The sequence below is a fragment of the Nycticebus coucang genome, chromosome 5 (genome assembly GCF_027406575.1).
Source record: "Nycticebus coucang isolate mNycCou1 chromosome 5, mNycCou1.pri, whole genome shotgun sequence".
In the NCBI taxonomy this organism is placed as follows: Eukaryota; Metazoa; Chordata; class Mammalia; order Primates; family Lorisidae; genus Nycticebus; species Nycticebus coucang.
This window is the reverse complement of record NC_069784.1, coordinates 27,832,027-28,985,459: the sequence shown is the minus strand read 5'-3', so window position 1 is coordinate 28,985,459 and position 1,153,433 is coordinate 27,832,027. Positions and strand designations below refer to the sequence as shown.

Sequence of the window (1,153,433 nt, the reverse complement as noted above, 5' to 3'; positions counted from 1 at the left end):
GCACATAATAGGGAAGTAGATACCAAATAAGTATTTTTGAATTAATAAATAAAATATAGTTTTCATATAAGGTTAATCTTCCTATCCTCACCATTGTGTAATGAGTAGCTCAGCCCAAGAGACCCACTCTAATAGTGGAAATGTGAACATTTTTTGGAAAGATGATAAGACTCTAGGTAGTTGCTGTTTTCACATTTATGGAGGTTGGTGTTCGAATGTAGAATTTAGTATGAACTTTGGCATCAAAGCATCTCTACAGCCAGGGGCAGTGGCTCTTACTGTAATCCTAGAACTCTGGGAGGCTAAGGCAGGAGGATCCCTTGAGCTCAGGAGTTTGAAACAGCCTGAGAAAGAGTAAGACCCCAATCTTTACTAAAAATAAGAAAACTAGCTGGGCATGATAGCAAATGCCTGTACTCCCAGGTACTTGGGAAGCTGAGGCAGGAGGATCACTTGAACCCAGGAGTTGGAGGTTGCTGTGAGCTAGGCTAACGGCACGGTACTTTAGCCTGGGCAAAAGAGTGAGATTCTGTTTAAAAAAAAAAAAAAAGTCACGTCACCATTTCTCAGCCTTTGTCATACTGCCCATCTATGACTAAATGTTGATAAAATGGATGAAACTAAAATGTGAGACAAATCTTACCTAGTTCTGTTTTCTGTCACCTACCTGATAACGGTCTGGTTCCTACCTACTGAGAATGATGCTCCAACAATATCACTAATGTATTCAAGGTTCCATATCAAGCTCCAACCCTCAGAACACAGTCAATGCTTGAGTGGGTGGAGAGATGAGGAATAAATGTGTTTTATTTATAGGAGGGAGAAACGGAGAACACATCACTGAAACTTCCACGTATGCTGCTGCGTTGTTGAGGAATGATGGCTGCTCACTAAACTCCCAAGTCACAATCTAAATGAAGAAAGAAATTACTCTAAAAGGAGGATCAAAGTTTCCAGGATTGGTGTTAGGTGACACAGGGCATAGAGAATTTTAAAAGTAGCAAGTAGCATACTTGATCAAGTTCATCCATATTTTCCCTCTCACACAAATCTTCAGGGACTATTACCAAGCTCCCAACTCGAGGAAAGGAACCAAGCAATATAATGAGCTTAAAAGCCACACCTCCAGATGTATAACCAAATAATGGTTGCCAGGAATTAGCTGCTTCCACTCAGGAGATGTGCAGGATAATCTGTTGGAAAAAATGATGCATTAGAAATTCTATTTATACAAAATGTCATAAATGTTATTTTGATAATGTTTATAACACTCTGGACACTAACACCCATAGTAGAGCCATATATTACCAGTCTCGTATCACATACAATATGCCAACTAGCCCATCACTAGTTAACTTCCAAGCCATTGTGATTGACTATATTTTAAAGTGATTGATGGATTATCTCACCTTCTATGATGAATATTCACAATTATTTGATATAAGAAGGGGAGTGTTTGTGAAAGTATTTTCTACTATGTCTAGATATATTAGTTATCTTGAGATAATATATTGAAGAGAGTTGTCCAAATGAAAAGTTGTTTATGTACATCCACATCCATCTATCTTCATCAGCCTATGCAGCTATTCAGCTATCCGTTATCTATAAAGGTATGTTCAAAACATTCACATGTGCAATATATATTCAAAATGTTTGAACACCACTGGCAAAGAAAACAAACCACACACAATTTTCCATCTTGTAATTTCCTGTCGCCCTTTCAGACGAACTGTTGGCGTGCATTTTCTCTACTTCAGGATGGTGGCAGTATCCACTGGCAGAAAATAAGATTTTACTGCAGAGGAAGCAATATCTTCCTCCAGGAAAAGTAAGAGCAGTCACAGGGCCTAGAAACTCAGTGATTCCTGGTGCTGAGTCGGGGCTGAAAAATGCAAGACCTTTCCTGGATGAGATGGTGAGGACGTGTGTGCTAGATGATTATGCCAATAGCATCTAAAGTTATAATTATTTCATCCATCCATTTCTTAATCAATTCACCTCAAAAGTATATAGTTTGCTGGGCCCTCAAATGTGAAATGAAAATTTTACAACCCTACCTTCAACCTTCAAGTTCAAAGAAGTCCATTCATCTTAACAAAATTACTTTATAATATCAGAATATGTCTGTGACTTTAAAACCAAAATTAGAAGGGAAAAGTCTATGGGCTAATGCTCCGTTTGACTTTTCCCTTATAATGAAGAAATCCTGCATGCAAACAGAATGGGCTGTGTTTTTAAAGTCCTTGCAAACAGACACCTGACACCTTCTCTCTTATTTTATTTTTCTAAACAAAATTAAATGAAAGTAAATCATATAAATATACTACCAAAATTTAAGCAAAATAAAATATTTAAATTTACATAAAATATTATGAGATAACTTTATATAAATGCAGTTTTCCTTTTTTACAAATGCATTTTTTTTTTTTATTGTTGGGGATTCATTGAGGGTACAATAAGCCAGGTTACACTGATTGCAATTGTTAGGTAAAGTCCCTCTTGCAATCATGTCTTGCCCCCATAAAGTGTGACACATTTTTAAGCACGAAATGCAAAAACAACAAACATCAGTTTATAAAAGCAATTGCTGTCTGTGTTTGCTAGTATAAAAACACAGCTAAATTCCTATATACATTTTAATATACTCTTGGTCCTCACACCAATATTTTAAAATGTATTTGTTGGTAAGTCATGCTTTTTCCCAGCACAATTTATCTAAAGTAAATGAAACAACCATGCTTGACATTTAATTGAAAAGAAAAACCAGAGTGTCTTTATACGTTTTGACTATTAGTACAGTGTATTAAAATGCACTTTATAATGGAATCTTTAAAACATACTGATCTGACTTAAATATTGTGCACTCACTTTTTTGTCATGCACTGAAAAAAATAAGGGATGGTCTAAACATTCATAAGCAATGGTAAAAGCTAACGCAGGGAAAAGAAAGAAGGAAACAGAGTAGGAGAAAGGAAGAAAAAAAGCCAGAAAGGGAGAAAAGGCAGGAGGAAGAAAGAAGAGGTAAATGAAGAATAAATGAAGGAAAGAGAGAAACATGAATGTATCAGGAAAGAGTATCTGGGTCTGTGTTTACCAAGTACATTCTAACAGCCAAGTTCTACTGAGACCTTCACATAAAGCAGTGGTTTCTTCTTCTTCTTTTTTTTTTTTTTTTTTGCAGTTTTTGGCCGGGGCCGGGTTTGAACCCGCCACCTCCAATATATGGGGCTAGCGCCCTACTCCTCTGAGCCACAGGTACCACCCATGCAGTGGTTCTTTCTTTATGTCAAAGGTAGGCAAGTGTTTTCTTTCTTTCTTTTTTTTTTTTTTTGGAGGCAGAGTCTCACTGTGTTGCCCTGGGTAGAGTGCTGTAGTGTCACAGCTCACAGCAACCTCAAACTCTTGGGCTTAAGCAATTCTCTTGCCTGAGCCTCCCAAGTAGCTGGGACTACAGGCGCCCACCATAACGCCTGCCTGTTTTTTGGTTGTAGTTGTCATTGTTATTTGGCAGGCCCGGGGTGGATTCAAACCTGCCAGCTCCGGTGTATGTGGCTGGTGCCCAAGCTGCTGAGCCACAGGCACCGAGCTGACAAGTGTTTTCTGTAAAGGGCCAGATGGTGAATACTTTAGGAGGAGGGGCCTATGGTGGCCCACCTATTCTGCCAGGCCTCTATAAGGTAAAACCAGCCATAAATAATTTGTAAACAAATGAACATGTTACAATAAAACTTTACCAACAGACACTGAAATGTCCATGTCTCACATCACAAAATACTCTTTCTCAGATTTTTATTCAACCATTTAATGATGTTAAGTCAATCTCAGCTGGCTGATCACATGTGAACAGGCATCAGGCCAACCACAAGCCCCACCTCTTCCGCACCTTGTATTTACCGTTGAGATCGGGACATTTCTAAATTGTCCTGAGAGACAGAATGAGTCTGTCCTTCAAGCAATTTGTTCACATGAGGTATTGAGAAATGTTACCAGAGGAAATTTCTTCCCAGGGCACAGAAAAGCTGGCCCGACAGCTCGGTCTGAGAGCGGAGGGGAGGAGTAATGTCAACATGATACTTTTCCATATAGCTTCCCTTTCACAGGGCAACTTCCATGAACTTGTGCCTTCGTGGAAATGCTTTAAGTAGCTTTTATTTTTCCTCTAAGAATTTTGTAAAAAGCATCAAAATAGAAGCAGCACTATTCTGCTCTAGTCTAAGAGGATTTTACACAACCTTCTCCTCTGTCACCACACGCCTGCAGGCTCTGGCACCTTTAGGATTCTGCAGGAGCTGTGACGTGGATGTGGCCCAGGAGAGACGGCAGGGCACAGTGGCAGGTGCAGAGCCAGGGAGGAGGTGGCAGAATAGGAGACGAGAAACAAAAGAAAAGATCCCCTCTATGCCGGAGGCGACTGTGCCGTCACCCAAACACACGTGGAGACCACCAAAGAGCAGGCTTTCCCTAGAACAACGTTTTTCACCCTTTTTTTGTTTGCTTTTAATCTCACAACACACTGAACGCTATAGGTAAACCTCCGTGGCACACTTAAACTATGTTGATCAAAAAAAAGAATATGTTTACTGTGTTTTGAACTTCTTCCAAAAATAATTTAACGATCTTTAAAAATGTTTGCAGCACACCTGTTGAAAATCACTACCCTAGAAGGTGAGGACAGGAGCCCCTGGAATACTGATTGGCGAGTCCCTGCCGCTGTTGGCAGACAGGACCCTAGAAGAGATAAGTAAGAAACCTCAAAATGTGGCGATTACTGTCAAAGTCATCTCATTTTTAACCTAAACTTCCTTGGGAAACTTGGGGGTCTGCATTTAATCCAATTTTCATAGTAATCAAGTGAGTACCAATAAAATTTATATTTTATTCCTCTTTTTGGCTCTACGCTGATGCTCATAGAACACAGGCCTAACGGGCTCGGCCGCAGGCCTGAAGGGATACATCCTACCTCCCCTTGGTACCGTGTGTGCTGCGATTTTTATGTGTATCTGATTTTTATGTGTACCAAACATAAAAATCTGTATCTGATCCAAAAATATGTTTGTGGTCTTTGGGCTTTGTTTTAGTTTTTGTTTATTTTGTTTTTACCTAGTTGAGAAAGTGACCATCTAAAAATCTAAATAACTATTTGAAGTCTCAATTATTATAGGAAAACCATTTTCAAGATTGATCTTAATTTTCATATTTTTAAAATGTGAGTTGGTAACTGGGCATTTACAGTTCAGTACTTACCCTCCTCAATTAAAAAAAAGGTATCTCCATACACTTTAATAATTGTATTTTACAAATAATTTTTGGAATTGATTTCTGTTGCATCATCATCCCCCATTACCCAGCAAGACTGAAGGCAACAGGGAAGCTGCCATTCAGGGTGGGCTTTTATGAACACAGAAAGGAGAAAATTTTCAGAGAATCTCTCTCTCTTTTTTTTTTTAATTGAGATAGAGTCTCACTTTGTCACCCTCAGTAGAGAGCCATGGCATCACAGCTCACACCAACTTCAAACTCTTGGGCTCAAGTGATTCTCTTGCCTCAGCCCCATGAGTACCTGAAACTGCAGATGCCCACCACAACGCCTGGCTTTTTTTGTTTGTTTGTTTTGTTTTGTTTTTATTTGGCAGGCCTGGGCTGGGATTGAACCCACCAGTTCTGGATCATGCGGCTGGTGCTCTAATCACTGAGATACAGGCACTCCCCAGAGAATCATCTTTTAAAAAATTATTGAAGACATAAAAATAATTCAGAAATGTACCTTTGTTTTCCAGTGCTGTAAGCAAATACAGTTGACCCTTGAACATCATAGTTTGAACTTCATGGGTTGACTAATATATAGTTTTTTCATTAACACATTGAATACTTTTTTTGACATTTGAGAAAAATTGAAAAAACTTGTATAGGAACCACATACCCTAGAAATACCAAAAAAAAATTTTTATGTTAAGTATGTTATGAATGGGAAAAAATGTAGATACAAATCTATTTTGTCATTTACTACCATAAAATAGACACAAATAAGTAGTATTATAAAAAGTTAAAATTTATCAAAACTCATGCACAAATGCAGATGGTACATGGCACTATTTGTAGTTGAGATGTAAATAAATATAAAGATGCAGTATTAACTTGTAACAGCACAAAATTAGCTGTAGTGTGCACTATACGACTGTAGTAATTTCACAGCCACCTCCCGTTGCTATCACAGTGAGAGCAAGTGTTTTGAATGTTTCCTTCAAATCCTCTGTGATGCTGATCATCTGGTCTCTCCAGTGGGTTGTTGATCATAGTAAAAGGGGATCTCTCCTGGTTCCCTGGTTCTCATGTGTATATTTTTCATCATGTTTAGCACAATATCCTAAACGTTGAATAATACGACAGGACCCATACGAAGCCCCTGGTGACGCTGGCAGTGCTCCCAAGAGCCAGAGCAAAGTCATGACACTACAAGAAGGTGAGTTGTTTGGTATGTACCATAGATTGAGGTCTGCAACTGCGGTTGCCACCATTTCAGACAGAGGATCTGGTAAATAGATATTTCAGCAGAGTATCTTGTAAACAGACATCAAGTTCAAGTATTGGTAACTACAATAGAGTGCTTTAAATGTATTTTCCCTTCCACGTGGTTTTGTTCGTTCTTTTCTCTAACTTACCTCATTGGAAGGGTACAGTATACAATATAAATAACATGCAAATTATGTGTTAAGTCACACGCTACTAGTAAAGCTTCTGGTCAATGGCAGGCTCTTAGTAATTGAGTTTTGGGGGAATTAAAAGTTGTATGTGTTGGACAAGAGGTTGTTTTAAAAAGCGTTTTATGTGGATTTTCAACTGACTGTGGAAGGGGAGCTAGGTGTCCCTTGCTTTATTCAAAGGTCAACTCTACTGGCAATAAAAGAAATACATTTCTGTGTGTTCAGTAGTGGCTTTAGGTATATGCAAGGGGAATTTAATACCAGATTAGTAGTAGTTAAATTTTGAAGAGTCAAAATTTATACGCAGATTTTCATCTGCAGAGGTGGTTGGCACCCCTAAGCTCCATGGTGTTCTAGAGTTTACTATATTTTGTTTGAGATTCTACATAGCAGTTTCAAACTGAACCACAGCCACAGGCAGAACTTTCTAAAAGTGGTGTGGTGAGAAGTTCCTATCATGCGTGAGTCACCCATCAAACCCTCATGGCTCTACATTTAATCGCAATCTTCACTGTTGTTATTATTGTTTCAATAACATCTTTGCCCATCACACTTGATTCCTAGGTTTTTATGCCTTAGCTCAAATTTTTTAAAAAATGTCAAAATAGGGTGGAAGAGAGAGGAAGAAAAGGAAAGGAAGATAGAGAGGGAGGGACGGAAGGAAGAAATACATGACATGGAAGGACAGGAGGGAAGGAGGGAGGGAATTCTTGCAGTATGAAAGAATGTGAGTTTTACAACAAATCCATTTTGCCTATAGAGGAGTCGATTTATGTTCATGGATTCTATTCTGGTGGCCATTAAGATCGATCAGTATTTTCTTTCCACCAAGCCCCATTGTGACACCTTCAAACTCTCTGAAATTGTGGTTAAACCACACAATCATGGGATCACAGACCACTTCATCCATAACAAATTTTCAATCAAAAAACACACCTAACTTATTAAGTTGCATCCCAGCTGACGTTGTATTCCATTTTCTTCCTGCATTCAGCTGGAAGCATTCACAAATAGCAAAATATAATACATCCCATGTTATGTGTTGCCAGGCAATCAGGGCAGAAATAATTAACACGAGAAAGTGGACTGCCAGTATCCTGCTGAATGGCTCTGGAAAGAGTTCAAATATGACAAACATTCTTAGCTGTCCCTTCTGGGACACGTGCTCTGAAATAACAGTTTGAAAGGACAACTGCCAACTCCAGTTTCAAATCGGTTGACAGCACTACAGAATTTCATTCTAAAATCTGACTCAGTTTTTATTTAAAGGAGAATTCATCTATGCACACTATGTCTTCCTGTGCCCATTTCCAAAAGAGTCCTTCCTGAACTCCCGCCACCTCTGTGCAAGTCCAACTGCCTAATGAAGCTAATCCTGAGCACAAGATCTTTCTATAAACACATAATTCACACTGAATTCAAAGGGGAACCTGGGTCTGTGAAAAGCCTTGTGTCAGGCAAGCCAAGGCAATCACAGATCTTTTTAGCACCCCATTCCACTGTCCATGAAACTCTAAGGAAAAAACAAGTTGGAAAAAACTATTCGGTAAACACTTTCCCACAGAGAAATCTTCAACCAGAAATACATGACATGGAAGCAAAGCAGAACACATGTAAATACTTTCTAAGAACTGTAGCTGAATTAGTTGCAAGTAAGGTCAGTGAACATTTGTCAAGTACTTGTAACATATGAAGACCCCATGGTAAGGGCTGGAAACTATTATAACTACATAGTCCCAACTCTCAGATAATTTTAATCTGGTGAGAAAGATAAGAATGTGAACAGATATTTCAGTTCCATTCAATAAATGCTAAAATAGCACTCTAGACAGAGGGTAGCAGACGGAAGTCAGGAACCCCTGAGTTGCATTAACTTTATATATGTTGTTACTGAAAGGAACCATTGAGAATATCTGTTGCAATTCATTCCTAACACAGAACACTACAGACAAATTATTACAGACCTTCTGTTTAAAGTTTAAGTTTGAAAACCTGGGTTTGGGTTCTGTTTCCATTCATTTGCTTATTAATTTTCTTTTTCAGAATATTATTGGGGTATGAATGTTTGGGTTACATGGAATGTTCTTGTGCTGTTTAAGTCAGTGTTATTATAAGTGTGCCCAACAGCCAGAGAGTGTTCATTGTACTTGTCAGGTATAATATCACCCATCTCTTCTCCCTCCTCCAACCTCCCTTATTTCTGCTGAGTTTTACTTCCATCTGTGCACATGAATACTGATTGGTTATTATAATTCAATAGATGGGTACTTGTGGTGTTTGTTTTTTCATTCTTTAGATACTTCACTTAGGATGACAGTCTCCAGCTTCATCCAAATTGTAGCAAAAAGGATTCTGTCTTTACAGCTGACTAGTATTCCTTCATATGTATGTATATATCTCTGTGTATCTGTGTATGTGTGTGTGTGTGTGTGTGTGTGTCACACTGCATTAATTCAGTCATGAATTGATGAGCAATTTGGGGTTGATTTCACATCTTTACTATTGTAAATTGCACCGCAACAAACATTTAAGTTCAAGTATCTTTTTAACATTGGTTTTTCATGGGGATTTAATTTAATCTGTAAATCATTCTGGGTAATATAGATATTTTAACAACATTGATTCTGCCAATCCATGGGTATGATGTGTTTCTCCATTTGTTTAGGTCATCTGCAATTTCCTTCCTCAGTGATTCATAATGCCCTTTGTAGAGATCTTTCACCTCCTTGGGTAAACACATTCCTAGGTATTTTGTTTTCCTTGTAGCTATTGTGAAAGGTATTGAGACTTATTTGATTCTTGGCTTGACCGTTGTGGGTAAAGAATGCTACTGATTTGCGTACATTGATTTTGTAACATGAGATTTTGCTGAATTTGTTTATCAATTCTGGGAACCTCATGGTATACACAAACGATATTTTGTATTTCTGTGATAGGAGTTGTAATATCTCCTTTTTTATTTCTAATTGAACATATTCTCCTATTTCTGGTTAATCTAGTGAGAGGTCTGTTAATTTTATTTATCTTTATTTAAAAAGCCCAACTATTTATATCCTTAACCTTCTGTATTATTTTCCTGCTTTTGATTTCATTTAGTTCTGCTCTGACCTTATTTATTTCTTTTCTTCTGGCTGGGTTTGGGCTAGGGTTTCTCTTCCTTTTTCTAGTTCCTTGAGACAATTCCAGATCATTGATTTATCTTCCTGTCTTTCTGATGCAGGCAGATCTGGTCTTGACAAATTCTCTCAGTATTTGTTTGTCTGAAAATGTCTTCATTCTCCTTCAATGGCATATAAGAAACTTCTTTTTGAAGGATGCAAAATTCTAGGTTGCCCACTGGTCTAAGAAGGCCACAATCCCTCTGTCTCATAAGGGCTCAGCTGAAAAGTTGGCAGTAACCCTGGTGGGTTTTCCTTTGTTAGTTACCTGATGACTTCCCAGAGTTCCTCCTTCACGTTAACTTTGGCCGGTCTATTGACCATGTGTGGTAGTGATTGCCACTTTACAATGAATCACCCAAGTGTTCTTGGCTTCTTGAACCTGATATCTAAATTTCTAGCAAAATCCAGAAAGTTTTCCTCCATTATTCCCTTAGATAACTTTTCTAACTCTGTGCATTTACTTATTCATCCTTAAGGATGCCTATAATTCTTATATTGGGTCTCTTCACATAATTCCATAGTAATTCCTTATTTCTTGTAGGCTTTATTCATTTCTTTTCTTTCTCTGTTCTTTGTCTTTGGCTAGTTTAATTTGAAACTTTTGTCATCCAGCCCTAAGATCCTTTCTTCTGCCTTGTCTAGGCTATTTTTAAAACTTCTCTCTATTGTATCTCCTTAAATGAATTTTTCATTTCCAGAAGTTCCATCTGATTTTTTTAAAAATAATTCAATTTCTTTACAAATTTTTCTTTCATTTCTTAAAATTGTTTTTGTGTTTTTCTTGTGTTGGCTTTCTGCTTTCTCTCTTATTTTGTTGAGCTTCCTTATAATCCCTATTTGGAATTCTTTATCTGTCATTGTAATACTTCCATTTTGTTTGGTATCCATTGGTAATGTGCTATTATTTCCTTGGTGGGGGAGTGTCTGTCCTTTCACTCTGACTTTTTATGCTTCCAAATTTCTTTCACCAATTCCTTCTCATTTGGCTATTCAATTGAGTCCTGAGGGTCCTGGGCCTGCCTGGTGGGTCTGCCCCACACTCCTGACGATCAATCCCTGACTGTGCCCTGGAGAAGTATGCTAGTTTCAAGTTGTCCCTGGGATGCTCAAGTAGGTTTGATGAGGTTCCCAGGTTGCCTCTGACCTGCTGTCTTCACCTCTTCCCAGCAGTGTGAATTGTGTTGGGTCCCCCAGCTTAATCTCCAAGATGGTGAGTGGAACTTGTGAGCACAATTTCACCACACCCTGTTTGAGTCAGTAGATGCTATAATGAGCATCCCTGTCATTCGCTGATGTTTGAGTGAAAGAACCATCTGTTCTTTTGTACCTATAGTAGGCTCTGGTCTTCCTGGTGAAGTACTTGAGTGCCCCAAGATTTCAAAGAGGCTCTGTAGCTCCCAGGGGATTTCTTGATCTCCACCACCACTGAGATTGAGGACGCCCAAAACAGATTGTAGTTAGGCTGTGAGAGCCTGAAAGGTTTTGCAAATGTTCAGCGGGGCGCAGAAGTTGCTTTTCTGGCCACTAGGGGGAGCCGCTGGTGGGACGTCCCAATAAATTCTCCAAATCGAGAGGGCAGCTCCTGGGGGAGGGACCTAAACCCTTGATCCCTAAGGCCCTGGGATCTTTCTGCTTTTATCCAGTAGCGCAGTTTTTTTGCCTGGACGGTGAACACTCTCCCAAATCATCATACTCGGATCCCCACAGCTCATTCGAATAAATTCAGTCCATGTGAGCTTCCTCGCCACCAAGTCCAGCTCACAAAACTCCCCAAGGGCTGCGTGTCTGACCTGTTAGCGGGAAGGGAGCTCCCAGGCTGCGAATGTCTGTTGCACTGCAAGTCCTCAAAGGAAGAGGCTGGACCACACTATTTATGGGAAGTTTGGCGTGGAGCACACACCCACCAGAGAGAAGTAGTGGCTCAAGAACTTCCCAGCTCAAACTGCTCTCTCTGTTGTAATAAGTGGGAGAAAGGCCACAGTCCATGGAACTAAAGGCTAGGCTATTCCTTTTTGAATGCCATACCCTTATCCAATATGGCACTTCTGCGGCAGGGGGTTTGGACGTGCTCCCACATCCCTGTTCCCAGCATCCCGCCACTCTCTCATCAGATATGCTCATACAGGCTTGCTTGCCAGCTGAGTCCAGCTGCCAGACTTATCCTCTGTGTCCCTATGCACCTCACTTTAGTCTAGGGGGCTCCCAGACCAGCTTACTTATGTGCACCTTGGGCAAGTAACCTGTGAAATGCTGGCAGGCAGGAAGTTCCCACATTATGCATACCTATTGCACCACAAGTCCCCAAGAGATGTGGGCCCCATTCTCTGCTTGAAGTTCATGCCTGCCAGAAACAAGCAGCCTTTACAAACTTCTTGGCTCAAATTATTCTTGTGGTTGTAATGCCTTAGGAAGGGGCCACGGCTCCTGGTCAGCCCCAGGTCAAATTACCTGGTTGCAGCCGATAGGGGAGGTGTAGGGAGTAAACACGTGGATGGAAGAAAGCTGGCACTCCCGCCTCTGTGGCACTCTCCTGGGCCGCTCAAACTCCAGGGACACACCAGTTCTCCCCCACTATTCCTTCTTTGTACCATGCCTGGGCTTGTATAGGGCAGAAAAGCCCTTAATAAACATGGTGGCCCTCAGTTCAGGAGAGGCATGTAGGAGGAAGAGGGGAATCCCTCCTTAACCTTTCACTAGACTTGGAGCCTCTCTAGGTTTGATCCTTCCCTGGTATCTTCCCTTGTTTATCTTCTTCCTTCTCAGCTTCACAATTTTTCTCCATAGGGTTCCCAGAAGTCTCTGTCATCTCTCTCTGTGATCCACACCTAAGCTGGGCTTCTTCTCCCCTGTCCTCCATCCAATATCTCACCTTCCAGGAGGGATGCTCCCACAAGATGTCTCTAGTCAGCCATCTTTTTTTTTTTTTTTTTTCAGCCAAATTCGGTATTTATTGAGCTCTTAATCATGTGGGCTAGTCTTGGAATATAAAATAACTAAAAAGCAAGACTCCTGATCTCATGGATAGAACTCATTACCTGGTGTGAAAGGCAGATGTTTGGTAAATAATCAAAAGTGTGTTGGCAGTATGCAGGAGGAAGGGTTACTTTATGTCACACCGTCCTTTCCATGCATTTGAGCACAATGCTTTACTTCTCTTGGCTTCAGTTCCTGATTCATAACACAAAGATGAAACACAGCTCTAAGGACCCTTCCAACTCTAAATATACTATGATTTGTAATATAAAGACCTAGCTGCTTTGTGAGGCATACTTCTCTATTTAAAAATCACTGTGCTCTTCTCAAACATAATGGAAAGATCGTGGAGCCCCACATACCTGGTATAAAACCGTCATACCAATACTTAGTAACAGTGTGACTCTGGGATAATCTGCAATTTCCCCGAGCTTTAGTTTCCCCCTGTGGAGTGCGAATAACAACAAACCGAGGTTTACCTTGCAGTAAAGAAGATAATATCAATACATGTACAAGAAGTAGCACAGTGTAGTGAGGGCATGTACAAAATGTTGTTAACAATCCTCCCCTAATTTTTTTTTTCCCACTGGCCCAAGATCAATCATTCAATCAGGACTCAATCTCTCTCTCATTGTGATTTGACATTTACTGAATTTATTGAACACTGGCATTTATCGAATGCCCATTAATTTGTCAGGCATTACCTTAGCTGATGGGAATACGCTGGAGAATAAGACAGCCACTGGGTTCCTGCCCTCGTAGAAGAAAGGTCTCATTTTTCTCTTAGTGTCAATCTGCTTTCTAAGGAAAAGCTCTTGTGGTCCTCACCTGATTCTCTGGGGTGCTTCCAAAGCAACGGGATTCTGATTTATGTCTTCAGTGACCCTTAGCCATTTTCAGAAGGTGCCCACTAGTGATTTGTCTGTCTTCCTACAGCAGCTCTTCCCTGGAACAGTCAAAATACCTGGAAAAACACCAAAATAACTCCTGTTTTATGCAATGATACGCATTAACTAGTTTTCTTAACCGACAACTTGAAATTGAACCTAATTGGAAAAAGTTTCACTCGGAAAACTTCCATCACCTGAGTGTATACGTTTTTAATTATTGTTAACTAAAATAGTCTTGCCTCCCTGAGAAATTGGAAAAAAAAATTCTGTCTGAGCACTTCTAATTTTCAAGTCCTTACAGGGGCTCACATCTTCCCTTTAGTGTCCACCTTTGAAGTTTCTTTGTCCACACTTCCATTCCCTTAATTAGTTCTCAAATAGACAAAATTATTGGAGTCACCTTTATCTTCCCCAGATCAGCTATTTTCAGTTATGGCATTTCTAATTTCCAGAAAGATTCAGAGTGAAAATATTTGTCCTGATGGGCTCTCTAAACCTATTTCCAATTATGGAATACATTTTTTTTGACCTGATATTTAACAATTAGGCATCTCTCCTTTTGAAATAGCTAAGGTTAGTGAGAATGGCCCACATCACAAAATCTCAAAACTGCAGATGCTGGCGTGGATGTGGAGAGAAGGGAACACTTTTACACTGCTGGTGGGACTGCAAACTAGTACAACCTTTCTGGAAGGAAGTATGGAGAAACCTCAAAGCACTCAACCTAGACCTCCCATTTGATCCTGCAATCCCATTACTGGGCATCTACCCAGAAGGAAAGAAATCCTTTTATCATAAGGACACTTATACTAGACTGTTTATTGCAGCTCAATTTACGATCGCCAAAATGTGGAAACAACCTAAATGCCCACCAACCCAGGAATGGATTAACAAGCTGTGGTATATGTATACAATGGAATACTATTCAGCCATTAAAAAAAATGGAGACTTTACATCCTTCGTATTAACCTGGATGGACGTGGAAGACATTATTCTTAGTAAAGTATCACAAGAATGGAGAAGCATGAATCCTATGTACTCAATTTTGATATGAGGACAATTAATGACAATTATGGTTATGGGGGGGAACAGAAAGAGGGAAGGAGGGAGGTGGGTGGGGCCTTGGTGTGTGTCACGCTTTATGGGGGCAAGACATGATTGCAAGAGGGACTTTACCTAACAATTGCAATCAGTGTAACCTGGCTTATTGTACCCTCAATGAATCCCCAACAATAAAAAAAAAAAAAAAAGAAATAGCTAAGGTTATGGGTATACTTCCCTATTTTGGAATTGCACAATTCTTGACTATCTGGAAGAACTACTCATTTTCCTCATTAGACGTGCTTTTCTTGTTTTTGTTTTAAGAACACCTATGTTGGATACACTGGATATTGTGTGAGTCATTTTCTTTGGGCAATACTATTTCGTTGCTTGAGGACTAATAGACGGTTGCTTCCCTGTGCCCCTGTGGGCCAGACAATCAGGGAGTTGCACTGGTCAATGAGCTCTGATGAAGTGTGATCAGTAAATTATCTTATCACTATGGCAACTGGTATACTCCTTAGATGCTGCCCGGTCTTGGTACCATAGGGAGAAAGCTTGATGACACATTACTGTGAGCTCCTTCTCCATTAACCTTGTTGTTTGATTCACAGTCTTTGGAGATACTGTTATTCAACTAATTACAATTCCACAAAAATCTGCACTTTTATATTTTTGCATATATCTGAAGTGATATCATAAAATAGATGTTTGAAATCAATGTAGATGATGTCCAAATTTATTGTTTTACAGATCCTTTACAAAAATGAAGGGATTTAGCTGAATTGTTCTTTAAAACCCCAAGTTAGGTCTTAGTGTTCTTATTTTTCCTAAGGGCTCACAAAACGTTGCTTTAATTTATATCAGAGTTTTCAGTTTCTGATTTAATCTTGACCTAAGACAGGCTCTTCTTATTTGATTTAAAGCTTTTCTTTCTCGATTTTTGCTGAAATAATCAATATAGTTAGCCCATTTTCCAATTTTGTATAGAAGCTGGTCATATCCATGTCAGTGGATATGGTTGTGTGATACGGCCCAATTAAATTTCCACTGAAACAATCTCACGTATTAGAATTCTCCCTTCCAAGCTTTTAGAATTGCAGTCATTTGCAGAAGAATGTAGTAGGTTAGCTGTAGATTATTTCTTGGTTTATATGGAGGAGAGCACTAATTGACTTTTAATTCACTAAGCCAGCAAGTCATATGCCTTCAAACCATTGTTTCTCAAATGATTAGCAACCTCCACAAGCCATATCTGTTTCTGAGACAGTGACCTTATCCAGACTCTTTCTTACGGGCATATCTCTGCTGGATGATAAACACCCCAGAGGTCTTCGGAGTTCACATTTTGCATGCATGATAATGTAGGAAGTGATGTACCCAGACAAGACTAATGGCTTATCTACGATGAACCATAGATGGGCATTGGCAGGTTTTCAGCCTTCCACTCAACATTTTCACAATTGAAGGCAGACTCTCAGCATCACTCGGATGGACTTTTTGCAGTCTACTTTATCATTATGCAGTGCCCCGTGATTGCATGTCTCAGCCAAACAAAGTGAATAATGAAACTTTTGCGTTATCATAAGCCACAAGCATAATTCAGATATCCTAGGACTTCACCCATCTATGGATGGATCCACAGGAGATTACATTAACAATGTGACATGGGTTGGTCCATAGTCCCAAATTTAGCCAGTCCCAATCCTCTCAATGTCTCCCTTGGCCCAGGTAAGTATGGCTACCCTTGGCCCAGGTAGGTACCAATGACAGAGTCTCTGGTGATCTCTGTGAAAAACTGCTTGTCTGCAAACATTTTTAAAAAGAAATTCACAATGTCTTTTTTTTAAAGCCACACGAAACTCTAATGGTAATAAATAACACTGACTTATCTTTATCCCTCATTTTAATGTTGCAAACAGATGCCTCCTATTTTTACTGACAGCTAAATGGTCATCTCCAGACCCTGAGTCCATAGGAGAAACAAAAAACAAACTGAGCTGTTCATCACTCCAGTCTCTAATCCCCCCCCCAAAAAAAACTTCTGCACAAAACAATGCTTTAAATATTTTTACTGCTCTCATGCATATCAATGTTCCTGAGCCAGTGGTAGCTGCCTACAGAATCATTAGACACCATCTCATTTTGTGTTCTGTCAGAACATCCTGCTTAAATAAATAGAGATAAAAGGAAACAATGGAGTAGATGGCAGAAGGGAAAGCAGTCTACCTATTCTTCTTTCCAGCCAGGAGGAAGCTGTTTCCTTAAAAAATAGTTAAGGAGTAGTGATGCTTGTGTCTGCTCCAAAGATAAGGGTCACAGCTGGAACCTTTACACAGACATCTCTTACGACAGAATCACTGTTTAGTGCAGGTCTGTTTCCTTACTCCTAATGAATCCTGGCTTTAGAATTACAGGAATTCATCCAGCAGAAGGGAGGACTGCACTCATCTGTTATTTGCTCGTGAGTGAATCACCTTCAATAGAGTCTAAATTCCATAATTTTGTATGATGGCTGCTTGAGTGTTCTGTGAGTGGGTCCTGAAAATCAGGATCCAATTTGGACACATGGATAAGGACCCTGAAAATGACTGTTGTGTTGCGGAGCCCACATTTGTAGACTTTAAAGCAATCTCAATTACAAAGAATGACATATGTAGACTAAGGTGATAACTGGCAAAATGACAAACACTGGGGCTGAAGTCATCCGGGACCACATTAGATACCTGGGATAGTAAATTTTCTAGATTGGGGTTATAGAGATTTCTATGAAGTATATCTTAGTGAAGCAAGGTAATTTTCTCACCATCAAAGCACCTGCTGGCACTGATGCCTTTGTTTTCTAAACAGACAATCAACAATCATATATCCTGGGATGCTTTAAGACTTGTTTTCTTCGTGGTAGATTCCTTTGTTCTCTGATCATATTTAAATTCAGGGTAGCTAAGGCAAATGACAACAAAGTACGTGCCATAAACAAGTGAAAACAACAAGGAGAAGAAAACATTACAGTAAACTTGATGTGGCATCCCATCCATTCTTACCCTTTCACTATGCATTTAAAAAAAGAAAGAAAATTGTAGAAACTCAAAATAATCCATCTGCCACACCTTAGGCCTCCAACCAGCCTACTGGGGGCCCTCGGCATTGTGATCAAAGGCCCTATCCAAGCTATGGTGTATCTGTTTGTAACTTCTAATTTAAATTCACTCATATTTCATTCTTCCAAACCATAGATAGTCCCTAAATAACAGGTTATATATATTCAATCACACCTATGAGGCAGGATTTACATTTTATTCCTGTTTTTTGTAGCATTATTTTAGAAAAATGGTAAAAATAAAAAGTATAATTGAATGGAACAATATACAACCAACCAGGGTCATTCACTACTTTTAATCTCAAATATGAACTCCTTAATTTTATGTTTATGCTAAACTCATAGTCATTGATACATTCAGATGCCTAGATTTACGTTGGCCAGAGAGTTGAAATAAAACCACAGATACGGCACTTCGTTGGTGTTGATTTTGGCTGTGAAGTGGAAACCCTAGCAGTCCTTTAAGATAGTAATAGCAAGTCCATTGTTGATTTCCAAATATTTTTCAAAAACTAAAAAAGGTGAGGACTATGCTAATGCACTTCCTAATTTGCACATTTCACAGATTTAACTATTGACTGTAGCTATTGTATGTTTAAATAAATACAGAGAAGGGATGTGTTCCCGGAATACAGTTATTTCATTTCACAAATGATGTATGATTCAAATACTGTTTTTCTATTTCAAAGTTAAGCCTCTTAGAAAATAGTTAAGAATAATGAAATGGTTCAGATGGCAGGATGAATTTTCAAGAAATAAGTGAATCCACCATAAATATTCATAATCATGTTAGCTTCACTTTTTAAACAATTTCCAAGATGTTAGCTTGCTACCGTGTAACTGCTGGTCAAATCAGAGGCACAAAGGTTAGGGTGCGCTTCCTTCATTAATGATTTGGCTCAATGCACACAGCAGTGTAATGTATTTTATGAGTGAGGGAAATGATATTGGTTTGAGAGGTCTCATGTAGCAGTCATATCCTGTCCAAATATAATTTTGAAAACAATCAGAGCCATTATGGCTCATACAGAAAGAAAGATAAAGACAGATAGCTGTATATGGGTTTTTAATAAGTAATTCACCCTAGGTCTTGAAACGTAAGATTGCCAAGTAATGTTATTAATGTATAAGCATGTTAGTAAAATCGTGTATTCTCTCCATTGGTTGGCTTTAGATATGCTTCCAATGCAAATATTGTGTAAATGTATTGAATCCAAGTTATGCAAATCAAGAACGCAATTCATCTTTCAAGAATTTTACTTGATTATTCCTCATGCCAAGGAGCATTTTTCTGGCAACCCTCTACTGACTATTTATATCTAACATATTCCACCGGTGAAATTATGCATCGTTTGCTGAATATTGGATATTCATTGTTTAACATATCGATCACCTCTCCGTCTTGAGGTTAGCATCTCGTGAAACTTCTTATTTGAGTCTTCCATAATGAAAGACTATCAGTATCACGGAATAGCTTTTTTTGCAGGGAGTAGTGTGTGGGCTCGCAAATGAGAACCTCGAGCAAAGACTTAAAAATAAAGCATCTTATATACAGAATGCTTGACCATCAATCATATTGTTAGAGCAGATTTCAAAGGCACTCCTTCTTCCATCTGGCCACCCTCCTCTCCTCACGCTCGCTACGACACAGCGGGTCCCTGCAGTACAGCACGTCCTCATCTTAACACCAAAGTTCCAGTTAGGAACTTTGATGTGTGTATCCTCATATTTAGCACTTTCTTGATATCTACTCTGAGAGTTACCTTCAAGCACAGAACATAGATTAGACTTTCTACAGTGTTTCTGTACACGATTATCTTCCTCACAGAACTGCAAACACTTTCTTTTTGGGGGGGTGGGGGGTGGCAAGGGCTGGGTTTGAACCTGCCTCCTTCGGCACATGGGGCCAGCGTCCTATTCCTCTGAGCCACAGGCGCTGCCCTACAAACACTTTTGAAGACTATTCTGAGTCACATTCACTTTTGACATGTTGCCTCTGCTCTGTCTCTACTTAACACTGTCTTTTATAAATAGTTGGTAATCTTAATGGGGTGACGTTTACTGAGCACTCATTATGTGCTAGGTACTGGTCTAGGGACTTTATATTATTATTTCCCTGAATACTTACAACCAACTCTTGAGGTAGATACTATCATTGTTAACATTCCCAGATTACAGATGGAGACACTGAAGTTACAGCCCTGCAGTTAGTAAATGGTCGAGCCAAGATTTCAAAGTTTATCTCTAGAACCTTCAGTTTTGGCCAGCAAACTTAATTGTACTCTGCATTCTAACTATTTTAAATACATAATAATAATAATAGCTAAACTTAAACACTTCCCACATGCCTGCACCTGCTCTAAGACAGTTTTCTAATAATTTGGGGAAGAAGTAGTTACATAGTGTTTTAGAGCTCTGCTCAGATTTTTAGATGGTCTCAATTCAAATACCAATTTCACTTCTCATTTAAACTGTGACCTTGCTTAGTACTAGTGCTAGCCCATTTTGCAGAGGAGAAAAATGAGAAAACAGCATTGTGTTACCACTAATCAAAGCGGAGGGTTTGCATCACTTTACATCATCAACTACAATTATTCAACCAGGAGCTGACACTCTCTCCAGACGACAGACTCTCAGCTCTGGAAACAGCATATGCCATCCTCAGGCAGCAGAAATTACTTTATTGAACAGAAATCTCTAACCAATTTATTGCCTCCACCCATTAATTCTGGTTCTACTCTATTAGGTAATGACCAGGTTTTATGTGTTTGGGATGAAAATCCTAGACCATTCAGTCCAGCCTCATCTGTACACTCCACACTATCATCCAAAACACAGGAAAAGAAAACAGAGTTTATTTTCCACCTTACAATCCTTTTGTATGTGATGCTTGCCTTTATTGTGTTTTTTTGTTTGTTTGTTTGTTTCAGGATAAACTTATCTCTTTCTTCAGCCACATTTACTTGCGAGTTTGCCCCCTCAAATACATTCTATAGTCATTTTCTATTTACTATTACCGAAGGCTTCTCACTGTATTTCTCTGGCCCTATAGTTCTACAGAGTATGCCTTTTCTTTGGCTCCTGATCACTATGCTTAGCCACATGTATTCTCTGATTTTCTTATTTGATCTGTTTCTGATTGGAGTCGACACTAAAAAGTAGCTTTTACATCAGGAAAAAATCAAGAAGTCTCTAAGGTTACTTATGGAACATTCTGGAACATCAACTGTAGTGGAAGCTACTTAAGAGTTTTACAGTTTAACCATTTAGTTAGCTATAGGTATAGATGTATATGAAATACACATATGTTTATAAAGATCATGTAAAGATACAACTTGCAGGGTGCAAAACTGGCCTTCTATTCTATATTGTTTGTATAAATATATCAATTTCAAGAATCTTTAATTAGTTGTACTAACCTCTGGCCACTTCAGTTCACAGAAGTTGTCTCCTAATACCCGAAACTATCCTTTTTTCCTCTCAGTTTTCCTGGTATCCTTCAATCTACCTCTTTCCCAATAATCACAGCTCACTTCTACCCCCTTCTGCAGCTGGTTTCTCTAATTAATCTGCAGCTTCCGATCCCTATAGCTTTCTCCATGATTAATTTTCAACTTTCTCTATATACTTGCCATCAGTCAGTCACAGTATCTGAATCCATCATTATAAATCCATTCTTTTGGATTTTGAAAGCTTCTTATTTTCAAGAGTACTTTACTAAAATGAAAGATTTTTCAGGGAGAAGAAATGTCTTTAAAAATCATAGTAGCCTTGAAAGAGGCCATCAGATAAGGTATATGATAATGGCTAACAGAACAGAAACGCCAAAGATAGCCTGACCCACATCTCTGCCTGTAGCTCTGTTACCATCTCAAAGCAAACAAACAAATCTAAATGATAACTACTTCACCTGCAAATGCATTCATTCTTGCTAAAATTACAACGAATGGATTCAACAAAAGATGTACATCTCTTGACTCCTTACAAAGGAATATAATTATTAAAGTTCTAGAAGGAGTCAATGGATTCCAGGGATGGGTCCAGAATTAAGCCTCAATGTGTTGGCAGAAATGTGGGATTGACTTGGGTCTGGGAGGCATAAGCAGACAGGAGCACCATTAAAAGAAATTAGTGGAATTAAGTTTTCCATTTAGGAAATGAATAAGCACATAACGTCAATGTTTACATGTGTATATTCGAGGCGAAGTTTAAAATGTCCAGCCGTTCACTGTGAAGCAGGGATATGCAGATAGCTTAAACATTCTAAAGAAACCCCAAAGTTGAAGTTGCAAAGGAAATAGGGCCCTTCCAATATGTAGTCTTTAGGTATTATCTGCTATCACTTTTTGTCTTGCTCTTCAGGGTGCATTATGTGGTCCAAGAGAAGAAAAAATAACACAACATGTTATTGGTACTAGCAGAAAGAATTTCCAGCTTTGAAAGCTTGGTAGGAAGGGATAAAGGGGGACATGGAAGAAAAGTTATTAAATCTTTTTTTAAAATGTCTAGTAATAATTGAATATAATTGATACAGAAAATGATCATGCTACAGCCTCACCCACAGTTTTGTTGATCCACTCAGCAAATAATGATTTATTTGTTGTCAACCTTATGCCAAGCACTCTACACGCGTATCTACAATATTTTACGAGACACAAGCAGTACAGAAATGATACAATCTTTTTCTTTTTGCGAACTGCAGTTCAAAGGCCTCTGCCTCTGAAAAGCCTCACTAACCACCCCGAGCAGAGGTAGTTCAGGGTCCTTCTGGAGCACGCGGACATCCGTTGATATCCGTACTAGTGCCCTTTCCACTCTGTGCTGGGATTTGCCACCCCTCTATGCCCGTAATAGACCTTTAACAAAGGGCAACACATTTTTCAGCTGTTAGGCCTCCATCGGATGATACATTAGAACAGCAGCAACAACCACAAAAAGAGCCCCACTTACTTTACCAAATAATTGGATGTCTATAGAGGAATATCTAAGAAAATGTTAACACAAAATATCAAAGAAACAATCTGTGTGAATTTTTTTTATAATTTTTTTAACTGGAATTTAAAACCTGTTTTTTGGGGGGGTTATTTTTTCAAATTAATATGAGGGTACAATTTTTAGGTTACATTGTTCTCACCTCCAGGTAAAGTTACATTTGTAGAAGAGCCCCTCTCCGGGGTGGGGGGGTGTTATACATCTCACAATGTGCACATTAGGTGAGATCCCGCCTCCTGCCCTCCCTCCTTCTGCCAAACATCCCCTCCCCCACTTCCCTCTACCCTCTAACTAGACTTATTAGTGTTTTATTGTTCTTATGAGCACGTAATTGTTTATATATTGATTTCATATTAGTCTGGATATTTATTTTTCCATTCTTGTGATACTTTACTAAGAAGAATGTATTTCGACTCCATCCAGGTAAATGTAAAAAAATGTAAAGTCTCCATCTTTTTTAATGACTAAATAATATTCCTTGTTATATATACATCACAGTTTATTAATCCATTCATGGGTTGATGGGCACTTAGGCTGCTTCCACAACTTGGCAATTATGAATTGAGCTGCAATAAACATTCTAGTGCAAACGACTTCGTGATAAAATGATTTTTGTTCTTCTGGGTAGCTACCTAGTAATGGGATTACAGAGTCAAATGGAAGGTCTACTTTTAGATCTTTGAGGATTCTCCATACTTCTCTCCACAAGGGCTGCATTAGTTTGCAATCCCACCAGCAGTGTAGACGTGTTCCCTTCTCTCCACATCCATGCCAGTATCAGGTGAGAATTTTTTATTTTTTTACATTATTAACCTCTCAGGGAAAATTCAATCATTTTTGTCTTTACAGATGCTCTAAATCATAGCCTAAATTGTTACACCTCTTCTGCCAGAGCACAGATTCCAGAGGAGATGGGTTCTCCTAGGGTGGAGAGGAAGAGCTACACAAAGTCTATGTGGAAGCAGAGAGGCACGAACACCTAAATTACCTCTTTGCTGAAGGCATTTCATTCATTATGTACACGCAAATAATAGACATACGTGACCTCAAAAAGTTGGCAGTACTCGAGAAATGCCCACTCTAACCTCTTCCTACTTTCGTGTGTTCAAGTTGTCTGTAAAACGCGAGATCAACTGTCTGCAAATGCCTAGCATGGAGCTGATGCTAAAAAGCCTGGCCAACCACAGCTGAATGTGCAGCCAGGAATTTAGTGTTCTTTAGATTTTATTGCCTTAAATTTTTCATGAAATCTAACCTCTCAATACAAAATGTTATTTTTTTCCTTTTTAATTTTCTAGATCTGTCCTTATGTTACAAGTACATTTATATTACTGTAAGAACACACTCACAAAACAAAAAATTATCTTAGTTTTAAAACTCATGTTTTGTAACAAAAAGATAGTTTCAAGACATTTGCATAAGAACTTTGGAACTTTTAAACAGATTGCAAATGTATGCAATCAGTGTCATTAATATAACAGTAACGCTATAACCACGAGCATAAAGACAAAAAGTGCCCTCTAAATAACTATAATATTTAAGTATCAAAAAATTGCCACTCTAAAATATCATTGGAACTTTACCCCTTCTACAGACAGGGTGAAGCACTTGCTGAGTTAGGATGGAATGTATGGCCTTGGAAAAGAACAAGACTAAATCTGGCCCCTCATGAAACTACATAGAAAAAGTTCCTCATTCAGACATTCTTTCCTCCCTATATCATTTCTTGCATATTTTCTTCTGAAATAATTCTGCTGCCATATCACTAAATATCCTTGTCTCTCTCTTTCTCTCTCTCTCACACACGTGTTCATACACACACAATTTATTAAGGGTTTGACATTTTGTCCTATGAACAAACGAAGTGCTACTTTATTGTATGGTTCATTCCACTTTTAGGCACATAGTGCTCACAGTATCTCCAGGATAGTACAGAGTGGTGGCCTACTTAGAATACTGAATGGTTTATGGTTACTCACCTGCCCAGACTATTTACTATGACACTTTGGGATTTGAAGCTGCTATTAATATCATCAAACCCAAACTTCTTCTTTAAATATGGGAAAGGTAAGGCTCTCAAAGATCATAGAATGTAACTATTTTGTTGTAGATTATACAGAAATTCAGAATCTGGCATTTTCCTTTAGCATAGGATTAATGGAATGCCTTTGAGTCGTATCTCACGGTGGATCAGCCCAGGAAGGATTGTTTTGGGGGTAATCTTCAGGATCATGAGAGCTATTCTTCAAATTTGTTTAATATAGCTTTCCAATTATGGTGCCTGGTGCAACAAACACCAAAATCATTAATGACATCACCACCAATTTTTGCTGAATACTGCTCAGATAAATTTGGATTTATCTTTGTGGAAAATATCAGGAAGAATTATCGCCTTGGTCACCAATATATCTCAAAGAAATTGTGTAAGATCCCTGGGAGTCCATAGTTGTGAACATTGCACAGCCATTAAAGTTATCAGAATTGGCATTTGACTTTTCCTCATGTTTCAGAAAAAATTATCCTCGTAAGTAGAACATTAGAACGATGTGACCTTTTCTACCATTTTACTTCAGATAAGAGAAAGGACAGTATGATTTTGTGAAGAAAATAAAATGAGCACATAAATTCCAGCTCTGTTTATTCTGTATATATAAGATAATTAGAATATAACTATAATATATATAATAACAATAATACAGAGCCTAAAAGTAGCTGCACAGGTGTCAGCAGGTTCTGAGGTTCAGGGGGAAAAAAATTACGGTAAAGCAGGCAGATGGTTCAGAATCCTGGACAGTTGCCCAGTTGCTGCTGCCCCTGCTGAACCCTCCCCTCTGTTCCCCTCACAAATGTGGTTCTCCTGGCTAAACAAATACCTAGCAGTTTGCAGCCCGTTAGGACTTCAGTTGATGGTGTCTCCATGGACCCAGGAGAGACAAGAACAACTGTCAAATGTGTGTTAACTTTACAGACTTTTGAAAGCAAGATTTGTAATCATCTGGACATTTATATAATATCTTGTTTCTATTTTCATAATATTTAATGATTGCCTAAAAGAAAAAAAAATGAGATTGGCCACTTTTCTGTAACAGTGTAACAGCAGCTCCAAAAAAGATATTTTTAGTTGAGACATTTTGCTCTTCAGAAATAACAGAACTCATAATTGAAATAATCAAATAGTTTCTTATGTTTATATTCCACTCTACAAGGTCTTTGCAAAGAACTATTTCAGAACAAACAGCATTGAACACTTAATTGCAAGGTGAAAACGATTCAAATCCACTTGTCTAAACTGCATAATAAAGAGCATATTTAGAAAAACCTACACAACCTTTGTAGGACTTCATGAAAAAGCACTTGTATTTGCCAGCTGGTTTTGGTGGCAGTGGTGCAGGTTACACTCATGACAGAGCTTGAACTTCATAAGAAATAAAAGATTTCAGCAATCTTGGGCAACATTTATAAATCTGTTGCAAAAATGAAAGACAGTCTGGCAGCTATGCTTTTTTCTATCTTAAAAAGAACGTTTATATACTGTATTTAAGTAACAAATACAGGCTATGAATGACCCTCTAAACATGTAACTTAAAACACAATTAGATTCTTATTTCAGCTTATATGTTCCTTCTATGTGCATGTGTGAACATGCCAGGAAAAAGAAATTCACTGTGTATAAGCTTGTAAACAGAAAAATTATTATCTTATAATTCTATGCTATATGAATAGCATTGCAATAAAGTCTTCTTTTGGTTGACTCAACTAAATATACTATTTTAGTCTAAATATATATATATATATATATATTTTTTTTTTTTTTTTTTTTTTTTTTTTGAGACAGCATCTCACTTTGTTGCCCTCAGTAGAGTGTATGGCCTCACACAGCTCACAGCAACCTCAAACACTTGGGCTTAAGCAATTCTCTTGCCTCAGTCTCCTGAGTAGCTGGGACTACAGGTGCCTACCACAATGCCTGGCTAGTTTTTGTTTTTAGCAGGCTGAGGCTGGGTTCAAACCCACCAGCCTTGGTGCATGTGGCCGGCGCCCTACCCACTGAGCAACAGATGCCACCTAGTCTAACAATATTGACTAAAATACTTCTTTAAAAATTTTTTTTTAATTTTTTTAGAATATTAAAAGGCTACACATATTTTGGTTACATAGCTTGTTTTGTAGATTTCAGGTCAAAGTTATAAGGGGTGAAGTGCCCTTCACCCAGAATGTTTGCATTATGCTCATTAGTTGAGAATTAACCCAACTCCACACCGCTCACACTTCCTTGATTCCCACAGAGTTTTACTTCCCTGTGCCACAAACATGTCCATCATTTAGGTCCTACTTAGTATTGAGTGCACATGGTGTTTGTTTTTCCATTCTTGGGATACTTCACTTAGAAGAACAGTCTCCAGTTCATCCAGGTTGTTGTGAAAGATGCTAGATCACTGTTTTATTATGGCTGAGTAGTACTCCGTGGTATACATACACCACATTGTATTAATCTACTCATATATGGATGGGCATTTGGGTTGTTTCCACATCTTTGTGATTGTGAACTGTGATGCTATAAATATTCCAGTGCAAGTGTCTTTACGTTAAAATATCCTTTTGTCCTTTGGGTAAATATCACTAGTGGAATTGCTGGATCAGATGATAGGTCTGTTTTTAGTTCTTTGAGTAACTGCCATACTATCTTCTATAGAGGGGGTACTAGTTTGTGGTCCCACCAGCAGTATATTCAGTGTTTCTTTCTCTCCACATCAACACCAGCACTTGTTGCTTTGGGTCTTTTTGATAAGAACCATCCTTACTGGAGTTAAACAACATCACACTGTGGTTTTGATTTGCATTTCCTTGATGATTAGAAATGTTAAGCATTTTTTCATGTGTTTGCTTGGCCATTAGACAATCTTCCTTTGAAAAGTTTCTGTTCCCATCTCTTGCCCACTTTTTACTGGGGTTGTTTGACTTGACTTTTTTTTTTTCTTACTGATTTCTTTGAGTTCTTTATAGATTCCGCTTATCAGTCTTTTATCAGATGTGTAGCATGCAAATATTTTTCCCATTCTGTGGGCTCTCTATTTACTCTGTAGGTTGTGTCCTTGGCTGTGCAGTAACTTTTTTTAATTTGATAAGGTCTCACTTGTTTATTTTTGTTGTTGCTGTGATTGTTTTGAGTTCTTCTTCATAAATTCATTCCCAATGCAGACATCTATAAGAGTTGATCCAACATTTTCTTCTACAATTTTTATAATTTCATGCCTTAGGTTTTAAGTCTTTTGTCCATTGTAAATTAATTTTTGTAAGTGTTGAGAGATGAGGACCCTGTTTGAGTCTTTTACATGTGGCTATCCAGTTTTCCCAGCACCGCTTATTGGATAGGGATTCTTCCCAGTGTATTGTGTGTATTTATTCTTGCTAATAAACTTTTTAAACAAAGTGATTTTATTCAGTTTTGAATAAAACACCAATGTAATTTCTTTACATTTTATTAACGTCTTGAAGATTTGACATTTATGTCACTGCAATTTTTAAAAGGGCTGAGGAGGCTGAGGGCTCTCTGCAGGCTTTGGTGTGCAGCATTAAATGAGGGAGCCAAGTGCTAACCCTTTGCCCCAGTTTAGTTCTAGCGTCTTCAGACATACCCTAACTATTCTAAATTGGAACAAGTTACCACTTCATTAAGTCTAGAGAATCTACTCCAGACTGGTGATGTGTCTAAGGGTACTCTCCATTTCTACATTAGTCTGAGAATGACTGGGGACATTTAAGAGGCTAAGTTAGTTTTCAGGACAAGTTTTGCTTATGAGTCATTTTGTGATTTTCTGCCTCTACAAGAAAGCCTTGAACTGAATTATAATTGCTCTCTACCTAAAGGGTATCTTGTTTTCTAGAAATATAGGGAGATTTTCTAATATTTCTGGAGGTTTGATATCAACCTGACATGCTTGGGAGTTAATTCAGGAATAACTTGGAGTAAGTGAGAGCTTTTCCTTGTATCCACGCCGCAGGCAACACAGATCAACTGTGGCAATTTGGTGTCCCCTTTGCATGGCCACAGTTTACACTCAGGAACTCATAAATTATTCTACAGCCTATGAATTCTGTTAAAGCCACATGTGAGTGAGATAGGTTAGAGCTAGAGAGGAAAAAATCGTATTTTCTGCAAAGAATACATTTCTTACTTCTATGCTTTATTAGAATAATAATAGGGGTAGCTTATGTCTGATTTTTTTGTGACTTATATAAATATTTCTATTTTTTTAATTTGATGATGATAGCCAACCTGTATACAAGCTTTGCAATCACTTTGCAGATGAGAAAACTTAGCACAAGTGAGCTTCAATGTCTGAGCCATCAATCTGGAACCTAGACTTGATGTAGGAGATATTTGGATTATGCACCTCTGCTCACATGTGATCTGTTACGTATTTTGAAACTAATGGGACTGTGGTCAAATATAAGTTTAATTATAGGCACCTTTTAAAAAGGAAAGAAATACTGAATAAATATTCTTTAGTGTAACAATTAAAAAATAACAATTTAGTGCTAGGACCTCCCTGACCAGCTAGCATGTGAATTACATAGCAGTAAACACAAGATTTATTTTTGGACAGATAGCATATGGTGCTAGTGAGAACAAATATGTAGGTTTGATTTATTATTTGGTCCAGTTGATGTAATTTAGGGAAAAACAATTGTTCAGAACTGCATGACAATTTAAGTCAGACAATTTAAAATATGTGATCACCAAGGCATTTATGTGAGACAACACTGCTGACTTGGTGGAAAAATGGACAGAAGTCCGCCACTCTACCAATCAACTTCTAATTATCAATTTCCTAGGAGCAGCTCCTTTTGAAATTGTCTTCTGTTTTTTCTAGAAATGTACTGATTTCTTGGATGTACAGGTGTTAAAATAGTATCATTCTGTGAATTTGAACACTGGTTAATTTCTTATTTTCCAAGAAAACAATTTCTTGTTTTCCAAGTTTCATGTTTGATACTAACACCACCAAATTTACACTAGATCTTTTTCTCAATTAGCAAGTATCAAAACTCTAAAAACGAATAGTAATTTGTACCTTGTTTCCAGTCACATTTGCCTGTTTCTCAAAAATTCATGCTTAGGTCTAGCAATATTATAGATAAACATCTCTCAGTTATGCAAAATTAATGCCAGAAAGTATGGAAAGAAGAAACTGTCAGTAACTTTTTGAAATTTCCAGATTAATATAAGTGTACATGCAATTAGGTTACATTGTTTGCATTTTTTAGACAAAGTCCAAGTTGTAGTTGAGCCCTTCACCCAGGGGATGTGTTTATACCCCTACATTGTACCCAATATGTAGGAGCTTACCATCCACCCCATCCCCCTTCGTGAATTTAAATGTGTTTTTCTCTCATGCAGATGTGTAGCTGTTCATCTACTGGTTTCATATTAGTATTGAGTACATTGAATACTTGATTTTCTTTTTTTTTTTTTTCCACTCTGTCACCCTCAGTAGAGTTCCGTGGTAACATAGCTCATAGAAACCTCAAATTCTTGGGCTCAAGCGATTCTCTTCCCTCAGCCTCCCAAGTAGCTGGGACTATAGGTATCTGCCACAACGCCCAGCTATTTTTAAAGACGAGGTCTCACTGTGGCTCTTGAACCTGTGAGCTCAGGTAATCCACCTGTCTCAGCCTCCCGGAGTGCTAGGATTATAAGAGGGAGCCACCACACCCGGCCCTTGCTTTCCATTTTTGTGCTACTTTCTTAGGAGGATGATATTTTACTGAGAAGGATGTTCTCCAACTCCTTCCAGGTAAACACAAACCATGTGACGTCTCCATCTTTCTTTAAGGCTGAATAGTATTCCATGGTATACATGTACCATAGTTAATTAATCCATTCATGAGTTGATAGGCACTTGGGTTTCCACATCTTTGCAATTGTGAATTGAGCTGATGTTTATGCCACTAACTTTTAATCTAAAGTTAAGCTTCTCAGATCAATTGTAACAATTCATTTCCTCACATTTTTCAATCATCTCATTTATATTCTTGCTCTGAGCCACACTTAATCATACAGATCTTGCAAACTATCCTGCACTGGGCCTGAAGGAGTGTCAGGGGTGTAAGGAAGCTGGATGCCACAGACCTGCATTTGTTTCATCACACAGAAAGTTCAGGGTACAAGCTGGACATCAGGATTATTATAGGCCTTCTCTTGTCACCATTCAGGTTTATGATTCATCTCTGGATCTTCTGTGAGAAATGTCTTAAATCTAGTAATTCTTATACTCTCACTTGTCTGATTTTTCTTGCTGCTGAATATCAATGAATCTCAAATCTTTTTATCACGTACCTTGCATGAGCATTCCTGCTATTTGGAATTAGAAACCAATTTCTAAGATTTTGAGCATCCTCCAAATATGTCACAGTACTTCGTAGAAATCCATGCCCAGCTTACTGCATCTATAAGGAAACTTGCCTTTGTAACTGATATCCTTGACACCACAATCAAATGTCCAAATCCTTTATATTTTGAGGATAAATGAGCTAGCCAGAGAAAACTCTTGGTGCCTTCTCTATGAGTATTACCCTCAACTAATCAACTAGCAGTATCAAATAAAACTGATAAGAGAGAGAATCAAAGTTACTTTATTTTTAATGCCTACTATATTGGCTAGTAATTTCAGATCACTCTGTATAGCCCCTTAATATCTAAACTTGGCTAAGGTAATTCTTTCCCCAACATGTACTCATTGACCTTATCTTTTGGCTCCATTCTTGAAAAACTGAATTCATATAATTTCCTTTCTGATTAAAGAAAACTTACCTTTCCCAAAATAAAAACAGAAATGTTGCTTTGGGGTAGTAAATAAATTTGCTTATTCATGAGAGCCATATCTGCTCCTAAAGCGTCACAGTAACATTCTGTGGTTTCTTTTTTAGAATAATATTTGTTTTTTTTTTCCTCCTTTGACACCTCAGTACCATGGCTTTATGACACAACAGGGTACACTTGGTTGGTGTGTTAATATCACAGTTTGAATGCAGCGAGCTATGAATTCAAAGAAGAAAAACTACAAAAGACCAAAAAGTGTATTACTGGTTGAATAAAGCACATCCTGAAGTGGTAATTCAAGTTTTATTTTGTCACTTTATTAATGATACTCATTATCCTATAGAGTATTATATTAAATAAAAGGAATCATATGCCCCCAACCGTATATGGAAAATGCTGTAATTCCATCAAGGCAATCCAGCAATGCAGAAAACTACCTGAGCGGAGCTTGAATAGCTTGTTTATTAGCACCAGAACTCAGAATGGAATAATAGCTCTGATTTTATATACGTTGGGGATACATTATATGCCACAATATGTATTTATATTAGTCAGGTATAGTAAATGAGCACAATTAAAGTGAAATTGTGCAAAGAAATAATCAATCATCACCTTATAAAGAGAATTACCACACAGCCCCTTGGAATCTCAAATCTTTTCCCATTTCTATCCATCAAAGACTCAAAAATGCCTTTTCCTTCTAGCAAAAGGAAACAAATGCATCACACCCAAATGTGAGCAGAAGAGGAATTCTTTCCCCAAGTTAACAATGTAACGGCTGTAGGAGCTTACAATTTCCTATGCTGTGTGGAGCGGGTACCCAGGACTGTGCTACGCCTCTGTGCTCACAGAGCTGTGCACGGGGCATCTTCACTCCCTTCTGGGGAACACAGGTGCTTTAGCACTTTCCCCATCAAAATCTGAGACAGCTTGATGGCATTCAAATATAAACTGGAGGGTACATCAGCAAGGATTCAGAAATAACAGCAAATCCTCCCTTTGGAGTGGTCATAGCCTATGTTAATGCTCAGAAAATCCTGGAAAGGAAAGCCATCATTTATTAAATATGTACTATGTCCCTCACTTGCTAAGTACTTTTATGCATCATCTCATTTGATTCTGCCACCCTGTGAGTAGGAGGTATTAGAAATGCCATTTGCCAAGATGAAATTATGGCTTGCAAAGGTCAGGTAGCTGGACTAGACTCTGTGTTGGTCAGTGTCACTGAGTCTGGGGTGCTAAGAAGTCAGGCTGGCCCCGAAGCCACCATATGCAGTCGTATCAACAATCAGGAGAACAGGGTTTCCTTCTGCTTCTAGAATGAGGAGCAAACCAGGAGAAGCTGCTGAACTCTTTCAGATCCCTACTCAGCAATCTCGTCCTTCGTACTAAGATGGAACATGCCAACACAGTATATCTAAAGTATTACTCTTTGTATATATAATCAAGATAGCAATTAGTAATATTATATTTTTGCACGATTACTTGAAATTCATGTGTCTTGCACCTACATCACACATCTATACATATATATATACTGTGTGTATATATATTATACATGCAATGTTCTATATTTTACCATGTTCCAAGTTCCCCAAATTCTTGGTTCTTTGAATAAGCCATCCCCTAGCCTCACAACACTGAAAACAACCTCTTGGGACACCTTTCTTGTCTGAAGAGGAAAGATAGGTGCTCTGACTTAGAAAATATAGAAGATTTGAGATAAAGCAGCAAAATCCAGGTGGTTGATCCCATGATCTTTGCTGAGAGTTCTGAATTCTTCAGGGAAACTAAGAGGAGAAACACAATGCTTCAACCAAACACAGAATGGGGTCAGAGCTGGGCTTTGAAACAAATGCAATTGATGTAAATCAATATCAACATACTCTGATCATCTGGCTTTAGGAATATTACTTAATATTTACAGATCTTAGTTTTCTCATATCTACTTCACAATATGTTCCTTAATATCAAATAATATAAGCTTCATAAAGTAACTTGTGTACTTCCGGCATGCCCAAAACATGAAGCTCATTTAATTGTATTCATATAAATGGAAAAATGACTACCATCCATGTGTCTTTCGTGATCTTTTTTTAAATTCTACAAACATCAGAGTCATTTTGTTGTATTACCATGTGGTGATTCTAATGAGGGTTGCAAAATCCTGCAGACAGTGAGCAAGGTTTAGCCTTAATGCTAAGCTTGTTTTTGGTGCATATTTTCTGTGGAATATCCAAGAGTTAATGCCCATGTTCTCTTGGTCTTGACCGTGAGGCTGAGAGTAGTCAAGTACTCAGAGTGTGGGCAGGGGATTTTCGGTCAGCCATCCCGTCACGCAAGATGGAAGAAAAGAAGGGACGAACTCACAGAAAGAGGAGGAAGCCAGCAAACCAGGAGAGTAAGCTACGTTTTTCTAAACCAGTTTCTATCAGTGCTACCCAGTAGAATTGTAATGTGAAATGTAATTGTGAGTCTCATGGGTAATTTTAAATTTTCTAGCAGCCACAAAAAAAAAAAAAAAGAAAAGAAAAAGGTGGCATCGGGCAGCGCCTGTGGCTCAAAGGAGTAGGGCACTGGCCCCATATACTGGAGGTGGTGGAGGTGGTGGGTTCAAACCCAGCCCTGGCCAAAAACTGCAAAAAAAAAAAAAAAAAGTGGGATTAACTTCAATAATATATTTTATTTAACACAGTAAAGCTAAAATATTATCCTTTCTACATACAATGAGTCATTATTAATGAGATATGTTACAGGTTTTATCGTCTTTGAAATTCAGTGTGGATCACAATTTATATCACATCTTAATTCAGACTAGCCACATTTCTAGTGCTCCTTAGTCACATATAATTAGTGGGTTTCATACTGGGTGGTTAGAAATAGGTAATACATTACCGATTCTCTTCTTTTAGCCAGTGGCCACTAAAACCTAGTTGAGGTGGAACCCCCATCTCAGCTTGGGTTATAATAGCAGCCCTGAAACTTGCTCCCATGCCCTGCTTTCAGAAGAGTATTAGCATGGAAGCAGTGTCCTCAGAGGCCAGTGGGGTGACACTGATATCCAATGATGGAGAAACTCCAAAGGGAAGGAAAATCTCAAAGTCAAAAAGTTAGTTCCATGGACCACACAACTCCTCCCTGTCAGGAAATTCAACTTCAAGAGCTCTCCTGTGGGGGAAGAGGAGAAAGTCTTGAGTTTTCTTTTAGTTAACTAAGGTACGTTGCTATAGAGTGACATTTTGTTTTGTGCAATAAAAATAATAAAAACTAATTGTTATACCAGGCTACTTACATGTCAGGCACTGTGTGTACATATTAGCTTACTTAAAATATTATTTTAATGAATATCTTGTGGATGAGTAAACCAAGATACAGAGAATTGCAGTAACTTGCCCAAGGCCTTGTATGTAAGGAGCAGTAGCTGTGAAGACTGTAGCTTGGCATCCTGGCTCCTAACCATGGTTCTATTGCCATAAGGACTTGGTCACATTCAACCACTCAACTCATGCCAGTGACAGCAAGGACGATCGATGTGTGTGCAAATCACATGGCCTAAACGCCCTCAGCCTGAGCCCCTACCTCCAAGCACACACAGTCACTTCAGTGAAACCCGGGGTCCTTCACTGCGTCAGCACTTTTGTATAGTACAAACAATTCTTTTAGTTTGGAGTTGTTACTTTTTTTTTTTTTAATAGGCTTCTCAAATTTCTCTGCACATACTCCAGAAGAAAACAGCTGCAACATTCAGGAAATACTTGGCAGCTAATGAACAATTCCAAAAAGAAAAAAGAAATTGGCTGAGGCGAAGTACCTGATGTGTTTGTTCCGACTCCAGGCTTTTTTATTCTTCCTTTTCTATGCTCACGTTGCATGACTCTAAACTTTTGGTAGGACAATTCCAAAGACATAAGAGATTTGAGAAATATCTCTAGTCCAAAATTCGGGGGTTCAACAGACTAGATGGAGAGTAAATGAGAAGGAAATGAGAGTCCCCTCTCCATCTCCATCAGTGAGATCCTGAGGAATCCACACACACATAAGCCTATGACTCCTCCTCTTTTCTCTGTCCTACCCCAAATATTCACCAGTGCAAAAGCTGGGGGGAGAGGGAAGAGGTTTGCAAAGAAAACGTACCCTTTTCAGCCATATAGCCAACCTTCAGGATTCCTAGTACCTGTTCAGTGCTATTTTTCCTCTCTAAAACTATTTGGGGGACTTAGCAAATGGAAAAGGTCTGACCTTTAGGATTAGACAAATCTGATTTGAGTCACTTCTCTATTTATTTACTAATATTGTGACTTTAGGCACTTAATTAAAACATGTACAGAGTCCGTATATGTCTGCTAAATGTGGATAATCACACCTAGATATCAGAGTTACTGCGAAAATCAAGTGTGTATAAAAATGCCTAGACCAGCACCTGCCACATAATAGCACTCCTCTTCCTAAAGGTTACTCTTGCTCAGAACTGACAGTTTTAATATGTAACATCCAAGGGCTGCACATCCATTAGTAAGTCAAAATAGGCACCGGCCTTTAGGCAGTTCTTTTTGAGCACACCTGCTTAGGAGTGATGCTGCCTTTATAGACATGGTCCTGTGTCTCCTAAATTGAGGTGGAAGGCAAAGCAGATAAAGAAATACAAAATCCATGTATGAGAGACAGAGAAGAGAGCCACTTGGTACTCTCAGTATTCTTCCACTCCCTTCCAAGTAGATGGGAAGTTCTGTTTGGTGAGGACCTAAAATAAGTAACGGTACAGAAAGCATTCTGTCAGACAGCCCCTCTCCAGCCCCTGCAGGGTGTGGTGATGGCCTGATCCCGCCTCACCACCCAACAAGCATCCCTCTTCTGCAGATCTCTGTGCCCATGAGTCATGTCCAGCTGTAACATAGAGCTGCTGAGTCACAGTGGACAGTCCACACGGGCCACTGAGCACACATCTCTGAGGAATGGGAGTAGAAATGGTAAAGAAGGGAGTTAGTGGTCATCGCCAATGTTTCAGCAAAAGCCACAGCAGTGTTCTGCCCTCTGTCCCTTTGATAAGTCACAGAAAGAGACTGCTCATTTAGAGGAGGAGGAGGCCTTCCTGAACCAAGTCAAGGAGGGATGCAGGTTTGGAGACTCTTGCCTTCTGATCTAAGCAGCTTCACAGAGGCCAAGTTGCTGATCCAAGAAGAATCAAGCTCTTGGTCTTTTTCATAATTGATTAGTTCGACTTTCGGGTATCCACATTATTGGATGGACGCATCTGTATATGCAATTTAAGAGATCCACACCAGAACACAGAAACCTGCTGATGAAATACTGAGAAATGAAAGGACATAATGTTGAATTCATGTGAAAAATCAAGAGTGGGGTATTATAAAAGTGCACTTCATTTTTCCTACTTTGCTTTGCACTCTTAAAAAAGTCAAGTATAAAACCTCTTAAGGTAAACTAGGGTAAGGAGATTAAATTTTAAAAAATCTTCATTCATTCAGCAAGCACTGATCAAAGATCACCTATTGACCCAGGGCAGAAATAAGACACAGGTATTACAGGTATTTTCTTTAAGCTTACTGTCTACTGGGGGAGGTGGAAGCCGGCATGGTCCCAGGAAGATATTCTTGGTGCTATAGTGAAGGCAACTCCTGGTAGCACTAGATGAAATTGTTTAGGGTCACCGTAAACTTTGGCACATACCATGGCTTAGGTGGTGTAAAATAAGAGAAAAGCCAACAGCAACAAAAACAAATCAAAATGATTGAAAAAAAGCAACTCCTCAGGAGTCCTAGTCAATTCTCAGTAGATGACTTTTCCTTATATTTCATTGAGAAAACCCAAACAATCAAAGATAATTTCCACCAACCTCCCCCCTGCACCCAATCAAACTCATGGTTAGGTTCACAGGTCCTAATCCATCCTCCTCCCACGTCAGAGGGGAGGTCCCTCCCAGGGTCATGGCCATAGTTCTAACTTCCACCCTGCTGCTCCCATTTGCTCAGAAACACCTTCTTTCTTCTCTATTTCAATCTTTCCCCAGCATTTTCCCACAGCTTATAAAAAATGCTCAAGACTTTCATCTAATAAAAGCTCCCCCTTGGTATCATATGCTCCTTTCTTTGCTGATTTTCACTCGGAATACTCAGACGTTTAGCCTAGCCTGCCCACTCTTTTAACTCCACACCTGAGGCCACCTTCCATCTTCACCACTTTACTGAAAATGCTCTTAGCAACCTCCCCATTGACCACCTAGTTACCAAACGCAATGGACATTTAACAATCACTATCTTAAATCTCTTCTGTCGTTGCCAAAGTTCAGCATCTTCCGCGAGTTCTCTTCCCCAGTCTCCGAGTCTCTGTGGCTTTGAAACTATTATGGTTCTTCTGACACCTCTGTGATGGCTCCATCTCAGTCTCCCTCCCCGGGCTCTTTTCTCCCATCTGTCATTTAAATGTCTATATTTTCCAGGGTTTTGGCTGCACTTCTAGCTGCCTAGCCTCCCCCTGATCCTGTCTGTTTTCTAAATTCCAGATTTCCAGTTGCATCTGTGAGCTATACAACACCTTTCAACAACTACTTTTATTTTGGGACTAAATTAGTCTGAATCAGTTTCTGTTGCTAGGAACTGAGAATGGAGGAAATCTGGCTGAACTGTAATTCTAGTAAAAAAAAAAAAAAAAAGAACATGGAGTGCAGTTGTGTATGAGGACAGCATGAGTAAACTGGAGCCCCCACACCAACAAACAAGCAAATAATAAAACAATTAAACAAGCAACTCAGTAGGCACACGGCATTCAGATCAAATCATGTCATATTCCCATGTGACTATGGAATATTGTGTCTGCTTTGGGGCATCACACTTAAACAAACAAATATGACTTTTAAAAGATATTTATTGGATTGTACAAGAATCATACCAGGCAGTGGGAGTAAAAACATGAATAAGATTCCTGACCTTCTGATATTTACTCTAGTGGGAAAAACAAATTTAAGTACTGTGAGTGTAACACACAAAGGAGGTATAGCCAAAGCTGCCTCAAGAGATAGGAATAGTAAACTTGAGCTGGACAGTGAGTGATAAATAAGTATTCCCCAGAAGAAGAATGAAAAGGGAGTCATTCTTGGCAAGATGAATGACCCAGTGGAGAATGAGATGACGTGTGGTCTAGAGCACAGGAGGAGGGAGAAAAGTCAACTGCTATGGAGAATAAGGTGGAGTAGAACCGAAAAGGGCCCGTCACCTGGTCAGGTACTCAGCCTTCACAATCTAGTACCAAAAGGCCTGGATGCGATGTCCGATGTGGGTTAAATAAGGAAATGGGCTTGTTTTAGCCTGGAAAAAAAATGTGTACAGGACACAAAAGGTTGCCTCAAAATTAAAGAGCTGTCTTTTGCAAGCTTAGCTATACAAATATTTTGTCTACATGTTGGTACAATTCAAGAAGACATTTCCAATAATTGGATCAGTTCCATAGTAGAGTGGAATGTTTTGTAAGGTAGGTAAGTTCTCTGTCATTTGCAGTCTTAGTCAAGAAACTTACAAATTGAATTAACTGTGTAGGATTTAGATTATATAAGCTCTTAAGATTTATTCTATTTATTAGGTTTCTGCCCTTTGGGGGCATTCATTTTGTTGCTGACATATTTCCGTTCTCAGGCAGCAAGCCTCTCAGTGGGAACCCACAGTGGAGTCAGTAAGAGTGAAACCTTCCACTCCTCTCTCCATCAAGGAAGGTATCTTTTAGACTTCAGAAAAGAATATAGAGTTTTCAGATCAAATACTACTTCAGCGATTTTATCTTCATTACATTTTAATAATCAATTCCTTTCCATCTCGTCATCTTTCATATTACCCCAACTATGAAAGAATAAAATTCCGTATTTTGCTATCTGACCATAATTACTTTTCCTACTTCAGAGTAACTTCCTTTGCCCCCTTTAATGTTTGTCCAGTTTATTTTGACTTCCTTCCTTTCTTACCCAACCTATTCCATATTTTCCAAATAAGAATTTTTGTTCAGTCCTATTGTCAAACATTTGGCAAAATTGTCCTTCAACCAAACTCATCTATTAAATTCCCAATACTAAATTAATCCCAAATTTTACTTTTTATACTTCTATATCCTAACTGTTAGAGAAAGAGGTCCTTTTCACAACTATATCAGTTGATGCTACAATACTTTCTGTAGTTATCAATCTTGGCTAAGTCTTCCTCATGGTGATTATTAAATTTTTGACAGCCAGCTCATGGTTCCTTCGGTGGATATTCAAAACCTCCCATCTCAAGGATCTATTCAAAATCCTAACAGATTATCTTGCCTTCAAGAGCATCCAGTACCTTCTATTTTCTTACTCCAATATTCAAATTTACTCATATTAATTTTCATCCCTACCTCTCTGCATTCTGACCAAGGCTATTACTTTAAATTATGCTCTCAATCTCCTCCTATGTCATTTATAATCTTGTATCATTAACTAGTATCTCCCTCGTATGTCTCCTCTTTCTTCTGAAATGAGAAATATTCCAGTGACTTTTTTTGTTGTTGTTATTATGTACATCACTTAATACCTTATAGGTTATGTAAAGAATGGATCTGAAGAAACAGTTTAAGGGGATCTTTGTACCGGTTCTGGAAGAAGATCATAAAGATACAAACTAGACAATGATAGTAGTGATAGGGAGTTTTTAAAAGTTCAGTAAATAATTGGGAGATAAACTCAGCATAGCGATTAACATTGTAAGAAGCACATCCTGTTACTATCACCAGAAGTGAAGGGCCTTGTGGGAACCACTGGTGCTAAATGTCTGGGATGTCACCACCCCCTGCGAGATGGATGCTTCATCGTCTCTGTTATCAAGTCACAAAGGTCAGATTTAAAGTCTTCCACTAGCACATGTGATTGGCCAAGACAAGGTCATGTATCTACTTTAGAGCAGCTGGGGAACATTGCCCCAGGAAAGCAAGTATTTCATATTTTAGGTTTCTGACTGGAGGAAAACTACTATCGGAAGAGGGATTAGATCTTTGGGGGAAAATACAAATGTGACTTATTCTCATGTCATGGGCTTCTGAACATAAAGGAAAAATTTTCCATGTCAATTCCTATTAGATAGATTTTTCAATCTGTTAACCCCATTTTTAAACTTTTTATCTTTCTTTCTTCACTTTGAATATATCCCAACATTTTAGTATCCCCCCAACCTTTAAACTACCCACAGATGAAACTGAAATGTGTATCCTAACATAAGTCTGTGGCAGAATTGTAGGGCAGGAACTAGAACAAGGCTTCATGGCACACCAAGGTAAAGGCCCTCAAGTTTGAGGTTAATCAGCTTCCACTGAGAGAACTATTCGATGACCCATAAGATGCTTAACTGTGCTATTATCTAGCCTTTTATTTTTTACCTTATTCCCAATCGAGTATCTAGAACTCTGACATAGTGTCCATTTAGAATCTGAGTGGACAGTATTGCTGCACTTGGACTGTAACACAGCAATGTATTGTAACACTGTAATGTATACAATTATATATATTACAAATGTATACTGTAATGTATAATGTAATTGTAATACTGTAATATGGTAATGTTGGCCGTATTCTCTTGATTCGCCAGTACTATCAAAAAGGGAGGAGGATAATTTGAGCTTGGTGCTTTTTTCTTATTAGTAAACCAGGAATAAAAAATCATAATGAAAAGATGGAGAAGTAGAAAATAAAAAAAAAATCATAATGAAAAGATGGAGAAGTAGAAAATAAGAAGCATCTCATAATAGCTAATAAGAACATCAGGTCCTGAAAGAGATTGGATAATCTACCAATAGATAAGCAAGAAGAAACTCTAAAACCTGATGCTCTACCACCTTAACTACTGGTGTAGACCAAGGAAAACCATGAACAAAGATGCCTAAAACATGAAATGTGGCCAGGAGCCCCGGAGCAAAGGCTCACCATAAATGCCCCAAACTTAGGGCTTTGAAAACCAACAGGTGTCAACTAATTCATAACTTCAGAGAGGAACCCAGAACTGCTGGCAAGATGCCTTATACCTTTAGACTCACAATTTGTCCCAACCGGGGTCCCCTGCCGCTTCAGAACTGGCACAACAGGCGACGGCTCTGTAGCAAAAGGCTTTTTCGAACTGCATTTTTTTTTCAGCAGTTAAATCTGAGCTGTAACATTTGGCAGGTTTCCTTGCTAACATTTGGCAATAATTGTTTATCAAATGCTAACAAGGAATGCTGCCAAATGTAACAGCTCTGACTGAACCATCTAAAATATAATACTGAGGCAAAAGTCTACAGCCATGTGCTCAGTCCTTTCTGGCTAATCCTGGAAATAGGATCTTGGTCATCAGACCATGCTGCAGCGCAGCGGGGCGGCACTAGGGACCAGATTCTCTCTCCTCTGCACACTGCATTATTTCCCCTGATGTCTAAGGCGGCTTGTGAGAGGAAGACGCCTGATAAATACAGAGATGGAAATTTACAACAGGCTAGAGACCACATGCCTTGTAACTTCATCAATTTGGACGCAAATCTGTGAACGACCAGGCTGCGAAAACAAGGCTGAGTTACCTTGATGGGTAAATCATTTTTCAATCACCTTGACCCCTCTGACTGTGCCTTCTTATCCATTTTAAAGGCCTCGTTTTTGTGTTTACTCCGTCTCTTTCTTCTGGTTTATTGGAGTGGTCTAGGTCTAACCTCCCATCTTTGCTAATTGGAATCTTTAAAGGTCTAGCTCAGATCCTACCTCCAGTAGGAAGACTTCTCTACCCGCTCCCCCTTTCTTTATGCTTTTCCTGCTTTCTATGTTACTTTGTTTTAAAATTTATTCCTTGAAGCCTTCTTTGGCACCTTACTGGCCCTGTTACCGGCGTCTCACCTTCCCCAATCAGCTGACTAGCCTCTTGAGGGCAAGATCTGACTGGCTAACACTTAAAAATTTCTAACATGGAGCTGTATAAGCCGTATACAATATTGTCCTTATGACTTTGTGGGTTGTGTTAGGGCACAAGTTAGAGAACAAATATTTTTCAAGTGGTTTAGAAATACTCATTTACATACTGACACCTGATTCGCCAACTCTCAAGTATGCTTAGTTATTCAGTAAAATAGATCTTTTAGATACTTGCTCAGGTAATTTAGCTTATGTTAGCTAAATTTGGATAGCTAGCCATCGCCGAAAGGAATCAAGCTGCTTTTCTTCAGAAGAATTCTATGATTCAAACCTTTAAACATTCAATAGTCTTTTATTGAGTTTGAACCATGTGCTGCTTTGCTAGGCCCTTAGAATACAAAAATAGCGAACATAATGCCCTATTTTTCACTGCTTTCCTCTCCTCTCCTCTCCTCAGAACACATGCTTGATAATGTCAAAGTATTACCCAAGTAACAATAAATCACCCAGTATTAGTTGAGGGATTGAAATAATTTATTTTTATTTTTCATGTGTATAGAAGAAAATCGTAATTGAAGATCACTCCTAAAGATTTTTGAGAATACTTCCCATTTTATACACATAAAATCAGACATACGCACAAGTCATACATAGTGCTACGAATGAAAGGATTTTGAACCAGTTCTTGAAGTTAGAACCATAAGAACAAGGAAAATCAAGGTTCTCATCTCTACTATAAATCTATGGTTAAAAAAAAAATCCAAATAATACCATGAAATACTATTCAGCCATAAAAATGATGGAGACTTTACATCTTTTGTTTTAACCTGGAAGGAGCTAAAACACATTCTTCTTAGTAAAGAATCACAAGAAAGGAAAAGCAAATTCCAATGTACTTAATACTAATATAAAGCCAGTAGATGATCTAATACATGCCCACACAAGAGAAAACTCAATTTAATTCAAGTTGGTGGGAGGGGATCCCAGGGAGGAGGGAAAGAGAAGGGAGGAGGATTGATGTGCTCCCACTTAATGGGCACAATGCAGGAGTGTATGGCATACATCTTGGGTGTGGAACACACTACAGGAGAGATTCTACCTAACAAATGCAAACATTGGAACCAAATTGTTTGTACCCTCACATAAAAAAATTAAAAACAAAATTTCCAAATACAAGATATTGATATTTCAAGAAAAGGATCTAGATTCTAAGCAATCTCTGCTTTGCCACTTAACAGGGAACTAAATAAGACAACACAAGTTATAAGCAGTTATGAGTCAACTAAGGACATATGATAATAATTTTTAAATTTTAGGCTTTACGCTTAAAATGCATCGTTCTGTTCCAGTCCTAAATTGTGTCCAGGCATAAAAGCAAATTGCCCTCATCTACATAAAAGGAGACACAGGTAGAGTTTTCCTCATAATATGAAGAAGATTATCGGACATGAATCACAGGGCTGCCGGCCACTTGGATGCCCACCCCAGGTCCTCCTCACCCTTAACACTCTGGGAGAAAGACCCAATGTTTAAATGGTAACCAGGCAGAAAAGTGAACCTTCCCATAAAGATTTTCAGCCTAATAAAGCACCAAATTTGGGCAAGTCTCTTTGGATCAGTGCCAATACAGACTGATTCACAAACCTGTCAGGGCTTGAGCCTTCTCCCAGCAGTGTAAGTTAATTTTTTTTTTTTTTTGGTGCCTTTTTATGCTATGCCTTCTTCCTGCACTTAACCAAGTCCAGCTAACACTCAGGCTATGGGAAACAATATTCCCCTTCCTGGTGGACAAGGGTGGAGGTTGTGTTAGCCCAAGGACACTAGGATTTGTCTTTCTGCTACAAAAAGAGACCATCACATCTTACACAATGCCTCTGCTCAGAAGAGCATCTCATTATTTTTTCAATAGATGTCTTAGGGAAGCATATTTTACTATTTATGTTAGCCTCCTGTAAAACATCTGAGAAAATTCAGAATAACAATGAAAAATGATTGTGTTCACAAAATCAAGTAAACCCAATAATATTTCTGACAGAATTGATTACAATAATGTCAAATACCCTTCTCCACTCTCTTTGAAAGTTATTTCAAACATAAAGATAATGAAATATGTTGCCTGTCACTTGTAAATTGTGAGCTGAAAGTCTAAAGAGATAATTTAAAGATTTCCAGGTAGAACAACACACTTGCTTTATTTCATTTGTCAAGGAAATATATTAGTTAGGAACTTTCTACTGTGGAAGTTGGAAATCCCAAGAGAGGAGCAGACATGTTAATTGCAATATGAAATTTTTTCACAGGTCACATTCCTGAGTTATAGAGGCTTCTTCAAAATACGTGATAGGAGTCAATGGAGAAGGGAGCAGATATTTAGATACTATTCCCACAGAATTTGGATTTTGTTGTTGTTGTTGTTGTTATGGTAGTACAGAATAGTAGCTAAATGCATGAACGTTTAGCATTTAAACATCTGTGATCAGACTCCATCACCATCATTCACTAGCTGTGTGCCCGGCAAAAGTCACCTGAGCTCTCTGTGCTTCAATCTTCTCTCTAAAAGGGGACAATAATAATTCCCTCATTGGTGTGTAAAGTGGATAGAATGAGATATAAATCAGATGGTATGTAGCACAGAGCAATTGTTCAATGATGATAACCATTATGATCAAATGTACTGCTAGCTATAATTATTAACAGATATAGTCCTATGAACATATTTCTTCGCAGAAGCAGAAATAAGCCTCTATTTTCTGCTTTTCCCCATTTTATTATTTTCTTCTCATAAGTAAATAATACTCCTCGCTATCTATACCCCTTCCTCACTGGGTCCTCACTGAGCTTTGGGTGATGAGGGGATTATGATCTTAGTTCCGTATTGGTTGATATCTTTACCCTCACTGTCTGTACCTACGTGGGTATCACTGGCTCCTTTAAACCCAATATTTAACTGCTGAATACACAGCAGTTAAATAAATGGCTGCATCCTTGTGCTTTCTACACAGATAAGGAAACCGAGGCTCTGAATAATTCAGTAAATTGCTTAAAATCAGTGATTTCAACTCCTAACAGGAGGAGCTGAGGTGTGAACAGTGGTCTTCCGTGTCACAGATCACACGCATTTTCCAGCACCTTGCAGCCTTGTGGAGCCTGGAGCTGCATGTGGCCAAGCTCCAGAAACCCAACACACATTGCCAGACAATTTTTCAGAGCACGCACTTTCTTTTCTGCAATATCCTTAATGGAATATCAAAGGGGGAAACTTGTAAATCTCAGTCTGTGGAGTCCTTTTGAACACCAACCACTGACATTCAAGCAGTTAGGCAATTATTGCTGCTGGAAATCCAAAGGCCCAACCCGCATGTTACCAGCACTTCTGTCTCCAGTGAATTTACCACCAGGGACAATAAAAAAGAAAGTAGTGAAAAGGTAAAGTAAGCGTCTGATGGCTAAATGTCACAGTAACAGATTTCTACAGCTTAATTTTTGTTTGGGGGTGAAAGGGAATGTTCCTTGGGACACAGTAGGGAACAGTTGGAAGTAAAGCCAATTTATGCTTGTATAGTTTGCTGTCATCAACAAAGGACATTGTCTAGATCTGGCTGAGACAGTATTTTATTGCTTAGCTCTTTTAGGTACATCAGATTAGGTTTTCATTTTAACACCTTCATCTCTGGATAATAGTAATATATATTTTGTAGTGATGAGATACGTTTCTCACAGCTTAATACACAGCAATTATCTTGTTTGATATTCACATGTACTCAGTGAGGCAGAGGAAAGTATCGTTTAATGACGTCACTAAAAAACACAAAAAGCAACAAGACTCCTGCAAGATCCCACAGACTTTGAGTCAGTCAGAACTAGAGCTTGTCCCTGACTTGCAGCCTGGAGCTGCTTTTTTTTTTTTTTTTTTTTAGACAGAGTCTCACTATGTCGCCCTCCGTAGAGTGCTGTGCCATCACTGCTCACAGTAACCTCAAACTCGTGGGCTTAAGCGATTTTCTTGCCTCAGCTTCCCAAGTCGCTGGGACTACAGGCACCCACCACAACACCCGGCTGTTTTTTGGTTGCAGTTGTCATTGTTCAGCTGGCCTAGACCAGCTTCGAACCCGCCAGCCTTGGTGTATGTGGCTGATGCCACAACCATTGTGCTACGGGCACCAAGCCAGGGCTGCTCCTTTAGCAAATACATAAATACGTTTGGTAGCTCCATTGACATTTTGACTTAACTCCAAAACATTTCAGACAGGTGAAGTGTTTGATGTTTGCTAAAGAGGAAGGAAATTGGAAACAACGCTGATTTTTGCAATAGCTCTTTTTTTCTTTAGTAAATTCCACAGTTAATATCAGGAGATAAACCACTTAATAACTTGCTCTTGTTTATTTGGGAGTTTCCATTTTTCTCACTTTCAATAAAATTCTATAGATTTTTAAAAATACAAAATCAAAACACAGTGCTGAGCCTACTTGGAGATTGGCCTCCAATCTGATTAGCAACCCCAAAAGGATATTTACCCTTACTTTGCAGCTCAGACTTAACTGTGTTTACCTTGTTCAGAGCTGGAACATGAAAACCACACAGGCTGCTGACATGTAGGTCTGCCTGGAAATCACCATGAACCCACAGGGCACTGATAATACCACTTCCTATTTATTTGGCAAGTGTAACATTCTGACCGCATCATCTAAAATCATTCCAAATAACATTGTTTTCTGGCCTTTTGTACTTAAATTAGGAGGGGAGGAGGCTTCTTAGATAAATGTCCAGTTTGTCTGAGTATCTACAATTCATAGTTAAAAAGACACCACAATATGCTTGTGAATTTTTAAACATCTAAATGCAACATCAATGCAATACAGCAAGTAGCTCACCTTTGTGACAAAGCAGGGGTTCTATTTGGACTCCTTTGTGCCTTTTAAAATAGGACAGTGCACTCTAACAGAACCCTTACCTTTGTTACCAAGCCTTCAATAGGTTCTATGGGGGGGAGGGAGCAAAGTTAAGTTAGAAATCTTGACCTGAAAATAAACAGCAATGTCACTGGGGAGAAAATACTGAAACATGAAGTGCACTCAGCAGATGTTGTAAAGTGAGCCAGCATCCACTTGATAAAGTGTCTAGAAAGCTCCTTTGATATCCCACCCCCAACCCCCAGCATAGGTACCTTGGTACTTAGCATTTCAAGGTACACTTTTGTTACTAAGTCTTCCCTTTCCTCCAGCCAGGAAGTGCCTTAAAGGAACCAATATAATCCAGAGGAAAGACCCTGGATTTGAAGGTTGGACAGCTCTAGATCTGAAACGTGTTTTCCACTCTACAGGCTGAGGAATCTTTAGCAATTTATTTAACCTCTCTGTGTTCAGGTTCCTCATCTTTAAAAATTGTTTCAAAGGTATGGGTAGGAGTGTGCCATGCCTGACTTATGCAAACTGAAGGTGCCTAGTGAAAGTTCATTTTCCTACTTTCCTGTATCGCTCCAATACTTCATTCCCTGCGGCTGCTGCCCTGATTCAGAGGGAAAGAAGAATGCTATTAGGCATCCACAAGAGTCAAGCAGCAATTTTAACCCAAAGAGGAGGCCCTAATTAGATGAATTTGCAGGTATGAATGTAGGCCATTCTGTTGAGATGGTCAATTAATTCAAAAGAAGATCTTCCTTTGCAGAAAGACAGAACCCTACCAGAAAACAAATCCCCTTTCATGTTGTTCTTAGCCAAGAGCAGATGTCTGGCAATATGAAAACATAGTGGTTATTTTCACAAATGAAATCTTCCTTTCTGCAGGCAGCATTGCAAAGCTAACTCTGGCTCCTATCTGAGGCTGAAGATTGCTATCTGTACGGTGTTTATAGCAATATTCCAGCAGCTGCCTTAAAAGATACCATGACCTCTTTAAGTGCGTGAAGGATCTTCAATGTGTGGTTGTACAGGTTCAGAATTCATTGTTCTTAAAGAACCGGCAGGTTCCCAAACTGTACTCCCTTAGGGAGTTCAATTAGCCTCTGGTTATTTGCATATTGGTGATTTCTTTTTTTGTTTTTTAACCCCTTTAGCCTTATTCTATTAGTGTGAACTGTATTATATATTGAATTTGGCAAACCATTTTTCCTTCTAATATTTCACATTAGTATTTATTTGGTAAAAGGTCCAATTTAGCTATGCCCACTTGTTACTTGTGATAGGATAGCAAAGGGTATATCTAATATTAATTATATAGTAATTTCAAGTACTTTATGAGTATGTATTATTCTGTATTGCCTTTCCATTGTTTTGTAGTCCAAATTCCCCATTACCTCGGCTGGAAAGCACAGTTCAAAAGCACCAGCCCTGATTCACAACTTAGGGTTTAGCTCAAGCAAGTTGATCAGCCTTCTCCTTAGATATCACTGTCACTGCAACTTCTTTTATTCTTTCCCTGTTGGACCCATCCTTTGGCACAGTTTGGTCTATTTAAAGAAGCAAAATAGATGTTGAAGAAACTAGGGAGCTCATATTATACGGACTTAATAGAAACATCCAGATAATTTAAACCAAAAAGTTAAGTAACTGGTGTGACCCAGTTTATATGCCCTGCACATATTGTATTTCTGTTCAGTACCCTTCAGTTACAAAGCTTGACTTATAAGAGTCTCACCATTATATGTCCTATCCTAACCCCCACCTCCCCAATAGTCCACTGCCTATTTTTCCTATTCTAGGCATGAAGCTATGAAATATGGTAATATTTTATATCCTATATGGGTTTCATCTTCAAAACTTCAAAAACTGAAAACAGGCTACAGAGGTGAACTGAAAGTAGAGTTCATGTGCCTAAAAAAGTACCAGTGGTGTCTAAAGAGATCTTCTCTGTCTCTCATAAAATGTTCACTTCATTTTTTCATCCTGCCCCAAAGCTTATCATTCATTCATTCAACAAATAATATTGAAAGCTTATCATATGTCAGGCCCTAGGTAAGATACTTTTATACCTTCACAGATGAAATTAACTTGGAATAACAAGCGTCTTTTTTTAAAAGATGCAAACATTGGATCTCTGGCAGGGATAAACTAGTTTCCAGCCATTTAAACGATTAGTGTGAATTAATTTTATCAGAACGCTTTCTTCTATTCCCCAGCTTAGTTCAGTAGAACTGGTCTGAATTTTGATTATGAAAAGGAAAAGTGAATTAGAAATATGGAAAACTCAGAAAGGGAAGCTTGGATTGGGACTGAGAGAAATAGAAGAGTACAGGGTCAAGAGGTGTCTGAGCACAAAGAGACAGGTGCAAATAAAAAGAGAATACCAAAGTCAAAAATGGCTATTTTTCACAAATAAATGTCACCGGGTATATTTCAGGTTTTTAACATGATGTTACAGGATACATATGTACAATAAAAAAGATACTATTGTGAAGCAAACGAACATATCCATCATCTCAGTTACCCAATATATTTTTTTTATTTTTGAGGCAAGAGCAGATATCACTTCCTGATTTAACATGAATCCCAAATATAATACAACTTCGTTACCTATAACCCTCATGTTGTACACAAGATCTCTAGACTAGTTCATTTTACATATTGCTACATTGTATCTATAAATATACTCTTATCTAAAAATAGTTATTTTAATATTTTTTCCAACTCAGTCTAAGAAAGAAAGAGCCAAAAAAGAAAAAAAAATCCCTCTCTTCTCTTACCAATACCATACACCCCTCTGCTCCTAGGACTCAGATGACAGCATAGTATTTTGAGGGGGCATAACTGAGTTCCTCTAGAACAAGCCTGGTGCCTGGTCATGGTTTAATTCATTCATCATTCATTAGTCATTCATCACTTATTATTGTGAACTACTTCTATGGATTGATGGATCTCCCAAAGTTGATGTGTTAGAAACCTAATTTCCACCTGGCTTATTGTACCCTCAATGAATCCCCAACAATAAAAAAAAAAAAAAGAAAGAAAAAGAAAAAAGAAACCTAATTTCCAATGTGTTGGGGGACGTGGGCCTCCTAACAGGAGATTAGGTCATGAGAGTTCTGCCCACATAAATAGATTAATATCATTATTGAGGAAATGGGTGAGTTATGGAGAGAACAGACTTGTTAGAAAGGCAAGTTTGGCCCCCTCTTGTTTCCTCACTCTTACCCTCTCTTACTCTTCTGCTTTCTGCTATAAGATGATGAAATAGAAAGGCCCTTTCCAAATGCAGCATCTTTTATTTTTTTATTTTATTTTTTTGATACAGAATCTCACATTGTCACCCTCAGTAGAGTGCCATGGTGTCACAGCTCACAGCAACCTCAAATTCTTGGGCTTAAGTGATTCTCTTGCCTCAGCCTCCAAAGCAGCTGGGAATACAGGTGCCTGCCACAATGCCTGGCTATTTTTAGAGTCAGAGTCTTGCTCTGGAACACATGAGCTCGAGCAATCCACACACCTCGGCCTCCCAGAGTGCTGGGATTACAGGCATGAGCCACCATGCCCAGCCCCAGATGCAGCATCTCAACGATGGACTTCACAGCCCCCAATACTGTAAGGAATAAATCTCTGTTCTTTATAAATTACTCAGTCTCACTTCTCTTACAGCACCACATAATAGACTAAAACAACCAATTAAAATACTCCATAACAGAATATCTTCCCAGTTCCAAATAAACATGTATGCATATATATTATAATAGAATCCAATCTACTTGCTAGGCAGGGAATTTTTGAAGAACGATTAATATTTAAATTTTCACCCCTTTGCTCCCTAGGCCTCTGAGTGTATCAAGGCAAGATCAACAACAAAGGTATAAAGAACAATTAATTCATTACTTAGGGGCCTGTATACAGATCATTAACCCTAAATTCATATGCACAAGTTGAGTCAATAATGCCTGTCAGAGAAGTATAATCTTTCCCATTTCTAAATATTACTGTTTTGTGAATATTTACGTCAGTGACAGGATTTTAAATAGGAAGTTTCACTTTAGACACCAAGATACCATAAATGTAACTCCTTTGGATATATTCCAAAGGGGCTGCCAGGCCATACGAGAAAAAAATTTTTTTATAATGGCTGAAAGTGGTTACATGACTTTTGAAAACTCTCACCTCTACTAAGGGGTGTAAAACAGTCATGTTTTTGAAGACCAGAGGAGGATTTGTGGGGAAGGCCATTCTCTGGAGTCAGCCTTCAGTGTGCTGTGAGTAGGTGGGGTGAACATGCCTTCCTTTCAGCTCAAACACAGAAAGAGAGGCTAAGATCTATGCCCAGACATGTACCACCTGGAGTTGGGGGGCACAGAGGACTGGTGTCTGACACACACCAGAATCTAAAGGAAAATTGCTCTGCTGTCTATCTGAGGTGGCAGGCAGGAGAGAGATGAGCCTGGACCACCTGGTGTGGCCACATTCTGCTGCCTGTGAGACCAGGATTCACAACTCTGGCTCAGGGAAGAGCTAGCCTGCAGCCTGTGAACATTTAACTAAAGAGACCTGTTGGGCGGGTAAAGCATCCCCAAGTAGAGTAGATTTATCTGGGGCTGATGAAGAAACCACAAGGCAGAGGAAAATGAATCCTTTGAGTTCCAAATTACCCTCCGCTTGGGACATGGGATCAGTGGGCCCCAGAAAGGATCTCTAACAAACACAGCAACAAGCCTACAAGAGGAACCAGATTTAAACCTCCACTGCCGCCCTATAGCAGAGCCATCCAAGTAAGACCTCCTCAGCCTCTTCCCCACCCTCCCTTCCAGAACTTCAACCCTAGCACAGACAAATATAACAAGCAGCCATGGAGTTGGGGAAGAGGTAAAAAAGAGAAGTTAAAGTGCTGCTCTACGTGCAGCCCCCAGTGGAGACAAGGAGTTCCTCTTAACAGTGAATGAAATTGCAAGTTTCGACTATTACATGGAGCTCTAGGCATTTCTAGTTATTCAGTGGAGACTGTGCTTGTGAGTTAAAATGGCTGCAGGGCTTTTTATTACCTAAGAGTGAGCAGAACTTTGGGCCACGTGAGTATTTTCTTCCAGGGTCACTTCTCCTCACTGAATAAATTTTATTAGAATAGTGGGAGACAAAATAAAGTTGCTTTTGATTACCTCCCATGAGTCTTGCTCATTGAACATACCAGTTATACTTATTAAAATAGAGAGATTGCTTGAGGGAATACACGATGATTCTTCTCAACAAATTATAAACAGACTGTAATTCATAAATTTGCTAATGGCTCCTTCCTGCTAGACATTAACAGAGAAAAAAAATCTCTGCTTGGTCATTAGCTTTAATTTAGATATAGCCTTAGAGTTACAAGGAACATCTTGAGGACAAGCAAATGGCTCTAGACTTTATTAAAACCACACTCCAATGAAACACTCTTGAAGCTGTGCCCTTTAGAAGTGATCACCAGAAACACATGAAATGCAGTTGTTTAAAAAATTGTCCAACTCTGGCTGCCCATTGTTTTCCCAGTTCCTTTGCATGATCTGCCTCTTTTTCCTGCTTACCAGTATCATAAATAAATCTTCACATTACAGGGTCAAACGTAGTGGCCCTGAGAGCTTATCTTGTGTTCTGTATGACAGTCATCCCCACCATGCGGCCCCCACGAGGACTCACTAAGCACGTATGCTTAACATCAAGTATAGACCAGGCTCTAGGCAGTGATCCCAGGAAGACCAGACACTGCCTTCCCAGACTACCGGTATAGGAACGGAGCTAGATAATTAAACAAGAAAATCGCCAGTAAAGACCAAAGAAATACAGTGTGGGAGCAGAGAAGCAGAGATGATTAACTCCACTTGGAGAGGTCAGGGAAGCTGTCTCAGAAGAGGTAACAATTTGATTTGAGTCCTGACAAGTGATTAAGGGCTCATGAGGCAAAGAGCAGGCAGAGCAGCATTTCAGGTATTGCATGAGTGGGGAACGGCGAGAAAGAGCACGGGTCGTCTGGGGATTGGGTCGAATTTAGAGGGTGATGAGGGCAGGAGATGAGTTTTGGCAATGTTCGGCAATGATCAGTATCAGAGAGCAGACCTGTACGGTGTATCTTGTTGAGTAGATTCTCTATCCTGCAAGTGAAAAGAAATCACTGAAGAATGTTCAAGCTGGTAGATCCCTGAGTAGAAGAAGACAGAAACTGAATGAAGGAAGCTGTGACTACATCCCGTACATGGACACCACCAGCTCTTTCTCATGCTCTTCTGAATTAACAGATAATGCAAATGATGTCAAAGTATTTGGACATTTTAGGGAAACGACACAACAGCATCCACCTCAAATCTAACTCAGGGAATATTCTTTCAGCTTCTGACTAAAATGCAAAAGAAGAAAATAAGTGCATCATACCTTCATTTGGAAGAACAAATGCTTAAAAGGCAAAACTGGGTTACTCTTTATAGTTCTCATGACCTGGAGACAAAGTATAAAATCAGAAACATAATGTTGCTAGGAACTTTGTGTATGTGATGACAACCTGCTAAAATGTTTTTTTTTATTATTATTATTATGTTATTTCTTTTTATTGTGTTTCCTTCAGTTGTGGGTCTCTTCCCATACCTCTTGCTTTTTGGTATTGAGAATTGTACTTTGTCATTTCATTTATGTCAATTCTTGTCAATAAAGCTGACATTACCATCAGTTACCAATTTACTATTTGTTTCCACACTTTCCTCTAAGACCAGAGAACATGGTTTTAAAGATTAAAGGTACTATTTTTAATTCCATCATGAAACTCTTGAGAATCTGGCAACAAAAAACTCACAAATGTTTGAGTTTTGTAAAATTGTCATTGAGTTTAAGAATATACAAAATTTAAAATAAGAATAGGATAAATTGTATTTGTATTATATAGTTAGTATCATGAATTAATGGGGGATGTTTTTAGTCTTGTTACATGACATATTTAAAGGATGTTTTATCCTTGACAGATTTTCAATAATAATCTAATTATTATTTATGATTATTTTGATCAAATAATGTATATAAATCAGAAGCAGTTTATTTTATTTATAGCCTTTCATGGTCCATTTTGTGTTGCCATACATAATAACTGGTACTTTACAAAAAACAGAATTTTTTTTCCTACAGTCCTGTTGGCCAGGAAGTCCAAGAAGCAGGGCACTGGCATTTGGAAAGGACGTCCAGGCAACAGGATCCTGGGTGAAGGCAGAGGATGAGAATAAGGGAGCAATGGGGAGCTGAACTCACATTTATCACAATCTCATGCTCCAGCTAAATAACCTACACCTGGGAAAACAACATCAATACATCTATGAGGAAACAACCCTTAAGACCTAATCATCTCTTCTTAGCCTCCCCTGCCAGCACTGTTACACTGAGGATTAGGTCTCCAACACATGAACTTGGAGAGACACACGCAAATCATAGCATAGTGTACACTTCTGATTGTAGCTTATCTCTTGAGTATAGTATTTTATTTCTACTTGTAGACACACTTTGCCTATTGTAACACTTTCTGTAGTCATGATGACTTGCTGAATCTTTCTCCCTCAAAAGACTATAGACATCATGAAGCCACAGGTCATATCTAGCTTAGGCAGCCTTTTCCTTCCATACCTGGATGAATGCCTAATGAAAGATGGGAGTTCAATCAATATTTTGTCAATGATATTTGAACCTGGTATATGCTGTTATCCACTGTAAAAGCTTAAGCAAGTTAACCTGAAGACCAGTTTCATTATATGTAAAATAGGAATAATAATATGAAGTTCATAGGATGGTTTGGAGGATTAAATTACATACCTATGTATAGAATATAGTTTAGGACTCTAAAAATTCTCATCCAATCTATCTGTTCTTCTGCAGCCACAAAGTAGAGAAATCGTTTGAAAGTGCAGGGAGATGAGAAATGAAGAAAGGGGTCAGACATTTCCGTTGAGTGTAGCTTGACATTAGTCTTTGTTCCATGGTGAGCAGGTATTTGCAAACCTACCCGAAAGGCCGAGGAAGCTGAGAGGATAAAAAAAGAGGCTGGCAATTCCACTTTCTCAGAAAGAAAGCTTTAATGGGAATGTGTGAACAGAAAATTCCAGATGGTGGATCCCTGTGGATCCCCACACCCACTCTCCAGAAAGCAGCCTTTATATAGCAAGGTTTAAAGGTAAAGACAGTGCAGCTGATCACACCTCAGACTTCCTTGTGAGCACTTGGGAAGTTAGGGAAGCATCTTAGTGAGGGTTGTCTCTGCTACCGGCATTATTTACAGACCAGGCTGTAGATCACCTGGTATGCTGGGGTCACACATAAGTCATCACGGTGGGTGACTTCAAGAGGGTGTCACTCTCAGCACACAACAGGTTACAGACTTAAACATGACAAAGGACTTGAGACCCAGGTGTCCCATCACTGCCAGGTCTTTCCCCACACCAGCAATTCTCTCCCTCTTTGCCTCATCAATACCCCCCCCTTATCTATTAATCACATCACCATGGAAACCTAGTAATGTTTTTCCATTGACTTCCCATTGATTTTTCCATTCCATTCTAGCTACCATTCCATATATTTCCTCCCCTTTCAAAACATCTTCTAAAAGGAATTATATTTATTTAAATGTCTCCTTTGCCAAATCTGATCATCAATTTCCTGAGCTCATCTTAGCAACCTTTTAGCAGCAAATGAAACCATTGAGCTCTCCTTCTTTCCTCTCTGTTTTAAAAATGTGATTCAAATATTAAAATTATTTTTAAAATGTGTATATATACATACACATGTGTACAATTGTGGATATGTATCATTGCTGCTACCCTTTATGCTAGATAATGTGTCATACTGTATGCATTTTTGCCTAATAATACACTTGCATTATTACTGGTCTTTCCCTACCAGTTCTATAAAGAACTTCTTCATTCTTTTCTGGATTTGCCTCACATTCCATCATATGAATGCACTATTGTTTACATAGCCAGCCTCCTATAGATGAACATTGGTTACTTCCAATATTACACTACTAAATAAAGTATTCATTAAATAATAACATTCCTACATAAGTTCCTATGACTGCCATTACATATATAGTAGGAGTTCCTAGAAGCGGACTACTGGTTATAGGGTAAATGCATTTCTCAAATATACATGAAAAACAGTATGTCTTTTTTTTTCTCTCTTATATAAGTTGCTCCATCCTTATTGAAAATATTTCTTCACTAGGCTTCCAGAAGACAATTCTCTCTTGATACTGTCCCTCTCTTTCTATTTCTTGATATCCTTCTTATGGCCCAACCTCTAAATTCTGGCCCCACAGCCCCACAGCCCAGCCTTTGGAATTCTTTTCCTCTCTAACCTCACCAATCCATAGCTGAGCATTCAGGCTCAAGAACATGAAAACTACCTACACACTGACAACTTTCAAATGCAATTATCTGGCTAGGACTTCTCTCTTGAAGTCTATGTTCATGTGTCCAATGTCCACTGACTACTTCGGGATTAATACCTACTACATAGATCTGATAGGAAATGTTCAAAATCAAATTTCGATTTTCTTTCCATATCCAAACTCACATGTCATGAAGTGACAAGGCCATTCTTTTTCAAGCCAAAACTACTGGACTCATCTTCAATTCTCCTCTCTCTCAAAAGTTCTATTCACTATCTTTCAGCAAATCCTTTTGGCCTTAATTTTTAAAATAAATAGAAAATGTAAACACTTTATGTCGTTGTATGACAGTACTGTAAGCTACCACTATTTCTGGTCTGATTTCTACAGCGGCCTCTTCAATGGTCTCCCTGCTTCCACCACTGCCGACCTAGAATATATTCCCGGCCTACCAGCTAAATGAAGTTTTTAATACTTAAATCAAGTTCAGTCTCCTTTCTGCTCAAATCCCTGAATTGATTCCCATCTCACTCAGAGAAAAAGCCCAATTTTTCCAATGGCATACAGGGCTATAAATGATGCGCAAGTCCCTATTCTCATCTATCTCTGAGAACATCTCATGTTTTCCCAGTAGACTTTATTTCTGTCTCACTGGCTTTCTTTTCCTGCTCCACAAATGCCCCCTTTGTACTTGCCGTTTTCTTTGTGGTCAGTATTCTCGTTCACCCCCACTCCACTCATCAAGATATCTTGCTCCACGACACTCTGCACTTCTCTACCCAAATATGACCTTCTCTGAGCCTCTTTCAAAGCAGTTACCCCCTCACTCCCAGGACTCTCTTGACCCTTCATATAACTTCATTTTTCTGAAATAGATAAGTAAATATGAAGGAAGGCAGGTAGACAGATGGACAGATAATAAGCCATTGTATGTTTCCCCTATGTAGGTAACATGTAGGCTGGTAGGCAATTTTGTTTTCTCCAACGTAGTATCCCTAGAATCCAGAAGAGGCCCTGCCACAGACTATGTGTCCAATTAATATTTATGTAATGAATATAATATTTGTTGAATTCAACTCCTAAAACCTTGCAAAATAATAAATAGAGACCCCATTTTGTAAATGAGCTAAAGCTTGGCAAAGTTACATAATTAGCCAAAATCACTGTAAGTAAGTGACAGAGGCTGAGATTAAAGTTGGGCCTGGTGTAGCCCAAGCTAGAAGAAAGAACAAATAATAGTTATAAAAAAGTATATTTCAACATTATGTACAGAGAGGAAACTGAAAACTATGTAATTACCCTTTATTAAGAGAGTGCTTAAATAAATAAGTGATACATTAACTTGATTATTATGAATCCATTAAAATGAGTATTATGGAGAATACTTCGCTACATGCAAAATTCTTCTGATATATCATTAAAGTTCGCATCTAGATTATGCTTACACACGATTAAGAAATTTTAAAATTTACATATCTTAGTCTAGGGATCATGAATGAATTTTCTCCCTTTTATCTGACTACAACGACTATGTTGTTTATACAACTTCTAGACATATATTAGGAAAATAGGTAAATATTTGTTTTAAATTCCATATAAGTAGATTCATATTAAGATAGCATATTCTGCCAATATAAGCTTCTGTGGTATCTTTTAATTTTTGAAGAAAAGCATAAATGCTGGAATCACAGCATAAACATAACCACACAATTTCATTGTAAAGATTGTTGCAGAAAATATGCAAGAGATATTACCTCGGGATTACTACACAATTAGCAGCCTGAAAATAATAGTAGGGCACGCACTATATAAATCTTCAGTAAACAACCACAATACTGTGTAATAACTTCCTTTCATATAGAAACACATTTTTTTCCTTAGAGTTATCGTTGAAATTATAGTTAATTTGGCATCATTTTCTTCATTCCTTAATAGGATCCTCTATGAAATGTAATTCATCCAAGAACACAAAATAGAGCTGCAGTTGCTATTTAACTTAATACTCTGAAGTTTTTTTTTGAAACTAACAAAAAACATTTAGTTATGTGGAAATTAATGATGGTATCTCATACAAATCCACAATTTTACATGTATCCTGAGTGTATTGTTGTTAAAATACAGCAGAGTGCAGATGGTGATAACGAAACTGATATTATCTGACATAAATATACATTTGTCAGACAAATGTGCTATCTTGCACTGTACTCTATGAAATAGAGGGAAAAGTGACAGGGACTTTTAATCCAATCCATGATTTTTTTTGGAGGTTATTCATCTCTGGTGGATATTCAAATAATTCAAATATTTAAACAAGTTTGAAATCAGTATGTTTACCCATTCCAAAAGGAATCCAACTAAATTGAATACAGTGCTACTCTCATAGCACTTAGTTTTTAAAACCCACATACACATGCAACAAACACATAAAACTCTAGACAAAAATGGATTATGATCAAATACTACCGATGTGTTTACCTCCCTTACTCTCTGTCTCCAACAGCAGTGGAATAAGAACAGTGGTGATGAAATGCAGAAAGGACTTGTGTAAAAACTATGGTAAAGACTACTTGAGCACCTTTGCTCCATAAATCGTTCAAAATAAACGTGATCCCAGGAAAAGAGACGCTTTCTCGCATCTCCAAAGCCATCCTGTCTACCTGGGCTCACAATACTCTCTTCACGCCTGCAGGGGGCTATGCAGAGCACATTCCGATCCTTTTTCTCCTACAGCCTTTCCTCCTCCACTGGTTTAGTCTTCCCTTGTCTCCAACTACACAAGAATCTTCACTTAAAAGGCAAAAAAAATCATTCTTCTCGACTTTTCTAACTCTTCCAACCCATTAATATATTCCCTCCCACAAATTTTCACAGGAATCCCTTGCATTTCGTCCTGGAGGATGAAGGTTAGTGGATTGAGCAGGATGGCATTAATCCATTAATCATTTGATTAATTCATTTAACACTGGTCAAGGTTGTGGTATTTTATTCATTGAATAGTTGAGTAGCCTACCAAACCTCTTCCTGACTTGCTTCTTTTAAGAACTCAACCATTTTGCAGTTTCTCACTGAGCTTCCATTAAAACCAAATGCCCTTTCCTCATTTCTCAACTCAACTCCTCAGCAAAGCACGCTTCCCTTTTATGGAACATAAAGGCTCCCTCCCGGCTATCCTCTGCCCTCGGGAGCTCTCATCTAGGTGCCTCCTGTTATGCTTCTTTCTACAGCTTTGTCTACCTGCAGATGATGGCTACACATCCCCCATTCCTCCTTAGCATTTGCTTTTCTGGAGAATTCGTCCAGTGTCATATCTTCTCATTACTCACTCTATAAACACTTAGAGAGTGTTTGCTGTATGCACACCACTGTTCTAGGCACTGAGTTCACAAGTACAAACAAGGCACCGTTCTTCCCTTTAGGGAGCTGAGAACTGAGTGGGGCAAAAGCCATCCCCCCCAAAAAAAAATTACAACAACAACCAAAAAATAATTTTTTTGAGGTATAGCTAAGACAATAGGCTCAGCAGAGTAAAGGAACCCTTCTAGGTAAGGGGAGAGCTGAGTCATAACTGAGTAAGAGAAGGTCAGATGTCTATGCATATATATACATACATACATATTTAGTGTGTGATACGTGATTATATAATATATAATGTCGTATGTGTGTGTGTAAGAGCATTTCAGAAAGCAGAAGCAATATGTAAAAAGTAAAAAGTAAAATGATCTAAAAAGAAGTGAAGGCCTGATAGGAAAATTCTTAAATCATTGACCAAAGCAGATTTCTTTTTCTGTTCCTTTTTTTTTTTTTTTTGCATGTTTTGGCTGGGGCCAGGTTTGAACCCACAACCTCTGGTAGATGGGGCTGGCACCCTACTCCCTTGAGCCACAGGTGCTGCTCCAAATTTCTTACGTAAACAGACATTTTCAGTGTTCCCTAAGAATCCCCTTGACTGCATTTTTTTCAACATTAAATTCAACACACCTAAAACCACCTCCCCTCTTCTACTTCACTGTTTCTTGAACACTACAGTGGGGCTCTCTGGTATGCTAGATGTGAAAAACACACACTCAGGGTCAACCATTCTTAGGAAAAACACATTTTGGCCATTCCAATTCTATTATTAACATTTAAGTTCTGGGTAGGTATGGGACTGTGGAGGGGAAAGGGAGGCTATTTCATGGACCTCACCTAATGTGCATAATGCAATGGTACATTTCAAAACTGTTTAGAATACAGTATAAATGTCTTAGCACAACAAATAAGTAAGCGAGGAGACGGTTGTGTTAATCAATCACTTAGATGTAAGCATTCTACATTGTATATCAAATCAGCACATTGTACCCCATAAATGCATTAATGTACACAGGTATGATTTAATAAAGAGCAAAAAAAGGAAAAAATAAAAATAAATAAAAAAACACAAATCTTAGTTTTATTCCCCATCAGTGAATGTAATCAGTCTGGGAAGAGCTCAGGAATCTGGTATTTTTTAAAGATCACCAGGTAATTCTAACCTGCAGCCACTTGTCTATGTTCTTATCACTACAAACCTCTACCTAATATGTTACTAATCTGTCTCAACAGAAAAATGTCAAATTAATCTTTAAGAAACACTGCCTTCATCACATTTCTCAACTGAGAATTTTGAATGCTTTCTGGCAACCTATCAGATCTGATCCAATTGGAACTCTGTCACTTGATCGCTGAGATTCAAAATTCTACAAAATTCTCCTGCCTTCCTTCACTCATCAATCATGGAATGAGCCATTACTCAATACCTAAGTGCTAGCCGCAGAGAATCAGTAGTCCTTAACTGCTCACAGTCTTTATTGCACCAAGAACAGACAGCCTCTATACTATATAAGCACGTGCAATGAAGTGTGATCAGTTAGGTAGAAGTACTAGGCTCTGAAGAAATCTCCGAAGAAGTAAGAGCAGCTAGCTAAGTTTACTTGGCCACAATAGTCTCTTAGAGCATGTAACTTTAAATTGAAACATCACCAAAACTTTCTCAGATAAAATGGAGATAGACAGGGGAGAATCCCAAAACATATAACCAGTCTATGTTGGTAAAGTGAGAGAAATCCTGTCACTTTTGAAATGTGGGGAATAGCTTCGTGTTACAAGGAGGATAATTTGTAACAACTGTTAGGCATGAGGGAGGCCAGAGCACACGTGCCCCCTGTAACTCATGCTAAGGAGTCTGGACTTTATCCAGAAGGAAATGGAAAATCATGGAGGACTTTTATGTGGGGAGCCATCTGAAGATGTGTGTTTTTGAAAGAGTCCCCTGGCGGTAATGTCAGGGCTAAATGAGGGGGAAGCCAAGCTCCAGGCAGGGACGACTTCTGAGAGACTGTGGCAGTAATAAGGGAAAGGATGGTCCGGATTGAGGAGAAGTAGGTGGATCTGAGTAGTTTAGATTTAGAGTGAGCAGTACCTGGGGACACAGTGACTGTAAGGAATAGTGAATATCTGGGATGACACTCGTATTTCTGGTTTTGAGAAGTTGGTGGATAGAAGCACAACTTAGGAAGGCAGAGAAGATTGCAAGAGAAACAGTATTCTTTGTGTTTTAGGGTGGTAAAGAATGATTAATTCACTTTTACATATGTTAAGTTTGATGTTTCTGAAAAACTAGTTGACTCTGGAATGGATATCAGGAAAGAAGAGAAACAAGTGTGGCCACAGATGTCTGAAGTCGAGGGTGTCTTAGGAAGGGAGGAAAGGTATTGTCACTGAACACTGCTGGGGGGAGTGTAGATCTGCAGGCCCACCCGTCACTGGCCACGTAGTGGGAGGGCAGTTGAGTGTGTGCTAAGAAGTGCTTGTGAAGGGAGAAATGGACTGCCAGTGTTGAAAACTCTCAGAATTTAGTCAGGGGAGAGAAAGATATTGGTCCAATTGAATGAAGAGCTGAACTTTCAGAGGGTTTGTTTCCCTTGCATCAGTAAGTAGGAGTTCTGTTTTGAATTTGAGTTGTGGGCATATGTTTAAATGGGAAGGAAAGGGCCAGAATAGAAAGGGAAGCGGAAGATCCTGGAGATAAATGATAGCCCATGGCTCTGTGTTTATGAGAGGCTGAGTGAGAGGATGTGTTCTGGAACAGAACTGAAGCCAATTACATTTATTTATTTATTTACTTATTTATTTATTGAGACAGAGTCTCACTTTGTGGACCTTAGTAGAGTGCCATGGAGTCACAGCTCACAGCAACCTCAAACTCTTAGGTTTAAGTGATTATCTTGCCTCAGCCTCCCAAGTAGCTGGGACTACAGGCGCCCGCCACAACACCCAGCTATTTTTCTTTTTAGAGACAAGGTCTCGCTCTGGCTCTGGCTGGCCTCAAACTCGAGAGCTCAGGCAATTTACTTGCCTCAGCCTCCCAGAGTGCCAGGATTATAGGCATGAGCCACTGTGCCAGCTGCCCCAATTACCTTTAAAAAGTCCCCTCGAAACCTTAGTAGGATGGAAACAATTGACTTAACTAATAGCTTATTCCAGCAAAAATTCTTTTCCTGGGCCAAAAGCATCAAGAATTTTTTCTACACCTTCTTCTAGTATTTTTATTGTTTCATGTCTTAATTTAAATCTTTTATCCAGCGAGAGACAATTTTTGTTAAGTGGTGGGAGGTGTGAGTTCAGTTTCAGATTTCCACATGTGGCTAACCAGTTTTCCCAGAACACTTATTAAATAGGGATTCTTTTCCCCAGTGTATACTTTTGTTTGGTTTATCAAAGATCAGATGGTAAAATGTGACTGGTTTCATTTCTAAGTTCTCTGTCTGTTCCACAGATCTAAATCTGTATTTTTTGTGCTAGTACCATGCTGTTAGATCACTACAGCCTTTAGTACAACCTGAAGTTTAGTAACATGATGACTCCAGATTTGTTTTTATTTCTTAAAATTGCACTGGCCATTTGCGCTTTTTTCTGGTTCCACAAAAAACGAAGTATTATTTTTTTCAAGTTCTTCAAACTATAATGCCATGCTTTGACAGGGATTGCATTAAATCTGCAGATTGCTTTGAGTCGTATGGCCATTTTAACAATGTTAATTCTTCCCAGTCATAAGACAGTATGTTCTTCAAACCCACATGGTAATTGCAGCAGCACCAAAAATAAATAAACAGGATGTGATCAAGTTAAAAAGCTTTTGCACAGCCAAGATACAACAACTAGAACAGACAACCTTCAAAGTGGGAGAAGATACTTACATGCTATGAATGTGACAAAGGAATGATAACTAGAATCTACACAGAACTCAAATTAATCAAGAAGAAAAGAGCAAACAACCCCATTTATAAGTGGGAAAAAGACTCAAATAGAAACTTTTCAAAGATGACAGATGAATGGCCAACAAGCAGATGAAAAAAATGTTCATCATCCTACTCATCAGAGAAATGCAAATCAAAACCACTCTGAGATATCACCTAACCCCAGTGAGAATAGTCCAGGTCACAAAATCCCACAGCTGCAAATGTTGATGTGGATGTGGAGAGAAGGGAACACTTTTTACACTGCTGGTGGGATCACAAACTAATACAGCTTCTATGGAAAGAAGTATGGACAATCCTCAAAAAACTAAAAGTAGACCTTCCATTTGTTCCTGCAATCTTGTTATTAGGTATCTGTCCAAAAGAAATTTAAAAAATCATTTTACCACAAGCATATTTGCACTAGAATATTTATTGCAGCTCAATTCCCAATTGCCAAGACATAGAAGCAACTCAAGTGCCCAACAAACCATGAATGGATTAATAACCTGTGGTATGTGTATACCATGGAATACTATTCAGCCATCAAAATATGGAGACTTTACATCTCTTGTGTTTACTTGGATGGAGCTGAAGCACATTCTTCTTAATAAAGTATCATAAGAATAGAAAAGCAAGTATCCAAAGTACTCAATATGAAACCAACAGAAAAACAACTACACATCCAATGAGAGAAAATCACAAATATATGAAAATGAAGGGAAGGTAGAAGAGGGAGATGGAGGAAGGGCAGGGACAGGGATTGGTGAGCTCTCACCAAATGCATACAATGTAAGAGTCTACAGCTACCCCCTGGGTGAAGGGGCTCAACCACAACTTGAACTTTACCTTAGAAATGCGAACAATATAACCTAATCATTTGTACCCTCATGTTAATCTGAAATAAAAAATAATAATAGCTTATTCCATCATGATTGTAACTGTTCCAGAAAACAGTAAACACAATACATGTTCAAAAAAAAAGCTTAGGAAACAATGAAAAGTATTCATACGAAAACATGAAAAAAAATCTACAGCGTCTACATTTCACTTGTGTATACCAGTGCAAATATAGTAAGTGGGATGATGTTAAAAAACAGAGTCAAGAAGGCCTTACAAGTACAGGACAACACAACAAATTCACCTAACTGATAGGTAGAAAAAGAAAATATAGAGTCATTCCATAGATCCCAAAGGACATATGACAACATTAAACATCCATTTTAGAGTTCTTTAAGTAGTCAACAAAATAAGAATATATAGCTACTGCCTTACTGTTGAGTGTGTGTGTGTCAACATGCAGAGCACGGATGTATGTGTATGTGTAAGTGTGTGTAAATGTACACAGAATCCATATGTGCGTGTACAGCTATCCCACAGGAGAACTTTCTCTCCAAAAATAATACACGTGCACATATCTAAAATGCTATTTTTTGGAATTAGAAAAGCAGGGATAACGTTTGTTTTTATCACACATTATTTGCACAGAGAAACCCTGGAAGGCTATCCACACAAAGTAGCTAAGAGGAAATGGGGGAGGGTGGATGAGAAGGAAAAGACTGTGATTTTGATTCCACAATGTGTGAATGAGTTACCAATTCGTAAAGAAATAACAGTGTCAAAAAGTATGCACGGGCATGTCTCCGTGCATGTATAGGTGCCTCATGTTCAGATGACTGGAAAACGTGATCATTTCAGCAGAGAGCTACCCTGTGTCCCCGAAAATAAGACCTACTTACAGGAAAGATAAGACGTCCCCTGAAAATAAGACCCGGCGCATCTTTGGGAGCACACCTTAAAATAAGACCCTGTCTTATTTTCGGGGAAACAGGGTAGTTCTCAGCCTGGCTCTTCTCCAATTAGCTGTGGTCCATTGCCTCACATTTTTACTCTTCATTCCATTCCAATGAATGGATGTTGTATCTTTCAGTAGGGTTACTGTAATGACATTTTAACATTTTAGATAAATTGTAAGCTAAGATCAAATTTGGTGTTTTAAAGAGATTGGAATTAGAGGAAAAGTGAGAAGGAAGACCTGAGGCAGGCGAAGAACCTCTGAGAAAGTTGATGCGATCCATGGGAGAGGATCGAAAGGGGAAGAGGAGATTCTCTGAAGTGCTGAGAGCTCTGCTGAGGTTGGTGATGATGAACCTGCATGGTGGTGAGGACCTGTCCCTGGCTGGAGACGGGGTCATTCCCTGCTAAGCTTGCTACTCAGAGAAACAAAGTGAGTGTAACAGAAGAAGGGAGGCCGGGTGCAGCGGCTCGCACTGTCATCCCGACACTCTCGGAGGCCCAGGCTACTTGAGGTCAGAAGTGCGAGACCACACTGAGCCAGAGTGAGACCATGTGTCTACTGAAAAAAAAAGAAGAAGAAAAGAAAAGAAAACTACTGAGGCAAGAGGATGTCTTGAACTCAGGAGTTTGAGGTTGCTGTGAGCTATAACACCATAGTACTTTACCCAGGGCGACTCAAAAGAAAACACACACACACAGAAGAAGGCAGTATAGGATTTGATCAGAGACTAATTCAAACTCTGGACCTGGGAATATCAGCTGAATGCTGGTTGTGGATAATAAAAAGCAGAGGAAGCAGTGGAGGGGAAGAAAGCAGAGGGCCAACAATGTCACTGTGTGAATGAGCTGAAAAATACAGATTAGGATAAAGAACAGGCTTAGAAATTACTACCAATAACATGCCATTCATAGCAAGTTCTCTGTTCTCCAAATTTCTGCACTTTTAACACTGGGTACTCCAAAGTCAGGCTGCTTCACTATCTCAGATTTTCTTGCTGCTCAAGCCTTCCTAGCTTCAGATCCCGGCTTTACCGCCTCCTACTCTGTGGTGTTGGGCAAGGTCTATAGATTTCTATGCTTCTGTCGTCTCACTTATAAAAGAAAGAAATAGTGACATCACCTGCTCAAGCTTGTCATTTTTATTTTGAATTGAGGACAGCTTCAAACAATTAAATATGACAAGATGCATTCTTGTTGTGGATATAGGACAAATTCTGATTTCTGAGATAATGTGAAAAAAACGCGTCTTAGGTCTGATTCTTATTGAATTCATTTGGTCCTTCACCCTAGAACCCACGCCTTCTAAATTAATACTTTAAGCTAGATAAAGATGTAATGTAATAAAATTACAGCCACACTGTTTACCAACCCACATTTCTCCCATTAGTTACTCAAAATCGGAGAAATAAACTGGCCCGAATTGCATTCATTCTAAAAGGAGGGGCAAAATATTTTTATACCTTCTTTAGACAATGTTCATTAATAAATTCTTCTAGAAAACAGTTACAATGTGCCCATCTTCTATGTGTTAATTTCAGCGTATTGTACTTGTGTATTTATGACCTGATATGAACACTACGGAAAAAATTACGCTTAGTGATGCTAATAGCCCCAAATCAAAAGATTTTGTGTAATAGGAGAAAGAACATAGATTTAGATTCAAGTGTTGTCTGTATTCTTAGGCTGCCTCTGTTATTTTCTGTCTGTATGAATTTTGATAAATTTCTAACCTTTCCAAACCATAGATAGCTATTTTGCAAAGTGGGTACCCAAGTGCCATTTAATAGAATTGTTGTGAATATTGAATGACACATGTACCTAGACACATTAGGCTTGAATGTGTGTCCCCAACCACCTGCCTCGCTTTCTCTCTTGACATCCCTAACAGGATACCAAATAACAAGGGAACGCTAAGAAAGCTGGACTTACCATAAAATAGCTCTACAGTTACTAACATGACTCCTCTACACACACACATGCTTTTTAGTCACTTTCTCTTCCTTCAATATTCCATTAAAAACGGTCTTTTTCTCTTTAGTTTATGATTGATTATCCAGGAAAGGGCTGGTAATGCTCTTTGTGAATAGCACTACATATTGAATTGAGAACAAAATAGCTGAAAACAGTCTGAAACAGTTCTAGTTGGCACGCAAATCAATTATAGATCGTCATTTAACAGAGACCAAAACACAGACGCTCCCTGTAGAACCAATTTTGCCCTCAATCTCTTTATGAGACAAGATTTTATCTATGCATGTATATGTGTGTGCCTATATGTATATATATTTAATGTGTGTATATATATGTACATATGTGTGAAATTGTCAACTTATCCCATTGGCTTGTAGTAAAAGAAAAAAACTTTAAAATATCAGTATTGCCAATTCTTTGGAGTCACAAAAGGATTGCCTCTATGGTACATAGCTGTATGAGTTACCTGTAGTAAAACAGAAATTAGATTCCTCTGCACCTTAACATAGTATTATTTTTTATAAATGCAAATGTAAAAGTATGGTAAGAATTTTCAGCATAATCCCCAACATAGATTGCAAAAAAGAGAGGAGGGATATAAATGTAGACACTTTTTTACAATGTGGCGTTGCTATTCCGTTCATAAAGTGGTAAAATCAATTTCTCTGCCTGCTTGCGTTTAGATCCGTCTTACAACACACCTTGATCAACAGAATGTGATGGGTGTTATGTTCCGAGAGTTGCAAGCCTATGCTCAAAGACCTTGCCACTTGCGCTGTCACCTTCTTGGAAACCAAATAACACCATGCAAAGAAGGCTAAGCTAGTCTTCTTGAGAGTTGGTGGGAGGTAGAAGTTTTGCCAACAGCCAGACATGTGAGCAAGGCCATCTTAAATCATTTATTTTGTTAAACATCCACTTTACTGCATTCACATAAGTGACCTCAACTGAGACCCATGGAAAAATCACCCAGCTAATCCCAGCTGAATTATATGATAAATAATTATGTAATTTTCTTGAATTATATATGTGTGTATATATATATATTTTTTTAGTTTTAGTTTTAGAGACAGAGTCTTACTATGTCGCCCTTGGTAGAGTGCTATGGCATCACAGCTCACAGCAATCTCAAACTCTTGGGCTTAAGCCATTCTCTTGCCTCAGCCTCCCAAGTAGCTGGGACTACAGGCACCCTCCACAACACCCAGCTATTTTTTGTTGCAGCTGTCATTGTTGTTTAGCTGGCCCAGTCGGGTTCAAACCCGCCAGCCTCAGTGTATGTGGCTGGCACCATAACCACTGTGCTATGGGCACAAGCCTTCAAGAGAATTAGGAAAAAACCATGCATATTTTACTAACTCTCAACATAGTTTTTCAGAAGATTAGAAGATGAACAATAAAAGCTTGATACATATAATCAGAAACTGCAATTTTGGGCCCCAAGGAAGCTTAGGTTATACCAAGGTGAGTTAGCTTCTTCTGATTCATTCCTCCTCGATGTCTTCTTCCTCTACTGGAGTACTCTTTCAATTTCATTTTTCAGAGTAATGATTGGATCAAGGTAGATATAAAAGAGCCTTGGCGTCAGCTGTTTAATGCCAACTTCAAATCCTCTGCAGATCATTTCTCCTTCATCTTCTCATAGAGTGGGTAAAATAGTTTCTAACAATTTTTTACTGCTGCCATAATTTCATTTATTTTCAGATCCTACTTCTCCTGATGACGCTTCCTCAGAAACTCAGGATAAACCAGATGCAAAAAAGTCCAAAATTATTGCCTAAATATGTGGCTGCCTTATATGTCAGTCTCCATCTTCCCTTTCATTTGCAAAAGGAACAAGATCTGGGCTAAAGACGGCATTTTTGACTCCTTCCATCCTAAATAACCACTTTGCCAGAAAGGAGTAAAAAAATTATAGCTGGTGTGGAAAAATACATGGTACTTGTCTGTAAAATTGGTTCAAAATAAAATTCAAATTAGGGGAACTTGGGGGTGCTATGTTTGAATAAACTAGATGGTTTATTTATAGATGGTTACAGCTAAGTGATGTTGAACCATTTGATGAAGCAAATTAAAAAAAATTTTTTTGCTTACATCATTTTCCTATACATGTATCAGTCAGTGACTTAGTGATCAGACAGGTAGCTGTAAAAGTGGCCTTTATGCATATTAATAAAAAAGCTGTTTCTTAGAGATATGCAAATATATCATTATGTGGCAAAATCACTTGCACAGCCTCACAGCAGGAGCCCTGGCTTCCTTAAACTACTTTCAGATGGTGCGATTTGTTACCCAGCAATAGATAACTGATAAACCTGCCAAAAATAGGTCACGATATTTTAATGAAAAGGATATTGAAGAGGAATATGGTAATCTTGGTTCAAGTCTCGGCTACACTAACAAATTAATCGTATGAAATCAAATGAACCTCTTAACCTCTCTAGGCTATAATTTCTTCTTGTGCAAATGGAGAAAGTTGAAATGGACAATCTTTTCATCACCCTCACTGCAAAGTGCAAGCTTCTGAGTTACTATAACTGACAGCAATTGTAGATTCAAATTAATCAAAGCTTTGTTTTTAGAATACTACTCATAACTGTCGATAAAGCCCAGATCCTGACTTGCTAAAGAAACACAACACCCCTCATCCTTCTCAGAACAATGATTCTGCAAAACATCTAAGGGAAGTTGATAGTATGGGAGGTATTTTCTTTTTACAAGCTGAATAAAAAGAATATGATCACGGGAATAGTGCTGGCTTGTTTGTACAACTGTGACACTAAAAATGAATTTACAGAGTCTTTTAAACTTTTCCCTGTTTGGGAGAAAATTATTTCTACAAAACCCTTAGCCATGGTAATTAAACCCTAGCCCTTAACTAGAAGAATCTACAGAAATATAGGCTGAAAGGGCTGCCATAAGTTTCAGAGTTCCCATTTCCTGAAGTTCTTACATCATTTTAAGTTAACAAGAACTAAAGATGATACGTGTCATCCAATGCTAAATTCTGCCACCGACTTTACTGAATCTACTTATTTGGTAGTCGTCCAAACATTAACCAAGGATTTTGAATGAAAACATTTCCAGAAGAAGCAAAATACAGTATTTGTAATTAGTCTCAGGAAGGGCTGTGGTATCAGGCAAACGCCTTTTATCTGGAGACTACCAGCCAGAGTGTTTGCAATCTACTTGCTCCTCGCTGTGTGACCCTGGACAAACTGTTCACCTCCCTGAGCTGCTGCTTACTACTCTATAAAAAAGAGATGATGATACCGGACTTACATCACAATGATATTGTGAGGATGAAAGTGGAAGACTCAACTGAAAAGTTTCTACAAATACTCAACAGCTAATATCTAGAGAAAAAGACGAGTGAGGGTCCCAGACACTCTTCCACCAGTGAGTGCAATGCCCAGAAAGTTGGCTGCATGTCCGGAAAGCTGCAAGGTTTGAGATGGAAGTGATTAACCCCAGGATTAGAGTTTGCGTTTTCCTTTTTTAGCCGGTTTTGGCCGGGGCTGGGTTTGAACCTGCCACCTCCGGCATATGGGGCCGGCGCCCTACTCCTTTGAGCCACAGGCCCCGCCATTGCATTTTCTTTTTTATGATCATTTACTTTTATCTATGGATAATTTTTCCAATTTCCTTTTTTTTTTACCGTGTGTTCTTCTCATTCACATGCTCAGTCACTCAACGAAGGAACATTCCCTGAGGACCCGAGAAATTAGGGGACACAGAAGATGAAGGACCTGGGCCCCGTCCCGAGAAGCTCATGGTCTAGTGGAAGAGGCATAAAGTGACAAGTCTGGTAAAGGCCAGAAGCAGCAGCAAGAATGAAACTACGGGCCAGGTGCCAAGAAGCAGAAGGGAGGAACAGCTATCTTTCCCAAGGGGTGCAGAAAGACTCAGTGTATGGCATCTCAAAGGCACTGGTGGCATTTGAGCTGTATTGAAATTTTAGAATTTTTCCAATCAGGGGGCATCTGAGGTAAATCATAAGATGGATCGCAGCATGTACAAGGAGATTCAATTAATAATGATACAAATAATATCGGGAACTAACATTTATCATGCATTTACTATTGGTAAGGAAGCAGTGTAGACTCTATATGTTGAAGAGGAAAGAAGATATTTTCATACTAGTTAGAGTATTTCACATACCAAATATGCAATTCCTGACTTGTTAATTTACATAAACTTTTGGCATATTAGTGCCTTTAATTGGCACCTCAGGGTCACGATACCCTTCCATGAAAATTTATTATGACAAAGCAATTCACTGAGAATTTTTTAAAATACAGCCACCGGTTCAGTGTTAAAGAAAGAATACCAAATAATAACTAATTACTATTTTTTTTAGAATAGAAAGAAAAAAGTTAGAAAGAAAAAATAAAATAAAGAATAACTAATAATGATCATTAATTATCTGTTGTAATAATTTAACAATAATACATTTTAGGACTTTCATTGTAATAATTTAACAATAATACGTTTTAGGACTTTAGGCTTTCTGTTTATAAGGGGTTCAATCCTAAAAATAATCGCAAATAAAACGCTAGCTTTTGGAACGGTTAACAATTTAACTTGCTCTTTCTCTGACATCAATGAAAGGGTATTATTTATCACACTAAGTATATATATAATCTTCTGTTGATAGTAAAAGATCAAAGATTACCTTGCATCAAACAGAATTATGATGCCATAACATTTTATCTTGTTATAGCTGGTATCAATCACCAGGTGACAGTGAGCTGCAGAGCAGATTTTTCAGTCAGTACCCCTGACACGCTCCAACATCTGAAATATAGCAGCTAACTTCTATGTGCATTGGTAGTGAAACTGAAAAATATAGTATAAACAAGTAGGGGCTGATTGTTAATGTCACACATGTTGGGTTCTGAGCACCTAGCTGGTATTCTCACCTAGAGCCTTATTGAAGGAGAAAAAAGTAAGTGTCAATAAAGCAAAAACTGGGACATTGTTTTCAGTGGAGAGTGGTAACAACCTCAATCACAAGATTAGGGCAAAGTCCCTCCTAATGGAACTCTCTAGAGCAACAGAGATTCTCTCTTTTTGATCAGAGACCTAAACAAGACTCTGCCTGAAGTCGCAAATCTCCCAAGTCAATCCTCTTTTCCAGGAAGGGTCACGGCCTCTCTCCTACATCTATTTGGAGTTATGAAAAGGGCTCCCTCAATGGGTTAGCTGTGCCAAAGCTTTGCCCCGCTTCCTGGTGTGTAACACATGGAAGTTTACCCCCTTTCTCATTAACGCTGGTGGCTTTGCTTTATAGATAAAGACGGATCAGGAATCCTCAGTTTCTGCAATGTTCAGGGGGCATCCAAATTTCTCAAAGACGTAAGATATAGAAAGGGAAACATTTTAGTTGGAAATCATTAGTTCATCTTCATACGCAAATTTCATGGTATGCTGAGGCATGTTAACAACTCAGCAGTATATCATTTGTCATACTCTGCTTCTTAATATTTTTAAGTGGAATAACAGAATAAAAGAAGCTTTATTATAAATAACAAACTTTAACCTTTCTAAAGAGTGACTAGATATTCAAGTATTTAAGATTTAGAAATGGTTACATTATTTACATCAATAATAGTTGCCTAGCCTATGAATTATGAAATCATTTGTCTGAAAATTTTATTTTCTTTTTTCTTTTATGTCATCTGGTCATATATTACATTACAGAGAACATAGCAAAATCTTCCCAAACATGCAAAATTATTGGAAGGGAACATTCATTTTTATGCAAACTATATGCATATTCATATAAAACAGTTTGAAAAATGTATCAGATATAATTAGCATGTTTATGAATCTATTTGCTCTGCTATTAAGTAACAAATTTGTAGTAACCATGGCAACTGCAACATCACAGGCACAAGTTCTATTTTTGTAATAACATGAGTACTTTTCTTAAAGCAACATTCTTGCTCAAGCCCTACATTTTCAAAATATTAAGAGTTTTTAAAAAACATCATTTCATTTTTCATTATATAACAGCACATTTTATATTTTGAGTTTATTTAAAATTAAAAGCTGTTTCTTTTTTGACGTGTGTTGTATCTGGGTCTGTGTGTATGTTTGCCAAAAATAATATTTAAGTGTAAAGGGGGAAAAATATGGAATATTAAGGCTATGTTGACACACATGATTATAAGATTGCTAGCTCTTTAAAATTCCATTTCACTTGAAACAATACAAACACACTCATTTTCCAAATTTTCAAAATGAAAACAAACATGGTTTCCCATTTAATTTTTTATTTAAATTTCTTCTTTAATCTTAATCACTGTGTTTTATCAAAATCTCAGTAATAACATCTTTCTCCATGGTGAATTTGGGAAGGCTATGTTTTCATTAATAGTTTTTTTTTTATTAAATCATAGCTGTGTACATTAATGCAATCATGGGGTACAATGTGCTGGTTTTATATATAATTTGAAATATTTTCATCAGACTGGTTACCACAGCCTTCACAGCATTTTCTTAGTTATTGTGTTAAGACATTTATATTAATAGTTTGTTAAAAGAAATTAATTGAACTGTTACTTGTTTTCTTATTTAAGTGCTACCACTTCCAGGGGCATTATCTATAATGCCCAATTATAGATAATCCCAATTATAGATAATCATTATCTACAGTGTCTTCCAGGGCATTTTCTCAAAGCTTCACAAATCTGACTTTCCTCCCCTATAAAATGAAGATAATAATAACACCATTATTTCAGGATTGTTGAGAAGGTAAAATCTGAAAATAGTAGTTTCATGAAAACTTTCCTATTCTTTTAAAATTACAAATCTACATTCAGGTGAGTTTTGTTACAAATATGAAATGTAACCCTGAAATAAAAAGATATAACATAATATAGACTCTATCTGATTTCTGTATTTTCTGATAAGGTAGCAGAGGTAAAATAGGTGTCTGGAAATCAGGATGATGGGATTAAGAGAAGGGATTGTGTGAAAACAACTGTTTTCATTAAAAAAAAAAAAAAAGTAGGGCCTGGATTTGAGGCCTACGTCAATCTCTTACTGAACCTCATTTTCCTGAACTACTTCTGAGAATAATACTTCTCATTTCTCTGAATTTTTACATAAATATAAAGAAGTCATTATGCTCAATGACACATAACATCTTTTTTTTTTTTTTAAAAAGTAGTTAATCCTCATTCTTTAACTTAAAAGTCTATAAACTTGGGCAAATAAAGAGAGGGCTAAGGAGAAACTAAGACATTGGTTCAAATTTGGCCTTTCCAGTTATGTGCTCTGAACTGAGAAAAGATTCAAAAGGAATTTCTTTGGAAATTCCACTTAGAAGAGTGGTTGAGCCTGGACTTAGTTGGCTTTGAGAATGGCTTCCATCTGAACTGAAAAGGTGAGCAGCACTGCAGATGGGAAGGCTTTGATCACTCTGAGACAGAGGAAAGGGCTCAGAATCAGACCAGAAGGTGAACAGCACAAGCAAACCCAGTAACACAGACAGCGTGGATGGAAAATGAAAGGAGACCCCAGGAAAGATGGAGTGAGTCTCTGGTCTGTAATTGTCCTCATCTACCTACACATTCAATACTATCCTGACCACCCGGTTTGAATATTTCTGTCCCATTCCAGGCAAGTCCATCCCCTCATGCTCTGTTCTATTTTCATCACAGCACTTAATCTGGTTCGAACACACTGCACACTTTCCCTGTATAGTTAGTCTCTATTTCTACCTGCTAGAATGTAAACTCCAGAGGCTTGTGTTTCTGTCTTCACTGCTATGGCCTCAGCACCTGCCAGACCCTCGGGAACTATCTGTTGGATGAATGAAGATATAGCATGCTGCTTGGCCACTAGTAAGCACACAATGAAGATTATTTGTTGATAATAGCATGTTTTTTCACTTTTTTCTCAGATCTAAAATTAAGGTCCTCCTGGAGCTGATGATAATGGAAATAATGAACCTTTGCCTTGTTGCTTTAGGAAAAAGAACCTAATTTTGTTTAGATCCATCACCTAAAAAAGACTTCAATATTTTCCCAATGTTCCAAAAGGCTATAATCTATGGCAGATTGGCTAGAAATTAGTCCATTAAATTATTTGGTCAACCAATTTAGTTGCTAAATCAAACAAATACTCAATTATCCAACTCAGATGATACTTTGCTAAGATGAGTCTCATTTTGATTATTTCTGTGAATTCCACACACATCTTTATCTCTTTAAGATCTGCTCTTTATAAAAATAAATAATTTGAAAATTCTATCCATTCTGCAGTATAACAAACCCAAGTTGCTTACTCTAGAGTAGGTACACATTTTAACTGATTCATTATCATTTAGAAATTGAGGAGTAACATTAATGATGATGGTGTGATTAAGTCTAATTTATCTTCGCCAATGCAGTAGGCATAAATTCTCTCTAGTCAAAGTCAACATTTGTCAAGCTGACCTAGCTTGTCTTACTTTGTGTGTGTATTTCAGAGGCATAGAAATAGAAGTCATTTGCTGAACAATAATGTAGTTAGTGAAGTACTAAACAGGACTTATGATATTCCTAATGATAGAAGATGCAAGCTGTAAAAACAACATGGAAGGAACAATGTCTGTATCTTCTAAAGAAGTGGAAAAGCAAAGGCTCAGTAAGGTGCAGTAACTCCCAGTAAATTACTCCTATCAGATTGCAGGGTAAGTCAAATGAGAGGACCATAAACCAATTGGTTATATTATAGAGGTCACTAATAGAGAAATTATAATAGGAATAATTTTCCTTATAGGAAATTATTAATTTCTGCTCCAGGTTCACATATCGAAGTGCATGGGGAAAATCTTTCTTATTTCAGTTGTCTCGACAGAGTGGTATGTTGGCTGGAAAACGCATATGATGATAGTTGAAGAGGATTTTGTTTAAATTACATAGTTAACTGCTCGAAAGAAAAATATTTCAAATACATGTCCCCAAAACATGTATTTCCTTCTAGAGAAAATATGCTTTCAATGTTAAATTTTAAAGTAATAGTATACTTTGTAAACAATTAGCAGGTTCCAAAATAATATTAACCAGTGAAAATCCAATTGGAAAAAGCCTTACAGACAAATAGAAAAAATAGGCTTTAACTCCTTCTCATGCTGTGTGAGACTGTTCTATAAACTTTCCACCCCAGTAAAAGAATTGTAGCTAGGCCCAGTTACATTCTTATTTCCTTGCCTCCCTTCTCCCTTGCCTTTAGATGTGGCTTCATGATTTTTCTATCCAATAGAATGTGAGCAGAAAATACTATCTATTGTTAGGCATAAGTTATGTTACTTGGAAGCTTAGCCAGTAAAGCTCCCCCAAACATCCTTCAGGTTCCTCCCTTCTTCCCATGGGTAGGAATAATGATGGTTTATATTACCTACATGTGTGTAAGTCAACCTGGGCCTTCAAAATGATATTCATTCATTCAAAAAGTTATCTATTGAATATGTTTCTAGGTACTAATATGGTTCTCATATTTTATAAAACTTTATTAAATCAGAATGATTGAAATATTATTTCAACAAATTAGACCGTGCCTTTAAAATATGTGATTTCATACTATCTAATGATGTGAGAAGTGAACGTGATATCATTTAAATTAAAAAATGCTAGATATAGGTGGCGCCTGTGGCTCACGGAGTAGGGTGCCGGTCCCATATGCTGGAGGTGGCGGGTTCAAACCCACACACAAAAAAAATAATAAATAAATAAAAATGCTAGATATAAAGCTTTCCATATGGTATAATCCTATCTTTTTTCTTTTAAGCTCAGAAACTTAAAATGGTCCATCCTATATTCCTCTGTAGGTGGGTCTCCAGATGTGATTTGATTCCACTGTGGTTTGGAATGGAGCTATGCAGGGAGAGAAGGAGGGAGAGAGGGTATACGGCACCTACCCACGCTGCTCATGTGGGGAAGGTCAGCAGCAGTGAGCAGTCAGAGCCAGCAGTCATGAGCAAAAGCTTCTGCATTTTGCAGTTTCTTGATATTGGCAGACACAGCATTTTTCTTGGTTCTGTGATTTGGAGTCATTTATGAAATCAGAGACAAGAAATTCTTTAGCCCTCTTAAGAATTTTATAATCTCTCTGTATTCTCTAGTATTTTTTTGCTTAAATTACCTAAAAGGGTGTATATTCGTGTATACATTGTTATATCTGAATTCATTGACTAAAGATTTCTGAAAACAAATTCTGAGTTTAATCCATACACCATTGGCAATTATTATTTTTATCTTATACAGACGGCTTATTCTACCTAATATTCTTGTTCCTGAAATCATTCTTTAACCATAGTCTCTTCTTATGTCACTATTTTGATAGTAAATAATCATTAAAATTGTAACTTCTTTGACAGTGCTATTCTACTGAATATTTATAGTCATAATATTAACTATACTCCAAAAACATGTGACTACACATGTATGGTCCTTAAAAAAACAATAATACAATTTTTAAACTCAGAAGATTAAGGCTAGCATTGACCCCAGTGAAAGCAAATCAGTTGAACTTAATAACTGGAAAGACTTTGTTTCGTATAAATAAAACAATCCAGAAACTTTTCAAACTGTGCATTTAGATAGTAAGTGAGCATAGAGCCTTTGTAAGAAAATTTATTATTACTAAATGCGCAATTGTTTTGCCTAGATGTATGGTGTTAATCTGAATTGAAAAGGTACTGGCTTTCCCAAAATAGGTACAGACTTCTTAATTAACATGTACATGACGTTAATAATTCACTCCCAGTTGGTATTTTAAATGAGATATATATGACCACATCTTCCTGTTGGAAATTGATAGGCTCTCAATTAAATAGAATGATAATGATGATGATAATAATAATTGGAATCACCTCCCTTTAATACAAACATAAAACCTATGCACTAACTCTATTTCCATACTTTCTATCCTGGGCATAAAAGGGCGGATATATTATGGGGAAAATGCTGTAACTCCTGAGTATACGAAATATAAAATGGTAGATAATTTAAATGTGAATTGCCTAATTTTGTTTCATTTTAACTTTCTCTTCTACATGTAAAACTCGATAATATTTGAGAACAGCAAATAAAGGGTGATATGACCAGGATTACCTTGGCTTTCTCATTTGCTTTCCATCTACCTCCACTGTACTCTCGCTAGAAAAAGTGGCATAACATCATAATGCTTATGACACATTTATAGGCATCAATTATCCAAATATTTTAAACATCTTGTGACACGCATATTCTGCAGGATATCACTATTTACCTTCAACCCAGAGTTTTACTCTCTTCCATCCATACTCCACAGCTTTGCATCATCAGAAGTACTTAGGAAAATAAAAGGGTCACAGAGTATTTAAAATGTCTGTGAAGTACACAGGCTGCCCGTGCTTCCCATTGCTGCTTTTTTCCATCCCCTCAAGTATTACGTGACTGCCTTTCATACACACATCCCTGAATGTGTATACAAATGTGTGTATGCACACAAGGATAATTCATTTCATTATAATTGTAATTCACTTAATTAACATATTCTAAATGCAGAATCTAGTATTTTTGTTTGTTTGTTTATGGTGAAAATGTAAACTTTTTGCTGAACTTAATTAAATTGTGACTTTTTTTCCTAGAGTAGTCTTTCTCTGTTTTTTGTGATGAAGTAATCTAACGTTTATTAAAGACCAAAAAAATCACATACAGTCCTCATCTAGTTATAATCAGAGCAAATAAATTAATGTACTCATATTTCTAAACAATTTTTGATGCCAAAATACCCGCATTTTTAATAAAAATAGCGTTGTACCATTCAAACGGTTCTATTGCTTTCTTGGAGAATTTGAAAATGTGTAATTTAGGGGAGAGAGATGAATCAAGAAGATTTGTGACAAGTTTTGCTCTGTGTATTTAGTATAACTCTTCTTCATCTGCTCTTCCAGATAATTTCCAATCCAACCACAGACACACTCCAAAATAACAAACAAAAAAGAACAAATGGGCATCCTAGGTCCCTGCAGTATGATGCAGCTACATAAACCTTCATTTCTCCACAGTACACCCGCAGTACCAGATAGATCAACAAAGACTGTACGTAAATCCATTCATAACTAAGAGAGAAGGAACAAATTTCAAATCATGTGTAAACGTGGAAATAATTACCCAAATCAAGCAGAGGAAGCCCTGAGCCCACATCAAGCACAGACTCCACACAGGAAGGGAGAGGGAAGCATTGAGCAGTGTGGGACATGGTTAAAATCATTTTCCCCCACCCCCTGAAAAGGAATGTCCAATCTTTAGGACGAGGAAATATATTACAGCTCTGAGATCTAGTTCAACAGAGTACCCTGACTGGTATCTGGGGTATCAGAGTACCACTTACTGGAAAATTAACAGGAAGGGTTTTTAAGTGCCTCAAACCAGAAGTAGCTCACTTGGGAAATCATCACTTTGAGAAGGAAAAGGCCAAATTGTGGAGGGCAATTTGGAGGCTTGGGGGTAAAGGAAAACATGGAAGCAGGAGACAGAAGTTCAGGGGCCTACACAAACCAAAGAGAGTCACAAAACGAAGACACAATTCTGCACTACCTTCCACACCCAAGAGAAAGTTATATGTGATCAATTAAAGAAGATCAAAGTCACCATATCAAATAAAGAAATACTCTGCTCCCTTCTCTCTATATCCATGCCAGCATCTGCAGAGTCAGGATTTTGTGATGGGGGCTACATTCAATGGAATTCATGTCATACAGAGCCAGAAAAAAATTCAAATAGAAATAAAGAAATAAAGCAAATCTGGACGCATCAGGTACTAGACTTCAGGTTATACTACCAATCTGTAGTGATCAAAACAGTATGGCACTGGCACCAAAATAGTGATATAAATCTATGGAATAGAATAGAGAACCTAGAGAACATGGAATTATGTCAATGAAAACAAAATAAAGAAGAAAAATTCTGGTAAATGTGATTGATAGAGAAAGTAGCCGTGGAATATCTAACATAGAATAATTTGCCCCCTTTAAAAATAAAAGCAAAACAATGGAATGGAATTAATATATAGAACTACCATCAGAGAATAAAGAGAAAAACATGTTACTCCCATATTAAAAAGGCCTATTGTGTAGCCAATACCCCTTATTTGGCATTTAGGATTTTTTTTTTTAATTGCTGGAAATCTAAAAAATAAAAAATAAATTGCTGCAAATCTTCAAATTTTGAACATGAACTGATTTTTTAATGAAAAAAGCAAATGCTGACAACAAAGTAATAAGATTTACTTTTAAAACAATTCCACAATAAACATTCTGGTACAATGCCATGAATGTTATGTTAACCAGTTTGATGAAAATATTTCAAATTGTATATAAAACCCGCACATTGTACCCCATGATTGCATTAATGTACACAGCTATGATTTAATAAAAAAAAAAAGATTCCACAGGAGATAATCTAAAAAAATGTTTTAGCAATGTCAACACAAACAGTATAATCTAAAAAAATGTTTTAGCAATGTCAACACAAACAGTATCAACACAAATGATCATCTTGAAAGGTAAAATGATATGTGCTGTGTAAATTTCATTGTTTAAAAAAAAACTTTAATATAAGTAAAATAACAAAAAAGTATGGAAAAAATAAAAGAAAACATTACCTTTTAGTTACACTTAAAAAAGCAAAAAATGGTAGGGCTATGGCTATCTCTCAAAAGATAACACCACCACTTCCTCTCAGCTTCTCTCTCTCTCATTATACAGGTAGCAGGGTAGCAGTGTAGCAATCCAACATAATCCAATGAATAGTTTGTTGATTGATCTACCCAATATTTACTGAAAACTTACCATGGAAAGCAATGATAAAAAATAAATAAATGTGACCAAGCACAGTGGCTCATGCCTGTAATCCCACTGCTTGGGGAGGCTGAGGCAGGAGGACAGCTTGAAGCTAAGAGTTTGAGGTTGCAGTGAGCTACAACTGAGCTATTGCACTTCAGCATGGGTGACAGAGCAAAACCTTCTGTCACATAAATAAATGATCTTATTTGGCATAAGAATTTGATATATAAAAATAACATACATAAAATGATCCCTCACACAGATCACTTTTTTTAGGGGGGTAGGTATGTACCCATCTACAGTGTATATAACATAGACATGTATCTCATAATTATAATATAGGTAATACAGCCATGTACTACAGCTGTAAAATAAGTGAAGTGTGGCATATGCCACAGTGGGAGCAAAGAATGTTCAGGGCAACATAATAGGAAAGAAGGCTCGGTTCAAACTTTGGAGAAGGGAAGAAGCCCAAGTGCCCATCAACCCACGAATGGATTAATAAATTGCGGTATATGTACACCATGGAATATTATGCAGCCTAAAAGAAAGATGGAGACTTTACCTCTTTCATGTTTACATGAATGGAGCTGAAACATATTCTTCTTAGCAAAGTATCTCAAGAATGGAAGAAAAAGTATCCAATGTACTCAGCCCTACTATGAAACTAATTTATAGCTTTCATGTGAAAGCTATAACCCAGTTATAACCTAAGAATAGGGGGAAGGAGGAGAGGGAGGGGGGGAAGGGAGGGAGGAGGGAGGGTGATTGGTGGGATTACACCTGTGGTGCATCTTCCAAGGGTACATGTGAAACTTACTAAATGTAGAATATAAATGTCTTAACACAATAACTAAGAAAATGCCAGGAAGGCTATGTTAACCAGTTTGATGAAAATATTTCAAATTGTATATAAAACCAGTGCATGGTGCCCCATGATTGCATTAATGTACACAGCTATGATTTAATAAAAAAAAAAATGCTGACAGAAATAGATCGTAGATCAGGTGACGCATGAGACATGACTAAAGGGATAAAAAGGCTTCCAAGAGTATTATGGGTAAAGTCCTGTGGTAAAGAACAAAATAATAAGAAACAAAGTTTAGAAACTTCAGAATTCTTGGGTGAATGTAGTACACATTTTATGACAGCAAACATCCATTAGCTCATTTAAAAAATATTCATTGAGCACCCACCATGGTGACCCTTGGCTAATATACTCAAGATTTCTTTATTTTGTTGTCTTTTTAATGTTTTTGACCTTCGGCTACAGAGTGTTGAAGGCTTTAAACGACGTCAAATGTAATCATCATGCAAATGGTTCCTAGTACAGGGGGACCTGGTCTCAGTTCAATACTAGACAGATGGTGTGCCTGACCTTGACTTTGTACACTTGATATGCCCAACAGCTGTATTGCTCACATGGGTGGCGACATGATTTCTGCCTTAAGAACTCTTTTGTTCCTGATCAAAATTCCTAATTTTTTCTCTTGGTTTTACATAATTATCCCAAAGAGCAGTCCTAGAGTCTATAGAACAATCATATGGATGACACAATGACATAAGAGATAGTCCCAACTGTATCACACTAAGTATGCAAATGAATGCTGAATAAAGGAGTCAATTGTTTCCTGACTAGCCAGATATCCCAGTAGCAAGAAATAGTCATAGAGAAAGATACATGGCTCAGTTATATGTATTTTTTTCTTCCGAATGTTTGGATATAAAATCAGTTCAGTTTTTCCATACTCCTGAAGCTTTCTCAATATGCTTGGCAAAGCCCACCACTTTCTCTGATGATTCTTTGTCCCTTTCACTCTCAGGGATGAAGATAGTGGACTACATCAATTATCATGACTTTATTGGAAGTAAATGCGATGTTCTAGGTCTTCTAGAAAGTACTGTACATTTGGTCATTGTGTATACATGATTAGAAACCAACCTTTGAATGAGTCTCCTTTAGTTAAATTGCTTTTAGTTTAGGCCTCTTTCAATTTAGGCAGAAAAAGAAAAATCATGCACTGAAAGATAGAGCCAGATTTCCTGCACACAGAAGTAGACCTGGTGAAACAAACACTGGATAGGAACAGAGAGACTTAGAAATTCTGTCACATCATTCATTCATTCATTCATTCAATACCTATATAGTGAGCTTTTTGTGTACCAAGCACTGTCTTAGGTTTGGGGGGAAAAATGACAGTGACCTGGAAGAAAGAACCTAACTTATTTGTAGTGGACGTTCTCAAAAACTATCTGCAAAAAAGTGATAAATTCAAAATGATTCCAGAAACCAAATAGAGAATGTATGAAACTGGATGAGTCACGGCACTGGTACTATACCCTGTCTTTGACTCACATGATTTACAAGACATTCTCTGAACAAAATGTCCTTTCCATTTTTTAATGAAGGAATGAAGGAATGAAGGAATCCCCAAATGAATCTAGTTTCTTAGAGCCCAACTTCTGTTCAGTTTTTCATACATCTCTACTAAATTCAAATTTTGGCAGATGTACTCTCTTCCAAGTGTTGGTTCTACAAGAATGGGAAGCCGATATTCAGTCATTAAAAAAGATGGAGATGTTACATTTTTGTATTAACCTGGATAGAGCTGGAACACATTCTTCTTAGTAAAGCATCACAAGAATGGAGAAGCAAGAATCCAATGTACTTAATTCTAATATGAAGCCAGAAAATGATCTAATTCATGGCCACATAAGAGAAAATCTCAAATCAATTCAAGGTTGGGGGTGGGGAAACGAGAAGGTGGGAGAGGGGAGGAGCAGGGATGGAGCTGCTGTCACTGAAGGGGCCCAACATTAGAGTGTGTGGCACACCTCTTAGGGGTGGGAAACAATTAATAGTGGGACTTTACCTAACAAATGCAAATAGTGTAGACTAACTCTTTGCACCCTGAATTAATATGAAAGAATAAAAAAAGGAAGAAAAATAAAATGTTAAATAATATTTTTTAAATGGGAAGAGTAAGGAGGGGACAGGAAAAGGCACTGAAGATAGAGGTCCCCCTTCCAGTTCCTCTGCAGGTTGGACCAAACTATGTCCCTTTCTGCTTCCACACTTAGTCTAAACCTAGAAGTTCCTTTTTAGCCAAAAGTCTTGTCATAGATCTATGATTCAGATTTGGTGGTACACAAACGCACCTTACAGCAGGTAAAATATTAAACACAGGGCTGACACAGTAAGTGTTCAGTAAACGAGGCTGTGAAAAAGCCACATAGCACTGTATTTAAGAGCCTCGTCTCACAAATCAGAACTTGATTTGAAACCAGGCTCCACTTTTACCAGATGGGTGACTTTGACCAACATACTCAGTCTCCATCAGTCTCAGTCCTTTCAGAATAATTTCATGTGGGGTTGCTGTAAGATGTGTTGGGAAAAGACACGTCCCATATTCAATGCAAGAGCCGGCACTTAACAAGAATAAAAGAAACATTGGCCATTTTGGCAGCATTCACAAAGCCACTGCTTGTTTTTAAAATATTCTCATTTACTTTTTTGGAAACCGATGTCTAAAATATCTTAGCAATGCAATATCTAATATATTATAAAAATTACTATAAAAGAAGGAAATCTGTAAAAATTACACACTGATGGCTCTAAGAAGAGTTAAATCAATGCTTTATCTTGTGTCATCCTAGTGAAAACCAAGTGGCAGAGGGTTCAATAGCAAACTTAATTCTTTTTTTTTTTTTCCAGACAGAAAATCTTACATGTATAGTTCAGGCACATTTTACACATCAGTGAAAGTTCCAATCAATATTTCTGAAACTTGTTGGCTGGCACGGATTTTCTTTATGGTTGGAAAATTGTAACCAATTAAATTGTGAAATGTTTAAACAAGACACCAGAAGTTGTGCTGGTATAAAAGTAAATCATATTGTAAACCTTAGTGATTACCCAAAGTCCCTAATTTTTGGTCTTACCTAAATCTACAGAATTGAGTTTGGTTATTGGAAGTCCTATCTGAATGTATTCAGCAATCATAGTTTATTCATTTCTTTGAGATCAGGAAAGGACACTCTAGTATGCATGGGGACATATTTTAATCAACCAACAACCATCATTACATCAAGAAAGTTTTATAAATGCTTATTTAAACCACAAAGTTATGTATTTGCAAAAATGTGCTTCTATTGTTTACTGCTGTTCTTTAAAGCTTGGTGAGAATGAGGTCCTTCATTCCTTTGAGCAGAAGCTGTTTTTCTGATGACCCTCAGGGGGTGCCTTCCCTCTTCTTCACCCACATCCACAACAATCATTTCTCTACCTCAAAGTCATTTCTTACATGAGTAGCACCTCTTCAACATGCTAGCTGCCTGAACCTGAAAACTAAATGTTAACAGTGAAAATAATCCCTCACCTTCTAAAAAGAAAACTCTCAGCAATGTCGTGATACTAAGGGAAGACTTCATCTTATCCAGGATTTTATTTAACTATTATTTTGAGTTGCCTCTTTTCAAAGCAGGAAACTTTTCTCCTCTGGCAATGTTCTAAGCAAATGATTTTATTTCAATTATATAAACCATAAATAAACAGAAATAAAAGAGATTAATGAGCACCCGTGCAATTGAGTGACAGCCATTAATGACAATTTTGTTTTATTGAAAACCTCTCTCTGACTTTTGTTCCATTAAGACTATATCCTAATTATCTCAGTTTCATTCTGCCGTTAATAACCTTATTTTCTTAGAAATTGTACTGATGGATGGATTTTAAAGCGTACTTCCACAAGTAAGACTGAATACAATCAAGAAAGGGGTGCCTGTGGATAGTTTGTGGGAATACATTTGAAATGATCATATTTCCTAAATGGTCTTGAAAAGTCAGACTTCAGCCAAATGTAGTATTCCATTATAAGGGACAGGAGAAAAAATTGAATGTTGGAGTTCAAATTCATATAATAATTAGAAGGGACATTTATTTCAAAATGTGCAGGACTTGACAGTAAGAAAATGACAGAAATTCAGCTCCACAGTGAATTATAAATGTCAAATTACTGGTATGCATGTAAAAAAGTATGTAGCTATTAGAAACCAGACTCTGCATTCATGCGTGGTGCTTCTACCTTTATCAACTTCTTCTATTCCTCTAAGGTGTCCTGTCATTCACTGTCAAATTTCCAGTGGAAGATTATAAGACACGTGTCAGATCAGTGTCCAAAGCTTTGCAAGTTCTGGACACACCGAGGCAGTCCCGTATTTTACACAATATTAAGTATATTCGATGGGAACAGCGTCTCAGTTATTGGAAGTCAGTTGCAGAGTGTACTCTAGCATGTGATATCATCTACTGTGAGGAATGCAAAGTGCAGGGGAGGGGGGAGCGCGTGACTCTATATTGTGTGTGGACTCAGGATGCTGTCAGAGTGTCAGCAGGATGAACAATGAAAAGGATGTTAACTAAATTTTGATGTGCAAGAACATGTGTTTAATTTGCAAGATGCTTTGTTTAATTAAAAGGTAAATACCATTTACAATTCCTCTTGCAGACAAATTTAGAGCAGCAACAACACCTACAGAGTGTTCAAATTGCCAGCGGAATTTCTTGGATGCAGTTGATCAATTAAAAGGGTACACATTTGGGGAGAAATAATTATTTTTTCCATTTGTTTTCAAATAGAAATAGCTTTATTTTCTATAAACAGATTATTCCTAGAGTTTAATGCCTAGCTAAGTATGAATTTAAAGATACAAAAACTGCATTATGATATACCTAGTGCAGAACAAATAAATCTACAGGCTAAAGGCTTCTCTTATTACTCACTCTCCACCTCGAAAATGAGATTTTTTCCCCCTTTCTATCTGTCTGTCTTTCTGTAGTGGGTAGGCTCCAAAAGCACAAAGACCTTTTCACCACTCCAGAAAGATCCCCTCAACCACCTCACTTGGGTGTTCCAACATGATTGTTCTATAAGCACACTCCAATCTTAACGCAGATCAAAGCGAGGTCAGATACCAAGGCTTTCCTTTATTTAAGACTTGCCTTTTTGTTGTTGTTTTAGTGTTTATGGAGGAAAAATATGCAACTGCTTCTTCAGCTGACCTAAAGGCAAAAAAAGGCAAAAGAGGCCCAGACTTCTTTACTTACAACTTCTAATCTCAACAATACAGGTAGAAGAGACAACAATTCAACTGCTTTTCTGCAACTCAACACATCATATAGTTGTAGCTTGGTCTTGGTTATGCTTGGAGGCAGGAAATAGGTCAGGGACTCCCTCGAGGATCCAAGGCAATCCTTTCCTCAGGTGACACCACCACATGACATCTGACAACACGAAAGACAAATTCTGCAAGGTTTCCTCACTACAGTGAATGGGATGTGGGCGGCCTTCGTTATGGAATGGTCACCCAATAGTTTCATCAAATATGTAACATATACAAGATGGAAATGGGAAATAGCCAACATATATGATATAACTATTATAAACTGTATCTATTATATCATTGTTTTATTAGAATTTGGAGCAAAATACAAATTAAGTTGGCAGGAAAGAGCACAAAACAAACCTCGGTGGATTTTCCCCTCGTAGTATCAAACACAACCCTCCTCTCTCTTGCTCCAAATTAACTAAAAGTTCCATTCTGTATATCTGCCAAGAGGGAGCTTCACTTCATTGCCAAGTGAAATATAGTAAAACCCTGAAAAAAAAATCGTTCCTCACTAATGGGAAAGATAGAAGCAAGATAACTGATCATTGGCCCTCACTGTTTAAACTCTGACAGGCTAAAATTCTTATGGAGGAAGTGGCAAGGGAGAGACTTTAGGAAGTTGCTATGTCTCAAACATTTAACAATTTTTCATTTCAATGTCTGATTTATGCCTTGTTTGCAATGACCAGTTCAATTTTCTGAAAAAAATATCATTTTTGATTAATTTCACAATAATAAAATTCAGGATTTTACAGGATTAAGTTTTTTAGAACTTTCCCTCCCCAATTATTTCATTAAGGGGGAGGAAGACTACTATATATCATATTCTAAAAGGGGAAATTGAGTTAATCACAAAAGCCAATTATAATAGACCCTGCAGCATCTGCCTTAAACACTCATGCTAGTGCTCTTTTAGCCCTTTGGTCCCTATTCTAAGACAATTTAATACACATTTGAAAACGTGTCATTTTAAAAAAAGATCTCGTTAAATAATTTCCTCTTCAATCACTTTATTATTTCTTTATCCCAGCTCCTGCACAAATATGTTTTCTCATAGGTTTTTAATACCCAATTCACAGCAAGACTCTGCAAAAGAGTCATCCTTGATTCACAAACGGATCAACTGAGAGGGCTCTGTTTTTGTGGCAAATGTTTGTTATGTCTGTTTACTAATTTCCAATCAGCAATTCCATTATTTGGCACTAAGAGTTTCTCACATTTCTTTACCAAGAAATGTGGAACAATTATCAGCATGCTATGGTCTATCTTGAATATTATAACATATTAGAGTTATTTTTAAGAAAAATATCTTTATAAAATGTCTTTGTAGTCACTAGTAAGACTGGCATTCATTTCTTTTCTGCTTCACCACTAGAATATAAGTCTCAGCAGATGAGGGTCTTTTTCAGGACTGTTTTATTTTTCCCTCTGTTGAATTCCTAATGTCTAGGACAGTTGCCAAGTTCACAGCAATAACTGGTTGTTGAATGAGTGACTGAACCTCTGACAATGAAATAAGAAAGACAGGATGCTGTGAGAATCCATTAGCTTTAGATCTTGACTACAGAAAATCTGGGTTCCAGTTCTTATTCTCTCCTGACTGGATGAGTGACCTTGAAAATTCTGTATTACCTCTCAGGACATCATTTTACTCATTAGCAAAGTAAAAGGGACCAGACAGTTTCAAAAAGTGCTTCAGGTCTAACAATCTGTAAAAGCATTCATGGTACAAATTCACAAAGACAAGCAAGCTTCATTACATAACATAATAATTCCAAACGGATATAGATACTAAAGGCTTTAATGAGAGGTGGGAGGGAAAAAATTCCCAACTTGACAATAACAATCATATTCAACTAAATTAAACCTCTGGAAAAATCACAGATCCCCCACATGACAGGAGGCCATGTGGCTAAATAATTTGCACACAAATGACTGAGAAAACAGACACACAGGCTGCGGTCCAATCAGGGACTTAACACAGTTCATCTGGTTTTCTTGATACTTTGAGCCCTACCGCAAATGGAGGAACCCTGAGACCATTTCGTGAAGCACTCTGGGAACCTCAGCTAACTCTACAACACAGGGTAAGCCAGGTAGGTTTCACAGTCACCTTCAGTGTGTATCACCAGGGATCATTAAAATGTGGAGGCCACTCAAAAATCTTGGCCAATTAATATTGTATATTTTTTCTGTTAACGTGTTCGCTTGAGAGGTCTGTTTTGACATTTTTACAGTAACCATTCACAGCTGCAAAGAAAAAATGAAAAGAGAGATGAAAAGCACCCAAATCGTGTTAGTGTTAAACTCCTCTGTGAACAAAAGCTGGAGGAAACGGAACGTGGAATGACTTTCCTGCAGTAGAGCTGAGAGGTCTTGGGAGGTGGGGAAGACGAAAATTGTACTGAGCAAGGGTTTTTGGCTTTCTTTTTAAGTGCTTTACCTGTTTTTCAAGCAAAGAAGATGTCCTTATTTTAGTCTTTTGTCATTTTTATATCATGAATAAGAATTGCTCCATTTCTACATTTGCATCCTTTCAGTATCAAATGGTATTCACAATTAAGGTGAAAGGAAGCTTCCTTAATGAGCAATATAGGCTCTGGGCTTTTAGCATTTTTTAGGAAAACCAAAGATCTTCCTGTTTTTTTTGTTTTTTTTTTTTCTTGCACTGTGGTTGAGTGGAATGGTTAGAGGAAAATTCAGTTTTGAGACCTATCTTTGCGCTTTACTAGGGTAGCTAACTTGATGCAGTCTCAGTTTTCTCACCTGTGAAATGGGAATAAGGAATTCATAACAAACATTTTACAGAGTAAATCTCACCCTATGACATATTTTCTTTTCTTTTTTCTATGAAAGACTAAGGTCTGGAACTAAAATATTAGTTAATTACCAGTCTGAATTCAATACAATAAACCTGATTTTTTTTCCAGATATCTCTTGTACTGCTTGCTTCCTGATCCCTGCTTTTCTGCTAACCTACTGTCAGAACCCTCATCAAGTAAACAAACCTTTCTAAGCCTTACTTTCCTTCTCCAGGAAATGACAAACTAAGGTAGTACCTAATCCATAGGACTGTAGAGGGTATTAAATGAGAAAATGAAGGCAAAGTCTGTAATACAGCACCCAACAATGAGTAAACATGCACATGTTTTATTATTATTAGTGTTATTATTAGTGTTATGCTCAGGAGGAGCTGTAACTCGTGATGACCTGCTCAGATCCCTCAGATTTATAAGTATAAAAGAGAGATAATTAGATTCTTCTTCATATCAGCCTCATTCCCTTCCTTATTAGCTGGTCAAGGTTTCTGTCATCCGTCTGAAAATACCAAATAAGAACCCACCTGCCATTTTAAGATTGTTTCCTAGATCTTACCTATTGTAAACTAATTTCAGCGGCAGTCAAAATCCTTTCATTACTTTCCCCAGAACAGTCTATGAAGAAAGCAGAGGCAAACAGTGCTGATCTCTTACCAGACTGATCTACTACACTTACTACTGTTTGCTTGAACTTATGAAAAAAAAAATTAACTATCCTTCTGTAAACATAGTAAAAACATCCAGAGGCAACATAATTTACTGAAAGGCACAATAACTTTTATCTACCAAGTGTAAGTCAAGGTTGTCTGAATAGTAAGAAACACCACGATTTCTCACCTTTTCCTAAGAACAGAAAAAAAAAAAGTCACTTAAATCATATAGCTTATTTTAAGGTTAAACAGATTTCAAAACGTCATACAAAACGAAGTCATGAATTGTCTCTATATAAACAAGTTAGCCCCTTCCACATTTCCCTAGTGAGGGGTGGGCATAGAGGAACCCTTCTAGAAATGGTTGAATTCCTCTGTCCTCAGTGTAAGAGGAGAACTTTTCTGCCCGTGCCAGACTCAGGATTGTAAGCAGGATTCTTTTCCTGGATGTAGGACCTCTGTAGGGTTAAACTGAGGGGAATCTTTCTTCCTCTTCCTTCACCTCCCCAGTTCACAGAATGATTATTGTTGTTGCCTACAACCTGGAATATTCCTAAACATTTCCTCCAACAGCTGATGAAACACTTTCAGAAACATGCATAGCTGTAGTGCTCTTCCGGACGGGTGAGTGTGGGTCTGGGTGAGTAAGGTGTGTGTGTGTGTGTGTGTGTGTGTGTGTACTTGATGCTTGCAAAACTTGTTTTCAAAAAGCAGTCATAATTCCTGGCTGGGGGAGATGGGGGACCTTTCGCTCCTCATAGCTCAGCTCAGCATACAAGAGGAGGGTCAGCGAAGGGCGTGGGAAAGACTGGACTCACACTTACCTTTGAGCAGCAGATGAAGTGAGCGCGGGTTGGGCGTCCTGTTTGTTTTTGTTTTTGTTTTTGTTTTGTTTTGTTTCTTTTAGCTCGCTCTCAGCGCAAGGGGCGCAGGGGGCGCAGGAGGCGCAGGGAGGGCGGAGGTCGGCCGGGCCGCGCCCGCGGGGCCCGGGGACGCGGAGCGGGTGGCCGCGCCGGCCGCGTCCGGCCAGCAGGGGGCTCCTTCGCTCTTCTCCAGGCTCCGCGGGCTCGGCACGCGCCGCCCGAGACTGTGCGGGGCGGGGGACCCGGAGAGGGGAGGACGGGCGAGGACGACGACGGCTAGAGAGAGAGACCAACTGGGGTGAGCCACACCCCTGTTCAGGGTTCCCCAAAGCCAGCCCGGCCTTCCTGGAGCTGCTTTAGACATGACAAATTCTGGAGTTGGACGTTGGTCGCTTTCCTGAGCAGGGTCCGAGCCTCCGCCTTACCCCACTCCCGAGTGAGTCCCGCGACGCCGTCTCGCTCCCGCCTCCAGCCCAAGTCGCCTGTGGCCCCGACAGGCAGCCTTCCTCCGGAGGGCGCTGGCAAACGGAGCGGGGTCGCCGGCCCGGGCCCTGGACGAGCGGAGAGCGCACGGGCCCCGTGCCCCCGGTGGCTGCGAGCGCAGGCCCGCCGAGCCCTCGGAGCGCCGCGGGTTGCTGTCCTGTGCCACCACACCTCTGCTTGTTCTTCTTTTCCTCGATCTGAGATGCAGGGTGGAGCTTGAGTTTTCTCTCCCTTACTGTCCGAGTCCGCAGCTGGCGGGATGCAGCTACTAAAACTGGAGTCGCGGAGGCTAAAGCGGCGCCCTCGCCCGGCCCCGGGGTCTCAGGGGAGAGGGAGCCGGGCCAGGCCCAGGTGGAGGCCTTCCCCAGCGAAGGAGCGCTGTGCCAGGGCCACCTGTGTTCTCCGATCTGCTAAGGAAGAGTTTAGCCCCTGAGGCCCGCGGGCAGTGATTGTCTTCCGGACCCTCTCAACACTCTGCTAGCGCTGGGCCTGCCTTTAGCTTGTCTCGATTTAGATGAGGAAGGCATGGTATCTTTCTAAAAGGGTCTGTCAGACCGAAGTTATTTTGTTCTGCAGAGATGGACCTAAATGTGTATAAAGTTACTAAGCTGCCCCAAACACCCTCTCCACAAATCCACACACACCCACACCTCAAGCCCCGTGGCTGCCACCACCACCACTCCCACTCATTTGCGTTTGAAAACCTCTGGAAACACAAACGCTTTCAGGATGATCTCTCTCTCCCTCTCTCTCTCTCTCTCTCTCTCACACACACACACACAGCCAAGTGGAAACTGAGTTGAGTCATAGGGTGCATATGAATAGGATTGGATGGTCTTTCAGTTCTGGGGATAGAAATGTTTGATAACCCAGGATTCCGACAATAACAGCATTACAAGTTTTCTAGAACTCTGTTCTGATCCTTTAGAAACAATTAGAACAACACCAGTGATACTAAAAGGAGCAAGATTGTGGGTTTTAATGCGCTTGCCGGCGAGCTACTACATCTTGTCCCGGTAGAACTGGAAAACGTTCACCTGATTCAGAAGTGCAAGTCAAATAACAGCATCTGTGTTTTCTGGATTCTAATCGGAAGCAACTCTATTAATGGGTATTTGACAACCATTTAAGTCAGGATAGTTGAAAAAAATTGGCCTAAGAGCAATGTGTTTCTGAATATACAATCATGTGTAATCATATCATATATGTGAGATAGCATTTTGGATGAGAAATTAATTTTCTTTCAAAATGTCCCCTCCAAGACAACTAGAAATGTCATCTGCAAACAACCAACCTTCAACATGCTGTGTTTGTGCAAATAATATTATATACAACAAACTACAGTCCAAAGCCCCTCTTTACTTGGAGTAAGAGAGTTAATGAACTATAGAGGCAAAGATTATAATTTATAGACCTCTTGAAATTGAACAATCTTTAAAACTGTAAAAAAAGGAAGTAGATATTCCCGTGTTTTGTTTGTTTGTTTTTAATATTGTTTAAAATACCATCCAATTATTCGCAGTTCATATTCTAAACATCCATTCCAGCAGATGTAGGAAAAAAACCTCAGTGGGTAGGGTAAACAAAAAATCCTCCCTGAATCTTGACACTGGCCTTTATTTAAGTATTTTGTGAATATTTCAGAATAAGTTGAAGATTGCAAAATGTGGTTTATGTTTCTAACTACTTCCACGCAGTGTTGAAATAAATATTCTAACATTTAACTGGGTAAATTCTTACTGATTGCTAATTTGGTGATAGAATTGATGATATTTTGCATCTACCATTGATCAATGAGATGTGTATTTAAATAAAAGAGAAATACCATTGCAGGTTTCTTTACAACTCAGTATGAATATCCACATCATTGACTTCCAAGATATAAAATAATCTTCCCATAAGCCTTCTGAAATCATTCCCATAATCCTCCTCCACTTTAAATATTGTGGAAGAAATTGATGTAATTTAATTTCTACTCTGTCAGTTGTATTTCATCTCGGTAAAGTGCTTTATTTGGAAAAGTTGATTGTGGGCAAAGATGATACAGCTGGACTATGGTAGGTGAAATAATGTCTTATTTTATAATCGAGAATAACAGTATCATTCTTCCCATCTATTCAGGAGCATGGTGAACCTGAAAGGGTTTGCTTTGAATGCACTTCATTGAGTATACTAAGAGCAAGCAGGCTGACATAAAGTAGGACTACATTTTCATTATTGAGAATTCATAATTTCAAATTTGTTGCATTTGTTGTTAAATTCTGCTGGATTTTATGGGAAAAGGATAAGGGAAGACAGGGGAAAGTATATCAAGGTGCTTCCTGTGTTACAACAAAATGGATGTTCAACTCCATCCAGTTAAGTTCTCAGAAGAAAAATGGAATTCACCCTTTATGCAGCTCATCTTGTCTGAATTTACTACCTATCTGTAAACAAATAATTTAAACCATAATTAAAATGAAATTAAAACAGTTGACTCAACTCAAATACTTGGAGAAAATGATTAACAAACATGACTACCATAAATTTCCTGAAGACTTGGCCAAATTTTGCCTGCACTTTCAGCCTGACCTGCAGGGGGCAATAGCTTGACACGAATGAAAACAAAGGCTGCGGAGCTATTAGACTTGAGATTTCTGACTGTGACCCTGGAATGTTGTGTAGGTTGGAAAGAGTGCTTAATTAATGTATATTGAAACAAAAGATCAGGTAAATTGTTTGATTTGTCTTCAAGCTATTTTTTAGACTAATTAAATTCGTAACTGTTAGGGTTTTTTTTTTTTTTCTTAAAAAGATTATCAAAGTTTTAGGAGCTACATTCAGCTCTCTGAAGAATTATCCTATGCATTAATGTTTACTATAGAATTAATGTAATGTTATGTTTTTTAAAAAGGCAAAAGAATCAAAATGAACAGTTTTCAATGTTCAAATGGATGACAAAATCAGATGAGATGTAGAATATTGAGATATAGTTAATAAAAGATTGACAGTATCTAGACAATAAACACTTTTAATATTCCTTTTATAAAAATCTTGTAATTACAAATGGATGGAGACAATCATCCTATTGCTTGAAATATGTTTTCTTTCCCCAAAGAAAACATTAATTAAAAAAAACTGGCTTATCTGTAAATATGATAAACAATTAGTAAGTTATCTCTTTTTTATTGCCCTATTTTTATTAGAGATGAAATAGAATTTATTGGCTATTGATAATCTACACTCTCTTTTCCTCCCCCCTTGATAGATCCACTCCTTCCTCCTCCCTAAATCTCCCCCTGAACTGATCAGCAAAAACTGGAAACAGTCCAAAAGGGGTTTGGGCTGGAAAGAGTAATTGCAGAATTAAAAAGGAAAACTCTCCCTATCTCCTCACTGCAATCATATTTAATGTTCATTATCAGTTTTAAATGATACAAAATGCCTTCCCCGAAAGGCATCCTGATTTCAAGAAGTCAAAAGGGGACCTGGCATTAAACAACCTCCAGTCAATCCTGGTGGGATTAACTGGGCTGAGTTTCTGTATACTGCACATGCTATGAATCTACTTTGATCACAGTAAGGAAAAAAATGATAATAGATTTTTTTTTTTAGAATTGCTGCACAGGAGTGTTCCGTTTCTTTCATACAGCAGAGTTTGATCTTGATAAAAACCTTTTAAAACATTCTTTCCCCCACTATGGTAAAGATATGATATCTAATTTCTATTTTTGCTTTCCTTTAAGAAAAGAAAATGGGGATTGCTTACACGGGGAAAGAAAATTTTATTCTCCAACACCCCCCTCCGGTTCTACTAAACCGTTTTAGTCGACATATGTTTGTTATCAGAGAGAGGTGCTGTGAACACACAGCCATTTTCTTAGCAGCTTTTTGACTGTATGTTACCATAGTCCCACAAGGCATTGGTCCTCTCCCATTGGGAAGTCATGAATAAGAGACTATGAAGCTTGCAGGTCAGATCTTCCTCAATTAATCCACCATTAGCATGTTTGGGATCCACTACTGGATGGTGAACAGCAGCTTTTGTAACTGTACGCCGACCATATCCAATTATGCTCTGCTAAAAATGAACTCTTTGCAGACCAACCCTCCCGGGCTGTCAGTGCTTCCCGTTTTTCTATTTTAACGTTTGTGTATAGTGGCAGGCGACAGATGGTGTGGATCAGATCGATTTGATTGCATTAGATGATTTTTTTTCCCTTCCCCACTCCTTTCTGGAAGCTCGCATCAGCTGAAGGCTATCGCCTGGGACTCCTCGGAAGCACCAGCAAGCCGCCGCCGCGCGCAGGCACTGGGGCACCGCCAGCGCCAGGCGCCCAGGTCCCTTCCCGGGCTTGTTAACACTGTCCGCGGCGCTCGGAGGGAGGCAGCTCCCACTGCCCAGAGGCGACCTCCCCGCACATCAGATGACTCCCTGGCTTCTGCACACAGTTGGAGTTCCGCTGGAAACCGGGATTTAGAAGGTAAGCACTCCAATCGAGATGGATTTGTGACAGTTACTTGCCATACAGCAAGACAAATCTCGGCAAACGTAAAGGGTGTAGGGTATGTGGGCGAGGGAGACTGTTTACACTGATCAATGTGTTTCTTTTTGTCTGGGAACGAGGGAGTATTATTCAGTAAAGATGTGTATAGTGTTTTTCCATTAATTGTAAGAGTCGACTACCAACCTCCTCCCGATTTTTCCCCTCTCCTCGGTGTTTCCCCCTTTCTACTTGAGAGGGAAGGGGAGAGGGAGGGAGTGAAGGGAGGGAGAGAGGGGGGAGAGGGGGGGAGAGAGAGAACAGCATCTCTGCTTTAGCTTAATTGGCTTATTTCCTCAAACCGATTGCTTTGTCGCGCTTCTTTATGTGTATTTGGTTGCAAATTACCAAGCATTTAACTGAGATGGGTGTAGGAGTGTGGGGGATTGGGTAGCAAAGTAGTGGGAACCGCTGGCGAGTCGCGATGGCCTCCAGAGATCAAAAGGTGGCGAAAGCCCCCTGCCCGCAAAACACACCTCTAGTTACTGGGGCGCGGGAGAAATGTAGATTCAAATAAATATGGCTTGCAGGAGTCGATGAACAAAGGTACTTAATGCAGACCTAAGCCTCCTCCGCGGATATTGTTCCGCTAGCAGTATCTAAATATTCAAAAGCAAAGTGTGAGTTGATCAACAAACGCCCTGATGGTGTTGAGCTTTTTCCCTTTTCTGTTTTTGTGTGGAGGGTGGAGAAGGGGGGAGGGTGGATGGGTGGGGGAAATCCGACAGCTTAAGGAGGCTTGAATTGAATATGCACCCAGCGGCAGTGGTCTCGTAGGAAATGGTGTGTTCTCCTAAGTCAGGCTGCCCCGCTGAAGCACCAGAGAGCTTTGGTTGGAGCTCAGAGCGTCAGTTCTGCTGCGAGTGCTGCCGGCAGCCAGCCGGGCTGAGCTGTCCACTCTCCAGGTGCTGAAGCTGGTGGAACATTTGGGTAGGTAGGAAAGGGCTGGCATTGCTAGTTCGGTGGAAAGGGATTATAACAACTGCGTTGTTCCAGTTTCTTAAAGCATGTGAGTCTGTGGGTCTGTGTGTGTGGATTTTTTTTTTTTATTGTGAGGAAGCAAAACTAAGGGAGACTACTCCAAAAGCGTTGAAAAGCTGTGAGGGTATTTATGCTGTGATTCTGATGCCCTGTGTATTGGGGTGTGTGTGTGTGTGTGTGTGTGTGTGTGTGTGTGTGAGAGAGAGAGAGAGAGAGAGAGACTTGACTCTCCTTTTGAATTAGAAACGTTCCATTTAGTAAATCAAAACCTACCTATATAATGTGCTTTTTGTTTTCCTTTTAATGCTAGTTGAGGTTTAAATGGAAGAGTTTAGCACCAAATGTACACTTTGCCCGTAGACTATTGCATTACTTTCCCTAAGGGCTTTTGTTTCTAGGAGTTCAAGCTGAAGAGAACCTGTCAGCTTTCTGGATTTGTTGTTGTTGTTGTACCAGAGAAAAGCTCCACTTTATTAGCTATGTTAGGTAACAGCAGAAAATAATGCTTATTAATTTGTTAATTGTCGTCTGCCTGCTTGTAAATGGTGTATCCTTAAGAGTAGTCTGAAAATAATGTAAAATAGTCTCATAGTTGGGCAAGGCTGTTTTTCTTTTGAGTTATTTTAGGCATCAAACATTATATACTAAAGGTCTGTTCAGAAAACCTAGAATTCATGTTGATTTTTCTATTTGTAACTAACATGTCAAGAAAATGATGAGATGGTGTGACTGGAGAAGTGTTATGAAAAAAATACATATATGAGCAAGTATAACCTAAGTGCCTTAAATTTCAAACAGGTCAGTTGGAGATGAGTTGTGGTAGTGGGAGCGATTCTGTTATATAATTATTCCTTGATGAAGAGCTATTTTCACTTACATAATTTGAGAAATCATAATGTCTATTGCCATCTTTCCATATTACATCCTATCCCACTCTTCCACTCACATGGATGTACTTTCATGTATTGAGAGTTAAGGAGAAAGCAAATTGAGAACTTTCTAATGGAGCTACAACATGTCTTGGGTAGTGACGTTGCACTTGTCCATTTTATTCAGTGAACAATAAACCCCTATAATCTGAATATCCACTTCAGGGTCTTAAGACAAAGCTTTTCCAGGAAGAGCCATATTGATCATCAAAAAATCACAGAGATTCTCTCTCTAAATGCCAAAATTACAGCCACTTTGCAAATGAGTTTTTATTGGTTTTTATTCTTCTGACAATAATTTTATGAAGACAGGGCTCCAAAGGTTTTTCTGTAGAGGTGTTCACAACAGCTGCACAGCAGCAATGCCTTTGCAGTGAATATTAAAAAGGTGTGCTAGGAAATTAAACATTGTGGTGCTCCAAAACCGATTTCTGAATCATAGAAACTCCCAGCTTGACAACTCACTGAGTTCTGATACTATGGAAAATGGGTTTAATTATTTTATGCCTTGAAGCTTTTTTCTTTAAAAATCATCATATTGTATAGCTCTAAGGCCTTCGAAGGAGAGATGTCTATTTTTGTAGATCTATAAGTATTTGATTTCAAGTAGCAAAATGAATGTTTATTTTCTGTGATCTTAGACTTGAGACGATGCATTTCCAAAACACACTCCTGAAAATTTCATCCATGCATGACCCTATCTTCATTCGAGCCTCCCTTCTTCCTGAACTGGGTGGGCAAATACATTTGCAATCCTGGTGTCCCTAACTGTGCGTGTCTCTCACAGGGTTCTCTTGCTGCCATGACACTCCCTCCAAGCACCTTGAGTGGGCTGGCCGCGACCAGACTGGCCACGAAGCAGCAGAGCAAGTGCAGAGGAAGGCTCTGGGAAAGCACCAGGTAAACAGAAGGTTACTGTCACTCCCACCCTGAGCTCAGAGAGCCCTGCCACGTCGTCCCTCCCCACCGGGGAGAGAGCACTCTTCCTCTGTGCTAAGTGTTTGGTTTTGTAATTTGTCTTTCAGAATTGGAAATAGAGCAGCCATTTGGATTTGGGCAGGAAGCAGCCGAGCGCAGCTTCGGATCCTTCTGTGAGAGGGAAATCGAGTTATGGATTTATGGTCCTGGTCAAGCTCAGCCCAGCCCCAGCCAGGGGCGGGCTCAGCAGCGAGAGTTCTGGTGGCGACGGCGGCGGCAGCAGCGGCGGCAGCGGCGGCAGCGGCAGCTTGGTCCTCTGACTCTCTTCGGTGACGGGTATTCTTGGGTGGATAATACGGATTACGTTGTTATTGCTTAAGAATACGCGTAGTCGAGGAGAGTACCAGCGGCAGCGGGCAGCGGCCGCCCCTCCCAGCCCACCAGCTGGCCACGGAACGCCGTGGTTGCCAAGGTAGCACTTTTCTGATCTTTTCTGTTCCTCGGGTGTTTTCACCACGGTACACTGGAAAGGCTGTGCGTGACACCTCTGGTGTCCTGGACTGTAAAATGGGCGCGTGCAGGGGGGCGGGGAGCGAGGTGCAGGGGCGGGGCGGGGAAGAGAAAGGGGTCCATTTGGCTCTGGCCGAGGGGCGATCCCATCCCCTCCGCCCGGTGGGGTGCGGCCGGGGGGCCGCACGCTGGCTCCGACTGGGCGGTTCTCTGAAGTTGGAGAGCTGGACAGGCCTTGGGCAATGCGGGAGCTAGCGAGCGAGCAGGTCCAGCCCCGCCGAGGGTGGCCGGGGGCTGCCTCTGCAGACAGGGCGTGTCCACCGCGAAGGTGCCCCCCGCGAGCTGGCGGAGCGCGTGACTTTGCGAGTCCCCGGCCGGGCGGTGCCCGAGCCCCACCCCCGGCCGCCTGCGCGCTCCGCAGCCAGACGCTGCGGCCCGGCCCGGCGGGCGGGGGACAGACGGGGGCCCGGTCCCCGTGGAACTTCCAGATGGGAGTGTGGCGAGGCTCTCAGGAACCCGTGTTTTCTTTTCGGATTTTCCGCGAAGGGGTGGAGAAACAGGAAGGGAAGCGGATTGGTTGCAAGGTGGCACAGAAAACTGGAACCTTCCCGAGAGAGGCTGGGGCGGGCAGTGAGGTTCAGACGTCCAGTTTCCTTGGGACACCTCTTCGGTGCTGTCGTTAGGACGAGTCTCAAACACCCACAAACTCAAGGCACTCTTCTCTCAGCAGGAAGACACAGCCTTTCTTTCCTTCTACTTCAGTTTTGTTTGCTTTTGAAATGTTTTGTTTCAAATATTCCTGGACGATAAAACCACACGGATATGTCCCCTCTTAGCGAAGAGCAAGCAACGGCCTGCCCAGCCCCGTGATGCGCGCCCTGCATCCCGGGGCCACACGATGTGGGGGAGCTGCAATGCCCCGTGGAGCTGAGGAGACGATCCACCTGCAGGGCGGGGGCCAGGGCTCCGGTTTCCAGCTCTCGGCTGGCGTCCGACCAAGTAGCTTTGCAACTTTTCTTTCCCTCTTGCGAAGCGTCAGGGCCCGTTGAGTGGTGGTGCTTCAGAGCTGGTAAAACATAGTGCTGGCGACAGGAATGCATCAGGCGCCCAGAAGGTTCTACCGAGCTTGGCAAGACTTGGCTGAGACTATGTTTCCTCTCTGCATGGTGGCCGTTGGCCGTGCACGGACTGCGAAGAAGATTGAATACCTCAGCGGCCAAAGCTGCAGGAGGAAAAAAGAAAGAAAGAAAAAAAGACAAACAAAATAAACTTAGACGCCCGCCGAGAGCTCTGCCTCTTGGCGCCCTCGGACTTCTGAGGGTGCTGCACCCAGACACTTTCTCCCTCTGGAAGATGGGCCTTTCCCAGGCACAGGCACACGTGTCCTCCTGAGTTCTTGCGCACAGGAGCAGTCTGAACCCTGCAGAAGCTGAAGCAGTGTATCTTAAAGGAGGCAGGCACACTCGTGCTTCCGCCTCCAGGCTCTGCAGTCTCTTTACAGTACAGTATTCTTCGTGAGGGTGCCTCACACCCTTCTCTCCTCATCCCTTTCCCCATCCCATGGTGTCTGAGCCCACAGTGACGCTCCGGGTATCTACGCTCACAGCTTTTGCTCCCTGGGAACGGTTCTCTGCGGGAGAAACGGGTGGGGCCCTTCTCAGAATCTCCCTGAGTGAGTCCATTTTAAGAATGAGAAGTAGGAAATAGAATATAGACGCAATTTTTGCCCTGTGCATTCTGTCCCCCAGCAAGAGAATATGTGACTACTGTTCTTTCCTTCATTGTTCGAAGAAAATTACCCTTTCTTTAGGGAATCCACCAGTTGTTGATTAAGGGTTTTTAGATATTGTGTTTGTTATGTATTTAACAAAATGCAATATGTCTTCTGGTGCCATTGTTTCACTGGGAAATTAGAAAAGTAGAGAGATCTGTGCCTAGGTCACCTCTGGAAAGTTGGCTTCACGCTGGTTGGCTAACTAGGAAGTGTTATGATTTGAGAGGGAGAGAAAGCAGAAGGTCTGGTGATAGGGCTTGTGACTAATGCAAGATGGAACACTCTAGCTTTTGTTGAGGGATTGAGGAAGAACTCATGAAAAATAAGTGATTTCATTCAGTTTTGTGGTACTGACACTTCAGCTTATGATGGTGACTGCCTGATAAATTTTAGAATGGAATTATTGCAAATGCTACTGATGAAATCTAAAGGAAACCTCAACTCACGGTCTACAAAGAAAGTATTTTGATTTTTTTGGTTTGCACCATTTCAATACTTACCTCATTGCTTTCTTTCCTTTCCAGAATTATTTTCTTCTAAAAGTTTCCATTAGGTGTCAGTCTGACTGAGCTGGTTCTTATTTAAGTTTTGGGGAAAAATGCTTCCTCGTCAAACCTTTTAAGATAAGAAAGAGTAAAACATTCAAAACTTTATTAAATGGAAATGACTTCAGTCAATTGTCCTTGTTACAAGACTGCTTTTTCCCCCTCAGAAAATAGAATTTAAAGTTGCATCACCGGCAGTCAATTACTGCTTTTGCCCTGTCAGTGTCCGTAGCCAAGAGTAAAGACGTACCATATGCTGGTTGGTGCATGTCATGCTAGAACCAAATAATATTCAGTAGCCATAATTTTGCATGGTTTTTCAATTGATGTCCACATTTTAGAATCATAAGCATCTTTTTTAAAAAATGGTTGTGTTTCACAAGGGTGACAGAATTTCTTCCAAAAAACAGAATGTGGAAACAGCTTAGACTATTCATCTGACGATAAAATTTAGGGCATAGTGAAAAAAAAGGGGAAAACTTAGGAGAATTGCTTTTTTTCCACTCCTCTTTAATCAAATCTGCCTAAATACTTAAATTTTATAAACATAATTAATGGCTTATAAATGGAATATTTTAGGCTTCTCATCGAAATTTATATGTCTATGAACATTCAGTTTTATGCTGTGATATTCATTAATAGGTGCAATAAACATCATCTTATTTACTTTGCTAATGAGTCCCAGGTAAGGAGCTTGATATCATAGAAAGTGTGGTTTACAAAAATTTTGCTTATTTTATTCTTTGTGTTTGTGAATCATGTTCTGATGATTTTTGCTTGAACAGACTGCAGGGAATGGTGGTAGTCAAGGTTAAGGATTTACAGAGGGTCAAGACAACCCTTATGTGAATATAAAAAAGAAATATTGGACTGTTGAGTCTGACCAAGTATACTTTTTAATAAATAACCATTTCCTGGATTCAGGGTTTTTCCCTGAGGACATTGGTATCTCCAGTACAATGTGGTTCTTGACTACAGCAGATCCAATCTAGAACCTCAGTAGAGCTACCAGAGAAAGTCCAGGCAAAAGCGAGAAATGATAAGGTAGCGGATTTATGGATGGAGAATTCCATAAACTGTGCTATCATTTTTACTATTAGATTCCACATTACTAATGGTAAATTTTGAAATATAAAAATAGAAGCAAAGGTGGAGATAATGGGAATATTTGGACATATTTTGGGTCCTATCTAGGACAAAGGATAAGTAGCTAGGACACAGAGGAGAAGTATGAGGCCATGGTGATTATTCACCATCTTGTCAATATTACACAGGTGCTGCAATTATTGTATCACAGAAATGACAGAATGATGTTCTTCCTGTATTCCACATATGAGACTTAACAATTTAAAAGTAAATTTCTTTTGAAGATATTTTAAGAAAGAAGAGAACATAAACTAATAACGTCAAAAAAGTGACTACCTAAATCGTTCTGAATTCTGTTATATTCTGACTAGTAATAATGTGAGCTGAGTAAGGCAATGTGGTCTTCAAAATGAAAAGTATTGTGATATTTATACAAGTGTAAAGATATACTTTTCATTTGCTTGGTTTGTGAAAATACCTTTTGAGAGTTAGTAATGATTCACAGTATCTAAAAATACATAAATATGCCAGCTATAGCTAGAACCAAAAGTCTTTTTTTTTAAATAAATACAAAACCCATTTTTTTTAAATAAATACAAAACCCATATGAATTCTAAAACATTCAGGTTGAAGAATTTTAAATAAGTCTTATTTTATTATTTTATTAGTTTAAAATAAATACTGAATTTCAATTAAATTTCAAACTAAAAAGGCACATTATTGTAATGTATTTACTAATTTTTGTTTTTGATTCAAATACAATTTATATCATAGTATGTTTTTAAAAGTTGACAAATTATATTGCAATAGTGACATAATTGCATAATTTGAAAGTAGTGTTTATTTGTAAACTTGAATAAAGTGTTAGCTGTTTGGAACACTGTTCCTAAAAATATTACTTCTCTGAAAATGATACAATTTAGTTGCAAAATTACTGTTTTCTTGCCATTTTATTTTTTAAATGTGTTTCCAATACATGAGTGAAAATTAATTGTTTAAAGTGTATCTTTAACTCTGTGAGCAAGTGTGGCTGATCTCAAGAACTGGTTCAAACAAATTCCAAGATAAACTATAAGTCACTCACTTAAAATAGTTTTATAATCTGCCAAATATTCCATTACATTTTGGATATCAAGAAGAATGAGTAAATGAATGAATTAATGTCATACCTTCATGCCTGATAGTCGATCAGAAGCAAACATAGAAAGAGATCTTTTCCTTTGTAATAGAAACATAAAATTTATAGATATCCTGGCTTGTTTTACACATGACTACAGAGGAATTAAAGTTATAGAGCTGTTACTTTATAGGTCCAGTTACATGTATAATTTTTTTCATGGCTAGTATTTAAACAGGCTGTGATGGCGAGTACAAAGATAAAATAATTTAGAGAATTGAGGCAGTTACACCAAAAGACCTCAGATTTCATTGTGTCTCTTAAGGGAGGAGAGTATATCTTGTGGTGGAAAGAACTTTGAAATAAGACTAGAAAACCTGATTTTGAGTACAGCTTCTGTTGTGAACTGTGACAAAGGACCAGTGGCCTAACTTGCCTGGATGTCTTATCCACAAGGAAGGTTAGATTTAGTTAGAGACTCTCAGGGCCTTCTACCTTTTTAGAATTCCATTTTAAAGAAGATCTTTGCGGGAGGGGAGTGTCTGAAGTCTACTTGTCACTTTAGGTAAAGATAGTGGTGTGCAAATTACAGCTAAGAAAGAAGCTTTAAAAGGTATTCACCAACATACTTTGTCTTGACATCAAACAAGAAATTGGTCTTCAAGAATTTTTACTTAAATTCTTAAAGCATGAAACACATGGGCACATTTTTGTCACTTTTTTATACTTCCATTTATGTTTAAAGTTTTAGTAGGAAAGAAAAGCCCTGAAAGAATGACGTATAGATTATTTTGCTGTATGATCCTGGAAGCGCATGTATATCTGTAGCATAAATTCGAAGATCCTTAAACTATAGATCCTCAAAAGCATTTCAGCTAATGAGACCAAATCTCAAACAACTCTATTTGAAGTCAATATATGTGATTGCAGAGGATAAAGAGTAAACACTCAGCCTTTTAGAATGTTTACTCTGTGTAAATGTTTATGCTATTAAATTTAATTACAATTTTTGGAAGAGGGTTTTTTTTTCCCTTCTGTTAAAAAGGACTAATATTTGCCTAGGATATTTAGTTCCACTATAATCCTACAGCCTTTTAAAATACCTGTCCAGTGGCTGGCACGTGATGGGTGCTCAAAAATACTTATTAATTTAATGAAGGCAATGATACCCTTTTAGGATACATGTTAACATAGAATTTTACCCTTTTTAATAATTAATGTCCTTTTAAAAGTAATTATTATACAAAGTGACTGTTGCTCTTTTATTTTCATTTATTTTAATGTTAATATAAACTTTAATTGTCAGGTGTGTTTACTAATGGTGCAGTTGTTTTTTACTGAGAAGGAAAATTTATTCTACTGATTCTTAGTTTCGAATTGAAAAAAATCTATGAGAACATTTCTTTCATGTTGATACTTTTCTCAAAATTCCAAGTCACTGTCTAACCTGCTATTGAAATAGAATAATTTTATTCTATGCAAATGTGACCTAATATATTTTAATTAATATTAAATATATAACTTTGTAATAACTCATAAATGTATTGACAGGTCAGTAATAGAATTGCACTTTATGCAATATAATAATTACCATGATATAAGTATTTTCAAAGCTAAGAATTTATGTGATTTTTAAAAATCTTTTAAAATTATTTACCAGGAAAACAGACTAAATCATAATTTCATGTGAAAGGTGTGACTTCCTTGAATGTCCCAAATATAATAAATATAAGTTGACCTCTTAAGCACAAAAAATATACCCATTCTCCAAAAATTAATATAATTTATCAGCCATTGCTTTATTCAGATGATTTACATAATGTTCATTCACAGTTAATCATGGGTATGAAACATTATGTCCATTTAAATCTTTGCAAATAGGTTCAATAAAAGTTCTATAAAGCTATCAAATGCAACTGATTTCAAATAAATATTTGGTGGTTGAAGTATGAGGTTTGGACCCATTTATTTACCCTTTTATTAAAATATCTCCTCATGTTCCTTTAGGTTGTTAGATGTGCTTGTACAAAAGAAAGCTTTGAGATGATTTTGAAATCATATATTAGAACAGAATCAAAATAGGAGGATTCTTTATTGTGAAGAGGTTTTTGTTAGTTGTGGATGTTATATTTATTAAAAATAGAGGCTAATGTTAAACTTTTCAGACAGTTTAACATTTACAGCTGGTGATTTGTCCAGATAACAATTGAATTTGACAAGAGACAGGCACAGTGATAGCAAATAACATTATTAAGTAAGTGAGCTATGGAGAAGAATGTGCCGTTTTGTGTGATGTGTTAAAGGAATAATAATGAAATTCCTTGTGGTTGTTTTATTGGTAAACCTCATAGCTGGTACCCATGCAGCTTTACGAAATATCAATTCTAGGAAACTGTAGAAGAGATTTTGTTCTTTATAGAGTGCTCCTTTTCCAGTTGTGATGGTCAGTTGCCAATATTGATTTTACACAGTTTACCTGTGAAGAAGACAGCCAAGTTCAAACACCCTTGCCTATACGTATTTAGGTAGAAAGTCATTCTCTGGTATAGAACCATAAATCAATTGACATAGAAGTAATTTCTGTGTAAAATGGGCCTAGTTTACATATAGAGAATTGAAAAAGACAAGAAAACTCAGTATTTCACAAGTCGAAAGAAAGAACACCAGTCTGAAAAGACAAACTTCTGAAAATTAAGCCCAGGGGAGAAAGGGCTTAACAGAGTTACCTTTTATTTCTATTGGAAAAGATATATATTATATTTGAAATTTATGCCCTAAAAATAAATTAACATAGGAGAATTTGTTGAGGATAACGTTTACTGACATGTAGCCCCAGGAGGGAGTTTTTCCTCTTCACTGGAATCAATTTATATTTTAGAGACAAGGGCTATTTGTTAATTAATAATGGTGAAGATATAGAAGATTGACACGTTTGTCCTTTTCTGGTGTGGCCTCTATTTCCAAAGGCATAACATTTCCACTTGATCATTTGTTTTCTTTTGATGTAATTATTTTCCAGTTCATTATCCACATAGAATACAAAATGTCACGAGTCTTGGATAAATGTACAGCAAATTCATATGATACTTACGTGTTATGATAAATTTGTCTCAGATCTAATTATTTGGTCTATACCACAACGCCCATGTCTTACATAGCAAGTCCTCACAACACAGAGAATCTATGTAACTTCTCCAAGCACACCCTGAAAATATTTGGAACCATTTTCTAAAAAGTCCTTATTTGATGTCACACTAAACTGTTGATGTTTTTTCATACAGCTTTACTTTTCCTAGGGTCTGACGATAATTCTTATATTTTTCATCTTATTCAGTGATTATTTTTACCCAGTTCATCTAATTTAAGCTTGTTTTAAAGTTTATCTGTATATAAAATTTACATACAGATGTCAATGTGCCGATAGATCCTCAAGGCCTGTAGTATGCTTGTACCTAGGGGTTTTCAGAATGTTGTAAAACTTTATAGACTAAATTGGTATTAATATAGAAACAAAGCATAATTAAATGTCTTCATCTTTTACCCTAATTATAAAGATTTCAGTAAAATAAAGAAAACATGAATCGAAATTACATCAACTCCATTTAACAAGCTTCCAAATGCAAATGTTGATAAATAAATTGGATTGGCAAATATTTGTCACCAGTGTATTCAATGGAAATTTTAAAACAATGCTACTAAATAATGCTGACTCAGTATTGTCCTCATAGCAAAGAACAGAAATAAAATCACACTTTAATATACCACTTAAAATTGTATTTACCCTCCTTATTTCAGCGTAAATACTCAAAGCTATCTTGTTGAATAAAGACAGACAGACCAACTCTTGGATTAGAGCAGAGTCAAAGTAAAATTCTCAGTTTTGTAAAAGGCGTGTCCACGTCTGTTGTGCTAATTATGAAATTAGCTTGGTGGTCTGTCCCACACATCTGAGTTACCTGTAATGCTGCGGGTCTGAGAGAAAGTCACTTCTCACTGTGGAGTCACCTAACTTACCAATTGAAAAAGCATGTTCCATGTACATGTGGTGCTTAACACGCTTTGCTTAAGGAGTGAGATACATTCTGAGAGATATGTCTGTCATTAGCGAATTTCACTGTTGTACAAACATCACAGAGTGTGTTCGTGCAAACCTAGGTAGCATAGCCTACCACACAGCTACATGATATAACCTGTGTTGCTTCTAGGCTGTAAACCTGTACAGCCTGACTGTACTGAATAGTGTCAGCAAATGGAATACAACGGTAAGTGTCTGTGTATTGAAATATATGTAAGCATGGAAAACGTGCGATAAAAATATGGTATTATAATCTTATGAAACCTCTGTCCTATGTGCAATCTGTCGACTGACCTTAACAACGCTGTGCAGTGAATGACTATACTTGAAAGACTAGTGAACCCAAATCAGACTGCTGTCACAGCAGTGAGAGTTCACTAGGAAAAAATGCTGTGAACTCCCTCTGTTTTAAAATTCACCAAGATAGAAAATTGATGTCCCTCACTCCCTTTGTCTCCATCAAAAGTTTTTCCTTTCTTAATAATTATAAACTATAACTGTAAATAAGTATACCCATTCTTTTCCTCAGGTTTTCAAAATAAAATACAGACATAAATCTAAGATAGGTCAGTAGATAAACAAAAAAACAGATAGATTTTTTTTTTCTGAATCTCTTTTAGTGCTCAGTTGAAACTGGAAAGATTGGCTCTGCGAAGCCACACCTAAAATAATCAACATTTTGTCCAAAGAAAGATGAATTGATGGATTCATAGAATTTGAACAGAATGATTTAAAATATGTAAAGGGAAGATTTTAATTCACATACCAGCTAATTAAGCTTCTTCTGTACAACATACAGGTTTAAGTTAACAGTAATTAGTACAGCCAGCTTGGAACCTCAGGAAGCTGCAGCCAGCAAGTGGTTTTTGGTTCACTCCAGAGGACAGGGTTTGATTGCTGGCGCCAGTAAACAGGTTGGGAATTGTCAACATGGTAATTAGCAGCAAGTTTCTGGACTCTCGGCCTGCCAGACTAGTGGGCTGATGCTTGGAGCAGTTGCCCCAGGGGGAGAGGGAAAAACAAAGGAAGGGAATTTGAGCAACCTTCCTATGCTCTGCCAGCATATGCCACTGGACCAGTGTTTTTCTTGGCAAAGGTCTATTTTAAGAAATCTAGCAGTGGTTTCCACAAAATATGAAACTCACCATAGCAACCAAAATGGCAAGCGTCTCTAGGAACCTTTCCTTATTGGATATCAGGTCAAACTGCGTTCAGGGCTCTTACTTATGGGCAGTGTGCTCTGGACTGTGCACAATGTGGTTATTAACTGTATGATTAAAAGGGTTAAGATCTGCTTTGGCAGTAATCCTGAAATACTCTGCTCCACCGAAAAGCCTTCAAAGAATAAGGTTATGTAAACCTTATTAACCCTTCCTGTAGTACAAATAGAAAGGAAATGTCAACTTTAATACCACAGAGCAGCCAATCTTCAGTGCTTAAGTGATAATTTAAATGTAGTTTTCTTAATTCAAAGGCCTATGACCATTGTGGAGAACGGTTGTCATAGATTTAAAATCAAAATAGTAGTATTTGTTGTGCTTCTAAGATGGGCACTACATTAATAAAGTTTATAGGTAATTTATAACCCAACTGAACAAAAATTAGAATAGGTTCGAAACCTACTTAATAAAAAGTTAATAGCCAGGCATTGTGGCAGGCACCTGTGGTCCCAGCTACTCGGAAGGCTGAGGCAAGAGAATCAATCGCCTAAGCCCAGGAGTTGGAGGTTGCTGTGAGCTGTGTGACACCACGGCACTCTACTGAGGGCAATAAAGTGAGACTCTGTCTCTACAAAATATAAATAAATAAATAAATAAATAAAAAGTTAATATAGGTACATATACTTTCACACATATGTAAATTTCACTGATATTTAGCCGAGTAGAATCTGAAATAAATAATATATATCCTCTGAGTAGCCACAGGATAAGTACTCACCCACCTATTTTTGTGGCAAAAGCACAGTAACAAACCCTTTTACTTTTTTTAAAAGCAGCTTGGTAGTAAATTAATTTTTCCTTCTGGTCCAAAAAAGATCAAGGTTGCTGAGCACTGCTAAAATGCGAATATTAATTTCTCCCAAACAAATGCTCAGACTCATATGAGAGACGTTCTTACTGTTATTCTCTATCTTTGGCAAAATACAAAAAGGAGGCTTCAAAGAGATAAACAGGATGCAGAGAGACAAAATAGTTTTCTTTACTGTTAAAAAAAAAAAAAAGTCCTGAAATGGATCAGTGTGCTATATTAAGCAATTGCCATGCGGTAATTTCTGCAGGTGGATTATCAAAAGTGCACACAAAAAATGGCTGTGTGGATCTGGCATCCAGGTGTCTGGCATAGCATTTAGCAAACTCTTTTGTGGGGAGAAGATTACTCAGATTTGTTGGAGAGAGTACAGTTCTCTAATCCTCCTCTACAACAGAATCTGTGTTGGAGTGAAGGAGCAACAGGATTCTTATCCACTCTCCTGTAGACTCTGAGGAATTCTCCACAATTATTGCTTATTTTCAGTGGAATTAGATGCCTACAGGTGGCCCAGTAATGTGCCTCCAGGCATACAACCTGCTGTAAATTTTTAAGTTACATTAAAACAGCAGTATGTTGCCTTACAATGACAGTTCATTCAGTTTATGAGGACAGGGAAGGGAACAGAAAGGCAGTCTTTCCTGTTAAGCATCATTTCAGCTCTTTCTCATTCTTTCTTTGAAGTTACAGGGTGTTTGGCAGAAGCAGCACTACTGGTGTTGCCCTGGGTGCTGTGTCTCCTTAGAGAGGCAGACAGCAGGTCTCAACCGCCAGGCCTCCCCCTTGCCTCTCAGGGAGAGATATTTACTGGTGTCAACGGTAAAGACAAATACAGAACAGTAGGGTCTTTCCTTTCATTGTTGTCCCCATTTTCCTTTTCTTTTTTCCTTTTCCTCTTCTTTTTTTAAGAGCCTTCGAGTCAGTGGTTCTCAACCTTCCCAATGCCGCTACGGATTTTCATTGCTACAAAGGGGTCACAACCCACAGGTTGAGAACCGCTGCTTTAAGTGATTTCTGTTATTAAAGCGTTTTGTCGTTAGTGGTTTTTCATGTAGTGTTAGAAACAATTAGTTGAGTTTTGTCAAGACATTTGGGTTTATGATACTATTGCAGTTTTTCCCCTGTCACATATCCTATTTGCTGTAATTGTTTTTCCTGAGTGTTTGGGTTAAGAATGAGTGAAAGAAACGGGGAACCCCTTTATAACTTTTTGGTCACTGGGTTTCATGGTCGTCCTGTCTTTGCAATGATGCTGTTTTCACTGAATGGATGCAGTTAAATCCCCTGTATATTTTAGGGTACAATTCTCTGAGCTGATAAAAAAAGAAAACAAAGAATAATATCTGAGTTAATACGTTTTTGAAGTAGAAATTAGATTAATATTTTTAGAGGTAATAAACAGGACTATTTAAGCCTCAGAAGTCCTAATACTGGGTTATAAAGCTCTGTCTCACACCATAAACAGAACAAAATCTGTCTCCCACCATTCTAGGCTCATTCAACTTGTAGTTTATGTTACAAGGAACAAAAGTAATGTGCATGCTTTAAAAATATATTTTGTGTGTATCAAGTCTTATCTACACTATTAAAAAGTATCCAAGAAGGGCGGCGCCTGTGGCTCAGTCGGTAAGGCGCCGGCCCCATATACCGAGGGTGGCGGGTTCAAACCCGGCCCAAATGCAAAAAAAACAGAAAATAGCCGGGTGTTGTGGCGGGCGCCTGTAGTCCCAGCTACTTGGGAGGCTGAGGCAAGAGAATCGCTTAAGCCCATGAGTTGGAGGTTACCGTGAGCTGTGTGAGGCCATGGCACTCTACCGAGGGCCATAAAGTGAGACTCTGTCTCTAAAAAAGAAAAAAAAAAAGAAAAAAGTACCCAAGAAAATATTAAAATGTAGAAATTTTATTGAAATTTCCTTAGCACAGACATGAGCTAAATTAGTAGCCTGTGATCCATTTGACACCTACCAAGTTATGTTAAACTTGCCTTATTGCAAGTTCACTTAGACTGCACCACCTGTTATTTCCTAGCAACTGACAAACATGCTGAGATAAACCAGCTTATATATTCAAAAGATCTAGAGTATAGTTCAGAATAAATCACCAAATATTATTCATATACTATTCATGAGGCATGTATTCAGGGCTATCAACATGTATTAAGTACCTACTGTGTACCTGATATTCTGCGAACTGTGGAAGTTACCGAAGAAAAATGAACAGACCTTGCCCTTGAAGTGTTCATGGTCTAGAGGACCTCTTACAAGCCAGGCTGCTGTAACTCGGGGGCGTGGGGTGGGGCAAAGGAACGAAAAGCAACAGCCTCCTCCAAGGAACTTACTATATGTGGTTAACATTAGATATTAAATTGTGTGAAAGCAATTTTTTTCTGCTGTTTCTTTTACTGTTTCTTTTTATAGAAAGTCTTTCAGAACTGCATAGACCAAGAAAGCCCCTGCTAGGAAAAGGATAAAGTACATATTTTTTTCACCTCAAAGCAACACTTACTCTATAACCAATTTTGAGTCATGTAGTGCTGTTTATCATCATTACTCATGAATATATAATATTTTCTTGAGAAAAATTATTTATGTACCTATGGTTATCAGAAAATTTATTTTACTAACTATAAAATGATAATGCATGTATGTATTTACCCAGTTCATTAATATTCGGTTCCAGTGTCAATAAATGTCTTTTGAGAATGTGATGATAGGCTCTATGAAATAAAGTGCTAAAAGCACTATTATCCTTCAGATGACTTGTTTTCAAAATGGGGCCCTCTGGTCAGTAGCCTGAGCATCACCTTGGACCTTGTTTGAAATGCACATTCTCAGACCATGTAACAAGCCCCCTGAATCAAAATCACTGAAGGTGGAGCCTCCTAATCTGCGTCTTAACAAGTCCCGTTCTGATACCAGTGGCCACAATTTGAGACCACTGCTTTCTACTGATTTTTTAAAAATCACAGTGAAAGTCAAGTTCTGTGCAGCCCAGAACTTGATAAAGGCTCTGTTGCATATTTAGTTATGCGATTAATAATTATAACCGATATTTTAATTTAAAAACCATTACTTTATCATACTGGCATATTCTACATTTGGGAAATATTTTAAGCCCCAAAATATTACACATTATTTTTAGTTCTATTTATATGTAACTTACACAGCATTCTTATTAGCATTATATAATGGTCATAGTGGTGATATCTCTGTAAGTAAGCCAATATTTACTGAACTGAATTTTCTCTAATATCTAAATTCTTATTTTGATTTAATTTGTTATTATTTTGCTAATTCCAATAGCTACTCAAATTTTACTCTAATATTTAATTATGTCCCTGCAGAAGCTAGGAGAATCAGCGTCGTTTTATACAAGTCATATAGCATGGAATAAGACCTTTAGAGCTTGTGTTGTGTATGTGTGTGTGATTGTTGCATCTATCGTTATTAAAATTTTCTCTTTCACCTGTGACAAAAAGGATTTCAAGATTCTCATGTAATGGAATTGCCCTGACAAAATTTTTTGAGCATTTCCAAAATGTTACAGTGCTATGGTAGTATAAAATAACTTTCCTAAACATGTCTGTTGGAACTGTATTTGATAAAGATTTACTTAGGATATAGATGATTATATAATGGAAAAAATGAGTGATGTTAGTTAAGGAATTAGATTATCTGGGTTCTCCTTATGTTGATCAAAAATTGTTTCTTGAACCACAGCATTTTACTCACGCTTGTGTGGAGAGGCTGGAAATCCAAGGGCCAAACTGTTTAAAACGCTACTCCAAAATGTATAGTGAATTGTTCCTTGTTTAATACTTTACAGTAAAATTTAAAAGAATTATTATTAAGTTCATATCACTCTATGCTATGTAAATGGATTAGACCTGCTGGATTGGTCCTCTGATGCATAAATGGTGGCATTTGTGTTCAACACAAACTTTTAATAACAGACCACCTTGGGTTTAATATTGAAGTAACTGGTTGACAGTGTTGCTGGGATTTTTCTCAGTCTAACATCTTCTTTTTATTCATGTAACAGTGTGCTTCCTTATGCTATGTTTAAACTTAGGTTTAAAATTAGTTGCACATATTATAGAATGTCAGAATTTATAACAATAAGAATCAATGATAATATTTTTTAGTAAAAATGGAGCTTTATAGAATGCAGCTTATAGAATGTCAGAATTTAACAATAAAAATCAATGGTAATATTTTTTAGTAAAAATGCAAAAATGCAGCTTTTACTAACATGTAAACATAGAAGAGAATGCCCTGAGTAGCAAAAGATTTGTGTAATATTAAATAATGCATTTTGTGGTGTTTTACTTTATATTTCTGACATATGGATGTCTTCTAGAGTATTCCATTTTCTCAAACATTATCTTTCACCATTGTTCATTACTTGACTGAGTAATAGATCTTCCCCTCTCTAAAAATACATTCAGACTATAGGTGCAGACATGTAAATCCATTTTAGAATATGATCTTATTTCTGTTATACGGTAGAGGCAAGCAACACTGTCCAAACTTAAACACTAAAGTTAAGGGAGAGTCACAGTGGTGGAACAAGTTATGCACACCCAGTTTAGATAGGATGATTGACAGATATGCATGAAATCCCTGTTATTCTTATGGAGGAGAAAAAGGTCCATTATTTTGACAGTTAGTATTTTAAGATTAAGCACTTTAGATTAACCAGAAAGGAAAATGAAATCCTTTTTGAAGGCTTGTAGTTTGATGGATTTAGTCATTAAATTAAATAGACACTAATTTAAAGGTTACTACTTCAATCCTGAAACAAAAAGATTTTTGACTGTAAAAGGGATGCAAATTAAGCACCAAGTAGCTTACATTTAGGCAGAGATGATACTTACAATTCAGAAATGTCAAAAACAGCACCTTATTCTCTTGTATTTTTGTTAAATGTTTCGGTCTGTCTTAACTTTATCTTATGTGTACAGTAAATTTGTAGGTGTTCAATAATTTTGTTGTTGCTGTTTCACATGTATTTTCATGTTAACAAATGTTATTTTAAACAACAGTATAAAGGAAAAGTCAGTTTGAAAAATGTTTACCATCACAAAGGCCCACTGTGATCTTTCTCAAGTGCATTCACAGATTGATTTTTTAGCAAAATTTCCTATTGGCTAATGGTGAGCCTGTGTCAATGATAATCTGATAATCATGGGTCTGTATTTAATATGGATTACTGTGTTGATAGCTAGAAAAATGATCAGATGTGAGCTCATTAATTATAAACAATAAAATGTTTTAATAAGGTGACTTACCATCTTTCTTCTAGAAAGCTCAGAGTACTTTTTACAAAATTTATTTAGTCATGTCGCCTAACCATTTTATTTCCAGATTGCCACGTCATGCCATTTAGGTTTTTCAATACACATATAAAAGCAGATTCATGATAAAAGGGAATTTTAAACACTTATTCACCTAAAAATATGTTGTGTTTGTTGAACTCTAAAACTTATTTAAGTTTTAAAGCTTGTAGTGAATACAATTTTGCATTTTTTAAAATATAAATATTGAATCTATTTTTTATAAATTGCCATTCCAAACTATGTGATAGATTGCATTAGGAACTATTGAATTTTTAATAGGATTTGCATTTTTCATAGTAAGGTGTTACAATTCTATGATAAATCTATACGCTTATAAAGTGATTTTTAAGGCAAAACGTAAAAATCATTTTGATAACATTTTTAACATACATTTTCTTTTAAAAAGGAAAACTGTAAATTTTTGACCGTAAAGGAAAAGATAATTGGAGCAAGGGTTACTAAAGAAATAAAAGTGAAGGTTATTAAGGCCAGTTATTAAAATGGCCATACTAAAATAGGAAATTTTAGGTGTAACCTGTTTTTTAAATCAAGAAATTTCTATTACCTTTCTCTTCTGTTCTTTTGATTTATATTAACTTTAAAGCCACAACTCGCTCACTAGTAAGTATCAGGCAAGATCATAATTTTAGCACTTACCTCAAATTACATGAAAATCGATTCCAAAAATGGCACACTGCAACAAGGTCTATTTTCACGTATCAAAATGGATTGCTGTACATTATAAATGATACTCCCTGATGTTTTTGCAATGATTCATGAAACCATGGGGCTGACATTTTAGTGCATAGAATTCCATAAATGCTAATAAGGCAGGAGAACGAATCACAAAGCACTTCTAGATGATGATACAGCAAGGTGTTCAAGTAATTCTAATCCTTTTCTACTACTAATACTGTTTGTAATGCTTAAAGAAATAAAAAAAAATACACATAATCCAAAATATTTTAGCAGCTACATAAATGGGAACTAAAATGTTCTAAATCAAGGCAGGGCTACAATAAAAGACCATCACATGATAATTAATATTGTCCCTTATATATATATTGTACAGCACAGTCCCTCACAAAATATCCAATCTTTGGGGTGATTCAGCTTGATGTAGAAACAATTATAAAGCATGAAGACTCACCATTTATGCCCTTTTTACATTATGTTATGTTTTCCTTAAAAGAAATTGTACATCAGGGAGGTGCCTGTGGCTTAAAGGAGTAGGGCGCTGGCCCCATATGCCGGAGGTGGCGGGTTCAAACCCAGCCCTGGCCAAAAGTAAAGTTTTACATCAAATTCAAAATTTGGTACTGACTTATTTACTTTTACCCTAGAGGTTATTTTACTTTCTTGATCTTTAAAATAGAATCTGGTACATCTCAGAGGGATGTCATGTACCTTAGTTATATTTATTTAGATGCATTTAAAAATGTAAAATAATACTTAGACTAATTCTCACTAGTTAATGATATTGGTTTATTTAAAAAACTAGGCTTGCTGTGCCAAAGATTTTACCACTTATTTTCAATCAGGAGACAAAAATTTAGTTTGTCTTAGTTTTGAAATGATTTCCCAAAGTGGTATTTGATACACGATGATCGCTATTTTCATTTTTCTCTCTTTAACTTTACATGTTGTTTATTGGTAGAAAGAACACTTGCTGTAAAAATTTATTATTTTGTTTACAGAAGTTTGTTCTAAACGAATTTGTTTCATTTTGATTTCTCTCCATTTTTTGGTAAGAGGAACGTTAATATGAATTTGGAGTTTTGTAAAACTTGTATAATACAAAATTACACTAATTATTAAACTATTAATGTCATATTCAGAAAAGGCATTTATTTTATTTTGTTTTTTTTTGCTATGTACATAATAATTTAATCCATAGTATTTTAGTTTCTTTAGTACTATATTTCTTCAGAACTATTTGTGCATTATTAAATGTTATACATACATTCATATATGATTGATGTATATGATTTATGATGATTATTATATTTCCAATCTGTCCTTACTATTATTATTATATTTTTCTTTGAGGTATCTAATTTTAAACAAGTCATCTGTCAGTATGAATTCCTTGGTGCAGCAAATTTGAAATTTTATCTACAAATAGATGTAGACAGAAGTATACTTAGTATTTATTATGGTCTCAATTTCTGTGAATTTCGTGCTCACTTTTCTCCTTCATTTCTTTTCACAAATGGCCACTTTGTCATGTGTTTTAACTGTAAAAAGATGAAAAACTCTAAAAGTGCCCACCATCAGCATAAAGTGATGCATTTTGAGCTCTACGGTACAAAATGAAAGTGTAATAGTCACTGCAGAGGAGACAGAGTTCTGTCATCATGTCATTTATGCTTATAGGCACTGTAGTGTGGGAAATAGTTTTAACTTTTTCTTTTTTTCTTTCTTTCTTTCTTTTTTTTTAGACAGAGTCTCACTCTGTTGCTCAGGCTTGTGTGCCATGGTGTCAGCCTAGCCTGGCTCACCCAAACCTCAAACTCTTGTGTTCAAGTGATCCTCTTGCCTCAGCCTCCTGAGTAGCTGGGATGACATGTGTCCACCACAATGCCCAGCTAATTTTTCTATTTGCTTTTCGTAAAAATAGGGCCTCACTCTTGCTCAGGCTTGTCTCAAACTCCTGAGCTCAAGGCACCCTCCTGCTCAGCCTCCCAGAGTGCTAGGATTACAGACGTGAGCCACCCCACCCAGCCTAGTTTAATCCTATTAAACAAAGGAAATTTGGAATGAATATCTCTTTGAGATTTTGCAAAATTAGAATCCTGAGGTTGAAAGACTACTGAATACCTTCAGACGTCTTCCAGATAATTCGTGGGTGGAGAATAATTTATGATGTAACAAATGACAAATTTCAACATATGTAACAATAAAAAAAAGAAACTAATTTTGTGAGGCCACGTATTTCAAGTTTACTAAGAGAATGGGTTAACATACTGCAGTCAATTCCTCATTTTTGCAAAATAGTGCAGCTCTACTTCAGGCCCTGAATTTGAGATTTCCTATTGAAGTCAAAACTAGGGCTGCGGTATTCTAAAGGGTAGGAAACAAAGTAGGCTGTGATTATGAAAGCAGTATCTTTGGGCTCATTTCCAAATCCTCTGATATTCTTGGTCATTGATTTTACCTGTAGTAGAAGCAGACTGGGTCCTGATGGAGTTAGTGTCAAGTGGAGGAAGGCTATGTCTTTGAACTGATGTCTTTAATTCACTTATAGAATTGTTTTGAGAATTTAGTCCTACAGAGCGAATGAAATGGTCATTTGATATAATCCCCTTTATTTTAAGGATAAGAAACTGAGCTTTGGCTAGGTACCTATGGCTCAAACAGCTAAGGCGCCAGCCACATACACCTGAACTGACGGGTTCGAGTCCAGCTCAGGCCTGCCAAACAACAATGACGGCTGCAACCCGAAAACAGCCAGGCATTGTGGCGGGTGCCTGTAGTCCCAGCTACTCAGGAGGTGGAGGCAGGAGAATGGCTTGAGCCCAGGAGTTGGAGGTTGCTGTGAGCTGTGATGCCACAGCACTCTAGCCAGGGTGACAGCTTGAGGCTCTGTCTCAAAAAAAAAAAAGAAAAGAAAAGAAAGTAAGCTTTAGGAATTTTACGCTACCACTGTTAATATGACATCATGTTCTCCAGCAAAATTCCCGCTTACCATAACTCTGAAGTCACATCTATTTCAGTGACTTTTGTCACTGTCATTGTTATTACAAAAGTGATTATTGTTACAAAACTATTTCTTCTTCGCATACAGTTTACCCCTAATTTTCCCATCCTTTCCTCGATGATTGGATAATCTTCTGAAACTCATTTAATTAATAAGCTATTTTAATGCCTTTGTTTGGAATAAAAATTTTGCTCAAATGTAACATGGCAAGTCAGCAGTGGATTCTTTTTCCCTTCATAAAACATGAAGCCTGGGAGGACAACTGTATGTCCACTTATTAATGTTAATATTTACATTGCTGTTAAAAGTCACTAATTTCCACATTCATTCAGGGCACCTGATGATACAATCCCCTCCTTTTCTTTGTAAATCCGATTGAGGGGCTGCTCCCGCCATGATTTTGCACACAAAACTTCCATTCCGTTTTGATGACAATTTTATTTACACAGGGACCTCCTGTTGAACACGGAAAGCACCTAACCATTACTGAATATTAAATCATTTCTATCCACATAAAATTGCAAATATGATCTGAGAGCCAATTTCCAGATTACCTTGGTTGAGTGGGACTAATTATTTCCAAACTGGGTGCAGTCGAATGTCTGCAAAAAGCAGTGCTGCATTCTTAAAATGTCAGGTGAGCCCTGGCCACCCAGCGACTGTCTCATAACTGTAGTCCTGCAAGATGACTCACGCCCGTGGTAATGATTAACTATTAGAAATAGCGCTACCTGCAAATAGTCATAGTAACCATGGTTACAGTTTATTGGATGCCTACCATGTGGTAGGGATTGTCTAGTACCTCTCATCTCATTTCATTTACTCTCAAAAACAATCTTATGTCAAATACTATTATTAATATTTTGTAAATGAGAAAACTGAATTTCACTGGCTTTTATGGGTAACTAGAGTTACATAGCTAATCAATGCAAGAGCCTGACCCTATTTTACGTTAAAGCCCTGGTTTGATTCTTCCCACTGCACCGCCATCTCTATGTCTTCTTAAAACAACCAGCAAAGATGAATCTGAGAAGAGCATCCTTTTGGAAGTAGTCGAATTGGATTCTCTTCCCGCTGCCAGCACTGGCTGGAATGTGACTGTAGGAGCCACACTTTAGAGTCTCACATCTCTCTCTGAAGGTTCACATGGTCAAACCAGCTTTAACCTTCTGGGATTTTAAGCAATCTCATTATTTTATTTATTTATTATTATTTTTTTTTTTTTACTATTTTTTAGCCAGGGCTGAGTTTGAACCCGCCACCTCCGGCATATGGGGCCGGTGCCCTACCCCTTGGAGCCACAGGTGCCGCCCGCAATCTCATTATTTTAAATAGTTTACTATTTCTAGAAAGAAAAAAAATGTGTAGTTATTCACAGTAACACTGTGATGGAGCAGTATTTTGCTGGCATTTCCCCTCTTCCCAGCTGATTTCATGGCCTCAAACACAGAACAAAATCCTCATGGATCAAGGAAGAACTCCGTATTCAGCCCAGCTGAGTGCAGCACAGGAAATGGTCTGAAATTCTCTTATCATAGATCAGACTCTTCCAACGTTTGCCTTCAGAGATATACATCTATTCTGCCGCATATACAAAAATAATTAAATGGATGATGTGAAGCAAAGTGGGAATCTAGTACAAGCATAAAGGATATTTACAGTATGTGTGACAAAGCATAAAAATACATGTCTCTTGCTTAAAAAGTGAAATGCTGGATATATTCTTATAAAGCACCTTAGGCTTTATTAAGCACACTACACTTGAATACTCAAATACATCAATATACTATTCCTGTAAGTGCATTGACTTAATCATAGCAGCTCTTGGGATTCATGATAAGCTGTGAAAATTGTCTATAAAAGATAAGTGAATGACCCTTTAAAATAGAACAAAAATTAATTATAGCACACTAGCAATTTTAAGCCCATATACGTACCATTTTGAAAGTCTGAAAGTCTGTGCTTTTGAAATATTAGCAGTTCCTTATATAGTTCTCAGAGTGATGTATCCACATCACATATATTGTCTCCTAAACATATTGTATTTTTCTTAGAACATCAAACATCATTATGTCCCATGTCAATTTTGTAATATTTTGAAAGAACAAAATATGGTATAGTAAGCTGACATATTTTTCTTCATTGAAATATTCTTTTGTGTGTAAACTCTTTACAGATTTTTCTCACCATTTTCTCCTTTTCTAAAGTTGACAAAAATGTAAATGATGGCAAAGTGGAAAGAATTATCACTTCTTTCCACAGTTATTACTCTGTGTTCTCATATTGCCTTTGCATAAATATTGATGTAATTACACTTTTTTCGTATCAGAAATAATAACAAATAATTGTTCCCGCTTAGAATATTTGATTTTTTTCACACTCAAAATGCATCACTTAAGAACATTGGGCGGTAGTAAGAATTGTAGCAAAAAAGGAAGTGTGGTTAAGTTTATTTTACTCATTTATTTATTCAGCATATATTTACTGGGCTACATTATGTGCAGGTGTTACACAAGGCACTGGGTCTATGTTGTTGAGAAAAGGGAAGCAGGGTTCGTGCCTAGATGAAGCTTATAGTATGATGAGAGAGAAGAAAAGAACAATTAAACCAATAAGAGAAAGACAATTACAAATTGTGGAAACTTTCATAGAGGATATTAACACATTGAGAAGAATGAGATAATCTGAGAAGGTCAATTTAGAGACAGTGAAATGAGGATGTTTCTGAGATAATGAAAGATAATAAAACTCATGCTTGATGAAGAGTGTTCTAAACCAAGGCAGTGCAAAGTGCAGAGACACTAAAACTTTCAGAACTGTACTCAGGACAGCTGTCTTCTTCTGGAAGAGAAAATACTAGATACCTAACCCCCAGTTATTTATTACCAACATTTCTAATCATCCATATATGATTAAGAAATAAGAAAATAATCAAATAAAAAGAGATAAGCTGTCATCATGATTATCAGAAGAAAATTTAATCTAAGAGAAGAAACAAAAAAATTACTACCATAATTATTTCTATTATATTCAAAAGATACAAAATCTTTAATAACCAGAAGTGCATTAATCTTCGCATAAATAGGTAGCAGTTGATGGTCATAACTGTTAGTCAACCTTGAAAATGGAGCCCTTAGAACTTTTACTCTGTCAATGTCTAAGACAAAAGTATTTTGAACTCTAAAACCAATTTATTTGTTGCAGTTATCAAAAAACTTGAGGTGCTTAGCGGAAAAGAAATAAAAATACATTTTATGAAAAAAAAAGAGAAACATATCGAAATACTTCAGGAATGCATTCCCTGCTGTGTCAGTTTCCTTAGTATGTTTCTCAGGAAAATTCCAACTCTGTCCACAAAGATTTGCCAAAGATAACAGGTGTTTTTGAAAAGTTGTAGTAATTAGGAAAAAATGAGGAAATTACTCTGAAGAAATTGGTTTAAGAGTAAAGAAGTATTTAATACTTTTCTTAAATGATATTATGCTCTTAAGAAACTGTGGTCTCTTAGAGAAATTATCTCTTCTTGGATTTCCTGTGTTTATAATAGTCTATGAGAATCATTAAGGTGTTGTATAGAATATAAAATTTATCCTGATTATTTTTCATTCTGAGAGTAGTTAACTGTTTCTTAGTTATTTTTTGTTCACAACGAATGCATTCAACTTCCAAAATACACATCATTTTTGAGGAAAACAGAGGCTGTTTGTCAAAAACATCAAAAAATATTTTCATGTGAACTCATTATTTTATGAAAAAAAAAAGGACTACCTCGAAGAATAATTTGCTGAAGTATTAGATCATCTTATATTATGGATGCCTGCTAAAGAATATTTTATTTTTCTTTGAAGTATTTATATTGCAAAAGTAAATAAGATTTTCTAAAATTATTATAGAAGAGCTAATCAATTTGGCATACAAATTATGTTAACAATGCTATAATGTATCTCCATAACTTCATAACAAATAAAGGAAAAGTAAATAAAAACAAATTAATTTGTGTACATAATGCATTTGTCTCCTTATGACTATTGGAAATTTTTCCAAATGTTCTAAATTGGCTGATATGAAATGATGAAAATTAAATAGAAAATTGAATTAGTTCAATAATTTTGCATTTCTCTTTCAAATGATGCAGACTTAAACTAAAATTAGTATGTTCTATGAAACTTTCACCTAGCCCTTTGAGTAGGCACCACTTAGTCTTCAGATTAATTCTTACAATTTTAATTTTCATTTAAGTATATCTCTAAAACACAGATGTCAGTTAAATAGTTTTCAGTCAATTAGATGTTGGGCTTCATAGGGAACCAGAACATCTCCTCTGACATAAAAGTAACAGAATCCAAATCCACTTTGAAGACAATAAATTCTAGAGCAAGTATTTTGTAAAAATTGGAGGTATCAAGAATTTCTTTGGAAGCTCATAAAATAAGACATAATAATCTAACCTGGAAGCTAAATTTTGAAAATCAAAGCTTCGTATTATAGAGGTTATAAAATAAAGCTGTACCCCAATCATGAGTAGACACTACGTAAGAATCACAAGTATCTTTTCCACTTTTATACAGTATTAAGGAGAAAATAATTAATTCAGAAACATTTTACCCATGTATTACCCTAATGAGGTAATTTGAAATTTACATTCTAGTTTCAGTTTAGGTTTGCTTATTAAGCTTTTGAGCCTGCTAGGAGCATTTGTATTTATACAACAAATGATGTCATTGAACTTGCTTCAGTAAACCTCAGTGAAAAATAAAGCAGATTTTTATGTGTACAAAACACAGTATTGTTTTATTTTAATAGCGATTCAGGAAAACCATATGAAGGTGTCATTGATATGGAACCCACTTGGCAGAGTTCGAATCTCTCTGTGGTTTCACATTTCCTTACCAATACCTTAAGTTACCCGTAGCGTTTCCTTGTAATTATTGAGTCACATGCTTTCTTCTCTCTTACCGAGAACACCCTGAGTACACTGTGGTTCTCTCTGAATTACTGTCCACTCTTCTGAATCTCTAGTAGGTCCTAAGTAACTATAAAATGAAAGGCTCTATGAATGATTGAGAAGAGATATGTGAAAATGTGACCAAGATAAAATGAAAATCAGCTCCACGTAAAGCAGAAGCCAGGTGGAGAGCTGTCCCCTCATCCCAACCACCAAAACACAGAGAAATGGAAATTATAAAATGACAAATCAAGATAATGGTATAGTTTTGTTGCTCTAAAATTCACTAAAGCTTTGGTGTGCTTTGATAGGGAGGCATAAAAATGGGATAATAAGCCCCATCTCCTCTGGTCATGTTTATATTCACATTAAGGATGTACATCACAGTTGTCTTGCAACTTTACATTGTTGCCTCAAATCATAGCTGTCTTTATTTTCATTATGATCTGATTCAATTTCCATTAATTCATCCTTATAGCTGCATTGTTCTTCCTCATTGTTCTGCAGAAATTTAATCACATATGCTTTTTTATTTCAACAGTTGTCCTTCAAGGAACAAAGATGGTCTATATGTAAGGATGCTGTTTCCGCTAAAATGTCATCTTAGCCAATATAGAAGGGTAAAAATAGAAACAATTTTGGATAACTAACACTGTAAGAGTAGCCATCTGCTTCCCAGAAAGATATAAATGTGTTTTCTTATTTCTTTCCTCAAATTAATCCAACAGAATTCATTCCTAAAATCTGAGATTGTATCTCCCCCCTACAAAAAAAATTTTTTTTTCTGATACTCTATGACCAAATAATGAGCTTGCAAATACCTTGGATGAACTTTAAACAACCCATCAAATGTTGTTGATGGATACTACATAGAATGATCCAGCAGCCATCTGGAGACCCGTTGGACGATCAAGATACCATTTTCCAGATTGAGAAAGCAATCAAAATGAGGAAAATGGGAAGAGTACCACCCCAGATGGTATTCCAGCTGAACTATACAAGTGTGGGTACACAGCAAATAGTGAATACTTTCACCACTTGTTCAAAACCATATGGACACAGATACATGCAGATATTTGAAGGACACCTATTTCTTAAAGACAAAAAAGAGAGAATAAGCTAGGATCCTGAGAGGTAATGGGATAAGTTAGGGCACTAAGTAAGGATGCTGGCCTCCATATTGTTAATTCTTTGTTACCAAAAATAATTTACTTTAGGATATTATAATCATGACCAGGTCCTAGAACTTCAAAAGGTGTAATTCATGAAATAATAGAATGAAACTAGTTTTAGAGAATATGTTGAAATATCCTGAGTTAATTTCAACTGAATTTTTTTATTTTTAGGTCAAAGCCAATAAAAATGTAAATACTCTAAGATGGGGTGTAAATTTGAAAACTTCATATTATTTGAGATTATAGTTGCTTTTACAATTTTCGGTGGAATAAAGTAACATAAAACTATTCAAAAATTCCAATATTTAGAATTATTTGGATTGTACTATCAGGTTACATAACTTATTTCTATCATTGAGAAATATTCTAATCTAAAAGAAGCCTACAGGAGAATTTTTCTTTTGTGGGGAAGGGTGTCTGTAAAATACAGTAGATCATTTATTTATTATTTATCACTAAAAGACTCAGGGAACCTCAGGCAAGGCAAAGGACTCTATAAAGATATATTCTTGCATGGTTCTTGTATATCCCTTCCAAATATTAGAAAGCTCATCTAAAACAACAGAACTCTGATGATTCATAGGTATGAAATAACTGTACACATAAAGAAAAGATATAGGAGCATGTTTTAAATTTCCCATATCTATGTTAGTTATTACAAAGCTGCTTGGAATGCTTACTAAATGATACATTGAGATCACTGCAGTGATTATTGAACCAATGAAACTGTTTAAACTCATCCTGACATCAGCAAAATATTGTAGTGTGCAATACTTGTCTCATCGACCTTGGTATTGAATACCAGCTACAGGAAATAGGAGGCTTGTAGAAGTGATTTTCAGAGATAGCATCTTAGCAACAGGTATATATGGCAGTTCAAATGCTTTGCAAACAAGTGAAGTTCCATATTTAAGTTTGCAGGGAAGAAAGAAGTCAGAGATGTGTTCTCCCACAAATTCATTGCCAGTATTTTTAAAAACAAAATCAAATGCCCTGCAAGAATTGTAAGCAAAGCTTTCATACCCCATCAGTCTTAAAAATCTACTGTTTAATTTATTTTAAAACTAAGACTACCTCAGTTTCATTAGAGTGATTATTGTAACATCGGAAATGTCTGGGGCGATTTCTGTGTGTCAGGCGTAGTGCCTCGTTTAAATGGATGACTTAATTCTCACAACCACACTGTGAGATAGGCAATGTTTTTTTCTCTCATTTGATAGATAGGAAACAGGCCCAGGAGAAAATGTGACAATTGTAAGAGCATGGCTTTCAAAAAAGCCATCTGACTGAAGAGCCCTTTTTGAACTTTATCACCATACTCTACTGCTTTCCTCAGAACAATCTACCTAAAACATGCTGGCACTAATTATTTTTAGAGATAAAGAAAACACAACATTTAAAAGGGACCTTGTCCTTTTTGGTACCTAATATTAAGATTTATTTGCTTCTTGGTGTAATTTGATACAACTGATTTTTTTTCCTAAGGGTTTTGTAAAAATTAGCATGTCAAGATCTCTTAATATATGTAAATTATATTGTTAAGTCAAGAAATTAACCTTAGTGTCATTTTTACTTATAAACTGATCAGTACATTCCTAATGTATTTTACTCTTCACATGAAGTCTTTCTTTGTAGGAGAAACATTGATGATGTCTGGGACTAAAAGAATAACTTATAGATCTAGAGAAACTATTCAAGCATTAGGCTCAGTTGCTGGTCATGAAAATTCATTAAAATATTAACAGTCATGAAGATGTAAAAACTAAGACTTGGCTGCTTCCAGTTTAAATGGGTGAAATGACTTACTCAAATATTAACTCTTCTCTTCCACCTGGAGAGCTGAATCTCAGCTATAAATGAGAAAAGGAGATACGGATTGGATTTAAGAAAATTAATAGTTTATGCTAGGGGGATATTATTACACTGATGAACTGAAAAATTGACTTAAAATTGAATCTACCATAAGAAGTTGAAAAAGTGAAAAATAAAAAGCCACTTTTGTGTCATATGTAAATATTTTACACTGGGATGTCACCTCTGGACCTGTGACTATGTGCATACTGGCATTTGTCACCCATGAGTGCCATTACTGCAGAAGTCTTAGATCCAATTCTGGCCTTACAGCCTCATGGCCAATTTTTTCTCAATATGTGAAGTTACATAATGGGTGTGTTTAGGGACTTGTCTCTTCTCTCTCTCTCTCTGACAGAGCCTCACTTTGTCACCCTGAGTAGAGTGCCATGGTGTCATAGCTCAGAGCAACCTCAAACTCTTGGGCTCAGGTGATCCCCTTGCCTCAGCCTTCCAAGTAGCTGGGACTGCCTAACTTTTTTTTAGAGACCAGATCTTGCTCTTATTCAGGCTGGTTTCGAACTCCTGAGCTCAGGCAATCCACCCACCTTGGTCTCTGGGATTAAAGAAATGAGCCACTGTGCCTAGCTATTTCTCGCTTTTTAAAGCTTTTGTTATTCATGGAAAATAGCGACCAATATTACAAACCTAGAAATATTTACATGTGTTCTATGTTTATTGTAAATAGTAGTCCGATTTCCCTAATCCGTGAAAACTTAAACCTGCTTCCCTGTGCAACGTTTTTTCCACTCTTCTATTTCAAAATTTATAGAATTAGGCTATTGGTGACATAAATAACATACTCTAAATTACTTGTGACATATATTTCCTTTAATGACTAACAAATAACTGTCTTTATGATGCTTGATGGCTCTGTAAGGCGGTATATAAATGCTAAGCATTTACTTGTAAAGAAAATGAACGCACACAGCCAACATTTGTTGATTTCATGTAGATACGCTTTGAAAAACTCTTAAATATATATTACAATTTTGAAAGGTTAAATTGTCATAATTATGTATTTGCCCATAGTAATTCAAGTTCAATAACTATTTCAGATTTCTAGTTAAAAAAAAACTTTCCCCCTTCTGTTATAATGTTGAGTTAACGTAAATGATCAATTACTTCTAATAATGAAACTTATTATTTCAAAATGAAAATAGTATTGTGCATTTAAAAAATAATCCACAGAATATATATGTGTGTTTGTGTGTGTATATTCTTTTTAATTTTATTATGGTAAGAAAACAACATGAGATCTACCCTCTACAAATTTGTACATATACATTAATACTGTATTAACATTTGGCACAATGTTGTACAACAGATCTCCACAGCTTATTCATCTCACACAGCTGAGACCTTATATTATTTGAACGGCAACTTTTCATTTACCCCTTTCCCCAACCCATAGGAACCGCCACTTCACACTCTACTTCTATGAGTTAGACTATTTTAAATCCCTCCTATCAGTGGAATCATGCTGTAATTTGTCCTTCTTTGGCTTATTTCACTTAGCATAATGTCGAAGTTCATGTTTGTTCTCACACATTTAATGTTTTACTTATTTTTTAAAGGCTGAAAAATAGTCCATTTCAAATATAACATATCCTCTATATCCTTTCATCTGTTGATAGACATTTGAGTTTTCCCCCTATCTTGGCTTTGTGAATAATGTTGGGATGAACCTAAGAGTGTTAATATCTGTTCAAGATCCTGATTTTGCTTCTGTTAGATAAATACCTAGAAGTGGGTTGCTGGATCACATGGTAGTTCTGTGTTTTAGTTATTTTTAGCAACTTTGTATTGTTTACCATGGTTGCCGCACCATTTTCTATTCCCACCAACGTGTCCGAGATTTCCATTTTCTTTCACATTCATTATTATTGTTTTTAATAATGGTCACCCTGACAGGTGTAAGGTGATATTTTGTGGTTTTGATTTGTGTTTTCCTGATGAGTAGTGATGTTGATCGTCTTTTTACATATCTGATGGCCATGTTAGAGAAATGTCTGTTCAAGAACTTGGCCCATTTTAAAATTGGGCTAATAGATTTTCTTCATTATTGGACTGTGGAAAATTCTTATATATTTTTGAGATTAACCCTTTACCAGATTTTTTTTTTTTTTGAGACAGAGCCTCAAGCTGTCGTCCTGGGTAGAGTGCCATGGCATCAAAGCTCACAGCAACCTCTAACTCCTGGGCTCAAGTAATTCTCCTGCCTCCCCCTCCCAAGTAGCTGGGACTAAAGGCACCCACTACAACACCCGGCTATTTTTTGGTTGCAATGGTCATTGTTGTTTGGAGGGCCCGGGCTGGATTTGAACCCACCAGCTCAGATGTATGTGGCTGGCACCTTAGCCGCTTGAGCCCCAGGCTCTGAGCCCTTTACCAGATTTTTTTTAACCGATATTTTATTCCTTTCTGTAGGTGGCCTGTTTACTCTATTGATTGTTTCCTAAAGGATGCACCAAAAATCTCTATTAGAACTAATAAACAAATTCATTAATGTTTCAAGATACAAAATCAATGTATGAACATAGGTTGCATTTCTATACACAAATTATGAACTATCTGAAAAGGAATTTGGGAAACAATCCTATGTATAGTTATATCAAAAAATGAATGAAATACTTAGGAATAAATTTAACTAAAGAGATGAAAGATTTATTCCATAATAAAATAAAATGGCTGTTTTTATTGTTTTGGAATAGTTAACTTTAAAAGTAGAATGTGCACTGTATACTATTAATAATTAGCAGCCTATTTGTAATAACTTAATTACTTTTCCTATTAATATAACTCAAGTATTTTTCTATAGTATGAGTTTGTCATATCTAGAACATTTAGAAATGAGTAAATACAAATTATACAATATCATTATACTGGAAAATAAATGCTTATGTCTTAATGATTTCAAATGTGATTGCAACAAAATAGAAACAAGTATGAATGTGTTGGATTATGACTGACACTGAGGTTTGTATTTTTATTTCTTCGACAATTGAGTAATCTTGGAAAAAATGTAAAATTTTATGAGAGCAGGGCAGAGGGTCTGAAAAAAATCTCACTAAGAAAACTAAAGCCATGCATATATTTCAAGAATAGTTTACGACCTAAGTGCCTTGAAAATACATTGGCCTAGATGTTGCTGTAGCATTTATTGGTTTTAAGTTCAAAGTTAACTTTTCACATGTGTGATTATTCTACAAAAATGTGACGTTTCTGATTTATTCAGAAAAGCTTTAAGAAACCAATTGAGCAGTCTTAGGAGCTGGAATGGAAGATAGTGAGCTTTTTATTACCGTCATAGCCCATGCTTCTATCCTCGAGTTCAGGATTGTTTAATATGTGCCCTGCCGTAAGTTACTGGTGTGTTGAAATCAACACCAAGGCAAAGCAACGTTGCATCTCACGTGTACTCACTTGTGATGAGGTCTTAAGTTCTGTTCTTTCATTCATTCAGCAAGTACTCATTGAGATCCAATCCATATTGCAGGAAATATGGACCCACCTACATACAAAATGCATGCCCAATGTGAGCTTTAATGTGGTAAGCATATAGGAATAACTCCTTTGAAAAATATACAGCAGAGTGATACAGAGAGTGCAGACTGGGGGTGCGATATGGCATTTGATTAGAATGCTGACAGAGAGAATAAACCACGTCACTTTCTAGATAACAAGTAATCCAGAGGTAAAATTGGGCATTTATGAAAAATAGCACTCAATGCAGAAAGATAGCCATATTTGTTTATAAAATAAATTTAAACAACCTATTTTCGTTTCCTCAGATCGTACTAAGACTTTCTTGAGTTGAGACACGTTCTGAGGCAAAAACAAATGAACAGGCTCACATTTTGGAGATTTTGTCCTTATGACATATTCTCAATCTTTAAAATAAGCAGTTTCCTGGGAATCTTATCTGTAAAAATTCTGAAACAAGCTTGGACGAAATTAAATAAACTTTTGTAAATGAACTATGTATTTAAGACCTAATCCACTAGAAACTGTTGTGGATCAGAAGACAGCAAATGACACTGTTTGGCAAAATCTAACATTTTTATAGGAAAATCAAAAGAATAGAGCTATTCCAGATTGTGTTCTTGCTCTATCTTTTTTTTTTTCACAATTAGAGCAATTATAAAACTGAAAATTACTTTTTCTGGATCTGGCGTCTGTTATCATTTCATGTTATAATAATGAAGTACGTAAGAGCATTAAGATCATTTCAAAGCTAAATCAGTGACATAGTTTTCGACTGCATAGAAACAACTGAAATTACATAGGTGACCGAATTTTATAATTTATACATCTCTTCAGATTTTTTTGCAACTTTAAAAATTTGAAATATTACTGCTTCATTCTAAGTGTTTTATTTCCTATGGATGTGAAACACATCTCACTGGATCATTTTGACATAGGATTGCCTGGTGATTTCAAAATCAAAGCCAATCAGGTTGTCATTGAACAAATGGCCACGCTCTTCCTTAGATTTGATATCAGTTTATTCTCAAATACAATTGCTCTTTTCTCATTTGGTAATGTACTGTAAGCTCTCAATTAACCAATGCTCTGTGTATACCGAGGACTGCTGTTTCTTATCTTGCTCTTCCTTCCAGGACAGTGTCCAACCCACAGCAGCAGCCCTTCTGGCAGATGTGCATTTTTCTCTGTTTCTTTTGACTTTATCAGAAATTGAGTGAACACTTACTCTACCAGCTGTTTCCATATGCATTAGGCTTACCCACAGGTTAAAAAAAAAACACGTGGTTGGAGCCCTCAATACATTAAGTCCTACTGATGGAGATGTATGTATCTAGATATTTTCAATACAGAGGAAAATGCCATGAAGCGTCTGCACAGATATAGTAGCCTTAGGGAAAGAAGTTTACATCTCCTTGACAGAGTCTCCTGGAGAAAGTATGACCTGAGCTGATGAAATATCTGAAAATCGAAAACAACATTTAGTCACAGAAGATCACTTTAGGGCAAAGAAAGGACATTTTCAAAGATCCAGCAAAGTGAAAAGAATGTTGAAAGACAATCATAGGTATGATCAGATACAGAGTTATGTAAGTTAAGAAGGAGAATAGTGTCTCTGGAAGAAAACTCATTGGTAGCAACGCTTTGTTTTAATCTCTGTTAATCCCGTAAATATGCCCTCGATCCATATTTTTGCTTGACTAAATGAAGATTGAAATTGCCGGTAGCATATTCAATGCTGCCCATTGTTGAGTATGAGAATTAATATTAAAGGGTATGTCCAAAAAATGGTAGGTTCTCGAAATTTTCAAATTTTATAATCTTAAATTTCCATGTTTACAAACACAGAAATACTGGTGCAGTGTCATCGTATCAGATGAGAAATCCTTTCACCAGAAGTTAATCAATTTTGATTTTTCCTTTCTCCTTTGAAGATCATTTTCTTTCCACAAAAGAACAGTTGCTTACTTTCGATTAAATCATTGTAAGAGAGATGTTTTGTAGACGGAGATGGTTAGAGAAGAAACAAACAGCATTGAGTATAACACTGGCTCTCTGAACACTGGCTCTCTGACTATACTCACTTAGCAGCCGAGTGACTCTCCAAACTACCAAAGTTAGAAAGAAAGGAAACCAAAGTTGGAGTTTCAAAAAATGGATCACAGTATTTAAATATCATAAACTTTTGGAGTAGCTTATGAATATGCAAATTTCAAATGATAAATCCATAAATGGAAAGATAAATAGAAATGACCATTATCATATTTCTGCAATCTTTCAAGATAGTGTTTCTTCAGCTACTACCTACCAGTTATTACCAGTTATTAAGTCTCTCAGCAATGCTTAAGGATGGCTGAACCAGGAATAACAGTCCTGAATCAGTCACCTTCTTTTTTGAGATACCCTTATTCATACTTCCATTAGGCTAAATATCCTAAAATTGACTTAATTGCAATACCTAAAGGCAAGTTTGCAGTATGTGAAAGTGCTTCAGAAAATAAAATGCTCTAACAGTAGAGGGTTACTGAAAGATGAATGAATGACACATCTAAGACATTTGGGCTGGTTTTTCCATGATAATTTAAGTACTCAAAGTCCTCCTAAATCAAACTGGTTCTCTAATATTTAATGACGCACTAGGAATAGAAATTTAGTGCTCTATTTATTAGCCACCATAAACAATGAAACTGAGACATAGTTAATTTTTTTCTCAAGAGACTACTTTCTTCAAGGGCCTATAGAACTGTAGGGATATAATAATAACTGGAAATACTATGATCATTTACACCCTTTTAATAATACCATGATCATCACCACAAAAAAGCCTGGAAACAAAGAACTATAAAGTGCCTGCCCATTTGTTTTGCTTGTGTATATTATAGTTTCTAACTACAAGATGATAACATAAACTTAAATAATAGCTATGTAGAAGAAATAAAAAGAAAACCAAGGCCCATCCAACCTCATCCCTCCATCTTTCTTAGAGGTAATGAATATTTAAACTTACCTTTAATTGTAATTTTATGCATTAAAATAATACTGTGGCTCTGCATTTAATTTAACACACACTCTGGAGTACTTGGGTTCCAGGCCATTTCACTACCACCTCCAGGACTGATTGACCTTTGACCGATAGGCTAGAATTCAAGTCTTTTAGTCTTCCGTAGTCACACTGGTATGAATCCAAATAAACATAGAGGTGAAAATTTGCTATTTAAACTATTTCCTGGGAGTCACAATAGCCTCACTGGCTATCTAGAAATGTACATTTCTAACTTACACTCCAGAGAGGCGATTTTCTCTTGCATTGCAGCACATGATACATTATTTAAAATAGCAGTTTCCTATAAACTATTTGAATTTCTAGGCCAGTCTCCTGGGGATACAACTGTCCACAAGGGCACAGACAAGTACAGTAAATGTACGAAGTGGGTCTGCTGAGGGCTGTGCTGATCTGGGAAGTGCATGTCTCGCGTGGCGGAACATCTGCTGTCAGTTCTAGCCAATTGTTGCCACAACATGAAAATGTGGGCCCAGTATTGTCAGAGCTTCCAAATTTTCAAGAGAAATAGAAAACCCAGGGATTTATATGAAAATAACAAATATCCTAATGTTTAAATACTGGCTACAATTTTTAAAAAATATTACACTGGCCCGGTGGCTCCTGTGGTTCAAAGCAGTAGGGCACTGGCCCCATATGCTGGAGGTGGGGGTTTGAACCCAACCCTGGCCAAAAACTGCAAAAAAATATATATATATATATATTGCGCTGGCCAAACAACATATTTGTAGGCCAAATTCAGTCTACTGACAGGCAATTCGCAATCTCTGCTACCCATATATAATTGCAACTTTGTTCATTTTATCTACTGACTAATCCATAATTTACATGTTTCAACAGTGGTCCAAACATGTCCAGGGGTGGTCTCAATAATCTAGATCAACAATTTCCATTGGTGTCAGCTATTGCCAAAGATGCTCAGTTTTCATAGTAAAAAGTAATTTGCTCCACCCACATTGGTTGGGAGTCATATCTTACTCTTCTTTTAAATCCTAACCTTAAATATTCAGATGAAAGCTTGATTGTATAAATAACCCTTTTTTTTTTTTTTTTTTTTGTGGTTTTTGGCCGAGGCTGGATTTGAACCCACCACCTCCAGCATATGGGACTGGGGCCCTATCCCTTTGAGCCACAGGTGCCTCCCAATAACCCTTTTAAAATAGATGATGGAATGCTTGATAACTAAGGCCTGGTAGAAAAGATACTTGTCTTTCAATATGGGGAGTAAAAAACATTTTCTGAAGGTTTGAACTGATCATTATCTTCATCAAGTGGTTTTTAACAGCTTCCTTGGGACCTGAACGGTTTGAAATTCCTTAGAAATCGCATCATGAGGATAACTGAAGGTTATCATTTGAAATGTGGATTTGTTAATTAACACATAAGATTATATATATTTATAAAAATAAAAGTGATATTTTTAAACATACATGCAATGTATAATGCCCAAGTTAGGGTGAATCAACCTATACATCACCTCAAACATTTTTCATTACTTCATGTTGTGAACTTTCAACATTCTCTGTCCTAGCTTTTTGAAAATATATAATAAATTATAGCTAACTATGAATTTTATTTTAAAATAAAAAGTTTGAAAATACTTGTTCATCAGATTATAGAATCAAAAGTTTGAGCTAGGCACAGTGGCTCACACCTATAATCCTAGCAATCTAGGACGCTGAGAAGGGTAGATTGCTTGAGCTCAGGAGTTCAAAATCATTCTGATGAGGAGAGAGCCCTCATATCTCTACTGAAAATAGAAAACCTAACTGGGCATCATAGCGGGCACCTGTAGTCTCAGGTACTTGGGAGACTGAGGCAAGAAGATCACTTGAGCCCAAGAGTTTGAGGTTGCTGTGAGCTATGATGATGCCGTGGCACTCTACCAGGGCAACTGAGTGAGACTATCTCAAAAAAAATAAAAGACTGTAAAGAAGGTATTCTGATCTTCAGATCAATGGACTTCTCCTTGTCCGTAGAAGCCTTTCAAGGGATCCATGAACCACGTGATATATACCAAATTCTGAAAATGGCATTTTTCAATTATTTTTATCATATTCTCCAAGGGGTGTTTTCACCAACATGTGACATTTAGAATCAGCGACTAGATGTGTTGATGAGTATATGCGATTATATTAAATGTGTAGACTCTGAAGTCAGATCTACTTGAATTACTCTTAAAGAACTAATTGCAAACTTTAAAAGAAACTTTTTAATTGATAGATAATAGATGCACTTTTTCGTTTTTTTTTTAATTGATTATAAACATTTTAAGCATTATTTTGCTTATCTTCAATGTAGGAATAAAATGGCATCTACCTATTGTGGTATAGTGAGGACAAAATGTGATAAGCAATAAATCTATTCTTCACTGCCTTACATACAGTAAGCATTACATAAACACTTATCATTACTACTGTGGTTTAGCAAACTGAAGCTCATATGGGAAAAGTCATAAGAAAGAATCATACTATTATGTTTATAAAGAAAGAGATACAGAAGCACAGGGAGCAAAGTAGCTATTTCTTCTTGGACGAGTCAGGGAAGTCTTCCAGAAGATGTGCCATTTGAGCTGATTTTTGAAAATGAGTGGGGGTTTTATCAATGGAAATTGGGAGAAGAACTTACTATGGAGTGGTTGGGAATGATATGGATAAGGCATAGACTACACATGTTTATAAGGATGGGAAAACTCAGTGAATGGGCAGAAGGTTGGTACAACTGAATCTACAGGTGCCTGGAGGGGAGAGACAGGAAACAGGATTAGAGAATTGGGCTTAAAATGTCTAGGTGAGTTGTGACTTGCAGGCAACTGAAAGTCAATGAAGGCTTTCAGAAGAAGAATATGATCAGATTTTTATAGGAAGTTGATTCTTACAGTGCTGTCCTGGATAAATTGAAGAGAAAATGGAATACATGTGTGTTCACTATAAGCCTGAAATCATGCTAATCACTTTGTGGCATGATACTACCTGATTTCCTCAACAAATCTCAAATGTAAAGATTATTTCTTCACTTCATAGGAAAGAAAACACAAGCTTAGAGCAGTGAGCTATCTAATATCACGTGACCACGCCTGTACTTTTAATCATTTTTTGAAAAATTCCAAACCTTTTATATTAGCACTATTGAGTTGGTAGGAAAACAGGATATAAAACTATGCCATTCATCCAGATGAGAGATGATATAAAATAAAGACTTGTAATGAGCATTGATATTCCAAATGTCATTTTTGAGGAAAATCACCAAGTTTGGGCAACAAGTTTAATATAAAAGAAAATGGAAGGCACTGATTATGATAAATTAGAGGTTATGAGGTTGGGGAGTGGTTAACACAGGTGGCAGTGTTGAAGATTGAGAATTCAGTAGGTGAATGAGGGTTTCTGGAAGAGTGAAGGAGCTCTGGGAAAGTAAGAACTTAATGTACCACATTATGGTTTTTTTTTTCTTTCTTGCAGTTTTTGGCCAGGGCCAGGTTTGAACCCATTACCTCCGGTATATGGGGCCACCACCCTACTCCTTGAGCCACAGGTGCCACCCTACCACATTATGTTTTAAGTGCCTAGAAGACAGATGCAGTCAGGGGTTGGAAGTCCAGTGGGAGTTTTAGAGATGATCATTATATGTTATGGTTGACATCTTGAGGATCAGTGATATTAGTGATAATATTCAGGCAGAATAGATGTATAGAGAAAAATAGACACACTGATATCACCCATTTGGAAGGACATTTTTATGGGCTTTCTTAGCTAGAGGTCCTCGGGACATTGCCTTTGTTGTAAGCACTTCTGAATATCTCAGAAATTTTTTACACTATTGTACATATAGTAAATACTTTATAAATGTTCTTTGGGTGAATAAATGAGAAGAGCACCAAAAATAGAGTCTAAGAAATGGGAAAAGGGAAGGAGCCCAGAAAGGAAGTTAAGGATTGTTTAACAGATGGGATGAGGCGAAAACAAGGAGAATGGAAGCCAAGTGAGAAGAGTATTTCAAGACAGAGAACGATCCCATAGATTGAAATGCTTCAGACAGATCAGTTGGGACGATGGCTTAAAAACAGCCTTGGGGGTTGACAATCAGAGAACACTGGAAAGCGAGGTTCATTTTCTAAACTAATCACTAGATTAGGGATTTTGTAATACATTCTTTGATTGGTTGGGAGTCAGTCTGTCTAAGGCAAGTTTCCAAACCCGAAACTTACCAACATAAGTGGTAGTGTAGATCTAGTGCAGGAGTTAACCAGGCAATCCATTGTGCTGAGTTTCACCACAAATTTCCTAATTGAAAATGATTCTTTCTGATAGGGCAGGCTTAATACATATAAAAGATAAAAAAAAGTGAAGCTTAAGTATTTCCATTTCAGTTCTTTAACAATTAAAAACTCCAAATACAGATATATCTTAAGAATGCATCAATTTTATGCTTAAAGTCTTCAAAATTTTTCAGTTAATATTTTCTCTTGCTGAAAATATAAATAAAAAAACCAATTCTTTAAAAAAAGACAGATGTCTTTAATATTTCTGTTTTTCTGTTTCACTGCCTCACACGCCTATATCTTTCCAAAACAAGCAAATAGACATTTAAAAACTCAGTAAAATAAAAATCAGCATGTTGTTCCCAAAAACTTTAAAACTCTTAAGTATGCAATACCCCTCTGTAACTCAAATATCTTCATTGTTTTTCCTAATCAGGTAGATATTTAGGATACTAAATATTTAGAGGTACTTTATTATGTATGATACAGTTCCATGATTATAGTTCATGTTAATGTTTTGAGAGGAAAGCAATAAAATCTAGTAAATAATTGCATTTGAGCAATTTTGCTGTATTGTTAAAAATAATCGTAGAAAACTAAGTATAGTTTCTTCACAAAAGCCACAATTAATGTCCTCTAGGCATCAGATAGCAATAAAGTGCTTTACAATTTTATTTAGATGTTATCTTATGGAGTCAAGAAGCACCAAGAATTTTCTTTTAACACACAAGAGAATTTGACACCTCTGAATTACTGAACAATCATTGATCAACAACCAGCATGGTCTCTTAAAGCCTGCAATAGCTAATGGGAAGTATGGCTATAGGCTATAGAGTTAAGGATTTAAAAATGTCAAGCAGCACTAATAATTCATGCATCCTGGGACTGCAAAGCCAGCAGCATGTCAATAAGAATGGCATGCTGTTTGGAAAACAGGTAAAATTAACACACTAGTGTTTTAAGAGAATATCTAAGAACTTTGGTAAAAAGAAATTATTTTCTCCAGCATAAGAGATTGCTGATTTGTATTCCATATATCACTATGGCTTATTATGCCTCCTAGACATATATCCCAGATACAGGGCCACGTACACTGTCAGTTGACAAAGGGTCTGACGTGGCGTAGGAGCAAAATGTGTCGGCAATAAAAATAAATGCACAAAATAAATATCAATAACTGAACAATTAAATTACGCTAGCGGACCCAAAGAGATTTCACCTGCAGAAAACATTTCAGAAAAGGTATGACAGAACAAGGAGGGATCCCTTTCAGGAGTCTAGTCTGCCGAAATAAAATTTGCTTAGATCTGTTATTTTTGGTTTTTGTATTTATTTATTTTTATTTATTGCTTCAGGTTCATTGAGGGTACAAAGAATTAGATTACACTGTTTGCGTTTGTCAGGTAAAGCTCCCCTTATAATTGTGTCCCACCCCCAAGAGGTGTGCCATACGTGTAACTCCCCATCCCCTTCCCTCCTTCCCCCACCCCCCACCTTGAATTGATTGGCATTTTTCTCTTATGAGGGTATGAATTAGATAAGATCATCTACTGGCTTCGTATTAGAATTGAGTACTTTGGATTCTTGCTTCTCCATTCTTGTGATACTTTACTAGGAAGAATGCATTTATTTTTATTTTTATTTTTATTTTATTATTTCAGAACAGACTATTTTAAAAATCACTCTTTGAAGAGAGACTTCAATCCAATGCTTAAAAGCCACCAGGCTCTTCAGAAACTGCTCCTCCCCCCACCCCCCGCCACCATGGTCTTCACATTTGAAAGAAGCTTTAAGCAAACAGCTGCATTTGAAGAGAAAGGAAGTACCCAGAACAGAGAAAAGGGAAATTGTGTTTTACTGAGCGATATTTTTATTACCACTCTGGGAACCAAAAAAGTGACTATAGCCATCAAATAAATCTCCTTCAAAAAAATCTTTAGATCAATCTTTAATGAGAAAGAAAGAAAGAAAAAAAAAATGTTCACCCGGGTCTTGTTTTATGCACACAATTCTATGCCTTATCAATATCCTCATGGTCCTTAAATTCAGTATTTGAATTAAATCCCCAAGAGCCTTGAATGGCATTCACCCATTCATTAAAAGATACATAAGTCAATTATATGGCATTGATAAAATCCTTGATAAGATTGGTGACTATTTAACCAACAACATTTCCTCTAAAGTGACAAAATCACAACAAAACATTAAAAAGAGCATCTCATTACAACAGAAACCACGATACATTATTTAAATCTTTCCCTCGGAGATAGCAAGAGATAGCATGCATACTGAGTAACTGCTACTACCACAAATGGTTCTTTTTCACAGAACTCAGAGTACTGATTTCTGACTGGTCATTACTGGAACAACAAATACCATCTGCAAATAATATGATAGAATACTATTTCAACTTCTGAAAGAACATAAAATATGTATATAGAAGCTCTGAGGCTAATAAAAATATAATGCAGATGACATCAAAGCATTTCATAATTATATTTCTCAACCACTGATAAAATGAAACAATGTTAAATCCATTTTTTTTAATTTATTAAATCATAGCTGGGTACATTAATGCAATCATGGGGTACAATGTACTGGTTTCATATACAATTTGAAATGTTGTCATCAAATAGCCTTCACAGCATTTTCTTAGTTATTGTGTTAAGACATTTATATTCTACGCCTAGTAAATTTCACATGTAAATCCATTTTCTTAAAAGTCCTATTAAAAACATCTCTGAGGTGCTTCGAGAATAGTACAACTCACTTGAACTTACAGCCTAGTTTAGGAAATGGCATTTTACTGCTCTTCTATTGATTTTTAACAAATTTAAAACTGTCACCATCTGCTGATCCTGCTTATTTTTGAATTTAAAATGCCCAGAGTATTAACATAGCATTGAAAACATACTGTTTCGACGTGTTATATTTTTAACACAGCTCTCCTGTTGTAGTTGCCACTTTGACGTCGTCCTCCTTTATAGCAGGAGGAAATCTTCACGTTTTTCTTTAACCAGCAATGACGTCTTGCCAATGAATGATTAAGGAATCAAACCATTTCTCATTTCTTTTTTCTTTTTTTAAGAGAAATAATCAGTGTCTCAATTGTTTTGCATTTATATTTTTCGATAAAACTCAGAGTTAATATTAATGGGTAGTTCAATACTTTAAAAATTCTTTTCAAACAAACATGCTATCATCTTCAATTTAGCCCAAAGACACCAAGTTCTAGTTTCTTACTCAAATGACTGATAAAAATTCTATGCAAAGATATATATATATATATATTATTTAGTCTCGGTTACCCATAAAACCACATATATAAAATACACTTAAAATTCAAATCATAAGCATTTGTTGAATGTCATTCCCTTCAATTATTCTTCACTTGCTTATGATTTTGCAAATAATTTATTCAGAAGATGGCCTGGAGGAGTGTTTAAATATCTTGGTAAATAATTAATGTGCATCAATCAATACTAAAACCAGTGTTTTTTCCTCATTTATTGAATGTGACTCTTTCTCTAAAATAGACATTATCAAATAAAAGCTATAGGTTCAGTGGCTCAACCTCCATTAAAAATGTAATAGCCACATGTGATGTAAGTGTTATCACTCTGCAAAAAGTGAAATGTGCATTCTTCACACAAACCCATCGTGACTGCAGCTCTCAGTAGCGTAACTATAGGGGCCTGTAAGTAATTTTATACAATTATAAAAACATACTCTGTAGGGTTATTACTTAGGCCCATATTAGGATTTCCACTTTCTTGAGTCTTGAATTTAGCTCACCCTGTAGCATTTTGCCTACTACCTGAATTTGCTTTTCATTGGAATTTTTCAAATTAGGTTAAACAAAATAAATTTAATTTGTTGTTTGTTTTGTATTATTTTAACATGGAATTTGAAGTTTTGACTTAACTCTCAGGGATGAAGGAGAGAAGGAGAAGGCAACGGGGTCCATTTAATGCCTGTCATTTATACATTCATCATTCTTTCTGACTTGTTCCTATTATTCATAAAACACTAAACTACCGTATTCCTGGTGTTGAGCAAACTTTATACACATATATTCAATACCATTGATTTATAAATGTGTTTTCACATATATATTTATTTAATTGAAAAGTGCTGAAATAAAGATCTTAGATATGATGTTTACCACTTAAAATTCACCTCATAGAATAATTTCCTTCTGCAGAACTTTGTCATTTGGATGAATGGTTATGCCTAGTTCCAAGTTATCCTTGCCCTCAGACCATTCTTCCCTTTCTGTAGTAACCAGCTTGATGGTAATAGGACAAAACATAGTAATTGTTATATGAAGGCAAACATCCTTTAACAACACTGAGACTTGACTTTGGAATGAATCCAGCTAACAAATACCTATTAGTTTCTAAGCATTGTATATTTCCATCCTACAAAGTCAACATTGTTTGTAAAAAAGCAATTAAAGTATATGTTGAAAAAAATCTTCACAGAAAAATATGATTTTGTAGTATGATGAATGATAAAGTTCTTGCTCTGTATTATTATATGATTATTTCTTTATTACTATTTTCACATCTTCTTTAAGATTTTTTTTAATTATCAACTTGCTTTTATTATTTTACACTTGACAAAAATTAGCTTTTGGAAATTTTGTCATACATTAAGCCAAATGCTCAATTATTGATAATTACATGAATTGAATTATCAAATGTATCACAATTTGCCACCCAGAAGAAAGCAATAGAATGCTATAATTTCTGGGGACAATTTGACAGTGTTTTCTAATGCATGTTAGACAGGGACAGATCAGCTCATGGGTACTTCTCTTTCCACTACCAGGGGCTGAGCCCATTTTTAAAATAATAAGATGTTTAGAATTATAAATATAATTTAATCTAATTTTGTGCAATTTTGAAAATGTGTAAAAATGTAAATAAATTTAAAAGAATGGACTGGCCATTTTCTCTCCTTGAAGGTTGTTACGCATTTTAAATATAGTTAGAAAGACAGAAATAGTAGCAAATATAGATGGGCACATATGAACAGATACATTTCCTCAAAAATTTATGTAATTGTTTAAAGTTGATTTTTGAATTGTCAGTTGTTATTTATTTAACGTCAGTCTTATATTGTGAATAGTCTTAAATTTTTAATTTATTTGTAGTATCTTTTCCTCATATATATTATAATTTATTAACCAGTACCATTTTGTTGAATGTTTAAATTAATCCTACGTTACAATACCGCAAATGTCACTGTCGTAAATACCTTTCAATCTATTTTTAGTCAGTATTGTTGTTTTTCCTTATATAGATTTCCAGAAATAGAATTTGCTGCTTCAAAAACTGCAAATATTAAGGTTCTCAACACATTTTGCCAAGATGATTTTTAGAGGGTGTATCAATTAATTCCTGCTATTCATATTTTAAAGTGTTGATTCCACTGTACTTATATCAAATGTGTGTTCCAATTTCAATAACGTGTTGCTAATTTGGTAGCTGGGAAGGGGCACCATGTGCTGTTTGAATGTGTAACACCCCATCAGCAGAGGAGGAGGCAGAAATGCATTAAAGACATGGACTCACAGCACAGGGTAGGGGCCTGCCGGTGAAATGGCCTGGCTATAATTTCTCACTAGAAAAGGTATATATAACTAGACTTCCGAGCCAAGCAACCCTGGTAATTTTATTAACCTCATGCTTTGAACCTGACTTTCAAAACACGTTAACTCTCTTGGAGTAGAATTAAAGAACTTCCCAAACCCATAGACCAAGATAGAACCTTTTTCTGTCCAACGTTTTAAAACATGGGCTATTAATAGAGCCAAATGAATGGAGAAATCAATGGTCGGGGACAACGGCTCACGCATATAGTCCTAGCATTATAGAAGGCTGAGGCAGGTGGATTGCCTGAGCTCAGGAGATCCGGATCCAGACAGGCCAGACCCTGTCTCTATTAAAAATAGAAAAGCTAGATGGGTGTTGTGGAGGGCCACTGTAGTCCCAGCTACTTGGGACGCTAAGGCAGGGGAATCACTTGAGCCCAAGAGTTTGAGATTGCTGTGAGCTGTGATACCAGGGTGATACCAGGGCACTCTATCAAGGGTGACAGAGTGAGACTGTGTCTAAAACAAAAAAAGAAAAAGAAAAAGAAAAAAAATATATAGACGTCATATTAAAATATACCTATGAATTAATAGATGAAGTAGATTCCTCATTAGGCAATTAGAAACATAAACCTTTTTTCATACTATAGAAATAATTTTTAGATGCAATATTGATAATTATCTTTGCAAAATGATATTTAATCAAAATAGTACTTTTCTGAGCAACTGCTGAATGATTTCAAGGAAACCTCACGTAACAGTTTTTTCCTACATCATTTTATGTACAGAAACAAGAACAGAAAATTATTTTGACTCTTCTACTTTCTAATGAACAATAGTTTTCTTATTAGTTTACATATGAGGGTATTAACACCTTTGAAATAAATAGGTGAATGGAGCTACTTTCCTTAATTCAATTTTGTAATTTAATACGATATCACCTTAACGAAAGATCATTTAGATTAATTCCATATGATGCCAAAATAAATTAATTCAAACTGGTTATCAAATTATATAAGCAAAAGCCTGGACCTACCAAATTCAAGAAAGGGCAGGATTATAATTAGCTCATAGTTCAAATCAAGATTCTAGAAAAGGTTAACAACGTCTGTTTGAAAAATATATTTGGTTAGCACTTGGTTCACGATTCACAAACAATGTAATTTATTTTTACTGAAAATTGTAAAATGGCTTAGTAGGAAACATTATTAACATGAGTAAAAGTATTGTGTGCGGCCTCTGGAAATCTCTCTGGTGACAGGCCTTCAAAGATTACAATAAACAGAGAGGCTTTTTCCAAAAATATTATTTCATTATCAGTTTGGGAAAAAATCTGAGAAGAAGAATAATTTCCAGGCAATAAGTAAAATAGTACAATTTGCTTGATTTATTTTCCTAAATGCTATGGAATAATTATAGTCTATATTTCCAGTATGTTCAATAATTTCTAGACATCTTTACTCTTTATATCAATTCAACATTTATAATAAAATTCATAAATAGTAAATACATTGGTAAGTTCAATCCATTCCCTGAAGAATTATTGAGGATTATTAGAAATGTTATGTTAGAAAAAATAGTTTCATATCTTCTGTATTTCAAAATGATAAGGAAATGAGTCCATCATGTTTTATAAGGATGAGAAAAAGTCCATTGTTTATTCATTTCAAGAAAAAAACAAAAAAGTAGAATCAAAAGACACATACTGAAACCAGCAGTTTCTCCAAAACTTCCTAAGACTTTTAAAGGAATGATAAACTTCAAATGTACTTCAGTAAGTTCCTCAGAAAAGATTGAGGAACAGTCTTCTCTCACTCATTTCAAGTACAGGAGCTGCCATTAAGAAGTCTGAAAGAAATAGTCATAGCCCGGGTATTTTTCTGTAATTGTGATCCAATTTCACACTGGTCTTAAGGTCACAAAAAACCTCAAAGGGTATTCCTGATACATGCTCTCAATCTTGAACAGATGAGACCAACGCTTATGAGTACATGTTGCAATAAGACTTTCTTCAAAATTGAAGCGATTATTATGGAAGTATGAGCAGCGTGATGTGTCAGAAAATAAACAAAGGATTATTAATAGAGCCAAATGAACGGAGAAATCAATTGTTTAAGTGTCACAGGTTACTACATCACAATAACGGTGGATAACTTCTTTTAGACTTCACTTTTATTTTTAAAAGCTTTTGAAAGAAATACAATTGCCCTTATCTATCATGGAGAGACAAACACATGATCCTTTTCCTCTGGAAAACAAGACAGACTTTTAAAAAATTTTTCCACTATTGGATACTATATCCAAAGTTTAAGGGCGATACAACAAGTGGAATGGCTTTCATTTTATAGTTGTGTCAACACTAGCTAATCGTCACTGACTGTAAAGCTGGTTATTCTTTAAATTCTCATACACTCTTGAGGCCCTCTGCCCTCCAAGACATAAAAAGAGAAAATAAAGTTGCATTGTAGTAGAAGAGATTAAAGCTACATATAACAATTTCTAGACAGGAAGAACTGTTAAATTTTGAACACCCTAAAGAAAACTGATAACTCAATCTCTTTCTTTGTCTCTCTTTCCTTCTCGCCACTCTAATTCCTTTCAAGACATTTCTTTCTGAAGTTGAACTGGTTTGCATGCTTCATTGTGCTTTACAGATGGGCATTATTATGCCCAAGTTAGATAAAAAAACACGAAACATTATATTTCAAACTAAAAAAGGAAACTTATTTAAGATAAAATATATCAAAGTCATATAGGTTTGCCACCTTATTCTTTTCTCTCAAACCATTAATTTTACGTCCCGTAGGTAAAATTGCTCAGGGATTCAATTTGCAAAATTTTTGATTGACAATTTCAGGCAGAAGAAAAACCCAAGTCAGTGTGAATAGACTACTATTTGTTAATTGCCTTTCCTTGAGACCTAAACCTCAAGTACTTGACATTGGAGACATTGAACATCATCTATTTCAATAGAAAACTAAGATTCAAAACACAGGCTGAGGCCCTGCTAAAATTTAGACTAAAGTAGTAATGTTTAAAATATAACATGTGTGTATGCACTAGAATTAAACTCATATCCCTAATTCTATTAAAATAAAAAAAGATAAAATAAAATAAAGAGCATGTAGTGTTTGTGTGTAGGAACACATAGTTTATCCATTTTCTTGTCAAGGAACACTGGCGTTGTTGACACTGTTTTGCTGTTACATATAGTGCTGTTAGAATATTATCATACATGTCTCCTGGTACATTTCTCCTTACGTTCATTCACACTCCCATGTATACGTATATATCTTGAAGTGAAATTTCTAGGTTTTAGGTATGCAAAAGTTCAACTTTATGAAATAATTCTAAATTCTTTTTCAAAAAAGTTACGTCCATTTACACTTCACCAGCAACATATAATAGAATGACCCATGTTCTCACTAAAACTTGTTATTCTCAGAGTTCTTTTTCTGGGGGGCAGGGAGCAGTTATTATTCTCTATTTATTATTATAATTATTTCTTTTTTTGAGGCAGAGTCTCATTTTGTAGCCCTCTGTGGAGTGCTGTTGCTTCCCAGCTCACAGAAACTTCAGACTCCTGAGCTCAAGTGATTCTCTTGCCTCAGCCTCCTGAGTAGCTGGGACTACAGGCACCTGCCACAACACCTGGATATTTTTAGAGCTGGAGTCTTGTTCTAGCTCAGGCTGATCTCGAACTCTTGCACTCAGGCGATCTGTTGGGATGCCAGGCATGAGCCACTACGCCCGGCCCTATTCTCTATCTATTATTAATAGGCATTCTTTCACATCAAAAACAGAGCTTTCCAGTTGGCATGCTGCTACACCTCAAATTTTGCTGTGGGTGTGCCAGTCAGAGTAATTCCTTTTCTACAGCCCTCAGTGGTTCTCAGTGAGGCCAGGAACTCACACTTTTCCTAATGTCTGCTGGAAGAAGCCTTTTTACTCCAGTGTGCTGTATAAATTCTATTTCCAATGAGGGCTATGGTGTGGAAAAGTTTAAGAAAACCTGCTGTACAGTACACATGGGGATAGTGGTATTGGTGGTGGTAGTGTGGAATTATCCAAATTACCAATGATAAATACAAAGATGTGGTGCTCACAAAACTCCTGTAAAGAAGAGAGATAATTTCTTTTTATTTTAATCTACCAGTTTTAAAAATATGTTTGTGTTTCATGCAATCATCTTCCAAAGATCCCAGGAAATGTTATCAATAAAAGAAATTATTAAATGCTCTAAATCTCTACCATGTATAGCATACTGATTAGTGAAAATATCCTTCATGCTGATAAACAAGAGAAAAAGATATTTATTTTATAGCCTGGCTTTCTATTGTCAAAGGTCAATTCCACTATCCCTTGTACGTTTTAGCCACTGTTTATAAAGACCATTGTCTTCCATGTTTTATTTTTGCAACTATAGGTGTAATAGGCATAGGTAGAATTTTGGGTAAAAAAATAAGGTATTATTCTTTTTCATTTTCTCCCTTTCTTTTATTTCCATTCTTTCTTTTGGGATTGTGATGTACGTTATAATTTTGTGTTTTTTAATTCACATTTAGTGACCAGTGTATGTCTTCTGATCTTTAACAATATACTCACAAAAAATCGTAATGAGGAGGCCAGGTGCAGTGGCTCACACCTGCAATCCTAGCACTCTGGGAGACCAAGGCAGGTGGATCGCTTGAGTTCAGGAGTTCGAGACCAGCCTGAGCAAGAGTGAGATCCCAGAGTATAAACCACTTTAAAACTGTCTCATTTAACAAAACAACAACAAAACTCAGCTTATAATTTTGTTTTCAGTTTTCGTATATGTGGAGTTCCTTTTATTTTTTTAGACAGAGTCTCACTTTATTGCACTCAGTAGAGTACTATGGCATCATAGCTCACAGCAACCTCCATCTCTTGGGCTCAAGTGATCCTCTTGCCTCAGTTTTTCATTTTCAGTAGCGATGGGGTCTCACCCTTGCTCAGGCAGGTTTCCAGCTCCTGAGCTGAAGCGATCCACTCACCTGAGCCTCCAGGTGTGCTAGGATTACAGGCCTGAGCCACCGCGTGCCCAGCCTGGAATTCTATTTTTAAATGGAATTTTATTCAACATGGTCTGTTGTTGGATCTAATACAGCAAACTCTGTCTTTTAAAGAATCTCCTTATGAAAATGTGGCAATTTGATTGCATGTACGTATCCAATCTGTGCTTTAAAGTAGGAAAAGTTCTAGATAGAAATGAAATAGCAAGCAATCTAAGCCTTGACTTCCACAGGGCAAATTTTTTTCTTTTTTTTAAGTAGTAGTAAAAAACATTTTCTGTGTCCGGGACATCATTTTAACTCAGAGCATTTCATAGAAACATTAGTTTAAAAAGTTGAAATATTAGGTGGTACCTGTGGCTCAGGGAGGAGGGCGTTGGCCCCATATACCAGAGGTGGTGGTTCAAACCTGGCCCCAGCCAAAAACTGCAAAAGAAAAAAAAAAAAAAAGTTGAAATGTTTAGAAAACATTTCTCTGTTACCATAAATACATATTTTCAAGTCATCTTAGTTATGTCAAACCTCTGTTCCTTAGTGCCCTATGTAATGGAGATAAATTACACAGTCATTTTTTTTAATTTCAGATTAATGTGAGGGTACAATTAGGTTACAATGTTTGCATTCGTAAGGTAGAGTCTCTGTTGTAGTTGTGATCCACACCCAGAAAGTGTGCCATATACCCTTACCTTGTGCCCATTAGGTGGGAGCGCCCCAATGCTACTCCCTTCTTCCTGCACTCTGCATACAGCCTTTTTAATGTGTAGGTATTAAGTGCCCGGAACTCTAATATATAATACTCTGTTTTATATTTTATTTAATTTCACAGCTTTTAAGGTAGCAACTATTATCCCAGTTTCACAGCTGGGAAAATGAAATCTCAGGCAGGCTGGTCATTTGTCTGTGGTTTATCAGCGAGGAAGCAGGCTTCATTCATCCTCAGGTTGCCTGATTTCTAAAGCCCATAATTTTTCCCATTTAACCATATCTGCTGCCATAGCTTGAAATGCGTATAGGATGATGAAAGGAGTGGGAAAATGCTGATTAGATAAAAGATAATAAATAAAATGTATTTTCACTTACAATGATGGGGCATTTAGGTTGGAGACTCAAGGCTGTTGTAGAATAAACACCTCAGTCAAGGATAGAAATGGATCCCACAAAGAAAGGATAATACCTGGAATTCTGAGCTCCCCTCCTTTATCTTCAGAGGACATGGGGATACTATTAGGGTTTTCAGTCAGACCAAAAATCTGGACACTTACTTTTAACAAGGATAAAGATGGCTCTTTGGAGATGATCATTTTCAGTTTGCATGAGGAACCAGTGGCTGGAAGGTTCTAGAGACAAGAATGGTAAGCCTTGACTTATCAGTTGAGGGAAGCAGAGAGCACATGTGCTTTGTCATTATCATATCCAACACCTACTACTGTTCCTGTCGCTTAATAGGTGTCCAATAAATAATTGTTAAAGGAATAAGTGAACTTGACAGTAAGAGCAGAATTTTCATTAGAATCCTTGAAAATTTGTCAACCTCTCTCTCTATGATGATACTTGGCCCCAATCATTTATTCCCAAATCCTTCCTGTCTGCACTTGGGTAATTCTCACATCACTTGTCTACATCCACACATGTATAATCTGTGACTTCTGCTGGAATGATAGCATCCCCAAATTCATGGAAGCAAATTTAGGGTCACACAGTCTGGCCTCCCACACTGAGTAGACTTCTAAACATCGGATATTGACTATTTTAAGAGAGCTTTCCCAAACCTCCCTGAACCTAAGAATCAATTTGAGCAATTATTTTAGAAAATAAATATTCTCAAGTTCTCTTCTGGAAGTTCTGACTCCAAAAATCTTTCTTTTGAAAAACACACCTCAGGTAAGTTTCATGAATAGGCGTGTGTGAGAGATGATTCTCTAAGGCACCCATCTCAATTTTCAGACAGCTCCATTAGAAATTTCTGTGAATTCTCCTGCCCAAACTTTGGCACGATTGGCCTATAATAGCCATCTTCATTTATTTAATCACATTGAATTTATTTGGTATTTAATGAATACCATATGTGAGACACTTGGGGACAGAAATGAAGAGATGGGACTTGTCATGCACTCCTGGCACTATGTCTGTGTAAAATAATATTGGAATACAGATTCATGGTGGAGCGAGGGGAAGGCACTGAAGAATTCTGAGCATGAATGTCACATAATCATATGTGAATGCTGGAAAGATCACTCTGAAAGTGATGTCAGGAATATTGAGGTGGTGACACTTGACTTAAGTCAAGCCTCTAGTAAGACGGCCATTTCTGTAGTCCAACCAGGAGCAAATAAGAGCATGCACCATGACAAAGACAGTTGAGATGGAGAGGAGACTTGCACCAGACTGTTTCCATCCACTTTCAACAAAGGAAGAGATTAGACTACAGCAGTCGGATTAAAAGATACACTCATAGAAAAGTATGTAGATGTCCACATCAAATACTGATGTCATCTCATTCACAAAATATAGACCAAGCAAATGCTTGGTGCTGAGTTGGAGATATGAAGATTTACACAATGAATAAGACACAAGCCCTGCTCTCCGAGGTCCCCTTTTACCAAGAGGATCAGAATTATGCAGAGACAATTATAATTATATAGCATATAAAAGAAGGGCTATAATGTTGTTATGACAAGTACCACTATATCAGAGAGATGGGTGCATTTAATGCTTTAAAGAAAATTTGTGTAGAAATTTAATGAATAAATAATCCTTTCAAAATAAGTCACTTTTGCATCTTCTATAAATTATGTAATATTTGTATATATTTATTTTATTTTCTCTGAAAAGGAGTTATGGGTGGCAAGGAAATATTATTGGTCACTATAGACCAGGAGTGGCACACATCTACAACTGTAAAATTAAGTCCATAAAAAACACAGAAGACATCCCAGAATATTGTTTACAAAAATCTTCATGTTGTGAATCAAAGTTCCATTTAAATTGCTTTTTCCTGTTACATGTTGAGGCTTCCTACTTAATGAAATGTCTGGCAGGGAAGATTTGAGGAGCATTTATTCAAAATGCCAGACTGCTTTCCACTTTACTAAAACTTTAGCAAGAATCTTTGAAAGTAGCAGCATATTTGTGAGACATCATTGTCAAATTTCCCCTTAAGGAACGATGTGAATAGATAGTAAGAGATTCATGAATCGGATTGTCAGTGCCAGGCTCATGTGGCTCTGCCCACGGACATGTGCCTCATTTTGTAGTCCTTTCTCCATGGTAGCATCTAATTCCACTTTTCCAATTAATTTTTTATAAATGTTAATCATGTATCATGGTCTATTATTTATCCGACCTCTAGAAAATATGTATATAAGGAATTAAACCATTTTACAAAGTTAATAAAACATAATTGCCTGACAACAATCAGAAAGCATTTCAAATTGAAACAGAAGGAACATACGTTATCTGCCAGAAGCGATTTCTCTATTGAGCCGCAAGTGATTCTACGTACCTCTGTAAAAGATCTGTCCACACTGTGGTGTTGTGTCCACAGCCATATCATCACCTTTCTTTCTAGAGTGTGTGGTTTTGGAGGCTATATGCTATGTCTTAGTCGCCCTTGTATCTAGAAAAATCCCTGGCATAAAGTAGTCTTTCAATAATTGTGTGATGGATGATTCACTGCCTAAATGAATGAATTAATGAGTTCCTTGTCTTACTATTATGTGTTGGGCCCGTAAGCTTTTATTTATATTAGGTATCCAATTTTTGGATTGGCATAAAATTTGATTTAAAATTTATCCTTGCAGTTACACTTAAAGTATAAGGAATATTGGTATTCCTGGGTAAAATTTATCTTTAGAGTTATACTTTTAAATTTTATTTTTATTTACTTATTTATTTATTTATTTATTTTTTAAACAGAGTCTCACTATGTCACTCTCAGTAGAGTGCCGTGGTGTCACAGCACACAGCAACCTCAAACTCCTGGGCTTAAGTGATTCTCTTGCCTCAGCCTCCCAGAAGTTGGGACTACAGGCACCCGCCACAACGCCCGGCTAATTTTTGCTGCAGTTGTCATTGTTTAGCTGGCCTGGGCCGGGTTTGAACCCACCAGCTTCTGTGTACGTGGCTGGCACTGTAATCACTGTGCTACAGGAGCCGAGCCACTGTGTTACTTTAAAGTTACACTTTAAAGAGGAATACTTAACTAAAAGCCATAAGTATAAAAATAAACACTGTATTAGATGTTTTCCATTCTAAACTGAAAATCGTGCCATACAAAATGTTGTCATTTGTATGTGAAAATGGTGCTATGACTAAAAGCCCTAAGTATAAAAATAAATACTATATTAGATGTTTTTCATTCTAAATAAATGCATTAAGTTCTTAAAATTAATGAATTTTATAATAGATGATATTTTTCGAGCACTTGTACACTCCCAGAATATTTTTTCAAACCAAAAAAGTAACCAGTTATAAGCTTGAAAACCTGTCACAGGGGAAAAAAAAAACAGTAACGTAAAGGTGAAAATATATGAAGATAAGAAAAAAAATCGGTCACTAAGGCTTCTAGAAATAATATAATTATCTAGTAATCCTTCTCTAGTGTTCATCCATTTGTTCAACTGCATTGTCTTCCAATGTTCTCTGAAGGGTAATTAGGTAAATACTTAGCATTCTCAAAATAAGAATAAAAATAGGTATTCTGCCCCTCCAAGAAAATAAACAATTTCACAAGGGAAAAAAATACTAAAGAAAAGAATAGTCATGCCAGATCTAAGGGGAGAATGAACATAAAAGAAGCAAATAACATAATTAAGGTGTCAGAATGTAAATCAGTTACAAACATAATTGTACTTTAATCTATAAATAAGACAATGGGCCAAGATAATTTGTACTGTTTCCTCATGATCTGTTATCATTTACACTGAAAATCGTGCCATACAAAATGTTGTCATTTGTATGTGAAGATGCTGCTATGACTCATCAGCAACAAATCTACAAAATCGCTTTGTTTTAGGAAGGAGGAAAAGGTTGGCAGTAAATCCATTCACACTCTTTCCACTGGTCCTCTTGTGAGCAATGGTGTACATTGGCAAGCTGAAGTTACAGCTGTAGTCAGTGGGCCTAAAACAAAACAAAACAAAAACCCAGTGTGAAAAATCAATCATATTGTAATTAGTGTATGATGGAGACTGAATATTCAGACCTGTTATATTGGCACCAAGCTAAACTATTCATATGTTGTCAACTAATGCATCTGTGTTTAATCTAGTTTTTAAAATAAGGTATTGTTTCTTGTTATACTTTAAATGAATTTCTGTCAGTGTCTCCAATTCTCACTTTATGTACTGCCTTCAGCATGGACATTCTATAAATAGAATGTGAGCTATCACTCAATATCCTAACTATGAGAAAATACGTAAAAATGCTTGGCAAGACTCCACTTTATTGGTGGAAAAACAACCCACATGATATTTGGAATGGTCAGCTCACATTGGAGTGAGCCCAATGGCTGCCAGGTGGGTTTGATATCCCCATGAAATAATTGAGTAGAAATTATTAAATTTTTTGACTGAATGCCTCTAATGAAATGTTGTGAGAGGATGTGTTAATGATGAAGGCAGGATCTAGCACACAGTTCAGAGCTAAATGTTAAGAGGAACCATCACTGACTTGGAAATTATCTTGTGCCAGATAGCTATTCATATAATATATTGGATTTTATTCTCACCACAAAACTATGTAGTAGTTATTAGCTTCATTTTCTATACAACAAACTAAACCTTGGGGGTAAAAATCTTGCCCAAGGTCACAGATAACAAAAGCTTCATAATTTGGTTATAAAGATTTATGTTGGGCCCGGTGCCCATAGCACAGTGGTTATGGTGTCAGCCACATACACGGATGCAGGCGGGTTTGAACCCAGCCAGGGCCAGCTAAACAACAATGACAATTACAACAAAAAATAGCCAGGCGTTGTGGTGGGTGCCTATAGTCCCAGCTACTTAGGAGGCTGAGGCAAGAGGATCACCTGAGCCCAAGAGTTTGAGATTGCTGTGAGCTGTGACATCATGGCACTCTACTCAGGGTGATACATAGTGTCCAAAGACACTATAAGACTCTGTGTCAAAAAAAAAAAAAAAAGAAAAGAAAAGAAAGAAAGAAAAAAGAAAGACTTATGCTGAAGTCCATGATCTTTTTTATCTAAAATAAAGTTAGTAAAAATATAATCAAAAACCTTGGCTAGAATTCCTATAATGTGTGTTATCTATATTAATCAATGAGTATAACTACTTGACCCAAAAATTCAGGTGGAAGGACATAGATTTTTAAATGACCATGATTTGTGACCAAAAGTTTTATTCACATAAGAAGTCATATCGACAGACATGCCCTATTTTCTGTTATTTTAGCTTTATCTTAATGACTTTGCTAAACTGGCAGAATTCATGGGTAGTTGCAGTTTTCCAGTGATTCTGATGTTTTAAGAGATGGTTATAACCCAGAAAGCAAACATCTGTTAGGCTAAAAACAAAGGCATTTCCTTCATATAATTTATCCAAGACTTTTTAAAATGTCACTCTCAGCATGGTTTATCATCATGCTTACAAATGTAAATAGTCCGATATCCATTGGGTTAAACTACACACTCCAAGGGCAAACACTTCTAATTTATCATTCTTTATGGGGTTTCTCTGTTTGAGCAAACTTGGGTACATTTTATTTACAAATTTGGTGGCAACCTAGTAAAAATAAAGCTATATCCACACTCACATTATCTTCAATCATTGATATGCATGTACATAAATGAATCACAGTGAAACAATTTGTTTGGTTTCAGAAAGAAATTCAAAGATGATTCAAAGGTTTGCCGACATTCCCTTCCTCTGTACTCCCATGAACTTCTAAAATTCTGTTATATTATTTATTGTGTCTTGTTGCAAATGCCTTTCTTCCCAACCAAAGTATGAACTTTGTATGGGCAAAGTCTGTATCTTTTTTCTCTCTGACCTGGCTGTGTAACACAGTTCTGGCATTCACTGATTACTTTATTGAATAAATAAGTAAATACCGTAAAGAAAAATATCAAATTACATATGGCATCACAGGTTATAATCCACGTTTTTGTACATAAATAAATCTGATTTTCCCCTACACACCCTTCAATGTTTGAAAATACATCTTTAGTTTGCCCAGGCACAAATTTTACAGAAGAAAGTTATACTTAATCATGTATAGATGAAATAGAATTATTACTCAAAAGCAACAGGAACCACCTATAGTGCCCATGACAGAAGCTGAAAGGAGTTGACTTTCCTTGAATTCTAAGCATTGTTGCATGCTGGTCCCTGGACAATAATATAAAGCTAGTAAAGTTTGTATTGGATATGACCTTTAACCTCCGTGTTTTGAACTTCTTTGACCTTTTGCCTCTGTTCCCGGGCACCCAGAGCCTCTGGGATGTTCTCTGACTGTCAAAACTCTGATGTGGAAAAAGCGTAAGCTTCGCTTCTACTCAGACTAGAAAACTGGCTGGGGTGTGAGTTTATTTTTCTGCCCTTCGTCTTCTCAGTGTAACTTTAGAATAATATACTATTCCTCTGAGAGGGATAGTGTAGGCCTGCTATGACAACATGGGAGTGAAAGTGCTTGAGAAACTGTACAACATTCAACAGGCATTTCGTGGTGCTCTAACCTTAAAATTAGTGTACTTCTAAGCCCCCTCTGCCCTGAAGTAATTTCTTTTACCTAAATAATTTTGTTTTCTCCCTTATTCAAATTCCCATCCCAATTGGGACACAGAACTATCCAATTATTGCCTAAACTTATACCTGATAAATATAAAACCACCTTAATTTTTTGATATTTTGGAAGAGGGAATTGAGAGTCAGATGGGGTGGCACCCACCTGTAGTCCCCGCTACTCCTCAGGCTAACATCAGAGGATCACTAGCAGTTTGAGACCAGCCTAGGCAACACAGCAAGACTCTACCTTTAAAAAATAATAATAAAAGAAAATTTTTAAATAGGGAATTGTGAATTCAATTATCATGAAGGATTTTGGGGACAACTACTTTTTTTTCTAATCCATTAATACCTACTCCAAGAAATGCAGGTGGTATCCCAGAAGAAAAAGTCTATTCATTTCAAGTTTAAGGTTCCAATGCATATAGAATGGTAATTTAATTTTCTGAAATGTATTAGTGTGTAAATTTAATTAAGAGAAAGCAAGACACTAAAAAGTTTTGTGTCAATAATATAAAATAGTGAGACTTAACAACTAGGTAATTTACCTTTCCAAAGTGGTTGTTACATTATATTTACAAAAGAAACAGAGTATGAAACAATTTTAGCAAATCTTGAAAGACAAACTCTAACAGGTAAAATTAAAATTAAGAAAAATGAGACCATTTATAATGGACTGTTAGGACTCTGAATAAGGATAATGTTTAATAAAACTATCATCTCACGCAAAGTAGATGTAAAGCCAAATTACATTATTGCTTACTCATGCTACAAAAGTGAATGCAAATCTTTAAAACAATTCACAAGGAAACAGACTCAAATAACTTTTCTTCTTATTTCTAAATAGTTTTTGTGTGTGTGTGTGTGTGGTTTTTGGCTGGGGCTGGGTTTGAACCCACCACCTCCGGCATATGGGACCAGCGCCCTACTCCTTGAGCCACAGGCGCCACCCAATAGTTTTAATTAATAAAGGAATCCATGCGAGGATTTAAAAATAGTATATGCTGCAAAATGCATGTAATTTACTAGAGCAAATTATTATTAATTATTTAAGTATATTAAAAAAACAATGTAGCTTTGGCAGTATACTTGGTCAGAACAGGGGCGTCCTTTCTCAAGCTTTTTTCCTATTAGTCAGCTTTTGCTCCTTCATTCCAAAATTCTTATTTCCTGCCAGTCTCCACTGTCACCTCTGCTGACGGAGTCATACAGAGGAATCTGGCTTACCTGTCTATCGCAGTTATTTCTGAATATGATTGCACTCACACAGTATTTCTCTCAAGGGTACTTCCTGGATTTTCAGAACCAAAATCACATTTTGTGGGATTTCATATGTTGTGGAAATTCAGATTTGTAGCTCTTGCCTCAGACTTACTAAATCAGAAACTCCATGGTGGCACCAGTGAATCTGCATTTTATTGTTATCCAGAGATACATTTATTTAATATTTCCAGTTTTAGAATCATTATACTTCACTGATATTTAGTAAAGACAACCAACATTTTAATAACAAGATACACCATTGTTAAATTAAATGCTTACTTGGGTTTATTAAATCCATGACTGAAAACATTTATTGAAAATATACTGTTTGCCAAGCTGTTTGCTAGGACTACCTAGATGATGAGACATTCTTTCTTTCATTTCTCTTATAGTCTAATTGTAGGTGGGAATCTTTGCATCAATATTATAGATTACCTCTTTAAAACAGAATCTGTATTCCCTGCTTCCACAGGTATAAACTAAGAAGAGATTTGCCATCAAATAAAATAATAGAATCATCAAAATAAAATTATAGAGGAAAATATGTAGAACTAGATATGGGTGAAGAGAAAATGAGTGAATAGGAAGATCAAAGCAAGCATGCGAATGCAGCAGTGAGAGAGAAAAGAAAAATATTACAGGAAGTTTAGAAGAGATGGAGGAAAACATATCAAGAAGCTTTGACATATGTCTAACAAGAATTTCAGTAATATGTAATTGTGGTGGTAGGGAGGAGAAAGTGTTGGAAGTGGTAACTGAAAAATTTACTGAACTGAAGAAAGCCATGAATTGAAAAAAGAGTTAGATAAACAACATAAAATGAATTATACCACACAAGTCATTTTTGTAGCAAAATTGCAGATCACCCAGGGCAAAGAGAAAATCTTGGCATCAAATAAGGATAAAAGTTTATTTACCAAGAAACAATCAGGCTGATGGTAGCCGTCATCAGTATTAAGAAAGACCAGAAGGGAAAGAATTGAAAAACTTCAAATAGTCCACAAAATAAATCTCAAAGTAAAATTAAATATTTAAGAAAGAGCGGAATAAAGAAGTTTAAAGATACACAATGACTCAGAATTTCCTTCTTTCACTTGAAAAAAATAACAAAGGACATATTTCATTAAGAAATAAACAAATCTGGAAAGGAGTGTGTTACAAGAAAAACTGTGAGCTAATAAATCAGTGAAATATAATGTTCACGCTTTTTTTATTTTTTAAATAAAAACTGCAAATCAATTATAGACAGTGAAAATATTTCTTGATAAGAGATTTATGAAAACAGATTCTCAATGGGCAATTTTATTTTATAACTTAAATTTGGGGAGCAATCAAGAAGTACTTGAATTATCATTAAATCTGTAATCAAAGTCAAGTTATTCTCCTCTATAGCATCAATTTAATAGCAAAATCAACTTATTGATATGAAAACAGATCATATTCACTCTAAAAGAGATTTACTAGTTTCTTCTAAAAGAATAATTTTGTTGCGTCTTGTTTTGTTTTCAACAATGGTCAATTTTGTTATCTAGTTGTCAAACGTATAAATGATCAGCTCTTCACAAAGAATGCGGTTTCTGTATTAAAAACTATTTGGTTATCAGAGGGATCTTGGTTATTCAAGATATAGACATTAACAATTTTTATAGTATAAGAATTAACCAAGAGAAGTGGCTATATATAGCAGAAAAAGAGCAACCTTCTATTGCTTAATTTTGGAGATTTCCAAAATGTAGATGGATTGGTGTGCAACAGATCAATAATTCATTTATATTGTAGCTATACTTAAAAATATGAGACATTCTTTTAATTTTTTCACCACTACCTGTGCTGAGTTCACTTCTGAAATTACAAACAAAAAGAAAACCAACTTTTGAGCAACATAGTGATAAAGTAGAGGTAAATTCATTCTTTCTTCCTCTCCAAGAGAAGTTGGGCCTAGTTTTGCAAGAGCATTTTCAGGAAATTGAAAGGAAATAAGCATGAACTTTCATGTTTAATGAATCACTGAAAGGTTGAATCCATAATAATTTCAGTTTAATGTTTAATCCAGAGTATTATTGTTGTTACTGACATCAGTACACAGGGTCACCATCCACTAGAAGTGATCAATAGGTCGGCTCATGCAATCAGGAAAACATAGTTGGTCAAGTTTTTGTGATAAAACAAATTCAACCAAACCTTCTGTCATGCATCATGTTTTTTGAATCTTTGTGTGTGTGGGATGTGAAAATAAACTGATTTATTAAAGTCTTCTTTTTTCTGCTGTTGCTATAGAAATACAGTTTTTAGCCTTTTTTTGAAAAACATTTTTTTCCATACTACATTTCTGTGTAATTAAGGAAATGATCACCTTATTTTTTTCTCCACAATTAGTCAGTACATTCTTCTCTCAGGTTCTTAAGCTTGTTTGCCTGGTAAGCAGCTCTCCCGATCTGCCACCAGGATTTCCATTCCTGAGGGCAGGCTGTAATTAAGAACCATGGAGATACAAGTGTCCCTTTTACCCCCATACTACATTGTTTGAGGATCTTCTTTTTCTGTCCAATTAAAAAACGAGAAGTACACTAAAAGTGCGAACCTAATTAAAAGAAAAGGTACCGTGCAAAAGCACAAACATTCTACACACAAAACATTCAAAAATAAAAGCAAAAGAATCTGCTTTTAATAGGTCTCCATAAAACTGAAGAAACCCAGTCTAGGCAGAATTGGGACCCTCTCCAATCCTTCCTGCAGTAATACAAACACATCAAGTACTGTAATATAGCTATAATCTATGATAAAGGAAAGAACCTAAAGTTAAGAAAAGAATTGTGGGAAATTCTAGTGTGTTATAATTTTATGCAGAGGTAAGAACTGAATGGAAAAAAGTTGTTGAGAAATGACGGAGAAAGTCTAGGAAATGTGCAACAGTTAAGAAAAAGAGAACAGGTGAAGGGAGCCCATGGTGATGAAACGGGCCCTGCTTGGCTCCTTTTAGTAAGATTTTCTCAAATTATCAAACCTAAGCATTCTGAACTTTGAAAAATTAATGAATGGGGGCAAGTGTACTGGCTCACACCCATAATCAGACCGTAATCCTGGCACTCTGGGGGCCAAGGTGGGTGGATTGCCTGAGCTCAAGAGTTCAAGACCAGGCCCAACAAAGAGAGACCCCTGTCTCTACCCAAAACAGAAAAACTAGCCGGATGTGGTGGCAGTCACCTGTAGTCCCAGCTACTCGGGAGGCAGAGGTAAGAGGATCACCTGAGCCCAAGAGTTTGAGGTTGCTGTGAGCTATGAAGCCACAGCACTGAGTAAGATTCTGCCTCAAAATAAATAAATAAATTAAATTAAATAAAAATTAATGATTAGCACACATCTTAAATTTTTTTAAGATTTGAAAACAATTCTATTTACAATGTTATTATCTGTTTATTAAATCTTGCATTTCTGTAGTATATTCTATACTAGGAACATATTGTGGTATGCCATATTTATATTTCAGGAAGAAAATTGCAGATACTTTAGCCAACTGGTTGGTAATTTACCAGTATTTTCTTGCAAGAAGTTAGCAGGACAACTTGCCAGACTACAGAAAGCCTGGAGAGTAGTCTAAATGCATTAATAAGATAGAGTCCATGTCAATTAAATATTCTTTTACATCCTACAGAGTTCCTACAACATCCTAGGCACTTCATATTTGGTGTAACCTTTCTTTTCACATTGACAGAACAAGAGAAAAGAGGTTAAATATTAAGCACCATGGATTTAAATTAAATATAAGGAAGATTTTTGAACAATATGAATTGTTAATCTTTATTTAAAAAGATAGATACTCATTTATTTTAGGTGATACAAGGATGGTCCCTTTTGGAAACAAAATTTTGAACATATGGACCTATTTAGGTCAATTTCAACCTTGTAATTCTGCATCTGACAGGTTCTTAGCTCTTTTTATTAAATAACAGATTTTGTACGTAATGACTATAGTCAAGCTCAGCAAAAACAACCACAGCTTATAGTCCAATTTCTTAGTTGCACAGTCAGTGCAGTGTCTTATAAAATTGGAACCATGTACAAGACTCATTATTTATTAAGAAAGTCTTTTTTCTAATAAGTAGTTTACTTACACCAAGCTTTGATTTCTGTTTCGTATTTTTGAAGCATTTGTTTTTCTTAATATATGTCAAAATTCTCAGGCAAGGACAAGGATAAAATAAGCTGGATCCCAGGAAATGATTGTGCAGGTTGCTTATTTCATCACCTTAGAGAAGCACTCACACCCTAAGTAGACTTTGCAGATTTAGATATTTACTACAACTATTTTCTGGCAGACAGTAGTGAAATGCCTTTTTCTAATACAATCAGTTTTTTATGACAGATGCCTACAGATGGACATAAAGGGTCTTGAGGAGGGGTGTCCACTTTGGACTGTATAGTGTGTTACCCAAATCATATATTAAGGCCTTAATCTCCAATATGGCAATATTTGGAGATGGAGCTTTGGGGAGGGAATTAGATTTAGAGAGGTCATGAGGGTGAGGCCCTCACGATGGGGTTAGTACTCTTAAAGAAGAGGCACAGAGAGCCCCATCTCTACCCTCCCCATATACACACACACAAATAAAGGGGTATGTGGGTGCACAGTGCAATGCCAGCCAGCATATGAGCCAGGAGAAGAGGCCTTAGAGTGAACCCCACTTTGTTGGCACCTTAATCTTGGACTTCTGTTTTCTAGAATGGTGAGAAAATAACCTTCTATTATTTAATCTACCCAGTTTATAATATTTTGTTATGGAAGCCTGAACTGATTAAGACAAATTTTAATACCAAGAAGTGGGGTGCTGCTATAACAAATATCAAAACCTAGCAGCTTCGTAACTGGGTAATGACTAGAAGTTGGAAGAATTTTGAGGTGCATGCTGGAAGTATGGACACGACAGTTGATTCTGGTGAGGCCCCAGAGAGAACTGAGGAACATGTTACTGGAAATTTAAGAAAAGGTGATCCTTGTTTTTATATGCGTATACATGTGTGTGTGTGTGTATATGTATATATGTGTGTATATATATATATATATACACATACATACAAAGAACTTGGCTGAACTTGCATGTGTGTGTGTGTCTGCAGAGAATTTGGCTGAACTATGTTTTAGTGTTTTGTGAGAGGCAGAACTTGTGAGTGAAATGAGATCTATGGCTTAAGAGATTTCTAAGCAATGTGTTGAAGAAGCAACTTAGTTCCGCCTGATTGCTCATGGTAAAATGCAAAAAGAGAAGGATAAACTGAAGAAGAAGTTGTTAAGCAAAAAGGAACCAGAAATGGAAGGTTTGGGAAATTGTCAGCTTATCAGTATTCCAAAAAATATGAAATCCTCTTCTAAAGGGAGCACTAAAGGAGTGACTGAACGACCATTTAGTAAAGAGTTTATGGGACCTGTGAATGGAAACTCTGCCACTTTTAACTGAAGGGCACACGGGAGTGGAAGCTGCTATGCGTCCTGCATTGACACCACGGTGCACAGAGGTACACGCATGATATGACGTGTGCTAAGTTTCACATGATCATTAGGGAAAACTGGCCCCAAGGGTAATTTGGAGAATATCAGAGACACAGGCTAGAGAGTTCACCCAAATGTTGGTGATGGAACGAGTCAGTGGACTCAAGCCTGGCAATGTGCCCGGAGGACCCCCACTTAGAGCCTAGCGCTGTGGAGGTGGCCACCCCACAGAGCCCAAAAGGTAGGGCCACCCACCCTGCACAACCATGTGAGTGACAGCCTGGGTATAATGCTATGGTCTGAATTGCACCCCCCAACTTCATGTGAATCTTAGCCTCTAGTGTTATGGTATTTGGAGGTGAGAACTTTGGGAGATAATTAGGTTAAATGAGGTCAAGAGAGTGGGTCCCTCCTGATGGGATTAATGCCTTTATGAGAAGAAACATCAGACAGCTTGCTCCTCTGTGTACCCCTTTCTCTCTGTGTCTGTCATCTGCATACTGTGAAGGGGACTCTTCCTATCAGAACTGAACTCTGCTGGCACACCCAGCTCAGACTTGCAGCCTCCAGAACTGTGAGAAAATAGATTTCTATTGCTGAAGCCACTAGTCTATGATTATTTTCTCATGGTAGCCTCAGCTGATAAATATTGCTCCTTTTCCAATTGCATAAAGATAGCAAATAAATTAGTGACCTGCAGCCCTGGTGGGTCTGATTGTTCAGCTTTCTGCACGTAGTAAACAATGGGAAAATGCTCATGTGTTCAGTGAGGCAAATTTGCATAGGAAGTGATTTAACAACAATAACTAAACTTTACTGAATTCTTGTACATAATATTATTTGTAATATTTAGGTAATTCATTGTGACTAACAATTATGTAACTAAATGTATCCCCTGAATGGAAACAGGAGTCCTAAGTAAGTGTAATCTGTTTTAATAATAAAGTAAATTACAACGTTAAATATATTTATACTTAATTTTACTATTGATATTAACAAAACCTTTTTAAATGCAAATTTTATCTTTAATTCTACTTTTCAATCATAATAAATTTTTGAAGTTGCCATGTACAGTTTGCTGTTAACTGGATATTTCATAATTCATTGGATTATGGTGAGAAAATTAAGATTGTTATGGCAAACTCTTTACAATTCATTTGATGGTAGACTGAGAGAAAGATAAGTATATAAATAATGAAGTTGAAAAAATATGTTACATTTGCTCTCATAGAGCAGTGGCCAAAGAGAGCCAAAGGCTGAGGATCAACGCCCCCCCCAGGATCAGCTTCAAACTTTCGGTAGCAACTGGAGTCTTAAACATAGGTGTCTCCTGACGGAATGAGAGAAGTCAGATCAAGCAGAGGAAGTGGCATGAACTGTCACCAAGCATTCCTACTCATCCTCCCAAATTGTTAAACTGCAGATACCTTGACTGCATTCTCAGAACACACACCCCCCCCTTAGCCTTCGTACTTTATATTGGTATATATTTTTATATTTCTTCTTCTTATAACTTCTTCTATATACTATTAGACTCTGTAGCTCAGAAGCAATACCCCCAATACCCAGGGTACAGCCTAGGATCATTGGTGTTTGTTCAATTAGAAATGAGCTCTGATATTTCCTCCTTCACTCTACCAGCCGTCATCCCTTCTACCTTCTCTTAATACACTGGCCTGTGTCTTGTAAGCGATCCTCGTGTTGTGTTTAGTTATGGGGTAATGAGTCTGTCTTCCTAATTACTGTGAGATCCTTGAGGGTAGAGATAGGTCCTACTTATTTTTGCACAGTCAAATGTCTTGCCTGGCATGTAAGAGAGTTTCTGTACAGTTCCTTTTCTTCTCTAATGAAATAAACTAACCATAAGTATTCTATTATTACTGGAAATGAGTCTGTTTTAGGTAGGAATGAAAGGAAGGCGTATGGAATAAGATATAAGGCTGGGAAAATATGGAGAAATTCATTGTTTGTGTTAATTGATTAAAAAGGAAGACCCTGGAGAGACTTCTGTGTTTGGGGGGATGCTGACCTTCACCAGGGTAAGCTGTACTAGAATAAGTGACCAAGGTAATCATGAGTTGAGAAATTTTGTAGACTATTCAGAAATATAGTAGAGTTGGATTAGTAGGTCTGAGCTCAAGAAATTAGAAATAAAAATATTTGGATATCATGAACGGTAAGGAAAAGTAATAATAAAAACAATTATTCATGCTTAAAGTACTTTCTAAGTCCTGGGTTCTCACTGCCCTGCATCTGTTAGCTCCCTTAATAGTCAATAAACCTTGAGAGACAGGCTTCATTATATCCATTTTACAAACTAGACACGAAGGCACCTATCTGTTAAATACTTTGACTTAGATATATATACAACTCCCAAATTAAGCAGATTCAAACCCAGAGTCTACTTCTAAAATCCATACTCGGGAGAGGGACCCAAACCATCACTCTTCCCTCTGCCATCTGTGAGCTGTGTGGCTCAATTGTGTCACCTACCCCTTTGTGCCTCAGTGTCCTCCATCACCAAGCGAGGATAATGATATCACCTTTCTCAAAATAGTGCTTTGAATAGTGCATTGTCATTATTTTCATTAGCCTATCAATGAGTGTTAAAACCACAGAGGAAAGGGAAATCACTGAATAAATGTAAAGAGTAGGAAAACAAGAGAATCTATGATCCTTTAAGGAGTGGGAGGATAAGGAGAAACCTACCAGCCATGGGGAGCAGGCAGAACCTGGGAAGTCTGTGCCCGTGCAGGAGGCTCCACTTGTCCACAGAAAGCACTGCTTGGAGCGGAGATGCTAAAATGGGAGGAAAGATGCAAATCGGATGTCTGGTGGGCCAGGCAGCTGTAAAGTCCTCCAAAACCAGGGATTAAGCAAGGCTTAGACTGTAGGAGGCAAAGCTTGGGGAAGTTTCATAAGCAGTAGAGACTTTAAAGGATGCCTGTGACCTTGAGAGATGTCCAGAAGATAGCTCTTGAAAAAAGTGGTCTCACAAGAGCTGAGCTTAAATAGTCAAAATGGTAGAGGGGAGTAAGAATGAAAAGCCAAGAGAGGAAAAGAAACATGATGAATATCAGGGGATGGAGATGTGAGTAAGACCTCATTCCTTCCAGCATACCCAATTTAGTTAATCGCAGCCCAGTTTATCCCAGTTTTTATAGTTTGGGAAAATTAGGCAACACTCATAACTTGCTTAGTGTCGTACAGCTTGTGAGTGTGAGAGCTGGGATTTGGACCCAAGCGGTGTGGATTGAGTTTATGCTTCTAACCTGTCACATGTTCCTTATCTTGTCTGCTATACTCATCCTGGTGGGCTCTCTTCCCTACACACCTTGTTGGTTTCTGTTTAGATCATTTCCCTCTACCTCCCCCACGCTCAACAAGCCTGGGTAGGGCTACAGGTGTGGTACGTTTTTAATGCTTAAGAAATTTTCCTTTCCAATATTTATCTGCACTGAGTCCTCTCCATTCTCTTAAGACTTCAGATTTTCTGGTATTCAGTTTCAGAAAAAAAAAGAAAGAAAGAAAGAAAATGAAACTGAATATTTTCTTCTTTCACCTCTATATTGCCTGAAATGTCAGTTTCTGAGCACAGTTAGGGGAGAGGAGGAAAGAAGGTGGAAAAAGAAGAACTTATCAAGAAAAGAAAGTTGATTAATATTTCAGATCTAATGAGTTGCCAAACCAGCAATAGTGGTATTAAAAACAGTCAACTATTTTCTAAAACAAGAAAGGAGTTAAACAATATTGATTAGCTACTGAGACTTAGAATGTAAAAGATGTCCTTGATATGTACAAATATACGCTATATCTGTGTTTAAAGAGAGAGAAAGACAAAATGATAGGAACACGTGTATCAAAAACTTAGAAATATCTAGTTGATTTTGATATTTCCCACAATAAGTGTAGTGTAAAGCTCTTCAAAGCTTAGTTAGAGGATTTAAAACCATAATGACCTGTAGGTCTTACAAGGGCCCTGGTGACTCCAAAGATAATCAATACTGTTAACAATCACATAAGATGTATTAAGAATTAATACATTCTAAAATTTAAAATAGCCTGATTTGGAACCATTTGGGCACTAATTAAAATTATAATTATAAATAACCAAAATATAATTGAACATTAATACCAGTTAAATGAACAAACAAGTGCACAAATAGCTAATTATGTACAGATTTTAAAAGTCTATTTTTTATTAAAATGAGTTATTTTTATGTATATTTTCTGTCAATTGCAGATCTATTAAGTACCAAATTCTATTGCATAGAGAAAGTGAAAAGATTCATTTGGGTGGATTTGATTGTTAGGGTAAATATAGTACGTGAAAATTAATCTTAAACTAAACTCAAAATTCAAGTTTCCCCAGCCTACACTTACTCTCTAGCTCAAAAGTTCTTAACTTTGGGTGTACTTCACCTTGTCTGGGGAACGTTTAAAAATACCATTTACTGAACCCCACCCAAGGCAATTAAATCAGAATCTCTGTAGGTGGAACATTAGAGTTTCTCAGAATCTTCCCAGTGATTCCAGTGCATTTCCAGGGCTGAGAACCACCGTTCTAGCCTTTTTATTAGCTTTGATTTTAAGAGATGTTAGGATTTCAGGGATAAAGAGCTGATCAGTAAAAGATCATTCATTTCTTCATTCACCACAAAAACATGTATGTTAACATCATACAATAAAGTGTCATAGGAAGATCTACAGTAAACTGACAAATAACTCAAAGCTATAGTCCTCAAGAAGCCGAGCATCTAATATGAGAAAAAAAAGACAGGTGGAATGTATGTTAATAGATGTCAGGCTACGCAAATATGCTTGGCCAAGTAAGGGAGGTTATTAGAATTTTAAAAATTAAGTTAGAATTCTTATAAAAGTCACTGGAGGTTTCTGGACATGACCAGAGTTATGTTTTGTAAGAAGGAAATGGATTGTTAGAAAATGTGTGAATTTTGAAACAAAAAGAAAGGATGAAGTTTAAAAAAAATAAACAGGGCTTGGCGCGGTGGCTCATGCCTATAATCCTAGCACTCTGGGAGGTTGAGGCAGGTGGATTGTCCTGAGCTCACAGGTTGGAGACCAGTCTGAGCCAGAGCCAGACCTCGTCTCCAAAAATAGCCGGGTGTTCTGGTGGGTACCTGTCGTCCCATCTACTCGGGAGGATGAGGCAAGAGAATCGCTTAAGCCTAAGAGTTAGAGGTTGCTGTGAGCTGTGACGGTACAGTACCCTAAGAGATTGACAAAGTGAGACTCTGTCTCAAAATAAATAAATAAATAAATAAACAAACAACTGTATTTAAAGGTCACAGAAGCCGAGAGAATTGATTTCTAAAATGTGGGTGACCAAGAATGTCAAAAGGAGATTCAGAATTAACTCTGAGTAAAAGGCCATGAGTTTGATAACTGAAGACCCTATCAGAAAGGTTTGCATACAAGGAGCCAAACTAAAAGTGGGTGAAGAGTGAGTGTGTGGTGAATATCAGGCAGTGAATATTGTATTCTTTGGAGAAACATAACTTTAAAAGAAAACGAAATTATTAAAAAGTGACAGATGACTAGGGCTATAATATGATTCTTCTTAATGGTAGAAATAGAATGAATTGCTTCTTTGCAGAGGAGCCTGTGGAAGGGAAGGACTATAAGAGCTTTATTTTTTATTCTTTTTTTTGAGAAAGAGTCTCACTATGTCACCCTTGGTTGAGGGCTGTGATGTCATAGCTCACAGCAACCTCAAACTCTTGGGCTTAAGTGATTCTCTTGCCTTAGCTTTCCAAGTAGCTGGGACTACAGGCGCCTGCCACAACGCCTGGCAATTTTTTTTTTTTCTATTCTTGTTGCAGTTGTTGCTATTGTTTTAACTGGCTGGGGCCTGGTTGGAACATGCCAGCCTCGGGGTATGTGACCACTGCCCCCCACTGAGCACGGATGCCACCAGGACTGGGAGAGTTTTTAAAAGTTAGACTGGAAATCATTTGAGAACCATAACATATTCTTGTCGCCATGCTTTTTCTCTGAGTCCTTAGTCGAAATCAACTAGTGTGTCTTAACTAATATTGAACTTCAATCAGACAGGCAATTTATAATAAGATAAAATCATAAGAATGATCCTGTAAGTAATTTATTCTTATATTTTGTTTGACTATCATTAAGAGACAATAAAAAAGCAAGACTAAGTGTATGTTTCAAATTTAAACATTTATAAACATATGACAAAGCAGAATGCAGAAGGCAAAGGTGTAAATTTATAATACATATATTTATAGCACATGAATATCAAACATCGTTCTCGTATAAATTATTTACACATTCAATTAATAATTATTAAAATAACAAGCAACACACTACCTAAAACAAAAAAAAAACTTCAGAAAATTGAAAGCAAAATAACATTTTTTTTTGCTATTATAATCTCGTGATTAAAGGAGCAAAACTGCATTTGATCCGTTTTGCTGTAATTTTTCTAACTGTTTAAAAATCTTTTGGCACCTCTCCACTGTTCCGGGCAACTGCTTCAGAGAAATCAAGTGTTTCTGTGTGTTTTCCTCTGATTCCTTCATCTTTAAACCTGTTTCAATTATTTTAAGACTTTTTTTATTATCACCTTTTCTCTTTGCAAGAATTGCAGTCTTGTTAATGTTTACATACTTCCAGTTTGTATTAATCATCATCTTTTATTTTCTTTTGTGTACTCAGAGACATCTACACAGAGTTCCTCTTTAACTTTCAATACGGCCTTACTTAGAAACCACTGGAGTAGGATTTTTCTTGCATTCCAAGCTTGCTGCACCACACTGTTTGCTTATTATGCAGACAGTGACTTTGTTAGAACTGTAGACCATTTGTTGGTTTTGCTTCTTTTGTATAAATTGAACATCATGGATTTTTGATCTTATACGATAAACAATTTCAGAATAAAAAGTCTATCATCCAAACAGAATTAGCAGTTACTTTGGTACTTCAAATTGATATAATGTAGATAAATTCTGAAATACCAAAAACTTGCATTAAAATCACTAAATTTATTAATATCATAGCACTTATTTCTTAAAATAATGGTCTTCTTACTAAGTGGACTTTTCTAAGTGAGGCGATTTATGTACAATAGTCCATATTAATATAATACTCTGTCATATTCTGTAATTTAATTAATGTGACTACCGTAAAGTAATGAAACTATTCAGGTTATAAAGTTGTCCATCAGTAGAAACAATCATATTGTCATTTAGTTTGTTTGTTCTTCTCATTAAGACTGAGATGCCAGATGGTCACAGGAAAGTATACTAATATTTTAAATATGGTTTTAATTTTTTGAATTATTTCTGGGATTTCAAACAAATTATCGCTTAACATATGCGTTTTATTTGGAGAAAAATATTGGTTAAGTTCCTTTGTAATGTTTGAATTTAACACAGATGACAATAAATATAATAATATATGGAAAAAATTCTATTTTAAGAAGCCTAGTTTTAACAATTTGAAATTATGCTATTGTGGATAAAAAAGTAGAAAAATTTATGTTTTTGTTTTGCAATTTGATTTTCACAGTTTTAAGTTTTATTTATTGCATGCCTCTAATTACCTTTCTTTTCTGGCATTGTTCCTTGAGAACATGTGAATTCACATGAATTCACACACATGTGTACATACATAGATGTTCTGATTCTAGTCTTTTGCTTGGACATGTTGTTTTGCCTAAAATAATCTCATCCATCTTTCCCAACCTTCTAAATTTCATCCCTTCTTAAAAATACTGTAAAAATCCTGCCTGTATGGTAAATCTTCTCTTGCCACCATAGCACGAAATCCTCTATCTTTCCTTGGGATATCTTTAATTTTTCAGATTTATATCATTAATTTGTTAAATATGTACTCCTTGATAGTTCTTGGGCTATTATACTGCTTAAATATTTTAATTTAACTTTTATATATGGTCAACTAAATGGTAAGCAATTTAGAGAACAGAATGTTTCCAGAATCAAATATTATTAATTTGCTCTCCAGTTGCCTTGTTTAAAAACTAGCAGACACCACAGAAACAAGCAATAAAATCCACACTGCCATATCGTAGATATGTAATATTGAAAATGAATATATTTCTAATAAAAATATTGAACACAGACTAATTCTCTTATGCTGGCATATGTGTATGATGTATATATGTTACATACGTTTATATATATAAAGAGAACTTGGCAGTCAATCCTAATTAGCCTACTATCGCTTTTCAAAATTCCTTATACTGTATCTTCCTACCGCTGAGAAAAAGTGGAAAAGGTGAGTGACTGCTATTATAGACCCTGTTTGTTTATGAAGAAATTCATATTCAGGAATTTGTAATTTGACAATATAAATCTGATCATTGGTTAGAGGGGTACCCAAATTAGAGTCTGAGTGTCTTCTAATCTCAAAATACCTGAGGTGAAAAATCAGCTTCACACCCACCCCCCATCTGTTGCCAACCATTATTTTTTAGTAATATAATATCACTAAATTACTAGAAAATTGAAAAATGTAGGCTAAACAAAACTCAAGTCCAAATTTGTTATTATTATATTCTAAAGCCATCAAATTACTTTAGCAAATAGTTACATGAGTTCCTGAATTGTTATCCTCCATGTGCTTATCATTTTGGATGGATAACAAGTAGCACATGGCCGGGCTCCAGTCCTTGGCCCACACTTTACGAGCACTGCCTGTCAGCTGTGACATCGTCCTTCTCAAAGACTCATCCTCTTCCAAAGCATCTGCCATCCAGGTTGCCAGTAGGCCCATACAGGACCTAATCCTAGCCCAACCCAAACACTAACCTTTACCTTTACAGCTGATTGGATTGGAATGGGCCAAAGGATGGACTGGCCGAGCAATCTATTGACTGAGTGGCCAGTCTGGAAACGATGAACTAGATTCCTCAGATTTCAGTTTCTGGATTTAGATCTAATATGTGAAAAATGAAGTTTCTATGACAGTGCAAAATTTTGTACGCGGTTAAAATACAAGCTCGCAGAAACTAGTAATGTGTAAAGCAGGACTGGGGCACTGCAGAAAAAGGAATATTTGTAATAGAGCTGAGTCATATTAACAGTGGGTCACTAAAGATTAAAGCACTGCTGATGCTGACATACACAAAGCTGCTATATAACTCTGCCATTACCTGCAATTCCAATACCGCTTAGCCCCAGGCACAAAACCATTTTCTTGGAATGTCCTAAGATTTAGATCCCATACTTCTTACAACGTACAAAATATATCCTAGCTGGCACAAATGGGTCTCTGAATTATTCAAGAAACTTAGCTTAACCAGGAAATAGTCCCAGGCTTTTCTTATTATACATGAAAGCTTATTTTAGAACCAATAGACACAATATTTGAAAGACAAGTTATTGGCATCCACGTCTCTGCAATGAAATTGTGAATCAAATTGAGTTGGTCTGGTGGAAATACATAACTACGTGTTTGTTACTAAAAAGCTATCCTGCCTGTCTGCCTATATATTTATTTTTTGTTGTTATTATTGTTGTTGTTTATTTGTTTTCAACTTACAAAACAAGCTTGTTATAACATTTCCCATAGTTAGAGTCTGATTTTTCTCAAGGAGGAAATCTCTTAAAATTTATACCAAATTATCTTTATAATGGATGACTTTCCACAATTCACCTGCCCTCTGTATGTTCTCTGATTTGCAGTGCTCTTTAGAAACAAACCCCACTCTTTAATGGACCAGACATGTGCTTTCAGTTGTACTAAACCAGACACACATCGTGTGCTAATGGCTTTTGGAATCACCCCAGAAATCAAAGGTGTAGGTATGAGATTGAGTCACAGTGATTTTCAAAACATGTTTTATTGCCTTGATTCTTTTTTTTTAATAAAAATGTTGAGACTGATTTTAACTCCTTTGCTATCTATTAAAATAGCATTATTGCTTCATAGTAAAAAAAAAAAAAGTATCTTTTAGTACCAAAGTAGGAGCATCGCTTATTTTTTATTTCTCCAGTAAATTCTAGATTTTAAATTACTGCTGAATTAAATGGTTTGTGTCAGATGTGAACAATATGGGATCTTAGATGAAAATAAGCTCCATGTAATCTTATTGAGCCAGTAGGTAATAGAAAATAAGAGAAAATGTGTTTGAATCATGGAATAGAAGGGATAGAGGCTGGGTTTGTGAAATACTTTATGTTGTAATATCAGTTGATTGATAGCTGATTCTCAGAAGAGTTCCAATATTATGCCCTTTTAAAAACTGGAGATCATTAGTGCAACCATGGTGAACACAGTGGCACTCTGGCAAAGAAAAAGGGTCAGGGCTGGCAAATGTGGCAGGTGTCAAAATAAAAGGTTAGGCTCTGTGCCTGGGGACCCATCTGTCAGATAAATGTATGATAAGGCAATTAATGTGTTTATTTATGTTGCGTATGACAAACCATGTATTCCATAAAAATGATCAATTAGAACATTCTCAACTGTTCCGTAGAAATAAAATTAATATAAAATACCATGCTTAAGATAAAAAGGGAGGTTCAGTAATAAAATTGAATTGTTGACAAAACTAAATAAAGTTAACAGTGGAGAATTATAGTCTGCACCAGAGGATAAAACTATTAAATATAACATCTTGACAATATAGAGGTTATACCAAGGACCTACCAAATTAATGTTTATATTGCAAAATAATTTTGGTAACACTCATTGTAAGTTCATTATGCCTTATATTCATTAAATTTCAGAATATAATAATAAAATGAAGCCAAGAAAAAGTATGAAAAAATAGAAATTTAGATACCTAAGCAACGTGTCTCACATTTTCTTTAAATGTTTTGTTCACAATCTTGTCATTATTAGAGTTTTCATTTTCACTTTATGACTAATCCTGACTTCTCTTTAATTTATTTATTATTTATTTAGCTTCCTCACTACTTCTGCTTTACCATCTGTTTAATCTAAAATATGCTTAGATTTAATATTCATTAGTGATATATTTTCTTACAGATAAAATAAATTATCGTAAGCTTTAAAATCTCATGTTATTTTACAGGTCAATAAAAATCTAACCCAGGGTTATGAGGAAAATGGAATTTACCACCCTCCAAAGTGCTATGCAAAAACTGATACTTCTCATGTTTATCCCTGAAAAAAGATAAAAGCTCTCAATTACCATATTTTAATAAAAGAAGTTCACACAGTAGAGTAATACCAAAATTTAAAAAGAAACAACATAGATGTCTACAGCATAATATGCTACACAGAAGGAAAATTCAAATTCTTTAACTGTAGGGTGAAAAAACCAGTATGATTCTTTTATTGCCAAGTTGCACTTTCTGTCTACTGAGTGATGAAATTTGACAAGTCAAGCCATCGGAATAGTAAACAGAATCATTTGGCTTTGGAAAGAACAGAGGTTTTATGTTCGATAGATTTATTTTCTTTACGTTGAGGCAGCATTTATGCTATGTCACCATTTTCTATTTCTTAGAAGGATAATGGTTAAACTTGGATTACTTTTCTCTGCAGGATTCTGTTGTAACCCTTAACATTACAATAACCTTAAACTGTCTTCTTTTTTTCTTTTCTTTCTTTTTTTTTTGTGACAGAATTATACTTAGCCACCCTTGGTAGAGTGCTGTGGCATCACAGCTCACAGCAACCTCCAGCTCTTGGGCTTAGGTGATTCTCTTGCCTCAGCCTTCCAAGTAGCTGGGACTACAGGTGTCCACCACAATGCCTGGCTATTTTTTGTTGCAGTTTGGCCGGGGCCGGGTTTAAACCATCACCCTTGGTATATGGGGCCGGCGCCCCACTCACTCAGTCACAGGTGCCACTGCACTTAAACTGTCTTCTATTCCCTATTAGAAACTTGGCCTCCTATGGTACAACAGAAATGTCATGGTAGGAGTTGAAGGAGGAAAAGTAAATAAAAAGACAAAAAACAATGGGTGCAAGACATGATTGCAAGAGGGACTTTACCTAACAATTGTAATCAGTGTAACCTGGCTTATTGTACCCTCAATGAATCCCCAACAATAAAAATAATTATAATAATAATAAAATAAAATATGTAAATCCAAAAAAAAAGACAAAAAACACAAACTTTGATACACGTTTCATTCAGTAGTCTGATACATGATTTACAAGTTACATTTGATGTTTAATTGTAATTTAGCACTATTAAAAGTCAAATTCAAGGGCAGTGCCTGTAGCTCAGTGGGTAGGGTGCCGGCCCCATATACCGAGGGTGGCAGGTTCAAACCAAGCCCCAGCCAAACTGCAACAAAAAAATAGCCAGGCGCTGTGGTGGGCACCCATAGTCCCAGCTATTTGGGAGGCTGAGGCAAGAGAATCACCTAAGCCCCGGAGTTGAGGTTGTTGTGAGCTTTGTGATGCCAAGACACTCTATCAAGGGAGATAAAGTGAGACAATGTCTCTACAAAAAAAAAGTCAAATTCACGCCTAGGTTTATTTCCTGATTCACAGTTCCATACTGTTCCTATTGCTGGTTTTATTTCATTTGAGTCTCTCTTCTAAATTAGCTCTGTTTCCTATCTACTTATTTTCATTTCCCTGAATGTACTTGAAAATGTCAGAAAAAAAAAAATTCTTACTCACTACTTTGTACAACTCTTCAAAATTCTAGGATATACTATGCATTAAAAATAATTTCAACAGAAAATCAAGATGCCACTCAATTTTGCCATGGATCCATAAAAACAAAACATCAAACAGAAGGTAAGATTGTTTTTTTAACTTCTTGACACAGAATAAACTAGCTATTTCACAGCGTATATTCTGTCTTTATATGAGAAGAAAATATACAATGGAATTAATTTTATAAAAAGAGGAATCAAATTAATGTATACTTTTGTTTTTCTACAGAAGTATAGATGGGGATGTCTACTACTCACTTCAATTCAGATATTTGAAGAAATTATGAAAATTCTGATGAGTTTTAAAATTTTAAATTTGCCCTGGCATAGTGCAAACATGCATTGATCTATCATTACAGGTATGCTTTTAAAATTTCCCCTTAAATAATCAAATAGAATTTCATGCCAAATTGCAAAATTGTTTTCTGCATTTTTTTAAGCCTAACACATATAAGATTACTTGACGAAAAATTTACAGGTGTTCTCATTTGTCCTTCTTCCAATCCACAATAATGTTAAGTGGTATTCATGAGTACCTTAATTATTTTAACAAAAGATGACAATTCTTAGTGTAAGATCTGTATATACCCAAGTATGGTATTATTCCATGTTGTGAAAAATGCTATTTGTCCAAAAGTTCAGTTGCTTCTGAATTGTTAAGATATGTGCCTATCAATCATCAGATGATTTTTATCAGTATCAAACAATTTGGGATCTCATTCATTCTTCAGACATCATCCCTGTTTTAGGTCTTCCATATTTATTTTTTGTTTAATTGATCCACCACTCATACAACATCAGGTAAGTTCTATATCTCTCTGCGGTCCTCAACAACAGGGCCAGGGACGAGTCCCAGGGTGCACAGCATCACTGCCTGAGTCCTCCCTCTTTTCCTATCCCTCCCCTTCTCTGCCTCACTTCCCGCCCCCCAGTTAGTAGAAAAATTGTCTCCCATGAAGCCATCCCTTGTGCCAAAATGTTAAGGACCACCATTCTATATTATCCCCATTTACAGATGAGGAAACTGTGCTATGGAAAGGGTAAATCTTAAAATTCAAATCCACCTTATTTTAGTAGTAGGAATTCCTATTCATCTACTCACTTGCTCAAACAAGAATGTTGAAGAACCAATGAATAGAATTGTGAAAGTTGTGCCATGAGATAAGATAAAAATATATATACTACGAAAAAGGTAAAAAAAAAAAAAAAACAAGAAACAGCAGCAGCAAACAGTCTGAAACAGCAAAGGAGTTCGTTGGGGGCCAAGCATAAGGATTTTAAAATGAAATGAGGCAATAAAATATGACTAAGAAACAACACTAAGGAAAAACGGTGACAGTTTAGGATAAGGATAGAAAGAGAAGACTAATGGGAATGGGAATGAAAGAAGCCAAAATGCTTTTTCTTGGTCTCTGATATATAATAATTTTCATAAATCTGAAAGAATATTTTCTATATTAATTTCCAAGATAGAATAAAGAAACATCCATATTTCCGGAACTAAAGATGTTACTGACATTCATGATTTTTATAATTTGTCAGCAGAATAGTTTTTTTTATCAGAAAGACATTATTGAATGATCATTTAAAAGATAGGCTTTGTATAACCCTAGGAGCTCAAGTCTTGGCTCTCCTGTCTCCAATTATGTCTGTGATCTTGGCAGTAGAGTGTCAGAGTCACCTCCTACTGGATTGCGATAGCTAATTACATGCCTCTATTCCCAATATTCTGTTCTGAGACATCACTTTGGTAGTTTGGAATCAGACACGATGAAATTAGTTATACCCTCCAAGTTGGCAAACACTAAATTAGGCAAATTATTGTTTTACTCCCCAGGTGTCAGCTTACCACTGGACCTTGGGAAAGTTCCCTAAAGTTTATGATTGTATTTTTCATCTGAAAATAAATATATATGATAGTTCCACAGAATTCTGCATACCTTCCAAGGAATGATAATTTCACGTGATTCCTGGTACATAGGTAACGGTAGTGCTCCAGTATTTTAACTCAGCCTCTTTACAAAACATCAGTTTTGAATTTCTAACACACTAGAAAGCAATTCACTTAGTTCAGCAAAATTCAAGAAAGGTTAACTTGTAAAAATTATTTTACTGACTTCACAGATGGAATAGTTTCTCCTAAATATTTTTAGATTTTTGTAAAGAAGGTAACGACGTGTATAATAAATTTCTTCTGTGTAATTAATTTAGAAAAACCTCTGCTGTTTCCTACAGCAGCTCATATATATATATATATATATATTCTCTTTATATATACACACATTAGAGAGAAAGAGAGAGAAGTTCAAGGGCATCTCTTAGGGCTTTAACCCACACACCAAAAATTTCTTCAGTTCTTCAAAACTTCTCAATCATTTAATATGAGAACTGATGCTCTCTTACACTCCACTGTTCAGAAAGTTCTCAAAGAAAATTCTCAGCCTGAGGCTACTTCGTCTATCATGGTGACAGGCAGTATGTATAACTTGAAACTTTAAAGGTAAGCACTGTAGGAAATAAGGAATTTAAAGAAAGATTAAACAGTCTAGAGATAACCCTGCTAGTTGCCTGCTTAAAAACGCTCTCATCCAGGTAATCTTCAATATGGATTACTTTTAAGATTCTCGTTTCATTTCTAGCCTTGGAATGTAATTCTTTTTAATATTTAAACATGTTATACTAACACACTGTTTCTATAATTTGCAAGGTATAAAAATCACTTTATTGTTAAAAGTATTTTTAAAATCTATTTAAGTAATGTTGCAGTAAGGAAAGGAAACTAACAAAATTAAATTGAATTATAAGATCTTGATTACGTCAAAGATTTTGTGGCACACATTTACAAAGAAAACAGAAATAATTTCTTCTATCCCTGTATGCACACACCTTTGCAATGACTTTGCTGTTCCTCTCATCAAGAGCTAAAGTTTATTTCTCTTTGCCTTCAGTCTGGACTTTCCCAACATGACATTAGCAAATCTGATGAGAGCAGAGACTTGATAAACACATGCACATTAGGGTTTGTTGTTTTTGCGGCCTGAAAACAGCATGTAACAAAGCTTGAGCTAGCTGCTAGGAGAAGAAGCGATCATCACAGGGTAGATATGAGACACACCAGCTGAGATCCCCTGTACTAAAAACAATGCACATGAGCAAATCTATTCTAGACTATTTAGCTTCACATGACCTTTCCACTAGCCAAAGAACCAATTTATCACCCACCGACTCAAGTAAAAATAAAATAGTTACTATTTGAAGCCAGAGGCATGCAAGTCCAGATCACGACATGTTTTTGTGTAAGGCTGTTTCACACTGCAGTGGCAGAGTTGAATAGTTGTAACAGAGACCATATGGCCTGCAAAGCCTAAAATATTTACCATCCCCCCCATACAAAAAATGTTTGCTGACCCATGTTGTAAGCCATGAAGGTTTGAGGTGATTTGTTAAGTAGCAGTGGATAAATGATACAGACTTATTTCCCAAAAGGAATATGTCTTATTTCTCTTTAAACTAATAAATTCCTATGCTCATTTAAAAAAAAAAAAAAAAGTGTGATTTCTCTTTTCAGGGTCAGTAATCTCTTCTATGGCAAAAGCATTACTATTCAGCTTGCGTTCCTCCAGTACAGTGGTGGAGACTGCTGGCTTTACACAATATCTGTCCTTCCCTTTGTCCGTAGTGATACAGTTAGAACTGGGCATGTAGCCACCTGGTCAGGGATTGATTTCTGAGGGTCTAGATCGGTTATGTGTGATCACAAGACTAGGTTTCCAAAGTCTGGACTATGAATGGAAATGATGTGTGCGTTTCGGGCTGTCTCCATGCTCTTCTTCCCCTTCCCAATAACAGGAAGCTGTGGTAACCTGACTTACTATGAAGAGAAGTAGAATGTCCCAGAGAAAGGGGGAGTACGCAATGAAAAGAATGTTAGTTGCTTAAAAAAAAAAAAAACGTGGGGCAGCAACGCCCCCAACCCTCCCCACTACCAACTTAACACACTCATCTTGGACTGTTAAGAAATTCAAACCATGTAACCTAATCCTCTGGACTCTCTTATAAATCTGAAAAAAATAAAAAATGAGAGAGAAATAAACTTCGATCTTTCTTAAGCCACTAACTTATCATTGGATGTCATTTTTACAGCAGTCTAATCTTGTCCTAGCTAATGCAATAGTTTAATTCAATATACTTTGGCACCAAAACAATTTAGTTGGTTAAAATATTGGCTCTTGGGTCACAAACTCCTGGAGTACTTTGATATACTTTGCCCCAATTCTCTGAGTCAGCCAGAGGCTAATCACTTACAGTAACTGTGATATTCTTTCCATAGATAAAAATATACAATTCCACATAGGCGGAGCCGGAATTTTGAACACTGACCTTTCTAATTCCTACTTCTCCCAAGTCAGAGGGCTGCAATAACTGGTGTTTGCCCTAGGCATGTGTCATTTAGTCCCAAGAAATGCTTATATACCAACATATAGTGCCTTAGGTGATAGAATGGGGAACTAATCAAGGTGAATTTTTTGGCATTTGGACAGCTAAGGATAGTTATCCATTCAGAGGACAAATATACTCCATTTTGAGGCAATTAGAAGAAAATTGAAGAAGAGGATTTTATTTACATCCTGAATATATATTTAGTGATGTCAGCCTGAATTTCTCAAACTTTAGTACGTAAGAGGGGAACTTGTTAAACATGTAAATTTGAGTACTGTCTGTATGCCCCTAGAGATTATGTTTTAGTAGAATTAGTGCGAATCTCTATAATCGCAAAGTGAAATTCTACTCTATGTGATTCTAAGATAGTGACCTTCCTTTGAAAAGCCACAGCCACACAGAAAGTAAATTCAGACATTAAAACTCGGTTCCAGGAAATGTAGAAAGGTAGATGGGGAATGCAAATCTTGGCGTGAAAGAGTAAAATCAAACTTTCCCAAAAAACGCTTCTAGATTTTAAAATATTCTTTTAAGAACAATTTTACTGAAAAATAAGGAACAATTCCCAAACACACTTGTGGAAATGAAATCACCTTGTTTTGCCTTGAACTTCCTCCTTACCTTTAGTGCCCAGTTTAAAAGGAACTTTTTTTGGAAGTTAGATGTTCCTGTTCCATGGCCTCATGATACTCCATAATTTCTGGTTCAGAGCAAGAAGCACGTTGAGTTTAGTTGCCAAATTTTCAGTCTTCTGTGTTGAAGTAAATATTTGGAAGTAAAGAAGTTGTGTTTTTCTTGCTCACCAAGATATCCCTAGCGCTTATTAGGATGCCAAGAATATACCAGCTACCTAAATATTTGTTGAGGGGATGAATCTCTGAATGGAAAATAGCTGCTTGAATTTGCCAACATAGGAAATGAACATGAACAGTAATGAGACCACGTGGAAACTGCCCATAGGATTTGCTTATATCAAGCAGATAATGACTTAGCAATATAGACCCAGAGGTGAATTCAGAAGATACTGTTGGGCCATGTCCCCTTGTGGGCATTTCATTTTGGAAGAAGGAGAAGAAATGTAGTAGATTTTATTGCTAGGCTATGGTTTGGAGATAAAAGCCCTTATTCAAACCAATCTCTCTGCAGGGAACATGCATAGCTTTGGGAGAGAGACTTTGAACCATTTTGATTTTCACTTCTGTAATATAATCACTGTGCTTATTCGTGTATTTTACTAAATATTCTTTTGGGTAACATTGATGATGAGGTGCTTACGAGGAAGAGAGCTGCTATTAAGATTTCCCAGCTATGAGAGAAATAATCTTCCTAGGTATTACAGTCCAAACTCGAGCAGGTAAAAGTGAAACTCACTTAATAAATAATCTATCTCTACGTGACTGTTTTCTGACAGAAGTTGTTTAAATCAAAGTAAAACATGGTTATTTGCCTGCTTTAAAATTTGGATTAGAGAGTCTGTGTATTCCAACAGTGAAAAAGAAAGAAGATTAAGGGCAATAACACATTGGAGAAAAATATACAAAGATCTTTGAAAAAGGTCCAGTGCAGGCTGCAGAGAGAGTGTGGCAGCAGGCAGCTGACCAGCTGTGTGAACCAGGGACAGTCTTTCTCTCTCTACCTGGATCTCATTAGTAAAATTAGGAGGCAGGATGAAATAATTTATAAGGTTGCTATTAGCTTTAAAATTTTTATGAGTTCAGAGCCTTTAAAAACATGGTGGCTTCAGCAGAAAACACCACTGTGAATTTTTTTTTCAATATTCCTTTTATCTATAATGGAAACAAGTTAAAAATAATAGGCTTAATGTTCACAAATCCATTAAATATTTACTGGTCACTCTCTTGATGACCATTTTGATTTAATACACGGTATACATAAATCATCAATATTCTCAGATTCAAAAATGCATCAGAAGGAATTTTATAGCTTCTGTGATGGCTTTGAACTGAAGTGTGATTTACTTCCTTGTTTGTGTAAGTGGCTTCTTTTGCTTATCATTGGTCAGTAAGCCTAAGACTCCAAGTACAATGTTACATATGCCTGCTAAGTGCTTAGTTTGTCATTATAATTTTCCTCTTGAATTGCAAATTGTGCAATGTAGATAATTTAACTTTTGTAGAGTTCCCCTGTTTATTTTAAAAAATGTTATTGTCCAGGTAATGGCCAAAAAATAAAATAAAAAAATACTTCTCCAAGCCATGCGGTATGCTAATACTAAAAACAAAATGAGTGTTATTTCCCTTGAGGGTTAGGTAATTAAAGATACATGGGATATATTACATATAATAATGACTCATTTGCTAAACATAAATAATGAGATAATACTGTTTTATAATTCTGTAATTTTTTCTTAAATTCTATGTCCCTGCTAGTATTTTTTTTTATTAAAAAGTCATCGTTTATTTTTCTTTTTAACTACACATTGCCCTCTTTTTGTAATTCTTCCAAATATTCATAGAATGGTTCTCTGTACTAGATATCACATAGTAAACATTTGTTGATTGAATTAACCTTTTTCATGCTGCTTCCAATGCCTCCTTCCCATCCTTGACATGATAGATACTTTCAGTTACCTACCTGAATCGCCTATGCACCTCTGCTTCTGTGAATGGACATGTGATACAATTGTGGTCACTGAGATATAAGACAACATCTTCTAAGAAGATTATTTCATACTCTTCAGACAGAAGGAAAAGATGCTTTTTCATCTGACCTTGCCACAATCTTGTATGAAGCTACTTTGAGTTGTTGTAGCCATCTTGCAAGACTCAGAAGAGAAACACACATGCTGGAAAGAGCCAAAAAGAAAGATCAGAACAAACCCAGATTATTGATGAAATTCGTGAGCTTCTGATTCACGAACAGCATACCACCCTATCTCTACCAAACAATTCCTAATATGTGACATAATAAAATTTCTTTATTGTTTAAGGGACTTTATGTTGGGTCTTCTTTTTTTCTTTTTGTAGCTAAAGCTGGCTGATTCATCATTCTTTTTTTTTCTAATCTCCATACACATAGCGTCTTCTTCTCGAGTACAAAGTCTTAGATAAAAGTATAACACAATAATGTTGGTTCTTTTGAGATTGGAGCTGGTCGCAGGTGTCAGCTCTACTGCAATCATAATAATAATCACAACAGCTTACAATTACTGAGTTCTCACATGAATGAAAACCACGTTACTGTGAACTTTACAGATTTTATTTAATCTCCATTTCAAAGCTCTAAATTGGGGAGACACATCATTTATATGTTAAAATGCAGAAACTGTCCAGAGGAATAACAAGTCTACCAAGGTCCCACAGCTCATACATAAGTGAATAAATTCAAGATTTGTTTGGAACTGGCTAATTATTATGAATCTCTTAATACCTGTGTGTATGTGAGATACAGTCTATATATGGACCTTTGGCTGCATTTAGCATTAAAACGAACAGAGTAGCAGTCCATGTTCCTTAATCTTATGTATATTGTGGCTCCATGCATGGAATATGCTGCGAGTTTCTAGGTATGGAGGTGGGGCTAAATGGCCCTATACCATACATACACATAGGATTTTGTAATGCAGGAAAGATCACTTAAATGACATCCAGTAATGCTGGTATTCCTCTTTACTGAGAAATGTTTACCACATTTCCCCTGGTAGCTTCAAAATTATAGTTACACTTTTGAACACAATTAGATACAACGTGCTAAATTTCCTGGGCATTACCATGCAGTTCTTCTCTATTGAAAAATTAGTGAAGTGAACTTGGAAAGCAGATCTTTCGGGTTGAATCAATGTTTATCATTTTATTTATTTTTTATTTATTTTTTTTTGTGTGTGTGTGTGTGTGTGTGGTTTTTTTGGCCGGGGCTGGGTTTGAACCCGCCACTCCGGCGTATGGGACCGGCGCCCTACTCCTTGAGCCACAGGTGCCGCCCCAGTGTTTATCACTTTAAAAAATTGTAATTGTCTTGCCTAAGAATCTAGGCAGTCAGAATACTAAAGTATGATCTTTAGACAAAATTCCAAATCTGTGATAAATATAATTTGGTAGGAATGAGGTTGTTAAAACTCACTTTTTTTTCTAAGTAGTAGTTAGTGACTACTTGCTCTACTTACTAGAGGTGTGTTCTTTAACATTCATTTTTAATTGTACATATTATTTCATTATATGTGTGATATATAAAACAATATATGTATCAATTATAGACAATAAAGCATGAAAATAACATAGTCATGAAACTTTTAACCAGCTCAGGAGGTAGAGTATCACCAGTATATTGAGACTATTTCTATATTTTCCTTCAAATTCCATTCTCCTGCCAACACCAAAGAATAACCAATGTCTTGGCTATTGGGTTTACTGCTCCTTTGCTTTATAAAATAATTTCTATAACAAATGTTTCCCTCTCTAGGCTTTAAGCTTTATAATACACTATTACAGTTTATGTATGTGGTCTGCAATGAGCTTTGTCCAACGAAGGCTGTTTCTTAGATGCATCATGTTCCTGAGCACAGAGGCTTACATCTGTAATCCTAACAGTCTGGGAGGCAGAGGCAGGTGGATTGCTTGATCTCAGGAGTTCGAGACCAGCCTGAGCCAGAGTGACAGCCTGTCTCTAAAAATAACTGGGTGTTGTGGCAGGTGCCTGTAGTCCCAGCTATTCAGGAGGCTGAGGCAAGAGAATCACCTGAGCCCAAGAGTTTGAGGTTGCTGTGAGCTGTGATGCCATAGCACTCTACCAAGGGTGACATAGTGAGACTCTATCTCAAAAAAAAAAAAAAAAGATTCATGACATTGTCCCCATAGCAGTCATGTCTTCATTTTCATGGAGTGACTAGACAACAACTTCTTTTCCAGTCCTCTGTCAAAGGATGTTTGGTTCTTTCTAGGTTTTTTGCAATTTATATCAGAAATGTTATATGTATTCAAATTATCTATACAACATTTGCCAATTTCTTTCTCCTTAACGTATCAACATTTGAAGTAAGTGAATAGAAGTCTCTCACTACGATTGAAAATTCTTCACTTTCTCATGGTTGTTTCAGCCATTTTACTGCATACATTGCGAAAATATTCTATTAGCCACACACAAGTTAAGAATTATACATTTTTTCTGGTAAATTAATTTTTATAATCTTATAATATACAGTTTTTATTCATTGAAGTCTATTTTAACTGTTCTGAATAGAACCATAGTAGCTCTTTAAAAAATTAGCACTTGGCTGCTCTATCTGTTTTCATCCTTCTTTCAATTTTTCCATGTCCTTAGATTTCAGTTGTAGTCATTTAGAACAGCCAATCCAAAAATATATCTTTTTGCTGATATTTAGATCAAATCTTACATAAGCTTCCCTAGAAAACAGACCATGAGATGAAAGTTCATGGGCTACAGTTTTCTCGGGTGTATAATCCCAGGAAAGCAAAGATTCAGGAAAGACTGAGGTTAAGGAATATGTTCTTCAGCTTTTAATAGCTTTTTATTATAATTGATTGCAAATTGTTGCAGGGAAATCTCCAGGGAGACACATGAAACCTTGGCAGTTTGGAATAGTTCATTACAGGAAGGAAAGCCAAGCAATTAATTTGTTGGTTCTGTCTGTTTTCTCTTTTATTTGGTATAGTCTGTCCGTGTAGCCCCGATTCCCCATCCGTGTAGCCCTGACTCCCCAGTTTTCTGGGTTGTGTTAGTTGGCCCCTGCTGGTATATGCTGGGAGAGACAAAGCCCCCATGTGTGCAATGCAGCCAGTGGGTAGATACATTTTTTTTTTTTTTTGGCCGGGGCTGGGTTTGAACCCACCACCTCTGGCATATGGGGCCGGCGCCCTACTCCTTGAGCCACAGGCGCCGCCCAGGGTAGATGCATCTTTATGTCAGTAGGCGCAGTCTAGGGGAGCTCCTATTTGTAGCAACAGAGGCAGCAGTACCAGCGACAGTATCCAGGACCTCGCAGCAATGGAAGGTGTGAGTCTTTGCTAGTGTCTCTTTCTCACCACCTAATCACCAAAGAGGCAAGTGGCTACGGTCTGGAGGTGTAGGTGGTTTCAAGCAGAACTCAGGGAGTACCTAAATTGAGCCCAGCACAATGCATCCCTATGCCACCTGGAGCTGCTTGTACTCAATCTCACATGAATACAAGCGTCCTCACTTTTTCTCGAGAGTTGAGGTGCTAGTCCAGTCTTTTTTAGGAGATAACCAGTTGCAGCAAACTAAAAAACTTTGAGTGTTAGCAAATCATAGTTACAATTCTCACTGCTACAGCTGGTCTGGGGCTATAATTAAAGGATTTAAGGAATAAAAAGTGCAGAAAGAGAGAGGGAGAGAGAAATTCAGAGACGAGAGGGGATGGCGTTATGCTAGGTTTAGAACATTTAAAACTTGTAAGGATTCAGAAATTATATCATCTCTAGTTTTCTCTTCATTTCATCCCCTCTCCCACTAACCAGATGTCAAACATTTTTCTCTTACATGGAATTGATCTTTTTAACATTTATCCTGTTATGAATACTTTTAGACTGAAAATTTTATTTTTTAATGTCTCCTAAATGCAGCGAGAATGGATTTGTTGTATAATCTCTAAAATTGATTCTACTTATGGGTGGTATGTCATGTGGCAAAATGCCAGGTAGATGATGAAGTTTCTCACAGGGCTGCTTGAAAATCTGAGAGGGGTCTCTGTGTGTGTGTGTGTGAAAGAAAAAGAAATAAAAAAACCCAAAAAGCTGATTACTGGAAACTCCATACAGAGTATAGTATCTAACATAAAAAATTACTTTGAAATGATAACCAAAACAAGTTTTTTGCTGTTGTTGTTTTTATTTATTTATTTTTCAGTTTTTAGCCAGGGCTGGGTTTGAACCTGCCACCTCTGGCATATGGGGCCGGTGCCCTACTCCTTTGAGCCACAGGCGCTGCCCCCAAAACAAGTTTTTTTTAGGTACAACTTAATGGGATGCAACTCAATATTAGAAGAACGAATGGCAAATATATCTTAAAACAGGCTTAGTGGAAAGGGGTTGGAAATAGCACTGTATGTCAAAAAGATACACACATCTGTGAAAATACTGGAACTTTGGGAAGGAACAGAGGGAATTAAGCAATGAAGGCAGGGGACAAAAGATGTGAAATAATTGGAAACATTTTGTGATCAGTTTGGATGAAATCCTTCAGATAAACATACAAGACTGCCACAAAATCAAGGGGTGTTGTTAAAGGGGAATGTCAGCAAACCAAAGTATCTGAAAACAGGTTAATTATTTTTATAAAAAATGTATGTCCATAAGGATTCCAGCAAAGTAGTAAGAAGTAGTATAGTGAATTTTCACCAATGTGGGAAAAATTATCGGTACTAGAAAAGTGATAGGACAATTAGAAAAGTCATGTTCATTTAATCTATACAATTCCTCTCTGTTAGTTTTCTGAGATGCCTTCATAGTCCCTTCCACACAAAGGAGCACCCCATAGCAATGCCTGGGCTGGAGTTCTGGAAAATAGGCCTGGTCGTAGAAGTAGAGTGAAGTTTATTCACAGACTATAGAATATGAGTAGAGAAATATTAGAAAGTCAGGACCCAAAGGCATGCTTGGAATCAAGCAAAACAATCTATCAACAAATCCACCTGAGGGCTGAGATGCTGAAACTAGGACCAAGGCAATAGCCCAGGAACCTGGTCTGGATCTGGAAGGGCCTTGGGGAGCATTCTTGGAGGAGTTTACTTTTATTTAATCAGTAGAAGCCAGTTCACATAGTAACCAACTTTTTTTTTTTTTTCAGAATTTTATTATGTTCTTCCTCTCTTATTGAAAAAAAGGAATTTCAATGATTTTTCTTATCCATACATACCGACATTTTTAAGACCAGAAAAGAGCCTCACCTTCTTTTCTGAACTCTAGGTCATATTTCCATTTGTGTATCTTACAAGCAATTTAGAAGTAAACTTGATAAAGTAAGGGTCATTATCTTACAGCCCAAACCTCTTCCTCTTCTGTTTAAAATCTAGAACTTTCAGTATCACCGTCTAGCAAGTGCTTCAAGATAGAAGCATGCTTCACCACTCCTCTCCTGCTGCTCACGTCTAACGGATGACCAGTTATACTTCATGAATTTCTCACAGGCCTTTTAATACTTCTCTACTCCCATCCTGCTCAGGCTTTTTTGTCACATTCTCGTCATATCTTGTCATCGGTGTTAAAATTTGCTTCCACCCTTAGTCTTTCTACCCTCCAATCCACCATTTATATCAGTGTTTTCTTTCTATGATATCAATATTTTGAGGTCAAATCTTTCATGAAATGTGTGATGGCTTCTTTGTTTTCTTTATATGTGTATAAGATAACCGAGGGAAAAATCATTTAAATAGAGGGGGAAACATCATGTAAAAAAGTAAACATATGGCCTATGTGGTGGCTCATGCCTGTAATCCTAGCAAGGTGTAATCTACGAAGCTGAGATGAGAGGATTGCTTGAAGTCAGGAGTTCGAGACAAGCCTGAGCAAGAGCAGGATGCCACCTCTATAAAAATGATAGAAAAATTAGCCATTGTAATGAGAACGTAAAGTCTCAGCTATTCAGGAGGGTGAAGCAGGAGGATTAGTTGAACTTCGGGCTTTGAGCTTGCTGTGAGGGGCCATGGCACCCTAGCCTGGACAACAGAGTGAGGCTCTGTTTAAAAACACACACACACAAAATTGAGAATTAAGTGTATCTTGTGAAAAGAAGATTTATGGAGGAGTACCTTGGTAGTTGATAAGTTTATTTTAAAATCAACCAATAATAAAAAGAGATGCTGAAAAAACTGGAAATATACAATTATAGGATATAATAGAAAAATTTTTAATGGAAATTTATTAAAATATATATTTTATTACATGTAAGTATATGTTCTGACAGCAGAGATACATGAACAAATGCTATAATGGTATCTTCTTAGCAATTATACAACATTAATTTAAATTCTCATAATACACAAGGAAAATTCTGTAAGAATTAAAGAGTGATTACTCACTCACTGTATGGGCACAAGGTAGGGGTGTATGGTACACTTTGTGGGTGCAGGACGAACTATAAGAGGGACTCTACCTAACACATTCCAAAGTCATGATTTGGTTGTATGTACCCTCACCTTAACCTGAAAGTAAAAGAAAAAGTTTTTACTCAAAGTTTATGTACTGTAGTATGTTATCAAATATTTGGTGGGATAACTTTCTAAGAAATTTTTTTGTGTGTGATTTTTAAGTAATCTGTTGACTGATGTCTGTAATACATGAAATGTAGCCAGGAATGTCCCTCTTGATGAACTTCTGCAAAGTAGGCATGCTTGTGTGCCCTGATCCCAGATCAAGAACTACCCCTTTATCAGCACCCCAGAAGCACCCCAGAAGTACTCTCCAAAGAGTTAACACCCCCTAGGTAGTATTTCTACTTCTAAAATCATACATTTTACTGTTTTTGAATTTGGTATTACACATACATAGTTTACGCAGACTTTATTATTTTGTCTGGTTTCTTTTATTCAACATTATGTCCTTGAGAATTATTCATGTTTTTATCACTTTATAATATTAAATTATATGACTGTACTACAATTGATTTTTCTATTGATGACTATTTGGGTTATTTCCTGCTTTTTGATAAAATGAATGGCAATGCTGCGGTAATTAGGACATTATTGCGGAGAGGGTGAGTATACGTACTAATTTCTGTTAGCTATACCAAAGAGCGGAATTGCTGGTGATGCATAGCTGCAGCTTTGGAAAACATTATCCAACCATTGTCCAAAGTACTGGTACCAGTTCATATTCTCACTAGCACTACATGAGATTTTAGTTGTACCATGTTCTCCCCAACAGTAGAATAATCTATACTCATTTGGTCCATTCTTGTTGGGTGAGTAGGGATCTCCTTCTAGTTTTCACTTACATTAACTTGATGTTCACTGAAATCGAGCACCGTTTGTCATATTCATTGGTCATTTGGATACCAACGTTTATTGTTTGTCTATTCAGATCCTTTTCCAATTTTTCCTACTGGATTGTATACTTTTTTTCTTATGGATTTAAAGTGTTCTTAATAAACTAGTTAATGTCTTCTGTTTTACATATATTTATACACACACACTGTGTTTGGGTTTTGATGTTTTGTTTTTTTTTGCTTTTGGGTCATGCAACATTTTTAATTATAGTGTAATAAAACTTACATAGTTAACTCTAGTATTATCTGTTTTATCATTTTTTATGTAAAATTAGTGCTCTCTGTGTTCTGATTAATAAATCTTTATCTCTTCCAATAAAAAGTGTTATATTTTATTATTAATATTTATTGTTTTAATTTTAATGTATTGACCTATATATCTTCTGAAATTTACTTTTCTGAGTGGCATGAAATAGTTGTAAAAATTTTAATTTTTCTACATGTATATTTAATGGAACCAATAATATTATTCCCCTAGGCCTTGCAATGTTGCCTTAGTCATGTGGCCACACGAGCATGGGTTTCTTTTTAGATTTTCATTTGTTTTTGCCAATACCATTGTTTTGGTAATGGACTATGTTTTTGCCAATACCATTCGGTCATAATTACTGCCATTTAACAATAAGACATGATAATTAGGGCTCAGTGCCCATAGCTCAGTGGTTAGGGCTCTGGCCACATACACTGGGGCTGGCGGGTTCGAATCCAGCCCAGGCCTGCTAAACAGCAATGACAACTACAACCAAAATATATATATATATATATTTTTTTTTTATATATATTATATAATATGCTGGGCATTGTGGCGGGCACCTGTAGTCCCAGCTACTTGGAGGCTGAGGCAAGAGAATTGCTTAAGCCTAAGGGTTTGAGGTTACTGTGAACTGTGACACCATGGCACTCTACCAAGGGTAACATACTGAGACTCTGTATGAAAAAAAAAAAAGACATGATAATTAGGAATGAAATTTCTTCCACTTTTTTTTCTGCAAGACTTTCTTGGCTATTCTTGGACCCTTGAATTTCTATACAAGGTTTAGAATGAATTGATCAATTTCTACCAGAAAAAAATCTCTTCTAGGATCTTGACTGGAAATGCATTGAATCCGTACATTATTTTGCGGAGAATGGTCACCTTGCACATTGTTATTTCTTATAATTCTTGAAATGTTATAAATGAAACATTTATTTAGGACTTTTATAATTTCTCTCAACAAAGTTTTATAGTTTTCAGGATATAGGGTTTGCATATAGTTCATTAAATTATTTCTGGATAGCTTGTGTTTTGTGAAAATTTTATCTTTAATGTTTTAATTTATATTTTCTGTTGCTAGTATATAGATAAACTATTGATTTTGATATATGTGACCCTGCTAGATTCACTTATGAATTTTAATAACTTGTCTAGATAATTTTTTGGATTTGCTATGCATGTAATCATACCACTTATAAAGAATAACAGTTTTGTTCCTGACTGTAACATCCCTATATCTTCCTTTTTTTTCTCATGCCTTTTTGCACTAGCTGTGACCTTCCGACACTTTTGTCCCATTCCCACTCTATGAAAAACTTTTCAATAATTCACCATTAACTAGGATGTTTGTAGACACTTTAACTGAAGTTCCTATGTTGGGACAGAAGACCCTATCTGTTCCTACTTTACTAAAAGTTTTTTTAATGAATATTTAATGTTTTAACCAAGGAATGTAATTTTATATTCTTTCTTTCTTTTTTCTTTTCTTTCCTTTTTTTTTTTTTTTTTTTTTTGGTTAATGACAATTACATTGACTTTTTTTTGTCTTGAATTAATTTTATGCTATTTTAAAAAAACTTTTTTTTATAGATTTAGAGGGTACAAGTACAGTTTTATAGCATGGACATATGCTGTAGCAGTGAAGTCTGGGCTTTTTGTGTAACCATCACCGGCATAATGTACACTGTATCCAGTAGGTATTATAATTTCTCATCCATCCTTCCCTCTTTCCAACTATCCAGTGTCTGTTATTCCACTCTCTATATCCATCCATCTGCAATATTTAGCTCTACTTATAAGTAAGAATATGCAGCATTTGACTATCTTAAGTAAAATAACTCAGAAATAGAAAATGTCCTCCAATTCCATCCATGTTGCTACAAAAGACATCATTTCATTCATTTATATGGCTAAATAGTAGTCTACAGTATATATATGCCTCACTTTCTTTATCCAGTCATCCACAGATGGTCACTTGGGGTAGTTCCATATCTTTGCCATTGTGAACAGTGGTGTGATAAACATGTGAGTGTGTCTTTCTGATAGAATTATTTCTTTTCCTTTAGGTAAAAGGAATCCCACAGTAGTGGGATTGTTGGATCAAATGGTACTTCTATTTTTAGTTCTTTGGGAAATCTTTATACTATTTTCCATAGAAGTTTTACTAATTTACATTCCCATCTACAATGTATAAATGTTCTGTTTTCTCTGCATTCTCAACAACATCTACTGTTTTTTGTTTGTTTGTTTGTTTGTTTTTGGTAATTTTTATAATAGCCATTCTGACTGGTATAAGATGGTATCTCATTGTTGTTTTAATTTGCATTTCTCTGATGATAAATGATGTTGATTATTTTGTCATGTTTGCTGGCCATTTGTATGTCTTCTTTTGAAGAATATTTTACGGACTTTGCCCTCTTTTTAATGGAGTTATTTAAGTTTTTCTTGTTAATTTTGAGCTCCTTGTAGGTTCTGGATAGTACTTTGGTGGATGCATAGTTCACAAATATTTCCTCCCCTTCTGTAGGTTGTCTTTATTCTGTTGATTATTCTTTTGTTGTTCAGGAGCTTTTATGTGTCTATTAAATTCCATTCGTCTATTTTTGTTTTCATTGCTTTTGCTTTTGAGGTCTTGGTCAAATGTCACAATTTTTTTTTTCTCACTTCTCTTCTAGAATTTTTATAAATTTAGTTCTAATTTTAAATCTTTAATTTATCTCGGTTAATTTTTGTATATAGAGAGATGTGGGCTAAGCTTCTTATGCTTATGGCTGTGCAATTATTTCAGTACCGTTTATTGAAAAGGGTGCCCTTTCTCTGGTGTATGGTTTATTTTTGATTGCTAAAACACCATTACAATTCATGGGAAAAAAGAAACTAATTCATTTTAATATATAGTTCTATCTGTTTGCTGGTATTTTGTTCAGACTTTGTTTAATTTTTGTGCAATTTTAATTTTTTAAAATATTATTTCTAGATTTAGATGGCAAGGTTATGTTAGCTTCATAAAAATAAAAAGGAAGTGATTCCTCTTCTTTTTAATCCTCTGGAAAGGTTTGTGTGGGATAGGTGTTATTTCTTTCTAAGCATTGGGAAGAATTCACTGGTAAAGTCAACTTGAGAGAATGTTTCTTTGGGTAAAATTTTTTAAAAATTGGAATCAATTTTAAAAATATATTTAGAACCATTCAGCTTTCTATTTATTCTTCTGACAACATTGCCAAGTATTGTTTTGCAAGCAAGCAATTTGTACCATTACACCTAAGTTGTCAAACATACTTGTGTAAAGTCATTCAAAGTATCTTTTATTATCTTTTTCATGTCAGTAGGACCTATAATGATTTTTAAAATTTAATTCCGGTAAATTTTGATACAGGTAAATGGGTTTTCCCTCTTATTTTACTTGATCAATGCTATAGGTGGTTTGCAATGTTATTCTTCAAAAACAAGAAATAACTTTTCACCTAGTTAAAATCTTGTCTGGTGCATTTGCTTCTTACTGTATTTCATAACTTTTTACATTTACGTTTAATATTTCATTTAATCTATTTTTATGTTTAAACTGCTGTTTTTTTTTAACTCCTTGAGATGGTAACTTAGATATTGATTATCAGTACTTTTTCTTTTTTAATGTAAGAATGTGAGGCTATGAACACTATTTTGATGGCATTCCAAAAGTTATGATATCCTAAATTGTGCTATACTCAGTGCATAAGAGTTTTTAACTTTCACTGTGATTTCTTCTCTTACTTATGTATTATTAAAAAGTATATTCCTTAAATCTCCAGAAGTTAGAGTTTTCTAGTTATCTATGCGGTCTTTTTATAGTTTAATTCAATAGTGGCCCAGAGCCTTTTCTCTGCATTATTCAATTTTGTGAAATTTTTTACTATTAGTTTGGGCTAATATCCAACATGCGTTTTTATATAAGCAATAATGTATATTTTATCATAATTAAATGCACTGCTCAAATTATGCCATTAAATTATTTGTTGTGTTGTTTATATAGTCTACATTCTTATAATTTTTTATGGGCTATGAATAGTGATGATAACATAATACACTATATATATATATAACACGTTACTGGAGGTATACAAATTTATGATTTTATATGCTGCTATTCATTTGATCTTATATAAGTATTTTCCTAGAAATTTAGCTACTTTTAAAATCTAGTTTATTTTACAATAATATAAAATCCACATTTCTTTTGCATGATGTTTTTCTAGAATATCTTTCCATAGTCATTTTCTGTGTTCTTGTATTTAAATGTACGTCTAACTAATAGCATGGTTAGGTTTTATTTTTTAATCTTAGAGTGAGAATATTTAAACTCTTTATTTTTAATATAATTACTCAGTTTTGATAAGTAATATCTTATCATTTGTTTTCCATATAACCCTCTTGCTTTATATTTTTTATATCCTTTCTATTTATTTATTTATTTGCTTATTTATTTAAGACAGAGTCTTACTGTGTCACCCTCAATAGAGTGCTGTGGTGTCTCAGCTCACAGCAACCTCTAACTCTTGGGCTTAAGCGATTCTCTTGCCTCAGCCTCCAGAGTAGCTGGGAGTACCAGTGCCTGCCACAAAGCCCAGCTATTTTTTTGTTGCTGTTGTCATTGTTGTGTAGCAGGCCCAGGCTGGGTTTGAACCCGCCAGCCTCTGTGTATGTGGCTGGTGCCATAACCACTGTGCTATGAGCGCTGAGCCTTTATGTCCTTTCTTAACTTCTTTAGGATTAATCAGTTATTTTTTACTATTTTATTTCCTCTTTATTAGTTTGTCAGTTATATTCATCTCTGTGTGGTTACCAGGAGTTACTAGAACATACAAATACCTTCACTAATTGATTACTTTTTTATACTCCAGACAATGCAAGGACCTTGAAATGATTTGACTCAATTTATCCTGCTCCTCCATTCTTTGTTATTATTGTTATGCATTTTATTTCTATATACATTGCAAAGCCCTCAAGTCATTAGTATTAGTATTTTTGTTATCGAACATTAATATTCATTTATATTTATTAATGTACCTATACTTACCCTTAATACCTGTCTTTATTCGTTTCTTTATTTTATTTTAACCCCAAATTATTTTCCTTCTATTTGAAACTCTGTCTTTAATATTTTTTCTAGTGTATCTCTGTTAGCAAAAAGAAAAGAAATAATGTACCTATACTTACCCTTAATACCTGTCCTTATTTGTTTTCTTCTTTTATTTTAACCCCAAATTATTTTCCTTCTATTTGAAACTCTGTCTTTAATATTTTTTCCTAGTTTATCTCTGTTAGCAAAAAAAAAAAAAAATATATCATTATTTGCTTATTTTTAAAGTTTTATTTCATCATAATTTTTAAAAGATATTTTCTCTGGAAATAAGATTCCCTTATAGCACAGCAAATATCATTTCATTGTCTTTTGGGTTGTTTCCCTTAAGCATGTACTGTCTGGCAGCACCCGTGGCTCAAAGGAGTAGGACACTGGCCCCATATCTTGGAGGTGGCAGGTTCAAACCCAGCCCTGGCCAAAAAAAAAAAAGAATGTACTGTCAATATTAATGCTCTTATAAAGCAATGTTTCCATTATCTTAAGTACTTCCATAATTTTGTTTCTGGGTTTAAACAGCATTTCCATAGCATGCCTTGGTGTAGTTTTGCTCATATATGATCTTCTCAGGTTGGCCACAACTTCTAAATGTTACAGTTACTAGATTCCATCATCCTTTGAATGTTTGTGGGTATTACATACTCAAATACTGAAGTTACTACATTCTCTCTCTGTTCTTCCTATAGGACCCAAATATCTGCACATTGTGTTTTTTCAGTATGTGTTACATTTATGTTATGCTTTTGTGTATTTTCATTTTTTCTCTGCTTCAGTTTGAATCATTCCATCTTTAGAGTTCTAATCTCAATTTTTCTTCAGCTAAAATGTTCATTTATTTACTTTTACATATTCTAATTTGCTGGTGAAATTCTCAATATTTCATCTATTTTCCTCATCTTTTCCTCTTTATTTTAATATACCCATCATATTTACTTACAACTTTTTGCCTGTTAATTTCCAATATATCATTAGTTTTTAATCTTGTTTTTAAATTCATATAGTCTGTTATTTTTGCATGTTTAGTAATTCATATTTTAATGTTTGTCATTTGTAAGTGTTTATTACTGTAGTGTTGTCATATGATATTTCTTCCTGCAGCACTTTGTTTTTCATTGTTGTTTTTTATTTTATTTTATTTTTATTTTTTTGGCGAGGAAGAAAGAGTGAGGGTTTAATTTAATCAGGGACTGAGTTAAATGAAGTTCATTTGCAGCTTTGGCATAACTTTTTTCCAACTTCTGATTTGCCCCTATTCAGTGTACATCTAGTATTTCTATTATAGAAATTAGTTTAAGCATTTGGTTGTTCTCCTTGGTATGCCATGGAATTTTATTTTTATTTATTCAATTTCATCTAAGTGTAAAATTCTCCTGTTTTTCAGACACTTCTTATCTCTTTTCTATGCAGCTTCAGAGAATGACAAATATCCCTTAAGGAAAACATGTCATCTGTCAGGGTCATTCTACTCCTCTCTTCTCACTAGGATCTTAGCCCCTGGATCTCAAATTTCATCCTTTTTATCTCATGAGCCTACCAAAAGCTCTGGTATTTTCTCTGTCCCAGGAATTCATTCTTCTACAAGAAGAAAGTCTGGATTCTCAGATTTTTATCTTGAGTCTGAGACTGGAAAATGCCCTCAGAAGAAAACCCTCCTCATTCTATGTGCTAGTAACCCCTAAATTTCCTCCACCCAAAATCTTGGGTCTCTTTAGTTTACTGTTCATGCCTGCAGGTCCCCCAACATTCAGGTTGCTGCAACAAAATGTCTTAGACTGGGTAGCTTCTAAATAACAAAAATTTATTTCTCACAGTTTTGGCATCTGGGAAGTGCTTGATCAAGGCAGAAGTGTCTGGCTTATAAGTGGTGTCTTTTCACTGTGTCTGTCCTTGGTGGGAGAGGAGAAGGAGCTCCCTCGGTCCTATTGTATAAGGGCACAAATCTCATTCACGAGGCCTGATGATCTAGTGAACTCACAAAAGGTCAATATAAAGTTAATAAACTTTATATTTTAGAGCAATTTTAGGTTCACAGACATCTTAAGTAGAAAGTGTAGAATTCATATGCACTTTTAAAATTTTCCTTTGATTATTCTCAACAGAAATGTTGGTCTATTGCAAGATATCCACCACATTGGGCAGTGCCTATGGCTCAAGGAGTAGAGGGCCGGCCCCATGTACTGGAAGTGATGGGCTCAAACCTGGCCCAGGCCAAAAACTGCAAAAAAAAAAAAAGAAAAGAAAAGAAAAGAAAAAGATATCTACCACATTAACAATAGGGATTACATCTGAAGCTATACCTCATGAAGTGATCAATATATTATAAAAGAAATACTTAAAATCCCCATATGAGTTCTTCAAGTTTTAAATAATATACTTATACACTTTAAAACTGGAAAAAATATTTTCAGCTGCTATAAAAGGCATAGACACGTGGACTATACAAAGAACTCATAGAAATTGGTAATTAAAATGTTAATATAACAGGTAGATCGATACAGTTTATAAAAAATTTTAATGAGGGGTAGATTTAAAAAATAAATGCTTAAGACTATGCTAAACTGAAGAATTTCTCAAAATTGAAAGTGAAAATAAATATTTTTTCTGATTAAATCTTCTCTGATAGCTGCTTGATATAACTTCTTAGGTATTAGACTTCAATCCTTAACACTAGCTGTTAGCTAGATTTTAATTTAATCTGAAAAGCAATGCCTTGAAATGCTGATTCTACCAAGTGCCTTGTCAGCAGAGTTGCTACCATACTGAAATTGCTGCAGCTCCAATCCAATCTACTAGCTCATACTTTGATATTGTTGTTAGAACAAATGAAACCTGAGTATTTCCTGGTCTCTTCAACCATGATTTGGGTGATTTTCTTATAACCCTCCTTGGAGTTCACTTTATAATAAAATGATTTTTATTATGGTTTCCCTTCCCATTTTCACTCTCTCCCCTTTTTACACCAAAGTCCTGTTATTCATAACATTAAAGTATATATGGGTCACAATAATTTCACTGTAAGTGTGACAGTGGTAAAATGGGCAATTTCAAACACTTTTAGTGCTAAGACAAATTGATAAACCATGTCAGAAAAGCAGACCAATGTGATAAATGCAACTAAATGTTCAAAAATAAGAGAATGGTTAGAAAAATTATTTATCAATTTATATATTTTTATGCACACAACACCTAGTATACATACTATTTTCAATGACTTACAAAAATATTTATAATATCATGGGTAAAATAAAAATATTTAAAAATTAAACAAAAAAGTATAGAGAAAATAAAATCAGATGGTACAGAAAAAAAATACATGAGATATTGTTTTATAAGATTTTGGAGATAAAGTGATCTCTGCTTTTTGATCTTCCTACCAGCCAAGAGAAGAGCGAAACACAGTCAATGTTAACATTCACAGATGTCTGAAAGATAAGCAGGTGATCAGAAACAATACGAGTTTTCCTAAGTCCCAAGAAACATTTCTGTCATAGGTAAAATCCCTCCCACCTAGATGTAGTAATTTTCAAAATAAATTTAGAGCAGAAAATTCCTTTTTCAAAAGAAGTCTACACAAATCCCCAATATGTAAACCAATAAAATAGTTAAAATTGACCTAATCACATATAAGGAACTATGTATGATTTTCTTGGCAAAAAGACATCTTAGAGATATTGAAAAAGGATAAAGCCACAGAAAGAACAACTTTCAGGCTAGACTCAATAGTACAGATATTAATTCAATCACTTATTGCATGAGATTTAGCAAGTTATTAACCTTTTGAATATCAGTTCCTCAGCTTCAAAACTTCCTGACAAGGGGTAATGAAGCTTAGAAAAATGAACAGAGATATGTAAAGCCCTTGGCTAATAGAATGGGATAGAAAAATACAGATTTCTTTCCTTCCTCACTACTTTGATGATTCATATTTTTGACTTCCTCTTAACTTGATTTTGTTATTATAATAGTTTTCTGTAGTAATGACTTTATAGACAAGAGACTTTAGTGGGCTGGGGTTTACTAACTACTTAATTAATTCATAATTAAGGTCCTGTTACTTGTTCCCAGGGCCTTGCCAGGTACTGTCCTAGTTACAGGTCTGATTGCAATCTTCCTCTATAGCTGTGGTTATATCCTCACTTTCATGTATAAGGTTAAGGATGTGCATCTTCTTTTACTATTGACATACACTTTCTGCAGTTTATCTTTTGTAATTGTCTCTTGAAGCACCAGTCCTCAAATTTATTAATCACACAACTGTATTTATTTATAAATGATTAATCTACACTTGTATCATTATTAATTCTTCCCCGCTTTTCTTATACTCATTTAAAAGAATTATTTTCAGCTTCTTGACTTGAAAGAGAAATTCTTTTATTTGCATTCTTTCTTATTTAATATAAAATCATGTAATTGTCAAATTTTTTCTTTTGAGTATAGGTTTGGCAGCATCCCACCAGTTTTAAACCTTGTGTAATTATAATGTTGAATTTGTCTTTTATCTGAGTTAAGAGAATTTTTCTTTCCAGCAGAAACTACCGACTGCCATAGCACTCCAATACAGGTCACCCCTCCTTCCATGCTAATACACCTTGTTGGCTGAGTGCGTGACCACCAACCTAAAGAGAACTATCCCAGGCTCTCTTGTTGCTGGTTTTGCCACATAACTTAATTCCATCGCGCTACATCGCGCTATGTGAGTGAAGGTAACCATGTGATGAAATGTTGCAAATTCTTATTCTAAAGGGAAAAGTATGTCTTCCTTTTCTTAATGCCTAAATGCAGACCTGAAGGACAGAGGAGCTAAAGCGGCTACCTGGAACCCCTGGCACCCCAGGTCAAGGTGCATAAAATAAGCAAATAGCAGAAGTCTGGATTCCCGACATCAAGGAGGTGCCCTAGCTACTGGGATAGCTTATGAAAGAATTATTCGTGAGCAAGAAAGAAACTTCTGTCTCATTGAAGGATCTGTATTTTGAGGTCCAGCGTTAAGTATATCATAACGAATACAGTTAATTGGATTTAGCTACATTGTATTATATTCAAAGAATAGAGAATGTGCAATTTCTTCCTGGACTATGTTGAGATGTTTTTTTATTGCCTAAGAGATGATCGAGTTTGTAAATATTTTATGTATTGCTTGTCAGTCCTCACAATTAACTATGTGTATTTATAAGTTTTGTATGTATTTACATGTTATTCATTCTACTTAATTAATCATATTACTACTTTCCATACTTATGAACTCTAACATGCTGCTTCTATGGAATATTAATAGCTCACCTCAAAATAAAATGTTTAATGCTCCCTGTGTGTTCTGCTTCCTGTTTTCCTTGTAGTGGGTTAATAACACAGGCTGGACCGGAGTGTTGACTCCCAGTTCCCCCACCTGACAGGCTGTGCGGACCAGGCAAGTTACTTACTCTTGCTTTTCCTCGGTTTCTATGTCAGTAAAAATAGGTAAAATAATAGTACCTACCTCATAGGATTGTTAGAAGGATTGTAAGCTGAATGTGTGTCAAATACAGGGTTTCCCCAAAGTTGTCTCTAAGTCACCAACCTATGGAAATGGGAATTTTAGCTAAATGTACCTTCATGTATAAAATATTCATTATAAAATTTTACAAAGAGGTGGCCAGCATGCAGAGAATGTTTTGTAAATGTTTTGTAAAATTTTGTAGTGGATATTTTAAAATAAAGGTATATTTAGCTACAATTTCCCATTTTCCCCATATATGGCAACTTGGGGGAAGACAATGGGGACACTGTACTTAGAATAATGTCTGTCAGAAAGTAAGCATATTTTTAAACAGCCACATATTGCCCTGAGAAGTAACAGAGTTATGGAATCTGATTAATATTAGCATTTTCCACACTTATTTAAGTGAGGATACTATGCTTATAGCCAGTTGGGGACAAAATATGTTCATGGAATATTGATTTTAAAACCAATTGAATTATATTCTGCCTTACAGCATGTTAGGAATTTTTCCCCCCACCAAGGCACACATGCTATTTAGGAGGTTTTTGAACCCCCTTTGAAATCGACATGAGTTCTATGTCTACATGCATGGGTACGTATTTCTGAGGAGAAGAGTTTATCTGATCCTCAGATTTTTCTGTATGTATTCTTATGCCAACCTGGAATCCCAGACTCCAGAACACTGTCTTCTGCTTGACTGTCCCTTTCTGCTGTTCATGCTGAGCTCGAGTTCATCCTGTACATCATCATTAAGCTTTTTTTGAGTGTCAACTGATTTTCACTCTTTTAATGTAATTTTAAATTTCTGTAAAATACTTTTTTATAAGGTAATTGGTGGGACCACACCTACGGTGCATCCTACAAGGGTACATGTGAAACTTACTAAATGTAGATTATAAATGTCTTAACACAATAATTAAGAAAATGCCGGGAAGGCTATGTTAACCAGTGTGATGAAAATAGTTCAAATGGTATATAAAACCAGTTCATGGTACCCCATGATTGCATAATGTACACAGCTATGATTTAATAAAAAAATCAAGAAAATATTTTTTATCTTAAGACATTCTCTTAATGATTGCCTCTACATAGCTTTCTCCTGTTTTTCTAAAAAAATGCTGTCTGGCATAGTGAACATTAATTGTTTTCTAATACTACTTCTTTCTGTTTCCTGCAGCAAGTCATTTTCAGAAACAAAACCAGCCCTTCTACTGAGTCATTCAGATGTTGTTTCCTATTATCTTGTATTGTTATTTCACATACTCAGGGTCAGCCTTGATTTTATTTGTTTTTCTCATTTTAATAAGATAATATCTGGCCAGTCACGGTGGTGCACACCTGTATTCCATGCCAGAGTGGGAGGATTGCTAGAGCTCAGAACTTGGACACGAACTCAAGCAAAAGCAAGATCCTATCTCTACCAAAAATAGAAAAATTAGCCAGGCATATGGCACATAACTATAGTCCCAGCTATGTGGGAGGCTGAGGCAAGAGGATGGCCTGAGGCCAGGAGTTTGAGGTTGCAGTGAGCTATGAAGATGTCAGTGCACCCTACCCAGGGTGAAAATAAAAATAAAATAAAATAAAAATAAAGTAAAATAAAACTAACCAAATTTCAAGTATGTCAGTTTAGACAGTGAGCAAACATTCTGGTCTCAGAATATTTTCCAACAGTGATTTAGAAAAATCTTTTCTGGTGTAAATTTGATTGGGAGCATGATCCCTGGAGATGCTGTCTGGAGAGTATTAGTGGACACTTTCTGGGTAGCCTCTATATTTGCCATACATTTCACAATTTCTATCAGGTTTTCTTTTCTTTCTTTCTTCTTCTTTTTTTTTTTTTTTTTTTTGCAGTTTTTGGCTGGGGCTGGGTTTGAACCCACCACCTCCGGTACATGGGGCCAGCGCCATACTCATTTGAGCCACAGGCGCTGCCCTCAGGTTTTCTTTTCTTTTCTTTTCTTTTTTTTTTTGAGAGAAAAATTTTTATACCCACAACCAATATTCTGCTACTCCAAAAGAATGGACATATTTTTGCATAAAATATAACTGATCATAATGTATATCACCAGAGATTTTTCTAGATTTCATCACTTTCTGCTAAGATTTACTCATACATTTTACACCAACAAAAACCACTTGCTCTCTCAAGGATGCTACTCTCACATGATCCCAGTTGTGTTTTCATAGATCTGAAATCTCTACCTGAAAGTGTAAAGGTGTGGATAGGAAGTAAATGAACTGATATTTAGCCCAATTCAACTAATGGTAGATGATGAGTAGAAAATAGCAAGCCCCCTTTTTCTAGATGGAATAGTCTCTAGAGATAGATTTCAGTATGTTCAAGGAATGGGTACTTTAGCAAGACAGCCCTTTATTTCTCACATCGGTAACTCCAACTCATCATACTGTAAAACCACTAACATGCCCTGCAAAAAAAAAAAATTCTGTTTCTTTTTCTTGGCTGTTATCAACAACTTTCTTCAAGTCTTCCACATCTGAGAAGTTATGAAGTATTCTGAGAAGCCACATGGTATAGTGTGAAGAGCAAGATATTTAGAAGCAGACTATCTGGTTTCAAAACCCAGAGCTGAGTATTCATTGTGCTCGGGTCTTCATGTCTTCATTTCTAACATGTTGCCATGATATGTGCATATTCCTCTGAATGTCAAATGATTTTAATGATCAAATAGGAACCTAAGATATTTTAAAATTACAAAGTATAGAAAACACACATATCAAAAATTGCAGAATGCCGCACAAGCAGTTGTACTTGTTAGATGTTAAAACAGTCAATGCTTTTATCAAAAAGCAAAATCCCAAATCCATGTTAGAAGCTTCTACTTTAAGAACACACCCCCAGAAGAGAAACAATATAAACTCAAAGCAAACAAAAGAAAGTAAATAATAAAGTTAAAAACAGAAATTGGTAAAATTGAAAACAAAATTATTAGAAGAAAACCAAGAAAAAGAAAACCTGATTCATTCGCAAGATCAATGAAATCCATAAAACTCTTGACAAACTGATCAAGATAACAGCTGAAGACATAAATTAACAATTTCAAAAATGAAAGAGAGAATATCATCCCAAATACCATTGACATTAAAGGAATAGAAAGAGATTCTTTCTTTTCTTTCTTTTTTTGAGACAATTTCACTGGTTAGACAGTGACACTGTCATAACTCACTGCAACCTCAAACTCTTGGATTTAAGTGATCCTCCTCCCTCAGCCTTCAGTGTAGCTGGTACGACAGACACCACCATGCCTGGTGATTTTGGTTTTGATTTAGTTTTGCATAGAGGTGGCAATCTTGCAGTGTTGCTCAGTCTGGTCTCAAACTCCTGGCTTGAAGCAATCCATCTACCTTGGCCTCCCAAAGTGCTAGGATTACAGGCATGAGCCAGCTGCTCCCAGCCAAGAAGAGAATTTTATGACAACTTTTGCATTATTTTTTATAATTTTAATGAAATAGGAAAATTCTTTGAAAATCATACCTCCAAAGCTTATTCGAGAAGAAATGGACAACCTGAATAGCTCTATATCTACCAAAGAATAGATTTCACTAGTGAAGCAAAGAAGAAATAATGACAATTCTATACAAACTCTTCCAGAAAATAGATGAGTAGGAAGACATTTCAACTCAGTTTATTAGGTCGGAATCACCCTAACACTCATATCAGACGATGACGTTAAAGAAAGAAAATGTCAGGCAATATTATTCACGAATATAGAAGTAAAAATCTGTCACAAATGCTAGTGACTGTTATCTTTATTTTATCTGTCTGAACATCTACATGCACAGTATTTTTATTTCAATCTCTGCCTTATCATCTACCTGTTGTTTTCCATCCATTCCATTCTTGTTCTATTTCACATTTGTAACACCTCTCCTGTGTATTACTATAACTTTCCAACTGACTCCATACCTTCATTTCCTTCTTTTTATTTTTTTGTTAGCTACGCATATTTAAAACATAGCAGGTGACAATAGAGCCGACTTTTTATGGGTGTTCCTTGGCTTTCTAATAAGAGAAGTGAAGAAACTATGTTTAATTATGTATGCTCTACCTCCTGCCACTTAAGATAGTATTGCATACGCATAAAATATAATATTTAAATATCTAATATTAAATACCTGTTGATGATGAGATCAAATAGATTTGGAGGTAGATGAGAATAAAGCTTGAGGGCAGCACCTGTGGCTCAAGGAGTAGGGTGCCAGCCCCATATACTGAAGGGGTTCAAACCTAGCCCCGGCCAAAAACTGTAACAACAAAAAAAGAGAGAGAATAAAGCTTGACATATCTGGCTCTTCTTCCAGATATAACGGTCTTTTGAAAATGTCCAAACTTATTTCTATGCTTCTCTTTAGCAGCACTTTTAAAACTGACACCACACATATGACAATGTGGGGATTTTCTGCATGCTTGATTCTGTAATTTTCATGTTCAGTGAATAATTAAAGTATTTTCATACTGTGGAGAGTGCATGGCTGTCCCTATTCATCTCTGATGCTCTTCCTCTCCTCCCAGCTCCAAGGTTGGTCTACTCACACGTCTTCTGCATACTGGAAGAGCTTCCCTAATGCACATAATTGTAATATTGACTTTGAATATTTAAAATATACTTTCACTTAATACATAATATAACTTGGGGTACTGAAGTTCCCACTCATCCACAAGAAGTATTTATTTTCCCATTTAATGTAAAACATACACATTGCTAAAGCAAATCATATGCCCAGAGGCAACATGTTTTAGCATAATTGCTTAGGTTGACTAGAAAATATTTACTTTCAATCTGAGTAGATGCAACTTAAGAAATATTCCTCTAAATATTTAATATAACATGTACACACTTTCACACTTTCTTTTATTGCTCACATTTAAGTAAAAAAGAAAGCACACATTTAAGAGGCATTATAAAAAAGATCAAAACATGCATACAAAACAAATTGCCTTTATACTTCCTAAGAGCCAGATGTTATTTGTATACTAAAAATAGAAATATTGAGTCAAACGTTACAAATTTGCTTCATAAAATCACAAAAATGACATCAACATTCATATCTTCTGACTGTGTCTAATCTAGATAGGAAAGTAATAAAATTCATATTTTTATTAAGTTAAAATAAGCAGAATGCCCTATAGATTTATAATTAATGAGTATATTTTTACTTAGGATTAATCTTTTAAATATTTATCGAGCACTTACCATACGCCAAATATGAGCATTTTCTTAGCAAAAGATGCCAACAAATTTAGTTTTAATTTTAAAGGTAATACTTTACTTGGAAAATGTAATCAATAATTTGTCTCTCAACCTCAGAACAATTAAGTTGTCCCTGTTTCCAAATACCCAATTGGAGAACTTCCAGCTTTCCTACATCTCTATTGTATTATGAATAATGTTTCTAGCTCACTAATTTTGCTGCTAATCAAACACTAAAAAGAGATTCTTTATCCTTTCAGATACGCTTTGAAAAAAGCCTTCCCAACATATGCACCGGGGAATTATAAGTTCATTAGTATACAGTTTTTCAAATCTTAGATTCATGGTTCATTATGTTACCTTAGAGATAAAAAATACAATTTTACACTTACATGACAGTAAAAAGAATTAGAATTAACATCTGATTATGAGTTTTTAATTTTGAAATTAATCTACAGGCATCTCCAATTTAAATCTTTCAAATCAAAAACTACCTTTAATATTTTATCACAAACAATACCTAAAATCTAAATTATATCCATTGAGAGCAATCATTTCCAAAAACATGCACCATTTCTAGATATCGAAAGAATTTCCATATTTTATAATGTAGATTCTAATGTATACAAATCTAAAAATACAGGGTGTCCATAGAGTTCGTGTGCAATTTAAAATAGTGTGTAATTTAAAATTGCACACGAAGTTTATGGCCACCCTCTCTATATACTGGCTTAGCGTTTTAGACAGAGTCCTCATGCTTCTTGTTTGATTCATTCTTTACCGAGTTAAAGTTTGTGGCTACATATTTCAAGGGGAAATAAATAGCCTGTAACTAAGCAATGTGACATACTCCTGTGAATTGCAGAAGGACATATCACATCAATTCTGGACACAGAAAATGTCTCGTGTGTTTCCTACATGCCCCGACACCCTACATTAGCACTGAGACCAATCCAAGAAGTTTAACTAAGAGCTAAGCCCTCTAAAACACTTTATCTAATTTGGAAAGTCTTCCGGTAATTTCTATGATGTTGTATAGAACAAAATATTCAGGTTGTGCTAGAAGAAATCCTAGCCCAGCTCGTCCTTCTAGGAACACAAATTGGACAGATTTTATGGACTTGCTTTTCTAGTCCCAACTCTGGCCAGACCTGTTTACTAGTCCCAGGGACTGCCCATTGGATAGTATATTTGTGTATAAACAATTTTTCTTTTTGGGACAGAGTCTCACTTTTTTGCCCTGGGTAGAGTGCTATGGCATCATCATAGGTCACAGCAATCTCAAATTCTTGGGCTTCAAGCGATCCCCTTGCCTCAGCTTCCCAAGTAGCAGGGACTATAGGTGCCCACCACAACACCCCACTAGTGTTTCTATTTTTTTTTCTTTTAGTAAAGTTGGGGTCTCACTCTTGCTCAGGCTGGTCTCTGAACTCCTGAGCTCAAGCAATCCACCTGCCTCAGCCTCCAAGAGTGCTAGGATTACAGATATGAGCCACCATGCCACCCTATAAATAATTTTTTGGTGTACAAAGCTTATAGAGGCAATAAATTCTAACATGAAATTTTTCACACTTCCTGCAAAAAAAAAGCCTATACTTCTCCCCTATGTAATTTAACTATGCAACAAAACCACTTGCACCCCCTAAATCTATTTAACTTTTTTAAAAGACTTAAAAACAAACAAAACATGACTTTAATCTGTTGAATAGTAGAAAACGCTTCTGGAAATATTGGATACCAGTAAGGCTTTTTAAGATTTTCTTGAATCTTTCCCCATTCTATAATGAATTGCTGCCAAATTTATAATTCTAAAATGTGGCCAAACCATGTAATTTCCTTGTTCAGTTATCTTTGAGTAATTTCTTAAAAATCTTTTTCACCCATCCAGTGTGATTATAAACCAAATGCTATGGTACCCTACAGGTACATATTACAATATTACAATATTACAGTATGTCAGCTTTGCCTCTGCTCCCAGGCCTCGGAACATGTCACTTGTCCTTTAGAACATCTGTCTTGTTTCTTTATGCCTGGCTCATTCTAGTCCTTTCTTTCTCATCCAATCCTGATATCAAGTGTCTCGCAACTTTCTTTAATCATGCAAATGGTTGCAAATCTCTCTCTTGTCTGACTTACTGTGACACCCAGTCAATTCATGTGCTCCGAAAGTTTATTTATAAGTGACTGGGTAGAAGGTGAAAATTCAGTTGCCCATAAAAACGCTAAATAGAATTAGTATTCCAGGTCATATTCTGAAGAATCTAAAATATAGCTGAAATATATTACTTATAAAAATGTAATTCCCAAAATTTCGATAAAAAGATGCAAACCAGACTCCATTGCAAAGGCCGAAGTCAAACGTGCATCACTCGCTCATTTTCGAGTCTTTGTGCTTCCTTGGCAAACCACGTCACACTGCCTATACGATAGTTGCTTTTTCTGGTTATTCATTGCTTTAAAATTAAGCACTCTAAAATTTATTGCCTGAAACAACAACTATTTAATTTGTTGAAAATTGTGCATTCTGGCCTGGGCTCACCTGCTGTCTTGCTGCTGATCACTAGGAGGGGTGAATTCATCTGGAAAGTCAGCCCGGGGCAGGAGGGAATCTCTTTCCACGATGTCACAGGGCCCCTCATTTTCTTGATGCTTCTCACATGCACTTTCTAGAAGCATAACTGAACTTCTTGCCTGGAGGCTCAAGGTTCCTACGAGTGCAAAAAGGTTCCTACGAGTGCCAAAGTAAAAACTTACAGACTTTTTAGGGCTTAGGCCCTGTGTCACTGTGATATTTTCTTTTGATTAAGCACATCATGGTCCAGCCTGGATTAGATGGGAGGGAATTGTACATAGGGGTGAATAAGAGGGAGCTGGTTCACTGGGGCCTCCACTGGAACAGACTGCCCTGAGGCTTAATTACTATTTATTGAGTTGGCTGTCAGTAATATAGAACAATGTACTCTAGTCTCTAATTGCTGGGAAATAATGAATTTAGCATTTTGGCAACTTGCAAAATTCAACTAAATAGAAATTAAATGCTTCGATATGTACAAAGTGTGATTTGGCTTTTTTTTTTCCAGATATATTTCTACTTCACCACAATTTGAGCTCTATATACATATTTCCTACCAGTGGAAATTATGTGAAGAAGTTTTTATTTTTTCTATGTTAACTACTACTTAATAATTTTGAATAATACTTCAGAGTAATATTCCACATACAGGCAGTTCTCCAAGTTACAAACATCTAACTTACATATACCTTGCACTTACCAACAGGGACTATTACAGTAAGTCTCCAAGTGAGTTACAAATATCTGACTGACATACAATTTGCACTTATGGACGGAGGCCATTGTAGGTAATAATTACACCTATTCCAACTTCCATGCAAATTCAACTTAAGAACAAACCTACAGAACCTATCTTGCTTGTAATCTAGGTGTCACCTGTTCTTAGGATAAGCATGCAAACCTCCGGCTTCTTTCCCCTACCCAAATATTTAATTTGAAATAGGCTTCAATTTCATAATTTCATGTGACCTTAGAAAGCAACTGATTAGCAGTGCATAGAAAAAATAATTAATCAAAGCTTCCAAAATAATGACCTTGCCAGGTTAATGTTTAAAGATAGCACAATTCTTTGTCATTTTTATTGAATCAGAATGCAAATATTAGCCCTATTAGTTGATATGAATAACATCAGAGTAAAGTGAGACCTGTTACACCTTCCTCAGCTGTCATCCTCTGTCTATCTTTATTGCAGGGGTTGTGGAGTGCTAATTACCATATTTTGATTGCAAAGACTGACTGGATACCCTTTTAGGTAATCTAAATAATGTTGGGTAGTCAGGATGAAGACACAAAATATAAATGAGGAAAACAGGAATTTGAAGGGATCCAAAAGTCAGTGTGAAATGACTATGATATGCATAAATCGCAGAGGTGATTTAAGGTTCGAGACTTCTTTAGGGAGGAAATCTTATTCCCTATCAGTCCCAGAAAGTTGTCAGTTCACAGATATTTCCTTCCTATTCTTGCTTTTATCACTTACGGATTTCAAACGCTACCCTTTAACTTCTCTGTCTTTCAGTTTCTATTTGCTCATGCATCTGGCTATTATTTTCGTCTGCGATGTTCAGTGACATTTGGGATAGAACATTTATTAAACGTGCAAGGTGCTTCCATACAGTATAAAATATCATTTGGTCCTCAGATACTAAATGCCTGTAGCACACACAGTCATTGTGGCCACTGAAAGCATACTGACCCCTGCCAGCTCCCCCAGCACATGATGGGTCTCCTCCCTCCACTGGGGAGAGCTACAGACAGCAGCAGGAGCTTTCTGTTTCCTCTCTGGCTAACAATGATTTAGTTGTCACGGTGTGTAACAGATAAGAAGTCACAAATACTGATTTTTTAAATCATATTTATTTGATTGAATGAAAACAAAAATAGGCTGGGAGGGGTGGCTCACACCTGTAACCCCAACACTTTGAGAGGCTGAAGCAGGAGGATCACTTGAGCAAAACCCTTTATCTACAAAAATAAAACATAAAAAATAAATGGGGCCAGGTGCTGTGGGGCTCACGTGTAGTCCAAGCTACTTGGGAGGCTGAGGCTAGAGGATCACTTAAGCTCCAGAGTTCAAATCTACAGTGAGCTACTATTGTGCCATTGTACCACCACACTCCAGCCTGGGTGACAGAGCAACATCTTATCTCAAATAAATAAATAAATAAGTAAATAAATAAATAAATAAATAATGATTTTAACACATAATACTCTAATAGTGGTTCTGGGTATTTACCAAACTGATTTGAAAACTATAATCATACAAAAATTAGCACATCAAAAAGAATAAAAGATGTTCAACATTTAAAGAAGTCATTTAAAGAAAGGCAAATCAAAATACCAATGAGATGCTACTTCATACTCATCAGATGACTGTGATCAAAATGATGGACAAAAATAAGTGTTGATGAGGATGTGGAGAAATGGAAACTTCCATACATTGTTGGGGGATGTAAAATGGTACAGCTGTTTTGGAAAACAGTTTGGCAGTTTCTTAAAGAATAAAGCTCAGGCTCAGCGAGCTTTAGTGGCTCAAGTGGCTAAGGTGCCAGCCACGTACACTTGAGTGGGCGGGTTTGAATCCAGCCTGGGCCCGCCAAACAACAATGATGGCTGCAACCAAAAAATAGCTGGGCATTGTGGTGGGCACCAGTAGTCCTAGCTACTTGGGAGGCAGAGGCAGGAGAATTGCTTGAGCCCAGGAGTTGGAGGTTGCTATGAGCTGTGATGCCATGGCACTCTATCCAGGCATCACAGAATGGCACTCTGTCCGTGGCACTCTATCCATGGCACTCTATCCAGGCATCACAGAATGGCACTCTATCCATGGCACTCTATCCAGACAGCTTGAGGCTCTGTCTCAAAAAAAAAAAAAAAAAAGAATTAAGCTCAGAGTTACCATATGATCCAGAAGTCCACTCATAGGTGGATGTGTGTATGCATGTGTGTGTTTGTATACATATATATATATATGGATGTACACACACACACACACATATACACACATATATGTACTCAAGAGAAATAAAAACATATGCTCATGCAAAAATTTCTACATAAATGTTTATAGCAAAATTATTCTTTTTTTTTTTTTTTGAGAAACAGTCAGACTCTGTCACCATGCATTCTGGCTAGAGTACATAGCTCACAGCAACCTCAAACTCTTGGGCTCCAGAGTTCCTTTTGCCAAAGCCTTCTGAATATCTTGGACTGCAGGCACCCGCCACAACACTCAGTTAATCTTCTATTTAGTAGAGATGAGGTCTCACTCTGGCCCAGGTTGAAGGCCCTCCTCCCATCCAGAGCACTAGAATTACAGTTCTGAGTCACTTTGCCCAGCCCAGAAAAATTATTATTTTTTCTTTTTAGAAAATAAAAATACAGCAATTTTTCCTGATTTTTTTTTTGTTTGTTTGCAGATTTTTGGCCAGGGCTGGGTTTGAACTGGCCACCTCTGGCATATGGGGCCGGTGCCCTACTCCTCTGAGCCACAGGCACCACCAAAATACAGCAATTTTACAATTCTTTTAATGACAACTTGTAATCACGAAATGTCCCTATTTTGGTTATGCCATTAGATAAAACTCTGCCAACTAGCACTGATTATTTACAAAAGTTATTACATTAAATGTACGGTCATTTTTCTTAAGGTTGATCAAAGATAACCTGGAATCACAGCCATTGTACAATCACACAAAATGATCGTGTAATAAATTGGGCCTGGCTTATCACCAGCATGTATAAAACCAAACCTAGGGAAAGAGCGAGGTTTGTGGGCCCATGCCTGGTTTTTTTATATAGCTTATGTTTATCCTGCCTGATTATTATCAAATCAGAAGAGCAGGAATATTCGCAGCAGAAAAGTTATTCTTAAGAGCCAAAAAGTGAAAACAATCCAAATGTCCATCAACTGACAAGAAGATAAAACAAAACGTGGTGTATCCATGTGGAAGAATACTATCCAGACATAAAGAGGAATGGATATAGCTTGATACATACTGTGAATGTACAAAAAAACACTGAAATACACATTTGAAACGAGTAAATTTTATGTGAATTATATTTCAATAAAATTTTGTTAAATGATGAAGCTAAAAATCAATACCGGGATGGGTGTTTAAGAAGCTTTATACATAGTATATAATCAACAAAATCTGAGAGCAACAGCGATACTTTCAGCAGGTAAAAAGTCAGACAAACTGTGTGAATCCACACAACGACATACCTTTTAATGGTGAGAATGAAAGAGCTATCGAGTCAGGCAAAAACTTGCATAAATCTTACAAGCCTATTAATGAGGGAAAGAAGTTGGTGTGTATAATTCCATTTATAGTAAAAGGCAAAACTCTCTAAAAGACACAACTCCAGAGTTAGTAAACAGAGCAGTGGTTGCCAAAGATTCCAGGAGAGGGCAGATTTGAACAGATGAAATACAAGAATAGTTTAGGGCAATGAAACTATTCTGTATGATACTATAGTGGTGGATACATAAAATAAAATTCGTTTGTCAAAAGCAATAGAATTTACAGTACAAAGAGTAAACCTTAATGCCTGCAAAATAAAACAAAATCAGTTCGGGGATAAAGGAATCCCAGGATGGAAGGCAAACTATGACAAAATCATTTAACTACATTACAAACGATGAAATAGCATCACTGAAGGTGCTGACCAAATGCACTTCAGAAATTAGCGAAGCCTTTAAAACTAAAGATAAAAGGCTACACTGTACATAAGCCTTGTAGTGTATTGACAAAGTTGCTTCTCATCGGGTTTTGGGTTAACAATTCTGATACTGCCACATGTATATACTGGAACTGAACAATTAAGTATACAGATGGTGAATAATGGAAACAAGTTCCTCAACATTTGTGTGATAATTTACTAATAAGGAAGAGGAACAGGCTGGAATGATGCACGTAGTAATAGGTTAGAGTTGGAGACATCAGCATGAACTCAGGTTAAATGTAATATGTACATTATTTAATGTAATCCGTACAGTACAGATGGAATATATATGGGAATATTCACACACACATACACACAGGGGTTGGTCTATGCACATGTATCTTTCTGCTCTGTCAGCTGAGAAGGCCTAGAAGAATGATACCCTGGCACCAGTGAGCACTCTAGTATCCAGAGCTTGGTTTCTAAAGTAATGAAAGGAACCAGGGATCCTTGGATAATGTGTTGGTTCCAGAAGTGAGGCAGAGAACATACTACAGAGAATGTATTGTAGTGCCAAAAGGAAGGAAGTGCTAAGATACACACACACGCACACATGCACATACACACACACAGACACATACACACATGTACACACACACACACACACAAAACAAGGAGAGTTTATCAAAGGGACACCAGAGGTGACTGAAAGAGCTCCCAGTGTTTCCATTCTCTGTCCCTTCTATCAAAGAAAACTCTACCTTTTTCCAAACATAGACCAAATTCGACTTTTATAAAATTCTATACCTCCTCACTCTTCCCTATCACCACTAATCTTTCTCTTTTCTAAACATTACATGTGTCCTTCCCATTGTGACTTCATTCTAAAATATATAGCCTGGAAAGAGAGAAAATAAAAGAATAACTACAGTGGACAGACCTGACAATTTCTCAGCCAAGTGATCAAGTTTAATATTAGCAGTGATGTCATGTTGGACATAGACTAGAAGATACTAGTGATATGATGCGATGATGATGATACTTTACTCTGAGGTCTTAATACCAAAAATCCTTAACTAGTATAATCCTTAGAATTATAATAAGGGAGAATTATAATAAGTTAATAAGGGAGACCCTACTAACTATTTAACCAGTACCCTTCAAAAAATACCTGAGCAGTCCACCTGAAAGATTGTGAAAACAAGGGCAATCTAAAAAGCTGTGACAGCCAGCAGAAACCTAAGGAGACCTGCTTCCTGATTATAATGTGGCATACTGGTGTGATCCTGCGACAATAAAAAATACTAGGCAAAAAGTAAGGAAACGCAAATAAAGTATGGACTTTAGTGAATGACAGTGGTCCCATGCCGGTTAATTAATTTAATATCTGTACCATAATAATGTAATACGGTATAATAATGGAAATAGAACCTCTCTGCATGACCTTTAAAATTTTTCTGTACATCTAAAACTACTCTAAAATTGAAAGCCTATTGTTAATACAAAATAAAGGGATCATCAAAAGATTATACAATGCAACTGTTAGACTTCAATCTTCCACTACTTGCTCCATTTTTTGTCAGAATTCCTACCCAGACAACATAGTGCCTTGGAGGCCTGTGGCCCCAATGGAAGACCAACTCCCTCCGTGCCCGGCTTAGCTGAGAGACACTTGCCACAATCCTCAAAATAGTGGACCTTGGTTCTCAATCTTTACAAGGCCTCATAAAGCCTTCTTCGAAAACTCTGCCTGTTCAGAGAGCCTCTGCTCTGTGGCACCTGCCTCCTTTTCTCCTCTTTCCTCCTTTCCAATTCTTACTCCAGACACAGGAGCAACTCTTTCATTTCCCCACCACCTCCCAGCACATAACTCCTCCACCATCTTTGCCCATTCTCTCTCATAACTTGGATTCACACCTCAAATTCTTATTGTTTTGGAAAATCCTCTGCCAAAATGAAAAGCTCATTTCCAGAGGATGCCAAAAAATGTAAGCACATTTAAAACAAAAAAAAGGGAAAAAACTGTATTAAAATTGTAATACTCAATATATACCAATAACATTTGTTATCTTGTGTGTGGTATCGCTTGTAATTATAGGAGGCAAACATGAACTTGAGTGTTACTATCTTCACACAGTTTTTCCCTTCTTAAATTGTGTATACATATTTTTGGCACCCTTTGTGTTTACATAGTCTTGTTTGCTGAGCAGGATGACTGCAAAATGACTCCTCAGAAATGCAATGGTAGGGCTTACTTCTCAGAAACCACATGCAGAGAGGGAGAGAATTACATTCTCACCTAATGAGTCACCGTCCCTCAATGATAGATGGACAAAATGCTTCTTCCAAAGTCGCTACCCACAGGAACTGTATTAAAGGGTCGTGGCATTAGGAAGGTTGAGAACCACTGTAAAGCTTCAGTCAACCAACAAATGAATAAATAATGATCACCTTTCCCACTTCTAAAAATGTATTTTAAAATTTTATTTCTGGGGACACCTAAATCTCTAAGTGAAGTGCTGCCGTTGGGAACCTGATTGGGATGCCCCTTATGGAATGCACATAGAATCTGGGTTCTAGGATCTGAATAAGCACTGGGCATTCAGGTTTTCTTAGATGACAGAGCTACATGCGCAGAATCTGACCAGCTTACATGCAACAAACCAGCTATGAGCTCTTGGCCAGCAAGTATTACGGGTTTGGCAATTTCTCCCAGAAAGGAGGTATTAGTTTGGCAGCCAGCATTCTCTCTTCCAACATGAAAAACAGCAACGGCAATGACAATATATATGGGAAAAATCTGATCTGTGATAGAATCATATTTTGATGAACTAGTGTGTATTTTTCAACCCTTTCCCCATGTTTTCCAACTCTTTTTCTTGTTTTCTGCCTTTCCTCTCCTCAGCGGGGGTATAGCTTCAGCTGAGTGCTGTTTAAACAGCACACAAATAAAAAATAAATTTGAATGTTATGTTTTTATCATTTATTTATTTTTGAGACAGAATCACACTGTGTTGTCCAGGGCAGAGGGACTTGGTGTCAGCTTAGTTCACAGAAACCTCAAACTCCTGGTTTCAAACAATCCTCCTGCCTCAGCCTCCTAGGTAGCTGGGACTACAGGTACCTTCCATGACACTCAGTGAATTTTTGTGTGAATTTTAATAGAGATGGCACCTCACTCTTGCTCAGGCTGGTCTTAAACTCCCAAGTTCAAAGAATCCTCCCACCTTGGCCTCCCAGAGTGCCAGGATTATAGGTGTGAACCACCATTCCCAGCCATAAAGTTGAATTTTAGCTTCTTTGCTTCAAAACCTGAGGTTATGCCACATCATGAGACTGGGAGAATAAGTGATCAGTTGTTTTCTCCACTCCCCATCCCTCCCATGAAGGATGGAAAACTAGTCACTACTGGGAGTCTGAGCAAAGGACCTGAGCCCTGCTCTTTTATACCCCTTCATCAGCACCCTGTCTCTGACACATTTGGAACGTTGCTGGAGGAGCAGAATAAGGGTCCTGTGTGGCCCATAGGGGCGCAGCAGTGACTGAAGAAAAACACACGTTTTAGGAATCTTGTCTGTAGGAAATAGAAGCCTATTGTCCTCCGCTGTATGAAACAGTGAGAAGAATGAACAACACTCACCTGATCAGTCACCACAAAGGGACGTCAAAGTGTAAGGCCCAGGGGCCTCACCCTCCTCACGGGCAAGGCACTCTACCAATCCCCTAGATTTAGAAGCAACTCTAGGTGATAAAGAGAAGAAATACCAGATTAGCCAAGATTTTGTTTTTATCATTTGGTTGATTAAGGATTTAAAAATTAACTTCTAGTATAGAATAAATTAAGTTGTATTTCTGGTGAACCTTAAGTTTGAAATCTAAGGCTAGTTATTAGCATGTACTTACCAACACCTAAAAAAGGGAAGGGTGCCTTTATTTTTATCCAATACTTTGAGAAAAACCTTTTTAAATATAAAGCTGAGTGAATTATATTACAGGAAGATATTTAGGAGGTTTAGTTATATAGCCTAGTCCATACGCTCCTTCACAGTTTGTAGCCCCCTTTCAATCAGGCCAAGAAATGTAACTTGGTCCAGCCATTAGACTGTGAGTAAAAGCAACATGTGTTGTTTCTGGTGTAAGCATTTAATTTTGAGGTGAGTAACTTCCACATCTTTTTAAATTGCTACAGTTACAGAGGAGATCAGGTGTTCCAGAAAGTACAATGAAAAAGGGCAGCGCCTGTGGCTCAGTGGGTAAGGCGCCAGCCCCATATACCAAGGGTGGCGGGTTCAAACCCGGCCCCGGCCAAACTGCAACCAAAAAATATAGCCAGACATTGTGGTGGGCGCCTGTAGTCCCAGCTACTCAGGAGGCTGAGGCAAGAGAATCGCCTAAGCCCAGGAGTTGGAGGTTGCTGTGAGCTGTGTGATGCCACGGCCCTCTACCCAGGGTGATAAAGTGAGACTCTGTCTCTACAAACCGAGGTCCCTGAATAACTGTGTAGAACAGAGAGTTCTTATCAACCCACCTGAGATATGTAACACAAGGACGATTTACAACATCGTGATCCTAAGCCTCCGAAATTTCTGGAGTAATTTGTTATTGCAGCATGACCTAGTTTATAGACTTCCCTGGCTGTAAGTTGATGATACCCTTCCTGGCTTAGGGTGAGAGTTCAGTAAGTTAGGGTAGACAGTGGCAAATGATGGGCACCAGTACCATAGGTTGTTTGTAGGTGGTGTTTCTAGGATGAGCAAGAAGGTGAGATTTGGGGATGAGGAACAAGATACATGAATTCCATAGGATATAGTTAATTAACTGAAGTGAAAACTGGAGAGGCGGGAAATAAAGGGAGAAAAAGGACAGAGGAGCTTACGAGTTGTAGTGATGGTGATTGATACTTATTCTTCCGGCTGTCATGGAGTCCTTCTCCTAATTTTCCTTCCATAACTATTGACATGACCACTTAGCCACTGTGGCATTACATCCAACTTCCAGTAATCGGTACTAAAGAAATTCAGGAATTCCAACCGACGACAGGAATTTCCAAGAGAAGTTTCGTGGAGAGGGAGAAGGTAAACCTTAAATAATGTGAAGGGTTAGATTAGAAATAGAGGGGGGAAAACAACAATGGAGACAATTTAGATGAGGGCAGCAGTGTGAGGAAATGAACGTGGAGGTGGAAGGAGACTGGCTTACACTGGAGTGAAGAGGACACTGCACTAACTTTGTCCTTATGAGACCTTCTATTCTCAGGACTGTCAACCCTGTGGCAATTGAGAATAACAGAAAGGGCTGTTTTATGACAAACGTGCCTGACTACAAAGAGATGAGCTCGGGAGCCCTGATACAGTTCGCATATGCTACAAACAACCATCTTCAGCCAGGGAAGCCATCCAACCGTGCCAGACTCACCTGACGACCTTGAGGTAAAAGGTTCTATTATCACAACATATCTGATCATCAAGGCTCTGCAGGCTCCTAAACTATTTCCTTTAATGTTCTACAGTGTGTTTATTTTCATGGCTATAAAATCCTACTCAGATTTGCAATGATATTTACTACTATATTGCAGAGTATTTTAACTGATGTTAGTTCAAATCAATTCTGGAGAAACTTTCCAGCCAAGGGAATTACAAGCTAGCTGGTTGACACTGGAGGTCAAATACTCCAGGGTATGGGTCTCAAATCACTTAATTCTTCACAGCAAATTAGAAACGGGACTCCAGCTGGTGCTAAAGAATAAGACAGACTTGCTGTATAAGGGCAAGCTGGTGCTTAGATTTCGAGTCTTTATATTCCTAAAATAAAAAATGTGAGACTCAATTCCCACCCACCCCCAATTTTATTCTTTCAGAGTAAAAGATTTCTTAACAACAGCAAAAATCTGGCCACCTGATTTCAATACATAAATCTTGCCAAGGTATAAAAATAAAATATGATTTAAACAGCAACCTGTAATCTCCTGTTGACGACCAGCTGTGCCTCCTATTAGTATTAATGGAAGTTACACAGGCATAATAAGAAGGAGGGGGAAATGCCACCTTATGCTTGCTTTCTGCGCACCTTAACATTTTTACAGCAAGTCTGATTACAAGGGTTTACTTGAGCCGCAATTAAACACTGATTGATTACTCAGTACAATTTGTATTCCAGGCAACATGCAAATGGCAATGAAATTTTCAAGATCAGGAACAGAATAAATTCTTCTCACATCAGAATGAGAATCACATTTTTAAAACAGAAAATGGTTTCTTATAGAGATAAAAGAAGTTTCCTGTTAAGTTCATTTTAATAACACATTTTTACCTAAAGACAGTAGCCTGGATTTAATTTTAGAAATAATAAATGGTAATTATTTTTGCAGATAACACTTTCCACTTCACCTTTAGCCTACAGCTCACTTTCCATGATGATGAACCATATGGATGGCAAGCATAATATTCACTCAGGATTACACTGACTTTGGCAATAGTTACAACTATAAACAATATTTTTTCATCAAAGCTTGACATTGCAGAAATCATATCACATCTACTTTTAAACTGAAATAGAAATGAAAGATGTATTTATTAAAGGTCTGCCATATCCCAGACACTATGCTAGATGTAAGCAGCACAGAAAATGCACAATACTCATGGTAGACAAAGATAAGCTCACAATAAACATGTATATAAACACAAATATAAGTCAGTGTGTGTAATGTGAGAAACATTATTAGGACAAATTGAGGAGCACTGGTGTGTATGTGTAGACATGCCTGCTCATCCTCTGGGGGACGTGATGGAAAGAGAGAAGGCAAAGTTTGCAGTGCTGTGTTCTATCAATGGAATATCCTGATCCCACATCATGGAATGGTTGGTCTGCATCATTTTGGTATTAATCCAAGGCCAAAGAATAGAAAGAGCTAAGAAATTGGTACATTGGATTAAAAAGTAATACCCCAGTGCCTGATGTGTTAGCTGGAAAAGAATGGGGAAGATGTGAGATCAGAGAGGTGGGGAGGGAAAGATCATTTCGTCATCTTAGATTATTCAAAGGAACGGGGGGTTGTCTTTAATTTTAATGAGTATCCATTGATAGGGTTTTAATAGAAGAGAGTGATGATTAAATCACTCTAATTGCTATATGTGATTATATTGGAATGTGCAGTTTTACTGAAAGACTTGCAGATATGTTACTATTTTAACTTCTTGACAATTGAATGTAAAAGAGAAATTGTAGTTAATATGTTATAATCAGATGTGTTAAAAAATAATCCAGAAATCGTTATTGCTTTAAGGTATTGGTAGTACAAATGGCCGGGAAAAGTGAAAGAAAAGGAAAGAAAGAATTATGATGTCATTAAAAACAAAAAAACTAGAAATAACTAGTTCAGATCATGTTGTCCAGTCATTTGCCTTTTTGGAACTGGGATAAATGGTTGTTTATATTCTTTGTACAAATTTCCAAGTATGAAGACTTCATATCTTCTGTACAAGTCCATGCTAATATTTTATCTCTGACATAGAGAATTTTTTTCATATATTCAATTAAACTGTCATAATTTATTAAACCATTTCCTGACCTGATGTCAATTAGAAAACAATAGCTTGGTATGCTTATAAAGATCCTATTTAAATACAATAATTTATTCAAACTTCACTAGCTTTACCTTCTCAAGGCTAAATTGTCACAAACTCTTTAATCATTCTCTATTTTTATCACTTGAGTCAAATTTGTCTTATTCTCAGGACAATCTGAAGTATAAATTGCTTCTTGTATCAATGCATCATATGAGTTTATTAGAAATTTATGTTAGCTATTTAGCTTAGTCCAAAAGATGACTTAGTATTTATTAATTGTATTTGTGTCAAAATCTGTGGTAGAACTCGTTACCTATCTGTGAATTTATTATGTATCATATATATATTTACTTAGGGTATCGCTGATATGGTGATATGTAATATGGATACAGTCATAAATGACATAACACACCTATATATTTTTGTAACACAAAAAACATGATAACAGATATTATTCTGTAAACACCAAGATTATGATAGGTCATGATTATGGTAGACTAGACCAGACTAGAATAGCAAAATACATTCTGTAGAGAAGCATATTATTCTATTTAGTAAAATAGAAGTTGTATCGACTATAGGCATTTTGCTTAAGAATTCAGGGCCTGGACCTAGTCTTGCAGAGATATAGCATTAACATTACTGAATCTCAGTTTTCTTACTATATGATAATTAATGTCATATGAAGAGTTAAAGGCACTGGTTAACAAAATGTGAAGTTTAAAATTTAGTATCATTCTCCATGAATAAAATTAAAAATGCATTTTATAAATTACACTGAATTTAAAGAAACAAAATCTCCAATTTTCTACTGTTTTAATAACTCCTACTAAAGCAACACAGAAAGGAAATTAGGCATCATAAACTCTAATAAAACATAGAAGTGTCAATTTCTCAATCTTGAAAAACAGATTATTATGATAATTAAATCAGAGATTATATGTAATGTTACAGGCATACAGTAGATGATCAATAAAGTCAGCTGTCTTTATCAGCTCTAAGTAAAATTAATGATTAAGTATGCATGGTTCAACAGAGGATTGCAAGGCTGCAATCAATGGTAGTTAAGGCTAGTACAGATGGGAAGGTGGCTGTGTCCACATACCCTAGTCATTCATTATCCAGGAACAACAAGTGTGGGCCAGGAAAAATCTTTCCCTGGAACAATAGTGGATGCCAAGATCCCAACGGCTCAATACAATCTCGCAGAAAGAAACATTTGGTGGCCTTTAAATAGAAAGCATCATGCCAAAAGAATGTTTTTGGTTCTACATTTTTTAATCTCTAAATTGCAAATAGTTATGTTGAAAAATGCTTCTCAACTCAAAGATGTATTATATTCTTTAGGAGGCTGAAGTCAATCCTGATATATGGTAATGATGTTATATCCTAAAGGTGGCGCTGGGTAGGGAGGAGGATGGGCAAAAAAAAAAAAAAAAAATCATAAAGGCCTTAAGAAACAAATGGGTGTGCGTGTAACACAGATGGCTGGAATAAATTATGGGACTCGAAAAGCAATTCAATTTACTTAGTTTTAAAATCCATTTGGACATTTATCAAAGTTCACATTGTGAAATGTATGTGTGCTGCTTGGAAGAGTCTTAGCAATCAGTATCTTCCAACACTTTCTCCCCCCAAAATGAATAAGAAAACAAAAAATTATAAGCTCTTTATTTGAAGCCTTAAACAAGATAGTTGAATTTGTGAGTTTGGTGATGACTGCTCTTGAGCAATAATTAGAAAAAGTATGCTGAATTGTTTAAAATACACATATATGTGTACATAGTATATGTGCATATATATGACGCACACAACATATACAATGGCATAAACATGTAATATACAAGTTCCTCTTAACAAATGTTAAAATATGTGAGGCATGGTTATTCTGCTTAAGATACAAACTACAAAATAATGTTTCTCATAATTTCTGCATAGTAGATGCAAATATTAACAATATAATTTAATAATATTTTTGATAAATGGAAGAGAGAGTTTGGAAAAACAAAACTAATGACACTCTTTGAATCTGTTGAAGACAAGAAATAAGAAAATGGAAAATATTTCTGAATTTTTGAAAATACAATAGGTACTTTGCATAAACATTTATCAAGTATTGTCAAGTGAGTTGTTAAGAAATGAGTCAGGACGGGAACTATGTTTCAGTGTAAGCTTTCGCTCAGAGTTTCTCAGATTGATATACATGATAAATTTCAATTTTTCAACAAGAAAAAAATCACTGGGATGGGTACTCTTGGGAAGTACATAAATATGTTGATTTTTAATACCTTTACTACATGTATTTAGATCACATTACTTAATTCTAGACACTATATATATAAGCTGAGAGATTCAACAACTAATAATACATAGTCCTTGTCCTTGAACAGTTCTCTCTAGTGGATGAGAGAGACACATAAATGTACAACATTAAATACATATATCAAATGCTAATACAGAAGTATGAAAAGATAAAGGAAGGTAGCCTACCATCTGTTTCAGATATTTATTCAAAAATATTTTTTGAGAATTTAGCATGTACCAAGCACTTGTTCAGATACTGTTGATATAGCAGCGAACGAAACCTCAAAGAACTTACATTCTAGGTGACGAGGGCGAATAATGAACCCACACATTATTAAAACAAATTTATGCTATAGAGAAAAAACAGGAAAAGATGAGGTACTGAATATGAGAAGTAGGAGCCACAATTGTAAACAGTGGTTGGAGAAGATCTTCCTAAGAAGGTGACTTTCAGGCAAGTATCTGAAGCGGATGAGGGTTGGCTGTTGGGGTATCTGATGGAACATCATTGCAAGTGGAAGGAACAGCAGCGGGAAATCTATATGGCTGGAACTGGAGTGAACAAGAATAGGAAGAATTAAGGGGAGAGAAGAAACAAGAAGCTACATCCTACCTGTGTTGCAGGCCACTGTCTGGATATTTTCCTACTGAGTGAAATGGGTTTGGAGCTAAAGACAGAGAGGATCATTGTTTCATGATCATTATTTTGTAATAGGACATTATCCAAACTTTCAGATGATTTTTTTCTAGATAGATCAAGTTTAAATAGTTTTTGCTATTTGCCAATTTATTTAACTCCTAAAAAATTTGTACTTAGAGTGATTATTTTAATAATTATCATATATGGAGTAGATTGTAGAACATTATAGACGATTTTGGTATTTTTCATGTAAAATACTTCATATAAAAAATTACAGAATGCTTAGTATGTGCTAAGCACCAGGGTAGAAGTAATGAGAGTTTTACATTTATGCATGCACATACATTTATAAAAAATATATGCACTGGTATATTTGCTTGTGATGCAATGGAGCTTTTCAAATAAACTTTTACTTTTTATATAATTACTTAATACATGTTTGTGACTTGTCCATGTGTATTTAGACCTTATGATCTCATTTTATTTGATTTATTGACATATATTCCTGAAATCTATATAGATACACTAAGATATGTCTTCCTCTGCTAATATTCTTATGTAATCTTATTTCTAATGATTACATTAAGTTGAATTATATGAATTCAGCACATCTATAAGTTACTCATAAACACTTGTATATTAATAATCAATTATTAATCATTTATCTGTTGTAAGGCATATATATTCTTGTCTTTTTAATCTTGTATAAACAACTTTGAAACGAATCATGTTTTGGGGTAAATTTTGAATACAATAACATTTAAAAATATATCAGAAATGGAGTTTCTGAGTCAAAGAAAATGCACAAATGTAACATATTTAATGTTTGTCTACTGCTATGGCCTAAATGTTGTGGCTTCTCAAAATTCACATGTTGAACCCGAACCAGTCACCATTGTGGGGATATTAGGATGGGGACCTTTGGATGGTGATTATATCATTAGGGCAGAGCCCTCATGAGTGGGACTGGGGCCCTTGTAAGAGACCTAAAGAGCTACCTTATCTCTTCCACCACTTGAGGACACAGCAAGAAGGGGCAATCTATGAACCAAAAAGTGGGTCCTCACCAGACACCAAATCTGCCAATGCCTTGATCTTGGACTTCCCAACCTCCAGAACTGTGAGAAATAAACTTTTATTGTTTATAAGCTATCCATATTATGGTATTTTGTTATAGCAGCTAAATGTATTAATCTGCCCTTGTAGATTAGGACAGGTAGGTATTGCTAAACTGTCCTACTTATATATTATACTAGGGTTTTACTCATTATAAAATTTTATGAGCCTGTTAAATTTCCTATACCTTGATCACTTTCAGAAAAAGTCCCTATACCTTGATCACTTTCAGAAAAAGCCCATTTAATATGCGAAAGATTATGTCTTCACAATTTTGTGACATTGCTTTAATTACCAATTGGGTTGAGTCAACTTTTTTTTTTTTTTGAGACAGAGTCTCACTATGCCACAGAGTGCTCACAGCAAACTCAAACTCTTGGGCTTAAGCATTCTCTTGCCTCTGCCTCCGGAGTAGCTGGGACTAGCATTTTTGTTTGCAGTTGCCACTGTTGTTTAGCAGGCCTGGGCCAGGTTCAAACCCACCAGTTTCGGGGTATTGGTCGATGCCTTAAACACTGTACTACAGGCCCCAAGCCAACTTGCACGTTTTTATCAAGCACTTGTATTCCTTTTATTCTAAATTGGCCTTTGACACCCTTTACCTTTATCTATTTGTATATGAGGCTTCTATACTCTTCCGCCTCATTAAAAGAGAGCACGAGAGTAATGACTATTTGCAGTAAGATTTTAGAAGAAGATGATAATTATTCATAAATATTTATGTACCTTCTATGTACCTGGTACTATCTTAGGCATGGAGTATAAAAAGAAAAGACTCACTCTAAAACATTAAGGACTGTTATAGTTTGTCTAGGGGCAGTGGCAATCATGGAAGCAAACGTAGAACAAAAACAATAACTCATTCATTATTCCGATGTATAAAATGGTGTGATTATAGTTTTATGATAGAAAATAGAAAGATAACCATGGGTTGAAATATAGAAATCCGTCTGAGGAGTAAGTTTTTCTTTCTAGCCTCTGATGAAAAACAGAGATCAGCTTTTTTAAGAGGTACAACATGCTAAATAACAGTGCCATTGGCACACGGTACAAAATTACTTTTTTGGTTTCTAATGGTACTTATGATTACCACCCAAGCAAGCAAGTGGTGGAAATAACTGAGCACATCCCTAGAAGTGTGTCTTTTTGTTACGAATATGCAATTACACATGTGTTGCAATCAGAGTGATACTTTGAAATACACATTTGATCCTGTCATTCCTTTGCTTTCAAAAACTTCCATGGCTTCCCATTTCTTATATAATAAAATTCAAAACCCTAAGTGAAGACTAAAACACTATATGGCATATTTGTCCCTGAGGCATCACCCTGAATCATTTCTCCCACTAGTAGACTGAACTGTACCCATCAGAACTTTCTTTCCCTTCTATTGGGATACCTCTGGACCTGGAGCCTACGCAGATTTCACCACTTGCTCCAAACACTATTTTCAAATTTGCTTTTATAATAGAGACAGCGTCTCACTTTGCTGCCCAGGCTGGAGCGAGTGGCACAATCACAACTCTCTACAGACTTGAACTCCTGGTCTCAAGTAATCCTTGTGCTTGGGCTACCCAAAGTGCATGTGTTACCATGGATTGTGGAATACTTTTAATCCCTTCCTTTTTGCCTTTTACATTTTCACTCTTTTAGGTCTCAACAACAAGATCATCTTCTCAAAACTTCTTCCCTCATTTCCCCAGTTTCTTTGTTTAACAGCCCACTCTCATTTTTTCCCTTGATATCATTATTTACAGTAACTACTACATGTTTTGCGTGTATTTTTGTGTGATTACTTGGTACATGTTCATCTCTATAACTCACTTCACTCACTCAGAAGTGAGCGTACAGTTCACTTCTGTTTTGTTTGTGATGGTGCCTCCGGTATTTTTCATGCTACTTTCATGCAGTAGCATGTAATAGACACAGAATTTTATGTGATAAAAATGAACAAATAGAGAAATATTTCAGAATATTGAAACAAATGACAAATTTTTTTACATGAGTTAATTGTTATGTACAAACACAAGGGTAATGAAATATATTTTCCATGCAATAGTTTATATACATTAAATAACATACAGCGTAACAACGCAGTGTTGGTTTCCTGGGAAACAGACTCTGTGATAGAAATGTACAAGCAGGAAGTGTATCTATTGGGCAGTGCTGTCCAGATGAGGACCAGTGAGAGTGGAAGAATGAGGCAGGATGGACAGAGCAAGAAGGTGAACTTCATTGAAGTCCCAACAAATGTCTCAGTTGATCCTTTGAGGAACTCTGAAGTTGGGACAGCCCCTCAAAGATGTCTAGAATTGAAGCAATGGCCAGTCTTTGGATGTCGATCGCCCCACAAACATCCTTGAATGAGACGACTCTTATGCAGGAGCAATTTCCAGAGAAGAACTCAGCCGAGAGCAGCCAACGACCGATAGTCCTAGTAGCTGAGGGAAGGAGTGCTTCAGTCTCGAAAGGGTTAGGGGATTTGTGAGAATCTGGGAAGCACATCATAGCACCGACTACAGATGATCAAAAAGAACAACATGTATTTCATAATTTAAAGCAAAGTTCTGCCTCAGTCCCAGATACCAGTAAACTTGAAATTATAAAAAGGTAAAATTCTAGCAAGAAAACAAAGAAACCACATGAAATGCCAGTAGCTGGAATTATGGCAACTTTTGATGGTAAGAGAGAAAGGCCTCTAAATAGTGAGGAGAATTATTTCCAGGAATACTCATTCTAAAGAATGTTTTTCCCTTAGATAAGTCTATAAACCTCCCATTCACACTGCCTTTTACCCAAAATAATTTCGTAGGTAATTATGCACCAATTATGTTTTACCAGCATGTGTACATTGGAGAATCATATCTTCAAATTGTTAATATTTAACTTACATAAATAACACTGCAATTTATAAAGTACTATTGCATACATTGGACCTTTGACCCTCGTACTAATCCATTCAGTTAAGCCACTGACTCAAAATCCCTAAGTGGCAGTTTGTGTTTTTTAGCTAACGGTTAGGGGTTTGTGATAACAGGGACTGCGTCTTCATTGTACAGTGAGGTACACTAATGCCTATTACAGTGCCTGGAAAAATAGAACCCAATAAATAATAGAATAAATTTCTAGGAGTAATTTGTAGTATTTCTGTGTTATCTGTGCCTTTTATGGTATTTCTATAATACATGTTTATACTACATATGTGTATACATATGTTTATACTATATTATCTGTGTAGTTGAGTAAATTATACAAAGTTTATTGCATAAAATATGAACTAATATATACCATATGGTCTTTTTGAGTGGGAATAATGGAAATATTTGGGCCCAACTGATCTTTACTCATTATCCTACCAATCAGTTTGGATAGGAATTAATTTGGCCTTAGAAAATCACATGGAGGAAAAAGGGGCTCTTGTGAGCATTCAAAGGCTCTGACCTTTTGGGACAAAATCATCTTCCAAGAAGCAGACCTCACTCAAAAAGTATGCTTAATGGTAGAGTACAGGAGAAAAATAAAGGCATATGGAAATCTGATTTTTTATTATGTTTCTGAATTTGTAATATTGAGTAACTTTTCAGATGTGAAATTAAAGATGACTCCTAAGCCCTACTCTGACTATGGAAATAATAACAATACTTATTATGTACTACAGACTGCTAGGTTAGAGATGTCTTTCCCAAGCCTACAAAAAATTAATGTGGAACACCTGATATTTGTCTGTGCTTCCAGATGGAGGGACAGCTTGACAAATGCCATTATAATTTACAACTTTTAAAAAGTGTGGTGTGAATGCATTTGCAGTAAGCTTAAACAGCTTGGATTATTTACAGGTACAACTGTTTTTAATGTGCAGTTTCAATGGATTTCAAATATTATTAGATTCAATCACTGATCACGGAGTATATGTGTACCATGTGAGCAATGTGGTGAGATGCCGTCATTTAATATCTTGGAAGAGGATATATCTGTTTAGTGAAGTTGGGGTATGATAAAATAAAGTTTAAAATTTTATATTTGCTTGTTGACTGTCACTCATGAACCTTTCACCTTTAGAAAGACAACATAAAATATGAGTTTACCCTCTATAGTCACTTAGGAGAAAAATAATCACAGAAAACAAATGTGGAAATATACTGTCTAACTCTTAAGGATAACTTGGAAACTTGTGTCCATAAAACAAGTCAAATGTCAATTGCTAACTCATAGGATTTCTATTAGAGTGTACCCTGAAAGAGCAGCAAAGTCTGGATCCTGGGAGATTAGGAAATTGAATATTGAGTGATTACATTGGAGAAATAAGGTGTGTTATAATTATACATATATCATATCACACCTACATTATATATATAAAAAAGTGTGTCTATCCTTTCTCAATACATACATGTGTATATATGTATAAGTTTGTGTGTTCATGTGTGTATATTTATATGGGTGTGTGTGTGTGTATACGTATGTATATGTATATATATATTTCTATCCATTTCCAAGAGATATAGAGGAAGTGGTTAAGGTATGGTTGAAGGGAAATGCAGGAATTCTGACTTTGGAACATTACTCCATGAAGAGAGAAGTAGTTAATCTGACACACTTTAATGAGAAATTTATTGACAGATAATTATGATTTACTTCTCTACAATAAATACAATGAAGAGAACACATAGTGAAGTCTGATTCAAGTTTCTAAAATGAACTGCTTATTGTAAAAACCAACATCAGGATCTACTCTGTTCATTCAATCACCAAGTATTCTTGGTCTCTTACGTTTCAGTCCTGGGCTAGGAACTGAGTATTCAGCAGACAACTGTATCAGACATGAGCCCTCTCTTCCTGGGGCCTCCATTTTAAATGGAACACATATATTAAATCACATTTAAATAAACATGCCAACAAAATTTGACAGGCCTCTGAAGAAAAAATAGTTTGTTATGAACCAAAATGACAAACCCAGGCCGATCAGCACTTATGTGCACATACGGAAGTAAAACTCAATGGAAATCAAGTAGGTGGGGTAGGGAGGAGAGGCAGGGTAAATCCACACCTAACTGGTGCAAAGCACGTATTCTGGGTGAAGGGGACACTTATGACTTTTACTTAAAAAGTACAAATGCAAATTATGTAACCAAAATGTGTGTATTCTTGTAATACTCTGAAATAATAAAAATAAATCAAAAAATACAAAATGATGAAGGCAGGGTGCATCTAATTTTCTTGGTGATGGGGATAGGTCAGTGAAGGCCTCACTGAAATCTAGAGGAAGAGAGGAAGGAAAATAAGAGCTCCAAGGGGAAGACAATGCGAAAAGGGAGAGAATTTTTTGGAGGACGAGATTATTACTTTATGGTTGGAACATAATGAATCAAGGCAAGAGTGGCCCCAGGTGAGAATAAAGAGGAGGGGCAGAGCAGGTTATTGAGCCATCACTAAGGAGTTTGTAATATTCCTGACTGCCATGGACCACTGAAAAGATTTATATTGTAAATTCATAAGTGGGTGGTTGTGAGTTTGTGTGGCATGAAACAATCAATGCTTTTAAAGCTCAATATGGAGTAGAGAGGTGGTAAGAGTAAAAGCTAAAATACCAATACCTTGGACCATGGACCTTGGACCTAGGATGCACTGAGGATAGAGAATGAAAAATTCAAAATCTACTTAGGAGGTTGAGTCCTTAGAGGTTAGGAATGGGTTAAATGAGGGAATGAGGATAAAAGAGTAAAGGGTGATTCCAAGATCTCTATTTAACTTTATAGTTTCTCATGGTAATAATAGTTGATTCAAGAAAAATGTATCAATTTCCTAGTGAATTCCGGGTTCTGGAAGGTAGTCTGAGGGTTCTTCAGGGAAGCCCTCTTTAACCACTCAAGGTACCCAATGTCCCACTATTCCTCCTTTACCTTCCAAGCAGGCATCACACTCCGCTTACTCTGAATATAATGTTCGTGAAAGAGATGTCTTCTTGCAGGCTTTGTCCAGAGAATCTAGCACAGTGTCTGGCAGAGGGAAGCTGCTCAATAAACATGTGTTGAATAAAATGATGAAAGAACAATGACAGAGGGAAAATACCTGACTCCTAGATGATCATAACCTAGCTAAGAAGAGAAGTGCCACAAATGCCTCAACAGAAATAAGTACAAAATGCTGTGGGGGAGGAAAAAGGGAGGGGACTCTAACTGGGAGAGAAAAGGAGAGCTGGATATCTTCAAAGAAGTGGTGAATATTTTCTGGATGGGACCAATAATAAATATCTTCAAAGAAGTGGTGAATATTTTCTGGATTGGGACCAACAATAAATATCTTCAAAGAAGTGGTAAATATTTTCTGGATTGGGACCAACAATAAATGAAATCTCTCCCTGCTCCCCAACAAGCTTAAACCTGAAGAGCCAGCTCTTCAAAAGAGCTTCACCTTTTAGCCATTAGAATAGACTGTCCTGCAAAATTACAACCTTGATTATGAACCACCCGCGCCGCTCACTACTTGCGGCTGCCGCTTGGAGACATTCTTACTTGCCTCCCTCCTCGGCCCTTAGGGACTGCGAACTCTCGGAAGATCCGCGCTCTTGCAGCCTCCACCATAAACTACAGGCTGGAGTCTCCCTGCCTATCTGTGGATGGACGGAGGAACATCTACTACTGGAGGAGTTTCTGAAGATGCACTTGCTCCTCGGACAATGCCTCTGCACCTCGCGGGGTTCGTGCGGAAGGAAAGAAAAAGTCCAATTTGTTACTTGAACCCCCAATTGTTTTTACCTTTCTTCCTGGAGATCCCACCTATCTGGCCCGGTCTGCCTAGCTGAGCTTCTGTCGGGGAGAGAGCAAAGGCCAGTCCCCTGCGCGAGCACCCCTCCCTCCCTCCTTCCCTTCAGTCTGCAGAAGGAAAACAAGCCGCCCGGCTGGAGTGCGGCGCGGGCTGCACAGCTCCGGCCGGCTGGGCGGCCTTGCAGGGCGCCGAGAACCGCGGGCCCCGCGCGCAGCCCCGCCCCGGGGGCGTGGCCGCCCGCGCCCGCCCCGCCCCGGCGCCCCCGGCCCTCGCTCTGCTATTTCCACCCGCGCTCGGGAGAGCTGTCACTTCGCTCTCTGGCAGGAGCCTGCGAACACAGGGAGGGTCTGTCTGTGGGAGACTCCAGACTGTAGGCGCTGCCATGGCCCCTGTGCTTAGCAAGGACACCGCGGACATCGAGGTACAGACTGCGCGCCGACTGGCGCGGGGCGGGAGGGGCCCGAGGGGTCGGTGCCGGGAGGCCTCGGGGGCCCCCGCCGCCGGGAAGGAGTGAGGGAGGCGGGAAAGTTTCCCCCGCGGGAGGTCTGCGGGCGCGGCGGACCCACAGCCCCGCGTGGGCAGGCGAGGACAGAAGGGAGGACTTTCCGCCCCCGGCCGGGCTGCCGTAGCTTGGACCTGTTTACTTCTGAGGAAAATCAAGGAAGCGCGGCTTGTCCTGCCCTGAGTGGCAGTGACTGAGGAAGCGCCGGAGTTGGAGAGAGCGGGACCTGAGGGGAGAGAGCGCGCCCATTTCCCACCCGGTCTTCCCCGCGCCTCCAAATCCACCCGTGTGTTGTTTCCGGACACCTATCCGCTGCCCCCCGCCCGCTGATAGCGGAATCCTGCTGTTTGCAAAGGTGAAGTGTAGGAATAAAAGGAGCGCTGTCCCTTGTAGCTGTTGCCACAAGCCCTAGTATTGTTTACGAAATAATTTAACATGGGAGGACGGGACAAAGTGTTGAGAACATGAAAAACGCGGGGAGCTCATGAAAAAAGAAAGTAAACTGTATTTTTCCCTCCTCTCAACAGTGTTTGATTCCTTCTTACACCCAGTTTCTGTAAAAATGTCATGTTTATTTCTGTGAATAAATAAGGGCCTACCTGAAACAACATGGCCATTTGCTTTGAGTTCTCGATAGTACCCTAGAGCATGTGATTAGAAGGGTTGATTATAAACAGTGATTTTAGACCTGCTCACCCAAGGTCAGCACTTCTGAGCCAAGAGAAACTGCTTATTAGTTAGTTTTGTTTTTGTTTTTTTAAATTCTGTTTCATTTGAGGGTTTTCTTTGAGCCTCTTACTCTAGTGGTTCATGTGTGTGTTTGCATGTGTGTTTTTAAAAAAAATAACAAAAATTTTCTTTTCCTCAGTTTCTCTTTCTTTTCTTTTCTTCTTTTTTTCCCTTTGGTGGCTGAAGTAAAAGTTTAAAGCCACCTATTTGCAAAACAGCTGCTTTTGCAATAATTTGTCTCTGTAACTGATTGAAGAAACTTTGGACTCTCTTTGAGGGCAAGTAGCAGAGTTTTCATCAGGTTCCACACTCTGGTTTGAAAAATCCTTTTAGTAATAAGAGCCAAAGTATATCATGTGCACATTTCTAGTTAGTTTAGTTGCTGTTTGTCTTGTGAATGCTTTTTATATTGCGAAATATGATACATTTAACAAAATATTTGATTATCTGTGCACAGCCTTAAGAGAGAACTTGTCTTTTTCCATATTTGATTTAGGTTGTAACCCTTTTTGGTACTTGTTGACTTAACCAAATTTTTTTTTCTTCTTCTTCTTCTTCTTACTAAGTTACATAGAAAATTTCTGACAGCACTCAGTACAGATTTCAGAGATCAGAGTGTCAGAGGTTGGGCAGCTTTTGGTTTTTGACTGTTTAACTTCACAATGGTATGTTGATTTGCTTAACTGATTTCTTTCTGTCTATCTCTCTTGGAATTGTCTTTGAAATCAGTTCTTAACCATATGCCACTGAGGAAAAAGATGCCAGTGAAACATTAACTGTCCAACTTAATTTCATGTATTGTTTCAACCAAGATCATTGAAAAAGCTCAAGTCTTCCCACTTGACTCAACTCGGTCTAAGCTCAGTCTGCATGGCCACTATGCCTGATATTACTTTTAATCTAGAGTGGTGGCATCCCAACTCCAGCTTTTGTGCAGTTCATACATGTGACACTTGAATTAGTAACATCTTTCATCACATACAGTGCTTTACTCTTCCCTCAAAGTAATACGCATGATTCATGAGCTGAAATACAGTGAAAGAGCATGAAATTAATCACTAAAATATAATGCAGTGAGGAAAAATACGTTAAGCCTGGGGAGGACATTCAAGCATCGATGTCTCAGTTGCTCCCCTTGACTTACCAAAGTTCATTTTTGTGTTGGAAGGAGTCAGAATGAAATATGAGGGCTCAGTTTTCTGAGCCTTTCAATTTGCATGCTTTCTTTGAAAAAATTCATTAAAACTATTGTCTGGAGAGTGATCTGATTGTGATCATTGTCTTAACCTCAAATTCATGGAGAATCAAGTAATCTTTTAAAATAAATTATCCATATGAAGCAGATAATAAATATGATAAGAACATATTGATGAATGTGAAAAGTCCTTGATAAATGTGAAAAGAGCAGAGGGCGAGGATGAGAATCAACAATATTAGTGATTAAATTTTCCCTGTGAGTTACCTATAGACTCTCAGGTTTCAGAGAAGAAGCCAGGAAGTATTTTTGTTTTTGAGGGAAATCTTATTGAGGTATATATAAAGATGCTTTGAGTGGTTGCTCCATAATTTCTAGCTTAAATCCATCATCTTATAGGGATTTGAAGGTTTGGGAACGTAGAAAACAATCAGGTCACCAAACTCCTAAAGTGGGATATCACTGGGCTGGGAGATAGACATAGAAAGATGTATTACTTGGTAACAGATCCTAGCTTATCTACTCAAAATAGTAGAATACTGTTTTGTTGTAATAATAATCGTAGAAGTTGCGTGAGAAATCAAGTTATTTTTATTGTTTTTTTTTTTTTTTTTTTCTTCCCAGATGTACTAATGTGGTTTGGAGCCTGCCCTCTGTAGCTAATTGCCTTCGATTGAGATGTAGCTTCAACCTTTGTTAGCTGTGGGACTTTGGGCAAGTTACTTACCTTCTCTGAGCTATACTTGCATAATCTGTTAAGTAAGGAAAATAATAGTAAGGTTAATAAATACTACAAGTTGATAGCTTCTTGTCAAGAAAAAGAACAAACAAGTTAAAAAAAAAGTAAAAAAATACCTTATTCTCCTTATTCTCAGGATAATCACTGCCAATGAAATAATTAATATTCTAATGTCCATTAACAGTAGCCATATACTTTAACAAGTTATTTTACTTTGTTGGTTTACAAATTGGATGCAGTCTGATTTTTGTCAAGAATGACTTTTGAATATAAACTCTTCTGGGAAGGTTTCAAAGGTTCCTATTGGTCATGGGACACATTTCCTGGCCTCAACAGTAACTTTAGAGTACTCCTTCATTTAGACTGAATTGATAACTGTTATGGTGTCAATATCTGTTGGTTTAAAAGCAAGTGAGAATGATTTTGGAATAGTTCACTTTGTTCATTATCGTGTTCCCCTCCATTGGCAAGGATAATTGACAATAGACTATAACATTGTATAGCTAAAGGAAAATGTAAGCAGCTGCAGGAAGCTTGTAACTATTTCAAAACTAGTAATTTTGATACATACTCTGGTATTTAAGAGCCAAACTAAGTTGCTATCTACCACTCTACTGCTGCTTCAATAATAAGCACAATCACAAGGTCCATGCATTGAATTATTAATTAATGAGTATTAAAGGATTATAAACTCCACACTTAGCTTGATTAAAAAGAGGTCTTAGTCCATTGTCCACAAAATCAAATGCATTTTGAGTCAAACAGAAATGGACTCTGAATTGCTGATGTTATGATTTCCCCTCATTTGAGAAAGAAGTTGAGAATTTTCTGTATTTTTTAACTATGAAAATGAAAATTAAAAACGGTGAATTTGGAAAATGGGAGTATAATGGAAATGTCTTTGAACAAGTGAATTTTAAGAATTTTGAAAAAAAAGAGAAAGATACGGGTTATAAATTAGAGATGGAAAACAAAAATATTTCAAAATACCTTTTATCATAACTGTTTTTGCTTTTGGGCAGAGAAGAGGGTTATGGATCTAAAAGAATAAGAATTCAGCTCTGTAGAAGCCATTGGTTATTTATTTATTTAACTTTTTATATTTTTTCTTGAATGTATAAATAACAGTTACTTCTTCTTTCCTTCCTTTTATTGATTGAGCACCCCAGATATTGTGCAAATGTATTCTTAACTTACTGAGGTTTTTAAAGCCTTTTATTTTTTAAACGTATTAAACTAATTTTGTGAATTAGAGTTTTTGAAACTATAGTTGTTCTCCTTACTTAAAGCTTTTTTGTGATTCATACTTAGTTTTACTTTAAAATGTTTTTCCTTTTTAAGCAGTTCAGCTGGGCTGTGGAAACATGTCTGATTATCTGATTTGAAGAGTCACTAATTTCAGTGAGAGCTCTTTATAGTTTTATGGTCCTACACATCTCCATAGATGAGATGTTTGTGTGTATTTCAGTGTAATTTTTTTTTTAAATTATCTCTCAAACATGAATTCAGATTATCAGTTTTAATATAATAGTTTAATTAAAAACTGTGAGATCAGTGACTAATGATGGAGCTATCACTAGGGTGATTTTTAGATTGAATCTGCTTAATCTTAATGATAGCAATAGTGTTGACTGATTGCTTAATTGTAAAGCGTGCTGGAATTCAATAGCCTCCTCTTTCTTTCCCTCTAAATGAGGGAAAATCCACATTTGGGAATGTGAATGTTAACAGTAAAGAATTACTAAGAATGCTAAGATCTAGAGTCAAAATGCTGATCAGCTTATGCAAGATCTTTAGGCAATCACACTTTCTTTAACTATCTGAATCCAGCATTTTACCAAACTCTTTATAAGCAGACAACAATGCAAGGACTGAAAACTAGACCTTCTCTGTTCACTGAGAGAGAATTCTAATAATTAGCATAAATTAAAGTTACAAAACTTGGTATACTAAAACTAAGAGACAATGAGACTATATAAAGATTTTCATAAAATATCATGACAAAGAAAATCTGAGGAGTGATATGATATAATCCAGCCTTCAATATACCTAAAAAGAAGATTGAAAAGTAGGGTTGAGGGTGGCGCCTGTGGCTCAAGGAGTAGGGCGCTGGCTCCATATACTGGAGGTGGTGGATTCAAACCCAGCCCCGGACCAAAAACGCAAAAAAAAAAAAAGAAAACTAGGGTTGATTATTTTTCTACCTTTTAGCTGTATAGACGTATGACAACTCTGTAACAGACCTTCAGTACTTAAAACTGACAAGAAAATTTTATTTCATTTATATTCTGCCTTAATTAAAATTATTTAATATGTTATTCTAAGATTATACATTTATCTATAATCATGGATTTAGTTTTAAAATTTGATGTACTTACAATCTACCATTTGCTCTCAATCCACCAATTCAATATTCAGTTTTTTGGCCTTAAATATCAATAATGTGGGTGTTCACAGATATCATGGAGCCAATTATACTACTGAGATAACTCTTAATAGGATTATATCCTTCCTGTGGTTCATAATTATTGCTGCTTCCATTGCTTTTAATTAAAATTTTACCCTAAGAGATATGAAACATCTGCATTTAACTCAATGCATAATATATTTTAGATGGTTTACTATGGATATATATTTATTGGCATCAGGAATTAAAAACTTTTGTATGCAGTTATTTATTTTATACTTAGAAAATGAAGCTTTATTTACTAGTTAGTACCAATAGAAAAAAGTATTGTTTTAAAACAGACCTGGGTTCAAATCCTGGATCTATTATTTTTTAATATTTATGTGATTGTTGTCAACTTTTTTCCTGGATTATCATTTCTTCCTCAGTAAATTCGATTGAATCTTATATATTTCATGCAGTAGCTACAAGGATTAATTAGACTCATTTACATAAAAAGTTTCAAATGACATCTGTCCGAAAACGAAAAATATAAACACAGTAACTACTCCATCAATTACTATGTGTGTTATATAAATGCAATTGGCTAGAATTTGTTTCAACTGCCAAGAATCAAGTAGTGGTACTGAAGTCTGTTAGAATCTTTGAGAGATGGGTGAGTTACTGAAGTTAAAAGAATTCACAGAAAGGCTTGTTATAGATTCCTAAATGTTGCAGGTATATATTATGAAAAGTTACTGAATTCTATTTGTCAGTTTTACAAGTGACATGGGAGAGTTTCTGAAATTTATTTCAATGTAAAGACACCAATTTTGTTTACTTCTATTTAAAAATGTGTTTTTAATATCCATTGTTTATTACCATATGGGTTTATCTACATCTGTTGCATAGGAGAGTAAGATTCAAATCCACGGTTGATCCACAACCCTTATTTTTTTATTGTAACGTACATATGAATTGATTATTTGGTGTTTTTCTGAGTATTTTTTAGGCTAGGTTAGGGCTAATGCACAGGGGAAAATGAAGTTTTGGCATTCTCGTTGGCATTCAGAAGGGATTTGTTATTATTATTTTCTGAAAAGAAATTCCTATGCAGTTAAAACAAACCAACAAAAATATCTCTGTACTAACTTGCCTTCTCTTTGAGCAAACACATTAGCTTCAAAGACAGTTTTCCTAGACTTTTAAGCATCCTCCACTGTATTTGCCTATGAAAAATTTTCTTAACTCCTAGGAAAGAGTAACTTGGAAATCAATCTATTTTATACCAGGAAAAGATAAAGGATGAGCTTTCTGATAGATGACCCAGATATTAAAATTGTTATACTAGTTACAATAATTTTATTTCTTAGAGAATTTTAGCTTGGGCATGGTACAACATCTTCGATAATTCTACCTCTACTATAATAAAGAAGACAATCTGTTTCCCTAGCTCTCAGGTGCTTGAAAATTGATATTATAAGTGCTTAGGAATGTCCCCTTGAGGCACTCCTGACTGGGCCACTTTGAAGAAAAATCTCTTCATCAATAATTAAGCCCTAAGGGCCACTTCTCAGGGGACCTACACAAAATTACATGTCAGCTCCTGGCCTGATTTATACAGATGGTAATCATAGATGCAGCCATGTCTGAACCCCTTTCTCTCAGACTTAATTCCCCACCACTCTCTATTAGTTCTCCCTACTCACTCAACCCCCTTCACTTTTTCTTCTCTCCAGAAACTTTATCCCTCAATTTTCAACTGACTTTACATAGACAGTATTGATTGATCTAAGTAGATGTTAATATCTGTAAAGTTCTTTAAGACTAATTAAAAACTGACTATAATAAAATGTTAAAAAATTTTAAATGTTAGTATGTTGAATGAAAATGTGATGTGAAAATCTTCAGGAAAGTAATAGAGAAAATCTGCTAATTAAAATTAGTACATGTTATAAAATAGGAGGTAAGAAGCCTGGGCATAATGTTGCTCTGCACATTACAGTTTTGCTTTCTGACCTGTGGAAATCATTCAGCCACTGTGAAGAGTTTGCTGATTATTCAGTGAGTTTGCTATTGATCAGTCTTTTAAGGATTGTTTGAAATAAAATATGGCAATGTTGAAATTGTTTGGAAATGTGACCATTAGGTAATCATCTTAAGGAAATGCAGAGGTGTTGTCTTAGCTGTTTGATTTACATGCAAGGTACGACTGAGTGCACTGTTTACACTGGCTACATGGATTTATTATACTTATTTACCTGATTTTTTAACATTTTCATGCATGTCTGCTTCCTTTTCTTGTTTAGCCAAATGAATATGCTAAGTCTAAATCCCCCCTGAGTATATAGGACATGTTCAGTCCTACTGTATTTGGCTAGAATTCTCTGTGAGGGTGATCTGGAATTAAAAAATTTACATTTTCTGTTTCTTGAGTAAAGATATGTTTATTGAGAAATAAAGACCAGAGATTCAGAAAAAGAGATGGAAGCCTCTAAGCCAAATTTCTCTAGTTTGTTTGTTGATTAATGCTTATCAGTAAAAACAAGGTAATAAATAATGGGATCTGCAGAATCCAAGTTATCCTTTTCTGACTTTTTGTGCCTCAGTGACCGGAAAACTTGGGGACCTTCTTTCAGATATTATTCCATGCCAACACTGGGGGGATTCTGTGGTATAACATCTAACATAATTCAAAGAATAAAGACATTCAGTTCCTTTCACAGATCCCTATGGCCAAAGCAAGGCACCTTTCTCAAATAAATGCTCATTTCTGTGCATTAACTTTTATTATGCTTTTTAAAGTTTATTTAATTTATTTTTGAAATTACTTTTCATGATTATTACATAAGATTTAAAAGATGCAAAATAAAGTATTAAAACAACAACCCCCCATACATAGATAGTCCTATCACCCATCCCAAACCATCCGTGCTGGTATTGATGCAGTACTTTTCTTTTCCATGCATGAGGTATTTTTCCCTTAAATACCATTAATCACATACAATTTTATATTTTCTTTCTTGTCCTGTCAGACGTATTTCTTCAAATTCTTATTAACTTTTTAAACAGTGTTATGAATACAGCAGCATCTCAGGTTACAAAATCAACATTCATAATCTGGTAGCCTTTATATATACCAACAATAGCCAAGCTGAAAAAACAGTTAAGGACTCTATTCCATTCACAGTAGTGCCAAAGAAGATGAAATATTTGGGAGTTTATCTAACAAAGGATGTGAAAGATCTCTATAAAGAAAACTATGAAACTCTAAGAAAAGAAATAGCTGAAAACGTTAACAAATGGAAAAACATACCATGCTCATGGCTAGGAAGAATCAACATTGTTAAAATGTCCATACTACTCAAAGCAATATACAATTATAATGCAATCCCTATTAAAGCTCCACTGTCATACTTTAAAGAACTTGAAAAAATAATACTTTGTTTTATATGGAATCAGAAAAAACCTCGAATAGCCAAGACATTACTCAGAAATAAAAACAAAGCAGGAGGAATCACGCTACCAGACCTCAGACTATACTATAAATCAATAGTGATCAAAGCAGCAGGGTACTGGCACAAAAACAGAGAGGTAGATGTATGGAATAGAATAGAGAACCAAGAGATGAACCCAGCTACTTACTGTTGTTTGATCTTTGACAAGTTAATTAAAAACATTCAGTGGGGAAAAGATTCCCTATTTAACAAATGGTGCTGGGTGAACTGGCTGACAACCTGTAGAACACTGAAACTGGACCCATACCTTTCACCATTAACTAAAATAGACTCGCACTGGATTAAAGATTTAAAGTTAAGACTTGAAACTATAAAAAAAAAAACTAGAAGAAAGTGCAGGGAAAACTCTTGAAGAAATATGTCTGGGCGAATATTTTATGAGGAGGACCCCCTGGGCAATTGAAGCAGCTTCAAAAATACACTACTGGGACCTGATCAAACTAAAAAGCTTCTGCACAGCCAAGAACACAGTAAGTAAAGCAAGCAGACAGCCCTCAGAATGGGAGAAGATATTTGCAGGTTATGTCTCTGACAAAGGTTTAATAACCAGAATCCACAGAGAACTCAAACGTATAAGTAGGAAAAGAACAAGCGATACCATCGCAGGCTGGGCAAGGGACTTGAAGAGAAACTTCTCTGAAGAAGACAGATGCACGGCCTACAGACATATGAAAAAATGTTCATTATCCTTAATCATCAGAGAAATGCAAATCAAAACTACTTTGAGATACCATCTAACTCCAGTTAAGATTAGCCTATATCACAAAATCCCAAGACCCGAGATGTTGGCGTGAATGTGGAGAAAAGGGAACACTTCTACACTGCTAGTGGGAATGCAAATTAATACATTCCTTTTGGAAAGATGTTTGGAGAACACTTAGAGATCTAAAAATAGATCTGCCATTCAATCCTATAATTCCTCTACTAGGTATATACCCAGAAGACCAAAAATCACATCATAACAAAGATATTTGTACCAGAATGTTTATTGCAGCCCAATTCATAATTGCTAAGTCATGGAAAAAGCCCAAGTGCCCATCGGTCCACAAATGGATTAATAAATTGTGCTATATGTACACCATGGAATATTATGCAATCTTAAAGAAAGATGGAGACTTTACCTCTTTCATGTTTACATGGATGGAGCTGGAACATACTCTTCCTAGTAAAGTATCTCAAGAATGGAAGAAAAACTATCCAATGTACTGAGCCCTACTATGAATCTAATTTACGGCTTTCATATGAAAGCTATAACCCAGTTATAACCTAAGAATATGGGGAAGGGAGAGGGAGGGGAGGAAGGGAGGAGGATGGGCTGAGGGAGGGGGATTGGTGGAATTATACCTACGGTGCATCTTACAAGGGTACATTGAAACTTAGTAAATGTAGAATATAAATGTCTTAACACCATAACTAAGAAAATGCCAGGAAAGCTGTGTTAACCAGTGTGATGAAAATGTGTCAAACGGTCTATAAAACCAGTGTATGGTGCCCCATGATCGCATTAATGTACACAGCTATGATTTAATAAAAAAAAAAAAAGTAAACAGTGTTATGTAGTAGCCTAAGATTCCTTTTGAGGCGATAATCCAAATTTACTCAAGCCACCTATTTTTTCATTAGAAATTTATCATGCTTTTTAGCAGTTAGTTCCTGAGAAGAATTTTTCTGCTTAAAGCATTGTGTTGAAAATAAACTTGAGACGGTTGGCATCAGTGATATACAGTGCAATTCAGATCAGCCATTCTCACCTACATGATTCAACTGGATTAAATGAAAAGGAAAAGGGGACAGTTCAGGGTGCAAAGACAGAAGAACAAGATGGAAATGGAACCAATTACCCATTGCCTCATTCTCCCCATACTGCTTCCAGGTTATAGAACACTCAGGCATCTGGATGTGGATGTGACTTCCTATTGAGCCAAAGCTGATTTGGTGCTTCTTTCCAGGGTATGACTTGAATGCCTGCATGGTTCCTTATTTTTTCTGCCCTGGGAGAAAATGACAAGTAAGGTTGTGCCTCAGGTTGTTACCTTGAATGGAACTTCATAAATCTCAGGTTGTTATCTTGAATGAATAAATGTAATATTAACTGCAGCTGTCCTATCACGTGATGTCCCAGCATCCCCCCACCCCAGGACCAAACTACTCTGGCAAACACCTGATTATCAAAGGATTATTTTATTCTAGCCTGTCGTTATATTGGAAGTATGGATGATCGTACGTATGCATGTGGGTACACATAAGCATTGCATCTGACACTTTTTTTTTCTTTCTGGTAATCAGGAAGAAGAAAGTGTATGTATGTGTAAGTACTTTTGATTCAACACATTTTTTTCACAGTGACAAATTTAATGAAGCAGAAGATACTTCTGCTTTGGGTATGTTAATCAAAATTATTTTTTATTCATGACATATTTTAAAGCTAAAGTTTACTTGCAAACTGAACTTCAAACATCTATATGCTTAAGCTTCTGTCCTTTGTGAAAGAGATAAACATTTTCAGAGAAAAATTCATGGTTCATTAAAATTATTATCCATCATACTCTCTGCCCCAGGAGTATACGGTAAAAAAACCTTTAATTATCCTTTATACTTAAGATCACAATATTAAATAGAATCCTAGAAAGGAAATCATCAATGCTCAGTGTGAGTATTTTAAGGATTTGAAATATTTTCAAATTATTGTCCAAATGTTGCTACAAATTCAAATTGTTGCTTGCAATATATGAATGTGTATAAAATAATACCCTTTCCAGTGTTAATAATTATTTTCAACCCAACAAGAAGACCTAACAATCATAAACATTTATGTACCCAACCCAAGAGCTCCCAGATTCTTAAAGCAAACTTTACTTGAACTAAAAAAAAAGATAAACAGTAACACCGGAATTGCCAGGGAATTTAACACCCCTCTGGCAGAACTGAACAGATCTTCCAAACAGAAAATAAACAAATAAACAATGGACATACACAGAACTCTAGGATAAGTGGACCCCAATAGACATTTACAGAACATTCTACTGCAAAACAAATGAATATACATTCTTCTCATTAACACATAGAACATTCTCTAAGACTTATCCCATTCTATGCCACAAAACATGTCTCAACAAATAAAAAAAAAAAAAATAGAACTGATATCTTGTATCTTCTCTGACCACAATAGAATAAAACTAGTAATCAATCTCAAAAGAAGCACTCTTTCTCACACAAAGTCATGAAAACTAAACAACCTAATGCTGAATGATAGTTGGGTATAAAGAGATCAAGATGGAAAAAAAAAGATTCCTTGACTAAAATGATAATGGAGACAGAAGCCATCAATATGGGAGATAGAAAAATCTGTCCTGGGCGGCGCCTGTGGCTCAGTGAGTAAGGTTCCAGCCCCATATACCAAGGGTGGCAGGTTTGAACCCAGCCCTGGCCAAAATGCAACAAAAAAAATAGCCAGGTATTGTGGCAGGAGCCTGTAGTCCCAGCTTCTCAGGAGGCTGAGGCAAGAGAATTTCCTAAGCCCAAGAGCTGGAGGTTGCTGTGAGCTGTAACACCATGGCACTCTACCAAGGGTAACAAAGTGAGACTTTGTCTCTAAGAAAAAAGAAAAAAAAAAAAGAAAGAAAGAAAGAAAAATCTGTCCTGAGAGGAAAACTCATAGCCTTAAATGTCCACATCCAAAAGACAGATCACAAATCAACATTCTAATGAATCATCTCAAGAAACAGGAAGAGGAACAGAAAACCAATTCTAAACCCAGAAAAAGAATAGAAATAACCAAAATCAGAGCAGAAATAAATGAAATTGAGACCAAAAGAACAACCCAGGAGATTAATAAAGTAAAAATTTCATTCTTTGAAAAGATAAACCAAATTGACAAGCTTCTTGATAGATTAACTAAGAACAGAAAATAAAGGACTTCAATAAACTATAAAAAGTGAAAAATCACAACTGTTATCACAGAAATACAAAACATATCTCAGAATACTGTAAAAATCTGTATGCTCATCAATTTGAAAAAGTAGAAGAAATTGACAATTTCTTGGAAACACACAACCTCTGAAGGCTTCATCCGAAAGAAACAGAACTTCTGAACAGACCTATATCAAACATTGAAATTGAAGCAACAATAAAAAATCTTCCAACTGAAAAAAGTCATGGACCAGACAGTTTTACACCTGAACTTTACCAAACCAACAACAGGGGCTTGTACCTACATTGCAAAAATTATTCCACAACATCAAGAAGGAGAGAATCCTCCCCAACATATTCTGTGATGCTGATATTACCTTGATACCAAGCCAAGAACTTGGTATCAAATAACAACTAAAAAACAAATAACAACAACAACAACAACAACAAAAAAAACCCCAAAAAACTACAGAACAATATTCCTTGTGAATATAGATAAAAAACTTCTCAATAAAATTTTAGCAAACTGCATTCATAAGCACATACACTCACAAAAAAATTCACCACAAGCAAGTGGGCTTTATCCCAGAGAAGAAAGGATGGTTCAATATGTGCAAATCTATAAATGCAAAAACGAAGACCATATGATCCTTTCAATCTATGCAGAAAAAACATTTGGTAAAAGTCAGTATGCTTTCACCATAAAAGTATTAAACAAAATTGGTATAGGTGGACCATTCCTCAAAATTATAAAGCTATATATGACAAACCTACATCCAAGATCATATTGAATAGGGAAAAATTGAAAGCATTACCACTTAGAACTCCAATCAGACAAGGTTGCCCACTTTCACCACTTTTATTCAACATAATGCTGGAAGTTCTCACCAGTATTAATTTATATCTAGAAAACCTCAAAGATTCAACTAAGAGACTCCTGGAATTGATAAATAAATTCAGAGTCTCAAAATCAATGTATACAAATCAGTAGCTTTCATATATGCCTACAAGTGTCAGGCTGAGAATCAAATCAAAAACATATTAACTTTCACGGTAGCAACAAACAAAATAAAATACCTAGAAATATACTTAATGAAGGAGGTGAAAGACCTTTTTAGGTAGAATTACAAAACTCTGAGGAAAGAAATTACAGAGGATGTAAATAGAAAAATATACCATGTTCATAGATCAGCAGAATCAACATTGTTAAAATGGCTATACTTCCCAAACTGATTAACAGATTCAATGCAGTTCCCACTAAAATACCAATACCATTTTTTTGCAGATGTAGAAAAAATAGTTATGTATTTTGTATGAAATAATAAAAGACTCAAAATAGCCAAGGCAACCTTATATGATATGAACAAAGTGGGAAGCATCACTATACCAGATTTAAAGTTATACTACAAGGCTATAGTAACCAAAACAGCATGGTACTTCCACAAAAGGATCAGAACAGAGAACCCAGAGAGGAAGTTATTTTCATATTCTCCTCTTTTTTTTTTTTGTGGTTTTTGGCCGGGGCTGGGTATGAACCCGCCACCTCTGGTATATGGGACCAGCGCCCTACTCCTTGAGCCACAGGCGCCACCCTCTCCTCTGATTTTTACACAACAGATAAAAGCATTCAGCGGGGAAAAGAATTACTTTCAATAAATGGTCTGAGAAAACTGGATAGCCACATGTAAGAGGTGGAAACAACCTACACCTCTCACTACTCACAAAAATTAATTCAGAATAGATAAAAGTCTTAAAAGTTAAACTATGAGAATCCTAGAAGAAAATGTTGGAAAAACTCTTACAGACATCAGCCTAGGCAAAGAATCATGAAGAAAATCCTAGAAACAATCTCAGCAACAGGAAAAATAAATAAATGGGACCTGATCAAATTAGAAAGTTTCTGTCCAGCCAAGGACACAAACAAAAGAGCAAATGAACAACCCACAGAATGGGGGAAGATATTGGCATGCTGTGCATCTGACAAAAGACTGACAATCAGAACCTGCAAAAAAAATCAGCAAGAAACTAAATAACTCCACTAAAAAATGGGCATAAGAGATAAAGAGAAACTTTTCAAATTATGATACAGTAATGGCCAATAAAATCATGAAAACATGCTCAACATCTCTAATCGTTAGGGAAATGCAAATCAAAGCCACAATGGAATACCACCTACTTCCAATAAGAATAGCTCTTACCAAAAAGTCTCATATAGGAGGTGCTAGAACAGATGCAAAGAGAAAGGAGCACTTGTATACTGTTGGTGGGACTACAAACTAGTAGAACCTCTATGGTCTTAAAGTAGACTTACCATATGATCCAGCAGTCCCATTGCTGGGTACATACCCAAAGGATAAAAGGTCATTTTATAAAAAGGACACCTGTACTTCACAAACATAAAGACATGGAAAGAACCCAGGTGTCTACCAATACATGAATGGATTAATAAAATGTGGTAAATGCTTACCATGGAGTACTACTTAACCTAAAAAATGACAATCTAGTAGTATCTTTTGTGACAACCTGGATGGAACTGAAAATCATTCCTCTAAGGCAGCGGTTCTCAACCTGTGGGTCACGACTCCTTTGTAACAATGAAAGTACATCCTGTGTATCAGATATTTACATTACGATTCATAACAGTAGCAAAACTACAGTTATGAAGTAGCAACGAAAGTAATTTTTTGGTTGGGAGGCCCCACAACATGAGGAACTATATTAAAGGGTTGTGGCATTAGGAAGGTTGAGAACCACTGTTCTAAGTGAAACATCACAAGAATGGAGAAATGAACTCATGTGCTCAATACCAAACTGGAACTGATTGGACAACACTTTAGTGCACACATAGAAGTAAATGTCAGTGAAAGTCAAGCAGCGGGGAGGGAGGTGGAGTGGATGGTTAAATTCACACCGTCTGGGTACAGCGCATATTGTCTGGAGGAAAAGGCACGCTTGGAACCTTGACTCAACCTGTACAGAAACAAAGTTTGTAAACAAAACATGTGTACTCCTTAGTATTATGAAATAAAAAAAAGTTAAAAAAATTATTTCTTAAATAGGTGAAAAGTTTTATCTCATTGTTTATGAGACATATGTTTAATTTACACATATTTGAATATTGGTAAATTTGAACTTTTCACATATTTAGTTTATGTTTTTTAAACAAATTAGCAGAATTTTAATGTAAGTAAAGTTAAAAAAACAGAAATAAGAAATAAAAATAAGTAGAAATACCACAGATTTTAAGAAAATTAAATAGTAATGAATTATATGAATGAAGTTAATACTGCTTTAGAAATACAAAGTCTACCAATCTAACCTCAGATAAATTCAGGAACAGCAATAGGCTAGTACCCTCTCAGTTCACATAATATTTATTGATTATCATTATAATTTATTCTAATTATAATGAAAGAACATCATAGATTAGTAGCTAAGAGTGTAGGCTCTGGAAATAAGAGTGCTAGTGTTCATATCTTAGCTCTGCCACTTGCTAATTCTGACCTTGGTAAATAAACTTCCCTTCGAATTTCCTTATTGTGAAATAGGAATAGAAATTGTATTTACATCATAGGATTGTGATACAATTGAAGAAAATATTATATAATCCTAATTTTTGTTAGCTATAACATGTGGCAAGTATGCAATTAATATTGCATTAATTAATGTTAAAATATTAATCATGACTCCAGTGTACAGAAACAAAGTTTGTAAACTTTGTTTGCAATGTGTTATTTTAATTTTTTTAAAACACAAGTATTTTTCTTTTGTTCATTCAAAAGAAATGTACTGGGCATCAATCTAGATTTTAGAAACATATTTGCAAATAAGATATGAAAAAATTCTGTAATCAAAAAAGTTGTATCCGATGAATGCTAAGCATTAATTTTTTTAAAATGTACAGCAATTTCGGAGAATATCATGATCGTTGCTAAAAATATGCCAGAATAATGTGATGCAGAATGACTAGGAGAGATTCCTTTACGGGTGGCAGTGAGAGAAGGCCTCCCTGTGGAAGTGACATTTGAACTGAAAACTCAGAAGACTATAGGAGTCTGCCAGAGCTTTATGTGAAAAGAAGAAAGCAAATTAAAGTGTGGGATTGAACTTCGTCTGGGGGAATAAGAAGCAACAGGTGTGGAGGGAGTTACAAATGTTATATTTAATGACATTAAATTTGAAATCCCTATTAGATAATCAAAGTAAGGGTATCACCTAGGTACCTGGAAATAGCATTCTGGGGGTCTGGAAAAAAACAAAGCTGGAGAAAGAAATTGAGGAATTATTGATGTAAAGTCCTGGGACCAAGGCAGATCATTTAAAGAGATTATAGCTAGAGAAGGGACTGATGATATAGGAAGGAGAAGAAGAAGTAGCCAAGAAACGATGAAAAGAGAAGGGATGTCTATATGTCAGTTCTCTTTACTGCCGTTGGGATGGTGAGATGTAGGCATGAAAGATTCCTTTTAATTTGGTAACATGGAGAGATTTTGAGCTTGACAGTAGCTATTGGGGAATGAAACCCAGTGAGAATAGGTTAAGATAAAATAGGATTTAAGGAAATGAGATAATGGCATTTCAAAACTCTGAATAGAAGTAAAGGGGAGCACAAAAATAGATGAGTAGCAGGAAGGGGTAATAGAACATGTACAAATGCTGATAAAAGAGGTACAGTAGAAAGAGACCCCCAAAACACGCATTTTAAGAAAGGAAAAAAATCTGTATTAAATTTGTAATACTCAAGTCACATCTGACTTCTGCAATTACAAGAGGTGCTCAAATGTGACTTGTATTCATCTTTTGTTATCACAATTTTAATATAGTTTTTTCTTTTCTTAAAATTTATATACTTTTTTGGTCACTCTTTGTATAAATACATTGAGTGAGAGGGAAAAGGATTGATAATAAAAGCAATAGAATATAAGGGAAAACAGAGAGATGGTAAGTGGATGGTGAAAAGATGAGGGAGTTCATATCTGATGGTTTTATTTTCTCAGTAAGAGTAATAAAAAGATGAGATGAGTAACTGAGGTTGAAAGGAAAACTGGATATTAAAGATTTAAAGAACAGATGAAAGTGTGGATATACTTTACAGAAAGTGGGAGAATGAAAATAACAAACGTGTAATAGGATAGTTAGGCATTGTTGTATTTTCCATTTGATTTCTGCAGTCAAGAATTCAACATGAGAGCAGAGAACACAATTGTGGAATTTTTATTTATTTTTTTACAGCTTTGCTTAACTGTGTGGTTCAGTCAAAGAGGAGCTGAAGAGATGGGCTTACTTGGGTTAAGATTCACCTGGCCAATAAAGGTGGAGTGGAAGAGGGGCAGGGAATTAAGGGTGTGGTGAAGAAGTCATGTGGTGAATGATGGCAGCTACCTGAGAAAGTCAGGGGAGGAGGGTGAGATGGGTCGCAAACACCAGGCATATGCTCTGTGAATTCACGATTTCAATAAGGGGAGAGAAATATTGGAAGGTATAGGTGTAGGGGATAAAGGTTAGAGGGGTATATTTGAAATGCAGCTTTTGGAAACGCTGTAGTAATAATGACAACGTCAAGAGTAGAACCAAGGGTGATGGTGGCTACAGTGACGTGGAAGGAAAAAAGTCAATGATGTTGACATAGGCAAGCAAGAGGCAGGTGCTTAATGAGTGTCTGTTGAAGGCACTAAGATTGTTGTGAAAAATGGAGCAGAGGGGAAGGCGGGGAATTGGATGTTTAATTCTCACTGAATTTGGGCAGAGGGTGGTCATAGTGACCAGAATATTGGTAGATAACAGGGACACAGAGTTACAGGAACTAGAACAGGGAAGAATGACATGACAATACACAAGAAAAGACAGCTGTGTGACTGCAGAGATAGTGATTGAGTGAGGTATCTGTAAGCCAAGAAATGCCAAGAACTGCCAGCCAACACCAGAACCCAGAAGAAGGATTCTCACCTATGGGTTTCAAGGGGAATATGGCAAGGCCGACACCTTGATTTCAGAGCACTCGCCTCCAGACTTGTGTTTCAAACTGCCAAGTTTAGATGACTCTTTTTTTGTTTATTTTTGTTTTAATGGTAGCCCAAGAAAGTGCATATATGTTTTGGTACAAACTACAGAGTAGCTGGGATATTTTTGGAAAGAAGAAAGGAGGGAGGGAGAGAGGGAGAGATGGAGAGAGGGAGAGATGGAGAGAGGGAGTGCGGAAGAAAAGAAGGTGAGGGTCAGGGAAAGGAGGGAGGGAGGAAGATGGCAGACACTTTGTAAGTAGGAATAGTGAGACTGGGGATATCTAACATTTGTACGAAAAAGTCTTAAATACAAAATCATAGTTTAATGAAGTCATTAGGGTTAAATAGCACAAATATTCAAAATGTATAATTAAAGCTCCAGTTTTGCCACTTTTAGATTTCCTTATGGTTAAAAAGAACACCGTGATCCTTGTCCTGTCTCCTTTATAGAGTTGTTGGGAACAAATAAGTTAAGAGCAAGTATAAGTGTGAGCTGTTATCATGTAGTTGTTTAACTTAAAGACATATACAGTTCTCCTATGAGGGGAAAAGAACCAAGTAGACACGTTTTTAAAATCTACCCTGAAAATTAACTACAGCAGTCACCCTTTGTCTGTGCTTTCTTTTTTCTAGGCTTCAGTTACTTGTGGTCAGCCACAGTCCAGTTCATTAGTTTTAAATTACATGTTATTTAACTAGTGTGATGAAATTTGGGCCTTCCTGCTTTGTCCTACTCCAAATGAAAATCACCCCTTTTCTCTGGGAGATCCACGCTGCACATGCTCCCAGTGTGCTAGTCCCTGTTGTCAGATCCACGGTTGTGGAATTGCAGTGCTTGGGTTCAGTTAACCCTTATTTTGGTTAATAATGACCCCAAAGAGTTGTATGCTGGCAATTTGGATCTGACAAAGAGAAGCAGTAAAATGCTTCCTTTAAGAGAAAAGGTGTAAGTGCTTGACTTTATAAGAAAAGATGCTGAGGTTGCTAAGATCTATAGTAAGATTGAATCTTCCACATCTGAGATTGTAAAGAAGGATGAAGAAATTCATGCTGATTTTGCTGTCACTCCCCAGACTTCAGGAGTTATGGCCACATTTTGAGATAACTGTTTATTTAAAATGGAAAGAGCATTAAATGCTAGTATATATGGGGTTTGGTATTATGTGATCTGCATTTCAAGCCTCCACTGTGGGTGATGGAATGTACGCACCCGTGGATTGAGGGCATTACTGTATACATTTTTCCAAGTCTTAGGTTACCAACAAAATAGAGTCTTTGATTTGATTTTATAAGTAATTATTAATTACTTGCTATATCTCGAGACTGCATTAAGTGTCATGTGGGGTATGGCTGGGCAGATAAATTTAGCTCCCCTAGAAGTTTATAATACAGAACAGATGGGGCAAATTCACCAAGAACTATAAATCAAGATGGAAAGTGATAAGTTCTTTGGGGTAATGGTTCAGAATTATGGTGTCAGAATTAAAGTATGTATGTTATAAACTTGCATTTATGCAGTTTAATAATTTAGTTTTATATTATTATTTTGTTAATATTTAATAAATTATAACAAAGAAATTTCTGTAAGTTTAGTTACAATCTCTCTTCACCTTCACTTCAAATATGCAGTAATTTAGGGACCAGAAAATGTTTGTAGGTACAGGTAGAGGAAGGCTGTCCTGGCTGAAATATATCAGGTGGAAGACAGGAGTACCTGGCAGGAGCTGGCAGGGTCAGAGTTAACAGGAAGGATTATGGGTCGCTGGACTCATAGCATTTTTTTTTTCTGGTGCCCTATTTAAGAACATGTTTCCAGTCTTAGGAAGATATATTGGTTTCAGATATGGTGAAGTCAAGGACATTGAGAGGTTAAATGGTTTGATTAAAGTCAGTAGTGAACTGGAAACTAAAACCTGTGAATATAAGCTCAGTCTTTGCTGTTTATTCAGACATTAAAATACATGACATGAAAATTAGGAATCATAGATGTGGAAGTCCTTCAAAAGTTATCTCATTTTTTCTGACTATATGCATTTACAGAATTTCTCAATAAGATATTTAATATTCGGTTCTTCAAGGTGTCCTTCACATCTGTAAATGAGACAAGGTATGAATGCCTTCTAATCCACAGGCCAGATGGCTGCCATGGAAAGAGTTGATGAGATTCCATCAATCACGTTCCTACATCATGTCAACTGACCAGTTTTGCCCTTTACCAGGCTACTTTGACCTTTGAGAGAGCCTTTGGAGAAATGAGGAAAAAGAAATAGGCAAAATGAACTACAGGACTGATGTTGATCTTTAGATTCTATATTTCTTTTTTTTTCTTTTCTTAATATACATTTAAACATACGTTATAAAACTTTGATTCTCTGCAGCCTTCCACTGAAGGACGTTTTTCTTTTACATTTTACTTCATAACAATGATAATATAACTGTTAAGAAAACCAGCTGATATTTGAGAACTAAAAAAATGGAATTACAAGGGTATGATCTAAGGTTAATTTATATGAGGCTAACCTTTACCCTTTTCATATCTTTAATCCTGTATAATTTTGAATTAATTATGCTATAAAGGCAAATACTTAGAGGTATGTATTTATTGGGTAATTATAATTTGCACTACAGTGTTCAAAATAAAGCAATTTGTCTCATACTCAGTTAATCTGAAAATGAAATAAATCCAGAATTGATGTCATTATTTAGTTAATGAAATGATATACTTCCATGAAAATCTATGTCTTAAAAATAAATATAAATTTTGGTTTGATAACTTTAATTTATTGAGTCAACTTTCCTGGGGAAATTAAATTACATTGACTGTGAAAGTGCTCCTGTTATTACTCAAGATCAGTGTGCCTTTCAGTACCCTATGGCAACAAATGTGGATTGATGGAATTGGAACTGTAGGGGAGTAATAATAATACCCCAGTAGGGTCTTAGTTGGAAGGTACCCCTGTTATGAAAGATGAATTAACAAGAGAAAAGCAAGTTTATTAACATGCATATTTCATATAAGTGTGTACATGGGAGACACCAGAGAATGAATAGTTCTCCAAGAAGTAGCTTTGCATTTCAGCTTATATAGCAGTTTTAACAAAGACCCAGTAAGTTTTTAAGAGAAATGAGAGGCAGAGGAAAAGGACTTTGAGTCTCTATGAGTAGTGATTTAGGAACAAGGCAAATAAATGGCAGATAAAGGTTAGTTAGTAGAGCTTGTTAATATAAATTCCTCTGGTACCATCCCTGGCTGAAAAAATCTAAAGCTGTCTTCAATGACCTTTACTCTCCCTGGTGGAGAGGTGGGCAGGGATACCTTTTGTCTTCATAAATCTGTGTCCTACTTTTAATCTAATAGAGAAGGGCAGAAAGTTTTCCTGTATTGGTTTCTTCTCAATTGACTTTAGCACAGCTGTCCTTCATATTTGGGTTATTAATGTATATAATCACTTTGTCACCAAGTGAATCCTGTGTACTAATCTTTGGATTATTTTGTTGTTTAAATAATGGCATGTTTAAATGTAGTTTAATTTCTTCATTCTCTTTCTTTTTCTTCTTTTTTTTTTGAGACATGATCTTACTCTGTTGTTTGGGCTACAGCACAGTAGCATCATCATAGCCCACACAGCTCACTGCAACCTCACACTCCTGGGCTCAAGAGATCCTCTGCCGCAGCCTTCCAAGTAGCTGGGACTACAGGCTCACCTAATGTATTTTAACTTTTATCACACTATTACATGCATGCAATGTTTGAAAACAAACATCTTTAAGGAACAGCTGTGGTACCCTTTCCTATTCCTCCTGGTAACATGCTGGTAAACAACTAAATGGGTGTTGGGAAAAGGGGAGATACGGAAAAGGGATGCAATAGTTTGTATCAGTTTCTGATTACCATGGATAAATGCATCCTCTGTTGCTAATTTTAAGCCCAGAGAACATGGAATTGTGGAAAGGAAACTAAGAAAAGGCCTTCAAGGAGGGTAGGAGAAAAACCTGGGCTGCAAAACAAGGAAGTGTGGAGGGCCCATAAGAATGTGAGTATGAAGTAACCTAAGTAACCAATGAGCAATAGAAGGACACCATCAGGACCATACTTCCTGAAGGCACAGAGAGGCCCGTGAAAGACGTGCAACCAGTTCAAGCTGAGAGAGAATTTGTACCCCTGCAGCCTGTGCGTCTCCATCTCTCTCACCTTTTCTCCTCCGTTAGAAGGACCCACTTCTGACTCTCTAACTCTGCTCTAAACTTTCTCTTTGTTCTTCTTAAATAAAATCTTTGTCACACTGAAACTTGTGTAGGTTACTTTTGCTTTCTACCCACACCACCTATGCCACTCCAAGTTTATTCTCAGTTTTCACTCACTTTTGCAGTGTTTTTTTGTTTGTTTTTTGGTCGGGGCTGGGTTTGAACCTGCTACCTCTGGCATATGGGGCCGGCGCCCTACTCCTTGAGCCACAGATGCCACCCCTCCTTTTGCTTTTGATTACTGCTGTGCTTCAGTTGAACTTCCTAGTTTATCCGAGTAATCAAACCTGGTCGACTGGATTCAGGTAACTGGGACTCTGACCCCCGACAATGCCCACCATTGATTTCTTCTCACCCCTTTTCTTCTCCCAGTTCCCTTTCTAAAAACACCACTTTTGTCTCTTTCTCTCTTCATTTCATCTACTGGAAAGATTTAAATTTCTATTCATCTGCCAGATTTTTGAATATTAAAAAATTTTTTCTTTGGCCATTTGCCTGGCAGTTTTGGAAAAGGGCAGTTTTTTAAGAGGCTGTATAAAGTTTAAATTAAAACTTTAAGCACTAGATGTTGAATTTCTTGGTTTTTCTAGTACAGTTTAAACTAATATAAAATTACTAAATAATGGGCTTCAGAGCAAAAAAAAAAAAAAAGATGAATTGTAAGGTAGTGCCAGGAAGAAAATTTCCAAGAAATAATTTAAAAAGATACTATTCATGCTCAATATATTGCTGTGCTAGTGTATAATTAACTCAATAACCAAGGATATTTCCTTAGTTTTGTCCATGTTAGAAATTGCTTTATTAGACTATGTTTTACCCATTTCAAGATTCTGTTTTTGGCATAATTGATAAGCATAATTGATTCATGAATTACAAAAACACTATACAATTTTTAAAACATTTTTTTCAAATGCTTTATCTAGTTCCATAACCTGTATTTTTAGTGAGCTATAATTCATTTGAATGAAAACTTACTTCTTCTGATAAAATATATTGTATTTAGTATAAAAATTTAAGGCAAAAGAAATCAGAGAAAATACATTTTTTGTGACATCTTTAAGTACATATTGTTTCTGATCTTTAATGTTCATATTTCACTTTATAATAAATAGAGGAGATGTACTAATTGTCAAGTCTTTGCTTCCTTGTATCTTAACAAGTTTGTAAATAGAATGAATGTTGCTCACAAAATTCATCCTGTAATGTAAATAATTGGCGAACTTGTTAGTTTCTATCACAGAAATTGTTTCATTAAGTTAAATTCTCTGCTAATGCCAACACAGTAACCCTAATTATAGGCTATATCCTTCATCTTTTATAATAATGTTTATACCTTTAGATAAATTTAAGTTCTAGGAAGATTTATAAAATGTATGAACCTACGCAGTGTTGGAAAGTGCCTTTTTTCACTTGGATGTTAATACAGTTTAGATTGAAATGGAGAATAATAACTGATTGGTTTCTAGTGGTATGCTCCATTTAAGAAAAATCTTAAAGGCTCAGCGCCCATAGCACAGTGTTTATGGCGCCAGCTACATACACTGAAGTTGGAGGGTTTGAACCTGGCGAGGGCCAGTTAACCAACAATAACTACTGCAACAAAAACAAAAATAGCTGGGCATGTTGGCAGGCTCCTGTAGTCCCAGCTACTTGGGAAGGCTGAGGCAAGAGAATCGCTTAAGCCCAAGAGTTTGAGGTTCTTGTGAGCTATGACGCCGCAGCACTCTTCTGAGGGCAACATAGTAAAATTCTGTCTCAAGAAAAAAAAAAATTCTTAAAAGATAAATCACTCTGTTTAATGTGCTCCTTTACAAAATATTGTGTGTATAAAATAATAAAGAAATCTCACTAGAAGCTAAATAGTACTAATTTGATAAAATTACTACTTATTTCTCAGCAACATAACTCTGTTTTAAACTTAATTCCAGTAGAATTCTATAAAATGACATCTAAGGTATAAGAATCTTTGTATTGAACTTGGTAGTGATAATTTATTCACCTTTGAGATGAAGAGCATTTCAATGGTAAACTTGAATGTTTAAAAAATTATTTTACTTATAGGGATCATTTATCTTTCTCATTGAAATAAAAGAAATTTCATTTTACTCAACAAATCTGAAACACTCAACTTCTGGCCCTTTATACCTCTCACTGATGTTTATTATTTATATGTCTTCTGATTTTTTTCTTTTGCTGTTTTCATATATGGCTTCCTGTCAGATGTAGAGTCATAGCCAATATAAAATAGTGGGAAATTCAAAATATTTGGGAACTTCCTTGTGGTAGTATTTTTGTATGAATGTGGTGATGTCCAAGAGTTAGAGGTGTTGGTCCTAATCTTGAGTCTGCCTTCAGCTTGGGTTGTCTTTTCACCTCACTAGGTGTATCTGTGCTCAAGGCTTTTACACTTTAGGAGATGAATGCAGTTCATTGCAAGCCTCCTTGGTATAATGTCTTACACAAGTTGCTGAAGATACTGAGATATAGCGAGGCACCATACTATACTTGAGCTTGAAGGCTAGTGGGGCAGACAGGCATATAAACAAATTTTAGACAGTGTAGATTTCAAATGTAATACATGAAATTGAGGGTCTTATATGTAAAACATTTTATAATTTGATAATTGTTAAACATGAAATCTTTGTTATAATGGAAGTAGTATTACTTGACATTAATAACTCAAATCCAACAATTGAAAGACACTAGAGAAATGCTATATTTCACCGTATATATGTATATATTTATATATTTTTTTCTATATGTCATTTGTAGGATGACACCTGTATTGAAGGGATGTGTCAACAAGAACTGAACATTTTTTCCTAAGTCTTTTCTCTGTCTAAACTTTTATTTTTTGTAGTTACCATTCCCCTTATAATCACAAATTGTTGAAACATTCACTGTTGGTGAAATTGCAAACTTGTACAACCTCTGTGGAAATTTATGTGGCCATATCTCAAAAAACTTAAAGTAGATCTACTATTTGATCCAGTAATCCCATTGCTGGAAATATGTCACGAAAAAAAAATTATAAAAGGGATACTTGAATTTGAATGTTTATAGAGCACAATCACAAAGACATGAAATTAACCCAAGTGCCCACTAATACACGAATGGATTGATAATATGTTGGATATACATGTGATGGAATACTCAGACATAAAAAGAATGGTGATCTAGTATATTGTGTGACAACCTAGAAGAAATTAGAAACAATTCTAATGTGATGGAATACTCAGACATAAAAAGAATGGTGATCTAGTATATTGTGTGACAACCTGGAAGAAATTAGAAACAATTCTTCTAAGTAAAACATGACATGAATGGAGAAAAAACATATGTACTTAATACCAAATTGGCACTAATCAATCAACATGTATGTACACATACAGAAATAAAACTCAATGAAATCTACTAAGTGGGAATGGGGAGGCAGGATTGGGAAAATATACATCTAACTGGTGCAACATACATATTCTGGGTGAAGGGCACATTTACCTAAAAGGTGCAAATGCAAATTATGTAACCAAAATGTGTGTACCCTTTTAATGCTCTGAAATTTTTTTTAAATCCAAAGATAGGTACATAGTATTGATGGAATTTCTTTCTGTAGTAGGTCCTTAGTCTCAGAGATATGAAGAATGAACCCATGGAATAAAAGGAATGAAGGGCACCAGAGCCTCTGGCAGAAGGGGAGAGACCCAAGTGGGACATCTCCACATGTATCTTTTTGTCTAGGGGTTATACTGTTTTGTACATAGGGAGATCTTGAGAATTACATTTGGCTGGGACTTGGCAGACTTCAATGTTGAGTAGTGCATGAATTGTGTATTAACAAATGAATGTAGTCTTTCCAGCTCCATGTAAAAGAAGCAGGAAGTTACTCCTTAAGAGGCTCAGCTTACATGAAATACTGGAAAAACTGCTTTAAGCCATTTTATTTATCATTAAAATATGATACTTTCACTCTACTTCTGCATCTACTCAAGGTGCAATAATAGGGAATGGATTTACATTTTGCGTTGGGGGTCCCAGGATCACCCTTAGGCTTGTATGCTCAGGACTTGGAAGTTGTTTTATTCGTGGTTACAGATTATTATGATGAAAGGATAGATTAAAATCAACAAAGGTATAAGGTACATTGGTCAAAGGCAGGAGCAAACCAGTCATAAGCTCCCAGGTATCCTCTCCTAATGGGAATACTTAATTCCAGCAGCTATGATGTATGGCAACATGTATGAAGTATTGCCAAGCAGGGAAACTCACGTAAGTCTTTATGTTTAGGGTTTTTATTGGGTGTTAGTGATGCAGGCATCTAATGCGATGTGACTGACTATAGTTACCCAAGCTCCCGACCACAAGAGAAAAAACTGATATTAATCATTTGTCACGCTGTCACAATATACTAGTAAACTAGTCAACTAGTATAGTGTGGCCTAAGACTTTAGGCAGAAAATAATACTCTTATCTGACAGAACATCCACCCATTGGCTCCCAGAAGTGGCTGAGGGTTACTTCTGAGACAAGACTTTCTTAAGAATGTTCAGGATTTGAGCAACTCAGAACTATCAAGTTAACCCTTGCCTGTGTAAATTTCCGCATGAAACAATAAAAAAAGAAACAAAACATATGAAATAATTATTTTTAAGACACTGGTTATCAGGCAGTGAAAGATAGTAATCCCCAAGAAATGGAAAACAAATGAGTGGAGAGATAATATTTGCCCAGCTTATTGTCTTAAGAGAGTTTGTAGGCTCTAGGTCAGAAGGAGGAAACCTACGTGGAGCTTGGGGGATTTCCTCGGTTGGATAGACTGAGCTGAGAGTCCTGGGAGACCAAGGCTGCTACAGTTTGTAGAACAGAACAACAGAGGAAGGAGCTGTTCAGAGAGAAACCTGGAGATGTGCAGAGTATTCCCCTTCAGTACTCTACAGAGTAATGATCAGCACATGAATATGAGAAGATGATCCACGGCTAGGGAAAGAACAATCTGAGAGAACTATCGGGGATTATATCTGGCACTCACATGGGTCTAGGAAGAGTGCCTACCCCCACCAGCCAGACTGGAAAACTGAATCATTCGTAGGACATCATGTACTCAGAAGTTTCTTTTTTAATAGTGGGAAATAATTATCCTCAGAGCAAATGCTGCATGAGTCCTAGATCACAAATCTTAAAATCAAGACCTGAAAGGATAACATTACTTTCAAGTAATTTAACTGTGGCTTACAACAAAATATAAGAATGTAAAGAATACAAAAACATCTCATATCCAACATTGTGAAATTCCCAATGCCTGTCATTTAATTAAAAAATAACCAGGCATGAAAAGATGTAGGACTATATAGTCCATAATGAGGATAAAAATCAGCAAATTGAAACAAAATTGACACACATTAGAATTAGTAGAGAGGGCATTAAAAGGTTTATTTTAACAGTATTCCATATGTTTGAAAAGTTTAGTAGAGGTTTGGAAGATAGGAGAACCAAGTTGACCCTCTGGAAATGGTGACTACAGTGTCTTAGATGAAAACACAGGATAAGATTAAGAAAGATTACACATTGCACAATAAAGACAGTTAACTTGAGTCCATAGCAATATTAACTGTCCAAAATGAAACACGGAAAAAAAAAAAATGAGAAGAGTATCAGTAAGCTGTGGAACAACTAATAAACATGGAAATGGAATTCCCGAAAGAGATGAGAAGTAAATGGATGGGAGGACAGAAAAACATATTTGAAAAAATAAATACATGGGGCCAAGAAGCCCAAGGAAGCCCAACCAGAAAAAAATATACATAAAACTACTACAAGGAACATAATAATCAAATTGCTCGAAATCAGAGGCAATGTAAAACTTAAGAGCAGCTAGAGACAAAAAGGTATTTTAGGTACAGAAGAACAAAGATAAAGTAACAACAGATTTCTTGTTGAGAAGGATGCAAGTGGGAAGGTAGCAGAGCAACATATTTAAAAGTATATGGAACGAAAGCTCTCAACATAGAATTCTATACCCAGTAAAATTAGTTTTCAAATACCAATGTTAAATAAATGCTTTTTCAGACATGCAAAAGCTGCCGGAACTTATCAGCAACAGACCTGTACTACAAGATCTATTAAACAAGGGTATATGTGAAACTTAGTAAATATAGAATGTAAATGTCTTAACACAATAACTAAGAAAATGCCAGGAAGGCTATGTTAACCAGTGTGACGAAAATGTATCAAACGGTCTATAAAACCAGTGTACGGTGCCCCATGATCGCATTAATGTACACAGCTATGATTTAATTTAAAAAATTTAAAAAAAAAAAGGAAGTTGTGTCCTCCAGGCAGAAAAAAAGTGATACTAGGTAGAAATACCAGCTTACACCAAGGACTACATTACTGCAAAAATGATGACTATGCCAGGAAAAATAAAATTTTTGCTTATTTAAATTCTATTAAAATATAATTGGTTTCTTTTTTTTTAATTGGTTTCTTTAAATTAAAAAATATGGTATGGGTTTATAATACATATAAAAGTAAAATGCAAATTAGAAGACATTTACCTAGTGAAAGAAACCTGTTACAAAGACCACGTATTATGTGATTCTATATATGTGAGATGCTCAGAAGAGACAAAATCCATAGAGTCAAAAAGTAGATTAATGGTTGCTTAAAGCTAGAGGTTTGGGAGAAATGACCCCTAATGGCTACATGTCTTTTTCTGGGGAGTGGTTGATCATGGTGATAGTTACATAACTCTGTGAGTATATGAAAAAAAAAAATCATTGACGTATGCACTTTAAATAGGTGTATTGTGTGGTGAGTGAATTATATTTCAATAAAGCTATTATAAAAGCATAGTTTACCTAAAAAGATAAACAAATAAAGGCCCTAAACTGGAGAGGGGAGTAAAATGTATGAAAAGTAGCACAGAGAGTATTGGGTAACATGTTCATGATCAAAGACTTAACAAAAGCAATGGGCACAGTGAAGACTCAGTGGGTGGTTGAGTATTTCTCTCTTTTTTCTTCTCTTAAATTGGAGTTAGGCATGCATTCTTCGTGAACTATTTATGCCCTCAACCTACCAAATAGCATTTTTATGTTTTGTTATCTTGTGTGAGTTTTATATATATCAGAGAGACTAAAACGACAAATCATCATATTTTTTGATCAATTTAATTCAATGAGAGTGGAATAGTTTTCCTGAATTTGCAGGGGAAATCAAATGTTAATCTCTAAGGTCCACTCCAACTCTAATATTCTAAATCCTAAGGCACAAAGAAGATGCAGAATTAATTTTATTCATCACTAGAAAAAAAGCCAGTTTGGTCAACTAGTATTTAATTACAACTGAAGATTAGCATAATTTCTTTATATTTTGCTTTAGGTTTAAAATTAAGTCATTTAAAGTGAGCATTTGTGTCCCTAAATTGGAATTGGTAAGTCATTTTTGTTAAAGATTTGGGATATATTGATGTGATTTCGTACTGCATATTTTCTACTTGCTGACACTTCTTTTTAAATGAAGGCTATTTTCTCTTGGCATTCAAATAAAGTGGATTAATTAAGAAGGCAGAATACCACTTACTCAGAACAAAAGTGGCTTCAATAGTCATTGTATACATGTATTTTATGTATTCTTTGTTTTTTTTTGAGATGGAGTCTCATTTTATCACCCTCGATAGAGTGCTTTGGCGTCACAGCTCACAGCAACCTCTAGCTCTTGGGATTGGGCGATTCTCTTGCATCAGCCTCCTGAGTAGGTGGGACTACAGGCGCCTGCCACAATGCCCAAGTATTTTTTTCTTGCAGTTCGAACTGGGGTCAGGTTCAAACCCGCCACCCTAGGTATATGGGGTCAGCGCCCTGCTCACTGAGCCACAGGCGCCACCCATATGTATTCTATATTAATTAAAATATATGTTTGATATACTAAATGATGTATTCCAATAGAACTGATCTTATTTTAGATATGCATTTCTCCTCCTTCTAAATACTTATCATGATATCAAAATTATTTCTCCATGTCACTAATATCCTTTTTAATATGATTTTAATATATATCACACATATATACACACAAAAAAAACATACACAGATACACATTTTTCCACTGTAGATAGATCATAATTTAACCTTTCTCTCCCTTCCAGATGTTTAGGTATTTTCCAAATTTTTATTTTTATGATTAACAAATCATTCTTTCTTTTAAGGAATGTCCTTTTTATTTAAAAAATTACAATAGAAGAACTTAAAGAAAATACACCTCCTTCAAATGTAGGCATTTCTAGACTAACCTTTTGGGCTCAGGTAGAACCAGTGCATTCCTCTATGAACATACCTGAACCATTTATTTTGTTGTTATGAGTCTTCTTTCTCCAGTGACACAGCTTCTTTTATTGTGGAGACCATGTCTTTCACAAAAGTATGTTGGCAGTGTCTGTGTTGTACAATAAAGTCCAACATTTTTACCCTAAGACACATTAGGAGTGAATAGTAAGTGATTCATTTGTTTTCTTGTTTCAACTTGTTACTGACATTTTGTTATCACGATTACAAGGTTTATTCCTAGGTGTTTCACTGTTGCTTCAGCCAGTGAGTTGCATGTTTAAACCTTAGAATGAAAGAGAGGAAAACTCTGACCTCCCATTTTTGAGTGCTTAATGGTTATATAGCTTGAAATCTCAGTAACTGTTGACAAGTACAAGGTGGTGGTTCCTTTGTCCCTTGAAATAGGAGGAATACCAAGAAGAAGACAAAAAAGTCCCTTTGTGTTACTTCCACCATAGTCCTTTTACTTTCCAGTGTGAGTTTGTTCCTGTTTTGGTGACAGTTTTGCTAAGATAGTACCACGTTCCAACTAGCCCCACCACAGGCTGACAACTTTTCTCACTGACAACTTTTAAAAATATGTTTTCTCTAGTAAGGTACATACTATTATGCTTGCTTTTGAGGACAGGGGTATATATATTTGAGATTTTTACTGACTGCTTTGCTGGGAAAGAGCATATATATTAATAATTACTGTCAAATAAATGGCAGGGCCAAGAAGGTCTCCGAAAGCTCATGGATATAATCAAACAGAGAGAGAGAGCACCAGTTCTTAACTTTTGGGGGATAAACTGAAAGTTAGCATTTAGACTGACATAAAGTGATTTCACCCTAGACTGAGGGTATGATGTAAGCAAAGGGTTGAAAATAGGATTATACAAAGATTTAATAAACAGTAATTAGCTGAGAATGGAGGTAATTTGGAGGTTGGAATGGTAGGTGAATATCAGATTGAACTGCAAGTTGATGGTTTTTATTAATATCGTGTGTAAAATGTGTATCTTTTAAGCTTGTGCTCTCTCTCTTTCTCTCTCTCTCCATGTACTTATGTGCATTTATGGAGAATGTTTTTCATATAAGAGAGAAGGCATAGAATTGAAGTGAATTACCAATTAGAAGAGTACTGTGATAGAATCTAAGCATACTGTAACAAGGGTCTGCAATCTATTGGAGAAACAGGGAGTACCGAACACAGACAGATGTGGCTGGTATGGACTAAGAGAACTAGGAGAAGTAGTAGTTATCGATTTGCCCCACATGAAATCCAATTCCTTAGAGAAGTGGTAATATTATTGACAAGTCAAGAAGAGTTAAAGGTTTAGGGGTAAAAAGGGCAACGTGTTGTTTTTGGATGTGAAGAAATTGAGATCATGATAGAACATGCAATGGATTATTTTATTTGGCATTCAATCAAGTGGATGGCATTAAAGCAAAGCAGGTATCTTGAGGTTTGGAAAGTAGATATAAAATTCAGCTCCAGAAAGGTAATCGTTAGTGCTGAACACCGACTGTGTGTCAAAAAAAGAAGAGTAGAAGGGCATACAGTAGAGGTCCAACCAACCTCCCACCCCCATTGTGGTTAAGAGGGATGACAGAGCTTGCAATAGTAAAGATAGTGAAGAGAAGTAGTATTAATGCCATGATGTCAGAAAATCCAATAGAGATGAGTTTCTGGGTAGAAGAGAGAATCAACGGTATTTAATATGGCATAAAAGTCAAGGAGAGTTGATAATTAAATGAGTACTTATTGCATAATATTAAGGTAAATGTTTTAAATATGACATTTTCTTGGTTGTAAGTACTTCAACATCCCTACTTCCCCAATTCCTCATTCCCAACTCCCCAGATCTTGACCCTCTATGAGTCTTCTCAAGAGAGTAGATATTTTATGATTATCTCTCAATTAGTAAAATCTAAAAATAGAAAAGGGGAGGAGATGTCTCAGTGGAAACCTCCAGCAATAGTCCCTCCTTAGGAACATCTAATACAATTGCTACCTGCATAAGCAAGTACCTTCAGAAGAACTAGAAATTAGGTGAACAATCATACTACATGGTTTTAACATTTTTATCAAGAAAAGAGACAATGAAGAGGGCAAAAAAGACAATCTTACATTCCTATACCACCCCTCTCCCATTCCCCAGCAGTGCCATGACAAAATGCTGAGTGGAGAGAGAATCCATGTGCCTAGGAAGGGAGAGAGAAGTGATTATGGAGCTAGGAATGAAACTCAGGGCCACCATGGCACAAGGGAACACAACACAGGGCAGAATTCTTCTGGTGCTCATAGAGCATTTAGTCCAGTCTGGCTGGAGAGAAATACTCTGCCCTGAAACCCACGTTCCAACTAGCCCCACCACAGGCTGACAAAGAGGAGCTGGGGCCTGCATTAAATTCATAAGGCATTTAGCTACAAGGGCTGCAGTCCTTGGGCTCCTGTGTGAGTGCTGGGTTGGAGCCCATGGACGTGGGGCACACAGTACCAAGTGAGACACTAGCAGCTGCAACCAGACTAGCACCTATGTCAGCCAACCTCCATATCTAGCCAGTATGGCCCAGGGAGAGTCTTCTTCCACTTTAGGAAAGGAAAGGAAAGAGCTCTGTGGACTTTGTTTTCCAACGTTGATATTAACTCAGCCACAGTAAAATAAAATTCTAAGTAGACTCCTGAGGCCTCTGATACTAGGCTTTTGTTCTTGGATAGCATTTCACCCATGCTGAGCCAGAGTGTTGCCCTGAAGGGAAGGACTAAATCCTGAAAAGATTCATCACCTGCTGACTGAAAGTCTTTGGGCTTTGAATAAACATCAGAGGTAGCCAGGTAACAGTCACTATGAGATTAGAGAGAGATTAGGCTGGCTTCAGATGTGACCTGGTACTGGTTACCACAAAGAAGAGCCCATAACACTCCTCCCACAATTCTTGTAGCTCAGCATAAAGAGTGAGGGAAGAGAATGAGAGACTTGACCTGGTATTCCAGGGAATTCGCTTGTATCTTACCCAACCGCACCAAAGTGGTATCACTAGGAGTCTGCAAGAATCACAGTATTATTAGGCTTGGGGCACCCCAGCACTGATATGGTGACAGTGACCAGAGCCTTAGACAACAACACTCAATTTCCTTTGAGTATCTGGAAAATCTTCTCAAGAAGTAAGAGATGAAACAAGCCCAGATTGTGAAGATTAAAATAAATATCTAATTCCCCAATGCACAGGCATTGATCAACATCCACAAGCATCAGGAGTATCTAGGAAATCATGACCTCACCAAATAAACTAAATAATATACCAGTGACCAATTTTGGAGTGACGGAGATATGTGACCTTTCAGAAAAAGAACTCAAACTAACTATCCTTAAGAAGCTCAATGAACTTCAAGACAACACAGAAGGAATTCAGAAGCCTATCAGAGAAATTTAACAAAGTCATTAAAATAATTAAAAAAATAAAGTAAAAATTATAGAGCTTAAGTATTCAGTTGACAAACTAAGAAATGCATCAAGAGTCTCTCACAGTAAAATTGACCAAGTAGAAGAAAGAATTAGTGAGCTTAAACAAGGATATTTGAAAGTACACAGTCAGAAGAGTAAAAAGAATGAGTAAGAATGAAACACATCTACAAGATCTAGCAAACAGCCTCAAAAGAGCATATCTAAGAGTTACTGACCTTAAAGAGAATGAAGGAACATCAATACAGCAGACTTCTCAGTGGAAGTCTTATAGGCCATGAGAGAATGGTATGACATATTCAAAGATCTGAAGGAAGAAAGAAAAAAAAAAAAAAACAACTTTACTCCTAGAGTGTTATGTATTGCAAAAATATGCTTTCAAAGATAAAGAAAAAAATACAGAATTTTCCAAACCAAAGCAAAGGATTTCATCAGCATCAGACCTGTCCTGTAAGAAATGCTGAAATAAGTTATTCAATCTGAAAGAAATAGATGTTAATGAGCAATAAGATCCCTTCTGAAGATTACAACTCACTGATAGAAAGAACATAAACATAGAATACTCTGTTGTTGTAATTATAGTGTATAAACCACTCATGTCTTGAGTAAGAAGGCTCACGGATAAAATGATAACATCTTTTTAAAGACAGAATAGACAGATATGATGGAAACAACAAAAAGTTAAGAATTAGGGGAGTAGGATTCAAGTTAAAATTTTTGTTAAATTTCTCTTATTTGTAAAAAGAGTTGTCATATGTTTAAAATAATTTATCGATTATGAAATGTTTTTTGCAAGTCTCTTGGTAATCTCAAATTGAAATACCTACAACAGTTACACAAAAAATGAAAAGCAAGAAATTAAAACATACTACCAGAGAAAATCACTTTTAACAAAGGAAGGTAAGAATGAAATAAGACAAAAAAGAGAGGACCACAAAACAACTAGAAGTCAAAAAGCAACGTGGCAGTAATAAGTCTTTATCTATCAACAATTCCATTTAATGCGAATAGACCAAACTCTCCAATCAGACTACTTGAATGGATAAAGGAAACAAAAGCCAACTATAGGTTGTCTGCAAGAAACAAACTTCACCTATACAGACACATATGTACTGAAAATATATGGATAGAAAAGGGTTCCAGGCAAATGAAAACCAAAAAAGTAGCTGTATTTCTGTCAGATGAAATGGATTTCAAGACAAAAACTGTAAAAAAGGGATAAAATTCATTATATAATGATAAAAGGGTCAATACATCAAGAGGATATCACAATTCTAAATATATATGGGTGATATCTAAACTGGGGGGACTAGATATATAAAGCAAATATCAGAGCTAAGGAGAGAGATAGGCCCCAAATAATACAAATAGTTATTGGAAACTTCAACAACTCACTTTTAGCACTGGACAGATCATCCAGATAGAAAATAAACCAAGAAAAATTAAATGTGATCTGCACATTAGACCAGATAGGTACTTGCAGATCATTTCATCTAGCAGCTACAGAATTCATGTTCTCCTCACCTCATAGATTGCTGTCAAGGATAGATAAAAAGTTAGGCCATAAAACAAGTCTCAAAAAAATTCAAAAAAAAAAATTAAATCATACTAAGTATTTTCTCTGACCACCTTGAAATAAAAATAGAAGTCAGTAACGAGGAGCATTTGAAAATATACAAACACATAGAATTTAAGGGGTATGCTCCTGAATGACGAGGGGCCAATGAAGAGATTAAGAAGGAAATTAAAAAATTTCTCAAACAAATTAAAATAAAAGCACAACATATCAAAACCTATGGAAACAGCAAAAGTAAGTAATAAGAGGAAAATTTATAGCAATAAGTTCCCACATCAAAAAAGTAAAATGTCTTCAAATAAACAATCTACATGTGAAACAGTAAATGTGGAATATAAACGTCTTAACACAATGTCTAAGAAAATGCCAGCAAGGCAATGTTAACCAGTGTGATGAAAATGTGTCAACGGTCTGTAAAACCAGTGTATGGTGCCCCATGATCGCATTAATGTACACAGCTATGATTTAATAAAAAAAAATAATAATCTAATAATGCATATCAAAGAACTAGAAAAAACAAGATCAAACCCAAAATTACTAGAAGAAAAGAAATAATAAAGATGAGGACAGAAATGAATGAAAATGAAACTAAAAATTCATACTAAAGATCAATGAAGAAAGAGAAACATAATAGATGCAGCTTTAGCCAGACTAGACAAAAAAAGAGAGAAGACCCAAATAAGTAAAATCAGAGATGAAGAAAGAGACATTGCAATGACACCACAAAAATCCAAAGAATCATTAGAGAATACCCTGAGCAATTATATGCCAATATACTGGAAGACCTAAAAAAAAAAAAAAAAAAAGATAAATTTTTAGACACATACAACTTACCAAAATTGAAACAGGAAGAAATCTAAAACTTGAATAAACTAATAATAAGTAATGAAATAAAAGCAGTAAGAAAAATTCTCCCATCAAAGAAAAGCCTGAAATCTTATGGCTTCAGTGCTGAATTCTATCAAGCATTAAAAGAACTAATACCAAGCACACTTAAACTATTTTTTTATTTCAGAGTAATATACAGATACAAACAATTAGATTGCATTGTTCGTGTTTGTTAGGTAAAAGTCCAAGTTATAGTTAAGCCTTCCCCAAGAAAGTATGCCATATACTCCTACACTGCATTCATTAGGTGAGAGCTTACCAAACGTCTTTCCCCCTCCCTTCCTTCTTCTCCCCCTACTCCACTACATGAATTTAATTTTTTTTTCTTGAGTGGGCATATAGTAGTTCAAATACTAGTTTCGTATGAGTATTAAGTATGTTACGTGCTTATTTTTCCATTCTTGTGATATTTTATTTACAAGAATGTTCTCCAACTTTATCCAGGTAAATATAAAAGATGTAAAAGATTTATCTTCTTTAGGGTTGAATAGTATTCCTTGGTATACATATATGATAGTTTATCCATTTGTGAGTTGGTGGACACTTGGATTGTTTCTATATTCTGGAGATTTTGAATGAGCTGTGATAAACATTCTAGTGCAAATGTCTTTTGGTAGAATGAAAGCAGCCACTTATCACTGTCTGATCTTCAGTAAACAAACAAAGGATATGCTGGAGAAAAGAATCTGGATTTAATAAATGGTGCTGAGAGAACTGGTGAGCCTCCTGTAAAAGACTGAAACTGGACTCACACCTCTTACTATTCAGAAAAATGGACTCATGCTGAATAAAAGACTTAAATGTAAGGCATGAAATGATACAAACTCTAGAAGAAAATGTGAGAAAACCCACTTAAACTATTTACAATATTGAGAAGAGTATACTTACAAACTCATTATGTGATGCTTGTATTACCCTGATTCCAAAACCCAGCAAAGACACAACAATAAAAGAAAACGATAGTCTAATCTCTCTGATAAACTTTGCTGCAAAAATTCTCTACAAAATACTAACAAACCAAATTCAACAACACATTAAAAAGATTGTTCATCATGATGACGTGAGATTCATCTCAGTGATGTATGATGGCACAACACATGGAAATCAGTGTGATGCATCATATCAACAGAATGAAGGACAAATACCATACGATCATTTCAATTGATGCTGAAAAAACATTCCATAAAATTGAACCTCCCTTCATGATAATAGCTATCAAAACACCTGTTATATAAGGCCTATAGTAGTATCATACTAAATTGGGAAAAACTGAAAGCCTTTCCTCAGGGTCTGTAAAAAGACAGGAATGCCTGCGTTCACCACTGTTATTCAACATAGTACTTGGCATTCTAACCAGAGCAAGTAGACAAGAAAAAGAAATAAAGAACATCCAAACTGGAAAAGAAGTCAAATTGTCCTTTTCTACAGATGATATAATTTTATGTCTAGAGAAACATAAAGATTTCATTCAAATACTATTAGAACTGATAAATTCAGTAAAGTTGCAGGATACAAAAACAACATACAAAAAATCAGGAGCATCTCTATATGCTAACAGTAAAACAATAATCAAGAAAATAATGCTGTTCACTAGAGCTACAATAAAATAAAATACCTATAAATAAACTTAACCATAATGAAAGAACTCTATAATGAATTCTATAATGAAAACAATAGAACACTGAGGAAAGAAGTTAAAGAGGATATAAAAAATGGAAAGCTATTTCATGCTCATGGTTTGGAAGAATTAATATTATTAAAATGTCCACACTACACAAAGCAATCCATAGCTCAATGTAATCTTCATTAAAATGTCAATGACATTTGTCACAGAAATGGAAAACATAATGCTAAAATTTGTATGGAACCACAAAAGACCCAGAATAGCCCAAACCATCCTGATCAAAAAGAACAAAAATGAAAGATATAGTATCTGACATCAAATTATAGTACAGAGCTATGGTTACCCAAGCAGCATGGTACTGGCATAAAAATAAACACATAAGCCAATAAAAGAACATAAAACCTAGCAATACATCCACAAATCCTTAGTAAACTTATCTTCATCCAAGGTGCCACGAATGCAATAGGGAATTGACAGTCTCTTCAATACATGGGGAAAACTGGTTATCTATATGCAGAATAATGAAAGTAGCCCCTTATCTCTGACCTCATATGAAAATAAAATCAAAATGGATTAAAGACTTAACACCTGAAACTATGAATATACTAAAAGAAAATATTGGGGCATTAGGACATTGGTCTGGGCAAGGATTTTTTGGGTAATAGCCCCAAAGAACAGGTAGCCAGATAAAAATTGGACAAATGGAATCACATCAAGCTAAAAAACTTCTGCACAGCAAAGGAACAATCAACAAAGTGAAGAGAGAACAGATAGAATGGGACAAAATATTTGTAAACTACCCATCTGACAAGAGATTAACAAGTAGAACCCCAAAGAAGCTCCAACAACAGTATGGAGGAAAAAAAATCAAATAATCTAATTTAAAATGGGCAAAAGATGTAAATAGATATTTATCAACAGAAAACATGCAAAATGGCCACCAGGTATGTGCTAAACATCATTAGTCATCAGAGAAATGCAAACGAATACTACAATGAATTATCATCTCACACCAGCTTTTAATAAAAATGAATGCTGACAAGGATGCAGAGAAAGGGGAACCCCCACACACTGTTGGTGGGAATGTAAATTAGTGCAGCCACCATGGAGAACGGTATTGAAGTTCCTCAAAAAATAGAACTACCATATGACTGAGTTGTCTGACTTCTGTGTCTATATCCAAAGGATGGGAATTCACTATATTGAAATGATATCTGCAGTCTCCGTGTTTATTGCAACACTAATTACAATAGCAAAGACATGAATCAACCTTAGTGTTCATCAATGGATGATTGTGGTATATATACACACAATGGCATATTATGATATTTACCATAGGAAAGAATAAACTCCTGCCAGTTACAACCACAGAGATGGAACTGGACAACACCCTGTTAAGTGAAATAAGCCAAGCACAGAAAAAAACTCTTGCATGTTCTCACTCATACATAGGCGCTAACTATTGAAAATAGTTGATCTCAGGGAGAGAGAGTAGAATGATGGTTACCAGAGGCCAGGAAGGGTAATGGGAAGACAGATATCAAGTGGAAATGGTGAATGGGTACAAAACTGTAGTTACATAGGAAGATAGAATGAATATTTGATGGCACAGTAAAGTGACTATAATCAACAATAAGTTAGGGTATACTTTAAAATAAAAGAATGTAACTGGGATGTTCTGAACTCAAAGAAATGTTAAGTGACTGAGGTGATGGATTTATCCTGATTTGATAATTCACATTGTATGCCTGTATCAAAATATCACACGTATCCTATAAAGATACACAACTATTGTGTACCTGTAATAACTAAAAAGGAAAAGATTAAACCAAGAACATATGGGTAATGTAAGCAGAGAGATAAAAACTGTAGTAAAGAATGCTTGATAATTGAATTATATGCATGCTGTGGAGATTTTGCAGGTTTGTTTCCAGACCTCCACAATGAATAAAATATTGTAATAAAGAAAGTCACGTAAAACAAGAAAAACCTAAATAGTCCAAAAATGAAAAATCGTTTTTGAGCATATTAGATCTTATTCCTAATTTATATCCCTTGCTAGCCTACAAATGTTTCCTTTTAGCTCTTAAATACATAGATGATGGCAACTAGCCAACCTATGATTTGTACAGTTTTGTAAACCTCGAAATCCTGATACTTGTTTAATTTATTTAATCTGTAAAAGGCATAAACTCCATTAGTCCAGGTCCTGCTTCTCTGTCTTACTCCGTAAGTCTTGTTTTCCAGCTTCTTTGTTTGTAAGTGGGTATTGTTTAATTTTAGCATGCTAGTGTATACTGAGCTTCATTTGAGCTAAAATGAGCCTCGGTCTTGTGAACAGGCTCTTTTATAAGTCAGTGTATCTTATACACAAAAGTTAACAGATTAAAGATAAATCAGAATAATTTTCATACTACTTAAACAGGTTCTCTATTGCCCATTTTACATGGGAGTCAAATTTTTTAAGTTTCTGAGGTTTTAAGGTAAAAGGACTAATTTTTCTTGAATGAAAAATGCCAGCCTATGGGTTTTCTTAATTACCAATTGAACTGGTGGATTTATTTTTTGGTAATATACTAATGACTGTCAATGCACTTCCTTCAAAAATTTGCCTTGGGATTCCTTATTTATTCATATGTTCAACTCTTACAAACACAAGGTATTTTCTAACATTGATTTTCATAATGAAGCCCTTTTCTAATTTTTTTTTTCTTGAGACAGAGTCTCACTTTGTCACCCCTGGTAGAATGCTGTGGCATCATAGTTCACAGCAACCTCAGACTCCTGGGCTCAAGTGACTCTTTTGCCTCCGCCTCCGTAGTAGCTGGGATTACAGGCACCTGCCACAACACCTGGCTATTTTTAGAGACAGGGTCTCACTCTAGCTCAGACTGGTCTCCAACTCCTGAGCTCAGGCAGTCCACCCGCCTCGGCCTCCCAGAGTGCTGAGATTACAGGTGTGAGCCACTGCACCTGCTAAATATTGGTTTTAATATAAATATATAATGCATGGCTGCTTTGAAAAATTATATTAAATTTTAAACAGTTTATGATTAATGCAGTGAACATTTTAAATAAAATAGTTATAGTATTAGTTCTCCTCTTCATGTTTTTTTTTTTTTTGCAGTTTTTGGGCTCGGGCCGGGTTTGAACCCACCACCTCCAGTATATGGGGCTGACGCCCTACTCCTTGAGCCATAGGCACTGCCCATCTCTCCATGTATTTTTGATATCACTTTATAAATGTTTGCACATGTTACTTTATTATCAAGTCTTGTAATGAAAATATATGAATATCATATATACTGGTATATATGATATTAATATTTTGCTGTTCCATAATTAATAAAGATGCATATTTAATAGCTAATGTTAATTATTGTCTAATATTGTTATTTTATTTTATTAAGCAATACTGTAAAATATCTTCTTTGGTTATTCTGAAGTTTTCCTTGATAAAATGAAATTGTAGAATCAATCTGGTACCATTTGAAATCTTAAATTAAAGCAGCTATCTTTTAAACTGATGCCTGATATTAATAGTGTTTGCATAATTTCACTGGTGGTGGAATAGTTTCCAGGTCTGTTACAAATTGTTCGTGTCCCCTCAAAATTCATATGTTGAAAGCTTAATTTCCCAAATCTCCAAAGATGGGGCCTTTAGGAGGTAGTTAAGGGTAGATGTGGTCCTGGGCATCAAGTCCTCACAATGAGATCAGTGCCCTCATAAGAAGAGACAAATGGGAGTTTGCTCTCATTCTCTCTCCTTTTGCCGCAGAGAAAGAGGACAGGAAGAAGGTGGCCATCTGCAAATCAGCAAAGGTCCTTAATGGAGTGAAATTGTCTGTCATTTTCACCTTAGACTTTCCAGCCTCTGGAACAGTGAGAAATAAAGGTCCATACCACCCGGTTTTACTGGTCCAGTCAGAGGGAGGCAATGTTTAAATCAGAATTAGTCATTAACTTTGGCATGCCATGTTCTCTATTAAGAATTGTGAGGTTAATAACAAATATTTAACTTATGGGTATCTGTGTTTGAGTTCTCAATCCTTTCTGAGAGACAATTAAAAAAATATATATATATGTCTGTGTGTGTGTGTGTGTATGTGTATATATATATAATCCACACATATTCTCCATATATTATACACACACATGTTCTCTAATTAAAGAGTACCCATTGTGTGATGTGTGTTCTATAAGTAAATGAAAGTTGCCTACTTGGCTCTGGAGAGCCCGAAGAGAGCTTCCTGTCACAGGCCTTAGCATGTTGACTAGAAAAGTGACATGATAGATGTAATATGTAAAGATGCCTAAACTATCTCATTTGTATTAACTATTTGTTCAATAAAAATTAAACAAATTTACCAGGAGATGTGAGTAACATTGCAAAGGGGTTTATTCATTTTCAGTTCATGAGTTTTTTTATATTTTATAAATTCATCATTTTTCATCCAACCTGTCTTTCCTTGGAAGGAAATGTAATGTAAATTCATCTAAACATGTTGGGGCCAAAGGTTCATGAGTTATGTACTATATTATAAAATGATCTTTACATTGCTTTATATTAAAATATTTGAATTTCACTGCCCTTCTACTTTGCCATATTAACTTATAAAGATCATATTGCATTTGGGAGAGGTCTGCCTTTGAAACTGCAGGACTTATGACAATAATAAGTTCAGGGACCCAAGACTAAGCAAATGATTTGATTTTATCTGAGATAAACATCTCTATTTTCATGCTAATTAATGGTTACATTTTCACCTGTTACCTTCATTGTTTCCTATACTCTTTTACTTTAAAAAAGTGATTCTCATGTGTATATTCAGAATTTGCAATGACTACACAATGGCTGAATGGCAAGTAAAACCTAATTTTATCACATGGTAATGGCTACCATGTACTAAGCATTTATTGTATGTGCCATTCTAAAGAGTTTTTTCATTCTCTTATTTAATTCGCAAAACAATTTTATGTGTACTCTTACTAATCACAGAGTTACAGTTGAAATAGAGAACGTGAGAGTTTAAATAACCACAAAATATAGTAGGGTTAAGATATAAGCCCAAATTTAACTTTTAATACTACGAGTATTACTTAGTGAATACTTAATAAAGTGATAAAATAGTAGACTTAAGACATAAAGCCCAAATTTAACTTCTACTACTATGAGTGTTACTTGGTGAATACTTAATAAAGTGATAGTTGTGTGACTTAGGACTGTCAGAGAGTCTTTCTGTCAGAGAGTCAATTCATCAATTGTTTATCAACTGCAACGGGTTAGCCACTGTGCACAAAGAGAAAACTGGCCATAGTACAGAGCTAGTAAAATGGAGAAAAAGCAAAAGCAAAATAATTTACTTGCAAAGTTAGGCCAATCTAGGGAAAAAGAAGCCTGTGCCTGGGCAAAGAATGGAAGTACATTAATTTTTTTTTTTTTTTTTTTGTAAATAAATGTGAGAGCCCTCAATTAGGAGTAATTACTGTGAGTTTCCAAGATTTTCAGGCTCCAAGGTTGTTCATGTTTCAAGTGTGGATCTGGGATGCAAAATAAAGCTGCATTTTCTCTTCTGGACCTCACCCAGCTGGAGATTGGCCATATTGGTTCTGAGCTTATTCAAGAACCAAAGTACCTTTGTTGATTTCTAAGTTATTAATTAAACTCATCCTACACTACGACTAATGATAGATTTCGGAAGGGATGGGATAATTGTCTGAGACTTGAGCTTGTAAACAAGAGACTGCTAAACAAATAAATACTGTTCAGTTCTCCATTAATCAACATTTGTTAAATCTATTGCATGGATAAGGGAACAAATACTGACCCAAAACATTACTCAATAGATACTTCTGTTTTTCTGTTGGCTGAGAATATTCATAGAGGAAAAAATTGCAGCATAATATAATTTATATTGAAATCAAGATATTTATGCCAAATTATGAAAAACATTGATAAAAGCATAGTGTTAGTGCTTTTTTTTTTAACCTGATGCCAGGGAAAGTAGGAGACTACTTAAGGGGTCTCAGGAAAAGTCATCAAATAAAAATTTAAGAATAATTTAATTATGACAAAATTTAATTCACCAACTTAAGCCTATAAATTGAAAATGTCAGTATATGTGTATCCTTTTAATGGGTCAGAATTATAGTTAGTAATGACCAGTATTATTCAAACATTTTGAATAATAAAATGTTTGTTTATAATTTCCTAAGTAATGGGTAAAGGAAGCTTAATGGTGTGTTTCATTTAGATAATCATCATTGTGATATAAAACAACACCATGTTTTTATAAAAAAAGGAATGTTGGTGAAGTAGCTTCCTAAAATTTAGAATTCAAGCTCTTAAAAAATATTGATATTCCAATATTTTAGGGTAAGTTTCAGTGTCTTTATTTATGAAGTGAGAGTCTGTGATTGTAATCAATATGGGCTCCCCTCAGTGTTCTCAGTAGTAGTACAGAAAAACTTTCCTTGGATGCAGGAATCTAGTTTGTATGTTTTGGCATTCCAACTGCTTCCCAGAATAGTGTTAAGAGACCAAAGCCATAGACAATACATAACTCTGATTCGATTTCATGTATACTTGGCTCTGGATCATATTCTATCATTTTTTAAACTAAATAAAATTAGTATAGTTCAATTTTCTCAAATCCTGTTTTTCTGCCTCTAGAATCATCAATAATTTTTTATTCTGTTACTGAAAATGATTGGAAAAGCAAAATGCCAAATTCTTTTTGCAAGAGAAAATCTTCCCCTATATACCCGATATCTGGAAGGGTTAATGGACTTCTTAAGGAGTTTAATTTGTACAGAGAAGGGACCCTGTGACCCTGGTAGGACCTGATTTTTGTCATTTCTTAGGAAGAATACAATTTAGAACTCTCCTGTATTATTCTTCCAGCTATTTAGTTATTGATGATATTGACTTTTAGTTTTAAAATTCTTGCTTTCAAAAATAATTTTTGAAAGCTATCAACCACTCATGTCCTGTGTTTTTATCTTATATCCTTTTTCATTTGGGATACTGTTTTCCACAATTCAATTTATTTTTACCCGAGATTCATTGAATCTAACTCATTGCCTTTTTGCAAAAGGTTAACCCAATATTTCATGTTGTGTTATACTTTCTAGTTGGGCTATGGGAAAGAAAAGTTACTGTGATAAGCAGCCAATAAATTACATTCAGAATGTTTATTCTCAAAAGTTACATTACTATGCTGACATAGATAAACGTAATCATTTATCACAGTATGGATTGTGGAAGTAAAAACTAAAATGCAGCTATCTTTCTTGCAGGTTACCTGGGTTGTTTCTTTTAAATGTTGGTCAGAGTAATTACCTTTAAACAATTGATCTTTTTATTTCTTAATTTGAATTAATGTATAAGATTAGTTCAAGGTTGAATAGACAAGCAAAAAAAATGTATTTTGTAGTTAAGAAAATGTTTTCTGTTTTTTATATAAAAATGAGATTACTTGGATTTTCTAATATTGGCTTATGTTAATAGGTTGCTTCAGTATTACTTCATCATAATAAACAAACCATTTAAAACCATAGCTTTGTTGTGTGTGTGTTGTCCAGAAGACACAGATCCCTGACTTGATAGACTGAAGAAGTCTCTTATCTGTCATGTACAGAAAGTATTAAAAATAATTATATCACATTTATATTGTGCTAATAAAGCAAGTCTTTGTGGTATTTGGTAGGGCGAACATAGTACACAATGAAATCTACGGAATTTAGATGTTAGTATTTTGTGAGGGATAATGGCTTTTTTGAGATATAATTCACGTGCCAGTAATTACTCATATAAAGTATAGAATTCAAACTTTTTTACATATATTCACACAGTTGTGTTACTATCACCGTAATCATTTTCATCACTCCAAAAACAAGCCACATGTCTTTTGGTAGTCAGCCCCATTTCTCTTCAATCCACTAGCCCTAACAACCACTAATCTGCTTTCTGCCTGTATAGATTTGCTTATTCTAGGTCATTTTGTATAAAAAGAATCACACACTATGAGATATTTTGTAACTAGCCTTTTTCTCATAGCATAATGTTTATATTGTACATCATATCATGAATTTCCCAAATTTCTTTCTGTAATTCATATCTAGTTCTATTCTATGAGAACTATTTTGTATGATTTAATTCTTTTAAGTTCACTGAGACTTTTTTTTACCTGATTTATGATCAATCCTAGTAATGTTCCATATATACTTAAGAATATATATTCATCTTTTTTGTATTATTGTACAGAAATCTATTAGATCCTGTAGATTTATAATATTATTGAAGTTTTTGTTTCCTTTTCAGTCATCTCCAGAATTGTTCTATCCATTATTTAAATCTGTGTATTTCCCTTCAATGTTGTCAGTTTTTGCTTTATGTATTTCAGGCTTTTTTGTTAGGGAAATGCATGTTTAAAATTGTTGTATATATATTCCTGATGGATTGAGGTTTGATCATTCTAAAATGTTCCTGTTTACCACTAGTAACATTTTTTTCTTGTTTAAAATTTGTTCTATTATTAGTATAGCCACTCCAGGTTTTATACGGTTGCTGTTTAATTGATGAATCTTGGTTATCTCTAATTTTTAACTTATTTGTGTCACTGAAACTAAAATGTATCTTCTATATACATCACGAAGTTGTATCTTGATTTTCATCTAGTCTGACGGTATATATTTATGATGTCTATTGTAATTTCATAATTACCTATATTTTTTAATTGGCCTGTGTTTTTTTGGTGAATTTGAATTAATATTTGTGGTTACTTACTTTCTGCCTACAGAATTTCCTTTACAAATTTTTGGAAAACACATCTGCTAGTAATAATGTTATGTTTGGGCCCCTTCTCTGCATAAATTGAACACTTTTAGAGCAGGTAATGTAATGTTTTTTCTTATGTATTTTTTTTTCTGTGCATGTCTATATTTCAATCTTTATTTTTGGAAGATAGTTTTATTGGATATAAGATTTTTGGTTGACAATTCTTTTTATTTCCATACTTTGTATATTTCATCCAACTACCTTCTGGTGTGATTGTTCTTGATTAGAAGTTGATTGTTAGACTTACTAGAATTTTCTTGTGCATACGAATCTTTTTTTCTTGCTACTTTTAAGATTTTTCTCTTTGTGGTTGACTTTTAGTTAATTTTGACTGATGTTCTTTGTGCAGATCCGTTTTCAACAATCCTATCTCACGTTTGTTGAGCTTCTTAGAGATACAGTTTAATGTTTTGTTCTGCTTCTCAGACAAAATTAAAGTGGGCAAATATTTAGCCATTATATCTTAAATTTTTTTTCTTTCTCTTTTCCCTCTTCTTTTGATATGCTCAAAACAGTGTTTTGATTTACTCAGTGGCATAGCACATAACTCTAAGCCTCACTCTGTTAATTTTTGTTTATTCTTTTTCTCTCTGTTCTTCAGATTGTGTAACCACTCTTGATCTTTTATTAAGTGTACTGAGTTTTCTTCTGCCCATTTAGATTTACTATTGAGCTCCATTAAGGAATTTATTTTTTTAGCTATTTTAGTTTTCTACTCTAAAATGTTTGTTTGGTTCTTTTAAATAATTTTGATCTCTGTATTAATATTCTGTACTAGATGAGTGATTGTCATCCTACTTTCTTTATAAAGGTTGCTTTGAAGTCTTTGTTCAATTTGACACCTGGGCCCTCTCAGAGGTGCCTTTTCTGCCTACTTTTTAAATCCTTGTGTACGTATCACACAATTCTGTTTCTTTGCATCATTTATAATTTTTTTAAATTGAAAAGTAAACATTTTAGATAATATATTGTAGGAATTCTGGATACCAGTCCTCCTGTGGGGGTGGGGAACTTACTGTTGCTGTTGTTTGAGTATTTGTGTAATAAATGGATAGACAATTCTAGTGAAGTCTGATTTCCTCCTCTGTAAACCTCTGTTGTTATTCCCATAGACTGCAGCCTTGGGCATGTGCACAGTCATTCCAGAATGACAGTGGTTATTTAGCAGGGCTCTTTTTGCCTTTTTTACTGATATTGCTATTAAATTATGTGCCTTTATGGTATCACCCCCTTCTCTTAGTTCCATTGAATTCTGGTTAATTTCTCTACTATTTTTGAAAATGCTCTTAGACCAGAAATGTTCTGCAGTGTGTGATTGAATTAAATTTGAGCCTCTTGGCAGGTGCTGGTTGTGAGCAGTGTGTCCAGAACCTTTTTGTGATCCTACTAGGTTTATCTTAGCTACCTATTTCTCTGGTTCTCCATGGTAGACTATCTGCCTGATGGTTTAGTTTATTGCTCTCATGGAGCTACCAGCCTCTTCTGAATTTTTTGCCATCTAAATTTAATATGGGTCCACATAAAGTCAATTCATTTGGAGAAAACTGTCTGTTCTTATGGCCTACCTATTCTTGAAAAAAAAAAAAATCTCTGGCAGAAATCTAGAAAGGTAGGGATATTAATAGTAGCCTTCTTCTGGGAAAGTGGCATTCCTGTTTTAGGAGCAGGGTGCTGCCTGCAGGCACTAGCTTCTGGTCTTTTCACCTCACTTCTGTTGTGCACTCTCTAGCCTTGAAGTGAGATGAGACAGAGGTGAATGGGGTCCAGTGTTTACTGGCATTTTGCTCCTTAGATAGAGCCCCTGCTCTATGAGTAGTGGCTGGGTGTTGAAGGGAATGCCTGAGAAATGCTGACAGCCTACCCCTGCCTGGGAGAGACCAGTGCCCTCAATGGAGGCTGGGGCAAAAGGGAGCCCCCCAACCCTGGGAAAGTGTTGTTGGCTGCTCTCTCCTGAGGTAGAATGACTGCCACACTGAAGTGCAAGGGAGGAGGGCAGGACTGGGCCATGCTTCAAAGACCACAGACTTTCAAGGCTCTAAACAGTTTTAGTAGATTTTATTTAATTAATGTTCATTCATTGCTGTTTGCCCTTAAGACAATTTCCATAAGTTTAAACTGTTGTTTTTACTGAATTTTTATTTTTACTCATGTTTGTTTTTCTTGGAGTTGATTTGCGGAGGTCTTCTCTCTACCATTCTAAAAGTGACCTCCTAGTAGTTATGTTTTAAAAGAAAAAAATTCTTTATTGAATTATTAAAATACCATTTAATACTGTTTATACATGAGGTTAAAATATTTTCTAAAAAACACCTCAAAAAGTGACTTTTAAATGTAAATGTCCTCATGGATGACTTTAAATGTAAGTTCTACACTCAGAAGAACTGAATTCTAATTCAAGTCCTTCTTCATATTAGCTGTGAGATCTTTAACGGGTTACTTTTCCGACCTTAACTTACTTGCTCGCCCAAAGTATTGAGATAATAGTAGCTATTTTAAGTTAAATTAGATTTAAAAATCTTTTAAATTCTAAACTTAAAATGGAGAATATTATTATTATCACTTTAGAATGAGAGCAGAATGAAATAAAGTGCCTCTTTTCTGATTTTATTCTTATCTAAGGTTATTAAGGATAAAATTTACCTTATGGACTCATTTGTTATATTTTTACCTGATTTTTTATATCTATCATATTATCATATAATAAATATCCTTAGAAATTCCACCTAGATATTACCTAGTAAATGATTACTTTAGATAAATTTTTTGTGGAATTATAATAGTGGAGGGGTATAACAGCATTTTAAACATATGTTCAGTAGTATACCAAATTATTTTATCTAGTTATTTATTTTAGTCTGTTTGATAGTTGTTTGTGGATCCCAATAGGGTTCATTTTCATATGTGGAAAAAGGTGAACAATGACCCCCAAATTTCAAAAAATCATAGAATCTCAACTTGGAAAGTGATTTTGGAGTTGGTCAAATCTAGTAGGAATTTCATTCTCAAGATCCCTGGCAAAATCTTATCCAGCCCCCCGCATGAACAAATCATGGATAGATAATTACTGTTGCACACAGGCTCTGGATTCCATTTTCACTGCACTTTAATTTTTAGGTTGTTTTTAGTTTAGAAAACTTGCCGTATCATGCATTTCATCTGTTCTTTACTCCAGTCTTGTAATTTAGGTGCTGGCCCATTTTACATAAGAGTAAACCAAAGATTTAAAAACATAAGTGTTTTATTCAAAGTTATTTGACTGGTGTGAATTAAAAACCGAATTCATGATTGTTGAACCCTGTTTTGTAGACATGAGCATATGCTACCTACTTGCCGCTCTCTGAGATTCAGAGATTAAAAAGGAATCTGTGATCCCTTAACTCAAAGCATTCATAGTGTAGGAGGGAAGAAGGATTCTTAAAGCAGCAGTTGCTATTTAGATTGATATACTTTGGTAGGAATTTTTGCATCATCTAAGATAAAAAGCACAGGTCTAGATTAGTCTGGGGAATCTTCCTGGAAGATTAAGATGTTTGAGATGAATATCTTTTTAAATAATTGTAATAATTGTGACTAGGATGATTTCTGTTACAATCTGCTGCAATTGTAAATACATCTAAGTATTTCAGTATATTTGTAAAGCAATACAATTGCTTTAAAATACTAGGATGATTTCTGTTACAATCTGCATCAATTATAAATTGATAATTTATATCTGAATCCAAATCTTTTCCCTTGATTTGGACAATCTTGGTTCTGCATTCTTTACTAGTGTAAAATAAATTAAATTTCATCCATATAAATGCTCTTAACCTACTGAAAGCCTTGGGTATCTCTCCTAAATCTTTTATTACATACTTCTTTTTAATACATCAGCATTGATGAAAGATGCTAGAAAAAAATGTTAATAGAATTAAAAAGAATTTCAAAATCCTGCCACCATGGTTCCTCCCCTCTGGTGGAAGTACCATTTGTTTGTGATTGATGTTTACTTGTTTGTTTTTCTTGATTTTTTTTTTTTGACCAAGAAATGCTTTTCATACATTAGTAGAAAATATAATAAGAATTACTCCATTAATATTTTATCAAGTGTTAGTCTATTAATGTAAGCAAAGGTAACTATTTGAGGAACAATTTAACATTTCAGATGTAAATTTTGGATTTTTGTTAATTTGTACCATTAAATCTGTATCTTGTCAGGCGGTGCCTATGGCTCAAGGAGTAGGGCGCCGGTCCCATATGCTGGAGGTGGCGGGTTCAAACCCAGCCCCGGACAAAAAACCAAAAAAAAAACCTGTATCTTGTGTATTTGTTTTTTTCTAAAAATATAAGTCCTTCTAACTTTTTATGTATGAATTTTTGTTATATTGGAATTTTCCCATACTAATTTTTTTTAAACCAAGTGTAGGTTTTCTCACTTAGTTTTCTTAAACACTACCTTGCAAACATTGGTTCATTCTTCTAATTTGTTTAGATCACATGTAATTTTATTTTCTTTCATGTTTAATAATAGTTTTCTTTCCTAGTTAAGTTCTTCTTTAGGGGAGTATGCAGGGAATGCTAAACAATTTTGTGTAATTTTAATGCCAACATTAAAATCATATATGTTTTATCTGTTGTTTTTGTTGTCTTTCAGAGCATCCTGGCTTTAAATCCTAGAGTACAAACTCATGCAACTCTGCGTTCCACTTCAGCCAAGAAATCAGACAAGAAACATTGGAAAAGAAATCCTGATAAGAACTGTTGTGTAAGTACCACTGATACTTGATTTCATGCTGAAAATGATTTCTTTCTACATATTGTAAGAAAATATTTTTCTTATCCTTAGAAATACATTTAAGTATTGAAGTATATTTGTAATTTTTAAAATACTTATTATTTGAATGATCCAAAAAGTATGTTTTCAATTTTATTGCTTTAAAAATATTCTGAAATACTTAGAAATGATAAACAAGTTGAGCATCTCAGATCTGAAAATGGGGTGCTCAATCTGTAAGTATACTGAAATCCAAAACATTCCTGGTCCCATGCATTTTGGATAAGAGATGTGCAACCCATAAAGTTTTATTGGGTATTTTTATTTTGTCTTCACATTAAATTGATAGACAGTGTAGTATAAATTCTAGTCAGCCACATCTTCAGAAAAGTCTTGGTTTGTTCAAGTGGCAAGGGTAAACTTTAAAAGGAATTTTATTAATGTACATTTTGAAGACAAATTCTTCCTAGCAGAATTTTAAGAGGATTTTAGCAATCCTAATGTATGGATACATTTATCTAATTTTGTAAGACTATTACTATGATGGTGTCTCAAATGTGATAAAAATAAATTATTTTTAGAAAAGAAGAAAATTTTACAAACACACTTCTGGATTTAGTTTTGGTTGGTTGGTTGTTTTTTTGAGGGTCTTGCTCTGTTGCCCAGACTAGAGTGCAGTGATGACATCATAGCTCACTGAAACCTTAAAATCCCGGGCTCAAGTGATCCTTCTTAATTCGATACCTTTCTTTTTGTTTGTTTTTAATGAACATCTAATATTTCCAGGGGAAGGGCAGGAGCAAAGCAATATTTCTCTGAGATTACTGCTAGAGCCTTATTTAATTGGGCCTTTGTGGTAATTACAAAGCTGGCACTGTGAGACTGTCATTGGGATATAAGTATTATTCAACATTAAAGGCCCTATTGTAAACGTCATCTTAGGGGCATATAAACTTTTAAATTGGAGAGTAAATTTCTTTTTACCTGATTTCCTAAAATTTATTTTCCCCAAATTAATATTACCAAATTAATTAGTGAGACAGTAGTATTAGCTTGACGTTAGTTCTTTGAAACTTTGTATATACTTTCCTGTAGCATTATTTTATAGTGTCTCTATTTCTTCCTACATTATGATCTCATTGAGGATGGCAATTGAGAGCGTGTACCATGTTTGTTTCTGTTTATATAATTTTTACTTTTTCTTTGACCTGCCACTTGACAAAGTGTTTTAAATACAAAAGAAATAGATACACAATCTGAAATGAAAAGACCACATAGACACTTACTAACAGACCGATTTTGGAATTCAGTTTTCCTTGCTCCAGTTTGTGAGTTTTGCTTTCTACTATGAAGCTTGTCGTAGAGGTCTTTGGAAGGACATCTGTGTGGTCCAAATTAGATCAAGAAACAGGACAATTACAAAGCGTGATCTTGTATAAGGATGTGAATGATTGAAAAGCTTTGAGAAAAGAACCACATAAGTTTCAAACTGAGAAAGCCCTGGGAGACTATCAAATCTAAATCTCTCATTTTCAAGTCTGAGAGCTGTAATCCAGAGACATTCGATGACTTTCCAAAAGTTTCTTATTTAATGTAGAAAACAGGCTTTCTCTATTGTTATTGCTTTGTTGTTACTATTATTTTATGGAAATTAATGTTTTATTCTATAATGAGATTCTATAAATTGAGTTCTCATTTTATCACACTTTTAATAATCAAACAACATTCTGTGTAATCTGATTTCCCCATCGAATATGAGGTTGAGCAATTAATAAGTTCCTGAGCTCATTCTAGAAAGGGTGCTACCTACCTCATTGCTGAATATCACTATGGGCATCAAATGGCCAGGGGAATACTCTGAAGACAACCATAATGATATTCAGTGATAAAGAATGTGGCACTTTTTCTAGGATCCATTAATGAACTTAGTGATCAGACTTGTGGCCATTCCAGAAAGAGTTCCAAAATTGCTTTGAAGGTTCAACTAAGCAATTAGCATCAGTACATAGCTTCCCAAGGGCAAATACTTTGAAGGCGGCCATAGTAATATTTAGCAATGAGGTTTGTAGCACATTTTCTAGGACAAGTTTGTGAACTTAGTTGTACAATCTTGTGTATATTGCCACAAAATTATAGAAAAGCAATTTGACAATATTCTCAACAATGTTCTTTAATATTTGTTGTGTTAGTTTGCTAGGGCTGCTATGACAAGATACCACAGATAAAGGGGCTTATGCAACAGAAATTTATCTTCTCCTAGTTCTGGAGGATAGTGTCTGAGATCAGGGTGTCAGTGGCGTTGACCTCCTCTGAAGCCTTTCTGCTTGGCTCGTAGATGGAGAGAGATGGCATATTCTCTCTGAGTCTTCATTTCCCTTGGTCATCCCTCTGTGTGTGCCTCTGTCCAAACTTCCTCTTTCTGAAAGAGCTATACTGGATTAGGACTCATCCTGATGACTTTATTTTCATTACCTTATAAAGACTGTTTCTAGTCACATTTTGAGGTATAGGGAACTTCCAACTTTTGGGAGTGATACAGTTCAGTCCATAACAACACCTTTAAATTCTTAAACATTGAACATCCCATAATTCATTTTCTAAAAACATATCTTAAGGAATTTGCAGTGTAGGTAATATATAAAGAGGATTATCCCAGGCATTATTTATTCAAGAGAGAACAATGTGGGGGCAACCCACTGAATTCCAACCACTGGGTCACAGTTAACTAAATTAGAGAAAATCCATTTAGTGGCAAATGGTGCAACTCATAAAAATTATTCTTAAAAGTAGAGTCTTCATAGTTGGCCACTTCCATATTGACCACCTCCTTAAGTGGACCCAATTTTCATAGCCCTGACATGCACCACATGTACATATTAGTACAATTAACCTATTTCCTTTATGTTGAACACCTCCATATATTGACCACATTGTTATAGTTTCTTGGTCAACTTACTGAGGTTCTACTGTAATTAATAGTCTGGGTAAACAATCACAATCTATGTTATGCAGAAAAATCATGAAACATCATTGCTTTTACTAGTTATTATGTGCAATTATACATAAACATACCTTTAACTTAGAATGAAATAAAATATAGTGAAATATTAACAGTAATGATATTTTTTCTTGGCTCTTTTGTATGTGTCAGGTTTTCTATAGTGAGCCAGTATTGGTGGAAAAATAAAATGAAAGCTTTACATATATGTTAAAATAATAGTCTCAGTTGTAAGATCAGATTTATTGCTCTGGATGTACATTACCTTGAAAATTCTATGTAATACACATGGATTGCTGAGAGCAGTGAGTTTTATTCCGAAGGGAGCTAGGATTGAAAGTTATCCTTCGTGCAATGAAAGGATGCTAATCCTGCCTGGTGGGAACAGTGGTTCCTGCCTCTATTTATAGCTCTTTGGGAGCCTGAGGCGTGAGGACGGCTTGAGGCTGTGAGTTTGAGACCGGCCTGAGCAACAACGTGGACTCTGTTCCTTTGCTTTTTATTATTGTCCTCTTTGTGCTTGCATGAAGAGTTAAAGTCATCATCAAAAGATACAATTTATTTTTTTATTTCCCAAATTTTAATATTTGTATTTTATAATCATTCATCTAAATTAAACATCTGTACATTAAAACAAACATAACAGCCATGCTCACACACAAGCCCCAACAAAACCTTGCTTTTACTAGCCAAAGAACTGGAAAGGGGCAACCTAGTCAGGCAGAAAACTTTTAGACAGTTGTTGTTCACTACCTCCTTTTCTTTCTTTCTTTTCTTCCTATTTCTTTGGTGCTTGAAGCATCTATATTTCAGGCATTGTGTTGGACGCTATTCAAAGGTAAATGAAATCTTCAAAATAATAATCTGGAATTATTAAAATACATGCAAATTTTATTTAACAAATAAATTATAGCCTTCTTTGAAAATAGGCATCTGTTTGACATGTGAAGGTGCCCTAAGAATGGCAGTTCTGCCCAGGAATGTCTTCACTTGGCAATTTAATGTCATTCCAGTACCAATGCAGTTCTGCATTCAGTGAGGGACTAAGCCTGGAGAATGTGTTTGTGCTGGTTAATGAAGCACGGAGCAGTTATTTCCAGCATCTTCTAAGCAGGTGTTCTGTGACTGCTGTTTATTTTTGCCATTTTTGAAAATGTTGAACTGTCCTAATTACATAAATATTTTGTACTCATTTTCAGTGAGCAATTTTTGAAGACCAGAAAATGTTACAAGTTAGAAAAATTATCCTGAGTGAAAAAGAAAAAGATAGTCAAAGACAGACAATTATTATAGTAGACAAGTGTTTAAGAATTATAAATACATGACACATAGTAGGTGCTCACAGTAAAAGAAAATGAAAGTAGGAATAAATCATAATGTATATTAATAATTTGCTACCTGCAGTTATATTTCTAATTGCTTTTTTGTGGAGTAATTAATGTAAGCTTCAGAACCATCCTGTGAGGTAGGCATCATACAGTATTTTATCTCCATTCATGGGGGAGGAACTGAAGCATAGGGAAGGTTGGGAAACCTGCCCAGGAATCCAAAGGCAAAAGGTAGAACCAGAAACTTGAAATCCCCAGAAAGCTCTTTAAGAAGAATTTTTTGAATAAGGTACTAAAAATAAATCATTGACTTCTTTCCTTACATTCAATGAAAATGACTAATGCATAGGTTTTGATAAATATTTTTTCTTGCTGGGGTTTACAATCTCAGTCAATAGTTCGTTTTTGCATTTAATGGGCTAGATATTGTGCCACTGATTACATTGAAATAAAGATAAATATGATATAGGCCTTGCCAAGAAATTCTCATAATCTTTTGAAGAAATATTAGTAAATAATAATAGTGCTCTTTCGAAGGAAGAACTATGAAGGGATTCTAATTATCAATGTGAGTCACTCACATTTGCCTTTAGCTGAATCTGTCTGGCTTTTAGTGTGGGGAAGGTAGATTTTAGGCATCTTCCTTTAATAAGAAAGATGGGAGATAAAGACTCTGGGACTGCCTTAGGAGATTGGAAGATAAATGGTGAAGACTAAGGGAAGGGGGTACATAGGAGAGAGGATAAGCTTGAATCTATTCAGGGGGCAAAAGGCATATGACTTGAAAGTTTATGTGTGGAGTGCGGATTGTGAGGCGGCAGGATCCCTTCAGCCCAGGAGGTGCATTCAAGGAACAACCCCCAGCTGCTTCTCCTCCTCCCCAAAAGCAACAATAGTTCTTTCTCCTTGCTCCTCTGCCAGAAGCCATGTTGCTTCTGTATACTTTCTCATCTGTTGCCAAAAAAGCACACAGCCTTCTCTCCCTAAAGTTAATCTTTACCCCATGTACTGTTACTTCCCCTCAACTGCATAAGATGGAAATATTCCCACTCTGGTTTATTTACTCTTTGCATAGACTCGAAAATTTGTGTGCGCCTAGTTGTCTAAAGGGTATTTTGGAGGGAAATAATGAAAATTTAGCTGTGGATTTTTTGAAGTTTTTGTGCCTTTGGGGCACCCTGTGTAGTTGCAAAGGTTGAAGCTCATTAAAGGTCAGCGATGGAGATAAAAAAAAATTGGTAAATTGTCAGGAAGTGCTTATATGTCAGTAATTAAAATCTTGTGGGTAGAGTTACCCAGAAAGATTGTGTGGCATGGGAAGAGGATGCAAGTTAGACCTTTAGGATTAGGACAAGGCATATGAGTTACCTCAGGTATGAAATATAAGGAGCTGCCAAAGACTCAGTAATTAAGATGAATAATTAAAAACATTAAATAAACCATGTATGGAGGGGCTTTCCTTCGTCTTGTTGCCCCAGGCCCTGATATGGCACAGGACAGCACTGAACACAGGATAGTAAAAGCAGGCAGAGATGAGAATTTAGCTAAGAAGCGCTATAAGTGGTAACACGAGAAGTATAAGAGCACAGTGGAAGAGTTCCTGCAAGGAAGGAGAGGCTGATGTGTTTTTCTTCTAATATATGATTTCTTGTGTTCTAAATATGGTTAGTTTTTGTATTTTTGAAATTATCCTTGAAGTTTGCTTTGTCTTCTGGCTCCATTTTTCCTTCCCAAGTTTACATGGATATTAAGGGTTGAAATCCACTTAAGTAATTAAGTTAGCACTAAATCTCATTCACCCTTGCTTGGTTAGCCAGCTACTTGGTTCAGTTAAATTTGATATAGAATCCAGGTCCCACTATGGGTATATCAAATTCGCAATATGTATTCCTGTTTTTCAGCTCTAAAACTAAATGAACTTTTGACCAGATTCACAGTAAGAAAGCAATCCCTATTCTACCCTTTTCTCTCCTTACACAATACTTTAAAACAATGTCTCAAGCACTCATTTGCTTTCTTGATTGCTGACAATAGTTTTCTTCCAAAATAGGCTGCATAAGATGAAATTAAAAAAATAACCAAAATCCAATTCTTTGCAACTAAATATCTCCTTCAATAGGTTGAAAAATGCAAAACAAGTCTCCAACTAGAAACTCAGACATGCAGGTAATATACCCTTTTCATTTTCCTCTAACTGTACTTAATTTCTATTTTGAACATTTCTTATGACAGAAACTTATAGGATTCCTTTTGTTCCCTGTTTTACTCTCCCCCATACCCACTCACCCACATGCTACCACCACTTACTTCTCTGGGCTGGTATCTGAGTTACCCAGCACCAGTGCCAAAAGTAGTGGGTGAGATGAACCCAGCCAATTCTTCTTGTTATCTTTCTACTAATAATCACAGTGGGACCTTCAGAGTCATCCCTCGTTTCCATTTACCAGGTCTCTTCCTGGCTTTTATCTCTCTCTACTATTTGAAGCCACTCCTAAGATCATGAGAGCCATTCTGATGTTCTCCTCAATACTAGATGCCTCATGGTCGAGACATCTCTGCCAGGACTTTATCTAGTTAGCCCCCTGTGTATGTCGTGAGGAGCCAGACATTGATCCCGAGCCAGACATTGATCCCTCTTTCTCCAGGAGCCCTTTGCTACCATTAGCCCCTCATATTGTCTGTCTTTAAAATATTTATATGAAAGAGGAAAGGCTATTGGTACAGAAAAATATTACTTTTAATTCATCCCACATTTTCCCTAAACCCACTGTTCATCACCCTTTAGTTACCCTGAAAACGTCACTTCTGAAATAATAAACCCATGGAAATACCAGTTGTTTCTCTGCTTTTTGAACTTACATCCTTTCCGTTAAGAAATAAAACCCAGTGGCCTCCCGTCTAATGGGTATAAATTTCTAGAGGAACGGAGAGGGATTATAGCAAGAGTATCACCACCCATAGAGTCTGATTTTAAGTTTGGATTTATCAGGAATAGTGATCATATTCTGTCCTCCACCCAGCAAGTTCTGAAGTGAGGGCTGGAGGAGTGGGGAGAGATGGCAGGGTAAGTTCCTGTCGGGTGAGAGAGCTTGTATAATAGAAAGGAGGAAGAGGGCAGGCAAGGCCATAGGAACCACACCCTGGGAAACTGGGATGGTACTTTGCACACATTTGAGAGCTGATGCCAACTTAAATTTTGTGCCACGGGAGCCTCACTAACATCACCCTATAACTGGTCCTAAAAACAGCCACATATATGATGGCTTCCACTTTCCTGTAGCTAGCTGTATGTAAAACTGACACATCTAATAATGGGTTTTGTTTTGGGCTCTATAAAATAAGCATATATGAAGAGGGAACAGAGAATATTTTGATTAAAGTGAATATTCACATATTTTTATTGATGTTATTAGTACATGTGATAGTTTTTAAAGCAATGGAAATACAGTAGAACCTCTATGGTTGACCACCTCCCTGTATTGACCACCTCCTTAACCTGACCTGCTTTTCACAGACTGCACGTGTGCTACCTGGACCACAAGTATGTGTCAGTACAGTTGGCCTAGTTCCTTCTGTTGACCACTTCTGTATGTTGACTAGTTTGTCACAGTCTCTCAGATGGTCAAATTACGGAGGTTCTACCATATTTGAAAAGGTAACCTATTCAAAATAAAAAGACACATATGTGGACAAGAGTACCTGTAAATACCAGATTGCAGTTCTACTTAGGATAATTCTGTCTTGCTATTTTCAAAATTAAATGGAATTCTTCTGCAAGTCTGAATCACATCATCCTTAAGAGTTCTTCAATATATTTTTCTTTACATATCCTCAAATCAATTGAACTCAAAATTAGTAGACATTTGAATAAAGAGATTAGATGCCTATGTTATCTTGATTTGGGACAAACCTTGTACGCACCAAGTTCTGGAAGTAAGTGATGTAAATATAATTGGCACTATTGTTCATGACTGTAAAATACTTATATTTCTCCTTCATTATGATATGAGTATACTTACTGTACACAGTTCATTTTTGATCATCTGATAAAAATGCTTCATTTAAAATTATAATGTCTCATAATTCAATTTCTCATTTATTTTTTTCTATCTCTTCCTAAAGTTCAGTTTCTCATGTATTCTTCCCATCTCTATCTGGAGATATAAACACATGTCACTTGTTTTTTGTGAAGTTCTAAGATTTAGGGAGTGCATCTAACACAGGAATCAGCCATGTGAGAAAGGAGTTGTGCTCTGTACCAGTATCTCAAATCATAACAGTGATAACAGTGATCATGGGGGTGGCCTGCGCTGACCTAAGCTCTGTACAATAGATAAATTAAGTGATTAACAATTTTGTGAAGCAAATATATTTCATGTATTTATTCTCCTCCTCCCTTTGGTTTTTCTTCATAGAACTTAACTGCCATCTAACGTACGGTTTCATATTGTACTTAGTTACAAATTTACACTTTTTCTCTCCATTAGAATGTAAGGTCTGTGAGGACCTGCAGTGTTCACAGCTGTACTCAGCTCTTAGAATAGTGCTAGACATATAATACTGTGAAAGTGTTCACCAGATAATGATTTATTAAACAGAACATTTATTAAGTTCTTAGTAAAGGTTAAACACTGTTCTTGGTGCTAGGAATACAAATGTGTGTAAACTGTCTTTGCTCTTATGAGACTTACATTCTGGTGAATGAGAATTATTATCGCTATTTTTCTAATTATTATGATTATGATCCCTTTTAGTTAATGGGAAATATAAAGCTTGGAAAAGGAAAGTGGGAGGCAGAGAAAGATGGCAGCCGAGTAACAGCTACCTTGCATCTGGGCACCGTGAGTCTGGGGAAATAGGACTCCAGGCATCTCTGGCTGGTGGGATCTGCCTATCATCACCCCTGTGAGGATACAGGGAGTCAGCGAGAGACTTCTGGACCCCAAGAGGAGGACTAAAACAGTGGAAAAATGGCAAGTTGTCACGTGTGTTCAATCCGTCTAAACCCGCCCGCAACTGTAAGTTCAGTAGTAGCGAGACTGCAAACCAGAAAGGCCTTACCTGTGAACTGTTTTGGTGTCTTTGGACTTTGCACTCAGTTGAACTGCTTTGGGGAGAGCCTGAGCGGGAGTGCGGAGAACTTTGGCCATTGTCTAGGGCCCCAGTCTGAGCCGCTGAGCCAGACGGACCTAATAGTGTTTGGCTGTGGGTCACAGGGAGCCATTGTGAGCGATCTGCCCCAGCAAGCTCCGCCCTCAGGGTCGTAGAGCTAGAATCGGGTGGGAGCTGGTAACCCAGCGACCAAGTAGCCTAAGAGTGGGGTCTGAGCCGCCTTGCAGCCCTAACCCTCAGGGTCAGAGTGAGACTGGTTTTGGCACACTGGGTAAGTGGATAGCCACTTCAGCAGTGATTCCAGCGATAAGCACTTTCCTGGGAAAGCTTCTACTCAGCAAGTTTACAAATTCAAAGTGCCTTTTAAGTGGGCCGAAGAGAGATTTAGGTGTCTACCTGCTGGGGTTTGAGAAATCAGCAGCCTCCAGTGGTATCAGAACTGTGATTAACATCTCATACCCCAGAAGACCACATGTTGCCCAGACAATATTCAATAACATATACATACTGCTTTGTTTGTGGTTGTGTTTTTTTTTTTTTTTGGTTTGGTTGTTTTTTTTTTTTTTGGCCGGGGCTGGGTTTGAACCCGCCACCTTCGGCATATGGGACCGGCACTCTACCCCTTTGAGCCACAGGCGCCGCCCAGTTTGGTTGTTTTATTTTTTGTTTATTTTGATGTTGTTGATGTTATTTTGTTTTTTAATTTCAACCTTTTCCATACAGATCCTTTTTCTTTCTCAATTTTTCTAGTTTAATTATAATTTCCCATTGCTGCCTTTTTCAATAACTAGAACTTCATTTTTGCTAGTGTTTCTACTGCTATTATTTGGTTTTTCACCCAATTTTATCCCATTAAGTTTTCTGTTTGCTTGTTTTGGTTTGATTTATAGCATTTTTGTCTTTCCTCTCTACTTGGTGGAGGTGGGGTACTGTGTCTGACCAGGTTAGCAAAGAGCTGCTAACCTCAAGGGAACCATCCAACTGAGCAACCCCAGAAGGTGGGTCTTTTTTAAGGTTGTGTCAAAGTACCCTACTGTACACCTATATTGCTCTGTGTCCCTCTTGCTGTGCCTCTCTTATTTTTGTCAATATTCCTTTTACCTACCCCCTCTCCTTTCTCTATTTTTCTTTTTTTTTCTTATAACTCAGTCCTCCTTTCTTGAAACCCTTTTTTGCACTTCAACCTTCTCACCCTTCTGGTCCTGTAACCCTTAGTCCACACGCATGAGAACTTAAAGAGCAAGAGGAAGTGAAAGGAAAATAAGGGCAAGGAAACAGATAAAAGAAATCACTCATGAGGAAGAATCAGTAGAAAACTCCAGGCAACATGAAGAACCAGTCCAGAACAACCCCGCCAAGGGACCATGAGGTAGCTACTGCAGATGATTCCACCTATAAAGAAATGTTAGGAATGACAGAAAGGGAATTTAGAATACACATGTTGAAAACAATGAAAGAAATGATGGAAACAATGAAGGAAACTGCTAATAAAGTGGAAAATAACCAAAAGGAAATCCAAAAACAGAATCAAATAAGAGATGAATGATATGAAGAATATAAAAAGGATATAGCAGAGCTGAAGGAACTGAAACAGTCAATTAGGGAACTTAACAATGCAATGGAAAGTATCAGCAACAGGTTAGACCATGCAGAAGAAAGAATTTCAGAGGTAGAAGACAAAGTTTTTGAGATAACTCAGAAAGTAAAAGAGGCAGAAAAGAAGAGAGAGAAAGCAGAACGTTCACTGTCAGAATTATGGGACTTTATGAAGCATTCCAACATACGAGTTATAGGAATTCCAGAAGGGGAAGAAGAATGCCCCAGAGGAATGGAAGCCATACCAGAGAATATTATAAAAGAAAATTTCCAAAATATCACCAAAGATTCTACACACTGCTTTCAGAGGGATATCGGACCCCAGGTCGCCTCAACTCTAACCGAACTTCTCCAAGACACATTGTGATGAACCTGACCAAAGTCAAGACAAAAGAAAAGATTCTGCAAGCTGCCAGGAGTAAGCGCCAGTTGACCTACAGGGGCAAATCCATCAGAGTGACCGCTGACTTCTCTAATGAAACTTTCCAAGCAAGAAGACAATGGTCATCTACCTTTAATCTACTTAAACAGAACAATTTCCAGCCCAGAATTCTGTACCCTGCTAAGCTAAGCTTCAAAATTGACGGAGAAATAAATCATTTACGGATATACAAACATTGAGGAAATTCGCCACAACAAGACCAGCTCTACAGGAAATACTTCAACCTGTTCTGCACACTGACCACCACAAGGGATCAGCAGCAAAGTAAGAACTCAGAAATTAAAGGACAGAACCTAACCTCCACACTGATGCAAAAGATAAAACTAAGCAATGGACTCTCACAAAATAAGACGAATAGAATACTACCACACTTATCAGTTATCTCAATAAATGTTAATGGCTTGAATTCCCCACTGAAGAGACATAGATTGGCTGACTGGATTAAAAAACACAAGCCATCCATTTGCTGTCTGCAAGAAACACACCTGGCCTCAAAAGACAAATTAAAGCTTCGAGTCAAGGGTTGGAAGAAAATTTTTCAGGCAAATGGAATTCAGAAGAAAAGAGGAGTTGCAATCTTATTTTCAGATACATGTGGATTTAAAGCAACTAAAGTCAAAAAAGACAAAGATGGTCACTTTATATTGGTCAAGGGAAAACTGCAGCAAGAAGACATTTCAATTCTAAATATCTATGCACCCAATTTAAATGCTCCCAGATTCTTGAAACAGACCTTACTCAGTCTGAGCAATATGATATCTGATAATACCATAATAACAGGGGACTTTAACACTCCTCTTACAGAGCTGGACAGATCCTCTAAACAGAAATTAAACAAAGATATAAGAGATTTAAATGAGACCCTAGACCCTGTGCTTGATAGACGCATATAGAACACTCCATCCCAAAGATAAAGAATATACATTCTTCTCATCACCCCATGGAACATTCTCCAAAATTGATCATATCCTGGGACACAAAACAAATATCAACAGAATCAAAAGAATTGATTTTACCTTGTATCTTCTCAGACCATAAGGCACTAAAGGTGGAACTCAACTCTAACAAAAATGCTCGACCCCACATAAAGGCATGGAAATTAAACAATCTTCTGTTGAATAACAGATGGGTGAAGGAAGAAATAAAACAGGAAATCATTAACTTCCTTGAGCATAACAACAATGAAGACACAAGCTACCAAAACCTGTGGGACACTACAAAAGCAATTTTGAGAGGAAAATTCATCGCTTTAGATGCCTACATTCGAAAAACAGAAAGAGAGCACATCAACAATCTCACAAGAGATCTTATGGAATTGGAAAAAGAAGAACAATCTAAGCCTAAACTCAGTAGAAGAAAAGAAATATCCAAAATCAAATCAGAGATCAATGAAATTGAAAACAAAAGAATCATTCAGAAAATTAATGAAACAAGGAGTTGGTTTTTTGAAAAAATAAATAAAATAGATAAACCATTGGCCAGACTAACGAGGAATAGAAAAGTAAAATCTCTAGTAACCTCAATCAGAAATGATAAAGGGGAAATAACAACTGATCCAACAGAAATAAAAGAGATCATTTCTGAATACTACCAGAAACTCTATGCCCAGAAATTTGACAATGTGAAGGAAATGGATCAATATTTGGAATCACACCCTCTCCCTATACTCAGCCAGGAAGAAATAGAGCTCCTGAACAGACCAATTTCAAGCACTGAGATCAAAGAAACAATAAAAAAGCTTCCAACCAAAAAATGCCCTGGTCCAGATGGCTTCACTCCAGAGTTCTATCAAACCTTCACGGAAGAGCTTATTCCTGTACTGCAGAAATTATTCCAAAAAACTGAGGAAGAAGGAATCTTCCCCAACACATTCTATGAAGCCAACATCACCCTGATACCAAAACCAGGAAAAGACCCAAACAAAAAGGAGAATTTCAGACCAATCTCACTCATGAATATTGATGCACAAATTCTCAACAAAATCCTAGCCAATAGATTACAGCTTGTCATCAAAAAAGTCATTCATCATGATCAAGTAGGCTTCATCCCAGGGATGCAAGGCTGGTTTAACATACGCAAGTCCATAAACGTTTTCCACCATATTAACAGAGGGAAAAATAAAGATCACATGATCCTCTCAATAGATGCAGAAAAAGCATTTGATAAAATCCAGCATCCTTTTCTAATTAGAACACTGAAGAGTATAGGCATAGGTGGCACATTTCTAAAACTGATTGAAGCTATCTATGACAAACCCACAGCCAATATTTTACTGAATGGAGTAAAACTGAAAGCTTTTCCTCTTAGAACTGGAACCAGACAAGGTTGTCCTTTGTCACCTTTACTATTCAACATAGTGCTGGAAGTTCTAGCCAATACAATTAGGCAAGACAAGGAAATAAAGGGAATCCAAATGGGAGCAGAGGAGGTCAAACTCTCCCTCTTTGCTGACGACATGATCTTGTACTTAGAGAACCCCAAAGACTCAACCACAAGACTCCTAGAAGTCATCAAAAAATACAGTAATGTTTCAGGATATAAAATCAATGTCCACAAGTCAGTAGCCTTTGTATACACCAATAACAGTCAAGATGAGAAGCTAATTAAGGACACAACTCCCTTCACCATAGTTTCAAAGAAAATGAAATACCTAGGAATATACCTAACGAAGGAGGTGAAGGACCTCTATAAAGAAAACTCTGAAATCCTCAGAAAGGAAATAGCAGAGGATATTAACAAATGGAAGAACATACCATGCTCATGGATGGGAAGAATCAACATTGTTAAAATGTGTATACTTCCCAAAGCAATCTACCTATTCAATGCCATTCCTATCAAAATACCAACATCGTACTTTCAAGATTTGGAAAAAATGATTCTGCGTTTTGTATGGAACCGGAAAAAAACCCCTATAGCTAAGGCAGTTCTTAGTAACAAAAATAAAGCTGGGGGCATCAGCATACCAGATTTTAGTCTGTACTACAAAGCCATAGTGGTCAAGACAGCATGGTACTGGCACAAAAACAGAGACATAGATACTTGGAATCGAATTGAAAACCAAGAAATGAAACTAACATCTTACAACCACCTAATCTTCGATAAACCAAACAAGAACATACCTTGGGGGAAAGACTCCCTATTCAATAAATGGTGTTGGGAGAACTGGATGTCTACATGTAAAAGACTGAAACTGGACCCACACCTTTCCCCACTCACAAAATTTGATTCAAGATGGATAAAGGACTTAAATATAAGGCAGGAAACAATAAAAATCCTCAAAGAAGCATAGGAAAAACACTGGAAGATATTGGCCTGGGGAAAGACTTCATTTAGAAGACTACCATGGCAATTGCAACAACAACAAAAATAAACAAATGGGACTTCATTAAACTGAAAAGCTTCTGTACAGCTAAGGAGACAATAACCAAAGCAAAGAGACAACCTACACAATGGGAAAGGATATTTGCATATTTTCAATCAGACAAAAGCTTGATAACTAGGATCTATAGAGAACTCAAATTAATCTACATGAAAAAAGCCAACAATCCCATGTATCAATGGGCAAGAGACATGAATAGAACTTTCTTTAAGGATGACAGACGAATGGCTAACAAACACATGAAAAAATGTTCATCTTCTCTATATATTAGAGAAATGGAAATCAAAACAACCCTGAGATATCATCTAACCCCAGTGAGAATGGCCCACATCACAAAATCTCAAAACTGCAGATGCTGGCGTGGATGTGGAGAGAAGGGAACACTTTCACACTGCTGGTGGGACTGCAAACTAGTACAACCTTTTTGGAAGGAAGTATGGAGAAACCTGAAAGCACTCAAGCTAGACCTCCCATTTGATCCTGCAATCCCATTACTGGGCATCTACCCAGAAGGAAAAAAATCCTTTTATCATAAGGACACTTGTACTAGACTGTTTATTGCAGCTCAATTTACAATCGCCAAAATGTAGAAACAGCCTAAATGCCCACCAACCCAGGAATGGATTAACAAGCTGTGGTATATGTATACCATGGAATACTATTCAGCCATTAAAAAAAATGGAGACTTTACATCCTTTGTATTAACCTGGATGGAAGTGGAAGACATTATTCTTAGTAAAGCATCACAAGAATGGAGAAACATGAATCCTATGTACTCAATTTTGATATGAGGACAATTAATGAGGACAATTAATGACAATTAAGGTTATAAGGGGGGGAAGTAGAAAGAGGGACAGAGGAGGGGGTGGGGCCTTGGTGTGTGTCACACTTTATGGGGGCAAGACATGATTGCAAGAGGGACTTTACCTAACAATTGCAATCAGTGTAACCTGGCTTATTGTACCCTCAATGAATCCCCAACAATAAAAAAAAAAGGAAAGTGAATTAATTACTCATTCTCAGTCTCCAAATATATAAAATTTTATTTTTGTTTTCATTTAAAAAATGTTTTACATCGGGCGGCGCCCCTGGCTCAAGAGTAGGGCGCCGGTCCCATATCCCAGAGGTGGCAGATTCAAACCTAGCCCCGGCCAAAAAAAAAAAATGTTCTACATCTTAAGTTTCATCTACTAACATCCATAGAGATTTCCTGAATACAAAGTATACCCTAAAACAGAAACTAAAAGATGAAGTCATTTAGTTGCCATTGGTGTAAGAAGTATGAACTCTGATACTCTCATGAGCATCTTCCCAATACTATTGGGCATTAGTCCAATTGCTGGAATTAAGTTACTTTCTGTGGTAATTAACTTTCTTAAATAATTAATTTATTGCACCACACTTTTCAGTATTTCTTTTACACTACTAATGATAAATTATTTCACTTTATTTTCAGGCATACGTAAATATTTACTTGAATCTGAATTGTACAAATTTATCACCAAATATTAATGAAAGGTCTGACATTTGACAGACACTGTGACAGTCCATGGGCTGTTGCTCTAGCCACTTGCAGTCTCTTGTGCAGACATTAAGGTCATGTTCACACTCCAGTCTCGTCGGTGCAGCCTGTCATGAGAATGATAGCTGGTTGAACACTGCCTCAGCTTAGGGTTCATTGTTGGCCTCTCTAAAGGGGGCAGAATTTGAGTTGAAAATGAAGATGATGGAAGGAAAGAAAAAGAAGAGGGATTTCACCAGAGTAGAAAACTTACATGGGAAAGACTTCAGTTGAGGGAGCATATTGCAATTAAGGTCCAGAACCCATTTCAGTGTTATATACGTGGAATTGTGGAATATGAAGAAATATCAAGAGACACGGCTGAGGAGATTGACAGGAAATAATGGTAATGATAATGAAAAATAATTATATTTCCTGAATAGTTGGATAGTTGATGAGGAGGGGAGCCTTAGATTTTATTTTAGTTCACATAGGTGACCCTCTATAAGAATTATTGCTTATCTTGTTAGTCATGAAGAATTGGATGCCCCCAGGTCTATTTCTACATACGTAGGGCTATCATCACGGGGACACAGAAGGACAGCATAATTAAATATGGAGAAACCCTGGAGGGGTGAGGAGCAGGACGATACAAAGATACTGAGGGTGGTAGTGGAAAATAGAGTTTTCTTCTGTGAACTAAATAAAATCTTAAGGGTCCCCTCACCTCAACCCCTCTTGGCCAAGAGGATTCCTGAAACTGAGTTGCTAGCCATGAGAAAGGGATCAGATGGGCCTCATCGTGCCTTTTCCCCTGCTTACAGACGTCCTTTGTGATACACTAACAGGCTTAAGGCTAGTCAAGCCCTATCTGCAGGTCCTCAATATACATAACAAACCATTTGCGGCTATGGGGTATTTTATGTCTAATTAACAGACCCTTTATCTTAAGGCATTCCTTTCCACTGACTCCTGGTCTTTTAGACAGAGCCTAACTTTCAGCTAATTGTGGACTAAAGACCCTTTAAATCCACTTGTAACCTGTAAGCTCCTGGTTCCACATGTCCGACCTTTTGGGGCCAAACCAATGTATGTTTTCCACACATTGATTTATGACCTCACTTGTATCCCTGTCTCCGTAAAGTGTATAAACCAAACTATAACTCCACCATCTCCAGAGCACTTGATCAAGCCTTCCTGGGTATGGCTCTAGGTTTGGTCCTCAAATTTGGCTCAGCATAATTCTTAAATTATTTTCCGGAGTATGGCTATTTTTTTCCATCAACACCTCTATGGCACTGCCTCATACTGTATAAAGTTGGAATAAACTCTTCTCCTGTTTTTTTTTTTTTTCCCCTACGTGTTTCCCTTCTCCAAAAAGCTTCATCCTGATGCCTGAGTCCTGGCCAGTTTTCATCATAGGCTGGAGCTCTGTATTGTCTTGGGGAACTCCATTCTGGCTGAGGCTCTCTCCTGCAAGCTCCTGCAGGGGTTGTAACTGCTAACTTGAAATGTGCTCCCTCTCGGAGAATGGCTGGAGAGTGAAATATTTACTCTCCATGTCTGACAAGGAAATTTCTCTCGGGAGAAGTTGTTGTCCTTACAGACTACATATTAGACCAAGAAGATTGAGAAGGGATCCAAAAGATCTGGAACCCAATTGATTTGATTTGTTTACACAGACATTCTTTGCATAATCATAAATATTAAACTGGAATTGCATGATGTATTGTAGGTCAGTAAGTACTATATAATAAAGCAGATGTGTTAAGACTCGGTCTATAAAAACAGAATATGTATACCGTAAAAGGTATTAATGAAGCATATTACTATATTTGCAAATAAGAAATAATTTTTGCATATGGGAAAATAGAGTGCTCTGAACAAAAGAAATCAGCTAAATTGTCTTCAGAGCCTAATGGTATATTTTACCTTTACAAAACATTTATTTGGTGCTCATAGCAAATAAATACGTTAGTTTTGCTGTTTTCCGAATGGGGATACAATGGCAGCTGTCTTTCTAATCGCTCCCCTATTCAAACACTAATCATGGAACCCACGTAGAATGCTAGACGCTTGAATAGGTAGACAAAAGCAGCAGCGTTTTTAATCACAGTCCTATTCAAGCACTAATCGGAGTGATGATTAAGGGACATTAGAGGGAGCACTTTGACATCTGATCCTTTGAACTTCTGTCTGCGCAGGCTGCACTCCACAGAGCTCACTTGGCCAACTGATTTCCTTAAATAAAGTGCAGTGATTTCCAGTGTAGGAAATATTACATTAGAGCCTATTGAAATGATTAGGAATTGAGGAGCTTTTCTTTTGGCGAGGATGTGCTGTATGCTGTATCCTTACAAAACTGAGAACATTAATATTCCATGCCCTACTCTGAATATGAGGGACCATAAAGAAATAGCATGAAAAAGATCCTCTTGCAGTCACACACTTAAAATTGAATATGAACAGAAACATGAATCTCTGCTGTCATAGCCCTCTGTTATTGAAATTTATGAATTTTGGAATATTTGGACTTTTATATATCCTAATCAAGATCAGTACATCGTAACTGTACTACATTGCAATTTTTGGTTTCTTTAAACCTGGATATTTTTAGTGTTACTATCTTGAGTTGCTTAAATAAAAATATTGTGTTACGCCCTATTTGCATGACCATGCTTTGATTCACTAGTCTTTATTCAGACAGAATGATGTATTTTCCTTTTTCTTTCAGAAATTCTAATATCATTTTAGATTTTGCTAACCTGTTCACCAGCACATTTCCTATGGTTGATCCTAAAACTCGTATCTGTTTTACATTTACAAATTAAATTTTAAATGCTTAAAATTTCTATATCAATCTTTGAAGATGTAGCTCCCAATATTAATAACTATATATATTGCATATGTGTGTGATGTATGTAGATGAAGAAAAGACTTAACCTCTTATGTTCAGTGCACGAGGCATGTAAATTAAACTGACAAAAAATAGAGTAACAGGAGAATAGGCATACAAATTTTATTTGAGTTATATGTGAACGAGGCCTTCTCATAAAAGAAATGGAGACCCAAAGAAGTGGTTAAACCCAGGGACTTACAGACCATTTTAATAAAGGTAGATAATCTTGGAGAAGTGATAAGATATGAAAAAAAGGTCTTTGGGCTTCTAGGGGTGATAAATTGTGGGACGACAGGGATAGTCATACAAGATAAGGGTTATTTTGGCAAGGTTCCTTTGCGCAGATCTATCTTGGTGCTGACTTTCTATATCTTGTGATAAGGGTTGTTCTCCAACTGTACAGGAGAGAGGCAGAGGAATGCCTTCCCAAAGGAAATTTGTGTCTGCTTTTAGGTAGATCAGGAGGAGGGCAGAGAGCTCTTTTGCCATTTGTTTTTTGCTGCTTCTGAATTGTTTTCAGCTCAAAAAACCCCTATGCCTAGGTGGCCTTCTTTGGGGTGGCATATTCTGCTCCCTTCATTTACAACCTGTCAGGACTGAGTTCTCTGTATTTATTATCTTCTTTAGATGTATGATTGTTTTCTAAATGATGCAGATATTTACGATAAATTCTGGAATAAATTTGACTATGGTGTATACCCCTAGAATAGCTACCTCACAAATCCACTGGTTTATAGGAGGCACTTACAGCTTTTCTTGTACCACCTGACTGTTAGCCTGATTCTGGCCAATTGAGTCTGAATGAGAAGACTGACCCAAATTGGGGAAGAGTCTTTCCTAGATATCTGGAATAAGGTATCATTTTTCAATCTGTACAGTTTGAACAGGAAAAAAAAATAAAGAAAGAAAAGAAAAATAAAGCATGGGGCTACATGGCGGCCATTTTCCATTTACCATAGATACTAAAAAAGAAAAAAGGCCATATAAAGAGAAGAGAGAGATGTAGAGAAAGAATCTGCCTGTTTCTTACGGCTTTTCATGGGGCAAATTTTGTAATGGTTTATGAGACACTATTGTATCTGAAGATTGTCTCCTTTTTTTAAAACTTAAACTATCTAAGGAGCATAGTGGTATATGCCAAGTTTTAATGATTTAGTGAAAGGTGTTTTATTTTTAGGGAATATGTTAAAATTACAATTAAGTTGTGTGAGTCAGGACTCAGGAGGGTGTAATGTAATCAGCTCTGGCCCAGATGCAGATTGCCTGGATTCAAATCATGTTGCTTCACTAACTAACTTGACTTTAGTTGTGATTCTTCTCCTCTACCAACTAGCTGTTAAATAGAAATACTGATAATTGTAGCAATCTCATTACATTACTAGGGTTAAATGAACTAATGAATTTTAAAAGAGTATAATACAAGGTTTAACAGCCTCATTTGTTTATCTTAAATGTAACTTTTTCAAATGTCATATACTATTAATGTTAGTATTCAGTTAAGAAATACAGGATGATATATGATCTCAACAATCAAGTGGACCCTTCTGTAGCTGGAATTTCTCTCTGCTGAGTCTTTCGTGTTGGAGATTTGCAGAATGAATCCATGGACCATGCGACTAACCAAAATGATAGATTTTATTGAGACATAAATAGATAAGCAAAGGAGGGGACTAGACCTCTAGAGGTCCTTAGGTTATAATTGGGTTATATCTCAAGAATAGAAGAAAAAGTATCCAATGTGCTCAGCCCTACTATGAAACTTTTTATCTTTAAAGCCAGAATCTTATTAAACTACTAATCAAGAAGCAATCTGTGAAAATAATTTCCCTCCATAGCACCACCGAAGAAAGTTTGGCTGTGTTGCTGTTTTTCTTGTACTTTTTGGAATAGCTTTTCTGTCACCATGAGGCTCCAGCCATTTCTTGGTTTAATAGAGAAGGATTTAAAACAGTGGATAAAAAGAAAAGGGTCAACAGGTCTGGCAAGGAAAATAAAAGTTTACTCAAGGAGGCAACATGTAAATAATTCGAGTTGGATGAGGGCTTCATGTGCACAAGCAATGAAAGGAAATATTTGGGAAAATGGTTGATAAGGTAGGTCTGTAGAAAAGAGACTGGATTCATATTGTGAAAAAATTAAATACACTTTAGGAGTTTGGGATATTTTTCTTAGAGCAGTAAACTCTTTTAGGATTTTGATTAAGACATTGCCATCATCAGAGGAATGACTAATTTTAGAATATTAATTTGAAACACACTGATTTTGTTAGGGGCATCAGTAGAAGTGGGAAAGAATAGAATGAAGGATTCTTCAGACACTGTGAAAATTATTTAGAAAGAATGGACAGTATTGTTGGGAGGAAAGAGTCAGAAAAAAATCCACGTCATTGATCGTTCAGTGACCATGTAAGAATGCTTGTGTGTGTTTAGGGAGATGCAGACAGCAGTAGAGCAAAGTGCTGACATGTTGTGCAGAAAGAACAGCAGTTACGGTCCCACCTTGGGCTGCTTACTCCCAAATAGGATAGTCCCAGGCATATAATAAGCCTTTTGGCACTAGGGACCTTTCACGGAAGACTATTTTTCTTTGGAAGGGATGGGGGGTGGTTTTGATATGATCCACTAAAAATTGATTTATTATGTTTTCTGTGCAGACAAACCTGTGCTAATGATAATCTGTATTTGCAGTCGCTCCCCAGCACTAGCATTACCGCTTCAGCTCCACCCTAGATCATTAGGCATTAGATTCTCATAAGAAGCCCACAACCTAAATTCTTCACATGCGCAGTTTAAACAGGGTTCAGCCCCTTTAAGAATCTAATGCTGCTGCTGACATGACAGGAGGCAGAGCTGAGGTGGAGTTGTGCGTGAGTTGAGAGAAGCTGCTGTAAATACAGAGTAGCCTTAGCTCCCTTGCCTCACTACTCCTGCTGGGCAGCTCCATCTGGACAGGTACTGGTCAGTGGCTGGGGTTTGGGGACCATGGTAGTAAAGCATACCAAAGTATTAAATACCAGGCATTCAATGATTGGTAGCTATTATTTTTGTTCTTGATGATTTTATCATTGTTATTTTTGTGATTACTGTTGTTCTTATTATAGATATTATAGTAAGGTCACTTCCATTTAATTCCTGGTAATATTATGCCTTCTGTGGTTCTGGTACAAGGGACCACAACCACGCAGAGCTGAAAAAGGAATAGAAGGTAGCTGTTTCTGACAACTCAGAAACAGGCTTTAAGAACTCATCAAGACTTCAACACATCCAGGTTAATACAAAAGATGTAAAGTCACTAATTTCTCTAGCTAAATAGTACTCCGTGGTATACATATACCATAGTTTTTTTTAATCCATTCCTGAGTTGATGGGCGTTGGGTTGTTTCCACATCTTGGTGATTGCAACTTGAGCTTTCAGATATGTATTGGAAAAGTCATCTGTTAGATGAAGTTTGGGCTTTATCAGATAAATTGATAAGGTTTATTAGGTTGAATATCGGGCAAGTATATTACCAAGATATAATCAGGCAAGTTTTACAGGGTTTGCCCAAAATTCCTTTCCTGTAAGTTTTTCACCTCCTAGAATTCTTTTGAGCAGTCCTGTTTATATTCCATATAACAGGTATTATTTTTGGTTACATTCATCTTACACCTTCTTGGGGAATAGCTCATGGGATACACACAAATATCTTTTCCAGCACTGAAACATGTTTTTTTTTTTTTTGTATTAAGAAAGTACCCTGGTTTTAATCATTTTAGTAGAAACTATTGTTAATCAACTGGACAAAAATTTAATCCCACAAAAACAGAAATGAATGGAAATCCTGGCATTTTAATCTTGTTTTTATTCATTTAACAAACTGGGCTTGAGCCTGATGATAAAAATATAGTAAAGATGACCAAAATATAAAGAATTAAATTTTTAAGATACATTCTAGAATAGATGAATTCTAAAACATTAGATAAATTCTAAAACATTGGATAATGGCAGACATTCTATAAATATATGTTAAATAACAACTGTATAATTATAGAACAGTTTACCTCTATCTGTAGATAATTGAGTGGTTTCCACCATGAGATAACGGGTAATTTATATCATGAAGATATAAAGCAGGGTTTTACCAGATCCACAGAGTGGGGGAGGGAAGCGTGAGGAGGCAACAGGGGCATGTGCAGCCTCATAGATGTACACAGTGCTGCCATATTTTGAACTGACTGCCTATAATATGGAGTTACTACAATAGACAGGATATTAAGAACCAGATCATGAATACTTTTCAATGTATGTTACTAATGATCTCTTTCAAATAAGAAATTAAACAGCGCATTTAATTTTCACAATAATTCAATGACTGATTTAAGGCCCAGATGTATGCCTATTTTAATGATGAAGGAACCGTATTAGAGCTGTTAAGTTCTTTGTCCAAGTCACATAGCTAGTAAGTGTAATATTAACATCTGGCAATGAAATTGGACATCTGCATGTCCTAGTACACTTCAGAATACATAACATATATTTATATTTTTACCAGAAGACATGAAATGTTTGGGATATTTTTGTACTGAACCAAAATAAGGCAGAAACAGTTGCTGTGTTTATCCATGTGTTCTTATAGTTGATGCTTCTATTACCAAGATATAATCAGACAAGTTTTACAGGGCTTGCCCAAAATTCAAAACAAATTTTTCCCAAAAAACTTTATTTTCAACAGTGTCAGCTTGATAAGTTTGACAAAAAGTTGTTTCTAAGAATTATTTTATGTTAAACAAAATAACTGTAAATGGATCTTGAAGTAGGTCTCAAAGCCATAATGTTGTTGTTTTATCACATGAGGCAAGGAACAAAAATACAATATTTTATCATTAATTAAAATATAGAAACAAAGTGTGACAAGGATATTTTAATAATGTGAGTCAACATTTAGAAGGTTTATGTGAAAGGTCATAAAGTACAGTAAGCTTGGAAACAGCACCAAAATGCTGAAAACAGTCACTGAGGAAAGAGTTTTTTCTTCCCGAGACTTGCACGGTTTTTAGTCTTCCAGTGATTCTTTTTTTTTTAAACTTTGTTCTTTTATTATTTATTTATTTATTTATTTTTGAGACGGAGCCTCAAGCTGTCACGTTGGGTAGAGTGCCGTGACATCACAGCTTACAGCAACCTCCAACTCCTGGGCTCAAGTGATTCTCCTGCCTCCGCCTCCCAAGTAGCTGGGACTACAAGCACCCACCACAACGCCCGGCTATTTTTTGGTTGCAGCTGTCGTTATTGTTTGGTGGCCCGGGCTGGATTCGAACCCGCCAGCTCATGTGTATGTGGCTGGCGCCTTAGCCACTTGAGCCACAGGTGCCGAGCACCTTCCAGTGATTTTTAATGTCGATTTTTCTGTTTGTTAATAGAATGTTGACATCAAAAAGTACCCAGGCCGAATATCTGCTCTTAAGTCTCTTCTAAACTATCATAAATATATTATCAACCTAATTATTTTAGTTTGTATTTATAGAGAGTCTTTCTCCAAAGCACTCCAATGTTAGACATTCGTCTTATCACCCGGGTAGACTGCTTCGATGGTGGGTATTATAGTTGTGTTTCACTTGAGGAGGAAATGCATTCAGCAGTTTTCCATTGCTCACCTAAACCCTGCTTTCTTTTTTAAATAGCAAAAGATATCCCAGTAAATGGCAACTTGATTTTTTTGATTTGCCTAGCCAAAAATACTGGATCCTTGATTTCTCATTTTCTTTTACATACCATACACAGTCAATTAATAAATTGGTGCTACTTTCAAAATATTATCTATACAGAATAAGACATTGTCTCCCCTTCTTCACTTTGGGGAGGTTCATTTCTCTCAGACTGATGTGCAAAATCTTCACAACCCTATGTGGCCTACTGACCACCACCCTTGCTTGAACATTTGTTTGGCTCAGGCAAGAGCACACATAGAGGCCCACATATATGTCTAGATCATTAAAAGATATAAAGTAAAAGAAACCTGTTAAATAATATTCTATTTTAACAAATATATATTTATATATATACTTTATACTTTAACAAATATATATATTCAATATATATATTCAAAATTACAAAACTGAGAAATAGGGTTTTATACACATGTGTTCTGTTGATGGGCTGGTGATACTTAGATAAATAATAAACAATTGCATAGTTTATGCATTATTATATATTTATATTGTGAAAATTATTTTTCCTTGTCTGTATTTCATCAGAATTACAAATTATGTTGCAATAATTGAGGCGGCCATAAAATTTGTATTTGTTTTAAAGGATTGAAATGTAAATGCAATTTATTTTGAATGAACAAAATTTGAAGATATTTTAAGTAAAAATGGAGATGAAAGTAAATATTTGAAAATTAAAAAACTAAAATTATTTTTGTTATTTAAGATTATTTTCTAAAATATAAAAGTTATCCATTAAATGATATAAAATAATAATTCAATGATAAAATGCAATGAAATAAAAATTTATATTAACATTTAGAGAACAATTACTTAAATAATGTAATTAGTATTTAAATTATTATAAATGTTATCAAGTATTAGTATTTTTCATAAAAAGACATCTATTTGAATATGTTTTATTTTTTATCATATCTAGATCTATGTATAGACACACATTTAAAAGTAATATAGAGTGTTGAATATTACAAATTGTTTTTTGGCTGCCATGTGTAAATTTTGTGAGGGCTGCAGTAATGTATTTCTGGAATCATAAATTAGAAGATTGAAAGAAGGAAAACAATGGACTCTTAACATTACCAGAAATTGTAGGAGAATTATTGTATTTATGCTATCTAGCAGCAAAGAATTTAATTTTGGTTTTTAAAAGTCTTTTCAGGTCTTTTAGTTCTGTATTTTATGTTTTTTTTTTTTTTTACTTGACAAGTAAAATTATGTGTATTTGTGGGATCCATGTTTATATACACATGAGGGCCGGAAAATGTTGAGCCCCGTATCTCTATTTTTCGTATTACATGGCTGGATAATTTTTGTATGTATGTATGTGAACAGTAGAATAGCTAAATCAAAGCTATTTAACATATATGTTACTTTATATACTTTTTTGTGTGTTTTGAGAACTCTTAAAATCTACTCTGCAATTTTCAAGTACACATTCATTATATTGTGACTCACTGCACCCGCCATGAAGTACAGTGAATGTCTTGCATTTATTCCTCCTAGCTCCTAATTGAAGTTTTGTGCTCTTTGACTGATAACTTCCTCAGCCTCTCATAACCAATAGTTTATTCTTTGTTACTGTGAGTTGGACCTTTTTTGATCCCACATATAAGTGAGGTCATGAAGTATTTGTCTTTCTATGTCTGGCTTATTTAGGGTAACATAATGTCCTTTGGGGTCATCCATATTGTCACAAATGACAGGATTTCCTTCTATTTAAAGGCTGTAAGCTATTCCACTGTGTGAATATGCCAGATTTTCTTTATCTCTTCATCTTTTGAGGGGCACTTGAGTTGATTCCCTATATTAGCTGTTGCGAATGATACTGCAGTGAGCGTAGGAATATGGATATCTCTTCTACATAATAATTTCAGAGCCTTCGGATATATGTCCAATAGTGGGATTACTGGAGCATATGGTAGTCCTATTTTTAATTTTTCAAGGAAGCTTCACACAGCTTTCCCTAATGGCCGAGCTAATTTACATTCCCACCGACAGTATACAGTGGTTCATTTTCCTCCACATCCTTGCCAACACTTGCTCATCTTTTTTTATGGTAGCCATTCTAACCGATGTAAGGTGGTAATCTCCTTTGTTTTTGATTTTCATGTTTCTGATAACTAATGGTGTTGAGCATTTTTTCATCAACCTGTGGAACATACGTACATTTTCTTTTGAGTACTGTCCATCCAGGTCCTATGCTCATTTTTAATAATCAGTTTACTTGTTTCCTTACAGTAAACAACTCCGCCTCAGATGTATGGTTTGCAAATACATTTTCCTATTCTATAGGTTGCATCTCCACTGTGCTGGTTGTTTTTTCTATTTTTTTATTTCGCTGTATAGAAATTTTTAGGTTGATGTAATCTCATTTGTCTTTTTATTGCTTTTGTTGCTTATGCTTTTAGGATCAATATCCCTCCACACTCCCCCCAAAAATCATTGCCCAGACAAGTGTCATGGAGATTTTCCTCTATGTTTTCTTCTAATAGTGTAATAGACAATTTAACATTTCCCTTTATGATTTGGATGTCTTTTATTTATATTTCTTGCCTAATTATTCTGGCTGGGACATTTAGTACCTGTTAAATAGAAATTTACTTGGCAAGTAAAATAGTGTTCTGGTCTTACATTTAATTTTTTAAGCCATTTTGCATATGGATCTCATATGAAGATCTAATTTCATTATCCTGCATGTGGATATCCAATTTTCCTAGCACCATTTATTGAAAAGACTGACTTTTCTTTATAGTGTGTACTCCTGGCATCTTTGTCAAGATGCGCATATGTGAATTTATTTCCTAGCTCTGTGTGTTGCTGGTTCACTGGACTCTGTGTCTGTTTTTATGCCAATACTATGTGGTTTTTATTACTACAGCTTTATAGTATATATTTTTTTCTGTTCCCTTTTCTTTATTTCTCTTTTTCCTCTTTTTTTTTTTTTATTAAATCATAGCTGTGTACATTAATGCAATCATGGGGTACCATGCGCTGGTCTTATATACAATTTGAAATATTTTCATCGCACTGATTAACATAGCCTTCCTGGCATTTTCTTGTTTATTGTACATTTAGTAAGTTTCACATGTACCCTCTTGTAAGATGCAGGGTAGGTATGGTCCCACTAATTACCCTCCCTCCACCCATCCTCCCCCTTCCCCTCCTCTCTCTTGCCCCTTTTGTAGTATATATTAAAGTCAGATAGTATGATGCCTCTAGCTTTATTCTTTTTGCTCAATATTTCTCTGGTTATTTAGAGTCTTTTGTGGTTTTGTAAAACTTTTAGGATTTTATTCCTATTTGGGTGAAAAATACTAGTAGGATATCAATAGGGATTTCATTGAATCTGTGGATCACTTTGGGTAGTGTGATCGTTTTAAAAATACTCATTTTTTCCAATCTATAAACATAGAATAATTTTTGCCAAACTACTAAGAGAGAGATTTCATTAAAAAAAAAGATATTTATTTAGAAATAGGCATTACTGTAGGAATACACATGCCATATTAAACAATGAGCATATTCAGGGAGGTAAAGAGAACAAAAAGTTTTAAAGAAAAATCGAGGAGAATTACACAAGTTTTAAAGACAATTATCTTTAGTTACAAGGATCAACAATAAATGTGGTGCCACTCTGAGACTAGACAGGGAGTTATTTGCCAGATATTCTTGCAGAAATTTTTTTTTTTTTTGCATAAGGTTGTGATGGCCTTTATGCAAAAGTTGTGATTTTTGCAGAATCTTTTGTAATTGTTTTGTTAACAGGATTGTGTACATAAGAACCTTTTCTTTATGGCCTACCCTGGCCCCATTTGTTAGTTTTTTTACACAAGTGACTCCATTTTGATTCTGACAAATTTCTCACTTTCTGTTTATTATTATTATTTAATTTCTTTCATCGGTATTTTTGAGTTTTCATTGTATGGATCAGTTAGCTCCTTGGTGAAGTTTATTTTTAAGTTGTTTTTATTGTAGCTAGTATAAACGAGATAGTTTTCTTGAATTCTTCTGTGTGTAGTTTGTTAATGTATAGATATGTTACTGGATTTTGAATGTTGATTTCATATCTTGTAGCTTTACTGAACGTGTTCATTAGCTTTAAGAGATTTTTTGATTAAAACTTTAGAATTTTCTGTATATAATATCATGCCATCTACAAAAAGAAACAACTTAACATTTTCTCTTATGATTTGAATGTCTTTTATTTCTATTTCTTGTCTAATTGTTCTGGGACATTTAGTAGTATGTTAAATAGCAGTTTACTTGATAAGTAAAAGTGTACGTATTTGTGGGATACATATGTTTGTATACATAGGAGGGCTGAAAAGTATCCAGGCACGTATGTCTGTATTTTTCATATTATATGGCTAAATAATTTTTGGAAATACTTATGTGTTCAGTAGAATAACTAAATCGAAGCTATTTAACATATATGTTACCTCACATAATTTCTTTTGTGTTCAGAACTCTTTAAGTCTACTCTGCAATTTTCAAAAGTGGGTATTCTTGCCTGGTACCTGTGCTTAGAGGAAAAGCTTTCAGCTTTTCACCATTGAGTATGATATTAACCGTGACTTTACTATGCATGGCCTTCATTGTGTCAATGTTTATTTTATCCATACTAAATGTTTTGAGAATTTTTATAATGAAAGGATGTTGAGAATTTTGTAAGGAAATCTTTTTTCTGCATCAATTGAGATTATCATGGTTTTTGCTCTTCATTCTGTATCTCATTTATTGATTTGTATATGTTGAACCATCCTTGCATACTGGAGATGAATTTCACTGTAGTGAATGATCCTTTTACTGTGTTGTTGAATTTGGTTTGCCAGTTATCTTTTTTAAGCAGTTAATCCTGTTTTTTGTCATCTACATAAAGGTGTTTGCAACTCACATCCTCTCTTCATTCCAAAGCAGTTTATTTTTTTCTTTCATATGTCAGCAGTGGCATACCCCACAATTATTTATTTCATTCTTTCTTTATTGTAGACATAGGATGGAAGATGTAGAGATATGTTCTCTGCAGTCTGAATGGTTAGTTATGAGAATGGAGGTCCAGCATTAGGACACAGTTGAGAACTGTGTCAATTCTTAGTACCAGTTTCAGACTGATAGAGGCAGGTACTTGTTTTTTAATAAATGTACTGTGTTTATGTTTGAGATATGAAAGCTCTCTAAAATGACTCTCTCTTGCCCAGTTCAAAAAACAATTTTGAACTTTGGTATTCTCTTATCTGGTTTCTCTGCTTCTCAGATGTTAAAAAAAAAGCAAAACTAGCTTTACTATTATTATTTTGTTTTCTTACCTCTCACTCAGAGTAAAGTCTGATTCTTATGTAGCCTACAAGGCCCCACATCATATCCTGCTGCCTCTCATACTTCAACTTCCAGTCTCCCAGTCACTGTCTTCTAGCCTCTTTGATTTTTTTTTTTTATTGTTTGGGGTTCATTGAGGGTACAAAGAATAAGGTTACACTGATTGCATTTGTTAGGTAAATTATAATTGTGTCCTGCCCCCAAGAGGTGTGCCATACACCACAACCCCACATCCCCCCTCCCTTTTCCCTTTTTCCCCCAACCCTCACCTTGAATTGATTTGAGTTTTTCTCTTATGAGGATATGTACTAGATCATCTACTGGCTTCATATTAGAATTGAGTACAATGGATTCTTGCTTCTCCATTCTTGTGATACTTTACTAAGAAGAATGTTTTCCAGCTCAATCCAGGTTAATACAAAAGATGTAAAGGCTCCATCCTTTTTAATGGCTGCATAGTATTCCACGGTATACATATACTACAGCTTGCTAATCCAGTCCTGGATTGGTGGGCAGCCTTTTTAACTTTTAATTAGTGCATCATACATTGCAGGCTTGGGCTGCATGGCATTTGGGCTAACTTTTCTTTATGCGTTTGATATCTTTCTTCCAGATATATACACATGACTCCCTTACTTTCTTCTTCTTTATATGATCTCTGCTCATATGGTATCTAATCAGAATGAATTTTCCTAACACCCCACATCATGTATAATATCCAAGCCCATCATTCCTTATTACCACAACCATATTTTATTGTTCTCTGTCGTATTTATTGCCATCTCTATATTTACTGGCTTGTTTAATGTCTCTTTTCCTCTCTAGAGTTCAGGTTTCTTAAGGGCAAGATCTCTGTCAATCTTGTTCATGATTGTATCCTCAGGATTTAGAAAAATTTCTGGCACAGAGTTCATACTTGAATGAATCAAACAAAAGATTCTAGAGACGAAACCATGCTAGTATCTGAAAGCTAATTGATGCAATAGAAAAATAGTCTCATATTATAAAAATTGAAGTTGACATTTAAAGTTTGGCTTTTCATTTTTTTTTGCTTTATTGAACACTAATAAATCCATGTTATATCAAATTTGGAATGAAGTAGAAATTAGGATGTTTAGCTCTTCAGTGAACTCAATTGAGAGGTCTGTAGTAGAATGCCTGATTTTCTCTTTCAGGAAATCCTATAATAATATCTCTTAGTGGGGAAAATTATTCTCTAGTTTTATAAGTAGATTATAGAAAGTACAGCCATCATTCTTATTTTTTAACTAAAAAGTCTGTAGGTCACAAGAAGAAAAATTTTATAAAAATATCTTTATAGTAGTCCTGTAGCTTACACCATAGAACTGTTATAATTAGTTTTTATTTTATCTAGAATTATTTTATATAAGGATTTTAAAAGGCAAATATTCTGCTTTTACTATGGGACCCAAATGATGTGAGTAATAATGCTTCTTACCCTGATGCACTTAAAGCTTGGACATTTTATAAAATTGTGGTGTTCTTGGGGGTATACTTTGTAATATTTTTATAGGTTAAAATTCACAAACAGAATAATCTAGCTGATGAGAACACCACTTATTTTAATGCAAAGAAATGCACGTTCTCCCATTATTACAAACTGAGAAATCATCTAGTGCAGTACTTCCCAACCTTTTCACTTTTTCTTCCTTTTTTATGGAGCATCATGTCATGTATAGAAATGGTACATTTGTATACCACCTTGAAGTATTGGAGAGCATCTGGAGATGCCTGGGTCTTATTATATGAGTTAATTATATTCCCATAGATAATCAAGTATAATTCACATAAAATATATATGGGTAAATATTGTACATATTTAGCATAAATATTTATATAATAATGAATAGAATTTTATACACAATATAATAAAAAATATATACATAGGGATGATATTAAATATTTGTAATTTATAAAAATTGACTTTCGAATGAGCTATATTTCAAACCATCAAGATTAGAAAGTTAGCAGAAAGACATACAAATAGTATTCAAATGTATTCTCAAGTATTATGAGGGCTGAATTGGAAGAAAAACACCCCAATACTTTTTATCACTATAAAAATATTATTACTTTACATTCATTAGTGTATATTGGACCCCTCTATCCATTTGCAGAAGGCCCAGTTTAGAAGGTTCACCTTAGCTGGGTGCTGTAGTGCATAACAGTAGTCCTGTGGAGTACTGTGGAAGCTAGAGAATTATTTGAGTCAGAGTTTGAACCGGGTTGGACAACATAGCAAGACCCTATTTCAATAAAAAAGCTTTGGTTTAAAAGCCATAATTAGACACCACAGCATGTGTAATTACTCTGTATGAGCCCTTTGTTCTCTCTGGACTGAATTAAAAATCTTCTACTTCAAAGACTGGCAAGGTGGTTAGGACAGTGAAGGAAAAGTGAAGATTGAGTTTAGCCATACTTTCGGAAATACATTTGAGGATTTATTCCAGTCTTAACTAAGGAGGTTTTCTGTCTGTGGCCATGTAACTCATGGATTTCTACCTCTCCTGTTGTATCAGAGAAAAACTCAAAACAATGGCTCCTTTCTGATTCAAGGATGATTTGAGCCTCTTGAGACTAAGAATTGTATCTTAGTCATCTTTGTTTCACTTGTGCGTATTTGCTCCCTTATAGCTCAGTAGTTTAATGAATAATAAAAAAAATTATAATTTATCTCATGTATGCCAATTTCAAATGTTTGCCAGTATTGATATTTTCAGTTGTTTGGGGTACTTATTTGTGTTAGACTTCTTTTAAAATCCTGGAATGTTAGGTAAGACATTTATGGCCTGGTTTGACCAGAATAGCTCTTGCTCAAGTAAAGGCACCTTGATCTGCCCGTACACAGTCCTTTCAATCACATATTCATAAATATAATTGGAACTTAATTAATATTAACTTTTATGCACATTTTAGATCTATCTCTTACACTGTAACACATAAAATTAACTGTTAATAAACATTTAGTGACTATATCTTATGAGAATGGAACTGATAAATAATCAGGTGAAGGAGGACCGTTTGAAGGAACAGAAGAATATGGAATAAGAAAAAGTAGGGATGGAAATTCTGTGGTAATTTTCCATCACATAAATGATAAAAAACTGATAATAAATAGGTTTTAAATATTCCATAGTCTTTGAAATAGATTATTTTCACATAACCCGGAGATATTTTGTATGTTTTCATGAATGTTGCCTTGGAACTACCAAAGCACAGATGTATAGAAGCTTGAGCACACTGGCGGTGAGAAAAATTAAATGCATTTCGTGCAGTTCAGTGAGCAAGCTTACTCTTCTTGTTAGAGCTCTTTATTTTTCTTTTCTTTTCAAATGCACATGGTAGGCAGTCAAGTTTTCCCCCCAGCCAGCCAGTGTTAGTAAGTTGCCTTACACTGTTCGACTCTCAAAGCTCCTAGTGAAAATTTCCCAAAGCCTATGGAAGAAGGCGTCATACACAGCGCAGTGCACACTTCCCCCTCCCCTCCGTGGCATCATTCCCTCTTCCACAGACACACACATAGCCTGAGTTTGTCATTTCAAAAAAGTCAGTTATAGCACATCTTAATAACTGAAGGCATTTGAAATGTAACCAACTAAACCTCTTTCTTTCACCCAGAATCATGTCTCAAGAACACTGTCCATTCCCTGGAAATGCCAAGCTCTTATTTCTCCCCCTTACTCATATGTCCACCATAATTTGGTTTCCACCTCTGCTTCAGTGAAAAGGTTAGCAAGTCACAAATGGCCTCCGTGCTGCTAATTCTGGTAACACATTTTCAGGCATGTTCTTACTAGAACTTGGTATAATTTGAGACTGTGAATACTTTACTTTTTACCCACTGGACTTCTTCACCATGGATACCCCACAGGAACACTAATTGCATGATAAAAAAGAAAAATTCACCCAATTCAATTTCACTTCTAAGTGAAAGAGATAGTGTCATCTCTGTCTAAGCAGGCTTACTTTTTGATTCAGGCCCCCAAGCTATCTTTCACCATTGAAATACATTCACTAAATACAATGTTGTTCTTCAGATCTCAGCTAAGATTTTATATCTTCTGGAAAACTTTCTCTGATTACTTTCGGGCAGCCCAGCACCCTGAGCCTGCCTGTATCATAGCCCACCCTATTCTTCTCTGCTCTTCTTCCCTGTCTCTTCCCTTAAATCATCTAATTTCTTTGGAAGACAGTATCTGGCACTGCTGTATGCACTGGGACTACAACAACATCGACAAAAATGGAACTCACATTCTAATCACAGAGATACAGACAAAAACACCTTACAAATAAGAACATTTTATTATGCAGTTTTAAATACTACTCACACTGTGCTAACATTACTTATTTGCTTGTCTTTCTTCCCAAGGATACTATCTGTTCCTTTACTAAGTGCCTAGTATTTTATCATATTTAAAAAAATCTGCCTTTAATAATCTGCCTAAAATAAATCTGCCTTTATCACTGATTGGTGAATGCTCTTGCCAAATTAGCCTGGTCTCTATTCGCATTATATAAATAATACTAAATATGAATGTAAAATCAATGGAATATTATACAGAAAATATCATATACAGAGGGAAGACCTACATTTCAGAGTTTTTTATAAATAAGCTTTTACCTTTATTAGGGCCCTAAAATAAGTTACCTCTGGACAGATATAGATGATGGTGTTGTATGCATTAATTAGTTCCTGCCCTCACAGTGTTTAGTCTGGTGGAAGGAGAAAGCGAGTCAATAGAGGACAACAATTGCAAAGAGAAGTAACTTGATAGACAGATGCCTGAGTGATAGGTAGCACTTCTGTGGAATTGTTCTCCAGAATAGGGTTAATGTGTGTCAGAACAGACTTCTGCCTGAACCAGAACATCACGTGTACCTTATGAAAATTGTACTGCAGAGTTTGGGTATTGACAGCTAGTGGGTTTACACTAGTAAGTTGGTAAACTATTTCTCAGGGAACTATGCCTGACCAGGTCTTTCTAAAATAGCTTCCAGTGTGGTAGCTCAGAATATTTGAGTTGCCACGAACATTTATTTCTGTCTATTTCTGAGGTACATATTGTAACACAGCATCATTAGAAATATGCTATTGATTTAACTTGAGAAATCACAATAATGGAAAAATTAAATCCATTCAGAGTCGAATCTTAATGAAAAAGTTGCTATATCAGCATCAGATCAGTTGAAGTTGAGTAAGATGCACTAAAAGTTGTCAGTACGCAGGCAGTTGAATGACTTAAATGACCATTTAAAGATATACAATCTTCAGGGCTAATTGGCCACAACTTCACTTGTACAATTTGGATAACATTATCATTACCAAAATAATGATAATTATCATAATAGATTCCATATTTGTTTTGTCCTCTACTTTAACCAATATCTTCTACTTACTTGCTTACATATTAAATAAATGGGAACAAAAGTAATATGTATGGGAAATAGACATGATAATTTGTGCTCCCAAACTTAAATTGTTAGAGGTTTATTATATTATATAAAAATCAAAGTTAATATGTTCTTCCACATACATTTTTTTCAAGGGTGAAACATCCAATATATTTTTGTATTACTATAGGCATGACTGTTCCTTTGTCAAATGTTATTGCTCTGAGCATCATTGCTTCGTTGAAAGAAAAAAAACTATTATGTACTTAGGAAAAATGTCAAAATTGTATGTTATTATGTTTTCCATAAAATGTATTTAATAACACAGACAACTTAAAAAAAAAGAGCACAAGGCATTTTTCCTTTTCATTATCAAATCAGTAAGGAATCATAGGAGATAATATATCATACTCTTAAAAAGGACATGTGCTTTAAGAATCACCATTTATTTGATTTTTAATATATCATTTATAGAAGAACAGATGGTGGAATTATAGCTGTAAGCAATGAAATATGAAAATCACCTAGCCTGATGGTTTTTGGTAGGCAATTTACATGATCAAATTAAGTTGAGAAAAAAAAATAGGAAACTTAATTCTATAAATGACAGTATTGGTAGTTTTATTTTCCCTGTGATCTCCTATGCTTCTTATCTGTCACGATCATAGTACCCCTCATATTATTCCACTTCTTATTTTCCTCCTATTCAGTCAGTTCAGTATTCTAAGGCAGATTTTTTTATAGATTTTCACTACCACCACCCTCTAGTGCTGAAAATTCATTTATGTTAAAGAATTCATATGAATTAAAGGACTATTTGATCAAAGAACAAAATAATTTATCAAGAAGCAATATAGAAGTGAGTAATGTCCTCATAGTTTTAGAATTTATTTTCTTATCTAAAAATTTAGTTAAGCATATCTTAATTTACTTCTTTAATTAATAACTACTTTAGAAGTTAAATAGCAGAGAAAACTGGAAATTTATCCTACATTTTACTGTTCGTAAGAGAAGTACAAAAATATTCTATACCAGTTGTAATCATGCATGACTTTAATCAGATAGTTGGAGACCTATTTCAATTGCCTGCAGTGTTAGCTATTCAAACTCAAAATATTCTGTAAGATTTCCTTATAACTTGAGAACCAGATGACTCATTTCCCTTAGACAGCTCAGCTTGTGCAATTTTAGCTGCTGAGAATGAGCTGTCCATTATTCTTTATCACCCTTCTCTGCTGAATGCATTTGCTCTTTCTTCCTTTCCATTGCTTGTGTTTGTTTATCTAATTTGGATTATTAGCATACCATAATGGTCTATAATTTTTTTCCCCTCAGTCATTTACTTCACATGCAGGAAATCTCTTAGTGTTCCTGAGGACAACAACAACACGTGATACTTTGTTTTTGTTAAAAGAAAGTCACAAATAAAAAGTTTGGAAGAGACTCAGGTCTTTACAAAATGCTCTATTCAAATATTGGTGAGAAATATTTGCCAGTATTTTTCCTGTATGTATCCACAAAAAAAAATAGGGCTGATCTTGGCATGGCAGTCTTTAAATGCATCAAGTTTGTTCCTTTAATTTTTAGCATTATTAATTAGAGTGCTTTAAAACTTATGAAAAATAATTCAGTTCTTATTTGTGGAGTGCTTAGAATGTGACATGGGTCCTGGTGCCAAGCTATCAAGATTCAGTTCTGGCTCTGAACTTTCTACTAAGGAAACGTTAGGCAAGTCATTTAACCTGTGTGCTTCAGTTTCCTCAACTGAAAAACAAAATAATAACATAGTAGTGATTCTCTTATAGGGCTGTAATAGAGTGTAGAAGAATTAAGACATACAAGGCAATTTGATCAATGTCATTATGTAGTAAAAATTCAGTAAGAGTTAGCTTGTAAAGGATTTTTAAAGTGTATAGAATTTAGGTAATATGTACAGACAGAACAGAAAAAATTATAAATAAATAACTATAAGTCGTTTGAAATCATGTCACCCACAAGTGAGTTACTAACATTTTGAAGTGGGTTATTTCAATCTTATTTCTTGAGTGTTTATTTTTTTTATTAAAAATGAGGTTATAGCATCATCTTAGAATGTAAGTTAATTTAGTTCACTTAAAATAATATGTAAATTTTCTGTGCTATCACATACTGCACTGCAAATTGTTTAAGTGATTTTAGTAAACAAGAATGCAATAATTTAGTTATCTGAACATTAAGTTTTCATACAGCGTTTCTTGTTTTCCTTTTGTTGTTGTCATCAAGAAAGTCTTAATACTATTGTAATGGCCATTTCATATATTTAAGATTATGTCCTTAAGATAAAACATTTATTTATAATATCTAACCTTCACTTTTTAGTTATCATTCAAAGCAAACTAAAATTGATCCCACTTCAAATATATGACTTCTAATATTTGTCTTACACACACAAAAAGTCCTCAACTTTTTCTCATTATTTTTCTCTGAAAACCCTTTGGTCTTTATTTGAGTGTCCTCAAAACAAGCATATTATTCAAGATGCCAACTAATGGTAACTTAGAGGGAGATTCTTCTTACTCTAAATTATGCAATATAGTTTTTCTTTTATATAATAATTATGAACAATAGCACTGATTCATAATTAAACACAGTTGTATAAATTAGTCATTTCATGTGTTCATAGATTTATATTTTTATTTTTGAAATAGGCAATTTACATGTGTATTATATATGTGTAAATGTTAAAGGTTCAAATAATAATGGTGCTTGATACTTATATACTGTATATACATACAAGAAAATTTCTTTAAATATATCTGCTGCCCTAATGACATAAAATATAATTGCATATCAGCGTCCCACTTCCTGATGCCTCTAACGTTAACACTTTTCATATCCTCTTCTTAAGGGACTAGTCTTAGATTTACTTTATTTTATCCTATATGATGTTTTTGGAGAACAATCACTTAAAATCTTTTAAATTTTTTTTAAACAGAAACACATTTTCTCATTGTTGATTAAAGAAGCGTTAAAGGTTTTCATGGATATTGAAAATTTTAAATATCATAAATGTTAAGTTTTCTTCTCAATTTCCCCTACTTGTATCTCTTTTTGTATTTTACCATTTATCAATGTAAAATAATTTTTCGTTTTGCATTTACTTAGCCCATCTTTATAATTTTGAATTCTGGTGTTTGATACAGAGCTATATCTTTATGTAGAATAGTAAGCCATTATTTTTGATTCTGAGAAGTTTTTAATAGAAAAGTGTAGCTATTTTACATTTCTGTTTAACATATTTATTTTGACTTGAATTCAAATGCTATCTTAGTCTTGCAACCCACCCTGCCAGGTCTATAGTATTTCTTATAGTCTTATTTTTTCTGTTGCTAAAATTTACTCTTCTAGTCTGTAAGTGATTAATACTAAATTTTGAACATGATTGACATAATTGACTTTTCTACCTCAGTCAATAAATATGAAAACTAATAAATGGAGTCAAGGCTCTATTGAGTCTCTTCATTTAAGCGCATGAATTTAGCATTCTATTATTTCCTGGGTAACAATGCCTTCCATTATTTGTTAGAGTTAGCTTATGTCTTAAATGTTCTACTTTTTATTTATTTTTTTGGGCCTTATGGGCCTTTTTTTAAAAGAATAATTTAAAATGTTTCACTAAGCATCATATGGGTATGTTAAAGACAGTTATATTATCATTTGCCTAAGTTTTTAACTCTTACATTCCCTTAATGTCTGTTTTAAATATTACATCTTCATTGTACTTAAGAAATAAAATAAATGGAGGGAGTTTTTGTTTGAATAATAATTTGAGCGTTTTTTGATAGAGATTGGATTCTTAGTTTTTAGCAATCACTGTATTCCAAAAGTATTTTATTATTCACGGTAGGAAATATTTATTTGGGGGAAAAATGCAAAATTCTGTGTCAAGTTGAGTGGCACAGTTCAGATCTAAATTCACAGTAGTCAGTTGGTGATATAAAACTGATTTTTTAATATCACCTGATATTTTCTTATATCAGGTAAGAGCTTTGGGTTAAGTTTTATTTATTGGCACATAGCTAGACATGATAGTTTGGACAGGCATTTCCCCTCTTTATTGTCATTATTTAATTCTAAATTATTTAGAAATAATTATTTATAAATTCTATAATTTATAGATATAATCTATAATTATAAATTATAATCTATTATTAAATCTGTAATTATAATCTATAATTAAATCTATAATTATAAATTATAATCTATAATTTAGATTATTTATAAATCTATAATTTTTTATTTATGTTATAGAAACATATGATGAACTAATGTTTTAAGAAGTTAAAAAATTTGGGAAGAAAGAATAGTGATTAGAACATAGAATAGAATGTGTACTGTGATGTTTTTCCTGTGTTTTGAAGACAATGATGCTAAACTATTTCCCTGTAAAGATTTCATGTTGTAATTTGAATAAATGCAAACTCTTTATCATGGTTGAATAAGAAAAATAGTTTCTTCTCTACGCTCAAATCAGTACGTGTGATTTTTCCAGACAGCCATTCTCTACCAATTGTTTAAATTCCAACAAGCAGTTCTCCAATTCTATGAGGTTGCCATCTGGGTGTCCTACATCTTATCACAATCTATTTGGAGTTAGCATCAGGTGCCACAAGTTAAAAACTGAAAATCTTGTCCCCACTTCACTTAGCCAACACAAAACCAGGCTGTCACCTGTGTGTCTGACAGAAGAGCGATAAATTGTACATTCCAACAATACCTCCCTTGGTTTCAGTCACTTATTAGAATGACTCATAGAACTCAGGACAACAGTTTATTTATTAGATCACAGATTCGTTATAAAAGGATACAACATAGGAATAACCAGATTGAAGAAATGCATGGACGAGGTACAGGGAGAAAGTCATGGAGCTTTCGTGCCCTCTCAGGTTGTTTCACCCTCCCAGATCCCCACCCTGTGGTTTTTATAGAACACGGTTCTCAACCTGTGGATCACATCCCACAGGGGAAGGTTGAGAACCACTGTATAGAGGTTCATCAAGTAGGCCTGATTGATCAAGTCATTGGTCATTCTTGATTAACTCAAACTTTAGTCCCTCTCCTTCTCCTCTAGACTGGTGTGTAGGCTGAAAGTTTCAACTCTCTAATTCCAGGGTTTATCCCCCAAAGAAGCAGTCCACTTTCTGAGCCATCCATCATCTCATTTGAATACAAGAAGATACTATCACTCTGAGGAGCTGTGTGCCAGCAAAGAGACCTAAATATGTATTTCTTATATCACAATATCACAGTGGTTTAGCAAGAGTCTATATGATCTGGACCCCGTTCTAGTCTCCTATTTAATTTTCTGCCATTATGTACCTGTTTTTCCTACTTTCCTACTTTAGACACTCTTACTTCCCCACTTTCCGAGCTTACAGCCACCTTGGGGTCTTTGCAGTAGCTTTCCCTTTACTATCACCTGGACAATCCTGTTTGCACTTGATCTTCATTTCCCTCTCTGCTTATGATTCTCCTTTCTTTTCCCATAATGTGTAATACTATCTGAAGCTATCATACATTATTAAATGTGGACATTTGAATTATATATGTTTATCATATTTTAAATCATTTATTTAAGTATATATTTGTATCCTTTCTTCCCCCTCCATTAAAGCATAAGCTTATGAGGCCAAAGGGTTATAGTATTAAAAAAAAAAACTCCAAAAATACTTAAAACATTTTTCTTAGTAAATCCATATGGTTAAAATTCATGCAAATTAGGGCGGTGCCTGTGGCTTAAGGAGTAGGGCACCGGTCCCATATGCCGGAGGTGGCGGGTTCAAACCTAGCCCCTGCCAAAAGAAAAAAAAAAAATTCATGCAAATTATTTCTGTATATGAATAATTATGGAGTGTCTATTTTAGAGTATTGCTCACTCAATTAATGAATATCTTCTTAAGGAAGGAAGTATGGCTATCATTCAATCTAGTTATTACACCAAACAAGTTCAACATGATAGTGTGCTGTGAATAAGTGTCAAAAAAATTAAGTTTTTATCTCTGATGTGGCCAGGCAAATAAAAGTTCTTTCATATGCCATAGTATAATTCTCTTGGGATTGCTCAGAAGACTCCGTAAACAATTTATTGGGGCCAGACAACAGAATTATTCAAAGCCATCATATAATGTCACATAGATATTTCTGACCCTGTTTTGTTTTGTCCTAAAATTGTGTCCAGTTTATATGCAATCATATTGTGATAAATAAAATTATGATAAAGTCCTACTGAATATACTGAAGGGAAACCATCTTATTTTCTATGAGATAAAATAGCCTTTGCACCAAAATCTGAATGTTCTAGTTAGTTGAAGTATCATTTTAATTCCGAAGAACACCTAGCTTGGGAGAGTTATAGCTATAGTGAGAAGCTGTAAGCAATATTTTGTTGATGATGTTCAAAATTGGTTAAATGCATAGGGTAAGTCATCCAGTATTAAGCTCCATTAATAAGAGGGTATGTTGAGAATTTGAAGAGGATTTCTGAGATAGATAGGCACCTGTATAAATTACAACTTAAAAACAAATCAGAATGATGAAGCAAGGCTAAAAGATTGGATTGTTCAGGCTTGCGACTAGAAGAGTGGGGAGTTAATAACAGTCTTTAAGGATGAAGGGTTCTTAGAAGAGAAAGTGGACTAGCTGTTTTCCATCTCCAGAGAGTACAGAACAAGAGGATGGGATTTAACAAATATTTATTGAGGATCTCCACTGAGTGCAGAACAAGAGGATGGGAAGCATAAGGGCTTTAGATTAGAACTAAAGAATATCCTAAGATGAAGATTTTAATTCCATGAGAGGTTATGAATTTTGTTTTTAGAGATCTTTTAAACAATATAGATTTTTCTCTTCATAACTCTCTATCGATAGCCAGTAGTGTCAATTCACTTTAACAAACATTTATTGCATTTTGAAGGCTCCTTTCAAATCAATGATTTCAGCAATCTGTCGTGAATAGAGTGCTGAGATCTTTGTAGTACTAGAAGATATTCAAACTATTTAAAATAATACCGCATGATGTTAATTGTGACAATAATTTAGTGAAATCACTAAAAGAGTAAAAGATACACATTATCAGTTGCATTTAGTAAAGAATAATGCAACAATTTCTTATATGAATTGTAGAAATCATTAAAATATTGAGACTATTTAAATCTATTATAGCCATATATTCTGATTGAAATCAATATTAGTGAGAGGAAATCATTTTGAATCTTGAAGCCTAGACTGATGTTCCTTTAGTTCATTTAAAACTTGAGCTCTAGAAGAAAATTTTCCTCTTTGTAACTTAAAATATGCATTGATAATTTAATTTGATGTTTTGGTATTTTTTTCTTTCTTTTCTTGCTGAATCATCACCAATATTTGTTATATTATTAATTATTGCAGGCAACATTTAATTATTCTGACAAGGATGACAAGATAGAGTTATTTAATATGTTTAATAAAATATTACTTTATTACTTTATGCATTACTAATGGTCATTACAGATAAAAGTAAGATATGCTTATCATCTTCCCCAGTGAAGCTAGTCAGTATTTTTTTTATCAATAAGGCAGTGCATATCTAATTTTTCACTGAAATTCTTCTGTTAATGGTTAAAAAATAAATAAAAAGAGCTACTGGATACTAGAGAAGGTCTGGCCTTTAACACACACAGAAAATACCCATGAAGTCTTTCTTTCCTTTGTTAGTTTTTTTTTTTTTGTTGTTAAGACAGAGTCTCACTTTATGGCCCTCGGTAGAGTGCTGTGGCATCACACAGCTCACAGCAACCTCCAACTCCTGGGCTTAAGCCATTCTCTTGCCTCAGCCTCCCAAGTAGCTGGGACTACAGGCGCCTGCCACAACGTCCCGGCTATTTTTTGGTTGCAGTTCAGCCAGGGCCCGGTTTGAACCCGCCACCCTCGGTATATGGGGCCGGCACCTTACCAACTGAGCCACAGGTGCCGCCCTCCTTTGTTAGTTTTTACAGTCATGAAAATTTTGTATTCTACAGATAGTACAGTTTTTATTCATTTGTTGTACACATAGTGTGGGTCAGACACTGTTTAAAGTCCCGAGGATATGACAGTGAACAAAAATGAAGGAAAATTCCTACACCTATGGAGATCACATTCTTATTTGTTAAAATTAATAATAGACAACAATAAATAAATAGAATATATAGTAAAACAGATTAGTGTAAGATTTATTCATTTTGACATTAAAATGATAGTTGATTTCTCTATGCTCAGGAACATCCCCCCACCCCACTGCTTCTTTTGGTTATTGTAGAATATTGGTTATTGTAGCATATTGTTTCAGTGATCCTATCAGGATGAGGAAACAAGTTTGAATTAAGTACTTATGTCACATACTCATTTCAGCAACAAAGTGATTACAGTCTTTAGCTGTCACAGCACTGAAGATTGGATCTAGTCATGTGGGGAAAGACACCATCAGAGTTTTTTTTTTTTTTTCACTGCTTATAAAGTACATCAAGATAATCACTTGTAAGACATTGCAGAATCCAGTCAAAGAAGCACTGCAATGCAATATTTCAGCCTGCGTTGGTGGAAATTTTGATAAGTATATTTTCTGATGACAAGTTAGCCCACTTGTGCACTATGATGGGATGAAAGGGTCACTAATCTTTTGGTCAATCTTCTCTTGTCTCTGTGATAATCTCATAGAAAGGATAGGTTCGTGGAATAATGATGACTGATAATGCCATTAATTTTAAAAATGATAGTGTAATTTTCATCACATGTAAATTATCTCAGCCGTGTAATCTACATAATCAAGTCTCTTCATTCAATTTTCAAATTTCATTTTCATTGCAGCATTTTGGTTATGTCACATAAATATACTGTTTTGCTTATAATATTTTAATGAATTATGCCCAAATTTGTAAGAATATTTAAATAGACCAAAATTTCCAAACTCTATGTTAGAGTAAGCAATGCATTTAAGTCGCTTCTTTTCACTTTTTTCAGTTTTTAACCTCTGATAGAACATCATTTTTCCTTTATGGTGAAAAATTCTTGGACAAATACTTTCCCCCAGTGAACTTTAGCAGAGAAAACTCTTTACATTCATGTCTATTTCATTAAAATTCCCTGAAGATATAGTTATTGAAACTTTGAACGTTTTAAAAAATAAAATTCAACTGTTTTACTATTCAAGTAAACCTACTGAGAAAAAGGAGGCAAACCCCGGAAACAAAGTACAACTTCAGGGGAAGGCTGTTGCTCTTGGAATTTAGAACATGGCCTGGATCAGTTGAGGCCTCTTGTATTCTGCTTTCTGTGGATTTTGCATTGTTTGTGCACATGACTCCATCCATTTTCCCAAGTAATGCAAAATTTGTTTGATAATAATATAAAATAAATGAAAGGAAAACACTCATATCCCTCCTAAAATTTTCTTCACTGGTTATTTTAAATTAACTATTTGAGAAATGAACATATTATTATTGATTGATTGATTTAGTTAGTATTTAGACAGCATGTCACTCTGCCTGTGTACAGTGCTGTGATGTCATCATAGCTCTCAGCAACCTCAAACTCTTGAGCTCAAGAGATCTTCTTTCCTCAGTTTTTCTATTTTAGCAGAGATGGGGGGGCGGGTCTCATTCTTGCTCAGGCTTGTTTCTAAACAACTGAGCTCAAGCAATCTGCCCTCCTCGGCCTCTCAAAGTGCTAGGATGACAGACGTGAGCCATTGCACCCAGCCAAGAAATGAGCATATTATCAAAAATAATGGTGTGAAATGTGAAGATAGCAAAAAATAGGGAAAATTGTTGATGTTCATGCTCTCATCCCAGAAAAATACAGTGTCTGGTGAACTTCTGTTCTCAACTATTTATTCAGATGTCATTTGAATGTATTAAATTTTATGCTTTAGACATAAACAAATAACTACATTTTCTGCTTGGAAGCTTCGTTTGGGGCCAAAGCAGATTCAAATATTACAGCTTTGGCTTAAAAAATTTACTCCCATTTCGTGAACTGGTGAGAGATTATCTTTTTTTGTTATTGTACATTTTAAAAGTAGTTTATAATTTTTAATATTTTTGTCTCAAATTATATTTTAATGTTATAATTTATGTTAAAAATTAATGTTGTAAATTTTCCTCCAAAAGTCCACTTTACCTTCATCTCATAGTGTGTCATTTTTAAACATTTTTTAATTAGTCTTTATCCTTTAAACACAAACAATAAAGTAATGAGAAATAATTATGTGGGAATAGTTACTTAAACAAATGAAAGGAATATAATTGTTTGGGAATATATTTATCATAAATGAGAAAAATTGCAAAGGATGTAAATAGGCAGTGTCTAAAGAAAAAATATAAACAGCCAATAAACACAGGAAAAGTTGCTTAACCTCATTAGTACCCAGGGAATTATAAAATAGTTTTCAATCTCAAATTTTCAAACTGGGAGATTAATAATATCCAACGTTAGCAAATTTCAGGCAACTAAGCACTTTCATACATTTCTAATGGATTGTGATCTGCTATGACTTTTTGGTAAATTACCTAGTAAGGTATATTAAAATGATGTATAAAAAGTTCCTAGCATTTCTTTTATAAAGAATTTATTCTAGGATAAGAAAAAAGTTACCAACACACACGTAGAAGAATATAAATTGTGCCATTATTCATAACAACAAAACACTCCAGGGAAAAAATAACGACGTTTGTACCATGGAGAACAGTACTCAATAAAATGTACATTTAAGCAGTTTTGGAATTTTAGAGATATATTTATTGGCCTGGTGGCAGAGTACATGTCTATATTATATGAAAACTTTTGCTCACCAATTTTTTTAAAACGTGGACCACATTGAAAAACAACTGTGCACACACATGTAAACACAAAACACTCCCAGGAAATCTACAACATAAAACATCTGTGCTTGGCAAACTGTATAGCAAGGAGGTAACTGAGATTAAAAGGGCGATCTCAGAGGAGCAGAATGAAATGTTAGGTTGAGAAATTGTTAATGGAGCATAACTTTCCCTGTTTTTTCACTTTTTATAAAATGACATGTTACTTTTATAATTGAACATCTAAATAATAACTAAAATTTGAAGTTGAAAGTTCAACTTACTTAATACCTATCCATTTCAATATGCAGAATTTTCAATGTGGTTTTTATACTGGGGAGTTTACTATGAAAGGAAAGAAGGTTAGTTAGTGGTACGTTTATTACTAAAACCTTTTCTCCCTGTTTTTTAAAATTTCAGATTAATATGAGGGTACAAAGCCATAGACTGTATAATTTCTACATGACTGATAAAATTCAGAATTTTATGTGACTAAAACATTTTTAAAGAAGTGGTTGTGGAAAGAAATTTATGTATTTTGTATGAGGAAGTTTTTCTGTGTTTGTTGGTTTAATCAAAGAAGTCTGGTTTCTAAGGCTGTAAACTTTTTTTATTTTTTTATATTTTTATTTTTATTATTATTATTAAATCATAGCTGTGTACATTAATGTGATAATGGCGCACCATACACTGGTTTTATAGACCATTTGACATATTTTCATCACACTGGTTAGCATAGCCTTCCTGACATTTTCTTAGTTATTGTGTTAAGACATTTATATTCTACATTTACTAAGTTTCACATGTACCCTTGTAAGATGCACCATAGGTGTAATCCCACCAATCACCCTCCGTCCGTCCATTTTCCCCCCTCCCTCCACTCCCTCTCCCCCTTCCCCATATTCTTAGGTTATAACTGGGTTATAGCTCTCATATGAAAGCCATAAATTAGTTTCATAGTAGGGCTGAGTACATTGGATACTTTTTCTTCCATTCTTGAGATACTTTACTAAGAAGAATATGTTCCAGCTCCATCTATGTAAACATGAAAGAGGTAAAGTCTCCATCTTTCTTTAAGGCTGCATAATATTCCATGGTGTACATTTCAGAAAGTTGATTCATGAGGTTCTGCTGAAGTCACGGATTGTAGCACCCATGTTCCTTGTTCTAACATGGTTGGGTGTTGATTTAATGTTCATTTGACTGAAGAGTTTATAATATTAATTTCAGTAGCAATACCCATGTTCCATTACTTTCTAGTTTTATAACTTTTTTCACTTTGAAATATTGTTGAAAGACCACAATATTGGGCAACAGGGAAAATTTGACTCTTGATTATAGTAGATGGGAAAATTTTAAAAAATTTTCCAAAATATTTCTTGAAACTAATACTCCAGGAAAATGCCATCTGTTCTGTATTTGCCTTTGAATTCTGATAGAGAATTCTCATTCTCTAAAGCCAAATACCCTTACTATTTCGTTCAACAAGTTTCATAATTTATAGTATGAAAGTATTTAGAGAACTGGAATGTTTATCTTTGCTAGTTCTGAAATGCTTATTATCTTAAGAAACACACTAAACAAAGTGTTTCCCAGCATAACTAATAAAAGTCCCTGAGACGTTTGTTTTTATCATGATTATTGAGTTTATATCAAAGTTCTCTGGTGTAATTTATTTCCAGACAAAATCAAAACATATTTGCACTGTTGATTATTGGAGGAAAGAGAATTTATTTTTTGATTTTATATCTTCTAAAATGAAGGTCATAATTTTTATATAATTTATAAAAGACATAGAAAGTTGCGTAGTAATAGATACGACATAACTTCACACATATTTCAGATATGTGTGTTTCACGTCTCTGCTTTTGAAATAAGAAAAGAGTATGTCTTAGAATCTTCTTAGGCCTCTCCTTCTGTTGTATACTATTTGCTGTTAGATTTAAACCTAATTAATATTTTGTAAAAGTCATTTTCTTATTCAATTGTTTGGTTTTTTAGGATAGAGAGTTAATGAAAATCGAGTTTATTTCTTCCACATTGATCTACTTTTTCCTTGTACTTAAATTTTAGAACTGATAATCACTTATCATTTGGGGGAAATATGAATTATTTAATCAGTTCCAAATTTTTGAAATAAGTATCTGGTGTTTTAGAAACCAGAAACAAAAATTATAATAGGAGTTTAGACTATAATATATTGCTGCAAGGATAATTATTAAGGGAAAACACAGCTGACATTTTCTGATTTATGCACACAATCAGAGATGGAGTCCAAGGACTGTGACATAATTATCTTCATGCTAACAATTTTTGTAAATCTCTTGACAGAATTTTAGCTAATTTTAAAATGCCTTCTGAAGATTAGCACTTAAAATTGTTGGGGAAAATAGCACAATTTATTAGCAAGGGTATAATTGTAAACCTTCTAAATACTCATTGTGAATATCATTTAGACAGTAACTCCTGCTTTAGCAGCTGGTATATAAGACACCCGTTTATAGAGTCTTGAAACAACAGAGAGTGGAATCTAATTAAAGAGGATTACATGCCAAAGAAAAATTATTAAAAACAGACTAATAGACAATTGTTATGAATTTAGAAGTCTCTGCCAAATTCTCTTTTTGATACAAATTCATGTAAGTAACTGTCAAGTAAAAGCCTTTTTCCCCTAAAAGCAAAAGGATATTAGAAGCTTTTATCTTTTGTGACTTAAAAATGATGGCTTTTCTGAATTTTAACTTAACACAAGAACTTAAATGGTTCTATTAATCTTTCCTCACATATTTAAAGTGCACATGTGCTTTTAAAGATAAATTATCAGAAATACTATTTTTGTTTTCTTTTGTTTGATACCTTCCTACCCAGCATTCTGTAACTGTATACAGTATGGGGAAATGTTAGGCATATTTTTCCTTTATAAGCAAAAATCAGTTAATCAATTTTGACACTGTTTATTGATGCTTATGTTGAATTGGTTTGCATATTTTTTCTTGGCAATTTACATTTAAAATTGGTGATGCATTAAAGATTGCTAATTTTCAGAGTCCTTATCTACTAAATTCCTACTTTCTGTTTGAATTGATTCACTTTGTTAGGATCCCAAGGAGTTTATTCCCAACAAGAGAATTGAGATAGCTTAAAATGTTACTATTAACTGTTAATTATTTTTAAAAGGATAAAAAATTTAAATAAGTGGTTCTTCTTGGTACATACAGAAAAGACACTATGTGAGTTTATATGGTGTCTAATTTTACTTCTTACTCATGATGTGTGATGTTGTTAAATTACATCTTTTGTTACATTATACAGCCATACAATCTAAGTAGACTTTTGCATATTTTGAGCAAATTCAACATGGTAAAATGATTAAACACGAACAATACTATATCTTCTCTATCATTAATAAATGCATGAACAAATGTATTGGATTAAGAAAATGAGACATTTGTTTAACATTATTAAGGGAGTGATAGTCCTAAAAAATAAATCCTCTATGTGGAAAACTTAACTCTCTAAAATTATCTTTGAGATATAGAGAAGCCCTCCTGATGTCCAAGTAGCAACAGTGGAGTTATTTGACTCCCTTTCCTCCCAAAGTTTTTCTGATCTGCTTAGATGCTACTCACCATAGCAAGGATTACCTGCTACTTCAGAGAAAAACTCTCCCAAGGACTATAGTTGTTGTTCTTTATGTTTAAAGCCTCTAGATTATATCACACCTCTCATTCTGATAAGGTTGAGATTTAGAGAACAACTGTGTATCTTTGATTTTCTCGTGGTAGTAAATAATTTAATGAATGCATACTGATATTGGTAAAAACTGTTAATAAATTGATGTTTTCTGTCAAGCTTCCACATGGCAAAGGTAAATGGTTGTTAGATCATGTGGTTGATGGACATTTCAATACAGATTACCCAGTGCAATGTCAGAATACATCAGCTAGTATATGCTTAGTGTAGTGAATTTATTAGTATTAAGAAAGTTAATTTAATATACTCTTTTGATAGAAATAATTTTCATACATTTTGATAATATTATACATGAAGACTTGTCATTTGTGAATATTCTATCCTCTTACTTATCTCTGTAAGGTTTTTCCTATAACCCGCATCTAGAATAGCAGGGCTCAAAATATCCACCAGAAGGGCATTTGCAGTTCCATGAAGTCCCCTTATTCATTTGAGATTAGCGAGGAACTGTGGGCAGGAAGGTAATATGGTGTCAAGTGGGATCTGCACCCACACCAGCACCAAGCATGTTTAAATGTGAGTGTGTACCAAGGTCAGATTGGAAGATGAAGTGGATGATCACAGCTTCTATTCCTTCTCTGGCTTCTGCTGCATCAAGGAACATGAGAAGGCGAGTTTGGTCTATAGTATTTTGCCACTCCCCGAAAACGTATATAATTGTTCTATAGAGTAAGAGTCATAGGGCTAAAATAAAATGAAAGCGCTAATAATAAAAAGCTGGGAATTGACACCCAGTCCCAAGAACATGGTGCAAAGGTAGATAGTGATTGATGATGTTCTGTCTTTCCTCTTCTCTTATTAGTGTCTGGCAGATTCTGTAAACACCATTGTATCTGGAGTTTTCACAGTTTTTTATTTGCTTTGCTTCTTTATTTTAGCAACCTGTTAAAATTTTGTTGGAAGCCCTTGGTTTCATAGTATGAGTGGCTTGCAAGTAATTTTATTATTGATTAATTAATTAATTTTTGTGCAATAAAGAATATTTGATTATGATTTATGAGTATGTAAAGGAATAATCTTGAAGAGTTTGAGAGATTCAACTGGCAGAATAAGAAAACTTTGGGGGGTATATTCTACCAAAATATCCATCAGGAGGGGTTATTCCTAGAATCACAAGAAAAGGTGAGTTCTAAAGCTATACAGAGGAAATGTCTTTCTTGACCAGTGGTATCACTGGAAATAATTTCTTTATGGAATGCAAGAACACTCTATGCAATCGTTTTTTGAAGCAAACCTTTTTAAAAGGTTCAATTTCTTATGATTTTATGCTCACCAAGAAACAAGGTATTTATTCTTCATACCATACTGTGTTTCTAAAAGTTACATTTCACTGATCATGTCACCAGGATAGTCTGGTCCATGTCACAGTTTGATGTCATGAAGGAATGCATTTTTTTACTCTACTTTTGTGTATTTGTTTATATTAACTTGGTTTCTGTGAGACAATATGAGAGGCAGATTCATTGTCATTGGCCTGAAAAAAATTAATGTTTTTAAGACAGAAGAAGCAAATTTGTACCAAAGCTACAATGGGAAGTCTCTTCCAGGAAAGACAGCTATCTGCCTTTACTGACTTTATTTTGCTCTTTTAATTTGAAACTAGCATCCCATTCATGTTTGAGATGACGAATGTATGTAAAAGTTTCTACAGAATACATTCAACAAAGCTTTAATATTTAATTACTTTGTGGAAATACAGCACTCAGTAAGAGAAATTATGTCTTGCTCTCATTGAACTTACAGTTTATATTAAAAAATATTATATACATAATGTCAATTAAAATAAATGCTGTAAGAAATAATAAAGCAGAACAGGAGGGTAGAGGGTAAGGGTGGGTTTGTTTTTAGAGATAATGGTGATGGAAGATGCTTCTAAAGAAGTGACATTTTAACAGAGGTCTAAGTGTTTTATAGAAGAATATTTCAAGCAGCGGGAACAGCAAGTTCAAAGGCCCTGAGGTATTTGTGTGTACAAGGGACCACATGGAGGGCTTGTGATGGGAGCCTATGGAGCAAAAGAAGCCTGGTAGGTAATGAGACTGGTTAGATCATCAGAGCTTGGAGGTGAGAGTAGATTTTCACTATACAAACTATTCTTTGAATGCTACCCCCATTGTCAAGAGTAAGTGAATAATAATAATAATAATGGCCTCCCAGAAGCAAATATTAATGTTTGGATAACAATTTGTTGGCACTGTCTGGCACATACGGCTCCATGATATATGCTGAAATAATGACACTGTGTTTCATCTGATTATCGTGTAAACCATATGAGACTCAATCAAAATATACCCATACATTTTTGTAAACAAATGTGTGGAAATTAAAATTAAGAAGCAAATACTTCATCTTAAATTTGTTGACCTCTCATAGGCATAAGAATGAATGGATCAGTAGGTAAGATTCTGTAGCAGAATTGTTTTTATTTTTGTTTATCTCAAGAAAGTATGGAAATATTAATTTTTCCCACATGAGAGTTGAAATCTTAAAAAAACATTTTAAATGTAACGAAAATACTTTTTGATTTAGGTCATAAGGCTAGAAGAGAGATTTATTTTATTCTTTAAAATATACGATAATAATTGAACAGTGTTTTCTTATTTAGAAATGTATTTTCATACACATGATTTCATCTAAATGAATCCTCACAGTAACTCTTTAAAGCGAGTATCATTACTTTTATCCTCTTCACTGATATCCTCATATTGTGAGGGAATATTTTCAGATTGAGATATTAAGTATTTTCCTAAGTTCACATAAGCAGTTTAGTTGCAAAGCTGGGACTCAAAAACAGATTTTCTGTCTCCATAGCTCTTTCCTCTCCTACTATATTATATTGAATTTCACTGTGATGCATATGATTCTCTTAGACAGGGCCTGATTGTAAGCTGGCCACAATTAGTGAAATGACATTAGCTAAATATGATTACCTTTTAATGTCCCCTGAAAGGATTACACTAGTTAAGACATACCAAAGGGAAAAGCAATTACCTATTGAAATATGAATCTCTTGATTAAAACTGGAAATCATATATTGATATTAGAGTACTTGTCTGGAATTTGAAAAAAATATAAATATAGTAATTATTTCTTATTTGACTTGTGGTAAGGAACGTCAGTGGGGCTGGTGTTGAGGTATTTTTCTTGAATGCCAAAGTTAAAATACAACATTTTTCTTAAAAAGTAAGTTCATTTAATTGACTCATTCTTTAGAGGAGCCTAGTCCTTTAGAAATTTGAACTATGTGGAGAATGAATTCACTTGTATTATCTTTTTTCCAATTTATCTTACTGCCTAAAGAAAACAATTATATGAACCAATATTCATCTGCCATATATAGGGTAGTGGTATAACTTGGAACGCTGCCAGTTTCCTTAAATATTCTTCATATTTTTAAGTATGAAATTTATTATTTCCTCCATAAGACTGGTGACCTCCTTGGTCATAATCCCCTAAGGGTTCTTTGTAATATAAGCTTCCAACCATCTGAGATTTGTAATTATCACTAATGTATTACTAATACACAGCAATGATTCTCCCACTGGGTGTGAGGCATACTTGCCTTACAACAATTGGTGAACTGAAAAAAAAATTTTTTTAATTCCTTTTTTTAATTTTTATTAAATCATAGCTGTGTGCATTAATATGATCATGGGGCACCATACACTTGGTTCATAGATCATTTGACACATTTTCATCACACTAGTTAAATAAGGAGTTAAAAAATACATACTTTTAAACCTTGGATTCTCTAGTGATCAGCATATTATCTGGTTCTAAATAAGTACTGAATGAATGAACAGGTAAATGATTAGCTTTCCTTTTGATCTTGGTGGCAGGGTTGACATTTGCATAATATTTTTATTAGTAATTTGAGATTTAAGATGATTCACTAAGGTTTTGTCTTTCCCTGTAGATTAGAAGCACTGAACTTTTTTGTGTTTATTGACCTTGTCTGTCTTCTGTAGAAAAGCTTCTGTCCATGTCTTTCCCAATTTTTCATGGGGCATTTTGACTTGTTCTTGCTGATTTGCTTAATTTATTTGTAGATTGTGATTATTAGCCTTTTATCAGATGTATAACTTGTGAATATTTCCTTGCATTCTATAGTTTGTCTTTTTGCTGTTGATGATTTACTTGGCAGTGCAGAGCATTTTAATTTAATCTAGTGCCATTTATTTATTTTTGTCATGGCTATGATTGCCATTGGGGCCTTCAAAAATTCTTGGCCTAGGCCAGCAAGCAGTTCTCAACCTGTGACCCACAGGAACTGTATTAAAAGGCCGCGGCATTAGGAAGGTTGAGAACCACTGGCCTAGGCCAATATCTAGAAGAGTTTTTCCAATATTTTATTCTAGAATTTTTATGGTTTCATGCCTTATATTTAAATCTGTTATCCATCCTGAATTAGTGTTTGTGAATGGTACAAGACATGAATCCTGTTTTATTGTTCTGGATGTGGCTACTCAATTTTCTAAGCACCATTTATGGTATAGGGATTTTGTTTCTCTTTTCTTTTTGTTTCTCTTTCTTTTCTTTTTATTTCTTTGTCTTTCCTTTCCTTTTCTTTTTTGAGTCTCATTCTGTCACCTTGGGCAGGGTGCCGTGGTATCACAGCTCACAGCAATCTCAGACTCCTGAGTTCTAGTGATCCTCTTGCCTCAGCCTCCTGAGTAATTGGGACTACATGGACCCACAACAAGACCCAGCTAGTTTTTCTATTTTTTTTTTTAATAGAGAGAGGGTCTTGCTCTTGCTGAGGATGGTCTTGAATTCCTGAGCTCAAGGAATCCGTCCATCTCCTTTGCCTCCCAGAGTGCTGAAGTAGAACACTTACAGAACACTTTTCCCTAGTGTATATTGTTCTCTGCTTTGTCAAAGGTCAGTTGGTTGACTAGACTGTTTATTGCAGCTCAATTTACAATTGCCAAATTGTGGAAATAGCCTAAATGCCCCTCAATCCAGGAGTGGATTGGCATTTGTATTAACGTGGATGGAGATGGAACACATTATTCTTAGTGAAGCATCATAAGAATGGAGAAGCACGTATCCCATGTATTCAACTTTGATATGGGGACAATTAATGACAATTAATGACCTGTTGGGGGCTGGGGGAAGGTGAGAGCAGACAGAGAGAGAAGGAGGGAAGGGGTGGGGGAAAGGAAAAGAAAAAATAAAAATAAAATAGCAACTAATTCTCACATAAATTAGACTTAATTCTGACCAAAGTACATTATTTGAACAATAATTTTTAATTCCACTTGTTAATATGTTGTTTAGGACATTGTATCCTCATTTATAAGTGAAATATGTTTATAATTTCCCTTTATAATAATATATTTTATCTAATTTTAATATCAGGTATATCCAGATGAAGTAGAATGAATTTGAAGTATTTATTCTTTTTCTATTTATTGTCTATAAGATTTGGCATGATCTGTTTTTTGAAATTATCTTCGTTTTTATTTATAAATATTAGTTGTCTATTTTTTGAGACTTTGGGGAAAAAAAGATCAGTTGGTTGTATGAGGATAGTTTTATATCTGGGTTTCCTGTTACACCCAATTGGTCTATACCTTTATGTTTGTGTCAATACCATGCTGTTTTGGCTATAGCCTTGTAGAATGGTTTGAACTCTAGTAATGTGGTGCCTGTAGAATAAGATATTACAATACCCTTGATAGGATGGCTTTTATTAAAAAGCCTAGAAACAATATAGATCTAGCATGGATGCAGAGAGAAAGGAACACTTATACACTGTTAGTGGAACTGCGCGTTAGCACAATTTCTAAGGAAAACAGTTTGGAGATTTCCCAAAGAACTCAAAGAAGATCTAACTTTTGATTCCGTAATCTTCTGGGTATTTATCCAAAGGAAAAGAAGTCATTTCATTAAAAAGTCCCTGAACTCAATTGTCTATGGCAACACAATTCACAATTGCAAAGATGTTGAATCAACCCAAGTGTCCATCAAGTCATGGGTGCATTAACAAAATGTGGTGTGTGTGTACCATGGACTACTACTCAGCTGTAAAGAAGAATGACTTAATTCCATTCCAACAATTTTGATGAAACTGAAGACCATTATCCTAACTGAAATAAATAAAGAATGGAAAACAAATACCACATGTATTCACTATTAAATCAGAAATAAACAGTGAGCACACAAGTGCACTGAGGGAAGTAAAATTCAATGAAATCAAGCAGGGGGGAGGGGGAGGCAATGGACAAAAACCTACCTCCCAGTAGAATGAACACTATCTGGGTGACGGGCACACTTATAACCCTGAATCAAGCATTACAAAAGCAATGCATGTAATCTAAAATACTTGTACCCTTGTAGTGCATTGATGTAATTTCAAAAAGATGCTTCATTATCAAACACCAATAGGAATTTGCTACCATTGGACCCCTTGCTTCTCAGGGTGCTTGGATAACTAATTGTAACTTTGTATCATAACTTTATAACTTTTTATATCATAACTTTCATTTCTATGTCATTTAGGTCCGTTGCAGAATCATTCCTCTTGAGATTAAAATTTGGAAGGCGTAGACATTGATCCATAGCTGAGTTTCAGGAGTTCTGTTGGTTCACTGAAATCGTATGCAGCATATTGTACATTTATGCACATGCATATTTCAGGGGAAAGAATTGTGATTTCATTATATCCTTAAAGGGGTCTTATGAACAAAAAATTAAAAATATTTTTCTATAAATATTTTTCATTGAAATTAATATGATTATGGGGGTGAAGTATTATAAGTTGCTAGCTTCTCTGTTTCCAGCTTCTTTCCAGCTCCATATAAAGACTGTATTTATTTCACTTTATATTTCTGAAGTATAAACTATAAAACATGAAATGTGCACATTTTTCCACTTTACCCCATAAAATATGATCCACTAAACCTGAGTTAAGTTTCCTGGATACTCATCATCCTCCTCTTCTCTTTTTATTCATACTGCCTCTTCCACCTTGTTTGAAAATCTTCTATTTACTCCATGTGCCTATTGATTTAACATACCTATTGGTTTATTATCTTATTTAATCCGCTGAAAGCTATAGAAAGTAGGTATATTTCACTTAGAAAAAAACAAGTTAAGTAATTTGTGTAAGGCTTTAGCTAGTAGGCAATAACGATAAGGTCTGAGGTTAGAGCTAATTCTATTGTGGTGGTCTCTTTTTTTTCTCTTAATCTGGAAAAAATCTGAAATTATTTCAAAGACACATTCAGAAGTAAACTTACTAACATCTCTCTTTCGGAGGATTGATGACTCTCTCTTTCTCATATTCTTCTTCTTCTTCTTCTTTTTTTTTTTTTTTGAGAGACAGCGTCTTACTTTGTTGCCCTTGGTATTGTGCCGTGGTATCATAGCTTACAGCAACCTCAAACTCTTGGGCTCAAAGTGATTCTCAGCCTCCCTGGTAGTTGGGGCTACAGGTGCCTGCCACAGTGCCTGGCTATTTTTTAGAGACAGGCTCTTGCTTTTGCTCAGGCTGGTCTTGAACTCTGAGCTCAGGCAATCCACCTGCCTCGGCCTCCCAGAGTGCTAGGATTATGGGCGTGAGCTACCGTTCCCAGCCTCGTATTCTCTAGATTGTGACCAAGTTGATCTTGTATCTTATGTACCTATATAACCTCATGCTTACTATTACGCCTGACACCTCATAGATGTTCAAAATTTCTTGTGAATTTAACGGTAATTAACATAAGACTTTCTTTCTTAGTAATTCTAACTTAAGATCAAATAGCTATGTCATTAACTCTCTGTGACCTTTCCTTTATTAAAATTAGTTTCCTAATTTATTAAATTTAGGTTAGCATATAAATTTTAAATCTGACTTACTTAGTTTTAGTTACTGTGTTACATAAAAGAAATTCAATCCCATGGAAATTAAGTCTATGGTAATAGCAGCGAGTTGTTTTATTTCGTGAAGTTTTTTTTTTTTATTTTTATTAAATCATAGCTGTGTACATTAATATGATTATGGGGGTGAAGTATTATAAGTTGCTAGCTTCTCTGTTTCCAGCTTCTTTCCAGCTCCATCGAATACGTGAGTGAGTAGATGTTTGGTTGAATTTTGTTGTTGTTTGGTGTGGTTTAATCAGACAAAACTCAGTGATCTTATTTAAATTTCTCAGCATTCAGAAATCTCCTTATATGTCATTTTCTCTCATGTGGCTTTTGCTGTTCTACTCATTTGTTTTATTATGCTTTTCTATAATCCTTAACACAGCTGAGATATAAGACACTATACAGTCTATCACAGTTGAAACTCTAGACCTTCCCTCAACCCATGGGATTCATTTGGCAGGAGGCCACCAAAACCAGTGTTTTTTGATGCTTAGATTCAGGTTTCTACTTTGATTGCTGCCAAAATCTGAACACATGGGAATTTACTTGCTAATTATATTTGTCACGGTGGTGTCACAGACCCAAATAAAGACCGTTGCATGCAAAATATTTATGAGTATTAATTTGGCCTAAACGTGTATTTTGGATTCTCTGTTTTTCTACATTATAAAGTATAGCACAACGAGACAGAAATAAGACAAAATCCTGCAAGACCTTGGGTCCTATTTGACTTTACTAGTGAACTATCACTTAGCCCATCCAATATCTACTTTTAACAGCACCCAGAGGAAGGCTCGTTCAGAACTTTATTATATTCACTTCATGCAGCTTACTTTTTAGAAGCAGTCACGTGAGGGCTTTGAGTCCAGCTCTGAAGCTAGAATACTTGAGTTCAAATCAGTGCTTTATCCTTTAGTACCAGCAATATGACCTTGGACAAATTATCTTAATCTCTTCTGGTGTTGTTCTCTCATTTATAAAATAGGGATACTTATGGTTGTTATACAGATTAAATAGGTAAGAACTTTAGATAAGTGCCTAAGCTAGATGAAGTCTTCAATGTTAACTAGTTCATGGTAATTCATCTTTACATACCAAAAAACTTAAAATTTACCGTGGTTTCTGTTATGAATTTCCGATTTTCTACTAATTACTTTGCCTGCTGTAGCAAGTGGAGTGTCTGTTCAGCGTTGATTTAATACCTTCCGGGACCTTCTGTCTCTCCTGTGTCCTGGCCCCTCGGCCTGCTGCTTCTGCCAGTCTTTTCTCTCTAATCACTGATTATTTTCTTTTTCTTGAGCTTGGGATTCTGAGTAGTTTGTTCATTCATTCTCTTTGCCCTCTTTTCCCTTTTATTTACCCTTTGCCTTTGGCTTTTATCTTTCTTATAAAAAAAAATATATACATATATATATATATACACACACACACACACACACACCACCTTGCTTCCGCTGTGCTGGTTGTAGGTTTCTCCTGTGATTATACTGGTCAATGGATATTAGAAAGCGAGTCAGCAGTGGAAAATACAAGTCATTGATGAGATAATTGTATGAAATTGTTGGAAATTTTTCTGTCCTGGAAAATAAGTCCCCCACGTTTTACCTGTGCCCCAAGTTGTATTATTGGATAGTGCTACCTATACTAACCTATAGAATCCACTATGATGAATAACATATTGAGCTTTGTTACAAGTAATTTTTATGTTTTTTCTCAGATCCATGCTTATGTAAATTGGACTGAGAGTAGCCTCTGAAAGGAGGCCATTGGCTCAGTTTTACCTGCAGTTGTCCTTAATGTTAGGGAAATGTTACTGATGGTGAACATGACCATGAGCCCGTTTGCCTTTCTTACCCAGTGGATCTCTTGCTTAACTTTATTTATAGAGAAGTGAAGCAGATAAAAATGTGAGTCACGTGAGGTTCTTATTCCATCTGTCAAAAGACTGATATTGCCTGAATAAGAATTTTAGTCATGTTGTGTTGTTTGGTACTTTTATATATTGTTCTTGAAACATAGAATCTTGGATTCGATTTTCAGTTCTGTACATGGAAGTATTTTTGATCGAGGTAGAACTTAGACTTTTTAAGTACTCTCAGTGCCTATTTATTCCCTTTATTATTCTGTTAGGCACAATAAATATTTTGGAGATCCAGAATATAAAACACGGAGAATCCTTTTGTTTTGTTTTGTTTTTATAAGTCAACCTAATATAACATTCCACCTAATGGCAAAATGTGGACTTCTAGGGACTTCCAGATCAAGTCAGTATTGAAGCCGAGACCCCTCCTTAATTGAAGTGAAGATGTTCTGGTCTCTCTTCCAGCTAACTCAAATGTTTTGCTGTATTCAATTCCTAGAGCCACAAAGGGGCTCTGTGGGGCTACTTCAAACCCTCTGTGTCCACTCTTCAATCTTCTTCTTTATCAAAGACAGTGTTTTTGTCTCCCGTCTCTCAAAAAACTAGATTATTAGGTAGTCTTCTATCCACACTATTTATACAGGGATGGACCTCAAAATATTAAAATCTGACAATTTTGCTTTTTCTTTTATAAACCTGTTGTGGAACTACAGGGAAACAAGTTCTTGAGCATTGTGGCTCTAGGCTAGGGAACAGCTATGGACATTATTGTTGGGAGTGACTTTATTTTTATTTTATTTATTTATTTATTTATTTTTGAGACAAAGTCTCACTTGTCACCCTTGGTAGTGTACCGTGGCATCACAGGTCACAGCAGCCTCAAACTCTTAGGCTTAAGCGATTTCCTTGGAGTTGCTGGGACCACAGGTGCCTGCCACAATGCCTGGCTATTTTTAGACACCGGGTCTCGCTCTAGCTCAGGCTGGTCTTGAACCTGTAAACTCAGACAATCCACCTGCCTCAGCCTTCCAGAGTGCTGAGTGTGAGCCACTGCACTTGGCCCTTAGGGAGTGACTTCAAATAGCCACAATAAAGTTTAAAATTGCAGTAGGATTGGCCAAGAGGAAGAAGAGCATGCAGAATGTCAGGTCTCAAGGGAAACAAGGAGACAATTATATATAATTTTATTTATGGCATCAATCTACCTTTTCTAATAGAAAAGGAGGCAAATCCATCTCTGTAGTAACATCTGAATCAGCTTGAGAGTGCTCAAAATGTCTATATACTTTAAAAGACTACAGGTAAGAAAAAGAATCATTTCTTCAAGGATTCTGTTCGTAAAAGGTTTTCTATACATGGACATTAGTATAAAATAGCCTTTTCAGAAAATGAAAAAAAAACTGATCATATTAGAATTTATTTTTGGAAGGATTTATAACATTATGGAAAGTAGCAAAAGTTTACTTTTAATTTTTGCTTATTACATTTTATTGTACAGTTTCCCCTGGGGACTTCAAGCTTGGACGTTGGGATGATAAGAGGTTTTGTGGATGCCATCTGTGTTTGCTTTTGATTCCGAGCGACTGTATCACATTATTGTAGCAGGCTGCCTTAAATCTTTATCTGTGACTTTCTTTTGCCATGGGCATTATCGCTGTCATCTAGGGAGTAACTTTAAATGGCTAAACAGAGATCTTAAAATTCCCTCTTAATTACAGTAGTGTAATTATCAGGTCCTTCCACTGGTATTAACAATTAAATCACAGATTTCCTACAGCATTGCTGGTCTTCAACACAGTACCCTAACTCAAAATAATTGTTTTTAAATAAAGAGATTCAGATATAGTGTTGTTTAATTTCGTTAATCCCTGTTGGCAAATTCAAAGTGTCTTATTAAAGTTTTTCTAAAAACCAGCCAACCAAACAGAAATATCCTTTCAGAGGCACATATTTATTTTGATTAAATGGTAAAGAAATATATGGGAATAAGTATATATATGACATATATATCTCCCCAAGTGAGAAATTATTAAAAATATACACATGACATTTAAACAGAAATAGCTATTCCCACATCTGTTTCATAAACCATCACTGTGGAACCATCATATTAATTATAGGTGATATTTTCCATATCAAGAGTTAATAATCTAAAGTTTGCAAAAAAAAAAAAATAGTAGATTATGAAACCTTCTTCCACTTCTAGATTTAAATGTGAGATAGTAGTGATCCACCGAAATTGGTGGGATTTGTTATGGAAAACCTAGTTGCAGAGGAAAGTAAGTGTCCACATATGACCAAGGGAAGGTATACACTGTTTTCCATTAGTGGTAAAACTAGGTAATGAAATGAATGAGGTTTAGGATCATAAACCCTGAATTTGATTATTGTTTTACCACTGATGAGAGTGATGAAACATGAATGCATGTTAGGTGAAAACAGCAATTAAATCCAAGTCAATAAAAATTTATTTTATTCTTTTAGACTTTTAAAGTTTTTAATGAATTTTCAGCCATTTATTCTTATACTGTTTCTATATAACTAGCACAACAAGAAAATAAAAACAGTCAACAAAGTAAACAAACTAAAAATTTTCTAAATAAATAAGAGCATACATATATAGAAGAATATTCTGCAACTTTAAAATTTATACTGCAGAGTTTGTTTACAATCATGAAAAGATAGTAGCCATGTAATATTAACTTTAAATATATGAAGATGAAACAAAAGATATTCCAAATATTGTAAACCTAATGATTGTGTTTAGGTCTTCTCAGGTGATCATGTGTCTCCAGGGGTATTTCTGAGTCACATTGTTAACATTAAGCTACACTGCAGGTGGGATGTAGCCAATAACATAATTGATTTTACCACATGGATTTGGTTTATTGAAAGTTTGATAGAATTCTGGTGTGAAGCCATCTGGACCAGGGCATTTTTTGGTTGGAGCTTTTTTTATTGTTTCGTTAATCTCAGTGCTTGAAATTGGTCTGTTCAGGAGCTCTATTTCTTCCTGGCTAAGTCTAGGGGGACGGTGTGATTCCAAATATTGATCCATTTCCTTCACATTGTCAAATTTCTGGGCATAGAGTTTCTGGTAGTATTCAGAGATGATCTCTTGTATCTCGGTGGGATTAGTTGTTATTTCCCCTTTATCATTTCTGATTGAGGTTATTAGAGATTTTACTCTTCTATTTCTAGTTAGTCTGGCCAATGGTTTATCTATTTTATTTATTTTTTCAAAAAACCAACTCCTTGTTTCATTAATTTTCTGAATGATTCTTTTGTTTTCAATTTCATTGATCTCTGATTTGATTTTGGATATGTCTTTTCTTCTACTGGGTTTAGGCTTAGATTGTTCTTTTTCCAATTCCATAAGATGGCTTGTGAGTTTGTTGATGCACGCTCTCTCTGTTTTTTGAATGTAGGCATCTAAAGCAATAAATTTTTCTCTCAAAACTGCTTTTGCACTGCTTTTGCAGTATCCCACGGGTTTTGGTAGCTTGTGTCTTCATTGTTCTTACACTCAAGGAAGTTAATGATTACTGTTTTATTTCTTCCTGCACCCATCTATCATTCAACTGAAGATTGTTTAATTTCCATGCCTTTGTGTGGGGTTGAACGTTTTTGTTAGAGTTGAGTTCCACCTTTAGTGCCATATGGTCTGAGAAGATACAAGGTGAAATTTCAAATCTTTTGATTCTATTGATATTTATTTAGTGTTCCAAGAAAGGATCAATTTTGGAGAATGTTCCATGGGGTGATGAGAAGAATGTATATTCTTTATCTTTGGGATGGAGTGTTCTATATGCATCTATCAAGCACAGTTGTTCTAGGGTCTCATTTAAATCTCTTAATCTTTGTTTGATTTCTGTTTAGAGGACCTGTCCAGCTCTGTAAGAAGAGTGTTAAGGTCCCTGTTATTATGGTATTATCGGATATCATATTGCTCAGACTGAGTAAGGTCTGTTTCAAGAATCTGGGAGCATTTAAATTGGGTGCATAAATATTTAGAATTGAAACGTCTTCTTGCTGTATTTTTCCCTTGACCAATATAAAGTGACCATCTTTGTCTTTTTTGACTTTAGTTGCTTTAAATCCACATGTATCTGAAAATAAGATTGCAACTCCTCTTTTCTTCTGAATTCCATTTGCCTGAAAAATTGTCTTCCAACCCTTGACTCAGAGTTTTAATTTGTCTTTTGAAGCCAGGTGTGTTTCCTGCAGACAGCAAATGGATGGCTTGTGTTTTTTAATCCAGTCAGCCAATCTATGTCTCTTCAGTGGGGAATTCAAGCCATTAACATTTATTTAGATAATTGATAAGTGTGGTAGTGTCTAGTCATCTTATTTTGTGAGAGTCCATTGCTTAGTTTTATCTTTTTGCATCAGTGTGGAAGCTAGGTTCTGTCCTTTAATTTCTGAGTTCTTACTTTGCTGCTGATCCACTGTGATGGTCAGTGTGTAGGACAGGTTGATGTATTTCCTGTAGAACTGGTCTTGTTGTGGCAAATTTCCTCAATGTTTGTATATCCATAAATGATTTGATTTCTCTGTCAATTTTAAAGCTTAGCTTAGCAGGATATAGAATTCTGGGCTGGAAATTGTTCTGTTTAAGTAGATTAAAGGTAAATGACCATTGTCTTCTTGCTAGGAAAGTTTCATTAGAGAAGTCCACAATCACTCTGATGCATTTGCCCCTGTAGTTCAATTGGCACTTACTCCTGGCAGCTTGCAGAATCTTTTCTTTTGTCTTGACTTTGGACAGGTTCATCACAATGTGTCTTGGAGAAGCTCGGTTAGAGTTGACGTGACCTCGGGTCCGATATCCCTCTGAAAGCAGTGTGTCAGAATCTTTGGTAATATTTGGGAAATTTTCATTTATAATATTCTCCAGTATGGCTTCTATTCCTCTGGGGCATTCTTCTTCTTCTTCTTCTTCTGGGATTCCTATAACTCATATGTTGGAACACTTCATAAAGTCCCATAATTCTGACAGTGAACGTTCTGCTTTCTCTCTCTTCTTTTCTGCCTCTTTAACTATCTGAGTTATCTCAAGAACTTTGTCCTCTACCTCTGAAATTCTTTCTTCTGCATGGTCTAACCTGTTGCTTATACTTTCCATTGCATCTTTAAGTTCCCTAATTGACTGCTTCAGTTCCTTTAGCTCTGCTATATCTTTTCTATATTCTTCATATCGTTCATATCTTATTTGATTCTGTTTTTAGATTTCCTTTTGGTTATTTTCCATTTTATTAGCAGTTTCCTTCATTGTTTCCATCATTTCCTTCATTGTTTTCATCATGTGTATTCTAAATTCCCTGTCATTCCTAACATTTCTTTATAGGGGAAATCCTCTGCAGTAGCTACCTCATGGTTCCTTGGAGGGGTTGCTCTGGACTGGTTCTTCATGTTGCCTGGAGTTTTCTGCTGATTCTTCCTCATGAGTGATTTCTTTTATCTGTTTCCTTGCCCTAATTTTCCTTTCACTTCCTTTTGCTCTTTAAGTTCCCGTGCCTGTGGACTAAGGTTTTGATGAGTCCTTTTGGTACAGGACCAGAAGCATGAGAAGGTTGAAGAGCAAGAAGGGATAAAAGAAAGAAAAGGAAAGAAAGGAAAGGAAAGGAAAGGAAAGGAAGGTAAGGTAAGGTAAGGTAAGGGGAGAAAGGAGAGGGGGTGGGTAAAAGGGAATATTGACAAAAAGAAGAGAGACACAGAAAGAGGGAGACAGAGCAATATATGTGTACAGTAGGGTACTTTGCCACAACCTTAAAAAAAAAACCAACCTCTGGGGGTGCCCGGTTGGGTGGTTCCCTTGAGGTCAGCAGCTCTTTGCTAACCTGATTGGACACAGTAACCCACCTCCACCAAATAGATAGGAAAGACAAAAATGATGTAAATCAAACCAAAACAAGCAAACAGAAAACTTGACACGATAAAGTTGGGTGAAACAAATAATAGGGGTAGAAACACTAGCAAAAATGAAGTTCTAATATTGAAAAAGGCAGCAATGGGAAATTGTGTTTAAACTAGAAAAATGGAGAAAGAAATGAAAGAAAAAAAGAAAAGAAAATATCATACAGAAAAGGTTGAAATTAAAAAACAAAACAACAACAACAAAATAAACAAAAAACAAACAAACAAAAAACAACAACCAAAAAGAAAGCAGAATATGTATCTTTTTTAATATTATCTGAGCAACAGGTGGTCTGGACAACAGGGTTATGAGATGTTAATCATAACGCTGATACAACTGGAGGCCTCCACTGATTTCTCAAACACCACAGGGTGGAGACCCTAAGTCTCTCTTCAGACCTCTTAAAAGGCACTTTAAACTTCTAAACTTGGGTAAGCATAAGATTTCCCAGGAAAGTGCTTGTGGCTGGGATCACTGCTGAAGTGGCTATCCACTTACCCAGTGTGCCAAAACCGGTCTCACCTCGTCCTTGAGGGTTAAGGCTGTAAAGTGGCTCAGTTCCCACCTTTAAGCTGCTCAGTCACTAGATTACGAGCTCCCGCCCAATCCTTGCTCTGGGACCCTGAGGGCGCAGCTTGCTGGGGCAGTTCTCTCACAATGCTCCCTGTGGCCCACAGCCAAACACTATTAGCTCTGTCTGGCTTAGCGGCTCAGTCTGGGTCCCTACACAATGCCCAAAGTTCTCCACACTCCTGCTCAAGCTCTCCCCAAGGCAGTTCAACCGAGTGCCAAGTCCAAAAACAACAAAACAGTTCACTGTAAGGCCTTTACAGTTTGCAGTCTTGCTGCTGCTGTACTTATAGCAGCCGGTGGGATTAGACTGACGAACACATGCAACCACTTGCCAGTTTTCCACTGTTTTTTCCTTCTCTTGGGGTCCAGAAGTCTCTTGCTGACTCCCTGTATTCTCAAAGGGATGATTATAGGCAGATCCCACCAGCCAGAGATACCTGGAGTCTCATCTCCCCAGACTCACCGTGACCAGTTGCAGGGAAGCTGTTACTTGGCCACCATCTTGTTCTCACTCCCTTGTCAGGCATTTTAAAATGCTTTCTTACCTATTCTTTAATTTTAGCTGTGGTGAGATGTGATTGCATTATGTTTTCTTAAACAGAATTCAGACTGTCTTTTAAAAACTCTTTGTAGTGTTTTAATTGGCCAAATACTGCATGACAAATTTTTGGTTAACAGTTGACTGCGTATACAATTGTGGTTCCTTCAAACTATAATATTATATTTTTTTTCAATTTTTTTCTCTTGTTTGAGATTCATTGAGGATACAAAGAATTGGGTTACATGCATTGCATTTGTTAGATAAAGTCCCTCTTATAATTGTGTCCCACCCCCAAGAGGTACCTTCCAAGCGTATGGCATAATATTGTATTGTTACTGTACTCTTTCTATGTTTAGAGCCAAAAATACTTAACATTGAGTCATAATTGCCAACAGTATTCAATACAGTAATATGCTGTATAAATTTGTGCCTGGGAGCAATAGGTTATGCTAGATAGTTATGGAAGCATATTCTATGATGTTAGGTGCAACTGTGAAATCTCCTTAGAATGAGTTTATGTGAACCAATCCCTGTTCTTAAATATGTATATGCAAATGGTGCATATGAAAAAGTAAACAAATCTTATTTATTCAGTTCCATGAATTTTAACAAAATGAACTAAACAGTATCCCCAAAACTCTTGTGCCTTCTGTGGTTACTATCTGCCAACTTCCAACATTATGAATTTGTTTGCTTCTTTTTTAAATGAAAGTATTATTGAGATATGTTCACATATCATAAAGTTTCCCTTTTTAAAGTATGTGATTAAGTAGTTTTTAGTATATTCACAAAGTTGTGCGTTTTATTTATTTTTAAATTTCAGAATATTATGGAAGTACAGATGTTTTGGTTACATAAATTGCTTTTGCACAGTTTGAGTCAGAGTTATAAGTGTGCCTGTCACTTGGATAGTGTGCATTGTACCTGTTGGGTGTGAATTTACCCATCCCCTTCTCCCTCGCTCCCATCCAGTTTCTTGATGATGAGTGTTATATCTGTGCTCATAGTCTTGATCGATTGATTACCATTTAATAATAAGTACATGTGGTTTTGGTTTATCTTGAAGTCTGGTAGAGTGATGCCTCCTAATTTGTTCTTATTATATAAAGTTGCATTGACTATTCAGGGCCTTTTCTGATTTCATATGAAGTGTAGAACCACTTTTTTTAGATCTGGGAAAAATGATACTGGTATTTTAATGGGAATTGCATTGAATGTATAAATCACTTTGGGTAGCATAGACATTTTAGTGATGCTGATTTTGCTGATCCTTAGTATGACATGTTTTTCTGTTTGTTTACATCCTCTGATTTCATTGTCAACCTTTTGTAGTTCTTTCTGTAGAAGTCTTTCATCTTCTTGGTTAAATACGTGACTAGGTATTTTATTTTCTTTGTTGCTATTGTGAGAGGTATTAAGTCTTTGGTTGATTCTCAGCTTGACTGTTGTTGATATATAGGAATGCTTCTGACTTGTGTACATTGATTTTGTAATGATTAATAAATTCAGTTGAGATTTTGCTGAATTTATTTATCAATTCCAGGAGTCCCTTGGTAGAATCTTTGGGGTTATATAAATATAAGATGATGTTATGAGAAAAAACCAATAGTTTGACCTCTTCTTTCCACATTTGGATGCTATTGAATACATTCTCTTGCCTAATTGTTCGAGCTAGGACTTCTAGCACTATTTTGACTGGAAGTGGTGACAGTGTGCAACCTTATCTGACTCTGCTTCTAAGGAGAAATGTTCTCAATTTTTCCCCATTTAATATAATGTTGGCTGTGGGTTTGTCATATATGGCTTTTATAATTTTGAGGTATTTTCCATCTTTACCTATTTTGTTAAGAGTTCTTATCATAAAAATGTGCCGAATTTTGTACAGTATTTTTCTGCTTCTATTGAGAGGATCATATGGTCTTTATTTTTGCTTCTGTCTATGTGGTGAATCACATTTATTTTGCATATGCTAAAATACCCTTGTATTTCTGTGATGAAACCCACCTGGATGTGGTGGTTTATTAATTTACTTTTTGGTATGCCACTGAAAATGGTTTGCTAGGATTTTATTGAGAATTATGTGTCTATATTCATAAGTAATATTGGCCTATAGTTTTCTTTTTTTGTTATGTTCTTTCCTGGCTTTAGTATCAAAGTGACTTGGGGAGGGTTTTTTCTTTCTCAGTCTTATGAAATGAAATAATTTCTGCAGTGTAGATGCCAGTTCTTCTTTGTAGGGCTAGTAAAATTTGGCTGTGAATCCATCTGGTCTACTAATTTTTTTTTTGTTAGAAGATATTTTATTGCTTCTTCAATTTCATTATTGATATTAGTCTGTTCAAGAGTTCTGTTTCTTATTGATTAAGCATGGAGAGGTTGTGTGTTTCCAAGAATTTGTCCATTTCCTAAATATTTTCAAGTTGACATGCATAGTAATTTTTCAATATTCAGAGCTGATATTTTCTATTTCCGTAATATCAGTGTAATTACTCCTTTTTCATTTCTGATTGAGCTTGTTAGGGGTCTTTCTTCTCTGTTTGTAGTTATTGTGATCTGAGGCCTATAGATATTGTTTATCTTTTCAAAGAGCCAGTTATTTGTTTTATTAATCTTCTGTGTCAGTTTCTTCTTATCAATTTCATTTAACTCTGATCTTATGTTAGTTATTTTCCTTCTTCTGTTGTGTTTGAAATTGGTTTTCTCTTTCTTTTCCAATTCCTTTAGGTGATTCAATTGTTGATTTGTGATTTTTCTATATTGGACATAGGCATTGAATTTTCCTATTAGGACTGCTTTTGCAGCATCCCACAGCTTTTGGTAACTGTGTCCTCTTTGTCATTTAGTTTGAAGAATCTTTTGATATCCATCTCAGTTTCCTCCTTGACTCAATAATCATTCAGCAGTACATTATTTAATTTCCATAACTTTGTACAGAGTTGAGGTTTCTGTTGATTTCTAATTTTATTCCACTGTGGTCTGAGAAGACATATTGTATCATTTCTATTTTTTTTTTAATTTGTCGAGACAAGTTTTTTGGTCCAGGATGTGATCAGTCGTAGAAGACATTCCATGAGCTGATGAGAAGAATGCATATTTCATAGTTTGTGGGTATAAATGTTCTGTAAATACTTGTTAGCTCGATTTGTTCTAAATTCCTGGGTAAGTCCATTTTTTCTTTATTTTCTTCTTGCATGATCTGCCCCATACTATTAGTTGGGCATGGACTATTACAATGCTGCTGTTTATCATTTTATTTAGAGAATCAAGTAGGATTTGCTTTATTGATCTCAGTACCCCTTGTTAGGTGCATCAGTATTTATAATTGTTATGTCTTCTTGTTGAATTGTTACCTTCACATTTAAAGTATAATGATTGTTTTTTGTTTTTTGTTACTTTTGTTGATTTTAAGTTTATGTTACCTGATGAGCATGGCTATATCTGTTTTCTTTCAGATCCCATTTGAATGGGATATTGTTTTTCCTTCTCCTTGCCTGTGAATGAGTCTGTGTTGGGTTGATGCATTTCCTGGAGAAAGCAGATACTTGGCTGGTATTTTTATTAATTCAGCTATCCTGTGTCTTCAGTGGGGAGTTCAAGCCATTTACATTTATTGAAAGAATTGAGGAGGATGTGGATTTCTGTCCATCCTGTTGCATAGAACTTTATTAGTATTTTTTTAAACTCATAAGTCATTGGTGTGTCTGGCCTCTGAACATTAGCACTGGATGTTTTGCACTGCTGGTTCAGTTGTGCTGAACTGTGTATAATGCAGATCTGAGTACTTCTGCAGTGCTGCTCTGGTCTTCCCTCAGTTTTTTTTTTTTTTTTAAATGGGAAGTTCTTTATTTCTCCCTTGTATAAGAAACTTAGTTTTGTAGAATACAAAATCCTAGACTGGCCAGTATTCTGCTTGAGAAGACTGAGAAGTGGCCTCAAGTCTCTTCAGGCTTGTAAGTTCTCAATAGGGCAATCTGCAGTTAATCTGATGGGTTTTTTTTTTTAAGTGAACTGATACTTTTGCTTTATGGTTCATAGGAGTTTCTCTTTCTTGTTAACTTTGGCCAATGTGATGAATATGTGTTGGTGATTGACACTTGGTGAATAATCTCACAGGAGTACATTTAGCTTCTAGTACCTGGATGTCCAGATTTATAGTAATACCTGGGTAATTTTCAAGTATTCCCACAAATAGGTTTTACAGCACTTATGTGTTTTCTTCTTCATGCTTGCAGTTGCCTGCAATTTTTATGTGAGACTTTATATAATTCTGTACTTCTTTCAGGCTTTGTTTATTCCTTTAATTTCTGTGTCCTTTCTCTTTGGTTTATTTAATTCAAAAGTATTGTCTTCTAGCTCTGAGATTCTTTCTTCTGCCTGGTTTAGCATGTTCTTAAGACTTTCCACTGTGTTTTTTTAATTTCCTTGAATGCATTCTTAATTTCCAGAAGCTGTGCTTGATTTGTTTTTAATAATTTTGTTTGTTTGTTTATTTATTACATTGTCTTTGTAGTTTCTTGTGTTGGGTTTGTATATTCTCTTATATTTCACTGAGCTTCCATGGCATCCATGTATAAAATTTTTATCACTCCAGCATTCTTGTTTGGGTTGGTTTCCATTGATATGGAGTTACTCTTTTCTTTTTGGTGTCTCCTTTCATTCTGATTTTTCATGTATCCAGAAGATTTTCACTGATTCCTTCTCTTTTGGAGAGACTTTGCTTCCTAATTTTGGATTTTAATTAGATTAGCCAATGGCACACTGAGTTTAGTCTCTGAGACAGTGGGTAGTGCTGTATGTGAGACTCAACTACACTCTGTATTATTGAGTCAGTAAATGCTGTACATGGCATGCAGATCAACCACTCTGTCAATAGGTGGTACTTGCCAGAAGGAACAAACTGCAGTGTTGGTTTTTGGTCCTATGATCAGCTCTAATCCATCAGGAGAAGCACTTGATTGCCTAATGTTCTGTGGGGCCATGGAACGTCAGTTGAATCCTTACCACAAAGTTGTGCATTTATCACTACTAATTCCAGAACATTTTATTTCCCCCCGAATAAATCCTATACTTGTAAGCAGTCACCCACCTTTCCCCCTTCTCTTCAGCTCCTGGAAACCAATAATCTGCTTTCTATTGATTTACCTCTACTGGAAATTTAATGTATATGGAATCATAGTATGTGACCCTTGGTGCCTTGCTTTTTTCAATTAGCATAATGTTTCAAGGCTTATCCATATTATAGCATGTATATACAACTTCCCTTTTTATGGCCAAATAATATTCTGTTGTGTCAGTGTACAATTTTTGTTTGTTTGTCACTCGATTGAATTTTGGGTTGTTTCCCTTGTGTCTGTCATGCACAATGATGCTACCAGCGTTTGTGCACACATTTTTGCTTGGTTATGTGTTCTCAGTCTTTATGCACCTGAAAGCATAGTTGCAGTGTAATTGCTGGGTCATAGGGTAACTCTATTAATTATGCTCTTTTTACATTTCTCTGGTTCACGTGATAACTCTTTGTTTAATATTTTAAGGCAGTGCCAAACTGTTTTCCAAGTGATTGTGTCTTTGTAAATTCCTACCAGCGATGTATGAAGATTCAGATTAATCCACATCCTTATCCATATTTGTTATTATCCTTTTTTTGGATTAGAGCTATCCTATTGGGTGTGAAGTGGTATCTCATCCTAGTTTTGGTTTGTGTTACTCTAAGGACTGATGATGTCCAGTGTCTTTTACATGTTTATTGACTACTTTTGTCTTCTTTGAATAATTTTATATTCAAAGCCTGATCCAGGATCTAACTTTAATACTTACATGTAGATTTCTAGTTGTCTACCATTCGTTGCTGAAAGACCTGTTTAATAAATGATACAGATTTAATCAATTACTTATATGATGGATTGTACATCTATATGTGAAATGTAAAATAATAAAGCATCCTGAAAAATACTGGAAATATTGAAGAATTTCTTAAACAGAATGCATGAAAACCTATTCTTAAATTAGAAAAATAAATAAATTGGAATAAACCTATTGTTAAATTAGAAAAATAATAAATTGGACCTCATTAAAAATAAGAAATTATCAACATGAAAAGATACTACTAAAATAATAAAAAAGAAAAAAGTTACTACTAAAATTATGAAAACACAAAGCAGGAGAGGATATTTTTAATGTAGATATCCAACAAAGGACTCTTTAAAACCCAGAATTCAATATTTATTAGATCTATTCTTGTAATTTTCATTATAAAATCATATGACTATGTTCAAAAGGATCTTTGCCTGTATTTGACTAAATTAAATAACGATCAAAGTAAAAATAGCAATTTTGTACAAATGTACCTCCGTTAATTATTACAAATTATAAATTATTAATTTAAGTTCTATAATATTCTAAAATCCATTATACTTATTTACAGTATGAGAATAGTAAGAACATATTCTTTTGGTTTTCTTTGTGTAAAATTAACTAGAACACTAAATCCAGTTACTTTATTACCCAAATACCAATAAATACTACAATAAATCTAGTATGCCAAAAGATTCATGTAGATACATATTTTTAATCTAAAGTTGAAGCCTACACCTCATGTTCTTAAAATTTCTTAGGGATTAGTCATATAAACAATAATTATATTTATTATTGTGGTAAAATTTTAAAAGAAATACTCTTAAGAAAAATAATGCTGTTATATTTATTAGAAAATAGATACATTTATGAGTTTTAATTTACTTATGTCATATTTACTAAACTTTACTATCCTTCAAAGACCCTGCTATAATTTATTTTTCATTGAATTTTAAGAATCAAACTTGTTTATTTTTCAGTAACTATACATACAGACAATTTAAACATTATATGTAATTGTATTTAAAGATCAGATTATAAAATTTTGTTTTAAAAATTTAATATAAAATTTAACATTCTATTATCCCCAGGGTCTATCTTTAGTAAATGCTAACTTATTTACAATTGGATATTTATCATATACTCATATGCTATTTATTGTTATTTAAAACTTACTCTATTTTCTATTTTGAATTTAAATTGGCTTTGGTATACTTGAAATTATTTTAGAAAACTAATTTTTATTCCTCAAAACTCTTAAAGTTCTGTTACCTTTATATCATATTCAATTTCTTCTATTTAACCATTTTGAAGAATTGATGAAAAGACACTGTGACAGCTGTATCATAAAACGTTTTGATTTTGTTACTGTGGAATTCAACTGTCGATTTTAATGAATCCTACACAATCGAAGTGGTATGCGTATTTTTCATGAGTTTATAATCAATATAGTAAATTATACTTTTACATAATTGTACAGATGTAATTTTTCTCAGGATGCTGGAGCATTAATGCCTTTTTTAAATACGTTGCAGAATTGCGAGAGGCTGGAGAATAATTTTGATGACATCAAGCACACGACTCTTGGTGAGCGAGGAGCTCTCCGAGAAGCAATGAGGTAAGTCTGGGTCACCATAGCAACAGTCACAGATGTGGTAAAGAAAAAGTCATTCTTCATTATTGGGGGAACAAATGAGTTCATTGCCACCATTCAGCCCTGTTCTCTAAGGTATTAATTTGTCAGTGGAGAGACTTCCCTGGAGGCTGTACTTTGGTTTTGAAGCTGCATAAATGTTAAGCCTCAGTGCACAGTAAAAAATGTAAATGTTTAATTTGTTACTTAAAATGCTTAAGGGGTGTCTTGTTTTATATTTATACTAAACTGTGTGATTGAATGAAAATATTGTTCATCTAAATTCTGGTTGTGTATAAAAAATTACTCTGTATAATGGTAGTTCAACTGAGCAGTATTTCCTCCTAATTAATATTTAATTTAAAAGAGGTACTTAAAATTTCATCTTCTATAAGATTTTACAGGATTATATTATATTATAGTGTTTTTAAAGTGATTTACATTTTTACACTATTACAAGCATATAATTAACTTCTCTTCAAATACGGTGTTCTATAATGAGCCCGATTTTTTTCTTCTTTTTTTTTTTTTTCATTTCTTAACATTATTGTTTCTGAATATTTCTCTTGAAATTGCCTCAAATTCAATGTCTTTTAAATAGATTTTAGCGAAGTGTTTTTGAAATCTGTTTGGTCAGAATCAAGAAAACTATGAGACGAATAAAACTCACACTTAGGGTTTTCAAACAACAAATGATTCTAATCTTAAAAGTTCTGAGTTTCAACCTTTCAGTAGGATAATTTCCAGTCTCTTTGTATAGAAATGGGATGTTTACCTTGATTTAGCCTATGAAATCAAAATTTGTTTTTAAAATATACTTTCTTCCATTTTAATGCTGCATCTGAAGGCTGAAAAAAAATTAGAATAAGAGAAAGGATAGACCTAAGAGGCTTCCTAGGAGGGTGGTTTGGAGACAGTTTTGTTTGCTAGCACACAGTTACCATATACTTTAGTTTAGAAGCTGCTCTCACTTAGAAACCTCCCTTTTACCATGCAAGCAGCAGGAGAAAGTAATTAAATTTAATAGAAGCTGCCCTCATTTTGAAGCCACTTCTATTTAAAACCACAGGGGGAGGTAATTAAATTTAATGGAAACAGTAGCTTCTACACAAAGATACATGGTACTTCTGTATAGATGATTATGATGTCACAAAAAGAGGAATAATATATTACTAGTACTGAGAAATTACCAACTGGTTCAAGTGAACCTATTTTATTGTTAATGTCTTTACTAATAAAAAAAAAAGGAGGGAAAAATAAGACTGAGTACACAATAGAGAATTTGTATCTATATAAAATGCAACCAGACATTCTCAGAAAGTTTCAGTCGCTGAAAATAGTAGTAAATTAAAAATAACATGTAAAATACATTTTGGAAATGGCTAATGCAGAAATTATGAATGAACTCCTTTTTTTTTTTTTTACAATATGCACAGTCTCTGTCCTCTAAAACTACCATCCCTATAAATGAAACACATCATTTTAGTAAATGCTTACTTTAATAACTTTACATAGATTAAAAGTGCTTGCCAATATTTATTTAGAAAACTACAGTTCTTCTCTGCGTTTTGTATGTATTCATTTTGAAGTAAATGCATAGACAAACAGGAAAACAAAGAGGATGCCAGCTCTCATTCTTTGAATAAAAGAACTGAAGGCCTAAAACATACACAGAAAGAACTGAAAAGGGGCAGGATGAATGAAAACGGATGTGAGCGAGGGAAGTATAAAGAACAAGGCAGGACATGTAGCCAGTGTAGAAAATTTGTCATCAAGAAAAATAAAATTGAATTGTAAGCGCAATTGCATACGAACAGATTATTAAATTTTGCCAAATGTTTACATAATCTGTACCATTTTAGAATGTACCAGGATGTCCTGCTTTTCTAAAAAAGTAGTGATGAACTGATGAGAAAAAAGGTATTATCTCGTTTCACCTTCTACCACCCATGCTATGATGCAAAGCAGTAGTCCAGATAATTTAAATCACAATGTAATTATATGGCTGTAAAATGCATTTGTTTACATAGGTTGCATATTTTATGCACACACATATGTTATTGATAATGTCTGGATTCACTGAAAATAATGAAATATTTTAGTAACTGTTAGCATGCAACCATTTAGTGTTAATGTGAGTTCGGCTCCTTCTTTTGTCTTTGGAAAATATAGCAAGAGCTCATTGTTTCACCTGTGAGATTATGGAAATAAAAAAGTTTAATATAATATCATTAATACACTAAAAGGGAAAGGCATGTGGGGTCAAAATATAATTGTTCTCTCTTTTATGAACTATCTTTCCTTGTATGAGCGTATCGGGATCAAAGAAAACCATGGCAACAATGAGAAATTTAATCTCGGCTTTGAAAGTGGACAGTTGTTCTGATAGCAGGACTGGGGATTGTAACATGTATTTCAGGCACAGGAAGGGGACTGATGTGAGAGGAAGCAAGTTTGTTTTTTAAGAATTTTGGTAGGCATGCATTCTCACAGAGTTCACACAGCAAAATGTCCCCATCACTGATCTGTCTTCCTATATGCTGTGAGTTCGTCGTGGAAATGGAGCAGCATGAGGTTGGCAGGAATGGTGAGGACAATTCAGACTCTCAGATTAGGGTAGGGGCAGTGGAAGACAGGTATGAATAATTTGCCAAAAGTCTCAAGTAACAAAGGGGCTGGGCTCAGGAAGCTGGCTGAAAATGTGTTTGTTCACTGTATGGTAGAGGCCAATTATGTAGAATCTAGCTTGCTGTAATAAAGAATTTATTTTGGTGAGTCATGATAGCTCTTTAGGATGGGAATTGGCATTAAATGTACGAATTATTAAGATAATTTTATAGCTCTTAGAGTTGGAGTACAAGAAGAAGAAACCATGTAGAGAGAGATACACCCATTCATTTATTTAATGAACATTATTGGGTTTCTTTAATATCCTGGGTAATGGGGTTACAGATATGAACAAGACAGTCTCTGCCCCCAAAGAGGTAACAGTTTAGGGAAGGAGACAGGAAAACCAGCTGCTTGATCTGAAGACATACAGGCCGAGGACTTGAAGCTTTTCCTGGTTCCAAACCATGGTTGCTCACGTCTTAAGTGCACTGGCATGTCACAGCTTGGCTGTGGGGGTATCCCTTCCCTTCTCTCACTAGCTTGAACTTTTCAGCATCCCTAGGTGGTTCCAGATGCCCACAACGGTGCTATTGTCCTGACCATGTCTAGCAAGGGGGACCTGGAGCACAACTGGACTAAATCTGAAGACTGACAAATTGTGGGTGCTGTGTTGCGGCTGTTTAACAAGTAGTGTACCTCCTTATTTACTAAAGTTCTACTATTTCTAAGACAGAACAGAAAACTGCCCTTGTTCAACTCCCTGCCACTTCATCTGATCTCTTTCTGGCCAGCCTTTCCGTGTGTTCATGAGCCTGCTCTTTTGAGATCCCTCCCAGGCTTTCTCCTGATCCCAGACATAGGATGCCCTGAGCCTGTAGACCTGCTATGTAAAAGGCACCGGGCACTGCAGCCTTCTCTAGAATGTGCTGGCTAAATAAAGCAACTAAATATATTAAAGTAGGGAGAGAGAAAAAATAAAGAGGATTAACAAAGATTTGGGGTTTCAGATGAATTTGAGCCACCTAAGGTAAAGTTACATGTGAATGTGTAGGAGGCGGCGAAAATACACTACAGCTCAGGGAAAAGGCAGAGGGGCTGACACCCTTGGGACTTTAGTATTTTGATACTTGTGGCCACGAGAAGGCACCTGATTTCCAAGAACAGTGTATTGCAAGAGAAAGATGAAGAGTCTAACCAGATGCCTAAGAAAATAATGGGCTTAGGGAAATACATGCCAAGGAAAAGCATATTTAGGGGTTTGAAAATTTAAATAACCTTCTCTAACACAATTTAAAAATAAAAGGATGGCAGGGGGAAGGTGGAATTCCTGGCAATTGTTAACTGGCCTTTAGAGACATCCAGGCTAATGCTGGCCAGAAGAACACTCTGAGATGAGAGAAATATTTTGGGGGCTTTCGCTATGACAGTCCTTAGCCACATGTTCCTGTTGAACACTTGAAATGTGACTGGTGAAACTAAAGAACGGAATGTTTAACTTTATTTAAATTTTATTCATTTAAATTTAACTACTTGCATGTTGTTAGCAACTATGGTTTGAACTATGCTACCCTACAGGGTTGTTTTTGTGTTACTAAATTGATATGTGATTGCCTCTTACTTACGTAGTTCTCATCAGTGGAGAGGAGAGAAACCTGTTCACACATATCACACTATCTTTCTTGGAAAACTAAGACTAAAAGGTAGATCTGTAACACAATAATGCACTTAAAACCAAAATTAGCAAATGTGGTTTGATTTGGAAGAGAAAAAGTGACTCAATCTCCAGAGGCAGGATTAATATCTAGAAAGCCCAAAAGAATGAACAATAAAAACACCCTAAGAATTAAGAAGAGAATTTATAAATCTGGCCATTTTCAAAATACATATGGAAATTCATTAGCTGTTTTATGTATTACCTACAACCCGTGGTGGCTGTAATTGATAATAGCTCCTGTAAAGATCCAATAAAGGTATATGATAAAGAACCTGAAATCATTCACGTCACTCCGTAAATGGTGTAAGAGGGTTGTTTGGCTGTTTGAGAGAATAAAAAGACTTTATACTCTTGCCTCACATAGTTCAAAGAAAATTTCATGTATATTAAAGAACTGAATGAAATAAAATGAAATAGCAAAATTCCAGTAGAGCATGGAATTGACTATCTCTTTGAGACTTCGATGGGGGAAAGAAATGATAAACTTAAAAGTAGTTGAAGAAATCACTAATCTTTGATTCCTTTAAAAATAACTTGTCAGGCTCAGTGCCTGTAGCACAGTGGTTACAGTGCCAGCCACATAAACCAAAGGTGGTAGGATCAAACCCAGCCCCAGCCAACTAAACAACTGCAACAATAAATAGCCAGGCATTGTGGCAGGGGCCTGTAGTCCTAGCTACTTGGGAGGCTGAGGCAAGAGAATCGCTGAAGCCCAAGAGTTGGAGGTTGCTGTGAGCTGTGACAACAAAGCACTCTACCGAGGGTGACATAATGAGACTCTGTCTCAAAACAAACAAACAAACAAAAAAACCTCTTGTCAGTTGTAAGAAGATGGACGAACCCAGAAGGTATTATGTTAAGGAAATAAGGCCAAGCACGGGAAAAATACTTTGTGATCTCTCTCATATGTGGAATCTAAAAAAGTTGATCTGATAGGAGTAGAACAGTAGAGGCTGGGGAGAGGAGGAGGGAGGTTGGAGGAAGAGGGGTTGGTCAGGGAGGACAAAGTTACAAGGAGACAGGAGGGATGAGTTCTGATGTTCTGTTGCACCGTGGGTCCATGACAGTCAAAAATAATGTATACTTTTGAATAGCCAGAAGACAGGTTTGGGAATGTTCTCACCACAAAGAAATGACAAATGTTTCAAGTGATGGATACAATAATTACCCTGATTTGATTACTACACAACTTATTTATTTATACCCCATAAATATATACAATTGTGTGTCAATTAAAGAGAGTAAAACAATTTTAAAAAGTTTTGTAAATGGAGGAAAAATCACAAAATTAAAAGACATCAGTGTACTACTGTATTCCCATTTGTATGACAGATTTAAAAAATTAGGAGCTTAATGGATAATTGGCAAAATATGATTGAAAAAACCCTTGAAATGATTCAACTCGAATGGCAAAGAAAAATTTAAATTTCATAAAAATATACTAATATTTGCTTATTGCTGTTACTACATTTCTCTGGGGAATAGGTTTTGGGTGCTTGGCATACGATGGTAAGATAGCCATCCTCACAGTCTTAGAGTTTGCAAGGATTGGAAATTACAGCTGCCTTTGAGGAGTGTGCCAGTAAGAACTAGGAGCCTTAAAATAAACATACGCTGGGCGGTGCCTGTGGCTCAAGGAGTAGGGCCCTGGTCCCATATGCCGGAGGTGGTGGGTTCAAACCCAGCCCCGGCCAAAAAAGTAAATAAATTAATTAATTAAAAAAAAAATAAACATACGCTATTCATATTAATTTATCTACTAGAAATATATTATGCTGAAGGGTTATAAATATGGACAATCTGAATATAATTTTCACATTATGAACTATAACCAGGAAGTAGTTATCTACTATTCAGGAAATAAATATATGTATCTGTTTCTCTCTCTCTCACACACATACATACACACACACACATACATATACACACATGTGGTACATTGTGGCATATTCTATCTGTGCATTAAAATTATCTTTAACATATTTTTAGTGACTTGGGAAGCCTCTTTATTATGGTTAGTGAAAATACCAAGAAACAAAATTACATGTAGAACATAATCTTGACCAAATATAAAGAATGCAGAGAGAGAAAAAAAAAAAAAAGAATGAAACCAAGCTGTTACATCTGGGCAGAGTTCACAGATACTTTTTCAAGGCATACACTTTTCTGTTCTTTTAAATTTTCTGTAATAGTAATATATTAAGAATAATTAGCAAATAATGACATAAAAATGAAAACATTAAAAGAATGAGACATGAATACTAGGATAAGTGGGATGAATCAAATTTGAGAGTCAAACTGTAATTTTAGGTATATTAATTTTTTTTGTTTTACTTTTTTATAAAATAAGATTAAAAACTTCACCTCACAGGATTAATATGAGGAACCAGCATGTATAGCAAAGAATGCTTTTTCATTTATGAAAAATGTTTAAAAAGATACAAAATATAATTTTAGTACACCTTATTTTATTTTAGTGGTTTATAGTGTTTATTTAAAAGATTTACGTATCTCACACAAAAATAATGGAATTGAATGTGGAACTTGAGTTCTCATCTTAGCATATACAATCCTAGAGGCAATATGTCTAATTAACTTATATAGAGCCCATTGTGGTGGTATCCCTATATAGAAATCTTGTACAGCATTTCTGAAAATGATGAAATAAGAAAAAAAAACTTTAAGGATAGGAACAAATTCATCATCAGGTCAGATCTCCAGTTTGTGGTAGGTTAATGAAGTTAGAGGTAAAAGTCTCGGCTTCTTTTCACCACATTTTTTCCTTATCTCAACCAATTCAACCCTCTTATCATGCCAAGGTGATTTGATTTTTGTTCTATCATATTCCGCACCTGTCTTATCCCCATAATAAATTCTAAGCATCAAGAGGAAAGGTGGGGCCATTTTTAACACGGTGTTACAAGTTTTGTCTCTTCATTCCCCATAGGAAGTAGTGGGTCGTAGGAACACGGAATTGGTACGTGTTTGAACCTAGAGAAAAGGAGAAGTCACATTCTGAAAAAGAAGAGATACATGGAGAATATATGATTTTCTTTTTTTAATTGTAGGAGATTCATTGAGGGTACAATAAGCCAGGTTACACTGATTGCAATTGTTAGGTAAAGTCCCTCTTGCAATCATGTCTTGCCCCCATAAAGTGTGACACACACCAAGGAATGACATTGTGGCGAGGAAGAAAATTGCATTTTTGGAGAGGCAACACTGCCAATTTGGGGTTAGTACTTTATGTGCAGAGCCAACTCTATTCAACGAGACCTGTGATATTTAGATTTTTATAAAGATGCCCTACTAGGGCGTAATGTCTCTGCAGGCCTCCTTGCTTGACTTCATCACGTGTTAGGAATTTTGTCACTAGATGGTGATGTTGAGTCGTGCAGTTTACGTTGGCTGGCTTTTTTCCTGGTGTGTGTTATATATAGCATTTGTAGGTGCATCCTAAACGCAGCCATTTATACAACATCAGATATTAAAGTTAACTATGCAAAGTAGCTTTTCAAAACATATAACAGTTCTAAATGTTATTTGAGTCAAAGGGTTAAAAACAGCTTTAATGTTCTTGTTTCTTTACCTTTGACTCAGAGACTTTTAGAGGTGGAAGGAATGTAAATAGCAGGGTAAACTTTTTACTGAAAGACTTAGGTCAGAAGAAAGAATCTGAGACATTTTAAAGAGGTATTTTTCAGTTTTTCAGGTATATCCCTTCAATTAGCCTAAAATACATCTTTAATTTCACTGCTTTTGTTACTATCCAGTGGTACTGGGGCTGATTACTATCTGAACTAAGAGTTTTTTTACTACAGGTACCTAGGTGTTGTTTCAGCTGTTTAGCAGGTTTTTTAAAGTTAATTATATCCCTAGCTAAGCATAATGGTTATACTACACTGATATTTCTTTAACTAACACTTCTACATGAACTGTGATCATTTCTATGAGTAGTTTTGTTAATCTGAATAAGATAGATACAATATTATCAATATTCGAGTTCATCTTGTTTTTGGAGGTAAGGTTTGTATGTGTTGCATATGAATGTATATATTATACATGTGTATGTGTGTATGTATTGTATTTTTATAAAACCTTCCATTCCAAGTAAAGGAAAACTAGCAAGATGTGTCACAAAATTTGACAGGTTCAAATTCCCTTTTCTTCTCAGATATATTGATTAGTATTACAAAGGTATAAGGGGATTCCATGAATTTCTTTAAAAATATTTTTAAAAGCAGGGAGAAGGAGAAAGTGGCCTAAATATTTGAGATTAAGTAGTTTAGAAAATAAATACAGGGCTATGAGAATAAAATTGAAGTTGCATTGAAAAAGAATATAAAATAAATAAAATGAGAAAGTATTAAAAAATGCTTCTAGTGTAATGAGCAAGGTGTTTAACAATATAAAAAGTAAATAAAATTCTTTAAAAACTCCTGAGTATATTATAATGTTATCAAAAACATAGAAAATTTAACATTTATAACATTTTTTATTTTCAGTTTTCCAAAATAAGCATAAATCACTTTTGTGATTAAGAACGTCCATAGATGTGTATATATTTCAATTACATGAGAAGTTTAACCAGTGAAATTGGATTCAGAAGCAATGTGTTAGCTATTTTCTTTATTAATCAAATTTCAAATTTCTTTGTAATTACATTTCTACAAGTTTCCTGTCACTAAATGGATCAGCAGGAGACTCCTGATAACCTCATCCCCTTAATGAGCAGAGTACAAGAGACTCCTCTTAACGTCTGTGTGTAGAAGGTCATTGTCTTTACCATTGTTATTATGGTTTTAGAAAAGCACATATTTCACCAGGCCCACCGCAGGATCTCGGTTTGGTTTATGCCACTTTTTTGAATCTAAAGACAAAAGCACATCATTACTTCATCACTTTTGTTAAATAATAATGCACCTGTTCTAATACATGACATGGAAATATAGCTCAGAACAAATTAATCATTTTTGTAATTGTGCAGTGTATGTAATTGAAGTCATGTGAACTGTATAATATGAATATATGTAGAAGTATGTAAGAATACACACATAAACGTGCACACATACACATACACACATTTGGTTTGGTGTTGCCTGTTTACCTCATAAACTAGGAAGATTACTTTCCCTCACTTCAGGGGTGAGTAAAACCAAGGTTAGAATTTCAGTTGGCCCAAAGATGATGTAATTTTTCCTACATTTATGAGGGAACACAGGAAAACTCTGATATTAATTATTACTAATGTAATAATATGCCCAGCAATAATGCTTCTGTATTATCTAGGGATTTGATAGCAGTTGCCATATGCAAATTTAGAATTATGTTAATATAGAATCTTTTTCTCCATTTTAATGAGAAATATATTGGCTCGGTGCCCATAGCTCAGTGAGTAGGGTGCAGCCACCCACACCAAGGCTGGTGGGTTCAAGCCCAGCCTGGGTTTACCAAGCAACAATGACAACTGCAGCCAAAAAAAAATAAAATAAAATAAGTAGCCTGGTGTGGCGGGCGCTTGTAGTCCCAGCTACTTAGGAGGCTAAGGCAAGAGAATCCCTTAAGCCCAAGAGTCTGAGGTTGCTGTGAGCTGTGACGCCATGGGCACTCTCCTCAGGGCGAGATAGTGAAACTCTGTCTCAGGAAAAAAAAGAAAAAGGAATGTAAGTACTATCAATTACATAATTATCAAATATTTGTGAAACAGCATCACAAATGATCAATTAATAGGCTACTCGATTAAGTTATTAGTTAATTAATGTACTTAAAATATTAATTTAATTATTTATAGAACATATTATCATGGTAATCAATGTAAACACTGGTTTATTCAACCTGGTGCCTACTGTGTACTATACAATGTTTGTTTGAAAACAGTATTTGCAGAAAAAATACAAATTAATATTGCAAATGCCATTTTATAAGAATCTGATACATTTGCAATGATAAACCAGAAAAAATATATATACCATTGGTAAATAGAGGGTTTCTATTTGAAACAACAATGTTAGCAACAACAATATGAATAAGGAGAACTGAGCCAAGGTCAGGACAAAAATTAAATTTCCCTTTAGTATCAAATGATTTAAAGGGGAATACAGGTTTTGTTTTGCTACCACAGAAAAGTGTAGAGCTAAGTCGTTAGTGTAGAATGCTTATCATTTTAGATATAGACTTTGAATGAACAGCTAATAGCTAAAATTATTTAGGAGATAAAAATTGGTACTCTGAGGATTAGCTTTAATTTTAAGTATCCATATTGAAGTGCCACATTATGATTTTAATGTTATGATAATCTTGTTAACAAGCTGTTGTGTGTATACTATCATATTTTAATGTACTTGCAAAGCTTAAGTAAACCATAAAGTAAATTGCTTTTTGAAGCAAGCTTTTACAAGTGGAAAATTAGTGGTTTACATGTTTTGAATACGTATTTTGTAATTATATTTGGTGTTTTCTACACTTAAAAAGAATAATATAATAGATTTACAGATACTAGATCATCAGTCATAAGCACATTGGAACTTTTTGTTATTGCCTATTATAATCACATTGGGCATATTTCACAATATACTATTATATTATTAAATCCTATATGGTTCTGTTTTTTCCCATAAGTTATCTTTCCTGCAAGATATACATTGACATTTAGTTACAACATTTCTCATTTTCATGTATCTATACATTACATTGAAAAGAAAAGTAATACCATTTGTTATCCAGCATTTCTATAGATTATTATGGGTATTGAATTCTTTCCATTTAGAGTGCTTATGTTTATTTTATTTTGGGGAGAAAAATGACTCTCTGAGAAGTGCTGAAGACAGTAAGTTAGATTTACCTTTTTGAAAAGTGTTGCTTCTGTTGACAAAACATGGTAATCTAGTAGCATAAAGCAGAAGTAAGCAGTTATTTTGTGTGAAAGGCCAGATAGCACATATCATCAGCTTTATTGACCATATTATTTCTGTCACAACTACTCATTGGTGCTGACGTAGTGCAAAGGCATCCTTAGACAATATGTGAATGGATAGATGTGGTTGTGATACAATATGATTTTATTTACATCTACAGGTTGCTAGCTGGTTTTGGCCCAGGTTTGAGAACAGATATGGCTTAAATTCCTTGGAATAAATTTCAAAAAATTATTCCAGAAATATATTGTGAAAGTCTCTGATAGATTAATATTAAAAATATTGTGAAGCTTTTCCAATTTTATTAATAAACAGGACTTAAAAACATGACTGAGGTATCATATTTCCTAATTTCTGGTCTGTTCCTTGAAAGTGAGTCAGTTATATTCCCTAGATAACTCATTCAAGTGAATAAGCATGATTAAGAATAAAGCAGACAATCCAGCACGTACACTCACCAGTGTACGGCCAACATACGGCATGGATATTCATGTCCCTGAATTGGTTTGTATTAATTTCTTATGTTTATGATTGGTAGTTCGAAAGTGGAATAACCACTGAAGGACCATTTACATCAGAGGTCTCCAAACTTTTTGGCACCAAGGACAGGTTCTATGGAAGGTGATTTTTTCATAATGAAGCTTGAGAGTGGGGGCGGTTAGATTCTCAGAAGGAGTGCAACCTAGCTGCCTTGCAGATGCAGTTTACAATAGGCTCGTGCTCCTGTGAAAATCTAATGCAGCCCCTGAGAGGCCAGCCAGGGGGTTGAGGACTGCAGATCCACGTAAAGGAGTATACTGTGGCTCTTCGCTTGATACTACTTCACAACAGGATGATGAGAAACAGCATTGTTATATTTTAGTTTGTCCATTGTTCTTATAAGTAGATGAAGAATCCTGGTGTCTACTAAAGTACCTCTATAATATTAATTGAAAGAATTAATTAATTCTTCATCTTATAAGTAGATGAAGAATCCTGGTGTCTACTAAAGTACCTCTATAATATTAATTGAAAAAAAAATATTGATTGTTTTGTATTTTATGGTCCATTATTTTAGTGCCTTTAAGAGTTTTGTACTCATGAGGTTATCTAAAGAATTACTTTAATTCAAAAATGTAGTCGATGAATATTTAAGCCATCAGTGAAGAATGAATAAATACTTTTATTCCATAAAGAAGGGCATTTTGTTGTTGTTTTAGGATGAAATGAGACAGTATATAGGATACTCCTGAATTTTAAATGATGATTTGGTGCCTGTATTCCCAGCTACTTAGCACACTGAATGGGAGGATTGCTGGAGACTGTGAGTTCAAGGCTGTAGTGCCCCATGGTCACACCTGTGAATGGGCATTGCACTCTGGCCCAGGCATTGCAGCAAGACTCCCTTTTCTAAACTAATAAATTGATAAATTAATAAAATTTTAAAAATTCTCTTGTATTCTTAATTTGCAAGGTATTATTTGGGGATAACTATTCTGACATGTCAGATTTACAATCAAGTGGGAACAAGACTAAATTAATCTTATTTTCAGCAGGTTCTTATGATGATGACTGGCAAGGCCTTGCCCTTATCAAAGCACAACACTTCATTCACGACCTGGATCCTGATTCTTCTAATGTTGGCAAAAATTGGCAATTTTCTCCTCTCCCCTCAACACTAATTTTTCAGTCTTTTGTGATAATTTCTATCTGTACACATACACGCTTGCATACAGTGCATCATACAAATAAACAAAAGACCAAAGAAACAAAGCCTTCCCCCATTGTCTTTTCAGGTACCACTCCATTTTGTTCCTTACCCTCAAATAAAAATCCAATGAAAGAGTTGTCTATAAAGCTTTTTCATTTTCTATGCTGGTCTCACCTTAATCCACTCCAGCTGGGCAAGTCTTCCTGCAATTAGATCGAGACTGCTTTTGGTTGCCAAAGCCCTAGTTCATACTTGACCCTTCAGCAGCATTTGCTCCAATTGACTGTCCCTTCTTTCTTGGAATAGCCCCCTCACCCTGCCTCGGTTACTCTACATTCTTTTACTTTGCCCCTACTTCCTTCACCATGCCTTTTATGCAGCTGTTACCTCTTCTTCTCAATCTCTGAATATTGACTTGCTACAGGCCTTAGTACTGGGATACCTTCTATTTCCCTACCTCTTTTCCAAGGTAATTATTATCTAAGTCTGTCCTTAAATAACTATCTCTTTACTGATAATTCTCATACCTACACCTATCTCTGTATTTGATGTTTCTTGTAAACTTCAACTTTACAAATCCAAACACCTCCTTGACTTAGTCACTTAGATGTGCAATGGACAACTCAAGCTTGACATAACCAAAAGAGAAATCTTCTTTCTCACCATAATCTTTCTCCAAACTAACTCATCTGCTGGTCTTTCTATAGGAGTAAAAGGCGGTAACATCCACTTAGTTATTTGAGCTGTAAATCTGAGATCTATTGAAAAATTTTCTCTCTCACACCTATCTCTAATCACTAAGAAAGTTCTATAAAAATCCCTAACACAGAAATATCCCTGGACTCTGTCCAATTTGCAGTTCTGCTCCACCCTTCTTGCCTGTTATCTGAACTGCTAGTTCCCTCTTTGCACCCCTCCCCTCAAAATTCATTCTCTGCAGCAGAACACCCAGGTGAACCAAATTATGATGTTTCTCCAGCTGGTAGCTTGTTATTTTACTTAGAATAAAAGACCAACTTCTTCCTCCTACCTTGTCTTGCAAGTACCTCTGTAATCTGCCTCTGACTTTTTCATCAACCATATTTCTAACTGCTTTTAATCTTGCTCCCAAGCTTCTGCCAAGCTGACCACCTTCCTGTTTCTGGAACTTTCCAAGCTTGGGGCTCATGCTTACCTGTCTCTTTATCTTCACCTGGCTCTTCCATACCTCCTTGCTTGTTGCTATTCAGCTCTGAGTTTTCTTCTTAAACAGGATTGATAAAAGTTACATTAAAAAAAAATGAGTAAAAGGTGTCAAGTAATTATACCACATGATGCAAAGTTGAAGGAGTTAGAATTTGAGCTCAGACTCATTTCTCTTGCAGAACTCATTACTTCTCTGAAAATTTTGGTTTTTAATTATTTTTCCTATTTAGGTAATGGGATATGAGTACCTTGTTAGAGAAAAACTACATTAAAGAAATAAAGAAATACAACTGTATTGAAATTGTGAAATCATATACACATATTTAAAGTTCAGTCTTCCTAATGTTTCCTAAGAAGTGTAGAAAATTTTGGTCTAATTTAGTATATTTCATATCTTAGGATCCATAGTTCTCTCCCATTTTAAGGGCCAGTACTTTGGGGAATAGGAGAAGTCATAGTAGTAATTTTATTTAGAGATCTTTCATAGCATCAGCTTTTCCAGGAGATGGGTGCTTGTCATTGGACCACAGAGGTAAGCCTTTAGTCAATTCTGTGCCATATTTACAAACAAGTTCTCTTGCTGGAATCTTCCTCCATCTTCCTCGAGAGTTTAGAGTAATCCTTTTTTTTTTTTTCTTTAGATAGGGAAGAAAAATGATTTACAATAAGGTTAAATTACTTACCAGCATTATATTTGTCATTGTCATATTTTTCCTTCATATTTCATTTCTTCCTTCATCCCCTCAGATGTTGTTTATAATTGCGTATTCAGTGAGGGAATATTGCCTGAGACATTTCCCACCCAGAGGTAAGAACTGAGTGGAAATTTAAACAGTTTAGATAAAAATCAGATGTTTTTCTTCTTAATAGTGAAACAGAGAAGACTTTTCCTGTAAAGAAAAAAAATTGGTATTTTTGACACATATCTAAGGTAAATGATTCCATGTGAATAAGATATATTAAATAACTTTAAAAAAAAAACCACTGGGAAGCCAGTCGCCACCATTAATTGTATTCTGTGAGTTGTTCTTTGAGTGAGTCATTCTACTAAAGCGAAAGTCTGTTGTTATTCAGTGTTGATAAAAGACTTGTCCTGCAATCCCTGTTTACTTAGGGCATATATTCTGCTCATCTGACATTTTATGAGAATCAATTGTTCTTTGAGTAATTCCACCAAAGTATCTGGCTTGTTTTTATCTGTTGTTTTTCTTTTTTTTTTGGCTGGGGCAGGGTTTGAACCTGCTACCTCTGGTATATGGGGCTGGCAGCCTATTCCTTTGAGCCACAGGCGCCACCCATTTTAATCTGTTTTTAAGTGATATGGCAAATATTTATGTCATACCTATTTTTATAGGTTATATAGTTATTCAAATAAGGTCCGTTGATTGTATCAATCCTAATATAAATGCTCTGAAACTGTTTGTGCAGACTAAAAATTTCTAGACATTATTTAAATTATTTCATGCTTCTGTTTGATCTTTTTTTTTGCTTATATATAAAAACAAGTACATTTTAAATATAAAAATACATAGAAAAGGCTTGGCGCCTGTAGCTTAGCAGCTAGGGACCCAGCCCCATATACCCAAGCTGGTGGGTTCGAAGCCAGCCCAGGCCAGCTAAAACAATGACAACTGCAACAACAACAAAAACTAAAATAGTCAGGCATTGTGGTGGGTGCCTATAATCCCAGGTACTTGGGAGACTGAGGCAAGAGAATTGCTTAAGCCCAAGAGTTTAAGCTTGCTGTGAGCTGTGACACTGGTGGCACTAAACTGAGGGTGACATAGTGAAACTCTGTCTCAAAAAAAAAAAAAGAAAGAAGAAGAAGAAAATAGTGTATATTTTCTTCATTGCCAAATAGTCAATTTAGGACAATGAATAAATCTCCTTAAACCAATCTTTATATTTTATATCTTCATAAGTTTATAACATGGTAGATTAACTTCACTTAACTAAATCCCTGTTCTTATATTACTGTTAGGGTATTCAGTTTTTAAAATGCACTTTGTTTGGGGGGGAATCCTTAGTGTTTGAAAACATATGCAGTAAGAAACATTATACGAACACACATATACACACACATATCACACACACACACACTTTTACATATATTCCTTGTAGAATTATCAAATTGATTATCATTGACTATCTTATCACATTAAGGTTTATCTCTAGTTATAAAGTGATTATAGTTTCCACGTAAGACTATGTTTACTAACAACAGTATGAGGCAAGTCTTTTTCTGTGCTTGATTATTCAATTCAATTGAATTCAATTCAATTATGGAGTTTCTCAAAGACCAAGCACAAGGCTGGGTGCAGGAGGGAAAAGGTAAACAGCCCTCAGACTCCGCTTTCAAAGCTTAATTCCTAGGGGTGGATTTACTGGCAAAAGAGGTGTCTTTTTGAAAGTGTTTAGATGGAAGCTAGTGATGTGTGTTAAATATTGTAAGTCATCAGCATGAATTTATTAATTCTAAAATCATGAGCGAAGATTAAAACAAAACCATTGGGGAAGAAGCAGTGGGTAGAGCTGAAAATCTGGATATAGGGCGGCGCCTGTGGCTCAAGGAGTAGGGCGCCGGTCCCATATGCCGGAGGTGGTGGGTTCAAACCCAGCCCTGGCCAAAAACCAAAAAAAAAAAAAAAAAAAAGAAAATCTGGATATAGTCACAGGTACATGGTAACTGATAAGAAAACAAAGACAGGACCACCAGAAAGGGATAATTCAATTGTACTGGATTGTTCAATTTTCAGTGATTGTTAGTGATTTTCTGAATTTGATTGGTATTTTCAAATATGTATGTATCAAGTTTTTATTTGTAGCTTTAAATTAATTTCTTTAAGTTAGTGACCTTGGGCTCTATATGATGGATAATGGAAGACTACTGAGGCTTATGAGGACTATCTACAGTGAAGCATTACAGCACACTTTTACATACACTGAATTTCAACCCGCAATTTGAATATGATACACATAATTGAGGAAAGGTTTTATATATGTATTTCTAGCATGTTTTTGTATTTTAATAGAATTTTAAAAAGTTAGTATGTGTCTTAGGATGAAATTAATACCGATTGATAGTACAATTCATTGAATTTTACAATGAAGTTATATTTTATGTGCAAGTGATTCAGATCTCACCTATTTTCATTTTAGAGGTTGATTAATAAAGAGGACTTGTTATTACATTAATATATTTATTGTTTTTGGTAATGTTTGTATTTGTGGGCACTCCTAGCACTTATATTTAAAGGATGGCTGTAGCATAAGTAGGGCAGAATAAGACTGTTGAAAGCACACTGGCTTGGACAGTTTGCGGAGATAGCTGCCCCTATACCTGGCCTGGTCTTTCAGATACTTACAGAGTTCTCACATATACAGAGTGTGAGCAAGCACTGGACATATACTTATGAGCACATCTTCTTGAGCTTCACCCACATAGCCTAATGGAGTGGGAGGTGGGAAATGGAGAAGACCAGTGTGGCTGGAAAGCAGAGAGGAAGGAGGTGCGTCATATGCAATGAAGCTGAAGATGAAGGTGGGGGCCACCCTTGGAAAACCCTATTGAGAAATTTCATATCTATCCTGGGGGTAGTCTTAAGTGTTTAAAATATTTAAGCATAAGAGTGATATGGTTGTGAAATGAAAAAAAATTACTATGTCAAAAATAAAGGTTTAGAAGAATGAAAAATGGGAACAGAGTTCAAGTGGGGGGCACTCATATTAGTTTAGGTAGGGGATGGAGATGAAAGAGAGCTCAGGTAACATGCAGGCATTGGAGAGATGATCTGCAAGTGTGATGACGGAACAGGAAAAGAGAGAGTTAACCGTCACGTCTGTTTGGTAGAACTGGATAGATTGGAAACATTATGGGTAAGACTGTACATTGGTGCAACTTTTCTGTGTAGAATTACTTGACAGAGTGAAATGTAAATGCTTATTCTCTGTAATAGGTAGTTCTGGAAGTATAATTTTATTCTAAAATATTGTTTAACACATGGTGGCTGTTTTCTCCCCCCCCATCTGTTGCACCAATTAATGCTTTTTTATTTTCCCTTTCTCTTCCGGAAACCTATCAAATGTTGTGTTTGTTCTGTCATATCACCTGCTACTTCTCCTTTCTGTAGTGCCCTACAGATTCCTGGTCCTGCCCCTCATTTATAAAAGTTTATCTCTGGGCTCGCTCACACTGTCCGATTCGGTGAGCTCCCTATCCCAGGTAGATGCTGTCATTGGCACCTGGGCCTCACTTCCTTGAATTCCTCCCCTCTAGTGATTTTGGTTCTCCACCTTAATTAGTCATCTACTCTCACATCACCTCAGGCGTTTAATCCTGTGAAGGTTACATAGTGTGCACCACACCCCACCTTCATCACCCTAGACCACCGATTTTACTACCACCGATTTATCTTGTATTTCAATAGAAGTTAGTTTAGCCAAAAACCTTTGGTTTTCCCAACTCTTCTTCTTTTTTTTCTTTAGCACACTACATTCAATCATCAGTAACTATTGTTGATTCTATACCAAGAAAGTTAAAAGACTGAAAGACTACCACCTTGGGCCAAGCCACCATTACCATAACTATTGCAATTGTTGATAACCAGTATTTCTGAATCTTGGATGCACATTGGAATCATTTTGGGCTGAGGTGGCTAGTTAACAAAATCCAAATGCCTAAGCCAAACTTCAAACTCAGTTAAATGAGAATCACACGTGTGTGTGTGTGTGTGTGCGCGCTGAGGTGGTGGTTAGCATCATTTTTAAAGCAATCCATTTCAGCTAATTCTAGAATGTAGTCAAGGTTGAAGATTACTTTTGTGATTGGTCTCCATAAAGTCTGTTTTCCACATAGCAGCCAGGACGATGTGTTATTTAGTTAAGTCCTGGTTGTCTTCTGCTCAAAGCCTACAAGTGACTTCACATCTCAGGACACTCTGACAATGCCTTACATGAACTAGAGCCCCTTCACTGCCTTCCTTACTTTATGTTTTAGAACACACTCCATCTCTTACTGATACATTGGTCTAAACATTTAGAAATTAACACTTTTCAAAATAACCATAGGTCACACAAGGGAAAATTTTAAAAAGATGTTATGAACTAAATAATAATGAAAATAAAACATTTAAGACTTTTAAGATGTAGTGAAAGTATCATTTGATGAAAAGTTTACAGATACTTTGGAAGATAGTTTGATAATTTTTTATTAAATTGCTAATTATTTTCACCATATTTGAAAAAAGTATAGATATATAAATAATTACGTTAAATAATAAAAGCATTTAAAAAGTTAAAAAATTGCTCAACCTACTACAATTGGGAACAAGGCAAGGATGTTCACTCTACTCCATTTTGGCATCATAATGGCCATCCTAGCTAATATCATGAGAAAAGAAAAAGCCGTGTAGGTATGCAGTTTAGAAAGAAAGAACTAAAACTCTATTTGTTCACAGATGACATGGTTATCTATATAGAGAATCCTTAAAAGTTAAAAAAAAACCTGCAAGTAATAAGCAATTATTAGTTTCTTACTAATAAATAAGGCTGACGGATGCAAGGTTTATATGAAGTCAACCATTTTTTCTATATGCCAGCAATGCACAATTAGAATTTGAAATTAAAAGGTAATATCATTACATTATTACCAAAAGATAAAATACCTAGATACAAATCTTAAAATATTTGTACAAAATCTGTATGAGGAAAACTACGAAACTCTGATGAAATAAGTAATATGCAAATAACTGAGTCCATGGAGATATAATCTATGTTCCTGCAGGAAGATCTAATGTTTTCAAGATATTGTCAGTAACTTCAGTGTAGCCCTAACAATAGCCCAGGAGGTTGCGTCTTAGTTATGGACAAACTGATTCTAAACCTTATGTGGAGAAGCAAAAGACTCTGCATAACCAACATAATATTGAAGGAGATAAATAAAGTCTGAGAACTGAACTCTGTCCTAATTCAGGATAATGTATGAAGCCAAGTAATTAATGCATTGTGATATGAAATGCATACCACCTGAAAAAAATAGATGGATCCATGGAACAGAAGAGAGAGTCCAGAAATAGATCTTCACAAATACAATCAATCAAGCTTTTACAAAAGAACAACACAATGTAATGGAGATATGAGAGTCTTGAAAGCCCTGACCATCCAGATACAAAAATAATATAAAATAAATCTAGATACGCATTTACAAAAATCATTTCAAAGTGGATTACTCACCTAAATGTAAAACACAAGCCTATAAAATTCTGATAATACAGCATAGAAAGTCTATATGATCTTGTATTTGATGATGGCTTTTTATATGTAACTTCAAAGGCATGATCAATGAAAAAATTAAGTTGGACTTCATTAAAAATTAAATATTTCTGCTATGCAAAAGACACTGTCAAGAAAATGAAAAGATAAACCACAGAATGGTAAAGGATATTTGGAAACATATCTGATAAAGGACTATTATCAAAAATGTACTTTAAAATTCAAAATTAACAAGGCACCCTTATTTAAAAATGGGCAAGAACTAGGAACCATACATGGGCATGTTAAATTCCATGCCTGACCCTCTTCTCACTCTGAATTCATGCCTTTGGTGATCTCATATATTTCCCATCCTTTATCCAGTCTTTATGTCCGTGTCTCCCAAGTTTGTATTCTCTGCCCTAGTCACCTTCTCAATCCAAGTTCTAAATACTTATTTAACATCTGAATGGTCTTTGGCAACTTCAAACTCAGCATCTCAAAAACAAAATTTATCTGCTTTACCTTTCAGGTGGCCTCATACATTCCCAGAATTCTGATACTGGGGCTGTCACTGGGCTCCTTAACATCTATAAGCGTTCTTTCTCAATTTATATTTCATTTAAATGAATCAAAATATAGTTAGATCATTGCTTGTTTTAACGAAAATATGTTATCAAATGGCAAATAAATATTTTATCTTTGCTGCAAAACTGTACTAGAATATATTCAGATTACCACTTATGTAAATGAAACAATTCACTGCTTTGGTAAGAATTAGTTACTAATTGGTTGAGTTAAAGAACAATTAAAGATAACTTGGTTCTCTCAACTCTGTTCAATGCTCAAAAGTATAGGTTTACAAATCCTAAGAGACAAAGTTAAATTCATTTTAATTGAGTTTTTTATATGACCACTTAAATACTTACCTTTCTTAAAGTGTTTTTATAGCTAAAATATGCAATCTTCTAATTTCTTTAATTCCTTCCTCTTTTCTCTGGAGAGAGTTCTGTATCATTGAGTGTGCTATACCTGGGTGAACACAATCAAATGACTTTGACACTGGTGTAGGTAGATCAATGAGATTCTGTAGGGGTAGATAATGTCAAAGATATATTGTAGGATGTCTCTCATAAAAGTTTTATGTAATAAATGCATTCATTTATTTTTCTGAATGAATTTGTATAACATTTTAAAATTCTGAGAACTCACAAATAGTTTTAGTACATTATACTATAGGATGTAATTTGCATGATTGTATTTAATTTTTTTTCTTTTTTTTACTATTGTATACACAATCCTGTCTCTGTCAAATCTGCAGTTTGAAATGTAACTGCAAATGGAAATTATTTTGAAGACATCACATATAAGCTAATGACAGTCCAAAAATATGGATTTGTGGAAATTCAGTATTATTTTGTTAATGACAAGAGTTCTGGGTTTCAGAAATATAAATAAATATTGCATTGGTAATTAAATTCATGGATTGGCTGGGTGTGGTGACTCACGCCTATAATTCTAGCACTCTGGGAGGCCTAGACAGGTGGATCTTGTATTGGCCTACACAGGTGGATACAGTATAATATACTGATATTATGAAGTAAACAACAAACACAACAAAATTGATATAATAAAACAGAAAGAATAAAAATAAAATATTTTAGTATCTTTACAGTCTGATCCTTAGTAAATGCTAGTAATATGTAAGGAACAGGTGTTATTTATATTAGGCTCCAAATTGGGTGTTATATCCCACTGTGAATGCTCTTGCCCACCTCCCCATGTACCTATATTAAATAGAATTAGGATTAAGAAAAATAACATTTAACATAGTAAATTTCAGTTGTTTCTAGATAGACTGTAATAAGACTTTACTCACTGGAAAGTGAAGTTTCATTGCTATTTAGCACAGTTGTTCAGAAACTCCTTGAATTTAAAAGCATTTAAATGAATTTTGTTACTGCAGTGACAACATAGTTCCATTAAATTTTATTTTCATTTTAAAAAATGGTCTTGGGGCAGCGCCTGTGGCTCAGTGGATAGGGCGCCAGCCCCACATAGTTCAAACCTGGCCCTGGCAACAACAAAAAGTAGCCAGGCATTGTGGCGGGCACCTGTAGTCCCAGCTACTTAGAGGCTGAGGCAAGAGAATTGCCTAAGCCCAGGAGTTGGAGGTTGCTGTGAGCTGTGATGCCCCAGCACTCTACTGAGGGTGACAAAGTGAGACTCTGTCTCTAAAAAAAAAATAATAATAAAATAAATAATAAAAATAAAAATAAAAGTGGCTTAATATTTTAAACCAGGTAGTCACAAGGTGGCGTTTCCATAAAGATGTTAGCACTGCCCAAAGGTTTTTATTTTGGCAGAACTAACCATGGAACATATATGAGCATCATGGAATGTAACCCTAAGTCTCAGTTCCCAGAAATGAATTTCGAGACTACTTTGTGTAAAAGGAGCTTTTGCTTTTTTAGCCACATCTCATTTGATAATCAGAAGGGCACAGGGAGGCACCAACTTTATAATCTTCAAATAGTAAGATATTTAAAAAAAAAATTTGGAGATAACACATTTTCAAAATCTCATCTCTTTCTTTTTGTGTAGTCCCATTGCATGAATATTGGGATGTAAGTATTATAAGATATGTGCCTGTGTTTCCATCATCAAAACATGCATTCAGTCATGTTAATAGGAGCAAATGCCATTATAAGTAATTGCAAAACACTTTTTTGACAAATATCTCTACAATTTTTCAACTGTCATATGCTATTTTTATTTTTGATATAAAATAATAATTTAGAAATACTTATATGTAGAAAGAAAAAGCACAAAACAAAATTATTAGAGTAACTCACTGATGTATTACAAACAAGAGTATTTCCTGTAGGGTAGTCCAATTACAAAATAGTAAGACAGGAACAAAACACAATAAAATGTTTTTGTTTTTTTTTTTCTATTTGTTTCAGTAAGTTTAGCACAGCAGGAATTGTGGCATTCCTCCTGGCTGGTGCCTCAAATCTGCAGTTTGAAATGTAACTGCAAATGGGAATTATTTTAAAGACATCATATATAAGCTAATAACCTTAGTAATATAAATGAGATAATTAAACAGCATTTAATATATTTAGTTTCCTTGTATTATAATAATTTCATACCATCAGTTTGATAAAATAACCTGTTCATTTGAAAAGATTAATAAACTTGTATGTTGAAGACATGTAGGAACTAAACTTTGAGTCATTTACATGCTGCTTTTTCCTGTATCAATTTTTTTGCACATGTTCCCTTTATTAGGTCTTGATGAGGTGGTTCAGCTTAATTTAGGAGAAAGATGCTACTGATATTACAAAGTAAACAACAAACACAACAAAAATTGATATAAGATCCAATAGACCTTTGAAAAATAACCTGAAATCACTTCAGGGCCACATTTTGGACTAGAGCATAGGGAAAAAAATGTTTCTTATATGAATTTGTGGAAATTCAGTATCATTTTGTTAATGGCAAGAGTTCTGGGTTTAGAGAAAGGTTAACAAGATGGGAAGGACAGTAGAATTGTTAAGACTTCTGTACTAAGGAGAACGAGATCTCAAAAGTCAGGAGTCCCAGATAGCAAGTTTCAAAAAGACGTAATTGAGGGTCTTCATAAATAAAAATGTCTGAGGGACAGGTTGGAGGTCCCAGAAGGACAACCGAGCTGAGTCGTGGCAGCAGCTTCTGACTCAGTGGTCATTTATATATTTCTTGTGTAACTCCAGATTTTTTGCTAGAGAGGAAGTGACTTGAGCCTGCGTGACAATGTGTTAAGTGATTGCTGGTAGCCTTGGGTGTTATCCAGTCTGCAAATGTGAAAGCTACAGTGAGTTCAGGCAGGAACTTTTTAGTCGTGCCCTCTGACATCTTGGCACTTCTTATTCAGGCAGTAGAAAGATTTGTCTTAATTAAGGCTTATGTTCATATGTTCATAATTAAATAGTTTTAAAAACCTGAACAAATCTTCTAGAGCCAACTGTCAGAATTGTGTTGTATCCAACTACAAATTTATCTGGAAGGCATTTCACTGCCAAGCTTTTGAATATGTAGTCTGAACAGCGTGACTCCCCGTCTTTACCTCCCAGTCGTACCTCAGCCCACTACAATCTGGCTTCTTTGCATCCTTTTTTTTTTTTTCTCCTGTTAAACATAGTACCCTTTACAAAATAAAAGCTCAACTGACATATTGATGTATTTTAATTTATTTATTTTGTCATTTTTCTTTTCTATCCCATCTGAAAAATTAAACGAGGATTTATTAAATGGCATAGGAATTAGACACTACTAGTCAATGACTAAAATGAGTATAATGTATCACTTATAGCAAAAGTAAACAAAGGAGGAATACAGAAATTTAAAAAATGCTAAACAGTGAATACTTATTGTGCATGGTTGAAAATTTCACAAGAAAGATTGTGGTAAAACCATAATAGAGTTTCACAGAACAAGGAACAAAGAGAAATGAGGAGAGAAATGGGGCTTTCCGTCTGGTACTCCCTCTGCACCCAGATCCCTGCATGCCTAGCTCTCTCTCATTCATCAGTTCTGCTCTTAAATATTTGGTATCTTCTCAGGTTTGCCTTTGTCAGCTGTCACAGAAAATTGTAATTCAATTTCTACTATTAGCAATTCTCATCTGTCTTTTAAAATTCTTTTCCTGAGAATTACTCATAACTGCCTAATAGTCAAGTCTTACTTGTTTATCTTTGATGCATCTCCTCTGATAAAACACAAGCTGTGTAAAGTTAGACGTTTCATGTGCTTGTTCATTGTACGTTCCTAGGATATAGGACAGTTCTTGGGACATGGTAGATGTTCAAGACGTGTTCATTGAATGAATGAATGAGTGAGTTTAATAATTACAATTGACTCAGAAATCTAAAGATCAGGACAGAAATGGGCTATGTGGACCTGACATCGTTAGACATCTCGATGGTAAACATAGAGATATAGTTAAAGCCATGGAAATGAGTGAGGAATGAGACAAAGAAAAGAGCACGTCAAACCTTGAAGAATTCCAATATTTAACAATTATTTGGAAAATAATGTTAAAATGAAACAAAAAAGGAAAAAAAGAGAGGTGTGGGGCGGGACTGGGGAATGGCCAAATTGGTCGTGGTAAATATCGAGTCTTGAAAGTGGAAGAAGGGAATGTTTTAAATGGAGTGAGTAGCCAAACTTATTGAGTGTGCCTGAAGGTCAAAGTAAGTGGAGACCTGAAAAAGGATTCTCTGAACTGAGTGGCATTCTGTGACCGTGCTGTATCTGTGGAGAAGCAGGAGGAGCGGCTAGTTCGGGTCTTAGTGCAAAGGTTCACTGACAACAAAATACCTTCGACTGTGTGGTTTAAACAAAACATTTTTTTCGCACTTCTGGAGGTTGGAAGCCAGAGATCAGGGTGCCAGCAAGAATCATGGTTAAGACCCTTCTTGCTTTATAGAGTACCATCTTCTTACTGTGTCCTTACATAGTGAAAAGAAATCTGACTAGCTTTCTGGCTTCTTTTTATAAGGGCACTATCCCATTCACGTGGGCACTATTTCATGACCTAATTATCTCCTAAAGGCACTACCTCCACACACCATCACAGTGGAATTAGAATTTCAACATATGAATTTTTTCTATTTTTTTGGCAGAGGAAGAAGAAGATGTAGGATTAAGACAGAAATGTTATCAGATTGGAGTAATCCAAAATATAGTAGAACTTCCATAGCTAACTATCTTTGTATATTGACCATCTCCTTAAATTAATCTGATTTTTATGGACCAGATATGCACCTCATGTACATATCAGTGCAGTAGGCCTGGTTCCTTATGTTAACCACTTTCTTACAGTCCCTTAAATGGCCAACTTACAGAGATTCTATAGTAATTAAATGGGCTGAATGTAGTGGCTCACACCAGTGATCATAGCACTTGGGAGGCTATGACAAAAGGATCTCTTGAGGTTAGGAGTTTGAGACCAGACTGAACAATATTGTGAGACCCTGTCTCTACAATTTTTTTTTTTTTTTTTGAGACAGAGTCTCACCATGTTGCCCTTGGTACCTTGGTAGAATGCCGGGGCGTCACAGCTCACAGCAACCTCCAACTCTTGGGCTTAAGCGATTCTCTTGCCTCAGCTTCCCTAGTAGCTGGGACTACAGGTGCCCACCACAATGCCCAACTATTTTTTTTTTGTTGTTGTTGTTTCTGTTGTCATTATTGCTTTAGCTGGCCCAGCTGGGTTCGAACCCACCAACCTCAGTATATGTGGCTGGCACCATAACCACTGTACTACCAATGCTGAGCCTCTACAAGAATTCTAAAATCAACTGGGTGTGCTGTCGTGTGCCTGTGGTCCCGGCTACTTAGTAGGCTGAATCAGGAGAATCACTTGAGCCCAGGAATTGGAAGCTGAAGTAAGCTATGATGGTGCCATTGCATTATTCCAGGCTGGGAGATAGAGCAAGACTCTGTTTAAAAAAGAAAAAAATTAAATGGTGATAAGAAGCATCCAGGAAATTATGGAAGAGTTGAAAGTTAAAAGCATGTGACTCCAGAGAAGGTTAAAGGAGATGGGATCAGTTATATTTCGGAGGTTTCTCTTCTGCCAGGGGAGCCAGAAACATCACTGTGATGGGGGCAACAAGAAAGATCGTGACATTTACAAAAGAGTTCCGAGAGGCAGTGGTGGCACTGTTTGGGAGTGCCACCTGAAAGCTTTAATTTTGTCACAAAAGTAAAATATAAGGAAGGTTATCTGTTAAGGATGAAGAAATGGAACAGGACTGGCTTGGCAATCAGAAGAGAAAGAAGAAAAGCTACAAAGAATTGCTCCAGAGAATGGAATGGTGGAAGGTTGACCAAGGAAGTTCCATTGCTGTGTGGTGTTGAGAGCTCAGCTAATCTGTGATAGTGGTTAGATCCCAAGGCCAGTTTTCTATTCGTGTGTATGCCTTTCTCTGTGACATGATGTTTTCCTCTTGAAATTTCTAAGGGAAGCATGATGGAAGCATAGTAACGAGAGGGTTTATATCTTTATGAAAGTTTGTTCAAAGGGTTTAAAACACAGCTTATGCTGAGTAAAAGCTGAGATGAACTAAATGAATAGAGAAAAATTCGAGAAACAATGATAATAACAATATCTGTAATTTGTTGCCTACCTACCATATGCCAATAACTTTCCTAAAAAATTTTATTTTTATATACTTTATAAAAGTATAAAAGTTTATTTTTATAGAATTATATAAGGAAGTATATTTTATATACTTCTTAATTCTTATGACAATCTTATGAGGTAGGTCTTATTATTACTTAAATATAAAGCATCATTCTTACCTTAATTTTACAGTTGATATCACCAAGACCTCTAAGATTATAAATAGCAAATATGAAATTTGAACCCTTCCATAATGTGGTTATAGCGCCTTCATTCTAACCACTTTGCTACACAGAATATCTCAGAGGTCTTTAAAAGTAGGCCAGTCCCATGGGCGAATTGAATAAGAAAAATGGGAGGTTTGGAGATTTGCTTTGACAGAGTGGGATATTTGAATTAGAAAATTCCAAAAGAACACACATTAAGGTGACAAGAATATTCTATGTTTGGGAACGTGAACTCTTTTTCTTTTGGCCATCCTCCAATAAAAGGGTTCAACACAGTAGGTAGAAAATACTTTGGCCGCATTTATTGAAGATTATCTTTTCCATGTATCATTTTTGAAACCAAAGAGTTTTGAGAAGACATTGAGACCTTAGTAATTTTGTTACGGATTTTTAAGAAAATGGATTAAAGTATTCTCAGTGAAAGCTCCATGGGAGAGCATCTTGAGGTAACAATCTCAAGAAATGGGGCCGACCGGGATAAAGACTCAAATCACAGAGGAGCAACATGTCTTTATTTCAGGTTATGATGAATCACATAATTTGTACTTCACCTTTGTTATTTCAGGTAACTAGCACGGACTTCCAGGAGGCGATCTTGTTTTCTTTTTTTAGGATGAGAACTTACTCATGCAGGTATATCTTTGCTTTTAGAGATTACTATCCTATATTCAGCAACTTTCTTGAAAATTCACGGATTGCTCCCACAGATCAGGGTTACATTAAATTTTAAGGTGAGTTTAATCATTAGTGTTTAGTAAGAAATAGTCAAGTTACTCAAATATACTCAAACTTTGTGGAAACCTGGTATTTTTACTTGACGAAATGTGACTGGCTAACCTGGAGTACAAAATACAATCTCTCCGCCCTATGGTGCTCTGTATGGGGTGGGAAGGGCTGCACTGCCACGGTCAAGTGTGTGGCCTTCTAGGTCCCCCTTGTTATGGGAATGAACTTGTCATGTGTGAGGACCCTGAAAAAGGCAGTGTGGGTGAAGTCTGATGGAGGGAGGTGAGTTCTAAGACTATATAGGACTAGTTTTCTTGCCAAGGAAAGGAATATGAATTATCATTTAATAGTAAGACTGAAATAGGCTCAGTGACCGTAGCATAGTGGTTACGGCACCAGCCACTTACACTGAAGTTGGCGGGTTCTAACCTGGCCAGCAGCTAACCAACAAAGACAACTGCAACAAAAAATAGTCAGGTATTGTGGCAGGCATCTGTAGTCCCAGCTACTAGGGAGGCTGAGGCAAGAAAATTGCTTGAGGCCAAGAGTTTGAGGTTTCTGTGAGCTGTGATGCCACAACACTCTACCGAGGGTGACAAAATGAGGCTCTGTCATAAAAAAAAAAAAAAAAGAATGAAATAGAGACATAATCTCTATTCCTTTTTTTTATAGATTAAAAATGGAAATTCAAAAAGGTTCCATAATTTGCATATAGGAACTCTCTTAAGTGGCAAATCTGGTACTTACCATGCCTATCTGCCTGATAGGAAAATCTGTTCTTTTTCAACATCACGCTGAATGCCTGGTAGATATAGATACTTAATAATTTTTATAATTTAAAAATTTTTTTAATTATTATGGATACATAGCAATTGTACAAAATTAAGGGGCACATGTGGTGTTTTGATGCAAGCATATAGTACGTGGTGATAAAATCAGGGTGACTGAGGGATCCCTCACGTCAAGCCTTTACTATTTCTTTCTGTTAGGAACATTCTAATATCACTCTTTTAGTTATTTTGGAATAATTGATAAATTATTGTTAACTATAGTTGCCCTAATTAGAAAATTTTTTGAACATATATAGGCTATGTGATATGGCAGTTGAAAATTTAAATCACTGAAGTGAATATATTTTAAAGCAATTTAGATTGTTTATTAAATACATTATGACAATAATTATTACAAATGTTTATTTTGATCTTTATTTTAATATTGTGCTGAATACTTTGCACAGATTATCTCATTTCTTCTTAGTAACAGTCCTGTCAGGTAGATACTATTAATATACCCATTTCATGTATGAGAAGACTGAGATTCACATAGGTCAAGAATGCATTGGATGCTTGCTTTTCCATAATAGTGCAGATGAACACCTACAGGCCCATAGGAGAGAAAAACACAATTAAATTCAAGAAGGGGGAGAGTTGGTGTGTTCTTACCTAATGGGTACAACGTAGGGACATATGGCACACCTCCGGAATGAAGGACTCAACTACAACTCCAGCTTTACCCAACCAGTGCAAACAAAGTAACGGAATCATATGTACTTTTATATTAATCCAAAACAAAACAAAACACATTTGTTAAGAGATTTGCCCATGGTCATACATTGAGTTAGTAATAAATTCATAATAACAAAAACTATTTTACTATTTACTTGCCCAGGGAATCCCATTAAGCCTTGGTTTATTAGCCTCATTTGTTGTTACTCTAGGTGTTGCTAGTTGGTTATATACATTTAAAAAGTAAAATTGATGATTATCTTTTCTAAGATCTTTTAATTATCTTTTCTAAGACCATTAGGGAGAGTACCCAGAGATCTGATTTAGGAGAATAATTTTGGAGAAGTAGATGTCAGAGAAAGGACTCTAGATAGAGGTTAGGATCATGTTCTTACTGGCAAGATAACCAAATAAGAATTTTGAGGATAGTTATTCAAGTATTTAGCATATATTAAAAATCTACTATGTTCCATACACTTAGAAAAGAAAGGATTTGTGGGTGGGAGCCAACTACCTTCCAATAAATTTTTGTCTGTGACTTAAATCTTCTTCCAAAGTTGTCATAACAACTAATATTTCCTAAAGATAGTTTTATTATTGACAGAAATACATGATATGCCAAATAAAAGACTTTCTAGTTACTATGAACTTAGCATTGCTTATGTTAAGAAAATATTACTCATCAAAAGCTTATCATCAATCTCAGAATGAAGTCATACCTTTGGGTATGTTTTCATCATTTCAAAAGCAAAATTAATGTTTGTAAAGAAACTTAACTATATTCTGGAGGGTTCATATTTCTTTCTGAAAAATGGCAAGAGAATACCAGTCTTATGATGCCTGGTTTAGCACAGGTACATAAATATAAACTAATAGGTATAAATAGTTTGCCCCGCTGATTCATTATTATCCTGGAACTATATTCAGCCTGGCCACCATCACGAAAGATGGGTAGAAGGGGTGAGCTGGTGAAGCTGGCCTCTGCCTCTGACTGTGAACACACTGGCGGCTCAGGGGGCATCGTCTTTTAAATACACACTTTTAGTTCAGGTTTTTTAATAATGTCATATAGTTAATGCCCTTCCATTTTAGCATACTCTTTCTTCAAAATTCTTTGCTGAAGAGGAAAAAGAAGAAATGTAAGCTACTGACTATCCTTTTGGCCAAATATTCAACTTTTCCTTCTGTGACTTTGTGTATAGTAGACTGCAGGGTAACTGATCTTCCTTCTGAAATGAATTTCCTTGGGGAAAATTGTTTTAAAAGCATGTTTTCTGTCTTTGTTTATATCTCTGGGGTTGCCTAGCTCTCAACTGCATGCCTGCTTTTCCCTGAAGCATATATGTACAGTTGTGTGTGTGTGTGTGTATGTTTATATGGTATAGTAATAGCATAGTAATAATTTCAAGGGAAGGTAATAGAAAAGAGAGCAAGACAAATATGTTACAGTATTGTCCTTCCTCCTTGTAGTTTTTGTTTTTTTAGGATGACTCTGTTGCAGACTGTCAACCAGTAATTTGATCATTACTAGCTATTCATTTGAATGAGTTCAGTCAAGAGATAATGGACAGTGAACAGAGAGAACTCTTTTGGTCAGCCATGCAGTTTTTGGGTGATTGTGATGCTCTGTGTATTTAGATACAAGCTTTTCCTTGTATAATCTGCTTGCTGCTCCCTATTTTACTGCCAAACATTCTTCTCTATGGTAGCTGAATACTATTGTAACCAAGGGAACAGCCTATGGCCAACACACACTGTAGTGCCACAAATTAATTTCACAGTTATCAGGATATAAGGTGATAATAGTAACGTGAGCCACTGTGAAATTACCATTGTTTCCACAGAGTTACAGTGTAATTATCACTTTTGTGGTAACTAAGCACATAATTCACATTACTGCTCCTGGATATTTGTTCTCTATGTTTTTCTGTCTCTCTCTGTTTATATTTTTATAATTCCCTTCTTATACCTCCTTCTTTTGTTGATTCAGACTCTCCCCTGATCTCCTTTTCACAACTACCAATTAAGATAGAGTTTTTGTTTTGTTTTGGCAGTTTTTGGCTGGGGCTGGGTTTGAACCCACCACCTCCGGCATATGGAGCCAGCGCCCTACTCTTTTGAGCCACAGGCACTGCCCTAAGAGAGTATTTTTTATATTGGCATTAAGAAAGGTTGTGTTGTGTTGAAGTGGGGTGAAGGCATTTCATATCCGCGATGCACATATATGATTGGGATGTCTCTTACATCAAAGAATAAAACAGATATTTCTAGTATAGTGAGAAAATACATTTAATTTGTGATCAATATAGATGGAGACATTTTGATTTTATTTTCATACAAAATTAAATCTATTTGTTGAATAGAGGGGTCAGTTTGACATGATTAGAAGCACTGGAGAAAAATGAATGAATATCTAACTTCCTTAGCTGTGTGACTTTAGAACAAAGGAAACAACTTCCATAAGCGTCGGTACTTCCATCTGGAAAATGGGATTAATAATAATATATTCCTAACAGAGTCAGTATGTGGGCTAAAAGAGATACGTGTGAAAGTGAATTTTAAACTATATAGTACTATAAAAGTTTTAAGGCATTACTATTATTATTGTGTATTTATTTAATTGGGATTTCTCTTGATGAAAAACTGCCTTAAAGAAGAAGAATATTTGCAGAGAGACTTCAAAATAACAACATCAACGCAGGGTTCATTGCATTTTATTAGAAGACAGCCTTCCTTAGATCTATGGCTCAAAAAAATGAGACATAATTATGAAACCAATTTTAATAATGAAATTCCCCAAAGAATGAAACTCATGTTTTGTACTTTTTTCATTGAGTACATGTATATGTTAAATAGCATTTAAACATTGAAACATAAAATATTCGTATAGAAGTATGTATAATAGCTTCATTATTTTTTCAGAAAAACTGAAATAGTTAATGTCTGTGAAATTTTAATTGTTCCCTATGTCAAAAAGAGAAATGTGGAGATAAAGGTAAAAGTATATAAATGAAAGTTGAATTTCCATTGGGAGGTTCATTTGTGTTCTCTGTTTTATTTATTTATTTTTTTATTAAATCATAGCTGTGTACATTAATGCAATCCAGGGTACAATGTCCTGTTTTTTATATACAATTTGAACTATTTTCATCAAACTGGTTAACATAGCCTTCATGGCATTTTCTTAGTTATTGTGTTGAGACATTTATATTCTACATTTAGTAAATTTCACATGGGGGTTCTCTGTTTTAATGTACATCATGGCCTGTCCGTATCCTCCATCCTAAGTTAGTTTGTTTATACGCATTTTATATACTATATTAGTAAGATCAACATATAACTTGCAGTTAAGATTTATCATTAAATGTTCAATGGTTGATTACATTTGTTTATTTATCCTTCCAACACTAGCAATTACCCACGCTTAGCATTTAAAAAAGTGATGCATTACAGAATAAAATAACTTAATGGAATTTGTAGATAGATATATTTGTTGGATGAATAAATTAATGTATTGTGGTGAATATGTAGTAATCTGTCTCCCATTATGAATACCTTTAGAGGGAGCTTAGATAATTAAAAATAATTTTTTTTCTCACCTTTTTCTTCTATTCATTTTGACAACACTGGTAACTTTACATTAAGAAGTATGACTTTAACTGAACTTTCTGCTCATCCTATTAATTAAGACTGTTTTCTCTTATCATTTTAATGACACTTATGGGTGATGTGACATTCTAGAGGCTTAATTTCATCATCTTTAAGGAGGAGATATTAATGCTGACATGAAGTAAAGGCTGAGACTTTATGCATTTAAAGTATTTAGCAAAGGAAAGTTGGATGCATACTAAAGGGCTCAGTAGCACGATCTTTCCCTTTTTTCTCTTTGGGAGATGGGCAAGGTCATATGACTAGATTGATGTTGGGGGTGTTCACGAGTAAGGTCTTCTTACAGGATTTTCTCCCCCTGTGTCTTGTGGGCATAAAACAAATAGTTGTAATTGAATTATCTTCACTCTATACTGCATATGACTGTGTATAATAGAGGTTAGCAGGTGGAAAATTCTCTTTGACTCAGAACTGTTAAGAAGCATGAATCCCTTTCTGCAAAGAAAGCATTTTTCTTCTCTTTGTAATTTTCTGTAATATATTTCTTATGATTACTATGTACTATAGAGAAATAGGGAATTGAGACAATTTTGTAAGTTTTTTTTTCTTTTTTGTCATTCCTAACCTTCTTTCTATATTTCCACTTCCTTGACTTTTCCTACAAAATAACAGCAACAAGAGAGATGTATTAAAATATTAGTGTAGCTGAGTATGGGCACACATTTCAGTGATCTGACCAGCTTTAGAACAATCTGCGAAGTGTATTTTTTCTGTTGTCCGCAGTGTGGGATACTGCATGGGTTAAATTAGGTTAGGCTGTTCACTGTTATTTCAATAGTCTTGGCTAACTGATTCACAATCAGATTACCACATCCTCACTAGGCTTAATCATGGTTTCTCTGGATGTTTTCTCCACTATAAAAAAATGTTAATTTTTCACTCCTTAAAAAAATACTTAGCACAGCTATACTATAAATACACACTAGACCATAAAACTTATTTTAATATTCTAATGCTACAGTTGCAAATGCAGATCATTATGGTTTCCAAGTTGTATACAGATTTCAGTGATTTTAGTTTTGTGAAGATGTTTTCCCTCTTGAATCATAAAGTAAGCCTAGTAGTTCTTAACTGGGGGAGTGTTATTGCTCTTCAGGAGGCATTTGGAAACATGTGGAGCCATGTTTTGTTGTCATAATGATTGCTGGGTGCTCTGGCATTCCAAAAAGCTGTGGAAAGTATAGTATTAAAAAAAATTATTCCTTACAAAATGTGAATTATTCCTCTAGAATAGCAGTTCTCAACCTGTGGGTCATGACCCACAGGAACTGTATTAAAGGACTGTGGCATTAGGAAGGTTGAGAACCATGGCTAGAGAAACTGTGGGTAATTCACATGTCATAACAGAGAAACCAGGATTTATGTATATTGTACATTAAACTCTTATTTAGACATATTTTAGAAGAACCAACTGCTTATTTCCTAGATGACTGTAGAAACATTCACAGAGAAGCTATAAGCTAATAGAATAACTTATATATCTATAAAAGTATATTTTAGTAGTTTAATAGATTAATAGAAATGTACTTTTAGTACCAGCTTATACTAAGGCAAAGAAGGACATATTGCCATGTGGTAATTGTAGACAATCTTTAACCATGCCTACAAATTTGATTAGATTATCTACTAGGTTCCCCCACCCCCAATTGAATAGTTTGAACTCAACACAATGTCTTTCTAGTAATTCCACTTTTTCCAAGATGAGCCCATCTTTTGAAGAATTTGAAAGAAGAATAAAGAAGAGATTTGAAAAGAGTAAGAAATAATATCCAATTGGTATTAGAACATAGAAAATAACCACACTGTTTTTACTTTCCCAACATATGTTATTATCCATATTTTGCAGAAAAATAGAATGTATTCAGGCAATTTCTTGGAAACAAATGTCAAAAAAGTAAGAGAATCATATAAATCATATTGTTGCAGAGTATTCTGTGTCCTCTGTGGAAACATGGTATTTTTTTTGTTTGAAATACATAAATTCTGTAGAAAATATGTTCTCCCTGGGGTCCTCTGGAGCAGAATCCCTCTGGGCTTTGTACCATCCTTTTCAATAGGCTTAAGAAAGAAGTTTTAGAGAGTAAAATAGCAGTATCGTCGCTCTCTTTCTCATGTAAGAAAAGTGACCTCTTGCACCAGCAAGTTTTCTGTTTCAAGAGTATATTCTGGGTGAATGGGCACACTTACTTCATTGAATTAATTGTATACATGCCAATTATGTAACGAAAATTGTGTACCCCTGTAATGCTCTGAAATAAAAAATAAAGAAAAGCTCACCTTCAATTAATACCAAAGTCAGCTGAGCCCATAAGTTCTTTCTGTTTAGGAACTACAGGAACATTGAGTCAAAATTCATCACTTCTCTAATGCCTTAGAGTTTATTAGTAGAAATTCTTAGTAAACAGTGCAGTGATTCCTGTGGATTTCCTGAAGAAGCAGATCAAGTTTTACAATGTAGATTCCAAGTACTGTTAATGTGGTTCCTGGGAGGTTTTTTTCCTTCCCCAGAGCTGCCTCCACCTTCCTCCCAGATTTTTACCTGCTGCCATTTTGGTATTTCTCTGTTCTTTGGCTTGATTTTCTCCCTTGCAAACTTGAAGACCTGCATTTTTTTTTTTTCAAAGCCGTCCATCTCCAAGTCCATCAAAGACTTAATAAAGCTGCGCATAAATTAATCAGATTATGTTAAATCTTTCTTGTTAATAACTAGCTGAGATCAGGTGTACTCAGATGAAGCCTGTGGATGTGGGGAAGGGAGCTGAGTGATTTGTGGATGTGGAGTCCTTTGGGAGATACATCTGAGAAGAGATATTTATGTTGTAGTTAATTCTGTTATTCAAATAGTGCTTTGATGAGGAATTGAGAAAATTCTGTGATAGAAAATGGAATTCAAGTCAGTATTAGGTTTCGTGGGCTGGGACAGAAGTGTGGGATGTGGGAGAGAAGCACAGAGCACAACGGGACTGTTTAAAATCGTCTTAATATCTATAGGAAAGAATGCGATTTATTTCCTGTAGCAAAAACCTAAAATCTATATTCATAAACAATTTTCCCACACATTGAACTACTAGAATTTTCCATGCAAGTTTTTGTATGTTATGGATCAGTAGTAAGCATGTATATAATAGCTTATTATTCGGTTTTAGAAAAGAAAAAAATGCTGTTCAGTGATTGAGGCTCCCAGTACAATCAGAAGCCATATCATGAAACTATATCTCACATGAAGGAATTTTGAGAGTTTCAGTGTGTATGGTCCAGGAACAAAAGTCTTTGAAATATGCCGTCTATAGATAGCACATTGAAAATTTTAACACAGGGTAGTTGGTAGATTACTTGTATATCTCACATTGGGGCTGTTGGCCAGATTCTCAATCTCCATGAATTCATTATTGAATGAGGGTGCTAGTGTGCACCTCCAGTGCCTGCTGTCTCTTGTGTGGTGTGTGTTAAACTTGAGAATATTTGTTATGTTTTTGTCTTTGTTTGTTTTTGTCTTTTCTTCAGTCCTGGATGAGAATTCAGATGAGTTGGCTTTTTGTCCTTTACTACTGATCGGATAGATTTTATCAACCTGTGTACTCCACTATCATTCTTCAATATGTATTCGTTATCTATTGCTATGTAATAAATCTTAATGGCCTGAAACAACAGCAATTTATAGTTTCTTATAACTGTGTTGTTTGCGTGGTCTTAGCACTTAGTTCTTCTGTTGGTCTTGCTTGGAACTCACTCGGAAGGGTTCATAAGGGCCTGCAGGTGCTGGAAGGGCCATGATGGTCTCACCCGCATGTCTGACAGTCAGTGTTAGGGAGGCACCTTTGTCCTGCCCTACACGGCTTCTCGTCCTCTGTTCAGCTCAGCTTCTATCTTCCAGCCTCACATCTGGATTCTAACACAGCAAACGTGAAAGTTGTCAGGCTTCTTTAAGACTGGATTCACACAAGAATGGAGAAGCATGAATCCTATGTACTCAATTTTGATATGAGGACAATTAAGGTTATGGGGGGGGAAGCAGAAAGAGGGACGGAGGGAGGGGGATGGGGCTTTGGTGTGTGTCACACTTTATGGGGGCAAGACATGATTGCAAGAGGGACTTTACCTAACAATTGCAATCAGTGTAACCTGGCTTATTGTACCCTCAATGAATCCCCAACAATAAAGAAAAAAAATTAAAAAAAAAAAAAGACTGGATTCAGAGCTGGCACAGCATCACTTCTGCCTCCCATTCATTAGACCTCACATTAGACCTCACGTAGCCAGATTTAAGGCCAAGGGAGGGGAAACAGACTAGATCTGTTAATGGGAGAAGCAGCATGACTTAGACAGATGGATGGGAGTGTTGGCACCTTCTTTAAAGAAAACCTACCACACTAACAGGGTGGTTATTACATTGTATTGCAATTATTATTTCAACTGCCTGTTTTTCTACTACAGTATAATTTTTCTAGATTTATCATTAAACTTTTGTCTTTTAGTTGTGTGTAGTGGGTGACTAATAATGGTCAATGGCAGAATGATCTCTGTATTGATTCTATTAATAATAATATCAATATAGCAGATGCTTATATTTTAGCACTTACATCTAAATATCTCCTCCTACTTTTAGAGAACAACATTTTGGGAATTATTAACTCTGTGTCGTTAAAGTACTCTATTATTGCCGTAACTTTGTGCAACTGAACTTCTGTTTATTTAGAATTTCCCTTAAGATTTAGCATTTTTTTCTTCCTTTTAACAAATGGAGGACATTATAAAAATTGCAGAAGGATCATTATTTTGAATTTTGTATCTTTGGCTTTGTGGTCTTTGCCAAGAATTGTTCTTTAAAGTGTTTGCTGCTTCTCTGCCTCGGGGTAAGTTGAATCTTGTAAATAGACCTCCTTTTTCTTCTTTTTGTATCACAGACTAGCAGAGGAATCGTACCATGGATGACTGCCATTACTTAAAATGCAGACAAAAGATGCAGCTTGACAATTTAAGCCAGTAGTTATGATATAGCATATTGAAATTTTTTTTCTTTCCAAAGTGTTGTCATTATGATCTATTTCATTGTTTAGGATAAAAGTCTCATTTCATTTTACTTTAGCTATAGATGCAATTATGGCTTATTAAATTATGCTTTCAAATATTTCCACTGCTCGTGTGAAGTATCTGAATGCGCAAAATGGGCGGGGAGGGGAGGCTCTATTTTCTTTCTGAATTTAGGTATTATTTGTGTGCATATGTAATTTGAAATTTGTAGTAGTCTTTTCAGTAATTGAACAAAGTGTTCAATTTTCTCATTACTATTGTATGGAGAATGAGAAGCCTGCATGCTTATTTTAAGGACTGTTCTTAGTTCACAGTGACCTGTTGTATTTTGTTCCCAAAGACATGGAAAAAGCATCAGATAAGAAGCAGCACTTAACTAGTCTGTAAGTTTGCAACTTCTATGCAAGAAGAGGACAGTTTACACTGTTCCCCAGCACTTACACAAGCATTAGCTTTTTATTTTTACCCCAATTCTTATAGGTATATGCTATATTTCAACACACTTTGCTTTTGCAAATTTTTGCTATTTTCAGGTCAAACAAAATAAGTGATAACTGCTTGTTGCCAAGATAGCAGAAGCTAACTCATTGGCCTCTGAATGTGCAAATTAATATTGGCTCTAAGAAATCACACTCTTCAACCTAAAAAGAATGTTTCTCTTGAAGTGTAAACGTCAAGTGTCTATTCCAAATTTCATTCAGAGATGAGCTAAGAAAATGACCAGTACTAATATCTCCTCAGGTGGGGCCCTGATCTTGTATATGTGAGCACATTTCTAGGAGGAGGAGAAGGAGGAATATTTAATGGATGTTCCCTCGGTATAAAATAAGATAATCTTTGACAGATGGTGGTTTTAAATGAGAACATTACAATAATTCAGAGTGGACGGAGCACATTTTATCTTTGTGCTTTAAAAAATATCATTTACAAGGGGAATATCTTTTATGTAAAAATGAAGGCCAGTTACAAGGCACTAATGTCCACATTTTCAAGGACCACACTACTTTGCTTCATCTGTGTATTAGGAGAATTCATAGATTTCATTAGTGATATAAAATATTTTTAGGCACCTCTCATCAAGTTTGCTAGAATTGGTACATTGGTGGTTACTAATAAATCTGTAAACAGAAAAAGGAATGATTTTCTAAAAATTGCCTTTGTTCTTTTTAGAGCAATAGAATTTAAAATGCCACGTATCCTCTAAGATTATCTTAAATTGAGTATTTTGGGGAAGAAGTTGAGGCTTCTTTTGTTTTGTCTTTGATTTGTCTGAGGCTTATTATTGGCCTGAGATTTAAAGGCCAAATTGAGAACATATCAAAGCGGTTAGGAGTCAGTGGCCTATAACGAAAGGTCAGCTTTCTTTCAGCATAAAAATCTAGTATAATAATAAACACAGGATGTCTGATGTGCCTAATACTCACTGCATATGTAGGCTTGCTTTGTGTTGCTGGAACTGCTGTAAAAACATACATTGTGAAAGATGGCTGATGGATGAACGTCATTGCCTGTTGAAAGGTTTGAATAAAAAATATGTGCATCTGTTATTATTTTCTTCCATTTGTAAAATACTACCCATAATATATATTCAAATTGAATAATATGCATGGCACAAAACAATGGTCCTTATTGCTTCATATGTGCTAGCAAAGGAAATATATGGTTGCATATAGCACCTATTGTGCATACTCAGAAAGATACATTTTAGTCTTTCTCATATTCAGAAAAGTACAAAGTTTACATGTTAAATGTAATAAAAATGATCAATTTATAAGCATATTCATGAAATTAAATGTTTGATGGACTTTGCAATAGTTGAAGTTTGTTGAATAGGTAAGCATATTTTGCTGTGTTGCTATGTTTTATTCTTTCTTTCTACAAATTAAAATTTGAGTTAGCTATATTTTCACTTAATGATTTTGCTAAACAAGATATGAATCTAATTCTCATTAAACAGCAAAAATTTAATAAATGTATTGTGTTTATTAAGTTCATAGCACCATGAAATTATATTATATTTTATAGTTTATTGCCTGTTTTACTTTGAAGTACAGCTGTATGTTACTTTCTGACACAAAAGTAACCAGAGCAAGGGTTATTTCCCCAGCTTCTGTTTGTTAAAATTCTACACACTTGCTACTTTTGTTTGTATATATTTCAGCATTACCAAAAATTGAGATCTTAGACAGGCATAGTGGTTTATTCCAATGATCCTAGCACTTTCAAAAGCTGAGGCAGAGGATTATTTGGGGCCAGGAGTTGGAGGCCAGCCTGGGCAACATAGCAAGGCAGGTGGTGGTTTTAAATGACAACATTATAATAATTCAGAGTGGATTGAATTATTGTAATGGACAATGACTTCCCTGTTTTTTTTTTTTTTTATTAAGTCTGTGTGGTGGCATGCACTTGTAGTTCCAGCTACTTGGGAGGCTGAGGCAGGTGGAAGGGAATCTTGGTACTAAATTGATATCTATAGTCTCCACTATTGGTATGAAGAGCTGAACAATTGATTTTATTTACACTATAAGTGTAATTGAAAAAGAAAAGGAAAAACATGTCTTATACTTAAGGAATCATTAATGTTTGGAGAGGAAATGATTAGCAGGAATCGAAATGGCGCTACTTTTACTTTCATTTCGTATTCCTCATAGATTGAGCATTTGTAATCTCTTTGAAACAGAAATTCAAACAAGTCAAAATAAATAAATAAAGAAAGAAAGAAATTCAAACAAGTCAGTAATTGCACATTGTTGTCGTTTACATGTTAATGTGATGCACACCTCTTGTAAATGCTTAATATTAGGAACAACAACAATAGCAGCATAAAAGAAGTAAGGGGGTAACAATGTTAGTGTAGTATGAACCCTGCTGCTTAAGCCAAGATATGTTTATTGTTTCTGCTCTGAACTTGCCTGTGCTGAGACACCATCTATTGTCACGGGAACTATAATTTTATTAGAAATATGAGGGGTTGTAGGGAAAAGCTCATCCTATCTGTTAACCTTGAAAATGAACCAGACTTTGGATTTAGGATAAAGTACTGATTTTGAGAGAGACATGGCCTTCCTCTAAAAAGGTGTCTTCCAAATCTATTTTTTCCCTATCTTTTTGGATTCTTTCCTTACTTGGAAACATCAATCACACCCTCCCCGAACCCAATAAAGAAAACTCATCTAATTTCCTATTGTCAGAGTCAACTCGTATAAAAATACTACTTTTAAATAGGATGATCAATATCTACCCATGAGAAAGTAGGCCATGGAGTTCTTTTTTTGTCCTAGAAGAAGCCAATCATCTATAGCCATGATCATTTAAGCAATTATTTTGTCAAAAAGCAAAGTTTTTGCATTGTGTTTTTATGTTCAACAGCCTTGGCTCTGTAAGAACTAGAGGAAGGGGACATTTGAGAGACGGGTAATAATGCAAGGATTATAAAAGCTCGCGTTCTGTGCTCCTCCCCAGCCCAACCCTAGCCCAGGCTTTCAGAGTTCTCCAGTGCCTGCTACATTACGGCACTTATGTCTAGGACCGAGCTTTTATTACGTTTGCTCACATTTTATATTTTTAAATCATAAAGAACCATAGCAACACCCTTATGGTGCTTCCAGCTAATGTTCAGGGAATATTTTCTCAACCTTGATTCATATGCAGAAAAGGAATTTTGCCATTTATCTGTCAAATGCTGCCTAGGAAAATAGTTTACTCTATATAAATGACTTAAGGTAGGTGATTAATACTGCCAGTGATAGAAGGAGTGTGTATATAATGTAGCAATGAATCTGTGGCCTGTTTTTAAGTTGTCTTCCCCTCCCCCACTGGTCTTGCCTTTAGACTACCTTTAATTTCTGTGCTATTGTTGAAAGTTTTAAATGTAAATAAGCAACTGAACGTAAAGTACAAGTTTGTAGTATGGGAAGAAAAGTGTCCCCAGCAGATGTATGTTTCCCTGGGTGGACGTTTTACCTGCAGACGATGGAGAGCTCACTGTGGTGGGCTTTTCTTGTCCGGGAGGGAGCCAGCTGCTGGGATGTGGCCTTCCCAAAGAACAGGCACCATATGTGGCTGCAGTGACTGCCATCTGTTGTACTGTTAACCACAACAGCTGTCTGTTGCCACAGAAGAAATGAGATAGTGGGTTCACAAACAAAGGTGAGAGAAAGTGACCTGTAGAGAAGTGAAGAGTGCGGAGGCGGTAGGAGCACCTCTCCCACTGTGAGCTGTGTAACTCAGACACCGAGAGGGGCAGACAAGGCACCTTCATAGAGCTCTGTTTGCAGTGGTTTACCTGTGCGTTTGTCAGGGTGAGGGGATGAGGAAGGAGAAAGCAGACAATAAATAGCGTTTGGGTTTGCTTCCTCAATAACCTAAATCTTGTCCTTTTGTCCCTTAGTCATTCCCTTATGCCATATACAAAAATAATACCTTTTGACATTTAACTTTTCTGCTTAAAAGTTTTATGTGGGAATAGGGGGTTAGATAGAGACCTGGGTCTGATGCAAGTATAATTCAATCAGTCAGAACCACAGTACCCTTTGTTTCCATACAGTCTTAGCTTTCTCTGCCTTTGTAAGAGCTTCCTCATCTGTAGGTCAGGCATGGGGGACCCCTTGAAACTGTTATTTAGCATTGATTAACTACATTGACATGTGTTATTAAGAAAGAAAACTGTGAGTTGACTTATATAACTTTTCAGCTTTATATAGAAGAGAAGAAAATAGTGCGTCACGAAGCTGCTAAGAAATTGTTTGAGCCACATAGTTTTGGGAGAGATGTTGACAGATACTCTCAGGGACTAAATTATTAGGATTCCTTATTCCAGAGAGACCTCTTATGATGTTATTCAGGTTCTCTACGGAAATCATTTTCTTTCAGATTTTGTAGTGTATTTTCCTGTCTTAAACAATACTCTGTTAAAAACGTGTTTAGTGATGTTGAAAGGATGGCTCTGTGAAACTAAAAATGCATGGTGCGTGTGATACCAGAGGGACCCCACAAATGCTTTTATGTGACATAAGAATGGATGAGCAAATCAAAGCATTCCCAGTGTTACTCAGAAACAGAAAAACTTGTGAAATAATTATAAATATCTCATTTTATGAAAATCGTCTTGGTAGTTATAAAACAGTAAGTAATTTTTTTTTAACCAAAAAATATAAAACAAAGTTTTGGTCTTGTATATGTTTACAATTAAATCTTCCTCACTCTATTTAAAATTATTATGATAATTTCATATCATGGATAGACAGAGATGTTTATGATGGAGATACCTGTGGAGAGTTGGCCTTAGCAGCACAGCTGGGACTGCTGTGTCATGAATAATACACCTGTTCGCTTGGTTTTCTGTGCCTGTGCGCTCCAAGCAGATTGTACCATTCACAGTAGTAGGAGATGGTTGGTCGGTCAAGCTCCAGTCACAGTCCCTTGAGACATTACGAAACTTCTAGAATGATACATACTATTTTTTGTTCTGATATTTTGTTAAAGATATGAACATATTTATGTTCTTTTTATCCTCACCATATTTCCTTAAAGATCTAATCATGTTTATACCTGGAATAGCATCAAGCATCTTTTGTTTTCTGAAGAGATCAGTGAAATTATTCTGCAAATTGAGGGACCAGATTTTTAATGGTGGACATCCAGAGATCTGTGCAATGAGATTTATAGTAATTCTTCATTTGCAATTTGACAGGTTGCTTGTTTCCATCTGGCTTCCTTTCAGTTAAAAGAAGGGACAGAATGAGGTTTTGTAAAGTACTACTTGCTTGGTAGAACTTAGAATATACCTCCTTCTGAGACAGCAGCTGTTGTGGCATGTTCAAGAAGGTTCCGTGATTTCCTCCCTGTGGCGTCCCCAGGTGCTGCTGTGCCTGGCGGAGTTAAACGTGGCACTAACTTTTACAGATGTCACCATTGTTACCCACACGTAGGAACTCTTCTGGTTAAAACTTTGGGAAAACAGCAAATCAGTAATTAAACTAAGCAGTATGTTACTGTGAATAAATTCTTTTTTTTTCCTATTTTATTGTTTCTTTGCCATGAAGTTTAAACAAATTTTAGTAAATTGTCAACTTCAGTGACTTATGGGAGACATTAGTGAATTGTCAACTTTTTCCCCTTAAAGTTACAAATCTGTTATAAGCTCTATTTGTTTACCAGTTTCTAACTTTGCCCTATTTGTGATTTAACTTTGAGTATTTCATTGAAATAATTTTGTTAACAATTCTGCTTGGTTCAATAAGAACATAAACGGGGTTATTTAAGTACAGGATGATAAGTGGATTATTTAAGTACAGGATGATAAGTGGATACTCTTTCATAAAAGTCAGTTCTAATACATCATTGATTTAAAAACTGTTTTGTGGGAGAATACTACTGTATTAAACACAATTAGAAAATGTATCTTGATTTCAGAAGATTTACTGAACTCAAACAATGTAGAAATTAAGTTTTATAAGTAGCTGTTATATGTGTATGTCAGACATCCATTAAATATTAGCTATCTCTAAAGGTGTTGTTAGCTTTAAATTATAAATATCAAATCTATAGTTTATCCTACAGATGAAGTAACTAATCAGGGCCCAACAGGTAGTAAAAGTCAGAGCTAGATCTTGTTGTTCAGCTTTTAAGAATCATATTCTCTCCACTGTACCAAGTATATACATTAAAAAAGTACAGGATACTCTCAGGCCAATGAAAAAATAAGGCAGGAAAAAAGAGCCATGAGTTATAATATTGTACAAAATGCATACAGTGACTTCTTACATACTTGATAAAGATGAACCATAAATTCATCCATATGTCCTTTAGTAGCTAATGCAAAAAGGGAAGCAGAACCTGTTTCACACATGAATCACTGGATTTATGGAGAAAAATAAATCAGCTCCTGGATAAAAGCTCCGTGTTTCTCTGCATAATAGAAATCTCTTATGTGGATACGCCAAAAAAAAAAAAAAAAAAATATATATATATATATATATATGATATGTGAGTAGGCACTTCATTTTGTAGTAGTATGTATTTTATAGTTGTCCTTTATATTTTCTTATTTTAATTTTCACACAATGATGAATGTATTCAGATTTTGTCTTTTCTTAGTTTTAGTGGTTCTTTCCCCTACTCTTCTTCCCAAGCTAAGTCACTGTGATTTTTAAGTCTTGCGTGTGTCCGTGCGTATGCAAAGTTATGGTGCCAAATAGGAGCAAATACTTTGGGTATAACTTTCTGAACTATAAACTGGAAAACAGATTCAAAATTTGAGGTGCATTGCCAGCAGGTTATCAGTTATATCCGAGCTCCTTGGATTTAAAACACTCACATCATGTCATCAAAATGCTGTGCTATGCTAACTCTAAAAATACTATCTTAAATACAGTGTTTTTCTCTGAAGCTGCTTTCTATAAAGGTTGTAAATTTTTTAAAAAACTCATAAATTTCAGTTAATTTGTGTACTTCATGGTCATATTCCTGGTGACAGTTTATTTGTAAAAGGATATCTGAAAGTTAAGATATAAAAAGAATTGTCATAAGGTGGCAGTGTGTTTCAGTGATAACCATCAGTATAGAAAGAGCTTGTACCAAATGGTTCCTTAGCCAATATTGAGCTTAGCATGGAAAAACCCTATAGGGGTTTTTTTTGAGGAAAACTGAGCAACTATTTCTTAGGGAATATGTGGGAAATTATAAAAGCTACTACTCTTGATTTTCAGTTCTGCTAACTCCAGAGATTGTTAGGAAATAGATTCTTTACTGCCACACACCACACACAACACACACATTTTTCTTTACTCTACACCTATGTACAGTGACATGACAGTGACAAGATTAGACTTTTATTATAGTATTTGACACATTTTAGTAAGGAGTGGTGAGAGTTTACATGTTTCAAGAAATATATTTTAGGTTATAGTCCTTGTGAGTGTTGTGTAATAGTTAATTACTTTCACTTTGATTGCATTGAATACAGACCTGTTTGGATGTGGGTTAAACAGCAGTAGTCTGGGGGAAAGTATTAGAAAGAATTTAAGCTTTTTAGCAAATAGACTTAGTCTAATATCTTGTTTCTCCATTCATTAGCTTTGTGATCTAGGGCCAGTAATGTGGCCTCTGATATTTTTTTTCTTGTAAATAATATGGAGACAGTATGAGGTTGAACAATTCAGTTCACTAAATCATCCTAGAAAAAAGTGCTTATATCTCATTGCTGAAAATCACTACGATCATTTCCAAGGTACTTCCCTTGGGAAGCTGTGCGCCAATGCCAGGACCTGGACCACCCCTTGAGGCAATTTGAAACTCTTTATTGGAAGGGCCTTCAGAGCTGTGATTGATTGTATGAGGTCTTGACAATTAAGTTCACAAACTCATCTTAGAAAAGCTGCTACATGCCTTATGGCTGAAAATCATCATTGTGTGGTCACCTTCGAAGTGCTCCTGTTAGCCATCTGGTGACTGTCACAATATTCAGCAATCAGGTATGTAGCGCTTTTTCTAGGATGGGTTCATGAACTTAATTGTCAGATCTCATACATTAATTTTTATTAACCTGGGAAAACATTGTAATATATTGTAAAATTTATAAAGCAAGCTATAAAACAGATAAAATGATGACATATTTTTGTAATGTATACGTCTGTATGCTTATAGGCATTAAAAAATTGGAAGTATGCTTCAAAATTTCCTGTGTGGCAGATATTAAGAGTGATTTTTTGTTTAACTGATTATAGTTTTCTATGTTTTAAAGTTGCATATAAAATGTATTACTTTTAGGATTAACTCACTGTATAAGTTTTGAAGTTTCAAATATCTATTTTTATTATTTACTAATTTTCTATTATGTCTTTTGGAAATAAGCTCAGAGGAAATATCTGTTCATGATTAAGAACATTAGAATTAAACTTCCTGGATTCAGATTTAACTTCCACAACTTTCTGGCTCAGTTTGTCCATCTGTACAATGAATGAATAATGGCCTCAGCCTCCCTAGATTGATACAAGACTGCAAGAGGTGTTCACTTGGCAGGGTGTAGGTGCATAGCAAGAACTCAGCGTATATTCCAGAGTCGCTGTTAGAGACAGAATAACAGCCATTGTCTTCCTTTGGGCTACTTCAGATTTTAAAGGTTTCAGGTAGTTAAGCTGTTTATATCACTGATGTATTCTTTCAGGATAAGGATGTATACTCTCCAAGTAAGTCTCTTTTAGAAGTCATGAAAAAATTTTGCATAAAACTCCATCAGACATCCCCCATCCGCTTAAGGAATCTGTCCTGTTATTTATTCTTATATCAGCAGAAGTAAAAATATTTCTGGGTTTTTTTCTAAGTTTACTTTTTAACTGTGCCTTCAAGCAAACTATGACGAGGGCCTTATTCCCTCACACAGTGGTTTTGCTGCTGTTGTTATCCTCGATCGCCTGTGTCTTCTGCTCCCCATTTTCATCCTATTCATAAGCTCGCGGGAGACTCTATTCTGAAAATGCTTCAGGTTCACACTGCCAGCCTCCCTAGTTACCATCTTATTTCTCTTCTTTCTGTCACAAGCCAGCCTATTTTGAACAAATCTGCATATAAAAACAGTGAGTCTATTTCCTCATCAAATGCTTCTCACCACTGAAATTAGGCTTTTGCTCCCAATGTGCCAAATCACCATGGAGTTCCCCAAATTCGAGTGGTTTCCTCATAGTTCTCTGTGGAGACAAGGTCGGATGGGAGGTAGAATACTGTCGCTGTTAATGTGAAGCAGGCTGGATAATTGACTTCTCCTCTAAGAAGAGACAGAAGTAAAATTTCTGAGTTCCATAAGGTCAAATGTGGATTTGTCTTGTCCGATGCGCCATCCAGAGGACCATGGGAAATGCCTCAGAACATGAGGCATTCAAGAAATATTTATTGAATACAGATGGCTGTTGAGTGGCGAAGTTGAGAAAGATTTATTTCCTCCATTTTCTTTATATACCCTGATGAGTATGAAAACGGTATAAAAACAGATGAAAAATTTTAATTGTTTTTTTTTTAATTGTTTTTTTTTTTTTTTGTAGAGACAGAGTTTCACTATACTGCCCTCTGGTAGAGTGCCGTGGCGTCACACGGCTCACAGCAACCTCCAACTCATGGGCTTACGCGATTCTCTTGCCTCAGCCTCCCAAGCAGCTGGGACTACAGGCGCCCGCCACAACGCCCGGCCATTTTTTGTTGCAGTTTGGCCGGGGCTGGGCTTGAACCCGCCACCCTCGGCATATGGGGCCGGCGCCCTACTCACTGAGCCACAGGCGCCGCCCAAAAATTTTAAAAGAACATCATTGGGTAGAAAAACAGAGAGGACATTAATAAATATTTATCATTTATTTTGGGTATATCAGGATAAAGAATAGAAGAAAGAAGATACCAAAAATAATTATTTTTCACTTGTTTTTCTATTCATTGGATTTTATAGTCTTTTCTTCTTTTTAAAAAGTGGAAATAAATTGAGGATAAGAAAGGTCCAAGCAGGAGATTATGTTTTATAAAAGCACAAAGTATTTTGTAAGATAAACCAAAAGTAAGGTCCTGAAGTGTTTAGGCTATAAATGTCATCAAGCATGTACGTTTCCAATTTAAAACAGCAGTGGTTTTTCTTTCCTTATCCATGGAATATGAACATTATTGTTATTATTAGGATATCTGTAGATCTGAGGTACTGCCTCCCTATCGTACCCACAAAGAAGTCACAAACATTCCTAATCCTGTATAATTAGTTTTAAAGGAGATTAGTACAGTTATTTAACTGTTTTTAGTGACATGTAAGGAAGTATGATGTCATATAAAATTGTTTTTTCAGAATCATACCATGATTTTAATTTTCTTGCTTTAGAACTTATAATTTTAAATATGGTATGCTACTTTATAGATAAGAATGTGATTCTTTCATTTATTCCTTCTCCTTCACTCATTTGAAATAAATTTCTGTGAATGTCTTCTATATGTACATATAGAAGGGTTTCTATAGTATATACTCTGAGAGGTAAACTCTTGGTTAAAAAGGTAGAAATTTGTTTTTCTTTTTATAGAAATGTAACATAACTCTTTAAAATTGATGCAGACTCTAACAGTGTGTTAAAGTACCTATTTCCTACTTACTAACATTAGGCATTTATTTATTTATTTATTTATTTATTTATTTGCAGTTTTTGGCCAGGGCTGGGTTCGAACCCGCCACCTATAGCATATGGGGCCGGCATCCTACTTCTCTGAGCCACAGGCACCACCTGGCATTTTTCTTTTTAATATTTGTCAGTCCGATGTGAGAAAAATTAGATTTTGATTTAATTTTAATTTCCTTGATAATTAATAATTTAAGCATTTTTTTCCTACATTGGATGAACATTTGTATTTTTTTAGAATTGGTAATTCATAGTATTTATAGTATTATCTATTTTTATCTACATAGGTACAAACGAATCATATGTGTAGTATGGGCTAATATTTGTGATATTTAGAATATAATATTTACAATATATTTACGAACTAATGGATGTAAGAAGGAGAATGTTTGAATGAGTCTCATGCAGCCAATAAATTGTTACAATGAAATTTTGGATAACAAAGCCAATATATCTAATGATATCTCTTATATACATATGATCTAATATTCATAGAGCTTTATTTTTAAGAGGATCATGAATTTTAATAAAATATAATTCTTATACAGTAAGCTTATACAGAGCTTATATCAAAAAATACTCATGCAAACATATGTGTTTTCTAGCTTTGAAAAACTGTTTGTTCCTATGTAAGGTGTTAGTCACTGTAATTATTCTCCCCCCATTTTTTAAGAGACAGAGTTTTGTTCTATCACCCAGGCTAGAGTTCAGTTGTGCAATCATAGCTCACAGCAACCTCAAATCAACCTCAACTGGAATCAAGTGATCTTCTGGCCTCAGCCTCTAGAGTAGCTGAGACTAAAGGCAAGAACAAGGTATTTTTCTGATACCTATTAAGAAAATTTTGATAGTCATAGAAAAAACACATGCAAAAGTTTTTTTAAAAGGCTTTGAGTTTTATTTTTGAATAAGTTTATTGAAAAGTCTTACCTAATAATAACTTCAATATGAAACAAATAGGCCGCGAGAGCTCTGAAATCAGGCAGCCTGTGGTTTAGTGTACATGCACATCAAGAACACAGTAATGAGCGATGGCTTTTGCATTTGCAGTTCCTCCTGCCAAAATGCTCTTCCCTGCAGAATTTCTAGAATAGCTTTTTAATATCCTTCAGTCTTTATTTGAAGATTGCATCCTGGACAAAGGCACTACCTAATGTAAATAATCCTTGCTTCTATAAAGCAATCATTGTCTTCTGTTTATTCATGCCTCAGCTCAATCACAGCTGAAATCATCTTAACCATTAATTTGTTTACTGGTCTATTCTTACGGCCTCAATAACCTCTACTGCCACCATGGTAGCACCAGGGTACAAGGAAGATAACTTCTTTCTAATGTCTCTTATTTTCTGCTTTATTTCCTTAGGCACTGAGTCTTTTGTAATTTATGGAGAAAAGTAATATTTCCATATTTTTAAGCTATTGTCACTAATGGTTAATGTGTTCAAAGTTGAAAATAGATGTGTGTATGTTTCTAAGTCAACTCCACATTTGACCTTGAAATGTATTACACAGAATATTTTGAGGAATGCTTTTGAGATCTTGACCCACATTTTAAAAATGTTTCAAACAAAACAAAATGGCTTTTCTAATCTAAAAAAATGGAGTGCTTTAAAATTCCAGAAATGGTCTCATAATTATTTAAAGTGAATTAATCATTACTTAAGGACAAATGTTTTTGAGCAATCAAGGCATACTAAATGGTTTTTATAACTCAGATAAATGATGGAGATTATTTTATGCTTGAAAAATGTTAAAAAATATAGTGTCTTTTCAAGGTAGGGAGATCTATTACCACTTTGTTGAAAATAGCTTTTCGATTACCTTGGAAAACTTTGTATAATTATATCCATCTCTTGTGTACTTTGGGAATGAAAATTATTAGACAATCATTCCTTCTAAAAAGTCCCTTTCCTTCCTGCAGACTATTGCTACTGAATGGAACTCAGGGAATGACTAGCAATTTCTAGATAGTTTGTAATAATCTGGGAAATCCTCTCAATAGAAAAATGAATAACTATAGAATGGCCTCTTCTATATTATACTTTAGTACGTACTTTTTTTTTTATAATCTTGTGTGAGAAACTGAATAGAGTTTTCATTTTTAAAATTTGTTATTCTACTTTTTTTCTTGTTTGGAGGATTGTGTATTTATATCATGGTTAATATTACAAATATTTTAATTCCATTTCTTTTATTACTAAATTATAACAAGTATTTATTGCATCTTAAAACTATATTTTGTAGGGTGGTGCCTGTGGTTCAGTGAGTAGGGCGCTGGCCCAATAAACCAAGGGTGGTGGGTTCAAACCCGGCCCCAGCCAAACTGTAACAAAAAAATAGCCAGGTGTTGTAGCGGGTACCTGTAGTCCAAGCTACTCGGGAGGCTGAGGCAAGAGAATCACCTAAGCCCAGGAGTTGGAGTTTGCTATGAGCTGTGACGCCACAGCACTCTACCACTCTCACTCTACCACTCTACCACTCTCACTCTACCACTCTACCACTCTCACTTTCTCTACAAAGTGAGACTCTGTCTCTACAAAAAAAAAAAAAAAAAGAAAAGAAAAGAAAGAAAGAAAAAAATTGTATTTTGTAAAATTTCAGTATATTTAAGGGAGCTCTCATTTTAGCTCTTATGTTAAAGATTAATGTGGATATTTTTAAATAAATGTTTGTGGTTTAAAAAGTTCTACATGTATAAAAAACAATTTTTACCTATAGCAAATAAATGTTGAACATTTATCCATTTTGTAGGAAGAATGTAGCTTTAATAATTGTATTAGTCCACGTTTCACATGACAATAACTGTTCAACTATCTAAATTACAAAGAAGATGACTGAGTTTGGAATGTGAAATAGTATTTGACAAATTTTACATTCTCATCACAGATCTAATGAATTTTCTCAAATGACAATAAAAAGGATGAATGAGTTCCGTTCACTGTTTCATAGAATCAGTGATTTGTGTGAAATTCTTGTCTGTATAATGGTGTTGGGCAATGATTGCACAAAAAGAGTATTTTGAATGAGCTAATGTCCTGAAATAAACTCTGACAGGAGCACGTTCCGGACAAGAGTCCCTGTTTCCTGAGTCCCGTGGTCTCATTAAAATGAATTTTTTTATTATTATGTTTAATGACCATGTAGACACAAAACAGCTTTAAAAAGTCAGTAGATTACATGGCTCCTCTCATTAAAAAAAAACTATACGAGAGGCTGTTCATTCAATAAATTCCATAATTAGGAAATGATAGATGCATATATGTATCTGAGAGAATATGTCTCAGTTTCCCAAAGCTTCAGAAGAACTTACTGCTCTTGCTCAGCTTTAAAACTTATTAAATTGAGCCATTGTAAACTTAGCCAGGGAAACATTCAAGTAAAAATCAAACAGTGTTGTATTGTAATAGTGGGTTTTCTTTTAACTTTGCCAAATCATTTCATTGCCTTGTAGTGTTTCCAGGAAAAACAAAAAGTCTTAAGTTGAAAGAGCCTAAAGTAATTATCTCATTCTGGGGCCTATTTAAAGAGAAAACTGCTGAAATTAATCTAAGATATCATTAAAACTAGGTTATCAGTTAGTCTGCACTTGATATTTGCAGGGGATTGTTGTGTGTAGCAACTTTTGCATAAGCAAGACAACCCAAGAGTCCGTGGCACAAAACAGTAAACGGTTATCACTGTTTGTGATTATATGTACGCGTCCTGTCAGGGCAGAGTTGTAGCAATAGTTCTGCTACCTTGGCTGAACTCTTTCATATATTTAGGATTTGCTGCCTGTAGGATGGTACAAGGTGGCTCACAACTGGCCTTTCCTCTTTGCAGTCCCTCATCCTCCATAAGAGGAATTAGGACTTGCTCACCTGGGGATGACAGGGTTCCAAGAGAGAGAGTGGAAGAATGCCGGACATCGTGAGTTTGAGTCAGTCACTGTGATTTCTGCCATATTCTCTCGATGAAAGTAATTGGTAACAGCATAAATTCAAGGAGTAGGTAAAACAGATTCTATTTTGGTAAGAGGAGCTGCAAAGGCCCATCACTGTAAACTGTATGGACATAGGGAGGGGAAAAGAAACGGCCTGACTTTGTCACCATTATATTAAAGACCACTCCAGGCCTCAGTTACACATGTCTCTCCCAAAAGCAAAATAGGTCCATTCCAAACCCAAACATCTAATCCGGTCCTAGCACGATGTTAATTTCAGAGTCATATAAACTACATAAAGTTCCGATGGGGCTTCTCAGGTGCAACTACAAAAGGGGGGGAAATGGGATAATCTATTATAGGCAGCCTTAGGCCACTGATAATTAGAAATGGATTAAATATGAATTTCTGAAAATACCTTGTTGATATATGAATGTTAGATACCCAAGCAATAAAACATAAGCTGTCAAAGCATTTCTTTCTCACAAACTGCATCAACAACTTCCACAAGTTTATGACAATGACATATAGTTGAAACTAAAAGTAAGAATCTCATAAGAGTGAAAATAAGTGTTGGATAACATTAAAGTCTATGACTGAATAAGGTCATTGCATTTAGACTTTTATGCTAGAGAAAGGATCGGTCCACTTAATATTTTAGAATAGGAGGATGCTATTATGAAATAAAAACTGAGGGTACCAAAAATATGTATACACATTTTAAGAGCAATCTTCTTGGAAGTAAAATCGATTATTCCCCTAAAGTATACGAATTGCAAGTAAAATGGGTATTGTAGCATGAAGTGCTAACTTCAATTCAACTTCAAAAAGTAATACATAGATAACATTGCTTAAAATGTGTATACATTTTTTGGCACCTCTGTACCTAGTAACAGGTAGACTAGAATAGAAGAAGTAGATATAAATGTGTCAAATGTGAGAAGATTATTAGTTTATATAGAAATTAAAGCATACTTAAGCCATAACATCTCATTGACTTATTCATTAATTCATTCAACAAATGTTTGTTCAGTGTGTATACCATTGGGCACTTTTCAAAGAAGGAGAGATATGACATGAATTGCAATCAGTAGAGCTTTCAAAAAATTTTCAGTCTATAAGGAAGAGAGAACCGCATAATAAATCTATAATATCAATACGATACATAAAACATGTATCATATTTATGTTAGAAGCTATATATTTTATAAATCTGCATCATAGATCAAAATAAAGCATTATTAATATTTATTCTTGGGAGAAAACCTTATTTCTAGAATTTTAAAAAGGTTTTAAATTCTAAGTTGATTATGAATAGAACTAGTTGACCTCTTTTAATTTCCTAATACTGGAATTTTATGTTTTTACATATAGGATAAATACACGATTGTTTTTCTCCCCATTGCCATTTTATTCTTCTTGTTTTCTCTGTTCTTTTCTTTTCTCTTTTGTACTCTTATATCCTTTCTCGATTTTTCACTTTTTTATTTATAGTCATTCCTTTATCAGTTTCCTTTTTTTCTTACTGAGTTCTTATTGGCCCATTTTTTTTTACCTCTTTCTTCCTGTTTTTTATCACCCTTTCCCCACTTTGTCCTACTTTCCTTCTTACATCAAAAGATTTTGTTGGAAGTTTTCTGTTACTATTTTTTGAATACAGTAATGATATTCTATTTTATGTTCATTGTAAATTAATAATATGTGTAGTAGATATTAGTGCAAACAATTATGTACTGACTGGAAAAAAGATGAAAATCTTTGAGGATGTTTTCACACACAGTGAATGAATGCTTGTTAACTAGGCTAGTCTGAAGCTTTACTTTTAGAGAGACATAAGATTCATGATGATGTCTACATGAATACAGAAAACCCTAATGTCTTTTTTTGATTTTCAAATCTTTTCAATTTCTCCAATATAAATTAATAAATCATAATAATTTTTTTAAATGCATTACCTTTTTATATGGCACATTCTGCCATATAAATACTATTATTTTTATATTTTATATATTTTATATGGCACATTCTGCCATGAAAAAACTATTTTAATTAATAGGTAAGACTATTCAAGTCAATTCAATGAACGCAATCTCCAACCGTGTGTGAGAAACTAGGCAAGGAAGCAAGCATAGATTATTGGATACGATAGCCCAGCAAGAGCCTTTCTCTCTCCTATAGTGATGGGAAAGTTCAGACGAGGGATAGGTCAGTTTTGATGGAGATAATGAAGGTTGATGGCATGTGCTTTTGCCAGGAAACAGAAAACTGAAGGGAATGGTAGAAGCAGAACAAAAGAGGAAGAGAAGCCAAGGCTAATTTAAGAAATCTGCATTGTGTAATTAAAAAAGAAAAAACATATTAGTTGCAGGTAGAGGCAGTGAGTAGAAGAGAAACTGGACTGTATTTACATTGAATTGTTCATCTAGCATTTATTAAGCCTCCGCTATTAGCTAGGCACTCTGCCAAATAGAATGATACAGAAAGGAATACAGTATGGGCACTGCTCTGAAGCAATTTTATAGTCTGGTTGCAGGGGTATAGATGTGTAAATTAATGGGTTATGGGTTCATCCAGATACAGAAACAGAGAAAGGTAAGGCACCATGGAAGCACTGGTCTTTTCTTTCTGAATTGGGAATATTTGAAAATGCCTTTCTTGCTGAGTATTAATGGCGAGGGGTACATATTTTTGTTTTGTTTTTAACATTTAGTACATTAGGTTTTATAGATACTTAATCTCCTTTGGTCCTCATACTAACTCTATGAAAGACGGGATTTTTTTTTTTTTTTTTTTTTGTAGAGACAGAGTCTCACTGTACCGCCCTCAGGTAGAGTGCCGTGGCGTCACACAGCTCACAGCACCCTCTAACTCTCCGGCTTAAGCGATTGAAAGAGGGGATTTTTATTCCATTTATATAGATTAAGAAAGTGAGACTCAAGACTCACAGCAGTTGTGACTTGGCCCACGGTAACTAAGCGGAAGAATCGAGATTTCAGTCCAAGTTCGTTTGATTTTGAAGGTAGTGGTATGTCTGCTCTCATAGTTCAGGAGTCTGAGGTGGATTTGACAGTGTTTGGAATATGTCTGGCTGCTGTGGTTAAAACAAAATGAAGACATACAATGGTTTTGAGTAAAAAGATAATTAGGCAGCAAATACTGAGGCTCTGCCTCTGTGGACTCGAAGAAAAGGATGGATACAGGAATAAATGTGGAAAAAATCTGGGGCCCAGGAGTAGAGGATTTAGAGGAGGACTTATGATTTTTTAAAAAATTCTGATCAATTTTTACATATGGAAACTGATTGATGAAGTCAGAAAAAAGCTGATAAAAATAATGGGTCTCTTTCTGTCTATTTCTTCTTCTACCTGTCTGTCCCTGACTTGGTCATTTCTTGACATGTATATGACCATGACCTGCTACTCATCTCTCTATGCTTCATTTGTGTTACGTTTATTGTTGTATTATTATTTTATTTTTTTAAATTTATTTTTAAATACTTTATTTCATGGCTGAAACTGCAGATGCAAAACTCACAGATACAAAGGTCCCACTGTGTGGATGTGAGTGTGTGACAGAGGGAGGGAGAAATTCTAATAGGACTGTGTGTTTGGAATGAAGATGGGCTTCTAATAAAACTTTCACAATGTGATTTTAGCCCAAATTCTTAGAGAACTAGTGAAACTGAGTTCTAATTCCATGTTGGTTTCTAACCTTTTCTTTCTAGCTACCCTCTCTTGGGTATCTGTTTTCCTGTAATAACTCTTCAGAAGAGCAGAGATTTTCACAAATAAACTATGTGCTGTAATTTTCCATGCCTGTCTCCCCTTTGCTTATACCACCTAAAAAATTGTCTCTTCTCTCTGTCAAAGTCATCACTCTTTGAACAGTTCTCTTGATTCTCTCTAGCAAGAAGTCATCACTTTCTTTATGCTGGAAGAGCATTTTCACTTGGATGTTTAAATATTTGCTTCTCAGTGACATGGTCATTGTTTAAGATCTCAAATCACATTCTATTCACCTTTGAAACCTTGGTGCCTACTTAGTTTGTGACATGGGAGGTACTTAGGAAGTGCTTAGTAAATAAGTATGTAGTTGTTTCAACAAATGGGTTAAATCAACATCATATCTTTTGAAATAGTGTCTTAATTTTGTATTAATTACAAAAAAACATTATGGAAGGTGGCAATGTGTATAATATTTGTGTGTCTTACTAATACATCTATTCATCTCAAACAAAATGGTTTAAAAAATAAATAGTTAATGGTTTCTATAGAATATCAAACAAAAATAAACTTATCTTCTAAGAGAAGTAGTGTTTAGTGTTTGGCCCACTGTGTCCCTATAACTTGATGGCCAGCAGGGAAAGGAAATATCAAAGATAGTGGTGAGGTTAGAACCCATAGAGATCAAGTTGTTAGATTATCTAAAGAGTAAGGGAGAATAACATTAAAAGCCAAATGGGTACTGACAACTCAAAAGCCATGATTTTAGCAATTTTAAGAAACATTTGCTAGAAACAGGGAGGAATATAAGACACCAAGAATAAGAGACCTGGACTAATGATTACTCAACCGATGCCTTGGAGTTTGAGCACATCGGGAAATTTAGTGAAATCTTTTTGAATACCAACTCAGCAACAGTTTGCGGAGCGCAGTAATGCAGACTTATGGACTGGGAAGCAAGTAAGCAAAACACAAGTGCAAAGATTTAACCCAGGGAGGTATGGCACAGGTAAGATGTTGACGGAATGGGCCTGAACACCAGCACCCCGGTGTGGGAGGGAATAGATAACTGTGTGTTCAGCAGCTCCTGTGCTTTCTGTTTCAGCATGTTGTATACATTGCTGGATTCTCACAATTCTAAGGCAGGGATCATCTCTCAGATGAAGACATTTGGACCTAGAAAGAGCAGGCGGCTTCGCCAAGCCCACAGCCTCTGAGGAGCAGAGGCAGGGTATGAACTCATATTTTCTGGCTCCAGACTGGGTGTTCTTTTGGTTATTCTTTTACACGTTTTAGAAAAGAGCTTGATGTTTTCTGTTCAGGAAGCTAAAATGACATAATATGGATAGAAATACATGAGAAATTTCTGACTGCAGCGAAGGTATAGGAGGTCAGTTCCTGACACTCAAAATTGAACGTAAATAACCCTCTGGGGGATGTATCAGAAAATTTTACTAGTCAGACTGCCAAGAAACACAGGACGGGGAAACTGGGAAGACGCTGTGTCTTCATCACTTAATGTAGCCAAATATTTTAGTCCAGATCAGAGTTGTCCAATATTTTACCATTTTTACTGCTGTTGGTTGGATTTTGTTCAAGTTTTTAACATTCTTTTTAAAATAAGATTTCACTGCTAATGAAATTTTAGGAGAGGCCTGTTAGGCTCAAATTATGTTCCATTTACCAAAAAATTACTATCTCTCACTTAAGGAAAATAATGAGAGTTTAAAATTTTGGTGATTCTTTATGAAATTTCCCCCCAAATGAAAACTATTTAAAAAAAACTTTGACTCATATTCTCATAGCAGTTGTGACATATGGGAAGACTGGCTATTGTATGTTGGAAAGCCATTGAGAGAGCACCCGATCACATGCCCAATTCTCACAGGTAAGAAAACGAGGCCTCCTCCCTAGGTTTAACTTAACTGGGGTTAAATCATTTGTTCAAGATTGTATGATTTATTACTAACAGAACGGAAGCTAGGAAGCACTATTTGTCCAGTGCTCTTTCAATGCAGAGGGGCAATTATGGATTAGATCCTGTAATTTTTCTTTCCCTGAGAGTTTATTTTTAGGTGTGTTTGATTGCCTCATGACTGAATCACTTTGTGATGGTAGATATCTGTGAATGAGATAATCAGTCTTGGGCATGCATTCTTTTTTCTTAGGCAATGTATATTATTGGAATTCAGTAGTGCTCACAAAAAAAAAAAAAAAAAAAAAATGGTTTCTGCCAGGCTGCCTTAGTGAGTATTCATTTGGTAACAGTGTGAGGAAAATCATGATCATTTTTTTTGAAAAAGAGATTGTACAATTTACATCCCTTTGGATCCACAGTGAAACTTTCTAAATATTATAAATACTTCCTCTGGAAGCAGATGTATGTAAGATGCCCTGTTTTTCAAATGAGCTGCCTCATAAATATTTTATATTCTGTATTTAATATTGAATTATAGCTCTCTAAATTACTTTTAAATATATGAAAAGGGGAAAGTCTTAACAAGGCAAAAATATTTCTATTTGTAGTAATGGGAAGCAAATTACCTTGTAGAAATTTCAATTTTCCCAAGATAGGAATAATACAAACCCTCAAAAACCCATTGCACAGTCATCTTTATTATTATTATTAGCTTTTTTTATAATTTAGCAGGCATTTGTTGAGTACCTGGTATGGCTAGCTGTTGAAAATCCAAGAGGTTATGACGTGGCAGTCTGCCTGCCTTCCTCAACCTCCCTGGCCTCACCTCCTGCTTCAGTAACTGGAGCCCTTTTTCATTTCTTTTTATTGTTTGGGGTTCATTGAGGGTACAGAGAATTAGGTTACACTGCCTGCACTCCTTAGGTAAAGTCCCCCTTATAGTTGTGTCCCACCCCCAAGAGATGTGTCATCTACCGTGGTGACCTCATCTCCTCCCCTTTCCCTCTCCCCCTCCTTAGTTTCTCCACCCCACACCTTGAATTGATTTGAGATTTTCTCCAATGAGGGTATGTATTAGCTCATCTACTGCCTTCAAATTAGAATTAAGTACACTGGATTCTTGCTTCTCCATTCTTGTGACACTTTACTAAGAAGAATGTGTTCCAATTCAATCCAGGTTTAATACGAAAGATGGAAGGTTTCCATCTTTTTTAATGGCTGAATATCAGTCCACGGTATACATATACAAGCGGTATGTTAATCCATTCCTGAGTTAGGGGCATGTAGGTTGTTCCCACGTTTTGGTGATTGTAAATTGCAGGGCCCTCTTTCAGAGCCTGCAAAGACTGAGCTTCCTGCCACCTTACCGCGTTTGTGCAGCCTCCTTCCTCTCCCTGGTTCACTCTTGCTCAGCTTGGATGTGGCATGAAGACTTCCCCAATACTCTGATTCAACTGTGCTATGCTGTCATAGATTTATCTTAGTCTGCCATCATGAAATGTTTGTTTATTCGTTCATTTGTTGAACCATAAGTAAGCTGTAGAAAGAATTTGTGTCTTTTTTCTATGCCATTGATTTCCCATGGCCTTACACCTAAAAGGTGCTAAAACAATATTTGTTGAACAAATGAATGAGTGTCCTCCTGGGATTTATCAGGCTGCTTCAAAACTAATTATATGATCATTTGAAAAGTGTGGGGATACAAAGAAGGAAACATAAAACTTTTAAGAGGAGTGGGGCGGGGAGTTGAGAAAAGCTTGTCCAGAGGAGATGGCACCTAATGCCACATCTTAAAGGATGCCGAGGACCCTGCCGGGGAGGGGCAGGGAGGGAGCAGCCGCCCTTTTTGCATTGAGGTAAAAGCAAGAGCAAAGGCAGGAAAATTGAAAGAATACAGCACGTTTAACTAAAAAATACAGCTTTTGTATTAGCATTACCAAAATCAATACTGTACTTTCGTCTTATATATAGAACTTTAACAACACCTCTTCAATAAAAAAGGATTTATGCACCCACTATACTGGGAGAACAGATTAATATCTTCCTAGCTTGCAAAGCAATTTCCTCTCAGTGGGGTTGTTCAGAAAAGTTCACCTTAAAAAAATATCAAGAAGGGAGCAGGTGAGAAATTTCACAGCTTAATGAAAAGGTGGCACAGAAGAAAAATTTATTCTCTAAAATTACTTTTTAAAAAAGTTTCTCTTCTTTATCTTTCTGTTTAATTAAAGTAAAAAAAATTATATGTTGCCTCATCGTATGAAATTCATTCATTCATGTATTGGAGAAATATCCACTTTAGATATGAGGAATAAGGGAGGAGAAAAATGATGCCTCCCCCAGAGAGCTTCCCTGGGCAAAGGGAGATTCACTTTCCTCCCTGGTTGCTCCCACTTCCCTGAGCTTCAATACTTGTTTTCATTGTTGACATGTAAATTTTCCTACACAACCCAAATACGGAATTGGTTACTGAAGCAGTCCCAGCAAAGCCATTATTAATGGACTATCAAAGAGGTCAGCTGGAGAAATAAGGTTTGCTAAGTCGTTGCTTAATGTGACTCATGATGCTAGTGGGGTGTCTGTGGAAATCAGTTTATGTTGGCTTTGCAGCGTGGCTGCTGCTTCCACTGTAAACGTTATAAACACAAAAGGCGCGGGCACATTTTATTCTTATGGTCTCTATGCCTATAAATTGTATTCAAATGATACCACTTTATTTCTGTGTTATTCAAACCCCTTCAAATTGGTTTAGCAAGTTAAGATATTTTTGGTCAGTTTTCTGGTTAATATTTATTGAACAGCTATTATGAACATGATTTTTTTTGCTTCTTATAAGTATCTCACTTATTCTCACAGTAACCCATGTAGTAATCACTGTTTTATAGTTTTTTGCCACAATACTTAGCTTTTTGCTATTGAAAATAATGTTCTTTTCTGCATTGTGTTCTCCACTGTTCCTGGATTATCACCTAAGTGACTGTCAACAATCCTGTACATTACTGAGCATTTGCTATGCTCATATTAGGTACACTTCTGAATAGTTCACATAGATTATTTATTTAAACCCCCCATAATGGTATGATATCTAGGCTATGATTAGCAACTTAAATTAGGAAACTGGGCACAAACGTTTTACATTATATTCCCAAGATCACAAAGTTAGTCACGGAGCTAGGTATAAATCCACAATCCATTAAACTATACAGCCCTTAATGGCATTGTGTTGTGGTAGGTGTCTAATGGATAACGTGTGGATAAAAGAAGAGAAATAAGTTAACAATGGAATGATTGGTTTGCAGTGGGAGTGAATTAAAAGTAATTTGGCAGAAAGCTCTGTGCACCCAGTTTGCTCTCCACTGGATACAACTAGGATGAGTCTGAGACAGAGATCAATCATACTCAGGTGCAGAAAGATAGATAAAGCAGGTTTATTCCTGACAGATAGGGCAACAGAAGCCCACTCATGGCAAGCCAGTCCTGCCATGGCGACCTGCTTTCCAATGTTTAGGAAAACTGCCCAGGGTGGGTAATATCTCTCCTGTGGCTGTCCACTTGCACTGCAGCTGAGGGTCCCCAGAAAACAGCCTGACCTAGAGTTTGTACTCCTGGGTCACAGGACTCACTAGGCTGAAGTACTGGAGGACCTTTGTTTTCAGGGGGCTTAGAGTGGAGTTTGGGCTGTTCTAGACTTTCCCTTCTTATCTCAAGATGTTGCTGTGCCCAGTGAAGCTACCGTTATTCTTCTACTACTTAGAAGTACTTAGAACTACTAACAAGAAAGGAGGCAGAACTGGTCCACGGCCAGCCAGTGAACTGTCCTGCAAACTCCATACCCCCTTCAGTAAGATGGTAACAAATGCTTCCACCTCCTCCCATTCTGTGTCTTTCTCAAGCTCTGCATTGTTTGGCTTGTCCCTAAGATATAGGCAAGTGCACCTATCACATATACACATACTCTGAAGAAACAGATCTATTCCCCATTCATTCAGTCAACAAGTGGTAAGTGAACAGTTGTGTCTTTAGCATCATAGGCGGTGAAGGTAGAAGAGCGAGCAGGGGAACAGCTCCTAACTTGGATTTGTACTGGGGGGAGTGTGTTCCCTCTGCAGCCCACATCTCTCTGCTACCACACTTCCACATAGCCTGAGGGTGAGCCTGTGTTTGTGTGATTCCACACCGTGAGCTTCTTGAGGGCAGAACCTATAGCTTACTCATGTTAGGATCTCCAGCGCCTAGAAAAACCTCTAGAAAATAGTTAAGAGTTTTACAGGTATTTGTTGATTGAAGGAAGGGTGGAAGAAAGGAAAGAATGAACAATGGAAATGATGTGTTAAGAGTCTATGGACCACAAACGCATCTAAGTTCTGTTATCTTCACTCTAATTCTTCATTCAGCCTTCTGAAGTTTAATGGAGCATGTGACACACTGTGACAGCACTGTCAGGGTTCTGCTTTTATCAGGAGCATAGTTGATGTAATTTCCCACTTTTACAAAAATATATATGATTCGCCATTAGCTTTTTTATCTTTCTGTTTTCAGAGTTTAAATCACATCAAGTCGGGGGGCAGTAATTTTAAGGACTTTGTTCAAGATATTACTTCTGACCAAAGTGTCGTTTAATTTCTCAACAATTTTCTCCAAAAAAAAAAACAAATCTTCTGTTAATGATCAGATTATCTTCATATTAGTTCAAGCAGTGGTATTGCCTAAAATCTTGGTCCACTTTTTTTTTTTTATTAAATCATAGCTGTGTACATTAATGCAATTATGGGGTACAATGTGCTGGTTTTATATAAAATTTGAAATGTTTTCATCAAACTGGTTAACATAGCCTCCACGGCATTGTCTTAGTTATTGTGTTAAGACATTTATATTCTATACCTAGTAAATTTCACATGTACCCTTGTAAGATGCACTGTAGGTGCAGTCCCACCAATTACTCTCCCTCCATCCATCCCCCACTCCACTCCCCTCCTTCTCTGCTTTCCCCTTCTTCTTGGGCTATAATTGGTTACAGTTGTCATTGTTGTTTAGCAGGCCTGGGCCAGGCTCAAACCCACCAGACTTGGTGTATGTGGCCAGCACCCTACTCACTGAGCTATAACCTTTTATTTATAAGAGGTCTTTATAAATAAAGGGTAATAGCTTTCATAAGAAAGGTATAAATTGGTTTCATGTAATACTGAGTACATTGGATACTTTTTCTTCCATTCTTGAGATACTTTGCTAAGAAGACAATGTTCCAGCTCCATCCGTGTAAACATGTAAAGGATAAACTCTCCATTTTTCTTTAAGGCTGCATAATATTCCATGGTGTACATATACCACAAGAAAGGAGACTTTACCTCTTACGTGTTTACATGGATGGTTCACTTTGAGATATAGTGAGCAGATTAAACATTTATGTTACCTGTTTTTCACTCATATTCATTAATTTCCTATAATTTCAAGTGCAGTGTCAGCACTGATTCTTGGGCTCTAAATACCTGAGAAGAGAAATTGTGTAGCAGTCACTCATGCAAAACCTTGTGTGAAGTTACAGTGCTCTACATGAAATCTTTAATGGAAACAATTTGGTCTGAGCGTATTTGCCACAATGTATAATGTGCCAAATGCTGTGTGGGAACATACTTAGTTTAGAATGGGTCATGATAACAGATATTGAATATGTATTTTTCATTTACTATGTTATTCCTCATATTTCTGATGTCTTTAAACATTGATTCTATTGTTTTGTATTTTGTCTGTCTAGTAATGCTACTTGACAAGACTGATCTTACTGATTTTTATAGATGAATTACATATGAGAAAATGCTTTGTAAATAGTAACAGAGGTCCTTATAAATAAACAAAGAGTTCTCGTTAGCTTGCTTTTTAGATCATCTATCTATGAAGTATATGGTAATAACTGTGATATTCAGGGTTTTAATATATTATTTAAAAAAATACTTTCTCAAGATTTCTGGGATTACTGGCTGTCATTATGAGAAATTTTGCAAAAATGAAAGGATGATACTCAGAGGTGAGACTTTTACAGGAGTCAAACCTGAGTGAGAATCCTGAATCTGGCTTATACCAGCCCTGATGTCACCATACAGTGTGAGGATGTTAGAATGAAGTAGAAATGGCAGAGAAAACCAGGAATCACACATCTTCAGGAGATGTTTATCAGTAGCTTGATGATCTACTATAGCCATGGAAATAGGCAATGCAATATTCCAAACCAAAATCAGGGAAGGGCTCGGCGCCTGTAGCTCAGTGAGTAGGGCGCGGGCCACATACACCAAGGCTAGCGGGTTTGAGCCCATTGTTGTTAAACAATAATGACAACTGTAACCAAAAAAATAAGCTGGGCATTGTGGTAGGCACCTATAGTCCCAGCTACTTGGGAGGCTAAACCAAGAGAATTGCTTAAGCCCAAGAGTTTGAGGTTGTTGTGAGCTGTGATGCCATAGTACTCTACCAAGGGCGACAAAGTGAGACTGTCTCAAAAAAAAAAAAAAAAAAAGAGACCCTTTCTCAAGATCAAGAAAGGGAGTAATGTTTTCTCAAACATGAGAATAACAACCTTATGTACCTCATCAAATTTTCATAAAAATGTAAAGAGTTAGTATTTATATCTACCCTGTTAGTGATTACGAAGATTAAATCAGTTAACATTTATAAAACACATAGAACAAAGTTAGCATATAGTAATCCCTTACTTTAGTATTTATTAAGTAAATGAAACTAAATTTAATTATTTTTATTATAAAGGTATATCATTTACATAAATTTAAAGAGCAATTATACATTTTTTTCAACATTTGAGGCAGTAACTGGATATTGCCCAAATTATGGTTGTCTTTTCCATCTGATTTCAAATTAATCTTTTTCCAAGCAGGCTATAGACTAGTGGTTCTCAACCGGTGGTCTGCGACCCATAGGAACTGTGTTAAAGGGTCTCGGGCATTAGGAAGGTGAGAACCACTGCTGTAAACAAAGAAACCCAACTGTTTTCTCTGGGAAGGAGGAAACAGAAGAGAGACCAGAAAAGGGAATGGCTGTTGCAGTCAGGTGTGATAATTGCTTTAATGAAGGAACCCACAAGATGCTGTGAGAAATCTGAATGGCTCCAGAAGATACAGCCAGGAGGCTCCCCTGGAAATACCTGAGCTGACTTCTGAAGGAAACTGGAAGCATGGCTCTTGAGGAAAGAGAACAGCATGTTGGAATGCACAAGGCTTGAAAATGCCTTCACCAGCTCATGCAACTGTGAGCATGTTCCACTGTGGGGCAGGTGTTGCAGCTGGAGCTGTAGGTGTGAAAAAGGCAGGTGCCAAAGCTCAGAGCCCACGTTTTCCCAAGATTCTCCCTTTTAGCTGGAGAAATTCATGATCAGATAGAAATTTTAAAAACAGAACCAGGACAACACTTTAAAGACATATTTGTGCTGAATATATTTTCTTTTACTTGAGTAATCAACATCGATTTAGCTAAGTAAAGTGAATGAATATTTAAACTTAATTTAAATATGTGTGTGAAGAGTGTTTACTTATTGTTTTTGAAAAAAGAGAGAGTGTCATTATTTTTATAGAGCAAAACTTTTAAATAAACTTGTACATACTCAACATGAGAAATGTAACAGTTGCAAGAGGAAGAAAATCCAGATCTGGCCATTGCTCTCCAAATGTGTTGTGTAGCCTCTAATTGCAATCACTGTTGCATTGATAAGGGGGGAAAAAATACATGCAAAAAATTATCTTCTGAACGCCTTTTACATTAAGTGAGTCCAGTATCCTTTAAGTCACTATCTTTTTTTTTTTTTTTTGAGACAGTCTCACTGTATCACCCTGAGTAGAGTGCTGTAACATCATAGCTCACAGCAACTTCAAAATCTTGGGCTTAAGCGATTAAGCTCAGCTATTTTTGGTGGTGTTGTTGCAGTTGTGTAGGTGGCCCAGGCTGGGTTCGAACCTGCCACCCTCTGTGTATGTGGCTGGCACCATAACCACTGTGCTATGGGCGCCAAGCCTAAGTCGCTATCTTCTAAGTAAGTTTCAATAAGTTCTCCCCTTTACCAGAACAGATCTTAGAACATAGTAGCTCTTTAATAAATAATTTTGAGTTACATTATTGTTGTTGGTTTATTATATCAAGATAGCTAAGTAATGGATAAATGTATTTATTCCTAAATGTTATTTTTATTTTTGTTTTTTGAGGGAGAGTCCTGCTTTCTTGCCTTGGCTGGAGAGCAGTGGAGCTGTCATGGATCCCTGAAACCTCCCACTCCAGGGCTTCAGCTTCCTGTAGTGTGTACTACTGTGCCTGGCTATTTTCTATATTTTTGTAGAAGCAGAGTCTTGCTCTCTTGCTCAGCCTGTTCTTAAACTCCTGGCTTCAAGGAGTTTTTTTTTTTTTAATTAAATCATAGCTGTGTACATTAATGTGATCTTGGGGCACCATACACTGGTTTTATAGACCATTTGACACATTTTCATCACACTGGTTAACATAGCCTTCCTGGCATTTTCTTAGTTATTGTGTTAAGACATTTACATTCTACATTTACTGAGTTTCACATATACCCTTGTAAGATCTTTACACATTGGCCTCCCGAAGTGCTAGGATTACTTCACTGGGCATCTTCCTAAATTTTATTATTGGTGAATGCTGTTGTTTATTTTTAAGGCCAAGCATTTTCTTAATTAATGAGACAATCTAGCACTTGTCTGTCACTCAAATCTCTTTGACCACAGTTGACCCTTTCTTTTTTCTTTTTTTTTTTGAGACAGAGTCTCACTTTGTCACCCCAGGTAGAGTGCTATGACGTCACAGCTCACAACAACTTCAAACTCTTAGGCTCCAGCGATTCTTTTGCCTCAGCGTCCTGAATAGCTGAGTAGCTGGGACTACAGGCACCCACCACACCTTCAACGACCGGCTATTTTTAGAGAGGGATCTTGGCTCTTGCTCAGGCTGGTCTCATACTTGTGAGCTCAGGGCAATCCACCCTCCTCAGCCTTCCAGAGTGCTGGGATTATAGGCATGAGCCACCAAGTCCAGCCTGATCCTTTGTTTTCTTAGCTATGTGAGCACCAACCACTAAGTAGAGTTATTCTTCAGTATATGAAGGGAACTGGTTCCAGAATTTCTAAATCTGCATCACACGGTCAGATTCTGCATACACATGTATGCACATGGTTTGCCCTTCATGAATGCTTTATTTTAAAAATCTGTGTATAAGTATATCCAAGCAGTTCAAACCTGTGTTGTTCTAGTGTCAACTGTATATTCCATTGTGGTCATTCTTTTAAAACTTTTAACTGCATTTTATATAAGACTTTGGAAAGTTTTTGAAAGAGGAAAAAAATACATGGGTTTGCTTCTGCATGGTCAATTAACACAACCAGAGCAAAAATTAAAAATCACAGACAGGAAGATGATTTTAATTCACAATGTCTGCATTTTTTTTTAAATTATGTAGCTTAACTCATTGAAAACAGTGTGAGAAATATAGCATTATAGAAAGTAAAAATCTATCTCAATCTCCAGGCCAAGTAGGTTTGCATGTTTGCTCAAGTATTATTTTTTCATAATTAACATTTCCATACATCTAGGAATTATGTAAGGATAAATAAGCTATTTTATTTATGGATTAAATCATTGACTTCCTTTTTCACACCTTTAGTAGAAATGTATTCAGGATGTGTGTGTGTTTTCTTCCCACAAATTCTCCTGCGGTTATTATAAATTTACACTATTATATCACATTCTTTTTATTCCTTCTCTGTACACTAAAAAAGTCTTCCAGTCTCAAATCGCTTTGAGGGTAAACACGAGAAAAAAATATAAGTTTAAGAACAACAGCCTTCAGATACTTGTGATCGTATTTTTTCTTTGTTTAATTTTTTTAAAAAAAAAACATGTTAGAACTAAGTTTTTATAGAGATATTTTATTTGCTTGTAAGACAACATCATGTATGTGAGTTTGTGGGTTTTTATGCTGTTGAGGTTTCTTGTAGCATGCTTAATGTTTTTAATAAAAAATGCTAATAAAAGTATCTTTCCAGCAGAAATAGCTAAACCAATGTTGCTTAAAAATTGGAATAAAATTAGCTTCCTAATAACGGTATATCGATTGGAAGGAAATAAATGCTACAACATGGAACAGTCAATGGATTGAGTTAGAAAAGTTTGCCATGAGATCTGAGATTTAGGACAAGTCATTTTCCTTTTTTGAGTCATAGTGCCTCAGTGGCTGGTAAGGTTGGTAAAGGCTTCAAAACTGTTTAATACCATAAATCCCTACCCCTTGCATCTGGACTTGAGAAATCTCTTGAGGAGACAAGACTACCTTTTACTTTTATTTAAAGGAGAGAGAATGCTATGTTCTTTTTTTCTAGTTGTGACTTTGTAACTTCTTTTTTTCTGTCTTCGAATTCCTGTGGCAGGAGGCAGTGATGTCACCAAGAGTTGAAGTCATTACAACATCACTTTTTAAAATTCTAACTTGTCTTTACACATGGATGGGACAGTCTTAGGTACAAGAAGGATTCTTCAGCTGCCTTGACCTCTAGTCTATTTATGCTTCTGAGAGAGTCTTTATCTATGCAACAGAGACAAAATAAATTTCATTGAATTTTAAGAATCAGTTATATATGAAGATCAAACATCATAGAAAAATTCTCAAAAATGTTCTATTCCTAGACTTATGATCATCGCCATCCAACAAATTATTTTAAGCATCAGTTGTGTGAATTGTTTACTGTTCTAAATTTGCATTTCTTGAATTGTTTTGAGTAATGGGAATTTCTAGTAGATAAGGATCTTTATTTAGAAATTATATTTGGCATTAACTTGTAAATACAAATAAATATTAAGAACCTTAAAACATGAACATCATAGGTGTGATTAAAAGGCAGAATGTTGCACAATGTTAAAAATTCAGTTACTTTTAATGATGTTACCATAGCTTCCAGCTCAGTTGGAGCTGGGGCCAAGATGCATACAAGAATATTCAAAGTTAGTTCCAAATACGCCTAAGCTAATAAGAACTTGTGGCGTAATCAGAGAAGCAGAGTCAGAAATTATGTCAGGGCCGTTCATGGAGTATTAAGAGAAGCAGCGGTGGAAATAAGCAGAGGGTTATGGGAAGCTCTAGATGGTTTTTGACTGTCCAATGGATCAGACCATGGAATCAGCTCTGTCATATTTTAAAGATACCAGTAGTCTTTCTTGGCTCCTTTTATTATGACAAGTCTGGATATAAGGGATGAAAGCTGTAGAAGTCACACAGGTGTGACGCTCATCACCTCCATTTCTTCCTGATTCACACTCCTTCCATTCAGCCTGATACTTGATCCTGCCTAGCTTTCAGTAGGAATATTGTCTAGCTGAGGAGGAATATTAAACTAGGTATTTGCCTACCCAGGTGCTTATGTGGTAGGGAAGCTAGGTCCTGAATCCATCTGCTACATCTCAATAGGTAGATCTTCCCAAGGATGGTGCCGATCATCAGATACGTGAGAAATGTCATACTATTAATATTAGGAAAACATTTTGTTTTTTAGTATAAATACTAACTTGCATAATTTCTTCATATAGTGAATATATATAATATATATGTAAATGTAGATTATACACAGCCTGATGAAATGGTGCCGACTTGCTTAAACCAAAGTCTAGCAAACCCAAGACAATGCAATGTGAGTTTTAAAGTTTTCAAGTAGATTTGTGCATGTTTGTGCCTTTTTAACTGAGAAAGAAATTAATTCAGTTATTTAAGCTCATGGAGTAGAAAATTCTTTAACAAGCATAGATTACAATTCCAACTGCAATGTATGGTTACCAATAAAAGAAGCAGGCATCTGTTCTCAGATGAGTGAAGAATGAAATGCCACTTATTTCATTACTCACTATAATATTTTTTGGTGTCATACTGTGGACTAAAACTGGCCAATCTCACTGATATTTGGAAAAAGGAATCATGTTTCTTTTTCCCTAGAGAAAGATCCTAGTTAAATATATTTTTAATAGTTTTTGTCTTAAGCAGCACTTAAGTTTTAATATACTTACATATTTTTATGGTCATAGTGAATCAATAAAGGTATTTTGCATTTAATGAAATTCATTGTTATTCTCTCTAATAAATATGGATATAAAAAGTTTATGACTAGAAAAATACCTAAGATGCTACATTAAAAAAACTAATATATTTCTCTTACTATAAATGTAGTAATTAATTTGGAGATTAAAATATTACATAATTGTTTTTCTGAATTAACTTTCACCTCTTATAATGCATTTAAAAATAAACTGCATCATAACTGAGTAACTTTGAAAGGTAAAAGGGGAATTAAATGAATGAAGATGAAAACAAGTGTAATTTAAATGTTACTTGTAAGGAAAAATTTATGTGGAACTGTGGTTTACAATAATTGTTGACATATTCCCCTAAGTACTGTGTCTGTGATTTTTCATGGTATCAATCATTTAAAGCAATTTAGGTAATAACATTCTGACATGCATTTCTGCTATTTTATTTACACCATTTGCCTACATCATTGTAATGCAGTACCTTTCTGATTTGGTACAGTAAATGCACTCTGTAATATCTATTATGGCATGGTCAAAGGATAATTTATTGTCAAATAGAAAAATAGGTCAACACTAATGTCACTTGATGATCAACTCCCCCCACCCAAGTTTAATAAAACATCTCACCAGTATGCATTCCAGTGCAGTGGTTGATATTTTATTAGGACTACCTGGCTATAGCAGTAGTGTAATTACTGAGCTGTCAGGGTGAAAAGTGGGATTAATGGCAGCCTGATGCACTTTAGTCTTCAGAGCGCTTAGAGAATTGCAAGATGGTATTATTATCAGAGTCTGCCCATTCTGGCATATTCATGACACCAAAGAAAAAAAAGAATGCTACAATTCAGGTTTGCATGGCCCTGCCTCATTAACATCTGACATTTCCAACAGCTGTTATTTGTGAACTAGCTCAATAATAAAAGGAGAATTATTTGGTAAAGAGCCTTAATAACCACAACTAAAAATCCTTACGTTGTCAGTGCTGTTAAGTGAATCTGTTTATGTTGAATTTAAGATTTCTTTGAAAGAACAGAAAAATACACAGCATGTTAATTTGGTTCATTCAGACCTGCTGACATTATAACTTTATTTTTTTTTTAATTGTCTATTAGTCAAGTTGGGTGTTAGAAAAAAGAGAAGCAGAAAACTTGAGACACTATTAGGTTAACCAGAATACTATGGTGTGTGTTCTCTCTCTCTCATAAAATATATATTTATAAGTTGTAGTGTAAACTAGATAGTGGTTATAATCTAAAATATCTAATATACATATGCATGTATTTTTGTGTATATGCACACATCATTATTCCCTTGTAATGGCAGATAATTTTAAAACTGTTCTGATGACTTTTTTATAAATGTGAAAATATTTAAGATGGCATATTATTTGCTAAATTTTTAGCGATTTTATATTATCACATAATAGAAACTCCTTTCCAACCACTGTTAATGCTTAACATATTTATTCACATGACAGTTACACATATAAATATTGCCCCATTTCAACGTCAACAGCCAAATAGGCCATGTGGTATAGGTTTTTGCATTGTTTTGCAGTGTATGTTGCAAATCATACTGCCATGGAATTCTTTTTGAATCCAGTGACAGGGTTTCAAGAAAAAACATCATAAGTATGAGCAGATAGGATTTCAACTAAATGATAGATGTGAATTTAACAATGGCATTTAGAGAAATGATAGGGGAGAGGTTTAATGACTACATTTCAGAGAGGACAATTGATTATGAAAAGCCTTTGGTACTCATTGTGTAAAATTTAATTTAGAGAGAAGGCTAAGGGCACAAACCAGAGAAAAGAGATCAGATTTAAAAACAAGATATTAATTAAGTACTGAGAAATTGGTTCAGACAATGAAGAGGGCTCTCTTACTCACAAAAGAATGACAAGGACGCTGATATTGTTTTCTCAAAGAAAATGAACCAAGGTCTTTACACACGAAGTGGATAAAAACTGAGCGAGCGCATCACCTTTGTCAGTGAGCAACGCAGGATTCATTCTCACTGAAATCCTTGGATCATTCTAGTCCTCTGGCACAGGTGACAGTAGTGTGTTCCTTAGATCATTCTAGTCCTCTGGCACAGGTGACAGTAGTGTGTTTTATTAAGTTGGGCATTTCCAGCATTCTTTCTCTCTACTCCCACTCCCACTTTAAGCCAGACCAAATTCCATTAGCTCAGCTTCCCCATCTTATTCTCTTCTTTCCAGACTCACACACATACTTTGTATCCATGGGTCCTGAGGGACGACTCTGCTCCATCACTTGCCTGTTTAATGTCCAGTCATTCTTTAAGCTTCCATTTTAGTGTTGTTTCCCATCAAGGCGGTCGGGACAGAAGATTGTCCATTCTGGGTGCGCCCTCTGTATTTCATATAACCCCCATCAAGGTGGTTGGGACAGGCAATTGTCCTTTCTGGGTGTGCCCTTAGCATGCTGTATTTCATACAAATCCACAGTGATCCGATCGGCCTCTGCTGCCTTTTCAATATGTGTACTTCCTCCAGACTGTCATTTCCACAAGAACAGGACCACTGTGGCTTTCTCCAGCAATTTTATATTCTCATATATCAGGGTCTGTCGTGTAACCAAGCTCAGTAAATGTTTATCAAATGAATGAATAAATGATGAAACATACATATAAGTTAATGAAACAAAGGAATATACTGGCCAGTGGTTTCAAGTTGTCCTGAAACAGTACTTAGAGAATTGTGGTTGCCATGGTGTGGTTCCAACTAAGTACGTCAGAATCACCTCAGTGGCTTTCTTCCCCCCACCCCAAAATTTGTATTTTAAGCCAACAGAAACCCAGAAGAGGCTCTTCCCTGGAATCAAGCTTCCCAGATGGTTCTTAGGCACATGAAAGTTTAGCCTGTCTTTGGTCAGTTCCAGAAGAAGCAGATTCTAAGATGAAAATATTATGCAGGAATTTTATCTGAAGGTCACCATCTATAGAAAGTGAAGGAAGCAGAATTGAGCAGTCATAATAAAAGCTTCAGTAATTCCTGAAGCCTAGTTCCCCAAATGGGAGTAAGGGGACTGGCTCTTTAACACAACTCATTGACCTGTAATTGGATGCAGGCCACCACTAGAAAGGGGCCTGACCTTGCTTGAGCCAGTTCACTTTAGCAGCTGAAGGCCAACTAGGGTAATGAATGCTTTGGTCCTGAGGGGAGTGGATCTGGGCTATGCTTTGCAGTATCTATTATAGATCCCAATTGCTATGGGAATGGTTTGTAGGTTGAAAGACAACAGAAAATTGGAAGGGAAGAGGAAAGGACAGGTGTAAGAAAGAGAAGAGGATGGGGAGGTGGGTGGGAAAGAGGACTACTTACCTCTTGACTTGTACATCTGTCTTACAAAGTAGCGTAAACTAGATAATGGCTATAATCTGAAAAAATCTAATGCAGTAATTACTCAACAAATAGGAGGAGGGAAGGATATTATAAGTAGTAAAATGAAAAGACATAACCTTTGCATTTGTATAATAATTGTGGCTTACAAGACTTAAAAATTTCATCATAAATGTCAGAATAGTAGAGATCAAAACAAAACCAATACAATAAATGGGCAAATGATGTATCTTAAGTAGGTTATGGTGGTCACAAAATCTAGGAGGAACTCTGAGAGGAAGGGCAGCTAATAGCCTCAGTGGTGCTATTTTATGTAATAACTAAGGAGGTGTACAAAAGGCAAAACACAAAGACCATGTATTTACTTTGTTGATTGAAAGTTTGGACCTAAAAATAATATAATTTTATTTATACTTATAAGACATTAACTCTGAATAAGAATAAGGTAGAGAAAATATAGAAGATCATCCTAGTTGCTTTGAAGTCTTCTTCTTAATACATTTATTTTACTCCCTAGGTGCCTGAAATGTGCAGATGCTCCCTGTCAGAAGAGCTGTCCGACTAATCTAGATATTAAATCGTTCATCACAAGTATTGCAAACAAGGTAAATTCAGATTTAGCTCTACAAATGAAAATAATAGCTGCATTTCTTGTTTTCTACTATTACCTATGGTTAAAACATTGACCTTGTCTTAGTAACTTTGATTATAGCATTCAAAATATGATTTCTATGGGCATTGGAAAGTGTGGCATATTTTATTTTATTTTATTTTATTTATTTATTTTTTTTATTGTTGGGGATTCATTGAGGGTACAATAAGCCAGTTACACTGATTCCAATTGTTAGGTAAAGTCCCTCTTGCAATCATGTCTTGCCCCCATAAAGTGTGACACACACTAAGGCCCCACCCTCCTCCCTCCATCCCTCTTTCTGCTTCCCCCCCCATAACCTTAATTGTCATTAATTGTCCTCATATCAAGATTGAGTACATAGGATTCATGCTTCTCCATTTTTGTGATGCTTTACTAAGAATAATGTCTTCCACTTCCATCCAGGTTAATATGAAGGATGTAAAGTCTCCATTTTTTTTAATGGCTGAATAGTATTCCATGGTATACATATACCACAGCTTGTTAATCCATTCCTGGGTTGGTGGGCATTTAGGCTGTTTCCACATTTTGGCAATGGTAAATTGAGCTGCAATAAACAGTCTAGTACAAGTGTCCTTATGATAAAAGGATCTTTTTCCTTCTGGGTAGATGCCCAGTAATGGGATTGCAGGATCAAATGGGAGGTCTAGCTTGAGTGCTTTGAGGTTTCTCCATACTTCCTTCCAGAAAGGTTGTACTAGTTTGCAGTCCCACCAGCAGTGTAAAAGTGTTCCCTTCTCTCCACATCCACGCCAGCATCTGCAGTTTTGAGATTTTGTGATGTGGGCCATTCTCACTGGGGTTAGATGATATCTCAGGGTTGTTTTGATTTGCATTTCTCTAATATATAGAGATGATGAACATTTTTTCATGTGTTTGTTGCCATTCATCTGTCGTCTTTAGAGAAAGTTCTATTCATGTCTCTTGCCCATTGACATAAGGGATTGTTGGCTTTTTTCATGTGGATTAATTTGAGTTCTCTATAGATCCTAGTTATCAAGCTTTTGTCTGATTGAAAATATGCAAATATCCTTTCCCATTGTGTAGGTTGTCTCTTTGCTTTGGTTATTGTGTCCTTAGCTGTACAGAAGCTTTTCAATTTAATGAAGTCCCATTTGTTTATTTTTGTTGTTGTTGCAATTGCCATGGCAGTCTTCTTCATGAAGTCTTCGCCAGGCCAATATCTTCCAGTGTTTTTCCTATGCTTTCGTGGAGGATTTTTATTGTTTCATGCCTTAAATTTAAGTCCTTTATCCATCTTGAATCAATTTTTGTGAGTGGGGAAAGGTGTGGGTCCAGTTTCAGTCTTTTACATGTAGACATCCAGTTCTCCCAACACCATTTATTGAATAGGGAGTCTTTCCCCCAAGGTAAGTTCTTGTTTGGTTTATCAAAGATTAGGTGGTTGTAAGATGTTAGTTTCATTTCTTGGTGTTCAATTCGATTCCAAGTGTCTATGTCTCTGTTTTTGTGCCAGTACCATGCTGTCTTGACCATTATGGCTTTGCAGTACAGACTAAAATCTGGTATGCTGATGCCCCCAGCTTTATTTTTGTTACTAAAAACTGCCTTAGCTATACGGGGTTTTTTCCGGTTCCATACAAAACGCAGAATCATTTTTTCCAAATCTTGAAAGTACGATGTAGGTACTTTGATAGGAATGGCGTTGAATAGGTAGATTGCTTTGGGAAGTATAGACATTTTAACAATGTTGATTCTTCCCATCCATGAGCATGGTATGTTCTTCCATTTGTTAATATCCTCTGCTATTTCCTTTCTGAGGATTTCATAGTTTTCTTTATAGAGGTCCTTCACCTCCTTCGTTAGGTATATTCCTAGGTATTTCATTTTCTTTGAAACTATGGTGAAGGGAGTTGTGTCCTTAATTAGCTTCTCATCTTGACTGTTATTGGTGTATACAAAGGCTACTGACTTGTGGACATTGATTTTATATCCTGAAACATTACTGTATTTTTTGATGACTTCTAGGAGTCTTGTGGTTGAGTCTTTGGGGTTCTCTAAGTATAAGATCATGTCGTCAGCAAAGAGGGAGAGTTTGATCTCCTCTGCTCCCATTTGGATTCCCTTTATTTCCTTGTCTTGCCTAATTGTATTGGCTAGAACTTCCAGCACTACATTGAATAGTAAAGGTGACAGAGGACAACCTTGTCTGGTTCCAGTTCTAAGAGGAAAAGCTTTCAATTTTACTCCATTCAGTAAAATATTGGCTGTGGGTTTGTCATAGATAGCTTCAATCAGTTTTAGAAATGTGCCACCTATGCCTATACTCTTCAGTGTTCTAATTAGAAAAGAATGCTGGATTTTATCAAATGCTTTTTCTGCATCTATTGAGAGGATCATGTGATCTTTATTTTTGCCTCTGTTAATATGGTGGATAACGTTTATGGACTTGCGTATGTTAAACCAGCCTTGCATCCCTGGGATGAAGCCTACTTGATCATGATGAATGACTTTTTTGATGATAAGCTGTAATCTATTGGCTAGGATTTTGTTGAGAATTTTTGCATCTCTATTCATGAGTGAGATCGGTCTGAAATTCTCCTTTTTGTTTGGGTCTTTTCCTGGTTTTGGTATCAGGGTGATGTTTGCTTCATAGAATGTGTTGGGGAAGATTCCTTCTTCCTCAGTTTTTTGGAATAATTTCTGCAGTACAGGAATAAGCTCTTCCTTGAAGGTTTGATAGAATTCTGGAGTGAAGCCATCTGGACTAGGGCATTTTTTAGTTGGAAGCTTTTTTATTGTTTCTTTGATCTCAGTGCTTGAAATTGGTCTGTTCAGGAGCTCTATTTCTTCCTGGCTAAGTCTAGGGAGAGGGTGTGATTCCAAATATTGATCCATTTCCTTCACATTGTCAAATTTCTGGGCATAGAGTTTCTGGTAGTATTCAGAGATGATCTCTTGTATCTCTGTGGGATCAGTTGTTATTTCCCCTTTATCGTTTCTGATTGAGGTTATTAGAGATTTTACTTTTCTATTTCTAGTTAGTCTGGCCAATGGTTTATCTATTTTATTTATTTTTTTCAAAAAACCAACTCCTTGTTTCATTAATTTTCTGAATGATTCTTTTGTTTTCAATTTCATTGATCTCTGATTTGATTTTGGATATTTCTTTTCTTCTACTAAGTTTAGGCTTAGATTGTTCTTCTTTTTTCAATTCCATAAGATCTCTTGTGAGATTGTTGATGTGCTCTCTGTCTGTTTTTCGAATGTAGGCATCTAAAGCGATGAATTTTCCTCTCAAAACTGCTTTTGCAGTATCCCACAAGTTTTGGTACCTTGTGTCTTCATTGTTGTTATGCTCAAGGAAGTTAATGATTTCCTGTTTTATTTCTTCCTTCACCCATCTGTTATTCAACAGAAGATTGTTTAATTTCCATGCCTTTGGGTGGGGTTGAACATTTTTGTTAGAGTTGAGTTCCACCTTTAGTGCCTTATGGTCTGAAAAGATACAAGGTAAAATTTCAATTCTTTTGATTCTGTTGATATTTGTTTTGTGTCCCAGGATATGATCAATTTTGGAGAATGTTCCATGGGGTGATGAGAAGAATGTATATTCTTTATCTTTGGGGTGGAGTGTTCTATATGCGTCTATCAAGCATAGTTGTTCTAGGGTCTCATTTAAATCTCTTACATCTTTGTTTAATTTCTGTTTAGAGGATCTGTCCAGCTCTGTAAGAGGTGTGTTAAAGTCCCCTGTTATGATGGTATTATCAGATATCATATTGCTCAGACTGAGTAAGGTCTGCTTCAAGAATCTGGGAGCATTTAAATTGGGTGCATAAATATTTAGAATTGAAATGTCTTCTTGTTGTAGTTTTCCCTTGACCAATATAAAGTGACCATCTTTGTCTTTTTTGACTTTAGTTGCTTTAAATCCGCATGTATCTGAAAATATGATTGCAACTCCTCTTTTCTTCTGAATTCCATTTGCCTGAAAAATTGTCTTCCAACCCTTGACTCGGAGCTTTAATTTGTCTTTTGAAGCCAGGTGTGTTTCTTGCAGACAGCAAATGGATGGCTTGTATTTTTTAATCCAGTCAGCCAATCTATGTCTCTTCAGTGGGGAATTCAAGCCATTAACATTTATGGAGATAATTGTTAAGTGTGGTAGTATTCTATTCGTCTTATTTTGTGAGAGTCCATTGCTTAGTTTTATCTTTTGCATCAGTGTGGAGGTTAGGTTCTGTCCTTTAATTTCTGAGTTCTTACTTTGCTGCTGATCCATTGTGGTGGTCAGTGTGCAGAACAGGTTGAAGTATTTCCTGTAAAGCTGGTCTTGTTGTGGCGAATTTCCTCAATGTTTGTATATCCGTAAATGATTTGATTTCTCCGTCAATTTTGAAGCTTAGCTTAGCAGGGTACAGAATTCTGGGCTGAAAATTGTTCTGTTTAAGTAGATTAAAGGTAGATGACCATTGTCTTCTTGCTTGGAAATTTTCATTAGAGAAGTCTGCGGTAACTCTGATGGATTTGCCTCTGTAGGTCAACTGGCGCTTACTCCTGGCAGCTTGCAGAATCTTTTCTTTTGTCTTGACTTTGGACAGGTTCATCACAATGTGTCTTGGAGAAGCTAGGTTAGAGTTGAGGCGACCCGGGGTCCGATATCCCTCTGAAAGCAGTGTGTCAGAATCTTTGGTGATGTTTGGGAAATTTTCTTTTATAATATTCTCTAGTATGGCTTCCATTCCTCTGGGGCATTCTTCTTCCCCTTCTGGAATTCCTATAACTCGTATGTTGGAACGCTTCATAAAGTCCCATAATTCTGACAGTGAACGTTCTGCTTTCTCTCTCTTCTTTTCTGCCTCTTTTACTGTCTGAGTTATCTCAAGAACTTTGTCTTCTACCTCTGAAATTCTTTCTTCTGCATGGTCTAACCTGTTGCTGATACTCTCCATTGCATCTTTAAGTTCCCTAATTGACTGTTTCAGTTTCTTCAGCTCTGCTATATCCTTTTTACATTCTTCATATCATTCATCTCTTATTTGATTCTGTTTTTGGATTTCCTTTTGGTTATTTTCCACTTTATTAGCAATTTCCTTCATTGTTTCCATCATTTCTTTCATTGTTTTCAACATGTGTATTCTAAATTCCCTTTCTGTCATTCCTAACATTTCTATACTGGTGGAATCATCTGCAGTAGCTACCTCATGGTCCCTTGGTGGGGTTGTTCTAGACTGGTTCTTCATGTTGCCTGGAGTTTTCTGCTGATTCTTCCTCATGAGTGATTTCTTTTATCTGTTTCCTTGCCCTAATTTTCTTTTCACTTCCTCTTGCTCTTTAAGTTCTTGTGCCTGTGGACTAAGGGTTACAGGACCAGAAGGGTGAGAAGGTTGAAGAGCAAAAAAAGGGGATGAAAGAAAGGCGGACCGAGTGATAAAAAAAAAGAAAGATAGAGAAAGGAGAGGGGGAGGGTATAAGGAATATTGACAAAAAGAAGAGAGGCACAGAAAGAGGGAGACAGGGTAATATAGGTGTACAGTAGGGTACTTTGACACAACTTTAAAAAACCCCACCTTCTGGGGGTGCCCAGTTGCGTGCTTCCCTTGAGGTCAGCAGCTCTTTGCTAACCTGATCAGACACAGTACCCCACCTCCACCAAGTAGAGAGGAAAGACAAAAATGCTATAAATCAAAGCAAAACAAGCAAACAGAAAACTTTACAGGGATAAAATTGGGTGAAAAACCAAATGATATCGGTAGAAACACTAGCAAAAAATGAAGTTGAAGTTATTAAAAAAGGCAGCAATGGGAAATTATAATTAAACTAGGAAAATTGAGAAAGAAAAAGGGATCTGCGTGGAAAAGATTGAAATTAAAAAAACAAAAGAACATCAGCAACGTCAAAATGAACAAACAAAAAAAACAACCAAACAAAAAAAAAAAAGAAAAAATACACAACCAAAAACAAAGCAGTTTGTATATGTTATTGAATATTGTCTGGGCAACACGTGGTCTTCTGGGGTATGAGATGTTAGTCACAGTTCTGATACGACTGGAGGCTGCTGATTTCTCAAACCCCAGCAGGTAGACACCCTAAATCTCTCTTCAGCCTACTTAAAAGGCACTTTGAACTTGTAAACTTGCTGAGCAGAAGCTTTCCCAGGTTTCTCGCTGGAATCGCTGCTGAAGTGGCTATCCACTTACCCAGTGTGCCAAAACCGGTCTCACTCTGCCCCTGAGGGTTAGGGCTGCAAGGCGGCTCAGACCCTACCCTTAGGCTACTTGGTTGCTGGGTTACCAGCTCCCACCCGTTTCTAGCTCTGCGACCCTGAGGGCGGAGCTTGCTGGGGCAGATCACTGACAATGGATCCATGTGACCCACCACCAAACACTATTAGCTCCATCTGGCTCAGCGGCTCAGACTGGGGCCTAGACAATGGCCAAAGTTCTCCGCACTCCCGCTCAGGCCTTCCCCAAGGCAGTTCAACTCAGTGCCAAGTCCAAGGACATCAAAACAGTTCACAGGTAAGGCCTTTCTGGTTTGCAGTCTCGCTGCTACTGAACTTACAGTTGTGGGCGGGTTTAGACGGATTGAACACACGCGACCACTTGCTGGTTTTCCACTGTTTTAGTCCTCCTCTTGGGGTCCAGAAGTCTCTCGCTGACTCCCTGTATCCTCATAGGAGTGATGATAGGCAGTTCCCACCAGCCAGAGATGCCTGGAGTCCTATCTCCCCAGACTCACGGTGCCCAGATGCAAGGAAGCTGTTACTCGGCTGCCATCTTGCTCCGCCTCGTGGCATATTTTATTAATTAAAAACTTCCAAGCTGTGATTAGATTATTGCAAAAATGCATATTAATTTTTTTGCTTTACAATTTAGTTTCTGTTAAAATTAATGACTTTTCATACAAGCCGTTCACTGAATAGATGGACTCCAGCTTAAGCTTGCTAAATGCCTTTGTATAGTAATTGTCATGTGTCCTGAAAACACATTTCAAATTTGTGAAATATCACTTTAACATATTCTTTGGTGCACAGCTATATCAAGGGAATGGACTTTTTCCTTTTACTAAAATACAGTTATTTTTATTAAGATTTGATGTAATTCATAGAGGATAAGAGGGGTATAACTAAAAAATAAAAATAGAAAACAGGCAAGAGTAGAACAAAAGGAATTTTGATCTCTAGTTTTGCTTTTTCTTTTTTAAATCAATGTACTGGTAAGCCCAGTTTTCATTCACTAAGTGAAAGGTTGATTGATTAAATAATTAATAGTATCTATTGTTTTTGTGAAAGAAACATTGAAAGTTCTTGCCCAAGTGTTTTATCCTTTAACAGATGAGCAAAAGCTAAAGACAGTGTTCCATACGGATATAGAGAATCATTTTCACAAGAATTAATGTTCATGTTCTAGATAACATCAAGTCCTCCTTTAACAACCATGTTCTTTTTTACATCTGAATGTCATTTCTTCATATGTCTGTGATTTAAAATAATGGTTTTAGGAAAAAAATGATGAATTTATATTGCTTTAATTTTTCGAAAGAATTAAAAAGTATTACTTAGATGTATGGACATAGCATTAATTTGCATGGTCAGATTTATTAGGATTCGAAATCTGGGTTGAATTTTTAGATTGAACACTTTTTGGGAACCCAAGGAAAACTATGTACATCTTTTCTTTTACTTTTACATTGCTCTTACAAAGTTGTGGCATAAGCTAGATAATGGTTGTAATCTGAAAGTACTGAATGCAGTAATTACTCAATAAATATTTTGTTAATATTAATTAATTTACTTTGTTAATAAATAAATTTCCCTTTTTAACCAATATGATAAATGCTATTGAAGTTATTGATGAATTGTTATTTATGAAGTTACATTTGTTTAATAATGATTTCATCAGAAGAAGAGTGAAATAAAATTCCAAGTTTGATGTCTGAAATGTCTCTCTAAAACTATACCTAAGCTAGCATTCCTGCATCAAGTATGAGAAGATATGAAAATTCTGATGGGCTACCTTAGAGCATCCATGCTAGTGAAAATGTCCCCAGTTATTTAAAAGTTGAGTAGTTACTTTGTAATTCTAATAAGTACACTTCACTTATTTAATGTCTATCTGCATTTAAAGGAAAAAAATAAAGGACAAAAAGGAATTCTTTGAAAAGTTTATATGTCTAAGCAAGATTACAGTCATTTTGATTTTAGCAAAATCTCTTTATGTCTTAATATGTTTGTTTTTTCTTACTACCTAGTGAATAATTCTGCATAGGAATTTTTTTAAAGGTGTTTTCATATGAATATAAGATATTTGAAGAAATTTCATTGAAAATACAATTTTGTGTCAGGCATTTAAAAAACTCCTGTAACTAATGTTTTGTTGAAAAATTACTGTAGCAATCATAAAAAGTCAAAGATTCTTGTTCTTGAAAGCTTGCAGCTTTTTAGATATTTACTGGCTGTGTACAATGGGGCTGTCCCACTTGCTTTGCCAGTGGACCTCCACACAAGGGGGGTTCTTTCCAGGTTGAGAGGGTAATTGAATCGCCAGACTCAATGAGCCTTGCACCTCTTTGAGAAAAGGATGTCACTTGTGTTGTATTGTGTTAGGCTTTTGTGACTCAGTGGAGTTTAGGCCAATACTTCCATTCTTTATTTTCTTACAAACCGAATTACAGCTCTAGTTTCCAAACGTACACTCAATTCTATTGTACCTCCTCAGTCAGTTTTCCTCAGACTCCTTTGTACAGGCTGTTGTTTGTAATTGTGTCTCTCAATTGGAAGTACACGTTTCAGATTCATCAAACTGTGAATACTGTGTTATATTTCTTGATAGTTTTTTTTTAAAAAAAAAAAAACACTGCTTTATATAACAATGCATGAGGTCAGTCTATAAACGTAGGGAACAAAATGGCTGCTTTAAAAAGTGTTCCCTGATTTCACAATCTTTCTTTTAAATAATAGTGATGTGTGTTCTTTTCAAAATTGTTACTTTAAATGGTAAAACACTGATTTTCCATGACCTTGCATATTTTTGTAGAATTTGTGCACTTACATTTGTGTGGTTTTCACAGCGAGATAAATAAATTTAAATTTAATACCACATATAACAGAAAAACTGACTGACTATGTAAAATAAAAGCTTATTCTTTATGATAGATTCTTATTGAAAGTAACTAGAAGTCAGAGGACCAAAAATATCTAACCAAGTTAATTTATTGATAAATATTATTGACAACAATATTTATATTTTTTAAAAGGTTATCATGATATGTTTGTATGCCTGTGTTTGGTATGTGTCTATATATATATGTATGGTTAACATATGTATGTGTGTATGTGTGTATGTATATGTATCATACAGGAGTTACCTAGCAGAAAAGAAATGCAATCAAAGGAGTTGGTTCATAGTTTTTTGAATTTGCTTTTCAAGTTCAATGCCTTAGTGGTCGTTCTTATCAAACGAAATATTGATCATTTCTAGAATTATTTTTTAAAAACAGTTCTGATTATATGACATCCTTGCTCAAAAATTTTAGTTGCTCCTGAGCAACTGTAAACTAAGACCTAAATACATAACCTACTAAGTATGATGGGGCTTTCCCCCACTATTACAGTAGAGATGTAAGTAGAAGAAAAACTTATAAAGGTTCATAATTGATCACCTGGTATTTTTTAATGTAAAAATGTTATAAATATAAAACAGAAAGGAGTGACAACATTGCAGATTTTCTTTGGTACACGAAGTCAGTTCCTTCATCTGCACGGCTAGAGGATCAGTGTGATCACCTTGATCCATTTTGAGCATTGACAGAAACTTACCTACCGGCCATAAGATGGTGTTCAAGACAGCACACACAGCCTTGTTTTAAAAAAGAAAAAAGGGAGAGAGAGAGAAAGAAAAAACAAAAATCCATCTCCTTTGAACATCTCTCCGGTATAATTATGGTTAGATGGGAGGAATATGTTTTTTAAATGTCCAGAATAGTCAAATGGAGAGAGACAGAAAGCAGGTAAGTGATGGTCTGAGGCTGGGGCTTGCAGGTGGTGAGGATAAGTGGGAATGTTGTGTTTCGAGGCAGCTGTCTGCACCCTAAAATGTCAGGGTTTCAGGCAGCTGCCTGGGTCCTCGGTTCTTGGCGTTCTCATGATCGAAAAATGACCAGACACCCCAAAGTAAAGCAGGCACGAAACAGAGTTTATCAAGGAAGAGAAAGATAGGTTTACAGAGTGAAAAAGTTTATAAAGCAGCATTCATTCACCACCACTGCCAGGGAAAGGGCAAAGAGACAAAGAAGGCAGAGGGCAAAGGTTATATCCTCTTTCTCATGGCCTGGCTCAGTGCTGCTGTATCCTGGTTCTGAGGGCACCTGGGAACCAGAGTCTTCCTGCACATGTGGACAACCTCCTCCGAGAGCCTCAAAGGGGGAGTCGACCTCATGATGATTAGTCTTAAATCTGTTCTAGGTCACCTTCAAGATTCTATTGCATTTGTTGTTAGGCTGTACAGTCTCCTATATCCTTCTGCATTTGGGTTGCAAAGTTAGATTGGTAGGGGGAAATCCCTCCTCCCCAGGTGTGAGCAATCACTTGGGGCAAAATTAAGGTGGACGGCATCAAGATGGAGGCCTGGGGGCCCCACCTGTTCCTTCTTTCAGGGAGAGCTGTTCCTAACTACCTACCTCACAGGAAGATTTGGTAGAAATGGGTAATGACTACTAACGGATATGGAGTTTCTTTTGGGTGGGAGGGGGGTAATAAAAATGTTCTAAAATCGATTGTGGGTGAAAAACTCTGTCACATACTAGAAATCATTGGATCGTACTCTTTTAAATAGATGAATTGTGTGAGAGGAACCATATAGCAATAAATCTATTAAACACACAACTCTACCTATAAGTTACATAAACCATTATCCTTGTTAGGTCCCTCTGGAGGAAGAATGAACATTGGCGCCTAGCCCATGACAGAGTGAGTGATCACAAACACAAAGCGATCACCAGCAACATATATTTATTATGGAACCAAAGCACACAAACAGTGGGTAAATACATCTCTAGAGCAGGGAAGGCCTCTCTCCCTGGTTGGATAAGAGACCCCTGGAAATCTGAACACAAACTGTTCCTTACGGAATGACTAGGCTAACAGGTTGGTCCTGCCTTTCCCCTAGCAGGATTGGCTATTGCCTCTGGCCTTTGAGGTAATTGACAGGTTAGGGTTATATAAACAAACTATTTAACACCAAGACTCCCTGAAAAACACGTGGGGGGAGGAAATTTGCATACATTTATATGATAATGAACCCAATGGGTCCTGGTCAGTGTAAGATCACTAGGGGTTCCTCGCTGTCTGACTGGAGAACAGCCCCGGGCAGAAACTTGGTCCTTACTCCCTGCCCCAGCCACACCCCCCAGTTTCCCAGCCTATGGAGGAGAGAAGCTGGGGCTGCGGTGGGCCATCACCTCCCTGCCTGTCAGGGAGAGAACCTGGGGGCTTAGGCGGCCTGTCTTTCCCGCAAGCATGGCAGCCCTGGAGGGCAGGACAGGACGTGACAGGCTGTGGTAGCAGTAGTTGCCCTGCTGGAGCTGTTGCCTGGCGCAGCTGCAGCTCTCCAAGCCCCTCCTCTGGCTCTGGCTCTGGCTCACTGGGGCTCCTGCCTCCAGGGTCTCAGCACAAGCTGACATTGGCCAGGGAGAAACCTTTACAGATTGCCTCCTCCCTGGAAGTGTGAACCCATTCTGCCTGAGCCCCCGGTCATCTGGGAGCGTACATAGCATCCTGGAGAATTGAATACGCCATTTAAATTAAGTCAGTAATTTTGAACTCATGTACCAATTTTCTTTACGGATGAGCTACCAATTTTTGAGTATATATTATGTGTTTGTGTCAGAGGGTTAATCTGAGTGAGTCTTGAGGCATAGTAAGGTACATCAATTTTAATTACCCCTTTCTTATTTTATAATGTTTTGTGCATATTAATTCCATTTTCAAAACTTAATAAGAGTATTATAAATGCTTTATTTAAGCAATATTAGATTAGCTTAATTTAATCAATATTAGGTTAACTTTATTCACTTTTTTGGCCATTTTTTAACTTTCTTTTCTTGCAATTTCCATGTGTAGAAGCAATTTACTTCTACTTGTAATAAATACTGTAAAATTTCATTCAGAAAGGCATGTTGTTAACTAAAAATTTTAATTTTTCTAAGACTGCTAGACTGCTTTTATTTTTCTTCACTTATTTATTTACTTATTTTTTATTTGAGACAGACTCTCACTGTGTCACCATGGGTAGAGTGCTATGGCATCACAGCTCACAGCAACCTCAAACTCTTGGGCTTAAGCGATTCTCTTGTCTCAGTCTCCCAAGTAGCTGGGACTACAGGCTTCCTCCACAATGCCCGGCTATTTTTTGTTGCAGTTGTCATTGTTTAGCTGGCCCAGGCTAGGTTCAAACCCCCCAGCCTCAGTGTATGTGGCTGGCACCATAACCACTGAGCTATGGGCGCTGAGCCATATTTTTCTTTAACTTTGGAAATTACTTTATTATGTATAAAATGTAGGGCTGGCATTTTTTTGATGTTGTTCACCACATAGAACTTACCATTTCAGTGTCTTTTATCATCCAATGCTACTACCATTGAATAGTTCATGAATAGCTGATTTTTGCTCATTTAAAGGATGTTTCCCAGGGTATAGCTGTTTTAGATATCTTTATGCCTTTGATAGTAAACAGTTTTGTAATGGCTTATGATAAGACTACGTTTCCTTTTTATTTATCCTACTTTGTTTTCATTGGAATTCATGAATCTATGGGCTGATGTCTTTCATTATTTGAAAAATGTCTCATCTCTCTATTTTTTTTCTTCTGGAGTTTGTATTAGATATGTGTTAAGTTTTCTTACTCTTACATTCCAAACATTAGTCTCTTTGTTTATATGGGCGTTACATTGTATATAATTTTCTTTACTTCTGTTTTGAAGTTTATTATAATTTCTTCACCTATTTCCAATATGTTCTTAAAATGGTCTGTTGAGTTTTTAAAATATATGTGTATATGTGTATATATGTATATGTAATTATAGTGGTATATTGAGTTTTGATCTGTAATTATATTTTTTGATTTCTAAGAGTTGTTAATGCTAATGTGCAGATTTTATTAATTTTTTAAGCCTGTCATTTCTTAAAACATCAAAATATTTATTTTCATACTCTGGGAATTTTACTATTCAGAGTTTCTGTGAATTTGATTATACTGGTTGGGCTTTCTGTTGACACCATTTATAGTGCCTTGTGTTTGCTTGTAGACTTAATGATTTTCTTTTCCTCATTTGCTTTGAAGCTTCATGGGTGGAAGTTCTCTATGATGACTGTGAGTGTGACGAATGCATGTTTTTCTAGAAAGGATTTATATTTGTTTTTTGTCAGGCAGTAACTTTACCATCAATCCCTGGGGACCACCTTAAACTTAATTCCCTGCTTGATATTTTTTTGAGTCACTCAGGTTGTACGAATTCAAGGCACTAATTTATTGGAAGACTGAATTATTATGAATTTGCCGAGGAACTTATTTCCCCCATCTTTGCCCAATATCCAAGTCTAAAACAGGAAAGTTTCTTTGCAGTTTTAGATAGGAGTGAGGCAGGATTAATCTTAGTTTATCTTTTTTGTGATGTAGGTTAATGCAATCTTAGTTTTTCTTTCTTTTTTTTTTTTTAAGATTGATATAAGGGTACAAATGATTAGGTTACATTGTTTGCATTTGTTAGATAAAGTCCAAATTGTGGTGGAGCCCTTCACTTACATGTGTGCCATGTATCCCTACATTGTGCCCATTAGATGATAGCACCCCAAGCCCCCTTCCTCCCCTTTTCCGTCTCCCTCTTTACACCCTCCCCGCACTTGAATGTGGTTTTGTTTTCTCTCATGTGGGCATGTAGTTGTTCATCTACTGGTTTCATGTTGGTATTCAGTACATTGGATACTTGCTTTTCCATTCTTGTCATACTTAGGGGGTATCTCCAGATCTTTCCAGGTAAATACAAATATGTAAAGTCTCTATCTTTCTTTTTTTTTTTTGTGTGTGTGTAGCTGAATAGTATTTCATGGCATACATACACCATAATTTATATATCCATTCATGAGGTGCTGGGCACTTGGATTGTTTACACATCTTGGTGTTTATGAGCTGAGCTTTGAAAACGTTCTAGTGCAAATGTTCCTTATAGTAAAATTATATATTTTATATAAATATATATAATTTATATTATATATATTTATATATAATATATAATTTTATACCAGAGGTGGCGGGTTCAAATCTGACCCCGGCCAAAAACTGCAAAAAAAAAGAAAAAACAAAAAAAAACAGTTTTTTTTGAATATATAAAAATTATATATATTTATATAAATATATATAATTTTACTATAAGGAACATTTGCACTAGAACGTTTTCAAAGCTCAGCTCATAAACACCAAGATGTGTATATATAAATATATATATATATATTTATTTACTTTTGGGTCGATACCTACTAATGGGATTGAGGGCTCAAATGGAAAGTCTACTTTTAGCTCCTTTAGGATTCTCCATACTTCTTTCCAAAAAGGTTGTATTAGTTTACAATCCCACCAAAAATGTGTAAGTGTTCCTTCCTGTCTATACCCATGTTCTGTCTACACCCATGCCAACATCTACAGCTTTTGAGATTTTGTCAAGTGGCCTCTTCTTACCTGAGTTAGGTGATATCTCAGAGCAGTTTTGATCTGGATTTCTCTGATGATTAGGGACTTTTAGCATTTCTTCGCATGTTTGTTGGCTGTTTCTCTGTCTCCTTGGGAGAAGGTTCTGTTCATGTCTCTTACTCTTGATAAATGGGACTGTTTGCCCTCTGCTTAGTTTGAGTTCTCTGTAGATTCTGGTTACCAGCCTTTTGTCAGATTCATAACATACAAATATCTCCTCCAATTCTAAAGATTGTCTGTTTGCTTTAATTGTTGTGTCCTTAGCTATGCAGAAACTGTTTTTTTTTGTTTTTTCTTTTTTTTTGCAGTTTTTGGCCGGGGTCAGATTTGAACCCGCCACCTCTGGTATATGGGGCCCGTGCCCTACTCCTTTGAGCCAGGTGCTGCCCTATGCAGAAACTTTTTAACTTGATCAGATGCCATTTATTTATTTTAGGTGTTGCCATGATCGCTAGTGGGACAATATTACTTCATTTTATAGCGGAGTTTTTATATTAGATTCAGTCTTTCAGTAGATCTTGAAATTTTTCTTATAAAACCTGTGTCATCATTGGCTCCATGCCTATAGCTCAGTGGTTAAGGTACCAGCCACATACACCACAAGTGGCTGGCCCAGGCCTGCTAAAGAACAATGACAAAACAACAACAACAAATAGGCAGGTGTTGTGGTGGGCACCTGTAGTCCCAGCTACTTGGGAGGCTGAGGCAAGAGAATTGCCTAAGCCCAAAAGTTTGTGGTTGCTGAGCTGTGACGCCAGGCCAGTCTATCCAGGGTGACAGCTTGAGGCTCTGTCTCAAAAAAAAAAAAAAAAGAAAAGGAAAAAGAAAAAAATACTATGTCACCAGAGACCCTGAAAACAGAAGACTGTGTTCACTTGCTTTGGTCAATGCTTTTAGGATGATACCAGTTGTTTCTGTGGTCTACAAACCAGCCTTGTCATTTTTAGTCTTGGTACATGCCTACCGATGGGGACGTTCAAATGACTTTTTAAAAATATTTCATCTATGATTTTAATTAGAAGAGCGATAGCAGATAACTAGTTCTCAATATACATGGAAAAGAGCAATGAATATTTCAGGTTGAGTTGGTCCTCAAGATTTACTGTAACCCAGATTTTTGTAGGAAACTATAGGAATAGTAATTGGGGAGATATAGGGAAGAAAGAAGCTTTTTAAAAATGAAACAAAAATAGGGCGGCGCCTGTGGCTCAGTCGGTAAGGCGCCGGCCTCATATACCGAGGGTGGCGGGTTCAAACCCAGCCCCGGCCAAACTGCAACCAAAAAATAGCCGGGCGTTGTGGCGGGCGCCTGTAGTCCCAGCTACTCGGGAGGCTGAGGCAGGAGGATCACTTAAGCCCAGGAGTTGGAGGTTGCTGTGAGCTGTTTGATGCCAAGGCACTCTACCGAGGGCCATAAAGTGAGACTCTGTCTCTACAAAAAAAAAAAAAAAAAAAAAGAAACAAAAATAGATTTACCATTTCAGATATTGATACTCAGTATAACCCTACTATAATCAAAACAATACAGTGTCAGTACAGGAATACACATGTCTGGAACAGATGAAAGTCTGTAAATAGAGCCAAGTAAATATGAGTACACAGAATATAATGAAGAGGACGTTTCATTTCAGCAGAGAATGAATGGCTTCCTCGATAAGTGGCTCTGGAACAATCTTGACTTTACTTTTAGAACCTTTCATCAAGTCATCTCTGAGAATATATTTAGATGGACTAAATTTCTAAATATTAAAATATATATATGGCTAATTTTGGATACGTGAAGCCAGAAGCTATATGAGAGCAAATTTTACTGCATACATTTTTAAATGTACTTTAAAATAAAAACTAACCAAACTTGAAAGCAACTGAAAAATTATTTGTCATGCATGTTTCAGGCCAAGTGTTAACATATTTGTTAATCAAAGAATTCCTGAGAATTTATATAGAAAGACAACGCAATGCAGGCATGGGCAAAGGCATAAATATTATAGAATAAGTAATGTAAATGACTAAAATCACATTAAAGCTGGCCTACTTCCATATTAGTTAGAGATATGCAAATCAAAAGATAAGACACCAGTTTTCTCCCATCAGATTGTTGAAGTTAAAAAGCAACCGCCTTTATGCTACTCAGCAGAAAGGAAACAAGAACTCACATATGGTGGGTGTATATTTGAAAATTGCAAAAATATATACATACTGTTTTACCAGCAGTGCTTTATATGTTCTTTGATTAGAGAAATACAAGTACCACCCTGTAAAGGAGTGCATATACAATGGTATTATTTGAAGCAATTGCAGCATCATTTGAAGTAGCAAAAAGCCGGTGACAATTTTAGTGTTAACTAAATTTATTAGGCTGTGTTTATATTATGGAATGTCACAAGGATATTCTTAGAAGTACATTAATATATTTATTGATTAAGTAAGATATTTCTATGAAGTGAAAAAGGACAAATAGCATAGTAATATGAATAACATCACACTATTTGTATAAAAAAATCCAATCTAAAGATAAAATGATGCCAGAGGGGTATATACTTTAACTTTAGTTTCTTCATTTGCTGAGGTTGGGGTAGGGTGGAGTGAGATTATTAACATTTTCCTTACAAATCTCTGTATTATTTTACTCTTTATAATGAACATGCATTTTGTAATCAAAATAATACATTAAAAATCAGTAGTAAAATAAAACCGACATGTTTCAAAATAACAGATGATAGACCCTATTCTAAGTTTTTTATGTAAAGAATGGAGAAAGATCCAGTCTTTTTCTCCCTATATGACTAATAGTTCCAAATATGTTGAATAGTATATTTCCTCCCTATTCTGAAACATCACCTCTATCATATGCTTAATTTCATATTTATTTATATCTATTTAAAATTTTTATATTTATCTTTCTAATGTATCTATATATAACACTACCAGCTGTTTTAATTTCTACGCTGTGTTATATATTTTATCACTAACTAAAACTATTCCTCTGATGTTACATTTATTGTCAGAATACCCTAGTTTTTCTTCACATGGAAAACTAACTTAGTAAACTGACAACTCTACAAAATAATTTTTGAGCACCATGTTCACACTATAATAAAATATTAATTTATAATTATTAATGCAAATGCATGCATACCTTACCTCATTCATTTATCAGTAACTACTATAGTTATTGTGACTTTGAACTGAATTTTTCTGAACGCAGTTTTTGATTTATATATAACTTCCTGGTTGAGGAATCTGGTAAATGGTAGGATACTAAATTTACTAGTGTTACAAAAAAAGGAGACTGGAATATTATTTTGAAAATGTCACATCTTAATTAATGTGGTATGCTGAAAAGATAGATAACGTAGCATTGTCTATTGAATCATAAATGCTTATGTAAAATCTGTCTTGTTTCTGTTTTGTAATATGTCTGTGAGACATTACAGAATTACATAATGAACATTTCCTTTCCTCATATATGCTTCAATGGGTGAAATTCAGGTCTGAAAAGCATTCTGTAACTCAAAGCAAATGTTAATCAATTGTAAGTTACAAACTGTAAGGAATATAAAATCTAAAATTAGTGTCAGTATAAATGAGAAAGGATTTTCATTAAACACCTTTTAGTTGATTTTATATGAAATAAGTGACAGGATATTGTTTATGGTTATGTGTATGGACGGAGAAGTTTAAATACATGCCCTTGTGAATATTTTGAAAATTTAAATTATTTTTAAAATGGATTTATGATATAAAATCTGTATGTGTACATGTGTAAATTAAACTGAAATCACAACTTTTTTGTTTGGTAATCTCAAGACAAAGAGAAATCTGTATAAAGAAAATCACAGATACTAAATAGGATAATTTTCTAATATTAATAAGTCAGAATTAGTGTAAGAGAATCTAGACCAAAAGGAATTTTAGTGTAACTAGGCATCTCATTGGATAGAAAATAAATTTGAAACCCAGCAAGGCTAAGTGATTTTTTTCCAGGTCACACAACTGCTTGATCGTGTAACTGAATTTTCCCGAATTCCTTTCCAGTGTGTTTTTGTACGTATCACACTATTTATATGACTAAAGTATATATATTATGAACTAGTATTAAAATATAAATAAGTAACATTCTCTATTATGACAGAATTTTGTAAGTACTCTTATCTTGAATGGTGGATGAAAAAGATAATTTGATTGACTTCACATTAAAGAAATTTGGGGTTAGTTTTTCAAAACCTGTGATAAATTGAAGAACTAAAAGTAAATTTTTACAGTCAATACTGATTGTATTTTTGAACACAGTTGTGGGTTTAATGTACTTGAAATGGAGACTGTTTTTGAGATATCTATTTGTGCCACCGTATAATATGATAATATGCCGTAGTACACACCGCAGCATTCTGTCAATTGAGAAATGCTGCCTATTCTTGTCAATAAAGAGCAAACCATCACAACATAGTCTGACTTTTTTGCATAGAAAGTCAGTGGGGTGAAATTGCAGTCTAGGACTTATGGCATGAATAATCATGTATTTGTTATATATTATCATTACATAATGATTAAAAATATATACTTGGAATAGAGACTTTGGAGAAACATATTTCTATTCACTATACCCTACTGTGTATGTGTGTGTGTATATATATATATATATATTACGTTCCTATGTGTGTAAAGTGTGTGCATGTTTATATTAATATTCTATAACAGTCACTGAATTTGTTTTTGAAATCTTGTTTGGGGTTAGATTATTTGATGTAAGATTTGGGGTACCTTGCGATTATATGTATTATTGGGGACTTAATCTGATTAATTTAAATTTTTATACTTTTTTATAATACTATTTTTGAAAAATAAAAACACCTAACAATGAAAATAAAAAATCTCTACAATTTTAATCTGTGTTGTCAACTATATAGTAACCAGTCTATTTTAAATAAAATCAGAGAAAGCATAGTTATCAATTATTTGACGTGTAGTAGAGCACTTTGGGTGTAGTAGAGCACGTTGGGTTCAGCTTTGTTCTTTGTGTAATATTCATCTGATGAGGGAAATATATAAAGTGCAATAATGCATCCTAGATACTAAATTTCTATTTCAAACTCCTAGAAATCAAATGCACTTTTGGTATGTAGTATGTGTGTATGTACATGTGTCTGTTTAAGTTAAAAAGAATCATATTTAAATTGTAATTCTTTTATCTTAAAAAGATATACAATTTAATTGGTTGAAAGGACATAATCTTAGTGAAAAAATAATTTGCAACTTAATAATTAGAGAAATGTTGCAGGCTTTAAAAATTTTATATTAAATATGCAAATTTTGGTCAATATTAATTTTACTTCACCTTTCCATTATTTATTAAAATATTTTAATTTTATTACAAGTTAGATAATTTTTTTTTTTTTTGCAGTTTCTGGCCAGGGCTGGGTTTGAACCCGCCACCTCCGGCATACTGGCATATGAGGCCGGTGCCCTGCTCCTTTGAGCCGGGTAGGCACTGCCCCCTACCATTTTTTAAAACTCTCATGATCATTAGCTCTAACATGTTCCTTTCTGTGTGGTGTTTAGATTCAGAGAGATATACTTTCTCCTTGAAGAAAATTATATCACATATTTGGTACATTATTTTACATAAACCCAGTATATACTGAGGAAGATAATATTTCATCTTTTTGTTTCTCTCTTTATGTTTTTTAATAACTCACTGGGAATAAAAGTGTTATACCTCTATACATTTCTTAGAAAATCTATTGCCATTTTAAATTATTTTCTCTGGATAAGGGTACTCTTACATTTTTACAACAGATACTCACATTAATTTCTTTTAATTGGTCATTCAGAAACTGTGAAGCTCTTTATTCTCTTTATGTTTTATAGAAATGTTTGTTTCTTACATTAAAATATTAGTGGTAATAAACAATGAAGTTTCTAGTATTACACATATTCTATTATCTGCTTGCTGGCAAGGAGGGCAGTTTAGACATGACCTCTGACTTTAATTAAATTAAAAATAAAACAAATATGTCAGAAAATATAGAAAACTATTGTAAATATATTTTAACAAACAGTGATCAGGAGGCTGTCATACAAAGAAAGAACATTCTAGCATTACTTTTCTAATTTAAAAATTGCTAAAATATTGATAAATCTATTTAAAAGAAATGTCCTTCCAACAATGATATAAAGTATGAAAAGGATGGATTTTGATATGGATAACAGTTTTATTTCATTTAGCTATAACAATATAGAGACGATGACGATTCCTCATGCATGTCTAGTGCTTACTAAAAGAGCTGTCACATATTTGATGAATTATGAATTGAATACATGCACACCCATGTACTAAGTTACATTCGCTAACTCATGGATAAACTTTGGACGTTCTTAGACCCATTAAATGAAGAAGGGCGGATAGGGAAGATAGGAGAAATGGAAGTGACTTTTTTTCATTTATACATGTTATATAAAGAACTATGTCACCTTTTATATTTCCCCATGATATTTTCCATGAATTATCAGAGGATTCTTTTACTGTCCTGACTTCATTGCTTCTTTCTTATTGTATTTCTTATTATACTTCCTAACATGAATTTTAATTAATAAACATTAAAATCTTAAACTCATAATACTAACATTTTAAGAATACCTTTTTATGGGGAAAAAACCTAAGAGCAGGAACAGAGTGGGGACTTAAGTTCATTAAATCTGCTCTTTACTAATAATGGACTAGGCATCTATATATGCTAAGTTTTTAAAAATGCCTAATATAAATTTGATTAATGAATAGGAATTTGGACCTGCACTTCTGAAGTGATGAAACTCATTGTAAGAGATGTTTCCTCCCAATCATGCTATCTGTATGTTGTCTAACCAGGCAGCAGTTTATCACTCCAAACCCCATTTCCGTGTGTTGGCAGGGGTCGGGTGGGGTGTGTGTTTGTGTGTGTGTGAGTGTGCTTGTATGTTTTCCATTTTACCTTCTCAGGGTCAGAAAAAATTTATTTTTATAAGAATTATTATTAATTTCTTTACTCATTTAGATTTAAATGAGACTCATTACATTCATAGCTCTAAGAACAAATCATTTTATATAAAACCGATCTAAATTTTAGTATATCTAAGATATGAAAAGAGGGTTTTTCAGAATAAAACTAATCAAACTTATTCTTTTGTCCCCATTTGTTTCCATAAGAATATGAGTACCATGAGGGCAGGAACTTCTGTGTGTTCTGTTCATGATTTGTCTATAAATCTCCTTTGCCAAATATTTGAAGACTCATAGGTGGTTAATTGAAGGATGGTGACAGTTGGACAGAAGGAGGACTCTTTGACCCTGTGCTTTTCCTGTGTGGTACTAGAGACATTTTCTGTTCAATTAATGTATATCAGTACATTCACCATTACAGAGCTCAAGCCAGAAATATAAGTAATGTTAATTCACCCTTCTCACACATGCAAACTTATTGAAGTTTAGCCCAAGTATTTTTTTAAATGCAACAGATTGGAGTTTATCTTGGAAGGGTGCTTCCATCTGTGAAAACTGTCATTGAAAGAAGGAAGAACACTTTAAAATAAATCCACCAGCTGTATTGATAATCTTGTAGTGATATGAAGGGTTGAATATGATAAGACTATTTGTTAAATTAGTTATACCATATGACAGGATAGCTGGCTTGTGAGTTTTTCAGTTCTTGATAATGAATTTAAAAAAAATCATTAAATTGTAGAGGAATGACACTAATGAAGTTTCAAGCTATAATTTTAACATAAAAAGCAAAGAATTAAAGTTAAATTTATTTTAAAATTAACTCACCTAACTGGCACTTACTGGGACTAAGATCATGCTTTAAAAACCCTAAGGACTTACAGAAAATTCAGTAATGTACCTTCAAAATAGAGGTACATTAACGGGCCACAAAACACTCAATGCTGTACTTTTGTGTTTATTTGAAAACAACAAACATTTCAAACATCAGCATTGTCATTTAGATTTGTGTTAAAAGAGGGGATGAAAGTCCTCATGCTTTATACAGGAGTCTCTATACAAAATATTAGATATTTATCTTGCATTCCCCCTAACATAACTCAGTACATTTTTCTCCACACAATGGAATACCAGAATTCTTTGGACTGATAGAGTAAGATGAAAAAACCAGTTGAAGTGGTGTGTATTTTCTAGAAGGAGACTGCTGGCGTGTCTATAAAGTGTCCTTCTAAATTTAAATTTTCTAGCCTTTGCTTTTAAAAAAGGTTGAAGAGCTCATAGAGGAGAAATCAAACCTCTTGTATAGAAGGAAAACTTAAGAAATCTTTCCACTTGCTATGAGAGAAAAAATTGACATTGATCTTGACAGTCTGTATGGGAAGAGTTGAGGAAGTGTTCCCTTTCTAATATGTCTCGGAATGTCTTTGATTCTGAGTAGCCACATGGCTAAACAGTGGAGTTACCTGCCATTTCTTCAGAGTTATTTTTAAGAGATGGACTGTGACGATGCCTTTGTTTCTAAACCCTGCCTCTCTACTCTGTGATAGATGTGGTGCTTCCTTTTTTCGGTGTCATCTCTTTTACACTCTTCATCTTTCCTTTCCTTTTTGTGAATTTCCGCATCATCTATTCTGTAATTTTCTTAGTTTCTTACCACCAGAACCCTTCGATGAAAAAGCTTCAATTACATACTAAGCCCTTAGCTTGGCAGTCAGGATTCTCCATAATGTGATCCAAGCACATTTTTCAAATATATCCTCTAATCATCTTTTCCTAAGTAAATTAATTACTCCTGCTAAATTGCCAAGTCATCACACAAAAACCCATTCTATACTTCCTTGAATATTTACTCATATCAATCTAGAATAATTTGGATGTCATTCTCTATTATTTCTTTGCCCTGTTGCACCCAGAATAATTTGTCTGCCATCCACTAAAGCCCTAGACGGCTTACCCAGAAATAGCTTGATGTCAGGGAGCATATATTTGCTTTAAAACACACATACACATGTGGTTTATATTTAAAAGACATTCAGTGAATCCTATAAACCTTTAACAATTGAAAATCTTCCTTGAATTTTATTTTGGTAAAAGGGTTACACTTGAAATTGTGAAAATGTTGAAGAGTTATTAGATAATTTCATAGCCATTAATATGCATGGATCAGGCTCTAGTAATTTGAAAGCGATAACAAATCATGAGCTGAAGTATAATTTTAAATATTTTATTTGTTGTAGTTATTCAAATGTGTCTCTTTCTCTTCTTGTGTTATTATATTATGTGAAATCTTGAAACCCAATTTGAGGCTACTAAAACAATCAATATTCTTGTGGGAAGCACCATTACATGTTTAATTGGATTGTATTCTTTCTATGCTTTTTCCCCCAAATAGTCTTAAAAGTGATCTACTAATGACAGATCACATTTTTTTCAAGGTATTATTATTATGTAACAAGGACACTTGTAATTATTCAATGAGATTTTTAGTCAGTGAGTTACTCAATAAATATTTGATAATCAATCATGTCCTATATTTGACATGTCAAGTAAGAGGAGGAAAGAGTACTGACCCGTGGGTTTGAGATTATCTGGAGCAGTGATTAACTGCTCAGTTGTGTGTGCTGGTGGGATCAGTGGGCTTAAGCAGGAACTGAGAATGTTTGCTTAGGAATAGTATAATTAATTTGGCAATTGTTCATTTTGGCTATTGCTAAATAAAATTACCCAAAACTAGAAATTAAGGACAAGGAAATGACTGTAACTTTTTGTTTTCCTACGAAAGTATTATTGAAATACAAGGGGATAACTTAATTACTATTTAGTTTTGTAGGGAAAAGAACAGTTGGCGGACTCTGCTACTTAATATTAAATGTTTTGACTGTGAACTTACATGTAATTTGTAGATTTCTGTCCAATAGTGATGCCATTGATTTCTGTCCAGGAGAAAAATAACTGTAAAAGTTACATATTATTGCCCTCTGTGATATTGCCCAGTTTTGAATCTAATCTATTGTAATTTTTCCTTTATTAGGTTACCTATATAATTCCTAGTAATTCAAATGCACTTTTTAAAATATGAAAGCTTTATTGAGATATAGTTTACTTCCCACACCTTTGCTGATGTAAATGAGCTTGATAATTCAAAGATGTTAGGGATGTTTGCAGAGTTGCCACCATAGTCACAATCAATTTGAGAATATTTGTATCAGCCCCCCCCAAAGAAACCCTATCCCTATTAGCAGTTGTTCTCCATTTTGTCTCAGACCCCCAGTTCTAGAAAACCAGTAATGATTTCTGCCTTTACAGTTTTGCCTATAATGTAATCACATAGTCTATGGCTTATTGTGAATTCATTCTTTCACCTCGCATTATCTTTTCAAGGTTCGCCCATATTAGCATGTATGCATCATTACTTCCTTCTTACTTCCAAAATAATATCCACTTGTAGGAATATATCACATTTTATTTAACCATTCATTAGTTGGTAGGAAATTTTTTTTTTCACATTTTACCCATTATGAAAAATGCTGCTATGCACATTAGTGTATGAGTTTTCACATGGGCTTATGTTTTCATTTCTCTTGCATATACATCAAAGAATGGAATCGCTGGGTCATATGGTAAATTTGGTAAATCACTCTATTTTTAACCTATGAGGAACTGTCAAACATTTTTTTCCAAGACACTACAGCATCTTCCAATCCCATCAGTAATGTATGGGTTCCAGCTTTTCTGCAACATCACTACAACTTTTTATTGTTTGTCTTTTTGACCATAGCCAGTCAAGTGTGTCAAAAGCGATACCATTGTGGTTTTGATTTGCATTTCTGTGATGGCTAAGGGCTGCGAGTATAAGTCTTGTGCTTACTGGCCATTTGAATATCTTATAAATAAGATAAATTTTTATTCTAATTCATTATTTATTTTAATTGGATTGTTTGACTTTTTATTATTGAGCTGCATTCCTTTTATATTCTAGATGCAAATCCCTTATCACGTATCTGATTTGCAAATGTTTTCTCCCATTCAGGGGGTTGTCTTTTCACTTTCTTGATGGTGTCTTTTGAAGAACAAAAGTTTTTAATTTTGATGAAATCCAATTTATCTCCTTTTTTTGTTGTTGCTGTGCTTTTGAGGTCATATCTAAGACGTCATTGCCTAATCCAATGTTATAAACATTTACTACTATGTTGTCTTTTAAGACTTTGCCATGTGGATGTTCATTATTCTAGCATCATTTATTGAAATGATTATTTCCTGGGCAGCACCTGTGGCTCAGTGAGTAAGGCGCCGGCCCCATATACCGAAGGTGGCAGGTTCAAACCCAGCCCTGGCCAAAAACTGCAAAAAAAAAAAAAAAAAAAAAGGTATACAAGATGAAATGATTATTTCCTATTGAATTGTCTTGGAATCCCTTTAAAAATTAACTATACCATGGGAAAAACTCTATATAGAATCATAATTCTGTCATATTAGTCTGTATGTTTATCCTTATGTCAATACCATACCGTCTTTGTTACTATAGCTTTGTAGTAAGCTTTGGAATCAGGAAGTATGAATCCTCCAACTTCATTCTTATTTTTCATGATTGTTTGGCTGTTTTGGTGGGATGGATTTCTATTTGAATTTTAGGATCAGCTAGTTAGTTTTTGCTAAGAAGTCAGCTGGGATTTTAATGGAGATTGCATTCAAGCTTAAGATGAATTTTGGGAGTATCACCAACAAGAAGAATTTATGGCAGGATATAGTCAGACACCTTTGGAATGGAAATTATTTACTAAACATAGTATTTTCAATGTCATTTTTAAAAAACTGAATAGCTGTTCATTTTTCAATATACTACCCTGTTTCCCCGAAAATAAGACTGTGTCTTATTTTAAGGTGTGCTCCCAAAGATGTGCTAGAACTTATTTTCAGGTGACGTCTTATCTTTCCTGTAAGTAAGTCTTATTTTCGGGGAAACAGGGTATGTACTGAATATACCTATGTGTCAAATACTCTGCTAGTTTTTAGTGAATAGTTCCTGATAGTAAATAATCTAACCTGTGCATCTTATATGTACATCTTGATATTCAATTCAATTACCTAATAGAACAAGTAATATATTTGTAATTAGTTGGATATTTAAGGTATGTTGTTACATAGTAAAATGATATTTTATGTTGTTTTTGTAGAACTATTATGGAGCTGCCAAGATGATTTTTTCTGACAACCCACTTGGTCTGACGTGTGGAATGGTGTGCCCAACCTCTGATCTTTGTGTAGGTGGATGCAATCTATATGCCACTGAAGAAGGGCCAATCAATATTGGTGGATTGCAGCAATTTGCTACTGAGGTATGTAGAATGTGTACACAGCCCCATCCTCACCCCTTTCCAAGCACAGAGATGTTAAAATAACTTTAATCCTTGGTATTCTGTTGATACCCAACATTTTTAGTGTGATACATAGCTAAAGAGTAAGTGTTTTGTGCAATAAGCAGTATTTTTATTCAACAGCTTGGCTACAAAAATGAAAGTTTATAAAACCATATGTCAAATTAGTTGCAGTCCCAGCAGGTTATTAAAATACTTTGACTGAAAGTATATAAATTAGATGATCTGGAAATAGAACTTATTCATTAACTTTACATTGAAGTGTGGCAAAGAGACCCTTTTATGAGAAGGCTATCTTCCTTCACTGATCTTTTCCCTGAAACTCTCTTTAATCTTTACAGCTTGCAATACTGCATGTTTTGTAATATTCTTTCAGTAATAGAGGTTAGAGACTTTTTGAAATCTCTGGAACTGAGAAATATTCTTTAACAACACTAAGAAAATCATTACATTTTGTAAATTTATAGATTGGAAGATCTTTTACTTGAATACATGTACAAATATATAATGAAATAAGTGAAAGTATATTTTTAGTATTTATTCCACAGGCTGTCATCTTAACTTTCTCTTTTATAATCCTTTACAAATGTCTTTGATTCTCTGAGACACCCTGTGCTCTCTGGAGTCCCTTATTTGGAGTCCACAAGCAGGTCAATTCCCATGTATCATTTAATGATCAGCTTATACAGAGGTTACAGTGAGATTTTGGAATCTTTAGGGACTAGTTGGCTACAAAGTTGAATTAAGTGCTTGTAACCCTAGATATTTAGTTAATGACTTACCAGATCTGTTTTTGTCAACTTAGGCACAATGTATTCCTTCCTTTTAAGACCAGTCCCATAATATTTCTCAAGCTTAAATCTCACATTGCTTTTAGTAATAAATCAATGTTATTCCCTTCCTGCTTCCTGACAGGTTAATTCTAAGGAAGGGCTCCTAGGAATAAGAAAATAGAAACGATTTGAGGTTGTGAGTTGTTGCAATAAATTCTTAGAGTTAATTTTTCTTACCCAATTCAAAATTGCATTAGGCTTACCTGACTAGCGCATCACGTGATCTTTATAACTTGTGAAAATCATTAGTTGATGGAGAAGATTCACTTGGATTCCTCCCCATCTTTCTTTGGGGAGTACCTCTTCATTAATCAAGACAGCCTTGCACAGGATATGGGAAATAAAAGGTTGTACACTATGTGCATCCACTAATGCAACATTTCAAAACAAAATTAGTTAAAATGATACCATTTGTCAGTGATTTGGACTTGAGAGACAGCACAGCAGGAAAAACAGAGAGTGAAAGGAAAAGAAAAAAGAGAGAAGGAAAAGGGGCAAGCGCCTGTGGCTCAGAGGAGCAGGGCGTCGGCCCCATATGCCGGAGGCGGTGGGTTCAAACCCAGCCCTGGCCAAAGACTGCAAAAAAAAAAAAAAAAAAAAAAAAAAAGAGGAAGGAAAGGAAAGAAGGGAGGAAGGAGAGAAAGAGAGAAAGAAAAGAGAAAAATACATGGACAGGGTGTGGTGGCTCATGCTGTAATCTTAGCACTCTGGGAGGCGGAGGTAGGAGAATTGCTTCAACTCAGGAGTTTGAGACAAGCTTGAGGAAAGAGAGATCCTATCTCTACTAAAATTAGAAAAATTAGCCAAATGTTGTGAAAGGAATCTATAGCCCTAAATATTTGGAAGGCTGAGGAGGGAGGATCACTTGAGCCCAAGAATTTGAGGTTGCTGTGAGCTAGGCTAGGGGCTAGGTTCTAGCCAGGGCACTCTAGCCTGGGGGCATAGGCATAGTGAGACTATCTCTAAAAACAAACAAATAAAAAAAAAAGAAAGAAAGAAAGAGAAAATATCCCTTTGGGATCTCTGGAACTCTACTGTATGGGAACACTATCCCTTTGGGAACTCATTTCTACTGCTGTTCCTAAAGCAGAGTCTATTTAAGATGGAGTTCAGAGTTTCTCATGTACCTCACTGCTACACAGAATTAATTAGAAGCTCACTAAAATTTGAGAGCCTGTGCCCACTTAGGACATTATATAAATATCACCCAGTGATGAGTTGTGGATAGATTAGGACTGTAATGCATGCATTTTATTGAATCAAGGTATTTAGAATAGGAAGGAATCTTCCTACGTCATTCCAATAATACTTGGTATAACTATGGTTTCAGTATGAAATCATGAAGAAAATCAACTCTGTGGGGTCGATTTCCCTGTGGGAAACTACCTAGAAAACTATGTAGAAAACTTCCCTGCTTTCTATCATTTTTTTAGGCTGGCCAATTAGGGTGAATTGTAGAAATCCCTGTATTCTCAAAGTCAAAGTGTGTTTTTTTTAAATTTACCTGTCAAAGTTGTGATGAAGATAAGCAAAACATGAGTAGCATATTGAATGAATATCAGTGAAAAAAGAGTGGGAAGTACAAAATGTGTTTTTTCAAACTACTAAACTATTGATATAAGCATTTAAGCTGAAGTGCAACAAGATGCAAATAATTTTATGTTTTGATTGTTTGATAGAAAACAATGATTGATTTTTGACCTTTAAAGAAATACAAATCTATTTTCAACCAAATTAAGCAAAGGTTAGGAAAGCAGAATAAAATGGTGTGATATTTTTCAAAATTGTTTTTCCTATAACTCATAAATTATTTCAAAAATATCAACTCAGTGGTCTGCCACTATTGGTTAGATCCATATCTTACACTTCTTGTTTTCAAAACAAGTATATGATTTGGAGGGATTGTAGTATTAAATGGAATAAAGCACACAAAGATTTCCTGCAGTAGAATAAAAAGACTAGCTGCTTTTTCTGGTCCTGTGTTGTCATTGCTATTCAACCCTTTACTATTTCCACATTTGCAGTATGAATCCTATAACCTTGCTTCAGACAGTTTTGTCTGTCCGTGCAATAAATCGGCTACAAGCATAATTATGACCCTCTCTAGAAGACGGTTTTCCCCAGTAATAATATTGTAAGCCTATAATAATATTGCTTTAATAAAATAACTTTAAAATATTTTATCAATCTCAGAAGGATTTTTATATTTATTTGTACAAATATAACCCTTTTGAAAATTTTCTTTTGAAAAGCATTTGAGTATTACTTTGAATTTTCAAGAAATGATATATTTATTACATTTCATAGATAAACTGTACCCTCATTGCTTCTCTGATTTAATAATGTATCACTGGAAAATGAGGAAGACATGACAATGCGTCTTTCTACCCATTGCCTGAAATTTGATAAAATGATTTTAAATAGAAAATTTGCTGCACATCCAATCATTTCCTTCTTACTGACATAAGAAGAGAGAAAGTGAGGGAGGCACTGTAGAAAATTAAAATTCTAAGATTCTAAAATGTGACTATTATAGTGAATGAAGTCTAGAAATTTAGTACTTAAATTATTGCCTCAAATCTGAACATTTAGGGATATGCTAGATTATTAAATTGTTATCGAAATATTTATTTTTCACAAAAAATATTCTATACCAATTAGACTTTTCTAATACCAATTAAATATATGTTTATTATGGTACATACTTCTTGGCACTTTTATTTAGGAGTTATATTTTTAGTTAAGAATGGAATGACAAATGCAATTTTGGGCTAAGTCAAATGACTCATTGAGAGAAGAGTTATCTCTAGATTTTTCTTTAATTGTATATCTCAGCATATTTTCTTACTGTTTCCCCTCATTTGACATTAAGCATTTCTTATTTAATCAGAATATGCCATTTGTATTAATGCAAGAGTTTCTCATGTAATTGATAAAAGTTATTTTGTTTTATGTACGTCAAATTAAACATACCAGGTCTGACAATTACGTTTGTGAACTTGCCACCATTTGCTCAGGTTGGAAGCTCTGTACAAGCAACTCAGTAAGGTTTCATATCTCTGGTATATCAGTATCTCACAGCTGTGTTCATGGCAACATGTGGCAGTGTCTTACTGAGTGGTGTTCATTATTGTTGCATGTTTTTATTTGCCACCATCAGAATGTTGGGGCTTGAATTAGAGCAATGAACAAACGTGAAATTTCTTGTTAAACTTGGAAAGAGTAAAAGTGAAATCAGGGGCATGTTAGTCCAAGTTTCTGGGGATAATGCCTTAAGGAAAATGGCAGTGTTTAAATTGATTAAACATTTTTCGTATGTGAGAGAAAGTATCACTGATAAGCAGCCAGTAATGAACAGAACTGATGAAAACATTGCAAAAATGCACCAAATTGTACTTCAAAATTGTCAGGTGACTAGGAGAAGCATAGCAGACCAAGTGAACATTGATAGAGAAACAGTTAGGAAAGCCTTAACTGAAAATCTTGGCCATCAACTCATGTTTCTTGCCTCCCGACAATGCACCAGCTAACACAGCACTGTCTAAGAGAGAGTTTTTTAAGCTAGTAAATAATTAACTATAGTAAAGTACCCTCCCTACTCACCTGATCTGGCCTAGTGACTTTTTTTCTATACCCAAAGTTAAAGAAATACTGAAAGAAATATATTTTTTATGACATTTGGGACTTTAAGGGATGGTCATTTCCAGAGAAAGAGTTCCAAAATTGCTTTGAAGGGTGGATTAGGCACTGGTGTTAGCACATACCTACGCAACGGGAGCACTTTGAAGGTGACTATAGTGACATTCAGCAATTAGGTATGCAGCCCTTTTTCTAGGATGTGTTCACAAATTTAGTTGTCAGACTTGCAATTTTCTTGCAATTTTCTTTCAGTTGTCAGACAGAATTTTCTTCAGTCATTCAAAAGAGGAGTATTTATGCATAAACTAAAATGTGAGGTTGGATATACTCCAGCTGTGTGTTAAAAATAGGTAATCAAATATCTGAGATAGTTTAGAGACTGAATAATGTATTATTAATAATTAGTCCAGGGCAGCAGACATGAACTAGGACTATCCCATGTAATCTGGCTTCTGTGAACAACCAGTGTAAGAAGCTCCCAGTAGCTAAGGAGTCAATTAATCAAATAAACATTGAGCACCGATTCAAACTAAGCATGTTAGGCTTCTTCTAAACTATGGGTGCAGAAAAACACTGTAGTTTCACAGGAAATAATAAAAGCCAACAATTGACATTTTGTAGAACACTGAGTAAGACATACGCTTTTACATTGGCATTCGTGAACTGATAATCCAACCTCCATTAATTTTTGTCAACTTGGTATTGGAGGTGATTAGACCTTAGTGCAAAGAAAAGTATCAGGCAGGGAGCAAATGTAGAGTTATAATGAACCATATTTGTATAGCACTTCAATACGATTTCGTAATATCTCCCTTTAAAATGTTGGCAAATCCTTGAAGCATATAAACAGGTTAATATTTTTTCCATTGTGGAAACAAGAAAACTAAGAATCAAACTGATTAAAAATTGCAGTTAACATTAAACAAATTCCTAGTGTCATATATAATGTTAAATGCTTTTCTTAGAGCATATATTACCAAAACAGTTTTATTTTTTCTTTCTCCTTTGACAGCAATAGTGTTCTGACGCCATGTGTGAATTCAGATTATATGGGACTTGAGATAACAAAATTTGGGGATTCTTTTTATTAAAAATCATATCAGAACAATACTATAAAATTGAAATACAAGGTCTTAGAATGAGCCTATGCAATAGGAGGCCTAGAAACTGAAGCTTTTCCTACAGTTTCAGTTCATTTGGAAAGGCCAAGTTTGATTATGTGATAATTGGTATGTGAGTTATCTTAGGAATAATCAGCGTGTTTATGGTACAATTTGGTAAGCTGGTCAATAAGATTTATCAGTTCAAGTTCCTTATCTGAAATTAAGATAAATGATCATGTTAATCAAAGATAACAAATATTTATGGCTAATATATTTCACAGGTCATTTATAAATAGGATGTGAATTGGAGAATAGTAAGATCAATGATATCTCAAACTTGCCCTATTATCCCAAACTTTTATTACTTTAAGTAAAATTCCTCCTTTCTATTTGTATCTAACATGGTATTATCAATAGTTTGTTACATTGTTTATACACAAACATACAAATGGTAATTATTTCTGACAGAAATAAGATGTAAGTGAAAAATATACATTAAATAGTAATAAAATAAATAATTTTTGCCAGGGATGTGAGGCAAAATAAAGTAGCTACATGAGAATAGGCAAAATGGGTGGCTTTCTGGCATCTGTTAAGACTTGATCTGCATCTTTCTATTTGATATTAAAGGATGATTAATATAAAGGAATAAAGTCTTCATAGATTACAGTAAATGTCTAACATTCTTCTCCAAAAATCTTAGGAAATCTATTAAAAATTCTCAGCGCTTGCCACAATGATTGAAAATAAAACTGTGGGACTGGATGAATTGCCGGATAATTTTCATTACACTATTTTAGGTTGTTTTAAAATTTTAACTTAGTATATAGAGCCTTAAAACATAAAAATAAATGGTAGTCACTGAGAGGTGGTAACTTTGGACTTTTTCAAAATTTTATAGTTGAGATTAATTGCCAATAGTTTTTTCTAAATTTGTTTTTTCTTTTTTAAAGTCCAAATATCTATAATCTCATGGATAACTTATAGTTCAGAATGATGGCCTTTCATTGGTTTTTGTCTTAACAACTTAAAAAAAAAAGTATATTTTCATACATATATGTGATGAATAGTAGTATAAAGTAGTTTAATGCAATGTTACTCCATGAGCATGAATCACTTGCAAAAGGCATCATGCTATGAGGTAAAATTTAAGCCACCCATTTTGCTCTAAAGAATAGTGATAAATAAAATTTAATAACACAGAAAAATATCATAAGCTGAACTAGAAAGGAAGATAAATGCCTGTGGGGTCTATAAAAGGTATGGGAATATTCACTGTAAACGGTGAGCTTTGCTCACTCTGTACCAGTCTCTGCATTAATAATCAGGGCCTGCTGGGGGGACAGTTGACTGGTCTGGGGTAATGAGTACTAATGATGTCTTGCATGGTAGAGGCTTGGACTCGCCTATACTTAGGAGAAAGGTATACAAATTGGTTCAATAACGTACAAAGCTAGGGCTTATATAGCTGCACAAGGATACAGAGAAAGCTGTGCAGCCAGTGCTTTGGGTATGCCGTGAGAGCCACGGTAACTTGCTTCTGTGATGGTGGTAATGTCCCCTGGGCTATAGCCCTGGACTTTCCTTAAGGGACCGAAGTCTGCAGTAGAAGAGAGGCAGGAGTGTAGTTGAGTGGAGGCCATAGATGCTAAAAACAAGAAGAGGAGTGCAAAGAAAGATAAAAACATGTCAGTCAGTACAATCTGAAATAAAAAGTTAGAGACCTTACTAGAACAGCAAATCTATCAGTGATAATCAAAAGACTAAACTGCTGGGACATAACTTCATCGCAATAAAACTCAAATTGTGCTATAATAAGGCCTTTAAAAATAACAGGCATAAAATAATATCCATAAAAATAATATAAAATGATAGGGAAAAAATCCTAGTGAGTTTAATATAAAAGTAGTTTGGTGGAAATATTTGCTGTGATGAAGCAATAGAAAAGTTTAGGTTTGGACTTGGATAAAGGCACACATTTCAGAACTAAAAGAAAAAATGATCTGAGAAATTCAACCCGACAGTGAGGCCATCCATAAAGGCATTTTCAGATATTTTATATCTAAAATGGTTTAACATTCTCCTTTTTATAAGAATCGGGAAGAGCTGTCATTAGAATGAAAGAAACAAACTTGAAATGAAAAAGAGAAGAAAAAATGATGAGCAAAAAATTTAAAAATTCAAACGTGTCAGTAAATATAATTAAATATTGACTAGAGAGTAATAACAACTTTTTCTGACATGTTGAAAATAAAGATGGAAATAAATGTTACATAATACTGACAAAGATATTTTGGATGAGAAAAAATAAGTAGGTTAATTTGAGTAAAGCTTATTAGATTGATTTAGGACATCTTTAGAGCTTTTTTTAACCCAACTAATACAATGTTAGTGCATCTTGTCATTCATTTGTGCAATGTTTATCAAAACTAACCATGTCCTAGGTCACAACTGGTGACTAATAAATGTGCAGAAAACCTCTGATTCTGGTTGGTTCCACTCATAAATTTTAAGTAAGGCAACATAGTAATGTGTACACAAGTTTATAAATATTGCATATTTAAGAGATTTATTCTCTATATCATTATTTATTTTTCTCTTCCAAATTAATTATAAAGTAAGTAATAAGCAATCTTTCTCCATTTAAACTTCTCAAAGGTAAATGAATTTCATCTCATTAATTAAATAACTCAAGAAATTAAAACCAGCAAAATGAAAACTAATATATTATCTTTATTAAGCTTTCTCTTGGATCTACAGTAATGAAATAATATTCCTTTGGAGATTTTCAGAAACCATTTTTACTTTATAATGAGATCAAGTTATATATGTGCTTTAATGTAAATATCTTATGAGGTATGCAGAATGAAACCATCTTTTGGCAATTCATCCTTCAATTAATAAAGATATTCTGAAATGTCCAAGAATATTTTTTTCTTGGATTTTCTGTATAGTTCATATTTGTTATAGCTTCATAAGTAAGAACAAGCAGAGTAATTGAGGAAGAATTTTAGATATCAGACATTCATTTTTTTTATGTTATTTTAGGAAGTAAGGAAGATTAAATTGAGAAAATATCCTTGCATTTATAAAATTATGTCCTTTTTCATTATAGACTAATATATAATGATTAGAAAATTAATACCATTTCTGTTTCTGGAATGTGAGGAGGCCACAGGGAAAATCCCTCAGCTCCTCTCTGTGTCTCAATCTTTCCATTATAAAAATCAAAATAATCTCCCCCTTGCTCAAAAATAGTGTAAAAATTATGTGGAAAATGCTAGTAAAGTCAATGTGAAGGGAAGAAATAAATGCACTTACCAGAGGAATAAGAGGTCAGAAATCACAGGTTGATTATGTAAGGAAATTTATTTCAGAACGTTCCAAGAGAAGAATATTCTGTTGTAAATAACTCCTTCATTATTACTGAGATAGAACTGTCTTGTTTGGCGCATTTTACCAATGTGTGAAGCATAGCCCTGGAGTTCAGGAATTTTTAAATTGTTCAGAATGTTGGTCTGTACTATGTGGTAGAACTTTATTGTGACCTGGGATTACAGATTGGAAAGTAACCTTTTTGACTAGTTCGTAAATTTTTCAGAGTCAAATCACATTGCTAGAAGGTTAACTAAAAAAATAAATAAATAAACAAAAATTATATACAGTGTGTAGCAAAGTACCTAGCAAATAAAAATTACTCGGTTATTGGTACCTGGACCTAATCCACAGTAGTAAACTTACTATAAACCCTCTAATAATTTTTAAGGGCTAGTTTTAAGGTTTTGCGTTATTTTTTCCACACAGTGATTATTATATTGTAGAGCTCTATAATTTTTTTTTTTTTTAGTTACTACTGATGAAATAAGCTAAAGAATCTTAAAATAGTCCAAGTGCTCAAAAATTTGTAGGGAAGGGAATTCCTAAAAAGGATATAAATACAACAATAAGATAAGAAAGGGAGAGATACTGAGATATGGGAAGTAGAGATATAACTATTGTTGCTTGTGATTATCTGTGTAGAAAATCCTAAAAATTCCGTAGAAAACTCCTGGAATTAATAAACAATTATAGTAAATTTGTAGGATATAAAGTTAATATATAAAATTCAATGATTTTCCTTTGAAAGAGAAATTAACAATTATAGTTTGAAATTAAAAACATATGAATTACAATTGTACCCATAGAATGACATACTTATTTATAAATACTTTGGCAAAATATATATAAGATCTATATAAAAAAACTACTAAACTGTGATGAAAGAAATCAGAGAATATCTAAATAAATGAAGACATTTTCCATGTTTCTGATAGGAAGACTCAATATTGTCAAGATGTCAGTTCTTCCCAATTATAGGTGTAGATTCAGTGCAATCCTAATGAAAATTTCAGTTGACAAACTAATTCCAAAATGTGTATGGAGAGGCAGAAGCCCCAGATATCCAATACAACATTGGGCAACAGAGTTGTAAGATTGACACTCCCTGCCTTCTAGACTTGCTGCAGGATCAAGACTGTGGTATTGTTGAAAGAAAGGACAAATACATCATTGGAATAAAATAGAGACCCCAGAAATAGACTCATATAAATATAGTTAACTTATCTTGACAAAAGAGGAAAGACAATACAACGCAGAAAGGACAGTCTTTTTAGCAAATGACAGTTGAACCTCTAGACTTTCATATGCCAAAAAATCAATCTAGATAGATCTTGCACTTTCACAAAGATTTTAATTCACAATGCACTATAAACCTAAATTTAAAATTTAAAACTATAAACTCTTAGAATATAACATAGAAGAAAATCTAGATGACCTTCTTTTTTGGCAATGAATTTTTAGATACACCACCAGAGGAACAATCCATGAAAGAAACTATAGATAAGCTGGACTTTATGCCAGGAGCTGTAGCACATGCGTGTAGTCCCAACTACCCAGGAAGCTGAGGCAAGAGGATCACTTGAGTCCCAAAGTTAAGACCAGTCTAGACAACATAGCAAGACACCATCTCTAAACTAGTACATGAATGAAAATATGAATAAAACCTTCTGTTCTGCATAACACTGTCAAGGGAGTGAAAAGTTAAGACATACACTGGGAGAATATTTTTGCAAATGACACATCCGATAACATAAAGGTTATCTATAACATATAAAGGATTCTTTTCAAATCCAAAGGTATGAAAGCAAACAACCTAATTAAAAAATAGGATGAAGACCTCAACAGATATTTCACCAAGGAAGCTATACAGATGGGAAATAAGTATCTGAAAAGATGATACATATCATATGGCATCAAGGTAATGCAAATTAAAACCAATCAGATAACCCCTTTAGAGTGGTGCCTTATTCTATTCAGGCTGCTATAACAAAATACCATAAACTGGGTGGCTCGTAAACAGCAAAATTTATTTTTCACAGTCTGGATGCTGGGAATTCCAAGATCAAGGTGTGAGTAGACTTGGTGTCTGTTGAGGGTCTGCTTTTGGTCAATGATGGAGCCTTCTTAGTCTGTCTTCTAGGTAGGTGGGGCAAGTTAGTTCCCTGGGGCCACTTTTATAAAGCCACAATCCAGTTCCTGACCTAATCATCTCTGAAGGCTCTTGTGACCTAATCACCTTCCAAAGACACTCATATCCTAATGTGAGTGATAAGGTTTCAACATAGGAATTTTGGGATGGCACAAACATTCAGACGAGACCAAATAACCAAAATGCAGAATGCTGAGGACACCAAGTGCTGAGAAGCTGTGGCGTGAGAGGAGTCTCATTCCTTGCTGGTAGGAATGCAAAATGGTACAACTCTGGAGGATAGTTTGACAGATTCTTAGAAAATTAAATGTCCTCAAACCCTATGATCCAAAAATCATGCACCTTGTTACCCCCAAAAGTTGAAAATTTATGTTCACACAAAAACTTGCACATATATCTTTATTGTCGCTTTATTCATAATTGCCCAAACTTAAAGCCACCAAGATATTCTTTAGTCAATGAATGGATAAATTATAGTATATCCAGATAATTGAATATCATCCAGCCCTAACAAGAAATGAACTATCAAGTCACGGAGAGAAATGGAGGAAATTTAAATACGTATCACTAAATAGAAGAAGCCAATCTGAAAAAGTTACATATTATATGATTTCAAATCTATGACATTCTGGAAAAGCCAAACTACAGAGATGATGAAAGGATAAGTGGTTGCCCGGGGGAAGGGGAAGGTGAGGATGAACAGGCGGAGTTCGGAGATTTTTAGGGCAGTGAAATGACTGTATGCTGCAGTCATGGTGGAAGCATATCATTATGCATTTGTCTACACCCGTGGAATGTATAACGCCAAGAGCAAGTCCTGATGTAAACTATGAACTCTGGGCAACAATGATGTTAATATAGATTCATCAATTGTAAGAAATGTGCCATTCTGCAAGGAATATTGATAATGGGAAAGGCTATTCATATGTGGGACAACTTCATAAATTCTGCTCAATGATGCTGTGAACCTAAAACTCCTCTAATGAATGATGTCTATTTAAAAAGTATATGTGAATAAATGATTATTTTTTACTTTTTTATTGAGATGGAGTCTCACTTTGTGACTCTCAGTAGAGTATTGTGGCCTCATAGTGCACAGCAGCCTCTCACACTCTTGGTCTTAAGCGATTCTCTTGCCTCAGCCTCCCACGTAGCTGGGATTATAGGTGCGCCCTCCACAACGTCCACCCTTTTTTTGGTAGAGACGGGGTCTTAGTCTGGCTCAGGCTGGTGTTGAAACTTTGAGCTCAGGGCAATCCACCCGCCTCGGCCTCCCAGAGTGCTAGGATTACAGGTGTGAGCTACGATGCCTGGCCTGAATAAATTATTTTGATTGATCATAAGATTGATTCTCTTAATGCACGTTGGTTTCTTAGGTGGCAGGACAGAATGGTGGGAAATCTGATGTGTGCCATGTTTTGAAAGGACTTCATGAACAATGGTTGGATTATAAAATTTATTTATTATGTATAACAACCAACTGTTGTTATTAGAATATATTCTAGTGGAATATATTTTGAATGTGTTAGAAAGAATAAATATATGTAATTTTTTTGCAGTTACACATTTCTTACTGAAATGTTATGGGTATGTAATGAATTTTCTAGTGTGAATCACCATAAACATTTGATAATAGCAAAGTTTAAAGTTTGGGTTCTGAAGTCAAAACGGCTTTTGGAAAAATATTCACTATAGTTTTATCATCTGGGAGAGATTGTGCTTCTATAAAATGGTAGTTGAAAACTAAATGATAGAGATTTACCATGAAGCCTGGCACATGTGTTTAATTAATATAAGCCTTACTATTGTGCAGAAATACATATTGGGTATACTTCTGCATCTTTTCATGTTGGAGTCGCTATCTGTCATACTGATTAACCAATTGGTTTCTTATATTATATAGTTCTTGATAGTTGAATCTTCAACTTAGAAAAAAATTAAATGTTAGAAAATTAATCAATGATGGACAGCTGCAATTTGTTTAAAAGAAAGAAGAAAGGGGTCTCTCACACCAAAAAAGCTTAATTTTCTTGGGTTATTTTTGTTACATTACAATAGGGAACTATTTTGTTTTTTGGACATAATTTATTTGTAATTTTAGGTTACATTTATCTGAAGACCAGCATAGTTTTAAAAAAGAATGACTAGCATGCTACATTACTAATTAGGGTCATTTTATAATTTTATAGTTTTTTTCAATTCAATAAGTTTTGTGATAAAATGGGGTCATGCTATGTTTTCCATCACATTGCCACCTTTTTTTTTTTTTATACTGACATTATCTATTGATTGGCAGTCTAGGAAAAAAATCCCAAGACTCATTTTATACATAGTTTAGTGTTTATTAGTTATTTTAATTTACTTTTGAAATAAAGGTCAGGCGTGGTGGTTCACACCTGTAATCCCAGCACTCTGGGAGGCTAAGGTGGGTGGATTGCTTAAGATCATGAGTTTGAGACCAGTCTGAGCAGAGTGAGACCCCATCTCTAAAAATAGCCAGATGTTGTGGCAGGCACCTGTAGTCTCAGCTAATTGGAAGGCAGAGACAAGAGAATCACTTAAGCCCAAGAGTTTGAGGTTGCTATGAGCTGTGATTTCATTGCACTCTACTGAGGGCAGTAAAGTGAGACTCTATCTCAAAAAAATAAATAAATAAATAAATCCCAATTTCAACATTATAAATGATTTCCCTTCTTGTAGTTTTATAAAGTATTTAGATAAATATAAGTCTCTCAACTTGACCCCTCTATTTGTCCCCCACACCTAGTATTTGTGGAGCTATTTACTTGGCTAGCCAATTTTTCCCTCATTTTGTCAGAATCAGGCTACATTTATGGAAGCGTAACATGTACCATATAAAACAGCGGTTCTCAACCTGTGGGTCGCAACCCCTTTGTAACAATGAAAATACATCCTGTATATCAGATATTTACATTACAATTCATAATAGTAGAAAATTACACTTATGAAGTAGCAACAAAAATAATTTTATGGTCGGGGGCCACCACAATAGGAGGAATTTGTATTAAAGGGTCGCAGCAAGAGGAGGCATTAGGAAGGCTAAGAGCCACTGAAGTAAATCCATCATGTGTATTTTAGCTGATAAAGAGTCAAATGTTCTTTTTTTTTAAAGAATAGGAGGCCTCTTATTCCTTCACTTCCTTGGAAAGTTGGAAAATGTAACTTGAAGTTTGTGGCTCAAGAGGAAGTATCTTAGCTTTGAAACAAACATTGGATGTGCCCTTGCGTATTGCCTAAGTACAATAGTGTCCTGCAGATGGTTTGCACCAGCTCTAGTGTGCAGATTAAATTTGTATGAGTTTTGTGAAATAGTTGTAAAGCATAGCTATTATGAAACAATTTTATGAATTTGTAATCATAAAAATCACAACGGGCGGTGCCTGTGGCTCAGTGAGTGGGGCGCCGGCCCCATATGCCGAGGGTGGTGGGTTCAAACCCTAGCCCTGGCCAAACTGCAACAGAAAAATAGCCGGGTGTTGTGGCGGGCACCTGTAGTCCCAGCTGCTCGGGAGGCTGAGGCAGGAGAATCGCGTAAGCCCAAGAGTTAGAGGTTGCTGTGAGCCGTGTGACGCCACAGCACTCTACCCGAGGGCGGTACCGTGAGACTCTGTCTCTACAAAAAAAAAAAACAAATGTAACAAATCTTCCTAATTATTTGCTTCATTTTCACATTATCTATGCTCTTGAGATTATTTATAGCAATTTTATATGTTAGAAATTCTAATTTCTATGTGTTGAAAATATTCTATAATACATTACCCACTGGTACTTGTAGTTATAGAGCACACGGAATAGGGCTAGTGCTGCTGAGGAACTGAATTTTTAATTTAATTTAATTAATTATGATTTAAATGTGAATAACTACATGTGGTTGATGGGTCCCCTGTTAGTATGAATTTAGGTATACAAGTACTCTGTCTCATGCAATTTGTTCGGTAGGTGAACTGACACATAATTTACATTTGCTATATGGCTAAGCACTTTTCCAAAGTGCTTTACATGTATTAGCTAATTTATTCCTTATAGTAGCCTTATGAGATATATATTTTACCCTCCTTTACAATTGAGGAGACTTAGGTATGGAAGTTTTAAAAGACGTGCTTAATACCAAATACCATGAGAATAATGGAAGTTAAAACTCAACTGCAAGCAGTCTACTTTCAATGATAGATGTTGTGAAATTACCTTGTGGAATAAGGTGTTCTCCCCCTGCCCTCCCCAAAAAACATCACCACCACACAGAGGAGAACGAAACAGGCCAAAGAATCCAATTCATAGATGAGTGTTTTGAGCACAGTAATGTCTTGAGTAGGTGTTGAACAATTCATAAGCTACAAGAGCTGGGGTTCCCCAAACCAGGGGTTAACCTTTACAGTTTAGTGTGTGTCCATGATGCTTTGTGTTCTGAAGAATGTGCTTGCTCTCCTTTCTTCAGCTCCCTGAGAGCCTTCAAGTCTATGTTGGGATTCAATAAGCATGTTTTTAAAATTCAATATTTGCATTTGATAGTTTTTTTTAAAAGAATGATAAAAGGTTGTTTTCAAGAATATTAAAATATCCTTAGTTAAAAATGTTTTCATATTGTATGTTAATGGATGATTACTACATTATTTGAATACCATTAGTTAGGATGTGGGTCAGATATGCTTGATGTCTCTAAACTACCCCTTCTTGCTGCTGAGTGAATACAAGGCAGACATTTCACAAATCCTATTCTCCTTGATTATCACTCCCTAACTTCACATTATAACATTTTTTTTAGCCTGAAAAAACATTAAGTAGTCACATTAAGTCCTCTTCTATTAAAAAAAAGGTTAACAATAAATGATTCCTTTTTTAAAAAATTATATTATTGGGCAGCGCCTATGGCTCAAAGGAATAGAGCACCGGCCCCATATGCTGGAGGTGGCGGATTCAAACCCAGCCCCTGCCAAAAACTGCAAAAAAAGAAATCATATTATTGTTGACTTCTAAACTTTATTAAAATGCAATATTAATACATAAATACTAGAAAATTCTAACATTAGATATTTAAGTTGTGTAATAGTTCTCAAAACTGAGTATTCAACTGAATGTGAAACAAATTAGATTTATTTAATACTATTTAATGAAATTAGTTGTAATTCTCTCTGATCATGTTAATTATATGTTTTAAATATCTTTATGAAAAGTATGTAAAATATTACTTTGGAGTAATATAATAAATAGATTTCAATAATGGTTCAATAAAATTGTTTATTAATATAGAGTTGGAATTTGCTACCTTATTACTTAGAAAGAAATAAAAGGTGAAAATATGTGTTCTCACAAAAATAATATGAAAGAAAATCTGCACTATTTGGATAGTGCAGGGAAGGATAGCAATGTATACCTGTCTGTATAATTTATAGATCATACAAATTGTAGCCAGGAATAAGATATATTTTTATTACCAATGTAGTTTAAATGCTTCGTTAAACACATTGTATATAAAAACATAGGAAATTCAAAGATGAATTCGAAGATGGTGTCTGTCCTTAAAGATCTTATGGTCTAGGGAAGGAAACATAAATAACCTAGTAAAATGTGATAAAATATTAGGATAAAAATGACAAAATGTTAAGGGAACATTTATGAGGGCCCTTTAACTCAGACTGAGTAATTGGGCCTTGTAATACTTCTTTAAAATATCATCTTTCATTTTTAAATGGGATCACTTAGATATTCCTCATTTATTTTGAATGGCAGACTTTATTCAGAGTAGTTGGTGATGTATATGGAATGAGTCAAGAAAAATAGAGTTCTGTCTCCTTTATTTCTCACTCCCAAGAAAACTTACAACTGTATCTCTTAATCTCTGCCTGGATTTTTACAAGAAGAGAAGGTATTGTTTAGACTAATGAAGTGCAAGTAACTCAGTGAACTAATACATTAAAGATTATGTACCTATAATATTAATTTGTTAATAGGCCTCTTCAGTTGAAAGTAAAGTAAAAGGAGAATAGTGAGAACGCTTTGGTGTATTACTCTATTTTCAGTTTTGTCAATTTCTCTTTGTATATTTAAAATTAGATTTAGTGCCTATAGATGTAAAATGGTAAAATGTTATTGGTACAGTGTCCTTTTTATTACTATGAAATGTTCTTTAACTTTAGTAATACATCTTGACTTAAGGCCTACTATGTTTGATAGTGGTATTCATCACCTTCTCTGTTTTATTTAGTGTTGGCATGGTATAACTTCCTTTACTCTTTAACTTATCTTTCACAACTTTTTCCTTTTAATAGGAATTTTAGTCCATTTACATTTAATGTAAGTACTTATGTTTGTGTTTTTATTAATCATCTTTTTATTTTTTGGTTGTCTAACACCTCAATTATTTACATTAATTTTCTCTCACTTTTTTTTGAATAAAATATGTTTTCAAATTTCACTTCTCTCCAATTAGCTAGTTATATATTATTTTTTACTATTGTTTTAGTAGTTTTGTGTAAATATAAGGTATACCCTTACCTGATAGTACTCTTAATAAACATGAGTATTTTTACCACTTCCTTGGCAATGCTATGGTCTAGTATATGTTAACTGTTTAACCTTTTATTTCTTGTATCATGCTTTTTAGTTTTTATTTTTTTTCAGCTGCACATGCCATTATTTTTTACAGTCAATATTTATTTATATTTACCTATATCGTTATTATTTTCAATGATCTTTACATTTTTCTGCATTTGTGTGTTTTCATCTGGGATAATTTCTTCTTGTGGAGGAACCTTTTTTAGTATTCTTTGGTAATTAATTCTGTTTTTTGCTGCCAATAGTCTCTCTGCAAATACCTTTATTCCACCTTCTCATTTGATGGACTTTTCCTTCTGAATAGAATTCTGGGTAGAACAGACATTTTCTTTCAATGTTTGAAAGATACTATTTATTGTCTCCTGCCTTCCATCATTACTTTTTAGAGAGAAGGTGTTAGCCTTGTTGTTGCTCAGTGAAATTGTTGTCTTTATCTTTGCTTGTTTCTGTGCCTTATTTTTCTTATTCTGATTTTTAGCAATTTTACTGTGATGTCCATAAATGACATCATTTTTTGATGTATGTTTTTTCCTTATATTTTATCTTGTTGAAGAAACTCTTAAATCTATCCTTTTATGTCTTTCATTAATTTGAAGAAATTTTTGACACATTTCTTCAAATAGTGTTTCTATCCTATTCTTGCTTTCTTTAAAGGAGTCTTAGAGAGTGAAATTATGCCTATATTAGATTTCTTTATGTTGTCTTTTAGCTATTATGTTCTTTCCTGTATTTTCTTTTCTTCTTCAGCCCAGATAATTTTTACTGACTAAACATCTGTTATTAAATACGTTTATTTAATTTTTAATTAAGTACATTTATTTAATTTTTAATTTCAGTTTTGTACTTTTTTCTCATATATAATTTTATTTTTAACAAATTCCAGGTTCGTGATAAAATCTACATTCATGTGTAACATATTAATTTTAGTTATTCTAAAGTTTGTTTGATAGCTATACTTTATGTTATATATTTTTTCTGCTTTTTTAGTATAGTTTTTTCTTTTTTCCTTATTAGCCTCTAGACTTGTTGATCAAAGACCAGGCATTACATATGAAAATTTGAAGATACGGTGGTTGACTTATTATCCTTTACAGAAAGTTTAGCCTATCATTTGGTAGATAGGTAGAGTCACCTTCATTCAAATCTGAGGGTGACTTAGGTCTGGGATGATTATTACATAATATTTACTTCCTGTTTACTCCACTTACAGTATATAGTCCTCCAGAAGTTTCAGCTGTATGCTGGGGTGTTTACTAGGGCTCTTAATTCTTTAGCCTCCTGGCACCCCATTTTTACATTACTATTCTCTGCCTTACAGATGCTTTCTGTTTAGATCAATGGTGTCCATCAAGATCAATGGTGCCAGCCATGTGCTGGTTTTGTAAGGACTTTTTTTGCTTATCTGAGGTATTGGACATCATGGAAAAGTATGCACAGACCTCTTTCTTTTTTTGTTATTTTTGTAATCAGCTTTCTTCTTTGTTAGTGTTTGTATATTTAATGTGTGGCCCAAGACAATTCTTATTTTTCCAGTGTGTCGCAGAGGCAAAAAATACTGGACACCCCTCGTTTAGATCCTTAGATTTTTGTCCTATGTAGCTTAAGTAATAAGCTCATTTTTCTTCATCTTGTATTACTCTATGTCTCTAGCCTACTACATTTCTGAAACTTTGCGTCTCTTCTTCTGAGTGGTAGTCTTCTTTAAGATTCTTAACCTTCCACTCTTTGCTATGAAGTGCTGTCAGGGCAAAGGTGACTATACTTCTCTGTAGTTCCCTTCTAAGATCTTAGGCCTTCCAAGTCTGGACTGTTTAGTACCCTTCTAGTACTTCAACTAGATTTTAAAATGTCCTTTAAAAGTTAATTTATAAAGGCCATGAGCCAACATCAAGAAATTATTTACCGAATGTCAATTATGTGTCAGGGTAGTGCTAACAGCTGGTAATCTGTTTATATATAACATATTTCCTGAACCAAAGAAGTAACATTCTACTATGTGGAACCATAGCATGTGCAGGTATGATGGTAAGTAAGTATGTTGGAGACACACTGCTCAGAGAAGGAGCACTTTGCTTACCTCCAGAGCACTTTGCTTACCTTCAGGTGAGAGTAGGGAAAGTGAGTCAGGAATGCTTCCCAGAGCAGGTGTGACTCTAGAAAAGAATTTTGAAGACTGACAATCATCCATAAATCTTCATCTACTTGACACAATACAACTTCTGTTTTATTAATACTAAAAATGAACTACTCATTGCTATTTAAAACATTAATGCATTTGAAGCATTAAAAATATGTTTGAGGATATAAAAGTTTAAAATTATAACCATGGCAATTGATTTCTCCATAGGTATTCAAAGCAATGAATATCCCGCAGATCAGAAATCCTTCTCTGCCTCTCCCAGAAAAAATGTCTGAAGCCTATTCTGCAAAGATTGCACTTTTTGGTGCTGGGCCTGCAAGTATTAGTTGTGCTTCCTTTTTGGCTCGATTAGGTTACTCTGACATCACTATATTTGAAAAACAAGAATATGTTGGTGGTTTAAGGTAATGCCTACACTTGTTTCATGTTTATAGGGTCAAAAGTGATGGGATAAAACAATTATGAATACTGTTGGTTCAGATTCATATAGAAACTTCAGGCTCAGAGATGGTATTTTAAATGTTCTTTTATCAAATGCTCAAATTTTGATTATATTATTCACTTTAAATTTCACAGTTGGCTTTAGGTAATATTTATTTAAAATTCTATCTGTCTAGATTTATGAATTTAAGACAATTCTTAACAAAATATTTTTTGTTTATAGGAATCAATCAATTAAAAATTAAATCAATTAAATTAATTAAATTAATTAAATCAATTAAAAATTGTTTTATCCCAGTGAGTCTTTGCTTTAATGGAGGTATATTTGAAAAACATGGATATTTGAGATGGGGACTAGCTACCTCCATAGACCATTGGATATTCATTTTGTTGTCTGTAGAGACATGCTCACATATTTTCAACTTATAGTTTCTGAGTCTTGCAAATGATAACAATTTTGTCATCATTCACTAGAAATGTTGTATACATTTATGTAGTGTTTATTACTTTATCAATATTTGGTATTATCTGGCATGATTATTATAAACTGGGATTCAGTAACATAGTTGTTTTATTCCCATGCATTGAAATCAGAATGTATATGTGCATTTAAATATGAAACTCTATATGGGACATATGTTACTGTCATCATTATAAAAATATAAAGCTTATTATAAGCAGGGCATGGGTATTGCTGAAAACATTTGATTTCAACATGAGAAAGAATTTGGGTGGCAGACAAATAGTATTATTCAATCAATTTTGATTTTCCCTACATACACTTTATCTTATATAAATAATAATGGATTATAAAATACAACAATGTGGAATATCTTTTTCTACATTTAGCATTTAATTTTGTTATGTTACCGAACTATTCATAATTAATAAATATTTATTTAATAATCACAGAGAATAAATAATCAAATTATGACTAAAATTTGTGAAATTTTTAATGTTTTATGGCACCTAAAATATGCCTTAATAAATGTATAAACTTCAATGTTGATCAAGTGACCATATGTTAAACCTAACATAATATAAAATTGTCTACAATGTTTTATTCATGTAAGTATTTTGATATATTTATTCATAAATATTGATACATAAGCTATCATTATTAGTAAGCAATTTTCCTGGATCATCAAGCAAAAGTATCATATCCTGGGAAGATCTTTTAGAGCAAATATGAAGCAGAAATAATATGATTGTCTAGAAATCACTACTCTTCTCTACTGGTATTTCACTGCTCTCAATTTTAGGAGAGTACATGTATTTTGTGAAATTATTTTTCTTGAAAGTAAAATTATCATTTATTATTTTTCTGGAAGGATTTAGACTATCCTTTTAAAAGTCATTTTACTAAAGCTTTATTAATTAGGGAAAACAATCTATTAACAACATATGTATAAGGACTATATGTTGTTTTCAATTATACACATCAGTGAATCTCTGAACTAATTTAAAAAATATGAACTTAATTGTTGTGTACTCTGGTAGACTAGGAAAAGTCTCTTTGCCACTTAAATACATTTTCAGAAGAAATTTAAAATGGGACCAACCCTATTTATGAATTATTCTGTGTTGCCTATTTTGGTAGGAAAATTATTGTTGTTACCTCTTTATCTCTTTCTGAACTCAAATGTATGAGAGGCATTTTTAAATCATATAAATTATTACTAAATTTGTGTTTTTATGTATTTGCTGATCATTTCCTGGAGGGAAAGTCTTCCATGAATTCATGAACAAATATGGTATTTGTTGTTGTTTTTTAAAATATTTATTTTTTCCTTTGCCTTTTCATCTTCCCAGTATCTGGAGACAACATGAAGTGGTTAATCAGCCTCATTTGAACTGTCCCATGGTAGAGGCGTCTGTGTCACTGTAACAGGATGATAAAAACTGACACTAGGATTTAGAACCATAAAATTAGAACCATAAAACTTTCCCATTAATTCATTTTCTCACTTACAGCTGCCTCTCATTCACCTGTATCTTCAAAGTAGTGTAAAAAGATTAAATTAGCTTTGTATTTGAGATTAATTGCTTAAAGAGATGATGTCAAGTTTTATCTTTCCTTCTTCTTTACATCCAGATTCTTTTATCCCCACTGAATTAGTATCACAGCTACTTTTTAAAAAAAATCACTAGAGTCAGTGAAAGATATCCTGGACTTAATCCCTATTGTATTGAACTCCATCAATTGATTATTTCTGATGCTGCAACAAACTTATGAGATACTCAGTAGTTTGGCTTTCCTCTAACTGTAGCTTCTTTTTCTGGACATGAGTTTAAAATAGTTAAAAGGGTTATATAATAACAAAGTTAAAACAAAACGGTGTTAAAAGATTGTAGGTGTGCATGTACATAATACTTCCTAATTCTTTTCTTTTTCTTAAAAATTAATATATATTAATTACAACACTTTTGGTAAGTAGAATAATCAGCCCAAGGTTATCCTTTGCTTTAGCTATTACAGATGTCACAGTACTTTTATTTTGCCTATTGTATTTCATGTCAATTGACGATGTAGAGAAATGGAGTCTCAGTAAGGCAGTTATAGCAACAGGGAATATTTTGAGAATGTGTTATCAAATTTGATGTCTAATACCTATACAGTGAACTGAAGCAAAACTATCAAAATATGAGACTCATGCTTTAAAAATAATGCAAAAGATCTTTGTTCAAAAAAAAAATCAGTGGAGAAATCTCAGAGAAATACCAAAAATATCTAATATATAAGCTATTGATTCTGGTAAAGGCATAAGGAAAAAATGGCATGGAGTACTCTCCAGAAAAAACAAAGTGGTTATTTTAGTCTATTATATTTACATACTAGGAATTTTGAACTATACAAACATATACACAATTACATCTAAGTATAATTCTATCTCTGATACTAGACTGTGAGCTCCTGGACAGTAGCAACCATGCCTTATCCACCTCTGGATTTCCAGGACCTAGGGTAGGTAGGAGCTCAGACAAAGCAAGGCAGGAGGGATTAGTGGAACCAAGTCATTGGTCTCCTACGAAAGGTAGACTTTGAATCCCGCTACTCACATCTCTACCAATGGGTCAGAGAGAGTGGGGCCCCATTGGGGAGAACACAGTGTAGTAAGAGCAAAGTTGCTGGCTCCATCATTACACAGGCCAGCCAGCTTTGAAGTACCTCAATAGGTGAAGGGTATACTGTGTGAGGTTCTGGGTTTAATATATATTTTTAGGTCAGCACATCAGTCCTATGGTTTCTGGAGAAAGGAATAAAATCCTGGTGAGAAAGGAATGTAATCATGTTTTCACGCAAAAGCAATTTTAGGAAAGACCTACCAGGACCAATGCCACCTCCCGTTTTTAAATGACACCTCTCTGAATCATCTTTCTCTTAAGGTAGTTCTGAAGTGACTTTTCCCAACTACTTTGGAGGCAACGAAGACTTCCTTTGGGAAATATTGGCTGAGTGAGCTGGTGACTAACACCTCAGATGCATTAATAAACGTTGAGAAAACAAACAAAAAAATAATGCAGAAGAGTTGTTATAGATAAATTTCATTATGAGAAAGAAATATGAACATGGAAGAAAGATGATTTTTTTTGCCATGTTATGACATTCCACTGACTTGCTAAAGGATTATGATTGCCACAAGATGAAATTTCTTTCAAAACTAAGACTGTTACAAGAGCACAGATAGAAGAAAAGTTTGTTTTCACAAGCGCAACATGCTACAAATGCTATCTTCTGTCCTTCTATCCTCTTTCGTACCATGGAATTTTCATTTATTCTCATGGTTTCAATAATGAATTATATGCAAATTATTTAAAAGACTGAATCTTCCCCCACCTCTGTGCCCTGAGCAACAGATTTATATATTCCAATCTTTGAGATCTCTACATAAACTTTACTATATCGTTGCTGTTCTTCTTTAGAGTTTGCCATCTCAGGGGATGACATTATCAATATTGGATTACTCAATATCTTGGCAATTGTATTTTGTGAAGACTCTTTAAAATGTCCTCTCTCCCCTCCCTATTGATGTCCTTTACTTCTCACTTTTTGTACCACTTGCAGTAGCCTCCAAGTTTCTCTTGGCTTTCTGATTTGTCTTTTCAAATCTATTCTCCTACTCCAAATATGATTGTATGATTCTTCTATTTGAAATCTTCCAATAACTCCTCAGAGCTTAAGAGATAAAGGATCTAGCCTGCCATAGAAAATCCTCCCTGACCTGGTATCTACTTGTACTTTGTCATTGCTTCCTCCCCTCCCCTCCCCTCTTCTACTCTCCCCTTCCCTTCCCTCCTCCAATACACATGGAGCATCAACTCTGTGCTAGCCATTGTTACTGACACTAGAGCTACAAAAGTGAACAAGGCAAAATGCCTGTGCTCATGGGATTATCATCTTTGGTAGGCAGACTGACAATAATTGAATAATAAATTAAAAATAAAATATGCCAGGTGATAATAAATGCTAGCAGGGAAATTTTAAAATACATCAGTTTAGGGGTTTGCCTAGGGTATTAGATGAATCAAGTGGATTTTTTTTAACATTTATCCCCTAGTCTATGCAGTAAAATGGCTTTCAATGAGAGTAATGAAATAAATGGTGATGATAATTATAATTCATGCCTATAAAATAAGAAATTAACAAAATATTCCAATATTAAGAATATAGTTCACACTGTTAACTATTTTAACTTTTAAACAAAAACTTCATGAGGTCACATATATGACAGAATTGGAGTAATTCATACTGTTTTGTTTGCTATCATTTAAAAAATTATGAATAAACTGTCATATATTGAAATGCAGACTATAAGAGGAGTGGATTCCTATGCTCTCTATGTAGAGATGGGGAAAGAAATGCTTATAGCTGGATCAGATGTGCTGATAGACACTTTATTTTTTTCTTTTTGAGACAGAGTCTCACTTTGTCACCCTTGGTAGAGTGTCATGGCGTCATAGCTCACAGCAACCTCAAACTCTTGGGCTCTAGCAATTCTCTTGCCTCAGCCTCCTGAAGAGCTGGGACTATAGGCAGCCATCACAATGCCCAGCTTCATTATTATTATTATTATTTGTAGGGAGAGAATCTCACTTTATTGCCCTCGGTAGAGTGCCATGGCATCATACAGCTCACAGAAACCTCCAGTTCCTGGGCTTAGGTGATTCTTTTGACTCAGCCTCCTGAGTAGCTGGGACTACAGGTGCCCACCACAATACCCGGCTATTTTTTGTTGTTGTTGTTGTTGTAGTTCGTCTGGGGCTGTGTTTGCACCTGCCACCCTCGGCATATGGGGCCAGTGCCCTACCCAATGAGTCACAGGTGCTGCCCCACCCAGCTATTTTTTAAAGACTGGGTCTCTCTCTGCTCAGGCTGGTCTCGAACCTGCGAGCTCTGGCAATCCATCCACCTCGGCCTCCCAGATTGCTAGGATTATAGGTGCGAGCCACCATGCCTGGCTCCCAATAGTCACTTTTAACTGGAGTTCTCCAAATTAATTTCCCTGTAGAACACAATATCTATTAAAGAATGGGAAAGAAAAATGGGATCCTTTAAAAGCTTACATACGTATTACTAAAATTCTATAGATATTGTAGCAAATATTTCGAATTTAGACCCACAAGAGATCCCTCCGCCGCCCACCTTTTGGCAGAGAACATTATTTAACATATTACTGACATTGTTTAGAACTACTAGCTCACACCTACGGTGCATTTTACAAGGGTACGTGTTAAATTTACTAAGTGTAGAATATAAATGTCTTAACACAATAACTAAGAAAATGCCATGAAGGCTATGTTAACCTGTTTGATAAAAATATTTCAAATGGTATATAAAACCGGCACATTGTACCCCATAGATTACACTAATGTAAATAGCTATGATTTAATAAAAAAAGAACTACTAGCTCATGCTAGCTAGAAGTACTAGCTACATCCAACAGGTTCATTTTTATAAGTTTTAAAATTGTTTTAAAATTTTCTAAAAACAGTGTATCCTTTTATTGCCTGCATTTGGGCTTAGGATGGTGCTGGAAAGAGAATAGAGTGTGATGATGGATTTTGAGACTTGAGCAACTCAGGAAATGGAGTTTTTTAAGGACCAGAGTTGGGGTGGGGAAACCAATGTTTAGTTTAGTCATGATAACTATGAGATACCTTTTAGACACCCGAGTGTATATAAATGTATGGAATTTAGATTTGAAGAGAAAAGTGTGGGAGTCCTCACATATGGATGGTCTGGAAAGCCTTCAGACGTCTCTCTTGCCTGCTTATCTCCTCCGCTCTTGTTCACACTTGATATTTTACGTGTGTCACATTGTACTCTGTGCGCTGACCTCATCTGTTAGTGACGTACATGTCACATTTCTGACAATCAGTGATCACCTTCCTGCCTCGTACTTGCTTGATTTTGACCAAATCTAACCAACATTAAGTGTTGGCAGCAGTGGCCTCAGGGCTGCGTGGGGCTCTCAGAGGCCAGGCATTCCGCTCGCTGCAGTGCCCCCTTCAGTGCACACAATAACACAGCTGGGCGCCATGCAGGTTTTCTTCTCCTTCAGGGTTGGGCATGTCCTTTTTTCTTTTTCTCTGGCCAAGAGAAAAGTTGTTCCTGCTTTTTATCACGTGGTCTTTTATCATTTATTTCTTAAAGCAGTACACATTGCCCTTCAGTTAGCATCATTTGTTTTTCTTTTATTCCACATGCTTCCACTTAGATTCCATAAAAATTCCCGAGAACTGAGTCATAGGAAGGTGTACAGCCTCACTGTGTGTTCGGATATTTTTAAGGTTCTCACCTTCTTGTAGCTGTTTTATTTAGGTGGAAATCTTTTATTTACAGCCTAGTGGGTTTGCTTTCCTGTCCAGCCCTTTGAGGATATCATCAGGCCCCAATTTTACTTCATATTTCATCTCCCCCAGAGCCCATTGCCTGTCACGGCTGAGTGTCTATTTGTGTCCATATACAATTTATAATTGTTGACAATTGTTCTGCTTAACCTGTGAAGGCAAAGCCTTCTGTGGTGCATAGGGCATCCTGAGGGCCCTGGAGGTAATGTGGCTGGAGTTCTCAGGTCAGATTAAGAGACGCTTCTTTCTGACCTAGGCTCAAATTCATTATTACATTTCTAACGAGATAAAAAACTCTCTCAGTGAGGCCTTGATTGCATACGAGTTTAATACTTTACATTTTCGATAGCATTAAGCATGCACCTTGATGATTATGTGATATATGTGAATTAATTAAATAACCAAGTTCTTAAGTACCAAGGAATGAAAAACTTGCATAGGCATTTTGAAAATTTATAATGGATGATCCAGAAAGTTTATTTTCAACAACTATTTGTTTTACAAAATAATCTTTGTTATACCTGGATATCTCTTTCGTTGCATGTAGAACCACATTATATTGTAATTTATGTGTATTTTCCCAGTAGAAAAGAGAGCTTATTAAAAACGGTAATTTGGTAAAATTCACCACCAAATTCCTGTAGCTAATGCTATGCCTGGCACTTTGTAAACCTTCTGTCTGGCACTATTAACTTTAAAAGGGTAAACGGATGAGTACATGAATGAATGAAGTGCTATAAATTCAGGGATACATATAGCCTTTTTATTGCTGTAAAACATTAATAAGTGTTCATAAATTACCTTTAATACTCTAAACTCATATTACTAAAATAGTAATACTGATGATTTTTTTTTTTTAACACAGACACTGAGGATTAATATCAAATAGGATTACCTAATAAGAATTATATCCTTTTGGGAAACTTTATTCATAAAAGGAGACTGGTCTACTATTAAAATGTTCTCTAGAACACATGGAACTCATTTCATAAGATTCTGAACAGCATAATAATACAAAGTCACACATTTGAATTTCAGCAAGCTAGAGGTTTATTTATTATATATATGTATACATGGGTATATAGATGTACACATGTATATTAAACTCTATACCTTTAGCTTATTTTTAGCTTTAATTCATTTTATATTATAAATTCGTAGAATTATTATTAAATGAATCAGCTAAATACTTTATTGAACTTAAAGGTTTTGAAATTGCTTTGAGCCAAAATTATATACATTTTTAATTGTTTATAATTCATTTTTTATCAGTTTCTTTTGTAACTTTAGTCTATGTAATATTGTACCATGCCATTAAAAATTTGGATATCCTTATGCTCACAATATGTGATATACAAATACCTTCAGAAGAGGTATTTATTTCTTTTATACTAGTCAGTGAAGTCATTTTTTTTTTTTTTTTTTTTTTTAGGATTGATAATTTTTCCCACTAATGCTTGTTCTTCTTCCTCTTTTTTTTTTTTTTTTTTTTTTAGTACTTCTGAAATTCCTCAGTTCCGGCTGCCATATGAGGTGGTGAATTTTGAGATTGAGCTTATGAAGGACCTTGGGGTAAAGGTAAATAGATAGCGACACCCATATACTTGTATGTGTGTTGCTCTGAAAGAAAGGAGTAATCTCTGCACTAAAGATTAACAGCAAATGTCACACATCTTAGGAAAGAACAATTAAAAGCTACACTAGGCAGAAGCAGAAAGATGCTTCCCCTTGCTTACGGCATTTGTCTGTCTACTGTCTGAATACCACTAGCCTGGAAAAGGGCAATCAATAGTTCTCATCTGGCACGCCTGCATGTGATTAATTGTCTGTAAGAAACAAATTCCTAAATTGCTTTAGGGGTTCAGTGCAGCTAATAGGAGGATTTGGTTTCTTTAATCACGTTTATTTCATGCAAGTTGTGTGCACTCTGAAACATTAGTATTTTACAATTTGGAACATAATTTCTACGGAGGTTTATTTTATTTCTGATATACTTCATGTCAGTAGTGCTAATGTGATAATCCTTCCTCAAAACGTAAGCAGTAAATCAGTGGGATAGAAGCCAACAGCTGTGTAATCTTCATTGCTTTGTGAAATAAGTATTGTTGTTCTTTTAAAGATGGTAGAAAAGTTGACACATTGTACTTTCAAAATACAGGTTTAGAAATTCCTATTATTTTCTATTAATGAAGAGTATTGCCTTCTAGCTCTTCTCTTGAATATATCACTATTCCTGTTTCAGAAATGTTAATTTGCATAAGTTATAACACAATAGATTAGTAATATTCTATATTATATGTTTTGTAAGCATATGAAAAGTGATTAACAAACTACTCATGGCTCTTAGATTTACCAATAACCTAAAATTAATCAATAAAAAGGAAACACTCAAAATAATATATATATTTTTTACTTTTAATTACATTTTATTGGACAGTGGCTAGGTGATGAAACCTTTACACATAATTACTAAACAAAAAATCTGATGTTAGACAATGTTCTGATGCCAGGAAATATGCACTTTAGCTGCAGTCATCACACTTTCTAACTTGGCAGTCAGACAGACTTGGTAAAGTCATTAATGTTCTTAATCTTGGTCAATATCTATTAAAACGAAATGTCTGGTGCTGGCATTTGTGTAAAATGTGAACATAGCCATATATATATGCATAGAGCATCTTTGGAAAGATATAATAATCTGATAGTACAGGTTGCTTTTGGGAAGATGTGAAAAGAATTCATCACCATTTTCTGTATTTGAATTTTAAGCCCTATAAAGTTATTACGTTATTGAGAAAAAATTAAAACTTCAGTTAAAGAATATGTTGATAACACTATCTTGGTTGTGTCCCAGATATTTTAATGCAAAGGAGATAAAATATGCAGACTTGCTTTGTAAACAAGAAATTGCATACATATTTCTGAGGAAACATGGCAATGAGATTCGTTTTTAACTTTTGGGGTGTGCAGCTTTTGACCCATCACTTTAGCTGTAAGAGTGGTCTACACTTGTCATCTCCTTTTCCTCATCACTTAGATCTATCTTGATAACTTCTTTCTGTTTGTCCCTCTCAATTAACATTATGTATTTTATAGTCAGCAATAATCTCCTGGTAAAAAAATGAACTTATTTCAGAGTTTGTAGTGTTTGACTCCTGGTGCAGCATCTGAATCATACATAAATGCTTACCTATGGGTGTTTTTATATGTGACTTTCCTGGTCCATCCTTGTCTTATTAATACTTTGACTTTCTTTTTCTTTCTGGTTGCTTTGTTTCATTTATTCAACAAATTTATAATTTCCTTTTGCCAAGTGTTGTGCCGAAGACTAGAACCCTCTAGAACAATCCTTCTTTGAAATCTAGTCATGCATTTTTAGTAGTTTAATAAGCATATCGATCATCCAAGTCACATAAACTAATCACATCTATAAGTGAGTTCAATTCATCATCCCCACTTCTATTTTTTAGCTAAATTTCCTTTTGAATAATTCCAATTTATTTTGTATCTAATAGTCGATTAAGTCTTGTTTTAGTTCTAAGATGTATTTTTCAAGTCAAATATTATGCCACAAGAAAATAATGGGAATTTTACGTTATTTATTCATTATATAGTTTTGATCGGCTATTTCAATGGCTATTATGTTAAAAAGAGGGCTAATGTATACAATCGTTTTCTTGTCTCTAACATAACATTTTAAATCATACTAAGTAACTTTCCTGACTTAGATTACCAAAATTTTATTCATTTTGTTAAAAGTTAACAAAGAATAGGTATTAAATTTTAATTGCCTTTTTAAAAACATGTTCAGTTTGTATGTTGAATTATGTTAATCTTTGAATTTCTGTAGCATAAGATTTGTTTTGTTAATTTTATTTAAATTTTCCTTTGTATTCACATATGTATGCAATGAATATTAAAACTGAAATGGGGAATATTCAAATATTGTTGTTATGCTTGCAGAGTTTTAAATCTGCAATGCCTAATTTTGGTTCAATTTGCTTTATTTTTGTTTGTTGTCACTGTAAAATTTTTATGATAGAGTTATGTTAGCCTTATAAAATTATAAACTTTCAAGCATTTTATTACTTTGGTAAGAATATTTTCTTGTGTATTTTTTTAAACTACATTTGAGTATTTTATCCAATTGACCTTAAATTCCTTTTATAAAAGGTAGAACTTTGACCGTTTATTTTTCAATCTTCCATAGTTATTAATTTTTTACACCTACTTTATTTTCACATCGATTTTTTTGAATATATATTTTCCTAGACTAATTTTCTGGTCTATTGAGATTTTAGAATTTATCAGACATAATGTAAACCATTGTGTACCAAAAATGTCTCATCTGTGCTTTAATTATATTTGCTTTCTCATCTCTGAACACTCTTTGTATTTTCTCAACAATTTTTTCTTTATAAGACTAACTAGTGGTTTCTCTAGGCAACATGTTCTTTAAAAGAAAAGCTCTCTAGGGTGGCTCCTGTGGCTTAAAGTAGTAGGACACCAGCCCCATATGCTGGAGGTGGCGGATTCAAACCCAGCCCTGGCCAAAAACTGCAAAAAAAAAAAAAAAGAAAAGCTCTCAATGTCTTATATTTTCTTATTCTTTAATTGCCAATTATATTTTTATTAATTCTTCCCCTTCCTATCTTTATTTGCTAACTTTTTAACTCTCAAAAAAACAAACCTACTAATGTTCAATGTAATAGGTTAAATCATTAAAATATTTATTTATTTTTATTTTTTATTTATTTATTTTTTGAGACAGAGTCTCACTGTGTAACACTCAATAGAGTGCTGTGCCATCACAGCTCACAGCAACCTCAAACTCTTGGGCTTAAGCAATTCTTTTGCCTCAGCCTCCCAAGTAGCTGGAACTACAGGTGCCCACCACAACACCTGGCTATTTTGTTGTTGTTGCAGTTGTCACGTTACTTAGCAGGCTTGGGCCAGTTCGAACGGGCCTGCCTCAGTGTATGTGGCCAGCGCCCTGACCACTTAGCTATGGGCACCAAGCCAATTAAAATATTTAAAGTTAACAATTTCTCTTGGAATAAACTTTTGTCACCATCCGTGTATTTTCTTTTTTTTGTAGAGACAGTCTCACTGTACCGCCCTCGGGTAGAGTGCCGTGGCGTCACACGGCTCACAGCGACCTCTAGCTCTTGGGCTTCAGCGATTCTCTTGCCTCAGCCTCCCCAGCAGCTGGGACTACAGGCGCCCACCACAACGCCCGGCTATTTTTTGTTGCAGTTTGGCCGGGGCTGGGTTTGAACCCGCCACCCTCAGCATATGGGGCTGGCGCCCTACTCACTGAGCCACAGGCGCCGCCCCATCCGTGTATTTTCATTGTTTTATTACTGTTATTTTATTTGAGTAATTTTACATTTTTTTTTAGATAACAGTTTTGTAAGGTATTTTTATTTGCTTCTGCATTTCTTGTGATAGAATTCAATTTTCCTTTTTTTTACTAAGCAGGATATGTAATTTTTAATGGATGAAGTATAATTTCAATGGTTTTACATTATAGGATCAGTTTTAGTGTAACAAAACCACTTATTCTTTAGAACTAGCCTCCTGTCCTATTTTTATAAATGCTCTTAATTATATAGTAACAATTCTAGTGTAGACCCTTACAAATGATTTTTAACCCAAAGTATACCTTAATAAACTTTCTCCTGTGACATGTGTTTCGATGTTACTAATCATTTAGATTAAATTCTTTTTCTTTGTTAATGCAATTCAGAATTTAGATAGAAATGAACATTTTTGTTTCATAGTTTTTATGATACTTCTAATTTTCCAAAGTTAAAAGTATAAAATATACATAAAGATCTTGGATTATAACTCCTTATTATTTCCCAGAATATTTTGATAAATTTCTATTGTGATTAAAGTTAATTTGTAATTTCTATAAATTTCTAATACTTTCTAATTTGAGACAAAATTTCCAGTAGAGATCACTTTTGATAGCCTCTTCTAACATCCTGGTTTTCACTCTGGTTATTCGAAGCAATAATTTTTACTGCTGGAGTATAGTGTTGGAACATGAATATAAAATCATGTTATATCTTTACTAGAAGTAGAGCAACATTTTGTGGTAATAAAATATTTTTGTCTAGTGCGGCGCCTGTGGCTCAAAGGAGTAGGGCACCGGCCTCATATGCCGGAGGTGGCGGGTTCAAACCCACCCCAGCCAAAGACTGCAAAAAAAAAAAAAAAAAAAATTTTGTCTAAATAAGCTAAATATCATTTGAGAAATATTTAATATTGTTTTCTGTCTTAGACTTTCTAGAAGTATTTGGTACATTTAATCAAATTTTCTATTAGAAGATTGTAATATCACAACATTGTTATCTGTAATATAAAATAATTGGTATCATGTATTTTATTTGAAGAAAGAGTTGCACTCCAAACAAGCTGACAACCTGTACTCCACATAATAAGTATTATTACAAATATTAATATATATTATAGATTATAAAAAACAGTTTTCATCAAATTCAGAAGTATGTATTCCACATACATGGAACTTTGGCTTAGGGTATATGACATGATAGTCAGGACTTCCGTTGGACTAAAATATTAACTATTACACTGAACTTGAAGTGGAGTGAATTTTTATTCTGAATTTAGCTAGGAAGTATCTAATTACATGTCTCGAAAGCCATTAGTGGAAGGCAGAATCTATACTACAATTTGTATCTGAGAAAATCAAGATGGAAAATATTACATACATAAAAGTACAGAGAATAGAGAAAGAAAAATACAAAATTCCCCCCATGTGATTTTTCTAGCATCATATCTATTTATCAAATAATGTTCAGACAATATTAGCCACGTGTTTGTAATTGTCTTGTAATTCTAGTTTTACGTAAGTTTTACACGTCTCACCTGCATTTCCCAAAGTATACTGTCAGCCAAGTTAGACCTCTTTTTGGTCAAAGAGTCTTCCTCTTCATTCTTTCTGACTGAGAGTCGATTATTTACTGCATGGGAAATGTTCAACTTTTGCATAGATTTGCAAGATTTGCAAAGATAGGTTTTGCATAGATTCCCTATGATACCTGGGGGAGGAGTCCTGATTTGCATAGATTCCCTATGATACCTGGGGAGGAGTCCTGGGGCCTGTCACGCTTTGAGTATTGTTAATAACAGCTCTGCACACATTTCCACTACTGCCTGGTAAGGGTTAGCCTCTGTCTTTCTCACAATGTCTGTTCATTGTAATGTCGTTACTTTGTAAAGTAATGTCTTGTTGGTCTCAGTCCAGGATATTAGCACCAAAAGCCAAGATACTTGTCTTTCCAGATTTCCATATACAAAACGAAAGTACAGCTTGTTTCATTCCTCAATTGAATATTAGTGCCTACGAAGATAGAATTAGCCTGTAGAAATACAACTTGTCTGTGCATCTCTCATACGTGCTATAAGCTGAAAGGCATGATCACTTATTATGGTGGAAGAATTGGGATGTCTTCATTCCCTGTGGCTAAATCACAGAAAGTCACTATTAAACTAAATTTCTGTTAATGTCTGTTGTCTCCACTCCCCATACATCACCTAAGAAAGCAAGAAAATATGGGAAGTCTTTCCTGAATCTTCTTACTGAGGCAGTGAACGAATCCTAAGATTAAGAATTTTGCAGATCACATCCACTAATTAACCATTTGGCCAGACATTCCACTGCTGAACTTTGGCAATCCCATTCTCATTCAATTTGCTAATATTTTATTATAATGTTTAGACCTGTTATTTTCTTCCATGTTGAATCTTTGATGTGTATAATGGTAGGAAGGTTATTTAGTTCATACAATAAGTTGTGAAATTATTCATTTTTCTTTTTAAATAAAAGATCCACTCTTTCAAAGTTACAATAAATTAAAATTCTGAAGCCTCTATATCAGATAATTTAATAGATTCTAATTCTAATAGTAATAATCATTATTAGATACTTACTATGAAATATTTTACTAACATATGTTCAGTGAATGTTCCAGTTTATTCTAAGGTATTTGTTATGTTCCAGAGTTCTGAATATTAGTTATTTATCTACCATGTCCCTTTATTACAAACTTTCAAAAAGCCACCATATCTGCCAATATAAAAATAGAATTAGTATTTTAGGAAGACAAAGAAAATGGCCCTCTACAATCTTGTCTCAGTCATCTTCTCTCCTTCTTTTTCATTCCCTTTCTAGTTGCACTTTATACTCCAGAAACACACTTTTCTGGTGGGTCTCCCCATGCAACATGCTGTTCTTTGCCTTTGAAGATGGTGCCAGCTCTGCCCTTCATTCTCCTGTAACCTCAAGAGACATAAGAGCAGAGCTGTCATACATGCTAGCTTTGAAATTAAACCATTATGTGATTTTTAGTAAAAGGTATTTAAGCTCTCTTGTCCTTTGGTATCATCTGTAAAATAAGGATATTGTTAACACTTCTGGGGGCTGTTCTGAGCATTAAATGAGTCAGTATATGCCGTCCTTAGAAGAAAGTCCTGGATTTAGTTAAGTACTCTATATAGTTAAATACTCTGCGTTCCATGCACGTAAGTTGTTCTTCTTCAATGACTCAGCTCAGCAACTTCTGTTTTTAGGAACAAATTGCCTTCAGCACACAAACCTGCTAGGCATTGTGCTTTCTTTTTTATGGAAGGTAATATGAGATGCATTTATTTGTCTTTTGTTCTCAAGAGGATATAATGGCACATCCCTGACAACTGATTCTCTAAATTTCACTCATGTCTAGTCATAAGTTCATCTTTCACTCTCTGGAGTGCAGGTGTCTTAACAAAGTCTCAGGCACTCAGCACCTCTTGCTCATGCTGTCTGATCTGAGTGATGTCATCAGAGGAATGAATCACTGTGACGTTCCGTGAGATGTCCAGATCTCTAAAGATTGCATATATTATTACTGAAGAATGTTGACATATCCCTGAGGCAAAACTGTAAATGAGTCTTCTTATCTGCAGTTCGTGGATCTGAACTGTTTCTGATCTCTTTTTCTAACTGGAGTGGGAAAAGTATGCATTTGTTAAATCAAGGGCCACATGCAGTGTTCCCATGGCCTTATAAATTTGCTCTGGCAATAATATCACATCTGTCGCAGAAAATGCAATCAGGGTTACTCTTTATTTAAGTCTTCAGTAGTTTACATTCATCCTCGAGAAATCATCTGGTGAATTAAATGAAGGCATGACATCTCACCAGCAACCGGGATATGATATTGTGTTTGATTTACTCTCTTGGCTGGATTTTCAGATGTATTCATGTGACTTTACCAACTAGTATAGCTACTATTAGCACTTCCCAGACAGAGACCCGATTACTTCAGCTCACAAGGGTAAAAATGTTAGTTATGCACTTGGAGCCAGCTGGAATAATGGTCATGGTCTCGGTGGGCCCTCAGTAAACCAAACCTTGGTCAGGATTCATTTTTTACCTTGCTCAGTAAGTCCTCACTCCTGTTTCTCAATGTTGATGAAGAACCTGTGCTCAGACGTCCTTGGCAGGGGTGATAATTCCCCTTTTCCCAGTGCCTAGTTCGCTGGATGAATGACCATAGTTCCCTTTGGGGTAGGGAGTCGGGTGTTGCTACATAGCTGGTAGAATGTTGCAGCTTCTTTCTCCTGGACACACAGCCAACTGGGTACACAGCAGGTCAGAATGTTTCAGCTCTGAAAACTGACTTGTGTTTGGGAACTGAATAAAATATTGTGACTACACTCTGCCTTTTGACTTTGTTAATCTTCCCTCAACAATGGTCAAAATCTTATCTGTTTTTCTCAAAGGCCCTGTTGAAATCCTGCTTCCTCTCTGCATTCACACCATTCACGTCTTTATGACCATAGCTAGAATGAATCTCTTTCTAATCAGAACACCCATACACACATGGTGATCACGCTCTGTTTTATATTTATTTATGAATATATTCTGCCCCTAATGATGATACATTTATTCAGGAACTGTGTCTCATTTATCATTTTATTATTTAAAGTATCCTGTGTAGAGCTTTGAACATATTAACAAGCTCTGAAAGTTTACTGACTTGATTTTAATTACACTAGCTCTTCTTCTGCTTTTAGCCCTTGATAAAATAAGTTCGTATTCTATTTATATACTATTGTGTATATGTAACCCTATACACTAAAAGACAAAAATATTTCCACATATGATACGGGGAATCTTATAGATAGATACATTTTTTGACTGACTTACCATTGTTTTGGTGTTTAATATTAGGGTTTTAATTAACCAAAAGGCAAAAATGTCATTATTCCAAATGTTGTTTCTTATAGATAATTTGCGGTAAAAGCCTTTCAGTGAATGAAATGACACTCAGCACTTTGAAAGACAAAGGCTACAAAGCTGCTTTCATTGGAATAGGTGAGAAGCTAACTTTTAAATGTTTTTATTTGTTGTATATTTTTTCATTTCCTGGCAATATCCAGAAGAATGACTGACTTTAGATATTTTTGTGATGGAAGTTGCATTTGTTAATAGAGACAAAAAAAGATTGACCAAATGACTAAATTTTGATTTTATCACTAGTTTTGATGCTTTGCCTTCATTGTGAATAAACTTGGGCAGGCGAGTCCTTTCTTCTCCCATCCTCTCACCACACCATCGTTACCAGTGAACATCTCTAAGTATCACTGTGTTTTCAAGTTCTGCTGCGGAAGTTCGGAATCTGTCTAGATAACCCAACTTTCTTTGTACGGTAAAACAGTTAACTAAATTGATAATTGTTTTAGCACATTCTGAATTTGCTCCTTTTATTTCTCTTCATTTTTCAAAATTTACTAAAAACTTTTCTCATTTGGTTGAATTTTGAAGATGTTCCATCATAGCTCTGAAAGTCTTGTGTACAATATATAGCTGCTAAGGCAATTCATCATAGCGTTTTTTCCATATTATTTTGCATTTATCTTATGGAGGGCGAATTTTCTAACCATTTTTTTCCTTTCTACTTATTGTTTACTGAAAAGACCAAAAAGAAGAAAAAGTGGATTTAACTTGGTCTTTGCCTCATGCATGTTGGATCCATTCTCTCGTATGATGATGTACTGTGGACAGTTATGACATACAGATTATGTTAAATTGTTACTCATTTTTAATGAGTCCATCCTCGTGTTTTTTACCTTGTTTTTCTCCTCTGAAGTTCATACTCTTTGAATATGAACATCTAAATAGAATTGTTTTAAAAACAAAATCTTTTATCATCTGTTTAAGTGATCACACACTGAGTAATATTTATTTGGGGGCTTTCCTTTTCCATTGCATTTATAGAATGAAGTCCTCGATAATGTTTCTTTGCCTACTAAAACCTTATTAGAATGATGTGCATTTATTATCTTACCATGTAATTGCTACAAAATTGAAGAACATCTCTGTTACCCTGTTTATTTACATGAAAAATTATGGAAAGGAAAATAAATTTCCACTTGTCTTCTAGCTCCTAAATGTTCATATTGAACATCCTTCCTTTCAGAAACTCAAGAGTGCCATTGTTATCAATACTTTTTTACGTTATCTTCATTTAAATATGATAATCATTATGTACATCAAGTGTAGAAAAAAAAGGTATGATATTTTCCTCAATTTTTAGAAGTGCTTTGCCTGACTTGAATTTTCATTTCAACATTACATTTGCATTCAGAATTTAATGTAAAGTAATAGGGAAGGTGTCTGTAAAGTATATTCTACTAATATAAAATATTTACCAAGCTTGGCACCCATAGCTCAGTGAGTAGGGCACCAGCCACATACATGGAAGCTGGCAGGTTCAAGCCCTGCCTGGGCCTGCTAAACAACAATGACAACCTCAACCAAAAAATAGCTGGGTATTGTGGCAGGAGCCTATAGTCCCAGCTACTCGGGAGGCTGAGGCAAGAGAATCATAAGAGTTGAGAGGTTTCTGTGAGCTATAATGCCATAGCACTCTACCAAGTGTGACATAGTGAGACTCTGTCTCAAAATATATATACATATATATGTGTGTGTATATATACATATATATGTGTGTGTCTGTGTGTGTGTGTATTACCAGTATGTTTCTGTTTTTCACAACACACAAATGTTGGTCAATAATGAGTGGAAAATTTAGTCAGGCATTAGGTCTGAAATATTGATGATGTTATCAAATAACTATTTGAAATTCACCATTGTGCTTTTCCTTCAACAGTTATACCTAAAGGCTATGTTTTCCATTATTTAAGTTTATGCTAATAAAATGACACGTTTCTCTATGAAATTTATCTACAGACAATTTCTGTACTGAAAAAATAACAAATAAATAACCAATGCATTGACATAGTTCCACATTATTTGCATTGGCAGAAAATATTACAAAAATTGAGAACAATTACAAGGTTGATCACTATGAGTAGTTACAGCCAAAGGGACCCTTTCCATCTGAAAGAATGGATAATGCCTCAGCCTTTTTTCCTTTTAGGTCATTCCATTAAGTCCCCTTACATATGTTATTTGATAATGCTACACCTGTTCACAATATAGTGGTCTCCATTTGACTCTGCACTGAGGTGTGAATGCAGCATTTAAAATGTAGAGTTCTTTCATATTTATGTTGCCGTGCATTTTCATGCTGAGAAGTGAATCTTTGACATTTTGGTGTAGTGATGTGAGGAATGCAGTTATTTTCTATTTTGGTATTTTGTATGAAATATACACAAGAAAATTTTATCATGTCAAAAATAAATGCTTCAGTCCACAGAAGACAAGTAGCTTATCCTCAGGAAATGTTTGTCTGACACTCTTGATTGTCGATTTGGGAATTTATGACCTTTCTTTTACCATATTAACTGCCTGTTACTTGGACAGCCTCACTTCCTAACGTGCTTTTGTTCATTTGCCTTGCTTCTTTATTGTAATTAAATGGCATGAACTTATTTTATCTACCCTTTATCACTGAGTTTGAAGGATTAAATGGTAGAATGGAAATTACATATCGTTTAAGATATGGGTTTGGGCACTTTTAAGAAAACATATTTCCTGATTTTATTTTATTTTTTGAGACAGAGTCTCACTCTGTTTCCCTGGGTAGAGTGCTGTGGTATCAGCCTAAGTCATGGCAACCTCAAACCTTGGTTCAAATGATCCTCCTGCCTCAGCCTCCTGAGTAGATGAAACTATAGGTGCCTGCCACAAAGCTCAGCTAATTTTTCTATTGTTAGCAGAGATGGGGTCTTGCTCTTGGTCAGGCTGATCTTGCCCAGCCTGTTTACTGACTTTTAATATTTTAAACAGTATAATATGTGTTTAGTTTTCTCTCCTGTAACACTGTAAACTATCTTTAATGCCCAAATTCCATCTTTGGACTCTGGTTGGTCACCATGTCTAACATTTTTGCTTGTGGAAATGAGAAAGAGAAAAGACATCTCCTTTCCTCTTAAGTTTAGGACCCAGAAGTTGGTGTTATCACTTCTGCTTTCATATCCTTGTCTATAACCTGATCATATAAGCGTACCAACAGCAAAGGGTGTTCGGACATGTGGCTTTACCTGGGTGGGCACATTCTTCATTAAACTTCTAGTATTCTAGAGAAAGGAGATAATGTATATGGAAGGAGGAGGGGAATAAATATCTGTCGTAGGTGTGCATTGTCACTGGCATTGGACACATGAGATCAGTAAAGCATTGAGTAGCGAGGGAAACACCCCTAGGGCTTTGTGCATGAAGGCTGCATGCATACGTTGATAAATAGGGGGGCACTGTCTCTTTCTGTTGGGAAATGGCATAGGTACAGATTTGTATTTACAGCTGCTGTGTTACTGTATGTTAGGCTGTGTGGAAAAAAGATTTTGTTCTTTATTAAATCTGACTTAGAGAGAGTAGTTTAGTAAGCCCCTTGTATTAACATAAGTGTGTTCTCATGTGTCCTGATTTTTTTTTTTTTTTAGACAGAGTCTCATTCTGTTGCCAAAGTTAGAGTGCCCTAGCATCAGCCTAACTCACAACAACCTCAAATGCCTGGGTTCAAGTGATCCTCCTGCCTCAGCCTCCCAAATAACTGGAAGTACAGGTGCCGCCGTAGTGCTCCAGCTAATTTTTCTATTGTTAGTAGAGATGGGTTCTTGCTCTTGGGCAGGCTGGTTTTTCCTGGCCTGTTTTCTGATTTTTGATATTAGAAGTGATATTGCAGGTAAAAAGTCTCTCACTTTTATACTTTTCCCTATAATGCTAACAGAGTCTATTAGGGAAATCATCTCACTGTATGTATATCATTTGTAGTTTTAACATATCTCTTTACCCATGAGAGATTTATTTTCCTCTAAATAGTGAGATAAAGCCTATGTCTTGTTCAAGATTGCACTGTTATCCTTGCAATAACTGGGAATTTTGGAAGACTCTAAAATGTTGGCATTTTTACTGAAACGAAAGTACCTGTACAGTGTTACTGTCAATGTTCAGAAGTAGAGTTAGAACATCTGCTCTATAAGGCTTTTAAAAAATATATTGGGTGGGGCAGACCTGTGGCTCAGAGAGTAGGGCGCTGGCCCCATATACTGAGGGTGGCAGATTTGAACCTGACCCCTGCCAAACTGAAACAAAAAATAGCTGGGCATTTTGGTGGGTACCTGTAGTCCCAGCTACTTGGGAGGCTGAGGCAAGAGAATCGCCTAAGTCCAAGAGCTGGAGGTTGCTGTGAGCTGTGACGCCATGGCACTCTACCAAGGGTGACAAAGTGAGACTCTAGCTCTAAAATAAATAAATAAATAAATAAATAAAATTGGGTGGCTTTCTCTGGTTGGGATTGAAACCAATATAATGGATTATAATCATCATTTCTTCTCTTTTACAAAGATGAGGAAAAATATTAATGTTAATAATAGAAAATACTAAAGTGTGTTGCCCATGGTTAGGATTAAGTGTTATTTTGTAAAAAATATTTTTCAGTTTGTGTGTTTCTTTTTGACTGAGTGTGCTGTCACACGCACACTATAGTAAAAATAAGATGCATTTTTAAAATGTGGCTTAATAGGCCAGGTGTGGTGGCTTACGCCTATAATCCTAGCACCCTGGGAGGCCGAGACATGTCGCTACCAGCCCCAACACACTAGGGGTTCCCTTCCAGTACTTGGTGGGGTGGGAGGCTGTTGGAAAATGGGAAATAATAGGCAAGAGTCAAAGTAATAGTTTTTAAAGCAGTGAGGATTTGGGAGACGGCACACCTATCTTTGTGAGGCTTCCAGTATGCTGCCCTGAATACCAGGCTAGCTATGTATTTATTTCATAAATCAATGTTTCAATCTTAATTCTCATGAAGGCAAGGCAAACAATTCTGTCATGGTTCTTGCTGCACTTGCATTTCTAAACTAAACTATTTCTTTAACTAACTACATTAATTGTATGGATTTACTTGTTACTTTTATTGTTTTAAGTTATTTATGATCTTAATACAGTCTGGATAGTGAAACAGTCCAAGAGCAGGACATCAGAGGAATACCATAATTAGACCGAACTCACAAATCACAGAAGTGATTTTTTTTTTTTTAATACTCTGAAAACCTTGTGTCCAGACAGAAAGATTCCTCTGCCCAAACCAAGGTGACAGAAGAGAAGAGATATTTCATCTTCTTATCTGGTCTAGATCAATTCTTACTGTGTTTAACTAAATTTAAATATTCTACAGTCCCAGCTCCCCCAAAACACTCTCCTGGAGCAAACAGGCCGCCCCACCACTATGGAGGGAGGAGGGGTTAATTCAATGAGAATTTTAAAGGGAAAGGTCTTACGCAGTGTTTTGTACTGAAATTAAGGTTCTTCTTGAATCATTTATCTCCTTTTTCTGTTTTCCTTTTGTCCATCCTCTATAATTATATTTCTAATTTAATTCCTAATCTATTTACAACTAGTAATTGAATATTGGTTTAAAACTTGTAAAATCATTATTACTAGTTATGGAAGCATATTAAGATATGATTCTTCCCTTAAGTATTCCCACATGCACCCTGAAGAGGTGGGTGGGTGGCTTGAGCTCAGGAGTTTGAGACCAGCCTAAAATGAGAAACCATCAGTACTAAAAAGTAACAAACAGAAAAACTAGCCAGGCATGGTGGCACATGGCTTAGTCCCAGCTACCTGGGAGGCTGAGGTAAGAGGATTGCTTGAGCCTAAGAGTTTGAGGTTGCTATGAGCTGTGTTGAAATCATGACACTGTGCTCAGGGCAACAGAGTAAGACTCTGTCTCAAAAAATATAAATGTGGCTTAGTAGTTATAGTTTGATAGCCACTCCTATATAATAAGGATGCTGAGCTATTAATGACCTTTTCGCCATAGAACACCCAACACCTCTCAATAAATAGCTGATATGTGAAATATATATTGAATGACTACAATGTTCCAGGAACTGTGTTAAGAATTAGAAAATAGAAAATAAATCTGAAGTCAGGTTTTCACTTGGTATTAAATTGTATCAGAAAATCACAAAAGATTTAAATAGAGCAACTACATTGTATAATTTGAGTTGCTGGTGGGCTGGGGTGAGCCTAGGTATAGTTTTTTTGAAGTTTTCAAAATGATTCTGTTCTAGAGCCAGGTTTAAGAAGTGCTGTTGTTGGTTCCTGAGGATCTGGACCCCAAGTATTTTCTTCAGAGGAACCCCCATTTCTTTTCCTCTTTCTGATGGTCCAGCTTCTGGGAGTTTTCCTCTCATATTCTGACAAACATGGTGGTGCCACAAAAGTGGGATGAACATGTAAAGGGCAGGACATCCACAGAGACACCTGCGATCACTGATCAAACTTTATATATTCTTCTGCAAAATTCTTTTTTTCCTTGAATTTTTTTTTCAACGTAGGAGAGAAAAAGTGTTACAGAGAAACCTCCATGAAATTTATGATGACAGTCACAGCAGACCCCATGGAGCAGGCCCTGCAGGAAGATACTGTGGAGATGAATAGTCACTGTTTTTTCATTGAATGCTTTACTTGTTTCTACCTGAAAGATTTCAATTAAATTTACTTCTTTTATCACTGCTCTGCTTTCTCGGTGCTACTGGACAATTGCTGTGGCTTCCTAACTAGTCTCTTTAACCACTATTTGTCTACACAAAAGAAATGATGATCTTGCTAAAATGAGATCTAAAGTCATTCCTCATTAACCCCCCCCCCCCATACCTCCCTGTTTCCTTTTGCATAAAGAAAAAGACTCCACAATTGCTTTCAAGGCTTTTCAGGATTTGGTCTCAGCTTACAACTCCAGTCACTTCACTCTTTAGACTTTTATTTCAGTCATTCTGAACTGTTTTCAGTTTTACCTTTTCTCAGTTTTTTACCTTAATTCAGAACATGGCCTTGAACTCTGTTTTTATTTTCTTATTTATGTTTATGGCTTAACTGACTTTTTTCTTCTCGGTGCTCTTCCCTTTATTGGAATGATCCATCCCTACCTTCACTCTATAACCTGGATACATGAAGTCTTTTTCTCCGGTCTCCCCTCACCTCCACCTTTATGTTCTGCTCCCATCTGCATGTCAACCAGCACATTTTCTCTGTCTTATAATTAACTCGTTGTATGTTGTTCCTCCAAATACATGTTGAGCTCTCTGATGCTGAAGATTCTATCTGCCTTCTTCATTGATAGATTTTTGTTGCCTTGCAAAATACTTGGCACATAGTGGGAAGCGGATAAGTATTTTAATTGTTGATTTATAATGCAACTGTCTTGACTGTTTTTCAAAGTAATTGTACAGGAAGTTTAAAAATGTTGGCAATTTTTTATAGCATTGAGCAAACCTAGAGGGAAAAGTATTGGACATTACTATACTGTTATTATTACACTGTTGATGAAGTAAGTGAGTAGTGATTTTAGCAGTGGAAGTATTACTAGTAGTAGCAGTAATAGCTAATATTACTCCATGCTCAGTCATTAATATGATCTGTCCCATTAACTCTTACAATGACCCTTTAGGTGGATATTCTTAGCACTCTTTTATGGATATGAAAATTTAAGACTAAAAAAAGTGTGAGAAAATGCAGTTGAACCACAGGAAATGAGTTTTATAGAGAAGATGGGAAAAAATTCACAAATCTATACTGTACTTCAGCGATGACTGGTAGCCAACACGTTAGCTGATGGAGCTGTCTGCATCTCAACATCTCACTGAAGATTCTTGAACATACTGGCCTTATACTCTGGAAGAATTAATATTTATCTTTAGCCTCACATTTCTTAATATTACACAAATTGGGTTTTTTTTCAGTTGCCATCAGAAAAGAATACTTTTTAAGTGTGAAGATTTCTGAATATTATAACAGCTGAAGAAGAGATCATTATAATGAAGAAAATCCACTGAGAGATGGTGGTATTCAGTTTGCTGTGGTGTGGCCTTTAGTTAAATCTCTTGTGCCTTCTTAGCACCAGAGTTGTCTATAAAAGTTATTCTTAATTGGCTTCTTAATCAGGAATTTCTACATTATACATAATCATGTATGCTTTTCTATTTATTTAAAAGATAAGACAACAATACAACAATGTTTTCAGACCACACTTTTTACTTCTTTCCCCAGATAAAAACTGAAATTGTTTAGTCAGTGTCCACAATTACACGTAGATTGCATAAAAATAATAGACCTGACTTTGTTATAAGCACAACATGAGTCTTGAATACTTTCCAAATCCACTTTTTTTTTCTATTTGTAATATTGCTTAATCTAGTGTCACTTGTAAGTATTTGGATATAATTGTGAGAAGGCTCCCAAGATTCAGAAATGAAGGAAATAGAATTCCAGCTGAGTGTTCATTAAATCATCATTTAATGAGTTAAAAAAAAAAAACTAGAAGGAGATAAAATAGATGTAGGGCAATCATTCTTTGATCATATTAATGTATCTATAGAAAAGCACATATTAATCTTCAGAAGCAACCTGTAGGGGCTGCTCATCTTTAAAAGGACAGAAAGAAAACAAAAAAAGAGAATCTGTAGCTCCTCTTCAAAGATACCTGAATTAATGGACCTGGAGTTCTTTGAGCCCATATTGTAAGATACATAGGTAAGTCCATTTTAAAGACCTCTTGAATTTCCCTCATTTGATTAAAGTCTCAGCAAGCTTGCACTGATACTTAAATAGTTTTCTTTCAGAAGATGTTGCTGATTATACCAATAAGAGTAATCCCGATCCATCTGATGGTTGTCTTTGTCATCCTAAATCATTTTGTTTCTCCTAGTAATATCAATTCTCAAATATTTTTAGTGGCTGTTTACTGCATTCAGAATAAGTCAGATTGTCTCAGTTTAACTTTACACAGGTAACAGTAGCCGTTTGAATCTACCATTTAGCCTTAAATGTACCACTTGACAAACCTCTGACCATTAAACAACTTCTTAGGGCTACTACATGTATACAAGGTGTCCATAAAGTTCGTATGCTATTTAAATAGCCAACTATTAAATAGCCAATTACATCTTCTTAGGGCTACTATATAAAGGTGTCCATAGAGTTAATGTGCAATTTAAATAGCCAACTATTATTGGCCATTTAATAGTTGGCTATTTAAATTGCACATGAACTTTATGGACACTCTGTATGTATTTTTACTATAGAAAATTATCATTTGAACCTGGGTGGGGATATTATTTAACATACACTATGGGGATTATCTTAGTTTGCTCATACTGATTAACCAATGCCATAGACTGGGTGACTTAAACAACAAAGATTTATTTATTCTACCATAGTTCTGGAGGCTAGAAGTTGGAGATCAGGATACCAGTGTGGTGAGTTATGGTGAAGGCCCTTTTCCCAGCCTGCAGATGGCTGCTTTCTCCCTGTGTGTTCACATGGCCTTTCCTTGGTTTATGTGCCTGGAGGGAGAAAGAGCTCATGAGTCTTTTTCTCTTCCTTTAAGGGCACAAATCCAATCATGGGGGACTCAGCCTCATGACGTCTTCTGATACTGATCACCTCCCAAATTTGAAGGGGATACCAACATTGAGTCTTTAATAGGCATAATGAATTTTTTAATATGGTATTCATTCTATGGGTCTGGTTGTCCTCTAGAGGTAGGATGTTGATGGCAAAGAAGAAGTTACTGAGCTCATGGATAATGTCATAGAAGACTTCAGGAACACTCCAGTGCTAGCTCTCAGTCTCCACCCCAATTCAGTGAGGTTGAATGTGAAATAATTCAAGACTACATCACATACATATGGACAAAACACAAAGATTTTCAATTATATCCAGAAGGTGTGCAACTGGATAGCCGTTTTCCCACTACAAAGCACAATTCTGATCCTTGTCTTGCCTGTTTGGGAATTACTGCTCTGTAAAATTTGGTAAAATAAGGAAGATCTTTACATATAAGGAAAGGGTTAGTAAGAGAGAAATGAAAATGATAAGGAAATGGCAGAGAGTGATGTAAATTAGGGAAACGACGTGTTTCTACATATTCTATATATTTCTTTCTAGAAATAATCTTTCCTAAGTATGGAAATGCAAACCTTTACAGGATACTTTGTTTCTTACTTGTTACTTATTTCCTGTTTACACATGTTAACCTGCACCACCTTTAGTTAGTAGCAGTAAATAAAATTCTCTAATATTTTTCTTAGACATTTAAATGTTTTTTTCTTTACCTTAAATGCTTAAAAGCTGTATGCTCTAACAAAACCACTGCTTTTAAGAGACTTTATTAAGCGAAGCCATTATTTTTTGAGTGTCAAATCTATTTTATAAGCAGTGCCCTGGAAATTTACATCCAATTGGTTTTTCACAGGATCTTGCCTTTGAATTGTTTAAGGCAGTGCGATCATGTCATTTCCATTTCCCTAAATAGAATCTGGTTTGATTATGTTACTATTTCTCGATTTATTAAACTCATACTACTTAGTAATATTATACATTATATCAGGAACTAATATATGGGAAGACAAATTTTGCAATAGTGATTAATTTACAATATTAACTAAAATCTCATGAACCCTAAGTACATTATTACGTATATTTGCTGTGGACATTTAAGAAACAAGTTTTAAAAATTATTTATTTACTTTGCCTCCAAATACGTGAGGAATCTTGATGTGTGTTATCTGCTTCTGATTAACCATGCAGTGCCACCTGGTGTGCAGATGGAAGGAACATTACATATTAGAGGCTGTATTCACACCCACCCCCATCATACACAAACTTACATGGCATAAAGTTAACAGATGTTCATTTTGCTTGTGTTACTGAGATAAATTGTGCATCCAAGTCTTAATTCATAAGTTAAATTTGGAGAACAAGATATTGATATTTGGGTTAATCAGTCTAGGATTATGTTAATACATTCAATATATGAAAAAAGTGATATTTGTTTGGAAAATTGCCTCCTCGAATCTTTAAGTTTTTATTTTGTGTTTCTACAGTTTCTTTTTTTTTAAATTTACGTGGTAGTTTTGTTTGTTGAGCCTTAATGTCTACATTTATGATACATTTATCTGTGATAACCTGACAGTTTAAAACTGATGGCTATTTAATTTCTTTCTAGTTAAATCTCCATTCACAGGGCAAGAATGTGCTTTGTAAAGACTGTACCATAGTTAGATACTTTCCCACTGTTCTTATTCCTTTAGTATATTGTTAGCTGATTATATTTTAAAGGGTATTTTTAATCTTCTATAGTATATTTGTTAATATACTAGAGATTATGGATTGCACAATAAATTTTAAAAGTTTCTGATATAGTTAGAAAAACAATGAAACCAATTAATAAATAAAATTTTTATACACATAAATATAATAAATATAGTAGCTACATTTATTGGTGTAGCTAAGTTCTATACATAAATTATCTTTAATTTTCACAAAGTAATTTTAGATTGATATTATTGATCTAATGTATATATATATATGTATAATAGCTCTAAAGTCTAAGAGATATTAAGGAACCTTTTCAAATACTGTATTTGAATTGAGGTCCATCTAAAACCAAAACCCTATTCTTAACCATAGTTTAAATTGGCATAGCTTACGTAATTAATTTAATTGGCATAGCTTACGTAATTAATTCTAAAATGTATGTCTTTTAAACATTTATTTTAAATTAATCCTCTTTTAAAAATTATAAAATGCACCGACCAAAAAATATATCATCTTAATTATATTTAAGTAAGTATTTCAGTGGCATTAAGTACATTGGTGTGCCACCATCACCACTGTCCATCCACAGAACTCTTTCCATCTTGCAAAACTAAAACTCTGTTCCTATTAGATAATTACTCTATGAATTTGACTACTCTGGGTACCTTTATAAGTAGAATTAGACATTATTTGAAGGTTTTGGGGGGAGGATAATTGGCTTATTTTACTCAACATTGTTCTCAAGATTCATTCATGTGGTAGTGTATGTCAGAATTTTCCTTTTTTTAAGATTGAATAATGTTCTATTTTGTATATACAGCCCATTTTTCTTATTTGCTCATCCATTAAGGTACATTGAATTGCTTCTACCTTTTGGATTGTGAATAATGCTGGTATGAACATTGGTGTACAAATAACCTCTCTGCGTCTTTGCTTTCAAATCTTTTGCATGTATGTATAAAAATGGTATTGCTGGATTGTTTTGCAACACTATGTTTTCTGTCGCATCTGTACCACCTACATTTCAACCAACAGTACACAACAATTCCCATTTCTCCACCTCATCAACATTTGTTATTTTGTTTTTGTGCTTTGTGTAGCAGCTATCTTACTGGATGTGAGATATTATATAATGATTTTTAATTTACTTTTTATCTGCAGCCTGCCTATTACCAATAGAAACTTGCAGTGGAAATGAAGAGATGAAAAATGTTAAAAATATATATGTTAAGTGTAGAATTTATCAACAGGATGGATTAGCAAATAAGAACCTCTCTCACAAGAAAGAAATGGCATTTATCTTTTGCAGTATTATGAAGGACCCAATTGAATTACATGCCAACAGGATGAAGACAGAGGGCCAAATTAAGCAGGAAGATCAGTTTGTAAGGAGAAAATTATAGAGAAGAGTATTAAGAGTAAACTCTTTAGGGTTCTAACTAGTCAAAACGGTTACCTATAAAATGTTTTCATAAACAAATAGGTATAAAATATTTCAGATTTTTATTGGCCATAATGGTCCCTTTTGCAAATCTCAGCCCTCTGCCTTTGTAATGTGAAACATTCAAAGTGCACATATAAACAAATGTGCATGACTATGTGTCAGTAAAACATTATTTAAAAAATAGGTTGAGATTTGGTTAGTAGGCTGTGAACCAAGGGATTATTTAAGAACCTTAACTGCTTAAACATATATTATTGTGTGTATTTTTCTTTAAATTTGATATGAGGGTGCAAATAACTAGATTACAATGCTTAGGTAGGGTCATTCTTGTAGTTGTGTCCCACACCCAAGAGGCGTGCCATGTACCCTCACATTACGTCCGTTAAGTGGGAGCACAACAATGCCCCTATCTCTGCTTATATTTTTATAGCTGTGCATTTAAAAACTATTTTTTATAGTTTAAGATTAGAAAAACATTTTAACTGAAGTCCAGGTACAATATAAATTTAGTTAACTTTGTCTAATGCTCCCTAATTTGCTTTGAGTGTGTGCACCTGTTTATAGAATGCTTTTAAGAACAGCAATGCAAGATGATACTTGAAGCAGAAGTGTATCTATCACTGATTATTTTATATGAGACCGCACATTTTAGTGTTCCCTATAGCGCCTGGATTCCTCACATCTTAATTACTGTCTTAGCGAATAGCGTATTTGTAAGGTGTATTCAAAAATTTGTGTTTTCCCCTTATGCCATGCTTGTGTTAATTTTTTTTTTTTAATTGCTAGTATAGGCAAAGCTGCTTTTTGTTTATTTCTTAGGTGTAATGCCCTGTTGTAATGTCCTTTTAAAGTGAATCTTCAGGCTCAGCACCCATAACACAGTGGTTACAGCACCAGCCACATACACTGAGGCTGGTCAGTTCAAACCCAACGTGGGCCAGCTAAACAACAATGGCAACTGCAACAACAACAAAAAAAAAATAGCCAGGCATTGTGGCAGGCACCTGTAGTCCTCCAGCTACTTGGGAAGTTGAGATAAGTGAATCACTTAAGCCTAAGAGTTTGAGGGTGCTGTGAGCTGTGATGCCACAACACTCTACCAAAGGTGACATAGTGAGACTCTCAAAAAAAAGAATAAATAAATAAAATAAAGCGAATCTTCAGTTAGCAAGTACATACTTTATTTCACAATCAAAGAAAAAATAAAAACACAACTATGAATAAATAGAACTGAAATTAGTTTTTCGTGAAGTGATAGAGGCCTCTAAACATCTATCTTTGAAATTATGATTAGTGGTTTTATTTTTATCAAGTTTTGATAAGTTAAGAAAAAAGAAAACATACATGGAAAAATATATACTCTCCTAGGCAAGGACTTACTTCATAAAACCTCTTTAACCTTCCTTCCACTTTAATCTCCCTCTGAATTTTTCAATGTGAATTCTAAAAATTAGCGCTTACTGACCTCAGCCAGGAAATAACAAAAAGCCATCAAGACCACAGTTCCTGTTATTCCTAGTGCTCGTACAAGTAAACTGGAGTTTATTTTGGAAAATGTCCTTAATTTTAATGCAAGCATATTCATCATCTTGATATAAAAGACAAAGAACATGTTTGTTATGTAGCAAGTTTATTAAAGACCGTAGGTAAAATGGTCCTAATAAATTAGAGATAGATTCATCTGAATACTGAATAAGAAAAAATAGAACAGAGAATAGAATTCGTGAGTTTTTTTATTTGTTTGTTTGTGTTTTTGTAGTTTTGAAGGTAATGTGATTAGGTAGAAATGCATTCTTCTGTACCACGTGCTGGATCAAAACATGTTAGTTCAATTGATCTTTGATATACTGTAAAAATATATTAAATTCAAGACTGAATAATTCATTTCTTGTTTTTTTTGCCTTAAATTTTTGTGCCTTAAATTTGGTTCAAGTTTGCCTTTGTGCTACTTAGAAAAATTAAAAGCAAACTTAAAAATATAAACATGAGTAAAAACAATTAATAATGAGAAATACTATTGTCACTTATGGAAGGTGAGATCATCCGTTATATTAATTACTCCAATTCAGACTTTTTATTTCCTAAAGAATGCCACCGTCCCACAGTCAAGTAAGTGAATTATTAGAGTTTTTATATGTCGGTTGGTGTTCCTCTTCTATCAACTGTAGAAATATTTGGTTGATGGAGAACTCCATGGCAAGTTGAGTCAATGCTACACGTCACCTTTCCCCCACTTCTAATGCTTTTTTGGTAGCTTTACGACCAGAATTTCTGCAGAAAACCTAGGAGATCATATGGGACTTGGAGAAAACTGAATATGGGTTTCTAATGACGGGGCCAACTGAGAGGCTTTCTATGGCTGTGGTACAACCTGAAATGTGTTAGACATTTGGCCATAAAGTGATCTTATGTTTCTCTACAATTACTTTCCACTTGAGCGTGGTCTTTTTCTCCCCTGTGTATGTTCTACCTTCCAGCCTTTGGAAACTTATAGTCATCTTTTTGAGAAATGGAAGCTTGAGGTAGCTAGAGTGAGGAAAGAGGAAAATTCATCCAGACAACATAATCTGAAAGCTATTTTTGCTCCGTAATGCTTATTCTTGTAGAAGGGAAAGCAGAAAGCAGCCTGAAGTCAAAAAGTTCTACAAGAAGCAAAATTCTCTTAAAGATTTTTGGTTTTCTAACTACTGAGACATCTAATAACAAGAAGCAAAATATGACAGAGATTAAGAAAACTTTCTGACTCAACACCATACAAAAATATGAGTGTTGAATACCTTGATACACATAGCCATATGTATGTGTGTGTGTATCTTTTTCCTTTTTTTTTTTTTTTACTTAATTGTGCCCTTACAATCTTAAAATGCTTTTTGAAAAATCCAATATTTATGTTACCCTTAGAATCCAATTTGGCAACATTGACAAAATATCAAATCGTGTACTTAAAGTATTAATAACAATCAATGACCATTCTCATAATTTTTATAATGCTAGGCTTTCCCTATTTTTGCTTATGTAACTTCATCCTTTCAGTCAGTAGATACCAAGTTCCTGATATTTTATTAATATATCCTTGTTGTTAAGAGACTTACAATTTTAAGGGAGAAAAATAGGCAAATATTTCTGTGTTCAGTTCTATAAAATGCACTAATTATAGTTTTTTATTAAGAAAAGAACTCATTTCCTAAAACTACTTAAATGACTTTCAGTTGAAAACAATATACACTTTTCTCATCAGACCTGGGCTTTTCAGAGAGTAATATTTATAATAGGATATTAAGCATGCCAAGATGAACAATTAAACACAAACTTGTTGGTCAACTGGCTGCCGTGGAATTGAACTAAAATCATGAGACATGTTATTTTTTTTTGACACAGAATCTCATTTTGTTGTCCTTGGTAGAGTGCTGGGGAGTCACAGCTCACAGCAACCTCAAACTCTTGGGCTCAAGCAACTCGCTTGCCTCAGCTTCCCAAGTAGCTGGGCACGATGCCTGGCGACTTTAGAGATGAGGTCTTGCTCCAATTCAGGCTGGTCTAGAACTTGTGAGCTCAGGTGATCTACCCACCTTGGCCTCCCAGAGTGCTGGTATTACAGGCATAAGCCACCGTACCTAGCCTTAGTACTTTTGGTGTTTTTAAAAGATTTTACTTTGTATGGCAAATAAATGACACTTATGTAAACATCTATCACATTGTAGATGTCAAATTTGGTGTTAGCCATCCATGTCTGAAGGATTGCCAACTGTTTGTCAACAGTTTTGTTTGTTTGTTTTTTTGACTACTATGCCTTAGGGGCTTTTTACATATGATCTCATTGGATTTTATTCAAACTATACCATTATTCCAGGGGGTGGGTATTAGTTACACCTGTTTTAATACTGAAGAAATGTGTTCACAGTAAGTGGCTTACCTGAGGCCACTGAGGTTCTTTAGGACGGAACCAGAAATCCGAAACCTGTGGTTCTCCCAGCACCCCACAGGACCTCATAAAATGACCATGGAGAGGAAAAGTGGGGGTACGATGGCTCATGGGAGGAGAAGAGGTAAGAAGTTTTGTTGGTTGGTTTATGGTTGGTTTTAATAGCAAAATATGACACATTTTTATGTAAAGATAAAAAAGTGAGTAGAAAACAAATGTTTGAGATATTTAAGGGGGGATCAGGAAGGAGGAGAAGAAGAGACTACAAAGGAAGACGGTATGCAGAAACGTCAGCTTTTGAGATCTGGAGGGATACTTTGTCCTTATTAACAGAGAAACAGTTTGGTGAAGATAGATTTTCTGAGGGGGAATATGTCTGCTAAATGAGCTTACTTTGCCTTAACTTTTCTTAGTGAAGTAGTAAGGCTTTATTTACTCTTTTCAGAAGGCAGACTTGACTAGAAGTTAGAGGTTGGTGGGGAGTGTGTGTGTGTGTGTGTGTGTGTGTGTGTGAGAGAGAGAGAGAGAGAGAGATCGCATTAACTCATCTCCAGGAACACACAACAGAAAATGTTAAGTAGGGAATAGAACCTGCACAACTAAGTGTGGAATAATAGACAAAGAACATGAAATTACATTACTACATTTATGATAGTCTTAATACCAGTTTATATTTATGAGGTGGAAAGAAGCAAAGAACAGATTCATTCATTATGACAGTGGGAACGTAGAGATGATAATACTTTTATTGAACATTATTTTTATAGTTTATTTATGATTAAAACAAAAGTAATATATTTTGCACATCTTATATTGAAATTAGTGATTATTTATCATATAGCTGTTCTAGGAAACCAATAAAATTATTACCCATTCAAGCGTAGAAAAGTAGAACTGAAGCACCACTCTGGCTCCTGCCAGTTCCAGGCAGCTATAAGTTATAGGCATGTTGTAATTAATTGCTTTGAAAAGGAGTTAATTCTATCAGGTCATTGAATAACCCCACTTATAAATTATTATGACATGCATATTATTTGTTAAAATACAGGAACCGTAGCACTTTAACAAATTGTCAGTCCTTAGCAACAATGTATATTTTGCTTAAAGATAGTGATTGAATGAGCCACCAGGCCATTGGAGAATATTACTATTAGAAAAAATGCAGGGCATTTCTAAGTTGAAACTGGAAGATAAATTCATCCTTAAGCATATTATGCTATGTTATTAGAGCTCGTAGACTGGGCTTAATTGGAAAGACTTCGGGCCAAAACCACATGTCCAGGTTGAAGGAAAAAGTGAGTTCTGATTTTTGCCAAAAACTTAATTAGCCACTTGTTAAATAACAATAGTTTAAAATGCATGGTGTAGGAAACATTCCTTATTAGGGATAGGTCTTTTCAAACTATAACTATTCAAAGCAATAGAGGTAACCAAAGAATTACCATCTTTAAATATGTGGAGCAGAAATCACCCTTATACTCATGAGCCAAGGGTATTCATAAAAATGATCATTGGAACCTTTCCCCCAGAGTCCATAGTGTAATTCATAAGCGCCTGTTTAAACATGTCTAATTATATCAAATTTATACATTCATTCTACAAACATTTACCATGGTTTATACTAGGAATTTGTTGTTAGTTTTTCAATGAAGGAGAGAACATTTTCTTTGACCTTCCTAAGATCAAAACTTCACTAGATGCAATGCAACATCATTACAACTCAATGTGGTAATAATATAGTCATGTGATTAAGAGATGTCCAGAGGTTTGTGGGTGCAGGATGGTATGCCCAACATTACCAGGATGACTGTTAAGTGTGATTGTGTATTAGGGGCATGGAAGACATCTTAGGGGCAGTGATGTTTTTAAACTGAGTTGATCTTTAGGACTTAGCAGGAAAAAAGCTCAAGTTCCAAGGATGGGTCATTCCTGGAAGAGGGTTTAAGAGAGCAAGAGTTCAGTGAACTTGCATGAACCTGGATAGTTAGGTAGTACTGAAATCTGTGACTCTGACTGTTTAGTCTTTAGGCTGAAGTGTTAAACAAGAAGCAGGTCATGGGGGAACTACTCATCATGCTAAGGAACTTGAGCTTTTATTCTATTAAATATAAGAAATGATCAGAAGGTTTTAAGCAGCATAGGCTCTCTGAGGAGGGGGTGAAATTGATAGTGACAAGAATGGACATGTGGAGACAGATGGGCAGCTGTCATGCATTCTAGGGGAGAGTAGCTTAGAGATTGACCTAGACGGAGGAGTAATTAATTAACTAATATTTAAGTTTAAATGTTTAGATCTTATTTTCTTATAATTAATATTAGGAACTTGAATGACAACATTAGAAAATAAATGACCAGTTAATAAGAAGCTATTAGAATTACACAGTCTTTTTTCTCTTAAATTTCTGTGGTTCAGTGTTTTCAATCTATATAATCTCTACATACATAGAATTGAGCCTAACTATTATCATAAAAGCCAAAATCATTATTTTCAACCAAATAAAGCTATCTTGTCCCAGGATCAGTATTGTTGAAATAAGATACTTTGATCAGCATTTGAAGATTATATAAGATTATTTCTATAGTTGATTGCAAAGCATGTTTTCATATTTATCTCCTTGAATATTAAAACTCATTAGGAAATGTATATTTAGATATGTAAAGAAGATTAACTTATAAAACTAAAAGTAAACATGACAACTAATTGAAGTGCTTAATAGTCCATTAAAAAATAATTGAATTCTAGTAAAATCACACAAAATGTTTTCTTGTTCTTCTGGTTTCTTTGTTGCAAACTGCTTGTACTCTGAGTAGAGTAAAATTAATAAAATCTTACCAACAGAAACAAGCAAATGAATAACTGTTAATTTCTGTAGATATATTTCTGTAGGTATATTTCAACCATCAGTTTATCTCAAACAATGATGAATTTTTGTGTGTAATTCAAAAGCACTATCTGCTGTCTCCTATAATAGTTACTCAGGATTAATCCTTACTAGCAAATTTTTGTGTTTAGATGATCTAAGCCGTATGGTCTCAGGGAAGAATTTAAGAAACAGCTAGCCTAGCCGGGCATTGTGGTGGGCGCCTGTAGTCCCAGCTACTCGGGAGGCTGAGGCAAGAGAATCGCTTAAGCCCAGGAGTTGGAGGTTGCTGTGAGCTGTGTGAGGCCACGGCACTCTACCGAGGGCCGTAAAGTGAGACTCTGTCTCTACAAAAAAAAAAAAAGAAACAGCTAGCCTTAAACATTCCTTATTACTTATATAATAAATATATGTGTAATTGGACTATGTTATTAATGTTGACTTATACCACTATTGAGATAACAAATGTAGCATAGACTGATTTTTCTGGATACTCATGGTTCATTTCTTATAGGACCCCCACCTTTTATCAAATGTATCTATGACTATGAAAGATGGACAATTGTGCATTTACACATAATGTATTAACAAAAATACCTGTTAGTTAGTATTGGCAATCGGATGTTTTTTCACTGATTGAGAGGAGATCATTCAGTATTGTCAAAAAAAAATTTGGCTTTATATTCCATTTACCCATATAAAATATTGACACCTTTACAGGTTACAAGAGTGAGGCAAATCATGGACATGTATTTGGAAATTTAATTAAAACTATGAATTTTAATGTTACAGACATTAGTATTTGGAAATTTAATTTAAAAATACAAATTTTAATGTTCTTCAGAAATTTTAGTAAATGAATATCTACATAAATTCATAAATGTTTTTCTTTGCCCTATGGCTTGCTTAATGGTAAGATAATTTAAAAGCGAGGGTACTAAAAAGAACAACCAGGCAGTGGGTTTAAAAAAATGGCAGTTGGAATTCAGAACCAAGCTCAAGTTCATCCTTGAAATGTAAACCAAAAAAAGAAAAATCAGAATTGGAAAGAAATTTCATGGTTCTAAGTACTTATTTGGAGAGAAAATAAAAATTTTCCTAGGTGTTAACACAAAATTTTATAGAGGTGTATTTACCAATAAAAATTGTTTCAAAAATTAGTTTAGTGAGGCTTCTATTTTAAAATAGTAGATCAAAGACAAGTGTATTCTTTATCCCTACAACAATGAAAGATTTTTTAAATGTCATAAGCCCAGAATGGGGGAGGAGGCGATAAGAAGGAGCAAAAGGGACAACAAAACTTTAGAAACTGAAAAGCAGATGGGCATATGAGATTGGGCTGAGCAGACCCTGGAAAGATGAATCCTGAACCAGACTAGAAAAGTAGTGTCACATACACTACTAGACCTGCCCAAAGTTGCAAGATCGATAGCACTAGTTAGCTGTGGAAATGGTAGTGAAGACAAGGATGGAAACGGGTGCTATCCTTCAGTGGAGAGGGTGATAGTGTCTACACTGGAGGACATAAAGCAGAGGGCATCCTCTGAAAAGAAGGGGATTAGTAAATTTCTACATGTTGCAAGTTGGGAACCTTGTTCTCTCCACTTTCCCTGGGCTCCCAGAACAATTGCTGCTTTGGTGGAGTGAGGCAGCTGGGCTTGGTCATTCATTGTACAACATGTGTCCTTATTACTTGTAAGGCAAATCGATGTAGCTACTGAGGAAAGGTACATTTATATTTGTAATACAAATGTAAATACAACAAAGTGAGAACTCAAGAAATGTAACTATTTTCTAAAGTCCCTGCAATCTTCTAAATCCTCATTTTTACATGAGAATGATGTTTTTAGCAGTTATTTTCAAAATTTTTCTTTCCTAGCCATGCTAACCCCTTTTTAGCCCTATTGCCTCCAACCCCCGCAAACAGGGAAAGCTAGATGACTAAAAAAGCTAGATGACTAAAAAAAAAAAAAACAAACAAAAAAGCCCAGAACACCTAAATGTCAATATTCCTATTAATTGCTTCCCAACACAGGGTAACCAGAGTCCACTGAAATTTATATCAAATATGTATGGTTTTTGTTTGGGGAGGGACATGCCAAATGCCTGTGTTTTGTGTATTCCTATGCATGTATTAATACTAACTGGCTTCCTTCTTCTGTGAATAGACTTTTTAAGTCTTTTAACTTTTGTTATTGGCGCAGAGTTTTATTTCAACCTTGCTTAAGCTGAATTTTAGAAATCAACCTGTTTAAGCAAAAGCAAAACAAAACAGAAACCAAACCAAACTATTTAATGCCATGAGAGATTACCTCTATCACTGTAGAGCTGGAATGCTGGGTGTATTTCAGCAGGCAAGACTGGAAGTAATTTAGGAAACACATCTTCTGAGTGCTGCAACAGCAATCACAGGTGGGAATGGCTCTGTTGAGGTTTAACAGAGCGGTAGAGCTAAGCTTCCAAACTCCATGCCTCAGCCTCTAAGAAGGAGGAGATAGTCTTCTGAAGAAACTATGCAGTCGTTTTTTAAAAATCAAATCCATGACACTTCATGTGGAATCACGTATGATTTTATTATCAAAATTCCTCATCCCTAAATTAATTGTCAAGATTTTTTTTTTGGGGGGGAAATAAAAGTATTCAGCTATACTTGTGTATATTCAAGTAGGTCACAACTTATAGAAAACATTTATTTTATGGCAGCCAATATTTGATTTTGATTGGTTATGTTCAAATTATTTTTATCACACTTTGCCATTTAATAGTGTGTTTTTATTAATTTTTTATAAAAATGCATTTCTAATAAGCAGAACAAGGTCATCAAATTATTCTTTGGAAAGGTGTGCATTTGGTGCTCACATCAAATAATACATGTAAGAGAGTAAAGAGTTTATACAGCAAGGTCAAATACAAGAAGATATCTATCATAACCAGGAAAATTGTTTTGAAATATATTATGTAGTATATTATTTTATTATAATTCCCTCCGCCTTTCTGAATATTGAAGGACCAGATAAAAAATCTTACCCCTGGCCAGGCATGGTGGCTCACACCTGTAATCCTAGTACCCTGGGAAGCTGAGACTGGCAGATGGCTTGAGCTCGGAAGTTTGAGACCAGCCTGAGAAAGAGCAAGACCCAGTCTCTACTAAAAGTAGAAAAATTAGCCAGGTTGTGGAAGGTGCCTGTAGCCACAGCTACTCAGGAAGCTGAGGCATGAGCATCAATGAACCCAAGAATTTGAGGTTGCTGTGAGTTATGATGATGCATCATACTCAACCCCAGGACGACAGAGTGAGAACTCTGTCTCCAAAAACAAAAAAAAATCAAATAATTTCTGTGTAATTTATAATAAATTCATTTTGACTCCATTGCCAAGAAGTTCTGGGTTAACTTTAACGCTCAATCATTATAATTACCCATCTATTATATTAGATTATGTAAAATATATTATGGAGGGAGGGGGACATATATTATAGTTACATACTCAGTAATCTATTTGGCCCTACAGAATTTTATGAATGGTGTTTCCACTTCACCCTTAATTTTTGAGATTGTTAGGTTAGTTGAGATTACACGAGGCTTTAGACTGTAGATGACTCTTGATAAGTTATTGTGCATATGGAGAACGCACACAATATCGATCATTGCTATATGCTAAATTCAGATATTAACAGAGATCTGATCCTGATTTCTCTCCTCAGCTGCTTTTCAGCCCGTACCTACAGTTTCACAACTGAAAGCCTATTAGTTATCATAAGGACAATACTTTATGTTTATCCATAGTTAAATGTGTGTGTGTGTATCTGGGAAGGATACAAATTTAGTATTATCACTCATTTAAAACCTAGTACAGAAGTATTTCAGATCCTGCCCTATAAAGAGCTAGGTGGAGAAAGTAGGGAGAACAGAACAGAAAGAAAGGGGGTCATTAATGTCATCAGAATATAAAGACAAGAAAATGAAAAGACAATAAAAATATTTTATGAGAATATAAAGATGAAAGAATATAAGACCAATCAGAAATTGAAATTGTGGCTGCTAAGGCAACTTTTACCCATTTCCATTCTTTCATTTGATCATTTGTCATATTTTTAATAATTTTTTGCGTCCAGGCTCTGTACTTGTCATTCAGTGGTGACTTTATGCATACACTCTTCTCTGAGATGCTCCTTGTTTTCTAAGAGAAAAAAAAAAAAAAACAATCTGGTACTAAAGTACAAAGGGAGGGTGGAGAAGTAGCTAGATAGCCACCTGGAGGAATGGACTTAGGGAGTTCGTTAGAAAAGTTGACACAAGCTCATGATTGGCAGATAACATGATGTTTGGCATAACACTGAGACTTGAAATAACATGATGATTTTGAAAACTGTGATGAATGTGGTGTGGCCTAGGCCAGAATGTGTGCTGTGGAAGTGAGAGGCTAAATAATAGCGGAGAAGTATTTGGTGGGACCACACCAATGATGCATCTTACAAGGGTACACATGCAATTTACTAAATGTAGGATAGAAATGTCTTCACACAATAACTAAGAGGGTGCCGTGAAGGCTATGTTAACCAGTTTGATGAAAATATTTCAGATTGTATATAAAACCAGCACATTGTACCCCATGATTGCATTAATATATATAGCTATGATTTAATAAAAAAAATAGTGGATAGGGCATAGGGTAGGAGACAAATAAACTGTTACGGGTCATACTGGTGAGGTTAGGCAGTTTGTGGAGTTTAGAGTTATCCAGGTGCAGTGGACAGACATTAAGATTCTTGATAGATGTCATCAGGGTACTGCCTGAGGCCTACCATGTTTAGGAGTGTCACCGAAAAAAATCACAATAGCAATGTCCCTGTCCTCTCTGTCCTGACATTCAAATGATGTAGGGTTAGTCGAGATTGAGTGAAATTATGATAACATATTGCTCATGTTAACTTTTATTATGTACATTGAATCCCTAAGATCTTTACCTGGAAAATTATCTTGCTAAATTCATTTAATATTTACTTCCTGGAAAAGGGATGATATCTATATGCACAGCTTTTAGCACTGTGCCTCAATGGGGGCGGACTTCTGATATAAATTCATGATGATGAAACAGATATTCAGCAAGTATTTTCTTCATGTTCAATTTCCAGTTCATTAATTCATTCTCAGGTCAGATTTTGAAGTGAATGTTGGCTTTGAGTTCTTATAATTAGGATTCGTTCATCAAAGAAGATGAATAACACAAGACTGCTTTTTTGAAGAGAAAATGAAAATGATTACTGAATTCTTCTTTGCAGCATGTGTATTACCTAGCTATTTTTAAGGCAGTAAAAAATATCCAGTGATATTGGTTCTCTTTTATTCAGGCTGTAATGGTGTTTATAGGGTGACTATAGTGAATCACGACCCATAAGATCTGTGATTTCTTATATTACAAGTTGGTCCTTTTCTGTAATATATTTCCTTAGAGAAGAAGAAGAAAAAAAAAAACTAGAAAGATTTTACAGTTTTCTCTAACTTTCTTCAATTTTCTTTTCATAGGCTTAAAAATTACTGTAGGTAGATAAATTGCCCTTCATTGTATTCTGAAATGATTTTAATAGCTGCAGCTAAATTTTAAAAATATATCCCTGCATCTGTGTTCTTAAGATTTGATGTTAGGTATATTCATAGAAACAGAGCTTACATTATAAATTTATTATTATTGTGGACCGAATTTTAAATGGCTATTAGGACTGCATTTATTTGGCATTTTAGAAAAAGTGTGATTTAGCTCAGGATAAAGCAATACAGAATTGAGAAAGTATAATACCATTTGGGATTTTTTTGCTGCAAAATCCATTACACCATAGGAGGTTTCACATTGCTAACATCCAAGCAGTAAGTACTGTGGGGTCGGGGAATAACCAGTGTATGAAAGTCAGAACTCAGAATGAAGTGCCTTTTCAGTTTAACACTGGGCACTGATAGCAACTGATAATGTTTGATTAATGAACGGCAGCCTTGCAGCGGGTGAAAACATCTGCAAGAAGTGATTTATTATTTCAAAGGTATTGGAAGCTTGTGGTATCTTGCCGATTTAAGTATGTATGGCTGAATAAAATAAATGAGATGCAACATGTGAAAAATGAAAACACATTACTTATAAAGGATGTGTCACAAGCAGGGTATTTTTGTTCAAGTACACTTTGTCATGGGGATTTTTAATGCCGTTCTGAATACAAATCATTTAGCTGGTTCATAAAATCGCCTCAGTTGGAATTCTTGCATCTATCATCCAAGACACAAATGAGGGTTAAACTTAATGTGGTGGAACATTTCTTAAATGTTCAAAGTTTGCATCGTATACAACTGTTAAAATTGCACATATGTTTTATGTATAAAGATGAATAAATTGTAGATACTTAAAACAACAGTGCCCAAACAGAAATGAGGTTTGAGGTCTTAATTGAACACTCATCAAATACTCAGAACTAAGGCTTTTCGCTGCAGCTATTCTGACTAGATGTTTGAAAAATCTATCATTTTATGACTGAACAATTTTTAGTTAGGTGACATGTGATATGATAAATAACAGCATATAATTAAGGGAATGGTACTATTTTAAGTACTACTGTTTAAGTTTGTGTGTGTACATGTGCACGTGTATATACATTTTGAATTATTCATTGTTGCTTAGGTAAAAATTGCACATTATCTATAAATGTAGTTACCTTATATTTCACATATGTTAAGTAGTTACTTATGGAAAATAAGATGTAAAATTTATTCTAAGTACAAGTGACCTGATAATAGTCATAGTGAAAATGAGAAACAATGTGAAAAAAAACCTAAAGCAATCTGTAGGAGAGTTTTTCCAGAAGGACTACTGATTGCTTCTTTTATAGTTTGTAAGGCTTGTCTGTTTATTTAACTTGCCCCTAACAAAGCACTTTTGCAAGGTTCGGTATTATAACTATGAACAAACTATTCTTAAGAGCAACAGAATTTAGGAAAACATGATCACCATCGTAAACTAAATTCTCTGAAATAAATTTTTTTAATTATGAAACAGTATGGTTACCTATTAATTGCTAATAAATTAGAAACTGAATTGAAACAATGTTTATTCATCTCTTTTGGCCAATGTCCCCTTAAATCTGAGTGTGAACTGATTCCTCACTAAACGTTGTGTTGAATGATTGAATAAATTAAAAGATCAACATAGAAAATATTCACAACGCGTTTACTCATTCATCTAAATTCTGGAAAATGTGCTCTATGCCAGGCAATGGGCTGCATCTTAAAATATGGAGAAGAGGATAGACATCACCCTGGCTCTCAAGCTGCTCCCAGGCCGGTGGCAAAGAGACATTAAATGTATCGCACATCATATAATGAAACATTTTGAAAAGTGATAAAAAGCAGAAGTGTAAGGAGCTATAAGGTGGCCTATCGAGGGGACCACCCCTGAGTGGAGAAGAGGAGGGCTTATGCAGGCTGAACTTCGAGAGAACAGAGAGGCAGTTGTAGGAGATGCAAGATAGCTCGGCTGACAAGTGAAGTGATCAGATTTCCATTTGAAGGAGTCACTGTCAGCTGTGTGGAAGGCAGGGCAGAGGTGGGAAAACCCTGGAGGAGGCTTCAGCAAAAGGACTTTTAGCAGGAACAGGAGATGATGCATTGATTTTTACCCTACTCAGGAATACAATTCTCTGCCTACTATGGTATTTCAACCTTTCCCCTGTCTACTGGTTCCTTTTGGTCTTCGAGAAGCGGTCATGGCCTAAAAATACAGTCTTTCCTCATTACTCTTTGGAATCTCCTGTGTTTAACTTAGAATTATTTAAGTCTTAACTACCATTCAAATTAAACAGTGTGTTGTTTGTCTGGTAGTAAAACAGTTTCAATAAAGATTTTCTTATGTTTTCCAAATGTTGACTCCACTGAAAACTTCAAAAAATTGTATGCTATCTTCAAATAGCAATACACGATTAGCTGTAGTCTGAGCAGATTTAAATACATGTATTGTTATTTACAGCCACAACATCATTCAAAATAGGAAATGAAACATTTTAAATTATTTATGTGTAGACAGAATCATAACTAGGGCAAGAAATATGAACAAGACTTAACACACTTACAGAAAGAATTTTTTGCTAACCCTCAATGTAAGAAATCTTACCCTCCTCTTTTGTGCTATAATATAAATCCCGTTTTTAAGTTGAAATAGCACGATCATCTTCTTAAGAGCTCCTTATTTAGCTGAAAATCTTTATTAAATTCACTTTCAGTATTTACTTCTCCAGGCTGAATAATTACAGTTTCAATTAATTAAAGACTAAAAATTGCTTCCTCAATTACCCTGAAATATGTAGGCAAACACAAGAAAATATAAACCTTCTCAATTTAGGAGCTTTTTAGACCTCCTTTCTAACATGTACAATATTAATATAGTCTAACATCCTTAACATCAAAGGATATACAGAGATTTGTTCTTCTTCCTAATTATGTAGATATAACATATGTAAAACAACATTAAGATCTGAGCATTCTTACTAAGAATCTAATAAGAATTTTGAATGAATACAGGATACTGGTTTCTAGTGGCTCTGTCTTTAAGCTGGATTTGCAATCCTGCACAAATTACACCATTACTGGACTTTAAAGGTAGGGATGATGAAAAAATCATGAGAGAGAAGAAATTGGAGTTTTCATCTCTATAAAATTGAGTTGGGGTTTCAGGCCTGTATATATCATGAGCAGACCCTATGTTCTTACTGTGTCCTTCATAAGAAAATTTGAACACCAACAAATCATACCTTGGGATTATTTCCCTCTAGATTCTACACCTTCAACTTAGTACAGGTGGCCATAAAGTTCATGCAATTTAATTGTACATGAACTTATAGCCACCCTGTATAGTGGAAACGTTCTTTAGGCTAGCTCTGGGGATGGGAGTAGTGCGTGATGATTTATAGAGCGAGGAGGTAATTGTCAGCATTGAGAGATACTCCTGATGGATGAATATTTGACAGTTTATACTTTTACGAGGGCTTCTGTCCTAGGAGTAACTAAGGAAAGAGCCATCGTTCATGTTATTTTATAATAAAGTATGAAATAATTGAATACACTCAAAAGGGTGTCTGTTGGCTTTTAGGGGAAGTTATTTGGAGAGAGATTCCAGGCAGTGAATATTAATAACTACATTAAATAGCTATTTAAATAGTCTTTCCCCAAACATCCTTACACACATATAAAACTGTCACTCCGTAATAGTAATTTGACCTAAATGATGATATTGGTGTTTGAAGAGGACAGCCAAAGTGACTAGTACCCAATAGAAACATTATATGTGTGTGTGTGTGTGTGTATATATATATACAGTATGTGTAATTTTTCCATATATATATATATATATGTATATGTCTCAGAGAGAGAAACAGAGAGAGAGATTATATGGTATAAGCCTATCATTTTGTAAATGAGAGTAAAGCCTAGCCTAGGGGGATTGAGAAAGTATTGAAAGATGGAGAATAAGAAATGAGATAATAATTAGTTGAGAAAACAAAATTTTAAGAAATACCAGTTTTAAACAAGCATTATCTGCATGCAGAAGTCTATGACATGATCAGTCAGGAGGAACAATTAGACCAGTTTTCTAAGGGATCTTCGTATTTGAATGTACGTCAGTTGGCTGTGGCTGCATTACAAACCACCCCAAAACTAGTGCCTTGAAATACCAACCATGTATTTGGCCATGAGGCTGCAGGATGGCAGATTGTTCCTGGACTGAGCTGGACAGTTCTCACAGTTCAGCTGTCTTACATGCGTTGGAATCAGTCAGTGAGGTGGTTAGGGTCGGTTGGCCCCGAGTAACCTCACTCATGCATCTCAGGACTTCTTTCTCTCTTTTTCACAGGAGACCTCATCCTCAGAAAGTTATCTCAGGCTTGTTTGCAAGGCTTGAAAGACACACCATGTTATTCTCCCATTGGTCAAAGTAATTTACACAGCAATTCCAGATCGAAGGGGGAGCTTAATAGACTGCCTCTTAAAGAGAGAAATAGCTAAGTCATCCTCAAAGGGTCATGCATGCAGTGACGAGAAGAAATCTTAAAGCTGCCTTTGCAAACGATCTACTATGTGAAGATAGCATATTATATTCTGTTCTAAGAGGAAAAATATTTTCAGGTGGTTTATTTTATACAGTAGTGTTCTTACATAAAAATTGTTTTATATAGGCTATCTTCAGACTGAAATGATTTAACAGTAGTCAAATGCTGACACGTAGTTTCAAAGATCCTTGTATTCCAAGTGATTATGATTGAAAAGTTACATGACACTGCTTCAGTCTTTTTAATTTTAAGTCTGAATAATAATACGGTTTGCCTCATAGGATCGTTGGGAGGATTAACTGGCACAAAGAAAATGATTACAATAGGGTCTGACATAAAACAAATGACTAATGTGTGTTAGCTATTATTACAACTTATTTGGGCCATTTAGGCAAATAAAACTACCAATCCTTATGTTAGAAATCACTGTCATCCCTAGATCTAATTCCACTTCTACCTGATTTCTCTTATTTTTTTAATAAAAGTATCTTTTAATAGTATGCTCCAGACCTCATTTGAAAGATACTAACTTTGACCTTAATCCTATAACAGAAAATAAAACTTTATTCCTGGAGTAGCTGCGTTCCTATCAAACATATGACATAGTATTTATTGAGATGACCCTCAAACACCAAATTGCCTCAAAGTCCCAGCTCTGTAATTACTTTTCCTATAATGTTAACAGAGCCTACAGGACTGGTCTGCTTTTACCTTAGCTTTAGATCAGTTCACCTTACAACACTTTAGACATTCACTCTAAACCCCAGACTGATTTCCAAGTTCTTCTGTGTAAGGCAGTGATTTCCAATTGGTATGTCATGAAACTCTGGTGTTCTGTGGTGTGCAGTGAAAATTTCTGAAGATCATTTATTAAATTATTTTCAAAAGAAGTTCAAGGCATAGTGTATTCTTCTTTATGTCTTTTTTCTTTTGATTATCATAATTTAAGTGTACCTGGAAGTTTAACTCTAGGTTCAAGTTTTCTATGAGATAAAAAAAGTTGAAAAGCACTGTTGTAAGTAAGTTTAGGTTATGTGGATGATGACTACTCCCTGTTTGGTTTAATCTCACCACATTGATTCTTCACCATAGAAGTAGTAAGGCTGTAAGTATATTTTTGGTCTGGGACACAGTATATTTTTTGACTTCCAGACCAAAACTATAAAGATGGTCTCAAACTATCACCTACCAATCCTTGTGCATAAATCCAGACTTGACATTAAGTGGCCTAATTATGACTGCAAGCTTCTTTTTAATAATAACTGTCTATGTTTCTGTAAGGTGATAAAGTGAAAGCTAATGAAAATCTGATGTGGTAGCAGAAGAAATGGGGGCGAGAGGATAGATGAGAGAAAAAGGGCAGAGTTGAGTCATCAGTAATTGACAAAATATCAGATGCATGAACTAGGAAAAAGCAGGAAATTCTGAAGTAAAATAATGTTTTGTTTTAGTAACTCCTTTCTGGACATGATTTTGATTGTAATATAGACTTAACAGTTTAATGATTTTAATAGTTTATTGTGGAAGTCTTGAAATATGGACTAATTTTATTTATCTGTAGTCTCAGAAATTATATAATTATACAGAGGTAATTGGCAGATATAATATGGTTTGATAAGAAGTCTTGAGATTATATTTACTTAGCTTATTTAGAGAAATTATAAAGATGGAGCATTGTTGAATGAAATCATGCTCAATGTTGTTTTTTAACACGTTGTCACGTGTATAAATTTACCCTTGGAAAACATATGTGACATCTGTCCTATATAAGTATACATTATGTTAGACTAAAAACCGTGTATTATAGTGGTTTGGTTTGTTGTTGTTTTTATTGTTTTTGTTTGGTCATGGTCCTCTACATTGTATCTCAGAAAATTTGTCTTGTATTTCTTTTTTTTTTTTTTTTTTTGTAGAGACAGAGTCTCACTTTATGGCCCTTGGTAGAGTGCCATGGCATCACACAGCTCACAGCAACCTCCAGCTCCTGGGCTTAAGCGATTCTCTTGCCTCAGCCTCCTGAGTAGCTGGGACTACAGGTGCCCGCCACAGCACCCGTCTATTTTTTTGTTGCAGTTTGGCCGGGGCTGGGTTTGAACCCGCCACCCTCGGCATATGGGGCCGGCACCCTACTCACTGAGCCACAGGTGCCGCCATTGTCTTGTATTTCTAATTAGATAAATATTTGTCTCTGGATTTAACTGCTCCCAACATTTTGGCCCACCAAATATAAGATTACTCAGAATAAAATGTAGAAATGTTAAAATTTGAGAATAATATTTGTGCACTTAATTTTCTTTATTTGTGAGGACACCAAACTATTTAAATTTATATTTTCTAGTAGATTGTTCCCATTTCTCCTTAAAGTCGACAACAATAATAATAAAATTTTCAAAATCTTTTTCAGGCAATCAGGAAATAGATATAACTGGTATACTCTTAAATAATTTAAAAAAATCTGCCAATATCTGCTGAAATCAGATAGAAACATAGAGGAGAAAGTGAAAATAGGAGCTATTGTGAAGTCCACAAATGGTATCAGCATGGAACTTTCCTCTTTTTTGAATGGATGAATGTGGGAACTGGGATGAACAATGATAGTGGGTGAAAAATCCTGAATTTCATTTTGTTTAGAAAAACAAAGTAGGTGAAACTACTCAAGAAATCTCACAAATAGTCCAGATTTGTAGGTAGTGGTCTTCAGCAAAAATAAGAGAACCTTTGGGTTAGTAATCTTAGAATGGTACCTCCTTTTTCTGTCCTTCACTAGAGCTGCATCTGTGGGAACAATCTAAAGAAAGTAATGAGTAATAAGATATAATGATGGCATTAAAACAAATATACTAGAAGAAAATTTGTCAGAAAAGACAACTAATTTTGTTAATCGGTAAAGCATACTTTCTGGGAAAATAATGCAAAAGAACATTTAGAAATAATAATGAAACATTTTCAAATTTATTTAATATAAGAAAACAAAATGTAACACTATTTCTATGAGTGTCTTGAAAACCATAAAGCATAAGTTCCAGAACAAAGACCGGGAAGATAGGAGGAGGTAGTGAATGAGCTGACAGAACACAAACTGATGTAGATTGAAACAACATAATCATTAAAATAAAGATAAAAGGTAAAAAGCACAAGAATTAATAAACATTGTAAAACTCATTTGTTGATGGGCACTTGAGTTGATTCCACATCTTGGCAATTGTGAATTGTGCTGTGGTAAACATTCTAGTGTAAATGTCCTTATGGTAAAATGTTTTTTTTCTCCTGAGTAGATACCTAGTAATGAGATTTTGTGATCAAATGGAAGTTCTACTTTCCGCTCTTTGAGGATCTCCATACTTTGTTCCAAAGAGGCTGTATTAGTTTGCAATCCACACCAACATCTGTAGCTTTGGGACTTTGTGATGTGGGTTATTTTCACTGGGGTTAGGTAATATCTCAAAATGGTTTTGATTTGCGTTTCTTTGATGATTAGGGATGATGAGCATTTTTCACATGTTTCATGGCCATTTGTCTTCTTCAGAGAAGGTTCCATTCATGTCTCTTACCCAATGATAAATGGGATTGTTTGCCCTTCTCTTGCTGATTAGTTGGAGTTCTCTGTAGATTCTAGTTATCAGCCCTTTGTCAGATTTGTGGCATACAATTATCTTCTCTTATTCTGAAGTTTGTCTTTTTGCTTTAGTTGTTATGCCCTTAAGTGTGCAGGAGCTTTTTAGCTTGTTCATTCCCCATTCATTTGTTTTTGATAATTGCTGCTATTGCCAAGAGGATCTTTGTTGTTAAATCTTTTACCAGGCTGATATCGTTAAGAGTTTACCACACTTTCTTCCAGAATTTTTATCATTTTATGTCTAAAATGTAAGTCTTCCATCCAGCAAGAGTTAATTTTTCTAAGTGATGAGAGGTCCAGTTCAGTCTTTTAGATGTGGTGAGCCATTCTCCTAGCACCATTTATTAAATAGGGATTCTTTTCCCCAATATATGCTTTTGTTTGGTTTATTGAAGATTAGATGGCGAGATGCAGCTAGTTTCACTTCTAGGTTCTCTATACTATTCTCTAGATTTATATCTCTATTTTTCTACCATTACCATGCTGTTTTGATCACTGTAGACTTATAGTATAATCTGAAGTCTCCAGATAACATGATGTCTCCAGATGTGTTTTTATTTCTTAGAATTGCATTAGCTATTGAGTCTTTTTTCTGTTTCCATATGAAATGAAGTACTGTTTTTTCAAGTTCTTCCAAGTATAATGTTGGTACTTTGATGAGAGATTGCATTAAATTTGTAGATTGCTTTGGGTAGTATGGACATTTTATCAGCGTTGATTCTTCCCAACCATGAGCATGGTATGTTCTTGCATTTCTTAACATCTGCTAACATTCATGTCCTTCATTACAAATGCTCCCAGGTTTTTCATTTTCTTCGAAGCTCCTATGAAGAGTATTGTGTCTTTGCTTCAGTTCTTTGCTTGACTGTTATTGGCATATATGAAGGCTAATGATTGTGGACATTGATTTTGTAACCTGAGATATTACTATATTTCTTGATGACTTCCAGGAACTTTGTGGTTAAGTCTCCAGGGTTCGCTAAGTATAAAGTCATATCATCAGCCAAGAGCAAGAGTTGACCCCCGCTCTCCCAAAGTGAATACCCTTGATGTCCTTCTCTTATATGATTGTGTTGGCTAGAACTTCTAGTACTATGCTGAATAGTAGTGGCAAGAGTGGACATCCTTGTCTGGTTCCAGTTCTAAATGGAAATGCTTTCAGTTTGACTCTACTCAGTATGACATTGGCTGTAGGTTTCCTGTAGATGGCTTCTTTACATATTTTGTATTAACCTGGATGGATTTGAAGACTATTCTCCTTAGTAAAGTATCACAAGGCTGGAAAAGCATGTATCCAATGAACTCAATACTAATATGAAACTTATAGATAAAGAACTACAAGCCCACATGAGAGAAAAACGCAATTAAATTCAAGTAGGGAGGAGGGAGGAGAAGGGTGAGTGGATAGGGGAGGAGGGAGGAGGTTTGGTAAGTTCTCACCTAATGGCACAATGTAAGGATGTATAGCATACCCCCTGGGTGAAAGGCTGAACTACAAGTTGGATTTGACCTAACAAATGCAAACAATATATCCAAATAGTTTGTACCCTCATATTAATCTGAATATATTTTTAAAAGAATTAACAAAATGATCACAAAACTGTGTAAAGAATATTTGATATAGAAAGGAGAAAACTGAAAAAAAAAAAAAGATAAAAGAATAGAGAAAATAACCAAAGGAAATAGTCAAAGCAAATCCAACATTTGTATAATTGGAGGATCTCCGGAGGACGGTCTATCCCTGCAATGGAACATAATAAATATTTGAAGCTATAATTAAAAAATATATATTTGTGTGTGAAATAAAAAATTTGAAATTATACTTTAAGTAAGTTGCTAGGAAAAATTGCCCTAATGTATATATACAAATAATAGCAACAGGTAATGACTTGAAACTAAGGATCAGAAAATAATGGGAAGAATTTTTAACACAAATTTCTTTTTTTTGAGACAGAACTTCACTCTGTTGCCCAGGCTAGAGTGCTGTGACATCAACCTAGATCACAGCAACCTCAGACTCCTGAGCTCCAGTCTCAGCTTCCCATGGAGATGGGACTATAGGTACCTGAAACAAAGCCTGGCTAATTTTTCTATTTTGAGTTGATAGAGAGTCTCACTCTTGCTCAGACCCAGAGTTGGTCTAGAATTCCTGATCTCAAGTGATCCTCCTACCTTCCAGAGTGCTAGGATTACAGAAATGAGCTCCTGTTCCTGGGCACCTTTTGGTAGTTATAGAAAATTATAGGTTTTTTTATTACTTCTTATAAAAATGGACTAGTTACAGATTTGCCAATCCAAGTTCTATATTTACAGATGTAGAGGATTAGTACATATTCAATGTATATGTTTGCCCAGTGTTCTCAGTGATTGACTTCTCTGCAGAAAACCATTGCAGGAAGCTCAAGTAAAAGAAGGCTCATACTAAAGACAGAAATGAAATGTTGCCAAACTTCATGAGGATTGGAAAATGTCAAAAGTAAAAGTAAAATTCTTCATCTCTTGGTGGCCAAATAAATTTTTATGCCTGGTCTGTCACTTTCTGTTTATGCCATCTCCATTCCTTTCCTTTCCTCTGTACTATTAAATGTGCTTATTGTGCTTGTCTCCAAAATGGAGTCTTCAATCCCATACTTTGCATGAGATTTCAAGCGACTGTCCCACTACAGTTGGTCAGAGGTCAAGACCTACTTTAGGCATTCATTCCCCCATATAATCACCTGTGTCCAAAGGAATGAATATTTGGTATGTCCCTAGTACAAAAGCCTGGGGACAGGCTAAGCAGTGCCACATGTCTCCATCCGTGTGCCAGCTGACCAGTCATACCTTTCATCTAACAAAGACAGAGAATCTAAAGCTTGCTTTTCAAAGCAAAAAGGGAAAGCGAGGCATGGGCTTCATGATAAGTATTTTATATTTTAGAGAGCCCAATCCTTAAAAGACATAGCAGGCAAGAATAAACAAGGTACTTAAACTGTCAGATCTTAGGACCTCAGGCAACAAGGCCAAGTGTGAGCCATGCTTTTCTTCTGTCACTCTTATGTCCTCTGTGACTCTTCTACAAAAGAGTCATCTTTATTCTTCTAGGGAGAATTTCAGTGATGCATGGCTAGTGTGAAGGGACGGCAGCCACATGACCATGGCAGTTGTGACTCTGACCTCAGTTGCCACCTCAATTAGGGAAACTTTCACACTGGTTAGACCACAGTGTGTGTATGCAGCTATTAAAATTATAGACTCTAATAACCTAACAAAAAATAAATATATAAATTAAAATGCTCCTGCAAGAGGTTGAATGCAATACTAAAAATTAAATTTAACAAGTGGACTTAGAAAATGCGATCTATATGCATAGGAATTTCTTCTTAAAACCAATTTGTACTCTTTAAATTCCATAAGTCAGTATGTATCTCAACTTCATTCGTAAGCATTTAAATATTTTGATGACTTGTCAGTTGTATGTATGTGCAGACTAGATAGATTCAATGGCTGATTCTTGGGGTTGCTTTTGTTTGGGAGGTAACTTCTTATTGGGAATGTGGTAAAAACAGTTTCTGTCCCTATGTCTCAATGAATTTGAGTCGAATACTGGCCAGCTTCCGCCACACAGGACCTTTTCATTGTCACTCAGAAACCACATTGTCTTGAATGGGAATGTGATGCATGTTCTACTGGTGCACACACATGTTTGAAAATCCAATTTGGTCATAGTTTTAAAAAATAAATCTTAAGCCTCCAGAGGATTTCTTAATTTAACAATTAGATAATTGGAATCAATGTCATATCTGAAAATTTTATTTCTTTGTTTATGTACCAATTATATGAAATTAAATACTCATGCACATGCCATGCTAAAACTCCAGTTCCCAGCTTCATAATCTGTTTGTAAGACTTGTGTCTTATTTTTAATGAGACCATTACTTGATATACAGCATCACTTTAATGATCATTAGGAAGGAGATTCTTTTTAACCCTCAGCAAATTCAACTGTTCCTTATCTACACTTAAAAAAAACAGCTTAATGCTTATAATTTGCTATAGTTTCTTATTTCAAAATATTTATAATTAAGAAAAATACAGGATAAGAAGAAGCAATCAAATATATACACATAAAAAACACTTAAGAGTGATTATAGTACAGTGATTTTGTTCAGTATCTGAGCCATGTGGCAAAAGAAAATAGAAAAAATAATAGAACATTATTCTTAATTCAGCACACATGTACACATTTATTTTGTAGTAATGGTATGATTAGTAATAAGTAAAGAGTAACATTCATTGAATATTTAATATACCATTCATATATAATGTCTTAAATTATTGTAGTCATGCTGAAAATAAAGTCTAATTTCCATTTTAAATAGGGAAACCAAGTTTTCAAATTATTTAAAAGCTTTTAAGTCACACAACTAATAAATGGGAAGAACTGGTCCATTGTAATCCCACATCCATATTCTTTCTGCCTCATCCACTTGTCTGCAGGCAAGTTTTGCCTTACCACCCTGGTGATTAGATAACCTAATCTTTTTCTCCTATTCTCTGGAGAAAAATATGTATTTAAGCCTTCAAAATATATATTGAATTCATTATGATATCATTTCCCAATATGAAAATTATCCTTCACACAATATCAGGAGCTGTAAATTTGATTCTTGAATTTTATTACCTGTTTAACTCATATCATCAATAATAAATAAAGACTTGATAAGGTTATGGATGGCCTTCTCTTAGAAAGTGGCCTCCCCTAGGTGATGAAGTGATATGCTTGCTGCTAGTTGAAAGGAGTAAATGATGTGCCTGGAGGGGAGGCGACAGAGGAGATGTTCAGGCTAGGTTTATTGAAAGGGGAGGGTGACCCGCCTGGCTAATGCAAAGATGGCATCTGCACCCTGGGGGACAGTTAGAGACCATTTGGGGAGCTGTGTGAGGTGGGCACATGCCACAGGTTGCCTATCAGGTTAGAGTCTTTTGGTGCAGACTTCTCAAGGTGGGGCTAGCCAGATCCTTTGTGTCTTTGTCTTAGGAGTAGAAGAGGAAAAGGAAGGGAAAGGGTTTGCATGTGGATGCATTGGGCCCCCCAATACTAATGATAAAGGATGTCCCCCATTCAGGGCTAAACAAGGAACCCCAATTTTCTAGGGCTAGGCAAACAGACTTTTACTCTTCCAACTGTACTCTCTCAACACAAGTAAAGCAGGACACTCCTTCTGGAGTGCAGCTCCTGTCTCTTACCACTACCCTTACTGAGGGAATTGCATTCATTTGTTAATACTCATTGAAAAGATGTCTTCCATCTACCAAGTCCTGGCCAAATGTAATTCTCAAGACCTTATAGCCCTAGACAAAAGGCCCACACAGAAACTTCCCACTTGGATATTTCCCACTTCCAAAAGCTCTAGTGCTTTTTATTCTTTCTGTATGTCTTTCTATCTAATAAATTCTATTTTACCACTGATCTGTAGACTGTGAGTTCATTCTTTGAATTCCCAAGACCAAGGACCTACTGCAAAAAGAAATTCTGTGAACACTAGTCCCCATACATGCAAAAGCATACTTGTCTTATTCTCCATCAGTTAAGGCTTCCCAGGACATAGTTCTCAATGTGAAGAAAAATAAGAGCAATGTACACATGTACACATGACTGTGGTGCTCTTCTCTTTTCCAGATCCCGGTGTCCTAAATTGGGGGTGAGGGTGAGGAATGATTTTTACCTGTGACCCTCTGCCTTCCAGAAGCAAACTATTGTTTAGACTTGCTAAGACCAAGGAAGAGGGCAAGCAGCTCTTTTCATGAGAACACCATTAAAATTTAGTGTCATATAAGATACCTGTGTTTAGAATGAATATCAGGGGCTCAGGAACCAAGTTCAGAGAGGGGATGCTAGGCACAAAAAATATTGCATTTAGACATTGCAAATAAAAGGGACTTTATTAGCAAAGATGCTTGCTTTCTCTGATTTCTACCATATCCTCATTTGACCTTTTTCATTGTTGTGTCTTGGAACAAAATAAAAACATCTCTTGGTCTCAGGCAAAGCCCTTTAGCCCTTTGTCTTGTTTATTGGGCACTTGCTAAATTTAGGACGCTTTTTTAGTAAGGAAAAAAAATGTTTCCTCTACCATCTTATGTTCAGTGTGTGGGGTCTAGAAAATGAACTGCAAAAAGATACCATATGCATATGGAAGCAAACAAAAGAAGTAGGTAGCTTCTAAAATTAGAAGCTTATATATCTAACTTAGAAAAGGAACAGAGGGGAGTCTTCTATGGGAAGAACAAATTGGATTCTTTAGGAAAGACAAGTTGATTTTTAGGAGAACAAATGGGAGATAAGAAAGTTTGGATAATATTTGTTTATGCAGGTGTGCATGCTCTTTTCTTCCTCTTCATGGCCATGAAACTTCCCTTGAGAGAGGATTTATGGTAGCTTTGCTCTTGGTCTTCTTCCTGAGAATAGAAGCCACCCTGCAGAGGGAATTTACAGCAGCTTCATTTCCCAGAAGTTTCTGCTTTTATTGGGAAATCTCCAAGAAGATATCTTTCTGCATCTGTTGAATCTCAGATATCTTCAATTTAAAATAATCCTTATGCCAACTGGAGGGTATTGAGTGAGTACTTATTCTGGGTATTATGGATGCTTGCCTTTTGCAACAAGGTAGGTGTACCATCCACACTCACAGTTTCTTATTGACCCTGAGTAGCTCTGTCATCGCATTTCATGAGACAGATTATGCCCTCATTTGTTGAACTGAATTCTCTTTGTTGCTGTTAAGATCATAAGAACAAAAATATTTCATCTGATAACAGAAGTTTTACAATTCAGACTTTATTGGGGAACCATTGAATTTTGAGTAGAAAATCACATTTATAATCTATGTTTATTGCAAAGAGGTTGGATTAGAAAAGGCAGAATTTTCTAATTGATGGTTTTTAATAATAATGATAACAATGATAGTTAAACTGATAGTACAATGATAGTTTACATAGTATGTGTCGGCATTGGCCCATGTCTCCTTTCATATCAGAATCAGTGATGCAGGTAAAGGTCAATGTGCTGTTATCAAGCATCAGGAACCTTAAATAAATTATACTTTATTGTCACACAATTCTATTTGGTCCATATTTATCTATAAAGAGCGAAAAATTAGAAATGTCAAGTGACTTGACAAAGGTCATGTAGCTGTAAGGGGTAGAGCCAAGATTCACCCCAGATCTGCATGACTAATCCATGCCAGGAGTGAGGGATGGAGACCTGGAGAAAAGCAGAGCCAGTTGAAATGGAAAGGCAAAAGGAAAGAAGGAATGAAAGGGATAAATAGTATGACTTAATTTCATCAATATTATTACTTTGAAGTTACCATTATTGTATTACATATTCATACATTGATATTATTGCTTTGCTGATTGGCTTAGTAACTACTGTACGCTTGAAGTAAGGAGATGGGAATAAAGCTGAGAATGATGTAAGGGAACTTGGCTTAACTACTTTTTTTGACAGAAATTAAAAGGGAAGGATTTATGGGAAAGATGATAATTTCTTCAACTTTAGGCATCTTGAGTTCAGTTAATGACAATATCAGTATCTTCCCTTTTAAGTTGTTTGACATTAATTTTGAGAACACTCTATGTATACGCTCTGAGGATACTTGAATTTTAGCAGACACCTTCCCAGCTTTTGAGGAAATCTGGGCTTAGCTGATTATGAAATGCTTCCATGTATTTAATAAGTAGATAATAATTTCCAGAGAGCTTTGTAAGCAGATCGATTCCTTAGGCAAGAATGACACTGGTTACCCTATACTGTGGTTTCTTGTTGTATTGTTCACACAAAGTCCCATGGAGGAAGAGCTGAGGAAGAGGTGAGCGGTGGGTAGTACACCTGTAGTACCTGGGTAGTACACCTGTAGTTGTACTACCCACTGCATCCATCTCCAGCCCCAACAGCTGCACACTGGCCACCCCAGTAGCCCTTGGTGTGCAGACACATCACGCAGAGTAGGGATGGAGCACTGACTAAGGAAGGTTCCTATGCCTGTGCCTCAGCCCTGGAAACAGGCTCAGGCCTTTTGGGGATGGGAATCCCTCCCTTTCAGTGGGAGGAGGCAAGGTGTAGGCTCCAGTTGAGTCCCTATTGAGCTCATCCTGAGGAATGCATCCAAAGAAGAGCTAGAGTGGGTCTTCTGAAGTCTGGTGCCTTTGCAAACCTTGAGCCAGGGGCTGAGGTAGCCAAGGCCTGAGAATTGCCACTCTGGCCTGTCTCTTCAGAAGCATCACTCTTCTCAACACCATCTCTTTGTGCTTCTTCACACTTTGGAACATTTCAGACACCCCATCTCTATAAATGGAACATGGACCAAACACATTCTCTCTCTCTCTGGTTATTTGCATATTAAGATATGCAAATATCTTATATATTTGCCCTTTAAAGGTAAACCCTTTATCTCTAGCTATAGATTGAAGGGCTTTGTCTCCTGTTAAAGAAATTTCAAGCAATTGTGTCTGGATGGATGAGATTAAATTTGGTTTTCAAGTACTTCTCTTTGTCCCTAAAAATCCCAGTACTGTAGTTGTACCATACCCAGATATGAATTGGCTTGGTTCTGACACTACTCCCTAAGCCTTCTGTACGCCTACTGTGGCCACCAGTGTCAAATGCTGTGAAACTCTCATCTCTTATTGCACCCCTATAACTTTCTGTTTTATTCTTTGGAACCCTTAAGACATCTGTTGGTATCTTTCCCATCTTCCACTGACTTATTCGTGGCTTTTTCCTCTGCCTTGTGGACGAATTCTCCTGTATCATCACTAAGTATTATTTTGACATCTTCAGAGCAATAGCTATCTTTTCAGGTATTTGTATTTTGATATTATATTTTATGTCATTTTATTTTTGAGGAAAGCCAGTGTGTCATTTTCCACATTAACCATTGTCACACTTATTTTAAAGTTGTATTAGTGTTGCACAATATTAATTTGAGTTTTGTGAATTCTTGATTCACATATTTATTTACTTGGATTTTGTTCTTAGCGTTAGAGTACTTTCCAAGGTTTAAGTTTAGTTTTCCAGGCTCATTTTAATAATATTCTAATCATTTATATTGGTTTTACTTTTCCTCACTCTCCTCATCTATACATTCTGCATCCCTACTGCTGGTTTTGAAATTTCTTCATCTCTTCTACCCAGACTTTAGTCCTGAATCAGATCTTTGAAGGGAATTTAGTGTCCCCAAATACAGGCATAAGAATTATTTTGCAGCTTGGCGCCCATAGCACAGGGTTATGGCGCCAGCCACATACACCGAGGGTGGTGGGTTCGAACCTGGCCCGGGCCAGCTAAAAAAAAAAAATGATGACAATTGTAACAAAAAATGGCTGGGCATTGTGGCGGGCAATAGTGGTCCCAGCTGCTTGGGACCCCCATTATCTGAAGCTACAAGGATGGAAAGTCTTTTCTCCCTGCCATATTAATAATGTGCTTGGGGACTTCTTCTCACAGTGACGTCTGCAGCGTTTTGGTTTCATTAATTGTAAAGAGATTATGTCCCTGCTTTCCTATCCTCTTCAGGCTGCTTTATCGCTTGGGCCCAGGAGTTTGAGGTTGCTGGGAGCTGTGATGTCACGGCACTCTCTACCAACGGTGACATAGTGCGGCTCTGACTCAACCCCCCGCCCCCCAAACAAAGAATTATTTTGAGCTGAAGGTCAATTGAGAAGCATCTGATGGAGGAAGAGTTCTCTGCCCTCCCCTTGCCTCCCTACGAGCAGAGTATATATTTTCCTTGGTGAAGGTGCCCCCACCCCTCGCCTCTGCACAGGAAAGGACGAGCAATTCTCATTGCTAGAGATCGGGAGTCAATGCTGAAATGAGGTTTTAGAAATAAACCTCATTAATGCAGACCTTATATCGATGCCCCATATGTTCGTAGGGATTTCCCCAGGAATTATCATCCCTGGAAGCCTGAACCTCCTTTGTGAAAAGGGTACATAAAGCCCCCAAATCTAAGTACTTGAGGTTTACTTTCTGTGAATTCCTGTGCACATAAATATTAATAAAACTTGTATGCCTTTTTACTTGTTAATACATCTTTTGTTAGTTTAATTCACAGCCTCCCATTATCTGAAGCTACAAGGATGGAAAGTCTTTCCTCCCTGCCATCTTAATAATGTGCTTGGGGGCTTCTTCTCACAGTGACGTCTGCAGTGTTTTGGTTTCATTAATTGTGAAGAGATTATGTCTCTGTTTTCCTATCTTCTTCAGGCCGCTTTATAAAATAGGATCAATGCTCTAGTCACTGGTTTGGCGACAGTTGGGGCCGCTGCTTTGACATGTTAACACTACCCCAGACCCAGGCTTTCCAGGAAAATCTGGTCCGAGTCCCTGCCTCACTTTTGGTCCCCTTTACTTTGTAGGGGACTTAGTGTTGTTTGCTACTTTACATTTCTGTCTCATTTTCTAATACAAAATATTCTTTATCTTACAATTGATGCTAAATGTTGAGGGGGTCTTATTCAATTTAACTTATTGATGGCAGGGAGGAAAGACTTTAACTTATTCTATCCTAATGCAAAATTCTTATAAACAGGTTACCTTATAGTTTTAGTTTTTATAGTTTTATAGTTACCTTTCAAGTGTCTCAAATATTATTTTTGGAGGGTTTTAATCAAAGCACATGATTAGCAAGAAAACCAAAGAAGGTTACATGGCCCAAGCAAATTTGGTAGAGTTGAAAAACCAGCCCTTTATCTTCAGTAAGAATTACTTGTGTTTTGAAACTTGGAGGGAAGCCAGGGACATTTTCTTTCATAACATGTATGTTGTCTAATATCTTTAGGATTTAAAGACCCATCTAAGATTAACCAACAATTGTAAAAATGTTGTGTGCTCTGAAACAATTTTGTGTATTTTCACCTTAAAAAATAGCCCATTGAAATCTCATTATCTGAGGATATAGTTTATACACACGAACGTGATAATACCGGTACATATGTCAAAAGTCCTGAGACCATATTTTGACTCAGGGCAGCAAGCAACCATTTCAATGAAGAGCACACTCCAAATGTCTTGATCCGTTGAATTGTGAAAGTCACAAGTAGGACTGAGGCCATTATTTGACTTAAAAGTTTTGCGATCAGAGTAGAAGTATCCATGATGAATAACAGTGTAAATGGATGATTAATATTTCGAGACAGATTTCTCTTTTTTTTACATATTGTGTATCTGAAAATATTTTGTTAATCTCCTTCAGGTTCAGGCTTAAGCAAGTTTTGAAGTATATCTGCAATAGTATGACTAATTATCTCTCCATGCATTTATCATTAAATAAACCTCACAGGAGACAGAAAGATTGTTTACTTAAGCAGTATAATACTGGGGATGGTAGATAGCTCTAGAACACAGGATTACATTGGCAGAATGGCACTATTTATTAAGCTATGATAACGCTAATGTTCCTCTTTGATGTATAGCATGTGCGACTTCAGCTGAACTTGTAGAGAGCCTTAAGGATGTTTCATTGAACATTTAGTATGGCAGCCAGCCAGAATACATTTAGCCTAAGCTCACATGACGGGCTGGTAATGAGGTAGTGATTGATGACCACAGCTTCCTTATGAAAACCTGCTTGCTATGCTGGGGGGGAAATGCATTGCCAGCTCTTTTCATTTCACTCCCTGTTATGTTAGTAAGTTTTACTGTGGAAGAAGCTACGTGGGCTTGTGCTTACACACTCTTAGCATCTCATCTAGATTAGAATCCAGTGGTGGTGTGGAATTTTAGAAGTCCGAGCCTGTGGCTCTATGTCTGTCTAATTCAAATCTCACTTTCAAAGGGGTCTTCAGAAATAATTTTTAAATAACTATTGCTGTGTTATCCATAAAATACTGTAATATTCTTATTATGCATCTTTTTAATATTGTGGTTTTTCTGACTCCTTTTCTACCCTGCCATGTGATAAAGCTCTCCTCATCCTCATCACTTTAAACAACAACCAAATGGCTGTGTATGTTTTAAGGAAATTCCGTTTTCAATTCTGTGTACGTCTTAGCGGCGTATGTGTGTCTGTTCCAGGAGAACAGAGAACACAGAGAAATGATTGATTTGTATCTGTTTTTGATCTCTGAGTTCGTTCTTCAGAAGCACCACGTGCCGTTGTTTATCTCTTTCTTGCTCTATGCATTTGCTCTCTCACTCTTCGTCAACATAAATCATTTCTCAGATTGGGTTCACACGAATGCTTACCATTGCCAATGCCACTTGCTAGAATGACCACTTTGGTTGCCCACTGACCTGGGACAAGGTGGAGCAAGGCCCAAGATTGACATTTCACCCTTAATAAATTTTGCTTGTTGAAATGCCAACAACAAATAGGGTTTACTGAGATTGACATGAGAAAATAACCTATGCTTTGAGCTAGCTCGATCTGGGCCAGCCAGGCTTTCAATTTTCCCGGATAGAGGAGAGATTTTACCCTCTGTACCTCGCAGCCATCACTCTCGTGGGCTTGGAATGACGGAACGGACTGCTCAAAACTCCTGATTTCAATCCAGCTCAGACAATGACAGTTTGAAGTGACTGGGAAATCCTGCTGAGATGCCCATAACCCACGTTTAGTGTGGAACTGGCAAAATGAGAATCAGTAAACTTGCTCTCAGAAGCCTGTTACATGCTTACTTTTTTGTTGTTGTTTCAACTACCTCCAATTTCTTCAATTATTTATGTTATTAGAGGACCTGGAATGAAACAAATGGAGACAACCGTAGTCTTAGTGTCCCGTGGAGGTCTGGCTGATCTGTTGAAGCTGTTGATAATGCTGCTTGTTGGCAGGCTTTGTAAAGGGCGGCAAGTTGTATTACCCCTGTAATACTTTACTTTGCTCAAAAAGTAGTAGCAAAATCAGAGTCATACCAAAGTGAAAGGCTTATCCCTTCCTATTACAGAACTTATCTTTTATTAACAAGTTGCTTACCGCCATTACCACCAAACCACCCTTTCAAACTGGAGATAAAGAAACTTGTTATTTACTGGGGAAAAGTTTCTGGGTAGCAAAAACTTGACCTGAAATGAATTATTTACAAGTTTAGAAGAAAGACTTGCTAAGTCAATGCTGCAACTGAGAAATAAGCCAACACTTTCTCCAAAACAGCTTGAAGCTGACAAAACACTAAGCTCTGAGGTCCTAGAGAAGCATCAGTTCAGGGTCTTGTTAGCTTCAAGCTGTGGGAGAGACGGCACCGGAAGAGTGCTCAGAGGAAGGAGCAAGCCCCCCAGAGGGAGAGGTGGAGGAAACTAGAAATAGCACGATGGAGAAGGCATGGAGAGACTGAGCAACACCAAATTGGATATGAAGGGATGGAAGGCACATAAACTATTTAAAGGAATTTGGGGGAAAGTAAAAAACAAAACAAACAAAGGCAATGGGAAAGGAAGGAAAATGGGAAGGGAAACAAATTGCAAAGAAAATTGTACAACAAAATATAAAAAAAATGACATAAGAATGTTATATTTATATTGCCTGTATATAGTGCTTTATGGCACTGTAATTTGTATCATTTTATTTAATTCTCACAGATCTAGAGTGTAGATTTTGTTAGCCCCATTTTAGTGGTGGATATTAAAATAAAAATGATTTATGTAGATCATTGCATTATCTAAATTTTAATCTCTAAAATCTACTTATAGAATTTATTGAATATACCAATGTGGAATAAAGCTTGCTCACATTTTAATGTATTTTTATCTTTCAGGAAGAGAGACAGTATTTTAAAGAGGATTATCAGAAATGGCCTCTCTGAGAGGGTCCTGGCAGTCACTGAATTACATGAGGGTGTCAGTCATGCAGGCTTTCCTCAATTCGATGAAATATGGCCGTATCAAACTGAGTCAGGGGGTGGCAGGAGAAGACAGTGTAGATTGAAAATATTAATGTCTCCGTGAGCATTCTTTAAACAATGAAATATGCCCCTGTGTGTCCAGCTACCCAACCCTGGGGTGGCACAGCTCTGACCATGTGTCCTACACTGGCTCTTAGCACCTGTAGCAGCATTTAGGACCCACCCTCTCCTTATTCTCTTCCCTTACCTATTCTGCTTGCTCCCTCCCCAATAGGTATTTCCTGTGACTATTCCCCAAATACTTGCCCTTGATTTCTAATCTCAGGTTCTGTTTCTGGAAGAACCTAAACTGAGACAGTGGTAGCAATGTCGGTGGTACGCATGTGTCAGATGGATAACACCCTTGAAGGGGAGACTCCTGGATTTACTGAGGGATTAGACATGGGTGTGAGGAAAACAGAGACTCAGAGAAATAAGTAATTTGCTTTTTTTAAAATATCAGTTGGTAAGGTGCTGGCCCCATATACCGAGGGTGGCAGGTTCAAACCCGGCCCCAGCTGAACTGCAACCAAAAAATAGCTGGGCATTGTGGCGGGCGCCTGTAGTCCCAGCTACTTGGGAGTCTGAGGCAAGAGAATCGCTTAAGCCCAGGAGTTAGAGGTTGCTGTGAGCTGTGTGATGCCATGGCACTCTACCGAGGGCCATAAAGTGAGACTCTGTCTCTACAAAAACAAACAAACAAAAAAAAAAACTAACAAAGGAAAGAAAGACTTCATGGGTATTTTCTGTGTGTGTTAAAGGCCAGACCTTCTCTAGTATCCAGTAGCTCTTTTTATTTATTTTTTAACCATTAACAGAAGAATTTCAGTGAAAAATTAGATATGCACTGCCTTATTGATAAAAAAAATACTGACTAGCTTCACTGGGGAAGATGATAAGCATATCTTACTTTTATTTGTAATGACCATTAGTAATGCATAAAGTAATAAAGTAATATTTTATTAAACATATTAAATAACTCTATTTTGTCATCCTTGTTTACTAATTGCCAGGCGCTCTTCTAATCCTGTTACACAGGTTACTTCAAGTGAGTTATCCCTGAATCCCCATCATTGTCAGTCTGGGGTCCTTCAATCAGCATGTAGTGGGTAGGACTGGAGTTAAGGTATCCAGTTGCGAAGTTTGTACACGTAACCACTATGCTCTTTTGCATATACGTCAGGTGGGCCACAAAACAGAACAGTCACAAATGAGCATTTACTAGTTCTATTTGCATGTAATGAAGCTGAATTTTCTTCTTCTAACCATTTTTTTTTTGCATGCATATATAAACATATTGTGAATCTGACTTGGCTATCATTTCATCCCTCATGGCCCTTCTGATCTCATAAAAATTATGAAGAGGTAATCTTATTATCATCATTATTATTATTGGCAAGATTTCTAAGTGCTATTGAATTTCCTATAATTAACTGTTATTTGATATGATTGTTTGAGAATATTACTACATGCTTGATTGCAGGACCCAAAACAGAAGGCAAAACATATATGACGCCAAAGGCATCTTCTCTTATTACTAGCTGATTTCCAAATGATAAGTTAACTGTTAATGTCTGAGAATATTTTCTCTTTCACATGTACAAGAAGGGGATGGAATATGTGTTACCCAAAGTTTGAGTTGCTTTGAAAGGTAAGAGTGAGGAGGACATATGGGCAGTAGAATGTGGGAGAATGTGGGAATAGCTTCTCTGCTATGCTACTTTTTGCTATAAAAGTTCACTTGGACCTGTAAGTGTGGATTGTGGGTATTGAAAAGCCTAACCGGTGGACGGGCCCATGAAAATGTCTGTGGTTTAGAAGACTCTTCCTCTCACTCGCCCTCCACATCCAGGCAATTTTCATATCTTGAAGAATAGACTTCTAAATGTCTTTGAAATAGGAACATTTTTTTCCTTTTTGTCATTTTTGCCTTCATTATCTTAGTCTAGGCACTTGTCTTTTCAATACTAGGCAGTTAAAACTCAGCCTGAGGACTGGTCTAAGATTGGTATCTGAAGTCCATCTCATGGTTCAAATGGCCCTTATTGGCTCAAGTAGCCCTTATTATTTTGTCTTCCTGAGCAAAATTATACTATATATAATAAAGTATAACTATAATAATATGTCATTTGTATAGTTAATATATGTGCTACATGCAATATATGTGTAATATGTAATACTGATAGTAATGTTATGAAAGATGATAATCTGTTGATAATGTTCAGTTCCCTCCCCGATGTCATCTAAGCTGGAGAAATGTTCTAGGATGCAGAAGAGAATGTGAAGAGAATGGAATGTGTATTATTCATTCAGAGCAGTATTTTCAATTAAATACAAGGTGGGGATTGGGAAATTTGCAAAGTTTCTGGACCCTGGCAGATGATAGCATAAGTGGGTAAGATAGAGGCATCCTAATGCAGTGTCCTAACAAGAAATGCAAAGTGGCATACGTTTTTGGTACTTAGAAAACAAGAGGAATTGAAGGTTGGGAGAGGAATCTGGGGGAAACGTCCTACACAGAGTAAGTTGCGGCAGGCTGACTTCTCATGCTGGCAGGGCACTGCAGGCAGGCAGGGGCACTTCACATACATGAGGGTGGGACACAATTAGAAGAGGGTCTTTAACAAATGCAATGAATGCAACCTGGTTCCTTGTCTCCTCAAGGAATCCCCAACAATAAAAAAAAAAAAGAGATAATTGAAAACTTTCCTGTTTCTAAAGGCAGCATGGTGGCTCACGCCTGTAATCCCAGCCATTTGAGAGGCTGAGGTGGGTGGATTACTTGAGGTCAGGAATTGGGAGACCAGGCTGAGCAAGAGTGAGACCTCATCTCTAAAAATAGCCAGGCATTGTGAAGGGCACCTGTAGTCCCAGCTACTTGGGAGGCTGATGCAAGAAAGTTGCTTGAGCCCAAGAGTTTGAGGTTACTGTGAGCTATGACACAATAGCACTCAACTCCAGGGCACAGAGTGACACTCAGTTTCAAAAAAAAAAAAAAGAAACTTTCCTTTCTCTAGAAATGGTTATATTTCTTAAATTACCGTTGTTGATATTTACAAATAAAAATGACATTTATCCTGAAAGACAGTGTGTTGTAAGTTAAATTATGTAGGATTTGAATCCAAAACTTGGATCTGCAGCTTGGCAGATATTCTACCTTGTGTTATGGACTATTTTTGTCTCCCAGAAGGCATATGTTCAACTACCAGTCCCCAGGATAGTGGTGTTAGGAGGTGGAGCCTTTCAGAGGTAATTAGGCAATGAGAACCCTCGTGAACTGATTTAGGAACCTTATACAAGTAGTCCCAGAGAAATCTCTGGCCCTTTTCCCTTCATGTGAGAATACAACAAAAAGTTGCATACACCTTCAGAAGAACTCAACTATATTGACACTCTGAGATCAGATTTCCAACTTGTAGAACTGTGAAAAATAGGTTTTGTTGTTTATAAGCCATTTAGTCTATGGTACTTTGTTCTACCAGCCTGAATTGACTAAGCCACCTTGGAAATATTATTTCAACTTATTTAAGCTTCAGTTTCCTCTTTAAAAAAACTAAGGAAGTAAAACCCAGTGAAAATATAGGAAGTGGAAGGGAGAAAGAGGGGAGGGGTAAATACACACCTAATATGGGTACAATGCACTCTATCTGGGTGAGGGCACTCCTAACTTTGACTCAATCTGTACAAAGCAAACTACGTAACCAAAACTTGTGTTTTCCCATAATATTCTGAAATAAAGAAACAACTAATAACAATAATAATAATAACAACTAATAATAATAATAACGGAGGTGCTTTGAGAATTTAATGTATGTCACCTAGTAAATACTTAACACATAATATGTATTTCAAGAATTAACATTCCCATTGACTCCCTTCCCTGTCTGTCTTTTTATTTTGATAATTGACAGGCTAATACAGAAGAAAGACATACTAAGACATTTTCCTTCCCACCTGTGAATATCAGGCACACTATGACTGATATCGATTTGACATCATTTTAGAAGACTCTTACTTATGTTGGCAAATATATGTATCACATTCTGAAACTATAGGCTGATGTGGCAAAATGCGGGAGAAGCTGAACTGATTTTCAGTTAGACAGAGGCGTTTGGAGGAGCTTAGATGTCATTGTTTCTTTTCCTGTCATTTGGAGTTATCAATGTGATCCCTGGAAGTGTTTACTTCCAAATTAAATTGAGATCGGAATCTTCTTAAAACAAAGTATTTGATGTGATTGGATACTTGCATGAATTTTCCCTTTATTTGAATAGTTGATTTCTCAGTTATGTTGATTTTTAAAAATAACTACAACTTCTACTAGAACTTAAGACATTTATTCCCATTGATTTGTTTCAACAAATATTAATGAAATACTGACAAATATAGGAGACTCTGGACTTGGCACTGTTGGGAATACAAATTCATTGGTTTGACAACATTTAAATATTTCCTGATATATATTTTGGCATCACAGATAAAGTGACCAGTAAGAAGGAAATGGTCTCTGAGCTCACTGTGCCACAGTCTGGTAGGTACAGGAGGCAAGAAGACAAGCTTTCACATCATTGATCTTTGAGATGGGTCAATAAGAACGAGACTTTATTCTTACTGATTTTTCATCTGCCAAAGCCTAAAAGAACTCCCCTCTCCACTTCTCCAGTCACTTTCAGTGATGTCTCTATTACTGTATGAGGTGGCAAAACGTCAACATTGAAACATGCTGTTTTATATTTTAATTACTTTGCCAGGTTTACCATAACAAAGTGCCACAGACCTGGTGACTTAAACAGCAGAAATTTATTTTCTCACCATTCTAGAAGCTGCAATTCCAAGAACAAGGTGTCAGCAGGGTTGGTTTCTTCTGGGGTCTCTCTCCTTGGCTTGTGGTTGACAGTATTCTCCCTGTGTTTTCATACTGTCTGTACGTGTTGGGTCCTAACTTCCTCCTCTCAGGACACCAGCCATATTAGATTAGGGCCACCCTAATGACCATCATTTTGATTTAATTACCTCGGTAAAGGTCCTCTGTCCAAATACAATTACATTCTGAGGTACATCGGGTTAGTACTTCAATATGTGAATTTTCAGGAATACACCTCAGCCCCTTTCTTCATTTTACCCTTACAGCTAGAATTGCCTTTCTCAATGGTTTTTATGATTTGAACTAGAATTGTCTTTCTCAATTTTCCCTAATAAATTTTCATTGTGAATTTACAGGTTATAATTGTTTAAATTTGAGGGTAAAAAGTGATGTTATAATTTATGAATATGATCAGAATCTTAAATCTAGCTATTTAGAATACCCATTGTCTCAAATGCTTTTGTGATGAGAACACTTAAAATTTATTCACTAAGTGAAGTATCTCAAGAATGAAGAAACAAACCCCACATGTACTCACTAGTAAATTGGAACCGACCTATGGGCACACAGGTGTGTAGAGAGTAGTGGAATCTTTGGTGATCCAGTAGGCGATGGAAGGAGAGGGGCAGGGCAAGAACCCACTAAAGGGCACAGTAAATACTGTCTGGGGGGGTGGGCGCATTTATAGCCTGGACTCAAGCCATGTATCAAAAGCATTTGCATTCTTTTAGTATTTTGAAATAAAAAGATGTATATATGTAATGTATGCCCTTTTGAAATGTACAATATCGTATTATTCATAGTCACCATGTTGTACAGTAGAACTGAAAAATCAAGAGATAAAAAGCATATAAAAAACATAATCATCCTTTCTAACTAAGACTTCATACCCTTTGACCATCACCTCCCTCTGTAACCATTATTCTACTCTCTGCTTTTATGAGTTTGCTTGTTTTCCACATATATGTGAGAACTTACAGTATTTGTTTTTCTGTGGCTGATATATTTCACCTACCATAATGTTCTACAATTCCATTCATGTAGTCACAAATGACAGAATTTTTTTCCTTTTTTAGGCCAAATAGTATTCCATTTTATACAGATAGCACATTTTCTTTGGTCATTCTGCTGTTGGTGACTCTTAGGTTGATTGCATAACTTGGCTGTTGTGGACAGTGCTATAGTAGAGTTGAAGGGCAAATACGTCTCCCACCAACTGATTTCACACCTTCTGGGTAAATCCCCAGAAGTGGGATTTCTGGATCATATGATCATTCTATTCTTAGGTTTTAAAAGAGGCTCCACACTTTTTTCCATAAAACCTGTACTAATTTACATCCTAATCCATAGGATATTTTCTCTTTTCTCCCCATCCTCACTAACATTTATTATCTTTCCTCTTTTTGATAAAAGCCATTTTGACAGGTATGACACCTCATTGTGGTTTTAATTGGCATTTCTCCAATGATTGACAATGTTGAGCATATTTTCATATATTCTAGACTATTTGTAAGTCTTCTTTTGAGAAATGTCTACTCAAGATTCTTGCTCATTTTTATTTATTTATTTATTTATTTATTTATTTATTTATTTATTTATTTTTGCCATTGAATTGTTTGGGGTTATATATTTTGGATATTAACTCCTTATTGGATATATGCCTTAAAAATATTTTTCCCAGTCAATAAGTTCTCTCTACATACAGTTAATTGTTTCCTTTACTGTGAAGAAACTTTTTAGTTTGATGGAAATTATTTATTTTTGTTTTTCTTGCCTAAGATTTGGGGATCACATTCAAAAAATCACTGCTCAAACCAGTGTTATGTAGTTTTTCACCTATATTTTCTTATACTAGTTTTAGAGTTTCTGGTCTTATATTCAAGTAGTTAGACCATTTTAAGTTAATTTTTGTATGTGATGTGAGATGAGAGCCCAATTTCATTCTTCTGCATGTGGAAATTTAGTTTTCCCAGCACCATTTATTGAAGAGACGTGTTTTCGCATTACATATTTTTGTCACTTTTGTTGAAAATTATCTGACTGTGTACATATATGTATTGTATGCATGGGTTCATTTTGGCGCTCGCTATTCTGTTCTCTTGGTTAATATGTCAAGTTTATCTTTTTTCCAATATCATGCTGTTTTAATTACTGTTGCTTTGTAGTATAATTTAAATCAGGTTGTGTGATACCGCCAGCTGTTCTCCTTCTGCTCCTAATTCCCCTGGCATTTTTTTTTAATTTTTTTTTTTTTATGGTTCCATATGAAGGCTGGGGAACTTTTTTCCATATTTATGAAAACAAATGTTGTAATTTTGATAGAAATTGCATTGAATCTGTGTGCATCATATTAGTCAGTAATTCTGTTCATTATATTATGGCTTTGATCAAAACCCCTTCATCAAAATCCTTCTGTCGCCTATGGCTGAGTCTTTGAGAATTTGATAGCAATGGAACACTGTGGGTCCAAATTTATTTCCCATTATTCTGCAGCGAATGATCTTCACTCTACACTGAACATATTTTACTCTGGAAGACCACCTTTAAGAGCTTGCTAGTCTTAAGAATGAGATCATGTGTTTTTCCCTCTATAGAACAAAGTCATTTGACTCTCATTTGCTGTTCAGAGTCTGCTTTCTCCATCTTGCTTGACTTTTGGAGATCTTTCCTTAATTTGCACCTAATTTTTACCTCTCTGCTTCATGGTTCTGATTCTTGAGTGTGTTCCTTTGCTTCACTGGTCACTACCAATGCCCATGGATTAACTCCACTCAAGCTCAACCTAGCCTCACTTGATGAAAACCAGAATGGCCCATCTCATATTCACTATCTTGGGAAGTGATTTTAAGTCATATTTACCTGAAGTCTTTGCTTATGATTTGTCCTTCACTGACATGATCTTTCCCTCTCAACTTCACTTATGCAAATCTAAGTTCTCCTAATTCTTTTTATTTTATTTATTATTATTATTATTGTTTTTTTTTTTTGCAGTTTTTGGCCAGGGATGGGCTTGAACCCGCCACCTCTGGCATATGGGGCCGTGGCCATACTCCTTTGAGCCACAGGTGCTGCCCTCTCCTAATTCTTTTTTATGAAAACTTTATCTGATTTCTCCAGATTTTGTTTGCCTGCCTTTCTTCTTCACTTTCACCACTTTATTTTTTATAAAGTAATATCTTTATTCATTTTACAAATGTAAATTATATACATTTTTGTATTGTAACACATACTTCATACAACTTAGTCTTTTCTCCTCAAGTATATTTTTAAATAAATGTTTTATTTTGTTACAGTTTTAAATTTACAGAGTTACTGCCAAGATACTACATAATTGAGATAGAGTTCACACTTACCCTTGTATAGTACACTTGTTATAATTAAAGAAGAAATATTGATATTTTATTATTAAGTAAAGTCCATATTTTAGATGACCTTAGTTTTTTCTAGTGTCCTTTTTCTGTTCCAGGATCCCAAACTACAATTAGTGGTCATATCTACTTACACTTTTCTTATTTGTGGTGGGTTTTTAGGTTTATCTTCTTCTTCTTCTTTTTTCTTTTTTTGGGGGAAGGGTGGCAGACAAAGCCTCACTATGTCGCTCTTGGTAGAGTGCTGTGATGTCACAGCTCACAGCAACCTCAAATTCTTGGGCTTAAGCAATTCTCTTACTGAAGTCTCCCAAGTAGCTGGGACTATGGGCACCTGCCACAATGCCCAGCTATTTTTTGGTTGCAATTGTCATTGCTGTTAAGCAGGCCGGGGCTGGGCTCAAACCCGCCAGCCCACCAGTCTCAGTGTATGTGGCTGGCGTTCTACTCACTGAGCTATGGGCTTATCTTCTTTTTGATGTCCTTGATATTTTCATGATTACTAGTCAGATGTTTTTCAGAATGTCTTCCACTTGAGATATATATGATGTTTTTCACATGATTAGAATGGGTTATGGGTTTTTAGGTGGAGGATGACAGAAGGTAAGTGTCATTTTAATCACAGTATACCAGAAGTACTTACTACCAATATGCTTTCTCCTGATTGTTGTTAGCAGCTCTCAGCTGTCTAATGTAGTGTGTGTCTGGTTTCTCCACTGTAAAATTACTCTTTTTGACCCTTCATATTGTACTCACTCTTTGGAATAAAGTCACTGTAAGTGTATAGGCTACACTTAATGAGTCAGGAGTTGTGTTCCACTTCCTGGGAAGCACGGTAGCTACATAAATTATTTTAAATTTTTCTGCATAGAGAATTATCTATTCTGTCCACTTGTTTATTAAGTCATTTATTTACATAACAATGGACTCATGGATATTTACTTTATACTTTGGGCTGTAATCTAATATTACTTTATTGTGTTCAGACATGGCTATCAGGAGTTCTTTTAGTGGATTTCTATCTCCCTTTAATATAGCACCATCATTTTTGTGTACTTATGTATGTGTATGGACATTTGATCACTTAGTTTCTGGAACTATAAGATGCTCTATGCTCCTCTGATACATTTCCTTCTCCAGTCTTAGAATTAGCTGTTTCCCAAGGATTCCTGATTCCTGTTGTTGGATAATGGTATTAGAAACCAAGATCTGGGAGTTAAGTGTACTCATGGCTACTGGGGTGTTATTGCTTGCCCAGTCATCTGACAAATAAGGAAATATGTGTGGGTATACTAACCTATGCTTATAACTACCTCTATAAATATTCTTTGACTATCTCTATATTAACCTAAATATGAGTATATACTGATACATTGATTTCTCCAACTGTAATTCATTAACACATAACTCATTGTGGCCTCAATTCTAGCCTTTTCCCTTTATTTACCTATGACTTCCCACTCCAACATTAAAAAAAAAAGACTCCTATGACCCACAATCTATTCATTTAATTGTTGAATTCTGTTGTTCATGTAGAGAAGTATTAGAAGTTAACATGTACCCCCATTCTAACCCATTACATTTAAAATAAAATATAAAGTCACATGTTTAGCGTATTTCTGTACTCTTAAAAAGACCTAGAATAATGATGAATTTATACTAGGTACTCAATTTTTATGGTATCGATAGATTTCTAAAATAGTAAATGTTTTTATTATACTCAATCAAATTTGTTTCTTCTGGTATTCAAAAGACTGTGCAGCTTTTTTAAGTGCTGCCATGGTCATCAGTATAAAATGAGACAGACTTGTATATGTACAGATGTGCTAATTATTAAATAGCTGAGTTGTAATGAATGCTAGATAAGCTTCTTTTTACTTTATGATAAAATCTTTTAATAGGATGAAAGCATTATATAATTATCCAATTATTAAATAAAGCTGTAGTTCACTCCAGGTACAAAATGTTTTTTTTAATTAAAGTAATAATCCAAATGGAACTAGAAAATGCTGAAGAAAACTGTCAGATGGGAAGAGAAGCATGAAGGAAGAATAAGAAGATTGGACCTCCACTTGCTGGGATTGTGAAGAATGAAGACCTGTATACTAATAAAATGTAAAAGATCAAGGCCTGGTGTGGTGGCTCACTCCTGTAATCCCAGAACTCTGGGAGACCAAGAGAGCAGATTGCCTGAACTCAGAAGTTCGAGACCAACCTGAGCAAGAGTGAGACTGTAACTCTAAAAATAGCTGGGTGTTGTGGCAGGCACCTGTAGGCCCAGCTACTTGAGAGGCTGAGGCAAGAGAATCACTTGAGCCCAGGAGTCTGAGGTTGCTGTGAGCTATGACGCCATAGTACTCTACGAAGGGTGACACCGTGAGACTTAAGTCTCAAAATAACATAACATAACATAACATAACATAACATAACATAACATAACATAACATAACATAACATAACATAACATAACGTACTATATAACATGTATAATATCATGAATAGTACAAAAGGTAAATGTAGATTTCTGGCCAAACATCTGAAATTCTAAGCTTTTGAAACCTAGACTATGTTTTGGGGCAACTATGTTTGCCTAATTTTCAGAAGGCAATTGGTTCTCAATAACCCAATGTTGATAGTAATAAATGCAAATGCAATCAAAATGAGTATGGAAACACCAATAAATGGCAGATCTTTAAGACTCATGTCCTGTGTATCACTCAAAATAGTGATTATAGCTAAATCTCCCTGCAATCTGAGTGTGGCTGACCCAAGGTAATAATTCCAGTTGTTTTGTTGTTTTTTTTTTTTTTCCACTTATACTAAAGGATTTTGCCTAACTTTAAAATTAAATAAAAAAGAATGGCTAAAAACAGTTTTTACAGCTTTCAGCTTTTTTGTATTCAGGATCAGTCATGGCAATCACAGATGTTTGAATTTGATTTAACTTCCCCAAATCTATTTTTCAACATGAGAAAAAGCTGTCAAACTGTATAGGCACAAATGCCACTGGCAATACTTTAAGGCTTTAAGCCCAGAAAATAATATTTCCATATTAAAAATATGTTTAAAAAGTTACCTTCAGATTTCCTAGAAACTAAATGAACTTACAGAGTTTGGATAATGATAAAAACACAACAGATACTACAAGCAAGGAAGAGAATCAACATTTTTCAAAATTGTAAGAACCATAGCTGCAGGGTTGTTAATGATAGTCCGTACCATAAAAATAGAACCAACAGTTGTGACTTCAGCATTGTAACCAATATTTCTCTTGCTTTGATTAAAGTGTAGATGGGGGCTGTATATGCAATACATTTGAAAGAATTCTCACTTGACAGTCTGAGCAATTAAGTACAAAAATATGCTTAATTCCAGTTTCATGGAAAGAAACTTGTTACATTCCACGTGTACTACAAGTAGCTAACCTGTTGTATTACCACAAGTGGCTAATCAAACAGACTCCATATTTTATCTTGCCAGCCAGAAATTTCATTTTGTTTATAAACTAGTAGTTGTCAGCTTGATATAAATAAGATGCGTAAATATAATTGGGTACAAATTGTTTGAAGGAGGAATAATGTTATTAGGCATTGCTAGTACTCCTAAAAGGGAGGGATATATTTGATAATTACCTAGTTGATTTGAAATGAAATCCACTATATGGAACTTTAGATTTTTTTTAATTTTACCAATCTGTGTGAAATAAAATTTTATCAAAGTATGTAATCATAACAACTCAGCTTGTAATATAGATAGTATCTGCCCCAGTTACAGCCTAGGGTATATCACACACCAATATAAACAAAGTAAAGACAATGAAAACTAATAAACCCGAATAAAAGCATCCTCTACAACATTACTTGCTACTGTTGCAGAACTGAGACACCAAACCACATACTCTAATATTTATGGCCCGTTATCCTATCTTCTATCTATACTGCCTATGATTATATCTGGTAAGTTGACAAAAGCCCCACATTAGGCTGTGAGCAGGAACCTGGCGCCCCAGACTGAGTTGTGCCACTTAGGAGTCAGTAATGGTGCCTTGGTGGAAAGGAGTGTGTTCTAAGTCTGACTGCCTGGATTCAGATCCTACAGTCTTACATTTATTTCTGAAGCATGACTCCCTGTGTTCCAATCTGTGTGATCTATGGCAGTGCTGCTGGTGATGCAGCCACAGTCTGGTGCCAGTTTCTGAACTGGTTGTTTCTGGTCTGTAGTGAAATAAGATCACACAATGAGTATGTTTAGACACTTTTTATATGGAAACTAAAGAGAGCAACTACATGTCTGATGAATCAAATAATAAAACATATGATATCAGGGCATGAATTTCTATGTCTGCTATTTCCTCTTCAATTATGTTTCTAATGATGTATATTTATATCATTTCACAAAAGTAACTTTTCAAAATGGGTTGCAATGAAAGAAGACTGGTCTCTAACTAAGCAGAGTTCAAAGGACACTGATCTCGAACCTTTATAAAGCAAAGTTCTCATTTCCTATTCAGTAAAATGGGACAAAAAGCAAGACAGACCAAGGACTTTTATGCCATTGAGGTGACAGTGCTTAAGGGGGTTGCCTGTACCCTGTAAAACTTCCATCCATTTGGGTTCCTGTGCAGTTGTTAGGCCTTTATCAGATCTGACCCTGGTATAACCCGTATTTGGGGAGTCAAGTGGCAAACTGCATTTTATAAGAGAAGACAGCTTGAGATGTTTTCCTTGTTTTCATTATTTCAAAGTGAGAACTCACGGTTAATTGTGCTTCTCAAACTTTAAAGTACAGATGAATCACCTAGAGACGTACACTGAGCTCTGATTCAGTGGGGCTGGGCACAGGGTGGGGTCTGAGTTTCTGCACTTACAACAAGCTCCTCCGGGATGAAGATGCTGCAGGTTTGGATACTTTGCTTGGAGAAATGAGGTTTTAACAAACCTGTTTCTCAGGTACAAGTATGCCCTCCCACCTAGTGCCTTTCAGCAGAGTGCCCCAGTACAAATAGAATCTTCCTGAAAATATCATGTAGCTCTCCCTAGATCCTAGAAGATGCTTCATCCTCTCCCTGGCCTTATTCTCAATAGTTGGACTTTTCAGTAAGTCTGGAGAACAAACCCAAAGCCCACCCTATAGTAAAGCTAGAGGTCTGAGAACTCCAATGTGTATTTAATTTTATTTAAGCTAAATCATTTTTTTTTTTTTTTTTTTTGTAGAGACAGAGTCTCACTTTATGGCCCTCGGTAGAGTGCCATGGCCTTAGCTCACAGCAACCTCCAGCTCTTGGGCTTAAGCGATTCTCTTGCCTCAGCCTCCCAAGTAGCCAGGACTACAGGCGCCCGCCACAACGCCCGGCTATTTTTTGGTTGCAGTTTGGCCGGGGCCGGGTTTGAACTCGGTATATGGGGCCAGTGCCTTACCGACTGAGCCACAGGCACTGCCCTAGCTAAATCATTTTTTTAATGCAAACACAAATATAAGTATAACAGGCTGACTGGTCTGATGTAGCCACTGTTTCTTGGTGTTCTACAACCATTTTGAAAATATATCAGTAGCCCATAGCCAACTAAATTTATTTTAGTATGAATTGATTTAGTACTTTTGTATAAACATCTTCAAAGCCGACTTTTGTGAAGTCATAGCCTCCTGGTTCTGAGGAAGAGTTTGGGGCTTATAAATCTGTGCATTATATGTTTTTTCTTTATACTTAGACTCATCTAAATATGTGGGAATGTGGATCATTTGCAAAAGAAAGAAAAGACAATTTTCATAACTTTAATTTTAGAACAAATCTCTGCTCTTATAAACTTAGGAATTTTAATGCAGTAGTGGAATATTCATTTATCAGGCTTTCTTTTCTGTAGTATTAACAATTGAAGTTGAAAATTACAATTACTGTATTTTGTATTATACAAGTCATTCACCTAGGATAGATAGATTTTTCTTTCTTTCTTTTTTTTTCTTTTTCTTTTTTTTTGTGGTATGAGCCAGGTCTCTATTTTTTGTGTTATCACAGTTATCTGAGCACTTAAGTAATTTGAGCTATGTGGGTAAGGGATGGGTTCTAATATTTGTGATTCTTAGATTTATTATATCAACATGCCTGGAAATTTTAGTTGTAGTAAAACATCTAAGTAGTTTGTATGAATAATTAAGTGAACAATAGGTAATATCCAGCATCTCTGGATTGTCCCTCTGGTCTCAGAATGTAATCCTATCTGTTTCAAAAAGATAATATTTTCAATAAGGATGTTCTTGACTTAGAATAATTTTCAATCTCATTATTCTAAAATTGCACTGGAATCCTCAGATACTTAATAAAAAGGATGATTTATTGATACATGTGTGGAATCTTTCTTTTATGATGGTGAGAAAAGTATGTAAGTAAATGAAAAATCAACAATTAAAAACTTAATTTACCATTTCTTCATTGGACTGATATTTATTGAATATCTAATATGTCCTAGGTAGAAAAAAATCAGAAGAGAACGAAGCAGGAACCTGTTCCTAAAGACTTTACATATAAAAAAATAACAAATTATTAATTAGAGTACAGGGTAAATGTACTACCAACAAAAAAGACTTGAGTGCTGTGTGGGAAGGATAGTAAAGAGGAGCAACACGGCGTAGGAATCTATCATTTCACTTTGGGGTGGAGGCGGTGACACTGCTCTGTACATCTTTCAGAAGAATTGACTCATGATCTGCTTCTTAAGGAAAAGGTAACCAGTCAAAGGAGAGAGGGTGGGCATTCTAATTAGACAGAGTCATGATGCAGGAGTCATGAGTAGGAAGGCTGTACGGAGGGTGCGATGAGATGGAATTCAAATTCAGAAGTGAAGTATAATTGTGCATGAGGTGGGAGAGATGAGACTAGAGTTCAAATAATGAAAGGCCTTATGACCCATGCTAAGGAGTAAACTACTATAGAGTCTTTTGAAAATTTCTCAGCCTGCATGGTGAGGAATGAGTCCAACAACAACAACAACAACAAAGATAGAAACAGGAAGTTTAGTTGGGGAGGTTACTGTTTTGTCAGCCAGGATAGAAATGATCAGGCCCTGACCTACAGGGGTGAGATTGAGGAGGTTAATTTGAGGGATTATTAAGTGAAAGGTCAGGGTTTGATGATTGAACAGAAATGAGGTTTGATGGAAAGGGAGGTGTGTAGGTGTCTTCCTAGTTTTCTACTTGATAATCTGGATAGTTGGTGGATAGATCAGACCAAAAATTTATTTTGTTGTATATTACATGAAGGCAGGAATCACCTCGCCATTCGTCAGGATAAATTCTCAGCCCCCAGTACAGTGTCTAGATCACAGAAAGTGATTTATAAACAGACTCTGAATGAATGATAATGTTACTGTTCAAAAAGTGGGAATGTAGACACAAGATTACCTTTAGGAAGAAAGATAGAAAATCAAATTTTAGACATCTTGAATTTGATGTATTACTAGAATACCAGCGGGAGATGTTCAGTAAATAATTGGACATATAGATATGTGGATTTATGATTTTTTTTTTGAGACAGAATCACACTCTGTCACCTAGGCTAAAGTTCAAGGGTGTCATTATAGTTCCCTGCAGCCTTGAAACTCCTGGGCTCAAGTGATCCTTTTGCCTTGGGCTCCTGAATACCTGTGACTACAAGTGTGCACCACCATGCCTGGCTAATCTTTTTTGAACCACTAACTCCAAGTGATCCTCACACCTTGGCCTCCCAAAATGGTAGGATTGCACGTTTGAGTCACCATGCTTGGCCAAATTTTTCTTTTTGTAAATGAGAATCATGTTTTGTCCTTTATTTTTAAACCCACCAGAACAATGCTACATAGGTCTCCAAATTTGTGTTAGCTTGAATCATAGCTAACATCAATATTTAAATAGTATATTTAGCAGTATAAACTAGTTTTCTTTAGGCATATATGCAAAACTACCCTGTTTCCCTGAAAATAAGACAGTGTCTTATATTAAGGTGTGCTCCCAAAGATGCGCTAGGTCTTATTTTCAGGGGACGTCTTATCTTTCCTGTAAGTAGGTCTTATTTTCAGAGGACGTCTTATTTTTGGGGAAACAGGGTAGGTATTGGTCCAGATTTTTGAAAGCATGCAATCTTAAAAAATTAGAATAAGGCAGAAGGAAGAGGCAGCTCTCTGATTGTGGAAAGAGCATTGATTTTTTTGAATCAGATCTCTGAGTCTTAACTTTATTATTAACTATAGGTTAGTAGCTAAGAATTGTAACCATACATAGCAATTGAGAATTTTCTAGGCCACAGTTTCCTTAATAATAAAATGATACAGTAAGATTTGATGACATCCAAATTCTCTTTCACCTATAACATTACATAATCCTGTATATTCACACTTAAACATAATTTAAAAATACATATTGGCAAGTATGCATCTTGGTGAGTAGAGAAGGATGCACACTTGATTTATTTTGGTGAGCAGTCGTGATACTGATTACATTGCTAATGAAAATGAAGTGGTACCAGGATTGAAGTGACTAGATCCAGGCCTCATCTCTGTCAACAATGACAGAGGGGGCCTACTCTGGGGCCTAGTCATCCTTGAAGTACTGTTTATCTCTAGCTTAGTTGGGCTTTATAAACTGTGTTTGATTTTGTCCTGTCAAATTTATGAGTGAAATCACCTCAGTCTTGTGAATGTCATATGCTATAACATGGTTTAAGGTGACACTTGATTTACTAAACATAGAGTGAACATAATCCTTGTAGCTCTAAGTCACTACCTGTTGTGGTTCTTATACCTTGTTCACACTTTCGTAATTATTCCTTTGTAAATCTAATCTTCTGGAGTCATCTAAGTGTGGCATCTATTTCTTGTGGGGATTCCATTTGATACACTCTATTATAATCATTTTTTAATTTATGCTTTAAAGATTTACCTCACTTAAAATATTTATTAAGTATTAATCATCAATTATTAAATATTAATCACAAACACATGTGTTAAAACCTAACCCCAATGTGCTGGTATGAAGAGGTGGGGTCTAGTGAGGGCTCTACTCTCATGAATGGGATTAATGCCTTATATTCATGTAAAAGAGGCCCGAATGGGCCTGTTTACCTCATTTGCGATCTGAGGACACATACAAGGCGCCATCTATGAGGAAGGGACTCCCACTAGACATCAGATTTGCTAGGGCCTTGATCTTGGACTTTCCAGCCTCCAGTACTGTGAGCAGTATATTTCTGCTATCTATAAAATTATTTGGTCTAGTGATTTAGTGATAGAAACCCCCAGGAACTGAGACAACATGTAGTTCAGATTTTTAGTACTGTCTACCATTTTATGATGGAAACTATCCAATAGCTTATATGAAATAGGTTGCAAGTACTGGGTTAACAGAGGATGAATAATGATAAAGAACTTACTAAAGATTTTAGTGACATACCTACTTTTTCCTAGTCATTTTCATGATTAATTTCTGTGAGCACACAGAACAAAAAGTTTGTTCATGTGTATTAACAAGATCAGATAATACACGTGTATCAGGGGGTAAAGGGGAAGAAGGGAGGCAGGAGAAAATGCTTAACTTAGTTTCAACATTTTATTCTAATATATCACATTTTAAGATAGTAATGAAAGTTTATAATGTTTACTCTCAGTTATTTAAAACTCTACAATAATCAATAAGAAAATGTCAAAATTGGAAACAAGACTCTTCATGGAAAAACATCCCTATAGTGTTGCCTTGGTCTTGATTGCCTTAGTATTTCAGAGAAGTGCAGGATACAGAAACAAAGCTTGAGGCAAATTACAACTCTTGCTCAGCACAGGAGCAGGCTGGAGGGTAAGGGGGGTGGGTAAAAGAAACAAGCCCAATTGCAATGCCATGATTTGTCCTGGGGTTTTGGAAGACAATTTGCATATAATCATTAAAGCTAAAATTAAAGATATATTAAAGCCAAAATTAAGGATAGTGTTTGCTGCTTAATAAATGATATATGTTTTATAACATCATTAAGGATGCTGCTTTTCTTAATTGTCGCAGACCATGAGATTTTCAGTGAGGTGCATATTAACTGCAGAGATAATAATGTTTCTATATGTTAATAATTTTAAATGACAAACACTTGAGCTATTTTCAGCCACATGGGAGAGATCATTTACATCTTTAAAGGCTTATTTTACCATTAACCCCTTCATTTGAGTACAGTGGATAGCCATATGTAAAGTATTAATTTTTTACATTAGTGCTAATAGCAAGTATTTTAGACCCACTGGTGTGAGAAGATTAAAAGCCAGCACATTAGGCATGCACCAACATTTCTGAGATTAATCCTTGTTAGAGCAACCTAGTGGGAACATGCAACTTGATTTTCTGTTTATTGATCAGATGCTTCTTAGTTCTTTTATCATGTAAAATGAAATTCCACAGAGATATTATTATATTGTATCAATATGCTGAATTTTAAAAATACAACACGATGTTTAATTGGTCTATTTTGCCCTTGCTACTTTTAATACCACTTAGTATAAATATCAGTTATAAGGGGGACTTGTGGAAATAGGATATACCCTAAATATTTGGCATGTGGCCAGATGATTGACGCATCATTTATGCATCTTCTAGTCATAAAGTCACGCCCCAAGGTCATGTTCACAATAAAGCTATGGGAATATTCACTAGTTAGAAGAGGATTCAAGGAGTCAGTGAAAACTAGAGGCACTTTGGGATGTTGTTAAACATTTTGAGAAAATATTTGAGAAAAGGGAAAGGTATGGTATCTGTGTCTTTGTTTCTCCATACTCTTTCACCTGACCACTTCACGTTGTTGCCATGTTAGCATAGAAAACTAGTCCTGGCCTCTCATCCTCATGTTCGCTTTAATTTGAATAGATCTGAGAAGTGACATTCAAATATTGAATAACCAGCAGAGCGTGGACACAGACCAGTCAAGGGCTCTGCAGCTGTGAGCAACTTGGTAGTGAACAACTTGAGTGTTTGGCTAAAATGTAGCCTTGACGGGGCGGTTGGTTTATCTCTAAATTGTCTGTGTGTCTTAAACCACCTCGAATAATGGCAGTCAAGGATCCTTAGTCATTTCTATCCTGAAAGAAGGTTAGAAGAGGGTGAGGATAAAAAAAAGTCAGAAGGGAGAGAGGTGGTTTCACCGGAAGCAGCTTTACCTATTGCTGCTTGCGAGTGGTTTATGAGCTGTCAGAGGGACCCAGATAAGTCAATGAATTGTCTCATTTTTTGATAAAGTTATACCATAATAAATGCTGCTAAAACATATGCACATGAACATTTTCAGACAGATAAGCCTAGCTCTGACTTGCATACGTACAGTGGTGAATTTGTGTGCATATATGGATGATCCATGCGTTTGTACCCACATACACAACTCTCATCAGATAACACATGAGTTTAGGTGCTCAGAGTTTATGTAGAACCTCTAATTTACATTAGCAAATTTATGGCAATTTTTGTTGTCAAATAGTGTAGAACTTTTAATTTTTCTAAAACAATGGTTTTTAGTTTCATGCCATCTTCCCCGAATCAGTCAATGTGCAAGAAACCCTGATTTGTTTGTTCTTAATTTTAGTATTTTTTCCTCTTTCCTGCTCCCTATGCCAGCTCTGGACTCTGAATCTCATGCGTTTGTGCTCGATTCTTGGTGTCTTGTACTTGAACACACTGCAATTAGATTTATCTTTCTACTTTTTACTTCACTGGGTCTGATATTCACCAGTTTCTTTGCACGGAAGATGCTGGCACAGTCCTGGTTTCTTTCTCATTTTACCTCTAAATTTAGCATGACATTGTGTTTGGGGAAAAAATGAATGATTTTATCACCAACAGCTCATTAAAACTCGCCAGTTGTGAGTGTGTGTGGCACAGGATTGGATTAGATTGGCACACTGATAAGGTTATAATGCTGCTATCTTTTCAAATCCATAGTTTTAACTATCCGATTAATATTCAGCTTAAGGCAACAAATATAATTTTAATTGCTAAAATTTGCATAGAGAAAAAGATTTCATTACTAATTTACTTCTGTTGTCTAAGGCAGAGTCATTGTTCTTAAAATAAATATGTCAAAATGATTCCTCCTCTTTTTTTTTTCTAGAGACTTGTCAAACCAATTGGTTTGTTGAAGGCTGCATTAAGTATTTTACGATCAAATGATAAAATAGTTACACCTTCCTCGTCTATAGTAACATAACTTACCTTGTTGGTTTTAGAGTAAGTTGACTGCCCTTACCAAATTTGGGCTTTTTGAGCTTTGAACCTGTCTCACAATTAATAAACAAAGATAAGTCAGACCCTGTGAAAGAAATATATATATTTCTTTGACATTTTCACTGGACCATGATTTCTGTTTTGTGGGCAACAGGACAAATTTTACTTTTTACAAATGTAAAAACTTCTTACCTGTTATATTTCAACGTTTATAATCTAGTGATATTTTAGTTTCACTTATCAATTAATATCTGAGCTGATTCTTGACTTATTTTTTCTGATCTAAAGCATAGCATATATCTCTCCAACCATCCATCCAGTAATTCAGCTTTTTACATAATTAATTTCATCTGATCCTCATCGTAGTCCTCCAAGATAAATTTCAGGATCTTAATTTTGCAAATGAGAAGGCTGATTTCAAGAAGAAGTTAAGATACTTACAAGTTCAGATTGTAAGGAGTGTACATGGTTCGTCTTTGTTCCCTAACACAGTCCTTGCAATGCCAGGAGGACCTGATGAATATTCATGAAGACTGACTGGATGACCCAGAACTCATTGACTAGTGCTAACACCAATTTAGTGACCATTAAGTACCACAAACATTGCTAGGCTTGCTTTTATCATCTTATTTAACTATTGCAAAAACCCTAACTTTCATGATGTTGCCACTAAGGATTTTATTCCTGTGTCACAGATGAAAAACATATTTTAAAGATGGTAAAGTCATTTATTCCAAATCACACAGCTGGGAAGTAGTAGAGTCAGACATCAAACTTAGACTCTGGCTCAGTGGGTTGTCCTGCAGCGCACAAGATGCATTGTGAATGCTCAAAAAACTGTTCACTTGGACGATGGTGATGATGTGGAATTAGACTTTTTTTTTGATCTATTGACAAAGCTATTTAGTAGTAATTATAGAATCTCCAAATTATACTAGCATGGATTTTCCCTGTAAACTCTTAGAACACCTTATATTCAGCCTACTTCTAACAATAAGAATTTATACACACTTGTGTGTAAATGTGTTATCATATGTATGTATGTGAATGTGCATATATATGTTTGTGTATAATATCTGCGTATATAAACACACAGATAGAGTTACAAGTAAACATTAAAAACTAATACTGAAACTTGTGATGTCTTTTTTCTTTTGTACAGTTAATTTGCATTTTAAATCCCTTTAAATATACCAATGTACTGGATTTTGGAAATGTATTTTGGAAACAGCTAATTATGATTTTAGTAAATGACGCATTCTTTAATTGCTTAAAAATTAGGGTTTTCACATGAAGAAGTTGAGCACAGAATTGCCACCTTTATAAAGTAATTTGAGATACGAAAACTGATTCCACCTTTAATCCTGTAGTAGTAAAACCACTATGGAGTCTGCTTCCTTAGTTAGTTGATCGTGTGTCCACAAAGACAGCCTTGCTTTTTAACCCATTGTGTACACATTTTTCCGTATTTAATTCTGTTGATAAAGGACCTGGAAGCAGTGAGGGTAATGAGGAGGAATGATAGTTTAGATATATTCTTTCCTGAAATGCCAGTTGAATTAAATCTTTCATTCCCACTGCAGACATACAAATCTATAATCTCTTTTTAAGATGAATCCAGAACAGGAGTCTACATTCTGTTATTCTTGGTCAGGAGATTAAAATTGATCACAGGCCACACAAGGGAGTCGGATGTAGTATCATAGCTCAATGTGGTTAACAAGGACAGCGCTTGCCTTCTGTTCTCCGTAACCGTGCACTTACAAGTTACAAATATTATTGATTCTAGGGGTCATCTGAGGCTGTGGGAGGTTGTGTGACTTGACAATATTTTGCTGTTTTTAAAGGATAAGAGCTATGAGCCTTGATAGCAATGGAAACAGACATAGTTTAAATTTGACAAATGAAGATTTATACTTTTTTTAGCTGGTAAAAATCCTTCATGGAGAAATAATGAATGAAAATTTGATCGTTGATTTAACAGAGGTCAAAAGACTTACAGTGAAAGAAAGAAAAGAAGACTTTAATTATTACCCTTTCATCAAAATGAATTGATGATAGGTTTGTCATTGTAAATCTGTGCTTTAAACAAATGAATAGTGCTTAGAAGATCCTTTTACAAGACATCATTTAAATTTAAGTGGGCATAGTTTACCTAAAATCATTTGAAAATGTAGCGTAGGTGGGATGATATGTGAATAATTATCTGCTAATCTTTACAGCGTGTTATTTTTTTTTCTTTCTTGTGCATAAAACTGCTGTATTAACATTTATAAAATTTAAGGTGCCACAGATCCTTATGTATGCCAAATTTTCAGACTAGGTTAAGGCTCCTTTATTTCTCTCTAACAATAAAGATTATATGCTACCATATAATATATTTTATGGAAGGGTAGAAGAAACAACTGTATTTAAGACTTTTAACTGGTTTAAATCTGGCTTTGCCACTTACTAGCTATGAGATTTTAGAAAACTTCTTTTACTTCCTTGAACCTTAGTTTGCTCATCTATAAATGGGCATAAAGATATTTAGTCTATAGGGCCCAGTGTGGAACTCAAAAAGATGGGAAATATTTTTAAGTAATAAATCAATTTACAAATGTAAATCCTTATAATATTGATTGTTTCTGAGCTTATATGATGTTAAACCTACATTTAAGACAGTGGTGAAAAGACTTTCTCTTTTGCTTTATAATCTATAGTATGCACTGGTAAACAGGAAGTTAGGATTTCGAAAGTATATAGATTGTGTCTGGATTGTAAACTGACTAAACTAGATTTAATTGTTGACACAGTACTGGCCCGCTACACTCCATGCTCAAACAAGCAGAACTGCAGTGGCTTAGCATTAGATATGCCTTCTTTAAAAAGCATGTAAATATTTACATGCCCTGAAACCATATATTGGAATAGAAATCACCTATTCTGAAACTTAAAAAGGAAAAATGTATTAAATAATTGACTTCTTAAATCATTAAACCAAAGACATTTGGAACGTAATTCATTATTTCACCTGGACTTAAAAAACGTGAAATTTTTATTGATAATGTCAAGATGTATGCTCTATATACTATCATTACAGTGGCTTAGTTCTTTTGAGTATAATTTAATTTATGAATGTGTGTCTATTATATAGCTCATCAAGAATGTAAATAATTTCCAAAAATTATATTATTATAATAATTTCCAACATAGAATTTCAATTTGATCTCCCTAATTAATCCACCCTTCACTATTACTAGAGTTACTAGAGTTTCTTCCTCCAGTAGTAGGAAAAAAGAAATCTGGATTATTTGCCTATGTAATGTGCATCAATTAAAATGAAAATAGGGTGGCGCCCGTAGCTTAGTGGTTATGGCACTGGCCACATACACCCAGGCTAGCAGGTTCGAATCTGGCCTGGGCCTGCTAAACAACAGTGACAACTGCAACAACAAAAAAAATAGTCGGGTGTTGTGGTGGGCACCTGTAGTCCCAGCTACTTGGGAGGCTGAGACAAGAGAACCACTTAAGCCCCAGAGTTTGAGGTTGCTGTGAGCTGTAATGCCATGGCACTCTACCAAGGGCAATATAGTGAGACTCTGTCTCTAAATAAATAAATTAATTAATTAATTAAAATAATTTCCATTATTATTAATTAAATTGCTCATGTCTCTAAGTACTTCATAATTCAGTAGTCTTCAGAACAGGTCAGGGGAAGGAATATGCAAAGTTTCATTTTCAAGGTGAGCAATGTAAGCTACAATGTAAGCTAGTTTGTAGCTAGCAGGTGAGAGCAAACTTAGGTGTTGCAAAGTTAGCCTTATATTTCTAATGTCTAGGAGTCTTTTGGTTTTGCTTTCAGACTTCAGAAAATTAGTAGTAGGGTAAACAGAACATGAGTGTGCCCTTCTGTGGGATTTCAAATCCTAGTAGAAAACCAGCTCCTCCCTCATTCAACCTTTTAGTTTTGATGTGTTTCTTTAAAAGTATAAGAATTCTTCTAAAGATTGTTTTTAATCAATGAAATATTACATGATCTAAGTCCATTTATATTGTCCACTCAGAATCTAATTATTGTGGCATTGTAGTTGTTATTAATTCATTCTTAATTCTTTACTTGATCTTACCCAAAGGCTGAGAAGTGATTAATTTAAGAAAGCACTCCCCAGGGTGCTCGAAAGTAGCATGCATGGGGAAAGTGAGGAATTATAACTAAATGTCCTTATATTTACAAAAAAATTCATTACTAAATTTTGCAAAGAAGTAGCCAACAGGTACAGAATATTTTATAAATGTTCTGTAAACTTTTGCAATGAATATTATGTAAATAAAGATACACTTAGCTATAATTTCCCCTTTTCACTATGTCTGGCAACTTTGGGGACACCCTGTGTGGGATATGTTACCCACTGTAGTGATTCCTGGGAAGGTGTCTGCTGTTTTCCCTCTCTGGAGGACTTCCCTTTCCCTCTTTGCCTGGCATTACCCCTGGAAAACCTTCCTGTATGGACATCGCCATGGGATTTCCCCCCATCCTTGTCTGATTTGCCTCGTTTAAATTGATTCTCATAGTTACAATCAATGCAATGGCATTTTGTTGCTTTTGCGGTGTTAAATGTTCTCTTTCAATAAATTATTTCTAAAATTAATTGTAGGCCAGAAGCCTTGAAAAATATTTAAAAATCAAGAAAGACCATTTCTAAAATCAAAATTATTCCTCTGAACACTGCTTCTTTCTACTTTACATTGTACACAGCGTTCGTATACTGGAGAAATTTCTGTTTTTAAGTCTGTGTCTACTTTTCTTTTACCAACAGCGAGAAAGTGTTTCCCGGTCCTTCTCCTGTCTTAGCATCCAGCATACCACCTTCTACCACTTCTCCTCCCAGCTGAGTCGTCCTGCCTCCATGTCCATTTTAGCGCCTTTTCTCCTTCCTCCCTTAATGCTGCTTGGGTTCTGGGCTCCTCCCTGGCCGTCTCTCCCAATGACTGTACACATTCTCCTGTCAGCCTCTCTGCCTTCCTGTACCACCTCTTGGCTGATAATTTTCACATCTGTTTATCCAGACCAGATTTCTCTCACGAGTTTCAGTCTGTTGTTCCACACTCCATTAAATGTGTCCAAAATGGAGCAATATTATTCTTCTAGAATCTTCCCCTGTTCTACTAAATTGTAACACAAGTTTTGAGGACCCTAAAGTTGAAACTCAGATTTGGCCTAGCTCTTTTCCTGTACTCCATACAACAAGGGACTGAATCCTAAGGGGTTAACTCCTAAATATCTTGAGAATGTATTTTTATTCTTCTATATCCCTGCCGCCAGTATCTTAGTATAAGCCCCATTTTTCCTGTTAAACTTGCTATAATATAAGAAGAGAATGAAAACATACCTCCAGGGAATCTGGAGGCGCAATTTCAAATGCGAGATACAGAATTTCTTTGAAGTATTAAAATTTCATTCAAAATTTGCATTTTATTCCATAATCTCTTTGTATTTGTCTTAATAAAACCACCATAATTTAAATTACTTATCTGTCAATGAAGATATTGCCTCAGGAGGGTGAGCTGGGGTTTGTACTGAGCTTGTGGACACCCCTGCAATGCCACGGTAGCAGTGGTTACTAGAAATCCAGGTAGAGAAGAGCAAGGGACGTTTTTCTTTCTTACCTGGATTTGTGCAGCATCCCCTTCCATGATCTACCTCTTTTCATTCTTCCTCCCTGAAGCTTTTGTCTACACAGCACCACCAATTCATCCATGCTAATATGCAAAGCTGATTGTATCATTGCCTAAAATGTAAGACCCAAACTCCCCAGTGTAATGTGAATGGCCTTTACCGTCTGGGCCCTGTCTACCTGTCAGAGTTCCAGTTTTGCTGTTCCCTGTTCTTTCCTAGCTGCTTTCTTGAGTATATTCTGGTTCTTGGCAGATTAAAGACATATCCCATCCTGCTTTGTAGATGCAGCTTATTCTTTTCCTTTCTCTGACTGGAAACTTTCATTGTCTAAGACTCAGCTGAGTGTGCTGTCTCTAATCCAGGTGATAACTTTGTGATTGCTCCTGTAATCACCTATCCATTCCTCTCTCATAGTACATATCTTGTTCTGTTCTAAATTTCTGATGACAAGTCCTTCCACTACACTGGAAGTTATTCATCTGTGTGTTCACAGGACCTAATATGTTGCATGGCACATAGTAGGCATTCAGTAAATATTAACAAATAAGCAGTTTAATAAACACTTAATATTTCTGTTTCCTGCTGATCTTAAGCACAGTTCTTAAAACATTAAACTGGTTTCCAAATCTAAAAGTTGAGCTTGCTAGGCTGTATTTTACTTATTTTTATATAGTGCGAATTTTAGAACTAGATATATCATGATTATACATCAAGACTGCTAAGTTTTATATGATTAACTAACAATAATTAAGGAAATTTCAATTGGGACTAAGGTTTGGAAAATGCCTATAGTTTTACTGTTATGGTGGGTGTTATGGCATTTTACATATATTAAAATTGTGTTAAATATTGAAGAAGCAATCATATCAAGGAATGGAAATGTATGAAAATAATAGGATTTTTAACAGTTAAAAATACATAAAGATCATTATTACTGTGCTCCATATGCCATCACGACACTAAGCAATCATCTTATTATTGAGCTATATTATCTCAATATTTCTTCAAGGCAGGTTTTATAGATAGATTGAGACTTTAAATTTAAATCAGTCTGACTATGCAACATTGTATGAAGTAGTGGAGTAGAGATATGAACATAGTTATGCCTGATGTTAAAAACCATTGCTTTCCCTTACACCAGACTTACAAATTCTTGTATAAACTTGTGTTCATTTATGGTGTCTAGTGGTTGTTGGGTGTGAATGATTACAATGCATTTTGACGTTTACAACCATAGTCTGCACATTTGAAAAGCATGTAGAGATGGCACAGTGTAATAGACTTAATTTTAAGAGTTGAGAAATGTTGATTCTTTAGCCATTTTTGAGTCATAGGCTCCTTGGACAATGTAAGGAAAGGTTTAGATCCTATATATATATATATATATAAATATGTATATATTATATATACATGTATATATATATATAAATATTTTATATATATAAAATGCGTAGTTATACAAAGTCACAATTATGTAATAGTCTAACAGGAAAACTTTCTAGATAATTTACCTATTTGTGGATAAACCAGCTGAGGTCCCATATTTCTAGAATTGCTGACCATGTGCATTCATCAAGAATGCCTTTGGAAAGTGATTGTCTTGTGGGATTTTCTGAATTTCGATAGAAGTATTCGAGCTTCAAGTTTTTTGCTCAATAATTTGTCAGTAATTCTAAATACATCCCAAATATATCTAAGCATTGAAGTAATTTAATATTTTATTTCTGCCTAACATATGTCTTGCAAATATCTACTGACATAAGTATTTTCTTGGAAAATTTATAAAATCACAGTAACGGCTTAGAGCAGTGGTTCTCAACCTTCCTAATGCCATGATGTATTTTCATTGTTACAAAGGGGTCACGACCCCCAGGTTGAGAACTGCTGGCTTAGAGTAATATAAGATAAATTTTCATAGAAATGGATCATTCAAAGTATAAGAGGAATTTGCATAATTAAAGTGATACGACACTAAGCCGTAAATATCATCACAAGATAAAATAATTATAGGGCAGCATGACCAAATCTATGCTTGTGAATTACCTTTTTACCTGTAAGATTAAATTGTTACCACAATATAGAGCCATATTATGCTCCTATATAGAGCCATATATAGCTATATCCTATATAGATAACAGCTCTATAAGGAGATACAATTTTATAATTCTTCTCATTTTAAAGATGAGGAAACTGTAGCTAAAAGTATGATGAGCTATGTAAGTAACACGGTCAAGAGTCATTGGTGAGATCTCATTCTGACCTGAGCGACTCTCTTGTTTTACAGGCAGGGTGAGGAGAAGCACATAGATATAGAAATTACGTTATAGCAGCCGAGATGGTTACCAGGCGCAAATCCTGCCTCTGGCCCCCATATGCTTGTACTGTTCGATTTTGCAGGGCTGTGAAGGCCAGAACATATTTGGGTAATTCAAAATGATTATTAACTTTCATTTCAGCTTTAATCCACGACCCTAACTCTTGTGTTGCATTTCAGTTCGTTTCATTCTAGTGTTATAGCAAAGATTTCTTTAGCTTTCAAGGAAACCATTGAAATGCATTATCTAAAGAATGATACATTAAAAATTATTACAGAAAGAAGTTTTTTCCTCTACAGACTAATATGATTTTAGAATTCACTAGAATGACTGCAAATAAAAAAGGTTATTGGTGCCTGTATTTAAGAATTTATCTGAGTAAAAAAATAGAGAGAAAGAAGTACAATTAAAAATACCTTCAAGAAAGTAACTAATACAATACGATGAATATGTGGTACATTTACTGGTGATTAACACATTAGTAATACTTCTGCGATTACATTTTTAAAGGGGTCTTCTTCATTCTACAAAATGTGTGTTTATGGTGGCAGCTTTAATGCTGTTTCCTGCTGTGCAGTTCAATAGAGTATGTTTTTAGGTGGTTGGTTGAGGGTTTTTTTCGTTATGTATGTGGATGGAGATAAGTGTTTTAATTACTTTTTTAATGTCTGTGCTTTTGTATTTTTCTCCTCTCTTCCCTTTTTATTTCCTGCTGTTGAGATTACTGCCTCATCGCCACAGCAGGTGGCTGTTGCAAATTTGTTTTCTTTGTAAGCCTGGTAGATTTATTCTGTAATATAACTGTTCCTTTTTAGTATTTTATTATTAATGATTTCTTTACTTTGGGATATACTATACTTACACAGTCCTAAATAGTAATTTCCTAACACCATCTAAAAACTCCCAATCATTAAGAAAAAAACAAAACAAAAAAAAACCTTTTGCCCGAGGCATAATTGTTTGAGTTTTTTGCCTACCCAGACTTCACAATGTGGGGATTAAAATTTAAGGAAATTGTTTTATAGCAAAAGCCAAATGAGAAAAAAGAAATGGAAAAAATAGAAGGGAGGGAAATAAAGAAGAGAAAAGGCCCAAGGGACAAGACATGTTTGAATAAATAGTACCCAAATCAAAGGAATAGGTATAGTTTTGTGACATACACATGAAATTACATTAATACTTCTTTTCTAGAAAAGGTATTTTAATTAGACCTTGTATGTATATTAAGATTTAATTTTAGGGGGGAGACAAGATGGCGGACCGAAGCCAGCTTTCAACAAAGGCTCCCGTCCAGAAGGAGAGTTAAGGGACAGGAATTTAGTAAGTATCCTGGTGGACTTGAGCCTCACCAAGAGAGAAGGCTGAAGAACGCACATCAACACCGCTGAGGCAAGTTGTGATCACAAGGACGCAAACAAAAGGTACAAAATCCACCACCAAGCGGACGGGAGTCCCCCTCCCCCATGGGACCGGCTCTAGAGCCCCACAATTGAACAAGCGGGCAGAAATTAAAGGCCCTCCCACTACACTCCACGGGAGAGACCTTCTAAAACCTGGACCTACCTCCCCTACTGGGGTGCCGTGGCGTTCTCCTGCCGGACATAGGGCTGAATAAAACTTTGGGAATCCTTTGCCGGCAACCCTGAATCCCCGGCGCTCCCCTCCCGCCCACTGAGGTCTGGAGGCCTGTCCCCCAGGACTTCGGATCCTTGGGTGATTTCTCAAGGGGAGTGGACAGTCCCCTTGAGTGCGACTGGTCAGCATTGACTCTGAGGCGCGCCGAGTGAGGAGAGGGCACCGGGCTGAGGGGGAGTCACGCCTCGCGGCACTTCCCTGCGGTGCAGTGCAGCAACCTTCCCCGGGCATACGGGGCCCAAGACTGAATCAGACTCTGGCCTCCCCGCTGAGAGCTGAGAACCCCTACTCTCACTCGGGGTCTGAGGGCCTATCCCCCAGGAGTTCGGCTCCTTGGGTGATTTCTCAAGGGGAGTGCACAGTGCCTGAGCTGCGTCAGGTCAGCGCTGACTCTGGGACACGTGAGCGAGGAGAGGGCACTCTGCTGAGGGGAAATCAAGCCTTGGCGGCACTTCCCTGTGGTGCAGTGCAGCAACCCTCCCCGGACATACGGGGCCCAAGACTGAATCAGACTCTGGCCTCCCCGCTGAGAGCTGAGAGCCCCTACTCTCACTCGGGGTCTGAGGGCCTATCCCCCAGGAGTTCGGCTCCTTGGGTGATTTCTCGAGGGGAGTGCACAGTGCCTGAGCTGCATCAGGTCAGCGCTGACTCTGGGACACGTGAGCGAGGAGAGGGCACTCTGCTGAGGGGAAATCAAGCCTTGGCGGCACTTCCCTGCGGTGCAGTGCAGGAGCCCTCCCCGGACCGTAGTATTGCGTGAAACTGAAAGAAACTCTAGCTTCCCCCCCAACTCCCAATCGGGGTCTGGGGGCCCATCCCCCAAGAGTTCTGATTCTTGGGGGATCTCTTAAGGGGTGTGGACCCAGCACAAACTGCGGCCGCTCAGTGCTGACTCTGGGGCGCGGGACAGAGGAGAAAAGGGTCGCCTGAGTGCCCACACCAGAGCAGCAGTTCCCTGGAGGTAGATCAACAGCCGTTTTTTCTTTAACGGCAGAACGCTCACTTCTGGATATTCTGAGGCCACACCCCCTGTCTCCCTGGGCAACCGGAGGAGGCCACCGGCCACTCAGCTCACAAACCCGGGAAGCTTCCAGGGCGGGGCCGACCCAGAGAGGTGTTCAGATGCAATTCTCCAACAGCAAAGACGTTTGAACTCAAAACAGCCCGTCTTCTGTAGGCGACGACAGGAACAGAGACAGAACCTCACAAAGTTGTCTGTTCTGTTCTGTTCTGTTAGCAGCATCCATCAGGGACGGGGCTAAGCCTGAGTGAACACCTCCTTCCCATCACCTGCATCAAACACTCAAAGATGTCAGGCCCCATCTCCTCCTGCTAGATAGCGGCAGTCTGCGGGGGCCTGGCAGACTTCCTTGCGATTCAGGCAGGTGCAAACCCCTGGAGTGTCTGTTCACTGCAGGCAACTGGGTTAGCCATCTGCAGAGATACCAGTGACTGGGTCCGACGGAGGGGCAAAGTGGGGAAGGAGACGTCAACCTTCCCAGACTGCTCTGTTTGCTGGGTGGCTCCTCCTGTCTCCATGCTGCACTGGGGTGAGCCGTGTCAGAGGAGTCGCCAGGCCCCTGTGATCCAGTTCCCAGAGACCTCTTGAACCCTTCCACCCGAGACAAGTGCCGATTGAGACAGTTGATTCGGACTTTTTGAACTGGGCTAATAGACTGAGGACTCTTCAGGCGGTGCCCTGGGTGTGCGATTGTAGGAAGGTTTGATTCTCCTTTTCCAACTGGGGCCAGAGGTGGGCAGGCGGGGTGACTTAATTGCTGATTTTTCCACACAGCTGAGACTTCAAGCCAGAGTAGAAGTTGCAATAGGATCGAACAGAAACCAGCTGAAAACAAGACAGAACCACTTTGCTCCACCACACCAGACAGGGCCCCAGTTTCTCAGGCCACAACACTGTACGGGCCCTCAATAAAACCCCAGGGGAAAAAGCAAAGGGAGTAAACCATGGGGCGGAATCAGCGGAAAAACTCTGGTAACATGAATAACCAGAATAGATCAACCCCCCCAAGAAAAGATACGGCAGATGTGATTGAAGATCCCATTCATAAACAACTGGCTGAGATGTCAGAAGTCGAATTCAGAATTTGGTTTGCAGACAAGATTAATAAAATGGAATTAGGAATTCGAGGAGAAATTCAAAAATTGTCTCAAGAATTTAACGAATTTAAAGACAAAACCACCAAAGACTTAGACACACTGAAACAAGAACTTACAGCCCTCAAAGATATGAAAAATACAGTAGAATCCCTCAGTAACAGAATGGAGCTAGCAGAAGAAAGGATTTCTGACATTGAAGATAAAGTCTTTGAATGCTCCCAATCTCTCAAAGAGGAAGAGAAATGGAGAGCAAAAACGGATCACTCACTCAGAGAGCTCTCAGATAATTCGAAAAAAAACAACATAAGGGTTATAGGAATTTCGGAGACTGATGAAGTAGCTGCCAAGGACACAGAGGCCCTTCTACATGAAATTATGAAAGAAAATTTTCCAGACATGCCTAGAGAATCTGAAATTCAGATAGCAGACAGCTTCAGAACCCCAGCACGATTCAACCCCAATAAGCCATCTCCCAGACATATCATAATTAGCTTCACTAAAGTTAACATGAAAGAGAAGATTCTCAAAGCAGCCCGGCGAAAGAAAACTATAACGTACAAAGGTAAGAATGTTAGAATAACTGCAGATCTCTCTGCTGAAACTTTTCAAGCAAGAAGAGGCTGGTCATCAACTTTTAATCTCCTAAAGCAAAAAAACTTTCAACCCAGGATCTTGTATCCAGCTAAACTGAGTTTCATCTATGATGGAGAAATTAAATACTTCAATGACATTCATATGTTGAAAAAATTTGCCATAAGTAAACCAGCTCTTCAGGATGTTCTCAGACCTATCCTCCACAATGACCAACCCAATCCTATACCACAAAAGTAAACTCACTCAGAAACTTCGGATCAAACTCCAACTTCCACACTGGCGAAAGGATTAAAAATGTCCACTGGACCTTTGAAAAACTCGATACCCAAAATTCCACCAGACTTATCAATACTCTCCATCAATGTGAATGGCTTAAACTGTCCTCTAAAGAGGCATAGGTTAGCTGACTGGATACAAAAACTCAAGCCAGATACTTGTTGCATACAAGAGTCACATCTCAACTTAAAAGACAAATACAGACTCAGGGTGAAAGGATGGTCATCCATATTTCAGGCAAATGGTAATCAGAAAAAAGCAGGTGTTGCAATTTTATTTGCAGATACAGTAGGCTTTAAACCATCAAAAGTAAGGAAGGACAAGAATGGTCACTTCATATTTGTTAAGGGTAATACTCAATATGACGAGATCTCAATTATTAATATCTATGCACCCAACCAGAATGCACCTCAATTTATAAGAGAAACTCTAACAGACATGAGTAACTTGATTTCCTCCAGCTCCATAATCGTTGGAGATTTCAACACTCCCTTGGCAGTGTTGGATCGATCCTCCAGAAAGAAGCTGAGCAAAGAAATCTTAGATTTAAACCTAACCATCCAATATTTAGATTTAGCAGACATCTACAGAACATTTCATCCCAACAAAACTGAATACACATACTTCTCATCAGCCCACGGAACTTACTCCAAAATTGATCACATTTTAGGTCACAAGTCTAACCTCAGTAAATTTAAAGGAATAGAAATTATTCCATGCATCTTCTCGGACCATCATGGAATAAAACTTGAATTGAGTAACAACAGGAATCTGCATACCCATACAAAAACATGGAAGTTAAATAACCTTATGCTGAATGATAGCTGGGTCAGAGATGAGATTAAGAAAGAAATCACCAATTTTTTGGAACAAAATGACAATGAAGACACAAACTATCAGAACCTCTGGGACACTGCAAAGGCAGTTCTAAGAGGGAAATTTATAGCACTGCAAGCCTTCCTCAAGAGAACGGAAAGAGAGGAAGTTAACAACTTAATGGGACATCTCACGCAACTGGAAAAGGAAGAACATTCCAACCCCAAACCCAGTAGAAGAAAAGAAATAACCAAAATTAGAGCAGAATTAAATGAAATTGAAAACAAAAGAATGATACAACAGATCAATAAATCAAAAAGCTGGTTTTTTGAAAAGGTCAATAAAATAGATAAACCTCTGGCCAACCTAATCAGGAAAAAAAGAGTAAAATCTCTAATATCATCAATCAGAAACAACAAAGACGAAATAACCACAGACTCATCAGAAATCCAAAAAATCCTTAATGAATATTACAAGAAACTTTATTCTCAGAAATATGAAAATCTGAAGGAAATAGACCAATACTTGGAAGCACGCCACCTTCCAAGACTTAACCAGAATCAAGTGGAAATGTTGAACAGACCCATATCAAGTTCAGAAATAGCATCAACTATACAAAACCTCCCTAAAAAGAAAAGCCCGGGACCAGATGGTTTCACGTCAGAATTCTACCAAACCTTTAAAGAGGAATTAGTACCTATATTACTCAACCTGTTCCAAAATGTAGAAAAAGAAGGAAGACTACCCAACACGTTCTATGAAGCAAACATCACCCTGATCCCCAAACCAGGAAAAGACCCAACAAGAAAAGAAAATTATAGACCAATATCACTAATGAATATAGATGCAAAAATATTCAACAAGATCCTAACAAACAGAATCCAGCAACACATCAAACAAATTATACATCATGACCAAGTTGGTTTTATCCCAGGGTCTCAAGGCTGGTTCAATATACGTAAATCTATAAATGTAATTCAGCACATAAACAAATTAAAAAACAAAGACCATATGATTCTCTCAATTGATGCAGAAAAAGCTTTTGATAATATCCAGCATCCCTTCATGATCAGAACACTCAAGAAAATTGGTCTAGAAGGGACTTTTCTTAAACTGATAAAGGCTATCTACAGCAAACCCACAGCCAATATCATATTGAATGGAGTTAAATTGGAATCATTTCCACTCAGATCGGGAACCAGACAAGGCTGCCCATTGTCTCCATTGCTTTTCAACATTGTAATGGAAGTTTTAGCCACCGCAATTAGGGAAGAAAAGGCGATCAAGGGTATCCATGTAGGGTCAGAAGAGATCAAACTCTCGCTCTTCGCAGATGATATGATTGTGTATCTGGAAAACACTAGGGACTCTACTACAAAACTCCTAGAAGTGATCAAGGAATACAGCAGCGTCTCAGGTTGCAAAATCAACATTCATAAATCGGTGGCCTTTATATACACCAACAACAGTCAAATTGAAAAAGCAGTTAAGGACTCTATCCCATTCACAGTAGTGCCAAAGAAGATGAAATATTTGGGAATTTACCTAACAAAAGACATGAAAGATCTCTATAAAGAGAACTATGAAACTCTAAGAAAAGAAATAGCTGAAAATGTTAACAAATGGAAAAACATACCATGCTCATGGCTATGAAGAATCAACATTATCAAAATGTCCATACTACCCAAAGCAATATATAATTTCAACGCACTCCCTATTAAAGCTCCACTGTCATATTTTAAAGATCTTGAAAAAACATTACTTCGTTTTATATGGAATCAGAAAAAACCTCGAATAGCCAAGACATTACTCAGAAATAAAAACAAAACAGGAGGAATCACACTACCAGACCTCAGACTTTACTACAAATCGATAGTGATCAAAACAGCATGGTATTGGCACAAAAAACAGAGAAGTAGATATCTGGAACAGAATAGAGAACCAAGAGATGACTCCAGCTACTTACCGCTATTTGATTTTTGACAAGCCAATTAAAAACATTCAGTGGGGAAAAGATTCCCTATTTAACAAATGGTGCTGGGTGAACTGGCTGGCAACCTGCAGAAGACTGAAATTGGACCCACACCTTTCACCATTAACTAAGATAGACTCTCATTGGATTAAAGATTTAAACTTAAGACATGAAACTATAAAAATACTAGAGGAGAAAGCAGGGAAAACCCTTGAAGAAATTGGTCTGGGTGAGTATTTCATGAGGAGAACCCCCCGGGCAATTGAAGCAGCTTCAAAAATACACTACTGGGACTTGATCAAACTAAAAAGCTTCTGCACAGCTAAGAACACAGTAAGCAGAGCAAGCAGACAGCCCTCAGAATGGGAGAAGATATTTGCAGGGTATAACTCTGACAAAGGTTTAATAACCAGAATCCACAGAGAACTCAAACGCATCAGCAAGAAAAAAACAAGGGATCCCATCGCAGGCTGGGCAAGGGATTTGAAGAGAAACTTCTCTGAAGAAGACAGGCGCAAGGCCTTCAGACATATGAAAAAATGCTCATCATCTTTAATCATCAGAGAAATGCAAATCAAAACTACTTTGAGATATCATCTAACTCCAATGAGACTAGCCTATATCACAAAATCTCAAGACCAGAGATGCTGGCGTGGATGCGGAGAAAAGGGAACACTTCTGCACTGCTGGTGGGAATGCAAATTAATACATTCCTTTTGGAAAGATATATGGAGAACACTCAGAGATCTAAAAATAGATCTGCCATTCAATCCTGTAATTCCTCTGCTGGGCATATACCCAGAAGACCAAAAATCACAACATAACAAAGATATTTGTACCAGAATGTTTATTGCAGCCCAATTCATAATAGCTAAGTCATGGAAAAAGCCCAAGTGTCCATCGATCCACGAATGGATTAATAAATTGTGGTATATGTATACCATGGAATACTATGCAGCCTTAAAGAAAGATGGAGACTTTACCTCTTTCATGTTTACATGGATGGAGCTGGAACATATTCTTCTTAGTAAAGTATCCCAAGAATGGAAGAAAAAATACCCAATGTACACAGCCCTACTATGAAACTAATTTGGGACTCTCACATGAAAGCTATAACCCAGCTACAACTTAACAATAGGGGGAAGTGGGAAAGGGGGGGGTGGGTAGAGGGAGGGGGATCGGTGGGATCACACCTGTGGTGCATATTATAGGGGTATTTGCGAAACTTGGTAAATGTAGAATGTAAATGTTTTGGCACAGTAACTGAGATAACGCCGGAAAGGCTATGTTAACCACTGTGATAAAAATGTGTCAAATGGTTTATGAAGTGAGTGTATGATGCCCCATAATCATATCATTGTATACAGTTATGATTTAATAAAAAAATTTAAAAAAAAAAGATTTAATTTTAATTATTAAAAGAACTTCTGCTACTTATAAGAAAATTGGAATATTACAAAATGATGAAAAAATACTTCTTTTCTTGTACACGGAGTTAGGTGTAATGTGCTGTAGCTAGAATAAAAGATAATGTGAAGTCTGAGTATAGAAATTATTTTTCAGGAAAATAAAATATACGCTAGGATCCTTTATCCATTTTTGCCAAGAAGACTATTATTTTATGACTTAGCTAATTTATGGCTTTCACGTGAAAGCTATAACCCAGTTACAACCTAAGAATAGGGGGAAGGGGGAAAGGGAGGGCAGGTGGGCAGAGGGAGTGGGATTGGTGGGATTACACCTGCGGTGCATCTTACATGGGTATATGTGAAACTTAGTAAATGTGGAATGTAAATGTCTTAGCACTAAGAAAATGCCAGGAAGGCTATGTTAACCAGTGTGACGAAAATCTGTCAAACGGTCTATGAAACTAGTGTATGGTGTCCATGATCACATTAATGTACACAGCTATGATTTAATAAAAATAAAGAGTATTATTTTATGAAGCAAAATACAATCTCTCTATTTATTTTTCTAAATACAGAAAGGAAGTAAAACTTACATGACCAAAAATGCATGGTGAACCATATTCTGATTTTATTATGTGGAATTGCTTAATATTTATTACAATCTAGAAGAAATCCTCTAGAGGAGTTTTAACTACTCAGATTCAATTCATTTCATATGTGTACTGTACTTGTTAGTACATTCCATTCTTTTTATATGTATTGTTTTTCTTGCCTGTACATTCTCTAAATTGGAATCTGATAGTAAATTCTATTAGAATTTGATGCTATACAAACTGAATGCACTGGCGTGATAGAATCTGTAGGTATTGTATATGTGAAATATAAAAGCTAGTTGAAATACATTGGTAATGATGGAATCATCATCCTTGATTACTTTATTCTCTCTGTAACACTTTTTAAACTTCACTGTTTTATCAATTGAATGCAAAGAGAGGACCTTGGTTCAGTATTTGTCAGATTATTAAAAAGTATATGAGAATGGTAAGATTCCACTTGGTTTGGGACTTCATTACCGACATATGCTTCTGTAAAATACAACTGTGTGTAAAGGAAAAGTTATGGTTTGAAATGGGACACCATTCTTAACGTTTTTTAAAAGTGTTAATCTTGTTGTTATGCTCGAGCCAATTGCGTGATCCTCACAATGTGTATGGTCACATTGAGAGAAAGACTACATGGCAGTTACACGAGACAGCTGTTTAATGGGGATTTGAAAAATCAATGAAATGAATACTATTGTGATGCATGGTGATCTAATTTCATATGTGTTACATGGAATCACTCAATTCCTTCTGAATTCAGTCTGAACACTCAGAACTAAACATATTTACAGTCACTGGGGAGAAGACAGGACTTTTATTGAGAAAAGAAACACAATAGGGTACCATTGATCTGTTCTCTTTCTAATCAATATATAGGTTCTAGAATGATAACCCATATGGCACTATTGTCCCTTAAAAGTAAGATATTAGTCCTTTAAGCGACAGATGAAAGTCTTTATAATCCATCATGGAATTGTGGTATGCTTAGTGCCTTGAAAGAAATCTTCTTCTTCCATATCATAATCCCGACTGTTTTGATTTAATACTGAAATAATTTATTTTCTAATATATATAAGTGCATGTAGATACACATACATGTATATAAAGTTATATACTTTTATGTTTTTATACATATATTTATACATCTTATATATAGCTTTCTAAATGGCTTCTGATATTAATTATAATGTCTTCTGAACTTGCAAGTATTTATTACAAATCTCTTTGTCATGTGAACATTTTTTCCATGGTTTTCACGTTTTACCCAAGGCAGTAATAATGACCTACGTTTGAATACAGTTTTAGATTTACCATAGTGCTTTAGGTTCACGTTTCTATTTAATTTTCAGAACAAGCCTTTGCAGCAATCAGAACAAAACCTTTGTCTTCTGCCTACAGTTGAGGAATTTGAGAAGCATAATATTAGGCAGTTTTACCCAAGGAAGAGTTAGAAATGGAAATCGTGGGACTAGAACCCAGTTCCTCGGACTCCTTGGCCAGTGCTGTCTGAGGCATGATGTTTTACTGCTCTGATTTGAGTGACACGTTAAACAGTAGAGCGTCTTTATCTTGCCGCTTCCCTGGTTGTAACACCTATGTGGTTTGATTTCATGGTCATCTGTAGAATGAACGAGGTTAGAAAACTCTTTCTGGCCACAGCCTTCCATTCTTGCAGAGACGTGAAGTGTCGTGGCCTCTGTGACACCATCCTGTCTGATAGTGGCCACTTACATGTGTAATAACATTAACTGTACATGTCATGAACCAGGTGAACTTCTAATTTATGTCCACTCCAATGCAGCATTTTACTATCAACAGTCATTAAGAAAGAGAATGAAAATTAGAGGAAACATTGCTTTCACATCTTTGCAAAGAGTTGTATATAACTATTCTTCAAGTTATTCTCCCAATAATCCTATGATGAAGCTGTTGTCCATAAAGAATAATTTACTTGACCAAAGTCATAATAGCATAAAGCATGCTAGAACTACAATTTTAATGCAGGAAGTTTTATTTCAGAGGTTTAACTCTTAATACAATTCCCTCTGTTTACAGATAGATAACAGAAATAAGTCAATTGGCATGAAGACATTGTAAAAGATGTAGTCAACAAAAATAAAGTCAGTTGCTACCTTAACTTTTCTTTTACAGAGACACAGGTTTTTGAAATAGTCTTTTACAAAGAGAGTGGTCTTAGATAACCTGATGGTCCTCAGTGTGACTTTGTTTAATGAATCCATGTTTAATTTATACATTTCAATGCTCTCCCTAAAGCAGCACTGTTCCCCAAGCCACAGTTAGAAAATGAGGACTGAACTAATACAGCATACTTCTCTGCAAAGAAATTGGGTTCTCAGATACAAAAGGACTTTCAATGTGAATAACTATGACGTTTGCCTTCAGCTCCATTTTGCTGTTCGCATGCAGTAAATTTGATAGTGGTGACATAATCAGCACCGCTTTATTTGTCTACTAAAATCTTATTATTGGAAAAGCACTTGGTGAGAAACAGCAAGCATTGATGTGCCTGTAGAGCGCTCTGTATACCAGAGCACTGCCCATTTCTGTAACCCACAGCCTTTTGCCAGGAGCTCAAGGTAGTTTCTCAATGGTCTGTGCTGTCTTTCCACTCCCGTGGGACTTGGAAGGCTTTCTCTGAAGACAGGGTCTATCAGATGATGGTCTTTCCCGTGATGGCTTAGCTGTCATGCAAGTGGATGACTGCAAGAACAAGACACACCACACAAATGCGTACTCCTTGCCGTTAACACTCAGTAAGTGACCTGGGAAAGAAACACACTAAACATTACAGAATCTGAGTCATTCTTGAACGTGGCCCTTCCACGGCTGTGAAGACTAAGCCTTAAAAGCTCATTTCCTAATTATTACTTACTAGGTGATAACATGGAACAGAATATTTAAATCTTGTTAATGTTAATCGAAGTTGTGCACAACTTGATATGGGCACAAAGAGAGAGTTTACTGCTGCTATTTATTCTGTAGTTGTTCCAGAGGGAGATGCTTTGAAAAGAAAGCAGGGATACATGTTTCAAAAATATCAAATAATGAAAAATAACCAGTGGATAACCAAAGGGAATGCACTTAAAAAGGAAAACATTTCAGAAAGGAATGGTACTTGAGAAAATAATTACAAAACTAAAAAAAAATAAAAAAAATGCATGTGAGAGAAGCTTCCAGTCTTTTCTCTGCTCCTACATTGGAACCTGGCCGCAGACATGCGTTGGGTCATATATGCACGCATGCATGCCACCTCAGAGTGAAACTTAATACATGGATGTTGGTTATTAGTTTAGATATCACTGGTTATGGAATATTATAATGGTTCTTGATTATAATATTATAAATGAAAAATGCAGCATTTTCAAGTTCAAGCATAGACTCTATCACTAAGACTGTTGAGGTTAGAAATCAGCCTGGCTTCTTACTTGTCCAGTGACCTTTAGCAATATTATTTAATTTCTACTATCTTAATTTCCTCATATTTAAAATATGAATAATAATAACATTAGTTGTGTCATAGAGTAATTTTGAAAATTAAAGGAGTTATAATGCAGGATGTCTCAAAAGCTGCCCCTAAGGTTGTAATATGTAGGGAAAAAATATGGCTAAATCTACCTCTATTTAGAAAATATTCATTGCAAAATTTCACACAGAGGTGTCCAACACATAGAGAATATTTTATAAATATTTTGTAAAATTTTCTGATGAATATTTTGTAAATAAAGGTACATTTAGCTACAATTCCCCATTTTCTCTATGTATGGCAATTTTAGGGGTGAGTTTTGTGATACCTTGTATATACTGATTGCCAGTCATTTAGAATACTGCCAGTAGTCCAGAAATATTAAATTAAATTTTCTGTAATGTCAGCAAATTTTCTTTCCTTATTTCTTTCCCTTTCAAAGAATGTGAAAATTGCCATTTTTCAATAATTTTTAAGGAGGCATTCCTTTGTAGAAATATATGCTGAGCTGAAACACCAAAAATTTAAGTTACTATTCTAGAGAAATGAATGATTTATCTGGCCTTCTTGAAAATCAAAGAACACTATATACACTTTAAGCTGAGCTGTTTTGTTTTTGAACTCTTTGTTAATTCCTCTTTACTCATAAACTCCCTCCTTCCCACTAAAAGGTGACTTAAAAAGTCATTTTAGTGTCACTTTGAAATCATCTTGGTGTACGCACATACCTTATTTATTAATATGCCACCTACTATGAGAGAAATTTTCCTTTGATAGATGGGAATGTGCAAGTTTCATTCTCTTTCTTATTTCACTTAAAGTTGCCCCAATTTTCTTTCTTTGTAGAACTTTATTTAAATTTGCTAAGATTATTACTTTACTCTGATTTATGCTTTATTTTTTCCTTGCCATGAGATATGAAGTTTGAAAGAATTGATAAACTATAGAATAAACAAAACTATCTTAATATTAATAGCTAATGTTTACTGAGCAATCACTATGGGTAGGTCTTAATAGTATCTTTCTTTCTTTACATGTGTATTTAATTTAAAAAAAAATTACATCCATGAGAGAAACACAATTATCTTTCTTTTAGAAATAAAGTGGTAGATCAGAGATAAAGGAACTCAATGTCACAGTTTTCCATAATAACAGAGTTAGTAGGATGGATACATAACCGGGTAGAGACATAGACATTTTAAGAAATTGACGTTCGTAATGGTGGGAGTTGGCAAGGCCAGATTCTGTGGGGCAGGCCAGGAGACTGGAAACTCTGTGGCAGGAGGTGACGTTGCAGTCTTAAGACAAATTATTCTTCATCAGGGAAATCTCACTTCTGTTCTTAAGGCCTCTGATTGATTGGTTCGTTGGAAAAAGGCCACGCCCTTATTTAGGTAATCTCTTTTATTTAAAATCAACTGATTGTAGCTAATAACCACATCTGCAAAAGGCCTTCACAGCAATACCTAGAAGAGTATTTGATTGAATAACTGTATATGGTACCCTAGCCAAGGGGGCACTTAAAACTAACCATCACAGGAACTTGTGTAAGATCATGGAGATGGTACATGGGAGAGGAAGGACTCACACCAAAGCCTGTCTGGTGACAAAGCCCTCCTGCTGATCACCACCCAGAATCATGCTTAGCCGGCTGTCAGAGCACCCCTGAGAAAAGCTTCTGATGCACTGTTGTAGGCCATAAAGTATGGCCTGTCACCCAGGTGGGGCATGGGGCTCCATGGACCTTGGGACTCTGGTGTGTGTGACCTGGGGTATGACTAAATAATCTGCAGGGGTAATCCAGTCATAAGGATCTTGTCTAACTACTGGTTCACTTTTCCTCTTCTTAAACCAGCATTCTTAGGTGAGAACATCCAACCAGTGCCCTCTTGAACATTTACAGGGAGAATCTGATCCGATAAATGTTAAATTCATTATCATGATAAATGCAGAGTGGAATGAAAGCATAGGAAACTCAGTTGTCCTTCCCAGTGTCTTGATCCATGTGGAAAAATGAAATTTGAGTTTTTCCAAAGCATTTTTCTTATGAAACAATCCTTGAAAGAGAGGAAAAGTCGTCTTGCTGAGTCCCCTGGTGTGCTGTTGAAAAGAGTGCCTTACACTTCTAAAGGTAACAGTTATTTTAGCAGTGGTTATAGGAAATAACTACAGATGTTAAGCTCTCTCTCTGCCTTAACCAGGGAAAATGGTATAAAAGTTCAAAATAGGAGCTGATAAAGAACAGATTCTAGCCCTTCTTGCCAGTATCTTTGAACTCTTCTCCACCTCTGATACTGTCACTGTCTTATCACATTCCCGTGAATGGTGTAGAACTTCAGCTAGTGCTCCTTCTTGTTTGTTTGTTGTTTTTAACATGAAAATGAAGTAGTCCTGGACATATTTTTTTATCCATAGTGTAGTACAGTGAGAGGAGACGGAAGACAAGTCCTTATTTCAATCTTAACATTGATAATGTGGCATATTTATATGTTGATTTGACAAATCAAGTGTGTAGCCTGCCCTATAGTCATCTTTTTATAGCTTTCGGGAGAAACTGTTTTGCCCTTCCAGAGTACATATTCAGTTACTTTCACAACCACCAGGCCTCTGCCCAGATTTTCTAAAAGCATCACACAACTACCACACGGTTATATAATGGCGTCTACGTTACCAGTAGACCGACGGGAGTATTCTTCCGTGTAAGAAAATGAAGAAAAGTCTCTTCCCCATTTCAGTTGCAAGAGAGGCAAAAGGAAGTTGAATGACTTTCCTAACCATTCTAAATAATTAAACAAATTTTAAAAATAAAGGGTCTGAAAATAATTTATGAGCAAATCATCTAGAGAAAGAGATGAACAGGGTGCTGAACAGGGGAAAAAAATGTTTGGCCTAATTTGAAGACACAACAGTAGTTTATTGCTGATTATATACAATTTACAGAACTCCTCAGCTTTCAGATCAGATATGGCACTTACCTTCTCTCATGTGACAAAAGTCATCCTTGGACTGTGTTTATTATTCTGGGTCCACCAGCAAGTACCCGTCGTTTTCCATTTAACTGTAAAATAAACTCCTACCCCTTTAGCAAGACTCATTGGTAAAATGAAACATAAATCTACATGTTTCTCCCCATGTTTATCAAGTTGAAATGAATTATTTCTCCTCTTTCCTTGGATAGTGTGATCGTGATAGGATTTGCTTCATTTATATTTTTAAAACAAATTTTGTCTGCTATTCATTTTCCTTTCAAAATAGGTAATTGCTTTCCAATTTTATAGTTGATACATGCATATCGTAGAGAATTTGGAAAATAAGAAATGATAAAAATTAGAATATCCATAATTCTACCACCAAATGTAATCATTGTTCAGATATATAATTTATACATTCATTTTTACAAAATTTAAATCATACTTTATAGTTTTGGATCCTGCCAAAACTGTAAATCCTTCATTTAACACAATGTTTTGACTACAATCTTATACCATGTTTTTCAAATATTAAAATGAATTAAAATGAATATTTGAAAAACATGTTATAATATTTAATATTTACATTTTGTTTTGTTGTCTTTTTCTTTCTTAAAATAAAACTAATTTATTAATTTAGTGGCATTCTAGTATTCTCTGGTCCTTTTTTCTTTTGTGCATTGATCATTTTTGTGCATTAGAGCTTTTGTGTTAAGATAGATTCAACACTCTTTTCTAAAATTGAGCACAAATGTGCATTTCCACCAAAAGAGTATGAAAATTCAATCTCTACCCTTGGAGTTAAATTTTCTTAAATATTTTACTCTTTAATAGGGAAACCATATTTCATTGCTTTGGCTTGCAGTTCTTTAATTACTAATGGAGTTGATATTTTTAGTGCTTATAAGCTATTTATATTTTTTCTCCTCCTTCAATTTTTTTCTGTAACTTAATATGTTCCTTAATGATATTTTAAAACATTTTTGCTTAGTAAAGACATTTTATTTGTTAAAATAGTTTCTTGGTTAATAATTTACCTTTAATACGTTTATTATATTTTTGACATGTAAAAGTGGCTGAATTGTTGTCTTAAAATACAGTGTTTTCCATTTGAGGGTTTTTCTTCAATTTTTTTCCTTAGAATGATCTTACTTATTTAATAATTAGATACATATGAATCCTTATTTTCTTTTAGTTTTGAGTTTTTTAAAATTAGCACTTTACTGCAGCTGAAACTAATTTTTATTTAGGACATTAAGAAATAATATCTGATTTTTTTCCATTACACTATATGTATGTAGGTGTGTGTGTATGCTTGTATTTCTATGATAGGTTTCCTTTCTTTATATGTATGTGTGCACTAATGTGTAATCTGTTATGGGTACTAAGTTATGTATGAAAATTATATTATGACGACCTTTGGATTGTGTTATATACATTTTTATATTAATGTGCTTACAGATGTTTTAAAAACCACATTATTTCAGAGATCACAGTTTTCTTTTTTTTTCAACATCCAGTAGGAAAAGACCCTCCTCTGCTAATGGCATTTTATAAATTCTATTTATTAGGTTTGCCAGAACCCAATAAAGACCGCATCTTTCAAGGCCTGACGCAGGACCAAGGTTTTTATACATCTAAAGACTTCTTGCCACTTGTAGCCAAAGGCAGTAAAGCAGGTATAAAATATTATCTTCTATTCTTAATTTTTTTTATTGTTTTATGTATTATAAATTTATATTAAATTCAAGCTCAGTGGGACATTGTTCAGATCTCAAATCAATCCTTGAATAATACCAATGTAAAGCCACAAAAAAAGCCTGATATAATAATTTGTCAAAATAATCTATTTGTCCATTCTTCCAATAAAGCATCATCATAAGGATTTTTATAGATAGGTCTAACCTACATCATGAAAAATTGCTTCAAAGTATGGGAGTCTTTAACAACCATTGGAAGATGTTTTTAAAAGAAATTGCAGGCCTCTCAGTCTGAGAACTATTCTAAAATAGGATGAATCACCACATACCTTACATGATTTGTGTCCACACAGACAGAGAGATTGAACATCTCTTCTTGAGCAGTAATTGTATGAAGTTAAAGTAAAAGACTTTGATAGATACCCTATCACTTTATATACCCAAGAAGAACACCCCAAAGTGAAGACTGACACATACTTTAGCTTGACTAGGGTCAATGTTATAGGGCTGAAGAAGTTGTAATATTTTCTTCAAATCCAGATAATCGAACTTTAAATATATTTAATGAGATTTGAGCTACAGCTATTTCTACATCTGATTATAGTAGAAATGATAAGAACTTTATTTTCTTTCCCCAAATTTAAAAAAGTTAAGAAACTTTCCATATTAAATTACTTTGTAGATGTTTAAAGTGAAAAATGCATGCCCTGTCTACCTTTTTACCCAGGAGAACCTGATGGCTGCAGCCCATTCTAAGGAAGGTCACAGTGCACTCACTCACCATATTTTAAAATGACAGGGTGCTGATTGTATAATTCCAAATACAAAGTCTTCCGAGCACCATGATTACACTTATAGATGTTACAGATCTATTCTATTCTTGGTGCTGTTCCAAAAATTATAGTAAAATTTCTTATCAGCATTTTTTAATCTGATAATACAGTGCTCTCTAACACATAGAGAACACCTGTATTTCAGGTTTGTTACAAAGATCTTTTTAAGGATTCCAAACCTTAATAAAATGACCTTGAGAAATGGACACTTAGAAAGTAGTATTTTATATACTGGCCAGTTTTATGAACAAAACTAGAGAAAAGTCGTAAGAAGAAGAAAGTTTTATATTAACTATTTTAAGAGGATAGTTTCAAAAATTCTTCAGTTGCATAAAGTGCATAACATGCATGCGTTCAGCATATTAATAGTCATAGTTTATAAAATGTAATATATAGCAGAGCTATAAGGTAGAAATTATATAAGATAATGTATAAACATATACATTATTTTGATGAAATGCTGCAACTTAGTAATACACACAGATTATAATCACCTTTTTTCTTCTAAAGATTTAGAAATACAATTGTGCTAAGTTCAAAATATGTATCATGACTTTGACAAAGAGCGTTTTAATTTACTGATTCCAGTTTGTTGTGACCCAAATGCCTCAAAATATGCTGTAGCGATCCTTCTAGAAAGAAAGAAGCTAAAGGTACTGACTATGAAATTACATATATGAGCATATTTTTAAAATGGGAATAAAACTGTCTTTCAATGAAGCAGAATAATTTGATAGTGACACTTCATCCTAGAGAACTGCAAGATGCAATTTTACACTGCTTTGAGTACAAGTATCTTTTGAGCTGTCATGCAGAAATGGTTTCTCTACTTGAAAATGGGGTTTTCCTTTCATCATTCAGGAATGTGTGCCTGTCACTCTTCATTGCCATCCATACGGGGCACCGTGATTGTACTCGGAGCTGGAGACACTGCCTTTGACTGCGCGACGTCCGCGTTACGTTGTGGAGCCCGCCGCGTGTTCGTCGTCTTCAGAAAAGGCTTTGTTAATATAAGAGCTGTCCCCGAGGAGGTAAAATGGAACCATCAGAAAGTAGGGAGTTGTAATCTGACAGATGTTAGGAGATGAAAGTGTTAATGTTGAAACCATTAGAATGTCCTTGAAATTGTCAAATGCAAATTTAAAAATTTCTGGCTTACATATAATTGTTTTATTATTTTTTTCTAATTCAGACATTTCAAGTAAGACAGAAAATTTATAATACTGATTTGGGTAAAACAAGATCATCGTCTTTGCCCATGCACAAGGGCTTCCTTCACTGTTAGGAACTTTCAAATGTATTCTTTTGAACTAGTAACAAGGAGTGTACTAAGTCTGCCATATCCCGAACAATAGGTACTCTTCACAAAATGCCTGGGTATTAGAAGAATGCACTAATCAGAGACATGTGGAATTTTCCACAAACCAAGTTTATAATTTACATTCAAAGATATATGCCTTTGTGACAGAGTCAGTCAATTCGTTCTTCTGTGAAGCAAATAGAATAGATTTGCCTTGCATTTTTTAAAAGAGCACTAATGTACGCACTATTCAGAATTAACAATTAGTTATCTTGCTAAAACTAACAGATTTGAAATCATTTCATTCTTATAGATGGCTGGTAACTACTCTTGAGTGAGACATCGGAAGTCTGTAGTTACGTGTACTGCAGACTTCTCAACTTTTAACACTATTAGAGAAAGACAGTGCCTTATAAAAGATATTCATTCCGAGGAGAACCAAACGTTTTCATAGAAAGATAAACTACTCATTTTATTTGAATAAGTATTATGAATTTTTCTTGCTTTAGAATGCCTGAACGTGTTTGGACTCTCTATTCTAGGCAAGAATTATAACTGACAACAATAGGCGATTTGTCACATGTAGATTAACCACATTACAAATTACTATTACTAAAATATTGGGGTCACTCTGGTTCATTGCTGCATTATAAATATTACCTTTATTCTCTGGGTTTTTTTCCATCCAGTCTACCATTTTAGACTTCTTGCTAAAATCCAAGGTGGTCATGTAATCATAAGAGTTTTTCTGCTGGAGTACAGAATTAGGCATTAATTAGTGCAATCATATCATTTTGCAAATAAAAAGAAAATAGCTGTAGTGGAATTAAATGACTTGCAAAAGTAAAAAAAAGAAGAAGAAGAAGAAAAGACAATTTATCTTTATATCCTTGGTGATATAGCACAAGATCTCTCAAGTCCTTGAGAAATATGTTCTGAACTAAGTATTTTACATCTTATTCTTATTCCAATGTCAGAGAAGTTTTCATTACAAAATTCTACAGCATGAGGGCTGGGATGGAGAAATGACCCTAAGTGACAGTACTAATTTACTTCCTACTTTATATCACAGTCATCCTTCATTAGCAAGTGTGACTGCAAATGGACAGTAACCACTTCTTGTGTCCCAAGTACAATGCATGAAACCACTGGGACTAGATCATTACTTAAGAGGGTAGAGGTAGGAACACTCAGTCTACATTTCTTGAGCCCCTGTTATGTACCAGCCATTGTGCCAGGCAATTTGGATAAATGTGCAAACAAATCAGATAGACTCATATGCCCTCAGTGAGTTTTTACTTAGTTCAAGAAGCCACTCAATAACTAAATAGTCATATGAATAATATGTAAAAGATAGCTAGAACTATGGTGAAAAATTAATATAGGAATCTAAGGAGCGTATGGTGCGGGGGGCGGGGGTCCAGTGTGATGGAAGAGAAGGCAGGATTTTAAACATTTTCAATGGGATGGCTCTATAAGGTCTCTCTGATGAGGCGATTTTGCAAGGGCGGGATTTTTAAATTTCAGAATGTTAAGAGGTACACATTTTATTTTCATACATTGTTTTTGTGTAGATTGAGTCAAAGTTATACATATACGTGCACCCTTCACCCACTGCGCTCAATAGGTAGGAATTTTCCTATTCCTTCCCCCCTCCTCTGCTCCAGCTTGATTTTCATTGAGATTACTTCTGTATGTACACTTAAGTGTTGTTCGATTAGTTCCAATTTAGTATTGAGTACATGTGTTTGGTTCTTTATTCTTGTGATGTTTCACTTAGAAGAATGGCTTCCAGCTCCCTACAGGTCATCCATAAAGGTACTAGCTTTATTTTTATGTCAGAATAATACTTCATAATATGTGCATATCACATTTTATTCATCCATTCACGTATCGGTGGACATTTGGGTTGTTTCCATGTCTTTGTAATTGGAATTGTGCTGCTATAAGCATTCAAGTGTAAGTAACCTGTAGAATGACTTTTTTTCCTTGAGGTTATACCCAACAGTGGGGTTGCTGGATCAAATGGCAGGTCTACTCTAAGTTCTTTGAGGTATGTCCTTACATTTTTCCATAGAGGTTGCACTAGCGTGCAGTCTCACCAACAGTGTATAAAAGTCCCTTTCTCTTTGCATCCAGTGAGAGAGAAATCTATTGTTTAAGGACTTCTTAACATGAGCCATTCTCATCATAGTTAGATGATACCTCATTGTGGTTTTGATGTGCTTTTCTCTAGAGATGTTGATGAAGCATTTCTTTTTAACATAGAAGATAAAGAAATTGATAAAATAGGCATGCAGGGGGAAAAAAAATCCTGGCCACCTTGATTAAAAAGTCTCTTAAACTTCTAGGATTAGGGGGGAAAAATCAGTGTAGTTATAACAGAATAAGCAAGGGCAGTGTGTGGCCCATTGGGTGCGGTCTTAGAAGCTATCATAAGGCCTTTCTCTTTCACTTTCAGTGAAAGGAACTGTTGGACTGTTTCGAGCAGAGAAGTACCAAATTCTGATTTAAATTTAAAATGATTCCTCTACTGAGAATTGACTGTAGGGAAGAAGGGGGAGTAGCAGAGAAGCCAGTCAGGAGCTGCTTAGAAGAGCAGATCAATGTAATATCATTACAGGAAGGGAAGGCTCAGAGTCATGTCATTGCTCAGGAAAAGACAGAGCTCTGTGGGGAGAGCTCTCATTTCCAAAGCGTTGAGAAGAAGCAACAGGTCCTGGGATAACGGGTCAACTGCCTGCAGCAGGGCTAAGTAAAACTCGAATAGATCTAGGCTCAATTAAAACTATAAGAACAAATATTTGAATGTTTAATAATAGCTCACAAGAAAGCCATTTTTTCGTGTGATCTTAAAAACAACTTGAGTTGGGCTCCATGAGAGCAGAGTCCATGGTCATCTCTTAGTACTTTTATCTTTCCCCTGCCTGGACATTGGATGCCACATATAAAGTATTTAGCAAAAGACTGTGGAAAAAATGTTTTCTGGAGGGAATCAACACCCAGAGCGTCTAGCATAGAAAGAGCTAATACCTTCCAAGATAGAGAAATACTATATTAAACCAGCCAATCACTCACTTTGAGGGTTCGCTGGGTAGTTTAAGTAAAATTCCTTAACATGAGAGAATGAATTTAAAGTATCATATTTATCAGAGTGGGCCAAGATTTCGGAATCTGGTCATGGGTCAGGACTTACACTTTTTCAGGATGGAGACTTCCAGCATGTTTAGAGAAGCCAGCATTAATCATGAAACCATCATGGGCAGTTACTTGGTGTTGTATACATCAAAAGAAGTCCCAAAATTTTAGGAACTGGAAAGTCAGGAGAGTGTAAGTCCAATATCATATATCTACTTCAAGACTTGGATTTTGAGAGATCATGCCCAGAGGTCCTCAAACTGCGGCCGCGGGCCACCTGAGGCAGTGTGATCGTTTTTGTTCCCGTTGTGTTTTTTTACTTCAAAATAAGACATGCGGAGTGTGCATAGGAATTTGTTCATAGTTTTTTTTTTAAACTATAGTCCGGCCCTCCAACGGTCTGAGGGACAGTGAACTGGCCCCCTGTTTAAAAAGTTTGAGGACCCCTGCTAGGCTGTAGTTTTAGCTACCGTAAGAATTTAGTGTCAGACCTGATTCTTTTGTGTTTATCCACTTTCTCCTACTCTGTCTCCCAGCACATGTATGCAGGGTGGACATCAAGTTCATGTGCAATCTAAAATAGTTTAACATAGTAATTCAACCACACTTGGTTTCTTTGAAGTCAGTGAAGATTGAGGAACAAGGGTCATTCAGAGTTTTTCTGTTATGTTTAATGTTTGATGGTCTTGGGCTTTTGGAAGAAATTTGGAAATAACATGATTTGTCTAATAATAAAATGCCTTACCATTAATCATATTAGCAAAATGTTTGTATCTAATGGTGTAGTCTAATTCTCATATTTTTGTTCTTTTTTTTTGGAGACAGAGTCTCACTATGTTGCCCTCCGTAGAGTGCTATGGTATCACATCTCACAGCAACCTCAAAATCTTGGACATAACCAATTCTCTTGCCTCAGCCTCCCACGTAGCTGGAACTGTAGGCGCGTGCCACAATACCTGGCTATTTTTTTGTTGCAGTTGTCATTGTTGTTTAGCAGGCTCAGTCCAGGTTTGAATCTGTCTACCTCAGGGTATGTGGCCGGTGCCCTAACCACTGAGCTGAGCCTAATTCTCATTTTTTTTTTTTTGAATGAGAGAAATATGGAACAATATATTCTCATCCTTTAGAAACAAAGATGAATTATGATCAAGGCCAGTTACGTTTAACATGGGATTGTCTGAAAGCAGGTATATTATATAGTCAGTAACCAAGAGGAATATGGTTGGGTCCCAAAATATTTTAATCTACAAAACCAGGAGCCACCATCCTATAGATTCTGCAGTGACAAATGTACCCAGTTTCTTTAATGCAGAGGTTTTCAAACTTCAGTGTGAATTAAATCACCTGGAGGACTTGTTAAACACAGATTGCTAGACCCTATCCCCAGAATTTCTAGTTCTCTAGGTCTGGAGTGGGCCTGAGAATGTGCGTTTTTAACACATTCCCAGCTGATGCCAAGGCTGCTGGTCCGCTGCTCTAACGTCTCATCAACATAGTTTCCAGCTGTCTAATTAGAGCCCTGGCAGTTGCCATTTGGAGGCACTCGCCATCTTAGTTTAGAAAGCATTAATGCTAAAGGATGTAGGTGTGATTAAATGGAGATATGGAGGCACCCTCAGCATATTGATGTAATTCCCATTCCATATATCTTTCCCACTCCCTGGAGGCCTCACACACGCGCTGAATGGGATCTAAGGACAAACCAGTGCCTTGTGTCCTTAGGGAAACCAGCCAATCACTCAGCACTATCCTCTAAGAAAATGAGGGAAAATCTGTTAATAATTCCCTCCAGTACTTTCTGCAAGCTTAAATAGGTGAGATTAAATTTCACAGGATAACAGAATCCCCCCAAATGCTGGTATTAAAAGCTGTCGACAGATCAGATACAATTGCAAGAATGCTTTGGGGAGTCCCCTAAAAGGTGGCGTGAAGGTCAGGGCTCAACAGACGGGCGTGAGTTGAGAAATTTAAAGGATAAGGTTGAGGAAGGACTTTGTAGTTATCAATTGTTACTGAGAAGAGTATTGTTGCAGAATTATTTTAAGAACACAATCCCACACACAAATAATATTTTAAGCATCTACTGTTAACGTATTCAGTTTCCCAATAGCCCCCAAACGAGATCTTTCTTTCTGCTGTGTTTTTGTGGGGTCTCTATGCTACTCCCAGGTGACCTTTGGCTTCCTCCTTTTTGTTTGTCGAGATTTAACTTTGATATTCCTGTTTCCACATATTTTAGCTCTTCATAGAGTCAACTGTTTTGATAATTAATGCTACTTTATTATTTTAATAAGAAAAAGAACAATATCATATCACCTGGTCTGTTAGTCAAAACTTTCTTCTATCGGTTGCTATAACTCTGAAATAATATATCTTTGGGGGAAAGAATATGCCTTTTAATCGAATCTTTCTGGTATCACATAGCATACCCTGTAACAGATCATTCATGTGGCGTGACCCCTAGGTCTCCTCTTAGATGTTTCAATATCAAATGGTCATCTTAAGGCTGCATCTATAGATAGCTCTATGATCTATATGCTGTAGCTAAACAAGAGTATTTCCACAGTAACTGATACTCTCTAGTTTTTATATAATTATAAGAAATGTGCACTGGGGACTATTTTTAGAAAATAATCTCTCTAAGCTGACAAAGTGGATTCACTTAGTAAGGGTGATGCTTGCAGGAGCTTTTTGGCACCTGCACATAATTCGAGCTGGTGTTCTTCATGGAAAGTAATTGGAGACATGTTAGCATGATCTGAAGAAAATGAAAACAAAAAAATAAGTAAATGCACACATTTGCCCCCAGGCACAAAAAACTAATTAATGGTAGTTAGAGTCTCTCTTGGTACTATGATATTAAGTATATCTTTAATACTTTATGATGACAGGGGAATGACATTCCAAGGATCTGTATGTGTTTATCTCTTGGGCAGTTGTGAAAATTCAGTGTAATATGTAACAGTTGAATGGAATATTAAAAAAAAGCATTAAAAGTTAGAGCACTTGGTTCAAGGTTACATATTATAGTCCAAGTATGCCCATCTATAAAATTAGTATTGCAATTATGTGCTTCTTAAGATTTTTTTTTACCATTTCCCAAATTATATAATTTTAATATTCAGAGAAAGACATGTGAATGATGTGTAATCCGGACAGGAAGGCTCTTTTTTTGTATGGAATGTCAACTCTGTACTCAAAATTTAGCAATGTCTATAAATATTACACTTGGAGCAGTTGCAATTAATGTATCCCCAGTCATTCGGCGACATAGAATCTCCTATATTCAAGAAATGTATCAAAGAAACTGACAGGTGAAGTTGTCAGAATTCTACCCTGCATGTGATAATTCAGATGGCGAGTGGAAAATGAATGGACTGCAGATTCAACAGGAGCCAAGCAACGCTTGTACCCCTTCAAGATTACATATTTTAAAAGCTTAGCTATTTTCAAAATTCTGAAGGAGGTCGTTCCATTATGATGACTAGTAACATCTGCAGAGAAGAAAACTATATACTCTTTTGAAAGCTTTAGCAATCTTCTTTAATGTATATTATAAACATAACTTTATATATGCATGTATGAGTATAGGTACACAAATACACACAGATTCATTAAAAGTGAACATTTTCAACTTGCACGTCACATGCAAGCCTTATTAAATAATTATAAGTTATTACTATACGTTTTTTTGTAAATTTTTGGCCAGGGCTGGGTTTGAATCCGCCACCTCCGGCATATGGGGCTGGCACCTACCCCTTTGAGCCACAGGCAATCCTCTATTACTCTATGTTTTATAAAAGGCTAACAGTTATTAATGAGAGTTGTATATAAGACTACTTTATTCCTGCATCTTCTCAATTGTCTCTGCCTTGCATTTGGCTTTTTCCTTTCTATTTGGAGAGATTTGGCTTTCCATTTAACTATTTTTTTTTTGTCTTCTCTTCCAGTTTTAGCCTAGTGACAACACGTATGGAGAATTCTCACATGGACAGTCGTGCTATTAGGCTAGACTTCTCCCCTTGCACCCATTCAGTGGAGATGACATATTTCTTGCTATCAGCCTGTACTACTTTGCCAGTTTGCTGACCTTTGCAGTGTCCTCACGCAAACTAAACATAGTTTTCCTTTTGGGGGTGGAGGGGCATGGATTAAGCCCTGTACTTCTGTCTCAGCTCTTTAGAAAGAGAGGAGGCATAATCTGCCTGTGAATGTGGAAAGGTGCATTGAAATGCTTTTGATAGTCCTTGCTTTGGTGAGAAGTCATAGAGAAATTGAACTTCATTTTTATCACTGCCTCTCTGCCTGAAGTGGGGTGAGATCATCGTGCTCTGATCCATTAACTTCTGCATGAAAGTTAGAAGCCCCTCTCCCTTCAATAATATTCAGCTTTCCAATGTCTTCTTTTCTAGTCCTATAAAATGAAAATATTAAAAAGTAATTTATATAATATACACTTCTTAGTCACCATATATACTATGGAAATAACAAAAATATAAACATGAATCATATAAAAACAAAGAATTATCAGTGTTTTTAAGTGATTTTTTTTCTTTAAAAAGGTGAACTCATTCTTCAAGGTGGGCTTCAAATGCCATTGTCTCTTTGAAGGCTTTCTTAGTCCCCTCCCCCCTTATATTAACTTTTCTTTCCTGTGGGTTTTTATAACTCATCTTACTTCCTGCTATTATAGCATTTATCACATAAGGTAGTTATTACTTCCCACTTATCCCACAAATTAAAATGTAAGCTCCTTTAATGGACTGGCTCATTCAACTTGGTATCTGATAAAAAAGTATAAAATAGTACTTGATTCAAGGCAGTGTATCAATGAAGCATATTGAATAAACCAATGGGCATTTAATACTTTGTGGGAAGAGGTGGTACCTGTGACTAAAAGGAGAAGGGTGTCAGCCCCACATGCCAGAAGTGGCGAATTCAAACCTAGCCCTGGCCAAAAACAGAAAGAAAAAAAAAGAAAACTTTGTGGGAAGACTTTAAATGAATATGAAATTCACAAAATATATAATTTTATTTATATATAATCTCAAAATTACTTCTAGTAGATGTTAAACAATTATTTAACTGTTAAAAATTTTTCTTATATTATATCACATAACATTAATGTTAGGTTTTACCAACCTAACATTGAAAGTAGATTGAAAATTTTAATTATCTTTGGTCTTCAGTCTCTTAAACGATAGTTGAAAACTAAATTTAAAAAATGTTACTGAACAATATGTAAAAAGTGAAAATTAATAAAAAGTTAATTGAATCCACAGGATTAGCAGATTAAGAGACAGCTATATTCATCCACCGTGGAGTCCAGCTCTCATTTGGAGAAATATTTCTTTGTGTTCAGAGTCTTCAGTTTTATGATAAAATGCTTAAAGTGAAAACAGGCCATGAAGGAAACCCATAACACTGCAGCAGATACTAAAAGAACCTGTGGTTTTAGAAAACATTTCAGTCCAATTAAAAGAATAAGTGCAGAATTTGGCTGGTATAGTGCAGAGGGTATGTAGCATATCAGATCAAAACTCTTCTGCATTTTACCACTCACAGTGAATCTGTTTAAATCAAAAATTACAAAATGTTTTTAAAACTGTTTAGTGAATTAAAGAATATGAGATCGAGTGTGAACTGGAAGAATTTGCCACCTCTTCCTTTATCCTCTTTCATCTCCTTGATAAAATAACCAAAAGATTGGCTTTTGAAATCAAACTGCCATGAATTAGAAATACCACTCTATAGCAAGCTTAATTAATAATTTGAAGGATACAAAGCAAATACAAGGTGTCAGGTAAACAAGAAGTCAAGGCCAATCAACACAGTTCTCCAGGTCCCATCTTGTGCATTAGGATTTCCTACAACCCAGACTGACATGTGGTCTATAATGTAAGCTGCTCCATCACTTATGCAAAAGGAAGTTGTTTTAGTTCATCTCTAGTTTACGTAGCCTACATGACTCTTCACAGAGATATGTGCTCCTTAAATTTATAGTTTCCAAGCTTGTTTACCATAGCAATTCTAAACTAATAAGTATACTCTTCCAAAAAATATTCCATAGGTAAGGACTCTCCCATTTACAAATGCTAATAGTTTGTTTCCCGGTAGTATGTTTACAAAATTTAGCCAAGTTATTTCTCATCTTTTCTTCTTGAGATAAACTCCTTTAACCTTCCATACATACTCCTGTTCTGCAAAGGGAAGGGATGGATTCTATATCCAAACTTCCTCGTAACTAATTCCTTCTTACTGATTAATTTCTACTTCTCCTTCAGGATTAGCCTATTGTACCATTTTCCTGCTTCCCTTTTGTGACCTGCATTCCTTCTGTTAAAAATGCTCTTTTCTGTGCCATTATAGGACTCTGTGTTTGCACATGACAAAGATTCTTTGCTTGACCAAACTTAGGCTTCTGATCCCTTTCCTCAGCCTGTATCCGTGCACTTTTCTGTAAAATTCAGTTTTAGCAAGAATCCTGCTAAATCAGTTTAGCAAGAAAGCTCTGTCCTCCATACCTCATCCCCTTTCATATTTCCCAGATGAGAGTTCAGTATGGGCAAGTAGGAATTAATAGACAAGAAGAAGGGTGGGTAAGATTGGACTAACAAGATTCTTGTTGAAAACAAGTCAAGATGATCATACATCACTCAAGGGGGGCAGGTAAATCAGATATTGAAGAGGATCAGATATTGAAGATGATTTGATATCGGGGTCGAGGAGTTCTTCCAAATTCCAAGGAAGACTGTCAAACAATTGGGATTCCAATATTTTTGATGTCTTTGTGTTCATATAGCATTAATAAATTGTTGAATGCCTTGCTGTTAGAGGATGATCTTTGCAAAGAACATTGTTTTTTTCACTTGCTTTTCAAAGTTTGGCATATTAGAAGTTAATCCAGAATTTAATATATGCTAGTTTTGAGTTCTGCTCATTATAGTTTATAACCTATTCTTACTTTGCCTATATGCAATCTATAAATGAGTTGACATCATGCCTTTAATTATAGTAAATTAAGTTGTTTCATAATTTCTGCAGTATGATACCTGTAATATTAATCAGACCAAATCATCACATTACACAAAGTTAATCATTAAAATGATGATCATTATTGCATGATATAGCATGCTATTTTTATTTCACTCAGCATCAACTACGTATCTTTCCTGAACATAGAGGCGAAAATCAAAGCTAAGAAAAAAAAATTTTCTACTTCCCTTACACTGTGTGAAAGGAGGTGACAGTCTGCTTTATTGAACTGAATAAATGGAGCCTTATAGCTGCTGATGGGTCAGAAGGACAAGATAATGAAAAGAGATCCAGAGTAGAGAGATTTGCATGTTTTCTCGATGTACCAGTTGTCTTTTCATGAGAACAGGCTCCATCAAGCAGGTGAATATGTATGTGTGCCATGAACAGAAGCGTTCATAGTCCAGACTCACAGAGTTACTGATTAATAATCATTAACAAACACTAAGTATTAAAAGGCACTGTCACTGACATCTGTGAACTCCTTAGCATGGAGGGCTGGGTACTTTGAACTGTAAAACATTAAGACCTGTTGCATATAGTTTGACCACCGATCAGTCTGCTCTGTTGTTTTCTACTGACAGTATAACTGATAACTTAGAAGGAACATCATAACATAGGGTGATCTGGTCAGGTAACATTTCTTCTACATGCCCTGTTTATTTGCATTGGGATGGGTATCTAGGAGACTTTCACTTAATATACTATAAGTTGGTTGTCCCTTCCTTCACTTGAATGTTCTCCAGGTTTTCGTATTAATTTGTCATTCCTCCTAGTAAACAAATTTTATTCAAGGTCTATTGTGTGTCATTCATTTTTATAGGCACACCTATCATGGTGCCCTTTCATATGGTATATTGACCAGAATATAGTCTGATTTGCTGGGCATCTGTCTGTTTATGTGTGTGTGTGTACTTACCAATTGTTAATTTTTGAATATCATTTTTGGACACTGGGGATAAAATGATAAGATTTTTCCCATACTTAAATAGTATTGTGAAGGAGTTTACTATTTAACAAATAAACTTAAATTATAATTTAGAATTCCACGTTTCTACCTTGAGATGATATGTTCTGTCTGTGTTATCCACAGCACTTACTCTGTTCTAAATTTATCCTGTCTCTGGATTCCCGGTGTCTCCATTAACCCATTGAACCCATCACTGGGTCTCTGTATTTCATGGCTTTATATTACTTCTCACTGTGCTTAGCCTGGGAAACTCCAATCTCCTCTTCCCACAAGATCACCTTTTTCTACCTAACTCTTGGACTATCTTCTGTCCTCTTTCAGTTTATCTTGTTTGAGGTTCAGTAAGTAACAGCTAGAACGATGGAGTCTTATTCTTCCAAATGTTATAATTGCTATTCTTGGGCATAATGAAGATCAGAGCAGAGCTCTGTGATCCCTTACTGTATGTTTGGTTCCTCTGAACCTCAGTTTCTCTTCCATAGGGCAGAAATAATGCTTCTTCACTCAGAGATTTTGTGAGGCCAGCAAGCAGCAGTGTGCCTGTTTGTGTGCTAAATCTGTAAAATCATGATCATGCCCAGTGTGATGTTTGCTTTTTGCAGCACATCAGTGGGACAACATTGGGTGACAATCACTACTTTGTATGTAATACCTAGTATATAGGTCCCATAACGTATTTACTATGGGAAGGTGTCTTAAATGCTGTTATAAATATTTATTTTATTTTTCTTGTTAGATTTATAAAATAGAGTAAGCTCCTTTATTGACCACAAATAATTGCAAGGACATTTCACTTGACGTATAACATTGCTGTTTTAATTTAGGATCTTTTTTTTTTTTTAATTTTTTTATTAAATCATAACTGTATACAATGATATGATTATGGGGCATCATACACTCACTTCATAAACCATTTGACACATTTTTATCACAGTGGTTACCATAGCCTTTCCGGCGTTATCTCAGTTACTGTGCCAAAACATTTACATTCTACATTTACCAAGTTTCGTAAATACCCCTGTAATATGCACCACAGGTGGTGCATATTAATTTAGGATCTTTAAGATGGGGAGCATCTCTTCAGTGACTGAGACAGATGCAAGATGGAGAGAAAGATTCTATTACTTACAGTTCCTTGGGGCAGGTGCACAGCACTTCCAGAGGCTGCCCACATAGAAGTCAGGAAGTACATGGGGGAAGGGGAGGGAAGAAGAGATCCAGAGAGAGAGAGAAAAGAAAAGGAACCCATGGATCAATGCCTTTGTTAGGCTCAGGTCATTATCCAAACAGCGTTCCTATGGGGATTTTTAAGTGGTGGGTTTAAAGAAAGCAGGGACGAGTTCTAGGAGACCATGCAGTGAAAGAGAGGTGGCCACTGTGGTATATCTGCACAGTCCACGTAGGGTGTGAGGGTCATTGGGGCCAACCAAGGAGGCCACATCCAGCTGTGCCATAAGGAAGTGGTCATTAGGGTGCAGGTGGATAAAGCAAATATCTGGACTAACCACATTAAGGAAATCGGGGAAGGGCAGGTAGAACTGGAAACTGTGTCCAGAGTAACCAAGCCCTAGTTCTGATAGGAGAAAATCCAATACATTTAAAAATGGATACCAGAGTCAGCATAAAATTATAAACATTTATTACATTCACCTACCCTGTTTTTTCACTGTCCTACTATTTCTCTCTTTCCCAAGATAATTCAGTTTCTCTTTCCCACCCAATATAACATCAATACTTTTCAAACCAAAATATATATTCAAACGATATTCCTATTTTTCTATTAAACATTTTCCCTCTCTTGTGTAAAATGGGAAATCTGGCTAATAGAGGAATAGCTAAAAGTGGTAGGTAGAATGATTTATGTCTTCTGCCCAATAGTCTAATCCTACGTGTATTAGAGCGTAAAGAAGATCCCTAAAATTTCAAAAGCAAAAATGCTGAATAATCTCTGTGGGGGCCCGTGTTCACACTGCCCAAATTCTGTGCACTGTCAGATAGCTGGCAGGAATGCTAAATATTTGAAGACACGTTATCAAACTTGGTACACATAACAAATCATGATGTGAGCTGTGCATATATTAAATTCAATTTATGTTCATAACCATACATGGTATTTAGTTCCTCAAAAAGCAAAGCTATAGCAAGAATATCATTAAAACATGCTCAGGGATTATATCATTGATAATCTTCATTTTAAATTCTTAGAATTTTTTTATTTGTTAGTAGTGTGCAATTTCTGTTTCCAAATTTAATGCCAGATTTGCCAAACTGCATAAGAGATTTTCTATATGTAATGAGCAATAATATCTAAGTATTAATAAACAAGGAAGGTAGAGTGGGACCCAGTGGATCCTAAGTCAGTCTGTGAGAACTACCACTAGTTCATGCAGTGTGGTTCCCATAGTTTCATGGTAGAGTTTTATTTCTGCCCTCCACAGAAAACGGTACTGTTAGACACATACACTGTGTATGGATTTATTCAAACCATAAACATTTGGAGCTATTATTCAGTCGACTGTGGCATTATCATTAAAATTTAGCATCACTTCACATTTTTGAAACACAATAAGCTGGTTTATATTGATGAGTTATAAGGTGCTACATTACACAAATGTCACAGAAGTGATACAGAAAACATATCTTACATACTGGAACCATATTTATTCTGTAATGTCAGTTACTCAAGGAATACTTCGCTTTCCAGAAATCAGACATTTTTATTTCGTAAAAAGTTAGAGGAGTCTAAGATTTATGTCTCTGGCCTTCCTTTGTTTAACCTTTGTTATTGGCCCACCTTTTTCTTTAAATCACCATTCAGGCTGGGCGTGGTGGCTCACACCTGTAATCCTAGCTAACACTCTGGGAGGCTGGGGCGGGTGGATCCCCTGATTTCAAGAGTTTGAGACTAGCCTGAGCAAGAATGAGACCTGTCCCCACCGCTCACCCTCCCACCCCCCAAATGTTGGGCTCCTGTAATCCCAGCTACTTGGGAGGCAAGAGGATCACTTGAGTTTGAGGTTGCTGTGAGCTGCAGCACCATGGCACTCTACCCAGGGTGACAAAATGAGTCTCTGTCTCAAAAAAAAAAAAAAAAAAAAAAAAGCCAGGCACAGTGGCTCACACCTATAATCCTGGCATTTGGGAGGCTGGGGTGGGAATTGTCTGAGCTCACAGGTTCAAGACCAGCCTGAGCCAGAGTGAGGCCTCGTCTCTAAAAGTAGTTAGGCCTATCGCGGCACCTGTAGTATCCCAGCTACTTAGAAGGCTGAGGCAAGAGAATGGCTTAAGCCCAAGAATTTGTGATCTATGAAGCTACAGCACTCTACCAAGGGTAACAAAGTGAGACTCGGTCTTTAAAAAAAAAAGTAAATCAATAGAAAGAAAGAAAAAAAGAATCACCATTAAATTGCTAAGTAGTATTGAATAGTTGAAGAACGATTGGGAGAAAAAAGTGAATTCAGAGCTTACAATTATGAAGAAATAGCATTTATTTTTACCTTCAATAATATTAAGTTCTGCTTTAGGCATTTTGTATTTCTGAGTTGTTTTAAATAATACTACATACTAATTAATTACATGTTGTTTGTTTTACATGTAAGGAACATATCCCAAAAAAGCAGTAGAAATAACTTTGAAACCTGACTCAGTTCCACTCACTTCTAATCTCCCTCTCTGAAAAATGAACAATTTTACATCTATAGTTTTATATATTTACCACCCATAATATCTCACCTATTATTTTTTATATTGCTAATGTCTTTAATTTTTATAATAAAAGGGGAAATAATTGTGTCATAGTTATGTATGTGGTTTCCCTTTTGAAGCCTTTAAGGCGTATTTCAAATAAGATATAGGCTGAATAAATAGCTTCATGTTAATATAGGTTATAGAACAGTATTTTCCAACCTTTTATTCATTTGGGGGTCTTTTTTTATTTTTTCCCTAATTACCACCCATAACTTTAATACTACAGATATACTGTATATTTCTTTATGTACTGTTACCCTTTGTGGGGGCACAAAACATTATGATATCTAATAATTTTTTTCCACCAAGAAGTAACTTTTGCTCCCTAGGAGCAATATCATTATTGTTGAAAGTGAAAAAGAAAGAAAATTTTCAGCTTATCAGCTATAGTCTAATAAGACAGTGATTAACAAAGTGTCACCCTGAACTACCAGGTAATGCCACCTTTGGATTTATTTAGTTATTTATTTACTTACTTATTATTATTTTTTACTGAGACAGAGTCTCACTTTGTTGCCCTCTGTAGAGTACTGTGATGTTGTAGTTCACAGCAACCTCAAACTCTGGACTCAAGCAATTCTTTTGCCTCAAACTCCCCAGTAGCTGGGAATACAGGCACCTGCTGCAACACCTGGCTATTTGTTGTTGTTGTTCTTGTTGTTTAGCAGGCCCAGGCTGTATTCAAACCCACCAGCCTCGGTGCCTATGGCCGGCACCCTAACCAATGAGCTACAGGTACCCCACATCCTCAGCTCACACCTAGACCTATAGAATTCGAAGCTGTGGGGGTGAGTCCATGCAGGTGTGTTGTGAGAAGCCCTCCAGGAGATTGTGAGGTACGGCAAACTAGGAGCCAGTGTTTATAGATAGACTGCTGAAACATGGGGCCATGACTCTATTCTGACCTTGAGTGCATTATTGTATGTCTCAGTTTTTCCATCTTGACATAACCTGGATAACCCTTGGTTTGAAATCTCACACCCATAATCTTCCCAGTAGGAACCACTTGTCAGGCATCCTACTGATAATGTACTTGGCTTTCATAGGGAAAGGAAAAAGTAAGACTGGACATCCGTAACCTCTTCAGGAGGACACTTTCACAGTTTTAGAAAAAGAACACTTAACATACTAGTTGAGTGTCGGGGAAATCCACAAAGGCCTGGATTTCCCCAACACAGTGAGTGGAAAGATAAGCAAATAAATATATATTAACTTTCCATCTAGAAGGGCATTCCACTCTGCATATGAAAACAAACAAAACCCAGGGTACCCCTTTCTGTTGCACAATGAATTCTGTAAGAGATGGGGAATAACTGTGAATTTGTCAGGAGGATCAGGCTTGTTTCACTTCCTTCAAATTTTCATTTATTGTATTTCCTTCTTTTTTTTTTTTTTTTATAAAAGGAAGAATAAATGCTATTTTCTTTCTTAGTTCCTAAGAGTTTCTCGGGTCGTTTTTTTCTATTACCTACCATTCTAATCATGTACTTGCACAGATTGGCTCACCCACTTTATTGATGTTTTTCCAGCTTATATATATGCAGCCTAGTAATAAACAGAAGTATTTATTTTAATATGTGGCATGATTAAAAAGAGAGTTTGATCTACAGGAATGAAAGCATAAGAATAATAAGCTACTATAGTTAGAAGCCTCAGAAACCACCCACTGGAGGGCATAAAATACCTAAAAATTAAGAAATAAGATGCCCTCCGTGATCTATCGACTTCCACATCACAACTCCAATCTGAGGCTCCCTGAGACAGCGATTTACAAAATGTAAATATCTGATAACTGAAACTCAGGTGCGAGGAAGGAAAAAGCTTCATATTGATTTAAACATCGTAAGATTTAGCATGTCTGTGTAATTGCATTATAAAATCTAATATTGTACAGAATAAGAAACATTTTCAGGTTGGTTTTTTTTTCTGTATTTTTGTTTTAGATGGAACTTGCTAAGGAAGAGAAATGTGAATTTTTGCCTTTCCTGTCTCCACGGAAGGTTATAGTAAAGGGTGGGAGAATTGCTGCTATGCAATTTGTACGGACAGAGCAAGATGAAACCGGAAAATGGAATGAAGATGAAGATCAGATAGTCTGTCTGAAAGCCGACGTGGTCATCAGTGCCTTTGGTTCGGTTCTGAGTGATCCTGCAGGTAGAGTGCCCGGGAGCTGAAATGTGTTATGCAATTGTCTGTTATTTTAGTGCTGAAATAGTTTTCAGCTTTCAGGGAATTGTTTCCTTCTTTCTTTTTCTCTTTCACATTAACATTCATTTCCCTCTTCTATTTTGAAGTACAAGCAATCTTGATTCAAAAGACTTAGAACTGGTATTTAATGTTTATACAGAATTATTTTTAAAATGGCAAGAATTGAACGTTAATCTTTAAGTTTATCATAAGGTCTGCCTTGTTTGCTGTGTAAGAATGGCATTTTCTTCATTGAGACTGAAGTAAGAAAATGTGGCAGAGGAGTTGAAACACACAGTCTTCAGTGATTCAGACAAACTAAGATCCAATGAATAGCCAAAAGTAAAATTTATGTTCAGCACTGTCCTCATGCCAGACCATCACTATAAACATCAAAATTATCGAATTACAAAGTTTGAACTCCTGGGTGACGTAAATGGACAGTTTAAGGAAGAAGAAAATGCTTGTACGTAGGGCGTCCATAAAGTTTGTGTGCAATTTTAAATTTTTTTAATGGCACACTATTTTAAATTGCACCTGAACTTCATGGATACTCTGTACATAAAGGGAAAAACAAATATTTTATATAGTTCTAAGTGAATAAGAAATCAGGCAATTAGAACGACTGTGTGTCATACTTTCTCCACAGCATGTGTTTTGATGGGTCCTTGTATGTGAAAGCTTAAGTAGGGAGGTTCCTTCATTTTGCAAATTCTTTTATCTTTTAATTCATACTGCTGGAATGACAATTAAGTCCTTTTTTTTGCTGAAGGAAAATAGACATTTCTCTAGGTTCAGAAACTCATTAGGAACAACCATAACAAATTTAAACCTGATGACTGTCCTTCTGACTAGCTACTATATCCATGCTAAAATTGCATTTTGTGTCTGAAGAGACAGGAAGAGATTCATACCAGTGTATATTTTTATGCAACATGTAAGTAAAAAAATTCAACTAGTTATCAGGATATTTTATCTGCAGGGCATCAAACATCTTGATATTTGGAAACACCCAGATGTTTAATGTCATCAAGGTAAATGTTTTTAAATAGCTGGATGATGGCCTGACTCTGTCACTTCTCATCTTGATGTTTATGTGATATGTCGACACAGCCACAGTGTGGCTTGTTTATTAATTAACTGGGTTCAGGAAGGAACAAAGAACAATGTGTCAATTGCATTCTATTATCTTAAAAAATCACACAGCTCTTACTACCCTGTACTTCACCAAACATTGAGTTAACTATTGAATTGTGTTTAACTGCCAATTCTGTTGATGATTCACCTATCAAAAAAGAAATTAGCTTGCATATCTAAATTTATGTTCTACAACTGGGAATCATGCTGTTAAGAAAAATGTATCTTTTCCTAAACAAATCTAAGTAGATGTGATTTAGAAGTTCCTAGAAAACAGCTTTTGTTATATCAGTTGCAATTTTTACAAGCTATGCCGGTGTGCATATATATGTGTCTTTGTGTATATATGTTTAAAGAGGAAGAGATTTAATTTCAGTATTTGAAATATGAAATAGGTGAAAAGGTGATCTATTTGATAAGATCACTCCAGAATTTATTTGTGCATTTTATTCCAGAATTTACTATGTATATTTCTTTTGGGTTTCATGTATACTAACTCTTATTCATTTAGAGAAAAGTGAGGAAAAAATGGTTCTTCAGTATGCTTTTTTATTCCATATTTGGAATAACAAACTACCTGGAGAAATTATCTTTAAAGAGATTTACCTGTTTTATTGAGTACTCTGTAATGTTCACATTATTAAGAATTTACTTTCCAAGCGAGAGAGGAACTGGAGGAGTTGAGGTATGGGATAGCATTCACTCCTCCACTCCCATCAGATGTTTTCAGTATTGTTTTTAGATGTAAACCATTAAAGAAGTGGGGGGAAGCAGTATTTGTTAAAGGTAATCAAAAAGATATCATCCATTTAAAATTTAAAAATTTTAAAATAGTAATCTCAAAGTTAGAAAACTTTGGTATGCACGCGCATATTTAAGGTGTGGTGAAAACCAGTTTACTGGAAGTAAGTTGTGCATTTGGATAAGAAGAGAAGATATGTGGGTTATCTCTCTTCTGCCATAAACATTGTTCCATTTCAGTACCTATGTGTAATAATTTCTGCCTGATACATAATGATTATTCCCTAAGTGATGCATGTTTACATATGTTGATTAATATAACTTCTCTCTTAAAATGTTACCTCCCTTTACCCCCTTCCAGCCTCACTCTGCATAGGCTCTAATGAACCTCCTGCCAAATTCAGTATCATCTTTTGAGTCCTAGTTCTATTTTCTGCATCTGACAACATTAAATATTTCTTTATTTGAAATACTCTTCTTCAAGTCACTTAACCTTTCTGAGGCTCAGCATCTTCATCTATAAGAAAACAAACAAAACAAAAATAAGCATGATGATACCCTCTTTCCCTAATTTTGGGGACTGTCATCAGAATTAATAATTTGAAAGTGCTTTGGACACAAAACTAAAACATGTTATTATTGTTTATGACACTCTCTTTCTTTGCTCTTTTCTTTTAACTATTACTTCCCAAGCCTGTCACTGATTTTCTTCCTGTACCTTATTATTTTATATAATCTTTTCTAAAGTTCAGACCTTAACCATTTTCTCTTCTTAGTATATTTAATTCTTCAGTGAACCAATTATCTTATTCATTTGTTCACAAATGCATTCATTTCTCAAAAAACACAAATGAACTTCTGTGAGAGTAGGTAGACTTGCAGTAGGGAGTGTTTCCTTCTGTGTAAAAATGACTTTAAAGCAGTGGTTCTCAAACTTCCTAAAGCCGCGACCCTTTAATATAGTTCCTCATGTTGTGGTGACCCCCAACCTTAAAATTTATTTTCATTGCTACTTCATAACTGTAATTTTTCTACTGTTATGAATTATAATGTAAATATCTGATATGCAGGATGGTCTTAGGTGACCCCTGTGAAAGGGTTATTTGACCTCCAAAGGGCTCGCGACCCACAGGTTGAGAACCGCTGCTCTAAAGTCTAGTTTTCTGTTCGTTATGTCTCAGAAGACCTCTTTTGTCCATATTTATATGCTGTATGTGACAAATACTTACCAAATATCTAGTGTGTACCAGGTACCAAATTGTATTTTGGAATTTAGAAAAATAAGTGAGGGAGTACTTGCACTTCAAAATCTCACAGACTTGGGCAGCGCCTGTGGCTCAGTGAGTAGGGCGCCTGCACCATATACCGAGGGTAGAGGGTTCAAACTTGGCCCTGACAAAGTGAGACTCTGCCCCTAAAAAAAAAAAAAAAAAAAAACTCACAGACTTGGGGTGGATGCAGACTTATAAAGAATTAAGTGTATTACAAAGTGAAATTAGGATAAACTCCCATTTGACTCTTTAGAGCTTTAGAAAATAGCTCTCTACAATCTGAAATACAAAAATATTTCAGATTATATATAAAACCAGCACATTGTACCCCATGATTGCATTAATGTACACAGCTATGATGTAATAAAAAAAGATTTCATCATAGAAAATAGCTCTCTATCTCTGTCTCTTTCTCCATCTTTATCTCTATCTATATCTGTTAACAAGCTTTATTTTCCACTGTTTTCTATTGAATCATTCTTCTCAGTATCCAGTAGAGGGTGGATCCCACAGTGGATCCACAGAAATCTTTGCTGAATGCATTTCGTAAATACATGCTGAAGTGTTAAAGGAATAAAGTAAACTTAACAGAGTACATTTAAAGTGTAGTGAAATTTGTACTCACAACAGTCTCTGATTATAATACTACTTTAAATGAAAATACTTTCAGAGTGTCAATTATATCAATACTAATTTGAAAAAGTAACCTAAATTGGGAAATTGAAAGGAGATTACATTTTTAATCTCAATTTTTTTCCTCTGATAATTTTTTGCTTTTCACAATGAAGAGCATAAAATAACTTTATTTGGTATTTTATATCCCCCACTGTATCTATAATAAGTATTTCCTGTCATAATGATAAGTTCCTCAACATCTTATGGAAAAGAGAGGTATATCAAATTAAGATAATATTCTTGTATTATATTTGCTAATTATTCCATTGCATATTCCATTTTGCATAATTCTATTCTGTTTGAATTTTTCTATGAATTGTAGTAGGCATCAGGAAATAGGAACAAAAGACTACATATTCCACATACCTATGCATGGAATATATGTGTGCTTATGAGCACAGTTTAATTGAATCCTCATTAACTGCCATCCATGTTCTAAAGGCACTAGTGTCCAATATCTAATTCAATTGAGATAGTAGCCTTACTTAATATCTTTCTTATGAAAAACTCAAAGTGGTCTACCTTTTAAAAATTATTCTCTATTTTGTCTAAGTGTGTTAAGATTCCAAATCACATTAAATTGGAATTTTATTATTCTAAATTGACTTTAAAGGCTATCAGGAAATTAAGCACAAACTACCTTTAACCGAGTAGTTCTACTCTACACGTTTTCCCCATTCACTGGAAATTTCTAAACATTATTTATTTAAAATGCGCACATTTAGGCTGGGTGCGGTAGCTCATGCCTGTAATCCCAGCACTCTAGGAGGCCAAACCAGGTAGATAGTGTAAGCTCAGAAGTTCAAGACCAGCCTGAGAAAGAGTGAGACCCCATCTCTAAAAATAGGCAGGTATTGTGGCAGGCGCCTGTAGTCCCAGCTACTTGGAGGCTGAGGCAAGAGGATCACTTGAGCTCAAGAGTTTGAGGTTTATGTGAGCTATGATCCAACGGCACTCTACCAAGGGTGACAATGTAAAACTCTGTCTCACACAAAAAACAAAACAAAACAAACAAACAAAGCATATATTTCCTAATATAGGAAGTCCCCCTTTTTGATAAACACCAATGGCAGTCTTTATCAAATTGAATTTTATTCCTTTTTGTTTGTTTGAACAAGACCAAGTTTAAGAAATTTATTGTTCATTTTATAGTTTATCCTTCCTCCTTTTCTGCTTGGAATCAAACTGCCAATGGTAAAGTGAACATCTATTTCTGTTAGTTTTGAATTGATGAAGAAAATTCTTTCCTATTTTCATCAACCTCCACAGCTTCATTTTTCCAACTGAGGCAGGAAGGTTTGCCTGGTCCTCACAATCATAAGGGATCTGGATAATATTATTTTATAGTTTTTTGAGAGTGCTTTCAGAAAACTAAGTGAATGCATTTGAACCACTTCTGTGATTCTGTGCCTCTTTCGTATGCCATACCACAATTATCCTCTTACTGTCTTCAAACATCCACTTTGAAAAGATCTATGTATGACCTTCATTCTTCCAGAACCTATTAACTATCTTCAAATTTTACAGCAAACCCAAAGAGGGAAAAGATGTACCTTTATAGCAGCTTACATATTAATGTGCTTATAGTAGATACAGAAAGATATTTGTACATTTTACTTGATTCATGTTAGGTTAGTAATTTTGTTATAACTAGCAACTTTTTCCTTTTCACCATGGGATCAGTTTGGTTTATGTTTTTGGAAAATTAAAAAGTTAGAAAAATAATTCTAGTATAATATAACTATCATTTTTATATTATTTCAGCATAAATATTACACTATAATGGTGCTATCAGTGTTGCCTGGGAACAAATGCATTTGAAAATCAAGACTTCATTCAGGGGACATGGAGGCTCTGTCAGCAGGTCCCTGTGAATTAATGAAGCAGATACTCTTTCATTTATGACTTTTTAAATGAGAAAATTCTTAATTCATTCAGTAAGTTTTGTTTACAGAAAAAAGATTGAATAATTTGTAACTATTATATATTTAAAAGAATATCTGATATTCTCAACTTAAAAACTTTTTTTTAAATTTTTCAGCCAGAAAGACAATGATGTTTATTACCATTATTTTTTCTTTAACATTAAAATGAGGGTACAAATGATTATATTACAGTGTTTGCATTTGTTAGGTGTAGTTCAGCTTGTAGTTGTACCCTTTTCTCAGGGAGTGTGCTGTATACCTTTATTTTGTGCCCATTAAGTGAGAGGTTCCCAATCTCACTCCCTACTTTCTCACTCTCTCCTCCCCTCCACTTGAATTTGTGTTTTTCTCTAATATGGGTATGTCGTTGTTTATCTGTTGGTTTCATATAAATATTGCAATGTATTGGATATTTGCTTTTCCACTCTTGTGATACTTTACTAATGAGAATGTTCTTCAACTCTATCCAAGTTAATACAAAAAATGTAAAGTCTTCATCATCTTATGGCTAAATAGTATTCCATGATATACATATACCACACTGTATTAATCCATTCATGAGTTGATGGGCACTTGGGTTGATTGTGAATTGAGCTGTGATGAACATTCTAGTGTAAATATCTTACGGAAAAATGATGGGGTCAAATGGAAGGTTTACTTTTAGCTCTTTGAGGGTTCTCAAGACTTCTTAACAAAGAGGCTATGTTAGATTATAATCCCACCAGCAATGCAAAAGTCTTTCCTCTCTCCACATCCACGCCAGCATCAGCAGCTTTAGGACTTTGTGATGTGGACTATTCTCACTGGGGTTAGGTGATACCTCAAGGTATTTTTGATTTGCATTTCTCTGATGATTAGGGATGATGAGCACTTTTTCATGCATTTGTTGGCCATTGGTCTGTCTCCTTCAGAGAAGGTTCTGTTCATGTCTCTTGCCCATTTATAAATGGGGTTGTTTTCTCTTTTCTTGTTCAGTAGTTTGAGTTATCCCCAGATTCTAGTTACCAGCCCTTTGTCAGATTTGTAGCATGCACAGTTCTTCCCCCATTCTGAAGGTTGTCCCTATGTCTTAGTTATTCTACCTGCTGGGGTCCTGCCCCAGAGGCAATGTCCTTTAATACCTGTGGAACTGGAAGTGGTCTCGACTGGAGAAAATGAAAGTAAAAGTAGTGAAAGGTAAAGAAGCAGGAAACACCAGAATAGAGTTATCAGAAGTGGGAACACAGGGTCCATCGCTAGCTTAAGGGGCTTCAGTGAGTGTCCCTGAGTGATTGTTTCACCCAGATTTTATTAAAGGCTATTTTATCATTTAGCCAAGAGAGTAAGCTGAGGAAGGGAGTAAAAACATCAGCAGTTTCTCTGAGTAAGCATGTCAGTTCTTATTATAATAACGGACCCAGCAAAAAGACCCCTAAAGGCCCCTAACTGTCTCAGCCTGAGTCCCCGCATATCTCAACCTCCCCCCCCACCCTTTGGGTTAATTCTGAGAACAGGTTTCAGAACAAGGAAGTTCTCTCTGAGTTCCCTGGCTCCCTTGCCAGACAATAGTGAAAACTCACTCAAGCAGAATTTCCCAGGTTCTGTTAGCCCCCTAAACTTACCTCAACCCCCCTAGCAATAAAAACAATGGTGAAAGCTTACTCAAGCTGTCCCCATGGCAACTGCCATGCTCTCATGCCAACTGAGCCCCCGTGACTGTAAACCCAGCCCTGTGACTGTAACCAGCCACGTTCTGCTTCTGTTTTTGCTTTGCTTGCCACGTAGCACAAAAAGGTATAAAAGACAGCCTACCTCTCTCTTTGGGGCCGTTTGCCCTTCGGGGCGGCGGCCCATCTGCACAGGTGTAATAAATCACCATCTGATTTATACCTGAGTTGGGGTCCAAGTCTTTCTTACAGGTGGCAAATAATTACAACATTATTCTATCTGTAATCATTAACTTTAAGGTTCTGGGCAGCCTTGAGAAAGCTGGAACCTGAGCCTTGTGTGGGGGCAACCTCCTGTTTGTGGTCATGCACACAGATTCCTTGGGGGAGGTTAGACTCCTCTAGTTTCTCTGCAGAGCAGATGTAGTGGCATCAGTCTCCTGAAGAATCAGTGGAAAAGAGGAATTTTCACCTTATCTCCACCCAGAAGTGTTTCTCTCTGTGGTTAGATGACAAGCCCTCCTGCCCATATTCAGGGCTCAGGCTGTTCCCTTGATCTCTGCTCTGACCATTACACAAATCCTCACAATGGGTATTTGCTTCTGGAAGGTTGTTGGCTGGGGAGGGGTCGGCCTGGTTAATGTTCCTTCCCAGGCCTTGCATGCAGCTTCTGCTACATTCATTGTTCTTCAGAGTGTTTACGGACCCAAAAGGGGTGTTTGCAAGCTGTATCCCTTGCAGGCCAGGCTTCCAGTAAAAGCAGAAACTGCCCAGATAAGAAATTTAACTGTTATTTTAACAGTAAGCTAGCTAAATTGTGTTTGTTCTACTTTGCTCAGCTTATTTCTGTTTTTCCTGTTTTCTGGTGGTGTTTTCCCTTGCCAAAAATGGGGTTTTCGGTCCCCATTCTCCCTGCAGTACCCTTAGCTTGTGCCTAAGCTTTTTAGTTGGATAACATCCCATTCATTTATTTTTGATGTTGCTGCTACTGCAAGAGGATCTTCTTCATAAAATCTTCTCCCAGACCAATATTACTTAGAGTTTTTTAACACACTTTCTTCTAGAATTTGTTACCATTTTGTGTCTTTTTGAGAAGAAAGAAATAGGAGAAGATATTAACAAATGGAAGAACATACAACGAGCCTGGCTGGTAAGAATCAACATTGTTAAAATGTCCCTACTACCCATTTATAATGCAATTTAATTTAATTTAATTTAATGCAATTCCCATCAAAGTATCAACATCATACTTTGTAGAACTTGAAAAAACAATATTTCATTTCATATGGGACCAGAAAAAAATCCAGATAGCCAATGAAATTCTAAGAACTAGAAAAAAATCTAGAGGTATCCCATTATAAGACTTCAGGTAATACTACAATTCTGTAGTGATCAAAACAGTCTGGTACTGGCACAAAAATAGAGATGTAGATCTGTGGAACAGAGTGGAAAACCTAGAGATAAACCCAGCCACATATCACCATCTGATCTTCCATAAACCAAACAAAAGCATACTCCTGAAAAAGAATCCATATTTAATAAATGGATTAAATAAATTGCCACTGGTTAGAAAACTGAATGTGCAGAAGACTGACCCTGGACCCACACCTATCACTTACATAAATCGACTCTGATTGGATAAAAGAATTTTCTTTGAACTAAATTTTTAGTTGTTAGGAGTCTCCATTTTGAGTTTCAACAAAAAGATATGTAAAGTGAAAAATATTTTTAAGTGATTTTGGTTTTCCCCTTAAGAATGGTGAATTTGGACCATCGTCTTTGTTTAATATAAAATGATGGTTCGTTTTTATTTTAAGGAGGAAAGAAAACACTTGAGAATATCAAACTTGAGGTTTTGAGTGCTTGAAAATTATGGGATGATACTATGTGGAACAAAGATTAAAACCCCACATTTTTGGAAGGAAGAAGATGAAGTGAAGGTTGGTGTTAAAACTGACTCAGCACAGTGGATGTCCAGAGTTACTCAGGAGAGAAATGACAAGGTGACTGAGCTCTCTGTGCTCAGCCAGGGAAGACATGAAACTTTTCTTAGGAAAGGAGTTTGTATACTTCACCCAGGATTGACATATTTTTCCTGCTCACTTACTAGAAACTAGAGATAAGGAAACACAAAACACAGTTCTTTCTGAATCTTTAACTCTCAGAAATCAACTCCCTTGATAACATTGATTGCAATTAGTTCCATAAGGGAGTGTTTGGGGGAAAAAAGAAAGAAGAGTTTTAAAATCACTCATCAGTTGCTCCTGTTAGAAGGCCCACAGAAAAGTTTTTGAAAGCCTCATGGGGTAAATCAAACGATCTGTCAATACCAGCTTTAAGTACAGCTTTGATTCACTTGCTCCCATGCTGAGAAAAGGTGCAGACCATGGGTTAATTTGCCTCCTTCTGGCCAAACTCAGAAGGAGAAATTGCCAGTTAGGCAAGAAATAATGTGCTAAGGACCCTGACAATGCAGAGATTAAGGAATTTTTCAAATGTGTCCATTTTTTCCTCAATTATTTAAGTATTGGAAAAACCTATAAAAAATGTTTTAATGTTGGCACTAAATGAGTTGGGTATCCAATAATAATAGTTACTTGTGCTTTGAAAGACCTGGAACCAATATATTTGTTTTACTCCTTATTAAAATATTAATTATTGGGGAATTAAAAATAATTTGAGAACACTAAAACATTTTAATAACCTTCATTTTTTTTCGTTACCATCATTTTCTGTTTCTCAAACAATGAAACATCTCTTCCAAAAGTTACTAGTGGCACTAAGAAATTCAGCAAAATTTTCTTTGAACCATTTTTCACTACTTGTGGCCTTCAGCTTGCCTGATTCCTCTTCTTTCTTACCAAGAATAAAGGGAGTAAAGTACTAAACTGATAAACTACCATGTTGGCCAAATGTTTATTGTCACATGCATTTTTTAACAAATTTTGTTTTGTTAAAAACAAAAATTTTTTTGCAATAAAGAACAGATTAAAAAATATTGTACTTCATTGCTAGATAGCAGACTTTTTGAATGATGGCAAATCATTAGAGGAAGGAACTTATGATTAATATAACTAAAAGTGAGGGAGATGGAATTGAGAACTAAAGCGAGTATAACATACTGGATATGTTGTGATATAATAGCTTGCATTGGGATTTCCTGCATTTCTAATTGTGCTGCAAGGGAACTATGACCTCATCATATATTCTCATTTCACAGTTTTATTTGTTTAATTATAGTTGTTGACCTGCTCTTGCAGGCTCCGAGCTAAGTTCCAGGGATAACATGGCAAAAAGAGAAATGCGAACTTTGCCTCCAGGAATGTATGGTTTAAAAGGGCATTAACGCGTATACTTAAAAGAAAGAGGTAAACAAGTGTCACATATTACATTGGTTGAAATACCTCCTAAAAAATAGTAATAAAAGGAGAGACTCACAATAAATTGTACTGGGAGTAGTTTAGAGTCCTGGAGAAGCTCAGATGAGAAAGTGATGGTTCAGGGAAGCTTCCTAGAGGAAGTGGGTTGTAAACTGATGTCTGAGTGATATGTGGGAGTTTCCAGGTGGAATGGGGGTGGAAGGAAGGGAAGCCGCAGGGAGATTATGCAACTTGCTTAACACCACAGTGTTAGATTAAGTAGTCATTTTACAGTCATTTTAAAAAGCTGTAAAAAAAAAATGTCTTTAGAAAGTTGTCATCAGCCTACTTTATTCATGCGTGCTCTCATCTTCATAAATGAAGGTCTGAATTTTCCATTTTTATTTCTAAAATAGAACATTTTGTTATTTGATTTCTACTAGTCACTCCCTCAATATTCATCAGGCAATGAACATTTGTAGATGCACAACTATGTTCCAGGTACTCCCAGGAACTAGAATACAGACATGAGCAAAAATCGTTTGCCCTTCAGGGGCCCATAGGCTAATGGGAGAAACAGGCATGTAAGTGCATGTATTGCAACCTAATGTGCTACTTTGAGATCGTATTTGGAATGGGTTTTAGAACTTGAATAGGAGTTTCCCTGTAAGAGCGATCATCCTACATGTAATATAAAAGTATGGGCTTGAAAATGACCTCATGTAACCAAACCAGGGGAAGAATTTTTGTTTAGCTGGAGGAGATGGTTTGTGTTTGCACAAGGAGGAAGCAGGTAGGAATAAGGCAGGAGGAAATCTCCCTATGAAATTATGTGTAGTCACAGACTTAGATGTCAAGCTAAGGATGTTGAATTTGGTGCTATAGAATTCTGGGTGAAAAATGGGAAAGTTTAAATACAGGAGAGGTCTTTATCTTGAAAGAAGTAATTCAAGATAGTAGATCTTCCTTCTCCCTGCTTAGATTTTGAACTACTTGTAATATGCTTCAAATACTTGGGAGTTAGAAAATAAGTGATCATCCTTTGGTTCCTATAATAGCAAATGTATTTTCTGACTGTAAAATGACTACTTAATCTAACACTGTGGTGTTAAGCAAGTTAACAAGTTAACTGAGTGCTGAATTAGGTAAAGTTACTCAGTCACAGGATATTAAGATCCAACTAGAAAGAAAGATCCCCTTCTGAAAAGCTGAGCCAGTAAGATTTTCCATATAACGGGAGGGAGAAACTGTACTCAAAGGCAGCTTTTAAGTGTAGGATTGTCATATGTCCACAGGAAAAAAAAACACCAAAAACATACTCAGTAAAGTAATTAAGGAGATTTATTCTCAGCCAAATTTGAGGACCATGACCTAGAGAACAGCCCTGAGCAAGTGGACTTGTGGTGGTGGGGTTACAGTTTGATTTATACATTTTAGGGAGATAGGAATTACAAATAAGGTCATAAATCAATACAGGAAAAACATATATTGCTGTCCCCAAAGATGGGACATCTTGAAGTGGGGGGGCTTACAGATGATAGATGGGTTTAAAGATTCTACAGCTGACAATTGGCTGGAAAAGTTAGGCTTTGTCTAAAGGATCAGGAGTCAGTGAAAAGGAATGCTTAAGATAAAGGGTCTGTTAATTAGAGCTAAAGCATCTGACAGAGTTAAGTAGTTTATTATGTATATTGATGGCCAGAGGGAAGGTCTTGCATAGCCTTCGGCCTGTTAGTGAGTAAGTGGGGAGAGAGCAAGATGAGGCAGGTCTGATGTCCTTTCTCCTGGCTAGCAACTTAGTTTGAGGGATCTTCTTGGCCAAGTGGGGGTCCAGTCAGTCAGCTGCTTACAGGGAGCCCTAAGATTCCATTTTTTAGTTTATATAAGGGTAGGTTATACATGCCTAATTTCTTCTTCCAGATTCACTAATCAGAATTCTAATTTTAGCTTTTTGAGGAGAACCAACACAAGCACAAGGAGACACCATGGAATGTCATTCCAGGGCTGGTTTCTCCCCGCGGAAGGCAGCAGTGCAGTGTTGAATAAGCATGCTACTATATAGATGTGACAACATTGAAAAAGATGGCCTGGAATTAAGGCAGAAGAGCGAAACCCGTTAAAATGATTTTTCTCAGAGTTTCAATGGCTAAGGTGGAGGAAGTGAGAATACAGAAGCAAATTTAGAATCAATATATATTTCTTAAGTAGAATGGGCAGGATTTGATTATCTGTTCTATAAAGATACTGGATCTCTGGTTTCTAGTTGGGGAAATAAGCAGATGACTATACTGGTGTCGGAACTCACAAAAACAAGAGATGGAACAGATCTGAGCGATACGGTGGTGTGTCCAACTTGGATGTTCTAATCTGCAACAACTGAAAGAGAGGACTAGAACTTAGAAAATAATTGAAAACAGACACTGGGAATTACAGTAAAACATCATTTGTGTGGCTTTTCAGTGCCATGTCTTAGTGCCTAGAACAGAGGGTAATCTTGACGAATCAATACACAAACTATAGTCTCTAATGTAGATAAACAACTTCTTAGAAGTATGGCCAAACAGCACATGTGGTGTTTACTCTGGAAATCCAGAAGCCTCTTGCCTTTCCTGAAGAGGAAAAAACTTTCTTTACTGCTGTTTTTCTTATGGTAAATATTCTGCCAAAGTCATGACATCCAGGAGAGTTTCTACTCCGTGGCACTCACCTTTCCTTTTTTTACTAATTCATGTTGTTGCTTCTGCCATCATCTCATTTTCTCACATGCGAATAGTGTAACACTAATAATATCCTTTATGTGGCTTGGCCAGGGGATGAGAATGGACCCTTTTTAGTCTACTCTGTATGTTGCTTTGCTTTTAATTATATTTTGAGCAAGAAGCATTCTCAGTTACCTAATTGTAAAACTATACCTATTTTCTTAAAATTGGCTTATTATCAGAAAGATTTTTGCCTAGATGAAAGATGTATCATCTTTATATTATGAAATATACTGTGTGGCATGAGGATGAAGTGGTGGATTATCATGCAAGTGCTGGAATGCTGGGATTTCTTCAAAATAGCCATCCTAAATAATGTAAGCCTTGCATGGTTTTTCTTTGGATTTTAAAAGGGTGGAGTGATGAGGAGGGAGGTCAAACTGATAACAGCGTTGAAAGTGATTTGGAATCAACATCGCATCACTTACAACTGCCTGAGACATCCATTCGAAGCACAGCATACTATTTCTGTAATTATTTCACTTCCCTTTAACAAGTGCATAGGAATAGGTTTGTTTCCCCAGTGAATAGCTCTGTTGAGAGCCTTTCCTTATCTTTATTTTTTAGGTTTCACTAGTGGTTGCTATCATATGCATTCTTACAGGGAGACAGTGGCTAAATCAGTAGTTTCCCATCAAATCAAAGATTACATACAAGAAGTAGAGCAGTGGCAAGTAACAAGTTTTGTTGGGGAAAGAAGGTATAAAATGTAAAATAAGATAATTATTTCTGAGACCAGAAATCATAAAACATAGCCAGTGGTTTTGAACATGTAGTAGAGCTGCAGTGAGTGTAATACATGCCCTGAGCCTTACTGACCATGATCTATTATGTTTGTCTTCTAAATACTGGCTAGCTCGTACTGTACGTAAAAGGTTATTCTAAAAACTAATGTTCTTGTGAAATGTTAAACTACAATGAGCTGCTAAGAGATGTGAAATCACAATGTAATATTTAATTAAATTATAAAGTATTATTATGAATTATATACTAATGTTCTTAACAATATGTATTTTGTACTGCAGATTAGAATTATTCTTTTAATTACACTTGTATACTTTGCTGAAAGTACAATATAAAAAGGACAAAGATTGTCTAAGATAGTCTTTGGTTAAAATTGATACTTTATGCCTAGGACAGTGGCTTTTCATTGATGAATTAGTAAACAAAAGGTGTTACAGTCTCTAGATAAACAACTTTGAGTTTGGGAGTAGATAATATGATTCAGTGTAAATAACACTGAATTACACTGAATCATATTATCTACTCCCGAACTATGGATGCCACCCGATTCAAATGGCCATATGCTGGGTTTGCCAGAGAAAATTGGTATTAATTTTAACCTCCATTCAGGGGCAAGAGTTCTTCACAAGCGGTCTGTGGATTAATGCTGTCCACATACTTTTTGTTCCATGGAAGCCGTATGTATAACATTTTGTAATTATGAAGCTCTTTAAATTGTTTTCAGATGTCTTTTACTTGCAAAACCATTTTTTTCATATAAGTCAGGGGTCCTCAAACTACGGCCCGCAGGCCACATGAGGTGGTGTGATTGTATTTGTTCCCATTTTGTTTTTTTACTTCGAAATGAGATATGTGCAGTGTGCATAGGAATTTGTTCATAGTTTGTTTTTTTTTTTTAAACTATAGTCCCGCCCTCCAATAGTCTGAGGGACAGTGAACTGGCCCCATGTTTAAAAAGTTTGAAGACTCCTGATATAAGTAGTTAAAAGAATGAAAAAAAAATGTCAAGCAATTATATGTATTTGTTTGGCAAATATCCAGTGATTTTTGCAAGCCCTCTGCAAACTGTATTGACAACCTTGTTTAACGTGACCTAGTGTTTTCCCTTATATTTGCACACTGCTACCAAATGAACTTCTATATCACCATTCTTGTTGAATTGCTCTCATACTTTAGAATGCTAAATTGTTTTTCTGTGATAGTGGGATCAAAAACAAATGCTTCAATTTAGTTTTAACATCCTCCTAATCTGCCCTCCTACGTACTTGTGGGATCTTACTTCAGAGACTGTTCACTCTGTATTTATCAGCTGTATCTTGTATTAAGTATAGAAGATTCTGTTCAGTTCTGCAAGGCCCACAAAAATGAATACATTGTTCCTGTCTGTACGAATGTGTACTCTACTAGAAGAGGAAAAATATATATACATAAAATTTCCATCAGTTAGAAAGTGACTCCTGGAGGAAAAGGTAACTCCTAGTGTCCCACATAGGAGTAGAGGGGTGACTGCCACCAGGTTTTATGGAGGTCGTGACATTTGTACTAGATATAAAAACTGAGTAGGAATTAAGAAAAAAGAGTTGGGGAAAACTCTAACAACACTATTCTAGTGATAGTGAACAGGCTGGATAAATACATGGAATGTTTCTTTGACTAGATCATAAGATATAGAAGAAGTAATCGTAGAGCAAGGGTGGAAAAACATATCATTGATAATTCATGACATATTTTTATTTTTTTGAGACAGAGTCTCACTTTGTACCCCTCAGTAGAGTGCTGTGGCATCGCAGCTCACAGAAACCTCAAGCTCGTAGGCTTAAGTGATTCTCTTGCCTCAGCCTGCCAAGTAGCTGGGACTATAGACACCTGCCACATGCCCAGCTATTTTTTGGTTGTAGTTGTCATTGTTGTTTGGCAGGCCCGGGCTGGATTCGAACCAGCCAGCTCCGGTGTATGTGGCTGGTGCCCTAACTGCTGAGCTACAGGTGCCGAACCTCATGAAATATTTTTAGTGCTGGGCTAAGGTATCTGAATTTTATTCCAGAGTTGATGGGTTCTGTTCTGGAAATCAAAAGGGGAATGCAGATCCTTCCTTCACCCACATAGGGAACACATAATTACACATGCTACTTCTTTTTCACTCCTGATTTTCTCCTATTTCACCCTGAGTATCTCATGTATTTTAAATTATATTGATAATACCACTGTAGGATAGTTTATTTATATTTTATTCTACTGTATCCAGCACAGTCCCTAACTCAATAAGTCTACTGATTGGTGGATGAATGAATGAAAAGATAGATAAATGTTTGGATGGAAAGAAAGAAGTGGCTTTATTCCAAGGTCTTTACAGAATATTTCCAGTAGTAACAAAGTCATGCAAAAGAGGTATTTATATGAAGTGTCATGCAGACCAGCAAGCCCTCCCTCTTCTAAGAGGATGGTCAGATGCTGGACACCGTTACCGACATTGAGAAAAGCCTTCTCAAACTAGTCACCCTCCTTCTACGCTTGCTTCCATATAATCCCACCATAATCAGGTTGATAAACAAAATTGTCATTTCATTCCCTTGTTGCAAACCTGCAATAAGTAGGTTTTTATTGCTTACCCCTTCCCAACCTACCCCCTTCTTAGTTTTCAATGCCAGTTAGAGCTCATTATGACCATATGCATCCTTCATTTAGCTGCCAGTTCTGAGGAAGAAAATGAAGTATCTGTTTTTCCATTCCTGAGATACTTGGGATAATGGTCTACAGATCCAGCTAAGTTGCTGGAAAAGATGTTATTTCATTCTTTTTTATGGCTGAATAATACTCCATGGTATCTATATACTGCATTTTTTAATCTACTCATAGTTGATAGGCACTTAGGTTGGTTCCAATATCTTTTCAATTGTGAATTGTGCTGTGATAAACAGTCCACTACAAGTGTCCTTTTTTTTTTTTTTTTTTTATAAAAATGCCTCTATTCCTTTGAGTAGATACTCAGTAGTGGGATTGCTGGATGGGATAGTAGTTCTAGTTTTAGTTCTTGAGAAATCTCCATACTGCTTTCCATAGTGGTTACACAAGTTTATACTCCCACAGCCTATAAGTATCCCTTTTGATCACAACCACACCATTATATTCTGTGATTTGACTATGTAATAATGGCAGTTCTGACAGTGGGAAGGTACTGTCTCATTGTGGTTTCGGTTGAGCATTTTTTCATATGTTTGTTAACCATGTGTCTACCTTCTTTTAAGAAGCGTCTGTTCATACTTTACCAAGAAGGTGAAAGGTCTCCGCAGGGATAACTACAAAGCACTGATGAAAGAAATCACAGATGACACAAACAAGTGGAAAATATCCATGTTCAAGGATTGGAAAGAGCAAAATTTTTGTGAAGAACAACATTTTTGCAGTGTCTATACCATCCAAAGTGATCTACAGATTCAAAGCAATTCCCACCAAAATTCCAACATCAGTTTTTACAGATCTAGAAAAAATAATCCTAAACTTCATATGGAACCAAAAAAGACCCTGAATAGCCAAAGCAATTGTAAGCAAAAAGAACAAGTCTGGAGGCATCAGATTACCTGACTTCAAATTCTCTTGCAAGGCAATAATAACCAAAACGTGATGGTACTTGTATAAAAGTAGACACATAGACCAATGGAACACAATAGAGAACTCTGAAATAAAACCAGATAGCTCTCACCAACTGATCTTTGACAAGGCAGGCGAAAACATACACTGGGAAGGATGTCCTATTCAACAAACTGTGCTGGGGAAAGTGGATAGCCATATGCAGAGGAATGAAACTGGATTCCTCTGTCTTACTATATATATGTAAGACAGAGGAATTAGGATTTTTTGTAGAGAAATCCTGAAGGTGAATTACAGACTTAAATATAAAACCTGAAACTATAAACATTCTAGAAGACAATATGTTTTCCTCAGAGAACACTCTTCTAGACATTGGCCTGAACAAATAATTTATGAGTAAGACCCCAAAGCAAATTCAGCAACAAGAGAAATAAAGGGGACTTAAACTAGAAAGCGTCTTCACAGCAAAAGAAGTGTTCAACAGAGCAAATAGACAACCTACAAAGTAGGATAACATATTTGCAAACTATACATCCAACAAAGGGCTAATATTCAGTCTCTGCTAAGAACTCAAATCAGAAAAAAAAATGAGCAAAAGACATGACTATAGCCTACTTTATTTAGAATAAAATTCTTCTCACAGCTTATAAAGCCCACTTCAGTCTGGCCCCTGCCTGTTTCTCACATCTCCCCTAATACTGTCTTACCTGCTTTCCTTACTCACATAGAGGATATCCTCCTTCCTACTTTGGAGTGCTTTAACCTCACCTCATCTTCATATCCCTCTTTCTGAAATGATCTGCTTTCCAATATTCACATGACTGACTGATGTTAGCTAATATGTTTTAACACTAACGTCATCTCATCAAGGAGGTCCTCCTAGTCATACTCCCTATGATCTAATGCAACCCCCCTTCTCTTCTTACCCCCCACATCTTATACTAGTCTCTTTCATATGACCCTCTTCATAACCATTTTTACTACCATATAATTCACTTCTTTTTACTTTTTATTTTCTAGCTACTGATAGAAACATATAATGTGTAAGATTCTTATCCACGGTTTACTACAGTGCCTACAGTAGGATTTAGTACATGGCAGAAAAAAATTGCCAATTGGAGGAATAAATGCAAAGTAGTCTTAGTTTTTTCCTATGTAATAATTATTAAATTCATTGAAAGATTAGCCTGTAAACACTACCTTAGGTCTTTGCCAGATTTCCTTGTTCTTAAGCCATTTCTCTGTCTTTTGCCCTTTCCATTTAACTGCAAATGTCATCTTTTCACTGTCCATTGACATCCAGATGACCAAATCTAATTATGTAGCTTATATTTTTCTTGTATTTGATACTTCTTGAAATCACCCCTTTACTTGACTTGTGTGACTCAGAAATATTTTTATTCTCATGTAACTCTGGCGAATCCTTCCCTAGCTTTAGTTTAGGAAGTACTTGCTGCTGTCTTAAACATAAGTGGTTGACTCTGTTTTTCCCTTGAATTCTTTCTTTGGGAACTTTATCTATCCTTGTGATTTATCTAATTTCAAGATTCAGGATCCTCCCTGAGATCTGTTTATCTCCAAATGCCCCTGGAACGCTGCAGGGAATTTCCAGCTGTATATGTAGCTGATCTGTCGTTAGGTTTAAATCCTAAGCATGGATGGGTAACTTTTTTCAGTCCCACCCTCCTCAACTGTAAAATCGAGATAATGCTTATTTAGTAAGAATTTAAGGAGACAAAATATTCAGTGTCTAGCTCCTAATTAGCAACATCCTCATGAAAATATTAAATGTTTTTCATTATGTGTTGAATAGAAATTTTGCCTTTACCAATACCAAAGGTATCTTTTTTCTTTTCTTTTTTTTTTTAAATTTTTCTTTCTTTTCTCTTCTTTTTCTTTTCTTTCTTTCTTTTTTTTTTTTTTTTTTTTGAGACAGAATTTCCCTCTGTCACCCAGGCTATCATACTGTCATCATCATACTTACCACAATCTTAAACTCCTGGGCACAAGGTCTCCTCCTTCCTCAGACAGTTGGCTAGCTGGGATTACAGGCACATGCCACCCCATCCTGCCAATTTCTCTATTTTTGTAGAGATTGTCTCTAATATTGCTGAGACCAGTCTCAAACTCCTGGCCTCAACTGACCCTTCAACCTCAGTCTCACAAAATGCTCAGATGACAGGCATGAGCCACTGTGCTGAGCTTCCAAAGATAAATTTCTTAATGATTAAACCAGTGTTCTTTATAAAGGAGCTGTACTTTTGAATCAAGCTTTTACTTGCGAACTAAAATTGTTTAAACAAAATTCTACTGTGTGTTTTAATTTTGCATTGAAGTGTGCCTACTGACGATTGACAAGGGAAAAAAAAGCTGTAAGATGGATATCAAAAAATAACATTAATGAGCTGCTAAAGCTAAAATTATAGGAACTTATGAAATTGGTTAAACATAAAAACCATTAAACTGTTTACTGAAGCTTCACAGATATACTGCAGCTAATGAGCATTTCTGCTATTTAAATAAGCCCAAATTGAACACACATTACATGGATACATAATTAGTCATGGCAGTCAGACACATAGATTTACTTTTAAAGCTCTATTTAGAGATTCTTTTCCATTTGATTTATTTTGTTAATTAAAATATTTTTCAGTATTCACTTATATTTTAATAATATTGTTTTCACAAGTAGTGTAATTTACTACTGACTTTCTATTTGTTTTTATTTTTGCTTTAAATGCAGCAAATGGGGATTTTATATTAAACATTTTTCTTAACCCCTTTCTGTAATTGTTTATATCACTCAATGGCATCATTAAACATTTTTGTTCACTGAGAAATATATATAACATATTTCAGTAGCCTTTATACTTTTTTTCACTGTCTGATAATTATCAAGAAATATTAAGCACCCAAATGTGCATAGAATTATAATGATTATGGTCCAAATCAGATTAAAGGATGATCTATTCCTTCAAGGAGTTTGTAGTCTTAAGTAGATGGTATCGTTGAATATAAATAAGCAAATCAAAGTATAGCATTTGGGAATCCAACAGAGAATTTGAAAACAATCCCCATATATTTACTTCGAGGACGCTGACCTCCTTGAGGAGATGGCTTCCAGATAAAATGAAATCAAATCTTCAAGGAGTTCAGAGTCTTAAATAGATGGAATGATTACAGAGAAATAAGCAAATCAAGGTGAAGTGCTTATATTATTTTAATTCTGAATTGATTTGTTGGTCAGTTTAGGAGATGGAAATAAAACTCCCCATAGAATACCAGTAAAACAGAAGGACTAGCTACAGGCTGTTATTGACATCCATTCTTTCTGTTTAACTTGGGGTTCTAAAATTATCCTCCGCGTAGATGGCAAGAATGTCGGAACTGTACTATAACCCTACCTAAATTCTGCACACATGTTCACACTGAAAATTATCTAACCATAGCAATGTAATGGAGAGATAGTTAAATCAATCTAAAGAAATTTTTCCCTAGTCAATGCATTTGTAGAAGCCCGCCTTCCTTCCTTCCTTCCTTCCTTCCTTCCTTCCTTCCTTCCTTCCTTCCTTCCTTCCTTTCTTTCTTTTGTTAAAGGGAAGCATTTGAGTTTCCTTCCCACACACAATAACCTGATTCTTTAATTGAGGAAATAAGACCTATAAGAAAAATAATTAAGACACAATTAATATGCTAAATAAGTGAAATAGACAAATATTACACTTTGCAAAGAGAAAAGATGTGTTGGATTCCTCTTGCATGCAGTTATTATGGCAGATGCTGGGGAAGTGGCTGATTCTGATATGGTCCCTGAACTTAAGAGTGGTGCAGGCAAGACAAATAATTGGATAAAGTCACCAGTGCCTCGTTTAACAGAAGGTGGTTGGTCAGTGGTTAGCTCAACAGAAAGGGAAAAGACAACGGTTCCTTTGGAAGAGATGATCTAAATACTGAATTTGTGAAGCTAGTCAAGATTAGAATTCCTTGTGTCCTGCCAACCCCATCTTCTTCATTTTAGTTGCTTCCAAGATTCCAGTGGTGAACTAGGAGAGGTTGTATTATATCCATTTCATGCTTGATATATCTTGCCCCCTACACTAAAGGTCAGTAGTGGGAGAGAGCTTTAAAGTCAGAAAAGGCATCAGTGAAGATTAGAAAACCATAATGAAAAAGGCGCGTGGAAAAGCAGAAAGCATGGTGTTGTAGAAGCCAAGATAAAAGACTTTTAGGAGGAAGAAGTGGTCATCTGTTGAATGCTGCTAGGAAATCAAGGGAAGAAGTGCCATTGCTAGGGTGAGGAAAGTTAGTGTCTGTACAACATGCCCTGGTACCACTTTGAGGGTAAGACTCTCCTTAAATTTTGTAGTTTGGGTGCCTCACTCACCCTACTCTATTCTTGATGCTAAAGCAAGCTGGTCACTGAGAAGAGTCACTGGATTTGGCAGCCTAGAAGTAATCATTTCAGTGAACAGAGTTTACTGAAGCTTTGAGAGATAAACGGAGGCCTGAAATTATTTAAAATAGAAGATACTGCACACACATACATATATGTAGTATCTATATATGTATGACTGTGTGAACACACACACACACCCCTGCATATGGGAAGCAGCTAATTTGGAGGGAGTGCCTAATAATAGACAAGAGAAAGGGTATGGCCCAAGGAGCAAAATTCCTATCAGGTTAAAGGAGAGACTCTGGGCCCATGTGCATCTGATAAGAGGGAGGGTTCTTTGGTGGTATCACGAAGAAATAGAGTTTATTGTTTTAGTGATAAGAAGACAAGAGTGTTCCCACATGAGAATTTTTATATCCTAGGTGAAACAAGAAACAAGGCTGTCTGTATCTCCAGTGGAGGTAAGAGAAAGGAGTCAGGTCTGTCAAAGTTATAAGGAGACCAGCAAAAGTATGCGGGGTGGTCACAACGTAAAGGGGAAGTAAAGAGAAAGCTTACTAATCATAAATCATGAAAGGGGGAACAACCCAGAGGGAGTTTGTGAAATGAGTTCGGATGTGAAGATTTGCAAGGGGCAAAAGAGTACCCAGCTTCTAATCTCTAGCAGACAGCCAGAAGTGCCAGAATAAAAAGAATAGCTCAAGGTAGAATTTGAGGACATTCTCACAGAGATGAAATCAAAGGTCCCAAACACCTAGAATTTCTGACAGAGAAAGTGCAACAGACTGAATATTTGAGAGCTTGGAAGAGGAAGAGGTAAGAAGGAGCTGGAGCCTGCAGAGGACAGTTTAAAGATAAGCAGAGCCAGGTAGAGCAGTATTGTGTAAATTCATGACAGAGATCAAAATCAATGCCATTCAACTGTTGCAAAAGGACTGAGATCACTGGATAACCATGAAGGCCATATTTTCATTAGCAGAATAATTGGGTGGTCAAAAAAGTAAATTACAGCAAGTATAAATGACTCCAAGAAATTGTGTAAAGGAAGATGTAAGAATGGCAGGAAGAAAAAGAGAACCACATTAAAAACGAAGTTATTCAAAATAGAAGAGGGGAAAATGAGAAATGCAATGTACTTAAGAGAGTAAGAGATATTTTAAGGTCCTGCATGAGCAGGAAGGTACAGAATCAAGATTACCTTTTCAGGTAATCTTTTCCTTTACAGAAGAAAATGTTGACATTTGTTTGTGGTCTCTATTGTCTGTGGGTGATAGTGTTTCGATTAAAATAGTTAGAGGCAGAAGGGAGACAGGAAGACAAAGCCCGTGCCACCCAGACTTGATATCTTTAGTTGATGCATTCTCTGGTCCTGTCCTTCCCTTACCCTGGGTTATACTATTTAAACAGAAGTCTGATATCCTGGCCTTGCAATTAGAATGTATTTGATCTTGCTGAGATTTCACTTTCAGCTCTGAATTACTAAGATTACTGCCTCAGCTTGCTTTTTTAGTTTCATTGGGCTTTGGGTTTACTGGGTAATAGGTCATGTAAAAATTAAACAACAAGCACATAGATGAATTCATCTATGTTTGCAAGATATCATTTTATTATAAAATTTTGAAAGTTATTATTTCCCCCATTGTTTTACAACACATCAAACTCTCCAAAGAATACTAATACTCTTCCTTCAGTATGATTTCTGTTGCATTGTTGGATTGTTTATGGAGAATTAATTTATATTTATGTACTAAAATATAGCATTCTTGACATCTTTTTATAAATACTGAGAAATATACTTGTCATATGCTTGTGGGTTTCTCTTCCACATATATGACAGCACAGCTACATCAGTTTAATTGACCTTGGCAATCTGCATCTGCTAGTGATGTGTCCCTGAGGGACGGTTTCTGCAATTTGAAGCTGTGGCTTATTGAAGAACTTGTGTGTCACAATACAATTAAGTCTATATAAAAAAATCATTTCATGCATAACATTAAATTGACTAAAAGTTCCTATTTCAAAACCATTTCTTGTTATAAAGCTACCTCAGAGTGTCTTTGTTTTTTAAATAAGCTCATTTGAACATAGCAGTAATTAAAGCAGAAAATTAGCATAAATCTTGAATGTTTGGTATGAATTAAGGACATTTTCATTCTTTTTAAAAACTGCATAAAATTCCAGGCACCATATCATTTAACATATTTCTCTTCCATTTGCAGAATAATGTAGACTGTGAATAAGCATGTTTGGGGATTCTTTTTCAAGTTCTTTTTCTGTTCAGCTGTGAAGCGACTGGGACATATGCTCCAGTCTCCATCGAGACACAATCTCATGGAAATCTGTGAGAAAACTGCATGAACATAACAGAAAGTTCCTCCTCCTCTATTTTATAAACAAGAAAGAAAAAATACAATCCGTCTATTAATATTCATTAAACACTTCATAGGAAATGGCAAGCAGTTATTTGGTTTGCAAATGTAAATATACATTTTTCATCCACTTACACTTTCACTCCTTCCAAGCTGGATGAAGATAGAACATAAGATGTGCTTCTGAGATTTATTTTCATTGTATTCCAAGTTAAAAGTATCAGCAAAGAAAGATGTAAGAGAGCTGTGAGGAGTTTATAGAAGAATAGTTAACAATGATGAAGAAGATGAAAGTCTTCCTCATAAGAAGCAGCTAAATAAATGAATTTCCTTTCTGACAAATTATAAATAAAGTACACATTTTTTTTCCTGAGTTCTTGATTTGACTTCTAAGTTTAGAAAAATATAGTTAAATAATGAAAATAATGGCTATATTTCAAAGGAGTTAATGAAACTATGAAAGATATCTGGATCCATAATCAGATTCAAGAAAGTTTCAACAAATTTATGAATACCATATGAATATTACATATGCTGAAGTACAACTTACTGTACCTACAGGGAAACAATCCTAACTATTTGGATTGTTGAACATCTAACTATTTGATGTTCAAGTTGTGATAAACAGTCATCATTGGATCAGCTGCTTGGTGCCACTGAAAGAAAACAATTCTGAACTGCGGTAGCATTTCTAATATTTATATAAGGTGTCCATGTCTATTTCTACAATGATCCTTGTGCAGATAATAAATCAAATATTAGATATTAAAATTAATAGAATTTCTATTTTGTTTGATGTAAAAAACATTATAAACAACTGCATGGTCTCTTATTGTTTTTTCTTTTTAATTCTGGAAAGAAATTAGTAACATGTTAAATTTGAAGTATCCTAAAAAAGGAGGAAAAAAAAAAGGGAAATTCAATAGACAACTAGTTCTCAAAAGGAAGCTGAGATCACTTTCTAATATGAAAGATGAGCCTTTTCTATTTTGGAATGCAATATCAAAGAATTGTTTCATTTTTGGTGAGGTTGGCCAAATACATATTATAAATGATAAAATAATTAAAAGAGTTGATATTCAGATATAAGACTTCAAATGATAAATGAATCAAATATCAAGTAAACAAACATTTTGAAGAATATTTGTGATCTCCTTCCTGGTTACTCATAGTGAGACAGGGAAAAGTGGACTTTAGGCATCTCTGGCAAGGGAGATCTGCACATAAACATCATCACTGAGGGAGGGGGCAGGCCACAGTGAACAGCAGGAGACTTCAGGAGCCAATGAGGAGGTTTGGAGTTGAGGAAAATTGATGCGGAATGGAGGTGCTTGGTATGGGAAGAGACTGGCTTCTTCCATGGAGATCTGGGAACAGGAAAGGGTCATCCTGCAGTATTTTGAATGTGGACTGGGCTGCTTGCTGGAGCAGTGAGTAGACACAAACAGTGGCAGCCGGGGTTGAATGCTGGGTTGGGTAGTTCTCCCATGGGTGCCCTGGCTGGCAGGGCACCACCATTCTAGGAAAACTGCACACATGGGAGGAACAATCTGTGGGGTCTTAGTGCACAGCGGGCTTTGGGTCACCTGTTGAGCTTGCACACCATCCTTGGAGTGAGCTGAGCGGCTCTGGACCTTCTGGGAGGGCTGCTTTGTTGTCAGGAGACACTGTCTGATAGGCCTCATTGGAAGTCTGGTGAGAGCTTTAGAACTCCAGTCCAGGGGAACTGAATGATGATGAAGAGAACAGGCCCAGAATGAGGGCAGAGGAGTCAGGAAGACAAGATCCAGTCTCCTTTGCAACTAGAGAGTGGCTTCTGAACCCCATAATATACAATAAATTTAGCATGTGTCCTCCATCTCATAACGTCACAGTGGCACCTGGCTTTCAGCCTATACACACACACATACACACCATTCTTTTACATTTTTTGCTGTTTTTTTCAATTTTTTTCCTAAGTTTTTTCTTTTCATTTTTCCTCCTGCTTTGTTATTGTTGTTTTACTTAGTTTTTTTATGGTATTTTAAGTTTTTCATTTTTTTGTTTTCTCAATAGCAAGGGATCCTCCATATTTGTTATGGTTTTTCAGCCGCCTTTATTCGTTCTTACTTTTTAACTTTTTTTTCCTTTCTCTGAGGGCTGGGGAATGGCATTAGTCTCACTGCAGGGCCAAAGCATTGATCTAGCTCAAACAGACCACAAGCTCATAGTCTTGGGTGTCCTTCTAGTTTGGGGCCTTAGAAAGAAGTTATTGGAATGTCTCCACTGTGACATACCACTGACTTCTTTCTATATTTGGCAGAAGAGGGCTCTTGCTTTTGACCAGGCTGGTAGCAACCTCATGTGACCCACCTGGAAGCTCCTTAAAGTCCTAAAGATGTGTGTGTGGTTAAAGCATCCAACCAAGTACCACCATTTATCCTGTCACTCTCTTTCTCTATTACTGTTCTTTTTCTCTCCTTTTCTTAAACTCTTTCCTTCCACCTCCCCTTCTTCTTTTTTTTTTTTCTCTTTCTCTTTTTCTTTTCTTTCTCCATTCTTGCTCTTTACCCTTATCTTCTTTTTGGCCTTATACGAAAAAGCCACTGCAACACCTAAGTGCTGAGAAAAGGTAATTTAGAGTGAAGGAGATAATGAGAAGTGAATAAGAAGAAAAGTCAATAAGAAGAAAGCACACATGGGAAAGAACCAACAGAAAAATTATGGCAACATGAAACATCAGCATACAGCAACTCCCAAAGGATCATGAAATAGCTACTGTAGAAGAGTCCACCTATAAAGAACTAATGGGAATAACAGAAAGAAAATTTAAAATATGGATGGCAAAAACAATAAAGGGCATTGATAAAAAAGTGGAAAAACAAAACTTCAAAATCGATGAAAGATATGAAGAATATAGGATGGATATGGCAGAGCTATGGTGTTAAAGGAATCTATCAGAGAAATTAAAGATGTAGTAGAGAGTATCAGTAACAGATTAGACCACGAAGAAGAAAGAATCAAAGTTAGAGGATAAAATTCTTATGCTAACCCAGGCAATTAAAGAGGCAGAAAAGAAGAGAGAGAAAGTAAAATATTCACCCAGAGAATTCTGAGACTTCCCAAAGCATTCAAATATACAAATTATAGGTATTCCTGAAAAGAAAGAAGAATATCCAAGAGGAATGGAAGTCCACCTAGAGGATATCATAAATGAAAACTTCCCAAGTAACACACTCCTTTTAGAGAGATATTGAAGCCCAAGTCATCTCAACTCAAACAGAGCTTCTCTAAGATACATTGTCATGAACCTGTTCAAAATTAAGACAAAAGAGAAAATCCTATAAGCATCCAGGAGTAAGCACTAATTGACCTATACGGGCAAATCCATTAGGGTGACAGGAGACTTTTCAGCTGTAACTTTCCAAGCCAGAAGAGAATGGTCATCGACTTTTAACCTTTGTAAACAAAACAGCTTTCAGCTCAGAATTTGGTGTCCTGCTAAACTAAGCTTCACAATTGTTGGAAAAATCAAGTCTTTTACTGATATCCAAACATTGAGAAAATTTGACACAAGATGACCAGCTTTACAGGAAATACTTAGACTTGTTTCCACACGGAACAACACAACAGGCTACCAGCAAATTAAACATCCAGAAACTAAAAGACAAACCTTAGTATCCATAATGGGACAAAGGATAAAAGTAAGCAATGGAACTTCACAAAATAAGATGAATAGAACTTCACCACACTAATCAATTATCTCAATAAATGTTAATGGTTCAAATTCTCCACTAAAGAGGCACCGACTGGCCAACTGGATAAAAAAGCACAAACCATCCATATGCTGTTTCTAGGAAACACACCTAACCTTGAAATATGAAACAAGACTCAGAGCAAAGGAATGGAAAACAATATTTCAGGAAAATGGAAACCAGAAGAGAGGAGGGAGCAAATGGATTTAAAGTAACTAAAATTAAGAAAGACAAAAATGGTCACTTCATACTGGTCCAGGGAACAATATATCAAGAGAACAGTTCAATTCTAAATATTTTTGCATCCAACTTAAATTCTTCCAGATTTATGAAACAAACATTGATTGGTCTGAGCAATATGATATCGTATAACACCTTAACAGTTAGGGACTTTAAGAACCATCTGGTTGAACTGGACAGATCATCTAAACAGAAACTAAAGAAGGATACAAGGGATTTAAATGCAACCCTAGAACAAATGGGCTTAATAGATATTTAAAGAACACATTGCCCCAAAGCCATGGAATATACGTTCTTCTGATGGAGTATGTCCATCAGCCCATGGACATACTCCAAATTAGATCCTATTTTAGGTCACAAATTAAACATCAATAAAATTAAAAGTATTGAAATTATACTTCGTATATTCTCAGACCACAAGGCAATAAAGGTAGAACTGAACACTAATGAAAATTTTCATCCCCACACAAGGGCATGGGAACTAAACAACGTATGCTGAATGACAGCTGGGTTAAAGAACAGGTAAAGTAGGAAGTTATTAAATTATCAAACATAACAACAATGAAGTTACAAGTTATAAAAACCTGTGGGATACTGCAAAAGCATTTCTAAGAGGGAAATTTATTGCATTAGATGCCTACATCCAAAAAAGAGAAAGAGATCACATCAGTAAACTAATGATTCATCTTAAGGTATTGGAAAAGAAGAGCAATCCAATCCCAAAACCAGAAGAAAAAAAAAAATAACCAAAGTTAAATTAGAAATAAATGAAACTGTCATTCACAAAATCAATGAAACAAAAAGTTGGTTCTTTGAGAAGATAAAATCAATAAACCTTTGGCCAGATTAACTAGAAAGAGAAAAGAAAAATATCTTATAACCTCTATCAGAAACAAAAAAGGGGAAATAACAACCAATGCCACTGAAATGCAAAAGATTATCTCTGAGTACTATAAGAAACTTTATACCCAGATATTTGACAATGTGTAGTAAATGAACCAATACCTGGAATCGCACCATCACCCTAGATTTAACCAGGAAGAAATAAATCTTTTCAACAGTACAATATCAAGCACTGAGATCAAAGAAACTATAAAAAAGCTTCTGGCAAAATAAAGTCTGGGACCAGATGGCGTTACACCAGAATTCTATCTCTTCTCTTCAAAGAAGAGCTTGTAGCTATACTGCAGAAACTATTCCAAAACATTGAGAAGGAAGGAAGCTTCCCCACCACATTCTATGAAGTAAACATCACCCTGATACCCAAACCAGGAAAGGACTTTCCTAAAAAGGAAAACTACAGACCAATTTTACTAATGAATATTGACGCAAAATTACTTAAAAATATCATAGTCAATAGATTACAGCTACACATTAAAAAAAACAAAACAAAACTATACTTCATGATCAAGTAAGCTTCATCCCAGGGATGCAAGCCTGGTTTAACATATGCAAATCGATAAATGTAATTCACCATATTAATAGAAACAAAAACAAAGACCATATGATCCACTCAATATATGCAGAAAAAGCGTTTGGTAAAATTCAGCATTCTTTTCTAACAAGAACACTTAAGAATATTGGCATGGGTGGCACATTTCTTAAAATGATTGAGGTCATCTATAGCAAACTCATAGCTAAAACTGAAAGCTTTTCCCCTTTAGAACTGGAAGCAGACAAGGATATCCACTATGGCCTCTACTATTCAACACAGTGCTGGAAGTTCTAGGCAATTTACAATTAGGTAAGAGAAGGATATAAACAGGATCCAAACGGGGGCAGCAGAGGTCAAACTCTTGCTCTTTGGTGCTGATAAGATTTTATACTTAGAGAACCCCAGAAGTGATCTGGAAGTGATCAAGAAATACAGTAAAAACTCAGGGTTTAAAATCAATGTCCACAAATAGTAGCCTTTGTATACTCTAATAACAGCCAAGTCAAGAAGCTAATTAAAGCCAGGCATGGTGGCTCATGCCTGTAATCCCAGCACTTTGGGTGGCAGAGGTGGACAGATCACCTGAGCTCACAAGGTTGAGACCAGCCTGAGCTAGAGTGAGACCTCATCTCTAAACATAGCTGGGCATTGTGGTGGATGCCTGTAGTCCCAGCTTACTCTAGAGGCTGAGGCAAGAAAATCGCTTGAGCCCAAGAGTTAGAGGTTGCTGTGAGCTATGACACCACAATATTCTATTGGGATGACAAAGTAAGACTCTGTCTCAAAAAAAAAAAAAAAAAAAAAAAAAGAGAAAAAAAAAGAAAGAAAAGAAAAGAAAGGAAGAAAGAAAAAGGTAGCTAATCCAAGATACAATTCCCTTCACAGTAGCTTGAAAGAAAAAGAAATACCTAAGAATATACCTAACAAGAGAAGAAGGACTTATACAAAGAGAATTATGAAACCCTAAGGAAAGAAATAGCAGAAGACATTAACAAATGGAAGAACATTATCATGCTCTTGGCTGGGAAGAATCAACATTGTTAAAATGTCTTTGTCTACCCAAAGTAATCTATAGATTCAATGCAATCCCCATAAAAATATAAATATCATACTTTGAAGAACTGGAAAAAAAAATGTTCTTCATTTTGTATGGAACCAGAAAAAAATCCACATAGCCAAGGACATTTTTAGTAATAAAAACAAAATAGGAGGCATCACTCTATTAGACTTTGAGTTATATTACAAGTCTACAGTGATCAAAACTTCATGGTATTGGCGTAAAAATAGACACATAGACATATGGAACTGAATAGAAAACCAAGAGATGAAACAAGTCTCTACTTGCCATCTGATCCTTGATAACTCAAATTATAGCATACACTAGGGAAAAGATTCTCTATTCAATAAATGGTGCTGGAAAAACTGGATAATCATATGTAAAAGATTGAAATTGGACACATACCTTTCACTCCTTACAAAAATTAGTTCAAGATGGATAAAAGATTTAAATCAAATGTGTGACACAATAAAAGTCCTAGAAGAAAGCGTGGGAAAAACTCTTGAGGATGTCAGCCTAGGTAAAGATTTTATGAAGAACAATTCCATGGCAATTGGAAAAACAACAAAAATATACCAATGGGACTTAATTTAATTGAAAAACATCTGCACAGCTAAGGACCACAACATTTAAAGCAAATAGACAACTTTCAGAATGGGAAGATATTTACATGTTACAAGTCTGACAAAGGCTTGATAACTAGGATCTATAGAGAACTCAAATCAGTCAACAAAAAAGAGCAAACAATCCCATTTACCATTGAGAAAGAGACATGAACAGAACCTTCTGTGAGGAATACAGATGAATGGCTAACAAACACATGAATAAATACTCATCATCCCTAATCCTCAGAGAAATGCAAATCAAAACCATCCTGAGATACTACCTAGCCTATGTAAGATTAGCCCACATCACAAAGTTCCAAAGTAGCAGATGACGGCATGGATGTGGGGAGAGGGAAACAGTTTTACACTGTTGGTGGGATTGGAAATTAATACAGCCTCTTTGGAAAGAAGTATAGAGAATCCTCCAAGTAATTCAAAATAGAATTTGAATTTCCCATTTGACCCTGCAATCCCACTACGAGGCATCTACCAGAAGAAAAAAAATTGTTTTATCATAAAGACATTTGCACTAGGATGTTTATTGCAGCTCAATTTATAATCACCAAGATGTGGAAACACCTAAATGTCCATCAACTCAGGAATGGATTAACAAGCTATGGTACATGTGTACCATGGAGTACTATTCAGTCATAAGAAAAGATGATGACTTTACATCTTTTATATTAACCTGGATGGAGTTGAAACACATTCTTCTTAGTAAAGTAGAATAAGAATAGAAAAGCAGGGTGGTGCCTGTGGCTCAAGGAGTAGGGTGCCAGTCCCATATGCTGGAGGTGGCAGGTTCAAACCTAGCCCTGGCCAAAAAAAAAAAGAATGGAAAAGCAAATATCCAATGTTATAACTTTTATTATGAAACTAGTAGATGATCTAACACATGGCCACAAGGGAGAAAAACTTAATTCTATTCAAGTTGGGGAAGGGGAGAAGAGGGACAAATTGGTGTGATCCCACTTGAAGGGCACAAGTAGGAGGATATGGCACATTTTTTGAATGCAGGACACAATTATAAGAGGACCTTCACCTAAAAAATTCAAAAATTGTGACCTGGTTGTTTATACTATTACAATAAACTACAATATATGTATATTTGTATATATGTATATACATTTATATATATATATATATATATATATATATATATATATACACACACACGGTATTATGGCCTTTCTTGTGAGGACAATGGGGGCTTATTCATTGTCTATGGTGAGTTTATCTTGGCTATTAGGCTCTTAGGCTCTTTAGCTAAAGCGCCTAAGTTGCCAGCCACATACACCAGAGCTGGTGGCTTTGAATCCAGCCTGGGCCTGCCAAACAACAATGACAACTACAACCCCCCAAAATAGCTGGGTGTTGTGGCGGGTGCCTGTAGTCCTAGCTACCTGGGAGGCTGAGGAAAGAGAATCACTTAAGCCCAGGAGTTAGAGGTTACTGTGAGCTGTGGTGCCATGGCATTCTACCCAGGGCAACAGTTTGAGGCTCTATTTCAAAATAAATAAATAAATAAATAAAAATAAACCCTTTTATTAATAAACTTTGTTTCACGCTTAAAAATATATATGTATATATGTCATATATATACACATATATATTTATATGTATATTACACTCACACACACTATTATGTAGGGATGTTTAGGGACACATGATAACACAATGTGTGTACAATGGAAATACCTATGAATAGAAGAGTGCTTTTGAATACACAAATTAATGCTCCTAGAATAGCTTATAGTGTCATTGCTAAATATTTTAAGAAATGCAAAAATTATTTTCTTAAATCTATAGCAACATCTCATGAGTACATATTGACTGAGTTTATTGATGGAATTGTATATGAATCATACTGGTACATTATTTCATCTTAAGAAACTATAAAGGACATTCCTTATGAACTTCAGTTGGACTCATCAAGCATTTATTCAATATCTACTCTGTAGAAAGGCACTGTGCTCAAGTGAAGATTCATGTTTAATGAGGCCTGGAGTTTATATAGTTTGAGAGTTCCTCTTTCAGAAAAAAATATTTACAAATTCAGTAGTAATACAGAGTTTTGAATGAGGCCTGTGCAAGTGAGGGACCCAAACCTAAGCTTCAGTAACGTCACAATTCAGTGTCTCCTGGTATCTGTGGGGAATTGGTTCCAAGATCCTCAGTAGATGCCGAAATCCATGGTGCCTACATCCCTTCTATCAAATGGTATATTATTTGCATATAACTTATTCACATTCTCCCATATACATTGTCATCTGTAGATTATTTATAATAACTAATACAATGAGAACACTAGGTAAGTAGATGATATACTGTATTGCTAAGGGAAAAATGATAAGAGGGAACAAGCTTATACATGTTCAGTATAGGCACAACCATCAATTTTAAAAAAATAGTTTTGATCTGCAGTTGGTTAAATTGACAGATACATAAACCACAAATATGGAGGGCTGACTGTATATATGTATTTTACACCAATAGATGCCATGGGAATTAAGATAAGTAAAGCATAATCCTTACCTTGCTCAAGCTCAGAGTGAAATCTGTACTGAATTTCAAGGATATTCCTGTAAAAAATGAGATAAATGTATAAAAGGGCTTTGATCTTCCAGTGAAATAATTTCGAATTCTTTTTCATTTAAAAATCATATTTATTTCAGATCTCTATGTGAACCAAAAAGGAATCAAAATTTTGGAAAAATAAAATCATTTCTTATGGAAAAATACTCCTAACTCTTGCCTATATTTATTAAACTCATTACATATACCATTTAATGATGATGTGTTACCAGTTAACATTATTAAAATAGGTTAAATTGAGTAGTTAAAGTGAATCACTATTCACTTTCTTACAACTCAAGTAAATGTCACCAGAAGATAGTGATGATCTTTGATGCAATGGGAAGCAAATGATAATGGTCTCTTTTCATGTGGCCTTTAAAGATAATAGAAAAATCTCAAAATGCCATTCCACTTTGAAAATAATTACATGAGTATCTAACTTTACTCCTTTTTTTTTTTTTTTTTGTTGAGACAGAGTCTCACTTTGGTGCCCTCAGTAGTGTGCTTTGATGTCATAGCTCACAGCAACCTCAAGCTCTTGGGCTCAAGCAACTCTTTTGCCTCAGCCTGCCAACTAGCTGGGACTACAGGTGCCTGCCACAATGCCGGGCTATTTTATTAGAGACGAGGTCTTGTTCTGGTTCAGGCTAGTCTCAAACCTGTGAGCTCAGGCAATCCACTCACCTCCCAGAGTGCTAGGATTACAGGTGTGAGCACTGCTCCTGGCCCTTAACTTTACTCTTGATGTATGATGGCAAATGCAAACTGTAGAAGATTATGAGATCAAACCCTGATAATGTATGATAGCATTGACCCATCTACTCATTCATTCATTTATCCGTCAATCCAGTTGGGAATCTTCTGTGCTCTGAAAACTACACAACACTGTGTAGTACAGGAGTGAGCAGCATAGGCACATTCCTGTTCTCATGGAACCTACAGTCTTCTGGGAAAAAAAACAATCAACAGTTGTCTCTTAATAATTTTCTACAATTCTGATATTCTGTAACAAGAAAGTTACATAAATATACCAAGATTTATTTATTTATTCCTATTTTGCTCACAAGAAATTTGTTTTAGGTGTCAGTATAACTTTTTTTTGCATTTGCTATTTTATATTATAATTGATTTGTTAATTAATTCAATAACTAACTTTTATGTTCCAGAATCTTCTTAGCTCTCTTCCTTTAACTTAAGTTGTAATGAGTTGGAGTAAAGAATAATATAGATCCCCTAGTTTGTCTGAGATGCTGTGCATAAAAATCATGACCCAGATATGTGGAAGAGGACATTTAATCCTAAATTCTGACTAAATTTCCTCCATCAAACAGCGTCTTGTCTACTTGTGTTCATTTTTCTTTTAATCAGTAATTTCTCTAATTTGCATTCTTTTCTTTCCTTTAAATGTTAAGATTATATTTCTAGCCAAAGTTTTCTTTAGTTTTTTTTTCTTTTGCTTTCAGATGAATATGAGGGTACAAATGATTAAGTTACATTGTTTGCATTTCTTTTTAAAATTTTTTTAAATTAAATCATAGCTGTGTACATTAAGGCAATTATGGGGTGCAATGTACTGGTTTTACACACAATTTGAAATACTTTCATCAAATTGGTTAACATAGCCTTCACCGCATTTTCTTAGTTATTGTGTTCAGACATTTATGTTCTACACTTAGTAGATTTAACATGTACCCTTATAAAATGCACCATAGTTGTGGTCCCACCAGTTACCCTCCCTCCATCCATCCTCCCTTCCTCCCCTCCCATCCTCTTTCCCCTGCATCTTGGGCTGTAGTTGTTATAGCTTTCATATGGAAGTGTGGGTGCTTATAAATTGGTTTCATAGTAGGGCTGAGTACAGTGGATACTTTTTCTTCCATTCTTGAGATACTTTGCTAATAAGAGTATGTTCCAGCTCTATCCAGGTAAACATAAAAGAGGTAAAGTCTCCATCATTTTTAAGGCTGCATAATATTCCATGGTGTACATATACCACAATTTATTAATCCATTCATTCTCAGAAAGGGAGAAGATATTTGCCAGTTATATCTCTGACAAGTGTTTAATAACCATAATCCACAGAGAACTCAAATGTATTAATAAGACAAGAACATTGTTTACATTTCTAAGGTAAAGTTTAAGTTGTAGTTGAGCTCTTCATATACCTTTACACTGTGCCCATTAGATGAGAGCTTACTAATCCTCCTCCCTTTTCCCCCTTCCCTTCTCCCAACACTTGAATATACTTGTGTTTTTTTTTCCTGTGGGCATGTAGTTGTTTTTTTATTGATTTCATATTAGAATTGAGTACATTAAATACTTGCTTTTCTATTCTTGTGATACTTTACTAAGAAGAATGTGCTTCATCTCCAATCTAGGTAAATACAAAAAATGTAGTCTCCATATTTTTTGTGGCTAAATACTATCTCATGATACACATACACAACAGTTAATTAATCCATTTATGGGTTGATGGGCTTTTGGGTTGTTTCTATGTCTTGGCAATTGTGAATTGAGCTGCAGTAGACATTCTAGTGCAAGTGTCCTTGTGATAAAATGATGTTTTTCTTCTTAGAGGAAGTCAGCCTCTTTTTTGTCCCATGACATTTTTAGATTCATTGGAATGCAGCGTACTTATTAAATAATTGTGACACGATTTTACAGACCAATTTCCAGGGAGAACTAATGGTAATGTTTTTATTTGTTGATTTTAACCAAAAAAAAAAAAAAAGTAGCACAAATGGCAGGCTAAATGTAACTATATTACTGGTTTCATTAAATTACTTAATAATAGTCCAAATAATTTGATGAAAGTGTTAAAGAATATGTTACATTTTGGTTTATAAGATGTTTTGTGGTAAAAGAAAGAGATTCGTTGACCTGAATTCATAATATAACTTACAACTGTGATATATGCAGGAACAAGTTTGAGGTCATGTGAATAGTAATAGACTTGTGAAAATAATCTCTATGGATAAAAACAGTTTTAAGAAAAGAATTTTATCTTTATTATAATAACTGTACTTACTTCCTCATGGACCCACATTTCTTAGACATATATGCTAGATCTGAAACATTGCCAAAATGTAATTCCTGCATGTGTGGTGTATAGAAAGTGGATTAGGTCGGTTTACTTTGAGTGTGTTAACTGCAAATTTTTACTAACTTTCCATTGTTATAGTTCACTAAAAACAGTTGTTTGAATCCCTAGAACAATAATTAAATCATAATTTTTCTTAATTTTCAAATTATTGCTATGTGATGCACAGATTAGTCATTGTCTATTGTTTTTCACATTTTTTTCAGTGAAAGAAGCCTTGAGCCCTATAAAATTTAACAGATGGAATCTCCCAGAAGTAGATCCAGAAACTATGCAAACCAGTGAACCATGGGTGTTTGCAGGTGGTGATATTGTTGGTGTGGCTAACACTACAGTGGAATCAGTGAATGATGGAAAGCAGGCTTCTTGGTACGTTCACAAATATATACAGGTAGGTATTTGCCATCAATTTTAGTAAATTCTTTTCTACTGGATAAGTACTTCTTAATTTACTTTTGATAATCACTATATAAGCATTTCCATAAGATTCATACTAAGTATATATAAAATAAGTTACATACATATTACTTGGATAAAATTTAAAAAATATGGACTAAATAATAGAACTGTCAGTAAATTGAAAATCACTATGGTTTCTGCCAGTTAAATACCTGACGTCATTAGTCCTGCTGTATTAAAAATATTTAATGGATCAAATATATAAATAGTATATTTATTAAATTGCATGCTACACAATATGATGGGAGATAGAATATTTATTAATTAAGATTTGACATAGTTCAGAAAACTACTTGGTCTTGAACCAGCTAGGGTCCTATCCATTTCCCAAATTCTGTGTACCTAAGTGGAAATAAACAATTTTTTTTCTAAATTTAACTTGTAACTTTTTAACTGTTAAGTTTTATGCAAAATGCAAAATATAAAATGATGAAATGTAAAGATGCACATTCTTTGGTACAGTGACTGTGTGGTCTTGTAGGAAAAAAAGCTGTAACCATTAGGACTTAGTATAGTATTACTTTTGACTTTTTTCTTCCTGTTCTTTAATTAAATGTAGGTACAATTGCCTCATTAACATAAGATGGTTCTGGAAAAGTTTGTTCTTGTTTTTTTTTTTTTGTTTTTTTGCAGTTTTTGGCCAGGGCGGGGTTTGAACCCAACACCTCCAGTATACAGAGCCAGTGCCCTACCCCTTTGAGCCACAGGCAACCACCCTTAAGTTTACTCTTGTTAATAACACCCTTATTCTCTCTTTCCGTTTCAGGAAAAACTGTCCTCACATCATGCCTTTCTGCCTCTCTTCTTTTGTTTTCTCTTGTTTGTTTCTGACAGGATAACCAAATTTACTTTGTCTTTAATGCTTCCTTAAATTTCTTCTGCTTGCCTGCCATGACCATATAGTCTATTGTTGTTGTTCTTCTACTCATTACATCATTTTTTTGAGTTTTACTTTTATTTTATATCTAGATAAAATAAACTGATTCAACCAGTATTGTGATTGTTGTGGGATTACCATAGCCTGGCGTGAGATACGGATATTTCTGTTCTTAGCATTTTCTGTTTCCATGCTTAGATTCTTTTTTGTTGTTGTTATTTAGTATGTTTTACTAATTATTTTTATTTCAGAATATTAGGAGTTACACATGTTTCGTGTAAATAGTTTCTTTGTTTTTCACAAATTGAGTCAAGGTTATAAGTGTGCCCCTCACCCAGACAGTGTACACCATACCCAGCAGTATAAATTTACCTACACCCATCTTGTCTTTCAGCTTGATTTTCATTGATATTTATTTCCATTTATGCACTTAAGTGTTCAGTGATCAGATCCAACCTGGTATTGAGTACATGTGTTTGTTTCTTCATTCCTGTGATGTTTCACTTAAACCAACGGTCTCTAGATCCATCCAGATTGTCACAAAAACATAGTAGAAGGCTATTTCTTTTTAGTCTGAGTATTACTCCATGGTATGTGGGTACTACATTTTATTAATTCATTTATGTAGTGGTGGGCACTTGGGTTGTTTATGTGTCTTTGCAATTGTGAACTGTGCTTCCATAAACATACAAGTGCAATGCCCACTTTATAAAATGTCCTTTTTTCCTTCGGGTCAAATGGGATTTCTAGGTCAAATGGTAGGTCTACTTTAACTTATTTGAGGTATCTCTGCATGATTTTCCATAGAGGTTGTACTAGTTTGCAGCCCTATCAACAGTGTGTAAGAGATCCTTTCTCTCTGTATCCATTCCAGCATCTGTTCTTTTGGGACTTATTAATGTAAGCCATTCTCATTGAAGTTAGGTGATTATCTCATTGTGGTTTTGATTTGCATTTTCCCAATGGTTAGAGATGTTGAGCATTTTTTCATGAGTTTGTTGGTCATTAGTATATCTTCATTTGAAAAGTTTCCATACAAATGTCTTTTGCCCCCCTTTTAATGTGGCCATTGCTACTTTCTTGCTGATTTACCTTAGTTCTTTGCTTATTCTGGTTATCAGTCCTTTATCAGATGTATAGCATGCAATATTTTTTCCCATTCTGTGGGTTGTCTATTTGCTCTTTTGATTGTGTCTTTATCTGTACAGAAGCCCTAAACAGCCAGGGCAACCTTGCTTAATAAGAACAAAGCAAGAGGTGTCACCTTACAGAATTCAAGCTATGCTGCAAGACTATAGTAACCAAAACAGCAAGGCACAAAAACAGAGACATAGACATGTGGTTCAGAACAGAGCACCAATCCAGAGATGAAATCATTCTCACACTCTCATCTATTTTTTATCAAAACATATACCGGGTGCTTGTCATCTCCAAACTTAGAGATCCTTGGTACTTAGAGATTCTTCTGCATTTCCATCTCATGATTCAATTATCTTCCCCTAAAAAAGGAAGAGATATCTTTGGTTGCTGAGACATGAGAGAAAGGACAGTCACGTGGATCGAAATGTTGAAGATAAATTAGAAATGGAACTGCCTATCCACAAGTTTTCATCCATCTATGTTATCTCAGGGATAATCTCATCTTGGTGCCAATACATTTTCTGAACTAAATTTCTGGCTTGTAGCGGAGTGAAGGCCTCCATGTAAGTGCTTCCTAGATACTGTCTGGCACTGTCATTGTCACTTATATTTAAAATGGAGCACTCTAATTTAAGCTGTAAACAAACTACCCACATCACAGGGGCCTTGAGTTATATTCTATAGTTCCAAAGGCATGTTTGAGCAATTAAAAACTCACAGACTGGAAAAAAAAAAAAAAAACATATACCTGGGAAAAGAATCCCTGTTCAATAAGTGGTGCTGGGAAAACTGGATAGCTGCATGTAAAAGACTGAAACAGGACCTATACTTCTTACCACTCACTAAAAATAACTCATAATGGGCAAAAGACTTCAACTTAAGGCAGGAAACTGTTAGAATTCTATAAGAAAATTTTGGAAAACCTCTTAATGATAATGGCCTAGGCCAAAAAAAAACACAAAAATCATGAAGAAGACTTGAGAAGGAATCACTGTAAAACAAAAATAAATAAGCAGGGGCTGGTTACATTCTCTTTTTGAAGTTTGATTCACTTACCTCCTCCCACCTGCTCCCTGTCATCTCTGAATATTGGGGCTTCAGATGCTGGATCTGGGCCAGAGTGTGAGGTCTCAGAAGTGGAGGGCTCTAAGGGTGACTGTAAGCAGCTTACGGGTTTTGTATAGATACAAAGCTGTGATTTCAGAAGCAACATTGGGGGAAATACCCAATCTAAAGCCAAAATATCTATAAAAGTTACAAATCAAAAGGGACTAGGCTAAGCAAAGAAGGAGGGAAAAGAAATGCAATTTTAACAGGCACAACCCAGGAAATCCGAGGGAGACAGGTTGATGAGTGTGTCAGGCTGCATTCCCTGCAGTGACTGAAGGATTGCAGCCACCCTGAGCTTTGATGAGTCTTTATGGACTTAGAGACAGCTATGCAGAGGAAGCAGCTCAAGACAGCTGCCTGGAGTGGAAAGTCTCCTGCTTTGGCAATTTTTGCTTTTTTGTCCTCAAACCTATCACCTTATACTGTTACTTCTTATTCTATTCTTATTTTCTGAGTACTCTCAAGATTCTCAGTATCACCTCCTGCTGCATAACTCCTTAATCTATGTCCCTAATAAGGCCCTCTCTTAAATGATCCAGCTCTCTGCTAGACATCTTTCCATGCACGTAGACCTGCGTTTCAAATTCACTAAACATCTTCATGTCCTTTCTACACTTCAGATTCACTTCCCAAACCAGTTCCATCTTCAGTTAACATTTCTGACTTCCAGGTTAAAATCCATTAAGTTAGTGGTGATCAGATGTCAGGTTACTCAGGCCAATACAATTTTCAAAATTGATAAGTATAGGGTTGATTGCTTCTTATTGTACTAACAATATTAAAACAAACATTCAAACAGATGAAACTGTAACATTTACTTACATAAATGAATAGGATCTTTTATGGAAAAAAGCAGAAAAGGATAGTCTCAGAATAAGAGATACTTCTCATGAAAACTCTTTTAAAAATATTTATGATGGTGCACGTACACACACACACACAAACTTTTCACATTATAAAGCCTCACCTCTTCATGCAGCTGCCTTTACAAGCTATTCTTTTTTTTTTATTTTTTTATTTATTTATTTTATTTTTTTTTTTTTGTAGAGACAGAGTCTCACTTTACGGCCCTCGGGAGAGTGCCGTGGCCTCACACAGCTCACAGCAACCTCCAACTCCTGGGCTTAAGCAATTCTCTTGCCTCAGCCTCCCGAGTAGCTGGGACTACAGGTGCCCGCCACAACGCCCGGCTATTTTTGGGTTGCAATTCGGCCGGGGCTGGGTTTGAACCCGCCACCCTCGGCATATGGGGCCGGTGCCCTACGGACTGAGCCACAGGCGCCGCCCTTTACAAGCTATTCGTCTAAGCTTTCTTTTATTCTTTCCTATCCTATGCAACTGGTCAATTCTATCTCTGTAAAGCCTCTTTTATGCATTCATTTTTGTGCTCTTATTTTAGTTTGCTTATCTTTTATGTAAAGTTACAATTTTTGGTTGACCAGATTCTTACTGAGCAGCCTTTTAGCTCCTGGAAGAAATGAAAGTGGAATAGGGGGATAAAATAAGTGGCTCTTCTGTTAGGCCAGGGAGCCCAGTGAATGTGTGAATTCAGTTTGCAAGAAGTGAAAATAGTGAGAGGGCAGAGATGCTAAAGAGATTTGAAAAGGTAAAATTGAACATTGGTCAGTGGAGGATGGAAGGTTTTTAATTGTTTTTTAAAATGAATTAAGTATAATTTAAACCATTTGTAGACTTTGAATTAAGATACATAAAAAATACTCAGATATATTTTATATTGTAGTTTCACAATTATTGTTCTAATCTTTTAACTTCTCTGAACCTGATCAATGTGTACTGGAAAAAAAAATGAGCAATCATTTTTCTTAGCTTCCACTTAACTCATGTAAGAAGAAAAACAGAACGTTTTGATGTATAATGAAGAAAAACATGCACGTGCTTTTAAAAATAAGTATTTGGATGATGAGCTTTTTTTCATGTGTCTGTAGATCATGCGTCTGTCTTCTTTAAAGAAGTTTCTCTTCAAGTCCCTTGCCCACCCTGCAATGGGATCACTTGTTCTTTTCTTACTAATACGTTTGACTTCTCTGTGGATTCTGGTTATTAGACCTTTATCGGAAGTATAACCTGCAAATATTTTCTCCCATTCTGAGGGCTGTGTGCTTGCTTTACTTACTATGTTCTTGCCTGTGCAGAAGCTTTTTAGTTTGATCAGGTCCCAGTAGTGTATTTTTGATACTGCTTCAATTGCCTGGGGAGTCCTCCTCATAAAATATTCACCCAGGCTGATTCCTTCAAGAGTTTTCCCTGCACTTTCTTCAAGTATTTTTATAGTTTCATGTCTTAAGTTTAAATCTTTATCCAGTGAGAGTCTATCTTAGTTAATGGTGAAAGGTGTGGGTCCAGTTTCAATCTTTTACAGGTTGCCAGCCAGTTCGCCCAGCACCATTTGTTAAATAGGGAATCTTTTCCCCACTGAATGTTTTTAATTGGCTTGTCAAAGATCAAATAACAGTAAGTAGCTGGATTCATCTCTTGGTTCTCTATTCTGTTCCAGACATCTACTTCTCTGTTTTTGTTCCAGTACCATGCTGTTTTGATCACTATTGATTTATAGTACAGTCTCAGGTCTGGTAGCATGATTCCTCCTGCTGTGTGTTTATTGCTGAGTAATGTTTTGGCTATTCATAGTTTTTAAGGATTCCATATAAAATGAAGTATCATTTTCTCAAGATCTTTAAAATATGACAATGGAGCTTTAATAGAAATTGCATTAAAATTATATATTGCTTTGGGTAGTATAGACATTTAAACAATGTTGATTCTTCCCAGCCATGAGCATGGTATGTTTTTCCATCTGTTAACATCTTCAGCTATTTCTTTTCTTAAAGTTTCATAGTTCTCTTTGTAGAGATATTTCACGTCCTTTGTTGGGTATACTCCCAAATAGTTCATCTTCTTTGGCACTCCTGTGAAAGGAATAGAGTCCTTGACTGTTTTTTTTGGCTTGGTTATTGTTGGTATATATAAAGGCTACAGATTTATGGGTGTTGATTTTGTAGCCTGAGACATTGCTGTATTCCTTGATCACTTCTAAAAGTTTTGTAGTAGAATCCCTCGTGTTTTCCAGGTATACAATCATATCATCTGTGAAAAGTGAAAGTTTGATGTCTTCTGACCCTATATGGATACCCTTGATCGCCTTTTCTTCCCTAATGGTGATGGCTAAAATTTCCATTACAATGTTAAATAGCAGTGGAGACAATGGGCAACCTTGCCTGGTTCCTGATAAAAGTGGAAATGATTTTAATTTAACTCCATTCAATACGATATTGGCTGTGGGTTTGCTGTAGATGGCCTCTATTAGTTTAAGAAATGTCCCTTCTATACCAATTTTCTTTTTTTTTTTTTTTTTTTTTTTATTGTTGGGGATTCATTGAGGGTACAATAAGCCAGTTACACTGATTGCAATTGTTAGGTAAAGTCCCTCTTGCAATCATGTCTTGCCCCCATAAAGTGTGACACACACTAAAGCCCCACCCTCCTCCCTCCATCCCTCTTTCTGCTTCCCCCCCCATAAACTTAATTGTCATTAATGGTCCTCATATCAAGATTGAGTACATAGGATTCATGCTTCTCCATTTTTGTGATGCTTTACTAAGAATAATGTCTTCCACTTCCATCCAGGTTAATACGAAGGATGTAAAGTCTCCATTTTTTTTAATAACTGAATAGTATTCCATGGTATACATATACCACAAAGACTCAACCACAAGACTCCTAGAAGTCATCAAAAAATACAGTAATGTCTCAGGATATAAAATCAATGTCCACAAGTCAGTAGCCTTTGTATACACCAATAACAGTCAAGATGAGAAGCTAATTAAGGACACAACTCCCTTCACCATAGTTTCAAAGAAAATGAAATACCTAGGAATATACCTAACGAAGGAGGTGAAGGACCTCTATAAAGAAAACTATGAAATCCTCAGAAAGGAAATAGCAGAGGATATACCAATTTTCTTAAGTGTTCTGATCATGAAGGGATGCTGGATATTATCAAAAGCTTTTTCTGCATCAATTGAAAGAGTCATATGGTCCTTATTTTTTAGTTTGTTTATGTGATGAATTACATTTATAGATTTATGTATATTGAACCAGCCTTGAGACCCTGGGATAAATCCCACTTGGTTGTGGTGTATAATTTTTTTGATGTGTTGTTGGATTCTGTTGGTTAGGATCTCATCATCCTTAATCATCAGAGAAATGCAAATCAAAACTACTTTGAGATATCACCTAACCCCAGTGAGAGTAGCCCACATAACAAAATCCCAAAACCAGAGGTGTTGGCGTAGATGTGGAGAAAAGGGCACACTTCTACACTGCTGGTGGGAATGCACACTAATACGTTCCTTCTGGAAGGATGTTTGGAGAATACTTAGAGATCTAAAAATAGACCTGCCATTTGATACTATAATTCCTTTACTAGGTTTATACCCAAAAGACCAAAAATCACAATATAACAAAGACATCTGTACCAGAATGTTTATTGCAGCCCAATTCATAATTGCTAAGTCATGGAAGATGCCCAAGTGCCCATAGACCCACGAATGGACTAGCAAATTGTGGTACATGTATACCATGGAATATTATGCAGCCTTAAAGAAAGATGGAGACTTTACCTCTTTTATGTTTACATGGATGGAGCTGGAACATATTCTTCTTAGCAAAGTATCTCAGGAATGGAAGAAAAAGTATCCAATGTACTCAGCCCACTAGGAAGCTAAATTATAGCTTTCACATGAAGGCTATAACCCAACTATAGCACAAGACTATGAGGAAAGGGGCAAGGGAGGGGAAGGGAGGAAGGAGGTTAGGATGAAGGGAGGGTAATGGATGGGGCCACATCTACAGTGCATCTTAGAGTGGGTACAGGCAAAACTTACTAAAGGCAGAATACAAATGTCTACATACAATAACTAAGAAAATGCAATGAAGGCTACGTTGAACAGTTTGATGAGACTATTTCAGATTGTATATGAAACCAGCACATTGTACCCCTTGATTGCACTAATGTACACAGCTATGATTTAACAATAAAAAAAATAAGTATTTGGAATAATAGTTTTTTGAAATACATAATAAGAAATTAATACTCTGTAAGAGTTTGGGATTTGGCTGAAGGACTCAAACTTGTCAAACTAAGTGCCAAATTACATTTTAAAACAGGGTAAAGATGGACAGTAGGTAAAAATCTCTGACAAATAAAATCAACATTCCCACCTTCCAGCCAGGGTGTTAGATGCAAAGTTCTAAGCAGTGATGAGGCTCAAATGGCACATATTGACAAAGTGAGATTTTTCTCTCTAGCACTGTCATTACTTAATTCTGGTGTCTTGAAATTGCCTCCACTTTCCCCTCCTCTCAAATCCAATGCTGCTACCATGCAGCCATGGTCATCGTTCTAGAACACAAGTTTGATCTTAATTTTCTCATTTGAAACACTTCAATAATTTCTCTTTGCACCCAGGATAAAGCCCAAACTTCTTAGCTTGAGAGGCCAATTAGAATTTTTTCCAGCGTACCAAGATTTCTCCTGAATCTGGGCCTTTCCCCTACTCCACGCCTCTCTCCTGACCCAGCTGTCCTTCAGTTTCTTCTTCTTCATCCTCTTCCAGGGCGTTGGGACATGGCCTTCCTAGTGTTTTTCTTGATTGAAGCCTGCTCACTGCTCTATCTCTACACAAGCCAGTGAGCATGCTTATTTACTACCATACCCTAAAAAAAAAAAAAAAAAAGAATATATTCATCTATTAAATAGAAAAAATATATACAGAGTGAGATAATTTTAAGGAATTAAGAAAAACAGTAGGCTTGTTGTGCATAAGTTCAGTAGCACAATAAATACTGTCTTCTTACAAATGTAGCATTTGTTAAGAAGAGTTTCTGTAATGTTTGAAGTGTCTTCATGAAGGAAAGCTTTATGACACTATCTTAAATTTCACATTTGTTCATTTGGGTAAATATGTAACACCCAGACAGTGTATTTTAGAAACTGATTTAGTAAACAAATTATAATATGGATTAATGTGTGTGATTTTTGTAATTGGGTATTTAGAATTTCTTTACAATATTTCTTTATAATTTTTTTTCTCAGATAGATGTGATTACTTAAAGACAATTACGTTGGGACTTCAGTAATTCCCATAGTTGTCTGAAGAGAGTTTCACTTAAATTTCATTAGTTAATTTGCTCAATTACACATATTGAGTACCAGCTGTTGGACCACACACTTGACTTTGGGAGGATAAAAAATGAGTGAATGAAAAGAAGTATAATATAGTGTATACATTCAGGCTCGCAATTAAAGAGCCAACATCAGACCCAGTTCCAATACTTTTAAAATATGTGATCTTATGCGAGTTACTTCATCACTCCAGGACATGGTCTTCTCAGGGGTAAATATGCAATGTATTAATAAATAAACAATAGTAATTAGAGTTGTTATCTTATTGGGTTCTGAGGAATATTATATAAGAGAATTTATAGAAAGCTCTTAGTACAGAGGTTGCTCTATAAATATTTGTTGTTTGTATTGCTATTGGTGGTTATTCTTAGAGATCATTTTCTTTGGATTGTTAAATCAAAAAAAATTATTAGGAAATGGGAGATCTGAATAGAAATCCAATAAGAGACTCTAAACAGAGGAATATTGAAATAAGTTATTTCAGGTAATTATAAAAGGGTTTTATTTAGCCATTAATATGTTCATCCATGTCCCTCCATCTCTCTAAGAAGTCATGCATGCATAGATTCATTCATTAATTTCTTTAATAAAAAAATTAAAATATAGTGCACTTACGGATAGTACTAATTACTAGGTTTATAAATGGGAATTAAAACAGGAAACTTCTAATTAAGAATCCATAGCTAGTAAGGAAGTCACTTGTGCAAATTCAAGGCTAATACAGTACAATTGACACAATAATAAAAAATGTAAAGACACAAAGGTACATGGAAGAAGTAATGATTGATTGATTGCATGTAGGTATCAGGGTGTGGAATAAGCAAAGGCTTCACAAAAAAACAAATAAAGAAAATACAAATAAAGAAGGAGCGTATAAAATTGGAAGAATTCTGAGTAATTAGAGTTTCTGGAAATTTAGGAGGTATACTCGATAAGATCTTACAGGTTTTACCCTGCACAAAGGGTACCCAGACTAGAGTACCAGCTGGCTGAAATTCAGAGCAAGCTCCACCCACCAATGGACCTTTTGTTGTTCTGCTTCTATTCAGAAGAGGAGCACTTTCCTTGAATTTTCATAAAGGTTCTCTCTGCTTGCTCTATAAGCTTTTGACTGTGCACTTCTTTTTATTTTATCAAGGCGCATAATCCGGGAGAGTGGAGGCCCTGAACATAGAAATTAATAGGAAAAGTGGGATCTGCAATTATACTGGGGCTAGAGCATGCGACCACATAATCTAGGATTTTAATTTGGGGTATGTAGGGTAATACCAACTGTTTGCATGTAGAAGTGATATGCTAGATTTGGTATGAATGTGGAGAAAAACATTGCCAATTCATCAAGATTTTCTTTCTTGTATGTGATTATTATATAATATTAAACTGATTTTTCTTCACTTGTACTGATACAGGTCCGATATGACTTCACCTTGTTTGTAATACTACAATGTTAGTGGAGTCTAGCCATGTTTGAGATCAAGTTTACAACTTGAATAAGAATTACTGAATATTAAGGCTGATTTTGACAGTATACTCAAAGAAAGAGTATCTACCTGAAATAAGGACTATACCTAAACAAAAAATTCATTAAATTGTAAAATTTCTTTACTGCTTTGATTCATATGTTACTAATGGATTTATTCATTTAACCATTGTGCCAGTGCGTGCCTGAGTGTGGGTGTGTACATGCACACATCTGGATAGATGGATAGGTAAAAGCACTACACTAGATAAAATTAAGGAAAATTAAACACATTCATTAGTCAACATTTTCTTTTTCTCTAAAGCAAGGATTACCCTTCTGAAATAATTAGAAAAAAATAGGATATAATACAAAATTAAATTTACTACCACCAACACATGCTAATGTAGTTGAGGAGCAGACATCAATGTTGGTTAGAGTTATTGAAAAACCTTCAGGAAAGAAGTGGTCACGGATTTTTGTCTTCCTCAAAACGTAACCTACATACGTATTTCCTTGTTCATCATTGTAATAAAAGCTACTATTGGTTTAGCATCTATTTTATGTTGTACTTTATTTTTGTTACAATGACCCTGTATAATAGGTATCATTTTCTTTATTTCACTGCTTTTAAAAATGAAGGCTAATATGATTAAAAAACTTATTTGAAGTTGATATCTTATCAGTAAAGAAGCTAGGGTTGAGCACACCCATCTATTTCTTACTATCCACATGCTGAATTGTTTTCCTCATACTTTTCTTTTTTTCATTTTTTATTTTTATTTTTTGCAGTTTTTGGCCGGGGCTGGGTTGGCTGGGTTTGAACCCATCACCTCTGGTATATGGGGCCGGCTCCCTGCTCCTCGAGCCACAGGTGCCACCCTCCTCATACTTTTCAACTGTAGGTCCTTATTCATTTTTCCTCACCAACCTATACAGCACAGCACACCACTCTACAGTGTATGTGTCTTAAAATTTAAAAATTTAATAATGTGTTAGAACTTTGCCTTATTTCTCTCAGTTCTTCTAGAGAAATAAGATTCTGATTGCAAGCTGTGTGTAACTAAGTTCTAGTTAAAAATATACCTTAACCAGAATGATTAAGTGGAGAGAGAAGTTCTAAGAATAGGAATATGTCACATTTCCTAACTTCCAGAGAAAGAAAATACAGCTCCCCCTTGAACAATGTGGGGTTTGGGTGCCCAAAGCTGTACAGTCAAAGATCTGTGTATAACTTTTGAGTTCCCAAAGACTTAGTTACTAATAAACTACCATTGACCAGAAGTCTTACTGATAGCATACAGTTGATTAATACACTGTGTGTATCTGATACTATATTCTTACAATGAGGGAAGCTAGAGAACAGAAAATGTTAAGAAAATAATACAGAGGGAAAATATATTTACCTTCATCATCTATGCATGGAATAGGCTGGTAGGGGGAGAAAGAGAGAGGGCTGGTCCTACTGTCTCAGAGGTTATAGAGGCAAGAGAAAAGCTTGATATAAGTGGATCTGTGCAGTTCCAACCCATGTTGGTCAGGGTCAACTGTATGTATGACATTGGGAGATGAGTTGCCAATAGTCAGACATGTGGAGACTTCCGGGAAGGTAAACAAGAATGTACCCATGTGCAGGGAGGGTGATGCCCCCATTCCATGGGGCAAAAACTCCTGCTCATGAGAGCCTGGCAGTCCTATGTAGTTCTTCATCTGGCTGTTGTATTTGTATCCTTTAAAATAGCCTTCATATTAAACTGGTAAATGTGTTTTCCCAGAGTTCTACAAGCTTCTATAACAAATTAATCATGGGAACCCCAATTTTAGCTGGTCAGTCAGAAGCACAACTAAAATAACTTGGGGATTCCAACGGGTGTCTGCAGTGTTGGGGTGGAGCAGTCCTCACCCTGTGGGATCTGATGCTATCTCCAGGTGGCTGGTGTCAGAATTAGATTGAATTAGAGGCTGACATCCAGCTCATGTCCTCCATGGGACTGATGGCTTGCTTGCTGGTGGGGGAAATCCCCACACACCTATGTCAGAAGCATGTTGAGGAAGTACAGTGGATCAAGTGTGTCTGTGTTTTCCCCTCCCACATCATTTAGAAGACTAAGCCCTTACCTTGTTCTCCTACAGACAGATTTGGATGCAAGGAAAGTGGGGAGGGAAAGGCTGTACGACATTTCAGAGAGTTATGTCCTCCCACGGAGAACAAACTTGGGGATAAAACACAGACTAAAGTCTTCTAAATTCTAATCCTAGATCAGAAACTCATTTTCCCTGAAGTTGTCAGGTATTTCAGAGAAAGAGCTCTTATAAACATGGAACCTTTTGTCAAATAAAGTCGATCTATATGGAAATTATAATCACAAAACCTACTGATGTGATTACATTCTGTTATTAAGAATTCTGTTTTAAATTCCTTCCTGGAAACAACATTAAAAAACCTCAATATTTATCACTAGTAGTGGAAAGGATCAACTAAATTTACATGTTGCTGCTACAAAAAGTAGCTGTAGCAATGGAAGTGTAAATGAGAGACAAAGATGAGAGTAATTAGCAAAAAGGTAATGTGGAATCAACAAATAGAAGAAATTCAAATAAAGGAATGAATTTCTATAGTGCTTCTTTTTTAAAAACAGGCATGAAATGTAAAGGAAAAGAAGACCTATGTCCTTGCAGGTAGAATTCTTTCCAGGCAAATCAAACAAATATCTATGGGGAAATAGAAAGTAGAAGGAAGTAGGCATTGTGGCGCTAACCATAAAGAAGGTTTTGATATGTTTATAAGTGACTTTAGGGGTCACTGATCTTTATGTAAAAAATAGTTGAAGTTTGAATAGTTATAAAATGCCAGGATTGGAGGTCAAGTTTCAGCAACAATAACAAAATTTAATGTTTTGATTATTGGTATAGTTTTAAGCTTCCACTACTATATAAACATGAGTCTGCCTGAATATATGTCCTGAAACAATAGTTTTTACTTTCTTCTCCAAACTTTATCTTTTTAAAAAATGTGCTATATCCCTATAGTAAGTATCCACATTACAGTGCCTGATAGGGTTTTGATTATTTCATTTATGAATCTGTATTATTCTTTTTTATTTGTTAGTTCCCTTCTGAAACTAATTTGTGTGGCAGAAGTATCTTAGAACAGATAACATGAGATACACATGTATGTATCCTGGAGGCGACAAGATCTGCAGTACCTTTCTTAACACTGAAGCTTGTAGAACATGGTGTCTTCAGTTTTAACTCCCCCCAGTGTCTTTTAGCTCATTAGTAAAATTTATAAGATACACTAGTGAAAGTTATAATGAAGTCCTTTAACAGTTACTGTGATTCTGCTTTGGTAAATTAATATAGCTATATTTCATATTAGTATATATTAGCTATATTTAATATATACTATGAAAAATGTCATAATTATTAGATTATAAAATGTCATAATTATCTATTTCAAAAATAGAAATTAGATAATTATGACATTTGAAATAGATAATTATGACATTCTTCCAGACTATCATAAATGCCTTATATTGGTGACCTACTTTCCTACTGCTTAAGGTTTTTGTATGTTTTCTTCTAGTTCAATTGAGGCACAAAAACATCACCAGTGATTGAGGAAACTCGGGATCTCATGGGTTTGGGAATGAGATACAGAGCCTTTAACCTCTTGGTCACTAGTTCAGATGTGCCCCGAGTCAAAAGTGACAGAACGTCATTACCGTCTGATGGCAGTTCAATAGGCTATGTGAAACGAATTCGTGATTTCAGTACCTAGTGGAGATAATCTCATGCCATGGACCTACCTGCTATTGAGGGAATACTAAATGGTATCTGTGATTTTAGTTTGAAAAGAAAGGAGCAGTCCAGTTATTGCTCAGTATTCTATCTTCATTCTGTGACCCGAGCTTCCTTTTGGTGGATTTGTTGATGGAATGCTATGGGAAAATTAGCTTCATGCCTGTGTTGGTTTGTGATTCGGGGCCGAGAGGTACACATCCATAGGAGTCTAACTCTTTCATTGTTACTAATGAGGTATAATTCAGCATCACTAAGATGACTTTTTAAAAGTTATTTTAGTCTCAGAGGGTGATTAATTCAAGAATGAAAGTTACATCATTTTTAACTCCTGTTTTTCCAATGCCCTCCTGCATCTATTTTTTTTAAATGTTTCTTTTTTTTTAAATCATAACATTAATTTCACCTACATTTGGACATATGACTGAATATTTAGGGAGGCCTGTTCATTCTTGTTAATCTTTCACTTGAGAAATAACTTAGTTAAGAAAAGAACAGACAATTCTAAAGACTTTGAAGACAGAGGTTTTGAACTTGAATATCATGCAAAAAGATCATTGCTATAAATGTTAATTGAGTTAAGTACATTCCTATCAATAAATGAAATCATTCACCTTGTGGCATTTTTATGGTTTGAGATTATGTGAGGAGTTTTGTCTTTTTTATATATTTAATGAAAAGTCAAGGGCGGCGCCTGTGGCTCAGTGAGTAGGGCACCAGCCCCATATGCCGAAGGTGGTGGGTTCAAACCCAGCCCCGGCCAAACTGCAACAAAAAAATAGCCGGGTGTTGTGGTGGGCGCCTGTAGTCCCAGCTACTTGGGAGGCTGAGGCAAGAGAATCGCGTAAGCCCAAGAGTTAGAGGTTGCTGTGAGCTGTGTGACGTCACGGCACTCTACTGAGGGCGGTACAGTGAGACTCTGTCTCTACAAAAAAAAAAAGAAAAGTCAATTTATTAAAACTATGATTTGGGGTACTTTGAAAGGAATTATCTTTCTAAAGAGGAAAAATTTGTCTATACCTGAAAGATTTATAACTTTACAACATTTTCTTAATGGCATATTTACTATGTTATTTTATATTAGGGTCAATGATTTATGAAAATGAATCCACAATGCTGGATTGTAAGAATTTGAAAGCTTTCTTTCTCTAATAAGATTCATGATGTGAAAATAAAACCTGAAGAACCGTGACTCATGTTCAAGATTCCCACTGTGGACAAAGATAAACAGTTGCTAAAAATATGACAAGCACAGATTTTAGAAAACAAACTTACGAGTACTTATGTATGTCCAAGTCTCTCTTACTTAGACGACCTCAGTCCTAAGTTTGAATAAAAGACACTTGTTACCATTATCATTGCTTCAAATATCACTTTAATTCCACATCTTCAAAGGCATCCTTTTGCCCTGAAATATACCAATGATTTCTACAATCTCTGAAGAACTATGATTTGAGAATTAGAAATTTAAATTGCACAGGCTTGCTATTAGAGTATTTCCGTTACCCTTTGCAGGTTTTGAGGCAGCTTATTCGACCTTACAGTCTCACCAGGAAGCTAATGGGAAAGCCTTGCAGCAATCTTCACAGGAAAGTTTCCAAATGTCAAGTGTCATCCTTCCAGCTGTTAGATGAATGGGTAGCCAAGAGGCATTTATTTGGGTGTGCAGCCCCTGTGAAATCTGGGTGAGGCAAGAGAAAAGGCTATAATTTGGTGGTTAGTTTACCAGCATTGGTATAGTTGCAAATCTCCTAACCAGGCAAAGGATTTCATTTTGTGGCTTAATGATTGACAGCCAACTGCGGTGTTCTTGCATTTAAAGAATAAAAATGCCTGAAAAGAAAGGCATCATGGATATGTCATACTAATTTTTGAATCCTCCTCTGCTTCAGATAAAAACAATCTTATCAACAGAACTGCCTCCTTCTCTAAACCTCTTTCCAACTGAGAGAGGTAAGGCTTTTGAAATGACAACTGTATTAAAACCTTGAGACTTATTGAAAAAGTGTCCTTCAGTTTAAGATGCATTGCAAAATCTTTAATTCCTATGTTAAGAGAAACTTGATATAAATTTATTGGTCACTGACTGGTTGAAAAACTATGAATGTCAATAAAAATACAGTTTTAAATCATAATGGATTCAGCTAGAGATAGTGATAGTCCCCAAAAAATAATATTGAAATATGTCATGGCTAAATGCTGTTTTCATGCTAAGTTTTCCACTTAGTCAGGATCACAGTACTGAGATGACTTTAGGTCAGTTTCACTGGGAAACTCAGTCTTTGGACTTAACTAGTATCAGGTAAGCATGTGATCTCATTTTTATCCCGTGTAATGGCAAGTAGTAAAGTCAAATTTGTTTACAGCCTTGAAAAATGAAGTCCATTTCAGTTCTTTATAAAGACACATGCAGTAAACCCTATAGAATTTTATACTCTTCATTGGCTCCCATTCAGGTTAATTTGTGATGTACTCCTTAGTTAATATTTTAAATTAATTACTATGCATCAGAGGCTTGAGTTTTTGCTATTGAAAATTCTATTTGTGATGATGTCAAAATTTTATGTATGAAAAGGGATTTTTAAATAACATCTATGTATGGCAAAAGGAAATCAAGGAAGAATGAGAAATGAGGCTATATCGAATTGAGCTATCCAAACCATAACTATCTAGTTGGTGATAGAAGAAGAAAATGCCATGACTAATAAATAATTTTAATGCCTTTTATTGACTTTGTATAGGGTTCTAAACTTTTATTAAATGGCAGCATTTGACCTGAAAAGTAATCTAAAATGAAATTGTTTCCATAAAAGCAGAATATTTCCTTGCCAATACAGCAGTAGATTGCTATTTCAGGCAGAGATTACTCAGTCTTAGAATGGGCAGAAAAAAAAAAAAGACTAAAAAATCCTACCCATGTTATACAGAGCCTAAGTTTAGCATATATTGATGGAGTATGAAAGAAATTAAGCACTGTGGTGTCACTTGGCCCAAATTGACCATAAGTATTTTGGAACCCATGATGAATTTATAGTGCCCTGGTGCCTAATGACAATATCACAGTAAAACAAAACACCCCGAACCTTTAATTTGCTGGGAAAAAATTTTTACACAAAGTAACCTAATTTGAAATTTTGATGAAACTGTGTTTCTTTGCCTTTTGTAATTTAGTAAAGTTAAGTCTTAAGTTATGAAAGATCATATAGAAAAATATCATATAGTGCTCTTAAGTGGTATAATGGAAGGCTGAAAATCAAGAGATCTGTCTTCAAGTTCTGAATTAATTACTCTTTCATTTTCTGTCTTTTGACCTTTGATAGTTGTGTTGCCTTTTTAGTTTTCCTACTAGTGCTTCTGAGACAGAACAGTGTAATTACAAAGGTGACATTCCCAGCCTAAGGACTTAGCTTTTAAAATTTTCATTACACTAGCTTGGCCCTCACTGTTTTCCTCCATAAAAAGGGCAAAATGATAATTTTATGTGATTTCAGAACACAAATATAATGTTAGAAGTAAATAATCTAATTTATTGAATACCTGTTATGTGTTAATTATTTTCAGGAACATAACATTCACATTATACTCAAAATATCTTCTGTGTTAACTATTTTCTCTATTTTACAAATTATAAAACTATGCTCAATGTGGTGGAGATGGGTATGGCCAGAGAGATCATTTGAGTTAACTGCTTTATACCTGAGTTAGGAAGCTGAGAAACAGAAGAGGGATCAGTATTGCATTTTTTGTCCTTTTGACCAGTCCTCAACATTGTGATTATTCAACTTTAGGTCACTTTCTATATATCGCATGGTCACTATATGCCAGACAAAATCCCACGGAAATCTAGCCTTATAATAGATATTTTTAAAATCAATTTTTTAGATTGTAAAGGTAAGGTAATTACCTAACAGATAATTACCTTACTTAGATTGCTAGAAGATCGGATGCTTGATGGTTGGGTAGAGTTAACATGGAAATAGAAGAAGGAAAATGAGCACATCAGTGCTTTGTGATTTTTCTCTCAATCATCCTTCACCATCAAAATCATTATTCCTGTTGAAAGTGACCTCTGAGCAACTACACTGGTTTTCTGCCTGTACTCCATCCTCACCTTAACCTATTTTATAGAATTCCCCTTCCAGAAATACAAGGGTTAATAGGTTAACACAAAATCAAGTATTGGCTGATGTGTTGTTGACTTACAATTTTGAGTTTTTTATTCCAAGTCTTAATATTTAACATCACTGCTGTCATTTTTCTTAAATGTCGCCTTCTTTGATTTACCTTTATCACTCTCATCTTGATCATACTGACTCCTTTGTGTTACATGGATTTGCTGTCAGGCACCACCCTGTGCTGGTCACCAGGCTTTTCTTACTCTAGTCATTAACATCTTGTCAGCAATGTCACCACCTTTGCCTCTGGGCTTGTCAATATGGCAATTGTTACCTCTTTGATTGACACACTTGAAAATTTGTCAACGTGTTATATATTATTTTGGGGTGATGTCCATCTAACTTAAGGCCATTTCTTAAAATCTATTTCTATTTTATTCTTTGGACAGATCTATTGGCTTGTATGAAATATAGACTGTAATAGTCTACATGTTACTACCTTAGCAGATAATAAAACCATAAAATTTAAAAAAAAAACCTATAGGTTACTAAAGTTTAATTCAAAAGCAGCTTGAACCCATTCCTTCATGTGATCTATAGAGTATAGCAAAGTCTATTAATTTGTGAATTATTAATACTTAGAACAAAAGTGGAAAAAAAACTATGTTTATAAAGGGCAAGAGGAACAGTTTTACTTTCTAAACATTACCCATCACTCAAATGATGCAGAACTATGCCAGGAAGATTCACTTCAGGCTATGATTACTTCATTGAAGAAAAGAGAGACTAAGGCAGATGTCCAGCTTTCCCAGCATTGGGGGGCACTGCCTGAGAGGCCCCCTTCTGCCTCTCCTCAGAGGAATTGGCATGGCCAGACCCCTGAGGATAAGGAGGAACAAAGAAAGAGCCAGGAGCATACAATGACTGACATTCAGACTTTGGCTGTAGCCCCCCCGCCATACTTTTCCAAGTAGGCGCTCTCAAGCAACTTCACCAGAAAGAGGAATCCCTTCAACAAATCCTCCCATCCTCCCAGTGGCAGAGCCCAGCCGGGAGCATTCAGGGAACCTGGTTAGCAGGTGCATCCAACCACAGAGCCCAGCTGGGAGCCTTATGTCACAATAAAGCCCCACCCTCAGCCAGTCCCATGCAAACGCGGAGCCCTCCCAATTGGCCCTCACATCAGGAGTGGGATCTTCCAGATTGCAAACCCTGGCCTACCTTGAGAAATTATGATTAAAAAAGAATGAATAAATACAAAACATTATCATTTGATGTGGGATGAGTATTACTTGCAAATAGACAAGCATATTAATTGATATTGAAAATAAAATGTGTCCTATTTTTATGGTAGGCCTTGATGTGTGGGCAATGTGTTGATGCTTGTCAGAGATGATAACTTTATTCACAGGTGGAGGTCCAGGGTTTGAGGACCTTTGCAGAGGTCCTCAAACTATTTAAACAGAGGGCCAGTTCACTGTCCCTCAGACCATTGGAGGGCTGGATTATAGTTAAACAAACAAACAAAAAAAAAAAAACTATGAACAAATTCTTATGCACACTGCACATACCTTATTTTGAAGTAAAAAAACAAAATGGGAACAAATACAATCACACCGCCTCATATGGCCCATGGGCCATAATTTAAGGACCCTTGATCTGCCCAAACTAAACAGTACTTTGTTTACTTGAACAGGCCTTCAATAGCTACTTAGTAGAATGAAGTAGACATCTAACACAATTATGGCCAAACTGAATTCTTCTGATTTAGGAATTCAGAGGCAAATTCGTATTACTAGAGAAAGTATTCTCAGCTTTGAATACACAGTGAATAAATTCTTTGAAGGTATTTTTAAGAATACTAATGTTTGAGTCCCCCTTCAGGGGATTTTGATATAATTACAATGGAGTCTATCTGGATTGGACATCGAAGTTTTAAAACTCCCACATGTTTCTGATATGTAGAATTGAAAGTGCCTGGGGTAGACCTATGAAATCATAATCATTCTAGGTAAAGAAGTAGAAGCCAATTGATGGAGAGAAAAGTAAAGCAGGTGTATGTAGCAGAGGAGAGTGAAGGATTATATGGCTTTCCTCGAGAATTCCCAGCCCTTCCTGGATGCCTAGGTGCATTCCTGCTTGAGTTTCATAATATACTCCTTTAACCCTCATGATAACCATCTGAGGCTAGTTTCTGATACTTGTCACCAAAGAAGTCCATTCTAAGCTGAAAATCAAAAGTCAAGGAGGATAGAAAAAATACTTTATTACAGACAAGACTCTGGCAAAATTGTGAGATTGGTGAAATTTTATGTCACATTACGTGACTGAATTATAGAATATATAGACAGTTATTTGCATAGCAACTTAATTACCCAGGATGGTTACTTACTATTATCACTAAATGGATCGTTGGAGAGCCTTTCCTAAATTCAACTGACTTCCAGAGGTAAGAGTTGAATGTTAGAACATAAAATCATAGAATAACAAAATCCCAAAACCAGAGATGTTGGCATGGATGTGGAGAAAAGGGAACACTTCTACACTGCTGGTGGGAATGCACACTAATACGCTCTTTTTGGAAGGATGTTTGGAGAATACTCAGAGATCTAAAAATAGACCTGCCATTCGATCCTATAATTCCTTTACGAGGTATATACAAAGAAGACCAAAAATCACAATATAACAAAGACATCTGTACCAGAATGTTAGCCCAATTCATAATTACTAAGTCATGGAAGAAGCCTAAGTGCCGATTGACCCACAAATGGATTAATAAATTGTGGTATGTGTATACCATGGAATATTATGCAGCCTTAAAGAAAGATGGAGACATTACCTCTTTCATATTTACATGGATGGAGCTGTAACATATTCTTCTTAGCAAAGTATCTCAAGAATGGAAGAAAAAGTATCCAATGTACTCAGCCCTACTATGAAGCTAATTTATAGCTTTCATATGAAGGTTATAACCCAACTGTAGCACAAGAATATGGGGAAAGGGCCAAGGGAGGGGAGAGGAGGGGGGGAGGTTGGGGTGAAGGGAGGGTAATTAGTGGGGCCACACCTACGGTACATCTTAGAATGGGTACAGGCGAAACTTACTAAATGCAGAATACAAATGTCTTCATACAATAAGTAAGAAAATTCCATGAAGGCTATGTTAAACAGTTTGGTGAAAATATTTCAGATTGTATATGAAACTAGCACATTGTACCCCTTGACTGCACTAATGTACACAGCTATTATTTAATAATAATAATAATAATAATAATTAAAGAAACTCACATAAACCATGACAGCATACTCAGGTTGAAAATAAAAAGATCTAAAACAATAAAAAAAAAATCATAGAGTAATGGATTTTTCTATATTGGGGATAAAGTTAATAACTATGTCATCTAAATAATTTCATATAACTGATTATCACCTTCCTGAAAACACCTGTGAAAAAGAGACTAAGTACCCATGGTCATTAGCCCAATACATTCAACAAGTATTTTGCGCATCCTTCTACTACATCTTATGTTAGATGCGAAAAGTAAATCAGGCAGGAGACATATATATGAGGGCTATTGGGAAAGTATTCAGCCATGTATGTCTCTATTTTCCTTATTAAATGGCTGAATACTTTCTGGACAGACCTCATATGTAAGCAAAAATTACAGGGTATGATGAGGGAGCAACTTAGCTTGTGGGGAAACAAGAAAGTTTCTAGTAGAAAAAACAACAGGACTGACTCTTGAAGACTTAGTTGAAATCTTCAAAGAACTCAAACATGGCAGGAAAGAATATTCCAGGCCAAAAACAAAGACCAACTAAACCAAACCAAAACAACAACAACAACAAAAAACCTCCGAAAATGCATAGATGCATTAATGATGTTCTTTTATTTGAGAGATTATTAACTTGAGAAGCTAAAGAAAAAGGTGTGGTGAGTGAGTGGTAGGGCATGAGAGTCCAGATCACAGTTGGAATTATATAATGCTAAGGAGTTTATGCTTTATTCTCTGTGTTGTAAAGAACTGTGAAGAAATTTGCGGATGGAACTAAATGGACAAAATATAAGTATAACCCACATAAATTGGAGACTTCTCGTTATGCTTGTTATGGAATTAACTTTTGGAAATTGTAAGTGATTAAGATCTTTACTCAGTTTCCTCAATTTTTCTCCTCAATTTTTCCATTAGGTGTATTTTGAACAAAGATGTCATGATGTACAGATGGTTCTTGCTTTAGAATGGGAACAGAAAGAGAAAAAAAATGAAAATTTAGTTCTTATATTTACACCTTTAAACTTTGCCTCAATTTCAGACCGTATAGGTAAATAAGATACCCAACAAAAGATTAGAATGTCAAAAAGCATTATAATTATAAAATATATAGTAATTTATATATAATATATAATATAATATTTATATATAATATATAATAAAATATACAATATAATATTTATATATGATATATAATAAAATATATAATAATTCTATAATATTTATATATAATTATAATATTTATATGTAATATAAACATAATTATAATATAAATATCCTATAAAGATAAAAATGTTCAACCTACAGGAGAAATGAAGATTTAGAAAGTGTATGATTGTTCTTTAAAACGTATTTGAGAATTGACTTGTGAAAAAGTGATTTTATCTATCTGTATATCTGCAGAGGACAGAATTACTTTCAAGAGTAAGCATTTTATATAGATACATATTTTTAATTCCAATGGAGATAATTATCTGACGAGGTCACTGTCGATCACTGTCCTCAAAGAACTTATGATCTAACTAAAGAGAAAATTAACGTGTACATCCAAGTATGATGACTGCTGAAGTAGAGGCATATGTTAAATTGTAAAATAGCAGATAAAAGAGTGAGCTATATCAAAAAAGGCATTCGATGGTATTAAGCCAGGAAGTATATGTTTGAATCAATCGGTTGAGTTTGGAAAGATTATTAAGAGTTTGAAGGCTGAAGAAAGTCTTAGATTTATATTTTAGGCAGGGGAAAATGCATGGGCTAATCTATGGAGACACGTAACAGTGTGATGGACAATATAGTTTAACTTTTGTGCTTAGTGGGTGGTAGGTTGGTTAGTAGTTTTTTTTGTGTTTTTCTGTTCATAAAATTCATGGATTTTGTCTTGTTTTTATATCATCAAGTTTTAAATAAACACTTGCTGAATGAATAAATGAATGAAAATAGTTTTACGTGAACGTTAAAAATTGAGTCTAACTAGGTACATTGGGAATACGTTATGGAAACAACCAGACTATGCCATACAAAGAAATTGTAAATTAGTTTCCTGAAAAATATGGGGAAGTTCAACCATGTTAATGCTTTAGTATATAAGCAAATACTTTCAGTGTAATTAATAAAGCAAAGGAGCAATACTCCTTTATGCCCTAGGAGTGTTACAGGTAAAATAATTTATCTGTAATGATCAGGGAAGACTTCCGAATGATTCAGAAAGTATTATTCAGTAGGTAGAGCACAGATATGGAACATGAAAGGTGCAGAGGCAGAGAGGCATGAAGTATTTTTGAGTAGAAATGATTAGAAAATTAATGATTTTTTAATTATTAATCTAATCTATTTAGGCATACTATGCCTACACGGGTTATTAAATTTAGACTAAATCTAAATTGAATCTAATCTAATGATTAGATTAAATTTTATTTTTTTGAGGGGTAGCTAAGAACATTAGCCAACAAAATAGAAAAAGATATATATTTTGTTTTTTGTGACTAGTTGAGTAATTGACTGAGAATGTAGTAAGTTGTATTCATTTAAACTCCTTTGCGTTTAGTTTTCTCTTTGTAAAATATAGATTTTTAAGTAGATTACCTCTTTTAGCTCTTTATATAATTTTTGTTAATGATAGTAAATATAACTGAAAAAGTTGATTTAATGAAGTCTGTGGAAAGTCAGTGGGTCATTTGCCTTAATCTTCACTTAATGGTTTCTAGATTATCATTCCTTGCTCTAAAAAATTATGTTAGTATACGTTTAAATCTATTTGTCTCAAACCAATTAATTTATGTTCATTATGAAACATGAAAAATATAATAAGTAAAAAGTTTAAAATTCAGGGCTATCTAAAACTCTGGTTCTGAGAAAGAATTCTGTTGTTTACCCTTTGTAATACAAACATATAACAAACACATACATGTGTCTTTTACTGAAAATTTTGAATTTACTTATAATGTTAACGCCATAACTTTTCACTTGCATGTCAATAAACTCTTTCTTCTGTATACTTTCTTTTCTTTTTTTTTTTTTTATTGTTGGGGATTCATTGAGGGTACAATAAGCCAGGTTACATTGATTGCAATTGTTAGGCAAAGTCCCTTTTGCAATCATGTCTTGCCCCCATAAACTGTGACATACACCAAGGCCCCACCCCCCTCCCTCCGTCCCTCTTTCTGCTTTTCCTCCCCCCTCCCATAACCTTAATTGTCATTAATTGTCCTCATATCAAAATTGAGTACATAGGATTCATGCTTCTCCATTCTTGTGATGCTTTACTAAGAATAATGTCTTCCACTTCCATCCAGGTTAATACAAAGGATGTAAAATCTCCATTTTTTTTAATAGCTGAATAGTATTCCATGGTATACATATACCACAGCTTGTTAATCCATTCCCGGGTTGGTGGGCATTTAGGCTGTTTTCACATTTTGGCGATTGTAAATTGAGCTGCAATAAACAGTCTAATGTAAGTGTCCTTATGATAAAAGGATTTTTTTCCTTCTGGGTAGATGCCCAGTAATGGGATTGCAGGATCAAATGGGAGGTCTAGCTTAAGTGCTTTGAGGTTTCTCCATACTTCCTTCCAGAAAGGTTGTACTAGTTGCAGTCCCACCAGTAGTGTAAAAGTGTTCCCTTCTCTCCACATCCACACCAGCATCTGCAGTTTTGAGATTTTGTGATGTGGGCCATTCTCACTGGGGTTAGATGATATCTCAGGGTTGTTTTGAATTGGTTTCTCTAATATATAGAGATGATGAACATTTTTTCATGTGTTTGTTAGCCATTTGTCTGTCATCTTTAGAGAAAGTTCTATTCATGTCTCTTGCCCATTGATATATGGGATTGTTGGCTTTTTTCATGTGGATTTATTTGAGTTCTCTATAGATTCTAGTTATCAAGCTTTTGTCTGATTGAAAATATGCAAATGTCCTTTCCCATTGTGTAGGTTGTCTCTTTGCTTTGGTTATTGTCTCCTTAGCTGTACAGAAGCTTTTAGTTTAATGAAGTCCCATTTGTTTATTTTTGTTGTTGTTGCAATTGCCATGGCAGTCTTCTTCATGAAGTCTTTCCCCAGGCCAATATCTTCCAGTGTTTTTCCTATGCTTTCTTGGAGGATTTTTATTGTTTCATGCCTTAAATTTAAGTCATTTATCCATTTTGAATCAATTTTTGTGACTGGGGAAAGGTGTGGGTCCACTTTCAGTCTTTTACACATAGACATCCAGTTCTCCCAACACCATTTATTGAATAGGGAGTCTTTCCCCCAAGGTATGTTCTTGTTTGGTTTATTGAAGATTAGGTGGTTGTAAGATGTTAGTTTCATTTCTTGGTTTTCAATTCGATTCCAAGTGTCTATGTCTCTGTTTTTGTGCCAGTACCATGCTGTCTTGAGCACTATGGCTTGTAGTACAGACTAAAATCTGGTATGCTGATGCCCCCAGCTTTATTTTTATTACTAAGAACTGCCTTAGCTATACGGGGTTTTTTCCGGTTCCATACAAAACACAGAATCATTTTCTCCAAATCTTGAAAGTACGATGTTGGTATTTTGATAGGAATGGCATTGAATAGGTAGATTGCTTTGGGAAGTATAGACATTTTAACAATGTTGATTCTTCCCATCCATGAGCATGGTATGTTCTTCCATTTGTTAAAATCCTCTGCTATTTCCTTTCTGTGGATTTCATAATTTTCTTTATAGAGGTCCTTCACCTCCTTCGTTAGGTATATTCCTAGGTATTTCATTTTCTTTGAAACTATGGTGAAGGGAGTTATGTCCTTAATTAGTTTCTCATCTTGACTGTTATTGGTGTATACAAAGGCTACTGACTTGTGGACATTGATTTTATATCCTGAAACATTACTGTATTTTTTGATGACTTCTAGGAGTCTTGTGGTTGAGTCTTTGGGGTTCTCTAAGTATAAGATCATGTCGTCAGCAAAGAGGGAGAGTTTGACCTCCTCTGCTCCCATTTGGATTCCCTTTATTTCCTTGTCTTGCCTAATTGTATTGGCTAGAACTTCCAGCACCATGTTGAATAGTAAAGGTGACAGAGGACAACCTTGTCTGGTTCCACTTCTAAGGGGAAAAGCTTTCAGTTTTACTCCATTCAGTAAAATACTAGCTGTGGGTTTGTCATAGATAGCTTCAATCAGTTTTAGAAATGTGCCACCTATGCCAATACTCTTCAGTGTTTTACTTAGAAAACGATGCTGGATTTTGTCAAATGCTTTTTCTGCATCTATTGAGAGGATCATGTGATCTTTATTTTTGCCTCTGTTAATATGGTGGATAACGTTTATGGACTTGCATATGTTAAACCAGCCTTGCATCCCTGGGATGAAGCCTACTTGATCTTGATGAATGACTTTTTTTATGATAAGCTGTAATCTATTGGCTAGGATTTTGTTGAGAATTTTTGCATCTATATTCCTGAGTGAGATTGGTCTGAAATTCTCCTTTTCATTTGGGTCTTTTCCTGGTTATGGTATCAGGGTGATGTTTGCTTCATAGAATGTGTTGGGGAAGATTCCTTCTTCCTCAATTTTTTGGAATAATTTCTGCAGTACAGGAATAAGCTCTTCCTTGAAGGTTTGATATAATTCTGGTGTGACGCCATCTGGACCAGGGCATTTTTTGGTTGGAAGATTTTTTATTGTTTCTTTGATCTCAGTGCTTGAAATTGGTCTGTTCAGGAGCTCTATTTCTTCCTGGCAAAGTCTAGGGAGAGGGTGTGATTCCAAATATTGATCCATTTCCTTCACATTGTCAAATTTCTGGGCATAGAGTTTCTGGTAGTATTCAGAGATGATCTCTTGTATCTCTGTGGGATCAGTTGTTATTTCCCCTTTATCATTTCTGATTGAGGTTACTGGAGATTTTACTTTTCTATTCCTTGTTAGTCTGGCCAATTGGTTTATCTATTTTATTTATTTTTTCAAAAGACCAACTCCTTGTTTCATTAATTTTTTGAATAATTCTTTTGTTTTCAATTTCATTGATCTCTGATTTGATTTTGGATATTTCTTTTCTTCTACTGAGTTTAGGCTTAGATTGTTCTTCTTTTTCCAATTCCATAAGATCTCTTGTGAGATTGTTGTTGTGCTCTCTTTTTGTTTTTCGAATGTAGGCATCTAAAGCAATGAATTTTCCTCTCAAAACTGCTTTTGCAGTATCCCACAGGTTTTGGTAGCTTGTGTCTTCATTGTTGTTATGCTCAAGGAAGTTAATGATTTCCTGTTTTATTTCTTCCTTCACCCATCTGTTATTCAACAGAAGATTGTTTAATTTCCATGCCTTTGGGTGGGGTCGAGCATTTTTGTTAGAGTTGAGTTCCACCTTTAGTGCCTTATGGTCTGAGAAGATACAAGGTAAAATTTCAATTCTTTTGATTCTGTTGATATTTGTTTTGTGTCCCAGGATATGATCACTTTTGGAGAACGTTCCATGGGGTGATGAGAAGAATGTATATTCTTTATCTTTGGGATGGAGTGTTCTATATGCGTCTATCAAGCACAGTTGTTCTGGGGTCTCATTTAAATCTCTTATATCTTTGTTTAATTTCTGTTTAGAGGATCTGTCCAGCTCTGTAAGAGAAGTGTTAAAGTCCCCTGTTATGATGGTATTATCAGATATCATATTGCTCAGACTGAGTAAGGTCTGTTTCAAGAATCTGGGAGCATTTAAACTGGGTGCATAAATATTTAGAATTGAAACATCTTCTTGTTGTATTTTTCCCTTGACCAATATAAAGTGATCGTCTTTGTCTTTTTTGACTGTAATTGCTTTAAATCCACATGAATCTGAAAATAAGATTGCAACTCCTCTTTTCCTCTGAATTCCATTTGCCTGAAAAATTGTCTTCCTACCCTTGACTTGGAGCTTTAATTTGTCTTTTGAAGCCAGGTGTGTTCTTGCAGACGGCAAATGGATGGCTTGTGTTTTTTAATCCAGTCAGCCAATCTATGTCTCTTCAGTGGGGAATTCAAGCCATTAACATTTATTGAGATAATTGATAAGTGTGGTAGTATTCTATTCATCTTATTTGGTGAGTGTTCATTGCTTAGTTTTATCTTTTGCATCAGTGTGGAGGTTAGGTTCTGTCCTTTAATTTCTGAGTTCTTACTTTGCTGCTGATCCCTTGTGGTGGTCAGTGTGTAGAACAGGTTGAAGTATTTCCTGTTAAAGCTCGTCTTGTTGTGGCGAATTTCCTCAATGTTTGTATATCCGTAAATGATTTGATTTCTCCATTAATTTTTAAGCTTAGCTTAGCAGGGTACAGAATTCTGGTTGTAAATTGTTCTGTTTAAGTAGATTAAAGGTAGATGACCATTGTCTTCTTGCTTGGAAAGTTTCATAGAGAAGTCTGCAGTCACTCTGATGGATTTGCCCCTGTAGGTTAACTGGAGCTTACTCCTGTCAGCTTGCAGAATCTTTTCTTTTGTCTTGACTTTGGACAGCTTCATCACAATGTGTCTTGGAGAAGCTCGGTTAGAGTTGATGCGACCTGGTGTCCGATAGCCCTCTGAAAGCAGTGTGTCAGAATCTTTGGTGATATTTGGGAAATTTTCTTTTATAATATTCTCTAGTATGGCTTCCATTCCTCTGGGGCATTCTTCTTCCCCTTCTGGAATTCCTATAACTCGTATGTTGGAATGCTTCATAAAGTCCCATAATTCTTACAGTGAACGTTCTGCTTTCTCTCTCTTCTTTTCTGCCTCTTTTACTATCTGAGTTATCTCAAGAACTTTGTCTTCTACCTCTGAAATTCTTTCTTCTGCATGGTCTAACCTGTTGCTGATACTTTCCATTGCATCTTTAAGTTCCCTAATTGACTGTTTCAGTTCCTTCAGCTCTGCTATATCCTTTTTATAGTCTTCATATCGTTCATCTCTTATTTGATTCTGTTTTTGGATTTCCTTTTGGTTATTTTCCACTTTATTAGCAGTTTCCTTCATTGTTTCCATCATTTCTTTCATTGTTTTCAACATGTGTATTCTAAATTCCCTTTCTGTAATTCCTAACATTTCTGTATAGGTGGAATCATCTGCAGTAGCTACCTCATGGTCCCTTGGTGGGGTTGTTCTGGACTGATTCTTCATGTTGCCTGGAGTTTTCTGCTGATTCTTCCTCATGAGTGATTTCTTTTATCTGTTTCCTTGCCCTCATTTTCCTTTCACTTCCTCTTGCCCTTTAAGTCTCGTGCCTGTAGACTAAGGGTTACAGGACCAGAAGGGTGAGAAGGTTGTAGAGCAAGAAAGGGATGAAAGAAAGGAGGACTGAGTGAAAAGAAAAAATATAGAGAGAGAAAGGAGAGGGGGTGGGTAAAAGGAATATTGACAAAAAGAAGAGAGGCACAGAAATAGGGAGACAGAGCAATATAGGTGTACAGTAGGGTACTTTGACACAACCTTAAAAAAAAACCACCTTCTGGGGGTGCCCAGTTGGGTGGTTCCCTTGAGGTCAGCAGCTCTCTGCTAACCTGATCAGACACAGTACCCCACCTCTACCAAGTAGAGCAGAAAGACAAAAATGCTATAAATCAAACCAAACCAAGCAAACAGAAAACTTTATTGGATAAAATTGGGTGAAAAACCAAATAATAGCGGTAGAAACAGTAGCAAAATGAAGTTCTAGTTATTAAAAAAGGCAGCAATGGGAAATTATAATTAAACTAGAAAAATTGAGAAAGAAAAAACATCTGTACAGAAAAGGTTGAAATTAAAAAACAAAACAACATCAACAACATCAAAATAAACAAAAAAACAACCAAACCAAAAAGAAAAAAAAAAAAAGAAACAAAAACAAAACACAACCAAAAACAAAGCAGTATGTATATGTTGTTGAATATTGTCTGGGCAACACGTGGTCTTCTGGGGTATGAGATGTTAATCACAGTTCTGATACCACAGGAGGCTGCTGATTTCTCAAACCCCAGCAGGTAGACACCCTAAATCTCTCTTCAGCCCACTTAAAAGGCACTTTGAACTTGTAAACTTGCTGAGCAGAAGCCTTCCCAGGAAAGTGCTTGTCGCTGGAATCACTGCTGAAGTGGCTATCCACTTACTCAGTGTGCCAAAACCGGTCTCACTCTGCCCCTGAGGGTTAGGGCTGCAAGGCGGCTCAGACCCCACCCTTAGGCTACTTGGTGCTGGGTTACCAGCTCCCACCCGATTCTAGCTCTGCGACCCTGAGGGCGGAGCTTGCCGGGGCAGATCGCTCACAATGGCTCCCTGTGACCCACAGCCAAACACTATTAGCTCCGTCTGGCTCAGCGGCTCAGACTGGGCCCCTAGACAACGGTCAAAGTTCTCTGCATTCCCGCTTAGTCTCTCCCCAAGGCAGCTCAACTGAGCACCAAGTCCAAAGACACCAAAACAGTTCACAGGTAAGGCCCTTCTGGTTTGCATTCTCACTGCTACTAAACTTACAGTTGCGGGCGGGTTTAGACTGATTGAACACACGTGACCACTTGGCGGTTTTCCACTGTTTTAGTCCTCCTCTTGGGGTCCAGAAGTCTCTCACTGACTCTATGTATCCTCACAGGGGTGATGATAGGCAGATCCCACTAGCCAGAGATGCCTGGCGTCCTATCTCCCTGGACTCACGGTGCCCACATGCAAGGAAGCTGTTACTCGGCGGCCATCTAGCTCTCCTCCTCCCTCTGTATCCTTTCTTACAGTAGCATAACATTACTTTCCACAGCAGAACCATTATCCAACTAATCCCCATTGTTCAACATCTAGGGTTTTTTTCTTGTATCTGTTTTTACTAACACTACTGGAACACTGGAAAAATAGTATTGCCTGAAATTGAAAATCTGGATGACATATTCTTTAGAGGGAAAAATTGATGAGATAAACAAGTTGAGTTCGATTAGGGCAAAGTGTCCACACCCAAAGGTCTTGAAGTGTCCTGAAAAGCTGAGTTTGAAGAATTAGCTTTGTGGTGAGAGATGGATCTGGACATACTTGAGTTTCCCCAGGAAGACTACAGAGGGGCAACAGGCTTTTAAAAGCTTTCTGTTCTGAAAAGCTTCAGAACAGAGGCTGTAGAAGATTAAATGGTATTGTGGGGTTAACAGGTTAGGTTGCTGTAGCTCCACACTGTGGCAAAACCCCACAAAGACAAAAGCAAAAAATAGCCCCGTGTAGGCGTAGTACAAAAAACACTGCGTTTTAGAAGCGAAGATTTTAGGTTATATTACATATACATTATCAGTAGAATTTTTGTGATGAAAATAAAATATAAAATTTTAAAAAGCTGTACTTCTTATTTGAAGCATGTATATGTTTATTTTTATTTGTGGTTTACTTTGGTATATTTGCTTCTTGCTTTGGTTTTGAAGCTTAAAGAAAATCGTGCAAAATTTGTTCAAATCATTTCCTTTCTAAGTATTAAAGCAGCAATCTTAAGAATTTCATAGTAATGCTTTAGTTATTTAAAACTATGTAAGCAATGTAATACTTAAGCAACTTAAGCAATGTAAGTTGAACTACACACATATATCTGCCTCCTTGGACTATGGTCTAATGTCATATATAGCTAAAATTATGAACAAACTAAAATTTATCCCTAAGATTAGAGATAGTAGATATTTTGGTATACAGCCATAAAAGGAGAAGGAAACTTGTACTGTCATTTATTTCACCTTATAAAGTTCAAGTATGTGGACCACATATTTTTCTGCTATTGGCATGACAGACAAATTTGACAAATGTTATTTCCAAGATTCTGCAGATAGGGAAGGTGCTTCTAAATTTTTCCCAATATTAACCAATTCCTGTGTTGGGAAATTCTTCCTCAGTCTAACCTAAAACTTGATTGATTCTATTTATATTATGTTTACACAGAGCTAAGAAAATGCCTTCAAAGAGTTTATTTTGTCTACATTTAACCTCATAGATACCCACACAAGATGTGTATGTGTCAACACACACACCTATACATATTTCAAATTATCGCCCCACTTGCCTATATTATATATTATGGCTTTTGTCTTTGCTAATATTCCTTTTAATAGTATTGCAGTCTTATGTGAAGACATAAGAAATTATTTTCACAATCAGACTTTCTAATATTCAGAAAAGTGCCTTGTAGCCCAGACCATTGCTGGCAGAAGGTGCTGACCATAGCTGAAGTCTGGATGCCATTAGGTACCTCCTGGAAGGTACCAGAAACATATTAGTGTTTCAAATGGCAAGTTGGATGCTTTTTTACATATTCAGTGAACTTTGCTTTGCATTATAAATGGTAGAAGGCCAGGAATAATTTCTATGCAAGTCATGGTAATCTTTATCTACACAAGACACACTCCTGTAAAATTAAAGTTCTGCTCAAATAACCTTTCTTTTGAGTGATGATTCACAAGAGAAAGGAGTTTTACTTTTAAATTAACTAGCCCCGTCCATTCAGTAGCTGTGAAAATTCATCTTTTTTTTTTAATATTTTGCAGTATTATTTGTCTTTCAGAGATAAACAGAGAGAAAGAAAGAGGAAGAGAGAAAAAATAGAGAGAGAGAGAAGGGAAGAAGGAGAGAGAGAGCAAGGAAGAGACTTTAGAAACAAAAGGCCTGATGGAATCTTTAATAACCTCCCCAGACAGGAACACAGCACTTAGCAAGCACCCATGTGCACACCCAGGCTTCAGTATGCCATGTGCTAAGCATCAGTGTTTTTATTAAATAATTACAATAATCCTGCAAGGTAACGTTATTATAGAAATCACTTAATAAAGATAAATCAACAGTTTTCGGTGCCAATTGAAGATTTTGACATAAACTGGTACATGTTTGATTTCTGAAACAAACTCCCCTAATGTCTATGAGTATATACATGTATATTACACACTTTCCAAATTAGATGTCTCCCTGTGGCTTATGATTTCTTGCATTTTACAACATCCCTCTGAGGTAGGAAAATAGGCAAGCATTCCTGCTGCTGTGCTGAAACTGTAGAGGAGAACAGACAGGGACGTGTTGGGTGGCTTTCCTACAATTACATAAACGGTAGTGTGATTACTGGAAATTGCATTTAGGTCCTCTGACTTGCTGCAGCCTGTATTTCTGAGCACTAAAGACATTTTCATAAATTAAATGCAAAGAGGCTAGGTTAATGAGACCAAAGAGATAAATTCTAAAATTGTTACCTTTTGTGGTTTTTAAATCTCCGTATGTTTCAAATAGAGTTGTTTATTTTTTTAATTAATTTTATTTCTGTTAATACTCTCTAACCCTTAAAATTAAATAAGTATGAATGATATTATATGAATATGATTCACTGTTAACTGACTTCTTTGCCAGTTTTTGTCATTATAAACATACTAATGTAACCATATTAATTCCAAGGTTGTGAAGTGATTTTTGGTAAAGTATTATGTGGACAATTCAGATGTGATACTACAGCAATTATTGGTTTATTTTTTACAGTCACAATATGGAGTGTCAGTTTCTCCCAAGCCTGAACTACCTCTTTTTTACACTCCTATTGATCGAGTGGACATTAGTGTGAAAATGGCCGGATTGAAGTTTATAAATCCTTTTGGTCTGGCTAGTGCAACTCCAGCTACCAGCACATCAATGATTCGAAGGGCTTTTGAAGCCGGATGGGGTTTTGCCCTGACCAAAACTTTCTCTCTTGATAAGGTAAGAAAATGTTTTTGAAATAGTGTTTAAATGTCTATCGTGTGTTTTAATTAAGACATAAATATGATGGAAAGTTTTGTTTGACCAATCATAGTAGCTGTTAAACTATTTGACAAGACATCGTTACACATTTGTCTTTAGTTTCCTTCCATTCCTTCCTCCCATGGAAAGAGGGGGAGGCATACATTTCTCATTTTGTATCATCTAGAAAGCATCAAAAATGCAAATAGTCCAGAAGAGACTGGTGATTCTTACTTTGACATGGTTAATAGTTTTGTGATTTCTGGATGTGCATGAATGAGGACTTATGCCTCAGTTCAAAGTTGGGATCCAATTCACATGAAAAAGAATCTCTCGGTGTAATTCTTTTGTTCTTTAATAAGATTCTTCATTAATTTCTTAATACAGAAACTTTCCTCAAAAACACACACCCTGAGTTTCATTTTGACATTATTATAACTTTGTACTCACACCAGAAGTGGGCATTCTATACTGAGTAAAAAATAAACTACATATAAAGGTTGAAATTTATTCTTTAAAGCACACAAAGCCCATAAATGCATGTGTTTGAAGTAGGAGGCACTAGAAGGCTATATCCTTAGATGGTCTGAAACAGAAAAGAGCAGCAGTTTCCCATTTTTAGAGCATATATTGATAAAATTATAAATGCAAAACTTGTCCATGTATTTAGTACTCACTGGTAGTTAGTAATAATTAATGTATAAGAATGTGTGAATCTAGTGACTAAGGAAAGAGTATCATTATTTGAATCAGCCGTATCCTTAGGCAAAGAAAATAATAGAGAACAAACATGCCCCATTAAACACATCTCTCCTTCTTTCTCCTCTTACTAGGATCAATAGCTGGCATTATTATGGCTAAAACATTAAGGCTGTCTTATTCTGACAGCTCTACAAGATGTTATGTCTAAGTGTGGTCAAAAAATCTAGAGAATCCTCAAAAGTTAGATAAAACTGCACAAAAAAATACTTCATAAATATTCTTAAATATCGAGAATTTTCTTTACCAAATAAATTGGCTGAATATTTAGAAATACTCCTATTAAACAAAGTATAAGAATGAACAGAATATATTGCATTCAGCTTTTGAATATCATGAATCAATCATTTACAACCCTGTGGAATATTGGTAGTATATTTGTCTTTGTTTCAATTCATCCTTTAAGAATTACTGGGAAGCTGTAATCGAACATTTAATCTATTGAGGAAAAGTGAGCCTTGGCATTTACTGACTATATTAGTCATGCTACGTAAAAATATATATGCATACGTGTATGTGTGTGTTTGTGTACAGAAATAGGTGGCTAATTGGGTACAAGTGAAGTATCATAGCAAAGAACCTGCTTTGAATTTGGGATGATTTCTTTGCTTGCAGCAATTGAATTCTGATTAATCAGAGACATCAGTCTTTTACTACGGTGGTGACATGCATTGATTTGTGATGCTGCATCTTTCAGTAACCTAGGAGCAGTTGGCTTTATTAAGAAATACATGTGGAAGCTAACTTCCTTCTAAACTTCCAATTTGAATTTAATCTATCTATTTAGAATTCTGTGATGCTGGTTCAAAAGGGGAGTTATGAACAAATGCAAATTAAATTTGGCACATGAAACATAACGATGTGGGGCTTTTAGGAAGACCTATGTTACTTCCTTTTATGGTGGGTAAAACAAAATTTGGTGCAGATGATTTCAAGCATATTTGTACAGATTGCAATGGCAAAAATAATGATGCCACTTATATAATACTGTTTTCAGAAATGATTATTTTTCCATAAATGATTTTATAGAATAGTCTGTTTGCCTCAAAGAGATCCACATTTTTTTTGTTTGTTTTCTTATATGGTCCCCTGATTAGTGATTAAACTTGTAGTGAATATTTGAGTCTCGTGAGCTGCTTTCTATTTTCTCGTATTGATAAAATGTTGTCGTATACAACTCAGTAGTAGGAACACATGTTTTTCCCACAGCCTTTTACTAACTATGTCTATTACAATATTATATGTGCTATGCTATGCATTTGTGTGACATTATAGCGTATCAATTTAGATTAGCCTTATTATAATTTATTATGGCAATCAAGAATCTATTTAAAATGTATTAAAATTCAGAATCTTGACATTTGAAATTTGGATGCTCTTAATATGACAGAGGTTATTCTATGGAGTTTTGTTATCATATGAAATATTAATATTTCACAATACAGTTTTGATGAAGTACAATTTTCCCAGCCTGCATATAATAAAGAAATTAAATGCTTACCAGGGGAGTTCAGTAAAAATTAGAGCCCTGCCTGAACATCTGCTAGAAATTTTATTATCCTGTCCTACCAACAGTGTGGTCCCTCGTCGTTTTTCTGGATTGACAGCCGAATATTGCACTGATTTCTGCAGCAAATCTGTTTAGGTGAACTTTGTTTCCCTTTTTTTATATATTTTTGGGGAGTTCAGAACATGCTTTTGATTTTCATCCTATTTTTTTTTTTTTATACTTTTGACATTTGTAGATGCCAGATTGAGGTCTAGTGTGCTGTGGCACTGATGGACCACTGACTCACACTGAAATGCCAGCTGATATCTCAGTAAACAGAAATATTATTATTCTTTACTGTGCAGTCTATATAAAAGCCGTACGTGGTTTCCTTAAGGAGGCAAGTGATCAGATTTTTAATGTCAAATATAAAAGGATCTGTTTCTTTTTGTGTTAAGTAACATCAAAGATAGCTTTTATTAACTATATCCTTCCTCCCCACATCAGTCTTTTCAAGAATGTCCCAAAATAACTACGTTGCTTCTCCAGAGAGGCTTTTATTTATAAAGATGGTACATTATATTTAAAATATAATTATATGAATTTAGTTTTTATTTAAATATATATTGGCTTCAGTTTAAATTTTAAAAGATGGGATAGAAATTGATCTATCAAGCTTGATTAAAACTAAATTATCATAACAAAATGTGCTCTGTTTAACTGGGAGTATTAGAAATGATTTGGACTTCAGATAAAATAAGCCCCTTGATCTGTGCTCATATTATATTGACAGAATATAGATAAAAACATTTTGTTTTAATTAATCATCTCCATAAATTTCATCCTCTTGGAGAGCTACATGTTAACATAGTGCAAATCTCTAACATCTAATTGAAAGTTGGGTATATCTTTGTCAGTACACAGATAAATAAAGTAAGAAGTTTTTATTGCTATCCTGAATCCAGTCCAAATGTAACCAACAGTTTATTTCATTTATAAGATGCGTATGTGTGTATAATATACCTATATAAACTTGAATGCTTTGAATGAATACATTTTGTTTTAATAAGTATTAGGTTATTAGGTAAATAGGTAAATATATAATGGCTCTCCATCAACATAAAATGCTAATAACTGAAAACTGAAACTATGTAAGATTCTTCTATTTTTTTCAATCAAAGTATTGATTGTAGCTGTTTCTGTAAATCATTGTCTTATACTGCATAGCAGTGTTTACGAAGAGTTTGATAAATATTTCATAAATATTTGTTAGATAAATGAATAAATGGATTTTTTGGTAACAGCATATTGAGTTTTTTTTTTCCCCCTCAGCCATATGAACAGACAGTTAACATATAAAACAATCAATCGATGGTTTTGAGTATTGATCTCAATTAAAGAAGTAAAGGGCACTTTAAAATTTTTCATATCCTCTGTTCCCATCTACATGGATCTGTACACATCTAAAAATGAAAATGCCAGTGGAATTTCTAAAGGCATAGATTGTGTTTTCAGACTTAGGTTGTTGAATAAGCCTTTAAAATGTAGAGAATTTTTAAGAAAACAGAGTAAGTGCCACACAGTATTAAGAAGGGACATGGTCACCTGTCGCAGCTTTCTAAGCTCAGTGTCAGAAGTCCTGTTTAGAAGGGTGTTTTCATTGACTCCAAATCAGCCTTCTCGCAAGTTCCACTGTTGTTTTGTACATAATTTTCTGCCCTCTGATACCATCATGGAATAATCAGAGTAGCTAATGTTAAAACATTATTTAATTTTAAAATACAGAGTTGTTGTCCCCAACCCCATCCAAAGCAAATAATACCCTTAGATAAAGACTAACAAATATGGAGAGACAGCGTACTGTGGAGAAGAGAATTTTGGCCTCAGAGATTCAGTCTGGCTCAGCTTTCCAAGCTCATTGTCTCCATCCAACCCTGCTTCTAAGTCACCATCTTGGACATGTAGTTTAACAATGTAGGTCATTGTTGTGGTTATTATTTTTCATGTTATAAAATATTTATGGAGTGTTTAGAATATAGGTAATGATTTCCATAACTTATATCACTTAATCTTCACAAAATCCCTATAAGACAGATAATGTTTGTTTTTCATATGAAGTTCTAGTCTGAGAAAGCTATAAACACTGCCCCTGCCCAGTATTTAAAACAATAATCGTGTATTGGTCACAATCATGTAGATTGGCAATGTGGGCCAGACTCATATGATGGTTCTTCTGTTTAACATAGTGTCTGCTGGCCTGAGTCATGCATTTTCATTCAGTTGGTGGGATATCTGGAGACTGGCAGATGTCCTCACTAACTTCCCTGTAGCGTTAAGTGTGGTTGCTATAAACGGTGAGATGGCAAAGCCCTTCTCTCTGTCTCTTCATAGTTTCTCTTGCCTTATGGTGTGTTTCCTCATCAAGAAGGCTAGTTTAGGCTTATTTACAAGGGAGCAGTATCCCATGAGAACGAGACTGGAAGCTGAAAGACCTCTTGAGACAAAGATGCCAAAGTTACAAAGCAAGTTAGAAGATTAGCTTATGTTCCAGAAGTCGGTAAATGACATGCATTGTTTACGAGAAGAAATGCAAAATCGTGTTACAACTTGACACCAACTTGACATTTTAACTTGGATGTATAGAAGATAAATAATTTGTCTATTTCATAAAATTTCTGATAAATAGAAGCTGAACCCAAGTAACTTCATAGGCATCTGGACATGATGCAGATCACAAGACCATAAACATTGAGCCTAATGCCATTATTTGATGACATGTGAGGTGGCCTGGAAAGGGATGGATGCACATTGCACATGAGAAGGATGTGAATTACCAGGACCAGAGAGTAAATTAGGACTGTTTCCAAGGATGGCTGCAGTAATTCTTCCATGCTGTGTACATGACTCTTTGTGATGTGATTTGTTCTTCTCATCAATAACAAATGACATTTAAGGACCACAGTTGATAGTTTCCTTCAGAAAAAAGGATACATGGAGGGCCTATAGAAATCACTTATCCATAGTGATATTGGAAATCAATTTGGCACATGTTTTCAGGGCCCCTTATTCCAGGGATGGAGGATATTGCATGATTAGGGTCCAGTTCTACACTCTGCTTTGCACTCCCTGGAAGTGGTTTCCTAACTCATAGTTCCCATCTCCTATAAGCTCTGTGCTCTGTGCCATTGAATTCTCTCCTCTGACGTGTGTGTGACCCTTGTTGTTATTGACTGATTACTTGTGTTCCTTTTGGCCAATGACCAGTAATGGCCCATGTAGGGAGCTGAGTAGTTTTCTCAGCCAGTTCCTGCCCATAGAAAGTGAAATCATCCTATTCCTCTCTTATTTTGAATTGTCCCTTTTATTCTTAACTCATGGTGATGCCCTCATGCAACTTTCTTAAATTCTTTTTTAATCTATCAGGGTTGACTCCATGCCCCAAAGCCACACCCATCATTCTTTTTCAATCTGGGATGTGTCTTGCTGCTGTGGCACAATGCTTGTAAGAATGTAAGAATCCCTGCTGTCTACCTGAGGGAACCTACGAGGACTTGCCTTCAGTCCTTCTAAAGTCCTAACAAACTATCTTACTGCAATACTCTTGATGTCATCATTAAGGTACCTCCCTTTATATAAAGAAAAGCTTTATTTCCTAACCCTATGGGTCCTAGGCCCTTTTGATTTGCTCTAAATTTCCTTGAGCCCTTCTCACACTTCTTTGACCTAATTATGCTTGGGTAGAAATACTTAACCAGCCTTACCTGCCTTCTGGCTAGAGATCTCCTCTGTCAGACCCACAAATACATTAAGGGCACTTCCTGTCTTCCGAATTATCACCAGTAACATTCTTGCCAGTTGTTCTGTTACTTCATAACACAGGCTGCTCTTTTCCCGCCCTACAATCACACATTTCACACCACATTTCAAGCCTCTGTTGACAGTTTGTTCACCATTCTTCCAGCCTTACTAACTGCCTGTGGTCGTTGATTCAAGCCACTGTCTGTTTCACAATGTCAAAGTGAAGGCCGCATGTTTGAAGTTTTGTCATGCTAGCATCATTGATCTATTGCAGCATATCAGACTCCCCCCACTTCAGCCCCCCCCCAAAAAAAACCCATCAACAAGTGGTATTCCCTTGGTTCTGTAGTCTGGCAGTCTGGTCAAGGCTGAACTGGGTTGGCCTTTGCTCCATGGGGTGTTGGCTGTCATCACTGGCAGATTTGCAGTTAATTGACAGAATGCCCAGTGGCTGGCTGGTGGCTGGACTTTGATGGTTTTATTCACGTGCCTATATCCTCAGATGCCATGAGTAGGCCTGTCCATCTCCATAAGGTCTCATCTTTAGAGACTACATGGGGCTTGTTCACAAGATGGCATCGTTCCAAAAAGCACAAGGAAAAATTTCAAGTCCTCTGGAAGCTAAGGGTTAGAAGTCACACAGTATAATTGTCATTGTATTCAGTTGGTTAGAGCAAGTCTCAAAGCCATGTCAGGATGAAAGAGCATGGAAATTGCTTCTTCTACCCAAAGGCCTAAGTTGGCCACATCAGAGTTTTAATTAATGTCTGTTTGGTACAAACCGTGGCTCTTCCCACTATACGATACTTTTTCTCAATGTGTCCTCTCTGGACCTCGTTACTTTACCTAAAGGGAAGCAGTTTAATGGCATCAGTGTTCTGCAGAGACCTGGACTTCAGTCTGAGCAGGTGCACTGAGGGCTTCCTGCCCACTGCTTCAAGCAGAATAGCACCTCTGCTTTTACTTCTATTGAGAAGTAGAAATTACAGAGAAATTTCATAGTAAAAGTTTAGAGAGAGAACAAGAGAATATTTTGATTTAAAGCTTCTGTGACTCCACTGTCATCAGATACCAATTCTCCTATGCTGTTTTTCTTCATCTACACCAGCCAGGCCCCTTTGTAGTCCTTCAGCACGGAAGCTTCCTCCCAGTCTTTGGGCCATTTTGCTTGGGCTTTGCTCTGCCTAGAATCCTCCGCACTCAGGTGGTTACATGACTGGCTCTTGCTTCTCAATCAGTTCACAGACCAAAACTTACTTCCTCCAAGAAGTAACCAGAAGTCAGTCCCTCTGTGCCACATTAACTCCAGTGGTTTCCTTCTTCACTGCACTTGTCATCACATGTAATTGTCTTGCCCTTGGTCATTTATTTGTTTACTTATCTGTTTTTGTTTTAGCCACATGCAACAAGCTCTGTAAGAAGAGGGGCATTATCTTTCTTGCTTCCTACTGCACACCCAATGCCAAGAACAATGTTTGGCAGATAGAAAGGACTCAATGCACACTTGTAAGAAGAATGAATAATTATAGGATTCTAATTTGAACCACAATTCCACATGACAGCTCTTCAGTTACTTGGAGACAGCTCTCATGTCCTATCCATGAGCCTTTTCTTTTTCCTTTCTAAATGGTCCTGTTTTCCTTTTCATAATAAGGTTTGTACACTTTTTTCCATGTAGGTTGTCTGTTCTCCCATTGGATTTCAAGAGACGTGTTTCAATCCACATTATCTTAATATAGAGGAAGTTGTGCCTGCATTTGCAAAAATTGCTGGCATCTATCAACCAGACTATAATTGAGTGATAAGGTTGTCAGGAGTATAAATGCCAAAGATAATATTTAAAGTTGAAAGGTTCACCAGAATGTTATGTAATAACATTTTAGAGCCTGGATGTTTCTCTTTGGATTGCAGTATAGAACATCACAGTTTACTTTTGCAACTCATTTGGGAAGACCATATCAGAAATAAAGATCTGGGATTTTTAAAAAAGATTAAATAAAATGGTTCTACTTTATTATCATTAAGAGGAGTTTCTACATTACATTATAAAAGTCTATGAAACATCACATGAACAGTAATTCAGTGCATTGTTTTCATTGCTAAAAGTTCTAGCCTCATAGTCTGCATATAATTAATTTATAATTATTGTGTAATATTGTTCTCCTGATATTTACATATGTATTCACCAAGGACCTATAATTTCTCAAACAAATTCAATGTAACCTTACCTAGGAAACTTTTAACATGCTAAAATGTCAAGTCAATTTCATGTACTAATAGTTTGTGACCTGTCTAGGTTCTTTCATTATTACTTCAATTTATTTTATTAAAATTTATAAAATGGAGTTATCCTTAAATATAAAGAAGGGGTTTATTAAAAGGCTACAGTTCACGTATGGGAGATACCATCCAAATGTTCACATCCTGACGGTTTAGCAAGATCTTCTATGAAGCAGCCCTTATCTCTTCAACAACAAAAGAATGTGTGTGTTTGTGATTGCACACTCACCTGTGTATATAAATGTTAATACTGAAGCTAAAACTTGCGAGTTAGAATCAATGAACACATTGTTGTCTCTCTTCAGAGTTCTCAATCAATGTCTGTTTGCAGCCATGCTATGTTCGCCAGACTTAGTTTGTTAAATAGAAAATATAAAGTAAGATGTTTCCAAACACAGGTTAATGCATGTATTTCTAATATTAAGTAGACATCCTTTAATTGCAGCCAAAGTAATATTTTTAACCATGAATCAGACTAATCAATTTTCCAATATAATTACATCTTCACCTCTTTCCCGTTTCAGGCTGTGATTTCACACTTGTTAATTAGTTAATCATTTTGGTAGAGTGGACAAGGTGAGACTCAAATGGACTTTTTAATAATACAAATTGACGTGTACAGTTTTGATCTGGGTAGCTGGTAGATGAACCTACCTTGTAATGGAAAATACCTCTTACACGGGTCCTTTTTTTTTTTTTATTTTAAGCAACTGGTGTCAAGGTTAATGGAAAATTCTCATAATTATGGATAATGGAAATTTCCTTAAACCATGGTCTTGCTATCTAAGAAACTGATTTTACCCTCATCCTGTCTCACATATTTCTTTTGCAGATTTTAAATTCAATTAGTCAAAAATCTCCAATATTCTAGTTATGTTTAGATGATCCAGTCTTCTGTTGCAATTAACATGAAATGAATTCCGTCTTCTCCCCTTTGCTTTTGTATTTTCTTTATTGCTTTTATTGGTTTTCACCAAGATTCTAGTCATTACTACATAGGGCTATCTTTTATGCTTCTTTAAAAAAAACTTTAAATATAAAATCATAATTATTTTGCTGTCAGATTTTTATTAAAGTCTTACCCACATTGGCTATTTGTTCCTAGAGTTACTCATTTTACTTTAGTAAAATGGTTGTTCTCTTGGTGACCTTTTTTCTTAAAAGACTAATGGTGCACTAGTATTCAAGTAGCATGATTTCTGAAATAAGGCATCATAAGAAAATAATGTGTCGTGCGGCACTCATAGCTCACTAGAGAGGGCGCTGGCCACATACACTGAGGGTGGTGGGTTCAAACCCGGCCCAGGCCAGCTAAAACAACAATAACACAACAACAACAACAACAACAACAACAAAAATAGCTGGGCGTTGTGGCAGGCACCTATAGTCCTAGCAACTTGGGAGGCTGAGGCAAGAGAATCACGTAAGCCCAAGACTTTGAGGTTGTTGTGAGCTGTGTCACCACGGTACTCTACTCAGGGTGACAGCTTGAGATTCTGTCTCAAAAAAAAAAAAAAGAAAAAATAATGTGTCATTAGCTCAACAAAGCTACTGTATTTTTTAGAAAAATATTCTATCAAACCATCTTTGTACACACAAATTACCTTTCTTACCCTACTTCCTCACTTTCTTCTTTCACTCCAGCTAAGCCCATGGCCCTTCTCATCAGGCTCTACTCATTCATTTGCATGTTTTCCTACAATATCTAATATGTTTGATACAGTTTCTCACTTCTCTCCTACCAAATCCACCTTCTATTAAAGTGAAAATTTGCCAACATGCCATTAAAGTATCATTTAGGGGTACAGTGACAAGATTCGATGTATCCTGGTGTCCTTTCATATGCAGTCTTTTACACACACGCGTGCACGCACACACACATACGCACACATGGTCTTTGCTGTAGAAAACTTAAACTCTAGTTTAGAAAATATGTATACCAAAAGATACAAGGTGACTGAATGCAGACTTTAGGTCACAGGAATTCTTAGACTAAAATGCTACTTACTAAGGAGTATTCTCCTTTCCTTTTCTTTAAAAAGAAAAATGCCTTCACATGTATTCTGTGTCTTTATTCCAGGCAGAAGGGATAACAGGTGAACAGCCAGGGTCATGCGAGTGAGGCATATCTCAAGATTCAATATCATGTTGAATGTAATAGTATACACAGCTGCCAAGACACGGGCAAGGCCTGTTAGGCTAGGAATTTAAATGTGATTGTATAAACAACAGGGAACCTGTTTGGAAGAGGTTTTAAGCAGAGAAATTACAGAATTAAATTTAGCAGTCTGTTAATCATCACTTAGCTGCGATTCACCATTTCAACAATAACTTTCATTTCTCCCTTCTCACAAACTCTCTTTTCTGATAAAACCATTTTAATCATCAGGCTTCTGCTGGCATCATCTATATCTCAATTTTATCATCCTTTTTTCTTAAGAAGACATTTTTTGCTATACAAACAGTAAAAGGCCACTGCTCAGCAAGCCTCGGGGGCTACGTTAACCAACAGTTACTAACTCCCTGCATTCTCTGAACTTCAGTGGGATTTTTCCCAGTTGACGTAAGATAGAATCTATTCTTTATAAGTTCAGTGTTTTTTTTCCACTTTCTTGGATAAATACAATTTTATAACACTACCATATTCTTCTTTCAAAGACATACTTTTCTTCATAGCTCTTTTCTTGTGAGTACTTTCAAACATTCTTCAAAAATACTCCCCATCCCTTGGGAGCTGTCCCCTAAGATTCAAAATGGTTTTTTTGAATCTTTGGTCATAGCTTATCCCCCACACAACTCCTAGGAACCCATTAAGTTCTTTTGCTTCTCTCCACTGAGACCCATTTACCTTTCTGGTCTGTCTATTGAACGGAGCTTAAAGCGACCTTGTATTGCCTTATTATAAATATAGGGCCCTTACCTGGTCCACAGGGAAATCTTACATTACCTTTGTCCTGACAAAACCTAGGAATGCAGGCTCTTGTCTTCCAGCTTTTTCATCTCTTTTAGCTTTGCTTTTGCCAGCAGACAACTCAGACCTTACCCTTTGGCCATATCAAGCAGAGAAGAAAGAAATACTGTGCACGGGATACCCCCCTCCAAAAAGGAAAGGGGAGAAAAAAAATGCAGGGAACATGTATAAAGTTCTCTGTGGTCTTTCTTACACCCCTCACTTTTAGTGTCCTTACTAGAATGAAGGGTACAGGAGTTTCTTAAGCAGACTTTTGTAAGCTGCTTGGCTTGGACATTTCTGCAACAGGGAAATTTTTTATGTGTGTGACTTATTTGAACGCCCCTCAGTAGGATCTGTGTTAAATTTTAATTATTGGCTATATTAACTACATGAAAACACATTATTTTAAAATCATTGAATTCCATATAATTATTCTCATACTGAGATTTTTTTTTTTTTGCCTAGATTTTGTGGGTAACATGTATTGCTGAATGTGGTTGCAGGTTTTAGTCTAAGTCTTCCAAGAAACAGTTGCCAACATAGGATTAAACATGCATGGATTTGATTAGTTAAAGCACCCATGGGAGAAAATGTGGAGGGAGATGCTATTAAAAAAAAAAAGAGAGAGAGAGAGAGAGAGAGAGGGTGGCATCTGTGGCTCAAAGGAGTAAGGCGCTGGCCCCATATGCTGAAGGTGGCAGGTTCAAACCCAGCCGCCAAAAAAAAAAAAAAAAAAACCAAGAGACACTTAAGACAGCAATATAAGGCTGGAGTCAAGTGCCAGAGAGAAGGAAGGAAAACTGAGCATTAGCATCTTAGATAGCTTCTGCACAGCTGTCAGGTAGATCTGTATCTTTCAGTAAAGGGCCTGCTTAGTAACGCTACCTTGCCTGGTTGTGGCTGAGCATGGCTGCAATGAAAATGCAAGGCTGGATTTCTTAGCATGACAGCCAAGGTCCTTACCCACTGTTATGCTCCTGGTAATTGGGATTCTGTGAAGTTGCCACAAGGATATCTGGATCTTCTACAGTGCTCAGTATAAGATAGACAGCGACTTACTATATGGTTTTTAAATGGGTAAGCAAACATTGGTGTTGTATTTAGAAACCTTCTCTTGATCGATATAAAGAGAAATGTGATTGTATAAACAACAGGGAAGCAGAGACAAATGAACTTACACCAAGATTCCCTTGTTAAGGAGTGTAATATGAAAAGAGTAAAGCTTGCACGGATAAAGCTGAAGAGGTAAAATATACTCTTAAAAATTTTAAATTGTGGTTTTCACAATCATGCTGCTTACTTTTGAAGTGTTAAAATTTTCTCCCTTTGTTTTGAAGAAAGTGTTGAGGGTCACCTCTTTGCTAAGTAATGTGACTGTCAGTAAATCACTTCATTTCTCCAAACTTTAACATGTTCACCTGTATAAAACCATCATACTCTGCTTTTCTTACAGCATTCTAATGATGCTCAGATGGAAATAAAAAAAATGATTTATAAATGTAGACTACAATATCAATAAAAGTTATAATTCTTGTTACTACAATCTATATACCCAACTAAAACACTCAAATGTAAATAATGGATTATTAAAGCCTAGAAATCCCCTCTCACCTGCACTGGTGCCCCTCAGGCCCATCACGGCCCCATTGTTTCTCACTGAATTCTATACAAGCCCTTCCTGAAAAAGCCTCGCTGCTTCCACTGTTGCCCCATACTCCAGGCTAACATGGCAGCCAGAGCGATCTCATATATCTTAAATGAGATCAGTATCATGTCTCTACTTTGCTAAATACATTCCAGTGGCTTTCCATAGCTCTTAAAATCCAGAATCCTTGTACAAATCATTTTATCATATGGCTCCTGTCTGCCTTTCTGACCTCATCTCATTACCTTAACTTGGGACCAATTAAGGCCATGAAGGCTTTCTCTAGATTCCTCCAACCTGTGGCCTTTCAATAACTGTTCTTCGTGCCTGGAATTTTCAGGCCCTTATGTTCAAAAAGAAAAAAAGGAAAAAAAAAATGTTACTAATGGCAAAGTTTAAGGAATACAGGGATAACTCTGTTGTCATAAGTAGTTTATATTTATTTAAGTTTATCAGATATCAGAAAATGTGTATAAGGGCCCCCCCACTGTGAAGGGGTGGCTCGCAATTCCACCTTTCAGTTGCTTTCACTTAATGGGAAATTTTAGAGCTTCTCAATTCCTGTAATAAAATTTATCTTGTGCTTTTATTCTTTAATATTTCTGTAAGGAATGATGATAAAAGATCATTCTTCCTTATAGCTGTTGGGATTTCATTAGTTACCAGTGATGAAATCCCCAGAATATGCAAACTATTTTGTAAGTGTCAGAACTTACACTGCACAGAGTGGTGGGTGTTAGGTGACATCTGCCTGGGCACAGAGGAAAACAGTTCTTAAAAATGCTTTTCCTTATACATTTAATAATCTTAATGTACATGTTAAAATGCTGAGTTGTGAGGCCTGGTTTAGAAAGCTCTTTGTAGTTGACTAAAAGGAAACTGGGAAATGTTTCCCTACCCTAGAGCACCTTTTTTGAGTGTGCACAGAACTCATGTCTACAACTATTGTTTACATTAAGAGGACTTAAGTTATCCCATACCTAGATGAGAAAATTTACTCCAATTACTGAATGCATAGCAAGTCATGAGATACATTTCAAAGCAAATGTAATTTAAAGTGTTTTACATTAAAACAAGAAATTGAATATATTAAGAAGTTGGTTCTATAGCCATTTTTGAAGAAGTACTAAAGCATCTTTAATACTGGATTTCCAGTATTAAATAAAAGGCAAGTTTATAAACAGTTCAATAATTGGACAGCCTCGATATTGATTTTTTCTTTGTTATATAATATTACCCACTTTTCTGTCCAGAACAATGTTATACAGGGTTTCAGTGTGTTGGAAACGTGGTCGCTGTTGTGTATTGGAATGTTGGAATGTGCAAAGACTGAAAGGCTGTCACAGCAGTCAATAAGATCTGAGAGGTGTTGACTAATTGCCTGCTAATTACACAGTAAATTGTCTAATTAAGCTGATGGTTAATTAGGGTACGCTTGCACAGCAGTCTTGTGGAATTTGTGTCTGATGTCTGGGAAGCAGCTTGTATAATTGGCAAACTGGTAAGGACTGGCAGGGAACATGACTGGAAAGCTCCCTGCCAGTGGATGACAGAATACGGATTTAGTGGAAACAAAAGGGTTGTCATTTTTATACTGAAGGTTTTGTTTCAGTTCTGCAGCTATTCTGCAGTGAGCAATTGAGAAATGCATCTGAAACCTAAATTCTGTGAGTAAAGGAAAGCTTCAAATGCGCATCAGAATGTAAAATCTGCTGCTTGTTTGCCGTGCAGCGTCTCTGACACCCGATCTCACAGTATATTCATCTATACATTGTGTGGTTTTACAGTTCTCCCTCTTAACATATGTTATTTGGTATTCATGCGCAAAAGAAAAACACAATAATCCCATATGTCTAAAAAAAATGCCTCTTTTATGAAAATGCTATGTATAAGATAAAAATAACTGATCAGAAGACATTTGAAATAAGAACGTTGAGTTCATTATTTAGTTATTAATTTATGCATTGCTGCGAACCATGAAAATATTAGATATGTTTCAGATATAAGTTTGGATAATATTTTAAATAACTGAAAAAATTATATTTGTCATGAGATTTTAGTTTTACCATTTGTACAGTTTTATCATACAACTGGCTTTTGCTTACAAAAAAATGGAATATTTCAATACATCATTTAATGTACTTGATTTAAGAGTGACTGTGGATGGTGTTTGATGAATTACCTGCAAAATGTGAGTGCCTTTACAAGTAAGAGATCCAGAAGTTTGCTTTGTTTTGTTGTCCTTTATGGCTGAGAAAGTTTAACTTCTCATTTCTAAAAGTCGTCTATTTATGACTTTAAAAAGTCATAAATATAAACTGAAATACAAACTTGAAAATTCACCCTCATAAATAAATTAAACTCATCCATTGAAGAACATAGGACCTTTAAAGATTTAAGTACAGACACACTGCTTTTCTTTAGAGACTTGAATGCAAATGATTTGCCTCTGTTACCATTTGCCATCCGGGTTCTATCATATTTTGATGATTTTGAAGTAAGATTTAGATAGAGCATTAGGTTGCAGTTGAAACCAAGGACCACAAGAATACAATGACGTGGATTGCTTTACTATTTTGTGTAACTAAAACATGCAAAACTTTTAAGCATTTCAACACTAAATTTCTAAAAGATAAGACTTTCATTAAAGTGTCAGAATTTTTTGTTGCTTTCTTTTTTCTTGTTGTTGTTTTCTTCTTATCAAGCAAAATGTATGTCTGCAGATAAATGTATGAGGATGTATGATTTTTGTTTTCCAAAGAGAATTTAAAGTTGTGTATGTAGTATATATGTTTTTACATACAGAGAAACACACATCCTGCAGTCCCTAAAATGCCTTTGAATTCTCATTAATCTTAGAAACATATACATAGCAAATGAACATATTTATAGTTATCACAGTAGTTTTCAATTTGCTATAGCTCAATATTTTAAAACATGAAGTCACAGATATAAAAATAGATGTAAAATAAAAATATTTATTTCAAGAGTGTAGAAAAATCATATTCATTCTGTTTGGAGTCATAGGTTACGAAGTTGTAGAAGATTTTATAAAGAAATTATGCAAAATAACAGAAAGTGAATTTACCAAAGGAATACAAGGCTAAACATCGAAATTGCTCATTTAAAGATATATCTCCTGAGGGAGAAAAATCAGATAGAGGTCAGTGTTGCAACTCCAACCACTTTATAGTTTGATCCACTCAGTTTTTCATTTTATTCCTCATAGAAATAATATAAAACGTTTATTTATTGTAAGTGACAAAAGTTTGCATAAAAGAAATATCAAGTAAATCTGTCTACCATTGAAATTAAAGTTTTAAAGAACCTTTTTTTAAAGCATAACTTTTAAGAAAGATCCTTACTTTATGTTGGCAAATAAATTTCAGTGTTATTTTCTATTAATCATAGTCGATTTCTGTACATTTTAATGTTGTTAAGATGAAATTTCTAATATTCCCGTTACAAAAAGTTAAATATTTGAGGCAATGGATATATTCAAGAGCTTTATTGAACCTTTCCCCACTGCATTCTAAAATGCCACTTTTCCCCAAGAAATGTATACAACTGTAATTTACCAATATGTAATACAAATTTTAAATAATTAAAAAATCTGGGTAGCTCCATTAATACATGGTCATCACAAGAATCAATTCTGTATATCCTGAGTTCATGTAGTCATCTGCTGAGAACTTCATTGTCATACGTTGCTTTGGCCTTTAAAAATACATGCTATTAAAGACCAAAGTAACAATGTGTGTATACAGAGTGTAATCATGGTTTCTTTTTAATCCCTTGGAAAGATTTATTTCTATAATTTAAAAATTTAGACTAAAGACGTTATAGTTTTTAATAACCTTAACCATCAACATTACCTCTAGAATTCTTTATTTTTTATAATTTACATAAAAATTCATTCTTTCAGAACATACATTTTCATGGTTTTTTAGTATACTCGTAGACACACTATCTAATTAATTTCAGAACATTTCCATTAGCCAGAAATAGAAACACTATACCCATTAGCAGTCACTCCCCATACTCCACATCCTCCAATCTCTGGAAACTAGAAATGTCCTTTGTCTATAGATAGCCCGTTGTGGATATTCGACATAAATAGAAGCAAATAATGTGACCTTTTGTGTCTGGTTTATGTTACTTATTTAGTATAATATTTACAGGGGACATCTCTGATTTATCAAAATTTCATTCTGTTCAGTGGTAGATACCACATTTTGTTTGTCCATTCATTTGCTCATGAATATTTGTGGGTTTTCCTCTATTTGTGCCTAAATATTTCTTGAACATTTCTATATAAGATTTTGAGTGGATGTATGTATTCAGTTCCTGTTAGAATAAAATTAAGAGTTAGCATTTACATTATTACTAGCACTGTCTGTTATTTCTGATTTCTTCACATACCACTATTGTTGTTCATTTTTTTTATTGTTGCCTTCATGGTGGGCATGAAATTGTTTTTCATTGTGGTCCTGAATCCTAGTATTATGTATAACCAAGATTGTGAAATATGGACTAATAAGTTTATTAATATCCTTAATAACACATCGTCATGATAAGTAGTTAATATAAATGGAAGTTAAAGTAGGTGCTATTTTTCATCATTCTCCCTTGTTCCAGAAAGTGTAGTTACCAGGGACAGTTTGACCCAGTTGTACTGGAGGCATGACGTAAGAGCAAGTCTAAAAATAAGACTTGGGGAGTAGAGACAACCTCTGAAGAACAGAGAGTTTATACAGGTTTTTTGCCTTTGGGAGAAAGTATTATAGAATAGTCTATATTATAAAACCAATCTTAGTTACTGTTTGGTAATTTATTTAGCTCAAGGAAATGAATAAATGTTCCAAGTGAAATTAGAAATTCACTAGCAAAACAAGTGAAATTAGTAGCAAAACATACTGAATTATAAACCTAAAGTGATGCATTTAATGTACCCTGATAGCAAGAATGAGGACTATTACTCTGGGAGTCTAAATCATTTGTTCTTCTCTGCTCACTGCTGCCCCACTTGGTAATTTTATTTCTAGATCCTACAAGCACAGCTGTGAGAATTAAAACAAAAACAAAAACAAAAAAACTTAGTTCTAGCTCTATACTAAGAGTTCTTACTTACAGATGATGAAAATTAGAGACTAGTCTTAATAAATTTGTACGACTTCATTTGGATGCCAATCAGGTGTTCTTAAGCTGTGTACTTGGCACTCTTAGCCCCGTAGTCTTTATAGAATTTTATGCTTTTTGGAGTCATTTGTTTCTTCATTTTTATGGATCGTGTATTGGAGAATTGTAAGATGTAATGCTGGTTCTCAGAGAACCTAATTCTGGATGTTAAGATGCATGAGATTTCAATGCATATATCTGGTAAAACATGCTGTGAGAGATACAGAAACAGAGAGCTATAAAAACACAGAGGGGGCACCAGACCATGTGGAAAGGAAGGGATTTCACTGGAAAAAGGATGATACCCACACGTTGTCTTGAATAGTGCCTCTTGGAAGAAAATGGAGACATGATAGCTGAGTATCAAGTGCAAAGTCATGGAGAGAAGTAAACCCCGGGAAGTGTTAGTTTAGTTTCCCTGGAGAGACACTCCAGTGAGAACAAGGCGTGTCTAACTGGAACCAGATGACACGGGAGCTCAGACATTATTAAATGATAATAAATTAACTCTACGAAAAAGAGTATGAGACAGGAGCAGATATGCATTTTAGACGAGGTTCTCCGATAACAGTGTAGAAAATGTTTAGAAAACAGCCACAAGAATGAGAGAAGTTGGATATGCTTATTGTACGAGTAATTTATGAGAAGCTACTCTATTTCCAGACATTGTTCTTGTGTGCTGAAGATAGAGTAGAAAGTTACAAGGGAAGGCCCTAACTTCGTGGATCTCACAGGTGCCCAAACCAGGGAAGAATGATATTGACTGAAGGTTGTAGCTGGAGGAAAGTGAGCCTGTTTGACGTGGATGAGGGAGACTGAAGTAGCAGTCTTGGTGACGGATGAAATGAGGCTAGATGAGGAGAAGGAGAAGTTAAGAATGACTCTGGGGGGCTGAGTGGCACTTGTGGCTCAAAGAAGTAGGGCGCTGGCCCCCTATGCCAGAGGTGGTGGGTTCAAACCCAGCCCTGGCCAAAAACTGCAAAAAAAAAAGAAAGAAATGACTCTGGGAACCCTCACTTGGCAGCTATTCATGGTTGTTTTGCAGGGAATATGAATACAAGATAAGAAAAACTATTTTTCTGTGCAGTCACTGAATCAGGATGTTTCATTATCAAAAGAAAACTATCAATAGGTTACTTTTACTCTCCAACTATAATTACTTCCAAATATTTGGAAGAAAGCCAGTCATGGTGGCTCACACCTGTAATTTCAGCATTTTGGCAAGCCAAGGAAGGGGGATTGATTGAGGCCAGGAGTCCAAACCAGACTGTGTGAGAGCAAGACTTGTCTGTAGAATAAATAGGAAAAAATTAGCTGGGCATAGTGGCATGTGCCTGTGATCATAGCTACTTGGGAGCCTGAGACAGGAGACTCTCTTGAGCCGAGGAGTTTGAGGTTGCAGTGAGCTGTGATGATGCTATTGCCCTCTAGCTGGGGTGACAGAGGGAGACTCTGTCCCAAAAAATAAAAATCAGAAGGAAAAGGTCACCTTGATAAAGTAATTACAGTTATTAAAATTGATTTGAAAATGTTAATAATTTTTCAGACGAGGCATAGGCTCTAAGGTAGAGTTCTAAGTTTTGAACTCAATTTAATTATTCTAAAATTAGATCTAAAAGTAACATCTAAAGGGGAAAAGTTATTCACAATAGAACACGATGTTAAATCAATATGATTAATTAAGTTGATATAAATAACTTGAGTATTGCTATGTTTATCTGTAAATCATTTATCATGGTACCAGCTATAAAAGAAAATCTTAATGATAATGATGTGTGTCATCCTCCCACCCAGCAGAGGTGTCATGACAAATTGTTAAAAAACTGTCTTACAGTACTTCACAGATTCAAATGCTAATGCAATAACAATATAATCAATAATAATAAAATCAACAATGGAAGAAATCATTTTGATGCAACTTGGAAAGGGAAATCTATTAAAAATTTGAGTTCATATGTGAATAAAATACCCAAACAGAACTATTTATCCTTTGAAGTCCATATGTGCATTTTGATTTTTAAGTTTGAATGAGGGATGAGGGAGCACAGAGGCAGTGAGGAGTGAGATTGCCCCTTCCTCCCTTTCCCCCTTCCTCTCTCATGTAGAACTTTGACAGTTCCTGTAAAATCACTCCCCAAACTCAGATGCACAACAGCATCTTCCATCCACAGACTGACACTGTTTAAGCCCTCACCTGCTTCACCTAGGACTGTAAATGAACCTTTTGAAAGGTTTGATCTTCATAGTCTCTCCCGCCAGAACTCAAGGTACTTATCTTCATCTAAATGTATTTGCCTAAAGTACATTTGGACAACTCCCTCCCCTGCCTAACTGTAGGAGAAAGTACATGTATCTTCCTGTGCCTACCTTGCCCTTGTCAACTCAATTAAATTTTCTCTTAGCCTTTATTTTCCTTCCACCTTAAAGAGATTCAATAACAGAAGCTCTAAAATTTGTAAAATGCAAGTGCTGTCTTGGGAGCCATATAAAAATTGCTCAGACTCCACATGTTCTTTTTATAATTCAGCCCACAGACCATGCTTGGGGGTGAGGATGTGTATACTACTCCCCACTCAAGCCACACCTGCCTGGGGGTGCCCTGAGCAGCCCCTGATACCCCTGTCCTTGCCTGCCCCTCATTGGTCATGTGGGGTGCTCCTATCTGAAGAGTCCTCCCCAGTACCTTGTCTATGAGGAATTTAATTCACCCTCAGGAGTCAGCATAAATATCACCCTGCCTAAAAGTTTTCTCCTCCCTTAAAACCATGTTCTTATAAACTTTTGGAGTCCTGGCACAGCCTGCTTCAAAAGGAAGAAGAGAAACTTGCAGTGGGATTGCAAATCTGCAGCTAATGTACCATGGTGACTTATAAAATGAGGTGGACAAACCAGGTAACAGCTCCTTTCCCTTCCACCATGATGCACTTTATCTGGAACATTTTTATTAATCTTCATTTATTTGTGTACCAGTTCCTTATCCCCCTGAGAAGCTAGCATTGGGTATTTATCGTGTATATATTATTTGTCAGGCATTCTGAAAATCATGTGATTTACATTTTCTCTTTTAACACTTGCAACTCACTGCATTAGAGGTCATGATTCCTATTGCATGGATACCCTGAGGCCTAATAGATTCCAAGTCAGCTGTTCTGTATTCCTTATAGTCACAGCTCAGCGCCCTGAACTCAGAAGCTCCGATGAAGACTGAGTTGCCTTCTTCTGTCTTATGTTAAAGAGTTTTTGTTCTTCTAGACAGAAACTTGATGTGCGTATGACTGACTGATAATATTTTTGTGCCTTCCTTTTGCGGCAGGTACAAATTAGGTTGCTATAGGTCTTTAGGGAAGAAACGAGACACTTGGTTAGAAGATTTACCATGCACCTCTTTTCATTATTTTACTTTATGGAGCCAACTTTCTCACTCCATGAGCCCCACAGATCATGGGATCATGTTTGACTGTTCATTGGTAATAATTGTTTTATGGTCTCTATCTCCCTAGTCCTTATAAGGTGTTTTACTTCTCAGAAACCACAATTCCTAGTTCTGCTCTGACCTATACTCAGTTTGCTGGGGAAGTCCTATGTCAGTTACAGCAGAGACAAAGCCAGAACCTCTACAGGGGAGGCAGTGACCTGATCTCACGCCTTCACTTCTTAAATCTTTAAACATGACACATTCATTTAACAGGCAATGGAAAGGTTTTTTTGTTTTTTTTTTCCTGAATTGCCCTCCTCTGTGCTCTGAATCTCCGTGCCTTCCTTCCAGGCTTGCTTGTGTTTCAGTACAGTGGTATGAATATGAAAACCAGTAGTTCTAGGGGATTATCCTCTCCCCAGTGCTCCGTGCAGTATTTCAACGGGGTCCCAGCATTATAGATTATGCTGAAATAATACAGCCTACTTGGTATTACATTCTGTATTCATATTTACTATACACTGTCTTGCTACAGCACATTCCTTAACTTCCTATAGAGAGGGACAGAATGTACAACCGAGAAGTGCATTTTTTAGAAATGCTGAAATGAAAGTTGTTGATTTTAAAAGACATCCTGTCACAGATGAGTGAGGGAGAAAGAAATCAAACCAGCGAGTCTAGCCGATCCAAGGTTTCATTCATGCCTCTCTTCTGCCTCCTGCTTCCCCCTTCGGTATCATTAGCATTTTCATTTCGAAAAATGACAGTGTGCAGTGGAAGCAGTAAAAATGTTCAACCTGTGGTTTAAATTATTGATTTTTTAGAATATTTAAGCAGTATTTCAAATGGATTTTGTTAGAGATACTTCTGGGTGGGGGGTTTCAAAGGTAATTTGATACCCAAAAGCCTGTATATTTCAAAGAGTTTCCATTCTTTGAATTTTCCAAGACTCTGGTTGATTGGATAAAAATGTTTATTGTCTTCAGGATTATAAGTAGCAGATCATTGTTGCTTGAACTTGAAACATATATTTGCCTACTGAGTTCTTCATGATTTATGGTTTATGCTTAGGGTATGATCAACTGGCAAAATAAATCTTCATTTGGAAACAAAAGCTGGTTTTGGAATGAAGGAAAAGATATTATGATTTGCATGCATGGAGGTCAGTAGTCCAATTGATAGCTAGTTTATTGTAATAAAGCGTGTAAGGTATGGTTCTATAAAAATGGATTTTAATGAAGCTTCTCAAATTGTGTTATGCTAATAGGAAATAGCATGTGGCCACAGAGATTTTCTTTTAAGTCTCTCACCACAGTCAACACGCACATATGAGCAGAAAATGTTTTGACAAGGAGCAGGATTACTGACTGCTGTGTGTACGCCGTGCAGGTAGTTTGCTATTCACAGCGTGTTTCTCCTTTTGGAAAAAAGCTACTTAAAAAATTACATTATATCAAAATGGCTTGATCTGCAATCATTCTACAAGTCGAAGCCCTATTGAAGTCAACGAGGGCTTAGGGTGCAAATTTATGGCTGTATCGAGCTTAATATATGGAGTTTTGCATCATATTTTGTGATGTTAAGTATCACACAGCAATAGGATGACACAAATTTGAAATAAAACCTGATATTCCCCCCCTTGACAAGTAGAAATGAATTAAAAATACATATCAGAAGAGATCTTTTTGAGGCCTTGGAACATAAAAGAGAAACCTGCTTTCTGAATGCATGCAATGTATCTATAATAAGTCCTGTTAACATCTAAACCAACTTGAAAATGCCTTCCCAGTGGCAGCGCTACCATGAAAGTTGCTTGGAAAACCTGCTGATTTTGCTACTTAGGGGCAAAAATGTTTAATGTCAGGTTGAGAAATTCTAGGATTAAATCCTTTTATAGAGCACACCCCCCAAAATGCAATGTAATAGACAATATGATTAAAACAGTTTATGTATTATTATGGCATAGATTATCGGGCTTAATCTCCATGACAGCTTTTTGATGAGATGGAAGTTTCAAATATGTTCATATTGTTTCATATAATAGTTAAAGAAACTGAGGCCCAGCCAATTTAGTCAACTCTTCAGGGTCACGCAGCTATTACCTCGTGAAACCAGAGTCCTTCCATGTTTATGTCATTTCCAAGCCAATGTTTTTCTCCCTCACAATTCTGTCTCCTCTTATTCATTAAAAGTGCCACTTTGAAATTATCACCAGAAGCAACCTAAGACAGATAAGACGGGTGAGCCGTCACAGCTACACAGCATAACTAAAATCTAGTTCTTTTTCAGTTTCAGGAGTAACGTCATTCATATCTATTTCCTTCCCCCAACCTTTAGGTGGTGCTTAACTGATTTTAAACTATTCCTATGTGCTGATGTTCCAACACTGCCCATGAATTAACTCCATGAATCTCTCCAACAGCACTGTGCAGTGTACATTATCACTCATCCCATACAGGGCATGAGGACATGTGACAAAGGACCGCTGCTCTCAGAGAAACCATTAGTACCTAGCAGACGAGATGAGCTGTCTACCATAAGGCCCTGTGAACATTCGCTGAATTGCTGATGACAATGACAACATTTGGAGCACTACCACGTAGCGGGCAGTAGTGTAACCATTCCTCGTATACAATTTCATGTAGTGTTTTACAATGCCACCATGGGGCAAAGATGCTACAATTACCAACACTTTATAAGAAAGAAGCTGAGTCACAGAAGGATGAGTGAATAGCCCAACCAATAACCCGCAGTTGTTCATTTGGCAAAATGATGAAAGTCATCAATATGCTTTTTGGCATCTAGTGAGTGCTCAAAAATGTTTTAAGTATAAAGAGACATGCCTAGAGCAAGAATCAAGTATTTGTTGAAAGAAAGAACTAAGAAAAAAAGCCCAGCCCTGCCATTTATTAGCTATGTTACTTTGTCCAGGTTATTTAAACTCTAAGTTTTTTTTATAATTTGTCAAATTATTATGATGAAATATTAATAATTGTAATTTACCGAGTTTTACTGAGCTCATGCGTGTGTCAAGTACTTTTCCAGAATAGGACAAAGGAAAAACCTTGGCAAATACTTGGGGCGTACTTGGGGTTGAGGAAGCCTCAACAAAGGCTGTTACCGTGGATGTGGTTTCTCAGACTTACGTTAGTTACTAGGAGAGTACTACCCAGGCAGCAACCTCAGGTCGGCCCTGCAGCATGTCGTGTTACAAGTCTACCATATGTAATATCTGCCACAAACATTGACATACATAGAATTTATAAATCTCATGACACTGTACCCATTTAACTTTTATCTCTCTGTGAGTATTTAGTTCTATACAGTTTTATCCCATGTAGTTGTAATGAGAATGGAACCTCTGGGCTAGTCCAGTATTTCCCAGTCACCTTTTCCCTACCTTTGTCGTACTAAATTCTTCTACTTTGTAGACGTGAACTTTTTCCTTTATTTCAAGGTAGGAACATGAGCCCAGATCTTAAACCTGGTCTGTTTACTTAGTGTAGTACATGCAATCAACTCAGTAGTTCCTTGGAAATAGATCTTTCTCTTAAGAATTTTCCCTAAAAATAGGGTTACTGATCTCAGCTTATGTAAATTGTTTAATAAAGCTGTAGGCTACCTTTTCAAGTAAATGGTATGTACTGAAACAGCCAGTGACAGCCACCATTTTCTCAGACTTTACATCTGTAAATTCCTGATAACTGTGGTTAGTTTATAGAGATTAAATTTACAAAGGGCATAACTATTGGATTGATGCCATTTGCCAATCTTATGAAAACTTCCCAGTTTCACTTATATTTTTCTGCATGTGGTGTGTGGGCTTGAGTATTTAGTTATGTGAAGTTTATCACATGTGTAAGTTCATGTGTTTACTATCACAGTCAAGATATAACACAGTTCTATCATACAACCATCACATTACCACACTAACTTCTTTCTTTTTTTCTATTTTTTTTTAGACAGAGTCTCACTCAGTCACCCTTGGTAGAGTGTAATGCGTTGTAGCTCACTACAACCTCAAACTCTTTGGGCCAGTGTGTTTTCTCACTTCTCCACTCAATGTGGTCAGCCCTGACACACAGCACAGAAAGATTTATTCAGACTGAGTCCATAAAAGGGTAAATTGGCTCCTAAAAAATGCAGTGCTACCTGATTCCCAGAGATTTTTGTGTTTTTTTGTTTTTGTTTTTGTTTTAAGCAGAGTCTCACTCTGTCATCCTGAGTAGAGTATCATGGCATCATAGCTCACAGCAACCTCAAACTCTTGGACTTAAGTGATTCCCTTGCCTCAGACTCCCTAGTAGCTGGGATTACAGGGGCCTACAACAATGCTTGGCTAGTTTTTCTATTTTTAGTAGAGATGGGGTCTCACTCTAGCTCAGGCTGGGCTCGAACTCACGAGCTCAAGGAATCCACTCGCCTTGGCCTCCCGGAATGCTGGGATTGCAGGTGTAAGATACCACACATGGCCTGGCACTAACTTCTATCCCCTTTCTCTCTGCATTCCTAACTCCTGGAAACCACTAATCTGCTTTCCAACTCTAAAATTTTCTCATCTCAGGACTTTTATAGAAAGTGATTTATACAGTGTGTAAACTTTTGACGTTGGCTTCTTTTTCCCCAAATTGAGTGTTATTCCTTAGGATGTATCCACATTTTTGCATAATGTCAGTAGTTAGTTCCTTTTTATTGCTAAGCAGCAGTCCATGGTGTGGATGTTACTACAGTCCGTTTCATTATCACCTGTTGAAGCATATCTTGGTTATTTCTACTTTTTCACTATTACAAATAAAATTGCAATGGAAGTTTGTGTGCCCATTTTTATTTGTTTCATTTTTCACGATAAATACACAGGAGTGCAATTGATGGTACATATTATGTTTAATTTTATTTAAAAATATCGCCAACGTATTTTTTGGAAAGGCTGTTAACATTTTATATTCCCACAATGCATCAGTGATCTCGTTTCTTCCACATACCTGCCAGCACTTGGCATTGTCACTTGTCACTGTTTTATTGTTGTTGTTATTTTAGCCATTCTCAGAAGCACTGTTAGTTTAATACGAATGTCTCCAATGTGTAATGACATTGAACATTTTCTCATGTGCATATTTGACATCTGTGTGTCCCCTTCAGTGAAATCGCTGTTCTTCTATATTGCTTTTTTTTAATGTAAATACACAGTCTAGAGGTAATTTTGTAGTAGAACATAATGATATTTCTCTTTTTTTCTCTACTGATATATAATTTTCCATTGTGTGAATGTACCACAATTGCAAAAAAAAAGTACCATAATGTGTTTAATTATGTACCCAAGTTGGTCACCTTTAATTTAGGTCATTCAATAAACACATATACATGTGTTACAGGTTTAAGAAAATTAACTCAAGTTTTAGTTTTTAATTTCTTAGGAAATATTTGAGCTATCACCTCAAGGTGCATAAAAAAAATGATTCTTAGAAAATTCATTTCCAAAATATTCTTCCTTTTATTTAATTTTTACTTCATTCTATTTTGAATTTTTAAGACTTATTAATTTATGCTTGAGATTTTAATATTAAGTACTATTTAGTAACTTTGAAAAAATAATAAAATATATAATTCATTTATGAGGAGAAATTCTATTCTCCATATATGTTTAGACAGAGCTTATACACATAAGAAAACTTAGTTCTGGGATTTTTTTCTATAGCTTAGTTTCTAAATACTGAATTGTAAATTCATATAATAAATAGGGAGAGAAGATAAACTCTCAATGAAAATATCTCAATCTTCTTGGAATGTAAAAAATTCCTAATTAACCTGAAATTGTTTCTATGATTTCATATATAATTCAACATAGTCAAAATGAAAAATTGACTATTCTTTTCACAAATGGAAGGTTAAAATAATTGCTTAATATATTCAAATAGCTTCTGGGATTATATATTTTACAAGTAACTAACAACTTTATTGTTATAGTATTCACGTTGCTAATTTTTCAAAAGGCAGCATTTAAAAATTTTTAGAATGGTTAATAAACAGACAATAATAGAATTTTGAAATGCCTCTTTAAAGTTATTGTTACATAATCTAGATAATTGTGGTTGCACGTGAGTAGTAAAATCCTATAACACTAGATACTGTGTGTTCACTTTCTGTTAATCATAGCATTTTCATTATGCTTTTTATTCTCCTAATCTCCACACCATTTTAATATGGCAATAAAATTTCTTGCAAGAAGTTTTTAATTATTATACACACACACATATATATACATACATGTATATGTACATATACACGCAAAAAATTCATAGTAACATATCAGGATATTAAACACATCAGACAAAAGAGACCAAAAAACTACTGAAAGACCGATAGTGCATGGTTTATAGTGAATATTTAGCAGGGTAAAAATACCTGAAACTTCTTTGCCCTTCTTGGGGTAACCTGATTCTTGCTTCTAGGCAACGTTAGCTGAAGAAACTTGCAAAGCTTTAGCAATTATATTCCTAAAAATGCAACTGTTAAAAATGATCAAGTATGTTTGAAAAAGAACCAAGTAGAACTAGAGTACAATTTTTTTTATGCAAAAAACTTATTTAATAGCTAACAATAGAAATAGTGAACTGGAAGACAAATCTAAAGAAAGGAAATAGAAACTATGAACAAAAACATTAAAAGGGCTGGAGAATACAATGAGATGTTCAAAAGTATGTCAGCATTCTAGAAAATAAACAATGGGAAAAGCAAATACAGAGAGAATGGCTCAGACTATCCAGAAATGTTGAAAGACCTAATTTAGAAGCACAAGAAACTCGGTGAATATCATGCAAAGTAAATGAACAGAAACTCCTGTCTGCACTCATCATAGTCAAATAACAGATCAAAGATGAAGAAAAGACCTGAAAAGTAAAGAGGAAAAAAAGATGACTTAACAAAATTACTAACATAATGGAGACCACAGTAATCAAACATAATAAAGTCAGAGTTACCTGAAGAAATATAGTGACCAGAAAAGTAAGGGATACTCAATGCAGAGAAATTATAGAATAACTCCACGGGATAGGAATATAATGCTATTAAAAACTGACAAAAAAGATGCAACTAAACTATGACAGTGGGAAGTAAATATGTATTTGAGAATTGGAAGGCAAAATTATGAACATCTTCCAGAAAGTAAAACAAAATGATAGAATTAAAAACAGGAAAGACAAGAGGAAAAAATTGGGAATGTATCCAGTAGCTCAATTTCATAAAGTCATTTGTGGTACCTGCTGTTAAGTCAGGGCTGGTCTAGAGGAAGAGGTGGCTTTCAACATGTAATGAGGAAGTGTCCCAGACATGAAGAGCGTGACAACCAATAGGACTCATGGAATCAGAAAGTCCATGATTATCTCATGGACTCATGGAATCAGAAAGTCCATGATTATCTCATGGACTCATGGAATCAGAAAGACCAGTGATTATCACCTGAAGATTTGTAAGCATGGGTTTAGAAAGATCCTCAAAATTTCTTAGAGAAATTAAACAAGTTGTACATAAAGAAAGGAGAATCCAAAGGAGAAACCCTGGGAGTTAGAGCTCGGTGCAGCTAACCAGCTAAGGGAAATTGTTTTTAATATTGGATTCTATACCAACCAAAATGTCAATCGTGTCTCCCTCCATATTGTGCAACTAGGATAGACTGTGAGACTTGACAATTTATAAAGAACAAAAATTCGTTTTCTCATAGTTCTGGAGCCTAGGAATTCCAATCAAGGTGCCAGCATCTGGTTTGGTCAAGGCTTTCTTGCCTCATCCTCATAAGGCCTTGCAAGGACAAGCGAGCCAGCTAGTCAAATGCTGCATGAAACCTGTTTTATAAAAGGCTAATCCCTTACATGTGACTTCACCCTCATAGCCTAATCATTTCTTTTTTTTTAATTATTAAATCATAGCTGTGTACATTAATGCGATCATGGGGCACCATATACTGGTTTTATAGACCGTTTGATACATTTTCATAATACTGGTTAACATAGCCTTCCTGGCATTTTCTTATTGTGTTAAGACATTTACGTTCTACATTTACTAAGTTTCACATATACCCTTGTAAGATGCACAGCAGGTGTAATCCCACCAATCACCCTCCCTCCGCCCATCTCTCCCATATGAAAAAATGCTCATCATCTTTAATCATCAGAGAAATGCAAATCAAAACTACTTCGAGATATCATCTAACTCCAGTAAGATTAGCCCATATCACAAAATCCCAAGACCAGAGATGCTGGCGTGGATGTGGAGAAAAGGGAACGCTTCTACACTACTGGTGGGAATGCAAATTAATACATTCCTTTTGGAAAGATGTTTGGAGAACACTTAGAGATCTAAAAATAGATCTGCCATTCAATCCTGTAATCCCTCTACTGGGCATATACCCAGAAGACCAAAAATCACATCATAACAAAGATATTTGTACCAGAATGTTTATTGCAGCCCAATTCATAATTGCTAATTCATGGAAAAAGCCCAAGTGCCCATCGATCCACGAATGGATTAATAAATTGTGGTATATGTACACCATGAAATATTATGCAGCCTGAAAGAAAGATGGAGACTTTACCTCTTTTATGTTTACATGGATGGAGCCTAATCATTTCTTAAAGGACTCACCTCCTTTTTTTTTTTTTTTTTTTTGAGATAGAGTCTCACTTTCTTTCCTCCAGTAGAGTGTCTGGCATTATAGCTCACAGCAACCTCAAACTCTTATGCTCAGGTAAGAGTGTGGTATCAAACTCCTAAACTCAAGTGGTCTATCCTCCTTCACCTCCCAGAGTGCTATGATTACAGGTGTGAGCCACCCCACTGGCCTAAGGATTCACCTCTTAACACCTTGACATTAGTAACACCTGACTTTTGGAGGAAACACATTCAATCCGTTGCAAGGGGAGACAGATTGACCTTCCATGGGCCCTTTCTCAGGAAGCTGCTGGGAACGTGTTACACCAAAATGAGCAAAGAAAAGAAGGAAGGAAGCCAACACTGGATTAAGGCAAAAGGAGATTCTGGTGGGATTGCAAAAGGAAATTCCAGGAAAGGCATAGGCAGGACACCTGGAGAGTAGTCTGGGTTTAGGTGATCAAGAGGCCCTAGGAAGCATTTCTCAGGAAACAGAAAACTTCGCAGTTATCCAATAGCTTTAACCTTACAGGAAATAAGATTATGAGCCATTTTATGGAGTTACCATATTACAGCATGTAGAAAGACTCAAGTTGTGATCAGAAAAGGCCAAGGAAATGAAAGAACATTTAATCAAAGTGGAAGTGGCAAGAGATAGTAGTGTAAAACCAGAAGAAAAATCATAGACAGCTCTCGGGTTCTGCAATAACTAATACTTAGATAGCTACAAACATAAAAATGTTGATTGTAGATTTGACTAAAATTATGTTAAACTATGGAGGATAAAAGAGAATACATTTATGTGAGGGGTTATAGGAAAGCTGCAATCTAAACTGAGGTGGAAGGACCACTTGAGGTCACAAGTTTGAGACCAGACTGAGTGACAAAGGAAGACCATACCTGTCTCCAAAAGAGTTTGAAAAATGAGCTGGCCTGGGTGCCTATAGTTATAGCTATAGGTAGGAGGATCACTTAAGCCCAGGAATCTGAGGCTGCAATGATTTTGGATGATGCCACTGCACTCCAAGCCTGGACAGCAAGACAAGACCCTATCTAAAAAAAATTGATTAAAAACTCAAATAAATGAAAAGGAACTGAAATCTTAGCTTCCATATAGGAAGTTAGAGCAGACGGCAGAGGCAGGGGTGGGGTAGGAGTTCTTTCTCAGCACAAAGATAACCATCCTATTCTTATTACCCAATCAACACAGAAATGCTATCTTTTCTCTTAAATAGCTATTCCTGTTATGAAAACTAAATTTGCTATCTTTGATTTCCAATATAATAGTAAAACCACTTCCTTGTAATGATGAACGCAAATGGCCTGCACATATGCTTTTGTTCCAAACCAGTTCTTTAGCCTGGGGTATCCAAATCTGGTTCAGCACTTGCTAAAATAAAATTTAAAAAACGTGGAATTTAAGCGTATGTTTTCCATGATAGCACGCACAATATCTTTGCTTCAAGTTCTTCACCCTGAATAATCTAATGATGTCAGTCAATACTTACAGAATTGTAGCAATCTTAAACTCTAATAGAGAAAGAAAAATACAGGTGTTTATGATGTGCACATTGATTTTAGCAGTTCATCCTTAGTGGGAAATGTAATTGAATATGTGTTCAGATGGATAACACCACTTTAAAGGAGGAATAAGACAGTTTAATGCAATGGTAAGAACTGGATACTTCCCCATATTAAATAACTGTGTAGTTTACTGATTGACAGTAACTCTTTATATCTAGGATTTTATATATACCCCTTAGACTGCTTTCTCAATAACAGCACTATACTTCTTCAATTGTTGTCAAGTTGACATGTAATATACTTTTTTATAACTTTTAATGTGATAGAACTTTCCTTCCCTACCCCCACAGGAAAAGGTAATGCATCTACTTTGGTAAAAGCAATCTTAAAAAAAAAAAAAAAAAAAAAACTTTCAGTGCAATGGTGATTTATAATCTACTATCAGGGCTTTTTTCTTTCTGAGAAATGTTTGTGTGTGTGTATGTCTACCTTGATGTGTGGGAATGAACACGCATATACAGGGAGAGAAAGTAGAGATCTTTATTTTCTAAGATGAGCTGATAATTAAAAATATTTACATTAAATAAAAACAAATACCAATGCAGATAACAATTTATTGAATGAAACATCACAATCAAAGGAATCATGACTTTTACAAAATACTCTTGATTTTTTTTAAGTTTTTAATATTCCACTTAGTGTGAATATAAATCCTGTGGTTTTACTTTGCCGTTTATTGTGTATCTTTCATAGGACAATGTGAGCAGAATGAAGGCAAATATGTTATTACCATCCACTCAGTTTTTAATAGCTGTATAATTATCAAAGAATGGATTAAAGGTAGCATAACGTATTCAACCATTTCTTTCTTGATAGACATTTGGGTTTTGCAAATCCTTACCACTATAAAACGTTTATATTTTGCATCCCATATTATTATTTCTTTAGAATAGATTATTCCTCACTCAAAACTGTATATATTTTTGTTAGTTGGGAAGCTGAGGCAGTTGGATTGCATCAGCCCAGGCCCATTGGCCAAACCATATGGACAAAAAATGGTGTCTCAGAGGTGTCCTGTGTATTTTCTTCGATAAGGCTGAGCACTCTCTCACATCATTACTGATATTTGCCTTTCTTCTTCTATAAAATGCCTGTGGACATCCTTAGAGTATTTTTCTATTGAGTTATTTGCCTCTGTCATTTCAAAGAGTACTTTTATACACAGAAAATAGTAATCTTTAACAGATCAGTTTTCATATTACATTTTATTTTGGCTTGCTTTTTAAAACTAAAGTTTACCTTTTGCAAAGTAATATGTACCCAAGGTTAAACATTAATTAATAGCAAAAATATCTGATGAAATTAGAATATTTCCCTGCCTCACCTTTCCACAGCATTTCTCACTCTTGCAAAGCAATAGTTTCAGTTAGTAACCATGTTTGAGTTTTAAAATCTATGCTTCTGAATAATATAATTGCACTGCAGTTTTGCCACTTAACAAATGTTCCGTTGACTTCCTATTACATACGACTATTATTAATTTTCTATATATTTCATATCATTTGTTGCAAATGTATGAGTACCTTTTCCGCACATAATTCTAAATATTCTGTCGGATTCATTCTATCTTCTGCAGCCCAGTCTTTCTTGTTCTGATCTAGACCTGGCCTTTCTGAGTCCTCACTTACACGATGCTACTCTCCATGTTCCCATTTCTTCTTTTCTTGGTTTGGTCTTTCATTTTCCTAGGACTAATCCTCCTGAAGACTGTTGAGAAAGAGTGTGTTGTAGGTATATTTTTAGAATTCTTGCTGATTTAAAATTTCTAGACTAAAAAATCATTATTCCTGAAAAAATTGAATTTTTGCTTTCTAGCATTGATACTTGCTTTCTAGCCTTTAATGCTGCTACTGAAAAATACGTTTGGGGGGCAGAAAGAAATGGAAGAAAAGCAAGAAGATGAAAAATTTGTATTAGGGAAGAAACATTTTCCAGAAATTCTCAGATTATCCGACTTTGGGCGTTGCATGGTCACTGGAAAGAGGTTGCCTGGACTGTGTTTTAGTTTAGGGAAATCATCAGCCCTGGGATCTGCACAGTCTTTTTTTCCGTGAGAGCCGTGACCCCCCTCTGGATGGCTGTAGCTTTCATCCTCTCCTCTAACTGCATGTCATCAATTACCGATTACTTAACCAAACTCAACAACAAGATACAGGCGTCCAGTGAGCAAAGCAAAACTAATATCAGCGTGACCTTGGTTTATGTTGGCTCAGGTATCCAGTCTTTTTGAATTACTGTTGCAAGGAGGATTTGGTCAAATGTCAAGTCTTTGCACATCTCTGAGAATAGAGCCTGGGTCAGTCAATGAAGGGGCACAGGCCAAATTTGGCCCCCTGAGGAGTTTGGTGACTAAAATCTCATTGGGCTACAGTCACATACCATTTATATGGTCTATGGTGGCTTTCGTGCTAAGTGGCACAGTTGATTTGGCAGAAACAGACCCAAAAAGAGTAGAGTATTTGCAAAATCACTCTTTACAAATAAAATTTGCCAACCCAGGATCTTGAGAAAAAGCCACAGTTCTGCTGCTAATTTCTCCAATATTTAAAGAATATTAATCCATGCTAGCAAGTGTTTTTTTCTTTTTTTCAGTTTTATACATATCTTTATCCAATTATATGATTTGTAAATATAGATATTTTGAATTTTTAGTCTAATCTGTCCTATTTCCATTCAATCATTTCTTTGTTCTTTTACTTGTTCATTGTTGATTCCTTCATATATTGTCATTACTTTTATATTTAGAAAGTTTCCCAACATATAAACTTGAGGCGCATATTAACATTGATACTTCTTGTTTATCTTCATGTTTTTAATTCAGATAGAGTTTTTTTTGATATATGGAAAATCATCATGACTTAAGGTTATTTTTCACTAATTTTTTTAACAATTATGGTATAATTCATATTTCCCCATTGATTGACTATTATCATCTAACTTATATCATCTAACTATATATTAGGTTGACTATTATCATCTAACTATATCAGATCAGACTATTATCATCTAACTATATATCAGATCACATCATGCCCAGGAACATTTGTCCTGCTGTTTTCGTTCCATTGAGTTTTTAGTTTCAACTTGTGATAGGACTATCCTGTTCAAATTACTGATTTTTATTGTGCATCTTAATTTTGCTAATATAGATTATTTCCCTTTTATTCTTTGATTGCAGCATTTCCTCAGATTTTCTTTTTTTAGTAACAAGATAATCAGTACCAAAGCTTTTCTAACTGCTATACTTTTAAAGGTAAATGTTACAGTCTTTTCTTTTTTATAACTCCATGAGTTGACAATATGATTTTTTATGGGAATTGCATGTAGTTGATGAATTATAGAATTTTATATAAGGAAAATGTAAAATATTAATTGTATTTGTAATGTATATCATTCAGATTAAATAAAAAACTATGGAGGATGTTAAAAATCCCAAAATTTAATGTCTATATGCACTTTCCACATTATCTCCTACCATAAAACTTTGTGCCTAAATAGGAATAATACATATCTCTTATATTCATCATTCATCTTATGTTTATTTAATAATCTTAATGGATAATAACTGGTACTGAAAAATGTCCCTTTGAATTATTATTAAATGAATAAATGAATGAATAATAATTATATTAAAAATGTCTAAGAACTAATAGGAGCAATATTAACCTGTAAATCTCTTTTTTGAGGAATATTGATTTAATACCTGAGCTCTCTATACAAAGAATTCCAAATATCTAGAGGTTATTAGAGGTAGTACCCATAAATTTAAAATGTGAAATATGTCTGGCAGAATTTCTGGACTACATCTAATTCTAAATATATTTTTGGTATGTTTTCATATATTTAGTCAAACAGTGTGAGGGTGCAATATCTGGACTGTTCTGACATTTGCATTTCATGTGTTAATGTCCACATCTGTACTTAGAATACAAATTAATTACTTTTCTGTCTGAACAGCAATGTTCACCGTTAGAATATTTTATTTTAGAGCTGTTCTGTGTCATTTCAGTGACTTTTCACCAGTCTTTAACATCTGTTCAAAAAGTCACTGAATGGTTTCATTTCCTTTGGATACATACCCAGACATTTGATTGTTCATTTTTTTTGAGAAACTTCCATATTGTTTTTCCACAATGGCTGTGCCAATCTACATTACTACCAATAATGTACAAGGTTCCCCATTTCTCCACACTTTCACCATTTGTTATATCTTAACTTTTGATAACAGCCTCCTAGCAGGTATGAGGTGATATTTCCTTGTTGTTTGGATTGCATTTCCCTGATGATTGGCGATGTTGAACCCTTTTCAATATACCTCTTGGCTATTTGTGTGTCTTGGGAAAAAATCCATATTTAGATCTTTGGCCATTTGTTAAGAGATATGTTCACTGCAGCATCATTCACAATAGCAAGGGGAAAGGAAACAACCCCAGTGTCCATTGACGGATAGTAAAAGAAAATGCTACGTATATAAATAAAGGAATATATATATATATATATATTTTTTTTTTTTTTTGTAGAGACAGAGTCTCACTTTACTGCCCTCGGTAGAGTGCCGTGGCGTCACTCAGCTCACAGCAACCTCCAGCTCTTGGGCTTACATGATTCTCTTGCCTCAGCCTCCCGAGTAGCTGGGACTACAGGTGCCCGCCACAACGCCCGGCTATTTTTTTGTTGCAGTTTGGCTGGGGCTGGGTTTGAACCCACCACCCTCGGTATATGGGGCCTGCGCCCTACTCACTGAGCCACAGGCACCGCCCTAAATAAAGGACTATTATTCAACCATTAAAAAGAAGTAAATTCTGACATTTGCCACAATGTGGATGAACCTAGAAAATATTATGCTACGTTCAACCTATTTGAGAAGGACAAATGCTATCCTGTATGATCTCACGTATATTAGAACCTAAAAAAGTTGAACTCCTAGAAGCTGCTAGAGAGTAGGGGTGAAAGGGATTGGAAATGGAAAGACATTGGTCAAAGGGTACAAACTTTTAGTTACAAGATGATAAGTTCTCGGGATCCAATGTACAGCATGGTGACTACAGTTAGTAATTCTATATTGTATACTTGAAATTTTCTGAGAGAGTGGATGGTAAGTGTTCATTCCCATACACAAAAGAATAAATGGCGGCTTTGTGAAGTGAGGAATCAAATTGTCACATTGTATGTATGTGATAAATATATACTTTTTGTTTTTTGTTTTTACTCAGACCTCAATAAATCTGGAAAACCATTTTAAAATTCAGTAAATCATTTAGGAAACAGTTTATTTGATTTTATTCTCTTTTTAGGACTATTGGTATTCATACAACTGGGGAAACATTGGAGTTTTGTAATCAAATTCCTAACCCCTGCCCTTAAAAATAAATGTTTATGAAAAATAGATAGTGACAGAAATACAAAATATCTGTTGGAAGTGGACTTACAGGCTTATTGGCCATCATCTGGTTTATTCTATTTCTCAAGCTTGTTATCAATTAATGTCCTAGCCAATATGTACGGAAATTTTGTTTTGGTTGCAACAACTGAAATCTAAGTGAAAAATACAAGGAGATATCCCTTGGCTTCCAAAGACAAAAAAAAAAAAGTTGCATAAGGAAGAGAATGTTCTGAAAACTGGAACCATATCTGGACCCTCACTGAAAGGTGCCCAACCCATCAAAAGTTGTGTGGAGAGGGGTCAAGGTAAGGGGGGCTGCACCAAGTTGATGAAGGAGGGAAAAGGTCATTCCCAGAAGTGCTGGAGAGATAACCCAGTAGGTGTCTACTACACTATCCTCAAATGCTTTGGTTAAGAGGATCTCTCCAGAGACTGGAAATTGCCTCTTTAAATAGGTTTGGATGTTAGAAAGTATGGTTGAAATGCTTTTAAGTAGTTTCTAATTAATTGTGCAGGTTATCCTATCTTAAGGTGATTCAGGAAAATTCTAAACTCTCCATCTTTGTCCTTCAGACAAGTGATAGTAGTTTTTATAAGTCCCTTTTTTACCTTATCCAAGCTAAATATGCTTATTTACATTAGCCATTCCTCACATGACAAGACTTTTAAGTCTGTAAACCATTCTTTTTCTCCCCCAATTTCCACAGAAAATGTTGTTCTTATTTGCCTAAAACTGGAACCAGTTCTCTGAACTGTTCTGAAAAAGAACAGTTCTGAAAAAACAATCACATCCCATATTATTTTACTACTAATGGATTTATTAGTTTTTTTTGTGTGTTGCCCTGTCTTCTCTTTTGAGCTCCTTTTATTCTTATATTGAAATAAAAGCTCCACATATTTTAATAAGCTTTTCAGCTGATAAACTGCACTGTCTTTATCTTATACTTATGTGTTTGGAGTTTTAGATCCCATGTAATAAGTAAATCATATTACAACATATCTGGGTCTTAATTCTATATCCAACACAGATAACAAGTCTACCTCCCTGACTCTGGGTATTTTTTCCCCTTGTTCTGGGACTCCCCCCTTTATCTTTAAGATACCCCTATCAATCTTTCCAAGCCCTTTAAAATATATTGAAGGTAGAGACAGTGTAAGTTCCAACTTTGGGGGAGAGTTGATTGATCTGATTATGCACACTTACACCATGGTGAAGTAGTCATCACTATCACTATTCTCACATTAAATTTTCAAAAACGATGTAAAGCCTAGTCCTTTTCTGAATGGTAGCACTTAACAGTCTCCAGCTCAAATCCTTCCTCTTTATCAGATCAGCAACGTGGCATGTTATCAGGAGAAATAATACAGAAGTCTTATAATCGTTTTGTGGGTCTAGGTGTATCATGATTATGTGACGCTTCAGCAAATTAGCACTTGGGAGCTCCCCTGAAGATCAGAGTTCTCCCAGTATCTGAGTGCAATTGTACAACTTAGAATTATATATAACCTCCTCAATAACTAGTAACAATACACCAAAGGTAAAATATACCTTAGTACCATATTACAGCTATAGGGAGGATCAAAAATGTTAATGCACAGAAAAAATGCCATGAAATCATAATAAACATTTGCATTGTGTTATATGTTATTATAAGCACTTTAACTCCCCCTGTTTTAACCTTATCCAAGGTAAATATATTTATTTATTTTTCATTATTTAATGTTTATGACAATAACTTTTTGAGATGTTATCTCTGACAATCTTCATTTTACCAGTGAGGAAAGTGAAATAGAAAGAGGTTGTTACTTGTGTGATGTAGATAGTATGATGAAAGAATCAGTAAGTGAACCAGGTAATTTGACTTCATTCTTTTTTAACCAATAGACCTTACTGCCTTTTGGTATCAAAAAAATCATTCCAAAATTCAGGGAAAATGGATGAAGTAAGTTTGGAATAATCATTATCAACCTGTGTCTCCTAATCCCTCAGTCTCTTGGAGAAGCTTGTTGTAATCCCTCTCATTAACATCAGCACATTTAATAAATACTATTTCTATATTTAGGTCTGTATAACTATTCATCAGTTATTTGTAAAAATAATGAAAATGACCTGGCTGAGGGCTTCAGTATAATATTAGTAACCTTTTCCCATGTGAATACACAATCATTGTGTATTTTTCTTCTTACCTATATCTTCCATGTTATCTAAGTAAACGGTCACATATCTTGCTAGTTATGGTTCAGATACCTGGAATCTTCCACATTTCTTTACATATTAGCTTTGTAACCATTTCAAAAAAAAAAATAAGATTAAATTACTTCCATTACAAAATTGAACTATGACATTGTTACTCAATTGTGAAATCATAATATGGTGCTATGGTTAGTATCTACAGTCTAAATTGTAATCCTTTAGTAGAATATAATTTTATCAGAGAAGCAAACTTACCAGTATGCTAATGAATGAATTTCAGCATTTGCTACTCTGTAGCTAGTATTAAGCAAGTGGTGCTTGTAACTACTGTTTTATTTTCACTACCAGAAAAATTAGTAATAATAGCACTATTTTTTAAATATTTCACTGCACCAAAATTTCTGAGGAAATAGTGGTATTTTATTTATCTGCCTTTTCTCTTTTCAATTTTAGCTTCCTTAAGGCAATTTTAGCTGACAAGTGGGACTTCTGGAGGCCTGCAGTGTATAAAACACTCATTCTTTAGCCTTTGGTAATCAGAACCATGAGGTTTTATTACATTTAGATTTATCAGATAAAAGGCTTCTGGAGATCTATGATGTTTGTGTAACCCTCACTTAAATTTGAAAATAATTATATGTAGTGCTATCAAACATTACAGATATTAGCACTCTATTTTGTTCCTAATGAAGCTGATATATTAAAAGGCAATTTCTTTATAGCGTTTTTGCAGAAACAATTCCTGCTGATAAAACTGAGTAGTGACTATCCATGAAGGGTCATTAGGACCATGGAGCCAGCTCTAATTTGGGGTCCCCTGAAAACTTGTCTCAAGTATTTTCATTTTTTAAAGAATTCATTTATACATTCATTCAATAAATTTATCTTTTGGAATCAGTTAATATGTATTAATCAGCTGTTTATTTCTTACTGCTACTTACCAGTAATTGTTTTAAGACTTATGCCCTATTAGCCTTTAGAAACAGAGTCATCTTTGACTACTGTATTTATCCTTTACCCTTAAAACTTAATAGAAAAAGCAAAATGGTGTTTTAACTCATCTTCAGGAGTCTTTGGCCCTCCATTTAATCTGCCCTTTTGCAAACTGCAGGCCACAGGCCAAATCCAGCCTTTCAGCTTGTTTTTGCACAGCCCATGAACTAAGAATGATTTTCACATTTTAAATAGCCTTGGTCTATTTGTATGGCTATAATCTGTCCATATCATAGACAGATTAGCTAAGAAACAACAGGAATTTATTTCCCACAATGCTGGGGTTAGAAAGTTTAAAATCCAGGCACTGGCAGATTTGATGTCTAATGAGGACACACACTCTGTTTCACAGACTGTGCCTTCTAAGTGTGTCCTCACATGGTGCACAGGGCCAGGGGTGCCTCTGGGCTCGTTTTATAAGGGTACTAATTTCATTTATGAGGGCTCAGTCTTTGTGACTTAGTCACCTACAAAAGGGCTCACCTCCTAAGACTATCACACGGATGATTAAGTTTTAAAATAGGAATTTGGGGGGGGACAAGAACATTCAGATATTAGTACAAATGGTTGCAAAAAATCAAAAGAAGAGTATTTGTTGTACATGTGGAAATTGTATGAAATTCATATAAATAGCAATTAAAAAAAAAAACAGAGTCAGTCAATACATACATTATACATACATGTGAAGTTCAGATTTTAGTCCATAAATAAAGTTTCTTGGAATGCGGACATATTCATTACCTTTGCATATGACTGCTTCCATCTGACAGTGCCAGACTCGAGTAGTCAGGACAGAGATCATCTTGCCCCCAAACTCTAAAACAGTTATTATCTGACTCTTAATCATAAACATTTGTCAATTCCTGTTCTAAACAATCTTCCTGCTGTTTATAAGCCAGAGTTTTAGCTTTCCTTCTGGATAGATTTCTTTTTTCCTTTTCTTTTTTGCACTCCAGACAGATCTTTTTCTTTGCCCTCCTGCCCATTGTGTGTTTAGAGGTCCTAAAGCATCAGGACATGTAATAAAGTATGAAAATATCTACTTATATTAGCTTTATTTTTTTCTGATGTCTATTTTTTAAATTATTTTATTGGGATTAGATGTTCAAAATTTGCTTTTGTTGATGGAGTGCATGATCAAAAAATTTTAGACCATTGACCTGCATAAGTATATCATAATCTTTTTTCTATGAGAAATACATGAAAAAAACTCTTTCAGAATCCAACATATTTATGAGATAATGGATTATGGAAAATTATCTAGGTAGGCTTACTACTGGATATCTCAAGGCCTTTAATCTGCTTAGATGCACTGTGAATTCTGTGAATCACCAAGAGATTTCTTTCATGTTTCCCAGCATAGTTAGGTCACATAACTCCCCATTCATCCCCCAAATACCCTAGATGATAGGATATTTGAGTGTGTTATATTTTATTGTATATGTGAAAGCACAAATGGTAATTGTAGAGTACTATGCAAATATAAACTATTATTCAGAGATGCTTTATCAATCTTGGCATGCAGACAGGCATTTAGATGACTAAATTCATTGCTACTCTAAATGAATTTATTGTTGTTATAATTGTTGCTATTTAATTGTGGACATATACTTTAAGCCAGATTATGCCTATAGCCCAAAAGCTGCCCCCATGATAATGTTCCTTCTAACCAGTTAATGATCTACAAATCTCGTGATAACATCTCAAATAAGTATTCTAACCAAAGTGATAGGATGATATTGACTGTAAAATCAACAGCAGGAAACAATTTATATTTAGGGTAACCTGTTACGGCCTTCCTAGATTCACTGCCCACTGCCTAAGCAGAAGCCAACACGGAGGCGGCAGGGGTCACAGCAGAGAAAGAGATTGCTCTGACAGCGCCATGAGAGAAGATGGGAGGAATTTCTCAACTCCATCTTCTCAAAAATTTGAGAGAAAAGATTTTTAAAGATAGTTTGATGAGCAAAGGGACTGGAACTGCCAGTTGACTGGAACAAAACCATAAGGATGTAGAAATTGTCTTCTTTACTGAGTCAGTTCTTGGGTGGGGCTCGCAGTATCAGTCAGCTCCTTTGTATGGCCTGCTGGTCTGGGGGGAAAGGTGTTCCACCTGAATGCAGGACCTGGGAGATATGTGAAAACTATAATCTATGGGAGCAATGAAGAAAAGCTAAGAATCTTTACAGCCGTCAGCTATATGACTCCTGAATAGTAAGCAACTGTAGGAAAGCAAGCTAGGAAACAGTGGCTGGCCATACTTCATATATGTGTACATGTGTGTGCATATGTATGTATATCCATGTACGTATATTTCCCCTACCAAAGTTCCCACATTTTAGCCCTTTATTAATTTTAAGTTTTTATTTTTTTATTAATTTTATAATTTTAAATTAATAAAATTAAGTTTATTAATATTAAGTTTCAAACATCTCAGAACCATTATTTTATGGATATATTCAGGTATTCCATTTGTCCATCACTGTTTTATTATAATTTTGATCAGACCTTTTTCAGAGATACAAGATACCATGATTAAATAATTTGTTCAGTAATTCAAATGGCAGTATTCTGTCTTTGAAAGATGAGTTGACAAGGAAGTATATTATCTCAGCACATTTGGTTTGAACCAACAAATCTGTTTGCTTTCAGCTTTCTCCTCCATGCAATAAGTGTCATCATTCAATTTTTCTACAAGGCCTGAAAAGTGGTCTTCATAATTAAAATAGAGTTCTATGAACAATACATTCTGAAGTCCAAAATTCTCAGCTTTTCTTTCTTTGTTTGGTTGGTTGTGATTTTGTTTTGTTTTGTTTATAACTTACAAAATTTTTCCCAATGAGGACCATATTGATTACCTTTCAAGAATAATATTATTGTCTCTTAAAAAAAAACAAAAACAAATAAAAATTGAAAAAAATGTAGAGACCATGGACAGGGAGTTTTTCAAATGTCCTTCAGTTTACTTGGCGTTTCCTCAAAAGAAACTGGTGCAAAGCAGTTTGGAGTTTAGAATAGCTTTGAAAGCGTTTATTGTTCCAAGGCTAATTTTAACCTTGTGATAAAGATTGCTTTTTGTATTCAGTTGAATGTGATATCCAGTAATTGTTTGTCAAGGCTAAGTGCTGTAGGACATAATACAGTTTTTCAATGGTGTTTTGTAATTATATTACAAGCATCTTTATGGCCTAATGTATGAAAGAATGCTATTGAGTCGGAGTGTTAGCATGATGAGAAAACAGATTTTAAATGTATTATTTTAATCATTACATCTCTTAGCTGCTAAACTTACGTGTGGGGTAGTTTCACTGTATCTATGCTCAAATGAATGATTTTTTTTTGTTAGCTATGTGGTTTCACAGATGAATGAAAGGAATTAACTTTATGTATGTATGTATATATCCTTTTTTTTTTTTTAGACAGTCTCAAGCTGTCACCTTGGGTAGAGTATCGTGGCATCGTAGCTCACAGCAATCTCCAACTCTTGGGCTCAGACAAGCCTCCGGCCTCAGTTTTTCTATTTTTAGTAGAGACGGAGTCTCGCTTTTGCTCAGGCTGGCCTCAAATTCGTGAGCTCAGGCAATCCCAAAGTGCTAGGATTATAGGCATGAGCCACTGCACCAGCTCAGAAATTAACTTCTTTTTTTCCTCCCTCATTCTGTGTCTTCTCATTTTCATCAGTAAAATGTGGGGAAGGAGGATTCCCTAAGTTTGCTAAAACAGGTGTATGTGGCATGAAGTAATTTTAATATCAGTTTAAGATTACTACCATAGGAGAGTGTTTAAACTTTCTCTCTATTCTCTGAAGATCCAATAATTTGAGTCTAGAATAAACTTGACAGTAGACAGATTAACAGAAAAAAAATGAATACACATTTATTACATGCATATGCATGAGAGTCCCACAAAATAAAAAAATTCAAAGGGTCAAATGGTTGAAGCTTAAGTAGCATTTTATGCTACACTACAGAAAGAAATGGGCCTTTGTAGAAGCTCAGAAGGAGGTGGCTCCACTAACAATGGGAGGGTGAGGGGAGGAACTGAACTGCAAACAACGTTGTCTTATTATCCAAATGCAGGCGTCCTCAAACTTTTTAAACAGGGCTCCAATTCACTGTCCCTCAGACCATTGGAGGGCCAGACTATAGTTTGAAAAAAAAAACAAAAAAAAACTATGAACAAATTCCTATACACACTGCACATATCTTATTTTGAAGTAAAAAACAAAACAGGAACAAATACAATTCACACCGCTTCATGTGGCCCGCGGGTCACAGTTTGAGAACACCTGAGATAAAGCCTCTTCTGCAGCACCCTGAGGAGAGTGGGTGAAAGGTCTGTCTGGGCCTGGTGTCCTGGGCCTAGAGAACTTTGTTACTGTAGATTACAGGGAGGGGATTCTCTCAATTGCATTTCTTCGGGAGAAATGTTTCTTAGTCTCATAGGGAAAACTTGAGAAAAAGTGCCTCTTTGCACTGCAGGAGAGAAAGCAGGTAGGGCGAGCAGGGGAAGCTCAGAGAGGCCTTGGAGCTGAGGTGCTTCTTTAGTTCTAAGCACTCAGGATTTGAAAGCGACATACTGTGGGTATTGTTTGCTAACTCCAGCATGCCTGTGTCAGAAATTTGTGTCAAGGTTATCTGAAGATAGTAGAGTCACGTGTCTAAGATGTATCCATGTTGTTTGTCTTCTAGTAGTATAGAGAAATGACTTTGTGCCATCTTAATCATTGCTGTACGAATGTGATGTTAGGTATCACATCACACAGCGTCATCATTTTGTTAGAGAATCAGTATCTTTCCACATCCTTCTGAATGATGTTATCCACTGAGACAATAATGTTGAGGCAGAATATGCCAAATGTAGACTGTTGAACTCCTTTAATCTCGTTTCACAGGGTAAGTTGTAGAACATAAGATATCTCTGTGCTTTCAATTCCCCCTGTGTCCCTGCTTGACTACATCCTAATTTTTCCCTCAAGAGGTGACAATTTTAGATTTTGTGGTAATCATTGTCTTGATTTTGTGTGTGTATATATACATATTTTTTTAACGTATGTATCTCTGAGCAATATACTACATAGTTTTGTTTGATTTTATGCTTCATATAAATATAATCATAGCTTACATTTTTATGCAAGCTGCTTTTTTGTTATGATTGTTTAATTTTTTTCATATTTATTCTACTTGAAGAATTAATATTAGTTCATTTCGTTTCTCTGTCATATTCTATTTGCTCGCCATTCCTTTTGTTTGGAGTTTCTTTATTTTACTCTTATTTTTGAATTGTAATTTTGTGTGGTATACCATTGTTAGTTAACAGTTCATCTTCATACAAGGTCTGACCTCATAGTCACTGCCAAGAAGTCATCTGTCAATCTTCTCCTTTTTTATAGATAGCCTTTTTTCCTCTAATTTTTTTTTTTTTTTCAAGTTTTTGGCCGGGGCCAGGTTTGAACCCATCACCGCCGGTATATGGAGCCAGCACCCTATTCCTTTGAGCCACAGGCACCACCCTCCTCTAGTTATTTTTTAAAAAGTTTTCTCTATCTTATTTGTGTTTTATTTACTATAAGGTATCTAGATATCAGTTTTTTAAAAATTTGTTTTCTTCTGTTTACTGGTGTCTGGAATCTGAGGGATTATTGGTGTCTCTCAATAATTCTATTAAAACTGCCCCAATTGTCCCTGTTATATTCTTATAAATTCCAATTAAATTCCTTCCTTCCTTCCTTCCTTCCTTCCTTCCTTCCTTCCATCTTTCCCTCCTTCCTTCTTTTCCTCCCTCCCTTCTTTCTTTCTCTCTTTCTTCCTCATTAATTTATTCTGCATGTCACTTTATCTCTTGATAACTTTTTAAATCACATTGTCTGTACTGCATTGAAGGTAACTTTTCTCAAATATATCATCGAGTTAACTAATTCTATTTCACTATGCTGAATCTTTTGTTTACCCCAAATTATTTTTTATTTTTAGAAATTTTATTTGGTTGTATTTTAAATCTTCACAGTAAGTTTTGAGCTTGTTCTTTTTATTTATACATCTCAGTTTTTCTTTTTTTAAGCATATTAAAATGTACTTTGTATTGTACATGTAATAATCCTAGCATATGCATTATTGGCATATCTGATTTAGTAGCTTTTTCTTTCTAATGTCTCTTATCTGTGATACCTTTTGTTTCATATCTTTGTTGGTTTTCTTCTATGTGGGGTCACATTTCTTGGAAATTTATTTATGGAAATTTTTGATACCTAGGGTGAAATGCATTCTTCTAGAGAGGATCTGAGATTGTTTCTACTATTTATCTAAGGATACTATGACCAGGAACCACATTTAAACCAAACTACTACCTTTAGGCTTGGGGGCCCACACAGATTTCAGTTCTTAATGGAGATTTATTTCTCTTTCATTGATAATTGGAGCTGAAATGGATAAATACCCAACCATTATGCTCTATTTATTTTCTAGTTCAAATATCAAGGGTGTCACATTGGAAAGGTTTTTACCTACCTCCATGCTCAAACTCCCAGACTCTGCTGACTGAGGTGTTTGTAAGCCATTAAAACTCATTTTTTTAGGCCACGAGAGATTGGCAGAAATCTTGAGGGCAAACACCTCCCTACATCTAGTTTTGCCTTTATGAATCTCTGCTTTGGGGATCTACTTCTGATCTCTCGGAATATTTTTGTATAGTAGTACAGCTATGCATCTTTTTTTAAATGTCTTGTCTAGTATTTTTATATATGCTATGTTGCAAGGTATTTCTCTTAATATTTTAGCCATATTTCATAAATAGAAAACTCCTATCTCAATTTTTTAGATACCCCTTTAAATACACAGAGCAGCCATTTCATTTACTGTGCCTTCTAGAGTAGAACCAGAGACTTTATACAAGTTTTATAAAAAGTAGAGATTTTTTTTAATGTTTATCATTTTCAATAAAAACTCTGCTCTAATACTTGAAGATAATTAATAATTATTAAAATTGACTCATGCTTATACCTTCACAGCTGCTATTCTGGGCCTTAAAAGATTTCTTCAAAGCATATCACATGATCATCTTATAAGCAAGCCAGCAGAAATTTCTAAGTTAATTACAGTTTGGCAGAGTGTATCTAAAACCTCTTATCTGAACAGTGAACCCAGTAATTTAATCAGTCTGTCTGTTGACTAATCACGTTCTAATCCATCTGATATCAACACTGAAAAAAAAAAAAACTCTTCATCTGTTTCTTGTAAAACTTATCTCTGTGATCGCACAGCTGCTGTGAGCTCCTGGTATTAATAACTTGAATAGGAGATGGAACACAATGGATTCCCAAGCCTGCTGAAAAAAAGTTTGAACTCCTTAAAATTGTCATTTAAGACTCTCTACACTCTGACTCAACTCTGTTCAGTCTTCCCATCGTGATTTCCTGTTACTTTCCTAGTTTTAGCCCATGAACTTGTAAAAGCAAGCTACTTGAACTCTTACAACATCTGTTTTGACTGTTTCTGAAGCTGGTTTGTTGATGAATGAATAAGTATGTGTTTATCAAACACCACATGTTAATCACACACTGTTTTACTTCACTTAAGAGTGATGGTTACCCAGCTTGGCAGATGAGAAGGGCAAAGGGCAAAACAAATCACTTTCAATTTCTAGTTTACAAAGTCATAAACTTTCTTTAAAAGGGCAAGAGGAAAGCCTAAGACTATACCAGTCAGTGACCCTTCAGTTTACCAATCATAACTAATTAAAAATAGAAAATTAATCTTCATATTTCTGCAATGTAAGACATCAACTCCTTTAGATGTCTGACATTATCCGAGAGATGAGGGTCATTTGACATGGGATGAGCAGTGGAGAACATGTCAGTAAAACCGCTTCCCTGCCATGGAATAGACATTTAGTTGAGTCAGTTTTCATTTGTCGTGCCCTTCTTTAAGCCTAACCAGGTCATAAATCATTTTCTATTCACTCTAGAACACGATAGGCTGTGATCTGCTTTTTTCTTCTTACTCCTTCCACTACTTCATGCATAGCACACCTGTCCCTTCAGTTACATCAGCACAGCCCCAGACTTAGACTGAATTCAGCCATGACACTGCTGTGTTGACAGTCCTCAGCACACTACCATACTAGAATTGTAGAATTCCTAATGTAGTCTAAAACATGGGAGAATTTCACAAGTTCTTGGAATTTTGACTTTGTGAGGCTTTGGGCCACAGGAACAGGAAGTTGATAATTATCGTGAATGATTCAAGACTATGGTGAGTTTTCATTTCACTACATGTTAAGTATTTTGTCTGTTTCACAACCATTTTCCTAGTTAATTATACTTCATCAGTGTCCATATATTTTTCTCCTTAGGTTTCTAAGAAGAACTTACACAAACTAGTCCTGGTGTAGTGAATTCCTCTCATACTATTTGCTCAGCTCTGAATAACTCCATCTTTGTTTACCTGAGCATCTTTGTGAATCCTAACTAATTCTACCCTGCTAGACACAGTTCATTAAACAAGGGCTGGGAATGAATATTTAATGCAGCTTAAACCGTCAGAGTCTCTGACACTAGGGGTTAAAATTTGTCGTAAGAGATTATAAAGTTTGAAGAGTGGCAATACCTGTAACTTGCAAACCTGCGGCTTGCAGGAAATCCATGTTCAGTCATATGAACTGAGACAGGGGAAGTCCAGTGTAGAGAGAAAAATGAAGAGATGTGCAGATGGAACCAGAGAGAAAGAACAGAAGCATTCCTAACTAGGGTATAGCTACATTTCCTTTCTTGCTTCATGGGAAATATTCCTTTACCTTAAAATAAATATACTGTACCCCACTTTTCAAAGATATGACTTGCTTAAGTTGATATATTTTCCTTCCAACTAAAATCACTTTTAAACATTATTATATACAACAAATGTTAAGAGGTCACTATTTATTGTTGTTGTTATTCATATCACACAAATACACCTGAGTTACAGTTTCATCCCTAATACTTATTAGCTGTACAACCAGGGACAAGTCACTTCATTTCCCTAACCCTCTGTTTGGTTATTAGGAGCATGATGATAAAGTTGTGATGATCAAATGAGATGCTGGTATGCAAAAAATTTGTGCTATCCATAGCTACACTGTAATTATCATTTCTGTAATGTCAGCGCCAAAACTTCTCTGATAATTCACCTTATGTTTTTCTAGGATAGTGTTGCTGTTCTTGTTCACTGCATTTTCCATGTAGATAGACAGATTTATACGTCCTGAACAGAAAGGAGTAAGTTCTGTCACTCATGCAGGTGGGGTGCTATCATTATACCACAAGACAATAGAATGGGAAAAGAATGATTTATTGAAAAAAAAATTCTTATCCTCATTTTGCCCCCTTCAAAAACATCAAGTAGAAATTATTCTGACCATCACAAAGTTTATTTTGGAGAAAAATCAAATATTAATATAGTTAGTTCATGAAGAAAATAAAATGTTAGAGAGTTCTTTCATAATAGTGGAGTTGCTTTAGAAACTAGGCCACTCTTGAATTTTATTTTACTTTTTGCTATTCCCAAGGGAGCAGTATCCCAGATTTATAATGATGGAATCATACTAGGTGACAAGGTATTTGTTGTTAGGCTTGTTTTCAGAATGATTCTCCTCTTTTATGGGATAATGTATAATTAAATCCTACTTAAATATTTTACTAGGATTTTATTAGGAAAGCAATATCAATTTGTCCTGCAATACATACTATTTCAGTTTTGAAATCCTGATATATAAAATCAAATAATTGAATTTTTTTCCTGGCAAGAAAAATATTTCACTGCAGAATCTTGAAAATTAGAAAAGGAACAAATATTTAGATATTTGTTATAGGTTTTTGGGTGAACTGATAAAACTTTCTCAACAGCTTTTCGAACCTATTTCTCATTGTCCTGTGTACTTATGCAGCTGAGAAAAAATGTATTTTTACAATTATATATTAATAATACTTTTGAAAAGCCCACCTTGCCTCACCAGAGCCAATTTCTCCCCTGGCATCTACCTACTGCATTACGTAACCTCTATTCTGAGTTATTTGTAGTCATTCCCTTACTTTTTTTTTTTTTAATTAAATCATAGCTGTGTACATCAATGCAATTATGGGGCATAATGTGCTGGTTTATATACAATTTGAAATATTTTCATCAAACTGGTCAACATAGCCTTCACGACATTTTCTCAGTTATTGTGTTAAGGCATATATTCTACATTTACTAAATTTCACATGTACCCTGTAAGATGCATCGTAAGTGTGGTCCCACCAATCACGCTCCCTCCCCCGTCTTTCTCCCTGCCCTTCCTTGCCTCTCCCGTTTCCCCATATTCTTGGGCTATAATTGGGTTATAGCTTTCATATGAGTGAGTACATTGGATACTTTTTTCCATTTTTAAGATATTTTGCTAAGAAGAATATGTTCCAGCTCCATCCATGTAAACATGAAAGAGGTAAAGTCTCCATCTTTCTTTTAAGGCCACATAATATTCAAGCCCCCTTACTTTTATTTATAGTTTTATCACGTTAAGTGTGTGTCACTAAACATTACATGATTTTCTTTTGTATGTCATATTCTACATATTTTTCTATTTCCTTTTCTTTTTATTCTACAACATGTTTATAACATTTATTCCTTGCAGTATATGTAGCTGTGACTCACTCTGCACATTTTAGTTTTTTATTTCCCTCCAACTTTGTTGGACCCAGTTCTTTTTCTAATCTCTTACCAAGACATTTCTGTAAGGTTTTCTTTTTTATTTTTTTGTGGCTATTGTGACTATCTTAATTCAGTAGTAACCATGGAAACATCATAAGTTTTAAAATAAAGGAAGTCAAGTAGATGAACTTAAACAAATAAATATAATCAGTCTGTTTTCCATTTAAATCTCTTTACTGAAGCTGAAAAATCATTACGATCACTTCAAATGTGAAGAGGTCACTAACCCTTGAGTTTATAATGGTAGTTATAATATCATGTAGAGATATCACCTAACACTTCCATTTCTACAACATCTATTTTTAAATATCTGAATATTGTTACTGCACTGAAGATTAGAGAAATGGCAATTTATCTTTTTTTATTATAGAGAATGAACTCTTACATACTCTAACTATTCTTGAATACATTTATTTTGTTGTATTAACTCCCTTAAGCAAGGCTAATATGACGTATCTATTAAATATTAAAGCAAAATATTCTCTTATGAAATGGTGAAATTCTAGTATTCCCAGGTCAAAAGCTTTAGTAAATTATTGCCCAATTATTGAAACTCTAACTCTAGTCATATAACCAAAGATAATTGGTTATATCCATGTTTTCATTTGTCTTTCACTTAATTTAAAAATTCTAAGAAGTCTCAAGTCAGTGGAGAAGGATTTTGGCAAAGCAGTAGCAAACATGATTGAATTTTGGAAAGAAAACCTAGAATAAAATTATTAGTTGGGTGAATACTTTGGACTTTTGCCACTTTAACTTGGAAAATACTACATTATTCAGTTTCTATGGTACTAACAATGAACTCAGTGATAATTAAGTTCTGTACCAGTGGACACCTATAACTTGGGCAGATATGGAGAGTATCTTATTTTTGTTTGAATTAAGGAATGAGAAAACTGACCTATTTAAAGAACCATACTCCAACTCAGACTCCACCTTATACAAACAATGTAACCTAATCGTAGGTACCCTCATATTAATCTGAAATTTAAAAAAAGAAACATACTCTATTATAAAGTAGATAAAATTTACCTTCTGTTTCCATATCTGGAGGAGGGTTAAAAGAATCTCTTTGATTTTGTTCAGACTTCCTGCAAATTATTGTGGTTAAGGAGATTACAGTTTAACACAGCATTAACAACAAACTTAACTCACAATTTAAAAGAAAAAATCCTTTAAGGTTGAATGTTAGGTATTGAGGTGTCACTGAGGAGGAACATTCTACTAAAAAAGGATTTTCTTGCCTATCCTCCCATTAAATATTTTCAGCATTTTGACCCTTTTTGCCTATTGTGGGTGGCTAGCCTCATTGTTATTAAGAGGGTTACTGTAAATGGCTTAGAATTCCTGGATTGTGAGGTTTTTCTTTAGTACTGGTGAAACTTCTGTGTCTTTTTTTACTTTTTAATATTAAAAAACCTCCTACACATTTTGTAAAGATGTGGTCTTAGTATATAAGACAGACACAAGAGGCAACTAAAATTGGTTTAGATTCTAATAGGCTCCTCAGCTAAGAAGTGCCCTTAGTGGCCATGGATATGGCTAAGAATTTACATCTCTTGTATTTACCTAGGGGGATCTGGAGAGAATGTTCTTCTAAGCAAAGTATCACAAGAGTGGAAAAACAAGCATCTAATGTACTCAATACTGTAGGCCTACACAAGAAAAAAATCACAATTAAATTCAACTGGAGGGATGGGGCATAGGAAGGAAGGGGAGGAAGTGGGGAGGGAGGTTTGGTAAGCTCTCACTTATCGAGTGCAACATAGGGGTATATGGCACACCTCCTGGGTGAATGCCTCAATTACAACTTGAACTTTTACCTAACAAACATGAACAATGTAATCTAATTATTTGTACCCATATATTAATCTGAAATTTATTTATTTATTTATTTTTTTTTTGTAGAGACAGAGTCTCACTGTACTGCCCTCGGGTAGAGTGCCGTGGCGTCACACGGCTCACAGCAACCTCTAACTCTTGGGCTTACGCAATTCTCTTGCCTCAGCCTCCCGAGCAGCTGGGACTACAGGCGCCCACCACAACGCCCGGCTATTTTTTTTTTGTTGCAGTTTGGCCGGGGCTGGGTTTGAACCCGCCACCCTCGGCATATGGGGCCGGCGCCCTACTCACTGAGCCACAGGCAAACTTACGTCTACGTGAAACAGAAAAGCCCAGCTTTTGAACTATATCAGAATGAGGCCTCTCTATTTGCGAAATAGAGATCAGCTATATCCCACAGTCAGGAAGGTCTACGTATGATGAAGTTCAAGCATGCTTCCTGCCAGCGGGTATTCACAGCAGGCTGAGATGGGGAGGGGTGTGGTAGAGGGCAGTTTGTATCACAGCACTCTGGTACCAAGACTAGCTATGGTGGGAGATGAAAGGGCAACTCAGCTCCAGAAGAAGGGCTCCCTAAGGGATCAGAAGTAGCAAGTGAGGACCCCAGTTCTAGAGAATTGGACTAACGGGAAGGATCTAAGCATAGTACCCATGCCTAAAATGTGAGCATAAGCTCAGACCCCCTAGTCTGTTCAGCAACAGAATGGGGCCAACAATATATGGCTTTGGTTCCCCCATCTCAGGATAAGACCTATTCTGTTGCCTAGGGTTTTAGTCTCGACTTACTCAAGAGATGTTATTTGAGCACCTACTGAAGGCTAGGCTAGAAGCCGCACATGTCATTACAAGATACGGTTCCTTCCCTTATAAATGTTACATTCTAGTGGAAGGTACAGTTAAGACAATCACTAGAAAGTGTAGTCAAAGTGCCTTGGGGGAAGTATATATTGTTATGATGGTGAGTCAGATCGTCTTATTAAGACTTGATGCAGTTGGAGAAGACAGAAAGGCTTCACAAAGGACTTGAGTCTGTGCTAAAATCTGAAGAATAGGACACTCCTAAAAAGAGTTAATACCTGTAAGTCAATTAGCATTGCTTAAGGAGTAGGGAAACTGCTAAAAGGAGTCAGTTTTGCTGATTAAGCATTAAATGCTACTGCTAGATCAGGAATTATGAACCAGTCATTTAAACCACGTATCACATTATTGGCAGAATTACCCAGTTCCAGGGCAGGTGGCTTGGTGAACTAAACAAGGGCCCCACTTATTATCTTGGCCAAACATTCCTGTGACAAGAACAATTTGTATCCTTGCTTGCATTTATCTAGGTGGAGAGCATTTAAAGTTGGGGTAAAGCAGAGGAAAGGAGGACCTCAAAGGTTAAAAAATATGACTCTTGAAAATTGGAAGACAGAAGAAAACTAGCCTCATTTGGGTGAAACATTTCTAGAATGGTCTTCTCTGACCCTGACTACACTAGAGTAGTACCTGCTGGGTGAGCTAAACAGTGCCACCTGTAGAAACACAGAGTGCACATTTGCCAAGATGGAAATTTGACCCATTAGACTTGAGCTTCCTGGAGTAACTCTATTTGTCATTTCACCCATTAGGATTGTGAGACATGGTTTCACAACAGCAAATCAAAGCAAGGCTGCTGATGTTGCACACAGTTACAATAGAAATAGGATGGCTTAATTAGTAAAAAATTAACGGGCATGATTCCTATAAGTTTTAAATGTACATATTTGAGGAGGCTTATTGTAACATTTATACCATTTATTTTATAATATACTAATTCAAATGTAAAAGTGAATGTAAATTACCAGAAATTAACATGCAATGTGAAGAAAAGTCCTTTTATCCTCTGCAACTGTAGCATTTGGCAGATTCAGGAATAAATAATCTTTTGTGGCAAGGGTATGCCTTATCAAACATATGCAGATCAGCACTAATTAATGCTAATTAAGGTTTCCTGTCTATCTAGTTGGAAAAACGTCCAAATGTTATGAAATCCAGTTAGTATGCCTATTACACTAATTGTTTTATATGGGGTGGTTCTTAATTAAAATATGTAAATTGACCTTAATTGCTATATACTAATGGGGGTTCATGTTATCTTACTAAGAGTGACAAGATGGTGAGGAGGGGTACTTAAATGACTAATTCTGATAAATCCTTAACTAAATGACCTTTACTCAAAATTAATTTTAATTGGAAGTTGGCAAAAGAAACATTTTTTTCTTTGTTTCTTTTTAGTTTTAAGTAATGGAAGAAATGTTGCACTTCTTTGTTAATACAGCTTTAGAAGCAGTTGTGGGTTGTTAATTACACTTAACAAGCAAGTTAATTTTACTGTTTACTGTTTATAGTTATCAGGAAGTTATTGATATACTCATTTCAATCTTGGGAAAAATGACTGAATAATGTGACTACACAGTTACAATACCATAGGTCATTTAACCCAGTTTGTTCATTGGAGTATGTGTTAAAGTTTGATGACCTGGCAATACTCATATGTACTTCTTAGCTGCTTTACATCAGAACTGCATTTTTAGGAAAAACATTATATATACTTTTTACAAACATTAACTCTTATTAGAATTAAACTGTGACTGGAGATAGATTAAATAGACTGAAAAGTGATTTTTATATTTTAACATACCATGTTTTATTTATTGTTTAATTGTAAACAACTTAAAATTAGTATGCCCCAAACCAATGTGAATTAATATAAACATTTTAATTTTTTCATTACGTTTAATTTAAATTATAGGAAGCAATTTAGCTAAAGCTAACATGTATTTTACCTTTTTTTGAAATAGTTTATGTTCAGCTATAAGTATATTAAAAATTCTTGTTTAAAACTGTAAGAAAGGACTGCGTAATATATTGTCATATGGAAATAAGCATGTAATAAAGATTATAGGTTTTCTTTGCCAAAAGGAGACTCAATATCTTTACTCTGTCTTTCATCAGGACATCGTGACAAATGTTTCACCCAGAATCATCCGGGGGACCACCTCCGGCCCCATGTATGGCCCAGGACAGAGCTCCTTCCTGAATATTGAACTCATTAGTGAAAAAACGGCTGCATATTGGTGTCAAAGTGTCACTGAACTAAAGGCTGACTTTCCAGACAACGTAAGTGTGATTTAACATCAAAAACAAGAGAATTGGCGTAAGTTGGGAAATGTTTATTTAAACATCCAATTCATAGGCTTATAAATATTAACGTGTATAATATATTTTATTAAAGAATCTGCCATTTGCTTTGCTGATGCATAGAAAGATAAAAAAGAAGGAAAAGCTCAAGAATTCATAAAAATCCACACCAAGTGAGGCTTTGTTATAAATGGATGCCATGTACATGGAATAAGTATCTACATAAGCAGAAGGAAGAGAAATACAATTCTCATCTTATTGAGTTGGTTTTCACTGTATGTGGCTGGTATTTATGAAGGTGATGACCTCAGGAAGAAATTGCAGACTATAAATCATTTTCAATATAAACCTGAGGCAGAAGCACAGTATCTTCTTATGTAGTTTATTTGTATTTTTTAGTGGAAAATAATTTACTAAATAATTCTAACACTCTGTACTAAATGAATAAACTACCTTTGATAAAACACAAAACCATTTTTTTCTTTTAGAGAACCATGCTGAAATATTGCAATAAAATCCAGCTTGAATCTAATAGATGGCATTTTCCCTTCAGTGGTCCTGTTAGAGTAACCATTAATATCATCCTTCATTCATTCTTCCTCCCTTTCCTCCTCTCCCTCCTTTTCTCTCTCCCGCCCTCTCCGTTCTGCCCTCCTCTCCCTCTCTCTCTGTTTCTCATTTTTTCTTTCAAAGAGCTAACAGTGAATGGAGGTAGAAGCAAAGAATTTTCTACCTACATATATATGTCTTCAAAGACAAAAGAGAATACTTAAGTATTCTAATGATAAATATTTTTAAATCTAATGAAATGTGTGGATATTTGCCTACAAATTGATAAATAGCCAAATCTTTCAAAGGAATTTAGATAGCACACTGTTACCTAGCCCATCAAGTTTCTTAACTATTTTTAATAGCTCTAATTGTTTGAAAATTCTCTCTTAACTTGAAACAAAATATATCCACATAGAAAAATATGATTTATCTTCTTCAAGACAATCTTTCAGATTTGAAGGGAACTATCAAAACCCACCTGTCATCTACACCTTCTGTTATTATGACTTTTTCACTTTCTGAGCCTGAACTTACAGTTACTGCTGTATTATATTATCATGTCATACAATTAAACACTATGCTGAGCTGTTTGTTTTTTAAAGGACCATGTTTGGGGGGAAGCTTTTCTCAGAATGACTAAAGACCAAAAATATGGCCAACTATAAAAAGGAAAAATACACTTTGTAACTTAATCTATAATATTGAGTGTTATGTTAGGTACTAAATATGCAATGTCATAATTAATGTGAGTACTTTATAGCACACACTTGGTCCTAGGCACTGTTATAAAAGCTTTATATATTTTAAGCTCGTTTGATTCTTGCACACACTTACAAGGTAGGTATTATTATTTTCTCCATTACATAGATGAAGAAACTGAGGCACACAGATGTTAAGTAAATCATGCCCAATTACACACCTAGTGTACGTGGAAGCTTGAATTTGAACTTGAAATTTGCTTTTAGCATCCATCCTTCTGTGTAATAGTGTTTTCTAGTCTGTTTACCTATGCTGTTTTTAAATAGTCAATATTAATTTTTAATGGCACATAACAACAGTAAGCAATACATTTTCCCAAATATTGCTTCAATAGTATTTAGATAAGCTACTGTTTCTGAAAAAAAAATATTTCTCCAGAAAATATCTACCGATGGCTTGTCTTAAGTTCACATGATACTTTCTGCCCTCTCGTAGGCAGGAATAAGATGTTATAATAAGGATCACCACGAAATGACAGTAAGTGGACAGGAAAGCTGAGAGGAAACCTTTGCTTTGTGATTCTAAAGTCAGGTACAAAGAAGAGACACATTTAAATGTTCTTTTCAATTTCCCTGGCAAGAATTTTCTTCTCTTACAATGTGTTTTCTTCTGAGAAAACAGTGCAGACTTTTCTTGTTTCTAATTCTTTCCCCATTTATGTTATATTCATTATTCCCTTTTTGTATTCTTAGAATTTATAACATTTTATTCCTGATAGCAAAGATAACATTTTAAATACAATTAAAATGGCATTCCTTTTTGAACCAAGAGAAATAAAGTGTATGCACCTAGATATTGCCATGCTGAGAATAGACTATCTCCCACTGTTTCAGAATTATTCTGATGGATTTGCCCAATGAGCTGAATGAAAGAAGATGACCCTTCATTTTCCAAGTTTAATTATCACTCTCACTGGAGTTTTTTCACATAATTCTCAAGTGTGTGACTGCTGCCTTTAGTGACAGGGATTGGACAGTTCAACCCACTGTTGCAGCTTCTAAGCAAGGGCCAACTTTTCTGAAAAGGAAATTGTGCTGGGGCATATAGGTTAGCTGCTATCAGCAGCTAGTGTCTCTGTTTCCAGTGAGGGTAGGTACCACTAGACCATGAAGCAGAGGATAGAGCTGATGAGCTTCTTGACTATGTAGGCATCAAGACCCCTGAAATATATGATAGGGGCTCATCTCCTAATTACCACAGTTATGCCAAAGTCTACACTTACACTAGAACTTTTGCTTGGCTTTCAAGGTTTCCTTTTATTTATCTGTTAATTAAATTTGGCACATTGATCATTGTAGTGACAGTGTATTAACTAAGAGATTTTTGTCCCTAATCTGAGATTTTGCAATTCTTATTATGAAATGTACTGTATAATTAGAGCTCACAGAAACCAATTTTAAGTGAATCCTCTTATTCTCACTGCAAAAGCCTTATAAATCATGCATTTTAGGTCTTAGAACTTTTTACACCAAAAATTATATTCTCACTTTGTCTGAATGCACTGAATTAACAAATAAAGACTAACATTTTCTATCATTATGGAAGATAAAGTAAGAGTTTCAGGCCAAAGATAGAACTTCAGCAGTGAATCAAACGGTGAAGATAGAAAAGGAAATGATAGCTTTGTTAGAGAAATTAATAAAGGAAAAATAATTGATATGTAAATATACATCTATTAACAATATACCTCATTTATGCAAAAACTCTCCATGACTGAGAGATCAACTTTGTGCAAATCAAGTTCAAAACATTGATCTCTTAGCTTTACTAGCTAATAGCCTCTAACTAGAGAGTTCTTAACCTTGTGTGTGTGCCATGGACTCCTTAAGCACTATTGGAAAGTTTAGGATCCTGTTTTTAGAATATTTTTGAATGCATAAAGCATAAATTATAAACTTACAGAAGATTCCCATTATATTAAAACTATGAAGACATTTATAAAAATAGTTGTGATATAATAATACATGTTGCTTTTTATTAAGGTACTTAATAATCTAGTTGTAGGTCTAATAACTACTGCACTTTTTTTTTTTTTTTTTAAGACAGGGTCTCAAGCTTTCACCCTGGGTAGAGTGTCCTGACATCACAGCTCAAAGCAACCTCAAACTCTTGGCCTTTAGTGATCCTCTTGCCTCAGCCTCCCAAGTAGCTGGGACTACAGGGCACACCACAATGCCCGGCTATTTGTTATTGTTGTTGTTGCAGTTATCATTGTTGTTTGAGCTGGCCTGGTCTGGGTTCAAACCTGCCAGCCTCGGTGTATGTGGCTGGTGCCCTAGCCACTGAGCTACAGTCACTGCCCACTACTGCACTTTTGACGCAGTAATGATCATAATTACTTGAGATTTCTGCAGCAAATCTGCTATGATTTTCTGTGATTTCTATTGGTCAAAGTTATAGGTATCATTAGTGCTACTATGGTTGTTTTATTGCATTCAGTATTGAGAAATGTTACATTTCAGTAGGAGGTTAATAAAAATAAGCGTCTAAGTCTTTCTCCACCCAAGTTCATGAGTGCTGCATTATGTGAAGGGTCTACAGACCCTGCTAGATGTTAAGAACCTACATCCACTAGTTCTCGATTCTGGTTGCATATTAGAATCTTATGAGAAACTTTAAAAAAGGATGTTTATAAGTAGGGCCTATCTTTTTAATGATTTCAGAAATTCCACTATGGATACAATAAATATATGTGTATATATGTAAGCACGTTTGTGTATATATTAATAGGTATGTGCGTACGTGTGTGTGCATTTTTTATAAAGTTCATCAATTAATTCTACTACGTACACAACCAGCATTATTTATGGCTCTTGACATTTATCATTAAATATTTATCAAACTCATATATCAGAACTGTTTCCTAAGAGCATTTTGCATGTTCCAGGCACTGTGCTCGAAGGGCTTTATGTATCTATGAAGCAGAGACACTTCCCATTTTACAAATGAGGAGACTGGCCTTTAGAGATACTGCATTAACTGGTCTGCCTCATTCAGCTGGGGACTGAGGCTTTAGGGCTGGAATCTTTACAGTACGCTTTGAAGAGGTATTCCATGTGGCCCTAAGGGACCTGGGAAATTAAGAATGTATGTTATTCCAATCCTTCCCTGCCCACCTACTCAAATGGGTACTTTCAGATACAGGTTTATGAAACAGAAAACAAATTCTTATCGTGATAAAATAAAGCAAGCTCTGTCATCAGCCAAGCATTGTTTTGTAGTTAGCTCCTGCTCAGGATATTTTATACCCCGGCTCTTATTGCGTTGCGGGGATGCAGCCATCTATAGGAAGCAGTGTTGGGGGAGATTCAGTTTGGACCTTCGTTTGAGCTGTTACATGGCCTCATCTTAAATTTTGTATTCAAACCCTCAATGAATCCCCAACAATAAAAAAAAAAAAAAATGGGGAAGTCAAGGGATTGAGTCAGATCTAGATTTCCTCCAAGCGAGGAGGATACTCATTGCTTATTCAGGGGGGTTCATTATCCGGTATTCCCTGTACCGTCTCCTGACAGTCTCCATGAAGGCTGCCTCAGCAAAAGTGAGCTTCCTGGTCTTTGAAATATTTATAGTTGAGTCCTACTCATTAGAAATAAGAGGATTTGGGTTACTCATGAAACTTGTTTAGAAAAACAAAATTTAATAATAATAATATATCTGTTGTCAGGCCAGCAATAACCAGTACAAAATAGTTACTTTCATTTCTTATCACAGAAGTTAAAAAGAACAACTATCACCTTAGTTCTTCCCTCTGCAAATCCCAAAGAGGATACTCACAAACAGAAATTTAAGAGGCCCTACACTGAAGGGACTCCTCCTTCACTCCCTTTGGAATTTTTTAAGCTTGTCAAGTCTCTGTTTCTCTTTATTTCTGCACATTCCCCATACTGACTTATTTTAAGTAAATTAGGCAACTGCAGTAACAGGTGTTTTAGGAAAAGCTAGTACATACTCAGGAAACAGTTCCCCTGTTTACAGTAGGGCTTAAGTCTTGATTTTTCTAATATCGTTCATGCATTCTGGACTCCATAGGTAACTTACTTTCCATCCTCCCTTCTTTTCCCAAATCCTGCATAAACCTTAGCTCTGATCATCTAGTAACATTACTGTTTTGACTTTTAAAAGCTCCATCTAGTTTACAAAAACAACGTAAATAATAATAGTAATGGAAATTTAAAATACAAGGATGAATAGGAATTAAATGTCCATACTCACCGTTCTAAAAAATCTCTGTTTTTATCAGATAAAGGCAGAAGTCTTAGAGTCGGAACAGATTTGAATCTCAGCACCCCCTCTGACTCGCTATTTATGGACCTTCTTAGCCTCAACTCCTCATCTGTGTGATAAAATTTAATAGTACCTACCCTCTTGTTATAAAGATTCAATGAGATATTATATATGTATAACATTTTGACATACTGCAGCTATTCACTACCATCAATTATATTGCATAAAATACATTTGTTTTTTTATTTCTACCTTAAATAATTTTTTTCATATGCTATGGAAAAAAGATATGGCAGTCAAAGGTACATAGTTTTTGAAATATATTGCCCAAATGATTTTCTTTTCTTTTCTTTTTTTTTTTTTTCGGCCGGGGCTGGGTTTGAACCCACCACTGGCATATGGGACCGGCGCCCTACTCCTTGAGCCACAGGCGCCGCCCTGCCCAAATGATTTTCAAAAACAGTGCCAGCTAATGATTTATCTATAACACACTATTTCAGAAATAGTTACCAATTTAAAAATTAAACACGAATTCAATAAATACAGTTTTTAGCGATCTTCTGAATTTGAGTTCATTGCACATCATATCTCATGTAAGGTCTTTGGACTTCTAACGTTTTATTCATTATACTTCCCTGATTTAATATCATTCATTCATTTAACTTTATGACTTCCCATTAAAACAACACTTACATAATGAAAACGTTCCCTCTGTTATCAGCATACAAGCAATGAAAAAATAAAAATGTAATTAAATCCACAAAAAAAGATACTAAAAGTGAATCATGATGCATGATATAGGTCACAGTTCTGTGATTGGTTCATGGCTCCATGTCGTCAAGTATTCTCTTGGGAATGGGATGTTTCTAGTTCTTTAAAAAAAAAAAAGGAAAAAGAAAAAAAAAATTAGCTGCAGCCTAAATGGAAATGGGGACTAAAATGCCATGATAATAGTTACCAAAAATTATGAAATGACAGTTTATAAGAGCTTGAACATCAAGAAGTAAAAAAATAGTGGCCACTGAGATATGAAAAACAAAAAACAGATGAGCTGATATTACCCCAGGCCCTGAGTTAAAGAATCAGAGCTAAGAAACCAGCAAGACCGAGGTGGCTAGGATTTACAAGATAGAGTACCCCTCAGCAGAGAGCTGCATACAGAGCTCCAGGGATCTGCAGAGGACCCCTCTTGAGGTTCCGACATAAATCTGGGAATAGTGACTGTTCCCTCCAGCCAGACCAGAAAACCCCATGATCACAAATACTGGGTAGAGTACAAATAAGAGTTTGGATTACTTATTGGGGAATTATTAGCCTTATGCTTTGCACTGTTTTCATTACACTCAGTGAAACTGAAAGTATAAGCATGTTCCCAAGTGACTTAATTGCAACCCAGAATAAAGCTAAAGAATATTTATAAAAATACAAAAATTGCTACTACCAAACAAGGTAAAATCCACAATGTCTGGCGTTCAGTCAAAACTTACTGAGCATGTAAAGATACAGAAAAATATAACCTGTAATGGGAGGAAAATCAATCCATAACAACCATCTTACCACCGAACTGACCAGGTGTTGGAATTAGCAGGTGAGTAGGTTAACACTGTTATTAACTACATTCCATGTATTCAAAACGATAAGTCATAAATGATAAATAAAAAATCCAACAAAACTTTCCACAATGAAAAGTACAATGAATAAGATGAAAAATGCCCTGGGAGCCATGAACAGCATATTGGGTTTTGCAGAAGAAATTAGTAAACTTAAAGACAATAAAAAAACCATCCAAAATGAAACAGAGGTAGAGAAAGAAGAAGAGACATTCCATCAAGGAAAGTGGACAAGTGAAAGTGGCCTAACATATCTGTTATTAGAGTTTCCAAAGGAGGCTGGAGAAGTAGAAAACATATTTGAGGAAATACCAAGCTGGGCATGGTGGCCCATGCCTATAGTCTTAACACTTTCAGAGGTCCAGACAGGAGGAGTAATGGAGGCTAGGAGTTTAAGAACAGCCTAGGAGACATAGTGATACCTAGTCTCTACAAAAAAAAAAAAAAAACTAGCTAGGTGTGGTGGCACACAGCTGTAGTTCTAGTTACTTGGGAAGCTGAAGCAGGAAGATCGCTTGAGCCCAAGAGTTTGAGATCGCAGTGAGCTCTGATGACACCACTGCACTCTAGCACTCTAGCCTAGGTAACAGAGTAAGACCCTATATTAAAAAAAAAAAAAAAAAGGGTGGCACCTGTGGCTCAGTGAGCAGGGCGCCGGCCCCATATACCAAGGGTGGCGGGTTCAAACCCGGCCCTGGCCAAACTGTAACAAAAAAATAGCCAGGCGTTGTGGCGGGCGCCTGTAGTCCCAGCTACTCGGGAGGCTGAGGCAGGAGAATCGCCTAAGCCCAGGAGTTGGAGGTTGCTGTGAGCTGTGTGACGCCACGGCACTCTACGGAGGGCGATAAAGTGAAACTCTCTGTCTCTACAAAAAAAAAGAAGGAAAAGGAAAATAATAAAAATAGGAAATAGTCCATATTTTTCCAGTGTTTTTTTTTTTTTTAAGTGATGAGAATTTTATTCACCCATTAGGGAGACATAGGTTTCCAGTGTTTTAAACTGCAATCTTTTCTCCCACCTATCCCACCAAAGAAAACCAAAGAAATTTAACAAACTGTTAACATAGGTAACATGATGAAAACTATACCAAGATAGTACAGAATTATCAAATTACTCAAACCAGTGATATAGAGACTGTCATAAAAGCAGCCAGAGAAAAAAATGACGTATTCATAACTTAGAGAAACAAATCTAAGTTACTGCTGTGATTTGTTGTCAGAAACAATCCAAGCTATAGGACAGTGAGGCAAGATTATTAATAGTGCAGAAAGAGAAAAAAAGACAACTATTAACCTAGATTTCAAAATCCAGCAACCTGCCTTTTAAAACTACAGGTAAAATAAGTTATTTTTCAAGCCAAATAAAAGGAAACCTACATTATATAAAGTTAAAATGCTTCACACGTGTGGAAGATGATACCAGGTCAAAATACAGGTCTACCCAAAGAATGGAGAATACCAGAGTTGATATATTTTATTTAACTTACTTTAGAAGACATATTTAGCAACATATATTGTTTAAACAAAAATATAAGATAGTGTGGGGGTTATAACAAATGTAAGGCAAAATATATGACAATAATGCAGAAGACGTGAGGGAAGAAATGGAAGTATACTCCTGTAGACCTCTAACACCACATGCAAAGGTTTATATTACTTGGAGGAAGACTGTGATCACTTAAAGATGCTATAAAAGTACATCTTAAAGATACTATACACTCAACCACTAAAATAATACAACAAACGGTTGCAGTTCAAAAGCCAGCAATAAATATAAAATGGAATCACAAAATGTACCCAATCCAAAAAAATGGGGGAAAAAGGGAAAGAGTAAAGAAGAGATGAGGCAAATAGAAACCAAATAATAAGGTGATAGAATTAAACCTAACCATTCAATAATTCATTAAAAAATGTAAATGGTCTAAACACCCCAATTAAAAGTCAGAGGTTTTCAGAGTGATAAATGAAAATCAAGGTCAACTATAAGCTATGTATAAGAAATGACTTTTACATATGGACACAAGTAAAAGAAAATCAAAGCAACTGAAAAAGATATTCCGTGCTAATTCTAATCAAATAAAGTTTTACTATATTAATAGCAGACAAAGTAGATATAACAGCAAGGAATATTTCCAGGGACAAAAAGATCATTTTATGATGAAAGGATCCATTCTTCCAGACAGAGGTGATAACAATCCTTAAATGTTTATGAACTTGATAATAGAGCTTCACGATACACAAAATAAAACCTAAATTAAGTGCCAGGAACAACACTGGAAACTAGAATTGTAGCTGGAGATTTCCGGACCTGTCAATAATTAATAAAACAATAGAAAGATATTATCAAAGATTTGCAAAAGACTATTCATAAACTTTTCTAATTGGCATTTACAGAACATGTCGTTCAGTGGTTCAAATACATAGAAAACTTTTAGTTAGATAAACCATAACCTGGGCTGTAAAAGAAATTTCAATAATTTAAAATAACTCAGATCATAAAGAATATGTTCTGACCACAACAGAATTAAATTAGTAAGGGATAAAAGGAACATATTTGAAAAATACCCAAGTATTTAACAAATAAACTTCTTTTTTCTTTTTTTGAGACAGAGCCTCAAGCTATCACCCTGGGTAGAGTGCCATGGCATCTTAGCTTCCAGAAACCTCCAACTCCTGGGCTTAAGCGATTCTCTTGCCTCAGCCTCCCAAGTAGCTGGGACTACAGGCACCCGCCACAATGCCCGGCTATTTTTTTGTTGTTGTTGTTCCAGCCGTCGTTGTTTGGCAGGCTCCGGGCTGGATTCGAACCCACCAGCTCAGGTGTATGTGGCTGGCGCCTTAGCCGCTTGAGCCACAGGCGCCGAGCCAACAAATAAACTTCTAAAAAAGCCTTGGATCAAAGAAGAAATTGTAAGAAAAATTAGAAAACATTTAGAACCGAATAAAGATTAACTTATAGCACCCAATGCATGTATCAGAAATGAAGAAAAAGTCTCCAATTAATGACCTTCAATTCTACCATTAAAAACTAGGGGGAAAAGGAGTAAATTAAATCCAATGTAAATAAAATGAATGACATAATAAAGATCAGAAGGAAAGATCAGTGAAATAGAAAATGGGAAAATTGTAGAGAAAATCAGTAACAATAAAACTGGTTTCTTGAAAAGACCGATGAAACTGATAAAACTTCAGCCAGATTCATCAGAAAGGAAACAAAAAGGAGAGAGAAGAAACACGAATTACCAATATAGAGAATGAGAAATGATATTACTTTCAGCAAATATTATAAGGAAAATAACATAATATTGTAAACAATTTTTACAATTTGTTAAAGAAATTTTAACAAATTTTTAAAATTTGTTAACTTGGAGGAACTGAAAAATTCCTTGAAGGATAAAAACTACGAAAAGTCCCTCAGGTTGCAATAGATAAGATTAAAGCAGTTGAATTTCTCGTTCAAATCGGTTTACAAAGAAAATTATCAGCCCAGGTGGCTTCCCTAGTGGATTCTTTAAATCATTTAGCAAGGAATAATACCAGCCCTATATATATTCTTCCAGAAAAGTAAAACAGAAGAACAACTTCCCAACAAATTCTATGGGCCAATACCTTCATATTACAACTAGTCAAAGACTGTACAAAAGAGGAAAACTGTGGCCAGTATAGCCATAGGGCATAGATGTACAAATTCTAAACAAATTTTAACATATTTATTCCAACAACATTTAAAAAAGGTTACTGATCATGACCAAGTGAGGTACAGCCTAGTAATTCCAGGTAAGCTTAACATTTGAAAATAATGTATGTAATTCACGTAAATTATAACTAATCAAATCATACAAACTATGTGAGCATCTCAATAAGTCCAACAGAAAAAAAAATGGAAGAAATAAAAAATCTGTTCCTATAGATTATAAATTATTTTTTCTATAGAAAAAAAGTTATAGCAAAGTAATAGTAAGGCAATTCCTCAAATTAATGAAGGACTTCTACAGAAAAAGCCTACAAGGAATATCCTACTTAATAGTGAAAGACTGAATGTTTTCCTCTGTGAAACAAGATGGGGGTATCTGCTTTCACCAACTTCTCGTCTACATTGTCCTATAGGTTCAGTCCTGTTCAATGAGAAGAAAAGGAAATATAAGCCACCTGGACTGCAAAGGAGGAAGGAAACTGTCTTTACTCATAGAGGACATGATTCTCTATGGAAATAATTGGATGTACTGAACCAAAAAAAAAAATTGACTTACAAAAACGGGCAGCTAGCTTACAGGTTGTCGTTTTCAGATTTTATTTTTGGAAAATATCACATGTATGTTCTGTTTATCTTCATTATTAAAAATTTTGCCTCTCCCTTCAATTTTGAACCACAGATAAATACCTAACTTACCTCATCTTTGAATTTGCTCTGCTGAAATACTACTTTAGGTAATTAGTGAGGTTAGCAAAGTTGCAAGGATATAAGATCGACTTCTAAAAATTGATTGGATTTTTACATGCAAGCAATCAACAATTGGAAGTTGGAATAAACATAAAATTTATAAGAGTAGCAAAACCTGACGTATGTAAGGCTGAATCTGACAAAGACAAGAAAGCCAAGAACACCGAAGACCACAATGCATTGCTGAGAGAAGTTACATACAAGCCAAGTACAGGGAGGGGAGACTGTGGCCACGTGTTCATACATCAGAGGAACATTGTTGCTAAGATGCCCTGTCTCCCCATATTTGCCTAGGGGTAAAATGTAATCTCAGTCAAAGGATTAGCAGACTTCTAAAAACAGAATTTAACAAGCTGATTCAGAACTCATACGGAAGTGCAAAAACTTACAAAACAACTCACAGTGAACCAAGTTGGAAATCTAAAGCTTTTGGAATTCAAGACATTCTACAATTACAGTAGTCAGGATGGTACGGTATTTGGCACAAAGATAGACAGCAATTAATGCAGCTGAAGTCCTGCAGAAAACTCACAAATCAGTTGTATGAACAACTGATTTTTGACAAAGTGTTAAAAGGCAAGTCAGTGGATAACACAGTCTTTTCAATAAATGATGCTGGATATATTAGATATTTATATGCAACAAAGAGTAAACTTTGAACCGTATTTCATACAATATGTGAAACTTAATTCAAAATATTTGTTAAATGAAATAAAAAACTGTCAGTCTTCTTGAAGAAAACATGAGAGAAAATCCTTGTGAACTTAGTTGTAAGTATCTATTTCTTCGATTCTTAGCCAAATCATCATCCTTGAAGGAAAAAAATAGCAAGTGTGATTTTGTCCAAATTAAAAACATTTCCTCTTCAAATTCTTTGAAAAGAATAATGAAAATACAAACCAGAGACTAGGAGAAAAATTTCAAGTCACGTATCTAATAAAGACCTTATATCCAAAATATCCCCAATAAAGAACTTTCAAACCCACTGATGAGAAAACAAACAACCCTCCCCATTCTAAGCAAAATATTTGACTACTTAAAAACCAAAGAGGATTATGGTTGGTAAAACAGCACATGCAAATGGCCTCAACTTTGTTAGTTATAGGCGAAATGCCAATTAAAACTAAACAGATATACCACTAAATATCTTCTTTAGAATGTCAAAAGTTTGAACGATTGATCATACTGAATATGAGCAAGGGTGTGGAGCTATAGACATTCTCAAACAGCGTCAGTGCTAAAACTACTTTTGAAATTAGTTTGGCAGTTTTTCAAAAGTTAAATGTGTGAATGTATGCCTATCATATGCTGCAGGGTTTTCACTTATTGATATTTACTCAAGAGAAAACAAAACATATATCCACATAAACACCCATGTAGGAATGTTCATATAAGTTTTACTTGTAAAAAAAAAAAAACAAAACAAAACACTGAGACCAACTCAAATTTCCATCCACAGCTGAATGGTTAAACAAACCGAGTTGTATATATATTATGAAATACTATTCATCAATAAAAAGAATGAGCTATTATAAATACAACAAAATTGACTAAGGTCATAATAATTATGTTGCGTGAAAGAAGCCAGGTCAAATAAAGCATAAAAAAATCTCCGAAGAACAAAATCCCAAGAGTTTATATTTTGAAATGCCATTATATAGCTCTAGAAAATGTGAACAAATATAGTGACAGAAAGTAGATTAATAGTTGCTTCTTGAGTGGGAAGAAGGGGTTTTAAAAAACACATGGAAACTTTTCAGTGAAATAGATGTGTTTATATCTTCATAGCAATGATAGTCTCAAAGTTTATCAAATATCAAAATTTTGTAAATTGTACATTTTAAATATGTGCAATTTATCATACATTTTATATAGCAATTTATTCTGTTACATTTTATACAACATATATAGGATTACATCAACAAATCTGCTTAAAAATAAGTTCAACTTAAAATTATAATAGCCCTTTTTCTGGGATATGTCCTGGGAATTAATTCCAGGTTGGGATGAATGACTAAAACCTTGATACCCAGATCTTCAGTCCTTCCCCCATTCTTCAGGCCACCAATTATTACCCTTTAGCACTTTGATCATCTTCACTTTGATACCAAGGCATGGGAATTAACATGAAGGTAAAAATGACTTTATGCTGTATTAAGAAATGAAAGAAATGCTGGTTGGGTTCTTAAGCTTTGGCTTTGTGGGAGATTAAAATGTTGGTGGTTCGTGTCATTCAGTAAAGGAAAAATATTGAGAAAATCCATCAAACCTTTTAGAAGAGCCATTATACAAGCATTAACTGACTACAATATACTCTTTCTCAAATTCCCCTTCATTTTGTAATTTGTCAGGCTGCCTTTTAGGTAAGAGTGTTGTCTCTCTGAAGTGGAAGTCTAGCATCCATGTAACACACTGAACCATGTGAGGGTCCTTAAGGATGGCCAAGATTCATTGACCTTAGACTCTTCCTTGGTTTAAAGTAGTTTATGAGCAAGGCCATGGAAGCAAGTTATAAACTACACGTGTACCACATAGTAATCCTATGTCAAAAAATGAAAATAAAGTGCATATTCAAATAGCTAAAGAGGTTGTTAAGTGGACTTAATATCAATTTGGTAATATTTCATATCATTCAGCGTTGAGAACTCAACTTTAATGTGTTTTTCTCTTAGAGGGTTGGGGAAACTAGGAGAGAGAAAAGATAACATAAAACTTTAACAATTATACTTTTCCCTCAACCTCTAAAATTATCTCTCTTCTTTTATCTTGGAGACTTATTTAATCTGTTAATTAAAATCAATTTTAGAAAAATGCGTTCTGAGAAAAAAGCATTCGTGAGACATTTAAATGTAAGAGGCAAGATAGAGATTATTATTTTAAAAATTGCTTCCTTTTTAAACCATTATTTTTGGTTAGGTAGTTGATTTTAGTAGAATTTAAGACTACATATGTGACCCTCAAAAATGACCCAATTAGTTATAAACCATCTAAAATGGGTCAAAGGAGACATTGGACTACTAGTTTAAGCACTGTCACACCAAACATTGCTAAAGTAAGACAAATGAAGTCTACGTTAAGCAGAACAGTTACACATGTGCGTAATGAACCCTTTAATTTACTGAAAATTGTGTTCTGTGTGATTCTTCATTTTAAGAAACAAAAGTTATGAGAATACAGTTCAGAATGAGGGCCATTTTGGTCAGATTATATACTAATACTGGCGATGGGTTGTTACCATTTTAATAGCAGATAGAGAAAAAGCGGTGAATGAAATTCAACAGTAAAGATGCAATCATATTTTTACCAATCTCTTCAACTATCAACTTGTATTTTATAATCATGTAAGAGAGAAAGGGGATTTTTTTCTTTAAAGGAAAGAATGAAACAAAACCGATACAATTTCACAATAAGCCTTTTCCCAAAGCAAGCCCTAATTCTTAAGGGAAGTGGAAGAGGCAAGAATTGACAAAGGTGTTTTACAAATTGAAAATGCAGTCATTTCTTAATTTTGTATAGCCACTTTCAGTCTACAAATTTGTATGTCTCTGGATTGATTTCCCAGTAACCTCACAAAAAAAGTATGCATGTCATCCCCATTTATTAAGAATCCGATATCCTTCAGGTGATAAGGAATTTCCCAATGTAATTTTCAAGCTGTAAATGGTAAGATTTCAAATTGATGACAAAACGTTTGACTGAGCAGCCCTACTTTTTTGCTAAGAAGGTGTACTGCCTCCAGAAAATAAATAAATAAATCAGGCCCATGGGTACACACTTGCAATAGAAAAATGATTATTTTTTTAAAGCAAGAGATCAGCGTATTTAAGATTGTCCATGTCTGAGTTACTTTTTCTTTTTACCCGAATTTTCTTTTCCTTCTGGTGGAGGTGGTAATGAGCAGAGAAATGGGAAAGGTAATCAGCCAGAGGGAAGAGAAGAATCAAAGACCTAGATAATTCACAAACTGGAAAATGAGCTCCTAACTAATCAAGACTGGATTGTAAATAGGATAGAAAGAATTTATGCAGCCCTGGTATTAACCTGAATAGCATTTGTACCCAATCCAAAGAAAGTATTTGTGAATTTCACAGTTGGTTATTTTTCCTTCCTTTGAGATTCTCTTTCCTGAACTAATTATCCATTGTGTACATGAAGCAAGGAAATAACTTATCATTAAAGTCATTTTTTGAGGTGAATACTTCACTTTGCATGTTGTTAAAATGCCTAGAGCATTAATAAGAAATGAGTTAACTTTATTAATATGGCTTCTTTGGGGAATTTCTGATCTATATACTGATCACCCAAAAGGAAATTTTCTGTAATATTTTATTCATGCAAAATTTAGGGAAGTAACTAGATTGACTAATCTTTTCATAATAAATAATTTAACTTAACTTTGTGCTGCATTTTGCATTTTAATTTTTTCATAATGTGTCCTTTAAAACCTCCAGTATTAAAATGATCAGTGACTATTTTGTGCTTGATTTAGTTCAAATTGTAAATTTAGTTATGGCTCTTGGGTTACAAAGTGTTGGGGGGTTGTCTTAACAGAAAATGAGCACAATTACAGGCTGGAAATGTTATGTGTACAATAAGTTTTTAAATGAATTGCTGGAAACAGCATAGGAATCAACATAAGCAGTGACATATGACACCATATAATGGTAATTAGTATTGTTACCCAGACTATAATTATACTCAATACATTTCATGTTTCCATGTATTCTATTTGACTACAGGGTTTTAGGTCATGTTTTATGACTCAAAATCATTGCCTCTTCTCTTGAACCTAAAGACCTTCCAAGGCCTTTTCAATTGAAACTCAGTCTATTACCAGGTAGATACTGTATGGTTAGATTATGACTTTGAAATTCAAGCAGGATTTCTACTTTTAGTTAGGATATAGAAGGCCAGAGAGACCACTACCCCCACTCTAACAACCAGAACAAATAGGATAAACTGCAAAAGCAGTTTTGTTTTTTTTCAAAAGCCTATTCGAGATCTGAGAAAGCCAATAAACCTAAATGAACAAAATTCCAAAAAGTGACAAGGAGGGTAGAGACCCATGGCTGCTTGGCTTCCTGGAGGTATAGAGACAGGAGAAGGAATTCACTGTAGTGAAAAACATGTGATGGATGTGTTTGGAGTGGTGTGATATATGAGAACTGCAAGGAGCCTAGGCACAGATCATCTTTGCACTCACCCATCAACTTTCCCCCCAGGGGACTCACCGAGTTGCCTACCAAATGTGGAGTCAAGGTAGCCTGGCTGAGAGATTCTCTCTTAAAAAGCAGAGGCTTGCTGAAGGCTGGGCAGAAAATCTTTCACTGGAGTGGCTCTTTAGAAGGATGGAGGAAGGGAGGAGCAGCAGAAAGATATCTAGAAGCACCAGGGAGGGTCCAGAGAGGAAGAGAATTTCCCAGCAGCCCTAGAAGCTGGGCTACAAAGCAGCAAGAGATATCCCAAGTTTGCAAAGTTGGTGGCTGGACTAACAATAAAGAGACTAGATTGTTTTCAGGAGCTCAAGTCCCAAGTTTTTTTGTTTTTGTTTCTTTGTTTTTGCTTGTTTGTTTTTTGTTTTGTTTTGAGACAGTCTCACTTTTTTTGCTTTGTTTTGAGACAGAGTCTCACTTTGTCACCCTGGATAGAGTGCTGTGGCATCATAGCTCAAAGCAACTTCAAACTCTTGAGCTCAAGTGATCGTCTTGCCTCAATTTTTCTAATTTTTTGGTAGAGATGGGGTCTCACTTTTTGCTCTAAGCATGCCTCTATCCAAACCTGTAAGCTCAAGTGATTCACCACCTTAGGCTCCCAGAGTGCTGGGATTATGGGCAAATGCTTAATTATTTTTTAGAGACAGCATCTCACTCTGGTTCAGAAAGACTGATCTCCATCTCATGAGCTTAAGCAATCCACCCTCCTGGGCCTCCCAGAATGCTAGGATTCCATAGGCGTGAGATACCATGCTGAGCCTCAAGTCTCAAGTTTCTGAAGGGGAAGTTCTGATCCAGTTCTTAAAACATTTGAAGTTGGTGAACAACTGAACCTAATTAAAGCCACACACAGTTCAGACTCACCTAAACTATACATTGGATCAACTCATTAGCAGCCTCATAAGAGAGGACAAGTGGTGTTCTCTTTTCTGAGGGTAATTATTATTTCTGTAAGTCTTTACTGTTCTTTCACACAAACTATCTGATATGCAAAAAAAAAAAAAAATTACTAGAATGAGAAAAGAAAATGTGACCCAGGACAAAGGGAGTTTTCTTGATAGTTTTCTGTAGAAGCTGATCCCAAGATAGAGTTGTAATTATCAGATAGTGACTTAAAACAACCAGGATAAAAGTGAAAAACAGATCTAGTGGAAAAGATGGAAAAACATTCATGAAAAGTTGTGAAAGGGCTATAAAATATATTTCTGAAAAATCAAATAGAAATAAAGAAGACTAAATGAAATGAACAGTTCATCGTATCTGCTTATGGGAGACTGCACATAGCAGAGGAAATAATCAATGACGTTGAAGATAGAGTAATAGAAATTACCCAGCCTGAAAAATCAAAGAGGGGGAAAAAACCCTCAAGATATCTGAGATCTGTGGAACAATATTAAATACTTTAACAGTCATGTGATTATATCATATAAAGAGAAATGAGAGAGATTAAGGCAGAAGTCATCAGTTCACATGGCACCATCTCCCAGTGGCTTTTCTCAGCCATCATTTTGAAAGCAGGCCTCCGTACCAACCCAATCACTCCCAATCACATTGCTAGGATTTAGTACCTTAATAGTTCTTATTGCTACATAAATTATTCCTTATTTTTCATTTTATTCTACCCATATTTATTGAACATATACTAAATTCCAGAGATTTTTTTTTTCCCATTTATCCCTGAATCTTGACCTCCTAGAACAGTGTATAGGAGGAGCTCAAAAAAGTTAATTATCCTGTGGGTCAGTTCTAAGGCCCTGTTTTTTATTGTTTTCCCCAAGATTGTCAGGCAGAATCTCTTAAGCTTGTCATGTCTTTGTTAATTTTCTCTCTTTTTTTCTTCCTAAACCCCAAGCTCTGCTTTTTCTAAATTCTCAAAAGGATTGGTTCATAAATAGGCATTTTTAAAAAATTGGCATATAGCTAGATACAAAAAGGTATTCAGAGATAAACAAGATTTTTGATAAGAACAACCAGATGTTAGGGGAATGATAATCATACTTTTATCAATGTATACATCAACCTACCCTTAATATGTGAATATAGGCTACTGCTCCCTACGGGACAGCAGTCTCTTGGTATTCCCAGGGCCAACCCCCAAGCCTGCCATGGTTTAACTGTTTCTCTTTCTTTTCTTTTCTTTTTTTTTTTTCAGTTTTTGACCAGGGCTGGGTTTGAACCCACCACCTCCAGTATATAGGGCTGCACCCTACTCCTTTGAGCCACAAATACCACCCATCTGTTTCTCTCTTACACATTATAACATTCATTACATTTCATGTGGAAGGGGCCATTTCTTAAAATTTTCTATCATCTAAAAACTCAGTCATTTAAATAATGGACATATGTCATTAAAGTTTTCTTTTTTTAAGGCAACTGTTGAAATACTTTATAAAAATTATTATTCTTATTTAAAAATTTATCTCCTCTAGGCCTGTTGGCTGAGTCTGAGAAACCGATGACCACATCTGTCAGAATCTCTTACTGACTGATTACATAGGATTTATCTGCCACACTAGAATTCTCCAAGGGTATTATTCCATTTTCATAGTTCTGACTAAGGAATGTCTACACATCTCCTGTGGTTTTCTGATTTATATTAGGATTTACTCCCTATCATCACTGGGGTAGGGAAATCTTATGATAGTAGGAAAAATCCTGAGTTGTCATTTCTTAGTATTCTCAATAAACATTAATGGAATCATTAATCATAGAATCACTAAATGCCAGAGAATCTTTGAGTCGTCAATTATCCAGAATCATCTGGTTCAGTCTTGTTTGTTTACTAAGGGAAAGCAAAGGGATATTGGTCCCAAAGTTGTGTAACTAGTGTTCACTTTGTCCACAGCTATTAAACACATCATGCTTCTTTTCCTAAATATGTTTTTAGTTATTGATAATCTCCCTTCACCCACCAAGGAAAACACACCAAGAAAAAAGCATTGAATTTCAGGTGCAAATTTTTTAGAATTATATATTGCCAGTATCTATGAGGAATCATAATTAGGGATGACTAAACCAGTCACCTTCACTAACCAGTCATTATTGTACCAATGGTCATCCTGACTGACAGGCTCTACCCCTAATCCTCAGTGCAATTTTAGACAGGAATTTCTTACTAATCCTAAAAATTACAAAGTAACTTCCTCAAGAAATAAGTACCAGAGAGTGGCAAAGCCAAGAACTGAATTTGAAAGTTTTTACTCCCCAACAGACAACACCATTTACTATCTACCTAATCATATTGTTAGAGGAGGTAGTCAGTCAGGTATGAATGGAAAAGTGAGTCAACTGGCTGGAACAAACAGACCCCAGGGGATGAAAAGAGCCATTAATTTCTCAGTGATGCCCAGGTTCAGAGCGACCTTTCCCCCACTGTATATGAGAAAGAACAGAATGAACACTGACCTCTCAGCCTGCATCAGCAAACACAAACAGCAGCCATGGGGGTGAGGTGCACCCGCTCCCTTCCAGCCTGCCTGCTCCCATTCTCAAGAACATACTTTTATTTCTGCCCAAGCCTTTCCTAAGCCTGTGTGCTTTGCTTCAACAAACTTGCCACTATCTCTTGGTTATGTGCATACAGTGAAATTTCTTTCTGCAACGTGAATAAGAACCTTTTGCCTATGACAATATCTCCTAACAGAAAACAACAACAACAACAAAGGAAAGAAACAAAAAGGTTTAGATTAAGGCAGACAGATGTATGCCAGATTTATTTCTTATGTAAAAATTTACTTATAAATACATTATTGACTTAAATTTATGAAGTATACAAGGTGATTAGGTAAAATAAAAAATCATAATGCAAAATCAGATGAGTTATGAAGCATATCATTCATTCTACTCATACATATAATACAGTTGTATTGTCCTATTCAGTAAAAAACTAACAACCACAAAATACACACACACACACACACACACAAATTCTTCATTAACTCAAGTTTACCAAAATATCTATCATGTTATACAAGTTAATAGTTTTTTCGTATTTAGAAATGCCCCTCAAATCTATTTATAGATTTACGTCTAACATCCACTTTAAATAATGATCACTCTTTTCCTAACTTAAGCTTTTAAAATTTCTGAGCTGACATTTTTATTTCATTGGCATGCTTTATAAAATTTTCCTAAATGCTCTAAAAACTTTAATAACCTACTTACCCAGTAATCTATTAACAAAATAGCCATTTTTCTCATTCTAAATTAATATTGCAATTTAATCATAACCACATTTACATTTTGAACAGAATTCTTTTTTATGGTACTTACATTAGCAAACATAAAAACACCTCTATGCACACATGCACAAAAATAAGGCGCTTGCTGGAGTTTGAACAACAGGTTTATTTTCAATTTATATGAATTATCTGTTTCTTTAAGAGATGTTATCAAGTTTTTTTAAAGCCTGAGTAGATTTTGTTGTGGTTTTGCTTTCAACTGTGTCTTGGCTGGTGGACTGAATCTCTTAGTCTTACCTGCCTGCTAGCATAGGAGCCCCTTGTTACTTCTAATTAATGAGCTCAATCTCTGAAACTTCCCAGGAACAAAACCTACTGCCTTCCTTCTTCTACTGCTTTCATTAACTTGTCCTGTTGTGCATGGCACATTGTAACCACTCAAGTAAGTCTTTGTTGACTACTAAATTCTTTTTAAAAAGTCGTCTTCATATTTAGATTTGCAAGAACTGCTTTTCTTTCTAAAAGTAGATTCAAGCAGCTCCTTAATAGGTTAGGAAATCTGTAATTTGTGGGGGTGGTGATGTTATGGGAAGAAGTCATGAATTATAAAAAAAAAATGATTTGATGCTATACCAGAATCTGGAAACTAGAGTCTATATAAAGTTGGGCAAGTCTTAATCTCATCTATAAACAAAGCGGGCAGCATGGTTCTCACGGCCTGAACACTCTACTCCTCCCACAACAGTATGTATGACTAAGTGGATCTCTCACTGCTGCTCAGAAGTCACTTTCATAATGTGTAACTTTTATTGTATTGTCATAATGTGCATTGAATAGTACATAGAAGAAAAAGCATTTATATTTTCCTGAACCATAAATACTTAGCCATTTTTTTAGGTATCTTTGAATTGCACATAAGAGAAGCCTGTGGGATCTCATACTCAGAAAATAGATGAGATCATTTCAGAGGTGACTCCATACTATTTTCTATTCCCCACTCCATTTTAGTCACATGTAATGAAACGATTTGATGGGAGCAACATAGAAAATTACTGAGAATTTTTATATTCTGAAGTTCTTTGACTATTGACTGAGTGGGCAAAGGGGCAGGATTAATATCTATTTCTGGAAAAAAAAATTTGTGAGACAGAGGTACATTTTCAGACAAGAGATTTTTTTTCTTGCTTCATTGGGCAAGAAAGCTTTATCTTGTTCTGCGAGGTTAACTGTGGGAGCAGACCACTGCTGGGAGCTGGGTAACACAAGGCCTAGAGAGGAAGGGAGAGAATGCCCTGTGAGTTTCCTGCCTATACAGGTCACGTCACGCTTGGGCCATGAGGATGAGGGTAAGAGTTTTAAATCAGCTGTGAAATTATTTTGGTACCTAGTGTAGAGTGAAGGATTGAGGTTATGTTTTCTTAATAATTTCCTAGAATAGACAAACTGGAGTTTTGTATTAGCACCTGTATTTGATGAAGGTATAGATCTTTAGTCAGCCATTTGGTCAAGCAGAAATAGTAGTAGGTTTATGATAGCTCTTGAGATAATAATCAGAAAAAAAAATCAAGAAGGTCATTTTTGTCTGATCCTTAAGACTTCTAATATCAAAAGCTTACCCTTTATTGGATATATCAACAAATAGATAATTAACTTCCAAACAAAACAATAAAAAAGATAAATTCTTTGCTACTATATATGACTCTATTTTTGGTCATAGTCTCAATTCAGTAGGTATTGATAGAAAAGGTCATACTTGAGGATTACCTATGAAATAATACAGACTCAAAATAGCTTAATTACCCTGTTATATGCAGCATAAATAGTGACTTCTTTCTTCTACCATCTCTGAATCTTACATCTCTCGTGTCACAGAAATTTATGGGAACATTATATGAAACAAAATCTTAATTTGACCTAAATAGTTAGTGACATCTACTGATTTAGCTCTTTTCTTTATTTTTCCAAGAGTCATGCATCATTATTGGAGGTTAATATCCAATATCACCCAATAGGACTTTATTAACAAACACTTATATTGATTACCCAGAGCTAACAAATGTTAAGAGTTTTTTTTTCATGTTTACTTTACGGGGTTCTTTGATCATAGTAGTAAAGGATTAATAAGATGCAGACTTATTTTTCAGTGAACTGAGGCCAATAAGTATAACATGTATGAAATTATGCAGTTAAAATGTGAACAAGAAGTAAAACTTGTGAAAGGCAATAATTAAAAGAATGCCATCAAAGTTCATATGAGAACTTTTTAATAATTCTATGTAGAAAGAATTGGCCAGAGATGAGAGATTTGGGTGAAGCTGTCAAGTGATTGCATAAAGTCTGTTTTGCAAAATGTCAAATATTTTCTCTCCACTAAAGTTTAGCTATAATGTAAGTATAGGATCCCAATTATATATGAATTTTTGCCAATCAGAGAAATGTTTCTATAAAAATATCTCTTCTAAGTTTTTCTTCTGAAGTAATGGAAAGCTGGGTCCTTAAAGTAGATTAGAGTTTTCAGAAAGTTGGAACCATAAAAGGAGAATGGAAATCTTGATTTTCTCCTTCTTTTCTCATTTTTGTAATTTTAGTAACCAAATATTGCTGGCTAATAATTAATAGTGTAATGTCATAATTCTCCCATCTACATTGATAATTGTTGCTTTATAGAATTCTTCTGTTATGCAAAATGTCTGGATTTGCTTGTGTTCTACCAAAGGTTCTAAATAAGCAAATCATCCATTTATTAAAGAGATCAGCTTAATAATCTATTGTATTATAGTGTTGTAAGGGGAGACCTATATCAGATATTTTGCATTTGTTTTTTGAATTGAAATATTTGGTAACATCCAGTTATCCTGTTGATTTTCATCTAGGTTTAAAAAAATTAATTCTCTATGCCAGAGATACACATGTTTATCATCTAGAGTTTTCAAATTAATGAATAGTTTACAAATTTTTATCAGTTTTTTATGGCATAATATCCTAATCATAGTCATCATATGCCTTACCTTGTCAAGGGCAGACTCATTATGTATGTAGTTTATATGAAATAAATGTGATTTTATTGTTTGAATTTTATCTGGTTTTTAATACAGCAAAATTTTAAAATCTGACAAACTGAACTGGTTAATCTTGTGCATTCAGAACATATCCAAATAAAGAAAAAATGAGATTCTGGCAATAGATAGTTTAGGAACCTACAATTGCCTGTTTCTATATTGTGGGAAATTCTGAGAATAAAATTAACCTTCAATAAAACAGCATTTAGAAAAGAGTTTTATTCACTGTGGGAACAAGAATATAGAAAATATAGTATTGAAGGGATGCCCAGTAGCTCAAAAGCTAATGTCTGGAGAAAGGGAAGGCTCTTTAGCATTGGTCTGACGAAAGTGACAAACGGGCTCCTGTGTGAGTTACTGAGCCCAAACTCAGTAATGAGTGTTATAGAAAACTTTACTATAAGCATTTGCATGATAAATAATGACACAGCAATAGCACTATAATCAATTTTTATTTTCTCCTCATTACAATTCTGGTGACATTCTCTAACTCGTGGGACCAAAGGATCCTTCTTTCGTATTCCGGCATATTTTGTTTCTTCACCATGTTTTTCTTTCTTATCTGAAGTGTGTATCTGTTCTCTTTCCTCATAGTATTTGGATTACCACTGTCTGATGTCTTTTCCACTCATGGGGAAAGTGACATTTTCATCCTGTAGTGTCACAGCTATTTCTGCATAGAACACCCTAACAAAATTTCAAGAGCTTCACCCTGCAACCAGTGCATTAAAGTAGAGAACAATTTCCACAGATCCTTTGAGTAGTAGGAGCTTTCTAGGTATCATTTTTATTCATTTTATGAACAGTTCTGGTTTTGTGTAATTGTCTTTGGCTTCAGATTTTATTGGAAGTATCCTGTTATCATTGGTAGATAAGAAAGATCTACACAAAAAGACAAACAGAAATGACATAATGTGGGTGCATTAAACAGGTGCCGATCCTGGAATCAGGAGGACTAGCTGTAGTCTTTGGTTTTATATCTGTTATTACTTGGAGTTTATTGGCAAGAACTTGCACTCACAGATTCATAAAAAGATAAGTGACAATATTAATGTCTTATTTTAAAATTAGTGTCAAAGAAGCTGTTCAATGCAAACTAGAAAGAAAAGACTAGAAAGTAAAGGGCACGCTGGAACCTCAAGTGACAGTGCTGTTACACTGCAGAGAGTCTACAGTACGTCAAAGGGTTGGAGATTCAATTGTCTGAATGCATGATTTGGCGAGCCAGTTTAGACTAGAGTAAACTGGACCTGTCACTGAAATCACAATGGGTAAAAATGGACCTATTCAATCTGCCTCTCAATGCCCCAAATTCTTCCTGGTTGTAAATTAGAGCTTCTGGACAATGTATTAACTCGTTCGGGTCACCAGGGTACTGTGTTAGCTCTGTGCTCACAATTGCCCATGACCAATTCTGCACTCTCCCCAGCAGGAGGGATGCAATGTCATTTTGTGCTCTCTTCTTTAGGATAATATCAGGCCTGAAAGGGAAGGAACAAAAGACACTGCTTTCCTTCCACCCACCCTGCTTAGCGGTAATCACACCCCCACTTCCACTTGGCCAGACTATGAACCAGACAGAAAATGAGTTTAGAGGGTGTGTGGTTAGTCACAGACTTGAATAAAATCAAGAATTCAGTGCTGTTCAACTCCATCCTCAAGTCAAAGAAAACAGGCATATTGGCAGCACAGGAGAGCTGGAGAGTTTTCTACCTCGTCCTTAGTAAAATCATGACAATATGGCTTCTCTTGCTAGGACCAACATTTTAATGTGCCTACTGTCTGCTTTCTTGACAGCATTTCATTCTATTCCCTACTCAGTCATTACCATCCAGCAATACTGGCTTTTTAAAATTGTATTTAAACATGTCTATTTCTCACTGCATCTGGGCCTCAATGCATGCGTGATACTCCCTTTCCTTGAATAGAGCCATTCTTCACCCAACAAGTTCCAACGCGTCAGTCAGATAGGTGTCGGCTTCCATGTCAGTTCTACATGGAGGCACTGCCTGAAAGAGTGAGTTATGTAAGTCTCTATTTATTTATTTATTCATTCATTCATTTTGCATAGCAGTCTATTTGCAGCACTTATCACATTTGTAGTGACACACTCTTCTGTTATGTTCCTTGAATATTTCTCTTCTTCAGTAGACATATGCAGGTATCACATCTATTTTCTTGAATACTGTATAACTGGCATTGGGTCCAAGTCACAGCCCATAGCACGTGCTCAGTGAATGAAATCCTAGTGCCATGTGCTCTGGGTCTCGGTCATGACCTGTAGGATCTAAAGTAATGTCATTGACCTAAAAGCTCCATGGGGGTAGAAGATGAGACTTGAACACAGAACAGGACACATTTTAGTAATGGTTACTAGGTTTTGTTCCTCCTTAAGTTTTAGTGTATTGCATTCATGGTCTTCTCCTAGATCAGACCACCACAGGCTGTAATCAGCAACAGACATGTTAACAGAGGAAGTCTGCAGATGGGATCTCAGCCCTCTAATTCAATGTCACTTGTCCTCTGGCACCTTCTCTGGTCCCCTGATAAGGACTAGTCAGTCAAATTGTGAAATCCCTCTTCATTGTAAAACTCTCCCTGATACTTGTATTAATTTGTTTGAAATTTTGTGCATTTTCTAAACTTCAAACAATTCCATATTCAAATACTGGTACCTATATTATTATTTTAACATAATAATATAAAAATATTTTCTAAAACCAGTTATCAAGTGACTAAGAGATTCTTAGGTTTTTAATTTTTTTTATGGTTTATTTATGCACTTACGACTATTGGTGAGGATAATGCCATATCTTTTGCTTTCCACAAAGAAATAGGAATGAACAACAATTTCCAGGGCATTTGACCCAGAACCAGCACCACTGTAGATAGAGAACCCTCACCCCTGCTGCTGCTTTTCCGTCTCTCTGCTCCTTCCCTCAGGAGCTGGTCCTTCACCTGTCTGTTTTATTCCTGCTATTTGCAGAACCTCACCTCAGCTAGAAATTCTCCTGGCTTCTGCTCTTGGAAACATTGTTCCTACAGCTGCTGCCACGGGGGTCTTCAAAGCTGAGAGTGATCCCACAAGATAAAAGTCTATAAGACTCTCAGAGTGTCACCTTGTTTCTTGAATGGTGTGTTCCCACCTTTCTGAGGAATATTAATCATTTTGTCCTGGCACAGAGACAAGGAGCCTGCATCTTACTTACCTCAGGCCACAGAGGTGGCTCATTTTGATAAGCAGATTGTGTCCTAAACTAGGTCATGTATAGCACATTCCAACCAATGTTTAGTATCATGTTGTGGGCCCAGGGTGGGGAATGTGCAGCCATCTGATTTCAAAATTATTCTTCCCTAAGCACAAAAGGAGGCAAGAAAAGCTTCATCTGTTTCTGCTGCACCTCTTTTGATAAAAGGATTTGGTTTTATAAAATTTAGATTCAGCCAAAAGGACGTCCACTTAAGGACATAGGGTGGGCCACATGTGGTCTTAAGCCCATAGGTGCCCCACCATGCCCACGCTCTTGTATGCTATGGATGAGGCCATGAACACAAACTAACAAAAACTCACCTTCACGTTTCTCAGTCACCCAGAGGTTTGGACAGTCACATTTTTTTTTTTTTCATTTTCTTTTAATTTTTTTCTTTTTTAAAAAAGAAATCTTAAGCTTGATATCCTCACTTTTATTGTCAGGCCCCAAACTTTACACACATCTATAAGGAATTATCCTACAAATAGTCCCCTCTCAAACTCTTAGAAATAGGATCCTTGGTGGTTTAATACCGTACACAAAGTCTCTGGACCAAGCAAAATCAGTGACTAACATTTCTTGAGCACTTATATGCCAGACATAGTACTAAGGGGTTGTCAAATATTAACTTTTTAACTCTAACAACAATGCTCAGAGTTAAGATTTGCCAAATATTTAGCACTAGTATTGCTTCCAACTTATGATTAAGAAACTTGGAGAAATTAAGGGGTTTTACCAAGTTCATGTGGCAAGTTAGTGAAGATAGTAAGACTGTCACCTCACACCTCAGAGTCACTGCTGAATACTGTAGAGGGATTAGTAAAATGAGCAAGTGACATACTCTGGCTGTCACGTTGCTTATAATCTAAAGAGGAGAGGAAGGAAGGAATAGGTTCAGAACACTATGTGCAAGTGGCATACAAGTTGAGAGGACCGAGTGACTAAGTCTGCCGCGAGGGATTTGGTTGGGACCTCCAGGAGGAGGTGACTCATGAGCAGTATCTTGATGAATGACAAAGAAGTTGCCACGTGGGCAAAGGAGGCATCATGCTTGCTACCAGATGATACAGTTATGTATGAGTATGAAAAAAAAAATGTTTCCCAACTGGGAGCCACAAATAACTTGTATTGCTTACGTGCCCAATACCAGTGGGAAGGGACCAGACATGATTGTTGGAGAGGTACTTTCAGACTGCAGTAGCCCTATTATGAAGGGCTATTTATGCTTGCCGAGGAGTTTCAACTTTGACCTGGAAAGCTGGAGAACCATTGAGAGACTTCATGCAGAGAAATTATATGACTTCACTTGTGTTGGAAAGACAAGAAAAGTTAGCAAAGGAGCATATAATGGTTCAGAAACCAACATGGTAGGGTGAAAATCCACAAGCTTTTGCATTCTGTCACAGACTCTAATTTTTCTACTCCTGAAAATTATTAAGTGTGCTTAATATTTTCCATGTGCTGCTGAGATCCACTCCCCTCTCTTACATGCAGTGTCTGTATCTAGAAGACTGGCCTGCCTCCGGGGACCACCTTGTCCCCATATGTTCAGCTGGGCTCCATCAGGGCTGATCAGAGATTGAGGAGTGGAGGGAGCTTTCTCCCTGTGGGGTCACTATGAGGTTGTGGACACCACTGACCTTCTGTGGTGGCTCTTTCCACCGGCCTCTGGTCTTGGGGTGGTGATGGCATCCTACTGGCACTCCCAGGGTTCTCCACCATCCCTTATGATTTTCCAAGCTTGCATCTTTGTAATATTTCCTCAAGTTATCCAAAATTGAATATTGTTTCTTATCAGGACTCAGATGAACATAAGAGAATGAAATAAAAATAGATATTTTTAGATGCTGTTAATGGGATTATATTAATAACTGAGTTCATCCTTTCTACAGAACAATTTGAATAACAATAAGATTTTGAATGCATATGCTCTTTGGCCCAGAAATCTCTCATTTAAGATTTTATTCAATGGATAAAGTCCCCAGCATATATGTAGAAAAATGTTTATTGTGGTATTTTTAATGGTTTAAAAAAACAAGGAAAACATATATCCATATAGACTGATTTAATACATCTCAAAGACAAATTTTGGAAACAAAATGTAATTTGTAGAACAGTACACATATTATTTATTTGGTATAAAATATATATTTTTATGGAGATAAACAACACTAATAATGTTGACATTTGTGGAAAGGGCCTGAAGGCAGAGACTGAGAGGTTGAATATAAATTTTTATTTGTCATATTTCATTTTTCTAAACTGTTTCTAAACCTTTAACAAAAATTATTTTTAATTTTCCAAAATAGCTTTATAATGGAAATGTTGGGTCCTGTGTTTTTGGACTGTTTTGAGAACTAAATCATAATATATTTTAAATAGTTCTTAGGTATTAAATCTATAGGATGATCTGGGAATAAGTGAGAACACTCTGAACATGGGTAATGGACCTGGAAGACGTGGTGGTGGACTTTTGAGTTGCACAGGAGTTGGAATCGCCAGAGATGGTGATTATGCAAGTAACAAGAATAGGGCTTATTGCATATGAAAAGAAAGTTTTGTAGGATAATATTCAGTGACCATTTAAGCAACTCTGTATCCAATGGCTCCGTTCAGGAAAGATAAAATGTACCAGGTGACACAGATTTGGGGAGAGAGATGATGAGTTTATCTTGGGGCACATGGAGTTTTTGGTGTCTGCAGGGTATCCAGTTAAGCATTTGGACAAGAGGGAGTCAAATGGTCTTATGACGTAGTGCCCTCTCTTTACCCTGGAATATCATTATCTCAAGTGGGAGAAAAACGATTAAGAGTTCAAATTCAGTTGGAGGTTTTAAGAGTTTTTTTTATAATCTCTACTTCCACCTTGAATTTCGTTTACCCTTTTCATTATGTCAGTTCTTCCTTTTCAGTCTTAGGGTAGGTATCATTGCTTCTAGGCTTTAACTAAAACCTATGTCCATTGATACAGTGTAACCTGCATCAGCAATCTAAGATAGCAGCGTATTTTGGTAATTTAGCAGTGCAACTGAATTTGTCTCTTTTTGCTTTCTGCATGTTCTATACTGTATTTTATATTAAGAAGATTTTTATTATTTTTTGCTGTTATATATTTGATATATTTATGTTTATAATTTTTACTTTTCTTGTCATATTTTCTCATGGGAAAATTATGCTACTTTTAATATAAGGAAATGTTTTATAGCCATCTAAATTAGAACTAGAAGCAATTTTACTGCAAAACAAGGGTAAGCTGTGGTTTGCAAAAAACTTGCCAAAATAATAGTGGTAATAAACACATTGTTATGTTCATGTCTCACATCTCCATGTGAAGTTATTAATACTTCATTAACTTACAACCTCAGAATTTATGTGTGAGTTATACTAAAGAAAGAAAGGACGAAAAATTGTTAAATTATTTATTAAGCCCTTCCACAAAATATTTTTTTTAAATAAAGAGATTATAGATCAGTCATGTCAAGATATTCTAGATAGCTTGTCTTTATCAAAATAAGGAATCTTTTTATTAAGGCAGCCCAGAAAGGGTAGATTTATGGATTGAAGGGAGTACGTTTAATATGTCTGTATCCATCTAGATTGACAGTTCTCACAGACATGAATTTCCCCAGAGACTCAGTGTTACTGGTGTCAGTGGATAGCATCATTTACTTCAATGTTCCATTATTAAATTGATAACAAGATAATTCCTCTGCTTCTCAGAGACATGACAGGGTTTACAATGCTTAACACCCTTATTGCATGGGATATGATGTTCTAGGTAGTTTTTAATAAGAAGCATATTTGTATTTCAATATTGAAAAAGTTGAAGTAAAAACAACATAATAATGTAAAGGCAAAATCAAATATATCAGGCAACACAATGTGGCTATTTAAAGAAGATTCTGCTTATTTACATGTAACTTTATTTAAAAGAAATATATTTTCTGTATTTATTTCAAACATTCGACTAACATAATTCTTTTTAGAGACATACTGTTGCATGTCATTTGTTGAAATAGAAATTTACATATTTAGTTTAGAATGCAAGAAATCCATCATAATTTTGGATAATTACAGAGCCAGAGGGAACTAGATAATATTTGTTAAGGGGTTTATGTTTATCACTTAAAACACAGATATATGAGATAGCAGTGGAGAGACAGGGTTAGAGAAAGCAGTAGAGGCAGACATATAAATAGACCAATAAATTAGAAATACTTTAGACTAAAAGCTTATTAAATTTATTGAGACCATTATTATTAACTCAGTGTTACAGATGAGGAAATTAAGGTCGACAGAGGTTAGCAACTTATCCAAGAGGTTTTGAAACTTACCCGGGACCAGATGGTTTCACGTCAGAATTCTACCAAACCTTTAAAGAGGAATTAGTACCTATATTACTCAACCTGTTCCAAAATGTAGAAAAAGAAGGAAGACTACCCAACACGTTCTATGAAGCAAACATCACCCTGATCCCCAAACCAGGAAAAGACCCAACAAGAAAAGAAAATTATAGACCAATATCACTAATGAATATAGACGCAAAAATATTCAACAAGATCCTAACAAACAGAATCCAGCAACACATCAAACAAATTATACATCATGACCAAGTCGGTTTTATCCCAGGGTCTCAAGGCTGGTTCAATATACGTAAATCTATAAATGTAATTCAGCACATAAACAAATTAAAAAACAAAGACCATATGATTCTCTCAATTGATGCAGAAAAAGCTTTTGATAATATCCAGCATCCCTTCATGATCAGAACACTCAAGAAAATTGGTCTAGAAGGGACTTTTCTTAAACTGATAGAGGCTATCTACAGCAAACCCACAGCCAATATCATATTGAATGGAGTTAAATTGGAATCATTTCCACTCAGATCAGGAACCAGACAAGGCTGCCCATTGTCTCCATTGCTTTTCAACATTGTAATGGAAGTTTTAGCCACCGCAATTAGGGAAGAAAAGGCGATCAAGGGTATCCATATAGGGTCAGAAGAGATCAAACTCTCGCTCTTCGCAGATGATATGATTGTGTATCTGGAAAACACTAGGGACTCTACTACAAAACTCCTAGAAGTGATCAAGGAATACAGCAGCGTCTCAGGTTACAAAATCAACATTCATAAATCGGTAGCCTTTATATACACCAACAACAGTCAAATTGAAAAAGCAGTTAAGGACTCTATCCCATTCACAGTAGTGCCAAAGAAGATGAAATATTTGGGAATTTACCTAACAAAAGACGTGAAAGATCTCTATAAAGAGAACTATGAAACTCTAAGAAAAGAAATAGCTGAAAATGTTAACAAATGGAAAAACATACCATGCTCATGGCTAGGAAGAATCAACATTATCAAAATGTCCATACTACCCAAAGCAATATATAATTTCAACGCACTCCCTATTAAAGCTCCACTGTCATATTTTAAAGATCTTGAAAAAACATTACTTCGTTTTATATGGAATCAGAAAAAACCTCGAATAGCCAAGACATTACTCAGAAATAAAAACAAAACAGGAGGAATCACACTACCAGACCTCAGACTTTACTACAAATCGATAGTGATCAAAACAGCATGGTATTGGCACAAAAACAGAGAAGTAGATATCTGGAACAGAATAGAGAACCAAGAGATGAATCCAGCTACTTACCGCTATTTGATTTTTGACAAGCCAATTAAAAACATTCAGTGGGGAAAAGATTCCCTATTTAACAAATGGTGCTGGGTGAACTGGCTGGCAACCTGCAGAAGACTGAAATTGGACCCACACCTTTCACCATTAACTAAGATAGACTCTCATTGGATTAAAGATTTAAACTTAAGACATGAAACTATAAAAATACTAGAGGAGAATGCAGGGAAAACCCTTGAAGAAATTGGTCTGGGTGAGTATTTCATGAGGAGAACCCCCCGGGCAATTGAAGCAGCTTCAAAAATACACTACTGGGACTTGATCAAACTAAAAAGCTTCTGCACAGCTAAGAACACAGTAAGCAGAGTAAGCAGACAGCCCTCAGAATGGGAGAAGATATTTGCAGGGTATATCTCTGACAAAGATTTAATAACCGGTATCCACAGAGAACTCAAACGCATCAGCAAGAAAAAAACAAGGGATCCCATCGCAGGCTGGGCAAGGGATTTGAAGAGAAACTTCTCTGAAGAAGACAGGCGCACGGCCTTCAGACATATGAAAAAATGCTCATCATCTTTAATCATCAGAGAAATGCAAATCAAAACTACTTTGAGATATCATCTAACTCCAATGAGACTAGCCTATATCACAAAATCTCAAGACCAGAGATGTTGGCGTGGATGCGGAGAAAAGGGAACACTTCTGCACTGCTGGTGGGAATGCAAATTAATACATTCCTTTTGGAAAGATATATGGAGAACACTCAGAGATCTAAAAATAGATCTGCCATTCAATCCTGTAATCCCTCTGCTGGGCATATACCCAGAAGACCAAAAATCACAACATAACAAAGATATTTGTACCAGAATGTTTATTGCAGCCCAATTCATAATAGCTAAGTCATGGAAAAAGCCCAAGTGCCCATCGATCCACGAATGGATTAATAAATTGTGGTATATGTATACCATGGAATACTATGCAGCCTTAAAGAAAGATGGAGACTTTACCTCTTTCATGTTTACATGGATGGAGCTGGAACATATTCTTCTTAGTAAAGTATCCCAAGAATGGAAGAAAAAATACCCAATGTACACAGCCCTACTATGAAACTAATTTGGGACTCTCACATGAAAGCTATAACCCAGCTACAACTTAACAATAGGGGGAAGTGGGAAAGGGGGGGGGTGGGTAGAGGGAGGGGAATCGGTGGGATCACACCTGTGGTGCATATTACAGGGGTATTTGCGAAACTTGGTAAATGTAGAATGTAAATGTTTTGGCACAGTAACTGAGATAACACCGGAAAGGCTATGTTAACCACTGTGATAAAAATGTGTCAAATGGCTTATGAAGTGAGTGTATGATGCCCCATAATCATATTATTGTATACAGTTATGATTTAATAAAAAAAAATAAATAAAAAAAATAAAAAACATGCTCACTTCTAAAAGAAAGTAGGATAATTTTCAGCTACAGTAATATATCCCCTTCATAATTTTTCCTATATATGTGTGCTACCAGTTTTATTATCTCTTTAAATCAACACATATTTTCTTAAGCAAATGTAATTTATAAAGAAGCTTTAAATTACAACAAATTTAAAACATTATTGCTTGTTATGAATAAAAGATATCATATAAATAAATACAAACAAAGACTAAGCTATGTTCCTAATTCTAGCTGATTAGCATTGTTCCTTAAATGTTTTGTTAAAAAGGAATATCAAGTGCTTGAAAGATGTTTAAGACTTACTAACCACAAACTGAGACTTTTATCTTGGTATAATCAGAAGGATCAAAAAATAACAGAAAAGGGGCAGTGCCTGTGGCTTAAGGAGTAGGGCACTGCCCCATATACCGGAGGTGGCGGGTTCAAACCCAGCCCCAGCCAAAAATAAATAAATAAATAAACTGCAAAAAAAAAAAAAATAAATAAATAAATAACAGAAAAGGAAAAAAAAATAAAAGAAAGAAAAAATCAGAGTAAAGCATTTACTCAACCATAGATTCTACAAGGATATAGCACCACACACAGTCACTAAATCACTCCTTCTTCACCTACCCCAAGGTATAGCTGTACATGAACTGTTGACGAGACAGTGAGTTTCTAGGGCACATTACGTTAAATGAGAGACTAATTCATGTGAGTTTGTTCCTTACAGGGAAGTGGAATGGACAGATTGAGAGTCCTTTCCAAGCAATAAGGATTTAGATTGTTCTTTTTGTAAAGGATCCTATATTGGAACGTGTTTTTCAAATCTTTGACAAAAAGTAATTGAACACGAAATTTCGACAAAATGAAAAACAAAAACATCAAGGATCCTTAAGCATCAGTACTATTGTATCTATTGGATTGATCTTCTTGTCCTAGTTCCTTCATCTTTTTTGATTATAAAGCTGACATTGTTGAATAGTTACCATATCAGCTGGTCAAGAGTACAACTAATAAATGGGAAAATAAGACACATAAAAAAAGAATTTCTATCATCAAAGGAGTATGAAATTTCTGGGCAGAATGGCCAAACATGCAAAATAACAATTAATAAAAAAAAAATCACTTTGGGGCAGCACCTGTGGCTCAAAGGAGTAGGGCACCAGCCCCATATGCTGGAGGTGGTGGGTTCAAACCCAGCCCCGGCCAAAACTGCAAAAAAAAAAAAAAAAAAATATATATATATATATATATATATCACTTTGTAAAAGCCAAGCTGTAAATACTGAAGAACTTAGCAGACACTCCTAGTTCTGTGAATATACAGTATATCACAATGTGTATCACGGAGAAGGCTGCTGCAGGGGTCTGGAATAACCTCATCAGGACTAAGATGCCATGCTCCTGATGAGCATCTCACTGGACTATGGACAGCTCAGGAAACAGAATTTTATCATTGTAAATGAAGGGTTCCAAGGAGGGGTGGGGAACCTGAGGCCTAAAGGGCACCTGTGGCCCCTCCAAATCCAAACTTCACGGAACAAATCCCTCTATTAAGAGTATTTGTTGGGTAAAATTTGGTTTCGATCGAAGGTCACACTCGAGGACCCAGAAGACTCCATGTGGCCCCAAGTCCTCAGGTTCCCCACTCCTATGTCTACCTTTCATTCTACAAGTGTCCTAGAGTTTTCTTTGGTTTTCTTTTATTGTTGTCATTGTTGTTTTTCCTAAGGAATGTTTATTTCTGCTATTTCATAGCTTTTAGAAGAGTAGCTTCCTAGGGAGTCAAAAAGCCGTGATACTGGCTCAAAAATTTTCATGTGCTAAAGAAAAATTTAGCTAAAAAGTAAGCAATGATGATTTTTTTTAAAAAGAATAAGGTAGTTTATTAAAGATTCTTTGGAGTGGCTTAAAAAAGATTAACCCACAAAGTTATTTAAGAAATAGATCGAGAGAAGTAGCTGACCCTTCAAACTAAACCAAAAGCCAAGCTAGGTAATAAAAATGCTGCTAGGAAGCTTAGGAAGACATCGGCTGTGAACAGAAATATCTCGCCCCTGAAAAGACTTGATCCTTAGAAATGTGACAACTACAGCATGTTCAGTGGAGAATAAAACCTCTTCCACAAATAAATAAAAGAGCAATAAGAAATGAAGTGTGGCAAAGTAATTCTGTATGAGGAGAATAAACATCAGGAAGGCAAGAGTATTTTTGGAAGGTGGGCACCCTGCCCCTAGAGTTAAAAAGCCAAGGCGATTTTTAACCACGTGTTCCTTCTGATGCACAACCGAGAAATGGCACCATGAAACCACCCCCAGGCCAAATCTGTACAACTTCTTTAATACATGAAACGTATTCGCTATTTGTTTTGAAAGAAAATTTTTCATGAGTTCTTTTTTTTCCAGACCTGAAATATAAGATAGAGATTAACATTCCATATACGAGCGTCACAGCACCTAGAGCTTATTTACCATGAATGGTATTTTGGTACAGCGAATCCTTTAACAGAAATTGTTAGTGTAACTCACCCAAGGCTGGTAACTAACTGATAAAAATACTAATTGTAATATGAAAATAAGGCATTTTTCTGAACTGGACAATATTTTCACAGTAAATTCATATATTGGTGTTTTTCCTTCCAACTTACAGAATTTTTAATGTGTTATTTTGGTTTTGATGTTGGTTCTGATTTTGCTTTGTTTTTGCTGAGTAATTTGGGCTCATAGGTGGCTATTTCAAAGTGGAGTTACTGAGATGGTTGAGGGGGAAGTGTATATGTACATATATGTGTATGGTCTATTTATATATATATATACACACACACACACACACGCAGTAGTTTCTATCTCTATTTCTGCGTACACTATTTACATATAATTTGGAGAGAATATATTATGTACTCAACAAATGCAGTAAATATCCCTGGCTCGTCTGACTAGTAGCTAATGAGAAATAATCTTCTAAGTCATTAAAATACATTTGAAGAAAAGAGGAGAGGAAATTACTTAACCTGATTTAAAAGTCAAAAGTAAGATTATTTTGAGCGAGGATAAAGGGAGAAAAAGGCAAGAAACAGAAAAAACCTCTTGACAGTTAACTACTACTATATTTTGAATTGTTCTTAAATAGCAAAAATCCTCATTAATCTTAAAGTATACTAAAGGAAACATTTAATGCTATACTGTAGTGAACGGTTCTTTACAAGAGAGAAGATGGCTGGGGTGACACAGAAGGTCCTTTACATTTGTTCCTCCTTTCTTCCTGTCTTTCCAACACTGAACACTGTTTCAAGGAAGAACAGCATGGTGCCGAAATAGATTACACTCAGACATTGCCATCTGCAGTCATTCTTTTATTTAGTAAAAATGTAAAAAATTTTGTTTTGTTTTGTTTTACACTTTTTTGTTCCAAATATAAGGCCAGGGACCATTTGCCTTTTGTGAAACAATACAGCATGTGGTAAACCCTTTCACTGAATAGGAATTCCTAACCATGCATGAGAAAATGCATGTTAGAAGAATTTATGAGACACGTGGGGACATGGGCTGCATCTGACACAAAAATCCTCATCATAAGCTTTTATGGTATTATACCATGATGACCTGGGGAAGGGAGAAGGATACTTCTCCATTCTTTCATTAAATAATAGACAAATTGGAGGGGGGTGTAAATAATTCAGAAGGTCTCCACCAGAATGATGCTAAAGGCTATTTTTTGCTTTCTTCTAATTAATTGGAGCAATCAGTGATATAGCTTTTATAATACTCTTTGAAAATATATAGCAATTATCAAAAAAGGAAGCATTTGATGACCTCAAATCACATCTTATAATTTTCTTCCAACACTGAATTGTGTAGACCTTTATACAATAATTCCTAAGACAATTGTATGCTAACAAATCTTACTTGTAAAATAAACTTTCAGGAGGAAGATACTATAGAGTAAGAAGTAAATGGTTAATCTACTCTTAATTTAGAAGACTACAAACCCCAGCCATACAATTACTTTATTTACAAAGGCCACTTTTCTTCTATTTGTTTTGAAAGTTTCAAAGATAATGTAATTATGTGTGGGAGAAAGGACAAAAAAATTTCAAAACAAATATCTCATTGCTGTTTCTTGAAAACAGCATTGATAATAGCATCTGGGCATTCATGAGCAAACCAGAAAGTATAAACAATGAAGAAAAGGCTTATTTGAGTAAAAAAAAAAAATACTTTTTTAAATGTTCAAACTTTTAATATATTATTGTGAAAGGCATCACACTCTGAGAAGGACCTTCAGAGTTTGCTTTGGATTGTAACTGTTAATGCATCAATTATAGTCAATTATGACTTTAGTTCGGTATTTGATTATATTATGATTTTTTGGTCAATATTCCTTTAGCAGAATTGAGATTAAAAATTTTTGATATAGCTAACATTGTATTATATGGATTTTATATATACATGGTAAACCCTTTCACTGAATAGGCATTCACAATCATGTATATGATTATATATATCAAATATATTACATTATATACTACATATAATCTAATATTATATGTTACATAATACCCTATTTCCCCAAAAATAAGACCTACTTACAGGAAAGATAAAATGTCCCCTGAAAATAAGACCTAGCGCATCTTTGGGAACAAACCTTAATATAAAACACTGTCTTATTTTTGGGAAAACAGGGTAGTATATAATATAATATGTAATCACATAATAATATATAATTATTATATATTATAATTACATAATATACATACTATATCATTATGTACATAATTATATATACAGTGTATATTTGATATAGCTAATATTCATAGCAGAATATTTCTTTAAAGGACAAATTAGATCAAAGAAATTTAAGGTTTTTTTCCTTCAGTGTGATTAATGAAGTGTATACCCTTTGTCTTATTATAAATATTAGTGTATATGTATTATCTTAGAAGTATATAACTATGGCTTGAATACCATTTCTTGGTTTTATTAAATAATGAGGTCACATTGCCTTTTGAATATGTTCATTTAACAGGTAATGTGAATTTAGCAGGAACTTGTACACTGTGTTTTATTTTTATAGTATGCAAATAAGGAACAAATGTCAACACATTCATTATGCTGTATAAAGTTTACACCAGAAAGATTCTAGTCACTTTGAAAAAGGTCTTGTCATTGCTTCCATTGTAAATCACTTTTCTAAACTTCTGAGAAGAAACATTTTGATCTGAAATTTGTAATAAAGATGAAACCCCAAGATGTTTACCAAATGCGGGAAACATCTTTAGTTGATTTCTAAGTATCAATAATGGCCTAGTCAAACAAAGGAATCATTTATCACTAGTCAATGATACAATAAAAGTTTTATTATTTTAGCATCATTAATTATCGTCCTGAGAAAATTAGAGGTTTCATTTCTATTGTTGTGTACAAAGGTGCCCGTTGTTGGGAGAGTTGGCAACTCCAAATAGAGGTAGAAGCAGTGAGACCAAATCTGGAAATACCCCTTTGTACAGAAAGATGTGGTGAGGGAAATTATGGCAAGGGTGAGATTTATGAAGGGGAAGGAAGGAAAACTAAAAAAAAAAAAAGCTGGGTTCATTTGCACAAGGGGAGTATAGGATTATTAGTTTATTTGTTCATCTAGTTTCCACTCAAATCCTTCTCTATTCCTGGCAGAGGGGTGGACACTGAACATGCAGTTCTGAGAAGGAGATGGTCTCCTGGGGAGAAAGGTGATGAATGCGCATGAGAGAAGTACATAGAGAACGGTGCGATGGAAATCCTTGTATCTCACGCAGAGCCAGGGTTGGAAAAGAAACTTCCAGTTTTGTGGTTTAGCATGCATGCTCAGGGAAAGGGCTTGATTCCTGATTTCCACCTCACTCTGTATCAACTCCTAACCCAACATTGCACCCAGTACCAGCTCACTGTTCTATCCCTGACATGGCATCTGTTTGCAATAGTGTCCCCCTCCATGGGTCCTTCAAATCAAAGAGACACATATCTCTGCGGCTTATGGTTTTTAGAATTTTATTTTCTGGGTAAATAGGAAAAATTCCTAATCTCAATTCTGCTAAAACAATGTTGACCAAGAATCATAATTTAATAAAAGAGGTGTTAGATGTTACTGAATTTTCTAGTGTTTTAACTAAATCTAAAAATAATTTTAAAATATATGTAAAATATAAGACCATCTATAAAGTTTGGTTCTATAGATCTACCATTTTTAAAAACTACATTAATTTATAGGTATAAATGCTCACAATGTGACACCACAGTAAGCTCAAAGGACTGTATGAAGATGATACTCTTTACCCTTTGCAATGACATATTAAAAAAAAAAATCTTATCTGTGGATGTTTAAAACCAAAGTACTCTGCTATTTCAAAATGTCATTGTTTGCACTCTAACTAAATTCTAGAAAAAGGCAAATCTGAATTTGACATTATTCTCTCAGTTAGAAAAATAATCATTGAATTTCAGTGAAAACTATTTAATGTCAAATATATAATAGCATGTAATTCTCAGAACAATTCTATGAAATCAGTATGGCAATCAAATTATTTCCATTTTTTTAATCAGGTATCTGATGCAGAGAGACATTAAATGGTATGTTGGTATTTAATTATTCATTCCACAATTATTTACAGGACATCTGCTACACGTCAGCCAGTCTGTATCCAAAACAAAGATTCTTACTTTGGTGGAGCTTATATTGCAGCTGCAGAGAAAGAAAATAAATATATTAAATATGAAAATTACATAATAGAAAGCTCCATGTGAAAGAAAATAGGGCTTGGAGGGGGTGGTTTGCAATTTTAAAGAGTTTTGAGCAGAAACATACAGGAAGTTGGGAGAGCACCCTGTGTATGTCTGGGGAAAAATGATGAGGTTGAAAAGCAGACAAGGCAGAGTCCCAGAGTGCACCACATGTTCCACAGTGAATTGAATCGAGCCTTTACTTAGAATTTAGGTGAGATAACTGGGTATCTTTAGTTATGAAAGGGTACGTTGTATGTTTTTAAAGTCCTTGATTTCTTAAAGCATTGCATTTAACAAGAACTGAATTCATCTCATCAATTCTTTTATTTATTTCTTTATTCAACAAATACTATCTGAGTTCTTGGTATGTGTCAGATACATTAGCAAACAGGGCTATCAAGTCCCAGCCCACAAGGCCATGATGCTGTAGAAGACAGACCCCATGTCTTCTAGGAACTTATTCTTCAGTACTTAAGACACAGCACCAATGGTGTACACAATAGGATTATTTAATTGTGCATTAAACATGGAATCACACTTAATGAGAACAAAAGAGCTACATCTCATAAAATAATTATATAACACTTAGTATTTTCATAATATTTTCATGGGGGAATTTGAAATATTTATAGAAATTATTTCAATGATCTTTACAACACCCATGTGCTTGCATGTGTGGTATTGAAGGAAATGCCCAAACTACTTAATGTTGTGCATCATTCCATATAATTACCTCAAGAGCTTTCATTATTTTCTTTTTTTATATTCCTATGTTACATTTTAACACTATATTAATTATTAGCCTTATTAATTTAGAAATGTAGCTTATTAAATAAGTGTATGTTATAGTCTCTGAATAAAAAAGTTTAAAATGGGAATATAGATGTATCATAACACATTTTAAATCAACTCCTTCATGTGTCACTGGAAAGTTCTATTCCTGAATGAACAATATCAGTACAGGTAATGGATCATGACCTTTTAAATAAAAGCAAATAAAATCTCATACATAGGTTTTATGTAGAGAACACACCTTTTTGTGTGTGTACACTTAATTCGAATCTCATGATTTAATTGACTTACTACAACCTAAGTAAGGGATCAACAGGGATAGTACAACCCAAATCCCATTGGACATTGTAGATTAAAGTCATGCCAAAGCCATGTTCTGAAAACAGTAAATAGCTTAGAGGCCTAATAATATGTGGTAGAGGGTTTCCAGTTCTGCATGTGAAAGTGAAAAGCTGAAGAAACTGAAAAACAAACAACTTTCTTAGAAATGTAGGAGAAGGGAGGACTAAGAGCAAAACTGCTAACCCCAAGATTCTAGAGACAGAAATTCAGGGGAGTCCTGGCTTCCTGAAGCTGACTAAATAGGGGAAGCCGTATCAGGAACTGGCATTAAGTAGGAAAACCTGCAATGTAGTTGATGAATTGTTGGAGGATCAGTCCAGACACGTCTGAGAGTTAAAAATTACTTGGGAACCCCGTCAGAATGGTCCCTACAAGATTGTGAGATTCATCTCCAGAAGTTTGACCTGTTTCCCACAGTAATAATTAGAGAAAAATCTCCTCCTTCATCCAGTAGAGGGAAGGAAAAAGGGACCATTTAAAGTCTGACAGTACCTTCTGTTCTTCTTAACAAGACTTGCCCAGAGGAGAAGCTAGCTAACCAAAGCATAAACTATTGGGGTTTTAATCAGAGCTTAACTGACCTAGGAGAAGTTCTCGTCTTCCACATGGACGAAGAGAAATGGTCGCCTCCAGCCCACTCTAGCCATTCTGATCCACCTAAGGAGGAAGAAAGAAAATGAGAAAAGCTGTGAACTTCACTGTCCAGGTTAAGCTCACTAAAAGACGGAGACCGAATCACAGGGCGACAGAATGCTCTCACCACACCTCACTGCTGTATTACTAAGGGCCTATTTAGAGCAGGTTCTTTTACCTGGCTCCTCCTGACTGGCTATCAAGAAAAAACTACGAGGCATTCCAAAAGGCAATAAATAAACAACAGAGAATGCATCAGAACCTGAACTGGTAGTGCTATTGGAATTATCAGGCTGAAATTTTAAATGACAACTAATTGTTAGAGCTAAGGGCACTGCTGGATAAAGTAGAGAGGAAGAAGAGATTGGCAATGTGAGCAGAGAAGTAGAAATTCTGAGAAAGAGTGAAAAAGAAATGCTAGAGTCAAAAATGCTGACCAGGAATGAAAAATACCTTTGATGGGCAAATTAGTGGACTGGACACAACTAAAGAAAGAATCTCTAAGAGTTGGGATATACCAAGAGAAACTTCAAAAATGGAAAAGTGAAAAGAAACACACAAAAATATCAGAACTGAGTAAGAACTGTGGGAAAACTACAAAAGGTATAACATACTCAGAAAGGGAAAACTCAGAAAGAGAACAGAAGAAAGGAAGAGAAAAATTGAGAAAATAATGACTGAGAATGCCACCACATTAATGTCGGATACCAAACCACAGATCCAGGAATCTAAGAGCACATCAAGCAGGAAAAAAATGGCTCCAAATTATGCCTAGACTTATTATTTTCAAAATAAAGAAAATCAAAGGCAATGAAAAAGTCCTGAGATAAGCCAGAGAGGAAAACACCTTATCTATAGAGGAACAAAGCTAAGAATTACATCCAGCTTGTCAAAAATCACATAAGCAAGAAGAGAGTGGAGTGAAGTATTGAGAAAGAGAGATAGAAAGAGAGAAACACCAATGTAGAATTCTTTACTCTATAAAATTATCCTTCAAGAGTAACAACAACAAAATCGTTCTCAGATCAACATTGACAGAATTTGTTTCTAGTAAACTTGCTTTGCGAGAAACGTAAATGGAAGTTCTTTAGAGATAAAGGGAAGTTCTATAGGTCAGAACTATACAAAGAAAGGGAGACTATCAATAAAGGAATAAATGAATGTAAATTAAATTTTTTTATTTTTTATACTTAGCTGATCTAATTAATAACAATTTGCTTAAATAATATTAGTAACAACATATTTGATTACGTGTGCTTATGTATAATAAGTACATCATGTATACTTATATACAATTAAAATGAAAAATAGCAATAATACAAGGGACATACAAGAAGATCAGAATTATTTTATTATATAAAGTACCTATGAAATGATATTTGAAAGTGGGCTTGTATGCATTATAAATATACATTTCAAATTTTAGGGCACGCACTATAAAAATAAAAGAAGTGCATCTACCATGCTGAGAAAATAGAGAAAATTGAATCATATAAAATGCTCAGATTAAACTACAACAGGCAGAAAAAGAATGAAAGACCAAAAAGAAGAGTAACATATATGATAAACATTAACCCAACTATATCAATAATCATTTTGAATGTGAATAATCTCAATGCACCAATTAAAAGACAGAGCTTATCACAATGAACAAAAAAACAAAACACAGCTGCAGGTAGTCTACAATAAACTCTATTTCAATATAAAACCACATATAGATTAAAAGTAAATCAATGGGGAAAAAATAAATCCCTGCTAATAGTAATCTAAAGAAACCAGAAGTGACTGTATTAATTTAAGACAAATCAGACTTCAAAACAGGGGAAATTATCCAGGGTAAAGAAGGGTATTATGTAGTGATAAAGGGGTCAATTTTCCAAGGAGACATAACAATCTGAAATATGTGTGTAGCTAACAAGAGAACATCAAACTTTATGAAATAAAAACTAATAGAATTTCAAGGAGAAATAGATGAATCCACTACTATAGTTTGAGACTTCAATACTCCTCTATCAGAAATGGACAGATCCAGCATGCAGAAAATCAGTAAGAACATAAACTCAGCAACATGATCAATCATCTGGATATACTTTGACATCTACAGACTAATTCATCCAACAATAACAGAATATACAATATATGTACATGCCTCAACTTATGATGAGGTTATGTTCAGGTAAACAGATTGTGATGCCCTAACTCCATCCATTTTGAGCAAGTGAACCAGACGTACTCTTTTGTTAAGAGCTTGCAGCCCCCCACCCCCCCACACACCTTTTGTAACTAAAATAGCCCCTTGAGCAAGCAACAACCCTGCAAAAACAGGAAGGAAATTTAGCTGAGAACTGCAGAATCCTGTGACAACTGAAAAAATCTTGTGGAAACCACAATCCTGTCACAAGTCTGTCTGGTCTGTCTGTGTGCATTGTAAGACGCCTCTCCTTAACTCTAACCTTGAGATTTTTCAGGTATCTTTGTTATTGATTTCTAGTTTAATTTTATTGTGTTCCAGAAATAGACATTTTATGATTTCTATTCTTTTAAATTTGGGGTTTTCTGACCCACAGTGTGGACTACCTTGGAGAATGCTCCATGTGAGCTTCAGAAGAATGTATAAACACTTAGATATAAATCTAACAAAATATAAAAAAACTATAGAGTAAAAGCTACAAAACTCTGATGAACAAAATCAAATAAGAACTAAATAAATGGAGAGATATTCCATGTTCATGGATAGAAAGATAGTATTGTCAAGATACCAGTTCTGCCAAGCTTGATCTATAGATAGAGTACAATCACAATCAACACCCCACCAAGTTATTTTGTGGATATTGACAAACTGATTGTAAAGTTTATATGGAGTTTTAAAAGCCCCAGAATAGCCAACACAATATAGAAAGAGAAGAATAAGGTGGGAGGACTGCCACCACCCAACCTCAAGATTTATTATAAAGCTACTATAATCAAGATGGCTACATCTTTGGCAAAAGAATAGACAAATAGATCAGTGTAACAGACTAGAGAGCCTAGAAACAGACCCACATAAGTAACTCAGCTGATCTTTGACAAAGCAGAAGAGGCAATACCAATGGAGAATCTTACCAAAACAACTGGATATTCACATGCAATAAAAACGAATCCGACACAGACCTTCCACCCTTCACAAAAATGAACTCTAAAAGGATTCTGCATCTAAATCTAAAATGCAAAAATAGAAAACTCTCAGAAGGTAACTTAGGAGAAAGCCTAGATGACATTGCATATGTCGATGTCTTTTTAGATATAACAACAAAGGCAAAATTCATGAAAGACATTATTAATACGCTGGACTTTATTAAATTAAAAAATTTTTGCTCTGTTAAAGACAATTTCAAAAAAAAAAATGAAAAGAGAAACCACAGGCTGAAAGAAAATATTTACAAAGTAGATATCTGATAGTCTTATCCAAGATACACAAAGAACACTTAAAGTCAACAAAAAGGTAACAACCAACCAGACTAAGAAATGTGCTAAAGACTTTAACAGATACCTCATTAAAAAAGACAAATAGCAGACAAATAAGCACATGAAAAAATGCTCTGCCGTCATATATCACCAGGGAAATGCACATTAAAACAGTGAGATATCACTACATACCTATTAGAATGTCTAAAATTCACAACATTGACAACACAAAATTCTGGCTAAGGATAGGGAGCAAAGGAGCTCTCATTCATTACTAGTGGGCTTACAAAATGTTTCAGCCACTTTGCAAGATGGTGTGTGACAGTTTCTTACAAAAAGAACAATTCTCTTGCTGTATGGCATAGCAATTACACTCCTTAGTATGTACTCAAAGGAGTTAAAAGCTTATGTCCACACAAAAACTTGCACAAGGATGCTTACAGAAGCTTCATTCATAATATCCCAAACTGTGGTACATACAGACGGTGGTATATTATTTAGCATATACTAAATAAACTGTGGTACATGCAGACAGTGGTATATTATTCAGCATTAAAAGGTCTGAGCTATCAAGCCATGCAAAGACAATGGAGGAAGCGTAAATGCATATTACTAATCTTAAGAAAGAAACCAATCTTAAAAGGCTATACACTGCATGGTTTCAATTATAAGACATTGTGGAAGAGGCAAAACTATGGAGATAGTAAAGAGATCATTGATAGTTAGGGGTTGGTGGAGTAGGGGAGAATGAGTAGATGGAGCACAGAGATTTTAGGGAAGTGAAAATACTCTGTATGATACTGTAAGGATGGATACATATCACGACACATTGCTGAAACCCACAGGGTATACAATGCCAAGAATGAACACTAATGTAATCCGTGCACTTTGTGTGATGATGACGTGTCAACGTAGGTTCACCAGTTGACACAAATGCACCACTCTGTAGGAAACTTTGATAATGGGGAAGGCTATGCTTATGTAGGTCAGGAAGTATAAGTGAAATATGTATACTTTTCTATTAATTTTTCTGTGAATGAAAAGCTCTAAAAAATGTTATATATAAATGGATATGTATATATATGACAAGTGGTACTACATATATATAGTTGTAGTCATGCTGTTTTATATATACATCATGATAGTTTCATAGAGGCACCTTTGCTTTGTAGCAAGCACTACAGTCTTCATAGGGATGAACAAGAAGATTTAAAAAAATGGCATTAACAATTGGCCATCCCTTTTTCTGCGTTTGTGTTTTTTAATTCTTTATTAAATCTCAACTGTGTACATTAATGCATTTATGGGGTACAATGTGCTGATCTGATATACAATGTGGAATGCTTACATCTAACTTATAAACATAACCATCTCCTTGATTACTTATTTGTTGCCAACCCAACTGCCCATTGACCCATGAATGGATTAACAAATTGTGGTATATGTACACCATGGAATACTATGCAGCCATAAAAAGATGGAGACTTCACATCTTTTATGTTTACCTGGATGGAGCTGGAACATATTCTTCTTAGTAAAGTATCTCAAGAATGGAAAAAAAGGATCCAATATATTCAATACTATTTTGAAATCAGTATATAATCACCCACACATTCATAGGAATGGTGAAACATAATTATAGTCCTGAAAGAAGGAGAGAAGAGGAAAGAGAGGGGAGAGGAGCGGGGATCTGGGAGAAGGGAGGGTATTTTGGAGGATCCAATCTAATGTAAGCACATTAGGTCTTAGGGTACACTGAACCAAATAATAAGAAACCAAAGGTAAATAATTAACATGGCCAATCATGAAGTGGAGTAAGAAGAGAAGTGGAATAAGAGAAGACAGTGGTATGAATAAAGACCTATCTGTGATCCAGTGTGGTAGGAGCTGGAATAGAGATGGCCCACTTGAATCCCAGTGAAAACAGTGACTCTGTCTCTGAGATCACTCAGGGTGGTATGATTGAGGTTAGTGCTGAGTTAGACCGTAAAGTGTGGGCAGGAAATATACTGTCAGAGGTGTAGCGTGGTTCTATAGTAAGAAGGACCAACATAGGGGAAAGAACGGAGGCCTACCAGTACATATAGTGGGGGAGATATACATAGATGGGGTTCGGTTTGGTGTGTCGTGTTAAGGGACAGCAAGGTAAGTTGAGGCCAGACTCCAAAAGGTCAATACTCATCAGTGATTAACATGGTTAAGTGCTCACGAGACAGTGCATCACCCCTTGGTTCTTGCTCACTTGTCTTCTGTCTGATTTTATGATTTCCTAGGCAATTCCATCCACCCATATGGCTTAGACGGCATTCATGGAGTTATAGTGAAAGAACCCATTGGCTAAGAGGAAGAGGCTAAAGTTAGCCTCTAGAGTGAAAGCAACAAAAATCTACACACATGGAATAAAATTCAACATCTGTAAAAGTAAACCTATAGGTTTTCTACAAATGTTGATTAAGGAGCCCAGGAAAATGATTCAGAGTACAAATATTATACTCAGACAGATCAAGCTTTGTTGCTACTTTTATTAGCCATGCATAGTAATTATTTAACCTGTCAAGGTTTTTTCCTGTAAAGTGGGACTGATAATTTCTGTTGTGTTGTTCTAAGCATTAGAGGTAACGCAGTGCTCAGCACACACAAATATGCAGCATGTGATGGTTTGTATTGCTGTACCTACTAAAAGGGGCATCAGTTAGCTTTTGATACATAACACAACTCTTCAAAGTTAGTGTTGAAAGAATGATCAATTTAGTTCATGCCTGTTCATGTGAGCAATTTGCTTAATTGGACTATTCCACATGGTTCTTCTGGTATGGATAGTCTCCCTCTATCTGTGGTCAATTTCCAGGTGGGCTGAGAGCTGGCTGGTCTGTGATGGTTTCAGCTTGGTGTTTCATCCCTGTGTCACACAGCCTCTTATCCTTTGGCAAGAGAGCCTGCCTTGTTTACATGGAAGGTAGGATTTTAAGAGTAAGCAGATGAATACCAGGCCTTTTCAGGCCTTGGTTTAGCACTGGCAGACCATCACTCCTGCCATTAAAACAAATCACAAAGTCAGCCTTGCACCCAAGGTTTGGGTAAATAAACTCCTCCACTTGATGGGAATAGCTGCAAAGGATCAGAGAAAAAAAAAGGGAACACTTCCTTCCAAACAGTCTACCAAGAGAGGATTGAAGACATAAAATCAACTAGAATCTCTAACATAAATTGAAGGGATAGGAAATCAATATGGTATGGTCTTGATGTAGTAGAAGAAGCTTAGAATCAAAAGACCTGAGCTTAATCCCTGCCTCTGGTATTGATTAACTTGACCCTGGTAAAGTAACTTAAATTATCTGTGCCTCATTATTCTCAGTATAAAGTTCTTTCAGTTCAAAGTTTTTGTGGAGGAATAAATGAGATAATATATGTAATATGTATATTAAAATATAAATATAAAAACAAACATAATGGATTGAATATTATATATTAAAAGGTATTATATATATCTTAAAATTTAATATATACCTTAAAATTTGTAAGGTCTACAAATATTTTATATATATCTTTTAGTTTGTAAGGCATATACAAAAACATATATAGTTTATATGTGTTTTGTAATTTAATACAAATTTCTTACCTTGTATTGTCTGTCTGCCCCTCTCGTTCTCTTTCTACAATGTAGAAATGTTTACATTTGAGAAATGGAATCAGTAACAAAAATGTACCTTACTTGGAATTTCCTTTCTCACTTACCTATCTCAATGTTCCTTTAAGGCAGACATTTATTGAGTTCAAAAGTGTAATACAAGGTTCTAAATATACAGAGATGAAGAAAATGAGCCCTGCCTCCCCAGACTTTAATCATTTTAAAGAAATACATAAACAACATTTGACTACAATATACCAAATGTTATAGCAGAGAAATGCCAAGGATCCTGAGGTATCTCAGAAGTAGGGTTCCTGACACCACAGAGAAGGAATGGGGAACAGGGAAGCCTTCCTAGAAGGTAATTCAAAATGAGGAGCAGGAATTTTCTAGACAAAAGGATCTAAAATTCAAATCTATATGTTCAGATAATTTAAAACCATTCTTTTAAACCCATATCTACATAAAACTGGTTCCTACCTATGTGTCCCACTTCATTTTCTACGAAATATAACCTTCATTTCTCCCAAAGTCAGCCAAATTAAACTGAGATTCCCATAGTCCCTAAACATAGCATTCTGTGCTTTTACTGTAGCCACTCATTCTACTTGCAGAACCCCAGCTCCTCTGTTGTTCTAATTAATGTCCAAGACAGCCATAGCTCATTTTATTAAAAAAAAAAATTGAAAGTTTGCAGTGACCCCAAATCAAGCAAGTCTATCAGCATGATTTTTTCAACAGCATGTGCTCACGTCATGTTTCTGTGTCACGTTTTGGCAATTCTTACAGTATTTCAATCTTTTTCATTACTAGTCTATCTGTGATGGTGATCTGAGATTAGTGACCTTTGATGTTATTATTGCAATTATTTTGGGGTGCCAGGGGCTGTCCTCATAGAAAATAGCAAATTCAATCCATAAATATTGTGTATGTTCTGACTGCTCCACTGACCAGCCCTTCCCCCATCTCTCTCCCTCTCCTGAGGCCTCCCTACCCCTGAAATGACAATAGTACTGAAATTAGGTCAATTAATGACCCTAAAATGGCCTTTAAGTGTTGTAGTTAAAGAAATAAGTTACATGTCTGTCACTTGTAAGCTAGAAATGATTAAGCTTAGGGAAGAATGCATGTTAAAAGTTGGGATGGGTCAAAAGCTAAGTCTCTCACCCCAGTTAGCCAAGATGTAAATGCAAACAGAAAGTTCTTGAAGGAAAATGAAAGTACTACACCAGCGAAAACATGAATGAAGAAAGAGAAAGCGACCTTATTGCTCACATGGAGAACTTTTAGTGGTCTGCAGAGATCAAACCAGCCACAACATTCCCTTAAGACAAAGCCTAATCCAAATAAGACCCCAACTCTCTTCAGTTCTCTGAAGACTAAAATAGGTGAGGAAGCCAAAGAAAGGGTGTCTGAAGCTATCAGAGGTTGATTCATCATGGGATTTAAGGACAGAAGCCATCTCCATAACACAAAAGTGCAAGGCAAAGCAGCAAGTTCTGATGTAGGTGCTTAAGTGAGTTACACAGAAGATCTAGCTAAGACAATTGATGAAAATGGCTACATTAGACAACAAACTCTCTATGGAAATGAAACAGTCTTATTTGAAAAGATGCTGTCTAGGACTTTTGTAGCTAGAGAGAAGTCGATGCCTGGCTTCAAATTTTCAAGGGACAGGCTGAGCCTTGTTAAGAGCTAATGACATGGGTGACTCTAATTTGAAGCCAGTACTCATTACTATTTTGAAAATCCTAAGGTCTTTAGAATTTTGCTGACTCTACCCTTCATGTGCTCTGTAAAAGAAACAACAAAGCTTAGGTGGCAGCACATCTGTTTATAGCATGGTATTCTGAATATTCAAGTCCACTGTTAAGGCCTACTACTCAGAAAAAAAAAAAAAAAAAAAGATTTCTTTTAAAAATATTGCCACTCATTTAAAATGCATTTAGTCACTCAAGACCCCAATGGAAATGTATCAATACAAGGACATTTGTGTTGTTTCCATGACCGCTAACACAGCATCCATTTTCCAGACCATGAGTCATGCAGTAATTTTACATTTTCTGAGGCTATGTCTATCATAGATAATGATTTCTCTCACGGATCTGGGCAAAGTCAGTTGAAAACCTCTGGAAAGAACTCACCATTCTCGATGCCCTTAAGATCATTTGTGATTCATGGGAGAAGGTCCAAACATCCACATTTACAGAGTTTCAAAGAGTTGATTCCAGCTCTTATGGATGACTTTTAGGGAATCAAGACTTCAGTAGGGGAATTCATTGCAGATGTGGTAGAAGTAGCAAGAGAACTAGAATTAAAAGTGGAGCCTAAGAGGTAGCAGAATTGCTGCCATCTCATGAGACAACGTAAGTGGATAGGGATTATTTCTTATGTCTGAACAAATTAAGTGGTTTCTTGAGATGGAAGCTACCGCTGGTGAAGATGCTGTGAACATCGTTAAAATGACAACGAAGGATTTAGAATACACTTAGTTTATAAAGCAATGGAAGAGTTTAAGAAGATTAACTCCATTTTTGAAAGATGTTCTACTGTGAGTCAAATGCTGTCAGTTTCACATCTTACCTAGAAATCTTTGGTGAAAGGAAGTGTTAATTGACATGGAAAACTTATTATTCTCTTATTTTCAGATTTTGCCACAGCCACCCCATCCTTCAGTAACTATTATCCTGTCAGCAGCTACCAACATCAAGACAAGACCCCCCAACCAGCAAAAAGTTTACAACTCACAGATGTCTCAGATGACTGTTAGCATGTTTTAGCAATAAAGTTTATTTTTAAATAATGTATGTACATTGTTTTATTAGGCATAATGCTAATAAACAATAGACTATAGACTATCATAACTTTTATATATACTAGAAAATTTTTTTAAAAATTGTGTGGCTCACTTATCATGACATTTACTTGATTACAGTGGTTTGAATCTGAATCCACAATCTTGTCAAGGTATGTTTGTAAACACCCATTATTTCAGAGTTGGTTAAGAGTCACTTTTGTATGGTGTCTTCCCTGATTCACAGAGGTCCAAATGAGCATCATTTTCTTTGCTCTCACTGTATCCTGATTATTAAAACTATAATTATTTTTGTATCAATTTACATGTGTCTCCTTTGTTATACCATATGCTCTGAAACCACGGGGACCATTCTTTATTCATTCAGATAACAGGAATAGACAAAATAGACATATGATCAAGAGAATCCAGAATACGTGTTACATTCAGGAGGCAAAGTAAGTTGTGTGGTCTTGTATAGCCTCTGAAGGAGTTGTATTTTATTCTGAAATAGTTTTTGAAGGAGAAATGTGTTATGAGGTTTGTCTCATTAGAAGGATTTGGTAGATGACATAGGCTAAAATCAGAGATGGGTGACTAATAAGGAATTTTCTACAGTAATCTAGGGAGCATACATGAAGCTATTAATTAAGAGAGTGATGATGAAGGGCCAGGAATATTTACAAGAGATATTTGGGAAATAAACTAAAGCAGAACTTCTCAAACTTTCCTGCACTTTGGGAGCACCTAAATATTCTTGAAAAACTCTAATGCTTGAACCTCACCCCATACAAAGTAACTCAGAATTTGAGGGGTTATTTATTTTTCAAACTCTTTCAATGTTCAACCAATGTTTACAAACCAGTGGATTAGAGAGTACTTATTGGACAACTGGATGTGGGTGATGAGAGAGAGATGAAGAAAGGAAATCTTCTAGTTTTCTAACCTGGAACAAAAAAGGTGGAGCATAAACATATTTGTGTGGAGAAATAAATTCAGGGTAGAGAAATTTAAGTTTTGTTTTCGGCAAATGGAATTTAGGTTCTATGTAGTTCTTGCACTTAGGAGAAAGAAGCAGTTTAGAGTTGTATGTTTTCTGAATTTTATGCATATAGATATTATCTGAAATCATTAAGAATATGTCTAATGAATGTATAGGGGGGTGCCAAAAAATGTATACATATTTTAAGAAAGGAAAAACCTATATTAAAATTGTAATACTCAAATCATATTTGACTTTGGCAATTATAAGAGGTGCTCAAATATTACTTGTTTTTATCTTTTGTTATCAGCATATACTATTACAATATTAATACAGTTTTTCCTTTCTTAAAATATATATACATGTTTGGGGCCACATTAATATATGAAGGGAGACTAAAAGAAGACCATAAATGGACCTGAGGGCATCAACATATAAACAGGGGACAGAAGGAGGTATCTTCAAAGTTGGAGTAGAAGACAGTTTTAATGAGCTGGAGGTGGTTAGCAGTCCTGAGTTCTGAAGAGAGTTCTAGTAAAATCTAAGCTAAAAACCATCTAATGTATTTGGTGAGGTCAATGTTAACCTAGGGGAGATCAGTTCCTAAGCACGTTGGGGACAGAAACTAAATAAAAATGCATGAAGTTATCATCAAAGGGGAGGGGAAACCAGCAGTTACTATACTTCCTAGAGTGGTCCACAGTGGTTTTATTTTCTTCCTCTCCTATTGCGGAAAACATCTCTGATTTTTATTTATTTTGTTTTTTATTTTTTATTGCAGTTTTTGGCTGGGGCTGGGTTTGAACCTGCCATCTCCAGCATATGGGGCTGGCGCCCTACTCCTTTGAGCCACAGATGCTGCCCAACATCTCTGATTTTTTTATGGAAACTATGTATATATTGTTTAACTGACATGACTTTTCTATGTTTGAAATGGTTATATAAATAAAATATTTATTGACTCTAAAATAAATCAAAAAATCATGAATTTTAAAATAGCTTCCAAAGACTTGTAAGACCACTAGTCCACTTATGACCATTACATAGTGAGCAAATAAAATTTGAAAAGCTTATGAGTTTCATTTTAAATGTCCTATAGACAATGTGTACATGTCAAGAAAATTATACCAGTCTCACTTTGACTATATTTGAACTACAGCATAAAGTGCATTTAAAATCTGAATGTTGTGCAGTTAATTAATATTTAATAAATGTATTTTCTTAGTTTAAATGTCTTTGAAAATCAAATGCCCCATGCTATTTTTCCTCATCAATATAATCCCAGTAGTGTTAGGAATGATATTGTTAAATTGTTTGACAAAACCTAACTTGGCTACTTGTAATTTACAATTGTTCACCTTTGTCACTTGACAGTTTTTCCCTACTAAAAAATTTAGAGTGTCTCGAAGCTGAATTGTTGCCTGGATTTCCAATGTAGTTCACAATACGGTTGCAGAATACCAAAACAGTGTTGTCAGTGTGTCTTTTACAGCGTAGACTCTAAGTTAACGGGAATTTGACAAGCCTGCTTGTAATCAATCAGAAATTTTATGTTGTTCACCACTTTAATTTTTTGATGTGCAAACTTTATTGTAATTCAGTTTGAAAAACCACATAGAATCATTTTGTTCCATAACAAAATAGAATTACATAATAAAAACAAAAAACATTTGACCATTCATATTCATTCTTTAATTTAAAAGTTTTAAAGGATGACTGTGGAAGCCATTAGGCAGGCTGGCTTGCTTTCTTTTCTTCCTTCCCTTCCTTCCTTCCTTCCTTCCTTCCTTCCTTCCTTCCTTCCTTCCTTCCTTCCTTCCTTCCTTCCTTCCTTCCTTCCTTCCTTCCTTCCTTTCTCTCTCTCTCTCTCTCTCTCTCTTTTGTTTATTTGTTTTCGCAAGGTAAACATTCATCTATTGTGTTTAACTGAGATATTTTTCAGGGAGAAAAAAATGCTAAATTTGATTCACAAATGATTACAGTTGATATTGTATATGCTTTAAAATTTCAATGTCTTAATAGAATTAGATGTTTACACAAATATGCATTTTATTAAGTTGTATCATTAGCCAAAATGAAAGTCAAAATTATGAAAAACTATAATTTAAAAGTATACTCTATATATCAGAATTCACTATAAGAATGATCTTTTAGGAAACACATCAAATTTTAATGAGTAAAGGACTTGAAAGCACCATTGATGAGTCTCAACTCTGAGACAATCTATACAACCTGTATTTATGTTCAGCCATATAAAGGGTGCTGTGTTCTAATTTTGTAAATTATCTTGTCCTTTCACATTTACTAATTGATCTTATTTTTAAAAAACATTATCAACATTGATTGAGTACATCTTCCTCTTTGGTCTAATTATATCAGAATCCCATAAACTTGCTGTCACCTTTTCTTAGAAGATATTTCCTACTTTCATCTCTCCCTCATGATTCCAAACCTCTGTCCCTAGTTCTCTTTATTCTCAGCAAGAGACCTTACCTCTTTTTTCATAAGGAAAAAAAATTTGGACACAAGGAAAAATGTTTTACCCCTTCCGCACCAAATCTAGAAATCTAACTGTGTCCATACCCATTGTTTTCTCCCTCGACTTCTCCCTTCCACTCTAATAAATAGAAACAGTGACTCTGCCCCTCTCCAAGGCCACTTCCTCGATTTGTTCCTGATTCACCCTTTGCCTCCTCAATAGTTTCTTCTTCTTTTTCAGGATATTTCCACTAGCCTAAAAACAAACTCAGAGGTAATTCTTTAAAAACGAGAATGTCTCAGCTCCACGCCTTAGCACGTACACTGAGGGTGGTGGGTTCAAACCCAGCCCGGGTCAACTAAACAACTGCAACAAAAAAATAGCTGGGCATTGTGGTGGGTGCCTGTAGTCTCAGCTACTTGGGAGGCTGAGGCAAGAGAAGCGCTTAAGCCCAGGAGTTTGAGGTTGCTGTGAGCTCTGATGGCATAATGGCATAGCACTCTACTGAGGGTGACATAGTGAGACTCTGTCTCAAAAAAAAAAAAAAAGAGTTTCTCACTAGACCTCCCACTACCCCTTTTAGGCTGCCTCATTTCTCTTTTAATTAACCCTGCAAACTCTGATTTGCCTTTCGGGTCTCTTTACTTCTTCATATTCTGTTCACAGAATCTCTTCCAGTCTGGCTTCTGTCCTTGACGCTTCACTGAAGCCCCTCTTGTAAATATTACCAATGGTTTCTGTGGTGTCACATCTAGTGGACAGTCCTTTGTTCTCTTACATAAACTCACAGAAGTCCTTTCCTTGGCATGACACTAAATTGCTTTGTATCCCCAGGGCAGTCCTGGACCCTTTTCTTTTGCTCTACCTTACTCCATGCCTTAGTTTTGAATTCCCCTAGCCTGGTGATTTCAAATTTCACTACATGGTGAAGTCCCTAAAATTTGTGCCATTATCTTTAACCTCTTTAGTGAAATTGGTGTCTTCAATAATGGTGTACTTGGACATTTTATATGTAATATATCAAAATTGGACCTCTTAATATTCCTCCACTAGTTTCTTCACTAGGCATTGCTCTATCTTAGTAAATTGTCTACATTCCAAAGTTCAGTAGTTCAAGCCAACAATCTAGAGATCCTTCTTTTTCTTTATTGTTGGGGATTCATTTTGAGGTACAACGATCCGGGTTATACTAATTACATTTGTCAAGCAAAGTCCCCCTTATAAATGTGTTCATCCCCCAAGAAGTGTGCCAAACACCGACCCCCACTCCCCTCCCTCCTTCCCCCTCTCCACTCTCCCATTCTCCCACCTTCTATCCTGTACTAGCATCAATTGTCCTCCATATCAAAATTGAGTACACTGAATTCTTGATTCTCCATTCTTGTGATGCTTTACTAAGAAGAATGTGTTCTACCTCCATCCAAGTCAGTACAAAAGTCTCCATCTTTTTAGTGGCTGAATAATATTCCATGGTATACTATGCCACAGCTTGTTAATCCATTCCTGGATTGGTGGGCATTTAGGCTGTTTTCACACTTTGGAGACTGCAGTGGCAATTGCAACAGGAGCAAAAATAGACAAATATGACTTAATTAAACTGAATAGCTTTTGTACAGCTGAGGAGACAACAACCAAAGCAAATAGACAGTAATAAGAATGAGAAAAATTTGCATATTACAAATCGGACAAAAGATCGATAACTAGGATCTACAGAGAACTCAAACTAAGCAACATAAAAAAACCCAACAATCCCTTATATCAATGGGCAAGAGAGATGACTAGAACCTTCTCTAAAGAAGACAGATGCATGGCTAGCAAACATATGGAAAAATGTTCATCATCCCTAATCCATTAGAAAAATGCAAATCAAAACCACCCTGAGATATCACCTAACCCCAGTGAGAATGGTTCACATCAGAAAGTCTCAAAGCTGTAAATGCTGGCATGGATGTGGAGAGAAGGGAACACTTTTACACTGCTGGTGTGTCTGTCAACTAATACAACATTTTTGGAAGGAACCTCCCATTTGATCCTGCAATCCCATTACTGGGCATCTACCCAGAAGGAAAAAAATCCTTTACCGTAAGGACACTTACATTAAATTGTTTATTGCAGCTCCATTTAGAGATCATTCTTAATTGGTGCTTTCCTTTGTGCCCCTCTGAATCTAAACATTCACCAGTCCTGTGGATTCTAGCTCAGAACTATTCACTTCTCTGCATGTCCATGAATATTAAGCAAGCCACATTATTTCAGTATAGCTGGATTCCTTGCTCTCACCCTTAATCCCTTTATTCTATTCCCTATAAACTAGATGGAAGCATGTTTCAAAAATGTGAGATCATTTCATCACCCTCCTTTAAAGATTTCAGTGGCCTCCCATTACACCCACAATAAAACCCAAACTCCTACAGCGTTCAAAGCTCTGGAGATCTGGCTATTGCCTGCTTCTCTCCATCCCTCTCTCATTAGTCTTGTCCTGTCTCCAACTGCATAGGACTTCTCATTCTTTCTTGAACATATCATGCTCACTTTACACATGTACTTGCCTCTGCCTAGAGTGCTAGCTTATGCTCCCTTTCCCATCACCTTCTTCAATATGAGGTGCCTTCTCATCTCTCACCTCTTAACTCTGAGATCCCTTCACTGACCATCCATCGGATAGGGCTGTCTGTACTCCAGTGATCCCCTGCCAGGTTCTCCCCTGTTACTGCCTTCATGATAATCATCTTGACTAGAAATTGTCCTATCAATGTATTTATTATTTGTTATGACTCTTTTTCTCCCTAAAATGTAAGCTCCATGAGTACAGAAACTGACACTATTTTTGTTCATCATTGCTGAGTTAGAACAGTTACTGGAACATAGTATGTGCTCAAGAAACATTGGTTGAAAGTTGCATGGATGAAGACTCTCATTCAATATCCTAAGCTCCTTTTTGTATGACACTGAATGCCCATCATAGCAGGTGGTCAGATTTACTATTTTGCTATTAATTGATTAATTGACATTGTTTGAATCCCCCACCAGAATGTGTACCATAAAATGTAGACGGGGCAGAGAAAATTCAATTACTAGGTAGCATCTGGCTTTCACATATCACCTCATTCAATACTGTTTTAAAATAGGAGCCATAAAAATGGAGCACAGAAATGGCATGAATTAAGTGAAATATTGATGCAGGGAAAGGTTACTTTGATTTGAAAATATTTTTCATTGGGCAATTAATTTCTAGTAAGATTGCATGCTCGCTTACAGTGGAATATCCATCAATTCTCTTTTTTCACAAGAAAAAAAACCTAAACAGAGCACAGTAAAACACTGGAGGATCTTCTAATATGAAAGAAAAATTAAATTATCCCCACCATCTTTTTAGTGTCAATATCTTTCAGCCTGACTCTTCAGGAAATCACAATCTATTTTAATAAAAATTAAAGGGGCGGCCCCTGTGGCTCAAGGAGTAGGGCGCCGGTCCCATATGCCAGAGGTGGCTGGTTCAAACCCAGCCCCGGCCAAAAACCACAAAAAAAAAAAAAATAAATAAAATAAAAAAATAAAAATAAAAATTAAAATGCTTTGGGGGGTCATCTTCATTCTTACGAAATTGAACACCACAAAGTATTTTCACAAGCCATTCTTTGGTTTCAGATAAGAATATGTAGAATGCTTAGAACATTTACCATTTTTTAAATATTGTATGACATTAAATTTAGTTAACTTAAAAATTATGTAGAAAGTTATTTTAAAAGTGAAATTTTTAAATTTTGTTATATAGCAATTGTCAAGATTCTTACGTGATAGAAACCAGAATGTAACTTGAATTCTCTTAAGCCAGAAAGTTAGTATTTATTTGTTTAAATGTACAGCCATGTTAGTGAGGCACCTGGCATTGAAAGGAGCTGTCACCTGGGTCTCTTTCCATCTTCCATCTCTGCTTTCCTTTGTCTCCTCTTCAGTTTTACCCACTGTGGCTAACTTTGGAGTAGGGAGGTGGTTAAGCGAACATACATCATTCCAGTTTAGGGATCAAGGAAAAAAAATGAGTAATGTAACCAATCCCTAGGATTAGCCCAGCAGGGGATACTTTCTTATCTTTGGGGACAAGAAGATAGAGTCTGCTTTCAGAAGATGGGAAGCAAAGGACAGGGTAGTACTTGGTTGTTCAAAGCAAGTAATTACAACCTGCCTCTGCGTAACATAATGTATCTCTCCCCAGCCCGAGCCTGCCCATCATATCCAGCCACTGACTCCAGGAGCACTTGATGGCAAGGATGCACTCAAAGTTGGGGATGATTCTCTGGTGATATTTATTTCTCTTCATCAAGCCCAATTGTACTGCCACATGATTCTCAGCAACCTATAGGGCAAACGATGATTTTAACCAGCCCTGGCACAATCGATATAAATTTGAAGCAAAACAGCTTTATCAAAATTAAAAGTGCCATTTAGAAAGGAGGTACAGTGTGCGTCCTTAGCGGAGAGCATACATAATATCCCGCTGTCGGTGCTCATATGTAAGCCTTGCTTTTCTGAAAGTGCATTCCCTGGGCCAGCTCATCTGCCTAGCTCAAGCTGTCCCACCAGAAGCACCCTCCGTGGCACCCTGCAAGGGCTGGAGGAGAGGAGGATGGCTGCCGCTGCACTGATGGAGCAACCTCTCCATATTTTTGTGGGGCTGTGAACTTGTGGGTTATTTTGCCATGTTTGAAGGTGTTTTGTGGTTGTTTTCTTATTATTCTGTCTTGTTTCTTTTCAAGTAATAAAATTCTCTAAACAGCTGTCTATAGCCCCTCCTTGCCCCTGCCTGGTTGATTTGTGATGAGTGTGGTTTCCGTATGTCCACATAAGTGTTCTGGATTAGTTCCAATGTAATGTTGAATCCATGTGGTGTTTGTTTTTCCATCCTTGTGACACTCCACTCAGAAGAATGGTCTTCAGTTCCAGGCTGTTACAGAGGTGTGAGCTCACCCTTTTTTATGGAGGGAAGTACTCCATTGTATACATACATCGCATTGTATTAATGCACTCATGTGCTGATGGGCATTAGAAAACAAAACCCGTCTATTGCTTGTCACTTTTATCGCTAGAGAACTAGCATGTAGGGCTAAAAAAAATTTTTTTTTCAGTCTGTATCTCTGTATCTGACTCTGTCCTTGAAGTTCTAACAGTAAGCCTCAGGGCTCTGCCCATTTCCTAAATCCTTAGAATTACAGGCTTTTTTTTCTTTTAATTGCTTTTACTGGAGCTCTGCCTTGAGGCCACTGAAGACAATGGGAATCTGTGACCTGCCCCCAGGCTTCCTCCCAGTGGACTTTTTCTTTTCAAATGGGGTCCTTAATATCTTTTTTTTTTTTTTTTAAATACAAGGGATACCTACATCAAGAGGCATTAGGTCTCACCCTACAAGATCTGTTGTCTCTTTGATATTTCTTCCTGGTCCTTTGAGTGTGTGTGGCAGAGAGCATCCCAGAACACTTGGATCACTTGGAAAGGGCAGAAAGAGCAGCTCCAACTGCGGCAGCATAATTACACCTGTGACCCTTTTCTGCTTGCAAATGAAGCTTGGAATGGCCTTTAGAGAAAAGGCCCTGGGACAAATAGTCTTACACTTTCTCCTAAATTCTCAAAAGCTATAATCTCAGTAGACAAAAAAGTTGAGTCCTAAACTCAACCAACAATAATTCGACATGCTTCATTTTCTTCCTCTATTCACCTTCTACGTTCACTTTCTTCTCTTTGTTCCTCTCTCTCAGGACTGTATCCAATCTGATGTTTCTCTTTGCTTCCATTTTTCTGATCATTTTCCTACCTTTACCTAATTCGAGTTCTGTGGATCAGTGACTCAGATTCAGGTTCTCAGATCTTTTGCTTCCTCTTTCTTAATTGCTATGTCCTTGACAGTCGGGTGTATTTTGATACCTGATCCAAGGGCCATACCTGCATCAGTCCTAATCACTCTTTAACTCATAAAATAATTTGCCAGCAGTTTTCCTCAATTGTTTATTTTTCCCCCTCGCAGCTCATGCTAATTTTCTTACAAGGGCAAGCTGATAAAGCAACTTTCTGCTCCTAAACCCTGGTGACTCCGGCCATCATTCCGTGCTATGTGCTAAGCGCTATGTAGGTTCTGCAGATAAAGGGATGAGCAGTGCACCCCAGTCTCATCCCCCAGGAAGTTCATGGTCTATCCAGTGAGAAAAAAAAAAAAATTAGCCCCACATTAAAGACAGGCTTCTCTCCCTGGTTTTCAGGACTGTCTCCAAAATGGTCACAATATTCATCTGACCCCCCAGCATGTTTGTATTTTCCTCCATATAAACGAAAAGGCTCTATACGGTGAGAGCACAATGGCTTTTAGTGGACTCTGTCTGCCAGTAGATATTGTGACTTGAGGCTTGGTACAACTCTGTGTGTTTTGCACCTTGTAGTAATTACAGGTAGTATTGTGTGCTTACTTTGGGCCAGCAAAACCTTGTGGTTAAACTTACAGAACCTCAGTCACACTGCCTAGACCTGATCCTGACTTCTTATTAGCTGTCCTTATATATTATCTTTAGGTCTCAGTGTGTGGAAGTGTTTCTGAAATGGGGAGAATAATACTGGGGAACATAAAAACCCTGAAAACCGTATCTAGCACATCATGAGTTGTGTAAGTCTTAGCAATTTCTGTTACTACTTTTCTAAGTAAGCAGTACTAAATTCATATTTTACAAATCAGAAAGCTAAATACTTGCCCAGGGCCACACATGATTAAGTGGCAGAGTCAGTGTTCTAACCTGGATTCTGGCTTCAGACCAGGTACCAGTCAGTATTACTCTTTATAGCCTCCATTATAGGATTTCTCTAAGACTGTAATTAAATCAATATTTAATAAAATTTAAAACTAATAATGCACTATGAATATATAAAATGTCATTATGTACACTATAATAAGTTATGATTGAAGGAAACACTATTCTTTCCCATCATTTGAAACCTTTTAGCTATAACTGTAATTATACTGTATTAGTAAACATTTCCTATGGCATTGTGTAATTTAGACAACCCCTTCAGACACATAATTATGTAATTCCCACTGTCATTTTTGGAGCATAGCTGGGTCACTCTCATCTCCATTTTAAAAAGAGAATGCTGAGATCACAAAAGTTAAGAATTTACTCAAGTGACCCTGGTGCGGTAGCTCATGCCTATAACCCTAGCACTCTGGGAGGCCAAGACTGGCGGATTGCTTGAGCTTAGGAGTTCAAGATCAGCCTGAGCAAGAGGGAGACCCCGTCTCTACTAAAAACAGAAAACTAGCTGGATATTATGGCAGGTTCCTATAGTCCCAGCTACTTAGGAGGCTGAAGCAAGAGGATCACTTGAGCCCGAGACTTTGAGGTTGCTGTGAGCTATGACGCCACTGCACTCTACCGAGGGCAATGAAGTGAGATTCTGTCTCCAAAAAAAAAAGATTTGCTCAAGTTTTCACAGATTGTGAGGGAGAAAGTCTCTAACAAGTCTATAGCCTCAAATGTCATTACTACCCTGCTGTTTTCTAATGATTTACTTTTCAAAGGTTAAAAAATAATTTTTGTCATATAGTTTGCAATTATAAATGTGTATAAGTTGGTATTGCTATGCCTTTGTGTGCAGCAGCATAACGTCCTGAACTTGCACTCTCTCCTTTCCCTCTGTGAAGATCCTGATTGCCAGCATCATGTGCGGTTACAGCAAAAACGACTGGATGGAACTCTCCAAACAGGCTGAGGTAATGATTTCTTTAGTATATATTTATCTTATTTCTTCTCTCCTATTTGTATTAGTTTTAAATAAAGAGCTGCCATGAAAAATAATACAGTAGAAGGAAAATTGAATTGAAAATGTAATGTAAAACATTTCTATTATAATTTGTTTACCCTGCGTTTTCATTAAAATGATGGAAATGTAAATTTAAAAGGAATCCATTCTATAAAAGCGGTCCCTTGGATTTCACACACTACCCAGAAACTCCTTTATTCTCTGAATCCATACGCTCTTTATTTGCATATTAAGCAAACTGTATATTATGATGGATGCCATGATAAAATTTAATTCTACCTTTGAGAGTCTAACTTGATCTTACCTTGCCTTTAGGCAAACTAGTTTGACAGTGAGAGAAGAAATTTTGAATATAAAACTCTTGAATATTTAAAGTATAAAAGGTTCGTTTAATACTATTCTAGTATGAATACAGACATGCATAAAATAGTAGGACAGAATGCTCCTGAATGGAACAGTAGTCAGCAGGTTTTCTAGAATATAAATTGAATTCTGCACAAATTCAAACAACTAACCATGTACCTCAAATTTGTATTTCAAATAGAAAAATGCGTACTTCAAATTATACACTTACGTCCATCATACTGTCACGGAAAATAGTCTAGACAGTCTGAGCTGGGGTTTCTTGAAAACCTCTCAGTAATATAGAAGGCTAAATCTAAAAATACTTATGAACTAATCAACTCTCCATTTTCAAATATTATAAAGTTCTCTATAGGGTTCAAATGTTGATTGTACATTTTATTTGGATATTTTAAAACTGGGAGGGGAGAAATTACTTCTGGGACTTAGGGGGGTGAAATTAAACATGATCAGTAATTGGCCTTGTGATCTTCTGTGCTGGGTCCATTTTCTACATGTATTTACCTAATTGACCATGAAATCTTCCTCAGAGCCTGTGCTTGGCTTGAGCTTTGCCAATTTTAAGCTGACTGTGATGAATGGCTTTATCACGCTGCTTGCTTCTCTGCCTTTCTGTAAAAATAAAATACTTAAATTTTTTTTTCAGTACTGAATTTTAATTTTTAAATAGATAAATTTACATTAAAAAAATCAAAAGCCCAATTTGGATAATACGGCAAGACCCTGTATCCACAAAAATAAGAAAAATTTAGCTGGGCATGGTGGCAGACACCTGTAGTCCCAGATACTCAGGAGGCTGAGGGAGGAGCATAGCTTGAGTCTAGGCGTTTGAGGCTGCAGTGACCTATAATAACACCACTGCTTTCTAGCCCAGCCAACAGAGAGAGAATCTATCTCAAAATAAAAAGTCAAAAATGTTTAATTCTAAATGGACTAGCTTCCTTAAAGATAACATTTCATAATCTTTTTTAGTTGCAGTTTTATTTGATATTGCCCTGTAATTACTCTGTAGCAAAAAAATAAAAGAAAGGAAGGACAGATGGAAAGAAAAAGAAGAGAGAAAAAGGGTATACCTTCCATTCAATCAAACAACCTGTAAAATTTCTCCACAGGGTAGCAATCTACATATCAATAAGGTCAATCTGTAGGTGAGGTCAATTAAAAAATAAAAATCTTCACTAGATCTTGAATCTGCAGCAGGTGGTGTCCTGTGAATGGACTGTCCTCAGGCCTTCTCATCTTCAAGGCCAGCATTAGGCAGCTGGCTTCATCACAGCTTGTAGGGTGGGTAGGCACCCAGTAACATTTTTTAGGAATAGTATTTGTTTTTTATTTTATGAACACATGTTTTAAAATAATTTCTTTTCTTTTTTTTTTTTTATAATAGAAGAGCCCCTCAAACAGATTTTAAAAAGAAGAGCCCATATTTAAACAAATCAATAGGCCGAGCAGGATGGCCCAAGCCTGTAATCCCGGCATTTTGGGAGGCCAAGCAGGAGGATTGCTTGAGCCCTGGAGTTTAAGACCAACCTTGGCAATCAATCTCTCAAAAAAAAAAAAAAAAAAAAAGAGGGAGGGAGAGAGGGAGAAGGAAGGAAGGAAAGGAAAAGGAAAAAGAAAAGAAATAAAGAAAAACATGAAACAAATCAACAAAGACTTACTCATGCCGAAGTTACTATACCACTGAAAGCACATTTCTTTGGGTGGTAATATCAGAACGTGACATGTTAGAGACACCGCCCCAGCATGCCCACTGCTTTAGGGTTAGCTAATGACTTGATGTGATATCATATACTAGCCTTTGAATTTATGAAGTTCCTCTCCCGATGGTAGATTAATTCTTGAATTACACAATAGAAAGTTAAGGAAACCTGCTATCAGCTTTTTACTACTGTATCCGAAAACAGAAATGACACATTTAGAACAGCAGGACAATTAAAGCTCTACAAGAATATGATAAAATAAAGACTCAGAAACTATCAGAATGAAAGTTTGCAGAAGGAGGGGGTTGTTGTTGTTTTTTTTGTTTCACCAGAACTTATCATTTCAGTTTACTATCTTGTATGAACATTTAAAACTATAAGAGTAGTTAAAAAAAAACCTACATTTTAAAATATGGTAAATGAAATCAACTAAATACTCTTTGTAAAAGTGAATGTATATCAGTCTATGTTCTTTATTGTACACACTCAACCAAATCTTCCTTTTTACCCTAATGCTACCATGCACCTGTTCATATGCCTTGCTGTGCATTCGTCAACCTGGTTTGAGTGTATATGTTCTTTTTGAGCATCATGAAGAAGATGGAGCCTCCAGAAGAGTTTCTTTTGCTGAATGTCAAATCAGTAGCAGTGTTAGACTTTGCCAAATATTCTTGGTCCAGGTATCTTATCACAAGCTGTCCTACTTTTCTGGAACATTGATAGCCTACTCCAATTGCATGCAAAAGAAGATTTACGAAGTGCCTACTGTGTGTAAAGATATAGCAACCAGATATATAGCAAATGGAGTCATGACTGAGGCTCATAATACTAGGTTTAAATAGATCTTGAATCCATTTTAATAGATCTTGAATCAATTTCTCTCTGAGTGTACATTAGCCTAGAAAACACAGCCTGAGTCAAAGCCAGTGTGAAGAAGCTTTACTGAAGGATACTATCTTAGAACACAACTGAGTGTGTTGAGAAAGATGAGGTAGGGGAGAAAGGAAAGTAAATACAACATGGTACATTACAGAGCCTGCCACACTTCACAAGGAAATAGAGCTGATGCTCAGTCTGTGGGCAGGAGGTGCCCATCACCCCTCAGCATGGGGGAATCACCTGCCTCCCAGCAGCTTCCAGGGGAGGAAGGGTGAGCACTATCTACTGGCTCCTTCCCTGTCCTGTCTCTCATTGGCCAGACTTCACACCACAGGGCTCTGCTTTACTCTGCCTTGTGTGTTTTTCTCTGGGCCACACCAGGTACTGTGCTGTTTCAGCTAAACCCAGGATTGTGGGGCAAGGCCAGCGCCTCTTGATCAGTCCTGGGTGCTGGCGATCCTGAACATCCTACTGTGACAGGGACAGTGGCAGCTGTGACCTGGCCCAGTTCTCATCTTGAGGGAGTCCACAAGAGCTGACAGTTACTGCAGGGCATGTGTGGATAGATGCAAGGATTAGGGTTCCCCTCAGAGCTGGTTGAAAAAATATGGGTGACAAGTAAGGCCATCAAATTTGAGAAAGTATGAAATTTCCCCAGTATGCATCATTACCACCCTAATTCAAGCTATCTACAATAGCTCAGCCAATCTTACTCTCAATCCAAATCCTTTCCATTTCTCCTAAATTCAGAGTCATGAATTTGACCTTTAAGTGCTGTGTGGTTTGGCACCATCTGCCTGCCCAGTGTCATTGTGGGTCTATTCTCTGCATTCTGGCTCCCACGGCCTTCTTTCACTCCTTCACCACATTCCCAGCTCAGAGCTTTGCTGGAATATTCTGTCTTCCTTGAGAACTGTTCTCTCTTCCTTCCTCCTAAGCCCTCTGGCTAGGCAGGTAGGTTAAACCTACCTGACCTACACTTTAAGATCCTTCTTCGAAAGCTAGTTTACCCTAAAGTTGATGAGGTTAAAGCTTCAGGACATTAACTTGAACAGGCTGCTTCGAAGCACCTATACCTATTTTTTTTTTTTTTACAAATTTTGATTATATTTTTTTCTTCAAGAGGATTTTCAAAATTATTTAAGCTCAGCTGGGCACAGTGGCTCACACCTGTAATCCCAGCACTCTGGGAGGCTGAGGTAGGTGGATTGCTTGAACTCATGAGCCTGAACAAGAGTAAGACCCCATCTCTGATTTAAAAAGCTAGCCTTGTGGCATGTGCCAGTAGTCCCAGCTACTTAGGAGGCTGAGACAAGAGGACCGCTTGAGCCCAAGAATTTGAGGTTACTGTGAGTTATGATGCCATGACACTCTACCGGGGGCAAGAAACTGAGACTCTGTCTCAAAAAAAAAAAATTTTTTTTAAGCTTTAGGCTTCCCCAAACCTGGATCTCCCTCTGCCTATGCTTTTCATCTGTAGCATTTAATAACGTGATGATTTATAATGGTGTCATTAGCCATTGCTAATGGTTACTGTGTTCTGCTTGGCACAAAGTAAGGATGACGGCCCTGTCTGGTTCACTGCTCAATTCCCAATTCTAAGTACAGGGCTTTCCCCCCAGCAATATTTGTGTAATAAAGTAAAAAATATATGTCGAGTTTGAATATTGCCATGTAACAAAGAAAAGGAAGTATTTCAGAGTAAATGGGAAGAGTGGTAATTTGGCAGCAGTGAACTCAGGGTGACTGAGGTCCAGAGCTGAATCTGGAAACCGTGGGATTCCAGGTTTTAAGTCAGGTACCTAGAAAGGGATGGGCAAGTGTCTGACCATCATTAGCAGGACAAGAGAAGGAAGACTCAGTGGACGCAGAGGTACCAACACTAGGTGGCTACACTGTTCCTAGCAGAGTCAAAATACAGCACTTACTCCCCAACTTCTCTTTTTTTTACCTGCATGTGGGCAGCAGTATGCCATGCATTTAACAGAAGAAATTAAGAGAGAATCCAAGAATTGTGCCCCACCACATATGCTGTTCCCACCCAGCTAGAGCGCCAGCGTCCACCCCCAGCCCCCACTGCCCACGGGAGCCTTCCCTTTCCTCGTAGGTGCTTATACAGCAAAACGATCCCCCCCTTAGCAGACATCCTGCTCACTCTGCCTGGGCTCTGCCTCCCTTCACTGGGCGAGGTGGCTCCTCTGATGCTCAGTAACTTTAAAGCCATCCTGATCAGGAAGGGAAGGGAAGGAGAAAAAAGAACTTGGGAGCTGACTTCGTTGTATCAGCACAGGATTCTTATTCTACAAGCATTTCTGGTTTTGCCACTCTAGTCTCTCTGAGAGGTTTTATAAATTAATTTAGGGAATTTTAGAAGCTATACCAATGCCACTACTCCAAGAATTCCTCAGAATAGTGTTCTTTTCTCCCATGAGGTAAAGATAACATAGGGCAAGGTGAGTTATCTTAAATCTTTTTCAGATCAAGGCAGAGGAAAGGAGAGTCAGAGGTTCTGGTTGGATGGATGTACACAAGGATACGTAGATAGATGGATACACAGATAGTACTTGCTTATACTTTTACAGTATTTATCACATTCCAGGCGTTGTTCCAAGTCACTTACTTTTATAAAATGTGTTTACACCTTAAAACAACCCTATGAGTTAATACCATTGTTATCCACCTTTCTGAGATGAGGAAATTGAGGCAAAAAGTAATTAAATAATGCATTCAAGTTCACACAGCGAGGGTGTGGCAGACCCATGAAATCTGGGTCCGGAGCACATGCCATTAACATATACACACTCTACTCAATATAGATAGATGGATGATAAATAAATAATGTAGGAAATTAGAAACAGCGGTTTTCCTATGTCACTGCCGTCACTAGGTTACTTTAGTTCATAATCGTTTCAGTGAGGTAGAATAAACGCTGGGCTAAGTGACTCGACTAAAAAGCTTGTGACTAACAGGAGTCAGAATGCATGCCCAGTTTCAGTTAATTTAACATTTCATGCTAATTCCACAATTAAGGCTTTTTGAATGGTTTTAGTTGCTTGGAAATGGAATTAACTGCCAGTTAAGGTGGTGTGCATCCTGTGATAGGAATATTCACGCAGAGACTGCCTGCATGTTCCTACTCTCTTAGTGTTACCTTGAGCTGCCTTGTCTCAGGTTTAGAGGCTTAGATGCTCATTGGAAAGGTGGGCGGGTATTTGTGTATATATATATCTCTACATATAATATTGGGAAAATTTTAATTGGCCTATTTTGGACAGATGATTTTTTGAAAGATTGTAATTTTTACTTCAATCTTAGAAGTTATATGGATATCAAGCTGTCGTGTGTTTTCTTAATACACTAGGAAAACTCCAGCCTTAGAATAGGTGATTTCTAATAAATATATTAGAAGGCTCTGGACTCAAAATACTCGGGTTTAAAACCCTAACCTCAGTTAGAAGCTGTGGGATGTTTGTTGAAATCATTGGAGCTTTTTATGCCTCAATTTTATCAGCTGTAAAATGGGAATAATAATATATCTTCCTTCTTTGATTTGCTGTAAGAAAAAATCAAGATAAAATGTATAGCAGGCATTGGAAAGCACCTGGCATATTGCAAGTGCTTAATTAATGTGAGTCATTATTAGCTGCTCTGGTGGCCCATCCTAAGTTTGCAATGCAATGTGCGTAATGTAAATATGTACACAAACGCCACCTAAAGCTTATCTCCTCCAAGGTGCCGTTGAATTGATTTGCTACTAATTGTTGCATTGCAGCTCAATAAAGAAGCCTAAAGGAAATATTTGAAGTAACTGAGAAATAATAAGAAATGTACAGTATTGTGTATAGTTGCAATGTATAATCTCTTAATTAAGCTGATAATTACCACATGACGTGGCTTTGAGACAGGTTCTATTATCCACAGTGTACACTTGAGGGGCTGAAAACAAAGGAAGTTAACTGGCCTAAAGCAGCTCCCGTTCCTTAGCAGCCAGCAGACCTGGGTTCAGAACACAGAGTTCAGCAGGCTACGCTTTATTCATGTTCACTACCAAACCAGCAGACAAAAGTAGCACGCTTTACAGTAATTTTCAAATAAGGTGAAGCATTTAAAAATCGGATTAAGGAAGCAAATACCATAATGAGACCATGTTAGAAAACAGGGTCAGTGATCAAATGGGACTTTCACAAATGTGCGGAAGGAAAAGCAGTGTCACTAATGAATAAATATGGGGGAGAAAGTCGACGAACAGCTGACGCTAACTGGTGTCCTCAGCTACTTGGAGATCCTACTTAAAATGCATAAAGCAGAAAAAAATAGACTAAAATCTTGAATAATAGGAAGGAAAGTGAAACCTTGAAAAAGAAGGCATTAGCCTAAAGAAAGTCCTAGAGTTTTCAGAAAATAGCGAAAATAAAGCCTTTGCATGATGTGATAGACACGTTGGAATATTTATGAAAGTGATAGGAGTTTCTAGTCCGCCCCATTTCAAAACAAATTGTGGCCTTGGAGAAATTCTAGAAGTTAAGTCAAAGAATATAAAACTTGAATCATTTAGTTTATCCCCCATCCCTCAATTACTGTATCATAATTTAAAAAGTAAAAGGTGAAAGATTTATGCGATCTGAAGAGAAACCAGAGTATGATCATAATTTAAAAAGTATTTTATTATTAAAGTCTCTCTCAGAAGTCTTCCCAATCATTCTAAGATTTTCAAGTAGTCTAAGAATACTTAGAGTGGGTTATTTTGTTCATTTGGACAATATCTATTTGTACACTAATGAATTAAAAATTTAAATAAGAAGAATTCCTACTTAGTAATTAAAGTAAGACAAAACTATCAATACTTTATATTCCTTAGCATGACCTGTTTTAAAACATGATAAAATTGATTTTTGGTTCAAACTATTTTTAATTTTACTTTTTCATTCTAGCTAGCCAACTTCATTTTTCTTTTTGATATGCTTACTCCCAGTATTGAATTATCCAGAACCAAGATATGAGTGTCTAAAAATAGAAGCTGTTTAGAAAAAAATAAATGATGTCAAACAGATCTCAGCTGAAATCTCCACCATGTCACCTCATAACCAGTCTTACCATTTACCTGCCTAACTTCAGTTTCCTTGCCTGAAAAACTGGTATCATAATAACACCGGGATTGTGAGATTTAGGGATAAACAAATATAAAGAATGTATAGAAGTGAGTGGCTCCAACGTTAAATGAATATTTCTGTTATCATTATTGTTGTTGTTGTTATATACAAGATAACTGTGATGCAGAAAACAGAATAGTTAAAATTCGACTAATGTGACCTTTGTTTGAGTTATTGACAGTGAAAGCATATTGGTGTTACCAATAAAGCTTTGCCTGTTTTTTAATTTTCCTTCTATGTTTTAAAGACTTCTGGAGCAGATGCCCTGGAGTTAAATTTATCGTGTCCACATGGCATGGGAGAAAGAGGAATGGGCCTGGCCTGTGGGCAGGTAAGGACTTTGACAGCTGCCACTAAGTATGTTAGGGTGACATAACAGAACCCCTCATGGATACGCACTATCCCTTCAGCAATCAGATGTGCAGGTCAGATAACTGGCTTGAGACCTCCAGGTCTACATTGTTTAATATTTAGTGCTTAAAAAGTGGAAAATGAAAGAAGCTGAAATTACAGTGACTGTTTAGTTTTATTGAGGAAAATATCACATTAGGTGCTTGACAGGAAGTAATATCATAATACATAGTTTTTAAAAGCGCTGAAGCAGAATTAGCTGATTTCAGATGCAGTGTTCTTTATTCATTCCTGGTGCTGATCAAGCTTCCCTGGAGCAATATACTGTACAAAATGCATTGTTCGTAGTGATTTTCCAGTAAATGGGGCACAACACAAATTGCATTTTACATTTTTTAGCATATGATCATTATTCCCTAACTGTGTTTGGGGAGTTACAAAAAGACTTTGATGCTATTTTTGGTTTTGTATATAACAAATGGGAACTTCATACTAACATACTTTGAAAAACCTTATGAATAAAATGTGAAACAATATGTTGATACATAGAAAACACTGCATCATGTATGTGTTATATGTTAAGAAGTGACATAAAAACTAATACTAAAAAGGTGAGTGTTTTGCATTTAATTTAGTTTCTAAGTCCAGAGGGAAATGATGTGAATTAAATAATAGAAATGTTATAATTTCTGACGGATTGGAGTCCTGGAAAATTGACTCTTACTTCCACGTCCGGTACAGGGCTCTATGCATAGTAGGTGTCCAATTTTTTTATTTTGTCTCAAGTCATGGAATTGATTTAAATTAAATTCAGGGGCCCTTAACTTAAAAGAGAAAAAATTTCTGCTTGTTTAAAGGAATATAGTTTCTTATCTTTATATTACCATTCCAGGAAGACTTTAAAGTACTTTGTAAATGTTTAATTAACATTCAGAATAGACATGTGACTTAGGAAGACCCATTCTTAGTAATAGCAGGAGAGGAGGGGCCTATGTCCTCCAAGTACTCTGTAGCCTCTGTTCCACCCACAACAGGTTGCCCCAAAGGACAGTGTGGAGGACCTCAGAAATACCCCATGGAGGGAAAATGCCATTATGTCAAATCATGACTTTTATGAGTCATGTAATTAGATAACGGTGTGTCAAGATACACGATATGGTGACAATGAGAAAGACTCCTAGAAGGACACCTGGACCAGGGACTGAGCTAGGACACGCGTCCCGTCTCCAGGCAGGGATGTGCCTTTACCCATTTACAGTCTCTGAACTTCAGAACAAAAATATATAAATGTTTAATTTTGTGGATAAAAATGGCTATCGAGAATGAAAATCAATGGATTAATTTGTTAAGGAAGGATGCATTTTGATGTTTATCTTCCTGCCACAAGTGTGACAATTATTTGAAAAGTGTTGCCTAAGTTATTTGGTGGAGTAAGCTTTTGCTCTGTGAACACATCTGAACTCACCCAGCCTTTAAGCATCTTAGATATATTTTTTCTGGAGAATTATTTAGTCACATCAAGTTTTGCACAGCCTTTGGTCAAAAGAGAATGCCAAATGCTAGAATTTTCCAGTCAAACATCTTAAGATTTCTAAAACCTCCTGGAAAACGTGATTCAAAAACCATAATACCTTGGCTGAAGGAAACTTAGGACCATCTCCATGTCACTTATGAGTTGTAATCTCTAACTGAAACCAATTCTTTCTACCAGCCAAGTTTAGAAATTTTCTTTGAATGATATTCTCTTTTAAATTATATTATGTAATTGAAAAACAAAGATAATTTAATCATTTTTGCTTCATCATATTTTAAGTGATTACTCTGCCTCAAGACATGTGAATGTTGGCTGGGCCTGATGGCTCAGCCTGTAATCCTAGCACTCTGGGAAGCCGAGGTGGGTGGATTGCTTAAGCTCACAGGTTCAAAACCAGCATGACGCAGACAGAGACCTCATCTCTTTAAAAAAACAAAGGCCAAGCATTCTAGTGGGCACCTGTAGTCTCAGCTACTTGGGAGGCTGAGGTAAAAGAATCACTTGAGCCAAAGAGTTTGAGGTTGCTGTGAGCTGTGACAACACAGCACTCTACGGAGGGTGACAAAGTGAGAGTCTATCTCAAAAAAAAAGAAAAATGAAGACATGTGAATGTTAATATTTTAAATGAAGGAAATGAATGGAAGTAAAAATATTAAACTATTGTTTAGAGTGCTTTGCCAGAGTGGGCACAGACACTCCGGGGCTGCTTCACTTCCCCTCTGTTTCCTTTTCCCGTGGCTCTGTCGCCTGTTCCCATTGCTGCTTCTTCCGTCCCTAAGTTCCAAAATCTGAACACTCATAGGTTGGCAGGATGGGAGATTTGTACTCAGTGGTGGGGGTCAGAGAAGCCATTCCAGTTTCTCTTCCCCATCGCTGTGCAATCTTGGATTCCACTTGTCAAAAACCCCCTGTGTGCCAAGCCCAGAGCTGTGTGGACAGAGCCTGCGGAATGCTTGCCTCATCAAGGAAACTGATGTCAGTTCCATGGCTAGAATATTTATGTACCAGAGATACTCTCTTGTACAATATACATTCCTCTCTAAACACCTGTTTATTCTTCCTTTTTCTCAAATATCATCTCACAGATATTTCCCATGTGATAAATATTGTCTTTGTACCTGATTAGCCTGTGTATATTCTGCACTGTATATATGCTATATATACAAAGTGACTAGGCCAGGCGTGGTGGCTCACCTGTAGTCCTAGCACTCTGGGAGGCCTAGGTGAGTGGATTGCCTGAGCTCAGGAGTTTGAGACCAGCCTGACCAAGGGAGACACCCCGTATCTAAAAAATAGCCAGGCTTTGGGACGGGCACCTGTAGTCCCAGCTATTTGAGAGGCTGAGGCAAGAGAATCGCTTGAGCCCAAGAATTTGAGGTTTCTGTGATCTATGACACCACAGCACTCTCTCAGGGTCAAGAAAGTGAGACTCTGTCTCAAAAAAAAAAAAAAAAAGAAGCAGAAGAAGTTACTAAACATTGTGAAATTTATGAACAGGGAAGGCCTTGGTCTCTACAATGTATAGGCCTCATATTTATTTATAAAAATTTGTAGAAATAAAGAGAATCTCAACTGGACCTTGGGAATTCATATTGTGTATTTCCTGCAAAGTAAAGCTTCATATAAAATCTTAAGTCCTTCAGCACTGCTGAGTGTTTAAAGGCATTTGCATTCTGTATTCTTTCCATCAACCATCTGTGTCACATTGATCAAGCCACTTACTCTGTCCTGAAGCATAAGTTTCCTTCTTTAAAATATAGGATTTTGACTAGATGATCTCTACATACCCTTCCAGCATTAATATTCTATGAATGTTAATATTATAGATAGCAAGATAATACATTATTCTTTTTCTTTTTTTTTTTTTATTAAATCATAGCTGTGTACATTAATGCAATCATGGGGCACCATACACCAGTTTTATAGACCATTTGACATATTTTCATCACACTGGTTAACATAGCCTTCCTGGCATTTTCTTAGTTTTTGTGTTAAGACATTTATATTCTACATTTACTAAGTTTCACATGTACCCTTGTAAGATGCACTGTAGGTGTAATCGCACCAATCACCCTCCCTCTGCCCACCTTCCCCCTCCCTCCCCTCCCTCTCCCTCTTCCCCCTATTTTTAGGTTATAACTGGGTTATAGCTTTCATATGAAAGCCATAAATTAGTTTCATAGTGGGGCTGAGTACATTGGATACTTTTTCTTTCATTCTTGAGATACTTTATTAAGAAAAATATGTTCTAGCTCCATCCACGTAAACATATGATACATTATTTTTAAGCTACCATTAAGGAGCATTGATAAAACAAAACAACTAAAGAAGTAAATAACTGTATCTTATGTTGCTCTTTTTAAAAACACTTCAACATGCCCTCAGCTTGCATAAGGTTAATATTTTACTTATATGATTCCTAATTGCTGATGAAGTAAACTTAGGATAGTTTACTTCATTTCACAAATATGTATCTAAGTAGCAGTTGTTCAAAAGGTTGTGATTGGTCACTTTGACATCTTGTGCTTAAAGTGGCGAAAGTAGAATTCTTGCTCTTTTATCGTAGAGCCTCCTCTTCCGATTTAGTCAATGGCATGCTCCTTAACTGGGACACTCTAAGAAAGATCAAAATACAGTCCACTTTCGGTTATTTTCATGCCAAAGAATCAATTTAACATTACAACATGAAAAGAAAAAATACTATTCGTCTTCCTTGTTTTCACAAAACCCCTCTGAAGTATGAGTTTTTATCCCATTTTTTATAAAACTGAGGTCCTGGGGCTTCCCAAGTCATAGATCTGGTCAGTGGCTACCAGGCCCTCCACTTGTATTTGTATATTATCGCGGATATAGAGACAGTATCTGGAATAGTTCTTAATAAGTAGGTATTCCCATGTTGATGTTAGATTGAGTGCAGGACTAAGTCATCTCTAAAATATTTTGCAGTTCTAAATTCCTATTTCCCTAAATATATGGAAACATAAGCAACCCTGAAGCTACTATTTAGGGTCTGTCTCCTGGGACTAAGGAAGTATCTCTGATGTCTTAGCATTCATATTTAAAGTTGTCTACGTGTACTTTATGTAAGCCATAAATTCCTGTAACAGCATATTACTTTATAACTGTAATTGAACTATAATAAATTCTATGAAATACATCTAAAATAGTACCCCTTTGAGGTCTTCTCCTTTTCCTGGGAGCTGAGTATTCTTACCTCATTGAGTGAACACCATCTTTTTGTCCTATCAAAATTATAATAAAGCTTTTTACTTCTATCCTGCAGGACCTTCTTACCCAAGTTCAGACCAATGTTGAGCAGGCCTTGAATAATTTTTTGTTGTTTTGTTTCTGAAATTTTTACCAACAACAGGTAGATTTAACAGGCAAATGCATATATGTCTTTCTTCTCTTGAAGTAATGGACAGAAATGGCCATGCTTGGCCTGTGTTGTAGGTAGCAGTAAGCAGGTAGAGTCTCATTAGTCTCCTGTGACATGTATCTGGTACAGGTGAGTAGTAGCAAACACTTGACTACGAATAAATGTTCATTCTCAAACATGGGTTTGATTAGTATATGTCTTTCTGATTCACCCTATAAATTTTGAGATCAGTCCTTCCCAGAAGTTTTGTTGAACCTCGAGTTTCCTGATATTGTAGAATCTCTGGACTGCTTTCTTTGGCCTGCAATATCTTTAATTCTCAGATTCTACCATCAGCTGCCAAAATAAAAATAGTATAGGAAGGATTGAGAGTGGGCTGGGATATGGACTAAGGTGCCTTGCCTTCTGCATGGTAAAAAGAGCAAGAGATGGCAATACCTCACTGGACTTCTCAACACTAGTAATAGAACTGTGCTGAAATAATTTTATTTTTTTTTTTTGCCATCAAAAAATCAAAAATTTTAGAGTTTGTCCCTAAGTTACTTTTTATATAAGCTATTTACTTCTTTTCCTTGAGTTGATGATCTGATGTAGTAAAGAACAGACTAGAACTGAGAGGAGACTTAAGGATTTTCCACTTTGATTCCCTTATATACAGGGTAGGAATTAGGGACCTGGCAGGGGCCTAAACTCCTTTAGACTTGGTAACCTACTACAAGGCCCATAACCGCAGTTCCCTTGTCACTGCCCCCCTATCTGGTTCTCTGTCCTGTATCTCCAACTGTGTCATTAATTAAGCTATATCGAAATTGGTCATCAAACTGGAAAAGGAAGTACAATGCCCTGGGTTCTTATACCTTTTAGTGTACTATTATTCCTTCAGCCTGGACTTCAAACCACCTCAACAGAAATTATCCAAATAGAAATCACTTCTGCAATTCTCTTTCAATTGACATCTAATTTTAAAACCAGACATACCTTCTCAATCAACCAAACTTTCCACGAGGAAAGAAGAAAGATATATGCCGCTATGAAAAGGTTTAAAGGTGGGATGAGCTTGCTACTCTAATTTGAATCTGTGGTGACCTAGAGTTTGCTTCACTGTCAATGAATATGGATTTATTTTTCTCACAGTTCCAAAGGCTACAAGGATATTCTTTCCCTAGGCCTTACAAGATTCCTATTGTTGGTGGTGTGAATTCCTTCATTGTAGAAACGATTGCTAAATAGCGCTCAACTATTTCCATAATGATTCCTTTGGATTATTCCAAAATGATAACATAACCAGAGGGAACACGGTTGTATCTTCTGAGGTAGAGCACGGGACTAAACAAAGATGAAAATGCCGCTGTTATCAGCTATCAGATCCTGCTACTCTCACAGCCCCTCTGTTTATTTACATGTATCATCTGCATAGAATTTCTAAATACTGGAATGTTCCATTCAGACAAGCTTAACAACCATTTTGTCGTCAGGAAGGCATATGCAGTCCTGCTTTCTTGACAATCTAGCTAAGCAAGAACAAAAAGGTTTAAAAGTGACAAATTTTAAAATGCCCAGTGATTTTAAAAGATTATTACTCCAATTATGATTACTCAAAGCAATACTTTGATACTTCCCTCTTGCTCTGTTCTGTGTTCAAACTTACATAAACTGTATGTTTATTTAAAAAAAATGAAAAAAGCTTTGTTTGTCATTCAACATGCCAGCATTTTTTTCATAAGACATTAACCACAGAATATCACTCTTCACCTTGCCAAAGAGCAGATGTCTATCATCAGAAAGAGAATCCAAAACTAAGTGTGAGGACCACAGTGCTCCAGATGTGCTAGAATTTCCCCTGGGAAATAAAGTCTTCCTCCAGCAGCTGGGTTAACAGACCTTCTGTCTCATATGCAATGCATCATCCAGGGAGCAATGACCACAGCCCTGCTTGGCTCAGGTCCCCATTAGATGTGGCGGGGACAACAGAAAGGCACTTCTTTAAAGCCAGTGCCAGAGATGAGTCATAGTATTTCCTGTATTTCCCAGAGAGTAGAACTCAGGAGCATGAGAAGGAACGGGGGGAGCCTCACCAATGTAAAATACAACACACCAAAGCTCATGGCCACCCTGGCCTCTCTTCAGGGAGCGAAGATTGTTGCCGATTTCCATGTGCTTTTTGTTAGTGGTCACGTTTGTGCCTGCAAGACGTTCTGTGCTTCAGATTCTTGGTTTCTTCTCATTGTTGCTGACGTCAGCCTCTGTAAAATATGCGTGTGGTAAAGGGCATTGTCTTGGATATGATGCATCATGGTGCTCTAATCAGCCTGGATGCATGTAGGTTTGGGCTAGAGTTGAAAGTTGAGGTCTATGAATTGACTGGATAAATGTAGGATAGACTAAGTTGGCCTTGGTGAGGTGAGCCCCTGAGACATCATAGTTATAGGTTTGGAAATCCCCGCACTGTAAAATAACATAGTTCCATGAAGAAGTGTGAGAACTGGCTGTGTGGCATAAGCCTCTGCAAAAGTGACTAAATGTGTCTGACATTAGCCATACACATTGGATTTATCCTGTTTTATTTTCCTTATGGCATTATAATTTTTGAAGTGCTTTAAAACAAATTATCAACTTATGAGAAAAAGTGTCTTAATCAAAACGAAATATTTGTTTTTTACTACATTATGTTGCCCAACTTTTTATTTGATTTTAATCCTCAGCCATTTGCATAGACATGGGTGCTTGCATAAGTAGATAACTACAGGAGATCTGCAAGAGGCATTAATATAACTGCCAATATTTTGCCTAAAGCTGGTTCTCTATGCATTTTCAACTGTAGTTATTAATGTTGGTTAATGATTTAAAAATTATTGCTTCTTTTTAAAATTTAAATCTTAGCAGAAAGCAACATCATTTAAATCTAATTAAAGTATCAGTACTAGGTCAGGGTAGATTATTGTTTTTGGGTAAGACAACCATCATGTGGCAGTAGAAAATATTATCCGTAGTAAGAAATAGGTAGATCACCAGGTGAATGACTGCAGGTAAAACAACGAAATATCTATTTTTTAACTTAATGTGGTTTTTATTATTCTCATCATTTGTTACATTCTAGAAATGACCAAAAACATCTTAAACTGTTTTGCTTAATGACCCTCAAATGGTAATTGTTAATATGACAGTAAGTTTGAGAATAATTGCGTAGTTTTCTATGTTTGTTGACTATTGACTAAAGATGAGCTAAAAATGTCATTGGATTAGAGAGGGACAGAGACAGAGGTGAGGTGAGAGAGAGGCTACAATCCTGGTGCATGAGCTCATGAAAATTTGGATAGCATACTGTCACACCAAAATAATAGCTATTAGCAGAACAGAGTAGAGATAAGATAGGAAACTAAGATATGAATGTTGCCTACAGAAGGGAGGGTCTGGTCACGGATCCAACTGGCCTAGACTATTAGGAGACCCGACAGACAAGGCTGCACCATGCACTAGAAGCCACAGATGACGCAGGATTAAAGGAGATTGTATGTTAAGCTAAAAAGCAATATTGCACCAGAAACTAGTAAGCACTCAGCTGGTAAGAGTAGGCAAAAGAGTTCAAGGTAAGGAAAGGGGGACGAAAAGGAATAAGACAAATCAAAGGATGGTATAAGAGGCACCACTTTCATGAAGACTTTAAAATTAAGGTAATTCTAGCTCAGAAATTCTAGCACACTTTCTGCTTGGGTACAACCAGTATTTCAGAGTGCAGTTTAAGGTTTCCGATTGGGACAGATGAGTCATGTCAGGAATGAGGCACAGGGGTTTGTCTGACTAAAGGAAATATTGGACCAAAACGAAAGGTAAGTCTGGGGAAAGAAATTAATCAAACTCATAGCATTTTGCAAGTTAGGAGTATTTACTGAAGATCAAGGACCCTGTGACTTCTGTCACCATTGTCAGGGCTACTACAGTCTCTAAGAACTCATTTAAACTGGGAATCACAGATTCTTAATTATCTCGCAGAGATCCTAATGACAATCACATTTTTTTTTTTTTAACTAACTTTGCTTTTTCTTTCCTCTCTCACCAGATTGCACTTTATTAAGTAGCAAGATTATATACAGATACAGGTATATACATTCTACAAAAAAGTTATGTTTAAGAAGAAAATTTAAATCATAAATTGTAATTTTAGACCCTTTGAGACGTTTTGAACGTCTCTGAGGCTGTCCGCATGTTATTTGCTGTTTATTTTTCTAGAGGTGATGGTTTGAGTGTTTATTGTGTTCTATTTGGTCTGAGCGTATTCAGCTTTCAGATCAGGTTGCGAATTCCATCATACTTAATGTGAGTCATGAGTCATCAGAAAGAACATGCAGCCTTCTTCCTTGTCTGTGTAAAACTCCTAACTCTATAGTAAATGAATAGAAATCCCCATTTTCTAGTTTTCCTTTGCCAACTTTTTTCATTCTTTACTAAGCCAGAACTGTATAGCAACATGGCGAGGTTACCACTCCTGCATTCCTCTGTGTTTGCATATAACATGGGAGAGATTGGCATACAACAATGTCCTTTTACTCCTAGTATGTGTGTTCTATTCTTGCCTCTATTCAGTCTTGATTCTGCTTCTCTTTTGTCTCTTCTAAATCTCTCAATCTTTTGAAGGATGGCTCTTTATTTGAGAGAAATAGGTTCTAAAAGAGACCCATACATATTTACTCATTCTTCGAATCTTCAAATATGTCTTCACTTTATTCATTCAACAAATAACTAGGATATCTGCCATGAAACAAAGTCATCTGAAATGCTGAGGATATAAAGGTGATATAAATGGATATAAATGTTGATCCTCCATGGAGCTTTCCATGTAGTAGACAGACATTGGTCAAAACAATCCGCAACAAGAGTGTGAGACGATAACCATGAAGTAGTGGTTCCTCCTACCTGAAAAGCATGTAAAGTGAAGTTTCTGGACTATTTTGAAGAGTCAAGAAAAGGTTATTTGAAGAAATAATGTTTAAGCTGCACTTAAATATTTATAGGCATTTGAACTAAGTTAAATGCTTGGGGTGGGTTAGAGCATTTCAGGCAGTGGCTATAGCATGAGTATGTGGTTGAAACCAGGCAACTCAAGGGCAAGTAAGAAGAATGGGGTGCTTAGAAGAGAAGATGGCAATGGAGAGGAAAGTCTAGGTTAGTCTGTGTAAGACCCCACACGTCAGGCTATGTTAAGCATTTTCATCTTCATTTCCAAACAGCGGTGGAATGCTATTAAAAGGTTTAGAGGTGTGTGAATATGTTTATGGCTGTATCTGCAAAGGTCTGTGCATGTGTTTGTGGGGTGGGATGGTGATGATCCTCAGAATGACGTGATTAGATTGTCATTTTTTGAAGATAGAATACAATAGCATGCGAGTGGACTGAAGACTGGCTGTGACTCCCTTGCTTGGCTTCAGGTGAGGAATAATAGTGGTCTGTTGCTTAGATTACCCATCATAATGGAGATAATAGAGCAATGGGCATGTTAAAGATAAGGAGTTCAACAGTGTTTGGGAATGGATATGGGCTTTTAGGAAAAAGTAAGTTGTAAGATAATTCTTAGCTTTCAGGCTTGTGCGAATGGAAGAATTCTCTTATTGTAAATGAAGACAGATGTGTCAGCTGATGTAACTGGTTGGCATAAGGCTGGAGTGACTCCAGATTTATCTGTGTCCATGAAAGCAGATCGTATCTCCAGAACTCCTATCCTCACTAGCTTTCTCTTTTTACTCCATGATGTGATGAATGACTTGTTCTTACCCACAAAAGTTATGGATTCTTTATCTATCTGATGACCTAGGGTCAGACAATTTCATGATTCCTAATTGTAAATCTCAGAAGATCTCACCCCTGGAACATCAACTGGCATCTGTGTTTTCAGTATACTTTCTTTGACCTCTACCACTTAGCTCTTATTAAATGGAGACATGATTATTTTAAACAATTTTGAACCTACACTTAAAATATAAAAGATTTTATGTACTTCAACAAAATACAGGCCCTATATGATAATCCCAGAGACAACAAAATAATCAAGGGTGAAAAATTGAAACTATTTCCTTAAGATCTGAAACAAGATAAGAATACCCATCCTTATCACTTCTACTCGAAATAGTATTGAGTCCTACCAATAGTATGTAAGTGTTCCTTTCTCTGCACATCCTTGATAAATTCTGTTGTTTTGAGATTTTTTTTATTAAAGCCATTCTCACTGGAGCTAAGATACCTCATTGTGGTTTTGAATCAAAACATTTGAACCCCTGTTATATTCTGAAATTTAAAATAAATAAACAAAAATAGTATTGGAAGTCTTTGCCAGAAGAATCAGGCAAGAAAAAGACATAAAAGACAACAGGAAAAGAATTTAAATTATCATTGCTTGCTAATAATATGATAACATATTTAGAAAACCCTAAGGAGTCAACCAAAAAGCTGTTAGAATTAATAAATGAATACAGTATAGGTATGGAATACAAAATCAACAAATAAAAATCAATAGTGTTTCTATATGCAAACAATGAACGATCCAAAAAAGAAAGAAAAAAATCTCATATACAATCACTACAAAAAATTAAAGATTTAGTAATAAATTTAACCAAGGAGGTATAAGACCTACCTGAAACTACCTACCTACTACCTAACTACCTATACACTGAAACTATAAAATGTTAATTAAATAAATTGAAGAAGACACAAATAGAAATATCTCATGTTAAAGGGTTAGAAGAAATCGTATTGTTTAAAAAGCCACATTTCCGCCACAAAATGATTAATTAATGCAATCTCTTCAAAATTCTAATGTCAGTTTACATAGAAGTAGAAAAAATAATCTTAAATTTCCTACAGCATCACAAAAAGGCTCTGAATAGTCAAGGTAATTATGAGCAAAAAAAGAACAAAGGCATCACACTAAAGTTATTTCAAAACTGTACTACAAATCATTAGTAAATAAAACAGTATAATACTGCCTTAAAAATAGAGTCAACTAATGGAACAGAATGGAGAACACAGCAATGAACCCATGCATGTACAGGCAATTGATTTCAACAAAAGTGCTGAGTATAACCATTGGGAAAAGGAAAGTCTTCTTTATAAACAGTGTTGGGGGTGGTGCCCATAGCTCAGTAGGTAGGGCACCAGCCGTATACACCCAGGCTTGAACGCAGCCTTGGGACAGCTACACAAAATAGCTGGGTGCTGTGGCAGTGCTTGTAGTCCTAGCTACTTGGGATGCTGAGGCAAGAGAATCATTTAAGCCCAAGAGTTTGAGGTTACTGTGATCTGTGATGCCACAGCACTCTACTGAGGGCAATGCAGTGAGACTCAAAAAGAAAAAAAAGAAAAGGATTGAATACTAAATGTAAGACTTAAAACAGTTTCTTCCCCTAGAAGAAAACATAGGGGAAAACTACATAATGGTGTCTGGGAAATGATTTTTTAGATTTGACCTCAAAAACATAGGCAGAAAAAAATAAGCAGAAGTAGACAAATTGGATTACCTAAAAAGAAAAGCCTCTACACAGTGAATAAAGCCATTAACAGATTGAAGAGACAATCTATGTATTAGGAAAAAAATATTTGGAGGCCATATATTTGATAAGGGTTTAATATCCAAAATATATAAGGAACTTAGATCTATACAAAGAAAACAAATAATTTGTGTATAGGGAAAGGGATCTGAATAGACATTTCTTTAAAGAAGATATATAGATGGCCAAAAAGTATATGAAGAAGTGCTCAGCATCATTAATAATTAGGAAAGTGCAAATTAAAACTACATTTGAGATATCACCTCAAACCTATCAGAATGGATTTTATAAAAAAGATAAAAGCTAACAAGTGTTGGTAACGATGTGGAGGAAAAGGGAACTGTTTTTTGGTGAGAATGTAAATTAGCATGGCTATTATGGAAAACTATATAGAAATTCCTCAGAAAATACAAATAAAAATATCCTATGATCCAGCAATCCCACTTTTGATCTAAAATGATTTGAAATCAACTTGTGAGAGAAATTTGCACTCCCATGTTCACTGAAGCACTGTTTACACTTGCCAAGTTATGGAATCCACCTAAGTGTCTACCAATAGATAAGTGGGTAAAGGATATGCTGTGCACTGTATATGCTTAATAGATTACTTTTGAGTTTGGAAAAGAAATTTTGTCATTTGCAACAACATGGTTGGAAAACATGATGCTGAGTGAATAAGGCAGGCACGGAGAGACAGATACTACACATTCTCATTTATATGTGCTCCCTACACCAACAGAACCTAGAGAGACAAGAGACAACAGAACCTAGAGTAGAATGGAGGCTACTAGAGGCTGGGAGGTTGGGGAAATGGGGAGATGCCCAAAGGTTACAAAACGTTACTTAGGATGAATTGCCCGCCATGGTGAATATAGAAAATAATGATGTACTGTACATTTCAAAATTACTAAAAGAGTAAATCTCGAATGTTTTTATTAAAATATGAGTATGTTGAGGCGATGGGCCTATTAATTTATTTATTGTACATTGTATTAATAAATCATAACATCTCTTTGTATTCCATAAACATATACCACTATAATTTTTCAATTTAGAATTAAAAATAAACATATTTTGAATATTAAACATATTTGATATCCATTATCTCTATAGAGATGACAGATTTAGGATAAATGAAGTAAAATGCAAATAGATAGCAAATAAGTATGTTCTTGATGCGACTACAATGGAAGTATAGTTACCATTCTATAAATACATCTCAAAGTAATAAATACACAAAGGATTTTCCTTGTGAATGGAAATTGAGTTTATTCAGTCAGTTTCCACTGTTCTCAGACATTCTGCGGGGTATTTCTTCTACATGTGAGATCAGAGTTGTTTCTCAATCAGCTTTGAGGAGAAAGGCCACATTCTCCACCTCACAAATAAACTGAGGCTGAGTGACTTGCTGCCCCTCGAATCTCCAGGGAGTAGCATGATTCTCGGACATGGTCAGTATTCAGTAAATAATTTTTGTACAGATTAATGAAGGAATGAATGGAATGAGTGAATAATTGAATGAATTAAACGTTTCCCGGAAAATGTCTTTGTGTGCTGTTGGGAGTGAGAAGATGAGAAGTGGGTTGTTTATAAGCCTAACTCAGAAAATCAGTTCTCAATTTTAGGACTTTGTACTTCAAATTACGGAATTTTTTTTCTTTTATCGCCAATTTCAATACATTTTTCTTTAAATTTTTGTTATCTTTCCACCTCAAATATTTTAGGCTTCACCTGTCTGGTTTCTCTCCTCCGGTCTAAATGTGTTTGTCCAGGACGCAGTAATGTGCACACACACAGCACTCTCAATACTCTGTGCTCCGGACATGAGTGTATCTCCCTTTGAAAGACTCCACCTTTGGAGCTCAGTAATCACTTTTGTTTAAGAATGGGCGTTGTTAACATTTTAGTGTAGGAGTGTAGAGGGCAGAAGGCATCAAAATGGCTGACTGTGACTTCCTTTTACAAACTTATTCCCCTATATAAACAAGGTCTGTAACCAGGGCCGAAGGGTACAGATCTGTTTTAGAGAGAGGAATAAGTTGTACCACTCAACCACTCAGACTGGCCTCTGGTGAGATTAAGAGGTCCAATTTTCAGCTGTCTCCATGCCTATTGCCAAACGGTGAACAGTTCTGGATTGTAAATTTCCCAAATGTCTTTTTAATTTATTTCAGATCAGGTACAACAATTGGCACCCTCCATGTTTTTTGTTTACCAGGCTCTGAACCAAGGACTACTTCATTTACTCCTCACAGCGAGTCTGTGACATATTTACTATTATTATTCCCGTTTTGCAAATGAGGAAACTCAGTGACAGGCAGTGTGAGTAAGAAGGCAGTTTTGCTTAGCAGGTAAGGACAACATCGAGATCCAGACCCTGCACCTCTGACTCGTGAACTCGCCTTCTGACCCTGGGGCCTTACTGCCCCTTTAAGAAGATTTTAAAGAAGTTTTTCCCGGCTTGAGTAACTGTAGAGATTATTGATATATATCTTCATAATGCACCTCTGATTGAAAATAGTGCTATCTATGGAAGTTATAAAAGATCCTCTGTATAAATACTACTAAAAAGCTCAGTTTCTGGAAACTGGTAAAAACTATTTGAATGATCTTTATTTTTATGGGATTTAATTTTTTTCTACACCCAAATTCCTTTCTAAAGAAGAACTCTAGCATTTTTTAAAACATCTCCAGACATGATGAAACTATAATACAAATTTCCAGTCACTAATGTTCATTTTCAAGGTCTGATTTATTCTTAAAACTTTATTGTTCAAATTTGACATCACCCGTCCCATAAAAGAGGGTGCACGTGTGATGTCAGTCACTAAGAAACTACTCTGGGAAGAAGGTGATTATTTAGTGGAAGCTTGGGGAGGAAGAAGCCCCCCAGCAGCCAGCACGCGCGCGCATACACACACACGTGCCCTGAAAGTTAATTCACCCTCTCTTCAGACGGTGGAGAGCCCTGGCTATGCAGAGAGCTGTCCAGCCCCGTAGTGCTCCTCTGCCCTGGTCTGCCACTCCACAGCCCTGCCCCTCTACAAAGGGCGGATCATTAAGCCATCCAGGCAGTGGGGAGTATTTTCATATAGCCATTGCCCTTTATGGCAGCCTGGCAGCAAGTGACCATAATAAATTATGCACTGCTCTGTGAGACTGTGACACAGGCGCAGGAGGAACAGCGGGGGTGTCAGAAAATCCATTATTTGAAATTTTTGTTTCTTTCTCTTACTAGATTCCATGCTGCTCTCGTCCTGTCATCTTGTTCCCTTTTTTCCTATCTATTGTTTTGAGGTCTTTGTGTCTGACAGTTCTTTTCTACTGCTGGTTTTGTCCTTTTTGTACCTTGTTTCTGCCTTTGTGGGCTTCCCACCCCCTCTCTTGATCTTGTGTGTTCTCAGCCTTGTTCCCCTTGTCTGTCACGCCGTCGTTTGCCTCACTTTTCTTTCTCTAGCTGCCTTATTGTCTCATATAATATAGAAAAACAAATTCTCTTTTTGTCTGCATTCTTTTACATGGCGTTATGTAGTTGTAATTTTCCCTTTGCGATAGGTACACTTTGCTGGGTGTACTATTCATTTCAGTTCCAAAGAATCCCACATATGTGTCCGGAGGAGTGCCAAGGCTGATGGCAACAAAAAACAATCAAAACAACCAGTAGAATAGATTTTTGAGAACAGTGCAAACCTATTTCTTCTCTATAGATCAGGTCACCTAAAATCTGTTAAGCTTTTTTTTTTTTTTTTTTTAACTAATTTCAGATTATTCGGTTTTTTCATCTTTTCTCCAAGAGTAAGTTGTTTCTAATGTGGTCATTTTTTTCACATTATTCATCACAAATCCAACTATCTACTTATTCCTTCATTTTTTTCCTGTAGATAAATACAATGTGAAAAGACAGTTCCAGTAGGTGAAGCATCCACTGATTCAATTAATTCACTAGTTATTAATTGAGCAACTACTGTGTGGTAGGCCTTGTGCAGGTGTCAGGGACATCACACCTCCTCGGTCTTTATTTGATCATGTCCCCCATCCTCAATTTTTTCCCTCTTTCTAAAGACACGTGTCCTTATTTGCCATCCTGCCACCTCCATTTTCTCTTCCTTGATCCATTTGGATCTAGAAATCCTTCTGTTTATTTACAGTTATTTAAGAGGTGCTTCCAATTTTTATGCCTGAAAAGCTCACTGTATCAGATCAGGAAATTCAAACCTCCTTGTCAGTAAACACCCAAGAATGTGCCAGCTTCTTGGGCCCTAGTTATGCTTTGCAGTTAAAAATAAACAAAAACAGTAACGTCACCGCTGGTGTGGCTATGAATTTTTATAAGATTTGCAGTGGCTGAATGTCATTGAATTATACGTATACTTATTAAGTAATATGAGTCAGTTACATTAAAATCGACGATAGAACTCTTCCCTGGATAGTGTTTAGTTCCTTATTCCTTTTAAATATTTTTCTGTTTTTATTTGCCTGCCTACTTTTCTCTTCTTACAGATGTCATCTCTTTTCCTCTTTTCTCCTGAATCACTCTTGACTTTCTCTTTCTCTCCTTATGGTATTTTCTCATTCTTTTCTTTTTATTTGCTTTCTTTTATTCTAAGGTTATATTGTTTTCCTTGTAGCTGTTATTTTAAGTAATAATTGCTATAGTAGCTCAAAAAAGTTGGTTTACTGTTTTTTACCTTTACATGATTTCTTCTCTCTGTATTTATACTCAGTGTCCTTCATGTTTTTAATTTCTCCACTCTTCTTCATGTCCTTAAACTTGCAGTTAAGTGTTGACCTCATTCTACGATTTCCTTTTTTTTTTCTTTTCTTGTCACTTTGAATTCTGCATCTTAACTTGTTCCTGTGTCAGATTTATTTTTAAAAGAATCATTGGTTCCTGTAATATCATTTTACAAACTCTACAGAAACAACTTATTTTAGTTTCACTGCTTGGCCTTTCAGCATAAACTCTCCAACTTTTACAATAGTTCATTTTAAGCACCTACTATAATAAGTCAGATGTCCTATCAACTTCCAGAGGGAGCAAAATGCTCGAATTAGACTCTTATTTATTTGCGGCTTTGAAATTTTAATTATTTTCTTCCAAGTTTTGAGAGGGGGGAACAGATATAAAGAACTCTGAAGATTTAAAAGGAAGCTAATAAACTGAAAGTAAAAAACTAAACGTGATAACTGGAAAGCTTGTGTCTTTGAAGGATGTCATAAGAATAATATTTATGGTGACAGAATAGAAGCTATGAATACAAAGTTCCAAAAAATACCCACAGATTTGTTCCGAAGTCCATGACTCCAGATAGCTGATTCTACGAAGTACGGTGGCTTTTCTGTAAGTTCGCTCTGTAGAGTTTCATTCATTTAATTCTAGATGGGTCTGCCTTAATAAGGTCCTGCTCTTATTTTACATGCCTTTGATATGGCACGTTACTTTTTAAAAGTACACTGTATCTATCTCTTTTGAATGACTTATCAATTAGATTTCAGTTATGATATAACACAGGTAAATTATTATACTTTAAAGTCAATATAGAAAACAACCCTGAATGATTATGTTAGTTTTTTGGGGGGGGGTTTATTTTGTTTTTTTTCTCCTGACTTTGTGACCTATAACATTAATAACTGAAGCTCAGTTCTGGCTATGCCTTGACCAGTGGCAATTTTAATACAAAACTTGTCATCTTTAAAAACGTTTCCAATAGAAATGTTTTATTTTATTAGCTAATCTATTTTACTGACCCTCGTAACCTAAACTTTTACATCACCTTGGATTTTTCAAATGGGACAATGCCTACAAAAGTTGCCCAGTCCTATCTGGATGAGTAAATATAAAAATGTTTTGAGAGACCCACACTCCAGTATAAATTACAAACTGAGAGAATAAACTTGAAGAACTAGATTATTTTAAAAAAATTGGTTACATACCATTGCTAAACTTAAGATTAGGAAGCTGTTTAAATGTGGCATTTTGGACTAAAGGCCGTGGTTTGAGTATTTAATTTCTTCCTTCTCACCACCTGTTCCCCAGCTAGTATGGTACTGAAGTCTAAATCTTTTCAGTTAAAAAGGAGATTTTGTTTTTTTTTTTTTTGTGGCTTCCTTTTTCTTTTTTTTTTTTTTTTAGTTTGGTCACATTGCCTGTTCTATTCCTATCTCTTTCTCTTCCCAAGACTGCAAGAGGCATGGACTGCTTCTCCAAATGAATTTTTTTTTTTTTAAATTCTGATAATTTATCATTTTATTTCCATAATTATGTTCTTTTTCACTTTTTTGCTTACTTAGCATTTTTCTTGTTTGAATCTGCCTCGTAGCTTTTTGGATTCTTTCAGAATCATCACTACAACAATTTGTAGGATTGACTTACATTGCTAATACAAAACTCAGCCCCGGCCAAAAACTGCAAATTACATTGCTAATAACAACTAGCTCTTGCTTTTTTTTTTTTTTTTTTTTTTTAGAGCTATGATATGCCAGAAAAAGGGTTAACATTTTAGGTAGATTGTATTATTTAATTCTCAAACTCCCCTCTGAGCTAGTACTGCTGTTATCCCTGTTTGTCGATGAGGAAACTGAGGTATAGAAAAGTGAAGCAGATTGGCCAAAATCTTGCAGCCAGGAAGTAGCTGGTCACCAGGCTCTCTGCACTAGAAGCTTATACACTTAGCCACTACTTCATAGCCCCCCGTACTGTGACGCCAGGTTACATTATCTGCTTTTAATCTTGAGGAAAAAACAGGTGATTTCCTTACTGTAACTTTCTTCATGAATTGTGATGAGAACTTAGAGAACTGAAGCAGAATTGTATCTCTGTGGGAGAAGGAGGGGCTGGATCACGTGCTGTTGACATCTGATCAGCGTCCTCCTTACCATGTCTCCTTAGCTCCCTTCTGTCACCAACCACACGACGTTGTGCCACAAATGCCAACGCTCTTCTCTTGTCTCCATTAAACACTTCCTAGGGGTAAGATCTATGTTACATTCTTTTGTCTTATGTGATAATAATTTTGAAATACAAGGTGGCCACAAATTTCACGTGCAATTTTAAATTGCACCCAATAGAAGGCTCAAAATTATAGGCCTTTATGGACGAGTCTTCTAGGTACTCGTGCTGTTCAGTGCTGAGGCTGTGCCAGTTTTTTTTTTTTCATGAAAATTCAGAGAAAGGGAAGGAAAGCATAATTGTTTCTCCCAAATAGAGACATCTTAGACTCCTTCCAAAATGGTCTATTTTGCAATAACTTCATTCTGTTTTGCACATTTTTATTTTCATTAATCATTGGAATTGGGTAAAAAAGAAAAGGAAGCAAGACAACTTGGCAAAGTAGTGAACTGTTTGTTTTGTAGAATGCAACAATCTCAGATACTTGAAAACGTTTTATAGAATGCTAAATAAATGTTACCAAAGAGCTTATATTTTTATTTTGAATTATAATTCAACAACATTTAATCCCTTGTTATTGCTTTGTCAGACTTTTAATTGAATTATTCAGAACATGAAACAAAAGGAAAGAATTGTAGATAGCACAGTAATATGAACAGAATTACCAGAGTGCTGAGAATTATTAAAGAGGACATTATGTTTGTTAATTGGGCATTTAATTTTTCTTGTTGGTTGATGGAAAACATCCTCTTGGAAAGGATTTTCTCAAAAACCTTAATTGTGACAATGCCTTCTTAACATCCATGAATATACGGTAGATGCAAAAAGCTGTTTGAAACCTAATCAGTCAAAAAGATTCCTAATTTCCATTTTAACTGTGGAATGGCTGACCAGCATTCTTGTCAGATTGCTTGTCAGTATACAGAAGAAAGCGGGCCTGGCAATGGGCTTTGAAAAATCAGAAGTTTCCTCTTTTCCTGGAGGAAAGGTTTTAAACTATTACAGATTATAACAAAAAAAGAGATACGTACATGTTATATTTTTTAAAATACTGACAGTGAATACCGTTAGTGTTCACACCACAAAAATAAAGACTGCGTGACCTAAAGCATACAGGGTAAGTGGCTAGATTTAGACATTCCACGGTGTGTAGATGCTTTAAAACGTCGTGTTGTACACAATAAACAATTTTATCTGCCAATTTAAAAACCAATCAATAAAAAATATCAGAAAACATTTTTCTTTCTATTTTTTTTTTGGGCGGGGGATGGTGCACAGCCCTGGGTAAGTACTGTGTCATCCTCATAGCTCACAGCAACCTCAAACTCTTGGAAACTCTTGGTCTCAAGGTATCCTCCTTCCTCAGCCTCCTGAGTAGCTGGGACTGCAGGCACCCACCACAACGCCCCGCTAGTGGTTTCTAGTTGTTTTTCTTTTTTTTAGAAGAGAGAGGGACTTACTCTTGCTCAGGCTGATCCCAAACTCCTAAACTCAAATGATCCTCCTGCCTTGGCCTCGCAGAACGCTAGGATGACAGGTGTAAGCCACCACACAGAATACTTCTTTTAAATTATGTTATGAGGCAAGCATTGACCTTGACAATAAAAAGACCAGGATGGGAAAGAGAATTACAGGCCAGATAAAAGCTTATCTTCATGTAATCAAAGCTGGTTAAACAACAACAGCAACAACAAAGAAACCAGTTAATATAAATCATATTAACAGTTATTAAAGCAGACAAATCATATGATCACCTTAATAGAAACAGAAAAAATGTTTGATAAGATTCAAGACAAATTCATAATTTTTAAAGAAATCTTAGAAAAACCTATGACTAGAAAACTATGAATAGGAAGGAACTGCCTTAAAGGGATCTAGATGTTTGCAGAATATCTGTAGCAGACATCAAACTTAATAGTGAAATGGTAAGCATTTCTTTAAGATCAGAAATAAAATAACGGGGACTGCTACTAGCATATTTATTCTATATTGTACTAGATATAGGAACTATGACTAGAAAAACAAAATAGATTCAAAATGCAAAGATTGAGACAAATGGCATTATTTACATATCTTATGACTATATATAAAAATACCTAAAAGAACACACTGATTTATATATTTAAAGGGATATTAAAGAAAATTAAGAATAGCCAAGACATTCCATAATAATAATGGAAACTGTTTATAAAGCATTTATTTTGTGCCAGATATTGTTCTAAGCATTTGATGTATATTAACTACTATCAACAATTATTTTAAAGTTATTGCTCTTAAAGTAGTGATTTTGGCACAGGATTAGATAAATTAGATAAAGTCACCAAACACAGGACTTACAAAGATACTTAGACATATATATGAAACTTGCTTTATAGCTGAACTATCATTGCAAACTAGTGGGAAAATATTGAACTGTTAATAAACAATTCTATGACAATCATTATCGATACACAAAAATCAAGTTTAAGAGGTTAGGTATGATTGTGACGGGCATTACTACAAATGTTTAGAGAACAAGATTGAGAAATGTCTTACTGACCTTGTGTCCATAAAGATTCCTTGAACAAAGTAGGAAATACACAAATTATAAAGGAAATATTTGTTAAGATAAAGATACCATGAGAATTAAAAGACAAAATATAAATTAGGAATAAATGATAGATGCAGAAGTAATTTTTAGAATATGTCCATTTTTTCAAATTAGGAAGAAAAAGACAACAAAGTATAAAAATAGGTAATAGTGTTGAACAGCCACTTAAGAAACAGTAATAACATAAAAACTAGAAATAACCAAATGTCCATCTATAATAGAAGAGATGGGAAAACCTATAATTATACCAGAGACTACTATAGAGTAATAAAAAATGAATAATATACAAAAAAATTTTAAAATATAAATGAATTTCTAGAATGTAAGGTACAGATGAAAAGGGAGGTTGAAGAAGAATAAGAGTGTCATTTCATGTATATATAATATGAAAACATTTAATCCTAAATTATATGATCTTTTGGGCAGTAAATGTATGTGGTAAAACTATTTTTAAAAAGCAAAGAATAAGAGATACAAATATATATCATTAATATTCTTTTGCATTTATTCTATTTTAAATTATTTTAAAAGAAATCTATTTAAAATTCTTTCAACATATTGGAAAAATAGTCTTGGGGGGAAAAAATATTAAAAACATGTGACCCACGTGCAAATGATTTCATTGTTGCGTTTGTACTTCTATTAGGCAGGTGGTATAGTGATTACAAGCACAGATTCCAGAAGGAGATTGTTCAGACTCCGCATACTAAATGTTGTCACTTACAGCAAGTGACTTTACGCTCATTTCCTTTTCTGTAAAATGGGATTAACAATAGCCCAACCTCATGGAATTGCAGTGAAGGTTAGAATATATGTAACATATTATTTAGAAGAGTATTTAGGAGAATGGATCCTGTTTGTACACATAGTTTCAATTTTCCCATCACTTTTCTTCCAGCTGTTTTCCACTAGTCAACTCAAAGGCTTTGTTTTGTAATCCCACAGTCATCACTACTCAGCCGAGGGATGTGAGTGAGTTAGGAGGGGAAGCTGATGGAGCAACCCTCTGTGCATTTGATTTTTGAATTCTCAAAGTTAAATTTTATTTTCTTGTTTTCTTATTTGTTTGGTTTTGATGAAAGTTTGAAAACCTCAGAAGTAGATGAACATTTAAAGGTGTAGGAAAATGTTGAGGCTTTATTGTTAGGTGCAGAGAAGACTGGCACGTGAAATGGACCGCGCGCTTCCATCTCGTCACTGACGCTAGTGACAGTGGATACGTGCCAAGAATATCATCCCCGTGTGGGTAGAATTATGGGCAATTTGCCCATATATATTATCTAATTTAACGTGCAATATTTATGTAAGAAGGGAAAAAAGGATATTAGAAAAAATATTTCTAGTGAATTAATAAGAAAATGACCACCCAACTGAAAAAAAAATGAACAGGCAACTCAAAGAAGCACAATTACAAATGGCCAGTGAACATGAAAAGGTATCTCATCCAGCTGGTCAGCATGAAATACAAATTAAACCAACGCAGATATTCAATCTCTCACCAACTGGATTGGCCAAGAGTGGGAATTGTAAGTGCTGTAGAGGGTGTGGAGAAGCAGACACTTTCATATTTTATTACCAGGAAAGTGAAATAAGACTGCTCAGCAATCCAATTCTAACAATCTATCCTGTAAAGATCATAGCACGTGCATAAACAGCTTAATGGAGTTCCTCGAAGAACTGTTTGTAATTACAAAAAGAAAAGGAAACAAGTGTAAATTCTCAGGAAATGGTTGAATAAATTATGGCATACCTATGTTACTCTACCACTATTAAACAGAATGAAGTAGATGTTGGTCATGGGGGAAAAGTGACAAAACAAATTCCACTTATATCCATGTGAAATACGTATATATGTATATATACACATGTATAGCGTAAAGAGAGCAAACAGTTGCATTTTTTGAAATAACATAAATACAGATAAGTATAAACATATGTACCTGTGTCAACATAGGGTAAACCATGAAAAGAGTAGACACTACCACAACTAGTGTTTAGAACCTGTGGGATTGGGAAACGGGACATTTCATTTCTTTATACATTTACCTCTACATATGAACAATTCTTAATTCTTGTGTGTTTTTAAAAATACCTTATCTGGATAAGGGTTTAAAAGGACATGTTTATGTTTGAGTGAATAGACTATGATTCTGTAGTTAAAATAACTTCATTACCATTGTGTTATCTTAAGAACTATGAGATGTTGCTGCATAGCATTAACTCAGGTCTAAATGTTGGCTGGTCTATTCTAAGAACAAACATGTTTATTGGCAGTCATATTGCCTAAATTCCAAAATTACTTAGAGAAGTTACTAATAAGTTCAAGTTTATTTTTGGCATGATTCTTGTTTTCTCTCTCACTTTTTTGTAAATAGTGACCAATAATAAATTATCCCCAACCCATTTACTTCATCTAGGCTTCCTTTTCTGAAATAGTCCAAAAATGGCTATCTTTCATCCAATGAGAAGTTTAATTCTATGGTTTTTTGTAAATATTGAATGATAATGTATTAATCAATAGTAATTAAAATCATTAAAGTAATTTTTTAAAAGATGCTTGTTAAAATGATTTACTGTCAATACAGTACAAGAAACTACACCATTTACCATTGTGGTAAATGGGAGTAAATCGTGATATAAATATAAATAAGTTGAAATTTTAAAAACTTCCCTGACTTTTTAAACTTGTCATTGCTTTTGTGAAGATTTATAATATCTGCCCAGCTATTTTCTCCCAATTTATTGTAGTAAAGGGACTTTATTCTTTCCTACCTGACCATAAAAGAAAGCTGTTGGTAGCTTCTGCACTCATATATTAAAGGAGTTAAAATTTCTCATGGAAGACATAAACCTAATCAAACCTTTCTCCCCTCTAGCTGGTAACCTCTGCATGAACTAAAGCGTTGAAATATTGTTTAATCATGCTACATACCACTTTTTACAGTTATGAGAAACATTATTTTGCTGCTACTGAAGCACCACAACAAAGTCTTTTTACTCTGCAAGGAGAAATACATTTTTTAATTATTTATTATTTCAAATGACATGATTTCTTGTTAGACTGGATTTTCGGTTTTCTGTATTTTTAAATATTACTTTTGGAGAAAGGCTCATTTTTAAAATGATAATAATATACACGCAGTCTAGGGACCAGAGACCCTCAGACTGACTCGTGCCTCGGAGATAAACAAGGTGTAATTTCAGTTGGCAATCTTTACTTGATTCCTTCAGTCCAAACTCAACTATTATTAACCTTTGTTTGTGACAATTGAAGAGAGTAATGGTTGAATTTGGGGCCTTTAATGTCACATTGAAATCAATAGCTGTAAATGGTAGTTGCCAGAGTTCTAACTGATCTGTCACATTCAAACAAAAGAAAGCCTTTCTCAGTTCATAGAAGAGCTGAGACGATTAAACACATACACACAGAAATCTCAAAAGACCTTTATAACATTAAGGGAACATACTGATTATCAGTATGTTTTTATAAGGCTTTTTCTTTCTTGCTTGTTTTAATGAGGTTTTTAAAATCTAGCTGCAATTGTAAGTCCAATATTGGAGTTGTAGCAGACTTCATCCAGACCTCAGAAATTGGGCTCTGTCATAAAAATAAATTGAAATGTCCTTCTCAGAGTGGTGGTGATAGTAAGCAGTGGGAGAGGTGATGATAAGCTCCCTCATGAGCAGACAGAGCCAACAATTGCAAAGGCCACTAAATAAAAACAACTCAAAATCCTGAAAGCTGGGCTCTGCATACTACTGACGGCACTCTTATCATGACTTCAACTCCCAACCCAAATCCATCTTTTCGACTCCTGCCCATTCATCAATACTAAACTTTAAGGACTTAGTTTTGACCTTGTTTTATCTTGCTTATTTTTCTGGACAATTGGGGGATACAAATTAGGGGATTTCAATTCAGGTTTCCATCCATGAGTTTGACATGCGTATTTGCCAACTCTGAGCCTAGTACCATTTATAATTGCCTGTACAGTGATTAATTCCACTAAGAACATAAGACGATTTTGCCCAGCATTGTTAAGTTGTATGAAGTAACGAGAATTTTTCAGTGCTTTACTAGAAAGAAAAAGCTTTAGTAATTTTTTTTTCATTAATAACAACAGGTCACCAAGTTTTATTAAGGCATAATATAAAATATTCTTATTCACTGAAATGCCATTCTGACTATTCTTTGAAAAATTAAATTAGTTGTTCTTGGTAGTAGCAGCTAGAAAGATTTGATATTACAAGAATATAAGAGATTAAAAAGAGGAAATTAGACAAGATCATGTTTTTAACTTGCTTTAAGGAAAAGTACTATATTTTTTCTCATCATATAATTTTAAAAGATGATTTCTCACACTTAACATTTTTCAAAATTATTAGTTTCAGGACTCTGTGACTTCAAGAAAGATTATACTTCTCTGAAATAAATTCATTTACTCAAGAGGAAATAATCAGTTATTTAATGGGTCTTTCTTTCTAGTTTATTTCTTCCTTCTAGAGAAATGAGATTCCAAACTTTGTCAAATCAGCTACGAGGGACAAAACAGGTAGGATGCTGGTAAAGCTGTTTTACTGAAAATAAATCTCTGATTTGTAGCATTTACTAGTTTCTCTCACCGTGGCAATTTCAAGCTACCAACCCAATGTCATTGAACATGGAATTGGCTCTAGGAAAACAGCAGAACAATTAGGCTTTCTCTTTGAAAGACTTGATTCAGCAGCCACTGTTAGCATGACTAGAATACCAAAGACAGAAAAAGATACGCCAATCTTCATTAAGGAAAAACATAGGGTGATAAAATCGCTGACCAAAACACCACAGTTTCTTATCAGATTATCATGCTTATCTGCTTTGAGATAAAGAGAATGAGAACTGTTAAGTATGTAGGTAAAACTGAAAAAGGCTTAAAGTAAATAAATGCTAAGCTAACAAACTCAAAATACACATCTTTAATGGTGGTATGGTCTCTGCTTAGTGAAAGAGCTTAAAGCTATGAAAGTCCCATGGATTCCCATGTACATCCTATGTTCAATAGATTTTTTTTCTTAAATTTTCAGGAAGAGAAGAAAGATTCATGAGAAAAATCTAACTCAATCACGTTTTGTGCTTAGAGTTCTAAATCTGAGCATATCTGTAGTAAATTAGGGATTTTGCAATCCAACTTGATACAATTGAAGATATTTGTATTCACCCCATACATCAGTCCCCTCGTATATGTGGAGAGAGAGAGAAAATTCTATGTTAATTGGTCATTTTTGCATGAAAATATAAAAGGAAGATAAACTAGCCTAAGCCCAAAGACAGAAATAGAGCCAAACTTTATAGGAATGGTGATAGCACTGCTGATTGGGGGGAGACCAGAGGCAAGGCCCTGCTGCCTTGGCACCTCCTCTGTCTATTGAACTAATTTCTTTCTGAAAGGCGTCTATATGCTCACTCTCCTCAAGTAGTGGTGAGTGAAAGGGTGAGGTGATTCCTATGTTGCTGGTTAATAGATAGATTTATTAGGCAACAAACCCAGTATATAAAATAGATATTTTTAGGGAAACCGCCAAGGTGTTCTTATAGCCAATCATATGTCCAGTATATTCATGTAAGTATGTAAGAAAAATACATGTGTTATGTGTGTTACTATATAATTCCACAGTTATCTCTTAAGTCAAGTTTGTTGATTATATCATTCAAATTATCTACATCCTCGCTTATTTTCAGTCTGACTGATCAATCAAAATCTAAAAGATATAAAAAATAAATGAATAAAAATCTAAAAGATATTTCCCATTATTGTGTTTTCATATAAGTCCCATTTTTCTGTCTTAAAGGTATAAATGTTAACACTAAGCCTTAAGCCTTGGAGTTATAAGTTAATTACCATATCTTGTTTATGTATGTGGTTTTGGAAACCATACCTGTTATCATTATATGATACTACTACTTGTCTTCATTAATGCTTTTGACCTAGGCTTTCATTCTTTTCTTAACATTGATATTATCATTCAAACATTCTGTTTTTCTTTCTTTCTTTTTCTTTTACTTATTGCTTTTTTAAATCTAATCCAGTTATCTTTTATTTAGATAGGGCATTCATCCATTAACATATATAGTAGTAATTGATCTGTTTGATTTATTATTTCATTTTTTGTGTGTTTACTGTTGGTTTACTTTGTTGGTTTTTTTCTCTTTTTAAACTATTAATCAGGTAGTTTAATTCTTCTGCTCTTCACAGTGATATGTAAAGTGATATTTCTTGATTGAGGTGTCAAGTTCAGTCATAATGATGACCTCACTAACACAGCCTACTTGCTCATTTTACCCCTGAACCTCTCCTTTCTTTACTTTTTTAGAAAATTTTAGACTCCGTCCTTTCTTACATCTTCTTCTTTCGTTCCTCCACAATTCCCGAGTTTTGCTGGGTAGTAGAAAACTTCAACTGCAGATTTTTATTAAATACACACATAGATTAAAAACCCTGGCTTATACCTTATTCTTAAAGTCTTAGTTATAAAATAACCATAAACGAAAACAAGTTGCTTAATAATGTTTATAATACTGTTCTTTCCTCTTCTTGGAAAGAAGAGATTGGCTTGGGGTGGAAGTTTTTACGGGATTGAGAATACTTCTTTGAGCATTTTCTTCAAATATCAGTACATGGGGGGCATATTTTCTAAAGTCATGAATGTTGGACAACATTGTGCTGTTTTCTTAACATTTGAGTATTATGTTGACTGGTACAAAGATTCTTAGATGGCAGTACTTTTAATAGCACAGTCAGATAATCTTTCTTTTGTAAGAAAACTATTTTTTTTTTTGTTCTGAGTAGAAGGAAGACTTATTTCATTAGCATTGGAGGTCAGGCATTTCCCCTGATTATGTCTAGGTATGTGGCTTTTTTTGTGAAATTAATCCTGGGTGGTGGCTGTGGCTCAAGGAGTAGGGCGCCAGTCCCATATGCCGGAGGTGGCGGGTTCAAACCTAGCCCCAGCCAAAAAGAAAAAAAAAAAGAAATTAATCCTGTCTGAGTCTTAATGATCTTATTCAGTCAAAAAACACAAGTCTTTCAACTCAGGAAATTTTTTTTTTTCTCTGTCCCCTTGAGTAACAGTTGCCACGGGTACAGTCCCAGGGCAAGGATGTAATCAAGGGTTTTCTTTCAGCACCAGCTACCAAATCCTGGCCCCACTGCTGAGGGAGGACCTGTGAAAGTGCTAGCAACTCAGGAAATTTTTATTCTTTTATTTCCACGATTGTCACTTCTATTCCTTGTTCAATGTTTTTCCATCTGGAAGTCTTCATTTTTACATAAGTCACCTGAGTCTTCCTCTAACTCTCTTTTTATTTTATTACTAATTTCCTTCTTTTCCCCTTTTATTTGATCATCCAGACAACTAATTCAGTTCTCAACAGTGGCTACTCTTTTTCACTTCCTCTCTTTGATTTTAGTGCTCTGAAAAGCAGTATTGTTTGTTCAAGTAATTATTATTTTTATTTTCTAATTATATCTGTTTTGAAACTGCTTATTAACTTTAAATTGTCATTCTCCTCAGCTCACTCATTAGCTCTTCTATGCTACCTGTGCAGCTTGACCTCCCTCCTGCTGGTTATGGAGTCCGTGAAATATAGGCAGTAATATTTCTTGACATCCCTGTAATGTAGGTTTTGTCACACAAGAACAGGTCAGGACTTGAGGTTCTCTTGAGCAACCATAAACTGAAGAGTTGTGGTTTGTCTACTGGCCAGTGGACAAACTGTCTACTAGCCAGTGATTACACCTACCAGCCCTGAAACCTTGCCTGGGAACCAGCGTCAGAACAGGTCCTAAGATGCTGAGGATGCAACTGGGACAAAGTTCTCTTCAAAATATGAACACTTACACCAATTTCTCCCACTTGTGCACACCCTGAAACCCTCCCAGAACTGCCTACAAGCAACAAGAGGCAGCCCCCAAGGCACTGGATGAAATTTTGGTAGATGTGCTCATCTCTGGATGATGGGAGCTCTACTGGCGTATGTAGCTGGGTCAAGGAATCTGCTGTATTAACTTCAGCCCTATGAAGCCTTCTGCTCTTTTCCCCCTCAAGGCTCCTACTTGCTCTCTTCTCAGGAGAACTGAAAACTTCAGAGGTATTGGTTGGCTTATTGAGGTGTTTACTTACCTTCCTATCTTCCCAGAATCCATTTTCACAGGTTTAAATATTGCCACAAAGTCTAAAGGTTTTTACTGTGTGCAGATTTTCATTTTTACCTTTTTATTGTTTGGACCATATTTAATAAATATAATGTCCTCAGTGTTTTAGTCAAAATATCTTTGCAATTAGAATGGCAGGTCGAAATAATGAGATTTTAATGTCCCACTGAATTACCTACAAAAGTTTGCAATACATGGACTATATAAGGATAGAGATAATTAATAAGGAGACAGAAGGAACTGGTACATACTTGTCAGTAGTCCTAAGTGTTGCTGCTACTCTACCTGAAGGGTTTAATGGTACCTCACTTTTCATGAAGTAAAGCAAATTCTTCAATTAGCCAGTCTGGGTACTGTAGCTTCAAGTTCTGCTCCTGGAGGATAGTTCTTGCCCAGTGTTGGCACAGCCCTGCCTGTTAACATAGTTAAATGGTGCACAGCTGTTAAGCAATTCCATGCCATTCTGGCAGACTTAAGAGCGTCTCTTCTGCCAATACCTCTCCTTTAAAATCCTACTCAGATCTGTGTTGATTTTATTTGGGGCAATTTCTTAGCTGGAAACCAATTACAAAAAAAAATATTGAGTTGTAGTGTCTTCCATTTAGCCATAGTATTTCTTAGAAAAAGGCCTACATGTTCAGCCCATCAGCTAAGACCTCTTTTGAAAGTCTTCTGCCTTAGAGCAGTGGGAGATGGGGATCTGTCCTATGAGGGCTAAGCCTAAGTGATTTGGATGTATTATAGTTGGGCTCTCTTGTGGTGGTTGGGGCAGTGGCAGGGATTGGGCAGCTTCTGTTTGGACAGGTTGTCCAACAGGAAGTATCGATGGAGTCTTGAGGAGTTCCAGTTCCTCACTGCTTTGCCTCTCCCAGGAGTATTTCTAGTAAATAGAAGAACTCCTCTTCCTTTCCAAGACAGACCTCCTGGCTCACGTGCTTAATTCAGCCTCGTCAGTTTGGTCCTTTCATCCTTTCTATACACTTAGCAATTTTTATTCACTAATTCCTTTCTACTCATCTATAAAACTGTTTTTGCATCCACTCGCCAATCTCCTGTCTGACGTTTTCTCCTACCCCACTCAAAACATTATTATAGACATTATCACTAGTGACATTATCACGGTCTTCTAACTTCTCATTTTCTGCATAGTACTTGTCTTTATTTATAATATCTCCTTGAAATTATTTTGTTATCTTCAAACTTGTATTATTCTGGTTCATTCCCATCTCTGTGTTCACTCCACTTTGCATTCTCTGTTGGTCCATTCACGTCTTGTTTCTATATCACAACTAGAACTCAGCTTTCTTGGCTCCTGGTTCAGTTTTCTTTCCTAGATATTATTTAAATGTGTTAGCACACTCATTCGTTCTATAAACACTTACTGAGCACCTACATGGTTTAAGGACTAGAAGTTTAATTATACCTAGTTCTTTAAATAATCTTTGTGGTTATTTTTTAAACACTGGTCTCGGACTTTCAAAATTGATTGGGAATCATTGATAGTTCATCCACCTATTCTGTGTCAAGTCACAAGATATGATTCAAGAGGCACTCTGTAAAGGCTTGCTTGCTCAAATACACCTTTATATTATTATACCACAGTATTAGAATCATCTACCATCACGGAGTAATGCTGTGAAGTGGAGACATTGTCACACTGTTGCTTTTTAGAGATCTTTTTTAAAATGTGAGTTTTTTACAAGGAAAAATTATTGAGCTGTAAAACTTCATGACTTAAGTATATAAAACCAGTTACCTTGAACAGAGAGAAAGATGATAGATGATAGATAGATAGATAGATACATAGATCGATAGATAGATAGATAGATAGATAGATAGATAGATAGATAGATAATAGATAGATACACAGACAGAATGAGATGGAGGACCAAATTTCAGAAACCAAGAAAATAAAATTGCCCATGGGATTCAAAGAAAGAAGGAGGTCTGGGTAGCTTCAGAATACTTGGATAGAGGGAGAGAAATGGAAGGAAAAGACAATAAGGAAATGTAAATTGAGTCTGGTGTCCTTGCCTTGAAAAGTCATGTGAATTTCTTTGAAATAATGCAACATGTGTCCTATTTTATTTTCCAAGATGTTACTTTTAAATATAAGAAATTGAGTTATCCTTGGTACCCATCTGTTGAATTGGCCACGTGGAAAAGGGGATGAAAAGGACTGAGGGGATGCAGAGAGAGTCGTGGCAAATGGAACAGGTTGTCTGGGTCTTGACCTCTTTACCATTAATGGTGCATGCTGATGTACTCAGTTGTTTTAAGGAAAAAGACACAGTGATCCCAAGAAGAAGCAGGATGCTAGCATATGTGAATAGGTTCCACCTTAACAGCCTGTTTTAAATAATTGCTAAGAAAGCAGAAATCAACTAAAGTTTCTCCCCCAATCATTTCTGAATGTTATAATCACCTAGGAAACTCTTTTTAAAAGAGGCATATACCTCCTCTTTCTTGATACTCCAGGGGGATTCTGGAGCCCAGGCATCCTCTGTGTGTGTGTGTATGTGTATGTGTATCTAATTTCACACGTGATTCTGATGCATAGCCGGTGTTAAGAACAACTAAGCTGGAAATTGGATGAGCTTAGTTTGATTAGATAAACTGCAACTATGGAAAGAACAGGGGAGGCTCTGCTTTCCTGTTAGGAAACATCTACTAATTAAATTTAGGAAGAAATCTTGACAAAAGCTGACAGCAAAGTTTTCTATGCATGCTGCAAAGGAAAGCACTATGAAAAACAAAGGAAATACTCTCTCTAGAAGCTTTTCGTGGTGACGGGCATTCTGTCTTTCCATAAAATCCCACTGTTAGGGTTTGATTTCCTCCCAGCCCTCCTCAGGACATTGGTGCACCACACTGACACACTGCACTCCTCCTGGTATCCACCACGTTCTCTAGTTCCCCACAGAAGTTTGATCATGAGCCATTTGGCTCTGGTTCAGATTTCCCTCCATCATCTGTCTAGTCAACACTGTTTGCTCTCCACGGACAGATTCAAATATTTTCAATAGCTCTGCTGAGCAATGACGTCCCCAGTGACTGTTCCCTTCTCTAAGCACTGCAATGGTTTGTGCCACTTGTCCTGTCATTATACCATATTGAGCTTCTACCATGTGCTAGGCACCTATCCTACAGCTGATGAGTGACAGAGCCTGGGAACAGAGATTCAGCTGGTCCAAATCCCACGTTCTCTTCACTACATCATGTAAACTTCCTCTCCCACCCCATACCATCTTGTGCTATGATTACTGAGGTTTTATCTTCCCTCCTAGACTGTAAGGTACTTATAGGCAGAGATTACATGGTATGCATATTATTAATCATATAATGTCTGCCATAGTTTTCACAAAATCATAGAAAAATGAGTTGAACAATGATCAAGCAGCAAGAATTAGCAGCAACAGGGGATATATATAAATTTAGCCATGCCCTGTGCGAGTACTTGGACATCTGGAGGGATTGCAGTTTTCCTGGAATCCTAAGTCTTAAGTTTGTAGGCATTTTACTGTCCATTTTAAAAACAGCTTGTAAGGCCTGGCATGGTGGCTTACACTTATAATGCGAACACTCTGGGAACCCGAGGCAGGAAGGTCACTTGAGCTCAGGAGTTCAAGACTAGCCTAAGCAAGAGTGACACTCTGTTTCTGCTAAAAATAGAAAAACAGCTGAGTGTTGTGGTGGGCATCTATAGTTCCAGCTACTTGGGAGGCTGAGGTAGGAGAATCATTTGAGCCCAGCAGTTTGAGGTTGCTGTAAGCTGAGCTATTGCCATGCCACTCTAGCCTGGGGCTACAGAGTGAGACTCTGTCTCAAAAAAATAAAAAATAATACAGCAAAAAATAAAATACAATAAAAAATAAAAATATCATGTGAGAAAAATCTGCATCTTCCAACAAAAGTATAGTTATGTAATAAGCCAAGCAAGCCAAACTTTTGTAATTACTGAAGAATTAAGAAGAAATTATAGGGTAAAAGTAAGTCTTTTAGCACTGAGACTTAGATATTCATGAGGGATCTGTCCCAAGACCTTCTCAAATCCCCAAGTATCACTGTAATATATAATTTGCCTCATAAAATGCAGTAAAGTATAACTGAAATTTTTAAATGATCCCTGTAGACCCCTAATGAGTCTGTAGACACAGAACAAAAGTCATTTATAATGCTATTAACATAAATTCTGAATTGAGCCCTGGCTGAAACATTTTCAAACACCACTTTTTCTTGTTTCCTTATAGAACATATGGTGTGCTCAATTTCATCTGAGTCACCACTAAATTTATGGAGAACTTCTATTTCCAGGCTAAGACCCATTAACTTTTAAAAACCTTTTAAAAAAAATATTTTTTTAATCATAAGAATTGGCAATTGGCTTTCTATGAGGGTCTTTTCTGTAAAAGTGTTTTGATCAATTCAAAAGACTGTTTTAAACTTCCAAGTTAAAAAAAAAAAAAAAGGCAATACTACACTTCAATATAGGGGCTAGGTAGATAAGCTCTTACAAGTTCAGGTTCTTCTTAGCCAATTGACTCATTCACACTAGCCTTGCTGCCTGGTTCAAATTTCTTACAGAATTACATATTAATAGGTGTTATGGCAGTGCTTTTCAACTGGTGTGCCGTGGTACACTGGTGTGCCAGGAGAAGGTCTTAGGTGTGCTGCGAAAAATTTTTAAGATAATTAAATATTTTCAAAAGAAGTTCGAAGCACAGTAAATATGCCTATGCATATTTTACTCTTTTTTATTAACATAATTTAAGTGTACTGCAGAAGTGGAGTGTGCCATGAGATAAAAAGGAGAAAAACAGTATTCTATGGGATCTCACAAATAGCTGAAGCTGCACACATTTACTCTAAATATCAGAGATTTATTATAATATGTAGTAGTTTTCTCTAATTCTTGTTTCTTTCATAGTTTCCAGTACATTCATCAATAATAAAAAGGAATTTATTTATATTATTGACTATGCATTTACAGTTTATGTTTCCAGAGTTTACATTTATATTACTGTTAATACTGTGCCAGGAATAAAAAAATGGTTTATAGTTAGTCTTTGTCACATGACGAGGCACCGTTATCATTTTTTTGATTACTGTCTTGAAGTTTATTCATGCTCAAGATAGAGTACTTGGCTTGGAGTAAATGAAGATTGCTTTAGGACAGAGGATCCAACAAAATGATCAGAACTTTAAAGAATTTCTAGTTCAGCCTAGTACTAGCACTCTTATTCTATTTGTTAAAAATATTTATGTGTGTGTACATACATATATACGTATATACATACACGTGTGTGTTCAATAAAAACAAGGCATGTGTGGACAATTTAAATAACTATTTTATACAAGCACATTTTTATGTAGCATTTTACAATTTTTCAAAAGTAATCTGGCCCCCTTGGAGTAGTTAAATTTTTAAAAAGAAGCAGGAGATGAAGCTCAGAGACCTGGCATAAGATGTACCATCATTTGAAAGAAGCACCAAATAGCAGAGCTGAGCAGGAGGGGTGTGTGGCTCTGGAGAGTGGACCAAGGGAACCCAGTGTTCCCGACCACACATTTAGAAGGCAATTAGCAATGATCAAATCAGTATCGTGGTAGATGGAATAAACACGATGTAGGCTCTAAGTAGATATTGAAAGTGATTTTCTTAATGAAAGCATAAGTTTTCAATTAATTTTATTTTACTCTATATCTATGTCTGAACAACAAAAACTACCCTTTATTCCAAGGCTCTTCTACACAGATGTCATCATCATTTAATTTGTAGCAAAAGCCAAATGTCATAATGCTTCAGAGGAGTTAATTCAATTTCTTAGGTCGAGTCTTGTTTATGCCTTTCTTTATTCTTCCTTTCCTCCTTAGTGAAGAAAATCTTTCTACCTATCCATAACTCGTATGAATGTGAGTGCCCGTGTTTGCAGTTTCAACTATTGGTGCATGGTCTCGTATGAAATATAACAATACTTCATTTTGGAAAAACTTTTGAATCATACAGTGAGGCTGGTGTCCCTGAGTTACTGGCTAAGAGTTAACGTTTATGAGCTTTCTAATACATGTACAGTTTTCTTTTTTTGTGTTGTATATATAGAGCCTGATTGTAGAGACAGTGATCATACAAAACATTTCAATATAGTATTTGCTTTGAAAGTGCATTTCCTTCTAATAAAGTATCTATGATGATGACTCATCAATGATTAGTACATGTATTGAGTCTTTTTAGGTGTCGATATTATGATTGCCTCATGAATGATACGGCATGATGAAAAAATATATGACTTCCATGAGCAGCTCAAAAATCTGTGAGCAAAGAGAAAATTTAAGTACATGAAATTAAAATAATTTAAAAGGCAACTATAAAAGCAAATCGATAATTTGTGTTAGTCATAGAATATACTTAGAGTTATATTTGACTTTCTCAGAGGGTTGTCAGGAATTCCCCATCTCCAGTGTGCCAAACTGAAACCCCAGTCACTCCTTCTCCCTTTATCCTCTCACCCTGCTATATATTTCTTATCACCTATTTGAAATTTACATTATGTATTCATTTATTGTTTCCTCATGGAACTTTCCACTAGAATGAAAACTCCATAAGAACAGTCACTTTGTCTTATTATAATTATATCCCAGCAAATAGAATACTAGGTAAACATTTATTGAATGAAATAATTAAAAATATCATGAAGTCAGTATTATTAGGGACTAGTTGCATGACAGGACACTGTGCACACAGGATAAATCTTGGTGATGATGCCTTGTTTACTGGGCACATATTTTAACTATTATACAAATTCAGGTCTTCATTCAGCAACAAGAGTAATGATGAATCACAACAGGAAAACGATATGAAAGAGGATGAAGTGATCATCTTTACCATTTCTTTGAGATTATGGTTGATCCCAGCCTGACTTCTTTTAAAGCCAGGAAAATCAGTATTTCTTTTTATTGCTTCACTTTATATTGTTATGAGGATGAAATATATGATATGTAGTGTTCAATTAGTTGTCCACTTACTGAATAAGAAATAAAGGATATTAGTAAAATGTCTCTTTTGTGTTAAGATTTTATATGTATACATAGTAATAATAAATGTTGTACTCAACTTTGGACTTGAAATTTTCAGAAAGTCTAAATACAAAGTTAACTTCTAAAAATATATTGCATATTTTGGTATTGTAAAAGTGATATAAATATCGTAAATATAAAATATCAAAATATTTATATTCTTTGTAAATTTTAACATTCATCAAAATTCACAAATATGGCAAAAATTATCTGACAGTCATTTGAGTGTGTATTTGTGCTGAAATGTAAGATAAGATATTTAGCTAGTGTGTCATTCATTTACTGGGATGCAAGTGATTTCTAACCCTTACCTATTAGTAGCCAGCATCGTGCAGATCAAGTATCACTTTCATATACGACTAAATCCTGGACATAAAGTTTAGAATTTATATAGGTAACTCTAATTACATCCCCAAAAGAAATATGCCTGGTTTTTAATGTGCTTATAATATAAATGGCTCTTCTCACCCTAATATGGATAATACAGTTACTAGCATCATCATAAAAATGAATTTATGCAGGCCTCAAATTGGCAGTAATTCTATATCCTAAAATAAATTTAGCAATGCTCATTTCTATTTATGAAATAGTAACAAAATTTAGATTTGTGATTCTTCTTTTCTTTTTTTTTTTTTTCTGTAGTTTTTGGCCGGGGCCGGGCTTGAACCTGCTACACCCGGTACATGGGGCCAGCGCCCTACTCCTTGAGCCACAGGCACCACCCTATTCTTCTTTTCTTTAAAAGCGGCTTTGGCTTTAAGTTCATCCTACCAAATTGCCCCCAAATCTAGAATGTTTGGTAGTTGTTTCTTATTCACCTTGGAAAACATTTTCTCTAATTTAAAACACTATAAATAAATTAGCTTTAATTAAATGTGAAATAAAACAGACATAAAATGAAATTCTGTGTTTTTTGCTACTCAGTAGTAGTATCTAATTCTGTTACTTTTTCTAATGTTTCTTTGAAAGTACAGAACTCTATTGATACTTTTCAAATATTTTTTCTCATAATGTCCAGATACATAATAAGTATTACCCACTTACTCATCTGTTTAATAAAATTCTATTACGCAATCTAGGTAAAAACAGACATAAAGTCCCAAGGAAAGATAAATGAAACATTCTTTCAAGGGCTAGAGAAACTGTGTGTGATATGGATGGGAAAGTTATTGTGGATAAAAGAAATGATTATAATAAAGTCTGATCTAATAGTTAAATACGAGCAGACTAATTATGGCTATACCCTAACACATTATAGAGTGACTCTTTTTCACTGATATCACACACACAGAGAGACATATATGTAAAATATAGGCTATTTTATATTTCTTAATTACTTAGAAACAATTGTGGCTATAGCATATAGCAGTATTAATTTATCCCCTTAAAAGGTATCTATATGGCGTATGAGGTTCAGAGAACTCCTTAAGTTATACATTGTGGAAGAATCAAATTATGCACGTGCTGTCTGATGATGACTATGCACGTGGCAGACAGGCTTTGTATGCTCTGCTCTTCCTGGGCAGGAGAGGTTGTGGCTGGGCATTTTGCATCAACTGAGAAATCCAATTCTGTCCCTTTTACTAGTTGCCCCCATGATAACACCCAGCATCATAGATTTCTGCTGATGCCAGGCCCAGTGTTACTGACTGCCTGGGTCTTCTGGGGTTATGTATTTTAAAGGTCTATTTTTGTGTGACTGCTTTTTTGTAAAAATGTATTTAAGGGGGAGGGGAGACAAGATGGCGGACTGAAGCCAGCTTTCAACAAAGGCTCCCGTCCAGAAGGAGAGTTAAGGGACAGGAATTGAGTAAGTATCCTGGTGGACTTGAGCCTCACCAAGAGAGAAGGCTGAAGAACGCACATCAACACCGCTGAGGCAAGTTGTGATCACAAGGACGCAAACAAAAGCTGAGACTTCAAGCCAGAGTAGAAGTTGCAATAGGATCGAACAGAAACCAGCTGAAAACAAGACAGAACCACTTTGCTCCACCACACCAGACAGGGCCCCAGTTTCTCAGGCCACAACACTGTACGGGCCCTCGATAAAACCCCAGGGGAAAAACCAAAGGGAGTAAACCATGGGGCGGAATCAGCAGAAAAACTCTGGTAACATGAATAACCAGAATAGATCAACCCCCCCCAAGAAAAGATACGGCAGATGTGATTGAAGATCCCATTCATAAACAACTGGCTGAGATGTCAGAAGTCGAATTCAGAATTTGGTTTGCAGACAAGATTAATAAAATGGAATTAGGAATTCGAGGAGAAATTCAAAAACTGTCTCAAGAATTTAACGAATTTAAAGACAAAACCACCAAAGACTTAGACACACTGAAACAAGAACTTACAGCCCTCAAAGATATGAAAAATACAGTAGAATCCCTCAGTAACAGAATGGAGCAAGCAGAAGAAAGGATTTCTGACATTGAAGATAAAGTCTTCGAACGCTCCCAATCTCTCAAAGAGGAAGAGAAATGGAGAGCAAAAACGGATCACTCACTCAGAGAGCTCTCAGATAATTCGAAAAAAAATAACATAAGGGTTATAGGAATTTCGGAGACTGATGACGTGGCAGCCAAGGGCACAGAGGCCCTTCTACATGAAATTATGAAAGAAAATTTTCCAGACATGCCTAGAGAATCTGAAATTCAGATAGCAGACAGCTTCAGAACCCCAGCACGATTCAACCCCAAAAAGCCATCTCCCAGTCATATCATAATTAGCTTCACTAAAGTTAACATGAAAGAGAAGATTCTCAAAGCAGCCCGGCGAAAGAAAACTATAACGTACAAAGGTAAGAATATTAGAATAACTGCAGATCTCTCTGCTGAAACTTTTCAAGCAAGAAGAGGCTGGTCATCAACTTTTAATCTCCTAAAGCAAAAAAACTTTCAACCCAGGATCTTGTATCCAGCTAAACTGAGTTTCATCTATGATGGAGAAATTAAATACTTCAATGACATTCATATGTTGAAAAAATTTGCCATAAGTAAACCAGCTCTTCAGGATGTTCTCAGACCTATCCTCCACAATGACCAACCCAATCCTATACCACAAAAGTAAACTCACTCAGAAACTTCGGATCAAACTCCAACTTCCACACTGGCGAAAGGATTAAAAATGTCCACTGGACCTTTGAAAAACTCGATACCCAAAATTGCACCAGACTTATCCTTACTCTCCATCAATGTGAATGGCTTAAACTGTCCTCTAAAGAGGCATAGGTTAGCTGACTGGATACAAAAACTTAAGCCAGAGATTTGTTGCATACAAGAGTCACATCTCAACTTAAAAGACAAATACAGACTCAGGGTGAAAGGATGGTCATCCATATTTCAGGCAAATGGTAATCAGAAAAAAGCAGGTGTTGCAATTTTATTTGCAGATACAGTAGGCTTTAAACCATCAAAAGTAAGGAAGGACAAGAATGGTCACTTCATATTTGTTAAGGGTAATACTCAATATGACGAGATCTCAATTATTAATATCTATGCACCCAACCAGAATGCACCTCAATTTATAAGAGAAACTCTAACAGACATGAGTAACTTGATTTCCTCCAGCTCCATAATCGTTGGAGATTTCAACACTCCCTTGGCAGTGTTGGATCGATCCTCCAGAAAGAAGCTGAGCAAAGAAATCTTAGATTTAAACCTAACCATCCAATATTTAGATTTAGCAGACATCTACAGAACATTTCATCCCAACAAAACTGAATACACATACTTCTCATCAGCCCACGGAACTTACTCCAAAATTGATCACATTTTAGGTCACAAGTCTAACCTCAGTAAATTTAAAGGAATAGAAATTATTCCATGCATCTTCTCGGACCATCATGGAATAAAACTTGAATTGAGTAACAACAGGAATCTGCATACCCATACAAAAACATGGAAGTTAAATAACCTTATGCTGAATGATAGCTGGGTCAGAGATGAGATTAAGAAAGAAATCACCAATTTTTTGGAACAAAATGACAATGAAGACACAAGCTATCAGAACCTCTGGGACACTGCAAAGGCAGTTCTAAGAGGGAAATTTATAGCACTGCAAGCCTTCCTCAAGAGAACGGAAAGAGAGGAAGTTAACAACTTAATGGGACATCTCACGCAACTGGAAAAGGAAGAACATTCCAACCCCAAACCCAGTAGAAGAAAAGAAATAACCAAAATTAGAGCAGAATTAAATGAAATTGAAAACAAAAGAATAATACAACAGATCAATAAATCAAAAAGCTGGTTTTTTGAAAAGGTCAATAAAATAGATAAACCTCTGGCCAACCTAATCAGGAAAAAAAGAGTAAAATCTCTAATATCATCAATCAGAAACAACAAAGACAAAATAACCACAGACTCATCAGAAATCCAAAAAATCCTTAATGAATATTACAAGAAACTTTATTCTCAGAAATATGAAAATCTGAAGGAAATAGACCGATACTTGGAAGCACGCCACCTTCCAAGACTTAACCAGAATCAAGTGGAAATGTTGAACAGACCCATATCAAGTTCAGAAATAGCATCAACTATACAAAACCTCCCTAAAAAGAAAAGCCCGGGACCAGATGGTTTCACGTCAGAATTCTACCAAACCTTTAAAGAGGAATTAGTACCTATATTACTCAACCTGTTCCAAAATGTAGAAAAAGAAGGAAGACTACCCAACACGTTCTATGAAGCAAATATCACCCTGATCCCCAAACCAGGAAAAGACCCAACAAGAAAAGAAAATTATAGACCAATATCACTAATGAATATAGATGCAAAAATATTCAACAAGATCCTAACAAACAGAATCCAGCAACACATCAAACAAATTATACATCATGACCAAGTTGGTTTTATCCCAGGGTCTCAAGGCTGGTTCAATATACGTAAATCTATAAATGTAATTCAGCACATAAACAAATTAAAAAGCAAAGACCATATGATTCTCTCAATTGATGCAGAAAAAGCTTTTGATAATATCCAGCATCCCTTCATGATCAGAACACTCAAGAAAATTGGTCTAGAAGGGACTTTTCTTAAACTGATAGAGGCTATCTACAGCAAACCCACAGCCAATATCATATTGAATGGAGTTAAATTGGAATCATTTCCACTCAGATCAGGAACCAGACAAGGCTGCCCATTGTCTCCATTGCTTTTCAACATTGTAATGGAAGTTTTAGCCACCGCAATTAGGGAAGAAAAGGCGATCAAGGGTATCCATATAGGGTCAGAAGAGATCAAACTCTCGCTCTTCGCAGATGATATGATTGTGTATCTGGAAAACACTAGGGACTCTACTACAAAACTAGAAGTGATCAAGGAATACAGCAGCGTCTCAGGTTACAAAATCAACATTCATAAATCGGTAGCCTTTATATACACCAACAACAGTCAAATTGAAAAAGCAGTTAAGGACTCTATCCCATTCACAGTAGTGCCAAAGAAGATGAAATATTTGGGAATTTACCTAACAAAAGACGTGAAAGATCTCTATAAAGAGAACTATGAAACTCTAAGAAAAGAAATAGCTGAAAATGTTAACAAATGGAAAAACATACCATGCTCATGGCTAGGAAGAATCAACATTATCAAAATGTCCATACTACCCAAAGCAATATATAATTTCAACGCACTCCCTATTAAAGCTCCACTGTCATATTTTAAAGATCTTGAAAAAACATTACTTCGTTTTATATGGAATCAGAAAAAACCTCGAATAGCCAAGACATTACTCAGAAATAAAAACAAAACAGGAGGAATCACACTACCAGACCTCAGACTTTACTACAAATCGATAGTGATCAAAACAGCATGGTATTGGCACAAAAACAGAGAAGTAGATATCTGGAATAGAATAGAGAACCAAGAGATGAATCCAGCTACTTACCGCTATTTGATTTTTGACAAGCCAATTAAAAACATTCAGTGGGGAAAAGATTCCCTATTTAACAAATGGTGCTGGCTGAACTGGCTGGCAACCTGCAGAAGACTGAAATTGGACCCACACCTTTCACCATTAACTAAGATAGATTCTCATTGGATTAAAGATTTAAACTTAAGACATGAAACTATAAAAATACTAGAGGAGAATGCAGGGAAAACCCTTGAAGAAATTGGTCTGGGTGAGTATTTCATGAGGAGAACCCCCCGGGCAATTGAAGCAGCTTCAAAAATACACTACTGGGACTTGATCAAACTAAAAAGCTTCTGCACAGCTAAGAACACAGTAAGCAGAGCAAGCAGACAGCCCTCAGAATGGGAGAAGATATTTGCAGGGTATAACTCTAACAAAGGTTTAATAACCAGAATCCACAGAGAACTCAAACGCATCAGCAAGAAAAAAACAAGGGATCCCATCGCAGGCTGGGCAAGGGATTTGAAGAGAAACTTCTCTGAAGAAGACAGGCGCACGGCCTTCAGACATATGAAAAAATGCTCATCATCTTTAATCATCAGAGAAATGCAAATCAAAACTACTTTGAGATATCATCTAACTCCAATGAGACTAGCCTATATCACAAAATCTCAAGACCAGAGATGTTGGCGTGGATGCGGAGAAAAGGGAACACTTCTGCACTGCTGGTGGGAATGCAAATTAATACATTCCTTTTGGAAAGATATATGGAGAACACTCAGAGATCTAAAAATAGATCTGCCATTCAATCCTGTAATCCCTCTGCTGGGCATATACCCAGAAGACCAAAAATCACAACATAACAAAGATATTTGTACCAGAATGTTTATTGCAGCCCAATTCATAATTGCTAAGTCATGGAAAAAGCCGAAGTGCCCATCGATCCACGAATGGATTAATAAATTGTGGTATATGTATACCATGGAATACTATGCAGCCTTAAAGAAAGATGGAGACTTTACCTCTTTCATGTTTACATGGATGGAGCTGGAACATATTCTTCTTAGTAAAGTATCCCAAGAATGGAAGAAAAAATACCCAATGTACACAGCCCTACTATGAAACTAATTTGGGACTCTCACATGAAAGCTATAACCCAGCTACAACTTAACAATAGGGGGAAGTGGGAAAGGGGGGGGTGGGTAGAGGGAGGGGAATCGGTGGGATCACACCTGTGGTGCATATTACAGGGGTATTTGCGAAACTTGGTAAATGTAGAATATAAATGTTTTGGCACAGTAACTGAGATAACGCCGGAAAGGCTATGTTAACCACTGGGATAAAAATGTGTCAAATGGTTTATGAAGTGAGTGTATGATGCCCCATAATCATATCATTGTATACACTTATGATTTAATAAAAAAATTAAAAAAAAAAAATGTATTTAAGGATTATCTACAAACACAGAACCTAGTAAAGCAAGGGAATTGTAAGTACCAAGCACCAACCACCAGAATTTATTTAATGTAATGTTACTTATATTAAAACCTGGAAATGATTTCAATCTAAAAATTAAGAAATATGTATAAATAATTAAGTAAAATTCAAAATAGGGCGTGACACATAAATTATCATATAAAATATTACATGAATATTAACTTTTTAAGAAATAGGGTCTTGTTCTGTTGCCCAGGCTGAAGTACAATAGCTGTACCACAGTTCACTGGAACTTCCAACCCTGGACAATAGGATCCTGCCACTTCAGCCTCCCAAAATTCTGGGATTCCAGGAGTAAGTCACTGTGCACAGCCTCAAATGGTAATTTAGCAAAGTTTAATGATGTAGGGAATATACATGATATAATGTAAAAATGAAAGCTATATAAGTAAAAATAGTAAGAATTAAATTTTGAGGAAAGTTTATTCTTACTCGAATAGAAGAAAATATGGCTTTTTAATATTGCTATTGTTTGGTTGTTTAATTATGCATAATTTTATTTTTTATTTTTCTTCTTTATTAAAGTTGTTATTTTCTTCCACAATAATTAGAAAATCATCCTTTTAGTATCAGGAAGACCATCTTAAAATAACATCTCATAAAATATTTAATGCAGGAATTTTTTTATAAATTTTGATACACAGCACACAGTTTTTCTTTTTCAAGGTGAGACAACAAGATATGATTTTAATCTGTTGCAGGATGGGAAAGAGATTCATGGGAATTTGATGATTACAGATATTATGAGAAGCAGGGTTTTCTGTGTCTCTCATTAGGCATAATTTAAAAGAAAATAATAAGCTAGAATGATTTAAGCACTATGTAAGCAATAGTTAATATATTTGTGAGAGCACTGGGTAAATAATTTACTGTTGCATGTATATTAGTTTTAATATTGTCTGGGAATGGTATAAGTAACTTCTTCAGTGCCTATCTGGGTCTTTGAATTCAATTATTTGTTTAATTAACGAAGTTCATTCTTTAGGTTTCAGACTATCATTGATTTCACACTGTGACAATTCAGAGATGTTGTTTAAACCCAAAACTAAATCTTTTAAAAATATCACACAATTTCTTTATCCTTACATGCAAGATCTGACAATTAAGTTCATCAATTCATCCTAGAAAAAGTGCTACCTACCTCAGTTCACCCTTCAAAGGAATTTTGGAACTCTTCTTCTATACGGACCATCATGGCTGTCATTGTACTGAACAGAAAAACATAAACACAGACAACAATATTAAACAGCACTCAATAAGATGCCACCACATGTTGACATGAACATAGCTGTGCAATACCGATAGACCAAGGTTGTGAAATCTTACTGAGTTGTTTGTACAGTGCTACCAACATAAGTGCACAGTGGCAAGTTCACAAACTTAATTGTGAGACCTCATATGATGACAATCTTGATGACCGTTCCTGAAAAGGTTCTAAAATTACTTTGAAGAATGAACTGGCTTTAGTGCATAGATTCACAAAGGAACTACTTCAAAGGTGACAGTAGTGATATTCAGCAAAATGAGGTATGTAGCACTTCCTCTAGGGTAAGTGTTACCTCATAACATAGCAAATGATCTTTTTTACCATATCATTAGCTCTAATTGGGATAAGTACAAAATGATAATGAACTGTCACATATTTGTTGTATACATCTTTTATGTTAAGCATAATTTTAGACTCTTAACAATTTAGATTAATTGTATTGTTCTTTGACCATATGTGTCTGCAATCCATTACAATCTGCCTTCCATCCCTGTTATGATGCTGAGGGGGGGGGGGTGTCCTATCTAGAAATATGAAAGTCAGTGTATCTAAAACTCATATACCATTCCCCCTCCCTGAACTTTGTGTCTTTGGATTTCCTTTTTTGGTAGATGAAAAAAATTGCTATTGTCAGAAAATGAGAATCTGCAGAATTATTCTTATTCTTGATTTTCATTACATAACTCCACCTGTCCTTGCCTGGAAAGCTTTTAATATTCATGTTTAAATTGATATTAGGTCCATGTGAAGCTTTTGGTATCACCAGCGCTCCTTTCCACTAGCCTCTCCTCTTTCCAATTAATCTCATGCTTGAACCCTTGCTCATCCTGCTCAGTCTGATCCTCCTCACAGACATATACAAGAGTTACTTTTGTAAAACATGGATCTAAACATATGACCTCACATGTGTTCTTGTGGCCTACAGGGTGAAGCACAAAATCTTTCAGACACTGATCCTAAATACAGCTGAACCATCTAGCCATAGCTCCTTCCTGCTTTCTGCAGATGCACCCACTTTCTTCCCATTTCACAGGATGCCAAGCATCCCAGGCTTTCAAGTCTTTTACTACGTAATTTTCATCAGCCATGTATTCTTCCTCAGGTCCTTCTCCAGTTGGTGGCATTTTGTGAATCCTTTATGTTTACAGAATATAATCACCTTCCCTGCTGTCTCAGTCTCCCTCATGCACACTGTAGAAATAAATAAAAGTTGTCACTCCACCACTAAGCTCCTATTCACTTTGTACACACTTCAAGTAGAGGAAGTTACTTTGACTTGATTGTTTCATGTTTGTTCGTTTCTTTCTTTCTTTTTGTTTTGGCAGGGTTGCTGTCTGTCAGTCACCTGAAATAGAGTGGGCTAGAGTGTAGTGATGCAATCATAGTTCACTGCAACTTCAAACTTCTAGTCTCAAGCAAGCAATCCTTCTGTCTCTACCTCCCTAGTACTAGGACCACAGACAAAGGCCACTACCATGACTGGATAATGTTTTAATTTTTTTGTACAGATGGGCCTCACTTTGTTGCCTAAGTTGGTCTTGAACTCCTGGGCTCAAGCAATCCTGCCTCCTTGGCCTCCCAAAGTGCTAGGATTACAGATGTGAGCTGTGGTGTATGGCCAAGTTTATTACTTATTCCAAAATTACACTGTTCATAAAGTCTTCAGGATTAACTGCAGGGAGGTTACAAGTACCCACTCAAGGACCTTGGTCCAGATACAATAGTTTTCAGTATTTCTACAAATCCTTCACTTACTGAAGAGAGGACAAAACAATAAGGAATATGTGAGTTGTATTTTTTATTAAGATCTACGAGTATTAGCAACTAGAAAGGTATGAGATAAAATCTTCTTCTTAATGTTGCATGCTGACTGTGTTTAGATTATCTAAAAATCTAATTAGATGACGCTTCATGTAGATGTAAATTACATAACAAGTAAAGTTCACCATGGTATGCTCCTTTTTGAGAGGAAAAATATGCAAAGTTTAAACTATCTAAATTTAGCTGTCCTTTGGGTGCTTTACATTTGTTGAATATTGCAAAAGTAAATACCCATCTGTTTTTAGTACTAATATTATTTTATATACTAAGCAGTTTGAAGATTTTTACCCCCATGCAAGCTTCATCAACTCTTTTATCAACAATGTAGGTTTTCCTACATTTTTACCCCCATGCAAGCTTCATCAACTCTTTTATCAACTTTTGTAAAGTTGAGTTGGTAGTAATAAGGATCCTTATCAAATTGGTAATCATATAGGTATGCAAAGTGAAAGGAAGATCATACTTTAATTTCAGTGCCTCAAGATATTTTCCCTTATGGGCTATATTACCATTCTTACATATCTATCTTGTAGAAATCATATGTACTTTTAATACATTTCAAATCAAGCTTTCCTAGATCTAGGTAATACATATCACTTCTTTCAGCAAGGGTCTTTTGAATTATATCAAGACTTTCTCATTAGGACATATGCAAATGCTAAATAATTTATAGAGGAATACAGACTTGTGCTTACCAAGGCTGATTACATATTCTATGGGCTCTGATAAATTTTCAGGGTTGGAAGAAATTATAACTTGATTGTAAGTTCTTTGAGAACTAAATCATTGCCTTACTCTTTCTTAACTCCCACATTTCAAGGGAAGTTTCAGGTTAATTATTAGATGCTAAATAAAAGTTGATACTTCCTTACTGTACTGTTCGTGAACTAAGGACTTGACAGGCCCATACTTCCTTTCCAAATAAAAGTGGCCAGAGGCAGTATTTGGCACACAGCTGCCATAAAAGCATGTGTGTTCTGGCTACCTTGACCACAATTCACTGGACAAGATATTGTATCCCCAGCAAAAAGTGACCACATGCAGACTAAATAAAATGAAGTCAGCAGTTTGCTGAGAGTGTGATGCCATACTCAAGACTATCATCACTACATACTTTATAGGGGCCAACTGTTGGTATCAGTTAAGACTCTTTTTTTTTTTTTTATTGGGAATTCATTGAGGGTACAATAAGCCAGGTTACACTGATTGCATTTGTTAGGTAAAGTCCCTCTTGCAATTATGTCTTGCCCCCAGAAGGTGTGGCACACACCAAGGCCTCACCCCTCTTCCTCCTTACCTCTCTCTGCTTTTCCTTTCCGCCCCATGACCTTACTTGTCATTAATTGTCCTCATATCAAAATTGAGTACGTAGGATTCATGCTTCTCCATTCTTGTGATGCTTTACTAAGAATAATGTCTTCCACTTCCATCCAGGTTAATACAAAGGATGTAAAGTCTTCATCTTTTTAATGGCTTAATAGTATTCCATGGTATACATATACCACAGCTTGTTAATCCATTCCTGGGTTGGTGGGCATTTAGGCTGTTTCCACATTTTGGTGATTGTAAATTGAGCTGCAATAAACAGTCCAGTACAAGTGTCCCTATGATAAAAGGATTTTTTTCCTTCTGGGTAGATGCCCAGTAATGGGATTGCAGGATCAAATGGGAGGTCTAGCTTGAGTGCTTTGAGGTTTCTCCATACTTCCTTCCAGAAAGGTTGTACTAGTTTGCAGTCCCACCAGCAGTGTAAAAGTGTTCCCTTCTCTCCACATCCACGCCAGCATCTGCAGTTTTGAGATTTTGTGATGTGGGCCATTCTCGCTGGGGTTAGATGGTATCTCAGGGTTGTTTTGATTTGCATTTCTCTAATATATAGGGATGATGAACATTTTTTCATGTGTTTGTTAGCCATTCATCTGTCTTCTTTAGAGAAAGTTCTATTCATGTCTCTTGCCCATTGATATATGGGATTGTTGGCTATTTTCATGTGGATTAATTTGAGTTCTCTATAGATCCTAGTTATCAAGCTTTTGTCTGATTGAAAATATGCCAATATCCTTTCCCATTGTGTAGGTTGTCTCTTTGCTTTGGTTATTGTCTCCTTAGCTGTACAGAAGCTTTTCAGTTTAATGAAATCCCATTTGTTTATTTTTGTTGTTGTTGCAATTGCCATGGCAGTCTTCTTCATGAAGTCTTTCCCCAGGCCAATATCTTCCGCAGTGATTCCAGCGACAAGCACTTTTTTTTTCTTTTTTAAAAAAATACAAACTCAGGGCCCAGGCCTCCCTATTGTCAAGCAGCTCTACATGGGCGGTGCCTGCTCCTGTCCCGCCCCGGAAGCCAAGGGTGAGATTCGAAATTAAGAGTCTTAACTGAAGGTTTAAATTTAAGGCATGAAACAATAAAAATCCCCAAAGAAAGCATAAGAAAAACACTGGAAGATATTGGCCTGGGGAAAGACTTCATGAAGAAGACTGCCATGGCAATTGCAACAACAACAAAAATAAACAAATGGGACTTCATTAAAATGAAAAGCTTCTGTACAGCTAAGGAGACAACAACCAAAGCAAAGAGACAACCTACACAATGGGAAAGGATATTTGCATATTTTCAATCAGACAAAAGCTTGATAACTAGGATCTATAGAGAACTCAAATTAATCCACATGAAAAAAGGCAACAATCCCATATATCAATGGGCAAGAGACATGAATAGAACCTTCTCTAAAGAAGACAGACGAAAAAAAAAAATAAAGAAGAGAGACGAATGGCTAACAAACATATGAAAAAATGTTCATCATCCCTATATATTAGAGAAATGCAAATCAAAACAACCCTGAGATACCATCTAACCCCAGCGAGAATGGCCCACATCACAAAATCTCAAAACTGCAGATGCTGGCGTGGATGTGGAGAGAAGGGAACACTTTTACACTGCTGGTGGGACTGCAAACTAGTACAACCTTTCTGGAAGGAAGTATGGAGAAACCTCAAAGCACTCAAGCTAGACCTCCCATTTGATCCTGCAATCCCATTACTGGGCATCTACCCAGAAGGAAAAAAATCCTTTTATCATAAGGACACTTGTACTGGACTGTTTATTGCAGCTCAATTTACAATCACCAAAATGTGGAAACAGCCTAAATGCCCACCAACCCAGGAATGGATTAACAAGCTGTGGTATATGTATACCATGGAATACTATTAAGCCATTAAAAAGATGAAGACTTTACATCCTTTGTATTAACCTGGATGGAAGTGGAAGACATTATTCTTAGTAAAGCATCACAAGAATGGAGAAGCATGAATCCTACGTACTCAATTTTGATATGAGGACAATTAATGACAATTAAGGTTATGAGGGGGGAGGAAAAGCAGAAAGAGAGACAGAGGGAGGTGGGTGGGACCTTGGTGTGTGTCACACTTTATGGTATGGGGGCAAGACATGATTGCAAGAGGGACTTTACCTAACAAATGCAATCAGTGTAACCTGGCTTATTGTACCCTCAATGAATCCCCAACAATAAAAAAAAAAAGAAAGAAAGAAAAAAAAGACTCTTAATTTCAGGCAACAGAAACTGACTCTGACTATCAAAAGCAAAAAAAAGATTTATTGACAGGATATAAAATGTCTCGCAGAATCAATGAAGGCAGGAACAGCCTTCTTAGAAAATAGGCAGAAACTAAAGGGGCCCATAGAACCAGCAGCAAGAATTGTCCAGTTTACCTAAGAGCACTACCCGTGCCTGTGTCCACCACTGCTGCCATTGTTGGGCACGGTCAGGGGACACTGCACCACATAACACCACGAATAAACAGCCCCTTGATTATGATGTTAAAGTGTTTAGCTGGAGCTTCCGTTAGCTGGTCCTAGATCATGTACTTATTTCTAGGTTGCCAGAGAATAGTACAAGGAAAACTCTTCAATGGCTTGCAAAGTAGGAATAGTTTCTATCCTCCATATGCTTCATATGGTGGGGACTCCTCACAAAATAGGAAGGGAAGTGAAATGTCAGACACCTAACACATAAATACAAATAACTACCATGTTTTGCATTGAGTTTTCTGTGGGTTGGATTTTGAATCATAGATTCTATAGGAGATTGTACAAAAATTGAATTGGAGAACCAAAAAGGCAATATAAGAAAAAAGTTATGTACTCCATTTAGACTTACAATAAACCCCCAACAATGGGGTAACCTCACCATGCCTCCATTCTTGACAGCTGAAAGGCAAAACTACAGAACTTCCTTTTTATAGACACATACAGACCAATCTTATGATACATAAGCTCATCACTACCACATGAGTGCAAATACATAACCTGTAAGGATTGTTAGGATCGAGATTTCTCAAAATTTTAGGTAAAATCTAGTATCCATGAGTTTTATGTTGAGGTTGTGAATATCACATTTTTAAAAAGTCATATTTAAAATCTTCCCCATCTCACATTTTCACACAAGGACTTTTTTATTTTTATTTCAGGTTACTATGAAGGTACAAATGATTAGATTACATTAGGTGAGAGTTTACTAATTTCTCCCCACACATACACTTGCATTTACTTGTGTTTTACTTTCATGTGGGTGTGTAGTTGTTCATCTACTGGTTTCATATTAGTATTGAGTATATTGGACACTTACCTCTCCGTTCTTGTGATGCTTTACTAAGGAGAATGTTCTTCAACTCCAGGTTAATACAAAAGATGCAAATCCTCTGTCTTTTTGTGGCTGAATAGTATTCCAGGGCAAACATATACCACAGTTCAATAATCCATCTGTGGGTTGATGGGCACTTGGATTGATTCCACATTTAGGTGATTGTGAATTGAGCTGCAATAAACATTCTAGTAAAAAATGTCCTTATGGTAAAATTATTTTCTTTTCTTCTGGATAGATATCTAGTAATGGGATTGCAAAATCAAATGGAAGGTCTACTTTTAGCTTTTTTTTTTTTTTTTTTTTGAGACAGAGCCTCAAGCTGTCACCCTGGTAGAGTGCTGTGACATCATAACTCACAGCAACCTCCAGCTCCTGGGCTTAAGTGATTCTCTTGCCTCAGCCAAGTAGTAGGGACGACAGGCGTCTGCCACAATGCCCGGCTATTTTTTGGTTGTAGCCGTCATTGTTGTTTGGCGGGCCCTGGGCTAGATTCAAACCACTAGCTCAGGTGTATATGGCTAGCGCCTTAGCTGCTTGAACCACAGGCACTGAGCCTACTTTTAGCTTTTTGAGGATTCCCCAAACTTCTTTTCAAAGAGGCTATATTAACCTGCAGTCCTACCCACAGTATAAAAGTGCTCCCTGCTCTCCACACCTGCGCCAGCATCTATAGCTTTGGGACTTTGTTAAGTTGGCTGATTTCACTGGGGTTAGGTGATACCTCAAAGTGGTTTTGACTGACATTTCTCTAATGATTAGGGATGATGAGCATTTTTTCATGTGTCTGTTGGCCATTCATCTGTCTTCTTCAGAGAAGGCTCTGCTCATGTCTCTTGCCCAATGAAAATTGGGATCGTTTGTGCTTTTTTGTGAATTAATTTGAGTTACCTGTAGATTCTGGTTATCAGCCCTTTGTCAATCTGTAACATGCAAATATCTTTCCCCATTCTGAAAATTGTCTGTTTTCTTTAATTGTATCCATAGCTGGACTGAAGCTTTTTAGCTTGATTAAGTCCCATTTATTTATTTTTGTCATTTTTGCAATTGCCAGTGGAGTCTTCATAAAATCTTTCCCCAGCCTGACATCATGAAGTTTTTTTCTCACACTTTCTAAGAGTTTTTTTTTAAATCATTTCACATCTTATATTTAAATCTTTTATCCATTGTGAGTCAATTTTTTTAAGTGGTGACTGGTATGGGGGACTTTTTAACAAAATCACCTACTTTTAGTATTTCTAAATCTTGTTTAGCTCAAGGAGAGAAATCAATCCATAGGGCTGACCTAACAAACAAACAAATACAAAATGCCTAGATATTTCTTTCCAGCTCTTACAGCAGAAGTAGGAAGAAATTCCTTAAGGAACTGTACCAACTTGTTATGGATGAGTTCTCCTTAGGTGAAACCATTCATTGCCAAGGGATTGAGGTTTTCTCTGCTACATTATTTAAAATCGCCTCAGCAGTCATTCCTTCTTGCTTGGATTTCATAAAGTTCCCAGGACAGAAGCATGACTTCCCCAGACTCTCTTCATCCTGAACATATCAGCATAGAGGGTGCTCCAGGGCAGAATGCAGCTTTGCACTAGCCTCCTCCCTGTGTTAATCATTCACATCAAGACAGGAGTATAAAGATACTGAGGTGTTGTGCTTGTGGTTGTTTTCTAACTCTAGCTCTGGAAAACATAAGCTAAGTGAATAGACTAACAGATGTATAAAATATCAATTGTTACACTGTTTACAGTAATGCTTTGATTAAGAAAACAAAATGCCAAGCTGCCTAAACTCTGCAAAGAATAAGAACTCCTTATTATCCACTTTAATACTCACTTAGCCTTATCCAAAATGAATGCGTAAATAGTAGGACAAGCAACTGCCTGCATTTAACAACTCAATGAAGTCTCTTTAGCGTGTTCTAGGCAACAATTAACAAACCAGGAGGGGTTCGGTTTGGCTCAACTGGTCTACAATTTTGAACACCTACTGGTGGTATCAAGAAAGTATGTCACAGCCTGTGGCTCTCAAATTAAGATCTCCCAGGGGATGCTGCATACACTCAAACTATAATAAGCAAACTATAGACAGCTATAGACAACAAGAGACCTTTTTGTGTTATAGATAATACTAGTATTTTAATTCACAAACAAATAATATCCCACATATAAGGAAAGTTCAAGGTCATTTTCTCGTTCATTATAAAGGTGCAGAAAAAGAATAAACTATTTTCTGATATGCTTTAATGTAGAGGATTTTGAAGTATCTTAATTCCTGTGAATAACAGCCAATGTATGGTTCTCAAAGGGCATGTGTTTGCCTATGAAGATAGACATATGGAGCCTTTGTCAATCTTGATTTTGGAAAATCAAGGCAGAGGAAATCTTTGTATGGTGGAAAGGAATGGCTACCCATGGGGGACAAGCTAAGGATCCAGTAGGTAGGGGTGCAAGGAGGGCATCTGCCCACCACTTCAGATGGGTGTCACAACTCCCAGGGATCCCACCCAAAGAAGGAAACAAAGGCAGTCCCGAAATGCAGAGTACCAGTGGTGGGAGCATAATATGGAGGTTAAGGGGAAAGGCAGAACTATAATTCAGCAAACAAAATGGATTATGAAAGTAAAAGCAGACATTAGAAGGGAGTACAAGTCAGAACAGAGGGCACTGGAGACTCCACACAGCTGAAACAATTGAGGTGACATCCCCATGATGTCATTAAGAGACTGGCATTAACTACGCCAGCAAGAAACAAGGGATCAGAGTGAGTCTTAGCATACATGATGGTTCCCTTGCCCTTCTTCCTTTTATGCATAGTCCTGGCTTCAGACACAAAGCTATCACCTCCTTCATTCATGGACCTCTGTATTGCAGTGTCCCATATCACAGCAGTGATTCTTTCAACAGGTTGTGAGTCAAAAGATCAAGCAGGCTATCGAAGGCTGTCTCTGAGTTGTCTACCTAGAAGAGGACACCCAACTATTGTCCCTACCATGTCCCTAAAGACAGCCTTTGCTAGGAGAAAAGTTGTCCTGATTCTTGGTATTGGGCCTTCTCTTTCCTCTGGACCTCTATTGGCTATTGCTGGATAAGTTACCGGCATAATTTGACTTTCAAGGACCTTCCAAGAGACCTTGTTCTGTAAAGCCAAAATGAGAACTAGAATTTAGAAGAAATTTGAAAGATTCATTTTGCTAGGAAAATGGGGACTGAAGACCCCATTCTTGGCCAAGGAAAGCACCCCCAGAAAAAGAAGAAAACTAAAAAGTAAGCTGAGTGAGTTGGAACAAACAAAAGTCAGCTAGTTTACATTTCAACTAGCCATTACTAGCAAGCGTCTTGCCTTTTCTGAAATTCTAGCCTGTTGGGGATACAGCTTACAAACATCCTACTGAGTCTGTGAGCACTCTGAGGAGAGTAATGGCCATAGAAGAGATTATGGCAAGTCCTAGAAAAGATACATCTTCTAGGGCATTTACTGCCCATTAAATAGGCAAAGCAGATACCCATTGTGGAGATTTGCTTTTGCCTGGGGCAGAGACCAAGGGAGTAGCTCGAGCTCTGAGATATAGGCAGAAGAGCTTATATCCCTTATTGCAGAGGAAAATCCTTTGTGGTGGTGATGGGAAAAAAATGCCTCCCTCCCACTGATCCTCAGAGAAGATTAACGCCAGTGGCATTTTACTCCACAGAGAACTAGCAGAGTTTAACACCTCCCTAGAAATATGTATGTGATCTCAAGCAGGAGGCTCTCCCAATACAAGGCTCAGATTTCAGATTTCTGAAAGCTACCCTTAGGGTTCATAATAATAACAATAAGAGCCAGTATTCTCAATCAGAGAAACTGCTGGTATCTTTGTTCCCTACCTCATCTTACCCTCTGGGCAAATAGACTTCAGTAAAATCAAAGTGGAGCAAACACTCTGGGCCATTGCTGGAATCACAGGGGCAATGGACTCCTAAGCTTCAGCTTTTAATTCTACCCTATGTCTCCTGTCTTTCTTTACTGTGGCTCCTAACTTTATATTTCTTCAGTTGATTCTCGCTAGTTTCCACAGGTCTCAGCGGATGATGCTCTGGGGTGGGACCCCGACACATTTGAATACAGCTTAGCTTTCTTAAGTTCCTTTCAGTGAAATATCCTGGGATCCCTTGGGAAAGTTTCTTTATCTTCTTTGACTTTCTTAAAATGTATCCTTTCCTAGGGAAAATTCCTCAAACAAGTAACGAACAACTGTGTCATCTCAGTCCTCTAGGAATGCACTTAGGAGAGGGAAGTTTTCTTGCAAAGTAATGACTAGAAAAAGGAGGAAGCAGATTTGGGCAAGGGGAGCTATCAGACCTGACAGATATATAAGAAAAACCTCACAAGCGCAGTGAAGAACTGTGGGGCAGAGACTACTGATAAGAGTAGTCCTGAATTGGGCAGAGATGGTTAGACCCTCGTATCCCAATGTTACTGGCATCAGCTGGCGTTTTCCTGAGAGGAAATGGCTCCAGCTCAGAAGTAGGGGTGGACCTGTAGGGAGAGAGAGTTAGAAAGGTCAACTCACCACATTCTTGCAGCTGCGCTGGCAAATCTGAGTATACGACATGTCTGTGTCTGCTATAATTTTCTAATATTCCAAAAGGTATATTTCAGAACTTAGTTGCCTTAGCATATGTATTCATCATTTCTGATAAAAGATTATATAATTTCTCAACAATTCAAAGTGTTAACCCTTATAAATTGCAGAGTTTCCTCTGTCATTCAGGGTCTGGGCCTAGCTTTTATTTCTGTGATGCAATATGTGATTCCTGGAATAGGGGACTCAAAGAATTTACACGGTAAGATATCAATAGTGCTGTAGGAATAGTCTCCCTGGGGTGCTCACAGAATACCACATGGAACTGTGGGTATAGATGTTCATTGGCCTTTTCATTGGGCAGTTATATCTCCAACTTTATTACCAGGCCCAGGTGAAGCAATAGATTTTCAATTGAGATTAGCCAAAGAACAAACTCTGGAGAAACCTTCAATATCTTAAAGATTCAGACAGAATGGGTCATGGTAAACCTGGGCCCTCAAGGATATTTTAATGGAATTTTAGGCCATGGCAGGGTGTAGTTCCCGTGCACTTTATCTCACTCATGCGAAGCATCAAAAGACTGTTTCTAACCTCTACCAGTGTGCAGTTCAAGAACTGTTGATATCCTATATCTCTAGCTTATTTTGGCTCCATATATAGGGAGAGGCAGTGTTTTGTGAAAATCTGGTGAAGGTTGTGGAAAGCTAGTGCACATTAGGAATTCTTCTTTCTGTCATTCAGCTCTGTGTTAGTGGATCAGGACAAAAAAGTAAGATACATCCTCTGAAAGACTAATAGTCTAGTACAAGAAAATTGATTAAAAAACAGAGAAGATGATTATAAAGCACTGTGATAAATGTAGTAATAAAGAAACATTATAGAATTACTAAAGAGCCAGTCACTTACTAATCCATCCTATGCCGAGGTAGGATGGGATGATTCATCACAGAGGGTCGGCTCAAGGGACAAAATATGAAGAGCATTCTAGTTAGGGAGAGAGAAATAAGAAAGGCCTGAAGTGAGAAATAGAATGGGGAAAGCTATGTGTACCTGAGGATGGCAGAACACACAAAAGGTTCTGTGTCATATTCTACTTACGGCACAAAGGTATAGCCAAAAATTGCATCTATTGTACAAGTGTACATACACATTCCATTCATATGCACTTCCAACATTTCATAGTCATATCATATATTTGTTATACATCAAAGGAAGCCTTTTTGATATTTTTTGAGAATAAGGATGGTATATGATACCCCTTTAAATCTTCATTGTTTAACATAATGGAAATAGCTGTTTATTAGGGTATTTGGGACCCAGTAATTTTATACTCCCAATTTTCTCCTAAGTAAATAGAAATAAGAAAGTAGGTGTCAATGTTTGCAGTTTAAGTCTATCAATTCAACAATGTTTGTTGAATGTCGTCCATGTACCAACTGTGTGCTGTGTGCTCTTGAAATAATTAAAAATGGTAGAGCATTACCAAGATATTTTTTTTTGACACTTAACATACAATATGCATTTTATTATGTGCCTGGGTTGTATTTCCTAGCAGTCTCTGACTTCCTTGTTTTATTTGTCTTAGTATCCAGTACAGAACAATTGCAGTGCCCCATGCTTCATAAATATTTGCTGAAAGAATAGAACCCACGTTGCCTAGAACGGCATGGCTTTCATTATTACATATGTATGTATTTTACATATATTTTACATATGTACATTAATACATATGTATTAATGTACTCTATTATGTATTAGAGTACCCTCATAATTATTTTTAAAATGTTAAATGAAATTTATGGCATATAATTTATCTATATTGGAATAAACACCTTAAGTGTAGAATTTGTTGTATTTTGTCAAATGTCTATACTTGTGTGCACCACAATCAACATATATAGTATTTTCATGGCCTTAAAAAACTTCCTTATACCTCTTCCCACTAAATTCCTCCCTTACCCCCAATCCTCAGTCCCAGCAATACTACTTTCTACGTTCATAGTTCCTTTTGTAAAATTTCAAAAAGTATCCTTACACTTCTTCCTGTGCTTGTTTAACTCAGCATATTTTTTTTAATTGATTCCAAATTTTGGCATGATTTACTAGTTTCTTTTTATTGCTGCATAGTATTTCATTGTGTAGATATGAAACAATTTGCTTTTTCACTCATGTATTGATGCTGGTTGTGGTCATTTCCAAGTTGGGGCTATTTTGAAAAAGTTTTCCTGTATACATTCTAGTGTAAGTCTTTGTGAAGAAATATGTTTTCATATCTTTTGGGTATATAATTAAGAGTGGAATTTCTGAGTTGATTGGTGAGTCTATTTTTACCTTTAGAGGAAACTGCCCAACTATTTTCCAAAGTGATTGTACCATCATTAGAATTCTTAAGCAGGAAAACAGATGCAAAAAGGACACATGTTAAACTTAAGTTAATTTAAAACATCTCCATACCAGGACACATCCCTCACATTCACTAATAACTCACCTGAAGTATTTGATGACCTTTCCTATTTTATTGACATAAAAGGATAAATACATCGCTTCTGCCTATTACTTCCCAGCTACATCTAGTCTTATGGGTATAAATGAAATAGAAACCTTTTATAGTTCAAGTTTACAATTGATGGCTGAATTTCACTTTAGGGAGCAGTTTTGCTAAAGAAGATGATGGTTTAGGACATGATAATGGGAAAGAAAATTAAGAAGGTGAAATCGGTGCTCAGATTGATCTTCTGGGTCCTAGTTCTTTCCAGCAGAAAGGAGGACATAATAAAAATGCTATCCCCTTCTTGGCATGTCATGTGAATTAGGACTTAAGAGTTCCTTAGTGGAAAACATTTTATAACTGATACAATTTTTCAGTGGATTCATTGAAATGCCAACTTCTAAGAAAGCCATTTTGAAAAGAATTGTGCAGAGTGAAAATTATCAGGTTAATTGGACAGAAATGTTTCTTCAAGTCAAAATTTCACTTGCAATTTAGCTTATCAAGAAATTCTCACAGCCTCATTCTGTAGTGCTGGTTCCCTTGTAGAGGACATGAAACCAATGAGATTTGATGCCCAAGTAATTGTTGGAAATGCCAGCCCTAAAATGGAGAGATCATCTTCAGGGCTTGAAAAAGCAGCAGGGTACATCATTTATAGAACCCCTTTAATGTGTAACTAGAAACATACCAGTTACTAGAATTAAAATTGTTATCTTATGACTCAGAGAAGAAAATAAGCTTTAAAAACAACCATTTTTGCACAGTGAAAACCACTGCAGCTGTCAATCTAATTAGCTATTGTCACTGTTTGATTTTTCATAGGAATCTATTCTATAGAATATTAATTATAGGCAGGCACTGGGCTCATCAAAATTTTCCAATAGACCAGATATATCTCGAACTTGCTTTTATCCTCTGTACAACACTTCCCAAATCTAGTCTGGTACTTTCACCTCGTATTCTACCCTCAAGACCACCATTTGGTCCCCAGAGCTGTTACTCATTCCCTGAAGGACTTCAGTGCCTTCCTGCTGGTAATTTCATGGGCCTCTATCACAGGAAATCCATTTTATTGCCTCAGAGCTTTCAATGATGGTCACATGACTAAGAAAAGGGTTAACAGGTTCTGAAGTACACACATACACACATATATGCACAGACAAAAACAGCTGCTAGGGGAGAGATTGCAAGTTATGGTTGGGGATGAGCATGATAGATAACCTCTAGAAAGTGCCAGTAAAAATTGGTAATCCAGGTAGACATTTTTTTGTGTTAGACATTTTAAAAGACTTATTAAGCATTCCATGTAGCATAGTTGTCTATTATTGTTTTTGCAGATTATTCTAGGTTTGTAAAGTAGTCTTCTTAGATTTCATAAGTTTCATGCTTTTAGACATTATCTATCATAAAATATATCTTTTTTTTTTTTTTTTAAGAGACAAGGGTCATACTATGTTGCCCTGCCTGGTCTCGAACTCCTGGGCTCCCACCGCAGCTTCCCAAGTACCTAGGAATACAGACAGGAGCTACCATGCCCAGCTATTTCTGGGATTTACTTAAACCTAGACATAGTCTGCATTTTGATGAATTATATAAAGAAATAAATTGACAATGTGCTGAGTTTTCATTCATTCTCCATTCATTGACACAACTGATATTTTTTGAGTGCTTGGAAATAGAACAGTCCAGAATTGTTTTGTATTATTTGCTTTTTGCTGCTATTGATAATAGTAAAGTCTCAATTTGTCAGAGAGATCATACTTCCTTTGTATATTTCCTATCCTAAAGATTTTAGAGAGAAATTTTAGAATTATAAATTGTCTAAACCATGCTCATTTCAACAAGACTCTATAAACTGCTTATTACAAAGAGCTAAACTATCTGATGCTGTTGCTAAAAAATGAGAGGATCAAGATTACTAATTTCTTCGAGATCTTTAACGTTCATATCAAAAGTGTGAAGAAACCAGGAAAGTGTGAATAGTTACAATCTATTCCTTAATTCCTAAAGTATGTAAATTCATTTTTCATCACATTTCTAGTTGTATTAGAACATCCATTCTCCTTGTCAAACAAAACTGTAATTTCTAGGACAGTCATTGGTTTACACCATAATGTTTCACAGAAATTGCTTTTAACATTCTGAAGTAATCAAATTGTGTTTTAATTGGCGATACGGATTGATCAACAGCTGGCTTGGCTAGCTGTGAAGATGACAAAATACATCCAAACACCATCAACCTTACTGATAGAACTATAGTGGGGTCAAATTATGGTCGCTCAAAATAGGGACTGATGACTTAGGTAAATAGTAGTAACCAAGAGAAGCTGAAAAACTTGGAGCAAATTCCAAATGGTTAAACAATGGGTAGGAGGCATTCATTTTAAGTAGTCAAATAGTGAAAATCAGAAAAATATTCTGACAAATGTTCAAAGTAAATTATAATGACATGGTGGTCAATAGTATTGAAAGCCACTTAAACGCCTATATCAGATTATTAGTGTTTACTCTACTGGAACTGAAAAAAAATATTTTAAACTTGCTTCAGTAATTCTTATTAGGTTACCTTCCATGTATTATGCAATTCAAGTGATCTTTAAATTATTGTCAAATTCTGCCTTAAAGAGAGCTTTCACAAAGGACATGCAATTCATATCATCTAGAGTTACTGTCATTTCTAGGCTAAGTCCCATGGAAATTCATAACTTAGAAATGAAAGTCACAAAGATGCAACTGCCTTCATAATACCAATGCAGCACTTATAAATATTTCATGAACATTGCATGGGCCGGGGCAGATCTCCATTTTCATGAGTTAGAATTTGTACAGCTAAGTCTCTAGATTTTACTATTCATAATGCACAGTATGCCCCGTAGAGCATTCCAGATAGTACTTTTAAATATTTGTTTAATGAAGAAATTACTGTTCTGAAAAGAGAGCAAGTCAAGCCAAAGATTTCTTGTTAAAAGTATTATATTGGCCTGAATAGAGATGATAACAATCAATAGAAATTACCTCATTGCAGTATCATAGCACAAAACACCTAACTTTTAGAGTAATACAGATTGACAGATCAAGGCACATCAAGCCTAAGTGAAAAGGTTCTTTCTAAAGGTTATAACATTAGAAATTTCATCTTAAAAGAATTTGAAAGGTTAAAATGCAAAGAGCAACTTCCTTACCTATAAAAACATTAATTACAAATGATACGCTTGCCTACTATTTCATAGTTTAAATATATGCCTATATTTTTTTCTGGGTTTTTCTTTTATTCAAAAAACATTTTAACTTGCTAAGATAATATTACCAAGTTCAATAATGAATTGCTATTGCATATTTTAAGGTAATTTGTCAAAGCACATTATCAGTACCTGTCAGAATAAATTTTGCACTAAAAGTAATACAAAAAAGGACTATTGTATGTGTTGAAATCAAAGAACATTACTATAGCTAAGTTATTTCAACGGAAAGGATAGGTATTTGCCCTCTAAATGATACTTGCCCCATGAGAAAATAAAAGCCCAGAAAAATCACAGGAAACAGGTGCAGGAAAATGTCTATTACTTGCTTTTAAAATGAGCATTTGATATTTTATTTCATTTTTGTCATTTTGATCAATTGTTTCAAGTCCATGAGTGTTGACAAATGCTGTGCAGATCTTGGTAACATTTACAAAGGAAAGTTTAAGTTACTGATCGGCTCATGTGTAGTCCAAAGTTGAAGTATTCTATATTAGCATATAGTATATATCACATTTAAAGTGATGATGAAGTCACTGATAGATTTACTTTAAAATATGCTTCAGCAAGACTAAATCTTTTAATAATAAAAACATCAGGTTTCGGATTTAATATCATTCACCCAGGAGTCAGCACTTTTATGTATGTATTTATTTATTTATTTATTGTTAAACCAATGAGATCTAGAAATTCTGTAATGTTTCCTATACTTAACCCCCAAAAATTTATGTTTCATTCCTGATATTACTTAACTCAAAGTGAGAAACACTTTCTTGCATTTGATTCTTTGTAATTTTATTTTCCAAAGGCTCCCTTGAGGAATTTGACCTTTATGTGATGAATTTGCAGTTCACTTGAAGTGTGTTAACCTTAGTTCCCTAATGAGTCTAGGTGTAATTCTGAGGAGGAATTTGAGAAATCTATCATGTAGCTCATTGTCAAGTCGGATTTGTCTTGCACATCTCCAGCTTTGCTGTTGTTCCAGTACACATTTTGATCACAATTCTTTAATTATGTTCTATATTTAACTGACCTATTTGAACAGGATCCAGAGCTGGTGCGGAACATCTGTCGCTGGGTTAGGCAAGCTGTTCAGATTCCCTTTTTTGCCAAGTTGACCCCAAATGTCACTGATATCGTGAGCATCGCAAGAGCTGCAAAGGAAGGTAAGAACTAGACTGGTATCACTTGCCCAGTTTTGTAAATATTGAGCAGAATTACGTAGCAGTGCTGAAGTATGCCTTTTCCCACAAACATGTGTTTTGATTTTAAAAACATTAAATTAAGCTCCTGATCACACAAATGTGGTCGATTTGTACCTAGTATTCAAGCTAGTAAATGGATCCAAACTTCGGTCTAGTAACTCAAGATTGTTTGTAAATTTTCCTAATAAACACTTGTTTCGCACACAAAGAATTTAAGAGTCAAAACCACAGTCACACCAAGGCTCTCGAAATAAATGACTTAATAATGTATCAATTCAGCGATAGCATTTGGACCTTTAACAAAGTGAAAAAAAAGGAAGAGAAGGCCAGGCAAGGGAAGGGAGAAAGATTGCCCTCTACAATGTGAAATGTCTAGTGAGTTCCCTTTATTTTTGATAGGGCCTAGCACACTGCCTTAAACACATGCTCAACAGATGTCCATTGAACACATAAATCATGTAGTCAGTTCATGAGTTTATAAATCATATGTGTTTGTGTTCCATCCCAGGGAAATTGCACCCTTAATTGCAAAGACATTACAAATTACCTGAAAAATAACACTGAATACAAAACATTTGGCATCAACAAGTTTGTATAATAATTGAGAAAATGAAGTCATGGTAACTAAAACTTTTTTTTTTAATGTTTAGAATTTTAAGCATAATTGTAGGAGTTAAATAATTACGAAGGCATTGGAGGAAAGGAAATATTCTCAAGAGAAAGTTGAGTGTGCATTTTTCTGGGTCAGGGGGGGTTTGAGTGGGAGTTATAACCATCATGTGTTTAAGAACTGCAGGGAAACATTGTGTTTTTCATAGGTGGCGCAGATGGTGTTACAGCCACCAACACTGTCTCAGGCCTGATGGGATTAAAATATGATGGCACACCCTGGCCAGCAGTGGGTATTGGAAAGCGGACCACATACGGAGGAGTATCTGGTAGGTGTTGGTCACTGAAAAATCATCAGGAAGTCATGTTGCAGGCAAGAGTTTGATGTCTTTAATGATACCAAATCTTATAACTCATTGCTGGCCACTATTCTAATCGTTAGAACAGACAGAACAGATTGATCAAGTAACTCTTAGCACAAGATAACACCGAGATGGGGTCTTGCACACATTCTGTTCTCTTGTGGTCTATGCTTTCCTCAGAATTCCCCATTGTCACAATTTTGACATTTATTAGTAAAAACTAATAACAGGGTGCTCTGAAAGGAAAATTGGCCTAATTATATCTTTTTCATAGTCTAGATTACTTTCCTCTCTTCCTAAAATTTAAAAATCTATCTTCTTCAAAAAGCTTTGCTTTCATCACTGTCCCAAACAAGCCCTTCTCACAATGCAAACTGACAAGAGGTCTGCAGCCCTCACACCACTGTGTGCTCTTTCTCCTTATGAACACTTGTGTTTTAAAAAGAAAGGGAAGTTTAATACCAAAGTCCTGTTCCCCATCATCGCCCTGTGTACTCTGTGGCTGTGACAGTATGAACTTGGTCTTGCAAAGACAATGCTATGAGGTTCTTGACCGTAGTGGCATGAGGATTTGTCTTCTTGGTGACAGAGAGAGTGGTAAATATACATAACACAGCAGTGTCCCACTGTTTAAGAAAAGTGTTGCTGAGTCAGACCAAAATGTGTTTTAGGAGGAGGCCACACAGGAAACAAAGCTCTGTCCATGCTGAGATATTCTGTTTTGAGAGTATGAAGTGTGTCTGGGAGCCATGGTCAAGAAGAGGAATGAAAGGTTAGATTCTGCTTTTAATTGAATGCCATTCCCACAGTGTCAGAATGAGGAAGGCTGACAAAGAGCCCCCGCTCGGCCCCCAGACACAGCTTGCTTTTATCAGGAGTTATCAAATGGGGCCTTAAATATTACTTTAATGCACAATAGCATGGACCACGTTAGCATGTGCCACGGAAATAGAGTCAAGAGACTCCGGAGTTGGGCTATAACATTCACTATGTTTTCTGTCAGCCCATTTCAATTTTTCCAGCCTGCCATGTTGACAGCAAGAGAATAAAGGAGGTCACAGAGGGTGCGGAACATTAAAAATTAATAAAAGAACTATTGCAGTAGTATTTTATATAAGTAACATCATTCACGTTTTCTCATTTAAGCTGCAATTTCTGAATATTCTCCAATACTATAACTCAGTCTAATAAAACCACAAAATTACAGCATCAGAAAAAGTCTTTTGTGTTTCAGTCTTTAAGTATACACACTCTGAAAATTATAGATAGTGGTGCCTGAAAACAAGTCCGGCCATACCTCAGGGCCTATTAGCATTTCCATAAAACTCTTATTTCTAAGATTTATAAATGCATATATCAATATTCACTGGAGGTATAAGCTCAGCAAAGCCTGCGTGGAACTTTCATTTTAAACAAGAAGTCCCTAACATTTTTAAGGGCTTGTACCACATTTCTTATAGGCTCTATATTAAGTTTCTTTACATTACACGATCTGTTATGAAAATAGCCATTATCCATACAGATGAAATTAATGCAGGTTTCCTCCTTTAAAGCAATGCTTGCTTTAGTTTAAAGGTAACAGAATCTAAAAAGCAGTTTAAAGAGGCAATGATGATATATTTTAGGACAGAATTGAGCTCTGTAACAAAATACTTTCAGAATGAGTTATAGCAAAACCCAGCCTAGCAAAATTGTGTTAAATAATAATGGTTTCGAATTTTAGGAGAGTTTTATCAAATATGGCTGTCAGATCTTCAAAGGCCGTTCAGTATTGAAAATTACCTAAAATATGCTATATATTTTTACAATATTTAAAAAAAAAAATTACCCCAGCACAGTGCTAATATTTTCTCAAGTATTCTTTCAAGCATTGGAATGTTGACTTTTAGAAGAAGCTGCCCAAGTCACAGATTTTCTTTTTTTTTTTGTTTTGTTTTGTTTTGTTTCGTTAAGTGAAAACTAAATAGAGTTCCATTTTGGATAGCTACCTGAAATATAACACACACTCTTGTGGCCAGGGAAGGATATTTTTTCTTTTCAATATATTCTCTGTTTATTCAACTTTTTTTTTTCTGAGAATAAGATTTATATTTGAAATGAAGGTTATGTTTTGTTCAAATTGGGAAACAGTGAGACACCTGGGGCAGTACTCTGAGTATGGAAAAGTGATCACATTTCAGCAATGTCCTTATCTTGAAATGCAGTAGCTAAGAAGGGACAGTGACTTGCGTTGGGATGATAGAGTCTCGACTGAGGAATGTCAGTTGAATTATTTCAGATATAATTAGTCTAAATTCTAGAACCATTATTTTTCAAACATTGGCTCCCAACTCACAAGTATACTATGAAATCAAGGTTAATGAACTATAATCAACATTTTTAAAGAAATGGAATCAAAATGTCAGAATGCTTTGCACATAGTTAGAATAAGCATTGTTTCGTCAAACTTCTTTTTCACTTGTACTCACTGTATGCACCTGTATACACGCTGTGATGTAAATTGTGATTTTTACTGTGGTTAACTTCAAAATACTTGAAAGCTACCATTGCAGAGGGAGATCTTTTTGTTAAGTAAAATAAGCCGTTAAGCCTATAGGAAGGTAAACTCTACTTGTTGGAGCTTAAAAGTTATATTAAGAAGGAAAATTAGGTCCTCATCCCACAATCTTATCTATTTTTCTAATTTACATGTAGGTGATTAGAATATTTACTAAAGTCATAAAGGAATGATTTGTAAACCCTGATTTTAATTATGGGATAAATACATCATGGTATTGGTATGTTAAATACCGGGTTATAGATCAAGTGATTTTTAATGTGAGAATAGTATCAAAGGAAGTGTTTCATATTTTTAAGGGATATATATATATATATATTTTTTTAAGAGACAGAGTCTCACTTTGTCACCTTCAGTAGTGTGCAGTGGCATCACAGCTCACAGCAACCTCCAGCTCTTGGGCTGAGGTGATTCTTCTGCCTCAGCCTCTCAAGTAGCTGGGACTACAGGCACCCACCACAATACCCAGCTATTTTTTTATTTCAGTTCTGCCAGGGCTAAGTTTGAACCTGCAACCCTTGGTATATGGGGCCAGCACCCTACTCACTAAACCATAGATGCTGCCCTCTAAGGGATATTTTTATGAAACTAGCTTGGCTGATCAAGCTCTCTATCATACAAGTACTCTTTCTAAATCATTGATTTAAAAAAAATTATCCTCTGTCTTCCCTTGGATAGTATAGACTTAACACTAAGTTATTCCCAGCTAACTTTCCTTCTCCTAGAACCCATGCAGAAAATTTATGTTATATCAAACAGCAGTTAATTCATGTATCACTACACAGGGGAGTAGATTATTGGGTTTTCTGGGAAGAAAGGAAGTAGAAATCCTTTGACTTTATTTGATTGGAAGAAACTCTAATTTCATCAGTGACATAATTATAAACTGGGGTTTTGTGTGGGTTACCCATTCTTTTTCCTAGTTTCAGTTTCTTTTCTCGTTTTAGTTTCAAATTTTGAGATTTTATTGACCTCATCACCAAATAATAAGGACATCTTAAGAAAGCCCCCAACTCAGTGTTTACTATCACCTATATAGATGTTGCTATCCAGCTGTGGTGTGACATTTTCACATGAAATCCTCCCTGTGGGTGAGATTCTTTAGAGGTGGTTAAGAATCAGTCCTGCATGGTATCAACTAAAGACCATGACTTCATGAGGATAACCTTTGCTCATTTACAGGTGCAACAGGATAAAGAGTAATGAAGCCTCTTTCCATTTGGTAAACTCATTTGAAAGAGTTTTTGTTGTTGTTTCTTGTGGTTTTAATTTGTTTTATTAATAGGGGATTAATTTAAATGGTCTACACATATTTTGTGTATTGTACATGCAAACTCATGTAGAGAAAGTGAAGGAGGCACTCTAATTGAAACAATAAAAGACACTTGAGGCAAAATATAATTTATCTCCTACAAGCTTGAAAAATTAACTTATTGTTTGAAATTACTTTATTTGCCAAATTTGTTCTCTTCTACAAAAGAAAATGAAATTCTGGCTCTTAATTTCAAATTTTGGCTACTTTGTTGAGATTATTGATTATGTATCAACTTAACCTAATTAGAACAACAGAACACACTTTGTTCCACAGTAAGACTCATAAACTTTATTATCGATTTCTGAATAATTCATCAAAGATGGCCTTCAAGATTTGATCTCTATTTCAGGCTAAATTTATTGTTCATATGTAAGTTATTAAAGAATCTAAGAAATGGTTGTGTATTTATCAAATTACAATGGCATACTCATGAATGTTCTTATAGTCTACAGGTAAATAATGAATGATTTGAAATCTAGCAACATGAAATTCTAGACACCCAGCCCTGACAGAGCTCTCAGGGTTACAAGACTTCTAAAGGTATTTCAATATAAAACCAAAATAGAAAAAACAAGATAAAAGAAAGCATAAGGTAATAATTTCGCTAGTAATGTAAATCTGAGCCAGTGTAAGGCTGGAAGTGAGTACGTAGTGTATACATAAGAAAAATCTACTTTCTTAAAGACCTCAAGCATTGGTTTCACTTTCCATAGTTTATTTTATTTTTAATATAGTTACTTGGATATCAAAAGTTGTTACTTAGCAGCACGTACGTGCTACTGGCCGCTATATAAATATAAATCCAGTGTAATCCATTTTAATCACAAACTTATTTTGCTGCACCTTAGTGAATATTTGTGTAAAATCAGGAAGATGACAAAACATCAAGTATATTAGAACCTCATTTATTAGAACTACATTTTAGTTACATTATTCTTTAAATACCTACTTTTCCACATGCAAGCAACTGAAAATTTTGGCAGGATTGCTGTAAGTTCTTACACTGCACATTACAATTCTATCATAAATACAGTGTTGGTATTTTTTTCGTAGGAGGTAGTTCTTAATGGACTGGATTTTTGTGTGTCAATCACATACTTATTGGTGCATAAAATGCTTTTAGAAAAACACGCCTACTCTCTGTCATAAAATTGAAGCTATCTATTGTAACTATCTGTATCAATAAGAACTTATATTTTAATGTTGAAATATCTAAAATAACCCGATAAACATATGATTTAAAGGAATAAAAACTATGGTGATAAGCCATATCAAGGAGAATAATTTAAAATGGGAGCCTTCCATTTAAAACTTACTTATCTCTTTTCTGTCTTTCTTTTCTTCTTTTCTTTTCTTTTTTTTTTTTTTTTTGTATATGTAGCAGGATAATAAAAAAAAAACTGGTCTATATTCACATATGTAAAGACATTCTTAGCTTATCACAAGTCTAACTCAAACTATTAAAGACACACAAATATATGTGTACTACACTTGAAGAACAGTCCAAAGTAAGCATATCAAATAAAGATGCTGAATTATAATTTTCACTGTGAAGTATCACTTTAGTTGAGAGAAGCTCACCATTAGAAATATTCTCATTTAAATTAGGCTTATTTGAATATATTCACATACAGATTGATAAAAAAATCCCCTTTTTCATTATATTGCCTTTCCCGCAGCCCAAGTTCCTCACTGTTTAGCCGTTGTTGGTCTGCACAGGAGATCAGAGCCCTAATAATAGATTTTTGACAGTGAGCTCGCCTGCTACCTACCCTACACAAATCCTCACTGCTCATGTTTGCTTCATGGCAACAAAGCAGACAGAAGGAAAATGCCAAGCGCTGAGTTTGAGGTACAGCCTGGCCTTGGCTTGACATTTCAGCAGAATAGCAGTTTATGAGATGCATAATTTTTCATCTGGGACTCAGCTGCCATATTCATGGATGCTTACCGCTCATCGACGGACTGGAGCAAGGGCAAAGGTTTAAAGCATAGATCAAGGTCTACATCCTTTCCTGAGGTATTTTAAAATAACTGTTGTCCTGCAGACAAGTGAATGGAATCAAACAGTGTTTAAGAGCCAACAAATTCTTTGGGTACCAGGATTTTTACATGCAGTTTTCTTTTGTTTAAAATTAGGAAAATAAATTAATGTCTGTTCCAGTTCCTAAAAAAATATTTGATAGACTTTGTAAACCAAAGGACTCTGACAAGCATATTAAGAAAACTTACCTTTGCAGCGGTGGTAATGAATTATTAAATTTCTTTCCTCTGTGTGTGTTTTTTCATAAAGAATGATTTCAAGCTTGAAATTAATCAAAAAATGTTCTATTATGAAAGTAAAACCAGAAGAGTATTGTGTCACCGTTTGAGCTTGAATTTAAATATTCACAGATTCATGCACATCTACTGTACTAAGAAATCAGTGTAGGTACACGTCAGTGGCTGTTTAATTTAGAACTACACATCTCTGTAAGCTTCAGAAACAGTTCACCATGTCACCGTCTCATACAGAACAGTGGTACAGTACATTGGATTAATTAAGGAAGCCTTGCAGAGAACTGAGTTCTCAGTATGTCAAGATTTCAGTTTTATGTTAAATATTTTCTAAAGGCCAGACCCTTAAATCTCAGGGGCTGTACCAAGCAGTGAGCTGTGAATTTAACCATAGGCTAACTGCTAATGATAAGGAAAAGAGTCCTAGTCGAAGCAGCTGTAATACGGTCATTGGATTAGGCTATCAATCACCCGGCTCCCTAAGGAAAAGGGGAAGAAGACCAAACAGTGAAAAGGGAAATTAGGAAAGGAGGGCATGACTAGAATGAGATTTCTCACCATCTTTATCCATTCGTCATCTTAAATCCCTAAGCACCAGACCCACCTCTCCAGCCTTACTCTAACTATAAAGCCAACACAGTTATTTCTCCCGTCTAGAAGACGGTGAAAATGACATTGCTCTTACAAGCTGGAGCTCTTGAAACCTGCTGGAAGCAAAAGCCTGATTACATAAGAAAAAAATAGATTAACTTTATATTTATGAGTCTCTCTAGGTGTCAGGATTCATCTATGTTAGTAAAGGGAAATACTCTTATTTTACTTCCAAATTGCAGCACATTTTTGCTTGTGGACATCCTTTGGGTGGGATGAGATTCTAGGCGATCAGTGGTTCTCAAACTTCAGCATGTGTCAACTCCTGGAGGGCTTGTTGGAACGCAGAGTTCTGGACTCTTCCCCAGAATTTCTGATACATTCATCTGGGAGGGCCTGAGAATGTTCACTACCAAATTCCAGAAGATGCTTTGGGGCTGGCCTAAGAACCACACTTTGATAACGGCAGGTTTCCAAAATAACATGGAAGGCTATAGTCACTGGAAAATAAGAGAATTATATTATTCAATCCATAAATGCAGAATCTCGGCCCACAGTTAAGTATCTGAAACAAATTGTAGTAAATAAGAATGCATTCTTAGAAAATGTCCTACACAGAATTTGAGGCCTCAGAATAGAAAAGAGAATGTCACCCCATTTAAGATTAAATGTGGAGTGCAAACCATTTTTTATGCAAAGAGAATTTATTCTGAGTGCCACTGGAGACAATTTATGGATATCAATAGTCCTTTGAAAAAGAAACAGGTGTAAGAAGCAGACAAGGGTAAAATTAAGCTCATAATTGTGAAATATTATGTTTTTTTCTTTAACTTTGTGCAGAACACTAACATATTGAATAGTTCTCTCCCAGGACAAGGGTTTGCATATAAAATTACCTAGTTATTTTCTTAAACCCTCAAAATATAGGAGACAACAGTATCAGTATCCTGCTGCTTCTCGCTCTTCATTTATTTCTTTCCTGTCATCCCTTTTATCAGTGGAAGGGAGGAGGTGAGCCCTGTGTGGGGATACAGTGCACAGCATCCCGTTAGCACAGTTACACTATGTACGGAGAGTCTTCTAGAATCATGTTTAGAGTCTCTTAAAGGTACTGTTTGCCCACCATCAAAACTGCTTGCAACAGTATTCTGGGTACACTACTGTCCTGGTGTGTAGCCCCGACAATAACATCATGTGACTGCTTGGTTGAAAACTAAACCTCTAATTTCAAGAGGATCTTAAGAATGAGGCATAATAAACCCTTGAGTTTCTGACTCATGTTAAGCAGACCTTACAATTTTAACCATAAGTTTAAGTGATAGGAAAAGATGTAATCTCCCATTGCTTTTGAAAACAGTAATTCTTAAAATGGAAGATTTCCATCATTCGTTTAAATAAATCACTGTGCTATTTTATACTTAACCACCTGATGCTCTAAAGTGGAGACTGCTAAGATGATACAGGAGTGATGGTAAGAGTTGGGATCAGAATGGAGAAGACAGAGGAATCTCATCAGGGCAGCTTAATTTTATTTGCTCTGCTTTTAGGGAGTCCAACATTTGACATGATTCAGCAAACAAGTGTTGGATCAGAAAGTGTGCCAAAGATTTTACATAGATTACTTCGATGGTCTTTATATTTTTATGTTCACAAATACTCCACACTTTAATTTTTTGGAAGTAGGTATATCTCACCCATTTTAAACTGATCTTAGAATTTTAGCCACATGTTTAAGTAATAGCAAAGTACATAATCTACCATGTTTTGCAAATACTAATTCTTTTTTTTTTTTTTAATTTTTCTTTTTGGTTTTGGTCTTTTTCTTCTTGATTTTTTTTTTATTGTTAACTCATACCTGTGTACATTAGTGCAATCAAGGGGTACAATGACTGGTTTCATATACAATCTGAATTATTCTCATCAACCTGTTCAACGTAGCCGTCATGGCATTTTCTTAGTTATTGTATGTAGACATTTGTATTCTGCCTTTAGTAAGTTTCGCCTGTACCCATTCTAAGATGCACCGTAGGTGTGGCCCCACTCATTACCCTCCCTCCACCCTAACCTCCCCCCTCCCTTCCCTTTCCTTGGCCCTTTCCTCATAGTTTTGTGCTATAGTTGGGTTATAGCCTTCACGTGAAAGCTATAATTTAGCTTCATAGTAGGGCTGAGTACAGTGCAAATACTAATTCTTAAAATGAAATTGTTCTATACTTCATTGGAGTAAACCTACTAGACTGTAAGTAGCATCACTGTGCTATTTTATACTTATCATCACTTATTTAAAAATACATAAACATGTTGTAAATAATAGTAGAAAGTTTTACATTAAGGCCAGGCATGGTGGCTCACATCTGTAATCCTAGCACTCTGGGAGGGCAAGGTGGGTGGGTTGCTTGAGATCAGGAGTTTGAGACCAGCCTGGGCAAGAGTAAGACCCTGTCTCCAAAAATAGCTGGGCATTGTGGTGAGTACTAGTAATCCCAGATACTTGGAAAGCTAAGGCAAAAGGATTGCTTCAACTCAAGAGTTTGAGTTTGTTGTGAGCTATGACACCATGGCACTCTACTGAGAGTGACAAAATGAGATTCTATCTCCAAAAAAAAAAAAAGCTTTACATTATTTTTTCCTTGAACTCATATTTTTAATTTATCTACAAAATTTTACTAATTTGTATATAAATTTTTATGCTTGAACATTTTTAAGGACCACCTTATTGTGTTATTTTTTAACAAAATATATATTTATGAATGAATATTTATATTTTTTAAATTATTGGATTTAGTCTTTAAATGTTGAATTTTTCTGTTGGATTGTTAAAATCTATAATTTATACTTTATCAGAGTAATATAAATATATCATAAATATTGATAATTATTCAACATAGAAGTACATTTTATTGGAATGCATTCGTTAATGAGAAAATATAGCTCTTTAAAAGAATTTGATCATGTATCCATTTGAGGCCATTATTCTCAAGAAAAGGGGTTCAGCATCAATTCTGTTCTACTTTTATTTTTGAAGCATGAATACTGAAATGCTGTTTATCTAAATAAATAACAAAGCTGGAAGTTTTGTTACAGTCATTCTACTCAAATCTTTGAACATTTTCCACAATATAAGCAGTGAGTTTACTTAATAATCTTCACCAAAAGTTATTAGACTTTTGATGAGTTCCTCTTTCAGTATCATTGAAAGCTAGAGCTTGGAAGTTGCCTGATTTGCAAAAATGTGTGTTTCTCAATTATTAGAATAAATCATTTTCTTAAAACCAGTACTAATATTTTAAATTATCATTCTGTTTGGCACCCCAGAAATATTACTATCAATGACATTATATTATTGCAATATTTGAGATTATTGAGAAATACGTTTCTTTTTGAGGAAAGAAAAGGACTGTTGAGACACAGGAGTTGGGACACAGTAATGAGCCTGATATCTGTACTGCCCTCTGTCTCAGTCACATAAAATTTAAGAAGTCACACGTATGGAAACTGGAGGTCCAGAAAATTATTTCCTTAAAATCGTTTTACCTGTGGGATATATAAACATCCATGTAAAGTATAATTATGTTTTGTATATACTTCTATGGGAAGACCACTAGCTTATTTCATTTAATTTGCGCACAACCTTTTGAGAGCTAAGTAGTACCCTGGTTTTCCTTTCTGTATAAACTTAACTATGCTCTTTTAAGTAGCACTTACAATTTTAAGAAAATGTCATTCATGGGTTTATAAATTTTGGTATTTAACTTAATATGTCCTACTGGTGATATTTGAAAATTTATGCTGACAGTTTTTTGTATTACTGTTATAGGTTACTATTATACTATTATAGGTTGATACAAAAGTAGTAGTGATTTTGGGCCATGAATGTTAAAGCATTATAACTAGGCTCAAATACATCTATAGCAATCAAATTAGGAACCATTACCATCAACATATTGTTGCCTATGAAAAATGAGTTTGTTTCTTCCTGTAGCATAAATGTCGGTTCTTGGGGATTCCATGAACTCTTCTTTGAAAGCATTTTTTTGCATCCAGAAAGCAGAAAGTATTTTCCCTGAAAAAAAGTTGTCTAGATGTTTGAAGAAGTATAATCAGTTGATGATGGGTCAGGGGGGTGGAGGATGAGGTGAAACTTCATAGCCCAATTTGTTCCACTTTAGAAGCGTTGGTTATAAAACTTGTCGTCAGACAGTGACCGTGAAGTATGGGGCCCTTTCTGTTGACCCAGGATGGCTGCAGGCATTACAGTTTTCTGTGCATCTCACCTACTTGCCGAGCACACTTCTCAGAAGTAATGGTTTCCTCACAATCTCAGAAAGCCACAGGGATCAGAGCTACTCAGGAGACTGAGGCAGTCTCAGTGAGCTATGATGCCATGGCATTCTACTGAGGGCGATGTAGTAAGACTCTGTCTCAAAGAAGAAAGCTGTAGGGTTCAGACCATCATGACCATGGCCTTTTGTGGGTGCAAGTTTGGCTTTGGGAAGTGCTTTAGAGGTTCCTCTCCATCTGACCCCTGAGCTGGTTGTCACCAGTTGGCTTACGAAATTCACATTTTGTCACTTGTCATAATCTGATCAAAAAATCGGTCATTGTTGCATGGAATAAGAGAAGAAAACACTTGAAATCAATGATGGCTTTGATTTTTGATCAGCTCATCTTTCCAATTTGCTTAAAATGCCAAACAACCATAAAATGGTCAACTGTCAAATGATCAGCTTCAATCATTTCTCTCAATTGGTCATGGTCAACTTCCAAGGGCCAGCCACTATGCTCTTCATCTTCAAGGCTGTCATCTCCTTTGCAAAACTTCTTAAACCACCACTGCACTGTATGTTCATTAGCAGTTCCTGGGCCAAGTGCGTTGTTGATGTTGTGAGTGGTCTCCACTGCTTTATGACCCGTTTTGAACTCAGATAAGAACATCACTTGAGTTTTCTTTTTGTCTGACATTCCATAGTCTGAAATAAATATTTTAAAAAATCAAATAATAAGTCATTAGCAAAAAAAATATAAAGTAAGAAATGCTCATGAGGATGGCGCCTGTGGCTCAAGGAGTAGGGCGCCGGTCCCATATGCCGGAGGTGGTGGGTTCAAACCCAGCCCTGGCCCCCCCCCAAAAAAAGAAAGAAATGCTCATGAGAATGGTGTATAACATGACCACATTAAAGTGTGTATTCCAGTATCAAATGGCAAATCTCAATAATGCAAAAAGCACAATTACTTTTGCAGCACCCTAATACCAAACAGATCACCATTTCCACCTTCCTCAGCACTGGCTATTCAAGCAACGCATAGCAGCAGCAACGGGGAATATTGAGGCCTTTGAATAATATGATCTTTATGTGCCTAGCACTTCATTAAATACTTTATATGCACTCTTATTTAGATAATCCTTTGAGATAGATAGCTTTGGTCCGATTTTAGTGACTTAGAAACTAAAATTTAATATAAACAACTTGCCAGAGTTTGCAAAGCCAGGATGTATCATAGTCTAGGTTCAAATTCAGATCTGTCTCCAAAATGAACTGCTAGGCGTTTTTATCAATCTATTCATCCATTGATTCATCCAATCAATATATTCATCTGCTATGGTAAGTCTCTGTCTAAATATAGTATGCTTATTAAATTCTAATAGGCTATGAGTGTCACTTACTAACCTACCATTTATTCTCTCTGGATATGAAAACCTGTGATTGTACCTTTTATAATCCTTATGAAAATTATTGTCCTATATTACCTACATCACTCAGGTGAATTAGGGGAAACTTCTTAAATTCATTTCAAAAAACAGTTCGCATTCAAGCATTTTTTTGAATCATAAGCTTTCAGGATTTGCTTGAAATGAAGTTACCATCAATATAGTAATAGAAAATGGTATTTCTTATTGACTTGGATAAACTGAGCCCTTTCTCTCACTGTGATACTGAGAGCAAACTTTGGGCGACCTTCTTAATTTCTTCTTCGTAACCCTCAGTCAGGTGCAAATACATGTATTCCTGCAACTGTCTTACCTTCTTTTTGAACAGATGCATCTTTTTTCTCAGCAGCAGTATCATCTCTTTTTATTTCAGCTGAGCTTGCACAAAGCAATAGTAAGTAATTCAGATATGCCACCTTTTTGTTAGGTGGGGAGAAAGAGAAGGATGTTGTGCATTTGGGGAGGTCGGAGAAGAAATTGAGACCTAAAAACCTACACTGATACCTTTCCAAATGGAAGAAAAGAACTCGCACCATTTCTTTGCACAAACAAGATAATATAAATAAAGTAAAATAAAATAAAATCGATAAAAAAGAAGGTTAAACTCTTAGCACATGTCTGGCAGGGTAATAGTGTGAGGAATTTTAATTAGTATAAATTAATGTGAAGAGAAGCGTATCGATCAGAAGCCAGGAGTACAAGAAATGTTCTTATGTTGCTTTCGGTTTATTTATCACACCTGGCTGATGACTGGCCCAGTTGGGTTACAGGCTTCTGAAAAGTGGGAGTCATAGTTTCTTTTTTCATCATCTTCTTCAATCTAGGGAAGTTGTATTCACATAGTAAACATGCAATACACCCCATCTGATTCTTAATATTCTGCTGTGTATAGATTACACATCATGATCTTGCTGGTGAATTTCTGGAAACTTAGTAAGAAATTCTAACTAATAGAGTATAGGCCATCCTGCCGCATGCCAGATGCTGAGAGCTCTTCACATGTTCTGCCATTTAATCAGCATAATAGCCTCGTCAGATAGGCAGGATTAGTAGACTGTTTTATTGAAAAAGGAAAAGAGGTACAGAAAGGTTAGGTAAAGTCTGTAATGTCACACAGCTGGTATCCGGGCTCTTGGAATCCAAGCTGTGTGACTCTAGATACTGCACACTTAAGCACTGTGAAACAGCTGCCTCCTCTCCCCTGCTCATTCCATAGTAATTTATTCTATTATGCCTTTGTAATATTCTTAACATGTTGTACGATGAAAATATAGAGAGAGCCACTTTTGAAATTCTTTTAACATAAAAAAAGTTTGACTGAAAACAATCTATAAATGTAGCACTAAGATTAATCACTGTTTTAAAAAAATTCCCTGTAATGACAGGTCACAATTACACTGTAAGTGGTCTAGTAAACCTCTCCGTATTCCCATTAACCTCTGTGTTTTGTGCATTTCTCATATTAATTTACTAAGAATAACACAAAGAAATATATATTCTTTTCAAGGCAGATACCAAACCTTTAATGGATCAAATTATTTCTGTTTGATTTTTATCCACTAGTTTCAAACAGTTGGTCTTTTACCTTATTAAAGGTATTAAAATCGAATTATAAATTTCTCTATTAAATAATTTAAAATGAAAACATTATATAAATGAATTGGGCCAATACTACTTAGAGTTGAAACATTTTTGGGGCGTTAGCTTTCCCAATTCCCCAAATCCTTATTTTAATTACAATTTAATTATATTATACTAGATGAGGATATGGCAATTGTTTTTAGAAATAATGAGTGTGTGTCTTGGTGTCTGTTCCTTTTACATTATTCTAAATCACTTACAAAGGACTTTCTTAGTTGCACTATTTTTTTGTATAGGCTTATCATATATAGCAGGCATCCTTAAGTCTTCCTTCAGTGGGACAATATTCACTGAGGAGCTTTCCAAATATACTGATTCTCGTGCCCAGAGAGCATCTAATTCAGTAGATCTCAGGTAAGGCTAGGAATATGTATTTTTTTCCTCTTCTTTTTTTGTAAGAGGGTCTCACTTATTGCCCAGTTTAGTCTCAAACACCAGGAGCTCAGGCAGTTCTTTCATCTCAGCCTCCCTAGTAGCTGGGATTAGAGGCATGAGCCACCAGGCCTGTCTATATATTCAATAAGCATTTCAGAGGATTCTGACACCCATAACCTTCAGTTCCAACTTTGAGAGGAAAAAAAGAAAGAATACAGCCTGATGTGGGGAATGCCACCATTATAAGATGTGATAATTTTATATAATAAAATTTGAGGTATTTCTTTTAGGGAGAATGAAATGAAGCAATATACCATTGGTAGGTTAAATTTAGTTAATGATAATTCTAAAACTAGTAATTCAAATATAGGAATGGGGGTTTAAAATGTGTGGACACTCAAGTGACCTCTCCAAATGTTCTCGCTAAAATGTATGAAGACATAGAGGATAAAAAAACTTCAAGGAAAACGAAGGAGTTTTTCAGCCAAATGTCAGAATCATCAAGACATTTTCACAATCACTCTACTTAGTGACGTTTACTTATGGGTGTTAAATCTGGGGTGGTGGGATAAATGATCAGATTGTTTATGATTCCTTCTTCCTCAGGTGTTTCTGACAATTTGTATGTAATTGTATGCATCAAAAGAGGTGTGATTTTAAGAATATTCTCAGTAAAGTAGTGCAGTTTATTTTTTGTGTTTTTTTTCCCCTAAGTTTGGGGTAGATAAAAGTAGAGAATAAAGCACTTAGAACTTTTATACTTACTTTAAGGCAAGCTGGATTTCTGTCATAGGACGGACCCCAGAATGAAAGAAGACTCTTCATATCCCTGATCTGTGAGCAAAAAGTTGCCAGAGGCAATGCCTAATGTTCAGTGTTTAAGAGCTCTAATCCTCAGAATTTAAGCTGTTCAGGTAGAACAAGAGACCTCAGGATTCCTAGTAAATGTTTACTGTGGATGTAGTTAGTTGTACACAGATCTCGTCTATACAGCGTGTCAGAGATCAAGGGAAGGAGGAAAAGGTAAAATTCTCCACCTTTAGTCTCATAGAGTGCCATGGAAGTTTCTAGATTCTGTTAATTTGAGCGTCACTGTTGTGTCCTGAAAAGGGGATTTGCTCAACAAACAGACAGCAAAGGCAGAGGAAATTCACACTGAACTGGCAAGAGAAGGTACAGAATGGATAGGAAATAAGTAAGAAATGGAAAAATAGTAAGGAAACAAAATATAGCAGCACAAATGAAATACTCATTGCAGTTGCGATGGAGCAAAAGTGAGATTAGAAAATTGAATGTGTTGTGAAGGATATCCTAGAACTCTTTCCAAAAAATGTAGAGAAATGAGACATAAAAATAAAAATCAAGGAAGAGAAGGAAATGATCAAACAACTCAAAATGAATTTATAATGAAGGCAACAGGATAACAGGGCAGAAAAATTAAAGAAACAATGGTACTATCAAGCATTGAGGGATCACTGGCTATATACTCCTTACAGTCTCAAACTTATAGGATAAAAACATAAAAAATAAACTGGACTACTTTACTGAGAATATTCTTAAAATCACAACTCTTTTGATGTATACAACTACATACATATTGTCAGAAAGACCTGAGGAAGAAGGAAGCTTCCTATGTTTTAACTTTTTTCTAATAGGCATTTTTCAACTCATAATGAAATACACACCTTTAAATTTTTAAGTTTCCCAAACAATAATAATAATTTCTTAGAGTAAGTAGTTAGAAAAAATTCACTGAGAACAATCAAGAAGTACACTTCTACTTAGGCACATTTTACAAAATATTTTTATAATAATTATAAGTACAAATGGATACACATTTATATTCTCAAAATACTAAATTTCAGAACAAAGCAGAGTAGCTTGTATTTCCAGAGGAAAAGGTAATCATACATCCAAACTGGTATTGATTATACATCAATTCAATGGAAAATTCTCAGATACTCAATAGCTCAGAAAGTGTAACTTATTATTCTTTGAAAATATTATTGAGGATATATGTACCAAACAACCGAGTAATAAATTACAACTGCAATTTTTAAATTGTGCTTTCTGGACCAGCAGTGTATGTATCACATCACCTGGGAGCTTATTAGAAGCACAAATGTTTAAGGCCAACCTCAGAATTGCTGAATCAGAAACTCTGGGGTGTGGGACCCAGCAGTCTGTTTTAACAAGTCCTCCAGATGATCCTGATACACAGTAAAGTATGACAACCATGAAATTCCACAAAGGAATTAAAAAATTAGAAGATCATTGTGTAAATGTTAACTTTTTTAAAAAACAAAATGTTCTATTTTGAGGCCTAAATAATTTTTGAAAATTCCCTTTTAAAACTGAATGTCTGTATCGAAGTTAACTTTGAGAAAGAAACCACAAATATTAATAATATTTTGGAAGGAAATAATTTATATCTAGACCTCTAGATTATTTTAACAAAGAATAATGAAGAGAAATAACAAGCATTAGATGGATAGTGACTTCAGAAGTACAAATTCTTTTTTATTTCTATACTAATTAGATTTGTTTAAAATGTCATTTTTGATTTAAATAATTTTGAAAATAGGGATTGAAGGAGAATTTGAAAGACTTAAGGATAACTGCTATTTCAGGTAGTGAAAATGTAAACAAGGACGTGTACTATATGATTTACTTATTTGTAATCTCTAATAATCTCACAAATACATCTCCTGTTGCTAGAACAGTGAATGCCACTGAGTAAATGCCCAATAAACATTCTTCACTGACTAAATAAATGAATGCTTAAAATTAGGGCCTGAGGTTAGGAATGGTGATTTATCATACAATATGAAAATAATATTTATGAAAGTCATGGTAAGCAGCATAGCAGTCAAATGTATACACTTCTGAATTAACACATTTTGAGACTTGGGAAGCTTAGTTAACATTTGTCAGCCTGAGTTTTTTCATCTGTATAATTAAGAATAGTGCCTCCTTCAAAGAGTTTTTGTGATGATTAAGCTAAATGATAGATATAAAAATGAGTAATATTTATATAGTGCTTTATCTTTCCCAATGTTACATAACAGTTTCAGAGTATCTCTGTTAATAAAAGATCGTTATGAAGCTAGCATACTAAAAGCTTATTTTTTAGAAAATATCAAATAAAATGTTTTTGATCAGTTTTAATTATGAAGTTAAATGTATGTTCATTGCTAGGAAATTAAATTCCACAATATGTTAAAAGAGCTAACCAGCTTGGCCAAATAAGAATATTCCTTGGACTGCAAGGATGGCTTAATATTATGAACATTATTAACAAAATATACTGTATAAACGCATTCAATATGAAAAAGTTAATTTTCTGAAAGTGATCTGAAAGAGCGTTCTAAAATTTCAATATCAATTTCTGTGTAAAAATCTTAGAAAACTAAAAATAGTGTATCATAAATATTAATTAACATAACTGAGAATATAATTTTAAACTAAAAGTCTAAGATGTATTTTATGGATTACTATTAAAAATAGTTCCATAGGCCAGGTGTGGTGGCTTACCCCTGTAACACTACCACTCTGGGAAGCCACAGCTGGTGGATTGCCTAAGCTCACGGGTTTGAGACCAGCCTGAGCTAGAGTGAGACCCCATCTCTAAAAATAGCCAGGTGTTGTGGTGGGTGCCTGTAGTCCCAGCCACTTGGGAGGCTGAGGCAAGAGAATTGCTTGAGCTCAAGAGTTTGAGGTTGCTGTAGCTATTACATCATGGCACTCTATCGAGGGTGACAAAGTAAGACTCTATCTGCAAAAAAAAAAAAAAAATAGTCTCATAACAATAAAGGTAAAGACAGTGATATATGAGTGTACCAAAAACATTGTTATAGAATATTGTTCTGGAAGTTATGTCTAACACATATAACATGAAAGAAGAGATATACAATTTTAGAAATATAACTATTATTATTGGATGTGCTTTGCTTATATACCTAGGAAATAGAAAACGATATTTTGAATCTTAGTATTAATGAGAGTATAGAACAGTGTGATGACGATGATGATGCTAAGATCATAGCACCTACCTTTGTTTAAGGAGTACCAGGCATCAAGCTAAGCAACTTTCACAAAGAACAATCATTTCATAAATGAGAAAATGGTACTAGAGCCTCAGTCTCACTAATATTTGAGGTCAGGTATGACTGATTCTGAAGCTTATACCCTTGCATACAGTGTTTTCCACTGTACAGAAAACAAACATTAGTTACTTTCCTATATACAAGAATTCACAATGGCAAAAAATAAATAAAGGCATTAAGCATTCATTCTTAAATAATGTATGGGACTGACAGAAAGAAACAGCATAACTACTTCAGCACAGAGAAGTGCATTTGAATGAATAGCAAAACATAATATGTTCTTAATAGTAAATGACATAAATGTCATTTATTTCATAGTAAGTTGTGGGTCTAATGTAATCACAAAATTGAAGTGACCTTTTTTCTAAGACATAGAAAATTATTTTAAAGTTTAAGAGCAAGAGCAAACAGGAAAAAATTACTAAGCAATTTTTTTAATAGGAGGAAAGGTGGAAAAGGACATATAAAACAGATAACTTAAACCAATTTCAAAATTGACAATTAAAATAAGATGTACTGGCATAAGAAGCAGCAAATAAATAGAACAACTGAGAGCACTGAAATAGACTCAGCATTCCTAAGGATATAACGTACTATGATACAAAAAAGACTTGCAAATCAGTTGGGAAAAAAGGTGATAAATGGAAAATTAATAGATAATTAGCTATTTGGAAAAAAATCAAGAAGCTTTCTTCATACTGTACATCAAAATAAGTTATAGATTAATATCTCAATTGTACTTAAATATTAATAAAGAAAGACAAAAGATAGACAAATATTTATTCTATTTGAAACTGTTAAGAAACTCTCATCTTTCTAATGACAAGAGAAACAAACAAATAACAGTTAAGCCATTGACTATATTTGCATGTTATTTCAAAACTTCAACGCATTAAAAGCATGAGGTAATTTAAAGGGGAATATAAAACAGCGTTAATAACAAAAATGCAATTGCTTTAGAATCAAGATACATCACTGTACATTCAGAGACTCTCATGTAATCTTTGTAGTCAACACACTGAAAGCTTACTTCCTTATAATGTTTCTCAGTGAGGGTTTAATGTGAACCATACCATCAAGTTGTAAATGAATAAAAGCAATTACGTGCTGCCCTTGCTTAACTTAGAGAAAAATGTTTGAAGTTCTTTAAGCAACGAGTGCAAAAAGCCAATAATTAAAAGCAAAAATCTTAGTAGGCCATTTGCAGAGACATGCAAGTGAAACATGATCAGCTCTTCTTGAACAGCAAATTGGCAAACTGGTTACAGGCCATATTTAATTCAAAGACGGTGGTGAGGGAGAAGATTTCATATCTTACTTGTGGTATTGAAATTTGGTATACATTTGAGAAGGGGAATTAAAATTATTCCCTGTAGGACTAATTGATGTCATTTAGAAATATCCTTTAACTTAATATTTGCATTGGATTTTCTGTTTCTGGATCCGACATATTCCTCGTCCTTAGTATGTTCACTTATTTTCTGGAGCTTAGTTTGAGAACATTCCGAAATAGTCTAAACAATCTTAGACACTTTAGATAAAGTTTTCATCATGCATATTCGAAAATATTTTTAATTTTACCTTTATCCTTAATAATTTGTGTATAAAATTCTACATTGAAAATATTTTTAGATAAGTCTTTTAAACCAACACTTCATTTTTTCTGCTAGTTATTGAGAAATCTGATCTCAACTGTTTCTGTTCTCTTGTTTAAAATATTTTATATATGTGTGTGCGGATAGATAGATAGATGTAGAGGTAGCCATATGTATACACACAAACATGCCCCCCTTTTCGGGCCCTTCAGTAGGTCTATTCTTTACCTCTTATAGTCTGGTTTTAATTTTAATTTTTTGATGTTATTTTGTATGTTGTCATTTTTCTTCTCCATTTTCTCCATTCTTTCTTTTACTCATTTCTCCCTCTAATTTCTTTAATTTTTTTCTTTTATTCGAATCTTGCTTTCTTTCTTGGGATATTTCATTGATAGCATACTCATAACTTACTTTCTCACTCATCGTTTTATCTTAATTTTCTTATACATCTTTCTACATTTTGATTATTTCCTTTTTAATTATTAGTAATTGACAAAATACTTGTCCATATTCTTGAGGTACATTGTGATGTTTCAATGCATGTGCACATTGTATAATGATTACATCGAGGTAATTATCGTATCTCTCACTTTAAACATATCATTTCACTGAGGTGATAACATTCAAAACATGTTCTGACTATCTTGAAATATATACTACATTTTTGTCTGCTGAGTAATAGGACATTGGAACTTATCCTTCCTAAGTGTAGCTTTGCACCCACCAACTAACCTCTCCAGCACCTCCTACCCTTAGCCCCTACCAGCCTCTGGTAACCATTCTCTGTACTTCTATGAAATCAACTTTTGTGATTCCCCACGTACATGGGATCGTGCAGTATTTGTCTTTCTGTGTCTGACTTACTTCATTTAATATACCGTCCTCCAGGTCCATACATGTTACTGCAAATGACAGGATCCATCTGGTTTTATGGTTGAATAGTATTACATTGCATAATGTCACCACATTTCCTTTATCCTTTTTTTCTGGTGATGGGCATTAAGTCGATCCCTGTCTTGGCTATTGTACTTTTTTTTTTTTTATTAAATCATAACTGTATACAATGATATGATTATGGGGCATCATACACTCACTTCATAAACCATTGTAAATAGTGCTGCAGTAAACATGAAAGTGCAGATAGTTCTTTGACATACTGAGCTCATTTGTTTGGAGAGTTCCCTTTTGATTTCATCTCTGTCTTCTGGCTACAGTGTCTTCTGTCACACTCTCTAAAGACGCTAACTCTGTGGGTTTTTTTTCTTTTTCGATTTTTCTTTAATTCTTATTTGATTTCTATATCTGCTGGATCATTATTCATGTGTTATTTTGGTGATTTGGTTTCTCTAGTTTGTGTAGAAAACCTTCTTCAACGTCTTGGGATTCGTGACTCTCATAACCCAGTTTTAATTGTGAGATGCTGAACAGGTGACTGGAAGCTCTGAGGGTGTGAGTGAAGGTGATCGGTGAGGGAAACGTATCGCAGGGCGATTGAGTGGTAGGCTAACCTTTTTCCTGGGGTAACATGTATGAGTATTTTGAGTTCTTTTCTATGGGGAGAACTGGTTTCTCAGAAGAATCCTCAAGCCTCCTATTTTGGAAGTATATACCTTTCTGTGAAAAGAGGGGGAGAGGGAGTGGGAATCCTAACCCTCAGTGTGGAGATTTTCACTGCACTGCCCTACTTTTACTCCCATGTCAATCACAGCCTTCCACTTGTTTTGATATCTGATATATCTGTGATACGTATCTACCATCCAAATACATCTCTGGTCTTCAGTGGACCACTAGGAACCTGAATGCACAGGGCTGGGTAAAAACCTGGGGTCAGGGCGACTCTACACACCATCTTCAAGTAACATCCCTCTCTCCAGCTTTCTGTGTACGCTGCCTCCCACAGTGCTCTTCATTCCCCACTCAGTAAGCCATCTTTTTGGAGAGTTTTATGTGGTAAATATTTTGTTTCTGTGAATTTAGTTGCCATGCCTCAATCCACTTTTCACCTTCCAAAGTGTCCAGGAAGGCTTACGTGTACCAAACCTGCCATGTTTAACCAAAATATGTTTTATGTTTAATAAAATTTAAAAAAAAACTGGAAATTTTATGATAAGAACCTTTAAGTCTTAGAACTTCAATATATCATAAATTTTGAAAGTAAATTTCTGCCATTCTTAAGCTCAAACTCAGTGTCTACAAAAAGCTGTAGGAAAAGAATTTTTAGGAGATCCCATTGTCATAGTAAAAGTGTGATAGATATGCGCGTAGTATGTGTGCATTTTCATGCATGTGTATACAGCTACCTACAATTAAAATGGATAAGCTAATAGAAAATTTTGTTGTGCAAGAAAAAAGTATTTTCTGTGCTATCAGAATTCAGAGTTTTAGAGTTCTGTACCCTGGCAGTCCCCAGCTACCCCTGGGTAGCCTGTTAGGACGGAGGCCACACAGCAGTGTCACCCCCTGACCTCTGCCTCCTGTCCCCTCCCACTCTCCCCCATCCTCCCATTTTCCATGACAGCAGTCCCTGGTGTCAAAAAGGTTCCAGGCTGTGGCCTGTGAGGAACTAGGCTGCACAGCAGGAGGTGAGAGGCAAGCCAGCAAGGGAGGCTTTGTCTGTCTTCACAGCCAGCTGCTCCCCATCTCTGGCATCACTGCCTGAGCTACGCTTCCTCTCCCATTCCCTCCTCCTCCCCTGCTCCTCCTACAAAAACCATCGTCCATGAAACTACTCCTGGTGCTAAAAGGATTGGGGACCATTACTGTAGCCATGTGCTTCCTTACCACATAACAGAAAACTTTGTTTTCTCTCTTCAACATTGCTTCCATTCAATCATGCTTATCAAATTGGCCTCACTTGGGTTTCCCTATTTTCCTCTGCACAGTTTTTTAAATTAATTTTTAATTAAAATTATAACTGTACACATTTATAGGGTACAATGTGATGATTTGATACATAAAGCAGTATGTTCAAATCAAAATGATGAACACAGTCACCACCTCACTTACTTGTCTTTTGTGGTAAGACCAAAAATCACAATATAACAAGACGTCTGTACCAGAATGTTTATTGCAGCCCAATTCACAATTGCTAAGTCATGGAAGAAGCCCAAGTGCCCATTGACCCATGAATGGACTAGCAAATTGTGGTACATGTATACCATGGAATATTATGCAGCCTTAAAGAAAGATGGAGACTTTGCCTCTTTCATGTTTACATGGATGGAGCTGGAATATATTCTTCTTAGCAAAGTATCTCAGGAATGGAGGAAAAAGTATCCAATGTAGTCAGCCCTACTATGAAGCTAATTTATAGCTTTCATATGAAAGCTATAACCCAACTATAGCACAAGAATATGGGGAAAGGGCCAAGGAATGGGAAGGGGTAGGAAGTTTAGGGTGGAGGGAGGGTAATCAGTGAGGCCACACCTACGGTGCATCTTAGAATGGGTACAGGCGAAACTTACTAAATGCAGAATACAAATGTCTACACACAATAACTAAGAAAATGCCATGAAGGCTACGTTGAGCAGTTTGATGAGAATATTTCAGATTGTATATGAAACCAGCACATTGTACCCCTTGATTGCACTAATGTACACAGCTATGATTTAACAATAAAAAAAGTAAAAATAAAAAATAAAATTGACTCTTATTTTCCCTAATATTCCCTTGCATGGTATAGGTTAGGAAACTTTTAAAGGGGAGCTAGGGCATAAAGTCTGTTCGGGGGGTCAGTAATATCACTAGGTAATTCGGCATAATTGCTACACTGGGGTGTGACTTTCTCAATCTGGGCACTGAGTTAAGCACTCTGAGGTATGTTAGTTTGTAACTAGCCCAGTTTAGTCATGTGCTAGCACATCATCAACAACCAGTGCTCACGTCTTTCACTGTCCACCCATCTGCTTCTGGAGTTTCTGGTGCTTCTGCCCTGAATTGCAATGTGATGAGAGGGCAGTCAGATAGCAAATGTAACTTAAAAATCAGAATCTCAGAAAACATTGCTGTGTTACAGACTGATATATTACTTTTGTCTTTTCTTATACTTTCTACTCTGAGTAGGCAAACTTCCGTTAACATTACCAGTAGTTAGGTATTGCCCAAGACAGAGGGAAGCATCTCTGAATAAGGAATACATTAAGCCACAAAAAGAAATTCATTTTTTTTATCTTTGCATTTCCTGGAACAGACTGAGTCATGAGATGAAATGACAGTAAACATTTACAGGGCACATTAGTCAGAGTTATTCCCATAAAGTGAATTGGGCAAAGAAAAACTAAACATGCGGATCACTGCTGCCAAAGACAAAGGTAAAAGATGGCAGAGCGCTCAGGAACGGCAGTGAGGATGTGTGATGTGAAGGAAGGTCAACAGGTAGGAGAGTGGTTGACTGTGAGACTGGAGAAGTAACCAGAGCTCGTGTAGACCCAGCACGAGTCTGAGGTTTTATTCTAACTTTTAAGGTAATGAGGTGGTAGGTGGTTTGCCTTCTGTTTCTAAATTAAAGGTCACAGGGACTTTTTGTGGCTGACAAATGATAAGGCATAAGGATGGAAGCAGAGATATTATTTTGAAACTAATTCAGGAATCAAACATGAAGGGATGATGGCTCAGACCAGTGCAGTGGCAACCGGGGAAGTGCAGGGGTGACAGTGTGTTCAGGGTCTGTTTTATAGGAAGGTCACTGGGATTGACTGATGAACTGGGTGTGGGATACATGTGGAATGGAAGTCATAAATGACTAAATCCTTTAAGCCAAGCATCTCTATGAACAATTGTGCCATTTGAAGAAAACCCTGGATAATAAAATCTTTACAGCAGCTGAGTGGGGAAGAAGCTCAATAGTTCATTTCTGGAGGTGTTGGACTTTACTCCTCAAGACATACAGTCGCAATTGTTGCATATTTGATGCTAAAGTTTGGAGGGAAGAAATAACGGAATATATAAATTGCACATTCATATTATAAACAGTGCATGATATTGAAAAGTCATGGAACCTGCCGAGATAAACTAGGAAACGTATACAATTAAAAGAGAGAGGTCCAAGGACTATTTCAGCACTATATGAATAGGAAGAGCAAGAAGATGCAGCAAGGAAAGCTGAGAGAGGAAAGATCCAGAGCCGGTGTGCCGAGGCGAGTGTGAGGCACTGAAGGGCACCAGTGTGTGTGCGGAGAGGAGAGGGACTAGCCAATGTCTCCTGGAAGAAGGAATGATGGAAAGAAATAAATCCTCAAGGTTTTAGGCTTTTGAATAATTGGCAAACTACTATCCACCTCCTCCTTCAATCGCAATCTTGCCCATGTAAGGTGTGTACATTCTTAAAGGAGATAGATGATATATAATCAAACAATGCAAATAACTCATAAAAATTTCCGAATCCACTGTCACATACTCACAATAATCCTGTGTGACAAATGTTTTTTTCAGGATTATTACCCACAATTTACAGATGAGGAAAAAGGTTAAAAGTTCTGCCCAAAGACAAATAAATAAGCTTGGGAGTGGTCTGCTTGCCTCCTGAGTCCTTCCTATCTACTCTCTTCACCACCTATTGTTACAGAAAATGTGGTGAATATCAAAAGAGCAATTCAAAGAAAGTTCTACAGGGACAGTGCCTGTGGCTCAAAAGAGTATGGTGCCGGCCCCACATGCCAGAGGTGGCGGGTTCAAACCCAGTCCCAGCCAAAACTGCAAAGAAAAAAAAAAGAAAGTTCTACAGGAGCTTCAGGAGGGAGAGATCACTTCTCACTGAAAGGATCAAGGAAGACTCTGTGGGAATGGTGTCATTTTAACCAGAACTTCAAGAAAGGATAGGATTCCAGGATAAAAATTCCCTTACCGTGGCATCCAGCATCCTGATGACAACTGTCTCTGTGGTCACTGACCTAGGCCATGCTGAGCTACTCACACCAAATGCCGTGCCCGCTCTGTCTTCTGTACCGACACAACCTGCAGACATGGTGTGCCCTGGGACCCAGAGGCGTTTCCACTTTCAGAGCCACCAGTCCATGTTCTAGTCAAGACTCAGTCTAGGGTTTTTCTGATACTCTCTAATTTCTTTACAAGCCTTTCCTCCGGAGTCCGCCCATCCTGTACATTCTGAATATGTCTCTGTCATGTTTATATCATATTCTTTTTCTAATTTTTTGTCTGTTTTTCATAGTCTATGAATTTTAGGAGAGCAGGGACTTGCCTGACATGTAATTAGTGCCACACACCAGGGCTATTGTGGCCACCTGCACGGACCATTCCTTGGCCCCCACGGAGCAGCTTCCAGCTTGACAGTATATCATAAATGCTCAATGGATTTTTCTGTTTTTATTATTATCATTATTGATGAGTATATATGTCATTTGGCTCATATTGTTCTAAGTTCCTCTTACATAGCTGTATATGTCTGAGCTAATATTCATTTTACTTCTTTTTAGTCTTTAATGTATGAGCTTCTAAAGTAAATATTGCTATAACTTTACGATATGTAAAATCTCCTGTTAGCACAATGGGCATCAAAAGAATAATTCACAGACTACGATCATGATAATTTAGGATCTTGGGCTTCCTTTGAAAGAAAATATTTCCTTCAACTTTACATCTAAAATTCAAGAGGAAAAGAGAAAATATGGCTTATGAACTTCGTGTTGTATACGTATTCCATTGCCTTATCCCTGGAAAATTATTACTAAATCATTTTGTTTCTGAATTGTACAGACACCACGAAATTCCAGGGCTGCGGGGGTTTCAAATAATGCAAATGACATATCAGACAAGCAAGACACTTGCATTTTAATATGTGTGAATTCAAGCAAGAAAGAGAATGGGATGGAGAGAGCTGGATAAATGTCTTACAAAAAAGCAATAAACATACCAATCCTCCAGGAAAACTGGTGCAGTAATTTAATCACATATTGACAATATCTATATTTCTAGATAAATGCAAAAAGACCTTCCAATTTATAAATAGCTTACCAGCTTTTTTAGCCTTTTCCCCATACTGCTTAAAGCCCTTGGCAGGTAAACACACAAAAAGCAAAGATTTACACTTTAAAGGTTTAACTGCCATTTTACAGTCAGTATGGAGGTAATTGTACTATATTAAAATGTGATATCTTGTGAGAAGGAACAGTTCCATTGGAGTATAAGATAAATATCTTTGCTGTTCCTTTAACATATTTTATAAAATTCTGTTGATTTTCCACATTCCTTTTTTGCAAAGATTTCAAGGTTAGAAAATACTGAGTTTTACCTTTGGCTTTATGGGGTCCATGGAAAACAAGATTTTGAAAGGCTTGAACAGATCAGAAAATTATGTTTTTAAAATTCATCTTTTTGCTGAAGATGATTAGAAAATTTGGCTTAAAATGGAATTTAATTCTCAAAAGTGTACACCATCACATTAAGATGCAGTTGTTGTTTGAATAACTATTTTGTATTTAACGAAAGGAAACACCCAACCTTTCTGTCTCCTCTTTAGTAAAATGCCCTTATTTCTGATTTTCCTAGATAACTTTACAATTGACAATTTTGCATGTTAATTTCAAATATAATTTTACAATATCACCGCTCCTCTCTAAAACTGATGGGGAAAAAATACACTTTGTTTATTTTAGCACAACTGAAAATAAAAACCAGTAATAAACCTCATACTACCTACCTGATCTCAGAGATACCTTCTAATCATGGATTTCAAGGTTCTGGTTGTTAAATAGTCTAAAGATATCGTTCCTATAGGTCCCATTAGAAAGATAAGAAATAGCTTATCGTAACATATTTTCCTTAGTTGAGAAAAGCTTGAAATGGGTGACGATCACATAGTTAATCTGCTTAAAGATCAAGCTTTTGAAATAGTCAAGATTTGTAACACACTTGTTCTTATTCAAAGTTCAATTGTGTTCAGCATCATGGAAAGTTTTCTGATTGGACATGTGTGATTACAGCATATAGAGGTTTAAAAATAACTCAAGGGATTGAACAAAGTTTTCCAGCAGTTAATCATTAATGAAGATCTTAAATCTGTACTTTAAATACAGACAGAACTGGTTATGATAATCTCATTAGTGCCTTATCAGGGTTCTCTATTTTATTAATAGTATTTGTCAAGGGAATTCAGATGGAAATGAACTTAACATGTTTGGGAGAGGTTGTTGATCAGTTACTTCATTAAAAGACATACCGTAGCTGATGAATTGTGTGAATAAAGATTCAAATTAGAAGCAACAGAATATTCTTCCAGTGAAATGTAGCCCATTCTAGAAATTTGCTTTCATGCTTGTAGTGTCTGACGTATCGCTATTTGTTTCATTTGGCCAGAAAATAATTTACAAATATAGAGGAAGATGGATAAAAAGTAGAGAAAAAATAAACAGGACTGTAAGTTGAGTCTTCCTGGGACTTGGCCGTGTGTCAGAGCAAACTGAGACCTTTCACAGGTGTCACAGGTGTTCAAAATTTGAGTTCATAAAAGAGAAAAACATGCTTATTTACTTCTGACGAAATCTGTTGCCCTGAGTTCAAGTTTAAGGAAAAAAAAATCTTTCCAAAAGAGGCTAGCAATTATCCTACGGTATCAGTTTGCCTTTAAAAAGGAACACAGTGATATAAGGGCCAGTGAAGCTCAGGCTACTGATACAAATATACTCCAAGGAGAAGTACACAGTGAGTGTCAAATCATAAGATAATATGCTTGAGATCAAATATTCAAAGTGTGGAAGTCCTTTTATTTGAATATTGTGATTCAGTGGTTCACCAAGTGAGAGAGTAAGGAATACAACTATTTTGGGATGTGGTTAAGATAGAAAGCAGTGGAGGGTAGGGAATAAATTGAAAATGATCAGGATATTTATGCCCTAGTAGTTTGTTCTCCACATTATTTTAATCTACATTAATAAAACCGAGGCTTTAGCAGGCCTTCCAAAAATATAGTGTCTAGCAGAGTGTGAAGAAAAGTCAGATTTCTTAAAAAATACTGAATTTAAAATAGCGACCTCTTATTTGCATTACAATTTTGCCTCCCAGTGCACTTAGAGGTATCTTCTAAGACGGGAGGGCAGACTTGGAGAAGTATTGTCATGTCTGGCTCATTTCTAAAATCTCAGGAACCAAGTTTTTCAGTGTTTTCCTGGCTGGTCCTTTTTATGTAATTCCATAAGATTATTTCTAACTGAGAATACTGAATTAAACTCCTACTTTATTTTCTTTTATTTCTCTTCCATTTCTTGTTCTTTCTCTAGAATACATCTGATTTTCCTTCATTTTCAGACTCTGTTAACGACGTCCACAAGCTGCTCCCTGAGAATCTTCTATCTTTAGTTTTCCCTGCCTGCCCCCAGGTTCAGCTGTGCTGCAGACAAATTCTCTTCCCATGCACCAGGCTCCCCAAATCCCACGCCTCATCTCTTGTCTGGGGAAATCCTAGTTTTCTTTAATGTGCCAACGAACCTTCCCTGTGAATTCTCTACTGAATTATACTTATAAGTTCCTTGGATGGGCTTCCACCCCTTCCAGTGTGCTTCTGTCAAAGGACTTAGCAGTTTGTGTAATTATTATTTGCTTGCTTCTTCCTCTTAACTAGTTTGAAAGTTCTTTTCAGCACAGACACTCCCTCTTGGACCTTTTTAAAGTCTTCCATTAGCAAAGTCTTTATGCAGTAGCATTCAATAAATGCTCAGGGAATAACAAAAGAGGCAGATATTAAATAAAAAGGAGAAATCTCCCTGATTAAATTTGGTCTAAACATGGAAGAGTTCATAGGAGAACTTACGTAAATCACTTCCCTATAAAGTGTTCAACCTAGGTAAAGCTGGCTCTCGAGGAACTCAGCGAGATGAAGTTTATCTTCATCCTTTTCATTTTGACTTTCTCTTTTAGCAGACAAACTCATAGCATCCACATTCCCTTTCTTCATCTGAGCTAAACTTTTTCTCCCAAACCTTCCCCTTAAGTAGCAATCATTTATTACCAAGTTTTTAAAAAAATATTATTAAATCATAGCTGTGTTCGTTAATGAAATTATGGCATACAATGTACTGGTTTTATACACAATTTGAAATATTTTCATCAAACTGGTTATCATAGCCTTCATGGCATTTTCTTATTGTGTTAAGACATTTATATTCTACACTTATTAAGTTTCACATGTACCCTTGTAAGATGCACCATAGGTGTGGTCCCACCAATCACCCTTTCCCCTTCTTCTTGGGCTCTAATTGGGTTAAAGCTGTCATATGAAAGCTATAAATTGGTTTCATAGTAAGGCTAAGTACATTGGATACTTTTTCTTCCATTCTTGAGAATTTGCAAAGAAGAATATGTTCCATAATATCAGACCCCACCCGCACAGCAGAACTCAACCTGCCCTGTGTCTCCCCTTCTCACGGCCTTCAGAGCACAGTTCCATATGAATGAGGAATGGTGTAAATGGCTTAGCTAGTGAACTTCCACAGAAAATGTATGTGGATTTTAATTAGATTCTTTAAGAAATATATGATTTAACCTAAAGAAATAACTTGGATATGAGAAATAACAGTATTTGGTTCAGATATTGGGAGAAAACAGCATTGGGCAAGGGGAAGAGTCAGAAATTACAGTCTTTAGGCATTCTACTGGAATGTTCTAACTTTCTCCAACACCATGATGACCTCATGTCCTTTCTTTGGGAAGAGTGAACCTATTTGCCCATTGTTTATGAATTTAGATTCCTAATGGGAGATTGCTGAGTAATTCCGTGGCCTTCTTACCTATTTTTCTTCCTTCTGTGCTTCCTTTAAAAAAATGTTAAGTGCTTATAATATACCAAATACTCTGCTGTAAAAAAGTAGTGAAGTAAACATACATGGTCCCAGTCCTTCATGGTATTTGTAATCTAGCGAGCGAATAACCCTTACACATAGAGGTAGATTATTGCAAATGTGCTCAGGTATGAAGAAACTATTAATTGAAGGAACATATATCTACAGTATTTCAACATAATATTCATAAGTTTATTGTTTGTACATTATTTCTTCAAATGTAGTTTATGAACTATAATTTTTGCAGATTGAGTGTCAAATGTGGCCACTTATGTCCAAATATATGTCTACATAGGACCCAATATTCCCTTGTGTGAATATTCTAGTGAAAATATCAAGAAGAAATCACACAGGTTTTCAGGAAATTTGAATTAGTAGATTTTATGAGTGTGAATATAATTTTCAAATACCTGTGAGTAATGCTGAATACCAAAATTTCTTTACTTATACATAAATGAAACTGTATGGTGTCTAAATAATCGTTCTTAGTTTGGAAATAAGCTTTTCTCATTTTAATTTCATGAACTGTTTTATTAAATCTCACACTCACACACACACACCACTAATAACAGTGACTTTTCATAAGTGTAGCTACTCTTAGTTTTCCGATAGTTTTCCTTCCCAGAGACTTTTTAACTTCCCTCTAAGTTAGTTGAGATAAAACATTTTCTAAATCATATATAATTATTGAAAATTTTATATTAAATATGCAAATATCCTTTCCCATGGTGTAGGTTGTCTCTTTGCTTTGGTTATTGTCTCCTTAGCTGTACAGAAGCTTTTTAGTTTAATGAAGTCCCATTTGTTTATTTTTGTTATTGTTGCAATTGCCATGGCAGTCTTCTTCATGAAGTCTTTCCCCAGGCCAATATCTTCCAGTGTTTTTCCTATGCTTTCTTGGAGGATTTTTATTGTTTCATGCCTTAAATTTAAGTCCTTTATCCATCTTGAATCAATTTTTGTGAGTGGGGAAAGGTGTGGGTCCAGTTTCAGTCTTTTACATGTAGACATCCAGTTCTCCCAACACCATTTATTGAATAGGGAGTCTTTCCCCCAAGGTATGTTCTTGTTTGGTTTATTGAAGATTAGGTGGTTGTAAGATGTTAGTTTCATTTCCTGGTTTTCAATTTGATTCCAAGTGTCTATGTCTCTGTTTTTGTGCCAGTACCATGCTGTCTTGACCACTATGGCTTTGTAGTACAGACTAAAATCTGGTATGCTGATGCCCCAGCTTTATTTTTATTACTAAGAACTGCCTTAGATATATGGGGTTTTTTCCGGTTCCATACAAAACGCAGAATCATTTTCTCCAAATCTTGAAAGTACGATGTTGGTATTTTGATAGGAATGGCATTGAATAGGTAGATTGCTTTGGGAAGTATAGACATTTTAACATGTTCATTCTTCCCGTCCATGAGCATGGTATGTTCTTCCATTTGTTAATATCCTCTGCTATTTCCTTTCTGAGGATTTCATAGTTTTCTTTATAGAGGTCCTTCACCTCCTTCGTTAGGTATATTCCTAGGTATTTCATTTTCTTTGAAACTATGGTGAAGGGAGTTGTGTCCTTAATTAGCTTCTCATCTCAACCTACACAATAGGAAAGGATATTTGCATATTTTGAATCAGACAAAAGCTTGATAACTAGAATCTATAGAGAACTCAAATTAATCCACATGAAAAAAGCCAATAATCCCATATATCAATGGGCAAGAGACATGAATAGAACTTTCTCTAAAGATGACAGACGAATGGCTAACAAACACATGAAAAAATGTTCATCATCTCTATATATTAGAGAAATGCAAATCAAAACAACCCTGAGATATCATCTAACCCCAGTGAGAATGGCCCACATCACAAAATCTCAAAACTGCAGATGCTGGCGTGGATGTGGAGAGAAGGGAACACTTTTACACTGCTGGTGGGACTGCAAACTAGTACAACCTTTCTGGAAGGAAGTATGGAGAAACCTCAAAGCACTCAAGCTAGACCTCCCATTTGATCCTGCAATCCCATTACTGGGCATCTACCCAGAAGGAAAAAATCCTTTTATCATAAGGACACTTGTACTAGACTGTTTATTGCAGCTCAATTTACAATCGCCAAAATGTGGAAACAGCCTAAATGCCTACCAACCCAGGAATGGATTAACAAGCTGTGGTATATGTATACCATGGAATACTATGCAGCTATTAAAAAAAAATGGAGATTTTACATCCTTCATATTAACCTGGATGGAAGTGGAAGACATTATTCTTAGTAAAGCATCACAAGAATGGAGAAGCATGAATCCTATGTACTCAATTTTGATATGAGGACAATTAATAACAATTAAGGTTACGGGGGGGGGGGAAGCAGAAAGAGGGAGGGGGGTGGGGCCTTGGTGTGTGTCACACTTTATAGGGGCAAGACATGATTGCAAGAGGGACTTTACCTAACAATTGCAATCAGTGTAACCTGGCTTATTGTACCCTCAATGAATCCCCAACAATAAAAAAAAAAAAAAAAAAAAATTTATATTAAGTTAAAAATACACATTTCTCTATAGTTTGTACTTTTTTCTCTTTTATGTTATGAAGATAGATTCACAATGATAATTTTTAAATTTTAAATTGGTTTTTATTCTAATATCCAGCCTTTTCAATTGTGAGGTCATTCTCTACTGGAAGAATAATATTTAAGTCAGTTTTAAGTTTATTTACCACAAATAAATTTCATGTTTATATTTGGATCCCATAAAAATGTATTTTCCTTTTTATGGAAAATAATTCCATCAGATGACTACTAAAAATATCCAAAATATCATATTAAGGAATTTGGTTTTCAAAGTAAGTTTATTGTGAGAGTGCTGTATCTTTGAAAGACTTTGTAAGATCTTGAATAAAGGTATTCTATTTTCAGTGGGGTAGTTTGGGCAGGTAAATCTTGTCATAAATTTGTGCATGTGGAGTAATTTACTTGGAAAGACAATGGGTGCTGTCGACTGAATTGTGCACCCACCCCCAAATTCGTAAGTTGAATCTTGAATTCTCAGTATATTTGGAGATAGGGCCAATGAGGAGGTAATGAAAGTTAAAGTCTCTATTGAAGTAGGGACCCACCTTTATGACCTCAATTTAAAAGAAGAGGAAGAGACACCTGTCTCATAACCATGTGAGGGAGGTCACAGCAAGAAGCAAGCCAGTTCTAAACTAGGGAGAAAGCCCTCACCAGGAACTACCTTGTTTCCCCGAAAATAAGACATCCTCCGAAAATAATACCTACTTACAGGAAAGATAAGACGTCCCCTGAAAATAAGACCTAGCGCATCTTTGGGAGCACACTGTCTTATTTTCGGGGAAACAGGTACTGAGCCAATGCCTGGACCTTGACCTTCTCAGACTCAGGAATTATAAGAAATAAATCTTAGCTCATTATAAATTACTCAGTCTTTGGTATTCTGTTATAACATCATGAAATGGACTAAGATAGGAAACTGATGCTTCTCAGTGGGCTGTTGCTATAACAAATACCTAAAAATGTGGACGTGGCTTTAGAACTTGATAATGAGCAGAGGCTGGAAGAATTTGGAGGAGCAAGCTACAAAAAAGCCTAGACTGCCATGATTAGTGCTTTAAGAGCAAGTCTGGTGAGGGCTCAGAAGAAGATAAGAGCTGTAGGGAGAACCTGAATTTCCTTAGGGATTAGTTATGTGGTCAGGATGAGAATGTTAGTAGAAATATGACTGGCAAAGGCCATTCTAATGAGGACTGAGGCGAAATAGGAATATGGTATTGGAAACTGCAGGGAAAGTTATCCTTGTACAAAGAATGTGGTGTATCCATATTTTAGGACTTTATGCAAGGCAGAACTTAAAAAGTCCAAGCAAGTATATCCTGGCAGAAGAAATGTCTAAGCAGTAAAGCATTCAAAGTTCTTCACGGCTTCCTTTGGCAGCTTACACTAAAATGAGAGAAAAGAGAATTATTTAAAGATGAAACTTACGATTAAAAGAGAAGCAGAGTAGAAATGTTTGAAAAGCACTTCATCTGGCCACTTAAATAATTTTAAAAATGTATTCTAGAGAGAATACTAAGGGTGTAGCCAAGCAACCCTTTGCTAAAGAGATTCATATAGATAGAAGAAAGCAGGTTCTATTTATCGAGACAGTGAGAGAATCACACCAAAGGTATTTCAGAGACCTAGGCAAGCTAGGACCTGAGGGCAAGATTTCTAAGGAGATGCCCACAGGACCTCAGCATTAGCTACCAGGGGCCATCTTGTGACTTTGCTCCCTAAATTTCAGTGCAGTGCCCCTTGGCCTCCCGAGCCTTGGCTCAAGCAGGCCCATGTACACTTTATCACCCCAGAAGATACAAGGGATAAACTTGACAGTGTCCAGATGATGCTACTTCTTCAGGCAGGTAGAATGCCAGAGCTGTGGGACCACAGCAACCCCCACCGAGATTTTGAAGGATGTCTCAAATAACCTGGAGACCTAAGGAGAAACTTATCACAGCTCAGATCTGTGGCAGAGACCCCCCAAGAGGATGGTGTCCAGCAGAACGTAGAAGTAAAGGCATCACTGGGAGCCCCCACTTAGGCATTACCTTATGGACCCATGGGAATTGGGCAGCCCCCAAAACCATAGCACTGTAAGGCCACTTGTGAGTGACTCCAGCCTGAGAGAGCTGCAACTTTGAAACTCCAACCTACCCATGAGAGCTGCTGGGTGCGCTGAGCCCAGTGTAACCACAGGAAAGGAACTGCCTGAATCCTTGGGCACCCAACCCCTGCCCCAGTGTCTTCCAGGCAGTAGGGCGCAGAGTCAGAAAACATTATTCTCTGGGATTAAGATTGAGTATTGCTTTCCTTGTTGGATTTTAGATGTACTTGGGACCGGCTACCCCTGTTTTTGCCTATTTCTCCCTTTATAATAGGAATGTCTGTCCTGTGTCAGTCCCACCATTATGTTTTGGAAGTAGATAATTTGTTTGATTTCCTAGACTGGTGGGAATTTGCCTCAGGGTGAATTATATCTTGAATTTCACCCACATGTGATTTATAATAGATGAGACGCTGTACTTTGGACTTAAAAGTTGATGCTGGAATGAGTTAAGCCTTTGGGGCCATCAGGATGGAATGAATGTGTTTCATATGTGAGAAGGACGTGGGTTTTGAGGGTTAGGACAAAATGCTGTGCTTTCGGGGTTTCCTCCCAAAAGCATGTTTGGAAACCCATGCAACAATGTTAAGAAGTGGGACCTTTGAGAGGTGATTAGACCATGAGGGCATCTCCTTCATGAATGGATTAATGCCAATTATAAAAGGACTTGAGACTCTTTCTCACACCTGTGTGTCCTTCCACCTACCACCGTGGTGGGCCCTAGCCCAAAGACTCCCACCAGATACAGTCTCCTTGACCTTGAACTTCTCAGCCTCGGAAATTGTGAAAAATGAATCTCTGCTCATTATAAATTATCCAATCTGTGGTATTCTGTTACAGCAGCATAAAATGGACTAAGACACCAAAGATCCAGGACCCTGAACTGCAGGATGCAGTGATGATTTATTTAACAACATTAGGTAGCACACCTTGATTCTGCCTTGATGCTCCCCATGCACTCTGTCCATAGTTCAGAGCTATCTTCTGCTAACAGCTGAGCATTCTGAACACAACTGTGCTATTTTTCATTTTCCAGCTAGTTTTCTGCCTGACATGCTAAGCCAAGATGATGTTGCTGCCTAGGGGCATTTATTATACCCTTCTGAACTCAAAGGGACAAATCACACCAATTTCCTATAACAGGATATCTTCAAAATTGATAATATATTAAAAATATTCTGAGATAATTCTTGTGAAACTTAGATAAGTTTCTTTACGTATGAATATTTCTGTTTTTATTTAAAATCCCGGTATTCATCAATAACTTTATTCTGTGGTAATATTTATCTCAATTCATGTGACTTTAAGAGTAATTTTTTACATTTACTTAAAGCGCAATGTATTACCTCCTTCAATAAAAATTCTGTAGAATTCATCTGATATGGAATGTTTAATTTATAAAATTCCAACTGCAGGAATGAAACAGACGATAATAGAGAGGTGGAAAAATTTTTAGAGAAAATTGATTATCTAAGTGGAGAATACCAAAATGTTCTCACTTACAAGTAGAAAGATTACATGATTGAAATTGCACATGTTAGTAAGAGACCTGGAATGATTAAATAAAATTTGTGTTTAAAAATGTAATAAGATTAAAGGATCACATTGATCTCAATCAATATTGATGTAAAAATCATATACTACATGATAGAAAATAGACGATAGACTATTCCTACATCGCAAGGACACAAATTCTGGCTGATTAAAAATGTCTGACCACAACAAATTAGTGAGTGAGGTGACGGTTATGCTAATCAGTTTGATGTAAGATTTCCACATTGTATATCAAATCAGCACGCTGTACCCCATAAATATACACAGTTATGATTTAATTTAAAAAATTAAAAAGGGACATGAAACAACCCTAAAAATCATTATTCTTATAACAGTGTTTGGAGGATACTTTATATCTGAAGTTAAAAGAAACTAGCTCAATTTCTTTCAACACCTGTTTGAAATAAAGCCAACCATATGCCAGGTCCCGTTCTAAGCTCTGAGCATAGAGCCCGGAGCAGGACAGGAAGCAGGGATGGAGGGAAGAAGGAATAAACAGTAAGTAAGGATGATAACAGACACTGGTAAGTGCTGTGCAAATAGCAAGCGAGGTGCTATGAACGTGACGGAGAGAGAAAGAGATGGGACTTTAGAGTGCGGCTCGGGGAAGGTGTCTCTGAGAAATAACATCTGAGCTGAGACTTGTATGATGAAAAATGCCAATCAGACAACAATATGGACACTTAGAGCACCAGGCGGGGGGAAGAGGTCACGCCAAGGACCTGCCACCATCTGTTTGAGAATTTGAGAAGCAGCAAATACCAGTGAGAGAGCAGAGTGATGAGGAAGGACAGAGGGGAGGATGTAATGTGTCACAGGATTCCCCGTACCCAGGAAAGGCACTGTCCAAGTGGAAAAAAAGAAAAAAAACCTAAACTGGCCATTATTAATTATTGACAAAGAATTTAAAAGATAAGTCAAGACAAACTATGCCTGAAAATTATAAAGTTTTATCCTTCCCATAATTAGACCTTTGACACATGCCAAAGAATAATAATTTTAGAAAATGGAAACATTTTTAGGTCCACAAGTCACAGTGTGTTTGTATTTAGGCTTCTCTTGATCAAATAATTTCTGATATTAACACAAAGACAGAGCAAGAAGTTTGTAACCAGAAGTGCCAGGTTCAGTCCTGTTTTAAATATAAATTAATGTTGTGGTATTAGATTATGTTCATTTGATCCATCTGAGCCCAGTTTCTCGTTTATAAAATATGGTAGCAATCGTGAAGTTTAGGAAGTTTAAATTAGGCATAATGATGGAAAAATGTATCACAATACAAAAGCTCAAATACAATTTATGGATGGGGCTTATTTGTCTTAACTTAGTAAAACAAATAATGATGAACTGAGACTGGTATTGTTTCAACAAATCATTGGAGTTTTCAATTCTGAATTTATAAACTAAGAAGAGAAATTTGCTGGTGAACTGTTAAGAATCACAATTGCTAATAACAGCTATCCATGACTGTCCCAAAGTGGCTAGATCACGATCTGGTTCTTCTGCTTGTTCCAGCCTGATTCCAGCAGCATTGTTGCAGCACTGCTGTGATTTTATCTTTAGCCATTATTTTGGATTTGAAAAAAGCTTGTAGATAACATCAAAGCCATTTCCAGCCATGTCATAAGCCCTTCATATATATGAAAATTTTGATCACCAAATGAACAGAGTAATTTTTAAATATCTGAGATAAGTGTTTAACATGGCTTTGTTGTTTTGTTTTGTTGTTTGTTTGTTTATTTTGTCATGATCTTCATCAGATCCAGTCTCATAGAATATTTTGTGAGACTCAAAAGGAAAACATAGGTTTCTAAGGCTGGACATGGTGGCTCACGCCTGTAATCCTTGCACTCTGGGAGGCCTAGGCGAGCAGATCACCTGAGCTCATGAGTTTGAGACCAACCCTAGCCAGAGCGAGACTTCATCTCTAAAAAATAGCCAGATGTTGTGGCGGGCACTGTAGTCCCAGTTACTTGGGAGGCTGAGGCAAGAGAACCGCTTGAGCCCAAGAATTTGAGGTTGCTGTGAGCTGTGATGCGACAGCACTCAACCGAGGGCAACAACATGAGACTTTGTCTCAAAAAAAAAAAAAAAAGAAAGAAAGAAAAAAAGAAAAGAGAAAGTATAGTTTTCTAATCCATAGCTATTAAATAAGAAAAGTTGTAACACACAGGGAAATGTATTAATTTGGAAAAATATACCATTTTTATGTCTTGTTTTATATTTAATCACCATGAGCAGTATAGGTTTTCCTCATTATAGGATTGATTCCCACTATATTTTCCTAAGTATTAATGTTTTAGCACTTTGGACTGTAGTTAAAGAATAACAGGTACATAAGCATAGAAACCTCACAGCATCATTATAACAGAATATTCTAAGTGTAGAGTTATTAAAAATGCAAACTATTTTGGGGGGTTAATTTCAGATTAATGTGAGGGTACAGTTGATTTGGTAACATTGTTTGTGTGCTTTTTAGCTAAAGTTCAAGTTGTAGTGGAGCCCTTCACCCCAGGTGTGCACATCCTTACATTGTGCACCTTAAGTGAGAGCTTACCCATCACCCTCTCTCCTCCCTGCAAACTATTTATTTTTAAGTTTATGGGAATCATTACCCATCATCTCATCTGTATTACATTTGTTTCTGAATACAGATTAACATTTTTTCCCAAGCTTGTTTCTATATTGTAATCATAGTGAGGAAATGGTATTTCAAACCTCAGATAAAAGCCTCATAGTGATTTCATGTGACAGAATTTTATCTGGGTTTCAAGAAACTCTAATAACTGCATTTACAATTCTTCTATGCAATTTCTTCTCTTCTTGTTACCACAGAAGTATGGAAAACACGTTCCTGGTTTAAAAAGCTAAAAGAAAAAAAATCAGCAGTTTAATCTGAGTATTAGGAAAAGGATCACAAATCCTGCTATAGTATTTTATATTTAAGCTAGTCTCTGTAAAGGTCCCTGACACGCCCCCGGGGAGCTACATATTGACAAGCATGCTTTGGCAATCAAGATCAAGCTTGTTGAATTAACACAGCTCAAGTCTAGCCTTGACACTATAACCCGAGACTGAGAACTCTTATCTTACCCCATTTGTTTTGGCTTTATAGGTGATACTGTATACTTGAATTAGAGATTTTTGCTGTATCTTAAATGCTACAATTGTGGATTAATTTGATTTGAGACTATACGAGTCCTTATCACGTTCACAGTGGAAATTATAAATGAAGTGTAACATTCTTTGTTTTCTCTCTCAGCATGGATCCAGAATGAAACTGACGATACACCTAAGTCTGATATTATCTTCTCTGTCAAAAAACGTTTTATAATTTCTATCTCCTAAAAGGGAAAGCGAAATAAGAAGAATGATATTGTTCTTTATATATCTTCCAGTAAAAGTATCCCAAATTGCTTATTCATTAGAGACCCTACCAAAATTTAAAACAAAATATAAATCATACAAGAAAGAAAGATTATTTTTCATCATGCCTTTAAAAACCTGAGTACTTACAAAACTTAAAATTAATTGGCTTCACACTTTAGAGAAGAAATGTAACCCTTTTGGATCATGCAGGAAGTTGAGGAAAGAATGTTATTAATCACTAGGGATAATGATGATGAAGGAACACATGCCCATCAGAGCTGACCTTCACGACTCTCCAGGGCTTGCAGTCATGTGTCAGACTGTGCATGGAGCTTTGTACGTGCAGTTTCTCATTTAACTATATGAGGTAGGTATTTCCATGGGCCTCTCTTCACATACGACAAAACTGAGACTCAAACAGCTGAATGGAATTTAGCTGTGCCAGGTTTCCTAAAGTTTACCCTTAGTTTCTTCCAGGGGATATGCCTACAGTCGAGGTAGTAAGTAGATATTTCTCCTGCTCTTACAGAGCTCAAAAAAAAAAAAAAAACAGAAGGCAGCAAATGAGAATCACTGTCATTTAAGGGGTGTGAATGGTAAGTTCCTACTCATGCTGGAGGGAGCCAAGGAAAGGAACATGGTGGTTGAGGATGGTCCAGTAGTGCTCCCCAAAGGTTGGCATATGAGGTATTGGCTTTAAAGAACAAGGAGAAGTCAGAGAACATTTTAAGCTGTAGGAAAGGCAGGAGAAATGATGCAAAAGTGTGCATAAATGTGACATTCAAATAGTTGGGTGGCTCCTGTGGCTCAAAGGAGTAGGGCGCCGGCCGCATATGCTGGAGGTGGCAGGTTCAAACCCAGCCCTGGCCAAAAACTACAAAAAAAATAAATAAATAAAATAAACTACAAATAGTTCAGTGTTTCAGGATTTAGGGGGTAGAGATCACTTGAGTGATACAAAGAACTTAGTGAGTTTATTTTTTATTTTTATTTTTTATTAAATCATAGCTGTGTACATTAATGCGATCATGGGGCACCATACACTGGTTTTATAGACCATGTGACACATTTTCATCACACTGGTTAACATAGCCTTCCAGGCATTTTCTTAGTTATTGTGTTAAGACATTTATATTCTACACATATTTACCAGCCGATGACCTCTGTATCTTCACTGTGAACTGAAGATCCTACCAACAATCAGACTTCACAGAGCTACTATGAAGGATAAATTAGGCGAGGTATGTCAGATGCCTTGCCTAGCCCAGGTTTAAGTGTTTAATGCTAAATACATTGTTTTATATTCTCAAGTAAATTCATACCTTTTGCTGCCTTCAGAAGTTATTTTGAAACTACCTACCCAAACCATTTCTTTAAATAAACATTTGACACATTCCCTTCTAATTTTCCTGCTTGGCAAGTTAGGAGAGAGATACAAATTGACTCTTCAAGAATATAGCCTTCTTTTTAACTTTTTCTCAAAGAAGGTTTTAATTTCTTTGTCATTTCTAAGAAATGAAAATTAAGTAGTGTCATTTGCTACTTAATTTTCTCATATTTGTGCAATTCGATTTCATAAATTATTTTGAATAGCTGTGATCTCAAATACGTGTATTTTTAATAAAGTGTCTATCATAAGAATAACGACATTATTCTTAGTAAAGCATCACAAAAATGGAGAAGCATGAATCCTATGTACTCAATCTTGATATGAGGACAATTAATGACAATTAAGTTTATGGGGGGGGAGCAGAAAGAGGGATGGAGGGAGGAGGGTGGGGCCTTGGTGTGTGTCACACTTTATGGGGGCAAGACATGATTGCAAGAGGGACTTTACCTAACAATTGCAATCAGTGTAACTGGCTTATTGTACCCTCAATGAATCCCCAACAATAAAAAAAAAAAAAGAATAACGTATTCTGAGGTCAGAGGTACCCATCACAATGCCAGTCACAGAAACCATTACCTCTTCTTCTCTTTCTCTCCTTTCACCTTCATATTATTTTTTTTTTTTCAGAATCTATTTCAATAAACTACATAGAAAGAGAGCTCCAGGAATTTTGCCAGTGGCCTGTTTATCAAACTTCGTAGTCATTCTAGACTACAGCTCCACAATGTAGCAACCATTTACTCCCCAATCTACAATCCAATGATCATTATTGGATTGATCATACTGTCTACCCAAAGTGAACGGTCATCTCCTTGTTCTGTAAAAACAGTATATGTGCTCTCACCTGCATGCCTTCTTTCAAAAATATTTCTTTTTGTTTGTTTGTTGGTTTTTTGGTTGGTTTTGAGACAGAGTCTCACTATGTCACCCTCAGTAGAGTGCCATGGCGTCACAGCCCACAGCAACTCAAACTCTTGGGCTTAAGCGATTCTCTTGCCTCAGCCTCCCAGGTAGCTGGGACTACAGGCGCCCACCACAATGCCTGGCTATTTTTTTTTTGTTGCAGTTGTCGTTTAGCAGGCCTGGGCCGGGTTCGAACCCGCCAGCCTCAGTGTATGTGGCTGGCACCTTACTCACTGAGCTACAGGTGCCGAGCCCTTTCAAAAATATTTCTGAAGTTGGGAATGCCTGTGGTCTGGTTATCTGATTTTGTACTTTTTTGTTTTTTTTTTTTTTTTGTAGAGACAGAGTTTCACTTTATGGCCCTCGGTAGAGGGCCGTGGCCTCACACAGCTCACAGCAACCTCCAACTCCTGGGCTTAAGCGATTCTCTTGCCTCAGCCTCCCGAGTAGCTGGGACTACAGGCGCCCGCCACAACGCCCGGCTATTTTTTGGTTGCAGTTTGGCCGGGGCCGGGTTTGAACCCGCCACCCTCGGTATATGGGGCCAGCACCTTACCAACTGAGCCACAGGCGCCGCCCCCTGATTTTGTACTTTTAATAATCACCTCCTTCAAGTACCTTCTGGAACTCACCTGCTCTCTGAACTCCTCTGAACTGTCTCCTATCCTTCTTCTTAGATATGTTATATTATATAGTTATGTTAAGTCTGCAAACTCTGTCTCCAACAAAACATAATTTCATTTATGTTAAGAACCTAAGTTTTCTATTTATTTGACATAAACTGGGAAATGAAAATCACCATGCCTTTTTTTTTGTTTTTTACCAACCACACATTTAACAAAGTATACACATCAACTTTTCAATAAACAGCTTAAAGATTTTTAGTTCATGGTAATTTTAAGAATTATTATAAGCATTCTTTAATACCATACTTTTGAAATGAATTAATGTCTTCAAGCCACACTTTTAGTAATTAAGTGAGATACTCTTCAAGTTAAATGACCTAATACCAACCCACCTATCTAGAACATTTTTGTTGAACTTCTTGGATATATTTCTATATTTTATTTCTTATGTCAGTACAGAATACTGTCATATAAGTTTCATTACTAAAAAGATACAGAAATCTCAAACACTAAATATTTAGAAACTGATGTAACTAGTTATAAAACCATAATTATGTAAGAGAGTGCTCTTTTCTAACGAGAAAACTTCACGTCTGTCATTCCGTGTTTTAATGCTATAGTACGTATTAGCTATTTCTATTATTACCATTCTACAAACAACTGCCATTCTTGAAACTGATTGATGTTTAGGAATAAAGCACTTTTATTACATGTTGCCAACTTCAGAGGAGCAATCTTATAACCTACCGAGCTTTTTTGAGAAGTGATGATACCTTGTATTCCTGGAACTAATCACTGCTAAAGAAAGTAAAAAGGTGAAAACATAATTTTTTTTTTTGTGAAGACCTCTCATTGCATTATATGCCATTCTACTATAAGATGATTATAGTGTTTTATCTGTCACAGATGACAGTGGTGAGAGGGAACTTCATATATATGCAAAGAGATGTGTAGATACCTGTCTGTCTCTGGAAGCCACTGTATCATCTTCCTATGTCAGCCTGGCTAGGCCTACCTCACAGGTATGGAAGAAGGATTGGGCTCAAAGAAATAAAACCCTTGTTGAATTTTAATCTGAGCAAAAATTAATGATGTTAATATCATTGTTTGTTGTTTCACTAGTTCTTACAGTCTTCAGCCTCCATTCTTTGAAGTTCTTGCCTCCAATTGGCCACCTTGAACTTACTACCTTTCCTCTAATTATGCTTCTTGTGCCACCTGATTTCATCTGCTGACCTGAAGTCATTGCCCCACCCCCGCTGAATACTTCCGCCTTTGGTTCACTATCTTTCTATTACTTCAACTTCTGCCATCATTATTAAGAGATCATAAATGGAAAAGTACTTCAGGATCTAGCTAGCATATAGTAAGAGCGACCAATTTTAGCTTTTACCATCCTCATCATCATTAATGACCCATCTGAAACATCAGAGTCCTTATTGCTGTAGATCCATCCACTTCCAAAGCTGGGTTAAAAATGATATAGTGTCCAAAAATAAATAAATAAATAAAAAATAAAAATGATGTAGTAACTAATACTTTTGTAACACTTTTACTGCTTCAAAGCATTTTCAAAATTTCATTTGATTTCTTAAAACAACCTTTATCATATAGGGTTGATAGCATTAAAGTAATTAAAATCCAGCTCATGGTTGCTATGAAGAGAGGAAAGCAGAATTTATACCAATGTTTTGTGACCCTAAGCCAGGCATGTTTTTGCAATTGGACAACATTTTAGCAAACTCTTTCCCGTAATCAACACAGTTACAATCTCCATGGGCCCAACCTCTAGGATACTATTTATAAATAATGAATTAACATAATCCTAATTTTACAGTCCTGGAGACACTGAGAAACGGAAACCAACATGTAAATAATAGGCTGTATTCCATGTTTTTAAGTTGCTCACCCATTGTCTACTTAGATAATAATAATCTCAGGTACTTACTCTAGACTAAATTCATTATACTCTGCAAATCTTAAAAGTGGTCACAGTTAATGACATTAACTTCTGAGTCTTCTTGACATCCCTCAGCCTCTTACCGTACAACACATAATTAATCACAAGTTGCTATATACTCCATCTCTGAGTGTGAATGAAATCTTTTACCTGATCTTCTATTCCTATAGCCTTGACTTAGTCCAAGCCCTTGAACTTGTAGACTTAATTCTTGCATGAATTCTACTACTAATTTATCCATGTTCATTCTCATCTCCTTCTGGTCTTTATTAAATAGCACCATCATTTACAAAGTTTGAAACACCATTTTTTTTTTTTCTGGAGACAGTGTCTCCCTTAGTTACCCCAGGTAGAGTGCCATGGCATCATCATAGCTCACAGCAACCTCAAAGTCTTGGGCTCAAGTGATCCTCTTGCCTCAGTCTCCTGAGTAGGTGAGACTACAGGCACCTGCCATGACCCCTGACTAATTTTTTTCTATTTTTAGTAGAGATGGGATCCCACTCTTGCTCAGGATGGTCTTGAACTCCTGAACTCAAGTAATCCATCCTCCTCAATCTCCCAGAGTGCTGGGATTACAGCACTGAAATACCTGAAAGGCCATTTTATCTGGTATCCACCCTGCTCAAAATGCTCAGGGACCCTCTCACATCTACAAAAGAGTCCCAAATGCTGAGTCCTTCTGAAGGACTTGGATACAGGTGGTTTGTGTGGGAGTTGATCTCAGGGAATAGGTACTAGGGAGGAGAGGACATGAGACACAGAAGGAGCAAAACCTTGTTAGAGGACAGCTGTGAACTCCTGAGAAGTGTGCAGAGGCCATGAAATGTGGTTCCCCTGAAGGGAAGAACGTGAAACAGACTGAGGGTAGTCCTTGGAATATTAACTCCCCTGCCCTTCCTTGGGGCAGTGGTGCACAGGCCTAGTGGGCTCTCGCAAGGGCAACAGGGGCCTTTGGACAGGTGGTGCAAAGACTTAGCAGGGCAGGTGGGACTCTGCTTTCCAGGCTCAGGAACAGCTGACAGACAGCTGACAGTTGCAGCCACAGTCAGAGGCAGCTGTGGGGGCTGTGATGTGTGCCCTTCACCTCGCCTTGCCCCTCCTTTCCCTTCTGCTTCCTCCGTTACCCCAGGCCCTGCTGCACACTTAATGTTCCACTTCCCCATGGCTATCCTTTTCCTCACGTACTTCTTTCTGTGACTCCCATCCTTCCTTTCTCTACCTTCTAAAATGCCACTTATGCTTTAAGAAGTAACTTCTGTTTCTTCTGCAAGTAAAGATGACTCACCCAGACAAAGTACAATGTACTTTCCTCTGAGCTGTCACGGTCGTTCTCCCAGCTTTTACTGGAGCCACATCTTCCTTTAGCTAGACTGTAAATTTCTTAAAGACAGGACTAATGTCTCACTCATGGTTATGTCACTGCCTCCAGCCACAATCGCTGCCTCATTGCTAGCATTCTATAAAAGTCTGCTGATTTAATGAATGAAAACCCTTGAATATTTTAAATCTATAGTTCAAATTTGCATAAAAATTAATTTGGAATTTAAATTTTTTCCAAGTGATGGTACAGAACTTTTCTTGAAGAAAAGCTGGGAAGATACCCACTAAGACTGTATGTATTGCACAAGCCCTTTATGGACAGCCTGTGTATGTACATGGAATATAAATATGCATATTTTCATTCTAATAGTAAATGTCAAAATGCATTCTCTAATAATCCTTAGCTCTCAGGACTCATTTATAAAAATAAAGGCCTCATTATGTGATACAAATAAATGAATATCAAAGTTATATTAATTGAAGTATTTTATATTCCAATGAAATGTATCAAATATAAAGATTTTATAAATACATATGCATATCTTTTAACATTATCCAGCCTTTTATTTGAAAAAAAAAAGTCTGCCACTTTTTATTTAATTGATTTCACAATTTTGCTGCACTTAAGTTTTCTCTTTCTAAATACTTGGATCTGTTGATATAAGATTTTTCTGCACTGTGGTATGTTAAATGTATGATTTTTACATGTCACAATGTCCTCAGTCACCTGATTTTGTAGCAATTTTTGGACATGAGATTTCAAAAGGACCTGGTCAGTAATTGTCAGGTGGTATGAAGTGGGAAGTTAGGTGGGCAGAGGAAGGGCTTAGATAATTTAAAGTCTGGTTGTGGACAAGATTACGTATCTACGAATAGAATGCATGGCTTTCTGTCATATGTTCCCATTATTCTCAGATTATAAAATCATAAACATTGAAGGGATATTAAGGACTTAGTTATTTTGTTCTTACTACCAAGATGTCTGAGAGAGGGGAGAGGTAATGTAAAGGTAGAAGATTTGCGGCAGAAGTGATGCTACAGAAATAACTTAAAGGATGAGGGAGGAAAGTGGGGTGAGTGAAAAGCTGACCATTTTTAGCTATTAAAAAGTGGTTCAGCATATGATGTCTACTATTATGTTTGATTAAAATTGGAAACATTTTGCCATCATTTTTATGAGGGAGTCAAAACAGGCATCCTGGAAAGAAATAACCGAGTCATTACCAGCATTCCCATTTCAACCGTAATAGGTCTTCAACCCTCTGTAGGAACATGAAGTGTTAAAATAGGAAGGCTGAACGAACTCATGGTCACCTGTCATCAGTCAATATTAATTTCTCGTACAAACAGCATTAATTCTTTTCATCTGGAAATCTTTTACAAAGGAGAGAAACTTTTACCTATTTGTGCTGGCCTACCTGAAAGTAAAATGGTGAACTTAACTCCTCAAGTGTACACAACTTGTACAGCGTGAGCATGAGACATGAATAATCTGTTGCTCTGTTTCTAAAAGGCAGCCCCAGCATTGCACAGGGATGAGAGGCATGGATCCTGCAGGAACTGTTTGGGTGCCTGTGGCTCAGCAAGAAGAGTGCCAGCCCCTTATATCGAGGGTGGCGGGTTCGAACCCCATCCCGGCCAAACTGCAACAAAAAAATAGCCAGGTGTTGTCATGGGCGCCTGTAGTCCCTGCTATTGGGGAGGCTGAAGCAAGAGAATCGCCTAAGCCCAGGAGTTGGAGGTTGCTGTGAGCTGTGATGCCACTGCACTCTACCCAGGGCAACAAAGTGAGACTCTGTCTCTAAAAAAAAAAAAATCCTGGGTCCACCACTTGTCAGTTTCCTCTGGTTCAGGCTTTCTTCTCTGAAGAAAAAAATGGCAAAAGATGTAAAGTTTCCATCTTTTAAATGTCTGAATAGTTTTCCATGGTATACCTATACCATAGCTTGTTAATCCTTTCCTGTACTCAATTCTAATATGAACATAGTAGATGATCTAATACAAGGTGGGGGTTAGGGGAATGTGGGAGGGGGGAGAGGGAGGAGGAAGGGGTTGGGGTCATGGTGTGTGGCACACCTCTTGAGGGCATAACTCAATTATAAGATTACCTAACATGTAACCTAATTCTTTGTAGTCTCAATGAATCTCAAACAATAAAAAAAAGAGAAAAAGGAAGAAAAAAAAATAAAGAGAAAAAATATATAAAGAGAGAAAAAAGAAGAAAAAATGGCAGAAATAAAAATATCTACCTCTCCAGATTTTTGTGAGGATTAAATTACTTAATATTTTTACAACACTTAGAATAGAGCTTGGCATCTAGGAAGTGTCACGTGTAAGTTTATGCCCTTGGTCATGCTTACAAACATTGACTTTATCCTTGGAAGCTCTGTTTTCTCAAGACTTTCTTCAGTTATATCAGACTAATAAGTGGCAATAGGAAATAAAACATATGTTTTCTTTGCATATGTTTTGGCCAAACAGGGCATTTTGTTCATAATTCGTGATACTCACACATGCCCTGAAGTCTCAGAATCGGTTCAGATGAATTTGATGCCGACATGAAGGCAACACACGTGCTGCTGATGAGCAGTTTCCCTCGTCCACAGAGCTCTTACAGGTGCAAAGCGTCAAAGCTCCTCTTCTACCTTCTGACCAGCCTGCAAAACCAAAGCTCTGGCATCAAAACTTCATTTTTATCCTCTGTGACTTGGCCTCTTGACACACTCTTAGCAAATGAGATCTTTTCTTCTTGTCTGGGTAAGTCTTCTGAAGTCGAAAGTGTTGAAATAAATGGCTTATGACATGTATAGTGTTGAAATAAACGTTTATTTTAACACTTCATAAGTCATGAGCCATTTATTTTAACACTTTTCACTTGAAGTGTTTAAATAATAGGTTTTATACAGGGATGTGTCATCCACTCTGCTTAATGTAAAAGTGAATATGTAAATACATCCATCTATCTAATCTGGATTTTACACCCTTTGGCTGCCAAACAGCGTGGTTGCCATAGTTTCTGGAGTAACCTGAAATTAAATTTTCTTCTCTTTCATTTTCTGTTGATAGGTAATTTGGTGGTACACAAGGTGATTGGACATCACTCCATTAATGGACAAATGATTAAATACATTTATTTTCAGAAACCCAAAATAGTGTCAGCAAAGACTAGGGCTGACGCTAAAATGCTTTCATAACTAGAGCGGCTTTTACTTTAAAAATGTCAGGATTTTTCTTTTTGTTTTTAGAATTAATAGCAACTTGTTTCCAGGGTTATTTTTTGAGTATTCATACAAATATGTGGGGGGGGGTATAAATATAACAAGTATACATGTAGTGCAATGTCTGGAACCAGTGAGTACATACGAATACTCACTTTTTGAAAGGGGACATTGTTGACAACTGTGCCGGTTTGGGAGTCAACAGCTCTGGGTTGAATCTGAGATATTCCAGTTGCCATTACAAGGCAAGATATTTAACCATTTTTAGCATAAAAAGTAACATTCTCAGGGACTTTATGAGATTTAAATGAAATAGCACAAGTCAGAGCCTTGAGTGGTTTGTGCACATAACTTCTTTCAACAAAAGATAACTACTGTTATTATTTCTTAGCAGGAGGTGGCAATTCATAAAAAGCTATAAATGATGTATTTTTAAAAATTATTTTCAGTAGTCACAAGTTGATACCTTTATGCCACAAACTGTAGCCCCACTGATAATTTTATAATAGCAGGAAGAATCTAAGTGTTATTTAAGGGATACTGTTTAAGATAAACTTTTTCTTTTGGAATAATTTTAGACTTACAGAAAAATGAAAAGATAGTACAGAGAGTTTCTCTGTGCTTCTCAACCAGTTTCTCCTACTTGTAATTATAAGAATTTACCAAAGTAATACCTTATGGTAGGAAGTACAGAGTGTCCGTAAAGTTCGTGTGCAGTTTAAATGGCACTATTTTAAATTGCACACAAACTTTATGGACTCTTTGTATTTGTGCAAAAGCTTGTATTGTAAAGGATAGTAAAGAGTGATGAGACATGAATGGAGCAAACCACTGTGAGACGGATGCTGAGGAGGACGTAAGGGGAAGGAGGCACAGGGAGGGAAATTAAAAAGGGAAACTGAGAAAAAACATACTTCTCCCAAAGACTTGTCATTTTCCTACACATATAAACCACTCCCTAACAAATCTCTCTCTATTGAAAGAGTTAATTGAGACATGAAAGGGTAAAATGTTTGCTTTTGCTTTCACATACTAGAAAATCTTTTCAAGAATAATTAAAAGCTGAGAAGGAAAAATGCTACAGAAAGAATACAAACACTGGCATTCATTTTCCATTTGACATTTTCCAATGTCTATAAATGCTATTGATTTTAAATTCTGAATTATTTCGCTTCTAAACACGCCTTGTGAAATTATTACAATGCGGTTTGTGTGGGCTTGTAATCATTGATTGCAACATTACACTCTCCATAAATGTGCCATCTTGAGTAATTAAACTTGTTAGTATTTTGTTTGCCTACAGTCTTTAGAGTGCTAGCCCCTTTTGAACATCATAATATAATCTCTCTAGTTCTATTTGTGCTGGATACGGGAAAGATATAATTTTTTCCTGAAACTTTTAAATGCTTTTCCATTTTCAAATTTCAGCTTTTCAGAGCTGCCCCGTAATAATTCTGCAGTTAGTAAATAAGAATTCTGAGAGTCTTATGATTTGTTTCATGGAGTTCATAAATAAATGATCCTGGAGAACGCAAACAGATCTTTTTCATACCAGTGACTGCCTGTGAGCATGCCATTTCTCACACCTTCATTCATATTGCCTAGAGTAAAATAAACATTAGCATTCCAAAAAAGATATACCTGTGCCTGTCAGCCCTATTTACACTGGGTTGCAGATACACTTGCAAAAAATTGCAAGACTGTTGTAGTCCAACATCATTTCTCTTGACTTTTAAACATTTGCAAAGAGCTGCTAAGCTCTAATAAAGAAAAACAATATGTAGCACTGTTGACAAAGGTTACTAAAAAGTCTCTCCCCTTGAGGCATGGAAACCGTGTTCCAGCCATGTCTCTATGACTGGATTTAGCACATTTGTGATCCCCAAAACTCATTTCTGAACGGTGCCATGCTGCTTGGAATCATTATACGCAATTTAAGCATTTGGTTGATGAAACACTTATGGCTACAATGCAAATTGCGGGGGGGGGGGACAAGAAAGCATCTATGAATGAGAAAAAACATATGCATCACGTTTTGCATAGACGATTGCACGAGCACTGACTATTCCTCCACCACGTTGGTCCTGCTAATAGGCTATTTTCTTTTCATGCAAGCAGAAGTTAGCTAACTGCCATTTGGCACTGCGTTGAGTCATCCAGGGTGGCACTCTTGCCAATTTGCCTGAACATCCATGCCAATCGACAAAGTAATGACCTTGATTTGACAAGAGCCTGAAATTTCATCAGAAGAACATTAAAAATTGGAAACGTAGCAAATAGAGAAAGGATATTTCATTACTAACCCATCATAGACTTGACACAGCTATAAGCCAAATATTCTCTAAGGATTCATCTGGGAAGAAAAATTTATGATTACACGGTTTTAAGAGGAATAACACCCTTGAGTGTCTCCGCTCTTGTTTTGGAGAGGTAAAGATATACTCAAATACCAATTTGGGCATAAAGTGCAAAAGCAGAAATTCTCATTAGATGTTAACAATATTTGTTATCAGTCGATGACATTTTTTGAAATTAGGCTCTGGGGTCTTACTGAGCACAATTGTCCGCAAAGCGCCAAACTACTTTTATGGCTCACTAAAGCTGTGCCTTTCTAAATAGAGTGATTTTTAGCATGCGTGGCTAATTCAGGAGTTATGCTGCAGATGCATTAGTTGATCCTTAATACCTGTGTTTTTATTTGCCTCGTTTCTGTACCTCTTGTGTCCTCATCCTTACTGATCAATGATTTATCACTGATAGTACGGGGGGGGGGGGTTGTTTGTATACTTGCTTACGTGATATACGTGGCTTCTTTAAAAGCATTGCTTTCAAGAAAATTTCATGGAGATTATAAATGTTAATGAAGCAAGTAACATCATAAAAATTGCTCTTTTGGGGTCACCTAGTTGACATAGATTCACTTTGCATGATGTACCAGACTTGATGATCTTTCCATGATATACTGGAGATGATGCCTTTAGATATGTTCACAGACTCATTTTCTATTTGAAAACAAGAAGATGCTCTCATATTTAATAAAATGAAATATGTGAAATATTCTGACCATCAAAAGATATTTTGGAGGTGGATCCCAATAGCCCGTAGGATATTATCTGCTCACTGCTGAGATGGACGTTTATTTTACTTATTGATGCATTTATATATTTTTATTTTTCAAATGAGTACAGTTGTTATACAATGCAATGCACATATATGAAGTGCTCAGCTAAATTAACTTTCAGAATAGTTCACATCTGTATTAACTGCAATCCAAAACAGGATAGACAATATTTCCTTGTCATTTCCTGACAGTTTTCTTGGGTTGCTTGACAGTCAATTTCTTCAACCCCAGTTGAGACTTTTATCACATAGATTCTTTTTTCTCTGTTCTGAAACTTCATAGAAATTAAATAATATTCATTCTCTCTCTTTTTCTCTACTTTCCCTGCCTCCGTGTCTGTGGTTTTCTTTGAGGGGAGAGATGGTGTCTGGCCTCATTTGCTCAGCATGAGATTCATTTTTTTTTTACAAATATTTGTCTGTAACTATTTTGTTATATATATAGTAGGCAATTCCTTTTCATTGCTGGTAGCTTTCATTATGTTAATTGATCACAATTTGTTTATCCATTCTCCTATTGAGAGATATGAGGGATTTGGGTTTCCTGTTTTAAGCTATTATGATCCAGGCTGCTGTGAACATTTTGTGCATACTCTTTCACAGTTTGATTATCACCTCTCTTGAGTGAATCTCTAAAAAATAAAATTGCTGGATCATGAGAGAGACGTATGTTTGTTTATTTATTTATTTTCAGTTTTTGCCGGGGCAGGATTTGAACCTGCCACCTTCGGTATATGGGGCCAGCAATCTTCTCCTTTGAGCCACAGGCACCACCGGAGACATATGTTTAATTTTTTTAAAGAAACTTCCAAACAGCGATCCAGTGTCATTCTATCATCTATTCCCAGGTCACGGTGTCTAACAATTAAACTTGATCCTCATTGTCATCCGCACTGGGTGTTACCAGTCTTAGTGATTTTTAGCCATTCCAATGGGAATGGTGTCTTACTGAGATTTTAATTTGTATTTCCCAGATGTGCAGCCCCTTTTTAGGTATTTATTGTCTATTTGTGGGTCTTCTTTTTTGAAATACATGTTGTATATGATAATTGACTGATACATTCTTTCATTGTTGGTTTATGGGAGATCTTTGCATATTTTAGATATGAGTTCTTTTTGAAACATATGTGTGTAAATTTTTTCTAGGCCTTTGCTTCTTTATTCATTGTTTTAGTGATATCATTTGGTGAAGTCCAGTTTATCAACATTTTAAAAAATTGGTACATTTAACATCCTTCCCAAGATATCTTTGCCTCACCCAAAGTTACAGAAATATTCTTCTATGATTTTCTTTTTCTCAGAACTTTGTGGTTTCAATTTTTTCTTTTAGATATACAATCCATTTTGAATCTTTAAAGAAAATGTTTTGTATGACGCGAGGTAGAGTGATGGTTATCTTCTTCTATTTATGTATGTATTTATTTATTTATTTAAAGACATGGGAGTTTTCACAGCCAGCTCAAACTTCTGGGTTCAAGCGATACTCTAACCTCCGCTTCCCGAGTATCTAGGACTACAGGTACATGCCACAAAACCATTTTCTTTTTAATAGAAAATAAGAATTTTTTCTATTTTTAGTAGAGACACATCTCACTCAGGCTGATCTCAAACTCCTAAGCACCAGGGGTCCTCCTAAAATGATAGGATTACAAGTGTGAGCCGTGGCGCCGGCCTCTTCTTCTTTTCTTCTTTCAAATATTCCATCATTCTAACACTGTTAACTGACTTGATACCTTGGTAAAAAGTCAATTGACCTCATCTTTTCATGCTATTTTAGGACTCCATTCCGTTTTATTTATGTCTTGTGTATTCTAATACCATTGTCTTAATTATTGTAGATTTAAAGCAAGTTCTAAAGTGAACTAGTATCCTTGAGCTTTGCCTTTTTTTTTTTTTTTCATGATTGTTTTGGCTAGTCTAGATTTTTTCTTTTATAGAATTTTCAGAATCAGCTTGTCAGTTTCTTCAAATAAAGCATACTGGATTTTTATCTGGAGCCATGTTGAACCTATCTATCAACTTGGTGAAATTTAACATTCTAATAGTATTGAGTCTTCCAGTTTATGAATACAGTATGTCTCCTCATTTTCTTAAGTCTGTATGGTTTTTCTCAGGACTTTTTTGTTGTGTGTGGACCTTACATAATTTTAATAAACGTATTTCTATTTACTGATTTTTTGTGTTGCTATAAATGTTATTTTAAATTTTTATTTTGATTGCTTATTGCTAGTATATAGAAAATAATAAAATATATAGGAAGTATAAAAAGTATATACAAGATAATGTTTACTATAAAGTATGATGGTACCTCTAGGATGATTATAGATGCCCTAGTCAAACTGAGCTTGGGTTCATCTATTCCTATTTTGCTGACAGTTTTGTTTTTTTGGTTTTTTGCTTTTTTTACCACAAATGAATATTTTTGTTTGTTTGTGAGACAGAGTCTCACTGTCACCCTGGATAGAGTGCTAAGGTGTCATACCTCATAGCAACCTCAAACTCTTGGGCTCAAGCATTTTTTCTGTTTTTAGTAGAGAGAGGGATCTCAGATCTTGCTCAGGCTGGTCTTGAACTCCTGAGCCTCGGCCTCCCAGAGTGCTAGGACTACGTGAGTGAGCCACTAACCCTGTCCATCATGAACGACTCTTTAATTTTCCTAATGCACTTTCTGCATCCTCTTGAAATTCTCACATAATTTTTCTCTTTTATTCTCTGAATGTGGTAAATTACACTAACTGATTTTCAAATCTTAAATCAGCTTCACATATTTGGAATAAACCTCATTGAATCATGATGCTTTCTCCCTTAACACATTTCTGAATGCAATTTTCTTATATTTTATTAAAGATATTTTGGATAGTGGCTTATAATTTTATTTTCTTTTAATGTATTTGTTAGTTATTCATATCAGGCTTATGCTAGCCTCATAACATGAATTGGAATTTGTTCCTTTTTCCTCAGTCTTCAGCAAAAGTATGTGTCAGATTGGTATTATTTCTTCCTTAAATTTGATAGAATTTACCAATGAAGCCATCTGGGCATAGACTTTGCCTTGTGAAAGTATATTTTATTATGAATTCAATTTCTGTAATAGTTTTGGTTCTGTCTTTAATTTTAATTTTCTTATTTTTCTTTCTCAATTTTGGTTAGTTTGTTTTGCACAAGTCTGTCCATTTAATTTCTGTTGTTGAATTTATTATATAAAGTTCTTAATATTATTCTATTATACTGTTACTGTTTTTGGAATCTGTGGTGATGGTACTGTAGTAGTTATTAAGCACTTACTGTGTGATTGCCACTGTGATGCCTGCTTTACAAAGATTATGTTATTTGATTATGTCCAGTTCCAAATAGCTACTGGGTTCTAATCATCCATTTTGCTGCGGAAGATCCCCAGCTTATAGTCCAAAGCTCTAAGAGATCAGGGATTCCAAAGGGCACACTGGTCTGCCCAAGCTTGCGTTAGACTCCCACTTTAGGCACACAGTTGTCCCCTTAAACAGTAGGACAGGTTGCCAGACTGCTGTGTTTCCTCATGGTCTAGAGTTAGATGAGAACTCCTTTAGGTAATACTCTGGGAGATCTTATCTGAAATACCATAGTCTTGAATTCTCTTTGCTTTCCCACTCACTTGATCATGTGCTCTCTTTTATACATGCTGCAGATTCCTGCAGTATTTGTGTTTGTTAGGAGGATGAATGCATCTGTGAGGATGAAAATTACTGCCAATAGTTGCTGAATGACGGAAGGGAACAGAACATCTGCCTCTTCCATTACAGGAGCTCTCTATGTTCTGAAAACCGGGATCCTACTATTCTGGTTGCAACTTTTATCTCTTCTGTCTGATACAAATCCTAATAATACATTTTTCATAACACTAGAAAGATCACTATGATCTATAGAAAGGCTATAGGATCATAAATTCTTCTTAATTTTTCCTGAGAAATAGTTCCATTAATAAATGACAGCATTTATTATGTAGGATTATTTATTAATTGCTATTAAAATAACAAAGTTATGATTTTTATTAATAGTAAACACCTTTGGACTTCACTCATTTTATCTTTTGTTTAGAAATTCAAACCTACTTATTCTTATACCAGGTCAGTATTTTAAAAATCATTTTTATAAATAAAATATCATATAGAAATTGATGACGGTAGCTGGAGCAGTTGGAGACAGGCTGTCAAGCTCCCTGCTGTCTACTGAGCAAAACCCACCCCATATGAAAGCCTTGTGGGCCATTTGCCTCCCTGAGAGACTGCTTTAGTTTTGCTGTTAACGTGTTTCACAAATATGATTCATTCATTACTGTAGCTACATTTTTATTTTTATTACCTGGTCCCTGGCTCCTACTATTTTCTAGCCCTAGACCTACCTACCCACCCATATTGTAAGGCCCAGCTGAAATTCTGCACCTTTCTCAAAGCCTCCCTGAACCACCGCTGACTTTGTGCTTCTCCCTGTGCTCCAAGTTTCAGTAACGTCCACTGTTAGCCCCACAAAGTCAAGCAGGTGAATCCACGTTCCCCGTTCTTTCATTTATCTACCCAGCCTTATAAGCTCACTGAGAGGAGTCATCTCTTCTGCTGCTGTTAGCAATAAGGAAGTTGCTGAGTACAAGAAATAATTTTGATTGGAAATTATTCTACATTTTTAACCTATTGAAATTTAGGAAGAAATTTTGTCAATTAATCGGAGAGAGCAATTAATCAGGAGAGCCCCTCCTTTTCAAAGTGCTTCGTCAGTTTTATAGCAAGCATTGGTTCTCAGAAGGTTCAGATAAGGGCCCTGGTGGAGATATCCTTGTCCATCTTTGAGAGTTGTCCAGCCCAACGAAGAGAACAAAACGGCATTGCTTGCTGTGCAGCCTGTGTTTCAGCAGACTCTGAGGAACACGGTCTTATCACAAGGCACAGAGATTAACACATGTAATTCATTGTAAAAGTGAAAGGAGAATGCATTACTGAGAATGAAAGGCAAGCTTTTACAGGACAGCAATACTACCACAACACCAGGCCAGGAAACCAGCCACAGCGTTAACAGTGCACAATATCATGGAGGAAAAAAAAATACAGGTTTCCAAAGAAAGAAATAATGTGATCCTGGTGGGTATGGGAACACTTTTTTGTTATTTTTTTATACGTCCCTAGGGAAAAAAAAGTGCCTCCTTCTAGTTGTCCTGTATCCTCCCAGGGTAAAACACAGCGCTGGTTGTGGGCATTACCATTGTGATTATAATCTGCCGATTTCTTCTATTCAAATTATCATTTTGAATACACATAGAATTGTGAGAATTTCATGTGGTTTGACAGCATTTGCTCTGGACATCCTTAAGCAAAATTACATGAGAAAAGTTTATACATCAAATCCTCTAAATCTGTCATGGTTCAGAATACTTCTTTGGTTGAGGAAATATGTCTTTTTGCTGAATAGTCCATCTATTTATAGTTAGACCCTTTACATTTTTAGGCTACCAGCACCATCTGAACCTCTGACTGGGGACAGACTGAGACACTTGGTAATCTGGAAATAAAGAGAAGCTCTCGCTTTCAAACTTGCCTATGAATGCTATGATGACGTCATAGACTATTTCATTCTCGTAATGCATCTTTTAACCACACAACCCTGTGTATCTCACAGGCATGTATTTTTTAACTCTTTGAACCTGAATTTCCTTATCTGTAAAATGTGAATAATGCATATGTGACTTGTAACAATGTGGCGAAGTTATAAATATTGTGGGAATAATTCAGCAGAGCAACTGGTACAAAATAGGCTCTCAAATCACTTTAATTTAGCTATAAAAAACGATATCGCCTGGGGCTCAGTGGGTAGGATGCCGGCCCCATATACCGAGGGTGGGGAGTTTGAACCCAGCCCTGGCCAAACTGCAACAACAATCAAAAAAAAAAAAAAAATAGCCGGGCATTGTGGCAAACACCTGTAGTCCCAACTACTCGGGAGGCTGAGGCAAGAGAATCACCTAAGCCCAGGAGTTGGAGGTTGCTGTGAGCTGTGACGCCATAGCACTCTACTGAGGGTGATAAAGTGAGACTCTGTCTCAAAAAAAAAAAAAAAAATTGGCTATTGTCTTTGAATTCTAATTTTGTTTTATTGTATGAAGGCCAGTAGATTAAAAATTAGGAACGTCTCAAAGAGTTTTACCACTCATCACCCGGAAACACTGTATAATCCCGCATCCTGGGTCTTAGTGGAATAGGCAGCTGGATGGCAAGAAAGGAACTGAGACTTAGAACTCGTGGTCCATTTTAAATGCTAAATACCAGCTGAGCTCTAAAAGCCATTTGTAGTTTTCCTTGGTAACTCTGCTTTGAAAGTGCACACCACTTTTAAAGTAAAATAATACTGAAATATTTAAGATTAAAAGTGAGGTGCTCGCTTGAGCAACATGTGTACTAAAATTAGAACAATACAGAGAAGATTAGCATGGCCCTGTGCTAGGACGACACGCAAATTCAGGGAGCCTTCCCGTATTTTAGATTAGTAAACTTTAAGAGCTTTTATGATGAAAAAGGGTTAATAGGAAAAAAAAATTAGTGACTTATTTTTTTCCTGTGTGGAGATTATAGAGCAAATAACACAATGAATATATTATCTGGATATTATTCACAAGTGTATATGACTTCAGTTTGCACCAGCCAATTAAATGAATCAATGTATAGAACTCTCCATTCTCGTTTCCAAAGTGAGCACATATGTGTTAGCATCTACCATGGAAACTAAACCAACTTGGAAATAGCTATAATGTACTTATTTCAAGAATCCTTTTTCTTTTAGCTGTGTCTTTTCTCTTTGTAAACATGTCGGCACACTGGGTTTCTTTCAAAATCTGAATGTCCTCTCTGGCAATATTGAAGAATGTGCTTACTGTACTGTTTCATTAAACTGCTGTGTTATCGGGTAATTGTTTAAACATAATGCCATAGCACTATCAAAAGGAAAGGTGAACTAATGGCATTTGCAAATGTCAGGGATTATCTTAACACTTTTATTATAGTTTATAAAAAGTAGGTTCAGGGCATTTCATGGCAATTATTTCTACAGAAATTGGTTATTTAAATAAATTGCTAATTATCTGAAGATGACAGTATTGAAAATGCTGCTAATGAGTTGTTTAGTAAGTGTAGCTTGTGGTGGCCACCTACAGGTTAAAAACAGAAAGCACACACGTATAGACAAATGCCTAGTGAATGCTGTATGTTCTCCCTCTAGTAACAAATTTAAAGGCGTTTAAAGACTTGCCATCCGTTGACTCTTAGACGCTGTAGTGAGTTTCTAAGTTCTTCATAAATTGTGGGTTTTGCTCTAAAACAAATTTCACTTTGCTTCTGTAATTTTCTTTGTTCTATCATTCTTGGACATAATTACCTTTAGTAATAGTTACTATGTTTTTCTAATTTTTCATCTTCACGGGGATGCTTTAAGACTGACAGAGGATACAGCTTATAATTATATGATGTAATTATGATTAAATACAGGTATAAAAACTGGGGTGTTCCTGGGGAAACTGGGCCATATCACTCTACTTATATTAATTACTAACTACTTTAGCTCTAATTTAATCCCTATCCAACAATTAATATCATTCTAATTGATATATGCCAATTTTCTTAGTTTTATCATTCCTGGACAGTACAACTTTATTAGTTACAAAATTCTTTCTGAAACTTAATTTATATTCAAACATTTAAAATAAGGAAGATGTATGGAGTTAGGTAGGCCTGGATTTAAATACTGGACCCTCACTTTCTAAGATGATTTTGAGGGTATGATATTTATTCCCGATGAGTCTCAGTTTACACATCTATAAGAATAGAGACCAAAAAAAGCCTAATCCCATAATAATGTCATCAGGACAATGTGTGCACAAATACTTAGGTAAATACCTAGCAATCAGCACTCAAGGAGGAGTCTTTGTATTTAATATATTCAACCTTAAAATTTCTCTTTAAGTAATACTTACTCCTTTTCTAAACTAACATCATGACTGGTATCTATTAGGAAACTATAGCATGTGTAAAATCAGTCTTTAAACTACTGTGACGATGTTCATAGTATCCTCAAATTTTCAATTCAAAGAGATCCACTAATCGGACATTTTCAATAGTACAAAAGTCTTTCTGTTGCATTTCACCTGTCAAGGAGCTGTCTATATTCAAGGGTTAGAGAAGTTCCATTATAACTGATTTCATTGCTGAATTTACAACAAATTCATTATAAAAATAAGAATAATAAAACCAATAATGTGTGCTGAATCATTGGTTCCAATTTTCTCTGGAATAAACAAATAATATGTTTTTTATTCATAGTTATCTTTCCAGTATTTAAAGGCAGCTATTATTGTTTCTTTAAACCTTTTATATATATGTATATATATATATTCTCTTTTGTTGGTCTTTTATTTAAACTATTACACATGAACCTGAATGTTTTCTTCTGAGTGTACAGAGGATAGTATTATGGTACAGCCCATCCCATGCATAAAAATTTCACTGCACATATTCTGATGATGCCTATTCTTGCCAAGTGAATTTTAGGAGCATTATACTAATAGCCATTTTTTATTGCAGTAGTAAATCATAAATACCTTCTTATCAAAAAAAATCAAACACTATGAAGTATAGATATCAAAACATGAAAGCCCCCCTTCAGCCCCTTTGCTGCTGGACTCAGCCCCTCCCAAGACATGGTTACTGTAAACAGTTCAAAATTCAACATTTCTGTACATTTATAGGCACACATATAAATGTAATCACATACTTTTTTGCCAAACAATTGGACCATACTATGTATTTAACAGTGTTCTGATTCCTGTGATTAACTCTTAATATTATATATCAGAGCTATTTGTATGTCAGTTGCAAAGATTTTCATTGTTTTGCTACTAAAAAAATACATTTCAAGGAACATTTTTGTATGAGTAATTTGTGTCTATGTTCTAATGGAATAGATCCCTCAAAATGGGATTTCTAGATTAAAAGGCATATGCATTGAGACACTGCAAATTATATTTTAAAATTTAATAAAGATTTATTCATATAATCATACACGTTGAGAGTCATAGACCCAAGCTAAGCATATTTATAATTTTTTTAAAAAATGAAATGACATATGGATTACAAAAGAATCCTCAAATGTGATATCCAAGAGATTAACACCTCCTGAATATTAAGGTTTTATCCCTATATGCTCATAGCTAAATGTTTATATTTCTGATCAATTTATTCTGGCTTTGTCAGTGACATTAGTTTATACGTACTCTAAGTCAGGCTCTGTTTCAAGTGCTTTCCGTGAATTATTATCATGTAGCTTCCCAAGTCCCTGGATATTAATGTCCTTGTTTCACAGACAGGGAAAACTGATGTTTTGGGAAGTTAAGGAGCGTCCTTAAATCACAATTGGTTTAAGCAACTGAGCTGAAACTTCAACCTAGTAAGTTGGACATCAGCATCTCTTTTCTTAGTTATTAGGCATACTCAACACTGGTTGGTTTGTTCGTTTTTGAGACAAAAGTCCCACTTTGTCATCCTGGGTAGAGTACCATGGTACCAGAGCTCACAGCAACTTCAAACTCCTGAGCTTGAGCAATCCTCTTGTCTCAACCTCCGGAGTAGCAGGGACTACACCTAACTAGGTTTTCTATTTTTAGTAGAGACAGGGTCTCACTCTTGCTCAGGCTGTTCTCCAACTCCTGAGCTCAAGGGATCCATCCGCCTCGGCCTCCCAGAGTGCTGGGATTACAGGCATGAGCCTCACTGTTACTGGTTTTCTTAGGCAAGAACAACACAGATATGGTCCTTCTAGTAACTGCTGCCCTGCCACTTCTCAACAGTAACTGGAAAGTGGGAACTTTCATGTCACCAAGACTTTATTTTTAATCTCATTCTATCTTTATGCACCATGTGACACTGGAAAAGTTATTCATCTTGGGATTCAGCTTGAGATCCCCTTTTCTTCATGTACAAGAAGGAGGCCAGCGCCTGCCTCCATAGAGTTACAAGCAGTAAATTACACAAGGTATTTGAAGCCCCAGCCTCAGAGTCTGGGACGTGGGAGTCTTTCCATGAATGGTGCTTCTACTCATTCCACTACCAGTAGCGGACACCCAGAAAGGAGAACGGCCCCTTCCTGGGTGAATATTAGTAATTCTTTTGTTTTAATTTTTTTTTGGACACAGAGTCTCACTATGTCACCCTGGGTAGAGTGCTGTGGCATCACAGCTCACAGCAAACTCCAACTCTTGGGCTTAAGCAATTCTCTTGCCTCAGCCTCCCAAGTAGCTGGGATCACAAGTGCCTGCCACAACATCCAGCTGTTTTTTGGTTGCAGTTGTCATTATTGTTTAGCAGGCCTTGGCTGGGCTCAAACTTTGGTGTATGTGGTGTGTGTGGCCAGGTACATACACCAACCTTGGTGTATGTGGCCGGCACCCTACTCACTTAGCTATGGGTGCTGAGCCAATTTTTTTGCTTTAATATCAAATGCCTGACACAGGCCAAGTACTGAGTTATAGAATATGAATCCACTGTGAACATATTAAATACATCATGTAGCAGATAAACATTGCTATATAAGTATGAAGACAAAAAAAAAACAGAAAACGCAATGAAAACTAAGCCATTTTCTAAAGAATATTTTTAGCTTTTCCAAAAAAATTAAAATAACTACATCAAATAATTGACTTTGTCCCATTTCTCCCCTTTAGATTTTCATATCTCTACATCCCTAGATCCTTTTATAGTTTCAATTTCTGCTTGGATTATGCTAATATTCTCAGAAGACCTTAATTCATGTGTAAAAATGTATTTTTAAATGGCTGTGTTTCATGTACTTATCCGTATATTAGCTTCATTAGCATTTTAAGCTTGTTTTAGTAAAGCGTTAAATTTGTTGGTGCTTGATTTTTGTGTATTTTATAAAAATCCATCTCTCTACTCTAAATCCTTGAAATTCTGGATTTGGTAACATTTTCTTTCTTCTAGATGGTGTTAAAACTATTAACAATTAGGCAAAGTTCAATTTCTAATGAATTTGTTACCCACTTAATTCATTATATTTTAATTAATATAAGCAAATTAAAACTACATTTTCTTTTTGTATACACAGTGAGCACGGGTAAGTATTATAACCCAATTTCTGTTTTATTGCCAACTAGAGCTATTATCAGGGAGTTTATTGTGGACTTAGTTCTAACAATTAATTGTATAACAGTAGCTGTCCTAGGAGTGAAATGATTAGGGAAAAAACAAACAGAATTAAACTCAATTATTCAAAATTCCAGTTATCCAAAATTAGCATATGTACCACAATATCTTGCCCATTAAAAATTCCTTTGCTCTTTAAGGAGTTAGTCATGCAAAGTAAAGCTCTGCCGCCTTTTCTCCAATAAACTCGAGTTCTCACATGGTCATTAAAATCCGTACACATTGCTTCAGTGCCTGGACCTTTCGTTTCTCAAAAAGAAATTTTTTTTATCTTGAGGTCTGCATGTGGAATTGTTTTTCCTTTGGAATCAAAGTATCTTATCAACATTATGACCCTGCTAAATGACAGCTCTTAGGAAAGGAGAAAAAGGTGGGGGCACGGATAGTTCTCCTTGGGTCTCAGGAGATAGAAACTTCCATCATCAGAGGCATTAGGCTTTTATCTCCAATTTTAAAATTGCTTTATTGTAGCACCAAACACAAAAGAACACAGAAGGGAACATCAAAGTAAAGAAATGACCCCTCTGAAATCAGTTGTCCTTGCGGGTATTACAGATTATAATAGCAACCCTTCCATAATTTCTGTTACGTGCTCCAGGGGCCGCATGTGGATTATTTGAGGACTGTTTTCTTACCTCTGGAGTTGTGCACGAAACCTTTTGTTCACTCATCAGCGTTCGTTAGTGTTTGTGTGGCTCCAGACAACTCTTCTTTCAATGTGAGGCAGAAGAAAGGGTTGGACACTCCTGGGCCTTTACCTATGTTAAAGCATTTACTTCCCAAAATAATTCTGTAACATTATTATAATTCTCATTATGTTATAGATGACAAAATTGAGAAACCATGAGATTAAGAAATGTTCAGCAAGTTACACAACTTGTAAGTGACATGAGGATTCAAACCTCAACAATTGGCTCCATTGTGTGGTGTTGTAACTAGTTCATTCTCAAATCACCTTCTTTCTGGAATTTATATTAGTAATATTTATAAAATGTATGATGTTTTCTGGATTCAGGACTAGGTCTACAAGTATGATATTCAAATCAATGTGAAATTTTTCTATTGGAACATTGGTAAGGAATGAATAATTGGACTCAAATTATTTGCCTTGAAATAATTTACTCATATGATAGGGGCTGGTGTTTTAGGAATCAGTCCTGGGTAAATGGTTAGGACTAACCTGATTAATCAGGAAAAAATTTGCCAAAGGTGCTTAATGAACATTTTGTGGGTGCACAGATGGACAGATAAATAAAGACTGAGTAAGGAACCCAATCGGGTAATGATACACTGATACTTACTCCTACATATCAGTATATAATACTATAGCTGATGGCAGCATTTTTGAAATTGTATTTAAAATATATGACAAATTATAGCACTATTTCCTTAAATAAAAAGAAAATTCCTGAAAATCAGATTGATTAACTTAATTCAAAATCTCTGGCTTACTGAAATAGTTTTCTAAAACATGAATCAGCCCCCAAATATTCTGTGCCAAAGAATTCAACAGCATGATTTGCATTCTAAGTTGTGACTACACGGAGGGCCTAGACTGATTGGAGACCAAAAGTTAAAGTTTGGCCCAGTCCACCAGCTAGTCCATTTGAGTACAGATCAGAACTCTTGGCAGCCATGTTGCAACTTACAGGTCCAGTTCATTTCTGTTTGCACATTTGAAGCTGCAATTTATTTCAAAATGAGGGGACTCGGAGCAGCTTGCTTTTTATCAGAGGATTCCGCACAGTTGAAACAGAATGGCGTGAAGTAACTGAATATCCCATTAGGTTCATCTGGCCACCCCATGTAGGGGATGAAGGCTTAATTTAAATGGCTCGCTACCTATAGTTCATTTAAGCTTATGGGATTTCAATTTCTTGATTTAAACCTTGTTGTTTCCTTAAAGGCAGAGTCCACATTCACGTTCCTTGAGCTTGTCAAACTGACTACATCCTCCCTGTGGTCTAAAATCATTAATCACTGCAATAGTGACAAAATTTAAAAGAAAAATCTTCATCTCAATAACTGCAATTTTGGAGGTCTTTATGCATTTTAATTGGCATATGTACAACTCTGTCTGGCATTGATATATGCCTTTTCTTTATACCAAAAGATTCATTTTTATCTCGAGTCTATTATTTTTTCATTTCTGTCATTTTAAAACTAAAAAGAAATTTCTATATAACAATTTTTTTTATATACCTTCAGTTTCCTTCCAGAAAACTCTCTTAGTGGATGTGAAAGGCATTTTTTAAAACCTATTCCTCATAAAAACGCAGAGAACAGATAGATTACATTTTATTTTAAATAGTTGAGTTATTAAAATATCAAATGGAGTTTATAATGGAAATAAAAACCAAACTTATTATTTCCCAGCAACAGAAGGGTCCATCTCTTCATTTTTGGATCTCATTTCCTCAGAGAACATAATTACTCTTAATTTTAAAAAAATCTTTATTAGTTTGAAAGGTTTTCCTGTTCATTAGGTAGATTAGAAAAGTCTTAGAAAAGGAAGAAAAACTTAAAGTAGAAAATGTCTTATTGACCTAATTGAATATCCTCAAATGCCAGTGAGGATTTGCAGATGTTTTTTAACACCTGTGTAATAATGTTGCCCTTTAAGTGTAACTGGTTAAATTTTCAAAGCTGTGTTCTGGGAGTTTTGCCATTTGATGTCCATTAATATCAATTGGAATATGTGGCCAAATCCCTGTATACCACTTTGAAATTTTACCCTTAGTGTTAATGATAGTCTTCTAACAGTGTAGTTAGAAATCAATTATTTATCTGCTTAGCTCAAATTTCCGTTACTCTCTTGGGCCAACTAAATAAGGGGGAAAAAAAGAAATCCCAATATTTCATTATTACTTCAAAATGACACATCTGTAAAAAAGCTATTAGCTTAGTATATCAGTTGGGTATGTCAGTTATATTATGCAGAGATATTTTTGTATCTGTCTTAAGGTTTAAGTTACACATTTTCTTAAAAATAGTTTCCTTTAACTTTTCTTGTACAGATCTATTTTTAAAACAGATAAAGATATGTCTATCGAAATGTGGATGTGTATTCTCACTATTAATGCTCCCGTCTACTGTTAGTCTTTTCGTATGGTCAAAACCAAGACTAAGAAGAAATTATTGATAAATATTTTAATGTAGAAATTGAATCTTGACATCCAGTTTCTAATTAGACCTAACTTAATAACCTTGTGTTCTAAATGCCTGTTGTAGAATTTGGAAGTGTCATTGCTGAATATTCTTCGCTAACAAGTGCTTATATGTAGGACGCTTTTTCATTTGTGGGAGCAAGAGGCAGACATCTCCACAAACATTTGTATTTTGGACATAACAGCATCAGTAATGTATAGGTTCAGCTTTATCTGAAATGGATAATAACAAGATAAAAAGAAAACTGGGGGTTTGGGGGGGTATGAAGTTTATTTTTTATAGCAGTTTTAATTCCACAGCAAAATTAGGAGAAAACTACAGAGATATTACATATAACCACTACCCGCCCACATACACAGCTTTGGTTACCATTATACCCCACCTGATGGATCTACATTGACACACACATCCTAATCACCCAGAGTTCATAGTGTACATCAGGATTCACAGTGTTACACAGTCTATGAGTTTGAACAAATCTAAAACAACATGTATCCACCAGTATAGTATCAGATATAGTATTTTCACTGCCCTAAAAATCCTCTTTGTTCTGTCTATTCATGTCTCGCTCTCTCTCCTGGCAACCACTGATATTTTTACTGTCTCCTTAGTTTTGCCTTTTCCAGAGTGTCTTATAGTTGGAATCATACAGCACCTAGTCTTTTCAGATCAAAAGACTCTGATTTTAAGGAAAGCTCTGTGTACTTCCTTAAGTGAACACTCCAGTAAATGCAGCTTGATATTGAGAGTAACTATGCTTATGGTGATGGAGGCAGCAGATAAAGGCCTCACCAGGAACAGTTGCTTGTTTGTGTTGAACCCCTGGTTTAAAACAATGTCAAATTCTTATGCAAATAGAACTATTTCATTATTTATTTTTCCATCCTTGCGATACTTTGCTATGAAGAATGTGTTTTCCAATGTACTCAATACTAATATGAAACCAATATATACACAATTACATGCTCATATGAATAATAAAACACAAATATAGTCTACTACGTGGGCAGGTGAGGAGGATGGAGGAAGGAGAGTGGGCGAGGACAACAGGCAGAAGGAGGGACGGAGTGTAGTAGGATCTCACCTACTATGTACATTGAGAGGTGGAATAATGAGTCCCTCACCCAGGGACTCTTTTACAACTGGAACTTTACCCAGAAGTGAGAACTATGAATTTAAAAATCTGTACCCTCATAATAATTTGAAATAAGTTAAATAAATAAATAAATTTTTTAAAAAAGAACTATCTTTGGTTCAGAAAATGCATTAAATGACCCCTGACTTATGAATAAACACCAGTAACAGAAAATGATACGCTTCAAACAAACCCCAGCCCAGGAAGATGCTGTAACATCCACGGAGCCAAGGAACAGGCCTAGAGCTGAGCTCCAGGTACTGCATGTTGCCTCAGGCCACCCCCAGGTGTGCCCTGCGCCCCTCCGTGGTCTTGGCCGTCGCGGCAGCAGTCTGTGGCACACCCCACCTGGCATTTTATAGGACAACATGAAAAGGACATGTGATACAGCAGTTTCCTGTTGATTGATAAGAAATTTGGAAGAATCTGTTTTGTGGGAGAAAGGGCCATTGGATGGTGAACTAAGATCAAATGCGCTCTAAGCAACTTCTTATAGAAATTCATGACAAGTTTTTAGTAAATAGCAAATTTACCTGGCATCCCCGGAATTGAAAACTACTGAGGGGGCGGAGACAAGATGGCTGACAGAAGCCAGCTTTCCACAGAGGCTCCCGTCCAGAAGGAGAGTTAAAGGACAGAAATTTAGCAAGTAACCTGGTGGATTAGAGCTGCACCAAGAGAGAAGGTTAAAGAACACACATCAACCCCGCTGAGGTGAGCTGCAACCCCAAGGATACAAACAAAAGGTATAAAATCCATCACCAAGTGGACAGGAGTCCACTCCCCCATGAGAATGGCTCGGAGTGCCCCACAAACAAATGAGCAAAGTTCAAAGGTCCTCCCACTACACTCCATGGGAGAGACCCTCTAAAAACTGTACCTACCTCCCCTACTAGGGTGCCATGGCATTCTCCTGCCAGGCATAAAACTGTATATATTCTCTAACTGCAATTCTGAGCTCCCAGCACTCCCCTCCACTCTCACTCTGAGGTCTGGAGGTCTGTCCCCCAGGAGTCCAGATTCTTGGGTGATTTCTTGAGGAGTGTGGACCTAGACTGCAGCTGGTCAGTGCTGATTCTGCAGCATGGGAGTGAGGAGAGGATGGTCTGCTGAGAGAGAACCACACCAGAGCAGCGGTGCCCCGAGGAGCAAAACAGCAGCCGTTTTTGGTAACAATAGGGCTCACTCCAGGATATTTCAAAGCCACACCCCCTGTCTCCCTGGGCAACAAGAGGAGGCTGGGCATCTTCTCAGGTGGCAAGCACCATGGAGCAGATCTGGGTCGGAAACACAGTCCCCATGAGTAAAGGTTTTGCCTAAGGAGGTACCGGCCTGGGCGGAGCGTGGGGACTAGAAAATGCATGTGCAAAGCCGGGAAATTCCCAGGGCAGGGCTGACCCAGAGGACCACTTTACTGAGCCTAAGATGCACCTGGCCCTTAGGGGATCGTCAGCCTATAGACAAAGGAAGGCAGGAGGCTAGAACTGACAGCTAACTGAATACAAAGCAGCAGGAGCAAAGACAGGGCCTGAGGTGCAGGGTCTGGGAACTCAAAACAACTTCTCTTCTGTAGGTGAATTTAGCAGGGACAGAAACAAATTCCCGCAAAGTTGTTCTGCTCTGTTCTATCAGTAACATCAATCAGGGGAGGGGCTGGAACTGAATGAACACCCAGCCTCCATCAAACACCTGAGTTTGTCAGGCCTAACCTCCCCCTGCTGGATAGAGGCAGAGCACAGCAGCCTGGCTGAGCAGATATAGATTGCCTTGTGATTTAGGCAGGTACATACCCCTGGAGTATCTGTTCACAAGAGGCAACTGGGCACAGCCCTGCAGGGCTATCAGTGACTGGTTGTGACAGAGGTGCAAGGTGGGTGGGTCTTCCTGACTTCACGGAGCACCAGAGCAAGTTATATCAGAGTTGTCACCAGACCCCTGCCAGAGACCTTTTAAACTCTCCCACCTAAGACAGGTGCTGACTGAGACAATTGATTTGGACCTTTTGAACTGAGCCAATTGCCTGAGGACTATTCAAGTGGTGCCCTGGGTGTGTGGTTGTAGGAAGGTTTGATTTTACTTTTCCAATTGTTGTCTGTGGGGGGCGGGGTGACTTAATTGCTGGTATTTCTCCACAGCTGAGACTTCAACCCAGAGTAACTGTTTCACTAGGGTCAGACAAAGACCAGCGGAAAACAAGACAGAACCACTTAGCCCCACCACACCAAACAGGTTCCCAGTTTCTCAGACCATAGCACTGTACGGGTCCTCAACAAACCTCAAAAATCAAACGGTGTAAAATAATCATGGGATCGAATCAGCGGAAAAACTCTGGTAACATGAATAACCAGACTGGATCAACAACCCCCGAAGGAAAGATATGGCAGATGTAACTGAAGATCCCATTCATAAACAGCTGGCCGAGATGTCAGAAATCAAATTCAGAATCTGATTCAGAAACAAGATTAATAGAATGGAGGAAAATTTGGAATTAGAAATTCGAGGAGAAATTCAAAAGCGGAATTAGAATTTCAAGGAGAAATTCAAAAGTTGTCTCAAAAATTTAACGAATTTAAAGACAAAACCACCAAAGATTTTGATGCACTGAAGCAAAAATTTGTAGCCCTCAAAGATCTGAAAAACACAGTAGAATCCCTCAATAACAGAGTGGAGCAAGCAGAAGACAGAATTTCTGACATTGAAGACAAAGCTTTTGATCACTCCCAAACTCTCAAAGAGGAAGAGAAATGGAGAGCAAAAACAGATCATTCTCTCAAAGAGCTCTGGGATAATTCGAAGAAGGCTAATATTCACCTCATTGGAATCCCTGAAAGTGATGAAGTGGCCTCACAAGGCACAGAGGCCCTTCTCCATGAAATTATGAAAGGGAATTTTCCAGACATGCCCAGAGATTCTGAACTTCAGATAGCAGACAGTTTCAGAACCCCAGCACGACTCAATCTGAATAAGACATCCCCCAGGCATATCATAATTAACTTCACTAAAGTTAATATGAAGGAGAAAATTCTGAAAGCAGCCAGACGTAAGAAATCCATTACCTACAAAGGAAAGAATATTAGAATGACTGCAAATCTCTCTGCTGAAACTTTTCAAGCCAGAAGAGGGTGGTCAACTTTTAATCTCCTAAAACAAAATAGTTGTCAACCCCAGATGCTGTATTCAGCTAAACTGGGTTTCATTTATGACGGAGAAATTAAATACTTTAATGACATTCATATGTTGAAGAAATTTGCCATAACCAAACCTGCTCTTCAGGATATTCTCAGACCTATCCTCCATAATGACCAGCCCAATCCTCTACCACAAAAGTAAACTCACTCAGAAACTTTGGATCAAACTACAACTTTCACAATGGCAAAAGGATTAAAAATGTCCACTGGACTTTCGAAAAACTCAACACCCAAAATTTTACCAGACTTATTAATATTCTCCATTATTGTGAACGGCTTAAACTGTCCTCTAACGAGACACAGGTTAGCTGACTGGGTACAAAAATTCAGCCTAGATATTTGCTGCATACAAGAGTCACATCTTACCTTAAAAGATGAATATAGACTCCAGGTAAAAGAATAGTCATCCATATTTCAGGCAAATGCTAATCAGAAAAAAGCAGGTGTTGCAATTCTATTTGCAGACATAATAGGCTTTAAACCAACAAATGTAAGAAAGGATAAGAATGGTCACTTCATATTTTTTAAGGGTAATACTCAATATGATGAGATTTCAATTATTAATATTTATGCATCCAATCAGAATGCACCTCAATTTATAAGAGAAACTCTAACAGACACGAGCAACTTGATTTCCTCCAGCTCCATAATAGTCAGAGATTTCAACACTCCTTTGGCAGTGTTGGATCGATCCTCCAATAAGAAGCTGAGGAAAGAAATTTTAGATTTAAACCTAACCATCCAACACTTGGATTTAGCAGACATCTACAGAACATTTCATTCCAACAAAACTGAATACACATACTTCTCATCAGCCCATGGAACATACTCCAAAATCGATCACATCTTGGGTAACAAGTCTAACCTCAGTAAATTTAAAGGAATAGAAAGTATTCCTTGCATCTTCTTGGACCACCATGGAATAAAATTAAACTCAGTAACAACAGGAATCTGCATACTCATACAAAAACACAGAAGTTAACCTTATGCTGAATGATAGCTGGGTCAGAGATGAGATTAAGAAGGAAATTGACAAATTTTTGGAACAAAATGACAATGAAGACACGAATTATCAGAACCTCTGGAATACCACAAAGGCAGTCCTAAGAGGGAAATTTATAGCACTGCAAGCCTTCCTCAAGAGAACGGAAAGAGAGGAAGTTAACAACTTAATGGGACATCTCAAGCAACTGGAAAAGGAAGAACATACTAACCCTAAACCCAGTAGAAGAAAAGAAATAACCAAAATTAGAGCAGAATTAAATGAAATTGAAAACAAAAGAATTATACAACAGATCAATAAATCAAAAAGTTGGTTTCTTGAAAATGTCAATAAAATAGATAAACCCTTGGCTAACCTAACCAGGAAAAAAAGAGTAAAATCTTCAATCTCATCAATCAGAAATGACAAAGACGAAATAACAACAGACTCCTCAGAAATCCAAAAAATCCTTAATGAATATTACAAGAAACTTTATTCTCAGAAATATGAAAGTTGAAAGGAAATTGACCAATACTTGGAAGCACGTCACCTTCCAAGACTTAGCCAGAATCAAGTGGAAATGTTGAACAGGCCAATATCAAGTTCTGAAATAGCATCAACCATACAAAATCTCCCTAAAAAGGAAAACCCTGGACCAGATGGCTTCACATCAGAATTCTACCAAACCTTTCAAGAGGAACTAGTACCTAAATTACGAAAACTGTTCCAAAAGGTAGAAAAAGAAGGAAGACTACCCAACACATTTGGGGATCAGGGTGATTAAGCAAACATCACCCTGATCCCCAAACCAGGGAAAGACCCAACAAGAAAAGAAAATTATAGACCAATATCATTAATGAATATAGATGCAAAAGTATTCAACAAGATCCTAACAAACAGAGTCCAGCAACACATCAAACAAATTATACATCATCACCAAGTTGGTTTTATCCAAGGGTCTCAAGGCTGGTTCAATATACATAAATCTATAAGTATAATTCAGCACATAAACAAATTAAAAAACAAAGACCATATGATTCTCTCAATTGATGCAGAAAAAGCTTTTGATAATATCCAGCATCCCTTCATGATCAGAACACTTAAGAAAATTGGTATAGAAGGGACATTTCCTAAACTAATGGAGGCCATCTACAGCAAACCCACAGCCAATAGCGTATTGAATGGAATTAAATTGAAATCATTTCCACTCAGACCGGGAACCAGACAAGGCTTCCCATTGTCTCCACTGCTCTTTAACATTGTAATGGAAGTTTTAGCCATCGCCATTAGGGAAGAAAAGGAGATCAAGGGTATCTATATAGGGTCAGAAGAGATCAAACTTTCTCTCTTCGCAGATGATATGATTGTATACCTGGAAAACACCAGTGATTCTACTACAAAACTCTTAGAGATGATCAAGGAATACAGCAGCATCTCAGGTTACAAAATCAACATTCACAAATTGGTAGCTTTTGTATATACCAACAATAGTCAAGCTGAAAAAACAGTTAAGGACTCTATTCCATTCATGGGATGCCAAAGACGATGTGCCAAAGAAGTAGTGCCAAAGAAGATGAAATATTTGGGAGTTTATCTAACAAAGAACGTGAAAGATCTCTATAAAGAAAACTATGAAACTCTAAGAAAAGAAAAAGCTGAAAATGTTAACAAATGGAAAAACATACCATGCTCATGGCTGGGAAGAATAAACATTGTTAAAATGTCCATACTACCCAAAGCCATATACAATTTTAATGCAATCCCTATTAAAGCTCCACTGTCATACTTTAAAGATCTTGAAAAAATAATACTTCGTTTTATATGGAATCAGAAAAAACCTCGAATAGCCAAGACATTACTCAGAAATAAAAACAAAGCAGGAGGAATCACGCTATCAGATCTTAGACTATACTATAAATCAATAGTGATCAAAACAGCATGGTACTGGCACAAAAACAGAGAAGTAGATGTCTCGAACAGAATAGAGAACTAAGAGACGAATCCAGCTACTTACCGTTATCTGATCTTTGACAAGCTAATTAAAAATATTCAGTGGGGAAAAGATTCCCTATTTAACAAATGGTGCTGGGTGAACTGGCTGGCAACCTGTAGAAGACTGAAACTGGACCCACACCTTTCACCATTAACTAAGATAGACTCTCACTGGATTAAAGATTTAAGACATGAAACTATAAAGATACTAGAGGAGAGTGCAGGGAAAACCCTTGAAGAAATCGATCTGGGCGAGTATTTTATGAGGAGGACCACCCAGGCAATTAAAGCAGCTTCAAAAATACACTACTGGGACCTGATCAAACTAAAAAGCTTCTGCACAGCCAAGAACACAGTAAGTAAAGCAAGCAAATAGCCCTCAGAATGGGAGAAGATATTTGCAGGTTATGTCTCCGACAAAGGTTTAATAACCAGAATCCACAGAGAACTCAAAGCATTAGCAAGAAAAGAACAAGTGATCCCATCACAAACTGGGCAAGGGACTTGAAGAGAAACTTCTCTGAAGAAGACAGGTGCATGGCCTACAGACATATGAAAAAATGCTCATCATCTTTAATCATCAGAGAAATGCAAATCAAAACTACTTTGAGATATCATCTAACTTCAGTAAGATTAGCCCATATTACAAAATCCCAAGACCAGAGATGTTGGCGTGGATGTGGAGAAAAGGGAACACTTCTTCACTGCTGGTGGGAATGCCAATTAATACATTCCTTTTGGAAAGATGTTTGGAGAACACTTGAGATCTAAAAATAGATCTTCCTGGGCGGCGCCTGTGGCTCAGTCAGTAAGGCGCCAGCCCCATATACCGAGGGTGGCGGGTTCAAACCCAGCCCCGGCTGAACTGCAACCAAAAAAAAAAAAGTAGCTGGGCGTTGTGGTGGGCACCTGTAGTCCCAGCTACTTGGGAGGCTGAGGCAAGAGAATCGCTTAAGCCCAGGAGTTGGAGGTTGCTGTGAGCTGTGTGATGCCATGGCACTCTACCGAGGGCCATAAAGTGAGACTCTGTCTCTACAAAAAAAAAAAAAATAAATAAATAAATAAATAAATAAAAATAGATCTTCCATTCAATCCTATAATCCTCTACTAGGTATATACCCAGAAGACCAAAAATCACATTATAACGAAGATATTTGTACCAGAATGTTTATTGAAGCCCGATTCATAATTGCTAAGTCATGGAAAAAGCCCAAGTGCCCATCAATCCATGAATGGATTAATAAATTGTGGTATATGTACTCCATGGAATATTATTCAGCCTTAAAGAAAGATGGAGACTTTACCTCTTTCATGTTTTTACGGATGGAGCTGGCACATACTATTCTTAGTAAAGTATCTCAAGAATGGAAGAAAAAGTATCCAATATACTCAGTCCTACTATGAAACTGATTTATGTCTTTCACATGAAAGCTATAACCCAGGTATAACCTAAGAATAAGGGGAAGGGGCTGAGGGAGGGGAGGGAGAGGAGAGGATGGGCGGAGGGAGGGTGATTGATGGGATTACACCTGCGGTGCATCTTACATGTGAAACTTAGTAAATGTAGAATATAAATGTCTTAACACAATAACTAAGAAAAGGCCAGGAAGGCTATGTTAACCATTGTGATGAAAATGTGTCAAACAGTCTATAAAACCAGTGTATGGTCGCATTAATGTACACAGCTATGATTTAATAATAAAAATAAATAAATAAATAAAATGATATTCTTTTTTTAACAAAGCATTAATTTTTATCTGGGATGTTAACACTTGCAATTTCAAAATAGCTAGTGTTAGTACAGAATATTCGGTTTTGTAATACCCCAAACTATTCTGAGCATCCACATAGTTTTCATTACTATTAGGTAATAACACAATGGTAATATTTTGATCATTAAAACATTTTAAAAACTGGGCGGTGCCTGTGCCTCAGTGGGTAAGGCACCGGCCCCATATACCAAGGGTGGTGGGTTCAAACCCAGCCCCGGCCAAATTGCAACAAAAAAAATAGCCGGGTATCGTGGTGGGCGCCTGTAATCCCAGCTACTCAGGAGGCTGAGGCAAGAGAATTGCCTAAGCCTAAGGATCTGGAGGCTGCTGTGAGCTGTGACACTACAGCACTCTACCGAGGGTTAATAAGTGAGACTCTATCTCAAAAAAATAAAAATTTAAAAACTAAATATACTCCAACTACTGGCTTCTAGTAAATTCTCTTTAATTTGATTAGAACTTTCTAACATATGAAAAATTGGCATAGGTTTCATAAATTTCTTTGAATTATGGGAAATACATGTGGGAAGCAATATGGAATCTGTAAGTTCATCAGCACCCCACTTGTTTTTGTAGTATGTAAATTCATACCAGCTGCTTTATACTTTATGGAAACATAACATAGCTGCATGTCTATTTATGTACTGTATATGATTGTTTATCTTTTTCAAAAATCTGCTGTTCCTTGTGTGTTTAAAACAGATGCTTGAATATTCTATATTATTGTTGCCACATTACTGTATATCAAATTGTAATATGCATGTATCTTATTTATGAGGGAGTTCTCAGTTGACTATAATCAGTTGCACCACATGTCTGCTTTCAATAAGAGCATCAAAGTCCTTAAAACATATCAACATTCATTGACAAATTAAAATACTTTGAAATATAATAACATTATACATGTACACATTGTAAGCAGAGGTAAAGAAATTTCAGATGTGTCCAGAACATTATAATCATATAAGGCAACAGCGTCAAGGAGTCAGCATGCTGACCGTTGGTTATTCTTGTTTTCTGCAGGGACAGCAATCAGACCCATTGCTTTGAGGGCTGTGACCTCCATCGCTCGTGCTTTGCCTGGGTTTCCCATTTTGGCCACTGGTGGAATTGACTCAGCTGAAAGTGGTCTTCAGTTTCTCCATAGTGGTGCTTCAGTCCTCCAGGTAGGACTCACGTTTATCTATCCCTTTAAAAAAGTTTTATCTCATAAGTACAACACAAATTATATCACAACAGATATATTCTTTTAGGGCCTCTTGAGAAAGAGAAGCTGTGTGGATCAAATGGCAGCATGATTAAGTTTCTCTGATGAGTTAAGAATAAATCTGAGGTTCAGGTCTGTCATCTTGAGGAATTACAAACCCTCTATCTTTTTCTAATAACAACAGGGTGCAGATGGACAGCTCACTCTCTCACCCATTTGTTTCTAAAGTAAGTGAGGTGAGGTACAAATTCATACTACCCTACTGGATAAAAACCAGATACATGAGGAAATCTGGGTAAAGTAGAATCTTAATTAAAAAATAAAATGAAATTAAGGGCATGACAATCTATGCCATAAATTACTACAGGGATTACCTGATTTGACTCTGAATGTCCTGGCAGCAAAGAAGGAAATTATTGGCATCATAACTTTTAAAATATAAAAATAAATTGGTTATTCACTTCATGTGGTACAGAGCTGTGGGAAATTCTTTCATTGTCTTCTGAAAGGGATGCTTTGAGATGTAATGAATTATAATCTTAACCCCTAAAAATAATAAAAATTAGGATTTTAATATTATCTCTATACTTTTGCATAATGTGGCTCAACATGGGCCCAGCACTATTGGCACATTTTAACATAAGAATTTTTCATTCAGGCTTTGTGGTCTGACTTGCCTGCGAATAAAATTTTTCTGGTGACTAGACTGTGAACTCTTTGGTAATACTTGTTAATATGGCTTCTTACTGCACAGCATTGGTGGTAACTGGACAATAGAAAGTTTAGCATCACTTACATTCTCTGGTAAAAAGATAGAGTGTAAATATCTTGTGCTACAAATTTGTTCAGCAGAGTTAACATTGTCTTAAGACATACTTTAAATCTAAGGTGCAACTAACATGTATCAAAATGCTGGTAGAGGAAGACTCTACTTTTAAAGACGATGGAGTACACTTATATTTCTCTGTGCCTCCTACTAAGTACAACTGAAAACCCTTACATAAAAAACCAATATAAGAAGACTGAAAAGTGCGGAAAAGGTAAACTAACTAGAAACATCCAGACCCATATATCTCACCTTTGGAGCCAAAGAAGCCCAACAACCCAGAAACAGCAACAGGTGCAGATGGACAGCTCACTCTCTCTAGACAACGAACCAGGAAGGGAGAAGCCTAGTAAGACAAGACGCTTTTCGACCTAACTACTCTCAGCTTAACATAACTGATAAATACTGTGCTGCATTCTGACATCCATCTATGCAAGCAAAGGGCAAGTGGCAATCCTAGACCTCCACCCTTACTCGGAAGCCCTGCATCCTACTCTTCACTGGGCAATAATGAGCTGCTCCATGTGGGAAATCTGGGTTTCCACCCCCAATTGAGAGTAATAAGTGTCCCTCCTCCTCTCTCCAGGGGAAGTATCAGAGGGGATCTAGTGGAAAGTCAGGACTTTCATCTTCATCCCCACTTGGAAGTAATGAGGTGTCCCTTCTCTTCCCTCGGGGTGGTATCCAAGGAGATCGAATGGACAATCAGGAAGTTCATCACCACTGTCTACTACTAGGGCCATTCTCCCTTCTTCCTTATTGTGATGTCAGAGAAAGGCAAGTAACAGTGGTGAGCAGCAACAAGATAACTTGCCCCTCTCAGTCAGGAAGCTTAGTGGGAGCCAGAACTCTCATCCTCTCCAAGTAGACACAAGGACCCATGCCCCTTAGGTGTCAAAGGAGGCCCAGTAAGGAAAGTGGGCTTCTATCTTACAGTGAGAAAGCAGGACTCTCTACTCCTTTCCCAGAGTATTGTCATGGAAAGCCAGATGAAACTGAAGGTTTAAATAAGACCAAGAGTCTCTTCCTATAACACCCAAATTGTCAAGAATTCAATGAAAAATTACTTATATCAAGACAAAGGAAGATCTCAAGCTGAATGATAAAAGATTATCTATTAATGCCCACATGAAGGTGACAGAGATACAATTATCTGACCAAGATTTTAAGACATCTATTATAAAATTGCATTAACAAGCAATTACAAACACACTTGAAACAAATGTAAAAACAGAAAGTCTCAATGAAGGAATAGTAGAATGAACAATCAAATGCAAATTTTAGAACTGAAAAATCCAATAACTAAAATACAAAACTAAAATGATATACTCAACAACAGAATGAAGAGAACATAAAGAATCTGTGAACTAGAAGGTAGAGCAGTAGAAATTAAGCTATCTGAACAGGAGAGGGGGAAAAAACTCCTTAGGGAATCATGAGCCTAAAATCATGAGCCTAAAAAAAAAAGCCTAAATGTAGAATACTTATTCCCAACTCACTTTATTAAAAATGTAAAGTTTCACATCATAGGCTTTCACTAGTGCCAAATTACAGGTTATTTATCAATCCTACCATTAGCTTGAGTCAGATTTTTATCCAGCCAGAAAATATGTTTTAAACAGTTTTAGCTCTCAAGTATGAACTAAAATCAGTATTAAGATAAACTTAGTACGGCCATGAGGTGGAAAACATTTGAATTTATAGTTTTGGCTTGGCATTTCAATGGGGTGAAGAGTATACAATATTTCCATCTCTCTTCCATTGTAACTGAATTTCACCCTGCTCTACCCCCTATTTCTGGGTTAATCTAACCTTTCATTTTCTATACTTCTAAGCTGCTTAATATTATTGGAAAAATTCAGGTAACTCTGCCAATTGGATTTACTCCAGACTTTCAGTGTTTAATGTCAGCTGGGCCTTATGTGCCCATCAGTATCCCTTTTAATTCATTTTTTTTAACCTCTCATCACATTCTTTGCAGAAGTTAAATCACATATTTTTCATACATCAGAAAGGCCTAAAACTCTCCATCATTATCCTCTGATTTCTTTGATGCCATCTGATCTCTGGCTTTCACTGTCCTTCTCTGGTTTTGTAATCTACCTTTCTAATAATTATTTCCACTCGGAAGTGTGGAAATGCAGCTTTTACAAGACATGTAAGCAGACGATTGAAAGGTATTTAAACTCTGGGTGATGGAGCTGATACACTTCAGTATAAAAATAGAAGTTCTATAATGGGTACAGACATAGTAATATAAATAACAATTCTCATTCTGCTTTTTTCATTCACTACTCATCACATACGTAGACTATGCAGATATAGGAGTTCACTACAAGAGTAAAGATTTATACTCCAATGAGTCACCTCAAGTTCAGTTTTAAATGAATTTATTTTTGAAAATTAAGCTGTATAACTTTGAGTACTGATTTTCAAAATGGGGAAGCTAAGTCTTTTCATAAGCCGTAGAAAATACTTAGAAAAGTAGACCGTGCTTTCCCTATTATGCATAACAAAGAATCATTTAAACATTTACTTAATAAATATTTAGTGAGTCCCTATTGTATGCTTAGCACTGTTATAGAAATTTGGAAGACTTTTGAGAATAAAATAGATTAAAGTCTGTTCCTTTATTGGGCTTATATTCTGGGATGGGAGAGAGACTAATCTCTCCCATAAGTATGTATCAAACATAAGTATATTATCTGGTATATAAGAAGATAATAAGTGCTGTGGGAAAAAAAATCAGATTTCCCTGAGATGGTAATTTTATTTGTTTGTTTTCTCTTTCTGATGTCCTGTCAGATAGAAGTTGACCACCCAAGGGACTGTAACAAACTGCTCAACATATGCAGGTGGTCAACATAAGGCCCACTATCACGATACATACAAATAGTGCGTGTTCAGTCTGTGAAAATTAGTTCCATTTAAGAAGGTGGTCATTTGAGGGAGGTGGTCAACTGTGGAGGTTCTCCTATATTTGTATAAAAAGTCAATAGGTGACTCCAGGAAAATTTTTTTTTTTTTTTTTGGTGGTTTTTGGCCGGGGCTAGGTTTGAACCCGCCACCTCCAGCATATGGGACCAGCAACCCTACTCCTTGAGCCACAGGCACCACCCAGACTCCAGGAAAATTTTAATGAAGAAAAAAAACACAGGTTATAGCATCATTTGCTTCATTTTTTTGTTAATTGAGAATTTAACAGAAATATAAAAATAACAAAATGTGGTATAGCACCTCACAGTTTATAAGCTGAAATGCCTCTTAAGAGTTTCAAATTATGTTTCAATGAGCAATTTTTACTTTTTGAAGTCTTCTTATAATTTCTTGGCATGTGTAATTGTCAGTGGCACTGTTTATTTCTATTATCTTATTCTATAACTTGCTTTGACAAGATGTTAATATGTCAGTGATAAAACATCCAATTGCCTTTCCTTAAAAATGCTGCAGTGAATTGTTTTTTCTATTTCTCATTAAAAATGCCATTGTAATTTTGATAGTGATCGTATTGAATCTGTAGATCGCTTTGGTGGAATGAATATTTTAATGCTATTACTTCTTCTAACTAGTGTACATGGGGTATCTTGTGTCTTCAATTTCTTTTATTAATGTACAGTTTTTAGTGAACATATCTTTCACCTCAGGTAAATTTCTTCCTATGTGTTTTGTGTTTTTTGTTTTTTGTTTGTTTGTTTGTTTTGAGACAGAGTCTCAGTTTGTCACCCTCAGTAGCATGCCGTGGCATCATAGCTCACAGCAACCTCAACTCTTGGGCTCAAGGGATTCTCTTGCCTCAGCCTCCAGAGCAGCTGTGACTACAGACACCTGCCACCATGCCCAGCTTTAGGACCTATGTGGTTTTTTTAGAATGCTACTCTAAATAGGATTGATTTTTTTTTTTCTGATACCCATTAGTGTAGAGAAATACTACGTGTTTTTGCATGTGGATTTTGTATCCTGCAACTTTATTGAATTTATTTATTTATTCTGTCTTTTGGTGGAGGCTTTACGTAAGATCATGTCATTGACACACAGTATTTAATTTCTTCCTTTCTCATTGGGATGCTTTTCTTTCTTTTTCTCACCTGTTTGCTCGGGCTAGAACTTCCAATACTATGTTGAAGGAAAGTGAGCAGAGTGTATATACACTGATTGCTTATCTAAGATGAAAAGTTTTCAACCTTTCACCCTTAAGTATGATATTAGCTGTGTGCTTGTGGTACGTAGAGTTTACTGTGTTAAGATCCATTTCTTCTATATGTAATATGTTGGGAGGTTTTATCAAGAAAGAATATTAAATTTCAACAAATGCTTTTTCTGCGTCTACTGAGGTAATCATATGGTTTTGTGCTCCTTTCTGTTAATATGGTGTTGATTTGCATAGGATGAACCATCCTTGCATCCCTGGGATAAATTTCATTTGATCACAAGAATGTTTCAAATCCATGATTTGATCATGGTGAATGAAGCTTTTTATGTGCTATTAAATTCACTTAACTTTGTTAAATATTTCTGCATCTATGTTCATCAGGGATATAGGCCTATAATTTTCTTTTTCTTTTTTATTATCCTTGTCTAGTTTTGATATCAGGGTAATGCTTGCCTTATAAAATGAGCTAGGAAGCATTCCTTTGCAAGAGTTTGTGAAGGATTGGTATTAATTTCTTTTAAAATTTTTTTTTAATTTAATTCTTATTTTTAGCTTGATTATGCATCAACCAACTATTCCTTTTTAAATTTTCTTTTCTTTTTTTTTTATTGTTGGGGATTCATTGAGGGTACAATAAGCCAGTTTACACTGATTGCATTTGTTAGGTAAAGTCCCTCTTGCAATCATGTCTTGCCCCCAGAAGGTATGGCATGCACCAAGGCCCCGCCCCCCTCCCTCCTATGGAATTCAATAGGGAAGACATCCATCAGTTTCTGGAATTTTTTTTGATGGGAAGAATTTTTATTAGGGATTCAGTGTTACTACCCATTATGGGTCTATTCAGATTTTTTGTTTCATCATAATTTAGTTTTGGTAAGTTTTATTTTTCTAGAGATGTTTTTATCTTCTAGGTTATCCTGTTTGTTGACATACAGTTGTTCATAGAAGTGTCATGAATTTTTGTATTTCTGTGATATCAGCTGTAATGTCTCTTCTTTTCTGATTTATTTATTGCAGTATTCTCTCTTTCATTCTTAGTTGAACTAAAGTTTTCTCAATTTTACTTGTTCAAAAACCAACTCTTAGTTCTTTTTTTAGATTTTTAAAATTATTTTTCCAGTCTCTGTTTCACTTATTATTGCTCAGGTCTTTATGTTTCCTTCCTTCTATTAACTCTGGTCTCAGTTTATTCTTCTTTTTCCATTTCTTGAGGTATATCACTTTTTACAGAAATAGGAAAAAAAGAATCCTGAAATTCGTACAGAACCAAAAAAGACCCCGAATAGCCAATGCAATCTTGAGAAAGAAAAACAAAGTTGGAGGCATTACACTTCCTGACTTCAAATTATATTACTAAGCTATAGTAATCAAAGCAGCATGGTACTGTCTATTCCTTTTCTTCTAGCATAGAGACACATATATAAATCAATGGAACAGAATAAAGAGCACAGAAATAAACTCAAGAATATACAGCCAGCTAATTTGTAACAAGATCACCAAAAACACACAGGGGTGAAAGAACAATATCTTTTCTTTTGTTTGTTTGTTTGACACAGAGTCTCACTCTGTCACCCTAGGTAGAGTGCCATGGCATCACAGTTCACAGCTACCTCCAACTCTTGGGCTCCAGCAGTTTTCAACCTGTGGGTCACGACCCCTTTGTAACAATGAAAATATATCATGGCATCAGGAAGGTCGAGAACCACTGGAAGTGATTCTCTTGCCTCAGCCTCCCGAGTAGCTGGGACTACAGGTGCCCTTCACAATATCTGGCTATTTTTTGTTGCAGTTGCCACTGCTGTTTTGCCCGGCTGGGGCCAGGTTCGAACCCACCACCCTTGGTATATAGGGCTGGCGCCCTACCTACTGAGCCACAGGCGCCTCCTGAAAGGACAGTATCTTTAATGAATGGTGTCCAGAAAACTACACCCACACACAAAAATATGAAATTGGATCCTAATACTATATAGAAAAATTAACTCAAAAATGAATACATAAAAATAAGACCTGAAAACATAAAACATCTAAAAGAAAACGTAAGTGAAAAGCTAGAGGTTGGCTTGGATATGACTTTTTAGATAGGACACCAAAATCACAGGCAACAAAAGCAAAAACCAGTAACTGAAAAATTTTTGCACAGCAAAGGAAACCTTCAAAGATGAAAAGGCTATCTGTGGATGTTATCATCCTTTAAGTGCATGTTTTCCAGGTTCTTGGTGATCATTGGGAGAAAAGAGTTTCAGGGAACACCATATAAGCCAAAGCAATAGTTTCATTGTAAGTGAAAGGGAGATCTCTCAAGAGAGAGAGAGTGGGCGGGCTCAAAAAGAGCAGCTGCACAAAAAAGGAAGGGGGGTTTGCTCAAAGTTTCACTGATTGAAGGGAGGAATCTTCAAGGCTAAGTGGGTTTTTTTTTGCTAAGAATTTGGCTAGTAATTTCTAGAATTAGGTTCCCTCTTGTATATGGTTGTTTTGGAGCTGTTGTGGTGATTTTGACGGCTGAGAAATTTTAAAACCACAATGCAAAAGAAATGATATTGACAAGCCAGTTGAAAATGGCTTTTGTCTGTGATCATCAAACCCACATCAATAGACTGTAACTCCTGCACCCACTCTGCAAGCTCTTTCATCTGGCCTTAACCCTGTTTTCTAGTATCCTATGCTAGCTAATATGGACAGGGAAACAATATAGGCAAACCTTACATGTTTCAAGGGGTTAGTATATAAAATATACAAGGAGCTCTCACAACTTAATAGCAAAAAAGACCAAATAGTCTTATTTAAAAATCGGCAAATAACCTGAATAAACATTTCTCTGAAGAAGACATAAATGGCCAACAGGTATATGAAAACATGCTCAACATCACTAATCATTTAGAAATGCAAATCAAAATCACAATGAGGTATCACTTCACACCTATTATCATAGTTTATTATCAAAAAGATAAAAAAAAAATAAGTGTTAACAATGCTGTGTAGAGAAAGGGAACCTCTTGTACATTGCTAGGGGGAATATAAATTAGTGTAGCTGTATTATGGAAAACAGCACGGAGGTTCTTAAAAATTAAAAATAAAACTACCATGTGACCCAGAAATCCCTCTTCTGGGTAAATACACGAAAGAAATGAAGTCAGTACCTACTAGGTCTATCTACACTCCCATGTTCTTTGCACCATCATTTTTAATAGCCAAGATATGGATATCACTTAAGTGTCCATCAACAGATAAATGGATAAAGAAATTACAGTCTGTATATACAATGGAATATTATTCAGCCTTAGAAAAGGAGATCCTTCCATTTGTTAAAACATGGATAAAACTGGATAAACAAGACACAAATAAAAACATATGATCCCTCTTATATGTGGAATAAATTAAAAACCGTCAAATACATAGAAACAGCATATACAACAGGGGAGGAGAGGAAGGTTATGGGGAGCAGTGGTTCAAAGAGTACAAAATTGTCGTTACATATGGTAAATCAGTCTAGAGATATAAAGTGCAGCATGAAGGCTGCAGTTAATAATATTCTATTCCTCTGGATTTTACCTTACAAATGGAAATAATGTAACAGAATTGTATGTTCCCTTACATTAACCTGTATAAAAATAAATAAATAAATGACAAGGAAAAATAATTTCTATTGTATCTGAAATGTGGCAAGAGAGTAGATTTTGGTTGCTGTTAGCACCAAAACAAAAAAAAGTAACTGTGAAATTGGGATATGTTAATGTTTACTGTAATAATAATTTGATTATGAATATGTATGTAATGAAACATCATGTTGTACACATCAAATATGTACAATAAAACCCGGAAAGAAATGCTTCAATGAATGCTGAATATAAAAAGTCATCTGGGTAATCCAGATCATTTTCCTAGTACAACTTTGGAATAAAATAACTGTTACAGCAGAACCAGATGTACCATTGTGGCCTAGAAATGAGGTTCAAAACTGATTATGGGTTTGTGTTCCTGGTAATTACTCTCATAACTTTGTCACTCAATCCAACTGACTTCAAATTTATAATTGAACTTCAGTGTCTTTGAACTCTCTGATCTTTTTTAACTTATTTGACAGGCTTTCATTAGTTAGAGTATGCAAATAAAAGACCTATGTAAAGAATTTTCATTGAAAATTATCAATGAATTTCAGGTACTGAAATTATAAATATTTCCTTATTAAATTACATTATTAAACTATACACTTCAGAGGAATTAAAAATTGTGAAGGAGCGGATACTCTGAAGACAATAAGTTTGCTTCTTATTTTCAATTAATTATTTGTGAACAGGATAATAAATAAATGGCTTTAGTAATTCATCTTACAACAGCTTGCAGAGAGAACTTTAACAAATTAACATCAGATTTTTTTTTTTTAGGTTTTGTTTGGTTGTTAGTACTAGACCTAATCTTCACATTAAATCCTATACTGTATTCCTTTGATTTAAGTACTTGTCTACAAATTTTGTTTAAAAAAAAAAAAAAAAAACAACTATGTTTACAACCAAAACTCAGACAGAGTCAATTTGGGTCAGTGATAGGTTTCATCATAAAATGTTCCCCCCCCTCTATAGATAAAGACTATTCTATCTTTCACAGAATAATTATGAGTTTCTATCATTTAATTTAATAATATTGCTTTTACAGTTCAATCTCTTGAGGACACTGATTAAGGACAGGAAATTATAGGGAGCAATCAGTTCATTCATATATAACTAGGACTTGTGCCTTCATTGAAACTGTATGGGGATTTTTAAAAATTGTATTCCATGGTTTCTGTAGGAGTTTGCCACTGAAGTTAATAGAAAATCCTGAATAATAGAAAGATGGAGGACAGTGAGCATTTGCTATGGACAGTCATGCTCATGTGATGGCCACTCATGGGACTCAGATAATCAAATCCATTTTTATCAATAGTCAAAGCTTCTCTGAAGTAGCTAATTAAGCTAAATGGAATTTTTCCATGTGATCAGGAAATGTATTATTTTATTAAATCTGGAGAAAAAGAAATAATTGAAGCAGTACAATGACACTGTTTCCACACAAGTACAGATGGGTGTATTATCAATATTATCTCTTGCTCATAATAAACACAATGACTTCAGTGTTCCAAATTTATTAGTCACTTTAGAGGGTAAAAATTTTTCATACTATATTCTAAATTTTCATTGGGTGGATATGAAATATTTATTCAATGATTTTTAACTTTTTCTTCCATCATTTATTTTAAAGCAGAGCATGACATATGAAATAAGAATAGTTGACACTATTAAAAGTATTATAAATGGCATCATTTTACATAAACAGTTAAAATGGACACACTTTTTATTTCCATTATGCATTTTAATTTACAACTTTTGAATACTATGCAAGTGAGTATTTTTAAAACTAGAAACTATATTCATACAATAACACACGAGAAAAAGATATGCTCTTAGTATCCATTTTACGAAGTTCTATTTACTGTATCAGTTATTAAATTATTTTAAATGACATTAATGGAAGGTTATTTTCAAGAGGTTTTGATTTTTAAAAAGCATCTTGATTCCAGTGCAATAAATGTTGTTTACAAGCAAAGAGAAGAGAGTAAATGGAAGTCTACTAGGTCTTTGAATCACTGCATACTCTCCACTTGATAGAAGGATTAACGTCTATATTCAGAGGATACTAATTGAAATTCAATCTAATATTTTTGAAAGACAGTTTTACTATAGAAAAAATAATAACATCGCATGATGACTATTTTATGTGAGAGAGTATCCACCGACTTAGCAAAGATGTTTGCAGACATAAGCACATGACATTTATGAACATTCTTGCTGAATTTTTTCTCAACACTGACCTAAGTTCTTTACCTTGTCTGTCCCTTTTTGCACCATCACATGGTCAACTTCTAGTCTGGCTTCTTTGTCAAGGAGTCTTCATATGCTTGAACAAAGTTTTAAACTACTGTTTAACTTTCTATGATTTCCATTGTAAAAATCTCAGTTATTTAGATATTCTTATTTCTCATATTATTTTCTAAACATTACATTTTCTTTGTTGCTTTTCTTTATTTACAGTTTGTCAGCATTCACTTGAACTGAGTTGTAATTAGACATAACTAATATTTTAATAATCATATCCTGACCAGTCCGTTCAAATGACAGGTGGAAATAGTTACGTGGAGAGGCAATGTATATTGAATACCACCCATTATGCTTCATAGTTGAGAATGGATTTCCTTTCCTATAGACCAGTGCTTCTCAACCTTCCTAATGTTGCAGCCCTTTAATACAGTTCCTGTGGGTCACGACCCACAGGTTGAGAACCACTGTTATAGAGAAAGCGAAAGGGAGCTAAGATGTGTGAAAAAGGTTGTCGACTGAATTAGACATGCAAAGTCATGAATTTTTTTTTTTTTTTTTGGTCAGTACATAAATAACCAGTTTAGAAAGAAATTCTATGGAATTATTCTGAGCAATGCCAACATCTTCCAAGGAGATTATTTTAAAAATACCACCATTATTTGGATATAGGTGATCTGATATTTGTTTAAAAATTTACCTCAATATTTGGTAGATTTTCATACCAATTAAGAGTTCTAGAGAACCTAGACTGCACAGAGATTTAGAAAGCTCCAGGCCATAGCACATAGATTACAAAGAATCTTACTTTTTGTCAAAAAGTTTTTTTCATGTATTGATTCATTTAATTCTTTGTTAATTCAAAGCTATGAGTATAGCAGTAAGCATTTTTTACCCTGTTTTATAGATCTGCAGAGTCACAGTTTGTAATTTCCTTGAGTTGATTTTATCAGTTTGCTACCCAGTAGGATCAGAAAACAAGCTTCATGATTTCTAATCTATGATTTGAGATGTCTTCATTTCCCACTATCCCTGTTAGTGTACTCAGGAAATGGACTAGCAAAATGAAAGGCAAATTCATCATAGCAAACATGCAGATGCCTGTTCTCTTTTGCTTATCAACTGCTGATTCATTTTCAGTTCTTGAGTTCTACCTGTGCATACCTTGTTTATATTCAATCTTATCATTTTTCAGGTGAGCCACTTGCTTCTGTCTTTATTAAGTAACTTATTCCAGACTTCTTCAGTTTCCAAAATTACTCTGCATTCCGATCAGTCTTTCCAAGTGCTGAGTAAAGGAAATCCTGAGGTTTTTAGGAGACTAGCTACCCTGAGGCATTTGAGCTCCAGTTGGATGAAACACATAAATTAAACTGATCAAAATTGTTGGGTAACATGAAATTTGGACACAGTAACTTTTACAAGGTAGACTCAGAAAATGCAAGAGATAAATGCACACATGATTGTTCCACTATGAGATGATAAAACTAACTGATAAAAGTAAGTTCCTATCCTTGGGTGCAAAAACTTAATTATTCTTCTAAAATGAAGACAGTTAGGGCAAAAAGAAAGTTTTGCAGAAAATCCAGAGAGGAATTTAATTGACAGTAAGATCAACAGTGTAGGCCCCACAAGATAGATGATCTTGATTACATTTGAAATATGGTATCAGAAAAAGGGAAATGATGTGTTTGGTGAATGGTCATCGATTGACATTTTCATTCATCACCTCATGGTCCCCACTATGTGCCAGACATGGCTCAAGCATCAAAGATATATGGATGCTCTCCAAGATCTGCAGCTTCCTTGCAGGGGCCTTGCATCACTCACAGGAAAGATATCTTAGTTCATTTTTCTGTTGCTTGTCACAGAATACTTGAAACTGGGTAAACAACAAAGAAAATAAATTTATTCTTACACTTCTGGAGGTTGAGAAGTCCAAGGTCCAGGGGCTTCGTTGGTGAGAGCCTTTTTGCTAATGGGGACTCTCTAAAGAATCCTGGGGCAGCTCAGGGGCTGAGTGTGTTAGTGTCTCTCTTCCTCTTCTTAGAAAACCGCCAGTTCCACTCCCATGATAACTCATTGATCCATTAATCCATGAATGAATTAATCTCTCACGATCCAATCACCTCTTAAAGGCCCCACTTCCCAATACTGTCAAATGGGAGTCTGATTTTCCACATGAGTTTTGGAGGAGATATTCAAACCATAGCAAGTGATAAGATAATGAAGCCATCCAAAGACCTGGAGAAAGAGTTTCTGCTGGCAGAAGGAAGAACAAGAGTGGATGTACAAAGGCCCTAGTTGTACAGGGTGTGAACCATCGTGACCTGTCTCAGGAATGGCAAGACACACTGATCAGAGGTGAGAGGTCATTGGCAGAAGTGAACCTTATGGGACACTGTAGGCCATGAATAAGATTCTAGATGTTATTCTAAGTTCAATGGAAAGCATTCGGGGAGGGCTTCAAGGACTGACAAGGTCTTTACACTTTTGTAGGCCAACACTACATCCTTTTTCTGTCTCCTCAGACCCAAGAGCAGATAGATCCTCTGTGGACCCTTGGACCCTTTCTACTTTGTACTCCAGTTATTGTGTTCATTTTTAGTTAATACTTTTTGTCCTCCGTGATTTCAGTTCTCCTCTTTTCTAGGGCTACTGACAGCCTCCTTCACCCTTCGTTAGCTGCTTACAAAGTAATTTTTGTGTTCCTTTATCAACACAAATTCATCACTTCTAGAGGAAACATGTCTCCAGAGCACATGTTCTGTAAATGGGAGAACATCATCATTAACTTTCTATACAAAGAAAAACATTATTAAATATTGCTTCCCAAACCAAACTGACACAGATCCCTTTCCAGAGTCATTCAGTTCTATCACGTGCTTAACATATTTAAAGTTTTTCCCAAGGGTTCAGATCAGAATAGATTGTTTGCACCACTCTAAATATTTCTCTTGAAACAAACAAAAAAAAATGTAAAATACAGACCACAAAAACACATTGTGTAGTTGATTCTTCGTAAGTGCCGACCTCTCTACAAGTTGCCAATGCTGATGTTCAGTTTTGCACCCCACTATTTTTATGTGTACATGCTGCCCAATTCTTTATCACTTTTCTTAATTGTGTTTTTAAAAATCACACTGAATTCTTAGCATTTTATATAATACAAATGAAGCTCATAGGTTGTGGCCACTCTTCTTTTTAAATGACTTCTCTCTCTGCCTTAAGATTACTACCTTTAGTCTAACGGGATTGAAACAGAGTCAGATTTTTCCAAGCTATTTTCAGACTGCTTCCTTTAATTTTTTATGCACCTTTGCCTATTGGAAAAGCAATTTCTCTTTGCAATAATATCAAATCAAACCTTATAAATCTGTTATCCTCCTGACACCTATCCATGTGTTTGTACAGGCTTATTTATATTTAGTCTTACATTTGGTCACCATCTCTACAATATGTTCACAACAAACTGAACCCTCTAAAGTTACCTGCTTGTGAACAGATCCAGTCATCACTTTATATGTGGCACATCAGGATTTTATTATTCTAATTTTCCTTTTTTTTTTTTATACTCCTGGTTTTCTTTCTAGTCCATTCTTTATGGAGAAGATTTGAAAAGGTCTCATTTCTAAGCATCTTCCACATTAGAAAATGTGAGTATTTATTTGTTCACCTTCTGGTTTTGATCCAGGATGTGTCTGAAGGCTGAGGTAGGCAGAAAAGAGGAGGAGCGATTAAGACCCTAGTTGGACTGTGGAACGCCTACAGCTCTAAGCCAAACGCTATAACCAATCTCTGAGAAATACTTTATCAAGGCTGGTGGTCTCTCATTGGTGAGACAAAATTGAAGCTGAATACTTCTGCCTGATGCCTCTTTATCATTGCCTGATACTATTCCTCTTTTTGGCTGCTTTTTGCCAAAACTAATGTTCTTCAGTTCCTCATTCTCAATGCATTCATTTAAGAAACCCTGTTGTGAGTTCTAGTGTTTTTCACAAATCTCAAGAATCTTCTAATTTTGAAGATGCCATCTAGTATGTGTAGCACATGTGTCTACATGTGGTTCTATTCTTATGTATAGTATGATAGTTAAGAAAAAGAGCTCCCAAGTTCTATAATCCTTTGCTCAGCTCCTGGCCTCCTTATATTCTAGCTGGATAAATTGGGACTAATTATTTAAGCTCTGTAAACCTTGGTTTGTTTATTTAAAATGGAAGCGATAGTACCTGTCTCATTAGATTGTTATAAGGGAGAGAGAAGATATTTAATATGTTAAAGGGAGCATCACAATTCAGAGTCCCAGTCTCCAGAGTGTCTCTCTCTTGCTCCAGCCAGCCTGGTGCTGCCAATCTTCTCATTATCTGGCAATGATTGGCACATCAGGGAGCCTTCAGCACTCTGGCCCAGCTCTAAGATTGGTTATAAAATGAATATAAACTCTGATTGTATCTGTCTCTAATTATACACTCCTAGAAGAAAGGGTACCAGGCTTATGTAATTCCAATCATGCAATTGACATTTATTAAAATTTTTTTATACAGATGATCATGATTTACTGAGGAATAAAGAGAACAAGCAAATAGTGTGGGCACACACGTATGGTTGCAGGGTGCATATTACTGTGCTCTTGTTCTAAGTAATGACTGGGAAAGAAATTGTAGTTCTTACAGGCTTAAAAACACTTAAAGATTTGTTAGAAATCACAACACTATCCCATATTTAGAAATAGAAGGTATCAACGATAAGCTTACGGTTTATGAAAAATGGTAAAGGAAATTATTTTTATTTATTTATTTATTTTGTAGAGACAGAATCTTACTTACTTGCCCTCACTGGAGTGCCGTGGTGTCACACAGCTCACAGCAACCTCCAGCTCCTGGGCTTAAGCGATTCTTTTGCCTCAGCCCCCGAGTAGCTGGGACTACAGGCACCCATCACAACACCCGGCTATTTTTTTTGTTGCAGTTTGAACCCACCATCCTCGGTATATGGGGCCAGCACCCTATCCACTGAGCCACAGGTGCCTCCCGGTAAAGGAAATTATTATCAGAATCTCTCATTATTTGAGTTGATTCCCTACTCATAGCTCAGAAACCACACTTAGGAAGGATGATCTCGGTCTGAACTAGGAGGATGATCCAGTTTAGCATTGAAATATAAGCTTATAAGCAGTTTTACCAGATAGAAGAATTCTTATAAATTAAGGTTTTAACATAAACATGAGGAAATCTCAATATTATGAAAAGTATTCTGTGAATATGTATACTTATATAAATATTTCTCTAGTAGATCGCGGCATCTTCCTCTCACTTAAAAAATTTATCTCTGAAATACAGTTTATTTGAAGGTTAAAAGTTTGCTCTAGGAAAGAAAATCACATCATCAAAGTTCTCCAAGTAAAATGCTTTTAGGAGGAACTTCTGAATCTTTTATGGCAACTACTTAACAAATTGCAATTTTGGATAGAGGACCAAATGGATTTGTGTTTTCTCTAAGTGAAAAAATAAAATCATTCAAAAACTGGCTTCCCAGAAATATGTATCTGTGTATCATATGTGTGGTTTATGGCATCAAAGTTACAATTCAGTGGATTTCTAAAAGCCTTCTGAGATACAGACATGAAATTTTACAGATTCTAATTACAAGTTAGAAGTCATCTCACTGTGGGAAATTAAAAATGGAGACAATTAGAGAAAATTCCAGTTGAAAGAAAAATGCATTATGAAAAAGCAGTAAAAGCACATGAGTACACAGACACACACACAAGAAAGTAAAAATCACTTTTCAGCAGCCTCTATGATTCAACTGTTTGTAGATCAATAGTGTGTAGTTAATGCATTACCAGGAGAATGTTAATTTGCAATTACCACAGGTGACCTGATCCCTGTTCTGTCCATTGACACAAATGACCTTTTGTTGAAAGAGAGTCTGAAGTCATTATCTTAAGTAGAGCAATAAAAAAGCAAAAATGAAGTTTAGGTCATTTTAGTCTTAAGTATCTCCCACCACACAAAGTAGGAGCCTTCAAATTTTAGCCCCAAATGGTCCCATGATGGAGTGTGATGGGCCCGAGCATGGACGTGTCTGTTTGTGCACAGGATGGATGTGATGTACATTGTGTGAATGTGGGTAAAAATGATTCCAGGATGAAACTAAAAATACCTTGAATTAAAAATAAAATAACATAGACACAGACCCTTTGTAAACCTCTACTATGAGGAGGGATATGAGAGACTTTGGTTCAATTAATCATCTGGTTTCAGTGCTGCCTTTTGAACATAAAAGCCTCAAAAGTGGACATGCTGAGGCCTTGAAAACTGAACATTCTTGATGGAACGTGGACCTCAGCTGTCTGGGGAGCACAGTCATAAAAAAATATGGAAAGGACTACACAACCTTTTCCAGAGTCTATAATGCATTCCATGGTATCAATCTCAGGATGGCCAAATAGGAACAGGAAGCTTCAGAGATCTTCAAGTTACTCATAAATCCTTCAACACAAATGGAACTACATCAGATTTCTTAGACTGAAATTCTAGATCTGCAATCATTGGCCATATAACCTTAGGATTATTAGACTGTGAATCTTTTATACTATATTTCAGTTTTGTTAACTGTAAATTGGAGATAATAATAATACCTATCTCATAGGATGATTGTAAGAATTAAAGTGTAGCACACGTGTAGCACCTCAAGCAGTACTTGGGACAAAGTAAGTATGCTGCATATACCGTGTATTGATTATCATCATCATCTGCAACATCCACCCTGGTAATATTCTGCCGCAGAATTTTAAAATGAAATTATAGTGCTCTCTTCTAGCTTTTGGCTAGCATGTATCTCAGCAGAGCCTGAGGAAAGGGCCAAGACCTAATGGTTTCTTTCTAGATAAAAATCTAGAACAACAAAAGTAAAAGAAAATGAAAGTGAGGCAAAGAAGGTGAGACTTGAATATACAGTAATGCATTAATGAGGACTGGGATAGAAAGTAGTGAATTACTGAGGACTGGGCTAGAAAGTAGTGAATTACTGAGGACTGGGATAGAAAGTAGTGAATTACTGAGGACTGGGATAGAAGGTAGTGCATTACTGAGGACTGGGATAGAAAGTAGTGAATTACTGAGGACTGTGATAGAAGGTAGTCCATTACTGAGGACTGGGATAGAAGGTAGTCCAGTACTGAGGGCTGAGATAGAAGGTAGTGCGTTACTGAGGACTGGGATAGAAAGTAGTGAATTACTGAGGACTGGGATAGAAAGTAGTGAATTACTGAGGACTGGGATAGAAGGTAGTGAGTTACTAAGGACTGTGATAAAAGGTAGTGCATTACTGAGGACTCAGATAGAAGGTAGCATATTACTGAGGACCGTGATAGAAGGTAGTGCTTTACTGAGGACTCAGATAGAAGGTAGTGCATTCCTGAGGCCTGAGATAGAAGGTAGTGAAATACTGAGGACTGGGATAGAAGGTAGTGCTTTAGTGAGGACTGGGATAGAAGGTAGTACATTACTGAGGACCTGGATAGAAGTTAGTCCTTTACTGAGCACTGGGATAGAAGATAGTGCTTTACTGAGGACTCAGATAGAAGGTATTGCGTTACTGAGGACTGGGATAAAAGGTAGTGTGTTACTGAGGACTCAGATAGAAGGTAGTGCGTTACTGAGGACTCGGATAGAAGGTATTGCGTTACTGAGGACCGGGATAGAAGGTAGTGCATTACTGAGGACTCGGATAGAAGGTAGTGCATTACTGAGGACCGGGATAGAAGGTAGTGCGTTACTGAGGACTGGGATAGAAGGTAGTGCGTTACTGAGGACTGGGATAGAAGGTAGTGCGTTACTGAGGACTGGGATAGAAGGTAGTGCGTTACTGAGGACTGGGATAGAAGGTAGTGCGTTACTGAGGACTGGGATAGAAGGTAGTATATCTGAGGAGGTACATTATCTAAATGAGAGGCAGTATCCTTGCATTCCCTTCCGCCATCTGTCTCTCCTATTTGAAGCTCATCCTTCTGGAGAGTTAACTCCACTCATCCTTTTGGGTTTTAATTCCTGGTATCACCTCCCCTACACTCTGTGACTTGGTTGAGATTATAGCTTTATTCAACGTTCTAATGTCTTCTATCCTCATGGTTATCAGGCCTCTGTTTGAAGATTCACAGTGACGGGTAACTTCTTACTGCACATCTTGTCATGTTAAAGTATAAGCAATTTCTGCCTTATATTTTGGTGGACCTGCCTCTATATGTTTTTGTCTATTGGTCCTACTAGTCATTATATATTTATGGTGTTTTCATAGTACTATAGAATTTCAGAAATGGAGAGAACTGTGAAAGCCCATACATAGTGGAATATTACATCCATATGATTATTAGTGGTAACAGGAGAGTGAAAATAGCAAAGCATGCAATTTTATAATAATACAAGTTTTACTGTGCTATAATATGAACCAATTCACTCTCAGTGAGATGTGAAGGCTAAGAAGTTGGGTGGTCCCAAGTAAAATTCCACTTGCTAATAGGGAATTCAGTTGTTTCCACCTTCCTAAAACTGAAGGAATTAAGGCAGCAGTGACCCAGTAAGGAGTAATGATCCCCACTTACAAGTAGAAACCCAGGGGAAGTGCTCTGAAATGTTTTCAGTAATGTGCTTTAAAAAACAGACTCGCATGCATGCAAAACATCTCCTAAAACTATTAACCAGAAAGGGATTTGGCAAGCAGATGGGATTTGTGCCATTCTAGAAAAGTGTCTAAAATGGGCATTTTAGTGACTTGATATGGGGAATATCATCCTCTTGCCCTTTCTCTGTTTAGTCCTTGGTCAAAAGCACCAGTGATCCATTCATCATCCAAGGATTCAAGAAAAGGAGAAAGAAGACAAGGAATTAAATAAATAATGTAAAGAAAACAGAGGAAGAAGATCCTTGACAGTTGACAACTTTATAAAGGAAAACATTTAATCTATACTTGTTTTCACTTTTTTCCCATGGATGGGAACATTTTAAGAATAAACTAACCCATTGGTTAAATCAGTTGGTCTAAGTCCCATATATGACTAAACTTCAGGTCAATCTCTGGCCATTTGAATGTTTTACCCAGTCTCATTGTCCTGATGAGACCTGTAGTTTTCTTTTCATTGTACCTGGCCCTCTAGCACCTGACTAGAACCTGGACATTGTGATAATTAACTATCTTAAGCCAACATCATATAAGGAACTCATCATTAACAGAACATAAGAAGCTTCCCAAAGTTTAACAATGATTCACAACCAGCCTAAGTTTGTTATAACTTTTCAAATTATAACAGAACAAAATTATAATGATTAACCCTTATGAAGAATTTAAGGGGCAGATACTTTTGTGAGCTAAATGTTATATTAATTCATTTACACCTCTAGTAATCCCATGGAATAGGTATTGCTATAGATTGAATGTTTACATTCCCTCTGAATTTATGTATTGAAATGATGCCTTCCAATTTGATGGTATCAAGAGGTGGCCTTTGGTAAATCAATTAGGTAAAAAAGGCAGAACTCTCATAAATGGAATTGATGCTTTTATAAGAGAGATCTCTAATCTCTTCCACCATGTGAGGAGTCAGCAAGATGATGATCATCTGTTTACTAGGAAGCAGGCCTTCACTATACACCAAATCTGATGACACCTTGATCTTGGAATTCCCAGTCCCCAGCACTGTGAGAAAAGTTTTTGCTATTTACATCACACACAAAAAAAATACATATAAATGGCACTTTTTTATAGAAGCCCAAACAGACTACGACAGGTATTATTATTGCCCCATTCTGTATACAGGAATGTAAAGTTACAGGATGTTAAGTGACAGAGCTGTGATCTGAACACAGACAATTTGACCCAGTGTTTGTGATTTTTAAACAGTATACTTGATGACATTTCTGCCCACTAAAAGGGTTAGAACCAAAAGATAGGCAACAATAAATGACAGTGACGAAAAGGAGAAACTGGAATCCCCATGCATTGCTTGTTGGGATATAAACGGTGCAACCACTTTGGAAAAAATATTTAGCATTTTCTTAGAAAGTTAAATCTAACACAACTATAAGAGGGATTCTACTTACCAAGTGCAAACATAAATCTACTCTAAAGCCCGGAAGCTGTATGTTTGGGTATCTACCTAAGATTAAAATATACACCCACAGAAATGTCTTGCACACAAATGATCATAGCAGTGTGGTTTCCGATACAATCCGGTGGTTACACCGATAACAATTCAGGTCCCGCCCACTTGATAAATGAGCAAGCACAATGTAGTGTATCCCTACAATGAAATAAAAAGGACTGACCTCACATTAGCATAGATTGTTTCAAATTGCATAAAAGACATACTAAGCGAACCCAAGCAGACACATTTGTATTTTAAAATCATATATTTATGAAATAATCAGAAGTGGCAAATTATGAAGACAGAACACAGATCAGTAGTTTCCTGGAGCTTGCAGAGGCAGTGAGGCAAGGCTGCTAAAATATATATAAAGGAACTTTTGGCAGATTGAATAGACTAAAATTGGTTTGTGATAATGGCTCCACCACTCTATTAATTTGCTAAAAATGATTAATTTGTGTCCTTACAACAGATGAGTTTTATGGTATGTAAATTATATCATAAAATTTTTTTAGAAAGCCACAAACTTATATTAAGTAATACATATAATGAGTTATTAAATACTAAAGTTTTGAAATCTGCATTAAGAGTGATACACAGTAAAGAAAAATCTGCAGGGCAAACGAGAGAAATTTCAATAATGCATAGAAGTTCTGTTACTTCAAAGTCTCACTGAACTGAAACATGACATTATATCTTTAAGAATCCATTAGTCATGATACTATTATTTGTATCTCAAATGTTATCAAACTAATGTTTATGAACCCTGCCAAACTTAAAGATAAACACATTTAAATAAGTCTGCCTATTTAAGGTGTCCTTAGTAGAGGTATTCCTGCATTTTTCAAATTTCTCAATACTTTATGTATTAAAGTATTAAAATTATACTATTTTCTTAAAAATAAAGGTATTATAAAATTATACTAATCATACTCAGTATAAATGCTATGACTGATGCAAATGTTTTAATTTTTAAAACCAGATATTATTTAGGAAAAGTTAAATAGATCAAGGAGATAATGTCTTTGAAGGTATCAATGACTAATGTCAGCTGAGCACCTTGGCCCTGAAGTTTGTGTCATCGAATTGTGTTATGTAGAATTCATTCAACAAACAGTTATTGAGTGTCTGATAAGTATCAGGCATAGTAATAAAAAAGAGACACATAAGTAAAGTGTCAGGTAGTGATAAGTGTTTTAAATTAATTAAACAACAATGATCGTGACCGGGTGGCTGGATTGTCTGGTTGGGGAAATCCTCTCTGGAGAGGTGACGTGTAAGCTGATTAGTGACTGAGAAGATTCATACAGTTATATGGAAATGTGGAGAAAAGTATTGCAGGTAGATAGAGCTAAACCCCTTTATGTGCTTGACATGCTCAAAGAAGGCCAGCAAGGCAGGAGCCAGATCACAGTGCTTTGTCTAAGGCAGTGGTTCTCAACCTTCCTAATGCCTCCTAATGCTGCGACCCTTTAATACAGCTCCTCATGTCCTGGTGACCCCCAACCATAAAATTATTTTTGTTGCTACTTCACAACTGTGATTTTGCTACTGTTATGAATCGTAATGTAAAAATCTGATATGCAGGATGTATTTTCATTATTACGAAGGGGTCGCGACCCACAGGTTGAGAACCGCTGGTCTAAGGCATTCCCGAGTTTCGAAGTGAGGCAAGACACTGCTGGGTTTGAGCAGCAGTAAGTTATGAGCTCATTAATATTTTTGAATAGTCATTCTAGCTGTTGTGTAAATAATTCTGAGCCAGGTCAAGAGTAGAGAGAGAAAACTATCCCCATAGTGAAGGCAGTGGCCACAGCAACAAATCGATTCAGAATTTGTTTTTTAAGTATAACGAGACTTGCTGAGAGATTAGAGGTCTGTGGACAGGTAAAGAAAGGAACAGGGGATTGTTTCTTGGTTTTGGACGAGTTGGGTAGTAGGTTGTAGGGAATAAGCAAACTAGGAATGCTATTCCGGCCACAGTTAAGGTGCCTAAGAAACATCTCAATGGAGATGTCGGGTAGGTGGTTATTTCCTTTCTTTTTTTTTTTTCTATCCTACTTCCCAGGCACATTTCAAGCCTGAAAATGCAGGTATAAACCACTGCGGATAAATGAATCCAAGTCTTGTCCCCCAGCTAGGCTGTGCATGCATCTCTACCTCTTAGGGATGCCTCACGGTGATTAGAATAATGTTAGGCATGAAGTAGACACAGGGATACATGCCTGTGAGTAGACGCTAATAGGACAGATGAATGGCCTGGTCTAGACCAGTGAATGTTTAAAAAGGGACAGTAAGCACATGGTATCGAATAGTTCAGAGGCCAGAATAGTTCAATAATCCCTGGTCATCCTCAGCTGAATTTTAGAAAATCATGAATCTTGAAGGAACAGATTAAAAGAAATAGACTCACATTAAATGTATATTTTAAAATGAAATAAATAAAAGGTCTAGAGAATATTTCCTTCCAAACAGGAAAAGTCTGGAGCTGGAACATGTTCTTCTTAGTAAAGTATCTCAAGAATGAAAGAAAAAGTATCCAGCGTACTCAATACTATTGTGAAATCAATATGTAATCACCTACACATTCATACGAATGATAAAACACAACTATAGTCCAGAAAGGAGGGCGGAGAGGGGAAGACCAGGAGGAGGGAGAGTATTTGGTGAGACCTCACCTAATGTGCACAATGCAATGGTACATTTGAAAACTATTAAGAGTAGAGTATAAATAAGTAAGTGAGGTGATGGTTATGTTAACAGTTCAATGTAAGCATTCCACATTGTCTATCAAATCAGCACATTATACCCTATAAAAGCATTAATGTACACAGTTGTGATTTAATTTACAAAAAAACACGATTATCCACTTCCATAACTCATCTTCTCCAACTATTGAGGAAGCTTTGCTTCTTTGTTCTACTCAAATGTTCAGATTTCCCACACATTTAATGTTTTTGTGAGTCAGGGGTCTTTTGAAAATTTTCAGACCAGATGGATTCTCCTGGCTTGAAATATAAATGCTGGGGCGGTGCCTGTGGCTCAGTGAGTAGGGTGCTGGCCCCATATGCCGAGGGTGGCGGGTTCAAACCCAGCCCCAGCCAAACTGCAACAAAAAAATAGCCGGGCATTGTGGCAGGTGCCTGTAATCCCAGCTGCTTGGGAGGCTGAGGCAAGAGAATCGCGTAAGCCCAAGAGTTAGAGGTTGCTGTGAGCCCTGTGACACCACGGCGCTCTACCCGAGGGCAGTACAGTGAGACTCTGTCTCTACAAAAAAAAAAAAAGAAAAGAAAAGAAATATAAATGCTGTTAGTTAAATATCTCTCTTACCTGATTCTCTGGTCCACTCCATATGCTCAGAAAAAAATGATATTGCTTGTTGATGGTTTATTTTGTTTAAGGTGAGAGATATGAACCCAGAGGGCCTTAAAAGTTCTCAGAATTAAAGATGAGGGCATGCAGATATAAACTTCCATTATCTTCAAATCAATAATTTGGCATTCGGGGGACAAAAGAATATGTCTGAGAATGGAAATATCAAGCCTGTGTTTCTGATAGCTGCCTTAATCCCACAGTGTCAGACATGTCAGATATTATAATATTTAGCATATTTCCTCATGTGGAAAATGATAGGATTTTAGTTGTCATGCTTTAAGAGCAGGAGCCATAATCTCATTACCATCTCCCTAAATCAATCACTGCATCATGGTTATTAACTTCCTCTGGATAAAACCAGATGTAGTAATGTATGTGAGGTGAGAGGAAAGTTCCATGACTCATCGTAGAGTCTGAAAACAATGATGCAAGCAAAAAATCAATTATTAATCTGGTGGATTTGAATGGCCGTAAGACCACGTGTTGCATATGCCTGATCTTACACAGTGAAAGGAAGCATGATGTTGCATAATCATAAGGCCTGACCTCTCAAAAAGGCACAAAATAAATGTGAATGATAGGTACAGAGGGACTGAATGAAAAATAAGCCAGTTCCCTTGCCTGATAGAGAATTATATTATTAGGTAATTTACACTGTAACAGTTTCAGAATACAAGCAGTGCCTTAAAATGTGAAATTTTATAGACAAGACTCAAATATAAAACACATAAAATCCAACTTACCCTGCACTTACCTTATTTAGCTTTTATTTAACCTAATTTATATGCAATAATTGATTTTAAGCCTGTAGTATGTTAATTTGTGGGGAAGACATGGTAATGAGATTTTAGTTTATATTCTCAAAACATAAGAGTTGAAATTCTGTCGTTTCCTGGCCCCACATGCTGTCTTATACGTTCAGCTGTGTGTGATTTGGCTAATTGTTTACAACATAGATGTGATCATTTTCATCCTGGAGCTCAATGGAGTAATTTATCTTAGAGATTAGCTAATATAAAACACACGCACACCTCAAAAGGCAGTAGTTGCACATTAAGATACAAAATTCAGAGCTTGAATAGTTATTCTTACCTCTGAATTAGAATCATTGGGCCTCACATGAACCAACAAAGCCTTCCTGGTAAACAGTAATTCATAATTCCCATCTCATTTGGTCCTCCAAACAGCTCTGTGTAGAAGGTTCATTCTGACAAGAAAACAAACAGAATAACCCCAGGCTGATTCAGTCAGAAGTTTTGTTTGATAATAGAACGTGAAAAGAAACCAGAGGATTAGTGCATAAATTAGCATTTGCTGAAGGAAGGAATAAATGAACTAGTAGGTAATTTTTGAGTAATAGAGAAAATTTTTTTAAAAAATGATTAGTCTGAAAATTGTTTTCTTATGGTCAAATGCAAAATAATCTATTAAACACCCCTGGCTCCATTTCTAGGGAACAGAGAAGGCCTTTACTAGAGCACATGCAATAGTCCCATAGGACAGATAGTGAAGAGGCCAAGGAAAAAAGTGTATATACATTTTGGCTCAGCGCCTGTAGCTCAAGCAACTAAGGTGCCAGCCACATACACCAGAGCTGGAGAGTTTGAATCCAGCCCAGGCCTGCCAAACAACAATGACAACTACAACCAAAAAAAAAACAATAGCCGTTGTGGCGGGCACCTGTAGTCCCAGCTACTCCAAGGGAGGCCCAGGCAAGAGAATCACTTAAGCCCAGGAGCTGGAGGTTGCTGTGAGCTGTGATGCCACGGCACTCTACCCAGGGTGACAGCTTGAGGCTCTGTCTCAAAAAAATAAATAAATAAATAAAGATGTATATACATTTTAAGAAAGGAAAATATTCTGTATTAAAATTATAATAATATGTACCAATGATAAAAGATGAATACAAATCATGCTGGTCAAAGCTTATAATTACAGAACTCAAATGTGACTTGAGTATTGTAAATTTAATACTGTTAATAATTATTATAATTATAATAATTATTATTGTTATAATTATTATAAGCATTAACTAGATAATAATACAGTTGATAACAATTTATTAATAACTATTTATAAATTTAATACAGTTTTTTCTTTCTTAAATGAGTATACCTTTTCTGGCACCCTCGGTATCAGAGGACAGAGAATCATTTTAAATGTCAATATTTGTACAAATTTGCTAATAGTCGATTTTATCATTTACCTTAAACTATTGGGAGTAAGTTGACGAAGTGCTGAACTTCAAATTTAAAGTATGAACTTGTTAGCTGGGCGTTGTGGCAGGCGGTCCCAGCTACTTGGGAGGTTGAAGGAAGAGGATCACTTGAGCCAAGAGTTTGAGGTTGCTGTGAGCTGTGACACCACAGCACTCTACCCAACAAAGTGAGACTCTGTCTCAAAAATGAAAAAAAATAAAGTATGAACTTGACATAATAAAGGATAGAGACACAATTTTTTAAAATAAAAATATTTGTATTGATCCAAGGAGAATACTGACTGCCCTGGATACTTATGTGATGTAGAACCTCAAAACTTAGGTAAGAGAATTTACACACAAAACGGGACGCAGGCCTTTCCTTTGACTTCTCCTGTCTCTGTTTTATCTGTCCTTATTGTAGCTAGAATTTTGATATTTTGATATTATATATGAACACGTTGACAAATATGTGTGAAAATTAGAACAGTGCATGTATTGGGTTTGATATTAAGAGTTCAGTCATTGTTAATTAATATCTTTATAGAATTCTGAATTACACAGTCCTTCAGTTATCATTAAAGGCGATTACCAGAACACAAAAAAAATCTAATGACAACTTCCATGAAAATTCAGGTATCCCGATTGGAACAGCAGAGAAGCAAAAATCCATATGTAGGCTCTGTCCAGTTTGGCTGTGACAAAAAGTACTTTGAATATCAAGAAGAACGCTGAAGAAGAGCTGTTACTTTCCATCTGGGGAAAATGTTGGTATGCCCAAAGAATACTTAACTAATAAGGCAAAGAAATTAATGTGTAAATAGTGTACTCAGTGATACAGACTTCAAATGCAGTGCAGATCGAGAGAAAAATATCCCGTTACGGGGTACTGTGAATTCTGAATTATGATATATTTATATAATTAGAAATGGAGGAAAACGTATGCTTGACAGGGTATGAAAGAGAACTGTGCTTGTCCATTGAAGGATGGTGTTCTCATATTGTTTTTGCTTCATTTATTCATTCACTGAGCAAATAATATGCCACTCACAGACCTTTATGTGCTAAGCACTGGATAGGTAATGATAAAACAGATAGTGCTCTTGCCCTTTTGACTGCGCCTCTGAAAGCTACTGAATAATCCAAATGATGATACCTGCCCTACATGTATTTTAGGCCCTGAACTAGATACTTACATGTACTTTTATTTGATATAATCCTTTTAAGAACTTGATGATATATATCCATATATATAATATCTGAGTGTGTGTACGTGTGTATGTCTGTATGAGTGCGCATATGTATATATATATTGTGTACAAACACACATATGCAATCTCCCTGTTTTCACACAAGAGCCAGGTGCCAGTGTGCTGGTGCCCAGAACAGACAACAGCATTGCACTGTAGTTACCAGAAAGTGTCCTGGGTACAGACGGATCGGGATTTTAATCTTTGCTTTGCCATTTATTAGCTGTGTGATCTCACTCAAGGTCTTTAATCTCTAATTTCTTGTTTACCCATTTGATTACTGAAAAACATAATACTTTCCCCAAGCTGGTAGTGTGAGGTTTCAGGGTAGTGGACATGTGAACATGCTTAGCACAGTGTTTGGAACAGAGTGAATAGGGAAATTGCAGCCCAAGAGCAGCAAGTATAATGGAATTTGGGTGAAGCATAAAGAAATGATAGTTATAAAAGAACAGAGTATTAAGTATGTCAGATAACATTAAAATGTTCCGCCGTTATGGGCTGTTTTGCCCAGCTCACAGGCTATGATTTGGGGCCTCCCCTGGCCCTTCCTGTCCCCGGTCAGTTTTTATTAGGCCGTCAGACCCGTGGAGGATTGTCTAGAGAGGGCAGGAAGCTCCAAGCCATGCCCCCAGACCTTGCCCAGGTATGTCCTCCATTTGGCTATTCTTGAGTTGTGTCCTTCATAATAAACAGCTAAACAGAAGTCCTGTGGGACGTGCTAATGGGCAGAGAAGCCATCCGCCATCGCTCCCTGCCAGCCATTGTCATAGAAAGTTTGAGAAGCTCCATAGCACAGATTTTGGCCAACCCCCCTTGCGTGAGAGTTCAGTGAGAGTCAAGGTGAGTACAGGTTTACAGAAGGTTCCAGGAAAAGAGGAGAAAAAATAAAGGACGCTGTGACAAAGCAACCAGACCCCAGCATGCGAATTTCCACAACAGGCTCACGCAGTGACGAAGGGCTGTGTGAGATAAAAGGAGACTTGAGAGGCAGAGTGACAGGTGCCACTCACAGTCCTGGATTGCATCCGGGCTGGGATAAACTAGCCATAAAAATATTTTGAGGCCATTAGGGAAATTGTCCTATGGGTACTCTGTAACACTGAGTGATTATTTTATTAACTGTGAAAGTATTTATTTTGGCTCTATATAAAATTATTTTTTTTAAGATGCATACTAAAATTGTAAAAAGGTATGATAATCCCTCAAAAGGTGAATGGGTGGACAAAGCTTGATATATCCATACAGTGGAATTTTATTCAGCAATAAAATGAAGTGAACTATTAAGCTACAGAAAACTTCAATGAGCCTTAAATGCATATTGCTAAGTGAGAGAAGTCAGTCTGAAAAGGATCAATACTATGTGATTCCAACTGACATTCTGGAGAAGGCAAAGCTATGGAGACAATAAAAAAGGATCAGTGCTGGGCGGTGCCTGTGGCTCAAAGGGGTAGGGCGCCGGCCCCATGTGCCGGAGGTGGCAGGTTCAAACCCAGCCCTAGCCAAAAACTGCAAAAAAAAATAAAAAATAAAAAAGATCAGTGCTTGTCAGGGGCTGGAGGAAAAGGGTGAGGGAAGGAAGAACAGGTGGGGCACAGGGGATTTTTAGGACAGTGAAGCTGTTATGTATAAAACTGTAACAGTGGATATGCCATTGTGCCTTTGTCAAAAACCATGGAATGATGCAACACAATGAGTGAACCTCAATGTCAACCATGAACTTTAATTAATAACAGCTTATCAGTGTTGATCCTTCAACTGTAACAAATATGCCATGCCAATGTCAGATGTTAATAACAGGGAAACTGCAGGGATTGGGGAGTTGATGTTGGAGTGTGGGGTCTGTATCACCCACTCAATTATTCTGCACAAAAGAGAAAAGTCTATTAATTATTTTTTAAAAATTGGAGGCCAGAAATTTATTTAAATGTAGGGTTGTCTGGACAGGTAAGGTCTGCAAGATTCCATATCCCCGCCTGAGCAATGAAAACCTTGTGACTTCAATTCAGTGGTAATATCCTGAGGCCTGCATGAGTACGGGAAAGATGGGAGTGCTACACAAACCCAAATCACAGTGGGGTAGAATGCATCCAGTGAGGATGAGTGAAAACATCCCTCCAATATAAAGGTGGAAAACACCCTTCAAATAAGAGAACCATAGATTCCAGTTTGGTCCAGGACAATCCCAGTTTATGCCAATAGTTGTGGTATTTTCATTCATACTTTAGACTCTCAAATGTCACAGTTTGGAGGGTCACCGCTAACCATCCTCCTAAAACCCTCAGCCTAGAACTTTTACTGACATGTGTAATCCTTCTTCAGGTTGTCAAATTCACAAATCATGAAATATGAGCCTGTTTAGGTGAGAAATGCACAAATAAAACAGCTTCTATGGATGTTGCATTCATTTTTTGTAACCATGAGATCCATCTTTCCATTCTGAAGATCAGGCATTTTAGTTTTAGGTTCTTGATCTTTATTAAAACAAACAAACAAAAACAGCACACAATTTATTTCTCTGGGTTTTTTTTTTAATGAAAAAATCACCAACTTTGTGAGCTTCATATTTTCCCACTGTCTAGGGAAGAAATTTAAATGTCTTTATTATTTTTTTAAAAAACCCTTTACTTCTCTTATCTCCATAGGTATACGTTTCACTTGTAGTATATGAACTTGAATATCGGTAAAGTTGTTTTGTTTTGTTTTGTTCATAAGCATTTAACTCTGAGATAGTTCCCTCACTCTTAATCAGCTGAACTTTAGCTTTTTTGTCCCAGAATATATTGGCCACTCAGACAAATTTGTTGACTCACTGATAACAGCCACCACATGCTCCTCACTCACAAATTTGTTTTCTCATCAGTAGTAGATTAACCATCAAACCAACTTATGAATTATGAGTCTTTTAAGTTAGGCAATGTTATTAAGATACTATTTTTATAGTAACAATTTTTTTTGACTCACTGCTAACAGTCACCACATGCTAGTCATTCAAAAATGTGTGTTCTCATGGATAATAGATGAACCACCAAACCAACTCCTGAATGATGAGTCTTTTCAGTTAGGCAATACTATTTTCACATTAACCAATTTTTGTCACTGTAGGTTAGCTGTTCTCTTTTCTTAGAATGTTGAGTATCTGCTTAGTAGTTAAGTGACCACATACTCTTGTCCTTCTTTAGGGTCCAGAAAAAATTCCCAAGGGTTAATTTTCCCTGTAGATGTTTCCTCTCTGGGCATGATGACTTACTCGCCTTCTGTGATGCAAACTCTGTGTGGCATTTCAGTAAATACAGTAAATCAAGTTTTCCCAGCGGTGTTTACTCGGTTGACAAAAAAAAAAAAAGATCATCTAAAATGAAGGATCATAGTCATCTGACAGCTATTGTTTGGATGTTACATTTCTTTTTCTTGCTCCATGTTCATGGAAAGAGGTGATGACCATGCACACTGCTACGTGCAAACCCTTGCACCGCCACCTAGGTTACTGCAGAGGAATTGAAAATTACCGTGGTAACTCATGCTGCACCAAAGCCCAGGCTGGTGAGAAATGACTTCAGTATAAAAATCATGTTTCTGAAGCACAGTGGCCAAGCTTCTCCAAACTATAGCCACAGCCACAGAATGGGTGACATAGGATCGTGGTGTGTAGAAGACTCCAGGTGTTAGCACAGGCTTTTTGTCTTGTATTCCTTCCTGTGCATGGGGAAGCGGCCCATCAACAGTACTATCCTTGAAGAGTCAGGATGGCAATCGCTATTCTTTGGCCCTGCGTGTTGTACCTGGATCACCCACTTTATCTCTAGTCTCACATAAAAGACAGACAGAGGTGCAATATCTTTGTACGGTTCTTTTTTATTATTATTTCTTGGTTCTGGTCTTCATAGAAATCTAAATCCACTTGGAGCTCCTCTTGTAAAGGGCAGATTTAAGGAAGGGGGCAGGGACGGTCTTATCTGCAGGGCACAGCCCTTGGAGTCATCAGCCCAGGCCACCTTTAGTCAAGTTGTGTCATCACCAAACTGCAGCAGAGAAGATGAGTCCCACATTCAAGGACTCACGTAGGTGGCCCATCACCTCTACTGCCTTTGTGAAAATACTTGGGGAGTTGATGATTGTGTTCTGGTCAGAAAAATGTGACTGGAATCTCAGTACAAAATACCTCAAAGACACATCCTTCTCTTCAGTCCTTCTTCAGCTGACCTTGACTTAATAAATAAATTAGTTCAAGTATGACCAACACTGAAAAATAGACTTTCAATAACTATAAAATTCCCTCTTGACTAAGGGGGAAACAGGAAAATTCATGTGCTTAGAATTTGTCAGAGGATCTATAATTTAAGAGGCTAGGACAAGTCATGTGATCAACAATAACACACACGTGATGTACAAAACAAGATGAAATAATGACTCCTCTGCCATTAGGATTTTTCGTGAGCGATAATTAAAAGACACCTTTGAAAATATTTGATAAAGAGAAGTGCTTATCCATCAGGCTTGTTTCTAGGCTGAACCTTTGAAAAACAACATCCATGGGGCTATTTGTTTTTTGTTCTTCTTTTTCCCAATCCAATTTGCTATGGTCAGAACATAGAAAACCGAACTCAAAGCCAGATTTCTTAATAGGATGACATTTGGACAGCTATTTTACTTAGTGATCTTGTGCAGTTTAGTAGCAAAGCTGAAATAAGCCCTCTCCTTTTGGGGAAAACAAGATGGTATTCTGCTGAATGATAGAATTTTATCACTTTGAAAAAAAAAAAAAAAAGCTGCTTGAGAGACCTAAGAATATAAAAGCATTTGAGATCTCAGAAGGAGTTTAAATCAATGCACTGCCACAGTTACAGAGCAGATGAAAGAGCCTGCTGTCTCAATTGCCAGGGAACTACTTAGAAACTCTCACTTTGATTCCTTCACGTAGTCCGTTACATTACTGCTAAATGCAATATATGGGGACATCATGACTTTGATGTTGTACAGCTCCAACAAATGGAAACTAATATGATAGAACAACTAAGATTTGTGGTTTTATGTGAATATACAAATATATCCCCATCTAGTTCCCTATTTACTTTGTATCTCCAGGGGATGTCTTTTAACCTATATTTTTATAAAATTATAATTTTGGTGTTTTATTCATGAAGTCTAGTAAGCAATGCCATGTTTACGTAGTACCAAAAACTCCTAGGGGAATATTGCTATTGTGGGTTATTACTCTAACTATAGGGATTATACACCAGTGTTTAAAGTACAGCATGGTATTTACCTATCTGTTTGCCTATACTGGTCAGGAGTCAATCGATTCCATGCCTTTGGAAACTCTGATGTTTTTAAGTGGTGAATATGGACAGATGGACTTGGAGGCTGCATTTTCCTCTGAAAACAGCTGAAGTCCCTTTCCAGTTTTAGTAGTAAACCTTCAAGTAAACCAAGGATTATTCAAATATTAGTAAGATCCTAAATTTTAAAAATCTGTGGATTTCTGTCATTATCCATTGATTAATAAATTTAAAACCATTTTGCTTCTTATGAAAATCATAAACATGGGCTGGTTTATATATGTAAGACTTTCATGACATTTAAGACTTTGAAATTAATGGAAATAGGAAGAAAAGATAAGAAGCTTGGCAAAGTTGGAAATTCTGAGCCTTACTGTTGGCCCTCCCATTTACTCATCTTTTGAATTTGGGTGTGCCATTCAATGTTTGGTTTCAATTTCCTCACTTACTAAGCGGTTTATAGTGCTTTTACATCTTCTACACAGAACTGATATTGGGACCAAGTAAGATGATACTGAGAGGCAGTTCTGTAAGAAAAGGGGCTTCAGATCAGGTGGGGGACGCCAGCATCACCTCCAACTAGCTTTGTATCCTGGACAAATCATTTAACCTTTCTGGACTCCTAATCTGTGAAATGAGGAGGTTGGTTTGAAAAATGTCCACGTTCTCTTTGATCGGCATGCTTTGAAAACTATAAATCATTCTATAAACATTTCTGACTTTTCGACAGCATACTTTGGAAGCCATAAAGCTTGTTGTAAAATATGGCAAATGTTTTTACGTAGTTTAAACGTTTAACCCTTTATCAAAACGGATTACTAAGGGGAGCCCATAGGACCTTTTTTCCTCTGGGAAATCTTTAGAATTAGATGGACGATCTTCCCTATTCAGTATTTCATTATATGATTATGCAGTTTCTTGAACCCCTTCCAGCTACATCGGACTTCATTATTAGTGTTAATTGGAATTGATAACTATTGCAGAATTTCCACTTTTGCTTAAATTTAGTTACTCTCCAATATACCTTTTACTAACAAATTTACAGCAACTTTGTAACTACTTCAGACTTAAATTGTAAACATACACTTTACTTGCATGTAGCCTGGGGGGACATATTTCTAAGACCTATGGTATACTTTGTTGCCCCTAGCATTAAGAAATGAAAAAGGATAATTATTGCCAGAGATTCATCTGATCCCTGTTTAAAAACTTTGCCGCATCTTACACTATCATTTGAAAAATGTGCTGCTCCATTACACGAGAAGTCCTGAGAGTCCCAGGGTATTCTGCTTCTGTAGTACTCATCTTTGTTAAATTATTTACCTGGCATTAGTATTTATAAACTAGTTTGACTTTTATTTTATAATTTCCCAATCATCTTTAATATTTCAGAGGAAGTATTTTTTTTTCTACAGACAAAATTTTCTGTTTTTACCTCCACTAGGCACTTTCAATTCTAGTTTACCTGGTAACACTAATGAAGTTTAATGCCATTCTTTGAGAACTTTGTAAATTTCACAGCACTTCCACTTTCATGATGTAATTTGATATTCACAACAATAAGCTAGTATATCATCATTTACCTTTTTCAGATTGAGAGGAGAAAGAAAGGACTCAAGATGCTAAATGGCTGGTCCCAAGTTCACACAGTTGCTCAGTAGAGCTGAGGTTTTAGACGTGAGTCTTCCAACAAGAAGACTAAAGCTTTTTTTTTTAACCATTACCTAATGCAAATAAAAATAATGTCCATGAACTTCTTTTGCAGCCTTAGACCCAAAAGTATATGATTTAAAAAATTACATCCTGCTTAATTCATGTCCTAATGATTTGTTCACATTACAAAACTGATTTTTGGTGCCAGTCTCACTTACTAAATACTAGTGACTGTGTTTTAGCACTAAAGTATGTTGCCTTTTAGTCTCCTGTGTGCTAAGTATTTAATCTCCACTTTCAAGTCAAGAAAGTCACTCATGATTACACAGTGAAGGTGCCTTTTAAACCCTATTCTACCCAGCTTCTGCGTGCATGCTCTTAACCTTTTAACTTGATATGACATAAAAACCACTAGATTTCACTTAAGAAACAGTACTTCACGTCCAAGCTTTTTTCATTTTTAAAGTGAGAATCATACCCTTTGTGCCTTTTAAGTCAGGTATATTCTGAGTATTGAAAGAAATAACGTATGTAAAGGACAGGTTTAAAATGTAAATCTCCATAAATAGGTAATTTGCTGCTAATCTGGTTAATCTCATTCCATGAGGAATAATGAGAAACGAATAGCCTCCCCTGCAAGCCTCTGTCACCTCCCAGGTATTTGTATAGTCACTTTGCATAGACAAGCTTCAATTAAATGTGCCTGCACCTCCAGAAAAATTCAGGGCACTGTGTCAGACCCCAGGAGGAGACGATTTGGTGTGATGGGAGCTTCCTGGCTCACGTGAAATGGTACTATGCAGGGGAGGCCCCCACCTACTCAGCTCCTGAACAAGGCTGGGCCTGCTGAGAATCTTGGGGCTTCCATTTGAAATAGCTCGCTATAGGGGTATTTACACTTATGGAAATAATTAATGGTGCCAATGATCCTTATAATGGCACCTGATGCCCCGCTGTGAAGAAAGATAAACCAGCCTACACCATAAAGAACTTACAAATTATACTAAGCAAACATGCTAACAGCTATTAAGAGTCCTAATCAGAGCTGTTAAACAAACAATTAAGAGATGTCATATAAAATACACCCATTTAGGTAGAGCAGCTACATGTTTGGAGTTTTAAGAGAAACCACTTACCTCTGAGATGGAGAGGAAGCCCTCAATGGAACGTAAAGGTTAGGTAACAACAAGGCATCTTTCCCAGCAATTCCATTTCTGAGATCAAATCCATGGATAAAGCTCTGTCCCCAGGGGTGTACTTACTTCGTAACATTTATTTTTAGTCTTATTCCTATTTAATCAGAAAATCATTCTTGTTTCTTCAAATGGGACTTTTTATTATAAGTTGTATCTTTTAAAGGGCCATGAAAATGTTGATATAACCTAATATTGAAAATTAGGAAGAAATTACTTAGGTTGAAGACATTTACTTTGCAGTCAGCAATTCGGGTAAAGATGAGACTCACCCCTGCCAGTGCTTATAACTGCTATTCTCAGTGTGTTCCAGCAGCAGCAGCAGCACTTTATCGCCAAGGCAGAGTTCTACCCCAGGATCCCACTTTACACCTCCAGAATCAGAACCTGAGTTTTAAAGACATCCCCCAGATGGTTTGTATGTAGATTCAAATTTTAAAAAGAAAATATCAATGCGCAAAGTTCTAACTATCAGAAAGTGTATCAGGAAAATTAATAGAATCTTATCAGAAAGTAGAAATCAAAGTACTCACTTCCGAAAGGTACATGAACACTGTGACGTTTACCACATGACTAAGTATATCTGAGGTGGTCCCCTGTAGTATCTGTGCCTCCTGGCGAGGTTTCAGCAGGGCACATCCTGCTGGCACGATCAGTTGTTACCTTCCATTCTCTCTTCCCTCTTAAGGTTTTGTTTCTCCTTCACATACTCAATTGAGCTCCCAATTATATGGGATATTAACACTATGGGATACTGAGCCCTGGACAGGTGAAAAGCAGAAGGATTCCTAGCTTTGGGCCCCACTCTGTTCTTCCGTGGTTAAAGATACTTGGTCTGTGTTATGATCACTCTACTCCCTGGCTGAGTCTACCATATGCAAATTGTGCCTGTGCTTTAAGAGAATGAAGAGCTTTTGTGTCTTCTCACCGGAAAAGGCAAGGATGACTGAGATGAAATTTTACTGTTCATCTCATGCAAGGTATTTCTAAGTTCCTTTTAGCAGCAGGCTTTTACAGTAGGCATGAACATCTCATTGTGTACAATTACGTGATTTTCAAAATCTGATTTCTAATGTTCGTGCGGTGAACTATTTTAAGACTATAGTAAAAGTATGCTCATAAGCACACACTATAAAAACCAGGATCTCAGAGTGAACAAAAAAGATTAAGTAAGGCATCAGTTGACTTTCATAGTTTAAAAAAAAAAAAAAAAAAAACCTGCAGAGGAAATTATAATGATGTGCTTTATAATTATTCTGAAGAAAAATCAACTCTAAGAAAGTTATAACAAGCCTAATGAATGTTCAAATTACTCCTCTTGAGAAAAAGGGTTTTTTTATGTAATGGAAATGGGCTTCTTAGAAAATGTTTTTGTTCCTATTTGGTAGTTTTCCTAGATTGTGGTAACAGGCTGTACCTCAGAATAGAAAATGAAGAACTTTTGTTTCTGCTTTTTGGTCTTGGTTTATTATTCTTATTCATACTATGCAAGTAAAAAGGTATATTGAAAAAGGTATATTGACAAAATTTGTGCAGCAGTACGGATTTTTCAAAAAATAGGTATCTTTTGTTTGAAGATAAATTGATAAAATTGTTCAAGAAGTATGTGTTTGGTTCATGGAATGGTTGGCAAAAAAGGCAATTGTAATGATATTAGAACAGATTTCCCTCTGTGCTGTCCATGTCTAGGTTCTATTAGATGGTGTGGTCATGCGGCCACTTTCTAACCATGTGGCCTGGAGCAAATCTGTTAGCTTCCTAAAGACTCACTTTCCTCATCTGTAAAATAAGGCTAAAAATTAAGCCTACCTCTTAAGGTTATTTTGAGGACTAAAAAATCTATTAATAAGTACTTAACAGAGGGAGGGGAGGGAGTGGGGAGGATGGGCAGAGGGAGGCTGATTGGTGGGATTACACCTACAGTGCATCTTACAAGGGTACATGTGAAACTTAGTAAATGTAGAATATAAATGTCTTAACACATTAAGAAAATGCCAGAAAGGCTATGTTAACCAGTGTGATGAAATTATGTCAAATGGTCTATAAAACCAATGTATGGTGCCCCATGATTGCATTAATGTACACAGCTATGATTTAATAAAAAAAAAATAATAAGTACTGAACAGAGTGCTTGACCCACAAGAAAAGTTCACATCATTCTAGATACTGCATTATTTTATTCTCATTCCATAATCACTCACCCAATGTTGACAGAAATTTAATATACAGAAGTCATTCTTTCCTTTTCTGAAATGTCAAATGACTACATCTCCTTAAAACATAATTATTTTCATTCTTTTAAAAATAAAATATGAAACTATAACTGTACCCCTAGCTGTCTTCTCTTATACAGACTAGTGCTGAGAGGAGCCTTTTTCTCCATTACCCTCGGCCCGTTCTTTCATACATCCCCCAATAAACACAGAAAAACACCTACACCTGCCTTCAGCCCTGCTGCAGAGCTTCTCTCACACAAATGTGAATGCAGGCGGGGATCCTTCTCATTGCTAAGCCCAGTCATCAGCTTTCCGCCCTGATGTCACTGACCTTCCTCCAGGAAGCACTTTGCTTCACTCTCTCTGCTCTCTTCTGAGTAGCATCCTTCCTGACCTTCTTCCTTGTTTTCCTAAGTGTCGATATCGCCAGAATTCCACACTCGGCCTTCTTCTATCTACACAGCATCATGGAATCACTAGCACTTCTTGCTAAGAACTCCTAGGGGTACATTTTTTTCTACCCAGTCTCTCTATTCCATTCCTCGCTCCGGAACTTCTTTGTTTTTCAGTAAATTCTCTCAACCAACCCAGCAACAGGTGGGTATTAGATAGTATGCAAGGCACAGCATTATACTAAAATTTATTTAAATCAAAGAGCCAGAAGTCTTTAACAGTCTTGAAAATAAAATCTTATTTATTCCTTTATTTTTTTGTTTTCTTCATTTTCATTCATATGTCATGTGATTTCTCTTTATCAGATGCCATTGCCAGATACCCTGATATACACCTGATATCTAACATCTTAAAAAATATGATATGTGTGAGTTTTACTTTGCTTTAGTTTTGATTGGTTGGTTATTTCACAAGTTGACTTATGAATTAGGAGGGATGTTGAATTATAGGTTTTTATTTTTTATTTATTTATTTATTTTTTGCAGCTTTTGGCCGGGACTGGGTTTGAACCCGCCACCTCCGGCATATGGGTCTGGCACCCTACTCCTTTAAGCCACAGGTGCCACCACTGAATTATAGGTTTTAAATTTTTCATTTGAAATGATGTTGGGCCATGTGGGTGAAAAATTGTAAATGAGTCCTTGTCGTCTACATGTGGTGCCAGAATTAGAGAAATGTCTTTGGAAATAGTCAACCTAGAAGTGGTTCTCTAAATCTACATCCATCAAGCTCTCATTCAAAGCCTCACCACTGTCACAGAACCCTAAGAGTATTTTCAGTGGGGTGATCCTAATTTTTCTGATTCAATATTCCTTCATTTCAGAAATGTTTTTTTGCCCCTTTTATAACATATGGTCACCCAAATTCAAAAATCTCTTCTTAACATCATTCATTCAACATAACATTTTTGAGAGTAGAATAAAAGCAAACCCTGTGCTGGTCACGGGGGATAATATAGTGACCAGGATAAATGTGACTCTTCCCTCCTGAAGCTTCAGGCTAATTGGGGAGTGAGTTGAGGATCAGGTAATCATGAAAGAACTACAAGTTTGAGGGAGTAACCTGATAAACTATTTTGGGCCCCTGGAAGCCTCCCAGAAGAAGGGGCAAGTACTTCGAGAGTGAGGAATGCTTAATAGTTAGCCTTGTACAGAAGGAAGGCCTTCTAGGCAGTGAGAAGGTCTAGTGGAAAGGCTCTCGGGCAGAGAAAGAATGCAGCAAATTTGAAGAAAAGAAAGAATAGCTCAGGAACTGGAGCAGAGAGAACAAAAGGGAGGGCAATCGCCATGAGGAGGAAATGGAGGCAGGGCAAATGATCGCTGAGCTCAGTGAATAAGGGCCCTCTCCAGACTAGCTTAGATCACCTCGCCTCCAGGCATGAGAACTACTTGCAGGTGACACATCCTAGTAGAGGGAGAGGAGAGAGGTACGATGTCTCTTCTTATGTTGCCCCAAATTTGAACCCTTGAAAATTCAACCTATTTATTCTAATTTTTAACAGCTAGACTGAAGTATATCTGACGTACAGTCAACTGCACGTATTTACAGTGCACAACTGAGTGAATTGTAAAGTGTGTGTTTACCTGTGAAACCAACACTGCAGCCAGTTTATGACAAATTAATTGTCATGGAAACTTTCCTTGTCCCTTTGCTGCCCCCTTCTCCCCATCCCCTTATTCCCAGGCAGTAATTGATCTGACATGCCTTGAAGAGCGCCTGGCGCGTTAAATAAATATTTACTGAATTAAAGAAAAGTGGATGCGTTGGGAGGAGTGGCTCTTGGTGTGATGTCTGACTGGTCGCTTCACATTTTCTAGGTGTGCAGTGCTATTCAGAATCAGGACTTCACTGTGATTGAAGACTACTGCACTGGCCTCAAAGCCCTGCTTTATCTGAAAAGCATTGAGGAACTCCAGGACTGGGATGGGCAGAGCCCAGCTACCGTGAGTCACCAGAAAGGGAAGCCAGTTCCACGGATTGCTGAACTTTTGGGAAAGGTAGGTGCCCACCTCTCCTGTGTTGTCCTTGAGAACTCTGCCTCGGTCACTTGGTATTTCAGGTCTTGTTTGCCTTCCCACATTCCCACTAACAGAGGAAGCACAGTGCCTGTTGTGCGTGATTTCTGCAGTAGAATCACCCTGAAAGAGGCTTGATTACAGCTATACAATGGTCCTGCAAGTTACCTTTTTATGAAACCAATATAACACAAGGTCATATGAAAGAAAAAGATTGACGTTTGTAGTGTAAAGTGCCTCCAAATTCTTGCTTACTGTGGTGATGACTGGCATTCTTTCCAGTGGGAGGCTGGAGATTTCTTTATTCTTTAACAAGCTCTGAAAATTATAACATTACCTTTCTCTTTTCAAGACAATCAAATCACTAGAGTCCTGAATAATACGATGAAGTTTTTTAAATGAAAATCTAATCAGTATCTTTTGTAACTGCTTCTGTTGTGTGGTTAAACCTGGGCTCCAAAGGTTATGTCCCAACTTTACCACTAACTGCTATTTTCCAAGAAATATACACTACATTTACATTTTATATAATACAGTGATTTTAGCAACTCTTTTCTAAAACAACATTCAGCATTTCGCCTTTGTATTTCCTTTGTATTATTCTAAATAGATAACCATTGTCAGAAGACATTTCTTGAGCCCTGAATGAAGGGAGGAAAAAATTATAATTCTTAGTCTTTTCAGCTTGTCACTACATCAATAATTAACTTTAAAAAAAAAAAAGAGAGAGGCGGTATAAAAAAGATTCTTTAGGGAAGCATTTAATAATTCAAATGAATCTTAACTTGAAATAGGTCACATGAAAAAGAATGAAAAACAAAAACCCTGGGTACTCTGCCGTGGATGACTGGGCTAAGGACTCAGAAAGAATAGAGAAACATCATATAACTGACTTATATTTGGCTAGTTTTAGTAGAAAATATCACTGTCCCTCTCCTAACACCCCCAAATAAAGGCTTCTTGAAAAATAGTGTGTATGATGGCAAGGCCAGTAACAAAAAAGGAAAGGAGGGAAGAAATAAAAATCTTACAATGTGAGTTCCAGGAAAATTTCATGATGAATGACTCCATGAGTGGCAATCAAACAGAAAGGCTATGACATTAACATTTTTAAATTTGTAATTAGCAATACAGTACCAAAGTGGCATTATCAGTGTAACTAATCATATTATCATAAACTGAGTCTGCAGTGAATGTTCTTGCCTTTATCAATGGCTATCAATATCCTAAGGTTGTTTAGAAATTTAAAAACATTTACAAAGGACTTTACACTCATTCACTGTAAATATCTCAAGTTTATGACCACCTATAAAACCATTGTCTCAAGTTTGGGGGGGTTGCCATGTAAGCTGAAATATAAGTAGCCACATTGCTTGCATACTGTAGTGTTTCGTTTTTAAAGGATGTTTATACTCATTTCCAAACTTACATGTTCAAATAATGAATATGGTTAATGATGAAGATACTTGTGTTGATGACATAAATGAAAATTGATTTGGCTAATAGTTTGAATCTAGATTCAGACTTTATTTTGCTAAGCCCTGCCTTCATCAAAATCATAGTATAATTTTCAGTGTTATCTTTTGTTTAAAAAAAAAAAGATTTTGCCTCGGTGATTTTATGAGTGGTTCAGTTGTCATCACTAAGTTGAAATAGATGGTCTGGAAATAAATTTGTGTTTCTGGATTCTCCAGCAAAGGCCGACATGACTGAAACAATAGGTGAAGATTCCCTTAAGATTAACATCTCTAGTAGTGAATTAAAGTGCTCTGGGTCCAGGGCCCAGGGGGCTTCCAAATTGTTCTTTCCTGGAGTTGCTGGTGTGTGTGTGTGTGTGTGTGTGTGTGTTTGTGTTTGTGTTTGAAAACAACTCATAACTGTGCTCTCCTTAGCTAAAAAATAGTCTGCTGCCCCTTATAACGTTATCGTATGACAGAAAAAAAAAAAAAAAGGAGAGAAGATGTAGGCCTTATTTAGAAAAACACTCCGAAAGTAGTTGTTTTCTTTGGACAGGAAAAAATTTTGGAAAGTACAGTTTGTTCTTTACTTTATCCTTCACTGGTAGGTCAGGCTAGAATGAATTAAGATAGTTGGTTAGAAGAGACCATTGACAGTGCAGTGTTGGATGTGAAAGGAAACATGAAACTTTGGAAACAAGGATTAGGCCAAGTAAGTCATATTCTCTCCAAGCAATCAAAATAGTGTATTCTTCTATGTTTACCTCAATTATTAATGGATAAAACTTTCTGAGCAATGTTCTTTTGGTGACTTTCAAAAGGCAGGAAGTTGGGTGTGTGGAGTCTTATGGTGCAAGTCATTTAAATCTGCACCAGCAAGAGGAGAGAGAATCCCTGGGAAGAGCCATCATCATCTTTGTCACGCCACAGAGTATTGATCTCCAACTATGGGTGCTTCAACAGCACACAGCATGCTTGTTAGAAATGTCACTTGCCAGGTCCCACCTCACTGGTGCTGATTCAACAGGAGCACTGGGAATCTGCTTTTTAGGACCACAATTCTGATGGACAGAGCCAAAGGTCTGCCTTGCCAGAAGGAATGGGAAAAAATAGCAATGGAAAAGTTAGAGCCTGAGAAGTTAGCAATGAGCAAAGCACAGGCTTCTCTGGATAGAGAAAGCGAGCAATAAATGATTGTGAGTACAAGAGAAATGAATCAGAGAGACAGACAAGAGAGGGAGCCAGAGAAGCATCAGCTTGGGTTGCAGACCGCCAGGTGCTGAAGATACCCAGTGAGGCACCTGAAGACAGGAGAACAGTTTATATGATGCTTTCTTACTTACTAAATGAGCAACTTGTGCAAGTTACTTAATCTCTCTAAACCTGTTTCTAAAACTATAAGTAAAAATAATTACAATGGAGTTCCACAGTCCCTTATTAACAATTCTCAAACCCAAAGAGTGCCTAAACCAAGCCATTTCACATAACTCATTTGGCAGAAGACCTGGCCTGGACTGATGTGAGGCTATTTATAATCTTTATTTATTCCTCTAAAGAATAGTTAAATGATTTCCACAGAGAAACTAATATGTTTGGTTCCAGATGGCTACCCCATACCTTGCTGGGGCCAGAGGTAGGAGTGTCTGGTAATATAAGGTATTTGTACCATTTTACTTTTTCTAGATCCAAACAAAAATTTTGGATTGATACCTCTGGTTCCAGGGATTTAAAATAAGGGCTTATAGAGAAAACCTAAGTGAAAATATAACTGCAAGTATACCTGTATCCAGAAATTCTTCTATGGAATTGGAGACAAAGTATATGCTTAGTGATGTTAGAAAATAAAATATTAGTATTTTTCATTTTTTAGGTTTGGGAAATAATAATTATGTTGAGATTACTTGCTTGAGAAATGTGAAAGAAATTGGATAGTCCAATATTTGAACACCACATTCTACAATTGGAAAAGCATAGAAGGAAACGTTTTCACTGGTCTGTGCTGGGGATGAGAGGAGAACAGTTAATCAGCAAGACTCTTGAAAGGGAAATGGCAGAGGCTAAAATTACGGATCAGTTGGAATCCACAAGCATTCTGCATGCTGTCCCCTACATCTGGAGTGGTCTTCCAAAGGCAAAGGATCACTTGCTCTGTAAGCAAATCCCTGTAAGCTATTAACTCTACACTAGAATTAATTTCTCTTTCTCTTTTTGAACCCCAGTTGCAAAAAATATCCCAAGCATTTCAACTTTTATGTGTCTGCTTTTCTCATACTAGACAGTAAGCTCATTTTTTTTTTTTAATTGTAGAATGTTATGGGGGTACACGTATGTTGGTTATATAATGTGCTTTTGTACAGATTGAGCCAAATATAAGTGTGCCATTCACCAAGTAGTGTGCATTGTACTTGTTAGGTATGAATTTACCCCCTCTTTACCTGCTTGATTTTTGTTGAGTTTTGCCTCTCTCTGTATACATAAGTGTTGATCGATTAGTTCCAATTTAGTATTGAATACGTGTGGTGTTTATTTTTCCATTCCTATGATACTTCACTTAGAAGAATGGTCTCCAGTCCTAATCCAGATTGTTACAGAAGATGCCAGATTACCATTTTTTTAATGGCTGAGTAATACTCCAAGATATACATATACCACATTTTATTAAATCATTCATGTACTGGTGGGTATTTGGGTTGTTTTCACATTGTGAATTGTGCTACTGTAGACATTTGAGTGCAGGTGTCTTTTTTTGTAAAATGTCAGTTGTCGGGGTCCTGCCCCAGGAGCAGGATCCACTAAATCCTATGGAAACTGGCAACGATCGATTGAAGAAATATAGAGTTAGATTGCTCAGCACCATACACTGGAGCTGGTGGGTTCGAATCCAGCCCCGGCCTGTCAAAAAACAATGACAACTACAACCAAAAAATAGCCAGGTGTTGTGGTGGGTGCCTATAGTCACAGCTACTTGGGAGGCTCAAGCAAGAGAATCACTTAAGCCCGAGAGTTGGAGGTTGCTGTGAGCTGTAACGCCATGGCACTCTACTGAGGGTGACATAGTGAGACTCTGTCTCAAAAAAAGAAAGAAAATGGAAAGAAATGTAGAGTTAGAAACAACTACAGTAAAGAAAGAGACATGAAACATAGAGTAGAATTAAAAGTGGGAGCTCAGGGATCTATTGACCGTTTGGGGGCTTTTGGCAAGGGCCCAGAGTGTTTGCTCCACTCTGATTTTATTGAAGTCTATTTGCCTAGAGGGTAAAATGAGGGAGGGAACAAAGACACCAGCTGTTTCTCTGACCAGCTCCTATTATTATTATTAACTTAAGGGTAGCCTTCAGAAATCTGAAATCTGAGCCTTGTATTGGGCGAGCCTCCTGCTTGAGATCATGCACACAGATTTCTAGGGAGGGGTTAATCTCCACTAGTTCTCTGTTGAGTAAAACGCCACTGGCGTTAATCTCCTCTGAGGAATTGGTGGGAGGGAGGCGTTTTCCTCCCATCACCACACAGAGGTTCTTCCTCTGCGATAAGGGATATAAACTCTTCTGCCCATATCTCAGGGCTCAAGCTACTCTCTTGAGCTCTACCCCAAGCAAATGCAAATCTCCACATGTGTATCTACTTTGCCCGTTTAATGGGCAGGAAAAACCCTAGAAGATGTATCTTTCTCTAGGACTTGCCACAGTCTCTTCTATGGCCATTATTTTCCTCAGAGTGCTCACAGACCCAGCAGGGTGGTTGTAAGCTGTATCCTCAACAGGCTAGAATTTCAGAAAAGGCAAGAAGCTTGCTAGCAAAGGCTAGCTTAAATGTAAACTAGCTGATTTTTCTTTGTTGTGACTTACTCGGCTTACTTTTTAATTTTCCTCTTTTTCTGGGGGTGCTTTCCCTTGCCAAGAATGGGGTCCTCGGTCCCCATTCTCCCAGCAATCAGTAATATAATTTCTGGACCAAAAGGTAAGTCTACTTTTAGTTCTTCAAAGTATCTTAATACTACTTTCCATGGAGATTGTATTAGTTTGCAGCCCCACCAACAATGTATAAGCTTTCCTTTCTCTCTGTATCCATGCCAGCATCTGTTGCTTTGGGACTTTTTAATGAGAGCCATTCTCATGGGAGTTAGGTGATACCTCATTGTGGTTTTGACTGGTATCTCTCTGCTGATTAGAGATATTGAGCAAGCTCACTCTCTTATCCATCTTTATATCCCAGTTCCTCAGACATGTATTAATGCACAACAAAGGCTTACTAAATGGCAATTGAATAAATGAATAAATCAGCATTGTAAAAAAATATCTTAGTGGGAACATTAAGTATTAGTGGTCACTTGACTTATCAAGCCAGTACTTTTTTCATCACATAAGAAATGGAAAGAATGTAAAAAAGAACAAAAAAAGAAATTAACTTTGAACTTAAGGTCACGTTTTGCATTTGAGTCTGGTTGAGTAAAATGAGATGGAAAGAAGCCAGAATAAAAGGAGTGAGGTAAGCAGGTGAGCAACCTCTGCCCTTTCTTTGCTTAGCAATATGTGCCTGGATTATAAACTTCCTGAGGGCCTGTGTCACACGTTGTGTGTCAATGCCTAACACAGTGCCTACATGCAGAAGCTACAGCACGATTGCCGAACTAGTCAATCAGTCACTAATTTATTTTAAGATCCATCTTAAATATCAGTTCCCTTCTGAAGCCTTCTATGACCCTTTTCCCTAACCTCCAGGAAAGTTAAATCAGAATCACTCCTTTCTCTGTTTTCCTATAACCTATTATCATTTAACCAATATTGCAAGTATACACTACCTTTTACTTACATGTCTTCTTGTCCTCTGCTGCTACTCATTATGAACATTTTGAAAGAAAGATCATGTCCTAGTTATACTTGAATTTGAAAGAACCTACCACAGTGCTACACGGGTATAGAATTAAATTGGACAAATTTTCTGGGGTGTCCTTATATGGTAGGAAATAAGAAAGCCAATTTATAATTAAAATTCCATCTAGAGCCTTCCAGGAATAGCAGTCATTTTAGAAGAAAACAGTGAATGTGCCAAATTACTGTACTTTCAGTAGGTATTAAAACATGGTGAAATACATATCAGTTATATGAATAACTGAACATAATCTGTACTCATTAAAAAGCTTTCATTAAGATAAAATCAGAAATGCTGTCATGGAGTTTATATAACAACTCTGAAAAGAAGCCTTTATTTTGATGATACAAACAAAAATTGTATCCATGTCACCAGATGCATCATTCTCAGTTATTTAAAGCCAAAAAATAAAAAATTTCATAAAACTATTTCTCTATGGCTGGGTAACTTTATAGGTTGAGGTCTACCTATCTATTTATTCATTACTGGCAAGTTATTAAACAGAGAGAGCAAAGAAGTATATCAAAGGAATATAAAATGTCAACAGCATGACCAGTTAAAAGGTGTAATAATAGCAATCTAACAAGAGAACACTTGTATTTCTTATTTAAAATTTTAAAAGTTTTATATTTTCCATGCCATTTATTTTTCCAAGTTGAAATACATGCACCGCTTTATGTTCTTTGTAGATTCTAAGTATTAGGCCTTTGATGGGTAAACAATTTGCAAATCTTTTCTTTTCTTTTTTTTTTTTTTTTTTGTAGAGACAGAGTTTCACTTTATTGCCCTCGGTAGAGTGCCGTGGCGTCACACAGCTCACAGCAACCTCCAACTCCTGGGCTTAGGCGATTCTCCTGCCTCAGCCTCCCGAGTAGCTGGGACTACAGGCGCCCGCCACAACACCCGGCTATTTTTTTGTTGCAGTTTGGCCGAGGCTGGGTTTGAACCCACCACCCTCGGTATATGGGGCCAGCGCCCTGCTCACTGAGCCACAGGTGCCGCCCTGCAAATCTTTTCTTTTACTCTGTAGCTTATTTATTTACTCTGTTGATAATCTTAAGTATCATTTATTTATTTATGTTGTTGGTATATTTGCTTTTGTGGTCTTAGCCATAAATTCTTTGCCTAAGTCAGTGGTTCTCAACCTTCCTCATGCCACAATGTATTTTCATTGTTAAAAAGGGGGTTGCGACCCACAGGTTGAGAACCGCTGGCCTAAGCCAAAGTCTACAAACATTTTTTCTGTGTTTTCTTCCAGAATTGTACGGTTTCATGCTTTATATTTAAGTACGTAATCTATTGTGAATTTGGTGAGCTATGGGGTCCAGTTTCACTCCTCTGCATATGGCCATCCGGTTCTCCCAGCATCAGCTATTGAATAGTGCATCCTTTCTTCAGAGTATATTTTTGTTTACATTATCAGAGATCAAATGGACATAGCTATGTTGTTTTATTTCTGAGTTCTCTACTCTGTTCCATTAGTCTATGTGTCTATTTTTATACTAGCACCATACTGTTTGGGTTACTATAGACTTTTAGTATAATTTCAAGTCAAACAAATCATCCAGTTAAAAAAAAAATCCACCCCATCAAAAAGTTGGCAAAAGAAATAAACAGAATTTTTTTAATAGTATAAACAGCGGCCAATAAATGTGTGATAAAATGTTCGACATCACTATGACCAGAGAAATGCAAATTAAATCCACACAGAAATGCCACCTTACCCCATCATAATTAATGGTGATTCTTAAAAAGCAAAAATAATAGAATCTGGCATTGATTCAGAGACATGGAAATACTTGTACACTGTTCGTGGGACTGCAAAACAAGCAATTCCTCAAAGAAGTAAAAGTAGACCTACTATTCTATTTTTTAGTCCCATTATTGGCTAACTACCCAAATGAAATAAGTCATTTTGTATAAAAAGCAAAAAGACAAACCACTCGAATGTTTACCACAGTACAAAGAAGTGGAATTAACAAGTGCCCATCAGTTCGTGATTGAATAAAGAAGATGTGTTATGTACATACTGTTGAGTACTACTCAACCATAGAAAATAATCAAATAACATCTTTTGCAGCAACTTTGATGGAACTGGAGACAATTATCCTAAGTAAGGTATCTCAGGAATGCAAAAAGAAACACTACATGCTCTCAGTGGGAGCTAACCAGTGGGTGGATACACACAAGCACAAAGAGATGTCAAGGACATTGGAAACCAAGAATGGGGGAGAGTAGGAGGGTATGAGAGATAAAAGCTTCCCTTTGGGGTACAATGAACATTGTTCTGGTGACAGTCACCCTGAGAGCCCTGACTTCAGCATTATACAATGTATCCATATAACAAAAACATTCATGTCTCCTTAGTATTTTAAAATTTAAAAAGGAGACATATCATTTACCTTGAGGGAAAAAAAAAAGTCTTATATGAACCATTTGGTCATTTGCAATGAATGCATATACCCATGAAGTCCTCACCTCTACCAAGATACACATGCTGCAAATACTTCAGAAGATTGCCTTGAGCACTATCTCAGCCATCATCTATTCCCCACTACCACCAGAGGCAAACACCGTCTAGTTTCTATCACAATAGACAAATGTGTTCATGTTTCTTAACTTTGCATAAATGGAAGTTTACATGTTTTTTGTGTATGGCTACTTCACTCAGCACAATGTTAGAGATTTATTCATGTTGTGAGTATATTTTTTTATTAAATCATAAACTGTGTACATTTACGGGGTACAGTGTGCTGGGTGTATTTTTATTGGTAAGTAATATTCTATTTTATAAATATACAACAATTTATTTAAATTATTTGGTTTGCTATTTTGGCTGTTACAAATATTTTGCTATAAACATTCTTAAAGAACTCTTTGTGGGACTATTTTCATTTCTCTTGCATAATACCTAGGAGTAAAATTTCTCAGTCATTAGATGGATACATAAGTTTTACAAGAAGCTTCCAAATTTCTAAAGTGGTTTACAATTGTACATTTCTACTAGCTTTGGGTGGGTCTGTAGCTCTTCCGTATTCCAGCTAAGATTCAATGTTCTCAGTCTTTTTAATTTTAGCCACTCTGATACATGAGTATTTGTACCTCCCCAATAACTAGTCATGTTAAACATTTCTTCATGTCTTTATTGGCTATACATCTTCCTCTGTGAAGTGTCTATTCAAATCTCTTGTTCATATTTATTTTTTATCATATTTCAGAAGTTCTTAATGTATTCTAGGTGTAAGTCTTCAAATTAGAAAAAGCCTTTGTCAAAATCCAGCATCCATTCATTTTAATAACCTTCAGTAACTCACTAATAGAAGGAAACATCATCAGTCTTATAAAGGGAATCCACAAAAATTCTTGTAGGTACCATCATTATATTTAATGTTGAAAGGATAAATTATTTTCTCTTAAAGTCAAGAATTGAGCAAGGACGTCCACTCTTTCTACTTCTATTCAGAATTGCACTGGAAGTCCCAATCAGGGTAGTAAGAACATTTTCAAAACTGATATTTAGGTTAGAAAGGAAGGACTTAGTTACTGTCTTTATTTGCAGATGGTAAGAGTGTGTACACAGAATATCCTAAACCACTTCTAAATGCACTAATGAAATAAGTGAGTTTAGAAAAGTTTCATGATATGAAAATAATATTCAAAAATCATTTTATTTGTATATGAACATTGGAACAATAAAGAGTGGAAAATTAAATTTTAAAAAGCCCTTTACAACAGCATCTAAACACTCTAAAATACTTTGGAACAAATTAAAATATATGCAGTATCTGCACCCTAAAAACTGCAAAACAATAGAAGGAAAATTAGAGAAGACTGAAATTACCAGTGAAATACGTTAAGATGCCATTTCTTCCCAAATTGATCTCTATATACATCATGATTCCAATCAAAACCCCAACGTGTGTTTTTATAAAGTTAGCACACTGATTCTAAAATTTACTTTGGAATTCAAAGGAACTAGAATAGCCAAAACAATCTGGAAAAAAGAAGAACAAATTTAGAGGATTTGTACTGTCTGCCTTCAAGATTTTCTATAAATCTACAGTGGATCAAGCAAGTGTGTTTTGGTGACAGGATAGACAAATAGATCAATGGGATAGATGGAAGGTCCAGAAATAGACCCACACATACACACTCAATTGATTTTTTTTTTTGACAAAGGTGAAAACACAATCCAATGGAAAGTCTTTTCAACAAATGGTACCAGCATTAATGGACACCATATTTAATTAAATGAACCTCATATGTACCTCATGCAGGACCAAAAAGTAATTTTAAATATATCATATGTATAAAAGTAAAAGGAATGGCTATTTTTTTAAGAATAGTTTTAGGTTCACAGGAAAATTAAGCAAAAGACATACACCCTCTGCCACAAGACTGTAAATTTTTAAAAGAAAACGTAAGTAAATATCTTCATGACCTTGAAGTAAGAAAACATGCATAAGAAAAAGATGATAAATTGTTCTTCATCACAATTAACTTCTGGTCATCAAAAAATACAGTTAAGAAAAAAAGGAAAACTCAAGTCACAGAATGGGAAAAAAATACTCACTGACGTGTATCACATGGAGAACTTTTGACCATAATAAATGCATGAAGTACTTTCCAAAGGTAAACTGGAGTACTTAGAAATAATTTAATTTTATCAATGATTATATATATGAAATATAGAATATATGTATGAAATATAAAATCTAACAATAAAAACCTATCTTGAGAACCTGCTAATAGCCTATTGCAGGTTACTGCCATCCATCCATCTAAGATAACTTTTTTTTTTTTATTTTTTTTGCTTTTTCCTTAATGACCATTTTTGGAGCTAACCTAGGAAAGAAGATAAGGGAGGGTCATAGAAGCCATTTTTCTTCAAGTTCACTTGATAGCTCTGTTTTCCTTGCCCTATATTCTTCTATTGCAGCTTTGGCCCTACAGTTATTCTCCCTGGGACTGCCATTCTGGTTACATCATAGTGAGAAAAGTTCCAGATGGCATTCATATTTCTGTCAGTTACTTAGGTAATTGCTGAAATAGAAAACATTATTATTGATTCTAAACATTTTAAACATTTAAGTTAATTTCACAGGACACAGGGAAATAAAAAGCATCAATCCCTGAAAGTTCAAACTTTCTGAAATTACCAGATGAGAGAGTACTGCGTAGATGTTACAGGGACTTAATCTATATCTATAAAGACCATCAGATGGTTTGAGCAATATCTTATACAAATGCTGGAATGTCAAGTATCCTGCAAAAATAAGACAGACACCTTGGCTTGGTGCCCGTAGCTCAGTGAGTGGGGCACCAGCCACATACACCAACGCTGGTGGGTTTGAGCCTGCCCAGACTTGCTAAAACAACAATGACAACTCAAACCAAAAAATACCCAGGCATTGTGATGGGCGCCTGTAGTCCCAGCTACGTGGGAGGTTGAGGCAAGAGAATCACTTAAGCCCAAGAGTTTGAGGTTGCTGTGAATTGTGATGCCATGGCACTCTATTCACGGCAACATCGTGAGACTCTCTCTCTCTCAAAAAAAAAAAAAAAAAGACACCGTTATGGATTTGCATATATGTTGAACCATCCTTGCTTCTCTGGGATGAAGCCCACTTGGTTGTGATGAATTATTTTTTTGAGGAAATTCTGTTTGCTACAATTTTACTGAGTGTTTTTGCATCTGTATTCATAAGGGATATTGATCTGTAGTTTTCTTTTTTAGCTGTATGTTTTCCTGGATTAGGTATCAGGGTTATTTTTGCTTTGTAGAACATGTTAGGGAGGATTCTTTCCTTCTCAATGTTAGGGAACAATTTCTACAGCATAGGTTCAAACTCTTCATAGGTTTGATAAAACTTGGGTATAAAACCATCCGGTCCGGGACTATTTTTCTTGGAAGTTTTTCTATTGCTGCTTCAATTTTGGTGCGTAATACTGGTCTGTTAAGAGTTCTACATCTTCCTGATTGAGTCTAGGAAGATTTTATGTTTCCAAAAATGTGTCCATTTCCCCACGTTTTCAAGTTTGTGAGCACAAAATTTTTGTAGATTTTTATATATTGCATTTTTTATTTCTGTAATATCAGTTGTAATTTCCCCCTTTTCATTTTTAATTTAGCTTATTAGAGCCCTTTCCCATTCTGATTCTGATTCTGATCATTATAGCTAGAGGCTTGTCACTTTATCCCTTTTCAAAGAACCAACTTCTTGCTTCATTAATCCTCCGTATAGTTCTTTTCCTCTTAATTTCATTTAGTTCTGCTCTGATCAGTTATTTCCTTTCTTCTGACTGGTTTGGGATTAGCTTGCTCTTCCTTTCCCAGTTTCTTGAGACAATTAATTAGCTTGTTGATTGGAGATCTTTCTGACTATTAGATACGGGCATCCTTTCCTCTCAGGATTTCTCTAATCTGCCATGTAAATAAGTGCAAAAACAAGGACCATATGAAGCTTTTAATAGATGCAGAAAAGGGATTTAACAAAATTCAGCATCCTTTCATGATAAGAACACTTAACAAAATAGGGATTAGATGGGATTTACCTCAAAATTATAAAGGCTATACATACAACGGACCCAAAGCCAACATCATAAATAACAGGGAAATATTGAAAGCATTCCTGCTTAGAACTGGAACCAGACATGGTTGTACGCTATTTCCACTTCTAGCCCTATGTTGTTCCCTGTTCAACATAGGGCTAGAAGTTAAAGCCAGAGTAGTCAGGCAAGAGAAGGAAATCAAGGATATCCAAGTGGAGAACAAAGAGGTCAAATTATTGCTCTTTGCTAACAATCTGATCTCATATCTTAAAAAACCCCAAAGATTCAACCCATAAACTCCTTGAATTGATAAATTCAGTAAAATCTCAGGCTATCAAATAAATATACACAAATCAATAGCTCTTGTATATGCCAGCACCTGTCAAGCCAAGAATCAAATAAAAGAGGTAATGCCTTTCTCAGTAGCAAAGAAGAAAATAAAATACCTAGGAATTTACTTAACTAAAGAAGTGAAAGACTTTTATTTTATTTTATTTTATTTTTTATTAAATCATAGCTGTGTACATTGATATAATCATGGGGCATCATACACTCGGTTCATAGACCATTGAAAGACTTTTATAGGGAAAACATTAAGGAAAGAAATTGCAGAGGATGTAGATAAATGGAAAAACATACCATGCTCATGGATTAGCAGAATGAACATTGTTAAAATGGTTGCACTACCCAAAGTAAATTACAGATTCAAGTCAATTCCCACTAAAATGCCAATACCATTTTTCACAGATCTTAAAAAAAATAGTTCCATGGTTCGTATAGAACCAGAAAAGACCTTGAATAACCAATGCAACCTTATGTAATAAAAACAAAGCAGGAAGCATCACTTCACCAGACTTCAAGCTATGCTACATGTGGTGATAGTAACCAAAACAACATGGTACTGGCACAAAAAACAGATATAGACCAATGGATCAGAACAGAGAGCCCAGAGATAAAACCATCCTCATATTCCCATCTGATTTTTGAAAAAGCAGTTGGGAGAAAGAAACCCAATTCAATAAATCCTGGAAAAACTGGAGAGCCACATGCAAAAGACAGCAACAGGATCCATCTCTCTCACCACTCACAAAAATTTATTTACAATGGGTAAAAGACTTAAACCTAAAGCATGAAGCCATAAGAATTCTAAAAGAAAATGTTGAAAACTGTCTTACAAATATTGGTCTTGGGAAACAGTTTATGAAGAAGACCTCAAAAACAATCACAACAACAACAAAAATAATGTAGGAACTGATCAAATTTAAAAGTTTCTGGACATCCAAGGACACTATCAATACAGTAAATAGCCCACACCATAGGAGAAAATATTTGCATGCTATACATCTGATAAGGGCTGATAACAAGAATCTACAAAGAACTCAAGTAAATCAGCAAGAATAAAATCAAACAACTCTATGAAAAAGTGGGCAAAAGTTATGAATAAAAACTTTCAAAGGAAGATAGCTTAATGGTCAACAAACACATGAAAAAAAAAATACTCAACATCTCTAATCATTCAAAACCACAATGAGCTATTACCTAACTCCAGTGAGAATGGGTTTTATCAAAAAGTTCCAAAACAACAGGTGCTGTTGTGGATGTAAAGAAAAAGGAACACTTATACAGTGATGGTGGGACTGCAAACTGGTACAACCTCTGCTGAAAATCATATGAAGAGACCTCAAAGGACTTAAAGTAGACCTACCATTTGACCCAGAAATCTCACAACTGGTTATATACCCAAAGGAAAAAAGGTCATTTTCTAGAAAGGACACCTCCACTCAAATGTTCATAGCAGCGTAGTTCACAATCACAAAGCTATGGCAACAACCCAATTGTTCACCAATACATGAGCAGATTAATAAAATGTGGTGTGTGCATACTACGGAGTACCACTCAGCCATAAAAAATGGTGATCTAGTATCTTTTTTGACTGCGTGGATGGAGCTAGAAACCAATATTCTAAGTGAAACATCATAAGAATGGAGGAAAAAAGCACATATACTCAATATCAAATCAACACTTAACATGTACATATGGAAGTAAATCTCAATGAAAATCAAGCTGTGGGGAGGGAGGATAAGAGGATGGGTCAACTTATACCTAACCAGTACAGTGTACACTACCTGAGTGAAGGCCACACTTACAACACTGACTCAATGTGTTCCAAAACAAAGTATGTAAACAAAATATACGCACCCCCTAATTTTCTGAAAATTTTTTTAATGAAAACAAAAGATAAACATTTGTTTTATAAATGGTGGTAACTCCTGCTTAGAAACAAAAAGTTTTGGATAAGATTTGGTAACCCCATCTTTGTAGTTCTGAGCTTTTGATCATTTCTCCAGCATGTAATGATTCTACAAAGAAGTCTATGCATTGTGATAGAAAGAATATCACAGAAAAGATAAGAAAATGTCTAAAATCCAGAAGATCTGGCTTTAAATTCAGACAGTGTCTTCCTACTGGTGAACTTGGGCTAACTTCACCAATCCCACAATGCTGCATTCCCCTAAAGACAAATTGAGATGATAATACCCACTTCAAAAGTAGTTTGTGAAGATTAGAAATAGTGTATGTAAAATGTATAGCGTGTGGCAGCCAAACAGTACCATAATCAATTATTATAACTATTCGAAACCTGGAAATGGGTAGAATGATAGAATGACAGATAGTTATTTGGGGGGTTAAAATGGATATATGATATACCCGTATCCAAAACCAGTGGTTAATAGTGGGGTAAATATAGACATTTGAGCAGTACTTTATGAGATACTTTCTCTTCTATTTTGTGTAGATTTTTCAAGTGGTGTTATTCATTATATTTAAAGTTATCTTACCCTTCTCTTGACAAACACGATTGATGTTACTAGCTTTCCTTTGTTTGATCTGGTCGAAGCTAACATCTTCATCCTTTAAAGCACATCCTTTCATGAAAGTTCCAAAATAACACAGAAGTATTCACTTTCTGAAAAAAATGGAGTTAAATTTGTTCATTTAAGGTTTGGGCAGTAAATTGTTATGAATGGTCTATCTTTCTTCCTAAGATACTGTAGTCAGAAGGGAAGCACCTGCTACTGTTGTCGAATCAGAAGTTAGCAATGTCTGAATTTAGCATGATGGTTGGAGGAAATGTTGACAGGAATCCCTCATGTTACAAGAAGAGGCAGTGTCTCATTGATTATAACCAGAAGAGTTTGTAAACCCTGTAAGCATTCCCAGCTTGGTTTCTCCCATCCCAGGGGTAAGTGGGTTCATTTCACAGAGCGAGTGTAATCAGTTGGTAGTCCCTGCCGGGAGCCCTGTGTAGAGGAGGCTTGTGATGCCGAGCCAAGCCCAGCAGAGGTGTGTGATCAATCCTCAATGCCTGCATGGGCATAGATATCACAAAACATGGCCTTTTACTTCCTCTTCTGAATGTGGAGCACCAACAGGTCACCTGGTCCAGGAATTTGGCCAGCAACGTGCCTTTGAATTTGTAACCACTGCAGCTGCCTTATTGCAGCCCGCATCCCATTTTTGAAGTAAAATGTAAACCATGCAACATTTCCATTGTTTTGCCATTCTCCCATCAGTGCCTTTCCTTCGTCCATCGTGCTTATAAAAATTAGGATTCCCCATTTCTCTTTACCACATAAAATTGATATCTACTTGGCGAGCATGAATGTAATTATTTCCTTTGTCACATTCATGAAAGTGAGTGGTTAAGTATAATACTTCATCAAATATAGCTACTTTAATCAGAATATACCTTATTAATATTAATTGTATACTTAGAACTCATGTAAAAGTGCTCTTCATCTCCAACACAACTTACCTATATTAATTTTAATGTTACTTTTAAACCATAAAAAAAATAGAATTTTTTTCCTGTTATGGGCAGATATTAAGGATTTAAAAAAGAAACCATTACCATAAACATGTAAATGAAAATTTGAATTCTAGCCTTGAATTCGTTCCCTACTTTCTTCCTATGAACTCTACAAAATCAGTGGACATTTATAGCAAGCCATTATTAGCTTTGTTCCTAATCCTGTTTCTATGGAGTAAAGCAAAGTATCTCTCTGTGATGCTGAACCATGCCCCTGAGACTCTTCCTGACAAAAACATGTATGTGTTAAATCTCCAGGTAAACCCATCTGCCCACTTGCATAAAGGGCCTATCACATTTAAGTTATAATTTTCCACTAATTATAGGAGTCTAAGTTATAATTATGTTGAACTTTATGCCAATTTTTCCTCATCTAATATTTTAGGGAAAAAAATTAATATTTTCTTTTTTAAGTAAAAAAATGGGAGATCTGGTTTATCATAAAGAGAAAGAGAAGAGGAAAGAAAAATCAAATAAGACAAACCATAATTAAATTTATTTTTTTCGCTTCAAAATGATATACATCATAACTGGTATTGAATAGCTTTACCAAAACCCTAGAAGCCTGAGGAGGATGGGCCAGGGTATCTTCAATTATGCTGAATAATTTACAGTCTCACATTTAACCAAATCAGTTTAGATATCCAGATGAAATATCCATCTCCTTCCCTGTTTACTCTACAGGATCCCCCAAAAGTCTCCCCTAAAGTCTCAATCCATAGGGAAAATGGAAATTTGTAGCTAAATGTAACTCTGTCTACAAAATTTTACAAAATATTCTCTACATGCTGGCCACTTCTTTGTAAAAGTTTGTAATGACTATTTTGTAAATAAAGGTACATTTAGCTACGATTTTCCATTTTCCCTATGTACGGTGGCTTTAAGGGCGACTTTTTAGGTACCCATAGTTGTGCGCTTCATGGACACAGGGGACCTTTCAAAATTGGTCTGAGAAGATGTGACTCTAACTTGCACAGAGAATGTGACTAATGCTGCGCAGAGCATCCTTTTATTTGCAGCTCCAGGCACTGTCTGTGAAGTTGCCTCCTAGACGGGAAGTACCCTGAAGCCTCCACTCCCAGCCCCTCTCACCACACTGTGGATTGTTTCTCTGTCTGTCAAGACGGCCTTTTGAAGATTTGTTGCCATACAGCTTTACAGCATTTCCCTTGTCTTCCTTGCTATCAATTTCACCCCTTTTCACCCGCAGCTAGCAAGTGTTTTCTAGGTCTTGTACTGGCGGTTAGTCTCTTCATCTGCTTAGTCCAGCTGAGCAGAAGAATGTACCACCCATCATCTCAGGGCTATAAGTCTGGTCATCTTTCAGAAACCCTACATGTCACCAAGTCTTTCCACTTTCTTTGACTTGTCATGCCCATGCATTTCATCCCAGGTGAAACAAACTTTTAAAAGCAAACATATGGCATTTGTGATAATCCAGTCTTCTTAGGAAAATAACATTATTCTAGCACTGCTGCAATATACAGTCTTCAGTGAGATATAGAATAATCCTGCAAGGCCACTCGACTTGTCATGCCCATGTGTTTGTGGTAGATTCTGTGAGTGCTCACTAAGATTTCCTGCCCTTTGTCCCTTCCTGGTTTACAGGAGAAGTAAACCAGAAGTCAAATTCTCTACGCCTTGGATGTTCCATATGACTAATTGACTTACTTTACTCAATGAAATGTGAGCAAAGTGTGGCTGTGATTCTTGCGGTGGAAGCATCTAAACACAAGCACTCAATTCTCTCTACTGCAATCTTCCGTCACGATGAACACTGAAGTCTCAGGTTGAGAGGTGGCAACATACAACAGATGGCCTCGCTTGCTAAGTTGCTACACACAGTGCACTGGAGACTTTTTGTTTTGTTAAGCCACTGCAATTTCAGAGTTGATTGTTACCACAGTACAACCAGCCTGTGAAGATTAATATAGAATTCCAGATAATTTGTTAAGTGTTGCCAAAGAGGAGTTGATGACTCTTTGAAAAATTATGAAATGGAACAAAGTTCATCTTTGGTGTGCTTCACTTCCTTTTCCATGGTCTTTTCCATCTACCAGCAGCCAGTGCCATATGCAGTTCCCACTACAGCCCTCTACTCGGGGTCTGGTCTCCTGTCAAACTGCTCAAGGCCACCAGACAGCCTTACTTTCCAAACTGTATAAATAAAATATTCATTTCCTCACTGTCCCTAAGCTATGGTCTGAATGTGTCCCCCCCCCCACACACACACACACACACACATCCTTATGGTGAAATTCTAATCCCCAAGGTGATGCTGTTAGAAAGTACGGCCTTTGGGAGGCAGTGGACTCGGTGTCCTTATAAAATAGGCCCCTGAGAGACACCTCTGCCCCTTTCCATCATGTGAAGGTAGAGTGACAAGGTAACGTCTTCAAGGAGACAGGCCCTCACTAGACACTGCATCTATGCCTTGATCTTGAACTTCTCAGCCACCAGAACAGTGAGAAATGAATATTGAATTTTGTTATGAACAGACTGATGCAGACTGGTTCTAAAGAAGTTAGTATGAGGACATCCAACAGTTGGCCTACACTAGCTAAGGAAACCAAGCTGACAGTGTGTGCCCCACTCCTGGCTCCTTCCTGTTAGCAGAAAGCCTTGGGCAACTTACGTGCTTTCTCTTAGGCCCTCTTTCCTGATCCAAAAACTTGGGATAATAGTATATATCTCATAGGATTGTCAAGAGAAATAAATAATGGTCTGCACTTCTCTTCCCTTCACAGTTCAGATTCTAGAAAACATCATCTCTACTTACTTATACTTCTTCCTTTTTTTTTTTTTGTCTTCAGCAATTCAAAATTAGATTTATACCCACTCCTGCCTCCAAAATCAGTAAAACTGCTATTGCTAAAGTTATCAATGATTTGTTGATCACTAGGAAATACCTCCTAGTGATAATCCAGTCTTCTTTATTAAGGAACAAGTCTTCATCTTGTCCAATTTGTGTTACATTCAACAATTGCCCACTCCTTCATACTTGAAATTTCTTCTTTGATTTTTTTAATCACTATCATCTTCTGACTTCTCCTCACCTTCTTCAAGCAAACAATTATTAGTAGCTACCATGTGCCACATAGTAGAGATGCAAAGATTAGTAATACTATAACTGTACCCTTAAAAGAATCACAGACTAGTGCAGAAATTAGACAGTTAAAGTTATTTATAATATAGTGTGATTACTGCAATGATACAGAAATATGTACACAGAGTAGCAGGGGTAAAGGAGAGTGTGAGAATATTTTCCAGAATAATCTGAAACTTTGGTTCAGAATCTCACCCAATGTGCGCAATGCAAGGGTATGTTTCAAAATAACTAATACCATGCTGTTTTGATTTCTGTGGACTTGTAACATTGCCTCTGACTTTGTTTTTATTACTAAGAATAACCTTAGCTATACGGGGTTTTTTCTTGTTCCATACAAAACGAAGTACTAATACCAAAATGTGATGTTGGTATTTTAATGGGGATTGCATTGAAACTGTACATTCTTTGGTTAGAATAGACATTTTGACAATGTTGATTCTTCCCAGCCAAGAGCATAGTATGTTCTTCTATTTGTTGGTGTCTTCTGCAATTTCTTTTCTTAAGGCTTCATAATTCTCTTTGAAAAGATCTTTCACCTCTTTTGTTAGGTATATTCTTAAGTATTTAATTTTCTTTGAAGCTACTGGGAAGGAAATTGTGTCCTTGATTGGCTTCTCAACTTAGGGCTGTTATTGGCATATGCAAAAGCTACTGATTTGTGGACCTTGATCTTAAACCCTGAGACATTATTGTGTTTCCTGATGAGACATAGACATATGGAACCGAATAGATAACCAAGAAATGAAACCAAACAAAAGCATACAATAGAGAAAAGATCCCTAGTCAACAAATGGTGCTGGGAGAACTGGATAACCGCCTGTAAAAGACTGAAACTCAGCCCGCACTTTTCACCCATTACAAAAATTGATTCAAGATGGATAAAAGACTTAATTCTAAGACACAAAATGATAAAAGTCTAAGAAGACAGTGTAGGGAAAACTCTTGATGATGTTGCACTGGGGAAAGATTTTATGACAAAGACTTCAGCAGCCATTGCAACAACAACAAAAATTAACAAACGGGACTTAATTAAGCTGAAAAGTTTCTGCACAGCTAAGGACACAACAAGTAAAGCAAAAAGACAACCTTCAGAATGGGAAAAGATATTTTCAGGGTATCAATCTGACAGAGGGTTGATAACTTGAATCTACAGGCAACTCAAATTAATCAACAGAAAAAGAATAAACAATCCCATGTACCTCTGGGAAGAGACATGAAAAGAACGTTCGCTGATGAAGACAGAGGAATGGCTAGCAAACATTTGAGAAAATGCTCATCATCCCTGATCATCAGAGAAATGCAAATCAAAACCACCCTGAGATATCACCTAACCTCAGCGAGAATGGCCCACATCACAGAGTCTCAAAGCTGCAGATGCTGGCGTAGATGTGGAGACAAGAGAACACTTTTACACTGGGGTGGGACTGCAAACTAATACAACCTTTTTTGGAAGGAAGTATGAAGAATCCTCAAAAAACTCAAATTAGACTGCTCATTTGATCCTGCAATCACATTACTAGGCATTTACCCAGAAGAAAAACAAAATAATTTTATCATAAAGACATTTGCACTAGACAGCTAAATTTATAATCACTGAAGTGTGGAAACAAACTAAATGCCCACCAACCCAGGAATGGATTAACAAGCTGCAGTATATGTATACCATGGAATACTATTCAGCTGCTAAAAAATGATGGAGACTTTACATCATTTGTATTAACCTGGATGGAGATGGAATGCATTCTTCTTAGCAAAGCATCATAAAAAATGGAGAAGCAAGAATCCAATGTACTCGATTCTAATATGAAGGCAGTAGATGAGCTAATACAAGGGTTGGGTAGGGGAATGAGGGATTGGAGAGAGAGGAGGGAGATGGAGGGGAGCGAGTTGGATGGGAGGCGATGGAGGGTCACGGTGTCTGGCACACGTCTTGGGGGCGGGACACAATTACAAGAGAGACTTTACCTAACAACCACAGTGTAACCTAATTCTTTGTACCCTCAATGAATCCCATACAATAAATAATAATACAAATAATAAGAGTAAATTTTAAATGTCTTACCACAAAAAATAAGTAAATGAGGTGATGGCTACGTTAATCAGTTTGATCTAAGCACTCCACATTGTATATCAAATCCTCACATTGTACCCCATAAGTGTGTACTGTTGTGATTTTAATTAAAAATTAAATTACGAAAACTAAAAAAAAAAATTTACTCTTAACAGTAAAAAAATAAAGTTGAGTAGGAGTGGGAAGAATCCTCCAGGCTACTGTAGAAAGGACAGTGAAAGGCTGGACATAAACAACATTTCTGTGTGTGAAGAGAAGCTTCTTGGAATTAATCTTTCAGGTCACACCCTGCTCCCTGAAGCACATACATATTTTATCCCTAATATCTTGGTGTCTATCTGTCCTGTCTGTGGCTCTCGTGGTACTGTGCATTTATCCACCCACAAAGCCAATGCCCCTCTCCTTGTTAGCTTCCAAAGCTGTACTCTCACCAAAGAACTCTACTGGACCCTACACACCCATAGATTCAGCTTTCTGGTGGACTTTGCTACCCAATAGCCCAGTTTAGTGCTCTTTCCGCAACCTCAGAATAAAAAAACACTAGTAATTATCCCTGACAATTACATAAGCACTTTATAATTTACAAAGCACTTTGGCATACATTATCTCACCAGCTGCTTCCTTAATGTAGTAGCAGCAGTGGGCAAAAAACGGTGTCACTGCCGACAGCTCTTTTCTGACCTTGGTCTCCCAGCCCCACCTACTGAAAACATGAGAGCAGCTGGATGAGAACTGATTAGAGGCTGGACGCTGACCTTGTGTGTGGACCATGGGAGTGTGACAGCAGCCGTTGCCACCTCCACCTTCTCCATCTCTGTAGGAGCAACAGAGCAAGCCAGAGGTGTCACAGCAGGATGTGGGAGGCTGTGCAGAGCAGCAAGGCTTCTCAGGGTCCTCCTGAGCTCAGGCTGACGGCACCAGGCTTCAGCTTGTAGGAGGTTAAGCACTTACCCACTTTCCCCCCACTTTTCTGATCTCTCATTCCTTCCATGCATTAACTATCATTTTGGAAGTTTCAGTGGGTTAATTAAATTCTTCTAGTGTTGATGCTAAGAAAGCTGAAACATTTTCAACTGAGATTGACACTACTCAAGACATAGGCTTCACTGATGTTTGTTCAGTAACACTCCAATATGTCACAGGATTGCTGAGAGAACATCTGAGAGCTATAATGAGCTAAAAGTCAAGTACAGGGGAAAATGTGTTCCAGACTGCTGCAGATGTTCTCAAATCAAATCATATTTCGGTGAAATGCCATATAGAATATTCAGCTGTTGAAAGGTGCAACACAAAAGGACAGTTCAATTGATTTGCAGTGTCTTAAAAATTTATTAGGCTAAATTACACGAAAGTTTTTCCCCCCACTTTTGAACCATTAATAAGCAATGCACTTGATTCTAATAAGTTTCAAGCATGATTTTTCTGGGCTAAGATGACTGTATTAACTGGATTAGGTAGGAGAGAAGGCCTAAAAAAAGGTGGCAGTTGAATAAGGGAAGCAACGGAGGGTTGAAGACAGTCTGTAGACATTCTCTCTGACTTTATTCATCCTTTATCCCTTTGGCACAAAAATGGAGCAAACCATGGTTGAATTAATTCACCAAGATTGGTTAAATCTCTCTGTGCTGCTGTGTTGATGGTTATTCATTCTGCCCTTTCTGAGAAACCCAAAGGAAGCTTAGCAGGAGGAGTCAGGAAAATATTTTGGTAGCTGCATCTTTTGGCATCATCAGCTTATATTCTGTCCTTACAAATCACCCTCGTTTTATTAGTCTGACTATGATTAGGAAGAGCACTCTCTTAAATAGAGGTCAGCAGAGGATAAGAAATGACAACTTGAGTAAAAAAAAAAAAAGAGAGAGAGAGAAATGTTTAGGTGATATTAGAAAGTGTAGGAGAACACTGCAGTGAAATACTGCTCTGTGCCGACTAGAATGACTAAATTTCAGAGGACGGACAACATTCCATGTTGGCAAGGATGTGCAGAAATCTCCTATGTTACTAGTGGTTGTATAAAATGATACAACTACTTTGGAAACTTTTCAATAATTTTTTATAAGACTCAACAATTCTTCTCCTGGATATTTATCCCACAGGAACACATTGCTATAAAATTTTGAGATGGATAAATCTTAAAAACATGTTAAGGGAAAGACGCCAGGTATGAAAGAGTACTTAGTAATTAATTTTATTCACAAGGAGTTTAAAAATGGGAGTGACAAATCTATATTATTAGAAATCAGAACAAGGGCAAGCAGATTTGACTAGGAAGAGGCACCTGGGAATTTCAGAGTGATATTTTTGTTCTATATGTTGATGGGGGTGATAATTTCATGGGTGAATACATATTTGGCTGAACTCTAATTGTATATTTAAAATTTATGCATTTCTTTCTTTGTGTAACTATACATAAGTACTTGAATTTTTTTAAAAGAAAAACAGCTCACTGTCAAAATACAGGATAAACATTTGGTAATATTTCTAGGGACAAAGTAAGACGTTTAAGAAATACTAAAGACCTTTTTTATGCCTAAATTACTTTTAATCAGGTAGCCTTTGGGAACTAAAAACCTTTATAAAGTTAACCATGGAAAAAAGAATAACTGGTACCTAGATGGAAATCTCAGCTGGAATCTGGCTTAGAGAAAATAGATGACTGGGGGCATAAACAAATGTTTTTCCCTCTGCCAACTTGCCAGCAGCTGAGGGTGGAATTGGAATCTTTGGAGCCTTTCACATCAGGGAGGCTGGCAGGACTTAGAGAAGGGGAAGAGGCGCATCTTGCTCCTTGAGGAGTGGGGTGGGTACTGGACGTGGCCTCACAATTCAAATGAGAAGTTGCCTCTTCAAGATGGAAAATTTGATCAGGATTTTCCCAAGGCCTTCAACTTGCTTTGCTTTGTAGGAGCAGCCAGTGCCTGCAGCCTCTGTTAACAAAAACTGGCCTTGCCTGAGGCCAAAGCTTCCAGAAGAGAACCTTAAATTGATTGCTGATAGAGTGTTACAAGCGGGGCTGGGCTCCTTTGCCCTGAAGTTCTATCCACTCTTACACAAACAAACCCAGTGGGAAATTTGTCTGGAAATTTTAAACCAAAAACATTTCTAATGCTTTAATGTATGCATTGACATTTTGTCTCGTAATAGCATTATTATTAATGGGTCATAAAATTGTAACATTTTTAGAGCCGAAGACAAAGCCCTTGAGATTTAACTTCCATCCAGTGCCAAGTGCCTTTTGTGCATTTGGGGGGCAGTAGTATTGTGAATTTGTAGGGAGGCCAAAACTGTACTTTCATTCAGTTACTTTTGTATTCAAATTTCTGCTTGTATACATCCTATTACCTAAGATGCTTCTAGAAAATCATGATGAGAAACAAGTATCACACATCTTTTCTGAACGCAACATAATTCTTTTGTGGCAGATTGATTTGGGGTACTAATTAGAGTTTATTTTACATATCTCTGCCTAACCCAGAAACTTTGAGTTTAGATTTTAATCGTTTAAATATACGTCATCTCTTTTTGACAAATATTGAATCTCTGTTCCATGCCAGGCGCTGTGGTAGATAATTGAGATTGAGTGATGGAAAACATAAACCTTTTGTCATTGAACAGTCCATTATAAAAAATAATAGTAAGAAACCCTTTAAATGCTTTACATAATTATAGATGCATATACATATGTACATTATATATATTATATATATATATATATACACTGTGTGTGTATCCCCACTTTACAAAAGGAAAAACTGAAGACAGAGATGTAGCTACTTAGTGGGAGTAAGATGCAAACCCAATTCTTTTTATTGCAAAAACTGTGCCCTTAACCACTTACCCAAGCCTTCTCTCAACATAACTGCTATTCTGTTATCAGGCTTATAGAAGCAGAAAGGAATGAGTGTCCATCGGACTCTAGGGGATGAGGAGAAATTGGGAGGGGACAGATGAAACATTATAAAGTTTATGTAAACGTCCTCATTAATTTCATTCTATAGGCAGTGGCTCTGGCTAAGTGATCATTTGTGAAAATGGCTCCATTTTTATTTATAGTGGGGAAAGAGTTACAAATCTGTTAGATAATTAATTCCTTTCCCTGATAGGGCACAGGCTTCAATCTTAGTTTGTGCTTTTGGGTGTCGTTGCCTCTTCGCATAAATCCCATCAAATCTTCGCGAGGTTTGCTTTTACATTTCCTTCATGTGTGACGAGAAGATTCTATTAGCAACCCTGGCACCTTCCATTAAAGTCTACAACTTCCAACTGCCAGGAAGGGATAATGAAGTGATAAATTTAATTTGCTACCAAAATATGTAAGTCAGAGATATCTAAGTGAATTTATAGCATTAGCTGTGTCTTTCCTCTTAGCATTAACAAAAGTTTTATGGCAGGTTATCAAAATCAGTGTGACAAAAAACAAATGTATGTGAATTTCCATACACAGATACCAGATCCACGCTCGGCGTCAAACCGTGCTTTCCCGTCCTCTTAGCATTTTTAGGCTCATCAGAACCTAACGTGAAGAGTTTTAAGTATTTTATTACTTGAAGGATGACAAAAAAAAAAAAAAAAAAAAACCTGTTAACAAGCCTAAGAAAACTTTTTCCTTTTTAACTCATGAATATATGTGTTCTGGAGTTTATAAAATCTGAATCTCTTTCTCCTGCCCTGGCTGGAGACCATGAAGTCTGGGAAGAAAGATAACCACATCAGGTACCTATAATCTGACCGTGAAGGTGCTTCAGGTTCTGTGGGGCACAAAATCCACTTTCATCTTGGTTTCTTAACTCTCTGTCATGATCACAAATACAGTGATTGTTTGGTTTAATAACATACTCATAGTTACTCTGGACACTAAAATGTCCACGTCAAGGATTCCTTTGTCCACGTGAGCTCTATTTGAGGAGTCTCATCTTCCTGTGTCTTGGCCCTGCAATCAATCTTGTTATTCTGGGGAGCCCGTGATGCCCCCGACTGCACCCACAGAATGCACAACCACGCTGAGTTCTCCTTCTTCCCTTCTATGATGCTCATGTTCATCTATAAAACACACAATGCTGTTAGAGTAAGGTCAAGAGTTAAAGGAAGCGTAGCATTAATAATCATGATGATGACAGTATAGATAAAGAGACTTCAGGTGGTGGTTGTTCGGGAGGGCTTTTTATGTTATCCACTTTAATCTAACAATGATCCAGATAAAGCACAGATTACTCTTCTCTTTTCTCATTGAAGAAAGTAAGGAGGGAGATTAGGGAGTTGTGCAAAGTCCTCTGGGGAGGAGAGGCAGCATTGTAGCCCCGGTCTGTGTACTGACAGAACCTTCACACTTACCTGCCTTGTTTCAGACCTCCACTTGCCATTCTGTGCAAAAGGATCATTGTTTTTAACGTTTTTAATGCTTGGGATTTTATTCTGAATCAGCAGATAACAGATTAGGATGCCGTGACTCTGTGGGCAAGATGTGTGAACTTTCCACCTTCCTTTCAGTGGTAGGAGTTGCTTGATGCTTGCTCGCCTATCTTCAGTAAACTCGGGATAAATCATTCCTGTGAGGCGTGGTGCCTCGGCATGCTGCCTCCTCTCCTCAGCCCTTCACCAAGGGCATTGAGCCACGCTGCTGTCCTGTAGGTAGGGCTGTCCTCCGCGGGCTCTCTGTTGGCTGGCTTAGGTCTCAGGCTCGTCTCTTCATCCCTCAGTTTGACCCCTTTCTGTTGGATTGCTTGATTTCTGCCTCTTCTATTACAAACCCAGTTTGAGTTATGACTTCATGTATTTATTAAGATATGTATAGTTCCCCTACCAGATGCCTCAGTGAACCTACTTCTTCTGGTCTGCTGATTTATGTCTTTAAAGGTGTTAGAGATAAAGAGAGCCAGAGAGTAATAGAGAAGAGAGAACCTTTAGACAGTGGGGAGAAAGCTCATCTTGAGCTCTGCATAGGTCTCTGCAAATTGCCTTGTTCTCCCAGTGTTGGGCCTCCCATCAGCAGGCATAGGGCCTATCTACAGGTGTGTGGACAGGCTGGATGTCAGCCAGACTGTGGGTGTGAACAGTGCTTTCTCTCCCTCGTAAGTCATCTCAACTGATGATCTGAAATCAACCATCTAGGCCCAGCATTAACTAAGTACTCAATTGGACTTCAGTTCCTCCAATGGGCTACCAGTGCCCTGTCCAGGGTACCAGGCAATGACCGATTTATATTTACTGGCAGGAAAACCCCTAAAGAGAATTGCCAGTGACTTCAGTGTGTCTTTGTTACTACTGCAGGTGAAGCTTCCATTCATACAGTCCTTACTCAAGCGTTATGAAGTCTGCAGGTCTGCAAAGGAGCAGTGAAAGTACTCTACATCTATTTGTGGTTTTTCTCTCCCATCACTCTCTGGGTGAAATATCCTTGTACACATTCTGTATGTATTCCTGTGTATTTCTCTCTGGAAGCCCCCTAGAGGATTCCTGGCCTCACACTCTTGCGCCAAAGAAAAATTCCCCCCCAAATGATCTAAACACTTATCTACTCCTTAGTTATTTATCACATGTCACAGGTGTAAAATCCAGGGTGGGATGGGTTGCAGTGAGGCAGTAGCAGGGATGGGAGGGGAGATGGGGAGTTCCAAGGTCATCTTTGAGGGATTTCAGGGTAGTGAATACAGTCCATCAAATAACAGTCCAAGGCTAAGCGTAAGTGTGCACACCATAAGAGTCACACTACCAGGCACCAACAAGAACAACCGTTTTACTCTCTGCTTCTACAAGTTTGCCTTCTTTACACTCCACACCTAAGTGAGATCATACAGTGTATATTTGTCTTTCTATGCCTGCTTATTTCAATTAACCTAATGCCCTCCAGGTTTGTCCATGTTGTTGCAAATGACAAGATTTCCTTCTTTCTAAAGCCTCATAGTATTCTATTTTGTATTATACCACGTTTTCCTCTTCCATTCATCTGTTAGGACACTCAGGTTGATTTTGTATCTTGGCTATTGTGAATAATCCTGGAGTGAATGTGACAGTTCAGATATCTCTTCAGCAAATTAATTTAAAATCTTTTCGGTAAATACCCAAAAGTAGGACTGCTGAATCATCTGAGGGTTCTCTTTTGATGTTTTCATTTATTATGCTAAAGATGTATGGAATACAGACTAAAACAATACACCTAATTCAGTCGTGATTAAAGGTGATAACAAGGTGCAAATAGAGTCTATTAAAAGAGGAAAGTGCAACAGTGTTTCAAAACTTAATCCAATTCATTCGAAAAAGAATCTAATCATTATCACCGGTATCTGCAAGCACGTCTTCATACTATGGGTATACAGGCAATTTCACCTGTGCATTTTGCCTTGGAAAGAAATGAGTGCTTCTTCTAGGACAGAATATAAAGAAGATGCCAATATGTAGACATTTTGAGTTGTAAAAAGAATAGAGTAAATTATGGATGACATTGATCTCATCAGTAAATATTGACTTTTTAGAACTGCCTGATTAAAAAAATGGTGATGATTAGATCATCCCTTAGGGAAGTTGACATAAAAATGTAAAATGTTTATAAGTGACACAAAGTTAGTGGAACTACGCCACCAAAAAATCATTTCAATCTAGAAAGGGCAAAACAAAAATCAGCAAATGGGAAATGAAGGTTGTGCTTAGTCACTTTACATTCAAATCTTTAGTCCCAGGAACATGGCATCCATGCAACTGGAGGAGCTTGAAGATGTGATCCAAACATGATTGCTGATCATCTCTGAGAAATCATTACACACGGAAGAAATATTAAAACTGAAAATGCATTGCTAGTTTTACTAAAGGGAAAAATGTGAATTCTAAGAATTTCTGAATGCTAAAGTTGAGTTTGGTTCCGTATAATATATCTGAACTCAATGGTTTAAAAAAAAAAAACTAAATGTGTATAAGGAAAAATAAGCAGTTTTTCTTTGGCAGCAGGATTTGTCTAAAACAATGTATAGGAACAAGAGTAGAGAGAGAGAAAACTCAAGGTGAACAGGCCATGCTGAATGAACGTAATTTCCTCTTTTGCTGTGTTTCTAGGCAGTAGATACCAATTGTTAACTTTCACCCAGCCTTCCTAAATGTCATGCGTGGGACTAAATGCTTTGTTTCCGTGACTTCATTAGTCTGCAGAGCAAGCTGTGAAGTGGGTCTTCCCAATATTGCTGTTGTAACAGATAAGAAAACAGATGCAAAGTAGAAAATGTTCAAGCTGGGATTTGAACCCCAAATGGGAAATTAAAGCCCAAACCCCAAACTATTCTGTATCCTCTCAACAGAGTGTGGAGGTGCTGCTCTCAAGGGGGGCCCTGCAGACTGTGCTGCCTGTCACCCACTGTGGAGAAGACGGTTAGTCTGATCACAGAGCTAGTAACCCTCAGAATATTCTTATTTCCCTAAGCAAAGCTTAGCTTGTTGTTTAGAGAATGTCACACTTATAAAAAGAATTCGTCTTCTTAGAGTTCCTGAGATTTACACATATAATCTGTGAATATATGAGGGAAAGAAAAACTTAAGGTTTAAGCATCCGCCAAAGAAATCTGTCACCAAATTTGAAAACATGACTCTGGCAGGAGATGATATTTTGTTAAAATAATATAATACGACTATTAAATGAAAATAATGGAAAGGAAGATCGAGACGTTTTCAGAGATTAGTACTGAAGAATTATAAGCATGAATTTTAGAATAACTAAATTCAAAGTGCAAGATGTTTAATCATTTGAGAGTATAATATATCTTTATGCTATAACACAAAATCCCTACTTTACTAAAAGTTATTAGTATAAACACATTTCAAGTAACTGTTTAACCTACTTAAGATAATTAACAGCTTTCAAGTATACTATCAAAATTCATATGAAAATCAACAATGAAGGTGCTGTTCTAAATGAATGTTTATTAGCAATTCTTTACATTGGATGTACTTGAAAAATGTTTTTCTCACCCGATAATTTTTAATTCTGACTTTTCACCAATTCAAAAGAACTCTCCACACAATTCATCCAAATTAGTGGATTTTTACTGTAGGCTTTTACAGAATACAGAGGGCACCATATTCCCTGTGGGTATAATTTGATCTCAGTTGTGAAGCCACTTTCTCATTCTACCTGCTTCTACCAGGAATCTTTCATTAGTTCCTTACTGATCTTACTCCAGAGACTCCAGGTAATTATGTCCGAGAATTGTACAGTGTCAAGAAGTGGTAACTTATAGGAAATGGAGTGATATGTACTTTAATTTTTAAATCGAATACAGAAACACAAAATAAATCTAGAGAGTGTATCAGTAGGAGGTAGAAATTCCACAGAAGTATATATCATATTTTTTTCCGATGGCCAAAATGATTTTAACTTTTAATTCACGCTAAAACTTTTGAAAAACATAAATTTATAATGAGACTTCTTCTAAAAGGGGAGAAAAGTATTTTCCACCATAAAATCTTAAACTATAAATCTATTTACAAAAAGCCCCATCTAAAGTATAATCTCATATTTTTATACATCTAAACTTTTGCCACCTAAAACTTCTTATTTCCTACTTTATTATTAACATACTCTCTGGATTGATTTTAAACAGTAATGGTAATATACACTATTGAAAATAAAATAAGTAATTTTTCCAAAACTCTCAAATAATATGGTACTTAGATAACATTCCTGTATCTGCATTAAAATCTGCTTTTTTAAACTTCGAAGCACAAGTATTGGCCCATCTGGCAGATTTGGTGATCATTGCTTATTTTGTCTAGAGAATTTGTAACAAGATACAATTTCTGGCATGTTAAAGAATTCATACTCCTGCACTGACAGATGAGGAAGTTTGGAAGGAGTATGTAGCTGGGTTTTTCAGCTGTCAAGGGCTAAAAGGATGATAAAGATAATCCACCAGTATCATAAAGAAATCTTAAGAGAAAAGTACATTGTTTTTCCCTTTTGTATGAAGCCTGGGTTTTACTATACAACTTTGTAACTTGCTACTTTAAAAATAATAATAATAATTGAACTCCATGGATCAGAAATAAGTGAATACCACAAGGTTGCTCTCTCAGCCCTGTTTCTAAAAGAGGGCGGTATGGTTTGAATGGCGCGCCTTCTCAAATGCGTGTTGTATCTTAATCCCCGGGACAAGCATATTAACAGATGTGGTCTTAGGGAAGGGATGGCTTTCTTGCCCTTCTGTCCCTTCTGCCAAGTGAAGACACAGTAAGTTCATTTCCTCTGTAGCAGCAAGGCACCTTTTAGGAAGTGGAGCCCTAGCCCTCACCAGACATCAGATCTGCTGGTGCCTTGATCTTCTTTCCCCAGACTCTATAACTGTGAGAAATAAATTTCTGTTATTTATAAGTCACCCAGTCTGCGATATTTTGTTATAGCAGCATGAATTGACAGATGGAAGGTTATCCCCTTAGCTTCTGACATTGTCCGCAGGAACCAGTGTGGAGACTTGAGGAGTAGGTTGCTTTCTTTCCATGTGCAAATTCACTTTAACTGCACGTGGTGGAGGCTTCATGTTCAATTAAAAGCAAAGAAGGGGGTCGTCTTTATATATTGCACATGTATTGTTCTTTGTTGGCTTGTTTAGAAATACCCACAGCTCCTTCGTGGTTCCTAGTGCTTTTCAAAGATTAGAGTTTTTTATAAAAGGTCTTCATTTATTGTAACATTGATACTATTATCTCCTTTACCTGGATCAGCATGGTACAATGATGTTCTATTGCCCCCACAGAGATTCGAGGCTGTTTTCTGTGACAGAGCTTTTAACATTGGAAATGAAAATGTTCAACAACAGTGGTGTATAGTTGGGCTGTTTGAGACATCTCCTGCAGCTGTGTAGGAAAAGATGCTTGATTTAAGAAAAAATCCTGGAAGAAATTAAGTGATATGAGCCAGAAGTTGTTCAGCCAATTTAATGGCTAATCTGCTGTTGTTTCTAAATTGAATGAGATACAGACGGAAGTTTGTCTGCCTCTAATTCAAGATATGAACGCAGGATGGAGTGTAGACCACTATATGCTAAAATGCCTGCTTAAAATTAAACAGGATTGTCTAGGGGTGGGGACATGGGGAGATTAGCCAACTTTTAAACATGCTAATTCACTTTTGAGGGCATTTTGCCAATTTTGCTAAGGCTGTCTTGAAGCCATTTGAAGAATTAACTTGAGAACAAACAGTAAACATGCCTGAATTTCTGTTTTCAAAATTTGTTAAGAACTAGACTTTGAAAATAAAATAAAAACAGTAATTAAAGGAATCCTTTTATTCAGATATCATATTCTTGAATCCCAGTAATAGTACAGTCTCCTGCGGGTGAAGTAAGTAATTTGGGTGATGCCCTTCCTGCTCCCCGTGACTGGCTGTATGGGTACGGGTGCCATATTTTCTTTGAAATTCAGATATTCAGAGTATGTGACAATAAGGGAAAATTCAAGTACCAATGAATTCTAATTGATTTTAAATCCTGGGAAACAGAGGGGGCCTCAGAGAAGGGGCAATCCTTCTCTTCCCTTTAAGAGTGAGCTTATCTCTCAGCATCAGACACCCCATTACTTAGCCTTTCAAAATTCTGCTGGACTCTCTAATCTCACATTTGTCAGGTGGTATATTAAAGAGTCATCCGTTTTCAACTTTCTTATCAGTGTTATGGAAAAGATACAGTGTTAGTTCAGTTGAGAATGTATAACTAACATTCTATTATATTATGAGGAGCTTAGGGAAAACATTTGTCTTGCATTTAAATGTGGCTTCCTCCTCATCCTAACCTAATATTCTGAAAAGACAAAAGAGTTGCCTTTGTTGGTATTTTTTTTGTTATCACCTATTTTGTAAAATAACTTTCTGCTTTGGTTTCATGCCTTTTAAATGGAAATTGTCCTAAAAGTATCTTGGAAAGCCCAGCACCCTACTCTATAGCAATTGCTGAGAGGTTAGTTAAATGTGCAGCATTATAAATATAAAACTATTGGTTATCGTAATGACTCTTGACCCAAACAGTAAAACACCTTGTCTTCCTCAGTGTACTGGTTTCAGTAAGAAAAATTTTATCCTTTCTATTTTTTTAGGATAAAAGAAAGGATGTAAGGAGGGAGGGAAAAGGGAGAAAAATGAAAGGAAATCTTAGAATTTATTTAAATAACATAGCAACTGAATAATTACCTCTATTTAGTTATCAAATGGGTAAATGTATTCTTACAATACTCTAACATTCTATTAATAGATTTAAAAGGCACAGAAGATATTTTCAATTCATTTTTGTTATTTTTACAGTTTTCTCCACATATGCTCCAAATTTAGAGTCCCAAAATTGCCTCCTACATATTTTTTTTTGCAACTTGCCCCCCATTAATATTAAAATGTTATAAACCTTCCAAAAGATTATCTATAGTATTTAAGCTTCTCTGGGTATCTTGAACTGGTAAATGTATGTGTTTTATCAAATTTGGGAAACATTTAGTCATCATTTTTTTTAAATAGTTTGTTTCATTCTTTCTTGCCTCTCTTCTGAGACCCCAGTTGGGTGTATATTGGGCCTTTTGAGCTTGTGTTACAGTTCCCTCAGGTTCTTTTGATTTTCTATCCAATAGTTTATTTTTCTCTGTTCAGTACTATTCAACATACTGCTAGAAATTCTAACCAATGCAAGCAGGCAAGAGAAGCTCATAAAGGGCATCCCAATGGGAGCAGAGGAGGTCTGCAAGAGTTCTTACTCATCCTTCATTACCAGCGTATTTTTCTTTACATCTAGAGCCTAGTTATAACAGATGACTTAAAATCCTTGACCTCTAATTCTAATATTTGCATCATCTCAGGATTGATTCCCATTTACTGCTCTTTCGTTAAGAATGGTCGTTAATTTCCCACTTTTTCAAATGTCTGATAGTTTTGTTTTGTCATATATAAATGATACATTATAGAGAGATTCTGGACTCTCTATACCTAAGAATACTGATTTTTGTTTGTATTGACAGTTAACTTTTCTTAATGCAGACCCCCAAACTCTGTGTCCCCTCTGCAGTTAACTGCCAGCTGTAATACTTATAAAATTTGTTTTAGACTTAGCTGGGCTGTGTGGGGTCTGCCAAGCACATGCCTAGTTCCAATGTCACCAATGACCTGAGTAGCATAAATATGCAGAAACCAGTGCTCTCTTTCTGTAGCTTCCTCATTTTTTGGACATTCCCCCAGATTCTCAATGTTTTGGTGGCCCTCAAATCTGATTTCTCAACCAGTAAGATTGCACTTTTCTCTGAATTTTAACCTCTCTACTTGGTACCCTCTGGGCCCATCCTCAGGCACAAAAAGGATGGTGTCATTTCCTTTTTCCAAGTGTCAGGTCCCCTTTAGCTCCTGCTTTCTTTGGAGCAGTCCTTGAATGCCTTCGGATGGCGTGTGTGTGTGTGTGTGTGATGCATTACCTGCAAGAGAATCCCACCACGAAATCCCCTGCCATTAACCAGAGGTCGAACTCTGAAAAATCGTAAACAACACGAAGAATCCTCCTAGGAAGAACATTCCCTTGGACATAAAACTTTTCCAAATTGCAAACTTGTACAATTCGAAGACTTAAATATTTTTCTCTATTGTTCTTTTTAAACTCTCATCCTATGTACTGCCATCTCTAAATCAGAGTAATGAATTCAGTGCTTGTGAGCAACTTGACATGATTTGTAGAAGCACAAAAGGCCCTAGGGAATTGGACTTGGTATTGCTCACTTTTAAGCTAATAAAGAGAAAACCCTACAATCAAATGCAGTGAAGGGTATAATTGGTGCAATACTGCTTGCTATCAGTGTACTTTTCAGGGTCATTTTTGTTAACTGAGGAATGAAGTAAAACATTTTTAAGCGCCCAGCACTTCAATAAGAATATATATGGTTACCCTGAGCAGTCAAGTCCAAATACATGATGCCTGATTATTACAGAAGCACCTATTCAACATTGCTCATTGTAAAAAATCTTGTTCTTTAGTTGCAGATATACATCACCTGACATCAAGCCATGTCTAGAAAATATATCACTTTTAGCTGCATGTACCATTAAGGGCGAATAAAAGTGTCAAAAGTAAAGGAGAGCTTATACACATATTACAGGTATGGGAATGGCTGTACAACTTGAAAATAGATCCATCAGGAGGTGTGGGCAGTTTTCACAGAAAGTGAAATATTTCAGAAGCGATAATCTATTGTGTGCCATGGAATACACGTATTCCCCTAGTCGGGAGAAATTTCAAGCCTTCTTTTTCTGTCTCCTGTGTTCTGGCTGATGCCTGTAATCACGGCTTCTCCATTCAGTCGCCATGGAAATGAGAGGGACATGGTTGTCCTGGATAGATAACCGACTTAATAGTAGGAAACTACAGATAGGGATAACAGGGCATCTGTGCTCCTCAGAGGTCAGTAATAAAACCTGTTTTATTTGAGGAATGAAATCCCACATAAGTAGATAAGTCTTCCCAATAAGGAAAAGGAGGCGAGATGATGGTAAGACACTGAAAAGCTCTCTACAACTGTGCGAATGGGCAGAAAGGTTAAACGTGTTTGAAAGTGGGCAAACATTAGGTAATAGAGCTTATTATCAACGAAGGGGTTTGAAAAGAACCCTGTTCGCATTTTCCTACCTGAGAACAGAAGCCTAGAGTCTGATGAAGGGAAAGCCAAGTTCTAATCTTCCTCTTGAAGAGGTCTTATAAAGTCAGATCCTTTCTCTAACCAGTCCAAGCAATTCACTCCTTTCAAATAATTTCAAAATTTTTCCAAGAGTAAAAAAATAAGACTTTTCTTTAAAAAAACTTTACTTGACGTCAATTAAGTTATGGAATGCTTTAAATGGTCTGGGACCTACAACTTGGTGCCTAAACCAACAGCATCCGTGTCACTAGAGCTTGTCGGAAATGCAGAAACTCAGGCTCAACTCCAGATCTGCTGAATCATAGTCTGCATTTAACAAGATCCCCAGGTGACTGATACGTAGATTACAGTTTGAGAGATACTAGAATAGATAAGGCCATCAAATAATGCTTACTCAATGTAGTCGGCATCTTATATGTCTTATGTGGTGACATCATGAGGAAGTAAGGTCAAAACAGCATTAAGGAAATGTGTAGGTGGCTATAATTTGGGGGCTACTTTCAATTCTCAGAAAAAAGATAACTAGCACAAAAGGATTGAAAGAGGTTACAAATAAGGAATAAGAAATGAAATGAAACCTGGGTAAATGTGAGCTATGAATCTGTGAAATAATAATACCAAATAAGACATTTAATAGACACAATTTAGAAAGCAGTATTATCAGGAGATCCAGAGCTGGGATGAAAGTGGAGAACAAATTATAGTAAAATCAGGCTTTCAATGTATTAGGATAATAAAAACAACTAATGTAATTTGGGGCCTCCTATCCAGAGACAAATCATGGAAAAGGCAGATAATAGTTCTTTTTTAATGACCTAGGTGAAGATTCAGAAAGAATATTTAGACACAAAAGCAGAAAATCTCAGGCTTCATACAGGATCCAGAAAACAACAGGTTATGAAATTTCATAGGTGAAAAGAACTATGAACAGTTTTAATGATGATTCTCAAGTCGGACATAGGACAACACATGGAAATAGGAAATGTGAAAAGCCTTGGACTTTACGATGTGTAAAATTTGAAGTATAGTAGTAAAATCAAACAGAAAAAAAAATGTGTCCCAAATATTAACACCCATCCTGCATATTTCATAACACCCAGTCTAAGTCCGTGTGGCCACAGAAACATTCCCTCATAAGAAAATAACCAGTTGTGGCCGACTCTCTGCCCCATTCCTTGGTCTTGAGAAAAGTTCATACAATCTAATGTATCTCTAACTTGAACTTCTGCGATGACACAGCTTACCTAAGAACAAGAACCATGTAAGTTTCCCAGATCCAGACCTTTAGTACTGTCTTCACCATGTTCTTCCGGGGCTACACAACCAGGCAGCTGCTGATCTCTTTTCCCCCACTCCTCTTGAACATAAATCATGTTCCCCACTAACTTTTGGTATAGTAGGAATGGGGGGAAAAATTAAGATGTTTTCAGCTATAATCATCCTGAGCTACAGAAGAACGTACTATAAGTTTTCCCTGACAAAAGAACACTTCTACTATATGAAAATCAGTTCTTAAAGTGCAAATAAATAAATGACTCATTACAAAAGATGTTCTCACATTTCAGAAGCCTTCTCTGTAGGGTTCCTTTTCAAAAATGAACTCCTCTAGTGTTTTTAAGTGCTTTACAGATCATTAACTACATGGCAGAGGGGCAATGGGAAGGGATTTCTAAATTTAATGAAGTAGGACGCACTCAAATTGAGGACAGATAAAAATAAGACAAGTTTATATTTAAAATTCTACTTTATCAGTGGGAAAACATAACCACAAAAACCATACATACATAAAATTGAAAAGTATTCATTTCTCAGGCACGCTGTACCTGAGAAAGTAACAGCTTGAGGAAAACACTGATGGTGTTTACAACATGTAAATACGATAATTATGTATATTAATATATTAGTCTACATAATATGTTAGACATGTATATGTCAATATCTAGTATATCCGTGCCTGTGTGTATAAGTTATACATTATATTAATACATATTATTAATCTCTATCTCTATTAATATATATTAAATATGTGTATCTATGCATTTATGTTTTATGTTAATATCACCCTTAAAGATATTAATAAATATTAAATATTTGTACCTTCATAGATGTGTGTGCATAGATACAAAATATGTGTGTACATATGTATTTGTAAGTCAGTCATCACCTAACAAAGAGGAAACACCATCGAACTTCCTACTTTTGCATTTTACACCTAAATTGAATACTGACATTGACTTCACAAATCTCACTTTCTGAATACAATGTAACCTAATAGTACATTCACTCCCAGGACTTAAGCTCTTAAATCTTTTTTAGAGATGATTTAAGCCAGGAACTAAATCAGCCACAACCCTAAAAACTTTGGCTATAATTGCATAATTTATTTTTCCAACAGAAGTGTTTAAAGTGCTTTCCATGAAGCAAATGCTTTACAAAGTTAGCAGAAGTTTCCTGGAAATACTGCTATAAATGTTATCAACTCTATTTTGTTGGGAAACCAAGAGGCCATGGTAATTAATACTTTATCCAGAAAATTAAGTCAGGCAAGAAAATAGTAGTTCTTAAATAACTATAAAGTTAATTTAATGTTTACTTTTGATGGGAACAGGCTGAAAAGAGCTTAATAAATGGTATTAGACAGATTTAAATAATGCACTATTTCAAAACTTTTTCATGAATTAACGTTTGCTTTTAAATGTTTCTGTTGAATAGTGGAATATGTACATTAGTATGTTTTTTAATTTAAAGCACATTGTATATCTTGCCGTATTTGTTAAACATTTAACAGCAGAATGGGAAGAACGGGAATTTTAAACTCTGGATTCTGACCGTAAGACCAGCAGATTGCATGGTATCAGATAATTTTTCTGAACCCCAGTTTTCTCATCTAGAGAATAGAATTAATTAAATCTTCTCTGTTGATCTCAAAAACTGTTATGAAGACTCAGAAGACATTACATGTATATATCATGTGTATATAATATATATAATCTTTCTATATATGTTTTTAAATGAACTAAGATGCTATACAAATATGTATATAAAGTATTTTAATGTTTCCCACGGTATTCTTATTATACAAATAATACACTGCATAGAAAACTGGTATTAGAATGTAATGATTTCTTTTATCTTGAATGTAAGATAGTTAGATTTGCTGTCAATATTAATTTTCCATGTGTATTGACTTAGCTTTGTTGCTTACCTTGTAACGAGAGGCCATAATCCCAACATAGTTTTACTGCATCAATTTTATTACTTTGTCAAAACTAGTAGTTACAGTTACTAGTGTTTCCAGACCACAACAAAAACAATTGGACATAATCCAATGAATATCTCAATGGCAAACATTTGTCATTATAATGTATTAAAATTCCAGAAAGATGCAATACACTCTCTGTGTGGTATAGTTTCTTATAAACAACATTAGTTCTATTTGAAGCTAAAGAAGAACAATGTAGTTAATTAAAATAAGTTAGCAGCTCATTCTTCTTAAGTAAAATAGAAAATGGAAAAGAGAAGGGCCTAGAAAGAGGCATACCTCACTCCATCCAGACATCGTGAAAGCAGATGATTCAGTGACATACCTAGCTCTAAGGTCCTCTTTGGTAGAAGAGGAAAAAACAATAATAAATACTATCCTGAGAAAAGGTTCTCATGGTGCATGCAGAAGAGAGCCCATCACCCAAAAGAAAATGCCTGGGTGAGCTTGTTATAGTTCTGGTTATCTAAACAAATTGTATCCTACCTACGTGAAAAGAATAATAATAGTGAGAAAATGTTATTGAGCATTTGGACAGTGCTTTCATCCATTCAGTAAGTGTTTATTAAGCACCTGCTATAAACCCTACTCAATATTGTCATACTGTACTCAGTAAGACAAACTGTAGTCTCTTGCAGATTACCATCTAATGAAGGACAGAAACTATTTTAATTTTTAAAAAGTTACTGTTTGTGCCGACTATTTTGCAGGCGTAAAAAGCATGCTTAAGAAAATTAATAAGGGGTATGTAGCTATTTTAATGTAAGTATTAAGGAAGGGGTCTCTGAGGGAGTCACATTTGGAACGAGATCAAAAGGATGAGGAGCCTGGGAACAGCACAGCACTGGGGAGAGCAGCGTCTGTGCGGCAAACTGAGAGAGGATGTAACGGCCCAAGTTAAAGGATGAACATGAAACCACTTGGGAGGACAAAGTTTGGCCAGGACCAGCTAATCTTGGCCATGATAAAGAATTCGGATTTTATTAAATGTGCAAAGAGAAGCTGTCAAATGGTTTCATGAAAGGATGACATTACCAAAATCTTATTTTTAATACATCGTCATACTGCTGTGTGAAAATATATATGAAATGTGAAGAAATGCAATCAGAGACATGGTTAGAGGACTGTTACCACAGCGGCTGCACGGGTGCCCAGCCAGGTGCACGGCACAATTCAGCTCACAACTCAGCAACTCAAGTTTTGCTCTTGAATTAATGCTCTACTGACTCCTTAAAATTCTTAATGATTTTTAAACAAGGGGCTTTCACTGGGTCCCTGGATTATTTAGCTCTCACTGGCTATGACAGAAATCTAGTTGCAAGTTGTTGTTGCCATAGACTAGGATGAGACACTGGGGATGGACAAAAGTGATCTCTATTTGGCAGGTGAAATACAAGGGTATCATCAGATGGCCACTAATAGGAGCTTTCAGTCTGTCCCAGGCAGAGGACTGTAATTGTTTATGGCATATTAACTGATGATGATCAACAAATATCCTATCCATTTAATAAATACTATTTTTCAAAATATGGCTATTTTTTTGTCACCTTACGTCTGCATATAATGTATTTACAATAGACATGAACTCTGACGGGTAAAGAAATGAAACATTTACATTTATTTTTCCATTTCACTAATGTCTATCAAGCCCAAAGCATGGGAAAGACTCCATGCTATGAACTGAAAGTAATGCAGGTTTTTATTAACAACTTATAATGTAGTTGAAAGTTAAGGCTCCAATACCCATAGTACACAGAACCATATTCTTCTAAAGGAGACATCAGCAATGCACTGGAAAGGATTCTATTTCCTTGGACGGATCATTAGAAGTTTTATCAAGTGTTTCTGTTTATTTAATCATAGAAATTCAAAAATTTTTGTCACGGCACCAGAATGCGAGATGACATTATTGTGACATTTCATTTTAATTAAAATCAGATATTGCCAGGGATTCCATAGTAGACATCACCCAATATGTAGTAAGCCATAAGATTGTCATGGTGTATTGGAAAATCCCATTGTAGAAGTTAAATATTATGGAGGTCTTTAAAGAAAAATAATTTCACAATGTCTCTCCTTATCCCTACAGAATGAAATAGATATGTAATTAAAATAATCTTGGGCCTGGCACAGTGCCTCATACCTATAATCCTAGCAATTTGGGAGGCTGAGGCAGGACGATCACTTGAGCCCAGGAATTCAAAAACAGCCTGAGCAACACAGTGTGAGCAACATAATCAGGCCCCATCTCTACAAAAAAAATTAAAAATAAATATGTGTATTTAGCTGTGCATGGTGGTGCACTTCTAGTCCCAGCTACTCAGGAGGCTGAGGCAGGAGGATTGCTTAATACAGGAATTTGAGGTTGCAATGAGCTATGATCAGGCCACTGCACTCTAGCCCAGGCAACAGTGTGAGATCCTGTATCAAAAAAAAGCAATAAACAACAACAAAAAATAATGACTCTTAGTATTGGTCATCTGAGTTAAAAAAATAAAACCAGAATCTTGACCAGTAAACAGAAATCTATTAAGAGATTCATTAAAGTACCCTGGTTGTCGCACAGCAGAGCTGTCTTCAGTGTAACCATTTGTACAAGCTGCAGCAAATGTGGATGCTTTCTCTACAACATGGAGCTCTCATCAGGGAAAAGTCCTGTTTGATGACCAAATTTCAAAGCAGCATCCCAGAGGAAAACACATGCACGAACACACACCCCCTACACCTATGCCAAACAGAAGACACATGGGCAATGGAGGGATGTAGCAGGTCCCTGGAGACAGAGACCTCTGGCACCGAAGAGCTCCGCTTGTCACGCATCACAGCTTTGAGGCTCTAGACATTTCATCCCAAAACACTTGTTACACTTTCAGGCTTCTGTGATTCAGGCTATGGGCAGAGCTTCTAGCTTTTCTCTCCTGAGATAAACTCAGGAGCTCTGGTTTATCTCCCTTTGAAAACCTGCATCCATGGAATAAAGTAGTCCTATCTCCAAAGCACTCACGCCTGGAAACATGAAGGGAATAGAAAATGCCTCCTAGCTCAGGCTACACTGAGTCAACCAGTGCTTCCGCACCCTGCTGGCCCTGCCCACTCTGAGTAGAGCTGAAGAGCATCGCCACCTGCTGCCTTCCAATCATTAAGCCTGGCACAATGCACAGAAGAGTTTCACAGGAAAACAAAGTGGACTGGAGCACTAAGGACACGGGAGGCATTGAGAAGGTATGATACAACTTGAAAAACATGTGAGCATCTTACAGTAGGGTTCTTTTTGCCAAGAACAGAAACACTTTGGCTAGCCCTCTATCCATCTCAAATATCCATATCCCAGCTTTTAGCACCTCTCTTCTGCTTTGTAATTGTGCATATTCTCCTCCCAGCTTCTTCCTCTCCAGATCTGTTATATATCACTTCCAGTTTATTCTTTCCAAAGCTCATTTTCCCGTTCAAGGTCTCCAATGATGCTTCTTGACCAACAAATGTAAGAAATTTTTTCATATGACATTCAAGGCTCTTTGTGATCTTACCGCACCTTATTTTGTCAATCTTACTGTTATGATTCATTTGCACATGTATTACCTTTGAGTCAAGTGGTCCCCAAAATGCCTGGTAGGTTGGCTCATGACATGTAATTCTTCTGACTCTTTATTCTTCATGCCTGTTGAAATTCTACTAATTCTTCACAGTGCTATCATCACCTACTCCAGAAAGCTTTGTTTAGTTTTTCCCACCCGATGTTTCTCTCCTCTGAACTAAGACAGCATCTATTTTATACCTGTGTTGACTCTGTGTATACTCTGTGTGTGCATATTTATTTGAATCATCATGCTACTTGGTTTCACCCGCCTTTTTACTGCCAGCCCTGAATACCAATACCAGGAGGAGGTGATACTCTTCTGTCTCTCTGTTTCACACCAGGCCTACCGATCATAACACAAAGGTTCAGTAAGTTTTATTTAATGACTGGCTAGAAAAGAGCAGAAGACTGGCATCTTCTCCCTCTGAGATCATGTTTCACAAACATTGTCTTTCTAAGCAGAACTTTTGGAGAGTCCATTGGCTAAAGGCAAAGCAAACAGTGACAAAGAAAACCCCTAACTGTTTAATACAGAAATATCAAAATAACAGAATACTTCACACTGCCTTGGTGGTCATGAGCTTCCTTCATGGTTACCAATTCAAGAGTCTATGATTGGGATAATCATACAGGCCAATTTGCCTGTTACAGCCCTGCTTTTTATGTTTGTAATTATTGATTATCTATGCTCTCCCTTCACTCTCAAAAGAGTTCTAGTTTAGATGAAAAATTATATGTTCAGCCTCCTTCAAGACCATTTTCAGAGACCAGAAAAAGGGCTCATTTTATTTGTCAACATTGTACTAGTCTTCATAAGCCAGCACGGGAGCAGTGTGGGTTCATTCTCAAAGCTTCAGGTTCATCTAGAAAGAAAACCAACCAACAGACAGACAAAAAAGCAAAAATAAACAAATAGAAGAAACAAACAAATAACAAAACAAATCCCAAAGGCTAAGCCATTGGAAGTAGAAAAGGCTAAAACATAAGGCTCAGGATCATTGGGAGAAAGATTTTTTTTTCCTCCTTCTTTTTCTCTCTTCTCTCCCAGGAATTCTTCATTAGACTCAATTTAAGCCTTGAGTTGGAGGCTTTGTATTCTCAGTTGGTAAGCACACCTATTAAAAAAGCAATGTATTCACATTAACTCCCTGGCTCCGACAGAACCTGTGTATTCACCGCTAGCAGCGGACACCATGCCAGGAGAACCTGACTCCTGGTGCAAAAGGATTTACAAAAAAAAGTCAAATAATACCAAAAAAAAAAAAACATATAATTTCTCTCTGTACTCTGTGGTTTGTTTTACTTAGGAAAACGACCTGGTTATACCCTGCAGCACGCATTCATTACAGTGATCTTTGACTGGCAGATGCAGAGGAATAGGATGCATATTTTAGTGCTTATTATAATACCCTGTCCAAAAACAACTTGACAAATTTGTGATTTCGACAATATCTCATTTTGCTGGCTGCAGTGCTCTGTGATTGTCTGGCCCACGTGGCTTCCAGATTATGCATACCACCAATACTTCTCATTAAAATGGCCACAGTTCACCAGTTTCGGTAGCTTGGAACGAACTTGGAATGAATTATTATACAACAAAGAGGCTGCTGTCATGCAGAACAAAAGACAAGCAAAAGAGAGCTTTGGCTTAATGAGGCTAAGTGAGTGTCTCCCCTGCATCACAGCTACTTGACGGCCTTTGAGCATGGATTTTTTTCTCCACAGGCCAAAACCTTTGGTCTATTATTTTGTGTTTATGCACCTTGAGGCTAATATACATTTTAATATGCTGCACATGGAGGAAGAAAAAAATCAGCCATTAGATTAGAACATGTGCACTCCCTGTTAAATTAATGACAACCGAACATAGAGATAAATTTAGGTTTTCATATTTAATTATAGCACACTGCAGTACGTTTAGCAAGGATAAATTGCACTATTATTATGCTTCATTTTTTTTGACGTCTTCCCCTATTAATGGTGTACACTTGCACCACCACCACCACCATCACCACCACCCTGTGCCATATTAACATCTCTGCTTCTCAGCCTTCTCTCAACATTGCCCAAACTTAGCCACCACATTGAAAGGTGTACTGTTTTATTTGTTAAATTTAGTGAGAGAACTAATGCTATTTTGGCACTTCTGCATGGATAAGAATGTAATTTGTAAGAAAAAAATGATAACTCATCTAAGAATAATTCATCCATCACTCCTCCTTGCTGCCTCAGGTTATAGTGATGGACTCAAGTTCTCTGCCTTCTTGATCTAACAAAAGCACAAAGCACAGCATGTGACTCTGAGATCTGGCTGTTTCATGATGACTCAAATGACAGGTATATGAAGCATAGTCATAAATCTCAACAATTCTATTGCTTGTTGCAACTTTTCTGTGTCGATTGTAGCATAGTTGATATAGAGATGGGAATATACGTTTACACAGGTAGCAAAAGTTGCAGGGTAAAAAAGACCCAACAGTCTTCGGGGGAAAAAAATTAACAAGGTTGTTGGTGACTGCTGCTGTTCATTCTCCCAAGGCCACCAAAGCAGGAACAGATTGTTAATATGACAGAAATGTCAAAATGAACTTTTCATGTAGAATGACTAGTAACTTCTCATTCTCTCTGTTTGGGGTCTGTGATTTCACCTTTCATTTCTTGAGTGTATGTGTTCCCTTTTACATCCAGAACTTATAGTTTGGCTTACTTCATATGCCAGTTAATAAAGTTCCAGTTGATTGCCCAGAACGTAACAGATTCTTCTTCTATCTTTGTGAAAAGCTGAAAGGCAGGCATTTGCCTCTGTGTCTGCGTTAAGGAAGCGTACCCATTTGTTACCTTCTTGCTTTAGAAAGTCGCTTGAATTAGAAAGTAAAGTAAAGTCAGGGAATATTTTTCAAGGTCTGAGAGTCAAAATCCAGTTCTGCAGTTATCCTGCGACTTATACTTTATTGGATATTTGTTTGATGGTTATACACACTGGAGTCTGATGAACAGAGGATCATGCGAGAATAATTCCCATGTTAGAAAGATCCTGGGAAGGACCGGTCCAATAGTGGGATCCATGATCATTGGCTGATAAACAACTCTTCTTGATGATACAGAAAGGCAGCTTTTATACCTTTATTAAGAATAATTCTCTTTGCCCACATTCTGGGAGAAATGTAATTTCCAAGATGGCTTATAAGAAATGGCTTTACAATGATGGGCTGCAAAATTCATTTTCAAAATACTTTTTAGTTTAAAATACTTCAAAGCTAAAAGTATGAGCAAATGAATTAACTAAGAAACTAAAAGTACAAGGAAATGAATTAGTTAATGAATTAACTAAGATGGTATGGTAAAAATTTCATATGACTAAAAAGAGCTACTTTTTAAATTCTGTGTTTGGAAAACTTAAAATCTATTTTGCAGTTCAAAGCATTTGTTCTAACTGGTCAACTGTTCTCTCTCCCACACACTCTGGCCATTTGATATTACAATGTGCTTAAAGCATATTCCAGGACACCCCAAGGATTCCTATATAACTGTTCTACTAAAAGGGAATTTGAAAATATACCTTGTTCCAAACATCCCTGGTAGAATGAAAGTAACCTATTTTAAAAATAAATGTAATAATTTTAAAATAATACATACTGGCCCTCAGGAATACTTATTATTAAGTTTTAAAAGCAAGAAACCACGCTATATATAAATATGACAGTTCTGTTCAAAAAAACATTTGTCGACTGATGATAATATCTATAAATTAAAAGACATTTCTGAAAGCAGAAATTCTGGATAGTTTTTATTTCCTTCTTTTTATCTTCTATAGATCCTCAATTTTCCATGGTGAACATACATTTTTTATAGAGAGAAAGACTAAAAGTGAAAGCAGTATCTTTAGGAAGTTTTGTATGAGCCTCTAAAGAATTATTGATCAAGTAATTCATCAAAATAACCATAGAAGAGCCAGGTTTTAAAGAATTAACATTATTCAAGTTCCAAAAAGCAAAATGAGGAACAGAATAAAGAAGTGACATTATTCAGTTTATAGAACCAATTAAATTTTTTAGCCAACAAAGAAAGGCTAAGGAAAAATTGCTGCTTAAAAAGAAATAACAGATTATTAGGCAAAGTTTTGCAAAAAGGGTAACAGTTTCTGAGTCTACTACTGATGAAGGAAAGTGAAACCAGAATGAGAGTGGGAACTCTGACACCAGGGCTACGTGAAAAGGAAAAGTGAGAAGGCAGAGGACTTTGAAAGTATGGCAATCAGGAGAGGTGTGTTTTCCTGAGAATAACTTCTTCCAAAAGTAACTGAAAACCTCTCTGGAATCTTTCCTGTTTCTTTTTGTTTGATTTCTTTTCTCTTTATTTCTTTCCCTTGGGCCTTGAGAAATAGAGAGATCCTCATGTATCTATAATTCTGTATGTGTAATATTATATGAAGGAAGGTAGTTTCTTCTTCTTCTCTAATTAAGTTGTCTTTAAAATTAAGGTTTCTTTAAAATATACTTTACAGAATTCTCAAGTTAGTTCTTTTCATGTAATGGTAGAAACATTTGGCGAAGTCCCACTGAAGACCCACTATGTGGTATGATTATCTTGCTAAAAATGGTCCAGTGAACTTTGAATTCACTGGACCAGTGAACCATCAAAATGGATTCTATTTCAATTTTGAATTAATTGCCATTAGTATCTAAATTTCTATCCTCCCTGCATTATATAGACCAAGGCACAAATTAGAAACCTTGAGTGCCTCCAAGCCTAATTTAGGGCATGTTACTCAAACAGCCAAACAAAGAGGGATCCAAAAGAGCTGGGTTTTTGTTTTGTTTTGTTGTTTTGTTTTTTTTCTTGAAAGCCACTAAGCAGTTCTTGAGTGTGGCTTTAGAATCTTCAGAATGCTGATTTTGGTAGGAAATGCACCGCAGCTCCATGGCCAAGATGTCAGTAACTCCTCCCATGCCTACTGTGATGCCTCCATGGAATCCAATTAATACAACACAGAGACTGCAGGTCACCTGTAGTCATTCTTCATTAGCTAAGCTAACTTAAATCCCTGCTACCCTGTTTCACTTTCAAGACAGTGTCTTGTTTTAAGGTGTGCTCCCAAAGATGCACTAGGTCTTATTTTCAGGGGACGTCTTATCTTTCCTGTAAGTAGGTCTTATTTTCGGAGGATGTCTTATTTTCGGGGAAACAGGGTAGATGCCAGGCAGTGTCCTAGACACTGGGAATTTCAGTGAAAAGGAACCCATCCACTTTCACAGAACTCATATTTCAGTAAGGCAGATAGAACTGAATAATCAGGCTAGTAAATGATCTCATGTTAGGTAATAAGGGCTATGTGAAAAGGAAAAGTGAGAAGGCGAAGGAGTTTGAAAGTACGGCAGTCAGGAGACAGGTTGCAGTGTACAGGTCCGAGAGTAGTGAGTACAAACGTCACGGAGAAGGTGGCATTTGTTTTACCTTGTTTTGTTTTTTTCCAGATTAATCGGAGGGTACATATGATGAGGTTACATTGTTTGTGTTTGTTAGGAAAAGTCCATTTGTTTTTGAGGCCTTCACCCAGGAGGTGTGACATACACCCCGACCTTGTACCCATTAGTTGGGGGCTCACTGAGTCCCTTCCCCCCTCCCCTCTTCTTGAATTTAATTCTATTCTCTTCTCACATGTGAGCCTATAGTTGTTCATCTGCTAGTTTCAAATTGGTCTCGACTACATGGGATGTTTGTTTTTCCATTCTTGAGATACTTTGCTAGGGAGATTGTTCTTAACCCCTACCCAGGTAAATACCAAAGATACAAAGCCATGGAACACTATTCAAACATGAAGAGAAGGTGGCATTTGAACAAAGGTGTGAAGGAAGTGAGGAATAGATACGTGGGTATCTGGAAGAAGAAATTTCCAGGCAGCAGGAACAGCCAGTGAGAAGGCCTGAAGGTCAGCAGAGAACAGTATGTCTGGAGTGAGTGGGCCGAGAGAAGAGGAGGTGGTTATGTCAGAGAGGAGAGGCAGGGGACAGGAGGAGCAGCTGTCCTCAGGCCCTACCCTGGTTCTCTTCTCTCTCAGGAATCTGTTGGTCATCTTCTGCGCACCTCTCCTTCTTTGCTCCCCACATTCCCAGTTCCATCTGATGTGCATTCATCGCGCTTCCATTATGTGCTGGAAATTGCATGAGAAAATTCATGTCGAATCCTGCATGAAGCCGGGTCAGCGTGCTTCTTTAGCACTCACTGTTCTGCTCTACTGGATTGTAACGACCGGGTTTTCTGGTGTGATAGGTACTCAGGAATGAACGTACCCTATCCTCTACATGTCTGCAAACCTGTAAGACCAAAGGCCCACTCTCAGCTGCACTTAGATTTGGTTTGCTGGTGTGACACACACACGCACACAAAAATAATTACTTGAATATTGGGGGGAAATGATAAGACAGTTTACTGCATGAGCTGCACAGTCAGGATAAGCCAGAAGCAATGTTGTTCACTCCCAGACACACAAACGTGTGCACGCACACACACACACACACGGCTCATTTTCTTGCTTTTTCATAAAATCCCAGAGTTTTTTTGATCACTTTCAGGCATTAGAAAATTCCCAAGTAACAGAGACTAGCCAGGAAATGTCTAGCTCTCTGCTATGCGCCGGTTATCTGCTTTGGCCCTTAGAGCTGCAGTAGAGGAAAGGCTGGTGCACTGGGTCTGTGACGTTCTTCACCTCCCTGTTCTCCCATCTCTCCTGTCTCTGTATCATTTCTGATTCTTCCAGGGTCCTGGGAAGGGAGGGAGCATATGAGACTAAAAGAGGCTTGTATGGTGCTCATATGGGTTTGGTGCTGATACCAACCCAAGTAGAGCAGATGCTCAAGTGTCAGTCCTTTTTCTTCAAGGATACCTCCATGGGACCGTTAGAGATCCCCCCTCCCCACTTTCTAGCCCTGGTGATACCCTCGGCCACCATGAGGATTCCCTGTGCTTCAGCATTTTACCCCTCAAGCCTCTTTCTACTGGGATCACCTCTCTATTGTAGGACTTTCAAGATAGTCCTTTCACAGCAGATGTCCACAGTGTCTCCAAAATGAGCTCCTATGTCCGGCCCTACTATCAGGCAGCCTGACAGCCAATCTCCCACATGGAAACTTTTCGAGGCAATAGTCGGACATCAGCCTGCTCCTTCACACTTTCCCCGGAGACCCATCCAACACCCAGGGGCATGTCCATGTCCAGATTGCTAGGACTGCTCTCAGCACAGTCAGTAACTATCCTGAAAGGCAGATTTTTGCAAATAGCAAACATGTAGTCCAGAGTGAAAAACATCAGGCACCTCTCTAGGCAAGCATCCTACTCCTGGCTGCTTTTAGATTGACTCCTGTCACGTGGCTGGAGGGAGGGGAAATATAAGACTCTGGAAGCACAGAGTGAACTACAGCACTTTTCCTAGGCTGACAATAAATCATCTTTTGTTTGTTTGTTTGTTTTGCAGTATCTTCTCTGCCTTTCTTTAGAGCTTGGCAGATCCCAGAGCAAGATCTTAAACCTACACAATAAGTTTGGATCCCATGTCACTAGATCCTACCCAATCCTGTTTAGAAAGAAGGACATTTGCCAACATTTCTTTTATTCTTGGGCTCTATCAAAGACTAAGAAACATCTATGACGTCCTATTACAATAGTGCTATTAAATGTGTGCTTTTGATCTCTGCTTTTGCCTTTAATCCGTTGCTTATAAACATAGAAAAAATTTTCAAGGTTAGAAACATCTGCTAGTGTAGAAATAACCTTCAAACGAAGAATATAATGGTGCCTCAATTAGTTAAACCAAGTGGTAGAGAGAGCAGTTTTAAATACTAGAAGTTCAAGATCTTTAAAGATCCAGGTATACAACCCGATCTTTGTGTGTGATACTGTTCCATTGTTCTTTTGCATATCTAGAAGACGTGTTATTAGGTTCTTATGTTGATTTCCCTTTAAAATATTCATGGTGTTAACCCATTTTAAGAATACATGGTTCTTTTTTTGAGTTTTTATCACTTTCTTTTTTCAGAAGACTGAAAGTACTTTTCAGTTTTCTAAAAACCCATTGGCTTAATCCATTTGTAATTAGGGAGACCCTGCTAGAGCATCAGAAATGAGGGGAAAGGGGTCTGAGGTACTGCATGTTGTTCATCACTGATGACCCTGACCTGGCATGGATCAGAACGGGGCAACAGAATCCCAGGATTCCTAACATCTTGGGATTAGTTATCTGAGTTATCTTAGGAAATAAATCTGCACTGTGAATTAAGATTTATGAGTCCACAAAGCTAACCAGAAATATGCAGTTTTGGCAGATTTCTTATTCTCCCAAAAAGACCAAACTCAATAACAAACTTTCGGATTCCTAAACAAATGCCATCTGCCTCATGCCACTCTCACATGTAACTACCTTTGTGTTTTATATGATAATTAATGTTTACTACCCGCAAGCCTTTGTTATGAAAATGAAATGCATCAAACCGAGTCAGCCACACGAGCAGAATCAGCAAAAGCCCGTCGTCCCTATTGCCACACAGCGACCCACGAGCCATCGTAAAGGCAGAAGAGCTCTGGGTTCCTGGGATCCCTGGAAAATGCATCGCCTTAATTAGCAAACGCCATCTTGAGTGACTCCTCCAGAGACTCCCAATTAACTAAGCTTCTAGACTAACATCATTAATGCTTCTCTGTTATTAGTTCCTATGTATACTTAAATCAACAAAAATTATCAACACTTTGTCACCCTGGAACCTAACCTACATGAATATTTTCTGGGAGTAAAATGCAAACAAGTGAAACTCATGCTGTTTATTAAGCAAATAATCTCAGAAGCAGGGCGCAACACAACTGCTCGCCAGCTCACACACCCACCAGATTCTCTCTCCTGCTGGTCTCAGTTTCTTCTATTTATACTTCTAACTGGATGAACTCACTATGCCCCCTACTGCTTAGGAGCAATACTACCATAGCGTAGCACAACACAACACATCGTGGTCCTCTCCGGAGATTCCTTTCTGGCCATATGCTAGCTTTCAGAATGCTTGTTGAACAACATTGTTTGTCTCCCCTTGGTCACCAATGCCAGGATAAATCTGTGGAGTCATGCTGGCAGGAGAAATGGCCTCCAGTCTGCAACAACAAACAGTTCCTTATTACTGACCCCACCATCTGTCCTGGTTTGCACATGCCACTCTCACACAGGAGCAGGTTTCAGCTGCGCCAGGTTCACTGTGCATCCAGCCCCTTCCAGCTAGGTCAGTTTGAATATCCCAATCACTACTGCGCTTAGCCCCTTACCAAGCTGACACCCTTTATCCAGACTGAAAAGTGGCTGGTGGACACTGAAAAGAAAAACCTTCGACAGCTCCTCTCTGATAGGATACGTGTTCACTAATGTCTTGAATGAGGGGTGTGTACGTAGTGGAGATCGCAGTCTGTGACAAAGGCAAGATGTAATTCTGGCACCCTTTTCATTAGGGTGTGTACCCACCCAGACCACTAGGCTTATGAGCAGTACTCCCTGGCACAGTAATGAGCGCCTGTTTAAAAATGTATAGACTAGCCAGAGACGGTTTCAAGATGAAGTTGTTTCCAAAAGGCTCATTTCAAAGAGGTAGATGATCTTACATGCTTTGCCATTGTAGTCTCAATATAAATCAGTTTATCCCAGCTTGCAGTGCATCTTGAGTGCTCAAAATATCACATTTGGTGACAAGGATAAAAAAGACAGCACTCTCAAACTAGCAATATTAAAGTAAGTGTGCCAAGAGCACATTATGAAAAAAAAAGCGATAGATGTTTAGAGCCGGCAGAATGTCTGCAGAGAAGCTCAATGAGAGAAATTGTCTTTTCCTGTTGATACCATTATGAGAAAGCGTATGGAAAGTTATTTTATTAAGTGTTTGTGTCCTCTGTCTGGAATTTAATGCTATAGAAAATACTAAATAGTCAAGCTTCAGCAGAGATGATAAGCCTGGAAGAATTACAGTACTGCCCAAAGTATTGGTCATTGTACAGGGATTTAAAATTTAACAACCACATTAAACACCAAGCCAAATCAATAGTAATATTTTCAGTTTCTCCAAAGCAGACAACTGAATACACTGAAAGCATCTGAGGGTTGTGTGGTATGTCGTTAGCCGGTACGTATGTCTGTGAGGCTGGTGGCCAGTGTCATCAGCTCTGGGAAAATGCTATATTCTTAGCATTCCCAGAAGGCATGCTATGCTACAGTTCCAAAAATCTCACAAGCACTGCACGGGACCAAAAAACTCACAAGCACTGAGGCAATTCTATTGTCCAAGTAGCTGAGCAGTATACCTGCCTCAGATTGAACTATTGTCTTGGCATCTCCCACATTATTTCTTACACTTCATCAGATGGGCAGCGCCTGCGGCTCAAAGGAGTAGGGCACTGGCCCCATATGCCGGAGGTGGCAGGTTCAAACCCAGCCCCGGCCAAAAACTGCAAAAAGAAAAATTAATAGATGCCCACCTTTCACAGATATCACAGGTGTGGTATGAGATCTAGTAGCCAGAGAAGTTCTCTGATTTGTGACACTTTAAAGCACTACAGCATTGGTTATCGTTTTATTTATTCTTGCTAGTCCAGGATACCTAGCATCCTACTCTTTACTAGTGTTGGGGATGCCATAAAAAAGGAAATAATCCAGCTGCTTTGGCCTATAGACTTCCATGCTTCTCATCACAAATTTGCATTCCCGCCAAGGTATCCTTTAATGCAGCACTTTGTTTATACCATCAGTCTTTCGGGGGGATTCAGACTATTCCTCTCCATGTGTCCAAATATCAGATCTTCTTTTTGATTCCACCTTTGTGACTTTCTAGTCCTGAAGAACTAAATATAATTCCCATTTTGATGGCAGGGGAAAGCTTAGGTGAGAAGCAATTGAGAATTCCAGGCGAGGGATCCTAGGGTAGTTTAGTCTTGCTTGGGGGAAAGACTCTCATCAGCTGTCCCAAAAGAAAAACATGTCCATGTGCAGACACACTTGGATCTGTGAGTCAGCACCCACAGGGGCTGAAAGCATCCTTGAATCCTGAGGCTAAGTGTAAGAACCGCCTTTCATTTTCTCATCTCTAAAATGAGGATAATAATAATACTACCTTAAAAGGTAGTTGTGAAGATTGTAAACAAAAAGAAATGTTTACCCCAAGGCATAGCACAGTGAGAGCTCAGGATTTTGTTATATGTGTCAGGATTCCAAGTCCTTTTTTAAATTTATTTTTTATGTGTGTACATTCATGTATGCAATGTTGCTACGTTGATATTGCATCGTGAAGTCAGAGCCTTGAGTGCAGCCATCCCCAAAGCAATGCAATGCACATTGTGCCCGTCCAGGAACCTCCCATCCTTCCTCCCTCACACCCCACCCGTCCGAGTTTCCACTGTCCATCGTTCACACTCTGCTTCCTGTGTACACAGTCTTTAGCTCCCACTTATAAGTGAAAACAGGCAGTATTTGTCTTTCTGTGTTTCCCTTAACATAATGGCCTCCAGTTTCATCCACGTTGCTGCAAAAGACATGATTTCTTTCTTTTTTTGCAGCTGAATAGTATTCCATTTTCTATATGTACCACCTTTTCTTTATCCAGTCCTCTGTTGATGTATACTTAGATTGATTCCATATCTTTGTTACTGTGAACAGTGCTGCAATAAATATGTGAGACTGGTATATTTTTCATATATTGATTTTTTGTTTCCATTAGGGAAGTAGTAGTTCTATTTTTAACTCTTTGTGAAATCTCCATACTGTTTACCACAGAGGTTGCACTAATTTACGTTCCCACCTTGCATGAAAGGTCCCTTTTCCCTGCATTTTTGCCAATATCTGTTCTTTTTTTTTTTCCTCCCCCTTTGCCTTTTTAAGAACAGCCATTCTGATTGGTTTTAATTGCATTTACCTGATGGTTGGTAATGTTGAACATTTTGTTTATGTGCTTATTGGTCATTTGTTTTCTTTTGAAAAAAAAAGTCTATGCACAGTCCTATTCCACTTTTTAATGGGGTTACTTGCTTTTGTTGTTGTTGTTGTTACTCTTGTATGAATTCCTTGGAAATTCTCGATATTCATCCTCTGTTGGATGTATAGCTTGTAAGTGTTTTCTTCCACTCTGTAGATTGTCTGCTCACTCTGCTGATTATTCCTTTCACTGTGCAGAAGCTTTGCGGTTTAAGTCTCACTTGTCTATTTCTGTTTTTGCTGCCTGTGCCATTGAGATCTTAGTCATGAATTCTATGCCTAGACCAATATCCAGAAAAGTTTCCATAGTTATAAATCTAGTATTTTTATAGTTTCAGGTCTTACACTCGTGTCCTTAATTTATCTGGAGTTTATTTTTGTATATGGTGAGAGACAGGCATCCAGTTTCACTCTTCTGCATCTGGCATTCCAATTTTCTCAGCGCCATTTATTGAAAAGCATGTCCTTTTCCCAGTGTACCTTCTTGCCAACTTAGTCAAAGACCTATTGGCTGTAAGTCTGTGGCTTAATTTCTGGGTTCTCTATTTTTTGTATTGATCTTTATGTCTGTTTTTATACCTGTTCTGTGTTGTTTTGGTTATGATAGCCTTGTAATATAATTTGAAGACAAGTAATTTGATACTTCCAACTTTTTTTTCCCCCCTCAAAATTACTTTGTCCATTTGGGTTCTTTTTTGGTTTCATTTGAACTTTAGAATTATTCTTTCGAATTCTCTGATAAATAATGTTGGTATTTTGATAAAGGTTGCATTGAACCTATAGATTGCCTTGGGCAGTATGGTCATTTTACTGTTATTAATTCTTCTAATCCAAGAGCATAAGATGTTTTTCCATTTGTTTGTGTCATCTATAATATCTTTCTTCAGTGTTTGCTTTTCCTTGCCGTGATCTTTTACCTCCTTGCTTAAATATATTTCTATGTATTTTATTATTTGCAGTGATTATATATTTTGTGTGTGTGTGTGTTTTAATCTCTTTTTTTTTATTAAATCATAGCTGTGTACATTAATGCGATCATGGGGCACCATACACTGACTTTATGGACTGTTTGACACATTTTCATCACACTGGTTAACATAGCCTTCCTGGCATTTTCTTAGTTATTGTATTAAGACAATTACATTCTACATGTACTAAGTTTCACATATACCCTTGTAAGATGCACCGCAGGTGTAATCCCACCAATCACCCTCCCTCTGCCCACCTCCCACCTCCCTTCCTTCCCTTTCCCCCTTCCCCCTATTCTTAGGTTATAACTGGGTTATAGTCTTCATGTGAAAGCCATAAATTAGTTTCATAGTAGGGCTGAGAACATTGGATACTACTTCTTCCATTCTTGAGATACTTTGCTAAGAAAAATATGTTCCAGCTCCATCCATGTAAACATGAAAGAGGTAAAGTCTCCATCTTTCTTTAAGGCTGCATAATATTCCATGGTGTACCTATACCACAATTTATTAATCCATTCATGGATCGATGGGCACTTGGGCTTTTTCCATGACTTATCAATTATGAATTGGGCTGCAATAAATATTCTGGTACAAATATCTTTGTTATGATGTGATTTTTGGTCTTCTGGGCATATGCCTAGTAGAGGAATTATAGGATTGAATGGCAGATCTATTTTTAGATCTCTAAGTGTTCTCCAAACATCTTTCCAAAAGGAATGTATTAATTTGCATTCCCACCAGCAGTGTAGAAGCATTCGCTTTTCTCCACATCAACGCCATCTCTGGTCTTGGGATTTTGTAATATGGGCTAATCTTACTGGAGTTAGATGATATCTCAAAGTAGTTTTGATTTGCATTTCTCTGATGATTAAAGATGATGAGCATTTTTTCATATGTCTGTAGGCCGTGCGCCTATCTTCTTCAGAGAAGTTTCTCTTCAAGTCCCTTGCCCAGCCTTTTGCAATGATTATAAATGTGATTGCCTTTTGATTTGGTTCTCAGCTAGACTGCTATTAGCGTATAGAAAGGCTACCAATTTCTGTACATTGATTTTGTGTACTGAAACTTTACTGAACTCATGGATCAAATCTAATAGTTGTTTTGGTGTTGTCTTTAGAGTTTTCCTATTATCAGTGAACAGGGATAATTTGACTTCATTTCTGGTCTGGGTTCCTCTATTTATTTTTTCTCTTACCTGATTGTTCTGGCTAGGACTTCCAGGACTATGTTGACTGAACATGGTAAATGGGAGCACTGTTTCTTGTTCTAGTTCTTAGGGGGAATGCTTTCAGCTTTCCACCATTAAGTATGATGTTGGTTGTGAGTTTTTAAAGCTTAAGGTTTTATGAATTCTGATGTAGGATCATGCTGAATTTCAAGACTTGAAAATTATGCAAGTCATTGCTATTGTGTGGAAGCAGAAAGTGAATAAATGGATTGGCATCCCACAGCATGACTGGCAAATGGGGAGGCCTAAATCCCATTCCTAACTGTATGATGACTCAGCATGTTATTTCTGCAAATGTGATTAGCTTTCTGGGCTTTGGTTTCCAAATTGGAAATGAGAGAGCTGGACTCTATCAAAGTTCATGTTAATTTAATGAATGATGAACCTGGATATGTTCTCACATACAAGAGAAGATAGACATAATTCATTGTAGAATAATTTGAAAATAACAGATTCTCTCCATCTAAGATTTCCACTATTAGCCCATCATTTTTTAGTAGAAGTCCATCATTAAAAATCCTCTCCCGGCATCTTTTTTTGAAAGATAGCTATCAATCAATCAAATTAACTACTGAGTACCTGAGGTGTATAGAAGATATAAAACAAGAAATTTGGTACTACTTATAGGAGATTGAAATCTACATAGAAAAAAAATTTTACAATTTTTCTTTAAAAATTAATATTTACTAAGAGTCAAATGAGGAATGCAGATAATAACTACAGTAGAATGCCCATTATTGACCACCTCCCTACACTAACCACTTTCTGAAGTTGACCTAATTTTCATAGACCAGACATGCACCATTTGTACTCAAAGGGAGTTCCTTATGTTGATCAGTTTGTTACAGTCCCTGGGTAGTCACCTTACAGAGAATGTATTTCATTCATTCCTGTATGCCTTTAAAAGTAGCTTACAGCTTTAAAATATTTCAGGTAATACAGCTTTTAAAATTAGTACAGATCAGAAACCATTTAGGAAGTAAGTATTTGTATGCAAAACAAAAGTTAAGCTACATTAATAAAAAAGAACACCAAGTTTACCTTTATAATTATTGGTAACCAAGAAACTAAAGAAACTCATGGGCTTTACAACTTCTACGGTCTAATAAAAAGGCAGTTCTTCATTTGTCTTAAGAGATAATGCTTTGCTCCTAGTGCTAAAAATTTAAGACATTTTGTCACACAGTTTCATATTTAAGGAATACTTATTACCAGAAGTACAATGCCTACAACCAGGGTTTTATGAGAAATACAACTTGTCTTTCAAATAGCTATACCATATCAATTCTTAATGAAAGCTAATGATTAACTAAATCAACTCAAGAGAAGTATGCCTGAGTGAAACTAAGCTAATAAACTCAAGAACATTGCTTCACAGTGACCAGACTTAATGCTTAGAGAAACTCAGAAAAATGGTACGTTAAACTGCTCTTGAAGATGATGTTTTAAAATTTCAATTACCTCCAAAACATGTTTTAGAAAGAAAACATATATAAGATCCTTCTTGGAAAGAGTAACACACTCTTAACATAAACTAATTTTATGTAAATTATTTTATCAGGTCTTTTTCTATTTAAACTCTCAACATGGAGGTACTCTAGGCATCCTAACTATACTGAGAAGAGGTAAGTGTCAAAGGCAATTTTGACATTATCATCAGCCCAGAACTACTGATAAGAAACAACATCTCACATGCCCCAGCCAAGCTGGGTTGAGCCTCTATAAGTATATCATAAAGCTTGTCTGCTATCTAGGCCACCACCAACTTTAAAAAATTGTGTCAAGTGTTTTTCCTATGCTTTCTTGGAGGATTTTTATTGTTTCATGCCTTAAGTTTAAGTCCTTTATCCATCTTGAATCAATTTTTGCGAGTGGGGAAAGGTGTGGGTCCAGTTTCAGTCTTTTACATGTAGACATCCAGTTCTCCCAACACCATTTATTGAATAGGGAGTCTTTCCCCCAAGGTAAGTTCTTGTATGGTTTATCAAAGATTAGGTGGTTGTAAGATGTTAGTTTCATTTCTTGGTGTTCAATTCGATTCCAAGTGTCTATGTCTCTGTTTTTGTGCCAGTACCATGCTGTCTTGACCACTATGGCTTTGTAGTACAGACTAAAATCTGGTATGCTGATGCCCCCAGCTTTATTTTTGTTACTAAGAACTGCCTTAGCTATACGGGGTTTTTTCCAGTTCCATACAAAACGCAGAATCATTTTTTCCAAATCTTGAAAGTACGATGTAGGTACTTTGATAGGAATGGCATTGAATAGGTAGATTGCTTTGGGAAGTATAGACATTTTAACAATGTTAATTCTTCCCATCCATGAGCATGGTATGCTCTTCCATTTGTTAATATCCTCTGCTATTTCCTTTCTGAGGAGACTTTACATCTTTCGTATTAACCTGGATGGACGTGGAAGACATTATTCTTAGTAAAGCATCACAAAAATGGAGAAGCATGAATCCTATGTACTCAATCTTGATATGAGGACAATTAATGACAATTAAGGTTATGGGGGGGAAGCAGAAAGAGGGATGGAGGGAGGAGGGTGGGGCCTTAGTGTGTGTCACACTTTATGGGGGCAAGACATGATTGCAAGAGGGACTTTACCTAACAATTGCAATCAGTGTAACCTGGCTTATTGTACCCTCAATGAATCCCCAACAATAAAAAAAAAAAATTGTGTCAACATGGACCATTCAAATGGTGAGCATCTACTAATATTTTGAGATTTAACTTACTAGTCAACTTCTTTAAGGCTTAGTTGACACACTTCCCTCTCTTCCTCTCAAACTAGGTAAAAAGGCATAAATGCTACTACAATTCATTTAATCCTTAAAATAAGGTCACTAAATGACTATTACACTGCTCTTTCACTTGTGAGAAAAGGACTGCACTAAGAGGTTAAATAATTTTCCCAAACTATCCTGCCTGTCAGTAGCTGACCAGAGAGTTGGACTCAGGCAATCTGGCCTCAGAATTCCGGCTCACAGCTGTGACGCTATGAAATTCAGGCTTATTTTAAACTGATTATTTATCAAAGAAAAACCGATATTTATACTTAGGTTTAATAAAGAGTTATTTTCATTTTGTAAATAGAATAATAACTCAATTTAAATGTTGAAGATGATATTCTTTTAATTTTTTGAAAACTTAGGTTCAGCCAAGAGCCAACCAGCTAAAGCCTCAACTTGACCATTAGTCGTTACCTAACAGATAAAAAATTATTATCAGCGTATTGTTGCTACCTACATGTAGCGTGTAACAAACTGTACTTACATAATTAGAATATAACTATAAATAAAAAATGGAACCGAATAAGTTCAATAATTCAATATGTATGATGGAAGTTTTCATACAATATGTAGAAAGGATTTTTTTATTTACCGTGTGCTGTATGATAATATGTGGCAACTATAGAGGAAAAATATAAAAATGTCTCATACTATACACCAAAACAAGTTTCAAAAAAAAGAAATATAAAAAGAAATAAAAATAAATGTGGATGAAAATAAAACTGAATCTTTATCAAACTTCTATAGGCAATTAATTTTAAAAAGTAGCAAAAAGACAAAAGACAACAGCAGATAGTACTTTGAGTAAGTTAAAGAAAAAACAACTTTTTCAAACAAAAAAGGCAGTTGAAACTGAAACTATCATATCATTGAATGTTATCATTATCAAAAAGCATTTTTAAAGAAAGATAAGGCCAACAAATAGATTCATCTGCATAAAATATAAACCTTATGTACATAATAACTCAAATTTGGAAAAGCTAGAAATAGATTTAGGGAGAATATTAAAAATGTGGCACATTTAATGTATTTTTTATAAAGGCTACATTAAATTTTTAAGGAAAAAGTCATACCACTTCTATAGTCTAAAGATTCATGAAATAAGGTATAAAATTAATAAAGAACTTAAAAACATTTTCAAACTCACCAGTTTTTGAAAAAAATTAAAGGAAAACTAATATCTTATTTCTATATCCTATACCAAATAGGCAGAAAAATCATATTTTTGTTATATTAATATTAAGATATTATCAAATATTGGCTTGAAACTGTTGACCTCATAAATACAGAAGACTTTAGTAATAAATTCAACTCTTTGGAAAGAAATCCTAAAATCTAAAGTGTTTGAAGAAATTCTTAGTCAATAATCCAAAATATATTTTTTAAATGTACATACAGAAGTTCTCTTCATCATTACCTAATAATCCTACAGTAGGGAAAAGATATTTTCAGAGTATGAATCTGACAAAGGGTTGATAACTAGAAGCTACAGAGAGTTCAAATTCATTAACAAAAAAAGGAGCAAACAACCACCGGGCGAAGATACATACAGAACCTCTCTGATGGAGACAGACAAATGGCTAACAAATATGAAAAAATGCTCATCATCCCTGACTCTCAGTGAAATGCTAATCAAAACCAATCTGAGGTATCACCTACCCCAGTGAGAATGGCCCACGTCACGAAGATTCAAACCTACAGATGCTGGCGTGGATGTGGAGAGAAGGGAACATTTTTACTCTGCTGGTGGGATTGCAAACTAATACAGTCTTTTTAGAAGGAAGTATGGAGAATCCTCAAAAGAATTCAAGTTAGACACTTCATTTGATCCTTCAATCCCATTACTAGGCATCTACCCAGAAAAAAATAAAATTCATTTTATCATAATCACATTTGCACTAGGATGTTTATCACAACTCAATTTATAATCACCAAAATGTGGAAACAATCTAAATGCCCAGAAACCCAGGAATGGATTAACAAGCTGTAGTATATGTATACCATGAAATACTATTTAGCCATTAAAAAGAAGGAGACTTTACATCTTTTGTATTAGGCTGGATAGAGTTGGAACACATTCTTCTTAGTAAAGTATCACAAGAAGGGAGAAGCAAGAATCCAATGTACTCAATTCAAATATGAAGCCAGTAGATGATCTAATACCCCTATAAGTGAAAAACTCAAATCAATTCAAGATGGGGAGCCAGGGACTGAGGGAGTGAGGAAAGGGAAGGAGGGAGGAGGATGGGAGGTTACCGTGTGTGGCACGGGCTGGACACACGGGCTGGACACAACTATAAGAGGGACTTTACCTGACAAATGCAAACAGTGTAACCTTATTCGTTGTATCATCTATGAACCTGAAACAATAAATAATAATAATAATCAAACAATAGTATAAAAATCTGGAAGCTATATGGAAAAAGGGTGATTAAATTACAGCACATTCACTGGGTGTGGTATTTAAATGCCTAAGCCATGGTCTGGCACACTCCACATGAGGAAATGTCAAATGAGCAAACATACTCAAGAGTCACTTTACATCTTGAGGACTTGCACATGAAAAAGATAAAAAGAGGACCCTTAATGGTATTTTTAGAGTGTTGGATTCATGTAGTTGTTGTTGTTTACTTTTACTGTGTATCAAATGTTCTATAGGCAGTTCAGCATTGTAATTGAAAAATATAGACAGAAATTTTCTTACGCATATTTTGTTTTCCATTAGACATGGAGAGCTGTGAAGACTTCCTCCATCTCAATCATTTTCTATTCCCCTAGGCTATACTATAGATGTGTTAGTGAATATGCAGTAGAATACGAGCAGATTAGTGGGAAGACACAGCCTTTTATTTATCTGTAGAGGTATTTGTAAATCGCTTAAGGAAAAAATTCTTAGTATTCTCAATTTTTATTGTTAGTAACAGTTCTTAGACTGAAGGATAACTTCAGTCATGATGTTCTGTTGATGAAAGCATTAGCAAAGATTTGACTATTTGACCTAAAAAATACTGAGTTGTAAGAAAGTCTGATGATGATAATAAAGGAATTATAATTTTGTGAGTTTTTAAAAATAACTGTCAGCAGTTGGTGTTTGTTTTTTTTTAAACCATCATTTTCCTGGGCTTCTTTCTCCATGTCCCTCTCAATTTTAGTTGTGTTCACCTTTAATAGCACAATAATTGTTACAGTCAAAGAAATCTTTTCAGATATATTTTAAATTGTAGATACCTTAGCAACCGTATATCTTCATTTAAAAAATCACTTAAGTAAAGGAAAATAAGTGACAAAAAGTTTTGATATATAAAAAGTGCAAAATGGTAACCCTTTTTAAGTTTCTTAAATTATCCAACTTTAAATGATCTTTCGTCACTGCTAGTATGAAAAGTTTATTCATGGATTTCCTCACTGTTGGTACCTGGATGTCTTGGCTTGTTGCGGTCTTTTCTTGAGGAGTCTCTACTTTGAACTCCTAAATGGGAGCACCTTGATTTCACCTCTGTTTTGAGTCACATGTGATCTGGTCAGGAAGACTGACATTTGCTCTCAGGTTTCCTCAGATCCCATAAACATGCGCACACACACACACACACAGAGTCCTCTCTTCGCTTTCACTGCTCTTGACCTTCTCGGTGCATTTCAGTTGTCTTGCTCTGACACGCAGCAGAGACCAGCAGTCTGTGCTCCTTGACCTTCCTCTTGTGCACATCCCGTGGCACTAACCTTTCTCAGGTGGAGGTAAGAGGGATTAATGCTCCTTTGTGGCTGCTCTCTAGCATGTGAGCGGAGGGACTGGCGCCTGGGTATTGTTACATGCGTGCAAGGTGCCGTTCTCTTTCGGATCCTGGATGTGAGGATTACAGGAGGGAAACCTATTTTTTATGTTGCCTCATTCTATTTACCTAAGGTTGTAAAGTTATGACTCACTAAGAGTAAATGAAGGCCAATAATGAGGAGTATCACATTCTTATGTTCAACCTTGGGCAAATGCCTATTTGGGTTCCATCAGGAGGCTAATTACCTCTGACCTGTAGCCTCTTCTTCTCTGGTATTTTTCAGTGCTTTGAAACTCTTTAGATCCAATTAGGAAGTCTTTGAGTGCCTTTCGTAAAGTGTGATTTTAGGTACTTTACATAAATTACAACATACTAGAGTGTTTATTTATTTGCAAACTCATATTCATATTTATATCTTCTAATAATGACTGGATGTATAGAAAATAGATGATAAACAGATAAATGATAGATGTTATATAGATAGCTAAAAAAAGGAAATCAGAGAGTAGGAATAGAGTGAAAAGTTAAAATGGGATGGAATGGAGTTAGTCACTACGTATAAATCAATAGTAAGCTAAGTATATATGACTAGTAGGGATTATATCCCTAATAAAGGATGAGTGAAATTAAGGCTCTGAGCTGGCTTCCTAACAACCAAGCAATCATATATAGAATTCACAAGATGCACAAGTATAAACCAGCAGAAGTGAGTCACACGTCTTTCTGGTAGGAATCCCTGTATAAATACAACAATATGGTTCATGATATAGAATTTTATATTGTCCCTTTTTGCTATTGACTGTGGCAAGAATTATACAAAGCACCATCCAGCCAAGCACGTCTCTAATGATCTATCTTAAATTTAAAGGATCTCAAAGTAAAATTTAGAGAATCCAGAAAAGTGGATCCTTCAGATCATTTTCCTTCAATATTGTATTTTCCAGTCTGTGTTTGATCAGTGCCGTGTAGAAAGCAGCATGTGAGTACCCTCTTTGACCTGCAGTGGAATTTTTCCCATATTGCTGACAAAAGGCAGATCTGTGCCTTTCTCTTTTACCTTTTAATAGAATATCTATAAGGAATGCTGAGCATTTAGAAATGTCCAGATATAGACCAGGAGAATCCTCATGAATAAAATCAACATTCTGTGCAAAGACAATTCTGGGTCTATTTAAAACATACTGTGAAATGGGTAATGGAAATGTTGAAGATGATGTGAAGATGCAATTTGCAGTCACTGGGTGCAACAGGAATTAAAATTATAAACTATTATAAAAAGCAGGATGAAAATGCTATAATAGGACACATCAACAGTAGTGTGAAGGAGCAGAGAAGTGGGACTATTTCTAAAGGGAGAAATCCAGGAATTCAGGGTTCGAGCCACAATTTGACAGAAAATCCATGTTTCAGAAGGCAAAGAAGTTCAAGAGGATTCACGATTGAGCAGACGGTGCAGAAGACCTTCATTGTAACCAATGCTGCTGATACGGGGTGTATGGAGCAGTGCCATGGGCGTCCTGAGGCTGCAAAGATGAGCTAGGTCAAGATCATGAGATGATTATAAGCAAACAACTGAGGAATAGATGAGAGTGAGAAGAGATCAGCCAAGACACCCTTGAAGTAGACCATGTGAGATAAATTGAAGGCCTGAAATTGTGGAAGACCAGTGAAGATAAAGGGGAAGAATGAACAGGGGAGGAATGAGAGAGGGGAAGGATCATATCGGTGCCCAACTAGGGGGAAATAAGAAAGTGATCAGACATTGCAGTAAAGTTTCTAGTCTGTGTGTCTATGTGATTTTTAGATCAATGATTGTGACAAGAAAGAAAAAGTGGAACCGTAGGAAGCAGCTGAAAATTTGAATCTAGTGCCCAAAAAGTGAATATTTTTAAGAACACAGCAGAACCTTTCAAAACACGTATCTGTAGGCTTCCAAGAATAATTATTGACGGACGAGTTCCCCAAGGAACATTGTTGCAAACTCTGACCGGGACAAAATCCCCAGTGGGCTCTGGTGGGCAAAGACAGTTGAATTATACTTTTTGTCACTCTTCTGTCCACACTTTAAATGATTCTCTCCTTCCTTCCCTTCTCATTGATATTATTCTACAGCATATGGTATCAAAATATTGTTTCAGGAGCTCTTGACTGTAATCTTCAGCAGAAAATAAAGCAAAAAAAAAACAAACAAAAACATACCCAAGAAGCATCGAAGGTGGCACGCCACATTCCCGGTTATCTATTCCCTGTTGAAGTAGAAGGGCTCAATTCAGGCTGCAGAGTCTGATCTGCCGCAGTGTTCTGCCACGCGGGCCGGCAGCAGTCCCTCCCTGAGTCCCCTAAGAGCACTTTACATTTTCTTCCCATCTTTCAGCTCGTAAACATGTTTCTCTTCAGAGCACACACCATATGCCATTGGAAAAGGGCTGTAAAGTTTTATAGATATATTTGAGAGTATTATAAGAGTATAATAAAGCAAAAATAATGCAAAGGAATGGGAATTATTGAACAATGGAATTAAAATATTAGGCACAGATAACTCTAACCACATTCAGCTTCTGTTTGTTTGTGCAAGTCATAAAACCTCAGAACTCTTGTTTAGTTCAAAGATGCGACGCCTTTGAGTTGGGCTCTTATCTTAAAAAAAAATCAACAATGAAAGCTTATGAAAGCTTTACTGAAAGCTTATGTCAGATATGAGTAAATGAGAGCTAAAAAATATGTATTTTCTATTTTAGCCTAAAAACCATATATGATGCTGTGCGTATTTTGAGGTGAGAAAATTTATTTATTTTGCACTTCCTCAGGAGTTTTCTGTGAGAATTCTTTCTTCTAAAAAGGGATTAATGAATTCATCTAATTAGAATTTATTTAGTACCTGTCCCTGTGAGAGTGGCTGAGGATGCTGAATGTAAAACTAATGGCCTTTAAGAAGGCTGTACACGCCAACATGAACCAACACTCACTCATTCACTAAGCATTTGTTGAATACCTCCTGTCATGTATCGGTCCATTCAAGGTCTGAAAGACATGTAAGGTTTGTTCTGGCAACATCTAACACCACGTGTCAAAAGTAATGGCCTCTTTTTAATATAATTTTTCCATAATCCAAGGCGAGGTCCAAGAGAGCTTGGCCATGGGTTGATGTTTCCAAAAAGAGACGAGACAGAAGGTTGTATTGGCAAGAAAATGGCTCCAGAAATGGAGAAGTTAGCATCAAAGGTCTCAGAAAAAAATAGGAAAATCTGTAACAGATAAATTGATATTAGAAAGATCTCGGTCGAAAACCACTGAGACACTGAACCTGATGTTAGTAATGGAACTTAATGAAGATGGAGAAAATAACCTTTTTAGAAGCCTTCAAGTTGGACTTTGTGGGGATTTAAGAATATCATAAAGTAAAAGATAAATGAACTTCAAATAGGGTGAGAGGTGCTTCTGAAGCTTCACAGAAAAGAGTTAGATATAGAAATATTATGTAGGACAATGGAATTAAAATATTAGACATGGATAACTCTAACCACATTCAGCTTATGTAGGACAATGAAGCCCAGGAGTCAGCCCATGAGAGACGTACACCTTGGCTCAGAGGCTTTCACCAGCCCCCTTGGCCTACTCTGTGGCTGGACACTCAAGACCTTCCATGACCTGGACTCGGGCTCGCCCTCAACACGCAATCCTCACTCACTGTTACCCTCGTTTATCCAGAGCTCCAAACAGGCTTTTCTCTGTAGTTTCATGTCCTCTGTTTCCCTCTTTCTTCCCACACTGTCTCACAGCTGGGAGTATCTTCTGTCTTTGTGCTGTGCTGTCCAGACTTTGCACCTTGAAGACCTTCGTGTTCAGGAAGGCTTGTCTTATCTCCCAATTGGATGTGTCATTTCCCTTCTATGACACCGTTTTCTGCATTAGTCACAATGTTCTTTATGTCCATCTGCCCTTTTCTATTGGATCATAAGCCTCTTATAGGCAAGATCCAAGTACAGTTTCTCTTGGGGTTCTTTGTATAATCTTGTAAATTATGAGCTCCCTGAGGCCCCTTTTCTAAGGGCGTTAATCCCTTTTCATGAGGATTCCACCCTCAAGACTTAATTACCCCCCACCCCCCAAAGGCCCTCTTTCCTAACACCATTACTTTGGGGGTAAGGATTTCAACATAAGAATTTGGGAGTTCAAAAATATTCAGACCGTATCAATCGCTTGTCATAGTTTATTCTGGCCTGTTTGGTAAATTGAGTCTCACAAACCTCAGGCCTTTACAAGTATTCAGCACAGTTGAAATAATTATAAGCACGAGAAAGTTATAAAACTGAAATTTCTTTTACATACCTATGTAGCTGATCTGAATTTTTACTAAAAGCTACTTAATTTTTTATAACAAATGAGATGCTTCATATGAGTGACCAAAGAGAATCAGAATTTCTGAGATAGAATACTTTGTTTGTTGAGGACGATGATCTCATATGGTCAAGATAGTCTTCAGAAAACAAAATCCATCCATATACACAGGAGACACAGTCAAATTTGTTCAGTTTTCATTCACTTACATTCTTCATATTAGTAAAAAAGAAGTGATTATTTTAAAATTATTTTCTCTTTTCTAATAATCTAGTTATGTGTTATTTCCAAAAATAGGTGGTATAATTCTTCCCCATCAGTTAGTTCATTCTAAATAAATCCTGTTTAAAGTTTTCAAAATTAAATTAACAGTCTAAAAATGATAGTAGATGTGTAGTTTTACATTATTAATTCATTTCTTCCAAATTTTGTTTAGGGAAAACTTAGTTTTTCTTTCCCACCTACTGGAAAAAGTATTCTAAGTACTCTCTAACTTCCCATGTTAAAACCTATAGGTTTTTAGAGGGTATTTGTAAATTCTTTGTTTAGCAGATTTAAAAAGTAAGTGATTTTTTAAATTCATAAAACAAAAATTACCCAGAAAGTCACTATGGAGAGATCAAATAAACTATTCACTGTGTGAATACACAAACATCTAGGGTAGGAGGAAAGTGGGAGAAGTCATTCTGAGCGAGCAAAGATGCAGAAACATTTCAGTAGCTTCTAACTTTTCTCAGTGGACTCCTATTCGTTGAAACCATTTTGTCCCTCATATCTGTTCAAATAGGAGGGATAAAATCCAAGTGGAGAATGGAGCCTGTATCCTTCCATCCTTGGTAGTAACTGAAACATGTCCAAAGAAATAATATAAAATATAAAACACAAATTATGTAAATACTGACCTATTGAATCTATACTCAGAATAAATCTAGCCCTTTGGTTTCCCTGGGCAGTCCCTTGGGAAACTGTACCACTCCTTGTTTTTATATTACTCAGAAAAGTTACTAAAGTTATATTGTTAAAGCATTGCAACCCAACTAACATATCTATTTGCCTTTTCTCATGGAAAAGTATTAAGAAGTAAATAGCGTAAGGGTTAGCAGAATTATATTTTAGGGATTAAAATCTGGTCAAACTAATGACATATTGAAACACCAGAAGTCTGTGCTATTTAGAGCAGAGGAGGGGTGGAAAGCATTTAGTTTGGTAAAGTGATAAGGAAGAAGTTCATTCTGAAATTTTCCTCTGATTTCTATAGATCCGGTTTTGCTTCATTCTAAATCACATTTCCACCAATTAATCAATGATTTGCATACAAAATTGACAGCATAAAATACTTCTTCCAAAAGTTGTTTAATGTAACAAAATCCAAGAAAAAGTGAAATGTGAGAACCTCCACCACGATTTAACATGCAGGGACAGAACTTCGCAATGGCAGCCCGTACTTGGCAGGAATCCAGATTCATTACTGCACATTGACCTGAGTCACCCAGGCTAAGTCTGTATGCTGCAGGGCTCAGAACACACACAGCCCTCTGATAACTGAATAAAGGTGTCTGCCTAAACGCAGCAGCAGCTAAATAGGAAATTGGATACTTAGAACGTTGCAATGAAGCTAACAACAAAATCTGTTAAAGATGAGCTAGGATATAAAATAGATAAATTTGGAAAAGATGAAGGAAAGAATTGAAACCAAAAGTAAATGTCGATGCACGTTCATGTATATGTGTTCGTGTATATTTTCTTGCTTAATACATTCTCTCATCTATTTTTAAAACAAGTAGAATTGTCTTACCATTCAAAGGACCAATAAAGAAAAATTTCACAAATATGCCAGCATAAAAATGGGATGCCAAAGAGCATCTGTATTTTTCTTCATATATTTATTTTGCTTATCGGATTCAAAGGTAACAAAATCCTCTGGGCTAGTGAAGGTACTATATTTCAGTCCTACTCAGATAAATTTTTACTGTTTTTCTGAAATTCGATAGTACCAATTTCAGAGGACAATAAAGGACCAAATCTCAATGAACTTGGTTAAATCCAACCTTAATGTTAGAAGCAGAATTTATTAGAAAGAATAAATTTTGTCTGTAGGAAATGTGGCCAATTCTTTGTGTGTACACTTAGTACTAACTGACAGGCAGAGCAAATACGTTTCCTCTATGTAAAAATACCCAATTTTCAGAATTCAAATAATAACCTATAATGTTACAGTTAGCATTAAAATATTCTTCCTCCATTTTATCAACTGAAAATTTTAGTTTTACCTTTAAAACTTAATAAACCTGTCAGTACCATGTTTTATTCTTCCCTGCCACATGGTAGTTAACCTTTACTTTAAAAATAATAGAGGATGGTCTGATCTATCTAATGAAGTCCAAGTTTAGAAGAAAAGTATCTGAGGGTATAGGCAACCATATGTTTAATTTGACTAATCAGAAGAACAGTGCAATTAAGGACTAAAAAGTCAGGGACATAAAAGAATCATGAAATGATCATCTGCTGGTCTCGTCAAAAGTCATACTCTTAGGTCAAGGGATAGTCGATGTTCAGAAAGAATCATAAAGATAGCAAAGAGTACAGAGAAGAGGTTTTTTTCTTTGTTAGCTAAAGGGATAAAATAAGTGATAGAAGAAAAGATTAAAGCAATATTTTTTAAAGAACAATGGACTGGTTTTAACAATTTGCTTGGTAATGCATATTTTAATTCTCTGCGTATATATAGGATGAAATTAGATAACTTTGATTATAATTAAGGTAAAGAAGTTTGGTTTGAAGAATTGTTAACCATTCAGATTAAGAATACTAGAAAAAAGGAGGAACAAGATTGCAAAGGTTCTGTTGGGAGGTCTTTGAAAAACAAGGACAAGACCCTCTATTCTAAAATGTTCTACTTTTATTGCTTAAAGGTTAGAAGTTGGATGGATTTAAAGCACAGAAATTCTGAATATTTATTTACTGACTAATTATATTTATTCCTATCCCCATCCATGCCACAAAAAAATAAAAATAAAACAAACTAAAGAACTTGACTACAGTACAGACTTTGTAATGAAGCCAGCCTTTTCCTAAAAATCTAGTGATGGTTCCCCAATAAAATGATACAACCTGTGAAACCCAACCCACATCCAAAAAAATAGTTATCTGTCTTTCTAGAATTATCACCCTCTTCACCTTCCCCCCAGTAAACATCTATAAGGTAAGTAGACCTCCATGAGGCTAAATGCAATTCTTTAAATGCATTCTGTTTCTCTTAACACCATTTCACCTAATGCTATTTATCTCATCTCTGCTACTGAAAACATGGCTATCCTTCAAGATTCAAAATAATCCCTTGAAAAAGCCTTCCTTTCTTCCCCATAATAGTATACATGTCCTGCTCTGGACCAAAAACGTAAATGCTAACTTCCCTAGATCAGAATCTACCTGCAGACAAAGTCCAGGATGCTGTTTCTCCGTGTCTACCAAACATGGCAGCTAGGTTGTAATGGCTCTAATTAAATTACTTGGCTTAATGCATTCTGGACCGTTAGCTAAAGCCTCATTTCAAACCCTAGCCAACTAGTTTTATTTTGGCCACATACAAGTCCCAGGATCTGATCTGACTCTATCTATAAAACCACAGTTGGGCTAATTCCCTGCCCCAGGTTTGAAGCTGGTCTCCCTCTCTTGTACCGGGTTCAGATTTTATAGAGTTCATGAGAATTATGACAGTAACAGGCTGTTTTGTTTCCAAAGATAGTCATTATGTAAACCAACGTGTTCAATGCTCCCTACCCAAGACATAACTTCCCATAAGGGACCCCACAATAATTCTTTGGGAAGCATAGTCTCTGAGAACCTGCAATATGTAAAAAACTGTTTCATTCCTGGAGAATAGTTTAGTTTTACAGTTGGGATGCTTACATTTCATTGGGATAGAAATAGACAATAAACAAAAATAAGTTATAAAGTAAGGTTGGAGGTCATAAGTGCTCAGAGGGGAAGAGGCACAAAAGAAAATATTGGGAGGGCTGGAAAGAGATGGGAGGTGGGGAAGAATTTCAATTTGAATGGGATGGTTAGGAAAATTCTCACTAGAAAAGTGATATTTGAACAAAGACTTGCAGAAGCAATCTCTTACCCTGAGATTCCTGTTGGAAAGGCACCAGATTCCCACCTCTCCACGCGCTGCACCCCACACCCGCATCTCCACACAGCACTGGCTGCTGTGTGGCATTGAGCTGGCCTCATTCCCATTTCCCTTCTATAGCATCATTCCCAGAGTAAGGTAACCCTCCATCTGTGGCTTATTCTCATGTTCTAAAATACAGAAAGAAAAGAGTGAAATCAGAATTATTTTATGATGTCCTGATAGAAAATACATTGTTTTTCATTACTTAGAACTCTCCTCGGGGATTAATCATGAATTACTATCTCCAGTTTACTAATATGCTCAGGCTTCATCACCAGCACACACTTCAGACACTTGGCAGAGCTTCACAAACATCTTCAGCAAAGCTAACAAACAATGGAGGCCCAGATTCTGGTCTCCCTGGAGATCCTACATATTTTTCCAACTTGCTGAGCTCACGATACTTTCAAAAGGAGCTCTGCACTCACAAGAGAAACGTGGAGGGCTGAGTAGGTGACCCGTGGTTTTTACAGCCACACTACTAAAAAAAGCAGAGGTGGGGAAGAAAGTCGAAGCATTTTCACATTGACAAGAATTGGCTGTTTTGACAAAGGAAAGTCATGGCATAGGATTTTTTAGATAAATTAACAGAATGAAAGTGCTAAATTAAAATTGCAACATTGATTTCCTTTTCAGCTCAGCTGTGCATTATATAAAAGGGTCAGAGGAAGGATTTATTATGGGCGATGAGTCTCTGTCATCCACTCAGCGACTGATGTATGAAATAAAGTTGTCCATTTCAGACACCCTTTGTCTCCAAGGAAGGCTGTCTAGGTGGCCCACGGGTGGCAAAGGCGCTGAAAGGAAATGGAAATTGATAATCGTCCTGTTAGGCTGATTCTCTGCATGTTCAATTCATATCCTTTTGAAAAGAGGAGATTAAGAGGAAACCTCATTGAGGAATACACATTTTGAAGAAAATAGAAACAAAGCTTCCACGAGGCTATTTCGGTTGGTGTCAAATGTGAGAACAAGGCAACACAAACTTATACGGAGAAAGGGCATTAACAAAATCCCTAGACAAAGAAGGAGCTAATAGCAAATATATGCAGGTGTCTTTGTGGCTGCTCACAGGAGAAGTGGTACAACTTGATTTACAAAGGGCCTGGATAATTATTTGTTACTTGGAGCCAACCCTGCCTCTCCCTCTGCAGAGGGCAGGCACTGACCATCTGCGTGTCTTGGTTCTGCTTTTGTGTGGATGAGAATTAGCCACATTTCTGCATCTGGTGAGCTTTGCATGAAGAGATGTGTGAAGCACTGGCTTTGTTTTATTTTAAATCTTTAAACGGCTCCCTGAGCATCAGTCAGAAGATTACTGCACATCTAACCACAAATAAATTGAAATATCAGCTGAAGAGAGAGCATGTTGCTCACTGACGGGATCATGGACGGCAGGTGGTAGAGGGGTTTGTTTTCAGAAAAGCACAGGAGGCTAGAAGTGACAAGAGTGATTTTGTGAGAGGGCTGAAACTGTCAGGAGGAGGTCAGGAGGGTCAGTGGTTCCTGAGCTGACCTTTTTAAACAAACCCCGAGAAGACCTTTTACTGTATCCTCACAGCAGTCAGTGGCGTATTCATGCTAGAAAGGTTGCCCCTCCCTTTAGATAGCAAGAGTCCTAACAAAAAGCACCTTTTCTATGATAGGGCCCATGTTGGCTCCCAGGGCAGCCTGCCTCGCTCTCCTGTCAGCCTGTGACACACGATCCTCACCGCTCACCTGCTCCAGCACACAGACCAGAGTTGGAGCCATCCCTTAACACCTTTCTGCAGCCTTTGATAGCATCTTCCTGTCAAATCATGGAAATCAAGGGACTCCGCTGCAAAGTGGGACATGCGGTGTGCTAATTTCCATGTTATTGCCTCGAATGATTTTCTAGCACGGAGAACTCTTATCTGACTTCTGCGGGACATGCTAAAGGGCTGAGATGTGTTGGAGGTGGCATAAAAATCCAATTTTTCTTAATGTTTGTAAGCCAGGATTATAGAATCCACGAGTGTAGTGCATTGTATAATTTCTTTTCAAATACTGTTCTGTTTGGGCTCTCTTATGTCACTGGAAATCATAATAAATCACACACCTAGTATGCTTTCTAATGCATGCTTTTTGTTCAAAATCACTAAAACCTGAAGGGAAGAACCTTTTGTCTTCAAAGCCTGCAAAAAATAATAAGGGTTTTTTCTCCCTTCATCACTAAATAATATATTATCTATCCACTTTCATCAAAATTTTTTAAAAAGATGATAGAGAATTTGTCTTATTCACATACGTAACAGCTGTCCATTCTAATAGCCAAGCTCCTTGCTCGAGTAAACATGAGGATGATAGAATTAGAAATCTCTAAAATCACATTCCTAAATTTATGAACTTCTTTTCCATTTGCAACAGCTAGAGTAATTTTCTCTAAGCCACTAAAATGTGACTTATTTAATAAATCTTTAAGAGAAACAAACACATTTTTTAAAAGTTTGGAAGCAGGCGAGTGATTATAAAATTTAGGATTGTTTTCTTCAGTTTGGTTTTAAGTACTTCTCTAATTTTTGAGTAGATAAGAAGGAAATTTGGTGAGCCATCCATAGACAGGAGTTAATTTTTGAACATGGCAAAAAAATAACTTGAACAAAGCCTTAGCATCTTTGTCCCTGACCCTCCTGATTCCAGATTCAGTGGTCTGCAGTGGGTAGAGTGACTCTTTCCAGGTACATGAATGTTGATACAGGTTATATTGTTGCAGCTCATTTTTTGTTGCTTTGCCCATTTTTCTGCCCTTGTGCAGAAGCATGAAATCCGTGGTCATCTATTGCTTTCTACACATCTGTTTAAATGGTTCTGTATCTTGGGAAGCCAAATTTTCCAGCTTGGAAAAAAAAGATGTTAGAAAAGGAAAGAGCATCTAAGCAGAAGGTCAAGGACAGGGGAAAATATAGGATGAGGTTGGGGGATGTGTTTGTACAATAAAATCTGAACTTATAAAAAGAGCTCAGGCTGCCTGGAGAAGGGAAAGCCAGCTTGCACGGGGCAGAAATGCGCTAGGCCTGTGAGGAACGTCCACGTCTCCTAGGAATGAATAAGTCTATTTGGGAGATAACCAAAAAGAGCAGGAAAAAAAGAATAATAAAATAAAAAGTGATTTTGAAAAGAAAAAACTAGTAAATACATAAAATTATAACATTTCAAAAAAGAAAGAAGAGAAAATATGTTCTATAAAAATTAAACTAAAACTGTAAGCTCAGATACAGGGGAGAACAAAGAATAATAAAATGCCATGAATAATTCCTTGGCCACAAAATCTAAAGAGAGGAATCATTCTTATCAAAAAAATAAAACCCCAAGTTTTACCCCAAATTTTAAAAAAAGTAACCAGTAATCATTGAAGGAATTAGAAAGCAAATTTTAAAGTTTATATTTAAAAAAACTAGGTATAAGGAGTTTTATATCTGAATAGCTGATAGTTTTCTTAGACTTTTTATATTATTCACACAGTTTCTGCTTATAGAAAGGTGGAAAACTTTTATATTTACCTGGAAGGATTTAGAGAATATCCTGCTAAGTAAAGTACCACAAAAATGGAGAAGTGAGTCCTCAATGTACTCAATATTACTATAAAACTAGTAAATCAACAACTGCACACTCATATGACAGAAAAACACACCTAAAATCAATGAGGAGGTGAGGAGGAGTGGGTGTGGTAAGCCATCACCTATCAAGGTTCAGGGAAAGGGTACAGAGCACACCGCTTGGGTGAAGGGCTCAACTGTCACTTAGGCTTTATCTAATAAATGCAAACAAGGTAACCTAATCGTTTGCATCTGTACCCTTCTATTAATCTGAAATTTAAAAAAGAAGGTAGAGTAAAAAAGAAAAAAAAGATGAAAAACTCCCCCCAAAATTTATGGACCTAGGTCAACTTTAATACTAAAATCTGATAATAGTACAATCAAGAAAACTGTAGACCATAATTATAGACCATTTTCTGCTTATGAATAAAGACGCAAAAATTCTGAACAAAATACTAAAACTTGCATCTTTTGACATTACAATGAGATTAAAGTTCCTTGCCATATCTGTACAGGGGATTAACTTTCTCTTCTCATTGTCCCTGTGGTAACACCGTAGAGTGACTGTGTGTGAACTCTCGCGTATAGATTGAAGCAGCATATGAGAAAAGTGAGAGAGCTTGGCCCAGCTCCCTCTCACTGTCCTCTGCAATTATACACAAGAATAATAATAATAAATAAATAATAATAAAGCTTTACCTCAGCCTATGATTCTAGAGGTATCTTTTAGTGAGGATTATTCAGGAAAAATGCCTTTGTTCATCCATACATTCACATACAGCAGATAAATGAGTGATATTTGGCAATGATAAGTCATTCAATAAACAAAGGTTTTATTTTGGAAAACCTTGTAGTGTTAGCACATTCAGCTTGTCACTGTGCTTTGTTCCAAGGAGGATGGAGTTGCAATATCAAAAGACAATAACTAAAATCAGTAATCCACCTGTATTATAAAACATTGCAGGAGGGAGCCTGTGTAAAAAAATTAATTCTGGGAGAAAAAAATACCCATTTCTATGTAGACCCATAATTTGCATTTCACACAAGCTATAGCTATGCAATGAAAATTGTATCTGAGCTTCTAGGCTTGTAACCACCCTTTAGAAGGCAGGCATAGGCTAGGCACCTATGGCACAGTGGTTACAGGGCCAGCCACGTACACCAAAGGTGGCAGGTTCAAACCCGGCCCAGGCCAACTAACCAACAATGACAACTGCAACAAAAAATAGCTGGGCATTGTGGTAGATGCCTGAAGTCCCAGCTACTTGGGAGACTGAGGCAACAGAATCACTTGAGCCCAAGAGTTTGAGTTTGCTGTGAGCTGTGACACCACAGCACACAGCAGAGGGCAACATAATGAGACTCTGTCTCAAAAAAAAAAAAAGGAAAGAAAAAAGAAAGGCATAGTGCAGTCAGTCTGAGTGCCCCTAGCTAGAGGGATTAATGCCTAAAAAATTGTAGGTGCTAAGTAACATTTTTTTAACTGAATTGATTAACTGAATTTATTTGGAAGGACAGTTTTATTCTGTGTTTAGTGGGGAAATATTTTCATTGTGTTTATCTATCTGAATAGAAAAGAGCTCGCTGTAATAAAACTTATCCTTATAGTTTTAATTCTTGGATAGTTAGCATTACAGTTGAATTCTTGGAATATGTTCATTTGCCAACACCCTACATAGGCCTAAAATGTAAGAGTTTTATATTCTCAGAACAAAAAAATCCATATCTTCAGACATATGTGGTGCTTTGCTGGAGTGAATGAACATTCCTTACTTATTATGTATTTAAACATATTTTAGAAGTAGGCCTGAGGTCTGCTTATTATATTCCTGTCTTTTTAGACATTTACATATGCATTTTCCCACAGCATAAATTTTCTTGGTATTGAACATTCTAAATTATGATTGTAGACTCATACCAAAAAATATACAGGATAATGACTGTGGCCATGATAGTAATTGTAACTTTATCTCTTCATAAGCTTTTATAATAATTCCCATTAGTGTGCCTTTTCTAAGAACTTTTTTTAATATAAAAATTATAAGTGAGCTGGCACTGGGGCTCACACCTATAATCCCAGCCCCTTGGGAGGCTAAAGTGAAAGAACAGAGTTTGAGACCAACCTGAGCAAGAGGAAAACCCTCTCTCTCAAAAAAGGGCAGAAAAATGTAATGGATGTGTTGGTGCAGGCCTGGAGTCCCAGCTAGTCGGGGGCTGAAGCAGGGGAGCACTTGACCCAGGAGTTTGAGGTTGCTGTGAACTATGATGACTCCACTGCACTCTAACCTGGGCAACAGTGTAAGACTCTGTCATAAAAAATAATAAGTGCTCACTGTAGAAAAATAGAAAATACATACATATAAAAAACTCATCTCTGATCTCAGTACTCAGAGATCCCACTTGTGTGTCTATTGTTTATACCCTGATAAACAATCATTTTTTAAAATGCGTCAAAATCCTCCTGCATACATTGTCATAATCCTGCCTTTTCTTTCTCTTAAAAATGTACCATTGATGCATTTCTCACATGCTTCTTGTAATCATCATAAACATGATTCCCTTTTTAATGACCCCCTAGGATATTGAGGAATGAATACCAACTTGGCCAGTTTGTCATTCTGGAACTTTTTAAACAATAAAATCTAAATCCATTTTGAGAGCAAACTGAAGAACAGATGCAGGCCAGTTTTGGTCCCCAAGGACTTAATCTTCCAAACACAAAATGCTGCAAGACCATAAGAAAGAAGAAGTCAGAGCAGAAAAGGACCCCAAATTCAGGGTCTACCCTTAATTCTGTGTGTTGAATGGAACACTGATGAAAACCAATTGGCAGCAAGGCTCCACGTACCATCCCATGTTCAGTAGAACACGGACCATTGTATACACAGTAATGGCTTCTTTTGCTGTAACTCAAAGACATCCTGTTTACTCTAGGGCCCTTTTCTCAGTAGTGAATAGACTGCATTTAAATTATAAACTTGGGAAGAGAGGGAAAAGGGTTTCTGAGTGTGAGAGATGGATGACGAGGAGCAGTAAAGCCTACACAATCTGCAGGGTAAGTCTCACAGTTCATCTGACATAAGAGATGGATTACAATGGCTCTGAAGCGGCGGATGGTTTACTTAGGAATTTAGCAGTAATTTGCATTGAAGGAATTCATTAGTGTATTCACACACACAGTTCCATCACTGGATGACTAACAGGAATCTATGGTATTTGCTTATCATTTTATTGATTCTAATAAAATAGGAGATAATCTTTTTGAATCATTCTCATTCGGGGAAAACCTACTTTCCACAGAACGTTAGCAGCCATAACTTTCACCAACCTTTATTTTTTTTTTCACTTTTTTTTTTTATTAAATCATAGCTGTATACATTGATATATTCATGGGGCATCATTCACTAGCTTCACAGACCGTTTACCAAGTTTCACATGTGAAACCTTCACCAACCTTTAAGTGGCATAATGACACTGTACTTTTTTGGACGTTGTTCTGTGTATCTTTCTCTCTGTGGCTCCTTTTGCCTTAGGAAAAAGTATCTGTAAGCAGTGCTAGACTTACCCCCTGCTTGCTGATCATAGAAATTTCTCCTAGAAATTACTAAGTCTGTCAACTGTTCAGATATTTAGCTTATGCAGAAATACAAGAGGAAAATTATGCTCTTAAAATAGTCAGGACATCATTATCTTCTTTGCAGGAACAAAAATGTTGCTTATGATATTTTTCTCCTTAAATTCACATTAAAAGATACAAATACAAATATGTATTTACATATTCCTTAATTAAAAGAAAAACTTTGGTATCTCATACCTGTTGATATGAAAGGGAACATGGAATCAAGAAACAGCAAAAATGCCTCTCTCCGAAGCCTTCAGATCTGGACTTAACCCAGCTCAGTAACATCCAGAGATTTCCCCTCTCACCTGTTTTCAGATACTCACACATTGTTTTCTGGGATAAAGCTGGAAAAAGAACAATGTTTATTGCCTGCTTTCCAGTGATGATGACTTTAAGTTTCATATTTCTAAAATTTGGACTTTTATTTATAAATAGATGTTAGGGATGATGATGTACTAACAGGGATGAGAAAGCAACTTAGACTTGAACCAGTAAGTATTTAGGGAACGTACTGCAGTTCACCGTATCTAAGACATGTGCTTTTGTCATGTTTTAGAATCTTTGATTCAATGTAACTTGCATTTGATGGCATCTTCAAATTATTAGATTCTAAGCGTGACGAAGTTGTAATAATATTTTTGACAATGTTTTTTTCTTATATTTTCTACCTTATTGTATGAATGAGAACAATGTATGATGGTTTCTCAAATGTGGTGACATCCGGTGCTTTTCAGCTTTTCATTTGTGATAGATAAAGGTTACATTATTCACTGTTTTGATAGTACTTGTAAATGGTATACAAATACATCAATGTATACTGTCTCCCCAACTCCCCCAAATATTCTCCTGGAAAAACCTTCCACAAAAGGAAGTTCAAAATCTCATCTCAATTCCGTTTAGAAATTCCATTTCTCAAATCTAACTAATGGTGTATCGAGCCAGAAGGACTAGTGAATTCTAAAGATAATCCCCCCAAACTCAATTTATTCATTAAATTCACTTCTTCCTCTACTAAATGTATTTCCAAAGATAGAAGAGTAATCAGATTGATTAATTTGCTACCGTATGCTTACCCTTCCTATCTGATAGTCAACAATGAAAAAATTCGAGTTAGACAAATGTAACAACATGAGGACCAGGTTATCCCCTAAGGGAATAACCACCCCAGATAACACAGATAACAGAGAGCCTACTATAATTTAAGTCTACAGAATTAAAACAGGCAAGACATCCACATGCTCCTCCAATGTTTTTTATGTGTGTATATATATATGCACAGTAGCACACAAATATTTAATTACATAGGTAGTTTGTACTTAAAAGCTTTGGCCACAATATTCTAAAACCACTCTTAAGAAGGCCAGAGTGTACATGTTAAAAGTTTCTTCCTGCGTTAATAGAGATGAGAGGCAAAGCTACTGGAGTTTGCAAATTTATTGTAAATAGATTCTTTAAAAAATACTCACTGACCTACATTTATTGAAAGAAAAACAGTCAACTACAAAGGTAATTGTTATCCTGTCAGGTATTTATTAATAGACAGGCTGCTGTCATCCTTGTTTAAATGCTCTAAGTTGACAGAATTTCATTTACATTAATGGGTGGAAAGTCCTTTTCTCACTTGTCCAACAAACTGGAGACAAAGTGCCTGCCAATGTTTTAATTTCTTTTTCATGTTCTGGTTCGAGAGTGAGAAGAATGCTTTCACTCCAGTGTCATGAATATGATAATCTATGGAAATCACGGGAAAGCAGGTACTTAAGTTAAGCATATACTGTACTCCAGGAATCCCTGATGAATTCGAGTCTCTTCTGTTTAGAGAAGATGTTGTTGCCTGTGAAGTGACAGACTGCCAGATGTTCCTGAAGCAGCACGGTAGCGGGCTCAGATCTCAGCATCTTCCCTAACCCCTGCAGATGACAGTGTCTACTTTAGGCTCCTGAATGAGCTCACTTTCATTCTTTCAGACTAGTGTTTACATTTACTCTTCAAACTATCAAATCTTCATTTTCTTAATTTTATTTATTTAAACACTGGAGCATAAAATTGCATTACTACAGAGCAATTCTGACTTTACAGACTGTATGCAGTCTAAATGTGAAATGAACAGTTCTCTATCATGTAAAACATGCTCAAAGTTCATTGATGTCCCTTACAAATATTGGAAAAAATGCTTTGCTGGAGGGATGGGGGAATATTAGCTCTAGCATAACTTTAAGTTAACATAACATAACTCAACAAAATATTTTCAAACACATATTTAAAAGTAAATATATTAAGTGTTATCATTGTATATATAAGTAATTCACAAATAATCCACAAAATATAATATAGAAAGAAAACTATAATACATTGCTAGAATTTCTAAAACAAAAATGATGTCAATGATAAGAATTTCTATGCTGATAATGGTTAAGACCTATGAAGTGTCTACTGTGTGTCATGCCCTGGATTCAATCTATATAATTTATGTAAATTATAGAGTCCTATAACCTTATATTATTCCCATTTTATGAATGAGGAAATTGAGATCTTATGACAGTTAAGCAAAATCTGAGGGGTGGGTGCAGTGGCTCATGCCCATAATCCCAGCACTTTGGGAGGCCAAGGCAGGAGGATTGCTTAAGGATAAGAATTCAAGACCAGCCTAGGCCACATAGTGAGACCTCCGACTCTACATAAAATGTATTTTAAAGTATTGTGGTCCTGGCTACTTAGGAGGCTGAGGCAGGAAGATCACTTGAGTCCAAGAGTTCTAGGCTACAATAACCTGTGATTTCATCACTGTACTCTACCGTGGGTGACAGAGTAAGAGGCTAAATATAAAACTAAAAGAGAGAGAAAAAAAAGAAAAGACCAAAACAAAATGACCATGTCAAAAACTAGTACAATATGGAACCAGGGTTGGAAGCCAAATTAAGTTCAAAGACAGCACTGTTATTAAGTATATAGCTACCCAGTCTATTTCATTCCCTTGAGACTATATAGTGGGCCAGGAATTCTTCAAGGTTCTGGGGATACATCAGTAAACAAAGCAGATGAACATCCTACTCTGGTAGTTCATACCCCATAGGGAAATAGAGATACAAAATAAGTGAATAAACGATGTGAATATTTTTTAAAGAGAGATGAAGAGTGTGATTTGAAGGGCCCACTTTGGACTATATGGTCAGAGAGTGCCTCTGTAAGTGTCATTTTATCTGACTCTTAAAACATGGGAAGGGATCCAGCCAGGCAAAGATCAGACAAAAAGAACAGCAAATGTGGCAGCCCTGAGGCCATATGACAACATAAGATCTTTCTTGAGGAAACCAGGAAGAACAGCATGGTTAGAGTGCCATGAGTAAAGAGGAGAATGGTAAATAAAGCTGAAGATGTAGGCAGGGCCCAGATAAGGCCAGAGTCATGGTGACACTTTTAGATTTTATTCTACATACAATGAAATCACTGGGGGATTTTAAGGTGAGGAATGACACATCCTAATTCCTATTTAAGACAATAGTTTTGGCTACTATGTGGAGAATACATTATAACAAGGCAGTAGAGAAAGTAGGCAGATTGGTCAGGAAGCGATGGCACTATCCCACATGACAGACAATGGCGGCTCATCTAGGGAGCTGGTGAGAAAGTGTAAATGAGAGATGTGTGTTGGGGTCAGAACCCAGAAGATTTGCTGCTGGGTTGGATCTAGAGGGAAAGATAAGAGAAACAAAAAAAGAATCCAGAATAATTCTGGATTTTTTACCTTAGTAAAGAGGTCAGCCGTTGTTCCATTAACTTGCATGACAAAGATCAGAGGAAGACATATTTGGAGTGAAACGGCAAAGAATCTGTGCAAGGCATGTTAAGTTGAAGATCACTTTTTAACATTTAATTAAATATGTTAATTAAATTGCTGGTTATGTGAGTCTGGAGTTCAGTATATAAGAGAGAGCAGGAGCTGTAAATTTAAGAACCATAAGTATAAATGCGATTTAAAGCTACTGAGTGGAGTAAATCACTTGAAAAAAGTATGTCAACAGAGGGAAAGAGCATTAGGACTGAGCCTGGGAGATTTCACAGGGAAAGATTACCCAGCCAAGGAGACACTCAGAAGTGATGTAGGAGGAAAAGTAGGTTAGTGGTTTGAGAAGTAAGAGGGGGGTCAGTTAGGTTGATGGTGGGAGATGAAATCAAATGAGCACAAAAATGTGACCGTAGGATTTGCAGAGTAAAACTTGTTGGCTACATTACGGAGCATTTCAGTTGTTTGGAATGGAGGACAAATTCCCAAAAAGAATACATTCAGGAAAAAATGGAAGGTGAGGGTATGAGGACACTTATTAACAATGCTGAAAGAAGTTTAAAGAAAAGTAGGTAAGGGATCCCTGAAAACGGTTGTGTGGGGTCACGAGAGTTGTTTTGTTATGCCTTGTTTTTAGATTGGGAGAGACTAAAGCATATGTGCACTAATGAAAATAATCCAAAGATGAGGGTAAATTACAGGTGGTTAAAGATGGAAATTACAGAGCAAATTCCTTTAGATAATCCGAGGTCTGTGAGATATAGCCCATGAGTGGATACTTTAAAAGGACCTAGGGTACATCCCTTCATAGGGGAAGAAAAAAAAAAGAGAGTTGAGGGTACAGAGGAGTGGGGCTGATAGAATTTCGCATAGGGAAATGACATCGGTATTTTTAACCAACATTGTAAGGGAGGATCATTAACTGAGAATGCAGAGGAGTGGCATCTTAGATTTAGAAGAGAGGAGATATGAAAACACCACTTTGTAGACAGAGTAAGAAACCTGAAGATTAACACCAGCAACAGAGCTTGGCTTACAGGGCAGTCCAGAGTGTCCATTTGCAAAGATTGTGCCCTTGAAGGAGGAGCTGTCACATCCTCCAGCCATAGTCAGTTTCTCAAGTGTGGCTGTGGAGTAACAGAATAATTGGGTTTGATAAGACCTAAGATTTTGCCTGGTGAGTGCAACAAAGGGATAGAACTATACCTTAAACAAATAATCAGATAGGTATCTATCATAGAAAATTTTAATAAATGGCATGTGTGTTTATCTGATTATTTGTTTATGTTTAATCCTGTTGCACTAAACGCTACTACAAATTCTCTGAGGACAGGGGTCATACTTGTTTTGATCTCTATTGCATCTGCAATGCCTGGCACATACAAAGTGCTAGACGAATAGCAAATATTAAATATTTCTGAAGGAGTGAACCTTTCCTGAGGATGTGGTTTATTAGATCTTTCCCCCAGTACCTTTTCCCAAAACACCAAAAACCTTACAGTATTGTTGGGTGAAATAGCAGCCAAAAAGCTTAGTAAGAACATGGCCAGTCAATTAGAAGAAGAGGCACCCACTTAGGGTCGAGCGATTTGGGTTTAGATGAAGTCTGATTCACAAATATTTGTTAGTGTTTCTAAATCTGCATGTACAGCTATTATTTATGGAGAACTCTGTCAAACACATAGAAGTATTTTTCCCATGTTAAATATTTTGTTCATATGATGACTAATTAGAAAATTCTTTCAACTAAAAAAAAACTTGTACTTTCTTTTATTTTCTAATAGAAATCTACTGCTTAGCATAGAAACACTAAAAATTGACTTTTGAAATGATTATCATTTTATTCCAATCTGTCCTGAACTGTTTTAGACTGGATCAAAATGTAATATTTTATGTCCTGCGCTACACTTTCAGGTAAAAAGACTTAAATCCATCATCCAGGTGTTTCTGTGTAGGATGAAAGTAAGCATCGTATTGAATAAATATAGAAAAAATTGATTAACCTGCTCTTGCTCCAAATATCACCTGAATCCTGTTCTCTTTTTTTAATGTATTTATAGCAGTCCCATTTTCTTCATCGCCTTATTTTTCTGTTCTCTTTTGCTCCCATCCCATTGTGTAAAGTAATTTTTATTCAATTTTCCCTCATTGGTTTTTGCCCTTGACATTCTATGCAACATTTAGCCATGAAAGCAGTAGTGCTTTGATTTTGAAAGTGGATTTCAAAAGCAAATTATTTCATCCAAGTTCTCCTAAGGCCTTGGAAAGATTATAACTCAGAAACTCTTCCTTTATGTATTGTTAATATTTTGTGACACTTTGATCATTTAGAATACTCACTTCTTCTTTACATAGAATGTCAATTCTATAATACTTTGCTTCTACATTGCTCTACAGTCTTCAACATGGTAAAAACTGTATTTTAATAATCTATCAACTTTTTTCTGTTTTAAACAGCTGTTGTGAACAGCAAATAGGCAAGGTGATCATTGTCGTTTTTGTTTTACACAGATGAAAACTGAGACTCACAGAGGGCAAGTGACCTGTCCCAGTCATTCAGTTAGTCTCTGTATCCTAAGATGCTAAAATCAGTGATCATTCTGCATATTGCACTGCAGCGATACAAGGTTCTATTTTCCTCCAACGCCCTAAAGCTCCAATATATGCCAAATGTGAGCACCAGTGTATATATCTCTTATTCTTACTTCCTTGGTAATTTCAGGACTGTTATCACTTATGTTGACTTCTGATATTTGTCTGACTGATTTTTCTGTAAAATGTGTCTCAGGTGAGTTTGTAAATAGATGTCAAACTTTCTAAACATAATTACAGTGTAGTGTTATGATCTGTATGAATTTCCAAATCCATATAGCTTCATAATACCTTTCATTAAAAAGTATTATTTCTATTGATTATCTATACGCATGTCATTATTTAAAAATAAAATAAAATATCTATGATATCTTTGGTTGTACCTTTTACTAATGAAGCCTAAAACAGTTCATGAACTCCTTCAGTCTTGGAAATTCGATAAACACTATCCATGATGTCCATCTTTTAGAGCTGAAATAGACTCAGAATGTTCTATAGTTAAGTAGGAGAGAAAGAGTTAGAGTTTATGACTCAATTAAATATTTTCTTTAGAGACGATGTGATGCCACTTGGGCATAAACTCTAAGGATTGCTAATAATTTGAAAACAAAACTAACTGTTACTGTTTCCCTCACTGGAAGGGACCTCATAGATCATCTAATCCAATCCCCCTACACTACAGATGAGAAAACTGAGATACAAAGAAAATCCTGGTCATAGGTCATAGGTGATAGGTCACACACTAGCTGGTAGGCTGCAGTCATAGCCCCATCTCCTCACTGTCAAGTGAGTCCTGTTTCCAGTATGCCACATCGCCTCCCTTAGCAAGTTGCCTCCCATGGGGCATTACTTCTTGAAGATGAAGTATATTAAATTCACATTTGGCTGATAATCATTTTCTCAGCAGCTCTATGGTATTTCATTAACTGCTGCATGTAACACCCTGGCCTTTCACCTGTATTAACTTGAGCTCATTAAATTTGAGGCCAGTAATAAACAGGACTGAACTAATTCAGATATTTTGCTTGGTATGTGTTCAGCATTTCTTTGTAATGGTTTCTACTGTGTGAAACATTTTTCCCTTCACAGTGGAGATGTGAAAAACAGGATGCACAGATTTCAAGGAAAGGAGTATGTATGTATGTAGTATGTTGCTTTATATCAGTAAAAAAGCATGACATACTCACCTTGTAAAAAGCTTTGTGAGGACTACAAAGAAATATAAGTGACAGTAGAGTTCAGGGTGTTGCCTCTGGCAGAATGGGATTTGGAGTCTGACTGTGCCATTTATCAATGGTGAGAATTGGAACAAGTTGCTTAGCCTTTAACCTCAGTTTTGTCTTCTATAAATGGATACAGGACCCACTCGATGGGTTGCAGTGAAGAAGAGTAATGTACTCGTACTTTGTGGAAGGTCTGGTGTACAGCAGTGCTGGATGAAGGTTCTGATGTCCATGATGATGGGGATGGTGATGATGCAGTTCCTTCCTTCTCAGGACTTATAATCACCTCCCCAGCTGCTGTTGAGGCAGCTGATTTTATCTACATCTCCTTCCCCATTCCATCATCACTACAAAATACAAGCAAGGATCCTCAAGAGTGCAAGGGAAAAGAAAACTAGATCTACTTCACTCTTCGCAGGTTCTCCACCAACACCGTTTTATGTTCATTTTGCCTGTGAAGTAATTCTTTGGCGGCTATTAGCCTATGCAGTTCCCAGTTAACACAAGTTCCTCTGTAATTGTGAAAGTAGTTGAAGGTTCTGATTGAGCAGGGGATGGTGAGAAAGGAAGGATCCTTTGCAGAAAGATGGCCAGCAAAGAGGAAGAGATGGAGGTCTTCCAGGAAGCACTAGAACGTATAGTGGTTTTAGGGTAGGAGTGACTCTGGTAATAGGGATGTAGCAGTCAGCAGGCAGTGGGATGGAAGATCAATGTTGGATCCTTGGCAGGCCTATATGTAGTCAGGATTGCTTCTCTCTTTCCCTAAATACTAGGCGTATTAATTAGTGTTCTCCAGAGAAACAGAACTAAGAGGTTATATACAGATACATAAGAGGGAATTTAGAATTGACTCACTTGGTTATGGAGGTTAAGAAAATGCCTTCTGGAGGCTGGAGAACCAGGAACGCTTGTAGTGTAATTCAGTCTGAGTCTGAAGGCCCAAAAACCAGGGGAGCCAATAGTGTGACTCTATGTCTGAAGTTGAAGGCCCAAGCACCCAGAGCTCTGATGTCCAAGAGCAGAAGATGCATTTCTCAGCTCCGGCTCCAGAAGAGAGAGCTAACTCACCCTTCCTCCATCTTTTCTTTTACTTCAAAATATTAATGTTACAGGGGTACTCAACTATAGGTTAGATGATACCTAACAAATGCAAACGATGTAACCTAATCATAGGTACCCTCATACTAGTCCGAAATAAAAAAAATTAACAGAAAAAATTCCTTATGATTAATTTTCCTGTAATAACTAAGCAGTTAATAAGTGTAAAAGTACATCAAAATTACATTTATGGTCTGGTAAAACATTTGCATTAATATTTGTAAGTGCAAAAATAGAGTTATTTTAAAAGCCAAAAGAAAATATTACAGGGGTACAAATGTTTTTGATTTTGTGGATCACTTTTAAATACTTGAGTCAGGGATATTAGTGTGCCTATTACCCAAATTGTGTTCATTTGTACCTATTAGGGAGATCTTTGTCCAATCTTTCCTTACCCTCCCCTCTGCTGGATTTCCACTGAGTTTTAAAATACTTTCCTCTATTCACATGTATGTTCATTGATTAGTTCCAATTTAACCACAAGTATATGTGGTGCTTTTTCCCCCCATTCATTAGATACATTGTTTAGGATAATAATTTCCAGTTCCAAGCAAATTGTTGCAAAAGTCATAAATTTATCCTTTTAATGGCTGAGTAGTATCCCATGTTGTACATATACATATATACAAATTTTGTTAGTCCAGTCAGGAATCAATGAGTACTTGAGTTGATTCCATATCTTTGCAATTGTGAACTGTGCTGCAGTAAACATTTGAGTTCAGGTGTCTTTTTGATGAAATGACTTATTTTCCTTTGAGTAAATACCCAGTAGTGGCATTGTTGGGTCAAATGATAGGTCTACTTTTAGTTCTTTGAAGAATCTCCATACTTTTTTCCATAGGGATTGACTCATTTGAAGCCTCACCAACAGTGTATAACCATTCCTTTCTCTCTGTGTCCACAGCGGCTTTCGTTGTTTTGGACTTTTTGATAAAAGCCATTCTAACTGGGGGTAAGGTGATATCTTATCATGGTTTTTATTTGTATTTGTTTGATGACTAGTGACATTGAGCATTTTTTCATGTTTATTGGCCATTTGTGTATCGTCTTTTGAAAACTTCCTGTTCATGTCTTTTGTCCACTTTTTAATGAGGCCTTTTCTTTTTTTCTTACTGATTTGCTTGAGTTCTTTATAAATTCTGGTTATTGGCCCCTATTGGATGTATAGTTTATGAATATTTCTCCCATTCTATAGGTTGTCTACTTGTGTTGATTATTTTCTTAGTTGTGCAGAAGCTTTTTAATTTAATCAAGTCCCATTTATTTTTTGTTGTTGTTGCCATAGTTACCCTTGGGGTCTTAGTCATAAATTCTTTGCATAGGCCAATATCTAGAGAAGGAAACTATAGACTGATATTCCTTATGATTATAGATGCAAAAATTTTCAATAAAATGTAGCAAACCTAATTCAACATCATATCAAAAAAATAATCCACCATGACCAAGTGGACTTCATCCCAAGATGACAGGGTGACAATGATGCTTCAATTTACATAAATCAATAAATGTGATTCACCACATAAACAGAAACAAAAATGAAGACCAAATATTTATCTAATAGACGCATTAAAAAATCAACAAAATCCGGGCGGTGCCTGTGGCTCAGTCGGTAAGGCGCCGGCCCCATATACCAAGGGTGGCGGGTTCAAACCCGGCCCCGGCCAAACTGCAACCGAAAAATAGCTGGGCGCTGTGGCAGGCACCTGTAGTCCCAGCTACTCAGGAGGCTGAGGCAAGAGAATTGCTTAAGCCCAGGAGTTGGAGGTTGCTGTGAGCTGTGTGACGCCATGGCACTCTACTGAGGGAGATAGGGTGAGACTCTGTCTCTACAAAAAAAAAAAAAAAAAAATCAACAAAATCCAGCATCACTTTATGATTAAAAACCCTCAACAAACCAGGCATAGAAGGAACATATTTCAGGATTACAAAAGCTATATATATGAAAAATTCACAGCAAACATCCTACTAAATGGGGAAAAGTTGAAAGCATTTCCCCTAAGAACTGGAAGAAGGAAGGCAAGGGTGCCCATTGTCACTACTTCAAGTTAACATAGTGCTAGAAGTCCTAGCCAGAGCAATCAGGCAAGAGAAAGAAATAAAGGGTATCCAAATTGGGAAAGAGGAGTCAAGCTAACACTTTTTGCTGATGATATAATCTTATATCCACAAAATCCCATAGACTCCACCAGGAGATTCCTGGAATTGATAAATAAATTCAACAAAGTCTCAGGTTACAAAATCAATGTACAGAAATCAGTATCAGGTCTATATGCCAATAACAGTCAAGCTGAAAGTCACATCAAAGACTCAATACCATAAACAATAGCTACAAAGAAAATAAGATACCTAGAAATATGCTTAACCAAAGAGGTGAAAAGTCTGCACAGAGAGAACTATGAAAAACTGAGGAAAGAAATGGTTCATGCCTATCATCCTAGCACTCTGGGAGACCTAGACAGGCAAATGGCTTGAGCTCAGGAGTTCAAGACCAGCCTGAGCAAGGGTGAGACCCCACCTCTAGTAAAAATAGAAAAATTAGCTGGGGATTGTGGCAGGCAGTCCAAGATATTCAGGAAGCTGAGGTACGAGGAGCACTTGAGCCCAAGAGTTTGAGGTTGCTATGAGTTATGATGACACCAAAACAACAGAGTGAGACTGTGTCTCGAAAAAAAAAGAAAGAAAGAAAGAAAGAGAAAAGGAAAAAAGAAAGAAAGAAAAGAAAAAAAAATCACAAATTATACAGACAACTGGAAAACATATCATGCTCATGAATTAATAGAATCAACATTGTTAAAGTGTCTGCACTACCCAAAGTGATTCATATATTCAATGCAATTACCTTCAAATATATACCAACATCATATTTTATAGATTTAGAAAAAATAATTCTATGTTTAATTTAAAGTCATAAAAGAGCTGAAATAGCCAAAGTAATCTTAAATAAAAGAAACAAATCAGGGGACATCACATTACCAGACTTCAAACTATACTACAAGGATGTAGTAAACAAAACAATGTGGTATTGGTACAAAAACAAAGACATAGACCAGTGGACCAGAACAAAGAACCCAGATGTAAAACCATTCGCATTTAGCCAACTTACCTTTGAAAAAGCAGATCACAATATACCCTGGGGAAAAGAAGCTCTATTCAATAAATGATGCTGGAGAACTGCATAGCCACATGCAGGAGAAAGAAACAGGATCCATATCTCTTACCATTCACAAAAATGAGTTTAGAAGGATAAAAGATATTGTGGTGGCAGAAGGAAAGGTGGATTACTAGATGATGGCTGTGGCAGAAAGAAGAGAATAATCTAGATATTAGAGATGGGATTCTGTTGCTAGTATTAGGAAAGTGAACCAGATAACCAATAGGATTATCTTTATTTTTTAATATCTTATTAGAGGGAAAAAATGTTTCATGGTGTGATTGTTAATTTTATATGTCAATATAACTGTGCTAAAGGATCCTCAGAGAGCTCTTCTAAGCTCCAGAAGAGATTAGATTTTGAATCAGTAGACTGAGTACAGAAGATCCACCCTCACCAGTGTGGGCAGGCATCAGCCAATCTGTTGATGGTCTAGATAGAACAAAAAGGTGGAAGAGTTTTCCTACATTTTCTTCTAGAAGTTGTATGATTTTGTACCTTATATTTAAGACTTTTGTGGTTGCAGAAGGAAGGTCATACAAGGATCTGGTCACAAATTTTCAAATATCTAGCATTTCCCTACACCCTAAAGAGTAAAATCCCAACTGCTTTGCCAAGAATTCAAAGCTTTGCCAAGAATTCAGAGCTCTATAGATTTCCTTGCTATCTTTTCTACTGTTTCCTAGTCACTTAGTGTATTTCAGCCACTTACGGGTGAGTTCGCCCTATAGTTTCCTCATTTCATTCCCTTATTTCTCTTCCTAGTACTATGCACTATTTCACCCATTTGGATCTTCCATCATAGTTTAAATTCATCCTTCAGAGTTATGTATAAAGCCTTTCTTAATCTCGTAGTTAGCATTAATTGCTGATTGGGTCTGGGTTCTGTCAGACTACGTGAGCATGTCATCTTCTACTTCTCACATTTCTATATAACCCAGATTTCAGCTGCGTTCCCCAAGTCCCGTCCTCCTGGAGATTGCTACAAAATCCCTAGGATGATATTCTCTAGGTAGATTGTATCTATAAATTTCTGTTTTCATTTCATTCTGAATCTCCCCCCAAATCTTACTTCCCATTGGTTTCTATCTTTTCAGCCATGTCTCAACCCAACTATTAAACTCAACCCTTTTCCCCTGATTTACTTCTGCATTTGTCACCAAGGGATGTAAGTGTGTAACAGATGTTATTAAATAGATGTCCTGGGGTAGGATTTAGATTACAGCAATGAAAATATCTTGGAATTAAATATTGGCTCTCCCTCTTTGTAAAGGTTGTTCAGCCATCATGCCATGGGCTCTGTCCCTTCTCTGTCGTCCTCTCTTCTTGCTCTTTCTTTTCCCTTCTCTGTTCTCCGTCTCTGCTTCAGAATTTGTTCCCTTTCTCCATGCATAGTGGCTGGACCATCTCTCTGTTTCTGTTTCTCATGCTGTCAAGACTACATTCCCCAAATCCCAATCTAGAAGCATAGCTTCAGAAATTACTGCTTTAAACAATGACATTTTGTTTCTTTAGAGAAATTTAAGTCAATTAAATACTATTTCAATATTAAAATAATAATTTTCTCATCCCAGTTCCTTTGAATATGAGTCTTTCTCCCAGGCTATAAACTGCTTTCAGAAGGAACCACCTCCCATTCATCTCTATGGCCCTAGGCCCCAGCACCTGCACTTGACAAAAAGCAAATCTTACTTCTTTCATCCTTCACTGGGACTCCACGAGTGTTCAGTTTTCTTCTCATAATTAGCATTACTCCTAATAGGCTTTTTGACATCATCACTTCATAAGCTCCACTTACGTGTCACAGAGTTAGTGCCTCACCCTCGTGTGTCTTACTAAAGGCAGAGCAAAAGGCGAGCAGTCTGCCTGCTCCCCAGTTCCTTTTCCAAAGTGTCACCCTTCTCCCTCTGGTGCTTCTCCCACCTGGAGAATTTCCTTCCCCTTTCCTAACCTTCATGCCTCTATCTGTACTACCTGCCATCCTACCTTTATTTTATCCTTCAGAATTTAGCTCAGATGTCACCTCTTCTAGAAAATCTCTGACCCCTCAGCCTGGGTTAGGGACGCATTGTCACTGCTCATATAAGATCCTGTGTCACCTCTATGACAGCCTTTGTCACAGAGCATTGCAATTGCTATTAACTACAGGTCTTTAAGGTCACTGACTGTCTTTTATATATACGTTTCAAGTGTCCAGCTATGTACTGTTTTTTTTCAATTTATGAATGATACATGTAGGATATTTTTCGATTTATGTAATTTTAAATATTTAAACAACTATTCATATACTTTAATTTCCTTCTGAAAGTAATTGTTTGGGGGTATTTGACATTTTAAACAACTGGTAAGATTTTAAAATATATGCAACATATTCATTCATTCATTAAGGTTTTTAAAATATGCTGAGAACCAATTATGTGCTGGCTTAAAAACTAACTTTCTAGGATCTCAGTTCAACTGGAAGGGACTAGGAGTGATAAAGGAATGTATTAGACGCAAAGATTAACGCACTCCCAGGGTATTCTAGATCACTGGGCAGGGAAAGGAATCAGTCAGTAAAGGAGATTACTTAGATGCTTTGAAGGCTGAGCTGAAACTAAAAAGCCACAGTGTCATGTACCAAGGAAGGGGCATTCCTGGCAGAGGGGATGCCTGAGCAAACATGGAAATAGCACAGCGCGCAATGCAATATAAGCAGCTAAAGGCTTATGGGAATAAATTGGCAGGCATGCATTTTACAAACATTATTCCATTTAATGCTTAAACCAACATTGTGATTTTGATACTGTCATTCTTGTTTCATTGATAAGGAAAATTAGAAGCAGAATAGTCAAGTAATTGGCTCATAGTAACACAGCTAATGAGTAAAAAAACTATAACTATAATGCAAATTTGGCTTCAAAATCATTGCCCTAATTACTATGCAAATGATGACTTTCTATTTTCACTATGAAATTTGAACTATCATTGCTTTTTTTTTGAGACAGAGTCTGACTATGTTGCATTGGTAGAGTGCTGTGGTGTCATAGCTCACAGCAACCTCAAACTCTTGGGCTTAAGTGATTCTCTTGCCTCAGCCTCCCAAGTGGCTGGGACTACAGGCACCCGCCACAATGCCCAGCTAATTTTTGGTTGCAGATGTCATTGTTGATTAGCAGGCCCAGGCCAGGTTCAAACCCACCTGCCTCAGTGTATCTGGCCAGTGCCCTGACCACTGAACTACGGGCACCAAACCTACGCTACCCTTGACATATTATGCAATCTGACACTAACCTTTAATGACTAGCGATGGACACATAAAATAAAAACAATAACTGTATTTGTAGTATATGCATTTGTTTCACCTTTAAAGTTATCATACCATAGTTCCTGGCCCAGAGTACTCATTCCATATTGTATTTGCTAAATCAATATCAAAAAACTAGTAAATAGTATAACTATTTCGTACATGAACTTGTCTTTAAAAAAAAAATCAACCTTCCGACTGATTAACTTCTCCTTTAGTCTGTCAGGGTACACACACAAATACACATAAAGGACATAGACAAATTTTAAGTTATATACATGATACTGCCATATCACTCAGTACAAACCTGAAGTCATTTTATTTTTTCACGTATTGCCATGTAGATATCAAAGTAATTACTTTACTTGCTGTTATTATTTCTAATCAGATAAGAGAGTATGATTACGAAAATAGAGTTGATCCATTACAGCACTACAGACTGGAGCTACTAGCCAACTTGCAGCCATTCTCATAAAAATTATGCAATTTAAACTGGAATATACGAGCGCCTGCTTCTATTAGAAACAAGAACCCTTTTCTACTTCATAATGTGCTCAATTACCTTTAGATTGATCCATGAATAAATTATAATCCAAATAGACTTCTTTACCTTAAAGCTTTGCTGGCTTAAGGTATCATTGTTGATTCATTATGTTGTCACTTTTCTATCGGCAATGTAATGCCTTTTATATCTAGATAGAGACAGTTTTAGTGTGAGATACTGTTATCTTTAAATGAGTAGGATTTAGCTTTTCTGCTGAGAACAAATTCATCAATGATGAATCCCTGGAGAAACTATTGAAACAAAAATCACACCATTTCTGAGCTTTGTTCAGTTCATCAGTTACAAAGCAGCTTTTGATAGTCCTGAAGAACTTTTCCTTTGTTTAAGAAATATAGCATGACGCTCCAAACCTCTTGCTTTGAGTTACCGCAGGCTACAACTTTTTCTGTAAGAAAATAATGAATGAAGAGGAAAAGCTCCTGCTGCTGGCTCTGTCAGGTCCCGCTGCTTCTCCTCCTGCAATAGGAAATCAATTAACTATATGTTCAGGCAGAGATCTGAACTAAATGCTTTATTAATCATCCCTGATTGCACGCATGCACACGTACACAGGGGCCAAGTGTGCGTTCCTCTTCACTCTTCATTAGCTTTCTTTTAGTTCTTTTTCCTTTTTCTTTCCTTTCCTTTCTTTAGACAAGATCAGAACACAAATATATGCCTAAATTTAGTATGTAGAAAGGTTACCCTCTGGTGCAGGTGAGAACTGATATTTTTTATATTTTCAGAATACTTAACTTTTAAAATGTGCAATACCCTAATATCCTAGCATCCCTTTAATGCATAAAATATAATTTTAAAAAATACTTAAATTTTTCATATTCAATACCAGGTTGAATCTAATTGATCTACACTTAAGTGCCCACATAGAAGTAAAGATCAATGAAATTGAGCTGGGGGGGAGGGGACGGGGGGGCAAATTCACCCCTATTGGCTATGGTGCACACTGTCTGGGTGGGGGAACATACGTACAACCTTGATTCAATCTGTATAAAAAACAAAGTATGTAAATAGAACACATGTACCCCCTAATAGTCTAAAATTTAAGAAAAAGAAACAAAAGTTGAAAACAATACAAAACAAAAAAGAAAAACTAAAAAGAAAATATTTAAATAGTCATATTAATTAGAAAAGCAAAAGACCTAGGGCCGCCTTGAAATTTTGAAGGCTGGTACTATACGTTAGCCTCTGGGATCTTCTCATAGCACTGAGGAATTATACACAAATGAACCCATTTTGATTTGAAGATGACTAATGGAAGGTTAAGGAAGCAGCCCCTTGTGATTTCTGTGTGTGTACTTTCAGTTGAAAGAAAAATTTGGTACGTTTTCTTTTTAGTCCATTGATTCTACTAATCAATGAATAAAGAAATTTCTATGGGAATCTTTATAATACGTTGAGAACTTTTCCTTAGGATTGATTATAAAAGATGAGCACATGAGATCCATAGCATTGTTACCCATGGAAAGGCTGAATAATATAATTTTATATATGGTAATCGTGATCAACCATGACAAAAAAATTACAGAAAATATTAGGCTATTAGATGTTCAGGCTGTATTTCACTCAGTATCCAGGGTTTTTCAAATATGATCATTATTATTACTATTATTACTACCACTGTTGGAACAATTTGAAATCATTAGATGCTTTAAATTTTGCTACATCCTCTCCATTCAGATTAACAACAATCTAAGAAGAAAAAGCCCTCTCCCTTGATCTGTGTTTCAAAGAAAAATAGATTAAAAGTTCCAGGAATGGTTACCTTTGAGGAGCCTTTATAAAACTCTTAGGTGAAATTTGATAGTGTTGAGTAAACTGCAACCCAATCAGGGGACCAGCGTGATGGTTCAGATTCTCCTGGAGTTTCCTGATAGGAAGGGTCTGCTAGAACCAGAGGCCATGTATGCAACACTTCACCCATCTTGATAATCGTCAAGTATGTTAGATTAGGATTGAGGTACCTTTGATAAATAAGAGAAGTGTGGAAGAGAGTGACATTCTGACTAGATTTATGTCATGGGGACATGCATTGTTCACCACTTTATACCAAGTACAATCCTTAGCACCTCATCTGCCCCAGGAAAAGTCATTTCATTAGAGAACGATTCAAACAAGCATTATCTTTTCTACATTGAGGGGCTTACATCTGTGATCAGTATTGAGGATTTGTTTCACATTCTTATTTCATGCTTTTAACAAGCCAACATCACTTGTTTTGTGGTAAAATACAATGGGCAATGCTGGTGGGACTGCAAACTAGTACAACCTTTCTGGAAGGAAGTATGGAGAAACCTCAAAGCACTCAACCTAGACCTCCCATTCGATCCTGCAATCCCATTACTGGGCATCTACCCAGAAGGAAAAAAATCCTTTTATCATAAGGACACTTGTACTAGACTGTTTATTGCAGCTCAATTTACAATCGCCAAAATGTGGAAACAGCCTAAATGCCCACCAACCCAGGAATGGATTAACAAGCTGTGGTATATGTATACCATGGAATACTATTCAGCCATTAAAAAAAATGGAGACTTTACATCCTTCGTATTAACCTGGATGGAAGTGGAAGACATTATTCTTAGTAAAGCATCACAAGAATGGAGAAGCATGAATCCTATGTACTCAATCTTGATATGAGGACAATTAATGACAATTAAGGTTATGGGGGGGGGAAGCAGAAAGAGAGAGGGAGGGAGTGGGGTGGGGCCTTAGTGTGTGTCACACTTTATGGGGGCAAGACATGATTGCAAGAGGGACTTTACCTAACAATTGCAATCAGTGTAACTGGCTTATTGTACCCTCAATGAATCCCCAACAATAAAAAAAAAAGAAAAAAAAAAAATACAATGGGCAATATTCTCTCCCTCCATCACATCATTAAATAGTACTGCAACCATTAAATGCCATAATTTAGGAGAGCATTAAGATGTAGCCATGAAGTATAGTTGTAATCTAATTGTATATAAATTAATTTGACGTTCATAACATTGTTTCCATTTACTTGACTTGTCGACATAATTATAGTGAATTGATAATGGAAGTAACAATCTTAGATATTTCCACATAAATATGTTCTTTGCTAATATAAATTTATAGTTGCAGTTTTCAGTTTGGCTTAATTGGAACATGGTTTAAGTTTAGTTTACCGACTCTACTGAGCTCTCTAGAGGACCAGAGAACTCATTTTCCTGGGGCATTATGCAACGTGCCAAGTGGAGGCCAGTGTTTTAAAACAAATGTGATTTCTCATGGAAGTACTTGCTAGGTCAGAGATCAGGATGACCTTGTAGTGCTTGTAGTTTTCCAAACCTAGATTCAGCTAAATGAATGGGCTTTTATTCTTCAGGGAGGGAGAGAGGGTGTTTTTGCAGTCTTATGAAAGAGACTTAACAATTCCAGGTTACAGTTTGACATAAAACGTTTGGAATTCAGTGGTGCCTATCACCAGAAGTGGGTGCCAGTGAAAGTGAAGATCAAAGGTTATAGAAGATGGGAAGGACAGAGTGAAGAGGAAATAATTGTGAGATAATGAATGGTATTTGAGGGCATTTTCATGTTAACTTGAAACCACTTAGCATTTTCCATGACGCCCAGGTATCTTTCTAAATGAACTTTGTAAGTACAATTGAATAACCTTGAGATTTAAACCTTCATGATGTGATCTTTGAATACTGATGGAGTTTCAGCACTGTGATCCTTCCTCCGCTTTTCATTTCTATTTTTGCCTCCTTCATGCAAAATAAAATTTATTTTCTGTACAGAAAAATCAATATTTTACCATTTTGCTTTTCATCTGTTCCAGTAAGTTGCAATCAACATTAGTTACAGTCTTTAAATAGTTGTAGTAAGAATTCGAACACAATAAAATAGAGATACAGATTAGAACTTTGGAAAAGAACCTTTGCTATTGACAAAAGCATTTGTCAGGGACTACAACTGTGTCTATATCATGCTAAAAACCTGATGAAGGGGAAAAAAAAACATCAATAGGTTTCACCTTCTGTCTATACAAACCAAACAAATGGCTTAACTAATGGCTATTGTTTTAAGAGAAGGGATTTGGTTTGCCATTGTGAACTTTATTCTATTTAGAAATGTATTTTAATTAACGGTTGCATATCTAATACATACGTATTTGCTAAAAGGGTTGTGCTCTTGTGTTCTTTTGACACTGAATGGGTTATACTACCTAGACTAGCACTGCCAGAATGAGTGAACACTTTGTGACAATATACAGGACCACCTCGGGGCACACATTCATTTGTTGGTAATATTTATGTTTGAGTCCTCCCAGTTTTCTCTTGCATGAATTAACACACTTTCCCATTTGTGTGTTTTGCTTTTAGAAACTACCAAGTTTTGGACCTTATCTTGAGCAGCGCAAGAAAATCATCGCAGAGAACAAGATTAGACTGAAAGAACAAAATGCTGCTTTTTCTCCACTTGAGAGAAACTGTTATATCCCCCAAAAGCCTATTCCTACCATCAAGGTAAACATTAATTCAAATATATGTCTATTTTACTATTTAATTATAGTTTAAATGTTTATTTACTGTTGAAATGTGTCACAGATTATGTTTTTAAAAATATACTGAAAGTTTTAAAAATTCTGCCTATGGTGAAAAATATATTTAAATTATATAATACTATCTTTTGTTTATTTTATAGTTCTATTTATATACTGTATACTTTTTAGAACACTGTAGGACATGCATGTCACAGAAGGTTTTTTATATACTTAATATGTCAGAAGATATTAACATGAATTTTTTTGTCATCTTACAGTCACTGAAAAATTATTTTAATCCACTGTTAACTCCAAGAAGTCTCATATTAGTCATGCAACCCAACTAAATCATCAACATGCAACAAGCATCTGTATCAATAGGGTATCTTACATTTTGGAATAACTTTCTTTAGTCTGACCTCTAGAAAACCTGTACATTCATTTATTTGGGTGTCAGAAGATTATTTCCTGGGAAATAACAAAAATTGCTATTAAGATGATATTACCTTTCTTGTTTTTATTTTTTTCCTGAAACTTTTTATTTTAAAAGAAATGTAGATTCACACTTAAGCCCAAGAGTTTGAGGTTGCTGTGAGCTGTGACACCACAGCACTCTACCCAGGGTGGCATAGTGAGACTCTGTCTCCAAAAATATATAAAAAAAAAGAAAGAAATGTAGATTCACATGCACTTGTAAGAAATAATACAGAGAAGTCTTGTGTACCCTTTGGCCTGTTTCCCCAATGGCAAAATGTTGTGAAACTACAGTGTAGTGTCACAACCCGGATACTGACACTGATGCAATCTACCCATCCTATTCTCATTTCTCCAGTTTTCCTTCTACTGTGTGGGTCTGTCTGTCTGTCTGTATTTAGTTCTGTGCAATTATGTCACACACATAGGTTCACGTGTCCATCACCACCAGGATCCCTTGGGCCACCCTTTATAGCCCACTCACCTTTCTCCTCCCATCCTTTAACATGGAATCATGTTAAAAGTACTAATGGAAAATAAAAAAGAGGGAGCAGGTGTTGGATGACATTCTCTGAAATCCCCTTCAGTGATATGTGGTTCACAGTTTCTGAAATTTCTTCTTCCTCTATTCACTGACAATCTACTCCCACATCTCCATTTTCTGTTTGAAGCATCAGCCAAAAAGCTTGCTCTAGATGCTCTCAAGTAAACCTTGCTGAAATTTATCTTTACTCGTCAGTTGGAGCCCTTAAAAATTCCATTTGCCTAAGAGGAAAAAAATAATGTACCTCATGCTAAAAGCAATGGAGTTTAGACTTGATGTTGCAAAATTTCAGCAACATAGAGTTCTGAAAGGAAAAATGGAAGTGGCTGACCACAAAATCTACCAGCACTTCAAGGTCGTAATTCCAAATAAAATGAACACTTAGGACTTTTAACAGCATAATAACCCCAAATAGTCCCTTGAGCTGTTCCTGTTAAATTATCTGTGTGCTCCTGCTGAACAATGATGGGAATAAGAAGGCCTTCACCAGCCTTTCCCCCAAGATGATTCATGTATGATTTGGGGTTAAGTGAAAATTCTCAGGGATGTCTCTCTTCTTAACTAATTTGATTAAAGTTCTCTATCTCTAGGTTTTTTTTCCTTATGTGCCAAAATTTCAAAAGAAAGATACTATTTATACCTGAAATAAAAGAAGTATAAAAATGAACTAATAAACTGGAGGTATAACCAAAACAAAACAAACAAACGAACAAAAAAATCTACTGGTTCAACTAAAGCTGGTAGATCATTAATCCAAAAAATTAACAAACTCAGAAGAGTTAAATAAGCCAAAGAAATGTGAAAGTCCGGAAAGAGGTAAACATATTTGAAAATATCAAGGAGACTTGAAGTGTAGCACATAAATGTCTTAACACAATAATCAAGTAAAGGAAGCAAAAACTACATTGATTGGTTTGATGTAAGCACTTCAGATTGTATAAAAAAATCAACACATTGTACCCCACATATGCATAAATGTACTCATGATCTATATGTATATGACTTAAAAAAAAAAAAAAGAAAATATCAAGGAGAGATAAATAGTTCTACTAAAAATAGTACAGGTTTACATTCCTCTCCTAAGTTATAACACTTTGGAGGTTACCGGCATGAAGTATCCTTGGTATGACAAGTTACATTGGCTTCAAGACGTTGTAGATACCATCCTACCAGCATCTTAGACCACAACAGAGCTGACACTTTACGGGACAGTTGTGTAGATTTTTCCAGTGTCCAGTGGGTTTTTTCACTAACTTGGCCTTCCCCAGGCTTTCCAGACTCATTCTACCAGTTGGGATTTCTGTCAGGAAGCATAATAGTGGCTGATAATGGAGTTTGGGGAGAGGGAAACAGTGTTATTGTTTATAAATCCAATCATCTCCTTAGGAAAATGAGGGATTACGTTTGTTATCACACAGGACTGCTCATCTCATCTCGCTCTCTACAATGCTTTACCTAGAGCTGTTGTTCAGCCGCTTTCATCAGTGTACGTGTATTTACTGTGTGGCCCAAGACAGCTCTTCTTTTTCCAATGTGCCCCAGAAAAGAAAAAAGGTTGGACACCCCTTTCAGAAAAGTTTGTTTTGTTTATATGGGAATCATTTAGGTTTGAGTATGTTTATATGCTGAGAGAATCGCTGAAATTGCCAGAAAAAAACATGATTAAGGAAACTACACCTTGGTATGTAAGGAGAGGATGGAACACAGACATTACATTTCTTGCATAAGAGGTAGGATGGCTCATGAAACTGAATTTGGCTTCCCAGTGTCATGTCAGTAAGCAGCCATATTTAAAGAAAGCAAACAAAGAAATTCTTAAAAAGCAATTTCCTTCATTAACATACAAAGCAAAGCTTGTAAGATTTCAGCAGTTTCCATTTATTTTAGAATATTTTCCTGAATTAAGCCTGTAATTAGTCTGTCACACTGCCTAGGTTTCAGCTACACCACTTCCATTTAGCAGCTGCATGAACTTGCCTCGGTTGATTACTCTGTGAAATGGAAAGAATAAAAGTATCTGCCTCAGAGGCATTTATATGACGTAGGAAGTGATTTTTAGCTTAGTGTTTATACCCATTGTGTCCTGAATAAACGTGACCCGCTATGAGCTATAAAGGGGGATAACATGTTAAGGTGAGCATCCAGTTCCATTTTGTCCAGTAAAGTGAACTCAGAATCAACTAGGAATACATAAAGCTTTGGAGGCTAACCAAGTTGGAAATTGTGAAGAAAGCCTTGTATTTTCTAGGAAGTCTGTATTACATACCTACCATGAGATAAACAGCACACTAGGAACTGGGTATCTGTAAGACAACAAACATAAAGCATGCAGGACAGAGAGACAGATAGATGTTAAACAAACAACCATGCTAGCAACATAAAATTATCTTTGTGATATGCACTATACAGAAAAAATACAGGGGGCCAGGTACCGTGGCTCACGCCTATAATCCTAGCACTCTGGGACTCTGAGGTGGGTGGATTGCTTGATCTGAAGAGTTGGAGACCAGTCTGCACAAGAGCAAAACTGAGACCGTCTCTACTAAAAATAGGAAAACTTGTGTGTGTGTGTGTGTGTGTGCGTGTGTGTGTGTGTGTGTGTGTGTGGAGTTGGGGGTATGTGGCAGGCACCTGTCGTCCCTGCTACTTGGGAGGCTGAGGCAGGAGGCTCACTTGAGCCTAAGCATTTGAGGTTGCTGTGAACTATTCAAGGCATCAAAGTGACACTCTGTCTCAAAATAAATAAATAAATAATGCTGGATGTATGGGATCTCTATCATAGTGAGACCTAATTTAGATTGAAGGGGCCAGGGAAGGCCTCTCTGAGGAAGTGATATTTAAAGAGCCTTATAAACAAGGTAGGGATCAGAAGGGTAAGGGGAGTGGGGAATACTCCTCCTGAGCCAGAAGGTGGTCCTGAGTTCGGTGAGTGGCCATGGTGATGGAGAGGATGATACTGATAAGGTTGAGTTAATTTCTCCTCCAAGATTAGTGATTCTCCTTACTCTGGAGGATAGGGATAGTAAGAAATTAATGTTTATATTTTTTTTTCTTTCCAAGGGGATAAAGAAAATAAAAGGTAAGGAATTGGGGTTTGTTCTTAGTGTTTTTAGGTTTGAGGGGTTTCACTGATGGGGGATAAAATATTTAGATTTGATTACAGTGAAATTGATAAACACAAAGGATTTGTGGGCTGTGCTGGAGGATATGAAGGGGGACGAACTGGCATTTCAATGCCCAGCATGCCCCAGACACAGGATAGAAGCCCCACACATCTTTTCCTTGTTTTGTACTTAATGTGTTACCCTGTGAGAAAGTAGGGAGTTCTGAGGGAACAAATGCGAGCAACTGATCAAATACAAAAGAGAATAACCAAGAAAGAATGATGATGGGCAGAAAACGCCCAAAAGGAAAGAAACTAAAAAATGAACAAGTGGTCCAGGAGGCCAGAGCACTTTGCATTGTTCATATTGTTACACTTGGTCATCCATGTGTAATCAATGAGATCACAACCTCTAGCTGGCAACAACTGTGTGATATTTATCTCTATATGTATATTACACGTTTCTTCATTTATCCGAATAATCATGAAGGCACTAGCCCTGTGTTCCAGGACCAAGTCCCAGAGCTCAAGGTGTTCACATTTTAGGAGGGCGAAACAATAACAATAAACAAGTGGATACATAATGTGTCACATGTTGATAAGTATAATGAGGAAAATAAAGCAGGATCAGAACAGAAATTGCTGGAGAGGTTGGTCAGGGAACGTCTGGATGACGAATGGCATTTGGGTAAAAGTGAGGGAATGAATGATGTAGCTATCTGGAGGAAAAACATTCTGTGCAGAAGGAACAGAGAGTGCAGAGACCCTGAAATGGGAAAGCCCTGGGCAGGAAACCAGAGAGGCTTTTACAAAGGAGACTGGTGGGGTTTGAGTTATTTTTACAAAGGATCTTTCTGACCACAGAGTGGATGCAATAATCCTAGAGGGACAAGGACAGAAACAAGGAGACCAGTTGGAAGGCTATTGTATTACTACAGTCCAGGCAAGGGATTGGCAGGAGGGAGAATAAAACGGGATAATGTCAGAAGGCCTCAACTCCATTGTTGTAGATGAAAGAGCGTGTGTGAAATTATGGTACACAGCACAGTTCTATTCAAATGTAGGGAGCTACGGTCATTGTTATTTTCATACAACTCCATGCCCTCCTGTCCATTATTTCAGATCCCATCTGGGTGGCATGGCTGTGTGGCCATTCAGTCCCCATTGAAATTAACAGCCACGTCCCCTTTAAGAATCATTTTTCTCTCTGTGTGTGCATTAGACTTCGCCTCTGGCCTTTCCTTGTTTTTCCCCATCGCACAGACCCAGGCACACCACGTCCTTCCCTCAGCTGCTTCACTATTACTTCTGTGTTTTCCCTACAGTGTTTCTTCTGTTCTTGACATACCATTTTTTCTGCTTCTTCTTTTCCTGGAGGGCCTGGGTTATCTGTTTTCGTGCTTAATATTTTCTCTGTCCACCCATCTGTTTATTTTAGCTTGTTTCTTCCCTCCTCTCTGCTGGCCTCTTTATAGATTTCTCTGTTCAATAGTTTAAACGCCATGACACCGGTTTGTTTATCCTCTCAGCTTCCACAGTATATTATTCCCCATCTGCTGTAGAAAGAACCCCAGTGTCCACAAAGTTAACTAAGCCCCTCTTGTCTGAACAAGTTTTCGGTCATGCATTCAAATTTCTAATCTGCCCTATTTTCCCTGGTTATGAATGTGACAACATTATTTCTAAGCAAGCCATGTGCAATAGATCTCATCTTTTGTTCTTTTCTCCTTTCAAATGCCTCGGATATGATTTAATGGTCTGTTGCTTCAGAGGTAGGCAGTGTCAATATCGGTCGCTCAGCAAGTATTTATTGAGTATTTCCTATGTGACCAGCAGTGTGCTAAGGACTGTGGGAGATTCCAAAGACATACAAGGCTTCACCAAAGGCTCAGAGACTTTCACAATCTCGATGGAGACGTAGCACTAACATATATTTTTCATGCACTCACTGCAGCCCAGGAATTGTGATAGAAATACAACATGAATTTTAAAAAGAAAGAACTCTGTCCTTATGGAGCTCATAGTCTAGCAAGGGAGAAAGACACATGTTAAAAATTATTTACAGTTCAATCAAATATGTACAAAATGCTCTGGGAAAACAGGAGTGAAAGGGATTAGTTCTGCCTCGGGTAATTGTGGAAAGCTTCACAGAGATGGTGATATTTAAAATGGAGTTTAATAAATTAGTGTTAATTAAGCAGAGAATTAATAATAAAAGCTAATATTTATTGAGTACTTATGAGGTTTCAAGCACTGCTATGTGCTTGTGAATTAGCTCATTTAATCCTCACAATAACCCTTTGAAGTATTTGTGTTATTCTTGTTTTACTAAGTAATTGATTGACAAACAGAGAAGTTAAATAACGTGTTCAAGGTCACACAGCTAGGTAGATGTCAAAGCCAAGTTTCAATTCTAAAGTGTAGCTCTACAATGTGAGCCCGTATGTAGTATCCTCTGCTATCTCTCATGAACAAAAAAGAAAGGAAGATGGCATTTCAAGGAAATCAGGGTATTTGCAAAGTATAAGTATTCAAACATGCTTGAAATACTGTGCAGTTGTGGGCCCTTTACTCTAACACAAGCAGGCAGTGACATCCAGGTGGTAAAATCATTCTTTTGTTTAATAGAGATTCATGTAAAGGGCAGAACTCAGAAGCAAAAATGAAGAAGATAACAAGGGGGTAAAATGAGAAAACTGCCAGGAATTTCTGCTGGAGCATCGAGGATGGTTCTTCCTGGCCGGGCAAGGCGGTTCACGCCTGTAATCCCAGCACCCCGGGAAGGGTGGGCAGATCACTCGAGCTCAGGAATTCCACACTAACATGAGCTAGAGCTGGTCCTCGTCTCTAAAAACATCAAGGCTTTGTAGTGGGGTCTGGAGTCCCAGCTACTTGGGAGGCTCAGGCAAGAGGATTGCTTGAGCCCAGGAGTTTGAAGTTGCTGTGAGCTGTGACAGCACGCACTCTACCAAGTGAAACTCTGTCTCAAAAACCAAAACCAAAACAACAGATGTGGTTATCCCCCAACATACATGGTGACTAGGGAGTCCTTGAGAACAGACATCTTCGCTTACCAACATACCCTCCTGCTCCTCCTTGCCCCTCGGAAGATGAAAATGGCGTCCGAGGCCCCCAGGAATGATACCCTGGGGTTCTGGGGACAGCCTGGCATCAAGTTGATTCCCTCCTTGTCCCCATCATATTCTGATTTCTAATTGCTAGTGATGTGGCTCTTACCATGCCTATGGACCAACCGTGGAAGGAAACAAAAGACAAACATTCTGATGTAGAGGATAACTGAAAGCAGTTCTGGAAGGCTAACGGGAAAGAATGAGAGAAAAGAGGACATAAAGAACTAGCCTCCTGCAATGGTTCTCCTTCTAAAAGATGAAGCAGGACCTTCTGCAGAGACTCCGCAGGTTCACCTGCGCTCCTGAAAAGAAACCCAGCAGTGAAGGCCGTGGGAGTTGGTTTTCTCTCCTCACGGAGAGCACGGAAGCGCCACCGTGCACACTTGGCCCAGTGACATGAGGAACGTGCTTCGTTCCCAAGCAGCGTATCGCAGGGACTTGAGAGTCTGCCAAGCCTTATAAAGTCCCCCACACACTTCCCACTTCTGCTGATATATATGAGAGTGAATTTTCATTCTCTTTATGAAGCCGGGAACGTATCTCTAACGTCTTTGAATTTCTGGGTAAGAAAATGAATGGTTTAGGGGCCCTGGTGATGTTTTCATCTCTTCCCCCTGCTGCTTCTAGTAAGAGGCGGACTGCATCTCATAAGACTGGCAAGACGGTGTTGGCAGGGCACCAGTCAGCCTAACCGAGTGCTTTATTATTTCAATTGAATTGTGAAAGGAAGGAGAACAGTACTCAGATAAAACTGTAAAACCATATTAGATACTGTGGCGTACAAAGGGGAAGGCGCAGAAAGAAAAATAGGGGAGGACTTGCCTACCAATTTTCAGAAGACACCAGAGAAAAGGGCCGGGGACACTGTTAATATTTTCAGGTGTCTGTATACCAACAAAAAGCGGATGAAAATCATACAACTGCATGATAAAAAATGAACAAGTTTCGATCACGTCCATCCCATGGGGATTTGTTGAGATGTGATTTCAGACTAAAACATGGCAATGGAAAGGTGGATATTGTTTGAAATAAATAGGGCTAATGGAAGGTGGGGAAGGAGCAATGTATGTCAGAAAAATAACATATGCACAGAAGTTCACAGAGCGGAAGGGGAAGCCCAGACGAGCAAAACGGGACAGGAACAGAAACGGTGTCCTGGGCCCAGATCAGAGACCACGTTATCAGATGGTTGATATGAACAGCAAGACATGGGAGTGGCAAAGCCTTTACAGACTGTAGATGCAAAAAGTAGATGCAAAAAGTGGGGAATATTAATGAATTGCCTTATTGAAAACTTAACCTCACAAAAGAGAAAGGAGTTGGAGGAGACTTGTCGCCTTGGCTGATTTCTGGCTCCTTTAACAGTCTGCTTGAGAAAAGCGGCAGCTAAAGGAACCTTGAAGCTTATGACCTTGACTCATTTTGTACAAAAACCAAAGTATGTCAACAAAACATGTTTAACCCCTAATATTCTGAAATGTAAAACTACATGTATCTGCATGTGTGTGTGTGTGCACTTTATGTACACCCTGGATATAAAGAAATCTTGAAGGAAAGTAACCATCCCTTGTTAATTTAGAGTTCATTAAGGGAAGGAAAGGAGATCTGAGCTTAGATATGCAACTATCCTACCTTTAGTAAATCTAATTTAAGGAAATTCAGAGGAAAAAAATAGACACCATCTCATCGTCAGCAACTCTAACATGAAGATTGATCAAGAACAATAAGAAGCCGACAAGTAGAAATGTGATGACGTTTTCACTAAGTTTCCCAAGGAGTAAGAAAAAGGTTTTGCAATTAGAAAACGCTAAGTTCAACGCTCCTATGAGAAAAGACAGACCACAGGACCAGAGATGAACCTAGAAGGGTAACATCGAGATTTAAGGATCGGTCAGAATCACAAAAGCCTCAAGCAATCTGAATGTGGAGAAATATTAGGAAACAGAAATATATTTTGTCTATTAAAAGTAAAAAAGGAGAAAATATACTTGCTACTTAGAGAAGGTGCCATACTGTTAAATAGAGAGAAGAACCGTTCAGCTCTTCTAGAATCTGTGTAGAAGATGCTCCTGGAACAGAAAATTGTAGGAAAACGTATTTGAGAGTTAACACTGAAGGTAGCCAAGGACATTGTAAAAGCACACGTAGCTTTATTAAATGAATTTAAATCCAAGGTGTTCAAATTTCTGCTTTAAAGCCTAAGCCCATCCCATAGAAAAAAATATATAGTGATCAGGGTCACAGAGCTGTACTGAACCAACCTTGGTCCCAGCCAATCCCTACCCATCTGTCTGTCTCTAATAATCTCTCCACCACCCCACCCTCTCTCAACACTGCAGTTCCAAGATTCCCACTGGCTTCTAAACTATCTGTTGGTGACGTGCTTCTGTCACCCTCTGTGGCCAATCTACTACTTCGTTTTCTGGATCATAGCTTATCTCTGCCTTTCCATCTCAGCATAGTCCAGCTGAGTCCTCAGTTACCAGAGTTCTATTGAATTTAACTCAAAACCCCCTTTTTTAACTGTACAGTGCCCTTCCTTACCTCCTAGCTCAGAGAACATTATATATGTAGGATATCAAGAGTAAATTGCCTGCTATATTTTTGATAGCACTTTTGTATGAGATCCCTGTACCACCCTGCTGAAAATTAAATGTTTCTCCAGGTTCTTTAAAAAAGGAAAAGGTGTATGTGGTAGGCGTAGGAAAGAAAAGATGGAAATAGACCAGAAAGATTGAGACTTAACCCCATTGGACTTCTACAAAGATCATTAAACTTGTGACTTGGGAGCATTAGTAAAGGAAGAAGTTATTAAGAATTAGCATAAATTCAGTGAGAACAAACCAAATTATCTCATTTCCTATTTGATAGGTGTATTAGTCAAGGAAAAAACATGGTGTAAAAATATACGACATTGGTGATGGTACAGATAAGAAAATAGTTAAGTGATTAAACAGCTGCAGCCAAATAATTTAACTGTTGGCTTTCTCTAGCTTAGAAGTTGTAGTGATTGCCCACAGCACTCAGTCCTTGGTGCGGGCATTTGAAGGACACGTATGCCTTTGAAGGGTGCTTATTTACAGGAATAGTAGAAAGTACAGACTGTCCCCAACTTCTGAGGGTTCATCATTCAACTTTTCAACTTTAGAGTGGAATGAAAGTGACGTAGATGTTGTAGAAAGCGATACAATGTGTGCTAATCAGATGTAAAGACTCGAAACTGGAAAAAATAGTTAATGTGTCAGATAACAGTCACAATTTGAAGATACTGTAATCAGCTATATAAAATAGGTCAAAACTAAGGTATTTATATGAATCACAACAAATCAGTATGAAACATCAGGGATGAGATCAGGGCCCTCGACTTCTTCACTCTTTGGGCCCCACTTATATTGAAGAGAAATATTGACTGGTCTTTCAAAAAGAAAACTTTTGATTATTCCAAACAAGTAATTAATTGACAAAGATGTGGTCCTGGAATTCTGTAACATTTTGCAACATTAATTTCATGAACACCTACATTAAAATCAGACTTATCCTCTGTAATTTAAAGGATTTAGCATTGCTTTCTCCAAATACACATCCACCCAATATTTCCATTACTCAGGGATGGCGAGGGCAGATTGCTCAACTTTTGTGCACCAGCAACCTGTGTGGAATAATGAATGTGGGTTCCCTAATCTCCACAGATGTGTGTCCAAGAGGGACTAGGTGAGCCATATGTGCTTTCCTGATCAGATGCATCTTTCCACGCACTTCAAATACCAGGACATATTCTCAAGGGAATTCATAAGCGGTTAGTGCTATCTGGAGGCTTTGGGTTTTAAGCAAATGTCCACATTTTCAGCCACATGGAATGATAATTCACTTTTCTTCATACTCTTTTCTAAAAAGATGTAAAATAGTTGCATTCATTTGTCCTCTCCCAGATAAAAAACAAATACAATTTTCTTAAAGAGCTATGATGAATGAGGGGTAAATTTTTAACACCAGGTGCTAATAACTTCCAGGAACTCCAAAGTTTTTGTTTTGTTTGGTTTCACTTAACAATATGTTTTAATAAATTATAATAGCAAATCATCAATATAAATCAAAAGGCATATTTAATGTACACAGAATCTGGCCTTGTTCTTTTCAACAAAATCTCTTTGACATATGCATTGTTTCTTTTAGATATGCCTTATAAGCTTGATGCCTGTCTAGGGACTTTCCTGTTTAATCATCTTTTGAATATTTACTGGTGGTTTCCGTCATGATGATCTGATTGGGTGAAATAACTGGCTTAGTATTTGCTAGCTTGAAAAATTAATTTTTATCACAAACAAGTAGCCTTTTATAACCAAATAGTAATCACGTGCATTTACTCTCTTAAAATATAATACATAGTCTAGATACATTGACTATGATTATTTTGTACTTAAAATGCTGATTAATAAACCTGTTCAGTAAAGTAGCAATTTCCCCACCCGTCTATGTGCCTCCCACTGTCCTGTAGGTTTACTCTGTAGATATATAGGGGATATGTTTATTTCAACAAATATTTGAGCGCCCATTATGTTTCAACGATCTGCAGGAACAAAATACACCACGTGAGACAACAAGATGAATAATTCTGCTGAGAACTGTAACCTGGGAAGCTAAATGCAGAGGATTTCTACATCATGAGATAGAATTTGCTAAAGAGAGAGTAACAATGAGTGGGCATAGCACAGTGTAATGGTCGCCATCTCTGAAGTCAGGCAACCCTGGCTGGAATCCTGCTTCATCATTGACTTAACTTTATACCTTAAATCTCATTCGCCTCATTATCTATAGGTCTAAGTGAGAAGATGTTTAAAAATTCCGGCACAGGCTTGAGCACAGGGGACTCCAAAGTTATCTATTCCCATTAGTTCCACATAACAGACAAACACAACTGGCCATCAAGAAATACAAAAAGAAAGAGGATGGAGACTTGGAGAGAGAAAAGGGACGAGAAGAGAAGGGAGATGGTGAGAGAAGAAATGCAAGGGGAAGAAAGAGAGAGATTTTATCATTTGGTTAGGAAAGGGGGAAGAAGGATTGAGGAAATTCCATGAACTAGTGGTGTTTAAGATGTCTTTAAAGAATGCATTGGATTCTTAACAGTGGAGATAGAAAGGAAAGGTATTTCAAACAAGAGACTCAACATAAAATTAGGCCTCACATGGGTCAGCGGCAAAGTGGGTCCTCCAGTACAGCTGTGGTGCACAGCGTTTGGAAGTGAGAAATAAGATAGAAAAAGACACGTTGGCAGAAAGCCTTAAATGCCAGCCTGTTGAGCCTATATTTAATTCAACAGATTTTTGAGTAAGATAGTGAGAAATGTAGTCTGTGCCTTACAGCCTAGACTAGGGTAACAATATTGCACAAGGTAGTGTGGGAAAGGAAGAAGATAAGGATGAAACTTACCAAGGAGGCCTTTACAACTGCACTACAAATCATGAGAAACTAATTAATAAAGGTTACAGATGGTAGTGGATTCAAAGAGGATTCAAAAGACACTGCAAATCCAGAACTCAGAAGACTTGGCAAGAGATGTGATATGGGAGCAAGGAGAAGTTGGCGTGAAATGTAACTATGAAATCCTAAGCCTCCACGATTAGAAAAATCCTAGTGAACCCTACAGAAGCACAAAAGCAGGTCTGGTTTTGTGTTGCTCGTGTTAAGTTCACAGAGTGGTGACTTCACGGTACCGATTCCCAGTGACAGAGCTCATCATGAAGCTAGTAAATGTAGATTTGGAGTTTGGGAGAGCAATTCAGAGTGCAGGTATTGATTCAGACATCCAGGGCCCTCCCTACAAATAGACTTCAGTATAGTTGAAATAGTAACTTCAATATACTGAAAAGAAAAAAAAGGAAGATAGTATTGGAAGTTTTCTATCATCTTACCACTTGAGAGCTTCATAAAGGTACTGTGTAAAATTGTAACTTTGTCTCGGTTTGAAAGCACATGGTAGTAAGCATAGTGTCAGTTAGAGCTCAAATAGAAAATAACAGTAAAGAAAGGCAACCAAGGTCATAAAAAGAACAGAAAATAAAATACCAAAGAGAATACGGAAGAATGGTTTTAAGTAAGAGACAAACCTCCTTGAACATGGACCTTGAATTTAAACAAAAGAGTCTCGTCTTAGTAGTTAAAAACAAAAGCAAAAATCTTGACAGCATACTAATTTGACAAACATTGTTACGTTCTTCTGTTTTGTTTTATGAAGCAAAGTCTTTCTTATTGTTGATGAAACATCTTCTGTGTTCCACATATTAAACGTGCTTCCAATTAATATAAAGAACAAAGCGATATGTAACCACATGAAAGATCTTCAGTAGTGAATGAAGAAAATTGTAGTTCTTTAAAAGGAAAAAGAGCATCTGATTTAAGTATTGGATCAACCTAACTAGCATAAATTAGAATTTTTTAATAAAGAAATATACTCTTCAAAACACAAGTGAGTGTGCTATTAAAGCATTTTTCTAAATGAAAATCTGGCATCTAAACACAGTGGTATAAATGCACAGCATTCACACTTTTATTCCCCCCATTCTTAGCAATCTAAAGTTTTCTAGTGTAAGTGTATTAATTACACTTTACATTACTTATGAATCCTTCAAGTTCCAAAAGTGAGAAAAAGTAAGCCACAACAATTCAAAAGGGTGTCGTTTCTTCTTTCTGTCCACAGGAACATTGTTTCCAACTGTCCAGTAGAAAACCCACTAAATGCAATTGATTGTTTCCTGTATTTCTAAGCCAGACATGCATATGGCCCATCTTTCAAAAGACAGAAATATTTAAGCTACAATTATCACAGAAAGCTTATCTATGAGAAATACAACACCTAAAGTCTCCCCCGTTAACACAATGCGACATTATATAAAAATAGGAAATTTTGACTGATATCAGTTATTACACGGAAATGTTTAAAACGAGCTCTGTAAATACCTCCGCGACTGTCTTTCAGGACGTCATAGGCAGAGGGCTGCAGTACCTCGGGGCGTATGGTGACTTGAGCAACGTTGAGCAAGTTGTGGCTGCCATCGATGAAGAAATGTGTATCAACTGTGGTAAATGCTACATGACCTGCAATGACTCTGGCTACCAGGTAAGAATCGTGCTGCAAGTAGGATGCTGGGAGGCGTGTCTCTCTGGGTTTTGTGCTGGAAAGCTCTGTGTCGCTAAGTGAGCAGTTCAAACCCAACGTGTCCAGTGCCTTCTACGCAGGCACGCGTCCTTCTGTCCTCCCACACTTGTAACACCATCTTTTCTTTTTTTAAGGAAGTCATAATGTATACTAACTAGACCATTACTCAATGCACAGTATTATTTTAATATCACTTCATCACCCACAAAATTGGGAGGGAGAAATCCAACCAAAAAGAGAAATTCACACCAAACGATGGGCCTTAGGAAAGCGTTATGCTTTCGCACAAAGGGAAGGGGAAGAACGAAATGCCATTTCTTGCTATTACCCCGAAAGGATGGGATTCCTTCTGCTAAAAGAGAATTCTCTTCTGTTCAATAGTGACTGGCTTTTTATTACAGTGAGAAAAAAAAAGCACTTTCCCACCAACTAGTTGTACAAGGTGGTTCCAGAAATTCCTTCGTAGCTGGAAAAGCCCAGGAGATGTGTTCCCACCCCAGGAAGTGAGCATAGGTACCTCCTTCCTCAGCCCTCAGTGCAGAGTCTGCCCTGGGGCAAAAAGGGGGAAATGGCAAATTCAGCTCCTTCAGTGTGGGCTGAGCTCTTGGAAAACACATTCTGTGAATTTCTCTTTGTCTTCTTGTTCTCTTCTTCATTCACCTCCTACATATTTATAAACCACTATTTTGACACAATTAAGACCTTTGAACTGATTGAATTGTAGAAATTAATGAAAGAAATGACCATAAAAATACCTCTAAATTTAAGTTTTTCTGAAAGGCCTGAGTAAGAGAATTTGTTTAAGATATGGAATTTAGAGAAAGCAAATTTTAAAATTTGTTGAAAACAGCTGAGCTTTGAAAAATTGCTAAAAACTAGAGAATATTATTTTCATTACATTTTTAAGCTATAAAGAAACATAATAAAGTAAGATAAGATCCTTTTAAGAAATTATTAATGGGATTTTCTACATAAATCATAAAATGCCCCAAATTTGAAAGGAAGTTTATGCACCATATTCAACTGAGGGGCCGATCCACGTTGTTCATGGCAGGATTTTGCATAGACTCATGACAGGCATAGTTAATTAAAAAAAAAAAACTTTTTCCTTAATTTAGTTCTATACCAAACTTTGGTTCTATACCAAATTTTTACCCAACTTATCACTTTTTTCTGGCTAAAATGTGTCTCTAACAGTTATTTGAAAATGCTAATCATACCATAGTCACTTTCATTTTCCAATTAAGTAATCAGAGATAAGTTAAGAATTCCTGTAACTAGCCGGGCGTTGTGGGGGGCGCCTGTAGTCCCAGCTACTCTGGAGGCTGAGGCAAGAGAATCGCTTAAGCCCTGGAGTTGGAGGTGGCTGTGAGCTGTGTGAGGCCACGGCACTCTACCGAGGGCCATAAAGTGAGACTCTGTCTCTACAAAAAAAAAAAAGAATTCCTGTAACTATCATAGCATCAGAGTTCTAATATCTTAAATCATAGAACTTATGGCTCCCACCTTGGAATTCTAACTTTGGCACAACTTTGGTCTTATTAATGAGAAAAAAAACTACAATCATGCCTTTAAAAAGATCTAGAAAGTTCTTCTTTGATTCATCTATCTTAAAAAATATAAAATCAAAATCTGCAACTGAATGTACACTTTTATGTGTTTGCAAATTTTCAAAGTGTAAGATCTATAAACTTCCATATTGTTTTGGTTTTATCAGTTACTGCACTGGGTTTCTATTTATATAAAAGGGTATATAAGGAAGAGAAATACTTTTTACTCATGCAAATGGCAATCTGAAATGTTGTTTTACAAAACATAGCAATAATTTGTGTGGAAAAATTTCCTCATGGTTTGCTATAGCTATAGCTTTTATTAAAATATATGGTTGTTTCCTTAAAGATCAGACTTTTTTATATATTAAGAAATTCATTATGATTTACTCTCAAAAGACCATTTTTGTTTTTAAAACCATAAAAGAGGAAAAATATAATTACATGTTGCTTCATTTGTGGGAGAATATTTTTTTCTTTTGAGACGGAGTCTCACTTTGTCAACCTCAGTAGAGTGCTGTGACAACACAGCTAACAGCAACCTCAAACTCCTGGGCTCAAGCGATCCTCCTGCACCAGCCTCCTGGTAGCTGAGACTACAGGCATCTGCCACAACGCCCGGCTATTTTTAGAGATGGGGTCTTGCTCTTGTTCAGACTGGTCTCATACTACTGAGCTCAAATTATCCACCTGCCTTGGCCTCCTAGAGTTCTAGGGAACTCTAGGAGGCATTAGCCATTGCACGTGGCCTGTAGGAGAATTTTTAAAATAGTTATATATATATATATATATGTCTGTGGGTTCAGATAAGATAGATAGATAGTAACAAATGTGTAAAACAGGAAAAAAATCAAAATCATGAAATTATGGCCAGGTGTAGTGTCTTACATCTGTAATCCTGCACTCTGGGAGGCTGAGGTGGGCAGATCCTTTGAGCTCAGGAGTTCAAGACCAAGCTGAGCAAGAGTGAGACCCCACCGCTACTAAAAATACAAAAAATTAGTCCTACCTACTCAGGAAGCTGAGACAGGAGGCTTGCCTGAACCCAAGAATTTGAAGTTGCTATGAGCTAGGCTCTAACGTGGGCAGTGGAATGAGACTGTCTCAACAAAGAAACAAACAAACAAACAAAAAGCATGAAAGTATTTGAACGTGTAAGATTTGTAGACCTAGCTTTAAGGAGTAACTTGCTGGGGGGAGTGGAAGTTTAATGTCCCTCATAATTTCTCTCAGCCCCTACCTAGTCCCTTCATATTAATAGTCTGAGTAAACATTGTTCTTAGTCTGCAAGTGAGACTGCCAGGCAGGAGCCCTCTGTCTCTACCACCTGCCCCCACTCTGCCTGCCCCCAGGTCCCTGCCAGACAGAAATCCCGTAGCTTCCACGGAGGTCTTTCGTGTTGCTTTCACTGTTGAAAGGTTTCCCTTTTATGGGGAAATAGTCCCATGAAATTATATCTTTATTTTTTTAATCTGAATCCTAAATTACATTCCTTGTATTTTTATTTTCTTATTCTAGACTGCTTAAAAAAAAAAATAAAAAGGAGGAGGGAACAAGGGAGGGAGGGAAGGCAGGAACATAGGAATGTGGGAAGGAAATTATCGGATGTCTCAACGTCCTGAGCAGTTTCTGAGCTGGAGAGCAGCCCTGGTTCTCATGGCCGAGTAGTGTCAGGGCCTGGACTGGAGGCCAAGTGCTCCGTCTCTGCATTCAGCACTTTTCAGCACTTCATCCCCTTCATGGTGGAACAATCAATCCCTGGAATGAGCTTGGAAATCTTTAAAATTCCAAGCTGGCTTTTAAGCTAATTTTTTTCTATTTTCTTCTGGGAAAACTGCTTACATTATTTGAAATCCAAACATGCACGTGCATTGCTCTATCTGACAATAACATTTATCCACCATCAAGAACAAGGAGAGTGAGGAGGAAAAGGAGGACACGTGAAAGCCTCCCCCACACCACACCCCCAGGTAGAAGACACCCCATGCTGGCAGAAATGAGAAGACCTGAGCTCTGCTCAGAACACAGAAAACTAGAGAGTTACCAGGCTATGAAAATTTTCCTCATACAATGAAGAAAAATACCTCTAAGGAATGTTAAACATCGTATTTCTAATTTAAAAGGATTTCTTTTCTCTCTCTCTTGCTTTTTTTTGCTCCTCTGTCAGCTCAACTGTTGCTATAGTTGCACCATCGTGCTGGACGTAGCTGTCTCAAAGTAAGCTCCACTGTGGTGGAGAAAAATGCAGATGGTGACATGGAGGCCTTCTTGACCTTGGTGGGTGGTGACATCATACTCTTTATTTCTGTTTGCAGGCTATACAGTTTGATCCAGAAACCCACCTGCCCACCATCACTGAGACTTGCACAGGCTGTACTCTGTGTCTCAGCGTCTGTCCTATTATCAACTGCATCAAAATGGTTTCCAGGACAACACCATATGAACCAAAGAGAGGCTTACCCTTAGCTGTGAATCCCGTGTGTTGAGGTGATTTGTGAAACAGTTGCTGTGAACTTTGATGTCACTGACATATGCTGATCTTTTACAATTGTTACCTTTGTATCTGACTCTTTTCCAATAAAAATGGATATTTAATTTCTAAATACATTTCCAGTTAAAAACATCTAATTTTAAAATAAATTTCTAAATTAAAATAAAAAAGGTCTAATGCCAGTGACCATTCAATTAATGGTCATAAAATAGAATAATCCTTTTCTGAGGATAGCTGTTAAATAACTGTGTAGCAGTTAATTGAATATTCACCGTCAGTTGTCTATTGTGAAAAATTAACATTTTTGTGGCAATTAGCGTGACAGTTTCCAAATTGCTGTATGCTGTGCTCCATCTTTGATTTCTAATTGTATATGAAATGAAGTATTTTGGAACAAAGTACTCTTTCACATATAAGAAAATTTTTCCAAGGAAATATTTCATAATTCAAAATTACCTTTAATTTTAATGCTGTTTCTAAGAAAATGTAATTAGCTCCACATAGTACAAATGAAGAAAGTCAAATAATTATGTGCTATGACAGAAAAAGAAAGGCTAAAAAAGGGTTTGTAAAACTGGATTAAGTAAGGCACCCTTCACTGAAATAGCTCTTTTCTGGTGCTGGATAGTGAAAGTGAGAATATTTACTAACTAAATTCTGTTCGCCACACATGCCTAAGACACGTGTCCAAACTCTTCATCAATGAGCCAACGTGGCATTCGTCTTTAAATATTTAAACTATGTTCTTAACAAAATTAAGATCTTAGAATGGAGCTTTGGTTAGAGTCAAGCTGTCAATGTGCACAGATCTGCTCTTTCTGCTTTCAATAGTAACCTTCATGATTCTAGTAATTAATGTTTGAACAAAGCCCAAATTTTATAGTGCTGATTCATGTGCTTCATTATTCAAAATATTATTCAAAAATACAGTATTGCTTATATATAAAGTGTGTACGATCACTTTGACTACTCTCTATTTGATGTTTGTATTTAATTTCTAAAGTAATGGAATAAAAAAGAAATATATTTTCTGTTATCGCTAAATAATATTTTTGTATTTCTCTATTTTCATAATCAGTAAATAACATCATATAACTTCATTTATCTCTTCTACATGGCATATTTTAATATGAATCTGTAAGTAAAGTAACAATCAATGGCGTATTTCTATGAAATAGAAAAATAAAATGTTTCCTTTTGCACTTTTAGAAATACATATTTACTACAAAATCTGTATGATTAAATAATATCAAATAAAATTTCATAAAGCATTTTAAACATGGTCCTTTGCTGCTTTTTCTGCAAATGTGATCTCGTGTCAATCATTTAGATATTGAGGTAGAGATGTTGTTGTTATTTCTACAGGGAATTCCACCCAAATGTATATAGAATGTTAGTTCAGATCTAATGACGGTGATGACAGTGTATTGATTCAAATGTTTCATTTCCTGTCCTCTTACCCAGCTTTACCTACTGAAGAAGATTCTATTCTGCTAAAATACATCTTTTACCTAGAATAGCTCAAATTTCTTGCAATGGCCCATGGGCAGGGTCAAATGGGAAATGGCAGTCTACTGACCATGGAGGGTCCAGCCTTACTGTAAGAAGCACAATGTCTGTCTCCTGACATTACTCCTTAGGTAATTGTGTGAGATTAGTGACCCATATAAGCTGACTCCCTTTTTTCATGATGGGGAATGTAAACTTTTGGAGTTGGTGACACTTAGGAAAGAGTTCCAGTTATCTAGGAAAGAAATTTTCCAGGGCTACATGTATTACCCCACCCCAACCCCAATCTGATGTGAGTTTTTTAATCTGGGAATTCATTAGCCTTCTGGGAATATTATGTAAGATAGCCCATGCATATATGCCTGAGTCCTCATCAGGATACTAACTGCCAGGGAGAAATACCCTTAATAGAGAGTAAAGAAAAAAGGATTTGCATCCTTTCCTGAGAAAGAGAGAACATAACGCTTTAGCTCTTTTCTTGAACCTTTTTGGGGAACTACAACTAACCAGGGCTTTGAGTTAGGCTGTGGCAATCCATGATTTTACATTCATTTTTCCCTTACACACATTTATTTCTGTTGTGTTCACTTTCTACTTTTTACACTAGGAAGTTTTCTTATTCATGTTATTTGTAGAAGACGTAACTCGATTTCATGTGTGGCTTGCAGACAGATTCATGATGAAGAATGAAAGTCACATTATTTCACCCAGAGATATATTATAAGCCCTCAATTCTTCAGACACACATTCTTACGAATCCTTGCCTCCAGATATGAGTGGGGACATAGGACCAGGCCAAAGAGTCTGGTTTGTGAATCTTTCCTACCTACTATCTAAGAAGTTATAAAAAAGTTTCTACATATATGGCAATTAATTGTATGTGTCAACTTGCAGGGCCACAGCACCCGGATACTTGATCAAATATTACTCTAGATGTTTTCATGAGGGTGTTTTTGGATGAGATTTACATTTAAGTTGGTGGACTCTGAACACAGCTAGATTCCCTCCATAATGTGAGTGGGCCTTATCCAATCAGCAGAAAGTCTAATTAGAATAAAGACTGATGTCCCCTCAAGCAAGAGGGAGTTTTCCCACAGAGAGAGTTCTCCTGCCTTCAAACTTCACCTACAACATCTGGATTTTGTTTTGTTTTGTTTTGATTGTGTGTGTGTATGTGTGTGTGTGTGTGTGTGTGTGTGTGTGTTTTTGAGACAGAGTCTCACTATGTCACCCTCAGTAGAGTGCTCTGGCATCACAGCTCACAGCAACTCCAAACTCTTGGGCTTAAGCGAGTCTCGCCTCATCCTCCCAAGTAGCTGGGACGACAGGTGCCTGCCACAAAGCACAGCTACTTTTTGGTTGTAGTTGTCATTATTGTTTGCCAGGCCTGGTCTGGGTTCAAACCCACCAGTTCCAATATATGTGGCTGGCTGCCTAGCTGCTGAGCTATAGGCACCGAGCCAACATTGGTTCTTTAAAGTTCTTTAGCAGACAAGTCTGTGGACTTGAGCTGTAACTCTTTCCTGAGGCTCCAGCCCACTGGTCTATCCTATCAAATTTTAGACTCATAATTTTGTGTACTAATTCCTTAAAATAATAAATTGGATAAAATAAATAAGTAAATAAATCCATTCAGTTAAGTTTCTATGGACAATCCTGACTAATGCAACATATATTCTAATTTGAATGTTATAGTGATCAAAGGCAAGTAGCTTCTATTGTTTTATTTATTTAACAAATGAGGACATAGATGCTTAAAGAGTCTGGGTCACTTGCCCCAGCTTGCATAGCTAATTAGGTATGTTTCTAGGTCCCCCAGCATTATGTCTAATATGCAGTCCACTTCTCCCTTTTGTTCATTCAGCCATTATGAACAAATCATTGGTTGTTAAAGGATACCTTCAAGACAAGGTCCTCACATGCCAAAAGGAATGAATGAGCTCCCATAGCCTATTTATAAGGGCACTAATCTCATGAAGGAGGGTGCAACGCTCAAAATCCAGTCACTCCTCAAAACTCTACCCCTTGATACTATCACTTTGGAAATTAGAATTCTAACATATGAATTTTAAGGAAGCATGTAGACCATGGCACTCCCTGACTTCAAGGCACTTGCAATCTATAAGAGAAATGGCCATGTAGCAGCCTTCTGTCCATGTGCTGAGTGCTAGGACACCAGTCTGGAGTGAAAGGATATTTAAAACACACTCTCTTAACAAGGTGACAATTAAGCCAGGTTTGGGGCTCATAAAAGAATTTTTTGAAGTGGTAATGAGAGAAGGAGTGACACTAGAGAGAAGTCAGGAGGTGTGAAAAGCCTGGAATGTTCAGAAAACCATAAGAGACTAAAATTGGCTAAGACAAAGGGAACATGTGGAGGTAGGTAAGGCACAGATAAAGAGCAACACACACAGGGTTGGATCATATTAGAATTCTCTAAGAACCAGAATCAGCTCTTTATCCATTCATACAAAAAAATTAAAGAGCCCTTATGCCAAGCACTCCCTAAATGATCATGATTCAATTATGAACAAAACAAACATGGCTCCTGCCTTACTGAGCTTGCGTCTTAGTGAGTGATACAAAAATCAAGTAAGTAAACCACCAGTTATGGTAAGTGCTCCAGCAGTAACAACAAAGGCCTGGGATGGGGATGAGGAGGGCACGAAGGATGGGGTAGGTAAGTTCCAGTGGATGGGAAGACGACAACCACGTGAAGATCAGGGAAGAGTGTGCCCAGAAGTCGAACAGCAAGTGCACAGGTCAAGAGCCTAAGTTGTTCAAATTACTAAAAAGGAAAATTGAGGTAAGGTAGTAAGAAGCAATACCTAAAATCTATAGAAATCATGGTCTAGATGTGGTCGCTAAGATGTTGTTTGAGATTTCTTCTCCCTCTCCCACTCAGACACTTGCAGTCACCTCTTCTGTACAGATAATGCCTATGTTCGTACCTACAGCTGGACATAGATTCAAGTACCCGAGTACTTGCTGTCTTTAAATTTCAGGCTCAAATCCCAAAATCAAAATACTTGTTTCTCTTACGTTTATGGTTGTCCACCCACAGCCAATGAGTTACTATATCAAACAATTTTATTCCTAAAACGTTTCCCAAAGATGTCTCCATTTTTCCCTTTTACAAATTGCCATGATTCATTCCTCCATTATATTTTATCCAACGCTTGCAACATTACCACACTCCCACTCATTCGAGCATTATCCTGGATTACTTGCTTAAATGAATATCCCATCATATTCTTCCACTATTATGAAACACTCAAGATTCCTCCATGTATTAACAAATTAAAATGGAATTTGAGACCCTCCCAGGGAAGCTCCCAATTACCATTCAGTACAGCATTTGCAGTTTGATAACCTATTGTCACTTAATTGTTGGAACCTCAGACAATCAAATTTAAATGTCCTAATCTGTAAAATTGGTACTAAAATAGTTTGTCCCTCCTAAGGCTATTGTGAAGATAGTATTTCATTGGGTAAGTATTGAATTATATTTTTTTCTTTTTTAAAATCATCTTGTAGTGAAACACTTTAACAAAGAAATGTTTTTTTTTGGTTTGTTTTATATATTTTATTTTTTTATTATTAAATCATAGCTGTGTAATTCGAATCATATTATGTCTCTTATATATTGTTATTTTAAGGTCAAAACGTTTATACCAGAACTAGTTGTAAATCTTGCCAGTCCCTTCATTAATAATGAGTTAAATAAAAACTTTAATAAGTGGTCAATTAAAAAAAAGTTTATGTCACATCTAATCACATTAGACTTTATAAGAAATAGAACATTTCAATAAAAAAAGAAACACTTGGCGACTATGTTATATAACACCTTTAATATAAGACAAACCTTTTATGGCCTCATAAGACCAATGAGGCCATAAAAAGTTTATCTTATATTAAATACTCATGTGAGAGCTTTGCCACTTCAATGAACTAACTTAAAAATTCATGCTGGCTTTGTATAATGTAAAGAAGAAAGTATTACTTATAGATACTGAGAATTTTATGTAAATTATAGGTTTTTAATGCAGAACAAATTCTTCTAGCATTGTTTAAAAACTCCATTGCCAAAAAAAAAAAAAAAGCCAAAATTTAAATGTAATAAAACAAGTCATTTAACCACGCAATAATTTGGTTAGGTAGAGGTCATTAACCCCATTTCATACATGAAAAAAAGAAAGAAAGAAAGAAAGCTCAAAAATTTGTGTGATTTGCTCAAGACCACACATTGCTGAGGGCAAAGTCTAAATTTAAACCAAATATCCCATTCACCCTCTACACAACACACAGTATATATTCCTCATCTTTACTTGAGGCTCTCAAAACTTCCTACTGATATGAATATATTTATCTTATAAACAAACATATTGATACTCGAATCTGGATCTGCCACTTGCTGAGTGAGGGAATGTGGATACGTTCACTAGACTAGTGAGCCTCCATTTCTCCATCTATGAAATGGAGAAGATAACAGCCACACACGATGACTTACTTGTAATCCCTGTTGCTATTACGCACAAGCATAGAAATTTCAACTGCAGGCTACTAACTACAATCTGCATTTACTAGAGTCAAAGTCAAATGGCCTAGTAGTAACATGACTACCTAAGCTAAGTAAGCATGACTTCCTAAGCTACCACTTGTCATAGCAACCTAAAAAAAAGACATTCCATGCATAGAACAAGCAAGACTTTTTTTTGAAAAAGAGTAAGATAACCATTTTGTCGAAATAAAAGATCCTAGTAATAAAGCTTAACATATCTAGGACTCTCGAAGGATGAGGCAGATGGATTGCTTGAGCTCACCAGTTCGAGATCAGCCTGAGCAAGAGGGAGACCTTGTCCATACTAAAAACAGAAAAAACTGAGGCAAGAGGATCACTAGAGCCCAAGAGTTTGAGATTGCTCTCAGCTATGATGACACCATAGTACTCTACCCAAGGCAACAGCTTGAGACTCTGTCTCAAAATTAAAAAAAAAAAAACTCTTAACACATAGATAATTCAGTAGGTAAACCTGATTATAATTAAAGTATTAATTTACATATTTAATAATAATATAGAATGTAAAATATATAAATGTACATATACATTTAAAATATGAAATACATAAATATTAAATGATATAATTTTATCTTCTCAATTCAATGAGCTGGTCATTTCTATGTTTTTTAAAAAAAGAAATTCAAAGACAAAGGAGAAAGGTGACTTACATAAATCGTTACAGTTAATTGAAACTGTATTAGGAAATGAAGCTAAATCAACTTGACTTTCAGGCAATGCCCTTGCTGTCAGATCATCCTGCCGAGTATTGTATATTTTGTCATAATACGTGTATCTGGAAATGCATTATTCACTTTTGCAGGTTACCAGTAAATGGGCTGGCAATATCACATAATAATATTGTCTGAAAGGTACTACCCTTAGGTAATGAAACTTATTACCTGGAAGGATCTGGTCTACTTCAACTGTATAATCCAATTAACAGGAAAGCCATTAGACACATTATTCTCTACCCAGAACTGTAACATGTTTCTTCTACCCACAGATGCAAGCAATTCAGCAAACTGCCTTCTGAGTGAAAACTTGGACCAACTCCTTAATGGTTCTGGGAGGTTGCTTTAGTCTAGAGCTCTGTCTTTTATTAATTAATATGATAGCATTAATTAATATGATGCATCTTTTATTAATTAGTATGGATTCTCTGTTTAAATTTTAAAAATTACAAATGACATCTTTAAATTGGATGGCTCCATTAGCATCAGAAACATGCACAACTGACTGTCCCTCTGAGTGCCTTGGCCGCTCATTAGCCAATCTAGAGCATTTATAAACTCCGATATCATCTTTCATTGCATCCATATTTGCTATTCTTCTAATATGTACTATAAACTGCTATGCCACAAAAGAGTTCAAGTCATTTTGTCACTGGAAAATAATCTACAGGAGTGAGTCATATTGATTTATGAATCTGTGCAGTTATTTATTTACAGAATTTATATAGTGCTTTTTCATACACTGTGTTCTGCAAGTACCTGGAGCCTCTATGTGCTCCTGTCTTTCTGCTATCGTGCCTTCTTCCTTCGACTACTGTTGGTGAATTCAGGTTTATATGCTGCTGGCAGTTTTCAAAGATTTGCATTAATCAACATAGGGGTCAAGACCTCCTCTCTTACCAGTAATTTTCCTTTATGTGTTTCTACTGAAAATGAGATCTATCTGCCTATTAATAGTTCGGCTTATTCATCTTTCTGCCTTCTGTGGTAGAGGTGGCTCTATGAAACCTAGGGAGGCAGTCAAGGACTAAATGCCAAATACACACATCCACACACGAGTGTGCGTAAACATGCCTGTGCATTAAGGTAGGAGTATTTTTCTTGGAAGTGTAAAAACCTGAGTGAAGGATAAAAATCTTTAAATTCAATCTATGCCTTTAGGCAAGAAATTCAAAGATGCTTATTTCCTCAGTTTATAAAAGAATAGATTTTGAATAAAATAGGGAAGAAGCATTTAGGGATTTGGGACAGGACTATAGAAAGCTAATGGATATTTTCTCTATTTCTTTGGGAGACCACATCGTGCTCCTCCTTATAGGCTGGGATGTTACTTTAAGCTAACTCCTAAAATAAAACTTTTAAAAGTTTCATAAATACAGGAATGGTATATCTTTGTGTTCTCCTCTGCTAAAGATGGTAGGACTCCAAAGACCTCACAAACCAAGAACACCATAGAGAAAAACATCTGTATTAAAGATAAAAGGAAAAAGATTAGACATTCCAAACTCTACTTCTTTTATCCTGACTTCTCTGAATTTCAAGCTTATATATCAGAGTGCTTATTGGACAATGGATATTCAAATACAAGCCTAAGCTCAATATGTCTAAATTCAACACTATTTCTTCCTTAGTTGGTGTCTCTGCCTTCTACATATATAATAGCTTCACCTTTTTCCCAGTAGCTCAGCACTGGTAATTAAATTTGCAATGAACTCTTCCTTTTCTTTCCTGCCCCGTATCAGGATGTTTGATTTCAAGTGACATAAAATGAATCAAACTGGTTTTGAAAAGAAAAAAATTTTATTTCCTCGCATAAATAAAAATCTGAGGAGTAGAGTTCACCAAAGCTTATACTGAATTCAGAGTTTCAAACAGTAGCATCATCGGAACTCAAGTCTCCCTTCATCTCTCCATTCTGTTCTGTGTAGCTTTATTTTCAGGCCACATGTAAGCCCTGGAGCTCCAAGTTCACATTATCATTCTGTACAGTAGGCAGAATAATGCTTCTATAGCCCAAGTCGCCTTGTCCTAATACCTGGAACATGTGAATATATTATTAAATACGTTACATAGCAAGAACAAGTTGAGTTTGCAAATTGAATTAAGGTTGCTAATCAGCTGACCTGAAAAAGTAGGGTTATTATCCTAGATTATGTAGGCAGGCCAAATGTAATCACAAGAGTCCTGTTAAGTGAAAGAGGGAAGCCCAAGAGATGTGATATGAGACAGACTCAACCAGCCATTTCTGGCTTTGAAAATGGGAAGAGGTCACATGTCAAGGAATGCAAGCAGCCCGTAGAAGCTGGAAAAAGCAAGAAAATGAGTTCTCCTTTAGTTCTTCTGGAAAGGAATGCAGTACTACAGTCCAATGTGATCCATTTTAGACTCTGACCTCCAGTACTGTGAGGTAATAAACATTTGTATAGCTTTAGTTTGTGATAATTTGTTACAGCAGCAATAGGAAACTCATACATGCTACAAGGCTCAAAAAACTTCTGTGACTGCCCATCCTTCTACTACATTCCTATTCTTATCAAATTTGGATGAATGGATGAAAATTGGATCAAATAGAAAAAAACAATTACAAGCTTCCTCACTTCATTTGCCAATCAATTCCTATCAACTCTACAGTGTTCCTTGGTCTGTTTCTATACTCTCTGCCCTATTTCATGTCCTTACCAAGGGATTTAAGGGGAGTATTTCTCAGGCCCATTTTATTTCTGTATTTCCAGAATCTGGTAATTAAGATATGAAAAAAAAAGTCTAAAGTAGCTACTTGTGTGACCTTAGAATTAAAACTAAGCATTCATGTGTGCCCCCCAAATAGTAAGAGTCCATGAATATAGGAGATGAGGCATAGCAAAGAAGTAGATATTTTCAAAAAGAAATTTAATGTGATTTTACACTAATTTTCTTGTTTAATACACTTCTTTTATTAAAATATAACACATTCAGAAAAGTACACAATTTGATGAAACACCTCAAAAAGAACACACTCATTTAACCATCACCCAAATCAAGAAATCTCTGCATCTCTGCAATCCTCCTAGGACTTCTTCCTTCCTCCACAAAGGTAACCACTATTCTGGCCTCTTATATGATGCTATTTTTGAAGTTTATACAAATGAAGCCACATGGTATATATATTTTTTATGATTAATTTCTTTCAATCCAGTTTATCCTTGAGAGAGTCATTTATGTTATTGCATGCAATGGTCATTTTATCATTTTCACTGCTGTGTAATATGTGATTGTGTGAGAATGTCGTAATTTTATATTGATGTTTATATTGAAGAAATTGTAGGTGTTGGTAGGTTTTGCTTTTTTTACAAGTATAAATAATGCTTGTGTGCGTCTTTTGATACACAAATTTATGCATTTCATTGGATAAATCAGGAGTGGAATTATTGAATCATGGAAGTTGTACATATCTATATTTTTGCACTACCAACATGTTTTCCAAAACAGTTATTCAGTTATTGTGATTTTCACCTCACCAGCAGCATTCATGTTGCTTCACATCCTTACTAACATTTTATGTTGTGAAAAAATATATATATTTTTTCCCCATTCTGATGGATATTTACTGGCAAATATTTTATAAACTGGGAAAAAGACACTAATAATGAAAGAAAAAGTTGATAATGACTGCATTAAAATTAGGGGTTTCCTCGCATCTAAAGACACTATTAACAGATAAATCACATAGTGAGAAAACACATTTGCAATAAAAACAACCACTACAAATTAAAAACAAAGATAAATCACCACCAGTATAACAAATAGACAAATGATATGAAAAGGAGCTACATAAAAGAAAATATTCAAATGATCAGTAAATGTGCAAAAAAGATGTTTACCTTCATTGGTCATCAAGGCATGAAAAATTAAAATGCTATGATTTCAGAATCCAAATCTTGAATAAAATGCAACTCCATTAGATAGAATAAAAATCTGAAAAAAATGTATAGCAAATTGTAAATTCTGAAATTGCCTACCCCTAATCAGATTGTGTAATTGGGTAGTTAATAAAATTTAGCCCACTAGTTTCAAGCTAAGAAAGATGAGAAATGAAGTACTCTTAATCTTCATTCATGGTGATGGATTTACATTCTTAGGAAAGGAAGTTTATTAATGTCTACCTCAAGTGATATTTTAACGAATGGAGAACTGTCAATTTCAAAGAGTTTTAAAGATATTTTCTGCTATGGTCTCCCATGTTAGTGTCTCCCCAAAATTCCTAAGTTGAAGTCCGACCCTCAGGTTGATAATATTAAGATGTGGATCCTTTTAGAAGATGCTTAGGTCAGGAGGCCTTTGCCCTCATGAATAGGATTTGTGCTCTTGTACAATAGAGGGTCCTTAGCTTCTTCACCCTCTACCACATAAGGACACAGCAAGAAGATATTATCTGTGAATTAGGAAACAGACTCTCACTAGACACTGAATCTGCTTAATCTTGGCTTCCAGCCTCTAGAATTGTGAGAAATAAATTTCTGTTGTTTGTCAGACACTCAGTCGATTTTATTTTGTGATAGCTGCCTAAATGAATCAAAATATCTTCCTTAAAGAAGATGTTCATGATCATAAACAGACCCACATGGAACTTGTCAGGAAGTTGAAAATTTAAGATAGTTTGTTTGGTACAGTAACATTAAAAAAAAAAAATGCTAGGGTGGCGCCTGTGGCTCAAGGAGTAGGGTGCCGGTCCCATATGCCGGAGGTGGCGGGTTCAAACCCAGCCCTGGCCAAAAAAAAAAAAAAATGCTTAGCATATTACTATTACACCAACCATTTTTATACTCAGCCAAAAGGTGTCTACAAATCTATGCTATGCTTTAAATAGCAGAGATAGTTCCACATTCATCAAATAATAATTAATAAGGAATTTCAGGTGTCAGAGCTATTCAAATTATCATAAAATCATTAGGCTACATGTACATACATTTAGCTAGAAAACTGTGGATTCTTGTGGTTGCATGGAACATAGACTCACTGAGATTATCTTATATGGCAGGGAATGGTTGAAGGGTACGGCAGCACAAAGTCTAATTAGGGTGCTATTACATCCACTCACACAAGATATTTTGAAGGCCTAGACTAATAAGGCAACAGTACTGGGGACAGAATGGATTGAGGAAATATTTATCAATGGAGTTGAGAACAGCAACATGTATTTGTTAAGAACCTAGTAGATACCAGCCACTGGGAAAGGTCATGGGAAAATACTAGAATACAGTATAATATACTTCTAATAAAATGTCTATCATGTTATTAAGGCAGTACAGATACAAGCATCCTTATATGCACCCGAGAAAGACAAAGGATGCTTCACAGAAGCGATAACATGAGATCTAAATCTGTGGAACAGGATGGGGCTTTAGTGTGTGTCACACTTTATGGGGGCAAGACATGATTGCAAGAGGGACTTTACCTAACAATTGCAATCAGTGTAACTGGCTTATTGTACCCTCAATGAATCCCCAACAATAAAATATATATATATATATAAAAAAAAATGCCAACTCTGGAATCAAATGCCCTGTGCTTAAATCCTGGCCCCTTCTCTTAGCTGTGTCTTTTTGTGGAAGGTATTTAATAATGTAAACCTCAGTTTTCTCCATTGTAAACAGAAGTAGGAAGGCGATTATTGATACAACAACTAACACAAACAGTAGTCATCATGTGTCAGGTCCTATTCTAATACTGTACATCCAATAATCCTTTTAGCCTCCACAACAATCTTACAAAGTAGGTATTATTGTCAACTTCAGATTAGCTGGGGCCAATGGCAGAGCTAATATTTGAACCTATGAATCTGGCTCCTGAATCCATGCTGTTGAGGGATCTATCACTCACTCAAGGATCAACTGCTCCGCTTATGGTGAGGTCTAAAAGAAATGATGCGTGTAAAGTGCTCATCACAGCGACTGCATGTGGAGAGTGCTTAGGAAGCATTGGCTCAATAATACCAACATTATAGAGGGAAGGTAAGTCTTGATCACCATTAGCTATTCAGATCGGTGCTCCTGTGTGGTAGGGTCTGCTGGCTGGACATTATAAGAAGGAAAAAGGAAGGAAAAAGACAGGTGTCCTGAAACACAGGACTTCATCTCCAGCCTCTCTGGTTGAGGCCGGTGGGCTTTTCTCTGCTCATGGCAGGGCTTCGTGGCATGGTGTCTTTGAACTGAATAGATAGGAGAGCATAGATCCGTTTACTCAATAATTGTTTTTCAAGGACCAGAATTAGGTTAGGCCTTGGACCAAGTTTTCTACAGAGATTCAAAACTGGAGTATTATCTTCAAAATAAGAATAGTGACTGAGAGCTCAGGTTTTGGAGACAGACTTTGCATGTTTGATTCCAAACTCTACCATTTAGCAGCTTGAGACTTTGGGCAAGTTCTCTTACCTCCCTGTGACTCACATCCCTGGTCTTTAAAATGGAGAAAAGAGAAAAAAGATCTCCCAGGATTATGTGCAGATGAAGGGAGGTAACACACACAGGCCAGGGCTTCATAAATACACCTCTGCTTGCTGCCCAGTCCCCTCTCCACCCCGCAGACTACGTCCTTGCCACCTATCATTAGTACCACGGCAATTGTCCAACAAAGTGTTTCCAAATTCATTTTTCCTTTTGCTGCATAGAATTTTAAAAAATAAATCTCCTACAGAAACCTAATACATAAAACACCCCCCACAGCTTAGGATATGCTATTTCCTCATTTGGTATATCTCTTTATCATCTCACACTCAGAGAAAATTTCTCTTTCTTCCTCAAATGCTACTTCAAGAAGCTGGGGCATCCTCTCTGAGGACATCTCCAACTGCCAGAATTAATGATTCTTCCCTAGAAAATCCCTGCTCCTTATGCATCTCTCCATTAGTACATCAGGTTGTAAGAGATTGTCACATCCACCTTGCATCCCCAGAGTCAGGTGACAAGACCTGACTTTGTAGAGGGTATTACTAGTCTTTCCACTCATGCCAATTCACAACAGTTAATAGTCACCAAAAATAAAAGCGCAGAGAATGACAGAGATTCCTCAGTTTAAAAAGAAGAAAATCTTAAGTATTATTTTTAAAAAAGAAAAGAAAGCTAAGAAACTGAGGCAGGTCTCCCTTGAAGTGCAATTTCCATTATCCTGACCAAAGTTAAATTGGTCTATTAATTTTAATTATAAAACCACCATGTTTCCCTTTTCTATGCTGCTCTCTTGTTTTCTATTCTAAATCTGGGTGCCTGGCCTCTCTGCAGGTACTACAGAAATCACCAGACTCAGTTAGTGAGCAGGGCCTGCACTTCCTGCCCTCAGCCACCTGACAGGGCGTGTGGCGCAGGCTGAGAGAGGATCTGAGCTTTTACCCAGAGGGATCGGAGCTTTTCAATCTCAGTGTCTAACTTCAGTGTTGAGCCAAGCTGTGAACTTGACACTTCTAAGACGATAAAGAAAACATTGACATGAAATGACATTATTCATCAAAATGTTGCAAATTCGTCTCTAAGTTACAATAAATTAACAAGGTACTGGAGTCATTTTTTCCTCCTTAATCTGACAATATGTTATGGACGCGCACACACATTTTCACAGTGTCCTGTAATTAATAAGCCTTTCCAGCAACAAAAGCAATCAGCACAGTAATTTTTATTCATTAAAGAATATGGAGGTTTATAAAGTCCTGTAGAATTTTACATCTGAAATATTCTTTTGTTACATAAAGAAATGTACCGGGGGTGAGCATTCGCTTTCATGTGGAACATCCCTTTGCTGATGACCCGTGGAAGCGCGTCTCCCCTGCCAGCATCTGGCTACCTGGCAGACTCCGAAGGCAGCTGGGAAAGAAACTTCAGAGTTGCTTCTGGGTCTTCCATGTAATTAGCCTGTTTATAGGCCATCTGGGTGGCTTTGATTTCACCATCACCATCTTTATCTTTCTGAAGATTTTCTGTGTGTCTTTTCCTTTGGGACTAAAATCATTAATAAGTCCTTCCTTAGTCAGGGACACCAGCTTCTTTAATGTGTTTGGCAACTCTCTGCCCCCACTGGATCCATCTCATTATGAAGCACCCTACAGACCAAAGGAGGGTAGTGTTTATATTTGATTATGCTGTCATCAAATTAACAGGCCTCATTAGAAGTAAATTACAGATTTGGGGCTCCCTAATACAATAGATCCTTAGAAAACCTCATCCAAAGAATTACAAAGCATACTTAAAGAGAACTCTTTCAGCGAGGCCTGCTCAGATGGGTAGAGACACTGACTTATCCGTTGCTGTGCTAATCAAACAATGTGGGTATGAATTTTAACCTGATCTAAATATCCTCAGGACTCACCAGCCTACCTGAACCAGTGAGGTCACATTAACATCATGAAATAAATTACAGTGGTTAATTAACCCTCACCTGCACACCTCCTTCTGTCAGCTCTTTTTTAGAGCACATCTCTTCCCTGGTTTCTAGCAACAAAAGGATTACCATGAATCTCCAAGGGATTGTGTGTGTTCTGCCATCTGCCTGTCTCCCGGCGAGCCGGTCCTGGGGACACCAGTGCTCTACCACTCTAAACCTGGGGTCCTGCTGATCCGAGTTAACACTCCATTATTAACATCCTCTTGTTCACGCCCTACCAGTCCCCAGAGTCACCAAGACTCTCAATCCTCTTAGTGCTACGTCACCTCTACTGTCGAGTGAAAAGAGGAAAAGCTGCCCCCACTCCTTGAATTACCTTCTGTTAAGGGAGTGCAGTGAAGTGGTCCTAATATTTGCGGGGCCTGGGCAAGAATGCAAATGGAGGCCCTTTCCCAGTTTCCATCTTTCTCTTCCCGTTCTCCCTCTGTCCCTGTCTGCTAGTGGCCTCAGATGCACACTTAGATATCTTGGCCCAAATATTAATGTCTGTTTAAAAAAAAAAAACCCTCTGATTTTCCTCTGAATAGTCCAACCCCCTGCCCTGGTTGGGTCTGCCGCCAGGGCAAGCCAGTGCAAGAGCTGAAATTGCTGCCAGCTCTTAGGACTGTGGGCTCCGGAAGCACAGGCCCACGGACTCTACTTGCTGGAATCTCTGAACAGATTAGGTCTAGAGAAGGGACCTCTACAGCAATGAAACAGTGACACTCAATCATTTGCTTACTTTCTCTGTGTGTGTGGGTGTGAATATCACTTGTAGTATCTGCTGTCCTGCATGCTGCAATGGCCTCCAAACATTTTTTTTTCCACATGATCTCCTGTCTAGGCTCTTAGGTGACGTTGTTCTGGCTGAAACAGGGCAAGAATGAAGGTCATACATGCCTTCATTTACTCATTCATTCCTTCATGCGGCCCCACCTTTATCTAACAGACACCGAGTACAGTGATTTCAACATGAAGACAGACCCGATGCCACCCACAAGGACCTTACACTTCCTTCCCCACACCCTAGGGTTCTGCCAGACACATTCTGAAAACCCCAGTACAGGTGGGAAAGGACAACGTGAGCACTGACATGACATCTGGTTCTGATTTCTGCCACTGCCACTGCCGCTTAGTAGCATAAACTGCAGTGCTCACTACACAGGGCTGTGGTAGGAGTGATGACAACTCACAATGCAATTAGTACATAACAGATTTCCTCAGATGTTTCTTCTCTTTTCTAACTAGTATTTGTATGCCTGTTTTTTGTACTGTACTTGGTCTCCCTTAGGCCAAGCAAAGTATTAGCAGTAGGAGTGACCAGTCCAGAGTAGTTTGAGTCTGGAGCTGAAGTCACAAAAGTGACTGAGAAGCTGAGCTGCAGCAGTGCAGCTGACCTGGTCAGCCTTCCCCACACACCTTCCGTATTATCTAGTTAAGGCTCCACCATGACTGTGAGGCTGTTTGTCTCAAGACTTTGGGGGAGGTAGTCACACACAGACAATAGGCAGTGTGATATTGGTAGAAGAGAGATTATTTTCATAATACGATGTTTTCTTTAATAATTCTCTTAGGTATTTTGTTAAAGTGAAAATGACCTTTCTATTGTTTAAACCAGGGGTCCTCAAACTTTTTAAAGAGGGGGCCAGTTCACTGTCCCTCAGACCATTGGAGGGCTGGACTATAGTTTAAAAAAAAAAGAAAGAAACTATGAAGAAATTCCTATGCACACTGCACATATCTTATTTTGAAGTAAAAAAACAAAACGGGAACAAATACAATCACACCTGTGCATGTGGCCCGTGGGCCACAGTTTGAGGACCCCTGGACATTTTGCATTGTTAGAATGAAGACTAACTACTTTGATGTTACTTCCTATCAGATAAAGTTAAATATTCAGGGGTTTGTTTCTTTGTATTTCATTATACAAATTATAAGGACTGTAACTGAGGCAGAACAGTCTGCGAGAGATGACTCTTGCTGTTCTCCAGATTGCTGGCCTTCTAACAACAATGTTTGGTGGACCTAATCCCTGTCTCTGCATCTAGCTAACAGTGACACGTGGCTGAACACTCTTCATCCAGTAACAAAGCAAATGGAATCATCTTACAGATGGGAGATGGACCGCGAGTGACAGAATTGACACTTAGGCCTAATAGGAAGCTGGTCATAATAATCTAGCTTGTTCTTCACCTGTCCTACTAACATGTCTTTTATTATTATTAACTCAATTGCTATATGGCTATAGATGATAACTCTGCTCCAAGCATTATCTTCATGTTTTTATGAATAATAACTCATTTAATCCTTAGAATGCAGAGATAGGGAAACGGAAGCCTAGGAGGTAAGGTAATTTGTCCAGGGACTCCCTCATGGCTAGTAGATGGCCAGGCTGGTATCAACCCCCAGCCAGTCTGGCTCCAATGTCCATGTTCCTAAACCGCCTACCCTAATTGCCTTACTGCCACTGAGCCTCCTCCTCCTGCTATTTCTCCTTCTTTCTCCTCTTTACTTGTCAAGTCCTACTTATCCTTAAAGCTCACATCACATCTTACCACACGCATACAAATTAGCTATAATGGGGTCGTCAAAATGGTTTCCTTGGATCAGATGGCATTAAATTTGCTTTTGAATCAACACCTTAAAATCAAGGTATTTCACATCACAACCTTGATTTCTAACTCCTTTTGAAAACTCAGACCTAATAGCCATCAGCTTTAGAGCATGGGTTGGAAAACTATGGCAGCCACACCATGACCTCCAGTTCCTGTAAATAAAGTTTTACTGGAAAACAGTCATACCCATTCAGTAATATTCTCTATAGCTACTTTTATGGGTAACAGAGTTGCGTAACAGAGTTGCAAGAGAGGTAGGATGGCCTGGAAAGCCTAAAATGTTGAATATATGGCACACTCCAGAAAAAGTTTGCCTATGTCTGAGCTAAAATTAGAAGCAATTGCCCCATCAGGCAGGGCGGGAGTCTCATGGTCCACAGATCATCCCCACCACCCACACCGGGACTCAGGCACACATCAGCTTTGGTTCCTGCCTGGGCCCCTGCAGACGTGGAAGTTTCCTCACTGTTTACAAGTTTTTAGAACTTGTCACCAAGTCAGCTCCTGCTTTACTCTCTCTCATGTAACCAAGTCGGTCCCAAATTCTCCCTACTGTCCATCAAAGCGGCCACATTTACCTGCCCTGGTTATACTGCAGAATCATTTTCTTCCTTGTAGAGTTTGTGAGTTTTGTCTCTCCGGGGAAGGACACTTCTTGGCTTCTTCTGCTGCCCCTACGGCCTAGAACTAGTGAACAGAACAGTCAACATAGCAAATATTTTTATGTGACATACTGTTGTCAACTTGATATACCCTAACTTTAGGAAAGAATAAAGCATACTAAAATAGATGTTTGCTTTAGGAAGAAAAACTCAAGGGGAAGATACACATTCCCCAGCTAACAACAAGAGGAGCCACGTGTAGTCTGCTTCCTCTAATCACCCGGCTGCTTACAAGGTGCCACCTGCCTACAAAGTGTCCTGTGTACCTGCCTACCAAGGTGCCCCATGTAACCTGCCTACAAGGTGGGCTGTGCATGTGGCAGCCTCAGCCTCTCTGGCTCAAGGGCTTGTCAGCACCCACACTGTGACTAGCTCCACATCCTGGAGCAAACACTTACTAACTCAATTCACAAACACAGTTATATACAAAAGAATGTGCAGTTAAGAACTAGTACCACTGAGGAGCTTGGACTCTCAAGCTTTCTGGCCAGCACATTTTTTCCTCTAGGCAAGGAAAACATGGGAATAAAGTAAAGGGAGTTTGTTAAATGGTTGGAATGTTTGTAGACATCAGGTGGTCATTTCCCCCAGCCAAGGTCCTCTTCACTCCTTGATACTTTAATGATTTCTCCCTCTGATACCATTTCTAGGATTTCATTACTAAGCAAATACCTTTCAATGCATGTATTTTTTTCTTTAAAATATAACATTGCCAACATCCATGTCTTGCTTGGGCCTAGGAGCCTTGAATCTCTTTAACATGAACATACACCTCTGCTATGATTAAGAAAGATTGATCTCTCAACCTAAATTTCATGTTATTTCCAACAGGAACAGAAATAAAGATGGAGAGTCACTCTGTGCTGTCCCAAATACTAACTTCACTACTGAAGGAAGGCAGTATAGGGACAGACAGAATAAACAGGCAAATAAACACCAAACTTAAAGCCAGAAGTAGAAAAGAATCCAAAGGCCTATTGCAACCAGAAATGGTCATCCCACATGATCAGATTCTAATCTCACTGAGGAAATCATCCTCAGTTTGAATTCTGATCATCTAAATATAGTAGGCCCTCCAGAGCTGACACTTTCCTACACTGGCCACCTCCTTAAGCTGACTTAATTTTCATAGACTGGACATATACCACATGTACATATTAGAACAGTAGGCCTAGTTCCTTATGTTGATCACCTCCATATATTGACTAGTTTGTTACTGTCCTTCGGGTAGTAAACTTACAGAGGTTCTACTATAGTCTTTAAAAATTTTTTTTAAGTTATAATCTTGAAATTTTGAGCCCCAGTTTCATAAAAGTGAGAATGGGCTGTTTTACACAAAAGAAATCCACCACAGGGTGTCCTGCTGATGACAGTGGTTCAGTGGCCTCCCTTTTCTCGCAGAGCCCCCGGGGGTCTGTGCACAGGTCAGGGAAAGCCTTCCAAGGAGCAGGCCTGCAGAGGTGGAGGATGGAGAACAATGTGAACAGGTCACAGTGGGTCAGCACGCCTTACTAGACCAAAGTGAATCAGTGAGTAGATACAGGTTCTTATCCACAAAGCTTGGGGCCATATGAATTTTCTATTGCAGATTTTTTTTTGCATTTTAGGAAAAAATCCATATACTTTATATTATATACACCCCCAGTGGGGTCTAGAGCAACAGTGCACATGTTCAGTCCTTAGTATTTCTGAACCAATGTATAGAACATTCACACTTGAAAACCAAGAAGACTCTACGATAGATTCATATCCCAATAGTTCAGATTTTGCCCCTATATGAGTGCTGGTCAGGGTCGGGTTAGTTTTATTAACAAGTAATGTTAACCCCCTAAAAAGCTTCTAGGTGTTTGGAGGTTTTTAGATTTCAGACTTGTGGAAAAGAAGATCACGGACCTGTACATAAAGCTGTAAATTGATTCTTTAGTGCTATCTCAGCCCAGTGGAGCACTGTCATGCCCCAGGACTGTGGCCCACATGCAGACAGGCTCACATGGTGCCCTTTCCCACCAACCTGCAAGTCTTAGGCTGTTTCCTTCTACTTCTTAAATGGGATAATAGTATTCTCTAATGTTTGGGGATGCCAATCTTCACAAGGGCAATGCCACCTTTTCATTATCTCCAAAAAATGTACACCAGCTTTTTTCATTTTACAAAATTTACTGCTAAAGATTTTAGGGCACCAATAATAATGATAATAGTAAAAGTGGGTCCTAGCACTGTGGGAGGCCAAGGTGGGCAGATTTGAATTCAGGAGTTCAAGACCAGCCCGAGCAAGAGCAAGACCCTGTCTCTAAAAAAATAGCAGGGCGTTGTGGCTGGTGCCTATAGTCCCAGCTACTCAGGAGGCTGAGGCAAGAAGATCACTTGAGGTTGCTGTGAGCTATGATGCTATTGCACTCTACCCAGGGAAACAGAGTGAGACTCTGCCTTTAAAAAAAAAAAAAGTAAACATGGGAAACAACAGCAGTAACAATAGTACTTACAGTACTAATAATTGTTAGTGTTTATTGAGCCATTGTGTGCCAAGAGCTTTATTTATATAACTTTATTTAACTGCAAAATAAATCAATGACCTAGATGCTAGTATTACTTCCATTTTACATATAAGGAGGTAGAGTCAATGATAGGTTAATTTGCAAATCTACAAACTTAAAAACTTAAAAATTTCCTGATTTTATTGGTGAAAAGGTAATGTTACAATTGAGTTAGTCTGTGGGTCTTGGTGTATTGGGTTTTTTCACAGTTTTTGGCCGGGGCTGGGTTTGAAACCACCACCTCCAGCATATGGGGCCAGTGCCCTTTGAGCCACCGGTGCTGCCCTTATTGTTTTTTAATTGTTGAAAATAAAATTCTACATTGCTTTTTCCTCTTCTTCCTGGCAGGATTCATTCTTTACCAGCTGAAGGGCTCCTGGTTTTTGAACAAACATCACGGGTAACCAGATAATACTCACGACTGGCTTTGCCTGAGACTGGGCTGGTTTCAGGTGTAACCTGGCACCGGTTGTGACAAAAGAGTACTCATCACTTCTCCAAATCCAGAATGCCAGCACAAGATTGAGAGAAGACAATGAGAGACTTTGCCTAGTAATCCAGGGAATTCTGCTGTATCTTACCTAAGCCCACCAAGGCAATACCACCAGGAGTCTCCAAGAGTCTCCAAGTTGAAGCACCCCCCCCCATTCTGATAAAGCTGCAGTGACCACAGATTTAGACAAAAACATGCACTTCCATTTGAGTATCTGGAAAGCCTTCTTAAGAAGGATAGGTTCAAATAAGCCCAGACAGTGAAGATTAAAATAAATCCCTAATTCTTTGATGCCCAGACATCGATGAACATCCATAAGCAACATTAACATCTAAGAAGACATGACCTCACTCAAGAAACTAAATAAGGTACCAAGGACCTATCCCAGAGGGATGGAGATAGGTGACCTTTCAGACAAAGAGTTCAAAATAGCTGTCATGAAGAAGCTGAGAGAAATTTCACAAAAATATTTAAATAATAAAAAAAATGAAGCAGAAATTCTAGAGAGTAAGAAGAATTCAATCAGCAAACCGAGAAATGCATCAACGTCTCTCAATAGCAAAATTGATCAAGCAGAAGAGACAAGATAGGCTGTTTGAAAATACACGGTCAGAAGAGAAAAACGAAAAAAGGAATAAATTAGAATGAAGCATGACTACAAAATCTGGAAAATAGCCACAAAAGGGCAAATCTAAGAGTTATTGGCCTTAAAGAGGAGGTAGACAGAGATTTATTCAAAGAAAGGAGGAGGTAGACAGATAAAATTTATTCAAAGAAATAATGAAAGAGATCTTTCCAAACCTAAAGAAAGTTATCAATATTAAGGTATAAAAACACCAAATTTAATCCAAACAAGCCTATCTCAAGGCATTTCAAACTTTAAAACCGAAGGTCATAGATAAAGAAGAGCTCCTAAAGGAATCAAGAAAAAAGGAAATATATATATATAAAGGAAAAAAAATAACACAAAAGAGCAGGAATATGTCTGACAACAGACTTCTCAGTGAAAATGTACCAGGCCAGGAGAAAGTGGCATGACACATTCAAAGTGCTAAAGGAAAAAACCTTAACCCTAGACTATTACATCGGCACAAATATCCTTCAAACGTATAGGAGAACTGAAGATTTTCCTCAACAAATAAAAGCTGAAGAATTTCGTCAACACCAGACCTGTTCTAAAGAAATAATAAAAAGGAGTTCTTCAATCCTAAAGAACATTAATGAAAAATAAATCATTTAAAGGTGCACCACTCACTGTAGTAGTAAAGACATAAATACTGACTACTCTATTGTAATTGCAGAGTCTAAGGCACTTATAGCTTGGATAAGAAAGCTAAAACACAAACCTATCAAAAACAGCAATAACAACTTTTAAGATAGATAGTATAAAAAGATATGGATGGAAATAACAAAAAGTTAAAAAGTAGAGGGGGTGGAGTTAGAGGATAGAATTTCTGTTAGAGTTCTCTTTGCTTATTTGTTGATAAGCAGAGTTGTCATATGTTTAAAATAATGGCTTGTAAAATGTTTTTTTGCAACCTCAAATCAAAAAACTTACCACAAAGATGCACAAAAAATGAAAAGTAAGAGATTAAAGCACAGTACTGGAGAAAATTCCTTTTTAGCAAAGACAGACAGGAAGGAATAAAGAAAGTAAGGACCACAGAACAATGAGAATATAATAACAGCATGGCGGGAGTAAGTCCTTACTATCAATAATAACATTGGATGTCACTAGACTGAACTCTCCAATCAAAAGGCATAGAGGGGTTGAATGGATAAAAAACAAGAGCCAACGCTATGTTGTTTTCCAGAAACACACTTTACCTACAAAGACGCACCTAGGCTGAAAATAAAGGGACGGAAAAGGCTATCCTAGGCAAATAGAAACCAAAAAACAGCAGGGGTAGCTATACTTCCATCAGATAACACAGATTTCAAAACAAAAACTGTAAAAAGAAACAAAGAAGCTCATTACACAAGTGATGGTAAAGAGGTCAATTCAGCAAGAGGATGTAACAATTCTAAACATATGAGCACCCAGATACATAAGACAAATATTATCAGAAGTAAACAGAGATAGACCCCAATAAAACAATCACAGGGGACCTCAAACCTCCACTTTCAGCATTGGACAGATTATCCAGAAAGAAAATCAACAATGGAACACTGGACTTAATTTATACTGTAGACTAAATGGACCTAAAATAAAATTTACAGAATATTTCATCCAACAGGTGCAGAATTCACGTTCTCCTCAGCCACTGATCATTCTCAAGGGTAGAGAGCATATATCAGAGTACAAAATGAGTCTCAAAAAAAAATCAAAAATCTGAAATCATACATCACTCCTTCTTCCCTCTAAGAACCCTCTTCTTCAACCATTACATTTGCGGAGGAAATTATGGCCGAACAATACATGTCACCTTTCTCTGTGGCCAACTGATTTCCTCAAGGGCTTTCTAACTATGGGAAAACAAGCAAACAAAAATCTATAGCTCTCTTTTTCAAGAGTTCGCTGAGAGAAATCTAACTCAGATAAAGTTCCCAGGTGTCTCCACAAATTTTCTACCACCATTCTTATCAATTACTTGGAAGAAATGAGAAAGCTTAAAAAAAAAAGTCTTGTTGCCTTAAGGAACTGTAAAGGACTAAACCAGTCACTATGAGTCAGCCAGCAGGGTTTAGTAAATGTAACAGGGCATGATCTGCATTGATCAGATTAAGAAATGGACCCCCCCCCCAGTTCATTAAAACAAGTTAACAATGAGTTCAGAGCTTACCAATAATTAGACAACTGCTTTGTGTTTCCCTGAAACATATTCCTGTCAAGATAAACTAGAGATTATAAAATGAGCATTTTCTGTCAAAAACTATGACCATTTTGTACTCAAAAATTTTGTTTCTGCTTCAAAGTCATTGCCAGATGTGTTAGGTGGTTCACGCCTATAATCCTCGCACTCGGAAAGGCCAACGTGGGTTGATGATTTGAGCTCAGGAGTTCTAGACCAGCCTGAGCAAGAGCAAGACCCTGTCTCTACTAAAAATTGAAAAAAAGCTAGCCAGGCTTTTTGGCTGTTGCCTGTAGTCCCAGCTACTTGGGAGGCTGAGGCAAGAGGATCAGAAAAAAAAAAAAAAAAAAATGTATATCTCCACCCCAGACAGAAGCAAAATTCACAGTGAAACTACTGTTTGCAAAAAATCCCCCATCCCACTTTGCGGATTGCCTTTTGTATTTACACATGAATGACTAGGTAACTACTATTTATCTACTGAAAGAACATTTTCTTTATCCACAGCTTCTTGAGATTTCTTGCAATCACCATTTCTATTTGCCCTTAGCAGAAAAAGGTTTAGACATAATAACCGAAGATGATAATATGAGACATCATAACTAAACATAGTAACCAACACTGATATATCCAATATCTGGGAGTTAATGTTTCACAGGAAATCACTTAATAGTATCATGCAGATTAAAGCCCGGACGATGAAATCATCCAATCTGATTATGCGGATAATAACATTGTTGTCCTGATTCTGATGACCAAGGAATACATAGGCACATCTATGTAAAGAACGACCATAGTCTTGTTAATAATCACGATAATGCTAAGTGATTTGAGATCTGATCTGATTACTTCTAATGAAGAAGAAAAGATGGCCATGCCAGGCAGATGACTGGGGCTCCACTTATATTTATAGATGAAGTTTCCTAGGGGAAAAAAAGAAAAAAAAAAGAAAGAAAAGCTTTTGTTTGCCAGATTCCTCCCCATACTGCTCCTTTTCAAATTCATCAGCCCTTTAAAGGCCTCAGAGTAATAATCCACTTGGTTTGGCCATTTTAGGCAAAACCCTGTTAAGAGATCTTTCTCAGTCTTCTATCAAATCCTAATTTATTTGAATTGTCCACCCTAGTACTTATTCTAGGTTAAATAAGCCAAAAAATTGTTGCCAGGTAAGTGGCTAATATATCTGGGGGCGTGGGGGATGGTGCTAATAAATATAAGACTCAATTACTATCTCTTGGTTTCGTTACTGACACACATTTTTCAAGTACCCAAACAAGTAGTAGGCATCATACCAGGCACAGACAATATAGAGATTTATCCAGCTGGATGGTACTTGTTTGAAAGACCTGTAGTCCATATACAAATTGCATTCCCAGTGCCTAGCACAGTTCCTGGCACATAGTAGGTGCTCAACAAATAGAGTAGAACCTCTGTAAGTTGACTACCCAGGAATTGTAACAAACTTGTCAACACACAGAGGTGTCCATGTGAGGAACTAGGCCCACTGTACTCACTGTACTGGTACATTCATGTGGTTCATATCCAGTCTATGAAAATTAGGTCAACTTATGTAGGGAGGTGGTCAACTATGATGTTCTACTGTGTTTGCTAAATGTATCAATCAGATGGATTGTGTGCCAACGATGTATGTCAGGTTCAGAGGGTAGGCTTCAGGGACGCAAAGATGAAAGGCACACTAAGAAACTCAACAAGAGAAGTTGTTTTATCTAACCTCTCAGGTTCTGGGAGAGTGTAAAGAGTCCCAAAGGGAAACATGATAACTGAGGTTTGTTCAGATAAATATATATGCACACACATATGTCTAGATAATTCTGATAATAAGTATCATTCATAAAATATATCTCATTTTTGTTCAATTATAGAAGTCATGTTCATTATGGAAAGTTAAGGAGAAAAAATTATTTTATTTTATTTTATTTTATTTTTGAGACAGAATCTCACTATGTTGCCCTCGGTAGAGTGCTGTCGCATCACAGCTCACAGCAACCTCAAACTCTTGGGCTTAAGCGATTCTCTTGCTTCAGCTCCCAAGTAGCTGAGACTACAGGTCCCCACCACAACACCCTGCTATTTTTTTGTTGTTGTAATTGTCATTGTTGTTTGGCAGGCCTAGGCTGGTTTCGAACCTGCCAGCCCCAGTGTATGTGGCTAGCGCAGCCACTGAGCTACAGGCACCAAGCCAAGAAAAAAAAATTTTTTTTGCCATCAAATGTATCACTTTTTATAAACAAGAAAATGTCCCCCAAAGTAAAGAAATAAGATATAAACCCAGTGCCCATGCATTCCCAAAAGTAGTCATGATTCCAGGATACATTAATTAAGTTGATTTTTTTTAACTGGGTCACCTTGAATGTGCTGATTTTTTAACCTAATAGCAACATAAGAAAGTAACAACAAATATTTTTCAGTACCAATACATGTATATCTCTGGCATAGTTTGCAATGGCTTGACATTATGGCTGTGCTACAGTTTATTTAACTGTGAGACATCTACATTTTACCATTTTTTTTACCATGGTAAAAGCACTATGTTGCCCACTTTGAAAATGTGAGTTAAATTTTAAACACAAATCACGGGGAGTGCATTACATGAAGAAGCAAAAAAGGACATTTAAAGTCAAGGAAGGAACAGCCATAAAATGATAGTAAAATGATACAGACATCAAGAACATATTTCCCATTCAGCGAACCACAGAAGGTCTTTCTTACTATAGAGCAGGATGTGGTGTATCAGAAGAGACGAGAGTGATGTTGCTAAGGTGAGGCCCCCTCTAAGCCATGCTAAGAACTTTGGATTTCTCTCAGCCGCTAAAGGCAGGCAATCTCAAAGGTTTTAAGAGAAGGGACAGAATTTGATTTGTGTTTTAGAAGGACCACTGTGACATCTGGGTGGAGAGTGGATGGCAGGCCCATTTGATTACAGTAACCCAGGGGAGAAACTACGGGTGGCTGAGCTAAGTTCGTGGAATAGAGCAGAGAGGACAGTCCTAGTAGAGACCTGTGTGGAATGGAGATGGGAAAGACAAAGAAATCTACGTCACCTCCCAGGAACAGGGGAAAGTAGAGAGAACAGGTTTCTCCAGAAGCTGACCTGGCGTGCATGACTGGGATGGTATATTCAGCAGATTGTAGTGAACTCACTTTTGCACAAACGATATTAGCAGGCCTATAGAACAACTCTGCTGCTTACATTATTATGTTCCAGTGAATTTTTAAATTGAATTATTTTTGCCGTGTTGCCGATGTCGGTAGTGGTAACATTGTTATCTCAAACACAATACATTCCTACTGACTGCATAGAAGATAATGTATTTGATAATTACCCTGATATCCTATTTGAACAAGTCCTGTTTTTTAAGGCTTCACTCAGAACAGGTTTTTATTTTGAGGAAGCTTGTGTTTACTTTCCAGATCCCCTCTTAAGATTGGACATAGGTAAACTTCTTTTCTAAGGTTGATAATGTGCAAACATATATTTCTTTTTATGCGACTGATCTATTTATTGGATTAACTAGAAGGATTTGATGTGAAAGCTTAGGATGATGTTGAAAACACATCACTTCTATTGTAGCTAAGAAAATGAGCTTTAGAATGAGAGACCTTGTATTGGGCATTATGTGTAGACCTTTAGCTTTTTATCACAGCTGTTCTTTGTTGCCATGACAACAGAATTAACTATTTCATTAATATCACTGAAAAAAGACACATATTTATGCACGTCTGACTTCAAACGCAGCCCTCGTTCAGATTTTCAAGATCTTTGCCACGTCTGTGTGCTTGTTTTTAATCCCCCAATATTTTGCTTAATGCTTCTGCAGGATTTTTAAGGCAAAGCTTTATATTTTTAAAATTAAATTTCTATTGGCTGCATTGGTTTGGCCGCTTTTAAGTGTCCCCTGAGTGGTGAAATGAGCTTCAGAGTCTAAAGCAAGGGAAAGCATAGGAAAGGAAATTTAATACAAAGGAAAACAGTGACCTGTTATAAGGAAAGTCAGTGGTTTGTTTTCTCCTTCTTGGGGGGCCGCACGTGGTGAAATGGGTGTCGCTATAAATACTGAAGAGTCATCCCTCATCAACAGGGAGGATCCAGCTGTTTGTGTCCCTGCTGAAAGCAGGGAGTGTGCTGATTGCAATTGTGATGAAAAGGCAGGAAAAAAATGTCCTAGGATAAGTAAAATCCATTATTTTGAAAATAATACCTCCAGAGAATAATTTTGCCCATTCTCAGAAAGCGATAATGGTCCCCAACCTGTTTGTATCTAGCCTTTCTTTTGAAGGGGGGAAAAAAAATACATCTTAATATGGAACTCTATGTAAATATTCATATATTTAAAGACCTATGTGAAAACTCCCTAATTAACCTTAAAATGGCTTGAGGAAGCTGTTTAACTTTGTTTTCTACTCATGCACTTTAGTTAAATAAAGATTATCTTAAATAAATAAAATTCCTTCCTTCAGAATTATGATTGTGAATTTCCCCCTTTCTTGAACATCTGGCACATCTAAGCAACTCTGCAAAGTACTTAAAATACGTCACCTCTTGGGATACGTGAGACAACCCCTGAAGGAAGAAGGTCCTGTTATTCCCATTTTACAGCTAAGGAAACGGAGACTCGGGAGAACTTGTGTAAGATTTCACAACTACTAAGCAGGATTGGAATCTTTAATTTGTCTGACCTCAAAGCCTGTGCCAGGGTCCATTAGGGAAAAGTGCCACCCTCTTCTCTCTGTTTCTGCTGATATAAATATTGTAACAACACTTAAAATATTTACATTCCCTTCAAGGCATTTTGTCCTAGGAGGAGAAAAAAAAAATCTGAGAGAAGATTAGTCATAATAATTAAACTCATAAAATAAGAAAGCATCTGAATCAGACATAAAATCTTTAATCCAAGGAAGGTTTGGTGAACACAGTTAACTGCACACACAGGAGGAGAACAGAATGCCAAATAAAGGCTTTCTACCAGCCATTGAAATAAAGGAAAAGACTTTTTACAAAACACCACGGGTTTTTGTTTTTCTCCTTTTTGAACTTCTTGAGTTTTTCTTTTTTTAAATAACAGCTTAGATATAACAGCTGAGATATAATTCCAATACCACCAAACTCATCTAATATATAGTTTAGTGGTTTTTAGTATATTTACTAAAGGGTACAACTATTGCCACAATTTCAAAGCACTTTTTAATCCTCCCTCCCAAAAAAACCCTACACCCGCTAAACTCACTCTTCTCTTCTCTGTCCTCCTCCATCAACCCCTTCCCTAGGAAGTCACTAACCTGCCTGATGTCTTATAGATTTGCCTATTCTGGACATTTCACAAAAATAAAACTATACATTTATTTTATTTTATTTTTTTTGGTCATTTGGAGTTTTATTTGACCACAGTATTCACTATGAAACAAGCCAGTATTTATTATTTTAGCAAAAAATAATAAATTTAAACATACATACAATCATATTTGTGGACTTTTCACCTACCCAGCTGCCCCTGTGTGAAGTTAATTCTTATGGACTGGTAAACTACGTTTATAAGAATTATATATACAGGCTCAGCACCTGTGGCTCAAGCCACTAAAGCACCAGCCACATACACCTGAGCTGACGGGTTCGCATCCAGCCCGGGCCCACCAAAACTATACATTTATAACCATTTGTGTCTGCCTTCTTTCATTTAGCATATTTTCAAAATCAATCCATCTTACAATACGTATCAGTATTTCTCAGTATAACTGAAAAATAATTCATGATATGGATAAATCACATTTTGTCCATTGACAGCATCTGAATTGTTTTTATAATTTTGGCTATTTATAGCTATTATGAATAATGCTTCTATGAACTTTTGTATACAAGTTTCCTGGTGGGGAGGGGACAAATGTTTTCATGTTTCTTGAGGCTTTGTCTGCTTTTAAGTCATTCTTATCTTCTAAAACTTCGGGGCTCACATGTGCAATGCTGACTAATGGCCTCGTGGAATTCTAAATTGTAATCCATACTAAAGCTGTTCTTCCACATCCTGTGAGTTATGGGTTACAGAGAGAGTAACGCATTCAGATAGCATTGCTCAGGATTCTTAGCCACGATTGTAATTTTCATAAAGATATGCAACTAATTCTTTACTAAGGGACAATAATTATTCACTTATTTAAAGCTCTAAATTTAAAAAGTATAAGAAATCATTTGCATGAAATGAAATTTATTATTAAAATCTCAGATAGAATAATCTTATCTACTTAACATTTTTGAAGTACTACTTACATGACACTAAATTCTTAGAAAAATAAGACCCAAAAAGTGTAAGAGTGAATGCACTCTATTTTTCACTTTCAGTGCTCATTTTGTGAAGGATTCTCTAAGTTTCTTCTCTCACATTGGTGGCAAAGCCAAGATCTAGACTTCAACAGAGGGAAGGGCATGGTTTTGAGTTCTTTTGAAATTAGTTATATAATTCTGTTCATTAACAGGTCAGAATATCTTATGATTAGAAATAGACACATCATTTATTTGTTGAAAAGGAAACCTAATAGGCTGTCCCTACTGGGAAGCTATTTCCATGTATTGAAAGTGAGTATATCTTTGGTCTGAGTTGTATAAGGGAACCATGCGAATTATAATCCCTTTCTAAAGTACAAGCTCAAAGGAAGTAATTTGCTCAAAGAGTAAATTCTTGGTATTTCTAAATGATGACTTGTGGGTTTGAAGCAAAGCATTAACTCCCATTTCAGAATCCAACAGAAATTGCCTCAGTTAACAAGGTAAATGAGGTTTTTTAACAGTTGCTCTCATCTCTGCACAAGAGGGCAGCCTTTCACCAAAACCAAGGAAACACTTGGGCAGAAGTCTTTGCTAATGTTTAGAGAGACCCCTCCAATCATAGAACGTCCAAGGAGAGTGCTCTCTTGACATAAATGATGAAGAAATTCTGAGACCGTTAATACTGCCTGCTGTCCATCCCAGAAAATTCCAGCACATCTACATTGCCACACAAATGTTTGCTGTTGCAGTGACATTTTGTCTTTAATATTACTTAAATGTATGAATTTCTTAAGCTACTACATTTATTAACTTCTGAAATTAAAGCTAGAGAGAAAGCACAAAACAGAAAAATGCTCATGCAATCAAATCATTCAAACCCTAAAAAGTAATATATTTTCTACATTTCCATGGTCTATTTCCTTGTTGGTTATCCATAATCAGATTTCAAGATTTTAGAATCAAATTGCCAAAATCAATTTGAAATGAATAGTAAGTCATATTGGAAAATTACCAATGTAAATTATAGAATATAGTCAAAAAGATTTACTAAGAAATTAAGAGTAGCCAAAGAGAGTCGCTTTATGCATACACTTTCAACACACTAACTACGCTTGACAGGAAGTACGTAATTTAAATGTATTATGATGGAACTCAAATATTATTTTAAAAGTTGTTGAAATTAAACCTTTTACCAAAAAGTACATGTAACTATCTTTATGTTTAAAGTTTTGGAATAGTATTTTCATAAAATTTATAACAATAGCCCTTTTTTTCTCTTAGAGTTTATGGAACGCTCAACTAAATATTTCACAGGAAATTACTGTCTCCAGGAATATAAAGGGTTTCATATGAGGGAGGCTGATCAGCTGCTCTCCATGGATACAGAGGTACAAACAAGCAGAAATTGGTTTAATAAAGCAGGAGAGATTTCAATTGGACATAAGGCAGAACTTCTTGACGATGGTGATAAAGAAAACTGAAGAACCTTTTTTAATCATTTTTCAAAGATAAGTCTAGAAAAAAATCCAGTGAAATGGATGAGATGCCTTTACTTTTATTACTCATATTTATAAACTTCAGACAGGGACATGAACACAAAACATAACACCATTTCAATAATTTTATTTATTTCTCAATAAAGTAGTCATTTCATGCTAATCAGCTAATAAGGTAAACAAGGAAGGGCCTTTTGACCTCTGTCAGGTTTTGTTTTATACACAGACACAAGTCTGTTCTGTCACATACTCTGTTAGGAATGGGGCAGCCACCTGACTTTCATTTTCCACAGATAACACTTCCTGGCAGGGAAATAAAAAAGACAGCCTACATAGATAAAAATGTTTTTCCATTCTACTTGTTCAACAAATTTTACTAAACTCGGAACTCCTAACATGTGGGGACAGTAGGTGTCAAGCACTCTGACTGGCACAGAATAGAATCAGTCTAGGCTTATTGAATTGTGTTCCCAGTCTGTGTCCATACCACCCTGAATGTACCCAATCTCATCTGAATTGTGTTTCCATAAAATTGCATATTTTTTTTGTATCATTACAAGGATCAGACACTAGACTTTATTATCTTGTCATATCCTAGCAGGACTGGAGACAGAGCAAAAGCTAAAGCAGTATGTGTAACTGTTTTAAAACCCTTTCATAATTTACAGGAACCTATACTACTTTTAACTCGCTTTTTAGCAAGCCATATTAACCATATACTTCCGGAGTCTTTACTGAGAGGAAAATTTCATCCAACAGTAAATATTTAACATTTGCTGTACCAGGTACTAGGGACTCAGCTATAAGGTAGGTGCTGTTTCTGATCTCCTGAAACTTGCACTCTAGAAAATGCAATTAAGTTGACAATTAAGCATCTAATTACAGGCATTGTAAGTGCCACAAAGGAAGTCCAGGAATTTATGAAAGAATATAATGCAGGGGAGGGGGACTCACTGGATCTGCTACTGATTGGGGAGAAGTGGTTACTGGATAGTTTCCACTGACATTGAAAGTTGATTTTATAAAGTGAGCTCTAAAGGATGAACAGGAGAAGCGAGGCGGGGAGTTCATGGCAAGTATAAGGGGAAAATTGCATTCCAATCAGAAGAAAGAGTATATGCAAATACCGAATCATGGAAAAGCACAGTGCCGTGAGGGAAGCGACATAAGGCCAAGTCACCAAACACAGAGAAGGAGAGGAAGTTTCTTAGCCTGATCAAAAGAGCAAAAAGTGCATAAAAACAAGGAGAGAGAGACGGAAGTCCAAATCAAGACACTACCGGCTAGGGAGAGGCTTACCTTCTGTTGGTCTCTCCCTTGCTCAATACCAAAACCACTTTTTGTCATTCTTTTGCAACTGATTTTTATAAGCCCTTCCTAACCCCGCGTCAGTTCCCATTGAGTAGAAGGTGAAGTACATGCTAGTGCAGCTGTGTGTGCCCAGGCAGCATCCCTTTGAGAATGTCACCACAATGTGGAGAGCATTCTCCGTCTGAGCAATGCTCTGCGAGGCATAAATGGTGCATAATTCTTGAAGAGCCCATTGTCGACTTGGGTCTTTTAACAAAATAAAAGCTCCATGTTAAACTATAAGGCATTACACTTCTATAAAATAAATTAAATAAATGGCTAGCAGGGGTGTTTTACACAATTTATTGGTGCCCTCTGCAGTCAATGCTACATCTCATTAGTGGCTCTGTCACTCATGAAAAATGTGACACCTATCAGCATCATTCATTAACTTAAAGCGTGTGCCCACACATCAAATATATGTAATTATAGGAACAAGCTATAAAGCAGATGTGGTGTGTGTGTCGCATGGACAGCAAAGAGCATTTGGAATCCCCTAAGCCTCTCTTTGTTTTTGTTTTTTCTCTTTTTAACCAAAATGGTGAATAAGATACTGTTCTCATCCTTTTAAAGTTATTCTCTCTACCATTTTCTGCTTGCATTCATTGCAGTAGTCTAGACTTTGCCAATTTTTTTTCCTTCTTGACATTTCATTTTTAATTAAAAATGACATTTTGATTAAAAGGAAACATATGTAGAATAAACAGAATAACTCACCAACAGCAGAGAGCTGGGCTGTCCTGTCAGCACAGTTTTAACCTTTCTGGCTCATGAAATGCTGCTCTGGGCTTCTCCAATTGCCAAGACACATTCTTGATAGAAAGAAAGAAAAAGGTGATCATCAAACTAAGATCCACCCACATCCAGAAAACCATAAGAAGTACAGAGAATGGAGAAGAGAGCGTATACTCACTCTAAACTCTACTATTGGGGACTTTCAGGACTGGGAAAATCAGTCTTTCTTCTGTTTAGAATATTAAAACTATCACTTTGGTGAAAGACCCCAATTTTACAACTTTCCATGTTTACAGATGGCCTGATTTGGCAATCTTAAATGTTAAGGGAATTGAAAATCTGGCAGGAGGTAAGCATAGCCAAAAGTAAAGTATTACAATGAAAACTAACTGCCCTCCTATGAACATCCACAACTTACGAAAGTTGCACCCTCCCAAAGCTGGGTCCTCTCCTCAATCAGAGGTGCTGATGGGGTCCTGGAGCCACTCGGTGACAGTCCTCCTCCTGGAGTGAGCTGGCTCCTTGCACAAAAGCATGTTGTGGTGTCAAATGGAGTGTGGTAGGACTGAACAAAATGGCAAGGGTGGAAACAAGCAGCGGCTTTACACTGTGTGAGGGGAAAGTGACTCTCCACGCGAAAACACCAGCCTACGTCCTCAGAAACCACCTGCTGGTCGCCGAACATGGGTAAAATGGGATGACCCAATCTTCACCACCTTGACTGTGCATTTTCTGACGAGCATCAGGGCACTGGGACAGACCAGAATCAGTCCTGCACAGTCACTGTAATTAGAACCAGCTCAAAGGAGGAAAGAAGGGAATGTAATCTTGTGGCACCTACTGTATATTAATAATTTGTCATTCTAGTGCAAACAGGAATTCCGCAAGCCAGTGTTGCGGCTCTTCAAAAAAAGGCACGTGAAAGCCATAACCTCCAGGGGCCTCAGAACCTGACCTTATTCCTAACGGAGGCTGCAGCTGATGTGGGTAGTTAAGTTACAACGAGGTCATCACTGGATGAGGGGTGGCCTGTGATCCAACATGACGGGTGTCATTATAAGAAGACGGCCACATGAAGACAGACGCACACCGGGAGAATGCCAGGTGATGACACAGAGGCTGGAGTGATGCCATTGCAACCCACTGAATGCCAAAGGTCATCAGGGATCCACCAAGAACTAGGAAAAGACAAACCTAGAAGGTGCAGAAGGAGCATGGCTCTGCCAGCAACTTGACTTTGGACTTCTAGCTCTCAGAACAGGGAGACATTAAATTTCTGTTATTTCAAACCACCCAGTCTGAAATACTTTATTGCAGCAGCCCTGGGAAGGCATAATTACCTTGCCACAGTATGGAGGGGAAGGTGAGGCCTACAGAGTTAAAATATTTTCTTAGAAATCCCATGGAGGTTGAGGAGCCAGAATCAGTCTGAATCAAGACTATGCCCTTGAGCGTGTATTACAATGCCTCCTGGCCTTCAGCTGGGTATCCAAATAGAAATTACACCATGACATGAGGAATGTATAACCCCAACATCAACTAATATTAGTCAAAGAGGTCATTATGCATTTTTAAGCAAATACTTACCTCAAATTAAAAATAATTTCAAAATCATCAAACTAGATTCTGTCAATGTGTATTTATTGAATTCTTAAAGTCTATTCTGCAGTTATTACTCTAAAAATTGCTTTCAGAAATTTTTCAAGTTGGTGGGGATAATGCCAGGAAGAAATGGCAGTGTCTACATGACTGGAGGGAGGAATCACCACTGATGAAGAGAGGTCAGGGCGGCCAACAGAACTGGTAAAAACACTGCAAGGCTTCACTGAATTTTGAGTTAAGAATCTTTGGCTGACTGTGAGAAACATAGAGGACCGAGTAAACATTCACAGAGAAATAGTTCAGAAAGTTTTGACTGAAAATCTTGACACAAGGCTCTTGCATCACGACAATATGCCAGCTCACATGACACTGTCTGTGAGGGACATATTATATTTAGCCAGGAACGCCTGCCCTACTCACCTGATCTGCCCCTAATGACTTTCTCTTTACTTCAAGATAAAGGAAATACTGAAAGGAAGCCATTTCGATGACATTCAGAACATCAAGGGTAATATGACAACAACTCTGATGGCCATTCCAGAAAAGAGTTCCAAAATTGCTCTGAAGGGTGTTCCAGGCACTGGCATCAGTTCATAGCTTCCCAGGGGGAGGACTTTGAAAGTGACCATAGTGATATTCAGCAACGAGGTATGTAGCACTTTTTCTAGAATAGATCAGACCTTATACTCTGTATCAAAGATACAGCCTCTAATAATTACTCAAAAGAGTTTGTTGAATGAATAAATGATGGCATTAATATATTTGTGCTGTTGTTATGGCCCTTAGAATAGAAATAGAAAAAATGTTGAAAACAATTAAGTAATTGCGTATCACTTACTCCGGGAGAGAAGGAGAGGTCAGTACCAGTAAACCACATCATTGCCTTTTCTTCACATACCACGCTAAGAACGTAATGACTATAAGAAGGACAACAGCTTCTCCTCCCAGAAAAACATTCCTTCTCATTTAGATTCTGCTCTTAGTTGTCACTATGCTCAGGAAATTGTCAGTGGAGTTAGTAGCCTTGTGTGAGAGCGTTTTTAGGCTGTATAAAATGCTCCCACTTTCAAAGTGCTGAGAGCTATTTCTGCTAAGGTATAAGCAATCGTACAATACTTCAACTCAACAATTTTTAGAACTTATTGTACTAAAAAATAGCATTTTTAATAGCACAATGAAGTTTATACTTGCCTTACACTTTCAATTTTAAGTACAAATGAACTAAATATTATGCAAAGGAAAGTACTAGTAGGTTACTTAGAATCTATTCAAGACCACACTTTCCTCTCGACCCTTAGGCATGCCATGTAACGTGTTTCCTCTTCTATAAAACGGGATAATGATAGCGGTTTTACAGGATTCTTGCGAATTGAATGAGATAATGTGTGTTAAACCTTATTTAATTTCATTGAATCCATTTAACATTTTGCTAGGCACTATGTGAGAAGCTCTCTCCTATCTGAAATATGTCATTAACAAGTCAAGTAAGGTCTAATACCACTGTTTTTTATAAAGTTAAAAATAATCCAAATATTTATTTATGTTTCAATGTAATCAAATGTATTTAAACCATAATAAATATTATATATTTAGGCAAAGTGGAAAATTGCTCAAAACTACAGCTGTACATGTTATAATTATATTGACTGTGTGTGTGCACGTGTGTGCGCACATGTGTCTGTATTTTAACACTTTGTTGAGGGCAGACATAGTAGTCAAAAATTGACAACAATTTCTTTAGGAAACATCCAAATGATATTAAAATCACACAAACATTGGCAAAATTAGAAAACTTCTCCGGGCCTCCCTGAAGGTGTTCTTTGGTCCACATTTTTCTCTGTTTCATTCCCTGGCTCCTTTCCTTCCCTCTGTGGACATAATCACAAGTTAAGCGGAAAGTGTACCCTTTGGTTAATTGATACATTTGAGCTGGGGCGATTACCCCCAATCCATAAGGACCCTCACACAATGGTGGCATTTAATCAATGTAACTAACGTAAAAGCTGTATTATCGACCAATTTTCTATGCTGCCCGTCATGTACTAGGTATGAAATATGATAAAGAATAATCATATTTTCAATCTCTCGCCATTGACTTTCTCCTCTGACAATCATTTTAAAATCTAAACCATGCTGATTTTGTAAAGCTTTCCTTCTACTTTTGTAAAATACCTTAAAACCAATGAGTTCTTACTCTCTGGGTCTTCAAAAACAAACTTCCAAAAAAAAAAAAAAATAGGTGTCACTGGCTGTCTTTAAATTTGTATGCCCTGTTCTTATGAACTAGATACAATCTGAAAACCACTTCCACATGCCCCTTACTTTAAAATAGCACTAATGTCCTAATTATCAGAAATTTTCTCACTGATCACCCTATTTTATATCTATATTTATACCACCTGTTTTGGGGGAGATTCTTACTGTCAGGACTACAACCAACATTATTTGAGTTGTTGAATGGCTTGCTAGTAATGTCTTATTTTCTATTTCTTCTACTTTTTATACTTCTTTCTATATTTTAGTCTCATAGGCTCAAATGTTATCCATAAATCAGTATTACATATCAAACTGATGGTTCTTGAAAATTAAGCCCAGGAAATGTTTTAATTTTATTATGAAACCAAGAAGCTGTATTATTTATTTTCCTAAGAAATTTATTCTGCATTTAGATGAGAGGTCATCATAGTGTATAGTGTGGTTTCAAGACCACTGATGGCCCATGAGTGCCCTCTGACTGGTCTTCAGGCTCATCACTTGTACTTGTAGGTTTATAAGACACCATCTGCGGCCATGATTTCATAATCTATTCATTATGGTCAATAAAATCCAAATATTACTTCAAGGGTACACCACT

At 36.2% G+C, this 1,153,433-nt stretch overlaps 1 protein-coding gene, 1 long non-coding RNA gene and 3 other non-coding genes across 12 annotated transcripts; 2 read left to right on the top strand and 3 right to left on the bottom strand.

The window, feature by feature from the left end:
* Positions 1–4,642: 4,642 nt before the first annotated feature.
* On the bottom strand, positions 4,643–92,933 carry LOC128586813 (uncharacterized). The gene is made up of 3 exons (XR_008380306.1): positions 92,174–92,933; positions 13,664–13,799; positions 4,643–4,728 (listed from the first exon to the last, which is right to left on the bottom strand). It is a non-coding gene; the product is annotated as an uncharacterized LOC128586813 (long non-coding RNA).
* Positions 92,934–213,532: 120,599 nt separating this feature from the next.
* On the bottom strand, positions 213,533–213,665 carry LOC128587009 (small nucleolar RNA SNORA72). Its single transcript, XR_008380445.1, has one exon. It is a non-coding gene; the product is annotated as a small nucleolar RNA SNORA72 (small nucleolar RNA).
* Positions 213,666–233,112: 19,447 nt separating this feature from the next.
* DPYD (dihydropyrimidine dehydrogenase) lies at positions 233,113–1,116,112 on the top strand. 8 transcript variants are annotated; one of them, XM_053591599.1, is made up of 24 exons: positions 233,155–233,282; positions 280,746–280,838; positions 285,417–285,527; positions 359,965–360,047; positions 435,415–435,502; positions 462,411–462,572; positions 482,634–482,830; positions 491,216–491,297; positions 500,022–500,109; positions 592,958–593,065; positions 594,781–594,950; positions 612,053–612,263; positions 649,861–650,045; positions 684,510–684,725; positions 740,600–740,764; positions 804,681–804,749; positions 813,142–813,225; positions 876,870–876,990; positions 877,848–877,967; positions 955,554–955,696; positions 996,140–996,319; positions 1,096,225–1,096,368; positions 1,110,614–1,110,754; positions 1,114,659–1,116,092. In XM_053591599.1, exons 4-24 carry the CDS (start codon positions 360,043–360,045, stop codon positions 1,114,827–1,114,829), a joined length of 2,850 nt encoding a protein of 949 aa, XP_053447574.1. In that variant the 5' UTR covers positions 233,155–233,282; positions 280,746–280,838; positions 285,417–285,527; positions 359,965–360,042; the 3' UTR covers positions 1,114,830–1,116,092. The 8 variants fall into 8 exon arrangements, 7 of the variants coding, with proteins under 7 accessions (XP_053447572.1, XP_053447574.1, XP_053447573.1 ...); XM_053591597.1 differs by lacking the exon at positions 280,746–280,838 and having other exon boundaries at positions 233,113–233,282; positions 1,114,659–1,116,112; XM_053591598.1 differs by lacking the exons at positions 280,746–280,838; positions 813,142–813,225.
* LOC128587038 (small nucleolar RNA SNORA30/SNORA37 family) lies at positions 842,261–842,388 on the bottom strand. Its single transcript, XR_008380469.1, has one exon. It is a non-coding gene; the product is annotated as a small nucleolar RNA SNORA30/SNORA37 family (small nucleolar RNA).
* On the top strand, positions 937,461–937,567 carry LOC128586958 (U6 spliceosomal RNA). The gene has a single exon (XR_008380411.1). It is a non-coding gene; the product is annotated as a U6 spliceosomal RNA (small nuclear RNA).
* Positions 1,116,113–1,153,433: the final 37,321 nt, after the last annotated feature.

Bases quoted from the DNA above. Each gene is read 5' to 3' on its own strand.
- DPYD (XM_053591597.1), top strand. From the start codon at position 233,244: ATGGCCCCTGTGCTTAGCAAGGACACCGCGGACATCGAG. The intron at 435,503-462,410 runs GTAAATTCAGAT...TTGTTTTTGTAG, and splicing joins TCACAAGTATTGCAAACAAG to AACTATTATGGAGCTGCCAA. The intron at 1,110,755-1,114,658 runs GTAAGAATCGTG...TTCTGTTTGCAG, and splicing joins GCAATGACTCTGGCTACCAG to GCTATACAGTTTGATCCAGA.